The sequence below is a fragment of the Geotrypetes seraphini genome, chromosome 2 (genome assembly GCF_902459505.1).
Source record: "Geotrypetes seraphini chromosome 2, aGeoSer1.1, whole genome shotgun sequence".
NCBI classification, from domain to species: domain Eukaryota; kingdom Metazoa; phylum Chordata; class Amphibia; order Gymnophiona; family Dermophiidae; genus Geotrypetes; species Geotrypetes seraphini.
The window spans coordinates 433,954,786-434,814,572 of NC_047085.1; the positions used below are offsets into that span (position 1 = coordinate 433,954,786).

Below are 859,787 nucleotides of genomic sequence, written 5' to 3' on the forward strand. Positions count from 1 at the left end.
CAAACTCCCGTTTCCACTTCCAGCTTGGAGAGCAGACAAATCCCCTCATATGCATCCTTTTTTTTTTTTTTTACCTCCTGTCTTCGCAGCTTTGCCGGCTCTGTCTGCTTCCGAACGAGGGAAGAAAAAAAAAAAAAAAGTCCTTCCCCTTCTCTGCACTTTAGATGGCAGCAGGAACCTAGTTCACGAAGCGGGGATGCAAAAAAACAAACGGTTTAGGATTCGCTTTTTGCATGAACCACCCCGGCCGTTCGTATCCCCGACCCTCTGCCCCCCCCCCCCATCGCAGGGAGGAAGGCGCCGGCTGTCGTAGGCATTGCTCTCCTCCCTCGTAGTCTGCTGTGTACTGTGAGGGGAGCAAACAGAGGGGACCCGCTGCAATCGGCACTCGCGTGCCGCAGGAGCTTCCTGGGAGCGAATCAGCAGCATCCGGGGTGGCCAAAGCGGCGGGGGAGGGGGGGGGAGAGATGAGATCCCCCCGGGCAAATGGAGCGTCCGGAGACACGCTTTGCACAGCGTGGTCGCGAGCGGGCCGGCTCTTCCCTGCCTCCCATCAGAGCATCTGAAGATCATTTTAAAAAAAGAGGTGGAGGGATAGGGGCTCCCTCGCGTCTCCGTCCCTAATCCCCGTCTATATAAACCAGAGAAAGTGCTCCCAGAGAGCAGGAAGAAAAGGAGGCTGCGGGGGGTCTATCGCTTGGATCTGCCCAAACTCCGGGCTGGCATCACCGTGCACAGGAGCAGCCAGGAAGGAGAGGGCGGGTTGCCTTCGCCCGAGCAAGAAACTATTTCACGGGCAAGCTGATTCGGACAGGGGGAGGGGGGGGGGGGTTCAACCTGATTTTGGGCGACGGGAGCAGAGGCTGTTCCTAAGCCCAGCCTTTCTGGGCTCGCTCGCTCTCTTGTTTGTCTGCTCTTTCTCCCTCTGGCTGCAAGAGAAGGCGCTCGTCTTGTGGGGTGGGGAGACAGGAAAGGAAAACAAACTTCCCCCCCTCCCCCCCTTTTCTGGTCCGCAGCGATGTCTGACCAAGTTCAGCCAAAGGCCACTTTGCTGGATCTGTGTCCTCCTTGCCGGGTCTAGGGACCGCAGCTTAACTTTCAGCGCCGGATACCAGATTTTGGAGTTTTACTGGCGCTAAACCGGATTACCAGGAAAGTGCATCCGCTGGGGATTCACGTCCAGTTGGAGATCACCACCTGCGCTGCCGTTGATTTGGGAATTTTTTTTTTTTTTTTTTAAGTAAGATCTTGGCTGCATAAATTGGAGGAAAGAAAGCATCAGGGTGCGTTGTCAAAGAGACTCGCCCCGTGCATGAAATCAGAGCTCAATAGAAACCTGCTTTTTAATCCACACCCTGGGATTCTTCGCCTTGTAAAGCGAAGGGAGAGAAGGCGGAGGGTATCCGCGGCATGGCGAGGTTCAAGAAAACCGATTTAGCTCTCGGAGTGGTGATGCTGTTCCAGTGTCTGTCGAATCGCTTTCGCGTTGTGGGAGGACAGATCGCCGAAAGGGCTAATGGTAAGGCCAGCGCTAGATTGCGATAAATTACTTGGACGCGCTAAGCAAACTTTAAGCGACTCCATTCTAAGTGGTTTTCAGGAGCAACCGTTTCTATACTGAATTATGGGTACAATTTCAACAGGTGGCTCCGGCTGACCAAACAAAAGAATAAGGGCATATTTTGAAAATGCTGCTAGTCGTCATAAAAAATAAAAAAATACCGAATAGATTAGTTGCAGCTTTTTTTTTTTTTTTCTTCAATGCAAGTGCCAAATTGAAGAAAAGTTGAAATCTACTTATTGAAACCCCGTTTTGCAAAATTTCTTGTCACATGAAGAGCGTTGTTCTTTTCCTTTGGTAAATTGGATGGTTTTTTTAATTATTATTATTTCACTTTCTAAGGTGGAAGCCATAACTAGACCGTCACCCTTATTTGTTCATTCATGCCTAGGTACAGATGACTGGCCTATTCCTCCCGAAACCATCCAAGACAGAATCGTTTTTCCAAAGTTTACTTTAGCAGGGCAGCTCCATTTGACCTGACGTTTGTCATCACTTGCTGAGAATTCCTTATCCCTTCTTTCAATTCCCTCATTAACGGCCAGGAGCAAATTTTTCTGTGGCAAAGAACTTCCTTGAACTAAGTTAACTTACACTTTTTTTTTTGCACGTCAGTATCATAGGAGAAAAGTTGCTTGTATCTGCTTGACTTTATAAGTAAACTTCAGTGACAGTATTTTATCTTATGACAATTTCAGTCCTTTATATTTAAGAATGTCTTGCAAATGTTTCCTTTAAATTAATGAATGTTTTGAATCGTTGGGAAGCTGTGTCGGGGTAACGTGCCCTTGTGTTGTGTGGTTTCGGTGTCTTCTTGTTTTCGGCGGGACCCTGTCCTCCTGAAACCTTCTTGCTGTACTTAGGGCTCCTTTTACTAAGCCGTGGTAGTGGCTTCAGCGCATGCGACTTTTAATCACGTGCTACCCCCCGCGCTAGCCAAAAAACTACCGCCTGCTCAAGAGGAGGCGGTAGCGGCTAGCACGGCCAGCGGTTTAATGCGCGCTATTTACACGCATTAAACCACTTCCGCGCCTTGGTAAAAGGAGCACTTAGAGTGAACTGGAAAACTTCCTTTCAACCCCTCCGTATGAGCAGCTGTCCTAACTCAACCTACACTCCGTTTATTTTCTTTCATCTCAGCAATTCATACGGGAAAGAACAGGCATATACTGTATAATTGCAGAAAAGGTGGATGAATCCTCTGTAGTTGTTATAATGGAGACCAAAAGGTGGGCTGGTTGTGTCAGCTTAAGTTCCAGAAGGCATATGTGTGATTGCATGTGTTTAACGATTGCGAAACTGCAGGGCAGATAGGGATGTGCATTGTTTTGCCTTCATTTGGTTCATTTTGGTGGGTAACAAATTTACTGCACACGGTTTGCGCACATAAAAAAGTTCCAGTGCACATGCAAAACCCACACAAATCAAATATGAAGCAGGTAAAAAGATTCAGAAATGAGGAAAAATAATAAAAAAAATGAACCAAGTTTCTTTTTGGTCATGTCCACCACTGGCTTTTTAAAGCAGAATGGAAGCCAGTGGTGGACATGACCAAAAATAAATTTGGTTCATTTTTTAAAATTTTTCCTCATTTCTGGCTTTTTAAAGCAGAATGGAAATTGATTATGGGATGGATAGGAGGGAAATGGAATGGAAAGGGGGGGGGAATAAAAAGATTTGGAAGGAGGGGGTGGGGGAGGGAGGAAGGGTGGGGGAAACTGGAGGGAAGGGGTAGGGAAGGGGAGAGGGGGGTTATAGGGGGATTATGGTTTATTATATAAAATGTTTAGAGGAATGATAGAATTTTATAGAATATATGGATTAGAATTTTTGTGAAATCATTTGTAAAGAATATCTTTCTGTATAATATAAATGTATTTTTTACTTTATTCTTTCAATAAAAATGTTTGAACATAAAGCAGAATGGAAAAGTCCAGATAAAGTTGTGAAAACAGCACTCTGGTTATGGAGCAGATGACTCTCCGTGGCACTGCCACCTAGAGATGACATTTCAGAGGTACTCATTAAGGCTTTTAAATTTGGTTAATGGATGTATAGGAAGTAATGACTTGGCTGGCGAGTCAAATAAAATCCTGCTCCTGCAGTCAAATGACTTTTCAGCCTGCTGCTGTTAATTCAGCTGGAACATGTGCTTGTCTGGGAACTGCAAATTGACACTAATATAAAGGTGATAATGCTTCATCTTGGAAGATCAGGAAGAATGCTTAAAAAGAGGGATTGGTTTGTCCAAGAACTTGATGAGTGGAACCACTATTTGTTTTTAAGAACCTTTAATCGTTATTTCTGTGTTTTGGTTCTTCTTCTTTTGCTGTTCTCCCAATCACCCGGGTGTTGATTCTTAATTATTATGTAATCAGTAAACTTTTATAACTCTCTGAACCTTGTAGCACTTGGGACACCACCAGTGTGATTTGAAATGTGGGTGGGCATGGCAGAAGCTTGCGATGAGATGGGTTTTGTTTGCCGCCTTTGTATCGTGAGTCGTGGGCTTTCACATCATGTATTGTTTATGGCTTGATGTATTATTTTAACCCAGGGGTGTCCAACCTGCGGCCCGAGGGCCGCATGAGTCTCCGTGAAGTATTTTGTGCGGCCCCGGTCGAAGGCGATGCAGTGTTTTCCTCTGCTGCCCCCGCATGTTTACCGTCTTTCCGGCTCCCTCCTGTGTCTTGCTGCAGTGTTTGCACATTTGTGCTGCCCCAGAAACATTTTTTGGGGCCTATGCGGCCCAGAGAAGCCAAAAGGTTGGACACCCCTGTTTTAACCATTGGTACAGCTATGCTCATATTCCATTCCGCTCAGCCCTCCTCTGGATCAGGAATGTGGTATAGAAAATCTGATATATATATTTTAAAAAAATGCAGAAAGGAATGGAAGTTGTTGATGTGGATTCTAGAATGTAGCCTAAAGGAAGGGTGAATTTTGGAGCTGCCACTGACTCCGAAGTCCCAGCAAGTACAGAACAGTCCCAGGAAATAAACACAAATATCAAAAGGACGAAGAAAAGGAATGTGTGCAGAGTGAGTGTTTTTCTTGCCCGTGCTTGTGGCCCATTATTTAAACCTGAACAAAATAGTTCACGGATAAAGTTGCAGATCCCAGGCATTCTGAGTCATCCACTGATGTCAATTTGAAAAAGGGCATTTCTAGGTTTGTTGACAAAAGCAAGGCTTAGAGCACTGTTCCCAACCCTGTCCTGGGGGACCATCAGCCAGTCAGGTTTTCAAGATATCCCTAATGAATATGCATGAGAGAGATTTGCATACCTGACACTTCCATTATATGCAGATCTCTCTCATGCATATTCATTAGGGATATCTTGAAAACCCGAATGACAGGTGGTCCCCCAGGACAGGGTTGGGAACCACTGTCTTAGAGAAAGAGTGGAATCTTCTCCAGTTCTTTGCTGTTTTGTTTATGCTTAGGCCACTCCTCCTCTAATAATATAGAGCAGGGATCTCAAAGTCCCTCTTTGAGGGCCGTAATCCAGTCGGGTTTTCCCCAATGAATATGCATTGAAAGCAGTGCATGCACATAGATCTCATGCATATTCATTGGGGAAATCCTGAAAACCCGACTGGATTGCGGCCCTCAAGGAGGGACTTTGAGACCCCTAATGTAGAGGAAGGCATCAGTCTATAGCAGTATGTTTACTAAAGACATAGCTACTCTTGTGTGAAACTAGAGATACAAGTTTCGGAGTTATTTCGTAAAGCTTTGTTTATGCGGAAAAAGTCTTTTTGTAAAATTGTGTGGCTGTATACATAAAAAGTACATGAGCCTAAAGATTGTGCATATTTTAATGTGGACTGTGTATAGGCGATCCTTGGGGCTTAGTTTGTTTGGGTGGCATGAAGGCCGAGTTGTGATGCACTAATCTATTTAGCGTGCACTAAAGATTAGCGCAGGCTAAATGCTAAGGCGCCCATTGATTATAATCGGTTAGCTTGCGCTAAATCAGTTAGCGCACTTTAGTAAAAGGATCCCAAAGTGTATGTCTACGTTTACACAATCTGGAGCGTGTGTGTATTTTTCTGCTTTTGAATTTGTGCATTACTGGGACTGTTTCTTGGTGCCTATTCATAAAGTCTGTGTTGTCTTCATAAAACCGGGATTTAAAATAAGACACCTCTTTGGACTTTCAACATAGGCGTCATTTTATAAAAATTATCTCCAGATTGACTCTCTGCAGTAGGGAATGCAGTAGAATAGGCCTGATGTTATAGGTTACTTGAATTCAGAAAACCCTGGCTATTATAAACCTTGTAATATTTTCATGTTATTGGTGGAAATGCTGATTGCCTACACATGTGCTTTGGTCAACGGGCCTTTTCGGAAACGCAGCTGTTATGGGGGGCTTTAGAATTCTTCAAAATCATGCTTGGGGGATGTCCATGGAGCTAACACAAATTTAGAAAAAATTATAAAGCAGAAAATGCATAATTATTGATCAATACACTTCTCCCAGATTAAAAAAAAAGTCATTCTGCACCTGAAGTGGAAATTCAATATTTTGTCATTCCCAACAACCTAATTGATAATGAGGGTTCCTAAGCCTGTCCTGGCAGCCAATTCCACAATGAATATGCTTGAAATAAAATTGTGTTCAAAGGAGACTGTGCATTCAACCCTATCTCATACATAATTCATTCTGGGTATCCTGAAAACCCAACTGGATTGCAGTGTCTCAAGATGAGTTTTGGAGCCACTGATACAGACAAAGATATGAATGAACATATACACACACACTCGGACACATACATAGACACATATATGTAACTTAGAATATGATTATATACTGAATATTATTGATGTTAATTGGTTCTCAATATTTGTCATGTATCTGGCTGCATGCTATTCTATAAGACATTGTACCTACTGTAACTCCCATAGTGGGTATCTTAAAAGGGGCAACGCAGAGTGTAGGGGATTTAGTAAGGAATTCAATAAAATTTGGAGCCCATTGACTAAATTTGTAAAAACATAATGTATTTTTATCATCATATCTTTCTTTTGTTTTTTTCATCTTTACACATCCAGGGTGGGTGGGGGGTTGAAGGGTGGGGAATAAATATTCTTAGAGATATTTGGGTAACTTTAGTCTTCTTTTGTAGTATATCTTAGGTAATATTCTGATAATATTAGATGCAAGAATCTGAAATTATTGAATGATATTTATGTTACCTGAACAGAAATTAGTGTAATGTGTGTATTGCCTACTGTTCTTTTAATATAATATAATAAAGGGGGAAAAAAGGGGGCATGGCCATGGGAGGAGCATGGACGTCTCAGGGGTTCCAAAACTTTGCTTGCATGGAGGGGCATTTAAAAAAAAAAAAATACACGTCGAGTCAAACTTGGACGTTTCCAGCTGAACGTTCAAAGTTGGAGGAACAAAAAATGACCATGTTTGTATGGCAAACTGCTGAATGTCCAAATATATATACAGTGGTACCTCGGTTTACGAGTGCACCGGTTTGCGAGTGTTTTGCAAGACGAGCAAAACATTTGCAAAATCGGTGCCTTGGAAACTGAGCATGGCTCGATTTACGAGCGCCCCCCTGCAATCCGCCCCCCTCCCCCCCCCGACATAATTGGGCGCCCCCACGCCATGATCCGGCATCCCCCCGACGCTTCTTACCCTCATCTGGGCACCGGCATGTCCTGTGCTTGGTGCCGGTGCCCGAAGATCGGCCTCCTCTTCTGCTAGGCCTTGAGCATCTGAGCATGCTCAAGGCCTGCGAGTTCCAAGATACCACTGTATATATATATATATATATATATATATATATATATATATACTAGTGTTTAAGCCCGTTACATTAACGGGTGCTAGAATATATGCCTGTCTGTCTTTCTTTATTTGTCTTTCTCCCTGCTCCTGTCTCTTTCTTCCTTTCTTTCTGTCTCTCTCCCTCCTGCTATTTTTCTCTCTCTCTCCCTGGCACCCTTTGTCTGTATTTCTTTCTGTCTCTCTCCCCCCCCCCCCACTTTCCTTTGCAGAAGCAGCAGCGGTATTTCCCTTCCCCTCCAGATCCCTGTGAAGTAGTAGCAGCATTTCCCCCCCCATTCCCTTTGCAGAAGCAGCAGCGGTATTTCCCTTCCCCTCCAGGTTCCTGCTGAAGCAGTAGCAACATTTTCCCCCACCCCCCATTCCCTTCTCTTATCGTGAGCTGTCCTGCTCCGTTCTTCCCCTCCCCCTTCCCTTCCCGCGGGCTGGCCTGCAAGTTTCAAAGTACCGGGCTCACGATCCCGTGGTGGCTGATCCTCCTGTAAAAAGCAGCCTGCGATGGTGTCCGGCTTTAGCGAACCTCGCAGGCCGTTCTCCAACTCGGTAGCACGTTCCCTCTGACGCGATCCCGTACGTCAGAGGGAACGTGCTACCGAGGGTGGAGAGTGGCCTGCGAGGTTCGCTAAAGCCGGACACCATCGCAGGCTGCTCTTTACAGGAGGATCAGCAGCAGTAGTGGTGGCGGCGGCAGCGGCGAGTTAGGGCGGGAGGTGTGTTCCCTGCTGAGGACGCGGCAGGGAGAGAGCTTGCCTGGCTTCCATGGCGAGTGAGGGCAGGAGGAGGGGAATGGCCAAAATGTTCCCTGCCGCCGGATTGGCTGCCACGGATCAGAAATCACAGCGGCAGGGATCACAAAATTTTAAGAGCGCATGTATGCTCTAAGGTTTTATTATATAGGATATATATATATATATATATATTTTTTTTTTTTTTTTAAACTGTCTACTGAGACAAATTGGCCACCAGGACATCTAACTTTATACCCTAATTTTGATCAGAAAACATCCATGTTGAAAACATCCTAATCCTGACCATTTGGACCTGGGTGGGGCCAGCATAGTAATGGACTGGCCACATAGACATCCCAAGAGAGTAATGGGACACCTTAGAGCAGGGGTGTCAAAATCCCTCCTTGAGGGTCACAATCCAGTCAGATTTTCAGGATTTCCCCAATGAATATGCATGAGATCTATTTGCATGCACTGCTTTCATTGTATGCTAATAGATCTCATGCATATACATTGGGGAATTCCTGAAAACCCGACTGGATTGCAGCCCTTGAGGAGGGACTTTGACACTTCACCTTATGTGAACTTCACATAAAGGGTGCCAGCTGTATATCTCACCATAACTCCCTTATAATTTAGGGTGAGCCACCAAACCCCCCTAAACCTACTATACCCTCCTGCACTTATGGCTGCAGCTGACACCTATATGGATGTATAGTAGGTTTTGGGTGGGCTAACATGTTCTACCATAAATGTAGTGGCTAGAGTGGCTTATGGGCCTGGGTCCTCCTCTCTATAGTTCATTAGCCCACCCACCAGGCTACTTAAGACACCTGTGTGCAGCTCTACTAGGCTTCCCTGTACCAGATGCTGCTGTTTTAGAGACAGGTATGTACCTTTTTGTTCTCATTTGTGTGTGCTGAAAGGGGTTCAGTGAGCACTGGGGGAGTGTGGGGATGTCTTAACTTGATGCATGCAGTGGTCATTTGGTCAGTTTGGGCACCTTTGTGGCACTTAGATGTTTCTAAAACAGAGTTACCGACAGGTCTAAACTGTCGTTTTTTTCCGACAGCTAAAACCTTGTTTTATTTTTTATTTTTGCTTAGCCAAACGTTTTGTGAATCGGGTCGACAATAGCGATCGTTGCCAAAGTTGTGAAAACAGGTTTAGTGACGATCGCTGACTTTAGTGTGTCTAGCCCTTAGTGCTGATGTTTTCCCAATGCCTAATTCTGAACATTTATAGAATCTGGCTCATAGCGTTGCTGAATATCCTTAGAGACCACATCGGCACTACCCAAATAGCACCAGGATGATGTGTATTTGTGTATGAAGGGGTGCTGAAAAGTTCTCAGCCCACCCAACGTGGATATGGTTCAATAAATGATCTGAAACAATGTCAAAATATAGAATTTTGTTTCTGCAAATTGGCACTTAACAAAATAAAATAACAATCTTTACAGCTACAGTGGCAAAATAATGCTCAGAATTTAAGAAGTTGGTTAGTTGGGCTGAGAACTTTTCTGCATCCTCTCATATGTAATAAAAGTGAGCCAAGTGTAGGACAATCAAGCCATTGTGACATCACTGATGAGGTTGGCTCTTATTGGTGGAATGAGTCATTATGACATCATAATCTCAGCTCTGGTTACCAGAGACTGAAACTCTTCACACTACCAGAGGGTGCTGAAAAGTTTTCAGCCCAACCAAGAAGAGAATGACGTGGATATGGTTCAATCAATGATCTGAAACAATGTCAAAACATAGATGTTTGTTTCTGCAAATTGGCACTTAATGAAATAACACTCTTTTTTGCTACAGTAGCAAAATAATGCTCAGAATTTAGGAAGTTGGTTGGTTGGGCTGAAAACTTTTCAGCACCCCCTCGTATGTGTGTGTTTGGGGGGGGGGATGTAAGACGGGTGGTTCTAGAGCTAATAGTTATCAAGAATGCAGCAATATTCAGATTATTATTTAGATAAATATCCAGATGAAGTTAGGTTTAGAAAATTCATTTGGATATTCAATGCCTCTTATCTGGATAGCAGTATCGAATACCTGAAAATAGTTTACACACCGTGACTAGCATTTGAAATAACTGCTGATCATAAAGTTCCAATATTGATTCGAGTGTAAATAATTGACTTGTGGAGGACACTTTAGAGATCTCAGATTACAATATGCATTTCAGGTACAGGCAGGTATGGCTAGTCTCAGTTAGGGCACTGGCCTTTGACCTAAGGGCCGCCGTGTGAGTGGACCGCTGGGCAAGATGGACCACTGGTCTGACCCTGCAGCGGCAATTCTTAGGCTTGTTTGCTTTTTTTTTTTTTTTTTATATAGGTGTTCAGTCTGTATTTTAACCATGTTTTCATCCATCTTTGAGGGCTGATTTTCTACTGGTCCTGAATGATTGGCCCGTGACATGTTTCTGTTTCTAAACGATAGCTACGTTACATAGAGAAGAGTCCACTTGGAGATTATTGTACAGCAGTGATGAACGCAGCTCCACCAGGGGGCAGAGATGTCGCCTTTAAAGCTTCACTATTCTGGCAGTGTGGTCTTTTCAAATCATGTAAGACTAATTGTCATACTGAAATGAACAAAACCGTCTGTAGAAGCTGGGCAATTCTGGTGCATCATTTTAAAATTTTATTTATGGAAAAACAAAACAATGAAAGGCAAAATAACTTCAAATAAATGCACTTTAAATGAATCAAATCAGCTTTTCTGTTAAACCAGCAGTGATAGTCCTGGACAGTCTACAAAAAAATACATTGGGGTAGATAATCAGCATGGTTTACGCAGGCAATAGGGGCTGCTACCTACTTAAATTATGTTTAGCTGCCTAGCCACTGATTTCAGCGTGACAGCGCTGTGTACATCTGGTACTGCTATAGAAATAATTAATAGTATTAGTAACCGGGCAATGCTGCTGAATATCGCTTCTGACCACCACAGTACTATCTGGGCAGTGCCCAGGGTAGGCCAGGTGAAGGACAATTCAATTAAAAAATACATTTTAAAAGGAACGTTGAAAAAGCAGCATTTACAGAGAACGCAATAGCAAGCGTAAGAGGTTATTTCAATTGTCATGAGATCAGAAAGGTAGACAAAATCCAGTTAACAGGGTGAGAAGACCCTGGGAGCCATGGATGTTGAGTCCCTGAAAAGTTTGAGTCAGCAGAGTCTGCAAAGTGTAGGCTCTGGAGCCATAAATCATTGGAACCTCAGAAATTGTGTGCCGTTAAACTTCTGCATAACTGTCTGATATCTAATGGTAGGGAGTTCCTTACCTCAAGTCCCTTGTCTAGGATAGTTCAATTAAAAGTTTTCTTTAGACGACACTCCTTGTGGCTTGGTAGTACCAATCTGATGTCTGTCAGCAATCTAAGAGCCCTTTTTGGTTTATAGATTTGTACAAAGTTTAGATTAGCCCATAGAGACATTTATAAATCCAGTGCTTGTGTCTGCCTATTATTAGTTTAGGGTTGCCAGATTTTGTCTTTAAAAAAAAAAAAAAAAAAAAAGAGGACATAGAAACATGACGGCAGATAAAGGCCAAATGGCCCATCCAGTCTGCCCATCCGTAGTAACTATTGGGCTCCTTTTATCAAGCCGTGCTAGCAGGGTTAGCGCACGCGACTTGTAATCACGCGCTAACCCCTGCGCTGGTCAAAAAACTACCGCCTGCTTAAGGCAGGCGTTAACGGCTAGCGCAGCTGGCGGTTTAATGCGTGCTATTGCATGCGTTAAACTGCTAGCGCGGCTTGATAAAAGGAGCCCATTATCTCTTCGTCTCTCTAAGAGATCCTATGTGCCTATCCCATGCGTTCTTGAATTCAGACACAGTCTCTGTTTCAACTACCTCTTCTAGGAGACTGTTCCACGCATCTACCACCCTTTCTGTAAAAAACTATTTCCTTAGACTATTCCGGAGCCTATCACCTCTTAACTTCATCCTATGCCCTCTCATTGCAGAGTTTCCTTTCAAATGACTCATGCACATTTATATTACGTAGGTATTTTAAATGTCTATCATATCTCCCCTCTCCCGCCTTTCCTCCAAAGTATACAGATTGAGATCTTTAAGTCTGAACCCATATGCCTTATCACGAAGACCACACGCCATTTTAGTAGCCTTCCTCTGGACCGACTCCATCCTTTTTATATCTTTTTGAAGGTGCGGCCTCCAGAATTGTACACAATATTCTAAATGAGGTCTCACCAGAGTCTTATACAGAGGCATCAATACCTCCTTTTTCCTACTGGCCATACATCTCTCTATGCAACCTAGCATCCTTCTAGCTTTCGCCGTCACCTTTTCAACCTGATTGGCCTCCTTAAGATCATCACATACAATCACACCCAAGCCCTGCTCTTCTGTCGTGCATATAAGTTCTTCACCCCGTAAACTGTACTGTTCCTTTTGGTTTTTGCAGCCCAAATGCATGACCTTGCATTTCTTAGCATTACATTTTAGCTGCCAAATTTCAGATCATTCTTCAAGCTTCGCCTGGACTTTCTTCATGCTATTCACACCATCCAGTGTGTCTACTCTATTGCAGATCATCCACAAAGAGGCAAATCTTACCTGACAACCCTTCAGCAATATCATTTATAAAAATGTTAAAAAGAACAGGCTCAAGAACAGTACCTTGAGGCACACCACTGGTAACATCCTTTTCCTCAGAGCGATCTCCATCAATCACTACCAGTGTTCCCTCTAAGCGGGCGGGTGTTGTGAGCAAACTTTTTTCACTGTGAGCTAAAAATATCGGGCGCCAGCAAGTTATGAGCCAAATAAATATGTTGCTTTCTACCACAGAACTTCCTTACGTTTGTATGGAATCTATCCCCTTTCAACTTTAGAGAGTGCCCTCTCGTTCTCCCTGCCTTAGCTACTAAGTCTATTCCCTTCAGTACCTTGAATGTTTCTATCATGTCCCCTCTCAATCTCCTCTGCTCAAGGGAGAAGAGGCCCAGTTTCTCTAATCTTTCGCTGTACGGCAACTCCTCCAGCCCCTTAACCATTTTAGTTGCTCTTCTCTGGATCCTTTCGAGTAGTACCGTGTCCTTCTTAAAGTACCAGTGCTGGACGCAGTACTCCAGGTGAGGGCGTACCATGGCCCGGTACAGCAGCATGATAATCTTCTCTGTCTCTTCAGTCCAGCATCTGCCCCTTCCATTCACTGTCTGTCTTTCCCTGCCATCTCTCCTCCTGCCCCCCCCCCCCCCCCCCAATTTGGTCTAGCATCCATCATCTTCCTTCTGTTCCCCTCATGGTCTGGCATCTCTATCCTTCCCTCCCCCCTGTGGTTTTTAGCATATCTCTCTTCTCATTTCCTCCACTCAGATCTGATATAATTTTCTGCTCTCTCTTCCCTTTTCTTCTCTGGTCTTCCTTCTCTATTTTCTGCCTCCATCTAAATTAAATTCTTTCTTACTATTTAGTCCCGTTTCCCTCTTTTCACTGTGTCTACACACAGCTTGTCACCCCTTTCCCTCACCCCTCCATTATCTTACTATTTTCTTCCCCCTTTATTTATCTCCTCCTTCCATCCAGTATGTGTTCTTTCCCCACTTCCATTCAGCATCTGCTCTCCCTTCTCAACTGACATCCATCTGCCTTCTGCTCTCTCTCCCTTCTTCTCACTTCCATCATCTGTCCCCTTCTCTCTCTCTCTCATCTCCTCCATTCCATCATCTGCCCCTTCTCTCTCTCTCTCTCTCCCCCCCCCCAACTTCCATCATCTGCCCCCCTTCCCCTCACCTTTGTGGGTCACTTTCTTTCCCCTGAGGGTGGCTCATGTCACAGGGGAAGCTTTGGCCGAGCAGAACCGCTTGATTGACAGTGGAACTTACTTGATTGATGTCGATGCTGGGGCCCGTTGCCGTTTGAAGGAAAAAAAAAAAGGTGGAAAAAAGGAACCTGTAAAGGCGAGAGGAAGGGAAACCTCCAGGACAGCTGCTTTTTGCCCTCCTTCAGCGGCCCAAGAGTTCAGACCAGCAGCGGCAGCTGTGTATGCTTTTAACTTCGGCACAGAGCTGCCCCTAATCAATAGTTTAGCGCGGTTTCATGAGGCAGCCTCGGGGCCTTTGATAGCCGGCCCGCTTCGATGATGCGATGTGGGCCGGCCTAGCAAAGGCCCCGAGGCTGCCTTATGAAACCGCGCTAAACTATTGATTAGGGGCAGCTCTGTGCCGAAGTTAAAAGCATACACAGCTGCCGCTGCTGGTCTGGAGGTGCGGAGACAAGGCAGGAGGCAAACGCGGTGGAAGGCAGGAGTCCCGGCGAAGGCAGGAGTCCCGGCACAGCGACTGCAACAGGAAGTTGCAAGTCAGCTGACGCCGGCCTTTCGTTGCGGCGGGGACCGAATCCTTCGCGGACCGGCAAGATTTTGTTTGCGGACCGGCGGTTGAAGAACTGTGCTCTACACTGTGTGCGCTGTGACGAGAAACTTGTGCGCTGCGAGGTAATATTTTGTGCGCAAGCGCACCCCAGCGCAGCTTAGCGGGAACACTGATCACTACCCTCTGTCGCCTTCCACTCAACCAGTTCCTGACATAGCCCGTCACTTTGGGACCCAACTCAAGGGCACTCAGTTTATTTATTAGATGTTTGTGTGGAACACTGTTAAAGGTTTTGCTAAAATCTAAATACACCACATCTAGCGCACATCTATCCAATTCTCTGGTCACCCAGTCAAAGAAATTGATCAGATTTGTCTGACAAGACCTACCTCTAGTAAATCCATGTTGCCTCCAGTCCTGCAGTCCACAGGATTCCAGAAACTTCACTATTCTCTGTTTTAAAAGCATTTCCATTAATTTGCTTACCACAGAAGTCAGACTTACCAGCCTGTAATTCTCTGCTTCTTCCTTACTTCCACTTTTGTGGAAAGGGACCACATCCGCCCTTCTCCAGAACTCCGGTACCACTCCTGACTCTAGAGACTTGTTGAAAAGGTCAGTCAGTTGAGCTCCCAGAACTTCCCTAAGTTCCTTCAGCACCCTTGGATGTACACCGCCCTGCCCCATTCTACCCATAGCCATGAGCCATTATGCCCCCCAACCCTGGCCCCACACAAACCCCGTCTTTTCGGGGCTGTGTCTGCAGAGCATTTGCGCATGAGCAGATGCCCTCCAGATGGTCCCAAGATCAATGGTTTTCCAAACCTAGAGAAAGTGCCGGGTTTTGAAAATCCATTTAGATGCTTGGACAGTCCTCTAAAAAGAGGACATGTCCGGGTAAATCCATATATCTTCTGACCCTATATTAGTTTAGCTGCAGCATTCTCTAAAATCCATAGTTTCCTCAATTGCTTGTCCAGAAGCCCATATACATAATATTACAGTAGTCCAGAACAGAGATCACCAAGGCTTGCACAATGACCTGAAAGCTTGTAGAGCTCAGAATGTGTTTAACATGGTAAAGCAGTTTTAATTTGAAAAAGCATTTGCGGACAACATTATTTATTTGAGTTGATATTGTTAAATACACTTCTCCCTCCAATTCGCGGGGGATAGGGGCAGAGCCGGAGCATGAGCAATCTTCCTACGCTCCGTGCAGATCGCCAATAGGAAATAGCTGCCTTGAGTTCCTGTAGTCTCTTGAGACTACGACGGGAACTCCCCACAGCCATTTCCTATTGGCGATCTACACGGGGCAGGAGCGTAGGAAGATTGCTCCTGCCTTGAAAGCCCGCTAGACCACCAGGTAAGGCCGGGATGCCGGGGGAAGGCTAAACTGTGGTTTTTTTTTTATTTTTTCCCCCTTCCCAAAAAATCGCGAATATGTGAAATCGCGATTGCCGAAACCGCGAATGGGGAAGGGGAAGTGTATGAGTATTCATACCCTTAAGATCTTATTTATTTATTTATTTAATTCATTTTCTATCCCATTCTCCCCAAAGTGCTCAGAATGGGTTACAGGTTGACATACATAATATACAGTTAACAGGTTACAATTTGCCATAGTTAACTGTACAAAATTTTTTGATATAAGTTTTTATCCTAATTCGAAAACATATTAGGGATCTAATACCAATATACATAGAGGGGCATAATCAAAAGAAACGTCTTAAGTCTGATTTGGACATAGGGCGTTAGTTGCTCAAAGTCGGCAGCGACAAAATGTCCATTTAAAAAATACATCTAAAATGTTTTTTTTAAAAATCTGGATGTATATGCATTTGATCGTCCAGAACGCCACTAGGTCTATCTTTATACAACATTCTCGACCAAAAATTCATACAAGTCTGAAACATCCAGACAAGGCCATTTAGAGGTAGGAGGGGGCCAGCATTGTGATGGACTGGCCACTCAGACATGGCAACAGAGTAGTGGGGTACCTTACAGGGCACTGGTGTGAACTTCACAAAAAGGGTGCCACATAAACATCTCATCAGAACTCCCTTATAGGTTATGGAGAGTCCCCCCAAAACCCACTATACCCACCTGTCTACAATCCCAATAGCCCTTATGGCTATAGGTAGCACCTATATGGCAATAGAGTAGGGTTTTTGGGGGGTTTGGTGGGCTCACATTTTTCACCGTGAATGTAGCGCTTAGAGTAGCTTATGGGCCTGTGTCCTCCTCTCCTCACCAGCCCGCTCTCCAGACTACTTAAGTCACTTCTGTGCAGCTCTACTAGGCTTTCCTATGCCAGGTGTTAATGTTCAGGAGACAGGTATGTATGTTTTTTTTCTGAACTTTGTGGGGGTGCGAAGGGGTCCGTGAACACGGGAGAGGGTCTTTGTGTTTACTTTGTCCCTGCAGTGGTCACTTTGGAAACCTTTTTGGCACTTATCCCTGTCTTTACATCATCAAATTTAAAACGTATAAGTTCTGTCTAGGCAGTCTCTTCCAACATTTGATTATCCCTGCAGAACGACTAAGTCTAGGTCGGTTCACATCCCACTCCTCCAAAAATGTCTCTTTCATCTCTGGACACACAGCGGGATTCAGAGGTCTAAAAAGTCCTTGGATACATCTAAAAAGCCATTTCGATTATTAGTACTTGGATGACCTGTCTTTTAGATCGTCCAAGTGCCGACTTCAGCAGATTTTTAGACACATTTAAGTTTCGATTATGAGCCCCATAGCTTAACCTCTTTCTTGAAGTTCAGGTAGCTCACTAAGAGTATTTGGTGAGTTCACACTCACATTGGTGGAACCTCGTTTGTCTCACATACAGAACTGAAGCGTATTTGGCTAAGTCCTCCAATAGGTTTCCTCGTTTCCAGCTCAGATGGAATCTACTGAAACTCTACCTGCACTCTTCTCTCCCTTGAGTGGACCCTTCTCTAGTCTTTCTTATCCCTTCCTCCTTTTTCTTTTACTCATCTACTTATTCGTCTATCTACTTACTCACTCACTCATTTGTTTATTTATTTATTTATTTACTCACTTATTTATGTATTTATTTTTTTTTCTCTTTCTTTCTTTCTTTCTCACACTTATTTCTCTCTTTACCTTTATTTTACCTGGAACGTGCTTGTTTAGGTAGTTAGGATACAGTTTGTTGTATTAGATATGCTATGAAGAAAATTTCTTGAGGAATGTACGAATCCATGTTCATGTTCTGCATTTCATTTTCTGTATTTGTTGATTCCATTCATTGGCATATCTTTTGTTTTCCACTATTATGGATTGTTTTATTCCATACTTTGTAATTTTGTAAAAATTCAATAAATAAACATTGACTAAAAAAAAAAAAAAATGAGTATTTGGTGAGTCCTTCCCAACCAAAGATTGTTGGTCTTATCTGGGTTGATTTTCAGGTTCAAGGCACAGAACCAGTTGTATAAAATATTTCATGAGGGAGTATGCAGAGGACAATTCATACATGGAAATAGAAGGTTAATATTGTCTGCATAAGAACACAAGAATTGCCATACTAGGACAAACCGAAGGTCCATCAAACCCAGTATCCTGTTTCCAACAGTGGCTAATCCAAGTCACAAGTATCTGGCAATATCCCAAGGAGTAAAACAAATTCTACGCTGCTTATCCCAGGAACAAGCAGTGGATTTCCCCAAGCCATCTCAATAATGGCTTATGGACTTTTGTTTTAGGAAATTAGCCAAATCTTTTAAAAATCCTGCCAAGCTAACTGATTTCATCACATTCTCTAGTAATGAATTCCAGAGGTTAATTACATGTTGAGTGAAGAAATATATTCTCCAGTTTGTTTTAAATCTACTACTTAGTAGCTTCATTGCATGCCCCTAGTCATAGTATTTTTGGAAAGAGTAAACATCTACCCTTTCCATGCCACTCAGGATTTTATATACCTCTATAATCTCTCCCCTGAGCCATCTGATCTCCAAGCTGAAGATTTCCTAGCTACTTTAGCCTTTTCTCATAGGGAAGTCGTCCCATTCTTTTTATCATTTTTGTCATCCTTCTCTACCTTTTCTAATTCCGCTATGCTATATCTTTTTTGAGATACAGCACAGTGACCAGAACTGAAGGTGCAGCCATACCATAGAGCATTATAACATTTTCATCTTTGTTTTCTATTCCTTTCCTGATTAATTCCTTTCTATTCACTTTCATAGCCACCACTGCACGCTGAGTTGAGGGTTTCAACGTATTTTCAACAATGACACCTACATCCTTTTCCTGGGCGTTGACACCTAATATGGAATCCTGCATCATGCAGCTATATTTGCAGTTGTTCATATTAAGGGCTCTTTTTACGAAGCCGCGTTAGCGGCTTTATAGCACGCAACTTTTTAGCGCACACCAACCCCTGCGCTAGCCAAAAAACTACCGCCTGCTCAAGAGGAGGCGTAGTGGCTAGCGCAGCCGGCAAATTAGTGCGCGCTATTACATGCGTTAAACTGGCTTCGTAAAAAGAGCCCTAAATGTCATCTGCCATTTTGATGCCCAGTCTCACAAGGTTCTCTTGCAATTTTTCACAATTCTCTTTCAATTTAACAACTTTTAACAACTTTGTGTCGTCAGCAAATTTACCCCCTCATTTATCAAGTTGTGCTAGAGGTTTATAGCATGGGCTGGCGAGGTAAGTGCTCAGATGCTCATAGGAATTCTATGAGCGTCAAAGCATGTATCGCTCCAGTCCACACTAAAAACCTCTAGCACAGCTTGATAAAAGCCGGCCTTAATTATCTCACTAGTTATTCCCATATCTAGATCATTGGGGAGAGAGTGTGGCACAGTGGTTAAAGCTACAGCCTCAGCATCCTGAGGCTGTGGACTCAAACCCACACTGCTCCTTGTGACCTTGGGCAAGTCACCCAATCCCCCCCATTGCCCCAGGTACAGATAGATTGCAAGCCCACCAGAACATACAGAGAAAAATGCTTGAGTACCTGAATTAATTCATGTAAACCGTTCTGGGCTCCCCTGGGAGAACAGTATAGAAAATTAAATAAGTACATAAAAAGCAGTGGTCCCAACACAGACTCCTGGGGTGCCCCACTATGTACCCTTCTCCATTGAGAATATTGACCATTTAAACCGATTCTCTGTTTTCTCTCTTTCAGCCATAAAATAAATATTTGATTCTATGAGGTTTCAAGACTTTTCCCAGTTTCTGAAGTAAAAATTGAAGAGGATGGAGGATAGTAGTGAGCCTTTTAGTAGCCTGCAGTCCATGTTCCAAGGATGTGACAGTGTCTGCTGTCATTTCACCTGAACTGACCTGTTCTGCAGGAATCCTGTGAACCATCTTAAGACCTCTCTTGTAACGCCCACTTCAGAGAGCATTCTTAACAAGGTTTCATGGCTCACCAGATAAAGGCGGCTGATAGGTCCAGTTGCATCACAAAGATTTGATAATCCTTTTCACATTACCCCTCTCTTCATTGGCTCCCCGTCTACTTCTGAGTACAGTTCAAACTCTTCTTATATAACATAACATAACTTTATTCTTCTATACCGCCATAACCAAGCAATTTCTAGGCAGTTTACACAGAAGAAGGCTGGACAATCAGTAAAATACAAATAGTTAAAATACAACAACTTACTCAAATATACTCAGTTTTGTTAACAATAATATCCACATTTAGGAAATAAATTTGTCAAACAGCGCTGACTTAATTTTTTTAATGAAATGCACCATAAGATAGCATGGCGCCACTAATGCAATTACCCAACCAGGACTGCTGTTTACTTGCTTAAAATGCAAGAGTCCTATCCAAAAAAGTCTTGTATCTGCAGCTAGTAATTTTTGGATAAACAAATAAATTAAAACTCTTAGTTTTCCTCATTGGGCTGTATAGTACGAAATGAGATAAAAGGTAAGTTGGGGCCAATCCCAAAATCAACTTAAAACAGATGCAAGTGCATTCACTCCGAAGGCCCCCAATATCTCTCTTCACTTATCTTCCTCTATGCTCCTCCCCGTGAACTCCGTTCATCGGTCAAGCCCCTCTTATCTGTACCCTTCTCCTCCACTGCCAACTCTTGCTGCACCGTATGCCTGGAACAGGCTGCCTGAATCAATACGTTGTGCTCCATACCTAGCAGTATTCAAATCCAAGCTAAAAGCCCACTTTTTTGAAACTGCTTTCAACTCTTCACTCCCACTAATTGCAGTCAGATACCTATACCCACTGTATCATTTCCTCTACCATAATCTCCCCAACCCTGAAATGTCCTGTCTGTCTAATTAGATTGTTAGCTCTTCTGAGCAAGGACTTTCTATTGTATATTAAATGTACAGCGCTGCGTACGCTTTGCAGCGCTATAGAAATGATAATAGTAGTAGTAGAAGTGCCAGACGGAGGCCTAGATTCACTAAACCTTCCAAAACTGGTTTTGCGATCGTTCCACGACCTGAGTCACTAAACTGCTATACTATCAATCTCCCATCCGATCCAATCCTCCCATGTAAATGAGCAAAATCCCATGCAAAATAGCCAAGCGATTGATTCACTAACAATTGCTTGGCTATTTTGCATCGGTTTTTACTATTATCAATACTGCCAAATCACCCCCTCCCCCCAAGTTGATACGGCAGGAGGGATGCCAACTCCCTCCTGCCACCAGATGCCCCACCCGCCCACTGCCGCCATCAAGCTAATTTTGCTGTTATAATAGTAACCTATCTATGGTGTGATCAAGATTTTTTCAGGTTACTCAGAGGCATGAAACTCTACAAGGAAGGGGTATACCCTCCCAAGAATGGAACAGAGTTCACTTTTTAGGAGACCCAATCATAAATTTGATAAAAGTCCTTTAAAACTCTGAATAATATTAGAATAACATAAAATCGGGTGTGAGATAAAATGCCACAACCCACACCACGATAACACTCATAGTGACTTGTAAGGCTAAGACTACGGGAGGAACTTTACAATGTACATACCACTGCTGGAAATTGCTCTCTCTTCACAAAGTTATTCTCAAACTGCCAGAAAGAACACAGCGTCACCCTCCCGATTTAAATACAGATCCAAGAGGCTGAGTGTAAACATGTGACTAATGTGACATCATCAGATGGCTGATGCAATAATAAATCAAATTGCATTTGCACTGTCTTGCTATGAAAATGTAAATATCACTGAAACTCTGTTCCATCCTTGGGAGGGTATACCCCTTCCTTGTAGAGTTTCATGCCTCTGAGTAACCTGAAAAAATCTTGATCACACCATAGATAGGTTACTATTGTAACAGCAAAGTCAGTTCACATTTTTGACCAAAGCATTTTCTGACTTTCCCTAGTTTTTACTAGTATTACCCCCGTGATATTAGAAGGCCATCAAGCTAATGGCAGGAGGGATGCCAACTCCCTCCTGCTGTCGGTACCCCCCCGAACTGACCTGGCCCAACCCCCCTCACCCCGTACCTTTAAAAAGTTGGGAGCAGGAGGGATGCTCAGTCCCTGCTCCAGGCCTCCTCCAACAGCAAATGCAGGCTTTGGCCCTCACCCCGGTGCATCATGTGATGCACGGGGAGAGACCTAAGGCCCTAATTGTCTCAGGCGCCTCGGGTTCCTCCTTTGGGAGGGACCTGAGGCGCCTGAGCCAATTAGGGACTTCCTTTGAGAAGAGCATAAGGAAGTCCCTAATTGGCCGATCAGGGACTTCCTTAGACTCCTCCCTAAGGAAGTCCCTGATTAGCTGAGGCACCTAAGGTCCCTCCCAAGGGAGGTCAGTTTGGGGGGAGGGTTGGCAGGGGGGTTTCCAACGGCAGAAGAGAGATAGCATCCCTCTTGCCATTAATTTGATGGCGGCGGTTGGCGGGCGGGTGGACAGGGAATCTGGTGGCAGGATGGAGTTGTTATCCCTCCTGCCATTTCTAAGTTGGGGGGGGGGGAATCGGCAGGGGATGCCAATTGCAGGAGGGAGTGGGCATCCCTCCTGCTGTTTATTTTTTTTTTGGGGGGGTGGAAGGAGCGCCAATGGCAGGAGGGAGTGGGCATTCATCCTGCTATTTTTTAAATACTACTGTCAGGGCTCTGCCCCGAATCAATCGCTCATTGAGCAAATGAGTCGGGAGTTTGCATGCAAATGATTTGCACCTCTGTGCAAATCATTTACATGCAAACTTAATAGTGAATCAATCACTGTTGGAAAATTGGCCAGAGAATTGGCCAACAGCGATTGATGCGCTATCGTTAGTGAATCTAGGCCGAAGTTTGGAGATAAGTCCTGCTATTATTTTTTCTGTGCTGAAGAGATATCGCAATCCTGAATGCATAGGATTTAGCAACTGATGCTGATTCATGTAATTCTAAAGTTGATTAGCAACTAGTGCCTCCATGGTTTTTTGCTAAAGTGTGGATATTTGTTACCAGTCAATAGTTATTGTGTATTTATGAAGAGATTCCCCTTTCAGCAGTGGAGTCGGCATTATTCCTCCTATCTCCTTAGGGAAACTACCTACTTTCAGCATGGACGTTACCATCCTTGTAATGTGTTCAATTATTTTTGCAGGTGCTGATTTGAGTAGGGTTTTTTTTTTTTTTTTCAAGGATCAAATATACATGAACTCTTTGAAAGTTTGGAAACTATGGCTTGTAGCTCTTTGGGATATAGTTCTGTAAAAGAGGACCAGATTCAATGCACTGGGCAGTGATCATCCTCGTGTATGTTTGTCATTTCCTCTATTGGTGGTATTTGGGGTGTAGGATTTTGCAATTTATCCAGATAAACCTGGAGGTGAACTGATCCACTGCCAGATGCAAGCAGCTCTACTTTGGAGCACTTCCAGATGCTTCTGCTGCCTCAAACAATCAGCATTACCTACTGGTGGTAGCTGAGCTGTCATTCCTCATATCTCTCAATGCCACCCGATGACTGGCATTTCATCTAACCCCCCTCCCTGCCCTCCTGCAGTAAACATTATTTCTCACCTTCACCATTACTCCCCCCCATCAATGACTGCCATTTCTTTCTCAACCCCTCACCGCCACTGCCACATCCACCTCCACCAACATTTTTCTAACTCCTCCTTCCACCCCTAATGATCAGCTTGTCATGTACTTGCTTCTCTGGCAGACGCTGACAAAATGATTCCCCAACTGGATCAGAGCGGGAGCTTTGAGCATGCACAGATGGCCACGGTTGTGTTGATGGAGGAAAATTCTAGAGGACCATGTCAGGGGTATACAGTATATAGGAACTGAATAGATATCACACCATTTACAGAAAAAAAATGTTTATGTACAACTTGAAAAACTGAAAGTAGCCAGCTTCACTTCAGTGGTTGAAAAACTAATAGAAACTCTGCTGAAGGTAAGGATAGTGAACTTCCTAGAATCTAACAGGCTGCAAGATCCTAGGCAGAATGGTTTTACCAAGGAAAAATCCTGCCAAATGAATCTTATTGATTTCTTTGTCCAGGTGACCAGAGAGCTGGATAAAGGACATGTGCTAGATGTAATCTGCTTGGATTTCAGCAAAGCCTTTGTGAACAACCTTGTCAAAGGGTTAGGAGAAAATGTTTGCCTTTTTGCGGATGACATGAAGATTATAAACAGAGTGGATACCCTGGAGGGAGTAGAAAATGAGAGAAGAAATCTACAAAAAGGTCCTCAAGAGCCACAGGCAGGTCAAGTTTTCAGGATATCCACAATAAATATGAATGAGATAGATTTGCATCTCAAGGAGGCAGTTTATGCAAATCTATCTCATACATATTCATTGTGGATATCCTGAAAACTTGACCTGCCTGTGGCTCTCGAGGACTGGAATTGCCTACCCCGGTCTAAGGGACTGACAGTTGAAATTTAATGCAAAAAAAGTGCAAAGAGAGGCACTTGGGATGCAGAATTCCAAAGGAGATGTTCCAAATTGGAGGAGAGAAACTGATAAGCAGAACCCAGGAGAGAAACATTGGGGTGACAGTGTCTGATCTCAAAGCAGTGAAACGATGTGACAAAGCAGTGGTCCTAACCAGAAAAATACTAGACTGCAAGAAAAGAAGCATTGATGTCCCTATCAAGTCATTTGTGGGTTTTGGAGGTCATTTCTCACTAAGGATGTAAAAAGGTTTCAAACAGTTCAAAGAAGAAGAACAACAACAATGATATGGGGTTTGGAACAAAAGATAAATTTGATATAGCTTCCCAAATCATCTCCATATTAAAGATCTTAGGCCTTTGCAAGGGGGCAGTCTCCATTATGGAACCCGCTGAAATTACACTACTTGGAGCTGCTACAGACATAGAAACTCAAGTAGAATCCTCCTTGTGGATTCGTTTCAATTCCTCCATCAAATATGGTGATAAATCCTCCTGTCCCCGCTCAGAATCGGATCTCTCGCTCTGTTGGGACAACACGATAACGTCTCGGGCCAGTCCAGCTCCTAACATAGGTTCCATAGCCACAGGACAGATTGGTGGACTCCACTCCTCCGGAGACAATGTGGCGCCTTCAAAGGAGTACTCAAATGCCTCAGCCTGTGTGCCTCCTCCAGCCGAAGATCCCTCCAGTTGCTATGTTCGGGATCTACAGTCCATCAGTCCAGTCAACAAAGTTGATTCCTCCGGGAATACCCGGATCTTAGATTTCCTCTTTACCATGAGTAAAGTTGGAAAGGAAATTTCAGCGGCGTCTTCGTGAGAGCTTAAAGCCGCCATCTTAGGTAAGCTCCTTGAAAAGTATTAATATGCAAATAAATCTTTTCCAGAGAAGGGGAAGCAGTAGAACTAGAGGACATGCATTGAGGTTGCAGGGGTAATGTCAGGAAGTATTTTTTCTTCAGGAGGGTGCTAGATGCCTGGAATGTTCTCTTTGGGGAGGTGGTGGAGACGAAAACAGTAACAGAATTCAAACTTGTGAGGATTTCTATATGGAAAGAGAATGAAATCCAAACAAAACTTAGTGGTGCTTATACGGTAACTCTAGTAATTGGGAAATAAAGCCAATGATAAACAGACTTCTGCTCTGTGCCCTGTGGCTATACATATCTGGATAGGCTAGAGTGAGCTTTGATAGCAATTCTAGTAGTTCCCATCTGTTAAAGAATGCAAGTTTAAAAAATATTATCACCGTCTCTTGTCCTATCAGGCAGAATATTTAATTGTAACTTCTAGCACCTATCAATATTTCAGGAGAAACCTAAAAATGTATTTGTTTATTAGATTCCTGGATTCCTGTAACTGAAACTTTCATTAACTGTAATTCAATTCTCTTTTGAAAACTGCATAGGATAGATCCAAGATGGCCGCGGTCGTGGTCTGCTGAACGCCGTCGGCAAACCTTAGTTCTTAAAAACTTACTTCTACGGCGTTGGTGCTGCAGAGTTTTTGTCATGCCGAAGAGAAGGGGAAAGGGAGCTTCTTCGGCCTCACGGCGTCCCGGAATAGCCTCCTCCGGTAATATTGAGGAGTTGCTGCAGCGGATGCAGGGCGTCATCAGAGCGTCGGTATCGCCCCCGGCTGAGACGCTTCCTGATGACAGACTGGAGGTGTCTCTTCGGGCTCACGAGATCACATTGAGCCCCGACGCACGAATCCCTCCTCCTAACCCTCGAGCCGCTAGCTCCCCGGGAGTGGGGAGGCAGCCGGAAGTCGGCTTGGGCCCCCTCCCAGAGGCTGTGGGGAACGGCGAGAAGAACATCGACTCAGGCTCACAGGGATCGCAGTTGAGCCTGAGTGTACACGAGGAGATTTCCATCTCAGAATCAACCCCGACACAGGAGATACGGAGAGGAGAAGGTCCTTCAGCTGGTGAGCCTAACTTATCACTATTAAACTTGCAGACATTCAATATAGTGAAACCCCAAGAAGTTACATTGGAGGCTTTGTGGGATCTGATTGCTAATTTAACTAAGACAGTAAATACTAATCATCTTCAAATAGAGGGAAAAATAAAAATTCAAGAGAAAGAAGTTTTTCAGATAAAACAAGACTTGGGAGAATCCAAATTAGATATTCAAAGTATTAAAGATCAACTTAAATCTTCCAAATTGCTTCAGAACACTTTAATTAAGGATAATATAAATTTAAGAAGAAAGATAGAGACATTTGAAAATTTCTCTAGGAATAATAATTTAAGACTGATTAATTTTCCACGGATCTCGACAGTGACTCCAAGAGAAATGTTAAAAAGGTATATGTTGGAGATATTGGAAGTATCGGAAGATTTATTGCCTCCTTTCACCCAGGTCTATTATTTACCTAATAAAACTCAAGATCTTCAAGAAGAAAAAATGAAGGGACCAATTGATGTATCAGCTTTGCTTGAATTATCTGATAAAGAAGTCGCAACACCTGCTACATTGATTGTGACCTTGGCTATTACGATGGATAAGAATTGGCTTCTGAGACTATTCTTTAAAAATAAAGAGAAAAAGTTTCTTGATTTAAAAATACAGATGTTCCCAGACTTGGCAAGAGATACACAAAGACGAAGAAAGGAGTTTCTATTATTAAAACCTGGTGTTTTGGCTCTAGGGGGAACTTTTTATCTTCGTCATCCCTGCAAGTGTATAGTTCATTACAATTCTCAGAAATATGTTTTCTTTGAGCCAAACCAGCTAACGGCCTTCCTCTCCTTGTCCCGCCTGGAGAAGGGGTAAGATTGAGGGCTTTAATAAATTAGATGCCTGAATATCAGTATACCATGTACAGCTTATCTTTAATGAATAGGTTTCTTTTAGTTCTGTTTAATATACATCATGGATCATAATTGTGGACTTGAGAGATTATACAAAAAATTTTTTTTTTTCTTCTATGTAAATTTATGAGGTCTATTTCTTTGTTCATTTGATGTAATCACTTTCTGTACAAGATTTATCTTGAATTGTAAATTTGAAATTTATAAATAAAAAATAAAAAAAAGAAAAAAAGAAAACTGCATAGAACTTAACAATATTGCGGTATAGAGCAAGTTTTTATGTTATGTTTTAAAATAAATTTCTTTTTCCTGTCAAGTGCAGTATTAGTAAAAAGTTAACATGGTAGCCCTTACTACTTCCTACTTAGAAGGCGGTAAATGCTCCCATGCTATATAACAGTGGTCTCAAACACGCGGCCCTCCAGGTACTATTTTGATGCCCTCGGTATGTTTATCATAATCACAAAAGTAAAATAAAAGTTTCTTGATTATATGTCTCTTTAGCTATAAATGACAATATTATTATTAAGTCTTAGCCAAAAGGAAAGATTTATAAACTATGAAGAGTTTTACCTCATGCAAAATTGTCATTTCTTTAATAAGACATTAACTATTTTTTTCTGCGTCCCTTCAAGTACCTACAAATCCAAAATGTGGCCCTGCAAAGGATTTGAGTTAGAGACCTCTGCTATATAAGAACATAAGAATAGCCATAGACATAATGGTCCATCAAGCCCAGTATCCTGTTTCCACAGTGACCAATCCAGGTCACAAGTATCTGGCAAACCCAATACTAGCAACACTCCATGCTACCAAATACAGGGCAGCAGTGGCTTCCCCTATGTCTGTCTCAATAGCAGACTATGGACTTTTCATCCAGGAACTTGTCCAAACCTTTTTTTAAGCCTATCTACATTAACTGCTGTTACCACATCTTCTGATAAATATGTTCCAGAGCTTAACTATACTCTGAGTGAAAAATTATTTCCTCCTATTGGTTTTAAAAGTATTTCCCTGTAACTTTGAATGGCCCCCAGTCTTTGTAATTTTTGCTGGAGCAAAAACTCAATTCACTTGTACCCATTCTATACCACTCAGGATTTTGTAGATTTCAGTCATATCTCTTCTCAGTTGTCTCTTTTCCAAGCTGAAGAGCCCTGACCTTTTTAGTCTTTCCCCATACAAGAGGTGTTCAATCCTCTTTATCATCTTGGTCCCTCTTTGAAACTTCTGCTAAACCTTTTTTTAGATATGACAAACAGAATTAAACTAGTAGTCAAGGTGAGGTCGCACCATGGCGCAATACAGAGGCATTATAATATTCTTAGTCTTATTTACCATCCCATTTCTCATAATTCCTAGCATCTTGTTTGCTTTTTTGGCCGCCGATGCACATTAAGCGGAAAATTTTAGAGCTGCTTTTACTAAGGTGTGCTAGCGTTTTTAGCGCATGCAGGATATTACTGCGCGCTACGCGGCTAGAACTAATGCCAGCTCAATGCTGCCGTTAAAGTCCAGCTCGTGCAACAATTCAGTGTGCACAATTCCGGGCGTTAATGCCCTAACGCACCTTAGTAAAAGGAGCCCTTAGTGTACTGTCTATGATGACACCTAGATCTTTTTCTTGGGTTCTGACCCTACATCTGGTAATTATGATTTGGATTATTTTTCCCAAAGTGCATCACTTTGCATTTGTCCACATTAAATTTCATCTGCTATTTGGATACCCAGTCTTCCATTTTCCTAAGGTCTTCCTGCAATTTTTCACAGTCTGCATGCGTTTTTAACAGCTTTGAAAAGTTTGTCATCTGCAAATTTAATCACCTTGTTCCAGTTTCCTGATCATCTATAAATATGTTAAATAGCACCGATCCCTTGGAACACCACTATTTACCTTCCTCCATTGAGAAAAATGGTCATTCAAACCTACCCTCTGTTTTCTGTCCAATAACCAATTCCTAATCCACAAAACATTGCCTCCTATCCCATGACTCTTTAATTTTATCAAGAGCCTCTCATGAGGAACTTTGTGAAAAGCTTTCTGAAAATTTAGATACACTGCATCAACTGGTTCTCTTTTATCTACATGTTTATTCACAACTTAAAAGAAATACAGAAAATTGGTGAGAGAAGACCTCCCTTGGCTGAACTCATGCTGACTCTGTCCTGTTAAACCATGCTAGTTTATATGTTTATAATGTTATTTTTTATATTGGTTTCATCTATTTCTCCTGGCACTGAAATCAAGCTTACCATTCTGTAATTTCCCTGATCACTCCTGGAACCCTTTTTAAAAATCGGCATAACATTAGCCACCCTCCAGGTACTACAGACAGTGAACTGTAACCTATCATTAAAACTAACAGTAGATCAGCAATTTCATGTTTGAGTGCTTTCAGTACCTTAGGATGTGTACCATCCAGTCCAGGTGATTTATCACTCTTTTTGTCAATTTGGCTCATTATGTCTTCCAGATTCATTGAGATTTCTTTCAGTTCCTCCACATTGTCACCCTTGAAAAACAATTCCAGTTCAGGTAGACATCTTACATCTGTAAAGATTGGAAAAAAAATAATTTCTTTATTAAGTTTCATATTTTTAATGATAACAACAATCATCTTGAAATCAACAGTTTCCATGGTAATATGGATAAAAAAGGAAATAAAACAAGAAAAAGGAAATCTAAACATATTTTAACTGTTTGTCAGTCCACAGTAATTGGAGGTTTTAAAAGGCCTATATTTCTGGTGCTTACCTTTGATAAGAATAATGTCTTTGGAGGCACCTTAGAATGTCTACTTCAACTTTAGGCATTCTAAGGCACCTCTGTAGCTGTGATGAAGGCATCTATATTTTTTAAAAATAGATTAAAAAAACCCTTAGGGTTTTTTAAAATTAACCTCCCCTCCCCCTCCTTTTACTAAGCTGCAGTAGAGGTTTCTACTGTGGTCCGGAGCACTAAATACTGACATTTATAGTGTCAGAGCAGTATTGGAGCATTTTGTGCCCCAGGCTTTGTAAAAGGAGCCCCAAGTTAGGTGCCTTAGGGGTCCTTTTACTAAGGTGTGCAAACTGATTTAGTGTGCGCTAAATGCTAAGTCGCCCATTATATTCTTTGAGTTCCTTAGCATTTAGCGCATGCTAAATCAGTTTGCGTGCCTTTGTAAAAGGACACCTTTGTGCCCTATGTGCCCATTTGCTCCTTGATGATCCAGTGGTCCCACAGACTCCCTCACAGGTTTTCTGCTTTTGATATATCTGAAAAAGTTGTTACTATTTTTGCCTCTATGGCAAGTTTCTTTTCATATTCATTTTTAGCCTTCTATGTCAATGCTTTGCATCTAACTTGCCAGTGCCTATATTGTTTTTTATTTTCTTTATTTGGATCCTTTTTCTCTTCTTTGAAGGATGTTCTTTTGGCTCTATTAGCCACTTTCACTTCAACTTTTAACCATGCTTTTTAACCATCCTTTGTTAATATATGGAATACATCTGGTCTGGGCTTCCACAATTTTTAAATACCATCCATGCCTGATTTAAAGTTTTAACCTTTGCCACTAATCTTTTTAGCTTCCTTTTAACCAATTTCCTAATTTTATTATAGCTGTCCTTTCGAAAATTAAATGTCACCACAGTAGATTTCTTTTGCGATATCCCCCAGATAGCATCTCAAATTTGATCATGTTATAATCACTGCTTTCAGAGGACCTAACACCATTACCTCTTGTACTATGTTTTGCATTTGACTAAGGACTCCATGTTAGACAGTACATGGTAATGCAAACATGCTAGCTGTTTAATACTTCTATGCCATTTCTCACCTATAATACACTCTCCCCCCTGAAAAAACAAACAAACAAAAAAAAAAACGTGTGGTAAGTCTTTTTTTCTTGCATTAAGCATGCATTAGAGCTTAACACAGTTTAGCAAAAGGGCCACATCTATATATATAAAATCGGAGGTATGTATGTGTGTATGTATGTGCCGCGATCACGCAAAAACGGCTTGACCGATTTGAACGAAACTTGGTATGCAGATCCCTCACTACCTGGGATGATATGTTCTGGGGGTATCGCGGCCCACCTGCACACGTGGGCGGAGCTACAAACATAAATCAGATTTCACCCATTCATGTCAATGGAAAAAATGTAAAAAGCTGCCATTCTCACAGTAATTCAAAAACGGCTTGACCGATTTGAACGAAACTTGGTATGCAGATCCCTCACTACCTGGGGTGATATGTTCTGGGGGTCTCGCAGCCCACCTGCACACGTGGGCGGAGCTACAAACAGAAAATCACATTTCACCCATTCATGTCAATGGAAAAAATGTAAAAAGCTGCCATTCTCACTGTAATTCAAAAACGGCTTGACCGATTTGAACGAAACTTGGTATGCAGGTCCCTCACTACCTGGGGTGATATGTTCTGGGGGTCTCGTGGCCCACCTGCACACGTGGGCGGAGCTACAAACAGAAAATCAGATTTCACCCATTCATGTCAATGGAAAATATATAAAAAGCTGCTATTCTCACAGTAATTCAAAAACGGCTTGACCGATTTGAATGAAACTTGGTATGCAGATCCCTCACTACCTGGGGTGATATATTCTGGGGTCTCGCGGCCCAAATGCACACGTGGGCGGAGCTACAAACAGAAAATCAGTTTTCACCCATTCATGTCAATGGAAAAAATGTAAATAGCTGCCATTCTCACTGTAATTCAAAAACGGCTTGACCGATTTGAACGAAACTTTGTATGCAGGTCCCTCACTACCTGGGATGATATGTTCTGGGGGTCTCGCGGCCCACCTGCACACGTGGGCGGAGCTACAAACAGATAAGCAGATATCACCCATTCATGTCAATGGAAAAAATGTAAAAAGCTGCCATTCTCACAGTAATTCAAAAACGGCTTGACCGATTTGAACGAAACTTGGTATGCAGATCCCTCACTACCTGGGGTGATATGTTCTGGGGGTCTCTCGGCCCACAACTCTATGTTGCTTGCTCAAGGGTGGGTTCACCCAACAATTTATATGTTCTTGCTCCTGGAGGTGAAACTAAAAATGTTGTTTATAATCACGTTTTGTGTTAGTTGTATTGTATTCATTTTGTCAAATATTTCACATTATAATTTGAATATTGTACTTTTTATTAAGCTGTAAAATAATAATTTCATTCACCACTATAAAGTATCTTTATTTGAATCCATTTACAGTGTTATTGCTATAATTAAATACCCGTGCAACGCTGGGGCATCAGCTAGTTTTTTTATATACTACCTCTTAGCCTTGAAGCTACTCTAGTGATGTGCATTATATCGTCCAAATAAGGACCCATGTCAAATAACAGTTTGGGGAGTTTATGAAAAAGGGCTAAAACACCAGAGATGTAAGCACAATGTGTCCCTAAATCACTCTGCAAGCCCCAGTTACAAATGAATAGTTAGCTGACTCACTTACCTCTCAGAGCAAATATAAATGTTTGGATCCATATTCTTTTCTATGGCCCACCCAAAACACCCCCCCTGTACCCTTCTCTTTCCAAACTGCATGCCATGACTTTTACTTTTGTAAATGTTGCTATTTACAAATGTGAAATCCATGCAAGCCTTCAAATTGACTTCTTTAATCCATAGAAATAATTTTCTGTGCAGTTATGGGTGATGAATGGCAATTGAATGAGTAATTAATTTTATGGTCAGTGTACTGTCACAGACTGGAATTAATACGCACCTGCCAGTCTCTAATTTCCACCAAAAAGTTAGTGTTTGATAGACATTAAAGAGTGACTAATATTGTACAATAATGTAATGGGAAAGAAGAAAGGCCATGAAAATAGATGACAGCAAAAGTTCTTACTGAACTCCTATGAATACATAGGGGCACTTTGTCCTTCTCTATTTTAGAGAAAGCCCAACTTGGTGGCAAAAGATCAGCTTCACAATTTAGGTGTAGTACTGGATGTGGGGTTAATTTTCACCTATCATAGTTTCTACTTACTTTTATTACTTGAACTAATTGCAAAAGATTCATATTTATTTTACAGAATCTGATTTTCCATAGTTGTTTTATGCTTATGTGATATCAGATATGGATCATTGTAATGCTTTGTTCATAGGGTTTAATGAGTGTAAAATGCAGCTGTTCGACTCTTGAAAAACTTAGGCATTCGTGATCATGTTTTACCTCTTTTAGCTTCTGTGCGTTGGCTTCCAGTAAGGAAATGCTGTATTTCAAGGAGTGGTTCCAAAATATATTTTAGAGAATTTGCCAATTTATGTTCCTACATGTTCTCTGTGTTCACAAAATGAAAGGTGTTTTTGAGTGTCCTCAGTCAGATCATTTCATTTAGAGACTGCTCGTAACTGAGCTTACTCGTATTATGTGACAAATTGTGAAATCAGGTTCCTTCAGTTGTGAGGTTATTAAATGCTTTGCTGGGATTCTGCAAAGAAGTAATAACTTATTTATTTTTGTTTGAAGAATTGGAAATTTTAGGCTGTTTCAGTGTTATAATTTTCAACAGCATTTGTTGAAGTTACAGTATTATGAATGTTTTGGGTTTTTTTTTTTTTTTAAAACCTCTTCTGGGTGTCTTTTGGGAGAACAAGCTAAAAAATTTGAATAAATAAATTTAAGGTTTGGTATATAAAATGTGTTTTATGTGCTTTGCAAAGCAGGCCCTGTATATCATGGTAGAATTTAATTTCAGAAAACTTTTCCTACCAAGGCACTGCTCATTTTTGACAGATTCTGAAAGTCAGTATTACAGAGGCTTAACCCACAGCTCACTTCTATTTTGGTATCTTTTTATATTTCTTATTTCCTCAGACAGGTTATTCCCATTACAGCAAACAAGAGATCAGAGAGACTGAAATGAAAACGTTATGTTTTGTTATTTTATTTACTGTGAAGGTTACCTTTTTTTTCCCTATTAACCCAGAGTTCAGCTTTTTCCCTTTGTGACCAAAACTCAGAAAACTGTTACATGAAGGTTCTTGGTTTGGAAAGCATAATTTAATAAAATGACCCTCTTGGACAGATGCACAAGGCCTGCTGCTAGAATAGCCAGTTTCATATGTTTCAATGTGTCCCTTGTCTGGTGATATTTCAGTAGTAATAAAAGAAGAAATCTTTAACTTCCAGAATGTCTAGTTTCTCTCTGTGATCTGTAACCATAATAAATCAAGAATCATATTCAGCACTGAAATTATAAATTCCTAGAGATACTGATGTATGCTGCTGCCATTAATTCTCCTAATACCTATAGGCTATTGCCAACTTGAAAAATCTTAACTTCATATATATATATAGACTAGTGGTCTCAAACTCAAACCCTTTGCAGGGCCACATTTTGTATTGGTGGGTACTTGGAGGGCCGCAGAAAAAAATAGTTAATGTTTTATTAAAGAAATTACAAATTTGCATGAGGTAAAACTCTATAGTTTATAAATCTTTCCTTTTAGCTAAGTATTAATAATAATATTGTAATTTATAGTTAAAGAGACATATGATCAAGAAACTGTTTTATTTTACTTTTGTGATTATGATAAACATACTGAGGGCCTCAAAATAGTACCTGGAGGGCCGCATGTGGCCCCCGGGCCACGAGTTTGAAACCACTGATATAGACCATGGAGCTCAAGTGTCTGCTGGTGTCACCCTTAGAACTAGTCTCGGTGGACACCCATTCTGCAGACTATCATTGATCCAATTGTCTATTTTTATGAAAATCTAAAATTTTTTTCATTTTAAATTCTCTTTTTAGAAAATTTTTTCCATTTATAAATACGTGAAAACCAATAGATGTCTTACATTTGTAGATGGTAAATTATCTACAGCATTTTACTTAGCTTTTAATGTAGCTTCTTAACCAGCCATTCTAAGCTGTTGTTACTTGTTACGACGGAGGAACTCTGTTTCGCTCTGGTTGAACTATCCGGTAGAGCTTCTTCAGGAACTTAAAGATTAGCTGTAATAATCACTTTTATTTCTCCTCGGCATTTTTTACCTTAGTATTGTAGTTAACGCCGCTGAAGTTACAAAGAGTTACAAAGAGTGCTGCCATTAACCCATGTTGCTTTATGCAGTGCAGTATAGGGACCTTTTTACTAAAGGGTGTTAAGCCTTTAATGCAATGGAAAAACAGGTGGTATTTGGCCAATTTTCTTATACTAATCCCCTCTTTTACAAAGGTGCGTTAATCTTTTAAGCGTGCGCTAAAGATTGGCGCACACTAAATACGCGCTAAACGCTAACACGTGCATGTTATCCTATGGACACGTTAGCAGTTAGCGCATGCGTTGACTTAGCATGCGTTAAATCCACGCTAAAATGCTTAGCGCGCCTATGTAAAAGAGGGTCCAAGCGCGCGTTCACTATTCTTGAAAAAAAAAAAAATGAAGAGGGAGCACATCATGGGCAGAGAGTTGGCATTCCTGTGCTATCTGGATAACATATTCTGATTAGCTTCTCCTGCCTCGTTAAATCACTTTGAATCTCAAGCGGAAAGAACATTAATGGTGTGAGTGCAAAATATACATGAGTAACGAGCTGCAAGTCATATATTTCAGCTATACCCCATTGGTCATTGATCTATGCTGTAAAGTTCTTAAAATACAACTTGGAATTATTTTAATTATTCTGCAAAGTAACATAGCAAGCGATGCCAGATAAAAGATCAGTATAGCCCATCTAGTCTGCCCATTAGGTGGTTAGGATTGCAGCTGAGAGGATAACTTAAATGTTTTCATGAAGTTAAAAAGAAATAGCCCAGGAAACCTGAATAGTGGTGAATAAATAGGCTTTTAATGCATCTATAATGAAGGGACTGGAGCAGAGCCACTGCAAGGCCATTAAATACCCAAATTGAGTGTTCAGCTTGCCCCCTCCCCTCCCAGGCTTGTTCACACGGGTTAACAGATATGTCTTCTGATATTCAATGAGAAAGGAAAATGTATTATTGTCTACAGCTGCGTACCCAGATCTAAGGCACTGGCTAGAAAGAACATTTTTGAAGAGTACGGTAATCCACTTAGTGAGAGCCCTGCATGCTCTCCCCCTCCCCCCTTCCATGGTTTTTTAAAATTTGTTTTTTGTTTGTGTGTGTTTGGGTCCAGAGCTCTCACAAGTTCCTATACATAAGGGAACAGAACATTCTGTTGTTATTGATTCTCGGATGTGCAAACATGGCATTTCCATCTTTTGATTCACCGTCATTTCTCTGCTTCACCCGTGGAGAATCGGCACAGGAGACATAATCGTTCATGAATGTCAGTGTCAATTTGATGTTTGGCTCAAGCACATCTAGAATGGAGATGCATCCGCGTAACTGTACACCTAGAAGCAAAATGAATTGTCCAACTCCTTTCTGTGAAACTGACTTTAACAAGCACAAATGTTGCAGAATTCTTCCATGCAATACCTCAAGGCCTGTTGTTCTAAGAAAAACTTACAACATGCTCCCCTGGATTCTATATACGGTGCTGCACAAAATTGGATGCCAATATTTGCCAACAATTTGAAAATGTTACCAATTTGTGGCAGCCCGTAGCATCTTGTGGGTTGTTGTCCCAACAACATGGATTCAGCTCCACTGGCATTTCTGGGGTTATAGCAGGGCACCGTGACACTTAAGCGAGGCCAACTGTGGCTTACCAGCTGCTTGTAACAGCTGGCACTGTCTAGCAATGAGGAATGAAATGTGACACATCTCTCTTAAACATTTATGTAATTTGAAAACCTAGGAAAGAAAGGTAAAAAAAATGGAGCTATATAATGAAATAGATATGCTCAGAGCTTCCCTTCTGCAGTTCAAGGTGGTTTTATGAAGGGAAACTGAGCTGGACATGTTTAGAACTGAAACTCTTTGCTTGCCACACACAGAAATAGCATTGACTTTTGAACAGAGAGTTAAATGTCTTTACATTCCCATTTGGTTTTGTCTTTGCAGAATGTTTAATTGAGGTTGAGGTTGCCTGCTTGATGTCGAGTGTTATTTGCAAATTGAAACGGGTCACCCCCCTTTTATTCAGAGACCTCCGTGATCTGCTGTGTCAGGTGCCATCCCGCCAGCCACATGTAAACTACGAGCAGCAATGGAAAATACTGCCAAGTACTCTGCAGGCTGAACTGAAAACACAGCAGACAAAAAAAAAAAAACAACAACCCACTCTGGGTGCCCAAGTGTTTCACTCTCAAAACTCTTGATTTTTTTTTTTTTTTTTTTCTGGAGAACCTGGGTTCATTTGGTCCATTGTTCTCCCCATGATGCACTTTTGTTCTCTATCATACTAACATTTTTGCTTGGTTTTCTTTTTTAAATAGTTCTCATTTCCTGTTATTATTTTTTGCCATTGCATCATAGTGTGCTTGAAGGCCCAATTACCAGAGGGTTTTGAAATGTTAGCAGATATAACAGTGCAATTTCTATGATGTAGTATCTATTTTCCTGTATGGAATACTTGATTGTAAAGTACTTTGTTATGCTATACAGGAAAGATGGTATATCAGAGTTGTGTATAAAGATGGTATATTAGAGTTGTATAGCATAACAAAGTGGTATATTAGAGTTGTTAATAAACCATGAAATACAGAGATATAGAAATATGATTGCAGGTAAAGGTCAAATGGCCCATCCACAGCTTCCATTATCTCCTCCTCTCCCTAAGAGATCCCATGTGCCTGCCCCATGATTTCTTGAATTCAGACACAGTCTTTGTCTTGTGACTGGGCACGGCAGGGCTGGACACAGCTAGGTGACCAGGCCTGAGTCACATAAATCTCGGCCGAGCATAGGCGAGGTATGTTTGGTAGTTTGGGTAAGCAGCAATGGAAAAGTTCATGACAAAATGTGCAGTCCAACCTGTATTTTTTTTCAACTTCTCATTAAGCCCTAAGCCCAAACACAAAATCATAGGGCTTAGCCCCATGCACAATCACAGGCAAGCAAACAAAATGGCTTCTAGTTATATTGTAGTTCACAGGTTCCAAACCTCCAGAGCCAAACATGAAAAAAGGGGGAAAATAGCACTGTCACACAGAACACTGCCACTGAGGCAATTCCTTGGGGTTTAATCTCTAGAGTAAATACCCAAAGGAATGGGGCTTCCGTGGTTTTGTGAAGGGGGTAAATAAGGATTGGCTTATATGTACTCTTCAATTAATACTGTAGAAAAAAGCCCCCTGATTTACTAAGGTGCGCTAACCGATTAGCGCGCGCTAAACGCTAACACGTCCATAGACTAACATGCATGCGTTAGCGTTTAGCGCTCTAAATCAATTTAGCGCACCTTAGTTAAACAGGGCCAAGGAGTAACAAGTCATTGATGCAGTATTCTGAAGCAACTGTAAATAAGGTGAAAATAATTATATAATGCAGTGGTTCTTAAACCTATCCTGGGAGATCCCCCAGCCAGTCAGGTTTTCAAGATATCCCTAATGAATATGCATTATTCCAACAGAAGCTATTATTAAATATGAAACTAAATTTTTATTATTTTTCATAATTTTTACTATTACTCATTTGTCAATAAATACCCCAACATCAAACAATTATTTACATACAGAATCATGAAAAATCACATCAAGAGCCTATTACAGTTCATAAAATGAACGTTCAAATTGATTCGCATGTGCAAAATCCACACTTAATTTCTTCTTGCACGTATTTCAACCATAACTTATGCAGTCCGTGCTCGTTGAAAATGTCAAATATGTATACTGCACTGTGTTCTATAGATAACACCCTTTTTGTCTTTTTTTCCACCACAATCAACAGCAAATAGTCCAATGAATATGCATGAGAGATATTTGCATGCCCACTATCTACTTTATAGGCAACTCTCGCTCATGCGTATTCATTAGGGATATCTTGAAAACCTGACGGGCTGGGGGGTCCCTCAGGACAGGCTTAAGAACCACCGATATAAGAAATTACAGTAATCTATTCTAGATGATTCAAGATCAGCACAAAACTCAGGTTGTTTATATCGTGGGGATAAAAGAAGGGCCAGACTGAATGAATTTGCCTAAGGACATAGAAGCTCGATTTAAGGTGAATATAAAATCCAACAGGATGTTTTGGTGCAGGTGAGTGGAATAATCAATAGGGAAAGGGAGGTGATATCGCCTTTGTATATATATATTTTTGGTAAGAATGAGTAAGCCAGGTTCAAATAAAACCCTGTGCTATTGAATGTATGATTTTCTGGCTTTAAGGCAGATTTCTTGGTGGGTATTTGCTGCGCAGATAGTTAATCTGAAATTCATGAGAAAGTAATTTAAAAGAGCACATTTTGCAGAGTGCAGCTGGAACACAGCAGTGTAGATAATAGATTTAATGGTTTATTTGCAGTGGAGGCATTTCTGGATTGAGGTTTATTGGCCATGTTACAACATCCTGATCTCAGTATGAGCACAATGTATTACTATTTCTTACTCGGCGAATACATACCCAGCAAAGGGTATGTATGCATTATATCCAGTGTTACCTTTTGGTGTTAATGTTGGTATAACTAGTGGAATGCTATTTCTATTACTGTAATTGAAGCCATGTTAATGTTGATGCACCCTGGGCCAATAGATTTCACCTTACTAGCTGGTTCACAATGAAAGGATCAGATTGTGCAAGGAAAATCTGTTTGACCCCCGATGCCTCCCCCACAATAAAAAGAGAGTTAGATTTATGGGCCTGTAACAACCTCACCCTCCTGATTCTTCCCCAGATGAAAGTAAGTCCCCTGAGTATTTAAACTCCTCCTTCCAAGGGCCTAGGGTGGGGGCTATTGCGGGGCTGTGGCATAAGGGGGTAGGGATGGGGGGTGGGTCTAGGGGGGTCTGGATTTTCCGTTTGGAAAATCTGGTAACCCTGCTTATGCAGAAGTGTTAGGCATACCCTTGACATGCCATGATCCTCTCAGGTCCACATCCCCTTACAGTTGCCCAATATGGATTTTGTATGCGCAATTTGAAGGATCCCGACTAAGGGCAGTTCCAGATGTAGCTGCTAATTAGTGCAAATTAGCATCAATTAACATAGCCAATTATTGGATCTTAATGCAGCTAATTATTATATTCTTAGGTGTGTAATTTACAGTGATAACTTGTGCATGCAACTTTGTGCACAAAGGCCCCAATTCTATAAACGGAACCTAAAACATAGGTGTTGAGGAACTTGGAGCATAGCGCCTGTCAATCATAAGTTAAGCACCGTTTCTAGATTCACGCCTAGTGGCACTCAAGTCGGACTTGGGTGCCAGTAGGCATCAAAACCTTAGGAACCTCTTTATGCCAAGGTTTTCTTGGCCTAAATACTGGTGCCCAAGTTCAATATAGGTGCCTAAATGCAAAACACATCCACATTCTAACCACACCCACTTTCTGGTAGGCGCCTTAGACTAGGCGCTTAGCTTAAAGTGGTAGGCACCTAGAAAGCAATTAAATTTAATTTAAGCCAATTATTGAGCCAGTTAAGCTTGTTATCAGCACTGATTAATCTTTTTTAAATAAGTTAGGTGCCTAGATTGGCACGCCTATCCGATCTAGCCGCTTAATTTTAGACATCTTTTATAGAATATAAGCTAAAGTGTGATCAAGTTTATTGAATTTGTTGATAAATACTTAATGACTTTAGTAAAAGGGGTCTCTATGAGAATAGTGCCACATTTATTTATTCATTCAATTTTTTATGCTGTTCTCCCAGGGGAGCTCAGAATGGTTTACATGAATTTATTAAGGTATTCAAGCATTTTTCCCTGCCTGTCCTGGAGGGCTCACAATCTATCTAATGTACCTGGGGAAATAGGGAGATTAAGTGACTTGCCCAGAATCACAAGGAGCAGCATGGGTTTGAACCCACAACCTCAGGGTGCTGAGGCTTTAACCACTGCGCCACACACTCCACACTTAATCAAAGGGTAGTGTATGGCAATGTACTTTTTGTTTTAATTGCATTTCAAAAGTATGAGTAACACACATAGGAGCCTTTTTGTTAAAATGCATTAAGGTTTGGCTTAACACCTTAGAATACAGATTTTTAGCAGATGGCAAACCCAGAACCAACAATGTATCAAGAAGGGGCGTTCCCTCAGGGCTCTAGAAGGTGAGCACTGGGCCTCTGCCCATTGGGATGGTACAGAAGGGGGAAACTTTCTGCACAAAACTTCCCATGTTGAGTTTCCACTCAGTGAAATCACCAACCAGCAGCAGGCATTGTCTCCTATCCCCCCTTTTACGAAGTTGCATTAGGCTTTTTTATCATCAGCTGCGATGGTATTATACATAATACCATAATACATATAGGAATTCTGTGAGCGTCAGAGCTAATACTGCTGTAGCCGGTAGTAAAAAAAGTCTAATGCGGCTTGTAAAAGGAGGAGGAGGGCATAATTTGACCCATATCCCCTTTATCTAGTTCAGTGTTTCTCAACTTGGTCCTGGAATACCCCCTAGCCAGTCAGGTTTTCAGGATATCCACAATGAACGCACAAACTTGATTTTGTGACAAATCTAGCTCTCCTGCTAGCTTTGTCTCAGGTTTAACTAGGAAGAATAGTAAACCCCTATGCAGGAGAGCTGACTAGGATGGCACTGCCGAGTATGAAATAGAGAGTTGCGCGGGGACAGAAATCCCACCCGTCCCTGTGAGGAATCCCACCCGTCCCCGCGAGGAATTCCTCTGTCCCCACCTGTCCCCGCGAGGAATCCCCTCCGTCCCCACCCTTCCCTATAAACTTCAGAAATAGTTATTTTATTTAATTATGCTACTGAATTAAAGGCTCTGGTAGAGACCCATTTACAAATAAGCAAAGAAACTTTATTAATTTGGAAATATTAATTGGGAAGAATACATACTTTGTAAATGGGTTTCTACCAGAACCTCTAATGTAAATATAAAATATAAATACTCAGCTGATGAGAACCCACAAGCTGTCAGCCATGCCGCCGGACCAATCAGCAAGCAAGGCTTTCAGCTGTGTACGTGCTGAGCTCACTGCTCAGCATGGCTGTTTCTGCGGCGACGCCAGACTTGTAAACTGCATGCCTGCATCACCAGAATTTAGGTAGGCCTGTTTTCATCCCCGTGGGAGTCCCGTGGGCCAGGGGGGCATCCCTGTGGGAGTCCCGTGGGCCAGGGGGGAACCTGCAGGATCCCCGCAGGACCCGCGGGATTCCCGCGATCCCCGTTCCCGTGCAGACCTCTAGTATGAAAGCGCTGATCTCCCTTGCTCCGACATTGATGAGCCAGACAGTGACTGTCAGAGAGAGTCCAGTCCAACTGCAGGTTATTCTAGCAAACCTGCTATTAGCTCACAAAAGAACTCAGGAGCCAGGAAACTACAGCTCCCAGAAAGCCAGAGTAATAGCAGGAAGCTGTCGTGTAAGCAGCCACAGCTGCAGAGGGAGCTTTCTCCCTTCCCCCTCTTCAGAGCAGGGAGGAGCAAATTGGAGCCTGTTAAAACAAGGCAGCTGAGACCCAGAGAGGGGGAGGAGCAGAGAAGCTGGGAACGTGATCCTGAGAGGCAGCATGATTTCTCTCCCCGGCTGAATGCTAATGAGCTGGGGGAAGAGTGGGAGATGGTGGACCTTTCAGAAGAGTCTGAACCCACCATTGAGAAGCAATTTGAAAGTTGTGAACCTATGGATATTGGTTTGGCCAGTGAGCCTAGTGAGAGGCTTGAAGTCATGGACACAAGCTGAAAAGGTGGGAAGTGTTTGATACCTTTTTCTTATCTGTGTTTTGATGAAATCTTGAGACTGGGTTATTTTGGTGTAGAGCAGAATTGTCTTACTTTCCAGTGCTAGGCTCTGAAGAATTCTGTTACTGTGTTTTGCTTTAAACTGCTTGAACAATTCACTAGTGAGCTTTTTGCTTACGCTCCTATCCACACAGCTGGAGACTAATTTCTACTGATAAGCTACTGCAGGAAACATCAGCCACAGAGGAGCTCCGTTTGAATAAGTTCCTTGACTGCAGTCAGCCAGTGTCAGAGCCCTCCAGCTTTAACAATTTACTTTTGGCTTGTGAAAGTTTATTGTCATGCAACAAGAATGTGGTGTATGTTTCCTTATTGCTGAACTTACCTTTACCTATTTAGGCTGGTGAAGAAGACTGAGCTGTAGAAATTGAAGTCCAGCCATAGTTTTGGGTTTTGGTGTTTCTTTTTCCCTTTTTGATTTTGGAAACAAGGGTCATTCTTACGGTTGTGAAACCAGTATGGCCAGGTTGGCCTAGCATTGTATGTTTTGGCTTTTTACACCTGATTCAGGCTTTTTATTCCTGACTCAGGGTCAGGAATAAAAGTCTAACTTTATTTTTGACTTTTCTGTGTATGGGATTTCCTTGCCTGCTTTCACTGTGGTTATTTACCTTCTGTTTCAACCCTAGGCTGATGCCTAGGTGGCCTGAAGGATTCCCTAGTTAGAGGGAACATGCTGGGAGCAGTAACAGTTGCGGTGAACCCAGCTCGCTGTGGGAATCAGGAGCCTAGGTTGCGACAATTTGCATACAGTACCATCATTATATGCAAATTTATTTCAGGCATATTCATTGTGGATATCCTGAAAACTCGACTGGCAAGGGGTTACTCCAGGACTGAGTTGAGAAACACTGATCTAGTTCACCCCCTGCAAATTCATCTGGTAGGAGACAGTCAGGGCCTGTATTTGTTTCCACATTATCTCTGACAGCCAGGCCCATCTTAGTTGCTTTCCCCACAGATATTTCAAAACAAAATACATTTATCAAGAAGAAAATAATGCAGCTGGCATTTCACGATTTTTTTGTGAGTTTCCATTGTTTTATTATGCCTTTCACTGACGTGAGAAAGGAGCTATCAGAATGAAACTTTTTTCTATTCTTGTTGCAAATATATTACTCCCATCTCTTGTGAACTTTCTTGAGAGAATGGCTTTACTACAGAAAATCAAAGAATAAGCATGCAGGCTGTATTAAAACAGGTAAAAAATATAAATTAAAAATGACTGGTTATTGCATCTATAGAAAATGAAGCAACTTAAGAATGTCTCTGGCTGTCTTTAATTGTATCCAGTGAACCCACCAACCTAAACAGAGAAATATTCTTTAAGAAGAAGTTCAATAGTTTTGCCATGTAAATGCCAGTAATATGGACGCAAAGTTTGTTCTGTTCAGGGCATTTTCACCACTCGCTTTGGGTCCACAGTTCAAAACAGGATGAATCCCTTGTTGTATAACAGAACAATTGTTCCTGCTATCATTAGAATTGTGGATGAAAACCAATATTATTTTCACCTTAAAAGTTTTGATAGATTACGTTCAGATTCATATGTATTGTTACTACTTGAAAATCAATAAAGATTTATAAAAAAAAAAAAAAAAAGTTTTGATAGATGAGTGAAGAAAAGGGTAAGAGCTAGCAATTGCTCTTAGTTTAACTGGACGTGCAGCTTCCTTTGAGAATTCCAGTGGATATGGATTTTTTTCTCCTATTATAACAGGCAATGGATGGAAACCTATTTTTATGCTTTGGCAATAGTAGATGGTGCTGCTGCTGGGCTGCATTGATGTTCGTATTTGAAAATGCTTTTCAACTGGTATATAGTTCAGTCTTGAAAACAAGATGCCCTGGGAAATAATTGCCCAGTAATTCAGTTATGTTTTATTTTGAGCATTTGCAGTCATTAGGGCTGGGCACACCTGCATTTGCCCCCTCTTTACTAACGCGTAGCGTGGGTTTTAATGCCGTCAGCGACGGTAACTGCTCCAATGCTCATAGGAATTCTGTGAGCGAAGGAGCAATTACTGGCGCTGCCGGTGCTATAACCCGCACTACTCGTTAGTAAAGGAGGGGGTTGGTTTGTTAATGTGCCTTTTAAAAAAATGTAGTGCATGTTAAACCAATTTAACAGCTATTAACAAATAAGCAAGTTAAAAAGTTTTAACACCCATTAAAATATTGTTGTTGTTTTTTTAAATTCTTTATTGATTTTTAAATAACAGTACACTACAATGAATTATCAAGAGCAAATCAGAAAAAGCACTTTACACATACAAACATTTTAAAACAAATCATTTTCTCCTCCCTTCCCTTAACTAGCAATAATTAGAAATATATACTTAACTATAATTTCCATAAACTATATACCATACATAATATTACTATCCTCCCTCCCACCCTGGATGTGCAAGGAAGTAATCTAATAAGAAAAAGTGCATGTCAGCTAATGTGACCCTATATATGTAGTCAATGGACTTCACACCTTATTGAATGCATTACTATGTCCTAAACATTCAGCGTTCATTCTCTCATACTTATAAGTTGAACATATGTTTGTCCACCAAAATGTGTAATTAAGTCTATCGTAATTCATCCAGTTACGGGTAACCATCTGAATAGCTATTCCTGTCATTATTAAGAAAAGCCGGCTTTTATACCGATCCAAAAACAATTTAAAATGTAATATAGTACCACAAATTATGGCTTCATAATTTAACGGAATTGATGCCTCAAGTACAAGATTAATTTGTCCCCAAATTGACTTTCAAAAATTAAGTATCAATGGAAAATTGAACAACTTTCTCTTCCCCTGTCCCCCCCAAGCCACCACGACGATTTCTCCCTGCTTCTCCGAGCCAGGCCTGGTGCGTACAAGCGCCGGGCCCACAAGCCTCCTCCTCCCCCCCTCCAATGACATCAATTCTGACGTTGGAGAGGAAGTTCTAGGCCAGCCAGGCAGCTATTGGCTGGCCCGGAACTTCCTCTTCAACGTCAGAATTAACGTTGGGGGGGTAGGGGGGGGGGTGGAAGGCTTATGGGCCTGGCTCAGGGAAGCAGGGAGAAATCGGCATGGTGGCTTGGGGGGGGAGATATGGGGGAGAGAAAGAATCGGAGAAGTGGAGAAATCGGCATGATGGCTTGGGGGGGGCAGGGGGAGAGAGAAAGAAAGACAGGCAGGCAGGGGGAGAGAGAAAGACAGAAATAAAGAGGGGGGCAGGGGGAGAGAGAAAGGCTCGGGGAAGCAGGAAGAACAAGATTACAAAGGCAACGCGATTGACTCGCATTGCCTTTGTGATCTACTGGTCGATCGCGATCAACCATTTGGGCACCCCTGGCCTAGAGCCTGGAAGGATGCTTGCTACCTCCTATGACTAAGATATGTGGAAGAGTGGGAGTTCTACTAGACCCAGGGCCAGTGTGTGGGAGGTGTGGTCTAAACCTCACTAGACCACCAGGGTAGTGATAGAGGGTTGGGCATGGCCTTGCTGGGGGGGGGGGTGTTCAGGTTGGTTCAGACTGAGAGGGTTTAGCAGTCCAATATACCACCAGGGTAAATAGTAGTTATGGGGATGAGCCCTGCCCGGCCTGGGGGAGGTCAGTTTGAGTTAGGTTGGGTCAGATGGGGGGGAGTTTGGCACCAGAGCCAGTGGTAGTTAGGGTGTTGGGCCTGGCCTGGATGGGTCTGCTCAGGCTTAGGGAAGGGACTGGCATGCTGTGGCATGATTTTTGTTTTGGTATGTTTATTTTACTTGACTTTCTTGTCAGTGCTTGAGTCAATCGGTGCTCAGGCACTGGCAGGAACATTAGATCAGAATAATGAGCAGCAAACTACTGCCAAAATTTTAATGCGGCATGACTTTGTATGCTTAGGGTTACCATTTGGCTCCATAAAAAAGAGGACGGATTGAGACATCTGGGTTTTACTTCCATTGCTTTCAATGGAAGTAAAACCTGGATGACTCAATCTGTCCTCCTTTTTTTGGACAAAGTCATAAAATGTTGAGTGATAAAAGAATCATCACAAAATAATAGGAAAATGTGAACTAAATACCAAAGTACACCTATGCAGTATATGAATCTACATATATTAACAATATCTTTTATGCCAAATAAATGTTATATATACTCAGAGACCTGGATACCTCATGCCGCACTGATTTTTCAGCACTGGATTCACAGTAGAGTTTTCTCTACCACTAATCTTTTGAACATGGGCCTACAGATTCTGTACCATCAGCAAAGCCAGACAATGCTTGCAAATCCAACTCATGCAAATTCATTGTGGATATCCTGAAAACATGACAGGCTGGGGCTACCCCAGGACAGGTTTGAGAACTTCCACTCTAAACCAGCAACATAGTAACATAGAGGGGCAAAATAAAAAAAAAAGTCTAAGTCCCCTTTTGGCTTAAGCCCCTAAATGCTGAAAGTAGAAGCAGGGAAAATGTCCATTTTCAAAAAAAACGTCCAAAATTAGGTTTTTTTTGAGAATGGCCTACCTTTACGTTTAGCAGTTCAATCACCCAGACCACCACAACGTATAAATTAAAACACATTCCCAACCAAAAATTCACCCAATCCCAAACACCCAAAACAAGACCTTTTAGGCGAAGGAGGAGCTAGTCCTTCACCTAAAAGCTGGATTCTGTAACTGGCATCTGTCAAAAACAACAACGGTTATAGTATCCCCCCCCCCGCAACAATCACGGCAGGAGAGATACCTAATCTTCCACGATCGCGAACCTCCCCCACCGAACCGCCACTTAAAGGCAAGAGGAATCCCAAGCCCTCCTGCCGACACCCCCCCACCCCGAACGGCCATGATCTCGGCAGGAAGTGCTGCGCCATCTTTGGCAGGAGGACTTTGGCTCCCTCCTGCCGGTGCTGTCAGGGGTTCGGGAGTGTCGGCAGGAGGGCTTGGGATCTCTCCTGCCGGTAGTTGTGGGGGGTGCGCCTTCGCAGGAGAGATTGGGCATCTCTCCTGCTGTTTCGCGGCAATTCGGGGTGGGGGGATCGTGATTGCGGCAGGAGAGATTAGGCATCTCTCCTGCCGTGATCGTTGCGGTGGGGGGTGGGCAGGTTGCCAGGGCTGCTGAGCTGATCACGGCAGCCGCGATCAGCTCAGCGGCCCCTATTCGGAACTTATATCTGTTTCAACTTTGTCTAAGTCAAAACGTATAAGTTACTACTGGGCAATCTCGTTAAAGTTTTGGTTATACTTGCAGTACGACTAAGTCTAGGTTGGCCCACCTCCCGCCCTTTCCCCTTCTCTAAAAACGCCTTTTTGCTCTAGGCGTTCAGAGGCAGAGTAAAGGCCTAAGCTGGTTTTAGATACTTCTAAAACCAGCTTTGATTATCGTTACTTGGGACTTGATTGGTACTTGGATGATTTGTCTTTTTAAAATTATTATTATGAGCCCCATAGTAAATGACAGCAGATAAAAGACCTAAATGGTACATGCATTATAAATTCATGATTAAATTAAATTGTATTCTTTCTTTGATATTTCTGGGTCATAGACTGTAGAAGTCTGCCTGGTTCTGCCCTTAGGTTTCAACTTTTTGAGTTGTCGTCAAAGCTCACTCCAACCTATCTAAACCATCCCAAATTATTGCAGTTCCCATCAAAGCCCTTCCCAGCCCACCCAAAACTAAATAGAACTGGCAACCAAAAAAATTGCTGGTCAAAAAAAAACAAACCCCTCCCATGCTCCTCAGACAACCTCCAAATAACCCCCTCCCTCTTTCCCTCCAGCCACCAAAGCAGCAGGCAGTCACAAATCTCCCTCCTTTCCTTCTCCAACCCACGAAGCTGCAGCGGCAGCTGTCCTGACAACCCCCCTCCCTCTCTCTGGGCCCAAGGCAGCAGCGGCAGCCAATTCTGACAACCCCCCTCCCTTCTTCAGCCCTGAAGCATCAGTTGATCCTGGCAACCCCCCTCCCTCGACCCCGAAGCAGCAGCAGCAGCCGATCTTTAAAATCCCCCTCCCTCCCTTACTGACTCAGTAGCAGCAGCTGGTGAATAGAAGAAGCGCCGTAAACAGGCTGCTTCTGGCCAGCTCCAGCAGGGGGGTTTGTCAGGATTGGCCACCAGCTGGTGCCTCAGGCATGGAGGGAAGAAAGGGGTGTGTTTCTCAGTACCTGCTCTGCTGCTTCAGGGGCCGAAGAGAGGGAAGGAGGGGTGTTGGCTGGAACGGCTGCTTTCTGCTACAGTATTTCTTTGCTATAATTCTCAAGCAACCAGAAAAACTTATCCAGCATCCACTAATCCCCATGTGTGCTGGATAGTTGAGAGTCTACTGTAATGGGACATAGACTGCAAGTTTGCTCAGTACTGGTCTTAGTTCAGAAAATAATGTGTATAAATTGAATAACTAAGAACGGTACTGGGCAAACTTTCAAGGTCTGTGTCCCATAAATGGCTCTTTAAATTACCTGCTTTCTCAATCTAAGCATTTGTGAAAAAGGCAAACCTTTTTTTTTTCAAAATGATGAGGATGGCATCTCAAGAAAGATTAAAAAAAAAAAAAAAAAAAAGTGTTTTTGTGTGTTGGTTTTTCAAATATGCTGGTAACAACATCCCCTTAATTGTGATCTGAATATTAATAAAATGGATTGCTGAAGACGAATGTGTTAGGGTAAAATTATATACAATCATCACAGCTATTGGCCCCTCCCATGGCCACACCTCCTTTAGAGTTGTATGCTATAAAATTTAGGCTTGCATGTTACAGAATAGGGCTAGGGCAGATATGCATGTAACTCCTAATTACAACAATTAAGTGCTTGTTAACTCCAATAATTGATTACCAGCACTTAATTGACTAATTAGTTTATATGCAGATCTGGGATCTGCGCCCAAATTTAGGTGACCTATACAGAATCTGCTTAATGTGGTTTAATAAAAGGACCCCTTATTGCTCTCTGAAATGAGTCTAAAATGCATGCTATTTGTCTTTCTAATCCTGCAATCCTTATAAATTAATTTGCAGGAAGGAGACAGGAGAATTCTACCTTCTGTTGCAGTGCAATATTGAGGGTAGCCTGAGATGCTGGATGTGCCATCCACAAACTCAGAATGTAGCAATGCTGTACAGATATGGAGGGCTCTAATGCAATTGAAAAGCTGACTTGTTTATCGAAAATTCAAGACATCTGTATTTCATTACTAGCATAGTAAAAACTGCATAATCTCTTTTGCATAGATTTGGCAGAATGCTACGAGCGTCCATGATGTTATTGACATAGTTCTAAAGAGCTATCAGTTTGATTAGCCAGTGAATGCTTTCATATTTAATAAGGTACATGTTTATTTGCATGTCCTGTATATACGAGGGCCATTTCATAAATAATGCACACTATTTTTTTTAAATTTACATGTTTTATTTTTTTCAAGTATTTCTTTACAATCCTTCAATATAGTCTCCCAACAACCGGGAAGCTTCATTATTCCATCCAAGACACCGTTTTAATTCAGTTGCTGAATGGCTCGGATACCAGCGGAAGAAAGCTCTTCCAGAGATGCAAAACGATGTCCACGCATAGGTTGTTTCAACTTTGGAAAAAGGTTGAAGTCTGGTGGACTCATGTCTGGACTGTAGGGAGCATGAGGTAACACCTCCCAGCTGTATTCGCGTTGTTTTTCAATGACGAGTGGAGCTCCATCTCCTCCACGACCAAAAAAATTTCAATGAGCTTAATCAAAAGTCAAACAAATGATAAATTTTGCTTATGATCATGAAGGCATCATCATCACAGACAAAGTTCCATGTAGAAGAAGTGTCACAGCAGTGTATTATCATGATTTTTTGCAAAAAATGTGCAGAAAAATGCCCAAACCCCCACCTCAGTTGCACTTGGCTGGGCCACTCATTCTTCACGACAACTCTCACCCGCACATAGGGAATGTCATTGAAAAACTACACAAAATACGTCTGGGAGGTGTTACCTCATGCTCCCTACAATCCAGCCATGAGACCACCAGACTTCGACCTTTTTCCAAAGTTGAAACAACCTATGCGTGGACATCGTTTTGCATCTCTGGAAGAGCTTTCTTCCACTGGTACCCGAGCCATTCAGCAACTGAACTAAAACGGTGTCTTGAATGGAATAATGAAGCTTCCCGGATGTTGGGACTCGGTCATTGCAAAGCAGGGAGACTATATTGAAGGATTGTAAAGAAATACTTGAAAAAAGAAATAAAACATGCTAATTTTTTCATGAAATGACCCTCGTACATGGAGCTGTTAAAGTATTACTTTGGTAATAGAACAGCCAATGTAGCTTTGCTTTTTCTGACCAGGAACATGACATACTGTGCTGACGAGTTGAGGGGTGGTTTGCTATTTATTTTTTTATATATATATTTTTTAAAAAGTGGTACAATTTACTCTTATCTGGCACTTCCTTTGCTTGTGAATATCAGAGGGAAGTCAATGTTTTTAATATATACATTTATTATTAGGTAATTCTCTTTGCTAATGGACCCATTAGTGTCATAAAAAGTAATCTTGTTTGCATAACTGCTCACTTTGCTTCTAACCTTCAAACCTTCTAACCTTCAAATATAACCTGTCAAAATAAAAGTATGTTTTAGCTCAGGGATAAATGAAAAGGAACTTCCAGTCTCCTGGTTTGATGGATTAATTTTTTCTTGGTGGGCATGGGGAGGGCAAATTTGAAAAGTTATTCAGTTTTCTTGTAGATTTGAGCTGTTAATGAATTGCCAAGCCTATACGTGTGAAGGTCTAATGCATGTATACATTTACTTTAAAAAGAGGGCAACATTCCTGGGATTGAGGTTTGGGACAGGGTTTGAAAATATGTATTCTTCCTTTCTCCAAGGCATGAATATATTTTTTTCCTTCAGAAAGTATATGCATGACTTAGTAGGTGGAAATGTGTACAGCTACTTTTTACTTATGCATGTGCATAGTTTAATATTGAAAATTAGTGCAAAATCAGTGAGTCAGAAGAACCCACCAAAGTCACAGCTGTCTGCTCATTCTTGAAATTGTTCTCAGCACGACAACATGTTCCCCCCCAGGAGCGTATGATATGTAACGGATTCTTACAAGGTAGAGTGACTGTTTCATCTTTTAATTGGTGGAAAATAAGGGTTGCTCCTTATTTTTTATAAGTCTAATATGTCAGGAAAGATTGAATGGGTTTTTGTTTGGAATATTGCACACTTGGCTAGAATAGATCAATACCGTGCTTCCCTGAAAATAAGACAGTGTCTCATATTAATTTTAGGCCCAATGTAGATGATCATCTCTTCTTTCCTCTCCTTCACCCCAATTCTTCCTCTTTCCTTTCTCTCCCCCACATGTGTAGCATCTTTCCTCCCCTCCCTCCCATCCCTTGTGCAGCAGAACCCTGGAGCGAGCAGTAACGCGGCAGAGTGAATTCACAGGCGGAAGGCCAAAACAGCCTTTTTAGAGTGCTGCCAGCCTGACGCTGCTTAGGGAGGTATGTAGGGCTTGCGGCGGGGTTCCGCTGAGAGGGAGGGAAGGATGGAGGTTCGGCTATGCAGCGGATGTGGGTGGTTGGGGGGAGGGGAGTGCTCGCTCAAGGATTCTGCTGCACAAGGGATGGGAGGGAAGAGAAACTGCTGGCGAATCCCGGGACTAGGGCTTATTTTGGGTGTAGGTCTTATTTTCGGGGAAACACGGTATCCACTTTTTCATTAGTTTGCACTAACACCATTAACCCACATTATTAGGAAATTGGGGGATCAGCAATAAATGTGGTAGCACACATTGGGGTTCTTTCACTAAGGTCCTCTTTTACTAAGGTGCGCTTACTGATTAGCACACGCTAAACGCTAACGTGTGCATGTTAGTCTATGGACGCGTTAGCGTTTAGCGCGCGATAATCGGTTAGTGCACCTTAGTAAAAGAAGGAGTAAGTATGGTAAAATTATCAAATACAGCAGTTTAATGCAGGACAGTACCTTGTGGTAGCTGAAAATGTAATATGGAGGGGTGTGCCCACTTACCTAAACAATCGCCTAAATTGGAACCATATAACTAGACAAAGGAGAACTCGGACCCCATTTACCTACCCTCCATTCAAAGGTACTCAGCGCAAGAAGATGTATGACAACCTACTAGCGATGCAAGCAGCGAAACTTGACCACCCCATCTCCAACTTGCTGACAACAACGAGCGACTTCAAATCATTTCGAAAAGAAATCAAAACCCTGCTATTCAAAATAGTTATCTAGATATCAAAATTCATCCCCTCTCTTGTAAATTTCCCCTCAAAGTCTCTACCGCTCTTGTAATTTTCTCTTCAAAGTCTCAATCATGTAAACAGCTCCCTAAATTGTAATTTTCCTGAAAATGTCCAGTTATCTTCTTTTGTAATCTGCCTAGAACTGCAAGGTACTGGCGGAATAGAAGTCACTAATGTAATGTAATGTAATTTTCTATTGCAGGTTATGCATTTACATTCACATTAAGGCACAGTACCTGCTCCAAGTTAATGCAGAATCACTTAACACTTCCTATTTAGCAGGTGGCAAATGATTCCATTTAACTCTGTGTTAGCACCCAGTAAGTACAGAGCATCACCCACCAAATACCTTCCATGCCCACTCTGCTCATTCTATGCCCCTGACGCTAAAATAATTTAATGCAGTTTTCTGCAAGGTAACGGCTAAATTAACACAAAGCCCCTTAACGCAACGATGCGCTAGTAGTTACCATGCAGTAAACTGCATTTTAAATGGGTGACTCTCTGTAGGCAGCCAAGATTTTGCACACTAAATGTGAATTCTTTATTGGCAATTACATATGCAATTTCTGTTTATAGAATACTAGAATAAGCCAGTATTTACATGCCAACATTTAAGCATGACCACTTACATCGTGTCAGTGACTGGCATACATGTCCGCAACTAAATGTCTGAGTTGTGAGTACAACTGTCAGTATTTTATAATCTTAGCATATATTTACTGTATATACCACTTATAACCTAAGTGGTTTACATTCAGATACTTAAGCATCTTCCCTGTCTGTCCTGGTGGGCTCACACTCTATCTAATGTACCTGGGGGCAATGGGGGATTAAGAGACTTGTGTATCTTATACCTTTCTCACTTTGAAACTCAAAGTTTCATTTCACCACAATTGCATTAAAAGTTTTAGTTGCATCAAAACTCAATGAATTTAGTAAATTTACTAAATAAGGGGGAGGGCCTCAGATCCCCGTGCGGAGCTGTAAGTAACTGCTGCACTGGAAAGGGAAAAAGTTCTTCACTGGCTCTTGATCCCCCCCTCCTACCCACAGGATATAACTTCTAGTTCTTTCAAAGAAATATATCCAAACTTAGCTGTAGGTGGAGTGATTAACCCTTTCAGGACCAAGGGACATATTTGTCCCATAACTTTAAAATCCTATAAATTTTGATTGGGATAGTCTACAGTTCTAAATTTGATATGTACGGATTCCATATGATACTGCCTTTATGTAAACAAACTGGTTCCGACATTCATTCATTAGCGTCGTTGCCAGATTGACGAGAAGATTCACTTGCCACACTGTCCATAAGCCAGAAGTGTGATTTTTAAAAAAAAAAAAATAATGATATTTCACAAAAAAAAAAATCAATTTTTTGGCATCTGCAAGCCCTTTTTACCATAAAAATGTCGTCAAAACCACAAAAATTGGCCTACGATCCTTATGGTCCTGAAAGGGTTAAAGTTGTGTTTAAATGTCATTGTCTCTGCCAGTCTTCGCCGACGGACGTCAAGCTAGCCGCCGTTTCGCCACAAGCTGCGTCGGGGCTCAAGACCGGTATCTATAAAAGAGAGAAGAAATAACAAAGTGGCAGAGGTCCTGTCTCAATGCTGAAACACCTTTCAATGTTGTGGTAGCTCACAGCAGCGTTCTAGTTTACACGCTTACTAAGGCAGAGACCGCCTGAGGTGAAGCTGCTAAACTTTTAAAGCTCTTCTGATGTCAATGCGTTAAGCACGTTCACAGCTGGTATTTGTTACCGGGCCTCACTCTCAAATGTTTAGAAAGAGTGAGCCCATGAAATGAACTACAAGGTGAAAGCCAATTTAGATTATCCTGGACCTGATTTTAAAAAAATATATGCCACTCAATCTTTTGGTTTAATCCATCTGGATCCTCTGTATGTAAACGAAAAATCCATTCTTGTTCCCTTTTCTGTAATGCTAATCTTCTGTCTCCCCCCTCGTGATATCGGTGGCACATGATCGAGCATGAAACATTTAAAGTCCCTGGAGTTGTGGCCCTGTGTGACAAAATGTTCAACCAATTGTGGTGAAATGAAACTTTGAGTTGCAAAGTGAGAAAGGCATAGGATACAGAATTTGATTTTCTTTCTCATCTCTGTATATGGGTTTATTTTGGATTAAGTGACTAGCCCAGGGTCATTAGGAACAGTGTGGGGTTTGAACCCACAACTTCAGGCTCCTGAGGCTGTAGCTCTAACCACTGCTCCACACACTCCCCATGTATGTCTTAATGCCTCCACCCACCCTTGAACTTCCCATATCTACATACTACAGAATTTACATTCTAAGAGGGAAATTCTATAAAAGGTGCCTAAAAATAGGCACACAAAAGGCACCTAAATAAATAGATGCATAAGTTAGGAACCTAATTTAATTATTGGCTTAAATTATGAGCTTTAATAAGCACATAATTGAAAAAAAAAATAATTGGGTGATAGACACCTATCTTATGACACCTAATGGCGCCTAACTCCAAAGTAGACGTGTTTATGGGTGGCGAAGGAGTTAGGCGCCATTAGGCACCTATAATGTAGGCTTTTAAAACCCTGGCCTACATTTAGGTGCCTAAGTTTTACTTCAGCATGATTCTGTGATGGGCACCTAAGTGTGATTGCCATGAAATAGGTGCCAAATTTTAGGCGCCCATCTTATTAGGAACCCAATTACAGAATCTGTCCCTAAGAGCCCACTTCTGTACAGGTTGCTTAAAAAATTGGTGTCAACTAGCGTGGCGCTAAGTATGATTCTAGTAAAGTTAGGTGTATTGATTCAGCTGGAAGGAGCAACTGAGTCTTTGGAGCCTGATGTTACTCTTTCTCCCCCGGAACCGCTACAGCAGCCTTGCCCAGCGCTGGAGATGTGATCATCGCGGGAGCAACAGGTGAATGCTGAAATGATGTCACCGAGAACTCTGAGTGAGGGCGACTTCCTGCGGAAAGACGCCAAGATTGAGTTCAAAGTGCTGGAATTTCTGGCGCTTCTAGGGCAATTACACTCAAATCTATATGGAAAGCTATCATGGATTTGACATCAGTGATGGAGAAATTTTCTACTGAGATAACAACATTGGTTTCTAAAATGGATTCAATGTTTAAAACAGTAGAGGAACCTAAACAAGATTCTACTAGTAAATATCAGCAATTTCAAACTGATATATTATCTCGTTAAGATTTCCAAAATACTGTGATTAAAGATCAAGTGTAGTTGTGAAAGAAGTTAGAACAATTGGAAAATTTTAGTAGAAGATTGAATTTATGTGTCTTAAATTTTTCAGTGAACCCAGGGAGTCTACCTATTGATATGTTTAAGAAGTATCTTATGAAAGTCTTACATTTTTCTTCAGATATGATTCCTCATTTAAATAAAGTATTCTATTTGAAGGTATAAAAAAAAGGCTTCTCCTGATGAAAATATTGTATTACAATCTTCAGAACAACATAAATTGGATTTAAAGAATTTGTCAGCTATATTAGAACAATGTATAACGGAATCTACCCAAAGAGCTACACTGGTTTTTATTTATTCAATTTTCTATTCTGTTCTCCCAGGAAAGCTCAGAATGATTTTCATGAATTTATTCAGGTACTTGAGCATTTTTCCCTATCTGTCCCGGTAGACTCACAATCTGTCTAATGTACCTGGGGAAATGGGGGGATTAAGTGACTTGCCCAGGGTCACAAGAAGTAGCACGAGTTTGAACTCACAACCTCAGGGTGCTGAGGCTGTAGCTTTAACTACTTCACCACACTCTCTTTTATTTTTGAACAAGATTTAAATAATGTTATGAAAACATTTTGGATTTTTCCAGACATTACTAAAATAACACAATATTGAAGAAAGGCTTTTCTTACCTACAGATAAGAGACTTTGAATTTGGGGGCCTCATTTAGGTTGCTTTACCCTTGTAAATGTTTGGCTTCTTTGAATGGGTTTGGATATATTTCTTTATTCTTGAACAACTGAAAGCTTTTATAGATCTTAAGAAAATAGCTTAAAGTTTGAACGTATCATATTGGTCATTTACCCTCCCCCCCCCTTTTTTACAAAACCGGAATAGAGGTTTTTAGTGCTGGCCAGCATGCTGAATGTTCTGCGCTACTCCTGACACTCATAGAGTTCCTATGAGCGTTGGGAACAGCGCAGAGCATTCAGCAAGCTGGCCTGCACTAAAAAATGCTATCGTGGTTTTGTAAAAAAAATAAATAAATAAATAAAAAGGGGTGGGGGTTAGTTTGCTGTTGGAGATAGTGCTAAAACCTTGTTTGTTTGTGATAAATTTTCATTTTTGGATCTCCTTATCCTAAATGGTCACTCCCCCCTACTTTTGGTGGTCTAATAATGGGTATATATATTTTTTTCCTTATGTTAGGCACTAAGTGCAATTTTATAAAAGGCACCTAATTTTGAGTGCAATTTTATAGAATAGCGTTAAGTGCTATTTTTTCAGCACCAATTGTTTTTTAGGTGCCACTTATATAATCTAGCCCTAAGTGTAAAGTTATGCATTCAGATTATAGAGGGGATAGGTCTTACCACAGTTTAGTAAAATAGTCTTTTTATTTAATCTAGTCTGTGTTTTATTTAGAGCACTCATTTCCTTTTCTGTCGCTGTGTTTGTGAGGTGTCAACTATTTAGTAGCTGCTCTCTGGTCCAACTACTTATATTTTTTAGGATTGCACACAGGACTCTAAATGAGGTCTCACCAGAAACATTCAGATGCTTTGAGTTTGACCTCCTTTTTGCTGCTGATAATTTCTCTTTTTACTTCATCTCCCTTTTTAGCCGCCTTAAGAGCATCATAAATGATCGCCCTCAAACCACTCCCTCATCTACAGAGGAAATTCACTTCCTATAAACTTGTACTGTCATAGGTTTCTGCAGCTCAAATACAGGACTACATTTGTAGCATTAAATCAAACTTGCCAAGTATGTGCTTGCCGCACAAATGCTTCTGTTTGAAAATGTTTAATTTTTTCCATATAATTTGATATATGATTAGATTTTTGGCAGTATAACTTGAGGAGGGGTCAAGGATGTTCTGGGAGAGGTGCCAAGAGTTATGTGGATAACAGGGGTATCCTAATATCTTATCCATTTAAATGGAGTAGTTATTAATTTGCAGTAAAATATCATATTTTACCACAGCTTAAATTACTATGGAAGTTGAAAGCCTGTGGTAAGCAGGAACTTCAGGCTACTATGTCCTGTGTTAAATGAATTGCATAACTTACTTTCACCCTGATCCTATCAACTTCAATTCCTTGTCCAGGTGGATCTTCCCTGGGACAAGACCCTCATATAAATGACTGCCCCCAATCAATTCTGACCTCTAGGCTGCTGACATCAATGCACCAGCTGACCCCTCGAGGTGTCTTGCATTATTGCCACTAGAACTCAAGCATATAAAATAACACCAAATTAGAGAATGATGCGGTGACAGAATTAATCACCGTCACCGTTCCCGTCCCCGACGATAACCGCGGGAAACCATTTCCATATCATTCTTTAAGGAGAGAGAGAAGAATCAGAGTATGAATGGTATCACAGGGAACCCCCTGTGAAGGCAAAGGAATCCTTGCAGTGCCCCAGAACTGATGAGCAAAGTAGGGAATTGTCCCAGGAGAAAACAGTAGATAAACCTGAAATTCCTCCTAGGGCACTGCCAAGAAAGAAAATGCCTTTGCATAGCAGTGCATAGAAGGAGCTATGTCTGTTTACCTCATGTCTGTTTACCTTTTTCTAAGCAGCAACTGAAAAGCAAGGTAACAGGACTACAAATCCCATCAGGCCAAGGTCAGAGAATTCCTAAAGCCAGGACTGGAATAGCTCCAGTGCCTAGCAAATCCAGAACTGGTTTGAACCAGCTCAACAAGCACCTGAGCTCAGAATTAGCCAGAACTAAGGGCACACCTGCACTCCAGCACAGGCAGTTAGCCACTGAGAGAGAAAAGGGCAGTGTTCCTAGTTGTAGGCAGCCATACAGGAGAAACCCAGCAGGGAGAGAGAAGGGAACCAGACCTTCTCTGCCTGGAAACTGAAGTGTACCAGAGCCTTATACTCCAGAAGGGCAGGTAGGACCTCAAGATTGGGAGGATCTTGTTGAGGACTCCTATACAAATGAAAATGATATAGAAATGAATGAAGCTCACAGTATGGAAGAAATGAGTGAGGATTTTTCATTTGCTACTGACCTTAATTTAATGGAGTGGGGCTGAGGAACAGTAGAAAAGTTTGGAGTTTATCAAGAGGAAATTGTTGGTGAATGATTTCAGACCAGCCAGGCTGTATTATTTAAAGCCTCAGGCTGAAAGAGTTTGTTTTCCTTTGTTGCATGGAACTTGCAGGAAAAAAACTGCACAGCCTAAATCCAAGCAGAACTGAATTGTTTCTTTTCTGTGATGCTGTTTGGGGCAGTGCATGAAAATTGGTTACCTAAGGCACTACTGGCCACAGGACACTGGGGAACTGTTTATTCAAAATCTAATGGGATCTTGGTTGGGATTTTTGTACACCAAAATCTATAGGGCGGGTACAGATCCCAAGACCTCGGGAGCTTTGGTTAATAAAACCCCAAGGTAAACTTTTCCCCAGTGAAAAGACTTATAAGAAATCATAGCAGAATCTGGTTGAACAAGCCAGGTGGCAAACAGTGGCTGGGCCGAGAAGGGCCTAGCCCCAGTGTGGCAGGTGTAAGCCTGAGAACCTCTGAAAGGGTCATTAAAAGGCTGAAATTGAAACCAGTGGATGACAACAGGCCAGATAAAGGAAACAAATGGATTGATTTGTTTGTATTTTTGTGCAAGGACTATTGTTTGCATGTATATTTGGAACTCATTTTGAATTGCTACTAACTTGAGTTAAAATGCACCAAATCTGGGGTGAAATAAAGATTTATTTTGTGGCACCCAGGTGTTTGGCACTATTTTTGAACTTTATTGCAGTCCTTCCCAGCTACCCATACCTCGCTTTTGCTCGGCCGAGGTCTGTGTGGCTTAGGGTATTGGCCCTTGGACAAGTCCAATCGGCCAAGCCCGGCCACAATGGGCATAGCCACTGACCCTCAAGCCTTGCATTGAAGAATGGTGGTATAGAAAGACTGAGGTTGAAGTATACACTAAAGAATGACACGGGATTGTTTCCCGTTGTTATCCGCGGGAATGGGAACGGTGATGAATTTTGTCACCAGGTCATTCTCTACACCAAATCAAAGCTGAAAATATTCCAGGAATAATGCGGCTTACAAAGCTAAACACAAGGGGTCTAAAACATGCCTAAAACATCAGAGCTGACTAGTGTGGCACTAAACACAGTTCTTTAAAAGTTATGCACTACTTGTAGAATCACACTCAGTGCTGGTTATGCGTCATAACTTTTAGGCACACCCATTTAGGCCAAGGAAAACCTGGCCTAAATGCCTGCGCCTATAAGTTAAAAGCTTAGTTTCTCATCACAAAGTTATAAGAACACAAGAATAACCACACTGGATCAGATAAATGGTCTATCTAGTCAGTGGTCCATCTAGTCTATTATCCAGTTTCTACAGTGGCCAATCCTACCGATTCCAGGTCAAGCCTTCTATGCACTAGATCAGGGGTGCTCAAAAGGTCGATCGTGATTGACCAGTAGATCGCAAAGGCAATGCGAGTTGATCACAGAGCCGCGATAGACTGGCGTTGCCTTTGCGTTCTGTTCTTCCTGCTTCCCCAATGCCAGGCCAGGTGCGTACAAGCGTCGGGCCCACAAGCCTTCCCCCCGCCCCAACGTCAAGTCAAGTGTGGGATGAACATAGAGGATCTAGAATTGAAGAACTAAGGCCAGTACTAGGCAGACTTGCACGATCTGTGTCTGTATATGGCCGTTTGGAGGAGGATGGGCTGGGGAGGGCTTCAGTGGTTGGGAGGGTGTAGATGGACTGGAGTGAGCTTTGATGGAGACTTCAGTAGTTGGAACCTAAGAACAGTACCGGACAGAGCTTTGGATTCTTGCCCAGAAATAGCTAAGAAGAAGAAGAAAAAAAAAGAAAAAACAAACAAATTTTTAGATTGAATCAGGTTGGGCAGACTGGATGGACCATTTGGGTCATTATCTGCCGTCATCTACTATGTTACTATGTATCTTTAAGGTTCTAAATAGCACACATGCATCAGGATGTTCATTGTTAATAAACTGTCTTATTGTACCCCACATTTTCTGGACTGTGCAGTTTTGCATCAAACTCTTCACAGTATTCCATGGTGGTCCCAATATGTGGGTTGCTTGATTACCTGTGAATGAACTACTTATCACTTATATAGCACTGAAAGACATATGCAGAGCTTACAATCTAACTTGGACAGACAGACATGACATATAGGGTTGGGAATGCAGAACCCAAGGTGAAAGGAGTTAGGAGTTGAAAGCACTCTCAAAGAGATGGGCTTTTAACCGGGCCTTGAACATTGCTAGAGACGGAGCCCTCTGTAGGGATTCGGGCAGCTTGGTCCAAGAAAGCAGTGCAGCAAGGCAGAAGGAATAGAGTCTTGAGTTGACAGTTGAAGAGAAGGGCACAGATAGGAGGGACTTACCAGCTGAGTGGTGCTCATGGGAGGGGGGGGTGTTCATAGGGGGAGATAAGTGAAAACAGATAGTGAGGGGCAGCTGAGGTCAGTAGGTCAGTAAGAGGTCTTTGAATTATAGTCTGAAACAGATGGTAAGCCAATGAAGAATTTCCATAGCAGTGTATAGGGTTAGCTGAATCAGACTTTTAAAGGAAAATATTAAAGAATAGGAGAACTATTAGTTTTGTATATTGCAACTTTATGGGTTTTTTTTGTTGTTGTTGTTGAAAGTAGGTGCCAGAAATATAGGCCAGGGTTTTACAGGTCTACATTCCCAACGCCTACTTTTGACAAGAATCATGTCCATAAAGGCACCTACCAGTGCCTATGTCCACTTCTGGCGTAAACCTTGCCTACTTTCAGTGTAGGCACTGGTATGCGCCTCTATGGACAGGAGATGGCCACCGTTCTTTGTAGGCACCTCTGAGTTTTTTCTTCCCGCCCCAAAGCGATACTGCAAAGAATACTGAATACTGTGACAGCTTTGAAAACCATAGATTTATATGTTTCTAAATGGAGACATATACGTTTGTTGCCATGCTGACGTCCATTGATATTTTATATGTTGATGCTTGTTAAATAGATAACTGGCACATATACGTCCATTTCTGGATGTGTTTTAGAACAGGTTCTATGTCAGTGGATTCGGTACTGTAATACTAGTGGAAACTGACACTTCTTGAGACCTGAACATCTCCATTCTGATTTGGACATTCTATCTAAAATGTGCCTCTCAAGGCATATTAGCCTATAAATTAACATATGTAAAATCAATTTCCATTAAAAAATGATCCAAAATTAAATAAAATGCTTCCTATATATGTTTCTAACCAATTTCAAATTTATCACTTATGAAACTACAATGGAAAGGAACATAGGGCTCCTTTTACGAAGCCACGTTAGCGGCTTTAGCGCACGTACATTTTTAGCGCGCGCTAACCCCCTGCACTAGCCGAAAAACTACCACCTGCTCAAGAGGAGGCGGTAGCGGCTAGCGCGGCTGGCAAACCGCGTTAAACCGCTAATGCGTCGTCGTAAAAGGAGCCCATAGTCAACATGTTTACAAACCACCTCTATATAAGACCTCCTATATATGAATGAATGCTTCGTATTGATTTTGATTGCCTGAATAGTTTTTACTGCTTTATAATCTATGAATTTATAGCATATTGAATGGATTTATCGCTCTTAGTAGTGGCTTTCTTGATGAATAAGACTTTTTTTTCATGTCAGCACAAGCTGATTAGAGATAACCAATTCATGTAACCATCCAAGCAATGACTATAATAGGGCAACAGATGTCAGAAAACCATTACATTAATAAGGGCAGGAATATATTCACGACCAAACTGCACCATGTCTCTTGCTGTGTAAAGAAACTTACATAAAATCCTAATAACCTAAATGACTGTCTTGAGAATCACAATTCAGTCAAATGTCTACATTTTCTTCTTACCCTTTATGTGCTGGTATGCCATTGATGGACTTCTTTTCAGGCACTGTAGACACAGAGTTTTCATGTTCAACCTCAAGATTAACAGGTTCAGTTTCCATCTGCTGTATTATACAGAATAAAGTCTTCATTTCTTACAGTGCCTTTTTGTTTCACAATGCCTCAAGGAAAGACATGTTTTGAATGAAAGATAACAAAAATCCCTTTCATTTTACTTTCCATTCTGGGTGTCTACTTTCGGCACATTTGATTCCCTGACCTTTTCTTGATTTTGATGCTCTGAATCTTGAGCTTTGAATTCGTCAAAGATGGAAATCCATACAGTATTTTCAAAGCAGCATTAGAAATGATGGGTTGTGATTTAAAGGCAGTAGTGTTCCCAAGTACCCAAAAGAAGGTCCTCTCTTGACAAAATATGAAAGTTCTGTTGTTTTCCTATATGGAAGCATTTCAGTTGAAATGCCTCATTACCTAAACTGTAATTCTATCCTCCTGTCAGAAGAGGGAGATCATTATATGTATAAGGGACTGAGAAAAGAAAGTTAATGTAAGTCTATCTTTTTGAACAAATCATTTAGAAGTGGAAATCTTAAGCAGGGGTAATATTTCAGAAAAATGCATGAAATGACTAGAAACATGCAAAGATAAAGTGAGTGAGCATGGAGATTGTGTAAGTATGGTTTTTGACTGTAATGGAAAGACAGATACACATGCTCTTTCACAATCTTCTGGTTTGTTGCTTCATGCTGGTCAGCTGCTCACTCATTGAGTGTCTCTCTCTAACCCCCTAGGGTTACCAGATGGCTCCAGAAAAAGAAGGCCAGATTGAGACATCCGGGTTTTACTTCCATTGCTTTCAATAGAAATGAAACCTAGATGTCTCAATCTGTCCTCCTTACTTCTTCCATCACTTTGAATTGAAGTAAAACTCGGATGTCTCAATCTGTCATCCTTTTTCTGGACAAAAAAACAAAAAATAACACAAGCGGAATACCAAACAAATGCAGTGTACCACCAAAAAGTATTCAGTATAACTATCCAATTATCTGAGACTACTTAGAGCAGATTTCAAATATGGAGAAAAGACCTCAGGGTTCCCTGAGAATAAACTCGGGAAACTATTATGACAAATACTAAATTGTCATAGGAAGCACATCCTTGGTCATAGAAAAACTCAGTGAAAGCGCAGTGCATATATAAATATATTATTAAATTCTTATGATCAAAAAAACTTATAACCAAAAAGAAGGAATCTGCACTTATCTCAGAATTGTCCTCAAATACGGAAAAGATCACCGCTGCTTGATAATATGCAATATCCCAGTGCAGGGATTCAATTCAGCTTCTTGCAGATCTTATGACTCCCATCTCATAACTCCCGACAGGCCCTGTTTCGCAAAAACTGCTGCATCAGGGGAATTACTAAAGAATAACAAAAGACAGTCAGTTAGTAATTATCCTTTTTCTGGAGCCATATGGTAACCATAACCCCCCCCCCCCACCAGCTCTGTTTATCTTCAAGTAAAACACTTGTAGTTGCTGACAACTCTTCTCCTGCAGCAACTCCTTTGTGCTGTTCCCATCTTTTCCCATTCCTACCACTTCTTAGTACCCTTGCCCAAGATACTCACTGGCTGTGCTTATTGTCTTACCTTATATAGAAGCCTTGCTTAAATAGGAATTTCCCCCTGCTCATCTCTTCCTTTGCTCTGGTTAGAGCTGCCTTTCACTTCCCCCTGCATCAGGGGGCCTTGCTGTTGGTTGGAACCTACTCTGTCTCTACGAATCATGTTCCGGGTTCTTCCTGCATGGGATTGGTTAGTGATATTTGTGCTACTGGAAGCCAGTGGGGGATGTTCACTCTCAGAGGATTAGAGCGGTGTTGCTAGAGGTCTAAACTATGGACATTTTTAGACACTTTAGCCATCCTTCTGGCTTTCGAACAATAATGAAACACTCTGTATGGTCCCGAACAAAAGTCCACAGTTGGCAACCCTAGTGTGCTGTGCACATCTGACAGAGTCCTATAAACATCTGGACTCTTCTCATGCGCCTAGTTTGCCTGTGCCTTAATACAGCCTTGGATATAGTTTAGAACCTTGGCCTTCCAGCTCTCAAAGACCACCAGTTTGTCAGGTTTTCAGGATATCCCAAATGAATATGCATGAGAGAGATTGTCTGTTCCTACAGATCTTAAAGGCATTGGTGGTTGATACATTTTTAGAACCAAAGACACAACAGCACTTATTTTAAATCTCACCTGAAAATTTATAGGTAACCAATGTAGATTAACCCCTTCCTTTTTAAAGCCACACTAGCGTTTTTAGCGCCGGCCGACATCTGAGCTGTTACTGCCACGGCTGGTGCTAAAAACGCTAGCACGGCTTTGTAAAGTAGGGGGGGGTGTAAATATGATTAGGTATTCTCTCTAAAAGCATGCCATTTTAAATCTCTTTACTATAATTTGACATTTTAGACTCAGATTGTATGCGTTTCGATATTGCAATGATCCTCTCGTGATCAGGATGTCCATTGCTGTTATAGAATTTTATTACTTTCACTTGCCAACAGCCATAAGAGAATTGTGTGACTTATAGTTGACATTTAAGAACACTATAAAAATTCACATACAGAAATAAAAAATGGAATTTGTTGGACTGAATAGTGAACTCTGCAATTGGCTGTTGTCCATGTGAATTTAAAAATAGAATGGAAGCCTTCTGTAATCTATTATGAAATTGGTATTGCAAACCAAGATTTTTTTGAGAAACACTGCTCTCTCAAATGAGGTACAGTAATTCCCTGGTAATAAATTATATGCATTAGAAATTAATCTTGCAAGACAGTCCAATCTTTTACTTAGTGACACTACTGTAGGTCTTTTTTTTTCCTGCATGACCAATGATGGAATAGTGTTTTTTGTCTTGAACTGGAAGATAATCTGCAATTCTGACATAGTGCAGTGATTTCAGCAGAAGTTTTCTTTGCAGTAAAATTGCTTGGTTTCTTACATTTTGACTTATCTGTTTTGAAAATGTGATGCTTTTCTTTTAGCTGTTCTTGATGAACAGTGTGTTTCAACACTGTCCCCCTCTTCTACGAAACTGCGCTAGTAGTTTCTAGAGCGGGGAGCCACGCTGCTCCCTATGCTCATAGAGTTCCCATGAGCGTCGGGAGCAGCACAGGCCATTCAGCGTGGCTCTCTATGCTAAAAACTGCTAGCGCAGTTTAATAGAAGAAGGGGGTGTTAGTCTAATAAAATGGTGTCTAGGGTGCATATTTTACATCATTTATTTATTCAATTTTCTATACCATTCTCCCAAGGGATCTCAGAATGGTTTACATTAATTTATTCAGGTACTCAAGCATTTTTCCCTGTCTGTCCCGGCGGGCTCACAATGTACCTGGAGCAATGGGGGGATGAAGTGACTTGCCCAGGGTCATAAGGAGCAGCATGGATTTGAACCCACAACCCCAGGGTGCTGAGGCTGTAGCTTTAACCATTGCGCCACACACTCCATATGACTTTTTGTTAGGTTTTTGTTGTGTGGAAGTAGATTTTAGAAGGATGGGTGAATTTTCCTCTCTACATTCTAAGTCAGAACATGTGAAAATTTCCCAACATACCCCTTTTACGAAACTGCAATAGCAGTTTTTAGCGCGGGGAGCCATGCTGAATGGCCCGCGCTGCTCCCGATGCTCATTGAGTTCCTATGGGTGTCGGGAGCAGCGCGAGCCATTCAGCACGGCTCCCTGTGCTAGAAACTGCTATCGCAGTTTCGTAAAAGGAGGCCATAGTCTCTTATAAAGTAGGAACAGGGCAGGGAGGGACGACTAGATCCCTCCATGCCTAGAAGGAGCAATGATTTGAGAAAGTTGCTGATAGGCAACTCCCTTAGAAGTTTTCAAAATGGTGGTTGCCTCTGCAAAAGGTCCCAGTCAGTGGCAGCCCTTGCAGCACTGCTCCCCCATCCCACTAACCCCATCTACTTCAGCCTTCTCTCACCCCCAACAAATCCCCTGAAGGGAACCCCCCCAATAACAACCACCTCCCCAATGATGTCCATATATAACGACCTCCATACTGTTATCCATATGTAATACCCCCAAAACTTCCCCTGATTGTGGGACCCCTTACGATGATGCTCCATTGCAAATGCAAGCAGTGTCTCACTTCCGGTTCACCACACAATTGTTTCCCACGTACTCACCTTTATAGGACCCCCAGGGACCTCTGAAGAAGACTTTTTGTCGAAACGCGGCCCGTGTTGGGTCCTGTATCCCTAGCGGACTAGGTCCTTTAAGGTTCTACTTTTATGTGGATTTAAGGATTTACTTTTATGTGGATGGAATTATTTTATGTGGATGATTTTAGTGTACTTTTGGAACTTTCAAATCTGGATTTTATGTGGATGATTTTAGTGTACTTTGATACTTTCAAATAAAGTCCTTTTGGGAACATCGTCACTCCACAGAGTTTTTTTGGTTTTCTCACAAATTTTAAAGACACATAATGAAATTAAAATGAACAAAATCAATAATAAAACACTTCCCTATCTGTGCACATTCAAAAATGATAGAATTTCATAATTTATGCATATACCTTTGTGCTCCGCCCAAACTCCACCCATGGGCATGCTCACTGGCAAAGTTCATACCATCAAAGCATGACATGTACTTTTCTGCCTGCATGTCTGTGAATACTGTAATAAATAGAAGAAAAAAAAAGGAAAAGAAAGTGATACCTTTTACTTGTTGGACTAACTTTTAATATAGTTTTTGATAAACATGAAAGCACAGTCATCTTCTTTGGGTTGGTTATGAGCAAAAGTTAACAAAATCAAAATATATATAGTGAAACATGAAATCATTCCAATGACAGTCTCAAGTGGAAGGTAGGGGTGTTGGAGGGAAAGATTAGCAAGTTCCTGAAGAAGAGGGTTTTGACTTCGAAAGCCTGTCAAAAAATGTATTAAGTTGGTCGAATTAAAAAAAGTATCACTTTATTTTCCATTCTTTTATTTTATTTCTAATTTTTGTACCTTAAAAGTGGACTAATATGATAACCATGTTATTTTTTTGCTGCAGTAATTTATTTAAGATTGTTATTGTTAGTATTGTTTCTAACCACATTATTTTATCCAATGTATGGATATTATATAATGCAAGAGCTGGAACCATCACAATTGAGTTGCAGTACAAAATGTCTCAATTTGTAAGAGATGATTCATATTTTAAGTGGTACGTTTATACCTCCTCAACATTTTTCTCCTACAGCGGACTCCTTATGCTTGAATGGCTTTGGACCTTCAGGGGAGCACTTATCTATGGGGTGGTCTTGCCCATAAGTACAGGGATTTTGTTTTAAGATTCAGCATGATGCATCCTTTCTTTTTAATCTGGTGATTGCTTGGTTGGGTCTTTGGAAGAACTTCAGACTTTTTCTAAATGCTAAATTGTTGGTGGTTCACTTGATTCATGCAGAGCAGGGAACAATTCCTAAATTCTGGCGGTTTTTACTACGTTTTGGTAAAATAAGATTGCTACACAGAATATTGTTTTTCCCTGTTTATTTTGATGTGACTCATGTACCATCTATCACAATTGTTCCTCCTTGAATTCTTCTGAGTTTTTTTTTGTACAAACACTAAAAACATAGGGGTCCTTTTACTAATATTTAGCGCGTGCTAAAACGGCTAGCATGCCTTAGAGCTCCTTTTACAAAGGCGTGCTAAAATTCTGCACACGCTAGCTGCTATCGCCTCCTTTTAAGCAAGCGGTAATTTTTCGGCTAGTGTGCGCTAATCTTGTGCGTGCACTAAAAATGCTAGCGCACCTTAGTAAAAGGAGTCCTTAGTAAAAAGATCCCCATATTTTGAATAAAAATATTTCACATGAATATGCCATCTCAAACTAGAACATTCTAAGAAGGAAAAGTATACAAAACTGAGTGAAAAGCAGCAATAATTGCTATATTTTATTTCATGTGTTATTTAGACATTGCTGGAGAGTATTCCATGCAAGCACCATTTTAGAAAAATAATGTAAGTATGAATATAGATTTTTTTTTTGTCAAAAACATTCTTGCCCTGGTGCTTTTGTAGTTGATGCCTTTGTAGTAAGGATCTTTGACCCGAGTGTAGAGTGCATAGGGGTGTATGGTTTTGTAGTCTGGTCACTAAATATTGTGGTTCTGAGAGGTGAACAGTTTGGTTTGTCATTAATAAGATTTTGAATTTCACCCTGCTCTCAATCAGGAGCCAGTGTAACTTTTTTAGTAGTGGGTTGGCACTCGTCTATCTCAATTTACCTAGCAAAAATCTAGCTGCGACATTTTGTACTGTTTGGATCTGTCTGATCATGTATTTCGGTAAACTAAGCAGGGTTGCATTGCATTAGTCAAAGAATGTAAGTACCAGAGATATTACTACTTTGGACATTGCTTGGTGGGAGAGGTAGGGTTTCAGTTCTCTAATTCAGTAGAGTTTGCCATGAGCGTTTTTGATTATGCCTTGGATCTGTGTTGTCATGTCTAGGCTCGAGTCCAGCCATACACCTAGGTTTCTCAACCCATTCTTGGATGGTTCTACGGTGTGGCCATTTATTGCTATTTGGAAGCTGGGGCTGTTTCTTCCGCATTTGTTTATGAGAAATAGTTCTGTCTTTTCTTTGTTGGCTTCTAGACCATTTGCTTGAAACCATCCAAAGATTTTCTCTCGGCCTGTCTTGATCATGTGTTTAGTTATTGTGTCCTATCTCCTCAGCAGTATGATCAATTGGACGTCATCTGCGTAAATGTAGCATTTCCATCCCAGTTTTCTGATTACCGTATTTTCACGCAAATAACACGCACCCGTATAAAACGCGCACACGTGTATAGCGCGCAGAAATCACGATGATAAGCACAAAAACTTTGGTATAACGCGCTCACGATTATACCGCGCATGCTGCCCGACTCTCCGTTCACCCCCCCTGACTTCCGTGCACTGCCCTGACTTTCCGTGCGCTGTCCCGACTCTCCGTTCACCCCCCCCTGACTTCCGTGCACTGCCCTGACTTTCCGTGCGCTGTCCCGACTCTCCGTTCACCCCCCCTGACTTCCGTGCACTGTCCCCCCTTGAAGGTCTGTCCCCATCCTGAAAGCCTGATGCCCCCCCCGACGTCCGATACATCCCTCCCCCCGAAGGACCGCCGACTCCCCAACAATATCGGGCCAGGAGGGAGCCCAAATCCTCCTGGCCACGGCGACCCCCTAACCCCACCCCGCACTACATTACGGGCAGGAGGGATCCCAGGCCCTCCTGCCCTCGACGCAAACCCCCCTCCCCCCAACGACCGCCCCCCCCCAAGAACCTCCGACCGCCCCCCAGCCGACCCGCGATCCCCCTGACGACCCCCACGACCCCCCCACCCCCCTTCCCCGTACCTTTGGTAGTTGGGCCAGAAGGGAGCCCAAACCCTCCTGGCCACGGCGACCCCCTAACCCCACCCCGCACTACATTACGGGCAGGAGGGATCCCAGGCCCTCCTGCCCTCGACGCAAACCCCCCTCCCCCCCAACGACCGCCCCCCCCAAGAACCTCCGACCGCCCACCCAGCCGACCCGCGATCCCCCTGGCGACCCCCACGACCCCCTCACCCCCCTTCCCCGTACCTTTGGTAGTTGGCCGGACAGACGGGAGCCAAACCCGCCTGTCCGGCAGGCAGCCAACGAAGGAATGAGGCCGGATTGGCCCATCCATCCTAAAGCTCCGCCTACTGGTGGGACCTAAGGCGCGTGGGCCAATCAGAATAGGCCCTGGAGCCTTAGGTCCCACCTGGGGGCGCGGCCTGAGGCACATGGGCCCAACCCGACCATGTGCCTCAGGCCGCGCCCCCAGGTGGGACCTAAGGCTCCAGGGCCTATTCTGATTGGCCCACGCGCCTTAGGTCCCACCAGTAGGCGGAGCTTTAGGATGGATGGGCCAATCCGGCCTCATTCCTTCGTTGGCTGCCTGCCGGACAGGCGGGTTTGGCTCCCGTCTGTCCGGCCAACTACCAAAGGTACGGGGAAGGGGGGTGGGGGGGTCGTGGGGGTCGCCAGGGGGATCGCGGGTCGGCTGGGGGGCGGTCGGAGGTTCTTGGGGGGGGCGGTCGTTGGGGGGGAGGGGGGTTTGCGTCGAGGGCAGGAGGGCCTGGGATCCCTCCTGCCCGTAATGTAGTGCGGGGTGGGGTTAGGGGGTCGCCGTGGCCAGGAGGGTTTGGGCTCCCTTCTGGCCCAACTACCAAAGGTACGGGGAAGGGGGGTGGGGGGTCGTGGGGGTCGCCAGGGGGGTCGCGGGTCGGCTGGGGGGCGGTCGGAGGTTCTTGGGGGGGAGGGGGGTTTGCGTCGAGGGCAGGAGGGCCTGGGATCCCTCCTGCCCGTAATGTAGTGCGGGGTGGGGTTAGGGGGTCGCCGTGGCCAGGAGGGTTTGGGCTCCCTTCTGGCCCGATATTGTCGGGAAGTCGGCGGTCCTTCGGGGTGGGGGTGCGAGTGGTCCTGCCGGGGGGGGGGGGGGATGTATCGGACGTCGGGGAGTCGGCCGGGCAAGAGGGCTTGGGCTCCCTCTTGCTCCGATCGTGGATGCGGGTGCGGGTGGGAGCGCGTGCGAGCGGTCGTTCGGGATGGGGGTGCGAGCGGTCCTGCTGGGGGGGTGAATCGGGCGTCGGGCGGGGGGTGGGAACTTTGCATCAGTCTGGGCCCTTGGGATAGAGACATAATGATTCATTACTTTTCATCACAAATTGACTCCTAAATATTCATGGAGTTTAAGGGGAAAATGACAGGGCTGGTTACATGGGCATTTGAAAATGATAAAAAAAAAATATACACCACTTTTCTATAAAAGTTATTTCTTTGCCACATTTTAAGTTATCCTTTGGATTTGTTTTAACCCGTTGGCTGTATTTTAGACCTTTTATTAGAAGTTTGACAGTTTTATGGCTGAGAAGAGCCACACTACCAGGTCTGGCCTTTGCTTTACAGCTCTGATGCAGGAGCAAAGCTATGTAACTGGAAGGCATAGCAAGCAGCAAGATAGCAGGGACTGGTTGAGTAGGATTAGACTGTTCTGCTGCCTGTTTCTCGGCTACACCACAAAGACAAGCTAGCAACAACTTTCAAATCCATGTCTTATCTTTCATTCAATTACCCTTTTAAAGAGATATGTTCCAGAGGGAAAATTCAATGCATGTAATATCTCTGAATTACTTTTTTTCCTTATGTAAACCACTTTGATTGTAACCAAAGAAAGGCAGCATATCAAAAATTCATCCCTTTTCCCTTTCCAAAATGATGGGCACAAAGTGTAGTCAAATAAATGAGATAAGCAAGTTTGTCTATTAGTCCAAAGTATTCTGTCTCATTAAACTGAAATACGTATACGAAGGTAATTTGAAAACTTTGGTAAAAAAAAAAAAAAAAGGAAGTTAAACAACATGGCCGTTTGGTGGAGGATGGGCAGGGGAGGGCTTCAATGGCTGGGAGGGTGTAGATGGGCTGGAGTAAGTCTTAACAGAGATTTTGGCAGTTGGAACCCAAGCACAGTACCGGGTAAAGCTTTGGATTCTTGCCCAGAAATAGCTAAGAAGAAAAAATTTAAAAATTTAAATTGAGTCAGGTTGGACAGACTGGATGGACCATTCGGGTCTTTATCTGCCGTCATCTACTATGTTACTATGTTACTATAAGGACAAATTCTACAAGAAGCACCAAAAGTTAGGCGCCTAATTAGGCACTGTTCAGCGTGATTCAAGTAAATTTGGGTGCTATTTAATGAATCACGCTGAGCGTAACCTATTTTGGAGGTGCCCAAGAAATAGGCCAGCTCTAGGCACAACTACAAGTTAGCGCCTAGCTGAGTGTATAAGCACGCCTAAGAGCAGTGATTCTGCAACAAGGCGCCTAACATGTAGCCACACCCATGCCTAACATGCATAGCGCCTATTTTTTTGAAGGCCGCCTAAATTTTTAGAGGCGCCTTGTTACAGAATTGCGCTTTCTTGATAGGCGCCTATGTTTCAATCAGTGCTGATTAAAAAGCTTAATTGAGCTTGTTAATCAATTTAGATGGGCGCCTCCAAAATAGGTGCCTAACTTTAGGCGCTGGTTACAGAATTTGGGCCAAAGTCTCCATCGAGGGCTGCCAACGTGAATCACAAAACAAGCAAAAAGCTTATAGAGTTCTGGGTTTGTCTGTGAGTGTCTCAAACAAACCCAGCCTGTTTGACACTCACAAACAAACCCAGTACTCTATAAGCTTCTCGCTGGACATCTTCTTGTTCAAAATTAGTACACTGGATGCCAGCTTTAGTTACTTTTGGTAGCAAAAGCAGTTATTAACTTCAGTTAGTTATATGCTCCTGAAGAAACTACACAGACGAAACGCACTGGGCACTGCTACTGGGAGCATTTTCAATACATGTATTCATCCTCATTTGGTTTACCTGTTGTTTTGTGCTCCACGTTGGATTCCCTAGTGGACCATCTACCATGCTGTTAGTCTAGTGATTTTCCATTGTTTTCATATCATAGGAAAAACAGCTTACAAAATATCTGGAAACTCGCTAGACTAAGTGTATAGCCCTCAATGGTGACTATACTGTTTTAACTTGCTTTTTTCCCAAACTTTTTAAACCACCCTCATATGAGAACTAGGATATACTCCAATCACTAATAAATGTAAATATAAATAAGTGGAAAGGAGAACTCCTGAAATATAAATCTCACTGTATGCTACGGCATTACTTTAACAAATCTACTAAGAAGATGAACGGCTTTACTTAAAAAGAAAAAAAAAAAGCCCCAGAGACTACGATCCACTCCAGGTCCCCCACATCTAAGAAGGCCCCCGTGGGCCTCCCTATCTATCTGGTGGTCCAATAGGGAGTTGGGGCAGGAGATTGGCCCATTTGCTCCTTTCCCTTTGCCAGTGCCTGAGAGAAAGGCTGCTGCAACCTCTCGCTGTAGTTCACGGTACTTCGTGTAGTAACGTGAACTGCCATGAGAAGTCATGGAAACCATTTTCTCTGACACCTTGGAAGGGGGTCCTGCTCCTGCCCCCAGTGTCCCCTACTGCACCACCAGGTATTTAGGTAAGCCTGGGGAGCCTAGCTAGATCTGGGGGTGGGGGTGGGGGAGGGAGGTTTGGCCGTGAGCTTGTGGGAGGGGCATTGTTGGGGGGGGGGGGTTGGAAGAGGGATCGGAGGTTTTGGGACGCTTTTTTATTTTGACAAAGAGTTATATGGCAGTGTTTCTCAACTCGGTCCTGGAGTGCCCCCTTGCTGGTCAGGTTTTCAAGCTATCCACAATGAATATGCATGAGATTGATTTGCATACACTGCCTCCTATATGTAGATTTCTTTCATGCATATTCATTGTGGATAGCTTGAAAACCTGACCAGCAAAGGAGTACTTAAGGACCGAGTTGAGAAACACTGTTATATGGTGCCAGACCGTTATTCAGACGCGGCTGCATAATTCTTATGTGGGTCCCAGCTGAATTTCGACTGGGTCTGCATAAGCTCCAGGCGGCCAGGCTGACTAACATTATGCCTTGATATTCAGTGCCGGTGCCCAGACATGGCCTGACACTGATAGGGCAAAATTAAGCCATCGGCGATCAACGTTTTAAAAAAAATGCTAACTACCATCGGCTGAATATCATGTGGTAAGTTGTTAACGGGACGTTAAAGGTTAGGGAAAAATATATATAGAATATGGTTAAAAATCTGTGGTAAAGAACACTGCTTACTTTACTTGCCTTACTTGAAGATACAACGTGCCAAGAAGTTGCAGATAGCATTATGCTTACAGCTTAATAAAAGGATGGGGAAGAGGGTGGGAATGGAAACAGCTCCAAGGCACTTGGTAGTATGGCTAACAAAATCTTTCTTGGTTCTTTTTGTGTTAGCACTACTAATGCAAATGAGGTTAAATAAGGCTGCAAAGCCTGATATTGGACATTCCAGAGCAGGAATGCACACAAGAATGCGTGTTGTTGCCATAAACTGTGGCTCTGTTCAGCTTGTCCTTGAATATGGGGAGGTTCAAATAACTTGGAAGAGAATAAATATGATCTTGGTACACAAAATTGGGAAAAGGAAGAGGTGAACAGCTGGTGGAGAATGCCTGGAATGCCCTCTTGAGGGAAGTAGTGGAGAGGAATATGGTGACAGAATTTAAAAAAAAGTATGGGATGAACACAGAGAATATGAATGGTATACCGTATTTTCTTGCATATAACGCGTGCGTTATACATGGTTTTTACATACCGCGCATATCCTTGCGCGTTATACGCGTGTGCGCGTTGTACAATTTTTTTTTACATAGTTCCCCCCCGACATCCGATTCACCCCCCCCCCCCGCAGGACCGCTCGCACCCCCACCCCAAAGGACCGCTCACACGCACCCGCATCCCCACCCCGAAGGACCGCTCGCACGCACTCCCACCCGCACCCCCACCCTGAAGCACCGCTCGCACCCCCACAGCCTCCGGACTCCCCCCCCATCATGTAGAAGTTCCTACCGATGTCCTGCTGCTTCCTCTTGGCGGTCCCGACTCCCCGACACGATCGGGGCAAGAGGGAGGTCAAGGCCTCTTGCCCCAGCTAACCGCGGCACCCCCGACACGATCGGGGCAAGAGGGAGCTCAAGCCCTCTTGCCCCGACTCCCCGACACGATCGGGGCAAAAGGGAGCCCAAGCCCTCTTGCCCCGCCGACTCCCCAACTCCCCGACAATATCGGGCCAGGAGGGAGCCCAAGTCCTCCTGGCCCTGGCGACCCCCCCCCCCCCACTAGTTGTTCGGGCCAGGAGGAAGCCCAAGTCCTCCTGGCCACGGCGACCCCCTACCCCCACCCCGCACTACATTACGGGCAGGAGGGATCCCAGGCCCTCCTGCCCTCGACGCAAACCCCCCTCCCCCCAACGACTGTCCCCCCCCAAGAACCTCCGACCGCCCCCCCAGCCGACCCGCGACCCCCCTGGCCGACCCCCACGACACCCCCACCCCCCCTTCCCCATATCTTTGTGTAGTTGGCCGGACAGACGGGAGCCAAACCTGCCTGTCCGGCAGGCAGCCAACAACGGAATGAGGCCGGATTGGCCCATCCGTCCCAAAGCTCCGCCTACTGGTGGAGCCTAAGGCGCCTGGGCCAATCAGAATAGGCCCGGGAGCCTTAGGTCCCACCTGGGGGCGGGGCCTGAGGCACATGGGCCCAACCCATTAGACAGTGTTATTTCAGTTGCTCATTATGATACTAGAAAACTCCATAGTGTGAAGGTGAAAATGATCACCTACCAAACAGGCTTTTTGGCTTCTCATTGGCTTTTTTTAAATATGCCATAGTGTTAATAGAAGAATTTATTTACAGTTATAAAATGACACATCCAAATGATATTATTGTGCAGTAAAATTTACACTTTTTAGAGGATATAGTTATCAATGTGTACTACTGTTAAGGCATGCTACTTTTCCACTAACTTGAGCTATTTTAGTTCATAAAAGAGGGGGCTAGTTAGTAATAACAGATTAACAGTAAAATAACATGTCTTAAACTGTAGTTGACATTGATAACTCCCTCCACCCACACTTTAAAGGGGACTCGATATACTGTGGTTATGTAATTAAAGTGGTTTACACATTTTTAGACAGGTATTATTTTGTACCTGGAGCAATGTTGTGTTAGGTGATTTGCCCAAAGTCACAAGGAGTGGCTGGGGATTGAACCTGTAATCTCAGGATGCTGAGGCAGCAGATCTAACCTCTGTGCTCCACCTCCACTCCTTAGTGGTTTACATCGTGAATAGATTTATTTATAGGCCTATTTATGTAGAACATTTATATCCCAAACATACTTTAAACTTCATTAATTGACATGAAACATATTTGAATGTTAACTGACCCTCCCACCAAAATACAACATCATCCGTTCAAAACATGTTTTGAAATAACATGGACTACTTTGCCTTTTTTTTCTTTGAAGATGCAGCTGCTAGAGGTAGAGATACTGACTGCCATAATTTTTATACCATTTAAGTCACAACAATATCTCAGCATCTCAAGGGGTAAGGACTCACTTGCTAGTGTTTGTTAATGGCCATTTTCTAAAGGCCTCCTTAGACGCAATGGTCGGGTCGAATGGTGTAAGTGGATAGGGAATGGTAGCCTTGAGAAAGCCCCTTGAATTATACGGGCGAAACATGTTGGTAACTCTACCCCCGTTGAAAAGCGTCTTTTGCACAGCTAAGTACTTTTAGTACATATTTATTAAAGTAAATTATAACTATTCTAAGTATTTAAAGCAACTATTAAGCTGGATCCGATGACGAGTGGGAGCATAAAGCCCAGCACTATGAGAGTAGTTTGAGTGCCTGGTGGCCCGCTGAGGACCAGTAAGACAAGCTGTAATGTTGGATAAATGAAGTACGGCATGAATGTGAGATAAATTCTTGCATTTGATTAAATGACATATTCTAAAGGCAGCATTAGCGCAAGGCCATTCATTTAGGGGAGAGTGTGGCGCAGTGGTTAAACACACAACCTCAGGGTGCTGTGCCACTTTAAAAAACCAGAGCACCATTTTTTTTTTAAAATAGGATTTCTAGCTATGATGATGTTTGGTAATCTGTGTTCTTGCAAACGATCGCAGCACCTCCTAACCACTGAAATGAGCGGCACAGAATACTGTTGTTATTTTGCATGATGGAGCTAAAACTGTGAGAAGTGGCTGACTGTGTCCTGTGATGGACGCTCATAAATCTTCTTTCTGCTTCAAGTCTTGGTTTTTAAATACAATCTTCTGTGTTTAATTATAGGCAAGTAGGTTTTAATTACATGCGTATGAAATAGTCTGGAAGAAGTGTCTTGGACTACTTTTTGTTGAAGGATTTTGGTTAAAAAAACAGCATATGTTTTTATTTTACTTATAAACCAATCATTTTATAAGCACAATATGATCCTCCTTGTCTGTATTCAAAATATGTATTAAAGTACTTTGTGATTGGTATAATCCATGAACCTTGTCCGTGAACCTTGGGCGTTACATTTTTGCACACCATGACAGTCATGAAGCTCACTCTTAAGCCAGGGTGCACTGGGTAAGATCAATCTTTCACACTTACTGCCAAAGCTATCTTAATACTTGCATTGTGCCAAAGAAATCCTCCTTCTGGAGTTCATCAAAAGCCCTTTTTTACACAGAAAGTATTGGAATTGAGACATTGAATTTTTTAGAATCTACCCACAGCTGTAGCAAGCTATTTGCAGGCAGCGCAATCATACAGGACGTGTGCTCTGGGCTCTTTCGGCCACTCCCACTTGGGCGCGGCCTGGCCTGGTGTTCAGGCAAATGAATATGATGATATACAGTGGTATCTAAATTGAGCATGGTGAAAGTTTTGGTATGTTGGTATTTGCTGTTTGTAGATGTTGTAGTAGGGCATTTACGGCTGCGGCCATTAATAAATCCACATATTGTCGAAGAACAGCGTGTCTGTGTAATACTTGCAAGGCATTGAAAAGAGGTGGGAGGCAATAAGTGCCGAGTGCCAATTTTGTCACCATAGGCTGTTCTAGCTCTATTCAGTACTCAGATGATTCAGGGGTGTGCCCCACGGTAAGCATTTTTTTTTATTTTTTTTTTTACTGAGGTAAGCACATGCTGGTGTTTACTGCAGCTTAGGAAAAGGGTCCCTTAGAGATCAAGGAGGGAATACATCAAAGAGAGTTAAGTGCATTAGCGTGCATAATTGTGTTACCATGTACTAATCGCTAACGATGCCCATAGAAATATAATGGGCCACTTTAGTGGTTACAGCGTGCAATTGCAATTCCACACACTATCGCGCTTAGCCCCCTTTGATGAATTCCCCCCTAAATTACCTAATTTTGGTTCACTCTGAGAGTCCTTTGCAAACTATCCTTAACCTGTAGAAGCTGGGGTTTTAATTTTGCTTCAGTATATTATAGATATTCACAGCAGGTAGCCTGTCACACGCATCACGGTAATATGAAATCTTGTGGGAACTGCTGGTCTCTCAGGACTCCCAGCCGTCATTGAGACATTTGCGAGGCACAAGCAAGCGATGCTAATCTCTTCAGTGGGCAAAGCAAGTAGTTTTTAAATTAGATCAAGACTCAGAAAACCTTTGCACCTTTTTTTTATTCCCTCAACTACAGTAACTCAAAATCCTTTTAGCTACAGTTCTGAGTGTCAATGCTTAACCATGTAAAGCCTCATGACGGCTTTTCTGGGTAGTTTAACAACAAAAATATAGAATGAAATTTGCTATAAACTAATTTTGTGGAGCAGTTCTGTAAACATGCTGGTTTTTACAAAGCTGTGATAGAGGTTTATTCCGCAGGCCGGCGAGGTAAATGCTCTGATGCTCATAGAATTCCTTTGAGTGTTAGACCATTTACCTTGTTGGTCCATGGTGAAAAGAGCCTATATTTTTGTGAAAATGTGTCTTTACTTTTTGCCAATTTCTTATTATAAAGTATTTTGAGGCAATTCTTCCTAGTTCTTTTTTTTTTTTTTTTTTTTAATTCTTTATTCATTTTTAAACATACAATAAGGGGTTCATAATAAAAAAATAAAAAGTCTAAAAAGTGGCCTAAATGGCTACTTGGACGATCAAAAAGCCTGATTGTCCAAGTACCCATAATCAAAGCTGGATTTAGACATATCTAAAACCAGCTTAGGCCTTTCCCCTGCCTCTAAATGCACAGAGAGAAAAGAGGCGTTTTTAGAGGAGGGGAAAGGGCGGGAGGTGGGCTGACCTAGACCTAGGCGTGCAGCAGGTATAATCAAAACATTAGGCAGGTTGCCTAGTCGGCACTTACACATTTTGACTTAGACGACGTCAAAACAGGTCTAAGTGCCGAAAAAAGGGGCCGCTGAGCTGATCGTGGCTGCTGCGATCAGCTCAGCGGCCCCAGCAACTTGCCTACCCCCAACAGCAATGATCGCGGCAGGAGAGATGCCTCATCTCCCCTGCTGCGATGCCATCACTCCTCTACCCGAACTCCCGCGACCTGCGGAAGGAGAGATGCCCTATCTCTCCTGCCGCGGGTTGTGGCAGTTTGGGTAGAGGAGTGATGGCATCATGGTAGGGGAGATGAGGCATCTCTCCTGCTGCGATACATCACCCCCCCCCTGACAACATCGGGACAAGATGGAGCCCAACCCCTCCTGCCCAGGCGGACCCCCTACCCTCCACCCCCCCCACTACAATACGGGCAGAAGGGATCCCAGGCCCTCCTGCCCTCGACACAACCGCCCCCAATGACCGCCCCCCCCCGAACCCCCGATAGGTCCCCACGCCAACCCCACAACCCCCCACCCCCAATACCACCCCCCATACCTGTTAAATGTTGGCCGGACGGACGGGTGCCAAGCCCGCCCATCCGGCAGGCCAGCCGGCTCCGGAATGGGGCCGGATTGGCCCAGGCGGCTGAAACCCCGCCCACAGGTGGGGCCTAAGGCGCCTGGGCCCCCCTCCCCCCTCATAATTTAACCTGTAAATTTAAGGGAAAAGATGTCATCTAATCAGTACAATATTTTGTTAATGGCTCCCACACATCTTGAAATTTCCTAAATCTCGACGAGAGGGAGAATTAGAAGGCCTTGAGCATGCGCAGATTCATGCTCAAGGTCCGGCAGAGGCAGGAAGATCTTCTAGCAGCACCAGCATGTCCTGTGGGCTGCATGCCGGTGCCAGACAGGGGGCAAGTTCAAGTTGTTCGGGCAGGGGGTGCCGGTGCGGGGGGGGGGCCCTTTGCGAGCGGGGGGGGGAAGCAGCGCCGCTGACCTCGGGGGGTGGGGGGGGTGGGAACGTATCAAAGCGAGTTTCCATTATTTCCTATGGGGAAACTCGCTTTGATATACGAGTATTTTGGTTTACGAGCATGCTTCTGGAACGAATTATGCTCGTAAGCCAAGGTTCCACTGTACTCATAAAATACCATTATTTGGAAAAAAAAAAAAGAAAAGTGGGGGTGGGGGGTTCCATTTTACTTTTATTTATGTTACAGTAATGTAGAGTCTTACCTAGGGAACAATGGCGGAGGCCTATCACAAGTTCCGCCCAAAGCCGCAAACAATTGCTGAACTCAAGAAAGTGCTGCAGATGATTTGGGACAACCTGCCATAGGGACTGATTGACAAGGCTGTTGAGAATGTCCCAAAGAAAAATGGGATAGAAGGTAGCCAAGTTACAAGCAAAAGATTGATTTATAACAAATACATGCAAACTTAAACAAAACTCTGGCCTCAATCGGCAATCAATGAAGTTTCTGATAATATGGGGTAATATGCTCCCATTTTTTCAAACCAAAAATCAATCGAACTGCAGTGTTTTGAACCACTCTCAATTTTCTAAAAAATTTTTTATAGACACCCAGATAGATAATATTACAATAGTCAAGAATACTAAAACAGATGACTTTACTAACAGACGGAATGAAGCTTCATCAAAGTATTTCTTAATTGTGCGAAGTTTCCAAAGCACCGAAAAGTATTTCTTCAGTAATAGATTAGTAAGCTGTTCCAAAGTAAGATGTTATGCGTGTTAATTGGCTGTTATGGGTGCTGATTGGTTTGTTAACCAATTAAGTTGCATGTGCAGATCTGCAATGTACACAGATTTGCATGTACAACTTTGGATGTGGTATATTGAATTGGGGGGTTGAGTATTCACAGTGACTTACAAAATTCGGACTCATTGTTAATTGTATCCCCTAGTGCTGTTTCCCTTCCTCTCCCCTGAAAGTGAAACAGGAAAGGAATACCAGGCTATATGATAGCATCCGGTATTATGGACATTCTGAACAAAGCAGAAAACAGGTATGAACAGTAGCATAGCGAGGGTGGGAAGCGCGCTCTCTTCGCCCCCCCCCCCCCCCCCCCAACGCCCTCCTCTCTTCTTTTTGACTGAAACAGGTCTAAATAAGAACATCTTTTTAGACTTGGATGCTTCTTCCCGTTTGATTATTGCTGTTGGAGTTCTAATTTTGGGCCGTCTCTAGTCCTGCCCAAAACATACCTACAATATGCCCCCTTGCCATTTGGACAAATTGCAAATTCTACCATTTGAAAATTGCAGTGTGGACATTTTTGGCAGATTGACCTTTTTTTTTGGCCTTTTTAAGAAGTGCATTGCGTGGCGCTTTAAAAATGAACCCTTATGTCTTTTTTTTTTTACCCCTCTCATATAGAGAGATTTCTTATAGGTAAATCATTTTGATTGCATCATTTATGGAAAATGTGTGGTATATCAAGTGCTATGGCGAAATAAATGCTAGGATTGTAAACATAAACACAGCACATGTGTAAATGTGAGTGCTTAGAATGTCGGACGACACCCCAAGAAGCGGCACCAATCTCCCACGTCAGGTGGGTATAGCAAGATGCGTTCCAAGCCAAATGTTTATCGTGGGCAATGGCTAAGACCCAAGTAGAAACTAGGACTCAATGCTGCATGCGTTTCGGTACAATAAACAGTACCTTCTTCAGGGGTCTGTTCATGTGTTGAAAAATAGGAACATCAAAAGATCCAGCAGTACGTTTTGAAAAAAACGTTAAATTTAATAGGTAAAATTCAAAATCAACAAAGATCAAAACAAACACGGTTCAGAGCATTGCTTTTCACACAGGCAACTTTGGAATGCTACCTGCTGCTTGAAGAGGAACTTTAGACTGCATGGTTGGGGTGCGGTTTGCAATTACACACAAACTGTTGAAAATTTAAGCTTCTGCGTATGATTTGAGGCAGAAAATTTGTGCACTCCATAAGCACTGCTCCAGGTACACCCGACCATGTGCCTCAGGCCGCGCCCCCAGGTGGGACCTAAGGCTCCAGGGCCTATTCTGATTGGCCCACGCGCCTTAGGTCCCACCAGTAGGCGGAGCTTTAGGATGGATGGGCCAATCCGGCCTCATTCCTTCGTTGGCTGCCTGCCGGACAGGCGGGTTTGGCTCCCGTCTGTCCGGCCAACTACTAAAGGTACGGGGAAGGGGGGTGGGGGGGCCGTGGGGGTCGCCAGGGGGATCGCGGGTCGGCTGGGGGGCGGTCGGAGGTTCTTGGGGGGGAGGGGGGTTTGCGTCGAGGGCAGGAGGGCCTGGGATCCCTCCTGCCCGTAATGTAGTGCGGGGTGGGGTTAGGGGGTCGCCGTGGCCAGGAGGGTTTGGGCTCCCTTCTGGCCCAACTACCAAAGGTACGGGGAAGGGGGGTGGGGGGGTCGTGGGGGTCGCCAGGGGGATCGCGGGTCGGCTGGGGGGCGGTCGGAGGTTCTTGGGGGGGAGGGGGGTTTGCGTCGAGGGCAGGAGGGCCTGGGATCCCTCCTGCCCGTAATGTAGTGCGGGGTGGGGTTAGGGGGTCGCCGTGGCCAGGAGGATTTGGGCTCCCTCCTGGCCCGATATTGTTGGGGAGTCGGCGGTCCTTCGGGGGGGGGGGGAGGGATGTATCGGACGTCGGGGGGGGGGGCATCAGGCTTTCAGGATGGGGACAGACCTTCAAGGGGGGACAGTGCACGGAAGTCAGGGGGGGTGAACGGAGAGTCGGGACAGCGCACGGAAAGTCAGGGCGGGCGAAAGGAGCGTCGGGCAGCATGCGCGGTATACCCGTGAGCGCGGTATATCAAAGTTTTTGTGCAAATCATCGTGATTTCTGCGCGCTATATCCGTGTGCGCGTTTTATACGGGTGCGTGTTATTTGCGTGAAAATACGGTAAGTCTTTTCTCACCTTCCAACAATTGCAAATTAAATTTGATCTTCCCTCTATGAAATTCTATAGATGGTTTCAACTACAGCACTGTTTAAAGAATTTAAAATGGCCTTTATATCCTAATGTCCCTTTAATATCAAAATTTTTGGAACTTTGTCATGTAGAAATTACTCAAGGTCATACGACTTCACTGTATTATAAATTTTTTATATCACCATCTATAACTGCTAGTACGTATACTAAACACATTTGAACATCTGAATCTACTTGATTAGGATCTGATGACCATTGGATACATTTTTTTAAGTATACACAACGTCCTACACTATCCACCAGTTTAATGCAGTCAATATCTATCTATCTATCTATCTATCTATATATATATATATTTTTTTTTTTTTTAATAAAGCATATTGGGCTCCTAGCAAGCTACATAGGGCCCATTTTAATGAATTCAAATAAAGCTGGCATTGTAGTGGAAATTTAGGTGACCTTAAGCATATGATTTATGACTGCCCAAATATTCAACCATTTTGGAGATCAATATGGAAAACCATATGCACTATACTTCCTATTTCTTCTCAATTATCTTTTGATATTGTTCTCTTTCATTCTTTTGCTTTGCCTGATATACTGGACAAATGGCATTCTAAGTTACTCAATATTCTTATGGCTCTTACTCTGCAAATGATTCTCTCACACTGGAAGTCAGCTCAATTATTAAACACCTCTTTTTGGTGGGCTACGGTCATGATGATTCATAAATATGAATGCAAAGCAAATTCCCTTACTAATAGGAGCTTTAAAACTAACATTTTGGGCAACTTTTTGGCACTTATTTGTTTTCAAAACAGGTCTAGCCCCAAATGCCCATTTGCGCCCTGGATATTTTGTAAAATGTTTGATTATCGCTGCAAAACATTCAGGTCCTAAGCCCGCCATACTCCTGCCCAAACCACACCTCTTAGAATTTAGGCAAAAAGGACATGAATAGCATAGAAAGCCATCTAGAAAATAGGTTTCAAAAATTGTAATTTGAACATTTTGGCAATATAACCATCTATGGCTTGGCCACCGTGAGATCAGGCTACTGGGCTTGATGGACCATTGGCCTGACCCAGTAAGGCTATTCTTATGTTCTTGTGTTCTAAATATGGTTTCCAATAACAAATGTCTCTTCTCATTTTTGAGGTAATTGTTACATTTCAGCTGGTAACTTTGAGTATAATTTCTTATCCTAATGTTTTACTTATTGCTTGTGATGCTTAATTTACTAAAATGAGTTCTAATCAAATCTTATCTACCGTATTTTCACGTAGATAACGCGCACCCGTGTAAAACACGCACACGGGTATAGCGCGCGAAAAACACAACTCTATGTACAGAAATTTTTATATACCGCGCACACCCGTATACCGCGCATGCTGCCCGACTCTCCGGTTGCCGCCCGACTCTCCTTTCCCCCGCCCCGACTCTCCTCTGGCCACCCCGACTCTCCTCTCCCCCTTGAAGTCCTGTCCCCACCCTGAAAGCCTAATGCCCCCCCCCGACGTCCGATTCACCCCCCCCGCGCAGGACCGTTCGCACGCACTCCCACCCGCACCCCCACCCTGAAGGACCGCTCGCACCCCCACAAGCTCTCGACCCCCCCCCATCATGTAGAAGCTCCTACCGGTGTCCTGCTGCTTCCTCTTGGCGGTCCTGACTCCCCGACACGATCGGGGCAAAAGGGAGCTCAAGCCCTCTTGCCCCAGCCAACCGCAGCACCCCCGACACGATCGGGGTAAGAGGGAGCTCAAGCCCTCTTGCCCCAGCCAACCGCGGCACCCCCGACACGATCGGGACAAGAGGGAGCTCAAGCCCTCTTGCCCCCCCCGACTCCCCGACACGATCGGGGCAAAAGGGAGCCCAAGCCCTCTTGCCCCGCCGACTCCCCAACTCACCGACAATATCGGGCCAGGAGGGAGCCCAAGTCCTCCTGGCCCTGGTAACCCCCACCCCCCCACTAGTTGTTCAGGCCAGGAGGGAGCCCAAACCCTCCTGGCCACGCGACCCCCCTACCCCACCCCGCACTACATTACGGGCAGGAGGGATCCCAGGCCCTCCTGCCCTTGACGCAAACCCCCCTCCCAATGACCGCCCCCCCAGCCAACCCGCGACCTCCTTGGTCGACCCCCAGGACACCCCCACCCCCCTCCCCCGTACCTTTGTGTAGTTGGCCGGACAGACGGGAGCCAAACCCGCCTGTCAGGCAGACAGCCAACGACGGAATGAGGCCGGATTGGCCCATCCGTCCCAAAGCTCCGCCTACTGGTGGGGCCTAAGGCGCCTGGGCCAATCAGAATAGGTCCAGGAGCCTTAGGTCCCTCCTGGGGGCGGGGCCTTGGGCACATGGTCGGGTTGGGCCCTTGTGCCTCAGGCCCCGCCCCCAGGTGGGACCTAAGACTCCCGGGTCTATTCTGATTGGCCCAGGTGCCTTAGGCCCCACCAGTAGGCGGAGCTTTGGGACGGATGGGCCAATCCGGCCTCATTCTGTCGTTGGCTGCCTGCCGGACAGGCGAGTTTGACTCCCGTCTGTCCGGCCAACTACAGAAAGGTATGGGGAAGGGGGTGGGGGTTTCGTGGGGGTCGCGGGTCGGCTGGGGGGGCGGTCGGAGGTTCTTGGGGGGGCGGTCGTTGGGGGGAGGGGGGTTTGCGTCGAGGGCAGGAGGGCCTGGGATCCCTCCTGCCCGTAATGTAGTGCGGGTTGGGGGTAGGGGGTCGCCGTGGCCAGGAGGACTTGGGCTCCTTCCTGGCCCGATATTGTCGGTGAGTTGGGGAGTCGGCGGGGCAAGAGGGCTTGGGCTCCCTTTTGCCCCGATCGTGTCGGGGAGTCGGGGGGGGCAAGAGGCCTTGAGCTCCCTCTTGCCCCGATCGTGTCGGGGGTGCCGCGGTTGGCTGGGGCAAGAGGGCTTGAGCTCCCTCTTGCCCCGATCGTGTCGGGGGTGCCGCGGTTGGCTGGGGCAAGAGGGCTTGAGTTCCCTCTTGCCCCGATCGTATCGGGTGTCGGGACCGCCAAGAGGAAGCAGCAGGACACCGGTAGGAGCTTCTACATGATGGGGGGGGGGTCGGGAGGCTGTAGGGGTGCGGGTGGGTGTGCGTGCGAGCGGTCCTTCGGGGTGGGGGTGTGAGCGGTCCTGCGGGGGGTGAATCGGACGTCGGGGGGGGGAACTATGTAAAAAAAATTTTGTACAACGCGCTCACGCGTATAACGTGCGAGGGTATGTGCGGTACGTAAAAACCACGTATAACGCGCGCGTTATATGCGAGAAAATACGGTAATCTTTGGTCTTTATCTAATCGTATGGTTACATATGTATACAGTCAAACCTCGGTTTGTAAGTAACTCTGTTTGCGAGTGTTTTGCAAGATGAGCAAAACTCTAGAGCAAATCATGCCTTGCAAACCGAGCATTGATTCGATTTGTGAGCCCCCACCCCCAACAACCGGCATCGCCCACCCGCCCAAACCCAAACCCTTAATGTGATCTGGCACCGGCACGCAGCACCAACCCACAGGACATGCCGGTGTCAGAAGATTCTGCCTCTTGCCACTGATCTCTGTTGGGCTGGGCCTTGAGCATCTGTGGGAGCCAGAAGGCCTTGAGCATGCACAGATGCTCAAGGCCCAGCCCAGCAGAGATCAGCGGCAAGAGGCATGATCTTCCGGCACCGGCACATCCTGTGGGTTGGTGCTGCGTGCCGGTGCCAGATCGCGGTAACGTTTCCCTTACTTTCTATGGGGAAACTCACTTTATATACAAGCACGTTGGTTTACGAGCATGCTTTTGGAATGAATTATGCTCACAAACCAAGATTCCACTGTATTTAAAATTGTCTACATAGATGCTTTTAGTCTTCTCTGCATCTGTGTTTTACATTTATAAATCATTTGTTCTCTAAAATCTCATTGTATTTTATTTAATCACTTGTTGTATGCTAAAACTTCAATAAAAAAATTGAAAAAATGAAAACTAAACATGTGGTTTTTGCAATATGGTCCACCTTTATGACAAAGGAACAAGGGCCCAACATGGTCCATGTTTCAATCAACACATCTTCCTCAGGGGTCCAAATAGTTCCTTTGAGGGACACAACAACGGGTAAAAATACCTCTGCAAGGTATGGATGTTTATGTGTAAACAGTGGCTTTCTGAAATCATTATTTTTGCATGTGCATAAGAGTTACCATACCTGCCATACCAAGTTCACTATCCTGTTTCCAACAGTGGCCGACCCAGGTTGCAAGTACCTGGCAAGATCCAAAAGAACAAACAGATTTTATGCTGATTATCCTAGGAATAAGCAGTAGGAAATTATCCAACCTTATTTTAAACCCTGTCATTGTATAATTACAAGTTGAATGAAGAAGTATTTTCTCCAGATTTTACCGCATTTTAGTGAAAAGCCCTTTTCATTTCTTGGGTTTTAAATAGCATTCTTAAAGGAGCCTAGATAAAATTTTCAGGGTCCTTTGACTAAGCAGCGCTAAAAAGTGGCCAGCACTAACCACTGTAGGGGTCTTTCTCACAAACTGAGGCCACTTTTAGCATAGCGGTAAAATATTCCAGGTTTCAATTTTTTCTATTAATGGCCAAGCACTAATTTACCATGAGTACGTGGGCATTAGCACACGAGCCCTTCCCACCATCTGTTTTGGTAAGTGGTAAGAGCTCATGTGCTAACCTCACTTATTAGCTCATGTGCTCATGAGCTAATAAGTGAGGTCCAGATTCTAATAATTAGTGGTAGTAGTAGGAATCATGTCTATGGAGGTGTTTTACGAACATCACTGTAGATAATTTAGCAAAATGGTGTTTAGTGAAGAAGGCAAAGTTGCAATTAAATTTTTGAGACAAAATAAGGCATACGATTCAAAGCATTTGCTAAGGGAGTTTCCTAATAAAAGTTAGACCTAGTGTATTTTCAAATGTTGTTATGTTTTATTATGTTAAATGGTGTTTCTATTTCACAAACTCCCTGACAATAAAGGCCCAAAATGGATAACCACCAATTTGTGAATATAACAAATAATAAAAAAGAAAATCAAAACAGATACTTCCTGAATAAATATGTTTTCAAATTATGCCAAAAAAGAGAATATGGGGCTCATAATCAAAATATAAAGACATCCCAAAACTGTCATAAGTCAGCACTTGTAGATGTCTTAATCATCGGAACATCCAAGTACCAATTTTCAAAGCCAACTTTCTGGATGTCTAACAAGGCATTTTGCCTGCTGTGTGTCCAGAGGTCTAGGGGGCATTTTGGGAGGCACGTTATGGTTGGGTTAGACTTTGACATCTTGCGACGATATGTATAAAGCAGGATATAAATGAAATAAACTATAAATGATCACTGCTAGGAAATGAGAAGCTATAACAGCAGATAGACAACTTTAGACACACCACCATCATGCCTAGAAAGCTGGGCTAGCTGGACCTTTGGTAATTCTGTGTACTTATTGACAGATTACTGTACAGTATATCAAGAGTACTTATAATATGTGACCAACTCTTGGAAAAGGTGACTAAAGTAACCAGAAACAATTTTTTTTTTTAAGAATTTTGTTAGAGCAAACAATTTGTAATACAATAGCCCAAACCTCATCCTTTTATGTGAAATTTTTTTAAAAAAAGTTACAGACATTCAAGCATATAACTTTTCCAGACTGCTTCTGGACCCGCGCCATGAAAAATCAGTCATTGTCAACATTTTGGATCTGCTATTTTAATTACCTTTTCCCAGAGATTGTCACAGATACACCTGTGCAATGATGACTGGAATTTTTATCATATTCAAAATTGTATCGGTAATTACTGAGATGCCCTGTTTAAATAACCCTTCTATTTCTCTTTGTGATTAAGTTGAATGTTACAGCTGCTTCATTGTGTAGGGCTTTAGTGTATCACTTTTGAAAGCTCATAGTATAGTCTTGTCCTGGGAGAGTCCTGTCAAATGAAGAAAGCTTATTACTGGCAGAAAGGGAGACACAGAAAGCTAACAAAGAAAAGAGAAACTGAAAGGGGCTAGTTCTTTAAAGAAACGAGGACAGAAGCATTCCTTGAATACCTCTTTTCTTTTCGATACATTCTGAATACAAATTGAAGATATTTAATCTTCTGTTAGATCATTTAAAGTTGCCTTGATTTTTGAGCTTCAAATGAAATTCAGGGAAGAAAGGATTTATTGCATGGCACAAGCAGAGGAAATAAGTAATCCTATTGTTTGCAACTGCTGGTTCTAAGGGCAACTCTCTGAAGCATTTTCCATATATAAAGTATACAACAAATTAGCTCCATGACCAAAAACTGTTTTTATAAACTCCGCCTATCAGTTCCATAACCTCAATCTTAAAACCCCCCTCTATTCAAATCCTAATCCGTTCTCTGATCATTTCACGTATAGATTATAGATTACTGTAACTCACTCTATCATGGAATAACCCAAAAAGAAACCCGTCGAATACAATTAATTCAAAATATAGCGATCAAACTCATTCATAAAACTAAAAAATACGACCACGTTAATCCTCTCCTCTGAAAATCTCACTGGTTACCAGTCTCTCATAGAACAACTTATAAAATTATTCTCTTAGCTTTTAAGATCAAGACTTCTCATCAGCCTGCCTTCCTTGATAAATACCTCCTTCCACACACCCCTTCTAGGGCCCTCAGGTCCACTAACCAGAACTTACTAATAGTCCCTCCAATCAAAGACCGGAAACACAATCTTCTCTGTTGTGCCATCCCTTTGGAATGCCATGCTATCGAATCTCCGTTCTGAAAATTATTTAAACAAGTTCAAAACACTCCTTAAGACATTTCTCTTTAAAAACGCTTATCAAAATTTCAACTGAATTCCCAAATAAAACGGAACCACAAAAATGCTTCCAGGAAACGACACCCCATCTTTCCCTTTCATTTTATCCTCCCTCCCCTCTTCATTTTATTTTATATAATATAATTTTAAACCTTTCTCTTCCCCTCTCTCCCCTTTTGTTACATACCCTTCGTAATCAAGTCTTTGTATCGACCTTACCCCCCCCTACATTTTTTATTTTGCTTTTTATATATATATCTCTTATCTTTTGTTACTGTAAACCGAACAGATACTTGGGATGGTCAGTATATCAAAATATTAATAAACTTGAAACATGTGGGAAAGGGGTTTTATAAAATTGAACAGCTGCCTATGTGCATATTAGCACATGAACTGCCAAGATGGCACCTGCTTACAAATAAACCATGGTCGGTGCTTTGGACAAGGCAGTTACGTGCCCAACATTCAATTAACGTCAGATATGAGGTGCCAATCGGTGACGTTTTGGCCTATTAATCATGTTATGCTCCTACATCTGCAAGGTGTGCCAATGTAAGCGCCCAACTTTAGGCGGACTTTATAGAATTTGGAGGTAAGTACATAAATATGGAAAGGTCCACTATACTATACTATACAAGGAAACTCTTATATCTTGGCATCCCAAGTCCTCTAAATTTTCTTCACACTTCTACCTCTTACCCTCTGTTGTAGTTCCTTCCTATTTCTCCTACTGTAAACCGCGTCGAGCTCTACGAACGTGGAGATGATGCGGTATACAAACCTAAGGATTAGATTAGATTAGATACTACTACTACTACTACTATTTCTCACTTCTAGGTATGTATTTTGTCATTTAATAGATGGTCCCTGTTCGGAAGCGCTTACAATCTAACTTGGACAGACAGACATGACATATAGGATTGGGGATGCAGAACCCAAGCTGAGAGGAGTTAGGAATTGAAAGCAGGCCCTCTTTCTGCAGAAATGATTGTAAAAATCATTCTCAGAATGTCAGTATTGTATTCTTTTTGGTATGTACTATGCAGATCATGATAATAATATATTTGTATTCATTTCCACTGTCAGGGAAAGACTGCTGCTGGTTAGTGCTCCTTTTCAAAGGGAGATGAATAATCACAAGTACCCGCAGGGTTGATATAAATATTTAATTAGCTATAATCGGGGTCATTTTCAGCCACAACAACTTCATGCCTGTTGGGCAGGTTTGAGTTAGTCCAAAAATATTTCCTCAAAAAGCTCATTGTTCTAAATGAACATGAGATAATTTTTTTTTTTTTTAATGCAAAACATTGTCAGGTTCTGTCCGTTAAGCCTGTCATTTGCACATCTTGAATAAATTTGCTAGTTATACTGTACCAGTGACTGAAAATTCTTTTGAAAAAAGCAAGTATATTAGGATCAAAATAAAAGTTATTATTTTTTCTTAAAAATAAATATTTATTCTAGGAATATTGTGAGCAGTATCCTCACACACTTATTTGTATTATTTTTGAGATTTCTGGGAACCTAACAATTTTATGAGAGTATTGCTAAAACTTGGGATTTAGTGATAATGGTTAATATTTTGACATTAGAAGAAGAAGAATTATAGAGCTAATGAATAGTGGAGGAAATAATGGGGCAGAGGTATCACCAGAATTCTATTTTGAGGGGGCCAAATAGTCTCGTGCCTCTTCTGCCGCCACACATTAAAGCATAGCTTTCCTGTCAGAGATGCAAAGCCCTGCCGACCGAAGAGGTCCCTGTGCGAGTCCCATCTATGCTGCCAGACCAGCTCTCAAGCCATTGGCATACTTCATCTGCTGACCTTGGCACTGAGCATGTGGAAGAGAGCCGGCCTCGGTAGTGGAAGTGCACCTGCTGACTTAAATGCTGCTCAAGATACAACTAGAAGGCAGTAAAAAGTCAAAAAGTTCTGAGAGTGGTATTTAGGCAATGAAATGTGTGACCACAAAGCAACAGCCCCTCAGTTATAAATATACTAAAATTTTGTATATAAACGGGATATCCTCAGCCTGAAGGATCAGCGAGGGGAGGAACACCTCCAGCGCTTAACACAACAAGGCAAAGGCAACAAGCCCCTACCTGCACACCATCATTGGATATCTCACGTGTGCCTCAATGAAAACTCATGAAAAAAAATAGTGAAGTGAATAACTGCAAAAATCACACAAAATATTAAATTAAAGTCAAATTACCACTCTGAGAACCCCCCCTAGCCAACTCCAAAAGAAAATAAACTCATACTTAGCTTGGATTGAGAGAGAACAGTTTCCTCCGATAGCAAAAAAAAAGTCCAGGGAATAGCTGATTCAAAATTCCCTTTGTGTTAAATGCTGCTCAGACAGCACAGTGGGAGTTGCAGAGGAGACCTCTTTGGCTGACGGGGCTTGGCATCCCACCAGCCAGTAAAGCAGAGGGGGCCTGAGCCAAAGATGAAGGAACCCATGCTCCCAAAGACCCCCCATCCCCTGTGGCAATGCCAAGTTTCCATTTCTATTTAAATTTGATACCCCATCCATCATTACAATTTCTGAGTGGTTTACAATATCTCAATAATAGTAAAGAATAAAGCGGGGAGGAAACTTGAGGAAACGGAGAGAGAGGCCTTGGGGTGATGGTGTTTGAGGATCTAAAAGCATCTAAACAGTGTGATAAGGCAGTAGCTGTAGCCAGAAGGATGCTAGGCTTTATAGAAAGAGGAATAACCAACAGAAGAGAGGTGTTGATGCCTCTATATATAAAGTCATTGAAAAAGTGCCCCCTCCTTAATTTCTGCCCTGGGCCCCGGCATGTCTAAAAGCGGCCCTGGGCTAGGGAGGGCATCGATGGGAACTTCACTAACTTGGAACATGAGGATGTTACTGGACTGACTGTATGGTAGATATCCTGCAAACAGGATAGTTGGATTGGCTGGAGTGAGCTTGGATGGCAACTTCAGCATTTGGAACCAAATGGACTTTATAATCTATGACAGTCTATGACCCAGAAATATCAAAGAAGAGACAAGTTAATTTAATCATGTATTTTTAATGGGTATAACTAATGAGCAGACTGGATGGACTGTTCAGGTCTTTATCTGCCATCGTTTACTATGTTGCTGTAAAAGTATAGGGAAAAGAAAGAACTACAATATATTATAGGAATGTAGGATAATAATTTATTCTTGTATACCACCAAAGCCATAATAATTTGAGGCGGTTTACAATGAGAAGTACTGGACAATCAGTGAAAAAAATACAATACAAATCATTAGAAATACAAACAAGATAAAAGGATAAAAGATTAAAAACAGCGAATCAGGTTACAAATTGATCAAACAACTGTGTTTTTACTAATTTTCTAAAAGTAAAATAAGATGTAGCACACATAATATTACCCAACCAGTCATTCAATTTGCCTGCCCGAAATGCAAGAGTTCTATCCAGAAATCTTTTAAAGCGACAAGCATTTATTGTTGGGTAAGCAAACATATGGATTCTGCGTATAGGCCTGTTAAAATGGTCTAGAAAAAAAATGAGAGACCAGATACTCAGGAGCCATATCAAATATTGATTTAAAACAGATACAGGAAAAGGGAAGGCGGAGATGCTGTCATATAATCATCAAAATCTCCAAGAACCCCTAGAAAGAAACTGAGATGAGAGGGAGAGACCGCTGGTAGAGAGGATCCACTCAAAAGGAAAATTAATTCAATTAAATATTACTGAAATATATAAGAGAGCCCTCAGTCACACAGCCTTCCTCCAGTCTCCCGGAGATAACGGCTGTCACTGGTTTGCACCCAGAAAGGTGTCAACTGTGAAACATCCCCGGGCTCTCTTGTGAATTTTAGTGATAAATAACACAAAGGTGCAATAGAGTGCATACAAAATCAAAAAACACCCTCTCTACTAGTGGTCTCTGCCTCTGATCCAGGGGGGCCAAACGAGGAAAGTTCAAGTGTCCAAATTCAATAATAAAGCCAATGGAAGATACTTAGCTTCTCAAGAAAAAACAGCCAGCGGGTAACCAAGTGTCCTACGGGACTCCGTTTCGGGGGTAGACCCCCTTCTTCAGGAACGGCTGGCTCAAGGCAAGAGCCCCAAAGTCATCGGGCTGTAGCAAATTGGCGGTGAAAGAAAATGGCGCTTGAGCCGGGATGGACGCCTCCGATTTGAACTGCAGAACAGGTGACGTCACTGCATCATGTGGCTGAACAGCTGAGGGCAAGGAAAAAATGGAAACGGCTGTTGTATCCATCTGTTTGACATTTTTATATTAAAACATGGCTCAGATTTATTGATACAAAAATAATAGCGAAATACCACTATATCAAACAATAGACATCAGTATTGTCAAGCCTTCATCTATCAAGGCATCCTATACGGCCTCAGAAATGGAGCCTACGCACAGCAATGTAGTCACAAACTGAGACAATCCGCGTAGTAGAAATACTCCTGCTCCAATCATTGGCCTTTAAAACTATTTTTTAAGTGCTATTTTTTAATCACTATTTTGTAATATAAATCCTACACCCCTCAATATTTAAGATGTGGGCCTGGTTTAATTACTCAAAAGTCCCGAGTGCAAGGAGGAACTTTAAAAGTGATTTCACATGTTTTAATCTGTGAGGATGTGTGTGGTAATGTCCAGGTGGCCCTGATGCAGCGGATGTATGCAATTCCCGCGAAACGCTGGCCGCGTTGGCGAATGGACATGAATTGAGATTTTACTATTAAGACTCCGACAGTGAAGACTACTAAACAAATAAGATAAGTTTTTGTGGTCGAGTTTTTCAAATTTTGATATTACACACAGTATTTGATGCAGATTTTTTGAATAAGCATTACGTATTTAAAACCACATCTTAAATATTGAGGGGTGTAGGGTTTATATTACAAAATAGTGATTAAAAAATAGCACTTAAAAAATAGTTTTAAAGGCCAATGATTGGAGCAGGAGTATTTCTACTACGCGGATTGTCTCAGTTTGTGACTACATTGCTGTGCGTAGGCTCCATTTCTGAGGCCGTATAGGATGCCTTGATAGATGAAGGCTTGACAATACTGATGTGTATTGTTTGATATAGTGGTATTTCGCTATTATTTTTGTATTTGTGTTATATACCACTGGGTTATATTACATCAGATTTATTGATGACATCTTCTGTGTTTGGACGGGTCCCGTTGAATTGTTGTCCCACTTTGGCTCAATACTCTTAGATTGGCTCAATACTCTTGGCCCAACTTGAGATTTACTATGTCATATGACTTTAACAAAATCTCTTTTTTGGATGTGTGGGTTCAAAAAACTGATAACATCTTGACCACCACTTTGTATAGAAAACCAGTCGAAGTTAACAACTACTTGAATTATACCAGCTGTCATCCCACTAAACTTAAACAGTCTTTGCCCATCAGCCAGTTCTTACGCATCCGTAGACTTTGCATGGACCTTGGAGAATTTCGGAGGCAAGCACGCATCCTGTACACCCGCTTTAGCGAGCGGGGGTACCCTCATAGAGTCCTTACTCAAGCTTACAAAAGAGCTCTTTATGCAAATAGGTCCTTACTTCTTTCAAAAGCCCCTTCCTGTGAGGATACCAAGACTATTTGCGTTCTCTCATTTTCGGACCATGCCTCCGAAGTGGCCCGGAGCATCAGGTCTCACTGGCACATTCTCCAGCTCCACCCCAGCTTTCAAGATTTACCTTGTATCGCATACGCTCGTCCTAAGAACATCGCTATGTGATCCATTCAAGATACATTTCCAATCGAACTCAGATCCAGCGCGTAGGTCAGCACACAAAATGTAGCGACAGCTGTGATATATGTGCCAGTTCAATTGAGGGCCCTACATGGCAACATCCTGGGACCCTGAAAGTGTATTTCCACAAAACTGATACCTTGTGTACCTCTAAGTGGGTTATATACATAATTGAATGTCCGTGCTACATGTTACACGTGGGGCGCACTCAAAGAACCATTAGAACACGTCTTATAGAACATCGGAGCCGGATTAACACCAAATCTATGAGCTCCCCCATAGTGCCCCATTGTGTACAATTCAATCACACTTTTCAAGACTTACGCTGGACTATTATTGAGCAGATTTATGAAGATTACCAGGGTAATAAACTAACTTTGTTGCAACGAAGGGAGCAGTATTGGATTTTTGAGCTCCAAACTCTAGTTCCCACCGGACATAACGAATATATCGAGTGGCATCACACTTTTTAATTACTCAGAGTGTTTTTCAGCTTTGATCGTGATTTTTTTCTCTTTTTTCTGTTCATTTTGGACTTTATTTAGTACTACTTTTAGATCTTCCACCTAACGCGAAGGTCAGCAATTTTTTCCTTGCCCTCAGCTGTTCAGTCACATGATGCAGTGACGCCACCTGTTCTGCAGTTCAAATCGGAGGCGTCCATCCCGGCTCAAGTGCCATTTTCTTTCACCGCCAATTTGCTACAGCCCGATGACTTTGGGGCTCTTGCCTTGAGCCAGCCGTTCCTGAAGAAGGGGGTCTACCCCCGAAACGGAGTCCCGTAGGACACTTGGTTACCCGCTGGCTGTTTTTTCTTGAGAAGCTAAGTATCTTCCATTGGCTTTATTATTGAATTTGGACACTTGAACTTTCCTCGTTTGGCCCCCCTGGATCAGGGGCAGAGACCACTAGTAGAGAGGGTGTTTTTTGATTTTGTATGCACTCTATTGCACCTTTGTGTTATTTATCACTAAAATTCACAAGAGAGCCAGGGGATGTTTCACAGTTGACACCTTTCTGGGTGCAAACCAGTGACAGCCGTTATCTCCGGGAGACTGGAGGAAGGCTGTGTGACTGAGGGCTCTCTTATATATTTCAGTAATATTTAATTGAATTAATTTTCCTTTTGAGTGGATCCTCTCTACCAGCGGTCTCTCCCTCTCATCTCAGTTTCTTTCTAGGGATTCTGGGAGATTTTGTTGTTTCAGCTATATTTTTCTCTCCCATTTTTCGGGTTCATTCAGGACTCAGTCATATAATCATGGCAGGCCCTTTGCTAACTGAACTTTGAAGCAAAAGAAGCCAGAAAGAAAGATTACCTGAGGAATGTTTTAAGTTGGGTTTTAAATTTGTGTATTGAAGTTTCATACCTGAGATAAGAAAAGGAGATTATTCCGTAACAGAGAACTAAGTACTGAAAAAAGTAACTATGACACTGTAGGGGTAAAAAGTGTCACAGATAAAATAATTAGTGATGAAGGAAGAAAGCAAAAATGTAGTGGATGATGTAGTAGCAACTCATGAGGAACTGGGAGAAAGAGTTGCTAACGAGTTGGGATTTACAAAGAATGGAATGATTGAACGAGGAAAGTAGCGTCAATGGACATTTTCTTGGTGAAAGTGAGTTCTTTTAGCTAGTAAATGGTCACCTTGCTAATTTCTTCTGCCTGAACACGAGAAGTCCTGAGCTCTGTGACATTAAATTTTCTATTAATGAGTCTTATACGTTTGCTGCTGTTACACACACCACAGAACTGAGTGGAAAGAAAATCTAGGAAACAACTGCAACAAATAAATAATCAAGTTTAATTTGAAGGGGCTAGACTTACCCATATTCAAGATGTAGAAACATTTTCATCATAAAGGGATGGGTAATAATATAAATCATATGCATCTCAAAGGTCCTGTATATGTCAAGAAAACCAAATGAATCAGTCCCACTCAGAATTGCCTAATTTATCAACTTCATCTTGTATGCATGAGCTGTATTATCTCTTTTCAAATAATCAGAATATCACCAACACTTACATCCGGATTCAAAAGATTGCTCAAAGTTGGTTGCCCAAATTTGGCATGATCTCAAGATGCAGAAGGAACTTAACTAATTAACAAGCCAATCACAGTAAATCATTGGACGCTAACAATCAATTATTGATGTACCTAATTTAGATTTGCATGCACAAACTATTGTCCTATGCACCTAAATACCATAGCATGCAACCCAAAAGGGGGCATGGCCAAGGGAAAGGCATAGGTGCGTCAAGGGCATTCTGAAAATTTCCATTTAGTGTTATAGAATAGCATCATTTTATACGCTTATATGGCATGAGCTGGGTGCAGGCATTTATATCAGGTTTCAGCTAGAGTAAAATCTACTACACAAATATGGGAGTGGTCGGCGGGGCTTGGACAGGAGGGAGAGATGGGAGGGTCAGCAGGGGTTCAGCTGTGCGGCAGGGGCTGCTCAAGGGTTCTACTGCATGGAAGGGAGGGATAGAAGCTGTGCAAGGGTCCTGCTGCTGAGGGATAGAGGGAGGGATAGAAAGATGCTGCACATGTGGGGGTGAGAAAGGAAAGAGGAAGAATTGGGGTGAAGGAGAGGAAGGGAGAGATAATCATGTACATGAAAAAATAAGGCCTACTCTAAAAATAAGCCCTAGTGCATTTTTTGGAACCACACTTGGAATACTGTGTCCAACATTGGTCTCCCAACCTCAAGAAGGATATAAAACTGCTGGAGAGGGTGCAGAGATGAGCAATGAAGCTAATAAAAGGTATGAAGAACTTGGAATACGAGGAACGACTTAAGAGACTTAAGAGACTGTTCTCCCTTGAGAAAAGGAGACTGCGAGGGGATATGATTGAGACTTTCAAAATACTGAAAGGAATCGACAAAATAGAGCAGGAAAAAAATTATTTACAATGTCCAATGTGACATGGACAAGAGGACATGGATTGAAGCTAAGGGGGGGACAAGTCCAGGACAAATATCAGGAAGTTTTGCTTCACGCAACGAGTGGTGGACACCTGGAATGCTTTCCCAGAGGAGGTTATTGCGGAATCCACTGTTCTAGGATTTAAAAGCAAACTAGATGCACATCTCCTTACGAGAGGCATAGAGGGATATGGGTGACTAAAATTACGCCAGGTGTACACCTGGCTGGGCCTCCGCTGTGGTACATCTTAAAAGACTTTTAACATTTGTTAAAAATAAGTCTTAAAAAGAATGTGTCATCAACTAAGAGCTGGCACTTTGTTGTCAAAATAAGTCTAGCCCCAAACGTCCAAATTGTGCCCTGAGCGTATTCTGAAATGTTCACTTATTTCAGAACTCATAAGCCTACCCTAGCTCCGCCCAAACCACACCTCCAACACCTTTGAGATTAGATGAACTGTGGATGAACAGCTTAGATATCCATCTGGAAAATAGATTTAAAAAATAGTAAATTGGAAGCTTAACAAGAAAAACATCCATCTGCCCCTTTATGACACTTTTTGGAAATTTTTCTCTTTTTTTTTAAATGAGCTCCATAGCAAAATTAGAAAAGGTACAGAGAAGGGTGATAAAAATGATTAAAAGGATGGGGCAACTTCCCTTAGAGAAAAGGGTAAAGAGGCTAGGGCTTTTCAGCATAAAGAGATGTAATTTATGGGTTGAGATGGGTTATGGTTTTTGCTGATATAGAGGATTTTTGTGTTGTGCAAGTCCTGAAATATGTATGTAATATTGTGAGCCGCCTTGGATAAAGGCAGATTAAAAACATTTTAAATAAATAAAGGAGCAAATGGATGTTTTTCTTGCCAAATCCTTCCAATTCACTATTTTTGGTTCTAGACGGATATCCATGCTAACCTTCAACAGTTCATCTAAGTCTCAAGGAGGCGTGTTAGAGGTGTGGTTTAGGATATAGGAGAGACCAGCATTTTTAGTAGACTGCCCACAGAGACATTCCAGCAGAGCAGTTGGGCATTTTTTTAATTTATTTATTAGATTTTCAATTAAATTACCAAGCATAACTAGTTGGGTATTTTAAGCGGCACTGCAGTGAACTGCATATAAAAGGTCCCAGATACACACCTCATCATATTCCCTTTATATTGTATGACAAGCCCTTCAAAACCCACCAAATACATACTGGACCCAACTGTACACTACAACAATAGTCCTTATGCCTACAGGTGGCACCTATATATATGGCACCGACGTGGTGGAATGCCTTACCGAAGGAATTAAAGTTAGAAAAGAACACTGGAAAATTCAAGAAAGGAATAAAGACTATCCTTTTCTCAAACTACTTCGACTGATAGTAGTTTGCAGCAGATAGATAAACTGAAAAGCGACAAATCGCCGGGCCCGGATGGAATCCACCCAAGGGTTCTAAAAGAGCTAAGAAACGAAATAGCGGAAACACTCCGACAAATTTTTGACCTATCCTTGAAAACGGGGCAGATCCCAGAGGACTGGAAAATAGCTAACGTCACACCTATTTTTAAAAAGGGATCAAGGGGTGACCCCGGAAACTACAGGCCGGTGAGCTTGACTTCAGTTCCAGGCAAGATGATGGAAGCACTGATAAAGGACAGCATCTGTGAGCACATGGAAACAAACGGACAACTGAAAGAGAGCCAACATGGCTTTTGCAGGGGAAGGTCGTGCCAAACAAACTTACTGCACTTCTTTGAAGGTATAAACAGAGAGTTGGACAAAGGGGAACCCATAGACATCATTTACCTCGACTTCCAGAAAGCCTTTGACAAGGTGCCCCATGAGCGACTACTTAGGAAACTGCAAAACCACGGGGTGGAAGGGGATATATACAGATGGATTAAACACTGGTTGGCAGGCAGAAAACAAAGGGTTGGGGTGAAGGGACAATACTCAGGCTGGCGGAGTGTCACGAGCGGTGTTCCACAGGGGTCTGTGCTCGGACCGCTGCTGTTCAATGTGTTTATAAACGACCTGGAAACGGGGACGAAGTGTGAGGTCATAAAATTTGCAGATGACACCAAACTCTGCAGCAGGGTTAGGACCGCGGAGGAATGCGAAGACCTACAAAGGGACCTAAACAAACTGGAAGAGTGGGCAAACAAATGGCAAATGAGATTTAATACAGAGAAATGCAAGGTCATGCATATAGGAAAAAAGAACCCGATGTTCAGTTACAAAATGGGGGGATCAGTGCTAGGGGAAAGCAACCTTGAGAAGGACTTGGGTGTGCTAGTGGATACAACAATGAAATCAACGGCACAATGTGCAGCGGCCTCAAAGAAAGCAAATAGAATGTTGGGTATTATTAAGAAGGGTATCACAACCAGGACAAAGGAAGTCATCATGCCACTGTATCGAGCGATGGTGCGCCCGCACCTGGAGTACTGTGTCCAGTATTGGTCGCCGTACCTCAAGAAGGACATGGCGATGCTTGAGAGGGTCCAGAGAAGAGCGACGAAAATGATAAAAGGCATGGAAAACCTTTCATATGCAGACAGGTTAGAAAGGCTGGGGCTCTTCTCCCTGGAAAAACGGAGACTCAGAGGAGACATGATAGTGACTTTCAAGATCATGAGAGGTATCGAGAAGGTAGACAGAAATAGATTCTTCAGCCTAATGGGGCCCACAAGTACAAGGGGGCACTCGGAGAAGCTAAAAGGGGACAGGTTTAGAACCAATGCTAGGAAGTTCTTTTTCACTCAGAGGGTGGTGGACACATGGAACACACTGCCAGAGGCTGTGATAGGACAGAGTACACTCCAGGGTTTTAAAGAAGGATTAGATAAATTCCTGAAAGATAGGGGTATTGAGGGATACAGATAGAGGTAGAGATGGGATATAGAGAGAGTTTAGATAGAGACCAAGGGGATTTAAGGGTTCAGATGATCACCGTACAGGTCATGGGCCTGATGGGCCGCCGCGGGTGCGGACTGCTGGGCGCGATGGACCTCTGGTCTGACCCAGCAGAGGCAACTTCTTATGTTCTTATGTTCTTATGACTGAAACTATCAAGTTGACAGAGAGGAAACCAGATCTTTCAAGGATGCGTGTAAATAGAGTATATTTAGATGAAATGGCCAACCTGATTAAGAATGTATAGTGTATTTAACGTAAACCTAGTATTACATGTGTACATACATAGGACAACTGATTTGGTATAAACATGTGTATATAGAATGATAAATTATTGGCAGTATTAATAACTTGCCAGTAACATGCCAGTATTAATAACTCTGTAACACCATCACAGAGCTCTGTGTATTTCAATATAGAGCCCATGCACATCACATATCCTTATAATATCTTTACAGAAGCTAATGTATCACCCACAGAAGCTCTTGTAGAGTAGCGCCTTTGTAGAGGCTCATATAGACCGCTCTGAATTGAGTAGCGGTATAGAAGCTCTCAATAATCATTATCATATGTGGCACGGTAGATTTCTGATGGGTTTTGGAGGGATATGGGCCTTGGTCCCCTTTTACGCAGTCCACTGCACTGACTACAAGGCTACTCCAGACACCTGATTGCTGCGCTAGTAGGATTGCACATAACATCTGCAGCTGACATACAAGCAGGTATGCACTGTTTCTTTTACCTCTGGTCCAAACATTGGGGAAAGAACATAAGAACATAAGCAATGCCTCCACTGGGTCAGACCTGAGGTCCATCATGCCCAGCAGTCTGCTCATGCGGCGGCCCAACAGGTCCAGGACCTGTGCATTAATCCTCTATCTATACCCCTTTATCCCCTTTTTCAGCAGGAAACTGTCCAATCCTTTCTTGAACCCCAGTACCGTACTCTGCCCTATTACGTCCTCTGGAAGCGCATTCCAGGTGTCAACCACACGTTGGGTAAAGAAGAACTTCCTAGCATTAATTTTGAATCTGTCCCCTTTCAACTTTTCCGAATGCCCTCTTGTTCTTTTATTTTTCAAAAATTTGAAGAATCTGTCCCTCTCTACTCTCTCTATGCCCTTCATGATCTTGTAAGTCTCTATAATATCCCCTCTAAGTCTCCTCTTCTCCGTGTTACTAAAAACAAAAGGAAATATTTTGACTTGTGCACATTCTTATTTTGCAAAAGCCCATTTTGGTATGTAAAACTGATTTATATACAGAAAAGGTTTTGGAAACTGCCTTCATAGTGCCATTCCAAAACAATAGCTATAATCTCCTTATGCTGAAGAACTTAATCCGCAAGCATGTATGATTCACTGATTTTTCCATGAAGGCCAGAAACTGCTTTTACAGTAAGGCCAGAAATCTTTGTGGCTTATTAGGTAGAGGAGGAGATAGTGGTTGCTGCAGATAGGCAGACTGGATGGGCTATTTCACCTTTATCTGCCATCATGATTCTATTTTTCTATTGGGACACCTGCAGCTCGTGCATTAAAATATCACAGAAGACCTGGGAAAGAAATCAGTTTTAAGTCAGTGTCATTGCTGGTCCTAAATCTAGACAGCTGTCCTGATCCTTTTGCCCTATCTGATAAACATTTCTCCTCCAAACAGTCAGAGTAATAGCTTTAGATAGTTATGACCAAGCATTTTGATTTATCTTAGTTTCTTTCTTTCTTTTTTTGTTGTTGAAGAACTCCTGCTGCAAAACTAAGACTGTAGTGTCTAAAACTGCATCTACAAGTACCGTATTTTCTCGCATATAACGCGCGCGTTATACGTGGTTTTTACGTACCGCGCACACCCTTGCGCGTTATACGCGTGAGCGCGTTATACAAAATTTTTTTTACATAGTTCCCCCCCCCACGTCTGATTCACACCCCACCCCGCAGGACCGCTCGCACCCCCACCCCGAAGGACCGCTCGCACGCACCCGTACCCCCACCCCAAAGGACCGCTCGCACGCACTCCCATCCGCACCCACACCCCCACCCTGAAGGAACGCTCGCACCCCCACAGCCTCCCGACCCCCCCCCCATCATGTAGAAGCTCCTACCGGTGTCCTGCTGCTTCTTCTTGGCGGTCCCGACACGATCGGGGCAAGAGGGAGCTCAAGCCCTCTTGCCCCAGCCAACCGCGGCACCCCCGACATGATCGGGGCAAGAGGGAGCTCAAGCCCTCTTCCCCCCTGACTCCCCGACACGATCGGGGCAAAAGGGAGCCCAAGCCCTCTTTCCCCGCCGACTCCCCAACTCCCCGACAATATCGGGCCAGGAGGGAGCCCAAGTCCTCCTGGCCCTGGCGACCCCCCCCCCGTTAGTTGTTCGGGCCAGGAGGGAGCCCAAACCCTCCTGGCCACGGTGACACCCCTACCCCCACCCCGCACTACATTACGGGCAGGAGGGATCCCAGGCCCTCTTGCCCTCGACGCAAACCCCCCTCCCCCCAACGACCGCCCCCCCCAAGAACCTCCGACCGCCCCCCCCAGCCGACCCGTGACCCCCCTGGCCGACCCCCATGACACCCCCACCCCCCTTCCCCGTACCTTTGTATAGTTGGCCGGACAGACGGGAGCCAAACCCGCCTGTCCGGCAGGCAGCCAACGACGGAATGAGGGCGGATTGGCCCATCCGTCCCAAAGCTCCACCTACTGGTGGGGCCTAAGGCGCCTGGGCCAATCAGAATAGGCCCGGGAGCCTTAGGTCCCACCTGGGGGCGGGGCCTGAGGCACATGGGCTCAACCCGACCATGTGCCCAAGGCCCCGCCCCCAGGAGGGACTTAAGGCTCCCGGGCCTATTCTGATTGGCCCAGGTGCCTTAGGCCCCACCAGTAGGCGGAGCTTTGGGACGGATGGGCCAATCCGGCCTCATTCCGTCGTTGGCTGCCTGCCGGACAGGCGGGTTTGGCTCCCGTCTGTCCGGCCAACTATACAAAGGTACGGGGAAGGGGGGTGGGGGTGTCGTGGGGGTCGCGGGTCGGCTGGGGGGGCGGTCGGAGGTTCTTGGGGGGGGCGGTCGTTGGGGGGAGGGGGGTTTGCGTCGAGGGCAGGAGGGCCTGGGATCCCTCCTGCCCGTAATGTAGTGCGGGGTGGGGGTAGGGGGTTGCCGTGGCCAGGAGGGTTTGGGCTCCCTCCTGGCCCGAACAACTAGCGGGGGGGGGGGGGGGTTCGCAAGAGCCAGGAGGACTTGGGCTCCCTCCTGGCCCGATATTGTCGGGGAGTTGGGGAGTCGGCGGGGCAAGAGGGCTTGGGCTCCCTTTTGCCCCGATCGTGTCGGGGAGTCAGGGGGACAAGAGGACTTGAGCTCCCTCTTGCCCCGATCGTGTCGGGGGTGCCGCGGTTGGCTGGGGCAAGAGGGCTTGAGCTCCCTCTTGCCCCGATCGTGTCGGGGAGTCGGGACCGCTAAGAGGAAGCAGCAGGACACCGGTAGGAGCTTCTACATGATGGGGGGGTCGGGAGGCTGTGGGGGTGCGAGCGGTCCTTCAGGGTGGGGGTGCGGGTGCGGGTGGGAGTGCGTGCGAGCGGTCCTTCGGGGTGGGGGTGCGGGTGCCTGCGAGCGGTCCTTCGGGGTGGGGGTGCGAGCGGTCCTGGGGGGGGGTGAATCGGACGTCGGGGGGGGCATCAGGCTTTCAGGGTGGGGACAGGACTTCAAGGGGGAGAGGAGAGTCGGGCGGGCGAAAGGAGAGTCGGGGTGGCCAGAGGAGAGTCGGGGCAGGCGAAAGGAGAGTCAGGCGGCGACGGGAGAGTCGGGCAGCATGCGCGGTATACGGTTGTGCGCGGTATATAAAAATTTCTGTACATAAATGTGTGTTTTTTGCGCGCTATACCCGTGTGCGCGTTTTACACGGGTGCGCGTTATCTATGTGAAAATACGGTAATTCTACTGCCATTAAAGGCGCTCTGAGCTCAATATGAAATGTCTCATTTCCTGCTGTTCCTCCTCCTTCTTCAGCATTCACAAGAATGGCTTTTTTTCATATAGACTGAAGTCTCGTGAAGATGTGGCTTATGTATTTAGTAGCACATTTAGGGACATAATTATATTTCTCTCGGAGAGAGAAAGAGATAATGGTTACTGCAGTTGGGCAGACTGCCCATCTGCCATCATGTTTCTATGTTTCTAGTGTGGGCTAATATTAAGATGTGTTAATTTACCACCAATTTGTGTTACCATTTTCTGCAAACAGACATAGTCACAGATAACTATGGTTAACAGTAAAATAACTAACTGTCTTAACAATAGCCTACTGTGGTAACGTGAGCTAGGGTAACTGTGGAGTTATGGTTACCATATTTTAAGCAGTAAAACCCCGGACACATGTCCCCCGCCCCATTCTGCCTCTGGCCCCACCCCATTCTGCCACAGCCCCATCACATTCTACCTCCAGTCCTGCCCTGTTCTGCTCCCAGCCCGACCCCCACAAAGCTTCGTCTTCCCCAATGACATCCGGCCATGTCTGGAGCATGCACAGATAAGTGTAATATCATCCGCGTCTGCGCATGCTCAGAGACCCTCCAGATGCAGCCAGAACTCATCTGGGCTTTACAAAACCTTCAGTCAATCCTTGGTCTTTAAAATTTCTCAACTTTGGAATGATCTCCCCCTTAGTCTGAGGAGCTCTAGTTCGTTTCAGTCTTTCCTCAAATCTTTAAAAACTACTCTATTCGCTAAACATTTTGAAAGTTAATTCCCTTGAAATCTTATATTTTTCTTCAATTTCTATTTATCATTGTAAATTTTTTTGTTTGTTTTTTAACTGTTGTAAACCGAGTCGAGCTTTCTTTGAATGATGACTCGGTATATAAAGCTAAGTTTTAGTTTAGTTTAGTACAGACTGCTGGGTTTTGGAAAGTCCATCGGGGCACCTGGACAGTTCTCTAAAAAGAAGACATATCCGTGTTTTCCCGGAAGTCTGGTAACTCTATGCAGAACTAGTAAGACAAGTCATACACACTTAGTAAATTATGGTGGAAGCAAATAATATTTATTAAAAGATTCCAATAAGGGCTCCTATTCACTTCACAAGAGAGAGGAAACAATACTCAAAGCTAGTTCTGTAAGCATAACAGTGTCCTCAAGTGCCCTACTTCTGTAGGGCCACAACATACATAAATATCTCTCAGCTCAGCAGCAACTCTTACTAGGCTCTGGCCTGAAACCTGGATCCAAAATTACCAGCACAGCTGAACTTGGACTACCTGTAAGTGGTGGTTGCAATTTCTCAGCTTCGAGGTAGAACCGTCTGTAGTGTGCATCATTGCTTTCCTCTAGGCCTCCTTAAACTAGCTCTGTCCCAGCCTTTGATAATTCCTGAACCATGTCCTCCTGTCTTTACCCTTCTCTTATCACTGCCCCCTTGGGCAGGACTAGGGGTTTTAAGGTGGCCTGACACTGTGAGGGAGGGTTCTTAAGAGGAATTAGGAACATCTTATAAACTCCCTCACATAGGGTTACCAAATGGCTGGGAAAACCCGGACATGTCCTCCTTTTTAGAGGACTGTCCGGGCTTCCAGATATACTTTCCAAAACCCAGCATTTGTCCAGGTTTTGGAAAGTCCAAACAAGCTCCGGCTACATCTGGAGAGCCTCTGAGCATGTCACATCTGCCCATGCTCCAGGCCCTCCAGATGTGACTGAAGCTCATGCGGAAGAAGAGAGGAGGCTTTGTGGGGGCAGGGCCGGAGGCAGAATGGAGCGGAACTAGGTGGGGCTGGGGCTGGGGCTAGAGGCAGAACAGGGCAGGGTAATGTGTCAGAGGGAAGTTGCTTGCGAAGGTTTAAAGAGGTATGGGGAAAGGGAGGATGCAAGTGTGTCATGGGGGTGGGGAAGGAGTGTGTGTGGAGGGCTGATAGGAAGGTACGGGGTGCACCACTGCCCTGGGCGCCTCCTACCCTTACTATGCCACTGCTGAGCACTGTTTTTTCCCAGTACCATTTATTGAATCTGGATCATAGTGTGTCCTCTTTCAAAAAGAGTGTGCCCTCTTTGCACACATTTCAACCCCTTTCAAAAATGTGTGCACTCAATGACTGCACCCATGACAAAAAAAATGTTCAAATGAAAATGAATAAAACAAACAAGTCTTGAAATGAAATGAAAATTTTCTGGCTACTTATCCCTAGTATGTCTACTCTATATTCTGTGACCTCCCACTGTAGCATTTATTATAATGATAATTTGTAAGACATTCAAATCAAATACTGTTTTTATTCTAAGATGGTATTGACAAAACTATTTGTCCAGATCCCAGTTCAAACACAATTCAGTTTGGGAATTGTCAGACAGGAGCTGACAGCTTATTTTAGATTACCTACAATGAGCAATGGCAGGAGTGACATTCTGTAAGTTAAGTTTTTCTCCAGATTTTGACAGCTGTTGTTGAAAAGTGTATTTAACATCCGGAAAAAAAGAGAAAAATTGAGCCAGACGTACAAGCCAGTGTACATCACTCTTTCTAAATGGACCTCTAAGGCTCATATATTCAAAAAGACGACTAGTGAATGCTGTCACATTGAACACCAGTGAGGGGAGTTGTCAGTCGTTTTGAAAGGAGATTCTTTTACCAAGACTTCAGTGCTGCCTGCTGTCCCTTCCACCCTCTGACCCCTAAGGCAGTCATGCACATCTTTCCACTCTCCATCAAGTAGATGGTCTAATACACCTGAAAAATAAATTAGTTCACGAGTACATCTAGGCTTAAAATGCTAGAAGCTTCTCCAGAGATTCTAGCAAGTTCCAATTTTAAAGAATGTGGCAGGATGTATTTCTTTATAAACATCCGTCTGCTGTTTAAGAAATAAATTCTGATTTGATTTCTTTTTTGTTATTAAAAATTACTGTTTCCCCCCCCCCAAAAAAAGAAAGGGTGGGAGGGAGGGTGGGGGTAGGGAGTAATAATAATAATAACAGTTTATATACCGCAATACCGTTAAGTTCTATGCGGTTTACAGATTAGTGGAGAACAAGTTGAGTTGACGTACAAGTTGAGTTAACTTAAGGGATGTGGGAACAATGGGGAGAAAGGGCAAGAGAGGGGAAGGAGGGAAGTGGGTCAGCTGTCTAGGTATTTCAGGAATAGGTGAGTTTTGAGGCGTTTCCTGAATACCTCATAAGTGGTGGGCAATAGGAGTTGTTCTAGGTCTTTACCCCATAGAGCAGCCTGATGTGAGAGAAGATGCTCATGGTGTTTTTTTTAGTTTGCATCCTCTAACCGGGGGAGAAACGAAGTGAGATTGGGAGCTTCTCTTGTGTTTGTTGGCTGAGAAGGAGAATAGGTCAGTGATGTATTTAGGGGTTAGACCGTAGAAAACTTTAAAACAGAGGCAGGCGAACTTAAACTTTACATGAGCTTCCATCGGCAGCCAGTGTAGCTGTTTGAAGTATGGCGTCACGTGATCGAACTTCTTTAGACCGAAGATTAGTCTGACCGCAGTGTTTTGCATTAGTTGTAATCGTCGCATATTCTTTTGGGGGATTGCTAAGTAGGAATAAAGTACTTTGTTTTAATATTTGTTTGAAGATAAGTGCTGTTATTTCTATCTGATTGTACATTTTGTTTTGCGCTTGTATAAATTCTGAAAATGAATAAAGATTTAAAAAAATAAAAATTACTGTTTTTAAATTGCTTAATTGTGGTTTCCTATGTCTGATAATAGAGTACTTTTTAAAGCTCAGTTTAGAAATTTATCCCCCCCCTCCCCTTTTACAAAACTGTAGCACGATTCTTAGTGCCAGCCATGGCAGTAACAGCTCCGATGCTCATATGAGCATCGGAGCTGTTCCACCATGGTACGGTTTTGCAAAAAGGTGGAGGGGGGGGGGAGGGGAGGTTAGTTGGAGACCTATGCTGTGCAAAGGCTATTGAATGTTATATGGATTATTAACAGTATGCTGAGTGTGTAGTAGGATCTAACAATAATCTAGCTCATGTTTTCTGGTAGCTATAGTTTTAATCGAAGGCGATATGTGTTACAGTACAAGATCTACTGTACCATTGAAGTGCTGTAAGGAAAAAATAGTTTTGAAAAAAACAAAACATTCAGCTAGTCGAATTACTATGCTGGAGGTGATTAGCCTCAAAAGATAAAAATAATGGTGAAATGTGTAAATATTTTCTGCAAATTTAGCCTGGGGACCAGGGTTCAATTCCCACTGTAGCTCCCTGTGACAGTTTGACTCATGCTGCTTGCTGAGTGAGAGAAGAGAAAGCAAAGCAACAAACCTGCCTCGGTAAACCACACAGCAAATACAACAAAAGAGGCAAGCGAGATGTCTTAAACCAGCCAAACACAAAGTTCATTAGTCCATAAAACAGTTCAATGGAGAGAGAAGCCTATCTTCTATATGTGGTCCCAACTAGGATCCCGGTTTTGGCGAAAAGCCTTTCTCAGGGGATTAGTAAGGTACTGATGAGCATTACAATTGATGAAAAAACAACCATTACTCTGAATGCTGTTAGGGATCAGTATTATCGATAAGGGATGTGATGAGCAGACCAAAAGAGTTGTTTTATGTTTTGCTTACTTTAATTTTGAGTACTTTACTAAGAGAATCTGTGATATTGTTTGGGGTGGAAAATTTTGTTTTTTTAAGAAAGTTAATAATTTGGTCAATGCATTTGATTCTTTTTTTTTAATCTTTATTGATTTTCAAACTTAGACAGTGCAATACAATTAATTAAACATAAACAGTACAGTGGAATCTTGGTTTACGAGCATAATTCGTTCCAGAAGCATGCTCGTAAACCAAATTGCTCGTATATCAAAGCAAGTTTCCCCATAGGAAGTAAGGGAAACAACCATTTCGGAGAGAGCGAGACCAGAAGGCTTTCAGCATGCGCAAATGCTCAAAGCCAGTCCAGCCCAGCCCAGACCAGAAGAAGGAGGATCTCCAACGGTGCGCCCAGCCGCGCCAGAAGAGGGAGGATCTTCGGGCACCGGCACTGATGCCAAGTCGGGTAAAGGGTGTCATTGACTGCTCGGGGGAGGGGGGCAACGCGAGCGGGGGGGGGGGGGAATGCCGGATCGCAGGGGGGGGGGCACTCGTACTGCGAGGCAAACTCGGTTTACGAGGCACCAAGTTTGCCAATGTTTTGTTCGTCTTGGAAAACACTCGCAAACTGGTGCACTCGTAAACCGAGGTACCACTGTACATAAAACACACTATTAAATACACAATTAATACATTAAACAATCATTTCCTCCCCCCTCCTCCCAATTATTAAGACAAGAAGACATATTATGCGATTACAATATTATAATTAATATTATAATTTAATAATCAAAATACATTTCCATCCCCCCACCCCTCCTGGATGTGCAAGGAAATCTAATAAAAAGAGAGATACATGACATTTATTACAATGCAACAAATGTATTACTAAACCCTAAGGGGCTCATGATCGAAAGAGAAAAATGTCCAGAAACCGGCCTAAGTCAGCACTTGGACGAACATTTCCCAAATACGTCCAAGTGCCGATAATAAAAACGGGTTTTGGACGTATTTCTAAACGACCTAGGCCTTCATAGTGCCGCTGAACGACCAAAGCTAAACGGGGCATTTCGGGAGGAGTGTCGAGGGTGGGAGTTGGGTGGGACGTTGGCTGGCTTAGACTTAGTCGTACAGCATGGATAATCGAAAGTTATACAATCCAGTATCGACGGAACTTGGACGTTGTGACTTAGACCATGTAAAACATGGTCTAAGTCACAAAAAAACACCTAAAGTCACCAGATAAGCACTGTAAACACATAATACAGACCCCCACACACTACCCCAGTGATCAATGACCCTCCCCCACCCCCATAAAAATATTAATCACAACTTGAAAATTGTGCCTCCAGAACATCATGCCGCCTGACATAGGAAAGCCTAGTCGTCCAGCACAAAGGCGGCTTAAGCCATCTTGGGGGTGAGTTAGGGACTCATGGAGAGGAGGACCCATGCCCATAAGCCCCTGTAATCACTGCATTGATACTTAAACATGTGCACTCCCCTATACAACCCCAAAACACTTTTTTTACTGGCATATAAGTGGCTCCTGCAGCCATAAGGGCTATTATGGTGGTAGATAAGTGGGTCTAGGGGATTCTGAAGGTGGTTTGGGGGGTTCACCATGACCTATAAGGGAGCTGTAGTGAGGAGAAGACATGGCACCCTTTTTGTGAAGTTCACAGCAGTGCCCTATAAGCTACCCCACTATTTAGGTGGCATGTTTGAGTGTGCAGTCCATCACTTTGCAGACCCCTCCCACGTCCAACAGGGCTTGTTCTAGGCGTTTTGGACTTGGACGATAAGTTGGATGAAAATATGGTATAAAGATGGACGATTTAGAGGCTTGGACGATCAGATCAGCAGGACGTATAATTAGACGATTTTCGAAACAAAAAAAAATTGGACGTATTTTTCGAAAATGTGTCTTAAGCTGTTTTTTACTTTGGATGACTTGCGAGTTGGACATAAACGGATTTAGACGTCCCTTTCGATTATGCCCCTCTAAACATTCTGCATTCATTCTCTCATACTTATAAGTGGTACAAACATTTGCCCACCAAAAAGTGTAATTCAGTCTATCATAGCTCTTTCAATTATGTGTAACCATTTGAATAGCTATTCCTATCATGATCAGAAAAAGATGGCTTTTATATTTATCCAAAGAAGGCTTAACATGTAAAAGCGTACCACAAATTATGACTTCATAGGTTAAGGGAATTGCTGATTCAAGAATAAGATTGATTTGTCCCCAAATTGTCTTCCAGAAATTAAGTATCAAAGGACAATAATATAACAAATGATTCAAAGTCCCCATATCACTATGACAATGCCAGCATCTATTAGACTAAATTTTGTCAACAATCTGAGGTTCAAAAAATCCTATGTAATAAAAATAACCAAGTTTGTCTCATAGATGCTGACTTTGTACATTTCAATCTCCAAGTCCAAATTTGTGACCAACGAGATTCAGAAATATACTGTTTTATCTCGATGCTCCAAATATCTCTAAGACTATTTTTTGGCTTTTTATTCAAAAATTCAGAAATTAATTTGTACCACTGGGTAGCCTGATGTCCCACTAAATCTGTCTGGTAGCAAAGGATCTGCAAGCTATAATACGTTTTTAAGTTTTCCCTTCATTTGATTCTGATCTATTGCTAGATAATATTGAGGTACTGGGGAAGGAATAATGGCAATAATTTTGTGCTGTTACTGAGAGTGATGTGAGAATGGCTTTGAGATCTTTATGGCTGACTATAGGTGTAGAGGATTTATGTTCACTCAGAAATATATGTGCGGCAGGATGACCTGCTTTGGTAGCTTTCACAGTTACTGTTAGTGTCTTTTTTTATGTGGAGGGCCATTTTCAATATGACATCTAAGTCCAAGTTTGGACGTTTTGTGAAGTACGTCCAAAGTAGAGAAAATGTCCATTTTCAAAACCACAAAACGTTCATTTTTTTCCTGAAAATTACCTTTCTACACATGTTCACTCTTAGTGAATCTATCTTTTTTTGAACATTTTTGAAAAATGAAACGTTCAGATGAAAAACATACAAAGCAAGCCTTTTGCATGAAAGAAGGGCCAGCCTTTTTAGGAGACTAACCATACAGATATGCCAGCATGGCAGTAGGGCACCCAAGGGAGTACTACCCAAGTTACTATAACCCCCTTACATTGCATGGAGAGCTCTCAAAAACTCACCCCAAACCAACTGTGCCCAACTGTCTTCCACCTCAGTAGTCCTTAGGCCTGCAGGTATCACCTATATGTCAGTACAGTAGGTTTTGGTGGGCTCACACTTTCTACCACGTGTATTAGTTGGGGTAGCATATGAGTTTGGTTCCATTTTTCTGGAGTCCACTGTGTTGACCACCAGGCTACTCCAGACACTTTATTTGCTGCTCTAATAGGACTGGCCATTGCATCTGCTGCTGTTAAACAGACAACTATGTACTACAGTAAACCCTCATGAATTTGCGGTGCTCAAATCACGGACTCAGTAATTTGCAGTATTTTCCGACCGCCTCTTCCTGGTACTAAAATAATAATTACACCAATCAGGAGCTGTTTTACACGCTATCTGGCATGTCAAAGCAGCTCCTGATTGGTGTAACCATGACTTTAGTACTAGGATGAGGCGGTCGGAAAATGTGCCCGGCTTCGTAGGTGCCCCAGCTGCCCTCTTATGCCTTCAGTCAGCTGAAAACTGTATTTGTGGTTTTTCGAAATCCGCAGGTATTCCTGGAATGGAACCCCTGTGAATTTCAGGGGAGTATTGTATTTCATTTAGACCTTTGGGAGGTGGGAGGGGGTCAGTGACTACTGGGGGAGTGTGGGGACAGGCATGTGGGATCTCTTAGGGAGAAGAAGAGATTATCGCTGCAAACTGTTCAAATCCTAATCCTGCCCAAAACATGCCCCCAAAACGCCCCCTTGAGAATTAGACACATTGAAAAATAGCTTAGAAAAACATCTAGGAAGTAGGTTTCAAAAATGGTGATTTGAACTTTTTGGCAATTAACACACTGGAATGTGTCACTTTTTGGATGTTTTTGTGTTTTGAAAATGAACCCCATAGGGTGTTTTGCCATCATTCCTTAAAGCTTTTACAGGGTAGCCTTTGTTAAAGAATGTTGTTTTGGATATGGCAGTGCCAGAAAATTATGGATCAATCTCCTCTTTGCCTATGATAGCAAAGTTAATTGAGAAGAGTGTTTTGTGGCAATTGACTACGTTTTTGGAGAGAAGGAATGTATTGGGCCTTTTTTGATATGGGTTTAGGTTACATCACAAAACTGAATTGGTTTTCTTGTCAGTGATGGATGTGATGAGGGAGGGATTAGATCATCACTGTAATTACTTTTTATTTCTGCTGGATCTGTTGACAGCATTTGACACAGTAGATCATTATATTTTACTGAGTAGATTACATGTATGTGGAGTGTTGGGTACTTTCCTGATTTGGTTTAATTCATTTTTATGGGCACAACAGAAGGGACTTTGTGTTGGTGATCACACTTTGAGTCCTAAGGCATTGATGATGGGGGTAACACAGGGCTCATCTTTATCAGCTGTGCTATTTAACATCTACTTGAGACCGTTATGTTGGAAACTAGACTGCTTGAATGTGCATTACCATATTTTTGCAGATGATGTTCAGTTTTTATTTTTTTTTCCGTGAATAGTAAATGAGGGCAGATAGAGATCTGAACGGTCTATCCAGTCTGCCCATTAGTTATTCTCATTAAAAATACATGATTACATTAATTTGTCTCTGATATTTCTGGGCGATAGACTAAAGTCCACCTGGCATTGTCCTAGGGTCCAACTGCTGAAGTTGCCATCTAAGTTCACTCCAGCCTATCCAACCATCCCGTTGTTTGCAGGATATCTGCTATAAAATCTGGCCAGTTACGTCCTCATGCTCCAAGTTAGTGGAGTTCCCATTGATGCCCACCCCAGCCCATTCTACACCGAGTCACCATATATGGGACACAAACCGTACAAGTCTGTCCAATTAGTTCTTTAATTTATACCATTTATTTTCTAATTAGAGATCCTCTGGCCTAGATTCTGTAAAAGGTGTCTAACTTTAGGCGTCCACAATTTGGACGTCCATCGGCTTAGGCGTCCAAATAAATTGGATAATAAGCCCAATTAATGACTTTAACAAGCATTAATTGGAACTTAAGTATCCAAACGTTGGACGCAATTCTGCAAATAGACGTCCACAATTTCATGGACGCCCATCAGAAAAAGCTGCACGTAAAAAATAGGCATGGCGTGAGAGTTGCTTTGATGTGGATGTCCATTTACACAATTGCATGCCACTGAGCGTGCTAACGTGTCTACCTAACACCTAAAATGTAGGCATTACAAAATCAGGTCTACGTTTGAGCGTGAACTGGGCACTAGGTAGACGCGAGTCAGGTAAACGCGACTCAGGCGTTCATTTATAGATGATTGGGACTATTATTTTTGAGTTTTAGAGGACCTCAGGTTGATATTAAGCTCAAAATACCTATGTTTAATAATGCATTGTCTGGTTGGTCGCTGGACAATAAATTGACATTGAATGTATAGAAAACAAGTAATGGTTGGAGATCTTGCTGATGAATTAGTACCATTTACTGTACAATATAGCTGAAGGACCTTGTACTCAGTTTGATGCCTTAAGTTCGCAATTTAGGTGTTCCCTTAGAATTAGATTCTCAGATCTGTTAACTCAACAGATTTGACAGGTGGTTAGGAGGTTGTTGGTTTTTTTTTAACTTAGACTGTTGAGTAAGTTAAGCCCACTGTATCTGTTCCGGATTTTCGTACCATGATTCAGAAACTTGTTTTGAGTGGTCTGGACAATTATAATCCGCTCTATTTAGGATTGCTTGCTGTAAAAAAGTGAGCATTGCAAGTGGTTCAACATGCTGCAGCCTGTCTTCCTAGGAGCAACTGTCTTTTTCAGTGTGTTGCACTGATTTTGCAAGCTTTGGCTCCCAGTAGAGGACAGTATTGCATTTAAAGTTTTTGTCTTTATATGTAAGGCATTAAAAAGTAAAATGGCACATTATGTCTCCTCTGTGTTGCACCTTTATGTGCCAAACTAATCTCTCGGGTCAAAGGACTCTTTTCAGCTGTTTGTGCCAGCATAGCAAACTTTTCTTCTTGAAAAAACTCATAAGAATATTTTTTCCATTTCAGTTTCTATGATGTGGAAATTATTGCCAATGATTTTCACAAAGTGACAGTGCATTTAAAAAAACATGTTGAAGCATCATTCTTTTGCTAGGGTTTATCATTGAATGCACATCTTAAAGCAGCAAACAGAGGTTGAGTTTGATCTATGTCAGTTAAGGGAAGCAAGGTCTCGTGCATTTAGATTGAATAACGTATTCTGCTGTTAATATATTTTAATGTTTTTGTGTATTGCTTGCCAATTGATTTTTTATTATGTATGTTTCTTTTTGCTTCACTTACCCCCCCCCCCCTCCCTTTTACAAAACCGTAGTGCGGTTTTTAGCACCGGCCATGGTGGTAACAGCTCCAGCGCTCATAGGAATTTGTAAAACGGGGGGTTAGTTATTGGTGGAATAAAGGTAAATTAAACTAAACTAAATTAACTAGATGTTTCCAATTATTCCTATATTTAGCAGCAGTATACAATTAGCTAGCATTGACATAGGAACATAGGAATAGCCTTACTGGGTCAGACCAATGGTCCATCAACCCAGTAACCTGTTCTCACAGTGGCCAATCCAGGTCACTAGTACCTGGCCGAAACCCATGCTACCAATCCATGGCAAGCAGTGGCTTCCCACCTGTCTTTGTCAATAACAGACTATGGACTTTTCCTCCAGGTACTTGTCTAAACCTTTCTTAAAACTAGCTATGCTATCTACTCTTATCACAACCTCTGGCAATGCGTTCCATAGCTTAACTATTCTCTGAGTGAAAAAATATAATTCCTCCTTTTGGTTTTAAAAGTATTTCCCTGTAACTTCATTGCTTGTCCCCTAGTCTTTGTAATTTTTGACAAGAGTGAAAAATCGATCCTACTCCACTCAGGATTTTGTAGACTTCAATCATATCTACCCTCAGCTGCCTCTTTTTTCCAAGCTGAACAGCCCTGACTGTTTTAGTCTTTCCTCATACAAGAGGAGTTCCATCCCCTTTACCATCTTGGTTGCTCTTCTTTGAACCTTTTCTAGTGCCACTATATCTTTCTTGAGATAAGGAGACCAGAACTGAATGCAATACTCCAGATAAGGTTGCATCACGGAGCGATATAGGGCCATTATGACATTGTTAACCATCTGTTTTATAATAATTGCCAGCATCCTGTTTGCTTTTTTGGTCGCCGCCACACATTGGGTGAAAGGTTTGATCATATTGTCTACAATGATACCCTGATCCTTTTCTTGGATGCTAACCCCCAAGGTGGACCCTAGCATCCGGTAACTGTGATTCAGATTGTTCTTCCCAATGTGTATCAAGTTGCATTTGTCCACATTAAATTTTATTTGCAATTATAAATTATTGGGTTAATATTCAGCCCACAGCAGTAAGCAGCTAATAAGTCACTTACAACCATGGATTGACCTAAACCCAGACATTCAGTGCTGGGGCATGCACAACTACCAGCATTGAATATCCTGGTATACCCACTGACCCAGAACTACTTCGACTTTTACTATCCATTCAGCCCAGCTAACTTGCCACATAATGTTAGCATAAAGACAGTTTCTTTTGCTGCCCTAATGTTATATGGCTACTTATCCAGTTAGCGGAGATATTTAGTGATGCAGGAACACAGGAATCCTTGTAAGCAATTAGAATCTGACTTTCCAGAGGATGATAGTAGAACAGTACCCTTGCCTCATTCAATTGCATACCTTTTTCTAAGTGCCTCGGCATGATATGCAGATCTAGAAGGACTATACCTTAGATGCAGGAGTCCTGAGATCTATTGTGGCTTCTCCTATTCTGTCTTGGGAAAAGATGGGTATATCCAATTCATCTGGACTCAACTGGCTTGGCAGGAAGGAAAGTGAAATTTAAATTTACCTGGTTATTTCCTTTCCTTGAATTCTGAAAAACATTTTCTGAAAAGGCATATTTCTGAGCAGCAGGCTCTCTCATGTAGAGATCTGGGGTTACTGTTCACACAGTGCCCTCCTTCTTGCCCAAGGTGGTGATTGTCTTTCATTTAAATAAGTCATTATTCCTTCTGTCTTTTTGTGAGGACAATTATTTGGAGACTTTGGGCCAGCTGTGTCTTTTGGATGTGTGCAGGGTCCTGCATGTTATGAATGAGTTTTGTCAGTGAGATCATTTGTTTGTGCTTTTCGGGGGCTGTCTCATGGCAGGGCTGCCTCGAATGCCTCTATTGCTCAATGGATTTGAGAGGCAATTTTATCAGCCTACATTTTAGTGGGTAATTCGGCCCCACAGGTGTTGCAAGTACATTCAACAATGGTACTGGTGGTTTCATGGGCAGAGTCACAGATGTTTTCTTTGGAGGAAATCTGTTTAAAGGTCACCTGGTCATCAGTGCACACATTTTCCAAACATTACAGGGTGGATGTTGTGTCATGGAGCAATACTTCTTTTGGGGCCTCTGTTCTCTCACGGGTGGTGTCTTCTTGCCCTAGTTGAGGATTGCTTTGCTACAACCCATCCATCTGGATTCATATGCTGATGAAGACATGGAAGTCAAAATTAGGTCTTACCTGATAATTTTCTTTTCCTTAGTCACAGCAGACAAATCCAGGGCCTGCCCTATTTCTATGCAGCTGCTTATTTGTTTTTTTCTCAAGTTATGTTCTCCGTCTCAGGTTTCACACTGGTTAGTTCCAGTTATATTGATGTTACCAGTTTTTTTTGGGAGACGATGGATTGCAGAGAGGAAGAAATTTGGTTTGGTATCAAGAGTTCACAGAGTATGGTTTCTTCTGCTTTGTTACCAGTGCCATTAAGTATATCATGCAGTTCAGTGTTCTCTATCTCCACCTGCTGGTAAATAAACATAACCCATTCGTTTGTATTCATCTGCGGTGACTAAGGAAAATAAAATTATCAGGTAAGACCTAATTTTACATTTGTAGGCTTGTAATCAAATTGTCAGGCCTGCCCTTTGTTTCTTTCAGAATCTGATCTTTGCTTTTGCATCTTTTTTCGAAGTGATTGTGAAAGCTTTGTAGCCAGTGTCACTAGAAATTGCTTTCAATTAGGGTTTTGTGGCCATCTCTTATCCATTCATACATTGAAGTTGGTATAGATGTTATCTCTACAATCCCTGACTTTGAATTATAGCAGCATTCATCATGCATTATGTCATCCAGACATTCCTTTCAGAAAGACATTTCATGCATACTTATTTTTTATTCAGTTAACTGGTTTGCATTATAAAAAAAATCATTCATGGAAATAACACAGTGAAACCTTTTTTTTTTTTAATGTAATGAACTAATGTAATGTATGACATTTTAACAGGAAAATGACATTGAGGCTTCAAGTTATTGCCCATTAAAATAAAGTTGAACACTTCACCACATGAATGACTAGGCAGATGGACAGATTCATCATCTCAGTACTGTAGTTTGTTAATTTTGTGGTGTGATGATGAAAGATTTGATCAATGTGTTTTCGATTTTGGCTGCTCTAGGGTTTAATTTTCCCCTTCATAAGCAGCATATATAGTAAATAGCTTTCTAGAATGCATATTAGCAGTTTCTCCTTGTTACTCCTTTTTTTTCAGAATAGAAGCAGAAATTTCTACAATTCTTGCCCCAGACAATGACTTTCCTGCAATTAACTTTATAAAACCAACAGAGCACTGAATGTGCTGGATAACATTAACAAACAGAATCAAAGTAACTTAGCAGTTCCATAATATGCTGTAATAATCTTCATTTATTTCCTGTGTTCCAGATTGTGTTTTACCATTTCCTACGATTAAGATGTTGCGTATTTCCCACAAGCAGATGTTTGAGGGCAGCTTTTATATGTCTTATTCACGTGCCTGTTTTCAGTATATGTTTAGTTTTTTTTAAATGGTCTTTTCAGATTTACCGTATTTTTATGCATATAACACGCCCATATGTATAATACGCATATATGCCTATAATGCACGGAAATTGCATATCTGTGTAAAAATAAACTGGCAAAATGGACATGATTCTATAAACGGCGCTGCTAGGTGCGGTTGTCAATTATATGCTAGGTGCCATTTATAGAATCACACTTACCCCCTTTTCTACGAAACTGCGCTGAATGGCCCATGATGCTCCTGACGCTGGGGGTTGGGGTGTGGGGTGTGGATTCTGTAACTGGTGTTCTTTTTGGCTCCTCCTTCACCTAAAAGCTCTTGTGTTGGGCGTTTGGGACCTAGGCTTTTTTTTCATTGATTATATGTGGTAAGTGTAGATGTTGTGGTGGTCTGGGTGTTTAAACAGCTGAATGTAGAGGCAGGCCATTATTTTTTTTAAAAAACCCTCCTTTTGGATGTTTTTTTTGAGAATGGACATTCTACTTTCAGCGTTTAGGGCCTAGGCCAAAAGGGGTTTTAGACGTTTTTTTTTTAATTATGCCCCTCCACGTGTAGGTGCCTTCCACGTCTAATGACGACTAAGCTAAAAAGTAGGCATGGTTATGGACGGAGAATAGGCATGGTGGAGTTAGGTGTTGTTAAGTGTCTGACATAGGTGCCACCAAACTAGGCAAGTGAAAAGCTGGCCTAATTTAGTGGTGCCTATGTCTAGGATGCCCAGCATCCACTTAGGTGATGCTAGTTGTGAGTCTATAAATGGCACTGTTTTCTTGATTGACAATAGGAAGGGGTATGGCCAGTAGGAAAAAGGAGGTATTGATGCCCTTGGATTAGACTCAGGTGGGACTTCATTTACCCCCCCCCCCCTTTATAAAACTGCGGAAGCCATTTTTAGTGCAGGCTGGCGCGCTGAATGCTCTGCGCTGTTCCTGACACTCATAGGAACTCTATGAGTGTCGGGAGCAGTGCAGAGCATTCAGTGCACTGGCCTGCACTAAAAACCACTTTTGCGGTTTTGTAAAAGGTGGGGTTAGAATATTATGCATAATTCTGGAGGCCGCACCTTCAAAAAGATATAAAAAGGATGGAGTCGGTGCGTGGTCTTTGTCAAAGGCGTATGGGGACAGACTTAAAGATCTCAATCTGAATAGTTTGGAGGAAAGGTGGGAGAGTGGTGATACGATAGAGACATTTAAATACCTAAGTGATATACCTGAAAATCAACAAGAAATAGCACAGCAAATTGATTTCACTAACCTAACAGATTTATTGGAGAATTCCCAGGAGGAGATCAAATATCGAGGTACTTTGGTAATATCATTAGTCTTTGAATAGGACTTAAACTCAATTATGAAAGCTTTTTTCGTTTTCCTCAAAGTTTATTCATGGGTCAAAAAATATGGATTTTCCCCGATGTTACAAAGGTAACCCAAGACCGCAGAAAAGCATTCTTAGCTAAGCGGGAAGAAGCAGTAAAAATGGGTGCTAATTTTTTTTTTTTTTTAAGTTCAAAATGTTTATTAGTTTTATAAAATACACAATAAAAAGTGAATACAAAGCAGAGTCAACACAGTAATCAAGAACAGTAATAGTCTGCAGCTAGCTAGAACAGTCAAGATCAAAATCAATATAGCAAGTACAAGCAGGAAAAAATATACGAGAACAGTAGAAAAACAAAGTACATAAGGGCAGTGAGCTAGAGAGAATCACAGTATTCCGTTAAAGGTGCCCATAGTTGTTCATGTTTGTGCATGTGTCCACATTTCTCCGCAAAGCACCTCTCATATCTCATTACTAAACATACATCATGCCACCACAGATTATAAGATAAATTAGAAGCATTTTTCCAATTAGACACTATAAGTTTGAGAGCAATGGTCAATAAGCATCGCAATAATCTAGCTGGCATGTCATCAATTGGAGAACGTAAACCCAAACTGCCATATATCAGAATTGCCAAGGACAAAGGTTCTGTAATATCAAACAGTTTGGAAACAGTACCCCATACAGAATCCCAAAAAGGTTTGACCACTGTACAATGAAAAATCATATGGACAAGAGTACCTATATCAGAATGACAAGACCAGCATTTGTTATCCTCATGGTTAGGAAGCTTGGACAGTTTGTATGGGGTCCAATAGGCACGATGCAGCAGGTAGTACATGGTTTGAGCAGTGGAAGCAGAGTGAAGTGTCGTAAGTGATTCTTTCCATATAATTTTCCACATATCAGGGTCAAGAGATGTACCTGTATCATTTGCCCACACCTCTATAATCCCCAAAGGAGGGTTATCTTTGTAAAGTAATATGGATTGATACCAAATAGCTGACTGACCTTTTTTCTTTTTCTGCGTAAACTCACTCAGAGTCAAAATGGAAGGGGTATCAGATGTGAGAGAACAGAGATCGTAGCCTGCTTTTATGGCATGAGAAAGCTGCATCCAGCAAAAATAGTGAGAGCGAGGTAAAGCATATCGATGGCAAAGGGTATCAAAGGAGATCCATACGTCATGTTCATAAAGGTGGCTAAGCAGGTTAATACCTGCAGTCTTCCATATATTCCAGCAAACAGTCTTCTTTTGGATGAGTATTTTGGAGTTGTTCCAAATGTACACAGATAAAGTAGCGTTCCAACCTGTGGGTAACAGGGAATCTAGTTCTTGCAGGGCCTGTTTGGTTGATAGCTAGTGACGAAAATCAGAGGCAGTAGCAGTGGCATCAGCAAAAGAGTAAGACTGTAGGTCCGCAGTCTGTATCAGTTGTTCTTCAATCCGCACCCATAGAGGTACAGAGTCCGGAGGTCGGTTAGCAAGCCAGAAAGAACCTTGTCGCAGCATGAACGAGGTATGGTAGTCAAAAAAACTAGGAAATCGTACGCCACCCTCAGATCTGTCTCTCTTCAGTTTCTGTAAGCTGATACGAGGTGTAGAGTTATTCCATAAATAACGCGTAAGGAGAGCTTCAAATTTCTTATAGGAAGATCTGTGTAGGTATAGTGGCAGCATGCTAAGAACGTAGTTGACGGAAGGCATTATCATCATCTTGATGGTGGCCAGTCTACCCCACCAGGAAAGTCGGAGTGGAGACCATTTGGCAGTCAAGGAACTAATAGTGTTCAGGATGAATTCCGTATTATATTCAATAATGTCTTCTAGGTCAGGGCCAAAATAAACACCAAGATATTTCAGTTTTCTGCTCATCCACAGTAGACCATGTCGTTTGATGGAGTCACATAGGTCCGGAGAATTCAAGGACATAATTTCGGTTTTGGATTTGTTAAGCTTGTACCCAGATACCTTGGAGTAATCAGAAATGGTTTGCAGGATAGGTGTAATAGACTCGGCAGTAACATAAAGTAACACATCATCTGCGTAAGCAGAGACCTTAATCTCCAATGTGCCATATTGAACACCTTTAATATTGACATTTTGAGCAAAGGCAAGTAGCAGAGGCTCTAAGGCCAAATTAAAGAGTAGCGGAGATAGCGGGCAGCCTTGCCTAGTTCCGCGGGTCGGGTGAAAGTGGTCAGATGAAGTCCCATTAATATATATCTTGGTAGTAGGTGATGTATACAAGACTTTGATCATGTCTATGAAAGATCTGTGAATGCCAAACCATTCAAGGACAGTAAACAGAAAAGACCATTCAATTCTGTCGAATGCCTTCTCTGCGTCGAGGCCCATAGCAACTAGAGGAACATCCAGAGTGGCGGCCTTGGCTATAACATTTGTAAATATACGAGTGTTGTCACTGGATTTGCTACCGGGCATAAAGCCTGTTTGTGCAGGCATTATGATCTGTGGGAGCACAGATTGTAAGCGAGTAGCCAGTAATTTTGCAAATAATTTGGCGTCAGTGTTAATGAGAGATAAGGGTCTGTAATTTTGTATGAGAAGAGGATCCTTACCTGGCTTAGGAATAACAATGATGTTCGCTTCAGTAAAGGTTCCAGACACATCTCCCGAGGAGATCAGGTATTCAAAAAGAATATGAGGGCACAGTTGTTCCCGAAAACATTGGTAAAATTCTATAGATAGGCCGTCAGATTCCCTGTTACCCACAGGTTGGAACGCTACTTTATCTGTGTACATTTGGAACAACTCCAAAATACTCATCCAAAAGAAGACTGTTTGCTGGAATATATGGAAGACTGCAGGTATTAACCTGCTTAGCCACCTTTATGAACATGACGTATGGATCTCCTTTGATACCCTTTGCCATAGGAATCTCTACAGGGGTTTGTCCCCATATTGAGTTCTTACGATCCATCTTGGAGTCTGAGCACTACTCAAGGTTAAAAGGCATTTAAAGTAGCTTTATTGTTCCTATACCAGCGTTAGTGCGTTTATAATATGTGTCATGAACAGATACATGAGAGTATATGTAGAATAAAAAACAAATATGAGAGGAATTTTTGGATTCAAATGAAAACTGGAGTGGACACCTGGATATCTGAGGAGAAAAATGAATGTTATAGATATCAACAGCAGTACTTGCATAATAATAATAAGTAGGTATGCATAGAGATAAGACTGTCAGTAAGCAGACATAATGAAGTAGTAACAAATAACTATTATACAAAAACAGAAGTGGACCAAGGGTCAGTGAGCCCACAAAGAGGGAGAGTCAGAGACTCACAGCGCAAGGTAGAATATGCGTTATCAGCAAATATATAGTGATGGAGGCATCTCAGTAAAACAGCACTATAGCATATCAAGAGACAGCAATATAAAGCACAATGTCCCCACCAAATACTTATCAGATATTGTCAATTTTGCTGGGTGAGAGAGTTTCAATGTAGTCGGCAAGTTCATTGGGAGACGTGAAATCTTTGGTACAATTAGTAGGTAACTCTGAGCTTTGCCGGGTAGAGCATACCAAATCTTGCACCCAGTTGCTTGAGCTTAGGCCGATATTCCAATAGTTGTTTGCGAGCTTTGGCTGTTTGCTTGCAGAGGTCAGGCACAAACAGCAGCGTGTGACCCTCCAGCTTTATTGGAGCCTTCAGACGTTCACGCTGCATAATGTCCAGCACCTGAGGGTACCGGAGCAATCTCACAATAACCGGTCTCGGGTATCTATTGGTGTCAGGGTTTTGATGAGAAGGAATCCTGTGTGCACGTTCAATCTCAAATGCATGGCTAAATTCAAGGTCCAGAAGTTTCGGCACAGTGGATTCCAGGAATTTAATCAGGTCGCGGACTTCCCGCGATTCAGGTAGACCAAGGATCCTGAAATTGTTACGATGAGCACGGTTGTTGCTGTCTGCCAGCTCAGATTCAAGCAGCGTGATACGTTTATTTTGTCGTTGTAAGGTCTTGATATTTTCAGAGTGAACTTGGGAGGTATTTTCCATTATATCCATGCGTCTATTTAAATCCGTGAGCTCAGCTTTAAAGGTACGAAATTCGGATTTAATCTCGTCGAGATCGTTTTTCATGTCACCCATGAGCGTGCGCAAGCGCAAAATTCCGTGAGCAGGGAAGTCGCCGTTTCCTCATCCAGCTTTGCAGTAGATTTAGAGGGGGAGGCCGGCTCCATACTGCGTTTTTTCCCTGATTTTACAGTTGCCATGATATTAAGTAAGGTGCCCAACTCTTTTAAAAGCAAATATACCGAAGCGAGTGTGCTGATATCGATACTTTAGTTGGATTAGCGCCGGAGCAGAGACTCTAAGCAGCCATCTTCGTCGGTGCTCACTAGCGCCCCCCATGGGTGCTAATTTTTTATTAAATTACACTTGTAAGTGTCTAATAAAATATGCTGGGACTAAATATGTGTTTTTTGTACCAGAGCAGCTCCGAAATTTTTTGGACATAAAAAAAGTAATGAATGTATGAAATTAGGGCTGTAAAGAAAAATAGGCTGGGGATGATGCTCTGATTTGCTGTAACAAGTAGATTCTTGTAAATTATTTTGAAATGCAAATAAGTAAATAAATGTTTAAAAAAAAAACCCTAAGTGGTGTAAATGTGCATAAGTTGAGTCTTTTTCATTTGAAAAGAAGCTCTGGAATGAGAGGGCATAGCATGAAGTTAAGAGCTGATAGGCTCAGGAGTAATCTAAGGAAATACTTTTTTACAGAAAGGGTGGTAGATGCGTGAAACAGTCTCCCGGAAGAGGTGGTAGAGACAGAGACTGTGTCTGTTTTCAAGAGGGCCTGGGATAGGCACGTGGGATCTCTCAGAAAGAGAAAGAGATAATGGTTACTGCAGATGGGCAGAATAGATGGACCATTTGGCCTTTATCTGCCATCATGTTTCTATGCAAGCACACCAAGTGGCACCATGTATAGAGTCTGGCCTTAAGTGCATGAAACCTGCAAAACAATCTAAAAAGAAAAAAGCTTATAAATAAACATGCTAATTTTGCAATTAGCACAATCACACATATAGGGGTAGATTTTTATACATGGCGTCTAAAAAATCAGCGTTCTCCCCCTCAAATAATGTGCTGAGCGCTTTTATATAAATTGCAGCTAAAATTAGGCATATTATACAGAATAGCACTTACACCTGGGACCTGGGCCTAACTATAGGTGTGTCCATGCAGATGCCCCTTATTCTCTAAGTATGCATACAAATTTGAGGAATACCCCAAACCCATGATGCTTTCATTTCTGTGCCCCCTTTTTGGCACTGGGCATTAAATTTTAGAAACAAATTCTGTATCTAAAGTTTATACTCATAAATTTAAATTAAATCCAATTGATTAATAATTGCTTTGTTAAGAAATCAATTATCATTGCTAATTGGCTTGTTATTCAATTAAGTTGCACACACAAATTAGGCACATGCCCAAATTTGTGTGTGAAATTCAAAATGCTGTATATAGTATTCAGAGGATTCAGCGCACAAGGGGTGTATGCAATTTGTAAAAACATCTATAAGCACGCATTATATGTGTGAAAATACAATAATTTTAGGCAGGTTTTCGACATGTAAAGCCTCTTTTACACATAGACCTTTTCTGAATTTGTGTGGCAATGTACAGGTATGTACAATAATATACATTCTTATATGTGTGCTGTGCATATTTTTGTTTGGGGGGTGGAACAGTGATGTAAAATATATGCTTATACTCAGAGCAGATGCAACTTTGTATAGGGTTACCATATTTTCAGCGGTAAAACAACAGACACATGGCCCCGCTCTGTTTCGCCTCCACCCCGCCCAGTTATGCCCAAGCCCTGCCCCCACAAAGCCTCCTGTCATCTTCCCCGATGAGCTCCGGCCGCTTCTGGAGGACCTGGAGCATGCCTGGATATGTGTGACATCATCCGCACGTGCTCAGAGGCCCTCCAGATGTGGCCAAAGTTCATTGAGGTTTTCCAAAACCCGGACAAACTGCCAGGTTTTGGAAAGTCCGTCTGGGAACCCAGACAGTCCTCTAAAAAGACCTGGTAACCCTAACTTTGTGCATTTGAATTTGCACTACTGGGGCTGATTCTGGGTTCCTCCTTATAAAGGCACATGTTGTCCTGATAAAATAAGCACAATAGATGCACTAATCTCATATATTTAGGTGTTCTCTTATAAAATTACACTTCATGGTTCTCTGTACTAAGCATTTTACCTATATTCTGTATATACAAAGTCTTAATTTACACCGGGGTGGGGGTAGGGTTCATCCCTGCCATGATCTTTTTTTTAGGGGGTGAGAGAGGAGACCAGGAATGGGAAAGGAGTGTTAAAGTTATAAAGGGGTGAAAGGAGGGGCCAGAAATCCTTATGCAGTTAGTTTTCAACCAGGACCCACGTAAGTGTCTTTTGTGAGTCCTGGGCCAGCATAATTATAATTAACCCAGATGTTCAATGCTGATGCCTGGACATGACCCAGCAATGAATATTTTAATGTTGAGGCAGTCAGCATTAAAAAAAATAAAAAATCACTGACCCGCTGTGGGCTCAGTATCGATTGATTAATTCATTTTCTGATGTTAAAAACTTTTTATAGGTCAAGATGGCAAGATCACATACTTATTCCTTCTGATTTTTAAGCTGCATTTGTAATTACTGTGTACTTGTGCTTTCCTGGTTTGTCATTCTTCTTAATTATGTATTAGCATGAGGCAGGTATATGATATTATGGAAATGAAACAGAGGGTTGCTGTTAATGCGACAAGGAGACCAGCTATTCCAACATTCTGGCCTTTCACCTTGATGAACTGATTATGAAACTATAAATTCCTTGGTGAAGCTGAAACCAATTTTTAAACTGCTGAGCAGTCTATTGTTTTGCTTCAAATCAGCTGGAATGTGATGATTATGTATTTCAATGGAAACTTGGCCAAGATATTGAAGTAATAGTTATCTAAAATCAGAAGAAAAGCATTGTTGTGTGAACTCGAGTTTGGGAACTTCATTGTAGCCCTCTACGATTTCAGGGTAACCTAAATGTTGCAGAGATCCCACATATACCAAGATATTTATTGAATGTTTTATTTTATTTTTAGTATTTATCTCAAACCTTTCCAGTAGTAGTTCAAGGTCAGTTACATTCAAGATTCATTAGGTCGTTTTCTATCCCCAGAGGTTTCATGGTCTAAGTGTATACCTGGGGCAATAGAAGGTTAAAGGACAAATTCTGTAAAGGACGTCTAAAAGTTAGGCGTCATTTAGACATCCAACAACACAATGCTGAGCGCGATTCTATTAAGCATAGACGCACAATAGAGAATCATGCTCAACGGCGCTCAGCTAATTTAAGCATGTCTTTTTTTTTTTTTTTTTTAAATATCATGTTTATTGAGGTCAACCAGAGTAACACAGGACATACAAAAAATACAGAGATGTGCTTTATAGAATCGCCTTTAGGCGTTGCATAGACATCTTTACAATGTCTATAACATTATCACGTTTTAGCATTATGATGTCATTAGAATGGTGATTTTATGCTGTTTTCTACATTAAAATTGTATGCAGTAAAATGGTATGCAGAAGGCAGCCCAATTTTACAGAACCCCCACTATTATATTTTATTTATTTATCTTTTGATTATTTAAATTTGGCTACTTTATCATATTTCCCTTCTGTCCTGGTGGACTCAAGGGGATTGTGACTTGCCCAGGATCACAAGGAGCAGTGATGGGTTTGAACCCATAACATTAGGGTACTGAGGCTGTAGCTCTAACCACTGCACCACACACACTCAAGATATTAAACCACATGCCAATTCAGAAGCTAAGCTTATATCTTCTTGATTCATAAGCAGTCATTTCTCTAGGATAAATATCAAACATGTTCCTTCAACACTTGTCCAGTTCCTCTTTTGGTCTCCGTGCTCCTCAATCAAAGCACATGGAAAAAATAGGTTTAGAATGCTATATATATATATATATGTATGTGTGTGTATGTATATATATATATATATATATATATATATGTGTGTGTGTGTATGTATATATATATATATATATATATATATATACCGTATTTGCCGGCGTATAAGACGACTTTTCAGTACCTTAAAATCCTCCCCAAAGTCGGGGGTCGTTTTATACGCCGGGTACTGTTTACATGCCCTTACTTTACATGCCCTAACATCTCCTTCCTTACCTCCTTACGGTGCTTACGGTACTAGTAAACCTGCCGGGACATCAGCGGGGCCATGGCGGGACATCAGTGTGACAAGGGTGCCATCTCCTTCATCCTGCGCAGCGGGAAGCAGCGGCGCTCTGGCCCCACCCCTTTTCTCTTTACTACGTCTCTCGCACATGCGGCCGTGTGTGGAGTCTAGCCCTTAAGGAAGTTGTGGGGGCGAACAGGAGGCTTTTGAAGGCTTTTAAAGGGAAACTGTCATGCCAGCAAACTTGCTAGGGACTTGCCCGGCACTTGCTCTCTCCCTCTATGTGTTATCTTCCTTCTATCATTGACAGTTTCAGTTTGGTTAACAGTTTAGAAAACAAATAGCATGGCAGCTCCCATGGGTTTATTGTTCTATTCAGCTTTAGTGAATTAATTAAAATTGTTGAAATAAATTCTGATGTTCTTTTAAGTTTTATTTGTTGTGCAGAAGGTGTGCGGAAGAAGGGGTAGTCTTATATGGCGAGTATATAACAAACTCTATATTTTAACTGTAAAAGTTGGGGGGTCGTCTTATACGCCGGCAAATACGGTATATATATATATATATATTTTTTTAATTAATTTATTTTTTTTGGGGGGGGGGGAGGGTGAAAAGGACTCCTCTTTGAAAATAATGTAAAATGAACCTGAGGCAGTGAAGGATTAAGTGACAGGGTCACAGGGAGCAGCATGGGATTTGAGGGTGTTGAGACTGTAGCTCTATCCACTTCACCACACTCTCCTCAAACTTTGTAGAATTCCTCAAACGTTTTCTATATAAAGTCAAACTTTATGATCATGCTTCCCCATCAGTGATTCAACTGCACTAGTTACCTGTACAATGCAGGTGTTTTTAAAATGTTATGTCTGACATCACATGGACACTTCCAAGTTTATTTTGCAGCATTTATAGTGAGTTGGTGCCAATGTTTTGTAACAACTTGTTACTGTTGATGAAACATGGCTGCACCACTATGATCCTGAGACAAAACAACAGTCCATGCAATGGCAGCACTCAGGTTCTCCAAGGCCAAGGAAATTCAAAAGTCAGCAGGAAAAGTCATGGCCACAGTGTTTTTGGGATCAGGAAGCTGTTGCAGTGACTGACTATCTTCCAAGGGACCAAACAGTTAATTCAGAATACTACTGTAATTTGCTGTGCCAATTAAAGGAGACATTGAAAGAAAAAGGAGAGGGAAGGAGTTCTCTTTTTGCAAGACGATGCATCTGCTCAGAAGGCTGGCAAAATGATGGATATCTTGATGCAGCTTGTATTTCAGTACATGGACCATCCATCCTACTCACCAGATCATGCTCCATCTGACTATTTTATTTTCCCAAACCTTAAAAAGAGTTTGAAAGGGTGAGAGTTTTTAAGTGACTCGGAGGTGATTGCAGCAGAGTATTTTTGGGAAGGGTTACAGAAACTTGGTACAACGTGCCAAGTGTGTTGAACTCGGGGGTGAATATGTGGAATAAGTTGTAAGTTTCATGGCGCCACATCATCCCCTCCCTGGTTAGGTTGAGAACTTTTCAGCACCCCCTCATATGTGTCTTTGTGGGTATTTATATGTGCCACAGCCTCTATGTATGTGTCTGCATAGGTGTGCACGGGAGTATATAGGAACCTGTGTTGGCTATGTGTGTGTCTATGAACATGAGAGGATGGGAGAGGAAGGTCGAAAGAAGCAACTCTTAACTACTATTTCACTCTATGGATGCAGGCTTAAAGGCAGTGAAGGCTAGAAATTCTTTTAAATACATTACATTACATTACATTAGAGATTTCTATTCCGCCTGTGCCTTGCGGTTCTAGGCGGATTACAATATAGAAGATATCTGGGCATTTCCAGTGGACTTACATTTCAGGAGAAGAGTAAATTACAGGTAAATAGTAAAGAATTACAATACATTCAAGAATCACAGAAGATGTTACATAACAACTGTATCAAGTTACATCGGGTAGAGAGTAACATTAAATAACTATAAGCGAAGGTGGTTATTTAATGTTGATGATTACATGACGTTGGTTTCTTAATGTTGATGATATAGACTGTAAAGGTGTTTAGTTTGAGGGTTGGACAAAGTGTTACTATATGGGTGGTGTTTCCAAAGGTGTTGACTGGGAACTCATTAGATGGTGGTTAGAGTGATGGGAGATATTTTTTGAATAGTAGTGTTTTTATTTCTTTTCGGAATTCTTTTATGTCTGTTGTTTTGATCAGTAATTTTGAGATGGTAGGGTCAATTTTAGCTGCCTGTGTCCCTAGAAGGTTGTCGTAAAGTTTCTTACGTCGAGTACCATTGAGGGGTGGGTAGGTGAAGAGGTTCTGTGTTCTCCTTCTTCTGGGTGAGAGGTAGTAGTAAAAACGGTTGTTTAGGTAGCTGGGTGCAGTAAAAATACATCTATTCTGTATCTACTGGAACTGCCTCTCCTTAGAAATATATTGAGTATTTGAGGGTGGGTGGGTATTTTATTTCCCTGGACCACCCGATCCAGTCTGGATGTTTTTGAATTCAATGTATCTTTTCACTGGCTCTCATACCCAACTATTCCAAATTTGGTTCCATTCTGTTAAGTTTTCAAAGAATTATTTTGCTCCCAGACAGCTGGACAAGCATTTTTTTTGACACCTTATATATAATTAACTTCCAACATTCCATTGGGCTGGAAGGAATAAAAACAGTATTCAGGAAGTGTTGAAAGGCTGTACGTGATGCTGTCACAGAGTTCTTCATTAATGTCTGCTAAAATGTCACAGTTTGCAAAAATCAAATAGATACTGTATGTTGTTTTTTGGTGTGTTCCTCCTGAGTAACCTGATTTTAGTCACCGAGTACTAAATAAAATCTAAACAGGCATACAATAATTGTGTAAGGACTCAGATTTTTTTTTTAAACTCAAAGTACATAAATATTTTTTTCCTTTTTAATTTTGACATGTGTGGGGAGGGGGGAGAGGGGTGTCATCCCTACCAAAGCACATAAATACTTTAAGCATTTAAAGTCAAACAATATTAATAATAAGTAACCTTCTAGCAAAAAATGCAAATGTAGAAAATTCACAAATCCCTGCAATGTTTATGACATGCAGCTTATATCACAATACCTCACATCCGTATGGGAAAGACATTCAGCACAACTTCACACATCAAAAAGAATTGCATGCAAACGCCCGTGTGGGAGGGACATACCACATCAACAATGACCAAATGATAGGACAATAAAAGTGAAATTCAGAACTATCCAGAAAAAAAGGTATTTGAAGTTAAAATGATGAAAAAATCAGTTTTGACATTATGGGCTCAATTCTGTAAATGATGCTTAAAAAAAAATAAATAAAAAAAATGTGCCCAAGAAACCGTACTGAGTGACATTCTATCAGTGGAGTTCAAAGTTAGATGGTACTTATAGAATAGCGCTTAAACTGGGAACCAAGCCTAGCTGGAGCTGTGGCCATTTACACCAACCATGTACACACACAGAGCCAACACAGGTACATACAGTACATACTCCTGTGCACACATATGCAGACACACACATAGAGGTTGTGGCATATACTGACACATATGAGGGTGTGCTGAAAAGTTCTCAGCCTAACCAAGGAGGGAATGACGTGGAGCCATGAAACTTACAACTTATTCCACATATTCACCCCTAAGCTCAACACACTTGGCACATTGTATCTGAAGTTTCTGTAACCCTTCTAAAAATACTCTTATTCTATAGTCTAACTATATCCTCTTTTTTTAAAAAAATATTCTTTATTCATTTTGAAAACTTACAGCAAGCGTACAGGAATATATCATTAGTAACAACAATAACACTTGTAATTCTCATATAATTCTACAAACATAAAAATTATATCCCGTCCCACCCACCTTCTTTCAAATATTATAATCAATTATATCATAAATATAATATAAACACATAATATAGTGAAATTTCCAGAAAAACTCCCTCCCACCCCCCAATGTGTACATATATTCATCCAAGGAAAATGATGTTTACTCCTTACAATATCGTTCCAATGGCCCCCAGATCTTTATAAAATTATTATAGTTCCCTTTCTGTATTGCAATTGCTCTTTCCATCTTAAAAATATGGCATACCAAATTCCACCAAAATGTATAATTAAGACTATACCCCCTTTTACTAAGCCACAGTAGAGGTTTCCATTGTGATCTGGAGTGCTAAATGCGCAGATGCCTGCTCTGGTGCTCATAGGAATTGTATAAGCCTCAGAGCAGTATCAGAACATTTACCCCCCTCTTCTACAAAAGTGTGATAGCAGTTTCTAGCGCGGGGAGCCGCGCTGAATGTCCCACGCTGCTCCCGACGCTCATAGGAACTCAATGAGCGTCGGGAGCAGCGTGGGCCATTCAGCACGGCACTCTGTGCTGGAAACTGGTATCGCAGTTTCATAGAAGAGGGGGGTTAGTGTTCTGGACTGCAGTAGAAACCTTTACCGCGGCTTAGTAAAAGGTGTGTGTGTGTGTGTGGGGGGGGGTGCTATGAGAGTAAATTCAACAAAACACCCCAATAAACATTCACCCATGATCCTCCCATTTCCATGCCCCCTTTTTGGAACCATGTATAAAATTTCAGCATAGATCTGGTGCCTAAATTTGCGTGCGTAAAGTTTAATTAAAACCTATTAGCTACAATAATTTGTTTTGTTAAGATCCCAATTATCAGTGCTAATTTGCTCATGATTTATTTAATTGGGTGCACACTCAAATTTGTGTGCACAATTTTCAGCGCTTTTTTATAGAATTTGGTGTTATAGGACTTTCATGGTTTTTTAACCAGAGGTAATCCCACTGGATTTCTGTGCTTTTCTCTCACTCCTTACTACTATTTCTCCTTTTTATAGTGTTATTAGACATATACATCTCTGCACACCTATACATAACAGATGGCCCCAGCTCTTTGGAGATTGCAATGTATTCTAGACTGCCAAATAAGATAGATAAGATAATTACTTCAGCCCTTCCTTTTTTTAAATTCCCCTTTAAACCTCATTGTAATTCACTTGTACTATACAGGTGGTTATATCAAATCCATGACACCTATGTTGGAGCATGATCATCTTTTTCTTTTGATCTGATTGTTTTGTATTGATGAGAGAGCTAGTCAAGGCATGTGTTAAGTTAACCTAGCTAAAAGGTTGGCTATCTATCAATCTATATCTACAGTGTTTATCTTATTGTTATTGAACTTTTTCTACAGAAAACAGTGTAGACCGCATTTCAGCAATTTAAGATGGATCCCTAAAGCAAGTTTAAATCATTATCTCACAGAGACATTTTTGCAATATACGTTTACTAAGAGAACAGACTGTTCTGGTTTGAAGCAAATCAGGGGAATTTTTAGAACCAAACCCTTTTGTAGGCATATTTTTGTTAGTACAATCACTTAGAGAAGAGAAATTGAAATCCAAGACTAAATATCTCAACCAAATCCATTTCAGCTAGATCTGGGATTTTTATAGCTTTAATGCCTAGTCTGGCCTAGTCTCTTTTAATGTGATGTGCTTTGAATTAAACTTGTTGAGTAATTGCAGGATGCGAGCATTGACATTGTATTGCATTGTCTTGTATTGCAGTTATACAGTAACTCTTGTCTCTAAGTATTCTGGAATATTCAGTACTATATTTTGAATTAAGAAACCAGAATGGCAAATTCTACCTTCAAAGGAACCAAACTTGAAAACAAAACGAGATTGGCTGAAAAAGAACTATTCTTCAAAGTAAGGGCTACCGCAGGGGTGTCCAATGTCGGTCCTCGAGGGCCGCAGTCCAGTCGGATTTTCAGGATTTCCCCAATGAATATACATGAGGTCTATTTGCATGCACTGCTTTCATTGTATGCTAATAGATCTCATGCATATTCATTGGGGAAATCCTGAAAACCCGACTGGATTGCGGCCCTCGAGGACCGACATTGGACACCCCTGGGCTAATGCTTAGAATACTACAGTCCAATATTCAGCCAGTGGTGAATAATGTTTTGCTGTCTGCCATTGGCATTAGACACAGATATTCAATGCCAGGTCATATCTGGCCACCAACATTGAATAACTGAGATTTCTTGGATGCTAAAAAGTTAACCAGTTAATCCAGTATTGAGTGTAATGTAATGTAATTTATTTCTTATATACCGCTACATCCGTTAGGTTCTAAGCGGTTTTCAGAAAATATACATTAAAATTATAAGTAAGAGAGGTACTTAGAAGTTCCCTAACTGTCCCGAAGGCTCACAATCTAACTGAAGTACCTAGAGAGTAGTAATGAAGTGCAAAGTAAGGAAAGAGAAAAAATGAGAAAATAAACAATCTAACAGAACTGTGTGCTTTGAAAGATAGAAGAGAAGAGATATAGAGGAGGAACTGTTGAAAAAAGAATTCTGGAGAAATTTAAAAGATAGAAATAGAACAAAATGGTAAAGCAATGAATAAGATTACAAATAATTAATAAAACTGGAAAAAAATTAAAAGTAAAAAATATTGACCAATCCACAATTTCAGCTTCCAGATAAAGGACTTCTACAGGTAAGAGATTTGGTTGATAGTTCTATGCTGTCCATGTCTTCTCCTCTGCGATGGTCTTCTCAATGCAATCCTTTCCTCTGTGAAAAAGCCATTCGGTGCCGATTCTGGTACGTGTTGGTGCCGTTGGAGCTGGAACTGACCAGTGAACCTCTGATTTGCTGCTGCTACCTTCCCCACTATGCATGGACTCCCAACAACGTCGAGTAACTTCTGAGAAAAACCAGGCTGATGGATGCTGGGACTTCGAGGGAGAAGTTTTCAGAATATGAGCCGGGCAAGCTGATCACTTAAGGTGTTAGCAAGTCAGTTAATCCCTCCATTGCCCCAGGTACATTAGATAGATTGTGAGCCCACTGGGGCAGACAGGGAAAATTGCTTGAGTACCTAAATAAATTCATATGAACTGTTCTGAGCTCCTTTTGGAGAACGGTATAAAAAATTGAATGAATGAATACTATTTATGCTGTCAGACTTCAGCGTTAAACTAGAGAATTACACGGGGACTGTTTACCGCGGTAAACCGTGGTCACCGCAGTAAATCCGCAGGAATGAAGACATTTGCAACTGGTTCACCACAGGAATGGAGACAAGACCTTTCACTGCCCTGCGGGAATGGGGACAAGACCTTTTACCACCCCGTGGGAGCAGTGAAAAGTCTTGCTCCTGTGGTAAAAAAATTGCACCCATGTCAGACTCGGCATCACCTTCCCAGTTCTTGCGTCTATTTTACCTTCAGAAGCCAGCCATGCCACGATGAAGAAAGAAGGAACCCAAAACCAAAACCTGAGACAAGTTTCAAGTTTATTCATGGCTTGATATACCGACCATCACATGTATCTGGGCGGTTTACAACATTAAAAATTAGAAAGGTCTAATATAATTTTTTATTTAGGTGGGGTAAAATAAAAAGAGGGTAAACCTAAAACTGACAAATTAGGACTGATTGGAAACAAGAGGTTTTGGGGGATAGGGAAGTTTTAATTACAATGTTAAATAAAAATAAAAGGAAGGGTAGGGGGAAGGGGAGTAACGAGAGGGAATCAGGGATGTCGCTTCTTAAAAGCTTTTCCCCCAACACACACTTTTTGGTAGGCATCTTTAAAGAGAAATGTTTTGAGATTTGTTTTAAATTTACTTAAGAAATTTTCATTGTGAAGATAAAATGGCATTGCAAGGGAGCAACTACTGAGAAAATGGAATTTCTAGTATAGTATATGTCCTTGATTGAAGGTACTGTCAATAGGTTTTGATTCGTACATCTAAGGACCCTAGGAGGGGTATGTGGAATGAGATATTTATCTAAAAAGACAGGGAGGTGAGAGGTCTTGATTTTAAAAGTTAGAAGGAAAATTTTATATGTAGTTGGGTGAGAGACTGGTAACCAGTGTAACTCTCGAAAAAGTGGGGTAACATGATCATATTTTTTGGCCTTAAAAATGAGTTTGATTGCGGTATTTTGGATCAGTTGTAATCTACGGATTTCTTTTTGAGTTATACCATGGTAAAGAGAGTTGCAGTGGTCTACATGTGAAATGATTAGAGAGTGAATTAGAATTTGGATTGAAGAGGGTTCAAGAACGGAGGTTATGGAACAAATTAAATGAAGTTTGTAGAAGCAATTTTTGGTCACGGAACTGATTTGATCGTGATAAGTAAGATCTTTATCGAAGATAACTCCTAGTAATTAGAATTTGGGTTCTATTTGGATGGGAATTGTATCAATAGATATTTGTCCGGTTAAAGAGTCTTTATTTTTATAAGGGAAGAGACCAATGTGATTTGAAGAATAAAATAAGGGAAGAGACCAATGTGATTTGAAGAATATAATTACCAGACAACAAAAGGTAGAACAAAATAAATTTATTTTATATTTTGTGATTAGAATATTTCAGATTTTAAATATGTATTCTGCTAGAGCTGGTATTAGACATAACTGGGGACCACAAAGCCCAGGCTGTGCTTCTTTAGTTTCCAGCTGGCTTAGGGCTCGCTCTCTGACCAGGGGGCAGTTGCCCTCCCCAACACTATTCCTGCCATGTGTGACTGAACTATTCTATTAGCTTGATTTTTCTATGTAGCATTCTGTAGTAATTTGGTTTGTTCAGTTTTCACAATAGTGGAGGGGATATTTGTGAAAGGGAAGATAGACAGGGGTTTTGTTGATCCTTGCTCTCTATATAATGTTTATAAAATTACAGTTGTACAGAATATTGTCTCTTTTTATACTTTAATAAAATAAGTTCAGTATAAAATCATAACTATTCAAGGCTTGTGTGGATGGGATCTGACAGTTTGCGGGGTAAGAACGGAGACTGAGCTTGTGGGGCGGGGACGGGGACTGAGCTTGTGGTGATGGGGTAGGGACGAGGACTGAGCTCACGGGAATGGAGCAGGGATGGGGACTGAGCTCGCAAGGACAGGGCAGGGACAGGGACTGAGCTCACGGGAATGGGGCAGGTACACCATAGGCGCCCTATAAAAGAGGTTCCCCAGCCCCAATCACTCTTTGTCTTCCCTACCAGGCTCCCAAATCTCTGACCAACTTACAGAAACCAGGTGTAGGGCTATAGTCCTCTGTGTGTCACCGCCGGTTCTATTGGACCTTCCTCTGAAAGAGGAAATTACATTATAGGGGTGGGCCAAGTAGAGCCAGCTACGATACATTGAGGATCAGAGAGGCAGTGGGCCTGGGATGACAGCTTCTTGGAGGTACCAGGGAAAGAGGGAAGGAAGGAGAAAGAGAAAGATGGGTGATACCAGTATTGGGTGGAGAGAGAAAGAGATGCGGGATGGTCATGGGTAAGGAACAGCAAGAGAAATGGGACAATGCTGGATGGTAAGGATGGAACAGAGAGAGAGATGGACAATGTTGGATAGTAAGGGATGGAAGGAAAGAAAAAAAAAAATAAAATAGTGATAGGAAAGGAGAGAGACAGGTGATGCTGAGTGGTGGAGGGAGGACAGAGATGCTGAGTGGTAGAGGGAAGACAGAGATGGGGCAATGTTGGATGAGGAGAAAGAAAAAATCAATATTGGATGATGTGTTTGGGAGAAAGAAGAGAGACATGGAGGCAAAACTTGATGAGGAAGACAAAGGGACAGTACCGGGTAAAGCTTTGGATTCTCGCCCAGAAATAGCTAAGAAGAAAAAATAAAAATAAAAATAAAAAAAATAAAAAAATAAAAAAAAAATTTTTTAAATTGAATCAGGTTGGGCAGACTGGATGGACCATTCGGGTCTTTATCTGCCGTCATCTACTATGTTACTATGTTACTCCCTAGGGTGGGGTTGGGTTGAAAATGAGAGAATGAGAAACAGAACAAATTCTGCATGGCAGGGAAGAGGGTGAAAGAAGAGATCCTGGATTGCTGTATGTGGACACACATACACACACACACACACATATATACATATATACACACCCTGAAGGTAGAATGAGACAGAAAGAAGAGATCCTGGAGATAGGGGAGTAAAGAGAAAAATGGCAAATGGACAGGAGACCATGGACAGAATAAGATAGGAAAGCAGTAGCTGGAGACTGTGATTGCGACCTACATGATTAAAAAAATTAAGGGCTCGTTTTACAAAGTCGCGGATGGCGATAAAAAAGCCTAACAGCTTCGTAAAAGGGGAAGTGGTAAATGAGAAGTCAAAGAGAGAAAAAAAAAATCTTATTTTTAATTTAGAGTGAAGTACTGTAGAGTGGTAGCTTTGTTAGTCTACTCTATTTATAGGTTAATGAATAAAATGAAAACAAATGAAAAAATAAGGTGATAAGTTTTTATTGGACTAAATTAATTTTTTTGACTAGCTTTTAGAGGCCAAAACCACCTTCCTTAGGTCAGTAAACTTTCCTGATCTGAAGGCCTCTAAAACTAGTCATTTATTAAATTAGTCCAATAAAAAAAGGTATCAGGGTATTTTCTAATTTTGTTTTATTTTTATTTATTAATTTAGGGCTCCTTTTACTAAAATGCAGTATTTATTTTAAAATTTTCTTCCCCGCTTAATGCCTAAGTGGGTTGCCATAAAAACATATATCAAAATATACTCAGACATATTAAAAGATCCTGACCTGTTCTTCCAAAATCTCAAAAACACATTCAATAAAATCTAACAAAATTCTAATAAAAAGTAGAGCATTTTATCCCAGGACAAGCAGGCAGCATATTCTTAACGCATGGGTGACGTCACCGACGGAGCCCCGGTACGGACACTTTTAACTAGAAAGTTCTAGATGGCCGCACCGCGCATGCGCGAGTGCCTTCCCGCCCGACGGAGGAGAGCGTGGTCCCCAGTTTCTTTGTTTCCGCGGAGCGAAGAAGACGCATGTGCTTTCAACGGCTGTTGAAATCTCTGTTTTTGCCTTCCCGCTCGCGCTATTTTCTTCCTTTTTTTGTTCTTTTTCCTTCGGATTTCGTTTTTCGTTCTAACTTGCAAAAACAAACAAAAAAAAACTTTGTTTTTTCTTTATTTTTCGGGCCGGCCCCGGCGGGGCCTGTTGCCACCATACAGGCCTCCGGTTTTGATTTTGCGGAGGCCGTGTTCCCCTTCATGCCCCCTCAGCCGGGCTTTAAGAAGTGCCAGTGGTGTGCACGCCCGATATCTCTCACTGACCCGCACAATTGGTGCCTACAGTGCCTGGGTCCAGAGCATCGGGCTGACACCTGCACCTGCTGTGCTACTCTTAAAAAACGTACTTTGAAAAATAGACAGATCCAACAGAATATCCTTTTCGGTACCGGATCTGCCATGGAATCGGCTGCGCCGTCAACGGCGCCGCAAAAGTCGGCACCGACTAATTCGACGACGCCTGATCCTTCCTCGGGGTCGCTGGCACCAGGTAAGCCGGCTAAGAAGCCTTCCACTTCCCTTGAGCGCCCTCCTGCCACACCGGCGACGCCGGTCCTCCCGGCATCACGCCGACCCCGCAAACGCTCCGCCCCGATTTCGGTGAGTGCCTCGTCATCGGCATCCTCATTGCTGGGGCATGGAGCGGCACCTATGGTACCGACAAAGAAAAAAGCGGTACCGGTGCCCCCTTTGGACGACCGCATTGCGGCCATACTCCAAAGCCAATTGCAAGAGCAACTGCAACAACAACTCCAGCACTTGTTGCCTGCAATTTTGGCCCCACTCCTTCCGGTACCAGACCGGCCCGAGCATCGCATCATACCGCTGGTGTCGACACCATCGGCACCGTTGAACACCTCCATGCCGGTACTCGCGGCTGAACCACTTAATCCTCCAGTACAAACACGCTCTGATGCCGACCCTCCCCGACATCGAGACCGACACCAGTCCCCCCGAGACCAGGATCGGCATCGATCTTCCTCCCCCGGTACCGTCTCGATGCGCTCTGGCAAATCTCTCTCTAAGACTCGCCACACTGAGCCGTCCGCACCACCGTCCCGTCCTGCGCACACCGACGTCAGGGACCCGGACTTATGGGAAGAATCCCCACCCGGTACCGATGATGAGGCTTCCTCAACGGACGAGGAACCATCGATGGTCGATACCAGTTCCAAACCTGAACAGTCCTCATTCACAAAATTTCTCAGGGAAATGTCGGCGGCTCTGTCGATCCCTTTGGAATCCGACTCTAAGAAGTCCCAGGCTTTCCTGGACGCCCTGGACTTCGAACAACCTCTCAAAGAATTTTTAAAGTTACCCGTCCATGACATCTTACGGGAAACTTTTTACAAAAACTGGGAAAATCCTCTCACGGTACCAGGTGCCCCTCGAAAACTGGATAGTTTATACAGGGTCATTCCTATCCCGGGGTTCGACAAACCTCAACTACCCCATGAATCCCTTCTAGTGGAGTCCACCTTGAAGAAAACCCAGGGCTCCAGTGTTTATGCCTCCACCCCTCCTGGCAGAGAGGGCAGAACAATGGATAAATTTGGCAAGCGCCTTTATCAGAATTCCATGCTTGCCAACAGGGCTAATAATTACACCTTCCACTTCTCCTTCTATATGAAGCATTTGGTGCAAAAACTCTCCTCCTTACAAAAGTACCTCCCTGAGCGTAAGATCCCGGTTTTTCAACAACAACTCTCCAGTTTGCTCCAACTCCGGAAATTTATGGTGCGATCCATTTATGACTCTTTTGAGCTGACCTCTCGAGCATCTGCCATGACTGTTGCCATGAGGCGCTTGGCCTGGCTGAGAGTTTCTGACCTCGACATTAATCACCAAGACCGCCTGGCTAACGCACCTTGTCTTGGTGATGAACTATTCGGGGAGTCCCTGGACTCAACTACCCAGAAACTTTCAGCACATGAGACCAGGTGGGATACCCTAATCAAACCTAAAAAGAAGACTCCACCTGCTCGCCCCTACAAACAGCAGTCTTCCTACCAACGCAGGTTCTCGGCCAGACCTCTCAACCTGCCTCAGCAACAACAGCCTCGCCAGCCTCGTCAGCAGCACCAAACTCAGGCACGTTTACAGTCTCACCAACCTGCCAAGCCTCTCCCACAGTCAAAACCATCTCAGCCCTTTTGACTCTTTTCTCCAGGGCATAGCCAGTCTCCCGCCATCATTGCCTCTTCCTCAGCCGATAGGAGGCCGCCTTCAACTCTTCCTCAACCTTTGGGAGGTCATTACATCAGACCTGTGGGTCCTCAACATCATTCGCCACGGCTACTCTCTCAACTTCCAGACTCTTCCACCAGACAATCCTCCCATAGAGTCTGTTTCTCACTCCTCTCAACCCCCCCTCCTCCTGAGGGAGGTCCAATCCCTTCTTCTTCTCAATGCCATCGAAGAGGTACCCCAGACCAAAGGGGTCAGGGATTCTACTCCCGCTACTTCCTGGTTCCCAAGAAGACAGGAGACCTCCGTCCCATCCTCGATCTTCGGAACCTCAGCAAGTGTCTGGTCAAGGAAAAATTTAGGATGCTCTCCCTTGCCACGCTTTACCCTCTTCTCTCTCATCACGACTGGCTATGTTCCCTAGACCTCAAAGAGGCCTACACTCACATTCTGATCCATCTGACTTCACGTCGCTACCTCCGATTTCAGGTACAGCACCACCACTATCAGTACAAAGTGCTACCCTTTGGCCTCGCATCATCGCCCAGGGTGTTCACCAAGTGCCTTATTGTGGTGGCGGCCTTCCTCAGGTCTCACAACCTCCAGGTGTTCCCATACTTGGACGATTGGTTGGTGAAAGCTCCTACGTCTCCGCTTATGCTACAAGCCACTCAACACACCATCTCTTTCCTCCATCTCCTGGGGTTCGAGATCAACTACCCCAAGTCACATCGCCTTCCCACACAGCGACTTCAGTTCATTGGTGCCGTCCTCGACACCACTCTGATGAGTGCGTTTCTCCCCTCAGACCGCCAACGAACCCTGCTCCATCTCTGCCGTCAGGTGCTCCTTTGTCGCTCTATTCCTGCTCGGCAAATGATGGTCCTCCTGGGCCACATGGCCTCGACAGTCCATGTGCTTCTTCTGGCACGACTCCACCTCAGGACACCTCAATGGACTCTAGCCAACCAATGGTCACAGACCACGGATCCTCTTTCTCATCCCATCTCTGTGACATCGTCTCTTCAGCAATCTCTTCAATGGTGGTTGAACTCCTAAAATCTTTCCAGGGGTCTACTCTTTCATCTACCCCCTCATTCCATGATCATAACCACAGATGCCTCCCCCTATGCATGGGGAGCTCACATGGGAGATCTTCGCACCCAGGGACTCTGGACCCCTCAGGAGCGTCAACATCACATCAACTTCCTGGAACTCAGGGCCATGTTCTATGCTCTGAAGGCCTTCCAGCACCTTCTCTATCCTCAGGTTCTTCTGTGCACAGACAACCAAGTCGCCATGTACTACATAAACAAGCAAGGCGGCACCGGATCTCCCCTCCTCTGTCAGGAGGCCATCCGCATCTGGACCTGGGCCACGGCCCACAGTCTTTTCCTCAAGGCCGTCTATATCCAGGGCAAACAGAACTCCCTGGCCGACAACCTCAGCCGCATCTTTCAACCTCACGAGTGGACCTTGGATCCTCCCACACTCCACTCCATCTTTGCTCTCTGGGCCACTCCTCAGGTGGACCTCTTTGCAGCTCCTCACAACCATCAGCTGCCCCAGTTCTGCTCCAGACTCTACTCTCCTCATCGTCTGACCCCGGATGCATTCCTGCTCGACTGGACGGATCGGTTCCTCTATGCCTTTCCTCCACTGCCTCTAATGTTGCGGACGCTATTCAAACTCCGCAGGGACAGAGCCACCATGATTCTCATCGCTCCTCAGTGGCCTCGCCAACACTGGTTCTCCCTCCTGCTCCAGCTCAGCTCCAGGGAGCCCATTCCTCTTCCTGTGTTTCCTACTCTACTTACGCAGCAGCATCAGTCTCTACTACATCCCAACCTGTCATCGCTCCACCTGACAGCTTGGTTCCTCTCGGGCTGACCTCTACAGAGAATCTGTCTCAGCCTGTCCGTCGCATTTTGGATGCCTCCAGGAAACCGGCCACCCTCCAATGTTACCATCAGAAGTGGACCAGGTTCTCCTCTTGGTGTCTCCTGCATCACCACGACCCCACCTCGATGGCGGTGGAAACTATACTGGACTATTTGCTCTCTCTGTCCGACGCTGGCCTCAAGTCTACCTCAATCAGAGTCCACCTAAGTGCCATCACTGCGTTTCATGAGCCTATCCTCGGAAAACCTCTCACGGCTCATCCACTGGTTTCCCGGTTCATGAGAGGCCTCTTCAATGTCAAACCACCTCTGAAGCCTCCTCCAGTCGTCTGGGACCTGAATGTGGTTTTATCAGCCCTCATGAAACCTCCATTTGAGCCTCTTGCCACTACTTCACTCAAATTTCTGACGTGGAAGGTGCTTTTCCTCATTCCCATCACCTCTGCCAGGAGGGTTAGTGAGCTGCAAGCACTGGTGCCGACCCACCTTTTACTATTTTTCACCATGACAAGATGGTTCTGCGTACCCACCCTAAATTCCTTCCCAAGGTAGTCTCGGACTTCCACCTCAACCAGTCCATTGTATTGCCTGTCTTTTTCCCTAAACCCCATGCTCATCCTGGGGAACAGGCGTTACACACGCTAGACTGTAAGCGGGCCCTGGCATACTACCTGGACCGTACCAGGGCTCACCGCTCTTCACCTCAACTCTTTTTGTCCTTTGACCCCAACCGTCTGGGGCACCCTGTTTCTAAATGGATGCTTTCTAACTGGCTTGCTGCCTGCATTGCGTTCTGTTATGCTCGGGCCGGTCTCTCACTGGAAGGTGCTGTCACGGCCCACAAGGTCAGAGCTATGGCTGCTTCTGTGGCTTTCCTCCGTTCCACGCCCATTGAGGAATCTGCAAGGCTGCCACTTGGTCCTCAGTTCACACGTTCACTACTCACTATTGTCTGGATGCCTTCTCCAGACGGGATGGACACTTCGGCCAATCTGTGTTACAAAATTTATTTTCCTAATGGCCAACCATCCCTCCTCCCTCTCTGTTAGCTTGGAGGTCACCCATGCGTTAAGAATATGCTGCCTGCTTGTCCTGGGATAAAGCACAGTTACTTACCGTAACAGGTGTTATCCAGGGACAGCAGGCAGATATTCTTACGACCCACCCACCTTCCCGGGTTGGCTTCTTAGCTGGCTTATCTTAACTGGGGACCACGCTCTCCTCCGTCGGGCGGGAAGGCACTCGCGCATGCGTGGTGCGGCCATCTAGAACTTTCTAGTTAAAAGTGTCCGTACCGGGGCTCCGTCGGTGACGTCACCCATGCATTAAGAATATCTGCCTGCTGTCCCTGGATAACACCTGTTACGGTAAGTAACTGTGCTTTATTGCGGGCCTGTGAGGTAAATGCTCTGATGTTCATTCAAGTCCTATGAGTGTTGGAGCGTTTACCTCTCCAGTCCATAGTAAGAAGCTCTACCATGGTTTAGTAAAAGCCAGGGTTAGTGAATGGAATGTGCCAGTTTTTGAAATTTACATTTGTTATCTTATATTTTATACAGTACAGAGGGACATGTATGTTTTTCTCTAGTGTTGTAAGGTATGTAAAGTTCAGCTTTTATGGTTGTCAAAACCATACGATTTCTATTACAAAACTGCTGATCATCAATGTTCATGTGGTCAAGAGGAAAATGCTAGACTGGGGAGCTAGGGTTGACTGGGAGCCAAGTATTAAAAGTACCTGCATATATTTCTAGAAAAGTCAGTTGATCACAAATTTGAATTATGGTGGGAAAAATCAATTGGTCTCTTTTTTCCTGCTTTTCATCTCAAGCCCCACCCAACCAAGTTTGAGGACCCACTATATATACAAACTGCAGACTTCACAGTACAAGTTCTGAAAAGTTCTCAGCCAAGCCAACTTCCTAAATTCTGAGCATTATTTTGCCACTATAGCTGAAAAGAGTGCTATTTTATTTTGCAAAGTGCCAATATGCAGAATTGTAATGCTATGTTTTGACATTGTTTCAGAACATTGATTGAACCATGTCAATGAAAAGTGTGGAATTTTCAAGAGTGAAACTCCAAGTCGTCATGAAGTTTCTATTCCTGCAGAAGAAAACTCCAAAGGAAATCTATGATGCAACCATTGAGTGACAAATGCTACTTTGTGGAAATTCAACAAGATCTGGGAGGGCTCAAACAGTGTCAAATCCTGAAATTGTTGGCCATGTCACTCCAAAGGAAATCTATGAATCTATGATGCAACCTTTGAGTGACAAATGCTACTCTGTGGAGATTCGACAAGGTCTGGGAGGGCTCAAACAGTATAAATCCTGAAATTGTTGACCATGTCAATGACCTGATTTTGGTAGATCAGTAAATATTGGCTAAAATAATTGCTGAGACACTACAATATCCAGGGAATGTGTTGGGTGTACAACCCATGATCAGCTGGGTTTGAAGAAACTGTCAGCCAAGTTGATGCCCAAATGCTTGAATGCTGATGAGAAACAGTGTTGAGTGTTATGTTATATTATGTTATGTTATGTTAATCAGGTTTTCTGTTTTGCCTTTACCTATTCAGTTCAAGATTGGATTACAATACAAGAGGTTGGGTCAGTTATCCAGGAAGTTACCATGGACAGTTTGACATGGACTTTCATTAGAGTTGCTAGTACAGGTAGATCAGTACAGTTATTAATTCTGTTAGATCATAGTTGCAAATAAATAGTTACACGCTCAAGTAGGTCATCATTGGTTCATCGTTATGTCCCAGAAGTTGCATTAGACAGTTTACAAATGGGCTTTTTACAATTACTATCCAACCCGTAAGTTCCCCTAGGATTCTATCCAGCTATCTCTCCTCTGTTAAAAAAAAAAAAAAATTGTATCTTCACTGGAAAATGTCCAGTCAAATCTTTTGTAATCCGCCTTGAACTGCAAGGTATAGGCGGAATAGAAATCCGTAATGTAATGTAACCATTTCAGTCACTTCAGGGTTGGCTCCCTGTCGTGGTATAGAAATGCTTTTAAAAGTTTTCTGAACCTGAGATAGTGGTCACAAGATTGTAGTGTAAGTGGTGGTTCCAGCATTTTGCTAATTGACATTGGATGGATAAGGTAATTTGCCTGGTAGACTTTATATTGTTGCTGCCTGGGAATTTTAAGTGGAAAAGATTTCTGGTGGAATATCTTTTGGAGGCACCCTGAAGTAGAATGGTCAACTCTGTTAGGTAGTCGGGAGTATTGCCTGTCAGGATCTTAAAGGCAGTGATGCCTAATTTAAACTTAATCCTTGCAGTTATGGACAGCCAATGTAGTTTCATTTAGTAGGGCTGTAGGTATTTTGATTTTCATAGTCCGCATATGAGTCTTACTGCTGCATTTTGAATTAGTTGCAAACACAATAGCAATGTTTTAGAGCAAAGAACTAGTGTTTCATTACAGTAGTCTAGTCATGATGGGATTAGGGATTGCATTAAAATTTATAAAGCCTCTGTTTCAAAGTATTTTCTGATGGACCTTAGCTTTCTCATCACAAGGAAAAATTTTATTATTGATTGTACATGGTTGTTTATGGATAGGTGGATATCAATTTCTACTCCTAAGATTCAGGATTGTAGTTCTATTGGAAAGTCCTTGCCATCTACTGTAATCCTTGGAGTGTAGCTTGGGTCAGTTGAAGGTCCAAACCAAAGGAATTTGGTTTTGCTCTTATTTAGTTTGAGGCGGTGGGTTGAAGTCCATTTTTTTTTAATTAACAAGTTTTAGTTTATTAAAATGAAACCACAACAATACAGCTGTTCACACCCAACAGTACATCATCACAGTACAATAATATGACATAACAGCACAACAGGAATTAACAACTCATCCCCCCATCCCAAAACCACCTTCATAGGCTCCCCAATGCATACAAAAAAGCTAATATAAAGAAGGAATACCTCAGTTCTCCAGACGGACCCCTAATACATACCCCCTATTTCACCCGCCTCATAAACTTTCTCCAGATATGAGCATAGCCATGACACTTGATTGAGGTCCAGTTTTCTATGATGTGAACACATTTTTTGACAGTGGTGAGGGTGTTGTCTAATGCATCCATTACAGTTAGCATGATCATTATGTCATCTGCATAGGTGAAATGTTTTATTTGTTCGAGATCTAGCTTGGCTTCCAAGGATTACATTAGAAGGTTGAACACTAATGGTGTAAGTGGGGATCCTTGCGGGATTCTGCTGAAAGGGTACCAGCTGTCAGAAAGTTCACCATCCTAATGTACAGCATAGTGCCAAGTGGTTATGAAGCCTCGGAACCAGGAGACGACTGGGCTGCAAAATCTGAAATCACTGAAGATCTAGGACATTGGATCGAAGTCTACTAGGTCAAATGCGCTGCTTAGATCAAATTGGATTATAATTGTGCTGTGACCCTTTCTTAGTCCATGAACCAAGGTATTGAGGTCTGCTTTTCTCCACACTATCCTTTATTATTTACCAAATCTTAGTTATGTGTGTGTGAATGGTGTCCCCGCCGCGGCGCACTGTTCCCTCTAAGCTGAGCAGGAGTCCTCCACCCACAGTCTCACCAATAGAGGGTGCTGTTTTACTGTCACATTTTTCAATTGTGAGGGACAGGCAAGTTCTGCAGGACTCCAGGGAACATACCTGTCCTTAGCGACTGAAAATATTCCACCCCCTAGTGGTAGCAATGCAGCTGGAGGACACCTGCTCAGCTTAGAGGGAACACCCAACTATACTTAATCACAGCACATTTTTTATTTGGTATTTTGGGATCAGGAAGGTGTTTTAATGACTGACTATCTTCTAAGGATGCAAACTGTTAATGCAGAATACTACTGTAAGTTGCTGTGCCAGTTAAAGGAGGCATTGAAAGAAAAAAGAAGAGGGAAAATTTGGAAAGGAGTTCTCTTTTTGCAAGACAATGCACCTGCTCACAAAGCTAGTAAAGCGATGGATGTTTTGACGCAGTTTCAGTGCATAGACTATCCACCCTACTCACCAGATCTTGCTCCATCTGACGAGTTTCTATTTCCAAACCTTAAAAAGAGTTTGAAAAGGCAACAATTTTTTAGTGACTCAGAAGTGATTGCAGCAGTGGAGCAGTATTTCAGTGACCAGACATCAGGGTATTTTTTGAAAGGGTTACAGAAACTTCAGACATGATATGACAAGTGTGTTGAACTTAGGGGTGAATATGTGGAATAAGATTCATGATGCCACGTCATGATGGCTGAAATGTGATGCTATCTGACCAGATGCAGTGAGACCTGGAAAAATGCAACAAACATGATGCCAGCCATGGAAATCTGAGAGAGCACTGCAAATATTGTTCAGTATAATATAGTGTATTATTTTGGTTCATTATTTTGATTTTTGGGGGGCAGATAATTTCCTTGACTGTTTTCAGTGTACATATTACCATTAATATTAGCAGTTCTAGGGGGAGCCACACATTGAAAGGATCATTCTTTGCTATGTTCAAAAGCACCCTCACTGTCCCTTTGCTGCTGACACAAGTGTCACCATCGCAGATATTTAAACTTGCTCCACCCTGGCCCCAACTATCCACCCAAGATCCACCCTGGTTCCACCAACATTAGCCTGCCATACATCTGAGTCACCGATTGCTTATGGTGAGAGCAATTATTCTCCAGCTTCCCTAATTTAGCTAATGCCAAAATGTGCTTTCCAGAGAAGAGAAGTGCCCATGAAATCTAAATAAGAGGTGGTTTATTTTAGAAATGTAGCCCAATAGAATTGAAGTCTTAACTTTTGCAGAGAAGTATATGACTTTGAATTCAGGGCAGAGCCTTGTCTTCCTACTCTAGAGGCAAGGCCACTGCAAGGGTTCACCCTAGGTGAACCATCAAACTTATGCCTGTCCTAGGGTTACCATGTAGCTCCAGAAAAAAAGTGGACAGATTGAGACATCCAGGTTTTACTTCCACTGAAAGCAATGGAAGTAAGGAGGGCTGATTGAGACATTTGGGTTTTACTTCCAGATGTCTCAATCCAGCTTTCTTTTTCTTGAGCCACATGTTAACCCTACTATTTGCCTCATTGTTTTCATATCCCTTCTTATGCATATATCTTTGTATTTTAGGAGGGCCCGATAAATGGGAATTTTATTATATAGTACTCCCCCAAAATTCATGGGAGTTCCGTTCCAGGAACACCCGCAAATTTCAAAAAACCACAAATGCGGTTTAAGGGGCTGATCGAAGGCAGGAGAGGGCAGCCAGATAACGTGTCAAAGCAGCTCCTGACTAGTGTAACCATTAGTGCTGCCCGATTCAGGAAAAAAATATTTCGTTTTGATTAGATTCAGCCTATTGAATTGATTTTTCGATTCGATTCGATTTTCCTGCACAATTGGTTGTTTTTTCCATACATCCTGGTGAGTTTATTTTATAACCTCTTCACCCTCTTTGCCCTCTCCTACCCACACTGGTGCTGTGGTATAAACAAACAAAAAAGACTTTTCTTCTCTCTGTTAAATCCTAGCTCAGCTCTGGCAGGATACAAATTTCAAATCTGACACATTATAATCACAAAACAGAAAATAAAATTATTATTTTTTTTACCTTTCCTTGTCTGGTCATTTTTCAAATCATGTTAGTCCCAGGCTCTGCAACAATCTTCTTCTGATAACTTGCTTGCCAGGGTCTCTTGCCCAGATCCACCATCTCTCCTTTTCTCAACTACCCTGTCATCCAGCATCTCTCCTTCCTTCCCCACCAGCTCTCCCTTTCTCTTTCTAACTACCCTCCTATCCAGTATCTCTATCCCCCCACCATCTCTTGTGTCTAACTTCTCTTCCTTTCTGTTCCTTCCCTCCCTATATCCAATTGTCCACCATCTCTCTCCCTCTCCTGTTTTTAGATCCTTATTTCTTCTATCCTTCCCCCATCTCTCCCTCCACCATCCATCTTCCCCCCTCCACCAAGTTCATTTCTCCCATCTATCTTCTCCCCATCTCTCCTTCAGTCTACCAACTCCCCCATCTCCCCTCTCCCTCCATCTACCTTTTTTATGGTGAGAATTCTCTCTTCAGCATGACTTAACCTCCAAGGATTATCTTCCAAAGTAAAGCAACCATTCATAGATGTTGGAAGGTGTGATATCTGCATCGAGTTAGCTAATGATGTCAGAACAATGGTCATCTTAATCAGAGAGCTCCAAGAAATGAGCAACCAACTGAGAAATCCTCAATGAACAATTGAGCTTCCATGAATAGGGGAATATTCATTCATTTTCATCTTCATTATCACTCTTTCCACTGCCATATAGTTTAGTATATAGTTTCCCGATTTCTCCATCATTTGTCTCTCTAGCAGTCAGTCTTTCAAACAACTTCTGCAGTTTCCCCTTCAAACTTGTTGCCAATTCTCCTTTTCAATCAACTATTCCATCCACACACAGTGCGCGACGGCCTCAAGGAAAGCAAACAAAATGTTGGGTATCATTAAGAAGGGAGGACGAAGGAAGTCATCATGCCACTGTATCGTGTAATGGTGCGGCCACATCTGGAGTACTGTGTCCAGTACTGGTCGCCGTACCTCAAGAAGGACATGGCAGTACTTGAGGGAGTCCAGAGAAGAGCGACTAAACTGATAAAGGGTATGGAAAACTTCTCATATGCTGACAGGTTGAAAACGCTGGGGCTATTCTCCCTGGAAAAGCGGAGACTTAGGGGAGACATGATAGAAACCTTCAAAATCCTGAGAGGCATAGAAAAGGTAGACAGGGACAGATTATTCACACTGTGGGGAACCACAAGTACAAGGGGAGAAATTAAAAGGGGGCAGGTTTAGAAGAAACACTAGGACGTTCTTTTTTACCCAGAGGGTGGTGGACACATGGAACGCGCTTCCGGAGGCGGTGATAGGCCAAAGCACATTACAAGGCTTCAAAGAAGGTTTGGATAGGTTCCTAGAGGATAAGGGAATTGAGGGATACAGATAGGAGTAGAGGTAGGTTATAGGAATAGTCAGGGACCACTGCACAGGTGATAGGCCTGATGGGCCGCTGTAGGAGCGGACCGCTGGGCGGGATGGACTTCTGGTCTGACCCAGCGGAGGCAACTTCTTATGTTCTTATCCACCACTGCCTTCATCAGAATGTTCAGCACCTGAATATCTTTCTATATGTCTTGTAAATCCATAAATTGGTGATAAGCTTTAATAGCTTCTGAAAACTCTCCTATATCAGTACTGGTAAGAATGTAGTTTCCCCAAATCTACCAGTGCTCATAGTTGCATTTGATGGCTTCTTGCAAAGTTCGGAAAGCTTTATAACTACCTTTATTTTGATGTTATTGTACAATGTGCTGCTGGTGTTATTGTACAATGTGCTGCCTCTACTGCTTGCGTCTTCTCTCCACTGCGGCCCGCCCTCAGTGAAAACTTCCTGTTTCCACTTGGGCGGCCGAATGGATAGAAGATGGCAGGAGTAGCGACAGGGTCATGAATTGCATTTGCTACCGCCGCTTTTACCTAGCCAGGGTGGAGAAAAGAAATACTTGCGGCCAGGAGGGAGAGAGTCTTGCTGCCACCGATCTGCACCAGAGACCCATTTGGGCTTTCCCTCTGCCACCGGAGTCCTTGGTTCGATGTAACTTCCGGTTTTGCAAAACCGGAAGTTACACCAGAAGCAAGGACTCTGGTGGCAGACGGAAAGCCTGAACGGGTCTCTAACAAGGGGGCCGACGAATCGGTAAGTCTGATTTTCTTAAAAAACAAACCGATTTGAATCGATTTACCCAAAGTGAATCGGAGAATCGATTCGAATCGCAAATCGGGCAGCACTAGTAACCATAACTTTAGTACCTGGAAGTGGCGGTCGGAAAATACCGCAAATTACTGAGTCCACAATTCGCGAACTGCGAATTTACAGGGGTTTACTATAAATAAGAGCAGCCTTCCAATTACATTTCTGCTTTTGATTTTACTTTACCTATCTAAATTTAACTAATATTATTTAAGCTGCCTTCAGAGGATCCTTTGATAGTCTCTGTGCATTAGGAAGGAAACCTTTTGGGATATCTGAGTCATTTTAGCTATAGACCCTGCTTAAATTGTTTGTTCACTGGCCTCTGGCTTATCCTTTAGCCACATTATCTGAAAAGTTCACTACACTAGAAAAGAGCCTTAGCTTTCACTGTGGATCTGTATTTTCCAGCAGTGATTACACAAATACTTAATGTGATAAGTGACACCTTCATTCACAGCTTGCTTCCTGCTGTGGTCATTCCCAGCAGAAATCTTGCTGCTAATTACCATGCTGGATAAAATGGAAATTCTGAAGGCATATTAAAGTAAAGTTGGGCTCTAGTGCGCTTGCTGTCAGCATAAAATGGTGATCTCATACCCACATAGTTACAAACCTCTCTTTCTTGGCTACAGCCAGGGCCTGGGACCTATTGTTTGCTCTGTAGTTAGTGTCCTGAATACTAAGCTTTGCTCTGGCTCATCTTATTCTTAGCCAAGGGCCACATGCACTAAAAGGATTTCCCTATTTGATATCTATGGAGGTGTGGGAAAAGGCTAGTTAGTACATTTAGCCCTATGGCTGTACAAGCAGGGCCAGATTAAAGGATTGGCCCAGTAGGCATGAGCCTAGGGCCTGAAATGGTCAGGGAGGCTTCTGGTGCGGTGCTTTAGGGCCATTTGGGTCCTCCCTCACACTTGCTGGATTCACCGGCAGCAGCGTCATCACCCCGGCCTCCCCCCCCCCCCCCCCGGCAGCATCATCACCCCAGGTCAAACCCCCCCCCACCCCGCCAACCCTCCTATCTCTCCCTCCCATACAAACCCCACAGACCCTCAAACCGCAAGATGACTGACAAACAAACCTCCCTCCAGCAGCGTCAGCAACAGCACTCTAAACACTTTATCAGAATGTGTCTTGCGCTGTTTTTTAGTTTCACTTTTGTTGTGCTTTGGATTTTATTGCCTGTCTGCTCACGGTAAGGCTTTACTGATGGTTTTCATCTTTTTTATCTCTTTGGCTTGACTTTCTTACTTTTATCTATACGATATGCTCTAGAGAGGGGAAATCTGGACACAGGAAGGTAACAGAAACAGAGGGGAAATTATGTGCATGGGAGCATAGGGATAGAGACATAAAGGGGAGATACATGGAGATGGTATGTGGACACGGGAGGGGGGGGCAATTCCGGACACGGGAGGGAGTATACAGATACAGAGGGGAGAAATTAGAAATGGGGAAAATAGGAACACAGAAGGGAGATGGTTTATGTGGATGGGATCAGATAGTTTGTGGGGACGGAACAGGGATGGGGACTAAGCTCCCGGGGACAGGACGGGGATCGGCTCATGGAGATGGGGACAGATTTTCCCCCGTGTCATTCTCTACTCAGAACATCTAAGTTCTGTCCAGGACATCTTGGAAAAGGTTTGATTATCGCCACAAGATATCCAAGTTAAGCATGCCCAAAGAACGCCTATAACACGTCTTCCAACATGCCCCCTGGAACTCTGGATGCACAGTGGGCAAAATGTCTCACTAGACGTCCAGAAAAATGGCTTAAAAAATTGGCACTTGAACATCCCAGCAGTTAGGATGCTGGGATGATGATTTTTGGACTTTATTATTTTTTTTTTTTTACTATGAGCCCCCAAGTATTTTGATGAAATCAGCTATTGAAATTGCATAGCCAGCTAATAGTAGTATATAAATTGATGTTTCATCAGATTGATAAAAAGAAGACCTCTAGGGGTTGATATTCAGCCAGAAGCACTCAGTATTTTTGCTGACCACTGCTAGCATTATGCCCAAAAATTCAATGCAAGGTCATGTCTGGGTTTTGACATTGAATTTCTGGGTTTCTGGAGCTGTCTTCACCATAGCCAGTTAAGTTTGGTATTTAGCATTTAATGGGCTAAGGGGCACCGAATAAAGATAACATCGACTTTTATGCAGTCCTATTTATGTGGTTACCGTGGCTGAGACTTTTTCTTGGACTTTAGGTAGAATTGCAAGTGCAGAAATGTAGATCTGGGAGTCATCAGCATATAGGTGATACTGAAACCCATGGGAGGAGATCAGGTCACTGAGGGAAGAGGTATAGAGAGAGTGAAAAAAGAGGTCCTAAGACAAAATCTCAGGGTACGCCAACCGCCAGCAGGATAGCAGTAGAGGAGGACCCACCAACGCATACAGTAAAGGTGCGATGGGGAGAGGTAGGAGACAAACCAGGAGAGGACAGATTCACAGAATCCAGTTAAAGGAAAACACTCAGTGGCAGGCACTTGATCATCTGCTCATGCCATCCCGAGACACTTTCTTTTCTTTTTTTTGTAAATCTTTATTAAATTTCCAAACTATCATAGTGCAAACAATTTCAGTATACATAAGTTTACACGAAATGCACATTAAACTTATAGACGTTAATGTACAATTATTCCCTCCCCCACCCACCCCCACAAAATAATCAGAATAAGTACATACCTACAGGAAACCCTCCATATGTTCACTTAAATGAGAAACTGTAAGTAAAAGATCACTCTTTTCTAGTGAAAAGGTAATGTGGAACTAGCATCTTTAAATACATGTGACTGTTTACTATAGTCTGTTTGGTGTGTTACAATATGACAGCATAATTGTCCTTTTACAGTTAAATAAAAATTGATCTGAGGCTAACAACATGAAAAATTTAATTGAGTGGAAAGAGTTACACTTTACTCATGTACCTTGCAGCTGCTTCTTTTTGCAGATGACTGGCAGGCCGATGTTCAGAACCTAACGCCAGTGCTAGAGGCAATTAGCACTGGATTAGTACCCACGTTAGTGTCTTCAAGATGTTCACAGGGCACGAGCGCAGGGAGCAGTATGGGAACTGAAGATCAGCGCAAATAGCACGCGGCTGTTATATGAACGAGGGCTTAGATATTTCCTTCTAATGCTCAGAAATGGCAGACAACCCAGACTTTGCCCTTACCGGAGCTGGCATTAGGATAGGATGTGTTTTACCAGCCGCAGCTGCAGCTTATGCATATGTGTTTTAACAGCCAAAGCTTTATTTATTTAAAACATTTCTAATCTGCCTTTATCCAAGGTGGCTCACAATATCACATACACAATTCAAATTTAAACATCTTAAAACAAAACACATACATCAATAAAAATACCATCTTTAACATATAGATTACATCTCAGCCTTATTACAGTCCCTCATCAAATACACGAGAGGATGAAATGTTAGTGGAAATGAACCGAACCTTGCTGGGAGATGAATCATGAGATGTGAGTTGAAGTGCATTATGGGACTATCCTCTTCCTGGTTCCCTGCTCCCCGCTCCTCATTTTGACTGGACATTTGCACAGGAGCTTTGCTTATGCTCTGCTCTTGTATACCTGAGCCAGGCAGGCTTCTTCTTACTGAAAAATAACTTCCCAATGCTCTTCACTAATAGTGCATTAGCATGCTATTAGTACTGAACATTGATTGGGAAGTTATTTTTTGGTGCTCTTCCCTGTGGTATTCTCCTGTGTTGTACAGAACTGCCGGTCCGTGGACCGCTGCCGGTCCACAGAAATTTCCTGCCGGTCCACAGGGCCAAGTCAAAACAAAAATGGGAAAGTTCAAGTTCAAGTTTATTCGTTCTTAATGAATCACATATTTAGATTGCTAAGCGATGTACAACATAATATAAATGTGCAGATAAAATATTGGTGCTGACGTACAAAATGACTTTTATATTGTGGGTTAAAACTTACAAGAATTGTGTGGGAAAATGGGGAGAAAGTTACAATCTTGGTAAAAATATCACTGGGAATGAAAGAAGGAAGGTAGTATGAAAATTAAAAAATCACTCTCCTATACAACAGGGCCGGCATGTGCATTGGGTCTGAGACAGTGTTATTCAGCCGCAGGTCCACAGTGCGATCGATGCGGTGTTGTCTTCGGGCAGGCTCCTTCTTCCTCAGTGCTCCAGTGCACAAAGACACGGGCAGCAACGTCAGAGGGAAGGCTTCTGAATGAGTTGCGGAATGCGCAAGGAGCCGCTGCCCGTGTCTTTGTGCACTGTAGCACTGAGGAAGAGGGAGCCGGCATAAAGACAACACCGGGGGCGGCATAAATGGCCAGGCGGGAGCAGGCCAGAAGTTAAGGCACAGCATGGAGGGAGGGAGACAACAAAGGTAGGGGGGAATGATTTTAGTTTTGAATTTAGTGATTGATTTAAATCTGCTGTCTGTTCAGGAAGAAATGCATTTGTTTCTTTTCCTCTGGGGTTGTACTGCATGCAGAGTCTTGCATCTTAGGGATTTTTTAAAATATATTAGTACTTTTAGTTTTTGGTCCCTTATTTGCATATGGTTATCTGTGTTCTGGTAGGAATGAATTGAGAAGCATACAGTGTGCTTTGTGTAGTTTAATTTTGTGATTAACTAAAATGTGTTGTTAATATGATTATATTGTGTGTGTGTGTGTGTATATATGAAAAATGAATGAAAAAATGGTGTTACAATTAGTACTATTATGGGGGCGGGGTCTGGGGTGGAGATTGGGTGGAGATGGGCGGGATCTGGCCCACAACTTAGCCTAGTGATCTTTAACTGCCGGTCCGCAAACTGTTGCCAGTCCACAAAATAATTATTTTATTTCCGCCAGTCCATAGGTGTCAAAAGGTTGAAGAACACTGGTATAGAGAACAGAGCAGGATTTCTGAGCATTGGCCTGTGCAAGAGGGAAGATAGCACATGCACTTATGCTATTTTCTAGCCTAGATTCCCAAAAAGAATGCTCCCCTCTCCTTCTCTTCACGCTTTTAATTGCATGTGAACAGAGCACATATTTAATGCTTTTAATGCTGCTGAAAGTATAAGCAGCGTGACTCCCCCTCCCCCCGGCCCCTTCACATTTTAACTGCTTGAGGAGAACACATTTTCAAGCTACTGTAGGTGGATTTAACCAGGTCAATCACTATTACCTGGGTGATTGACTTTGAAAATTGTTTTCCCTATGTTTAGCCAATTCTCCAGGGCAATTAGGGAAGTGCTAATCTTCCTTTTATGGTAGATCATAAAGTTAGTGAAATGAACTTTTTTCGGCAAAACGTAGATACGCTTTGGGGTGAATATTGCAGTAGCACAATCTTTCAAGGAGCCAAGCCGGAGTTTATATTTCTGCTTCAGAAAGAAACAGTGACAGAGGGAAAAATGCTTAAGTACCTGAATAAATTCATGTAAATTATTCTGAGCTCCTCTGGGAGAACGGTATAGAAAATTGAATAAATAAATAAATCACAGTTTTCAAGTTCAGGATATTAAGGAAAGAAAGAAAGAAATCATGTTCCTACATAGAAATGGTTTTTCAGCACATATTGAAATGTCCACTTCTATAACTGCCCCCTCTCCTCAACACACATAGGAGTAATCAAAAAGCTTAATTAAGTCATCCAACACAGGCCTAGATGCAGAGGGTACCAAGGGAGAGGTGGGGGGGGAGGTCCACCCCAGCTGCACGGTTTGGGGGGGTGCACAGATGGCCAGGTCCGGATCCTCCTGCCCTTCCTTTCCCCGGTCCATGCCGCTGCAGTCTTACCTCCCCGCTGCTGCTCCTAATCGCCGACAAGAAGTCTTCTTTCCAACGTCAATTCTGACGTCGGAGAGGCTGGCTTTGGGGGTGGACAAAATCTGGAAGGCAGTGAGGGGACATAAGAAGGAGGCACTGAGGGCACTAAGGACACGGGAATGAGGCACTAGGGGCACTATGGACACGGGAAGGAGGCATTGGGGGCACCATGGACATAGGACGGAGGCACTGGGGGCACTAAGGACACAGGAAGGAGGCACTGGGGGCACAATGGACACAGAACGGAGGCACAGGGGGCACTAGGACACAGGACAGGGCACTGGGGGCAATATGGACCCGGGAAGAGGCACTGGGGCACTATGGACACAGGACGGGGGCACTATGGACACAGGACGGAGGTACTGGGGGCACTAAGGACACAGGACGGGAGCACTATGAAAACAGAATGGAGGCACAGGGGGCACTAAGGACACAGGACGGGGCACTGGGGCACTAAGGACATAAGAAGGAGGCACTGGGGGCACTAAGGACACAGGATGGAGTCACTGGGGGCAATAAGGACACATGACGGGGGCACTGGGGGCACTATGAAAAGAGAACGGAGGCACTGGGGGCACTGGGGGCACTAAGGACACAGGATGGAGGCACTGGGGGCACTAAGGATACGGGAAGGAGGCACTGAGGGCACTATGGATATGGGAAGGAAGGAGGGAGGGAATAGAAAGGGACAATTGTGTGCAGAAAATGGGCCTGAGTGCAGAAAGAAAGAAATGAAAGAAAGGATACACAGTCAATTAATAGATGTCCCCTTTTGATGAAAAAAATAAATGGTCACGTTACCTCTGTCTTACTTTCTCTGCAGTAGAGTCGGCAGCCACGCTGAGGTGCAGGAAGGTCCCGCGATGACTCGTTTGCCGGCTCTGCTCCTGAAGAAGTAAGTTGCGTCGGAGGGGGTGGACTTTGCCACAACTCCCTGCGTCAGCCGGGTCCACCCCCTCCGACATAATTTACTTCTTCTGGAGCAGAGCCAGCAAACGAGTCATCACGGGACTTTCCAGCATGCGGCTGCTGAGTCCGTTCCAGAGCAAGTACGTCATAGTGGGGTGGTCTGGCAGCCGGCAGCTACAGTCATCATGGGACCTTGCTACATGAAGGGAGAGAAGGGAGCAGGATTGCTGGAATGGAAAAGTGGTGGAGGGAAAGAAAGGGAGCAGGGTGGTATGGAAGGGTGGTGCTGATGGAATTGATGTACAGAGAAAGGGGAGAGACATAAGGGGGAAGGATATTGGAGGGAAAGAAAGGGGGCAGATGATGATTGAAGAGAGGTGGATGGCAAGAGAAAGGGCAGACATAGGATGGTAGTGGGGAGCCTATGCTGGATGGAAGTGCAGATGGGAGAGATAAGGGAACAAATGCAGAAAGGAAATGGGAGGAAAGAAAGAGGGGAGCAGACGCTGGATGGAAGTGGACAGAGAGGAGAAGGTACTAGATGGAAGGGTTGGAGAAAGAGGGTACATGATGGAAGGAGGGGATAAATAAAAGGAGGGCACATGATGGGGAGAAAAGGATTGAGTTAGGGAAACACTAGAGGGGTGAGAGAAAGAGGTGGCAAGCTTTAGGTAGACAGTAAAAAAGGACATTGATGAGAGGGTAGTAAGAATGTAATCTAGATACAGAAAATAAATTGAAAAGTAAAATGAGGGAAAAAAGGGAAAGGGATTGCAGAGGAAAGGAGTGGGAGAGGGAAGAAGAGGAGAGAGATGCCAGACCAATGGGGGTGAAAGGAGATATGGAAGGGGTAGGCATACAGTTTCTGGAAGGGGCATAGAAGGAGAGAAGATGCCATATAGGGGAAGAGAAACGGCAGACAGTGGATGGAATGAAGAGAGTAACAAGAAGATGAGGAAAGCAGAAACCAGAGAAGACAAAAGTAGGAAAAATATTTTCTATTTATTTATTGCTTTAGGAGACATGTGTCACTGTTTCTGTGGTGCACTGTATGCAGAGTCCAGCTTCTTACTGGTTCAATTTAACCTTTGTCTATGTATTTCTATTTTATCCCCCCTTTTACAAAACTGTGGAGCGTTTTTTAGCACCAGCCGTGGTGGTAGCAGCTCTGATGCTCAGAATTCTATGAGCGTCAGAGCTGTTACCACCGTGGCTAAAATCCACACTACAGTTTTTTAAAAGAGGAGGGGTTAGTTTGTGATTACATATTCCATACTAGGCAAAAGTTTTTTCTGTGTTCTGTGTTTTCGAAAGACATGGTTTTTTTGTTAGGATTGACTGCAGGATTGATCTGTACTACCATATTTTCACGCATATAATGCTCGCGTTGTACACGATTTTTACAAACCGTGCATAACCTTGCGCGTTATACGCGTGAGCGCGTTTTACAACTTTTTTTTTTTACATAGTTCCCCCCCGACGTCCGATTCACCCCCCTGCAGGACCACTCGCACCCCCACCCCGAAAGACCGCTCGCACGCACCCGCACCCCCACCCCGAAGGACCGCTCGCACCCCCACAGCCTCCCGACCCCTCCCATCATGTAGAAGCTCCTACCATTGTCCTGCTGCTTCCTCTTGGCGGTCCCGGCCCTTCTGTGAGCCCTGCGTCTGCGCTGCTTCCTCTTCTGGCGGTCTCACCCTTTCTCTGACATCAGAGTGCGAGTGCGTGCGAGCGGTCCTTTGGGGTGGGATTGCGAGCGGTCCTGCGGGGGGGGTGAATCGGACGTCGAGGGGGGCATCAGGTTTTCAGGGTGGGGACAGGACTTCAAGAGGGAGAGGAGAGTTGGGGCGGGCGAAAGGAGAGTCGGGGTGGCCAGAGGAGAGTCGGGGTGGGCGAAAGGAGAGTCGGGCAGCGACGGGAGAGTCGGGGCGGCATGCGCGGTATATGGGTGTGTGCGGTATATAAAAATTTATTTACATAAATTACAGTTTCCCGCGCGCTATACCCGTGTGCGCGTTTTACACAGGTGAGCGGCAGTGTTCCCTCTAAGCGGGCGGGTGTTGTGAGCAAACTTTTTTCACTGTGAGCTAAAAATATCGGGCGCCAGCAAGTTATGAGCCAAATAAATATGTTGCTTTCTACCACAGAACTTCCTTACGTTTGTATGGAATCTAACCCCTTTCAACTTTAGAGAGTGCCCTCTCGTTCTCCCTGCCTTAGCTACTAAGTCTATTCCCTTCAGTACCTTGAATGTTTCTATCATGTCCCCTCTCAATCTCCTCTGCTCAAGGGAGAAGAGGCCCAGTTTCTCTAATCTTTCGCTGTACGGCAACTCCTCCAGCCCCTTAACCATTTTAGTTGCTCTTCTCTGGATCCTTTCGAGTAGTACCGTGTCCTTAAAGTACCAGTGCTGGACGCAGTACTCCAGGTGAGGGCGTACCATGGCCCGGTACAGCAGCATGATAACCTTCTCTGTCTCTTCAGTCCAGCATCTGCCCCTTCCATTCACTGTCTGTCTTTCCCTGCCATCTCTCCTCCTGCCCCCCCCCCCACCCCCCAATTTGGTCTAGCATCCATCATCTTCCTTCTGTTCCCCTCATGGTCTGGCATCTCTATCCTTCCCTCCCCCCTGTGGTTTTTAGCATATCTCTCTTCTCATTTCCTCCACTCAGATCTGATCATTCTCTGCTCTCTCTTCCCTTTTCTTCTCTGGTCTTCCTTCTCTATTTTCTGCCTCCATCTAAATTAAATTCTTTCTTACTATTTAGTCCCGTTTCCCTCTTTTCACTGTGTCTACACACAGCTTGTCACCCCTTTCCCTCACCCCTCCATTATCTTACTATTTTCTTCCCCCTTTATTTATCTCCTCCTTCCATCCAGTATGTGTTCTTTCCCCACTTCCATTCAGCATCTGCTCTCCCTTCTCAACTGACATCCATCTGCCTTCTGCTCTCTCTCCCTTCTTCTCACTTCCATCATCTGTCCCCTTCTCTCTCTCTCTCATCTCCTCCATTCCATCATCTGCCCCTTCTCTCTCTCTCTCTCTCTCCCCCCCCCAACTTCCATCATCTGCCCCCCTTCCCCTCACCTTTGTGGGTCACTTTCTTTCCCCTGAGGGTGGCTCATGTCACAGGGGAAGCTTTGGCCGAGCAGAACCGCTTGATTGACAGTGGAACTTACTTGATTGATGTCGATGCTGGGGCCCGTTGCCGTTTGAAGGAAAAAAAAAAAGGTGGAAAAAAGGAACCTGTAAAGGCGAGAGGAAGGGAAACCTCCAGGACAGCTGCTTTTTGCCCTCCTTCAGCGGCCCAAGAGTTCAGACCAGCAGCGGCAGCTGTGTATGCTTTTAACTTCGGCACAGAGCTGCCCCTAATCAATAGTTTAGCGCGGTTTCATGAGGCAGCCTCGGGGCCTTTGATAGCCGGCCCGCTTCGATGATGCGATGTGGGCCGGCCTAGCAAAGGCCCCGAGGCTGCCTTATGAAACCGCGCTAAACTATTGATTAGGGGCAGCTCTGTGCCGAAGTTAAAAGCATACACAGCTGCCGCTGCTGGTCTGGAGGTGCGGAGACAAGGCAGGAGGCAAACGCGGTGGAAGGCAGGAGTCCCGGCGAAGGCAGGAGTCCCGGCACAGCGACTGCAACAGGAAGTTGCAAGTCAGCTGACGCCGGCCTTTCGTTGCGGCGGGGACCGAATCCTTCGCGGACCGGCAAGATTTTGTTTGCGGACCGGCGGTTGAAGAACTGTGCTCTACACTGTGTGCGCTGTGACGAGAAACTTGTGCGCTGCGAGGTAATATTTTGTGCGCCAGAGCACCCCAGCGCAGCTTAGCGGGAACGAGCGGTATATGAGTGAAAATACGGTAGTCTGGCTTGTTTAGTTTTACAATGGGTGTATTGTACTGCTCACTGCAGTATGTAAGATGCTGCCTTTTCCTAGGTACTTATGTGTGACGTGTGGCTTGTTACTAAAAATCATGTTTTTCGTACAGATGGGGGGGGTCAAAAAATGATGGGGCCCTGGTGTCACATATGCTAGGTACGCCACTGCCTAGATGCCCTAAAGTCAGAGATCGTCGCTAAACCAGACCTCATGCACAAAATGGCTCATCATTTCCCCATTTTTTGATCAGACCATGCAAATTAGCTATTTAATATTAAAATCCCATGCAAACTACCCGAGCAATTGATATACTAACATCGCTTGGCGATGCACAAAAAAAAGCTATCAAAAAGGCAAAAAGAGCAAACAGAATGCTGGGAATGATTAAGAATGGGATCACAAACAGGTCAGAGAGGGTTATCATGCCGCTGTACCAGGCCATGGTATGACCTCACCTAGAGTACTGCGTTCAGCACTGGTCACCGTACATGAAGAAGAACACGCTAGTACTCGAAAGGGTCCAGAGAAGAGCGACCAAAATAGTTAAGGGACTGGAGGAGTTGCCGTACAATGAGAGGTTAGAGAAACTGGGCCTCTTCTCCCTTGAAAAGAGGAGACTGAGAGGGGCATGATCGAAACGTTCAAGATAATGAAGGGAATAGACTTAGTAGATAAAAACAGATTGTTCACCCTCTCCAAGGTGGAGAAAATGAGAGGGCACTCAAAAGTTAAAATGGGATAGATTCTGTACAAACATAAGGAAGTTCTTCTTCACCCAGAGAGTGGTAGAAAACTATAATGCTCTTCCGGAGGCTGTTATAGGGGAAAACACCCTCCAGGGATTCAAGACAAAGTTAGATAAGTTCCTGCTGAACCAGAACGTACGCAGGTAAGGCTAGACTCAGGGCACTGGTCTTTGACCTACGGGCCGCCGTGAGAGCGGACTGCTGGGCACGATGGACCACTGATCTGACCTGGCAATTCTTATGTTCTTAAAAAAAAGTGTTCTGTCTTACCAGCACTTTTTTTTTAATGGGCACAGATGCTGTGCATGTGTTACACATGCACATTATTTACCCCATTAAAAAAAAAGCACACACACACACACACACACTCGCCGATGACAGCCCTCTCCGATGTCTCCCCATGACCAATAACCCCCCCCATGCCAGCAAAAATCAGCAAGAGGGATGTCCACCCCTTCTGCCACGGTGACTCCTCCCCTCCCACGCGAGAGAGAAAATTGGCAAGAGGGAATGTCCCTCCTGGCAAAGGAAGCCCCCCAAACCATCCCCTACCCTCCCCCCAAAAATGGCAGGAGGGATGCCCACTCCCTCTTGCCATCGAATGCTCCCCCAACCCCCCATGCCCCCCGGCACCTTTTTCAGAAGTTGGCAGCAGGAGGGAAGCACTGTCCCTTCAGCTCCAAGGCCCACTGATCCAAAATGGTTGGCCTTCTCTGCTCGGTGCATCATGTGAGCCCAGATTGGCTCAGATGCAAAGCGAGGGGTCTTAGGTGTCTGAGACAGTCAGGGTCTTGGGATCTTCCCTCTTTGTCCCATGCAATGCATGGGGAGGGGCCTAATGCCATAATTGGCTGATGTCTAAGGTCCCTCCCAAGATATCCCCTCCCTCTGTATTGCCTCCTTCTGTATCCCGGATACAGAGGGAGGACCCTAAGGCCCTGTTTGGCTTATATGCTTCTGAGCCAATCAAGGCCTTAGGTCCCTCCCCATGCATCACATGGGATACAGAGGAAGGAGCCCAAGGCCCTGATTGGCTCATACACCTTGGGAGAGGCCTTAGGCATCTGAGCCAGTGAGGGCTTTTGGCCCCTCCCTATGCATCACATAATGCACCAAGGAGGGAAGGCCCACCATTTTGGATCGGTGGGCCTTGGAGTTGGAAGGTCCATGCTTCCGTCCTGCTTCCAACTTCTGAAAAAGGTACCGGGTTGGGGGAGCATCCAGTGCCAGGGGTGAGTGGGCATCTCTCCTGCCTTTTTTTTGGGAGGGGGGAAGAGGGAAGGTAGGGGATGATTTAGGGAGGCCTCCATTGGCAGGAGGGAAGTGGGCATCCCTCCTGCCGATTTTCACTGGTACAGATGGGGGTTGGTTTCCGGTGCTGGTCTGTTGGCAGGACATCGAGGAGGGTCATCATCAGCAGGGGGAGGATTTTTTTGTTTTTTAATGGGGCAGATATTGTGCATCTGTGCCCATTAAAAAAAAAGAAAAAAGTTTACTGCCCCGAACAGCTTAGTGGCAGGAGGCTGCTTTGGGGCTTCTTCCCCTGTCTCTCAGATGTTTGGGCTTCACCTTCTGGCTCTGTGAATGTGTGAGTCGCTCTCACAGCGATCAATCAGACAGGAGAGACGGTGATTACGATGAACCTCTGCTTGAATCATTTGCAGGCAAAATTTTTAGTGCATCAATCACTCTTTTAGAATCGGCCAAAAACCGGATCAGAGTAGATCTTAATGATCCTGTTTAGTGCATCTAGCTCATAGAGGCAAGTAGTAACAATCTCTGGTAAGCAGGAATAAGTCTCGTTCCTCATCAAGGTGACAATAATCACCCTAGACATCACTAAGAAGAACAGTTTACAAGCGGACGTGTTTGCACCTTAATTAAACCAGGCCTTTTTGCTAGCAGTCATAGGGATTTATTCATCTGGCTAAACCAGAACTCTTACCTTTGAACAGATTTCATACAAAGGATTCTGTTAGGGACAGTGAGATTTTAAGGTTGTCTGTTCATGTAAAATCTTTATAGTGTAAGGAAGCAGATCGAGATTAAGAGCTTAAAACAGTTTCGGCCTCACTGCTCATTGGTAAAAATACAATAGCAAGCAAAATAGTTGGAAACTTCCATTCAGAAAATACAGAAGGGGTAGATTAGTGGTACTGATGAATGTGAGCTAACATAATGTAGGAAACTGTGGGTTCTCGTGAATGCAGGCAAGGAGGATGATTGTTTTGTCTGAAGACAAATATCAAACGTGTCAAGGATTTCAACTGTAAAATGAAATTCTGAAACCACAGTAATGTATACTTTCTCAAATTTCACTTCAGCATGCTGCTGAGTACCCCTTGGCTTTATTCAGATGTCTTCACCAGTGGCTGTGGAGATTTCTTCCCCCTCCTCAGTATTCTAGCATTAAATCTACATAGACTGTTTTCCATTTCTTTCCAACTCTTTTGCAAATAGAGGACAGTTGATTCACAGGATCTCACTTTCCTGATGACATATGCTGAGCTAGCTAGCTGCTTCCCAAATATTAGGCTTGCTTTCTTCCTTTTTTTTCTGTATCGGCAATATCTTATTGCAGGGAGTCTGCAGTTCCCACAGTTTTAGGGCAGAACATCTTAAATGTATCTAATCAGAACTGCCAGGTCTGATTTTGTGACCGATTCATCATCATCTGAGTTCTTTCTTGCAATTCCTTTACAGAGAGTGTGCCTGCCATTGCTCTTTTAGCTAGTCCAGTGGCTGAAGATTTCTACTGCAAATAACTAAGAGAGCTGATTTTTTTAATAAATCACAATTCCATTTACTATTTATCATTTATATAGCGCTGCCAGATGCACACAGCGCTGTACATTACATTAACCATGAAAGAGGCTATCCCTGCTTGACAGAGCTTACAATCTAATCAGATAGACCAGGGATAGGCAATTCCGGTCCTCGAGAGCCGGAGCCAGGTCAGGTTTTCAGGATATCCACAATGAATATGTATGAGATGGATTTGCATTAACTGCCTCCTTAAGATGCAAATCTATCTCATGCATATTTATTGTGGATATCCTGAAAACTTGACCTGGCTCTGGCTCTCGAGGACCGGAATTGCCTACCCCTGAGATGGACAAACAGGACAATTGAGGTAGGGAATTACAGGGGAAGTGACAAAAGAGACATGGTTACTTTACAAATGGGTTGAAGTTAGGAGTTAAAAACAACCTAAAAAAGAGATTTTAGCCTGGATTTCAACAATGCCAGAGATGGAACTTGATATTTTGATTCAAACAGTTTGCTTCGGGCATAAGGTGCAGCAAGACAGCATGGAGTCTGGAGCAGCCAGAAGAGAAGAAGGGTACAATTAAGAGAGACATATCAAGTGAAGGGAGTTCCCAAGGAGGAGTATAGGAAGAGATAAGAGAGGAAAGATACTGAGAAGCTGCAGAGTAAATGCATTTGTAAGTCAATAGGGAGTTTGAATTGTATGTGGAAGCAGATATTGAGCCAATAAAATGACTTGAGGAGGGAGGGGGTAATGTGAGCATAGTGACATAAGCCATTCGGGCAGAATTTTGAACAGATTGAAGGCGAGAGAGATGGTTTAGCGGATGACCTGTGAGAAGCAGGTTGCAGTAACCTAGGCGAGAGGTGATTGGAGTGTGGATAAGGGTTTTGATAATGTGATCAGACAGGAAAGGTCAGATTTTGGCAATATTATAGAGAAAGGAATGACAGGCTTTGACGGTCTGTTGGATTTGTGCAGAGAAGAGAGATGAGTCAAAGATTACTCTGAGGTTGTGAGTTGATGAGACAGGGAAGATAAGGGTGTTATCCACAGGAACAAAGAATGGGGGAAGATGAGACAGGGAAGATAAAGGTGTTATCCACAGGAACAAAGAATGGGGGAAGAGGAGAGGTGTGTTTAGGAGGAAAGATAAGAAGCTCAGTCTTGTTCATGTGTAGTTTTAAATGTCAGCAGGACATCCAGGCCACGATGTTGGACAGGCAGCCTGAGACTCAGGCCTCGATTCCTTTAGAAATTTCAGGTGTAGAGAAGTAAATCTGTGAGTCATCAGTTTAGAGGTGATACTGAAAACCATGGGATGAGATAAGAGCAACAAGGGAATAAGTGTAGATGGGAAAAAGAAGAGGTCCTAAAACAGAGCCATGGGGTACACCAACTGATAGGGGGATAGCAGCAGAGGAGGAATCACCAGAGCATGCACTAAAAGTGTGATGGAAAAGAGAAGAAGAAAACCAAAAAAATAAGAGAGCCCTGAAACCCAAATGAGGACAGTGTATTGATGAGTAGATTAACAGTGATTATGATGAGTAGATTAACAGAGATTGGTGATTAACAGTGTCAAAAGCAGCAGAAGGATGAGGATATAATAGACGCCTTTGGATCTGGCCAGGAGCAGGTCATTGGAGACTTTAGCAAGGGCCGTTTCTATACAGGTAGAGTGAAGAGGGTGAAAGCCTGATTGAAGTGGGTCAAGAATAGCTTGAGATGAAAGAAAGTCAAGACAATGGAGGTGGATAGCACATTTAAGCAGCTTGGATAAGAAGGTGAGGAGGGAGATGGGGCAATGATTGGAAGGGCAGGCAGGGTCTAGTGAAGGGTTTTTAAGGAGCGGGTCACTATGTCATGTTTGAAGGCATCAGGAACAGATGCAGTGGGAAATAAAGGATAGGTGGGATGACAGTGGGAGAGATAGCGTTAAGTAGATGTGTGGAAATAGAGTCAGAAGAGCAAGGAGTGGGTTTGGAGGTAGAAAGAAAATGTGAAGTTTCATAGTAACATAGTAGCATAGTAAATGACAGCAGATAAAGACCTGAATGGTCCATCCAGTCTGTCCAACCATACATACTCCATAAATTAATCATTAAATGATTATTTTTCTTATAAATTTCTTAGATATTTTTTCAATGATTTCAGAGAGAGAAGAAAAGATGGCAGGGGTTGAAGGGAGGTTGACATAATTTACCGGAGGAGGGAGAGGTAGAGGTGAGCTGGTTGAAAATTCAAGGGCTATAGTCTGGGGAGAGAATGAAGGGGGGGAGGTGGTTGGAGGTGAGGGCACTTTGAATAGGAAGTCTAGTGTGGCAAAGAGATGTTGGGGCTTGGATCCAAGAGAATTAGTCAAACAGGTGTAGTACTCTTTTTTTTGCAAGTGAAAGAACAGACTGGAAAAAGATCATGAGGAATTTGAAATGCATGAAATCAGGCATGAGTACTTAATTTTAACCAAAGACGTTCAGTAGTTTGGGCACAGGAGTGTAAGTAGCGGATTTTAGAGTTTAGCTAGGGATGAGGTTTTGTACACCTCACAGAATGTGAGATAGGAGGAGTGAGGGTATCTAGAACAGAGGAAAGAATAGTATTATAGAAAGACAGCCTCATCAACAGACTTGCATAAGAGTGTTTCGGAAGGGAGATAATGAGATTGTAATGGAGAGAGTGCAAGGTCAATAGCCTGAAGATTCCTAAATGTATTGGTGGAGATTGGCTGGGTCTGGGGGGAAGGGTAATTAATTGTGAAGGTTATCAGATGATGGTCAGAGAGGGGATGAGCTAAGGTGGAGAAACTGGAGACTTAGCAGTGGGAGAAGACGAGATCAAGGGAGTAGCCACTGGTGTGTGGAAGTGTTGCCTGATTCGCCAATTCGAACTGATTCACTGATTCACTTTGGTGAATCAATTCAGCAACCAAACCCCCTACCTCTACCCCCGTTGAGACCTGACATACTTCCAGGCCTCCAAAAGCAGCGGCGGGTGGCCAGTCAGCAGAGGCAGCACTCTGAATAGGCTGCTCTCTGCCTACCCCACTGAGGCCTTCCCTCTACTGTGTCACTGATGACACGGTAGAAGAAATCCCTGGTGGGGTAGGCCGCAATGAGCCTGTTCACAGTGCTGCCTTTTCAAGGCTGGTCACTACCACTGCTGTTGCTTTAGGAGACTCCTTACCCCCACCCGCGTAGCACAAGATAAGTACTGATATATTTAAAACTATAAATTATTAATGAAAAATGAAAAAATTGAATTATAAGGGACCAATGACGATTAGGGGTGCCAATGTTCTGCATGTTCTAAAAGTTTAGTGGCATGCAGACGGTACCACTGAGGTCCGTGAGAAAATAAGAGACAACAATAGAATTCATTTTGAAAACTTTTTGGGACTTTCCAGCTGATGTTTTGAGTAAATCATAAGGCATTAACATTGATAGACATAGGGTGGAGGGCAAGGAACGATGGTGCATGGGGAGAGAGAAAGAAATGTTTCACATGATAATGGAGGGGAGAAAGTGAAAAATGCTGCATGGAGGGGAATAGAGAGGTTTGACCCAGGGCACAAGGCAGGGAGGGAGAGAGAGATGGTAGACAGTGGGAAAGAAACAAATGTTGAAGATAGCAGTGGAAGGTAGAAAAAATAATTTTATTTTCTATTTTATGACTACAATATGTCAGATTTAAAATGTATCCTGCCAGAGCTGGTGTTAGACAGTGAGGAAAAGTCTTTTTTGTTTCTTTATTTTGTTTTACACTACAGCGGTCGGAGTGGTCAAAGAGGGGAGGTGTGGAATGGGTGGAAAGGCTACAAAATAAACCCTCCAGGACAATTGAAAAGAAATGCCTGATCGGGGAAAAGTGAATCAAATCAAATTGAAAAATTTTTCCCTGAATCGGGCACTAGTGTATAGGGATAGTGGAGCACAGCTGAAGGCTGAATGAGGATATTAAGATCAACAATATTTCCCTACAAGTCACAAGCATAAAAATCCTCAGGGTTATTTTAGATCATAAACTAACATACCAAGATCACTTAAGCCAAACTGTAAAAAGCAAATTGCGCATGATCAGGGCATTAGCAAAAGTATTGGAACCGTCGGCACTCAATATATTTATTCACTCCCTTGTTATTTCAAAACCCAATTACTGTAATTCTCTGCTAAAAGGTATCACCCAAAAGATAAACAAGGAGACTTCAACGTATCCAAAATACTGCACTAGAAATCATAATAAATTCAAAAAAGTATGACCATGTAACACCTCTTTAAAAAAAAAACGCTAATTGACTACCAATATCCCACTGCATCACCTATAAAATAGCATTACTCTCATTTAATAATAATAATAATAACTTTATTTTTATATACCGCAATACCACAAACAGTTCACAGCGGTTTACAGAGGAAGAGACTGTATACAGACAGCAAAATTACAAAAAACTTTCAAAATTACATTAGCATGGTAAGATTAATCAAATTTTTCCTGGAACTGTTTTAGAAGTACATTAAGGCAGAAATGGATTCAGAAGAATTTATCAAAGAGATAAAGTGAGGATAAGTGTAAAGTGATGCATGTCGGTAACAAAAATCTCATGCCAAGCTAATCTTCCTACTTTCTTAGGTTACACTCCATCAAGAACTCTGCGGTCCACTGTACCATCTCTAAAAGTTATTCGCACGAGACGAGCAGAAATATTTTCAGAAGCAGCGCCTCAATTATGGAATTCACTGCCCGGATGTATCAGAGGAGCAGTTGCTCTAGACAAGTTTAAAAGTTTCTTGAAATCATTTCTTTTCAAAGATGCTTTTGAAAATTAAAATTCACTAATCGAATGCATCTCTGCAGACTTCCTGTTTTTAGCATTCTGTTGCTGCTTTTTAGCCCCTTCCCATTATGTGATCCTTCAACGTTGCCTTTTTCTAAAAATTATGTAATTCCATCCCCTATCCCATCGTTGTCTGTAAGTCTGTTTGTCTTTGTAAAGGTATGTGCAAAATTGTTTTTGCTACCCCTTTTTTTACATTTGTAATTTGCTTTGAAACTGTTATATGCGTATGCATCAAATTTTAATAAACATGAAATGAGGAACCTAGAAGTACAAGAGTCAGAGAGGATATTAACATAAACGTTGAAATCACTAAAAATGAGTGGCTCGGGGAGGTAAATAATTTCATATTTCAAATGATAGATCACAGCAAGGCCCATTGTCTATAAAAGACACCATAAGTTAGATGCCTAACTTAAGTAGAAAAACTATTTAAAAATCCTTTAAAAACAAAAATGTAGGCACCTGGAGACACCTACAAAACTAGTGCTTTGATCGCTTTTATTGGGGCACCTTAGAATGCCTAAGGTCGAAGTAGACATGACTAACATCAGAAATGACCTTAGACATCCTTAGGCGCCTTTGTAGACGCGATTCATGTCAAACATAAGTTTGAAATGGAGGCCTCGAAAACCCTGGCCTACATTTCCGGCACCTATGTTTGACGTAGTCACCATTGCGTGATTGACATGTGATTGGCAGCCATTTTTGTGGGAGCCATTGATGCCGGCTCTATTTGCCTAATGCCTGGGTTTCTATTTTTTTCTTGCAGTTCTTTTGTTAAGCTTTCTGCCCTTCCCAGTCCTTGCTCTGAACATTTTCAGATTTTCTTGCTGTAGTTAAATAGCATAGGATGTGCAGTGTCAGGGTCTGTAGCAGCACTTTTGGAGTAGTCAGCCATGAAGCCTAGTTTAAATGTGCAGAATGAATTCAGAGATTCCAATAAGAGATTCTTACTCTTAGTGACTCTGTACAGCGCTGCATGCGTCTAGTAGTGCTATAGAAATAATTAATAGTAGAACCCGAAAGTTACCTTATATCTCAAGCCTTAAGAACAGCCTTACTGGGTCAGACCAATGGTCCATCATGCCCAGTAGCTCATTCTTACGGTAGCCAATCCAGGTCACTAGTACCTGGCTAAAACCCAGAGTAGCAATATTCCATGCTACCGATCCAAGGCAAGCAGTGGCTTCCCCCATGTCTTTCTCAATAACAGACTATGGACTTTTCCTCCAGGAACTTGTCCAAACTTTTCTTAAAACCAGCTACGCTATCCGCTCTTACCACAACCTCTGGCAATGCGTTCCAGAGCTTAACTATTCTCTGAGTAAAAAAGTATTTCCTCCTATTGGTTTTAAAAGTATTTCCCTGTAACTTCATCGAGTGTCCCCTAGTCTTTGTAATTTTTGACGGAGTGAAAAATCGATCCACTTGTACCCGTTCTACTCCACTGAGGATTTTGTAGACTTCAATAATATCTTCCCTCAGCCATCTCTTTTCCAAGCTGAAGAGCCCCAACCGTTTTAGTTTTTCCTCATATGAGAGGAGTTCCATCCCCTTTATCATCTTACTCAGTTATAGCCTTAGTACATTCTATTTGCCTTTTCCATCTTTTTTATTTAAATTAGTTTCATTTGTTTCCACTTAATTAGGTCATATTGCAGTGTAGCTGCTTTCAGGTCTCCAGGCCACTGTACCCTAGCATGATTTCCTGCCTCGCTATAGCATTCAAATGCAGTGATAAAATGTATGAAAAGGAGAAGAGTTGGAAAACTAATAAAAGAGTTGAGCTGGAGTATCAACCATGATATTCTTCAGACTTGATTGTTTTTCACTGATAAAGTCTGGACAACAGGAGCTTATTTCAGTGCTGCTGAGTTGTCCATTCATAACATGCAGCAGTCTCCATTGATCTTCTTCACTGTTGCCCTCATTAGTAAGCAGTACCTTACATTTCTGATGAGGGTTAGAATTGCAGGTTTGTAGCTACAGCACAGATGTGATAGTTATAAAGGGAGCAATAACACAAGTTTTTACATGTCTTTTGCATATCGCTATAGCTGCAAATAATCTGCTATGCTCAGCTACACAATGACCCTGCAGGACTGATGATGCAATGATTTTAAACGTTCTATTTGTTTTTAATATGTGCATAAATTGGCACTTAAATATTCATCTTGCTTAAACATCTAACCCCTTCTTTTACTAAGGTGCGCTAACCAATTAGCGCACGCTAAACGCTAATGCGTCCATAGACTAACATGCACCCATTAGCGTTTAGCGCGTGCTAAATTGATTAGTGCGTGCTAATTGGTTAGCGTATCTTAGTAAAAGAGGGCCTAAGTCTCCATTTTACAAAGCCTGGATATGCACATATCAACCCCAAGTAATGTGGTAACTTGGAGGAACATTTTCCAAAAAAAGTCTAAGTCTAACTTGGACATATCCAGATGAACGTCCAAAGTTGGAGGTACAAAAAAATGGCCATTTTCAAATGGCAAACTACTGGACATCCAAATATATATATTTTTAAATCATCTAGTTAGACTTCTTGGCCACCGGGACATCTAGGCTGCTAGAATATCTACCTTTATACCCCGTTTTCGATCAGAAGAACATCCAGGTTGAAAATGTCCTAATCCTGACCATTTGGATGCAGCTGGGGCCAGCATAGTACTGGACTGGCCACATAGACATTCTGACAAAGGCCTTCTGTGAAATTCACATAAAGGGTGCCAGTACCATAAACCCCTTATAATTTAGGGGATAGATTTCATACAAACGTAAGGAAATTCTTCTTCACCCAGAGAATGGTGGAAAACTGGAACGCTCTTCTGGAGTCTGTTATAGGAGAAAACACCCTCCAGGGTTTCAAGAGAAAGTTGGACAAGTTCATGCTAAACTGGTGAGACTGGACTCATTTGGAGCACTGGTCTTGACCTTGGGGCCGCCCCGTGAGCGGACTGCTGGGCAGGATGGACCGTTGGTCTGATCCAGCAGCGGCAATTCTTATGTTCTTATCTGTCCTGAATATATAAATGTCATTTCAATAATCTTTTAAATTGAATTAAATTGTACTCTCCGATGCAATCCCACAGGGCCCGCAAATGAGTAACTTTTCTTTCAACAGCTTTTAAATTGTGTAGGTAATACCGGTGACAGGTCAAAAGTGCGCGAGGACAAAGGCGCGCCGACAACTCAGCGAAGACAACTGAGCGCAGGGCTTGATCGCACCGAAGAAAAAATGTATTTTAAAGGGCTGTGACGGGGTGTGTGTGGGGGAACCCCCCCCCACTCTACTTAATAGGGATCGCGCTGCCTCACGCTGCCATGTTGGGGGGATGTGGGGGGCGTAACTTTTTTCCTGTTAAGTTTCCAGTATAATGAGGGGGGTTACAACCCCCCAAACCCCCCACCAACGCCAGCGTGATCTCTATTAAGTTAAGTGGGGGGGGGGTTCCCCCACCAACACCCCCCGTCGGAGCCCTTTAAAATATGGTTTTTCTTTGGCGCGATCAAGCCCTGCGATCAGTTGTCTGCGCTGGGTTGTCGGCGTGCCTTTGCCCTCGCGCGCTTTAGACTATGAACCGGTAATACCAGTTCATATGAAGTTTCAGACCAAAGAGATCTTCTTGGTACATACCAATGTAAATGATCACACATATATTGGCAGGACTGATGATGCAATGATTTATATATCAACATCAATAACTTAAACTGAATCCTATCTTTGACAGTCAACCACTGCAACTTCCTATTAAAAGGAGTAATGTGTTCATGTTTTTGAACTCCTGAAATCAAGCAAATGCACAGTAGAATTCTGTACAACCTGTAAAGATCGTATCATACCATTTGCACATGGCCATGAACAAAAATTGGTGTACTGTGTAAGTCCTTACTGTTATCTATTTTGTAGGCAGTAAGGACTCGTATCTTAATTTTGCACTAATCAGCATGCAGTAGTGTAACTACATTGACTGATTAGTGCAGAACTGCTTGTTCTCTGTACCCAAAGATGCCCCCATGGCTAAAAAAATATGTTTTAGTGTGTGGATAGCATGCATATATTTGCAACTTACCGTGCCCCATGGCATGCTATTTTAAGCTGTGGTAATCTCACGTTAATACTTATTGCAGATGGTAAAAGGGCCTGGTGGTGACAAAATGACAAACCAAAACCAATAAAACAAACATTCCCAGAAACAAATTGAAGCAAACATGTTCTGGCTATTAAACTTCACTTTACTGGATCTTTTTAATTATGCAGGGGGTAGAATGGCTCCCTTTATTTGTCTATTTATTTACTTTTTACCTTTTTATATAGATTTCTAGGGTTTACTGTTGTTTGTGTGTGGTTGTATGTCCCTTTATTCTTATCACATATACTCGATATCCCTACATTGTGACTTTATGTAATCAAAGACTTCATTGTTATTTTTTTTTCGCTGACTGTCCAGCTCTTCTTGTTGTAAACCGCCTTGAACTACTATGGCTTTGCAGGATGTAAAAAATAAAATTATTATTATTATTATATTCAATAAAGGTTTAGAATTTAAAAAAATTAGAAAATCCTGACCAGTCAAATATGCATATTTATTTATTTGATATTTTTTAGCCCATCCTCCAAAAGGAACTCAGAATGGGTTACAAATCATGCACTCGAGCATTTTTCCTATCTGTGGGTTCATGTACCTGGGGCAGTGGGGGATTAGGTGACTTGCTCAGGGTCATAAGGAGCAGCGCAGGGTTTAAACTCACCACCTCACAGAGGTGAGGCGGTAGCTCTAACCACTACACCACACTTTCCTCCTATTGATTGGACTGTGTTGGCAGATTACAAGTACTTCTAAATAAATTAAATAACTTACTTTGGATATGCTGAAATTAGGACTAGAGTAGTTTATTTGCATAATACCAACAGTGGAAGCATGGACTGTTAAATTGCACATTGTACTGGTAAGCAATAACACAGCAATGGCATGCGTTTTTCACTCAGTCTCTGAATTTGAAGCAACACATTGGAAGCAGTCATTTTGGGGAAATTTCTAGCCAATAATAGTGCTGAGATTATGGAAGAAAGAATTTTAGCTATGGTGGGCCTGATGGATACTGGGCCAACCATGCCCAGATTCCTGGGCTTCAAGGGACTGATATATTTGAATAAACTACACATACTGTATACCCATGGATTTATCTGGGAAATAAATGCAGTAAAATGTGTGCAGTTAAGCTGAAAAAAATCTAATTAATCATGCATTTAAAGTGACTAGCAGTGGAAATGTTTGAAAGCTTGGGGGTTGCATAAAGCCTATCATAGTCCTACCTTCCCCTCATTCATATGAAAACAAAGTCTGAGAGTCACTGAACTGCTTGAATACCTTAAGGGAGAGTGCGTAAAAGGACCACTATAAATGAAGAACTGTTTGTCCTAAAAAAAAGGACAATTAGCAGCTCTAATTAATTAATCTATGGAGGTGATGCATTTGCAAATAATGAATGTAATAAAGGTCTAAGCCTGTAGCTACCTCTTGTTATTGGTAAACCTTCAGAAGTGACATTATTAATAGTGACAAGATGTAATTAACCACCAGGGCCACTCATACATTTAATACGTGGCTGCTGAATTCTGCTATCTTAATGTACTAGAAACAAATTGTGATTAGCATGGAGGATACGTCTAAATGAAATGTATGTCCACATAAAGCAAGAAGACAAAAAAAAAAAAATCTTACGCTGCACAGAAGAGCAAAGTTCTACGAAGTAGGGATGGACCAAGGACTTCCCACAGAGTAGACAGGACTCCCAAGTTCAAATCAAAGTCCTTATTTAGAAATGTTTGTCACATCTAGAGTAGGACATTAAAAAGAACCTGTAGCAAACTTGGATGAAACTCTAATTTGTTACATATCAAGATCGCTCGGTATGAATTTTTTCAGTCTGGTGTGGCTATCAAGAGAGTAGTCAGACTGCATTATATGTTCTTTATTATTATCTATGAACAGCTTGAGGCTTTTTGCTTGGGTAAAGCATGCAGGGATAGAGAGTGGAAAAGAAATAAGGAATTTGGTAGGGTGGGGGGGGGCTGGAAAAGAGGGAAGGCAAGGGGACAAGGAGAGAAGATTGGCATTAAAAGAGGAGAAGGGGGGGTGATCATAATGGGGGTGGAGAGACGTGGGGAAGGTGGTTTTAGGATGATGCAGAGGGAAGAAGGAGGTTCTGGCATTTTGGAGAGACAAAGGTGTCATTTCAATGGTTTCTGCCCCCTCTCCTTCACAACCTCAGGCCCTTTCTTCCTCACCCTTGGTCTCTAGTAAGGATGAGCAGGCAGAACCAGACAGGAATCGCAAAGGTCACGCTCCTGCGTTGTGTGCCGCTCTGCAATGAGAAAGGCAGTCATCCAGGAGGAGACTGCGTTAGACCAATGCCAGTTTAAAAAGGTACTGGGGGGGGGGGGAGCTGCAGGCTGCTGTGGTCTGCTTTGGGCTGCTTTGGGCTGTGGGCTTCGGGCTTCCCCGCACCAGACCACCAGACACACCTACATGTAGATGAGGAAAAAACAAGAAAAAAAATTCTGAACCAATTTTTTTTCCTTGGTTTCTCTTCCTCTACAGGGGGGTGCGTCTTATGGCTGGGTGCGTCTTCTAGAACGAAAAATATGGTAAACAACTACAGAATCATAAAATGATGATAATAATAAACATTTATGTTCCTTTACTTCAGAAATTTCCTGTGCACAAATGGAGGAATCCCCAGCCAACAAAACTCCCTTCAAATTGTATTCTACACACTGGAAGTGGGAATATATTTGAAAAAATTTTATAATAGTCACGGAAGGACAACAGGCAATAATCAAGTCATATTTTCCTCTTCTACTACTTAAGGCTTAACTCAGACTTTGAACCACTCAGGACATACTGCACAGCTATGCATTTAATAAAGCAGTCAGACCTGGGTGGCAAACATACTGTCACTTTCCTCTGCCTGCTGCAAAATCATTGGGAGTGGGAGAGTTGGTGGGAAGAGGCAGGAAAACTGCCACTCCCTGATCTATCTCACCCACATTCTCCCACAGAAGTTCTGCAGGAAGGGGTGAATTTGTGACCCTTTCTATGGATATGTAGGCATGAAGCGCTGGGGTCAGCAGGGCTGCTCTGTAAATCACTGCCAGCGTTAACAAATCTAAAGGTAGATGTGGGTGAGGGGGGAGAAAATAATACTGATCAGGGAGAGACGGTGAAAGGATTAGATGCTAGGGAGGGGAGTGGCAGAAAAAGCTGACCAGTAGCAAGATACAGCTCCCTCAAGACTGCTGCTTGAGGCTGCCGCCTCAGTTGGCATCATCATAGGGCCACCCCTGGTTTGAACCCATAACCTCAGGGTGCTGAGGCTGTAGCTTTAACCACTGTTCTGGGCATCATATAATAGGTTCTCATTGCACTACACTGTGGTGCCTAAAAGTACCAACTTATAGACTTGCCCTGCTACTGCCTGACTAGACAAAGGTACTACAGCTGGTGACGGCAGGAAGAAAATAATAATGTAACAAGTGAATCGATTTTTCACTCCATCAAAAATTACAAAGACTAGATGAAGTTACAGGGAAATAATTTTAAAACCAATAGGAGGAAATTTTTTTTCACTCAAGAGAATAGTTAAGCTCTGGAATGCTTTGCCAGAGGATGTGGTAAGAGTGGCTAGAGTAGCTGGTTTTAAGAAAGGTTTGGATAAGTTCCTGGAGGAAAAGTCCATAGTCTATTATTGAGAAAGACATGGGGGAAGCCACTGCTTGCCCTGGATCGGTAGCATGGAATATTGCTACTCCTTAGGTTTTGGCCAGGTACTAGTGACCTGGATTGGCCACTGTGAGAACGGGCTACTGGGCTTGATGAACCATTAGGCTGGCCCAGTAAGGCTGTTTTTAGGTTCTCCAGTTTCCAAGCCACTGTGCTATATTACCAATTCATTTTCTGTCTGCATTGTTAGTTTATCTCACAATCATTTCTGCTGAATGAACTTTATATAAAGAAAGAATCCCAAGGTTTTATCACAGCATTGTTCATTTGCCGTTGCTAGGATTTCATGGCAGGGAATGTTATCATTGCATCTTTAGAACTTATGCTAATCCTTTTAGAAGTTTGTGTTCACTTATCTATATCCGCATTATATAGCATTATGTGTATCATCTGTACTGTGTGGAATTGGGAAAAAAAGTATTACAATACAGTGCTAATAACATCGAGATTTTGATATCATCAAGAAACAATTTCATAAGGCATTTGAAAGAGAGATTTTGTAGGATCCTCTTTAAATAAAAATTGGATTTTCCATGCAGTCCTAAAAAAATAAGTCAATAGTTCTCAGAAGGATACATTGGAGCTGACTTTCTGTAACATGCTTTGGAGAGTGATGCTACAAGGGGCGTTTAATAATCTGTCTACCTCAGTAGGAAAGAAAATAATTTTCAAACAATTTTTGTTTTATTGTTCATTAAAGTCCCCTGATAACTCCATATACTTCATCCATTTTTCCTGCAATAGCTTTAACCACTTTGAAAAAAAAAAATTCTGTTTGACCTTCAAATCAGTATGTCACAGCTTCCTTGACATCTTCATCACTTCAAAACCACTATCCACAGAGAGATTTCTTCAAAACTCAAAATGGGAAATAATCTGAGGATAGTTCAACTGCTGAAACTCACATTTTTGGATGGCAGCCTGTGAATGTTGTGACATTCTTGTGAAGAAGCAGCATGTCTGCTGTGAGTTTTCCTCATCTTTTCTCCCTGATTGACTCCTGCAAAGCAATCATTGTGTTGGTGTAACTCTCCCTGGTTATGGTTGTCTTGTGTTGCATGAACTCCAGAAGCAAAAGTCCGTCATCATTCCAGAAGACAGTTGCCTGCAAATTTTTCTGTCTTGAACTTTTTTTTGGGTGGGGGATGACTTGTACTTCCACTGCATTGACTCCATTTTGGACTCAGTATCTCTGTGATAGACCCAAGTCTCATCTCCATTCACCAAACGATGAAAAAAATTACTTGGTCTTCATGGAGCATCTCCAAGTTCTCCTGACAGCACAGGAGCCTTGTGGCCTTCTGACATGGCATCAGCATTCTTGGAACCCATCTTCCACTAATCTTGGACATGCCCAACCTTTCATGAATTATTTTCCAAATTGACAAGATGCCAATTTCTTCAGCTATTCAAGAAACTTTAATTTGTCTCTCTGACAAAATTAAATCCTCACCTTTCTTGCACTTTTCTGTGGAAGTTGCTTCCACTGGCCATCCAGGGTCATGAGGGTCATCTTCAATGGACTCTCTACCCTACTTAAACTGTTTGCCCCAAATTTTTACTTTGTAAGATGATGGGTCAGACTGCAGTCATGCATTCATGGATATCCTTTGGCTTTCTCCCTTCTTTTGTAAGAAATGTTTTCACTGAATGGTGCTCTAAATCTAAGCTGAAACTGTGCATGATTAACCTGGGACATGTCACAACATGCACAGACATGTCACAACATACACAGACTTGTTTCAAAAACTTGCTACTTTTTTTCACACTCAGGTAGATAAATTTTTTAAAGCCCCTCATACTACTGAATATAATATATCTTTCAGAAAATAATACACTACTCCAGTAAACTCATTATCTTATACTATAGCATTGAAATCCATCTAGAAATTGGTTTCAAAAATCACAATTTGGAAGGATTGGTGCCAAAAATGTCCATCTGCCCCTTTGTGCCACTTTTTGGACTTTTTTTTTTTTTTTAAATGAACCCCAGTATGTCTTTCTATAAGGATCGAGTGCTAACTTACCTTAAGTGAGACATGCTCAGAATTAATGTAAGATCTTTACAAAAGTACACAGAATGAAGCTATGATTAGAGCAGTCAGGACTAGGAATATTTTCCAATGGACTAGATCTTTGTTCACTGCAATATACGCTCGTAGTTTAGAGCAAAATGCAGTGTTGCCTTTGCAGGGAAGGATGACTGCTTCAGACTCTGCAATCTCAGGGACCCCATGCCACAGTGATAACCCCATCCTCAAAAGCACTGCCAGGCCAAGATCTACATTGGAAGAGAGCCCAAATAGGTTCTCCTTTTTCAATTTAATTTGCTCTTCACTTTAAATCTCAAAGGTAGGGGGGAGGTATTTCTTATTCTTCAGTTGAATTCTTCATGTGGATATAAAACTGCCTGCAGTTTTTTTTCCCCCAGGGACATGTCAATTTTAGATCGGACCTGCACATGTATACCCTCCTTTCTAAATTAAGCCCAAAACTACACCTATTATTCCTTCATTTTGAATTGTTGAATGCTGAAGCGCTGAGAATCCGGGCTTTCAAAAAAGGCAGAACACATGAGCGCTTAGAAACTCTTAAAATATCATGAGAGCATCAGAAATCATTAGCTACCTCTTTTGGGTGATATTGTAGCTATGCTGCCTCTTATGAGGCTGCAGACTTATAAGCCCCATTATGTAGATTATAATATCATTTGCTATTAGATAATTGGAATGAATGTATTAAATATACAGTATCTATAATGTATCGCTTTTAGTATGTTCTTCACAAATTTGTCAAAATAACAAAAGCTGTTAATAACCTCTAAAATCTTCTTTAAATGAAACATGTCAGGGATGAAATTTAATGCTTGTAATGGAAACAGATTTTTTGTTAAATTATTATGGCCATAATACCACAATTATATAGTAGTAAATATTTCAGTTATTATGCCTCTTCTGTTATTATCCTCTACTTTTCTGTAATCTGAGGAGGTCTAGGAAGCTCATGAACAAAAGCCGCGCGGCAAAAGCCCTGAAGCCCTTAAGCCCTTTAAATGTCTTTGGGCTTCGGGGTAGTTACCACAGCGGCATCCGCTAGTGCAACTTTGTAAAAGAGTGGGGTGGGGGGCATGTTTTTTTCATCATTTATAAGTTGATCCAATAAAAGAAAGTGCAATCTGAAAAACAATGCCAATAAGTACACCGACCTCTGCAATTTTTGGTATTTGTAACTATAACATGTTATTGTTCTACTTTCCAGACAATATACGGGGGTTATCAAAGAACCTGACTACAACTGTTTTTGGCAACTGGCCTTATCCGGGGAAAGGGATCAATGTTTCATTAATGCTTTGACTAAAGTGAGCGTTACATGTAAAATGTTTCTGATTTTGGTGACTATTGCCAGAGTATTGTGACAGTGTCAGCTTGTTCAGCCTATGATGGAAGGTGAGCTGCCCTGTTTTATGTACTCCGTTGGGGTACAACAGGGGCTCTTTATACCTGAGGCTTTTTCTCCACCATTGTTGGATGTGTTGGTTGTGACTGGTTCTGGAATGACTGGATTTGATTTGCATTAGGGCTATCATAGGAGCCCTATTTACAATTTCCACAAGTTTATTTTGAAAATGTACACAAACTGATCCAAAAAGCTGCCATTTGTATGTGGGAAATGGAATTTGCACTCTGTGGGTATTTCAAGGGGGTGTGGCCTGAGCAGAGCTTGGACAGGAAAAAAATTTACACATGCATTTCCCATTTCACAAAAGATATACAGAGCGAGGCAAAATAATAACCCCCTATAGTTTTCTCAGCAACTGCTTTGAAATTCAGTGAGAAATTTTATGTACTCATGTAGTCATCGTACTTCCTTATTACTATTAAACAGCGTTAAGGTCCCCTTTTTCCAAGCAGTGCTAAAATGTGGCCTGCGCTATGTTTAACACACGGGTTACCCTCACTCTGAGGCCACTTTTTAGCACAGTTCTAAAATGGCACAATTTCCAGTTTCCTATTAATGGCCACAAGCTAATTTTGAATTTAGCGTGTGAGCCTTTGCCGTCACCTGTTTGGTAGGTAGGTATTCCTGTGCTAATTGGTCAGTGCACGCCAATACTCATGCACTGATTATTGCAGGGCTTACCTACCCTCAGCCCTTGAACACATCTCCCAGCTAAAAATAAATATGTATGTTTTAGTGTGGGGGTGACGTATGCTGAAGCTGCAGTTAGTAATTGGTTCATGAGTGCAACCCATTAGCGTTATTTTAAAACAGTGGTAAACGTGTGTTAGTGCTTGCCGCTGTTTAATCAAAGGGCTCCTTAATTATCATAAGCAATGTTGATGTTACTTACATTGTAGTATTACTACCTAGCCATTTTTGACCGTTAAAAATGTTTGAGATAAAACTCAGTAAAATAACATCATTCAAGTACTACAGTTAAAAATGTGTCAACATTTTGCAGTCACTTTGAATGTTCTATTTGGATCCCTAGCTTTAACACAGGCCTGCAGTCACTCTGGGAAGTTTTTAACAGTCTTGTGGATCAGTCCCTGTGACAGGTTGTCCCAGATAATCTGCAGCGCTTCCTTGAGTTTGATGATTGTTTGAGGCTTTGGACGGAGCTTGTGGTAAGCCTCCAGTATTACTCCCCAGGACAAAGTCTACATCACTGTGATGTGATTAAATGTAAGTTGGTAATCTGTTTTTTGTTGTTTTTTTAAAAAAAATAATGCTAGTTTTACAATCAAATACAAAAAAAACACCACTTTGCAAGGCTAACCCCCTCTTTTACTAAGGTGCGCTAACCGATTAGCGTGCGCTAAACACACGCTAATCAGTTAGCGCACCTTAGTAAAAGAGGGCCTAAGAGTCTCTATCTGATGAAAGAAAAAGCCTCAAGTCTCTCGGTTGAGCTGTTTACTTGTGCTCTACCACCTCTGCCCCACATCATCAGCAAAAAAACTTTCGTCAGTAGTGACTTATTGTCACAAAAGTTGTATTAATAGGACTTAGATTCTTAACAACTTCAACTGAAACTGTGTCAGAAAAAAACTACTGTCTCGACAAGAGTTCAAGCCGTGTTATCATTGTTGCAAGTCCATAAGCTTTATACCGTGAAACGTTGGCCATCTTAAAAAAACAGCCGATCATGCAACAGCGTCGTTTATAGAACTGCGACTGTGGGAAAAGTAGGCGCTGGAAATGTAGGGCAGGGTTTTCAAGGCCTACAGAGGTGCTTTATAGTGCCCTAATGCCACTTCTGTCATTAGTCACGTCTACAAAGGTATGATGCAGGTGACATTTTTTTTAGGCGCCTTGAAATTTTTTTAAACAACTTTTAAATGGCATTTTGCACTTAACTTAGGCGACGGTAGGGTGCCTATTGGTGCCTAAATTAAGGCACCGTTTATAGAATATGGACCTAAATGGATAATGGAAAACAATAAGAAATACATGTTAAAAGACAATAGATTAGAGGTAAAGAAAGAACAGTATCAAAAGGAAAAATTATGGCAGACCCAGATTTTAAGAGGTTAACCATTACTTGAATACAGCAATTCATTGGAAGTATGTTTCCATTATTAATGTTTAAAAGCTGTTCAAACGAAGGGCCAGGTTTGCAAACTGGGAATTGTAAGAAAACAGGCAAAAGACTACAGATGGCTGATTGATTTGCATTACAGTGTTCTCCTGCGAATTTGAGATTCACGGACTCAGTTATTCACGGTATTTTCTGACTGCCTCTACCGGTCAGAAAATCCAGGGAATGAATCCGCGAATCAGCCTTCCGCAAAGCCGATTCTGCCTCTTCTTCCCCCCTGGTCAGCCAATCAGCCTTCTGTACAGACAATTCCTCCTCCTCTTCCCCCCGGAGCATACTGGGTATGATTTACTGCACCCTCCGGTGCCCCAGCTGCCCTCTCCTGCCTTTTTACAGACTTAAAAAACGTATTTGTGGTTTTTCAAAATACGCGGGGGTTCCTGGAATGGAACCCCCAAGGAATTACGGGGGAGTACTGTATACCATTTTTGGATTTATCTGGTAAATTAGTGGTGTCTATATGGTGACATTGGCACAGACTTTTGCTATGTGATGTTTTTGTGCAAAGACGGACCCCTGCTATTTTGTTTGCTAATAAAAACTGACAACAGATCGACCCATGCCATTTTTCATACTTTCATATATAATCTAACTACAGAAGCAGAGACATAATAAGGGGTGGGGGTCCACAATGGGTGCCATGTTGGTGGGGGCGCCGCCACCCTTCCTCCTCTCCATCTCTTCCCACTCCTTCCCTCGCCACGCATGCACCCCCTTCCCCCCGTATCTCTAGTTGTTCACCGCCGTGAGCAACAAATTCGACATGCGCCTCGTGGCTGTGTCAGCTCTCTTGCTGATGCTGCTTCTGGGTGTCACGCATAGGAAGTGACATCCGAGGGAGAGCCGCCGTGGTTGCGAAGTTGTTATTCACGGCAGTGAACAACTAGAGGTAGGGGGTAGGGAAGGGGGGCCAAATGCACAGCAGGGGGTGGGCGGGAGGATGGGGATGAGGGTGGGGGCGGGGCACCTCTCACCCTCGCTACACCACTGTCCAGAAGCATTGACTTGGAAGTGTTCTGTCCATAAGCAGACATTCTGGGGAATCTTTGCACTACTTTCACTTCAGAATGCTGATATTGGAACCCAAAATTGGAAGAATTACGATAGTCTAAATTTCCCTTTCTGGTGGGCAAATCTGTGCTCCAGCTATAGATATGAAAGAATGAATGCCGATAGTTTGGGGCACAGTAGTTTATTTAAATTGGTTTGGGGGCCGTTGACATCTTATATTTCTTCACTATAGTAGGTCTTTGATTATGAGTCAGTTTTTGTTTATTTTCGTACACATCCAGGGAAGGGTGGGGGGAGGGTTATTTTTGTCCTTTGAGTATTTGGGGTGGGTGGGAGGATGAGAGGATATTATTAATTTGACTAGGGTAAGGTTTTTGGGATAATCTATGTTTTTGTGTTTTATTGAATAATCATTGGGTGGGAGAAAATGGTTGGTTATATATATTTGTAAGTTGAATGTGTTTTTATTGACTTGTTATATGTTATATATTTGAATATTGCACTATTGAAGTTTGGAAAATCAATAAAGAATTAAAAAAAAAATGCTGATATGTCTATATCGTTATATTTAGGTGGGCCATAGGAGATATCTATCTCCTACAAAAACAGTGATTGCCTCCTTGTTGAGCATTGTTTGACACATCACTGATCAAGCGAATCATTGAGGAAGGGATTGTTATAAATTATTAAATGACAGAGAACAATTTTGGATCTTTAAATATCGGGGTGACTTCCATTTCTGCACCTGCAGTTACAGCAGCCATAGATCTGGCATAACTGGGGCTTATAAGTGTAAGTGGGAAATGCCCCCATCTTTTTCCCATGCTTCACCCAGTAAATTCCCCCTTTGCATTTACATTCTGTAAGTTACCCACACCCTTACAGAATAGTAGGGTTACCAAATTTTCCTTGGTAAAATTCCAGATGCCTGGCCCTGCTGGTTCTACCCTGTCTCCACCTCATTCCACCTTCAGCCCCATCCTGTTCCAACTTCAGTCCCGCCCTGTTCTGCCTAAGCCCCGCCCAGTTGTGCCTTAAGCCCCGCCCACAGAAAGCCTCGTAAATTCCATTGTGACCTTTGGGCTGTGTCCAGGGGCCTCCAAGCACGCGTGGCGCATGTGACATCATCCATGCATGCTCAGAAGCCCTTCAGGCACGACCACAGCTTTCTAAAACCCAGACAACTGCTGGGTTTTGGAAAGTCCATCCGGGCACCCGGACAGTCCTCTAAAAAGAGGACATACCCCGGACGTCTGTTAACCCTACAGAATAGCATTTAAGCATCTCACTAGCACTTTTGCAGGTAAATATGCATTTACACACATAAGTGCTAGTATTCTAGACATGTATATGCCCAAGGTACACTTAAATAGAGGCACCTAGTTGTACATAGACTAGCCCTTTCTACGTGAAGCTGATTAATTTATAAAACACTCATGTACACTGCAGCTCTGCCTCTGTCAGAATGTGTCCCAGTAAATTTCTATGGCAGATTGTTTCCATGAGCTTGCTTTCTGTTAGGGGTGTGCAGGGAAAAAGTTTTCATTTTGTTTAGTTTCCTTTATCTTTTTTAACTATTTTCATTTGGTTTTGTTTTTACAAATATTTGTTTTGAAGCAGCTTTTTTAAAAATGCAGAGGTTGCTGCAACTGCTGCCCCTTCACAAACAAAGAAACAAACAAACAAAAAAAATAGCTTGTAAGAAACCACCCCATCTATGATCACAACTTGAACCCCTGATGACATCCCACATCACAGACCCTCCCCCTCAGCACTAATATTAGATAATGTATCACCCCGCCCCCCCAAAAAAAAAAAACAAAACAGGCAGTTATGGTAATTCCCCTGGCATTTACCTAGGACAGGGGTAGGCAATTCCGGTCCTCGAGAGCCGAAGCCAGGTCAGGTTTTTAGGATATCCACAATAAATATGCATGAGAGAGATTTGCATCTCAAGGAGGAAGTGCATGCAAATCCATCTCATACATATTCATTGTGGATATCTTGAAAACTTGACCTGGCTCCAGCTCTCGAGGACCGGAATTGCCTACCCCTGACCTAGGATAATAAGTGGTGTAGTGTAGAGAATAAGCAAAACAAGAGGCAAGAGAGGTGTCTATATCGGCCAATAGCCACATTTATTTCAAAACAGCATAGATAAATAAATAAATGAATAAATCTATAACAAAGTCCAGGGTCTTTAAAAAGACCATTTGGAATCCCAAGAAGTGGAATCCTAGGGAAGTTCCAACCAGGATTCAGGTTTCGGCAAACGAGTTTGCCGTCTTCAGGGGACAACATTGTAAGGATTTCTGTATGCTTATGTATTGGCGTCTCAAAACTGAGTCATATCTTTTTAAAGACCTTGGACTTTGTTATAGATTTATTCATTTATCTGTACTGTTTTGAAATAAATGTGACTGTTGGCCAGTGTAGACATCTCTCTTGCCTCTTGTTTTGCTTGTTGACATTATCGAGGCCAGCCCCCTTCTTTCTCCTTTGTTGTAGTGTAGAGAATGACATAGGGACAAATTTTTCCCCATTCCCACGAGAATTCATTTTCCCGTCCCATTCCAGAGAGTTCTTTTCTTTTCCCTTCCCATTCCTGCAATCTCTGCCCTCATCTGCATAAACCTCAAACACTTTAAAATCCTAAGTGTTTGAGACTTGTGCAGTTAAAGCAGAGTTTACAGGAATGGGTAGAGACAAGGACAGCGAGAAAACTCACGTGGATAAGATGGATAAAAATTTGTCCCCTTGTCATTCTCTAGTGTAGTGTCGGGGCAGGAGGAGTCCCTAATTGCACTGAAACAAAGGTAGCTGTAAGCCCACAAATACCAGGACCTGGAACATTGGAAGCAGAAAACACTAAAGCAAAACTAGGTGTAAGCTGGGCTGATATTCTAAGAGTTGGAGTCTTGGAAACAGGTGGTTTAGAAATAGTGCTCAAAGCACATATTCAGGAATCTTTGGAGCAAGTGAACACACCCCTAAACCAGAGCTTCTAAGTTGCCCAATTCCAGAAGGTAGATTTTAGGCCAGTCCTGGATTTCTACCAACCATTATAGAACCTGTAGCACTGACATAAATGGATGGAATCAGAGACTACAAATGCCACATAGCATTGGGATATAATTTAAAACCAAGACTAGCCAAAATGTTTCCCTCTTGGAACTGGTAACTTGGCAGCTCTGTTGAGAGTATAACAGCAATGGTGAATTTCACACAAGGATTCGGGATTGAAAGTCCAAGTATTCATCATGGAAACAATTTTAACAAGAGTTTCTGAATACATTCCCCAGAACTTATAGCACTAGGAACCTGGGACAAGAAAGGTATTTGAAGTATGAGGGTGTTTTGAAAAGTTTGGTTAAAAAAAAAAAAAAAAGCAAGTTAAACAACATCGTCTCCATTGAGGGCTATATACTTAGGCCAGCGATTTTCCAGTTTTTTCATACCATAGGAAAATTAACTTATAAAAAAACTGGAAACTCACTGGACTAAGTATATTGCTTTTGATGGAGACGATGATGTTTATCTTGCTTTTTATTACCAAACTTTTTAAACCACACTCATAAGTCTAGAATAGTTCCAGGATGGAGACTATAGGCCAGTCATGAATTTTTGACAACTTCATTCTGGTGCATTATGGGACCTGCAGCACTAATTTCAATGAGTAGAATCAGAACTACCAAAACTGGCTAAAGAAGTCTCCCTTCTGGAACTGAGTAACTTGGCAGCTCTGCCTAAGCTGTACTGGGGTACTCAGGTTTAGCTGAGTCCTTCTATCAGCTTTATTAGTTAGGTGACTGAGCCAAAAAATTGCATGGCTGGACAAGAAAAGAAGCTGATGCAGTAAGGAGTGATTCCAGAGACAGGACAGAAATAGGAGCTACTGAAATTACTAGAGTGGAGGGGCAGCCTAGTGGTTACAGTTGCTGTCTCAGCATGCTGAGGTTGTGGGTCTAACGCAACTTCTTATGGCTCTGCGCAAATCATTTAACCCAGTGGTTCCCAACCCTGTCTTGGAAGATCACTAGACCAATCGGGTTTTCAGGATAGCCCTAATGATTTGCATGCCTCTCACTTCCATTATATGCAAATCTCTCTCATGCATATTCATTAGGACTAGCCTGAAAATCCAATTGGCCTGGTGGTCCTCCAGGATAGGGTTGGGAACCACTGATCTAACCCTTCATTGCCCTAGGTACCATAGCTAGATTATGAGCCCACTAGGATAGCTAGAGAAAATAGTACCTGATTACTATTCAATGTAAACCGCTTTATGATATAAGCTGTCTATAAAAAATATATAGGACAAAATTAGGAATGGGCTGTTTACAGCCAGAATCTCAAGAGACAGAACAGCTCTTCCTAGAAGCAGAGCTTCCAAGTTACCCAGTTCCAGGAGGGAGAAATTAGGACAGTCCTGGATTTTGGCTAACTTCATCCTGATGCATTATGGGACATGCAGCACTGATATCAATGGGGGTAGATGCTGGGGCTACAAATTCCATGTTGCTTTGGGATACAAGTTTAAAACCAAGACTGGTCAAAAAGTCTCCTTCCTGGGACTGGGTAACTTGGCAGCTCTGTGGAAAACTGGTGCTTTCTTATCCACGATCACTAGTCCAAGTTGGTTTATGCCTGGCAGCCATTAGCAATAGCGGAGAAAGAAAAGCTGAATTTTAAAGCAGAGTTGGCATGGTAAATAAATGCACTTTTTTTTCTCAGAAAGGGTGGTAGATGCATAGAACAGTCTTCCAGTAGAGGTGGTGGAGACAGAGACTGTGCCTGAATTCAAAAGGGCCTGGGATAGGCATGTGGGATCTCTCGAAGAGAGAAAGAGATAATGGTTACTGCGGATGGACAGACTAGAAGGGCCATTTGGCCTTTATCTGCCGTCATGTTTTTATGTTTCTATAAAGTATGCAAAACCCTTTCAAGCATTTAAAATAGGATTTACACATGCATAAAAGGTGTAGCTTTGTTCTCTAAGCACCTACTTCAAGCACTTGTACCTTTGAACAGTTTTATAGGTGCCTACTTGAATATGTACAATACTGTTCAATATGCTCAAACCACACCTAAAATTAACTCAGAACATGAAGTGCTTCCTATCCGGAGAACTCCTGCTTACTGTACTGAATCCAGATAGTGTCACATAATAATGATGCTGAATATCTGGGCAGACCACCATGGCACTATCAGGGTAGTCAAGCAGGTCAGAGGAATTACAGAAACACAAGCTAAGAGAACGAACAAAAAAAGTGTAATGGGCCCCAGATGGAGCAAGAGAGACAATGATGAGGAAGAGATTATATAGAAGGAAACAGTACTTATTCAAAGACCCAATATGGCCTATGTCTTGACTGATGCCTGCATCAGGGGTATTGGTCTTAGGTGTTCAATATTTTAGGTATGAATGCTGTCAAAGTGGCACCTGTGAATGAACTTATTTTTGATGTTTCCTTGTTCTGTGTCTCTGACATAGGAAGCATCCACCAAAGTCTGATATCCCTGCTGCAGGCATCCTGCCAAAACAGACTGTCAGGTCCTTGGATAAATGCTGATTCGTTCAATAACTTCTGACTCATCATTGTCTCCCTTGTTCCACCTGGGGCCCGTTACACTTTTAGTGTGTGCACCATCTAGTCAGTTCCAGGATGGTCAAAGTGCAATCGGAAGTTACCCAGGTACTGGCGATAATCAGTAGTGTGGTCTGCAAAAAGTAACACATTTCATTTGTCCACAAAGCTAATTTTATTCCTTATATAAAAATGAAAAGCACCATATTTTACTTAAAGCAAACAAGGTTTAGGGGTCGCCCCACATAGCTGTTTTTTTTTTTTTTTTTTATAACTACCGCTAAACTTAACAGTATATTGTAATTAGAAACATGATGGCAGATAAAGGCCAAATGGTCCATCCAGTCTACCCATTCGCAGTAACCATTATCTCTTCCTCTCTCTAAGTCTTAGAGAAATTCAAGAAAGTGTGAGATAGGCACATGAATCTGATTTTTGTATTTCTTTTATCTCAAAGAAAATTAAAGCCTTTCTTATTATATATTTTCAATTGGCCATCTTTTTGTAAACTGTCATGAAACAGTTTGTAATAAACCAAAGGGACTTCGTCCCAGTAGGCACTTGCACCAGTATTGCAATAACAATTGTGCACTTTGTCTACAGCAAATCTAGCAGGCTTGTCAGACACTCGGTCATTAGAACTGATGGAGTGGTGCATAACTTGTCAAAATGTTGGCACAGTCCATAATTGATTCCCACTGCCCGTCATTCAATCTATGCCAGCTCAAAGGTGCTTCCCTATTTAAGTGGCGTTCACAATGGTGATCGAATTGTGTAGGAAGGAGTTGTTGGATTTTGAAGAGTGCAATGGAAAGAGGTGGGAAAGAATCTATAACTTAAAAAGCATTGTGCAAAAGGCACATTTCTAGGGAGCCCATTAATACTATGTTTAAATTTGTCATTACAAAAATTGGTTAGGGAGTATATGCACACACACCACAGATTGGAAGACAAACAGTGCATAACCAGTTTGTGAAGAAGTCTATTAAATGCTAGTATTATACTGGGAATATCTCCCCTGTTTTTCATTCTTGGTCTGAACTTTTAAATCTGAATATAGGACAGTAATAGAGATGCTGTTCAGGGTTTTATAACAAATTTAGATGGAACCTGGAAACTGTTAGATTTAAAATGTTAGACAATTCCCTCCTGAGGCAAATACAGTAGTATATTCTCTAGCCCTAGTTTTAAACTGGGATACCATAATATTTCATTTTAGACTCTGATAGCCAAGATCATGAAAACTGCTTGAATTTTTCATGAAATTCAAAGGCTTGGCCTACTTTGAATATTGCTTGCCGATCGATGCAGGAGGGACCCATCGCCGTTTGGAAAAAACACTGTTGATGCCCTCCTTCATCGGGCCCCCCTGACCATTTTGGGCCCTAGGCACGTGCCTACTTGGCTTATTGGTTAATCCTGCCCTGGGACAAGGAGGTGCATCAATACATTGTACTCAGGCGGAGGAATTACAGAGGGAATGATAAGACAGATATTGGTGCTTAGAAGGTGGGTTGGAGTTTGTAATTGAAAGCAGCTTTAAAGAAATGGGCTTTGAATCTGGATTTGAATACTGCCAGAGACGAAGCTTGACAAATCAAGTCAGATCAGTGGCGTAGGGGGTGATGGTCTGCCCTGGGGGTGCTAGCTCGCACTTGGAAAATGAAAGAGGTACGGGGTATGGGAAGGAGATGCACGTGCAGCAGGGGGTCGGAAAGGAGCAGGAGGTGGGGTGGAGAAGAGGGCGGAGGAGGGGGTGCCACTGTCCCAGGTGCCACTCACCCTCGTTACAGCACTGAGTCAGGCAGTTTGCTCCAGGCATACAGTGCAGCAAATTAGAAGGGATGGAATCTGCAGTTGGCCATTGGAGCAGCTTCGGATCATACCACGGCTTAGTAAAAGGGAGGTTAATGACATCCATAAAAATATTTCATAGACTACAAAAAAATAAAACACATGAAGGTCAACATTCTGCTGCATTTTGGTTTATTTATTTATTTTAATTATGCCAGTATCTGCAGGTAACAAAAAAATAAAATAAATAATAGTGGTTATTTTAGAACCATCCACACGTCTAAATGGCAGCCTGTAAATGTCTGGAGAGGCCCAGACATTTAAATGCCACTTCAAAACAGGGGGCCAGTCAGACATGTGGATGCTTACTATGTCTAAATAGCAAGGGGATGTGGAGAGGACAGTGAGAAGGAATGATCTGAGTGGGATAACAATACAGACATGCATCTCCTATATCACATAGGGAATGCACGTTTGCATGGAGGAAGCTGGATACTGGGTTTTAGACCTTTTCTGAGGCACGACTACTTGCCACTGTGGGGACAGTACTAAATTCCAACATCACCAGTTCGGCGACACAAGCCACCCTTCTCCCCCATCACAGCTGTACCTTAATATTAGATGGTTCATAGTCAAATGCGCGCAAGACAATTGCATGAAGACAAGTGAGCGCAAAGACATCTGAGCACGAAGACATCTGAGCACGAAGACATCTGAGTGCAAGACAACTGAGCGCAAGACATCTGAGTGCAAGACATTGCTCTCAATTGTCGTAACGCTCAGTTGTTTTGCGCTCACTTGTCTTGTGCGCATTTTACTTGCCACCATGTCAGACCCACCCCCCAAATCCTTCAAAACAGCCTTGAACAATTCCCCAACTCCCAAAAACCTGCAACAACTCATCTCCTACCATCACTCACCTCTCGATAGCTTATAACACACCTCCACCACCAACAACAACAACTGACCTCTGACTGCCTTCATCTACTGTAAGTACTGTGAGCCAAAAATGTGGTAGCTTCCCCTGGGGGACACAAGACCCTCAAAAATTGATCTTTGACCAGAAGGCCCCCTCCCCCTCCAACCTAGTCCCTAAGCTTATCAGGGATTTCTAGTATCTAATGGGAGAGGAATGATGCCCACTCGCTCATACATTGCAGCTGCCGGGTTCCAAAATGGCTGCCAAAACCTCTAACAGTAATACTGTATTATAGAGGTCAGGCTCCTTAAATGGGCCTCACCCAGATGTGTCCCCCTCACCAGGTTATACTCAGACTTTCAGAGGCACTTACCTGGGTAGTTGCACTAAAAGTCCAGGCAATGCCAGGGTGGTCTGAGGAGGGAGTCTAGAAGAAGCCAAGAACTACCTAGTTAACAACAATATTCAGTCTAGTAAGTGAATTACTTGGATAAAGTTAGGACAGAAAAAAAAGCGGTGCTAATTTTATTTAGTTAACTATCCATATGCCAGTTGCAATATTGCAGGTACCTTGTTAAGTGTCAGTGGCCACATTATACCTGGATATGGCCTGGTGCTGTATATGCAGGTAGAAAAAGGCCGGCATGACAGATGTTAAAAATAAAACCCCCAAACCACCAACTACTCCAAAGTAATAGGGAGGATTTTTATCTGCATTTTTAATGTATTTTTTTGCAGCCTATTCAGAAAGGATTGAATTTTACTTCTAGAAGTCTTTTCTGTGTTGCTCTGAGGGCTTGAAGTAATGAAGGGTATCCCTCATTTTATATGCGTAAAATATATGCAGCACACATCAAATCCTCTCTGACTGTACACCGCTGGTTTTCTTAGACAAAAGCCTGGGGTTGATAGTGCTTCTGTGTACCTGAATTATCTTGCTATTATGATACTCTGCTGTAAAGAAACAGACTTTTTCAAACCAAATTAAACACCAGTATTCCATTTTTAATTAATAGGGCTGTAAGTCTCCTAAGATAAATTCTCTTAACATTTTATTTTCTGAAAATGCAATTTTAATTGCTGTGGTGCCTCATGTTTCCCTGCTCAGATAAAGACTGCTCTCAGTAGGGAAAAAAAAAAGTTTTCATAGGGCAAAATTTCTCCTGAAATAGAAATGTACTTTGCAAACAGACTTCAGGTAAATGGCAAAACATTCTTGTCTGCAATAACATAATGGCAGTTAGAGAGGAAGTTAGTAAAATGTGGTAAAAACTGGCATTTACAATAACAGTTTACCACAGGAGTCGCTATCCAGTAGTGACTCTGTATTACAAATTAGAGACCCCTGGGATAAATAAATAATTCACCTTGAGATCAACCTCACGAGCTGAATTATGCTGCTCCCTGGAAACATTGGGCTGCTAATGCATGGCACAGAATACCCAGGGAACCTTTTAAAGGGGCAGATCTTCCTCTCCATCACCCCCCTCTATAGGCATCCCCATAGAAGTCCCTGAAGACCCTCTGTATGCCTCCCCCTAGGCCTACCTGTGGGTCTACTGGAGTGAGATAAGAGTGATCCCCAGTTACTCTTATCCCTTGCAGCTCTGAATTCAAAATGACAATTGTGATCCCTACCAGCAGTCTCATGTTACTATCACCGAGTCAGGTTGCCACATAGGAGCCAGCTCTGTAGGAACTACCTCCAATATTTAACAAATTCCATGACTGTGTCCAGGGAGAGGTAATTTCCACAGGGTTTAGCATCCCTGATAATTGTGAAAGGTTGGCCTCTATGGGTTGTACCTATCTTACTTATAATTTTACCTATATACTTATAATTTTAATGCACCAATATATTCATTGTAACCCGTTCTGGGCTCTTTTGGGAGGACGGGCTAAAAAAGCGAATAAATAAATAAATAAAAAGGATTAGTTCATATAGAGTTAGGGGGAAGCTGTAGGAGGTGAGGGACATATGGGGTTTGGAATGATTGGGGGTCGGGGGGCAGTTAGGGTAGAGGATTCTGTTAATGGAGAATTAGGAAAAGGTCACTTTTAGAGTTCTGGCCCCTTTAAGAAGATACCCAGGAGCATCAGGCCATGTGTCAGTGGCCTGATGCTTCCAGAGAGCAGAATAATGCAGCTTGTGTTGTTAACATAGTCATGTAGTAGATGAAGACAGATAAAGACCTGAATAGTCCATCCAGTCTTCAGCATTCACGCTCATTATCAATTCATGGTTAAACCAACAATGAATATGGTATATTGTTCACAAATTGTATTATTCATTTACTGTGGGATCTTTGAGATATTTTTACAGGACTAAGCTGGTTGCTTTATTTGATTTACCTAATAATGAGGTGTTCAACATGCATTTGTATTGTTTATATTTCATTATCTTAAATGGACATGCATTAGAGAAGCCATGCCAACCCCCGTCCTCAGGGAGCACTTAGTCCCATTGGGTTTTCAGGATATCCGCAATGAATATTCATAAATTAGAGGTGCATATGCAAATCTATCTCTGCATATTCATTGTGAATATTCTGAAAACCTGATGGGAACTATAGGTGTGTTCTGAAGACTGGGGTGGAAATGGTTGCATTAGCACGATATAAATACGGTATTATTCCCTTAATACACTTTAGTAATTACCCTCCGTAATCACCTTAAGTGTTGGGCAGAGAGGATTCTCACTAAATGCAATTCGATTCCATTGTATTACACTCATCATGCCTGGGAAATGTAATGCACCAGTTACAACCAGGAACAGATTGAATTTTTCACTTTAGGTTCTAAACTGGGGAAAATAAGATGGATTTATATGAGTCAGTAATCAAATGTTGTGGTCAGGGTGTTTTTCAGTGTCAGGTGTGCTACTATCCAGATAGTGAATGGCACCGCACAGACACAGCTAGGTTTACAGATGGATGGAAGAAATTTCCCTTTAAAATGGTGAATACAGTATTGCATGCAGTACAATTGCTTTTTTATAGCATTTGGATTACACATAAGAACATAAGAAGCGCCATCACTGGATCAGACCTTCGGTCTATCAAGTCCGGCGATCCGCACACGCGGAGGCCCAGCCAGGTGTACACCTGGCGTAATTTTTAGTCGCCCATATCCCTCTATGCCTCTCGTAAGGAGATGTACATCTAGTTTGCTTTTAAATCCTAGGACGGTCGATTCCGCTATAACCTCCTCTGGGAGATCATTCCAGGTGTCAACCACTCTTTGTGTGAAGCAGAACTTCCTGATATTTGTCCTGGACTTGTTCCCCTTTAGCTTCATTCCGTGTCCTCTTGTTCGTGTCAAATTGGACATTGTAAATAATTTTTTTTCCTGCTCTATTTTGTCGAATCCTTTCATTATTTTGAAGGTCTCGATCATATCCCCTCGCAGTCTCCTTTTCTCAAGGGAGAACAATCCCAGTCTCTTAAGTCGTTCCTCATATTCCAGTTTCTCCATACCTTTTACTAGCTTCGTTGCTCATCTCTGCACTCTCTCCAGCAGTTTTATATCCTTCTTTAGGTTGGGAGACCAATGTTGGACACAGTATTCCAAATGTGGTCTGACCATTGCTCTATAAAGCGGCATTATAACCCTCTCCGATCTACTTGTGATTCCCTTCTTTATCATGCCTAACATTCTATTTGCTTTCTTTGCCGCCGCCGCGCTTTGTGCCGACGGTTTCAGGGTCCTGTCTATCAGTACGCCCAGGTCCTTTTCTTGTTTGCTCTTACCCAGAGTTGCTCCTGACATTCTATACTCGTGTTCCTTGTTCTTTCTGCCTAAATGCATTACTTTGCACTTTTCCACATTAAACTTCATCTGCCATTTCTCTGCCCATTTCTTTAACTGACACAAGTCGCTCTGGAGTTCCTCGCTATCCTTTTGCGATCTGATTGCCCGGCATAGCTTTGTGTCATCTACAAACTTGATGATCTCACTGGATGTTCCTTCCTCTAGGTCATTGATGAAAATATTAAATAGGATTGGCCCAAGTACACAATTATGATATAGAATGGAGAATCAGATGCTGTGCTGTACCCCAACTGGAATACCTTTTTTCTCCTCCTGAAGTTAAGGTACCCCAGAAACATGATGGATTTCCTGTTTGCTACTGTACTTTGTTTCCAATTCTTGATCTCTGTATCTCTCTTCTGACTAAGCGTTGGAGCCCTGCTTTCTCCGCTCTAGCAATAATGATGTATTAGCTGGGCTATATGATGGTTTTCGTCACCTTTTCAGATTATTCCCTACTTCTGTGCCAACTGCATATTCTCTGCCTAAGGGAACAATTCAGTAGAGAGAAGACAAACCTATAAATGTATTTTCTCAGCCAGGGAGTAGAGGAGAAAAAAACCCAGCAGGCTGAGATCCAGGGAAGCCACTTCTGCTTCTTGTGATCCTGAACAAGTCACTTGATGGGCAACTCTATAACTGGGAACTTCTATTAAGGATGCAGTAGCGTAGCGAGGATGAGTGGCGCCTGGGTCAGTGGCGCCCCTCCACACCCTCCGCTCCTCCCTCCCACCCAATTACACGCCCCTTCCCTTCCCCCTTCCCTTTTTAATTTTCCAGGCACGAGCACAAGCACGAACTTGCTGCCCACGTCGTGTCGGCTATCCCTTTGACATCATTTCCTAGGCATGAGGCCCGGCAGTGACGTCGGAGAGAGGTGACACCGATGTGGGCAGCAAGTTCGTAATGCTGCTCGTACAGGGAAAATTAAAAAGGTATGAGGGAAGGGGCACATGCACAAGGCAGGGGAGTCGGGAAGGAGCGGAGGGGTGAAGAGGAGGACAGGTGTCTGAGCCCCTTACAAAAAAAGACTGTGCCTCCCCTCCTCCCCCCGGCACACCTCTTACTATGCCACTATTAGGATGCACATGAAAAGAGTCTATTCTATAATGGAACCTGGACACCAAGGTTGCATTCTAGACTACTAGCATAATCCAAAATCGACATGGCTAACACTGAGCTAGTGTAACCGCAAGACCCTAAATCCGGCAGGTAAGTGAGAGCACCACCCATGTATATACCCCCTTTGTAAATATGTGCTATGAAAGGTAGGGGCATATTTACTGAATAACTCTTAGGTAGATCACTGGCATATACTCATGCAACCTTGCATAGGGCACCAAGGGAAAAAGGGGGAGGGGGGACACCACAGAGTTTTTTTTTCCTCTAGCTATCATGCCTTTAACTCTTTCACTGCCACACACATTATCTAATATGAATGTTGGTGTTTTTATAATCATTATACAGGCAGTATTTCAGTGACCACACTTGGAATACTGTGTCCAACACTGGTCTCCCTACCTAAAGAAGGATATAACCCTGCTGGAGAGGGTGCAGAGACGAGCCACGAAGCTAATAAAAGGTGTGGAGAATTTGAGCTACAAAGAACGCCTCGAAAAACTGTGATTGTTCACCCTCAAGAAGAGAAGGCTGTGAGGGGATATGATAGAGACTTTTAAAATATTAAAAGGTTTCGACAAAATAGAGCAAGAAACTTTGTTATTCACATTGTCAAAAGTGACTCGAACAAGAGGTCATGGACTGAAACTGAGGGGTGGCAGACTCAGGACTAATGTCAGGAAGTTCTGCTTCACAAAGCGAGTGGTGGACGCTTGGAATGCTCTCCCGGTGGAGGTTGTGACAGAGACCATCATTCTGGGATTTAAGGGCGAGTTGGATGCACACCTTCATCCAAATCACATTGAGGGATATGGGTGAACAAGGTGTCCATCAGGGAACACCTAGCTTAGCCTCCGCGTGTGCGGGTCGCCGGACAAGATGGACCTAAGGTCTGATCCGGTGAAGGCATTTCTTATGTTCTTATGACCAAACATCAGAGTGCTTTTTGGGGGAAGGGTTACAGAAACTTCAGACACGATGTGCCAAGTGTGTTGAACTTGGGGGGTGAACATGTGGAATAACTTGTGAAAGTTTCATAGCTCCACGTCATTCCCTTCTTGGTTGGGCTGTAACGTTTCAGCACTCCCTCGTAAATATACTGTATATGAAGTTTTTGCTTTGTACAATATGATATTTTTCAGCACTTATCAAGTCTCAATGTCTTGTCAGTTAAGCGGTGGAAAGGCTGAGGGACACCATTAGGGCATCGGTTGGACTGAATTTAGCCTTGTACCCATGTATGTATATGTATACACAAATATAATGTTAACACCTAGTTTCTAGAAGTGTCCTTTTTATACTCGGGTGCACAGTTTGATTGTGAGGCCTCTAGAGGCAGGGAAATGTCTACTTCATTAGAATGTAACTCGCTACTACTGAAGAGCCATGATCAAAATCCAAAGCACTGAGAGGTATAATGGAGAAAGAACAGCTGAAGAAAAAAGAAGTGACATGGAAAGGAAATCATGTAAAGGAGTCAGGAGAAGCAGGCTTATTTTTGGTGGGAATGATATTCTAGAAGTAGTTGCTAATATCAGCGCTGACCACCCTGGAACAATCCAGATAGTGCCGTGGGATGGTCCTGAGGTAGATCCAGAAGTAAATATCCCTTAAATTGTCCTTCAGAGTGGTTTACATGATACAAATAATACAGCATGAAAAGAAGTGCATCACATCATAGGAAAGGGAGTAGCGGTGCCTGAAGCTAACCAGCTGGTAAGCATGAAGGCGGCTGCAGCATGTGTAAATGGCATCTGTAAATAAAAAGGTTGTAAAGCCAGATTTAAATTTTTTCAAAAGATTCCTCTATGAGTAACATATCAGGAAGAGCATTCCAGATGGTGGGACTGGACATACTGAAAATTCTAGTATGCTTGAAGGCAAAGCAAATCGTTTGAAATTATGGGACAACTAGATAGCTTGCTCTGTGATAAGTGAAGTGTTCTAGATGAGGAGTAGGGGGATAAGGAAATGCGAGAGATAACGTGAGATACATGAGTGGTGTACCTTATGTACTATGGATAGCAATTTAAAGGAAACTCTATGTGAGACCATAAGCCAGTGTTCCTCTCAAATACTAACTTTGTCTATTTAGCTCTGTAGATACAGCATTGAATATTGATTGTACCTGCATAACTTCTGAGCACCCAAATACGGCATGGTACCAAATATCCAGGTCTAATCTAGCCTGTGGTGGTCAGTTTTTGTTAAACACTAGCCACCACTGAATGAATATTGATCTGATAAAACTTGAGTCTTAGTATTAAACATAAGAATGACCATACTGGGTCAGACCAATGGCCAATCTGGCCCAGTAGCCTGTCTTCACGGTGGCCAATCCAGATTACTAGTACCTAGCAAACTCGCCCCCCCCCAAAAAAAAAAAAAAAAAAAAAAGTAGCAGCATTCCACAAAGTGCCGGCAATCTGGTATAAAACAGCTGAGAATGACATGGGCACAAATTTTTCCTCATCTCCACAGGAACTCAATTTTCCCGTCCCGTCTTCACGAGTTTTGTCACTGCTCTTGTCCCGGCCACATTCCTGTACTCTGCTTTAACTGCATAAGTCTCAAACACTTGTGATTTTAAAGTGGTTGAGGCTTGTGCAGATGAGGATGGAGCCTGCAGGAAGGAGGCAGGGACAGGAAAAGAACTCGCAGGGACAGGACGGGAAAATGAGTTCCCGCGGGGATGGGAAAAATGTGGCCTCGTGTTATTCTTTACTTCCAATCAGGTGTTTTCTACTAGATTGATGACGCTTTGTAGAATGTTGCTACTTTTTGGGAGCTATTCCACTTGCTGGGCTATGCTCAGCACTTATAGTACGCAAATCATATGCACACTATTGGTGCTGAGTATGCCAGTAAAAGATGAAAAACTGTGCTTCACACTTGTGCACAAGAGCCGAGCGGTAGGCACTGCTCTTATGTGCAGGCCCAGTGCAGTTTATGATCACTGGCGCTCTCGAGCAAGTTTATTTTTGTTGGGTTTATTTTTTTGTTGTTGTTTCACATGCTATATGTACACAGCTATTGTGCATGTTTTATGTGAATATGTGTCCTGCACCTGTGTTCTGACCATAGGTACGGTACACACACTCATACAAAGCATATACAAAGCTGCCAGCAGCTCCAGACCTGCCAGAAAATTTTGCACAGTAAGAGCTAGGCATTCCCTGCTGTGCATTACAAGGAATGCTCATTTTAGTACTAGTGAGCTCCTTGTAATGCATTTGAATAGGATTATAGGTGGCTGATACCCTGATTGGTAAAAGCACCCCCATCCTGTCCCGGAAAACCCTATTGTGTATCTGAGGCTGATCTGCTTTGCAAATAAGACTGGCTACAACCAGTCTTACTTCTACAAGAAACTTTTGAGCATCGGGGCCTGAGAGTTATACTCATAATTGGCCTCTTTGATCTACTAGGACTGAGGCCTAGATTCTATAAAGGACATCTAATTTTAGGCGTCCAAAATGCAGACATCTACCGACATAGGCGTCCAAATAAAGTGGATAATAAGGTCAATTGATGACTTTAACAAGCATTAATTGGAACTTAGATGTCTAAATGCTGGATGTGATGCTACAGATAGATGAGGTCAGTCAGTTTATTTATTAGACGACTGTGTGGAACACTGTCAAAGGCTTTGCTAAAATCTAAATACACCAAATCAAGTGCACTCCCTCTATCCAATTCTCTGGTTATCCAGTCAAAGAAATTGATCAGATTTGTTTGACAAGACCTACCTGTATTGATTCCATGTTGTCTCCGGTCTTATAATCCACAGGATTACAGAATCTTCACCATTCTCTATTTTAAAATTGTTTCTATTAATTTGCTTACCACAGAAGTCAGACGTACCAGCCTGTAATTCCCTACTTCTTCCTTACTTCCACTTTTGTGGAAAGGGACCACATTCACCCTTCTCCAGTCCTCCAGTACCACTCCCAACTCTAGAGACTCTTTGAAAAGGCCAGTCATTTAGATTTCCAGTACTTGGCATCTAATTGTGGCACCACTGTAGCTCAATTTTTGCTATCTTATGCTGGATTTAGAATAAGAACATTAAGAATTGCCATACAGGGACAGACTGAACGTCCATCAAGCCCAGTATCCTGTTTCCAACAATAACCAACCTAGGTCCCAAGTACCTAGCAAGATCCTGTATTTCTAGGTGCATATTGAATAGATTAGGCTCCTAAATCAATGTACCCAATACCTTTTAATTACTCAGCTCTGAGTTTAATTGGTTGATGTGCAGATATGCAGTTGACTTTGTAAGAATGATCCAGTGCCACAAAAACTTTCTCATGAGTCCAACTTATTTAAATATTATCTTCATTCAATTTGCAGGATGTACTTTGTGATAGCCTTGCAAAATGATAGACATTTTCACAAAAAAGGCTTTAATTACATGTTCTTGCATACAGTTTTGCCTCTGCTGTATTTTAATGAGGTGATTTCCTTGATTTTTCAGCTCATTAATAATTTTTGCAGGTTCATAGTTACACAATTACACATTAAATTGTCAAATCACACATGTACCAAGTATGGTAATTAGATTTCGATAAATCTTTCCAATTGTAAAGAACATTTTGAATGGCTAATGCCATGAGTATTGTGAACAATTTAGCAGAATGTGAATCTAATGGATTATGAAGACCCTGGGCCATACATATTATTATGGAAAGAGAAAGTGGTTCATCTATATCCAGTATTTCTGATACCCTGGACCAAACTTTGGACCAGTAGTCTGTAAGTATTGTACAGAAGAAGATAAGGTGTGACAAAGTACCAGTTTGTGTTTGACACGACCAGCAGTTAGGTGATGTAGAGGAGTCAATTTTGTGTGATAAAAGAGGAGTCCATGTAGCTCTGTGTAGTAGGAAAAATATCGATTGAAGTAAGGATGCAGATCTAATCGATTTGAAAAATTGGAGCCATACATTGTACCAGTCAATTGCATCTGAAGGAAGATTTAGGTCATGGGTCCACTTGATCACAGAGGGGCTAGGGATGTCAGTTGAAGACAAGGTTTGAAGCAGTTTGTACCATAATGAAGCTGTGCCACCCATCGCAGATATTGAGATGTTGTGTAAGATGAGGCTAGGAACCATCTGCACAGAAAGGATGGAAGGAAAGGAGCTCAAAATACAGTGTCGTAATTGTAGCCAGGAAAAGTATTGGCTAGAGGGCAATTGGAATTTGTCAGACAAATCCGAGAACGATATCCAGTCGTCTTTGTTCAGGATGTCTTGTATGAACTGTATTCCACATCTTTGCCATATAGGCCAGGAAATAGGTTTGTCTTGGATTCTTAGCTGCGTGTTATTCCATAGAGGTATCAAACTGGTGGCAGACCATGGAATGGGAAGGGATTTGTCAATTGAAGATATAACCTCTTTCAATGAAGTCAGAATCGGGTTCCTCCGTTCGGCCTTGGATAAAGAGAGGCATGCGATACATTGAATTTTGATTCTACCATAAACGGCTTCCTCCAGCTTGATCCAGGCGGGTATGATGGCTTGAGGTGGGGCAGAAGAGGAACAAGACCATTGTTGGATTAAGAAAGCCTGATGATATTGTAGAAATTGGGGAAAGTTTACGCCACCTCTAGCCCTTACTGTCTTCAACTTGGATAAGGCAATCCGGGGGTGTTTCTTGTTCCATAAGTATTGGGAGAGTAAGGAATCCACTTGTTTATATATTTGTTTGGAGAGAAGGAAAGGTAGCATACTTAGGATGTAGATTATTTTAGGTGCTACAACCATACGTATTGCTTCAAGTCTGCCCCACCAGGAGAGAGAAAGAGGAGACCATTTTTGAGTCAGATGTTTAACAGTGGCTATCAGGAAATCAGCATTGAGTTGACTAGTTTCCTCTAGAGTTGGTCCAAAAAGGATCCCCAAATATTTCATTTGAGAGTCTGACCATTCGAAACCGAGTTGACTCACGTCATATTTAACATCTGGGCAGTTGAGGGGCATGATTATGGATTTATTTTTATTAAGTTTATACCCAGACTCTATGGAATATTTCCCAATCGTATTCAGTAAGGAGGGAAGAGATGAAGGTGAGATATATAACAATATGTCATCGGCATATGCCGAGATCTTTATTTCTTGATTTAGATGGCGGAAACCTTGTATATCTGGGTTGTGTCGTATGGCAATAAGGAGAGGTTCGAGAGCCAGGTCAAACAAGAGTGGGGACAAAGGGCAGCCCTGTCTAGTTCCTCTGCTAGGATTAAATGAGGAGGATAATTTACCATTTATGTATGTCTTGGTCGAGGGAGACGTATATAACAATCTAACTCTTTGAATGAAGGTGGGTGGAAATCCGAACCATTGCAATACTTTAAAGAGGAAGGGCCACTCAACCCTGTCAAATGCTTTTTCAGCGTCTAGACCTATAGCTAATAATGGATGGTCGGAAAGAGAGGTTGTATCATGTAGTAAAGAAATGATGGTTGAGAAGGTATGAGTATTGTCTGAGGATCGGCGTCCAGTGATAAAACCACATTGATCAGGGTCAATAAGTTTGGTACTAATCTGTTGAATTCTGCAAGCCAAAAGTTTGGCGTAGATCTTGGCGTCAACATTTATTAAGGAGAGTGGTCGATAATTGATGATCTTTTGTGCGTCTTTGCCAGATTTTGGTAAAACAATTATGGTAGCTTCAGTGAACGAGCCATATGGGTTGCCTGATTCGAGTAGATGTTCAAGATACCTGAGATTTACCGAGAGCCATCGTATAAAGTGTTCTGGAAAGTTCTTCAAGGGTGATGGGTGAGTCCAGTGTGTCAGCCTCCCCTGACTCTAGCCTGGGCCTGGGCAGGTCATCTAAAAAAGAGAAAGCAGAGCAATTTTCTTCCAGTTCTGAGGTATATAGAGTGCGATAGTAATTCATAAAGGCCTGAGATATATCCATTGAGTCGGTGAGAATAGTCGAGTCATCCAGAGTTATAATAGCTATATCCGATTTTCCTTGTTTGTTTTTCAGAGAAGCAGCTAGAAGATGGCCACATTTATTACTTTCAGCAAAGTATGATGTCGATTTCTAGAAAACAGTGTGTGCTGCGGATTTGCTCAGTGTAGTGTTATACTGATATTTCAATTTGCCAAGTTGTTGCAGAAGAGACAAGTCAGAGGGGTTTGCTGATGTAGAGTTTCCAGACGTTTGATTTCCAAATCCATTTGATTCATTTCAGTTCTCTGTTTTTTGTGTTTATGAGCTACATATGATATGATATGGCCTCTGATACATGCCTTAAAGGCATCCCACCAGGTATTCCACGAAGTGTGCTCCGGTAAATTGAGGAGAAAGTAGTCCTTAATGGCTGTTCTGACGTGTTCAGTAAATCCAGGATCTTGTAAGAGGGTCGAGTTAAACCTCCATTCTTTTGTGTTATTGCAGGTAACGAAATGTTGAAAGTCATAGTGATTGCAGCGTGGTCTGAGATAGTAATAGGTGGATTCCGTCACCTCAGTTATTAAAGTATTACTAATCAGGAAGTACCGGTAGTCTATTCGTGAGTAGGAGAGGTGGGGGTGGGAGAAAAAGGTGTATGCAGAGTGATTAGGGTGCTGAAGTTGCCAGACATCAGACACGTTCAATGCAGTATAAAGTTGTTGCAAGGCAAGCCAAGCTCTTGATTTTTTATATCTCACCTGAGATTTGCGGTCTTTTCCGGGATCAGGAACTAAGTTAAAGTCACCACCAAGAATGATTTGTGCATTGGAGTGTGAAAGGGCAGAGGCTGTGATTTCGTGAAAAAATTCAGGGTTGTCAGTGTTGGAGGCATAAATATTGTATATGGCATAGGTGCTTGTACCACAGGTAATGGTAACTCTAACCCATCTGCCATGCAAATCTGAGGACGAGGAATGCACGATTAGCCCCTGACGCTTCTTTATAAAAATTAAAACACCCCCTTTCTTTCTGCTTGATAGGAAAATATGAAAGGGTACTAGCCGAAAAGAACAACAGTTTGCAGGTATATGAACGTGTCTGGTCACCTCTTATCCAATACTGTGAAGCCTCCAAGTAACCCAAACCTTTAGCTTTCATATCTCAATGCCATTGCTTTTTCTATTCTAAGATATTTTTGTATACTAAACTGTTAATCCTTTATACCCATGTACTTGTGTCATTTTACATCTGCTTGTATGTATTTACACAGTGAGATCTTCCTTGTTATCATTGTTCCATATATTGGTATGCTTTTCTTAAAACCAATAAACTTTTTTGAACAAAAAAAAAAAAAAATCACACATGTAAAGTTTCTGTAATGTGATTATGCACACTATTTGCTGTCTTATCATGTGTAAATGTGTTTGTCAAAGTGCTTGTGGCTTAGTACCTCTGCATCAGAGTGTTAATCATTTATAATTAGTAACATAGGAGTAATAACTAATTTTGAATGATAGGTTAAACAATGAAAAAAGAAAGATACACAAGGGCTTCAAACAATCAGTAAACGAGAGGAGAAAAAACCCTCAGTATTACAAATGATTTCGGCAAAGGATTATACCAATCCCAAACTCTTTAGCAACGGCCCATCTAGTCTGCCCATCCGCAGTAACCATTATCTCTTTCTCTCTCTGAAAGATCCCACGTGCCTACCCAGGCCCTCTTGAATTCAGACACAGTCTCTGTTTCCACCACCTCTTCCGGGAGATTGTTCCACGCATCTACCACCCTTATAGAAATAAGACGGCAGATAAAGGCCAAATGGCCCAAAACTCTGACTAGTAACTTGCTAGTTTATTTACCCATTTTAACAGTTTTCTACAATTTTTTTTATATTGTACACCGTTTAGACATTTGTTTTTGCATGTATTTGCATGTATATAAGACCCTCTGATCAGGACTTAGAAAGGTCTTTGCCATGCCCTGCTATTTCTTCTGTGCTGTTTGCGCCAAACCAGGCCTTTACAATGGACCAAGTTTAACTTTATCTGCCATCATTTATTATGTTACTATATTATTTCAGGATAACTGCAACCTTGCCTCTGTTTAAATAGATCAATTTTAAACTCTATTTTGCACTGAACATAGAGATCCGAATCATGATATCTAGGTCAGGATGTGCTCAAGCCTGGTATGTGCAGTGGGATTGGCCATTTTACAAAAACAAGAGGTACTGGAAAGTTCTCTGCCTAACCAACCAACTTCCTAAATTCTGAGCTTTATTTTGCCACTATAGCTGGAAAGAGTGTTATCTTATTTTGTTAAGTGTCAATGTGCAAGAATGAAATTCTGTGTCTTGACATTGTTTCAGATCATTGATTGAACCATATCCATGTCATTCTCTTCTTGACTGGACTGAGAACTTTACAGCACCCCAGAGGCGTACCTAGGGTATGTGATACCCAGGGCCCATTGTTTTTTGACACCCCTGCCATCATTTTTGACACCCCTCCCAATGTAAAAAATATATTTTTAGTAACGTTCCCTCCAGGTGCCAGCCATGAGGGGGTGTTCCCGGCCTAGGAATCATGGTCCGGGAACTTCCCTTCTTACGGCCCGGTGCCAAGGCTCTGGATTACATTACATTACTGACTTCTATTCCGCCTGTACCTTGCAGTTCTAAGCGGATTACATCAGAAGATAACTAGACATTTCCAGGAACAAAAGTTACAATTAAGAGAACTGGACATTTTCAGGAAAAAGTTACAATTAAGGAGCTGGTTACATTATACAATTAAGGAGCTGGTTCATAATAAAGTTTTGAGAAGATTGTACCAGATAGGTAGAGAGAATAGGAAAAGCGTCAGATGAAGCTGGAAGATTACGAGGATGTTAAAGAGTAGAAACTGGATAGTCCCCGTGGCCCAGAATGGTCCCAGCCTTTTCTTCCCTTACCTTCCATGAAGCTGAAAAAACTGCCGGCCTTGGCAGTGATTCAGCTACGTCGCATGCGGCTCCCCTTCCTGTTTTCCATGTCTGTCTCTGCAATCCACCCGGGCGGAAGCAGGAAGTTGTGTCATTGGCAGATGCGGAAAGCAGGAAGGGGAGCCATGGGTGATATAGCTGAATCACTGCCGAGTCTGGCAGGTTTTTCAGTTTCACGGAAGGTAAAGGGAGAGAAGGCTGGGATCATGCTGGGCCACGGGGACTATCTAGAGCCTTGGCACCGGGCCATGAGAAGGGAAGTTCTCGGACCAAGACTCCCAGGCCGGGAACACCCCCCTCATGGCTGGCACCCGGGGTAGACCGCCCCCCCCGTTGGTACACCACTGCAGCATCCTCTCATATGCATGTTGGAAAAATAAAATGCAAGAACCCAGCAGCTTCCATGTCGCAGTTTCACAATTTCCACGTGTATCTGCCTCATATATGCCTGTCTTTGAGGTTTACCTGCACGTGTCTTGCCCCTCTAAGTCTAATACACGTAGAGCGGCATAATTAAAAAATATATCCAAGATCTGTTTTGGGGCCTAGGGTGCTAGTTGCCCAAAGTCGGCAGCGTCCAAAGTCCATTATTGAAAAATACGTCCCTCAAATTATTTTTCCGAAAATCGTCTACTTCTACGTCCAGCTACTTGAACGTCCAGACCATCAAGTCGTCTATTTTTATACCGCATTCTCATCACAAAAATTGTCCAAGTCCCAAACGCCTAGAACAAGACCTTTTGGACATGGGAGGAGCCAGCAAAGTGAAAGACTGGCCACCCAGACATGGCAACAGAGTAGTGGGGCACCTTACAGGGCACTGCTGTGAACTTCACAAAAAGGTGCCACATAAACATCTCATCACAGCTTTCTTGCAAGTCATGGTAAGCCCCCCCCAAAACCTACTATACCTACCTGTCTACCACCCCAATAGCCCTTATGGCTGCAGGTGCCACCTATATGGCAGTACAGTAGGGTTTGGGTTTATTTGGTGGACTCACTTTTTTCACCATGAATACAGTGGTTAGAGTGGCTTATGAGCCTGGTACCTCCTCTCTATGTTTCACTAGCCCCCCCCCCAAACTACTTAAGCCACCTCTGTGCATCTCTACTAGGCTTTCCTATGCCAGGTGCTGATTTTCTGGAGGCAGGTATGTATGCTTTTATTCCGATTTTTATGGTTGTGTGTGGGGGGTGTCAGTGATCACTGGGGGAGTGTGTGGGGGTCTGTACTTTGTGTCTAGAGTGGTTATCTGGTCACTTTGGATACTTTCTGGGCATTTAGACCTGTTTTTAGATCGCCTAAGCCACAACGTATAAGTTCCGTCTAGGCAGCCTCGTAAAACTTTCGGTCATACTTGCAGTACAACTAAGTCTAGGTAGGATCACATCCCACCCAAATCCCGCCCTCACCACTCCTAAAATGCCCCTTTTTGCTCTGGACGCACAGTGGCAGTCAGGGGCCTAAAATGCCTCTAGATACGTCTTAAACCTGTTTCGATTATTGGCACTTGGACGACCCGTCTTTTAGGTCATCCAAGTGCTGATTTGGGTGAGTTTTTAGACCTATTTATATTTTGATTATGAACCTCATTGGCTCAAATTCTTAATAGTGTGCAGCAAAATATGCGGCAGTAGGCGCCCTACTGCCGCCTAACTTAATTGATTTTAATTGGCTTAATTGGCATACTAATTGGTTGTGCTGATTAAAAAACGATTAAACCGTGATTTAAAATAAAAATGTGGATGCCTAAGGGTGCTTCCTAAAAGGCCACTAATATCCTGTCCACCTAGAGCTTTACGATGCCTAATGCCATTGTAGGCATGGTTAACGCCGGAAGTGGTATTAGGCGTTGTAAAGTGCCTATGTGGATGTGATTCTCATGGAATATGGGTACCAGAAATGTAGGCCTTTAAAACCCTGGCCTACATTTCCAGCGCTTGTCTTCCACGTAGCTACAATTCTGTAAATGGCGCCGTTGCGTGATTGACATTCGATCAGCTGCCATTTTTAAGGCAGCTGCCAATAACAACACCATTTACAGAATCCGGCCCTAATGTGCTAGTGCTTCCACATAGGATTACCAGATTTTCCATTTGGAAATCCGGAACCCCCCCTAGACCCACCCCCTGGCCCGCCCAGTTCCACCCATCCCCACCCATCACGCTCCTGCCCTGTCCCCAATCCCACCCTAGCCCTGCCCCCCACTGCCTGCTCTCGTTGGGCAAGAGGGCATCTGCGCACACACGTGACATCATCGCTTAGCATGTCTAGGGAAATCTTACTTCCACACCCATTCTCCGCCCATGCCACGTCCCCTCGGAGAGTAATTTAGAAAAATGCAATAATGCATGTTTTACGATGCAGTAACAGGCAAATACCACTGCTCAACCCCTTACCATGTTTGAGCCTGTTACTATGTGCCAACCTTTCAAGTGTTTAATTTATTTTACTAAAAAGACCATTGAATAAATAGATTTGGCAAACTCTTCTTACCACCACCCCCACCTCCTGTGACAGAAGCATTGGAACAGTCATAATATAAAAGCCCAATTTCTAATTGCAGTTTCTCTAGTTATGTATAAGTACATTTTTAATGTCCTAGTCCTGGGCACGAGAAGGTTTATGCTTATAACATTTCCTCTCTGCTGTGCATCAGATGTTGTCTGACTTAATTGGATCCACCAGACTACTATGGGAATGATGTGGAAACACATACCTACAAGAGAAAACAAATTAAGCTTCTTTGTTGAGTAGTTTTTATTCAAACTCACAGCACTTCAGTTTGTAAAGCGGGGCTAAATAAGCTCATTTATAAATATTATACTGTTTTCTGTGTTTCACGTATATTATTTATTCTGTTTATTTATTGGGATTTATTAACCAGGTTTATTAAAAGATTCACCTCAAGGCGGTGAACAGCAAGAACAGTTTAACATAATAGGAGATCTCTCCCCCCCCCTGCATTTAGTAGGGAATTTTTAACCTTGGTTGAGCCGCATCAGGAGAAAAAGGGATGAATGTGTGTGTATGGAGGGATGGGTGAATGTGAGAATGGTAGAGAGTGTTACTAATGTTTCTGCTGCAGGGTGGTGATAAATTGCTGTTTGGGGGAGTTGGGGAGGATGTAATGAGTGGGAAATTTTGACGATCATAAGGGTTATTATTGGTTTGGTAGGGATGGTATGGGGAAATGGTGAGGAGCTCGGAGACAGGAAATTGAATCATAGAAATAGGAGAAACATGATTTAATATCAGAAATACAGTATACACAAACAGTGCAGTAGAACAATCATATAATGAAAATAAATATGATGCGACTACTACTACTAATCATTTCTATAGTCCTACTAGGCATACGCAGTGCTGTACATCAAAACACAGAAGAGACAGTCCCTGCTCAGAAGAGCTTACAATCTAGTCAAGACAGACAAGAAGTGCATCAGTACACAGTTCTTAGGAGGGGGAATTAAAGCCTAGCTTCAAGTAGATGGATGCCTCAGAATGGCCAGAAAAATTCCCTTTGGTGAAAATGTCCAAGTCGTGATTTTCAAAAAGGCAGAGTTGGGACATTTTTTTGACTGAGTTCTTCCAAATAGCGTGACAAGGGCGAGACTGAGGCAGGACCAGGGCAGACCGAAAAGTTGCATATCTTTCAGCATAATGGAAAAAGAAGAAACATCCAAGACAGAAAAGAAGGATGTTTGTGCCTAGACATATTCCAATCGCATCCAAGTTGTAAAAAGGTATTCAGACTGATCAATGACTACTAGAGGGATTAAGGTTTGACCCTTGTTTAATTCCCCAGTGGTTATTGACCCACCTCCCACCCCCCTAAGGAGTCTGACAGCTGCATGTATTATGGCAAGACCCAGAGCAGCATGTAGGAGCCTGGATTTGCCTATTGGTCAGTGCAGAAGAATGTAGTCCCACATCCGACTCTACCTATAGGTAATTTGTGGTGGAAACTGTGAGCTCTGTAGCCATCCAACTTCTGTATCTAAACATCTTCAGGCTGCAAAGTGACTGTAGTGGTGTAAAGTTAGGTACAGTAAGGGTTTTGTTTTTTTAATGATCCTGGAGGGCTCATATTGCATCATAATGGAGTTATCGTGGGCAGTATGCCTGGGTGCCATTGTTTTAAGTCTACTGTACTGACCACTAGGCTGCCCTCTGCTCTGTAGGGACATCTGTATGACCATTTCTCTTAAAACGATGCCACATAGAAGTTTTTGTGCCTACTATTTTGCCATCGAAAATTTGGACATTTCACTTTCAAAAATGGTACTTCTTTTTAGATGTTTTCATATCCCATTATCAAACAGGAAAACTGGGTGTTTTTCCTGTTCAAAAATCATTGTCAGATGGACTTTTTTATTTATTCCAGTATCGGCAAAACATTCCAGTTTGGATTTAGATGACTTTTTTAAAATGTCCCTATAGAAACATGATGGCAGATAAAGACCAAATGGCCCATCCAGTCTGCCCATTAGCAGCATCCACTATCTCATCCTCTCTCTAAGAGATCTCACATGCCTCTTCCACACTTTATTGAATTCACACAGCCACCTCCACCACCTCTACTGGGAGACTACTCCATGCATCTACCACCCTTTCTGTAAAAAAAAAAAAAAAAGTATTTTCTAAGTTTACTCTTGAACCTATCACCTTTCATTCTAGAACTTCCTTTCAAATGAGAGAGACTCGCCTCAAGCGTATTTATGCAATGTAGGTATTTAAATGTCTTTATCATATCTCCCTTCTCCCGCCATTCCTCCAAAGTATACATATTGAGGTCTTTAAATCTGTCCCCATATGCCTTATGAAGTAGACCACTGACCATTTTAGTAGCCTTCCTCTGGACTGACACCACTCTGTTTATATCTTTTTGAAAGTGCAGACTTAAGAATTCTATATAATATTTTAAATGTGGTCTCACCAGAGTCTTATACAGGGGAATCAATATCTCCTTTTTCCTATTGGCTATACCTCTCCCTAAACATTCAAGCTTTTGCCATCACCTTTTCAACCTGTTTGGTCACCTTAAGATCATCACATACTATCACACCCAACTCCCATTCCTCTTTCTTGTACAAAAGTTCTTTACTCCTAAACTGTACCATTCCCTCAAGTTTTTGCAGCCCAAATGCATGACCTTGCATTTCTTAGCACTAAATCTTAGCTGCCAAATGTTTCCTCAAGCTTCACTAAGTCCTTCCTCGTGTTATTCACACTCTACTGTAGATTTCAGTATTGTCTACAAAGAAGCAGATCATACCTGACCGCTCTTCAACAATATTGCTTACAAAAATGTTAAAAAGAACAGGCCCAAGAACTCTCAATGACACCATCCATGCAGCTACACATTCATCTCCAGGATGTGTGCTTCTCTGCCCTGGCATTTACCCTCGACAGGGAGGATCGACAAGAACGCCACCTGTACACCTAACTGCTTCACCTTCTCTCCCAGAGCCACAAACCCACTTTTGATACGTTTGGAGGGGTATTTAGCACTATCATTTGTGCCAACATGGATTAGCCGCATCAGCTAATAGTCATTAGGCTTGATGAGTCTCAGCAAGCTCTCTGTAACATCTTGGATTTTAGCACCAGAGAGAGAGCATACCTCCTGGAACATCATGTCTGGTCTGAAGGAGGATGCCTCTGTTCCTCTCAGAAGGGAAGGACCAACCACCACTACCTTATACCTCCTAGCTGTCTTGGATCCAGCAACTTTGGGGATTTTGAACTTTGGTCCTTCCTCTCCCTGGGATGCTCTCATCTCCTCCACTTCCAGGGCTGCTTACTGGTTCTTCAGTTGAAGGGCAGGTGGAGTCACAGAATCAAACTTGCAGGGTTCCATAATCTGAGTCCATCTTTCCTCCCTCAGCAGGACCTTTCCCACTGCTGGAAATCTTTGATGCCTCATGAAGCATTTCATCAATGTACCTCTCATTCTCACTGATGCTTCCCAGTCTTGCGACCTTCTCTCTCAGTTCCATTACTTCCTTCATAAGGGATTCAAACTGAAGATAGCTTGCACATGGAATCACTCCCTCTACTTGAGTAACATTTTCTGTCTGCACAGAGACAGAAGCTGTAACCCGAGCAACAGCTTTGATGACACAATTTTTCCTAGCCATACTCACACCTGATGAAAAAAAAAAAATAGACTGACTTTGCTGTAAAAGCAGAATACTGAACTAAAAAAGTAAAAGATAAGGACAATGAAATAACCTACTGAAGCCAAATTTACCTTTTCCCAAGTTTGAATGCCAGCAGTTAAGATATTCCAACAGAATTTTTCTTCCCCTTAGCACATCCTCACTCAGTACTCTTCAGTTTCTCTTGCTGAATTGAGGAGGCAACTTTCAAATTCTCTTTGAAACATTGTTCAGGAAAACTACAGATGCAGATCTGCCCATGAATGTACTTTTGGAAATCTAAAATCTACAACACACATTAAACAAAGTTCTAGTGCACATCAGGTTAATTAATCTGAACTTCTAATTGATTTTTTCATGTTCTTTCTTTTTTTTTTTTCATCTTGTATACAGGACACTTTCTTATTAAAATTTCCTTCTGCGAAAGGTATAAAATATACGAGGCAATTTCATTCTTATGTAACCCTAGTCCCACTCGCACACAGTCTCGAGGCACCAGGTACTTGCAACCAGGCCTTACAAAAATAATTTATTTAGAACAGTCTTTATGTCTCTGAGCCAGGCATAGGCCAAGGCTACGATTGCCAGTTTTTATCCTCAAAAAAAAGGACATGTCGCCCCGCCCCACCCCTGGCCCTGCCCCATTCTGCCCACCGCTCCTCCCAATTCCACCCATAGCCCTTCCCCGTTCCACTCCCCCCACCCCAACCTCGGCTCCACACAAACCCCATCTCTTTGGGGGCCATGCTTGGAAGGCATCTGCGCATATGTGGATGTGATGTGATGATGTCACATGCACGCATGCATGAACATGATGTCATCACATCTGTGCATGCACAAATGCCTTCCAAAGGCAGCCATGAGCTCAATGGTTTTCAAAACCCGGATAAAGTGCCGGGCTTTGAAAACCCATCCGGACATCTGGACAGTCCTCTAAAAAGAGGGACATGTCCGGGTAAATCTGGACGTCTGGTACCCTAACCAGTAGGCTGAAGGATCATTTTTACCAAGTTCAATCACCACACTCTGCCACTCCTTTATCATTTATCAAGGAAGTCAGCAGAGACCAAGGTGCAATTGATAACTGGAACTTTACCTGAACTTGATTGTAGATATAAATCACAAACTATTAAAAGTTCAGTTTCTGGAATACTGATACTGGTTTTCAAAGCTGTTTATGTTAAAGCCAATTTGAGAACTCTTCAGTTATGCTCCCCAATCTCTTCATTCCTTTGTACACGTGGTGAGCCACTCCAGGATCCCACCCTCTTTCCTCAATCCGGGACCACTTTATCTTTCCCGCCAAGCTGAAATGTTGCACACGGTGACGTGTCAAAACCGCGGAAGACAACGCACCATTCCACACAGGCTCTGCAATAAGCAGGATCGCTTCACTCACAATTACCATTCAAGATGAGTCTCCACACACTAGGGTGACCAGGTTACCCACTCCAGGATTTCTGCCAACCTCATCATGGTGCATTTATGGGACCTGCAGAACTGATTTCAATGGATAGAGTAATAGACTACAAATGCTGCACTGCTTTGGGGTGTAATTTTAGAACAAGGACTGGCCAAAAGTCTTCCTTCTAGAATGGTAAACTGGTCACACTACCACACAGTCCTTGTTCTGTTCTCTCCTATTGACCCCTTGAAAATGTAAAATATTATATCACTGTCTCCTTGATGACAATTGTTTTATTCTCTTCTTGTACTTTATTGGTTTCTCTTGTTAACTCCTCAATAAACATAATTAAAAAAAAAAAAAGAAATTCTCCAGGTTACACTTTCTTTCCTCAACTCTGTTGTCTGCTCTTCTGGTAAACCCTCAGGGACGTTCCCTCCAGAAGCTGTCAGTACGTTCAGGAGTCTCCCTCGGTACTAGGGCTCTGGCGGGAGAATCAAGATAACCAAAAGCCCTGATCTTACTCCTCTCCTCCGTTTTATACTAGAACCCATCCCCAGACCAGTCACCTCCAATTCTTCCCACAATGTTCTTCTATCCACACTCGCACAAACTCAGTGACTCCCCAAATCCAGCACTTCCTGCTCTATAGCAGAGGCATTCTTTGGGAGGGGGGTGGGGTAGAGGAAGGTCACACTTATTTTGCAACTTCTGCTTGGAATAGCTCACCTCCTATCATTAGGTTGGATTCAGGTAATCTGTGTTTTTTATTTGATCAGTTTTGTTTATTTTGTTATATAATTTGCCAATTTGTTGGGTCTCTTTATAACTGTAATTCACCTTGAACCAAATAAGGGATAGGGACATGCATACCACCTTTTTGTGGTTACACAACCACATTCAAAGTGGTTTACATACAGGTATTCAAGCATTTTCCCTATCTGTTCCGGTGGGCTCACAACCTATCTAGTGCACCTGGGGCAGTAGAGGATTAAGTGACTTTCCCAAGGTCACAAGGAGCAGTGCAGGGTTTGAACCCACAACCTCAGGGTTCTGAGGCTGTAGCTCTAACCACTGCACCTCACATTATGTTTGATTAGGGGGGTCATTTACTAAGGCGCACTAGCTGATTTAGCGCGTGCTAAGTGCTAATGCGTCCATAGAATTTAATGGACACGTTAGCATTTAGAGCGTGCTAATATTTAGAATGCGCTAAATTGGCTAGCACACCTTAGTAAAAGACCCCCTAGATTAGAAACATTGAAATATTAGACGCAGTCTTTCGGATGTTAATGTTGTGCTGTACCTTCTATATCGATTGTTTTCTTGTAATGCCATTATCTCTTCTAGTGCTTCTATTATATGACTTAATTCTCCAGTGTGTTTTTGGAAAGGATTATACACTGCATTGATCTTACAAAGATAATGTGATTTATCGAATATTCAAATAAATAAAGCGAAGACATATTTAATTTTTTTTTTTTTAATGGGATCTGAAAATGGTCAGAAAATAAACTATTTTTTCATGCTCATTCATAATGCAAATACATATGTGTTTGACAATTTTTGAAAGTCCTATAAATGTGCACAGAAATGCTATTAAAAGCTGACCTCCGAAAATTTAGTTCTGATCCTTGTGTGACCTGCAATAGCTGCCTGAGGAATTTCTGAGTATGAAGAGTAGCAGCATGCTTTTTTCCAAATGCTTTAAATCTTTAAAAATGTTCCCTGCAAATGAATTATTCTCCTGGCTTGTGTACTTGGAAGAAAATAGCTCAATAAAGGTGATTTGTGTCTCTGGAGGAAGTAGCTTTTGCCATATAGACAGAATACTATTTGCCATATTTAGCAGAATGTAGACTGAAATTTTGCAGTACGGCAGAGCACTAAAAGAGGTTTGGACCAGCTTGCTTCAGATTATTGATACTTTCAGATAATTGTATTCCTCGTTTTGTTCAAAAAGAAACGGAGCAAAAATGGTTCAGCTTGCACATAATCCGCAAGGCAGTGCCAGCTGCCTGTTAGGCATTCGGGTGTCGTTCATCTGGTTGGGTCCTTTTTGGTTTTTAAGTGTATACTGTATGTTGGTTTTTAATAAACACAGTTGTGTGACAACATCACTTGCACTAACTTGATTCTTCTGGGCATCGCTGCTTTTCTCCTTTTTGTTTTGGCCGTTTACCAGGGGTGTCAAAGTCCCTCCTCGAGGGCCGGAATCCAGTCGGGTTTTCTGGATTTCCCCAATGAATATGCATTGAAAGCAGTGCAGGCAAATAGATCTCATGCAGATTCATTGGGGAAATCCTGAAAACCCGACTGGATTCTGGCCCTCGAGGGGTGTCAAAGTCCCTCCTCGAGGGCCGGAATCCAGTCGGGTTTTCTGGATTTCCCCAATGAATATGCATTGAAAGCAGTGCAGGCAAATAGATCTCATGCAGATTCATTGGGGAAATCCTGAAAACCCGACTGGATTCTGGCCCTCGAGGACCGACTTTGACACCTGTGGTTATACGGAGACTTTTTTTTTCTCCCTCTTTTGTTTGTTCATATGGTTGAAGCATCATCAAGGATGGAAGATTCTGTTGTATCAGGGAATCTGACATCCTCAAAGTTGGTGTTATGCGTGTCATTGACATATGTGCTAGGCATTACAGTAGATTGCTGTGCACATTCATTTGAAACCTTCTTGAATAATTCCATCAGTGTCATCTGTTTCATCCAGTTAGGCTTCTCCTTTACACAAGAAGATTCTCTGTAGCTTGTACATCTTCATGAGTTCCTGCTAGGCATTGAATAGGGCTTCTATTCTCAGGTGTTTTTAAATTATATTTTTAGGTGATATTTTTCAGCTAATTAGTGATTTGAGGCTACAAACAAAAACAACAAAAAGAGATCATTATTTCAGTGATTTCATGCCAAAGGACACCTCTTCCAGGGAAATGAAATATGAATACTTGTTTGCCACTTAGGAGTTACCAATACAGAAAAAGCACAAAAACTGAGTGGAGGGATGCAAGGCAAGCCAGAGAGAGGTGAGAAAGTACTAGTGGAAGCAGTGGAGATGATTGCATATATTATATATGTAGAAAACAGTTACAGAAAGCTGCTCTTTACATAACATATTCACCGAATAGAAATTTCAAGGAGGCATTTTTTTTTCTGGGGCTTGGGCATTCGCCTTTTTTCAAATGGAATACACATCAGTTCAAAGACATGGTCAGAACTTTACTCAAGGGATAAAGGGAGTCGTTCTCCTTAATGCCATACAGTTTATTTCCCCCTCCAAAATGAACCTAAAATGTGACCTCACATACACACGTAACTTTGGAAAGGCTACTGCTTAGGCCCTTCACTGTAGTCCCGGCTACAAGAATGACCCAGTTGAGACGTGCACTTTATTTCCAAATCAGACAATACAGTCACACCTTGGTTTGCGAGTAACACGGTTTATGAGTGTTTTGCAGGAACAAAACACTCAAGCAATTAGTGCCTCACAAACCGAGCATTTGTGAGCCCCCCCGAAAACCAGCATCGCTCCCCCCGAGAACCAGCAATGCCCTCCGCCCATGGACACCCCCTCCGAGAACCGGCATCACCCGCCCGCCCACACCTAAACGCTTACCCTGATTTGGCTCCAGCACGCAGCACCAACCCACAGGACATGCCGGTGCCGGTGCCTGCAGATCCTGCCTCTTGTCGCTGGGCTGGGCCTTGAGCATCTGCACACCTTCAAGGCCTTCTGGCTCTCGCTATCTCCAAGATTCCTAGGGAAACTCACTTTGATATATGAGCACTTTGGTTTACGAGCATGTTTTTGGAACAAATTATGCTCGCAAACCAAGGTTCCACTGTACTTTTATTTGTAATTAGAGTATATAAAATGTAATAGCAGAAGCACACCAGTAACAAGCTGTACTATCAGATTGGAAATGCAATGGAGAGAGAGTATACAAACAGAAGCTGGCAGAGTCTGAATGTATGGGGGTCTCTAAAGAAAAAAGCAGGAAAGGAAGCCCATTATATAGGCTTTATTTTGGTCTACACCCTTACATCCTGTGCCACCCCTGGATTATTTCAATTGGTGCAAAAATGCTTCTGTACTGCCCTTTCCTCATTCAAGTTTATTAGGTTTTTATATGCCGCTTATCAAGGTTATCTAAGCAGTTTAACAATCAGGTACTCAAGCATTGTCTCCTTGTTCCTATGCCGATATCTGGAGAGTTGCTTACTGTTCTCTGTGGTTTTCCTGCAGGCAGGTCCTTTATCCAGATGTGCAGTGGCAGTTGGTTTTGAGTCACAAGATGTGTTGACAGTTGACTGTTGTCACCTGGTTTCTCTGCAAGGCTTGGCCCTCTCCTTGAGAAATGCTCAATAGAAATGTCTTTTAATTTGCACTTGTAGGTAGTGGCAGCATTTCATAGGGCCCACTGGCCAAACACCCCTCTTCATGGGGTTCACTGCCCAGGTACCCCTCTTCACTTTGTAAAATGGGGCAGCTACACATGGAAGTGCATAATTTATCTACCTCAGTAGGAAAGAAGAGTTTTAAAAAAAAAAATTTGTTTATTTTTCAATATAGTCCCCTGATAACTCCATACAATTGACTTTAACCCAGGGGTGTCAAAGTCCCTCCTCGAGGGCCGCAATCCAGTCGGGTTTTCAGGATTTCCCCAATGAATATGCATGAAATCTATTTGCATGTACTGCTTTCATTGTATGCTAATAGATCTCATGCATATTCATTGGGGAAATCCTGAAAACTCGACTGGATTGCGGCCCTCGAGGAGGGACTTTGACACCTCTGCTTTAATCCCTTTGAAATTAATTCTTCTGGTTGACCTTCAAACCAGGATGTCACAGCTTCCTTGATGTCTTTATCACATGAAAACAGAGAGATTTCTTCAAAACTCAGAACAGGAAATAATCCGAAGGAGCCAGGTAAGGACTGTAGGGTGGATGGGTCAGCTGCTGAAACCCACATTCTTGGATGGCAGTCTGTGATTGTTGTGACATGTGCACCGGCGCATTGTCATGAAGAAGCAGCATGCTGGCTGTGAGTTTTCCTTGTCTTGTCTCCTTGATTGACTCCCGCAAAGTGATATTTGTATTGGCTAAACTCTCCCTGATTATGGTTGTCTGGTGTGGCATGAACTCCAGAAGCAAAAGCCCTTCATCACTTTGACTGAAGATTGTTCTGTCTTGAACTTTTTGGGGGTAAGAGATGACATGCTTCCACTGCATTGACTCCATTTTGAACTCAGGATCTCTGTGATAGATTCAAGTCTCATCTCCAGTCACCAAATGATGAAACAAAATCACTTGATCTTCATGGAATATGTCCAAGTTCTCCTGACAGCACTGGAGCCTCGTGGCTTCTGACATGGTGTCAGCATTCTTTGAACTCATCTTGCACTAACCTTGGACATGCCCAACTTTTCATGAATTATTTTCCAAATTGTACCTGCCAAGATGCCCATTTCTTCATCTATACGGGAAACCTTAATTTGTTTGTCTGATAAAATTAAATTATTGACTTTCTTGCACATTTCTGTGAAAGTTGCTTCTACAGGCCATCCAGTCTTCAATGGATTATCTACCTCACTTAAACTGCTTGCTCGAAAATTTTACTTTGTAGGATGATGGGGCAGACTTGCTATAAAATGCAGTCATGTGTTTATGAATCTCTTTTGCCTTTTTCCCTTCTTTTGTGAAAAATTTTATCACTGAATGTTGTTCTAAATTTAGCAGTTTCTTACTTGAATCACACAAGGACTCTCCTGACATCCTGTCTCTTGGAATGTTAGACTCACTGCATGCACAACTGTGCATGAGAAACCTTGAAACATGTAACAACATGCACAGATTTGTTTCAACAGGCTTGCTACTTCTTTTTTTTTTCATACTTAGGTAGATAAATTATTGAACACCCCTCATACATGTTGTTGGGGTTGGGAACCAGTGCTTTAGAGAACTTCCAGGTAGTTTGTTTTCCTCTGGCTGGACAGCATGCTCAGTATTACAACAGCAACATTCTTTGGTAATTGACAAGCTTGGCTATTAATTGAATTCCTTTAATATTTATTTATTTTGTACTAGTTATGAACTCATCAAGCAAAACAGTGAGATCCAAAAGAAGTGGACATCCAAGGAGATTTACTTAGCAGTCAGTGTTTATTACAAATCCAATCATTTATATAGGTTCGTCATAGACTAGAGCAGGGTTGCCCAAGTCCGGTCCTCAAAATCTACTGGCAGACCAGGTTTCCAGGATATCCACAATGAACATGCATGAGAGAGATTTGCATTCCAAGAAGGCAGTGCAGGCAAATCTCTCTCATGCATATTCATTGTGGATATCCTGAAAACCTGGCTTGCCAGTAGATCTCGAGGACTGGACTTGGGCACCTTGGACTACTAGAGCATGCAAGGCTTGACACGAAACGTGTTTTGGCAAATATGCCTGCATCAGGAGTTGTGAGTGCTATAATCATATTTGAAAGATCATAACAATACTAACCAGATCAAATGATAGAAAACTTGTCCTTCGGTCAGCTGACTGCCTGCGCATGCAAATCTGAGTCTTGTATGCTCTATGAGGAACCTCTATCAATTATTGTATCTGTAATAAACACAGACTGCTAAGTACTGTTCATCTTCTTGGAAGTCCACCTCTTTTGGACCTCACTGTTTTGCTTGTTGTCTTGTACTGGTAAGGATGTTTTCCTCCTTTGTTTGTACTAGTTGTGAACTCACCACTTCCATTGTATAAGTGCTGACACCTCCATGAGGAAGCTGCCAGGTCTATGCCAACTATGAGATCCATTTCTAAAATAGTATTAGGCCTGAGCGCATTCCAACCTGTATGTCTCAGTTCCGATCTCTATGTTCTATTTAAAATTGGGCTCCATGTTAAAAATCAATCAATGTATCTGAATTGCACCCAGTTTGTGGAAGCTGAGAACCATGATAGCTGTCTGGCTACAATATATTCTTGCAGTTTTAAGCTTCCTGTCATCAGGTACAAAATGGTTACCAAACCAGTCACTAATATTTTCTTGCATGGTTCATCATAGGTAATATCCAAGAGTCTATTACATTCTCACAATTAACCACGTCACCCAATGCCTCTTCCACAATTATAGGAATAGGTAACATAACAGTGACATTATCCACATATATAAATGTACAAAAACTTGCTTTTTCCAATGTAAAACCTAATAAATGTATAAATACATTAAAGAATGTTAGAGATAGTGGGAAACCCTGAGGGATCCCACATGATAAACTCCAACTATCTGAGATTATAGAATGTATTTTAACTTTATGGGCTCCTTTTACTAAGGTGCGCTAGGGCTTTAACGCGCGGAACAGCACATGCTACATTGCCCCATGTGCTAGACCTTAACGCCAGCATTGAGCTGGCGTTAGTTCTAGAAGCGTAGCATGCGGTAATTTCCTGCATGCGCTAAAAACGCTAGCGCACCTTAGTAAAAGGAGCCCTATATATTCTTGCCAAAATCCTCTGAACCAAAATGACACCTCACCCGTAACAACAATATGGTCTAACAAGTGGATTAATATTTCATGATCAACAAGATCGAAAGCACTTACAAGATCAAACTTCATAATCAACATTCTATTACCTCAGTAATTCTGGATTTTATTCCATCCATCAATGCCCCCAACACCGTTTCAGTACTGTATCCTACTCTAAATTCCGATTGAGAGGAATGTAAAATATCAAATTTATTCAAATATGTTATCAGCTGTTTGTTTACCAGATCCTCTATAAATTTTAACAAGAAAGGAATGGATGCAACCAGTCTATAATTTGAAACCTAATCCCACATACCCTGAGAATTCTCTACTTTTTTTTATGTTAAGATGTAATTTATATTGGCTGCCAGTTGAAGCTCAAATTTATTTAAACAGTTTATACTGGCCTTTCATTCTCTGAATGGCGAAGAGGGGGATTTAATGTGTCATCAGCTGAGCAAGGAACTTAGATCTAAAGTAGTTTTTGTTTTTTAATGTATCTGAATTGCACCCAGTTTGTGGAAGCTGAGAACAAGGGTGTTGTTTCTAGCATTCTTGACATTAAAGAACATTTTCCTTTGCCAAGAACAGGCATGATTTTTTTTTTTTTTGAGGAAAATAAAAGGTAAAAACTGCTGCCTTTACTACTGATCTCTAGAGCAGTGGTTCCCAACCCTGTCCTGGGGAACCACCAGCCATTCGGGTTTTCAAGATATCCCTAATGAATATGCATGAGAGAGATTTTCATATAATGGAATTGACAGGTATGCAAATCTTTCTCATGCATATTCATTAGGGATATCTTGAAAACTCGACTGGCTGGTGGTCCACCAGGACAGAGTTGGGAACCACTGCTCTAGAGAACTTCCAGGTAGTTTGTCTTCCTGGAAGCATGCTCAGTATTACAACAGCAACATTCTTTGGTAATTGACAAGCTTGGCTATTAATTGAATTCCTTTAATATTTATTTATTTTGTTTTCTATCCCATCCCCCCCAAAGAGCTCAGAATGGGTTACAGGTCAACATACATACATAGTAACATAGTAACATAGTAGATGAAGGCAGATAAAGACCCGAATGGTCCATCCAGTCTGCTCAACCTGATTCAATTTAAATTTTTTTATTTTTTCTTCTTAGCTATTTCTGGGCAAGAATCCAAAGCTTTACCCGGTACTGTGCTTGGGTTTCAACTGCCGAAATCTCTGTTAAGACTTACTCCAGCCCATCTACACCCTCCCAGCCATTGAAGCCCTCTCTAGCCCATCCTCCACCAAACGGCCATTACAGACACAGACCGTGCAAGTCTGCCCAGTACTGGCCTAGTTCAATATTTAATATTATACAGTTAACAGGTGGTCAAGGCCAGTAGCGTGCCTGACTTCAAGAGTCGATGGGACAAACAGGTGGGGTTGCGGCATAGTTATACTTAAAAAAAAAAAAATGGAAGTCAAGAGTCGACTTCAGGAATCGATAGGTGGGGTTACTGCATAGTTATATTTAAAAAATGGATTCTCAAGGGTGGAGGGATCTTGAGTGGGCAGAGTTGTTGGTTCGTCAGCCCTTTTCTGCCATCATACTCTATGTTTCTATAGGTACAGTACAAGTTTTTATCCTAACTCGACACATATTAGAGATCTAATACCAATATTCATAATATATAGTTTACAGGTTGCAACGTCCCCATTTTCTGGCCTCACTAGAATGTCTTGTTATGATGTTTATTTTATTTCAGTGACTGGTTATATTGATTTACAGCTTGGGAAATAATTAGACCAGGAAGGTAGTCTAGAGGCATAAGAAACAAACAACAAATGCATCAATAAATAGGTGTGTACAACATAAAGTGTGGGGGTCCCGGATCATCATTCCACCAATATTTTCCCTTCTGTTAATAATTGCTCCATTATTTGTAGTTTTGTTTCCGAGTGTGTTTCCCATTATCACTGGAGCAATGATTACATTCTCCAAGTGGTTAATTGTAATAATAATTGGGTTAAACAGAGTGTCAATGTTCATGTTGCTATGCAGAGGAAGGGGTGGTAGAACAGAGAGCCCATTATAATCAATCCCTTTCTGCTTTTATGAGAAAATTAATGCTGCTCAGATTTATGGCTACTTAATTACATCTGATGCTTCCTCAAACTTGACTAAGATCTCAAAGTCATTTATGTAAACTGGGTAGAAAGATTTAAAAAAACTGAGCATCGATGGAGGATCTCACAAGAGGGTGGCTGACAAATCTGAAAAACATTAAGCTAAAAGAGACAATTTTCAACATTAAAGAATTAAGGATTTTTGTCTGGATGTCTGAGTCTAGGAGGTCTGTGCTAGGTGTCATTTACTTTTCACATTAGACCAGTGTATCTACAAAAACTACAAGAACGAGAGGGCATTTGGAAAAATTAAGAGGGGACAGATTCAGAACCAATGCTAGGAAGTTCTTCTTCACCCAAAGGGTGGTGGACACCTGGAATGCGCTTCCAGAGGGTGTAATAGGACAGAGTACGCTATTGGGTTTCAAGAGGGATTAGATGATTTCCTAAAGGAAAAGAGTATAGAAGGGCATAGATAGAGGGTTACCATACAGGTCCTGGATCTGATGGGCCGCCGCGTGAGTGGACTGCTGGGCATGATGGACTCTGGTCTGACCCAGCAGAGGCACTGCTTATGTTCTTATGTATCCATTAACCATTGTTTCTGTGTGGCGTTCAATAAAGACCCAGTTGCTCCCTGACTTATTGAGCTGGGTCACATTAAGAACCCATAAAACACTGGAAAAATCAGTCTTCAGACCAAATCAGGATTCCCACCAATAATTGCCCAACCCCACCATCAACATTGCTCCCTTTCACCCTCCACTCCTCCCCTCCCCCCCCTAGCAATAACTGGATCTCTCTTATTATTGAAAGGTTCGAACACATTATCATGTATATGTTATTGTTGGTTCCTGCAGTCAATGGTCCTAGTGGAACTGTCTTGAGGATTAAAGAATAGATAGATATTGTTGGAAAATAGAGTATGATCCATGGCCTGAAGTTGAATAATAATAATAATAATAATAATTTATTTTTATATACCGTTATACCAAAAGTTCTAGGCGGTTCACAATAGTCAAGCCTAATACATACAATACAGATGAATACATCAAATTAAAATACATGTAAAAAATTCAGTGAGATTAAATGCATACAATATAGGTAAAAATCAAGAAGGTTATGATTGAATAGCTCTTTTATACTCTGTAGCAGAAGTTGGAACTTTACCATCAGGGATAACATTGCAAGTAAAAAAAAGTAATTAAGGTATTAGGAATTCTATTAGACTCACTATTTACATTAGATACTCAAATCAACCACACTGTTTAAAATAGTGTTGTTTTTTTTAGATACCATTGTTATGAGTAATACGATTGTTATTTCCTGAGGAACATTTTTAGTACTTTTAGTAGTTTCTCATTTGAATTATTCAGGTCTTTCAAAGCAATCAAGATCTAAACTCCAGATGTTGCAAATATAGCGGCTCACATAAATATGACAGTTATTCCTTTACTGGCCTGTTTGCACTGTTTATGTTTAAATGTTTTATTTATAAAATGATTTAGGGTTCTGCCCTGAGCATTCTATTAATTTGTTTTCATTTCCAGTGCCTTTTAGATCATCTTGATTTAAGAAACATTTCACCTTATATGTTTCCCTCTATAAAAATAGTACATTTTAAGAAGTTACTGGAAAGTTCTGTTAGCTGTCAGGCACTAATAGAATGAAACAATTTACTTATAGATTTAAGGTCTCGGAGCTCATATTTGCTTTCATTGTTGCTTGAATACTTTTTATTTAACACTTTTTTTGTTTGATTCTTTTTTTTCTCATAAGATATATTTGTTTTTATGGTATTTCCCAGACAGTGTTCCAGTCTCTTTATTTGTAGTCCATGTTGGACCTTGTGGGGAGATGGCAGAGTATAAACACATTTGATTAGATTAGATTGGAAGAAGCAGATTTGTGTTGAAGGCCAGACACGCCTGGGAATTGGAAGTAATTTCTCAATGACTAATCAAAGTTGATGTGAAAAAGCAAGGGTGAATAGAACTTAGAAAGGGCTGCAGGCTGGTCCATTTGCATAGCTTTAAAGGCTCTCTCTAAAATAAGAACTTAAGAACATAATAATAGCCTTACTGGGTCAGACTAATGGTCCATCAAGCCCATTAGCCCGTTCTCAAGGTGGCCAATCCAGGTCACTAGTACCTGGCCTAAACCCAAGGTGTAGCAATATTCCAATACAGGGCAAGCAGTGGCTTCCCCATGTCTTTCTCAATAACAGACTATGGACTTTTCCTCCAGGAGCTTGTTCAAACCTTTCTTAAAACCAGCTACGCTATCTGCTCTTACCACATCCTCTAGCAACACGTTCCAGAGCTTAACTATTCTCTGAGTGAAATTTTTTTTCCTCCAATTGGTTTTAAAAGTATTTCACTGTAACTTCATCGAGTGTCTCCTAGTCTGTAATTTTTGAAAGAGTGAAAAATCCACTTGTACCCATTCTACGCCACTCAGGATTTTGTAGACTTCAATCACATCTCCCCTCAGCTATCTCTTTTCCAAGCTGAAGAGCCCTAACTGTTTTAGTCTTTCCTCATACGAGAGGAGTTCCATCCCCCTTTACCATCTTGGTCGCTGTTACACTTGGTTCTAAAACTTAGAGATCCAATAATATTCCAAAAGGATTAACATGATCATTATATTGCGCATGATAGAGAAGATGAATGGCAGTGTTTTGAACTCCTTACAGACATTAAAGGGCTCAGTGACAGTTACCATTCAATAATGAATTATGAGGCTGCTAGTGACCAATTCATGTGAAATAATGTGTATGGTGTTTTTAGTTATTTGAGTGTGAATGGTTCAGATGTGATGAAAACAAAGAAGCAGGTTTAATGACTTAAATAATATGGAGCTCAAATGATAATCTAGATCAGGGATGGGCAACTCTGTTCCTCGAGGGCCGGAATCCAGTTGGGTTTTCAGGATTTCCCCAGTGAATATGCATGAGATCTATTTGCATGAACTGCTTTCAATGCATATTCATTGGGGAAATCCTGAAAACCCAACTGGATTCCGGCCCTCGAGGAACGGAGCTGCCCACCCCTGATCTAGATTATTATCATTTGAGCTCCATATTATTTAAGTCATTAAAACCTGATCTAGATAATAACTCCTGAATTCTTAAGTTGGCAGGAAGGGGAAAGCTACTTGAAAGAGTAGAAGGGTGTGGCACTTGGGATTGAGGACAAAGTGATGATTGGTAAGCCAAGTGGCTATTGTGGCAAGACAATCATTTAAGGGGTGCAAGATCCAATGATTTAGGATTCACATAGTAAAACAAATGTATACTGTATAGTCAAACCTTGGTTTGCAAAAATAATTCATTCCAAAAGCACGCTTGTAATCCAAAGCACTCATATATCAAAGCAAATTTCCCCATAGGAAATAATGGAAACTCAGATTCATTCCACAACCCAAAAACTTTAATACAACATACTACTTTTCAAAAAATTTATCCAGATATCTTAACCCAACCCTTCCCCCTCCTCCTAGATAAATTCTCCCCCAAAACCTCCACTTAAATAATCTCTTCCTCCCCAAAACGCAACCAAGTATTCAGATCCCTGAAATATAACATAATCTTATTTGTACTCTAACTGTAATCTATTTGTTATATCACACAGTAACGTACAGTCAATTTAATACCCAATTTGCAAGTTCTTCCGGAATTAATCCAGGTACCTCTCCTCCCTTGTAACCAAAAAAAACCAAACAACCCAAAACTGTTATAACTTCACTGGAAATGTCCAGTTAGCTCTTTTGTAATCCGCCTTGAACTGCAAGGTATAGGCGGAATAGAAGTCCCTAATGTAATGTAATGTATATGTACTTGTATTGCAAGACCATGCTCATTTAGAACAGTTATCACACTCCTGCAGCGTCAGAGAGATAAGAACCATCGGCTCAGTTGTGATGATGTGACGCGTATATAATGTATATACTGGTTTTACAAGACTTTGCTTGTTTAGAACAGTCACTACACTCTTGCAGTGTCAAAGAGAGAAGAACCATTGGCTCAGTTGTCATGTGTATATACTGTATGTACTTGTATTGCAAGACATTGCTGGTATATCAAGTAAAAATTTAATCAAATGTTTTGCTTGTGTCGCAAAACACTTGCAAACCAAGTTATTTGCAATCCAAGGTTTTATTGTATATTGTAATTGGCAAAAAGGAATGGGCTTTAACCAAGATATTGAATGAGAGTTGCTAGAGGGCTAGGGAATACGTTAAATAAGACTGGTGCCAGGATACAGCCCTGTGGAACTCCTGTCAACACAGGATGAGAAATAGAGGGAACATACTGTTGGTTGTAACCCTAAAATGAATGGAAACATGATAATAAAACATCACCTCTCCCAAGAGTAGAGAGTCTGGATAGACGTAGTTAGAATCCTTAAGCATAGCATTGTACTACAAATTATGTGAAGTATATCTCCACTGGTGGAAAAACATTTAATTAAAATTATAATGCTTGTACTATTTGGACATACTGATTGTGGCATCGGGGACTTGTAATGGAAACCATATTGTACTACCTCAGATCACATTATAAAAAAAATGTAAAAGCTATCAAAACAATCATAGAAGTGAGACTACTATTAGAGGCAGCAGCCACCACTGGGAACCTGGAGCAACATGGCCAGCAGCAAAAGGGGATTTCTCTGCGTTCCCATCCTAGACCATCAGAGTATCTTTCAAGTAGGCTAAAGGTTTACAGGGGGGGGGGGTGAGGATGGGGGTGGGGAGTTCTTTGGTAAAGAGTTGGATGCAATAGAGAGGGTTTCAGGAGAGGAGGTCTTCTTGGAAGGGTATTGGGGAGGTTGATGAAATGCTCTGGGGGAGGCTTTAGGGAAACAGGCACACTGTGGTGAATGAGTCACATAGGGCACCGCTATAGCTTGGGCTAGCCCTCCTGGAAACTTCCATATGGAAGCAGTGATTCTGCAAAGCCCATATGTAAGTAGTGCAACTTCCATGTGCAGCTGCCCCATTTTGCAGAACTATGCATGTAAATGCTGGCAACCAAGTAGTGAGGTTGCAATTATAACTTAATTTCATTTTAGAGGCAGGAATAAACAATGGCTGGCTGATATTCAGCTGGCAGTGGTCAATGATATTATTTATTTATTTTTTTAATGTTGATCATCGCAGGCTAGATTAGCCCTGGATATTCAGTGCTGGACCATGTTCGGGCAGTGGCACTGAACGTTTGCTAAATCTTGGCCGCGGAAGCTTATGCAAGTCCCAACTGATATTTAGCCAGGGCCTGCATAACTAGTTTGTAATCTTTGAGCTGTCCTAAATTCACTTGCTTAACTATGTGGTTCCCGGCACAGAATATTGCCAGTACTCACATAGGCTCTGGCTTTTTCCCAGTGCCACCCCTTATATTGCCCCTACCCACTTATAACATTGGCATCAGAGACGATACTCCACAACACAGCCTAGTTTACTGTCGCTAAATATTGGTGGTTGAGTGGCTCACTGCAATATAAGTGGGCCGGAGCCTCTTTGGCCCTCATAAATCGCTCTGAATATCGAGCCATGGGGGATTAAGAGGAATTACTCCATTAGTCCCTTGTGTAAATCCCTGGCTGAAACAAGAACTTTTTAAAAACCTGATCATGCCTCTGATCTGATGTAAAACCCGATGGGGAAATATTTTCCATACATGTACATTTCTTTTCTAAAATGGGGAAAACAAGTACAATATATTGTGTTCCAGTGAAGCTCTGACGAGTTTGCTCACCATGCTCCAAGAAATACTTGCAGGGTATGGATCTCCATGTGAAAATAGCAGCTTTCTGAAATCAAAATGTACACTTCTACAATCTATACCTGTAAATTTTGCCATGTACCTGTGGAAATCCTGACTAGTTGGGGAATATCAGATGCTGTAGGTTGCAGGGCCCTTTGTTGGGCTTCTGCCGGCTTTTTTTTTTTTAATTGGGCAGATATTTTGCATGTATTACACATGCAAAATAACTACTTGATCAAAAAAAGATACCAGTGGTGGGGTCAAAACAAATGGCCAATCAGGAACTTCCTTAGGTTCTTTCATATGGAAGTCCCTGATTGGCTCAGATGCCTCAGGCCCCTCCCAAGGGAGGAGCATAGGTGTCTGCGCCAATCAGGGCCTTAGGCCCCTCCCTGTGCATCACATGATGTACCAGGGCGGGGCCTAAGGCCCAGTGGCGTCAGGAGCGGGCATCAGAGCAGGAGGTTTTGCGGTTCCTCCTGCTCCCAACTAATAAGGTATGAGCCAGGGAAGGGCAGGGGACATTGCTGTGGTTTGGTGTGCAGGGGGGGGGGGTTCAGCACGGAGGTTGTTTGACCGGCAGTCAGGGCCAATGGCTGGAGAGAGTCAGCATCCCTCCTGCCATTTTGACTTGCTTGGGGGTGTTTGGCATGGAGGCGCTTTGTCGGATGGGGGGAGGAGGCTTTTTTGTTTTCTTCTTTTTTTTAATTGGCCAGATATTTTGCGTGTGTAATACACGCAAAGTATCTGGCCGATTTAAAAAAAAAAAATTTGAATTTAGGGAAGGTGTTTGAGTACCTGAATATACACTTAGGTTATAAGTGATATATAAATGCTATAAACAATCTGACTCCTGCATTTTATATTGGAAAGCAGATGTGATAAACTTAGTGAGAGTCAGATCCAGTGCATTCAACAAGAGACACTTCTGTTCCAGCTCTGTTTATAGAAGTTAAATATCTGTTGATACACTTTTGTAAAGGACAGCTGCCTTTTTTTAAAGGGTTAGGGAGAATAACTAGTATCAATCAATTTCCTGTCTGCAGATGTCAACTTCCCTCGGCACGTTGTGGTTGTCTACATGTCTTATTAAATTCATTATTCCTGTAAAAAGAAGCACAGGCTGAAGGCGGCAAATGATCTCTATCAGACATCTCACTTTCCCCAGTATTGTAGATAATTGTGGTAGATAAATTTTCTGCCATGATAGACATATAGTAGGGCAGAGCTCCTGCATGAAATGACGAGGGATGGAGAGCCCCAGGATGGAGTTCAATTAGGTAGTCGTAGTAGAAGTAGAACACATTAGGCTACTTCTTCCCCAATTCCTACTTTTCTTGTGCTTTGTTGCAGTGTACAGTACTGTTGTTATGAGCTGTCAAAATCAAAGTGGTAGAAAGCTGGTTTCTCAGTTTGTGGCACAGTGATTAAAGCTACAGCCTCAGCCCTCTGAGGTTATGGGTTAAAACCCATGCTGCTCCTTGTGACCCTGGGCAAGTTACTTAATCCCCCCCCCCCCCCATTGTCCCATTAGATAGATTGTGAGCCCGCTGTGACAGACAGGGAAAAATGCTTGAGTACATTAATAAATTCATGTAGACCATTCTGAGCTCCCCTGGGAGAACAGTATAGAAAATTGAATAAAGAAAGGAAAGAAGGAAGATGTCATTTTCCATCAGAACAGTCAACGTTTTACCTGTATGAGCTGCATTTACGGAATTAAAAGAAAGGTAGAATGGGTGGTTAGAAAATCTTAATTTGTAGTGTGATCCATTAGCTTTCCATTACATATTTTTCCTTCTGATGGGAGATAAGTGGACTTGTAAGAATGTTTTGTGGTGTTTTATGTTCTCCGCCTCCCCCCATATGTGTTCCTCAGCAAGGACAAGTAAGTGTTTGAGAGTATATCAATAGTTGAGGAGCTATTGAAGCATATAGGCAGGTGATTTTCCTTCTTACTCCTACTTGACTCTATCACACAATTTGCACACCCAGTCCACATTACTGCTTTATTCCAGATGTTAGCCATGCCAAGAGAGTGGGCCAAAGGATAATGAGATAATGTGTTTTGTACAGGTGTTGGAACAAGGGGAGCATATGATGAAGGTTCTAAGCAGTAAATACAAAACAAGCCAGAGAAAATATTTCTTCATGCAAATTGTAATTAAACTCTGGAATTTGTTGCCTGAAAATGTAGTGAAAGCAGTTAGCTTAGCAAGGTTTCAAAAAGGTTTGGATAATTTTCTAAAAGTCCATAAGCCATTATTAAGATGGACTTGGAGAAATCCACTGCTTATTCCTAGAATAAGCAGCATAGAATCTGTTTTGCTCCTTAGGATCTTGCCAGGTACTTGTGGCCTGGATTGACCACTATTGGAAACAGGATACTGGGCTTAATGGACATTCAGTCCATCTCAGCATGGCAATTCTTTATGTTCTTACGAGATATAGGTGCCATAGGACCACAAAATATGAGCATGCAGTTCTACATTGCTCGCTGCCCTCTAGAACCAACACCTCCCTCCTTCCCTCTGTGCCACAGCACAGTTAAAGACTTCTGGTCTTTAAAAGCACCTCTCACTCCTTCCCCCCCACCTTCCACAATCTGTCCTGGCATCTCTCACCCCTCACATCCCTATCAGGGGCATAGCCAGAATTAAATTGGGGGGGGGGGAAGAGAACCCAGAGGTGGGCTATGGAGTCCAGCCCCTCTCTCTCCACTGACACCATTGACATGCTCTCCTTGGCTAATACTTTTGCTGGTGGGGATGCTCAAGCCCCACCAGCTGAAATGTCACCATAGCAGCCCTACAGTGCTGTCTGAGAAGCAGAGAAGAAGGTGGGCTGCTCCAGCCTCTATCACCAGTACTTCTGTGCATGCTTATTTCAAATACAGTACAAATAAACTGAGCATGTGCTGAAGTGCCAGCATTGGCAGCTAGAGCAATCTGACGGCTTCCTGCTGCTCAGGCTGCATGGGCAGGGCTCCAGCAACAAAACTCTTCAGCTGGTGGGTCTTGAGCACTCCTGCAAGCTTTGTATTTCTTGCCACGATTGTGCAGGAGGCCTGAGCCCAAAGTGTAGGGAGGGGGCAGATGCCCAAGACTCCCACTGGCTATTCCGCTGGTCTCTACAGCTTACCAACTTTGCTATTTAAGCAGCAATGCTAATATAGGTTGTCTCCAGTCAGCTCAAGGCCTTCCTTCTGCTACATTCCCTGTCAGAAACAGGTAGTTGAATCTCTAGCCCTCTTAAATTGCGCTGAATATTGGGCCCTGTATCTCTCCTCTTTATCTCTCCCTATACTTTCCTCTGGGAGCTCTATTCATTGGGTAAATCTCTTCTATCAGTACCCTTCTTCACTATTGCCAACTCCAGACTCCATTCCTTCTCTCTTGCAGTGCCTTACTTTGGAACAGACTCCCTGAATCACTATGTCAAACTCCGTCCCTTACTGTATTCAAATCCAGGCTCAAGACCTACTTCTTCAAGGTTGCTTTCAACTCCTAATCCACACTCGCTGATATGTATTCATGCCTAATGAACTGTCCAACCGCCTACTGTCATGTTTGTCAGTTAAGTAGATTGTAACCTCTTCTGAGATGGGAGCATGTCTTGAATGTTATAATGTCTAGCATCACTATAGAAATACATAAAACTACTACTACTTAAGTGGTGTGTGTCTGCAAGAGCAAAAACAAAATTAACAATTAGGTAAGTGAAGCCACGAACCTAGTCGAGAAGGTAAAACTAAAAAAAAAAGATAAAACCAACTTTTTACTGCTAAGTCCACTTAGAATCACTTACAACGATACTGAAAAATACCCCACTGAAATTGGAATCAGAACTGAGATTATATTTGACAGGAACTTATCTTGGGAGGCACAAGTTCAAACCTTAACTAAGAGAGTATTTTTGACACTTAAAAGATTAACCCCCTTCTTCTACAAAACTGCACTAGCAGTTTCTAGCGCGGGGAGCCGCGCTGAATGGCCTGCGCTGTTCTTGACGCTCATAGCATGGCTCTCTGTGCTCTCTCTGCGCTAAAAACCGCTAGGGCGGATTCGTAGAAGAGGGAGTAAGATCTGTCAATGCTTTGAAAGAGAAACCTTTTAGCTCTTAACCCAATCAGTGGTACTATCTCTCTATCAGACTATTGCAGCATCCTTTACATAGGATGCAGAGTAGCTATATGCAAAAAATTGCAAATCCTCCAGAACGTTGCAGCTAGGATAATATTTTCAGCAACAAGATATGAGAAGGTGTCACCTCTATACCTCAAACTACACTGGCTTCCCATTGAAGCAAGGTTTCTCTTTAAACTATGCACATTGATCTTCCTGATCTTTCATAGTGAAACTCCAGACTACTTGATAAACTTAGTAGAATTGCCACCAAATAAGAATTACAACCTGACAAACTGACAAACAACCACCTGTGACTGAGATTCTCCAACCCTAGAGGCATCAAATACAACACAATAAATTCCATATCTAGCAACAAAATAGAGGAACTCTCTCCCAACAAAACTAAGAACTTCTCCCTCCTACAAAAACTTTCGTAAAGACCTGAAAAATTATCTATTTGCAAAATCTTTTAAAATAAATAAATAAAAGACCTCACACAAGCTAAGTGATACTTTTAGCAGAGGCTAAGGCTAGATTCCCAATAAAGGTCCCAACCCAATGTACATATAATCAGAGTATCTGGGTTCCCCTAAAGTAAGACTGTAAATTTACTACTGCTACTATTACTTATCATTTCTATAATGCTACCAGACACATGCAGTGCTGTACATTAGCATGCAGGAGACAGTCCCTGCTTGAGAGAGCTTATTATCTTATTGTAACAGACAAACAGGATAAAAAGGGTGAATCTATACATGCTGCTCATTTAGGGAATTACAGAGGGAATGACAAGGCAGATAGGGTAGGAAACTATAGAGAGAATGACAAATAGTTATGGGTGCTTTATAAGTGGGTTGGAGTTAGGACTTAAAAGCAGCTTCTAAAAAGTGGGCTTTTAGCATAGATTTGAATATTGACAGGGACAGATCCTGACGTACCAAGTTAGGCAGTTTGTTCCAGGCATATGGTACAGCAAAGCAAAAGGGACGGAGTTGGCAGTTGGCAGTAGAGGAGAAGTGTACAAACAGGAGAGACTTTCCAATGAACTGAGGTCCCAGAGGTCTTTTTCTGCAGAGATAGGTCACATTGTTCTGTCCCCATTATTGAAGAAAGCTGACTTAGATCTTTCTTCACCATCTAGCTATTGACCTAAAGCGAATATTCCCCTACTGACTAAAATGTTAGAGTCTATTATATCTGTTCAACTTTCATCATTTTTGGAGAGATTTTCCATTCTTTTATCTTGCCAATATGGATTCAGATGTAATCTCAGTACCAAATCTCTACTGATCTCATTAATCTCAAAGGTTCAGCAATTGCAATCACGTAATAAGTTTGCAATTCTGCTACAATTTGATCTATCAGCAGCCTTCGACGTCGTTCACCACAATATTTTGATTTACCAACTTTCCGAGATAGGTATTGATTCCACAGCCTTAGACTGGTTTTCAAAATTCTTACGATCTTGTTCTTATACTGCCAATACTGTCATCCTCTTGGAAGCCATCATGCGGAGTCCCACATGGATCACCTCTATCACCTATTCTTTTCAACATCTACATGACTACTTTGAAGCTTTTCCGTTTATCCCCCTGCGAAACACTATACAGTATACGTATGCAGATGACATCTTTGTTCTCCTTGAGATAGATTCAAATCTCACTAACCTCGTTGGGAATACAATAGAATGTATAATGAAACCAGTCCTGGGCCCTTACTGTAAAAATGAAGCTGAGTCCAAAACAAAATTACAAAATTAGAGTAGCTACCTTCATCCATTCTGTTGCCCTCAGGATCCTCATTGCAAATTGAATTCTCAAGTAAAGTTTTGGGTGTCATTATAGAGTCAACGCTTTCATTCAATGACCATCTTAATTCTTCGATTAAAAAAATGCTTTTTTAGTCTCCATATGTTGAGGAAAGTGAGATCCTGTTCCACCAGCAACATTTTGCTGTCCTTGTTCAATCATTCTTTCGAGGCACGGCTGATCTTTGCAAAAAGTAAATTTGATCATGTCTCTCTGCTTCTGCAAAAACTTCATTGGCTTCCAATAATTTCCAGGGTTTATTTTAAATGTGTCTGCTTAACATTCAAGATCTTGCATGGCATCCTTCCCCCTTTAATTCCCCTGTCTTGGAATTCTGTAAGATCTGATATCACCAGATCTACTCAAAAATTTAAATTGTCCTTTCCAATATCGAAAGGCATTATCTACATTGGCAAATTAGGAAAATCTCAACTTTCAAAATTACTGAGTTGTGGAATAATTTTCCTATTCAACTGTGCGATCTGGACTCTTTCCAACTATTTCAAAAACATCTGAAAACTTGGCTATTTTCAAAGTTGTACATTCTGCTCCTCTCCGTACTATTCCAAATTCATATTGTACTTGTTCTCTTTTCTAATGTTTTGTAAACCATGCCAAGTTCTATTGTTTAGAGAAGATGCGTATATAAGCCTAAGGTTTAGTTTAGTTTAGAGACAAGAGAGGAGAGATACTGAGGAATTGCAGAGTGAATACATTTGTAGGTCAATTAGAAGAGTTTGAACTGTGATCCTATTTGCCTTGTGCCTGCTAAGAGGCTGCGGTGAAGTGCAGTGGTGGGTGATGATAGAAGAGGGATCGTTGCTCCCTGTGGGCAGCTGGTCAGGAAGAGGACGGCGCATCAGAGTGAGCTCGGAGGCAGCACTTCTAAAGAAAGGACAGCCCTTGAAGATACTCATCATGTGTAGCCAAAGAAGGAGCAGTTGTCCTGCCTCGGAACTAGCCCACTCATATAAAAGTCCCTATGGTGATCTGCGAGATCTGTATGAGCAGCTATCATGTATCAATTGTCTGTCTGAGTTTCCAAGACCCTGCCTGCCTGCCATACTTTTCCTTCATCGAGTTTGGAAGAGCACGGTCGGCCTGCATCGGAGTTTCATCGTACCGGCTCCATCGCTTTGACTGACCTGATTTTTTAGCTATTATTTTCTCACTTTTATTTTTTGTTTGTTTTATGTTCTGTTGGATCTATCTGGAGCTGGCATAGAGATGTCCTGTCACCTCATGTCTCCGGCAGTTATTTGGCTCCCATATCTTGATAAGGTTGATTGTGGCTGGCTTCAAAGACACTAAAAACTAAACTGTTCGAAATAGGATTAATTTAATTCTGATAGGATCTTATTATTATTTAACTTTAGCTACTCTTTTGTTTTATTTTGACTTAATTTTTGTTATTTTGGTTTTCCTTTGGTCTTCTTGTTTGTATTCTTAATATCTAAGCTATTGTTCATACAGGTGCTTTAGTCAGATTGTGAGCCATTGGACATTTAGGGATATTTTCAAATCACCTAATATTTGATAGTTTATTGTTTGTGAATTGCTGTGAATTTCGAAGAGGTATTGGTGGTATACAAATAAAAATTGTATTGTATTGTATTGTTTACAGAAATGGACAGGGAGCCAATGAAGTAATATACTCCGAATGTAAGATTGTAATTCCTAGATATGACCACTCTCTTCTTACCCTGTAAATCACATTGAACTCCTCATGGGGAATATTAGTGATCCAGAAATATTAATGTAATGTAATTACTGCTGGTACCCAGTTAGAGAATTGGGATAGGGAATATCTCTTATTAAAGCAGCATTAACACTGTGCAAATCCTCCACAACTGTTTCATTTGCTCTCAATTTTTCTCCTTTAAGCACATTACACTTCCCCCTCCCAATTCACAGTTTTAGGACTCGTGATTTCAATTATTCACAAATTTCCTAAAATCGAAATCACTCCTACCTCCCTCCCGCCTTCCGGACCTCCCCGGACCTTACCTGGTGGTGTAGTGGTCTTTCGGGGCAGGAGCGATCTTCCTATGCTCCTGCCCTGTGCTGATCACTCATCCAAAATGTCTGCCGTGAATTCCCGTCATAGTCTCGGGAACTCATGGCAGCCATTTTGGATGAGTGATCTGCACTGGGCAGGAGCGTAGGAAGATTGCTCCTGCCCTGAGAGACCACTACACCACCAGGTAAGGTCTGGGGAGGTCCGGAAGGAGGGAGGGAGGTAGGACTGATTCCGATTTTAGGAAATTTGTGAATAATTGAAATCACAAGTCCTAAAACTGTGAATTGGGAAGGGGAAGTGTAGCATAGTGAGTGCCTTACGACCTAGGGGACCATCTTCCAGCACTGCATGTCAGTTCTTTATGTCTCATCATCATCAAGTTTTCTTGGCAGAACAGAGAAGTAGATTGCTGGGCCTTTCTTCTGCCTAGTATAAATTTGATGTTGTCACCGTTGTCGCATCAAGCGCAATCCTCCACCTCCAACACTGCACATCTGCTGCTGCTTCTCAGATGGGTGGTACATCGTTAGTCTGACATCTCTACTTTCTAGAATAAGCATTTAAATATAAACACACTATTATAGAAGTACCGTATTTTCACGCAAATAACACGCACCCGTATAAAACGCGCACACGGATATAGCGCGCAGAAATCACGATGATTTGCACAAAAACTTTGATATACCGCGCTCACGGGTATACCGCGCATGCTGCCCGACGCTCCTTTCGCCCGCCCTGACTTTCCGTGCGCTGTCCCGACTCTCCGTTCACCCCCCCTGACTTCCGTGCACTGTCCCCCCTTGAAGGTCTGTCCCCATCCTGAAAGCCTGATGCCCCCCCCCCCGACGCCCGATACATCCCTCCCCCCCCCCCGAAGGACCGCCGACTCCCCAACAATATCGGGCCAGGAGGGAGCCCAAATCCTCCTGGCCACGGCGACCCCCTAACCCCACCCCGCACTACATTACGGGCAGGAGGGATCCCAGGCCCTCCTGCCCTCGACGCAAACCCCCCTCCCCCCCAAGAACCTCCGACCGCCCCCCAGCCGACCCGCGATCCCCCTGGCGACCCCCACGACCCCCCCACCCCCCTTCCCCGTACCTTTGGTAGTTGGGCCAGAAGGGAGCCCAAACCCTCCTGGCCACGGCGACCCCCTAACCCCACCCCGCACTACATTACGGGCAGGAGGGATCCCAGGCCCTCCTGCCCTCGACGCAAACCCCCCTCCCCCCCAAGAACCTCCGACCGCCCCCCAGCCGACCCGCGATCCCCCTGGCGACCCCCACGACCCCCCCACCCCCCTTCCCCGTACCTTTAGTAGTTGGCCGGACAGACGGGAGCCAAACCCGCCTGTCCGGCAGGCAGCCAACGAAGGAATGAGGCCGGATTGGCCCATCCATCCTAAAGCTCCGCCTACTGGTGGGGCCTAAGGCGCGTGGGCCAATCAGAATAGGCCCTGGAGCCTTAGGTCCCACCTGGGGGCGCGGCCTCAGGCACATGGTCGGGTTGGGCCCATGTGCCTCAGGCCGCGCCCCCAGGTGGGACCTAAGGCTCCAGGGCCTATTCTGATTGGCCCACGCGCCTTAGGCCCCACCAGTAGGCGGAGCTTTAGGATGGATGGGCCAATCCGGCCTCATTCCTTCGTTGGCTGCCTGCCGGACAGGCGGGTTTGGCTCCCGTCTGTCCGGCCAACTACTAAAGGTACGGGGAAGGGGGGGTGGGGGGGTCGGGGGGGTCGCCAGGGGGATCGCGGGTCGGCTGGGGGGCGGTCGGGGGTTCTTGGGGGGGAGGGGGGTTTGCGTCGAGGGCAGGAGGGCCTGGGATCCCTCCTGCCCGTAATGTAGTGCGGGGTGGGGTTAGGGGGTCGCCGTGGCCAGGAGGGTTTGGGCTCCCTTCTGGCCCGATATTGTCGGGAAGTCGGCGGTCGTTCGGGGTGGGGGGGCGAGTGGTCCTGCCGGGGGGGGGGGATGTATCGGACGTCGGGGAGTCGGCCGGGCAAGAGGGCTTGGGCTCCCTCTTGCTCCGATCGTGGATGCGGGTGTGGGTGGGAGCGCGTGCGAGCGGTCGTTCGGGGTGGGGGTGCGAGTGGTCCTGCCGGGGGGGGGGGGATGTATCGGACGTCGGGGAGTCGGCCGGGCAAGAGGGCTTGGGCTCCCTCTTGCTCCGATCGTGGATGCGGGTGCGGATGGGAGCGCGTGCGAGCGGTCGTTCGGGGTGGGGGTGCGAGCGGTCCTGCTGGGGGGGTGAATCGGGCGTCGGGCGGGGTGGGAACTATGTTTTAAAACTTTGGTATACCGCGCTCACGCATATAACGCGCGAGGGGTATGCGCGGTAGGTAAAAACGCGTATAACGCGCGCGTTATATGCGTGAAAATACGGTACTCTTTAATGTAGCAGCTGGTGAGCTTTGTTAATGAATGCCTATGCTGAAAGTGAATGCAGTGGCTTGACACTTAGCAAGCATTAAAAGTATTTCTACTTTAACTGGCAAAAATGGAACATGTGGTGACTGGTAGAGCAGTGGTCTCCAAAGCACAGCCCCAGGGCTGCCCCAAAATCCTCCATTGCAGCCCTCAAACAATTGGCTGAAATGCTCTTCAAACCCTGTAAATGTGTTAATTTCAATCCTGCCCACTTGATGTAGTAATTGCAAACAATTTTTAAGCATGTTACTCAGGGGTCTCATTTATAGAATTTGCTACAGGTGGCAATCCAAAATAAAGTGAGTTAAAAAAAAATGAAGTGTTGTATAATCATATTAGTATTAATTTTTAATGTTCAAACAGGTCAAGATGGTTTAAAAATTAGTCGTATGTGTAAGCTTCAAATCTTTTGGTGGCCCTCAGAGCTTTCTCCTGGTATTCACACTGCAGCTGGAGGCCACTGGGATAGAGACAGCAATTATAGAATAAAATGGACATAATCAAAAGAAGCGTCTAAGTTGGGCATAGGGAGTTAGTTGCCCAAAGTCGGCAGCAGCAAAATGTCCATTCTTGAAAAGTGCACCCAAAATATATTTTTTAGAAAATTGTCTATCTATATGTCCATGCGTTTGATCATCCAGACTGCCACTACGTGCCACATTCTTGACCAAAAATTTGTACAAGTCTGAAACATCCCGAATAAGACTTTTTGGACGTGGGAGGGGCCATCATTGTGATGGACTGACCACCCAGACATGGCAACAGAGAAGTGGGGCACTTTACAGGGCACTGTTGTGAACTTCATAAAAAGGGTGCCACATAAACATCTCACCAGAACTCCCTTATAGGTCATAATGAGCCTCCCTAACTCCCCCCCCAAAAAAAAAACACCCCTTAGTGCCCACATGTCTGCAACGCCAATAACCCTTATGGCTACAGGTGCCATCTATATGGCAGTAGAGTAGGGTTTTGGTGGGCTCATATTTTCCACCATTGATATAGTGGTTAGAGTGGCTTACGAGCCTGGGTCTTCCTTTCTATGGATCACTAACCCACCCCCCAGACTACTTAAGGTACCTCTGTGCATCTCTACTAGGCTTTCCTGTGCCAGGTGCTGATGTTCTGGAGGCATAGAAACATAATGGCAGATAAAGGCCAAATGGCCCATCTAGTCTGCCCATCCACTGTAACCATTATCTCTTTCTCTCTCTTAGAGATCCCACGTGCCTAACCCAGGCTTTCTTGAAATCAGACACAGTCTCTGTCTCCACCACCTCTTCCGGAAGACTGTTCCACTCATCTACCACATTTTCTGTAAAAAAAGTAATTCCTTAGATTACTCCTGAGACTATTACCTCTTGACTTCATTTTATGCCCTCTCATTGCAGAGTTTCCTTTCAAATGAAAGAGACTCGACTTGTGTACATTTACATTGTAAGCATTTAGATGTCTCTATCATACCTTCCCTCTCCCGCCTTTCCTCCAAAGTATACAGATTGAGATCTTTAAGTATGTCCCCAAACGCCTTATGACAAAGACCACACACCATTTTAGTAGCCTTCCTTTGGACAATCTTTTTTATATCAGTTTGAAGGTGCGGCCTCCACAATTGTCCAGTGGTTGCGTCCAGAACTGCATTTAGTTCTCCTCCTCTAGCACCGGACACAACCGCCATCTTATATCAAGCAGTCACCGCCAAGAGAGGTGCCGAATTTTACGAGAGTTCACAAGATTACGTACACACACACAGGCTGCACTGCCTCCAATACTTACCTTACATTCTGGAATGTTGCCCGCCTCACTGCTGTAACCTCACGCAAGTGCTTTCCTGCGTCTGTACGCAGTTGTCTTCTCCACTCCACCTCACAATCGCGTACAGATGCAGGAAAGTGCTTGCATGAGGTTACAGCAGTGAGGCGGGCAACATTCCAGAACAATGGTAACATACCAAGAGGCTCAAAATAGTACCTGGCAGGTTGCATGTGGCCTGTGGGCCACAAGTTTGAGACCACTGCCATATATAGAATATGACCCTAAGCGTTTTCCACACTAAAATCATAGAACATCACTAAGGCCTGGATTCTGGAAGCAGCACTTACATTAGCCGGTGCCGCATGAATGTGCCGCATGAATGTGTAGTTGCGGTTACCATAATCATGGCTTACATCAAACTTAGGCGCCATTAATGTAGGCCTGTGTTTAAAGGCCTACATTACCGACACCTATTTGACTGAGAATCATGCCTAAAGGTGCCTAAGATCATTTCCGGCCATAACCATGCCTACTTTAAACTTAGACACCATTAGGTGCCTTGACATAGCTGCAATTCTGAAGCCAATCAAGGTAGGCATTTGCCAGTGCCTACTTTTTAAAAATGGAGTTTTAATTGTTTTTAAACAGCACAGTCAATTACTGCACCGATTAAACCAATTAAAGCAATTAATGCCACCTAACTTACCGCTCCAGTTTTAGAATCGGGCCTAACTGTGCAACTGCTATTTACTTATGCAAGTGGATGACCGTATTCTATAAATTTAAGCACACAAATGGTACAATAATCTATTAGAAGAATGAGGGGATCCAATTTTTTTTTTTTTTTTTAAATAATCAAGCCCTAGATATATACGATTAACTGCATAAATCCTTTTGAATCTCAAACCCGTAAAATAAGTGATCTTATTAAAAGTTTGATCAAATTTTTTTTTAAAGTTTCACATATCATCAATCTTCTTCGCTTTCCTTTTAGAAGTGAAGTACCTCAAAGTAAAAAGCTTTTTTTACTTTAAAATGAGCAGCAGACAGGAAGAGAAAGATGAATTGACTTGGCGCCTTTCACTTTCTCCTCACTTTTCTAGACCAAATATTGATGGGATTGAGGCTATTTTTTTGCACAACAGGAGCCATACGAAATCTTGAAAATATAATTCCTTTGAAAGTAACACTAATAGTTTGTTAAAGATCCATGAAAATGAAAAAAAAAAAATAAATCACACAGAAATTTGGTATTGAGGTCTAGTTGAAAATTAATTATAATCTTTCCATTCAAGCATTCAGATTTAAAAGAGCCCATCAGTATCAAGTACTCGCAAAATAGTTTCTGTGATGGCAACTGAAATACCCTTGAGTGTGGCTCTGAAAATGTAAACTCTGCTCTATCAGCACTCCTGCACATTACAAAATACACTCTATTTTCAATATGAGATTCATTATGTAGATATAGGCAAAAATTATTTATACCTTTTCATACAGCCAATTTTCCATCTTATTCGTATTTTGATGGTACTATTCATTGCTAGACTTCACTAGATCAATTATATTTATGCTATACATTTACTATTTTATCAAGTATGCATATACAGTATATTTAAAAGTTTAGGTGCCCATGGTCAAATTGAATGTCTTACTGAGTCCCTAAATGGATCCTGAGACAATCTCTACATGGTACTGCATTAATCATGACATCTTGCTGCAAATTTGAATGTAACTAAAGTTTAAAACATTTTTAAAAAAGTATTAAAAAAAAGAATATGACAGGTGCAAACATGTTGATATCCTTCCAATTAATTGATTGCTACAAGATGTTGTTGTTGTTAGGTGCCATCGACTTGTGCTTAAGTCCTAGCGACTGGATGAATTACAGATCTAAGAAGAAATTGTTTTTGTGCTAGTCTTCAAAGGTCCTCCAGCATCATCCCCATGGTTTTTTATAACAAGTCCAGCCATCTGATTACAGGTCACCCTCTTCGCCTGGTTCCTTCGATCTTCCCAAACAAGATGTCCTTCTCCAGTGATTTTTCTCTTCTTCTGATGGAGTGATCAAAATAAGACAGTCGTAATTTCATCATTTGGGCTTCGAGTGACATATCTGGTTTGATCTCTTTCAGAATCGATTTGTTCTTCTGGCAGTCCACGGCATGCCTAAAATCCTTCTCCATAAAAAGCAGAACAAATGGCAATACTGTTGAATATCTCAATCAGGAGCTGTATCAAAAATATTCGTCACTGACTTGAGGAGTAGTGGCTCGTGGCCAGTAGGGGGTGATGTTTATGGGACGGTAATGGAATGGATATCAGAACATGATAGTGCAGTATTTTTGTGGAGTTTTTCTACAAAAGTGCCTGTTTTTCGTATGATTCTGGGTAATTCAAGTTAGATACAAGCATATGTGTTAGTTAAGGCCACACCCAATAGAAGCGTACGACAAACTGGTGAATAAAAATCTGAATATAAATGCAGTCAAAGCCAGAAAAACACACTACAGATTAATATAAGGGAAAGTATAATAATATTATTTTTATGTACTTTGCTATAAGGCCAGATCATGATGGAAACCAGGTATACATGGACTCCATTTTGGATTCTTTGTCTTTTCTATATCTTCTCTGTCTTTGGAATCCATTTTGTGTCAGTGACTTTCTGTCAAGTCTTTGTTCAGAGTATTTCCCGCTACTAGCATCTTGGTGTTAATTGATACCAGCTGTGCCTTAGGCTGGGAAGACGTATCCTAAACTGAGATATAACATTTATTAAATATGAATGAATCAAGTTATGAATGTACGGAATGCTTGGCCAAGCAAATATGAATGTGTGGCTGTGTATTGAACAAAAGAATGGGTTTTGAAAAAACATATTATATATCTTTGCAACCTAAAGAAATCCTAAAACATCTGGAAATGAGTAGCAGTCTCTAGTGTAGAGAGGGGGAGACCTGCCACTCCTCCTCCTTTTCTAGGAAGGCTTCTGTGGGCTAAAGCCATGAAATTTGAACCTGTCAGTTTAGGGAGAGTTTTTTTCCTCTAAGGCTGAGAACTTTTCAGCACCTTTGAAACTTTTTATTTGTCTAACTTTTAAACACCTCCTTTGTTAATTTTTATTGGTTGAGAAACTGTTAATGTCACACTGAGCCAAAAGTATATAATAGAGTGACTTGAGATATTAAGCTGAGCTCGTTATCAGAAGGCCAGCATTTGGCAACTATAACGATCTCCCGCTAATATAACGGCTAATTAATGCAATTATGCTTTATCTTTTGGTGTCATGATTGGAGATAACCACAATAAAATTACTGGTAACTTTACATTAGTGAAATTTTGCATATTTTATTATTTTTCACACCTTTGAGCTTATGCGTCAAATTCCTATGCTCAGACTCCAAGCTCCAAATGTAATTATCACCACTAGTATCCAATATCTCACTATGAGGAGACCTCAGCTCTTCACCATACAATTTGTTGGAGAGATCAATCTGCCTGCTTTTAAATATCAGCAGCATTGGGAAAACAACTGCTTTTACACCTAAGCAGCAGCGGGTCCATCCGCAACCACCAAGAACTCACAGACCCGAACCTGCCAGGAATGTGAGATCCGCCCCCCCTACAATTCGATAAGAAGATCAACTGTTTTTACACCTAAGCAGCAATAGGACCAGCCGCCACTACCGGGAACCCTTTGCCACGATCCAGCCAGACATATAAGATCTTCCCCCAGCATTCCATTGGATAGATCAATCTACCTGCTTTTAAATATCAGCAGCAGTGGGAGAACAACTGCTTTTACACCTAAGCAGCATTGGGACCAACCGCAACTACCAAGAGCCCATAGACCAGATCATGACAGGAGTGTGAGCTCCACACCTCCTGCAGTCCGCTAGGAAGATCAACTGCTTTAACACCTAAGTAGCAGCAAGACCAGCTTAAGAGATCAATCTACCTGCTTTAAATATCAGCAGCAGTAGAAAAACAACTGCTTTTACATACAAGCAACAGCGAGACCTACCGCAACCACCAAGAGCCCACAGACCCGATCCTGCCAGGAGTGTGAACTCCTCCCCCTGCAGTCCATTGGAGATATCAATCTGCCTGCTTTTAAATATCAGCAGCAGTGGAGATCAACTGCTTTTACACCTAAGCAGCAACGAGACCAGCCACAACCACCGAGAGCACACAGACCCGATCCTACCAAGAGTGTGAACTCTTCCCCCCATACAATCCGCTAAGAAGATCGACTGTCAGCTCCGGGCGGCTTTCCCGCAGAGGAGAGAATCCTGCATTCACCGTGGGCCTCATCTGGGGCAGCCTTCTTGGAGCGGCTGGGGCACGGGCAGTGTGTCTGGGAGGGAATGCATGGATGGGAGAACATCGCAGGGGAGGAGACATAGGCATCCTGGGACTGTCTGCCAAGTCTCTTCCCTGAAGAAGCCCTTTCTGGAAACGTCAATTGCTCCTCCTAAACTTACTTGCTCCACTTCATCACTGACGCTGAAACCGTGGATTGAAGACAAAGTTTTATTTTATTTTTCTTTCCAGCTTATGATTTATCTTTAATCTTATCTATGTTTTGCCTTTTGTCTTTGTTTTGTTCTATTTCTATCATTTAAATTTCTCTAGAATTCTACTGTTCTACGGCTCCCCCTTCTGCTTCTATTCCTTTCTCTCTTCTCTTCTACCTTTCAAAGTATTTAGATCAATGCTGTCTTGTTAAAATGTTTATTTTATTTTTATTTTTCCTCTAACTCTACTTTTCACTTCTCTATTACCCTCCAGGTACTTTAGTTAGATTGTGAGCCTTCGGGACAGTAAGGGAATTTTTCAAGTAACTTTCTTATTTCTAATCTTAATGTATATTTTCTGTAAACCGCTTAGAACCTAACGGATGTAGCGGTATATAAGAAATAAATTACATTACATTTACATTACATCACTCCACCGCTGTAAACCATTCAAAAGCGGGAAGAATCACGTGGTGCCTTTCATCATTGGTCTCAACATGTATATATAGTTTTGTTTGTTAAATCATTTAAATAGTATAAATAGTATGAGAAAATATACTTATATATATAAATATTAATATAAAGCACTTAGCACAACCTTAGAATGGGAGTTGTGCCCCAATATGTTTCGCACATATTGCACTTTGTCAAGGGGCTCCCTATAAAGATAGAAACAGGACAAGTGTAAAGCCTTTATACAACATTCCCCTCTTTCGCACTCAAATGCGCTTAATTCTAACTCACCCACACCAAAAAACTTAATTCTCTTACCAGGGCTGTATCTGTCATCCGACTCCCAATGTTATGTGAAAGGAAGCTGATGGCGGCGTTCAGACCCGTGTTTAAATAACAGGAAGTTAAGTGTAAAAGTACCACCCTCCGTGCCCAATTGGACTGGAGATCAATCAATCAAACAAGGACGCCCATTAAGTTCCACAGTGTCAAACCTAAAAATATATCTCTGCTCCTTCTCATTCAACCTTCTAAAATCAATTAGCATATGCTAAATGCCTATTTTATAGCTATGGGACCCTTGGTACTTAGTGTATACCAGTGTCCGTTAGCATCTGCTCAACTTTAGTAAAAGGGTCACTAGTTACTCACTATTCCTTAATTTCGTAATTCCTCAATTTGATAAAGATAATTCCACAGTTCAACAAATAATCTGACATTTCTAACTTCTCACCTTGTGATTGCTGTTCAATCTATATTCAACAACTTTGTCTTCCTCTAAGCATAAGAATTTAAGAAATGTCATATTGGGTAAAAACAAAGATCCATCCAGCAATCATTCCTAACAGTGACCAGTATAGGTCAAAAGTACCCATCCCAAAGTATCAAAGTATTCCTTGCTTTCCTGTTTTTTTCTTGAATATTTCCTTTTTTAAAAAAACAAATTATGTAAATCGCTTCAACCCATGTGTTGGATTAGCTGGTATATGAAAAAATAATAATAAACATGTACATAGTACATATTTGAGGTACTACTAGACAACAAAAGTTCAACCTCAACTATATCCATATAGAAGTCTTGCTTTCTTAATTTCCATCTGTTTTATTACAAATACATCATGGAACTTGATCAATACAGGTGTGTTGAGTTTTTCTGTATGTACTTTAGTTGAATATAGATGACTAATGTCATAGACAGTAAATAAATAGCAGAAAGACAATGCTGTTTACAGGGGCAGATACTGAGAGGAAGGTAGCAGGGTGGCTTGCTTTCTTTCCAAAATGGAGGTCTCTGCCTCAGATTGAGTTTAACTGATTCTAACAGGCATATAAAAGAACTGAAGTTGGAACTGCCCCTCCGTAGGTGCTTTATTTTTAGGCATGGCTAATAAAGGAAGTTGAGCCATAATATCCACTTAACCTATTTAATTCAGTATAAGAAACAGTTTGTAATATCACATTTCGTCCCGCTATCATACAGAATCAAAAAAGGGGCTTTCACTCTTATGGGATCTTCAGACCACCACCGAGTAGTGTAACTTCAAGTGGTTTCAATCCTCATTAGTCCCAATAGGTTGTTAGTAAGCCACACTTTCTCTTGTTTTAAACTTTTTTTTTCTTTTTTCCTTATATTTCACTTTATCATTTTGGGCTCCTTTTACAAAGGTGCGTTAGGGCCTTAACGTGTGCTAAATTGCCGCGCGAGCTAGACCTTAACGCTAGCATTGAGTTGGCATTAGTTCTAGAAGTGTAGCGCAGACTTTAGCGCACGCTAAAATGCGTGCGCTAAAAACGCTAGCGCACCTTAGTAAAAGGAGCCCTTCGTGTATAAATAGTTATAAATAAATTTGTATATCTTCATAGTTGCATTATTTAACTTCCAAATAGTATTTAGCTTTTTAGTGTTCATCCCCTTAACGCCTTCGCAAGCCTTTCTCAAGGCAGGGGAGTGCATAACAGGTTATACTGAACATACACTGTTGCTGATCCAAAGCCAAAATGATGGGGGTGCAATTCACATCAAAGGAAGATGCCTGAAAAATAGGAGGCACTATTCTCTAAACAACGCTGATGTGTGATTAGTGGCTGCATTTAAGGGGCCGCCGACAACGGCGCTGGTTAGAGAATCTGGGCCTAAGTGCTGAATATCAAACTTAACCAGCTGGCTTAACTTAGCTGGCTCTGGAAACCTGGACCTTCAATACTGGTGCCCAGACATGGCCCGGCATTGAACTTCAAGGTTTAACGCCAACAGTGGTCAGCAAAACGCTGATTGCCACCAGCTGAATATTGTGCCCTTTATTTTCCATCTTACAATGAGAATATTTTCAATAACAATAAATGAGTTAAGAACCCATACAAAAAGCACCTTAACTGTCCCTATAGTTCATCAGTCTAAGGTCCATAAAAATTTTGCTTCTTTTCTTAATGCAGCATTAGCTTTGTGTAGAGAAGCCCAAGAAACTAAGCTCAAATGGAAAAGTCTTAACCAATTTGTGGCATTTTAAATATGATGTATATAATTGAAATGGTAATGGCAAAGTATTCCAGAAATGTGGCCCACGGAACCACTAAAGAAATTCTATCTGATGATCTTAAAGAATTCCCTTGTTTACATTGAGTCAACGATTTGATTATATAAGCTGGTTTCCAAGAAGAAAACCCTTAAAATGCAGTATAAAAACCTTAAGTAGTATTTGTGATTTCACAGAAAACCAAGGCAATTAAAATAAAATGGGTATAATAAAATTCAATTATTTTTGCTGCTACAGTCAACCGTTCAGCCTTGTTCTAGACTAAGGCCCTCTTTTACTAAGGTGCGCTAAGCATTTTAGCGTACGCTAACCACTAACGCATCCATAGGATAACATGCACGTGTTAGAGTTTAGCGTGTGATTAGCGCATACTAATATTTATCACACGCTAAAAAGCATAGCGCATCTTAGTAAAAGAGGGGTTAAGAGGTTGCTTTACTAAAATTTTGCACCTAACACTAGTTTAATGCAAAGCTTAACATGTAGTAAGTGGAAAAGCCGAGAGGTTGCTTTGTATATACACCACCCTTTCTACTACTACCACTTTTCATTTTGATAGCGCTACTAGACGTACGCAGTGCAGTACACAACCACTTAAGGGACGGTTCCTACTCAGCAAAGCTTACTATCTATTCAAAACAGACAAACAAGGGATTGAGAAATTATTTAGTGTGGGAACGATTAAAAAAACACGGACAGGGGAACAAGGGTTAGGAGTTAAAATCTGCTTCTAAAAAGCCTGGGGTTGATTGAGGCCAATGATGGAAAATAATATACTGACTCAGGAAAAAATGCTGGTACGTAGCTCACTCATGGAGGGAACAATTTGGTCTTTTCAGCATGTCAAACTCTACACACGCTGCTTCGGGGCCTTCTAGACGTCGGGAAGGGATGGGAGGGTCAGACCGTGAAAAAAACTTACGGAGTGAGTGGGGAACCGGCACAGGAGTCTTTTTGGTAGCGCTTCTCTTCCCGGGCCGCTATTTGGGTTCTGCTGCCGTGAGCGTGGGGTCGTTTTAAGTGCGCATACTCACTCTTGCCAGCCACGGACATACGGATCAGGGAACACACAGTAAGAGTTTGCATGCGCGCTTAGCGTTTTATTATATTAGATGGGCCCAAGTACCGAGCCCTGGGGCACACTGCTAGTCACTTTCTCCCAGTCTGAGAACTTCCTATTTATGCCCACTCTCTGCCTTCTGTTCTCCAGCCAATTTTCTATCCATCTTTGTATATCCCCCTCTATTCCGTGGTTTTTATATTTTCCTGAGAAGTCTCTCATGTGGAACCTTGTCGAACGCGTTCTGGAAGTCCAAGTATATTATGTCCACCGGTTCGCCACTATCGATTTGTTTGTTCACGGTCTCAAAAAATAGAAGTAAATTTGTCAAACATGATTTCCCTTTTCTGAAGCCATGTTGACTGGCTCTCATCAGGTCGTGTGTATCCAAGTGCCGGACTATGCTATCCTTAATTAACCAGACAACCAGAGCCTGGGACCAACAAAAGGTAGGAAAAATAATTTTATTTTCTGTTTTGCGATTACAATATTTATTTTGTTTACACCACAGAGCTGATGTGGGGTTGGAGATATTGTAACCCTATATGTCTGCTAAGACTAAGCCTTAGTCACTTAGGGGTCCTTTTATTAAGGTGCACATTTAGCATGCGCAAAATCAGTTAGCGTACCTTAATAAAAGGACCCCTAAGTATCTTAATTAAAAATTTGGCCCATGACTTATCCTTTTTTTCAGATTTCGTCCCCTTATGTGATTGAGTTTGACACCCCTGATGTAGAATGAGGCATTTAAGCGATGTAAACTTGGTTATTAATATACTTATATTTCGGATAGTATTACTGATTTACAATATATTTGAACGCTTTTATATACATATTGAAAGGGTTCAGAGTTAATGTCCTGGGTAAGTAGATGGGAAGGGAAGGAAGGGGGATTTGTTCAGAGATGTATGGGGGTTGCATAGAAGAAAAACTGTGTACTGGTATGCTAATCTTTGTTTGTTTTGAATTAAAAAAAAAAGAAATATAAGTGAAAATAAAGAAGTAAATAAGAAAACAGATAAATGGGGGCGGGGTGTGGGCAGGGCATGAGTGGGGTGTGGGCGGGGCAGGCCCAGGGGGGGCCCAGTGTACATGTGTGCCTAGGGGCCCTCGAAGAATTAATCCTGCCCTGGCTGGAACGCGTGAATTATGGGATCATACCACTAGCCCTTCCAACTCTTTAGTGGCCTAAAGTTTTTCTAGCAACTGTTTTGGGTCAAAGGAAGATAATTCTACCACTTAAAAAAAACCCAAAAAACATTTAGCAGAAATGTCAATTTAAAAACACAATAATTCTTGGCTTAAAAGACAAGAACTCTTTTCTGTGTTTATGTTATAGAAAACTCACTGCATATAATGCTATGATACGGTAAGCCGTGAGCAAAACAGCTGGTGAATAATTAATCACAATATTACAATACTTACACTATTATAAATTTGTTGTAATATGGTTAATTATTCACGAGCTGTTTTGCTCACGTGTCATAGCATTATATGCAGTGAGGATCTGTATTTGACAATTGTTTCACATTCCTCTACTGAGGTTTTTTTGTATTGATATGCTATAGGAAACAGCATCAGGAAATATGTATATATAGATCCAAAAATGGATAGGTCATGGGTAGATCAGGGGTGTTACTTTCAGTTATGTACATAATTATAGAATATGGGCATCTCTGCCTAAATTTAGGGCATATGTGTCATGTTTTCCTTGGTGCAAATGGTCACACCTAAATTTAGTCATCGTTCCCGGGCATAAATGCTATTCTATAAACCGCACCTAACTTTAAGCACGGCATGCAGAATAGCAAATTTTTTTAAGTGTAAAATTTTTGGGCGCCATATATAAAATGTAGACTCCCTTTTATCAAGCCACGTTAGGGTATTTTACTGCTGGCTGCTACAGTAAAAGCTCCGACGCTCAAATGAATTCTATGAGCTTTGGAGCTTTTACCGCAGCAGCCGGCGAAACAAAAAAAACCTTAATGCGTGTTGATAAAAGGGGGTTTTAGCCATATAAGTATCTAGTTTGCCAATTGACTTCTTTCTTTTGTCAATGATGCTGCCACTGATTCATTGCTCTGAAGCTGCTTATACTGTATATGGAATCAGTATCATGTTCTCTAATTTGTAGCTTCAGCTCAACTCTGAGATCCTCAATGTCCCATTGATCATTTGCAATTGCTTCCTTTGGCTTGTGTCTGGAAGGCTGTAGTGATCCATGTAGTGTCTTTATTATCACTGCTTGCTTTGGAGGTGTCTCTGCACTTGCAGAGATTGTGCCCATGGGTGCTTTTCTTTTCAGTGTACATTTTGAATGGCTTATCTGTTAACATAACTATTGTAAATCCAATACACAAGAAAAAAATAAGGTTAAGTTTTAATCAGAAGGGTGAAATTTAAAGATGCACCCATTATACCGGAGGAGTTGGAGGCTAAGTAGCAATTAGTAAGAGAATGAGGGAGAGGCCAAACTGGGAAAAAGGTTGGTTTCATTGGTAATAGACCTACAATAATCAGCATGTATATTAATCAAGTGATGATGACTGTCTCCCTAGGTAGGGCTACTGGCATTCATGACCCTTTACCTTTTTGCTCTTTATCAGTTCACATGCAAGAAATTGTTTTATATATTTAAAAATCAGGTGGTACGAGCACAGATGCCATGTAAGCACACTGTATCTTCAAAATGACCACTCAGCCAGACGTTAGGCTTCCTAATTATGGATACCCATCAAGATCTGTAAAATATCCCAAGAAAGCCATGTCTCCTTAGATCCTCCCAATAGGTGCCTGTCCCAATCTGCAAAGTTTCCCTGTTTACATAAATAAATAGAATTGTTTTAATCACTTATGGGGCCCTGAACAAACTTTTGAGTATGGACCTGCTCTTAGAAAAATAAGTGACTAGAGCAAAAGATTCATAGAGAATGACACAGTGACAGAATTTGTCACTGTCCCTGAGGATAACTATCCCATGTTATTCTTTAGTGTCTGTCTCAACCTCAGTCCTCCTTCACCAGCATTCTTCAATGCAAAGCTCGAGGGTTAGTGGCTGTGCCCATTTATACTCTGATTCTTATTTGAGCCAAGTAATTAAGCCATTGTGACATCACTGATGAGTTTAGCGCTTAGGCATTGGTGGAATGAGGCATTATGACATCACAGCATATGCTCTGGATACCGGAGACTGTCATTCTTTAGTTCTATTTCAACCTCAGTCCTTCTACATCAGCATTCTTCAGTGAAAAGGCTCGAGAGTCAGTGGTTGTGCCCATTCACACTCTGATTCTTCCCTCTCTCCTTAAAGAATAATATGGGGTTGATTTCCAATGGTTATCCACGGGTCGAGAATGGTGACAAGCTTTAATCCTTGGAACAGAGAACTAGAATGTCCATTACATCCTGCCTGCTCCATGAGCTTTACTGTCCCCACACACGCCTGCGGCCTGCTCAATTCATTTCTGATTCTCTGATGTCAACATGGAAGTGGAGCACTTGAGGGGCAGAGAGCAGTAGGTGTTCATTGATATTAGCTTTTTCTTTCCTGGGTGGCAGGGGTCATGTGGTAGTGGCCGGCACTGCCAGCATGAGAAGAGCAGCCGACCACCCACAGTCATGTTTGTTGATGGCAATGTGGCGCAGACGCAGTGCAGTCCTGTGGAGAAAAAATGCACCAGAAGTCAGCAGCAAATGGGATCTGGGCTAAATTTACCTACAGGAAACTGGGCCCCTTTTATGCAGGGTCCCAGTGCAGCCACCCCTTTTGCCCATAGGTAAAAATGGTCCTATAAATAAATACAACCCAGAGTGCCTTCTGCAGACCTCATAAGCCCTGTAGTTCTGTTCAATATTATTTTTCATATATTACAGAACTCCCTTTCTTCCTACCCTGTCCCTGCAGAATACTACTACTATTAATTATTTCTCTAGTGCTACCAGACATACGCAGCATTGCACAGAGCCATGAAGAGTAAGAAAAGAGTCCCTGCTCGAAAAAGCTTACAATCTAAACAGGCAAGACAGACAGACAGGATGTCATGGATACAGTGGGCTGGGTTGGAGGGCAGAGGAGTGTGTTAAGAATTAAGGATCAAAAGTTTTCTGTCTGCTTTTAAACAAGGGAAGGGAAGGGGCTTGACGGACAAACACGGGTAATTTATTCCAGGCATAGGGGGCAGCTAGATGAAAGGAACAAAGTCTGGAATTGGCAGTGGCGGAGAAGGGTAATGTTAAGAGTGACTTATCTGAGGAACGGAGTTCTCTAGGAGGTGTATAAGGAGAGAGAAGCGAGGAGAGATATTGAGGGGCAGCAGAATGAACACGCTTGTAGGTCAGCAATAAGATCTTGAACTTTATGCGATGGCAGATAGGGAGCCAGTGAAGTGATTTAAGGAGAGGGGTGACATGAGCGTAGCGAGGTTAGCAGAAGATGAGTTGCGCAGTAGAGTTTTGCACAGATTGCAAGGGGGAGAGGCAACATTGAGGGATACCAGTTAGGAGTAGATTGCAGTAATCTAAGCGTGAGGTTACGAGAGCTTGGACAAGGGTCCAGGTAGTGCACTCAGAGAGGAAGGAGTGAATTTTGGTGAAATTGAAGAGCTAGAAGCAACAGGTCTTAGCAGTTTGTTAGATATGCATAGAAAATGAGAGGTCAGAATCGAAGACCACTCCAAGGGTGCAAGCAGAGGAGACTGGAATAATGACAGTATAATTTACAGAGATGGAGAAAGGAGGAGGAGGAGCAGAGGGCTTAGGAGGAAAGAGGAGCAGCTCAGTCTTGGACATATTTAGTTTCAGGTGACGGCAGGACATCCAGGCAGCAATGTCAGCCAAACAAGCAGACTTTTTCTTGGACTTTAGGTGAAATTTCAGGTGTAGTGAAGTAGATCTTAGAGTCATCCGCATATAGGTGATACTGGAAGCCATGGGAGGAGATCAGGGCACCAAGGGAGAGTTGTAGAGAGAGAAGATAAGAGGTCCTAAGACAGTACCCTGGGGTACACCAACCACTAGAAGAGTATCCACCAACACATACACTAAAGGTGCATTGGGGAAGGTAGGAGGCAAACCAGGAGAGGACAGATTCACGGAATCCAAACGAGGACAGCATATCAAGCTTTGATTTAAAGTATCAAAGGCAGCAGACATGTCAAGAAGAATAAGGATAGAGTAAAGGCTCTTAGATCTGGCCATGAACAAGTCACTGTAGACCTTACTGAGGGCAGTCTCCTTGGAGTGCTGGGGGTGAAAACCAGATTGTAAAGAATCGAGAATCTGTTGAATTGAAAGGAATTCCAGGCAGCGATGGAGAATAGCACGCTCGAGTATCTTGGATAGGAATGGAAGAAGGGAGATAGGGTGATAGTTGGACAGGCAGGAGAGGTCCAGCGAGGTTTTTTCGAGCAGCGGCTTAACCACCACATGTTTGAAGGCAGCAGGGACAGTCACAGTGGAAAGAAATAGATTGAGAATATGGCATATGGGCAAGAGGCACATCCTGTAGGCAATCGGCCAGTGCCTCTCCTTCTCTCCACGCAACTTCCCTGCCGGCACCCCCCACTGGCGGCTCAGGGCCTGTCTGGATGGCCTCTGCGCATGTGTGGGCATTGACGTGATGTCATGCATGCACATGATGTTATTGCGTCAACATCACACACTTCCGGGATGCCTTGAGCCGCGGCCACTACGTTTAGTATGCTGCAGCTCGACAAAGTTTGCGGGACACTGCTCTACACAAACCATTGCCTGATTATTGAAATGAGAGCAGAGCTAACCTGTGCTCAGCAAGCAAGCTCCATTGGCGTGACAGTGCCAAATCTGCAACTGAAAACAGGTGGCAAGTATTTCATTTGGAGGCTTGGCATCTGTAAATAATCAGTTACTGTTAAGTGTTTTGGTCTGACACCAATTAGATTCATTGCTGATTGCATATTTAATTTCTAAAGGGGCCTACAGCTGTGCTCGATTAAAATTACAGCACAAGTGTTTGAAGTAACTAGTCACCTATGACACAGTGCTATCCTCGGCTGTCCTGTTTGCATTAAAGCTAATATTCCATATCCAGCATTCAAGCATGTTTAACAACACATGGTAAAGGATGATAAATTGTAAGAACTTGGCAAATAATGTGTCATGCTCAAGAAGTTCTCTCTACTTCCTCCCAACATACACCCACTATAAAATTAAGTACACATGCACTGAGTTTGTCTTAATGAAAAGGAAAAGCCACAAAACTAAACATAGAAAATGTTAAAAGTATTTGAATGGTGGAATTGCTGTCCTGTTGACCTTTTTTCTTGGGGGACCTGGAAAGATGAAGGAAAGGGGGCAGGGTCAGCTTAACTATTAGATAAATCAGGCTATTGTCTAAGGCAGCACCTTCTGGGAGTGAGGTGGCAATGAGCTATTGTAACCAAAGCAAAATAGACCCTCGACAGTTAAAAATAGTCTGTGAGATTTCTGTATAATGTCATGAGGGAATATTGGTGAAGAAAATTTGATAAACTGTTTTGGAAGTTTTTTAATATCTTCTGTAAAATTTATTGAGAATTTGGGTTTTATTTGTGTTTTGAGATATAGGAAATTTGAGTGATTTTAGAAATAGGAAATTCTGGGGAGGGAAAAAGTATAGGGAACATCAATTATCTATTTTTTTCCTAGCTTAGAAAGTATATTTAGGCAATTTGGGGGTTATTAGATTAGGATAGGGTTTTCCCTTATTGGTTTGTTAAGTCAGAGTAGTAGGTTGGTTCCAGCAAGAGAGAGTCTGTTAGCAACAGCGCGCCTACGTGGTACCCCTACATAGTAAGAACATAAAGCCTCAAATACCCAAATCTGAGGAAAAAGAAGTACTTTACAGAGGGGAAGTAGAATCTCTTTGTTTAGATTTGATTTACAGCATTTGTTTATTAAATTTTATTTCTATATTCAATTTTGAATCCTTAGTGCTTCTTTATATTTATTTTATTATATGTTTAATAACTATTTTTATTCCAAGATTATACCATATTATTATATATTATTATTTTGTTTATGTAATTGACCCCTTCTCCTGGGGAAAGGTATCAATTTAACCCTCGGTGTGCATGACTACTAAACAAATCTTATTTCAAGAGGAATACCTTTTACCTCAGTCTGAGAATTAGTAGTAGTGAAGACTGAAAATGACTTCTAAAACAACATTGTATTGCAAGTCCTAGTAGTTTCTGGAGCAGATGGATGCCATCATTGTTAGTTATGAGGCACTTTGGGCTAGATAGACAGATACAAACACACATATATTCACTCACACAGTGATCTTATTGGGTTTCTTTCTGTTTGGAAAGGAGGTTAAAGCTAGAAAATCAGTGAGAAGTGGGAGAGATTTGGTTATGCTCTTTGGAAGAAGCTGCTCCGTGGCCGACTTCTCCTTTGCATTTGAAATACATTTTGGTTTTTCTGGTCACAGCTCAGTCATCATTATGCTACATTATGTCTAAAGAATCCAGAAAGAGCAAATTGTGCAGTAATGGACGCACACATGGCACCAGGCCTGTCTCAGTTGAGGAAGGCAGTAAAGCAGTGTTTGCAGCTTGTGAACATCCAGAAAATATTGATTAGATCATAGACTTGATGGAATCCTTTTTGTCCAAGATATCTCTGAAACTGGATACCCAACTTGAAGTCACTTTTGACAAAGTGGCTGAGCAGGTCAAATCCATCCATTGCAACACTATTTGTATAGATGAAATAGAGATGTACTGTCTATGTTGGAGAGTTAGAGGACTCTGCTCAACAAACAATTGGAAAACAGAAGCACAGCTCTAAATTTGCTTTTGAAAAGTTACTGTAGATGATCTAGAGAACAAATCACATCAAAATAACATTAGGATTATCAGCTTAGTGAAGAGGCAAGACGTTAATGACCCAGTCAGGTTCTTTTTAGAATAGTTTCCTGAAGTGCTATAGATTTCTGTCAAGAAGGAGCACATTAAGACTGATTGTGGTCACAGGGCACTAATCTTTGCAGCATCAAAACAAACTCAAAGCAATCATTTTTAGGCTGCATAACTTTGGAGACCAAACAGTCCCCAGACATGTAGGCAGTTCCTCTCCAAGAATGCTAAGATTTTGATATACCAGGACTTTTTAGCTGAGATCCCAAACAAATGGCAGAGGTTCAGTTTGGTTTAAAAAAAAAAAAAGTTTCAGCAGTAAGGTCTTAAGTGCAGTATTTAATACCCTGACAGACTGCATGTGGTGCTGGGAAGCTAATAGTTTTTGAAAGCCCTTAGTAGTAATATGATAAGACTACCACTAGAGGTCAAAGTTGCTATTTTGAATCTAGAGCTGATGGAGCAGAAGTGACTAAGAATTGCTCCTGCTTACTGCTAGACGACTAGGGAGACCACCAGTAGGTTGCAAGCTGGAATTGTGGGTGGAAAGTATTGCCTGGAAAGGGTGTTCAGTAGTGTTGTTGAATCAGTTTGGAGAGATTTGCTGAACTGTTTTGATAGAGAAATTTGAGGAACTGTTTGATATGTTGGGGGGGGGGGGAGGGGGTTTCAGCAGAATGTGGACTTTTTGGTGGGATCTAGGTAGCGTGGGGTAGAATAGCAATGTTGGGGAAATGTTGGAGGTGATGTTTCATCAATATTTGCACCTTTCTTTTCAAGCAGGCAGTTGTGTATCCTCAGAATAAGTCTAAAAGACTGCATAGAAACTTGTTGCTTTCCACCTGCATTTCCCTTGAATGGGGAATTCTTGTATACCTATTACACAAGTAGGTGATACATGTAAAAGTCACTATTTACATGTGATAAATATAGAGAATAAAAATAAAAGAATGGCTATATATGAGGTAGTGCTGATAAATCCTTGGCTTTGTAATGAAAACAATTATTTACTCTACGTGTTCATCATTGTGCTCTCTACACTTATGATTTTGTTGTTCTAAATTCTTTAATGCATCCAAAAAAAAATCTTTTGCTTTTCTGCAAACTAGAGCTGACCGATTCCGGAAAAAAAAAAAAAATTCAATTTGATTCGATTTTGCCAATTGAATTGATTTTTTGATTCAATATGATTCAATTCATGTTCAACGACATAGCTTTGAAATCAACTAGAACAAAATGGATTACTTGAATTACATCTTCCAGTTATTATTTAGAAATATTAGTTTGTCAGCTTTGGCTAGTTTCATACAGCTCCACCAAGCAGCAATTATTTGACCTGCTGCAGAGAATATTTTTTTTTTCCAAAGGAACAGAAGTTGCTTGTGAACATTCAGGCTCTTCCTGAGTGTGGCATCTTTCCTACTCCCACCTTCTCTTTCTCAGTTCAGGCTGATCTTTCTTTCTCTTTCCTATTCTTCTTTCCCCTCCCCCCCACACACACTTTGTGAGTCCAGCATCCCTCCCTGCCTACCTCCGGCTCACCTGATGCTCTTACAAACAATTGTCTTCCTGAGATATGCAGCATAAAATTGATTTTACTGTTTTGGGATCTTGCTAGGTACTTGTGAACTGAGTTGGCCTCTGTTGTAAACAGGATACTGGGTTTGATGGACCTTCAGTCTGTCCCAGTATGGCAATGCATACTCTATTTATGTCCTTGAAAAAATCATAACTATATTGAATTTGTTCTCTTAGGCTTTGGACTGAGGATAAATGCCTTCTCCCTCCATATAAATGTTTATACCACTCTCCTATTTTTGTGTGTTAGAATTCAAAAAATATGACTATAGACTTCCCCAGCAGAATTTAAAATTTGGTACAACAGACATTCCTGCCAAAATTCAAATTTCCCTCCAGAATTCAAATCTGTGACCAACAAACCTACCTGCCACATTTCAAATTTGTGACCAATGAAATTTCCAGCCAAAATTCAAATTAATGACCAACAGACCTCCCTGTTATTAATCAGGTCATTGAACGTACTATATACAGTACTCCCCCCAAATTCATGGGGGTTCCATTCCAGAACCCCCGTGAATTTCAAAAAACTGCAAATCTTGTTTTTCACCTGTCAAAAGGCAGGGGAGGCAGGAGAGGGCAGCTGGAGAGGCAGGAGAGGACAGCTGGAGCGCCGGCGGGTGAAGAAAATCACTCGCAGTCTGCTTTTACTGCCTCTTCCTGTAGTAAAGTCGGGCTACACCAATCAGGAGCTGCTTTGACACGCAGCTCCTGAATGGTGTAGCCCGTCTTTACTACAGGAAGAGGCAGTCGGAGCAGACTGCGAATGAGTAAGTCTGTAATTCGCAAACTGCAAATTTGCGGGGGAACAGTATATAAAGACAAACTGCAGACTTCACAACATACCCTAATAAACACCACAGCATGTTGGTTGAAACATCAGTTCTACCAACCCAGACACAATGAGACCTGAAACACAGCGAGACCTGGAACACAGCAACAATTACATAGAATTCCTTCTATTTTTACATATCTTAAGTAGAATAGTATATAAATATTTTTAGAAATATATATATATATAAGTACTTTAACATACTTCAACAATAGAATAATGCTAATTAATGAATGAAAAATTCTCCTGGAACCAGACATCTCAAGCCACAGACATGCAGTGGAAGAGAGCTACTATCTTCAGCGATGGTAATGAAAAAAAGAATCCCACAAGGCATTATTAATCTATTTGGAAAAATCTGTGCGGTATCACTCAGGGCTCCCTACTTTCGCCAACATTATTCAATGTTTATCTTTCTTCATTAGGCTCATTAGCTGAACAGTTCTATACCCAGATTACTCAGGCAAGAGCCTAATGAAGAAAGATAAACATTGAATAATGTGGGCGAAAGTGGGGAGCACTGAGGGACACCACACGGATTTTTCCAAATAGAAGAGAGCTGATCGTTAAACCTAACCTGATAGAGTCTAGATTCCAGAAAACCTTTAAACCACAAAAAAACATTACCTTGTAAACCTAAAGCATCCAAGCAATATTTACAGATCTGGGGCTTATGCAGTCATGGAGAGGTAAGGATATATAAGGGGATAGTGTCTTATAAAATTATTTTGCAGACCCAAGGAGACCTGTTTCTTAATGGTCTCCTTGCAAAGTATCATTTCTGAATACAAACAACTGTTCCAAATCTGAGCTGTTGGTCAGAGGTTGGCATTACCCGTTTGTCCAGGTTAGGTTAACGTATCTGGGGTGAGGGTGGTAATTCTATTAGAAAACCTTTTTAATGCTAACCTCCCTCCAACCATTCGAAAAATAAAGAGAGATTTGCATGATTGGATGGATCTCCTTGTGACCTGGACTAGAATGATCAGTTTACTCAAAATTCCACAAATAAGCAAAATAATTGTTCTACCCCAGTTTTCATACCTGCTTCAGCATAGTCCATGTACTATTCTGTCAGAAATCTTTTCAGGCCTTCATGGGATTATCTCTAGCTTTAGAACTAAGAGGCCAGAAAATGAGTTCAGTATTGCTGCCCAAATACCAAGGGCGTCTGAATATATGTCTGAATATATGTCTGTACTAGTGGACAGTTCAGCTGGTGCTCCTAAGGGACTAGTTTGATTCCACCAAGAGCTAGAACTGCATTCAGCTTTAAAGAACCCAAAACAGATTGCTGTAACTTTGTTGTTTTACTGCTTCTCCCATCCACCTCATCACATGCATGCAAGGGTAGTGACTCACAATAACCATTCGATTGCTCATTTGTTGGAAATCTGGCACCAGATACTTGGGTATTTACTCAAGAGGCCATTCCTACTTCCCCCTTTTCTATGAATCCTTGTATTTCCTGATGTACGTATGAGCCAGGGCTGTTCTCATTTATGTGGAACAGTTAAATTTGCATGCAGTTATGTGAATCCCTGCAATAATAAATCAGCACTGAGAGTCCATTACAGAAAATGATTGATGTGGAAAGATTTCTTGCTGCAGAAAAATAGGTTTGAAAAGGAATTTTGATCATAGTAGTATGCTTGTCACTAAGGGGCCCTTTTACTAAGGCGTGCTAACAGATTTAGCACCCTAACAAATTAGTGTGTGTTAAGTGTCATGCAGCACATAGGTATACAATGGGCTGCACAGGTTTCATATGCTAATTGTTAATGCACCATAATAAAAGAACCCCTAAAAATGAGAACCTCCCCAGCAAGTTATTTTTTCTTTTTCTTTCTTTCTTTGTGCTTTCTTTTATTCATTTCTTAATTCAGGCTTCCAATAGTCTTAAATAATAATTCAATAAGCAAATAAAAAAACACAGATGCCGGAATGATGATTTAGGTAAGGTACTGGAGGTCCAAAACTGGAACTATATCTGGCAGGCATCCTGTAGCATTTATATTTAGGCTAGAAAGGGAGAAATGATGGTTTATTTACTACATAGAACTTATTAGGTGGCCAGTGTTATAAAATTTTCACAGACACAAACTTTTAGTTGATCTGCTCTATAATGTTATTTTATTATAAATGGCCGAAGAGGCTTACTAATTAATGATGTACAAAAACTAAATACAGTAAAGCCTTGGATTCCAAGTAACTTGGCTTGCAAGTGTTTTGCAAGACAAGCAAAACATTTTATTAAATTTTAACTTGATATACAAGCAAGGTCTTGCAATACAAGTAGATACAGTATACACACATCACAACTGAGCCGATGGTTCTTCTCTCTTTGACACTGCAGGAGTGTAGTGACTGTTCTAAACAAACAAGGTCTTGCAATAAGAGTACATACAGTATTTTGTATTAAAGTTTTTGGGTTGTGGAGTTTCCATTATTTCTTATGGGGAAATTCACTTTGATATACGAGTGCTTTGGATTACAAGCATACTTCTGGAACGAATTATGCTCATAAACCAAGGTTTTACCGTATATCTGAATCTTGGGTGCGACCATTTGCATATGTGGTGGGATTGCCTGGTTGTTATACAGCTCTGAGAATCATAAGCAATGGCTGACAAAATTGAGTACTCATTTCATTTTAGCGCTTCATTAGGTTTACTGGAATAGGAGGGGGATCTCTCTATTTTAGTACACTTGAGAATACATTTGTATCACAACTATTACTGGCTACTCACTCTGTTATATTGACTTTGTGGAAAACTAACTTAGTGATAGAAGTATGGTGGCAGCAAGATCTAGACATTGCTGACATTAAACAATTACAGATCTTAAAAAAAAAAAAGAAAGAAAAAAGTTTAATATCATAGGCCCTCTCTTACCATGGGTGGTCCACAGTGATCGCACTAAAGCCCTTTGGAAGTTAATGGCTTTGGTACTGTTACTGTGCAGCTTTATAAAAGGAGGAGATAGTGTGTGATTATGTTTTATAGACTGGACCTAAAAGCTAGAGTTTAAATCAGGGTAGAGCAAGACTCCAATGGGGGGGCCACCATTTAGATAGCTGAAGCTGATGGGACAGAAATGGAAAGGGTACCATTCTAGACCTATCCAACTAGAAATTAGGAATTTTCTTTTGGGTAAATCCTGTGAGTTGAGCGGCATTATACAGAAGTCCAAAGTGGGCAGGGAGGTGGGGCTTTCTGTATTGCCAGGAATCTGAAGTCTCTGATCTGAAGGGGAGTCAGAGATCAGAGGGAATAACTAGGAAAGGAATTGGAACATTAGAACCTTGGCAGGATGTGGGACCTAAGTGGGGGTTTCAGAAAGCAGGAGTCAATTGGATGGGAAGGGAGGAAATATTGAGGTAACCAGAAGGGACATTCATCAGTGAAGTGGGCTTGAGGGGTCTGAAAAGAGAGTGAAAGACATTGTATCGGCATTCTGGAAGTTAAGCGGATGCTGGCTGATATTCATAGCTGGCACTTACATAGCTAAGTGGGCAAGGCACTGCTAGAGCTAGAGCTTGGGGCAGCCATTTTAGCATATGGAGACACCAGGGGCAGGAATGAGTGGAAAATGCTCCTGCTGGGATACCCACACTGGATCACCATAAGAAAGTCCTTAGGAGGAGAACTTGTCTTGAGGGTGGGATCTTGTCTCAGAGGGGAGTTGTTTTGAGAGGCATGGTCTCAAGGAAAGAGAGCAGGAGAGTCTGCATCTGTAGGGGGATCAAACCATATGGGGGAACAGGAGGAAAGGAAACACATCCAACAACATTGGTCTGTACCCAGAAGTACTCTGGGTGCCAGGTAATATTCAGTACAAGAACCTGCATAACTAAGTGACCAAAGTTAGGACTACTATTTATGCAATCCTATTGTCGCTTACTATGTGGGTATATTCCTAACTCATCTTTAGAATGGTCTAATACTGCCAATAACAAAAATGGCTGGTCAGAGCTATTATTCAGCAGTACTGCCCAATTAAATGCAGTACCAAAAAAGCATAAGAACATAAGAATAGCCTTACTGGGTCAGTCCAGTAGTCCATTGTCATGGTAGCCAATCCAGGTCACAAGTACCTGGCCAAAACCCAAAGAGTAGCAACATTCCGTGCTACCGATTCAGGGCAAGCAGTGGCTTTCCCATGTCTTTCTCATAACAGAATCATGACCCTGAGAGACTAGTGGAACCACTGCTTATGCCTGAGTTTAAGTAGCATGGAATATTACTACTTTTTGGAACTCTGTCAGGTATTTGTGACATGTATATAACACATATGCTGAGACTAGAGCAGCTGCTTTTTCTGTTGCAGGTTTTAAAATGTAGAATGCATTGATGGGGCAATTATGCCTATATGCTGACAGATTGAAATTTAAAAAACAATTGAAAACACAGATATTTGATTTCCATATGTATAGGTATTCAATGGATGTGGGCATGAAGAGCCTGATTCTGGTAAGCACCTGCAAAATACCGCATGTCAGTCACCGGTAGGCACTGTGTCCAGAATTGTGTCTATTTTTTTGTACATGCACCTTAAATGTTGGCCAGCATTTTACAGGCTTATATTTAAGGCATCTGGCTCACGCCTACAGAAACACCTAAGCATGCCTTCAGATGCCTAAGGCCATTTCTGGCATAAGTCACGCCTATGTCGGCCTTAGGCATCCGTAGGCATGCCTAGTCACTTCCTTAGTCACAAGTCAGAAGACTAGATTGTAGGCATCATTCGCTGCATCACTTTTTTTTTTTAAACATGGATCCCGATTAGACCATTAGACAGTGGTAGGATGTCTACCACTGCCTACAATTGAGATGCTGTTTTGAGAATCAGGCCCAAAATGTCATGAAGACTGAGCTTTCTGTAATGTTGACTTTATGTCATGTATGTTTTATATGGAAACAGTCTAGATATAGAAAGTATATAAATTTTAAAAAATAAATAAATATGTAAATCAGTTGTATTGACAGAATCCATTACTTTTTACCCCTTTACCCTTTCACTTTTGGAAACAGAAGTCTGGCCTAGATGGACCCTTGGCACCTTGTTATCTTAGTTTTAGGAAACTGCTAAAAAATACTTTTGTTTAAAAATTGTTTATTTATGTATTTGAATTTTTTTGTGATATTTGTAATTTATTTCTTAAGGGATATTGTTTTATTCCTCTTGATATCTTTTGTAATCTTCTCTAAACTGGTGGTTCTTAAACCTGTCCTGGGGGACCCCTCAGCCAATCAGGTTTTCAAGATATCCCTAATGAGTATGCACAAGGCAGATTTGCATATAATAGAGGTGACAAGCATGCAAATCTGCCTCATGCATATTCATTAAGGATATCTTGAAAACCCTTCTAGCTGGGGGTCCCCTAGAACAGGTTTAAGAACCACTGTTCTAAACTACAGTATTGTTAAATGTGGACTATAAGTATCTCATATTATATTGTATTTTCTGATCCAATTAAGTTGTGCCTAATTAGTACATTCCCGTTTAAACAAAAGTAGATGGAAGAAAAACAAGAACTGCATTTTAGAGGTGGCATTGCCAAGTGACTCAGCTATACAATGAATGATAAAACAGAAGCTCCTGAATAATAGGAAAATTAGATGAGAAATATACTGTATGCCTAGTTTTTCAGATATCATCCTAGGTTTACCATTTCATATATTAGTTTCAGTTTTCAAAAGTATTGTACCTTTAACACAGGATAGAAAAAATGTTTTGGAAAATAGTTTTTAAAAAATACAATAGAAAACAGAGAGGCAAACAGCAAGCATTTATTTTCCAAATAAATGCTTTCTGATTTTCTATGTTGACTGTAATACTCTATTGAAAGTTGAGATACTCATGGAGAATTAACATGTTTTCAGTATGGATCCAAAAAGACAGAGTATCCACCCATTTCTATTGCTGCTGTGTTAAAGATGTGTAACAGTGGAAAATTTTGTCTTATTCGTCATGAAGTTAGGACATAGGCAATTTTTTTCATTAGAAGAATGTTAATCTTACATACTGTAATAATTTGGTAAAAGGAAAGAACTGCCACGTTTCATTCTCTGAAGGATATTTGATTAAAGTAAACCTCTTGAAGGATTTGCTGAAGACTATTATGTCAAGAACAGAATTAGTCTCAAGTCTCATAAGATGATTTTTTAAAGATGCTTCTTCTTCGCCCTTTTTGGTTCAGTGCAATCTTCAAGGTTTGGGTGGATCTCCTATTGGTACTGATAGCATCACCTCATGTGTCATTGAGGGAACAGCCTGGTTCCATTTTTGTCAATACTAATATTTCTGTGGCTTGTGGTTTAGTAGCAGATTAACTGCATAAATCTTTCTGCAGTGATAAATATCATTTCTGCAAGATACTCCCTTCTCTATTTTGGGGACTGGATGTCTGACTTCATATTGCAGTAATTGTGCCCTGAATCACTTTATTTACATTTTCCCATTAACTAAAGATAAAAGAATCATTATTAAACCTATATAGGGGAATTCAATGTAAACCCATTTGAGTATAAACTGAGATAACATTTATACACCCCTTTTAGGGGAAAATTATAACTTGTTTATTTATTTAATATATTTATAATCTGCCTTTGTCCAAGGCGGCTCACAAAGTACTGTATTTCCCTCATATATAAGCTGCGGCCTATGCATGGTGTCACAACTTGGGATCTCTGATGAGCGCAGCAGACCACCTGGGCTGTGACAAAATACTGGCCCGGTGTGTCCCCTTTAGCTTGGGGTACACTTCAGGCCTGGCAAAGGCTATGCTGTGATTAAACCCCAGTATTTTGGGTAAGGATTTCACTTTCCAGCAAAAAGAAGGAAACTTCCACCAAAGGTTCAAGTTCTTAGAAAGATTTATTATTCTTGGCCACTGACCAGACTTTGTGTTTAGCTTCAAAGCACCTGGAATACTGCATCCAGCACTGGTCGCCGTACATGAAGAAGAACACAGTACTACTTGAAAGGGTCCAGAGAAGAGCGACTAAAATGGTTAAGGGTCTGAAGGAGATTAGAGAAACTGGGCCTCTTCTCCCTTGAAAAGAGGAGACTGAGAGGGGACATGATTGAAATATTCAAGATAATGAAGGGAATAGACTTAGTAGATAAAGACAACTTCCTGCATCTCCCAGTATTCTAGCCTTTCACCATCTGGCTGGGCACCTCTCTCTGACTCTCTCACCAGCTTCCATTTAGGGAGCTCAAAACCACACCCCCTCTGCCTGGCTGGGTGGAGGTGAATCAATTCTCTAGCAAACTGCTTCTGTCTGCCAGAGGTCAGATTTCCCTGCTCCTTTCTTAAAGGAACAGCAAGCATTTCAGGTGAAAATCTCCTGCCAGGATTTAAAGGCTCTATACAAGAGTGCAAGCTTTCCTGCAAGACTTTCCCTGTCTCATGCTGGCTATTCCAGGGATAATCATCACCTACATGGTCCAGGGCACTGACATGGTCATCTCTTCTGCACTGTGGCTGTCTAACCTTCACACTCTTCATAGGAACAAAACCCCTTCTGGCAGTGGGTTTGTTACACTCCCCCACACTTAAACAATGACTATCCTTTGTTTTCATGGAAACCCCCCCCCCCCCCCCAATGTTCTCTGGTATTCTGGATAGTATATCCACATTGGTGTTAAGCTTCCTAGGGCGGTGGACTACCCTAAATTTGAATGCCTGAAGGACTAAATATCACTGCATCAACCTTGCATTATTGTTCCACATGATAATCAGCCACTTTAGGGCAGCGTGGTCAGTAACCAGGGTGAACTCTCTATCTTGTAAATAATGGTCCATTGTTTGGACCACCCATTTCACTGCCAAACACTCCTGCTCCACTGTAGCATATCTTTGTTCGTTCGGATGGAGCTTACAACTGAGATATAGTACAGGATATTCCATACCTTGGGGTTCCTGACTTAGGACTGCCCCTAGCCCTGTTCATGATGCATCCATTTGAAGTATCAAAGGACAAGTGAAGTCAGTGGCATTCAGTACCGGCTGTGTACACAACCTTTCCTTAAGGGTTTCAAAGGCCTTTATACTATGGCCTTCCCAAAACATGCCCATAAGATAACCTGTCTGAGAAGAAAAATTAGGAATAAACTTCCTATAGTATCCAATCAAGCGTAAGAAGGCCGCCAGCTGTTTTCTTATTCCTGGGACAAGGGTATGTCTTAATACATTGAGCCTTATCCACCACAGGTCGTATCTGTCCCTTGTCAACAATGTATCCTAAGTATTTCACCTCCCGTTGTCCCACAAAACATTTCTTGGGTTTTACCGTAAGCCCAGCTTCCCTCAAAGATTCTAATAATGCAGATATATGATATAGGTGTTGTTCCCATGTTCCTGAATGTATTACGATGTCATCAATATATGCATCTGCATAGTCATGGAGGTCTCTGAGTACTTTGCACACTAGGTGCTGACATGTAGCTGCCGCGCCATGGAGTCCAAAAGGCATGCACTAAACTGGAACAGCCCCGTGGGGTGCTAAATGCTGTCTTAGGGCAAGCTTCCTCAGTAAGGGGAATTTGCCAATATCCCTTCATCAAGTCAAGAATTGGACCTGTCCTAGTCTGTCTAGTAGTTTGTCGATTCTAGGTATAGGGAAGGCGTCAAACTGAAGGCGTCAAACCTCATTAAGCTGCCGGAAGTCAATACAGAACTGCGTAGTTCTATCGGCTTTAGGGACAATGGGGCTGCATCACGGGCTCTGTGAGGGCTCTATCACCCCAAGGGATAGCATCTCCTGTACCAAATCCTCAACCAATTTTTTCTTATCTTCTGATAACTTGTATGGACGCACCTATACCACTTTGCATGAGTTAGTCACAATGTCGTGGGCCACAATTCCTGTCTTTCCTGGTAGGGTAGAAAATACATTACAAAATTGGCTTATCAATGCTTGAACTTTCTTTATTTGCTCCCAGGAGAGGGTCGTCCCTACATTGACCTCCTCTGGTATGTTAAACTCTTACCTGTGGACCCAGCTCATCCTCCTGCCGTCATTGTGCTACTAAGGTTAAAGCCTCCTGATCTTTCCAGATTGACATTATAAGTCTGGATGCGCCCTCTATCATAAATAACATAAACATAAAAACTTACTTGTGTACCACAAATACCATTAAGTTCTATATGGAGATTAGCAATACAAATGAATAAACTTCCAAAAGATTCTATAAAAAGATGCATCTTTAAAGCACGTCAGAATTGTTGATATGAATTTGAGAGTGTAAATATGTGAGTCAGATCCCTAATCCATGAGGCTGCCTGGAAGGACAGCAATAGTTCCTGGAATTTCTTATATTTGCATCCCTTTGCAGAAGGAAACAAGAATAGTGAATGAGATTTTCTAGAATGTTTAGAATTTGTAATGATGAAAGATTCCATAAGATACTCTGGGATTAGACCTGTTAATGCCTTAAAACAAATACACCAGCATAAATATCAATAAGAAGATCTCATAAAGATTTATCTTAAGACTTTATGAACTCACAGACCTCAGTGATACCGTCTGTATGCCGCTAAACTTTTAGATCATACAGAACAAATTGGTATCCCTAATTGTCATCAGTCTCATTATTTTGCCTCCAACTCATCCCCCCCTCCCAAAAACACACACTGATACCATCAGAAAATATGCCCCATTAGTAGGGATCCCCTTTTTGCCAATCTTGCAGGCTACTGTATAATCACTCATTTTTTTACAGGATTCCTGCCATTGCTCCCCCCTTGTAAACCTTGTATGAGCGTAGCGGTAAAAGGCTTTCTTGTGCTGATAGTATATGTTCTGGGTGCACTACTTGGGGTGGGACCAGTATCTCTGGGAGTGTAAGTCTGTGGTCTATCTATAGGTTTTATGGGTTTGGGTGAGTCTTGGGCATCTAGATATGCCTCTGCTACTGTCAAACATTGTTTAAGGTCCTGAATTCTGCCTATGAATCCACCTTTTTAGCTTTTAGGATAATGCTTCCAAAAACTGTTCTCGAAAATCTCTGAAAATATAGCTTGGGGGTCAGTGAGAAAGGGTTGCAACCACTTCTCAGCCAGTTTAGTGAAGCACTGCATGAGAGCTTTGGGCCTTTCCTTACCCTGTAACTGGGTCCCTTGCCTATAATATTCTCTTGTATAACCCAAGAAATCCAAAATGTGGGCCTTAATGGCAGGGTGATAGTTTGCCTGGTCAGAAGCAATGGTCTGAAATGCCACCAATGATTCCCCAGCAAGACAAGGCAAAAGGCAGATGGCCCATTATTCATGTGGCCATCCAGCTGCTGTGGCGATCCTCTCAAAGTAATTAAGAAAATCGTCTGGGGCATCCTCCGGTGTAATTTTACACAGATTTAATATATTTAATGTGTTCTATCCTACCGTGGGTGTTATCGGTACCATACCCAGTACTGGTGCTGCAACAGGACCTTCAGTCCTCGACTGTAGCAATTGTGCCATAACCTGAGTCTGCACCTCCACAGCTTTAATGAACTCAACTTGAGTCCACTGTGAGGTATCTTGGCTAGTCTGCCACAGTCTTTGGCTAGTCTCTAGGACTTTCTTCAGCTCTTAGTTTTGGTGCTGATGCTCCCCAGCCACGACTGCCAAAACCAATGGTTTCATCTTTTTTTTGTTGTTTATTGAAAGTTTTCAATAATATACAATGCCTCAGAGGTACAGCAGAGACAAAACCAAACCATCGCATTAGACCACTCCCTCTCTCCCTCCTCCTCCACCCCCAATATCCCAACACAGCAAGATGTACAGTAACTCTTCAGTACATTGCACAGGAAAACACTATGGAGAAATCCTCCCCCCTTCCCTCCCCCATCCCAGGGTCATTGATGCAAAATGACACAGTAAAAGAGGCGTTCAACAGAAGTTAAGAAAACTAACCAGAAATCATGAGGGACTCCCACGCCATCTAATATAGGGGTCCCATACTTTAAGAAAGGGAGTAAGACGACTATGTAGTAAAGCTGTCAATTGAGACATATGAAAAAGAAAGTCCACTTTACACAGTAATTGACTACGACCTGGGGGGATGAGCTTGTTTCCAATCAGCTGCTAACAAGAGTTTAACAGCTGTAAAGACAAATCAAGCAAGCTTATGGGCTTTAGTGGGCAGCAGAGCTAAGGGAAGATGTAAGAGAGTACTGCCCATAGTTCTAGGAATTGTAACATGCAAGATGTCAGACAAGAATTCAAAATCATATCCCAATAAGGAATAACCCTTGGCAATCCCACCAAATATGACAAAAAGTACCCTGCTGTCCACAATGTCTCCAGCACATGGCAGACACCTGAGGATACATTTTATGAAGTCGCATTGGAGTGAGGTACCACCGGTACAACATCTTATATCCATTTTCCACCAAAGAACTAGCTATAGAACTACGAAGCAATCGGAGAAAGACCCGCTCCCAATTTATAGCCGGCACAGCCGGACGCAATATGCCCTCCCAAAGGGATATAAATTTAATAGGAGGGGGCCTGTTGTTGAATAAGAGCTTTATAAAATCTTGATATGCATCCACGACCACTACTGCCCATAAGTGCCCACTCCAGGGGGGTCTCCAATAAGCGGAATTCCCCTATAGCCTTACGACCAATAAAGTCCGCCACTTGACGGTAGTGAAAATGATCAGACCCGTCCAAATCATAAGCCTCCACAAAATCCCCCAAGTCCATAAGACCATGTTGAGCCCAGGTATGAAAGCGTATATCCAACTTTCCAGGCTGAAAGCCCGCCACCACCCATAAGGGAGTACCTCTGAAATAAAGTCTAGATTGAAGGAGATGGGTCCGTATCCTGGCCCATATGGCAAACGTGTGACACAAAAACGGATTAGCCCCATTAAACAACTGTTGGGCCTCCCCCACAGGTAACCAAGGCATCGCCTTACACAACTCCTCAGAACCCGAAATCTTTTCCAATCTAACCCAGCTCTTGAATTGTTTCTAACACCAAGCCAGAAACGATTTTAACTGTGCCGCCATATAATAACGTCGCAAGCAAGGTACCGCCATATCCCTCTCCCCCAACACCCTCGAAATAGATGTAAAACACTCCTCTGTACTCGCGGAGGTTGACTGTTACAAATATATTGAAAAACTTTTCTAGCCACTCTATAGAAAAAAGTCACCAACTGTGGGATATGCAAAGCTTGAGAGACGTAAAGCAATTTAGGTAGAACCATCATTTTCACACTCTGAATGCGACCATAACAAGATAGTGGAGTATTCTCCCATTTATCCAAATCAGATCAAAGAGATTTCAATAACGGCTGATAATTAAAAGTAAAAAAGAGATTGGGGCTGCGCCGTACTATTAACTCCCAGATAGTGAATGAACTTAGACTTCAACATAGCGCAAGCCCTCGGGTTCACCGATAAATTGAGAATCTCTGACTTTTCCATATTAGTGCGGAAACCAGAGACCTCACCATACTGAGCTAACTCATCAATAATCCTCGACAAGGAAGTCTGCGGGTGCGTTAAAGTCAGGATAGTATCATCAGCAAACAAAAGCAATTTATTCTGAAGCCCACCGCACACAATACCCCGAATAGTCTGCTGGACATGAACATGATTAGTGAAAGGCTCCATAACCAGGGCAAAAAGTAAAGGCGAAAGAGCACAGCCCTGTCTGGTCCCTCTCGCCAGTTGAAAATTATCAGTATAACTCCCATTAAGTTGAAGAGCAGCTAGAGCAGGGGTAGGCAATTCCGGTCCTCGAGAGCTGGAGCCAGGTCAGCTTTTCAGGATATCCACAATGAATATGTATGAGATGGCTTGGCATGCACTGCCTCCTTGAGATGCAAATCTATCTCATGCATATTTATTATGGATATCCTGAAAATCTGATCTGGCTCCGGCTCTCAAGGACCGGAATTACCTACCCCTGAGTTAGAGGTTTTGCATATAAGATCTGAAGCCACGTAAAACCCATGGCCGACAGAGTACTCAGCAGAAAAGGCCAGGACACTCTGTCAAAAGCCTTTTCAGCATCGACACTCAACAGCAAAGCTGGTTGATTCTCACGCTGTACAAACCATATCATATGGAGCAGTCTACGGATGTTATAAAATGTCTGTCTCCCCTCAATGAAACTCGCCTGATCATCCCGAACTAAGTGGGACATGTAATGTTGCAATCCAATGGGTCCATCATGACCTGTAATGGGGATAAAAAAAGAAACAAGATCCAAATACGGTACCTTTTTTTAACCAAGGTAACCCTTTTACCACTCTCACAAGCCCCTGTGCCTAGTATGCTTACCAGGACACTGGTGACTCTTTGCAGACGTGCTCTTTCCAGGGTGCACTACCCTTCTTCTGGAATGCCCTCGTTCCTTTTCCTTGGTTCCTCGATCCCGCCAAGACCCGGATTCTCCTCGTTGGAAACTCCCTCTAGTTGCCCCACTGCGGTGTCATCTGTGCTGGTTCACACTGGTCCTCCAGATGACTCCGGTGTTGCATCCAGGAAAGCGTTACTTGCAAAATCCAAGATGATGATCCAAGAAAAATCCCAAAAATTCAAAACCACACACAAAAAATGTTGTGCTGCTGTCAATTCTCCGAGGGGCCTGAAGGGGTTGTGCCTCTTTGAGGTGGGGGAAGATGGCGGGAGATGTGTATTGGCAGCGGAAAAATGGGTATGCTGATAGCAAGGGGGGGAATGATGGTAGGGAAATTGTTAGTTCCATGTGGAGAAGAAGCGACACTTCTGGGAGGGAGGTTGGTAGACTCGAATATATATTAAGACCACCATTTTTGGGCCATTTTTTGGTCCAAAAATCTTGGTTTATATTTGTTTATATGGTAAATGATGCAGCGACTGACACTGTAGCCACAAAAGTTGTGGCCAGATGTGTTTTCGATGTTGTGTCCTCTCAATTTGCACCATATGAATGCACAATCAGCATAAGATTACAACTCTTGATGCAGGATGGATCAGCAAAGCTTTGAACATCCGGGAGAGCTTGTTGTGACTTGGGGGAGGTCGAGGGCGTTTTGCAAGGTAAGAATTTGGGACAGAGCTCACTTGTGGTATGAGGGTTGAGTAAGTATTGAGGGGCCTTCTCTGTTGAGGGAGGGGAGGGGAAATTGGAATCAGTATGTGGGAGGGATGAGGATGAAGAATCTCATCATGTGGGTCCCGGCCAGCTGAATTTTGATAGGTTAAAGTATATTTATTTAATGCCTTTTTGCTTTCCTGATTTTATTCGATTAGTCATCTGAATACTGTGTTTCCCCCAAAATAAGACACTGTCTTATATTAATTTTGGGCCCAAAAAATGCACTAGGTCTTATTTTCAGGGTAGGTCTTCTTTTTTCATGTACAATTATCATCTCTCCCTTCCTCTTCGCCACCCCAATTTTTCCTCTTTCATCTCTCCCACCTCATGTGCAGCATTTTTCCTTCCCTCCCTCCCTCCCATCCCATCCCTTGTGCAGCAGAACCCTTGCACAGCTTCAATTCCTCCCTTCCTCCCTCCATGCAGCATCTTTCTATCCCCTCCTTGCACAGCTGAACCCCGCTGACACTTCCATCTCTCCCTCCCATTAGAACACCGCCGACCATGAGACCGATATACCTTGCAAACGGCAGCGTCAGCAAAAATCTAATCAGGCTGCTTCGCAGCCTTCTCTTCTCCCTCCTGGATGTTCCTCTGCCGCATCACTGATGATGTCATCAACAACGTGGCACAGCGGGGTTCGGCTGCGTGGCAGGAAGCACTGCTGCCAGTGACTAGGTCTTATTTGGGGGGTAGGACTTATATTAAGACCTACACTGAATATCATGCTTGGGCTTATTTTCGGGGAAACACGGTATCTCTGCTAATAGGATAACCTCCGGCTCTGCCTGAGTTCTGCCCATGGGTGATCCTGGCAATGTCCAAATAATGCTGAGATGGTCAGAGGAATACTTCAGCAGCACTGTCTGGTTAGTTCTGCTGAATATTCCTTTCGTTTGCTATTATCCAGTAAGCAGCACTTGCTAATTGGATAAGCCCTTTGATTATCTGCTTGTACAGGTACAAGATCTTTTATACGAAATCCTTTGGACCTGGCATATTTTGGTTTCTGAAGCTTTTCGGTTTTGGAATGGTAATTTTAAGTTAGAAAAAGACAGACCTTTTCTATTCTCACTGCCACCCTGAGTGGAATCTGTAGCTCTCTTTGCCATTTTTCCAAATTGTGGGTTTTGGATTATTTTGGTTTTCAGAATTTCAGATAAAGTATCTTGTACCTGTACCTAGAATTGAAAGGAAAAGTGTGCATGTACATTTTGCTTTGTAAATATCCGCCAATACAAATTACTCCATGGGTAATTTGCACTGATTGAAGTTTACTAACATACTTAAATGAATTAATGAAATTTGAATTTGAATTAAACTTACAGGAGACAATTCTACAACTTGACATCTCCGTTTTGGCATATCGATGCCATCTGCAGAGCACCAGTTTTTATAAATGTATCTGGTCCCCAACATGTCATTACAGAATACAAATGTAAATCCAAATTGGCATCCCTAGATTTGGGTATGACAATTTATGTTGGGTCAATGGAAGGAATATATGGAGACATTTAAATGCCTGCTTGGCATAAATGTGCATGAGGCAAGTCTCTTCTAATTGAGAGGAAGCTCTGGAATGAGAGGGCATAGGATAAAGGTGAAAAGGGATAGATTCAGATGTAACCTCAGAAAATACTTTTTCATGGAAAAGGTGGTGAATGTTTAGAACGGCCTCATAGTGGAGGTGAAGCGTGTAGCTGAATTCAAAACAGCTTGGGACAAGTGCATTGGATCTCTTAAGGTGAGCAGAGGATAGTGGATGGCATGGTTAGGCAGACTAAATAAGCCATATGGTTTTTATGTGCTTTCATTTTTCTCTGTTTTTATGTTTCTATATTAAAGTGGCTTAGTAAATGAGTTTGTATGTTGGTTATTTTCATATCTCGCTCAAAATATCTCCTAATCATGGAGAAGTATGCATACATTGTAAAATAGCAAAGGCGTGCTAGAGTTTTTAGCGCACGCACAAGATTAGTGCATGCTATAGTGCACGCTAGCCGAAAAATTACCGCCTCCTTAAAAGGAGGCAGTAGCGGCTAGCGCGCATGGCTTTTTAGCGCACGCTAAGCGCGCGCTAAAACCGCTAGCGCACCTTTGTAAAAGGAGCCCTTATTTTTAGTGGCCTAAGATGTGGATGCAGTTTTCAGAAAGTCAGTTTACCTGGGTAATTTGCTACAGGCAACAGATGGTAGAAATATGATTGTTTTAACAGTAAGTGTTGTGGGAGATGTGCAGTATAGGAAAGGGAGAGAGAGACAGAGACAGAGAGTGAGGAGGAGGAGGAGGTGAGAGAGGAAAGAAATCCACATGCACTTGAGTATTTCAAAAATAATTCTGCAACTGTTTACTCAGTGCAAGCAATTTCCCAAAGAAAATGTTCATAAAGAACTGTGCTTGTTTAAACATTGCTGTATATCTCCACCTGTAAAAACAATGCTGCCATGAGCAGAAATAAAGGACAATCCCTTTTCTGCACTGTCATAGCGATGGCAGTGCACAAATGATTCACTATCTGTACAGTGTTCGTGGTTCACGAATCACAGGCTCAGTCTTTTGCGGCATTTTCCGACCGCTTCTTTCTGGTATTGAAGTGAAGTAAGGATAACAATTAGGGAGGTAGGAGGGTGCCATAATGTTAGGAAGTCTGGGCTGGTGGAGTCTGCTTGCTCTCACATTTAAAGCCCGCAGGCTTTTTCACTGAGCACTATTATTTAGTTATAACACATTTTTTTATTTATTTTGATTTGATAAATTGATTCTCTATTTTTAGAAAGTCAAAATTTGGAACCATTTGCCAGAATATTTGAGACTAAAAATAATAAATACGCGCCGGCAGTATATCTTTTCAGTCACAGCTCCCCAAACCTGGAATTCTCTCCCCAGTTATCTACGAGAAGAAATCAATTTAGAAAAATTCAAAAGTAAACTGAAAACTTTCCTTTTTAATGATGCCTTCGCAATTTAACACTATTGATTTCTTTTAATAATATTTTATAAGTCTTGGAACTAACCTTTTCTTTTCTCCACAACCTTTATTCAATCATCTTTATTTTTATCCCTTCCATATGTGTTTTCCAATTTTGTCTCCCACTCTGCTATAATATATTGTAATTTCTTCCCCTACCTATCCCTTCGTTTCCAGTTCGTGTCGTAATTGTCTGTGTCCCGTTAGTCTTTATCTATTTTAAAATTTATTTTATATTGTAATTTTAATTACATGTAAATCGCTTTGAATAATGACAAAGCGATTAATCAAATACATATTAAACTTGAAACTTTGCTCAAACATTCCATCATTTAGAAAAGGTTTGAAAACATATTGCTTTATGAAAGCATTTTTGTAGAGTTAGGTATTGTGCAAGATCTACTGATATGAGGAAATCATGTGTGAGCTGTTTTCAATTTATATGTGTTTGTGTTCTTGTCTATGAAATATTATGTATTTTTTTTGTGACCTGCTTTGGTTTATAAGGAATTTAAATGGCTAAATAAATAAATAAATAATTTTAAATGGCCTAAATCTACAATGGTTTGGCGGTATATCAAGTTTTAATAAACTATAAACTTAGCTCTAACCTGTGATTACCCTGTATGGGCTACTTACTACACCTGTCTTGAGATTGTGGGAAGTAGATGAGGTTGTGCAGCACAGACAATACAGTACTCCCCCGAAATTCGTTCCAGGAACACCCACAAATTTTGAAAAACCGCAAATATGATTTAGTAGTGGATCGAAGGCAGGAGAGGGCAGCTGTGGCGCCAGTGGGTGCTAAAAATCAGGTGCGGGATCAAGCTTAGTATTTTCCGACCGCCTCTTCCTGACTTTACCCGATTAGTCATCTGAATACTGTATTTCCCCGAAAATAAGACACTGTCTTATATTAATTTTGGGCCCCAAAACTGCACTAGGTCTTATTTTCTGGGTAGGTCTTCTTTTTTTATGTACAGTAATAATCTCTCCCTTCCTCTCCTCCATCCCAATTCTTCCTTTTTCCTCCCCTCTTGCTTTCCCTCCCTCCCATCCCATCCCTTCTGGTTCGGGGCAATCGGGGGTTCGGTGAGGGCAGTCGCGGGGGGGGGGGGTGCACCGTGGGCAGGAGGTCCTGGAATCCCTCCTGCCTGTATTTGAGGGGGGTGGGGGGGTCACCTCGGCAGGATGGGTTGGGCTCCTGCCGGTATTGTCGTAGTTCGGGGGTGGGGGGCATCTCTCCTGCTACGTTTTGCGGCAGTTCAGGGGGATCGCGATTAGAGCAGGAGAGATTAGGCATGTCTCCTGCCACGATCATTGCCGAGTAGGGAGGGGGGGCGGGCGTTTTGTAACCGGTCTTATTTTTTATAGACGCAGGTTACAGAATCCAGCTTTTAAGCGAAGGACTGGCCCCTCCTTCGCCTAAAATGTCTTGTTTTGGGTGTTTGGGACTTGAGCAATTTATTGGGTGATAATGTGTTCTAAGGTTAGAAGTAGTGGTGGTCTGGGCGATTAAACTGCTGAACGTAGAGGTAGGCCATTCTAAAAAAAAACCTCATTTTGGATGTTTTTGGGTTTTTTTTAGAATGGACATTTTCCCTGCTGTTATTTTCAGCGTTTAGGGCCTTAGGCCAAAAGGGACTTAGACGGGTTTTTTTTATTATGCCCCTCCCTATTTGTTGAAATTAGTAGTGAAATAAGGATAACAGATAGGTATGAGGGTGCTATGATGTTATAAAGTCTGGGCTGGTAGAGTCTGCTCCTCTCACATTTAAAGCCCATTTAACACATTTTTTTATTTGTTTTGATTTGATAAATTAATCCTCTATTTTTAGAAATTCATATGATAGTGCCGAGAATTGAAGTTTTTGAGGATTAAACTCCCAATTTTTGGATTGAGTGTGTGGGTCCAAATTTTAACACCAGCTAAGGAGAACACATGGGAATGAGTCTCAACATAATAAGCTGAAACAGGAGGAACTTTCAGCTGCATAGCGGATTCCAATCATAAAGCACGTCTTGGCGGGTAAAAGTTTAAGATGTTAGAAAAATATGCTGGAACTTTTGCATAAATCCTCTGGTGAACAGGATCAAAACTTTAAACATGACCCTAAACTCCAAGGTAGCCAGTGAGACCCTTTTAAAACTGTCATTTGAGTAGTTTTAGAAACCCCAGCAATCAAGCAAGCTGCCAGATTTTGGACAATCTAGGGCAGGGGTGTCCAACCCGCATGGGGCCCTGTGAAGTATTTTGTGCAGCCCCGGTTGAGGGCGATGCAGTGTTTTCCTCCGCTGCCCCTGGGTGTTTGCCGTCTTGCCGGCTCCCTCCACTGTCTTGCTGCAGCGTTTGCATGTTTGTGTGGCCCCAGAAATATTTTTTTGGGACAGTACGGCCCAGGGAAGCCAAAAGGTTGGACACCCCTGATCTAGGGTTACCAGATTTTACAATCCTAAAATCCGATCAATGGCCCTTCCCCCCTGGCCAGCCCAGTTCTACCCAGTTCCGCCCCGTTTGACCCCAGCCCTGCCCCTAACCTCTTCTCGTGCTCAGAGCTGTGTTGGGAGGGCATTTGCGCATGAGCCGATGTGACACGATGATGTCACACACATGTGCTCATCCATGTGACATCACTGTATTGCATCCACGCATGCGCAGATACCCTCCCGACATGGTCTTCAGCTGGAAGCTTTTCAAAACCAGAACAAAGTGTGGGGTTTCGAAAAGCTGTCTGGATGCCTGGACAGTCCTCTAAAAGGAGAACATGTTCACATAAATCTGGATGTCTGGTAAACCTAGGACAATCTGTAATGCCTGAAATTTGCTGAAAGACATAACCGAGTACAAAGAATTACAATAATCAAGCCTATTAAGCATAAGACTTTATACAACCATTCAAAATTTCAATAGAGATATTGTATCTTTAAATTTCGTTAAAACTTGGAGTTGAAAAAACTATTTGCTCTATTTGATAAATCCCTCGCTGAAACGTTAAGGATGAGAAACTAGGAGGGATGTTGTGGAGGTAGCGTCTTCCCAGAAAAGCTTGTTAGTCCTTTGTCAGTCTTCCCTACTCACTGATTGAGTTGGTGAAAATGGTCAGAGTCACTTTGGTGGATCGATCATCCCTTGCCCTCTTCTGGAATTTGTTAGCTGTTATATGGTGATGGCCTATGGCCTGGTCGCCCTGCATAGTCCCACTCTTACGATCAGAAGCTAAGCAGTGTCAGGCCTGGCTAGCTCCTGGATGGGAAACCACCTGGGAATACCAGCTGTTATAAGCCAAGGGGGTCTCATTTTAGGCAGCAACAACACAGTGGAGCTACACATTGTGCAGGAAAAGGCAACGGCAAACCACTCCTGTACTCTGACATGAAACACCACAGGGTGGATTCCTCACTGTGCATAAGAACATAAGAATAGCCTTACTGGGTCAGACTAATGGTCCATCAAGCCCAGTACGTTCTCACAGTGGCCAATCCAGGTCAGTAGTACCTGACCAAAACCCAAGGAATAGCAATATTCCATGCTACTGATTCAGGGCAAGCAGTGGCTTCCTCCATGTTTTTCTCAATAACAGACTATGGACTTTTCTTCCAGAAACTTGTCCAAACCTTTCTTAAAACCAGCTACACTATCCGCTGTTACCACAATCTCTGGCAATGCATTCCAGAGCTTAACTATTCTCTGAGTGAAAAAAAAAATTCCTCCTGTTGGTTTAAAAAGTATTTGCCTGTAACTTCATCGAGTGTCCCCTAGTCTTTGTAATTTTTTGACGGAATGAAAAATCGTTTCACTTGTATCCATTCTACTCCACTCAGGATTTTGTAGACTTCAATCATATCACACATCAGCCATCTCTTTTCCAAGCTGAAGAGCCCTAACCGTTTTAGTCTTTCCTCATACGAGGAGTTCTATGAGTCAGTGGCCAACTTGGTAGCATGATCCATCCATAGAGTAATGGCTATTCCTGCTATCCTATGGTAAGTTTGTCCAGTAAAAACAGAAGAATTTTCAAATTTCTGCATGAACAGCTGTTTAAGCATAGGTGACTTCTGTTTCCACAACATTTCTTGAAATTTGATAGGTTTGGATGAGCAACCCCTTTTGTATAGAATTGATGCCATAATGGAATGTATTACCATAGTTATACCATTGGTACTCTAATTCTGTAGGACAGATAGAGAAGATATATATTCAGTTTCTGTTGTGAATCAACCCTGGTAGTGTGTGTGTTCTGTAGTGGTCTTTGGGTTAATGTACAGGAGCTAAGTATTACTCTGTATAGTTTTCATCACACAAGTATTTGAGTTATGAAAAGTACTTTTTTCATTATTCTTAATATCACTATTTTCAGATGTTCCCTACCAACTTTTTCCAGATATTTAATGAAACTACCGTGTTTAGAAGAATCTGTTATATATAACTACTATTAATCAGTGACAAAAGAACTTGTTCCATTCTCTGTATTACTTCAGTACCTCTATTCCCATCTTCTACAAGGCAGAGTGTATCACATGCCAACAAATCATATGATAAATTATAAAGATGGCTATTTGGCAGATGGCAGATGGAAAGGAGATACAGTAGATCCGTCAGTAAGCTGTGGTTTCTTCCCAGTGAAATTATGTGATGGCAGTGCAAATGTCTCACTTCCCACAGGAAACAATTCAGTGTCATTATTGCTGTACTATGAGGGGGGTTTTTTGGTTAAAATTTTTGCTCCTCAGAAAAGATCATTGTTTTATTTCCTTCTCACTTATAATACAATTCATGCTACAACAATAAACACTGTGGAACTTTCTGTCACTGTTTATTGGTAGTGAAGAAAACAACTCAATTTGTATGGATTGAGATCATACCAACTGAGACATTTCTATAGCTGGAATACAGAGTTCAGCATCACATTCACAATACTTGTTCTGCTCCCACTTTATGTTGGCATTTGCTCAGTTTCTTGCACAAGAACTAGTATAAATGTATGTTAAGATGTATAAGTAAGTTGTGCTCTGTGGCCTTGCTTCTCCCAGAGAGCTAGGCTACATTCACAGAGCTGAAGCCCTGCCCTTCTTCTCCAGTGTGAGAGAGAACAGTTGCCATTTTTAAAGACCGCATGGCTGCATAAGAACCTGAGCTAGCATTATTCTCCCACATGGTTTTTCAGACTTTATTCTAACAATCTAACACAGTTTAGATTATCTAAGTCTGGAGAACAGTGTTATTTCCACAAGGTGTGGACACACTCCTAGCTTGAATAGGAAAGCTGGTAGAGCGAGAAGATTCCGTGAAAGTTGAACTGCCTTGATGTCATCAATTGTGAGGGTTTATTCTTTATTTCATGTTATTAAAAAAAGTTGCTCAACAAATACAGAGTCTGGCTGGTAACACTAAGATTACAGAAGTAAGGGTTAGCTGAATAAGAGCCTCTATTGACCGTCTATTGTATGTTAAAATGTACAGCGCTGCGTATGCCTTTCAGTGCTATAGAAATAATAAATAGCAGTAGTAGTAGTAGCCTCTTACAGTTACCAATAACTCATAGTGAATTCAATAGTACTCGGCAACCTCAGAGGAGTCCTTGCTTTCAGTACAAAAACCTGAGAAAATCCATGGTCAAGACTGTACAATGAGCTGTAGCTTTATAGCGAGATTCAGTCAGCACAGTACTATTTACCAAGTTGTTAAATGCCCTCTTGAGCTTATAACAAACTGAACTCAAACCTTCAGTAAGGAATGCAAAGGAAGCTCTGTTCTGAAAATCTCTGTTTTGTGGAGAAGCAATATGAAAGCAGAGTTTCAAACTAACATTGGTAGAGGAACATGTAGTTATGCATCTGCACCTTTTACTAAAGTGTGTTAAAATTATGCAATTGCCATGCGTTGATGTGCAAAGTTAAAGCATGGTAACTCCAAAACGTTTCTAGCTGACCATCCTTATTACACCAGTGGCATAGCCATGGATTGGGGGGAGGGGGGGAGAGAGTTTGGAGGCCTGGGCTTCCGCTCCCAGCTTGGGTTCAGGCTTCTCCAAAATTGAAGCACTGTTCCCAAGTCCTATCAGCAGAAGCCCTATTCTCTGCAAAGTTAGGAGGCCTGGCAGATAGTTGCACTTTTCCTGGGCTGCTGATGCACTGGCCACTCCCTTTTTACATGCTCGTTTTTTGTGAAATTGAGCATGTACAAATGAGGCCTACCCCTGGGCATGCGTAACAACTGAGCATGCATGGGGGATGGGCCTCCCTCTCACATGTTCAGTACATCAGCAACCCAGGAAAAGTGTTGTTAACCTCCTTCAACTGTATGCTAAACTTTGGCACACAGGCCTCATAATTTTGGACACAGTTGTCAGCAACTGTTTTGGACAATCAAAGCAGTCGGGATAATAGCATAGAGCTTATTACTTATGAATGATCCCAGTTAAGACCCAGTACTGCTAGGAAGGCTTGCAAATTATGAGAATGTTATTTCCACATGGTTCCCAAAGCTGGCAGGAAGTGGTTGGTCTGTGGTTGCCCAATAGAGGTAATGCAATAAGAATGACAGTGGTTGTACACTTTTCTGTCTGGTTTAGCAACTGTTAGTGGTGAGGCTCTGCTCCATGGAAGTGGGCAGGGAAATTGCAGACTTGTTCCAGAATTGATTTTTAAAAGTAGATTAGGTACAAATGAAAAGATGAAAACATATGAAGACAGAAAGTAAAAGTGACAGTTTGCAAAATGGCAGCCCCTCCTTTACCCATGAGAGCTGAACTATATTCAGGACTGAATATAATTCTTTCAGCGCATCGCCTCTAGGAAATGACTGGGTCTGCCATGTTCTTATATCATTAATCGTCAGCTATCTCGGTTGCTCTTACTGAGAACTTCTTAGTTCTGTGACATTTTGAACCTAAAGCTATAAAACATTTGTGCTTCCAAACCACATTGTGGTTTATGTGGCTCCGGGTAGGCTGTCTGCCAGTCTATAGACTGAAATTTTGGCTGCAATTCGTAGAGAAATATGATTCTCTTTAGAAAGCTGTGTGTCATGTTTTTGCATTGGTATTGATGTTTTTATAGTAGTCAAATTAGATAAGAAAAAAGATGCAAGGGCCCATGATAATCTTATTAGCTATAGGCAAGAAATAATTGTATAAGTGGATGACAAGCTTTAAACTCTATCATACTTGATGCTAGGAGCAGCGAAATGTCTGGGACCGAGGGCAAATGAACCCCTTCAAGCTCCCTTGCTGCTGATTTGTAAAGAAAAAAGTTGGTCACTCCATAGCTCCCAGAGCCCACTCTTGAAGTAGGCTTCTGGTAATAAATAATCAGGCAGAAAAACGGAGATCCTTTCAAACTGCATAATGTAGAAATGTTTTCTGGTTTATGTTTCTATATGAAATCACAAGAGATGAGATCAAAACCACCATGCAAAAAAAATGGAGGAAAAAATCTCAGAAGTCCATCAGTGTGCAAACGCAATCAGAATTCAATTGCTCACATGAAAAACGGACTAATTCTATATCTGTATTCTTAATTACTGCTCAGCAAAAATACATTAAGACTTTCTTTCAGGAGCTCACATTATTTAGACGGTAACTTTGTCTTGTTTGTTAGCAATTCCTGAAAGCACTTTCTTGAATTTTGCATTCCATTGCAGGTACTGAATGATCAAACCCTTAAATAATACAAACATTCACAAGAATGTACCTTTACAGTAGGAGCAGAATGATATCCAGTGAATTTCAGCCTCCAACCTTTGTTTTGATTGTGAGTCCACTAAAGACAGAGAATGAACCTGTATATAATATGTAAACCACATTCGTAGTACCACAAGTAGATGGTATATCAAATGTATCACTACCTTAAGTAAAGCTTAGATATCCAATTTATTACATTACATTACATTGATGTCTTCTATCCCGCCAATACCTTTCAGTTCTAGGCGGTTTACAACAAGAAATTAGCCTGAGCATTTCCAGGGAGATTACAAGATTGATAGCTATAGTATGCGTTGGGATCTGGGAAGGGTCGATACGGGTTGCTTAGATCATTTGACAAATTTCTTGAATAGTATGGTTTATATTAATGTGCCCCTTATTTTTATTTATTTATTTAAAAAGCTTCTAGCTCATTTAAATCCTAAGTGGGTGACAAAATCACATACATAAAATACAAATGACATATAACATACCTAATAAGCATCATTAAAACAAAGATAAAAACAATAACACATTACTCATATCTTTCTCCAATATTAAACAAAAATAAACATACTTCTCCCCTCAAGAACCTCTCCCCCCCCCCACACACACACTAATCATATGGCTTAAAAACAGCATAGGGTAGATATTGCATATATTAAACCAACTTCTGTTTAGGAAAAAGCTTCAATAAATAAAGAAGTTCTCAAAAACTTTTTCAATTGTTGTACGTTAGGATTATCAGCATTCAATAAATCTTCTCACTTTGTTAAAGGGGATAAGTGATTACTTGACTGTCCAATAGCAGTATTTCTCTCTCTGTCACATCAGGAGAGGGCATCTGCACATACACGGATGCCTTTCTGCCCGACAAACAGGCAGCAGGGGTGGGGCTGGGGGCGGAGCTGAGAATGGAGCTGGGACTTAACGGGATAGGAATGGGTAGGCCTGGGGGGCGGGTCTAGGGGGTCCGGATTTTACTGACGTAAAGTAGGTAACCCTACTTTAGATAACTTTTTGGCACTTATACCTATTTTTACATCATCTAAGTCAGTGATTTTCAATCTTTTTACACCTATGGACCGGCGGAAATAAAAGAATTAGTCTATGGATCAACACTGGTCCATGGACCGGTGGTTGAAGAACCTTTGGTCATCCCTATAGGACAACTAAGTCTAGGTCGGCCCACATCCCACCCACATCCTGTCCTAACCACTCCTCCAAATATGCCCTTTTTAGCTCTGGGTGCACAGCAGCATTCAGAGGCCTAAAAAGTCCCTGGATATGTCCAAGAAATAGTTTTGATTATCGGCACTTGAAAAATCTGTCTTTTAGGTCATCCAAGTACCGATTTGGGCGGGTTTTTAGATGTGTTTAACTTTCGAATATGAGCATTAAGGTTATAGGTGGTATATAAATACATAAAATACAAAATAAAAATAAATAAAATATTCTTCTCCCCCAACACTGCTCCCTTTTCTTTCTATCAGTCTACTATATTAATGCATCTCATCTGGTTTATGTAGCTTTCTCAAGTGACTATGTGGCCTATCACTGTGTATAGTGACTACAAGGCAACATCCTTTTCTTGAGAGTGCAGGTGTAGTAATCTGTGGTTCTATTTTGTATATCAAAGATACCACAGATAAATATAAAAGAAGTCTCTTTTTAATTATGACAAGTACAGCTATACAATTGATTACACGTAACTGGAAAAACTGGGATCGTCTCAATTTTGCTTTCTGGTGGGCAAGTTTATGTCAAATATATAAATATGAAAAAATGAGAGCTGATCAGTTAGGGAATTTTAAAAACTTTAATTTAATATGGGGGTCCATTGACGTCTTTTGTAGATTTATTATAATTATACATTTTTGTTGTTAGAAGAATTACACATCCAGGGAGGGAGAGGGTAGGGTGGGAGGAATAAAAGGGTTATAATCAACTATTATTATGGATGAGGAAAGGGTGGTTTATAAGTTTAAAATATGTCTAAGTGGATAAATGTGTAATTTTATGTTTAAAATATGTAGTGAATTACGTAATTATGATAAATTTATAGATACTTGAATGATAAAGAATAGTTTGGGTGGGGGGTTATTGATCTGTAAGAATCTTGTAATATTTTAAGTGATGTCTATAGTATAAATGTTTTATTTATTGTTCTTCACTTATTGAATTTATTTTAAAATGAATAAAGATTATTTAAAAGAGAGGGCAGGTGTCCTTTCCCAAGAGGAATTGTGTGTGAGGAGGAGAGGCTTTCTTGGATACCCACTGACCCTGCACCCAGCAACAGACTGTCATCAAATTATACTGGTTATATGTGCTATACATTTAAATGTCTAATTTACACATTTAGCTGCTGAATCGCCACTTAAACATATGTTAGAGCAGTGGTTCCTAACGGGGGCACTACCGCCCACCGGTGGGCGCTGAGAAGTCTAAAGGGGGCATTTTGTGTCCAACTCATATTGAGGGGGCGTTGCAGACCAGCCGCCACCCCTTCAGTAATTGGCTATTCCAATGACCACTGATGGCAGCACTGTTGTCTTTGTTTTGATTCTTCAATTTTTGACGCTTCAACTTTTTGCCACCACGGAAACAGGAAGTACATTAGAGGAGAAGCTTTAGGGCAGTCATGCGGGACTTGCTGAGAATGTTGCCGCTTCCGGACACCTCAGAAAAGGAAAACTATGAAGAGCACCCGTGAAGATGAGGGGATGGGGGGAAGGTGGCCTGATGAGGGGAAGAAGTTGAGTGGTGCTGAAGGAAAGTGGAGGAAGAGGGGGGAGGGGTAACAGATGCTGAAGGGAAGTGAGGAGGGGAGAGAGAGGGAAGCAGATGCTGGATGGAAGTTTATCACATCAAGCTCAGCTCTCACACTAATAATATTATAAAGTGCTCCCCTGAGATTCGCGGGGGTTCCGTTCCAGGAACCCCTGCGAATCTCTAAAAACTGCGAATACGGTTTTTCATGGGGGAGCCTGAAGAGGGCAGCGGGAGAGGGCAGCATTAGTGTAACATGAGTAAGATAGCTCATGTTAAATAATATCAATTTATTTACATATCACAAATATTTTGCAGTTCAACACGGTTCACAAAAACAAGAAAAGCCGGACAACCCCAACAAAATTACATCATATGCAAACAAAACAGTAAAAATACATACAGTATATCATAGAATAAGAAATTTACTGAACAAGTAAGACTTCAACTGAAATCTAAAATGCATATAGGAAGAACCGCCACAATCTCCTGCTCTGGCCGTCCTGCTCTCTGCCCCGATTCTCCTGCTCTGGCCACCCTGCTCTCTGCCCTGATTCTTCTGCCTGCCGCCCTGCTCTCTGCCCCAATTCTCCTGCATGCCTCTCTGCTCTCAGCCCCGATCTCCTGCCTGCCCCGATCTCCTGTTCTCAGCCCTGATCTGCTGTCTGCCACAATCTCCTGCTCTCAGCCCTGAATCTCTCTGCCACGACTCTCCTGCCCTTCCCCGCAGTGCAAGCCCATGGTTTTAAATATGTCAAATCAAACTGTTTGCTGGACGATTGTCCCCCCAACGTAATGAAAAATGCTTCATCTACTTTTAAAGCTGATTTATTTAAATGGGCTACTTTTTCTTTGATTAAAGGACTGTTTCCTGATGAATTGGGTCAAATTTTGGTTATCCCTATTCTTAAAGACCAGAGTTTCAAGTTTATTAGGATTTTATATACCACCTATCAAGGTTATCTAAGCGGTTTTTACAATCAGGTACTCAAGCATTTTTCCTATCTGTCCCGGTGGGCTCACAATCTATCTAACATACCTGGGGCTATGGAGGACTGAGTGACTTGCCCAGGATCACAAGGAGAAGCGCAGGGTTTGAACCCATAACCCCAGGGTGCTGAGGCTGTAGATCCAACCACTGCGCCACACACTCCTCAATTGCCACAAAATCCAATTATAGACCCATAGCAAGCATTCCTTTGTTTACCAAATTACTGTAAGGTTTAGTTAATTTAGAATTAGTAAATTGTTTGGATAAATTTAATATCCTTAATGACCATCAGTCGGGATTTAGAAGAGGATATAGTACGGAGACCGTCTTAACTTCAATGCTTGATTATCTTCATGGTCTATTTAGCAAAGGCAATAGAGCCTTAATTCTTCAGCTAGATTTAGTAGTGCCTTTGATCTAGTAGATCATGAAATATTGTTGAGTTGTTTAGATGCAATAGGTCTTTCAGGAAGGGTCTGGAACTGGTTTCAAGGTTTTTTGAAGAAAAGATCTTATCAAGTGATTTGTGACGGTAACTATTCTCATTCATAGAGCAACCCATCTGGTGTGCCCCAAGGTTCTCCGCTATCGCCTACCTTATTGGACATCTACATTTCCCCTTTAGGACATTTTTTTACAGAGTTTAAATGTAAAATTATATATATACACAGATGACATTTCTATTTTAATCCCTCTAAATAATTTTACCACTGAAATTTTAAACCAGATATCTTCTGTTATGACTCAGATAGAACAGTGGATAATTAATTTCAAACTGAAACTCAATACGGAAAAGACCAAACTTTTCTTGGCTAGTCCCAACGACAAAATAACAAACTCATTGCTTCATCTTAATGGTCATGACTACCCGATTATTAAATCTAGCAAAATTCTGGGAGTCACACTAGTTAGACATTTACCGTATTTTCGCGGATATAACGCGCACCATTGTAAAACGCGCACAGGGGTATAGCGCGCAGAAATCACGATGATATGTACAAAAACTTTTCTATACCGCGCTCAGGCATATAACGCGCATGCTGCCCGACTCTCCTCTGGCCACCCCGACTCTCCTTTCGCTCTCCCCGACTCTCCTCTGGCCACCCCGACTCTCCTTTCGCCCTCCCCGACTCTCATCTGGTTGCCCCGACTCACCCTGACTTTCGGTGCACTGCCCCGACTCTCCTCTGGTTGCCCCGACTCACCCTGACTTTCGGTGCACTGCCCCGACTCTCCTCTGGTTGCCCCGACTCACCGTTCACCCGCCCTGACTTTCGGTGCACTGCCCCGCCTCTCCGTGCCTGTCCCCCTTGAAGTCCTGTCCCCCCTTGAAGGTCTGCCTGTCCCCCCTTGAAGTCCTGTCCCCCTTGAAGGTCTGCCTGTCCCCCTTGAAGATCTGCCTGTCCCCCCTTGAAGTCCTGTCCCCATTCTGAAAGCCTGATGCCCCCCCTCGACGTCCGATTCTTCTCCCCCCTCGGCAGGACCACTCGCACCCCCACCCCGAAGGACCGCCGACTCCCCGACAATATTGGGCCAGGAGGGAGCCCAAATCCTCCTGGCCACGGCGACCCCCTAACCCCACCCCGCACTACATTACGGGCAGGAGGGATCCCAGGCCCTCCTGCCCTCGACGCAAACCCCCTCCCCCCAACGACCGCCCCCCCCCAAGAACCTCCGCCCGTCCCCCAGCCGACCCGCGACCCCCCTGGCCGACCCCCACGACACCCCCACCCGCCTTCCCCGTACTTTGTGTAGTTGGGCCAGAAGGGAGCCCAAATCCTCCTGGCCACGGCGACCCCCTAACCCCACCCCGCACTACATTACGGGCAGGAGGGATCCCAGGCCCTCCTGCCCTCGACGCAAACCCCCCTCCCCCCAACGCCCGCCCCCCCCCAAGAACCTCCGACCGACCCGCGACCCCCCTGGCCGACCCCCCTACCCCCCTTCCCCGTACCTTTGGAAGTTGGCCGGACAGACGGGAGCCAAACCCGCCTGTCCGGCAGGCAGCCAACGAAGGAATGAGGCCGGATTGGCCCATCCGTCCTAAAGCTCCGCCTACTGGTGGGGCCTAAGGCGCGTGGGCCAATCAGAATAGGCCCTGGAGCCTTAGGTCCCACCTGGGGGCGCGGCCTGAGACACATGGTCGGGTTTGGCCCATGTGCCTCAGGCCGCGCCCCCAGGTGGGACCTAAGGCTCCAGGGCCTATTCTGATTGGCCCACGCGCCTTAGGCCCCACCAGTAGGCGGAGCTTTAGGACGGATGGGCCAATCCGGCCTCATTCCTTCGTTGGCTGCCTGCCGGACAGGCGGGTTTGGCTCCCGTCTGTCCGGCCAACTTCCAAAGGTACGGGGAAGGGGGGTGGGGGGGTCGGCCAGGGGGGTCGCGGGTCGGTCGGAGGTTCTTGGGGGGGGCGGTCGTTGGAGGGAGGGGGGTTTGCGTCGAGGGCAGGAGGGCCTGGGATCCCTCCTGCCCGTAATGTAGTGCGGGGTGGGGTTAGGGGGTCGCCGTGGCCAGGAGGGTTTGGGCTCCCTTCTGGCCCAACTACACAAAGTACGGGGAAGGCGGGTGGGGGTGTCGTGGGGGTCGGCCAGGGGGGTCGCGGGTCGGCTGGGGGACGGGCGGAGGTTCTTGGGGGGGGCGGTCGTTGGGGGGAGGGGGTTTGCGTCGAGGGCAGGAGGGCCTGGGATCCCTCCTGCCCGTAATGTAGTGCGGGGTGGGGTTAGGGGGTCGCCGTGGCCAGGAGGGTTTGGGCTCCCTCCTGGCCCGATATTTTTGGGGAGTCGGCGGTCCTTCGGGGTGAGGGTGCGAGTGGTCCTGCCGGGGGGGGGGATGTATCGGACGTCGGGGAGTCGGCCGGGCAAGAGGGCTTGGGCTCCCTCTTGCTCCGATCGTGGATGCGGGTGCGGGTGGGAGCGCGTGCGAGCGGTCGTTCGGGGTGGGGGTGCGAGCGGTCCTGCTGGGGGGGTGAATCGGGCGTCGGGCGGGGTGGGAACTATGTTTAAAAACTTTTGTATACCGCGCTCAGGCATATAACGCGCGAGGGGTATGCGCGGTACGTAAAATCACGTATAACGCGCGCGTTATATCCGCGAAAATACGGTAATACTAGCAGAACACACAAACTTAGTGGTACAAAAATGCTTTTTTACATTGTGGAAATTAAGAGCCATAAAAAATATTTTGATCCTCTATCGTTCAGACTATTGGTGCAGTTATTAGTTTTATCTATTTTAGATTATTGTAGCATCATTTATTTAGGAGCACCCAAAAAAATTTTAAGGAAATTAAGGATAATTCAGAATACAGCTGTTTGATTGATTTTTGGTTTAAAGAAGAATGACCATATTAGTCCATATTATCATTTACTTCATTGGCTGCCTTTGGAGGCAAGAGTATTATTCAAATTTTCCTGTATCTGCTTTAAGCTGATATCGGGATTATCTCCAGCTTACCTTTTTCCTCATTTTGTGTTCCATAGACCATCAAGAGAAACTAGAAACTTCTACTTATTTGCTTATTCAAAAATTAATGGGTGTAGATATAAGACCTTCTTAGATAAGACCCTAGCATTTCAAGCTGGTAGGCAACAATCTTGGTTAGGTAAATGTATTCAGTAAGCTATGTTATCCTATTGCTGTTTTCGGAAATTAATTACTTTGTTCGATAAGTTTATTATTTAATGAGAATTTTATTATTGAAATTCAATTTTACAAATATTTGTATTTTTTACTGTAATATTGTATTTCACTGATTGTCCATCTCTTTTTAGTGTAAACCGCCTAGAACTTTTGGTTAAGGAGGTATAAAAGAATAAAGTTATTATTATTATTATTAAAGCGGGTTAAAACCACAGGCTTTCAAAAAAAAAAAAAGCAAGACAAGACAATGAAGCCGTCGGCACAGTGTGCGGTGGCCGCTAAGAAAGCGAATAGAATGCTAGGTATAATCAAGAAGGGTATTACAACCAGAACAAAATAAGTTATCCTGCCGTTGTATCGGGCGATGGTGTGCCCGCATCTGGAGTACTGCGTCCAATATTGGTCGCCATACCTTAAGAAGGATATGGCGATACTCGAGAGGGTTCAGAGGAGAGCGACACGTTTGATAAAAGGTATGGAAAACCTTTCATACACGGAGAGACTGGAGAAACTGGGGCTCTTTTCCCTGGAGAAGAGGAGGATTAGAGGGGATATGATAGAGACTTACAAGATCATGAAGGGCATAGAGAAAGTGGAGAGGGACAGATTCTTCAAACTTTCAAAAACTACAAGAACGAGAGGGCATTCGGAAAAGCTGAAAGGGGACAGATTCAAAACCAATGCTAGGAAGTTTTTCTTCACCCAGCGGGTGGTGGACATCTGGAATGAGCTTCCAGGACAGAGTATGGTAAGAGAGTTCAAGAAGGAATTGGACAATTTTCTGAAGGAAAAGGGGATAGAGGGGTATAGAAAGAGGACTACTTCACAGCTCCTGGACCTGTTGGGCCGCCGCATGAGCGGACTGCTGGGCATGATGGACTTCTGGTCTGACCCAGCAGAGGCACTTCTTATGTTCTTATGTTTCCTACTGAGAGCATGGCAAGGAAGATGGTCTGCGCATGCTCAAGGATCGCTCTCTAGCGATCCATGCAGTGGGTGGGAGGCATGCCAATGATTGTCCCCATTTGCATGCAGGCCTTTGTTGGCCTGCATGCAATCGGGCATGGATCGGACACAGAAAGGAGGTTAGTGAATCTAGCCCTAAGTGGGTCAATAAATAGCCAGGAGCTTGACCATGCAATGTCTTATACAAGAGACAGCCAAATTTGAAAAGCATATGGGCCTCCACAAGCAACCAGTGAAGCTTCTGATAAGAAGGGAGTAACATGATTATGCTTGCACAAAGAAAGATCAAATGAACAGCTGCAGTTTGAGCAACACAAAGGCATTTAAAATATTTCCAAGGGCTACACAAGTAGATAATATTACAGTAATCCAGAATACCCATGCTAACTACATAGCACTCTTTAGAAAACATCTAAATGTTCAACCATAGCAGCTATCTGTTCACACATCATCCAAGCATTTATAATTCAATTAACTTAAAAAATCCTAATAAAATGACTTTAATTCACTCAGATGATACCCTAATTGATATGAAAAGCTTGACATGCTATATCTAAACTCCTCAAGGAACAAATGCTTCTGAAAGAAGTCCAAATGGACAGTGACCAGTTTAAAACTTCTGCTAGTAACACTACTACTCACAAGTTTTAAACTTGTGCTAATTTAACCCTTATGTATAGCATCATGCAAGCAAAACGATTAGCCCATTTTGCCTTAATTTTCCATTGATTCTTAAATCTGTCCCACTGTTTTTTGTTAGCCATCATGGACGGTGACATTGAGTTTTAGAATTATGGAGCTTAGAATCACAGCTCGATAAGGCAAAGCAAACCAATTAAATCCTCTGTGCTGTAGGACTGAACATGGCAAGCATATTGATAACTGGCATGATCAAATATTAGCTAAGGCGGTAGGAGAAGAACTGACATTTGCATTCTCTGTGTGCTTCAGAAACTAGTGTTCAAACACTGTAACCCGTTCAGCTATCGTGTAAGCAGTCTGCTTCTATCTCTTTCAGCCTCTAGCTTTCCCTCAGGCTAAGACTTAATGATAGCGCAGTGCTACTGAGTGTGTGGTGCAGGTCCACAGCACCTACAGACATGATCAAACAACTCACCAAATATATTCTGTTTCCATCTGTTCATATTCCCTTCTCCTTTTCTTCCTAGGCACTGACAAATGGTGATTTTAGATGTACATTAGTTCAGCATCATAAGAGCCTCCCCTGTACCTGTTTTTGAGCATCCATTCCGAACAATATACAATATGGTTCCTTTATAGTTCAGTACATACATCACTGGTGCCTGGGATTTTTTTTTTCTTAGTTTATATAGAATGGTTACTTGAAAATGTTTTTGGGGTTTTGTCTGCTATTTTGATGAGGTACAGATTTCTTTCTGTTCTAAACCTAAATTGCTTTGAAAAAGGTAAACATGTAGGGGAAAATTCTAGAAACAGCACCTATATTTAGGCAACGGTAGGCACCCTACCGGCGCCTAAGTTAAATAACAAACACCATTTAAAATAGCAAAAAAAAACCCAAAACCCTGGCACCGTTTAAGTGCCTACTGGTGTCTAAATAATAGGATGAAAACCACTACGGGCGTGGTCAAAACCAGAAGTGTTGTTAGGCAACCTAAAATGCGCACGTAGGTACAACTCACAGCATAGAGAGGCACCAGAAATGTAGGCCTGGAATGTCCTGGCCTACATTTGTGGTGCCTATATTTCACAGAGGCGCAATTCTCTATAGGACACGGCCGCATGAAGGACACACTTCTTAGGCGGCCGCTGATATCGGTGACCTACAGAGAATCTGGGCCTTAATTTAATTTGAGTGCACACATTTTGCCTTTTTGACACAAGGACGCGTAAGGTGGATTACAACAAAAATGAAAATAACGAATACAGTAAAACAAAAATAAATACCACTATGGAAGAAGACTAGTGAAGACCTACTGCTAAACTTACTTCTAAATTAAAAATACAAATCAGACTTGAATACAGCTAAAACTCACTGACCAGAAACCAGCTGCATCTTCAAGGGCTGCTTGAAAGCCAAATGATATGTACAGTGGCAAAGTATCCAGCAATAGGACAGAGTACGGTATTGGGGTTTAAGAAGGTACTGGATGATTTCCTGAAGAAAAAGGGTATAGAAGGGTATAGATAGAGGATTACTAAACAGATCCTGGACCTGATGGGCCACCGCATGAGCGGACTGCTGGGCATGATGGACCTCTGGTCTGACCCAGCAGAGGCACTGCTTATGTTCTTAATAGTTTCTTCATTTGCACATGCTTTGAGGGAGTATAAAGGTGTATCAAAGGCGGAGCATTGGCATTCCTTTCCTAACCACTTACCACATCTTATATCAATAAAGGCTAACTAATTAGCATAAGGATAACATGGGAGCTATTGCTGCCTTTAAAATAGGTAGTGGTAAGTGCTCCCGCTGTAACTTTTTAAAATGGCTACTAGCTATTAATGAAATAAATACTAAATTGGGGATTTTATGGCTATGGTAAAACAGCCGTAGCATGTGGGAATGTAAGATCATGCTAAGGCTATTTGTTACCGCAGCCTAATAAAAGGACCCCTGAAGTAATCCTGAAACATGACTGGCTAGGTGTAGCTCGGGTTTCCAGATGTCCGGATTTCCCCGGACATGTCCTCCTTTTCGAGAACAAATCCGGGGGTCTGAATGGCTTTTCAAAACCCAGCACTTTTTCCGGGTTTTGAAAAGCTTCCAGATAGCAGCGATGTCTGGACGGCATCCGCACATGCGCGGATGCAATGCTGTGACATCACGCACATATGCTCATGCATGTGACATCATCGTGTCACACCAGTGCATGCGCAGATGCCTTCCCGACAAGCGAACAGGTCGAGGGGGTGGGGCTGGGGCAGAATGGGGCGTGACTCGGGTGGAAAGGGGCTGGCCTGAGGGCAGGGCCATGGGTCTGGATTTTCATTCTGGAAAATCTAGTAACCCTAGGAGGAGCACTGGAAGAAAGATACAACTCCCTAAAGGTTCTCAGCCATATCATCAGCATGAACCTCTAGGTCAAAGGCAGAATTTGCTGTAACATTCTGTGCATCATAGGATGGCAGATCCATAACATCTCAGTTTTATTTGGTTAATTTTAAGCTTTCTCAATGGCATCCACTGCATAATAGCAAAATAAGAATTTGAAGCCATGCAGTGTTAGACTGAACATTTCCTAAATGTCATAACATTGGAGGGACCAAACAAGCCAACCTCTAGCCCTGTTCCCAAGTTCTCCAATTTCTGATGCTCTCTATCCAGAAAAAATGGTTGGCCTATGGAGCTGAAGAGTAGTAGAACAGACAGAGCATCAGAATGAAACAAAGGAATGCTAGTGTTCAAATCCCACTGAAACTCTGTGTGATGTTGAGCATGTCATGTAACCTCCTATTGCCTGAGGTGCAAATTCAGTAAATGCCACCCAAAGTTATAGGCCAGGATGATGCTCACAAACCATAGATTCTATCATGGCAGCTCCACATGGAACTGCCTTTATACAGTAGAATACTAGCTTAACGCCTCATTCTCGCACCTAATTTTAGGGGCAAGCTTACATCAGAGTTAGTGTAGAGGCTTGGCCAAAGTCCAGAATAATCTCTGACCCTTCACCTAATATCCAGGCATGCTCCTGATCTGTCCATTCTCTTCCCATGCAAACACCCATTGTGGTGTTAAGTACAATGGAAATAAGACATAAGGATTATAGAATAGATTGTAAGACATTCCTGTGCATAAGTACTAACTGGCTCCAATTGAGGTTAATTAAGGTCAATTCTACGAGCGTCAGACTAATTATTTCACCTTCCCATGGTAGAAACCTCTACTGCTGCTTTGTAAAAGCCAGCATAATTTATGTGTGGAAATGGAAACCACATGCAGAATTTAATGCCTAATCTTGGATGTCATATATAGAATTTAGGGTTAAAGGGTAAGACTTTCAGGGACAAGAAAATATCCCCTGTACCTATTACTCACCTTAAGCAACCACTAAAAAAGGTGTGAGTGAAATGGAAACACATAAAATGGAATTCTCAGGTTTTGTGGAAAATCCTATATTGGCAATGAAAATTATTAAATGAAATTGGAGATAACAGATGCCATTTAGAGATTCTGCTGCCAGTTTTGAGGGTTCCATGATTTTCTCTCTTTTTTTTTTTATCTGACAACACCTGTCAGCTAGAAATAATTGAAGCCACTTTTTAGGGCAACCATGTCTATTTTATCATTTCTTCTGTGAGAAATTCCCTAACCCCTATTTGTCCGTTTTAATTAGATTATAACATCTATTGAGCAGGGGTTGTCTTATACGTTTAATGTACAGCACTGTATATGTCTAGCAGCACTATAGAAATTATAAGTAGTAGTGGGGGACTGTGACACAGAGGTTAAAGCCACAGCCTCAGCACCCTGAGGTTGTGGGTTCAAACCCGTTCTGCTCTTTGTGACCCTGGGCAAGTCACCCAATCCCCCCATTGCCCCATGTACATTAGATATATTGTGAGCCTGCCGGGACAGGGAAAATGCTTGAGTACCAGAATAAATTCATGTAAACCATTCTGATCTGCCCTGGGAAAACAGTATAGAAAATTGAATAAATAAATAGTAGTAGTAGGGTATTGCGTAATATCCAAACTCTCTGCATTATGATCTACTGAAACAAAAGGAGAAGAATGATGCAACAGAACCAAACATGCAGAAGAAACTTTATCTAGTAGTCTCAGGGACCAGGATAAAGAATTATGGATTTGATATACAGTGTTCCCCCAGTCGTTCAAGGTCGGCGGTTCGTGGTCCCAATCATTTGCGGTATTTTTCCGACTGTGAACCGTCGACAAGGAGGGGGCAGCGGGAGAGGCATGAGAGAGCAGCCGGAGTGCCGGCGAGTGCAGGAAATCACTTGCTGTATGCTCCGACCGCCTCTTCCTGCACTAAGTCGGGCCTTATCCAATCAGGAGCTACTTTGACACGCAGTTTTTCAAGATTCGCGGGGGTTCCTGGAATGGAACCCCCGTGAATATCGGGGGAGTACTGTACTGCCAAAGTGGTTTACATGTATTATATGCAGGTACTTTCCCTGAATCAAGCGGGCTTACAATCAACAGGTTAAATGACTTTGCCCAGGGCTAGAGACTGACATGGGGACAAATTTTTCCCCATCCCCGCGGGAATTCATTTTCCCGTCCCATCCCTGCAAGTTCTTTTCCTGTCCCTGCCCCATTCCTGCAAGCTTCATCCTCATCTGTATAAGCCATAAACACTTTAAAATCATAAGGGTTGTGCAGTTAAGGCAGAGCTTACAGGAATGGGGCAGGGACAAATTTGTCCTCGTGTCATTCTCTACCCAGGGCCACAAGGAGCTGTAGTGACATTCAAATCCAATTTCTCAACCCACTGCCCTAACCATCTGGCTATTCTTTCCCTCAGCACTTCATCGCATAGAAACATCAGTGCAGTTTCAGTGCTGAAGCCCGATTTACAGTGGGTAGAAGGCAACAAAAATCTTCTAGGTATTACTTCCACTGAGAAATTACCCCTAAGGGATATGATTCTTCTGTGTTCTCTACTTATTTTATGGTCATTTTTCAAGGTTTACCACCTTTCTGAGATTTTCAGTGGTACCTGCACGTAGTAAATGCATTTATCAAAGTGCTGACTAGAAAATAAGCCTTTTTAAAATGCAGTGTTTTTAAATAGGGTAAAGATTGTATTAGCTTTCTTTAAATTATGATTACTTTAGAATTCATAGGGGAAAGTCAGAATTTACATATAAATAGTGTCTTAGAAAATTTTAATTTTTTTCTCTTAATGTGTGAATTTTTATTTATCTGATTAAAGGGTTTTCTTTTTTTTTTCTTTGTCTCATAGCTCTGGAGCATGTGCACAGAATATCTTTCTGGGTTCTCATTTTTTATTTTTAATTGAATTGCCATAAAGTTTTATTAATGACTAAAAAGAGTAAAATGCTTTTTTCTTCCACTGCTTGTAATGGTGTAATGGCCTACTGTTTCCTCTAAGCTAGACGAGAGTCCTCCAACTGCATTGCTGCCAGTGGAGTTTGTGCTTCAATATTGTCTTTTCAATCACTTGGAACAGGCAGATTCTCTGGAGTCCTGCAGATCTTTACTGTCCCTATTGTTGAAATTGTGATAGTGAAACAGCATCCACCCCCCCCCCCACACACACACACACACTGGTAGGACTGTAGGTGGAGGACACCCACATAGCTTAAGGGTAACAGTGGCATAAGGTAGTGTTCTCTTCTATTGTCTCTCTTTAAAGTGGTCTGAAGAGTCATGAAAAAAGCTATGTCTTCAGCAAGGGTGGCTCAAGGCAATCTGCTGCCTCAGGTGAGGGATCTAAAATGGGGGTGGTGCAAGGACTGCCCCAACTGCTCCCTTGTTTGATAGATCTCAAAAACTACCACCTAAAACACCAAACGGACTCTCACCAAAACCTGCATGCACCGCATGCATAGCTTCATCTACTACCAAACTTACAAATCACTCCAAACCAAATCAAATTATACTATATTCTAAAAACCAAACTCATTCCCAGTAAAACTTATCTGTGACGCCCACCGGATCAAAAATTCACCATACTTCACACATCTGCAAAGCAAAAGCTATTTAACCCCTATGTTAGGCTATGTCTATATGGAAAATGCTGCAATTTAAACCACCCTATGTCCACTAAGTCTATATTTTCAAGTCTGTATGTTATGACTATATTGTAAAAGCTAAAATTAACCCCCCTATGTCCAAGTCTGTATTTTCCACCAAAGTTTGTCCTGCTTATACTGTGAATGTACTCTTGTGACCCGTTCTGGGCTCCTTTGGGAGGATGGGCTAAATAAATGAATAAATAAAAACTATTAGGCAAGACTGGCCAGCTGCCTATAGCTTCAGTAACACAATAAATGGCAGCAGAGCCTCACGCACCAATCCTTATAGGCCCAGATCACCCATGTTTAAAGCAAAACAATAGATCCTACCAGACAAACTCAACCATGTTTCTCGCCAAACATAATTTGACCTGCTTTTCAGCAAAAACATGAAGGAGATAAATGATGCTCAAACAATAAGGAGCAAAATGGGAAAGAAAGCAAAATAAAAGCTCTGTTTAACACACCATAATAAAATTAGTTATATGGGAGCTGATATTCTACCTCCCCTCAATGTGCAAATCAAAACTAGAACATTTCTCCATGGAAGACACCATACAAAAAAAAAAAAAAAAAATCCTGATTTTCATGTTTTCTGAGCAATAACAACACAAAGGTCTCCACTACCAGGCACATTGTGAAATGTAAAACTGAATGCAGTACAAAGATATTTGAAATTAATATTTCCAAAAGCTAACATATTTCAATTAATAAATTTCAAGTAAAACACTTTATTCTACCCTAATATTGTGCAACATATAAAGATATCAGATGTCAATTTGAAGAAAAAAAAAAAAAGAGAAATAGCAATCATCACTTTACAAATTAACAAACAGAAATAAACAAATAATGGGAAATAAGAAAATACTATGTTATTGGACTAATCCATTTTTCAATTAGCTTTCAGAGGCCAAATCCTTCTTCCGGCTTTTACAGTATCCTGTCGTGACCTGAGGAAGAGGGTTTAATCCAATAAAAAGACTGTCTTATTTCCATTTCCTGTTTATAAACTTTTATTAATACTGTTAAAGATCTTTGTTCTAGAACTCTTGTTTTCAGCTCTCTTTTCCACTCAGAGTGAGTAGAAAGCTCCCAGGTATCTTTGCAACATTTGTATGCAAATGAGCTCCTTTTGCTGCTGAGACTTCCCTCTGCTGGCCAGTGTCAGAATATACACAAGACCTTAAAGCCACTTTCTGATTCAGTGTTTCAGAGGTGAGTGGTCTATGCTAAGGACTTTCCAAATGGCAGACAGGAAGGCAAAAAAATTGAAATAGTAAACATTTAAACACAGAAGTTCTCCATATGATGGAAGGGGGAAGGAATGTGATATACTACCTTTCTGTGGTTACCTTATGTAATATACTTTATACAGGCACTTATTTTATACCTGGGACAATGGAGGGCATGGTGACTTGCCCAGAGTCACAAGGAACTGCAGTAGGAATTGAACTCCGCTTCACTGGTTCTGAGCCCACTCCATTAACCATTAGGCTACTCCTTCACTCATCTACTCCTATGGATGCAAATGAAATTTGTCTGAATCAATAGGAGCCAACTCTGTGGGTGGTGTGGGTGCTTGAGCATCCCCAGTATATAAGAACATAAGAATAGCCTTACTGGGTTAGACCAGTGGTCCATCAAGCCCAATAGCCCGTTCTCACGGTGGTCAATCCAGATCACTAGTACCTGGCCAAAACCCAAGGTATAACAATATTCCATGCTACCAATACAGGGCAAACAGTGGCTTCCTCCGTGTCTTTCTCAATAACAGACTATGGACTTTTCCTCCAGGAAGTTGTCCAAACCTTTCTTAAAACCAGTTACGCTATCTGCTCTTACCACATCCTCTGGCAACGCGTTCCAGAGCTTAACTATTCCCTGAGTGAAAAACCCCCCCAAAAATTCCTTAATTGTGTGCAGGCAGGTATAATTTCTATTGGATTTAGCACCCCCAATCATTTTGAAAAGTTGGCTCTTATGTTTGCATCACTGAAGAGATCTTTCCTTTCCCTGTATATTTATTTGGAATTTTTTGTTATTCTAATTTTTGAGACTTAACAGCATGCTGGTGGGCACACTGCAACAGTATCTACAACTAAATAGTTTAATTTAGCTTGTTAATGTAAATTAAAATGATTTTTTTTTTCCTTTTTTGAGAGGCACACAAGAGGCAAGTCAGAGAGCTACCTTTATATTTCTTTTTTTAATTTGGCCAATTAACTTAAAAAGTTTTGCTTTAACTATTTACAGCTGTGAAATGACAGTACTGCTAAGTCTGTTAACAGCCTTGTCATTCCAGAAAAGGTTTTTGAAAGGTTTGTTAGATTTTACAGCTCAATTGAAAGAAACTAAAACATTGTATTTCATTAAAATAAGTTCTAAAAGATAACTATGTATTTGTATTTGCTTTGGAAATATTAGATAATATCTACTGCTCTTTTTGTTAATAATTCTGAGTCTTTGTCAAATGTCATACTTTTTATCTGTTTTCATAGAGTAGCCATGATGTACTATACAGAGTATAGATGTATGTTCTCAGCTTTAATGGGTATGTAATCAAACTGAAGGAGTCTGGGACTGGTTTTCCTAAGTGTTGAGCTAAGTTTTCTCTTTAATAAAATGCTGAATTATGTTTCATTGCAGACCTAACTTATCTCATGTTCTATCCTGCCTGCACTGGGTGTTTTAGCTTGGGTATTCTAGCTTCTTATGGCTATCTCAGCATACACGATATTGTATTCCGCCCTCCTGGACATGTAACAGAAAGACTGCAGGGCTTAGATAAGTGACCTGCTAGTGACCTGCTAGTGTGAGCTTAGGACCAATGATTGTTAAGAAAAGTAACACGTGAAAAGTTTTTTCTAGAATTCAGTTGTATAGCCAGAAGAATGTATAAATATCTCTGTAACTTCCTGGTTTTGGGACTTCTGAAGCCAGCTTGGGGCTCAGGGGTCCGCATATGCTGAATAAAACATCTGTGCTTTCTTCAAGTCTCTAGGTTTTGTGGCTGCCCAAAGTGACCTTTCATTTGGCACTTCTGAACAGGGACTTGAAGGTCTTTTGACCACTGGCTACTCGATTGGTCACTTGTGTCTGGTCTGAGAACTGATTGTCTGCTAAGCCAGCTGGATTCCTCTTGGAATCTGTAGACCTCGTAGCTCTGACCGGTTCAATTGATTAATCGAGTCCTCATGAAGTACTCCCATTAAAACTCCAGAAAGACCTCAGATTCTCTCATAGCCCCTTCCCAGTCCAATCTAAATAAATCACTGGTGTCTAGTGGTTACAAAAAAAGAAACATTCCCTTATTGTTCCTGCCCCTTCTGGGTTCAAAATGGCATCAGTGATCCTTAGTAGAATTCTCATGGTATTAACGGTAGAGGTCAAACTGTCATATAAGGGACTTTTGCCTTTATACAGCACCATGACCTCTGGCAGAGAGGAGATTGTTCTTCCCCATAATGCCCAGATACCTGGGACATCATCAGGTAGGACTGGAGGGGGGCTATGGGAGGATAGGGGTCAGCACAGCAGGGGGAGATCTTAGGGAGGGGGTTGGGGGAGATATGGTAGGTGATCAGGAGGGGAGATGTGTTTGCAGGAGGGAAGAAGGTAAAGAGATGATGGCTTATTGCCCAAACCCTTTAAGATGTTCCTGGGCAGTATGAATAGCACAGCTTGTGAGGTTATTCATGTTCCACAAGAGTTACTAATCTGCAGTATAGAAATATTGTGTGTTAGTCATTCCCTTGGCAAACTAAGGTGCTGTAAAAAACTTAATAACCACCCCCAGATCGGACTGGTTTGGAAATTGCTCACATTCCATTTGTTTTAATGCTTCAGGCACGAAGATAACTGCATATTTATAAGTAGTGAAAAGAAAGACTAGTAGCTCTAAGCAAAAACAACCAAAACATCAAAAGTCTTGTCTGCCACATGAGACTGTAAAAAATTAAACTTCATTATTATGCATTGACTTCAGAAAAGATCAAGTTAATTAGCAAATATTTTCTTACAGAACATGAACATTACAAAAGTATCACAAACATCAAAAATGTTTTCACTAGTTATTGTCGTCTCTTGATTCATTCTTGCAAGAGCAAGCATGACAGCTTGCTGTAAAAACTTTCACTCTGGTACCTCCCTCCAGTCCACACAAGTTTGGATTTAGCTCATCCCTTTTTCAGTTGGCAAATTACATGCAAGTACAATGGGGATTTCTCTGTCTCCAAAGAGCATACAACCTAACCCCCTCTTTTACGAAGCCCGATAGCCTGGGCCGACTTGGTAAATGCTCCAACGTCCATAGGGACTGAATGTGTGTCAGAACATTTACCGCACGGCTTTGCAAAAGAGGCCCTATGGTTATATGTGAAACAATGGAGGGTTAAGTGACTTTCCCAAGATCACAATGACCAGCAGTGAGAACTGAACCCTAACTTAGCTGGTTCTTAACCTGCTGCAAACCATTTGCTTCTTCTCTACCTCCCTTCAACCTGTGCGGTCTTATGTAATACAGTGAGGATGGCTTTGAAGGAGTGAGATGTTCATTATCCTAGTGTTGGTTAAAGACACACAAACCCAACTTCCTTTGCTAAACATTAGATAGATAGATAGATTCTTGTATCTTCAAACCTTCTCATAAATAGCAGTTTGCCTCATATCTCACTTATCTTTCTAACAGGGGCATTTTACACAGTGGCTCCAACTTCTTCTTGGATGGAAGAGAATATTTTGATGGACCTGAGCTTATATGGTCACAGGTGGAAACGGCAATTGGAATCCTTCAAATCAGTTGACACAAACCGAGCCAGCTTTGGAGAAGACACATCAGAACCCGGAGGTTTCACAGACTTGTTACTTGAAGAAGGACAAGACAATAACACTCAAATTGAGGTAAGCTGGTACCACATTTATGTATCATTACCCAGCTACAGGAGATCATTTTAGAAGGGTTAGGCATAGTTTACTTGTAAATGACAATATATTTGTAAGTATTGATTTTAATAAAAGCTCACCAATTATATGCCCTATGTATGGCACCTATTTTAAGCCTATTCTCTAAAGAAAAATCAAAGTTTGCTTTTCTTAGTAAAATACTAGTGCAAGTAACTAAAAACATGCTTTAATTTAAGGCATGAGAACTTACACCAGCCCTATAGTTTGCATGTGTACTTTGCTTTCCATCCCTCTTTCGCCCAAATTTCTCTCATGTGTATGTCCACCAGCAAAGAATGCACCATCAAATCATAGTGCATATTTTTTCCCTAGTCTGTATTTTATAAGAGGTTATTTATATGCAAAAATGATTACAATACCACCATGAGGATAGATCCAGTGACACTTGAAGAATGGTCCAGAATCTAGTATCTAAATGTAATGCTAAAAAAAATGCAGGGTCATGCATTTGAGCAACAAATGGTACAGTTTAGATGTTGAATTACTTCTATGCACCAAAGAGGTGTGAGACCTGTGTGTGATCATATGTGATGATCTTAAGGTGGCCAAACAGGTAGAAATGGTAACGTTGAAAACTAGGATGTCTTTATGCATGGAGAGAAGAATGGCCAGCAGAAAAAAAGGTAATAATGCTTCTGTATGTTTCTAGTAAAATCTGCCCCATTATCCTACAACATTTTAAAGCAAGCAGTTTAAGTGGAGAAAAGAGTCCATTGAAATGACCCTTACACTGGACGGCCTGTGAAAGCAACTTCCACAGAAATGTGCAAGAACGTTGATGATTTAATTTTGTCACACAGATGAATTAAGGTTTCCTGAATAGCTGAAGAAATGGGCATCTTGGTAGATACACTTTAGAAAATAATTCATGAAAAGTTGGGCATGTCCAGGGTTAGTGCAAGATGGGTTCTAAGAATGCTGACGCCATGTCAGAAGATCACAAGGCTTTGGTGTTCTCAGGAGAACTTGAAGATGTTCTGTGAAGACCAAGTTAATTTTTTCATCATTTGGGTGACTGGAGATGAGATTTGGGTCTATCACAGAGATTCTGAGTCCAAAATGGAGTTAATGTAGTGGAATCACAAGTCATTCCTCACCCCAGAAAAGTTCAAGACAGAAAAATCTGCAGGTAAAGTCATGGCAACTGTCTTCTGGGATGATGAAAAACTTTTGCTTCTGGAGTTCATTTATTTAAAAAAAATTATATCCCGCTGCATCCATAGTTCTAAGATACAGTAGTTGCATGCTACACAAGACAACTATAACTGAGAGAGTTAAGCCAACACAAGGATTGCTTTGCAGGAGTCAATCAAGGAGAAAAGACAAGGAAAACGCACAGTATGCATACTGCTTCTTCACAACAATACACTGGTGCACATGTTACAACAATCACAGGCTGCCATCTGAGAATGTGGGTTTCAGCAGCTGAACTATCCACCCTGTTTGCCTCAGAGTATTTCCTGTTCCAAATTTTGAAGAAATCTCTCAGTGGACATCGGTTTTCAAGTGATGATGTTAAGGAAGCAGTGATATATCTTGGTCTGAAGGTCAAATAGAATAATTCTTTTCAAAGGGGTTAAAATCATTGCAGGAAGATTATATGAAGTGTATGGAGCTATCAGGGGGACTATATTGAAAAATAAAACAAAAATTTATTGAAAGCTCTTTTCTTTCCTCCTAAGGTAGATAAATTATTAAACACCCCTTATAGAATCTCAAATTGCTACCAGCTGGTTGTCCAGTGAGGGAGAGAAGAAGCAAATGATTTGAAGATTGATTTCACCTCTACTGGCGTTCTAGAGTCTATGGCACTTGGATAACAACACATTCAATGGTTGAGTCTTCTTTGACCTGCCATCTTTAGTATTTAAGCCTACAACTGGCTCAGCAGACGTTGACACAGCCGTCTGGCCCACTCTAATGAAACCATCTCTGGATGCCATTTCTGTCACTGCCTCTGCCAGAACAGCAGATCATAGTGCCAGAGGTAGCTGAGCAAAAGCACGTCTCCCAAGTTGTTTCACTCTCCTTCAGTCATGAAAACAGCAGGAAAAAAACTTAACCTCTTCTTTCAATTCTCTGCCAGGCTACATGAAAATTAAGGGCTCTTTTTACTAAGGTGCGCTAGTGGTTTTAGCATGCGCTTAGCGCGCTCTACAATGCCGCGCACGCTAGACGCTAACGCCTCCACAGAGCTTGCGTTAGTATTTTTCATTTAGCACGGGGGTTTGTGTGCGCTAATCTTTAGTGCGCGCTAGAAACGCTAGCGCACCTTAGTAAAAGGAGCCCTATGTGCTGACCTGGCAAAACACTGGAACGGGAGGGAGCAGGAGCCAAAATCCTTCCCATTTCAGAGACATAGATAATGCAAAACAAGAAACTATTCTTAACTTTGCTTATCTTTCCTTGTACAAATGGCATTCCTTACTTTGATTCCAATTTATCATAATAAAAACTGCTCTGCTGCATTGCATAAAACGGCAGTAGATTAAGCCTAATAAACCATAAACTATTCAGATCACTCGCACCAGCAGCATCTCTCATTGCCATCTTGTCGTCCACTATCTTTCAAAGTCTATTAATTTTTTTTTTCCATAGGACCAAATGTAATCTGTGAATCACCTGGGAAAGATTTTACTTTTTCTATATGGAGATAACTGACATTTTGGATAGTGTAGCAGATTGGGTTAAATTCTCACTGCAGGTCCTTGTGACTGGGCAAGTCACCTAACCCTCCAATATCCCAGATACAAAGCCATAGATTTGTTAACCCACTAGAGCAGGGGTAGGGAACTCCGGACCTCGAGAGCTGTATTCCAGTCGGGTTTTCAGGATTTCCCCAATGAATATGCATGAGATCTATTTGCATATACTGCTTTCATTGGGGAAATCCTGAAAACCCGACTGGAATACGGCTCTCGAGGACCGGAGTTCCCTACCCCTGCACTAGAGACAGAGCAAGTACCTGCATATAATGTGTACGGTGCTGCGTCTGACTAGAGCACTATAGAAATGATTAGTAGTAGTAGATTGTGTATGGCCACTGCAGCTACTACTGAAGAGGGCTTCACCTGTTTATACTGTCTGTTTCTCTACTGGGTAAAATATTTCATTTAAAATTCAGATTATTTATTCACCTTATGTTTCATAGCAGTGAAGCACTTTAATTACTGTAATCTCACCAGTTTTATTTTAATCTATAATATTACTTTTATGATCCTTAATTACTGCGTATTGCAAACTTCACAATGAACTGGTATTTATGATCTCCAGTTTGAGACATCAAGCGAAAAAGATAGCATGGAATCCTTTCATGCAAATGGCATTCTGAAGAGTTCAAAACATCATGACCTCCTACTCTGCTTTAAAACAGCCGGGCAAGCAAATCACAATAATTTTGCATTTCACAACCTTGTCATGGCATTTTTTAGCATTCGCTTGACAAGGAGAGGGACATTATGTTTAATGTCGATGCCATTAATGGCATATATTATTTTTTCATTTTGGTAGAAGGTTTGCTCTTTGTAAGTGGAAAGATAGGGACAAATGCCTGAGTACCTGATTATAAAACCAGTAAGTGGTACATAAATACTTAAATAAATAAAATAAAAATAAATTTATTGCCAGCTTGCATTGTAGCTTATATACGTAGAAGTGATGCACCTGGTGTAGCTTCAACGTGAGCACTAGAACGATTCTCTTCATGTTAACTGGATTGCAAATTAAAGTTGAATACACATATTCAAACAATGATTGTTTTAATTTGAACTATAGATAAGTTACTGTTGTCATCCATATTACACGGAGACCATTTCCTGAGTGAAAATCCATTTATTATTAATGAAGTTGCCTGGGTTCAGCTAAATGCAGAGAATAAATTCCTCGCTCTTTGCGTTATGATTAAGAATCTTAGGAGGTCTTTTACTAAGGCGCTCTAGCCAATTTAGCGTGTGCTAAATGCTAACGCATCCGTAGAATAGAATGGGCACGTTAGCACGCGCTAAATCAGCTAGCGCGCCTTTGTAAAAGAGGGGGTTGGTGTTCGAGAAACATATTGTAACTCACAAGAGTGGCCTCATTTTTCCAAAGTAAATACTGTTACAAATCTTATCTGCTTGACTTTTTTTGAAGATGTGAATAAGCCTGTGGATAAAGGTGAGCCGGTTGGTGTAGCATATCTAGATTTTCAGAATGCTTTTGAGAAAGTTCCTCGTGAGAGGCACCTGAGAAAATTAAAGAGTCATGAGATAGGAGGCAATGTTCATTTGTAGATTAGGAATTGGTTATTTGATAGGGTTAAAGGGCCATTTTTACTCAATGGAAGAGAGTAGTGACGTGCAGCAGGGATCCGTACTGAGACTGGTGCTAGTTAACATATTTATAAATGACCTGGAAATTGGAATGACGAGTGAGGTGGTTAAATTGATCAAGAACATACACTAAATGTAATTGACTTACTTTAATTTCCATATTTTTATCCCACATAAATACAAAGTTCCAAGTAGGTTGCAATAAAAAAAAATAATACAATATCAAAGAAATTTACAAACTGTTAAATACATTTTAAAATATAGTCATAATATACACCCTACTTAATCAAAGATAGTTCAGAAAAAAACATGTTTTATTGCTTTCCTAAAAAGCCTGATATTAGACACGTTTCTTATTTCACTGGGCAGAGAATTCCAAAACTCTGCAGCCCTTTCCAAGAGTGCTTTCTTAGAGGAGAGAAACTACAGTCTTTACAAGATGGTATTACCAATAACAATTCTCTGATATTTTGATTTCTTTTTGTTATATTACTGAAATTTCATTATCATGGATATATTGAAGTGATTGTAAATTTGAAATATTAGAAAAAGAAAAGTAAAAAACAAACAAAAAATAATTCTCTGGAAGAGCGCAAATACCTAGCAAGAGTGATTATGCTGTTATCAAATCCATCAAATAACCTGGACATAACCCATATAAATTTTTAAAAATAAAAAGCAACCTTTTTAAATGTAATTCTTGCCTCAATTGGCAACAAATGCGTTCTCATACTGGTGGGGTAACATGATCAAATCTATTTCACCCAATATATGTTAGATTAGCAGAAACATTTTATAAAATTTGCAATTGTTTCATCTGTTTGCCAGGAAGACCTAGCAGACATATATCACAATAATCTAATGAAGTAAGTATTAAGGACTGAACTATATAATCTGAAGAAAACTTCTTGTGAAATGCTGAACCTGAAAGAAAAGTTGGAAGGATGCCCTGTGAAATGCTGGAAATGATATACTAGGACCTATATCCCTGGAATTTTTCCCCCACCAAAAAAAAAAAAGTATTGTTTTTTCTTAGATAGCCCACACCACCCAAGGGATGCACTTAAGGTCAATGTGAACTTGACCGATGAGTAAGACCACTTCTGTTCAATATATTTATTAATGACCTGGAGGCGGGAACAAAATGTGAGGTTATTAAATTTGCGGATGACACTAAACTATACAGCAGGGTCAAAACCATGGAGGACTGCGAAGACCTCCAAAAAGATCTGACAACGCTGGAAGAGTGGGCCAAAAGTGGCAAATGAGCTTCAACATAGGGAAATGCAAGGTCATGCATGTTGGGAAGAAGAACCCGATGTTCACTTACAAGATGGGGGGATCACCGCTAGGGGTGAGCAACCTTGAAAGAGACCTGGGAGTGATGGTGGACACAACATTGAAGGCGTCGGCGCAGTGCGCCACAGCCTCAAGGAAAGCAAACAGAATGTTGGGTATCATTAAGAAAGGTATCACGACCAGGACAAAGGAAGTCATCCTGCCACTGTATCGTGCAATGGTGCACCCACACCTGGAGTACTGTGTCCAGTACTGGTCGCCGTATCTCAAGAAGGATATGGCGGTACTTGAGAGAGTCCAGAGAAGAACAACTAAGCTAATAAAGGGTATGGGGGACCTCTCATTTACTGACAGACTGAAAAAGCTGGTGCTTTTCTCGCTGGAAAAGCGACGACTTAGAGGAGACATGATAGAAACCTTCAAGATCATGAAGGGCATAGAAAAAGTGGACAGGGACAGATTTTTCAAACTATGGGGAACCACAAGTACAAGGGGGCACTCGGAAAAATTGAGATGGGAAAGGTTTAGAACAAATGCCAGGAAGTTCTTTTTCACCCAGAGGGTGATGGATACATCGAACGCGCTACCGGAGGATGTGATAAGCAGAAGCACGCTACAGGGCTTCAAAGAAGGTCTGGACAGGTACCTGGAGGACAAAGGGATTGAGGGGTACAGATAAGAGTAGAGGGAAGGTTATAGGATAGGATTAGAGGTAATTTGTAAAATTAGTCAGAGACCACTGTTCAGGCAGTGGGCCTGATGGGCCGCCGCGAGAGCAGACCGCTGGGCGAGATGGACCTCTGGTCTGACTCAGCGGAGGCAACTTCTTATGTTCTTATGATATGCCTGGAAAAGATGGGGGAGAAACTTGATGAAAAGATCAACATTGTAGAAGTGATGAACAGACGTTTCAACACTGGCCTTCGGCAATGTGGGTTTGTATGTCATACAGTGATTAGCATTAATTTAGATAATATACAGTGTGTACCCCTGAGACAGGCTTTGGAACCAAAACATAGACCATGTAGGATCCATTTTCGTCGATAATGTACATCTTTTATATCAAGACATATTAAGACTCAATTTTGCATATTAATCCCAGTTGATGTGTACTATTCCATCCCCACTTTTTCTGGTTTTAATCCTTTAGTATGCAACTGTAAAGGGGGTGTGACCATGGAAGGGACATGAACAGGTCAGGGGCATTCACTTAAGATGTCTGCACTACTAAAGAATTTGGAGGATCTATGCTAATTTAGATGTGAGGGTTTATATCAGGGTTCAATTGGTGTAAATCCTCTTGCCTAAAAGTTGGGCATGGATCTCGGCACGCTGCACTGTTCTATAAATGATGTCCAAATCAGAGTATCATATGTAGAATAGCATTCAGTGTGCATTTTTTTTCAGCACCCAAATTTGGATGCCATTCACTGAATTTACATTACATTCTGACTTATATTCTGCCAAAGCCCTTATGAGTTCATGATGGATAACAACTCGTATTTCTATTACTGGGAACAAACCCAGTTAAACAAAACGCAATGACAAATATTTAAATAGTTCCACCACAAAAAATATATTCTGAAAAACCCACTGTGCCAGAGGTTATCAAGTTAAATTCCTATCAACAACGGAGAAAAGAACTGAGGTCTTTCTCTGTTGTTGATAGGAATTTATCTTGATAACCTCTGGCACAGTGTGTTTTTCTGAATATATTTTTTGTGATGGAATGGTTTTTGGATATTCAGCTTGTATTTATTTATTTTTGTCAACTATTTAAATAGAACATTAGAAGTAGAAGATGATAAATTTCAAGATAAAAATATTTTAAACAAGAATGTCTTTAAAAGTTTTCTAAAAACATCACATTGACCTATTAAACTTATTAAAATAGGGAGATCATTCCAAATTAAAGGAGCCTGATAGACGAAGGATGCCTTCCATTGAACAAATGATCTAGTTATGTTTGATTAAGGAAATTGAAGGTGAGTAAGCCCATGTGCTTGCAGCCCACTAAGGCTCAGTTGATCCTACCTTTTAACAATGGCTGGTATGCCTCAGAGAGAACAAGACCAACAGGACCTTCTTGGGCTATGAGCACATGGGCTGACTCTGATATTGGTGCTTTGATAAAAGAAGGGAGGTAAGGAGATTTGAAGGGTAATGCTGTATTGGTAAGTTGGAGGGAAGGAAGAGAGCGGAGGAAAATATTGGACTGGGAGGAGGGGAGACAGGCTGGGTAGAGGACGAATCAGGTTGCTCATTAACAACCTGATGCTCCCAGGGAAGAAAGATAATGCCACCTCAAAGCTGGCATTATCTTTCCATGAATAATACAACTTGTGAGATTACATGTAAGCTACATCATTCATTTATTACATTTTATATTCTACCTTTCATAGCAATAGCCACTTCAAAATGGATTACGATATTCCTATAATAATAATGAGGTGCTCTAAATGAATTTTATGTTCTTTGTACTTCATTATTTAAAAGGTATTGCACTACAAAAATGTGTGTTAGAGGCAAATAACCCACAGATTTGTTACTTAACATGTTTTATGAAGGGAGGGGACCTGTGTTATTCATATCATGTTAATAATTACTCATAATAAGCAGCAAAGATGATACAAAAGGCTATCTCAGGTATTAAAAAGTGCTGCTTTAGCCTGACTATCACTGTATACCAGCTCCAAAGCTTTTTGGAACATGAAAAAAAAATCTTAAAGCCCTCTGCTAAAGCCTGAGGACATTGTGAGACTGAGTTACCATGCAAATGACCAACCATTTTCATTAGCACTAATTTTGTTTTTGCCCTTAAATTGTTAAATATCTATGATCATGTACACATTTTCAAAACCTGTTTTGAGAATGGGGGTCAGAAAATGTCTCCACTTCTCTGTCCTACAGCCTGTCTTATAAACGATTTGTATGCTATCTTTGTTAGCAACATACAATTCAAATGGATCTTCTGTGTCCAGCAAATAAAATCTTGTGGGTGCTGTAAATCAGGTAGACATTGTAGCTACAATTACTGGTTGTCCATTAAAAAAATAATGTGTGGAAAATTTTTAATCTGCTTTATAATAATAATAATAATAACTTTATTTTTGTATACCGCCATACCCGGAAGAGTTCTAGGCGGTTCACATCAATTAAACAAGGTTACAAGTGGTTTACATTAGTTGAGTGGGGTTACAAGCGGTTCAATAACAAATTGATCAAAGTTGCCAGGGGGGGTGAGGGAAGGATGTAGAGGGGAGAGGGGTTGTTAGATAGAAGGGGCGTTGGGATCCTGGTCTTGGAAGAGGCGGGTTTTGAGTAGTTTTCTAAAGCCGAGGTAGTTGGGGGCCTTGAGGGCCATTTGGGATAACCATGGGTTTAGCTTAATGGCTTGGAAGGCGAGGGTTTTGTCGAGGAATTTTTTAGAGTGGCAAAGTTTAAGGGAAAAAAGGCTTATGACATCACTTTAATTGTATTCTCTGTCCTATCCAAATCAAATTTCAGGCTATGTCGGTGGGAAAAAAGTAAAAATTGAAGCATACACATGTTTCATTTACTCAACCTCATAAAGATCAGGTCATGCACTTTCTGAAACAAATCACCAAAGACAGTCATAGAGTTCTTTATCTTTAACAAATGTTCTTTTAGGACCTGAGGATACCAGTCCTCACACACAATTTTATCATCATATGGAACACATGTTATAGTACTAAGCTTTAGGAACTTTTTGCCATGCTTTGTTGAGTACATAAGAACATAAAAATTGCCGCTGCTGGGTCAGACCAGTGGTCCATCGTGCCCAGCAGTCCGCTCACGTGGTGGCCCCCAGGTCAAAGACCAGTGCTCTAAATGAGTCCAGCCTCACCTGCGTACGTTCCAGTTTAGCAGAAACTTGTCCAACTTTGTCTTGAATCCCTGGAAGGTGTTTTCCCCTATAACAGACTCCGAAAGAGTGTTCCAGTTTTCTACCACTTTCTGGGTGAAGAAGAATTTCCTTACGTTTGTACAGAATCTATCCCTTTTCAACTTTAGAGAGTGCCCTCTTGTTCTCCCTACTTTGGAGAGGGTGAACAATCTGTCTTTACCTACTAAGTCTGTTCCCTTCAGTATTTTGAATGTTTCGATAATGATCCCTCTCAGTCTCCTCTTTTCAAAGGGGAAGAGGCCCAGTTTCTCCAATCTCTCACCGTACGGCAACTCCTCCAGCCCCTTAACCATTTTAGTCATTCTTCTCTGGACTCTTTCGAGTAGTACCGTGTCCTTCTTCATGTATGGTGACCAGTGCTGGACGCAGTACTCCATGTGAGGTCGCACCATGGCCTGGTAGTGCAGCATGATAACCTTCGCCGTTCTGTTCGTGATCCCCTTCTTTATCATTCCTAGCTTTCTGTTCGCCCTTTTCACCTCCGCGCATTGCGCAGACAGCTTCATCGACTTGTCAATCAGAACTCCCAAGTCTCTTTCCTGGGAGGTCTCTCCAAGTACCGCCCCGGACATGAGATTTTTGTGCATGAGATTTTTGTTATCAACATGCATCACTTTACACTTATCCACATTGAACCTTATTTGTCATGTCGATGCCCATTTCTCAAGTTTGATTATGTCACGTTGCAGATCTTCGCAATCCCCCTGTGTCTTCACTACTCTGAATAACTTCGTATCATCTGCAAACTTAATCAACTCACTCGTTGTACCAATGTCCAGATCGTTTATAAAGATGTTGAAGAGCACGGGTCATAAGAACATAAGAACATAAGCAGTGCCTCTGCCGGGTCAGACCACAGGTCCATCCCGCCCAGCAGTCCGCTCCCGCGGCGGCCCAAACAGGTCACGACCTGTCCGTATCACCAGAAGGGGCTCCCTTGCCACCTTGGTTTCTCATTTAAGTCCTGTCTTCCTATCGAGGTCCTAACCCTCCGGTCTTGCACATGCACGACCTGGTTTGGTTTCTATACTCATTACCTGGTTAGCTTTCTATACTTGTGTTACATCCCAGCTCCTCCCTCAGTATCCCACGATCCCTTTATCTTTCAGGAATCCGTCCAATCCCTGTTTGAATCCCTGTACCGTACTCTGCCTGATCACTTCCTCCGGTAGCGCATTCCAAGTGTCCACGACCCTTTGGGTGAAAAAAAACTTCCTTGCGTTTGTTCTGAACCTATCTCCCTTCAGTTTCTCCGAATGCCCCCTCGTACCTGTTGTCCCCTTCAGTCTGAAGAATCTGTCCCTATCCACCCTCTCTATGCCCCTCATGATCTTGAAGGTCTCTATCATATCTCCCCTGAGCCTCCAAGCATAGAGCACCCCACTGGTGACGCTCTTCCAGTCCAAGTATTGTCCATTTACCCCCACTCTCTGCTTCCTATGCTCCAGCCAGTTATTAATTCACGTATTTCACCCTTGATTCCATGGCTCGCAATTTTCCGAAGTAGTCGTTCATGGGGAATCTTGTCAAATGCCTACTGAAAATCCAGATATACAGATATATGCCTACTGAAAATCCAGATATACTGTTTACTCCCTCGAAGAAGTACAGAAAATCACAAATCATAGTGGTCACAGGGACACAAAGCTACAGTTTAGTGGTGAAACTGGGACTCTGGAGCCCTGGGAGGGAGGACTGAGATGGGCACCCACTGTTGCCTATATGGTCTGGTGCCACCCCATGATCATGCACTTTTCCACTCACACTCAGCTACTTGCCCACTACCAGTTCCGCCCACAGAAAGTTGCATCAGTGCAGCAGGATGCAGCAGAGGACTGGTCCCACTGTCCAGAGAGGCAGCCTCTAGCAGTGTCTCTCACACTGTAGCTTTGGAGGATGCGACGGGTGATCTCTGCCTGCCAAGGTAAGTTTAGCAAATGCGGGGGAGGGGAAGAAATGCATTGATCCTCTAGTCTACCCCTGGGTGCCCCCAAAGTTGGAGGGCTAGCTACTCCTCTGTTTCAGCTTACAACTCAGGCTATCAAGGAGCTTGATTGATTTTTGCCAATAAGTTTTCATGACACGTTATGTCTTTCTTGTTGGGGTAATTATTTTCTTTTGTAAAGCACATAGATCTTAACAGTATTGCGGTATAGAAGTCAATTTTTATGATATGTTATGTTATATAAAGACCCAGTATCCTGGTAAGATTGGATAAAAAAAGGTATTTTTACTACCAAGGATCTTTTGGATCCATCTGGGCTTCTTATATTTCCCATGCTATAGGATAAATATAGTCTGCCTACTATGTAGTTCTTTAAGTATAAACAATTACAACATTGTATTTCCAATTCTGTACATATTACCAAATTACAAAATAAAGTGCCAGATGTTATTTGTTTACTGAATATGTGACCCCGCATGTATCATCACTTTTTTATGTTTTTAGCAAAGAATACAATACCAAGAGTCTGAAGGTGACAGGGATATGGGAGGTCAAAACTTGGACTTCACTTACAACTGAGCAATGGGTATATCTTTGGGAAATAATTAATAGACCTCTTCTCTCGGCCACATATAGACAAGCGCTCTGTGGATCCCTTCTAAAACAAACATCATATTTGAATTGAATATCAGTCCATATTTTTCTAAAGTATCATGGAGTTTAGCTGATAGCAGGTAACAAAACTCTAGTTTCTTATACAAAGAGCCCAATTATATAGTTTGTATAGTTTAGAAAAAGGACATAATTTGCAGCATATTTTACAAAAGGTTCATTGAAAATGGGGCCTTTCTATAATAATCATAAAGTCATGAGAAAAATATGTTGGGGGACATGATTAATGAGAACTGTTGCTTATCAGAAAAAGATATCCAAAATTTAAGCAATATTGCTTGAAGAGTGTGTTTGTGTGTTGAGATGTGAGTGTGTGTGTGTAACCACAGACGTGTAAGTATTGATTTTGTGAAACTGCATATCCAAGGGGAGAAAATTATAGAGCTGAGCTCCATAATGCAACATTTTGCTGTTTGAAGTGATTTTGACCACCAAACCAGGGTGCACAATTCCTCCTTAAAATGTTTCTCCAGTCCCAAAGTAATTAACTTGCAGTTAAATGAGGCTTAAAGCCTCAGGGGAATAATCTTGAACCACATGTGTACTTTTGTTGCAAATTAGGGCATGCTCAGATACCTCAATGGCTCACCCAATCGCAGTGTTGGAAAAGTAATTTATTACTAAATATCTTATAGTTTATAGTTTCTTACAACTGAATGTACCATCCTTCTTGAGGAGATAATAAAGCAATGAAAAATAGACAAAAGGCCCTGATTCTGCAAAGCGCGTCTAAAGTTTGGCAAAGTTAGGCACAGTTTGGATATCCACGATAGGCGTCCTTTGTAGAATCACACTCAGCGATGCTCAGCACTGTTTAGACGTCCAAATTTTGAAATGTCCTTTAGAGAATTGGGTTTTAGGCGAGAGTTAGATGTTCAAACAATATCCTTAATGTTATAATATTTTATTATATGGTGTTATTAGAATGATGATTTTATGGTGTTTTTCATTATAATTATGATATTGGGAGTTGGATCTGTTTAATGCTTTTATTTATTTCTCTTCCATCAGAGGGTTTGACTGGGATTTAAACCAGCAACTTTAGGGTAGAAGGCTGTAGGTTTAACCAGTGTGCTATACAATGAGCTAACAAGTTGCATAGCAATTATAAAACTAGGTCCTATAAGCATTGTAAAGGAGGTCTATTTTTGAAGTAAAAGCCATGCTAAGGTCTGTATCTGGGTTTTGTTTTTGTTTTTAAGCTTTTGCAAATTAAGTTATGTGTGCAATCTATATAATTTTTTCATGTGCTTTCTTTGCTTTCAAGAATGAGTTGATTGGAGCACTGTTTAGTCAGAAAAAAAGGGTAAATTTTTTAACAAGAAACCTAAAGCAGTGTTTTTTCATACGCTCTGCTTCAGTTAATGGATGTTTTTCTCTAATTAGCAAATAACATTGCTGTTTGTCTACAAAAATAGAAGGTTTTGCATGCAATATATCTGTTTTGATGTGCCTTGTTTATGTGGTGCCTTATTAAATGTATTTTGAGCTTAGTAAAGCAAAAATAACAGATCACATTAAGGACATCCAAACTGTGGCTGAGTTCCGTCCACAAAACTCAGGTCTATCTGAAGTCCAAACTATGCTCAAGCGTAGACCTGTTTTTCATTTGTCTACAATGTAGGCATGATATGGACGCCCTAGGTTGCTCAGCGTTAAGCAAATGAATCGAAGGACGCCCATATTGAAGCCTCACCCAGACCATGCCCATTCCACGTCCACGCCTATTCTGTTAGGCATGAGTTTTCCCAATGGGCGTCCATGAAATTGTGGATGTCCGTGTGCCAATTATCGCTCGTTAAGACCCTTAAATGTCTCATTAACCATTTAATTTGGACACCTAAGTCCCACTCAGCGTTAGGCAGGATTTATGCACCCTTTATAGAATTGGGCCTAAATCTAAATCTGAGAGGAAATAATGCCAATTGTCAAAGGAAAAGAAAGACATTGAAGGAAAGAGTAAGAAAAGTAATAGTACCAGTGATATATTATCAGTAATATATTGCTAGCAACATACTACTGGTAATATATTACTTTAAAAGTGATGAGTAACCAGTGTTGGGTAAGTTACTTTTAAAAATAATATAAAACAATCACAAGTTTCATTAGAAAACAAAAATATATTACAGTTACTAGTCTTAGGTTACTGTGAAAAATACTGTATTACTTGAAAAAATAATATATCATGTCCAGCACTGCCCAGTCCACATCCAGAATAAGCTCCCTTCAAACCTGTATGCTATTTGCACATATATGACCATTTACATATGTGAATCAGTATTTTACACATATAAATTCACCTAACCCTTTTAAATAAACTCTAAAATGTACACAAAATTTAACATAATCTCTACCTCATATAATATCCATGTCTGTTGTAAATTTATAAGACCTTCAATGCAAGGCTAGAACACTATCTGCCTGTTTTACAAAGCTGCACAGCAATAGCCCCGAAGCCCTTTAAATCTCTATGGGCTTCGGGGCTGTTACCGCACAGCAGCCGCTAGCACGGCTTTGTAAAACAGGTCCTATATACAGTACTCCCCCGATATTTGCAAGGGTTCCGTTCCAGGAATCCCCGCGAATCTTGAAAAACCGCGAATACGTTTTTCAGCGGGGAAGACAGGAGAGGGCAGCTGGAGAGGCAGGAGAGAGCAGCCAGAGCGCTGGCGAGTGAACGAAATCACTCGCGGTATGCTCCGACCGCCTCTTCCTGCAGTAAAGTCAGGCCTCACTAATCAGGAGCTGTGTGTCAAAGCAGGTCCTGATTGGTGAGGCCCGACTTTAGTGCAGGAAGAGGCGGTCGGAGCATACCGCGAGTGATTTCCTTCACTGGCCGATGCTCCGGCTGCTCTCTCCTGCCTTTCCTGTCCGGTCATTCGCAGTCATAAAATACCGCGAATGACTGGGACCGCGAATCACCGATTGCGAATGACGGGAGGAGCACTGTATAGGTATGCCCGCAGTCCAGTTGTCTGTTTACATGATTGTTGCGGATGTCTGGGTCTTGTCACGTCGAAGTAAGTGAAACTGATGTTTCAGTCATCATATTGTGGGTTTCTTCACACCCTGAAGAAAACCACAGCATGATGGCTGAAATGTCAGTTCCACTTGGATACAGCAAGACCCGGACAGTCACAACAATCATAACGCCAGCCGCAGAAGCCTTAGAAAACAGGTCTAATAATATTATTATAAGTCAGTCAAAAACTGCAGATAGCTATGTTAAAATGTCAGTGTAACTTTAATAGCAAAACAACTTTTAGATTAATTAAATCGGGGGGGGGGAGGGGTTCTTGGTTTTACAACACTTTTGTTTTTATAAATTAGTTTGTTTTACAATGGAGCTCTTCGGATTATTACTAAAGATTATTAAAGTGTTGGTGGGATTCATTAAAACTGAAAAATAAATTTATTCAGCATGTGGTCAAAAGATATGTGGATAGCTATTGGGCATAACTGGAAATCTATTTTCATTCCTGGTCACTAGGGAACTCTTGGTAAAACAGAAAGCATTTTAAGATCCTACTATAGTAAATGGAGACTGTCAGATTTAATATTCTTGGCGGCAATGCTGGAGTGGACCTGAAATGTTAGCTTCAAATGCATTATAAAATGGAATTTTGAATAGAAAAATAACTAGTTGATGATGAGTACTCATATTTATATTACTGTGGTACAGTAATTGCATGGGTGTAGCATCATAAATCTCACTTCATATGTTGGATCTGGGATAATACTGATCTGGAAAAAACAGCACTATAAAATGTTATCCAAACAGAGCTGTTAATACTTTCCAATAGAAAGACAGTCCTATTGCTCAGGTTTACTTGGATGTCTCTTTCATACCTTACAACTGATTTTAGGGAATTCTTCTGGTAAGATCTCAATCACCAAGGATTGTTTTCCATTTTAACTCTGTTTTGGTACATATAGGGCCTGATTATGTAAACGGCACCTAACTGCATCTAACTTGTAGGTGCTGGTCAGCGTGATCAGCCATCAACCGCTAGGCGCCGCTTATAAAATCCAGGCCTGAGTCTAAGCCTGCCTAGCTGATATTTCTACCTGGATGTCTTGTCACCATCTAAAGTTAAACACGGCCAAGACTGAACTCGTTAGCCTTCCTCCTAAACCCAACTCTCCTCTTCCTCTGTTCTCTATTTCAGTGGATAACGCTCTCATCCTCCCCCATCTTGTCAGCTCACAACCGCAGGGTCATCTCTTTCTTTCTCCTCGCATATCCAACAGGCTGCTAAAACCTGTCATTTCTTTCTCTACAACATCGTTAAAATCTGGCCTTTCCTTTCTGAGCACACTGCCAAGACCCTCATCGCCTCTTGCCTGGACTACTGCAACTTGCTTCACACAGGTCTCCTGTTAAGCCATCTCTCTCCCCTTGAATCCGTTCAGAATTCTGCTGCAGGTCTCATATTCCACCAGTGCCACAATGCCCACATTAGCCTTTTCCTCAGGTCACTTCATTGGCTTGATGCTCAATCCAGCTCCCCAATCAAAAGTCCTGAACCTCCAATGCCAAACCCAATCCCCTCGAATCAAAAGCTATGACCCTCACTATGCCAAACCCAACCTCCTAATCTGATAACTCTATGAGAATTACCGCCATCCCAACAGAAAGCCCAACCCTCTGATCTTTCCTGGAAACTTACCCAGGGGTCTACATTGGTAGGGTACTATTACAGGGCAACAGTAATCCACTGTCACCCGGGTGAGCTCCTGAAAGCAAAGTAGTGCTGATGGCCCCAGCAGTCGTTTTGCAGCACTACTTCTTTCATCTAAGAAATGCTCCCATGCAGCAGAATAATGCAGCAAAGAGGTTTATCAAAAGTTACATTATTCCTTTACTGACAGAGTCACTAATATGTGGTAGTGTGCTACTGCAGGATAGTGACTCACACATTAAAGTGTGATAAGAAGCCAACTTTTAGTGTAGGAGTAGCCTAGTGGTAAGAGCAGCTACCTCAGCGTTGTGAGTTTCATTCCCACTGCAGCTCTTTTTGACTCTGGGTAAGTCACTTAATACTTCATTGTCCCAGGTACAAATAAGTACTATGTAAACTGATTTGATTGTGTAAAAAACATAGAAAAAGTGGTACACAAGTTCCATTCTCCTTTATTACATCTTAAAAAAATACCTCCCTAAATTTGAGCCGTCATTTAGATCCCCCTTCTCCTTGTCTAACAAGATTCCTTTCGCAAATCCTCACAATCCCCTGCTGTTTTAAGAACACTGAATAAATTTGGGTCATCTGCAAATTTGATCCCCTTACTCATCACTCATTTCTCCAAATTATTTGTGAATATGTGAAAGAGTGCAGTTGCCTGAGCAAACCCTCGGGGGCAGTGGTGTAGTGAGGGAGGTTAAGCAGGGGAGGGCAACTCCGGTCCTCGAGGGCCAGAATCCAGTCAGGAGTTCAGGATTTCCCCAGTGAATATGCATTGAAAGCACTGCATGCAAATAGATCTCATGCATATTCATTGGGGAAATCCTGAACACTCGACTGGATTTGGCCACCCTGGGTTAGTGCCTGGGGCAGTGGCGCCCGGAAACACCATGCAGTGTGCCCCTGATCTTCCCCGCCATGCTGTGCGCTCCCCCTCCCCCTGCATACCTCTTGGAATGTTTTCTGGCACCAGCAGCATCTTCCCACCTGTTGCTCGCTCCAGCCTTGGCTCCCTTCTAATTCACTTCCGGGTCACAGGACCAGGATCGTGGCATCAGAAGGGAACTGAGGTTGGTGTGAGCAGCAGGTGGAAAGATGCTGCTCGTGCTGGCGAATATTTCAAGAGGTATGCAAAGGGCAGAGAGGAGGAAAGACACTGGTGTCCCCGTGAAACGGCGCCCGAGGCAATCTGCCCTGCCCCCCCCTTACTATGCCACTGCTTGGGGCAATTCACTATTGACTCTTTTACATTTGGAAATCTGACCATTTAGTCCTACTTTGTTTCCAATTTTATTTTGGCTAGTTTCCATAGTAACATAGTAGATGACTGCAGATAAAGACCCGAATGGCCCATCCAGTCTGCCCAACCTGATTCAATTTAATTTATTTTTTTTTTTCTTAGCTATTTCTGGGCAAGAATCCATAGCTCTGCCTGGTACTGTGCTTAGGTTCCAACTACTGAAGTCTCCATCAAAGCTCACTCCAACCCATTTACACCATCCCAAACACCGATGCCCTCCCCAGCCCATCCTCAACCAAATGGCCATATACAGAACAGACCGTACAAGTTCTTCATTATTTGCTATTGTTTTCTGATTCTAGATCCTCTATGTTCATCCCACGCTTTTTTGAACTCTGCCTTCTATTTAGTTGGTTTTTTTTTTTCCCTCTAAATTTCCTGAGGAATGTCTCATACAGAATTTTGTCAAAAGTTTTCTTAAAATTCAAATACATACACTATGGGGCTCATTTTCAAAACAGAAAAACATTTTTAAAAAAGTGGCATAAAGTGTAAAATTGGCTTTTTTTTTTTTTGCCAAAACATCCAAATCACTATTTTCAAAACCCAGTTTGCAGACAGTTTTCTATGCTGTTTGTCTTCAGTGAGTTTAAATCTCCAGAGGCCGTAATGGAGGCATGATTTGAGCGGGTCTAGAGTGGGCTTAGGATTTGGATGTTTTTCTGCAATAATGGAACATTGTAGAAAACATCCAGGGCAACATTTGGGCATTTGAGTCTAGTTCTGTTTCAGTAACGAATAACTGCCAAAAAGGTACCCAAACTGACCAGATGATCCCAAAGATGTGAATGAAACAGTACATACCAGCCTATATGACCGATGTTAAAATATTATGGCCAGTCCTATTAGAGCAACAAGCAGGTTCCTGGAGTAGTCTTGTGGTCAGTACAGTGGACTACAGAGATGGGAACGTAGGCCCATATCCCACCCTAATTGCTACACTTGTGGTGGAACATTTGAGCCTTCTGAAACCTACCCCCAAACCTAATGTACCTACATATGATTTAAAGCTTACTTGTATTTCTGAATTGATTGAATTCGCTTTATCCTTGTTTATAACAGTGACGATTAATGATGTTGTTTAGACATGTCTATGTTATATGTGATAATCGTAGGGAAACGAGATTTTATGTATATGATATGGAAACCGCATAGTTGTATGCGGTATATAAATTTTTAAATAAATATGGGGGAGAGTAGGGGAGAGTGTGGTGCAGTGGTTAAAGCTATTGCCTCAGCACCCTGAGGTTGTGGTTCAAACCCACACTGCTCCTTGTGACCCTGGGCAAGTCACTTAATTCCTAACAGGATAAGGAAGATGATAAAGTAGGATTAACTGGAACCCTCCACAGATACAAATCACCCCACTTTAGAGTTTCAAATATAGGAAAGGAGGGTAAAGGATCTCAGAAACCCGCTTGATTAAACACATAAATGAGTGATATCAAGACTAAATGGGTTAGAGTCAATCATTGACCCTTATCTCCTCCTCCTCCCTAGTGTTTTACTTAAATCTTACTGTTACTAATTTATTCTATAGTCAACTTTTTATAAGACATTATAATAGTAAGGGCTCCTTTTACAAAGGTGCGTTAGGGCCTTAATGCACGGAATAGCGTGCGCTAAAATGCCGCGTGTGCTAGCCGCTACTGCTTCCTATTGAGCAGGCGGTAGTTTTTCAGGTAGCGCGCGCTATAGCGCGCACTAATCCGGTGTGTGCGCTAAAAATGCTAGCACACCTTTGTAAAAGGAGCCCTAAGTATTTTCACTTATCTTTAGTGCGCAGAGTCACTAGCCTGCCCTGACGGGATACGTTTCACCATACAGTGGCTTTGTCAAGGGTTCTAAGGGTGCTATTCTGAAGCATCCTTCCTCATTTAGGGGCTAGGTTTTATCCCCTAGGGAAATGGTATAGAAAATTGGATAAATAAATACAGTATAAATAGATGACATCTACAGGCATAAGGGTGTGGTGTACTGTTGAATACACAGTGGGTTTTGAAGGGCTCACCATACAGCAAAGGGGGTTATGGTAAGATATGCACCTGGGACTTTTTCTGTGAAGTGTTCTGCTGGGATTTCTGTGTGGTCAGTCTACTAAGAATGCTAGTTCCTTTTACATCCCAATGGCTTGTTTGTGTGTGTTTTTCTTTTGGATTTTTTTTTTTTTTTTTTCAGAAATGGTTCAAATCGATCAAAGCACTATGCACAAACACATCTAAGAAATGGCCATTTTTTTTAAATAAAAAGATAGTCGTTTTCCTGTTTTGAAAATGGCCATGTTCACTACTGGGATTTGTGGACATTTTTCATAAAACATCCAAATTCAGATTTAGATGTGTTATAGAAAATGCCCCCCTATATCAACTGACTAACCTTTATCCACTTGTTTGTTTATGCCATTGAAAAGTTCTAATACGTTGGTAAGGCAGGACTTGCCTTTGCTCAGCCCATACTAACTCATTAAGTAGTTATGATTTTTCTAGTATAGATTCTACCATTTTGCCCAGTAAAAACATCTGGCTCACTGGTCTATAGTTTCTTAGATTACCCCTGGAATCTTTTTTTAAAAATCTACTTTCTGTGGCTCTTTTAAATTATAGGTTAGAGATTACAAGCAACAGGTTAGCAATTTCATATTTGAGCTCTTTCAAAACTGGCCAGTACAAACTTAGATAATGAGCCCTCCAGAGACAGGAAAATACCTATTTTATCTGAGCTACAGCTGAAAAGATTGTGAGCTAAATCCAAAATAACTTTCCTTTCCAGGTGATTTTACCCATTAGAACAGGAGTAGGGAACTCTGGTCCTCGAGAGCCGTATTCCAGTTGGGTTTTCAAGATTTCCTCAATGAATATGCATTGAAAGCAGTGCATGCAAATAGATATCATGCATATTCATTGTGGAAATCCTGAAAACCCGACTGGAATACGGCTCTCGAGGACCGGAGTTCCCTACCCCTGCCTTAGAACATAAGAATTGCCGCTGCTGGGTTAGACCAGTGGTCCATCATGCCCAGTAGTCTGCTCACGCGGCGGCCCTCTGGTCAAAGACCAGCGCCCGTTCTTGTTCAGCAGGAACTTGTCTAACTTTGTCTTGAATCCCTGGAGGATGTTTTCCCCTATAACAGCCTCTGGAAGAGCGTTCCAGTTTGTCAATTTGCTATGTTACATGTTCTATATTAAGAAGCAATTATATAACAGGGCATCAACATTTAGGCACTATGGGGCTCATAATTGAAAGAGAAAAATGTCCAAAAATCAGCCTAAGTTGGCACTTGGACGATCATCAGTCAAAAACGTCCAAGTGCCGATAATAAAAACGGGTTTTGGATGTATTTATAAATGACCTAGGCCTTCATAGTGCCGCTGAATGACCATAGTTAAATGGGGCATGTCAGGAGGAGTGTCGAGGGTGGGATTTGGGCAGGACGTGGGGAGGCTTAGACTTAGTCGTACTGCATGTATAACTGAAAGTTATAAAGCACAGGATCAACAGAACTTGGACGTTGTGACTTAGACTATTTAAAATATGATTTAAGTCACAATAACCCACCTAAAGTGACCAGATAAGCACTGCAAACACATAATACAAACCTCCACACACTACCCCAGTGATCACTGCCCCCCCCCACCCCATAAAAATATTAATCACAACTTGAAAATTGTGTCTCCAGAACATCATCACCTGGCAACCTGGCATAGGAAAGCCTAGTCGTGCTGCACAGAGACGTCTTAAGCTGTCTTGAGGGTGGGTTAGGGACCCATAGAGATGAGGACCCATGCCAATAAGCCTCTGTAATCACTGCATTGATATTGAAACATGTGCACTCCCCTATACACCCTCAAAACCCTTTTTTATTAACATATAAGTGGCTCCTGCAGCCATAAGGGCTATTGGGGTGGTAGATAAGTGGGTCTAGGGGATTCTGGAGGTGGTTTGGGGGGCTCACCATGACCTATAAGGGAGCTATAGTGAGGAGAAGACATGGCACCCTTTTTGTGAAGTTCACAGCAGTGCCCTGTAAAGTACCCCACTATTTAGGTGCCATGTCTGGGTGTTCAATCCATCACTTTGCAGACCCCTCCCACATCCAACAGGATTTGTTCTAGGCATTTTTTTACTTGGCCGACAAATTGGATGAAAATGTGGTATAAAGATGGACGCTATAGCGACTTGGACAATCATATCGACAGGAAGTATACTTGGACGATTTTCAAAACAAAAAAAATATTTAGACATATTTTTTGATAATGTGTCCTAAGCTGTTTTTTTTTACTTTGGACGACTTGCGACTTGGTCGAAAATGGACTTAGACATTCCTTTCAATTATGCCCCTCCACGTTTATACTCTTTGGGACAGGTGCCTGGACCAGATGCTTGCAAAAAAGAATTAAAATATCTGAGCTGGACAGAGGCTGAAGCCAGAATTATTCCAATAGGCTGTGAGATGTAAGACAAACCTGATCTTACTTTAGTCCGTCTCTTTTGACTGTTCTGTTAGGAAAAACAAGCACATTCTGACTCCAGAAGTAAAATTCAAATTGGAACTCTTTGCTATTGAACTTAGCAGCAAACTCAAATGGCAAACAGTGTCCGAACAAGAACAAAAAAAGCACAAGTCTATTTATTTTTGGTTGGGGATAGGGATACAATTGATTTTCTATATCCTGATCAGTTGTTAAAAATCAGATGTGTATTTACAGCAGTTCAGTTTTGTTCTCTGTGGAGGAGAGTGTAGTGTGGTGGTTAGAGCTATAGCCTCAGCACCATGAGGTTGTGGGTCCAAACTCCACTGCTGCTCCTTATGACCCTGGGTAAGTCACCTACGGTAATCCTGCAAATGAAATCCCCTTTCCCTCTAAAAAGAAACGAAGCTGAACTGGATCATAAAATATATATCTAACATTTACGGCCTAGGGGAAAATGGTGTAAGGATCAAGTCAGTTAGAATGTTGAAAGATTTGCTCAATTTCACTAGTTTATAGTATTTCTTTGCTTTAGGGCTCCTTTTACTAAAGTGCGCTAGCCGAAAAATTACTACCTGCTTAAAAGGAGGCGGTGGCGGCTAGCGTGCGCTAAAACCGCTAGAGCGCCTTTGTAAAAGGAGCCCTTAGTTTCCTTTCCCTGGAGGATTAGTATCTTTGCCTCCCAGTCAGTTTGAGGACTATATTGTGTATTATATTTTCCTTTTTCTATTATATAATCTCAATACCCTATGGGTAACTTGGGAGTATTCTATTCTGTTTTTTCTTTCAAAGTTTATGCTTTGTATTTAATTTGAAAATTATTTGAAAAAAAGAAAAAAAGGTCACATAATCCTCCATTGCTCCAGGTACATTAGATAAATTATGAGCCCGCCAATGCTTTTGAGTGTGGTTGTAAAACTACAAAAAGGTGGTATACAAGCCCCAATCCCTTTTCTCTTTCTCTCCCTCCTTTCCCCATTCCAGTCAATATCTGCACTCTGCACTCTGGATCTCCTCCAGGCAGGAATCCAAAAATTGGAACCCCCCCCCAAGAAATCCAGAATCACACAATGGTCCTGCCTAGGGTTACCAGATGTTCGATTTCCCCAAACATTTCTTCTTATTGAAGGACTGTCCAGGTATCTGGACTGCTTTTCAAAGCCTGGCAATTTGTCCAGGTTTTGTAAAGTTTTGAGCTCGGGTCCATGTCTAGAGGGCATCTGTGCATGCATGGATGCAAAGTGGTAATGTCACACGTATGCACGCATGTGTGTAACATCATCACATCATACCTGTGCATGCTTGGAGGCCCTCCAAACGCAGCTCTGAGCTCGAGAAGAGGTTTGGGGGGGGGGGGAGGAGGCTTGGTGTGACTTGGGTGTAACAAGGTAGGGCTGGGTGGAACTGAGCGGGCCTGGGGGTGGGGCCACATGCCCAGATTTTACAATCATAAAATCTGGTAACCCTAGTCCTGCCAGGCACTTCACCAGCTGCTGGATCCAATACCAAGTTTGTCATAAGATTTTTGTTTCAATTGTATTTGAAAAATATTTTATTTTTTGGTATCCTCAGTAACTCCTCCCCCCCCCCTTTTACAAAACTGCGATAGGTACTCTATGAGTGTTGGGAGCAGCACAGAGCATTCAGCGTACCGGTCTGTGTTAAAAACCGGTATCACGGTTTTGTAAAGGGGGGGAGGGGGTACATTTTCTTTTAAGGTCTCTCTTGGCCTGCTTATTATTTCTTTCCATTTTACTTGCAATGATTGCACTCTTCTCTATTTTCCTGATTAGATATTGCTTTCCATTTTCTAAGGATGACTTTTGGGTTTTCATTTGCTATATTATATTGGCCAATTCATGTGCAAACTTTTCACTTAGGCAATTAGGGGCTGTTTCTGCAAACGGCATCATAATCAGTGGCGGCCTACAAAAATAGGGTCAATCGCGTTTCATTCACGCTACGGTGACGTTTGTAGAATCACGGCTCCCGTTAAAGGTAGGCGCCGGCAATTTAGGCCAGGGTTTTAAAGGCCTACATTACCGGCACCTGGCCTTTGATGGAGAATGATGCCTAACAGCGCTAAGGGCATTTCTGGTCCAAACCATGTCTATTTTGTCCTCAGGCACTGCTAGGTACCTTCATAGATGCAATTCCGGTGCCGTTTTTGTATGCGCCTATGGGTGCCTACTTTTTAAACAAGATTTTAATTGTTTTTTAATTGGCACAGTCAATTAATGCCAATTAAAACAATTAAGTTAGGCAGCGGTAGGGTGCCTACTGCCTCTAACTTAACGGTGCCTCTATATGTCAAGTTAAATATTGGCACTGACTAGTGTGATTCTATAAAAGTTATGTACATTGTAAAGAAACACGCTTAGTACTCCCTAAGCAACACTATGTGTCGCTAGATGTCACAACATGTAGGTGTACCCTATTTATGCCAGGTTTTCTTGGCTTCAATGCCTGTATCTAATTTGTGTGCACAACAGTGCCTAAGTCAGAAACATGCACCTGTCTCAAAAACATGCCCACAATCTGCCCCCAAACTATGCCCACTTTTAACTATGTGCTTTGCACAAGGCGCATACCACTTTGGGCTAGATTCACAAAGCAAACCATAGAAACATAGAAGATGACGGCAGAAAAGGGCTACAGCCCATCAAGTCTGCCCACTCTGCTTACCCACCCCCTGTCTATGCCCTAATGACCCAATTTCCTTATCTTGACCCTCGTAGGGATCCCACATGGGTATCCCATTTATTCTTAAAGTCTGGCACGCTGTCTGCCTCGATCACCTGCACTGGAAGCTTGTTCCAATGATCAACCACTCTCTCTGTGAAGAAATACTTTCTGGTGTCGCCATGAAATTTTCCACCCCTGAGTTTGAGCGGGTGCCCTCTTGTGGCCGAGGGTCCCTTGAGAAAGAAAATATCATCTTCCACTTCGACACGTCCCGTGAGGTACTTAAATGTTTCGATCATGTCTCCCCTCTCCCTACGTTCCTCGAGAGTGTAGAGCTGCAATTTGTTCAGTCTCTCTTCGTACGAGAGACCCTTGAGCCCCGAGATCGTGTACCGATCGGTTTGTGACCCGATTTCCCTCAGACCCGATTCACTAACCTCTGTCCCAATCATCCTCCAATCCGTGCATGAAAATGAGGGGGAACGGCATTGAAATGATGGCAGGCAGCGATTCACATACAAAAACCCTGCAACACCGAATGGGCTGGCCGATCACAAACAAGCGACTGCTGGGGACCAGTCATTCACAGTTTTCCGACTGCCATCTGCTCTGCTTGCTGTCTTTCCAGCTCTCTGCTCTCTCTGCCTCGATTCTCTGCCGTGTTTTTTTCCTGCCAATCTGCTCTGCCCCGAATCTGCTCTCCTGCTCCTTGGCCTGGCTTTTGCCCGCACTGCGAGCCCGTGATTTTAACCCACGGGTTTAAAGCGGGTTAAAACCACGGGCTCGATGGGCTAGTAAAAAAGTTTTTTAAAAATAAAGTCACGGCTCTTAGACGCATGTGCAAACCATCTACAGAGCGATCCCAGCGGTCGGTTGGGGGCGTGATTCCGATCACTTATTTGCATGAGGGCGATTCGTGAATCAGTCCTCCAGACACGGATCGGATCAGATCCCTCATGGATCGGATCGGATCCGTGCCCTTAGTGAATCTAGCCCTTTGTGCTTTGTGCCTACCAAGTCATGCACCTAAATTTCAGGTGTTAAATGCCAATTTTCAGTGTCGATTAACCCTATTATTAAATTATGTTACCGTATATGCATATATCAGCTAAACACACTGACGTATGCACATAAATTTAGGCACCATATATAGAATTTAAGGGTTATTCTTTTTAGGGTTTTATTTTTTTTAATTTCTTAATTTTATCATCTTTTCCTTTTTTTTAAATGACATGTTATTTCACTAGTTACTTTCTTAGCGTGCTTCTTCCACTGATGACAAATGTAATTGTTTGTGATTACTATTGCCTGGCAAAACCAGCACCACTGTCTCTTAAACCAGGTCCTTTGCCCCAATAAGGACTAAATTTAGCTTCCTGTCTACTTGATTATAGGACCAGCAACTCCATGCAGTCATTTAATTCATCTAGAAACTATATTTCCCTAACACGTCCTTCTGAGACATTTCCCCAATCAATATTGAGTAACTGAAATTTCCCATTATTATTGTATTACCAACTTATCTACAGTTCATAACTAGACATTAGTGTGGAAGGTCTCCCCTGAGTCTGAAGATGTGGGGAAGAGGGGAGGGCGTTCGGAGCTAAGGCCCTGGGGAGTTGAGATAAAATGCACATAGTCATCCTGCTGCCATCTTATTGGGCCCATAAATAGCTCCCAGTCATTCCTTAGTTCTCAATATACATACTGCATGTGGGATTATACATATCCTTTCACATAGCCTATATAATTAAGGGGGGGCGGGTCATTATTTTTCAGGTGTCCCTGCTGCATGAAGATCGTGTAGGAGAAATACATTCCCAAAGAATGTTAATGAACTCTTGCATTTCTCCATCAAAATCTACATGCGGCTAGGATGCCAAAAGAATAATGGATTTTCTCCTTTGATTACTCTTGAGCCCACATTTCAACATTATATGCAAATATCAGGACTTGACATTAGCAAAGTCACATTTTTGAAAACAGATAGCTTAGGTTTGCCTGGTATTATAATTTTCTCTCACATAACAGTCTGCTTCAGAAAACTGTAATGTGGCAGCAGAAAGGAGGACATGCCGCAGTGGCTGATATCGTACATTTTCTAGTCTGTGTTTTTATTATTTTGTCTTCTGTGTGGGGGGAAAATGTCTCAGATATTTTATATAAAATCTAAATATTAATTTTAACAGAAATAAAGAAAACAATTCTGCCATTATTCAAACTCTTTGTAAAGAAATGGAACATTCAAACATAACAAAATCACAAAGACTAGGGGACACGCAATGAAGTTCTAGGGAAATACTTGTAAAATCAATAGGAGGAAATATTTTTTCACTCAGAGAATAGTTAAGTTCTGGAACTCATTGCCAGAGGTTGTGGTAAGAGCAGATAGTGTTCTTGGTTTTAAGAAAGGTTTGACAAGTTTCTGGAGGAAAAGTCCATAGTCTGAGTTTTTTTTAAATTTCTTTATTCATTTTAAAGCCATGAGTAAGTGCAAAATAAAATACAATCATATAATTCTATAAATGCACTTAAATACAATTACAATTATAATCTATGACAAAAAGAATATCATCCCCCACCCCATAATTATATATAAGAACTACACTCAAATTGAGAATTGAAAAATACATTCCAACCCTCCCTCCCACCCACCCACCCTGGACGTGTATGACCAAAGGGTATAATCAGAAATCATTCTTTGCAAAATTTTGTCAATGGCTCCCAAATCTTCAGAAACTTCTTATAATATCCCTGATGTATGGCCATATTACGTTCCATCTTAAAAACATGACAGAGACTCCCACCAAAAGGAATAGTTCAGTCTATCCCAGTTTTTCCAATTCCTTAGAATAAGCTGTATGGCAACACTGTCATAATAAATAGAAGTTTATTATTATGGGATGATATTTGGCTTTTAGCTCTCATCATAGTGCCAAATAGCACAGTGTCGTAAGTTAGTGCCTACTTTCCATTACTTTGTTTACCTGATCCCAAATGGATCTCCAAAATTGAAGTATCATAAGAACATAAGAACAGAAGCAGTGCCTCCGCCGGGTCAGACCATAGGTCCATCCTGCCCAGCAGTCCACTCCCGCGGCGGCCCAAACAGGTCACGACCTGTCTGAATCACCAGAAGGGGCCCCCTTGCCACCTTGGTTTCCCATTGAAGTCCTATCTTCCCATCGAAGTCCTAACCCTCTGGTCTTGCACATGCACGACCTGGTTGGGTTTCTATACTTATTACCTGGTTAACTTTCTATACTTGTGCTACATCCCAGCACCTCTCTCAGTATCCCACGATCCCTTTATCCCTCAGGAATCCGTCCAATCCCTGTTTGAATCCCTGTACCGTACTCTGCCTGGTCACTTCCTCCGGTAGCGCATTCCAAGTGTCCACGACCCTTTGGGTGAAAAAAAACTTCCTTGCATTTGTTTTGAACCTATCTCCCTTCAGTTTCTCCGAATGCCCCCTCGTACCTGTTGTCCCCTTCAGTCTGAAGAATCTGTCCCTATCCACCCTCTCTATGCCCCTCATGATCTTGAAGGTCTCTATCATATCTCCCCTGAGCCTCCTTTTTTCTAGAGAGAAGAGCCCCAGCCTATCCAACCTCTCGGCGTATGGGCAGTGTTCCAGCCCTCTTACCAGTTTCGTTTCTCTCCTTTGGACTCTCTCAAGTACCGCCATGTCCTTCCTGAGGTACGGCGACCAATATTGAACGCAGTATTCCAGATGCGGACGCACCATCGCTCGATACAATGGCATGATGACTTCCCACGTCCTGGTTGTTATGCCCCTCTTTATGATGCCCAGCATCCTGTTGGCTTTTTTCGAGGCTGCTGCGCACTGTGCAGATGGCTTCAGTGATGCATCCACCAGCACACCCAAGTCTCTTTCAAGTCTGCTGTCTCCCAACAATGCCCCCCTTCCCAATTTGTAGTTGAACAACGGGTTCTTTTTCCCTATATGCATGACCTTGCATTTTTCCACGTTAAAGCGCATTTGCCATTTGTTTGCCCAGTCTTCCAGCTTGTCCAGGTCCCTTTGCAGGTCCTCACACTCCTCCCTGGACCTAACTCTGCCGCACAGTTTGGTATCGTCTGCAAATTTTATAACCTCGCACTTTGCCTCCTTTTCCAGGTCATTGATAAATATGTTGAAGAGTAACAGCCCCAGCATCGATCCCTGTGGCACACCGCTCGTGACTCCCCGCCAGTCAGGATATTGGCCCTTTACTCCGACCCTCTGCAGTCTTCCCGACAACCAGTGCTTGATCCATCTGTGCACATCCCCTCCCACCCCGTGGTTCCACAGCTTCCTATCAAGGGACAATAAAATAATAAATGATCTAATGTTCCAGGTTCGAGATGATAGTGCCAACACCTATTAGACTTGGAACTATCTAATTTCTGCAACAGAACTGGGATCCAAACTGCTCTATGTAACAAAAAAAAACATGTTTGTTTCATAGATGCAGACACCGTAAATCTCATCCTCCAAGTCCAAATTCGTGGCCATTGAGACACAGTAATCTGATGCTTTATCTCAATGCTCCAAATGTCACGAAGACCAGTTTTTGGTTTCTTATTCAAAAATCCAGATATTATTTTATACCACTGAGCGGCCTGTTGACCCAGGAAATCCGCCTGGAAGCACAGGAACGGCAAACTATGCTGATTTTTAAGATTTTTCCAGTCAGGGAACCCTTCCTGAATGGCCTGCTTCAACTGCAACCACCCATAACTTTGAGTTTTAGCAATACCAAATTTTTGTTGCAGTCATGAAAACTCAACTAGCTTTCCATCTGATACTACATCGTCTAAAGTACGTATGCCCGCCTTCATCCAGTACTTCTAGATGACCTTAAACCTGCCAATTTGAATCTTGGAGTTCAACCAAAGGGACTGACAAGTGGATTTATGAATTGAAATATCTGTTAAATTAGTAATAAATATTAATGTCTTCCAAGTGTCCATTAAAATTATATTGTCCTTATACAGTCTAGGCATCTTGATACTCAAAACTTGATACAATCTCAGTGGAGACAGGAGTTGCCATTCCAACCATAACCAGTCTGGAAAATTTTCCATGAGCTCGGGGAGGACCCAATACATACCCTGACGCATTATATAGGCTTGATGGTACCTGTAAAAATTTGGAAAATTTACCCCACCCTCCACAATTGGCTTTTGTAAGGATACTAAAGCAATTCTTGCTGCTTTCCCCAGCCAAATAAATTTTGTAAGAATACTATTTAATTTTTTGTAAAAAGACGCCTGAAAAAACACTGGTAACATACCCATTTGGTAACAAACCTCAGGCAAAATCATCATTTTCACCGTCTGAACTTTCCCCCCACCAAGACAGATGTAATGGGTTCCATTGCTCACACATCTCCGTGACCTTTTGCAATAAAGATTTTTCATTTACTGTCATCGTTTCTTTCAGTGTTTTGTAAATCCAAATTCCTAGATACTTTATACCCTCTTCCTTCCAAAGAAATGGGAATAAATCAAACAATCCTTTTTGACAATGTACATTAAGCGGAAGAAGCTCTGATTTACTCCAATTTATTTTATATCCTGAAAATTTTCCAAATCTTTCAATCAAACCTAGTAAATGTGGAATGGTTGTTTCAGGATTCCTCAAATAAATCAATATGTCATCTGCATAAGCAGAGACCTTGTATTCCCTACCTGCATAAGGAATACACGCTGCTTCGGGGCCTTCTACTTCCCTGATTTGCTCTGCCGCGTCTCTGATGATGTCCGCGGGAAAGGAAAAGGGGGTAGGGGAAACGCTGCTGCTGCACAGGGAAGTGGTGTGGGGGAGGGAAATGGAGGGGGAGGGAATGCTGCTGCTGTGGCTTCTGAACAGGGAAGTGGGGAGATCAAAATGTTGCAGCACAGGGAAGTAGGGTGGGGGAAATGCTGCTGCACAGGGAAATGGAGGGGGAGGGAATGCTGCTGTGGCTGCTGCACAGGGAAGTGGGGGGAGAGAAATGCTTCTGCATAGGAGGCAAGGAGAGAGACAGATAGATGGAAAGAAAGACAGACAGCGGGAGGAAGGGAGACAGAAAGAAAAGAAGAAAGACACGGGGTAGGGAGAGACACAGAAAGACAGACAGACAAAGGGGGCCAGGGAGAGAGACAGACAAAAAGAAAGACAGCGGGAGGGAGAAAGAAACAGAAATAAAGACAGACAGACATATATTCTAACACCCGTTAATGTAACGAGCTAAAATACTAGTTTATATATAATCTTGCATAAGGGGAACTATACAAACTTTGAATCATTTGAATAAATCCAGAACCAATACCAAACCAATCCATTGTTTGATACATAAAGGTCCATTCCACGCAATCAAAGTCTTCTCCGCATCCAAGGATACAGAGAAGGCTGGATCATCCATGGCTTTTGCTAAATTTAACATGTGAAAAGCCAGTCTGGTGTTATTTGAAGAATGTCTTTGAGAAATGAATCCCGTTTGGTGCACACCTATAATATAAGGGAGAGCCTTGGCCAAGCACAAAACCAATAACTTAGCCAAAAGTTTACCATCTACATTTATCATAGAAATAGGCTTGTAATTTGAAACCAATACAGGAGAAAGACAAGGGGCAAGCTACTGCTTGCCATGGATCGGTAGCATGAAATGTTGCTACTCCTTGAGTTTTGGTCAGGTACTAGGGACCATGATTGACCACCGTGAGAACGAGCTACTGGGCTTGATGGACCAGTAAGGCTATTCTTATGTTGTTATTTTAAAGGAGAAGCAATTTTAAAGCTTTCAAAAATGAATGTGAGATGGGAAAGTCTCAACTAAGTAAAGAGACCTGGAAAGGTTACAGCGAATAACCCTCAACAGTTCCTACAATAGGGGTGCCCATTTGGGAGCACACATTTAGTTTGTATGCCTAAAAATTTAAATATGCAGAGAGATCACTTGTATGTATGTGCACATACAGTACCTTTGAATTATCATGCATATAATTTCAAGTTTCAAGTTTATTAGGTTTTTATATACTACCTATCAAGGTTATCTAAGCGGTTTTACAATAAGGTACTCAAGCATTTTTCCTATCTGTCCTGGTGGGCTCACAATCTATCTAATGTACCTGGGGCTATGGAGGACTGAGTGACTTGCCCAGGGTCACAAGGAGCAGTGTGGGGTTTGAACCCACAACCCCAGGGTGCTGAGGCTGCAGCTCCAACCACTGCACCACACCATATATGCCCAAGCATTACTAACTAGGCAGCTGTCCAGCTGATCTCAATGTCAGCTATACCACCTTTCGTTCCTGGCCTGTTTTGGATCTATGTACCTATTACCACAATTGGTTAACTAGGATACCTTTGGGACCCTTTTACTAAAGCACAGTAAGGTTTTATTTATTTATTTGGTTTTATATCGTGTCCTAGGAGAGCTCAGGTTACAAGTTTACATACATAAAGCATGGTAAAACCATAACATGATGCTATGTTTTAACATGAAACAACACACAGTATGTGGAAAAGCAGTATGGTAAATGCAAGGGGCAAACTCAGCATCTGCCCTGCATTTGCTACATAGAGCAGAACCATACCACATAGCACTAAAGGCTATCCAGTGCTGTGGATGTACTCGGTGAATACCCAAATGTAACTGTGACATTCTGTATACAGACATTATCCCCATCTGGTAAGCTCTGCCAGTCCTCCTGTATTCAAATCCCCATCCTGACACTGTCCTGATCCAAGTCTTCAACTCCCTCAAATCTCACATGGAATATCTGTGGGTAGCTGGGATGGATGATAATCAAGAGTTTTGTTTGGTTTCGTTAGATGTGGTTTCGTTGATTCTAAAGATTTGGTATTGCTGTTGCAGAACATGAGAGTTTTAGTTGTGAAAGGAAAGGCATTTCAATGGTTTGCATCCTATTTAAAACTATATTTTTTGAGGGTGTTAAGTGGAGGTGAGGTATCAAAAGTTGCAGATGTTGTAAATGGAGTGCCTCAGGGATCAGATCTTTTGGCTCTTCTTTTTAATATATACATAACTCCTATTGGAAAGATGTTTGAACAGTTGAATGTCTACTATCGACCTTATGTTGATGTGCAATTTTGTTTTCCTGTTTTAAATTGGGGACAATTTGTTGGGCTGTTGAACAGGTGTATGAGTGCAATTGAACACTGGATGAATGAAAATAAATTCTTATTGAATATTGCAAAAACAGAAATGATGATGATAGGAAAAAAAACCCCAATGATGCAAATTGGTCAACTGGGAGTTTTATTGGATTGTAATCTTTCCATGGGAACTCAAGTGTCACATGTAGTTCAGTCTGAGTCTTTTTTTTTTTTTTTTAATTAAATTTGTTGAAGAGATTGAAGCCCTTATTACCTAAATTCATCTGTCACGCCCCTTCCCTTCCCTTGTTTAAAAGTACTCAAAGACTGAAAACCTTTTTTGATATAGCCTTCAATTCATAACCCTACTCCCCACTGCCCACTGCTCTCCACCTAGCCAGCAGATTAACCATCCCCCCCTAATTGTATCCCCCACCCTGGCAGACTATCTTGTCTGTTTAGATTGTAAGCTTTTTCGAGCCAGGACTGTCTCCTTTGTGACTCTGTACATCACTGCATATCTGGTAGCGCTCTAGAAATAACTAGCAGTAGTAGATACCACAGTGTGATTTCCGGAATGTTCTGCAGAGTCTTGTACTCTGCAAAATTGATAATTATAATGCATTATATTTAGGAATTGCAAGAAGTAAGTTACACGCATTTCAAATAATTCAAAATGTAGTAGCGATGGTTGTGATGGGAGTTAAATGGTATAATTCTATGAATTCAATGGTACCATGGTATCTTTAGCAGGTATTGTCTGAGATAACCATGGATACCATACATTATGCTGTAACACGTCATCCTGCATTTTCGGTGGCTGCTGTAGGTCTATGGAATAAGTTGCCAGGTAAGATACAATTGTGTAAAAACATTGAACAGTTTTGCAGATTTCTTAAAACTCATTTATTTGTACAGACTTTTTTAAATGGTAAATTAAACTGATCAAAGCAGAAATATAAAAACATTACAGAATAAGTTGCCAAGCAGTGAATGTTTGTATAATAAGATGGAGCAGCATAACTATTAGGGAAGGTTTTCATCATTTATATTATTGTGATTTAAGATGAAGGAAGAATTTGGATTTGAATGTTGTCATTTTTAGATTATGTCTACGTATTAATAATTTATGTACAGTATGTGTTATTCTGTAACCCGCCTAGATATAGGTGGGATATACATAGGGGAAAACACCCTCCAGGGATTCAAGACAAGGTTAGACAAGTTTCTGATGAACCGGAATGTACACAGGTGAGACTAGTCTCGGCGCAGGTTAGAGCACTGGTCTTTGACCTGGGGGCTGCCGCGTGAGCAAACTGTTGGGCGCAAAGGACCACTGGTTTGACCCAGCATCTGCAATTCTTATGTTCTTACCTCAGTAGGAAAGAAAAGAGTTTTCAAAACATTTGTTTAATTTTATAGCTCCATACACTTTATCCATTTTTCCTGCAATTACTTTAACCCCTTTGAAAAGAATTCTTCTGTTTGACCTTCAAACCAGGACATCACAGCTTCCTTGACATCTTCAGGAAAAGGCCAGGTCTCCTACCATGTTATTGGCAGTTTCACCATATTCACGATGGTTTTTAATAGAAAACAGTGAATAACATATGAAAAAGTTATTTGCAGTTTTTCTGTATTTGCGGTTCTGTTAATCCCCTATCACAGCGAATACGGAGGGAGAAGTGCACCTGCAGAGAATCCTTTTGAAAAATTGTCCCTTGTAAGCTTCAATATAATCTGTATTCTGGAGAGGTAGATTGTTTTAGATGCCATGCTGGCTATTCTTCAGAACTATGATTTAGCTTAGTTTAGAATCATTAGCTACTGTGTGTGGCATTAAATATATCTGTAGAAATTCTTAAGAAGCACTTAGATTATCTGAAGACTTTTGTTTAGACTGATTTATATGTTAAAACACAGTTACTCCCTGTCAGGCTATTTAAAGTTTCTGTTTGGACTTTTCAAATTTTTTATGCTACAAAATTATCTTTTCATTTAAGCAAAAGGGTCATGCACTCTTTGGATAAACAGAGTATTTTTGTGCAGAGAAAGACTTTCTAAGAGTGAAGGGTCTTGTCACACATATTTCAAAGGTTAGCAAATCATCCAAGATTTGCTCTAACGAAAGGGTTCCCCTCCCCCCATTGTAATCACTAGCGAATGTAAATTACAGTAAATTACTACTCTTTACAGGATCCATTGATTTTCTTTTTATATACTCTCTTCAAAGATGTGACAGACAGCGAACTGGTCAAGGAGGAGTGAATTTCAGCTGAGAAACAACCACAGATTAAACCCCATAGAGAGTCAGCATTAAATTAGTGTCTGAGAAAAACATTCATTTTCTCACTTTTGTTCTAGCTATAGTTAAGCCAAGTTCTCCATTTATGATGTCATATAAACTGCCTAGCCAGTACCAATCTGTCACTGTCTCGGTTTTGTGAGGATTGCAGTTGCTAAATGGTATTGGAGAAAAAGGCACAGAATACAGATACAGTAGAAACCCAATTGTAATAGAAAAAAACTTCTACGATGGTCAGATATCAGTTGTCTACAGATGGAATAAAGACAGGTGCAGGTTCAATGTAAATGTCAACGAAGGAAAAAGCCTCAGACAAGGGCCCTCCCACCTTCACAATAGTGGAATAGCGGTGGTGAGGCGTTCCCCTCATTGGCTAAAAAACCTCCTGAAATTACAAAAACTCTGCACTATTAAAAAGTTCTTGAATAGAAGTACTGAATGATAAATAGAAAATATCTTATCGCTACTTAGCTTTAAATGATCGGTACACCGACGGTGGCCAGCATTTCACTTTACAGCTACCTCAGGGTGTAACGTCTCCGATCACAATTTAACGGACACAAATCCTAAGTCTTCTAGACTATTGTAACATTCTCTATCTCCCCTGCCCAACAACAATGACAAAACAACTACAAACTATCCAAAACACAGCACTGAGACTTATCTATTCATTGAGGAAACACGACCATATCACAGAGGCATACCTCAACTCACACTGGCTTCCAATTCCGGCAAGAATACTATTCAAATTCTATTGTCTACTATTTAAAACTATAAACGGTGACAGCCCAACCTACATGAACAACCGCCTCATCCAAACTACCTCAACTAGACATAGGAAAACTCACACTCCATTCACACACCCTCCAATCAAAGAAGTTAAACAGAAAAAAAACTGTATAATGGCCTCCTAGCCACAAAAGCAGCAAAACTAGACAACCAAATCTCCAATCTACTGATAGCGACCCCAGACTACAAAACATTCAGAAAAGAAATAAAGACTCTACTTTTCAAAAAAAAAAATTCCTGAAATCGACTTAATACCGCAAACACCTTCCCATTTCCCCAAAACAACCTGATCTACTCTTTATCTCCCCTGGAAATTGCCAGATATTGTCTTTTGTAATCCGCCTTCAACCACAAGGTAATGGCGGAATAGAAATCACTAATGTAATGTAATTTAATAAATCTGCTATTTGCATGGCTTGATTTGGCTGCTAAACTTGACCAGTCAGTTCTTAAGTCAGTGGCTATTGTGAGATATAGCCAGCTACTATTTAGCCACAAAACATTAATATTCAGTGGAGATAGCTGGCTGTCTCTTGCTGAAAATTAGAGGTTAGCTGGCCAAATGCCTTTTAACCAGCCAGGAGCTTTTCCTGGCCAGTTAAATAGTGTTGGATATTGGGCAAATAAAGTAAAACACATAAATATAGTGTGAAGTACAAAATATTACTTCAGGAATCATATGTTGATCAAAACCAGACAGATGAATGGTTAAGCAGAGGGCAACTGAAATGAAGGGATCAGAGATTGATAGCTGCAGTGCCAGAGTCTGGATTATGGACAAGGTAAAATAGGGTGTAGAAGTGTAATGTTGGGGGCTAGAAGGCTGTGGGAGGAAGGGAATGGAGGAGTAAGGGGAGTTTGATCAGAGGTAGGCCTTTGCTTTTGGGTAGGGAGGAGGGTTGGATTCAGTGGAGTCAAGCATGGGGAAACACTATGTGGGTCATGGCTGAATACCAGCAGGACCCACACCTAGCCTAACATTAAATATTTGGGTCTGCCTTAGCTGGTGATGATGTGTTTTATGTTTTTTAAATCACTGACCACTGCTGGCTGTATATTAATTGGTTGGTTTGTGTTTTTTTAATGTTATCTTGAATTTTTTTTTGTTGTGGTTTCATGATGTTGTTGTTTGCTTTATGATTTTCTAAACAGTTTATATGACATGCTACCCTTATGAATCTTTTTTTTTGGGGGGGGAGGGGGTAAGCTGGTTTATTATGCATAATTCTTCTTCACTATGCTGCCATTCATTTTGATGTGGCACTCCAATACATACAGGCACAATTATATTCAACATAGTGATATTTCCCACCATGGTTTAAACAGGATGGAGTCGATCCGGAGGAAGGCTACTAAAATGATTGGTGGTCTTCATCATAAGATACATGGGGACAGATTTAAAGATCTCAATATGTATTCTTTGGAGGAAAGATGGGAGAGGGGAGATATGACAGAGACATTTAAATATCTATGTGGCATAAATGCACATGATGCAAATCTCATTTTAAAGGAAGCTCCAGAATGAAAGGGCTTAGAATGAAGTTAAGAGGTGATAGGTTCAGGAGCAATCTAAGGAAATACTTTTTTTTTTTTACAGAAAGGATGGTAGATGTGTGGAATAGTCTCCCATTAGAGGAGGTGGAGACAAAGACTGTGTCTGAGTTCAAGAAGGCAATGTACCACGTTAGGAGTCACTGTCCAGGAAAAGAATCTAGGTGTCATTGAGGCTACGTTGAAACCCTCAGCTCAATGTGCAGTGTCGGCTAAGAAAGCAAATAGAATGTTAAGAATTATCAGGAAAAGAATGGAAAACAAAGATGGAAATGTCATAATGCCCCTGCTTCTGCTTCTACTTTTTACTTTAAACTGCAAGCATCAGATGTACATAAGAATTGCCGCTGCTGGGTCATACCAGTGGTCCATCATGCCCAGCAGTCCACTCCCACGGTGGCCCTTATGTCAAAGACCAGTGCCCTAACTGAGTCTAGCCTTACCTGCGTACGTTCTGGTTCAGCAGGAACTTGTCTAACTTTGTCTTGAATCCCTATAACAGCCTCCGGAAGAGCATTCCAGATTTCTACCGCTCTCTGGGTGAAGAAGAACTTCCTTATGTTTGTACGGAATCTATCCCCTTTTAACTTTAGACAGTGCCCTCTCGTTCTCTCTACCTGTTGGAGAGGGTGAACAACCTGTCTTTATCTACTAAGTCTATTCCTTTTATTATCTTGAATGTTTCGATCATGTCCCCTCTCAGTAGCAAAAATTAGTGAAATTATTAGTTCAGTTAAAGTAACAAATGTTGTTAGGCATATCTTTACAAGTAAAAGTAACAAAACTTATACTTATGTACAGTAACTAGTTACATTTACTTATGGCTCCTTTATCAAGCAGCGGTAGAGTCTTTTACTGCTGGCTAGCGAGGTAAATGCTCCAACACTCATAGGAATTGAATGAGCATTGGAACATTTATCTCGCTGGCCTACGATAGAAGACTACCACTGCTTGATAAAAGGAGCTCTTAGTTACCATATTAGGGGGGAGGACATTGAAAAGTTCTCAGCTCATCCAAGAAGAGAATAATGTGGAACCACAAAACCTACACATTATTCCACACTTTTTCTTGACACTTTTCATTTCAATGAAATAAAATGAAAAGTGTAAAAAAAAAGTGTGAAATAACTTGTAGGTTTCATGGCTCCAAATCATTCTCTTTTTGGTTGAGCTGAGAACCTTTCAGTGCCCCCTCGTGCAACACTGGTTGTATATAGGAAAATGGCAGTCCAGCTAATAGGAGACTGGAAGATAGAGTAGATCTGCTCTGTACAAGACTGTCCTAGTTTTTTAGGAAATTATCCTATGGAGGGTTTAATCCAGAACTGGATGTACAATTGGCTCTTTTTGCTTTGCTCTCACCTTTATGTTTGTTTATCATATATGGTTCAATATAATCAAATTATCTTGACACTGAAATCAAAAGGTTAGCAAAAACATTACCTACCTATAATAATTAAAAAAGGGAGGGGGGGGAAGCTAATCCACCTCATTGAGTCCACATATGGAAAGAAATCCAATATACCGACCTCCACAGGAGAAAAACGTTAAGCAATCAAAAATAAATAGGAACTCTCACAGAAGACAAAGCACTGCAAGATTTACAATTAGGCATTCCTCTCAGCTGCCTGAGCTGCGACAGTAGGACTATAAGGTTGGTGGTTGCAACTTTATTACAAAGAAAAAGGGAGAGCTGTGAGGGCTCATGAAAAAACAAAGCTGGCTGCTTGATAATTTATGATACTCTTAGAAGGGTATTTCAAATAGAAAATAGCCTCCAACTGCAGTACCTTTGTTCTAAACTGGAGAAGCAATTGCTTTCTTTTCTAAGTTGCCTTTACAGCATCATGGAAGGCCTTGAATCTAGAATTATACAAGGCATCATCTCTGCCCTGAAAGTAAAGTTTAAAATCATATTGCATTTCTGATTCAATTGCACCATCTACTACTGGCTCAGTGGCAGACTTCAAAGGGTAGTGGTAAACGGTACTCCCTCCGAAACGTCGGAGGTGTTTAGTGGAGTACCGCAGGGATCAGTCCTGGGTCCAATCCTATTTAATATCTTCGTACGGGATCTGCCTCAGGGACTTCAGGGTAAAATTGCATTATTTGCCGATGATGCTAAATTACGCAATGTAGTGGGCGGAGGTACCGTGCCCGACACTATGACACAGGACCTACTTTTACTGGAGCAATGGTCTACTATTTGGCAACTGAGTTTTAATGCCGAGAAGTGTAAAGTTATGCACCTTGGTAGCAGAAACCCATGCAGAACTGTAGTAAGATTTATGGTTGTACTAATCAGTTATATAAACAAGTTACGTGCCTGTCTTAGTTTTCTAGGGAAGACCATAATATCTCATCCAGGTTCAGCAAGCTTTGCCTACTTACATGACACAGAGACCCAGGCTATGAGAAATACTTTATTATGAAAATAGAAAAATATAATTCATAAGCCAGCAGCAATAACTAATTATTGTTCACATAATATCTGAATACATATATGAGAAACAGTACATAATTATCACACCACACTTGTTAGATAAATGAGTAAAACTAATTCTTACACTCTAAATAATTCCTTATAATAATAATTCCTGATTAGCAGCAACTAGAAATATAGCTTATCACCACAGGTGCTTAAGTAACCTTGTCCCAAAGACAATCAAATTCTCTCTCTAACCCAGCTGAAAAGACATATAATTCTTTATTCTCACCATCCAATTAGGCCATAGCACAGAATCAGGTGAAATGGAAGATGTCTTTCCTCCGCTTAGCAGATATAGAAATTCTTCTGTTTAGGAACAGGAGAAGCTGTAAATTAGGTTGACAGCAAAGGTTTCCTTTATGTGATGGAATCCAAATGTATAAAAAGTCCAGTTTCTCTCTCTCAGGCAGAGAGTCACAAGAGGTAACTTTTCAGGTCTTAATTATTATAGAAGAAGTGCAGAGAACATCTATGATAAGATGCAAGTTCCCTCACATCCTAACACAGACTAAATTAATTATTAGCACATTTCACTTGGATCTCATCAGATGACTTCTCCGGACCAATCCAGAAATAGGACTTAGATGAATACCCTTTCTGTATAGAGTCTCGCTCAGGCCGTGAAACAGAGGCACCTTCGTTAGATAAGAAAAGCACATGAGCCATGCCTCCCCCAAGATTCACACAGGCTGAGCATGTAGGCATAGATGGATGTCCTTGACTAGAATACAGTTCTGGTACATACCCAGAATGCATCAGGCATCATAACAGCAAATATGTTTTCTTCTTTCTCTTCTTGCATGGTTCATGCTGGAATGATTTCTTGCAGACAATGGTTCAGGCTTTATGATGTCAGAGAGGCCTAACCTTCAGGTGCAAATAAGGAAACAGTCCTACAGAATCTACACTCTGAACGGTGAGACCTTAACTAGAACTGTTACAGAACGGGATCTGGGAGTAATCATTAGTGAAGATATGAAGATGGCCAATCAAGTGGAGAAAGCTTCATCCAAGGCTAGACAAATGCTGGGTTGCATCCGGAGAAGTTTCATCAGCCGAAAGCCCGAAGTGGTAATGCCACTGTACAGGTCCATGGTGAGACCACATCTGGAATATTGTGTTCAATTTTGAAGGCCACACTATCAAAAGGATGTGCTGAGAATGGAATCAGTTCAGTGAATGGCCATTAGGATGGTCTCAGGACTCAAGGATCTCCCATATGAAGAACGCCTAGGTAAGTTGCAGCTATACACTCTCAAGGAACGCAGAGAGAGGGGAGACATGATAGAGACGTTCAAATATGTTACTGGCCGTATTGAGGTGGAAGAAGACATCTTTTTCCTCACAGGACCTATGGCAACAAGAAGGCATCAGCTAGGGGTGGGAAATTTCATGGTGACACTAGGAAGTATTTCTTCACCGAAAGGGTGGTTGATTGATGGAATGATCTTCCACTTCAGGTAGTAGAGGCCAACAATGTGCTTGATTTTAAGAGTAAATGGGATAAACATGTGGGTTCACTTCGAGGAAGTGCTTAGGGGGGTGGATTATTCGAGTGGGCAGACTTGTTGGGCCGACGGCCCTTTTCTGCCCTCATACTCTATGTTTATATGTTTCTATAAGTATAGCATAAGAGAATACCTGCCCCTCAAACTTCATCAAGAGCGCCTGAGATATTGAAGCCGTCAAACAATCGCTAAGGCGTGTGTGAAGCCTCTGGATATGCAGAAACATAACATAAAACTCACTTTTATACCGCAAATACCGCTGAGTTCCATGCGGTTCACAAAAGGTTATGAGTACAAAAAGATGAGATGAAAGGCAGAGCATGCCTAATTTTCAAAGTATTCGGTAAAAAGATATGTTTTTAAGACATGTTGAAATTGTAGATAGGAGTCAGTCGACATAATTAAGAAAGTCAAATCCTTATCCCATAGTGCCGCCTTAAAAGACAGCAGACGTTGTTGAAATCTTTTAAATTTACAACCCTTGGCAGTTGGAAAAGAGAATACTGCATTGTGAATTCCTGGAATGTTTGGAGTTATTGAATGTAAATGATGCCAAGAGATATTCTGGAATTAAGCCTGCCAATACTTTGAAACGGAAACAGCCAAACTTGAACTTAATCCGTGCTTTAATCGGTGGCCAATGCAGTTAATGATAGTAAGGTGTAATATGATCATACTTCTTCAGAGTATAAATCAAGCGAACTGCTGCATTCTGAACAATGTGCATTCTCTGCAGATTTTTTGCAGCTCCAGCAAGATGCACGATATTACAATAGTCAAGTAGACTCAAAACCAGAGCTTGTACTAGCAATCGAAATGAGTTTATATTCAAATAAGCTCTTACGGTTCTAAATTCCCCCAGTGTGGAAGCCTTACGTGCCTGTTATAAGTGGGTGAATAGTAAATTCTGTATAGAAGAACCAGCCAATGAAGAAGTATATGCAGGAATTCAGTCATATTTCAATGGGAAACAATATATTGGGCTAAATGGATCCTTGGTCTGACCCAATAGGACAACTCTTATGAAATTGTTACTGCAGATAAGGCAGGCATTTTCAGAAAATAGCCTCTCAGAATCACGTTTTCTGGATTTTCTATTTTTTTTTTTTTTTTTTAAATTCAGAGTCATATTGTCCTTCATAGTAGTACCCGCATGGTCTTCTTCCACCTTAGAAACCTTTCGATCATTACCCTCAATTCAGCTTCCATAATCTTTCATCTCCATCTCAAAGCTTAATCCACTCTGATTAATCCTTTTACTAAACTGCGGTGAAGCTTTTTACCGCAGGCCAGTGAGGTTAATGCTCTGACACTAATTCAATTCCTAGGCCTGCGGTAAGAAGTTTTACCGTGGTTTGGTAAAAGCCAGGGCAAGGTTTTTTTTTTTTTTTTAATCTTTTGTAAGTTGTACATACCAAAGCTAAATGAAAAGTAATGCCTCCACCTCTATAATTCATCAGCAGATGGCAGTACTAATGCACTTCATAGGTTCACTTGTTCTTTGAAATCTCTTTCTTTACCTCCGTTGGTGAGACGTGTCTGTGTGGAGGAGGCTGCTTTGTTATTGCTTGTGACGCAAAACTATACAGTGAGCATTCAAAGCAATTTAAGCAACGTGCTCTTCGTGGTCGAATAAGTAGCGTGGCGTCAGGTAAAGGAAGGTACAGCCTTGAGAAAACCATTTGGTGAAACATGGCTAAGCTACCCCTGAATGAACGACCACACCTACGCTAAGTCACTTATCACTTTTATAGAACTTTAAGCTGAACTATTTATTTATTTATATTCATAAAATATATGTGGAGAGAGCTATGCTTTTCTAACTGCCCCGATGAGGAGACAACGCTTAAAGCCTAAGACAATGAATGGTATGAGTCTCAGGTGGTGTTTCTGAGGGTCAGTAGAAGCAATGCTGATGAAATATAAAGCATCCAAATGAGATCAGCAAGTGGAACAAGAAAACGTTGGTCCACCTTTAATGATAGTTGATGATAGAATTTCTGGCAGTTGAAAGAGTCCCTCCAGTTGAATTCACTGCTGCACGCGGATTGTGCTGATGTGAGTACTGTGCATCACTAGACAAAAAAAATATAAAGATCATGGACTGGAAAAGGCTGATTTGTGTGAAACAGGAAAGGCAGTTGCAACATGACAACGCTAGGCATGAGCCATGAAACACTACTAACTGACACTAATTTGTGGTTACACTTATGAGTTATGACTTTTCTAAAAAGTGTGTGTACCAGAGTAAGAGCAGTTAATGTAGCTGGTTTTAAACAAGTTTTGAACAAAATCCTGGAGGAACAGTCCATAGTCTGCTGTTGAGATAGACCTGGGATGGTAGTATAGAATGCTGCTACTATTTCGGTTTTTGCCAGGTACTTGTGATTTGGATTGGCCTCCGCCAAGTCAGGATACTGGACTAGATGGACCATTGGTCTGACCCAATTCTTATGTTCTTACAACTCCATTCGGTGTATGGTAATCTGTACCTCTAATGTTCTCTTCATCTCCCTTAACAGCCTCTCTTCTCTATATTTCTCTCCCTTTTATTATACTGTTCACTTAACTACCTTGTTCGTCAATACATAATATATTCTTCTTGATCTGTACTTCGCCTTAAACCTAATCAGGGATAGAGTGACTCATAATTAGATTAGATTTTCACAACTGAAACAAGAATTCACTTGAATCAAGTGAGTTCTTGTTTTAGTTGTGAAGACGCCATACAAGTTTTGTTTTATACCCTATCACATGTTGGCCATTTGTTAAGTGGATTCTTTCAGGAGCTCCTGATACAGGCTTGTTAGCCGAAACATGGTTCATGTTGTGTCCGTTTTTAGTGTAAACCGCCTAGAACTCTTGGTTATGGCGGTATAAAAGAATAAAGTTGTTATTATTACTACTATATGGTTGTCATTAAAGTACTTTTTTTCAGCTTGAAGGTCTGGTCTTCTCTGCTCTATTTTGTGTTTCTTTTGATTTGGTGCAAAGTTTGTTGCTTTCTTCTTTCTGTGGACTTTCCATATAGGGAAGAACACCAAGATTTTGTTTCTTTAATTAATGTGCTGTGCTTCAAACTCTAACGTGTTGTGGATCTTTGGGTTACTTCATTCTTAGTACAGTGGTGCCTCACACAACGAACTTAATTCGTTCCAGGAGCAAGTTTGTTATGCGAAAAGTTCGTTATGTGAAACGCGTTTTCCCATAACAATACATGTTAAAAAAAATAATTCGTTCTGCAGCATAAAATATGCTAAGATGACATAAAAAAAGATAAATTTGTCAAAATGGTGAAAATGGTGGTCTTGCTGAGGCCAAACTCTTTGACGAGGTCACACTGTTTTACCCCACATTCACTCCTTCTAATTATTTCCCGTTTCATTTCAACAGAAATCACCTTCCTGCTTTTTTTAGAAGCCATGATATATAAAAAATATTGAGTTTATCTTAAAAGGACGACTGTATACAGTGAGAGAGGGCAGTTAAGCGCAATGACTAACGACTGCCTGCGCGGAAGGATGCAATACATCGGCAGCTCGGGCGACTTTGTTGTGTGAAACGAAGTTCGTTGTGTGAAACGAAGTTCGTTGTGTGAAACGAAGTTCGTTGTGTGAAGTTCGTTGTGTGAAACGAAGTTCGTTGTGTGAATCAAGACATGAAGTTCGTTGTGTGCAGCGTTCGTTGTGCGAGGCGTTCGTTATGCGAGGCACCACTGTATATAGAAATACGTAAAACATAAAGGAAAAATTCCTTGACAAACTTCTTAAACATTCCTAACAGTGTGTGTTTGTAATCCCTTGCAGCTCTGATGTAGTCTAGTTGCCATAGTGACCTCAGGGACACTGAACATTGTCATTCTGTTGTCTTGCTGACTCGTGGTTTTTCAGGTCCTGACATAGATTGATTGCTGTAAGACTCACAGGGATAATCAGCATGGTCTTCCATTGTCCCAATGATTTAGGGGTAGTATAGTCCTGATGCAGCTTGATCACCATGGCAATTGCAAGATTACAGACATAAAGTTGCCAAATCTATACAGGTTGTGACTTTTGGATTTTCATGTAGCAAATGTTTGGTTTATTTTTTTCATATAAAATAAAAATTTTAACATCAAACTTTTAGTGGTCAGATGGTGATTTGATGAGGTGTTTATTTTTTTTTTATTTTGATATTGATTGGTACAGATGTGTCTTATTTCCATTTTGGTTTAGGTAATCAACCTACCCACAGTCTTTTGTTGGATATTACACTATGGACCAATACTCAAAAAAGCCAGTGCTCCTAAATTATCTGCCTGTTAGGCTCTGGAATTTGGGACCTATTTCCAGCCAAATTGAGGAGTCTTAAGTTTTCAGCTGAAAATGCATCTTAATTTAGGAGATTGAAAGCAATACAAATACATTTAGGCTTTCAATTCATTTGCCTAGATTTATGAGCCTAGTGCAGAACTCTGAAGTCTGTTTCTCTGCCTTAAATCTGCACCCATTATTAATGCTCCTAAATTTAGGAGTTCAGTGAAATTTTGAATATAAAGTTATGCACTGAGCCCTAGTAAATTTCAAAGACGCCAATTTATGAGCATAACTCAAAGTCAGAAGCATAATTCATTTGATTACTGTGTCCTATGAGCTTAAGTTTCTCTTGATAGTGTAATCTTGCAGCAGGCTACTAAAGTGCTGTCATTATAGTTGCAGAGAAACATTCTAGGCTCCTGCGGCAATGGTGCGAATCAAAGTATAAACACAGAAACAGAGACAACAGCCCCACGGTGAAGACCAAAAGAAGAAAGAAAGTGGGGGCGGGAACTGTACACATCATGAGGTGAAGGAAGAGATTTCAAAGAGCAAGTGAACATGCATAGCTTGTCAGTGCTGCCGTCTGTTCATGCATTGTGGAAACGGAGGAATTATTTTTCGTTTAACTTCCCTCCAAAGGCTACTGGATCAAACTCTCTAAACAGACCTCCTACTGTTATACTTTGATTTGCAAAAGAAGAAAGAAAGGGAGGGAACTGTACACATCAACCTGTGACAGTGTTGAGTTGCAAATCATTTATTAAATCCAACATGTATATAAATAAATATTAGGCCCTATGACATATCCTCTTGGTGGATCCTTCCAGACTCTTTTATACCCAACACGAAACAAGGACCGAAAGATCCACCAAGAGGATATGTCATATGGCGCCAGAGAACTCAGTCAGGAGGCAGCTGCCGGTTCTCTGGCGCCAGAGCTAAGTAGATTTTGCTTTTGCTTCTGCTTTTTTCAGCATGTTACACTTTAAAGCTTTGTAGCTGGTAGCTTGAAAACTTTTGTAAAACTATTTATAAAAATGATAAAAATGTTTAAAACAATAGTAAAAAGTATTATCATGTTTTGAAAAAAATTTTTGATTACTGTGCACAGATCTTTAAACATTGTTACATGGTGTGAGTTTTTTGCCGTTGACAATAACAACGCCAGCTGAAAATCATCAAAGATTTCTGCGTGATACATGGTTTTGAGGCTTTTTCTCCACCTGTTTTATATCTTAATGTTAGATCTTATTGTGGTAACCCACTGCTGGTGAGTGACATTTTTTGAAATTTTGGATTTTTTGTCACTACAATAGTGTTCTTGAGAGATGTTTAAATACCTATTTAATGTAAATGCGCATGAGTCGAGCCTCTTTCACTTAAAAGGAAACTCTGCAATGAGAGGGCATAGGATGAGGTTAAGAGGAGTAATCTAAGGAGATACTTTTTTACAGAAAGGGTAGTAGATGCATGAGGTGGTGGAGATAGAGACTTTGTCTGAATTCAAAAGGGCCTGGCTTTTAAGATCATTCACGGCATCCTTCCTCACCTAATCTCATTATCCTTTAACTCCTCGAGTCCTGACTCCTCCAGACCCGCCCAAAGATACAAACTATCCTTCCCCTCTCTACACAGTATTCTCTATGCAGGTAAACTGGGAAAATCACTTCTCTTCAAAATCACAGTTCTTTGGAACGACCTTAGTATTCCGCTGCGGAACCTGGGCTCCCTCCAATTATTCCACAAGCGACTGAAAACTTGACTCTTCTCTAACATGTAATTCTAATTTCCCCCTTACTTTTCCTTTCTATATATAAGCTCATGTAAACCTTTTCCTTTCTCTTCTTATATTTTAAGTTCTTGTAAACCGTGCCGAGCTCCACTTCCGTGGAGATGATGCGGTATATAAACTTAAGGTTTAGTTTAGTTTAGTTTAGGCACGTGGGATCTCTCTGAGTGAGAAAGAGATAATGGTTACTGCGGATGGGCAGACTAGATGGCCATTTGGCCTTTATCTGCCATCATGTTTCTATGTTTCTATCTTTAAATTTTTCAGGGTGGCCATGGCGGATATAGCGGCAGGGGCAGAAAAGAGTTGTGTTCTTTCCTCCCCCCCCCCCAAACAAGGCCACTAGACCACCAGGGAAGTTAGAAGATAGGATTGGGGTGTGTTGCACTGTGTCCCAATTGCTTCAGTATTACTGTGACAGAAGAACGGTCTGCTGTCACCACAATAATACTGGGAACATTGGTCCAGGGTTTCCCGTTATCACAATAATTACCACGGTAACCATTATCATTTCACTCTCTAGCATAAATCTTTTTTGAACATTGATTGGTATTTTACCTTAGCCAAAGTGGTAAGTGCAGTTGGGATACAGGGACAGGATATAAAGAGTATTACAAAGGAGGAGGTCATGTGATGCCGAGCACTTGAACGGACGTGCCTCTCCACAGCTCCAGGCCATGCCGCTCTAATCTGCTCTGAAACACCTCAACCCTCTTTTGCACTCCATCCACTGTTTAGTGCTAGCACCTCCTTCTTCTGCTACACTTGGGGAGTGCTTCGTGGGAGTGTTTTGCTTGTGACATGACTGCTAAATCGCAGCTGGGCACCCGAGAAAAGCTGAAGCAGCTGGAGTCTAAGATGGCGGACAGCCACGAAGTCCCTATGTTCACACTTCAAGAGGCCGCGATACAGGCACTTACCCGCTCCCTTACCGTGGTCATGGAGGATAAACTCGCCAAAATCAATACTTTTATGGAAGACATAAAGGAGAGTCTCGATACTCATGCAGGATGTTTACAAAGAGCCGAAGATCGCGTCGCTCAGCAGGAAGATCAGGTTGCAAATTTTGAGGAGTGCATACGGGTTCTGCAAACCACGAACAAAACCCTGCTTGATTACATAGACAACCATGAAAATCAAGGTCTCAGAAATAACCTCAGATTCATTGGGCTCCCTAACTCTAATTGTTTGGAGGGCTGGCTCCCTAAACTCCTGGGCCCCTTGGATCCAGGGGTGCACATCCAGATTGAATGGGCGCACCGTGTAGGCCAACGGAAGGACAACTAACAATGGCTGCGCCCGGTGCTTGCCTGATTCCTTAATTTTGCGGTTAAGAAGAGGATCCTTGCTCAGTATCAGAAGAGGACAGATTTCACTTATAATGGACACAAAATCTTAATCTTTCAAGAATTTTCCTCCCAGGTGTCCTCCCAACGGAGGCTCTTCTGTTGGGGGTCCTCGGGTGTACATCACTGGTCGGATACTCTGGGTGTTGATATTGTTCCCGGGAAACTTAAATACTTGGGTATTATGTTACATTGTGATCCCAAGCGTTTATATGTGACAAACATCACTACTGCTCTTGGTAAAATCAAAACTCTCTGCAACCGGTGGCGTTCTTTATAGTTGTCCCTTTTGTGACAGGTAGCACTGGTTAAAATGGTGCTTTTACCCAAATTGTTGTACCCCCTATAGACTATACCCATCTGGATATCTAAATCTGATGAGCAAACTTATCTCTCCACAGTACGGTCTTTTATCTGGGACAATAAGGCGGCTCAAATTAGTTTTTCAAAGCTAACCAGGGCCAAGTCCCAGGGTGGCCTGAATGTCCCTATCTGCATGCTTATAATGTCACAGCCTTGTTACTCTGGATCCACGAACAGTTGGTGTCTACTCGTTACTCTCTTGTGACTCTTCTAGCAGATTGTTGTTTTACCCTTTCCTTTTCGTCCTTTCTCCATGGCCGCTCTGAGGGGGGCCCCTTGTCCTATTTCACCTACTTTTTCTTTTCTTCTTCCTTTCCAGAAGGCCTGGATGTGGTGGCGGACCAAACAGAGCTGATTGCCCATATCTCCCCCTTTCGTTCTCTTTTTTGTAATTTTGATTTTCCTCCTGGTGTGCACCGTATATGGGGCCTGTCGGGAAGAGGGGAGCGGGACACTACTTTAGAACCTGCGGGAGTGGACAGATCCTATCCTTTCTACAAATGCAAACTCAATGGTACCTCTCCCTGTACCACTTTCACGCCTATTTACAGATTACTCCTCTGCTTGCTAAACATGGGGTCGCTGGGAATGTGGGACACTGGACAATGCTTTTCTAGACACCACTACAACAATGAATAATATATCCCGATGGTACACTGAGAGCCAGGACTATCAGGGTGAATTGTGCTTGGTACCCCTTGTCCATGAGTGGTCCACTGACCTGGGTAGGCCTGTCACGACACATGACCTGCATCTGTTTTTTTCAGAATATTTACTCCTTTGTCAAGGGAGTTTCTCTTCAGGAAACATAGTTCAAACTTCTGCACTGAGCTTACATCACAAGGACACGTAGTTCGCGCATGAAATTGTGGCCTGACAGATACTTTTTTCACTGTAAACATCATCCTCGGACCTTTCTACACAGTTTTTAAGAACATAAGAATTGCCGCTGCTAGGTCAGACCAGTGGTCCATCTCGCCCAACAGTCCGCTCATGCAGCAGCCCCCAGGTCAAAGACCAGTGCCCTAACCGAGATCAGCCTCACCTGCATACATTCTGGTTCAGCAAAAACTTGTCTAGCCTTGTCTTGAATACCTGGAGGGTATTTTCCCCTATAACAGACTCCGGAAGAGCGTTCCAGTTCTCTACCACTCTCTGGGTGAAGAACTTCCTTACGTTTGTACGGAATCTATCCCCTTTTAACTTTAGAGAGTGCCCTCTTTATCTACTGCTAAGTCTACTAAGTCTATTCCCTTCATTATCTTGAATGTTTTGATCATGTCCCCTCTCAGTCTCCTCTTTTCAAGGGAGAAGAGGCCCAGTTTCTCTAATCTCTCATTGTACGGCAACTCCTCCAGCCCTTTAACCATTTTAGTCGCTCTTCTCTGGACCCTTTCGAGTAGTACCGTGTCGTTCTTCATGTATGGCGACCAGTTCTGGACGCAGTATTCTAGTTGAGGCATAACATGACCCGCGGCATGATAACCTTCTCCGATCTGTTCATGATCTCCTTTTTAATAATTCCTAACATTCTGTTTGCCCTTTTCACCGCCGCCGCACATTGCACAAATGGCTTAATTGTTTTGTCGACTAGCCGTCTGCGCAATTTGCGGCGGCGGTAAAAATGGTGAACAGAATGCTAGGAATGATTAAGAAGGGGAACACAAACAGATCGGAGAAGGTTATCATGCCACTGTACCGGGCCATGGTATGCCCTCACCGCTTTGTCTCTATGGACTCCTGTACAGCGTTGCCTTGAGGTGGTGCTCCATTGCTCTTTAGACTGGAATTGTGCTCCTCTTCTGCTGGGGAAAATACAAGACCTAGTTCAACAGGGTTTGGACTTCTCAGCTCAAAAGTTTGTTCTTCATGCCATTCTGTTAGGCAAAAAGCTTATCTTGCAATACTGGTTGGCTGAGGAGGCCCCTACCTTCAGTCTCTGGATTGTCAGGATGAAACATCAAGCTCGATTTGAACTGGACTCCTATTCTACCAGACCTCAGGTTATTTGGAAGACTTTCTGTACTCTTTGGGAGTGATTTCTGGCTACTCCTCAAGCTCCTACTCCTACCCACACCTGACTTTCAGTTCACATGCTCTTGGTTGCCGTGGTTCCAGCTCCTGATTTTAGGGGCGGTTTGTGGGAGCGCTTTCCATACCCTGTTGGGCTGTTCTCCTTGGGGCCCTTCAGGGAGTTGGGGGTGTCTCCCTACTGTTTTTACTGACTGCCGCTGTTTTGGATACTGGTGAGCCAGGGATGGTGTGATATCCGACTGTTTTGTTTGAGTGTTTGTGGACATGTTTTAGATGTTTGTTTGGGTTAAATTTAAGCTCGGCTGTATTTGTTTTAAGGCACTAACAGGCTTAATTCCTGAGTAGCTTATAGAATCTTTTATCATTACAAACTCTAAACATTCTAGAAAATCTCACTCATTATTTTCATTCCCTTCTGTAAAGGGATGTAAATATAAAAAATTTCAGGAACGATTGCTGTCTTTTCAGGCAGCCTTATGGACTAGGGATTTAACTCATATATTCATATTCCCAAATTTGTATCAACAATTTTGACGTGCCTTAAAAACATATCTTTTTAGGGAATCTTTACTAGTCTTTGTGAACTGCATAGAACTTAATGGTATTTGCGGTATACAAGTGAGTTTTATGTTATGTTATGTTATGTTATGTTATGTTATGTTGTGTGTGAGTGTGCTTGAATGATTGAATTGTTTGGGGATTCTTCTCTTTCTTGTTATATATAAAAATGGGCAGCTGTGGATCATCTTTTCTATTCTCTTAGGATACTACCTGTTTTTCTCTGGATGTCATGTACAGAGCGTACTGCATATGTGTTCTGTTTTGCATCCTGTATATGGTTATGCTTGCCTTAATAAAAATGATGATATAAAAAAAAAAACAAAGGAGGAAGGAGTGGCCTAGTGGTTCAGCACCCTGAAGTTGTGGGTTCAAATCCCACACTGCTTCTTGTGACCTTGGGCAATTCGCTCAATCCTCCATTGTCCCAGGTACATTAGAAAGATTGTGAGCCCACCAGGACAGATAGGGAAAATACTTGAGTACCTGATTGTAAACCGCTTAGGTAACCTTGATAGACAGTATATAAATACCTAAAATAAAATAAACAAAGTCATTGGGACAAATTGTTGTGTGGCTAAACTTGAAGTCAAATTATATCTACAGTTGACTAAGATATGAGGATGTGGTCTAAGTTTCAGGGTGTGCAGCAAGCTAGTCTAGGTGTGAAGTGAGATGATGTATTCCCTTAGCCCCGATGGTCTATGTATTCCTCATTTATGCTTCACTCCATTTAGTACACAAGATCCCTATTGAAGTATGTCCTTCCAGAACTCAACATTCCTATTCCTATCTGCAAAGTTCGATCAACTAAACAATCAGCAATATGCATGTGATTGTCAATGAAATATCCAACCTTCTATTTCATCTGTGATTATTAAAAAAATAAAATAAAATGTACACACTGGCCGATTACATTTTTAAAAATTATTATTTGCATTTCAAATGTAGACATCAAGGATGACTCAATATGAAAAATAGAAAATGTGATTTAAAAAAATAACATTAAATAGGCCATCCATTATTATTCCAACATTACTTAATTGCAAGTATACAGGGACTTTTAGATGAAAAGAAAAATGAATTCAGAGATGGCAAACTCACTCTAAGTGGCAAACCTGACTTAATCACAGTCTAATTATGCCTGATTTTGAGTTGGTAAGATCACTGCATTAATTTAAGTGCCATCACTAGTGCTTAAATGAATATGTTTATTCAGCTCCGCTATCTGTATAAATAACAGTCTTGAAAATACTTATTTCACTCTGAAAAGTTAAGTGGTATACTAAAGTGTAATAAACTATAAACCATAAGATGCATTTTCAGATGTAAACACCTGGAGTGGAGGAATAGCCTAATGATTAATTCAGTGGTCTGAAAACTAGAGGAACTGGATTCAGTCACCACTGTAGTTTCTTGTGAATCCAGACAAGTCACTTAGGGCCTGTTTTAAAAAGCTGCGCTAGCTGCTGCCATGCGCCAACAGCCCTGAAGCCCTTTAAATCTCTATGGGCTTCGGGGCCGTTACCACAGAGGCCCGCTCTAAACGGCTTCGTAAAAGAGATCCTTAACCTTCCAATTCCCCTGACATAAAATAAGTACCTGCATATAATATATAAACAACTTTGACTGTAACCACAGAAAGATGGTATACCAAATCATATCCTATCCTTGGCAAAATCTTGTCTATGGAAATAAAGAGTAAATCATACTCTAAATTTGGGCTTAATTATTTCAACAAATGGACTATTTTGAATAAAGCAATGCAGTTTTAATGATTTCATACTATGAAGCTTAGAAACATGACGGCAGATAAAAGCCAAATGGCCCATCCATCTAATCTGCCCATCTGCAGCATCCACTATACCCTCCTCTCCCTAAGAGATCCCATGTGCCTGTCTCACGCTTTCTTAAATTCAGACACAGTTTTTGTCTCCACCATCTCTACTGAGAGACTATTCCACACTATTCAAATTATACTGTCTATTATTCAAAGCAATAAATGGCACTGCCCCCACTTACCTAAACAACTGCCTAAATCAAAACCTCACTACAGACAAAGGAGAACCCAGACCCCATTTACCTTCCCCCCATTCAAAGGCACTCAGCGCAAGAAGATGTTTGACAACCTACTAGCGACGCAAGCAGTGAAACTTGACCACACCATCTCCAACTTGCTATTAACAACGAGCGACTTCAAATCATTTTGAAAAGAAATTAAAACCCTGCTATTCAAAAAATGTCTTAACTCTACCCCTTGTTCTCCTCCTTCCTTACAAATTCCCCCTCAAAGTCTCTCCCTCTCCGTAAATCTTTCTCCTCAAAGTCTCAACCATTTAAACAGCTCCACAAACTGTAAATTTCCTGGAACTGTCCAGTCATCTTTTTGTAATCCAAAACCCTAAATTGTAATTTTCCTGGAAATGTCCAGCTAGTTTCTTTTGTAATCCGCCCAAAACTGCAAGGTACGGGCGGAATAGAAGTCATTAATGTAATGTAATGTAATCTACCACACTTTTGGTAAAAATGTATTTTCTTGGATTACTCCTGACACTATCACCTCTTAACTTCATCCTATGCCTTCTCACTCTGAAGTTTCTTTTCATTTGACAGAGACTCATCTCATGTGTATTTTTGCCACAAAGGTATTTCAAAATCACTATCATATCGCCCCTCTACTGCCTTTCCTCCAAAGAATACATATTGAGATTTTTAAGTCTATCCCCATACACCTTATGATGTAGACCATCAACCATTTTAGTTGCCTTCCTCTGGACCAATTCCATCCTCCAGAATTGTACACAATATTCTAAATGAGGTCTCATCAGAGCCTTTTAATACTACTGTTTAAGGCTCTGATGAGACCTCATTTAGAATACTTCCTTTTTCCTACTGGCCATTCCTCTCCCTAGACATCCAAGCATCTTTCTAGCTTTCACCACTGCCTTTTCAACCTGTTTGGCCACCTTAAGATCATCACATACTATCAAACCTAAGTCCCACTCCTCTTTCATGCACAAAAGTTCTTCATCCCCTAACCTACATAGGGCTAGATTCACTAAGCCCACCGATTGTGTCCTGACCAGTTTGTGACCACTTTGCGACCCCGACCCGATTCATTAACCTTCCTCCTGATCTACATCCGATTCGATCCGCACATGCAAATGAGGGGAAATGGCATGCAAAAGTAGGACGACAGCGATTCACTAAACAAATTCAGAAACACTGACTGGGCTGGCCGATCAAAAAAGAAACGACCGCTGAGGACCAGTTGCTCACATCTTTGCCTGCCTTTCTGCCGCCCTGCCTGCCTTTCTGCTCTCTGCCGCCCTGCGAGCCCGTGTTTTTAACCCACAGGTTAAAAGTGGGGCTGCACTATTGCATTGTTCCAGAGTTTTCCTGCAAACTCTGAAAAGGGGGTAATGTAGGGTGTCACACTTTGGCATTTGAAGAGATCAACAAAACACTGATTAGCCCAGGGTCAGCAAACACATGGGCAGGCTGAATGTTTAACAGGCTTGCACAACACAATCCCTCTATGCAAGTGCAAATCAAAAAATCCATAGCTTTACCCGAGGTTGTACAAGTCCCCTCTTGCAGTGTGTTCTGTTTAAGCCCCTCCCCCTTCCATCTTTGCGTGGAGAGAATGTGCAGACCATCTATAGGCAAAGAAGATGGTCTGCGCATGCATCAGAATCGCTCTGCAGCAATCCGTGTGGGGCATGCCTCCAATCACTGCAATTTGCATGATGACGCGTTGTGGATCAGTCGCTGGGAAGACTCAGCCATGGATCACACACGGATCGCCCAAAAAAAGGAGGTTAGTGAATCTAGGCCATAGTTTTCTCAGATTTCTGCATTCCAAATGCACAGCCTTTCTCTTCTTAGCATTAAATCTTAGCTGCCAAATTTCAAACCATTCCTCAAGCTTCGCCAAGTCCTTCCTCATGTTTTCCACACCATCATGGATGTCTACTCTATTGAAGATTTTGGTATCATCCACAAAGAGGCAAATCTTACTAGTCAGCAATATTGCTTTCAAATATGTTAAAAAGAACATGCCCAAGAACTGAACGTTGAGGCACACCACCGCTAACAGAGCAATCTTACATTGACCACTACCTTCTGTCTCCTTGTACTCAAACAGTTCCTGATCCAGTCTGACACTTTGGGGGGCCTTATGGAGCGCACTCAGTTTATTTATTAGAAGCCTGTTTGGAACACAATCAAAGGCTTTACTAAAATCTAAATACACAACATCTAGCACACTCCCTCTATTTATTTCTTTTATTTCTTCCATTCTCTAGTTACCCAGTCAAAGGAATTGATTAGATTAGGGTGACAAGACCTGCCTCTAGGAAGTCTTGTTGCCTCTTGTCCTGTATTCCACATGATTCCAGAAACATCACTGTTCTGTCTTTTTAAAGAGTTTCCATTAATTTGGTACTTACCACAGAAGTCAGATTTACTGGCCTGTAGTTCCCTACTTTTTCCTAGGATGCTTAATTTCCTACAGCTTTAATTTCATTTGAGAGCTGCTTTTAGAACAGAATCAGAATACATTTATTTACAATTTTGAACTAGTTCTACACCCTCCCACAGATTCTATATATGGCGCTTTGAATTTCTTATGCAAATTTGGGTGCACACCCAATTTGTGCAAGCAATGAGCCAATCAGCACCAATAGTTGGGCAATAACAATCAATTTTACATGTATTTTAAATTCATTGCCTCCAATTTATGAGTTAAAAACTTATACCTTTTTCTAAAGGCACTTTTCAGAATACACTTTTATGTTTGTATTGACCCTCACCTTTGTATATTTTTCATGCACCTTGTGATTGCTCATAGTACACTTCATATACACATATGATTTATACCTCGTTACATCAGGCACTTATATCCTGAACAAGCCTTATGTGTTCAGCATAGTTAACAAAAGAAAACATATATAAGCATTCAGGATGATCACAATATATCACCAAAACATATTCATCAAATCATGACAAATGTTTAAAATAAGAATTTTTTTTAACAATCTTAACTAGATTGATTGATTGATATTCATCTCAACCGCCTGTATATTTTTGTTTGATGCTTACTTAATTTTGTTTTGTTGTCCATATAATCTTTTTGAAATGCGTTCTAGTCAGTTATAATAATATGGTACATGAATTTTTTTAACAAGCAAATACAGCGAAGCTGGTCAAAGAAAAGAAGAGCTGCTGTTATTGTGATAATTTGGGTAGCTTTTCTTTTCTTTTCTTTCCTTTGATTTGATGATTTGGGCAACTCTTCTTTCCTTTGACCACCTTTGCTGTTTTTGTTCGTTCACATTCTGCAGAGTCTTCTTCCTTCTTTTCTTCCATGAATTATTTTACCCGTGAATGTTTTCATTTAATTATTTTTATGGGAATATATATATATTTTTTTTAATGTATGCATGTTTCTTCACATTTTAAGCTTGTGTGACTACTGATGCGGGTGCTTCAACCAAAATAGAGCACCATGTTGAGTTCTTATCTTTATCTGTTGAAAATACAGCAAGAATTTTGGTTTCAATATATGGCATTTAATAAGGTTCATAGACAAAATCGTGCGAGACAACGGCGTGCCGACAACTGAGTGCAAGGTTGACGGCGCACCGAAGAAAAGCACTATTTTAAAGGGTTCCGACGGGGGGGTGTTGGTGGGGAACCCCCCTATTTTACTTAACAGACATCGCGCTGGCGTTGTGGGGGGTTGTAACCCCCCTCATTATACTTGAAACCGAACTTTTTGCCTGTTTTTTAGGGAAAAAGTTCAGTTTTAAGTATAATGTGGGGGGTTACAACCCCCCACACCCCCCATCAGAGCCCTTTAAAATAGTGCTTTTCTTTGCGCGCCGTCAACCTTGCGCTCAGTTGTCAGCGCTCAGTTGTCTCGCGCGATTTAGTCCCGTCACCTTTAATAAACCTTTGAAATCCTTGCTCTGTGAAGAAGGCCTGTGATTCTCTTAGAAGAACTCTTTTTACACCAGCTTCCCTCTCCTATGTGTGTTGTTTTGGTGTTCTTCCTACTTTTTGCTTATTTTTATATAGCTCTTGTTGAGTTGCACCTGAAAGGCGAGAGCATTGGGCGCCTGTTTTGCTTTTAGGCCTCATTTCCACTTGGTATAAAATGTCCCTGTGCTGTTTGGTTTTTTTTTAACATATAGGTCAGTCATCAAGTATGACTAGCATCTCAACTTGCAGCCAAGTAGCTTTCAGGTTGGAGGATTGAACAGATGTTATGATCAGTAACAAAATTCTGAACATAAATCCTGTTAGCCTCTGATCCCAGAAAAAAAAGATTCTTGCACATTGCTCTGTCACCAGCTGCATAGAAAAGTAATCACAAACCATATTGTTATCTCTTACATCAGACAAGTTCTGTGACAGTTTGTCAAGTGATTACTATAGCGTATACAGACATTTGAATTGATTTTTAATAGCCCAAATGTCCTCTTCATGACAGAGGGCATGGATGTGTGTGAAGATGAAAGAAAAAGCCTCGGGTCTCGGGTGAGCATTTTTAGTCAGCTCTACCAATCACAGCATCTTCAGCATAAAAATATTTTGTCAAATAATGGAAAAGAGTTGAAAATACACAGAAAAGTCTATAGTTCAACACTAGTCCTTTCCATGTGCAGTCAACGTTTCGTGGAAAAGACCACTTCTTCAGGATATCTGAGTTTGTGTGGTGCAGTGGTTACAGCATCAGGATTTTGTAGCCTTTAATCATATCTCCCCTCTGCTGTCTCTTTTCCAAGCTGAAGAGCCCTAACCTCTTTAGTCTTTCCTCATATGAGAGGAGTTCCATCTCCTTTATCATCTTGGTCATTCTTCTTTGAACCTTTTCTAGTACTGCTATATCTTTTTTTTAGATAAGGAGACCAGAACTGAACACAATACTCAAGGTGAGGTTTCAGCATTGAGCAATACAGAGGCACTATTAGTCTTGTTACCTTTTCTAATAATTCCTAGCATCTTGTTTGCTTTCTTGGCCGCTGCCGCACATTTGGCGGAAAGTTTCAGCGTATTATTCACAGTGACACCTAGATCTTTTTCTTGAGCGCTAACCCCCAAGATGGACCCTAGCATCTGGTAACTATGATTTGGATAATTATTCCCATTGTGCATCACTTTGCATTTGTCCACATTAAATTTCATCTATTTGCACACCCAGTCTTCCAATTTCCTAAGGTTTTCCTGCAGTTTTTCACAGTCCAGTATCCTGTTTCCAACAATGACCAATCCAGATCACAAATACCTGACAGAAATCCAAATAATTAGAAACATTCCATGCTACTGATCCTAGAGCAAACAGTGGCTTCCCCTATGCCCATCTCAATAGCAGACTATAGACTTTTCCTCCAGGAACATGTCCAAACCTTTTTTTAAAACCCAATTACAATAACCGCTGTTACCACATCCTCTGGCATTGAGTTCCAAGCTTAACTATTCATTGAATGAAGGAGGAGAGAAGTGAAGCTACTGTAACAGCCAATATCAAGCATTGAACCCAGGCAGATAGAAAAAGGAATCATTTATAGAGAAGAGGAAATTTAGCTCCCTTCTCCCCTTGAAAGCCCTAAAAATCCAAGAGATTCAGAGAGAAGTTCCAAAGAACTGCCAAGGGGAAAAACAAATTTAAATAAAGAATTATTTGCTATGCATTAAAGAAGACGGAACAAAGAAAGGCTCTAAGAACTAAATTATATATGTGACACCTAAAAATTTGACACTGGGGGGGAGGAACCCCCCCCTGCTCAGTGCTATTCTATAAATGGGGCTAAAAGTTAGGTGTGATTTACAAAATAATGCTTAGGCCTGGAATTCACATCTAATTTTAGGCACAGCCATTTGTACCATATGAAATGTGCAAATTCTCATGCCTAAACTATTTGCCCATTCCTATTTTTCTATAACTATGCACATAAATCCAAGGAATGTCTCAATGCACCCAAGTCCCTCCCATTTACGCACCCCATTTTTTCACACACATGTAAAATTTAGGTGTAGATCCTATGCCTAAATTTACACTTGTAAATTTTAATAAAAACTAATTAGCAACAACAATTGTTCTTTAAGATCCCAATTATTGGCGCTAATTGTCTCATTTCTCCATCAAATTGTATACACAAATTGGGCGTGCACCCAAAATTTGTGCATGCAAATTTTATAGAATTCAGGGTCAAATATAAAATTACAGTTGTTGAAGAAAATCCTCAACATGGCATAATGAGCTAGAATGCCAAAACCATGTAAGAAATTTTATTTTTAAAATGTATAATATACCGTGCCTATTACTAGATGGCTTATAATACAATAACAAAAAGAGAAAAACCTGCAGAAATGATGTACAAATTAATAAAATATAGTAATCTCAATAGTGTTTCTCATATGTGAAGTGCAGGACCCGACAGGGGCCGTGTTTCGGAGAAACACTTCTTCCTCAGGGGTCCTAGAAGGAAAATGTAATGTAATGAGTTGTGAAAAGTGATAAAGTGCATGCCAGTTGAAAATATGACCAATGAAGTGTAATGAGAACCACTATTGAGATTACTATATTTTATTAATTTTTAATAAAGTAGCCTGACCCTTTGTACATCGTTTCTGCAGTTTTTTCTTCTTTTTTTTCTTTTTCTCCTCATTTTTTGCTTGACTGTTCACTGCAGACTGGTTGGATTGTTTGGGTTTTTTTTTTGTTTTTTACAGTACAATAACATACATAAATATAAAAACATACCTAAAATTGATACAAATAATATTGGAAACTAAGGCCCTGTTTTACTAAGGTGTGCTAACCGATTAGCACACGCTAATTGATTTAGCGCACGCTAAACGCTAACGCATGCATATTAGTCTATGGACACGTTAGTTTTTAGCGCGTTCTAATCGGTTAGCACACCTTAGTAAGACAGGGAGCAAGAGTAACTAAGATGCCCAGAAGCTCAGCTTCCACACCTTTTAGTGAACCTCTTTGCTATTGGAAAGGGGGTGGGGTGGGGGTTGCAGTTAAATCAGGATCAGCACTATGATAGACCACACACTGCTTCAATTTCCACCACTGCTTTGTCTTGCAGCAGCCTGACACGCAATTAAAGGGATGGAAGAAATACAAATGACTGAAGCATTTCCTCAAACTGTTGAACCAAAGAGGAGACAATACATCCTAGGAACACTTCATCAACTGAGGAAGATTTGCCCAGTCTGCAGATCGATATTGTTTTCTTCATCTGAGCTTTATTTTATTTCCGTGAGACTAATGCCTTCAGGTCTCTCATTGTCCTTCTTTTAAGTCTGTGTTCTTTATGTCAAACTGCGGTTACATTTTCTGCTACACTTATCTAAAATGCCATCATCTAATTTAGATAGGTAATTAGACTGGAGGTGTTCACTCCCCTTAGCTGTATTGCTTTTAAAAATTTAATTTTATGAAAAAAACATGTCGCAGTGGAACTATTTACTTGAAGAGCTAAATCACCATGCTAATGTCCAACCCCCATTTCCTTGATTGCCTTCTGTTTCCTTCACTCTCGTGCCATGTTCTGTGTTGTGGCAAGGTGCTATCTCAAAATGTCTGACAGAAAGGGAGGTTATCTCATCAAAACCAGCTGAACCATGTCCTTCATTTCCTTTCCAGCTCTAATTTTGATTAGTTTCTTGGACTGTGTATAAATCTGGAGCCCACAAAATTAGAAGAAAACTATTAGACCATAAATGCAAATGCACCACTGCATCTCTTTCTATGACAGAGAAACAGCAGAGAAATAACATTATTAGATTGTTCTTTTTTGTTCCAGTAAAAGTTACTTTGTCTGGAATTAGAGCTCTTTCAATATGTTAAGTACACTTAAAATGCTAAAATTGGCACAAAACCCATGGTAAAAACAATTATATTATTAAAAACTATAATATTAGTATCACATGTCTTTGCACTACTGATCTTGTGGGAAATAGAAGAAAAGCTGAATGCCAAAATCAATGATCTTAAGTCATGCATGAAAGCAGCTGATTAATATTCAAATGATTTAGCAAGGATTTCAAACACTGTAGTCTGTGTTAAGCTACATTCGTGATTTATGCCTCAAAAGGTATAGTTAACTAGCCCTAACAGCATCTGTCGATCCTATGCCCGCCCCTCTACCTTAAGAACATAAGAATAGCCTCACTGGGTCAGACCAATGGTCCATCAAGCCCAGTAGCCTGTTCCCACGGTGGTCTATCCATGTCACCAGTACCTGGCCAAAACCCATGGTGTGGCAATATTCCATGCTACCGATACAGGGCAAGCAGTGGCTTCCCCCGTGTCTTTCTCAATAACAGACTTTGGACTTTTCCTCCAGGAACTTGTCCAAACCTTTCTTAAAATCAGCTACACTATCTGCTCTTACCACATCCTCTGGCAACGCGTTCCAGAGCATAACTATTCTCTAAGTGAAAAAAAAAATGTCCTCCAATTGGTTTTAAAAGTATTTCCCTGTAACTTCATCGAGTGTCCCCTAGTCTTTGTAATTTTTGACGGAGTGAAAAATCAATCCACTTGTACCTGTTCTACTCCACTCAGGATTTGGTAGACTTCAATCATATCACTCCTCAGCCGTCTCTTTTCCAAGCTGAAGAGCCCTAACCGTTTTAGTCTTTCCTCATATGAGAGAAGTTCCATCTCCTTTACCATCTTGGTTGCTCTTCTTTGAACCTTTTCTAGTGCCACTATATCTTTCTTGAGCTAAGGAGACCAGAATAGAACACAATACTCCAGATGAGGTCACACCATGGAGCAATACAGGGGCATTATAACATTCTTAGTGTTAACTATCCCTTTTTAAATAATTCCTAGCATCCTGTTTGCTTTTTTGGCTGCTGCCACACATTGGGCGGAAGGTTTCATCGTATTGTCTACAATAACATCTAGATCCTTTTCTTGGGCACTAACCCCCAAGATGAACCCTAGTATCCGGTAACTATGATTCAGGTTATTCTTCCCAATGTGCATCACTTTGCAATTGTCCACATTAAATTTTATCTGCCACTTGGACACCGAGCCTTCCAATTTCCTAAGGTCTGCCTGCAATTTTTTACAATTCGCATGAGTTTTAACAACTTTGAACAGTTTAGTGTCATCTGAAAATTTAATCACCTTACTCATCATTCCAATTTCCAGATCATTTATAAGTAAATTAAATAGCACTGGTCACAGTACAGATCCCTGTGGTACACCACTGTTTACTCTCCTCCATTGAGAAAAATGACCATTTAAGCTTATTCTCTGTTTTCTATCCAATGACCAATTCCTATTCCACAACTGAACTTTACCACCTATCCCGGGGGTCGGCAACCTGCGGCTCCAGAGCCGCATGCGGCTCTTTTCCACCTTTGCTGCGGCTCCGGTAGTGTGTCACGCAGGCATGCAGCTTAAGTCCGGCGTCGCGGCGGGAAATAGCCATGCTGAGCAGTGAGCTCAGCACATACACAGATGAAAGCCTTGCTTGCTGATTGGTCCGGCGGCCCCGCCCCGCCGGACCAATCAGCAAGCAAGGCTTTCATCTGTGTAGTGCTGAGCTCACTGCTCAGCATGGCTATTTCCCCCGCGACGCTGGACTTGTAAGGTGCCTGAAAAAGAAATCATCCTGGCCGGGGTCGGTTCATGCTCCGGAGATCTACAGCCTTCCTATCTCCCTCTCCCTTCTACCTGCTTCCGGCCACATCCCCTGCTCCGCGGCTCTCTTCGGCAACTAAGCAGCAGCTTCTGACGTCGGGGCCTACCCTCTGCGAGTCCCGCTTGTTTCAACTTCCTTTTTCCACAAAGGCGGGACTCGTAGAGGGAAGGCCTCGATGTCGGCAGCTTGTCTTGATCACTGCTGCTGACGAGTTGCTGAAGAGAGCCGCGGAGCAGGGGGGTGTTGCCAGATGCAGGACTCGTGGGTGAGGGAGGAGAAGAGAGAGAGAAAGAGAGAGGGGAGGGAAACAAAAGGAAATCTTTCATACTGGGCTGGGCCGGAGTGGAGGGAGGGTGGAAAGATTCTAGCTACAGGGTGCAGTAACAAAGGAAAAGGGGGGAAAGCTGAAAATGGAGATAGTGACACAAAGAAGAGAAAGGGTAAGCAGGACCTACTGAATAAGGATAGAGATACAGAGGGGACATGAAGAGGAGGTGAAATAGAGACATAGAAGTAATACTGAAAAAGTGTGTGTGTGGGGGGGAGATAAAGACATTGAAAGGGCAAATGGTGAACATGGGGTAAAGACAAGGACAGAGACAAATGAAGATTCTGAAAAAGTGGTGAGATAGGGATATAGGTGAGATGGACACAAAGAAGGGGGATGCTGGAAAATAGGTGGAATGGTAATTCTGACAGACACAGAAGGGAAATGCTGGATCAAGGAGAGATGGGGCTCAGGCTGGATGGAATGAGGAGAAATGCCTTGTTGGCCCGGAACTTCCTCTCCTACGTCAGAATTGACGTCAGGGAGCGGAATGCTGGTCAGCGCAACACTTCTGCAGGGAAAGCTTGGGACGGCGGTGGCTTGGGGGCTGTTCCCCGATTGCGGTGGCAGCAAACCGAGTGGCTTGGGGGACGGCACGGAGACAGAAAGAAGGGGGAACAGGGAGACAGAAAGAAAAAGTTGGGGGGAGAGAATGAGGTCTGGAGGAGAGGAAACATACAGGAGGCTGAAAGAAAGGAAGAAAGATTGGATGCACAGTCAGAAGAAGAAAGTGCAACCAGAGACTCATGAAATCACCAAATAGCAAAGGTAGGAAAAATGATTTTATTTTCAATTTAGTGATCCTGTATATAGCATTAAGATAAGAAACAATATATGCAGTGTTAGATTTGTTTTATAATGGTTTTGCGGCTCCAAGTTTTTTTTTCTTTTCGAAAACGGGTCCAAGTGGCTCTTTATGTCTTAAAGGTTGCAGACCCCTGACCTATCCCATGACTCTTTAATTTTCATAGGAACCTCTCATGAGTAACTTTATCAAAAGCTTTCTGAAAATCTAGATACACTACATCAATCGGTTCACCTTTATACACATGTTTATTCACATTGGAGAATGACACGGGGAAAAAATTTGTCCCTGTCCCCACCCCATCCCCGAAACCACCATCCCTGTCATCGACCCGTTCCCGTCCCCGCAACTACTAACCCCGCAGCATCCATACAAACCTCAGTACTGCAATATTTAGCTTATTCCTTCTGTATAAATCAAAGTTCTGGCTGCTGAACTAGAGAAAGAGATGTTCAGCTGGCAGGGCTTTGTTTATAAATTTTTATCAACACAACTAATATACTACTTTATCCTAAAGCAACAAAAAAAAAAAAAAAGAAAATGAATATTTTTTTTTCTACCTTTGTTGTCTGGTTTCTGCTTTCCTCATCTTCTCATTCAATTCCTTCCATCCACTGTCTGTCTTCTCTCTGCATCTTCCATTTGCTCTGTTACTGTGACTCTCCCTTCACCCCCTCCCCCAATTGTCTGGCACCCATCTTCTTCCCTCCACTCCCCCCATAGTCTGGCATCTCTGTCTTCTTTCCTTCCAGTGTCTTCTCCCCACTTTTTGTTCTCTATTTCACTACAGCGTCTTCTCCCCACTTTCTCTTCCTCATTTCCCTTCAGCGACTTCTTCCCCATTTCTCTTCAGTGTCTTCTCCCCACTCTCTGTTCCCCATTTCCTTTCAGCGTCTGTTTCTCTCCACCCCCCTTCAGCATCTGTTCTTTTCCTTTCCTCCACCACCACCACCCTTCCCTCTCACCACACTTCAGCACCTCTGGTTGCGTCAGAGGAGAAGCTTCCGCCCACAGACACACGCGACTATAGGCAGACTCTGGTGGCTTGAGCAAGTTGCTCTCTAAACTTAAAACGCGCTGCGAAGGTAAGGGGGAGGGAGGAAGATACAGAAGATAGATTCGTCCGGTAAGGAGGGAGGAGGCCGCACGGGATCGGTGGGACAAGACCATTCACCACTTCACAGGCGGTGGATGGCCTTGTCCCCATATCCACAGTGAGCACTTTTTTGCCCCTCACCATTTTGGCAGGTTACCCGCAGCTAGCCGCGGATAACAGCCACCGTGTCATTCTCTAATTCACACCTTCAAAGAAGTCAAGCAAATTGTTGAGGCAAGATCTCCCTCAGTTGAACCCATGCTGACTCCTTCTCATTAAATCATGTTTGTCTACGTGTTCCACAATTTTATAATTGTTTCCACCATTTTGCTCGACACTGAAGTCAGGCTTACTGGTCTGTAATTTCCCGGATTTCCCCTGGAACTCTTTATGTTTCAACTTTTTTATTAATTTCTTTAAGAACATCATATAATAATGCATGAAAGAAAATAACATTAACAATAATTCCATACAAGCACTTATAATCTTTACATGAAACCCCCTTCCCATACCCTCCCACCCTATTTCCAAACTGACTGTATATGGCTCCCCTAGAACTGACTGTATATGGCCACCCTCCAATTTTCAGGTACTACAGATGATTTAAGCAACAGGTTACAGATCACTAACAGTAGGTCAGCAATTTCATGTTTGAGTTCCTTTAGTACCCTGAGATGTATACTATCCGGTCAAGGCATTTTATCACTTTTTAACTTGTTGATTTGGCTTCACAGAGATAAAGATTCACAGAGATTTCTTTCAGATCCTCCACATCATCACTCTTGAAAACCATTTCCAGTTCAGGTAGATCTCTAACATCTTCTTCTGTAAAGATCGAAGAAAAGAATTCATTCAGTCTCTCTTCTATGGCCTTATCCTCCCTGAGTGCCCCTTTTGATCCTTGATCCTCCAACGGTCCCACAGATTCCCTCACATGTTTTCTGCTTCTGATGTACCTCAAAAATTGTTATGAGTTTTTGCTTCTTTTGCAAGTTTCTCTTCATATTCTTTCTTAGCTTTCTTTATCAATGCTTTGCATCTAACTTGCCAGTGCATGTGTCTCTTATTTTCTTCATTTGGATCCTTTTGCCATTCTTTAAAGGATTTTTTTTTTTTTTGCTCTAACAGCCACTTCACCTTTTAACCATGCCAGCTCTCATTTCCTCTTCTTTCCTTCTTTGCTGACATGCGGAATTTATATGGATAAATGTTAGCCATTCTACAGGCCATTTTTTTAAAGCACATGAACTTGACAACTTCTGCTGACCACATAGGTGCGTCTGAATATCACACTTTTAAAATCCATAAAATGAATCTATCCCCAATTTTAATGCCAAACTTAGGGGTCCTTTTATCAAGCCGCGCTAGCGGGGTTTAAGCATCGGACATTTCATCATGCGGCCGGCTAAAAAACTAATGCTGCTCAGTGCAGGCGTTAACGGCTAGTGCGGAAGGCGGTTTTACACGTGGTATTATGTGCGTTAAATCCCTACCACAGCTTGATAAAAGGACCCCTTAATTTTTTCTGTGAACTTTCTTAAGAATTTTTCTATTATGTTCATGTGTTTGTTTTTATTTAAATGTGTTGTCATTACCTATTTCCTTTAACTTAATGCTTATGCAATTTTTTTAAGAGATGAATTCGCAAGGGTGGTACACATTCATTTCTTTGTACTGTGGTAGTGTGGATAGTGGCAGAGCATGGAGCATTCACAGACAAAGTCAGCAGGCAGGCTAAACGAAAGCACAATTCTGTATTAATAAAACCTTCTCTTTTATCAAGCAACGCTGAGTGGCACAAGCTAAATGCCGAGCTGCCCATTCTGTTCCTAGGGATAGGGATTGACATTTAGCTCATGCTGTTCGGAAACGTGACTTGATAAAGGGGGGGATGCAGCAATGGTCTGTTCTGGTGATCAAACATCGGAACAATCAAATGGAATCTCAATTCCACACAATAACAACAACAAAAAACCATCTGCCAGGTTCTCTAAAGCCTGGCTTTAGTTAAACTCTTTTGTACACACAAACAGTGGCCAGCATCTAGCAGGATCAACTTCCAGCTTGCATAATGTATAATCTTCATATCTTGTCTTGTCTTCAGACTCTGCAGTCATAGGCATGGAAACTCTCTTGGATGACCCTGTCTTCTTGCTCTGTGCCCCCTTTTCCTGTTTCTTGTCTGGGTTTTTAATTTCTTCTAACTAACTCTAGCCCCACTCTCCTGGCAAAGCAATCTAGTTCTAACTTTCTTAAAGTAACCTTATGAGGGAGTGATTTATGCAGAATCAGGTTTATTCCACAGGTACCCTCCTGCCAGCGATCTTCGGGGGGTGGGGTTCTGTCGGCAGGAGGGATTGGGCACCCTCCTGCCATGATCGTCGGGTGGGGGTGGGGTGGGGCCTACTGGCAGGAAGGGTTGAGCACCTTCCTGCCGGTGATCACGGGTTTTGTCAGCAGGAGAGGTTGGGGAGGAGAAACTGGCAGCCATAGCTGCGGCCGCATTACTATTCGCAGCAGAGAGATCCCTTGCCTCGATTAAGTATAGCGGCCACATCTACTTACCATGTAGGCCAGCATTTTGCTAGCCTACATTGTAAGCATCTCCCGCTCTGCTAGGGAGACGCGTAGGGCCGCTTAGGTTCACCTAATACTACCGCCTAGCCTTAGGCGAGCTTAGGTGGGCTTGCAGGCCTCCCTAGGCTCCCGGAGGTGCCTTCAATATAGGTGTCCTGCCAGGGGAGCATTTTTTTAGAAAATGTGCCTCTCGATTGGCTGATTAGACAGCTGTAGGACGCCTACAGCTGCCTACAATCGGGACACACTTTGCAGAATCAGGGCCAAAGTCCTTACAATAGTCCACCAGGTTTTATATAGGTTGGCGCTAGCCTGTTTTGGTACATTACAGGCGCTATATACACCAGGACAGACATTTAGATCGGAAGGAGGGATGAAACTAATAGCAGTAAAGGAAAAGGGAGTGTGTTATATGACCTCTAAAATGATAATGCTCTGTATCACTGGTGTGCACCTGTGGAACAGTCTACCTGGTCATCTGAGATTGTGCACAGAATGTGTCAACTTTAAGAAATTATTAAAGACCCAACTATTTGTCAATGCCTATATGTAGGTAGTAAAAACAATTCTCGTGCCCTGCTGGATATGTGGCTGTCGATCCGATCCGCACATGCAAATGAGGGGAAATGGCATGGAAAGTAGGCAGGCAGCGATTCACTAAACAAAATCTGGAACACCGACTGGCCTGGCCGATCAACAAAGAAGCGACTGCTGGGGACCAGTCACTCACGTCCTTTCCGACTGCCCTCTCCTGCTCTCTGCCGCCCTGATAACTCCTGCTCTCTGCCCCAATTCTCCATTCTCTGCCGCCCTGATAACTCCTGCTCTCTGCCCCAATTCTCCATTCTCTGCTGCCCTGATAACTCCTGCTCTCTGACCTGACTGCCCTTCCACGCAGTGCGAGCCCGTTGTTTTAACCCGTGGGTTTAAAGCAGGTTAAAACCACAGGCTCTCGAAAAAGTTTTTTTTTTTTTTAAGTTTTCTTTTCAGTTATACCAGGCACGGAGGGCCAGCGCAAGCACAGACAGATGGTCTGCGCATGCATCGGGATCACTGGAGAGCGATCATTGTGGTCGGTTGGGGGCGTGATTCCAATCGCCCTCATTTGCATGAGGGTGTTTCGTGAATCAGCCCTCCGGACACGGATCGGATCGGATCGCTCCCGATCTGTGCCCTTAGTGAATCTAGCCCTAAGTTACATGCCCAGGGTACTGAAGCTGTAGTTTTAACCACTGCACCACACTCTCCCTAACAGTAGCATTGAGAACAATAGCAATACCGATAGTAATGATGATAGCACAGAGGATTAATCCCACATTCCTTTCTGTTCTTTTTGAAAATCATTTTATATTCTAATTGTATGACTGAAACTATGGAGCTTCTAAGTATAAATGTTTAATAATCCAGCTCATTTACCGCCTCCCTTTAGTAACATGTAGCGTGGGTTTTAGCGCCGGCAGCGGCGGTAACTGCTTCGATGCTCATAGGAATTCTATGAGCATTGGAGCAGTTACCACTGCTGCCGGGGCTAAAACCCGCACTACACGTTAGTTTTTCCAGTAAGTATATCAATGTTCTAGCTCTCACTGCAATATTTTAGAGCGCTGACCTTTCTGGGTTAGCTCCTTGAGTGAGTATTAAAACTTGGTGCTATTGTGGTATAATAGATTTGCTCTGTGGTTCCTAAGTGACTTCATAGGATTTTGCATGTCTCCACAGTATTCCTGGTACTGTTGCTGAGATGACACCAGACTCAAACTTTAATTTGTTTTTATTTTGAGTTCTGAGGCAAAACATCCCAGTTATGCTCTGTACCCATTGGGGGAGGGATTTCTGTGAATGCAGAATATAAATCCGGAACCTTGGTGTTAATTAGACTGTCACACAAATATATAATCACATGGACAGGTATTTCAGAGAGAAACCAGGGGTCTCAAGTGCTCCCAGCTAGAAGCCCGATGTGTATTACAAAGCTAGTGGCTTATTCGGTGAGCTATCATCGGTCCCGTTTATACTCTCTATACCAGTCATTTATAGTTGTTTTTATCTTTTTATGTTTTTATATATATTATTTTTTTATGCTTTTTTGTGCTCTTTTCCATATTTAGCACAGCTGAATTACTAATATATTGCTCTTCCGTTTTAATAGAAATTACTTAGCTTTCATGTTCTTTGGCTGAAAGTATCATATATCAATTTTCTTCTGAACAACAACGGAAGATCTCCGTTTCGCTCCTATTCATAAACAGGAGCTTCATCAGGAATCTTGGCCATAACTTTAAAGAATGTCCATGATCCACCCTGATCTGGCTACGTCCCCTTTTCAAATCTGCGCACTGCAACTGGTGCTTACTTTTTATAGAATCATGCTTTCCAAGTTATGCATATAGCTTTTTTTAAAAAATTCTTTATTGATTTTCAAATTACTAATGCGGCATAAATAAGTCATATATATATACATTGTATAATAAGCGCAGCAAACTTACAAATATTACTGTAACAAAGAAATTTCCCCCTCCCTTCCAACTAATATACAAACAATAAATCAAACCTTTATGAAACCATTCATAACATTCCATTTCCCTCCCTTACTCACCCCCCAGGATGTGTACATTTACTTGTTTATGAAATAAAATAAATTAAACTAATCCTCTTTACAGTATTTAATCAATGCATGTAACTTTTAACTAGTACCAACTAGCATCAATTATGAAGTGTTAATTGCCAATTATCGGCAATGATTAGGCCAATTAATCAATTAAGTTGTGCACACTCATCAGCAATACATGCTGATGTGTGCACACAACCTTAGGCGCCATATGCAGAGTTTGGGGATGATGGGGGTGGCGTGGGGATTATATATTATTGAGGTAAAAGTAAAATTTCAGATTAGTGACGAAAATATGAACAACTGTTAATACTCTCAGGTTTTTACATTTTAACAAGGGGTTAAACTCATTTGTGTCAAACAATTCAAAAACCCAATTGGAGTTAACTATTTAGCCCCTTACAAAGACATGAAATTGTCTTGTCCAAAGACATTTTGGGATTAGAGTAAAATATGAGTCACAGACTCCACTGTAGCACAGCTGAAAAAGGTTGAACTGCCAATGCCTTGTCCAAATAAAACACTTGGAAGAAGAATAAACGATAGATACCAACTGCAACCCTTCAAATAAGGTAATTGATGCACAGTTGTACTGAAAGGTTAACCTCCATAGAAATCATTGTAAAAGCCCTGAAGCCTCTTTCTCACTAACAGCAATCAGTCACAGTGTAGTACCTGAATAAAAACAAATGATGTGGATTGGGGACATATTCATTTATTACCCTTTGATTGAAGTCATAAGAACATAAGAATAGCCTTACTGGGTCAGACCCATGGTACATCAAGCCCAGTAGCCCGTTTTCACGGTGGCCAATCCAGGTCCCTAGTACCTGGCCAAAACCCAAGGTGTAGCAATATTCCATGCTACCGATACAGGGTAAGCAGTGGCTTCCCCCATGTCTCTCTCAATAACAGACTATGGACTTTTCCTCCAGGCCTTTCTTAAAACCAGCTGCGCTATCCGCGCTTACCACATCCTCTGGAAATGTGTTCCAGAGCTTAACTATTCTCTGAGTGAAAAAAAATTTCCTCCAGTTATGCAGAGGGGTGGTAATTCTATAAAGAGGACACCAACGTTTAAGCACCTTAGAACAGTGTTCTTCAACCACCGGTCCATGGACCAGTACCGGTCCACAGAAATTTCCTGCCGGTCCACAGGGCCAGCACATGCATCAGGCCCAAAATAGTGTTCTTCAACCGCCGGTCCATGGTGCGATCGATGCGGCGTTATCTTCGAGCCGTGCACAAAGCCTCGGGCAGTGGCTCCTACGGGCATCCTGCACTTGAGCCAGAAGCCTTCTCTCTGACATTGCAACGTCAGAGGGAAGGCTTCCAGATGAGGCATGGAACGTGTAAGGTGCAATTAGTACTATTATGGGGGCGGGTTCTGGGGTGGAGATTGGGTAGAGATGGGTGGGGACTGTCCCACGACTTAGCCCAGTGTTCTTCAACTGGATGCTGATACACAGAATAATTATTTTATTTCTGCCGGTCCATAGGTGTAAAAAGGTTGAAAAACACTGCCTTAGAACACACATATATGACCAGCATGTGGGCATTTACATACTCATGTGTGCACATACATAGGTACACGCCAATATTCTGTCATGCACTATTCCATAAGATGGTGCCCAAATACCCATCTTTGAACCTAAGAAACAATGATACTTTTCGGTATCCAGTCATTACAAACATTAGATACAATAGAACTTTCAACTAGAGAATGACACGGGGAAAAAAAATCTGTCCCCGTCACTGCACCGTCCCCGGCCCACCATCCTCTGCACCGCCCCGTCACCACCGTTCCCTTCACCGCCCCGTCACCGTCACCACCATCCCTTTCACTGCCTGTTTGCCACGAATTGCTAATATTACTGTTTTTCTATTGTGTTATACTGTCTTACCTGGACTTATTTTGTTGCTTTATTATTTTCTTTTAGTTTAATTTTCTTCCACCGCCGCCGCACAGCGGCGGCGCGCCGGACCCTCCCTCTTCAGGTCAGCTGATGTCATTTATATTCGGGCTCCCTGCGGCGCACGCCTCAGCACTTTTTCACCAGCACTTGCCTGTTTGCCACGAATTGCTAATATTACTGTTTTTCTATTGTGTTATACTGTCTTACCTGGACTTATTTTGTTGCTTTATTATTTTCTTTTAGTTTAATTTTCTTCCACCACAGCGGCGGCGCGCCGGACCCTCCCTCTTCAGGTCAGCTGATGTCATTTATATTCGGGCTCCCTGCGGCGCGCGCCGAAGGAGCGCACATAAGGAGCAGGTTCTGCTCCTTGGTGCGCTCCTTCGTGCGCAAACTGAGGGCGCATCTTGTTTCATGAATACAAACGTATTCCATGTTCTTAAGCGTAACATTTTGTTTCAGCATATCATATTTTTAACTTTTTTTAGTCTTTGGTTTTCCTTTGGTCTAACATTCCCTTTTTCTAGTATCGACTCATCTCCTAAAATGTCTGGAACTCTATTTCAATATAATATTCCTACCATTTGGGGCCATCGTCCTCCTAAATTCAGATCTTCAACTCAACTCCAGCCTTGTCTTTCAGAAATTCCTATTGTATCTACCCTGAATGATTCTCAAAACAATTGTAATTTAAAAATAGGCCTTATCAACGCTCGTTCCATCAAGAATAAATATCATTTAATAAAAGATTCTATCACTATTCAACAATTACATATGCTTTTTATTACTGAAACCTGGCTTTCTGATGGGGAGGAAGCTTATCTATCATACTGCTGCCCCCCAAATTATAACTATTTCTATAATCACCGATCAAACCGTAAAGGAGGCGGCCTTGCCGCAATTTTTCAATCCAATCTAATTAATCTCAAAGATCAATCTAACGGAAATTCTGCTATTGAATATCTTGAGCTAGAACTTAATTCTAACATAAACTTCAACTTTCTGCTGCTATATGTTCCTCCACCTGTATGTCAAAATAAAATCACTTTACTTCAAGAGATCATCTTTGATTTTTGTTCATCTTCAGTATTCCCACTAGTCCTAGGTGATTTTAACATTCATTTCGACAATCTCTCGGACAACAATAATCAAGATATATTAAATTTGTTTAGTTCATTAAATTTAGTCCCAAAAATTGAAGGCCCAACGCATACAGCAAATCATACATTGGATATGATTCTTGCTCCCAACTCTCATTATATTAATTGTTCCACTCCCTTAATTAACCCAGTACCTTGGTCCGACCATTACTTCATTTCTATAAATATAGCTTTTCCAATTCTACAATCTCATAAAAAGCAAACTGAACCTAAAATTATTTCATTTCGCAATCTCACTAAGTTAGATGATATTGACATAGCACCTTTTTTCGATCCCTCAACCATAGAAGATATGCCAACTACAATTGATGATCACCTTTCCTTTTGGAATTCTTCCCTTACCTCATTTCTTGATACAAAGGCACCAAAAATCTCTAAACTGATCTCAGCACGAAAATTATCCAATCAATGGTTTACACCTGAATTACACCTAATAAAAAAACAACTCAGAGCTTTGGAACGAAAATGGCGTCATTCTAAGACCCAAAAGAATCTTTTAATCTTTAAAGAACAAGCTGCTTTATACAAACTCAAAATTAACCAGTCTAAGAAAAAATTTTATACAGACAAAATTAATAAAGCTAAAAATTCTTCAGCTCTATTTAACATTCTAAAATCTATCTCATCTCAAAATACAAAACATTCTTTAAAACAGACACCGCTCTTAAAAGCACAAGGTTTAGCAGATGCTTTTAATCAAAAAATTTACAACATCCGAAATACGTTTAATTCCAATATAAGCAATAATAATTCTATAGATTATTCTGAAGATCATCTTTTTTCAGCTAAATGCTCAAATTTCAAACTCCCTTCACTTAATGATATTAAATCTCTCATGTCACAAATAAACTTAAAGAGCTCTGGATCGGAAATTCTACATCCATTTTACCTAAAAAAATTTTTTCATCTTTTAGGCCCATTCATTCACTCCATCATTCTAAAAAGCTTACAATCTGCTACAGTACCTAGGATTTGGAAAACCGCTACCATTATTCCTCTACTTAAAGATCACAAAATTAGTATTAATGATCCATTAAACTATCGCCCAATCGCTAATATCGCTTTTTTAGCAAAATTGACAGAAAAATTTATATTCAATCAGATTTCAGATTTCATAGAATCCACTAATGTATTACACCCCAATCAGACAGGTTTCCGCAAACACCATAACACAGAACATTCCCTTATCGGCTTAACAAATAACATTCATTATTTTCTGGATCATCACAGATCTGTAGTTTTATTTTCTCTGGACATCTCTGCAGCATTTGATACTATAGATCATGATTTACTCCTCAGGAGATTAGAATCAATAGGTTTTCGTGATCAAGTCCTTAACTAGTTTTCTTCTTATCTTACCAATCGAACCTCTCATGTCAAATTCAACAACGAAGAATCAGAAGAATATACAACAACCTTTGGCATCCCTCAAGGTTCAATCTTATCTCCCCTGTTATTCAACATTTATCTTGCACCACTACTGAATCTATGCCAGTCTATAGGATTCACTGCCTTTTCATACGCAGATGATATACAGTTAATTCACCCATTTAATCCTGAAAATTACGAAGACATCAAATCGTTAAATGAAAAACTCAAACAAGTTCATAATTGGCTTAACAATAATAAATTATCATTAAATATAAATAAAACAAAAGCAATGATTTTTAACTGGAAAAGAGATATAGGACTAAATTCTTCTTTCCTACTTAACAATAAACCCATTGAAATCGTCCCCAAAACAAAAATATTAGGCGTAATAATTGACGATAGTCTGGAATTTAAAGATCACATTAATAATCTAGTTAAAACCTGCTTCTACAAATTACGCTTAATTCGATCTCTTTCTAAATTTCTCGAACTCAAATCTCGCAATATCTTAATTCATTCTTTGGTTATATCAAAACTGGATTATTGCAACTCTTTGTTGCTCAATGTTACCCAAAAGCAAAAACGTCAAATGCAAATAGTTCAAAACTCGGCCATAAAATTAATTTATGATGCCAAGAAATTCGATCACGTCACTCCACTATTTAAAGATGCACATTGGCTTCCTATTTGCCAACGCATACAGTTTAAAGTTTTACTACTTATCTATAAAAACATGATCTTCAAAGAACCACAATGCATTTCTAAGATGCTAATCCCCTATTGTTCTGCACGCTCTCTCAGATCAGCTTCCCAAAACCTATTAGTAATTCCATCTTTGAAAATTATAGGCACCCGTAGATTGGAAATGTTTTCGGTCGTTGGCCCCCAATGGTGGAACTCTTTGCCCCAATATATAAAAAACGAAAAAGATGTTCCTTCTTTTAAGAAATCTCTTAAAACTTATCTTTTTAAAAAAATTTTTAATACATAAATAATAAAAAAACTGAAGTTTCGTTTCAAGTATTTTAATACCTCCCTGATGTTCATTCCTTAAATGTATTTCTTTTTTTTACGATATGTAACTTTAACCTCCCTTTCCTCCCAATTGTTGTTGGTCCTGTCTAAAATCTATCGTTTTTTTATTGTATGTTATTATTATTTTAAAGAATTGTATGTTTTTATTATCTTATCTGATTGTATTTTAATGTACATCGCTTTGTATAACGATATAGCGATCCATCAAATATTTAATAAACCTTGAAACCTTGAAACCTTGAAACCCGTCACCGCCACTGCCATCCCATTCACCGCCCCGTCACCGTCCCCGCAGCATCCATATAAGCCTTAGTACTGCAATATTTAGCTTATTCCTTTCTTATAAATCAAAGTTCCTGCTGTTGAACTAGAGAAAGAGATGTTCAGCTGGCAGGGCTTTGTTTATAAATTTTTATCAACACAACTAATATACTACTTTATCCTAAAGCAAAAAATAAATAAATAAATAGAATTTTTTTTCTACCTTTGTTGTCTGGTTTCTGCTTTCCACATCTTCTCATTCAATTCCTTCCATCCACTGTGTGTCTTCTCTCTACGTCTTTCATTTGCTGTTACTGTGCCTCTCCCTTCACCCCCTCCCACAATTGGTCTAGCACCCATCTTCTTCCCTCCGCTCCCCCATAGTCTGGCATCTGTCTTCTTCTTCCCTTCCAGCCTCTTCTCCCCACTCTGCCTTCCACATTTCCAAGGAAGAGAAACTTTTCCCTTTCACCTCCTCCTTCCTTGTGTGAGCCGGAACACGCGGTCCCCGTAGCCCCCACCCACACGCCGGCTCGATCGTTTAACCAGCTTCCTCTCTCTAGCTCTCCTTAGTTTGCCGGCTTTCTTTTTCGGCGACCGGCACGCTTTCAAAGAGCCGCGCACGCGCGGCTGCTCAAAGTTCAATCTTCTGCTCTGCTGCAACTTCCTGTTTCCGGTTGGGTCAGAGCAGAAGATTGAATACTGAGCAGCCGCGCATGCGCGGCTCTTTTGAAAGCGTTCCGGTCACTGAAAAAGAAAGCCGGCAAACTAAGGTGAGGTGGAGAGAGGAAGCTGGTTAAACGATCGAGCCGGCGTGCGGGTGGGTGGGTGGGGGCTTCGGGGACCGCACAATCCTTTATGCCTCACTGCGGTGACAAGACCATTCACCGCTCCACGGGGCGGTGATGGCCTTGTCCCCGTCCCCGCAGAGGCTGCTAATTTTCATTCCCCGTTTTTGGCGGGTTACCCGCGGCTAAAAGTGGTAGCCGCGGGTAAACCGCCACCGTGTCATTCTCTACTTTCAACTGTACACGGGCATATCAAGCAGTAAAACTGTAGAAAGCATTAACCTGCATTCTAACTTTAAGGACTCCTTTTATGAAGGTGTTATAGCATTTTTAGCACTCGCTAGCTGAAAAACTACCACCTGTTCAAGAAGCAGTAGTGGCTAGCGTGCGTGGCATTTTAGCGCGTGCTATTCTGCGCTTTAAGGCCCTAATGCGCCTTTGTAAAAGGAGCCCTAAATGTGTCGAGTGAAAACCTAAAGACCTATCTTTTTCAAGAATTTGTTACGAATGATTCCTAAACATTGTAATGCTTGTTTTTAATTTGTATCACCATAATTACTCACGTAAACCGCTGTGAACTTCATGGAGGTATTGTCGGTAAACAAATAAAGACTGTTTTGTTTTGTTTTTCAAAAACTTTATTCATTTCAAATCTTAAATCAAGTACAATATAGATATATAACAAATTATTTTTCAAATACACCTGAGATCTTATAACTGACCCTTATAAAAAATAAAATAATACCACCCACCCTTATTTCTTTTTATAAAAATGATTTGTGTCAATTATAATCAAACATACCCACCCACCCCTCCCCCTCTTAATATCTTAAACTTTTTATATAGGGAAGAACATTTTTAATCTTTACAATAATCTATCAATGGCCTCCACACATCTTGAAATTTGTTATAATTTCCTTTTTGGACCGCTAATGCCCTTTCCATTTTATATATATGACAAACAGAATTCCACCAGAAACAATAATTAAGTCCCTTCCAATTTTTCCAATTATAAGTGATCTGTTGAATGGCAATCCCAGTTAAAATTAACAATAATTTATTATTATTAGATGATATTTGTTTCTTTGCTCTCATTTCCATACCAAATAAAACTGTGTCATATGATAATGCCACATGATTTTCTAACAAGGAATTAATTTGATTCCAGATTGATTTCCAAAATTCTAATATATAAGGACAATAGAATAACAAATAAAGATTGTATTGTGCTGTTTAGTTTAGTATTACTGTATTTCCAAAGCGAATTACAAAAATATACATACATAATAAAACAATTAAAATATATGCAAACTACACTAACAAATAACAAAGTCTGCTGTCCTGTCAGACCTAACATATAACAGCGGTACCTGGAGTGACCCGCTTCCGTTAACAGGATAACCCCCTCCTCCCGTCCAACCTCTTCCCAATTCCAAGAAGACCAATACATCTTAAGTGGTAAAACCTGGCCGCAGCCCTGTTTATTGAATAATAACATATTCTTAATACAATTAACACAATTAAATGTACATAATTTAACAGCCACAATTAGAACATTAACAAAAACCCCTAACAATGGTATCACCATTGTTACCAGATCCCGAGCTACCACCAGAAGTAATTGGCCCCCGACCCCGCCATCCAAGCTAAGGTCTGAGGGGTGGCATGTCCCACACATGCCCCATTATCCAGGGTCAACCGACCCACCAGGCACGGCGCCCAGCCGGCCCACCGCTCATCCCTTGATGAGCCCCAGTAGCCAGTAGCTCGGGATACCGTGACCCTTACCGATACTACCCCCATAAACCAATGGGCGGGCGGGTGGGAAAGCAGTCTCGGAGGACCAAACTGTTTAGGTCCTCCGAGCACGCCTCCCTTTATCCCCTCCCACCCACAATCCCCCACGGCTGCGACAACCTGATCAAGGGGGGAAGCCGCGATCCCAAGGCAACGGACCGCCCCCCCCACCCCCCCCTCCTAGCCCCGGCTAGCAAGCCCCGACGAGCGACTCAGCGGGCCACCCAGTCCCGCGTTAGGGTCGCCCGTCGAGACCAGCTCTCGGGCTTGCTTATAACAGCGGTACCTGGAGTGACCCGCTTCCGTTAACAGGATAACCCCCTCCTCCCGTCCAACCTCTTCCCAATTCCAAGAAGACCAATACATCTTAAGTGGTAAAACCTGGCCGCAGCCCTGTTTATTGAATAATAACATATTCTTAATACAATTAACACAATTAAATGTACATAATTTAACAGCCACAATTAGAACATTAACAAAAACCCCTAACAATGGTATCACCATTGTTACCAGATCCCGAGCTACCACCAGAAGTAATTGGCCCCCGACCCCGCCATCCAAGCTAAGGTCTGAGGGGTGGCATGTCCCACACATGCCCCATTATCCAGGGTCAACCGACCCACCAGGCACGGCGCCCAGCCGGCCCACCGCTCATCCCTTGATGAGCCCCAGTAGCCAGTAGCTCGGGATACCGCCACAGGCCTGTAACTAGTTACAGGCCCAACCCCACAAGGAACAGAGCTGCGGCTAGGAGACCAACACTCGCTCACAACAGGTGGCGAAGTCATCCAATAACAAATCCCAACCTATATCGGACAAATGAACCCGATCCCTATAAAACAACCCTGCCCAAGACACATCTACCCCAGTCATGTCTCACCTGAATACCTCCCCGGGACTCCACCCATCGACCTATCTGTCTATTAACCTTTATGAGCCCCCTGGTCCACCGCCGTGACTCCAGTCGGCTGGGTCGAGAAATGATATCGGACCAGACCCAACGAGCCTCGGGAACAAACCCTGTACCACTCCCAAATCCCAATCACCATGTCAATAAGATGTTTTCCACTCAGCGCATCAACATCATTGCCCCCGAGAGAAGAATCAACAGATCCGGGCGGCGAGGACGCCGACGAAGATCATTCAGCAGAGGAAGCAACTGATGCCATCGCATGCCTCTCTGTCCCCACCAGGAGACAATTACGCCGCGATGCCCCGAAGCCTAAATGACGACCACCAGGTCGGACTACTGCACGCTCCCCAGCCCAGTGGACGAAGGAATGCCCGAAAATCCAGACAGACAGGACCCGCTGCACAGCACCTGCAAGGCAAACCCCGGAATTCAGACACAGCCCTCCAACAACCAACAGTTAGTAAAATGGGAGCCATGCCGGGGCCCCCCCCCCCCAACATACTCCACTAACCACCACACACCACCCCCGAACACGAGACCCCCCCCCTTGCAACCTACTATTCCCATCCCCCCAACCTCGGATCCATACGATTCGCACTCGACGGGCGGATGTAAGCCCGACAACCACCTACCCAGCCGGCGTATGGCTGCTTCCGGAACTCCCGCCGCGAACGCACTGGTAGCCGCCCCAATGCGAAATGAGTGAGTGCCGTAGCTAGCTGGGTTCTCACCGCACTCACCTAAAGCCAGACGTAGTACGGCCAAGAACTGATATCGCGAAAGAAGAGCACCATCCTCATGCACCATCAACGCCAAGGCAGAGAAGGACGGATCGCCATATAGGCAGCCATCGATCGGACGGGGCATGACGCACAACCCTCAACCTGATGTAGGACCAACGTACGCCCCCTGCCCAGCAGATCCGCCTTCAAACGAGCAATGAAAACTCGCAACGTGGGACCCGAGATACACACCTGAGTGCGCCGCAGGCCTCGTAGTCCCTGAACATCCCAAGCATGTCTCAAAACTCGAGCTCGTCACCCTAGGTAACACCTCAACAAGGTTAACCAGCAACGCATGGGTAATAGGCAAACGAGAGTCAGGCACTCGCAGAGCCATCCTACCCCCACGCCGCTAACATCCGACGGGGCAAAAACCCTGACGAAGGGCACGTCCACCCTAATGCTCTGCTAAAGAACGTGAAGCCCGCCAGATGCCCAACCGCCGCGCTCAGAGAACCTCCCCGAAGATGCGCCGAGGCCAAAATTCTGCCAGCAGCAACCTGACACCGGACCAGGGGACCATCCCCGCGACTGAAGAAAACCCGATACTGTCAGAATAACATTACGGGTAAGGCCCGCCCGCCGCCAAGCCTCTGACCACGCCGCCGCGCACCAAGCGCCCTGGAAGTAAAGACCGAAACCGACGCCCCCAGCCGCATCAGCTTGCAGCTCAAGATCCACCTTAGTGACCTCCGGCAGCTGAATGGGAAGCGAACCATTGAAACACTCGAGAAACATAGGCCATGTCAATCTCGATCCCCAGGAACGTGAGACATGTATAAGGGCCCTCTGACTTGTCAGCCGACAACGTTACCCCGAATTCCGCAGCCATCGACTCAAAAACTGTCTTCAATCGCCAGCGATCCTCGGAAGCTGCTCCCCCTACAAAAGAAAATCGTCCAAGTAGTGCCCTACCGAGGCCCTCCCCGTATGCCGAGTCGCGACCACCGCTCCCCCCAAGCCGAGCAGGAGCCCCCCACCCACAGCCCCACCAACAGAGGATGCCGCCTTACTGTCACATTTTTCAATTGTGAGGGACATGCAAGCTCTGCAGGACTCCAGGGAACATACCTGTCCTTAGCGACCGAAAACATTCCACCCCCTAGTGGTAGCAATGCAGCTGGAGGACACCCGCCCAGCCCAGAGGGAACACCGGCCGCGACCCAGCGCAGAAAGGAACTAAATAATTCAAAAGCGCATGAAACGGAGCAGGCAACGATCAAAATAAAAGGCACCCTCAATTTTAAAACCCAGCAACGGATACGAGGACGGATGCACTGGCAATAACCCAAAAGACGATTCAATGTCCACCTTGGCCAACAAAGCCGATGGCCAACACGACGAATGAGTCCGAGGGCACCGTCAAAGGACGCGTAGCGTACTGAACATAACTCACGCAGAATGCCGACATTCACCGAAAGGCCAGCAGGCCTGGACAAATTGTGAATCAAGCGATATTTACCCGGCTCCGTTTTCGGTATGATCGCCAGAGGAGATATCACCATCACCGGAAACGGACGAGCGCGAAAAGGCCCTGCTATCCGCTCCCACTCTATTTCTTCAGACAACTTTTGGCGAACCTCTTCCTGAAGATGAGACACAGAGGAAGCATTGGCAGCCTGCACATTCGAGAAAGGCAGCACACATGGTATCACAAATCCCTCACTAAACTCCCCCAATAAAACGTCCGCCGCCCTCGCATCCGGATACTAAGCCAGCCACGGACGCATGGCACCCAACATAACCGGGGTGGGCAACCCGTGTGACCCTGACTCACTTACCCGGGGGAGGTGGGACACCAACTCCCTTCTTGGGACATTTAAGGGCCGAGTGACCTTGACCGCACAGGGAGCAGGCGTGTCGGAAACGGCAATCGGTAAAGGAGCAGGTAGATTTATTAAACTGCCAGCAGAGGCCTGGACCTCCCCCGGCACCGGCGCTCCCGGGCGGATGAGAGGAGCTCCCCGCCCCAGCTGACTGCTGAAACTGCTTCCCCGGAGGTCCCTGACCCAAAACTCCCGGCTTTGCCATATGGGTGAGCCAGAGATTAATGTCCTGCGTGCCCCAGGACATATGCCGATTTTCCTCCATCTTGTCTCGGAACGCTTCATCGTAATTCAGCCACGCCCAACCCCCGAAGCGCTGATACGCATCTAAAACGGAGTCCGCGTAAGCCATTAGAAGGCCATAGTCCTGAGGTCTCTCTCTCCCCCATACGCTGGCCAAACGTAAAAACGCGCGCGTCCAGTTAACAATATTACGCGACACCACACCCACCTTGGGTTTCCCACCCTCCTTCTTACTCTTCTTCTTTCTACTGCGGACCCGACCTTCCATAAGCGCGAATACATCAACACAGGCCCGCCTCCTAATTCTACGCCGTAGGGACCGCGGGACCTTTTCCCACAGTTCTGACAACGCAACCAAAGCCGGCGCCCCCCGATCGTCACCTTCCTGCACCCGACCCCCACTCGATACCGGCCGCTTGGACCCAGAAGATGAAGACGACGAAGAAGAGGAAGAGGATGTTACAGAGGAGGAAGAGGACGAAGAAGAACCCCTACCCCTACGGCGCTTTTTACCCTTACCTTTCTTTTTTCCCTTCTTACCCCGACCAGTAACCCCAGCCTCTAAGGCCATGTTACCCGTAATCCTGTCCGCTCCTTGTCCACGTCCGCCATCGACTCCGTCAGAAGCGGCGCCCTCCGCAGCTGCCGCCATAGCAGGACGTTGAGCGCTCCGGGCTGGAACCTCGACGCTCGTCCCCACCGCTCCAATGTGGCCTTCACGAACTGGTCCCGCAGAAGATGTACCGGCCATGGCAACTCGTCCAGCGGCGACCGCCTGTGGGGAGAAATCCGGACAGGGGCCAGCAACCTGAACAGCAGGAGGGTAAGTTAACCCCGCAGAACCCATAGCCTCACCACGGATCTCGCCCCTCCCAAAGCCCCCAACAAAACCCGGTCCCCACGGAGACGAGGGACCCACCGCCGGAAAAGAGGGTGGTACCGAAGCCCACGGACCCATAGCCCAAGGAGAACCCCACATACCCCAAGGGGACCAACTTCCCGCCGATCCTCCCAGCGAGCCACTAGCCTCACCCAAAGTAGCAGGGAGAACAGGACCACCTGGGAACCCGCTCGCTCTGCTCTCTCGCCCCACTAAAGGAGACGTACCCCCAACATGCCGATCCTCCACCCACACCGCAGGACCCTCTCCCGCCTCCCGGGACACCACCCTGGGCACCGACGCCACCGCGGGCAAAGCAACCGCCTCCTCCCCCCCAGCCGCGGCCTTGCCACGTGGTCGCGACCAAGGAAGTCGGCCCCTACCCCTGCGGGTCGAACCCGCACATCCCCGAGCTACATTAAACTCCCTCCCTACCTCCAGCGCTATCGCCGCTCGGGCAGCCGAACGGGAGCGCCTGGGAGGCAATTCTCGACCCGCCCCAGCGTCCACACTTACCGGGGCTGTGTCACCCTCATCAAAGGAGTCACCCGCCAAACTCGCTAGCTCCGCCGATTCCACAGCCGCGTCAGTGGGAGTGCGCGCCATCGAAACCATGCACCGACAGTGCAGGAAGAAGCAGCGCCGCTAACCCCGGTCGACCCGCACCAGTAGGCCGCGCACCCAGCCAAGGACCGCACGTGGTGACCCCAGCAGTCTCGGAGGACCAAACTGTTTAGGTCCTCCGAGCACGCCTCCCTTTATCCCCTCCCACCCACAATCCCCCACGGCTGCGACAACCTGATCAAGGGGGGAAGCCGCGATCCCAAGGCAACGGACCGCCCCCCCCCCCCCCCCCCCTCCTAGCCCCGGCTAGCAAGCCCCGACGAGCGACTCAGCGGGCCACCCAGTCCCGCGTTAGGGTCGCCCGTCGAGACCAGCTCTCGGGCTTGCTTATTACCAAATGGCATATTTCATATTTCAGAACAAATGTCTTTCTATCAATTACTTAAATTATGACATATCACCGAGTACCACATTTCATACTACAGAACAAATGCTTCTTCAACATTTGCTTAAATTCTTGCAAATTTTCCAGCATAGTGTGAAGGTGCGCATATAAGTGGGTCGTGTACGGGCAAAGAGTGATACACTAACACACATATTAGCGTACTATAATCCATGTGCATAATTTGACAGCCTAGGTACAAGCATTTACATCAGCTCTGTGTCTGGTTTAAGTGGTAGCACCTAAAACATTAATATCCTATAAAAGTAGATTTTCACTTTTCTTTATAGAATAGGCTTCAAATGGGCACTCCTTAATAAAATTGTCCTCCTAGGGGCCAGTTCTATAAAGGGCAGCAAATGATAGATGCCAAGATGCAGCATAATAAGCGCAAATTCTATCAAATCTTGGTGCCCAGATTCTGTGATAGAACACTGGAATAAGTCAGCATTTATATATCAACATTTAGGTGTCCTCACTTATGCCTTGCCAATAAGTGCAAATACTTAATATACTCGGTGCTCAAAAAAATAGATTTATAAACATCACAGCTACACCTTCTCATCTGTAATAATCTTCAGAAACCTCAGAGGTGACTAATTTCACACCATCCACTCTGTCTGTGATTCACCGGAATCGTCATGGGCTTCACATGCGAATTCAATTGTTTTCCATCAAAAAAACATTTTTGAAAAATCATTCTTGTTATTTCAATGTACAAAAGTGCTTACCTTAAAAACTATGTCCCTCTTTATTCAAGGCATGGGCCAGAAAGCCAATAAGTGCAGTGCTTTAGTTAAGGTATTTGGTAAGTTAACTGCATAAATGTTGTCCCCGCCCATGCAAATGTCTTCTTCTGTTTACGCGCCAAGTGAGTTACATGCTAAAATTATAAAATATTCTTAGTGCACAGCTACTACTTATGGGGGGAATTCTTTAGTGTCAAAAGTTAGGCACCCAAAAATTGAGTACATGCTAGTATTCTATATTGACAGATTAGGGCACCAAATCTTTTAGAGCATGGGGTGTCCAACTTTGGTCCTTGCCAGATCAGGTTTTCAGCATTTCCTAAATGAATATGCATGAGCTCTATTTGCATATAATGGAAGCAATGCTTGCAAACAGATCTCATGCAAATTCATTGGGGAAAGCCTGAAAACCCAACTGGATTGTGGCCCTCGAGGGCTGATGTTGGACAAGCCTGTGTTAGAGAATATCAGCATAAGTCTGCAGTTACATGTCAAGCTTTAGGCATGACCGCTTAACCATGTCTATGGCAGGCATAAATGCTGGTGCATAAAAAGCAACCATTGTATAAAATGCATGCAGGAATAGTTGGAACCTGGGCCCATGCCCTCCCATGTTAACCTCCTCTTTGCAGCTGTGCATTACAGACTTAGGTGGTCAATGTACAGAATAGGGGCATAAGTCAGTTACGCACACAATGCTAATTAGTGCAAATTTGTGTTTGTTAATGTCAGCTGCTGGTACTTACTGTATCTTCAAGTAACTACCAATTTAGCACCTTCCTCTCTTCACTTTCAACTAGCCGGCTTCAATGGGTCGGCAGCAACTGCTACAGGCTGCCTGCCGGTAACTCGGAAGTCTCTCCTCCGCCACTATTTGTAACTTGTGGCAGAGGAGAGGCCTCCAGGTTAGCAGCAGTCAGCCTGTAGTGATTGTTGCTGCTGACTGTGACCTGTTGAAGCCAGATGATAATGAAGGGAATGGACTTACCGTATTTTCACGCAAATAACGCGCACCCGTATAAAACGCGCACACGGGTATAGCGCGCAGAAATCACGATGATATGTACAAAAACTTTGGTATACCGCGCTCACGGGTATACCGCGCATGCTGCCCGACGCTCCTTTCGCCCGCCCTGACTTTCTGTGCGCTGTCCCGACTCTCCGTTTACCCCCCCCTGACTTCCGTGCACTGTCCCCCCTTGAAGGTCTGTCCCCATCCTGAAAGCCTGATGCCCCCCCCCCGACGTCCGATACATCCCTCCCCCCGAAGGACCGCCGACTCCCCAACAATATCGGGCCAGGAGGGAGCCCAAATCCTCCTGGCCACGGCGACCCCCTAACCCCACCCCGCACTACATTACGGGCAGGAGGGATCCCAGGCCCTCCTGCCCTCGTCGCAAAACCCCCCTCCCCCCCAACGACCGCCCCCCCCAAGAACCTCCGACCGCCCCCCCTGGCGACCCCCACCGCCCCCCCACCCCCCTTCCCCGTACCTTTGGTAGTTGGCCAGACAGACGGGAGCCAAACCCGCCTGTCCGGCAGGCAGCCAACGAAGGAATGAGGCCGGATTGGCCCATCCATCCTAAAGCTCCGCCTACTGGTGGGGCCTAAGGCGCGTGGGCCAATCAGAATAGGCCCTGGAGCCTTAGGTCCCACCTGGGGGCGCGGCCTGAGGCACATGGTCGGGTTGGGCCCATGTGCCTCAGGCCGCGCCCCCAGGTGGGACCTAAGGCTCCAGGGCCTATTCTGATTGGCCCACGCGCCTTAGGCCCCACCAGTAGGCGGAGCTTTAGGATGGATGGGCCAATCCGGCCTCATTCCTTCGTTGGCTGCCTGCCGGACAGGCGGGTTTGACTCCCGTCTGTCCGGCCAACTACCAAAGGTACGGGGAAGGGGGGTGGGGGGGTCGTGGGGGTCGCCAGGGGGATCGCGGGGCGGCTGGGGGGCGGTCGGAGGTTCTTGGGGGGGGCGGGCGTTGGGGGGGGGGGGGGTTTGCGTCGAGGGCAGGAGGGCCTGGGATCCCTCCTGCCCGTAATGTAGTGCGGGGTGGGGTTAGGGGGTCGCCGTGGCCAGGAGGGTTTGGGCTCCCTTCTGGCCCGATATTGTCGGGAAGTCGGCGGTCCTTCGGGGTGGGGGTGCGAGTGGTCCTGCCGGGGGGGGGGGGGATGTATCGGACGTCGGGGAGTCGGCCGGGCAAGAGGGCTTGGGCTCCCTCTTGCTCCGATCGTGGATGCGGGTGCGGGTGGGAGCGCGTGCGAGCGGTCGTTCGGGGTGGGGGTAACATAGTAACATAGTAGATGACGGCAGATAAAGACCCGAATGGTCCATCCAGTCTGCCCAACCTGATTCAATTTAAATTTTTTTTTTTTTTTTCTTCTTAGCTATTTCTGGGCGAGAATCCAAAGCTTTACCCGGTACTGTGCTTGGGTTCCAACTGCCGAAATCTCTGTTAAGACTTACTCCAGCCCATCTACACCCTCCCAGCCATTGAAGCCCTCCCCTGCCCATCCTCCACCAAACAGCCATACACAGACACAGACCATACAAGTCTGCCCAGTAACTGGCCTAGTTCAATCTTTAATATTATTTTCTGAGTGCGAGCGGTCCTGCTGGGGGGGGTGAATCGGGCGTCGGGCGGGGTGGGAACTATGTTTTAAAACTTTTGTATACCGCGCTCACGCATATAACGCGCGAGGGGTATGCGCGGTAGGTAAAAATAACGCGCGCGTTATATACGTGAAAATACGGTAGTAGATAAAGACAGGTTGTTCACCCTCTCCAAGGTAGAGAGAACGAGAGGGCACTCTCTAAAGTTAAAAGGGGATAGATTCCTTACAAACGTAAGGAAGTTCTTCTTCACCCAGAGAATGGTAGAAAGCTGGAACACTCTTCCGGAGGCTGTTATAGGGGAAAACACAAAGTTAGACAAGTTCCTGCTGAACCAGAACGAACGCAGGTAAGGCTAGTCTCAGTTAGGGCACTGGTCTTTGACCTAAGGGCCATTGCATGAGCGGACTGCTGGGCATGATGGACCTGGTCTGACCCAGCAGCGGCAATTCTTATGTTCTTATGAGAGTGAAAAGAGGGAGGTGCTGGAGCAACAAGAGAAAAAGTTAGCTGTGTGTGGTGGGGGAGGGATAGGAAGGAATAATGATGCACCAGGTTGAAAGGACAAGAGGATTGTTGGACATGGGGAGGAAGGAAGAAGTACTGCTAAGGGGTGGAAAGGGAGAAGAAAGGGAAAATGTTACATATGTGGTAGAGGGGAGGGAGACAGACTGCAAGGAGAGAGGAAGAAAAGTTGGGAAATAGGTATGTATGGGGAGAGAGAGAGAAATGGTGCTGTTTAAAGAATTGCACTTCTGGCAAAGGTAAGTACTAGAAATATAGTTCTCAAAACTCAGGTTTTGGACCTGGGAGCCAATTTCCATGCAAATGTATCATAAAAATTTCAGATAAAACTTATGTTTTCCTAGACCCAGAACATTTGAAAAAGTTTCTCTTATCAGTACAACCTTCTGTTCCTTTAGCTATATCTACTCCTGATGTGTTAATATGATTTATAAGATTGTGGCAATATGGTTATAGGCTCTACTAGTCTGCTGTGAGATTTCTCTTTAGTAAACCTTTGGGTATTATATTTCCTTAATGGATAAACCCTAATATTTCTGTTTTTCTTCCCTCTCTCCCTTGAATTCTACTTTTCTTTCAAGTTGGGGTTTAATGGTAATAGATTCTACTTGTATATCTAAGTTGTTTGCCTTGAATTTTTCTCCAAGTAAGATCTATTTTTCTATTCAAGTTTTTATTCTTGTAATTTCATAAAAGCTCAATAAATAAATAATAATAAAGGTTTGGATAATTTCCTAAAAGAAAAGTCTATAAGCCATTATTAAGATGGACGAGAATATCCACTGCTTATTCCTGGAATATGTAACATAAAATCTTTTGAGATCTTTCCAGGTACTTGTGACCTGGATTAGCCACTGTTGGAAACAGGATAGTAGGCTTGTTGGACCTATAGTCTGTCCCAGTATGGCAGCTCTTTGTGTTCTCATAAGCAGTACATCTAAGGGCTCCTTTTATTAAGGTGTGCTAGCAATTTTAGTGCACGCACTAAACGCTAACGCCTCCATAGAGCTTGCATTAGTATTTTTCATTTAGCGTGTGGTTAGCGCACGCTAAAAACACTAGGGCACCTTAGTAAAAGGAGCCCTAAATGTTGGTTTATATACATTCAAATTACAAATAGGACTTTTAAAATAAATACCTAAATAGATATTACCCTTATGTATTTGACATTTTAAGTGTTTTACTTTGTTCATTTTAGCAGAAAATAATTAGCAGTGTTCTGAATTATACTGATATTTAAACTTGCATGTTGCTTGTCAAGGTCATATTTTAGAAATGAATGATAAATGTTTCACTCTTAATGTTGACAAATTTGATTATGTTTTTCATTTCAGGAGGATATGGATCACAATTACTATACTTCTAGATCATATGGCCCAACGGATTCTGCCAGCAAGGATTTGTGGGTGAACATAGACCAAATGGAAAAGGATAAAGTAAAAATCCATGGAATTCTCTCCAATACTCATCGGCAAGCTGCTGTAAGCAATGCATTTCACATTTATACTAGGTGTTATTTTCATATTGCTTCTTGTTAGACCTATGTCTCACTGCCCTGAGCCATTACAAATACATTTAAATGGCAAAATTTGTTTTGGATATTGTATGTAGATAATAATTTATCATTAGGGGTTCTGCTACAACCTAACCAGTTATAGCGATGCAGGTGATATCCAGATTGTCCACTTCACCAGTTGGTCAAACAGGAGATGAAATTCAACCCAGCAAAGTTTAGGGAAGGTTTCTAAAGGCCTTCCCTTGTCAAATGCCCAGTCTCAGATTCACAAAGGGTTATTCCTTTATTTAGCGCTCTAAAAATTCTGGGTTGCAATTTTTTATATTGATAATTTTTTATGTCACTCAAAGCCCAAATGATGAAGTTATGACTGTCTTATTTTGGTCACACCATCAGAAGAGTGAGATCATTGGAGAAGGACATCATGTTTGGGAAGATCAAAGGAACCAGGTGAAGAGGGCAACCTGCAATCAGATGGCTGGACATGGGGATGACCCTGGAGAACCATACTGAATTAGCACAAAACCAATTTCTTTTTAGATCCGCAATTCATTAAGTCGCTAGGACTCGAACACGAATCAATGGCACCTAACAAAAACAATTTTTTTTTTTTTTTTTTTTACTTTTTATTCTCAGATTTCATTGTTCCTTAAATCATCTTAAATGGCTCTTTATCAACGAGTCAATCAAGCCTTACTTTTCAAGTTCTGACATTTGCTTTTAGTTTATGCTGTTTGTACTATTGCGGTTCCCAATATTATGGTCTCAACCATTCCAGTGTTCAAAAGTTGCAATAAGTCCAAAACGCTACTGCTCACTTAGGGCCAGTAAATTGACGCCTACATTAATGAACTAAATGAGCTTTAACAAACTCATAAATGGGAAAAAAAATTATTGGCCGATAGGGGCCTACCCGATTCTATAAACAGTAGCTGCCAATTGCGTGGCGCCTAATATCTAAATGGACATGTTTAGGGGGGAGACAGAGATAGATGCTGTTAGGCACAATTCTGAAAAAAACTTAGGTGTTTCCAATTTAGACCAGTAAAACTCTGGCCTACATTACTGGCACCTAAATATTGCTTTTTTTTCAAGGCACCTGCTGATTTAGGCACTGTTTATAGAATCTGGCCCTTACTGACTAACATTAACAATTAGGATCACATTACCCTTACTTTGAAGATGTTCCATTGGCTTTAAGGATGTACCATTGGCTTCCATTTTGAATCTGCTACAAGATTTTGCTCTAAAGGGATTCTTGCCTATCTAACAGATTTATTTATTTATTATCATATTCATTTTCCAACCCAAATACTTCCCCCTGCAATGTATCACCTTACTACTCTAAGAAATACCGATGTCTCTTGTTTTGGGCCTGAAGAATGGAATGACCTCTCTTATCCACAAATTAGGCATGCTTAAAGTGGCCTTGAAAACTCACTTATTTTCCCAAACCTTTGGGGAAAAAAGTGATGCAAATTAGAAGGGCACTGGTCTCTCAAACTCTAACGTACTCTTTTTGTCTGTGTCTATTAATTCTTCTTTTAAACAGTCACTTTTTCTTTTGCTTGCTTCCTCATAGAAACATAGAAAAATGACGGCAGAAAAGGGCCATAGCCCATCTAGTCTGCCCACACTAAAGATCCCCTTCCCTAAATTTATTCTCCCAGATATCCTATATGTCATTGAGTCTGCCTATTCCGATGACTCTCCCCCCACTATTACCCTCTTAGAGATCCCACATGCGCATCCCATTTATTCTTAAAATCTGGCACGCTGCTGGCCTTGACAACCTGCACAGGAAGTCTAGGGTTATGACTGTACGCTGCTTTGTTTGCCCCTCAGTGAGGGATATGTTTAGTACTTATCCAGTAAACTAAAATAAACTAAACTTGGGAGGTTTTTTTTTAAAATGATTATCACCTATTATCTGCAGTAGAGCTCATAGTAATAACATGGGTCCTGTGGCAGATAACATGTGCTAATCTTTAATAATAATAATTAAAAAAACACAACCCTAAACTTAATCAGTTACAGTAAAAAGAGGTGTCCCATTGCAAGGTGTACATGTGGCAAGGACGGTGTGGGTGGGGTGGACTGCCCTGGTGCTGGCGCCAGCGCCTCTCCTCCTCTTTGCCCCTCACATGCCTCTTTAACCCCCTCCTCTACTAAACCGCGCTAGCGGTTTTAGCATGGGGAGCCACGCTGAATGCCTTGCGCTGCTCCCGATGCTCTTAGAGTTCTTATGAGCGTTGGGAGCAGCGCGGGTCATTCAGCGCGGCTTCCGACGTTAAAACCGCTAGCGCAGTTTAGTAGAAGAAGCCCTAACTGCTCACCAGCATGAGCAGCATCTTCCACCATCTGCTTGTGCCAGCCTCGGCTCCCTTCTGACGTCACTTCCTTGTGGAAGATGCTGCTTGCGCCAGTGAACATTTCAATTAGTACAAACAGGGCTTTAAATCACTTAAAATGGCTTCAGCTAACTCAGCAATAAATACCTACTAACTTTAAGAAGCCTACTAATTGCACTTATTTTTATTACCACATCATAAATATATTTATATCACACTGATTTAAATAACATATTACCAAACCACACTCTCTGTGAACAAATCACACTACACAACTGTTTTCTTTATAAAATAGCTCAACGGGAATACCCCATTGGGCCCGAAAACCTGGACTGAAATAAAGCCTTTTATCCCAGGACAAGCAGGCAGCATATTCTTTACGCATGGGTGACGTCACCGACGGAGCCCTCGGTACGGACCTTTTTACTAGAAAGTTCTAGTTGGCCGCACCGCGCGTGCGCGAGTGCCTTCCCGCCCGACGGAGGAGTGCGTGGTCCCCAGTTTCTTCGTTTCCGCGGAGCGAAGAAGACGTGTGTTTTTTCAACAGAGTTGAAATCCTCCTTTTGCCTTCCCGCTCGCGTTATTTTTTTCGGTTTTTCACCTTCGGGTACTTTTTTCTTCCCAATTCCAAAAAAAAAAAAAAAAAATCTTTCTTTTGTTTTATTTTTTCGTTCCTACCCCGGCGGGGCCTATTGCCACGATCCAGGCCTCGGGGTTTGATTTTGCGGAGGCCGTGTTTCCATTCATGCCCCCGCAGCCAGGTTTTAAGAAGTGCCAGCGGTGTGCACGCCCGATCTCCCTCACTGACCCACACAATTGGTGCTTGCAGTGTCTGGGACCAGAGCATCGGGCGGACTCCTGCACCCGCTGTGCCACTCTCAAAAAGCGCACGTTGAAGAATCGTCAAATCCAACAAAATTTACTTTTCGGCACCAGCCCGTCTATGGATTCGACATCTTCATCTGCGGCACCGTCGAAATCGACACCGACCACTTCGACGCCGCCTGAGACGACGTCGGCGCCTCCGGCGCCAGGTAAGCCGGCTAAGAAGCCTTCCACCCTTGAGCGCCCTCCCACCTCGGGGACGGCACCAGTCCTCTCGGCTCCACGCCGGGCCAAGAAACGCTCCACTCCGATATCGGTGAGTGCCTCGTCATCGGCACCCTCATCGCCGGAGTGTAGAGCGGCACCCAAGGAACCAAAAAAGAAAAAAGTGGTTCCGGTGCCTCCCCTGGATGACCGCATTGCGGCCATCCTCCAGGACAAGTTGCAAGAGCAACTCCACCAGCAACTTCAGCAGCTCTTACCATCTATCTTGGCACCGCTGCTCTCGGTACCAGACCGGCCCGAGCCCCGCACCGTCCAACCGGTATCCACTCCATTGGTACCTATGGACTCTTCCATGCCCATTCTCTCGGCACCGCATCTCCATTCCCATACCGAGCCAGTCGCCTTAACGACGACGGATCCTCCTCGGGACCGAGCAGGACACCGGTCTTCCCATGACCCGGACCGGCACCGGACTTCCCAAGACCCGGACCGGCACCGTTCTTCCCGGGATCGGGACAGACACAGGTCTACATCGCCAGGAAATGTCTCGGTACGCTCAGGCAAGTCTTTGTCTAAGACTCACCATGCCGACCCGTCCACTCCGGTCTCTCGACACGCAACCACCGATGTCAGAGACCCGGACCTATGGGAAGAATCCCCCCCCCGGTACCGAGGAGGATGCATCGTCGTCGGACGAAGAGCCTTCCGCACCCGAGACCACTTCCAAACCTGAACAATCTTCCTTCTCTAAATTTCTCAGGGAGTTGTCAGGGGCTTTGTCTTTGCCATTGGAATCTGACTCCAAAAAGTCACAAGCTTTCCTGGAGGCTCTGGATTTCGATCAACCTCCCAAGGAGTTCCTAAAGTTACCTGTTCACGATATCCTACGGGAAACTTTTTATAAAAATTGGGAGAACCCGCTAACTGTCCCTGGGGCCCCCCGTAAATTGGACAGTCTCTATAGGGTCATACCAATCCCAGGTTTTGATAAACCCCAACTGCCCCACGAGTCTCTCCTGGTAGAATCCACCTTGAAAAAGACTCAGGGCACCAGTGTGTATGCCTCCACCCCTCCTGGCAGAGAAGGAAAAACTATGGACAAATTTGGCAAACGGCTCTACCAAAATGCCATGCTTGCCAATAGGGCAAACAACTACTCCTTCCATTTTTCCTTCTACCTGAAACATCTGGTAATGCAACTCTCCTCCATGCAAAAATACATGCCGGAGCACAAGGTCCCTCTTTTCCAGCAGCACATCTCCAGCCTGCTTCAACTGAGGAAGTTCATGGTGCGCTCTGTCTATGACTCCTTTGAGCTCTCCTCCCGTGCATCTGCCATCGCTGTGGCTATGCGCCGCCTGGCCTGGCTCAGGGTCTCTGATCTAGACGTCAACCATCAGGACCGTCTAGCCAACGCCCCATGTCTGGGAGATGAACTATTCGGAGAGTCCCTGGATACCACCACTCAGAAGCTCTCCGCCCATGAGACCAGATGGGATACTCTCATTAAACCAAAGAAAAAGACTCCTCCTGCTCGTCCTTATAGACCGCAGACATCATATCAACGCAGGTTCTCTGCCAGACCGCTCAACCCACCTGCACAGCAACCTAGGCGGGCCCGCCAGCACCAACACACCCAGGCTCGTGCCCAGCCTAATCAACCTGCCAAGCCTCTTCCTCCTGCCAAACCTTCTCAGCCCTTTTGACTCCTCTCTCCAGGGCTTAGCCAGTCTTCCACCCTCATTGCCTCTTCCTCAGCCAATCGGAGGCAGGCTCCACATTTTCTTCAGCCGTTGGGAGGTCATCACATCGGACCAGTGGGTCCTCAACATCATCCGCCACGGCTACTCCCTCAACTTCCAGACTCTTCCGCCAGACAATCCTCCCGTCGAGTCTGCTTCTCTCTCAACTCAAACCCCCCTCCTCCTGAGGGAGGTTCAATCCCTCCTCCTTCTCAATGCCATCGAAGAAGTACCTCCAGATCAAAGGGGTCAGGGATTCTACTCCCGCTACTTCCTGGTACCCAAAAAGACAGGAGACCTTCGTCCCATTCTCGATCTCAGGGACCTCAACAAGTGTCTAGTCAAGGAGAAGTTCAGAATGCTCTCCCTTGCCACGCTTTACCCTCATCTCTCTCACAACGACTGGCTATGTTCCCTGGACCTCAAAGAGGCCTACACTCACATACCAATCAATCCAACTTCACGTCGCTACCTGCGATTCCAGGTGCACCATCGCCATTATCAGTACAAGGTGCTACCTTTTGGCCTCGCTTCATCACCCAGGGTGTTCACCAAATGCCTCATTGTGGCGGCGGCCTTCCTCAGGTCTCACAACCTCCAAGTGTTTCCCTACTTGGACGATTGGTTAGTGAAAGCTCCTACATCTCCTCTTGTGCTACAAGCCACTCAACATACCATCTCTCTTCTCCATCTACTGGGGTTCGAGATCAACTACCCCAAGTCGCATCTGCTTCCCACACAGCGCCTTCAGTTCATCGGAGCAGTTCTCGATACCACACTAATGAGGGCATTCCTCCCCTCCGATCGTCGACGGACTCTGCTCCACCTCTGTCATCAGGTGCTCCTTCATCACACCATCCCAGCTCGACAGATGATGGTCCTCCTGGGACACATGGCATCAACGGTGCATGTGCTTCCCTTAGCACGACTCCACCTCAGGACACCTCAATGGACTCTGGCCGACCAGTGGTCACAGACCTCGAATCTTCTTTCTCATCCCATCTCTGTGACATCATCTCTTCAGCGATCTCTACAATGGTGGTTGAACTCCTCAAATCTTTCCAGGGGCCTTCTGTTGCATCTGCCCCCACATTCCATGATCATCACCACGGATGCCTCCCCTTATGCATGGGGAGCTCACCTGGGAGACCTACGCACCCAGGGTCTTTGGACCCCACAGGAGCGTCGACATCACATCAATTTTCTAGAACTACGAGCCATGTTCTATGCTCTCAAGGCCTTCCAGCACCTTCTTTGTCCTCAGGTTCTGCTCCTGTGCACGGACAACCAAGTCGCCATGTACTACATAAACAAACAGGGCGGCACAGGATCTCGCCTCCTTTGTCAGGAGGCTCTTCGTATTTGGACCTGGGCCACGGCCCGCAGTCTCTTCCTCAAGGCGGTCTATATCCAGGGCGAACAGAACTCCCTGGCCGACAATCTCAGCCGCATCCTTCAACCTCACGAGTGGACTTTAGATCCTCCCACGCTCCACTCCATCTTTGCTCGCTGGGGCACTCCGCAAGTGGACTTATTCGCAGCTCCTCACAACCATCAGCTGCCCCAGTTCTGCTCCAGACTCTTCTCTCCTCGCCGTCTGGCCCCGGATGCATTCCTACTCGACTGGACGGATCGGTTCCTCTATGCCTTTCCTCCACTACCTCTGATGTTGCGGACTTTATTCAAACTCCGCAGGGACAGAGCCACCATGATCCTCATAGCCCCCCGGTGGCCTCGTCAACACTGGTTCTCCCTCCTGCTTCAACTCAGCTCCAGGGAGCCCATTCCTCTACCTGTGTTTCCTACTCTACTTACACAGCAGCATCAGTCTCTACTACATCCCAATCTGTCTTCACTCCACCTGACAGCTTGGTTTCTCTCGGGCTGACCTCTCCAGGAAATCTGTCTCAGCCTGTTCGTCTCGTTTTAGACGCCTCCAGGAAACCAGCCACCCTTCAATGCTACCATCAGAAGTGGACCAGGTTCTCCTCTTGGTGTCTCCGGCATCATCACAATCCCACCTCCTTAGCGGTGGAACCTGTTCTGGACTACTTGCTCTCCCTGTCCAACGCAGGCCTCAAGTCTACCTCAATCAGAGTCCATCTCAGTGCCATCACGGCTTTTCATGAACCTGTCCTAGGAAAACCCCTCACGGCTCACCCTCTGGTTTCCCGATTCATGAGGGGTCTCTTCAACATCAAACCACCTCTACAACCTCCTCCGGTCGTCTGGGACCTGAATGTGGTTTTGTCTGCCCTCATGAAACCTCCTTTTGAGCCTCTTGCCACAACTTCGCTCAAATTTCTAACCTGGAAGGTGCTTTTCCTCATTGCCATCACCTCTGCCAGGAGGGTCAGTGAGCTTCATGCACTGGTAGCTGATCCACCGTTCACTATCTTTCATCATGACAAGGTGGTTCTGCGTACCCATCCAAAGTTCCTCCCCAAGGTGGTCTCGGCCTTTCACCTTAACCAATCCATAGTGTTGCCTGTTTTCTTCCCGAAACCCCATTCCCACCCCGGGGAACAGGCACTGCACACTCTTGACTGCAAGCGTGCCCTGGCTTACTATCTTGATCGTACAAGGGCTCACCGCTTGTCCCCTCAGCTCTTCCTGACCTTTGACCCGAATCGTTTGGGTCGACCGGTCTCTAAACGAACGCTATCCAACTGGCTTGCAGCTTGCATCGCGTTCTGTTATGCTCGGGCCGGTCTGTCACTGGACGGTGCTGTCACGGCCCACAGAGTGAGAGCTATGGCCGCTTCTGTTGCTTTCCTCCGTTCCACACCCATTGAGGAGATCTGCAAAGCGGCCACCTGGTCCTCAGTTCACACATTCACTACTCACTACTGTCTGGATGTTTTCTCCAGACGGGATGGGCTCTTCGGCCAATCTGTACTTCAGAATTTATTTTCCTAATGGCCAACCATCCCTCCTCCCTCTTTGTTAGCTTGGAGGTCACCCATGCGTAAAGAATATGCTGCCTGCTTGTCCTGGGATAAAGCACAGTTACTTACCGTAACAGGTGTTATCCAGGGACAGCAGGCAGATATTCTTACGTCCCACCCTCCTCCCCGGGTTGGCTTCTTAGCTGGCTTATACTAACTGGGGACCACGCACTCCTCCGTCGGGCGGGAAGGCACTCGCGCACGCGCGGTGCGGCCAACTAGAACTTTCTAGTAAAAAGGTCCGTACCGAGGGCTCCGTCGGTGACGTCACCCATGCGTAAAGAATATCTGCCTGCTGTCCCTGGATAACACCTGTTACGGTAAGTAACTGTGCTTTCTGTTTCAGTTCCTTTCAAAACCCCATTGTCCCATTTTTAAAATTATCACACGTTCTCTTGCTGCATTGCAAATTGTTACCACAGTCTCATGTTGCTCAATCACAATGATTATAGTTTATGCTTTCTAATATCACCACTGGACTCTGCAATCATGTTGCTCAGTCGACCCAATACAGGGCTGCGTTTCGCTGGATCAGCATCTTCAGGAGCCGTGACTGCTTCAGGTTTTCACTGAATTATTTCACCTCTTATCATAGTTCATTTAATGCTGCTGCTGTTATTATATTATAAAATTTTGAATCTGCTATAAGATTTTGCTCTAAAGAGATTCTTGCATATCTAATAGGTGATACATTGCAGGGGGAGGAATAGATACATGATTAAAGTATTTGCTTGGGTTGGAAAATGAATATGATAAGAAATAAATAAATCTGTTAGATAGGCAACAAGAGACTGTGGTAACAATTTGCAGTATAGCAAGAGAACGTGTGATAATTTTAAAAACGGGACAATGTGGTTTTGAAAGGAACTGAAACAGAAAAGGCTTTATTCCAGTCCAGGTTTTCTGGCCCAATGTGGTATTGCCGTTGAGCTATTTTATAAAGAAAACAGTTGTGTAGTGTGATTTGTTCACAGATAATGTGGTTTGGTAATGTTATTTAAATCAGTGTGATATAAATATATTTATTATGTGGTTAAAAAAAAAAAAAAGATAAGTGCAATAGAAGGCTTCTTAAAGTTAGTGAACATTTCAAGAGATATGTGGGGAGCACACGGTATGGCAGGGGAGGGGCGCATTGTGTGGCGACCCCAGGTGCCACCTCTCTGGGTGCCAACCACCCTCGCTACGCCATTGCATGTGTACATACTAATCACACGCTAAATTTTTAGCTGAGCGGCATGTCTGGGGTGGATAGTGGCCATGTCTTTACTACTCAGTTACGCTATCTGATTAGCCCTTACCACCTATAAATTAAGTGGAGGTAAGGGCTCATGTGCTAATTTTAGCAGGGTTGGCATTAGGGGGAGGGGGTGACATACAGGGCAAATGCCCTGAGCCCAAGGTTCTAGGGGGCCCCCCTGTGGGCCAGTGTGTTTTCTCCTTTCTAACCTTGCCAGTCCAATGTCATCTTCACTTTCTTTCTTTCTAACAAATCCAATTTTGTTGAGGGGGACTGCCAGCCATGGCGGCAATTCTGAAGTGCTGCCTGCGCCCCCCCCCCACCCCACCCCCGTGTGCTTTCCTTTTGCCTTGGTTCACCCAGGCAGAAACAGGAAGTTACTTCATTGGGTATGGACCATGGCAAAAGGAAAGCATGGGGAGGGGAGGTCACAGGCAGTGCTTCTGAATCACTGCCATAGCCAGCAGTTCTCTGTAATAAAACTGGATTGTTAACAAGAAAGAAGGTGAAGATGATGTTGAGAGCAACAAAAAGGGAGGAGAGGTCCAACCTTGTCTGCAGAAAAAACCAACCAGGAACAAACAAAAAAAGAACTGCAGATGTGTACAAGATGCAGGCGAAATTTATTGTGACAAATATAAATATATAAAAACCTTTTTACCAAACAATGGACCCGACAAAAAATTGTAGAATAAAAATGTCATAAACCAAAAGGTCCAATGCGCCGAGAATCGCCAACTACAATTTTTTTGTGGCATATTTTTCCAAACCTTTTTTCATCTTGGACCCCCGACGAAGGTTTGTCCGAAACACGGACCGTGTCGGGTCCATTGTTTGGTAAAAAGGTTTTTATATATTTATATTTGTCACAATAAATTTCACCTGCATCTTGTACACATCTGAAGATGATGTTGAACCAGCATGATTAGAAGAGGGAGGAAATGCTGGGCCAAATAATTTTTATGCTATTTATTTAAAAAATGTATTTTCTTCCAGTTACAAAGGTAGAAAATCTGAATCATTACCAGGAACTATCTCTATCAAATCCATCCCACTACATATGGAAACTAAAATTAAACTACTTGGCGTCATTATTGATAGAGATCTCTCCTTTCATGAACATATTAGTTCTGTAGTAAAGGTCTGCTTCTATAAACTTCGCATTATCAGATCATTAATTTCCATTCTAAATACTGATTCTATTACTATATTGACCCACTCTTTAGTAATTTCTCACTTAGACTACTGCAACTCGCTCCTTAATGGCCTCCCACAAAAAGAACTACGACGCCTTCAACTGATACAAAATACCGCAATAAAACTTATCTATAAAAAAAACAAATACGATCATGTCACTCCTCTCTTAAAGGAAGTCCACTGGCTTCCAATTTCCTATCGTATCACTTATAAAATTATTCTACTCACTTTCAAAATCAAACTCTTACATCAACCTACATTCCTCGATAAACTCCTTATACCTCAAAGTTCCGCTCGCACATTAAGATCATCTGACCAAAAACTTCTCTATATTCCATCCCTTAAAGATTTTTATTATACTCGCAAAACAAACTTCGCTATAACAGCCCCTACTTTATGGAACTCACTTCCACAACACCTCCGCGACGAACAACAACTAGTCAAATTCAAGATCAATCTAAAGACTTTTTTATTTCGAGATGCTTTTAATCAAACCTAAAAGCATCTTCTCTCTCTTCTTTCGGCCAGCAAGCTTCCATTATTTTAATGCTCCCCTCCCTTTTGTTCAATCCTCCCCTCCACTCTCTCTTTCTCACCTATACAATGTAACTTTTTTCCCTCTCCACACTTATTGCCCTCACACTCTAGTACGTCAAGTCTTTGTCATTTATGTTTAACTTTAGACATCTTTTTGCACATACTACTACATTTAATTCTTTTTTTTTAAATTTTATTGTTAACCGGCCAGACAATTGTTTGATGGTCGGGATATTAAAAACCAATAAACTTGGAAACTTGGTAGAAAAAAGTGTTTTATTTTGAATTTATTAACTGGAATATGTTAGCTTTGGGATATGTGCTTCATAAATATAATTGTATTGTATTCACTGACAGCCACACAGCTGATTTGGATGGAGGGGCTGTGGCTCAAAAGGGGTAGATGAGCACTAAATTTTCTCCCCGCCTGTAAGTAAAATATAAATACTGGAGCTGGTGGGAATCCCCAAGCTGCAGAACTTGGAAAGTTCTGGTTGCTGAACCTGAGGAGGTGGTCATCAGCTGGTAAGGCTTGGCGATCCCCACCAGCTACAGCAAGGGAGATGTTAATTTTGAAGGGGCCTAAGCTCAAAGTAGGAGGTCCAACCCCCCTCTCATGGTTATACCATGTACTGTGTTTAGTACAAAATGAAGTAGTTGCTGAATTTAATGTTTTGGGGTTTCCAGTTCAGTTTTGGCATTCATATTTCTATTTCTAATTACTATTTCTAATTGTTCTGTATTTGGTGAAGATCTGTCTATGTTTTGTGTGTGGAAAAAGTCATTTAAAGTTGTTTTACATGTGGTAGTAATGGTGGGTGGAGAAATTAGGAGAGGAGTAGGTAGAAGAGGGCCCCCTCCTTAATTACTTCCCTGGGCCCCAGCATGTCTAAAACCAGCCCTGAATTTTAGATAATGACCATGCGATAATGGCAACATTAGCATGTGGCTATTCAAGTTTATTAGGATTTTATATACCACCTATCAAGGTTATCTAAGTGGTTTTACAATCAGGTACTCAAGCATTTTCCCTGTCTGTCCCGGTGGGCTCACAATCTATCTAACGTACCTGGGGCTATGGAGAATTAAGTGGCTTGCCTAGGGTCACAAGGAGCAGCGTGGGGTTTGAACCCACAACCCCAGGGTGCTGAGGCTGTAGCTTCAACCACTGCGCCATTTTCTGGCTGTGGTAGAAATGGCCCTAGCACTACTGTTACTTCTACTACTAATCATTTCTATAGTGCAACTAGACATATGCAGCGCTGTATATCAAAACACAGAAGAGACAGTCCATGCTCAAAAGAACTTACAGTCTAGTCAACACATTGGACAAGAAGGTGCATTAATACTCTCTAGCACCCAGAAAAGGTTTGTGTAAGGGTGCGCTAAAGTCACCTTTTGCTATAGCTTTGTAAAAGGGCCTCTTAGACATGTTCGTTTACTATTTTGGGAATTTACACATCTAAAATCTCCAATTAGTATAGATCCCTTTTGATTTTGGGTGGAAAATACACCAGAAGATTAAGGGGGTTTAAAATATATTTTTCAAATGGATGCACTGGAATCTTACAAATAATTTTTATGCTATTTATTTAAAAAATGTATTTTCTTCCAGTTACAAAGATTTTTTGGGTTGTTTGTTTTTTTTTTTAATTCTTTATTCATTTTTAAAACTGCAGTTGTGCACAATAATTAATACATTTACATAGAATATAAAATTAATGGTGATTTTCCAGTAAACACAGACAACAAAATAACAAATAATATAAATCTATGTAACCTTTACACAAACCCAATTATAATCATTTTTATGACTCAATTATTCTATCCGCCGCAGATAATACTACAAATAACTCTTTACACAAGGCTTTCATTTTCTTTCAAATATTCATTATGTTGCACTCTAATGTCAGTTGAAAAAGGTAATAATTTCCACAGTAAATCTGACAATTGCCTACAACAGTATGAAACAATCAGGACTAATGCCACTGAAATTCCGGTTCTGGCCCCATTGAGCAGCATTTATCTGGGTATGAGCCATTCCTATCTGGATAAGTATTGCTGTATGTCAGGACCAAAACTTTAACATTATTCATTCCATCTCATTTGTAAACTGCTGTTGTCTTCAATGAGCTAAGCTCCAAAGCTGACCTAGAAAAGGGCAGGACGACAAATGGGGAATTTAGGATTACGACAAGACAGGAAGAAGGCAGCAAGTTTAAAGGGATTAGATTCATATCCTGTATATTTGCCACTCTGAGAAAAGCTAACTCATTGTGAATGAAAACTCAAACAAGACAGCGTGGAGTAGCTAACCCTTTCCTTCAAAGAATGGATGCTTAAACTAGAGCCACCAAACAATCTTAATGTCTGAAAACCTTAATGTGCCAAAGAATGAGAATATAAATTGATGTGGAATAACTGGTTTGAATTATATTCTCTAGCTAGAAAAGATGTTACTACTTATAACAATCTTCACCTTCTGGAAAAATAAGATATTTTTTTTGTTATTGTTGGTGTGGTAGGTACAACAGCTTGTTACTGCGAATAGATTTTGAAACAAAGAGAATTTTAATTGTATGTGATAATAGAAATCAGACACTAAAGTCCATATTCTATAAATGGTGCTTTAACGTAAACACCTGATCCATTGGCCCTACCGGCGCCTAAGCTAAGTGTAAAAAGCCATTTAAAAGCAGTCTTAAAACAAATTTCAAAGTGCCTATCGTCACATCAGTTTATAGCAGTATAGTAATTAAATAAATGAAATGATATCTAGGTGGCTATTGGAGGGGTATACAGTTGGGTGCTTTAGGTTTTGGAGGGCTCACCATAAAATGTAAGGGGATTATGGTGAGATGTTTACCTGAGACCTTTTATGTGAATTTCACTGCAGTGCCTCCTTGGGTGTCCCACTGCTCTTCTGGAATATCTATGTGGCCAGTTTACTAATAACGTTGGCCCCTCCTACGTCCCAATGGCCGGTTTTTGTGCACTTTTCTTCTGGACTTTTTTTTTCTCAAAAATGGTTCCAAAAAAATAGACATACTGTGCACAAACACATCTAGGAAATGGTAGTTTTTTTAAAAAAATATTAGACATTTTTTTTCTGATTTGAAAATGGCTAGTTTCACTACTGGATATTTGGATGTTTTCCCCAAAATATCTAAACTCATCTTTAGATGTCATATTGAAAATGCCCTCTCCCCACTGTAAGGCAGAAGTAATTATGGACAGAATGCATTGTTTAACAATTTAATCTCAGGAATTTAACAGCGCTAAAACCAAATTTCTACGGATACCAGTGTGTTACACTAATATCAGCTCTGTAGAAAAGAAAATCAATCTAAACTAAACTAAACCTTAAGTTTATATACCGCATCCTCTCCACTGAAGTTGAGCTCGGCACGGTTTACAAGAACTTAAAATATAATCTAATTAGAAAGTTCTTTGTGGACAAACAACATGGACTTCTTCTACTGACTGAAACCTCATTGAAGGAGACAAATTAAGTTGTGGTGAATTTGTTGTGCCCATTTAACTATGCTATCCATCATGTAGTGAGGAAGAACAAAAAAAGTGGTAGAACTGTGGTAATCTACAATAAACTCTTGAGTGTAGAATTTGTTGAAATGGTAATGAAAGCTGAATTGGAGGCTATTCTGCTTAAAGTTCTGTCATGGGACTTTTAGTGATTTATAGACTATCTGGGAGTTGGGGAAAATGCACTGAAGCGTTGTATTCATTATTAATGTAATCTGCTTCTAGGAGCTCCTTTTACTAAGCTGCGCTAGCGGTTTTAGCACGTGCTAGACACTAATTGAGCTGGCATTAGTTTTTACGCGTAGCGCGGGAGCAGCACGCGCTAATCTGCAGCGCACAGTAAAAACGCTAGTGCACTTTAGTGAAAGGAGCCCTAAGTTTCAGTTAGTTGTAATTGCTGGGAATTTTAACATACATCTGGAAGACTTTGAAGACAGTCAGGTACTATCTTTCCTAGAATCCCTACAGAAACTTTCTCTTATTAACTCTGACAGCACTCATGATGCAGTACATAAAATAGATGATTTTATCACTTCAATTGATAATGTACTAAAGGCTTTGATAAATCACTGATCCATTTCCAAGTTTTTGTGGTCTGATCATTTTCTACATCCTCTATAATAAAACCCTAAGCGCGCATGTGCACTTAGGAGGGCGTGATCCCTGACAGCATGGTGTCTCTTTCCGTGAACGTATTCTATTTGCGGCACGTGATGGCTTGCGGCGTGTGCAGCGATTTCAGTGGCAGTGGCAGTTTGATTCCTGCTCTGCCACTGCTGGGATGCCTCTTCTCACCCCCGGACCAGCAAACAAAGCAGCCGTGGAGCATTTGCTAGGCCAACCCACTTCGATAATGCGAGGTGGGCCAGCCTAGCAAAAGCTCTGATCCTGCCCGAGCTAGCGGATGCTGGACAGGGGGAGCAGATAATGGGTGCTGCTGGACAGAGGGAGAGGTAAAAGGAAGGGAGAAGGCCTACTGCTGGACAGGGGGAGCAGGCAAGGGATGGTGGTGGACAGCCGAGGAAAGAGAGAGACAGAAAGAAAGAAAGACAGACAGACAGAAAGAGGCCAAGGAGAAAGGTGCTGCTCGACAGGGGGAGCAGATAAGGGGTGCTGCTGGACAGGGGGGAGGTAAAAGGAAGGGAGAAGGCCTACTGCTGGACATGGGGAGCAGGGAAGAGGTGCTGCTGGACAGGGGGAGCAGGCAAGGGGTGGTGGTGGACAGCCAAGGAAAGAGAGAAAAAGAAAGAAAGAAAGATAGTGGCTAAGGAGAGAGAGAGACAGAAAGAAAGAAAGACAGACAGACAGAAAGAGGCCAAGGAGAAAGAGAAAAAGAAATACAGACAGACACATCTATTCTAGCACCTGTTAATGTAACGGGCTTAAAGACTAATGTATTTATATTATATTTACAGACAGATAATCTTTGTTATAGGGATAGGAAAATGGTTTCTTCTACAGGTAAGATTCACCTTTCTTGACTATGATCAGCAGATTAGAAATCTTGTACATCACATTGTATCCTTGTCGAAACTTGCAGTATAGAAGAAAATGTATGGTATGTGGATGAGCTGTCTCAAGTGGTGACAGCCTTTTCAGACACTATCGGCCTCTTTTACAAAGCCGCGCTAGCAGCTGTGCTGCGCTAAAGGCCCCGAAGCCCATAGAGATTTAAAGGGCTTCGGGGCTGTTTGTTGGTTGTTTGGAATGACTCCTTTCAAACAACAATAGAGTGCTCCCACCTTAGAAAGTTTCAACAATCAAGATCAATTATAAATTCATAAAGATAGCCTGGACTCTCTCACTAACTGACAGACAATTGTGGAGAAAGATTTATGAGTAGAAAACAGCTATTCAGTCTATAAAAAAAAGATATTTTTACTCTAGAAAATAAATGAAAGTTGTAATTCGTCAAAAGAACTTTTTAATATAACCAATAATTTATCTACAACATCAACTAGACAAGTTTCAAATCTAGGAATCAATCAGAATTATATTGCATTAATAGAGATTTTTAATGATTTCTGAAACTAAAGCGGCGAACACTGTCTTTGAATAATCTGCAAGAACTCCTGCAGATCATTTTTGGAACCCTTTTACAGCTGTAGAGGAAGAATTCATAATAATACACTTGAATAAATTTGTAGAAGGTTCCTGCCAATTTGATTCATGTCCAACTAAAATCATAACCTTCCAAAAACAGCTTCTACCTCAGCATTTGAGGGTAGAAAATATGCTAAATAAATTAAGTTACATTATGCTAACACCATTATTGAAGAGAGTAGATCCTACTCTCTGCTCTAACCACAGACCAATGGCCAATATTCCTTTTTTGGCCAAGATGATCAAAGCAATGTAGAAATAAAATTACAAAGTATCTTAACTAACATCAAATACTAGATCCCATGCAATCAAGGTTTCACTCTAATTACAGCAAAGAGACAGTCTAATTAGCATTAATAACTAATTTGAGGAACAGCTTAGACAAGGGTGTACCTACTTTGATTATGCAATTAGATTTACCAGCCGCTTTTGATTTGGTCAACCATGAGATACTTACAAGGGGCTGCTGAAAAGTTCTCAGCTCAACCAAGAGGAGATTGATGTGGAGCTATGAAACTTACAAGTTATTCCACACTTTTCTTGACAATTTTCATTTCAATGATATAAAATGAAACAAAAGGTGTCAAGTAAAGTGTGGAATAACTTGTAAGTATCATGGTTCCATTTCATTCTCTTCTTGGTTAGCCTGAGAACATTTCAGCGGCCCCTCAAACAGATTAAACCAACTGGGAATCTCAGGCAAAATACTTAGATAGTTTATTAATTTCTCAAAACATTGAACCTTCAGATCACATGGAATAAATCTCTGTTTTAATTCTTGGCGTATATTGCAGGGTTGATGCAGAGTTCTCTGCTCTCCCCTATCCTTTTTAATGTGTATTTGAGCAGAATGGAACAAGTGGTAAACTCATTTAAGATTACACATTTTTTTATATACTGATGATATCTCTCTACTGTTCCCTGTGGAAAAATCAGTACAAGAAACCTTTCTTTTGATGACAAAGGTGTTTGATAAAATCTGCCAGTGGATGTTATTAAACAATGTGAAGATATATCTGGATAAAACTAATCTTGTGGGTAGGAGGTAAAGATATGGAAGTAATGCAGTTTAAATTCAAGTTATCTGTGGCTGAAATTCTCCTCCAGTTATATTAGATTTTGTACTCAAAATGGATAAACATGTAAATGAAACAGTTAAGAAAGTGTTTACTAAACTCAAACTGTTATGTCAAATTAAACCATTTTAAGATTCCTCTCAATTACAAACAGTCTGCTTGGTAGTCAACTAGATTAAGCAGTCAGGCAGACAGAAGAGCACCTCACCTTGGGATATAGACAGTCTAATAAAAAGCGAGGAAGGCATCTTTTCAACCAATGATCAAGTCTTTATTAAACCAGTGGTCCCAACAAGGATCCAAGTTTCGGCGTATGGTGAACGCCTTCCTCAGGGGTCACTGGCTGCCGTTGACAGGAATTGTGGGTTCACCATACGCCAAAATTTGGATCTTTGGGACCACTGGTTTAATAAAGGCTTGATTATTGGTTGAAAAGACACCTCTCTTGCCTTTTGTTAGACAGTGTCAACTAGATTACTGCAATATTGTTTTGTTAGGTTTGGTGGATTCACTAATACAAACATTACAGAGAATGCAGAATGCAGCAACCAAACTGGTCCTGGAGAGAGAATCTACTGATAATCCATTCCCAGTTAAGATGCACTGGCTTCTGGTAAAAACTGGAATACATTTTAAGTTATGAATGTTTGTTTTTATAATTCTGTATGTCCCTAGCTCTATCTTACCTTTGTGATACAAGTTCTTTATATTCTGCCATAAGACCACTGTGCTCCGCACAAGTAATTAGATTAATAATTCCTTTGAATTTGGTCTGCTTGAAATCTATAACTAAGGAAAAACCTATTGTAGGTGCAAGGGGCCACTGAAAAGTTCTCAGCCCAACCAAGAAGATAATTTATTTGTTTATTTTAGTATTTATATACCACTTATAGCCTAAGTATTTTACATTCAGGTAAGCAAGCATTTCTCCCTATCTATCCTGGGCTCACACTCTATCTAACATACCTGAGGCAATGGGGGATTAAGTGACTTGCCCAGTGTCACAATGAACAGTGTGGGATCTGAACCCAAAACCTCAGGGTGCTGAGGCTGTAGCTCCAACCACTGTGCAACATACTCCCCACCGAAATGAAAAGTGTCAAGAAAAGTGTGGAACAACTTGTAAGTTTCATGGCTCCACATTATTCTCTTCTTGGTTGGGCTGAGAACTTTTCAGTTACTCTGATCTGCGAAATAAATTTCCGCATTATCTAAGAGGAATTTAAAGTTATTGTACATTTAGGAAGTTAGTCAAAGTTTACCTATGAGGATCTTTACTACTATAACAGATAAATTAATGTTAAATCTTTTTATTATTATTACTTATATACCACTTATATCCTAAGTAGTTTACATTCAGGTACTTTATAATATTTCCCTATCTGTCCTGCTGGGCTCAATCTCTATCTAGTGTGCCTGGGACAATGAGGGGATTAAGTGACTTGCCCAGTGTCACAAGGAGCAGTGAAGGATTTGAACCCACAGCCTCAGGGTTCTGAGGCTGTAGCTCTAACCCCTGCACCACACACTCCCATTTTTTTAATTAATTGCTGCATATGATTATGTTATAATTTGGTAGGCTGGCCCAATTTCTCTTCTTACTTTTTTATAATCTACCTTGATCCATACTTGAATTAAGTGGAATAAAAGTGATCATGTTAGATTAGATTAGTATTTTACTTATGTAGATGATATTTTACTTATGTAGATAATATTCGGTTGTAGCTCTCCTTGGCAGATCTTTAAGAACATAAAAATAGCCACACTGGGTCAGACCAATGATCCATCAAGTCCAGTATCCTGTTTCCAACAGTGGCCAATCCAAGTCACAAGTTTGGTTTAGTTTATTTATTTCCCGCCCTTACCCAGGGTGGGTTACAAACTTACATACAAAAAAATACAAAATTACGTACAAAAATACTTGCAAGATCGACAATAAATACACCCACAAAACAGAGCAAAAGATATAAACAATAAAATATATAGGTGACCAACACCTTACTGTCATCATCTCCTCCTCATTAACAACACAGCCTCATACCCTGTATTTCATTTGGCAATAAAGATGCCGTTTCAGCAATCTTTTAAAGTTCTGTATATTCTGTTGCCGACGAATGTACTTGGGGAGATTGTTCCATTCCCTAGGCTCTATACAATGGAATATACTATCCATAGACGTTGCTAGCCTCAGCTCTTTTACAGATGGCATTTGCAGCTCTAATTGTTCTGCAGATCAAAGTGGACGAGACAGTGGATGAGTGGATGAGAGTGGATGAAACAGTGGACAAGTACTTGACAGAAACTCAAATAGTAGCAGGATCTTTGTCACTGTACAGTTGCGTGTTACACATTTTGTGCAGGATGAAGGCAAATGGAATACGTATTAACACTCAGAAAACTAACCCCCTCTTTTATGAATGCATAGCGCTGGTTTTAACGCCGGCAGCAGCGGTAACTGCTCCGACGCTCATAGGAATTCTATGAGCGTCGGAGCAGTTACCACCGCTGCTGGTGCTAAAATCCGGGCTATGCGTTGGTAAAAGAGGGGGGTAAATGCCATTCCTATGTTTTGATAGTAAAGATTGATTCAGATTAGTTTATATCCAATGATTGATAAATCGGTTGTTGTTGTGTAGGGTCATGAAATGGTTAACTGTTGTTTAAAATATTGCTCTGGCCTACATAGCTGAAAACAGTGTACAATCTACTGACCTCATCTGCCTAAAATGTATGTCCCTACCTTACCACATTGTAAGCTAAATATATAAGAGTTTGAGCCATGATGAACCCTACCCTCCTGTACATGTAACATTTAGAAATGTAAGATTTAGATAAGCAGAGAAATGAGCTAGTTTCCTGTAGGACTATAAGTTGTAGCCCTGAACCTATCATAAGTGCTGGCTTAGGACCAATAATAATTGTAGAAAAGTTATAGAAGTAACAAATGAGAAGTTGTAGTTTTTGCATGTATTAGTTTGCATATGTTTAGTGAAAAGGGCATAAAAGTCTGTGCATTTCCTGATTCTAACACTCTAGTAAACTGGCTGTTCACTGTACTAGAGTCCGGCATGCTGTAATAAACCTCTTGTACTTTCTTCACGCCTCTGACTTTGTGTGTCCAAGTGACTTTTCAGTTGTACTAAGGCATTCTGTTAAATCTTTAGGACAGGAAAGATTAGGGCAGTAGCATTTGTCCCAGGTGCCTAAGACTGCTTTGATAAATAACTAAGCAGCTAGGTTGGCGTACTATGCTTATAAGTATCTTCTCAGAAATACCTCAGCCCCACCACTCCACCGCTATGTTGAATTTCAAAAACGCGGGAGATTTACGTGGTAGCTCATCATAGGTAAATCTCCCGCGTTTTTGAAATTCAACATAGCGGTGGAGTGGTGGGGCTGAGGTATTTCTGAGAAGATACTTATAAGCATAGTACGCCAACCTAGCTGCTTATTTATTTATCTTGAGAGAGAGGGTTGGTGATAGACCTATAACTATACTGCTATTATATTAAGACTGCTTTGAGACAGTTGTACTGTACATTTTTAAGAGACAAACATTATTCAGTGTCTCGCAAACTTTGCAAGGTGGTGCACACTGAATTGGGGGCTGCAGTTCAAGGGCATCCGGAATTGCGTGGATGTTGACATGATGATGTCACGCACATGCTCAGCGTCATCATGTCGACATCCGTGCATGCGCAGAGGCCCTCCAGATGGGGCTCTGAGACGACAATGAGGGAAGTGCTGAAAAAGAAAAGCCACGGAGAGGAGGAGAGACACCAGGGAGAAGGAGAGGCACTGTCAGCCGGCTCGGGCGCCTCTCCTCCTCCCCAGCATCTGAAGGCACACCTGGAATCTCACACGGCACACAGTTTGCGATACACTGATTTAGATCATCAGGCATTATGTAGAGTCTGCAGATGTTTTAAATTATTGCAACATGTGTTATACATGGGTTTACCAAGCAAATGGTTGCATTTTTTTTTCAGTTGGTTCAAAATGCTACTGCATGAATTGCTACAGGTGCTGGGAGAAGAGAGTGCACATCTGTCTTTGGCAGAATTGCATTAGTTACCTGTACAGAAAAAAATAAAGTTTAAGGGCCTCTTCTATTAAACTGCGCTGAATGGCCCACCCTGCTCCCGATGCTCATAGAGTTCCTATGAGTGTTGGGAGCAGCGCGGGCCATTCAGCGTGGCTCTCTGCGCTAAAAACTGCTAGCGCAGTTTAATAGAAGAGGGAATAAATGCCTGGTTTTTGATATGGCTCCTTGCTCTTCAGCTGTGAACACAGAACAGATATATTTGTTAAGCAATGCAGCCTTATCTTTATCAGCTTCTACATATTGCTCCCCTTCACCTCTGAGTCTCACAGTGCCACTTTTGCACTTTCAAGGAACAAACGGCCTCTTACAAAGCTGTGCAAGCGGCTGCGCTGCGCTAACGGCCCCGAAGCCCATAGAGATTTAAAGGGCTTCGGGGCTGTTGCAGCACAGCAGCCGCTAGTGTGGCTTTGTAAAAGAGGCTGAAAGACATTGCACTTTCAATGAACAAAGCTGTGATCAGTCCACTTACAGAGGTGTGTTCCTGACAAGCAGTTGTACTCAATCCAAGGCTGTTAGCTGGATATCCTTCCTACACATGGGATCTGGTTGGTGAAATGCAGAAATAGAGCTTTTATCTGCGATGTCTCCAGAGTATTGGAACAAACTACTGAGTCATCTCTATAATAAAACCCTAAGCTGCGCATGCGCACTTCCACTTGCGTGTTCCATATGTCCTTGGCCTGAAGAAGTGCGCATGCTTGACTACAACTGCCCCACACTTGCGGCCCTGTTTGCATTCCAGTGGCAGCAACTGAGTGGTGGAGAGCAGCCCCGCTCCACCCGTTGACCCTCCACAAACCTCCCGGCTCCAGCGGCGTAGGCAGCACCAGTGGAAGCAACTGAGTGGTGGAGAGCAGCCCCGCTCCGCCCGTTGACCCTCCACAAACCTCCCGTCTCCTGCGGCATAGGCAGCACTATAAACACACTGCTTCGCGCCCTTCTACTGCCGATTTCCTCTGCCACGTCTCTGATGACATCATTGGAGACAGATGCGGGAGAGGAAATCGGCAGTAGAAGGCCGTGAAGCAGCGTGTTTAAAGTGCTGCCTACGTGGCTGGAGCCCAGAGGTTTGTTGGCGGTGGGAGGGTCAGGAGCAGGCCAGATCGAGCAGAACAATGGCAGTAAAAGAAAGGGGAGGGGCCGAACAGAGCAGGCCAGATCGCGGTAAGAGAAGGGAAAGGGGGGGGGTGGGGGAAAATGCTGCTACTGCTATACAGGGACTTGGAGTGGAAGGGAAATACCACTGCTGCTTCTGCACAGGAAAGGGGGGGGATAGGAGGGAAATGCTGTTGCTGCTGCATAGAGAAGTGGGATGGAAATGCTGCTGCACAGGGAAATGGGGAAAAATGACAGACAGACAGCGGGAGGGAGGGAGACAGAAAGAAAGAAAGACACAGAAGCAGGGAGAGGGACAGAAAGACAGACAGAGAAAGGGGGCCAGGGAGAGAGAGAGAATCAGCGGGAGGGAGACAGACAGACATATATTCTAGCACCCGTTAATGTAACGGGCTTAATGACTAGATAATAAAACCCTAAGCGGCGCATGCGCACTCCTATCTGCGTGTTCCGTATATCCGTGGCTGGAAGGAGTGCGCATGTGCGCCTACAACTGCCCCACACTCGCAAAGGGAGAAGATACAGAAGCAAAGAAAGACTGACAGACAGCCAGGGAGAGAGACAGTAAGACAGGGGGCCAGGGAAGAGACAGAGACACACAGGGGGACAGAGACAGAAAGAAAGGGGGGCAGGGAGAGAGATAAAAAACATAAAGTAAGAAAGAAAGAAACGCCTCAGCGACCCGTTGTGCTAAAAGTCTACACATCTATTCTAGCACCCGTTAATGTAACGGGCTTAAATACTAGTATAGTATATTTGGAGACAAATCCTTTGGCATTCCAGAAGCAACTTAAAGCAATGTTTATCCCATAAGGAAGTGAGTAGGTTAGGGATCAAGAAGGATCTTTTAATATATATTACAGTCAGCTTCATCTGAGCATATATTAGAGGGGAATGAGACTATTAAGAAGTCTATGGATGAGTATTTTCCTTACATTTTTATGTATTGTAAATAACTAACTACTTTTTACCAAATTGGTGTTATATAAATGTTTATTAAAATGAAAATGAATTACATGGGGGGGAGGGGGTGAACAAAGCCTGCCTGGAATGTGACACTCATTACTTGTTTAATGCTTCCTTCCCAATTAATTTGTCTCTACTAGCAGCAGCTTAGGGACCAAGACTTTTAACCAAAAGGTACAGGATTTTAAATTTACATGACAACTTTCAGATAAATCAGTATCCAGTCTTGCATGAACAAACAAAAATTGATTAGATGGTAAATGCAGACTGTGGTCTTATTGTACAACAATAATGCAGAATGCAGCAACCAAATTGGTTTGAACTGTATTTTATCAATGCAATCTTAATAAATTCAGCATAAAATAAAACCAACCAACCAACCAATGAGATGATTTAGTGGGTTGTTATTAAGGTGCTTTAAGACAATGACACGTTATTAGCATCTTAACGTTCAATACTACCATAACACACTTCATATTATATAAATCAAATAATATAGCTTGCTGTGAACACATTATTAAAAATTAATTGTAGTTTTTTTCTAATATTACACCTAATCAGTAAATCGCTTGGATCCATTTGACCAGACAAGGCAGTATAGAAAGTTTTAACTGGACTATAAACTATAAACTTATTCCAGGAAAAATAATGCCAGCTTTAAGCTGCAACTAATTCTCTTGCATTCTCTAGTGGTCCAGAGAGTTCTGGGGTAGAAGTGATCGCTAGTTAATCCTGCCCCTGCTGGTACTGGTTTCAAAATTGTACCACAATCCTTAGTGGTAGTCTCTTGCCCCCGATATTCAGTCGGCAGTGGTCAGCTTCTTTTTTCTTTTTTTAATGCTGATCGTTGTCAGCTACATTATCCCCTGATATTAAGTGCTGGGCCACTTCCAGTCACTTGCTTTGAATATCAGGTGAGTTTCTGAGCTGGCTGGCCTCCCAGAACTTATGCAGGTCTGGCTGATATTCAGCCAGGACTGCATAAGGGTTTTGAGCCCCAGCTGAATATCTGGCTGGGCTCGCATAGCTTTGTTTTTAAATAATATTTTTAAAAACACTGCTCACAACCCCCACCAATCCCCCTTTTCCTCCCCACAGTCTGCGACAACACCCTCCCCAATGTCTATGTAGCCCCCCTTTCCCCTGACTGCTTTTGTATCTGCTGGTACTTCCTGTAGTACGCAAACTTCCATGAGATGTCACAGCAGCCATTTTGAGGAGCTGCTGCAAGAGGCAAGAGTGAGGGGCCCAACCCCTGTTGGACCACCAGGGTGAACGGTAGGCCCATGGTGGCTTACCTAGACATTGGGGGGATGGGAAGTTTGGGGGGTTCTTGGAGGAGTGTCTCAGGCTGGGGGGAAGGCAAGGGAAGGTCAAGAGGGGGTTGGGAGCAGTTATTTTTTTCTTTTTTAATGCTATGAGGGTGCTGGCCTGATATTCAGTGCCAACACCCACACAGCAGAATGGCCTGATTTAGGACAGCTTTAGAGCTATCCTAAATTAGGCTGCTAAGCTATGCAGGTGCCAGCACTAAATAATGGCAACACTCTGAAAACCAGGAGCTCCTCTCCAGTGCCACACCCCAGTGCTATTTCTGACCTGCCCACCTTTTACTTGAGCGGTCTGAGGGGATATTCAGCAGCACTCTCTGGTTAATTATTGCTGAATATCCCTACTTAGGCAGTGGGAAGCAATTTAAGCAGGCAGGAGAGGCTCCCAGGCTGCAATTTATCCATCCCAGGCTGCAATTTGTCCTCTTCCATTGTCGTGACTCCCTATGTGGATCTTCTCCCATAATATACAGGAATATCTTGCCAGCAATAGGCCTCTGGTACCATTGCTCCAACCTATATCTTTCTAGTGCCACAATGCCCCTCTTAGACTGGTGTCCCTAGTTACACAGCTGTATTTGTCTGGCCATGAGCTCCATCTCCTGCAGCTGCAATCTGTCACCTATCCTTCCACAGTATCCCTATGTGCCTTTTCCTGGAGCATTGCAGCAAGAGAGTCATTGACAGACAGATGGACAGACAGACAAATCAACAGGGCTACAAATCCAAAGATATGTCATTGAAATGAATGAATGTCATCTGCTAGTAATAGTACATTCTCTTCTTAAATAGTGCACCCTATTTGCACATACCCCTTAATTCTATAAACTTACATGCTCAAATTTCTGACTAGCATGCAAATTTGCACTCAGAGGTTTTGAAATAACGTTGTAGAATAACATGGAAACATGATAGCAGGTAACGACCAAATGACTATTCTATTCTGCCCATCCGCAGCATCCACTATCTCCTCCTCTCCCTAAGAGACCCCACATGCCTGTCCAAAGCTTTTATGAATTGAGACACAATCTTTGTCTCCACCACTTCTACCAGGAGACTATTCCATGCATCTACCACCCTTTCTGTAAAAAAGTGTTTCCTTAGATTACTCTTGAGCCTATCACCTCTTAACCTCATTTTATACTCTCTCAATCTGGAGTCTCCTTTCAATTGAGAGAGACTTGCCTCGTGTATTTATGTCACATAAGTATTTAAATGTCTTTATCATATCTTCCTCCTCCAAAGTAACATAACATAATACTCGATTTCTATACCGCATAACCGGCAAGTTCTATGCAGTTTACAAAATTAATTTTAAAAAAACAATGTTAGAAATGTTCATAACCATTAATTAGTATACTTATTGAGATCTTTAACTCTATTTCCATATGCCTTCCTCTGGACCAACTCTATCCTGTTTATATTTTTTGAAAGTGCGTTCTCCAGAATTGTACCTAATATTCTAAATGAGGTCTCACCAGAGTGTTATAAAGGGGCAATAATATCTCCTTTTTTCTACTGGCCATTCCTTTTCCTATGCACCCAAGCATCATTTTAGCTTTCACCATCACCTTTTCAACCTGTTTGGCCACCTTAAGATCATCACATTCTAGAACACCCAAGTCCTGCTCCTCTTTCATGCACTAAAGATCTTCACCCCCTAAATTGTACCATTCCCTCAGGCTTTTGCAGCCCAAATGCATAACCTTGTATTTTTTTAGTATTAAATCTTAGCTGCCAAATTTCTGACCATTCCTCAAGGTTCACAAGGTCCTTCCTCATGTTTTCCACATCATCAGGGGTGTCTAGATTTTGGTATCATCTACAAATAATCAAATTTTACTGGTCAGCCCTTCAGCAATATCGCTTGCAAAAATATTAAAAAAGAACAGGCCCATGAACCAAACCTTAAGGCACACCACTGGTAACATCCTTTTCCTCAGAGTGATCTCTATTGACCACTACCCTCTGTCTACTTCTGCTCAACCCAGTCAATCACATTGGTGTCCATACCAAGGACATGCAGTTTGTTTATTAGATGCCTGTGTGGAACAATGTAAATGCTTTGTTAAAATCTAAATACACCTTATCACCAGCCCATAGTTCCCCACTTTTTCCTTATTTCCACTTTTGTGGAGATGGACCACATCTGCCCTTCTCCAATCCTCCAGTACCACTCATGACTCTAGAGAAGCATTGAAAAGATCAGCCAGTGGAGCTGCCAGAATTCCCTAAGTTCCTTCGGATGTACTGCATTTGCCCTAAGCACTGGCAAGTTAGATGCAAAGCATTGATAAAGAAGGGTAAGAAAGAATATGAAGAGAAACTTGCCAAAGCGGCAAAAACACATAATTTTTTTAGGTACATCAGAAGCAGAAAACCTGTGAGGGAATCCATGGGACCGTTGGATGATCAAGGAGCAAAAAGGGTGCTTAGAGAGGATAAGGCCATAGTGAAGAGACTGAATGAATTATTTGCTTCGATCTTTACGGAAGAAGATGTAAAAGATCTAGCTGAACCAGAAATAGATTTCAAGGGTGATGATGTGGAGAAATTCAAAGAAATCTAAGTGAATCTGGAAGAAGTACTAAGCCAAATCGACAAGTTAAAAAGTGATAAATCACCTGGACTGGATGGTATACATCCCAGGGTACTAAAAGAACTCAATTGCTGACCTACTGTTAGTTATCTGTAACCTGTTGCTAAAATCATCTGTAGTACCTGAAGATTGGATGGTGACCAATATTACCCCAATTTTTTAAAAGGGTTCCAGGGAGATCCGGGAAATTACAGACTGGTGAGCCTAACTTCAATGCCAGGCAAAATGGTGGAAACAATTATAAAAAATAAAATCATGGGATACTTAGACAAACATGTTTAATGAGACATGGGTTCAGCCGAGAGAGATCTTGCCTCACCAATTTTCTTGATTTTTTTGAATGTATGAATAAACATGTGGATAAAGTTGAGCTGGTTGATGTAGTGTATCTAGATTTTCAGAAAGCTTTTAACAAAATTTCTCATTAGAGGCTCCTGAGAAAAGAATCATGGGATAGGTGGCAAAGTTCAGTTGTGCATTAGGAATTGGTTATCAGATAGAAAACAAAGGTCATGGTTAAATGGTCAATTTTCTCAATGGAGGAGAGTAAACAGTATAGTGCCACAGGGATCTGTACTGGGACCGGTGCTATTTAATTTATTTGTAAATGATCTGGAAATTAGAACAACGAATGAGGAGATTAAATTTGCAGATAACACTAAACTGTTCAAAGTTGTTAAAATGCATGCAGATTATGAAAAATTACAGACAGACCTTAGGAAATTGGAAGACTGGGCGTCCAAGTGGCAGATGAAATTTAATGTGGACAAATGCAAGGTGATGCACATTGGGAAGAATAACCCAAATCACTGTTACCAGATGCTAGGATCCACCTTGGGGGTTAACGCCCTAGAAAAGGATCTGGGTGTCATTGTAGTCAATACGATGAAACCTTCCGCCCAATATGCAGTGACGGCCAAAAAAGCAAACAAGATGCTAGGAATTAATAAAAAGGGATAGTTAATAAGACTAAGAATGTTATAATGACTCTGTATTGCTCCATGGTGTGACCTCACCTGGAATATTGCGTTCAGTTCTGGTCTCTTTATCTCAAGAAAGATATAACAGCACTAGAAAAGGTTTAAAGAAGAGCGATCAAGATGATAAAGAGGATGGAACTCCTCTCGTATGAGTTAAGACTAAAAAGGTTAGGGCTCTTCAGCTTGGCAAAGAGACAATTGAGGGGCGATATGATTGAAGTACACATAGTGCTGAGTGGAGTAGAACGGGTACAAGTGGATCGATTTTTCATTCCATCAAAAATTACAGACTAGGGGACACTCGATGAAGTTACAAGGAAATACTTTTAAAAATCAATAGGAGAAAATATTTCTTCACTCTGGAATGCATTGCCAGAGCTTGTAGTAAGAGTGGGTAGCATAGCTAGTTTTAAGAAAGGTTTGGACAATTTCCTGGAGGAAATGTCCATACTATGTTATTGAGAAAGACACGGAGAAGCCACTGTTTGCCCTGGGTCAGTAGCATGGAATGTAGCTACTCTTTGTGTTTTTGCCAGGTACTAGTGAGCTGGATTGGCTACCGTAAGAACGGGTTACTGGGCTTGATGGACCATTGGTCTGACCCAGGAAGACTATTCTTACGTTCTTAATTTCTTTATCCATCTTTAGTTTAGCAAGCTTCTCATGAACATAATCCTCTGAAAATTGATCAGGGTGTACCACACCTCCAGTTCTATTTGCTTTTGTTTTCTGCAATCTCACTCATGGTGATTCAGCTGTGAACACAGAACAGAAATATTTGTTAAGCAATTCAGTCTTATCTTTATCAGCTTCTACATATGCCTTCCCTTCAACTTTTGAATCTATCAATGTCACTTTTGCACTTCCTCTTATCACTAATATACAGTATCTAGAGAAGAGTCTTGTCCCCCCCCCCATTTTACCGTGTCTGCTATTTTTTTTCTTCCATTTGCATCTTTGTTTTCCTGACTACTCGACCACCCTCTGTTAACTTTTCCAGATATATTTGCCAGTCTTCTTTCTGCAATCTTTTGTAGTTTATGAAAGCTAATCTCTTTTTCTTTACCTTCTCAGCTACTACTTTTTAGAACCAAATCAGCCTTCTTTTCCTCTTACTTTTATTTACTCAGTTGTACTCATAATTTAATAATCGGCTACTGCACCAGGCAAGAGTGAGTGAACATCAAGAAAGGCCTGGGAGGCTTGGGCCTGCCTGTTGGGCTAAAACAGACTGCAAAACCAAAGAAGTGCAAATGACTTGAAGAATAAGGACCAAATATTGCACATTTCTCATCTCTTTTTCTTGTGATTTTGGGCTAAAACAGACTCATACTACCTCCTAGAGGATAGTGTAGACAGGAACATACACTAATTATAATTAGCCTTCTAGAATTTAGGGGAGATCGGAAGAGGTGCTGCAGTTCCAGGCTGTTGTAGAGGCGATCTGAAGGGTGGGGAAGCCTGAACTCCTCTGCTTCTACCTGGAGGTTAACCAGGCACTGGCTGATAGTCTCATCAGTGCCTGGTTATCTAGCCACATAAAGTTAGGACAGCTCTTTTGCTGTCCCGATTTTATGTAGGTGCTTAGCTGGTTAGCGGACTGAAAATCACCACCAACTGGCTAAGTTTCCATTCCTTCCTAACTCTGGTCCAGACCGCCCACAACCTAGTCAGTTTTGGCATGGGTGGTTAGAGGAAAGCCCCACACAGGCCACTTAAATGGACTGGAATCTCTCCTGGCTGTTTAACTCACTCTGAACATCAACCCTTCTATATTTAGAATTAAGAGAGCCAAAAGTTATTTAATCTGACTTGAAATATATAAATCACATTTTTAAAAAACCAAGACTTGTTTGCTGATTTTTCCTGTATTGATTTTTTTTTTTCTTCTGATGTTTCTTGCAGAGAGTAAGCTTATCCTTCGATTTTCCATTTTATGGACATTTTCTACGAGAAATTACTGTGGCAACCGGGGGTAAGTGGCTTTCTACAGGCTCACTTGTACTGTTTTGAGAAGATTTTCATGTAGAAGCTAAATACTATAAGATGAGAGGGTAAGAAAATATGTTTGTGGAGTATTTTGAACTGAGAGCTTTTCTTTCTTTATTTCTTACATGAGCAAGATATTTTAATATGGTTTTCAGTGTAGCTGACGATAAACCTGTAATCAGATTAGAAGTACTTGCATAAAAGTTGCCATACTGGGACAAAACGAAGGGCCATCAAGCCCAGTATTCTGTTTCCAGGTCGCAATTACCTGGCAAGTTCACAAGGAGCAAAATTGATTTTATGTTGCTTATCCTAGGAATAAGCAGTGGATTTCCACAAGCCATCTTAATAATGGCTTATGGACATCTCTTTTAGGAAATTATCCAAATCTTTTGTAAACCCTGCTAAGCGAACTGCTTTCATTCCATTCTCCAGCAACAAATTCCAGAGTTTAATTACCCGAGTGAAGAAATATTTTCTCCAGTTTGTTTTAAATCTAGTCCTAACATAGAAACATAGAAACATAGAAGATGACAGCAGAAAAGGGCTACAGCCCATCAAGTCTGCCCACTCTGCTTATCCACCCCCTGTCTATGCCCTAATGACCCAATTTCCTTATCTTGACCCTCGTAGGGATCCCACATGGGTATCCCATTTATTCTTAAAGTCTGGCACGCTGTCTGCCTCGATTACCTGCACTGGAAGCTTGTTCCAATGATCAACCACTCTCTCTGTGAAGAAATACTTTCTGGTGTCGCCATGAAATTTTCCGCCCCTGAGTTTGAGCGAGTGCCCTCTTGTGGCCGAGGGTCCCTTGAGAAAGAAAATATCATCTTCCACTTCGACACGTCCCGTGAGGTACTTAAATGTTTTGATCATGTCTCCCCTCTCCCTACGTTCCTCGAGAGTGTAGAGCTGCAATTTGTTCAGTCTCTCTTCGTACGAGAGACCCTTGACCCTAGTACATATTTTTGGAAAGCGTAAACAAGTGATTCATATCTACCCGTTCCACTCAACTCAGTATTTTATAGGCCTCTATCATATCTCCCCTGAGCTGTCTCTTCTCCAGGCTGATGATCCTTAATCACTGTAGCTTTTCTAATAGGAAGGTTTTATCATTTTCATCTCCTTTCTCTGTATCATTTCTGATTCCGCTATATCTTTTTTGAGATGCGGTGACCAGAACTGCTAGAATTTTGGCTAACTGCTTAATGGAACCCCTATAAAAAATTGATTTCACCAGACCAGACTGTATTTATTAGTGTCAGGTACTCCTCTAACAATACTAGAATATGTCTTCATCTCATTAACCATACTAAACAATTAACTTATTTAGCCTTCCTGGTATCCAAAGAGAAAGCCTTTGATAGAATGGAATGGCCATATCTATTTAAGGTGTTAACACTGATGTGTGTTCAGCTCTAATTATATACATATGGTCCAATTTCTTTACTTGAATCCAGTTACCATCAGTATTACACTGAGCAACAATCTTTACAGGAGCATTCACATCATTACAGGAGTTCTCCATATGGTTCTTGGTATGTGAAACAACGGATATCTTGGACCCCTGAGGAAGGAGTATTTTTCGAAACATAGACCATGTTGTGTCCCAATTTCCACCCAATGAGAACCACTGTTTGGAAAGCAACATTCCATTGTCTTCAGTAAAGTTCCTGAATCTGGTACATCGTCTCTGCAGTTTTCCTTTTCATTTTGCTGTTTGACTCTCACTGCAGACTTGTTGGATTTTGTTTTTGTTTTATCTTCCGTTGACAATATTATCCCCCATGTATCACTTAGATAGGGGTGCCCACTTTTACCCTTGTTTTTTGATGTGGTGCTGGAACCCCTGTTTTGTACTATTTGAACATCACCTGACATCCAGGGTATTTCTCCGAGAGGGATAGATTGCAAACTCTATGCAAACACAGATGTCATACTGCTCTATCTCTCCAGTCCTGAATCTACAATTCAAATACCACTGTGGTTATCTTAGGAGAAACAAATTTTAATGCCCATGTAATTTCAATTATCTTATTTGGGGCTTCCATTCCTAAAATATTGATCAATAACCTTCTTCTGAGGTTTATAACTCAAACATTGCATGTTCTCAGCAATGCATGCCCACCTACTGTCCACAGTTCTCACAAATTCCCATTGTGGTGGAACCTCAGCTTCAAGAACTGCAATCAAATCTTGTGCTGGAAACAGTAGATGCTGGCAGGCATGTGAAAACTTGCTCATGTTATATTTGGAACCCATATCTCTACCTCTGAAGAGCTATGAAAACTTTTCAGTCTGGACTTTGTGCAGTATTATAAATGGATTCAATTACATCATATTCTTATTTCACAGTGCAAAAATTCATCTTACTTTCTGTTGAACCTGAGCTAAAATGGGATCTGTGCATCTTTTCTTTATAGACATACTCAACATGGCTCTCATCATTCCACTTCTGTAGCTCTCACGCATATCTGGAAAGTGGAAATTCACTCTGTAATATCAGAGGCCTATTGGGACTCCCTGTGGCTCCAGATGGTACGCTGTACTATTTCTTCTTCACTGACCCAGTCACTATATTTTATTGCTCACAGAATACTATGAACAGCAGTGAGATTATACAAATTAAAGATCTTTACATCCAATCTCTGTTGTTCGTGCTCTTTGGAAGTAGACACTTTGGGCCATATATTATTCTTCTGCTCAACTCTACAACTTTTCTTGCATCAAGTGAGGCAAAAAATATGCCTGATTCTTTGCAAACAAGCCATCCTGTCATATTTTCTTTTTTTTTTCCTCTACCTCTGCCCAATTAATTGCACTGGAGAAGGACAGGGCATGATTGCAACAATGCTCCAGGATAGCTTAAGAAACTGAGAGCACTTAGACAATTTCAAAGAAAATTTTTGGTGGAAATCTCTGTTTGGTTTATAAATATGAAGCTATTTCAGTGGAATGCACTGACCGTTTTAAGAAATTCTGTGCTAAAGGCTCCTCTTTGCAAGCATATCTGCTTATCTAGGATACACAGTCATTTAAGATACTAGGGGAGGGTGGGTTCCTCACTATTCTGCGTGCAATACAGTATACGTATTACATGTTATTTCTCTTTGATTAACTGTATAATAAAAGTAGTGAATTTAAAAAAAATCTGTTGTGGTTTGTTGTTCCCTTAGGAAGTCAGATTAAATAAAATACATATATACCCCATTCAGTACTTTGGCAGGTTGAAATGGCTGTTTGAGAAAGACAACCCTAACTGAAAATTATGTTATTCAAGTCACAAGGATATGTGGATAAGTACGGATTAAGTACAAACACTGAGCCAGATAAGGGCAGACTATGGAAAAATCTAAATAAATGAGTTTACCTGCTAAAGGAAAAAAAAAGCTTAGTTCTGATCCTTTCAAACTAGGTTGGAGGAAAACATCTATAGATTTACACTTTTATGTGACATGCTCAAGGATTCACACCTTCTGTGATAACTGAATGTTTAAACTCTGTGAATTAGTCAAAATTACTCTCAGAAAATCTGGATTTTCTTCAAAAATTATTGCAGCTGTTTCCCTTTCCTGCTGGTAAAACCCCTCCCTATATGTTCTAGCATTTATGTGGTCATTGTTGCTGCCTTGCTCACTTTTTTTTTGTAGTCGAGCTCAATAGACCAGTTTTAGAAGTTTTTCTTGTTTGCTATGCATCAGTATTCAGCCCACCACCATCATATATTACTGTCTTGAACATCTGCACCTGAAAAACTTGTTGCAATTTATTTGCATTATATGCAAGTTACAAACTCTTGACATAATCTTCAAGCTTTGTTACTTTATTTCTGCTATACTTGGTTCTATCAAATGCAAATACTATCATATAAAAAAATCCTACTGCATTCCTTTATATTTACAATATGAAAATGTTGAACAGGACTGGTTTTAAGACTAGAATCTGAAATATTCCACTCTTTCCTTTTGATTATCCAGACCAATAGTTCTCAACCTACTGTAAAAATGTGTTCCCACAATGTAATCTTTTGGTGTTTAAAAGTATGTATGTTTTTGCCTAATCTACTGTGTGTGTGTGAGAGGCCCTGGGTACAATGCCCTCAGAGGACCAGCGGGAAATGAAATTAATAATGATAGCTAAGTAGTTGCATAAAAGGTATAATTTATATATACAGTATATATATTGTAAAAGGGACACCTATAAACAAACTATAAACATGACCTTTAACACCACTCATGCAGTGTCTCCCTGATCCACTGCAGTGAAATCTCCTGAGGCTTTTGAGATTAACTAGGCCACAGCCTAAATACCACTATCTTCAGTAAACCAGACAGCACACCATATTCTTGTGGAAAAAAAAATGTTTTATTTCATTAAGGCTTCTTTGTGCACTCATTAATTGTCAGGTAGCCTTGTACACTTGCCTTCAAAACAATCAATTAAGAACACCAAGAAAAAACTCCCCAAACAAAAAAAGAGTCCACTTTTTAGTCCACCAGGATTAAACACAGTCCTAGTTCATCTGGATTATCCTCCTCCAAATCAAAAGCAAAAACAAAACAAAACCCCATCTCCTTTCAAGGCTCTCGAGGCTCTTCAATTAGCTGGACTGGTATTGAGCCCAAATTACCAGAGAGCCTGGAGGGTAGTGATGGTCCCATAGTTGTTATCATACCCACAAAACAGCATTGTATTTGCTGTTCAAAAAACAATACCACTACTAACCCAGAGTCCAGGTATTTTAGCATTTCTTTGCCTAAGCATTTCACAGACCAGGAGCATTAATAAAGAAGAAAAAGAAAAGCCATAATATATGGGCTTGGTAATAGGTGGAAGGCAGCTAGCATTTGGCATCTCTGAGTTCACAGGGGCTTTTACAAGTACAGAGTATACAGTTGAATCTAGAGTTGTTTCTATGCTTTTGTGAATGAGAAAAGACAGTATTTCCCAAATAGGTGCTGTGCTATGTGGGAAAAGAGGGGGTAGAGAGGAAAATAAGCAAGAATACAGAGAGAGGGTTCAGAGAGTCCATAGAGAAAGAGGAGAGTGGTCAAGAGAGAAGGCTTTTAATAAATTAGAATCTTGTTCTAAAAATAGCATCTATTATTGCTGATAAGTATGTATTTCCAGAATCTTTCTGTTCATAATTTGGAAACTGTTTGAAATAATGATAAGCTTAAATGATAAGGAAAGTGTGACACTTATAGGAATGCTAGATGGAATTAGTCTGTATGGCTTCTTTTTCCATCCAAGTAACATATCTTCTTAATAAAATAGTCCAATCTGGCTGGATATTTAAGGTATGTGGATTCTGTGCAGGAGCTTTTTGTGTCTATCTGTACTGACATGCTCAGGATCATATCTGTTTAATATAATATCCCATAGGCCTTTGCTGATAGAAAATGCTGACAGCTGACAATGTAAGGTTGACATCTCCCATACTCTTTTTTTCAAATGAAATCAAGCTTGTGGTACCATTCTATATGGCATGTACTTCTGCAGCGGTTATATAAATAGCCAGTTTGCCCTTCTATGATGTCTCTCTCTTACCTCCAATATTAGTTATATCCCCAGGTCCTCTTATCCTGCACAGTCTCTATGGCTATGGAGATAAACTTCCCATTATGAGTCGAAACTTCTGTCTTAGGTTGTATGGTCATCTGGGCGGAGAAACCCAATATGCGACATCTTACCCATTTTGGGATGCAGGAAATTTTCTCAGGAGGTTTAGGCCTAAAAGTACCAAGTTGGAATATGAGAGTGTAGGAAGAGACCATATACTATGTCTGACCCTGGTATGCAATGCAATAGAATTTGCCAGATTAGCCAAATTAGTGAAATTAGTAAGTGTCAGAGAGAGATACTGGAAAATCATGTGTAATTATCTTAAAAGATAGGGAGAACCTTGTGAGACATGCATTGTAAAGAGATGTGCATGTGTTTCATTTTGCAACATAGGAAAATTATTTCAATACATAGCACAATTTATAAATAATTACAATAATGACAGGGAATAAAAACATTAAAGACAAGATAGGCAAATAACCAAAGAGGTTCCCAGAGACATAAGCATCTCATAGCAAATTTTCAACAGTTTGTGTGATCTGTCCATTTTCAAAATCAATGGTATGATTCACTTTTTTGGAGGTTGTCTTGTCATAGTCCTTCACTCCATTCCCATAGACCCCTGGGACTGCCTTACCATTCCTAATTGGTCTGGAATATCATAGGGTAAAAGTGATGCTAAGTAGCTTCTGTTCCTGCTGGCTCTAGGCCTTGAAAATCCTAACTTGCATTTCTAGTGCCTACCTTTCCCAAAGGCATGATTCTCTAAACGGTGTTGTCACAAAATTGACATGCAATCGGCAGCCGCTTATAAGGTGGCTGCCGCTAACAGCACTTCTTAGAGAATCCAGCCCTTACTCTATATTCTCGAATATAAACCTAGATGTTTGGGCCAAAAATGGAGGTCTCAATTTATATTCAAGTCCTCCCCCTCTCAGACCCATCTCAGGCCTTTCCCCAGGTGAACTAGGGCAAGAGTGATCCTTCTATGCGCCACTAGGCCACCCCTCCACTCCACTGTAGCCTTGAGAGACTGCTATGAGTTTGGTTTATATTCAAATCAACTTTTTTTCTCCCTTTTATGAGGGGGAAACAAGGTTGCCTCGATTTATATTTGGATGGGTTTGTATTCGAGCCAAGCCCTTCCCAATTTTAGGCTGGAGGCTTTTTGTGTTTTGTGCTATGAACGTTTGAATGATAAAGTATATTTTCCAGGAACTGAATTTTGTTCTCTGAACTGTACTTACCTGAGCTCTGCTAGGAGCAGACTTGGGAATACAGTCTTTGATGGAGAGCATCTCTGTGAAGAAATAAAACACAGGGAGAACTGTTTGCATCAGGAGGGAAAATCCAGAATGCTGCAAGAGTTTTCTTCATGCCATTTCTTTTTGTTGTATGCATTTTCTAGTATGTTGGAAAATTGAGCCATTCTGAACTTTAATTTGACTAGTAAATTTTCTTTTGTTACCATCCTGGAACTTTGTTGGTGGTTTGTGTCTAGTTCCTATAAGCCCTGCAGGGTGACTTCATTCAGTCACACGCCGGTGTACTTTTGGTCTGTGGCCACTGGAGGCACTGCAGAGTCCCGTCCTAAGGTTCTGGTGCTGGCTACAATGTATACACTCCAGGTTTGAGCCACATATATACTGCTGAATACAAATTATCTCCTTACCACCATATCACTACTTGCACCTCCCAGTTTTTAAATTACGTCCGTCACTAAATATTTTGGACCAAATAGTTCCGGTCTTTTGACGTTTCAACACCCACCTTGACATTTTTCAGCCGCAGATGCATTTTATTTTCAACCTTTTTTAAATTTTATACCCATCATATATTCATTTTAATTTATTTTAATAAAGACCGTTTTATATATATTTTGTATATATTTACTTTAAAAAGTTTGTGTTTATGTTCCTTAAGGGCTTTTACCTTACCACCCACATATGTTGTGATATAATTATACCTATTAGGTATGTATTTCAGATTTATTTATACCTCTAAGACTTTGTTTTCATTCTTTCTGGTTTCTTCTGATTTAATCTCCTTCACATTGTTCTAGTACTTTCACACATCACCTCAGCACCAGTTAGGTTACTCTTTTTGAGTCAACTCTTACCACATCACTTTATCACCTTTTCAATCAGTCACATGATTTTTCAATATATTTTAATTAGTCATAATCACATTCATATCCTTAGGACCCCTGAGGAAGATGTGTTAGTCGAAACATGGACCATATTGGGTCCCCTTCACTGTACACATGTGGATTGACTCGTCTGTTTTTACAGACTCAATAAAAGCCTGCATCAGGAACATTTGTTTCCACTATTTCCTTTGTTTGACTTGTTAGTTCATTGTGGAAATTTTGGATTCTTTCTTGGTTGACTGTATACAAACACACAGCAATTTAAAGATGGACTCAAAGTACATAATATGAGGTTTTGATCCAAAATCTTACCTAATACCTTGATTCTTTCCCATACTTTTTATGATATAAATCATAGACCACAAAAAAATACAAGTTGCTTAAATTGTTTAAATTCCCCAAACCAGTCCTTAAGTTTCAAGTTTATTTTTGACTTATTGAATCGCTTAATTTAATTTGCTAAGTGATTTACAGATAAAAAAATAGATACATCAGATTAATTATAAGAGGATACATAAGTTTGACACATTATCATACAAAATAATAAATAAGGTCATACAAACTAACAGATACACGGGGAAAGAAAGGGTAGAACTACAATCGTATATATAAAAGAAAACATAAATGGTAAAAACAACAGGTAGGGGAGATAACGGGGAGATAAAAAGATAAAAAAGGAAAAATTTGATATTAATCCTTAATTAAGCTTATAAATTAAACGCATCTTTAAAAAGGAAACTCTTTAAACTGCTTTTAAACTGTTTCAGATCATTTTCTTCTCTAAGATACTGGGGCAAGCTGTTCCATAATTGTGGGGCTATTACAGAAAAAATATCAGAGCGACGAGTTCCAATGACTTTTAGTGATGGAACTGTTAGGAGCTTTTGATTGGTGGATCTTAAAGAGCGTGACGTACTATGTGGAATAAGTAATCTATTAATAAATTGGGGTTCATTTGTAGTCAATGTTTTAAAAACCAAAAGTAAGATTTTAAAAGTAATACGATGGGCAATAGGAAGCCAAGTGATATACATGAAGTGAATTGTGATTTAATAAAATCTTTCATCACTTTATAAAAATGCACCTTTTCAGGCTTGCTAGCTCAGACAAAGGGAAGAAAGAATCAAAGGTGAAAAAAAAAACCCAGAACGAAATGGACATTTTAAACTAAAAGACTATAGGTGTCTAATTTAGGGATTACAGGTGTCTAAATTGAATGGCTTTGTTGCATTTGCAGCACGGGAATCACTACCATGGCATTGTGAAAGGACCCCTTAAAGTTGCTAACAAAATAAAAATTCATTATAGAGGTGAAATAAAAAGCAGGAGGAGGCATAGTACTTTAAGAAAAGAGATGGTAGGAAGATGGAGTAAAAAAGAGAAATGTAATTCCACTAAATAGTGTAGGAAAATAGTTTTTTGTGGGTTTTTTAAGGGGAGGGATGTGATTATTGCTAACACATAAGGATAGAAGGTCATATCATTTCAAAGTTAATAGATCGCAAGCCAGGCATAGCAGACAAGGTAGTTTTACACCTGGGAACATGGTGTTTGGTTGAATATGTTTTTCTCTGAACACGTCAAGGTTATGGTGGAAGATTATATATTTGCTTGCCTTTTTATCTGAAGGTTGCAATTCATTTTTCTTAAAGTATTGATCAGGTGCACTATTACCTCCGTCTCCATCATTTGTTCTCCAGCTTGTCAACAGAAGTGAGGAGAAAAGTGACACTGCTCTAGTGAAAACCTGCCTGATGTGTGCTTTTCCCCACCCATAAGCTGACAGCACTTACCTTTTGAGGAGAAATGTATAGATGAATGCACATAGTCAGCACGGTTCTCAACTGTATCTCTTCTTAGAGTTAGTTGCAGTGATTTATAGCTGTGTTTTGCTAAGTTCTTGTCCCCGGCCATTCTGGCAACTAGCCTGGATATTAAAGGTTAGCAGTCCTCACCAAAGGCACTTCCATACGCATTATTGCATGTTGAAAAGTGGTAACAGTTCATATTTAATTAAATGGATGTGACAGTCTTTTTAATTATTATTTTATTTTATGTGGTTAGTCTATAAGGTAGCAAAATAATACTCTGGATGTTTCAATTTTCATATGATCATTTACCAACAGCAGTGCATCATGTTTTTTGTCAAGCTTTCTCTTCTTTGTACTGTGGCCTAGTACACTCCTGTGATAACTCAAAAAGAAAGATGCTTCAATGGGGTAGAATATTGGAAGTCACTTTCCTCAGTGAAATCCTTATATATATATATAGAGTTTAATCTGCTGCAATAAGATCATAGATGTCATATAAGTACATGCAGATATAGAATCATAGTGAGAGGAAGTTAAAATGCAGCTGCAAAATTGCAACTTTTACTATAGTTTAGTTTACCAGAGGAATCGCTAACCTGCTGTAACTTCATACACAGGCTAGTAACTCCCATGGAAAAGGAATAATGCAGCTTGCAATCAGCCTCACCACCTGAGTGATTCTGCTGCCCAGGAACATTGGGCTGTTAATGTGTGTGGAGCCAACTTAAAGGGGCATTAACTGAGCCACGCAATCTATCATGTAAACAGATAATACACGGTAACTAGCTAAGACTGTGGCCCCATTTCATACACTCCATTTGTCTCTTAGCAGCCCTTTTACTAAACCCTTAGGGCCTCTTTTACAAAGTCACGGTAGTAAAGCTGTTGCAGTAAATGCACTGAAGCCTTTTAAATCCCTATGAGCTTCGGTGTATTTACCATGTCAGCCCACACTATCGGACTTGATAAAAGAAGCCCTTAGTAAGTAATGAACATGCAAAAGCAGATTGCCACACAAACATGTTAAAATGTTTTGTGATATTTTGCTTGTTTACATATGCTAAAATGTGGTAATATTAAATCCGACCCTTCCTCTATGAGCATACTACCAAAATACTTATCCACGCCCTCATCACCTCGCCCTTAGACTACTTCAACTTGCTACTCTCAGGCCTTCTGCTTTGCGATCTCGTTCTCCACCAATCCATCCAGAATTCGGATGCACAACATATTGTGGGAGAGCCGCTATACTCACGTTACCCCTCACCTAAAGTCACTTCATTGGCTTCCCATCCATTTCCGAAAATTCAAACTCCTCTTACTGACCTACAAATGCACTCACTCACCTATAAATGCACTCACTGACCTACAAATGCACTTACTGACCTACAAATGCCCCTCACTATCTCTTCACTTATCTCCCCCTGTGTCCCCATTCCCCCCCTCCCCCCGTGAGCTCTGCTCAGCTGATAAGTCCCTTCTATCTTTGCCCTTCTGTTCAAATGCCAACTCCAGACTTCGTCCCTTCTGCCTTGCTGTGCCATATGCTTGGAACAAGCTGCCCAGATCCCTAAGGCAGGCAGTGTTCAAGGCCCAGTTAAAAGTGCTTTCAACTCCTAATTCCTTTCACCTTAGGTTCTGCATCCCCAACCCTGTATGTCATGTCTGTCTGTCCAAGTTAGATTGTAAGTTCTTCCAAGCAGGGACTGTCAATAAATTTCAAAATGTATAGTGCTGCATATGCCTTTCAGTGCTATAGAAGTGATAAATAGTAGTAATAATCTTTAAAAATATTTGTGAGGTATGGCTGGAGAATAGACATGTGTTTGTGTCAATCAGCTAGCACATTATAATTATGCACACTAACTGGCTAATGCAGAGTTAATGTGGGAGGTGGTAAATGTTCCCAATTAAGTTTTTGCAGGTCTTATACACTACTGGCAGTACTAGCACACAACCTGCCAAAAACAAAAATTGTCTAACGAAAAGGAACTGCTAAATTTTCAGTTAATGCTGAAACATTTCATGTTAGGTTGCATTAGCTGCAAATTTTAGCACATTTTAGAAAAACATTAGAACATAAGATCAATCAAGCCCAGTATCCTGTTTCCAACAGTGGCCAAACCATGTCACAAGTATCTGGCAAGATCCCAAAAGAGTAAAATAGATTTTATGCAGTTTATCCTGGAAATAAGCAGTGGATTTTCCCAAGTTCATTTAAACATTAGCTTATGGACATTTCTTTTAGGAAATGGTCCCAACCTAATTTAAACCCTGCTAAGCTAACTGCTTTTTACTACATTCTCTGAAAATAGAATCCAGAGTTTAATTATACATTGAGGGCTGGATTCTGTAACCAGCGCCGATATTGGCAGCTGCCGATGGTATATCAATCATTTCAGAATCACACCTATGGGAAAGACAGGTGCCAGAAATGTAGGCCAGGGTTTTCCAGGCCTACATTTCCGGTACCTGTCTTTACATGAATTCCACCTATGTAGGAACGTTAGGCCACCTAATACCACTTCTGGTATTGGCCTCGCCTACTTTGGCATTTGGTATTCTAAAGTGCCTACAAAGGCATGATTCTGGCACCATTTATTTAGGCGCTTCAACTTCGACATTTTTTGCTATTTCCAATGGCATTCTTCAATTAACTTAGGCACCAGTTTTAGAATTTCCCCCTCAGTGAAAAAATATTTGATTTGTTTTAAATGTACTCCTTAGTTGCTTCATTGTATGCTCCTTAGTACTTGCATTTTTTTTTGAAAAGAATACACAAGCAATTCAGGCCTACCTGTTCCACTCCACTTAATAATTTATAGACCTCTATCATATCTCCCCTCAGCCTTCTCTTTTCCAAGTTGAAGAGCCCTGGTGCTTTAGCTTTTCCTCAAAGAGAAGTCATGCCATCCCCTTTATCATTTGTGTCACCCTTCTGTGTACCTTTTCTAATTCTACTACATTCTTTTTTGAGATATAGTAACCAGAATTGCACATAATAATTCCTAACATTCTATAGTAGTTGCTTTCTTTGCTGTTGCTGCTGCACACTGAGTGGAGGGTTTCAACGTATCATCAGCAATGACACCTAGATCCTTTTCCTGGTTGATGACTCCTAATTTGGAACTTTGAACCATAGGCGTAGGAACGGTGTGGTGGTGCACAGGGGCTATGGCCTTCCCCCAAATTGGTGGTGGCTCTGCTCCCCCACCTACCTCCTCTTCTGGCCGCTGTAACTTTAAATCGTTGGCGTGTAGCACATGTTCTTCTTTCATTCCTTCCCCCCTCCCCTAGTAGGATCCTGCTGCACGACCTTTCTCTTCGGCTCCTGACTCCCCCATACCTCCTCCCTGGTGTTTGTTATTTTAAATCTTCAGGCAGCATCAATGAGATCAGCGTGCTGCCATTGGCCTGCCCCAGAAGTCTTCATTCAGCATCTATTTCCTGTTTCCACCTAGGCGGGCTGCTGCTGAATAAAGGGTTCCAGGGTAGGCCGACTGCAGCATACTGATCTCATTGATGCTGCCCGGTGCTTGCCGAAAGATTTAAAATAACGACCAGGGAGGAAGGAGGTGTGGGGGATTTGGCAGCAGAAGAGAAAGGTCGTGCCACAAGGTCCCGCTGGGGGTGGGGAAGAAAGAAGAACAAATGCTACACACCACAATCTGGGGGTAGGGAAGTCAGGGGGGACAGATGCTCAGGGACTTGGGGGTGGGGAGTTGAGAAAGACAGATGCTGCACGTACTGGGAGAGGGTTGGGGTGAGAAGGCAGGGAAGGACAGATGTTACACGGGCTGAGAAGGGTTTGGGAAGGACAGATGCTGCACATAATGGGATACGGTTGGGAAGGATAGATATATGGACTGGGGGGTTAGGAAAGGAGGAAAATAGAGATGCTGTACAGGTGGTGTAGTGGGAAGGGAGAAATAAATGCTGCCGGTGGGGGAGGGAAAAGGAATGGAGAATTGTTGGACATAGGTGTGTGGAATGTGAGGGAAATAGAGATGATGTACATGGGGAAAGGAAGAAAGAGGGAGAATTGTTGGGCATGATAGTGGTGGAGAGGAAGGAGGAAGAAATATTGGATATTGAGATGGAAAGGGATGTAAGAGAGAGCAATGTTGAACATGGTGGTGGAGGGAAGGGAGGAAGAGATGCAGCTTTGTGTTGGAGAGGGTTGATGGAAGGAGACATTTTGGGCATGGGGATGGTGGAGAGGGACAGAAGATGCTGTTTCTATTCTTATGCTCTTTGCAGGGCTTTGTATTACTTCTTGATGTATCTTGATGTACTTATTTGGCACTGAAGGGGAGTTTTCTGAAGCAGTTAGTGAGTTGACATTGCGTCAAATGCAAAAAAAATATACGATGGCCTACTAGCCACACAGGCAGTTCTCCAATCTAACGATCACGACACCAGACTACAAAACTTTCAGAAAAGAAATAAAAACCCTGCTATTCAAGAAATCCAGCAAGACAAACTAACTCAGCAGGAAGCATTTCAATCCCCCAAAGTAACCCGTTCAACTCTGTAACTCTTCTGGAAATGTCCAGATAACCTCTTATGTAATCCACCTTGAACTGTAAGGTAATGGCGGAATAAAAGTCACTAATGTAATTTAAAATTTCTCTGCATACACTGTGCTTTATGTAGTTTAATTTTGTGGTTACCATTATGTATTGTTAATAAGATTATATTGTGTGAGTTTGAAGAATAAATGGAAAAAATGGCAGTATAATTAGTACTATTATGGGGTGGGGTCTTGGGCAGAGCTTGGGCAGGGTTGTAGGTGGAGCTTGGGTGGAGTCTTGGGTGGAGCTTTTGGGACTCCCCAAACAAAAAAGTGTTCTTCTGCCTATGATTTGGGCTCCTCTTTTCTACATGTATACCATGTACATGCTCATTAAGTATCATCTGCCATTTAGCTGCTCAGTCTCTCAGTTTTGTATGGTCCTCTTGGAATTTTTAACAATACACTTGTGATTTAACAACTTTGAATAACTTTTAGGGGCATAATCAAAAAACTAAACATTAAATAAACTGCCTAAGTTGTAACTTGGACATCCTAATCACCAGTGCCAATAATCAAAACCATTTTCCTGGTTGTTTCAGCCGCTGTGCATCCAGAGTTCAAAGGGGCATGTAAAGGGGAGTGTTATGGGTGGGCTAGACTTGGATGTCTTGCAGGGATAATCAAAACGTTTGCAAAATGTCCTGAATGGAATGTAGATATTCGGAGTTATACCTGTTTTAGAAGCATCTAAGTGCCACAAACGAACCCAAACTGACTTTATGACCATTGGATATATAAAGGTATGAACCCCCCCACCATACTCCTCCAATGCTCACTGACCCCTTCCCACCCACAAAAAAATTTGAATGAAAGAATTGAGATGGATAACCTGGATATACTGGACTAACTGTGTATGCTGGACATTACAGACCCTTTAATGCATATTTTCCCACAGCCTAAAAACAGCCTTCCTCTACAAGCTAACCAGATAAAACATCCTGTACCTTGCTATCTGTGAACACATGTATTCTTTGAAATGCTAACCCTGCTGACCTTTGCTACAAAGTTCTTGTCTCCATTCTCTGCTGGGAGGATACTTCTCCAAGGTTCTGTGGCCATTGTTCATTTGTGTTGAGCCGTTATCAGTGTTGTATGACATATGCAAGAGTACTTAACATATGCAAGGCACCTTGAAAAGCCATAAAACACCCATAACAAGGACGAAGGGGGAGTAGAGACATGGGGGCCTAGTTCCAAAACAGAACTTTTAAACCACAGGCTGGACATTTGCTGCCTGTCTCTGAAGCAAGCCATGGGAACCGGGCACGGCTGGGGTGCTGGAATGTCACCCTTGCAACTTTGTTTCAACTTTCTGCATAAGACTGTCTTCAATGATGCCATCCTGAAGATGTACAGTGTTGTAAAACCACAAATCAGCATCTGCAAGGTATTTAGATCAATGCTGTCTTGTTAAAAAGTTTATTTTATTTTTATTTTTCCTCTAACTCTACTTTTCACTTCTCTATTACCCTCCAGGTACTTTAGTTAGATTGTGAGCCTTCGGGACAGTAAGGGAATTTTTCAAGTACCTTTCTTATTTCTAATCTTAATGTATATTTTCTGTAAACCGCTTAGAACCTAACGGATGTAGCGGTATATAAGAAATAAATTACATTACATTACATAAGGATTCCAGACATGGAGGAAGAAAGTTCAAGAAGTGCCCTCTGTTCCTGCTCGGGCCCCCCTCCTGAGGGGAGGGGGGTGAGAGAGGTGTGGACTGGGGGGAATAGTTAGGTATACATTTTTGTACCATGACCAGAGTTCGGGGGATGTGCTTTTTTTGGAACAAAGAAAGAATTTCTCTATATAAAAATCCATGCATCACAGATAAAACCAGAGAGATTCACTTGCGTATGCCAGCGGGGATGTGCTAGCCCCCCTGTTCTGCACATCAGTGTAAGTTCTACTCTCCATTGCATATTCTGAACTGACAATATAATATTTCTTCTGCTAATGTCTTTGCTGCTGTAATTTAGTAAGTCTTTATACTAACAATAAAAATATTGTCTGTTTTGGAAAATACAATGCCATCTCGTAGTCATTCCAATGAGGTAAAATAAGTGGCATTACTTCAGAATGCATACCTGTCTCTAGAACAGCAGCACTTGGTATGGGAAAGCCTAGTAGAGCATCACACAAGTGTCTTAAGGAACCTGGTGGATAGGCTAGTGAACCATAGAGAGGAGGACCCAGGCCTAAAAGCCACTCTAACCATTACATTTATGGTGTTAAATAGAAGCCCACCAATACCTACCAAAACCCTACTATATTGCCATATAGGTGCCACCTGCAGCCATAATGGCTATTGAGGTGGTAGACAAGTGAGTATAGTAGGTTTTGGGAAAATTTTGAAGGACTCAGCATAAATGGAGTGGGGTCTATGTTGAGGACACCTAGTTTTTGCCTGTATCCACTTAGGTGCCACTTACAGTGGGTGATTCTATAAATGGCGCCCTTTATAGAATCTTATTGCTTTTTTAGAATATGCATTAAAAGGCCTCAGTAAGAATTAACTGGCCAATTTTATTTTAGGGATCTAGTGGGACTATAACAACATTAAGGGTATAAAAAAAATAAACTCTGTATGCAAGTATGTAAACAATGCAGCAATCTAGTATTATTAATTTACTTTAGAAAAATAACATGAATTAGAAATATTCCTCATTATACAATCATTTATCTTAATAGCAAACTGTTGGGATATCTTCTTAATTCAATGGCTCAATTTTAATGAAATGGCAGATCACTAAAAATTACAAATAAAAAGTTAAGTGCAGAAGCCCTAAAGTTGCCTTATCAGCGAAACTTTGGCAAAAGCCATCATGATAGACTATTGACTGTTATTTAAAATGTGCTTGAAGAAAAGCTTTTTGAGCACTGATAGAACAGAATGTTTTCCCCGATGAAGTCATGTGAAGCATGGTCCATATTGGGACCAGCAGTATCTCTGACAAAAAGCGAGCAAATGGCTTTATCTTAACAGTTTTTCAAGCATTTCCTCAAGAGATGTAGCTAATTATATTGCATGTTATTGTCAATGCAAATAGCATAAATGAATTTTTCCCTGCGTTAAAGGGGGCATTCATTAATGGGTGCTAAGTGATTTAATGCACACTAACTGTATTAGTACACATGCTAAATGCTTAGATGCCCATTACATTCCTATGCATCAGTTCGTACCTCGGATGGTCACACAATTCAATAGTATATTCAAAAATGAATAACTATTGTATGGAATATTTAAAAAGACTTTGGAGTGAAATATCAGTATATTTAGCTTATGAAATCCTAATCTTACCAAAGGCCTCGGTTACACCTCCTCTGCTTATATTCCTATGGGCATCTCAGCATTTAGACTTGGACGTTCTGCAACTATAAACAAACCTTTCCCAGGACATCCTAGACAGAACTTAGAAGTTTTCAACTAGACTTGTTTAGATGACCACTATAGGGATTAACTAATGAGCCCCACACATACCCCCATTGGTCACTGACCCCTTCCCACCCCAAAAAATTTCAGTGAGGCAGTATATACCTGGCTCTAGAACAGCAGCACTTGCTATGGGAATACCTAGTAAAGCATCACACAAGTGTCTTAAGTAGTTAGGTGGGTGGGCTAGTGAACCACAGAGAGGAGCCAGGCCTATAATCTACACTAATCACTACATTTTTGGTGGACAGTGTGAGCCCACCAAAACCCTATTATACTGCCATTTAGGTGCCACATGCAGCCATAAGGGCTATTGGGGAGGTGGACAAGTGGGTATAGTAGGTTTCGGGGGGAGCTTTGGAGGGCTAATCATACATTATAAGGGAGTTCTGGTGAGATGTTTCTGGCACTGTTTATGTGAAGTTCATTCACAGCAGTACCTTCTAATGTGCCCCTATGTTCTGTTGGCATGTCTGTGTGGCCTTTCCTTTAGAAAGCTGGCCCCTCCCAAATCTAGATGGGCTTCATTTGGACATTTTCAACTTGGACGGTATTGTGGTTAAAAATGGGGAATAAAGTTAGACGTCCCGAGGTTAAACATATAATTGGATGTCCTGGTGGCCAAGGAGTCCAACTAGATGATTTTCAAAAAAACAAAAAATTTGGACATCCAGAATTTTTAAAAAATGGACCCTTCTGAAGTCAAATTGTGGACTTTTTGTGGGAAACATCTAAAGTCGGACTTAGACGTCCTATCAAAATGCCCCTCCATATGTCTACTGTCGCTGAAAATTTGGAAATAGGCTAGAGCAGAATGGTTCTAAAGTCACAGAGTAAATAAGTAAAAGATTAATGCTGGTTCTACAATGGGCTGGTGAGGTAAATGCTCAGACACTCAGAATTCCTATGAGCGTTGAAGCATTTACCTCACCGGCCCGCGGTAGAAGCTGTTACCGTGAGTTTGTAAAAAGAGCCCTAAGTCTCTTATGTGAACACACAGAAAAATTTGAGACATTCAGTAGAATAATCTTGCTACAGCTAATGGATATCCATTGTAATCTTTTTAGATTTATATAACCCTAAAGAGCTATTGAGGAAAGTACTAAATGGAACTGTGCATTATTATCAGTTAACAGGGTGATTAACCCTAAGAGAACTTAGATATACATACCTACAGTAACTGGAAACATCAGTAGCACAGAGTAAATGTAAGAATCTGTAATTTATTACATGTTTGTTTGTTTTTTCATGATGGTTTCCATAGCAATGTAAGAGGAAATCGATAAAAGATACTATGATGTGATAAAAACAGTGGCCCTCTAGGTAACGTTTGGAGGCAAAATGAAAATGGTGCACTTATCAGCAAACTGCAGACAGCATCTATAAGTCATTGAGGACACTTAATTTAATTCACTGATGATAATAACTTAGACCTGCAGGACAACCCCTATCCTGCCAGTCTCCACAGCCCTGAGTGTACAACTTAAGAGTGAAATTGCATTGGCTTGTGGGGATAATTGATTGTTGTCTCTCTGGTTATAAAAACTGAAGAGCCAAGCTTGAGTTAGTTAAATAGGATTAAAACAGTAACACAGTAGCTGATGAAAGAAAAGGACCAATTGGACCATCCACTGTGCCCAGTTATATTCTGGTGTTTTGATGTTTTTAACCTTTGAGTTTGATGTCCTATTAAATGTTTAATCATATTAGAATTCATAACAAAGAAAGTTCAGTCTTGATATATAATCTTGCTGTTAACAATGATAGATATTTCTGTGCTGCTTTTGTTCTAAAAAATCAAAGAAAAGCTGATATGGAACTTAACATGAAATCAAAGAGAAGAAAAAATAAAAATTATTTATGTTGTTTCATTGGCAACTCAACATCATGTATCCATAATAGAATTGTTTTCATAGAAAGAAACCTAGAAAATGATGGTAGATAAGGACCATATAACCTCCCCAATCTATCCACCTATATCAACAGTCACTTCCTCTCCCTCAGAGATCTGAGCTTGGCCAGTGCTTTCTTGAATTCAATAAACATCCTCATATCTATGACTTCCACCGAGAGGCTGTTCCATGCATCCAGCACCCTTTAAATGAAGAAACATTTCCTTACATTACTCCTGAGTTGACACCCTTTGACCCTCATCCTGTGACCTGTGAGAGCTGGTGAGCAGATACTCATGCTCAAGAATTTTTCCATTGGTAGCAAACAAAAGAGGCAAAAGGATTCACACTACAGAAGTGATACATATGAAGCAGAACCAACAATGTTAGTGTATTTTGGTTATAATGCTATTGTATTTTTTATAGAATAGACTCATCTTATTCTAAAATATTGTATTCTCTGTTTATGAGGTATAACACATAAAGGAATTTATATTCTCATTTGATTTTTATATGTCTACTGGACACTAGGGATATTGGGGAGACTTGGGAGGTTGCAGGAGATGGGGTGTCCACTAGAAGTCAAAGATAGTTTTTGAGTGAATAGTAAGAGTGATAGGGGTTAGGAGTTCCAGGAGACACCAGGGGTATTTTTGGGATTCAAAAGTAAAAGTTCAGGGAATTTATTTTTGTTTTCTTTTTTTTGGGGGGGGAGAGGAGGTGGAAGCAATCTCCTTGAGAGGCAGAACATTTTTTGGCTCTTCTTCAAGAAACAGCTGCAAACTATTGCCATGGTATATGTTGCTTTTGTCTGCAAGTGTATACCTTCTAACAGGTGACGGGACTAAATCGCGCGAGACAAGTTGTCTGCGCGCCGTTGTCTTGCGCGATTTTGTCTATGAACCACAGGTGATGGGACTAAATCACACGAGACAACGGCGCGCCGACAACTGAGCGCAGACAACTGAGCGCAAGGTTGACGGCGCACCGAAGAAAAGCACTATTTTAAAGGGCTCTGACAGGGGGTGTGGGGGGGGAACCCTCCCACTTTACTTAACAGACATTGCGCTGGCGTTGTGGGGGGTTTGAGGTGTTGTAACCCCCACATTATACTTAAAACTGAACTTTTTCCCTAAAAAACAGGCAAAAAGTTCGGTTTCAAGTATAATGAGGGGGGTTACAAACCCCCCACAACGCAAGCGTGATGTCTGTTAAGTAAAATAGGGGGGTTCCCCACCAACACCCCCCGTCGGAACCCTTTAAAATAGTGCTTTTCTTCAGCGCGCCGTCAACCTTGCGCTCAGTTGTCGGCGTGCCGTTGTCTCGCATGATTTTGTCTATGAACCCTTCTAACATGGTGGTAATTTGCTTTTGGTTCACATTAGAAGCTGTGTGCTCACAATCATTGTGGGCTAAAGGGTGACATTTTTTATTTCCTTGAAATGATTGATTTCTTCTTATTGTTATGTTAATCAGGTTTTCTATTCCATCTTTACCTATTCAGTTCAAGGTTGAATTACATTACAAGAGTTTGGGTCAGTTACCCAGGAAGTTACAATGGATAGTTTGGCACAGACATTCAGTACAGTTGGATAGTACAGTTAGATCAGTACAATGCAGTTAGGTCATAGTTACAAGTTTAAGTAGGTCATCTTTGGTTTATCATTACATCCCAGGAGTTGTATTGGACAGTTTAGAAATGGGCTTTTACAATTACCATTTCAGCTACTTCTGTTCCTGTTCCATGTCTTGGTACAGGAATGCTATTAAAAGTTCCCTGCAATTGAGATAGTGGTCATAAGATTGTATTTCATTTTCTATTTTATCACAGTTGCTTTATGGTATGTGATTTTAGAAATTTTATTTAAATAATTTAAAAGTCGAAGCTATATACTCAGCCATTAGCATACAGCATATGGCTTTCTATTCCGCCAACTCCCCCCCGAAAAAATGCACAAAACAAGCTATTGGAATGTAGGAGGGGCCAGCATTTTTAGTAGACTGGCCTCACAGACATCCCAGCAGAGCAGTGGGGCACCGTAGGGGTGAAGTATAGGCCGCTGCTTAGCCTCTTCACAGTAAATAGAATGACCTCACACGACAATCCAATTGCTGTATATATATATATAGGTTTATTAGTAATAGAAACAAGTCAACTTTCATATAACAAAGATACAGCAGATTGAGCTAACGGATTACTCACAGAGTAGCCGGCATCTGATGTGGATCCGTCCTGGGCGTAAGCCAGTCAGGCTACCACTTTTATACTCTAATACCATAGCCTAAAATCACAAGTACATCCTAGTTGCAGATTACATACTTATTTTCCATTGGTTCATTACATTTGTCATTACTGTTGATTGGGTGGTATACATATTGGTCATCGAGTCATACTGAAGCATGATATCACCTGGTACCAAATATAGCTTTATTTTCCCTGACAATGCATTCTTAATACTAAGGTCAATAATTCCTGAGAGTGTGCCCCCTCCCTCCAGGGCTTGATTATAGATCTGTCAGCATCTGTTTGCACTTCCGTCAGCGTTTTTCATCTGTGGCTGATATGTCACCTTGACCTGGAGTCATGTGTCTTGGTTTCTGTCTTGTGACCCAAGCATTTCTTAGAAAGTCCAGAATATCCAATACAGTCAGCAAATAACCAATGCTGTCATAATCAGCAGATGCTTGCCTGTCTCTGGGTTAACGATAAACTTCTCACAAAAGCATATTTTTGTGCTGACAGGGAGAGATATGATTTTTTGCATTGTTCATCAAGTTTGTGTAGATTCAATTCAGCAGCACAGTGTCTCCCTTAAATTTTCCTTCTGGGGTCTCATGAGAGTCTGGTCTTCACCTTCAAGCTCATGAAGGTCTTAATACTCCTCATTCCTCTCTTTGAAGCCTGCAAAGGCATCAACAAGCAAGGTCAAGATGTAGATGAGGGTCATGGTTGTGAAGTTGTGGAGGAGAGGAGGAAGGGGCCTTTAATCAGGAATCAAGCTTAGTACTATTAAGAAGACAATTGTCAATACCATCCCTAATCTAATGCTGTACTAGCTTCATTAGGGCTCATGAAATCAGAATAAATCATATGAAATAAATTTTAAAAAAATAACATTAATCAAAGAAATAATTGACCAGAAAATCATCCGAAAAATTATTGCATTGTGTGCACATGTGAATATACTTTATGACTGCATCCCATGAGTCTACCACAACTAGAGGGATAAATTAACTAAACTCTTTAATTCAATCTAGATTATTTCCATGTCTTTCCAAAAGAGCTGAGATCTCAATTGAGTCCAAATATTATCAGGTCATGCTCACAGGTCAAGGTGGAAGTCCAGGTAAACACATTAAATCCTCTTGTGCTATCATGTTCTGTATTGCACTTCTTAATTCAACAACCTCCACCCCCTGGTTCAGAAGAAGTGGCTGGGTTAAAGTCATGAGGCTGTATTACAGCAGCAGTAGTATCAGTACTCCTCCTTCACTGCACTTCATCTCAGCCTAGCAGCAAGAAAGGGATAGAAAGAATCTGTTGAAGTGGGAAATAATTTGGCTGCATTTACGGGAGTCAAAACAGGATGAAATTGCATAACAATTTTTACCTAAAAGATGCAATCAGGCAAAGCACATGAATCTTGCAATAGGCCTGTTGCTATCATATTATTGCAAACACATGGTAATATACATAAATTAATGCTGCATAAGTCCATAAAGATATTAAAGTGCAAAACAACAAGTCCATAGTTGTGAGAAAGCAAAATAAGCGGTAGAAGTTCAAGGTCATAAAGGTCTTGCCGTCGTCATAAGCTTGTTATCTTGGTAGCAACAGTCAATAAGTCTTTACTGCTAAGTTTAGGGTTCCCAAGCACTTATCAAGTTCCTTTTCTGGTAGCATGGTCTTTCCTATGTGGGGGACCTCAGCAATCATCTGAATGGAACCTTCAGTAACTAGTCTCAGTCCATAATTATACAAATAAATTATTAATAATGGAATAGTCTGTAATTATAACACCACAAAAAGCTTGCATCCAAAAGGTACAAGTGTAGATTTACATGTAGCAGATAACTTCATTTGATGTTGCAAATGTTGTTATGGAATGATTCGTAATCAATAAGGAAGAGATATTTGTAACATAACATTTACAGTGAGCACACTGAGTAACATTAGTAACAAAATAGGTACAGTATTAAAATTTGAACACAAAAGAAGAAAACAAAAGTCAAAATTTATATGCTGCCAAATTCCAATATATTGGCTGAATTATATTTGACAACCTAAGGAAATTGTTGCTACAGTGGCATATGATGTAAAAAGAACAGAAATAATGTGTGAACCTCACAGAAAAGGTCCCAGGTACATGTCTCCCCTTAACCCCCTTATATTGTATGGCGAGCTCTCCAAAACCCACTGAACCCAACTGTACACCATGCCAATAACCCTTATGCCTTTAGGTGACACCTCTATGTAGGTTCAATGGAATTAGGATGGGGTTTAAAAGTCTCACAAATTCCACCATAAGTGTAATGGTTAGAGTGGAGTATGGGCCTTAGTCCCATTCTCTGTGGTCAATTGCTCCACCTACCAGGCTGCTCCAGGAACCTGCTTACTGCTCTACTAGGACTGGCCATAATATCTAAAGCTGTCACACAGGCAGGTATGCACTGTTTAATTCACATTTTGGGGAGATGGGAGGGGATCAGTGACTACAGGGAGAGTCAGGGACGGATTAAAGGATAGGCCAAGTAGACACGGGCCTAGAGCCCGAAATAGTCAGGGGGGCCCACCGGTGCTGTGCTTTGGGGCCTCACCCTTGCTGGATTCGCTGGTGGCAGAAGCATCGTTTCATCCTGGGCGTCCCTCCCAACCTGACCCGACCCTCCTATGTCTCCCTCCCTTCCATCGTGAGACTCTAAACAGCACCGCATCAGTCTAAGCAGGCTGCTTCGTGGCTTTCTCCTGCCGGTGATTCCCTCTGGTGTGTCACTGATGATGTCATCAAGTTTCTTGAGATCGTTTCTTGAGATGAAAAATTATTTTGGCGGCTGCATTTTGATGCATCTGAAGTTTAAAAAAGAATTGGGAAGAGAGAGAACAATATAATGTTACAATAATTTAAGTATGAAATGACCAGTGATTGACCCAAAACAGCAAAATGTTTCTCAGAGAACAAGGAATGCATATTATGATGCTGCTTGAGTTTTTTGTTTTATTTTTAAAAAGACAGTTCTTACTGACATTGAACTGAGAGTCCAATAAAAAAGTTATATCCACAAAAACTCCTAGCACCTTTGAAATGCACTCCACATTTATAGAAAAGCTATCTGACAAAGACAGAACTTCTGGACCAGAGTAACTTGGTCTTATCTTTATTATGCTTAAAACCAGGAATAATACTATAATCCTCAATCTAAGTAAAACAATTTATAATCATTGATATAGTAGAGGACAAACTGTCTACAACAGGAATCAGTAACAACATATCTGCATATCATTAGGGTGCCACAAGGAAAATGCTGAGGTCAAATGTTTGGGTGGGGGGAGTCACATATATAAACATTGCCTTTGGGTAGTGGAGACCTATCTTACGCTGCTGATATTGCCTGAACTCAAGAGTTTATCTGTCTTTCTACTTTACACAGGCATGCCTTTTACTTTTGATCTGAATGCACATGAACCTGACATAAGCATACAGGAGGAAAGACAAGCACACTATCAAAATGCATGCATGGTTGATGATCTGAAATGTATTTAATAAATAAGAACATCAAGGCTTTTTACAATAATACCCCCCTCATGTTTCTATCAAAAAGTAATTTGTGTAAATATGTTGGTGGTTGCAATTTTACAAAGACCAGAACCATGCACCAGGGTATTCATTCTGTCGCAAAAGCTCCCTCAGTAACTCTAATTACTAGTGTGTTTTGCTTCATCAGACAATATTACTTTAATCTGAATAATAATTTTCCACTGTTACTTTTAAATTTTAATGTTGCGTGCTACATAATAGTATATAGACACAATTAGAATTGCCTGAGTTGACCTGAATGAATTTCAATGTGACAAATTCAAATTATTCCACTCCTATTGGCGGAAAAATCATGCAATAGCATAGAAAACAGATGAAAAAATGAAGTAACTTTTGACTGAAGAGGGCATGGTATAAGATGTGCTGCTTCAGATTTGTGCTAAGTCCTGCAAAGTAAAACAATATGAATCACCAAGTACCAGAAAGCAAACAGGAAGTGAAAGAAAGCATAAGGAAGCCTGGGATGCAAAAAGACATATTAAACAATTACAGATTTTCACACTAAATATAATTTAATGAAATGCAAGAAGAAGAATCTATGTTAGCTTCTGCTTCCCCACCATAGAGGAGGGCAACCCAGAAACATCTGTGGAAGATAGATAAATAATTAAATCTGATGTTGGAAGTAGAAGTGAGAATAAGGACACTCAAGGATGTCAACCATATCATTCAGAAGGGAGTAAATCTTTTAAAGAAGGAGATAAATTGTTTAAAGAAGAGAGCCAATAGCAGAGAAAATGAAGATAAGTCTAACCTCAGTATCTTTGCATTTCCTGAAGATGCTAAACTCTGAAATCTCTGAATATATAATATAGTACAAAGTCTTGCAGAAAGTTTTACTAAGGCCTCTAAAAAAAAAATCAGAAAGAAGTTAAGACCAAACTGGAGTGACTAAGAAAAATAGTGATAACTAACTTAATGTATGGGTGTTGATGAACACATGGGAAAACCAACAAATGGAATACAAGAGGTATGAAATAATTATTTTTCCTGATCTTAGCACATTGAAGTCTAACTAATGGGCAGATTTTAAAGCCACTAATATAGTACCCCTTGAGAAAAGAGTTCATGTAACATTCAAGGATGTAAAGGATTAGGATAACAAGGCTAAAAATGCTCCAGCTGATATTCAGCCTTTGGCAGTTGGGGGTTATGGTTTATGGCTTATTCAGGGATTTGTTAAACCACTTCATTTTCTAGGTCATGTTGATGAAACTCCATTTGATCATAGGATAGGATAGACCACAACACTTATTAAAAGAAGGGTAACAGAACAAAACATACAGCAATTAAAAATAACAGCAAATTATTAGCATAAATTTAAAATATCACAGTTTAGAAGAGCTGCCAAACTCTTTTCCTAAGAGTTATAAGCGATATTAAATAGGTGAGTTTTTAAACCTTATTTGAGCATCTTCCTGGTTGACTTTCATTTTTTTTTTGAGAAGGACCTGGAAGTGCAAGTTGATGATCATTGAAGTAGAGTAGAATTTGAGGATGGGTGTAAGAATGACCAGAGAAGATAAATAATCAGGGATACCTAAGTGAAGTATCTTAAAAGGTAAGAAGAGTTTAAAATTGCATTCTGAAACATACTGGAAGCTGGTGAAGTCGCTTAAAAGGGGTGAGACATAATCGTATCATTTTGCACAACAGATAAAATTATTATTTTGAAGGGTTTGTAACTGTCTTAATTCTGGCTGGGTGATACCTGCATATATCACATTTCAGTATCTAGTTTGAGGAAATAAAACAATGGTAAAACATATGTTCAGGGTTAAATTCCAAGACATTCCTAATAGATCTAGGTTTACAAAAAGAAGTACTGTATACCCGATTTCAGTACTGCAGAAATTTGTTTAGAAAAGAATAGTTTGGGGCAAGAAGTTATGTTGGGTAAGATTAGTAGGAACTAAGGCCAAAACCAGCAGAATTCTATGGCCTGTGTCGTGCAAATTGCAAAAGACCGAAGAAGATTTGCAAAATCCAACATGAGGAAACCAAGGCAGACTTCTATGGTCTGTGTCCTGCAAATGACAAAAGATGGGTGCTTTGACAACTCCAGTGTTGTAGATTACTTTATTGCCACATGTTGCCATTGAGGGTGCTGTGCAATTCAGGAGGGAGGGGGAGACATCTTGCCTAGTAAGTTGAATACTGTCAGCAATACTTGGGGATGATATAGAAGAACACCAGATTCATTTGGTGTGCTATAACATTAGCAGAGCTGATGTAAATGGTAAGGGGAGGGGGACAGAGGGTGAGGGGAATATATGAGGTGTTATCAAGGGTCTGTAGAATAAGGATTGACAATTTTATAAGAGGAGGTAAGAAAGGGTTAATAGACAGAGCCTGTAAGAAAGAAAAATGATTAGTGAGGTTTCTAAGGTGATGGGGTGGAGCAGTCATGTGATTGGTTGGATGTTGTGGCAGGCTGGAGTGAACTCTGTGAGGAAAGGGGAACAGTAGAGTAGTCTCTTCAGGAAAAGATTATCCTTCCCTCCCTCCCTCCCATTTGTGCTGGTATTATGTTTTGTGTCAGTGTTGTGGGGTGTGGGGGGGTACATGTTATATGTCGACTTGGGTGGGTTTGGTGGAGCTTATGGGGTTGGGGGGTGGTGGTTGCAGTTTTGGGTGGGGCGGAAAATGGGGTTTGGCCCATCTGGGAGATAATAGGAGAATCAAAGAGCAATGGTATTAATGATTATGGGGTGGAAGAACCTGTAATTCAACAAGCTAGTATCTTTTCTCGGTTCGGTACAAGATGGTGTTTGGTGAGCCAAATAGCAATTTGTTTAAGGCAAGATTGTAACAGGGTGAGATCAATATTGTTATTGCTAGTGTAGTGTATTAAAAGGATAGCATCAGCATGAAAATAAAAGCTGATGCCACAAGACTGAATCATAGTGTTCTCTGCATCGACTGCAGAAAAGATCCCTACTCTCGGTTCCTGAGATGCATCTCCAAAATGAAAGATCGACGCCTGACCCTGTAGGGCAGGGGTAGGGAACTCCGGTCCTCGAGAGCCGTATTCCAGTCGGGTTCTCAGGATTTCCCCAATGAATATGCATTGAAAGCAGTGCATGCAAATAGATCTCATGCATATTCATTGGGGAAATCCTGAAAACCCGACTGGAATACGGCTCTCGAGGACCGGAGTTCCCTACCCCTGCTGTAGGAGAACACATGGTAAGGCATATCTCGCTTCCCCCTCTATTTGGCCATTTTCAGAGCACAATAAAAGTAAATTATGGGAGACTCCACAGAGCAGTCAGCTGTTCATTAGCAGTATTGGCCATCTTGGATCTGAAGCTCAAGTTGTTAATTTGATGGAGCTGTTGAAGATCTCTGTGCAGGAGAACACAAAGGGCTCCTTTTACTAAGGTGTGCTAGTGTTTTTAGCGCTCGCACAAGATTAGCGTGCGCTATAGCGCGCACTAGCTGAAAAATTACTGCCTGCTTAAAAGGAGGCGGTAGTGGCTAGCACAGGCTATTCTGCACATTAAGGCCCATTAATGCACCTTTGTAAAAGAAGTCCATAGAGCTCTTATGGAAGTAATATCTTTCTCGGGGATTTCTGACTGAGATGTGATATTGTTTGACATTTCAGAAAAGATAAACTCTTTTTCCTGGTTATATTAGTTATCTTTATTCATATGCACCTCCTAGAACACAGGAGTGTAGGAGAAAATTTCTAAATTTGAAAACAAGAGCAACTACACTTGGGTCTTTCTTTTTAAAATTTTCTCATATGCACAATTAAATATCTAGAGAAAGACTATGTTTTCATAGACCTCCAGTATTTGAAAGAGTTTATTGCAGCGCATGAACAGAGGATGTGATAGCTTTATTCTCTGTATAACCTGATGTTAGAAGCAAAATGAATTATAATCGGGCATGTTGAAAATTGTTTTTCTTTTTCTGGCATTATTTTCATTCAGAATATATCTCTCTCCTTATGTTTACTTGGAGCATGCATTTTTTTTTGTATATTGTGCTGTTCATGCTTGACTAAAGACAGCTGGTGTTGCTTTGTTTTCTTTGTTTATGATTAAAAATACTATAAAAGTGTAAGTTAAAAATTCAATGTCACAGCTACCAGAGGGAATTACAATATTCTCACAGGCTTTAAATATGGCAGAAGTTAGGTTATTGCACGCAGGAAGAACAAACAGTGTCATAAATTAAAGACGCAAAAAGACGCAAAGCAACAGCCATTTCTGTGGCGGGTCCTCTGAAATGGAATGCTTTATCAGGATATTTGAGGCTATGTAAAGACAAGATGCCTTTTAAGAAGCAACTAAAAACATATTTGTTTGTGAAAGCCTTTTACTAGGGAGTGATGTTTCAGATTTTGACAATCTGTTTTATTGAAGTCTCCACAGCCTCCCCACCCCACCCCACCCCCATCATGTAGAAGCTGCCTACCGTCATCCTGCTGCTTCCTCTGCTGGTGGTCCTGCCCCTTCTCTTAGCCCTGCATCTACGCTGCTTCCTCTTCCGGCGGTCCTGTCCTTTATTTGACGTCAGAGAAAGGGTGGGACCGCTGGAAGAGGAAGCAGCGTAGACGCAGGGCTAAGAGAAGGGGCAGGACCGCCGGCAGAGGAAGCAGCAGGACGACAGTAGGCAGCTTCTACATGATGGGGGCGGTGGGGAGGTTGTGGGGGTGCGAGCGGTCCTTCGGGGTGGGGGTGCGGGTGCGTGTTCGTGTTCGAGCGCGAGCGGTCCTTCGGAGTGGGGGTGCGAGCGGTCCTGCGGGGGGGGGGGTGAATCGGACGTCGGGGGGGGGGCATCAGGCTTTCAGGGTGGGGACAGGACTTCAAGGGGGGACCAGACTTCAAGGGGGAGAGGAGAGGTGGGGCGGGCTAAAGGAGAGTCGGGGCTGGCCAGAGGAGAGTCGGGGCTGGCCAGAGGAGAGTCGGGCTGGCCAGAGGAGAGTCGGGGCGGGCTAAAGGAGAGTCGGGCTGGCCAGAGGAGAGTCGGAGCGGGCGAAAGGAGAGTCGGGCAGCGACGGGAGTCGGGGCGGCATGCGCGGTATACGGGTGTGTGCGGTATATAAAAATTTATTTACATAAATTACAGTTTCCCGTGCGCTATACCCGTGTGCATGTTTTACACGGGTGCACGGTATATGAGTGAAAATACGGTAGTATGTTTACTCTGTAAACTGCTTAGGTCTTAGGCGGTGTAGAAATTTTTAAAATAAAATAAATAAAATATCTCAGTATTTGTTTACAAGATATTGAATGCATGTTAGTATGTGTACCTGTGAAGGGATCAGATTTGTAGGAATTGAAGGACTCTTTCACGTGAGCTAAGATAGCACCTGAATTAGTCCACACTGTTAGGGGCTAATTCTGGAAAGGGTGCCATAAATTAGGCAGTGGTAGGTACCCTAATTTGTTTTAATTGGCTTTAATCAGCACAGGAATTGACCGCATCGTTTAAAACCAATTAAGAACTCAATTCAAAAAGGGTGCTGGAATCGCATCTACAGAGAAACGACCTTAAGCGCCACTAGGCATGATTCTCCATCAAACATAGACGCCGGTAATTAGGTCTTCAAAACCCCGGCCTACATTACTGAGGCCTATGTTTGACAGTAGCCACGATTCTGTTAACGGTGCCTATGGATGATTGACACGTGTCTGGCGCCATTTCCAGAATCCGACCATTAGTGACCAAGTATGTGCATGCTAATTCACAGGCTAACTTCTTATACTATTATAGAGTGTGGAAAAGGTGCATTATGGATGGGGATGGGCATAACTGACTAAAACAAAAATTCAAAAAATTCCACAACCAACAAATGCAAAAATCAAAACAAAATGGAACTTTTAATATAAAACTTAATAAATCATCATTTTATCAGAATCAGAATTAGTTTTTAGGATGATTTGTCTGATGCCACTAAGATAAGTGGTTTTTCATATTTTGTAGTATATGTATAATATAAGCATGATTTTGCGCATTACATAGGGCTCCTTTTACGAAGGTGCACCAGATTAGCGAAGGTGCACCAGATTACGAAGGTGCACCAGATTAGCGTGCGCACACTAGCCAAAAAACTACCACCTGCTCAAGAGGAGGTGATAGCGGCTAGCACGTCCGCTATTTCACGTGTTAAGGCCCTAGCTTGCCTTCGTAGAAGGAGCCCGTAGTGTGATTTTTCACAGTAGGTGGTAGGAGGAAGGCCAGTGATTCAAACTTTTGTCCGCATTGGCTGAATGGCCATGAGGCTAGTATGTGACATGGATATATAGTCTGAGGCCTTTCCTCCCTGCCACAGATTATCTAACCTTGTATGGATTAGTATGCTGGATAAAATGATGATTTATTAAGTTTTACCTGTATATTAAAAGTTCCATTTTGTTTTGATTTTTTCATAACTGATTAAAAACATATTTTTAATTGACAATCAATGTTGGGCATAGATATCCGTGTGGTGCCTAGTGATGCCTAAACCGAGACACTCTCTACCGCCTAATGACACCTACTTCAAAAGTAGGCATGGTTAGGGGTGGAGAACAGGTGTGGTAAACCTAGGCATTGCTAAGCCTGCGGTTAGTCACTGGTAAATTAGGCTAGGTAAAATATGGCCTAATATACCTGCACCAACCTCAATGATGCCTAGCAATGCCTATGGTGGGCTCTATAAAGGACTCCTAGCGGTTGATTGGAAAACCACACAGACTGGCACCTATAAGTTAGGCGTGATTAGGTGCCATTTATAGAATCAGGCCTGAAGTGCTATTCTACAAATACCTGCTTTAAATTGCATAGCATGTATTTCAAAGGGGGGGGGGGGGTGCATACAAAATGATGTGGGAAAGGCATTGAATATCTGGTGCTAATTCACCAACAGCGATCAGCTGAATATCGCTCCCTCAAATTTTTAAATCGATCCCTGTTTATACTTTTATAGTTAAGGCAATCTTCAGCTCATGGTAAAATCCTTAGACACTGTTCTGCTTTGCATAATAAAATGCAGCATTGATTTCCTTTGACCTAGAATAAACAACGCAATTGAAGAAGCTAGTTTTGTGGACCGTCTATGCTCCAAATCCCAGTTCGAAACAGAAGCCCTTTCGAGGCAGGGCACTTCTTGTGAAAACATGCAGGAAATTAGCTGAATGGTCTTAAGATCTCACATAAATCAGGTCAAGAATTGTGCTAGGAAAGGTTTCCGGCATGGATACGTTGTTTTATGTTTACTTCGCATTGTAATTATTTGGGAGTTTTTGCAATTAAACACATTTACTTTGGATGACTGCTTTGCTATTTGTAACATCTGCCCCTCTGCAATGTCTCAAAAGTCAGCCAGTAGCAACAGCCCTAACTAGGACTTTATGGCTTCATTAGCGTGAAGTGTTAGTCTCACATGAGCTCTTCAGTCTTTTAAAAGCATTAAGGCTTTGACTGCTCTCTACGGAAAAGTGTTGCATCTATGTTGCTGAGTGAGACCGCAAATTCATTTTTAATACAAAAACTGCACATGAAACAGTTTAATAGTAAAGGAGGGGAGTTCTAGGTCCTTTTGTGGATGAAATTGGAAAATATAGGCTGTACAACTATATGAAATTGGAAATAATAGGCTGTACAACTGTAAATAACTATGGACCCCATGATAAGTTTGGATGGGAAACTGTGTGCCAACAGACTATACATATGCAATTATTATAGGCAAAAAATCTGCTGCAAAAATAAACATAACATTGGCACTCACACCACACCGCTTTCCTCAAACATTCAACATCTTATTAACCATGCAACAATCTTAAATTGTGGATAAACTATGTGGCCACAGCTTTATTAAACAATAATTTGATAACCTTACAACCATTTGTATAACAAAGTTATTATGCACCTTCTTCCAGAGCAGTCTCTTGACCCATACACTGACAGCTAGTTGGTAATGAACTAGCTGTCTACCCCAACATCCATACTGTGCTGTACACTCCAAATTAACCAGTCATTGTCCCTCCCCCTCCCAAGAATGAGACCTCTGGTATCACCCTCCTTCACCAGTACCTGTGGCGGTATCGCACATAAGTATCTCCCATCCACAAATTAATATAGCAACATCAGAAACATATTATTGACTGGAAGAATCCCAATCTTCGTTCTGAACTGTGACCCCCACCCCCAAGGAACTCCACATCCAATCAACCCAAATACAGATGAATAAGTAATACCTTTTAATCCCACCATACCCCATCTGAAACCACCATCCTAAACCACAGGGTGAGACGGGGTGGCCAAAATTTTCTCCCCTTTCCTACCCAATCCTTTACTTTCACCTCAGACAGAACTCCTGCTACCTAACCACCCACTCCACCTCAACTATCCAAAATGAACACTCTCCACCCAGCCCCCTTATATGCCACCTCCCCCTGCAAACACCACAACATCCCATACCCTCCCCTTCCCCCCCCCCCCCAGCTCAGCCAATGTTATTGGCCCATCTCTTATTTTGTGGGCCTCTTAAAACTAAAAATCAAACAATAAACAATCCCCACCTGTACACTGATAGTACCCTGTTTTGGGTTTTTCCTTGTGATAGAACTGAAAATCTGAAAGTTAATATTCAAAGGAATTTACAGTATATGTTTAGTGGCTGCCACTAAACACGTAGGTCCTTTATAAGTGGATTGGAAGCAGCACTATTTGCATATTGCAACCCAAAATCTCTCTAACTTTCATATAAATATACTGGAGCAGAGTTAGGGTGAACAAAGGTAGAAAGCCCAGCTTTACAAAGAGTGGAGATATTGCTATCCATTAGTCAGGCAGTTTATGTTAAGCTATACAAAGAGTGACCCTTTTGGGGAAAAGCATTTAATAGTCTGCCTAGATTTCAAGGGCAAGAAGGTGCCTATTTTGGCCCAGTTTTATAAAGACAAACGGAGGGGCATTTTATAAAGAACAAGCTCATAATGTAAATATATATATATATATATATATATATATATATATATATATCCATTTTGCAGTCATTTTCAAAGAGGAAAATGTTGGGCTTTCCTGATCAAAGATACATGAGAATGTCCAAAATGAACAGTCATCTTAGAAACTGAAATGTCCAAATTATGAATATAAAAAAAACAATAGGGACAAGGACATTTGTCTGGCAGCATTTTTTACAGAAATGGCCACACAGATGTCCTTTAAGAGCAGAGGGGCAGCCTAGTGGTCAATGCAGTGGACTTTACTACTAATACCATCTAACTATCATTGTAAGGAAACCAGATAATCCTCTATGTAATGTAACCAGAAATAATTTCCTTTGTAACGTAATCTTCTATCTATATATATAAAATCGGAGGTATATATGTGTGTATGTATGTGTGTGTGTATGTGCCGCGATCACGCAAAAACGGCTTGACCGATTTGAACAAAACTTGGTATGCTGATCCCTTACTACCTGGGATGATGGATGATATGTTCTGGGGGTCTCGCGGCCCACCAGCACACGTGGGCGGAGCTACAAACAGAAAATCAGATTTCACCCATTCATGTCAATGGAAAAAATGTAAAAAGCTGCCATTCTCACAGTAATTCAAAAACGGCTTGACCGATTTGAACCAAACTTGGTATGCAGATCCCTCACTACCTGGGGTGATATGTTCTCGGGGTCTCGTGGCCCACCTGCACATGTGGGTGGAGCTACAAACAGAAATTCACATTTCACCCATTCATGTCAATGGAAAAAATGTAAAAAGCTGCCATTCTCACAGTAATTCAAAAACGGCTTGACCGATTTGAACCAAACTTGGTATGCAGATCCCTCACTACCTGGGGTGATATGTTCTGGGGGTCTCGCAGCCCACCTGCACACATGGGCGGAGCTACAAACATAAAATTGGATTTCACCCATTCATGTCAATGGAAAAAATGTAAAAAGCTGCCATTCTCACAGTAATTCAAAACCGGCTTGACCGATTTGAACAAAACTTGGTATGCAGATCCCTCACTACCTGGGGTGATATGTTCTGGGGGTCTCGCGGCCCACCTGCACATGTGGGCGGAGCTACAAACAAAATCTGATTTCACCCATTCATGTCAATGGAAAAAATGTAAAAAGCTGCCATTCTCACAGTAATTCCAACTATAAAACACTTTCTATGACACTATAACCACTAGGGACATCGTTTCTATTCTACCACGGACACCATACATATAGAGTTTGTATGTTCTAACTGTGTTTGTAACTGTTTCCTTCATGCACCCCAGTTCATAATGTTATTACATTACATGAGTGCTCACATATCCTGAACTAGGAACACAGGTTCCATTCTGAACCGGGAACAAACTGCATTGAGTTTCTTTTCAACCTGAGTTTCCACATATTGAGTTGTTTAAATCAATACTGAAACTTTTGGATGCCACTTATTCCAACAGATCTTCCTTCTCTATCACAATCAACAAATCACAGGGACAGACTATTACATACTGTGGAGTGGATTTAAGATCCCCCTGTTTTTCCCATGGACAACTCTATGTTGCTTGATCAAGGGTGGGTTCACCCAAGAATTTATATGTTCTTGCTCCTGGAGGTGAAACTAAAATTGTTGTTTATAATCAAGTTTTGTGTTAGTTGTATTGTATTCATTTTGTCAAATATTTCACATTATAATTTGATTATTGTACTTTTTATAAAGCTGTAAAAAAATAATTTCATTCACCACTATAAAGTTTCTTTATTTCAATCCATTTACTGTGTTATTGCTATAATTAAATACCCGTGCAACGCCGGGGCATCAGCTAGTTTCCTATATAATGTAACCAGAAATAATTTCCTATGTAATGTAATGTAATTAATTTTCCTATGTATTGTATTCTGAACCTCAATTCTGTAACCTGTATCAGCAATTGTTTGGTAGCTGGGCTTCATATTTCAGGACTCAAGGAGCATACCAGCTTTCACTCCTTGGCATGTCGTCTTTATGAACTTCTAACATCAGATCCTATTGTCTGACTGGAATTTACTTTAATTTTGTACATTTTATTTGTTTTTTAATCCTAATTTAATTTATTCACTGAATACTTGTTGGGATGTTCATATCTTGTCTCTATCTCTATTTTTTATCTTTTCTATCTTCACCATTTTTAATAATTGTTTTCTCAGATACTTTAGTTAGATTGTGAGCCTTCGGGACAGTTAGAGAACTTCCAAGTACCTATCTTTATTTATTTTTATTTTATTGTATCTTTATTTATTTTATTGTATCTTTATTGTAAACCGCTTTGAACTTCACGGAAAGGGACTTGGGAGTTCTGATCGACAAGTCGATGAAGCCGTCCACACTATGTGCAGTGGCAGCAAAAAGGGCAAACAGAATGCTAGGAATGATAAAGAAGGGGATCACGAACAGATCAGAGAAGGTTATCATGCCGCTGTACCGGGCCATGGTACGCCCTCACCTGGATACTGCGTCTAGCACTGGTTGCCGTACATGAAGAAGGACACGGTACTACTTGAAAGGGTCCAGAGAAGAGCGACTAAGATGGTTAAGGGGCTAGAGGAGCTGCCGTACAGCGAAAGATTAGAGAAACTGGGCCTCTTCTCCCTCGAACAGAGGAGATTGAGAAGGGACATGATCGAAACATTCAAGGTACTGAAGGGGATAGACTTAGTAGATAAGGACAGGTTGTTCACCCTCTCCAAGGTAGGGAGAACAAGAAGGCACTCTCTAAAGTTGAAAGGGGATAGATTCCGTACAAACATAAGGAAGTTCTTCTTCACCCAGAGAGTGGTAGAAAGCTGGAACGCTCTTCCAGAGGCTGTTATAGGGGGAAACACCCTCCAAGGATTCAAGACAAAGTTAGACAAGTTTCTGCTGAACAAGAACATGCGCTGGTAGGGCTAGTCTCAGTTAGGGTGCTGGTCTTAGACCAGAGGGCCGCCACGTGAGCGGACTGCTGAGCATGATGGACCATTGTTCTGATTCAGCAGTGGCAATTCTTATGTTCTTATTGAGGCTATTGCCTAAAAAGCAATGAAACATAGTGGTTGTTAAGGTTTTGCGAAAGACCTGAAGAGATAAACACAAGCTAATTTGAGGAAATAGTCCATTCCATATCGCAGTTAGTAAGTATGGAAAGAAGTGTGAAATTTTACTAATGGATTTGATTCTCTCAATGATAGAAAAGAGAGCTTATTCATATGAGTTGTTCTCATACCCAAAGATCTCATGGTGTTTAGAGATAAAGACATCAAAGGAACAAATAGTCCATGTAAAAATTTAAAGACTATACAGGCACATTTAAATTGAACTCTAAATTGAAACGGAAGCCAGTGTAGTATTTCTAGGTAGCAGATGCAAATTCTTATAGCATCCTTTTGGACATTGACTTTTATTTCCCTTTTGAAATAGGGAATACATGTTCATTTATTAGACCCAACCTAATCTTACCCAAAACCTGCCCAGATCATGCCCTCCACCAGATGTACATTTTTTTAGTTTTAGATATGTATACCTCAGGTATGTAAAATTGAGATTTAGACATTATGCAATATAAACTACTGTCATTTGCAACAAGATGGAAAATGTCATCAACATAACCCACGTCGTATGTTGTTTAAAGAGAACAAGCAGAAAAGACACATTTGCAGCATTGTCCATTTTGTTTTGTTTTGATTAGTCTTCATTTTCATTCTGGGGCAATGTTGTTCATAGTGTACCTCTTTGCACATAGTTCCCCCCAGTTCTGTATATGGCACTTATAGTTGAGCACATCAGTGCACATAACCAATGTAGGCGCACAACGTAATTGATTAATCGGCCTAATCAGCATTGATAATGAGCAATTAACACCTCATAATTGACACTAGATCTATCCGCGGCGTTTGATCTGGTTGACCATAACATTCTTCTACAAATTCTGGATGCAATTGGTATCAGAGATAAAGTGCACACATGGTTCCAAGGATTCTTAAAGACCAGATCCTACAGGTACGTTAGATAGATTGTGAGCCCACCGGGACAGAGAGGGAAAATGCTTGAGTACCTGATTGTAAAAAAAACGCTTAGCTAACCTTGATAGGCGGTATATAAAATCCTAATAATAATAAACTTGAGAGTAAAATCAAGCAACGAAAAGTCAGAACCCTGGTCCAACCCTTGTGGTGTACCTCAGGGATCCCCTTTATCCCCCACACTCTTCAACCTCTACATCGCATCCCTCGGCACCTGTCTAGATAAATCAAACATAATCTCCTACAGCTACGCAGACGACATCACCATTCTTCTCCCTTTTGATCAACTAAAACCTTCTATGACAGACACCATACATAAAACATTAGAAACAATAACATCTTGGATGAAAGACCACAAACTGAAACTAAACTCAGAAAACACAAAATTCATTCTCCCAGAAAATGATAGGACACCATCCATTGCAAACCTAGTAATCAACTCAACCACATTCCCTATGCAAACCACTCTAAAACTACTGGGAGTGACAATCGACAGGTGCTGTACCATGCAACCACAAATCAACAAAATAATACAGAAATCCTTTGCAATCATGAGAAACCTAAGACAAGTGTGAAAATTCTTCGACAAAACTCAATCCCAGATCCTAGTTCAAGCCCTAATGCTGGGTCTACTAGACTATTGTAACATTCTCTATCTACCCTGCCCCGCGGCCATGATTAAACAACTGCAAACAATCCAGAACACAGCCCTGAGACTCATCTACTCTCTGAGAAAACATGACCACATCACCGAGGTGTACCTCCACTCACACTGGCTACCAATTCAAGCCAGAATACAATTCAAGTCTTCTATTGAAAACCATGAATGGAAACAGCCCAATATACCTAAACAACCGTCTAATCCGAACCACCTCAACCAGACAAAGGAGAACCCACGCTCCATTCACATACCCCCCAATCAGAGAAGTCAAACGGAAAAAACGGTATAATGGCCTCCTGGCCACACAAGCAGCGAGATTAGACCGCCAACTCTCTACTTTGCTGATAACGACCACTGACTACAGAACATTTAGAAAAGAAATAAAACCACACTTTTTTAAAAAATCCCTGATACCCAACAATCAAAACCAACCTAACGCCTCCCCACTCTCTAAAACAACCTAACGCCACAAGAACCACCTCATCTCTATGGCCAAGTTGACTACTCCCTAACTATTCTATAATTCCTCTGGAAATGGCCAGATAGATCCTTTTTGTAATCCACCTTGAACCGCAAGGTAACGGCGGAATAGAAATCACTAATGTAATGTAATTAGAAGTTATGTGCATAACAGCATATTTCTATTAAAAAAGTATGCACCAGTTGAAAAGGGGGCATGGAAAGGGGCGGATTGGGGGCATTCCTAAAAGTTATGTGCATTGTTATAGAATATGCCCAATCCAGGCACAATTTAGGCTCAGGCATAATCAGTGGAAGGATGTAAACAAAAACCCCTCCCCATACTCCCTCAGTGGTCACTGACCCCCCCTCCTATCCTCCATAGATGTTAATGAAATAGTGCATACCTGCTTCAGCTGTTATGGCCAGTCCTAGTGGAGCAGCAAGCAGGAGTAGCCTGGCAGGTGGTGTAGTCAATCATAGAGATGGAGACTCAGGCCTATAAAATAAATATCTAAATCCCAAAATGCACTCTATAATAAGACAATTTTACATTTTAGTTATTGTTTAAAAAAATGTGATCACCCCACTATTGAGTATTGACCATCATATATTTTGGACTTTACAATGGAACTAAAGTATTTCCTGTCTACATCCAGATATGAACAATAATGATCATAAATCAGGATCTAGTCAGTTTGCTTTAATAACTGTTTCTTTGTGGAACGGCTATATAACTGCTTTTAATTCTGCATTTGTTTTCTGACACTTTAACATCAAATTGGACCCCTGAGGAAGGCATGTCTGCTGAAACATAGACCATGTTGGGTCCTGTCCCATTCAAACATATGTGGACTATCATTTGTTAATACATTTTTAATATATGTATTTTTTATTGTGGGAATCAACTAATAAATCTTCATTAAGAACATCTCCCTCCACAGTTTCCTTTTGTCTCTAGTCATACAGAGGCATATTTACTAGGGAAGTCAGATTCCATCATGGCCTTCTTATATTGCCAACCTTTTCATGAAATAATTTATTATGTAACTTGTATGAAATCTACAAAAAAAATCACTGTGTAGTGCTGTCCAAGGAATCATGCATCAACCTCTTGTGCTGTACCCTTCTCATAATTTCAGTCATTATTTGTCTGATGTTTGATAATAATTGCTTAAGATGCACTGAGAAGATTGCTAGTAGAAAGTAACAGGACTGGATTCACTATACATTACCAAGGAGGTATTCTGGAGGCATTTCCTTCCCAGCTTATAAGCACATGTATTTGTACAGTTCTCCTTGGTCCTTGGTGTGTGTTTGAAGTAAATGGAAGGAGACAGAAGGTGCAATAATTGCTAGTCAATGTATCATATCTATCCATATCTTGTGATAGTCTACAAATAAAGATAGCATTATATTTATATCACAGTACATAGATTTTCCAGACAAGCTCTGGAAAGTAGTAAATACAGTTTGCCTTGGGGAGAGGAACTGTCAGCAAAACATAGTTGTAATACAGTGGTCTCAAGCTCAAACCCTTTGCAGGGCCACATTTTGAGTTTGTAGGTACTTGAAGGGCCTCAGAAAAAAATAGTTAATGTCTTATTAAAGAAATTACAACTTTGCATGAAGTAAAACTCTATAGTTTATAAATATTTCCTTTTGGCTAAGTCTTAGGGCCTGTTTTACAAAGCTGTGCGGTAATAGCCCCGAAGCCCATAGAGATTTAAAGGGCTTCGGGGCTGTTTGCGCTTACCAGCTGCAAGCACGGCTTTGTAAAATAGGCCCCTAATAATAATATTGTAATTTATAGCTAAAGAGACATATGATCAAGAAACTGTTTTATTTTACTTTTATGATTATGAGAAACATATCGAGGGCCTCAAAATACTACCTGGCGGGCCGCATGTGGAGTTTGAGACCACTGTCATAATACCATCTAGTGCATGTCCTGTGACTTTCAGTCATAACATAGCAGTTTATCTGAGGCCCGAATGTAAACATTTAGAGAGTACATACTAAGTAAATCTACACATGAATCTATCCTCTGCAACAATGAGGTGGATAGGTAAACAATCTGTTTTTGCAGCTCTGGGGACAGAGGCAGAACAGACACACTTAGGAAAACACTGGAAAGAGAAGGCCCTGATTCTATAAATAGCATCTGTTCAGCATGGTTGACAATCAACCACTAGACGCAATTTATAGAATTGTGCCTAAGCATTTTTAGACAACAGTAGGTGTAGGCGCACTGCTATTTAGGATTCAGTGAGCCTGCATTAGGGGGTCATGTCAACAGTGACAGTTCTTTAAGGATGATCTCCACTCAAGGATGACACCAACAGCAGACTTGCTCTAAGCACAGTTGCACTCCTTTCGGTTCCAGTACCAGGGGGGGGGCGAGAACTGTCACTGTTGACACGACTCCTGATGAAGGCTCATTAGAGCCGAAACACGGCCCGTGTCGGGTCATTGGGCTATTGAGATTACTAACAACTATTTTAAAGCACTCTTCTATCCCATGGTTGGACTATATTTGGAACTTCATTTTCTATTTGGTTTTGGTTATTTCTGTGGAAATCCAGTTCATTTTTGCCTTGGCACTGCTATTTAGGCCAGGGTTTTCTTAGTCTACATGAGTGTGCCTAAGTCAGTTCACTTCCAAACTAATCTCTGACTCCCTTAACCATACCTGCTTGCTGATAGGAGCCTCAGTGTAGATGCCTTCCTCTAAGTGGTGCCTATCGGCAAATTATTTAATCATTTTTTAAATTGCTTTCAATGTGTTGATTAAGCCATTTTTAAAAATTAAAATAGATGCCTAGATTAGCTAGGAATGCCAATCTAGTTGCCTAACTGTAGGCATCCTATATAGAATCCAGCATCGTTCCTGCTCCTCTCCAAGTGGCTTTTTCATGATTCCTATTAATTCAATAACCCTCTCTTTTACAAGCCTGATAGCATGGGCCACTGTGGCAACTGCCCTGAAGCCCTTGGGGATTTAAAGGGCGTCAGGGCTTTTACTGTGCTAGTATGGCTTTGTAAAATGGGGATAACTTTTTTGTTACTTTAACATCTTCGACAAAGAGAAAGACACTATTATTTGAAACAAAATTCCAGTGATATGGAGTATACTAAATATAATAACTATTATTTGAAGCCATAAAGACTTAGAAGCCAATTCTCTAAAGTCACCCAATTATTAAAACAGCTCACTGTGGTCTTTTCTGTGCTTTCTAGCAGCCTCCAATTGTGCTGTTCAAATGTAGTACAATGAGGTCATTAATATTAAAACCGTAGACTAACGATGTCATTAAAATGACCTCTCCTGGTGATTCTTAAAAAGGAACACCCCTTCATATAAGAAGAATTGAGACCAATATTTACTGGCAGGGTGACATCAGCCCCAATTTCCTTATAAATGTTGCCTCAAAAAATCCTGGTAGTCTAATGCTCCTGCTGATGCCCCCACCCTATGCAGAAGATTGGCAGGAGGGACAGTGGCGTACCAAGGGGGGGGGGCGGAGGAGCGGTGCGCCCCGGGTGCCAGCCCTGAGGGGGTGCTCCCGGCCTTGCCGTTTAGTCCCCCCCACCCCCAAAAGACCGCTCACCCCACTGACCTTCCAGCACCACCTATGAAGCAGCCCGCAGCAGGATCGCGACGTCAGCGATCCCTGCGCTGCTTAGGCGCTGCTTCCTGCGCCGCGGTCCCGCCCCTCCTCTGGTTTAGAAGTACACAGAGGGAAGGGGGTGTTCAAAGAGACGTGCATATGCTAAACTTTGGGGGGGGGAAGAAATAATGGGTCTGAAAATAGAGGAGAGGGAGAGAGATGATGGACCATGGGATTTAGGGAGGGAAGGAACAGAAAGGGAGAGAAATTGGACCTAAGGGATGGTATGGAGGAGGGATAGAGATACTGGATAGGAGGGTAATTGGGAAAAGAAAGGGAGAGATGGTGGACTCTGGGGTGGTGGGGAAGGAGGGAGAGATGCCGGATGAAAGGGTAGTTAAGAAAAGGTGGATCTGTGGAGGGAGATGAAAAAAAGGAAAGATACCAGACTTCCTGGGGTGGGAAGGGAAATGGAAAGGGAGGACAGAATTGGCAGATGGATGGTTAGCATGCAGAAAGAAGAAAGAAGGAGACCCTGGCAAGCAAGTTATCGGAAGAAAACCAGAGCCTTGGACCAACAAGATTTGAAATATAACCAGACAACAAAAGGTAGAAAAATTAATTTTATTTTCTGTTTTGTGATTATAATATGTCAGATTTGAAATGTGTATCCTGCCAGAGCTGGTGTTGGAGTGCAAACGTGAGCTAGGATTTAACAGAGAGAGGAAAAGTCCTTTTTGTTTCTTTATTTTATTTACACCACAGCGCCAGTGTGGTTAGGAGAAGCCAAAGGGGGTGAAAAAGCTATAAAACCCACCAGGAGTTTTGAAAAAATCACCCAACTGGGCAGGAAAATCGAATTGAAAAACCAATTCAATAGGCTAAATCGAATCAAAACTTTTTTTCCTGAATCTGGCAGCATTAGTAGTACTTGCGCTACTGTCTTAGACTTTAGGACCTGGGATTGGGGAGAAATGGCATCCTCAGTACTTTATAATGCAAGTGAAACGAGGATTTGGTCAGACTTTTGAAGGGTCTGCAGAAAAAAAATATTGTATAGGCCGGGGACATGAGACAGCAGGAAATGGGAACTTTTCTTCCTTCTATTTTTGTGAATGGAAAGGCTGAGGATGTCAGAGAGTTCAGTTAAAATATGTGCTTTATAAGAAAATATAATAATGTGTTTTATAAAGTTTATAGCATAGCTGGCCTACCCAGTGAGGTGTTCCTAGTGGTGGTGGTGACAGCGTGTCAATGTGTTGAGAGGAAGAGATGGTCTGGGAAATTCTGCTGAGCAAACTCCGGACCCATTTCCACCCCCCAGTTAGTCCACTCCACTCAACTGGTTCACACACTGAGTGGGTCTTTGGGTGTTGTTTTGGGATCTCGTCCAGTGGTTTATCAGTATCTCCTTTTGGTCCAAGGAAGGAAACTTTGTTATCCTTAGCATTGACCTACAGAATATGTTTGTAACAGCGCTGCTTGTGTGGCATTAGGCTATGTAGTGATCAAACAAAAAAAACAGACCTTTGCACATTTTTGCACTATATGGTGGGTGTATGAGGAGATTCACATTTCCTGCACAGCTAAGTCCATGTGAAGTTACCTTGTGCTGTATTTGACATCTAGCAAGGTCTCTGTTTGAAAGGAAAGATCTAAACTTAAAAATGAAGTGGCCAGAAGTTATGGTAAAAGCAGATAGTGTAGCTGGTTTTAAGAAAGATTTGGACAAATTCCTGGAGGAAAAGTCCATAATCTGTTATTAAGACATGGGGGAAGTGTCTGCTTGCCCTGGATCGGTAGCATGGAATGTTGCTACTCTTTGGGTTTTGACCAGGTATTAGTGTCCTGGATTGGCTACCATGAGAATGGGCTACTGGGCATAATGGACTATTGGTCTGACCCAGTTAAGCTATTCTTATGTTATGTTCTCATCTGTAGGGGCCTTTGTTTTCACTTTTTATTTTAATGTATTTTTTTCTGGGAACTTATCAATGTTTTTTTTATAATGGAAGAGAATTAATGTGTGTGGGATGAGGGGGGTAACTAATTTCTTCAGCTAAATAATTAAATCCACCTCAAACAGACATAGGAGAACTCACGCACCATTCACACACCCTCCAACCAAAAACGTCAAAAGAAAAAAACTGTTCGACAACCTCCTAGCCATTCCAGCTGCAAAACTCGACCCCCAACTCTACAACCTATTGACCTCGACCACAAACTACAAAACCTTCAAAAAAGAAATAAAAACCCTTCTATTCAAAAAAACACATAAAACCGAACTAACACAATCAGAACTGTCCCAAGCATCACCTGTAACTACTCCATATGTTCTTCTGATGTCATGACAATTCAGACATAATTTATGTTATGTTATGTTTAGAATATAAGAAAATTTTCACTGCCTGTTTCTATTCTGACCATTTATTCCGTTTCATGGTCATTACAAAAATTTTTTTTTTACATGGGGGGGTGTCAAAAAATGATGGGCCTCGGGTGCCACATACCCTAGGTACGCCACTGAGGAGGGATGCCCACTTCCTCCTGCCACAGGTTTTTTAAAAATGGGCACAGCTGTTGTGTGTGCACAGCACACACACAAGAGCTGCATTTATAACTCCCCCCCCCGATAGCCCCCACCACACAAGCTGCATTTATAATCCCCCCTTCCTAACCCTCCTCGTACCTTTTTAGAAGACCGGCATTAGGCCCCTCCCTGATGTATCCCAGGATGCACTAGGAATGGGAAGGCCCATCATTTTGAAGAGACGGGGCTGCCAGAAGGAAAGATTGAGTTCCCCTCCTGCCAGTCTTCTAAAAAGGTACGAGGGGGTTTGGGGGTTCAGAGGGGGGCAATGACACACCAGGCTACCAAGCTTGTGTGGTGGGGGGCTATGGGAGATTGTCGGGAGGGTAATATTGCTGCTGGGGGGTTGGAGGAGGGATGGCACGCTAGACCACCAGACTTGTTTGGTGGAGGCTGTGGGAGAGTAACGGGGGGAATCTTTCTGCTGGAGGGGTCAGGGGACAGCACACTAGGCCACTAGGTTTGTGTGGTGGGAGGCTGTGGGAGACTATTGGGGGGAATCTTGTTGCTTGGTGGGTCGGAGGGGGAATGGCACACTAGACCGCCAGGCTTATGTGGGCCTGGGGGAGACTGTCAAGGGAGAGGGGAATATAGCTGCCAGCGGGATCAGAGGGAGAGATGGCACACTAGACCACCAGACTTGTATGGTAGGGAGGCTGTGGGAGACTATTGGGGGGAATCTTGCTGCGGGGGGAGATGGTACACTAGACCATCAAGCTTGTGTGGTGGTGGGTTTGTGGGAGACTGTTGGGGAAGAATCTTGCTGCTGGGGGGTGTCGGAGGGGTGATGGCCCACTAGGTCACCTGGCTTGTGTGATAGGGTGCTATGGGAGACTGTTGGGGAAAAATCTTGCTGCTGAGGGGGAGGGGGTCTGGGATGGCCACTAGACCACCAGCTTGTGTGGTGAAGGGATTTTTTTGGGGGGGAAGGTTGCTGTCGGGGGGTGGGGGGAATTTTATAGGTGTAGCTTTTGTGTGTGTGCTGTGCACACACAGTAGCTATGTCCATTTAAAAAAAAAGGTGCCCCTGCTCTCTCCCTGCCTACCAGTTCAGGCAGGGAGAGCAGGGGCTTGCTTTTTTTTTTTTTTTTTGACAGGCAGCAGGAGGAGGAACTATGCTAGCAATTTTTCTTCTGGGGCACAGCTCCCCACCTCTCTTTACTAGCGATTTTTCATACACATAGCATGCATATAATTTGCTTGCTATTGTGCTGAGAATCGCCAGTAAAACAAATTTCTTTCCCACCACTGTATTTTTTACATGGTGTCAGAGCTTAAAGAATTTGGCCCTTAGAAGGGAAGTTATCAGTCTGGACTACTGTTAAGACAGGTTCTTTGATCATAAGTTGTGCTATCTTAGCACAATGTCTCATTGCATAAAATCACCATACTGGGACAGACTGAAGGCCAATCAAGCCTCTTGTTTCTAACAGTGGCAAATCCAGGTGAATTTGTATTTTTCTATATAAACAAGAATTTAGTGATTAATTAATTGGTTAATTACAAACTTTTATTTTATTTGAAGTCACACAGCTGACTTTTTGCATGCTAATTTTGTAACATATTTTGTATACTTTACTAGTAAATGTACTATATGGATTTTAATTTCTTGAATACTTATTTTAAGATTGTGCTATATATAATGTGTTTTAAATCCCTGTTTAAATGGCACTGAGCACCTAAAACAAGGGCCTTGAACCCCAGACTCTTGAAAGGAAATGACTTGAGTTTAGACACTTTTGCCCCAATTAGGGGTAAAATTAGAGTAAAATTAGGGGTAAAATTAGGGGTAAAATTAGAGTAAAATTAGGGGTAAAATTAGAGTCTTAGCCTACCAAAGCATGAAATCTCAAGAGGAGTGCCAGGGTACTTTTGATTCCCACCAACTGCCCCTTTCATTTTAAGCTAATAACTCATGAAAAGGGCTTTTTTATTGGGCTCACACACAAATATGTATTCAAAGCTCTATTGAAAATGATTACATTTCCCCCAAAATGAGCCCTAAAAGCCTTTCTTTTGTGCCTTCTTGCACTTGTTTTCCCTACACTATCATTAATGAGCTGCCTTGCATAATATCCTCCAGCGACAACTTGTGATAGCAGGAGGATATTAGCGTCCATGAAAGGAGTATAGCTCAAACAAATGGTGCTAGAGCCTACTAGGGCCCAGGCCATCCTGGACCTGGTACTTACGAACAGGGAAAGCGTCTCGGAGGTCTCGGTGGGAGAAACGCTAGCCACCAGTGACCATAACATGGTATGGTTTAACCTTAGGAAAGGCTTCCCTAGATCTCAAACAAGAACAAGGGTACTCAATTTCCGGGGCACTGACTTCGCACGCATAGGAGATTTCGTTCATCAGACACTACAGGTTCAAGAAGTAACTGATAATGTGGAAGCTATGTGATCAACCTTGAAATCGACCCTTCATGAGGCAACTATCCGCTACATTAAATCGGTAAATAAACAACAAAGAAACAAGAGACCCAAATAGTTCACTGATGAGGTCTCGTACCGCGTCAAGGAGAAGAAAAGAGCATTTCTCTTATACAAACGCACCGGGGAGAAGGAAGTAAACATTGAATACAAGACAAAGTCTGCAGCGGTCAAAACAGCAGTCAGGGAGGCCAAACTTCGAATGGAAGAAACTCTAGCGAAGAACATTAAGAAAGGGGACAAATCCTTCTTCAGGTACATTAGTGACAGGAAGAAGAACACAAATGGGATAGTACGCCTTAGAATGCCAGATGGGAATTATGTGGAAACAGATTCCGATAAAGCCAAACTGCTGAATGATTACTTCTGCTCGGTCTTTACCTGCGAGGCACCAGGGCACGGGCCAAGGCTGGAAACAAAGCAAAGCATGGAAGATCCATTTCAGAATTTTGAGTTCACAACTGCTGATGTGTACAGAGAACTGTCAAGACTCAAGGTGAACAAAGCCATGGGACCGGACAATTTGCACCCACGAGTGCTCAGAGAGCTATGCGATGTTCTAGCGAAACCGTTGGCCATGCTCTTCAATCTCTCCCTAAGTACGGGGAGAGTCCCCCTGGACTGGAAAACAGCTAACGTCGTTCCTCTGCACAAAAAGGGATGCAGAGTAGAGACTGCGAATTACCGACCAGTGAGTCTCACATCAATAGTGTGTAAACTCATGGAAACTCTACTTAAAGGTAAATTAGACACGATAATGGATGAAGGGAATCTAAGGGATCCCTGTCAACATGGATTCACCAGAGGCAGGTCATGCCAATCCAATCTTATAAGCTTCTTTGATTGGGTGACAGGAAAGCTGGACTCGGGAGAGTCTCTGGACATAGTATACTTGGATTTCAGCAAAGCGTTTGACAGTGTCCCACACCGTAGACTACTAAACAAGATGAAATCGATGGGTTTAGGCAAGAAGCTAACTGCATGGGTCAGTGATTGGCTGAGTGGTAGACTTCAGAGGGTGGTGGTCAACGGCACCTTCTCTGAGACATCGGAGGTGACTAGCGGAGTACCGCAGGGCTCAGTCCTGGGACCATCCCTTTTCAACATATTCATAAGGGACTTGACCCGAGGGCTTCAGGGTAAAGTAACACTGTTCGCCGACGACGCCAAACTGTGTAATATAGTAAGTGAAAGCAATCTCAAGGATAGTATGACGCAGGATCTGATCACGTTGGAAAACTGGTCCTCGACGTGGCAGCTGGGCTTCAACGCTAAGAAATGTAAGGTCATGCATCTCAGCTGCGGAAATCCATGCAAAACTTACACCTTAAACAGGGAAACACTAGCTAGGACTTCAGAAGAACGGGACTTGGGAGTAATCGTCAGTGCAGATATGAAGGCTGCCAAACAAGTGGAGCATGCCTCATCCAAGGCAAGGCAAATGTTGGGATGTATCAATAGAGGCTTCATCAGCCGCAAACCTGAAGTCATAATGCCGCTTTACAGAACCATGGTGAGACCTCACCTGGAATACTGTGTGCAATTTTGGAGACCACACTACCAAAAAGATGTGCTTCGAGCTGAATCTGTCCAGCGAATGGCCACTAGAATGGTCTCCGGACTCAAGAGTCTCTCATACGAAGAAAGACTGGGCAAACTACAGCTATACACTCTTGAGGAGCGTAGAGAAAGGGGAGACATGATTGAGACATTTTAGTACATCACAGGTCGTGTCGAGGCGGAAAGCGATATATTCTTCCCCAGGGGACCCTCGGTCACAAGGGGGCACCCGCTCAAACTCAGAGGAGGGAAATTTAATGGTGACACCAGGAAGTATTTCTTCACAGAAAGGGTTGTAGATCACTGGAACAAACTTCCGGTGCAGGTGGTCAAGGCCACCAGCGTGCTCGACTTTAAGAATAAATGGGACATCCACGTGGGATCCCTATGGGGGTCGAGCTAAGGATCTGGGTCATTAGCACTCAGACTTGATGGGGTGGGTCAGAAGAGTGGGCAGACTTGATGGGCTGTAGCCCTTTTCTGCCTTCATCTTTCTATGTTTCTATGTTTCTAAATGAACCTTTAAGCATATAGCCCATTTTGCAGACTTTACGCAAATGAGCTTTCCCACGTTAATGCACAAAAACACCATGTTTGGCCTTTTTTGAGCATCTGCCAGTGTATTAGCACCATTTAATATGCAAACCCCTATTATGAGAAAAAAAAAATTATACATTAGTACACGAGTTCATAAGTCCCATTTAATTTTCTTATGATAACATAATGGTGCTAAGGTAAGGAACAAAAGTACAAGCCGACAGACCAATAGGATTTATTCCTGGTGCAAAACGCCATAAACATATTGCAACATGCCAAATGGTAGTGAAATATATCCCCTGGATCCTCATTATATGAATGTATAAGCAATATATCTTCAAATGCTTTATTCCTCTCATACCTTACCATTTATAAATCAAATTTAAAAGTCCCTGGTGGACTTTTTGTAGCTTGCATCTTCTATTTAAGCTTAAACTATGGAAATGGACAGTCAGAAAATGTAACAGCATATCAAAACTGATATATTAATTCTGAAACTAAAAGAAAAGGAACCATACAATTCATGTTGCAAAAGCCAGTTGTACCAATGATAAGCCCTGAATTTAAGAAAAGGTGTTTAAAAAAGAAAAATATCCCACTGGGTTCTTCAGCCAAATTTCTTCCAAAAGTCTATACAGTATAGTGTGATCTGAAAGTCTAACACTGAATTAAACTGGGGATTAAGTAATAATAGTAATTTGAATATCTAATCCTTAGGCTTCATTGACATAGTTTTTCCAAACTTCTCTTTAAAATTATACTTGTCTATTTTGTGGTGTGTGAATATCTCTGCGGTATATATGTAAAACATAAGATCCAGATTAGTTTCAATCAGGCAAGTTAAATATCTCTAGCTGCAAATTACAACACTGTCGTGAATAAAATACATTTAAATTTGCAATGATCATAATGGTGAGTGCCAGGGGCTATTATATGGAATTGGATATGTAATACTTTAGCATGTAGGATGCACTTGAAAATTAGATAAGTCTAGGAGTATTCATTGTTGGCAGGAAACTATTTTTCCAGTCAGGTAACCACACTTGTTATATTAATAGTCCTCAAAACCTATGCTTGATCAGTAGTTATATTCTAAAGACCAAACTTGTCTTTTCTAATCCTGTCTGTATAAAACTGTTTATGCTTAATGCATAATATACTCCATATTCATTTATCATCTAATATAATAGGGGCATCTTGTCAGTTTTTTCACTGATGTCAGATTTTTATATGCCAATTACATGTGAATGAGAATTGGGAAGCAGGTAAGCACTGAATGAAGTAGTATATTGCCTAAGAAAAGAGAACATCAGTTTTCAATATATGAGGGACATTCAATAATTTATCTACCTCAGTAGGAAAGAAGAGTTTTCAAAAATATTTTGTTTCAATTTTCAGTATATTCTCCTGATAGCGCCATACACTTTATCCACTTTTCCTGCAATGACTTTAACCCATTTGAAAATAATTCTGTTTGACCTTCAAACCAGGACGTCACAGCTTCTTTGATGTTTTCACCACTTGAAAACTGCTGTCCACGGAGAGATTTCTTCAAAACTTGGAAAAGGAAATAATCCGAGGGAGCCAGGTCAGGGCTGTAGGGTAGATAGTTCAGCTGCTGAAATCCACATTCTTGTATGCAGCCTCTGATTGTCTTGACATGTGCAACAGTGCATTGTCATGAAGAAGAAGCACACCTGCTATGAGTTTTACTCATATTTCCTCCTTGATTGACTCCCACAAAGTGAACATTGTGTTGGCATAACTCTCCCTGGTTATGGTTGTCTTGTGTGGCATGAACTCCAGAAGCAAAAGTCCTTCATCATCCCAGAAGACAATTGTCATTACTTTGCCTGCAGAGTTTTCTGTCTTGAACCTTTTTGGGGTAGAGGATGACTTGTGCTTTTATTGCATTGACCCTATTTTGGATTCAGGATTTCTGTGATAGACCAAAGTCTCATCTCCAGTCACCAAACAATGAAAAAAATTAACTTGGTCTTCACGGAGCATCTCCAAGTTCTCCAGAAGAGCACTGGAGCTTCATGGCCTTCTGACATGGCATTAGCATTCTTGGAACCCATCTTGCACTAACCTTGGACATACCCAACTTTTCATGAATTATTTTCTAATTGTACCTACTGAGATGTCCATTTCTTCAGCTATTTGAGAAACTTTAATTCATCTGTCTGACAAAATTAAATCCTCAACTTTCTTGCACATTTCTGTGGAAGTTGCTTCCACAGGCCATCCTGTATCTACGTCATTTAAACTGCTTGCTTCAAAATTTTACTTTGTAGGATGATGGGGCAGACTCACCATAAACTGCAGTTATGCATTCATGGATCTCCTTTGGCTTTTTCCCTTCTTTTGTGAGAAATTTTTTCACTGAATGGTGATCTAACAGTTTCTTACTTTATTTGCACGAGGATTCATCTGACATCTTGTCTCTTGGAATGTTAGACTTGCATTGAGCCGTAACCTTGCGACATGTCACAACATGCTTGCTACTTTCTTTCATAGTCAGGTACATTATTGAACATCCTTCGTATTGTTGGAGCCAGACAGCAAGACAGCAGAAAAGGCCTGCAGTGGTGAGCAGTTTCTAAGCTGTTTACTTACATGGGCTGAATTAACCCTGGGCATTTAGGGCCACATTCTATAAATGGCGTCCCATTTGTAGGCGGCCAGCTGCTGCTTAACCAGCCAATTGGGACGCATGTTTTCTTAAAAAATCCTCCTCAGGTAAGCCTCCTACATTGGAGGCGCCTCCGGGAGCCTAGGGAGGCACGAAAGCCCACCTAAGCTTGCCTAAGGCTAGGCGTGGCTTGCCCCGGAAGTAGCCTTAGGCACACCTAGGTGGCCGTATGCATCTCTGTAGGCCCGCGGTAGACACATACTATGTACATTGTAAGCAGAAGCAGCCACTGAGCTTATCACGGCATGAGATCTCCCTGCCACAATAACTTTAGCAGCCAAGACTGCAAAGACACTTCCCCGTGGAACATTGCGCAGCAGGATGGATGTCCAGTACCCACGAACCCTCCCCCAAACATCACACGGCAGGAGGTATGCCGAGTCCTTCCTGCTCGGCATCCACAAACCCTACTCTGAACATCGCGCAGCAGGAGGGGATGCCCAGTCCCTCCTGCCCAGCACCCATGAACCCTCCTCTGAACATCGCCGGCAGGAGGAATGCCCAATCCCTCCTGCCAGAACCTTCTAACTCCTACCAAAAATAGCTGGCATTCCCCCGCCGGACCCCCCAGCCCACCCACGGATCCCCCTCTACCCCCCACAGACTGCCCTAGCACTCCCCTCAGGATCCCCCCTACCTTATATCATTGGCCAGCCAGAGGCATCCTTCCTGCCTCCAGCTGGCTGGCCTTCCTTCTCAAGACTAGCAGGCCTTCCCCTTCCTGGTGCATCATGGGATGCACCGGGGAGGGGCCTTAAGTCCTTATTGGCCTAGGTACTTAAGGCCCCTCCCGTTGGAGGGCCTTAGACACCTGGGCCAACCAAAATCATAGGCCCAATTCACAGTGCATTCTGGGATGCACTGGGAATGGCCTAAGATTCCAATTGGCTAGATCTATTAGGCCACCCTTCATAGGAAGTGTACTTCTTATTTGATTTTCTTTTATTATTGTTCTGAGTTAGAGTAAAACTGAAGTATGTCCATATGACAAGAGGGCATATAGTCGTATATATTTTTTAAAAACGCATACTGTATATTTAGTTTAGCAGAAGGACTTCATTCTTATCACATCAAAAGACACAACGGACAAAAAATGATAAATAACAAATGGCTGCCATTTTGAGAGAGCCAGCTCTACTAATTTGTTACATGGGAGCTTTTGAAGAAAACATCATTTATACGATTACAGAATTTTTTTTCCCCTGAAGTAGCCTTTTGCGGCGAAATAGAAGTGCTTTCTCTCGGGAAGCGGTGATTTGGATGAAGAAATAATTGCTGCTGCAATTTTGAGATAAGTCCTTCTGCTAAACTAAATATACAGTATGCGTTTTTTTTATATTTTTGTTGATATAAACATTGACACCCCCTCCCCCTGATATTCAGCAGGACTTAACCAGCTATCTCCCACTGAATATCGGGCTCGCTGGCCAGCCCAGTGATTGGCTATGTCGCGCAACATAGCCAGTCACCAACTATTTTTGGCTGGCTGGCTAAAACATACGGCCAGATAGACCCATCAAAAAGCCGGGTCTATCTTTGGCCATTAGCCGGCCAGCTAATGAAAATCAGTGGTGACTAGCTTTGTTGCATGATGTAATTGCTAATATTTCCAAATTTAAGCTGAAGGTGATTTAAAATCTGGGTCAGTAGTTAGCTCCTTTCTCTGGAGGATTTAGAATTTAACCCACTCGTTCTATAACATGGCACCCACATTTATGTGCCGAGTGTGTGCTTAGGTTATAGAATGCCGGCACTTACACGTGAAACTGTGACAGTCATGTGAATAAGTGTTAGTTAGAGGTTAGGACAGTCATATTGAAGTGTCCTCCGATATGGATAGGAGCAAATAGGCATGGATCCTGGTCATTTACTACTAGACCACAAGGGATTTGTTGATGAAGGCCATGGAGAAATGGGAGGACACGGGGGGGGGGAGGGGGGGCAGGCCTGCCTTGCTTTATCTTCAAGAGGTGAGAGGGAGGATCAGGATCTGGGCAATCATTTTTTATGCAGTCCCAGATAAAATTCAGCTGGGAACCACATAACTGTCTTATGCAGGTCCCAGCTGAATGTCAGCCAGAATCTAAATAACTCCAGCATCCAGGGTCATTTGAAGTAGTCTCAGATAGTCAGCACTGACATAACCCAGCACTTAATTCCTGGGGCAGACATTGACCACTGTTGGATGAATGTCAACCAGGTAAACATTGTATTCATGTATTTTCCTATATTTCCCAAAATAATTTTGTGCATATTTTCACTTTGAAAAATACCCCAGGGAATTGATGTGTTGTTGGGTATGTGCAAATTTTCATGGATTAATGTACGTGCATATGTTACAACATAAACCTCTCTCTAACCCTATCCTGAGAGCTCTACTACTTAGTATGGATAAACTTGTATATGTAAAAAATGTGTTTTCATGTTGGAAGGGCAACTTTTTAAAAGCCTATTTTTGCCTGTGAATGGTTTTACCCACAGAAATGTCTCATAAAATGGTCCTCTTAGTAACTGATGATATTTGGTATGTTTTGAGAACTCACTAACCCCATGTAAATGTTTATCACCATTACAGGTTTTATTTATACTGGGGAAGTTGTACATCGGATGCTAACAGCCACACAATATATAGCACCCCTGATGGCAAACTTTGACCCTAGTGTATCCAGAAATTCAACGGTCCGATATTTTGATAACGGTATGTAAAATTCCTTTGAATCAGATCTAGAAATATAATGGAAAATCAAGCCCAATCATGTTATTAAAAGTGAGGGAGAGGGTTTAGCATCTCTCAATAGTTTGCAGAGCTTGATTCCTTTGACCACCTGATTCTTTTGCAAAACTCAGAGCCTGTCTACTATGGGGAAAATTCACAAGAAAAAACAGATCTTCTCATCACTCTGATATGGTTAATTAGACTACAGTGTTTCCCCAAAAATAAGACACTGTCATATTAATTTTGGGTCCAAAAAAGGCACTAGGTCTTATTTTCGGGGATGTCATTTTTTTTGTGTACAATGATCATCTCTCCCTTCCTCTCATCCACCCTAATTCTTCCTTTTTCCTTTCTGTCCCCCACATGTGCAGCATCTTTCCTCCCCTCTCACCCATCCCCTTGTGCAGTATCTTTCTATCCCTCCCTCCCATCCCTTGTGCAGAAGAACCCTTGCAGCTTGTATCCCTCCCTCCCATCCCCCTGTGTAGCATTTTTCTATCCTCTCTGGAAGGGGCAGAGAGAGTGTGGGCAGTAGATGGAAGGGGTAGAGAGAGAGAGGGCAGAAGCTGGGTGGAAGGGGCAAAGAGAGGGCAGATGTTGCATGGAAGGGAGAGAGGACAAATGCTGTATAAAAAGAAGAGAGCAAAGAGAAGATGATTAAAGCAGAAACGACAAATGTAGAAAGATTTTTTTGTTGCTTTACTTAGAATCAAGTAGTATAAAGAACATAAGAATTGTCGCTGTTGGGTCAGACCAGTGGTCCATCATGCCCCGCAGTCCGCTCACACAGCAGCCCTTGGTCAAAGACCAGCGCCCTAACTGAGACTAGCCATACCTGCGTACGTTCTGGTTCAGCAGGAACTTGTCTAACTTTGTCTAGAATCCCTGGAGGGTGTTTTCCCCTACAACAGACTCCGGAAGAGCGTTCCAGTTTTCTACCACTCTCTGAGTGAAGAAGAACTTGCTTACATTTGTACGGAATCTATCCCCTTTCAATTTTAGAGAGTGCCCTCTCATTCTCCCTACCTTGGAGAGTGTGAACAACCTGTCCTTATCTACTAAGTCTATTCCCTTCAGGACCTTGAATGTTTCGATCATGTCCCTCTCAATCTTCTCTGTTCCAGGGAGAAAAGGCCCAGTTTTTCTAATCTTTCACTGTACGGCAACTCCTCCAGCCCCTTAACCATCATAGTCGCTCTTCTCTGGACCCTTTCGAGTAGTACCGTGTCCTTCTTCATGTATGGTGACCAGTGCTGGACGCAGTACTCCAAGTGAGGGCGCATCATGGCCCGGTACAGCAGCATGATAACCTTCTCTGATCTGTTCGTGATCCCCTTCTTTAACATTCCTAGCATTCTGTTCGCCCTTTTTGCCGCCGGCACACATTGAGCGACTTATCGATCATAACTCCCAAGTCTCTCCAAGTACCGCCCCAGACATCCTGTATTCGTGCATGAGATTTTTGTTACCTACATGCATCACTGTACACTTATCCACATTGAACCTCATCTGCCATGTTGATGCCCACTCCTCGAGCCTGATTATGTCACGTTGCAGATCTTTGCAATCGTATTGATAAAAGTTTATAAATAAAATAAGGCAATTTTTTGGATTAAACCCCTTTCCTCAGGTCAGGATACAATAACAGCAGTATACTGTACTGTTCTGAAAAAAGATTTGGCCTCTGAAAGCTAATTGAAAAATGGATTAGTCCAATAAAATGGTATTTTCTTATTTCTCATTATTTGTTTTATTTTTATTTGTTAATTTATAAAGTGGTGATTGCATGTTGGAAACAGAAACCCGAGGTACAACTATACGATGGGAGGGATATTATTGAATGAGAGCAACCAAGAAAGGGACTTGGGGGTAATGGTGGACATGACAATGAAGCCGACGGCACAGTGCGCAACAGCCGCTAAGAAAGCAAATAGAATGCTAGGCATAATCAAGAAGGGTATTACAACAAGGACAAAAGAAGTTATCCTGCCATTGTATCGGGCGATGGTGCGCCCGCATCTGGAATACTGCGTCCAATATTGGTCTCCGTACCTTAGGAAGGATATGGCGTTACTCGAGAGGGTTCAGAGGAGAGCGACACGCTTGATAAAAGGGATGGAAAACCTCTCATACGCTGAGAGATTGGAGAAACTGGGTCTCTTTTCCCTGGAGAAGAGGAGACTTAGAGGGGATATGATAGAGACTTATAAGATCATGAAGGGCATAGAGAGAGTAGAGAAGGACAGATTCTTCAAACTTTCGAAAAATAAAAGAACAAGAGGACACTTGGAAAAGTTGAAAGGGGACAGATTTAAAACGAATGCTAGGAAGTTCTTCTTTACCCAACGAGTGGTGGACACCTGGAATGCGCTTCCAGAGGGCGTAATAGGGCAGAGTACAGTACAGGGGTTTAAGAAAGGATTGGACATTTTCCTGCTGGAAAAGGGGATAGAAGGGTATAGATAGAGGATTACTGCACAGGTCCTGGACCTGTTGGGCCACCGCGTGTGCGGACTGCTGGGCACGATGGACCTCTGGTCTGACCCAGCAGAGGCATTGCTTATGTTCTTATGTTCTTATGTATCAGTTTTTTCAAATTTACTTCTACTGTCTTTATATTTTGCACAGTATTAGGGGACATGTGTCACTGTTTTTGTGGTGTTGTGGTGTTACATTGTATGCAGAGTCTGGTTTCTTGGCGGTTCTGTTTAACTTTTGTCTACATATTTCTATTTTAAGTTTATGATTATTCCATATTGGGCAAGGGTGTATCTCTCTTCTGTGTGTATGAAAAGGACATAGTTTTTAGTTGGCAATGACTGTACAGGATCAATTGACTGTGCGGGATCTGGCTTGTTTAGTTTTACAATGTATGTGTTTGTGTTCTAGTGCTCACTGCAGTGTTTAAGATGCTGCCTTTTCCTAGGTACATTCTTGTTGTGCGATATGTTACTAATAATCATATTTTTCATATAGATGAGGGGGGTGTCAAAAAATGATGGACCCCGGGTGTCACATATGCTAGGTATGCAACTGTATGGTGAAGCTATTAAGTATTAGATTTAAAATAAACCAGAGAACATATTTCTTCACTCAAATTTTATTAAACTCTGGAATTCTTTGCTGGAGAATTTGGTGAAAGCAGTTAGCAGGGTTTTAAAAAAGGGTTGGGTAATTTCCTAAAACAGAACTCAATAAGCCATTATTAAGATGGGGAAATCCACGGCTTGTTTCTAGGATAAGCAAGCATAAAATTTGTTTTACTCTTTTTGGGACTTTGCCAGGTACTTGTGATCTGGGTTGGAAACATGAGAATGGACCAGTAGTCTGTCCCAGTATGGCAACTCTTATGTTCTTATGTAAATATGGAAACTGGTTAACTCAGGGATGTCCATTCTCTCTGCCCCTTTCAAAAAATACCCCAAACCAACACATGCACATTCTCAGATTATTTTGTATTAGCACCTAATGCAACTTAGTAAAAAGGTCCTATAGCCCTTTCCATCTTTAATTCAATCTGCTTTTTCCCAGGTCTCTATTGATTATTTCTCAAAAGTTTGCTGCCTTAAGATGAACTTAACTGGAATAGTTATTTTCTCACTTTATCTTAATCGCTCTACCACACTGAACAGCCTTTAATTGTACACACCTTTTGTTTTACATAAACTGTTACCCCCCAGATGTATAAGAAATAACATCAAAATAAGAAAAATGCAGTGTAGCCAGCAAAGTCAGAACCTTCTGTTGCCACAGCATCCCACGCTGTGCCTACCATTGAATGGAAACACCTGTACCCCTGTACAAAGTTTTAATCACTATCATAACCGGAGATTGTATCCAGAATCTTACAAGAGCTTATAATTCAAGAATATTTTACAATAATGAAATTGTGCTAAAGAACAGAAAGAAGATTCATAAGTTAATTAACATTTTATGAAAATGTAACTCATTAAAATTTGATTATCCGTCAACCTTGATTAATCACCAACTTAAAATTCATTTGTTATACATTTATGATTGTAATCAAAATTTCGGTTTACTTTTCTGCAGGCAAAGTCCACATCCAAAATGAGTCAAGACCCAAAATAGTTTACAGATATAGATGAAACTCACACTGCTTAACCTAAATGCTTAAACAAATAATTCTACTACTACTTTATTTGGAAGGAATTATTTGGCTGCAGTTCCTTTATTAATTAATCTAACATCCAATATAGCTTTATTTATACTGTACATAATATCATAACCCCAAATCTTACCAGACAACCTTACTACCCTTGAACCTTTATTTTAAAGGTTAGTCGGTGACAACCTAGCCCAAACTCCAACATGAATTTTTTAACAGAGCACATCAAAATACTTAACTTCAATTCAAGTAAGTTTTGTGATATCGCCAAGGCCACAACTTGGCTCGGAGCAGTATCACACCCAAGTGTATTCTCTTTGCATTCTACTTCACTGAATTACCGGTAACTTTCAATGTCTCCACCTAATTGACTGCCTGGTTTCAGCCCACCTATCCACACCAATGTGGAGATAGCTTTGCTTATCATTGCTCCCCTCCAAAAGCTATGGCCATATACCCCTTCCATATCATTGCTCCCCCAAAAAGCTATGGCCATGTAACCCTTCCACTGTAGACTGCAGCAAATCTTGCAAAGTGCTTAAGACTATATCAAGCCCAATGTCAGACAAATGAACACCATCCAGACAATACAGCGCAGGGCAATCAGTTGTCAATAACTCGTGCATAAGAACCAATCCACCTATATTCCCCCCCCCCCGTACCGCCTAAATTGTGACACATCTACATTCACTCGCTTCCTCAATCACCCAATAGCTTTCATCTTCTCTGCATCACGTCCCACAATAACCTGGGAATTATTTGTGACCAAACAACTTTCATAAATGCTTCTAATCAAATACATACCTTTTGTTTTACATAAACTGTTACCCCCCCCCCCCAGGTGTATAAGAAATAACATCAAGATAAGAAAAATGCTGTGCAGCCAGCAAAGTCAGCATCTGCTGTTGCCACAGCATCCCACGCTGTGCCTACCATTGAATGGAAACACCTGTACCCCTGTACAAAGTTTTAATCACTATCATAACCGGAGATTGTATCCAGAATCTTACAAGAGCTTATAATTCAAGAATATTTTACAATAATGAAATTGTGCTAAAGAACAGAAAGAAGATTCATAAGTTAATTAACATTTTATGAAAATGTAACTCATTAAAATTTGATTATCCGTCAACCTTGATTAATCACCAACTTAAAATTCATTTGTTATACATTTATGATTGTAATCAAAATTTCGGTTTACTTTTCTGCAGGCAAAGTCCACATCCAAAATGAGTCAAGACCCAAAATAGTTTACAGATATAGATGAAACTCACACTGCTTAACCTAAATGCTTAAACAAATAATTCTACTACTACTTTATTTGGAAGGAATTATTTGGCTGCAGTTCCTTTATTAATTAATCTAACATCCAATATAGCTTTATTTATACTGTACATAATATCATAACCCCAAATCTTACCAGACAACCTTACTACCCTTGAACCTTTATTTTAAAGGTTAGTCGGTGACAACCTAGCCCAAACTCCAACATGAATTTTTTAACAGAGCACATCAAAATACTTAACTTCAATTCAAGTAAGTTTTGTGATATCGCCAAGGCCACAACTTGGCTCGGAGCAGTATCACACCCAAGTGTATTCTCTTTGCATTCTACTTCACTGAATTACCGGTAACTTTCAATGTCTCCACCTAATTGACTGCCTGGTTTCAGCCCACCTATCCACACCAATGTGGAGATAGCTTTGCTTATCATTGCTCCCCTCCAAAAGCTATGGCCATATACCCCTTCCATATCATTGCTCCCCCAAAAAGCTATGGCCATGTAACCCTTCCACTGTAGACTGCAGCAAATCTTGCAAAGTGCTTAAGACTATATCAAGCCCAATGTCAGACAAATGAACACCATCCAGACAATACAGCGCAGGGCAATCAGTTGTCAATAACTCGTGCATAAGAACCAATCCACCTATATTCCCCCCCCCCCCGCACCGCCTAAATTGTGACACATCTACATTCACTCGCTTCCTCAATCACCCAATAGCTTTCATCTTCTCTGCATCACGTCCCACAATAACCTGGGAATTATTTGTGACCAAACAACTTTCATAAATGCTTCTAATCAAATACATACCTTTTGTTTTACATAAACTGTTACCCCCCCCCCCAGGTGTATAAGAAATAACATCAAGATAAGAAAAATGCTGTGCAGCCAGCAAAGTCAGCATCTGCTGTTGCCACAGCATCCCACGCTGTGCCTACCATTGAATGGAAACACCACGCTGAGTGAGTCCAAGGAGTGTCTCCCAGCAAGACTCAGAGGCAACGCTTCCCCACCCAGAAGATGAAGAAGCATCCATACAACCATATGCAGAGTTCAAACACAGGACATATGCTACAAAGGAATCAGAACAGAACAAGAAACCTCTATATCAATGGGATGCCCATTTTTCTACTTTCTTGATTGACTCAACAGAAGCATCAGCCACCACCAGCACATAGGCAACAAACCATAGGCAACAAATCACCATAGGCAACAAACACAGGACATATGCTACAAAGGAATCAGAACAGAACAGAAACCTCTATATCAATGGGATGCCCACCTTTCTACTTTCTTGATTGACTCAACAGAAGCACCAGCCACCACCAGCACATAGGCAACAAACCATAGCCAACAAACCATAGGCAACAAATCACCATAGGCAACAAACACAGGACATATGCTACAAAAGAAATCAGATCAGAACAGAAACCTCTATATCAATGAGATGCCCACCTTTCCACTTTCTTGATTAACTCAACAGAAGCACCAGCCACCACCAGCACAAAAGCAGCACTAATCCGAAAGGAATGTGTGCCATAATGGTTGGTTTTACAACCAAATGCCACCAAAGCCACTCATAATGCTGTATAAAACTGAAAGCATGTTAAAGTGCTACCCATCCACATGAAGCAACCAGCATAGAAACAGAACCACTGAAACCGAGTGTCATCAGTCTCCAATCTGCTACATGCTTAGCTCTTAAATGCAAGTTATGTTGCAAACAAAATAGTATCACCAACTGCAACATCTCGACCAGTTAAGGACAGTAAGCAGATTGTGTATTTGCTACCTTCACCACTGCCCAATTGTCTGAATAAAGCACTACCCTCCTGTCCTTTAAACTGAACCCCCACAACAATAGCGCCACTCAAACTGGAAAAAAAACTCTAGAAATGCCACCAATCTGGCCTAGCTGCTGCTACACACCACTTTCTTTGGAAATAAATACCAAACCCATGTCAGCCTCTGCTGCCTAGTTTAACCCCTTTGAATATGGGGCCCTATGTTTTTTTCTTTTTTTTTTTTTCATTTTAAAAATATTTTTATTGAAATTTTAACATAATAAATGTACATGAATAAATCAAAATCAAGAAGATTTTACAATTAAAATGTTACTTACATACAAATCATAGATGCAATGAGGACTAAAAGCATCTATGTTATCTACTAATATACATAAGAAGTCATTTATTCAAAGACAGCTATAAATACTCCTAACATACTTCTAACATGTCAGACATACAGTACATGTGTATGTTTTGAATTATTAACATACAGTACATATGTGTTCAACATGTTGATATTGTAGACTGCTGGGCATGATGAACCCACTGGCCTGGCCCAGCAGCGGCATTTCTTATGTAGATATTGACAATTACAAATTGGGCACTGCCATACATAGCCAGCACATACATATTTATTACCACATTCCAACCAAGGACTTCCTTTCTAAAATCTGCCTTCACATGTGCCGATAAAGTCGTGTGGTTTTAGAATGTTTCTAAAATGGACTCCGAGGTTGTGATAAGAGAGGATAGCGTAGCTGGTTTTAAGAAAGGTCTGGACAATTTCCTGGAGGAAAAGTCCATAGTCTGTTATTGAGAAAGACATGGGGGAAGCCACTGCTTGCCCTGGATTGGTAGCATGGAATGTTGCTACTCTTTGGGTTTTGGCCAAGTACTAGTGATCTGGATTGGCTACTGTGAGAATGGGCTACTTATTCCCACTTATATTTATTTATTTATATTCCGCATATCCTACAATTCTATTCTACTGGGCTAGATGGACCGTTGGTCTGATCTTGTAAGGCAATTCTTATGTTCTTATGTAGTGTTTAAAATATTTAAACGAAAGGAAGATATTTTTATCATGTTAATTATTGCTTGTTTCTGGCATTCCTAAATGTTGTCCTTGCTGTAAGGTTGATTTGGATGATGCTTTTAGTATCTGCTGTATTTTTTGTAATTGAGTTAAAAATGTTTTATGATCATAATTTGATAAAGAGTACATTCATGTCCATGTCTTAACTGGCGTGCATGAGGGTTTTGTTTTTTTCTTTTTCAATCAGCAATGTCAGTTGTTCATACTAGAACGATCTAAATTTGATCATTCCTCAAATGGGTTAAATCTAAATTTGATCATAATCATATAAGTAAATGCTTATAATAGCACAAACCAAAAGAATAAAGAACTTCACTTTGCATCAATTTCAAATACTTTGCACTCTTCTCCAGTACTTAAACGCAAATCATTTTTACCACTTTTAAAGTTGTTCATATCATGACCTCAGCGGCTACACTCGAATTGTATAATTCATGTATAGTTTGAGTTAGTTGTAGCAAAACTCCTCATCGGTCAGCCCTTAGCTTTTAGAATTGCTCAGAGTTAGTAGTGAATTGTTTTGAATGGGGATACTCCTTCAAACAGCTCATTCGCAAAACGTGAATTCAAGTCAGAGTCCCATAAAATCTGCTGACTAAGATAAGTTATAGAATGCATTACATCACTTTAAGTGTGAGTAAAGCTAAGGGCTGACCGATGAGGAGGCTTGCTAAAACTAACTCGAACTATACATGAATTATACAGTTTGAGTGTAGCCGCTGAGGTCATGATATGAACCACTTTAAAAGTGGTAAAAATGATTTGCATTTAAGTATTGGAGCAGAGCCTAAAGTATTTAGAAGTTGATGCAAAGTGAAGTACTTTATTTTGGATTGTGAGCATTTGCTTCACTTCAAGTTTATTACATAGAATATCAGCCAGTCATATACGCTGATTATAATAGCACAAATGCAGGTGTCACAGCTTTCACATCTTCTTTGGGATTTTCAGGCACCGCACTAGTTGTCCAGTGGGATCATGTACATCTTCAGGATAATTACAACCTGGGAAGTTTTACTTTTCAAGCTACACTGCTCAATGATGGCCGAATAGTCTTTGGCTACAAAGATGTAAGTAGATCAAGAAACATTATTATTTATTTTTAGCATTCATATACCACTAATAGCCTAAGTGGTTTACATGCAGGTACTCAAGCATTTTTCCCTATCAGACTGTGAGCCCACTGGGACAATCTAATGTATCTGGGGCAATGGTGAGCACAAAGTGCGTCAATGTGATGTTTAGTCCCGCCTTTCCCTGATGCAGCCATAAGGCGAAACGCTGGCCATTGTTGGTTAGACAGGCAATGAGTGCACACTAAAAGATAAGTGACTTGTTAAGATTATATATCTAAATAGATGTTATTGAACTGTTTATGCACAATTGTTTTTTTTTAACTATTACTGGAGATTTTTATACCTATGAAGTGATTTACTCTCTCTATTTGATGGAGGGTTTCTCCTTAATGGGGTTCTGAGGCTTTCCCTCTGTGTATCAACATAGCCCTCTCCTTGCATTTTTTGCGCAATTGGTGTTTAATTCTATAAAGTCTGCCTAAAGTTAGGCGCCTGTGTGCCTAGTCAATGTAGGCACCTAATTTAATTGATAAATAGGCTTAACCAGTGCCAATAATTGACAGTTAACAACTCTTAATTGATGGTAATTGGACTTAATAGAAAGTTAGGCACCCATCTTGGTAGGCGCAGATCACAAAGTGTGTGTCTAGTCCAAAGCACCTACCTAAAAGTGGGTGTGGTTAAAGGACAGATCATGGGCGTGTTTTCAGGTTATGCACCTGTTTTAGATTTAAGCGTTGTTGTTGTGTGCACATGCACATGCATTTAAACCCAAAAATCCTTGACATAGTTTTTTCATTGTGACTTCAGTATTTTGATCATTTCTACTGAACTACTAGACTTTCTGAACCCTGATGCAGGCAGAGACACCGAAACACTTCCCTTGCCAAGTCCATCATTAAAGCAGGACTACCCAGTACCTGAAGGTCATTTGTGCTTTTCATGTGTTCCTTTCAATGTTCCCACTATAACAAGAATCCAGGTGGATTTATCCTTGAATAGCATTGTACTGTTGACTGGTTGGTTGGTTCTTTTTGGCAGGGTATGATGCCTAACCCCCCTAAATTTGTTTACTTTGCAGATTCCTGTCTCAGTGTCGCAGATAAGCTCCATCAATCATCCGGTGAAAGTAGGACTATCTGATGCATTTGTTGTGGTTCACAGGATTCAGCAAATTCCCAGTATGTAAACATGAGTAATGGAACGCGTCATGGTGCTCATACCAATCCTCAGGCCCTTCCTCTCCCCTCCCCCTATATGATTGTCTTGTCAGATTATCCCTAATGAATGTACAAAAAGCACAGTTATTAACCTGTAACAGGTGTTATCCAAGAACAGCAGGCAGATATTCTCACATGTGGGTGATGTTATCCACAGAACTCAGCACAAACTGACCAAAGTGAATTGTCACTTTACTAATAGAAAGACTATCTGTACCATGCATGCGCAGGTACCTTACCAACCACTGCCAGCTCGCAGTAACAAAGCTAAAAGGCCAAGAAGGGGAGGTAGGTGGGTTGTGAGAATATCTGCCTGTTGTCCTTGGTAATTTCTTTATAATGTCACTGGGGTACTAATAGTTAAATATTAGTGGAAGTCAGAAAAATATTAGAGTTCAAATAAAAGAACTGTCTTCTCATTCAAATTGGTAACCAAACTTCAGGATTGCAACTGTCACGTTTGAAAGTCACTCAGAGGTATAGAGTTCTTCAAGAAGAGAGTTGCGCCCTCTAGTGATGAACCAAAGTATATTTTTCTGTCGTTGCAACTTTATTAGTTCTGGTTACGTTCCAAGTTTGATTACAAAAGTAAATAAATAAATAAATAAATGTCTTTACAGTCTTTCATACTCAAACTCAAAAAAATAGTGCACCAAGGTTCAAAGACTAATAAATAAAGATTAATAAAGTTTAAATTAGCCACAACTTTTTGAAAACGCGTCGGTGGGGATTGAGCTAGACCCAGAGCTAGATAAAAGCTAAGTGACTGTTATTATCATCACTTTTGCTATAAATGCTATTATACTAGGCACAAGTATCTCACAAGCAAATATAATATAAAATAAAGGAAATGAAAAGTATAAAAATAATGAAAACTATACACGCTATAAAGTTCCTATGAGGACAGCTACCATACGTCATCATAGTGTGGCAAACTGAGGAACTAGTGGTTAGTTTTCTATATATTTTCAAAAAGTTGTGGCTAATTTAAACTTTATTAATCTTTATTTACAGTCTTTCAAACACTTGTATGAAAATACTTTGTTTTTTCTTATCTTTACAAATCTTTTCAAATGAACATCGCTCTGTGAGAAAATTGAGAGCAGTTTGATAATTCAGTTTATAACAGGTTCGGGGTCTCTACGTGGCCCCGTTTCGATTCCTTCTTCAGGAGACCCTATTGTATGTAAATTGAAAAACCTTTTCAATGCTGATAGAATGCTTCAAGTTTGCGATGTGGTAACATCGTCAAAAGAACGCTGTCGGTGCTGTGAATTTAAACTGTCAGAGAAAACATAGCATCATCTGCCCCTGTACTCTTTTAAACCAGACAGCTGATGCTATGTTTTCTCTGACAGTTTAAATTCACAGCACCGACAGCGTTCTTTTGACGATGTTACCACATCGCAAACTTGAAGCATTCTATCAGCATTGAAAAGGTTTTTCAATTTACATACAATAGGGTCTCCTGAAGAAGGAATCGAAACGGGGCCACGTAGAGACCCCGAACCTGTTATAAACTGAATTATCAAACTGCTCTCAATTTTCTCACAGAGCGATGTTCATTTGAAAAGATTTGTAAAGATAAGAAAAAACAAAATATTTTCATACAAGTGTTTGAAAGACTGTAAAGACATTTATTTATTTATTTACTTTTGTAATCAAACTTGGAACGTAACCAGAACTAATAAAGTTGCAACGACAGAAAAATATACTTTGGTTCATCACTAGAGGGCGCAACTCTCTTCTTGAAGAACTCTATACCTCTGAGTGACTTTCAAACGTGACGGTTGCAATCCTGAAGTTTGGTTACCAATTTGAATGAGAAGACAGTTCTTTTATTTGAACTGTTGTCCTTGGTAAGCAACTCTGTTTTATCCCAGGACAAACAAACAGCATATTCTCACATGTGGGTACTCCCAAGCTAACAAATAGGGCTGGTGGGAAATTGGCTTCTAATTAGAGATTAAATTTTGGAGAACTTTGTAGCCAAACTGGTTATCTTGTCTGGTAAGATTTTCCAAGCAATAATGGGTCATGAATGTGTGATGAGTGGAGCGTATATGGGCTACTGAAATCACCACGGCTCGCACCTTATGTGCAGTAACACAACCCTCTAGCGTCAGTCCAAGCATAGCAGAATGAGATACAGTGAAGTCCACAATCCATGTGGCAATAGTTCTCTTGGTTACAGGAGTTCCAAGCTTGTTTGGGTCAAATGTCAGAAACAGCTCAGTAGAAGTTCTGTGAGGCTTGGTTCTATCCAAGTAGCAAGCTAGAGTACATTTGCAGTCCAATGTGTGAAGTGCTGCCACATCAGGATGAGAATGCGGCTCTGGATAAAATACTGGAAGGTTGATAGACTGGTTGAGATGAAAGTCCGAAACAACTTGTAGGAAGAATTTTGGATGAGGAATAAAATACAAAGGAAATAAATTTAATGTTAAATACATATGCAGTAAATACACAATACATATGCAGTAAATACATGCAAAAAATAAATGTGTATAATAAGCATATGTCAATATGATACACGCTGAACGTTGTGAAGAGAAAAGCAAAAGATGGCTTCTCCGTTTCATGGAAATCAAAGAACTAATGATCCCATAAGCTGGCAGTGGACGGGAAGACACACACGCATGCATAATATGGACAGTCTTTATTTTTAAAATGACAGTTCACTTTGGGTGGTCCATGCCGGGTTCCATGGATGACATCACCCACATGCAGGGCCGGATTAACGGATAGGCCCACTAGGCACGTTCTTAGGGCCCGAAACTGTCAGGGGGGCCTGCTGAAGGAGGGAACACTGACTCAGCTTTCTAATTTGGGGGGGCAACAGGCCCTCCCCCCCCGGCATTGACAGCAACACAGGGCCCCCCCTGACATTGGCGCAACTGGCAGGTTGCTAAGTACCCAATCCCCACCCCTACAATTTCCTCTCTTTACAGAGGTGTCCAACCCACGGCCCAGGAGCCGCATGTGGCCCCACTTGCGATGCAGCGTTTTCCTCTGCCGCCCAGGTGTTTAGCTTCTTGCCAGCTCCCTCCTCCATCTTGCTGTACTATTCACTCAAAGCCGCGGGCTCCTATGTACCTCCTGCGGCTGACGTTGCAACATCAGAGAGAAGGCTTCCAGATCAGCTGCAGGAGGCATATACAAGCCGCTGTCCACAGCTTTGAGCGAACACTGCAACAAGACGGAGGAGGGAGCCGGTAATAAGCTAAAAACCTGGGCAGCACAGAAGGGAGGGAGGGAGCACAAACAGGGACTTGAGAGGGAGGGAGCACAAACAGGCCAAATGATGGAAGGAAGGAGGGGCATGAACTTAGGACACAGAATGAAGGGAAAGAGGGAGGGGAGCATGAGCCATAAGATGGAAAAATGGAGGGAGTGAAGGAAAGAGATGCTGAGGTGAGGGAGAAAATAGAAAGGGAGAATTGGGTGTCTGAGAGAGGGAAAGAGATGGTGCACATTGGGGAGATGAAGAAAGGTGAACTGTTGGGGAGAGAGAGAGAATTATTGGACATGGTGGTGAGAGAGGAGTGAGGTAGAGATACATGGGCGCAGAGAGAAGGAGGAGAACATACTGGGCCGAGGAAGCCTCATGGACTTTTTTTTAAAAAAATTTAAATACAGAGGGGAAGGGTATTAAAAGAAGTGCTAGATTGGGCTTGGGGGGAGGGGGAGAGCTTATGGGGCCAGAAACAAAGGACAGAGAGAGTGGGCAATGGTCTGAAGGGAAAGAAGTTGTACCTGGGGTGGTGTGGACAAAGAGGGAAAGAGATACTTGAAGGGAGAACTGTTGGGAAGAGAAAGGGAGAAATGGTGGACCTGGGGAAGGGAGGCAGGCTGGCAGGGGGAGAGATGGGATAGGGTTCATTTGGGAAGAGAAAGGGAGAGAAGTTGGATCTGGGGATGGAAGGGAGGGAGGGAAAAATGTTAGGCCTGTGGATGGAAAGCAGAAAGATGGGAAGCAGAAAAGAGAGGGAGCAAAATGTTGGACCATGGGGATAGAGGAAGAGAGATGGACCCATGGAAGAGCAAGAGGGAAGAAAGCTAGGATAAGAAGATGCTAGGAGATTGAAAAGAAAGGACAGGGAGTTATAGCCTGACCAGAGGAGACAGGGATGAGGATTCTGAAAGTGGTGAGCCATGTTGATGAGATAAAAAGGGCGATGACAAGATGAGTGAGAGAGCAGTGAGTATAGTGGTAGAAATGTGGTAATGGAGAGTAGATAACAGAAAATAGGAGGCTGGGAAAGGAGTGAGATGGGAAATAGGAGAGCTAGAGATTGAGAGAAGATGGAGAATTGAGAAGTAGCTGAACATTTAAAAAGAAGAAGGGTGAGAAAGAAGGCAAGATTTGAGTGAACAGAGGCAAAAAAGAAAAGAAAAATTTAAGAAAGCTGAATGTGAAAGATCCATTCCCACCTTTTGTCTGTCTGTTTGGCATTGAAGAAGAAAGGAGGTGAGAAAAGAAATAGCAGATGGAAAGGAGGCCTGGAAAGAGTTAAAGAGCACAGACAGAGGAAAGCAGAACAAGATGATTAGTATATTAATATCACCAGACAGCAAAGGTAGGAAAATTTATTTTATTTTCAGTTTAGTGATTGAATTATGTCAGTGTTGAAAATTTATGTCTGTTGGCTTTGTTTGCACTGTTTTTTGTTTCTATTTTTCTGATGTTGCGTGACATGCAGAGTCTGGTATCTGCTTTCATTTTTTGTCTGTTTCAGTTCGCTCTAACACTGCGTGCACTGGCTTCCCTTCTCCTCCCTCCCCCTCATGATGTAACTTCCTGTTTTGGAGGAGAAGGAAGCCGGCACACACAGTGATAGAGCCCTGTTGCCTGGGTTCAGTTTACTTATGGACGTTGGGCAAGAGTGCAGTGAGGGAGTGGAAGGGAGGGAAGCTGATCTCACCTCACCAGGCAGCTGGGGAGGCGGAGAATCCTGCTTCATCCAACTGGGGGGAGAGAGGGAAGAAGGGAGAAGGAAGACCAGGGAAGGGAGAGGAGAAGAAAGAGAGATGCCAAGACCAGGGAAAGAAAGGAGATACCAGACCATGGAGGGGAGGGAAGGGAAGGAGACAGATGCCAGACCAGGGGCAAGGAAGAGGGAAGGAAGTGGAGAGGAGAAAGAAAAAAGGGCACATGCTGGATTGGGTAATAAAATGGGTAAATATATGGGGGCGGAGCATGTAGCGGGGTATTGTGGGGCAGGGCAGAGCATGATAGGGTAGGGCGGGTGGTTTAGGGCAGGAGGCCCAGTGGGCTTGTGTGCCTAGGGGCCCTCAATTAATTAATCCTGCCCTGCCCACATGTGAGAATATGCTGCCTGTTTGTCTTGAGATAAGATATATTTCCATGCATCACTGCTTCTACACACAAACGTGTCTCATGCATATTCATCAGGGACAATCTGAATACCCAACTAGTTTCAAGGAGTGGGGGTTGGGTAAGGACAGATTTGATCACTACAACAATATAGCATGGAGTGTGAGAGAGGGAGAAAGTCTGGGGGTGTCACTGAGAATTATCTTCGTACTGTTCCGGTATTTCATCCTTTTACACTTCTCCCTCCGTATTTGCTGTGATAGGGGATTAACAGAACCGCAAATACTGAAAAACCGCAAATAACTTTTTCATATGTTATTCGCTGTTTTCTATTAAAAACCATCGTGAATATGGTGAAACCGCGAATAACATGGTGGGAGACCTGGCCTGTTCCTGAAGGAGAGGCAAAACACAGTAAAGAAAGTGCTGGGAATCAGCGATTTTCTCTGTAAACATTTGGAATCAGCGATTTCTCTATGCAAGCTGATGTAATTGGGGGGGGGGGGGGAGGAGCCATCAAGCTAAAAACCGTGAATAATCAAAACCGCGAATGCTGAAACCGTGATTACGGAGGGTGAAGTGTAATGCATACTGTACATATCTTAGCATAGGAAGTCTTAACCTTTTTACCATCAGCAATCTCCTATACAAGAATCTTCCTCCATACCAGTTTCCTCATTTCAGGCACTACCACAGCATCTAAACAAGAGCAGTATGAAACTTTAATTTTCTGATATAATTGCCTAGCTCTATTTATTAAAGCAGTTCTTCCAGTACATAGCATGTTAAATAGTTATAACACAAAATATTAAAACCTGCAGTTGGCTTGAGACCTGAGTTCAGGCATTACTATACTGTGCTTCTACCTTGATGAGTGGTTGATTTCTTAATGCTATTCATTATAGTTATTATAGTGTTGATATAGAGGGCCTAATCTCACTTAGGGGTCTTTTTACCAAAGTGCATAAAAAGTTGCCGTTAGTATGCCCTTATATGGATTTTTCCTGCATGCTAAGGCTATTTTTCTCACAAATGGAAAATGACCGATTTTCAAATTTTATGACCTTGTGCTAATGTTGCCATTAGTACATAGCCATTAACAAAAATTAGTGTATGAGCACTTACCGCCATCCATTTGTAGGAGGTTAAGGCCAGGGGTGTAGCTAGCATCGAGCAAGCAAAATGCCCAGGGCTGCCCACCGGTAGGTGCTGTCTGCAGATAAATCCTTGCTTCCATGTATCGAGGTTCAGCACCTCCTGGCCCCCCATACTCAGTTACTTACCTGTGCACCGGGTCCTCCACAGCTACAGCATCAGAGACAAAGCTAAATATCACCTCTCTGGCCGGCGGGACCTATCCTCTGTCATGTCCCACCATGCTGATGCAACTTCCTGTTGGTGGGATGCAGCAGAGGAGAGGTTCCGGCGACCAGAGAGGTGACCTTTAGCACTGTCTCTGACACTGTAGCTGTGGAAGACCTGGAGGGCGCTAAAGGGGAGGGAGATGCCAGATCTTGGGAGGTACCAGACCGGGGGTCATGTGCACGCTCACATGCAGGGGGGATGCCATCTCGGTCCTCCCTCCCTAGACCTACTGAGTCTCAGCTATGCCACTGGTAAGGGCTCATGCGCTAATCAGTTAAGTAGACACGCTAACAAATTAGCATAGAAACACCCATTCTCCACCTTCTGACATGCCTCCTCCACAGAAATTTTTTTTAAAAAATTATTTTACATGTGGTTTGCATGCATAAATGCCAGTAGTACTGCAAGATGCCTGAGTGTATCCTGCGGTAAGATCTTCTAAGCTGCATTAGGTATGCATTAATACCTAACACATCTTAGTAAAAGGGCTCCTTTGCTGTCTGTCATGTAAGGCCCAGTCTTTTTTTAAGTTGCTCAGGACCTACTTAACTTCTTACAACTGAGAGCCCAGTTGAGAACTGTGAGTTTTCTGTGGTAAACTGAAGCTGACTGAGATGTATGTAACATATAGAAACATAATGATAGATAAAGGTCAAATGGCCCATCTAGTCTGGCCCATCTAGTTTGAAAAACAAGAGTGAGCTATGTATGGTAGGCAGCTAACACGGTCTCCTACTAAAGATTAACATATGTTATTTGTCACAAGACCTATTTTATCCCTATGTGCCCTGCTACAGATAAAATGTGTTAATCTTTAATTTTAAAAACTACAAACTTCAATGATGAACAGAAAGCAAACAAGAAAATGAAATGTCTACAGTAGACATTAGATTTTTCCCATAGGTTCAGAATGTAAACCAGGCTTAATAATCTGTAGGTAACTAGTTTTTTGGTTTTTATTTACGAGAAGTATGGAAAAAGAATCATTTTCAGCAAATTTGGCTCATCATCATGGAAAAAGACCCCTCACATTATAAATGAAGAAGCAATTTTAAAAAAAAACAACCCAAATTACTCTCTGGTGATTTATGTCTGCATCTGTTACTAATTCAAGAATGGCATTCTTTTTGCTTAGAGTAAACCAACTTTTTAAAAACCTTTAATGTGCTTAACTATCTTAGCCCCCTTTTATCACCAGTCGCGGCAGTAAAAACTCTGACGCTTATAAAATTCCTATACGTGTCAGAGCTAATAATGCCTTGGCCGACGATAAAAAGCATAGCGTGGCTTCATAAAAGGGTGGTTTAAGTAGTGCAGGTCTAACAATAAAATCAACTTAAATCTTATCTGACCTTCCACTAATGACAGATAGGGTTTTTTTCTCTGTTTTGTTTTGTTTATATTTGGGGGGGGGGGTGCTGGAGGGAGAGGGATATTCCTCTGATCAACCCTCCCTCCTCCTCCCTCCCCTCCTGATCTCTCCCCCCCAGACCCTTACCTCCTCATGCAACACCGCTATCGGTAACGCTGCTGTATCTAACTATAGCAATTGTAACCGCTCTGAACATATAACCTAGCTGCCAAAATAACTTCACCGTATATTTACTGTCAAAAATGTAAAGGTAACTTGACCGAATATGTATCGTCCAAAATGTAAATCTAACATTAACGAAATTGTAACATCGCTGTAAATGTACAGTCTCTTCTTCTGTTAACTGCATAGAACTTCCATGGTAATGCGGTATACAAGAATAAAGTTATTATTATTATTATTATTATCATGCTTTAGTCAAGCTGTAAGGTGCAGCTTATATGATGACCTTCGGTCAACAATAATCTATTTGATCTAACTGATTTTCGCTTTCCTTTTTTAAAGGTCAAAGCTTTTCTTACCATTCTTTAATGCAAGTTTAAAATCTACTGGGAAGGCACTTTTCATTCAAGGGAACAACCAAATCCAAGCAAATTTCTTGAAGCAAAATTGCACTTCCAACAAAACAAAATCTGTCGGTATAAAATGGCAATCTAAGAATATCCTGACAGAACTGTTAAATGATGTTGGCCCGTAGAGAGACAATGTCAACGATCCTCTGAGTATGAATGTTCTTGCATTCTTATCTTTCAAAGGTGTTAAATCAACCATGGTGCTAGTCAATTACTGTAAAAGTGAAATGAAAGACTAGTTGTTTTAGTTTATTTGTTGGTTCTTTGGGACACATAAAGAATTTCAATTGTTTCCTGCTTTATCTTCAGAAAAGATCCTGCAGCCATGTAGTTTATGCTTCTCTGGTAAAACTGACTGCAAGTTTGCCAAACACTAACCTTGAGACTAAATGAAAGTCAAAAATGAAATGAACAGCTTGCTTTAGGATGTTTTGTAAATAGGAATGTGCTTAGTTTTGATTTTTTTTTTTTTTTAATGGGGAAGAGGAGAGAGAGCAGAGAATGAGATAGAGAAGGGGGAGAGGAAAAATTAAAGTAGTGAGGAGAATTAGGCAATGGATGATAAGGATGAGAAAAATAATGGACTGAAAGGGAAAGAAGAGAACAGACTAAAGGGAATGTGATAAGAGAGTGAACTGGAGGACATGAAAGAAAAAAGGAGTGGAGTGATAGAGAAGAAAGCATGTAATAAGAAAGCAGAAAGAAGAGAGTGTAGTGACAGGGAAGAAAGGAAAGGGTGAACTAGGAGAGAAGAAAGAGGGGACTGGTAGGGGAAGAAAAGAGGAAACTAAACTGTAGAGAAAGGAGAGAATTAGCAGAGGAAAGGAAGAGAGTCAAGTAAAATATAAAAATGGATAAAGAGCGTTAAAAGGATATAGCTGGGAAAAGAGCACCTAGTATGGTGCATCTCTCATCCCCCAGACTCATATACTTTAAGGGCTCCTTTTACTAAGCCGCGTTAGCATTTTTAGCACACACAGCATTTTAGCTTGCGCTAAACCCCGCGCTACGCTGGCATTAAGGTCTAGCGCAGGCGGCAATTTAGCACACGCTGTTCCTCGCTTTAAAGCCCTAACGCGGCTTAGTAAAAGGAGCCCTAAGTTATCCCTCTCCTCTCTCATCTATCTCCAAAGCCCACTCAGCTCCCTTGTCCAAGGACCTGGAGAAACAGTGCACACACAGACATGGAGTTTTAAAAATGTGCTTGTAAGTTGCCATGCTGTTATATTCTATGGTTAGGCGTTTCTTTCTCTAGTTCATATGTCTCCCCATTCCCTCATCATTTGCTTTCATCTCTTTTTCAATATGGAGCTCGTTTTCAAAGCACAATCACTAATGCGTCCACAGAGTATAATGGGCGTGTTAGCATTTACCGCGCGCTAAATCAGCTAGCGTGCCTTAGGAAAAGATCCCCAAAATGCCATATAAATCTATGGTACTTTGTGTGTCTATGGGGGGAATCCATGAAAGAGTGTCAAGCGTATTAGTGAACGCTAACGCACTCAGCACCCTTTCATGAATTCCCACCTAAGTGTTTTGAAAATGAGTCTTGATATGTCATATATGACATCGTCTGCCTTTGTCCAGTTTATTCCATTAAATATGATTCACTAGACAAGTAATTTCATAAGGAACAGCTTATATAGATTCTTAAATAACTGTCTTTTATTCACACTATCAGCCAGTAGCACATAGCTTTGTTTGATATACGTGTAGGTATTCCTGGAGGAGGAGAATAGGCAGAGCTGGGCTGGCATATACAGTGTGGAGGGGCATAATCAAAAGAAACGTCTAAGTCCGTTTTGGGCCTAGGGCCCTAATTGCCCTAAATCGGCAGCGTCCAAAGTCCATTCTCGAAAAATATATCCAAGATATATACCGTATTTTCTCGCATATAACGCGTGCGTTATACGTGGTTTTTACGTACCGCGCATACCCTTGCGCGTTATACGCGTGAGCGCGTTGTACAAAAATTTTTTTACATAGTTTCCCCCCCCCCCCCCCGACGCCCGATTCATCACCCGGAAGGAGCGCTCGCACTCCCACCCCGAAGGACCGCTCGCACCCCACCTGAAGGACCGCTTGCACCCCCACAGCCTCCCCCCCTCCCCCATGGAGAAGCAGTCTACCTTGTTTCCGGATGCCAGCCCAGCTGCTTCCTCTGCCGGCGGTCCTGCCCCTTCTCAGAGCCCTGTGCTGCGCTGCTTCCTCTTCAGGCGGTCCCACCCTTTCTCTGACATCAGAGAAAGGGCGGGACCGCCGGATGAGGAAGCAGCGCAGCAGGGCTCAGAGAAGGGGCGGGACCGCCGGCAGAGGAAACAGCTGGGCTCGCTGGCATCCGGAAACAAGGTAGCTTCTCCATGGGGGAGGGGGGGAGGCTGTGGGGGTGCAAGCGGTCCTTCAGGTGGGGTGCGAGCGGTCCTTCGGGGTGGGAGTGCGAGCGCTCCTTCCGGGTGATGAATCGGGCGTCAGGGGGGGGCATCAGGCTTTCAGGATGGGGACAGACCTTCAAGGGGGGACAGGACTTCAAGGGGGGACAGGACTTCAAGGGGGACAGGCAGACCTTCAAGGGGGGACAGGACTTCAAGGGGGGGACAGGACTTCAAGGGGGACAGGCAGACCTTCAAGGGGGAACAGGACTTCAAGGGGGACAGGCACACCTTCAAGGGGGGACAGGACTTCAAGGGGGACAGGCACACCTTCAAGGGGGGACAGGCACACCTTCAAGGGGGCACAGGACTTCAAGGGGGGACAGGACTTCAAGGGGGGACAGGACTTCAAGGGGGACAGGCAGACCTTCAAGGGGGGACAGGACTTCAAGGGGGACAGGCACACCTTCAAGGGGGGACAGGACTTCAAGGGGGACAGGCACACCTTCAAGGGGGGACAGGACTTCAAGGGGGGACAGGACTTCAAGGGGGACAGGCAGACCTTCAAGGGGGGACAGGACTTCAAGGGGGACAGGCAGACCTTCAAGGGGGGACAGGACTTCAAGGGGGACAGGCAGACCGAAGGGAGTGAAAAAGCTATAAAATAAACCCACTAGCGTGTCAATGTGTTGAGAGGAAGAGGTGGTCTGGGAAATTCTGCTGAGAAAACTCCGGGTCCATTTCCACCCCCCAGTTACCCTAGTCCACTCCACTCAACTGGTTCACACACTGAGTGGGTCTTTGGGTGTTGTTCCTGGGATCTCTTTCAGTGGTTTGTCAGTATCTCCTTGTGGTCCAAGGAAGGAAACTTTGTTAACCTTAGCATTGACCTTCAGAATATATTTGTAACAGCGTTGCTTGTGTGGCATTACCGTAAGCTATGTAGTGATGGAAAGAAAAAACAGACCTTTGCACATTTTTGCACTAGGTATATGGTATAGGTATATAGGTATAGGTATTCCTGCACAGCTAAGTCCTTGTGAAGTTACAGTACCTTGTTCTTTCTGTATTTGACATCTAGCAAGGTCTCTGTTTGGAAGGAATGATTTAAGTTATGGTAAAAGCAGATAGCGTTGCTGGTTTTAAAAAGGTTTGGACAAATTCCTGGAGGAAAAGTCCATAGTCTGTTATTAAGACATGGGGGAAGCGTCTGCTTGCCCTGGATCGGTAGCATGGAATGTTGTTATTCTTTGGGTTTTGACCAGGTATTTAGTGACCTGGATTGGCTACCATGAGAATGGGCTACAGGGCATGATGGACCATTGGACTGACCCAGTTAGGCTATTCTTATGTTCTCATCTGTAGGGGCCTTTGTTTTCACTTCTTATTTTAATGTATCTTTTTCTGGGAACTTATCAGTGTTTTTTCTAATGGGAACAAAAATGGACATAGGAGAACTCACGCACCATTCACACACCCTCCAACCAAAAACGTCAAAAGAAAAAAACTGTTCATTCTTATAAACAAACGTATAACTTTTAATCTAGAATTAGTGAGTATGAATTCAGCAACAAGAACAGAAATCACATGTTCATTCTTATAAACTATAACATTAACCGGTAGATCAAATGAAGTATCGAGGACAAAATAATCTAAATACAGTTACCGTAGTTACGGTAAAGTTGTACGGTAAATAAACAAAGTTTACAGGTTTATTCAGTCATCATCACAGTCATCTGAATCCTTGAATCCATCAAAATCTGAATTGTCATCATCATCATTAAATAAAGTGAGCACGGCCTGCAGACGATCCTCGTTTATTTCTGAAGTGATATCGTCATCGTCGTCGTCATCATCGCTGATATCCGTGTTGTTGCCTCCTTCCACTGCACTGGTAGTAGCCGTAGTGTCATTGGTTTTATAAACAATGCCCGCTTTTTTAAATCCGTTTACAATAGTATTTGGTGTTATTTTGTCCCATGCTAAAGCCACCCACTTGCAGACTTCTGTGAAAGTTGCCCGCTTCAGCCGCCCCGCGGGTGTGTACTCGTGCGTGCCGCTCTGCATCCACTGCTCCCACTCCTTCCTAACAAAAGTCTTGAATGGATGATTCACTGCGATGTCAAGTGGCTGCAGCTTACACGTCAGGCCTCCAGGTATCACAGCGATGTGGGCACGAGTAGAATTAATGTAGGCCTGAACATTTTTTTCTTTGTGGGCAGCCATGGCATCAAAAATTAACAAGGATTTTTTTGCAAAGAATCCACCCTGTCTTGCCCTAAAGCATTTATCTATCCACAATCTCATTACGTCGCAGTCCATCCATCCCTTCTTGTTGCAGTGCACAACCACACTGGTGGGCAGCTTTTCACGGGGCATAGTGACCCTTTTGAAAATGAGCATGGGCTTTAACTTAACCCCGCTAGCTGAGCAACCAAGAACTACTGTAAAACACGTTCTTTCATGCCCAGTTGTGGTGATGGCAACAGATTTAGTATCTGTGGGGGCTACGGTTCTTGTCGGTGGAATGTTGAATGCCATTGGAATTTCATCCATGTTGATGACGTCCTTTGCAGTGATGCCAAGTTCAGATATTTCTTTGGCGACAAAGTCACGGAAATCAATCAATTTTTGCTGCCAGTCATCCGGAAGTCGCTGGCCAACAGTTGTTCTCATTTTAACTGATAGTCCGTTCCTTTTCATAAATTTTGAGATCCATGTGAAGCCAGCTTTGAAGTCGGGTATTCCTCTTCCATTGGCAAGTAGTTTTGCCTTCATCTGAATCGCAACAGTAGAGACTGATTCATTTTGCTCCCTTCTCTCCAGAATCCACTGCTTCAAGTCATCCTCCAGCTGAGGCCATTTTGATTTGGCCCCACGACGTGCCCGTTTGCGCGGATTGCATTTCTCCAGTTCCTTCTTATCTTTTCTCCATTCACGCACCGATGTTTCTCCAACATTGAACTCTCTTGCTGCGGCCCGGTTGCCTATTTCCTCAGCTTTCGCAACGACTTTAAGCTTAAAGTCCGCTGTATATGACTTTCGTCTCATTCCTTCCATTATGGCAGTAAATTTAAATTTAATTGATAAACTCTACTACCTGGTAGATAAATGCAGAATACCAATCTGAAGAGATCAAATTACTGAAATGTGGGCTCTACATGCTGCATTAATCTTTTATAGGCTTACCCAAAGGCTGAGATGCTATTGTAAAGGAAAAATGGTATTTACTGGGCAAATTACAAGGCCAGATAGAGGGGGGACAAAGCCACATGGTCAAAAGCACACCGTGACAAAGGCCCGCCTTGGTGACAGATCAAAAGCGCGCCCCGACAACCCGGCGCAGAAAACTGAGCGGCAAGCATGCTCAGACCATCTTCTTTGTCTGTAGATGGTCTGCGCATGCTTACAGAGCGGCAAGCAGGACAGGGCGGCGAAATGAGCAGTCGGGACCAGAGGAGACTCGGGTCAGGGCTGGAAACGAGCAGGCGGAACCAGAGGAGACTCGGGGCAGGGCTGGAAATGAGCAGGCGGGAACAGAGGAGACTCGGGGCAGGGCTGGAAACGAGCAGGCGGGACCAGAGGAGACTCGGGGCAGGGCTGGAAACGAGCAGGCGGGACCAGAGGAGACTCGGGGCAGGGCTGGAAAGAGCAGGCGGGAACAGAGGAGACTCTGGGCAGGGCTGGAAACGAGCAGGCGGGACCAGAGGAGACTCGGGGCAGGGCTGGAAACGAGCAGGCGGGACCAGAGGAGACTCGGGGCAGGGCTGGAAACGAGCAGTCGGGACCAGAGGAGACTCGGGGCAGGGCTGGAAACGAGCAGTCGGGACCAGAGGAGACTCGGGGCAGGGCTGGAAACGAGCAGGCGGGACCAGAGGAGACTCGGGGCAGGGCTGGAAACGAGCAGTCGGGACCAGAGGAGACTCGGGGCAGGGCTGGAAACGAGCAGGCGGGACCAGAGGAGACTCGGGGCAGGGCTGGAAACGAGCAGGCGGGACCAGAGGAGACTCGGGGCAGGGCTGGAAACGAGCAGTCGGGACCAGAGGAGAGTCGGGGTGGGCGAAAGGAGAGTCGGGGTGGCCAGAGGAGAGTCGGGGCGGGTGAAAGGAGAGTTGGACGGCGACGGGGGAGTCGGGGCGGCATGTGCGGTATACGTGTGTGCGCGGTATATAAAAATTTCTGTACATAAAGTAGTGTTTTTTGCGCGCTATACCCGTGTGCGCGTTTTACACGGGTGCGCGTTATCTATGTGAAAATACGGTATATATTTTTTGAGAATTGTCTATCTGGACGTCCAGGGATTTATACCACATTCTCAACCAAAAATGTGTCCGAGTCTCAAATGCCCAGTTATAGGCTATGGTGAGCTATCCAAAACCCACTATACCCACAAAACCCTAATAGCCCTTATGGCTGCAGGTGGCACCTATATGGCAGTACAGTAGGTTTTTTTTTGGGGGGGGGGTTGGTGGGCTCCCATTTTTCACCGTGAATGTCGTGGTTAGAGTGGCTTATGGGCCTGAGTCCTCCTCTCTATGGTTCACTAGCCCACCCCCCAGACTACTTAAGCCACCTCTGTGCAGCTCTACTAGGCTTTCCCTATGCCAGGTGCTGATGTTCGGAGGCAGTCATGTATGCTTTTATTCTGAACTTTGTGGGGGTGCAACGGGGTCAGTGAACACAGGGGGAGTGCCGCGTGTTGCTTGTGAGCTGCAGGTTGTCGATCCCTGCATTAGACAAATATAAGAATTATGCAAACATAATGTTGTGCAGTAAAAAATACTCCTCCGTCAGTATCAGTATGGTTACTTGACCTCTGTAGTAAAAACTTGGAAAATACCATGATTTGTTTTATGGCTTGGCAACTAAGCCAATTAAAAAGAAAAGGAAGTCAGCTTTATGTGGAAAAGCCCACTTAGTAACTGCATGTAGAAAAATCAAAGCATTATATCCAAGGAACTCAGGAGCAGCATAACTACTGGAGCATCTGTCCTATCCAAAACTCACATGTCTAAACATTTGTCTTCTTAATTCACGCTGTAACGTGAGTTCCTCATTTCACTCCCCCACAATACTAAATTTCTAATTTGGTCTCAGTTCCATTTAAATTGGCCTGTACAATGTGCCTGAACTTGTTTTCTGCTTCCTGTAATTTATCTCAAATATTTTTGAAACTCAAAAGGAAATTAATTTCATACTCAATCTGAGGGAAAGTTAAATGAGGTTTAGAAGGATCGCAAAGTGTACATGAATCTTGTTTTAGTGAACATCTAATGAGGGCTTGCTGTGTAGTAAGAGCTTTTGCAAGCGATGTTTTCTTTGCCGCAGAGGACAGGATGAAGAGAGTTTGAGAAGGAAAGCAAAGAATGCACAGAGCAATGAGATACCAGAAAAAGAGATCATTAGTGTATCTCTTCTGTAAGTCGATATAAGCAATTAATCAAATACATAATAAACTTGGAAACTTGGAAACTTTTACCACAGCGACCTGCGATAAAAAACTTATCTCACGCTAACAATTAGGGCTCCTTTTACAAAGGCACACTAGCGGTTTAACGTGCGTAATAGCGCACGCTAAACCGCCGGACACGCTAGCTGCTACCACTTCCTCTTGAGCAGGCGGTAGTTTTTGGCCAGCGCGGGGGTTAGCGCGTGATGAAAAGTTAACCCCGCTAGCACGCCTTTGTAAAAGGAGCCCTTAGTGTGTGATAAATGCTGACAGCCATTATATTCCTGTGAGCATCTTAGAATTTAGCTCATGCTAATTAATGCATGCTAAATTGGGTAGTGCACCTTAGTAAGAGGACCCCATAATTATTATAGTCACCCTAGCACCTTTTTATATATGTACCGTATTTTCGCGGATATAACGCGCGCGTTATACGCGATTTTACCTACCGCGCATACCCCTCGCGCGTTATATGCCTGAGCGCGGTATAGAAAAGTTTTTAAACATAGTTCCCACCCCGCCCGACGCCCGATTCACCCCCCCAGCAGGACCGCTCGCACCCCCACCCCGAACAACCGCTCGCACGCGCTCCCACCCGCACCCGCATCCACGATCGGAGCAAGAGGGAGCCCAAGCCCTCTTGCCCGGCCGACTCCCCGACGTCCGATACATCCCCCCCCCCCCGAAGGACCGCCGACTTCCCGACAATATCGGGCCAGGAGGGAGCCCAAACCCTCCTGGCCACGGCGACCCCCTACCCCCACCCCGCACTACATTACGGGCAGGAGGGATCCCAGGCCCTCCTGCCCTCGACGCAAACCCCCCTCCCTCCAACGACCGCCCCCCCCAAGAACCTCCGACCGCCCCCCCAGCCGACCCGCGACCCCCCCGGCCGCCCCCCACGACCCCCCCACCCCCCTTCCCCGTACCTTTGGAAGTTGGCCGAACAGACGGGAGCCAAACCCGCCTGTCCGGCAGGCAGCCAACGAAGGAATGAGGCCGGATTGGCCCATCCGTCCTAAAGCTCCGCCTACTGGTGGGGCCTAAGGCGCGTGGGCCAATCAGAATAGGCCCTGGAGCCTTAGGTCCCACCTGGGGGCGCGGCCTGAGACACATGGTCGGGTTTGGCCCATGTGCCTCAGGCCGTGCCCCCAGGTGGGACCTAAGGCTCCAGGGCCTATTCTGATTGGCCCACGCGCCTTAGGCCCCACCAGTAGGCGGAGCTTTAGGACGGATGGGCCAATCCGGCCTCATTCCTTCGTTGGCTGCCTGCCGGACAGGCGGGTTTGGCTCCCGTCTGTCCGGCCAACTTCCAAAGGTACGGGGAAGGGGGGTGGGGGGGGTCGTGGGGGTCGGCCAGGGGGGTCGCGGGTCGGCTGGGGGACGGGCGGAGGTTCTTGGGGGGGGCGGTCGTTGGGGGGGAGGGGGGTTTGCGTCGAGGGCAGGAGGGCCTGGGATCCCTCCTGCCCGTAATGTAGTGCGGGGTGGGGTTAGGGGGTCGCCGTGGCCAGGAGGGTTTGGGCTCCCTCCTGGCCCGATATTGTTGGGGAGTCGGCGGTCCTTCGGGGTGAGGGTGCGAGTGGTCCTGCCGGGGGGGGGGGGGATGTATCGGACGTCGGGGGGGGGCATCAGGCTTTCAGGATGGGGACAGACCTTCAAGGGGGGACAGGACTTCAAGGGGGGACAGTGCACGGAAGTCAGGGGGGGTGAACGGAGAGTCGGGACAGCGCACGGAAAGTCAGGGCGGGCGAAAGGAGCGTCGGGCATCATGCGCGTTATATGCCTGAGCGCGGTATAGAAAAGTTTTGGTACATATCATCGTGATTTCTGCGCGCTATACCCCTGTGCGCGTTTTACACAGGTGCGCGTTATATCCGCGAAAATACGGTATTCATGTATGTATGTATGTATGTATTTATTCATTTTGCAAAAATACATGCATTCCCCACAGTAGGGGATTTTCAAATTTATAATCTTCAAGTGAATTAAAAATTTTTAAATCAGCTTAAATAAATTCTTCCGAGCGACACCACTCCACTGCTCAATAAACTTTCAGAGCAGTGCAGATTTTTCTATAGAGATCACTGGTTAAAATTTAATAGTTATTACATCGCATTGAGATCATTGTGGGATGCTGTGGTAAGTATGGAATCTTTCGCTGGCTTTTACAAAGCTGCAGTAAAGATTTCTTCTGGACCGTTGAGGTAAATGCTTGATAATTTTAGGGCTGCTTCTGCTTCTGTTTCTACCTCAACCCAGCCCATATTGATAAGAATAACAATTGATAAGGATAGCAAGTTAAAAGGCCAAGTGCGATCTATATAAGTTTTGAAAATATACAGTTAGGGGAGTTGTTCTTTGCCCCACAACCCACCACTAAAACATAACTCCTTTTGAAAACTGGCCTGACTGTTGCCTTTTTTACTGAAAAGCATAAGAAACAACTGTCCTAACTTTTAAAATATTTGAACAAGTCTTAGGGTTTGTTTTCTTGAACAGGAGACTTCGGAGTTCTGGGAAATTTTTTTTTTTAAAAGCCTCTCGTCATGGCAAAGTACATTTCTGGAGCATTCTCTGATGGTTTGGCGGGTACAGCGATCATATGTAACCAGACTAAGTACCCTAGGATATGAATCTGCTGCTTCTGGCAAGCATTAATCTCTAAAGCAGCCCAGATTAGCTCAGTTTTGGCATTTCTTCATCTCAGGTGTCACGATGGAAACAAAACATTTTTGCACAAATTGGCCGTAAGCAGGTGTAGGAGCTTCCTGTGAGGACTTCTTGCCTGATCCAAATGTATTCAATATTTTTCAAAGAAGTGGATATTTTGAAAGCATGAATTGCAAAACAAAAAATGTGAGCTTTTATGGGTTTCTTTTTGTGATGAAGCACAAGCCTGAACAATATAGGATATGTGTAAAATTGGATTAAAATCATTCTGTAATAATTACCACCACACTATAGCAGATATTCTGAACTGACTTAATCTGTCTGTCTTTTAGAATCAGGTTTAATATTGAAGGACATAATAAAGGATAATATATTAGAAAACAAGCTACACTGTTTTTCTTTTTTCTGTAGAATTTATTAACCACTGAGCCTACAGCCCATCTTGATGTTAGGTGGGGGAAGGGCTTTGAGAAATATATAATACTTCTACAGTCATTTGTCTCTGAACAGTTGCAGAAGCTGATTGCAGGTTTTTTCACAGTCTTAAAAAAAAAATGATATCACCATGTAACAAGCTTTATTTATTTATTGTTCCTGGGTAATAAGTGTTCTTTCTTAATTGCCTATGCCACAAAACTATAGAAAATGACTATCATTCCCCTCAGGCTTTGCTTTTGAAATTTACCTTTTTGGGCATCTCTTCATTGACAGTTCATCCAGAAGCATCAAAGCCGTGCTGCTCCATAACGGGAACAAGTACCCGTCTCTTCCACTGGCTCACTCAGTGCACCTCAAAGAGGATTACAATAGTAACAGGACCTTACTAGGTGCCTTGAAATATGAAGGCAAATAGAATGTTGGGCATGATAAAGAAAGGAATCTCGAGTAGATCGGAGAAAGTTATAATGCCGCTTTATAGGGCAATGGTCAGACCACACTTGGAATACTGCGTCCAACATTGGTCTCCCTACCTAAAGAAGGATATAAAACTGCTGGAGAGGGTGCAGAGACGAGCAACAAAACTGGTGAAGGGTATGGAAAAACTGGAATACGAGGACAGACTTATAACACTAGGATTATTCTCCCTTGAGAAAAGGAGACTGCGTGGGGATATGATCGAGATCTTCAAAATACTGAAAGGAATCGACAAAATAGAGCAGAGAAGATTATTTACGTTGTCCAATTTGACACGGACTAGAGGACATGTAATGAAGCTAAGGGGGGACAGGTTCAGGACTAATGTCAGGAAGTTCTGCTTCACTCAGAGAGTGGTTGACACCTGGAATGCCCTCCCAGATGAGATTATTGCGGAATCGACCGTCCTAGGCTTCAAGAGCAAACTAGATGCATATCTCCTTAAGAGAGGCATGTAAGGATATGGTGGACTATAAATTACGACAGGTGTACACCTGGCAGGGCCTCCGCGTGTGCGGATCGCCGGACTTGATGGACCGAAGGTCTGATCCGGAGATGGCATTTCTTATGTTCTTATGTTCTTAATTGTGATTCATATGTTGCTTTTTATGACTTTATAAGAATGAAAAGATGAAAATTTGGCATTTTCACATTTTAAATAGGTAAATTGCAAAATTTTATTCTCCTGGTCACAAAAGCAAAGTTTAATGGAAATAAATTAAACTAAACTAAAGCTTAACTTTTTATACCGAGTCATCATTCTGAGAATGCTCGACTCAGTTTACACACAGCAATTAAATAAATAGGGAATGATTTACAAATGATAAATAGAAGATAGTAGTAAAATTTCAAAAGAATTAATTTTCAAAATGTTTGGCAAATAGAGTAATTTTTAAAGATTTACAGAAAAATTGAAACGAACTGGAACTCCTTAAAAAAAAGGGGAGATCATTCCAAAGTTGAGAGAATTTAAAAACCAAAGATTGACTGAAGATCTTGACTCCTTTAATCCCTTTTTTAGAAGGAAGGGAGAGTTTAAATTGTTGGCTACCTCTTTCAAAGGAGAATCAGTAAACATTCCAAAATAAAGGAATAAGAGGATTAAAGATACCATGTAGAATTTTAAAAGAAATACAAGCGCATTTAAATTGAATTCTAAAATAAACCGGGAGCCAATGAAGACTCTGAAGCAAAGGGGTCACATGGTCAAATTTACGTTTTCCAAAGATCAGCTTCGCAGCAGTATTCTGACTTAATTGTAATCTATAAAGACAAATTTTTGTAATGTCGAGGTAGATAGCGTTACAGTAATCAAGACGAGATAATATAATTGATGGAACTAAGATAGAAAAATGACGGTGATGAAAAAGATGTCTAAACTTCCTCAGTATTCACAAACTAAAGCATGAGCAATTAAGAAATTACACTAACTGCCCAGGAACAAAAATTATGTTATATTAACTAGTTTGATAAGCTCTATTAAGGGCTCCTTTTATCAAGGTGCGATAGGCGGTTAACGCGCGGAATACCGCACTTTCAACCGCCTGCCGCGCTAGTCGCTAACGCCTCCATTGATGAGGCATTAGTTTTTAGGCTTGCCGCGGGGGTTAGCTTGTGATGAAATGTCCGACGCGCTAACCCCCGTAGCGCGCCTTGATAAAAGGAGCCCTAAGTTTTCTATATCTTGTGAAAAGAAACTGGGATGTGAAGCTTCAAATTAAGGAGTACAGCCACAAACTTTGTTGTATACTGACTTCAGGGGCTTATGAGAGGATTACTTGGTTCTTTCTTGTTTCCTCATAGATGTTCGTAGAAGAACAATTTATGAGTACCACCGGGTGGAGCTGCAAATGTCAAAGATTACCAATCTCTCCGCTGTGGAAATGCTGCCTCTTCCCAGTAAGTAGAGTTAACATTTAGAGGCAGGACTAGGGTTACTATATTTTTCTCCGGGAAACCCGGACACATGACCCCGCCCTGTTCTGCTTCCAGCCCCACCCCATTCTGCCCCAAACCTGCCCAATTCTGCCTCCAGTTCTGCCCTGCCCCCACAAAGCCTCCTCTCTTCTTCCGGATGAGTTCAAGCCACGTCTGCAGGGCCTGGAGCATGCATGGATGTATGTGATGTCTTCCACGCATGCTCAGAGGCCCTCCAGATGCAGCCGGAGCTCATCGGGGTTTTCCAAAACCCAGACAAATGCCAGGTTATGGAAAGTCAATCTGGGAGTTCTGACAGTTCTCTAAAAGATGACATGTCCGGGTTTTCCTGGACATCTGGTAACCCTAGGCAGGACCTGGTTTCAAATTCTGAGTTGTAGAATATTACTTCTAAATGAGTTCCCAGCTGGAGGGCACATAATCTCCCATGTCTCAAATGAGGCTGTAGGTTGAGGGCTTTCTTCATTTTTTTTGATAACTTACATTTAGACATTAATGCATGATTTTCTAATGGAAGTGTCAATATGTTTTCTGTTTTACAAGTAGCAGGAATGTCTTCTAGGTTTCTCAACTTAAATGAACCTTTTTTATTCACTCAAAAATCCATGCATTTTGCATAGCATAGCATAGTAGATGACAGCAGATAAAGACCCGAATGGTCCATCCAGTCTGCCCAACCTGATTCAATTTAAATGTTTGTTTTTTTTTCGTTGTCTTAGCTATTTCTGGGCAAGAATCCAAAGAGAACTAATTAATTTTTCTTTGCTTAGTATAGATTATTTAGAAATCACCACATTTCACTGCAGTGGAATGATGTGAAGCCTCAAAAAAGTTCTTTATCTGAATTACCTATGTAAATTGAGGTCACTAGTGCTATTTGTACATTAACACATTGTAAATTGATAGCCAACCCATTCTGAGCTCCTGGGGGACGTAGGGATAGAAATCACATAAAAAAAAATAAATAAAATATAAAACTCAGATACTACAACAATCTTCCATAACAACATCGTAGATGATGGCAAATAAAGGTCACATTAATCCATCCAACCTTCCTGGTTGAGATTCTTCCACCTTAGGAAAATCAATGCATTAATCCCTATATACACCCCATACCAGTTCCTCAACACAGTTCCTACCATATGTATCCCATATATGCACACAATCTGCTAAAGTACTGTCCTCTACTTCCTCTCCTATTAAACCATTTCAGCCTTGTTACTCTCATCCTTGATTCCTAAAACAAAAATCCATAAGCCATTATTGAGATGGCTTGGAGAAATCCACTGCTTATTCCTAGGATAAGTAGCATAAAATCTGTTTTACTCCTTGGGATTCTGCCAGGTACCTGTGACCTGGGTTGGCCACTGTTGGAAACAGGATACTGGGCTTGGTGGACTTTTGATCTGTCCCAGTATAGCAACTCTTATGTTCTAAGGATAATACTCAGGCCAGCACCCAGCATCTTTCATCTTTAACCATGGTCCCTCCTTGCAGGTTACTGCAGTAAGACTGGAAGCTCAATGCTGTTGTATAGCTGCTGTTTAAGGCTGTGACTTCTGTGGTATGCAGGTTATACCAGTCCCTCTAAACCAGTGGTCTCAAACTCAAACCCTTTGCAGGGCCACATTTTGGATTTGTAGGTACTTGGAGGGCTTCAGAAAAAAATAACGTCTTATTAAAGAAATGACAATTTTGCATGAGGTAAAACTATTTATAGTTTATAAATCTTTCCTTTTGGCTAAGTCTTAATAATAATATTGTCATTTATAGCTAAAGAGACTTATGATCAAGAAACTGTTTTATTTTACTTTTGTGATTATGAGGGCTGTGAGTTTGAAACCATTGCTCTAAACCTTCTTTTTCTCACTAAGGATCCTCTCTGTGCTTGTTTAACAAATGAATATAGTTACTTCTTTTCTTTTAACTCTCTTAACATTTTTATCTCCAGCACCACCTCCAAGAGTTCATGAAGAAATATTTTATGGTGCAACCCCCTTGAAAGTATACATATCTAGTTCTCTAAGGAGATCATTGTAAAAAGGTTATGCAGCTCAGGTGTCTCGTGGTAATTTTGGGGTCCTTTTATTAAGGTGCGCTAACTGATTTAGCATGCTCTAAAGATTAGTATATACTAAATACTAAGACATCCATTATATTCTATGGGCATCTTAGCATTTAACGCGCGTTAAATCAGTTAGCGCATCTTATTAAAAGGACCTCTTTGTGTTCAGCGCACACTTCCCATGTGCTAAAAATAGGGGCGGGTTTGGGGCTGGAGAGTAGGCATGCCCATCATTAATTGGTTAGTGCAGCTACATCATTGTGTGCTAATCAATTAGCTTATTGTTGATGTTGGAGTCCTTAGCACCTAGAAAATAGGTGTCAGTAAGGGCTCACACGCTAATGCCCAACGCTTATGGGAAAATTAATGTATGGCCATTAATAAGGAAAATGGAAAATGTAGCCATTGCTAAATGTGCTAGTGATAGTGCTGGCCATTTTTTAGCTTTGAAATAACATGAATCCTAACAAAAAGTATAGCAAAAATTGTTCAAAAGAAAATACTTCTTACAATATATATTAACATACTAGGAGTGATTCTATGACCCAAAATTTTTAGCCATTTTTTAGCGGCATTTTGTCAGTAGTGGTGCAGGAGGGTGGAATACCCCAGGCGCTGTCTTGTTGGGGGTGCCAGCACTTCTCCTCCTCTCCACTCACCTATCTCTTCAAATCTTCACTGGTAGTGAGCAGCATCTCCTATCTGTTGCTCATGCTGAACTCAACTCTCCTTTTAACATCACTTCCTGTTCATGGGACCGGGAAGTGACATCAGAGGGAGTGCTAAGGCTGGCGTAAGCAGCAGATAGAATATGCTGCTCACTTCCTATGAAGATTTGAAGAGATGGGTGAGGGAAAAGGAGGAGAAGTGTCGGTGTCTCCTCCAAGAGGCTCGTGGTGTTGGGGGGAGCGCATTGTGATCCTGCTTCATTCCTGCTCAAAATCCATACATAACTTTCTTTGAGACTCAAAACTTTGGAGAAAAAAAGGCCTCACATTGGCTTCTTAGGCCAAAAAATTCCCAATATGTTCTCAGTTGTAATCTTGTGATTATAAAAAACAAATCAAGATACAATGTACTAAAATCTCAAAGAATGCAGGTACACAGAGCAACGCAATGCAGGCAGGTCATCCTTCAAGCCATGAACAGCAAAAATATGAAGCAAAAACTCTGTGGAATGATGATGTTCCTAAATGGACTTTATTTGAAAATGTCAAAGTTCCAAAGGTACACTAATATCATCCACATAAAATAAAATCATCCACATAAAAGTAAAATAATCCACATAAAAATCTTAAAGAACCTAGTCCGCTAGAGATGCAGGACCCAACACGGTCCGCGTTTTGACAAAAAGTCTTCTTCAGGGGTCCCTGGGGGTCCTATAATGATGAATACGAGGGAAAGCTAATATGTGGTGAGCCGGAAGTGAGACACTGCTGCGGGAAGCAGCTGGGTGTGGGAAGCCCAATCCAAGCCTAATTAACTTTAAAGGGGGAATCTGGAGGACGCTGTGTGGGAAGCCAAGAAGACAGCTGGTGCTCACAGACGCAAGGGAGAGCCGTATTTGGCGCGGGCCTTTAGAAAGGTACGATGGGGTGGGTTGTTTTTTTGTTTTTTTTTAAGTGTCTTCGCTGCATAAGACGCACCGATATTTCCACCCACTTTTGGGTGAAAAAAGTGTGTCTTATGTAGCGAAAAATACGGTACTCATTTGTGGAACATTTTATACATATTCTTTTAAACTTGTAACACATTGTTTATAAGCTTAATGCATTTCCTATTTCTTGCATTGTACAGCCTGTCTCCAATTGAACAGTTGTGGTTCTTGTGTCAGTACCCAGATTGGGTTCAATTGCAGTTGGTGTAATAAACTCGAAAGGTAAGGAGTCTAATAATCAGCTTTTCAAATTTAAATTAAAAGGAATTCAAAATGTTTCATCTGTATTACGCCTAGATTTTCTTTTCTGTGTCACTTATTTGGGTATTAAAAGAATTAATCTCCATGCAGACAGTGTGTCCAGTACAGTCAGAACTTTATTAAGCATTTCTTCCATTAAACATTGTGAAGCTCCAATTTAAGAAACAGTTCAAAACTCAGTTGCTTGTTACCACATTTTTGTGACCTATTAGTCAATACTTGAACAGATTATATAACTATGAGTATTTTAAGATTTTAGGGGTCCTTTTTTAAGTTATGCTAACTGATTTAGCGTGCACTAAATGCTAAGGCACCCACAGAATATAATGGATGCCTTATCATTTAGCGCACGCTAATCTTTAGAGCGCACTAAACCGGTTAGTGTGTGCTAAATCTTAATAAAAGGTGCCTTAATAAAAGGACCCCTTAGTTTGTCATTTATATTATGTTTGTTAATTGATGTGAACCATGTAGCTGGGGTTTCTTTTTATGCTATAGAAAAATTTTAAATAAATAAATAACTCCCCCTTTTAGAAAACTGCACTAGCAGTTTTTTCGCTAAATTCTCTGCACTGCTCCCAACGCTCATAGGAACTCTATGGGGTCCTTTTATCAAGGTGCAGTAGGGGGTTTAACGTGCGGAATACAGCACGTTAAACGCCTGCTGCGCTAGCTGCTAACGCCTCCATTGATGAGGCGTTAGTATTTTGGCTTGCCGCGGGGGTTAGCGGGTGTTGAAATGTCCGACGTGCTAAGCCCCGTAGCGCACCTTGATAAAAGGAGCCCTATGAGTGTCGGGAGCAGCACAGAGTACTCAGTGTGCCAGCCTGTGCTAAAAACCGCTATTGTGGTTTTATAAAAGGGAGGGATAAATAAATTTAGTTTTGCAAAATATATTAATTTTTTTATTTAATTAGTTTTTTTTTCATTTAAAAACTTTGTTTTATTGAAGTTTAACATATAACAAGTGATTAAATAAAATACAAAGAGATTTTATAGAACAAATAATTTATAAATGTAAAACATTGCTGCAGAGAAGACTAAAAACATCTATGTAGACAATCTTAAATATACATATGTATCCATAGGTTTAGGTAAAGACCATAGATTAGATACAATTCAATTAGAACTCATTTTAGTAAATTAAGCATCAAAAGCAATAAGTAAAACATTAGGATAAGAAATTATACTCAAAGTTACAAGCTGAAATGTAATAATTACCTCAAAAATAATGTTATTGGAAACCATATTTTGTTAGTTTTAAAGCTCCTATTAGTAAGGGAATTTGCTTTGCATTCATATTTATGAATCATCATGACCGTAGCCCACCAAAAAGAGGTGTTTAATAATTGAGCTGACTTCCAGTGTGAGAGAATCATTTGCACAGTAAGAGCCATAAGAATATTGAGTAACTTAGAATGCCATTTGTCCAGCACATCAGGCAAAGCAAAAGAACGAAAGAGAACAATATCAAAAGATAACTGAGAAGAAATAGGAAGTATAGTGCATATGGTTTTCCATACTGGTCTCCAAAATGGTTGAATATTTGGGCAGTCATAAATCATATGCTTAAGGTCACCTAAATTTCCATTACAATGCGAGCATTTATTTGAATTCATTAAAATGGACCCTATGTAGCTTGCTAGGAGTCCAATATGATTTGTTTAAAAAAATATATATATATATATAGTGACTGCATTAAACTGGTGGATAGTGTAGGACGTTGTGTATACTTAAAAAAATGTATCCATTGGTCATCAGAACCTGACCAAGTAGATTCAGTTGATATAAAAAATTTATAATAAAGTGAAGTCATAAGGCCTTGAGTAATTCCTACATGACAGAGTTCCAAAAATTTTGATATTAAAGGGACATTAGGATATAGAGGCCATTTTAAATTCTTTAAGCAGAAGCAGTGCTGTAGTTGAAACCATCTATAGAATTCCATAGAGGGGAGATCAAATTTAGTTTGCAATTGTTGGAAGGTGAGTAAAGATGTGTCTAACAGTTGATTAATATACCAAATATCCTTCCCCTTACATATGGACCAACATATTGGCTTACCACCAAATTTATTTTTTTTTTTTAGTTCAAAAATGTTATTGATTTTAATATACAAGAAGTACAAAAAGAGAAATGTTAACGAGGCAAGATACAGACAAGTTGTACAAAGGAAAAAGAATCATACAATAATATCCATGTAATATAACAAGCTTTTCCAAACCTATCTAGAAGAAGAATATCAACACAATTTGCAGCCCTAAGCATCAAGAATATCCAAAGTACAGAGAGACAACAGGACTATAATCTAGTAACAGATCGAGACATGAGACATGATGTGGGATGTACAATTTTAATATTAGGATTATACCAAAGAGGAGCGGAGAGAGAAGATTTATTCCGTGAAAGTGTAGGAGAAACCTTTTCAAGCGCTTGTAAGGCATAGTGAGTGAATTTGATGGTATCATATGATGATAAATGTTTAATATTTTCCTAGATGGAAATACATTTCAGTGGATTTGGGGAAGTTAGATGTGTCTCAATAGAATACCAAGTAGGTGGAGCGGAGATCTGAGGAGAATCGACAGACCATAGAATATAGCAAGATGGTATTTATAAAAATCCAGAAAACCCAGTCCCCCATGTACTTTAGGTAGCTTTAATGTAGAGAGAGCAATGCACGGAGGTTTGTTGCGCCAAATAAATTTAATTAGTTTTCTATCCCATTGTCCCCAAAGAGCTCAGAACAGGTTACCGGTTAAACATACATAATATACAGTTAACAGTTTATGATTTGCTCTGGATTTGCCATAACATTAGCATTCACATTTCGTCATCTTCAGTCAACCCTTAAGACATTTACTCTAATAAATCACAGACACTCTTTTACTGGAAAATCTTTGGCCGCAGCTTTTATTTAGAACCCCCAACTTTAACATTTCACCAATTAATTCTTATATTGGTAACATTTCACGACAGTAAACTCGGCTGTACCAGAAACCTCTCTTTCCCCCCTCTCCCCTTGAGCCATTCGGTGATGAAATTAGCTCATCCTTTCAGGCAACTCCTTGCCACTTTACCCCATAGCATGACCCATGATTTCGTCAGGTCACACACACCCCAACTCATGGCGGTGACGCCCATGAGTAATTCCTTTATTTCCCCCATCACATGTATTCAATTCCCCTTTCAGCCACATCAAACAATATCACCCATGTTTTATGCATATTTCCCTTTTTCCAGCTGCGACCGCCCCACCCCCCACCACATCACTCCCTCCCCACCCTTTACCCTATCCAAAATCAGCAGCTAACCCAGACCATCACAGGGAGGGAGGGAGGGAAACACTCCTTCCACCCCTCCTCCCTCACATCCAGCCTCTCCTATCAAAACCCGAAAATGAATTAACCGCCAAAAACCTTTTTCCTCAAGATTCCAATCTCTACCCCTGTTAACCAATCCCTATGCTTCATTCCACTATCTCCTTTTCCTAACAACTATTTCCACCAATCCCACACCTCGCCTATCTTTCCTATTAGTTCACCCTCCCCCCTCCTCCCCCCTAACTATACCCTTTCCTTCTCTTCCTCAGTACAGCTAATGTTATGACCCTGCCAGCTAAATCCGGCAGGGTACTCTAACATTAGCATTCACATTTCGTCATCTTCAGTCAACCCTTAAGACATTTACTCTAATAAATCACAGACACTCTTTTACTGGAAAATGTTTGGCCGCAGCTTTTATTTAGAATCCCCGACTTTAACATTTCAACAATTAATTCTTATATTGGTAACATTTCACGACAGTAAACTCGGCTGTATCAGAAACCCCTCTTTTTCCCCCTCCCCCCATGAGCCATTCGGTGACGAAACTAGCTCATCCCCTCAGGCTTTCTTTTTAAAAAAATGTATTTATCAATTTTTCAATATCTTATCAAGTATCTACTTGTACAGAAAGGTAAAGGACAGATAGGGAAAATGCTTGAGTACCTGATTGTAAAAACCGCTTAGATAACCTTGATAGGCGGTATATAAAAATCCTAATAATAATAATAATAAAGTTAAGCTGAAAATAAAATGCAATGCAAACTATACAGATATAATCCACAATAATAAGAAAATGTTAGCTTAACTTCAACTTAAGTCCTCAAAATAAGATCCTAAAGTTGAGGAATCCTTCAAGGGATCTGATCTGTGGGGGCAGTCTATTCCAGTGTCTTGGTATGAAGTGGGAGCAGGAACGTCATTTGGCAGTTTGCAGTTGCAGGGCATGACCAGGGAGTGTTTTGCAATGTATTTCGTCCTGGGAGTGAAGGGCCAGTTCAACACGTATGGAAGAAGCTTAGCCATCATGTCACCCTCATTTTATACTAGGTCTCCCAAACTTAAGCACCTATTCCATGCTTAAATTTATAAAGTACAGGCATTTATGTGCAGGGTCAGCATGTAGGTGTGTAGTTTACAGATTACTGTAAAATATGCATGTAATTGTGACATTTCAGTGCTAACATTTACACCAGACATAGACCTGGCATAAATGTTAGTGCCTAAATATAGGCACATTGATGTCGATTTTTGCTAGTATTTTATAGCAGCAATTATATATCTAAATGCCATGTTAGAACAGGTGCATGTCCTGCTTCATTTGGGTACCTAAATGGTGATGGCCAGGTATAGAATTGCATCTGATATGTATAACAAAAGGTTAACGAGTGAATTCAATTTGTAAAGTGTGCATCTTTATAAAATGAGCTCTAAACCTCATGTGATGTTGAGGTTATGTGAATTATCTTCTATTTTCTATCAAATTATTATGTAGCTAAAAAAGCACAAAGGGCCTCAATGAACAAGGACTTCTCTTTATTGACCTAACACAAGCCATTCTTTGACGTACAATGCATGCATCAGCCAAAGAGCAAAATGCTATTAACTCAGGAATTAGAATCAGTCCTTAAACCAGAGCACAGAAAGCAGTCTCAACAGCAAGAACACACAATATAATCTTATTAATACATAATGGTAACCACAAAATTTTTTTTAAAAAAACAAACCACAAAGCACACTGTACGCAGAGAAAATGTTAATTATCATTTATATTTGGGGGGTTTTCAAAGAGGTCAAGGCAGATGACTTTAAAATATGTAATCAGTAACAACTAAGAAAAAATAGACAAATATAGAGCAAAATATAGACAGCAGATATAAATTCTCAAACTGATACATTTTGATCACTAAATTGAAAATAAAATTATTTTTCCTACCTTTGTTGTCTGGGGATTTCATGAGTCTCTGGTTGCATTTCCTTTTGACTGTGCATCCAATATTTCTTTCTTTCTTTCTTTCTGCCTCCTGCAAGCTTCCTCTCCTCCAGACCTCATTCCAATTTCCTTGCTTGCTAAAGTGACAAAAGTTTTTTATGCCTTTGATGGTCGTTAAAGTAGGGTCAAGCTACATTATTGACTCACTATGAGCTGAGGTTTTTCTTTTGTCTCCTTTCAATGTGGTGGCGTTCTTTGCAGTATACATTGTATTTTGATATTGTCCTGCACTCCTCCTGTTGTGAGTGTATACCGTACTTCTTGTTTTGCATACACTTCTGCTTCAAGGGCAATATACCCCACTCTTGGGAGATGATAAAGAAATGCATCCTCTCTCTCGCACAACCCAATCCCTTCTTCCTCCCACCAGGCATGTCTTTAATGGTCAGCTGAGGTCCCCCACCTAAAATCCACCCCTACCCCCAAAGGCACCCCAGACCTACTTTATTTATTTATTTATTTTATACCATTCTCCCAGGGGAGCTCAGAACAGTTTACATGAATTTATTCAGGTACTCAAGCATTTTTCCCTGTCTGTCCAGGTGGGCTCACAATCTATCTAATGTAGCTGGGGCAATATGGGGGTTGAGTGACTTGCCCAGGGTCACAATGAGTAGTGTGGGTTTGAACCCACAACCTCAGGGTGCTGAGGCTGTAGCTTTAACCACTGTGCCACACTTGTACATAACTGTGGTCCAGTGGAGTTAGAAACATAGAAACATGATGGCAGAAAAAGGCCAAATGGCCCATCCAGTCTGCCCATCCACAGTAACCATGTATGAATAGAAGTGATGCCCACTCGCTCTTGTCTGTCTTGGAAGCCAGTTTAATATGGTTGTTGCAAACATTCCCAGCTCTCCTAGTGTCGGTTGCAACATCACCATCACGTTCCACCATTCATGGAGCGTAATTATAACACTTAATTGGAGGCATAAGCCAATGAGGTTCTTCTGTATTTTTTCATTTTTGTCCACTCTGACCATGACCTCATATGTGGATTTTGCAACCCCATTTGAAATTGTGACCCACAATTTGTGAAACACTAAAGGGATTTCCATTGATATGGATGATTACCTTATTATTTATTTATTTATGTTTAGTATTTATATACCACTTATAGCATAACCCCCTCTTTTACAAAATTGTGATAGCAGTTTCTAGCGTGGGGAGCCGTGCTGAATGGCCTACGCTGCTCCTGATGCTCACTGGAACTCAATGAGTGTCAAGAGCAGCGCGGGCCATTCAACTGCTCTCGCAGTTTCGTAAAAAGAAGCCTAAGTATTTTACATTCAGATGATCACACATTTTCCCCTATCTGTTCCGGTGGGCTCATATTCTATCTAATGTTCCCAAGATATCTTCAAAATATGTGCATGCTACTGATCTCACACATTCTTTTTTTTTGGGGGGGGAAAGAGGCATTGCTGGAGGCAGGGGAGGCTAGAGCAGGGCAGACAGGAAAAGGGAAGTGCAGGGTTGAAATACTTATCTGCTAAAATCTGCTTATTTTGCACCTGCAAACTAAAACAAAGGTTGACAGTGGCCCCTGAAAATCACCTGACACAGGCCCTAAATCATAACAATAGAAATTGTATGAACAAGCTGGCTGATGATATTTTGCAGAGCAGAAATTGTTCTATATTTTGGATCTCAAAATGCTCTTTGAGCAAAGTTTTAATATGGCAGACAAATCTGGGTATATGAACTATATGAAATTCCTACAGTCCTGAATTTGCATTCAGTAAGTGAGTGTTTTGTATGCATTGCAAGCCTGAGGTAGAAAAGGAAGAAAACAGACAGTGGAATAATATTTAATGAGCAAAATCATACCTCAAAGGAAGCAGGTATACCCAGAAACATATCAACTGAAATGTGATGAAGAGGATTTGGCAGAACCTCGGGGACAGATCTGGCTAAATAAGTTGACAGACGTGGGAGACAATAGAACTTGGAGGGAAATGAAAAAATATTAATATACAGTAATAGCATCAGCTATACATGCCATCAACAAAAATGATTCATCTAACCATTTTTGTTGGAAGGCTATCTGAGCTGGTCTATGAATGTGATTTCTACTTCTTAAACACCAAAGGGAAGCTGTTTGCACTAGCATGAATGATTATGGCTAAAATTTCAGCAGTTACGTGAGGAACTTTAAAGTCTTTATAACCCAAGATTAAGGTTACCATCTGTCCAAGTTTCCCCAGACATTTCCTCTTTTTAGTTCTCGATATGGGGGTCCAAGTGGCTTTTTCTTTTGCCCTCCTGTCATCCGGGCTTGGCCATTTGGGGGGGCCATGGCGGGCAGCGACCTACTGAAAACTTAAAATCAGCTCCAGGGTCCGTACCCTGCTGCAACAGTCGGTGAAACGCAGTTTCACAGCACACACCAGGTCAGCGTCACGCTGATCTACTGGCGCGTGCTGTGTGTCAAGATGGAAAAGGAACCTCCCACCTCTCTCCTTCCTCCAACTTCGTACACAGACATAGGGGTCCTTTTCCTAAGGTACGCTAGCCTTATAGCATATGCTAAATGCTAACGCCTCCATAAACTATAATGGACGCATTAGCTTTTAGCGTGTGCTAAAACGGCTAGCGTGTCTTAGTATAAGGACCCCATAGTGCACTGCATGCAGACTAGACAGCCGCCAAGGCCCAAGGAGATTGTAGAGAGACGGGACTCACCAGGAGGGAGAAGAGAGGTTGAGGAGTCGGACGACAGGAAGGAAGGACAGGAGAAGTCACTGTCACGACTGAATGATCTGATCACATCTAGGCTCCTGAGTGTTTTTTGTTTGATTGTTAGTCTGTTGCTTTTGTGGTTTGTTTTTGTAGCTTGTAGTTTGCTTTTGTAGTTTGTAGCTTGCTTTGTAGTTTGTGGTTTGCTTTAGTAGTTTGTAGTTTGGCTGTTGCTTTTGTAGAGGTTGCTGTGCTCAGTCGCTGTGTAAAGGAATGCGCCTTTGGCTTGCGCCTTAGGCAATGTGCCGAGCAGCTGTACGCCTCCTTCCCTTGCAGCGGTAGGCAGGAGCAAAATCCCCGGGGCAGTTCCCGTTGGTAATGGAACTTCTCTGAAGAAGTGCAGGTTCAAATCTGGAGCGGCGCTTCTCAGTGCAGTCCTTGAGATGGCTTATGGAGGCATTGTATGAAAATCTCTCTCATGTGTATTCATTGTGGATACCCCAAATATTTATTTATAGATCACTTATAGCCTATGTGGTTTACATTCAGGTACTCAAGTATTTCTCCCTATTGTCCTAGCGGGCTCACAATCTGACTAATGTACCTGGGCAATGGAGTGTTAGTGACTTGGCCAGGGTCACAGGGAGCAACGTAAGGCTTGAACCTACAACCTCGGGGTGTTGAGGCTGTAGCCCTAACCACTAGGCCATTCCTCCACTCCATTTGACTGACAGGGTGTGCCCATGCTCAGCACCACTCTACCAGAAGTGGAGATCCCACTTGTCCTGAGCATTTTTATTTTTCAAACAGGCCAGACACTGAAAAAAGGCACTCAGAACCTATATAGGAAACTTACCCATAATGGCCCTAACCCACCTATGAAGACAGGCCCTAGAGACTAGGAAGTTGGAACCAGATAGACCGTTACAGATTCCTACACAGATACCACATTTCCAGTAAAATCCTTCATCTCAGATGCAGATTTAGGGTTGCCAGATTTTACATTCGTAAAATCCGGACACCCCCCTAGACCCGCCCCCAGGCCCACCCATCCCCACCCCATTACACCCCAGTCCTGCTTCTAATCCCCACTGCTTGCTCCGGTTGGGCACAATTTCAGGGGAAGCTTTTCAAAATCCAAAATGCAGGGTTTTGAAAAGCTGTCCGGACCCCCGGCCATGTCCTCAAAAGGAGAAATCCAGGGAAATCCGGACGTCTGGGGAAATCCGGACATCTGTAACCCTATGCAGATGCAGAACATGACTCTCACCTGATACAAAACAGGGAACTGCAAAAAAATATACAGACAAAAAAATGAAAGCAGATACCAGACTTTGCATGCTGTGTAACAACAGAGAAATAAAAAGAAATGCATGTCCTCCTGTACAGTGTAAATTCCCAACACCGACATAATTCATTCAGCAAACTGAAAATAAAATCATTTTTCCTACCTTTGTTGTGGGGTGATTTTATTATTCTAATCATCTTGTTCTGCTTTCCTAAGTTTATGCTCTTAACTCTGTTTCCAGGCCTCCTTTCCATCTGCTATTTATTTTCTCACTGTAAGTACCTGAGCTGGCGAAGATCCCCAAGCTCTGCAGGCTGAAGATCTCTCCAAAGGGGCACAAAAACTCCTAGGCACAGCTTGACAGCTGTCAGCTGCTTCCTGAGCCTCTGCTTGCTGGCATTCTGTGCATGTATGAAAACTGAGCATGCATAGAATACTTCTGTTGGTGACTCAGAAAGCAACTGCTGAGCTGGGTGCCCTCGGCAAGATCGTTAGCCGATGAGGCTTGGAGATCCCCTCCAGTAACCACAACAGTGTGTTGGTGTTGGGTGGGCTTAGGCCCACCCATTGCTACACCACTGCCACAACGGTCGGTCATCTCTTAAAAAAAAAACCCCTAAAAAACAAACCTCTGGTTGCTGTGAGCTGAATGTTGACCAATATCTGTCCTAATTTGTCCAGATAAATTATCTGGGTAGCAGATCGAATACTGGTAGTGCCTCTGAATATCATGGTCAGCAGCAATTGTTTGGAGAGCAGGTGCTGTTATCTAGATGAGTGCTTTTGAATATTAACCCATAAAGTGTTACCCATTTCCATGCTTAATTTGTTTAAGAGTTTTATTGCATAGGTTCCTGAATCTTTGAATATTTACCCCAAAGGTTTATCACTGGATATTATTCTGAGCCATTTTTATTTTTCTGTGCTCAGTTAAAATGAAAACAAACCAGAATATTCCAGAACAGCTTTTTTGTTGGTTTTTTTTTACCACAGTTACCTTACTGGCTGTATGCAGAGATGTTATTTGAGGTACAGTTAACTGTTGTTTTTATATGCAATGATAAGGAAATGGTAATTTGGCATCTCTGTCACATCTATTTGGAGTTGCTAGTCAACTGAAAGCAGTATTGAAAAAATTCCAGAATAGCCAAATGCCGATCATGGAAAGCATGCCTGCGAGCTGTGGAACACAATTTTGAATTTCATCTGTCAGAATCCAGTTTAATCCCTCTAACATTCAAAACCAAGGCAATGGGCTCCAGGATAAACCCATATATTCTATTAAATTGATAGCTAAAATGCACTAACTAGTGGAAATTATGTGTATGTCTGCATTATATTCACTGAATGATTCTTTAGTTGCAAATCCTTAATTCTCACATCGAAGTTCCTCAGTATGCCACACTCCAACTACAGAATAGAAAGCATGTGTGGTAACCATCCTCATTGGAACTTTTAAAACCGGTGTTATATCTATTCATAGATATTTTTATACTTTTTGTATTTTATAGTATTTTAGGGCTCCTTTTACGAAGGTGCGCTAAGCGTTTTAGCGTGCGCTAGCCAAAAATCTACCGCCTGCTCAAAAGGAGGCGGTAGCGGCTAGCGTGGGGCAATTTACCATGCACTATTCCGCGCGTTAAGGCCCTAACACGCCTTTGTAAAAGGAGCCCTTAGTTTTTCATTGTTAAAGTGCTAGTGCTTTTACTTAAAATTTAATACTTTGATACATGAGCATTATATTCAGACAGCACTGTTGGTATGTTCATCCTTATATTAATCTATCGTCTGATAGCAGATGTCTTGTTTAACTTCTTGCTGACATGACTGTACACTATACAGGAACAAGCTTGTTGTCAGTCTGTTTCTACAAGCCACAAACAAATCCACTTCAGGCATTATTGAAGTAATGGAGAAAGAATGCAGTAAAAATTATTTCTACTGAACCCCCCCCCCCCCCCAACATCTCTTCTAGTTATATCAAAGTAACAATACAAACAAGAAGATAAGCAACACTGAATGAAACAGGATCCAATAAATATTCAGACCGCAGTGTGCACTGACCATTGTTGGCTAAATATTCAATACTGGGCACTGTCTGGTAACTGGAATTGAATATTCTGGTCTTTTCATGGCTTTGGCGGTAAATAAAAATAAAATTATTATTATTATTATTATTATTCTGGACTGCAACTGACCAGAACCCACATAAGGAGAAGTGGCAGTTCAGTGCATCCAATTTGTCAACACCCCCCTCCTACCACTACCACAATCTTTCAGGGTACCCTCCGATGCCTATAGTATGCCCCCCAGTTTCTAGTAACCCTCCCTTTCTGAACCCCTATGGCTCCACTATATCAAGTGTCATGTCTGATCCCCAATCTATGTCCTCCGTCAGATCCCAATCCACCCCTGATCTCACCCCACAATGGAAGCTGAGCCTACAATCTAAACACCTTCCCCCCCCCCCCCCCCCCCGTGAACCTCCCTTCACCCCCAGGACTTATCAGGGTGAAATCTCTGGTGTCTAGTGAAACAGGCCTGGATAAGTCTCTTTTCAGCTCCTGCCCCTTGGCTCCATGTGGTAAAATGGTGGCACTGATTCCTAATACTAGTACCATAAGGTGACAAATGAAGTAGATGGCTCAGGATGTCACCCCAGGTAAAAGTATGACAAAATAATAAGAGTCGATAGTCAAAGCAATTTAACTGGACAGAAATGGCTCCTGGCTGCTTAAATTGCTTGTTCAGGACTAACCAGTCATATTCAGTGGCTCTTAACTGGTTAGTGACGCTGAAAATGTTTAGATAGCACTCAACTAAAAATTGGCAATTTGGGGGGTGTTCCAGGATAAGTGCCAATATTCAGCATTTAACTGGCCAAGGTAACTGCATAAAAGTCATAAAAGCCCTCCAAAACCTACTGTACCTACATAAAGATGACATCTGCAGGCATAAGGGCTATTGATGTATTGTACAGGTGGGTACAGTGAGTTTTGAGGGCTCACCATACAATATAAGCAGGTTATAGTGACTCATGTACCTGGGACTTTTTAATGTGATGTTCACTTTTGCAATTTCAGTTTCTTTCTCTTCTCTGTCTACTTGTCTGAGCCTATTTTCTCCCTCCTTGCACACCATGGAGATTATTTTAGGAGTTCTGCTCATGATTTTGCTTTCGTAGCATTCAGAACAGTATAGCCTGCTTGCAAACGGGTTTTCCCGTTGTCAAACCTTTTCTTGACTCTGCGTTGTTTTCAGCAAAGTGTCCCCTGAAGAAGGCGTCTTCTAAACGCCGAAACTGGGATTCTTGTTGGAACCTTTTTTGCTTCGAATAAAGACTTTATTTTGGGTTGAAAAGACATCCCCCTTGCCTTTCCTTGTTGTTCTGTTTGTATCTCAAGGCGAGGGGCTCTTCTGCCTGTCTGCCACATGTAAGTACCAGTATTTACCTACGCATCTAGAATAAACATAGAAAACCAAATTTTAGAAAGCTGGGATTTACATATGCAAACACAAATAAGTGCAAATGGCAAGGGGACATGGCAAGGGTGTGACTAGGGCAGAGCAAAGGTGGGGGTCAAAGCATGCATTTATACTCCCCCATTTCAGAAGGGGAATGCATGTCTATGATCTCCAACATCATTGTCAGGATTTACACTTACTCCCAGAGATGTCTAATTTTTATTTTATTTTTTTTATTTTAAAAATGTGATAAATCGCCTAGGCAAAGTTTCAAGGCTGTGTACGATTTAAATAACCAATAGGTTAAGTGTTTGGATTTTTTTCAAAGACCTACACATAGAGACTCACAAATGAGACTAGAGACTTAGGGCTCCTTTTACTAAGGTGTGCTAGCGGTTTTAGCGCACGCACAAAATTACCGCACAGTACGCTTCTAGAATAACGCCAGCTCAATGCTGGCATTAAGGTCTAGCACGCGTGGCAATTTAGCGCGCGCTATTCCGCGCGTTAAGGCCCTAACGCACCTTAGTAAAAGGAGCCCTTACAGATACGGTAGTATAAAAAAAGGGAAGAACTACAATGTAAAAATAAGAAAGTAACATAAACGGGAAAAACAGAAGGAAGGAGAGCGTTAGAATCCTTAGTTAATTAAAACGTTTTAAAAGTGGCTAGTCACAAGCTGTCCTGAAAAGGACGCTCAAACATTAAATGCATCTTTGAATAAAAATGCTTTTAATTTAGACTTATTAAGATGCTCATTTTATAATAGTGCTATACAGGAGAGATTAAGGGAGGCCTGTACAGGAGGAATTATGGGAGATCACTGGTATATTGCCATGTTGCTTCCATTGATGTTATAATGACATTCCATTGCAAATGCAAGCACTTCCGGCTCACCACACAATTGTTTCCCACGTACTCACCTTTATAGGACCCCCAGGGACCCCTGAAGAAGACTTTTTGTCGAAATGTGAACCATGTTGGGTCCTGTATCCCTAGCGGACTAGGTCCTTTAAGGTTCTTATGTGGATGATTTATTTTTATGTGAATGGAATTATTTTATGTGGATGATTTCAGTGTACCTTTGGAACTCACACTTTCAAATAAAGTCTATTTAGGAACATCGTCACTCCACAGAATTTTTTTGGTTTTCTCTGGATTTTCTTCTTTGTGGATATTTCGGGGTCAATTCCTTTTGTTTTTTGATAATGACATTTCAAAACGTGTGCTCCTGCAACACATGACTGATACATCCGTGTTCATTCCTGCAGTATTTTAGAAAAGCTTCTATGTCAACAGTCCCTATTCTAATGCCACCATAATCTGAAATGTCCCAATCTGCCACATACCTATTTTGGCTAAACACCTTCAGCAGCTGCTGTTGAAATCTCAAGGTGAACACTCTGGTTGTATCCAAATTCATGATGTGCTTTACATTTGTTCTTGTACCTAAACTTGTAAGGTATAGCAAACTTTTAACAACTTGATTACTAGGGGGAAATCATGAAAATGAGTCTGTACCATTCAAATTTGAACCAGAGCGACAAACGCACCGATAAGGCAATAAAGTATAGAAAACATCTTGAGCATAGTTCACAAAATTTCCTGTTCTATACCTGACATTCTAATGAAAAAGAAAGAATACAAGGTGTAACGTAAATCTAATCACATGGGATGTGAGGAGTGGCCTAGTGGTAGAGCTGGAGCCTCAGCACCCTGCGGTTGTAGAATGAATCCTAGCACTACTCTTTGTGACCCTGGGCAAGTTACTTAAACCTCCATTGTTCCAGGTACAAAAGTACCTGTATACGTAACATGACCATTTATTTTTTTCAGCAAAATGGGACATCTATTAATTGTCAGTCCCGCCTCCAATCCTGCCCGAGCCCCACCCCAATTTATTCCATTCATTTTTCATGTACACATAATTAATTCATAATGGTAACCATAAAATTTTAAAAAACAAACACACTATACGCAGAGAAAATGTTAATTATCATTTATATTTGGGGAGTTTTCAACGATATCAAGGTAGATGACTTTAAACTATGCAATGTCACCTCAGCAACTATAGAAAAATAGACAAATGTAGTGCAAAATATAGATAGCAGAAATAAATTCTCAAAACTGACACATTTTGATCACTAAATTGAAAATAAAATCATTTTTCCTACCATTGCTGTCTGGTGATTTCATGAGTCTCTGGTTGTGTTTCCTTCTGACTGTGCATCCTTTCTTTCATTTCTTTCTTTCTGCACTCAGGCTCAACAATTGTCCTTTCTAATCCCTCCCTCCTTTCTTCCTATGTCCTTAGTGCCCCCAGTGCCTCCTTCCTATGTCCTTAGTGCCCCTTCCCATGTCCTTAGTGCCTTCAATGCCTCCTTCCTTTGTCCTTAATGCCCCTCCCTTGCCAAAGCCAGCCTGTCTGCCTGCTTCCCCCTCTCTGCCTTCCAGCTTTTGTCGCACTCCCTCCCCCGAAGCCAGCCAGCCTCCCTTCCTCCCGAAAAGCGATCAAAACCGCCCTCTTCGCCAAATTCATTGACTAAAACTGTCCTCTCCCCCACTAGGACTTCCCCACTGTAAACGCCTTTTCTTTCTCTCAAGAAGCTCCTTTCATGTATTCAGGTATTCTCTACCCATAGAACCCCACTTAATATGTTAGTACCAAAGCATTCAGGTACTCACTATCCATAGAACTCCAATTAATACGAAAGTTTCCCTTTTAGATTATTGTTTAATATTTAGACTCACTGTATGGTATTGTTCTTAGACTTACTGTATTGTATTGTATTTAGACTCACAGTAATGTATTGTATTGTATTGTATTGTATTGTATTGAGACTCATTGTTCGGTATTGTAAGTAGACTTATTGTATTGTATTAAGACTTTTTGTTATTCGCTGAATGTCCAGCCTGCTTACAATGTAAACCGCCTAGAAGTCGCCTGACTAAGGCGGTATAGAAAAATAAAGTTATTATTATTATTATTATTATACCACGCCAAATATGAAAAAGCTGAACTGCAATTCTGACGTCGGAGAGGCAGTTCTGGGCCAGCCAGGCAGTGATTGGCTGGCTCGGAACTTCCTCTCCGATGCCAGAATTGACGTCGGGGAGAAGTCTTCTGGGCTGGCACCTGGACTTGCTTTTCCAGCTGTTGTTGCGGCAGCGGGCAGATAAGCAGGGAGATTACCATTCTTCCGCGATCACCTGTCCCGTTGTCCCCACACACAGCTTTGGGATGCCGTCGCTGAAAATGGGACATTTAGGCGTCCCGAAGCTGTGAATGGGGACAATGGGACAGGGGAACAGAAAAAGGGACAGTCCCGTTCAAAACGGGACATATGGTCACCTTATGTATACGGTATATGCAAACCACTTTGAATGTATAACCACAAAAAGGCAGTACTGTATATAGTACAAGTCCCAGCCTCCCAATTCCATTTTTATTCAAAACTGGTTTTACATATAAAATTGAAATAACATAATCATATCCAAAATAAAGTAATTCAGAGCTGAATACATGTTCTTGAACAAGCAATAGAATTGTCAGGAAAACAGGAAAGACATACAACAGATATTAGTTTTAAAAAATAACATCTTAATAACAATGGATAAAATAAGCAAAAAACAGCAAAAGCCTTTCTTGCCAAACTGGTCCTAAGACACATTTTGCATCTATTTCTTGAGTGACATTTCAGGGTTTCAGGACATTTGTATAGACTTGTGCATACAAATTGAGAATCCTTCACTACCCTATTTCACCACTAACTATAAATAGCATTTTAAATGTTTCCAATGCCTTTAAATATGTCTGTGTTCTTTAAATTACTTGGATGATCCCTAACTTCACGTTCAAATGAGGAAGAAAATTACTTGATTCTGAGAATATTAATTTTCATCTAATGACACATCACATTTTCTCCTGCAATTTAGTTGTTATCACTCTATTGGCAGAATACTACATTCATGCCTCATTTCATCTACAGTATACTTTTTGTAAAGATTCCTGCTCTTCAGGTTTTACTCAGGAATGATTATTTCCAAAAGCATGAAATAGAAAAATAATTTTTTAAAAGTCTTATAATATAAATAATAAAGAGGCGGGGTGGGGAGATATGTGGTCCTGAGGTGAGGGGATAAGTGGAGATGAGTGTGGAAAGAGATAGGGAAGGTGCTAAATGTGGTTAAGAGATTAGGACCTAGAAAAGAGATGCTGGCCTGGGAGGGATCATAAGGACAGGGATGCAGATGGTCAATAGTGAACAGGGAGAAGGTAGGGACAGTGGAATGCAAAGAGGCTGTACTAGACAAGGGTGAGATAGGAAAACAGGGAGACAATCTTGGAAAAGGGGGAACATGGAGACACAACGGGGCAATGCTAGAAAAGGGGTGGGGAGATGTGAACACTGGAGTGGAGGATAATGCTAGAAAAATGGGGAGGGACATGGGGGGAAATGCCAGGAAAGAACAAAGAAGGGGGCACAGGAGGCAATGTTCAAAAAAGGGGGAGATGGACAGATGCCAGAAAAGGGAGGAGATGGGGATATAGAGAGGGCAGGTGCTGAACCTGGGGATAGGATAGGGACAGGGAACAGAAGGGCAATGCTGCACAGGACAAATAGTGGTGCAGAGGGGAAGAAGGTTGGTGAACCTAGAGAGTGAAGAAGTGTCAAATGGACAGGAGACCCTGCAAAGATAGAAGAAACAGGGAAAAACAGAAAAAAGACATTGGAATCATATTTCTGACATCTTGCAATTCTATTTCTAAATCTCTTGTTTGCTATATGAACCAGGTTGTTCAAGAAATATGTCAGTACAAATTTCTGATACAACCAATATCCTCACTCCATCACCAGACTCCAAATGTTACAACCAATAGCTTCCCTGTAATCTTCTGGAATAAAAGAAACTAATGTAATGTAATATACAGTATATGCAGAGTCTGGTTTCCTGAGGTTCCAGTTCAGTTTTCTGCCATCATATCTCTGTTATTAAAGTGTGATCCCTAGTTTCATATTTGTTGAGAGTCTGCTTATGACAAGGTACATTATTCTGCTAGCATGTAATTTCTGTGTAGAGATTTGTTCTTTTTTCTTTTCACTAAGTAATCTATTTGGAGTTTTAGGGCTCAGCGTAATATTTACTGTGCTGCCTTTTCATGGATAAGCTTGCTCCTCTTTGGGTCCTGGGAGCTAATGCTGTTATAGTATGGTAAGGCTCTGAGTGTGTTTGTGCATACTGTTTTACCGTGGTGAGACTTTGTGTTGGCCTTACTGAGATTACATAGAATTTTAATTTGTTATAATATCAGACAGGGTTTTAGAACATTTTGCATGGCTGATGTGTGTCAAAGTGGTTGTCTTATAGCAAACTTTTGTCTGATCAGGTTTAAGACACTGCCTTTTGATGAGTCTTTAATATAGTTGGATTGTTTCCATCGATGTGAATGTGATTTGGTGTTGGTAAGTGCTTAAAATAATTGAGTTTACAATATGTAACATGAAACCCATTTTTAAGTTCACATGAAAGCACTACTTGTCAATAAAAGTAGCCAGCAGCCCTTTCTCAGGCCTTGGTCTCTACACCACTGTACCAAATTTATACTCAAATGAACAAAAAGAAAAAACCTCTGACATTGGTATTCAGTCTCACTCTTTGGAATAGGCCATTCTTGGCATCTCTTCACTCTGGTCCAGCATCTTCTCTGCCTTCCTTCTCTTGGTCCAGCAGCTGCCTCCATCATAGGGGTCATAGATTGTAAATTGACTACATAGAACAGAGAACATAAGCAAATTACTTCTCATAAATTTCTGTTGTTGTCTTAATTGGAACATTGCTTGTGACCTGGATTGGTCACTGTTTGGAGCAGGAAACTGATCTAGATGGACCATTGATCTGCCCCAGTATGGCTATTTTTATGTTCTTATTTATTGATTTGATTTATTGATTTGATTTTTATTAAAGTATATATAAAGATATAAAATTATATCCTCTTCTTGGGCAAACCTAGTTAAGATGATTTGCAGTGGTTAACAAATCATATGCCTCCCCCACCCCCACCTTTTACAAAAGTGTAGCGCTGGCCACAGCAGTAACAGCTCCTATGCTCATAGGAATTCTGTGAGTGTGGGAGGTGTTACCACCATGGCCGGCGCTAAAAACCAATCTAGGCTTTTGTGAGAGGGGGGATGGTAAGGGAAGAGATAAATAGGGCTTAGTAGTGAGAGGATTTAGATAGAGCATATAGTAGTAATGTGTGGGGGGGGAGGGGGAGGATGTGACTTGTAGGATATCTCGCTTGTATGTTTTGTGTTATTTGTTATTTCTTTAGGAGTTTGGTAAATGGTCCCAGATATAGGCTGTTTCAGTAGTTCCTAGAGTTAATAAATATGAAAGAATGACTGCTCTAAATAATCTAATCTAATCTTCAATTTGTAAGTTGCTCTATGTCAAAAGAGATTCAAGGCGACATACAATTTGATTAAAGCAGAAGAAACAGAGAGAAGAGGCAGGAGGAGGAGAAGGAGGGAAGAAGTATTCTATAGTCTGAGTGGTACACAGAGCCCTAATTCCTTTTTATGTTCAGTTTGAGGTAAACTTGGAATATCAAATGATCAATTTGCTTCTTCTCAATTCTTCTTCTTCTAGAATTCTGTGTGCTACTTTGAGGGATGTGGCTTGTGGGGGCATCTTGTCACTTACTGTCACATGTATGAGTGTATTGTACCAGTCAGCATCACCCATGTAGAGAACTTCTAATTTAGATATACTCTTATTCCATATTAGTTACTAGCTGTGAGCCAGATATATACCTTCCCCATACATATACCGGTAAATAGATTCATTTTTTGACGGGATCATTCACCATAAGAACATAAGAATAGCCTTACTAGGTAAAACACTGGTCCATCAAACCCAGTAGCCCGTTCTCATGGTGGCCAATCCAGGTCACTAGTACCTGGCCAAAACCCAAGGAGTAGCAATATTCCTTGCTACCGATACAGGGCAAGCAGTGGCTTCTCCCATGTCTTTCTCAATAACAGACTTGTTCAAACCTTTCTTAAAAACAGCTACATTATCCGCTCTTACCACAACCTCTGGCAATGAGTTCCAGAGCTTAGTGAAAAAAAATTTCCTCCTATTGGTTTTAAAAGTATTTCCCTGTAACTTCATCGAGTGTCCCCTACTCTTAGTAATTTTTGACAGAGTGAAAAATCGATTCACTTGTACCCATTCTACAGCACTCAGTACGGTATGAATAATTGGATGCTGTTATTTTCAGAGAGGGCATCTATAAGCACTTGTATATCTGTATACAGTCCTTACACCTCCTGCCTCATTTCCAGCAGAACCATTTTCTGCTGTCCTCCTCAACACCCCCCACCCCCAACACTCACACACACACACACACACACACACACTGAGCAGGGTAAACACAAGCGCACACTTTAAGCAGCAGTTGCTAATTAAGCTGCTAGCTTTCGCTCTAGGTGTGCAAAAAGTACATGGAAAATGACACATGACGCAAATTTTATTAAAATAGTTAGTTTGTTTATTAATTGTCATAATGGACCTCAAAAGGTTAGTTTTGCATCATCTGGGAGGTCTTTACAGATGCCAAAATGCTGGCCTTTCTGGCAAAGATCTCAATCTGAGAATTCGTTGCTCCCCAATATGTACCTTTTGTCCTGCATGACATCATTACTTGTTAACCAATCCATTAACAGAGGCTGTCCTTAAATTTGGACAAAGAACTTCCTTTTAACATGGAATAAAAGTTTCAAAAATCATATTTTTTGTTTACATTCATTTCTGAATATACATAAACATTTCATAACATAGCCAAAAACTTTAAATCTAAACCTCTGTTTCAGGAGAGCCTGCATTTCAAAAGCGCTGAAAAGTTCTTGTCTCTATCAGCACAGAACAAAAAGGAGGAGGCATATTCCCCCTCCTGCTCTGTTCTTTGCAAAAACTGACAGTTTCAAATTTCACACAAACTCAGAAACCCCGTAGACCCCTCCCTATGCTGGTGGGCCTCTAGAGGGTTTCCATGGTAACAGTATTCCTAGCTTTAACCTAACAATTTCCAGATGTTACCCAAAGATTTCTCCTTAGTATTTCTAGCATTGTGTGTCTATATATATATATATATGTGTGTGTGTATATATATATATATATATATATATATATAACATTTAAATATAAGTACAAATCATTTTCTCACATATCTTTCATACATCATTCATTCGGGGCCCCATTCACACACAACACAATATATTACATTCATACTTAATACATGTTTTATTTCAATTTGGAATATGGAGTCTAATATGCTCTTCCTAACTGGCCTAAGCACATCTGTTATCAATTAGAACCACTAGGCTAAAGGCGGGAAGCTGAACAAAGAACCAGAGAGGACAAAGAACAGCAGGGAACCAAGATGGAATTCTTATCTCTATGCATGTATGTTACGCATTACCTAATTTCCTCTATGATCTGGCTTAATAGCAAAGCACATAAAGAGAATATTATTATGCTTTTCCTTAATATTAATCTATAGTGTGTTTTTCTGGCCTTGGCTACATCCATATTCAGATTTTTATTCACCAACTTTTCGTACGTTTCTATTGGGTGTGGCCTTAACTAACACATATGCTTGTATCTAACTAGAGTTACCCAGAACCATACGAAAAGCAGGCGCTTTTGTAGAAAAAACTCCACAAAATACTGCACTATCATGTCCTGCACTGTCCATTCCATTAACGTACCATAGCTATCGCCCCCTACAGTCCACGAGCCACTATTCAACACACATTGCATATCAACAGACCATTGCAACAGCTACAATTTCCGGGTCTTCTGCTCCATTGGAACTTGGTTTTATTGTAGGGGCCTGTCTGCGCAATGCACTGACTGTTGTCTTCACTGCTCTGCATGCTGCTTCTCAACATGCTTACCACCTGTGACCCCCCTTCTGCATCAGGTTTATCAGCAAAGGGTGAGGAAAGTAGAGCATGCTCCACCACCAGATTAAAGTAGAACAGGCTCCACCACCAGATTTTGTTTTACTTTGGCGGCCAGAGCATTCCTGCTGACATTGCCCTGATCCTCCTGCTATGTCTGTCATGACTTCTGCATATAGGTTTGCATCACTGGATATCTATCCTTCTAGCTTTCTGCTTGGCTATGCTACTGGACTGCTGATAGTGTGCTGTACTTAACTAGGGTTACCAAACATCCGGATTTACCCGGACATGTCCTCTTAGGCACTTTGTCCAAGTTTTGTAAAGCTTCTTCTTTGGGACCGCGTTGGGAGGGCATTCATGCATGCACAGATGCAATGCGGTGACATCACGCGCATGCGTGCATGAAGTCATTGTGTTGCAATAGCACATGTGCAGATGCCTTACCGACCAATGAGAACAGGTTGAAGGAGCGGGACTGGGGCATGAATGGGCATGCCTGAGCGGGGCGGGGCAGACCTGGAGGTGGGGCGATGGGTCCGGATTTTATTTAACTAAAATTTGGTAACCCTATACTTAACACCATCTCTTCAGGTGGCATTAAGTACAGCTATGCTTTCTGCGCTCATGTCCTGGCACAAACCTGCATGCTAGCTGTCATTGAGAGCCATGCCCTGTCATCACCTTCTCTACCAATAACTGGCCGCTACCCACACTAAGCAGTTAGCATGGAACTTTTACCATTAGTTGATCTGAGCGTGTATTAGTTGTTAGCTTGAGTCTGTGCTAACAGCTTCTTCATGGTAAAACCTGCACGAGCTGCATAATACAATTTAGTAAAAATAATTCTTAGGCTTTTTATCTTTCCTTAGTTAGATCCCATCTTTAAGAAGGGATCAAGGGGTGACCCGGGAAACTACAGGCCTGTGAGCTTGACCTCGGTTCCAGGGAAGATGATGGAAGCAATGGTAAAGGACACAATCTGCGAACACATAGAAAACAATGGACAACTGAAGGCGAGCCAGCATGGCTTCTGCAAGGTAAGGTCATGCCTCACGAACTTGCTGTACTTCTTTGAGGGAATAAACAGCCAGATGGATAAGGGGGAATCCATAGACATCATTTACCTTGACTTCCAAAAAGCCTTCGACAAGGTACCTCACGAGCGGCTACTTAAAAAGCTGTGGAACCACGGGGTGCAAGGGGATATCTACCGATGGATCAAACACTGGTTGGCAGGCAGGAAACAGAGGGTTGGAATAAAAGGCCAATACTCAGACTGGCAATGGGTCACGAGCGGAGTTCCACAGGGGTCGGTGCTGGGACCTCTACTGTTCAAAATATTTATTAACGATCTGGAGGCAGGGACAAAATGTGAGGTTATCAAATTTGCTGATGACACCAAACTGCAGCAGGGTTAGAAACACGGAAGACTGTGAAGACCTGCAAAGGGACCTAACGAGACTGGAAGACTGGGCAAAAAAGTGGCAAATGAGTTTTAACGTAGAGAAATGCAAGGTCATGCATGTAGGGAAAAAGAACCCGATGTTCAGCTACAAAATGGGGGGGAACACTGCTAGGGGTGAGTAACCTTGAAAGGGACCTGGGGGTGATGGTCGACACATCACTGAAACCATCGGCGCAATGCGCGACAGCCTCAAAGAAAGCAAACAGAATGCTGAGCATCATCAAAAAGGGTATTACAACCAGGACGAAGGAGGTCATCATGCCGCTGTATCGCGCAATGGTGCGCCCGCACCTGGAGTACTGTGTTCAATACTGGTCGCCGTACCTCAAGAAGGACATGGCGATACTCGAGGGAGTGCAGAGGAGGGCGACTAAACTGATAAAAGGTATGGAACATTTTTCATACACTGACAGGTTAAAAATGCTGGGGCTGTTCTCCCTTGAGAAGAGGAGACTTAGAGGGGACATGATAGAAACCTTCAAAATCCTTAAGGGCATAGAGAAAGTGAATAAGGACAGATTCTTCAAACTGTGGGGAGCCACAAGCACTAGGGGTCACTCGGCAAAATTGAAAGGGGACAGGTTTGGAACAAATGCTAGGAAGTTCTTTTTTACCCAGAGGGTGGTGGACACATGGAACGCGCTTCCGGAGAATGTGATAGACCAGAACTCTGTACAGGGGTTCAAGGAGGGTTTGGATAGGTTCCTAGAGGATAAGGGGATAGAGGGGTACAGATATAACTTGAGGTAGGTTACAGAAGTGGTCAGAAACCACTTCACAGGTCACAGACCTGATGGGCCGCCGTGGGAGCGGACCGCTGGGCGAGATGGACCTCGGTCTGACCCAGTGTAGGCAACTTCTTATGTTCTTATGTTATTTTCAAGCCATTTGTTTGGACTTTTATGTCTTGTTCTATCCTACTAGGCGTCAGCTCTTTTTTTTTCAACAACTGCTTTCATGATGAACCTTATGTTTTTGGGAATTAGTAAACATAAATTCATATAGCTAACGATAAACTATAACAAGATACAGTAACTTTTTTATTTAAAATTGCTACTGACAAATATATAATTTGACAGACAAAAAAAATCAGGATTGATTCATGAGCAATTTGTTTTTCCTGGGGACAATAACATTAAAATGGTGGAAAATATCCTCACACCATTAAACTGGCATGCATCCTGAATTAACTTGTTGGCAGTGGAAGCACTACTTGGCATTCCAGAAGTACCAATATCTCAAAATTATTTGTTTTCAATTTAAAACTTTTTCCATCAGAGAAAAGATATATTTAGTTTAGATCTAAAAAGAAGAGATTTAGACAGAAAGTCATTCAGGCCATTTATCACCATTTTTATTAATAGGTTGGCTTTATAGCAATTATATATGGAGTAGAAACCTTGGACGGTAATTTGATAAAGCTTTTTATGTATGTATGTAAAGACTAGTTTATCATATGTGTATTTAAAGGGCCTGATTCTCGAAATGTACCTCTCAATTGCAGGCAGCAGTAGGTGTCCTAATGCCATCTGGCAGCTAGTTGGGACGCACTTTAAAAAAAAATGTCCGAGGCAGTACGCCTACATTATAGGCCTCTATAGCCTACACAGGAACGTGCACCCATGCTTAAGCATGCCCAAGGTGGGGTTTCATCCAGAAGTGGCTTTGGGTGGGCTTAAGCGTCAGTACGCATCTCCATAGATGCAAGACAGACGCCTTAAATGTAGCCCTGCAAAACCTACATTTAAGGCATCTGTCCTGGAGTATAGACACAATTCTGAATAGGATGCAGATGCATGATTGACAGGCGATCGGCGTCTACTTCATAGGCAGCTGCCGATATCGGCATCCTAAACAGAATCAGGTTATCCTGTTATCTGCAAGGTCCACTTTAAATGTGCCTGCCTAACCTTCAAGATCCTTCACGGCATCCTTCCTCCTCTTATTCCTCTATCCTGGAATTCCTCAAATCCAATTTCCACCAGATCCACGCAAAAACTAAAATTATCCTTCCCCTCCTTAAAAGGCATCTCCCATGTTGGTAAACTAGGGTCTTCCCTCCCCTTCAGAATCACTCAGCTCTGGAATAATCTTACTTCCCCTCTTCGTAACTTGAGCTCCCTTCAACTATTCCGTAAGCATCTGAAAACTTGGCTCTTCTCCAAAATGTAACCTCTCCCCCTCTCTGGTATTCTAAGCCCTAACCTCTCTTTATACTTATTTCTATAATTCCATTGGAGTTCCGTTCTATCCCAACCCCTGTAAACCGTGCCAAGCTCCACATTGTGGAGATGATGCGGTATATAAACCCAAGATTTAGTTTAGTTTAGTTTAGTTTAATCAGGTCCAAAAAATGCATGCACAGAAAACTTTGCCTAGTTTTACACAATCTACTGTAGGCAATCCTAGGGTTGTATTTTAGATGGAATAGAGACAAGGATTGCAACATACATGAAAAGTTTATAAAATATATAAATTAATGCACAGAATATACGCATACACAAATTTACACCAACTTCAGAACTGGTGTAAATATATATATCTTGGCATTTGTTTGCTATTGAGACTGATCCTGTGATCCTGTTCTATAAAGGTACAAAACTGCCAGACCCTGATAGGCAAGGTACTGAACCTTAAAGAAGATAAAATCATTGGCAGTGCTTTTCTAGCTTCTTTTTTCCTTTGTTTCTGCTTGCCTTCAAGGGAAGCAGCATGCACCTTTACCCACCTTTAGCTGCATCAATTGTCTGAACAGCTACATGAACTCTGATGCAGGCCGCGGGCCAAAACACTGACAGTGTCGGGTCTTGATCAAATAAAGATTTTCTAGTCCCAGTTCTGTAGGCTTGTGCACTCTGTGCTATAAAGGCTCAAAGACATATGTTGTGTTTATGAAATAGGTGACCTTTTGGATTTCACGTATACTGTATTACATTACAATCATTCTTATATCCGGCAATACTTTACAGTGCCTTGTTAATGAAATAAAGCTCATGCAACATATAAAAGGATAATTGGTATGCACCCTATTGCCAAAATTGAAGTACAGTTAAATCTCTCTCTCTGGAAGGTATGTGGATTATTCTTATTTATTTATTTTACTTTATAGCCCGTCCTCCCCAGGAGCTCAGAACGGGTAACAGCAATACATTCACAAAAGTTTTGAAGGCTTAGGATGGAGGGTACATTCATATTATACTGAAAGGTGGAGATAGGAAAAGAGGATGTTTTCACAATAAATTGGAGGCAGAGCATCAGGGCATATTCACAATACACTGGGGAAGTGGAGTGAGGGTTACAGAGGTGCATTCACACTAGGCTGGGGGCTTTAGATTTAGATCGGCACAAGTTATAGAAGTATCTTTGGAGGCATATAGGGATGTATTTGAATAGATTACATTCATCTTAAACTCAAGTCAGGGCATATAAACATGCATTCACAAGGTATTGGAGGCACTAGTTGGATTACTTTTGCCATATTCTTGAGTCAAGGATGAATTACATTACATTAGTTTCTTTTATTCCACCAATACCTTGCGGTTCAAGGCGAATTACAAAAGGATGAGATTCTGGTCATATCCAGAAGATTACAATGATAAATTCACAGCTAGACTGGAGACATGGGGCTGGTGGGACTTTGGGATGTTGGAAAGATATCCGTGGTGAACAAAACCCTATCAGCAATAAGTGTTAGGTGGTTAGTTTCAGTTGCATACCGTTAGAGCCTGGCCTTTAAGGTTGCAAGGGGGGTATGCACTGATTCATGAACAATATGGTTTTTACCGCTTTCCGGAAGGGTAGTAGGTCATCTATAGCTTGAATATCTGGGGAGAAGCTGGTTCCACTGTTTAGTCACACTATGAGAGAAGGATCATTTTTGGGTGGTTTTGAGTTGGAGCTGGTGGGATGCATAGTCAGTGTTCCAGTTGTGATCTGAGTGGTCTGGTAGAGTGGTAAATGGGGAGATTTTCAGCTATATAGTGGGGAGCTATGTCATGGAAGTGCTTAAAGACGATAGTTGTTTAAATATGGCCCGTTTTCCTATGGGTAGGAAGCTGGGGTAATGGGATTGAATGGACTGAAGTTTTTCAATAGTCTGACTGCAGCGTTCTGGACTCTGTGGTTCACGTGAGAAAGCACAAATGCGTATAGCAGTTGGGTGAAGTCTGTTTCGGAAAGTATCGCCGGAGATGTTTTAGTTGGCATAGGTGGTAGAAGAATGAGGATACCACCTTAGAGATCTGTGCCAAAAAACGTGAGGTTGGCATCTAGGATGATGCCTAGACTGCATACTTGGGCTTTGGGTATGAGAATGATGTTATCCTAGGAGAGGGAGGGTTGGGAGGCTGTACAGGGTTCTCTAAATCCATAGCTTAGTTTTGGATGAGTTTATTTGGAGTTTGTTTGATGTCATCCATAATTGATCTCATCTAGGCAGATTCTCAGCTTTTCAAGTTGGAAATTCTGTCTTAATCCCAACGGGATGTAGAGCTGGATATTGTCGGCGAATGAATGAATGTGGATTCCATGCCTTGAGGCAATATCAGTAACTGGTTTAATGTAGAGGTTGAAGAGCTATGGAGATAATAGTGCTCCCTGGGGGTACTCCATATTTTGATGATGTTGGTGTTGAGAGGTAGGTGTTGGTGAGGACGCTTTATTGTCTGTCAGAAATGACTTGCTTTAGAAAAAATGGACTTCTTTAGAAAAAAAAAAAAAGGACTTCTCTTTAGAAAAGGCCTGCATGACTCAGGAAGTCTTTCAGTCACAAACCCTATATTTAAAGCTTTTCACTCTGTTTGGGAGACATATTTTCTCCTTGAAGAGATGCTTGCCAGCACCCACCAAATACACATGAACTGTAAAGAGTAAATTGTGGTGCAAAACCTAATTTGTAACACTTGGGGTAGTCTGGGCACTTTGGAGAAGGCAGCCATGCCATTAAGGTGTGCAATGATTATTTCACATTAACAGCATTTTTATTTAATGCTTCTATGACTGTGTATGTGTTATATGTACCCTGCTTAGATATAAGCAGGTTAAAAATAAATAGATAAATCTACTTTATAATAATTAACATTATTTTGCAAAGTGCTTTTAATATTTAATGTTTAGTTTTCATTCTATCTCAAGTGACAAGTGTTATAACCAGCTTTAACGAAGGAGAGTTTTCATGTATTGTGGATTGAAGAGCTAAATATCCTTTGTTGACAAGTGATTTTAACAGACAGTTGATTTATGTTGTGTCTGAAGATATGATTGGTTTATGACTGTAGGATCTGATGTTTACTCTGAAAATAATAAATCAGTGCTGCTAATGAAATCAGTTTGAGTGAATGGAAACCAAAGCAGAAATATGAACTACATATATTGTCATTAGTTATACAACTGTTTACTGTTTCTACATTTGCATAATGTTTTTAGCCAAATAATATTGTAGTTTTAATAAGAAGTGCATATATTAAGCAAAATGACAAGAGTTTTTTGGAGCCTAATTAGTTTCTTCCTTTCTATTGAAGGAATTTTTTACATGCGGACTGCAAAAGCAGTGCTGATTATGACACTAGGCATAGCCCCCACCTCTGGCAAAATATATTGGGGTAGAGTGTCTTAATATGACTGAGCTTTGAGGAAGGAGGAAGGGGATAATTAAGTTGTCTTAGTAAGAGAGAGTTTGGGTAGGCTAGGGTTGGATTTGAGTTGATTGGCATACTCACAGAAAAAAAACACCAGTCAGCTTACAGGAACAAAGGGAGCTTATAGGAGAGTTTTGACAGGTGTAGGAGGTGCGTGTAGCCTCAGTCAGGCAGGTAGAAGCATTGCATTTACCAGGAGGATGGATGCCCACTCCTTCCTGCTGGCAAGCCCCCCCCCCCCACTGCAAAATGGTGGGCCTTCCCCTTCTTGGTGCACCAGGGAGGGGCCTAAGACCCTGATTGGCTCAGATGCCTAAGACCCCATCCATAGGAAGGGCCTTAAGCACCTGGGCCAATTGGAGTCTTAGGCCACTCCCAGTGCATCAAAGGATGCACTGAAAAGGAGGCCTAAGACTCTAGTTGGGGGATCTTGGGGGTGTTGGGGGGCATTCGGAGTGGCAGTGGGATCTTGGGGGTGTTGGGGAATGTCAGGGGTGGAGTCGGGGAGTGCCAGGGTGGAGTCGGGGAGTGTTTGGGGGCTTCGGGGGATGAAAGAGCCAGTGGCAGGAGGGAGTGGGCATCCCTCCTGCCATGTATATCTGAAAAAGGGGAGTGGCCAAAGGGTTATCAGAGGCATTCAAAAAAGTCACACACAGATTTTCTAAATTCGTCCGAAGCCCACCTAAGTCAGGCACCTGTTTTTAGATGGCATAAGTGCAGTGTCCAAAAGTTAGACACCAGATCTTCCATGAACGCTATTCTATAAAGGGAACACTGTCTTTATAGAATAGCACTTAGGGCCAGAACTTATAAGTGGTGCCTAACTCAGTAAGCACCTAGCAAAGCGACACCTATCCGATGTCAATCAAACGCTGGACTAAATTTATAGGCCACAATGGAGACTTTGTTGGTTGGGCTGAGAACTTTACATCGGCTCCTCATAAATCTCTTTGTCCAATCTCTAATATTTTTATCCAGCAAGTACTTGTTCAAATGATCAGGAGCAAACAATATCTACTTATTGCAAGAGAAATTCATTATAGATTTGCTTGATTTCAGCTTTAGTGCTGTTATATATATTTTGCAGGGGCATTTCTCCTAAAAGAGCTCCATTTATACCCATTACAATTATTTCCTGACCTGTAGCTGACTTCATGTGAATTGCTTTATACTAGTCTATTATTTGCATCTACTTACTGTCCAACATAGAAAAGGATTTATTTTTTTTTTTGTATTTACTCGTACTTTTTAAGAAACAGTGTCAGAATGTTTTCACCAATCAAGGTATCACATAGACTGGCATACTTGGTCTGTGCTAAATATATGTTAGTGTTCTGGGTAGACAAGGATTCTTGTGATTACTTTTCTGAATGAATACAGCTGCACCTTTCTTACATTTTCATGCTTTCACATCATCCTCTTCTAGGGGGCGTCACTTCAAAATGAAGTTGTTTTGAAATGGTATTTTTGGTAGATGCCGCATAGGTGTTGAAATGGGGGAGGCCAAAGGGGCCATGGCCTCCCCAAAGATTGGTGATCTCTCGATTGGTGCCCACCCTCCCATCCGCTTCCTAATTTTAAGTCTTCCACCAGCTGCCACGCAGCGTCAGTGAGTAAGCCTGCCCCGGAGCCAGGGCCGGATTTAGATGAAAAGAGGCCCTAGGCTATTCCACTTATGAGGCTCTTTCACCTCCCATTTTTAAGTTTGTAAATTACATGAGAGATAATAAAATACATCATTACTGTGATATATATCAATATGTTAAATGAAACATTTTGTTATTGATACTAACCTTTATAAAAAATGTGACACGGATAATAAATAAAAAAAAGTCGAGAACACTTATTTGGACATTTATTCTCAGCACCATATATAGTACTTGTAACAGTAACTAATCAAATATAACACACAACATTGCCCCTTCCTATGTCATAGTTCCCCCAGTGTGTCCTTCCTCACCTCACCCCTCCTCCGATGCCCGCCTGCCTCCCATCCCCCTTCCATTGAATACCCCCATGCCATCCTGCCTGCCTGCCTTCCATTAAACCCCCCACCCCCCTTCTGATGCCAGCCTGCCTGCCTCCCATCCCCCTTCCACTGAAACCCCCTACCCCACCCCCCTCTCCCGATGCCAGTCTGGGCCGCCCTGTCCTGACGGATCCACATTTTGCCTCTCTCCCCGCGGGGCTGGGCTTTGCCCAGCTGTTTCCGGACTGACGTCTTTCCCTCCCCGATCCTCCTCCCAGAGCGAGAAAAAGAAAGGGAGAAGCCGAGTCGGCACCTCGTTGTGGCTGGAGCCGGTTCCGATTCCGAAGCATAGAATTTCTCCTTATTTTCGGTTCAGTGTTTTAGTGTTCACTGTTTTTAGAATAGTGTAATTTTAATTTTGCTAACAATTTGAATGTAGGCCCCTCTTGATCTTGAGGCCCTAGGCTGAAGCCTAGTTAGCCTATAGGAAAATCCGGCCCTGCCCGGAGCACTTCATTCTACTTCCGGGGGCAGGCCTGCTCACTGACGCTGCGCAGGGACTGCCTGAATATTTGAAAATACAGCGTCAGGAAGAGGTGGTTGTGGAGTTGGGAGCTGGGGAGAGGCCGTATCGTAGGATTCTACGGGGTTAGGGCAGAGCTCCTGGGCTCCCCCCCCCCCAAACCCATCAGCGTTCCACTGCCTATGGTAGATGGTACGATTACAATTAGCATAACATATTCTGAGCCATGAAAATGTTTTTTCTGTGTAAGTGGCAAAACATGCCTATTCCTCTCATTGAAATCCAGATCAGTATCCTGTGTAGCGAAGATGATTAAGGTGGTGGTTAACTTCTGAAGTTGTAAACCTGTGATCCCACCGCAGTGATGACATCTTTTAAGGTTTGTATTGCAGGGACACACATCTCAGAATTGTTATTTGAAAACTGAGTCCAAATAGCCTTCAATCTACTAAAAAAAAAAAGTCTTCCATTGATCAGTATGTGCTGTACATATTTTAGTACAGTGACCGTAGAAGTCTTTGCTATAGCTGCTTTCACTAAATATCTAAATCTTATAGAGCTAAGCAGAATTCTCAGTTTAAAAAAAAGCAGCAGAGTCTGCTATGATATTATAGTTAAGCAATTTGTCAGGAGGAAATTGCAGAACTGCAAACGATTTATCAGTGTGAGATACATTTTCATTTGTCCAACTCACTGAATTGCAAGTTTACCACCAGCTAGATGCTTGAAAATCCGCCCCAAAGGTTAATATACGATAACATATTTTTCTATTGTTTGGATGAGACGTGAAGAAAACCATTTTCTGTGAGGTACAGACCGCTGCCTACCATGATAGAACTTTTTTTGTAAACTCTTCTTTAAAAACATAGAAATACTGCAAACATAAAATTGATAGTTTATTTCCACAGTCAAGAGTTTTCAGTCAGGCACATTAAGACCATTTCATCTCCTTCTGAAACATTTATCTACTCATGCATATACATTCAGATGGAGAATAAAAATCATCATGTTAAGAGCAATGTTGAAATAGTATTCCAGTTGTTTTATTTTTTCAAAAACATCTCATTCTTATTGCATTATTCAGTTTATTTTTTTTAGTGAGCTTATATTAGTGTTCCTAAGGAGCCTATCCCCTAATCTGGTATATTGCCTCACTTACCCCCTCTTTTACAAAGCCATGTGACATAAGAACATAAGAATTGCCACTGCTGGGTCCATTGTACCCAGCAGTCCGCTCACACGGCGGCCTCCAGATCAAAGACCAGTGCTCTAAATGAGTCCAGCCTTATCTACATACGTTCCAATTTAGCAGGAACTTGTCCAACTTTGTCTTGAATCCCTGGAGGGTGTTTTCCGCTATAACAGACTCCAGAAGAGCGTTCCAGTTTTCTACCACTCTCTGGTTAAAGAAGAACTTCCTTATGTTAATAAGGAATCTATCCTCTTTCAATTTAAAATAGTGCCCTCTCGTTCTCCCTACCTTGGAGAGGGTGAACAACCTGTCCTTATCTACTAAGTCTATTCCCTTCAGTACCTTGAATGTTTTGATCATGTCCCCTTTCAATCTCCTCCTTTCGAGGGAGAAAAGGCCCAGTTTCTCTAATCTTTCACTATATGGCAACTCCTCCAGCCCCTTAACAATCTTAATCGCTCTTCTCTGGACCCTTTCGAGTAGTGCCGTGTCCTTCTTCATGTACGGCAACCAGTGCTGGACATAGTACTCCAGGTGAGGGTGCACAATGGTCCGGTACAGCGGCATGATAAACTTCTCCGATCTGTTCTTGATTCCCTTCTTTATCATTCCTAGCATTCTGTTCACCCTTTTTGCCGCCGCCACACATTGCATGGACGGCTTCATCGACTTCTCGATCATAACTCCCAAGTCTCTTTCCTGGGAGGTCTCTCCAAGTACCACCCTGGACATCCTGTATTCATGCATGAGATTTTTGTTACCTACATGCATCACTTTACACTTATCCACATTGAACCTCATCTGCCATGTTGATGCCACATTGCAGATCTTCGCAATCCCTCTGTGTCTTCACTACTCTGAAAAACTTTGTATCGTTCACAAATTTAATCACCTCACTCGTCGTACCAATGTCCAGATCATTTATAAAGATGTTGAAGAGCACGGGTCCAAGCACCGAGCCCTGCAGCACCCCACTGGTGACGGTCTTCCAGTCCGAGTATTGTCCATTTACCCCCACTCTCTGTTTCCTATGCTCTAGCCAGTTTTTAATCCAAGTGAGTATTTCACCCTCGATTTAATGGCTCGCAATTTTCCAAAGTAGTCGTTCATGTGGAACTTTGTCAAACGCCTTCTGAAAATCCAGATATACAATGTCGACCGGGTCGACCGGGTCGCCCTTGTCTATCTGTCTGTTTACTCCCTCAAAGAAGTGCAGCAAGTTCGTGAAACTGATCTTTCTTATTCTACTTTTGGGAAACTTGTTAAGATATTTCTATTTCAGCATTATGAATAATAATTAGAAGTTTATTGGTCAGTCTGTTTTGAAAGCTTTTCCAGTTGATATTTTTATTGTTATTTTATTTACATTACATACCAAGCATATAACTTGTACAGAAAGCAATTAAGCCATAAGAAAATTTTTCCATCAATTAATCAATAACAACAAAAAGAATGTAATAATATTGACTTAAATCAGCTCAAGTCCTCTAAACTGGGATCCAAGATATTAGAAATGACAGGTACCAAAGAAACAAATACAAAAGCAGCTAAAAAGCTAATAGGTCTGAGATAGGGTAACATATTTGTAAACTAAAAACTCATGATCTTTCTTTCTCCAGATGTGTTAATGACAGAAAAGTTGTTAATTGGAAGGGTTCAAAGAAAACATATTTTAACGAGTGGAAATACACAATGCACTTGCAAGGATGTCTTAGATAAAAAGTTGCTCCCAAAGCTATAACACCAGACTTCAAAAGAAGAAATTCACATCTGCGCTTTTGCGTTTCCATGTGATAAATTGGGAAACAGCTGTATTTTAAGTCCTAAAAAATCTTTTTGTCTATTTTTAAAGAAAAGTCTCAAAATCCAATCTTTGTCAGGTGAAAGAGCCACTGTTAATATTCAAGTAGCTGAAGTTGCTATTTCTCTAGCTGATAATTCCAATAAAGTTGAAATATTCAGTTGATCATGTGGAATAATCTTTTGCTGATCTTGGCCTTTTTCTGGTAGATAGTAGACTTTTGAAAATGAAGGAGTAGATTCTTCAGGGACCTCGAGGATTTCTAGTAAGTATCTTTTTAACATCTCCCTGGGAGTCACAGGTGTGATCCTTGGGAAATTAATCAATCTCAAATTGTTACTTTGAGAATTATTTTCTAGTGCTTCAATTTTCCTTCTAAGATTCGTATTATCATTCATTAAGGTCTCCAGAATTTGCGTAGAAGAACTTAAATCCTGTTCTAATTTCCCAGTACGTGATTTAGAGACTTTTATATCCGATTTTAAATTACTTATTTCTTGTGAATGCTCAAGTTTTTATTGTTATTGATCTATGACTTGCTTGGAAATAGTTATAAATTATGTTGTTTATTGTACACTGCCTAACACTATTGTAAAGACAATATAGCAAATTTAGACCGCCTTTTATCAAGCTGCATTGGTTTTTTTTTTAATTGCAGGCCACTGCAGTAAAAGCTCCGACACTCATAGAATTCCTATGAGCATCAGTGCTTTTACTGCAGTACTTGTGTTAAAAAAATCCTAACGCAGCTTGATAAAAGGGGGCCTTAATAAATCCAATCCAGTAAGTGCCAACTCCACTTCCAGACCACCCACAACATAACTGGTTTTGGCTTAGGTGGTTAGAAGGGATATTCAGCAACACTGAATATTCCCAAACAGCCCATGCAAGTGATTTAACTGGGTAGGAGCCTCTCCTATCCAATTATTTTGCTTTCCATATTGACCCATCTTTATACAGTAGGTTCCTTAGACAACTATGTTTAGCTGTTTCAGTTCTCAGCTTGCGCAGAAACCTCCTAGCTAGGCTCAACACAGCTTTCCTGCACTCACTAAGCACCATTCCTGCATGTACATCTCTCTCACAACCCCTGGACAGGCCCAAACCAACCTGGACCCTACCAGCAGCTTTTCCCTCTTAGAAATGCTCTCCTTTATAAGAACATAAGACTAGCCTCACTGGGTCAGACCAATGGTCCATCAAGCCCAGTTGCCCGTTCTTACGGTGGCCAATCCAGGTCACTAGCTTGAAGGACATAAATTTCATGGGCATTCAGTAGAGGTTACTGGCATGAAGACCACCCTCAAAATTATGCCTGAACACAAAGTATGCACCAGCCATTAACCGGATGGAAGTTTAGGAAGAAATATAGTTTAAAGAGGATAAAGAAGTCAAACACCAGTTCCCATATATATTAATAATATATGTTCACCAGGATGCAGGCTGACTGGAAAATGGATATAAACAGTTAACAGTGATAGATTAGATTAGATTTTGGTTACCAGGGAGAGATCTGTAAGTGACTGTTTTTTCCACATGGTACCAACGTTGATGATTTTCATAAAAACAGCACAATGCAATTTCAGAATTTACTTATTTTCTTTAAAGCACACAGCAGAACAATACAATTCATATTTACTTTTAAAGCACCAAAATAATACTTTAACTCTTAGAAAAGAAATTTTGTTTTGTGTCCTATTAATCTTGCCCACATATTCTGCACCATTAAAATATATTATAAAATTATTATTAAATGGAAGGAACTCCACCAATAATATATATCACTCTCTGGCTTAGAGAAATATATATTATAAAGAACTATTAATTTGGGGAAAGTTAACTTGCTTGATTAAAACTTAGCTCTGTAATAACAAATATATATATGTGAATATTTATTCAAGAAATAACAGCCTGTTTTACAAAGCCACGTTAGTGGCTGCCGCACGGCAACAGCCCTGAAGCCCTTTAAATCTCTATGGGCTTCAGGGACGTTACCGCACAGCAGCTACTAGCACTGCTTTGTAAAACAGGGCCTAAGACTCAGAACATTTATAAGCAAACTGAAAATTTATTTAAAAGCATTAAAATCAAGCAGGTAAAGCCGTTACAGATAGGGTCTTTAAGCAAAGATAAAAGAATTACACAAGGCATATGTTGTTAAAGCAGAAGGATCAATTTACTCACAATGTAAATAGGCCTTAAAATGGAAAAGAGGCTGCATGGTAGGCCCGAGAGTGATGTTGCAGCATGGTAATCCAGGGAAAAGAAGAGTTGTTGCAGCTTGATCCAGGCTGGTTGCAGAGGGAGAGAGTGAAAGTGTCTATTAGAAAGGATTCCACTTCATATTTATAGGGTTGAGACCTGTTCTAAAAATAGAATCCTAGGTGGACGACATGATTAAATTCTCTGGACCATGATGCATAGCAGTCCAGCCTTTTTCTCTGTTCCTAGGTGGTATCATGATTGAATTACAATGTGCGGCAGAGTTAGGACCAGGGAGGAGTGTGAGGACCTACAAAGGGACCTGGACAAGCTGGAAGACTGGGCAAACAAATGGCAAATGCGCTTCAACGTAGACAAATGCAAGGTCATGCATATAGGGAAAAAGAACCCGTTGTTCAACTACACTTTACTGCACCTTCAGCCGCCGAGTAGCGGCGGCGCGCCGGACTCCTCCCCCATCAGCCTTACAGCTCTTTACTGCACCTTCAGCCGTCGAGTAGCGGCGGCGCGCCGGACTCCTCCCCCATCAGCCTTACAGCTCTTTACTGCACCTTCAGCCGCCAAGTAGCGGCGGCGCGCCGGACTCCTCCCCCATCAGGTCAGCTGATGCACAATATAATCCAGCCTACTGCGGCGCACGCTGAACCACTGCACTCTGCACCCTGCACTCGATGCTAGGCACTTTAACTGCTGTAATTTTATGTGTTTTATCTGTTTTACTATTTTTAAGTACCTGACGTTTATTTTTTGTGACTTTTAACCCTTCTTCCAGCCTTACAGCTCTTTACTGCACCTTCAGCCGCCGAGTAGCGGCGGCGCGCCGGACTCCTCCCCCATCAGGTCAGCTGATGCACAATATAATCCAGCCTACTGCGGCGCACGCCGAAGGAGCGCGCATAAGGAGCAGAATCTGCTCCTTAGTGCGCTCCTTCGTGCGCAGCCTGAGGGCGAATTAATATTTCAAACCCTAACAATCGTTTTTTTAATTAATAGTCTATTACCTCTTATTCTTACCAACCCATTAATGCTTAACATTTCCTTCACTATGAATCTAACTTCTGATTTAAATAATCAACCATGTAACAAGTTGTTAATAAACCCAACTGGTAATAATATCCCACCTTTTTGGGGACACAGACCTATAATGAAAAACTTTAGAATACACAAAACTACTCCTTCTTCTCTTCTACAAATTCCTACCTCCACGCCTTTTCGTAATATCTTAGGAATATGCAATATTAATAACCTAAAATTGGGGTTAATTAATTCTAGATCTATTAAAAACAAACATCATTTAATAAAAGACGAAATTGAAAATAAGAAACTACATGCTTTATTCATTACAGAAACTTGGCTAGCAGAGGGGGAAGAAGCATATTTATCATACTGTTGCCCTACCAACTACAATTTTCTCTATAATCATCGTCATAACCGTAAAGGCGGTGGACTCGCGGTTATCTATAAACATAATTTCTTAAATTTAATCGATCAATCTCCAAAAGCCTCTATCATTGAATTTCTACATTTAAAATGTAATTTAAATAACAAGATCCACTTTCTACTATTATATGTACCTCCTCCAGTAGATTCAACAAAATTGACACAGCTTCAGGACATTATTTTTGATTTTTCTACTACAATCGATATTCCGTGTATATTAGGAGATTTTAATGTACATTTTGACGATTTTGACAATTCCAACACAAAGGATTTACTTAACATTTTATTGCCACTTCAGATGCATCCACAAATATCAACTCCCACGCATATAGCTAATCACACACTCGATATGATATTGTTACCACAAGTTCAACAAACAAATTTTACTGATCTTTCAGTTGTACCTGTTCCCTGGTCGGATCATCATTTTATAACATTTATGTTCAATTTTACTAATAGTTCTAACCTTTCCATACCCTCTAAAACTAAAACTATATCTTATAGAGATTACGATAACCTAGAAAATATAGATATAACTTCATTTCTTGACCCGGAAATATTAACAATACATTCAAATACCATTGAAACTCAGATGTCGGCATGGAACACATCTCTGATAAACCTCCTTGATAAATTTTCTCCTTTAACAATTAAACCACTCTCCTGTAATCATAACAACAATCCATGGTACAATCCAGAACTAAAATTAATTAAACAACAAGTGCGTTCCCTGGAAAGAAAATGGAGAAAGAATAAAACAACTGAGAATCTTCAAACATATAGAGACAAGGTTTCATATTATAAAACAAAGATTAATTCAGCAAAAAAACTTTTTTATTCTAAAAAAATCGAAAAAGCTAAAAACTCGTCGATGCTATATAAAATATTAAAATCAATGGACCCAAAAAACAATAAAACTAATTCCATACAAAATTCTACTTTAACAGCTCAAGAATTAGCAGACTCATTTACTCAAAAAATAAATAAAATCCGAAACGTATTCACTCATTCTACACCGCCTGTTTTAAATAACTTAGACTCTCCTTCCACATTAATTCCAACATCAAAATGTTCTAACTTCAAAGTTCCTTCTCTTCAAGAAATTCTATCCTTATTTCGGCAAATGAATTTAAAAAGTTCTCAATTCGATCTGATACCTCCATTCTATCTAAAAAAATATTTTTCACATTTCGGACCATTCATACTATCTCTTATTCAGAACAGTCTGCTTACATCTTCTGTCCCGTCACATTGGAAAATGGCTTCTATTACTCCTATCATTAAAGATCATAAAATTAGTATAAATGAAGTATCAAATTTTCGGCCGATCACTAATATACCATTTATAGCAAAATTAACAGAAAAGTTAATATTTAATCAACTGTCCGATTTCATAGAGAAAACAAATGCATTACATCCGAATCAAACTGGTTTTAGAAAATTTCATAACACAGAATACTCTTTAATAGGATTGACCACCAACATTCAATACTATTTAGATCACCACAGATCAGTTATTCTTTTCTCCCTTGACATTTTGGCTGCTTTTGATACCATTGATCACGATTTACTCTTAATTAGACTCGAGGAAAAAGGAATAAATGAACAAGTGCTACAATGGTTCAAATCTTACCTCTCAAATCGAACTTCTACAGTCAGATTTAACAATGAAAATTCGAATTCATTTACCACTTCTTTTGGTATACCTCAAGGTTCAATACTATCCCCCTTATTATTCAACATCTTTTTATCTCCGTTATTAGAAATTAGTCAGGCCTTAGGTTTTATACCATTCTCTTACGCTGATGACATACAACTTATTCACCCCTTGGATCCCGGAAATTATTCAGAAATCTTAGCTATAAATCAAAAATTGGAAAAAAATTCAAAATTGGTTGGATTCAAATAAACTTGCGTTAAATATTAATAAAACAAAATCCATTTTGTTTACTTGGAAAAAAGAAATAACACTTAGTAATCCTTTTTATCTTAAAAATATTCAAATTGAATTGGTTCCCTCAGTTAAAATCCTTGGAATAGTAATTGATGCGAATCTTTCATACCACGATCATATTTCTCTGATAGTTAAAACCTGTTTCTTCAAACTTCGTCAAATTAGATCAATCTCTAAATTCCTTACTACTTCATCCCTGAAAATATTAATCCATTCTTTTATAATATCAAAAATCGACTACTGTAACGCTTTATTTTTAAATATCACAAATAAGGAGAAAAGGAGATTACAGATTATTCAGAACATTGCCGTAAAATTAGTTTATAATGCAAAAAAGTATGACCATGTCTCACCTCTTTTGAAGGATGCACACTGGTTACCCATTGGGCATAGGATCATGTTTAAAATAATGTTTCTTATTTTTAAAACATTAGCTTTTAATGAACCGCAGTTCATATCTAAGTTATTAATTCCATACAAGCCAAAACGCTCGTTAAGATCATCGGAACAGAGTCTCCTTTCAGTACCATCTTTAAAGGTTATTGGAACCAGAAGACTAGATATTTTTACAGTTATGGGCCCTCAATGGTGGAATATGTTACCACAGTATATTAGATCTGAACCTGATTCTGTTAAATTCAAATCACTTTTAAAGACTTATTTATTTAAAGATGCCTATGATTTTTAACACAGCTTTTTTAATTCTTTTTTACATTGTGCTCTGGTTTTATAAATACCCTTCCTATTGTTCTTTCCTTTTTTTTTTAACATTACCCTATTATTGTAACTTTTTCCCCTCTCTCCCTAAACTCATGTATGTATCATTTGTATCTTGTATTTTTGAATTATCTTGTAAGTTTCTTATATTAAAATTGTAACATGTACATCGCCTAGAATTAATAATAGGCGATTCATCAAAAACTAAATAAACTTGAAACTTGAAACTTGAAACAAATTGGGGGGGGTATTGTTGGGAGACAGCAGACTCGAGAGAGACTTGGGTGTGCTGGTGGATGCATCACTGAAGCCATCTGCACAGTGCGCAGCAGCCTCGAAAAAAGCCAACAGGATGCTGGGCATCATAAAGAAGGGCATAACAACCAGAACACGGGAAGTCATCATGCCATTGTATCGAGCGATGGTACGTCCGCATCTGGAATACTGCGTCCAGTATTGGTCACCGCACCTCAAGAAGGACATGGCGGTACTTGAAAGAGTCCAAAGGAGAGCAACAAAAATGGTAAAAGGGCTGGAACACTGCTCATACGCCGAGAGGCTGGATAGGCTGGGGCTCTTCTCTCTGGAGAAAAGGAGACTAAGGGGAGATATGATAGAGACCTTCAAGATCATGAGGGGCATAGAGAGGGTGGATAGGGACAGATTCTTCAGACTGAAGGGGACAGCAAATACGAGGGGGCATTCTGAGAAACTGAAGGGAGACAGGTTCAAAACAAATGCAAGGAAGTTCTTTTTCACCCAAAGGGTAGTGGACACTTGGAATGCGCTTCCGGAGGAAGTGATCAGGCAGAGTACGGTACAGGGATTCAAGCAGGGATTGGATGGATTCCTGAGGGATAGAGGGATCGTGGGGTACTGAGTAAACCAACCTGGTCGTGCATGTGCAAGACCGGAGGGCTAGGACTTCGATAGGAGGGCAGAACTTAAATGGGAAACCAAGGTGACAGGGGAGCCCTTCTGATGATTTCCATAAGGCCTTGACCTGTTTTTGGCCACCGCGGGAGCGGACTGCTGGGCAGGATGGACCTGCGGTCTGACCCGGCAGAGGCACTGCTTATGTTCTTATGTTCTTATGCTTAAAATGGTATCCCAATACAGAGTATTGTTACTGTCCTTGCTGGATGTGGTGTGAATCTATGTCTGAGTGGTTTAAAATGGAGGATAGGCAGATGAATTCATCTGATTGAATCTTCTTTGAGTGGCTTAAAATGGTGTGATGAGCTTCTATTGTTCTTGCCGATTGGAGTAGTCCAGAGATGAATTTGGTGTGCTGACCTACATCCTGTTCCACTGATAGTAGAGTTCTGTTTAGCTCTGGTATCCACCCTGGCTGCCCATTTTCTTATCTGAATAGGTTTACTTAACACTTTCTAAAGATTGGTCTTCCTTTTTTTACTCCATTGAAGGGATGCATTTAACACTTTTCTGAAGGCAGTTGGCTCATTCCTTTCTTTTGTAATAGGTGCATCAACACAACACCTGGATAAGATGGCTGGAGGCAGGGCTGGCTCAGAAACTAAATCAGAAATTCACTTTTAAATCCATCAAATTAATATACTTTAACTTAAATTCAAATAGAAGTTCACTTTACTATAAATCCATAATTTAAATCTCATCCTTTCTTGGGTCAGGCAATAATTCCAGCAAACTTATATAATTTACCTCCAACAAAACCAAATATATCCTGCTACATATTTTAACTCCAAGCAGAATTATAAAATCATTTCATGCTACAAAGCAATTTTAAAGGATTTTGATGAATGAAATTGAGAAAGGTTTGAGTTAGTTATGTTTAAGAGCCTGCAAATGTTTATTGTTTCTAGGAAAAATGTGATTGTCCATTGTAATGCTGTAGTGTATGTGACGTCAGAAGAATGTATGAGGTGGTTTAAAAAGTTTGGTTAAAAAAAAGTAAGTTAAACAACGTAGTATCCATCAAGGGCTATAAACTTGTTCCAGCAAGTTGCCAGTTTTTTCATAGTTATTTTTCCTACGATATTGTAAAGTCATTGGTGGAGACTAGGTTGTTTAACATGCTTTTTCACCAGACTTTTCAAACCACCCTCGTATATTTAAGAAGGAAAATATATTGATAGCTTAGTGAACTGTGGGAATTGAATTATCCCTTATCTGATTCTGACAGATTTCATCAGAACTTTTCAGAACATGACTGAAGGTAATTTTATCTGTCCCAGCTGGTAGAAATTGGTTAATGAATATACAGTAAAACCAATGTTAGTCACTGTAATAGATTGTGAAAATTGACTGCGTTTTGACACCCCGTAAACATGCATGATTTTGCCAGCTGATGATTGATGTTTCTGACTATCCAAGAACTAAAAGAAATGAAAATATTTAACCTGAAAAAAATAAGAGAATCTTCTGAGAAACATTTCTGGGAAGGAGTCCTGTTGAGCTGATCAGATTCGCTCCAACAGAAATTTCTTAAAAAGAAAACCTTTTGTAGGACCAACTGACTATTTTGAAAAGACGCTTTACACAGCTACTAAATATGTTTTAATGTTAAGTATAGGTGCTTTTAATTTAAATACGAGAGGCTGCTGAAAAGTTCTCAGCCCATCCAAGATGAGAATGATGTGGAGCCATGGAACTTATACCCCACCCCCCCTCACCCACACACTTTTACAAAACCATGATAGCGTTTTTTAGCGCAGGCCGGCACGCTGAATGCACTGGGCTGATCCCTTCACTCATAGAGTTCCTATGAGCGTCAGGAGCAGCACAGAGCATTCAGCATGCCAGCCTGTGTTAAAAAACGCTACTGCAGTTTTGTAAAAGCGAGGGATAGTCATTCCATACTTTTCTTGTCACTTTTTGTTTTATTTCATAAAATTTAAAAGTGTCAAGAAAACTGTGGAATAACTTGTAATTTTTGTGTCTCCACATCATTCTCTTCTTGGTTGGGCTGAGAACTTTTCAGCGTCCCCTCATATTACAAAGTAAAATGAAAACAGATAGTTATATGAATGCACTGAGAAGTTCCTCTTGAGTGAGTCTAAGAAAAATTATGCAAGATTATCCTATAAAAGTTTTTTTTGTTGTTGTTGAGTTTTAAGGGCGGGGAGTAGGTTCCAGCAGTCAAAGGAGATGACCCAAAAAGATTCTGGGCCCCAACATTAAAGAAAGATAAAGAGATTCTAAAACAGTGTCCCACAAACTTTGTCAAGCCACAGCACACTAAACATAGTGGCTGCGGCTTGAGGCATTCCAAAAATGCACGGCATTGATGCGATGATGTCATGTCACAGATGCGCGAACGCCCTCCAGATGGGCCCTGAGCTGCCACTGGTGGGTGCCTGCAGGGAAGACGCGCAGAGAGAAAGAGAGGCACTAGCGCTGGCTCAATGAGAGGCACATCCTGTGGGCAGTCAGCCAGCGGCGGAGCCTTTCCTCCCCAGCATCTCATGGCACACCTTAAATTTCAGGAGGCACATTAGTGTGCCGCAGCACACAGTTTGTGATACTGCTCTAAAAATACACATGAAAAGAAAGAAAGGAACTAAAAAGGAATATTTTTTAAAAAAAATTTTATTACGTATTTATATAGTCCCTATTAAGGTTGTCTAAGCAGTTAGCAGTCTAAGCAGCTTACAAACAGGTACTCAAGCATTTTCCCTATCTGTCTCGGTGGGCTCACATTCTATCTAATGTACCTGGGGCAATGGAGGATTGAGTGATTTGCCCAGGGTCACAAGGAGCAATGCGGGATTTAAACCCCCCACAACCTCAGGGTGCTGAGGCTGTAGCTCTAACCACAGATGGAAATAAAGAAATAAATACCTGAATTCTGGGTTCCTGGATGACCACTGCACCTCAATAATAACAGTGCACAAAAAGAATTATTTTCTTAAAAGTTAGCTATAGCAATTTCATAGTAGAGTTGTTAGATATTAAAAAGGCGATTTTAGAATAGGATGTCTAAGTCCAACTTGGACATTTTCAAATTTGGAAGCATAGAAATGTCCATTTTTGAATATATATTTTTGAAAATCGCCTGTTTGGATGTATTGGCTGCCAAAACAACTAAATTGCCTGGACATCTAACTTTATTCGTCATTTTAGATGGAGGGGCATTATCAAAAGATACGTCTAAGTCCGTTTTGAGCCTAAGTCGCAAGTCACCCAAAGTTGGACACGGAAAAAGTCCATTTTTGAAAAATACATCCAAAATATATATATATACAGTGGTGCCTCGCACAGCGAACGCCTCGCACAGCGAACGCTGCGCACAACGAACTTTATGTCGTGATCCGTATAACGTACTTCATTTCACACAACGAAGTCGCCCGAGCTGCATACTTCCGGGGTTCCTGCGGGGTTGGATCGCAGCGGGGTTGGTCGAGCCGCGAGGGTAGTCTCCTTCTCCTTACCTGCCCTGTCGCAGCCGCACACAGCCGAACGGAAATCTTCCCGATGTCAGCGCTGACGTCGGAGGGAGGGCTTAAGCAAAGCCCTCCCTTCCTCCGACGTCAGCGCTGACATCAGGAAGACTTCCGGTCAACTGTGTGCGGCTGCGGCAGGGCAGGTAGGAAGAAGGCAATGGCGAACGAAAGAGGGGGGAGGGGGCGGTCCGCCCCGAAGAATGTGCACAGATGGTCAGGTCCCCCGATCGACCGACAACAGGCCCGGCCGACAAACCTCCCTGCCCTGTAGCCGCGAATCTAAATTACCTCTTACAGCAGCTTCAATAATCCAGCTGCTGTAAGAAGGTAATTTAGATTCGCGGCTACAGGACAGGGAGATTTGTCCGACCGGGCCTGTTCTGTTGTCGGTCGGGTGCAAAAGCGCCACAAAGGTGGAGGCAGGGAGGGAGGAAAGGTGGAGTGGAGAAAGCACATGTTGGAGCAGGGGATGAGAGGGAGGGAGAGAAGGGGAAATATTGGACAAGGGCAGAAGGGATGCTAAATCATAGGGTGACAGGCAGAGAGAACAACAGGAAAAAGAGTGGAAGCAATCTTGAACCCTGAGGGTGAGGGCAGAGAGAGGTGGTGAGATGATTGATCATGGGGAGAGGGACAAAAGGGAATAGAGATGGGATAGGAAGATAGTGGAAGTAAAAGGACAGGGAGATGTATGTTTTTAGATGTATCTAAATAAAAATAATAACAAAAAATTTATCTTTTTTATGTCATCTTAGCATATTTTATGCTGCAGAACGAATTATTTTTTTTTACATGTATTCCTATGGGAAAACGCGTTTCACATAACGAACGTTTCACATAACAAACTTGCTCCTGGAACCAATTAAGTTCGTTGTGTGAGGCACCACTGTATATATTTTGAAAATCGTCTAACTGTACGCCCAACCGTCTGATAATCCAGACTGCTAAGTCGTCTATTTTTATACCCCATTTTCGACCAAAAATTCATCCAAGTCAAAAATGCCTAGAAAAAGAGCTTATGGATGTGGGCAGGGTCAGCAAAGTGATGGACTGGACACCCAAATATTGCATCAGAGTAGTGGGGTACCTTACAGGGCACTGCTATGAACTTCACTAAAAGAATGCCACATACACATCTGACCACAACAACCTTATAGGTCATGGTGAGCCCCACCCAAAACACCTACTAGACCCACCTATCTACCACCCCAATAGCTCTTAGGGCTGCAGATGTCACTTTTATATATGGCAGTACATAAGGGTTTTTTTGGGGGGGGTTTGTGGGTGCACATGTTTCACCATGCATGCAGTGGTTAGAGTGGCTTATAGGCCTGGGTCCTCCTCTCCATGGTTCACTAGCCCACCCCCCCATACCATTTAAGCCACCTCGAGTTTATGTAATCAACAGATACCATATGAAACTTTATGAGTTGATGAAATTGTAGCCTCAAAGGTGAAAGAATATTCCAATAAATTTTGGTTTTGTAACCATTTAAAATCAAGGAGTGTTTTTATGGGCACCATGTACATAGGGAGGTAATTCTATATGTGGGTGCCTGAAAGGAATGCCTTGGTTTAAAGGTGTACCATTTTCAAACTGTTTCATGAAAATGATTTAGAAACTCTGTCTGATGTCCAATGTTTAAATAGTCCTTAAAATGGTCCTTAATTCTGTCTCCTTTACTCTATTCTGTCCAATATAATCGTTTCCATGATGGCTTTTTTTTGTCTGTGTGTTTTTTAAAAAAAGATGTTCCAGTGGATTTGATCGTCACCGGCAAGACTGGATAGACAGTGGATGCCCCGAAGAGGTATGAAAGTGCTTTACACAAATGGATACATAAAAATAGATTGTGATGCTGATTAAATTCTTAGGAATATCAAAGAAGGATCTCAAGGTCAAATATATTAGCAAAATGTTCTTGGGAACTGAAAAAAAAGCTGTGCAATGTTATCATTGTATGAATGCTGATGTGTTTTTGAAGTTAGAACTGTTAACATAAACTTAAAGGGAAACAGGGCATCAAAATGGCAGATGATGTGAGCAAGTGCAAAGTGATGCATGTGGGAAAGAGGAACCAGAACTATAGGTACATGATGCTGGGTTCTATGTTAGGAGTCACTGCCCAGGAAAAGGATCTAGGTGTCACTGTTGAGGATACATTGAAACCCTGTCCCTCAGCTCAATGTGTGGTGGCGGCTAAGAAAGCAAATAGAATGTTAGGAATTATCAGGAAAGGAATGGAAAACAAAGATGAAAATGTTGTAATGTCCTTGTATTGCTCTATAGTACAGCTGCATCTAGAATATTGTGTGGAACTCTGGTCGCTGTATCTCAAAAAAGATATGGTGAAATTCAAAAAGGTACAGAGAAGGGCGATGAAAATGATAAAAGGGATCGGTTGACTTCCCTCTGAAGAAAGGCTAAAGCAGCTAGTAGAAGATATTGCTCAGGGGTGGTTTGATAGAATTCTATAAAATACTGAGTGGAGTGGAAAGGATATATGTAACTCGCTTGTTTACTCTTTCCAAAAATACTAGGATTATGGAGCATGTGATGCAGCTTAGCACGGTTTTAAAAAGATTTGCACAATTTATTTATTTAAAATTTTTTAATCTCGCTTATATACGTGGAGGGGCATAATTAAAAAAAAAAGTTTAAGTCCCCTTTTGGCCTTTTGGGGGATTTGATAATAGTGTACAATATTTGCAAGGAGTACGCATGATTACTGTATTTTCGCGGATATAACGCGCACCCGTGTAAAACGCGCACACGGGTATAGCGCGCAGAAATCACGATGGTATGTACAAAAACTTTTGTATACCGCGCTCACGGGTATACCGCGCATGATGCCCGACGCTCCTTTCGCCCGCCCTGACTTTCCGTGCGCTGTCCCGACTCTCCGTTCACCCCCCCTGACTTCCGTGCACTGCCCTGACTTTCCGTGCGCTGTCCCGACTCTCCGTTCACCCCCCCTGACTTCCGTGCACTGCCCTGACTTTCCGTGCGCTGTCCCGACTCTCCATTCACCCCCCCTGACTTTCCGTGCACTGTCCCCCCTTGAAGTCCTGTCCCCCCTTGAAGGTCTGTCCCCATCCTGAAAGCCTGATGCCCCCCCCCCGACGTCCGATACATCCCCCCCCCCCGGCAGGACCACTCGCACCCCCACCCCGAAGGACCGCCGACTCCCCAACAATATCGGGCCAGGAGGGAGCCCAAACCCTCCTGGCCACGGCGACCCCCTAACCCCACCCCGCACTACATTACGGGCAGGAGGGATCCCAGGCCCTCCTGCCCTCGACGCAAACCCCCTCCCCCCAACGACCGCCCCCCCCCCAAGAACCTCCGCCCGTCCCCCAGCCGACCCGCGACCCCCCTGGCCGACCCCCACGACACCCCCACCCGCCTTCCCCGTACCTTTGTGTAGTTGGGCCAGAAGGGAGCCCAAACCCTCCTGGCCACGGCGACCCCCTAACCCCACCCCGCACTACATTACGGGCAGGAGGGATCCCAGGCCCTCCTGCCCTCGACGCAAACCCCCCTCCCCCCCCAACGACCGCCCCCCCAAGAACCTCCGACCGCCCCCCCAGCCGACCCGCGACCCCCCTGGCCGACCCCCATGACCCCCCCACCCCCCTTCCCCGTACCTTTGGTAGTTGGCCGGACAGACGGGAGCCAAACCCGCCTGTCCGGCAGGCAGCCAACGAAGGAATGAGGCCGGATTGGCCCATCCGTCCTAAAGCTCCGCCTACTGGTGGGGCCTAAGGCGCGTGGGCCAATCAGAATAGGCCCTGGAGCCTTAGGTCCCACCTGGGGGCGCGGCCTGAGGCACATGGGCCCAACCCGACCATGTGCCTCAGGCCGCGCCCCCAGGTGGGACCTAAGGCTCCAGGGCCTATTCTGATTGGCCCACGCGCCTTAGGCCCCACCAGTAGGCGGAGCTTTAGGACGGATGGGCCAATCCGACCTCATTCCTTCATTGGCTGCCTGCCGGACAGGCGGGTTTGGCTCCCGTCTGTCCGGCCAACTACCAAAGGTACGGGGAAGGGGTTGGGGGGGGTCGTGGGGGTCGGCCAGGGGGGTCGCGGGTCGGCTGGGGGGGGCGGTCGGAGGTTCTTGGGGGGGGCGGTCGTTGGGGGGGGAAGGGGGGTTTGCGTCGAGGGCAGGAGGGCCTGGGATCCCTCCTGCCCGTAATGTAGTGCGGGGTGGGGTTAGGGGGTCGCCGTGGCCAGGAGGGTTTGGGCTCCCTTCTGGCCCGATATTGTCGGGAAGTCGGCGGTCCTTCGGGGTGGGGGTGCGAGTGGTCCTGCCGGGGGGGGATGTATCGGACGTCGGGGAGTCGGCCGGGCAAGAGGGCTTGGGCTCCCTCTTGCTCCGATCGTGGATGCGGGTGCGGGTGGGAGCGCGTGCGAGCGGTCGTTCGGGGTGGGGGTGCGAGCGGTCCTGCTGGGGGGGTGAATCGGGCGTCGGGCGGGGTGGGAACTATGTTTAAAAACTTTTGTATACCGTGCTCAGGCATATAACGCGCGAGGGGTATGCGCGGTAGGTAAAAACGCGTATAACGCGCGCGTTATATCCGCGAAAATACGGTACTAGCAAATGATGAAACGCAAATTATGTTTTTTTTCTGTTCATTTTATTTATCAACACTATGCAATGACATGGGATATGTCATTGACATGTCCTATGTCATTAGAAATAAAGTTCATCTCTGTGAAAATCAGGACAGAAAGTGAGGCCCTGTGCAAAAAGCTTAATTGTTGAGTGATAAGACAGGCCATGACAGAAATATATTTATTCTAGTATTAAATTTTTTAAAAACCACATCTTGGAAAAAAACATAGGAGGCAGTAAGGCAGTAACAATCTGAAACTGATATGTAACTAATTCTCATTTTCTTATACAATGGGATTTGTACTTATTTGGTTAGCTTCTTAGTGGATAAAGAAGATAATTTAACCTCCCTCATTGATGTTTTGTTTATTTGTTTTTACCTAGACCATAGCATCAGAAACAGGTCAAAAAAATCAGTAAGTGGGAAATAAAACAAATCTAGTCTCAATCCAGGGGATTTGCAGTTCATTGTTTTCCATTTAGAGAGGGGTTTTTTTTAGACAGAGCTGTATTCAATTTCCTCTGTATTCACATCTCAAGGATCAGACTGGGCAGCCTAGTTATCAATTATTTTGAAAGGAGAATGGCGACGTGTGCATCAGTTTAAAGCAGGTTTGCTACATGGTTTAATAAAACTGCAATAAGGTTCTGCAGATTTCCAGGATCAGTTGCACAAAGCCAAGCAACTTCCCCTAGGCAAGAATCTACTGAGACCCCCATGTGCAGCAAATGTTCCATTCTAATTATGAAGATCTGAAGTTATTAAACTAAAGGCCTCTTCTATCAAACTGCGCTAGCTATGAGTGTCGGGAGCAGCATGGGCTCACCACGTTACAAGCTGAGAGCACAGTTTGATAGAAGAGGCCCCAAGGGTGGAATATAGTATTCTGTCAAGGTTTTTCAATACATGATCTTTAATGCATTTGTTGGCAAATCCATTAATTCCTATCTTACAATTCTTGATTTAAAGAGAATAGAACAGGTAACATACAATAATAGTCTAAAATGTTCTGGGCATGTAATAATAACCATTCTCTGACAATACAAAGCTTTATAGTTGAGCTATTTTTTGTTTTACTTTTTAAACAGCTCCCTTTTTCATCAATAATAACACAAGGTGAGTTATATTAAATTAAGAGAGGTTATTTTCCTGTTCATGGAGAGCTTACAACCTAAGGGCACCTTTTATTAAACCACAGTAGAGCTTGTTACAGTGGGCCGGCGAGGTAAATGCTCTGATTCTCATTCTATTCCTATGAGCTTTGGAGCACTTACTTTGCCGACCCGTGGTAAAAAGCTCTACTGCGGTGTGACAAAAGGGGGGCTAAGTTTGCATCTGAGCTAACGAAGGTTAAGTGGCCTTCCCAAGATCACGGGTATTGGCAATAATATTTAGGGAGGAATTCTTCAAAGGGCACTAACAGATTTAACGTGAGCTAACGATTAGCATGCACTTAATGCTAAGATGCCCACAGGAATATAATGGGCATCCTAGCATTTAGCACGTGCTAATCGTTAGCATGCACTAAATCAGTTTGTGGCCCTTGATGAATGCCCCCTTAATATCCTGGTTTTTCTCTTAGCTCACTCCTCTAACCATTAGGCTGCTCTGCTTCTCTAGAGAACAGTTGTAAATAATCTTATATGAACATCTAACCTTTTCAGGATGTTTTTGTCATACAAGTATGAACCAATAAGATTCAGTGTCTCTCAAGTAGCTTTATCACTTGCCAATAAGTTTGTCAGAAATAACATTCTGTAAAAAAAAAAAGAAATTGCTGCAAGGTGAGCATTATTCTGTATATATTGTATAGTATACAGCAGACACAAGTTTCTTATTTTATAGTTTTACTTGCATTTAATTTGTCCAGTTTCATGTGTGCTCTCTGCATTTTTATTAGCTCTATGCAAACTGTGGTTACTGAAAACCAATCTGGGGGATATTTCCCTACAGGCAAAAGAGCTGGCTTGTGAGAAGTCCACCGAGACCACCGAGACATTACCGCATACTACAGCACCCATACAGCCAACTACCACAAGATTCAGAGTTTTAACCACCACCCATGGAGTTAGAACATCACAGCTTCCAACCAGCCTACCAACAGAAGGTAGGTTGTTAGCAACACAGCTTTTTCTCTCATCCACCTCCCTCGAGAAACTGATGGAATTCAAAAAAGTGTGGGATGAAACAGAGGTTCGCCAATTAAAAGATATATGAGCAAACTTTTACAGTCCAAATCCAGCAAAGGAGATGGTTTGGCTAGGCTGGAGTGAACTTCAACAGCAACTCCACTACTTGGAACCTAAGGACAGTACCGGGTAGAATTCCAAGGTCTATGGCCCAGAAATAACAAAGGAAAAAAAAAAGACATTTTAATTTAATCATGGAATGTGTGGCACAGTGGTTAGAGCTACAGCCTCAGCACCCTGAGGTTGTGGGTTCAAATCCCACACTGCTTCTTGTGACCCTGGGCAAGTCACTTAACCCCCCATTGCCCCAGGTAATGGAAGGAAGAGATAATTTGAATTGTTGATCACCTCTTGCAAAAGAAAATCTATAAACATTCCAGGATAGAGGAAGGCGAGGAGTAAAAATACTATGTAAAATTTTAAAAACAACACAGGCACACTTAAATTGAACTCTAAAACAAACTGGGAGCCAATGAAGACTCTGAAGCAACGGCATCACGTGATCAAATTTACGTTTCCCCAAAATCAATTTTGCAGCAGTATTTTGAATTAATTGCAATCTGTAGAGGCAAGTTTTTGTAACACTAAGGTAAATAACATTGCAATAGTCGAGACGAGATAAAATAATTGACTGAACTAAGGCGGAAAAGTGACAATGATGAAAGAGATGTCTAACCTTCCTCAGCATATGTAGATTAAAAAAAACATTTCTTGACCACGGAGATAATTTGATCTTTTAAAGAGAGAAAGAAGTCAAGAAAAACTCCCATTCCCTTGGCAGAGAACTCAATCTGTAGAGATTATCCAGAAACTAAAACTACAGAAAGAGGAAGACAGTCCAATTTTGGGCCTAACCATAATAATTTGGTTTTTGGTGTATTAAGCCTCATCCGGATAAAAATATTTTAGTGGAAAAAAAACTTAAGAAGGGTTACTGGTAAATATCTCCACAGGCAATTCCAATAGGAGCCCATTTCACTCTTGTCTTCTTCAGGTAATCCAATATGCCTGCATCCAAAAAATGGATCCCACAAAGATTCAACGTACATAACATTAAAAGGGTGTTTTATTATAATGCAGTTAAGATAAACCAGAACTTACAGTTTTATTTTTGACCACTAAAACTTAACCGGTTAAGGCAATATTCAGCGCTTGACTGCTTAAGTTAAACTGATCAAAGATAGGATGCTGTTTATATGGCCCGATTTAACAGATTATCTGTTGTGGCCAGCCACTGAATATTGTTGCCTAACCATATAAATCCCCCAAGTTAGCTAGTTTCACGGTAGACACTAACTATGAATATTCAGCAGAGATACCCAGTTCAGTCTCATTGAGACTAGCCAAAAACAACCTCTGTAACTGGTCAGTGGACATTTCTGGCAGATGAAATAGCTTTGAAAATTTATAAATTCTAATCATGATATGTGAGTATCAGCCGACACAAAATGTGTACAATCAGGAGCACTAAGTCTAGAGAAGTAACGCACCCAATCACTAAACCCAAAGCCCATTTCCTTTTATCCACTTATTTATTGATATGAAATATGGACCTTCAGAAGTACATAAAAGGAAATGATTTATTTAGCAGAGCAATACAGATAAATAGCAAACAGCAGTAGAGAGAGTTTCTATGAAATCCAGTACTAATTCCTGTGTTTCCTAATAGAAGTATGGAGACCTAATAAGCAAGCATTGCACCCTTGATTCAATACATGCCTAACCTTGGGTAACAACCAACTAACTAATCCAGCTGCAAATGTAGTTACAGAAACCTGTTAACCTGTAGGTGTCAGCACAGTCTTGTCCTCTACAGTGGTAGCTAGAGGCAAGGTAAAAGAGATGGAACAGACTGGCTAAGTTCTTGCATGGTCTTATATATCTTTCAAGTTATGATCACTACTACTACTATTAATTATTTCTATAAGAGGGTAAGAGGGCTGGAACACTGCTCATACGCCGAGAGGCTGGATAGGCTGGGGCTCTTCTCTCTGGAGAAAAGGAGGCTCAGGGGAGATATGATAGAGACTTTCAAGATCATGAGGGGCATAGAGAAGGTGGATAGGGACAGATTCTTTAGACTGAAGGGGACAGCAAATACGAGGGGACATTCTGAGAAACTGAAGGGAGATAGGTTCAAAACAAATGCAAGGAAGTTTTTTTTCACCCAAAGGGTCGTGGACACTTGGAATGCGCTACCGGAGGAAGTGATCAGGCAGAATACGGTACAAGGATTCAAACAGGGATTGGATGGATTCCTGAGGGATAAAGGGATCGTGGGATACTGAGGGAGGAGCTGGGAGGTAACACAAGTATAGGAAGTAAATCAGGTAATGAGTATAAACTAACCTGGTCGTGCATGTGCAAGACCGGAGGGCTAGGACTTCGATAGGAAGGCAGGACTTAAATGGGAAACCAAGGTGGCAAGGGAGCCCCTTCTGATGATTCAGACAGGTCTTGACCTGTTTTGGGCCGCCGCGGGAGCGGACTGCTGGGCGGGATGGACCTGTGGTCTGACCCGGCGGAGGCACTGCTTATGTTCTTATGTTCTTATATAGCGCTACCAGACACACGCAACACTGTACAGAGTCATAAAGAGTAAGAAAACAGTCCCTGCTCGAAAGAGCTTACAATCTAAACAGGCAAGACAGACAAACAAGATGTCATGGATACATGATTGCTTCATGGCTTAGGATTGGCAGGTGCAATTGTTGGCAGTTTAGCCAGTTATGTAGATAAGCCAAAATAGAGTAGAATTTCCCTTTCTCAAGGTTGTTTTCAGGCTGCATAATAACTGACTCACTGAACATTCTATTCCTGGCTTAGGGTCCCCCTGCCTTTGGCTGATAAAAATGCAATGAACTGTAAGTCTTTGACATAGAGAAGCCATGTAAGGGCATTCCTTTGATTCAAGCTTGGTCAAATTAAGCTTTGTGGCACACATACCAAATTGTGACAGGGGCTATACTCCTCACAATACCAGTATGGGAATTAGGGAATCATATGATGAAATAAGTGTTGTATAATATGGTTTCATTTTAGACCAGTCAAATCTTGGGTTCAGTTTTGGCGCTGAAACTGGCCAGACATCGGTATTTGGCTTTAACCATTAATGTTGGTGCTTTGTTAGCTGAAACTAAAATTTACCCCTTCTTCTACGAAACAGCAATTAGCAGTTTCTAGTGCAGAGAGCCGCGCTGAATGGCCCGTGCTACTCCTGACGCTCATTGAGGTCCTAAGAGCGTCGGGAGCAGCACGGGACATTCAGTGCAGCTCCCGGCGCTAGAAACTGCTATCACAGTTTTGTAGAAGAGGGGGTTAGTTTTATGTCCCCATAGCACCCCCTTCCCAAAAACATAAATAGGCTGTGCTGTCAAAATGACTTGTACGACCTCATTTCCCCCCCAGTTAGAGGATGTAAACTGAAAAAACACCATGATCACCTTCTCTCACATCAGGCAGCATTATGGGGTAAAGATCTAGAACAATTGCTTTCTCCCACTACTTATGAGGAATTCAGGAAGCACCTAAAAACACATCTGTTCCTGAAGTATCTAGACTGCTGACCCGTACATCTCTTTCTCCTCAGTAACGGTTCTCTTGACCTATTAACCACTATCTTTCACCTCTTTTAAGTTCAATTAATTTGTATCCTTCTTTGAATTTTTTGTAAATCGCATAGAACTTCATGGTACGGCGGTATATAAACTGTTATTAGTAGTAGTAGTAGTAGTAGTAGTAGTAGTCTGACAAGCTGCTTCTGGAAGTTGTGGCAACCATGTTGACAATAGAAACAACATAAACAGGAGTGAGTGGAGATTGCCCAGGGGGGCTTACAGGTAGGTAGAGGAGAGGTCCTTGAGGATAGCTTTTCTTGTTTGGGAGTGGAGTAACCAGGCAGGGCTGGGCTGTAGCACTAGTTTGAGTAGCAGCTAGTTTGAGTTTTGGCTGAAACCAAGTGGCAAATTTTGACCGTAGATTTGGTTTTGGCCAGGCTGGTGACATTTAATATTAGATCTGGCAAATACTACTGCAGCCCAGCAAAAATATTTACAAGAAGGTACGGTTCTGCGTCAATCCCAGGCTCAGTCATAGCGCTGTGTAGTCATAGTGCTATGTCTTCTGTCTAGTGAGGTGCATGTACCAGACAGGTAATGCATTTAAATTCAGGCTGGGGTAAAAGATAGCTTTAACCTCTAAGAGACTGAACCAAAAGATATATCCTGAACCCACAAATTTAACATGGAGAGAATCTGATGAATCTGACTTCAATAATGCACAATGGTAAGAAATGACCAAGAGCTGTTTGTCCAGGATTTAGGGCTCCAGTTCTGATTTCTCTGACACTAGATAGGAAATCCGAATGACACTAATCTGCAATATCTCATGAGCCTAAAATTCATACTGTTGTTCCTGCTTATAGATTGGTGAGCAGCACATTATATTGCTAATCATTTTTAAAAAGTATGGATAAAAAAGTTGATCGTACCTGATCACATCTTCTCAATTACAATTCTGCTCAGTAATTATCCTGCATAATGCAGCATATTAAATATCTAAATACTAAAGGAACTCGTATGTATTTACTTACATAATAGATTCTGTGTCAAATACTGTGTTTTTTAATTTAAAAAATGAGGCCAATAGCTAATGGTGGAGTCACCGGATGCTTCAGTGACATAGGCCTATTCAGTTCTGTTTTCCATTGTTACATCTGTCATCTGGTGCTATCTGGTAACCCAAAAAACAATAAATAGTGGCTGAAGTGAATTATTCTGATTTTCTAACATTGTTTTTCTTTTCCAGATGACACAAAGATAGCTCTGCACCTTAAGGATAATGGAGGTAGGACGATATTTTTTTTTTCCTGCATAGAGATAATTAATGAGAGAGATGAACGCCATCAGTTTAAAACAGGATACTTACTGCTAGGCACCTTATGGGACTTTAGTTTTCACCCTCTTGGATGCCCTTTTACAAAGTTCCAGCAAAAGGTGGCCATAGCAGGCCCTTTCATGTTGGGTCTTTTCCGCATTCTAACGCTACTTTTTGCTGTGGTCAGAACAGTCCAGATTCTCTAAATGGCACCTAAATCAGCCAGTGCCTAGAAAAATGGCACCAGCCGCGTGTCAATCATGTTTAGGCACCGTTTACAGATTCATACTTAGCGGGACCTATGTAAAAATTTAGGCACTAGAAATGTAGGCGAGGGTTTTAAAGGCCTATATTACAGGTCCCTACGTTTTTGGAGAATCACGCTCAGAAGCACCTAAATCATGTTCTGCCCATAAAAACCCACTTAGGTGTTAGAATCAGGTAGATGCCTATCACCCAATTAATTTTTTTTTTTTCAATTATTTTCATTTCAATCATAAAGAGCATCCACAACATAATCAACCCCCTCCAAGAGGAACTAGGGGTAAGCATTGCTGTCCAGATCTGGTTTAGCCAAGAGTAGAATGCCCAGGCAATATAAGATGCTGCCGCTACTGCTTTCGGCCCTAGCCCAGCAGCCTCAAATTGTCTTTTGATTACAAAGTCTATCCTGCGGTTCTGTGTGTCCTTGAGGACTACTCCCCCTTCACTAGTCATTCTAGTGAAGTTCGCTTCATAATCTGCGCCGGCCGGCCCTAGTCACTCTAGTGAAGTTCGCTTCATAACCTGCACCATCAGTGAATCCACTGTAGATATGGCAAACCGCTGCTGGAACTCAGCATCCATCAGGTAGAACTTACCCATGGACTTAGCTACTTCTACTGGCCTCTCAGAAACATTCCACTGATCTGTTAACATCTTGGTGATCTCAGAATGCGAGGGAAAACAGGCATTCTTTTCCTTGGTGCTGCTCATGAGTGAGCACTGTGTTGTGGGAGCTTGAGGTAGACTGTTAAGGGGATTTTGCCAATTAAGTCCCCCTTTTCTCAAGCCGCATTAGGGTTTGTTTGTTCTTATCACCAGCCGCTGCAGTAAAAGCTCCAATGCTCATAAAAACGCTAACGCGGCTTGAGAAAAGGAGGCATAAGTGTGTTGCGGCACACCTGAAATTTCAGGAACCACACTGATGTGCCATGGCACACAGTTTGCGGTACACTGCATTAAGGGTTTACATGCTAATCCTGCACTAATCAGTTAGTGCATTGTAATGTAGCTGCGCAGATTATTGCAAAAACATCCACTCTCTGCACCTTAGACCCCCCCCCCCCCTGATTTGTTCTTTAAAATGCATGTCCCCCACCTTCACCCCAATTACACCTCTTCTGGCCAGCTCCAACATAACAGCATTGGGCTTAAAGCCAGATTTAGCCAACTTTCCTTTAGCTAATTTTATTAGGTGTCATCGACTCATGTTCGAGTTCTAGCGGCTTGATGAACATTATAAAGTTTTTGTGGCAGAATACAGAAGTAGATTGTCAGACCTTTCTTCTGAGCAGTATAAATTTGATGTTGCTTTTGTCGCATCAAATGTGATCCTCCACCTCCAACACTGCCCATCTGCTGCTGCCCGATGGATGGTATATTGTTAGTCTGACATTTCCCTGAAACCTGGCCACCTTGCGGGAGGCCCTGCTGGTAGTGAAACTTCCAACGGCATAGCTTTCAGCTTCTCAGATGCACGCAAGCCCCAGTGGCATGACAAATCCATGTACCATGAATGGAGTTAGCTAACGTAGGGTCTCTTTTATCAAACCGCAGTAGAGCTTTGTACCAAGGGCCAGTAAGATTGATTTATTTATAAAAAAAATGTATATACCGCATAAAACTATGCAGTCAGTTTCCATCTCACAATAACCAAAAAATAACCTCCAGTGTAAACGCTGTAGCAAATGCTCAAACTTTAACTATTTTATATCTTATGCACTCAGTTCATTTCAGTGAGTATACACTTGCTGGGGAAGTTGCCTGAGAAGCTGCAGAGCAATCACTACTCTGGAGCTATGAAGGGAAGCTTAAATAACTCATTAGCTTCTCTCCAACAATCTATCATAGGCAACTCCGTTGAAGTGGTTTAAACGGTAGTGTAATTAATAAATAATTCAAAAAAGTGCAAGCACCACTTACCTTTGCATAGTAGCATACAGGTTTGACTGTGTGATGCAGGCACCATAAAAACTTCCTCTCAGAACTGCCGATGAAGGCCAACGTTTCATGATTTAAAAATCATTTCTTCAGGGCTCTAAGGAAATACAAAATCAAAATATGAGAACATGAAAACCATGAATGATGTCGAACTATCCCAATCAAAATTATGAAGCTTTCAATGCCTGCAGTGTACTGACGCTGAGAGTCTTACAGTGAAGGAAAAAAAATGGCGCTTCAGCGTTTTTTGAAGTTGTAAAGCTAAGCTGGCCACGTCATATCTGTCATGTGACCAGCTCACTCGGAACAGATTTAAAGGGACAGTTATAAGAAACTGAAGATTTCTTAACTATATTAAGCAATGCAAAGATGTAAAAAACATTACTGAGAATCAACTAATAAAAGTATATCCAGTCAATGAAGGCGTTTAAGCCTAGAGGTTGTACTGATTTAAGTTAGAAAATCCAACGTTGTTCCCGCTGCAGGAGCCTAAGCTTCCTGTTCCCACCACGTTGATTAGCTGTTATATGATCTATGACAAAGCATTTCAGATCTTCAAAACCATGATTGTATTGGATACAGCGTTGCACCATTGGGGCATTTAATACGCCCCTGGCAGTAGCGCTACGATGATCATTGACTCTTAAACAGAATTGTCTTGATGTTTGTCCTATATACAACTTTCCACGCACAAAAATGAAACAATAAACTATAAAATCCATAGTGCAAGTGGTTTTATGTTTTAGGACATACTTTTTCTTATCAACAGGATTCACAAACTCATGTTCTACAATGACCACAGGCAGAATGGCCAGCTGTAATTTTTTCTAGTGTTGAAGAACTAAGCACTGGCGGACATAAAACTTCTTTCAGATTTCGATTTCGCTTATGCGCTATCTGCAATCGTGTGTCTTGAAATGCTGGAAGCTAAGTTACCATATGCCAATATTTTTTCAGGGTTCTGGAAACTTTGTCTGTGCTGCCCCTATAGTGTAAGGTACATGTGATAATGGAATCTTGTGCTTTGATGCTGTTCATTTGACTAGAAGATAGTAGTAGATCCCTGTTAGCATACAGTGCCCTTTTTTAAGCTCTGCAGACATGATTTTTGGGACACCCATGTGTTTCCAATATTGTAAACAAATATTTAGATTTGAATTTATATTCTTTAATTGAAGAACATATTCTCCGATATCTTAAAAACTGCGATACTGGTAAACATTTTTTAAGATGTTCTGGATGAGAACTTGAAAAATGGAGAAAGATATTAAGATCTGTGGCTTTCTTAAACATTGTTGTTTAGATCGTATTCTGCTTTCTTGTTATAAGAACATCTAAAAAAGAAATTTCCTGGGCACTGCAGGTCATTTCCACTTCAATCTTGTCATGCTATAGGTAGAACTACTGAACAAAATCATTCAAAGATTCCTTAGAGCCCGTCCAAAAGAAAAAAAATATCATAAATGTATCTTGTCCATTGATGAATCTAGGACTTAAATGGTGAACTGGGCATGATTTGTTCTTCAAACTGTGTGAGGAACAGGTTGGCAGTTGAGGGCGCCATGGTTGCCCCCATGGCCATCCCCAATGTCTGTTGATAGTAGGCATCTTCAAACATGAAGAAATTATTTGTGAGGGCAAGATCGGCTATCTCTAAAAGAAAAGATGTAGGGATCCGAATATCGGTCCCTAAATTAAAAAAATAAGAAATTACTTCAAGTGCTTTCCTTTGCAGTATGATGGTATAAAGTGATTTGACATCCATAGTAACCATCCAGACTTCATCCGTACTAGTGAAAATTATAGAAGCCACTCTGTTTAAAAAAATCTGTTGAATCTTGAACAAATGAAGGAGCTAGTTTAGAAACATAGAAACATAGAAGATGACGGCAGATAAGGGCCATAGCCCATCAGGTCTGCCCACTCTACTGACTCACCCCAAGTCTACTATTCTAGGGATCCCACTCCTGGTGACAGGTTCCCTTGGCTTAACCCTCTAAGGGATCCCACTTGGGCATCCCATTTGGTTTCACTATTGGTTTTAGAAAACAATCCAAAAAATTGGACAAAGGCTCCAATAATGATCCATGTCCCGAGACTATCGGTCTCCTGGGAGGATTATATAATGTTTTATGGATTTTTGGCAGAGTGTACAGCACAGGACAGAGCGGGGTACATATATTTAAGTAATTTAATTCCTGTGTGGTCAAAAAACCGACATCTAAGCCCGACTTGGTGATAAGCATAATTTCATGTTGCAATACTTCTGTAGGATCTTCATGTAATCAAATATAATCATCAGGTATCATAACTTGTCTGTCCACTTCTTTAATATATTCCATTTAAGATTGCATGACCACAGCACCCCCCTTATCTGCACGTTGTATCACTAGATCCATATTTTGTTTCAAGTTTGTTAAAGCCAAGTTTTCTGCTTTTGTGAGGCTGAAACGAATCCGTCTGGATTCTATGCTCATTTTAGTAATTTCAGATGTAACTCTTGTTTAAAAAAGAAGTCTTTTAAATGTAGTATCTGCCAAAATCTCTCTAAATCCACTCGGATTTGAAAATGATCAACAGGTTTGGTCTGCACAAAAGAGAGACCCTTTGATAAAACATCTTTCTCCAATTGAGATAACTGATATGTGGATAGATTTATAACAGGAATCAACTCTGTTTCATTTATATTTTTAGATGTCATGCTTTTCTTCCTTGATGAGATAGATCTGGTTTCTACATTGCGCGGTGCGGGTCTTTGCCAGCGTCTTTGGCCCCGCCCTCTTGGTAAAAAAGTCTTCCTTGGTTCTTCCTCAGTAGATGTTGTTTTTATAGATTAATCTGTACTGTGATCAAATTCAACTCTAGTCTTGGATATAGGTCCGGACGATTTATCCTTTTTCTTCCATGAATAAACCCTATTATTGGCATAATCATCCTCAAGGAAGAAAAGCATGACATCTAAAAATATAAATGAAACAGAGTTGATTCCTGTTATAAATCTAAACCTCAGATCTAAACAAGTAGCTGGCACTTGGGCAGGTACAAATGCCAACAGAGATATTCTCTCAGATAAAAAGACATCCCACTTCTATTGTAAAATCAGAAGTGTATTGTCTATTTTTGACAACACTCAAATCTGTGTAGTGTCTTTCTGAAATTCATATGTGTGTGTGATATGTACATATTGAGGTTGCTATTTACACATGGAAATGTATCTAAAACAGAGGTGAACACTCTTGGTCCTTGATGTGACCAACACAATTGTATGCATATAGATCATGGAAGTGAGCCTTGAAGATGTTCGCAGGCAGATAGAAAAACTAAAAACTGACAAATCCCCAGGTCCAGACGGAATCCATCCAAGGGTTCTGAAGGAATTAAAGGAGGAGATAGCGGAACTACTGCAGCAAGTTTACAACCTATCCCTGAAAACAGGTGTGATACCAGAGAATTGGAAGATAGCCAACGTCACGCCCATCTTCAAAAAGGGACCAAGAGGTGACCCGGGAAACTACAGACCGGTGAGTCTGACCTCGGTTCCGGGGAAAATGGCAGAAGCGCTGATAAAAGAAAACATCGATGAACATTTGGAAAGAAACGAACTTCTGATACCAAGCCAACATGGTTTCTGCAGGGGGAGATCGTGCTTAACTAACTTATTGCACTTCTTCGAAGGAATCAACAAACGGATGGGCAAAGGAGACCCCATAGACATCGTATACCTAGATTTCCAAAAAGCCTTTGACAAGGTGCCTCACGAGCGTCTACTCCGGAAACTGAAGAACCATGGGGTGGACGGAGATGTGCATAGATGGATCAGAAACTGGTTGGCGGGTAGGAAACAGAGGGTAGGGGTGAAGGGCCATTACTCGGACTGGAAGAGGGTCACAAGTGGTGTTCCGCAAGGCTCGGTGCTTGGGCCACTACTATTTAATATATTCATAAATGATCTAGAAATAGGGACGACGTGTGAGATAATAAAATTTGCGGACGACACCAAACTATTCAGTGGAGCTCGGACTAAAGAGGACTGCAAAGAATTACAAAGGGACCTGAACAAACTAGGGGAATGGGCGACGAGATGGCAGATGAAGTTCAACGTTGAGAAATGTAAAGTACTGCATGTGGGAAGCAGAAACCTGAGGTACAACTATATGATGGGAGGGATGTTATTGAATGAGAATACCCAGGAAAGGGACTTAGGGGTAATGGTGGACATGACAATGAAGCCGACGGCACAGTGCGCAGCGGCCGCTAAGAAAGCAAATAGAATGCTAGGTATAATCAAGAAGGGTATCACAACCAGGACAAAAGAAGTTATCCTGCCATTGTATCGGGCGATGGTGCGCCCGCATCTGGAATACTGCGTCCAATATTGGTCGCCGTACCTTAAGAAGGATATTTGCGATACTCGAGAGGGTTCAGAGGAGAGCGACACGTCTGATAAAAGGGATGGAAAACCTTCCATACGCTGAGAGATTGGAGAAACTGGGTCTCTTTTCCCTGGAGAAGAGGAGACTTAGAGGGGATATAATAGAGACTTATAAGATCATGAAGGGCATAGAGAGAGTAGAGAAGGAAAGGTTCTTCAAACTGTCAAATAATAAAAGAACAAGAGGGCATCTGGAAAAGTTGAAAGGGGACAGATTCAAAACAAATGCTAGGAAGTTCTTCTTTACCCAACGTGTGGTGGACACCTGGAATGCGCTTCCAGAGAATGTTCCGTATTTTCACGCATATAACGCGCGCGTTATACACGATTTTACAAACCGTGCATAACCTTGCACGTTATACGCGTGAGCGCGCTATATAAAAATTTTTTTACATAGTTCCTCCCCCCCCGAAGTCCGATTCACCCCCCCCCCACAGGACCGCTCGCATGCACCCGCACCCCGAAGGACCGCTCGCATGCACTCCCACCCACACCCGCACCCCCAGCCTGAAGGACCGCTCTCACCCCCACAGCCTCCGGACCCCCCCCCCATCATGTAGAAGCTCCTACCGGTGTCCTGCTGCTTCCTCTTGGCAGTCCCGGCCCTTCTGTGAGCCCTGCGCCTGCACTGCTTCCTCTTCTGGCAGTCCCGCCCTTTCTCTGACGTCAAGCCCTCTTGCCCCGCCAACTCCCCGACTCTCCGACACGATTGGGGCAAGAGGGAGCTCAAGCCCTCTTGCCCTAGCCAACCGCGGCACCCCCGACACGATCGGGGCAAGAGGGAGCTCAAGCCCTCTTGCCCCCCCCCGACTCCCCGACACGATTGGGGCAAAAGGGAGCCCAAGCCCTCTTGCCCCGCCGACTCCCCAACTCCCTGACAATATCGGGCCAGGAGGGAGCCCAAGCCCTCCTGGCTCTGGCGACCCACACCCCGCTAGTTGTTCGGGCCAGGAAGGAGCCCAAGTCCTCCTGGCCCTGGCGACCCACACCCCGCTAGTTGTTCGGGCCAGGAGGGAGCCCAAACCCTCCTGTCCACGGCGACCCCCTACCCCCACCCCACACTACATTACGGGCAGGAGGGATCCCAGGCCCTCCTGCCTTTGACGCAAACCCCCCTCCCCCCAATGACCGCCCCCCCTTTCCCATACCTTTGTGTAGTTGGCCGGACAGACGGGAGCCAAACCCGCCTGTCCGGCAGGCAGCCAACAACGGAATGAGGCCGGATTGGCCCATCTGTCCCAAAGCTCCGCCTACTGGTGGGGCCTAAGGCGCCTGGGCCAATCAGAATAGGCCCGGGAGCCTTAGGTCCCTCTTGGGGGCGGGGCCTTGGGCACATGGTCGGGTTGGGCCCATGTGCCTCAGGCCCCGCCCCCAGGAGGGACCTAAGGCTCCCGGGCCTATTGTGATAGGCGGAGCTTTGGGACGGATGGGCCAATCTGGCCTCATTCCGTCGTTGGCTGCCTGCCGGACAGGCGGGTTTGGCTCCCGTCTGTCCGGCCAACTACACAAAGGTACGGGGAAAGGGGGGTGGGGGTGTCATGGGGGTCGGCCAGGGGGGGTCTCGGGTCGGCTGGGGGGACGGTCGGAGGTTCTTGGGGGGGCGGTCGTTGTGGGGAGGGGGGTTTGCGTCGAGGGCAGGAGGGCCTGGGATCCCTCCTGCCCGTAATGTAGTGAGGGGTGAGGGTGGGGGTCGCCGTGGCCAGGAGGGTTTGGGCTCCCTCCTGGCCCGAACAACTAGCGGGGGGGTGTCGCCAGGGCCAGGAGGACTTAGGCTCCCTCCTGGCCTGAACAACTAGCGGGGGGGGTGTCGCCAGAGCCAGGAGGGCTTGGGCTCCCTCCTGGCTCCACTACTGATCAAATCCCACTGGTTGCCTATTAATCACCGAATCACTTTTAAAATAGCATTCTTAGTTTTTAAAGCTCTGTTATTTAATGAACCACAGTTCATATCTAGAATGATTATTCCATATCATTCTCCCCGATCTCTCCGGTCGTTATCTCAAGACCTATTATCAGTCTCTTCTTTAAAAATAGTGGGTACAAGGAGAAATGAAATGTTTTCTGTTTTAGCTCCTCAAACTTGGAACGCTCTGCCACTCTATATTAGAAAAGAAAAAGACCTCATCTCGTTCAAAAAACTTTTAAAAACATTTTTATTCAATGGTGCTTTTATTAACTGATAATTTAATTTTTTTTTTTTCTTTCTATCTTCTTCCTGTTCCATTCTTTTCTTTTGCTCCTTCCTTATGTGTTTTTACCCTTTTTGTTTCTTCTTTCCTAGACCGAGATAATTGTAACTTTTCCCCCTTCTTCCTAGTGTATCCAGTTAGTCATGAAACCTTTTAGGTCTTAATACTGTTTGTTATCTATATTACTGTTTTTAAAATTTGTTAAAATTTGTTTTAGGACTGTTTGTTCCCCCATAAGTTGTTTTAAACTGTACATCGCTTAGAAAATTTTTATAGGCGATTTATCAAATAAAATTGAACTTGAACTTGAAACTTGAACTTGAGTCAGCGGGGCAAGAGTGCTTGGGCTCCCTTTTGCCCCGATCGTGTCGGGGAGTCGGGGGGGCAAGAGGGCTTGAGCTCCCTCTTGCCCCGATCATGTCGGGGGTGCCACGGTTGGCTGGGGCAAGAGGGCTTGAGCTCCCTCTTGCCCCGATCGTGTCGGGGAGTCGGCGGGGCAAGAGGGCTTAACGTCAGAGAAAGGGCGGGACCGCCAAGAGGAAGCAGCAGGACACCGGTAGGAGCTTCTACATGATGGGGGGAGTCAGGAGGCTGTGGGTATGCGAGCGGTCCTTCAGGGTGGGGGTGCGGGTGTGTGCGAGCAGTCCTTCGGGGTGGGGGTGCGAGCGGTCCTGTGGGGGGGGTGAATCGGACGTCGGGGGGGGGCATCAGGCTTTCAGGGTGGGGACAAGTCTTCAAGGGGGAGAGGAGAGTCGTGATGGGCGAAAGGAGAGTCGGGGTGGCCATAGGAGAGTCGGGGCGGGCGAAAGGAGAGTCGGGCGGCGACGGGAGAGTCGGGCAGCATGCGCGGTATACGGGTGTGCGCGGTATATAAAAATTTCTGTACATAAATTTGTGTTTCCCGCGCGCTATACCCGGGTACGCGTTTTACACGGGTGCGCGTTATCTACGTGAAAATACGGTAATAGGGCAGAGTACGGTACTGGGATTTAAGAAAGGATTGGACAGTTTCCTGCTGGAAAAGAGGATAGAAGGGTATAAATAGAGGATTTCTGCACAGGTCCTGGACCTGTTGGGCCACCGCGTGAGCGGACTGCTGGGCATGATGGACCTCAGGTCTGACCCAGCAGAGGCATTGCTTATGTTCTTATGTTCTTATGCATATTCCTTAGGGAAATCCTGAAAACCTGACTGGGTTGAAGCCTTCAAGGGCACAGGTTTCCCACCCCTGATCTAAAATGACCATAAATTTCTCAGTTGTATCTATTACCTCAAATTCATTTTCCCGTAATGTTCAGTAAAAGGTCTAAATTTTTCATTGATTACATTCTTATTTACAATGGATTTATTGAATTATTTCTGTTTGGATTTCTGCCAGGCACTTGTGACCTGGACACTATAACAACCAGGATACTGGACTAGATGGACCAATGGTCTAACCGAGTATGCTTTTTCTTGTTCTTATCTTTTATTTCCATTAATCTTTCTACATTGGCTTGTCTAAATTTATCCTTAAACTGAGAGCTTTCTAGTAACTGTTGAGCTTAAGTACAATTATAGAATAGTAGATTACATGCCAATAAATGGGGAAATGCATCCCATCTTTAGATCACAGAATATACATTTGGGTTTCTTCTCATATAGGACTGTAAATACGTTTTGTTTTGTTTTTTGTTGTTTTTAAATTCTTTATTGATTTTTAATAAAAAAAACAGTGTCATACATGAAAGAACAATAGGTATTACATACATTACACTAATAACTGTACAGGTAACATAGATATAATTCAATAATTTCACTTTCTTGCATATAATAATAGCACAATATAACCTAATATATAATACAAATGAAGAATAAAGTTGCCCAAATGTCGCTATCAATAAATACTGTAAATACGTTTGAAAACTGGTCACTTTTTTATATTTATGGGAGCTCAGATTCTATTGTCACCTCTCCACAGTAAGGAGATTGTTCTTTTCATTTGTTCGTCTTCCCCTCTTTACCACATTTGGCCTTTTGCAATATTTTGGGATATCTTGCTTTCAGACTGTAGGGAGAAGTACAGTTTTGCTACCTGTTCCAAGTCTGCAGTGTTCTTTAGCTGCACAGATGTAAAGTACAACTTCGACTTGTCTAAATGTCATCTAATGATGTACATCTTCCAATAAGACGCAAACGATTTTCCTTCTTGTCTGGCAAGTTTATTTTCTTTATAGAAGCAATGTTCTTGTTTCCATGTGTCTAAAGGTTAACATTTATCATTGAATCCTACATTTGTGTTCCCAACACTGGAGCCTCTGAATGATGGATGCACACAATCATAAAATATGAAAAACATCAGATCACAGATTGGCCTGCTTTTCAGTGCCTCTTGTTTTGTATTCAGAATTTCCGTCACAGTTATATTGTCTGTTTTGTAAGTGCTTTATAATAATTTACAAGTTAAGGTTACTAGTATGAAGGGGCCACAGATACAACCTTAATGTCAAAGATCATCTGTGGGCTACAGAATATGGTAGAAAGGGCAATGGAGTAAGGATTGAGGTGATGGTCTTGCTCTAAATAAGAGAAATTCATACACCCATCTGAACAAAGTGGTGGAAAACTAACGAAGAAGAATAACTGACCAGACTTGAATGGGCCAATTGATTTTTTTCCCGTCATCCTTTTCTATGTCACAGGGTCTTAACTAACTGATTAAAATAGCCATTGAATATTTGGATAAATTTAACAATATGCTCGCTCTCTCTCTCTCTCTCTCACTTCCATCTTTCTGTCTGACTGCATCATCTTTGCTTCTGTGTCTTTGAATCCACAGGATCTTTCTGTCTCCCCACGATGGTCTTTCTGCACCTTTCTGTTGTTATCTCAATCTGCAGATGGAAAACACAAAGAGATAACAGAGTGGTTAAGATATGTACATAGATGACACATCTGTGCTAGTCATTAAGCAGAAGACCAGGATTTCAGGAAAGCAGCATCCTGCTAAGAGTGCACTAGGTAGATCTGTATACACCTGACAAAAACCAGGGAGAAAACTGCAAATTTTATGTACAAGGGCACAAGATCTTTATTGGAAAAAAAAATACAATGTAGCAACCCAAATAGTGGTTCTCATATGTGAAGAGACAGGACCTGACACAGTCTGTGTTTCAGAAAACATTCCTTCCTCAGGGGTCCGGGATTTTACACACATAGAGAACCCTATCAAAAAACAAAAAAAAAACCCACGAATAATCCGAAAACGACAGGCGACAAAGCTCCTGTCCTGCTGCAATTCATTTTACTAACTGATATTAGGAGCTCTATGTCATCTGTCGTTTTCAGATTACTTATGGTTTTTTTTTGTTTTTCGATAAGGTTCTCTACGTTTGTGTGTACCATAACATCCCAGAGGAAGGAGTGTTTTCCGAAACACAGACTGTGTCAGGTCCTGTCTCTTCACATATGAGGGCGCTGATGGCAGGAGGCATCCCTCGTGCCTTAAGTTTGGCGGGCGGGCGACAGAAGCCCCGACGGCAGTGACAGGAGGCTGCTTCTCCTATCAGCATTGTCAGGGCTCTGCCCCGACTTAATTGCTCACTGAGCGATTGAGTCGGGGAGTTTGCGTGCAAATCGTTTGCATGCAAAAAAGAAAGTGAATCAATCGCTGTTTCAAAATCAGCCACTGAATCGCTATCTTTAGTGAATCTGGGCCTTAGTGTACATAGCTCAAAAGTGTCTCATTAAAAGAAGCAAGCACCTCAAAAAAGCAACTAGTAAAATCAACTGATATTAAAAACGTATCATATGCATGTAGTGATATATTTTTGCTGGATAAGGTAGAATTGAAATTAGAGAACGACATGGAGACAAATTTTCCCCCATCCCCGTCCCATTCCCATAAATTTTATCGCTGTCTCTGCCCCTGCCCTTTTTCTGTAAGCTCAGCCTTAACCGCACAAATCTTGAACACTTATGATTTTAAAGTGTTTAAGGCTTGTGCAGATGAGCACAGAGCATGCAGGAATGGAGCAGAGACAGGAAAAGAACTTGCCGGGATTGGACGAGAAAATGAGTTCCCACGGGGAAAAATTCATCCCTGTGTCATTCTCTAATTTAAATGATTAAACGTATGTGCTTCAAATCAGTTTTAACCACACATCTCTTCTGAAATTTGACCTCTAAACTGCTATAGTTTACTTGTATGTTTGATTGTATTGTGTGATTCTCTCATCCAACTAATATAACATGATGTTTCTTAGAAGAAACTTCAGTTGCAATATATTCTGATTTATAAATAAATTGATCCCAAGAAATATATTCAGAGTACCTCTAACTAAACTGGCAATCTTAATTTTAACTCAAGGGTTCTGTGTGTTAGCTGCATTAGGTAGCCCCTCATAAGGATATGTGACATTGATCGATTTGAGTTTCTGAAGCAAAATGAAAAAAGATTGACTCCAAAATGCATTCGGTTAATAGTTCATTTGAAGCGTAAATGTGTTGGTTTATCATCGAATCAAAGTCAAACTCATTATGGAAATGATTAAGAACTTTGGAGTGCCTCAATCACTTGAAAGTATGATGGTCGGTTTGCTTACAACTAAGATGGCAATAAAAAAGCGGTGACTTTTTTAAAATATTCTTTATTCATTTTTAAAACTTTTAATTTATGCAAATGCACAAAAGATGATGCATTTACATAAATTAATATCATTACAGCACAATACACTCAATAGAATAAAGATAAGACTTATTTTCTCCCACCCACTTTTCAATTTACAAACACCTCATAGAATACTTGTAATCAACCCTTCTATATGTATTAACAAATGTCAAACATTTCCCCTTCCCTATGTTATATCTTTAAAACGGAAAAGTTTATGGCCATTCAGAAGGGTTATTATCAAAAATGTATAGAAGTTTGGGAACCATTAACTAAATATTGTAAAGATTGATTTATTTGTATAAATCGGGGAAAACATGCACATCCGGGGAGAGGGGAGGGGGATATGTTTGGCATTTGTTAAGATTTAAAATCCAGTGATGATAGTAGTTAGTGAAAATTAAATCAGTATAGGCAACGTACACTTTGACAAGAGAGTAGAACCAGTGGCATTGTAAGAGTGAGCAGTGCCCGGGGAGGTGGCGCACCTGCCCCACCCTCTTCACTGCCCCTCCTGCCGCGTGCGTGCCCCCTTCCCTTTCCCCGTACCTTCTTCTCTGGCATTCGCAGCATGCCCGCGTCGGTGTCTGCTCGGCTTTGGATGTCACTTCCTAGGTGTGGGTCCTGGAAGTGACATCAGAGAGACCGCCGATGCCGACACGGGCAGCAACCTCGTGCCGGGGAAGTAAAAAAGGTACAGGGGAAGGCAAGGTGTGCGTGAAGAGGAGAAGGGGAGGGGTGCCACACTCTTAGTAAGACCGCGTCCTGGACGGACTGCCCCCCTCCCCGGTACTCCCCTTACTATGCCACTGAGTAAAACTGTTCCAAATGTATTTAAAGAGTGGAAAAGTGTGAAAATTAATGATTATGCCATCTTTTTGTAGCTCCTACAGATAACCGAGCAGCAGAGAAGAAAGCTGGAGCTCTTCATGCTGGACTGATTGTTGGGATTTTAATTCTAGTCCTTATTGTAGCAGCAGCCATCCTGGTGACAGTCTACATGTACCATCACCCAACCTCAGCAGCTAGTATCTTCTTTATTGAAGTAAGGATTCAACTCCAGGTATACCTCTAAACATATAAAGGGATAATTTTATGAAGGACCCGTTTAGCCATAAATACTGTTTGATAGATGTAAAAGACTGAGGATGTGGTATGAGCAGTTAATGTAGCTGGTTTAAAAAAAAGGTTTGGACAAGTTCCTGGAGGAAAAGTCCATAGTCTGCTGTTCAGACAGACATGGGAGAAGCCACTGCTTGCCCTGGATCGGTGGCATGGAATGCTGCTACTATTTGGGTTTCTGCCAGGTACTTGTGACTTGGATTGACCTCCGCAGAGATGGGATACTGGGCTAGATGGACCATTGGTCTGACCCAGTAAGACTATTCTTATGTTCTTATGACCTCCTATAACATTGCTCCATGTAGTACATGCATAAAATAATGCACAATGACAAGAAAGCATGTACATGTATTAAGGTGGCCAAACAGGATGGGCAGACTGGAGGGGCCATTTGACCTTTATCTGCCGTCATGTTTCTATGTTTCTACTTGCATTTAAATGCATAAACCACTTTGATTGTACCCACAGAAAGGCAGTATGTCAAATCCATGACCCTTTACCCTTTGCAACCCACATGTAAGCATCGTTGGTGGCACACTTTGAGTTAAGTGCAGGTATAGTACCAAAATATGCATGAAATTTTTAAAATATGCAACTATGCTGTGTACATTTATACCTGCTCCTGAACCATATAAATATACATGGTCACGTTTTAGCCACAATTCTGGCAGATTTTGTGTTGCTAGAATATAAAGACATAGAATCCTATGGGTTCTTAGAAAACAGCCCCAACTTGTCCTCCCATCCTAGGTGACCCGTTATAAAATTACTCTTCTATAGTAAAATCATAATCCCACAGAACTACCAAGGCATGTGAAAATGTGTGTGTATCTCAGTGCATATGCATACATATGAGTCTCTCCATATTCAGTCTGGGGTGGTCATTTTTATTTTCACCATACATATATGTAGGAGAAACACCAAATACAAAAAAAATATAGACAAACGATTAAAACAACTAAAACGTAGAAATGGTGGAAGTCAAAACACACTCATCCATACAAATTGGAGGGAAAAACCTCAAGTCCCAGTCAGTGCTCCCTCTAAGCGGGCGGGTGTTGTGAGCAAACTTTTTTCGCTGTGCGCTAAAAGCCAGCAAGTTATGAGCCAACTCGCCCGATTCTCCTCTAGCCGCCCTGCCATCTGCCGTACGCCGTGCGCTGTGACGAGAAACTTGTGCGCAGCGATGTCATATTTTGTGCGCCAGCGCACGCCAGCGCAGCTTAGCGGGAACACTGGCAGTGTGCACTGCATAATAACTGAATTGTAAACACTAAACAGGGCTAGTTTCTATCATGGGCAAAAAATAATCCCTCCAAATCAAACAGAACAGTCTTTCAAACAGTCTCCAAACAAATTATCTGTGAAGCAATTTAGAAAAGCGTTTATATTGTAACTCCAGATAGGGACCCGTTTCACCTATGGCTTCATCAGGGGACTGTAAAATGCTGTATCTGTAAATTAAAATATACAGTGATACCTTGGTTTACGAGCATAATTCGTTCCAGAAGCATGCTCGTAAACCAAACACTTGTATATCAAAGCAACTTTTCCCATAAGAGTTAGTGTAAACTAGAACAATTTGTTCCACATCCCCAAAAACTTAATTACCATTAGCGACGCCTCCACCGCTGCCTCTGTCACAGACCTATTCACGCGGCTTCTCCAGTTCTCCTCCTCTGCTGCTGTTCGCTGCCTCTCACTGCGGGTGGTGCTGGCTGTAACAAACCGCCGCCGCCACAGAGCCTGACTGGACACTGTTGGCTCTGCCGCTCCCGGACGCTGCCCCCCCCCCCCCCGGATGCCACTACCCCCTCTGCTGGGACTCTCAGGTGCTGGCTCACTCCTGCCGGACGCATCCTGACTCCCATGCTCCACCCGAGGCCACCGGTGCTGCTATCGTCTTTTCCGCCACCCCCCCCCCCAAATGGCCCTGTCCTTACCTCTGCACCGCCGATGATAGAAAGTACCTCGAGTCTCATGAGAATCTCGGTGAGGATGAGATCCAGAAGGCCTTGAGCATGCGCAGATGCTCAAGGCTCAGCAGCAGACTGGCGGCAGGCCCTTTTTAACTCCGGTGGCACACGGGTAAGGACAGGGCCGGTCAATAGATGGGGAGGAGATGATCGTGAAGGGAGGGAGCAGCGCCGGTAGCCTTGGGGGGAGCAATACTGATGGTTCCCGCGATCGGGTGGGGTCGGGTGGGGACTCGCAAATCGAGTCAAAGCTCAGTTTGCGAATTACAGTTCTCGAGTGTTTTGCTCGTCTTGCAAAACACTCGTAAACCGAGATTTGACTGTATTTTTAAAAAACATCAGCCTTGCGAAGAAATAGTGATTCAAAAATGTCTAAATTCACAGGAAGACAAATTCACTTCACCCATAAATAGGGTTACCAGATTTCCTCTTTTAAAAAAGAGAGGATATGTGGCCCTGCCCAGTTCTGCCCCCAGCCTTGCCCCATTCCACTCCCAGCCCATAGGGATCATCCAACCATGAGATCACAACTAGTGGTCAAGTGCCATTTTGAGGAAGGCACTGAACTGGGTGGCAGTGTAGAGGGACAGCTGCTTCCAAAAGCTACATTACAAGATCAGTAAACCTTTGGATAGGGCCTGGTAGGGATGGGGGGTGATTGGAGGTCAGGCTGAGAACTTTTCAGTGGCACCTTGTAATTAGCTTCCGAAAAACTGGATAAGAGAGATCAATATGAAAGCTATACAACAATAAGTTGCAAAGAGCAGGTTCAGCATAGGAAAAGACTCTGCTTCTTATATCTGTGCAATGCTGCATACATCTAGCAGTTCTCTCAGAAGCGATAAACTGTAGCAATGTAGGTATATTTTTCTGCAGCAAGAATTAAAACAAAAGTCTCAGGATCGCTTTGGTTTGATAATTATTGGTTCAAACTCCATAAGAACATAAGAAGAGTCTTACTGGGTCAGACCAATGATCCATCTAGCCCAATATTCCGTCTTCGTGGAGGCCAATCCAAGTCACAAGTTCCTGGCAAAAACCCAAATAGTAGCAGCATTCCATTGGGATGCACTGGGAGGAGCTGAAGGTACTGATTGCTTCAAAATGGCAATTTGTAGTCAATCAGGGCCTTTGGCCCCTCACACCTCCGAAGATGCATTGGGAGGGTGAGCCCTATCATTGCAGCATGCGACCCGGTAGGCAAGAGGGTGTGAGCTTCCCTCCTGCCTTTTGCTCTTTTCAAAGGTAGGGGGTTCCGGAGGATGTGGGGGATGTCGGGATGTGAGGGGGGAGGTACAGAGTGTAGGACTCCATGGCTTGCTGATCTTGGCAGAGGGAATCCTCATCAGTTGAACCAGCAGGAATACCCCGAAACTGGCTCAGCTGATGGGAATTTCTTCTGCCACGATCAGACAAGGTAGTTGATGGGTATGTCTACAAAACTTGCTTTTGGACGTTTTTCGTATTCACATTTTTATTTTTTAAAATGGGCAAAAAAAAGTAGATGTCCTAAGAACCAAAATTTATACCCTGCTCGTTTTCAAAAATAAAAGATAGACGTTTGGCAGCTTTGAAAATGGACATTTTTCCTGCTGAGTTTGTGGACGTTTTTCATAAAATGTCCAATCTCAGACTTAGGCACATTTATACAGTACTGTGTATGTCCTTAGGGTTGTACCTTTCCACAAAGGATCCCTGATGAAGGTATCTTCATATGCTGAAACATAGACTTTGTAGGGTCTTACATACACTTCAGCCTAACAGCATTGCTGCACAGTACTTTTGTTTCTGGGTTTCTGCACTTCTGGACCATTTTGGCCAAACACGTCATATTGTCTCATAGACTAGCACCATTTTAGGACTAGCTGGTGCAATTGTCCATATTACACCCCATAAATCAGCTTTGGAAATTTGCCATATGGATATTACCCACAGAGACTATCAGCGTTGGCAATTTGCTATAGAGACAATTTGATATTGTTCTTTACTGTGGGTTTTTTTTATTGGTTTTTACTGTATTTGTTTGCATTGTTTTATATTTTAGGTTTTATATTTTTTATAAACCTGATCATATCCAGCACATTAATTCCACTTTTTCTTGCAATTTTATGTTTAAGATTTTGGTATTTATGGGACCATAAAGCCTGTCTGGCTGTCCTCATGTTGCAAATGACTGCAGTTTCTGTCAAAGTCTTCTCCAGCCCATCCTAAATTAAATTGCTATACAGTGCTCCCCTGCAAATTCGTGGTTCACAGTTCGCGGTCCCGGTCATTAGTGGTATTTTCTGACCGCAAAGGGGAGGCAGGAGAGGGCAGCCGGAGCGCCGGCGAGTGAAGGAAATCACTCACGGTATGCTCCGACCGCCTCTTCTTGTACTAAAGTCGGGCCTCACAAATCAGGAGCTGCGTGTCAAAGCAGCTCCTGATTAGTGAGGCCTGACTTTAGTACAGGAAGAGGCGGTCGGAGCATACCATGAGTGATTTCCTTCACTCGCCGGCGCTCTGGCTGCCCTCTCCTGCCTCTCCAGCTGCCCTCTCCTGTCTCCCCTGCCTACAAAACGTATTTGCAGTTTTTCAACATTCGCGGGGGTTCCTGGAATGGAACCCCTGTGAATATCGGGGGAGTACTGTATACAGGACATAGACCGTACAAGTCTGCACAGCCAGAGTTGCCTTCTAAGCACTATCCAACACATCAAGCACACTTGAAAACATTTAAGTTTTGTTTTTTATACCATTCATTTTCTAATTAAAGATTCTTTGTGTTCATCCCACTCTTTTTCAAATTCCTTTACCGGTTTCATCTCCACCACATCCCTCGAGAGAGCATTCCAAGTATCAAACACTCTCTCCATGAAAAAGAATTTCCTGAAATTACTCCACGGTCTACCACCCTGCCACCTCAATTCATGTCCTCCGTGTTATTTGTTAACATTTGCTCATTTCTGATCTGAAGAAGAAGGGTTACTTCGAAAACTAATCAAAAAATGTATTAAGTCAGTCCAGTGAAAAAGGTATAATCTTATTTCCTTTATGTTTAGTCATAGATGAGCAATTTTCAACTAGAAGGCAATTTCAGTAAAAAAAAAATTAACTTTTTAATAATTGGTTTTAAAACTCATGTTGTTTTTTAAATCTTTATTAATTTTCCATACAAAAACAGTGCATTGAATTATACTTCAAGACAGCACTTACAAACATTCAGAGAAGTACTATAAAACATTTCACCTCCCCCACACACACCCTATTCAAGAACCCAAACTCTTTCAAAATATAATACCCACCCTCCCTGGATGTGCAAATTGACTAGGAAATAAAGGGATAATTCAGCTAATCAGTGTTAACAAAATTTGTCAATGGACCCCACGTTAATTTAAATATCTTATCATTACACAAACTTTCTGCATTTATTTTTTCATATTTATAGCACAAGACTCATGTTGATTTTAAAAAAACAAACTTTCCTTTCTGTTGTAGCGGCGTCCAAGCAGATGGCCTGCCATGAAATTTAGAAGAGGATCTGGACATCCTGCTTATGCTGAAGTCGAACCAGTTGGAGAAAAAGAAGGCTTTATTGTATCAGAGCAGTGTTAAAAATTTAGGACAAAGCACCAGTACAGGCCTACGGGTGTGAGACTCTTACTTTGCCTATAATCTTCCAACACAAGGAGCCCTAAGCTACTGATGCCCAACATACAGAGGGGTTTCTGGATCAGCCTTCACCAAGAAGAAAAATGATCAGACACTGGATTGCTACTGTACGGTAGTCTTCCCTAGTGCAATGTGGTAGTTCACTCAGAGCATACTAACGTGGACAGCTGGTCTACTTGGATAGTTGCCAATTGAGTGGCTTGAATATAGGGTTGGTGCATAGGAATGGAGAAAAAAATGCTAATTTCCTTCAAAACTTATTATCTACACTCTCAGCATAAGATTAGATACAGCTCTGTAACTCGTAATGATGAAAATTTTAAAAACAACAACCCTAACAAAGGTCAAAGTTGACAGGCTTGCCAAGAAAACAGATTCACACAGGTAAACAAAAATCCAGGTTTTTAAAAAATACTTTTCCAAGTAACAGTGGCAGTAATTAAGTTTGAAATCCAAACTTACATAATCAAGTAACCGATACCCGTACAGATATGTATCTCCAGATGTGAGTGACAGAATATTTTCACTAGGTAAATATCCTGATTATACAGAATGTGTTCCTTACTATTAATAAGAATAAAGAGGGTTTTGACATTTCTTGCCATTAGATTTATAGGTTCATCCATCATTCTTAAGACATAGGCTTGTCTGTAATGACTTTAAAAGGGACTCACATAAAGGAGCTCATGTCATATTGAGAAATATAATTCTAAGGGGCGAATCATCTAGCAGTGTTAGGGTCTTCATTTGGACATTAGGGCCATTATGCACATTAAGGGAATTAATGCATGCTAAATGCTAAGAAGCCCATTTTATACATATAGAGGCTCATTTTCGAAGCGCTTAGACACACAAAGTATCTTAGAAACCTATGGTACATTGAGGCCCTGATTCTACAAAGTGTGTCCCGATTTTAGGCAGCTGTAGGCGTCCTACAGCTGTCTAATCAGCCAATCGGGATGCACGTTTTTAAAAAAAATGCTCCCCAGGCAGGCCGCCTATATTGAAGGCGCCTCCGGGAGCCTAGGGAGGCCCGCAAGACGCCTAAGCTCTTGCGCCTGGGCCAATCAGGCCTTAGACTTAGTGGGGATGGGCGGACCCGCTATGCCTTAGGCCTGATTGGCCCAGGCTTCTAGAGCCTGGGCCAATCAGGCCTTAGGCTTTGGCGGGATGGGCTGGGAAGGGGCAAGCCCGCCTCATTTCGATGAGGCGGGCCTGCCGGCTGGACGGGCAAGACCCGTCTGGCCAAAAGAAAAGGTTAGTTTGGTGGGCTGTTAGCGCGGGGGGGAGGGTGCGGAGGGGGTGCATCTTCAGGCAGGAGGGATTGGGCACCCTCCTGCCAGCGATCGGTAGTGTCGGGGGGGCATCTTCTGGCAGGAGGGTTTGGGTACCCTCCTGCCAGCGATCGGTAGTGTCGGGGGGGGGCATCTTGTGGCAGGAGGGTTTGGGCACCCTCCTGCCAGCGAGCGGTAGTGTCGGGGGGGGCGGTCGGTAGCGTCGGGGGGGCGGTCGGTAGTGTCGGGGGGGGGCGGTCAGTAGTGTCGGGGGGGGGCATCTCCTGGCAGGAGGGTTTGGGCACTTTCCTGCCGGCAATCGGACAGGCGGCCGCGGCCTGCTATACTTATAGCGGCAGAGAGATCCCTTGCTGCAATAAGTGTAGCGGGCAATGTCTAATCTAACCCGATTCTCTAACTAGCGTCTGTAACATGGACGCCGGTTACAGAATTGGGGTTTAGTGTAGGCCCGATTCTGAATAGTACACCTCTCCCGGGCGTCCTATACAGAATCAGGGCCTGAGTGTCTAAGTGCTTTGAAAATGAGCCCCATTGGCTTCTTAGCATTCAGCACATGTTAATTTCCTTAACACGCTGTTTAATGAATTCCCCCCCCAAAATGCTAAGAGTGTTTAGGGATCATTAGTTGAAAGGGAGGAATAGTCCTAAGACTGCCCCGTATATTGCTGGAGTTCCAAAATTTGCTCATCTCTGTAACTCTTATGAATGTATTAAAACCACAGTTTGATAGCTAGAGGGACTGACTTTACTAGTCGAGAACTAAGCACATTGATAAGGATACCCCTCCCCCCCTTTTATAAAGACATGGAAGAGGTTTTTAGCGCCGGCTGGCATGCTGAATGCTCTGCGATGCTCCAATGGTCATAGAGTTCATATGAGTTCAATTTCAAGTTCTGTTTATTTAATATACCGCAAATATAAAACCAAACGGCAAATCTAAGTGTCAGAGTAGCGCAGAGCGTTCAGTGCCAAAAAACCCTTGCTCAATTTTGTCAAAAAAAAAAAAAAAGGAGGGGGATTTGAGTGCCTCATTGAAAGATACATTAAGCAACTAGCAAATTAATTAATTAATAAATAAAACATATGCCCTTTTTTAGTCAACTGGGTGCTTTTGGTTACCCAGTAAGGAACTTTTCTTTTGCTAATATAACAGAGCTGAGTTAGATTTTCCTGCAGGGTCTTCACTCAGTGATAGCTGTACATCTTCTGGAGTCCATTGTTCCGGACCTGTCACCCAAGAACTATTTTGTCCTTGTAGATGATGAAATGCAGCTTCTGCACATCCAAAACCTTTTAATATACAAGGGTCCTAAATAGTACATCTGAGTAGATTTTCTCCTAGTGCTCACAAAAAGAAAATTTTGGTAGGGTGCGATAGCTTTTACAGTGTATGAGCTTTTAAGTGACATATGTGAGGGCAAATGTGGTCTTGAAATCTTACAGAATGAATGTCCTATTTGATTGTCTTAAAGGAGGTCATTTTCTAATGCCAGCATTGGAGCACAGTCTGTGGGCCCTCTTCACCCTTGGACATTGCCCCAGCTTTCAAAGGGAACGTGGGTGTATATTTGCTTTGAAAATTACCTTAGGAAAACTCCTTGCCTATATTTAGACCCTCTTAAGTTACAAGGGTAGATTTTGTGAGGAAAATGATGTGCAAATTGGAAAAGTCAAGCCCCTCCCTTTCTCCACTCCATGAAAATCATCTCACACCAGGTAAAGTTACACGAGCACCACATGTGAAAGTTCATCTAGATCCTTTTCTAAGCATGATTCTACAAATAGAACTGCTTTATTCATGAAAACTGCTTAGAGAAATGATCCTCTTAGAAGATATCACGGCCTACCGATACTACAGTTGTCTCCAGGATCAATATAGATACTAGATCTGCACTACAGAAATACTACTGATCTGACTTAGCAAATTGTGCATCCATACCTTCCTAACAGTGTAAATGAAAGCTATAGGCGGAAGCTAATACAAGCTCATTTGGACTGTTTCTCGGGCGGTTTTGAAGAAAAAAGATGAAAATACTATTTTGTATGTTTAAAACCATTTCTTTATTATTTTGTACCTTGATTGATTTCTTTATGACTTGTGCCTGAGAAAACATATATTGTTTCAACGTGTATCCTTCACAGAGAAAGAAAATTCAAAGAACTGCGTAACACTCCCCATTCATGTTTTGTTAAACGCACATAGCAGTTGCACAGATATATATGTATATATAAATATATTTTTTTCTACAGCAAGCACAAGGCAGGCTCTTGTGACTGCTTGACTACATTTTGCCATCCTGTGAAATATTGGAATGGATTGCATTATGGCATATTTTCATTAAGTTGTAAATTAATTATTGATATTAGTATATGTTTTTCGTTGCCAAGGAATGGTGGATCAGAAGTTCACGCTATTCCTTTTTCTGCCTCCTCCTCCTGGTCATTTTAATGTGTACCAACTATTACCTTCAGAAACAAGGCAACAATAATACAGACATCTAAATAATCATAATAAGCAGAACAAATATTAAAAATAAATCTAGTTACTTGTGGGAGGAAAGGTAGTAATGCTTACAAGGGGCTGCTCAAAAGTTCTCAGCCCAACCAAGAAGAGAATGATAGATATTGTTCAATCAATGATCTGAAACAATGTCAAAACATACAATTTCGATTCTGCAAATTGGCCCTTAACGAAATATGCTAGCACTCTTTTCAGCTAGTATGGTAAAATAACGCTCAGAATTTAGGAAGTTGGTTGGTTCAGCACCCTCTCATATGTAATAAAAGTAAGCCAAGTATAGGACAATCAAGCCATTGTGACATCACTGATGAGGTTGGCTCTTATCGGTGGAATGAGGCATTATGACATCACAGTTTCAGCTCTGGTTACCAGAGACTGAAACTCTTCACACTACCAGGGGGTGCTGAAAAGTTCTCAGCCCAACCAAGATGAGAATGATGTGGATAAGGTTCTAAAAACTGGCACTTGATAAAATAAGATAACACTCTTCAGCTACAGTGGCAAAATAACACTCAGAATTTAGGAAGTTGGTTGGTTGGTCTGACAACTTTTCCGCACCCCCTCGTATATAGCATTCTCTGTGTAGTCTAAAACACTTCATATGCTGGTTTCATATGTTCATTTTAATGAAGCATTTGATCTAAAATCTTAATTCCATTTTAAAGAGAGACACTCAAATCTGAAAGTCTTTACCAATTGCAGTGTAAATCAATCTGTAACTAGACTAGATTTTTTTAGTGACCTGGCTTGGCCACTGTTGGAAACAGGAGACTGGAGTAGATGAACTATTGGTCTGACCCAGTATGGAGTAGATGAACTATTGGTTCTGAAAATTTCTCAGCCCAACCAACCAGTTCCCTAAATTCTGAGCATTATTTTACCAACCAAGAAGGAAATGATGTGGAGCCATGAAGCTTACAATTTATTCCACATATTCATCCTTTAGTTCAACACATTTGGCACATCATGGCTGAAATTTCTGTAACCCTTCCAAAAAATACGCTGATATCTGGTCACTGAAATACTGCTCCGCTGCTGTAATCACTTCCGAATCACTCAAAACGTTTTAAAGTTTGAAAACAGAAAATAGAAGGAGCTGGGATGTAACACAAGTATAGAAAGCTAACCCGGTAATAAGTATAGAAACCAAATCAGGTCGTGCATGTGCAAGACCGGAGGGTTAGGACTTCGATGGGAAGATAGGACTTCAATGAGAAACCAAGGTGGCATGGGAGGCCATTCTGGTGATTCAGACAGGTCGTGACCTGTTTGGGCCGCCGCGGGAGCGGACTGCTGGGCAGGATGGACCTATGGTCTGACCCGGCGGAGGCACTGCTTATGTTCTTAAGATATGGTGAGGAGGTTGCATCAAAACATCCATCGTTTTGACAGCCTTGTGAGCAGGTGCATTGTCTTGCAAAAAGGGAACTCCTTTCCACAGCTGCTCTCTCCTTTTTTCTTTCAATTCCTCCTTTAATCAGCACAGCAAATTACAGTAGTATTCTGCATTAACTGTTTGGCCTCTTGGAAGATAGTCATTACAATACCATCCTGATCCCAAAACACTGTGGCCATGATCTTTCCTGCTTACTTTTAGGTTTTGAATTTCCTTGGCCTTGGAGAACCTGAGTGCTGCCATTGCATGGACTGTTGTTTTGTCTCAGGATCATAGTGGTGTAACCATGTTTCATCAACAGTAACACGTTGTTCCCCAAAATTGGCACTAACTCACTGAAAATGCTGCAAAATCAACTTGGAAATGTCCACTCAACGTCGTTTCTTGTCATTCAAACATTTGGGCACCCACTAGGCTGACAGCTTCTGCATACCCAGCTGCACATGGATTATACACCCAACACGTTCCATGGTTATTCATAGTATCTCAGCAATCATTTTAGCTGATATTCACCAGTCTACCAAAATCAGGTCATGACATGGTTAAGTTTCAGGAGTTCACACCATTTGATGCTTCCCAGTCCCTGCTGCATCTTCGGTCTCAAAATCTTTACACTGAAAGTTAGAAACATAAACATAGAAACATAGAATATGATGGCAGAAAAGGGCCGACGACCCAACAAGTCTGCCCACTCAAGAACCCTCCCTCCCAACTAGCCTGCCTACTCAAGAACCCTTCTTCCCTGGAGTATCTATCATTTGAACATAACTCTGTAGTACTCCCACCTGTTTGTCCCATCGACTCTTGAAGTCGAGCACGCTACTGGCCTCGACCACCTGGTGGGGAAGATTATTCCATCGATCAATCACCCGTTCGGTGAAGAAATATTTCCTGGTGTCACCATGAAATCTTCCTCCCTTAAGTTTTAGTGGATGCCCTCTTGTTGCCGTGGGACCCTTTAGAAAAAAGATTTCCTCCTCCACTTTGATGTGACCCATGATATATTTAAATGTTTCTATCATGTCCCCCCTTTCTCTGCGCTCCTCGAGAGAATATAAGTGCAGTCTGATCAAGCGTTCATAATGGGATGTCTTTAAATCCTGAGACCATCCTAGTGGCCATTCTCTGTATCGACTCCATCTCTTCATATCCTTTTGATAATGTGGCCTCCAAAATTGGACACAGTACTCCAGGTGAGGATCTCTATAACAGTAGTATGACTTCCGGCTTTCAGCTGATAAAGCTCCTTTCTCAGTGTGGAGTATGATGGGTATTTGTCACTCAGTGTTTGCATCATACACTCATGGATTTCCTTTGGCATTTTCTTCTGCAGGAATAGGAACTTCATGATGGCTCAGAGGTCCACACTTGAAAATAATACACTTTTCATTGACATGATTCAATCAATGATCTGAAACAATGTCAACACATAGCATTACAATTCTGCAACCTGAAAAATAAAATAACAATTTTTTTCTGCTATGGTGGCACAATGACACTCAGAATTTAGAAAGTTGATTGGAGTAAGAACTTTTCAGCACCCCCTCAAATGTATAAATCTATTGTAAATTCAGGCAAATCAACATGCTTTGATTGGTTCAGGAAGAAAATAGTTGAAGGTTTGGGGTTTGGGTTTTTTTTTTTTTGTATTTTCTGATATAGCTATCCATACCAGAGGTGCGCATTGTCTCCACAAAGGAACCTATGTAATTTTGAAAGCTTCTATGTGCCACCATTTTTAGATGATGTCATATTGGGCCAATTACGTATATCATAATCTGCACATTTACTTGTCTAATAACTAGCTTTCCCAACTTATTTCCCCAAAATGACTGTGCTTTCTCACTCTGAGGTTAAATGAATCACTAACACTGCTACATTTCCATCAACTGAATAGTGGACTTAAAAGGATGGAAATTTATAAAGCACTGTCAAAAATGGGCACTGGAAAATATTGATATCGTTCTGTAAAGGGCATGCACAGTGGCATAGCGAGGGTGAGAGGCGGTGGTGCCCCTCCCCGCCCTTTTCTCCATCCCCACCTCCACATGCTTTTTCCCCGCCCCTTCCTGCTGCACACACGCTGCTTCCCTTTCCCTGTACCTCTGTAACGTTCCTGGTGCAAGCAGCAACCAACAAGCTGCTGTCGCGCCAGAGGAAGAGCCAATGGTGGCGTGACAGAAGGTTGAGGGTTGCTGCTTGTTCCAAGAACAATATAGAAGTAAAGTGGAAGGGAAGTGGTGCACATGCACAGCAGTGGGGGGCAGGGAAGGAGCGGAGAGGAGGACGGATACCTGTGCCCTCACCAAGACAGCACCCGGGTCAAACTGCCCCCTCCCCCTTATTATGCCACTCGGCATGCATCCTATATAATAGAGTTCATAGCATCGGTTCCTGCACAATTGTGAGTGCTAAACTTACACCTACTAAAATCTGGTGTAAATCCTAGCACCTAAACTGGGCATGTTGACCCATTATTTTATATTACTACGCACAAGTTACTGATGGTTAACAGCTCTTTGGCCAATTAAGTCACGCATGCATCTCGGGAGTGCCCTCAAATTTGGGCACCTAAAGCTGGACCCCATACATAGATTTGCCTGAAGCTGCTAAAAATATGCTTCAAAACATTTAACAAATACCTATTATAGTAGGACTATACATTATCAGATATTAGTTCAGCATAGAGCATGGCAATATTACTTTGAGAGGAATCTGTCCCATTTTTCTGTTTCTCCGTTTCATAAATTTTCACAGTAAGGAACATTCAGATGTTTAGTAATGAGCTGAGACTGGCTCAGATATCCCTTAGAACTCCTATTCTCTTGCTATTACAGTAATGGAAGTGAACAGAGAGGTTAAACGAGTAACTTTCACTGCAGTGAAGGGTCCTATTTTCAGGAGACCAGAAGATAACCTTTGAAATAAGGTCAAGAATATAGATCAAAGAGAAGCGTGTGGCACAGTTGTTAGAGCTACAGCCTCAGCACCCTGAGGTTGTGGGTTCAAACTCCATGCTTCTCTCTGTGACCCTGGGCAAGTCACTTAATCCTCTGCTGCCCCATGTGAGCCCACTGGGACAGACAAGGAAAATGCTTGAAGTACCTGATGTAAACTGCTTTGATTGTGGTTGTATAACTACAAAAAGGCAGTATCCCTAACCCTATGAATTAATACATAAAAAGCTAAATTAAAATGTGCATAAAGGCCCAGATTTTCTATACGGTGTCAATATCGGCAGCTGTCTAAAAAGCACCTGCCAATTGTGTGTCAATCACGTGATGGCACCGTATAGAGAATTGTGCTTCCAGGAAAAATGAGCACTGGAAATGTAGGCCAGGGTTTTTCCAGGCCTACATTTCTGGAGTCTATTTTTGTCATGAATCATGCCTATGTAGGTGCTTTAGGCTGCCTAATGCCACTTCTGATGTTACCACAAAGGCAAAAAACAAAAAAAACCTAAGATTGCCAAAAATACTTTAACAAAATATCCGCAACAATTTGGCAATTAATATGGAGAGAGTAAAAATCTCTCATCATATACAGCCCGTTACAAAGAGATTATACTGTGCAATGTGGAAATCCAACTCAAGCTTAAAAATTGAAAGATTTTTAGGGAACAGACCCCAGTACTGGGGAACTAAAGATTCTATAAGATCCCCCGGGCTGACGACTCATATGGGAACAAGCCCTGTAATCTAGAATGAGTCCGCCCCAGACATCATAATGTCTGAGCCTTTTTAATGATAATTCTAAGTGAAAAATCACCATCCCAAAACTAATAAAACCACATATGCACGGTATCCCCTCCTTGAGCAGGAAAATAAGTCTGATGTTAGCCATGTCCACACTGGCATTAGGCAGCCTAAAGTGCCTATGGTGGCATGATTCAAGCGCTGATACTTTAGGCAGCAGTAGGCGCCTTGAAACTCAGTTACAGACGTTTCGGTGTCAGGTCAAAAGCGCGCCGGGACAAAGGCGTGCGCAGACAACTGAGCGCAACGCGGAGGCGCGCGCCGAAGAAAATGACTGTTTTAAAGGGCTCCGATGGGGGCAGATCGCGCCGCGTTGTGGGGGGTTTGGGAGGTTGTAACCCCCCACATTTTACTGAAAACTTCACTTTTTCCCTAAAAAAAAAGGGAAACAGTTACGTTTACAGTATAATGAGGGCAGTTACAACCCCCCACAATGCCGCCACGATCTGTATTAAGTAAAGTGGGGGGGGGTTCCCCAACAAAACCCCCTGTCGGAGCCCCTAAAAACACTCTTTTTCTTCGTTGTGCGCTTCCATCTTGCGCTCAGTTGTCTGCGCGCGCCTTTGTCTTCGCCGGTTTTGTCTATGAACCGACGTTTCAACAGCATTTTTTTTTTACTGAGTTTGGGCACCTACCAGCGCCTAGAAAATTGGTGCCAGTTAGAGATGCCAGGCCAAAGAGCTTAAAGGTGATTGTTGGATTTGCATGTTCTTAAAACATCATATTTGAAATGCTGACTTCCAGAGTTTGGGATGCATCTGTATCCCTAAAGTTCACATGCTAAAAAAATCCTCAGTAATTCCAAATAAAGAGAATGGTTTCAGGACGTGCCATTGTTAAAAGTTCACAGACTGAAAAACTAAAAACAAAGGCAGTCTTTAGACCTTGATTTTATTTCAAAGCTTGAATTTCATGGCCTGTTACTCATTAAGGCCTCCTTTTACAAAGCTGCGTTAGAAGTTTCTACTGAGGGCTGGCGAGGTTAAATCCTCCAGCACTCATAGGAATTCTATGATGTTGAAGCATTTACCTCACCAGTCCACGGTGAGGTAAATATCTACCGCAGATTTTTAAAAGCCAGGGTAAATTGTGTTCAGACTATAGAGTTCTGCAAATATTGGTATATAAAAGTCAGTATTTGCGTGGTCACTGGCTTTGTTAAATTGTCTGCATACATTAAACCCTCTGTTAGAAAGAGACTTACTCAGTGTATTTTGGTTTGCAACACACTGAAAGCTTCCTGACACATAGAAATGTAGAAATTGCCATATCTGAATTTGCACTAATGTTTGTTAAAGGAAAATTAACAGGGTACTTGGGTTGCAATGATACCTTTGTTAAGTTAACAAATGTTTATAGATGCATGTGTTTGGAGTTGTCATAGTCCCTTAGGCCAGTGTTTCTCAACTCGGTCCTGGAGTACCCCCTTGTCATCAGGTTTTCAGGGTATCCACAATGAATATGCATGAAAGAAATTTGCATATAATGGAGACAGTGTATGCAAATCAAGTTCATGCATATTCATTGTGGATATCTTGAAAACCTGACTGGCAAGGGGGTACTCCAGGGCCTAATTGAGGAACACTGCCTTAGGCCACAAGAAGGATCTCCATAGTCCTTAACTACAGCATTCTCAGCATTGTTAATCTAATAAAACCATTGCCTCTGCCCAGCTACTTAAGTTGGTTTTCTTTGGAATAATTTTACATTTGATGAGGTAACACTGTACTCTTTGTTCACAAATATTTGAAAACATGGCCTACTCTAGAACTTCAGTCTTATCACTATAATGTGGAGCAACCTATTCCTGAAAGTTTTCTATCTATGACCTAAATAGCTGTTAGTTTTTATTGTAGGACAAAAGTATTTCATATGTTAAATACAGAACATTTACTTTGCATCTGCTTTTACTAGGGTTTGCTAGATTGCTGCAATAATCACTTTTCAAATAGTTTTTAAAATTGTCATTGATATTCTTTTAAACACAGTTCTGCTCATGCAGGGGAATTCTTGCTCAATAAAAGGCCAATATATTGATTGCTAAGATGATACAGTTCTTATTAGAAGTCTAGAATAAGGTGTTGATCAATATTCCTTGTATTGTATTACTTCTGTTGTTTGCCATTTTCAGCTCATATTTTTATTTCAAACAAATTTGAATACGAGGGGAGAAAGCAACTTATGTAATACAACCGTCGTTTGATTACATATGGAATAAACTTTTTGTTTTAATTTCTTAACCATTTTCCATGTGCTAGAAGTTTGGCCTTTTTTTTTTCCACATTCATTGTCCTTAACTTTGATAGTTTTCCTAAGAAAGTATGAAAGTGCTTGAAGTTGTTTTGGTGAGAATGATAGGTATTGCTGTTTCTGCACCTGATTTACTGGTGCAATAAAATTCTCAGCTACTGTGCGTTAATTGAAACAATGTGAAAGCTCATGGCCATATCCTATATTAGCTGTTAACACAGTAGATCAAGGGATCCTTTTATTAAGGTGCGCTAACCGAATTAGCGTGCGCTAAATGCTAAGGCGCTCATAGAATATAATGGAAGCCTTAGTATTTAGCGTGCGCTAATCTTTAGTGCACGCTAAATCAATTAGTGCGCCTTAATAAAAGGACCCCTAAGTGCTAAGGTGCCATATTAACTGTAGGCACCTGTTAATTTCTCTGTTAGCAGCAAACACAGCTTAGTAAATAGGGATCTTTTTACTTTTAAACATTTTATTTTGAATTTTGATACAGCAAAAAAACTCTGCCTACTTCAGAGACTTCCAAAAATACCTACCCTGCCTATTACTTTACAGAGAACTCTGATATAACCTGTTTCAGTGCTTGAACATGACTAAACTACCAAGAAATTTGCAGGTGTTGTAATAAAGCATTTTTTTGTGCACACACACCATTATACATGCATGCTTGTAAAATTATCCCCTGCATTTATATGGCCCTAAGGGCTATTACATCAGTGGTAAGCTCCAGATTCTGTATCATACCCTGATCTCCTTTCTCTCTTGCTAGCTGCATACCACATAACACCATCCAGCCTCGCAACTCCTGTGCACTCTCTGAACATCTTCAATCCACATCACTCCACCCCAACCCAGAGACTGTTCCAGGTGGTGTGAGTCATAAACGCCTGGGTTGTTTGGTTTGAGGTTTGTTTGTTGTTGTTTTTTTTGGGGGGGGAATCGCAAGGATTTGATCTCACAACCTCTGGGTGCAGAGGCAGCAACTCAACTAGTGAGCCACAGGGGCAGACTGATCATACAGGCAACCAGGCAGTACCCAAGGGCCCTGAGAAGTTGGGGTGCCCTATGCTTCCTAACATCTGTGGCCTGTTCTCTACTTGTCTCGCCTCCTTTCAATGTAATTGTATACATCAGCTAGGTGGGACGCAATAGCCAGCAGGCCACAAGCTCGGCGGCAGACAGCTGGTAGAAAGCGCTGATGCTGCCATTTTATTCCAGAAACAGGTAGAGGGCCCCCTCTGGAGAGGACTGAGGGTGCCTGCCCAGGGTGGGGTGGGAAGACCAGGAGCCTTATTGTCCAGGGCTCCATATCCCTGTCAGTTCACCCATGCCACAGACGGAGATGCCAACATGGAGCACTATGCCCCAACCAGTGCTCCAGGTAAAAAAAACTACATACCAAAGTGATTTCAAGCTTTCTTTGTTCCAGGTGTAAAAAAAGTAGTGGTGCCAGGCAGTATTCCCTCTAAGCGGGCGGGTGTTGTGAGCAAACTTTTTTCACTGTGAGCTAAAAATATCGGGCGCCAGCAAGTTATGAGCCAAATAAATATGTTGTCAAAGTTTTAGGCCTACACGCTAAATTAAATAAGTATAAATACATTAAAACACCCCCACCCCGACGTCCGATTCCTCCCCCAGCCTCCCCTTACCTTTGCGACGCGTTACATGGACTGCCAGCTCGCCTGCCTGCAAGCACGTGTGTGCGCTGTGACGAGAAACTTGTGCGCTGCGATGTAATATTTTGTGCGCCAGCGCACGCCAGCGCAGCTTAGCGGGAACACTGGTGCCAGGTAAAAAAAAGGCATCTCTGCCACTTAGTTGCTATTCGTCGCAGGAATATGCAGTATTTAGTTGTGTTCTCTTAGTGCCATCAGCACCTGACATGTACAAAATGTGTCTTAAGTATGGTGTTTCTGGTCCCACCTAGTATATGTTCATTCCATGCCCCAAATACATACCCATTAAGTGCCTGTATATGTACTCATCATGCTGAGCGTTTTCCTGGTTTTTGGGCTGCCATAACATGATTTTGAACATGCCAATTGGCATTTAACTTTTCTAGAATTGCCATCTTAGTGTTTGATGCACTGAAATATGAGTTAGGGGAAGTCCTGGAATGACACCCTGTAACTCTCTTATCACTGACCATCCTTTGGCTTCAGGAAACTCATTTCAGATCCATGTGCCTCAGTTTAACCAAAGGTAGTGAAGCAGTGATGACAACAAGAACAAGAAGAATAATGTTCAAGCACTAGAAAAACTGCCGGGAAGTAGCCACACAGTTTGAAAGAAGACACAGTGCAATGCACAATTGTGATCGCATTTTTATTATTGATATAAATCCACTAATGCACTGTTGTTTTAACTTGTCAAATGACACAGAAAATGGAAGTCTACACAGAACCAAGACAGCAGGTAGGTATAACGTAACCAGTTTCATCGTGGTAAGCAATATGATTATCTTAGTAATATAATTCTTCTTTAAATTTTCTAAACATTTTAGGTACAAAAATGAAAGAATTTTAGACTTTTGCCATGCAATACAAGGTGCATACAATATCTTCAGATTTTTTTGTTTTCTTTAGGCAAATATTAACTGTAAATTAATAACTTTGTTCTGTTTTGTTCCTTCAACTTAATTAAAATTTTCTGTCCCCGTTTATGTAGATTCAGATGGATTTTGGCTCCCTTCTGGCATTACAGATTGTTCTGTGTCAACATAATCAATTATGCTGTTTAATGAAACAAGTCTACTGTAGTTTTTAATTACACTGAGCTAACAGTGAAAACAATGAAATAAAACAAATAATTTGCAATATAAATTTTAGCAGCAAGACAATAGCTATTTTACAGGTATTTCCAAACCCAGAACTTTAATGCAGCATTTCCTTTAAATAATCCATTTATTTCCTACTAATTATCCACTGATAAACTGATTACAAATGGGCTGGGCAAGTTTCAGATCTGAAAAATGCAGAGCAATCTTCTCTCCCACTACATGAGTAACCAACTTTCTGCACTTGATTAGGATACAGAACAGCATCAGAAAGCTGTGAGGTTATCACACATTCTAAGGTATATCTGACATTGGGAAGGACTTGCTTCATGGTCCTTATGTTTATGTTTGTTAAAATGGTGCCCTTCAATAAACCGAAGGGGTGTGTGCTCTTTAGAGGCCCAAGAATAAACACACATTCACTCTTGTTCCAAAATTAGAATATTTTACTGGTTATTTATAAATGATGTGGAAACTGGAACTACGAGTGAAGTGATTAAATTTGCAGATGACAGTTATTAAAACTCATGTGGATTGTGAAAAACTGCAGGAAGACTTTAGGAAATAGGAAGACTGGGTGTCCAAATGGCAGATGAAATTTAATGTGGACAAATGCAAAGTGATGCACATTGGGAAGAATAATCCAAATCATAGTTACCAGATGCTAGGGTCCAAGAAAAGGATCTGGGTGTCATCATAGACAATACACTGGAAGAGGCTCCTGGAAGAAGTGGTGGAGACAGAGACTGTGTCTGAATTCATGGGATAGGCACATGGGATCTCTTAAAGAGAGGAAGCGATAATGGTTACTGCAGATGGGCAGCCTAGATGGGCCATTTGGCCTTTATCTGTCATCATGTTTCTATATGTGTCGGTGACTAAGAAGGCAAACAGGATACTAGGAGTTATTAGAAAAGGGATGGTAAACAAGGCTAAGAATGTTATAATGTCTCTGTATCGCTCAATGGTGCAACCTCACCTTGAGTATTGCATTCAGCTCTGCTCTCCTTATCTCAAAAAATATATAGCAGCATTAGAAAAGATTCAAAGAGCGACCAAGTTCCTGCTGAACAAGGACATACGCTGGTAGGGCTAATCTGAGTTAGGGCGCTGGTATTTGACCAAAGGGTCACCGCGTGAACGGACTTCTGGACATGATGGACCACTGGTCTGACCCAGCAGCGGCAGTTCTATGACTAAAGAGGTTAGGGAAAAGGGACTTATATATTGCCCTTTTGTGGCATTCAAAATGGTGGGCACTGGAGAATTAAGTGACTTGCCCAGGGTCACAAGGAGCAACACCGGGAATTGATCTCATAACCTCTGGTTGCAGAGACAACAGCTCTACCAGTGAGTCACACCTGGAAAAGAGATGGCCAAGGGGAGATATGATTGAAGTATACAAAATCTGGAGTTGTGTAGAACAGTTACAAGTGGATCATTTTTTTTAATGCATCAAGATTTTAAAAGACTAGGGGATACTCAATTAAGTTACAGAGTGATACTTTTAAAGCGCCCTTGATTCCCTTCTCTCTCTCTTTCCTTTCCCACTCCCTATGCAGAAAGGAGGGAATGAGAGAGACAGATGGTGAACAAAGAGAGAGAGAGAAAGTGAGAGAAATATGTTGCACATGGGGATGGAGAAGAGAGAAGAAGAAATGCAAAAGACTGGAAAGCAGAAAAAAAGAGAAACTGGAACCAACTCGATGGAAAAATAAATCTCTAGACAACAAAGGTAAAAAAAGGAATTTATTGACTGAAATATGTTAGCTTTGGGAAATGTACATAGCAGATGTCTTTGTATTCTGTTCAACAGAAAAATAAATGCATTTCTGGTTTTATTTCTCTGGTGTTGACATACTTGCTGACCTTGCTGTAGCTGGTGGAGATCCCCCAAGCACCACCAGCTGAGGACCTCCTCCAAAGGTGTCCAGAGCTCCCTTCTACCAAGCGTAGCAGTCATTGGCAGCATTATTGAGCCACTGAGGGACCAGTACTGTGGCTTAGTGACACTGTTGCTGCTTGGCAAAAAGGATTTTTGACCACCTTCAGAGGAAGTCTTCAGCTGACGTAGCTTGAGGTTCCTCATCAGATGGAGTGTTTATATTTTATATTTACATTACAGACTCTGGCAGAGACCCATTTACAAAGTATGTATTCTTCCCAATTAATATTTCCAAATGAATAAAGTGTCTTTGATTATCTGTAAATGGGTTTCTACCAGAGCTTCTAATACAGTAGCTTAATTAAATGAAATAACTTCTGCTGAAGTTTAGGGGAACAGAAAAGATTGCTTGCGGAGACATATTCTATTCCAGCACAAATGGTTTTGATTCCACCAGGGACGGGTTTGATTTCTGTCCACATTGTAATTCTTTAGTAGAGAAGAGACACCAGTGTTGGTGCCAGACTGCCGCTGGTGATGTCCATTGGGCCGCAAATAAAAGTACCATATATACTCGAATATAAGACAATCCAAATATAAGTTGAGGTATCCTTTTTCTCCCAAAAAAGGAGGAAGAAAGGTTGACTCAAATATAAGCCAGGGGGTTAATATTCATGTGCCCTGCCCTGCAAGGATCTGCACCCAGCCCCCCTCACTCCATGCCAGGCTCTGCACTCTGTCCCACCTCCCTGCCCTGTGCCCTGTCCCCCTTCTCTCCCAATGTCCTGCAGGCCTCCACTGAGACTGCTATATGACCTGGTGGTAGAGTGGTAGGCCAGGACTATCCCGTCTCCTGTCCTGGCTGAATCTGACAATTTTTTTTAGCTCCCTTCCACCTCCCCCTGTGTATCTTTTTCAGTCCCTGGTGGTCCAGCAGTATACTGGACAGGAGCAAGCTTTCTGCACTCCTGCCCCGCGGTTCAAGGCGGATTACAAAAAGGATCTATCTGGCCATTTCCAGAGGAATTATAGAATAGTTAGGGAGTAGTCAACTTGGTTCATAGAGACGAGGTGGTTCTTGTGGCATTAGGTTGTTTTAAAGAGTTGGGAGGCATTAGGTTGGTTTCGATTGTTGGGTATCAGGGATTTTTTTAATAGTATGATTTTTATTTATTTTCTAAATGTTCTGTAGTCAGGGGTCGATATCAGCAAAGTAGAGAGTTGGCGGTCTAATCTCACAGCTTGTGTGGCCAGGAGGCCATTATACAGTTTTTTCCATTTGACTTCTCTGATTGAGGTGGTTCGGATTAGACGGTTGTTTAGATATATTGGGCTGTTTCCGTTCATGGTTTTAAATAGAAGACAGTAGAACTTGAATTGTATTCTGGCTTGAATTGGTAGCCAGTGTGAGTGGAGATACGCCTCGGTGATGTGGTCATATTTTCTCAGAGAGTAGATGAGCCTCAGGGCTGTGTTCTGGATTGTTTACAGTTGTTTAATCATGGTCGCGGGGCAGGGTAGATAGAGAATGTTACAATAGTCTAGTAGACCCAGCATTAGGGCTTGAACTAGGATCCGGAATTGAGTTTTGTCGAAGAATTTTCGCACTTGTCTTAGGTTTCTCATGATTGCAAAGGATTTCTGTATTATTTTGTTGATTTGTGGTTGCATGGTACAGCACCTGTCAATTTAAAGCAACCTTGATGTGTGGTTGCTTTAAATGTGCTATTTAGTAACTTCATGGCATGTCCCTTGTCTTTGAACTATGTGACAGAGTAAACAGCCAAATAATGTTCACCTATTCCACTGCATTTATGATTTTATAGACCTCAGTCGTCTCTTCTCCAAGGTGAACAGCACAAACCTCTTTAGCTTTTCCTCATAGGGAGTCATTAGTTAGTAGATATCTGCTTTTAATATTTTTTGAATAGTATGCAACTGATTGCATAAATTAAGATTTTGCAACAGATTTACTTAATGGGGTATTAGGCTTGTATCGTAATTTTTGTATGTTACCATATAAGAATATATTTGTTGGATTTTCTTTATGTTGCTGTTCTTTCAATTTAATACGAGGAGCTGCTGAAAAGTTCTCAGCCCAACCAACAAAGTTGGGACAGTCTCCATCGAGGGCTATATGCACTTAGTCCAGTGATTTTCCACTTTTTTCATTCTGTCGGTACATCCTGGGATACGCTGGGTAGGGGCCTAAGGCTCTGATTGGCCCATGCGCCTAAGGTCCCTCCCATAGGGACTCTTCCAAGTGGACTTTGCTGCATTTTCAGTGAGCTGGTACCAACTTTTTAGAACGATTTGTTACTGTTGATGAAACATGGTCACATCACTATGATCCTGAGACAAAACAACAGGTCATGCAATGGCATCACTCAGGTTCTTCAAGGGCAAGGAAATTCAAGACCCAAAACTCAGCTGAAAAGGTCATGGTCAAAGTGTTTTGAGATCAGGAAGGTTTTTTTAATGTCTGATGACCTTTTTTCCAAGGGACCAAACAGATAATGCAGAATACTACTGTAACTTGCTGTGCTGATTAGAAGAAATATTGAAAGAAAAAAGGAGAGGGAAGGTGTGAAAAGGAGCTCTCTTTTTGCAAGACAATGCACCTGCATACAAAGCAGACAAAACAATGGATGTTTTTGACGCATTTAGGTTTTCGGTGCTTAAACCATCCACCTTAATCACCAGATCTTGCTTCATTTGACTATTTTATGTTTCCAAACCGCATAAAGAGTTTGAAAAGGACAAGCGCTCCTCCGTATAGGGAGGGGGGTGCGGTGACAAAAGGGCAGATGCAGTTGACCAGGGAGGGGCTGGGAGGGGTCGAGGGGAAGAGGAATAGGCAGGGAGCCAATCAGGGGCAGGGTTATAGGCACCAGGGCAGGGAAAAGGGGGCAAGGTGAGCAGAACTGAGGCGGAGGCTTCAGTTTGAACTTTGCCAGGGGAGCATCTCAGCATTTTTCCCTCCTGCCCCTGTCCCATGTGCTCACCTGAGGTGTGGTCACTTTTTCGGCCCAAGGTGGCTGTTCCTGGGTGGTTCTCCCTCCTGGGAGGAAGGTGAGACCGGTGAGCGTGGGGAAGTTCCGGGCAGGCAACGAGGAAGGAAAGGGAGGCGATGGGATGTGTGCGTGGAGCTTCGCTCAAGGAACGCAGAGAGAGGGGAGACATGATCGAGACGTTCAAGTATCTCACGGGCCGCATCGAGGCGGAAGAAGATATCTTCTTTTTTAAGGGTCCCACGGCAACAAGAGGGCATCCGTGAAAAATCAGGGGCGAGAAACTGCACGGTGACACCAGGAAATTCTTTTTCACTGAAAGTGTGGTTGATCGCTGGAATACTCTTCCACTTCAGGTGAATGAGGCCAGCAGCGTGCCTGATTTTAAGGCCAAATGGGATTGGCATGTGGGATCTATTCACAGAGTAAAGGTAGGGGAGGGTCATTAGGGTGGGCAGACTAGACGGGCCGTGGCCCTTATTTGCCGTCTATTTCTATGTTTCTATGTTTTTATGTTTCCATGCGCTCTTCTATCTGCGGCCTGGTTGCTCCGCCTGCCCATGTGTTTGGCCCTTGCCCGGGGAGCACATTCCTGGTCATGCTGCGGGCGTAAGGGGAACTGAGACGTGACATCCTCTGCCTGATGGGACATCAGCATTGGGGCAGGGCAGCAAAGCTGAAAGCGGCGTGAGAAGTCCACGATCCATTGAGGCATGCTCTGGCTTGTGGGGCGGGTGACTCCTTCGCAGAGCGTGTCGGAACTGGCACCGCTGGTAAGGCAAGGGCAGAGGCCTGCAGTAAGTGTGCCAGAGGAGCAGGGGTGTTGTGCGGCTGAACCAGAGGATTGTGTGTGCCTTGTTCGGGCCTCCGGGTCGGATGGTCTCCCCCCAGGGTGGACAAAGACATCCATGCGGCATGAAGCATGAGGCATTTTGGTAGGCATTAGAGGTGTTCTTTTCAGAGGCCAATTGCGTTGGACGGGGCGGGGTGCATTACTTTCTCCCTCCCAGCAGTGCATTGTGTTCGGCAGTGAGGGCTGCTCGGTGCACGGAGCGTATGGGTCACTGCAGGCCGTGTTGGGCAGGAGCTGCGGCGGCCAAGTTGGGCAGTAGTTTTTTTGCCTCCCCGCATCAGTACCGGCCTGTTTCCGCTGGACGTTTAGAGGAGCTTCTGTGCGGAGGGTGCAGTGGGGAAGTACGAGCTGCCGGTGGCTGTAGGGAAAGCGGGATCGCAGGGGGTTGTCACTCCTCGATGTATGCACAGACTGGAGGGAATTTGGGCGGCCGGCTCACACACGGTGGCAAAGAACAGTAGTGACCACATGTAGCACCTGCAGTGCAGAGTAGGCCAGATTCGCGGCTCGAAAGGGGAGAACACACAGTAAGTAGAGGGCAGCGCCAGATAGGTAGCGGAAGGGGGGATTCACTCCGATGGGGATGGGGTAGGCCGTGGTGGGTTGATAGCATCAGTGCTGCATCTGCTGCTTGCCATTCTGGCATGGCTGGATATGGTGCGTGCTATTGCTATTCCCTCCCATGAGGGAAAAGAGAGTCCTGCGGCATTTCAGTGAGAAGCTCCAGCCAGGTAGGCAATGTCATTTGGGGGTGGCTGATCGCATGGTTCCCGGGCGATGCCTTAGCCACAATTGAAGGGGGATTGTCTTTCCCTGGGCAGGTAGCGATCGAAGCAGTAAACGAGCAATCGCTGGGGCAGGGACACTTTGGTGCCTCAATGTGGGTGGGGCTTGACACGTGCAGGCAGAGATTGCAGCCATGCTTGGTGCTGGGGAATGCCGAGGGTGCCATTTCCGACGGTTCCCAGCGGCAGAAGTTTATTATGCAGTTGGGGGGGGGGGGGGCCCTGGCTCTATCACCGAGGTAAGCTGGGGAATTGCTTTCTTTCGCCGTCACTGTGCAGGACTCAGAAGGGTGGTTCCCGCTGCTGTCCAAAATGGTGTGTGAAGGAGGGATGGCAGAGCCGTCGCTCATTCGGGAGAGTTGTGCCGGGAAGATTAGACCAGCTCCAGTGCCAGGGAGTTTATTTCTCCCAGCGGCTTGGAATAAAAAGCTATTATGACGGTAATTCAGGATTTTTCTTTGAGATGCCACGCACTGTCCTGCCCTCTCACACTTTGGAAATCTTATACTTAACTGCATATAACTGCAAAATGTATTTTTCAATGAAAAGTTCCTTTGTTATTACAAGGTAGATTTTAATGCTTTATGCCTGGAGGGAGCTTTTAGGTGGACCTTTCAGTCAGCATGGTTAAAAAATGCTTCAGAACAGAGAACAAGAGATATGTTTTCTTTTGCTTTCTGAAGAAGTATGACGCTAAGGGGGAGCACACAGGTAGAGTGCCGGCTGGGGGGGGGGGGGGGTCACATTGCATCCTGCGTCTGTGCAACTAGCGCGGGCCCAGTCGCAGTTGGCCAGGCGAGGCTGTGGAGCGTACTGGCATTCATTTCCAGAATTCTAAGTCCTGTTTCTATTTTTCTTATAGTATTATTGCTATTTCTAGGATGCTAAGGATTCTCAGTATTGTTTCCATTTCTTTTAGTATTGTTTCCAGGGGTTCTCCGCGAAGCAGCCAGCCGGAGAGGGGGGCAGGCAGCAGTGAGTGCAGGTGCGCCTCGATGGTGCGTTGGGTGTGCACGCTGCCGTCCAATATGGGACGGCACCACGGTTCAGGCAAGGAGCGCAGTCGTCCGCTATGCTAAATTGCCTCTGAAGTTTCGGAAGAAGTGTAAGTCGACTTAATGGTATATATATCATGCAAATAGGATGGTTGGATAGGACACGGTGAGCTCGGATGTCAATAGAATATTTAATATGAGGAGAATTTGGGACAGCATTGGTAATGCAATGGAAATCATTAATAATAGTGGCAGACTTAGTGCTATAGAAATAATTAATTGTAGTAGTCTTCATGCAAATTGGATGGTTGGATAGGCCACGGTGAGCTGGGATGGCAACTTTAGCATAGAGTGGCATGACTGTGCAGCGCTGCATGCATTTGGTAGCGCTACAGATATAAGTAACATTAGTAGTATGCTTTGCATTGGGAACTTGCAATATCAGAGTTTACAGTTCTACTATAAGATGGAGACAAGTTAAGTTAACCACAGTTAATTTAAGCACGTTAATTTCAGACCGCTTTGATTATATGCCATCCTTTACTATTATACTTGGCTGGCAACTTTGAATCTGGTGGTTCATGGCACACTCAAGAACCTTTGGGCTTCATCATGGTAGATGGCCTCCATCATTGACGGAGGAGCACAGGGGATAGAGATGCTTGTGACTCCTGGTCACATCCAGGCTCAGGGCCAATTCTAAGCCACTTGGGCTTTGACTTTTTCAGCAGACTCAAGCTATTAACTGTGAATATGACCACCTGGCAATTATATGGTTTTATATGGGTCACCACTTAAGGGAGTGCAAATTATTTCCTTTAGGTGCTATGGAGGACATAGACACCTTTGAACTGGTAGGTTGCTCTGCGGGAATTTCAGTCCGCGATGGCTGGTGATCAATATTGCTATTATGATGGGGCAAGTTGTAGCCATCTGGTGGAGCCTGAGCTAGCCTTCTGGTACTCTAGCTAATCATTGACTGTTGGCAGGAGAGTTTAGACCATCACCTACATAGAGGCTTTCAACAGATAGAGAGGCTTTCAACAGATCGCTGGTAGCGGTGCCATAATTTACTTCCTTTTCCCATTTTGGGGATGCCTCATAGTGAGTAAGGGGTTATCGCCCCTGCATCACACATTCTATTGACTGAGGTCACGAGAACACAGGAGTCTCTACATAAGCTATCTCGGGGCCAGTCAGCTTCTGCGGCAGTGGTATTTTCTGCCCACAAGAAATCGTAGGCTTTGGATCTTGAGCACGGATGTCAAGCGCAGTTCTGTGCTGGCCTGGCCTTGGGAAGGGTTCACAGGAAGCTGTGCATGTACCAATCTTCTTCCTTACCTGGTAAGGAGGGAGCTGGTTCTGTCCTTCTGGTAGGGATATTATTTTAGGTATTTATTCACTTGCCTCTGCAGTGAAATCAGCCAAGATACAGCCGGCTTCCTACATTCCGGTTATCGCATGATCTCTGTAGCCTCACCGGAAAGAGACGGTTCATAGTTTTCATCCCAAGCCAGGGCAGGCTATGCACAGTGCATCAGCTGGTTTCACCTCTGTCTCAAGCTCAGCGGCTGGCGATGGGGGTGCGGCTATTGGTGGCGCAACCGTGAGTGTAGAGTATGCATTCGGTCACATCCAATCTGCCATCTTGCTCTGTTAGGGGCAGCAGTTCTGCAAAGGCACCTCACTCTCTGTCTGGATACCATCCACCGTACAAGATGTGAGGTGGTAGGGGCAGCAGGGCCCTGGAGAGGACAAGGATTCTGAATTTTTGTACTCGTGGGGAATAATGATATACGAGTGTGGCAAATTAATAGACTCAGCAGTATGGCAGTAACCTGGATGCTCTGCTGTACATTGAGATAACCTCCCTTCCATTGCACACCTATAGCAGACCATTGTCCTTGAGGTAATACGGCAGCTGGGCTATAACCCTATGTCACAAGGAGAATCTATTTGATGTGAAGTCTCCTTATCTTTTGTAGACTGTTTGAAACAATGGTAGGTTTCATTGGTACGGAAGGTGAGTAAGGTGCGAGAATGGAGAAAAATAGAGGGAGGACCTGTCAAATGTAATTTCCAGTATGTCTATGACAATAGCTTCTGATTGATCTTAGTTATCGGTGCACCTGAACGGACCCATTGCACATTCTAAGCTGTCCATCCTAAGCAACAGTCATTAACACATCTTAACACCTCTTAGTTGAGGGTCAGATATGAATGCTTTGCAAGTTAAGGCAGGGCTGACACTAAGCTAGGGATAGCATCGAATGAGAGAGGCACACTAAGAGCCTAACGTTGGCCATCAGCTTGGCGAGGGATTGTCGGAACTTAATTATTTCTCGCTTTCTTTTCATTGCATAAATAGTGCACCAGTCTTCCCTGAGGTAATAGAAGGCATTTGCTGCTTCAAGCCTGGATTGTTCAAGTCATGACCTAAAGCAAGGCATAATCTTTTATTCATCTGGCCAACCTAAGACAAGTCATAATCTTTTATTCATGGGGCCCATCTTCTATGTTTATTGCCAAGTTGCACCACCTTTCACCAATGCTGTTCACCATATGCAGCGCCATATGCAGCGCTAGATCTGAAGATCTAGGGTTTGCGTGTGTGTGTACCGTGTCTCTTTCCTGACCATAAAGAATGCAGACCAGGGATGAGGGGGGGGGGGGCGTTGAAACATCATGCATGTGCTTGCTCACATAGAGGGTCTTGAGCATGGATTGACCCATTTAGAGGGCTTTATCTGATCTTGGTGTAGAATGTTGGTAAGTACTTGTCAGCAGGGCCACGTTAGGTGAGTGGCACCACCTTTCACCAAGGCTTCTCACCATGAATATCTGGGGTTGCGTGTGGGGTCACTTGGGAGTAGTATATCTCTTTCCCGATCAGGGGGAATGCAGACCAGGGATGAGGGGCGTTGATGCTCAAGTAGAGGGTCTCGAGCATGGACTGACCCATTTAGATGGCTTTATCTGATCTTGGTGCAGAATCTTGTTAAGTATGTTAGGTGGCATGGGGGCTGCAGCTATATGCCTAGTGGAGAACCCGAGATAAGTGAGGTTTTGCTATCCCGGGTAGTGGCGGGAAATCATAGTGGGGTCATACGCACAGCATATGGCCAAGAAAGCACTCAGCGTTATATTTTGGTGATAGCAAAGAAGTGGCAATGTATAGACCTGCAGAAGCAAGTGAGGTAAACACTCTGAGGCATGTCTCCCTGCTTGGACGGCGGGGAGGCCATGTGGCATTGACTTCGACAACTGACAGGTGAAGGGCCCCTTCCTTGAACGGGATGGGGAGAAGGCGGGAACAGCTTGAACGGCTCTCCCAGGCTGGATAATCCATGGATGTGTTGCATATTGTAAGAATCGATATAAAACAATATTATATTGTACAATGGTATCAATGTTCATTGCTGTCGAATATGATGTTATATATTGGTATCAAAATATGCATCGTTAATGATTGGTGTATGTTGATGTTTACTGTTTGAAGATGTTTGTAGTTGGGCATTTATGGCTGCGGCCACTAATAAATCCACATTTGTTGTGTGGTGCTTGGGGAGAGAGCAACCAAGACCGAGTTGGCAACAATGTTTGTTTTGGGGGGAGAAGGATCAGGGAATGTTCTGGGTTGTTACTTTGATGGGCTTTAAGAAAACAAAACATAAAACAACTTTCTGCCCCTGACATTCAAAATGTTAGCCTGGCTTTTAAATTATTTTAAATGCACATTATTGTCCAGAGGCCAGTGAAATGTTTACTAGTGAAAACAGTGTTATTCAAAGACAAGCCTTTGTAGGTCTATAATTATGTTACTGTACATATGTTTGCACTGTATAATAACATCCACTGAAATTGGGATGTATTGAGTTTTCATATTAACATGTTTTATGTATATTGAAAACCTATACTTCAATAGCCTAATTTACTCTGGAAAACAGTACATAGCAAATTACCCATGTGCACTTCCACATAAATAATATAAATCAATCATACATCTATTCAGTTCTTGGTGACTATGTGCAGATGCATATTTTAAAGATAGTTGGTTCTTCTATATTGATATCTTGTCACCAGGGCTATTTTCATTAAAAGATTTATATTTTGAAACCAGGGGAAAAGAAATAAACTTAATCTATTAACAGAAAATAGCAGATAATCCCAGATAGACCTAACTGCCTTATCTGTCTTTCAGTGCATAGTTTTGGAGTTATGAGCTGTTAAGGGACTGCATAGTCTTCTACTTCAGATGACACTTTTGGGAAGGAACTGCATTGCGGATTTCTGCATTTTTCAAAGATCCCAAACTTTTTTTTCACCACAGAATATATAATAAAGTTTTTGCTGGTCATTCTTTTCCTTAAAGGAAAGCCAAGCTGGCAACCAAGTGGATTGATTTTTCACTCCGTCAAAAATTACAAACACTAGGGGGCACTCTATGAAGTTACAGGGAGATACTTTAAAACCAATAGGAGGAAATATTTTTTTCACTCAGAGAATAGTTAAGCTCTGGAATGCATTGCCAGAGGTTATGGTAAGAGCGGATAGCGTAGCTGGTTTTAAGAAAGGTTTGGGCAATTTCCTGAAGGAAAAGTCCATAGAAAGACATGGGGGAAGTCACTGCTTGCCCTGGATCGGTAGAATGGAATGTTGCTACTCCTTGGGTTTTGGACAGGTACTAGGGACCTGGATTGTCTACCATGAGAACGGGCTATTGGGCTAGATTGACCATTGATCTGACCCATTAAGGCTATTTTGATGTTCTTAATCTTGATTGGATGTTGCTTCTTTTCCGGCCAAAAAAACTGCGCTGTTAATTTGTTCTTGCAGAGACACGCAATCATCCAGTCATAACAGAACACATCACAAAATCATAAAACTCCACACATAGATAAGCTGCAGATTTCTCATACATTCATAGATTTATAATTGCAAAATCTGTGCTCCCAAAAATCAGATGAATAAATGTGTTCATTGCAAGAAACTTTTAACAAGCTAATTTAAAGTCCACTGTTTTACCAAACACACAAGCAGCGTGAAAATAGCACTTACTGTATCTGAATCCGTGGAAGCCATTTCTGATCTGCCTGGTTCCACTCTTCAGTAGCGTAGATATTTTGCTTAAACATGGTTTATACCTTTCCCCTGATGTAGTAGCGTGGGCATTGTGAAACAGGAGTAGCGTCTGAAGAAGAAAGTTTTTTCTGCCATGGATTCAGATAAGTGCTATTTTCATGCCGCTTGTGTGTTTGGTAAAATAGTGGACTTTAAATTAGTCTGTTACCTTCTCAACTGTCACTAGGACTCGAACACGAGTCATGGCACCTAACAACAACAACATAGTAGATGATGGCAAATAAAGACATGTGTGGTTCATTCAATTTGCCCAACAGACTCTTTCATTTTTGAGGCAATGTTAAACCAACAACCCAATAATTATTCATTTTACTTTCTAAGTTCCATTTTACTTGCTAACTTCCACTATAAAATGTTTTTACCCTCTCTCCCGAGATAGGCAAGACCTGTACTCAGATTATATGAATATGGTAAATAAAAGAAAAGTACTTTCTTGCTCCTGATCTATATTGTCACGCACGAGACAAAACTGTAGAAGTCCACCCAGAATTGGCCATAATGCCCCACTGCTGGAGTCACTGTCCAAGCTATCTTCAGCCTATCCCAATCCATCTTGCTACATACTGGACCCAGACCGTAGAAGTCTGTCCACCATAGGTTTTTTATTTATTTATTTATTTATTTATTTATTTATTTAGATTTATATCCCGTTCTCCCAGTAGCTCAGAACGGTCTACAAGTAAACATACACAGTAGAAGTAATTAGGCAAATAAGATGTACAATAGGTTTAGGTGCTTGGACATACAAAATTGTGCAATATTTATCAGGGTACAAACAATTTTTCAGAGTACAGACAATTTATCAGAGTACAGACTAAGAGAGGACTATACTGAAATTTAGGAGAAGTTAAAGGGGCTGCCATTTAAGCATACATAGTAACATAATAAATGACGGGAGATAAAGACCTGAATGGTCCATCCAGTCTGCCCAACCTGATTCAATTTAATTTTTTTATTCTTCTTCTTAGCTATTTCTGGGCAAGAATCCAAAGCTCTACCCGGTACTGTTCTTAGGTTCCAACTACTGAAGTCTCTGTCAAAGCTCACTCCAGCCCATCTACACCCTTCCAGCCACTGAAGCCCTCCCCAGCCCATCCTCAACCAAAAGGCCATATACAGACACAGACCGTGCAAAGTCTGCCCAGTACTGGCCTTAGTCCTTCAGCATTTACTATTATTTTCTGATTCTAGATCACGGATGTCAAAGTCCCTCCTCGAGGGCTACAATCCAGTCAGGTTTTCAGGATTTACCCAATGAATATGCATGAGATCTACCAGCATACAATGAAAGCAGTGCATGCAAATAGATCTCATGCATATTTATTGGGAAAATCCTGAAAACCCGACTGGATTGCAGCCCTCAAGGAGGGACTTTGACACCCCTGTTCTAGATCCTCTGTGTTCATCCCATGACTTTTTGAACTCCGTCACCGTTTTCCTCTCCACCACCTTTCTCGTGAGCACATTCCAGGCATCCACCACCCTCTCCGTAAAGTAGAATTTCCTTACATTGCTCTTGAGTCTACCACCCCTCAACCTCAAATTATGTCCTCTGATTTTACCATTTTCCTTTCTCTGGAAAAGATTTTGTTCTACGTTAATACCTTTCAAGTATTTGAATGTTTGAATCATATCTTCCCTGTCCCTCCTTTCTTCTAGGGTATACATATTCAGGGCTTCCAGTCTCTCCTCATACGACTTTTGGCGCAAACCTCCTATCATTTTCATCGCCCTCCTCTGGACTGCTTCAAGTCTTCTTATGTCCTTCGCCAGATACAAGTACCACTCCTGCTCATAATGAAGTTATAGCTCTAGTTCTGTAGAGTTTTGTGTCATTACTAGCCTTTTTTAAAAATTATGGGATCCTTTGCATCTATCACATACATTTTTGGATTCCATCACTGTTTTTATCTCTGCTACTTCTCCATGGAAGGTATTCCAGGCATCCACCACCCTTTCCATTAAAAAGTACCGTATTTATCGCTCCATAAGACACACTGTTTTTCCCCAAAAAAAGTGGGTGAAAATGTTGGTGCATCTTATGGAGCAAATGTAACCGCCCCCCCACCACCGGTACCTTCCAAAATGAGTCTACCAAAACAGTGATGTTTTCGATGGGCCATGCATGCAGTAGCAGCATGCTGGCCTCCCTCGTAGATAGAGGCTCCATTGTGGTTAAAGGGTGCGCAGAGACAGGTAGGCTCCATTGCGATTAAAGGGTGCATGGAGACAGGCAACTACGAACCGGCTGGGAGAAGCGCGCAGCTGGGGAGTGATATCAGTGCGCCATGAGCCTGGGTCTTGCTGTGGCCCGAGAATGATGACTGCTGCCTTCCTACAGCAACCAGTCAAGGATGCTTTGGGCTCTAAGGAGCGTTGGGGGCAGGAAGCCTTCGCTTTCCACTCGCATTCTTCTGTCGGGCCCTGCATCTTTTTGGGTGCTGGGAACTGGGAATCTCTGGGCAGTGGCAATGGGGCTCTATCGAGTTCATCCCGGGACTAAAAGAGCGGAGTCTGCCTGAGCGCCTGAGGAGGAGCGATAAGCCTGTGAACTGGATCTACAGCGATCGCCACTTCTCAGAGCTGGTATGAAGGAGGCGTGGCAACCAATGCTCCAGAAGCTCCTGACTTTGCTGAGTAGCTGGTTATATCACTTATAGCCGGGTTTTAATTGGTAGCCAGGTCTAAAATAATCAAGAAGTATTGTCAGAAAGCAGGGCTGCTTTAAGGTTCTTTTCCAGACATGGGATTGCGTCCCTCCACTAAAGAAAGTTTCACCAAACTTGGGAAGAGGTACAGTAACTACTTTATATTACAAAAATGTGTGGGCACCCCTGCATTAGGGCTTGATTAGCTGCATCTCCTGCATCTCCAGCATAGCCTGGTAGGGCAGGGAGGGAAGGGGGCTGGCAGCAGAGCCTGGCAGGGAATGAGGGGAGCTGGGTGCAGAGCCTGGTATATATTAGTACACAATTTGGTTTAGAATGTTTTGTTGTTGTTGTTGTTTTTTTCCTCCTCTAAATCTAGGGTGCGTCTTATGTAGCAAAAATAACGGTATTTTCTGATATTCCTTCTGAGTCTACCACCCTGCAATCTCATTTTATGTTTTCTAGTGTTACCATTTCTCCATCTTTTGAAGAGACTTGTTTGTATACGATAGCCTTTAAGTATTTAAATGCCTGTATCATATTTCCTTTAGCCCTACTTTCTTCTAGGGCAGGGGTAGGCAATTCCGATCCTCGAGAGCCAGAGCCAGGTCAGGTTTTCAGGATATTCACAATAAATATGTATGAGATGGATTTGCATGCACTGCCTCCTTGAGATGCAAATCTCTCTTATGCATATTTATTGTGGGTATCCTGAAAACCTGACCTGGCTCCAGCTCTCAAGGACCGGAATTGCCTACCCCTGTTCTAGGGTATGCATATTAGGTATCAAGCCTCTTTTCATATGTCTTTTGGCGCAATCCACATATCAGCTTGAAGTCTTCTTACATCCTTAGCAACATATGGCCTCCAGAACTGAACACAATATTCCAGCTGGGGCCTCTCCAATGTCTTCTACAGTGGCATTAACACCTCTCTTTTTCTGCTGGCAATTCCTCTCCCTATGCAGTCCAGCATCCTTCTGGCTAAGGCCACCACTTTGTCACATTGTTTTGTAACCTTGAGATCCACAGATACTATTATGCCAAGGTCCCTCTCCTGGTCCATGTATATCAGCTTCTCACCTCCTAACATATACATCTTTGGATTTTTACTCCCCAAATGCATCACTCTGCACTTCATCACCATTTGTCTAACATTCGCAGATCTCTTATCATGTTTTCCACTCCCTCTACTCTGTTACTAATCTTGGTGTCAACTGTAAAAAGACACTTTTCCTTTTAAACCTTCATAAATATCACTCACAAATATATTAAACAAAATAGGCCCCAGTACCAATCCCTGGGGCACTCCACTACTCAACTCTCTTTCCTCTGAGCAAATTCCATTCACCACCACTCTCTGATGTCTGTCAGTCAACCAACTTCTAATCCAGGTCACCACTTTGTGTCCTAACTTCAGCCCACTAAATTTATTGATGAGCCTCCTATGAGAAACTGAATCAAAAGCTTTGCTGAAGTTACCCAGTCAAAGAAGTTACCCAGTCAAAGAAATCAATCAGATTTGTTTGGCGTGATTTCCCATGGTGAAGCCATATTGTCTTGGATCTTGTAGCTCATTTGATTCCAGGTAGTTCACTATTCTTTCCTTCAGCAGGTCTTCCATTATCTTTCCAACCACCAAAGTGAGGCTCACTGGCTTGTGGTTTCTGACTTCTCTGTTACTGCTTTTATGAAGTGGGACCACTTTCGCACTTCTCCAATCACAAGGAAGCTCTCCCATCTCCAAAGATTTATTGAACAAATCCACAAGAGATCCCACAAGAATGTCTCAAGTTTCCTCAATACCCTAGGGTGGATTTTGTTCAGCCCCTTGCTTTGTCCACTTTTAGTTTTTCTAGATATGCATAAACACTTCATTCTGTGAATGGTGTGTTATCTACTCCACTCCTATATATACCTTGTTTTTCTCCAGACTTTTCTTCTGTGAACACAGAAAATCCACTTTTTCCTCATCATTTTCCACATAGCAGTTCTCCACATCTTTTAGTCTCACAGTTCCATTTCTAGTCTTTCTCTTTTCTCCAATATATCTGAAAAAAATGATAAGCCCTATATACATTTGATATACGCATAAAACAACACTTAAATATTTATCTTGCATAAATGTCTAAGTCCCCATGTTACAAAGCTAAGACATGCATGTTTCTTTTTTTTTTTTTTATAAATCTTTATTGATTTTCATACCTTCAACAAAGCAATACAACAAATACAATGTACAATGATACAAAAGCACATTTTAACATGCTCATAATCAACCTTATTTCCCTACCCACCCTTCCATCCACCCACCCAATAATCATTCAATAGAACATAAATACATATATTACCATAAAAACTTTACCCTATTTTAGATAATGATATCTTCCCACCCACCTCAAATATAAAAACTCAAAAATCAGATTATGACATAAATATCCCTCCCACACCCTACCCTGGATATGTACCAAAATAAACAAAAGCCTGAATCACATTAACGTTTAAAGAAAAAAACTTAACAATCATTAATTTTAATGCATTGATATTCTAAAACATAATCCCAATAATTCTCCTTTTTAGCCAATAAATAGATAACATACCTTCTCCCTACCCAAATGACCCCCCCTTTCCCTCCTCCAACCCCCTCCCCCCATGCAAATCTTGACCGCTTGGAAGTGTTCATGTAAAACTAAACCCCAAAGCTCCCCCCTAAATCTTATCTAAAAGAATTTCCCATATTATAAAATCATATTATTCAAATTCATATTCTACATTGATTACGATTAAATATTATAAGTATATCAATATAACACTTATTTGAACATATTTAAAAATAATATATCCCTTAACAAACAGGTTAATTAATCCCCCTAACTCCTATTTCCAAATACTAGCTTGTTTAAAAACATTTACGAGTTAATTATTTCTCTTCCACCCAAAAACTAGTCTTAGAGACATTTAGAGCATTGAAATTAAGCATCAAATAACTGCATCTCATTGGCCACGAATTTGATCTTGGAGGATGAGATGTACATTGTCTGCATCTATGAGACAAATTTGGTTTTTTCTGTTGCATAGAGCATTTTGGACCCTGGTGCGTTTACAAAAATTAGATTGCTCTAAGTCTAATAGATGTTGGCACTGTCATCTTGAAGCTGGGACATTGGATCATTTATTGATTAATTGTCCTCTGATACATAGCTTTTAGAAATCTATTTGGGGTCCAGTTAATAATTTGCTTGCGAATCCAGTAGGGCTTTCATACGATATGATATTATTTGGTACATCAATGAAGGCAAATAGCCAAATATCCTCTAAAACAATAAACTTTTACTCATAATGACAGGAGTTGCCATTCAACATATTACGAGAAATTGGAAAAATTATGATAGATTAAGTTATAGTTTTGGGTGGAATGCATTGTGCCATATTTTCAAAATGGAAAGAGTATTGGCCATTCAGCAAGGACGTTTTAAAAAGTTTAATGATGTTTGGGAGCCATTAACAAAATATTGTATGGATTGATTATAACTAATATTTATTTTTTCCCCTTTTGTTTATTAAAGTACAGGGTGGGGGGAGGGTGTATTTATTCTAATGATATCTTGAGCTAAAGTGTTATTGATATTGATAATGGAGGGAGGGAGGGTATTTGTTATGAATTAGTCTTTGCTGGATTAGTAAGTGATATTAAAGTGTATATGACTGTATTTTGATACACTTGTTGAAAGTTTAAAAATGAATAAAGAATTTTTTTTAAAAAGGCCTGAATCACAGTAATCACTTACTTATTATCAACTATAATGCGCATGGATATGCATGTTTCAAATTCAAGTGCATGCAAATGGCACAGCAAAATACTGGGCCTAGTTACATTTACTACCAAGCCTATTTAGAATTTGGTAAACAGCTGCTATTGACCAGCACTCTGCTGGAGGAATTAGGAGCTTATCCCCTTAATCCCCCAATGGTTATTGTTCTCTACCAAATGCCAAACTGGCAAGGGAAACTGGTCTCCCTGACAGCATCAGGATAATAACCTGTTATGCTTCTATGGTCACAAAGACAACTGGTTATGATGTCATCATTGTCATTGTCACCTTATACTGTAGCGTTAACTTTATTTCACTCTCTCACTCACTCATATATCTCCTGCTATCCTACTGTGCGTGTGTGCTTGTGCACTTTGGCTGTGTGTGTGTTGCGACCAAATAAGTAGAGGGCAGAGGCAATTTGAAAAAAGTCATTCCATAACCACTGTGTTTCACAGTATCAAAGTTTCCATGCTGCAGAAGCAAGAATCGCTTCTCCCATAAAAAATACAGTGGGCCACTTTAGAGGGGGAACCTTCAGTCCTAGTTGGACCATGTGGAACTTGGTGGGTCTTTGAACTGATTTTCCCCATGCCAAATTTGATCCCATTACATTACATTTGTGGAGCATTAATTTGCCCCTAGAGTAGACGGACAGACATACAGATATTCTCAACCCGTTTTATATAATTTCTTTCCAATATCCATTGGGCTGTAATGAATAAAAATGCAGAGGACAGTGCTTTGATACGGTTATTAATATGCTGGAGGTAAGGAATGAAGTGCAAGCTAAAGGTCCATGAAATCGAGTCTCATACATTCTTCCTTGCTTGACATACTCCTCAGTTTCATTATCATTTTTTTGTAATTGTTTACACTTGTTTCCCTACCTATCCTTATCAGGACTCTTCAGTAAATGTATGTAGAGTTATGCTCAATGAAATCAGTAAACTGATTAGTTTTAGAAGCACATCTTGTGGCCTAGTAAGGGGGGATGGGGGGCAGACCACCTTGGTTGCCATCTTGGCGGGGGCACCACCACCTCTCCATCCCCCACGCCATGCTCGCACCCTCCATTCCTGCCCTCCCCCCCCCCCAGTACCTCTTCACCAGCATGAGCAACTACTCTGGACTGCTGTTCATGCTGGCCTGGCTTCCTCTGAAATCACTTCCGGGTCACGGTGCCAGGAAGTGACATCAGAGTGAAAGCCAATGCCGGCGCAAACAGCAGGCCAGAGAAGCTGCTTGCGCTGGTGAAGATTTAAAGATGTATGTAGGGTGGGAAGGAAGCATATGAGTGTGGTGTTGGGGTATGGAAGGAGTGTGGGGATGGAGAAGAGGGCTAGGGAGCGCCATCGCTCCGGGCGCCTCCTACCCTCGCTACACCACTGAGCACATCTCCTAGATGAATAGCAAATCTCAGAAATCTGAACTATTCATCTGATATGCATTATCTGAGACCATTTCTGTCCAGTAAATAAATCCTTCTTCCTCTTCTAAATCTTACCTAAAGTTTCAGGTTGCAATAACCACAGCACACTACTTGGATGTTTTTGAGATGATAGCTCTGGAAGATCACTCAGATGTAAAAACTAACGGATGTTGTTGCAAACTGCAGATGTTTCTTGCGTATTTCATGCAACATCTGTTTCTGAAGTTATTCTTCCACACTGACTCCTAAGATAACAGTAATAGAAGCCATTGCTGTGTACCTCAAGCAACTACCATCCAGTAATTGAGGACTATATTTTAAATTCTGATCACAAACAAAAGATCTGGCAACTTGAAGAGCTAGTACTACCTCAGAAATACATTAAACAAAAGTGGTTGGATTCAATACAAGATTGTGTATACAAGAAAATGTCTACTGGTATTTTAAATTTTTGATAATGCATTGATTGCTTTGCATGGCAGATTTGGGGTGTAGGTGGGGATGGAATAGTTTAAGACAGTGGAGAATTCATGAGGAAATGAGTTACAGTTCTATGAAGCAATATTATACAAGCCTGAATCGCTCAGCAACATGAACTATATACAGGACATGACTTTTTTCAAGTCTGATCCCACATTTTCCGTTATGTTTCAACAGAATCCTTCACCTTATTCAACTAATTCTAACAATCTTACTTACATTCCATGCCAGTGAGCAGTCTTTGCACTAGACACTTCTTCAGTCAGTGAAGGGTCAAGTACAACTGAATAGCATTGCCAAGCTCCATTCACAGCAAGTCAGATTTAGTGAACTTTGAAGTGGTTATAAATGAATTCATCAACCGAACTGCTGTGCCAAAGAACAAGTTCTCCCTAAGAATATAAAAGTTAGACTTTTTTCAGGAGTGGGGAGGAAGGTTTAATTTGTGATGTGCTCATTACACCAAAATAATTTGAAAAGTTGTTTCTTATGAACTATAATAAACAAATATCCTATGATTTATGATTAAGGAAGTAAAAAATAAACTGGTAAGAGTAGTAAGTTACAGTTAAACTACTAAACCATAAATGAAAGTTTTATTATATTCCTTGTTCTGGGAAAATTTAACCATCTACTTTCCTTTATAGACTATGCATTGTTATAGAATTAATCCGGGTGATTTTCAGCTATTGCTGGGCATCATGCTGTCAACCCAACATTGGCACTCAACCTATATATTCAATGCCAGGCCAGTTCCAGTGACCGGCATTGAATATCCAGGGTTTTATTTTGGCCTGCTCTAACTTAACCAGGTAAGCAAATGTTCAGCACTTGTAGGTTAATAGTGGCCAAAGATAGAACAGCTATTTATGCAGTCTGAATATTAGTGGCTAGCTGGCAAAGTCCTGTGGTATAGTTGGTTAGGGCCTGATTCTAAAAACAGCGCTGTAAGTTAGGCGGCGGCAGGTGCCCTACAGTCACTTAACTAACCCCCCTTTTACAAAACCATAGCACGATTTTTAGCACTGGCCGCAGCGGTAACAGCTCCGACTCTCATAGAATTCCTGTGAGCGTAGGAGCTGTTACCGCTGTAGCTGATGCTAAAAACCACACTACGGTTTTGTAAAAGGAGGAGGGTGTAAATTAAAAAGTAATTATTTTTTTAAAATGTAGTAGCCTGCTGACACCTCCAAAAACAGCACCGTGATCGCATCTATGGAGGTACCTAAGAGTGCCTAAGGTCAAAGCAGGCATGGTTAATACCGGAAACAGCCTTAAGCCCTTAGGCTCCTCCATAGACACGATCCGTATCAAACATAGACACTGGAATTGTAGGCCTTCAAAATCCCTGCCTACATTTCCGGTGCCTATGTTTGATGATGGCTGTGATTCTACAGACAGCGCCATTGCGTGACTGACATGTGACTGGTGCTGTTTTTGGAGGCAGTGGCCAATAACGGAGCCATTTGTAGAATCCGGCCCTTAGTGACTAGCCGCTAACCACAAATATTCAACAGAGATAACTGCTTATCTCTTGTTGAATATTTGTGGCTAGACAGCTAAGTCGAGCAACATAGTCAGTTATTGGCAGATTCTATAAAAGACGCCTAAAATTAGGTGCCTAGATAAGCATGCCTAGCTGATCTGGGCCTAGAGAATGACATGGGGACCATTTATCGCAGTAAACCATGGTCACCACAGTAAATACGCAGTTATGGGGACATTTGAAACTGATTTATTGCAGGAATGGGGACAAGGCTTTTCATCGCCCCACGGGAATGGGACAAGACCTTTCACTGCCCCACGGGAATGGGGACAAGACTTTTCACCGCCCCGTGGAAGCGGCGAAAGTCTTGCTCCTGTGGTAAAAATAATTGCACCCGTGTCAGACTTGGCATCTCCTCCCCAGCTCCTCTTGCTCCTATTTTACCTTCAAGAGCCAGCCATGACACAATGAAGACAGAAGAAACCCAAAACCAAAGCCTGAGACCAATATGATTTGAATAAAATTACCAGACAAAAGGTAGGAAAAAACTAATTTATTTTATATTTTGTGATTAGAACATTTCAGATTTGAAATATGTATCCTGCTAGAGCTGGTATTAGACATAACTGGGGATTGCAAAGCCCAGGCTATGTTTCTTAGCTTCCAGCTGGCTTAGGGCTCTCTTTTTGACCAGGAGGCAGTTGCCCTAGTTGCACTCCCCTAACACTAATCCTGTCATGTGTGATTGAAGTATTCTGTTAGCTTGATTTTTCTACGTAGCATTCTGTAGTAATTTGGTTTGTTCAGTTTTCACAATAGTGGAGGGGATATTTGTGAAAGGGAGGGGAGACAGGGGTTTTGTTGATCCTTGCTCTGTATTATTTGTGTTTATAAAATGACAATTGTACAGAATAGTCTCTTTTTATACTTTAATAAAATAAGTTCAGTATAAAATCATAACTATTCGAGGTTGTGCGGATGGGATCTGACAGTTTGCAGGGCGGGACGTGGGCCGAGTTTGCGGGACGGGGAAGGGGACTGAGCTCGCGGGGATGGGGCAGGGACAGGGCCAAGCTCATGGGGAAGGGGCAGGAAAGGTGATAAATTTTTTCCCTGTGTTATTCTCTACTGGGCACCTAACTTCATTATTTAAAAAACTTAATCAGCATCAATAACAAGCAATTAGCACCTTATAATTGACTTAAGTGAAAATTAATTAGATGGTAGGTGCCTAACTCAGTAGGCCTACCTCTGCCTGTTAGACGCAATTCTATAAATGGTACCTACCTTAGATTGACATGCTCTATGCACCACATTCCTTGGTGCCTATGTTACAGGCATCATTTAAAGAATAGTGGCCTTGGTGGCTAGCTGCTAACTTCCAATATACAGCAGAGATAACCAGATATATCCAACTGAATACTAGTGGTTTGCTGGCTAAATCCTTATCTTTAACCTTGAGTCATGAATGTAAAATCATCTTGCTGTGAGCCGCAATAATTCCCTTTTGAAAATTGCAGGGTACAAGAAGTTGTATTGTATTGTTAACTGGCCAGGAACCATTTCATGGTTTGAGGAGCTGCCATGTTGTAACGCGGAGTTCCAGAGAAGGAATAATCACCTTCACATCCTGAGGCAGCTAATGATTGGCAAAACGCTGGCCATCGTCGGTGTGTGGTGTGCTTCTAACCTGTAACTTCAGATGAGTACACCTCTATCGTAGTTATAAGAGCACTGGTTTGTAAAAATATTATTTTCATGGTGGTTTTATTCAAATACCCTAGAGGTTTGCATTGCACAAGGCTTTTTTCTAGTAAATATCAATCGAGGAGGTTTTTATGCCAATGACTGAACTCTACTTTTTCACGACTTTTGTTGTTTGGTTGGTGGAGGAGGGGCTCTGAGGCTTTTTCCTACCTTGAGGTGATTTTTTCAAAGGAAAGCCGTAAATGTGCTAAACCTGGGTTGCTTGAATAACCACCAAAGTACTCAAATGATGTCCTATTGGAAACACAACAGGGGAACCCACTGCACTCATAGACAGACCCACTCACTCAAAAAACAACCATTTTGGTAATTATCTTGACCACAAAGTTTTGATTCTCATGAAGTAATCAAAGTATCACAATTTCCTTGTATCAAAGCACTGTTTTTGAAGTATAACTTGGGTTTGCCTTCAAGTATTGCTGTTGAAATGCTTTTCAGCATGGGCAGACCAATTATGACTCCATGAAGATGCAGGCTGACAGACAAACATTTTGATATGAAAATGCTCCTTCGTTGTAATAGGAAACTGTTTAGTTACATAGAAACATGATGACTGATAAAGGACAAATGGCCCATCCAGTCTGCCCATCCTCAGCATCAACTATCTCCTCCTCTCCCTAAGAGATCCCACGTGCCTGTTCCATGCTAATTTGAAGTCAGATAAAGTCTTTGTCTCCATCACCTCTACCGGGAGACTATTCCATGTATCTACCACTCTTTCTATAAAGAAATATTTCCTTGGATTATTCCTGAGCTTATCACCTCTTAATTTCATCCTATGCCCTCTCCTTCCAGAGTTTTACTTCATTTGTAAAAGACTCACCTCCTATATATTAAGACTACAGAGATATTTACCAAATGTCTCTATCATATCCCCTATCTCCCATCTTTCATACAGAGTATACATATTAAGGCCTCTAAGTCTGTCCCTATATGCTTTATGACAAAGACCACTAACCAGTTTAGTAGAGTCCTCTGAATAGACTCTAACAGGTGAAGATGTGCCTTATGAATGATTATATTACCGTATTTTCGCGGATATAACGCGCACCATTGTAAAACGCGCACAGGGGTATAGCACGCAGAAATCACGATGATATGTACAAAAACTTTTCTATACCGCGCTCAGGCATATAACGCGCATGCTGCCCGACTCTCCTCTGGCCACCCCGACTCTCCTTTCGCCCTCCCCGACTCTCATCTGGTTGCCCCGACTCACCCTGACTTTCGGTGCACTGCCCCGACTCTCCTCTGGTTGCCCCGACTCACCGTTCACCCGCCCTGACTTTCGGTGCACTGCCCCGCCTCTCCGTGCCTGTCCCCCTTGAAGTCCTGTCCCCCCTTGAAGGTCTGCCTGTCCCCCTTGAAGATCTGCCTGTCCCCCCTTGAAGTCCTGTCCCCATCCTGAAAGCCTGATGCCCCCCCTCGACGTCCGATTCTTCTCCCCCCTCGGCAGGACCACTCGCACCCCCACCCCGAAGGACCGCCGACTCCCCGACAATATTGGGCCAGGAGGGAGCCCAAATCCTCCTGGCCACGGCGACCCCCTAACCCCACCCCGCACTACATTACGGGCAGGAGGGATCCCAGGCCCTCCTGCCCTCGACGCAAACCCCCTCCCCCCAACGACCGCCCCCCCCAAGAACCTCCGCCCGTCCCCCAGCCGACCCGCGACCCCCCTGGCCGACCCCCACGACACCCCCACCCGCCTTCCCCGTACTTTGTGTAGTTGGGCCAGAAGGGAGCCCAAACCCTCCTGGCCACGGCGACCCCCTAACCCCACCCCGCACTACATTACGGGCAGGAGGGATCCCAGGCCCTCCTGCCCTCGACGCAAACCCCCTCCCCCCAACGACCGCCCCCCCCAAGAACCTCCGCCCGTCCCCCAGCCGACCCGCGACCCCCCTGGCCGACCCCCACGACACCCCCACCCGCCTTCCCCGTACTTTGTGTAGTTGGGCCAGAAGGGAGCCCAAACCCTCCTGGCCACGGCGACCCCCTAACCCCACCCCGCACTACATTACGGGCAGGAGGGATCCCAGGCCCTCCTGCCCTCGACGCAAACCCCCCTCCCTCCAACGACCGTCCCCCCCCCAAGAACCTCCGACCGACCCGCGACCCCCCTGGCCGACCCCCCCACCCCCCTTCCCCGTACCTTTGGAAGTTGGCCGGACAGACGGGAGCCAAACCCGCCTGTCCGGCAGGCAGCCAACGAAGGAATGAGGCCGGATTGGCCCATCCATCCTAAAGCTCCGCCTACTGGTGGGGCCTAAGGCGCGTGGGCCAATCAGAATAGGCCCTGGAGCCTTAGGTCCCACCTGGGGGCGCGGCCTGAGACACATGGTCGGGTTGGGCCCATGTGCCTCAGGCCGCGCCCCCAGGTGGGACCTAAGGCTCCAGGGCCTATTCTGATTGGCCCACGCGCCTTAGGCCCCACCAGTAGGCGGAGCTTTAGGATGGATGGGCCAATCCGGCCTCATTCCTTCGTTGGCTGCCTGCCGGACAGGCGGGTTTGGCTCCCGTCTGTCCGGCCAACTTCCAAAGGTACGGGGAAGGGGGGTGGGGGGGTCGGCCAGGGGGGTCGCGGGTCGGTCGGAGGTTCTTGGGGGGGGACGGTCGTTGGAGGGAGGGGGGTTTGCGTCGAGGGCAGGAGGGCCTGGGATCCCTCCTGCCCGTAATGTAGTGCGGGGTGGGGTTAGGGGGTCGCCGTGGCCAGGAGGGTTTGGGCTCCCTTCTGGCCCAACTACACAAAGTACGGGGAAGGCGGGTGGGGGTGTCGTGGGGGTCGGCCAGGGGGGTCGCGGGTCGGCTGAGGGACGGGCGGAGGTTCTTGGGGGGGGGCGGTCGTTGGGGGGGGGGGGGTTGCGTCGAGGGCAGGAGGGCCTGGGATCCCTCCTGCCCGTAATGTAGTGCGGGGTGGGGTTAGGGGGTCGCCGTGGCCAGGAGGGTTTGGGCTCCCTCCTGGCCCGATATTGTTGGGGAGTCGGCGGTCCTTCGGGGTGAGGGTGCGAGTGGTCCTGCCGGGGGGGGGGGGGGATGTATCGGACGTCGGGGAGTCGGCCGGGCAAGAGGGCTTGGGCTCCCTCTTGCTCCGATCGTGGATGCGGGTGCGGGTGGGAGCGCGTGCGAGCGGTCGTTCGGGGTGGGGGTGCGAGCGGTCCTGCTGGGGGGGTGAATCGGGCGTCGGGCGGGGTGGGAACTATGTTTAAAAACTTTTGTATACCGCGCTCAGGCATATAACGCGCGAGGGGTATGCGCGGTACGTAAAATCACGTATAACGCGCGCGTTATATCCGCGAAAATACGGTACTACAGCTGAATTCAGTAAAAATAATTACCTGTTTTTGAAGTTAACAAGGTGTGAAATTTCTTTCAACATAATTGCTAGAATTAATTTTATGTAATACTGAAACAACAGTTTATATCCAACAATTGAAGGGCTTAGTTCCAAAACATCTACGTCCATATTAGTTGCATTGGAGCGTTTTGGAACTAAACCCTTCAATTATAGTAACTAAAAGTCATATATTCAGTAACAAATTATTACTTTTATTAAACAACTAGTAACATACATATACAGACAGTCCCGTTTTATGAACATACGACTTACGCTGGACTCGTATTTATGAACAGGGATCCCGTTCTACCTTTAGTGTCCCAACGTGCCCCTCTCCCCCTCTCCTTCCCAAGTCCCAATGCACCCCTATCCCTCCCTCCTGAGTTTCAATGTGCTCTTCTCTCTCCCTCCTTCCCTCCATTCTGTGCCCCAAGTATGTGCCTCCCTCTGGCGGGTGTTTACCTTCTGGCCGGCTCCCTCCTCCTTCCAGCTGCAGTAGTTTTTCTGCACAAAGCAGCAGGCAGCAGCTCCTATGCACATCTCACCGCTGAGCTGGAAGCCTTCTTTCTGACGTGGGAGGAGCTTCCTCAAATTCCGTGGCTTTGTGCAGAGAAACTATTGTGGCTGGAAGGAGGAGGGAGCTAGCCAGAAGAAGGTAAGCATATGCCAGAGGGAGGCACGTACTTGGGGCACAGAATGTTGAGAGGGAGGGACACAGGAGGGAGAGAGAGGGGCACATTGGGACTCGGCAGGGAAGGAGCACAAACTTCGGACAAAGGATGAAAGGAAGGAGGGAGGGAGCATGAACTTAAGACACAGAATGGTGGGAGGGAGGGGAGCATGAGCCTTAGGATGGAATAATGGAGGGAGTGAGGGAAAGAGATGCTGAGGTGGGGAGGGAATAGCAAAGGAGAACTGGATGTCTGAGTAAGAGGGAAAGAGAGATGGTGCACATGGGCGATAAAGAAAGAGGAGAATTGTTGGGCAAAGGGAGGGAGAATTATTGGACATGGTGGTGGGAGAAGAGTGAGGTAGAGATGCATGGGGAAGAGAGAGATGAGTGGGAGTAATGTTGGATGTGGTGGTGGAGAGTGAAGAGTGGAGAAGGTAGGAAGAATACTAGGATCTGAGGTGCATACAAATTCAACTTAAGAACGAGGTACATACCAATTCAACTTAAGAACGATTTTAAAAAATGGAACCCATTTCAAATTTTCTACGTCCAATTAGTTGAATTGGAGGGGGTCTGGAAATAAGCCCTTATTATTGTAACTAAAAATCATATATTCACGGAAAGGGTTTTCTGACACTATATCAGTGTACTGTTGTCATTGCCTAATTTTCATTGGATACTGAATGTAGTTGTACTGAAAGATGTAAGATATGGACTTATTTTACAGCCTTGTAATTTTGGACTGTTAAAGTAAAGCAGCAAATTAGCTGAAAGCTGATAATGTTGGAATTTTCTACCATGTGTCTTTTAGAAAGGTATACTAATATAGTATACTGTGCAGTAATGGTCAAAAAAGCAACAGAATGTTAGCAATTATTAGGATAGAAATACAATGAGACAAATACCTTTCACCCTACTACTACTATTAATACTTATCACTTATATAGCGCTGAAAGGCGCATGCTGCGCTGTACATTTTGACATTTATAGACGGTCCCTGCTCAGAAGAACTTACAATCTAACTTGGACAGACAGACATGACATATAGGGTTGGAGATGCAAAACCTAAGGTGAGAGGAGTTAGGAGTTAAAAGCACTCTCAAAGAGGTGGGCTTTTAACTGGGCCTTGAACACTGCCAGAGACCAGTGGCGTACCTAGAGTATGTGGCACCCGGGGCCCATCATTTTTTGACACCCCCCCAAGTAAAAAAATATTTTTTGTAATGACCATGAAAGGGAATAAATGGTCAGAATAGAAACAGGCAGTGAAAATTTTCTTATACAGTATTCCAAACATAACATAACATAAATTATGTCTGAATTGTCATGACATCAGAAGTACATATGGAGTAGTTGCAGGTGATGCTTGGGACAGTTCTGATTGTGTTAGTTCGGTTTTATGTGTTTTTTGAATAGAAGGGTTTTTATTTCTTTTTGAAGGTTTTGTAGTCTGTGGTCGAGGTCAATAGGTTGTAGAGTTGGGGGTCGAGCGTTGCAGCTCGAATGGCTAGGAGGTTGTCGAACTGTTTATTTCTTTTGACATTTATGGTTGGAGGGTGTGTGAATGGTGCGTGAGTTCTCCTATGTCTGTTTGAGGTGGATTGAATTATTTAGCTGAAGAAATTAGTTACCCCCTCATCCCACACACATTAATTCTCTTCCATTTTTGTTCCCATTATAAAAAACACTGATAAGTTCCCAGAAAAAAATACATTAAAATAAGAAGTGAAAACAAAGGCCCCTACAGATGAGAACATAACATAAGAATAGCCTAACTGGGTCAGACCAATGGTCCATCATGCCCAGTAGCCCATTCTCATGGTAGCCAATCCAGGACACTAATACCTTGTCAAAACCCAAAGAGTAGCAACATTCCATGCTACCGATCCAGGGCAAGCAGACACTTCCCCCATGTCTTAATAACAGATTATGGACTTTTCCTCCAGGAATTTGTCCAAATCTTTCTTAAAACCAGCTACACTATCTGCTTTTACCATAACTTCTGGCCACTTCATTTTTAAGTTTAAATCTTTCCTTTCAAACAGAGACCTTGCTAGATGTCAAATACAGCACAAGGTAACTTCACATGGACTTAGCTGTGCAGGAAATGTGAATCTCCTCATACACCCACCATATAGTGCAAAAATGTGCAAAGGTCTGTTTTTTTCTTTCGATCACTACATAGCCTAATGCCACACAAGCAGCGCTGTTACAAACATATTCTGTAGGTCAATGCTAAGGATAATAAAGTTTCCTTCCTTGGACCAGAAGGAGATACTGATAAACCACTGGAAGAGATCCCAAAACAACACCCAAAGACCCATTCAGTGTGTGAACCAGTTGAGTGGAGTGGACTAACTGGGGGGTAGAAATGGGCCCGGAATTTGCTCAGCAGAATTTCCCAGACCACCTCTTCCTCTCAACACTTTGACACGCTGCCACCACCACCACTAGGAACACCTCACTGGGTAGGCAAGCTATGCTATAAACTTTATAAAACACATTATTATATTTTCTTATAAAGCACATATTTTAACTGAACTCTCAGACATCCTCAGCCTTTCCATTCACAAAAATAGAAGGAAGAAAAGTTCCCATTTCCTGCTGTCTCATGTCCCCGGCCTATACAATATTTTTTTTCTGCAGACCCTTCAAAAGTCTGACCAAATCCTCATTTCACTTGCATTATAAAGTACTGAGGATGCCATCTCTTCCCAATCCCAGGTCCTAAAGTCTAAGACAGTAGTGGAAACTAATGCTGCCAGATTCAGTAAAAAAAAAAATTTCGATTCGATTCAGCCTATTGAATTGGTTTTTCAATTCGATTTTCCTGCCCAGTTGGGTGATTTTTTTCAAAAATCCTGGTGGGTTTTATAGCTTTTTCACCCCCTTTGGCTTCTCCTAACCACACTGGCGCTGTGGTGTAAATAAAATAAAGAAACAAAAAGGACTTTTCCTCTCTCTGTTAAATCCTAGCTCACGTTTGCAGTCCAACACCAGCTCTGGCAGGATACACATTTCAAATCTGACATATTGTAATCACAAAACAGAAAATAAAATTAATTTTTCTACCTTTTGTTGTTTGGTTATATTTCAAATCTTGTTGGTCCAAGGCTCTGGTTTTCTTCTGATAACTTGCTTGCCAGGGTCTCCTTCTTTCTTCTTGCTAACCATCCATCTGCCAACTCTGTCCTCCCTTTCCATTTCCCTTCCCTCCCCAGGAAGTCTGGTATCTTTCCTTTTTTTCATCTCCCTCCACAGATCCACCTTTTCTTAACTACCCTTTCATCCGGCATCTCTCCCTCCTTCCTCACCACCCCAGAGTCCACCACCTCTCCCTTTCTTTTCCCAATTACCCTCCTATCCAGTATCTCTATCCCTCCTCCACACCATCCCTTGTGTCCAATTTCTCTCCCTTTCTGTTCCTTCCCTCCCTAAATCCCATGGTCCATCATCTCTCTCCCTCTCCTCTATTTTCAGACCCATTATTTCTTCCCTCCCCCAAAGTTTGGCATATGCACGTCTCTTTGAACACCCCCTTCCCTCTGTGTACTTCTAAACCAGGGTCCCCCCCAAAGGCCTGTCCCCCCTTAAAGGTCTGCCTGTCCCCCCCTTGAAGGCCTGCACCCCCTTGAAGGCCTGTCCCACCCCCTTGTAGGCCTGTCCCCCCTTAAAGGCCTGTCCCACCCTTGAAGGCCTGCCTGCCTGTCCCCCCTTGAAGGCCTGCACCCCCCTTGAAGGTCTGCACCCCCCTGAAGGCCTGCACCCCCCCAAAGGACTGTCCCCCCCTTGAAGCCTGTCCCACCCCCTTGTAGGCCTGTCCCACCCCCTTGTAGGCCTGCCTGCCTGTCCCCCCCTTGAAGGCCTGTCCCCCCTTGAAGGCCTGCACCCCCCCTTGAAGGTCTGCACCCCCCCCGAAGGCCTGCACCCCCCAAAGGCCTGTCCCCCCCTTGAAGGCCTGCTTGCCCCCCCCTTGAAGGCCTGCACCCCCTTGAAGGTCTGCACCCCCCCCCGAAGGCCTGTCCCCCCCCTTGAAGGCCTGCCTGTCCACCCCCTTGAAGGCCTGTCCCCCCCCTTGAAGGCCTGCCTGCCTGTCACCCCCCTCCCCCTTGAAAGCCTGCCTGCCCGCTCGCCCCACCCTGAAGGCCTGATTCCCCGACCCACCCCGAAGGACTGCTCACCCCACTGACCTTCCTGCACCACCTATGAAGCAGCCGCAGCAGGATCGCAATGTCAGCGATCCCTGCACTGCTTCGGCGCTGCTTCCTGTGCCGTGGTCCCGCCCCTCCTCTGACATCAGAGGAGGGGCGGGACCGCGGCGCAGGAAGCAGCGCCCAAGCAGCTCAGGGATCGCTGACATCGCGATCCTGCTGCAGGCTGCTTCATAGGTGGTGCAGGAAGGTTAGTGGGGCGAGCGGTCCTTCGGGGGTGGGGGGGACTTAACGGCAAGGCCGGGAGTACCCCCTCAGGGCTGGCACCCGGGGCGGACCTCCCCTCCCGCCCTCCCTTGGTAAGCTACTGTCAGAGACAGAGCCCGCCGTAGGGTTTCAGGTAGCTTGTTCCAAGCATATGGTACAGCAAGGCAGAAGGGATGGAGTCTGGAGTTGGAAGTCGAAGAGAAGGTCACGGAAAGGAAGGACTTACCAGCTGAGCAGAGCTCACAGGGGGAATGATAAGGGGAGATAAGTGAAGAGAGATAGTTAGGGGCAGCTGAGTAAGTGCATTTGTAGGTCAGTAAGAGGAGTTTGAATTGTATTCGGAAATGGATGGGAAGCAAAGAAGTGACTTTAGGAGAGGGGAAATGTGAGTTAAGTGGCTCTCCCGGAATATGAGTTGTGCTGCCGAATTCTGGACAAATTAGAGGGGAGCGAGAGTATTATGTGCAATTCTGGTCGCCACATCTCAAAAAAGATAAAGCAGAATTAGAAAAGGTAGAAAAAAAGGTGACCAAAAATGATTAAGTGGATGCAACAACACTCATATGAAGAAAGATTTAAAAGTTTAGTCTGTTCAGCTTTAGGGGGACATCCTAGAGGTCTACAAAATCCTTAGTAGATTGGAATGGATAAATTTGTTTAATCTTTCAAAAAAGTACAAAGACTAGGGTACATACCAGGAAGTTATACAGTAAAACTTAAAAAGGAGAAAATATTTTGACACTCAATGCACATGTGCTTTGGAACTCATAAAGGGAAGATGTTGTAAAAGCAGTGAATATAGCTGAGTTTAAAAAAGGTTTAGATAAAGGTAAAGGGGCTCATAATCGAAACAGAAAAACGTCTAAAAACCGGCCTAAATCAGCACTTGGATGATCTAAAAGACAAGTCGTCCAAGTGACGATAATCGAACCGGGTTTTAGATGTATTTTAAAATGACCTAGGCCTTCACAGTGCTACTGAATGACCAGAACTATAAGGGGCATGTCAGGAGGAGTGTGGAGGGTGGGATTTGGGCGGGACGTGGGCCGTCCTAGACTTAGTTGTACTGCATGTATAACTGAAAGTTTTACAACACTGCCAAGACGGAACTTGGACGTTGTGACTTAGGCCAGTGGTTCCCAACCCTGTCCTGGAGGGCCACCAGGCCAATCAGGTTTTCAGGTTAGCCCTAATGAATATGCATGGAGCAGATTTGCATGCCTATCACTTCCATTATATGCAAATCTCTCTCATGCATATTCATTAGGGCTAGCCTGAAAATCCGATTGGCCTGGTGGTCCTCAAGGACAGGGTTGGGAACCACTGACTTAGGCCATCTAAAGCCAAGTCTAAGTCCACAAAGGTTATCCAAAGTGACCAGATAAGCACTGCAGACACAAAGTACAGACTCTCACACACTGCCCCAGTCATCACTGACACCCCCCCCCCCATAAAAATCCTATTGCAGGCTGCCTCCAGAACATCAGCACCTGGCAGCCTGGCATAGGAAAGCCTAGTAGAGCTGCACAGAGGTGGCTTAAGTGGGCTTGGGGGTGGGTTAGTGAGCCATGGAGAGGAGGACCCAGACCCAGACCCATAAGCCACTTTAATCACTGAATTCATGGTAAAACATGTGAACCCCTCTCAAAAAAAACCAAAACCCTTTTGAACTGCCATATAAGTGGCTCCTGCAGCCATAAGGGCTATTGGGGTGGTATATAGGTGGGTCTGGGGGTGTTATGGGGGGCTCAACAAGACCTATAAGGGCGCTGTAGTGAGATGTTTATGTGTGACCCTTTTTGTGAAGTTCACAGCAGTGCCCTGTAAGGCACCCCACTACTCTGGTGCCATGTCTGGGTGTCCAGTCCATCACTTTTCTGGCCTCTCCCGCGCCCAAAAGGTCTTTTTCTAGGCGTTTGTGACTTGGATGAATTTTTGGACGAAAATGAGCTATAAAGATGGATGACTTAGCGGTCTGGGCGATCATACGGCTGAGCATACAGTTGGATGATTAAAAAAAAAAAAAAAAAAAAATATGCTGGATGTATTTTTCAAAAATAGATCTTTTCCTGTGTCTGACTTTGGGCAACTTGCTACTTAGGCCAAAACGGACTTAGATGTCTCTTTTGATTATGCCCCTCCACGTCTATAAACTTCAGAAAGTCACTGGCTTATCCCTGGGGATAGATAGCATGGACACGTAACTACATTTTGAGATTGTACCAGGTAATTGTAATGGGATTTGACCATTTTTGAAAGCAGGATAATGGGCTACATGGACCTCTGTAACACCTTAAAACCCGGCCTATATCCACCGTTTATTTTCTTCTGAAGGACCACCACATTATTATTACTTATCATTTCTTTAACACTGCCAAACATATACAGCGCTGTACATTAAACATGTAAGAGATAATTCCTGCTCCATAGAGCTTACAATTTAATCAAAACAGATAAATAGGGGTTAGGGAATTTCTCACAGAGGGAAAGATAAAACAGACATGGATACTTCACAAGTAAGGTTAGGAGTTGAAAATCTGTAGCAAGTGGCAGGCATGGGTATCATGGTACAATTTTGCATTGATACAGCAGTTTTCAAATGGCCTTTTTATGCATGTAAACACACATTTATCTGTGCAAAGGTTTTGAGTATTGCCCCCAAAATGAACACATAAACCAAAAAGGAACAAATGACAAGAATTATTGGTTATTTCCATTAGGTGATAAATGCAGAAAAAGCATAGAAGGGCTTCCATTCCAAACAATGTGGAGGAGGCAGTCATCCCTGTGACACATTTCATCCACCACCAGACAAGAGGAAACTGGCACTGGCCTTGGTTTTCTCGCTTGAGTGTTAATGGTGGGTTTATGGAGGTAGTGGAACTTTTTCAAAGGACCAACAAAGTACATGCCACTGCTTTTGGTGCCCTGCCTCTCTCAGGATGTGTAGGTTATTCATTCCACTGTTTGTGCCATTTCACTCCTATGTCGGTGTCATTGGTTACAACACTAGGAAGGTTCTTAAATAAAGTATCCACCACAGTAAACACCTTTTATAAACTTAACGATCCTCAGCAACACGACTCTGTATATAAAAATTTATATATATATATATATATATATATATTTATGTGTTGTGTCACCGGATCTAATAATTATTACATTTTATTCTAGCCAATATCTAAAGCTTATATACTTTTAAATAAGCCCATATAAATTATTATCTATAGTTTTCAATAGTACTTAGCTTTCTAAGATTAACCCCCTCTTCTATTAACCTGTGCTAGCAGTTTGTAGCACAGAGAGCCGCGCTGAATGGCCCTTGCTACTCTCGACCCTCATAGGAACTCTATGAGCGTCAGGAGCAGCGCCGGCCATTCCGCGCGGCTCACCGCACTATAAACTGCTAGCGCCGTTTCGTAGGAGAGGGGGGTAAGTGGTCAGAGTGGATGGCGACATATCAGTAGGGACTTCACCTTGACAAAGCATACCAATGCGAAATATGTTGGTGATACCCGTCCCTGAATATGACAAACGTTTGAAATCTAAGTACTATTGAAAACTATAAATAATAATTTATATGGGCTTATTTAAAAGTATATAAGATTTAGATATTGGCTAGAATAAAATGTAATAATTATTAGCTCTGGTGACGAACACAACACATAAATCTGAATATTAAAATATATGGTTATGCATGTGCTTCTTTGCCCTCTCTCAATGTCCTGAAGTCCTCATGCCACTGTTGCTGTTAATTTGAATAAAATAGTGAATTAACTTGGAAAATGAAATGAATGGAACATAAAGGGCAAATGAAATAACAAAACCAAAAATGTTTCCATGCATATCTCTAATCTGTGTGATCATGTGTAGTCTGGTCTTGCTAAGCAAGATTCCTCAGTGATTTGAAAGCTTTATTTATTTATTTTTTAGCACCAGGCATGCAACCTGAACTTCATTTTCCTTGGCTTTTTTTTTTTTTTTAAATCATTGCAAATACATCTTGTGTACTTGCTAGTTTGCTCATAGCTTCCCAGTGGCAGTCAGACATTTCACGCTTCCGGAATCTTTCTAATGGATGACATGACCCATCTAATCCATCATTGAAAATGAACAGTCACCTTTTGTAGCAAACTGTATTCAACTCCTTGCGTCTTGGCAAAGTTTTGCAAATGCCTTTTCCTTTGCCTTGTTATATTTGAGTCAATTGAAATTTGAAATCTACCTTATTTGAAACAAGCATCCCTTTTTTAAAAAAATTTTCACCCCAACTTCTGCTGGTGTTCTTGCATCATTCAGCTTACCAGCGCAATTTTTTATTGTACCATTATCAACTTCGAGTACTGAGATTGCATTGCATTTTTCTCATTTTCTGCTCTTGAATATCCCCCTCTTCTACAAAGCTGCACAGTAACGGGCCCATAGAGATTTAAAGGGCTTCGGGGCTGTAGCCGTGCGGCAGCCACTAGTGCGGCTTTGTAGAAGAGGGAGAAAATTGTAAGACTGACCCTTTATAAAACTATATTTAACATAATCAACATTCCAATTGTCCACATTTATGTTCCTAATGGGCATGCACCTAGGATAGGCCAGGCTAATTTTGGGTTTTGATGGTATGACACATATAACACCAATTTTGAAGAAATTACACTGGTTACCGGTTCTATTTCGAGTACAACACAAGGTTATTTCTGTAATCCATCAAACTGTTTATCATCAAACACCGTTGTTTTTTCAACAACTCCTTGCGAACTATAAATCAAGCAAATCTTTACGATCGGAAAATAAAAACCTCAAGGAAGCAAGGATATTATGCAGATACCAGAACAATGACATTCTGCAGAGCTGGTGTCAAGATGTAGAATGTTTTGGTGGGTCAGTTGTGACAATGTATCGATCGGTTTCAATTCAAGAAACAGCTGAAAACCCAATTGTTTTGTCACCGCATTCTTATGACTTCGCAGTTCTTTTGGAAGAGAAGAGATAGTTCTCCCTGTTGATTTTAAGATTTTAGTTTGTCATAATTATTATGTTTAACAGATGTGAATCGTTTAGTTCTTAAGCGGTATAGAAAATTTTTAAATAAATAAAGTTGATTTTATTTTTTTTTCAGAAGCACAGTCAACTTGCACTTGTAATGCATACTGTACTACAATAAGTATTTCTGTGCTTGAAGGAGACAAAAATGCAAGGTTATAAGTCTCCAACTTCGTACCATGACTAACACAAGGCCAGAGTACAGAGACATTTTATGGTATAGGAAATGAAAGACTTCTTCCTTTGAACCAGGAAGCATTTAATTTTGAATTGCACACAGCACAGCGGGTTCTCTGAAGAAGCCTCCTTGGCGAAACGCGTCAGAACCCTGCCGGACCATCGCTGTATGGACTTTGAAGTTTAGTTTGTTTGCACTTTTTGAAAATATATTTTTTTGAATCATTGAATACTCACCTATGTTATGGACATGCTAAACAGAATGAAGCCCTTTTTTTTTTTTTTTTTTTAATTATTTATTTATCAAATTTTTACATGTTATAAATCAAGTATCCACTTGTACAGAAAGTTGAAGAAAAGCAGGAAAATAATACTCAAAAGTAAAATACATGGTAATCAAGTAAAATAAAATAAAATTTTTAGCTTAAATTCAGCTCAAGTCCTCAAAATTAGATCCAAGAAGGATAAGGCGGACTTAGTAACAAATACTAACAACTATCAATTCAAATATTAGGAAAACAAGATCCCTTGGCTGAGGAAGGATATCATTATTCAAATGCACTTCACTTTGATTTTGATTTTCCTTCATCCAGCCGAGTTCCTACCAAAAAGGCTGTCAGCTGGAATGGTTCAAAGAATACATATTTCTTCATATGGTATTGTATTACACATTTACAAGGGTGTCGAAGAAAAAAAGTCCCACCAAGAGATATAACTCCTGGTTTCAACAAAAGAAACTCTCGTCTTCTTCTCTGGGTTTCCCGTGCCAAGTCTGGAAACATTAATATTTTTTGTCCAAGAAATTCTTTCATTTTGTTTCTAAAGAACAATCTAAGCAACCAGTTTTTATCTGGGGCAAGAGCCACAGTAAGAAGCAATGTTGCCGGAGATGCAAGTTCTCTATCGAATGAAGCCCTTTTAATTACCTTTCTAACACACGAGTTGGTGCAATGATAGATTCTATGAAAAAATCTCTTTAGGGTTCCTGAGTTTTTTCTATTCCATCCGTGGATTCTGAGCACCATCTGAGTTAAATAAGGTATTAAATACTTCTTCAGGCTTGTTCCCTTTTGTTTTTTGTGGTTGTCACCGTTTGGAACAATCCGTTCGATATTACTTTTCCCAGTTGTTTGCTTTGTTTATAATATTTAAAGTGGCAGTCCACAAATTTTTAAAGCACTGAGGCCCAAATTCTGTAACCAGCAGCTAAAGTTAGGCACCTATTTCGTAGGTGCCTATCTAAATTAAATAACAAGCTCAATTAAGTTTTTTAATCAGCACTGATTGAAACACAGGCGCCTATCAGGAAAGTGTGATTCTGTTGCAAGGCGCCTCTAAAAATGTAGGCGGTCTTCAAAAAAATAGGCGCTATGCATGTTAGGCGTGGGCATGGCCACGTGTTAGGCGCCTTCCTACAGAATCACTGCTCTTAGGCGTGCTTAAGCGCTCAAATAGGCACCTAACTTTTAGTTGGTGCCTAAAGCTGGCCTATTTATTAGGCGCCTCCAAAATAGGTGCTGCTCAGCATGATTCACTAAACAGCACCCAATTTTACTTGAATCGTGCTGAACAGTGCCTATATCGGCGCCTAACTTTTGGGCGCTTCTTATAGAATTTGCCCTTGAGTGTCAGGTTCTGTAGATGGTGCCTAAATCGGCAGCAATAAAACAGGGGAACCAATTCCACAAAAATCGAACAAGCATATTGGGTGATTATCATTGAACAGTTTATGGTGATTGGTTTTACTGTATTTCTTCTTGTCACATGTGCATTTATGTATTATTTATGCAGAGCTCATTTGTTCTTTGGGATAATTTTAATTTTCGTTTTGATAAAAAGCTTTTTTATGGTTGTTTACTATTTAGTGCTGACATAGCAGGTTTTTCTTTTAAACATTGCTGTATTTTAGATATGGTATTTGTTTTATTCTTTGCTGGTTTTTAACATTATATTTTTATATATTTTCATATTTGTTGTTTATGTTTTTATGTATAATTATGTCTATTCACTTATTATGTCTATTCACTTATTATTGTTTATATATATAATTTGTAGACTCCTGATGCAGGCCAGATGGCCGAAACATGATCATGTCGAGTCATTGAGTTGCTTTGGATGTTTGAATTGGTTTGGATGAATAAAGATCATTGGATTTATCAGATGAGTTGAAAGACACTTTTTTGTGCACCATTCTGATTGGACATTTCCACTTTGCTCTTGCTTGCCTAAATCGGCAGCAGCATACAAAAACAGCACTGGCCTCATGTCAATCACGATTAGGCGCCGTTTAAAGAATGGTGGCTAACCTACCCCAAAACAGGCCATTATGTATAACCCTGGCCTACATTGCAGATGCCAAAGTCCTTTTGCGAATCGAGTGTAACGGCGCCTTAGGTCATCTCAGCCCTCTAACCACACCGATTTTAACTTTATTTATTTTAAAATTCTTATTTTATTTATTTATTTAAAAATATTTATAGCCCGCCTATCTACAAATCTAGGTGGGGGAACAATACAAACATACAAAATCAGCAAATAACAAATATTAGGCGCCTTTGTGTAGATGCGATTAAGACGCTTACTTTGTTTAATGCATTTTAAATTGGTTTTTAATGGTGCAGTTAATTGCCATGCTGATTAAAGCCCATTAAAGTAATTGTTAGGCTGCAGTACGTCACCTACCGTAGCCTAAATTATGGCGCCATTTACAGAAACAGGTCCTGAATGTATTTGCTGTAATTGCTTTGTGTGAGTATAATCTTAGGGGTCCTTTTACGAAGGCACGCTAGCCAATTTAGTGTGCGTTAAATATTAGCATGCGCTAAATGCTAACGTGGCCATAGAATATAATAGGCACGTTAGCATTTAGTGCGCGCTAAATCAGCTAGTGTGCCTTAGTATAAGAACCCCTTAATTATTATGCATGTTCAACTGTAGCCCACTCAGATTATGTGGAGGGACATTTTCAATAGGGCGTACAAATCCGAGTTTGAATATTTTGCGGAAGAAGCACAAAAATCCATCAGTATACATGGCTATTTTCGAAATGGCAAAGTGTCTATCTTTATGTTTCGAAAATGGTCATTTAAATTGGTTTGGGGCCCATTGACATCATATATTACTTCATTATAGTAGGTCTTTGACTATGAATCAGTTTTGTTTATTTTAGTACATATCCAGGGAAGGATTGGGGGGGGGATAATTCTTCCTAATTTTCACCTTTGACTATTTTCATTTGGGGTGGGGGGAGAGGATGGGAGGGCATTATTAATTAGAATAGGGTAAAGTTATTGGAAAAATCTATGGGCTCCTTTTACAAAGGCACGCTAGCGGTTTTAGCGCACGCTTAAATTCCACGCGCTAGCCGCTACCGCATCCTCTTGAGCAGGCGGTAGTTTTTTGGGTAGCGCGTGCTATAGCGTGCGCTAATTCGGTGCATGCACTAAAAACACTAGTGCACCTTTGTAAAATGAGCCCTATGTTTCTGTGTTGTATTGAATAATTACTGGGTAGGTGGGTGGGAGAAAATGGTTTAGATATGTATATTGTAAGTTGAATGTGCTTTTGTTGACTAATTGTATGTTATTTATCTGAATATTGCACTATTGCAGTTTAGAAACTCAATAAAGTATTAAAAAAAAAAAGAATAAAATGGTCTATCTTTTTGAACCATAAAAAAAACCTCATCCAAAAGAAAAACATACAAATCCAGCCACTGGGATGTTGGACGGGCCTGTACTTCCAACATGGCCCCTTGAGATTTAGATGAACTTTAGAAGAACAGCATGGAAATCTGTCTAGAAAATAGGTTTCAAAAAGAGCGAATTGGAAGAGTTTGGTGAGAAAAACGTCCATCTGCCTGTAATCTGTTCCTCTGTTGGAAGAGACTCTCACTCCAAATTTAGTTTTGTAGTCGTCTCACCGAGGGTTTTCCTCCACAGCATGAAAACAGGTGCACAAATAAAAATTTTACTTCACCCAAACAAAAATACCACGTGAAACAGAAAGGTGACAAGTTTAAGTTTTAAAATTTCAACCATGTTATTTAAAGTCAACCCCTTTGCTTTGTTTTGACTATATAACAGCTATAGATATGAAAGGATGAATGCCGATAGTTTGGGGCACGGTAATGTATTTAAATTGGTTTGGGGCCCGTTGACATCTTATATTACCTCACTATAGTCGGTCTTTGATTGTGAGTCAGTTTTTGTTTATTTTCGTACACATCCAGGGAAGGGGGGGGGGCTATTTCTCTCCTAATTTGATCTTTGAATATTTACATTTGGGGTGGGTGGGAGGATATTATGAATTTGAATAGGGTAAGGTTATTGGGAAAATCTATGCTTCTGTGTTTTATTGAATAATCATTGGATGGGTGCGTGGGTGGGAGAAAATGGTTGGTTATGTATATTTGTAAGTTGAATGTGCTGTATTGACTTATTATATGTGATATATTTGTGTATTGCACTATTGAAGTTTGGAAAATCAATAAAGAATTAAAAAAAACACACCCAACATTCAATCTACAGATCTCAAGACAATTTTCAGAACTTTCTTCTCACCAACAGTTTATAATCAGCAAATCAGATATGTAAAAATGCTATCTAAACCTTTACTACAACCAGTTAAGAATTAGTGTCTTAGAATTTGATGCTTTGTGGCTTATTTTTCTTACAGATATCCCTGGGAATGCTGAACTGGACACAGTAGAAGCAGGTAAGTATGCAGAAATTCTTCACATCAGGCGCCAGCAATTTGCAGTTTCTCTCTCTCCTTTATCTGTAACGTTGGGAGCCTTTGGGTATCAGTTTTCTTTCTTCTTGATCATATTTATTCAATTTTCTATACCGTTCTCTCAGAGGAGCTCAAGCTTTTTTCCCTGATTGTCCCGGCAGGCTCACAAACTATCTAATGTACCTGGGGCAATGGGGACTTGAGTGACTTGTCCAGGGTCACAAGAATCTAAGTCAATCAGGCCTTAGGCACTTCCCTTAGGCACTTGACCGACTCAGATGCCTAAGCCCCCCCCCTCCCCTGAACCAATCAGAGGCTTTGACCCTCCCCATGCATCACATGATGCACCAGGGAGGGGAAGGTCTGTCATTTAGGACTGGTGGCCTGAAACAGAAGCCTCAGAATGGACTTCCTGCTTCCAAAGTTTTAAAAAGGTACAGGGAGATTTGAGGGGGTGGGGGCATCTGGTGGCAGGAGGAAGTGGGCATCCCTCCTGTCATTTATTTGTGATTCGTGGGCAGTGGCTCAGGGATGCCTGGCGCAGAGAGGGCCATGGTGTGGGAGTGTTCTGTATGGCAGGAGGGGTTGGGCATCCCTCCTGACATGCGGGGGGGGGGGGGGGTTCAAGGGGATAGTGGCTCGGGGGAGGGGGGGAGTTTCATGTTTTAATGGGACAGATTGTGCATGTGCAACACACACACATCTGTGCCACTAAAAAGAAAGAAGCCCTAACAGCAGTGACAGGAGGCTACTTCCCCTGTCACTGCTGTTAGGGATCTGCCAATGTGTCAGTCACTCACTTGATCATCCAAGTACCAATAATCAAAACAGGTTTTTAGACATATCCATTTTAGGCCTCTGAATCCCGCTGTGTGTCCAGAGCAGAAAGGGGCATTTTTGAAGGAGTGGTGAGGGCGAGAGATGGGCAGGATGTGGGCTGACCTACACTTAGTCAAACTGCAGGGATAATCGAAAGTTTCATGAGGTTGCCTGGATGGAACTTATATGCTGTGACTTAGACAATGTAAAACCAGCTCTAAGGGCTGGATTCTGTATAGGATACCTAGTCTCAGAAGCCGCCTAGGCGGCTTTTGAGATTTTCACACGGGCGTCCTATATAGAATCACCTAACAGCATTCTGGGCGTGTTCCAGGGGTATGACCGCTTAAGTCTCAAAATTGAAACTTAAGCTTATTGAGCATATAAGATCGCATAAAAAAGCAGGTCTATCTTTGCCCGTTAAGCCATAGCCAGTTAAGTCTGAATATCACCTGAATTGGCGATGAACGACCAGCATTTGAAAAACCTGGATATTCAGTGCCGGTCACTGGAAGTGGCCCAGCGTTGAATATCTCAGTTGTACACTGGTGGGGTGGGCAGTCAACGTGCTGACTGTAACCAGCTAAAAAGTGGGTGGAGTAGGCTTATATTGAGGAGCATATTCTATAAAGGAAGGTGGGCAGTTAAAGAGCTAAACAGCTGAAACTGACACATAAATTATAGTATTATAGTATTCTATAATTTACGTGTGTAACTGTGTGCCCTGCACATGCTCTGGTCAATTTACACCCATGGTTACATCTGTCTTCAAACTCTGCGCCATCAGTATTTAGGTGCCACTTCACAGAATAGATTGAGCTGGATATTGACATTTACGTGTACACGTAAATGTGTCCACGACTATGTACACATATTGTAGATGCGTATATGACAGTATTCGCCAGTGTCCACAAAAGGCTGCGCAGATATGCAATGAAACAGATGCAAGGAGCAGATCCGAGTCTAATGTCCTCTATTTAACAATATCTGACGTGGACCACGTTTCACCCACACAAAGGCTGCATCAGGGATTATAGAGCACCAAAAACTCTGTTGGTGCAGGAACACTGATTGCTTGGCTGAGGTTTCAGTTTAAGTGTGCAGTACACCAGTCATTCACTTGGGAGCTCTAGATCTAATGTAATAGGGCAGAGTACGGTACTGGGGTTTAAGAAAGGATTGGACAATTTCCTGTTGGAAAAGGGGATAGAGGGGTATAGATAGAGGATTATTACGCAGGTTCTGGACCTGTTGGGCCGCCGCGTGAGCGGACTGCTGGGCACGATGGACCTCAGGTCTGACCCGGCAGAGGCATTGCTTATGTGCTTATGTGCTTAATGCTCCCCTTCTGGTGCTCTGAAACCCCCTGATGCAGCCCGTGCGCGGGCAAAACCTGGTCCACTTCGGATATTATTAAATGAAGGGGAGGGACTGGCCTAGTGGTTAGAAGGGCTGTCTCAGCATCTTTTATATGCCTGCACAATTTTTTACATTCCATGAATGACCATAGATTGATCCAACCAAATCCATCTGAGGCACACTAGGCATCCAACAGACATAACACCTTTTATTTCCTAGCTCCTTTCCTTTGGAACGGTTCATAGACAACGGCGCGAAAGACAAAAGCGCACACCGACAATTGAGCGCAGTGCGCACCGCCGCGCCGCTCTAAATTACAGTTTTTAGGGGCTCCGACGGAGGGTTTTGTTGGGGAACCCCCCCAGTTTACTTAATAGACATCGCGCCGGCGTTATGGGGGGTTTGGGGGGTTGTAACCCTCCACATTTTACTGTAAACTGAACTTTTTCCCTAAAAACAGGGAAAAAGTGAAGTTTTCAGTAAAATGTGGGGGGTTACAACCCCCCATACCCCCCACAATGCCCCCACAACGCGGCGCGATGTCTATTAAGTAAAGTGGGGGGATTCCCCCCCACACACCCCCACGCTCCCCCCTTCAGAGCGCTAAAAACAGTAATTTAGAGCGGCGCAACGGTGCGCGCTGCACTCAATTGTCTGGGCGCGCCTTTGTCCCGGCGCGCTTTTGACCTGACACCTTTGGAACAACCTGCCTCTTCATATCCATTCAGAAACATCGTTTACAAACTTTAAAACTAGTTTAAAAACTTGTTTGCTAAGCTTTTAATTGATGCTTCTGAGCTTTCTAGCCTGGATCCCAGGTAGGAACAATCAAGGAGTGCATGTGGAGGGGGGATTGGCTCAACCAGTGACTTAAGTTTGGAAGGCTATATGATGCCTGTTTATATATTGCGGCCCCATATACACTGTAAAGAGATTATTGGTCTAGTACTAACATATATTTCATAATATATGTATATATATATATATATTAATTCTTTATTTTTTCATTTGTATGGACCTTCGGATATCAACTGGACCGTGAATAATGCCCAGCAATCTCTTGTCTTCATCAGTCCACTTTATTGTTTATTTACTCAAAACTGTAAAATTCATTTAGTTTCATACTTATTCTTAATTTCATAATTCCATAACTATTTCTTCATTGTATTTCATTTTAGTTTCCTTCATTTCCTTCCTTAATGTCTTTTTCTTCTAATTTAATCTTATTACGTAGCTACTTAGCTTCGAGGTTCGCTCTCAAATGTTCATCAATGCCATCTCTCCCGACATGCATGTTTCAAACAATGTTTTTTTTCAGGATCGAGGGGAACAATCAAGTGTGTGCAGTCTTTCTTCAATGACAGTGAATGCTTAATATCCTATGCAGATGACATCTTTCTCCCAATTCCTCTCATTTCTGATGTTAAGGATGCCGCAGCAAAAGTTTCCAATTGCACTGGAAAAATTTACTCTTCGGCACTCTCTAATAAAATCAAACTAAACACCACCTACACAAAACTGCTCTGGTTCCACCATACCATGCAGACTGTCCCCGCTTCCCTTTCGCTGCCCTCAGGCACAACACTAAACGTGGAAATGGCTTCCAAGGTGCTAGGTATATTTTAGTGCATAAGCAGTGTGCGCACATGGCAAAATTACCACAGGACACCTCGGTGCCCCGCCCCCACACAGTACACCATTTTTACTGCAGTAAACATGCGTTAATGCTTAATGCAGCTTTGTAAATGGGCTCCATAGTCTGAAAGTCCTTTATGTTGTCACTTTGAGATCTTTGATAGTAGAATATCGGGGTCTTTTACAAAGCCTCAGTAGCAATGCTGCCTCAGTAAATGTAACGAAGCCCATTCAATTCCTATGGGCTTTGGTGCATTTGCCGCAGCAGCCTCGCTACTGAGGCTTCGTAAAAGAGGACCTATGTGAGAGACTGCATGCACAGATGGATTCTTTCCGAAAATAGCTATTTATCAAAGTGCCACTGCAAAGGGAATCTGCATATATTTACATACATAGTAATTAGAAGTAATTAGAACTGTAACTCATTGTACGTTCATTTTTAACACAATCAGAGACCTGGAGAAAATAATTTATATTTTAAGAAATGAGTCACCCTGAGTGACCTTGTTATGCAACATCAGTCTCAGTTAATATAATTTGATAGTGAAGAAAAGCTGGTACTATATTTTCAAATCGTTAGTCACAAAATAAGGACCTGTTTTATTTTAATGTGGCTCTTAGACCAATCAGGCCCTAGGATCCTGTGGGTTAGGCAGTGGAGGGGCGGGGCCGCCTCATTTGGATGGAGGCGGGCCTGCTGGCTGGACAGTGCGAGTTGCCGTCCGGCCAAATTGGAGGTAAGACCAAGGAGGGGTTCCAGGGTGGGGGCTTTCATTGGGGGGGGGGTCTGGCAGGAGGGGTTGGGTATCCTCCTGCCAGTGATCTTAGGGGGGGCGGGTTCTGTTGGCAGGAAGGGTTGAGCACCCTCCTGCCGCGATCATCGGGGGGGGGGGGTTTGGGGAGGGGAGATTGGCGGCAGTAACTTAGGTATAGAAGCCGCGTCTACTTACCATGTAGGCCAGCATTTTGCTAGCCTACATTGTAAGCATCTCCCGCTCTGCTAGGGAGATACTTAGGGTCATCTAGGTTCGCTTAAGGCTACCGCCTAGCCTTAGGCAAGCTTAGGCAGGCTTGCTGGCCTCTCTAGGCTCCCTGGAGGTGCCTTCAATATAGGCGACCTGTCTGGGGAGCATTTTTTTTTTTTTAAAGTGCCTCCCGATTGGCTGATTAGACAGCTGTAGGACGTCTACAGCTGCCTACAATCGGGAGCACTTTGCAGAATCAGGGCCTAAATGTTCATAATCGAGACGGCAGAGTAGGTATTACCGCTCAGGTACCTTTGTGGATCACCAGTGTTTAGCCATAGCCAGACAAGCCACAGTGCAGATAAACAAAGCTAAGCAATTCTCCGGAAGGGAGATGGGATTGTACAACATTTCTGACTGCAGTTTTAGTAAATAAATAACACTCAGTAGTGCCAGAAGTTATCCACATTAGCCAAGTGTGGCGCAGTGGTTAAAGCTGCAGCCTCAGCACCCTGAGGTTGTGGGTTCAAACCCACGTTGCTCCTTGTGACCCTGGGCAAGTTACTTAAATCCCCCCATTGCCCCAGGTACGTTAGATAGATTGTGAGCCTGCCGGGACAGAGAGGGAAAACTGCTGGAGCACCTGAATAAATGCATGTAAACCGTTCTGAGCTCCCCTGGGAGAACGGTATAGAAAATTTAATAAATAAAAAAAGCTGGTTTTCTTAAGGGAAGGTCCACAGCAGAAAATTGCTTAAAAGCTATAGAGGTTCAGTGTTAACCAATTAGGGTGACATTTGTTCATGAGTTCTGTTGATGGACTGTGCCCTATCTAGATGTCTGTTCTTTGGGGTGTAATTGTAGTGTTTAAATAAAGAATTACAAAAAAAAAAAAAAAAAAAGAAGCTATAGATGTTCTTCAAAAAAGCCAGAAATTACCCATGCAGACTGCTTTGTTAAATCTTGATGCTGAAAAAGCTTTTGAGAAAGTTATATGGGACTACAGTGTTCTCCCAGGAATTTGCGATTCGCAGACTCAGTTATTCGCGGTATTTTCTGACTGCCTCTATTAGGGTCAGAAAATACAGGGATTGAGTCCACGAATCAGCCATCTACACAGCCGATTCTTCCTCCTCTTCCTCTCCCCCCACCCACCCCCCCCCGGTCAGCCAATCAGCCTTCTGCCATGGTGTGGAAGTGTTGTGTCCCTCCTGCCATTTGGGAGGGGGGTGGGGGTTCGAGGGAACAGTGGCTCTGGGGGGGGGGGGCTGGTGCAGGGGGAATTTCTTGTTTTCAAGGGACAGATTGTGCGTGTGCAACACACTGCACAGCCGATTCCTCCTCCTCTCCCCCCCCCGGTCAGCCAATCAGCATTCTGCACAGCCGATTCCTCTTCCTCTCCCCCGCCCCCTTCCCCCCCCCCCAAGCATACCGGGTATGATTTACTGCAACCGCCGGTGCCCCAGCTGCCTTCTCCTGCCTTTTTACAGATTCAAAACCGAATTCGTGGTTTTTTGAAATTCACGGGTGTTCCTGGAACGGAACCCCCGCAAATTTTGGGGGAGTACTGTATTTTGCATTTTTGATAGTCATTTTAAAAGGTGATCTCTTTGCTTTTAATGGACAGCTGACTGATTCATTTTCTTTATTAAAAGGAACAAGAAGAGCCTGTCTGCTATCATCTCTCTTGCTTATAATTTTACTAGAACCATAATCAAAACCATCAAAATTAGGTATTCCCAGGCAATACAAAGAATAATGATTAAAATAATTGAAAATAAATTTGGCCCCTCTCACAAAGCCGTGCAGCTGAGTGCTGCACAGCAAATGCTCCAATGCCCATTTAATTCCTAAGGGCGTCGAAGCATTTACCGCACTGGATCGCGCTGCCGGCTGTAATAAAAGATGGGGTTTATTTGCAGATTATAAATGGGAAAGGCGAAGGAAGCAATTTATAATGATTTGGTTCTTTGACTTGTTTTTTTGGATTGCAAACTGATTTTAATACAACAAAAGGGCTCCCTTAGAGGTTAGGAAGGTGAAATTTGTTTTAAGTGGGCCTCATGGATATTGAAATCTTTGGGAATTATGGGCTCCTTTTACTAATGTGCGTTTTTAGCGCACGCAGGAAATTACCGCGCGCTACACTTCTAGAACTAACGCCAGCGCAATACTGGCGTTAAGGTCTAGCGCGTGCGGCAATGTAGCACGTGCTATTTTGCACGTTAAAGCCCTAACGCGACTTAGTAAAAGGAGACCTATATGTAGTTTGGAATCTCCTCCATAGTTTACTAATTAAATATTATCTTGGTGTTCAAAATACTGAGCAATGACAGGAAGATGTGTGATTATTACTGCAAACTCATGCTGTTTTTAAAAAAATGGCACCAATTACATTTATCTTATGGATAAAGCAAAAAAAAAAAAATGACAGTTACTGAATGAATAGGTGGATGGAGTGGACTTCAAAGGAAAAAATGTGTGAAACAGAGTTAGAAGGAAGGGTTAAAACCTACAAGGAGAGATTATCAGCCCGACACCACCGCCAAGGCCATCCAGGCAAGATATATGGGATTAAAGGGAACCTCCATGACAGAGGACAGCAACTGCATCATAGGCTTCAAAGAAAAGCCAAGCCTCAATTAGAGGAAGATGAAGCAGAGTATGAGAGATAAAGTAGTCATGAGTGTAGGCAAACGTACTGGAGACAGAACAGACACATGAGAAAGGGAGATAATAGGGAGAAAGGAGAGGAATAGGAGTGAGATTGGAGAGGTTGTGGCTGGTAACCCCCCCCCTACACACACAAAAAAAACAGGTCAATAAGCTATGCTATCCAGGATATCTATATCTTAGATATAGTGGAGGATAAATTTAGATGTCACCCAGGTCTGACAATGAAGGTGTAGGGTGTCAGGTCAAAAGCGCGCCGGGACAAAGGCGCTCCCAGACTATTGAGCGCAGCGCCGGCGTTATGGGGGGTTTGGGGGGTTGTAACCCTCCACATTTTAATGAAAACTTCACTTTTTCCCTGTTTTTAGGGAAAAAGTTAAGTTTACAGTAAAATGTGGATGGTTACAACCCCCTAAACCCCCCATAACGCCGGCGCAATGTCTATTAAGTAAAGTGGGGGGGTTCCCCAACAAAACCCCCCGTCGGAGCCCCTAAAAACTGTAATTTTTTTCGGCGCACGCCTTTGTCTTTCGTGCCGTTGTCTATGAACCAAGGTGTAGATCTATGTGTTCAAAATGCCTATAATAGAAGTATGTATACTATAGCCTCACTAGGGGCTTTGAATATGTAAGTAGCAAAATATGAATGCATAATAGCAGATTTTACAGATCTGCAAATTCATGGGGAACTGGTTAAAGAGCAATCCTTCAAAACTTAACAACATAAGAATAGCCTTACTGGGTCAGACCAATTATCCATCAAGCCCAGTAGCCCTTTCTCACGGTGGCCAATCCAGGTCACTAGTACCTGGCCAAAACTCAAGAAGTAGCAACATTCCACGCTGCCGATCCAGGGCAAGCAGTGGCTTTCCCCATATCTTTCTCAATAGCAGACTATGGACTTTTCATCCAGGAAATTGTCCAAACCTTTCTTAAAACCAGCTACGCTATCTGCTTTTACCATAACCTCTAGCAATGTGTTCCAGAGCTTAATTATTTTTTTATTTTTGCAAATTGAACACTAAAGAAGTAAGCACTATTCACTCCTAAAACTCTCCTTCAAAACCCAGCTCCAGATAGTTTGCAGAGAGTTGTGTGTGACTTGAGACTGATGTAAATGCTGACAGGGACATTTTCTGAAGTTTAAAATATGGATTACAGGTATACTTTGGTGATCAAACACACCCAAACAGGAGATACTACCACCTTAAGGTAGAGCAAAGAAAAACAAAGGAGGAGACCTATGGTGCTCAATCTTTTTATTCACTCAAGACCAGACACTTATGTGATTCAGCCGTGAGGCCTGCCTCAGGGGTCTTTTCTTTAATGTAAAATATTGTTTGTAATTGCCCTCTTATAATATACAAAAAATATCTGATTTAATGACAAGTGGTTCAATAAGATGGCTTCAAAAACCAAGCCACTGTGTGCAGGGACAGTTATTTCGAATGAATGGATATTTTTCAGTTTGAAATACAGAATTAAGAATTGAAAACTCAGCAGTCACTATAACATTGTCTCGTTCACAGAACCAGACACCTGAGGCAGGCCCATCTGGGACCAAAACACAATCATGTTGATTCTTTCTAATCAATAAACGAGATTGAACACCAATCAGTCACCTTCATTATTTTTCTTCTGTTATAATTTTTCTTCTGTTACCATTTTGCCCGGTACTGAAGTCAGGCTTACTAGTCTGTAATTTCCCAGATCTCCCCTGGAACCATTTTAAAAAATCAGCGTAACAATGGCCACCCTCCTAGCTTCAGGTACTACAGACAATTTTAGCGACAGGTTACAGATCACTAATAGCAAGTCAGCAATTTCATGCTTGAGTTCTTTTAGTACCCTGGGATGTATACCATCTGGTCCAGGTGAGTTATCACTTTTTAACTTGTCGATTTGGCTTAGTACATCTTCCAGATTCACCAAAATTTATTTTGGCTCCTCCGCATCATCACCTTTGAAAGCCATTTCCAGTTCAAGTAGATCTCTTGCATCTTCTTCTGTAAAGACCAAAGCAAAGGATTCATTCAGTCTTTCCACTATGGCCTTATCCTTCCTGAGCACCCCTTTTGCTTCTTGACCATCCAAAGGTCCCACAGAATCCCTCATTGGTTTTCTGCTTTTGATGTATCTAAAAAAAATTGTTGTGAATTTTTTTTTGTTCAAAAATTTTTATTAAAGTTTTAGATAAGTACAATAACAAGAAAGTACTACAATAATTATGCATTACACAGAGTACGGTGTGTGCAACAAAATATGATACAATACATAATAGCATGTACATGGGCATATATTGTGCATTGGGTGATTCAGAACATATTATAAAGCATAAGTGGGTAAGTATTGATGATACAATAGAATGCTGTGAGGCGGGCTTACTAATATTCACAATATTTGAATAGGGGTGACAAGGTAAGTGAATGCATGATGTCACCGGTGGGCTCAAGGCAATGGGTCCAGGGCCGCTGGGACAAGGAGATACTCTTGTGTGCCACTGCGGGCGACACAAGGAAAAAGAAAATATAGAGTTTAGTGAAAGGATTGCCAACAAACCAGGAAAGTATTTGTCAAAATCAGGACTGGATTTATTGCTACCATCCAAGCAAACAGGCTGCTTCACTTGAGTGTTCATACCAGTCTTAACTCAATACAAAGAAATAACTTTGTCAGGATACTTCATCAAATATCACAGTCTCAAAATCTTGAGCTTCAAATTCAGTAACCATACAGTTTATTCTCAAGCCGCAATGGGCTCTATATTTAGCAAGAGAGTCCAAGCTTGGAAAACTTTCTTCAAAGGAAAAAAAAAAAACCCAGTCTTTTCCTTCAGGTAGCAAACCTGGACTACTGCCAGTGCACAGCACTGGTCTTCCCCAGCAATGAAAAGTGCTGGCCAGGCGATGTGCTCCACGTGGTGATAATTGCCAAAAATTAGGCCCTCTATCCCACCTCAATAACGTGGGGCAAACCGCCACCACCTTGGCAGAGAAAAGTCCACCTTCCCAACAAGGAAGAAAAATCAAATCAAACAATTCAGTGAAAGCTCTTTACAGTTCTTAGTCCATGTACTTCCCCTGCTTCCAATTCAACAGGTAAGTAAATGCCTTCCACTGGATCAGGAGTTAGCTCAGCACCGGCTTCTGTAAACTCCATGCATTCAGGCAATTGGTGGCCCTGCAGAGCTCTCAGCCCTGAGCTTGGCTGCCAGTTCTTCAACTGCAGCTGCTCTCCTCCTCTCAACTTCTCCCTCTCCCTTTCTAATAGTTCAGTCCTAAGGTTTAGGAACTTGCAACCCACACCCCAAACTCCCAGGTGCAGAGGATATCCGGTTACAAACCCTGGGATAGCATGGGGGAGGGGAAACTGCAACTCAGCCCCTGAGCTCCCTCTACTGGACACAGCAGGAAAGTCAGTCATTTTACCAGAATGGGTTTTAACCTGGTCAGGCTGAGGAATGACAGCATTGGAAATATACTAGGGCCAGACCTAGCAGGCACATCCTGCATATCACAATGGGGAGAGTGTTATTTTGTTCTGCAAGAACTTTTTCATATTTGCCAGTTAGACAGGCTTTTCCACCATGCATGAAATTCTACCCTGGATAGATTTTTCCAGTTATATAATACATTTTGAATTGCTAATGATATTAATAAATTGAATAATGTAATCTGATATGCATCCATGGGGGATTGTCTGTTTGGCAAGTTTCTCTTCGTATTCTTTCTTTATCAATGCTTTGCATCTAACTTGCCAGTAATTGTATCGCTTCTTATTTTATTCATTCGGATGATCTTTCTTCCATTCTTTAAGGGATGTTTTTTGGCTTTAATAACCTTTTTCACTTCATCTTTTAACCATGCCAGTTCTTGTTTCCTCTTCTTTCTACCTCTTCTGCCCACTCCCTCCTGCCAAAACCCCCGAAGCCCACCCCCTGAATGTCCGCAGCAGGAGGAGTTCCCAATTCTTCCTGCCGCAAAGGTGAACCCTCCTGACACAGTCTGCGGCAGGAGGGATACCCACTCCCTCCTGTTGGAGGATGCAGGTGGGATTCCAACTCCCTCCTGCCGCTGGCCCCATTATACCCTGAACCCCACCAAATACTCTCTGAATCCACTCCAACACTCCCCAACTCCACCCCTGATACTACTGGACACCCTAACATCCCCCTGACACTCCCCGACTCCATCCCAATACCCTCAAAATCCCATGATACTCCCCGACTTCACCCGGGCAACTCCCTGACACCCTCAAGATCCCCCTGCCACCCCATTACCTTTATCTGATGGCTATCTAGAGGGATGCCCATTCCCTCCTGCAGGCAGACCTGCCATTGCAAAATGGTAGGTCTTCCCCTTATCAGTGCATTTTGGAATGTACCGGGGAGGGGCCTAGGCCCTTATTGGCTCAAATGTCTAAGGCCCCTCCCATAGGGAAGTTTCAAGGTGGAGTTGGGGAGTGTTTGGTGGGGTGATGGGGACAGCAGTAAGAGGGAGTGGGCATCCCTCCTGCCAGGGGATGCCTCAGGGAATAGCAGGAGGGAGTGGGCATCCCTCTTGCCACGGACTGTGGGAGGCTTCGCCATTGCAGCAGGAGGAATTGGATACTCCTCCCACCGCAGACATTTGGGGGATGGGGGGTGTCTTTGTGGTTTCCAGCAGGACGAAGTTGGCATCCCTCCTGCCGGCCGACTGTGGGGGGGACAGGTTCCCTATTGTGGCCGCTAAACTGATCTCAGCAGGGAGATTCCCTTGCTGCAATCAGCTCAGCAGCCACATCTTTTTGAAATGCAAACCAACATTTTGCTGGCCTATATTTCAGGTGCCTATTGTGGCTCTAGGGAGATGCCTAGGGCTGCCTAAGCTCACTTAAGGCTATTTTGGGGCGAAACCATGCCCATGCCTAGCATTGGGTGAGCTTAAGTGGCTGCATATTTCTAGGCTTGCAAAAACACCTACAGTGTAGGCAGCCTGCCTTGGGGTGTTTTTTTTTAAACATGCATCCCAATTGGCTGGTTAGATAGCGGTAGGATGTCTACCGCCACCTACAATCGGGATACCGTTTATAGAATTTGGACCAATAAGTCTACAAGGAGGGTTTTGTGTATTTTCGGGAGCAAATAAATAACAGGAATTCTAGGATTGGTCACATTCAAAAACTGAAATTCTTTCTTGGTTAAAAAACTTCGTTCAAATCCTTCCAAAGTTATTACAAGCAACAATTAAAGAAATTACTCTGTTAGATCTGTTGGTAGCTTCACATAATCTGTTTGAATAGAAAGTTGATGCATCATTTCCTTCTGTTTAGAATAACTATGGCACCCCCTTTGTTGGCTCTCCTGATCACTATTTCTGAATTGCATTGCAAAGAGTGTAGTGCCTGATGTTCATCTTTAGAGCAATTAAAATGTTGATACTGTTTAAACTGCCAGCCGTAAATACTCTTAATGTCCTTTAACACCATCGGCTTGAACATGGACAGAAGCGGTCCCATTTGAACTGGAGGAGTCCACTTGGATTTTTTTTTTATGACTGACATGCCCATCTCACCACTAAGATGATGCTGAAAAAATTCCTAAAGATGAAGAGATCTAAAAAAAAAAAAATGTTCAAGATCCAAACGAGTCTGAAAATCATGTGGGCCGACTTTCAACTAATCTAATCCGCAAGACACAGCCAGACAAGTTTTCAGGATACCCACAAACCGATGAGGTATATTTGCATAGAATGGAGGTAGTGTGTGCAAATTATCTCATGCATATTCAACTGTCTCCAAAAAAATCGTTTTTAAGACTGTTTTTTTCAGGGGTATTTTCTATTAGTATAATGGTGGAATTCACTGCCTAGAGAGATGTGAAACAAGTTAAAATAGATTTTGTAAACTACTAAACACTTTTTTAGTTTAAAAATATGTTACTTTCTAGTAAGTTGCAATAATTTTGTCAATGTTTAATTTTCCTGGGAATACCCAGTTTCTTAGTTTGTAAGCCACACTGAGCTCATGAGGCTAGTGTGGAATACAAGTGTCAAATGCAATGTAATAATGTCAAAATAAGAATGAAAGTTAACTCATATCAATTTTAGCAACTAAGGCCCAGATTCTATAAATGGCGCCTAAAAATGAGGCACCAAGTAGTGCGGTGCTTAAATGCAGGTGCACTTTATGGAATCACGTTTAAGTGGGTTTAGGCGTTGATAGTTATCCTAACCTCAGGCGCACCCTATTTATGTTAGGGTTTTCTTGGACTAAATGAGTGTGCCTAAGTCTTAAACTGGTGCCTACATGAAAAACACGCCTACAATCTGCCCCCTAACCATGCCTACTTTCTAGTAGGCACTTAGAAGCAGGTGCCTACTTCAAGGTGGTAGACTCCCACTAAGATAGTTGCCTACCATCTAATTAAGAGCAATTTATATCAATAACAAGGTGCTAATTGTTAATTCTCAGTGCCAAATATGCCTTTTAATTAATTAACCCTTCCTTTTATGAAGCCGCACTAGAGTTTTTTATTGCCAACTGCGGCAGTAAAAACTCTGGCACTCATAGGAATTCAAAGCTTTTACTGCTACAACCGGCAAAAAAAAACCAACAACCCTAGTGCGGCTTCATAAAAGGGGGGGGGGGGGTAAGTTAGGTGCCTAGATCAGCTAGGCGCACCGATCTAGTCGCCTAACTTTAGGCATCATTTATAGAATCAGGGCCTACTGTAAATGGGCAACAGAATTAGATAAAAGGATTTCTAAAGATGTGGAATGTCTATCAATCTGGGCTAATAATCGATACAAATTTGAGGGAGGTGCAATATGTGTTCTTGCATAAGTGCACAAGAGCAGAAAGAGGCAAAACAGTGAAGTTATGGGAACCAGTTTATAGAATCAGGCCCAAAGTACACATGAATGCCTTTAAAAGTTGTATAAATGTGAGCGCCTAGACCGAGAATTGCTCATCACATATTCATGATCATAGACCTACAGTGATATTATCATTTTATGTGATACATTAAGCAGACTATGCATAAACCAGAATAAAAAAGTCTGGCAAACCCCAAGAGCGAAACATTTTTAAGATAAGTGTTGTTTCTTTTCCTGCTCAAAGGTTTGAATAAAGTAAAAGATATTCACATGCTTTGCACTTTAAGTAGAGGTTTTTGACCTATGATCAAAAATGCTCTGTGATATGGACAACAGATAAACCCCTGGGTAAGACCTGGGCACATCATGTGTGTTGTTTCACCGACTTCTGAGGTCTTTCCTCTTACAAAAGAAGTATTGCTACCGTTTATTGATGAGTCTGGTAAATCCATCATGTTGTACTGTGGTCATACATACAAAAAAAAAAGTTTGGGTGGATTTATTATTTCTTGTTTTTGTGTTTTGGGAGTAAAATGATGTAAACATAGTTATTATAAAATTTATTTTATTTATTTAGGCCCCCTTTTATTAAGCTGCATTAGAGTATTTTATCATAGGCCACTGCAGTAAAAGCTCCGACGCTCAGAGAATTCCTATGAGCGTTGGAGCTTTTAACACACTGACTCACAATAAAAAAAACCCTAACACAGCTTGATAAAAGGGAGTCTTATTTATTTAAATATTTATATTCCACTTATACCTAAGTGGATTACAAAAATAAACAAAACAAAACCATGATAATAAGGTAAAAACAGCACAAAACACAATAAAACAATATATAGAGAATATTTCCATTAATCACTTCATTTCTTCAGTTATTGATTCTTAACCACTTAAAAAGCTTCTATAAAAAAAAGATGTTATTAATAATTTTTTTAAACTCTGAAATTTATTATTCATCCTCAATTATCCAACCAGGTTATTCCTGGGCTTCATCCCTGCTACTGAAACAGCACTACAGAGAAGAAACATTGCTTTACTATCCCATGAGAAGATATTACAAGAATTACTGGAAACTGGCATATACTATTCAACCATCTACCAGCATAAAGTCAAATTGTAACTAAAATTGTAAGGTCAATTTGGAGGCTGTGTTTGTCCAGGTGCAAGTTCCCTGGTTTGATTCCTGAGTTGGGTCTTCTGCTCTCCAGGTTGACTGGAGCTTGAAGTGCTGTGGAGGGTAGAGGCAGCTTTCACAGCTCCCAGAGGTAGAGACAGTCAAAGCCCTTCCTTAAGAGACACACCTAGTGGATGCATTCGGAACTTGTATTTGCAGATTTCCAGAATGAACCCAGATGCATGGTCTATGGTAGGGGTGGGCAACTCTGGTCCTCCAGGGCCGGAATCCAATCAGGCTTTCAGGATTTCCCCAATGAATATGCATTGAAAGCAGTGCATGCAAATAAATCTCATGCATATTCATTGGGGAAATCCTGAAAACCTGACTGGATTTCAACCCTCGAGGACCAGAGTTGCCCATATCTGGTCTATGGCCAATGAATGGCACTGCAAGGACCAGAACAGGTATGCTGGAGCAGGGGGGATATAAAACACAGGAGACATGCCTCCATAGTTGTGAATGAAGACTCCTGGTATGATATTCCAGCCCTAGCTTCCACTCGGCTGGAAATGCAAAAATAGCAAGAAAAAAATGCTCAGTAAAAAAAAAAAAAAGAATTGGATACTCTCTTTTGAAAAATTACCATAATGAAGGGATAGATTCCAATCATGGCACAAGAGTAGCATTGTATTTACTGCTCTTTTTCATTATTTTTTTTTATTATAGATTCCAATTTGACTGTAGCTCCACTAGCAGCATGAGAATTACTTATAAATAAAACACTCTAGTATTTAACACATGCAATGAACTGTAGCATAATTATACTTAAAAAAGGAATTCAGTCCTTTCTAATTGATCTACTGCCACTAAAAATCTGCTGATTTGGTAGAACCATTGAAATCTGAAGTATTTTCATAGCTGCATCTAGATTCCACTTACTCCTCCCCCCCCGCCCCCACCAGTGGTGAAACTCTATAAAAAGGAATGCTTCAGAGCACTGCACTTCACACCTTTTAGTTTTGCTATTGCATACATTTTCAAATCAATTTGGACTGGTTTGTTTGGGCTTTCACTGTTCACACAAAGAACAGAGCAGATAAGATAGAAATGAAATGCAATCGCAAACTTCACTAATCTTCCAAAAGGAGGGGAATGCACTTTCATTTACATGAGGCTTCCAGCATCTAAGCCAAACAGAATATTTTGCAGCTAATGTCAAAACTGTTGTTCTTTAATCTACATGAATATACAGTACCCTCAGCTGGGTGTGAAGAAGTGAAAGGAAAGGCAGAGTTCACCTCTGTAAAAGACATTGCAAAAAGGAGCCATCATGGGCAGCCTGAGAAATCTACTGTATATACTTACTAGCGTTAAATGAGCAGGTTCACATATAATTTTCAGACCGTTGCCACAACATGTGCTGAAATATGATTTGTAGAATGCTGCTGTGTTAACAGGGCAGACCCAAAGTACATAGGGCCATATAAAAATGGATTTGCTACGTACATTATTAGTTTGGCTCCTCCGAAGGGGACAATGTCCTCATGAGAGGAACTCTTCTGCCTGACAAAATGCTTGGAAGCGCAAATCTCCAGATGCAGATCCCCCAACATTTACCCTCCTCCTCAATTCAGTCTCCAACCCATCATATTTCAAAAATCCTCTCTACCCATGGTCAGTGAGACAGCAGGTTAAGAGCAGGCCATCTGCACATGCAGTTCAATGTGCGATACACCAAAACTATCATTTAGAAATAGACTGTATACGTGCAGTGCTGTTCAGTTCTTAGTCTCCTAAATATGTCTTATAGTCCCTACCAAATATTGAGCTAATTTTAACCAGCTATAATCAGTAAAAAAGTATTTCCTTAGATTACTCTTGAGCCTATCACCTGTTAACTTTATCCTATACCCTCTCACTCTGGAGTTTCCTTTCAAATGAAAGAAACTTGCCTCAGGTGCATTTATGCCACATAGTTATTTAACCATTTCTATCATATTTCTCCTATCCTGCCTTTCCTCCAAAGTATACTTACTGAGATCTTTGAGTCTGTCCCCATACACCTTATGGCATAGACCACCAACCATTTTAGTAGCCTTCCTCTGGTCCAATTTTATCCTGTTTACCTATACTAACAACCATATTGAATATCCATGTCAAACTGTCCATTGTAACTTCCTGGGTAACTGACTCAAACTCTTGTAATGTAATCTGACTTTGAATTTAATAGGTAAAGGCAGAATAGAAAACCTGATTAACATAACATAACATATCTTTCTGAAAGTGCAGTCTCCAGAATTGTACACAATATTCTAAATGAGGTATTATCAGTCTTTTGTGAATATCTTAGACCCTTCATCACTTAACATTCTTATTCATTCTCTTATTATTTCAAAACTTGACTACTGTAATGCACTGTACAAGGGTATTTGTCAAAAAGATATCCGTCGTCTACAATCGATACAAAACACCACCATAAAAATTATTGCAAATAAGAAAAAATTTGATTATGTTACCCCTCTTCTCAAATCTGCTCATTAGTTACCAATTTCATACCACATTACCTATAAAATAGCACTTCTCTCCTTTAAATCTCTAGTTACTAAAGAACCGGCATTTATTCATAAATTTCTAATCATGCATGATCCGACACGAATCCTAAGATCTTCTTCATAAAATCTTCTCTATATAACTTCATTGAAAATTATTGGCTTACGTCGGGCCACTTCTTTCGCAGTTACAGCTCCCACAATATGGAACTCATTACCCTTGTATATCAGGATGGAAAAAAACTTAAGGGAAATTTAAGGGATTATTAAAGACGTTACTTTTTCCAAGAGGCATATAATTTTTTTTTTACACATAGAGACGCTCAATATTTATGATTGTTTCCCTTCCTATTGTAGCCTTCCCTTTTTGTACACTTTACTTTTAATTTGTAGTTCTCCCAACTTTCCTAACTGTGTCTGTCAGTCATGTCTTGGTAAGTGATTATTTGTTAAGTTTGTCGCCCTTTATTATTATAAATTGTAAAACGCTTAGAAATTCTGATATGCGTTCAATCAAATTTTTTTTTTAATATTCTTTATTCATTTTTAAGATTACATTAAGTGTTACATATTCAATCACATTAACAATAAATATATCACTTACAAACTATCATTTGCACATTACTTAAAATCTTATCACTCCCTAGCATATAATCCAGTATAATATAAATGTATATTAATAAAATATCCCACCCTACCCAATTAATACTAATAAAATTAAGGGAAACAAACTCAACTACTCCGTACAATATTTTGTTAATGGTTTCCATACATCCTGAAATTTCTTGAAATAACCCTTTGTAATGCAATAAATCTTTCCATTTTATAGATATGGCATAGAGAGTTCCACCAAAAGTTGTAATTTAATCTTCTCCAATCCTTCCAATTATATGTGATTTGCTGAATGGCAACACCAGTCATTATAAGTAATAATTTATTATTATTCACAGAAATCTGACTTTTTGCTCTCATTTCCATGCCAAATATCACAGTATCATAAGGATAGTGCCACCGGATTATCTAACAAATTATTAATTTGGTCCCAAATTGATTTCCAAAAATTCATAATAAATGGGTAATGAAACAATAAATGATCTAAAGTTCCTGCTTCCAAATGACAAATGCCAACATCTATTAGACAAAGAACTATCTAATTTTTGTAACCTAACAGGGGTCCACAACGCTCTATGCAACAGAAAAAACCAAGTTTGTCTCATAGATGCTGACACCGTACATTTCATCCTCCGAGACTAAATTCGTGGCCATTGAGATGCAGTAATTTCATGCTTAATCTCAATGCTCCAAATATCTCTTAAACCATTTTTTAATGTCTTTTTATTAAATCCATTTAACACTTTGTACCACTGGGCGGCCTGGTGACCCAAGAAGTCTGTCTGAAAACACAGAAACTCCATACTATAATGATTATTAAGGTTTTTCCAATCAGGGAACCTCACCTGAATGGCATGCATCAGTTGCAACCATCTAAAATTTTCTGAGTTTTTAAGACCAAATTTATGTTGCAACTGTGAAAATTCAAGCATAGTACCATTAGAAATAACATCATCCAATATTCGTATTCCTGCTACCATCCAGTGCTTCCAGACTAGTCTTTCTCCGCCAATTTGAATCTTGGAGTTTACCCATATAGACTGTTTTGTAGATTTATAAATTGGAATAGTTGTTAAGTTACTTACATATCGCAATGTTTTCCATGTATCTACTAGTATGCTATTATTATCTTTATTGTAACTAGGCATTTTGATACTGAGTACATGGCACAGACGCAATGGAGACATGAGTTGCCATTCTAACCACAACCAGTCAGGGAGTTTTTCCATGAGTTCTGGAGGACCCAATACATACCTTGGCGCAAAATATAGACTTGATGATACCTATAAAAATTTGGAAAATTTACCCCCCCTCTGAAATTGATCTTTGTAAGGATACCAAAGCCACTCTGGGAGTTTTACCCAGCCAAATAAATTTTAAAAGAATACTATTTAATTTTTTATAAAAGGACCCTTGAAAATATATCGGCAACATACCCATCTGATAACAAATTTTTAATAAACTTGAAACTTGAGGCATCAGTACCTTCTTTTTCCTACTGGCCATTCCTTTCCCTAGGCACCCAAGCATTCTTCTAGTTTTCGTCTTCATCCCAGGTCCGCTCCTCTTTCAAGCACAAAAGTTCTTCATCCCCTAAACTGAATGGTTCCCTTCGGTTTTTGCAGTAAAAGTGCATGACCTTACATTTCTTAGCATTAAATCTTAGCTGCCATATTTAAGACCATTACACAAACTTCATTATTTCCTTCCTCATGTTATCCACACCACCAGGAATGTCTACTCTACTGCAGATTTTGGTATCATCTACAAAGAGGCAAATCTTACTAGAAAGCTCTTCAGTAATATCACTTTAAAAAATGTTAAAAAGAACATGCCCAAGAACCGAACATTGAAGGACACCACTGGTAACATCCCTTTCCTTAGAACAATTGACCACTACTCCTTGTTGCTTTCCACTCAACCAGTTCCTGATCTAGTCCGTCACTTTGGGGTCCATACCAAGGGCCCTCAGTTTATTTATTAGACGCCTGTGTGGAACACTGTCAAAGGCTTTGCTAAAATCTAAATAGACTACATCTTGCGTAATTTCTCTATCCAATTCTCTGATCATCCACTCAAAGAAATTGGTCAGGTTTGTCTGACAAGATCTGGCTCTAGTGAATCCATGTTACCTCGGGTCCTGTAATCCACTGGATTCAAAAAAACTTCACTATTCTCTGTTTTAAAAGTGTTTCCATTATTTTACTTACCACAGAAGATAGACTGGACTATAGTTCCTTACTTCTTTGTTACTTCCACTTTTGTGGAGAGGGACCACATTTGCCCTTTTCCAGCCCTTTGGTACCACTCCCTACTCTAGAGAAGTATTGTAAAGGTTAGCCAGCAAAGCCACCAGAACTTCCTTATGTTCTTTCAGTACCCTCAGATGTACACCATCTCGCCTCATCATTTTGTCCATCTTAGCTAGCTCCTCATGAATACAATCCTCTGAAAATCAATCAGGGTCTACCTTACCTCCAGCCCTATTTGCTACAGTCACATTCCCAGTCTCAAATAGATAACCATCAAGAAGCAATGACTCAACTATCCAATGGAGAATTTTATAGAGAAATTCAACATGACCCCCACAACTAGTTTACAACATGAGGTCGAAGAAATATTGGCAAAAGCAAAATATGAAGGCCTCATCACCCATGCAGAGTATAAACACTTGAATCAGCAACATCCGGTGATGTATAAATCTTTGGTAAAGCCTCCAAGCCGCCCCACAGCTGCAGGGAGAAATTCTCCTTGATTGGTGCTCCTAGCCTATCTAGGTGCTTAACTTATCCCCTCCCCCCCCCCCCCACACACACACACTCTTTATGTGCTGCTGAGCAGCATAAGCTAAATGCCGAGCATTCCATTCTATTCCTATGGGTGGCTCGGCATTTTGTTTGTGCTGATTGGCAGTGCAGCTTGATAAAAAGGGGGTTAATTATTTAAAAGACTCAACTGACACTTATAATTAAAAATTAGCACCTCTTAATAAATGTAAATTTTTACTTAATTGAATGGAAGTTGCCTAATTCGGTAGGCACCTACCACTTAGAGTTAGGTACCTAGTTCAAGGTGCCTACCAGAAAGTAGGCGTGATTAGGGTCAGATTGTGGATGTGTTTGTCATGTAGGTTCTTTTTGGGGATTTAAACACCAGTAGGTGCCAAGAAAAAACTCTGGCATAAATGTGGTGCACCTAAGGCTAGGGCACCTATCGATGCTTAAGTTCACTTTAGGCACAGCTAGGCATTATTCGATAAAGTGTGTCTAACTTGTATAGAATCACTCCTAAGCATCACACTACTCAGCGCCTAAATTTTAGGTACCATTTATAGAATCGGGCCATAAAGTTTGCCACATTCAGTCCGTGTTATCCAGCTAACACACACTAATCTGAATGCACTTCAACAAGCCTCCCATTTTTGGGGGATGCACAGAGGCTGGGATGCCTCACAAGCTATCCAGTTTCGAAAATCAGCCCTTAGACATCCCAGCAATTAGGACGTCGAAGTGCTGGTTTATGTCGTCTTGGGGGATGGATGCATTTTTTGAAAATAAGCTCCTTAGGCTCCAATTAGCATTAAAGAAGAACACCTGATTCATCGGGTGTGATATAACATTAGCTGAGCTGATGTCACCGGCTGGTAATATTTATTGAATGATGGTGTGGGTAAAATGGGAGGGGGGCAGAGGGTGAGGGGAATATATGAGGTGTTGTCAAGGGTCTGTAGAATAAGGATTGACAAATTTATAAGAGGAGGTAAGAAAGGGTTAATAGAGCTTGTAAGAAAGAAAAAATGATTAGGGAGGTTTATAAGGTGATGGGGTGGAGCAGTCACGTGATTGGTTGGATGTTGTGGCAGTCTGGAGTGAATTCTGTGAGGAAAGGGGAACAGTAGAGTAGTCTCTTCAGGAAAAGATTATCCCTCCCTCCCATTTGTGCTGGTGTTATGTTTTGTGTCAGTGTTATGGGGCGGGGGGGGGGGGGTGTACCTGTTATATGTCGACTTGGGAGGGTTTGGTAGAGCTTATGGGGTTGGGGGGAGGTGGTCGCAGCTTTGGGTGGGGCGGAAAATGGGGTTTGGCCCAGTTGGATCTGGGAGATGAGCAGTTAATAAATAAATAAATATAACACTCGTATGCGATACCGCTGCGATGGGAAGCATGGCCTTGCGTCACCGTGGGTCATGTTTGGGGGGGAGGGGAGGGGAAGCATGGCCTTGCGTCACCATGGGTCATGTTTGGGGGAATGTTATAAATTTAAAGACTTAACGGGAGCTAGTTTCGACACCGAATAGCTCCCTGGGGGTGTGTGAAATATGCATTGGGGGTTTGTTGGTTTTTGGACACGGATTGTATTGTAAGTGGAAATAATATTCAGATACATAATAAAGCTGTGGCCAAATATTTATTCCAATAAAATTGAGTTGTGTGATTATTGATTGATGGTGATTAGCTTTCAGTTGCAGGTGACGGGAATGCGAATGCTAATGTTATGTATTCTGGTCATTTACATACAATTTTGACTTACCAGATTGTGTCTACTTTTATGTGACTTGTGCATACATAAGTACTCCTGGGGGCATAGTTTGGCTAGAACTGAAGCAAATTTACTTCATATACTTCTATTTTATAAAATACTCTTGTACAGGTATAGCATACAGTACACACACATATTTACATCTTTTTCAGAGCATTTGTACACTACTGGCAGTCAGGTCTTTGCAAAATAGCCATCTTCATGACTTTCCACACAGGTCCTTGTTATAAAATTAGCCTCATATAATTTGCATCTATAGTTTTAAGTGTGAAGTTAAGTCTTCAAACTTCAGTAGTTATTATTCATGGCAAACTAAGCATTGATGTCTTTTCATCTTGCACACAGGGAATAAACCTCATTAAAAATGAATCTGAAATCTACTACATGAAGGCTGTTGTTTCATTTCTAGATAGTCATAGGCTAAACACAAAAAAATAATCTCTGACTTTGCATGCTGTGCTATGCATTATATCATTTTAATAAGTATTGAACTTCAAATCCTTACATTTCTGATCTTTCAAATTTAGATGTCAGCTTCAATGCAGACAAAAGGGAACTAAGAAATGAAGAATGATTTTGCAGAAGAAATGCAACACAATTACCAGGACAGCTCTTTATTCTAGCACAAAAATCCCCTTGCCAATTATTGGTCTATGAGTTTCCTTGCCTGCTAAGTAGTGCAATAAAGTTGAAAATTTGGATACTACTATTTTTCCACTAAACTTGAGTAAACATGAAAAGATGGAAAATGCAGGATGGGCTTTTTTTTTACTTACAGGCTTGTCACTCAAATTCAAGACATGCAAAAATATGCATTGATTTTCATGAATGACAATAATCACATCCTACTTTCAGCTTTAAAAATGTCTTATAAGCACAGTGTATTTCAGAGAGGTTACATAGACTGACATAACTTGCTAGGCTTTTTCAATGAATGCATATCTATACCATCATCTCCCATTCAGTACTTAACAGCATAATTAATTTTTAAGAGATATTTGGGGCTCCTTTTACTAAGAACATAAGAACATAAGAAGCGCCATCTCCGGATCAGACCTTCGGTCCATCAAGTCCGGCGATCCGCACACGCGGAGGCCCTGCTAGCGTTTTTAGCGCATGCAGGATATTACCGTGTGCTACGTGGCTAGAACTAATGCCAGCTCGATGCTGCCATTAAGATCTAGCATGTGCGGCAATTCAGCGCATGCCATTCCGTGCGTTAATGCCCTAATGCACCTTAGTAATTAGAATTTAAACTATCGTTGCTGTACTACTTAGCCCATAACCTAAAAAATGGGAAGTTCCTCACTAATAACTGTCACATAATAATATCCCCAATTCCAAAAAAATAGTAAAGAATCATCAGCACTAGTAACCAACTACAGACCAATAGCATCCATTCCATTTATTGTAAAAATCATGGAGGGATTGGTACACACCCAATTGATGGAATATCTTAATCGGTTCTCTCTCTTACAAGAAACAATCCGGTTTTAGACCTTTGTTCAGTACTGAGACAGTAATTGGGACTACCTTAGATAATCTGCGTCTATTGTTTAGCAAGGGCCTCAATGCCCTGATTATGCAATTTGATATGAGCTCTGCCTTTGATCTAGTAGACCATGGGAAAATGCTACAACTCCTAGACATTATTGGTATCAGGGAAGAGGTGTTGAACTGGTTTCATGGCTTCCTTATGTCCCGTACCTATCAAGTACGTTTCAATTATGATCTCTTCAATATCTGGAGCAATCCATCTGGCGTACCGCAAGGGTCACCGCTATCCCCATTGCTTTTCAATGTCTACATGTCCTCACTAGGCGCGCAATTAACCCAGCTGGGGATAAAATTATTCAGTTACGCAGATGACTTTACAATCATTATCCCATTTGCTAACTCTCTCTCGGAAATTACTCCCAAGGCATCAGAAGCAATAAATTTGATGGAGCAATGGATGACTGACTTCAAGCTTAAACTTAATTCAGAAAAAACAATATTTTTTGTCGCTTCATCACATCCGCTTGACACCAAAACACCACTATGCATCAATAAACTTAGTTACCCTATTCAGACTACCATGAAGATACTGGGTGTAATTCTGAATCAATGCCTAACCATGAAAGACCAAGTAGACTCCTTAATCAGAAAGGGTTTTTTCACTCTCTGGAAACTTCGATCCATTAAAGCATATTTTGATGTGTCAGCATTCAGAATTCTGGTACAATCCCTTGATTACTGTAACATCGCCTATTTAGCAATTTCCCAAAAGAATATACGACGTTTACAATTAATGCAAAATGCAGCGATCAGACTAATTTTTAGGCTGAAGAAGTTTGATCACGTGACACCTTACTACTGACAGCTGCACTGGTTACCGAAGGAAGCAGGCGTAAAGTTTAAGTTCGCCTGCCTCTGCTTTAAAGTACTATACGGACTAGCCCCTAAATACATAACTGACCTTTTCTCCTTCTCAGCCAACAGGCACAAGAGAAGCTCACATTCGAACTTCGTTTCCCCCCCAGTTAGAGGATGTAAACTCAAAAAACACCATCAACACCTTCTCTCACATTGTGGTCACCCCTGTAGCCCAGCGCAGGGCTCAGTAGAGATATTGGTGACTACAAAACACAGTACATTAACGTGTGACCCGGCATGGAGTCACCCTGCAGGACTGGACTGGAGTTAACCAGAAAATCAAAACTCACAAATCATGTTCATGAAAATATAATTCAACTTTACTGGTCTCAAACATAAAGGTAAACAGTTCATCAGGAAAGATGCAAATGTCAGTAGGCCAACACCAGCAAAGCAAAATGAAAAAGGCAAAAACCAAAATAAAGTAAAAAATGGCAGCTGAGGGTTCAGCTCTCCTCAACCAGCACAAGCTTACTCCTAAGTAGTTTGTGCAATATACAAAAAATACAGTTCAGTGCACTGGTTCCAACAATTCCACAGTGCTTATAACTAAATCCAAGTAGCTGGTGCAATATACAAAAATACAGTTCAGTGCACTGTTTCTGGCAACTCCACAGTGCTTAAAACAAAATAAAGCCTCTGGCAGGTTTATGGTAATGCCAGGAATAGGAGATACCATTAGGTTTTGCAAATTAAAGCCAACAGATAGCTTCTCAAAATTCCCTCCCAAGGTGGAAGCAAAACCTCTCCCCAATCTCACTAAGCTTTCTCACAACAAACCAAAAACCAGCAATTTAGAGAAAAGGAAAAGAAAAACAGCACACAAACAGTTCAACAGCAACCACCCTCACTGTTTGTGGCAACAAGCCAAGTCCACCTGCATACTCTCAGGATAATTGGATTCCAAGCCAGCACAGGCTTCCTCAAAATCCATAGGTTCCTCGCTGAGACCTGACAAGTCCTTAGCTGGTTCAGTCTCAGTCAAATCCATGGGAACAGGACGGTTGTCCCTGTTTGGCTTAGGTGGATCCTTAGGGAGGCAAGACCCAAACTTCCTCCCTAACCGGCTTCCTTGTTTGAATGCCACTGCTGGCTTATCTACCCTAGGGGCATGGTCTGATCTGGCAGTGTCAGCAGTAGACCAGGGGCCTCTAGAGCTCCCCTGGTGGTGGCTTATATTATCTTCCTCAAACTCATCCTGTAAGATCCTGGAATTTTCATGCCGGGTTTCTACTTTTACCCTTGTTTTTTTTAGTTTATCTAGAATTCTGGCAGGGCTTGCATCTGACTGGTCACAACATCAGGCAGCATTATGGGGTAAAGATCTAGAACAATTGCTTTAGTCCACTACTTATGAGGAATTCAGGAAGCGCCTAAAAACATATCTGTTCCTGAAGTATCTAGATTGCTGACCCGTACATCTCTTTCTCCTCAATAACGGTTCTCTTGACCTATTAACCACTATCTTTCACCTCTGTTAAGTTCAATCAATTAACCACTTTCTTTCACCTCTGTTAAGTTCAATCAATTTGTACCATCTTTTAATCTTTTGTAAACTGCATAGAACTTCATGGTCCTGCGGTATATAAACTGTTATTAGTAGTAGTAGTAGTAGTAGTAGTAATAGTAAAAGGAGCCCTTGGAGTCAACTTCATAGCTGCAATATTTTTAGTTTGGCACACAATAAAAATTGAGCTTTTTTTTTAGGTATTTATTTTTTTCAGTTCCAAAATTTTATTGAAATTTTATATAATAAACATACATTCAAACAGAAGAGAATATAAATTCTGAAAGTCTGTACACAAACTATATCATCACAAAACACAGGATAATTATGAAATCTCTAGGGCAAACTATCGCCAAACTCACCCACCCTTCCCCATATGCAGAGAGTGAAAAACCATATCAACATCTGATGATGTCTGATGTAAGGACATGACCCTAGGTCCTTTCTCTTGCCCCCCACAAAACTGCTTCTGCATCTGTCAAAACCAGGTTTCAAGACCAACTTAATTTGTTTTCACACATTCCGGCTCATCCGTTCTTTAACCACAATCCTCAAAACTGATGCTATCACAACCCTTATTCACTCACTGGTCATTTCCCATTTAGACTATGGCAACTCCCTCTATAATGGAATCACCCAAAAAGAATTACGTTGTCTGCAGCTCATTCAAAATACATGTATAGCAATTAAACTCATCTTTAAAGTAGGAAAATATGATCACATTACCCCCCTCTTCTGCGAGAAGCATATTGACTACCCATAACATATCGTACCACTTACAAAACTTTACTCCTGGTCTTTAAAATCAAACTTTCGCACCTCACACCCTTTCTTGATAGACTCATCATTTCCTATTGCTCTCCCCGGACCCTTAGATTGGCTGATCAAAATGTATTAATCATACCTTCTATCAAGGAATTCTACTACACCAGAAATACTAATTGTTCCGTTATAGCTCCAAATTTACATAATGCCATGCCACCTCAACTCCGCTACAAAAATTCACTCGACAAATTTAAGACTAAACTAAAAACGTTCTTATTCCAAGACGCATACCATAGCGTCTAAATATCTTCTTTTCCAACAGTACAGCAGTATACTAAACAAACCGTTTTAAGAAGCAATCCCTTTTCCTGGTGTTTTATTCCACCCCACCCCCTTCCCCCTAATTAATTTATTTTAATGATGTAATTATGAACTTTCCTCCCTCTTTATCCTCAGCTCATGTTCGTATTTGTAATTCGTCTATTTAATGTTCCCATTTTTTTTTTCCTCTTACCCCCTTTTTAAAATTTATTGTAACATTATTTTTAGCTTTGTAAACCGGCCAGGTGTATGTTGATGGTCGGTATATCAAAATTTAATTAAACTTGAAACTTGAAGTGTATCATCATCAGGTCAAAGGCTAACCTTTCTCTGTACAGCCAAGCTTCTCTATACCAAGTGAAAATGGAGACAGAATCAGAGTAGGACCAAGACTTTTTCTGTATAATACATAAACAGGCATGAGCAAAAAACATGAATATGGCAACAGATACAATGGGAAAGTCATTTTACAAAAAAAATGTGTTCATAAAAAAGCTGCATCACACAAGGCTCTGTGTATAAGTAATGGCCTGTAAATGGCAAACCTGTAAGTGGCAAATTAGATGCCTACATGCGTAGGAGTGGGATTTTACAAAAGCCGCAAGTCCAAGGACAGCCAATTAGGGAGCTGAGCCATATCCTTTTCTGCTGTTTTCATTGTTATTTGAACAGGTTTCGAGCAGCACATATTTCAGTAAAATTCCCCCTCAATCACTCCTCTAAATTCCATGTCCAAATAAGCAGTTAACTGGTAATTATATGTTTCTTGATTCATGTCAAAATATCAACAGATAAATTTCTGAAGCATACATTAGGGGTATGCACTGCCAAAATACATGCAGCTCATGCTCATTTATAGTGATTTTCTTCCCCTTTTGAGCATTTCTTTCATGTTCAAATGAACTATTTATTCTTTTAGTTATGCATTATATAAGTGTAAGAACTTAGAACTGCACCCGTGCTAATTCATAAATGCTTGAACTAGTGATTTGCATGCACTTTAAATTTTTAGGTACCTAAATAAACAGGATGAACATGCACAAATGCATACCCCTAGTATACATGTACTGTATTTCCATTGCACAATAGGAAATAAATACATTCCAGATGATATTCAATACAATTTAATTGGGCAAGAGAGGCTCCTGCCCACTTAAATCATGCTCTGTGAGCCAGCTACTGATATTCAGTGGCATTTTTCTGGGCAGTGCTCTAAATATTGGCTCTGACCAGCCATTTTTGAAGTTGTCAGGGAAGGGGCAATCAGAGGGTGGAATCTGGAAGCTGACAGCTAATCGGGTAAGAACATAAGAATAGCCTTACTGGGTTAGGTCAATGGTCCATCAAGCCCAGTAGCCCATTCCCATGGTGGCCAATCCAGGTCACCAGTATCTGGCCAAAACCTAAAGAGTAGCAATATATCCTGCTACCGATCCAGGGCAAGCAATAGCTTGTCCCATGTCTTTCTCAGTAATAGACTATGGACTTTTCCTCCAGGAAATTGTCCAAACCAGCTACGCTATCTGCTCTTATCACAACCTCTGGCAATGTGTTCCAAAGCTTAACTATTCTCCGAGTGAAAAAATATTTCCTCCTATTGGTTTTAAAAGTATTTCCCTGTAACTTCATCGAGTGTTCCCTAGTTTTTGTAAGTTTTGATGGAGTGAAAAATCAAACCACTTATACCCGTTCTACTCCACTCAGGATTTTGTAGACTTCAACCATATCTCCCCTCAGCCATCTCTTTTCCAAGCTGAAGAGCCCCAACCTTTCCAGTCTTTCCTCATACAAGAGGAGCTCTATCCCCGTTATCATATGCACTCCAGCACCCCCTAAAATTTGAAGTTTTTACTCCAGTCTCTATTTTCTATCCACCAAATATTCAGAGCTATTTAACCATCCATAAACAACTTCTAACTGGTTAAATGGCATGTTTTCAGCTAACTCTGCTGAATATTCGCAGTTAACACCTATCACAAAATCAGCTAACTAGGGGGACTTATGCAGTTAGGCGCCAATATTCAGCACCTGATTGCATATTGGGCAGTATTTCATCAATTTTATATAATAAGTCCTTGAACAGAGCCACCAAGTTATCATCTGTAAATTGTGTCTCTAATAAGGCCTCTTCATGTTCAGCCATGTGGCATTCCAGCTCCTCCACTAGTGTGCCCAGTTCTCTCGGATCTTTTTGCAAAGAGTCAGTTTTCACCGCAATTTCCTCCCACATCTCTTTAAATTATTTAGGTATCTGTCTAATGAAGGTTTTAAATTTAGAGGAGAAGCATTGCACACGTCTCCTTTCCTCATTCTTCTCAGAACCATCATGGGAGCCAGGCTCTTGCTTATTTATAGAGGAAGAAGGTCACAAGTGGATCTCTTCACCCATCCGACAAAACTGACTGAGGGTTTCCATGCAGTACTTGTCTTACTTTTGTGTGCCTTCTATAAGGCCTTGGGTCTATTGTGCCCACTCTTTCTCGGTAGAAGTTGCTCAGTGTGAAGGGATTACCGCTGCTTTATATGGTGAGAATCATGAGCTTAGGCTCTAAGTGATCATCAAGCAGTCTGAAATTATTTCCTCCCTGTCAAGAGAATTTATATCTCAATAAATTATTTTGGTGGACTTCTATGATGGGTATCCGTCTCCAGGTTATCATCGATCATATAGTTCATCTTCCTAAGAATATCCTTGCTGTTCTGAAACACAGTGAAGGTAGTAGGGTCATCTTCCAGTCCTATAATAGTTTTTAATTTAACTCATTTCTAGAAATCTAAGCATACAGCTCAGATTCTGAAATTGCACTTTACAGCACGTTAAAAAATCCTTGAAGTAATTGAAAATAGATTAGGCATGATGAGCTGTTAGACAGCAGGCAGAGGATAGAGAATTGCAAACATAATTTTCCTGTATTAAGTGTATTTTGTAGTACAGCCTATGATAATTTATCATAATCCATGTCATCCAGAACCATCTAAAATTATCCATGTAATACATAATAATAAAAGTCATTCCATTCTTGTAACATTCATTCAAAGAAAGCTAAAATAAAAAAAGGAAAAAAAAGATTGGTCATTTTCAGTTCAGGCTATAATCTTTCTTAAATGTCTTTACTTTCAAGACTTTATATTTTGTGCCCATGTAAAAATTATTTTGCTAAAAAAATAAAAAAAACTCTACATATCTACAGTATATCCATATCTCTTTCTCTCTATTTATTTATTTATTTCCACTGATCATTTTAATGTATTAAAGTATAGAATAAGAATTTGTGTGCATGCATATGCGTATGTGTGTATGTAAATTTAAATTTTTAACTTTTCAACAGACCACATAGAGTTGTTCGAAATCACTGGGGGATTGGAGGAAGAAGTATGGTATGTAATGCACTTCTCATACCAGCTTTTGCTGTTCTACTTTAACCCCCATTCCAGCTCGTTATACGGTCCCCACAATGACCAAATTCTTCCTACAGTTCCTCCACCTTCAATCCTTGGTACTCTGACCTCCTTGAAGAATTCTATGAAGGCGCTGGGCATTATTCTAGATAGCCTTTTGAACTTTTCCCTTCAGATCTCTGAAATGAATAGCATTAGCATTCGCACTCTGTCACCTGCTTCCAACCGTATGACTCACCCACCACTAAATAATCACACAACTCATATTTGTGGAAAAACCATTTGGCTGCAGCTTTATTATAATCCTTATTAAATTTTTCAACTACAATTGTGCATACAAATAATTCATGTACAAATATTACAAGACAAGCACAATAAACTTACATATAGTAATCCTATATAATAAAACCCTCGCCGCGCATGCGCACTCTTACCTGCGTGTTCCGTTTTCCCTGATCCGTGAGGTGTATGTCTGTGGCGGCAGGAGTGCGCATGCGCGAGTCCCCAGCCTTCCATCACCTAACTACACTCGCGGCAGGACTGGCCTCCAGCGCTGGACTCCCTGCTCTCTCGCGGCAAAAAAAAACAGTAAGTGTTTTTGCGATCTCCCATCCCTTCCCGACGTCTGACCGGCCCCCCTTCCTTTCCCGTGGTCCAGACTCCAAACCTGTCTGCAGCACTCTACACACGCTGCTTCGGGGCCTTCCACTGCCCTGATTTGCTCTGCCACGTCTCTGATGATGTCATCAAGGACGTGCCAGAGTAAATCAGGACAGTAGAAGGCCACGAAGCAGCGTGTGTAGAGTGCTGCAGATGTTGCTAGAGTCGGCAGGTATGTCGGGATCGCGGGAAGGGAAGGAGAGGGGAGGGGGCAAGGGACTAAGGGAGCCAGCAAGACTTCTAGCACCGTTAATGTAACGGGCTAAAATACTAGTATAGTAATAAGCAATTATTTTCCCCAACCGTCCCACCTATTAATCAAGAAAATAAATATCCACAAGAAACTATCTAAAAATTCCCCAAAACTTTATTTTCTGCACTTTATTAATGATCTTAAATATCATCAGAAAATCACAATAAAATCCATATCAACCACCACAAACCCTAAAGTGGTTTCAAACCCCCAGGAAGCTATTCGGTAACGAAACTAGCTTCCTTTAAGTTTTTAACTGTAAAATATCATGTCAATCACAATCCAATCCACTATTATGTCCATCACTGAAGTCAGGCTTACTGGTCTATAATTTTCCAGATCGCCCCTGGAATCATTTTTAAAAATCAGCGCAATATTGGGCACCCTCCAATCTACAGATGATTTTAGTCCTAGTAAACCAGCAAGCAGGTTTCTGGAGTAGCCTGGTGGTCAGTGCAGTGGGCTGTAGAGAAGGGGACCCAGGCCCATATCCCACAATAAGTACTACACTTGTGGTGGAAGGTGTGAGCTTACCAAAACCCACCCAAAACCATCATACAGGTGACACCTGCAAGCATAAGGGTTATTGTTGTGGTGGGGTGTTGGGTACAGCAGGTATTTGGGTTTTAGAGGGCTCACCACACAATATAAGGAGGCATGGAGGTGCATAATAAAAAAAAATCTAAGTCCCCTTTTGGCCTAGGCCCTAAATGCTGAAAGTAGAAGCAGGGAAAATGTCCATTCTCATAAAAATATCCAAAAGGAGTTTTTTTTTTATAATGGCCTGCCTCTACGTTCAGCTGTTTAAATGCCCAGACCACCACTACGTCTACACTAACATATAATCAACCAAAAAAAAGCCTAGGTCCCAAACGCCCAACACAAGAGCTTTTAAGCGAAGGAGGGGCCAATCCTTCACCTAAAAGCTGGATTCTGTAACCGGTGTCTGTCAAAAAGAACACCGGTTACAGAATACCCCTCCCCCCCAGCAACGATCGCGGCAGGAGAGATAGCCAATCTCTCCTGCCTTAATCCACCCCCCCCCAATTGGATCGGACAGGAGGGAGCCCAACCCCTCCTGCCCTGCCGAAACCCACACCCATACCTCATATTCTTTAACATTCCTTATTATTTTAGGTAGGAGTAAAAAAAAAAAAAAAAAGCCTGAGTTGGAGCTATCCACCCATAAGAGCCATCAATGTGATAAATCACATTGCTCCTATTAAAGTCTGGAAAAAATACAAAACAAAAAAACTTTATTATCACCTAATATTTTTCTGCTCTTTTCTCTTTTCTCTTATATCCTTTTTCTTTTTTTTATATTTTACTACAATGTGATTTATTATTAACATGCCATTAGTAAACCCATGCAGCTGAATCGATGTTAAACGGTTATGCAGTTAAATAGTTCCTGCACTATACTAATTATTACTTATCTAAAATAGTAAGGAATGTTAAAGAATATGCCCCAAGATAATATAGGTCACTGAGTAGTGGGTTTATTTTCTTATATATTATTAAAAAAAAAAATTAATAAATAAAAAATAGAAGACACACATCTGAAAAATGTCCATTTTCCAAGAAACAGGATCAACGTTTTGCAGTCATGGACATGTTTGGTACTGGATTTTTGTGCATCTTCCGCAAAACATCCAAAATCGGATTTGGACATTATATTGAAAATGGCTCACCACATGACTTCAGAAATAGGCTCCCAGATCTAGCCCCGATAGTGTACAAATGTCCACATACATATTTATAGCTGCTTTGTGGATACCTAATATTTTATAAAATATTCTTGTATATCCACTCAAACTACACCCTTAGGTATGCTTATATAATGATTGTATAAAAATATGAACACAATTGTATAAAATGCCTTTTCTTCATGTAACACAGGCAGAACACATGGAAAATACTTTTCAAAATTACCTCTAAATGTTCAGTTTAAATGAGAAAACATTTTCCTCTAACAGACAAATATAGTGAAGTAATTAGTGAAGCTCAGTAACGCTGTATGGAATGGATTTCCTCGAATTTAATGAAAATGTTACTAATGATGCATTTCAAATAAATGTAATTAATACATTCATTTCAATAACACTCCTGCCAAATAAGGTTTAACGCTCATATCGAACCAGAAAATGAGATTTATAAGCTCCTTACACAGCAGACTGACAGCTTCTCTATCTCGGGCAGCTAAGGCTTCACCAAAGGAAAAAAAGCCCTGCCAATCTGTACTGTACATACCAATCTTCATTTTATCAAGATTTCTCTGGGGCAATTACAGTGCAAATATAATTGGTATATAGTGTATATCCTACAAAAGCTAAAAACTGTCCAACCAATGAGATCTTTGTGTAAGATGAAGTTAAAAGATTTTATTTATGTAAGAGAAATTTAATATACAGTATACATGTATGGGGTTCATAATAATAAAAAAACCCAACGTCTAAAAAGTGCCCTAAATGGCTACTTGGACGATCAAAAAGCCTGATTGTCCAAGTACCCATAACCAAAGCTGGTTTTTAGACGTATCTAAAAACAGCTTAGGCCTTTCCCCTGCCTCTAGACCACAGGTGTCAAAGTCGGTCCTCGAGGGCCAGAATCCAGTCGGGTTTTCAGGATTTCCCCAATGAATCTGCATGAGATCTATTTGCATGCACTGCTTTCAATGCATATTCATTGGGGAAATCCAGAAAACCCGACTGGATTCCGGCCCTCGAGGAGGGACTTTGACACCCCTGCTCTAGACGCACAGAGAGAAAAGAGGCATGTTTAGAGGAGGGGAAAGGGAGGACAGAGGGCGGGAGGTGGGCCGACCTACACCTAGGCGTACAACAGGTATAACCAAAACATTTCACAGGTTGCCTAGTCGGCACTTAGACCTTTTTGACTTAGACAAAATCAAACCAGGTCTAAGTGCCGAAAAAGGGGCCGCTGAGCTTATGGCCGCTGGCGCGATCAGTTCAGCGACCCGGCAACCTACCCACCGCAACCATCGCGGCAGGAGAAATGCCTCATCTCCCCTACCATGATGCGATCACCCCTCTACCCGAACTGCCGTGACCCGCGGCAGGAGAGATGCCCAATCTCTCCTGCCACGGGTTGTGGCAGTTCGGGTACAGGAGTCATCGCATCGCAGCAGGGGAGATGGCCAATCTCTCCTGCCGCGATACATCACTCCCCCTCCCGACAATATTGGGGCAAGAGGGGGCCCAAGCCCTCTTGCCCCATTGAACCGCGACCCCCCCCCGACAACATCGGGGAAAGAGAGAGCCCAAGCTCTCTTGCCCCGCGGCAGCCATGGCACCCCGACGATATTGGAGCAAGAGGGAGCCCAAGCCCTCTTGCCCCGGCGATCATGCCCCCCGACTCGATATGGCCAGGCGAGAGCCCAAGCTCTCCTGGCCCCGGCGACCCCCCCCCCACTCTGATACAACGGGCCAGGAGAGAGCCCAAGCTCTCCTGGCCCCGGCGACCCCCCCTCCGATACAACGGGCTAGGAGAGAGCCCAAGCTCTCCTGGCCCCGGCGACCCCCCCCCAACTGGATTGGGCCAGGAGGGAGCCCAAGCCCCCCTGGCCCCGGCAATCCCCTACCCCCCATCCCCCACTACAATACGGGCAGGAGGGATCCCAGGCCCTCCTGCCCTCGACACAACCCCCCTCCCCCAATGACCGCCCCCAGAACTCTCGATCGGACACCCCCCGCTGACCCGTGACCCCCCAACCAACCCCATGACTCCCCCACCCCCACCCCTTCCCCATACCTGTAAGTTGACTAGACGGACGGGTGCCAAGCCTGCCCATCCGGCAGGCCAGCTGGGTCCAGAATGGGGCTAGATTGGCCCAGGCAGCAGAAACCCCGCCCACAGGTGGGGCCTGAGGTGCCTGGGCCAATCAGAATAGGCTCGGGAGCCTTAGGCCCCTCCTGTGGGGGGTCGCAGTTCTTGGTAAAGTCCAGGCATTACAAGCAATTAAATCATAGCGTGATATTAATAGACTTTGTGCTATATGATTGCTTTTCTGCAAAAAGGAATATAGGAACTTTTAGAAAATTTCTAGCATCTGCTCAGGAATACTATTATCACATACTGAAACTTATAAACTGTTTACAATCACCTATTTGCACCTACCTTGCAAGTTGTAGAAACAAGATTCAAGACAGAAGCTATAAGTGACACCTTTTTCTTAGACCAACATAATATTTATAAAAACTTGAGCAATAGTTGAAGGTGGGTCTTCAATAACACAGGTTGTAAAAGGCTAAAGTAAGCTCTTTATTAAATCAAAAACCTGAGGCCTTCTACTTCACAGGGTCAGAGGAAAAGGCTTGAGGTAGGCCTTTGACTGACAGGGCCATCTGTAGTTTGTGACTGGCACACCCCAAACACAATCTGTACAGTCTTTGTCAATCTCTCTGTCTAGAAAATGTTGACTTACCTCAGCCAAGCAGAGTAGATGGATGCAGGTAGTCAAGGCATACTATACTTCCTAAGTCAAAACTAACAGGAGGAAAATAAAGACAAACAGCGTGAAAAAATTCAAGAAAATATACAAAAAACACGCTAGTGTAATTGCTGTAGCTTCTTAAAAATCCTCTTAGAACTCCATATTCCTCATTCTTTAATCAGTGGGTGGATTGTGCTCAGAGACATGGAGGAAAAAAGGGACAAAAAGTTAAATTCTCCTTGAGCGTCTTCCTGCTGTTGTCAGCAGATATCGGAAGTTAACTGAAAGCTGAAGTACAAGCCAGACCAGAGACTGACACCCATTTTAGAAGACTTAAGAGTATTGTACTGTTACCATTTGGCTTCCTGAAGAAATTTTGAAGCATGGCACGTCGAGGCCAAAGAACTATACACATAAGATAAGTGCTTCTTCGATAATATAATCTTTCAAGTCATGCACATATAAAAGTGTGTTAAGGTGTTTTGCAATGATTGGGTGGTGAGGTCCCCTTTTTCCCCCTTTTCTGTCCCCTTTTTCCTCCATGTCTCTGAGCACAATCTACCCACTGATTAAAGAATAAGGAATATGGAGTTCTAAGAGGATTTTTAAGAAGCTACAGCAATTACACTAGCGTGTTTTTTATTTTCTTATATTTATTATATACTATACTTCCTGGCAGTTTCTTTCCTGGCTCTACCTTTCCTGTGTCACTTCCTCCTTGGGAGGAGCTATGAAACTTAAGATGGCTCTGAAACTGTGAGGGAGTATCCAGCAGGGGCAATGGTAGCATCCTACAGACTCCCTCACAGTTCCATTTTAGTATTCGCTGACTCTCTTTCTTCACTAAAGTCAACTCTGTTACATCTCCCTTATCTGTTTTTCCTGTCCCCCTAGTCTTTCTCCACATTGAATCAATCTCTCTTCATGTACTTCAACCTCAGTCACTAAAGTTCCCTAATCAATTAGATAAAGGTATCATAAGAGAAGTATCCAGAGTCTTAATTGCTTCCATGTCTCCCATGACTGGTTTCCTCAGCTCCCTAACAGATAGTTATTCCAGAAGCTTCTATTTATATACCAGTGGATCAAGTTTTCCTGTATATAGATGGGATCTTGCCTTGTCTCTCCCCCAGGATCAGGAATCATACCTTTCTCTTGGGACTGCACTGCTATACTCTCCTTCAGTAATGCTTTGCTTCTAAGTCGTCGGTATGCTGGACTCTGTTCCAGGCTTAGCAAAGCCTGATCAGCAGTAAGTTTTGCCACATCATCCAGTTTCCCTCCTGAAGTAGAGGTTATAGTTATACCCAGCACTTTGAAGTGTTATCTGAATCAAGTATTAACAGGAGGATGATGTCAGAACAGGCGCCCCCCCCCCCCCAACTCAAAAGTAACTGTTCATTTCATGACTGCTCTTGACACCATCTTAGACCACCATCCAGTATCCAGTATTCCATTCTGAGCCTCCATTTTCTTTTTCTGCATCAGCCTTTTTACTGGTGCCTTTCTCCTGGTGCTCGTGCCTACATATATCTTTTTTTTTATTTTCTAAGAAAGGCCTCAATCATTTTAAGGTGTTATCTCTTACAAACTTGTTTCTTTGCTCTTTCAAATTAGCCCGGTTGATATTCAAAATGATTTAAGCAGGCAGGAGAGATTCCTGCTTGCTTAAATTGTGCTGTGTGGGCTGGTGGCAAAATTCAGTGGCACTTAACTGGGCAGTGCCATTGAATATCACCTCTGACACGCCATTTTGTAATTGAGCTGGAGAGGGGCATTCTGGAAGCAAAGGTGGAGCTGGCAAAGAGCTGGCGGATATGCAGATACTGGCAATATTCTGTGCCAGTGGCCCTTGTAGCTAAAGAACCAAAGAGGACAGGACTACATAAAAAGCAGTCTAAACTGTAGTTGGTGCGTTATGCAGAGCTGAATATTGGCTGGTACCTACATAACTTCTGGGTTCTGGCCTAAAGTGTACTGATCCTGCTCCTGCCTCCTGATACCTCCCAATCCCTTTTCTAACCCTCTCTCCCTCACTTCCACCATCTTAGAAGAACTTCCCCTCCCCCTCCCTTCTCCCCCCCACACAGAGAATATCAAGATTGTAATCATAGAAATTAGGGAGGGACTTGGTTAGAAATCCTTAGCAAGTCCTGCCATTATCCATCTGGAACCTCCATACATTTCTTATGCATGTCCTGGCTGAATATCTGTTGAAACCTGCATAAACTCCAGTGACTTAGCACATCACAAATTAGTTCTAGATATTCAATGCTTGTGCCCAGACATGGCCCAACATTGAATATCTGGGGCTAATTCTAACTGCCATGGATTGAATATCAACCAGAGTAATCTTAAATTTGCCTTTGTGTCTAACTAGGAGATGGTAAGTGCAATTTCACATATTTTATGAGCTGGCCTTGTAACTTATTCTTCTAGAGATGACCTGTCTGGGACCTGCAATGGGGAGACAATGAAACCCCTCTTGAATGAGTGTGCGCTGATTATATGCTATCCTATCTTTAAACAAAAATAATAGATTTCTTTTCTGACTGATTTTAGATTGTACACTGCTTTGACCATAGGAATTGCGATATAATGAGCACCAATTAAATAACCCCCCCCCCCCCTCTATTACAAAACCGCAGAAGCGTTTTTTAGCACAGACTGGTGCGCTGCTCCTGACACTCATAGAGTTCCTATGAGCATCGGGTACAGCGCAGAGCTTTCAGTGCGCCTGCCTGCGCTAAAAACTGCTTCCATGGATTTGTAAAAAGGGGGAGGGGAGGGGTAAATGAATAAAATTAAATACAAATTCCTCTAAACTAAGACATGAGCTAAACCTGCCTGATCTAATCAGGAAGATGAATCAAAGCCCTGTGGGCTCATCTTTCCCATATAGTTTTTATTTCACCATTAAACATCACAGACTCTAGAATCTAGATTTTAATAAAACAGTCCAATATACTTGTATTTATTTCAATTGGTTCTGTAGAATTCTATTATCAATCCAGTTTTTTTTTCCGTAAAAGCCCTTTCGATCCACAGGCTTACACTGGAAAGCAACAAGCTGTATTTATGTTTTATAGTAACCTTGTTCCCAACAAATTATGAGTTCAAATGAGTCATGTGATGGATGGACTGAATATACTGTAATATAGCCAAGGGCAGCAACTGGGTCTGCAGAGTCACAATAATTTCAAAACTTTCATAAGCAGCCTTTCTAAAAAATGAAATACATCTAGAACTAATGCTTTGAAATGTTGATTTAAAAGCATTGCCTTATGCAAAGCAATGTTAGGAGGCCAGGCTGATCTGTTTGTACTTTTATAATGAAAATATGTTAGTCATAAATCATGTGGCCTCATTTTCCAATTAAAATACTCTTAATACCAGAGAAATTCATTACTTAATCTCCTGGGTCTAGGGGAAAACAAATGGCACCAAAATGCTTCAATACTATAAACTGTCACATCTGAAGTTCTAAATTCAGGTCAGCCTGGTAACGGGGAGGACAATACTGCAATTAACCCCCCACAGGTAGCTTTAGTTCATTCAGCGTTATTTCTCAGGTCTTTAGCATTGTTACATATGTTTTTTAAAATTATTTATTTATGTTCACTATTATTTCTGTGTTGTGGCAAAACTGTGGCCTTTATGGTGCCACCCGTCTCTTTCATTTTGCTATTCCTGCTATGAATTTACTCCAGTTTGCTCAAAACTGTATGAAAAGCATAGAAACATAGAAATAGATGGCAGATAAGGGCCACGGCCCATCCAGTCTGCCCACCCTAATGACCCTCCCCTACCTTTACCTTGTGAATAGATCCCACGTGTCGATCCCATTTGGCCTTAAAATCAGGCACGCAGCTGGCCTCAATCACCTGAAGTAGAAGACTATTCCAGCGATCAACTACCCTTTCAGTGAAAAAGAACTTCCTGGTGTCACCCCGCAGTTTCCCGCCTCTGATTTTCCACGGATGCCCTCTTGTTGCCGAGGGACCCTTGAAAAAGAAGACATCTTCCTCTGTCTCGACGCGGCCCGTGAGATATTTGAACGTCTCGATCATGTCTTGTTAAAATGTTTATTTTATTTTTATTTTTCCTCTAACCCTACTTTTCACTTCTCTATTACCCTCCAGGTACTTTAGTTAGATTGTGAGCCTTCGGGACAGTAAGGGAATTTTTCAAGTACCTTTCTTATTTCTAATCTTAATGTATATTTTCTGTAAACCGCTTAGAACCTAACGGATGTAGCGGTATATAAGAAATAAATTACATTACATGTCTCCCCTCTCTCTGAGGTTTTCACTGATATATCCATTCCACCTTTGAGTTCTCCATAACGCCAAAGCTGAATTGTTCAAAACATCAACAGAGATTCAACAGTTCCTAGAGAACCTACATACAGTACCTCATAAAGACAATAGTGCCATAAAGCTAGAAGCAATGTTGGGTCTATCTCTTCTTGCTGAAGAATCACAGCACATATTTGTTTAGAGTAATGAAAGGTACTCATACGTTATTTTGGATGATTTCAGGGGGATATTTCACTCAAGAATGTGCCCCTGAGATGACAGGGGGGAGGGAGTATTTGGTGTCTTTCAGCAGAGGGTGGATATGATGGGGGGGGACCAGCTAGAGTTATTGATCTGTTTGGGCATAAGATGTGTAGGAGTTTGTGAATGTGTTGATGTAAGTATAAGAAGGGTTTGTATGAGGGGGTACTGAAAAGTACTCAGCCCAACCAGCTTCCTAAATTCTGAGCGTTATTTTTCCAGAATGTTATCTTATTTCGTTAAGTCCCAATTTGCAGAAACAAACTTCTACGTTTTTGACATTGTTTCAGATCATTGATTAAACATATCCACATCATTCTCGTCTTGGTTGAGCTGAGAACTTTTCAGCACCCATTAATATAAAGCGGTCAACCAAGAGAGGAAGGGGAGTGCATCTGGTGGAAGAATGAGTGTACTATATATATATGAGAAGACACTACTGTATTCCTATAGTGCAGAGTTTCAAGTTTCAAGTTTTATTGATTTTGATATACCAACCATCAAATTAATATCTGGCCGGTTAACAATCAAATTAAAAAGATAGGGAAAACTAAGAAAATTAAAATTGGTAGATTAATAATAATGTGTGAACATAAAAAAACATTTACCAGACGTACTGGAAAGTGAGGGTGGAATAAAGGGATGGGTAAAGTTACATATTTGAGAAGAAAAAAGGAGATAGTAGGGTTTGGGTAATACATAAAGGGAGGGGTTGCTTTGTCAAAGAGATTGTTGTGAATAGGAAGAAGAAGAATAATGGTTCTAAAGATTATTAAATGCATCACAGAATAGGAAAGTTTTTAGACCAGTCTTAAATTTGTCAAGTCGTAGTTCATCACGGAGATGCTGTGGTAGTTCTGAGCACCAGTCCACTAGGGCGATGTATACGGCTTTCTGATGAATTCCAATTAAGCAGTTTCACACTGGAGTGCCTTTTTGAAGTTTCTTTGTAGAAGTATGGCACATTTAAGGTCAGTTAGCGAGTGTGTGTAAGGTTTCAATGATCACCAACTGGTTTTTGAATATTGCCCTTTCTAAAGCAGATTTGTGCCCATTTATTCTTTTTCTGTTTGTCCTATGCAGACAGCAGAGAAACATTGCTGGACGATGATAGAATATATCGTACCTTGGAGAAAGAGCAAGCTAATGGGCCCCGGATGCTTGTGCTCCATGCCAACCTATGAAGTCATTCAGCCTCTCCCTCCCCACTTTAACATGCTCTTAGCATAGCAATAAACTCCTCTGCTAGAAATGCAGACACAACAGTGAAGGTTTCTGGGCACGCTCCTACAGTTCTCCAGTCAGTGTCTGAAGAGACAGTCAAAACACGAATAAATATCTCTCCAAATGTTTTCCACTTCTCATCCTCGTCATTTAGTATCTCAGTTACATATTAGCTCTCACAACAAGGTCTCAATTTAGGCTTTTCACAGCTTTCAACTGGGTAAAATACCAGTAGAGGACCTAAGTAGGTGAGGAATGTTTAACTCCAATGCCATTTCCCCACTGACAATGTACACAAAATTCCACTGAATTTCCTTCCGAACAAAATATTCTTAGTGGAGTACAGCTTGTGCTAAATGGTTCACAAGCAGGTAATATTAAATAATATTCACATAAATTGTCTTTACACCACAAAATCTAGGGTTTTTTTTGTTTATTTTTAGGTGAATTTAAAAATTGACCTTACTAATTAAAAAACATATATATTACTAGACAGGACTGCAACATGCCCCAGATCAACATGGGCTACTGTTAAGACAGTTATTTTAGCATGTCATACATACTATTTTATGCAATGAGACTCTGTACTAAACTAGCATGACTTTGTAGTAAAATAACCTGTCTTAACAGTATACGCCAGGCGGAATTCTGTGAAACAGCGCAGCACAGAATTTGCGCAAAATTTTATACAGGCCTTCCATCTCCCCCAGCCCGGGTCATCTCCTGTACTCCTGCCAAGCGGAGGTCTTCTGCTCTCCTTTTTGCTCCTGCTCCAATGACTTCCCTCCTCTGCACATATCTGGCCTGTCTCCAACAACCCCCGCCCCCCCATGGATCCTACACCTCCCCTATTCGCAGGTCCTTCAAGGCAGCAGCGACAGCTGGCCGGCAGGTTGCTGTGAACAGGTTGCTTGCAGCTGGCCCCACCAGAGCCTTTCCTACATTGTCTCTGATGTCACTTCCTGTAGATGGATAACACAGCAGAGGAAAGACCTTAGAAGGGCAGCCTGTTCACAGCACTGTCTCTGCTGGCCAGACACTGCTACTACTGTGTGACATGACCCCACCTCTGAGAGTCACCTGCTGTATCCCTTAGTTTTTGTAGTCATATAGTCAAGGGCTTGTCAACAGGAAACATTCCCAGGAAGTAGTAACTGATCACCAACAATAAAAGACCTCACCCAGATAATTACCAAGAACGGGTGAAATATATAGCTTTTAATGGAGATTGAAAAGGTAAGAGATTGGATATGCTTCCAGTCCAAATAATCAGACACCTTTTAAAGTGTGAGAAGTTTATTGCATTAAAATATTTGTAAAAAAAATTGAGTAAAAAAAAATACTTTTCAATAAATAGTTTAACAACATTTCTAAAGCATTGTCCTTACTGGCCAGTTTATTATCATCTAAAGTGCTTTACAATAATGGAGTTTTTTCCTTGACACCTTCAGCTACAAGTGCCAATGAAATTCCTTAAATACTACTATTAATTATTTCTATAGCGCTACCAGACACACGCAGCACTGTACAGAGTCATAAAGAGTAAGAAAACAGTCCCTGCTCGACAAACAAGATGTCATGGATACAATTAAGGGGAACGGTTAATCAGCTGGCTGGGTTGGAGGGCAGAGGTGTAGGGTTAAGGATTGAAAGCTATATCAAAAAGGTGGGTTTTCATTCTGCTTTTATACAATGGAAGGGAAGGGGCTTGATGGACAAACTCGGGTAATTTATTCCATGCATAGGGGGCAGCTAGATGAAATAGAAGCACTTTGTAAAGCTTGAATTTAGTTTTTTTGTGTATGTTTGTAGACAGATATCTAGCACGCTAATATACTCAGACTAACCCCAAATTTGCTTGAGGAGTCTTAGAGAACAAATCCGACAAACCTTGAATCCTGAAGTCTTCCTGTTTTCTTGAATTTTCTTTGGTCTTTCTCCCTTCTTGACTGCTTTCTCTTGATCTTCACTCTAAACCTAGCTTAAATCAAATAACAGGAGAAAAATCTACCTCCCTCTGTATGTGTGAAATAGGCTGGGAGCCTGCCTGTCAGGATACCTGAACTATGGAACTCTAATTTTATAAAATAAACGCTGGCTTTTACAAAGCCATGGTAGAGATCTGTACTAGAGAATGACACGGTGACAAAATTCATCACCGTTCCCGTCCCCGCGGATAACTGCGGGAAACCATCTTCATGTCATTCTTTAAGGAAAGAGGGAAGAATCGGAGCATGAATGGCCACAGCCACTGACCCGCAAGCTTTGCTTTGAAGAATGCTGGTGTAGAAGGACTGAGGTTGAAATAGACACTAGAAAATGACATGGGATTATTTCCCGCGGGGACGGGAACGGTGATGAATTTTGTCACCGTGTCATTCTCTAATTTGTACCTTGGGCTGGCAAAGTAAATTCTCTGACACTCATAGAATTCCTATGAGTGTTGGAGCATTTACCTTGCAGGGCTGCAGTAGAAACCTCTATTGCGGCTTTGTGAAAGGTGCCCTTCTCTACAGGAGAAGTTGGAATTCTGCTGTGCTGATAGCTTCTGCTACTCTGGAACCCACAAAGCTATACTCATACTCTCACACAGAGGGCTTTTTTACAAAGCTGTGCTAGCGGTTTTAGCGCGTGCTTAGCGTGTGCTAGATGCTAACGCCACCATTGAGCTGGCGTTAGTTTTTGGTGCGTAGCGCAGGGTTAGCGCTCACTAAAAACGCTAGAGCAGCTTTGTAAAAGGAGCTCATACTGTAGACTTCTCAGAATTGGAAGAAACCCCTTTATTTCTTCTCTCTTTAATATCACAGGGCAGGACTACCTCCCTTGAGTTCCTGAAAGAACCTTTATTTCCCTTTTTACCAACAGTAGAGTTTTAAATCCTCAGAAACATTTAAGCCAAATTTTCTCTTCAGCTCTAAAATTAAACTGAGATTATACAATTGCTCAGTTTTAAATTTAACCTCAGAGGAATTCAATTATCAGCTCTTATACTTTTAGATAAGAGTTGCAGTTGTAATTCCCTCCTTCAATTTAGGAAAAACTGGTAAATAAGCTGAAATCAATCAGCAATTCTTTATATAAATTTTCCTTGGTTTAAGTTACTTTTAAAATATCTTACAAGGGACCGCACAACCTCTTTTTCTCAGACTTCCTACCTGAAGTGAAATTTTGGAAATTCACTTCAAAAATTTTCTCTCTCATTGCAAGCACACTAGCTTTATTTTTCTAATCACTCTGGTAAAACATCTCAAATTCTTGCTTTTCATTCAAAATTTCTCCTCACACAGAGCAGCTCTTCGTGATCCCTCTTCTCTGCTCCTCTGTATCCATTGGTCTCCAACAGTTGACTTTGGAACTCACACACTTACAGCCTTAACCAGTCAATCAAGTGAGAGCTTACATCCAAATTCAAACACTTGGAGATTCCAATCTCTATTTTTAATTAATAATATTTAAAACCTCCATCTTTTGGCTCCAACATGTGCTAATCTGAATTCAGATGAAAACCCAAATTTTAGAGACCCCTGAAATTACAAAAAAACAGGACCAATTTAAACCTATAGCCTACTCAAACAACCTCTCAGGACCTCACATTTTTTAGACCTAATGGGCAAGTTTATTAATAAATTAACATTTTATGTGTGCTGTGGACTGCCAGAAGAACTAACAAATCAATTCTGGATGAGGTCAAACCGGCTATGTCAGTCGAAGCCCATATGAAGTCATGACTGTCTTATTTTGGTTATAATGTCACAAGAGAAAGATCATTGGAGATGGACAGCATGTTTGGGAAGATCAAAGGAGCCGGGTGAAGCAGGGGTCTGGACGGCTTTTCAAAACCCGGCACTTTGTCCAGGTTTTGAAAAGCTTGGAAGAAATCACTGTCGAGCAGGAGGGCATCGCACATACGCAGATGCTGCGTAATGACATCACATACGCGTGTGTGTGACATCATCACATCGCATCTGCGCATGTGTGGATGCCCTCCTGCCCGACGAAAACAGGCAGCAGGGGAGGGGCTAGGGCAGGCCTGAGGGCAGATCTAGGGGTCCAGATTTTCCAAATGGAAAATCTGGTAACCCTAACCACTGAAACTAATGTAATATCCCTTGTAACAGACTAATCAAATAGGGATTTATATCAAAGCATGATTAAGAAAGTGTGCATCCTTTGACAACTTTCTTGCAAGACCTTCACCCCAAAATGCATTTGCCCCCTTAAGAGAGGGAGCTTGGCCAGTCTCTCCTTTTTCCATAACCCAAGTCTACTTCTATTTATCTCTGTTTAGTAACAGTTTGGAAATCCCTAATGCATCCTTGTTGTGTTTTATATTATAAGCAACCCAATGAATTTCATCTCTATATACCCTGACATAGCTAATGATGTAAGAGCACTATCTACAATTGTTTTTTCTCAGGTGACTTAATCTTGACAAAATACATTCCTGGAATGGCAGAATGGAGACATTGCTATGCTTTTGTACATACATTCATTTACTATAGCATCTGTTCAAGAGACAGAATGATAGAGAAAGCAGATGTTCATATTTATCTGTTAACTATTCTATGCATCCGTGCACAAACTGTGGATCCTTTATTAAAATCGAAAATATCTCAAATACTTTAAGCCACCAGAAAATCAATTCACAGAATTAGTGCTTTATATCATTTGAACTTTCTTCTGATATCAGGGAACAGGAGAATGTTAAGTTGCAACCATTATTTTAGTTTTAAGGACCCTAATTGGAGGACACCTAGCCAACACTGGAGGGATTAAAGCATGATCCTCCTTACTTTTCCAGTGGTCATGGATCCCCTCCCATCACCCAAAAAATGAGGGAAAATACAGTATACTGAGGGCTTGCGGGATAATCCTCATCAGCTGAGCCAGTTTCGGGGATTCGTGCTAGCTCAACTGATGGGGTTTTCCCCTGCCAGGATCAGCTGAACTGGCAGGGAGATTCCTCTCTCTCTATCCCTGCCTCTCTCCCTCCCTCCCTCCCAGGCACTGGTCCCCTCCAGTACACCTCCAAACTAAACAAATAAAAAACAGCTGCTGAGCCCTACACCCCCTCCTCCCAACATTCCTCTCTCTCTCACTCACTCCCAGGCACCGATCTCCTCCAGTACACCTCCAAACTAACCCCCCCCCCAAAAAAAAAAACAGCCGCTGAGCCCTACACCACCTCCTCCCAACATCCCCTGATATCCCCCAACATTCCTGAATATCCCCCCTGACAACCCTAGTAACCGCAAAATCTCCCCACATCCACCAACATCCCCGGACGGACACACACACACACACACACATCCTGACATCACCCAGTACCTTCAGATGACAAATTGGCAGGAGGGAAGTGCACTCCCTCCTGCCTATAGGGATGTGTTCTCAGAATTATGGGCCTTCCCCCTCCCAATGCATCTTGGGATGCAGTGGGAGGGGCCTAAGTCCCTGATTGGTAAAAGAATCCTGACTCACAGACAACAGTGGGGTTGTCATAAGCAAAGTGTACCCACTAGACTACCACATCATGCTCCAAAATAAAATAGGTAAGAGAGGAGGGGGATAGCAGTAATATATAAATCCAACCTGGAATTCCAACAGATGAAAACTACCCAGTCAACAAAAGCAGAATGTCTACTTCTTAGAGTAGGAAACACAAACACAATATGCCTAATGGTGTTATATGTCATCCCCGACCTAGATACAGAAGAATGGCAAAACACTGTAAATCTCATCACAGAAGTCAACCAAAAATTCTCCTTATTCTGGGTATGCGGTGACTTTAATATACATATAGACAACCCTGCATACCAAAAATTTCAACCAAATAGACCAACAACTGGAAGGTCTAAGACTACACCAAACAGTAAAGAAGAAAACACACACTAAAGAACACACATTAGATGTACTGTTCAGCAGAGAGGAAGATATAGGGGACTACAATCCCACCTCTATTAAAGTGTTATGGACAGACTACCACTTAGTATGCTTCGGGATAAGACAACCAGAAAGTAGTAAACAATCAAAAACCTCCAGAACGAGACCAAAAATAGGAAGAGGATTCATAGAGAGCATCATATTCAAAAACAGACTGGAAAAATACCTCAGAGAAGTAAAACTCAAGATCAGAGACCTTATTGAATGGGTGAGACTATGGTATGAGACACTAGATCATAGTCTAGAGGAGGTAGCCCCATTAAAATTACAAAAAACAAACAAATAGACTAGTAGTTAACAAGGATAAAACAGAACTACTTCTAATTAACAAATGGGGAGGAAACAGCCTGAGATACCAACTAACTCTGAATGACAATACCATAAATCATTCACAGAAGGGGTGAGGAATCTAGGAGTATGACTGAATCCATCTTCTTCACAGACTACTTTAACTAATAAAGCAACAGTGAGAAGATAGCTGGCTAGTCCCCATTAGCAATGCAACATAGAACACGACACAGGCATTATGTGTGCAAATAAGCAGGATTTAGTATTACGGGCTGGGTCAAGAACTGGTTGAGTGGAAGGTAACAGAGGGTAGTGATCAATGGAAATCGCTCTGAGAAAAGGGATGTTACCAGTGGTGTGCCTCAAGGTTCTGTTCTTGGGCCCAGGGCTGCCATCAGGGCAGTACTACCAGTCCTGCATTCAGGGGCCCGGAGCTGACAGGGGGCCCGGGCTCCTCAGTGTTCTCCCCAGCGCTTTTCAGCTGGGCGCAATGCCCAGCAAATTTAGATGCCCGCCCGGCTGTCATCTGCCGAATCCTGCTGCTGCCACTGCTTAATGCGCAGCCTGAAGAGCCGCCGAAAAACCCGCCGGACTTTAAACAAAAAAAAACCCCAGCAAGCGACTCGAACCCAGCTTCCCTCCAAAACCGGAAGTTACGTCGGGGGGGGGGGGGGGGAGTAGAGAAGAGAAGCCGTCACGGACCATTAGAGCCCCGGAGCATGCGGGAGATAGGCCAGCCACGGAGGGAAGCTTACTTGCTCTTGCTTACTTCGGGCCTTTCTCGATGCCGGGTCCTGCCTACTTTCTGTTTCCGTGAAGGCAGGACCCGGCAACAAGAAAGGCCCGAAATAAGCAAGAGCAGCAAGTTGTAAACTTCCCTCTGTCGCTGCCCTTTGGGAGATAGGTCAGCAACCAAGGGAAACTTGCAACTTGCCTTTGTCTGTAACGAATCTGCCGGTTGTGTGAGACGGGGGGGGGGGAATGGGAGGAGTAATGCTGCTGCACCCAATTAGGGGGGAGGGGGAAGAGAAATGCTGCTTCTGCTGTACCCAATTGGGGGGGAGAAGAGAAATGCTGATGATACTGCTGTACCCAGTGGGGGGAGGGGGAAGAGAAATACTGCTGCACCCAATTGGGGAGAGAGAGGGAAGGAGGGAGAAGGAAGATCAGGAAAAGGAGGAAAGAGATGCAAAGACCATGGGAAGGAGGGAAAGGAGATTCCATACCATGGAGTGGAAGAGAGAGATGTCAGGGCATATGGGGGGGGAAGCAGGGCCAGATTAAAGGATAGGCACAGGCCTAGGTCCCGAAATAGTCAGGGGGGGCCTGCCAGTTCTGTGCTTTGGGGCCTCACCCTTGCTGGATTCGCTGGCAGCAGCAGCCTCATCATCATCCCGGGCGAACCCCCAACCCGATCTGACCCTCCTATCTCTCCCTCCTTCCCTCATCAGTGACGTGCCAGAGGGAATCAAGGCAGGAGAAAGCCCTGAAACAGCCTGCTTAGAGTAGAGCAGTGCTGTTTAGAGTCTTGTGATGGGAGGGAGGGAGAAATAGGAGGGTCGTGGGGAGGGAGAGAGTAGCAGTCTGCCCCGGGTGTTCGACCTGGCGTCATGAACTTCTTCAGCTAACATCACCATTTACAATTCACTGCTGTTGTCAGCTTCAGGCCTTCCTCTCTGCCGGGTCCTGCCTACTTCTGTTTCCATGAAGGCAGGACCCAGCAGAGAAGAAGGCCCGAAGCTGGCAACAGCAGCGAATTGTGAATGCTGCTGCCTGAAGAAGTTCATGACGCCAGGTCATGGGTGACAGAAGGAGGAAAGGGAGCAGAAGGGGAAAGACTTGCTGCACCCAACTGGAGGGAGAAAGAAGATGAGGGAGGGAATGAAATGAGATGCCAGCGATTGGAGGGAAGGGAGGGAGGAAGAGATGCCAGGGCATGGAGGGAAGGAGGAAAGTATGCCAGACTAAGGGAAAAGGAAGGGGGAAAGAAAGGAGGAGATGTCAGAGCATGGAGGGGGAGGGAGAGATGGAAGAAAAGGAAAGGAATGAGATGCTAGAGAATCAGGGAAGGGAAGATACCAGACTGTGGGGTGCGAAGGAAAGAAAGGAGAAGAGAGAGAGATGCCAGAGCATAGGGGACGGGGTGATGACAGAGAGAGAAAAATGGAGAGGTGGTAGAGCTGAAATCAATCATGTACAAAGGAGAAGAGAAGGGGCACAGGATAGACAGTTTATTGAAGGAGCATAAAAAGAGGGAAGATGCCAAATGGAACGGGGAGAGGGCGGACAGTGGATGGAAGGGGCTGATGCTGTATGAAAGACAGAGCGGACAGATGCTGGCTAGAAAGAAGAGTGAAGACAAGATGATTAAAGCAAAAATGACAAAAGGTAGAAAAAATTGTTTTGTTGCTTTACATAGAATCAAGTAGTATTGTATCTATTGATTAAAGTTTATAAATAGGAAATGGAAATAAGGCAGTTTTGGGGGGACTAAACCCCTTTCCTCAGGTCAGGACAGGATACCATAACAGCAGGGGTGTCCAAATGGTCGAGCGCGATCGACCAGTAGATCGCAAAGGCAATGTGAGTTGATCGCGTTGCCTTGGCAATCTTTTTCTTCCTGCCTCCCTGAGCCAGGCCAGGCGCGTAGAAGCGCCGGACTCACAAGACTTCACTTCCGACGTCAATTCTGACGTCAGAGAGGAAGTTCTGGGCCAGCCAATCACTGCCTGGCTGGCCTGGAACTTCCTCTCCGTCGTTACAATTGACATCAGAGGTGAAGTCTTGTGAGTCCGGCGCTTGTACATTCCTGGTCTGGTGGAAGAGGGAGAAATCGGCATGGTGGCTTAGGGGGTAGGGAAAGAATCAGGGAAGTGGAGAAATTGGCACGATGGCTTGGGGGGGCAGGGGGAGAGAGAAAGAAAGAGAGACAAAGAAAAGGGGAAGGGCAGAAAGAAAAAAATATTGGATTTATAGTCAGAAGAAGGAAGTGCAAACAGAGACTCATGAAATCACCAGACAAAAAGGTAGGAAAAATGGTTTTATTTTCAGTTTAGTGATCAAAATGTGTCTGTTTAGAGAATTTATATCTGCAATAGCGGTTTTTAGCGCAGGAAGCCTATGAGCATCAAGAGCAGCACAGGGCATTCAGTGCATCTCCCTGCTCTAAAAACCGCTATTGCGATTTAGTAAAAAGGGAGGGGGTATATTTGTCTATTTTTGTATAGTTGTTCCTGAGGTGACATTGCATAGAATCGTCTGACTTGACCTCTTTGAAAACCCGCGGAATATAAATGATAATTAACATTTTCTCTGCATACAGTGTGCTTTGTGGGTTTTTTTTTTTAATTTTATTGTTGGTAAATCATTTCGACTTGGTCATTTTAAAAGTAGCTCACAAGCCCAAAAAGTGTGGGCACCCCTGCTGTAGAGCCATTTCTTATATGACTGGATGAGCTATATTTATCTTTTTTTTTAGTTGTTTAAATTCATGCAGAAATAAATGGCTAGATTGAACCTAATGACTTCATTAACGCCTGTCCCTTTTTTAAACTTCTATACCATTTGAAAGAGGGCAAATACTTCTTAAATTTAGTAAAAATATTCTGGCACAAGTGTCAAACCTTAAAAAAGGAAGTCATATTGAGCATTGGAAAATAATAATAATAATTAACTAATAAAAATAGGGCTCCTTTTACTAAGTTACGATAGTGGCTTTGGCGTACGCCACGCGTGCTAGATGCTAACGCCAGCATTGAGCTGGTGTTATTTTTCCCACGTAGAGCAGGGGTTTGGGCATGCTAGACATATGTTAGTTTAGAATAGATAGGTATAGATTAGTTTAGTTTAGGTTAGGTTAGGGCCCTGCTGAAAGAGTCTACCTTGACGTGATTGCAGGCTTACAAATCTTTTGGTCAAAGAGTGCGGTGACAGAGAAAAGTATGTGTGTATTTGGCCCATGGAAGAAGGGGGGTTCGGGGGGGAAGGGGTGCGTGGGGGGCCCAATAGGATTGCTCAGTAAGGGGCCCAGAAATTTCTGATGGTGGTCCTGCTTGGGTCTGTTCTTTTTTCTAACATTTTTTATATACAATATTGCTGAAGGGTTGTCAGGTAAGATTTGCCTCGTTGCGGATGATACCAAAATCTGCAATAGAGTTGACATGCCGGATGGTGTAAATAACATGAAGAAAGAACTGGCAAAGCTCAAATAATGGACTGAAATCTGGAAGCTAAAACTTAATGCTAAGAAATGCAAGGTCATGCATTCGGGCTGCAAAAACCAGAGGGAACGGTACAGTTTAAAGAGTGAAGAACTTATGTGCACAACAGAAGAGCGAGACTTGGGTGTGATTGTATGTGATGATCTTAAGGTGGCCAAACAGGTTGAAAAGGTGACGGCGAAAGGTAGAAGGATGCTAGATTACATTGGGAGAGGTATGGCCAGTAGGAAAAAGGAGGTATTTATGCCCCTGTATAAGACTTTGGTGAGACCTCATTTAGAATATTATGCACAATTCTGGAGGCCACACCTTCAAAAAGATATAAAAAGGATGGAGTTGGTCCAGAGGAAGGCTACTAAAATGGAATGTGGTCTTCATCATAAGGTATATGGGACAGGCTTAAAGATCTCAATCTATATACTTTGGAGGAAAGGTGAGAGAGGGGAGATATAATAGGGACATGAAATACCTACGTAATGTAAATGTGCATGAGTCGAGTCTCTTTCATTTGAAAGGAAACTCTGCAATGAGAGGGTAAAGGATGAATTTAAGAATGATAAGCTCTGGAGTAATCTAAGGAAATACTTTTTTACAGAAAGGGTGGATGATGCATGGAACAATCTCCCGGAAGAGGTAGTAGAGACAGAGGCTGTGTCTGAATTCAAGAGGGCCTGGGATAGGCACTTGGGATTTCTCGGAGAGAGAAAGAGATAATGGTTACTGCAGATGGGCTATTTGGCCTTTATCTGCCATCATGTTTCCATATTTAATACATGATACTAGCATTATATGTGTATATATGTAGGATGATTGATTATGGTATAAATGTCTCTGTATTGAAAACCATCTCAGAAAACATTAACTGTATTGTAACACCTTTACAGAAGCTCATGTAAACCACTCTAAATTGACTCCTCAGTCATTAGTAGCGGTATAGAAGCTTTCAATAAACAATAAATGCTCCTGAAATGATGATAAAGCATATTCTAGCATATAGTTAATAGTAGAAGTGTTGCTCGATGCTGTAGATATCAAGACGTTAATGAACTACCGGTAGTTTATTTCTTGTGCACAATACAGGTATTTTTCACTATCTTGACATAGCTTTCAATAAGATGAAGGTCATTTGTAGCTGTTTTCTTCTATTTTCTGCTTTTGTGAGCAGAGCATGTGGTAAAAAGATGTATGCTTTTCAACCATTTTCTCATAACTGTATTCTTTTCCTTCCATTTCATTCTCTACACATTTTAATTATGTAACAGCATGTCCTAAATAATTATCTGCATGGTTAAATCCATCTAGCCTGGTGGAAAGGAAGTACTGTGACTTCTTGTAATTAAAAATTCATTGTGATGTTCTTACAGAAAGCAGAAATTATTAAGCTACTTCAATCAAAAATTAGGGTATGGTCTAATTTAATTAAGATTATTGAATAAACTTTTCAAACAATTAAATAGTGAACTTGATCTTTATTTATTTGTTGAAATTCATAGTCTACTAGTCCTGGGAGAAACTCCTCTTGGTGGATTGCATTGTTGATAATATCAAAACAACAGGAATAAAATATAGATATTAAAAATACAAATACACCATTCACGTGCCATAATCCAGTAACAAAATCCAAACTAGCAAAACAGTATTATAACTCTACAGCAATTCTGATAACATATATCTCCGTGCTCCCAGTTATCTCAACTGATTGCCAAGCACTCCTCCGTAGATCTTGAACACTTAGATCCAGATCCTCAGAAAACACCACCAAAGGCTCAAAATCACCAGAGGCTGTGATTATCAGAAAAATAGAGAGCTAGGGGGTGGGGCCTTTTCACGCTGGGGTGACGCCATCATGTAGTTCCCAGCTGTTTGGACGCTGCTTTAAATATTATAAGTTTGAGCGTGTTCGCCATCTTGAATGAGAGGGACAAACAAAAATGAGCTAGGTAAGGTGTATGATATTTATTAACATGTTGAGAAATGAAATGAATAACGTTGAGGCTTATTTGAATATAGTGAGGTTAATACAGAGTATGATGATATTTCTTTTAACTTTTTGTAGGGTTACACCTTGATAAAGCTATCTAGTGAAACATGTCAGTGAGACAGCCTAGTTGCAGGAACATATCGCTAAGAGCTAAGTAATAGCCTTGATTCACTTTATAGTGCCATAAAGCACTTATTTAAGTATTTAAAATATCACATTTAAGTATTTTGGAAAATAATCGATTCGGTGATGAGACAACACCCGAGGCAATGAAGTTTTGAGCCTTTAGTGGTGTTTTATGAAGATCTGGATCTAAGTGTTCAAGATCTATGGAGGAGTGCTTGCCAGTCAGTTGAGATAACTGGGAGCATGGAGATATATATAATCCAGTAACAAACATAAAGCACATATGTACACACTTACCATATATACTCAAATATAAACCAACCCAAATATAAACCAAGGTAACCTTTTTTTTACCCCTAAAAAAAGGAGAAAAAAGGTTGACTCAAATATAAACCGGGGGTTAATATTCAAGTGCAGTGCCCTGCCCTACCAGGCTCTGCACCCTGTTCACCCTTCCTCGCTGCTCTGCATCCAGCCCCCTCACTCACTCACTCCCCTGCCAGTCTCTGTACCCAGCCCCACTCCTTCCCTGCCAGGTTCTATACCTTGTCCCCGCTCCCTCCCTAATGACTTGCAGGCCTCCATTGGGCCTGCCATGAGACCTGGTGTTCCAGCAGTAGCCAAGACAGGAGAGATCCTTCCCAGCCGATTCTAAGAATTTGTACCTCTCTCCCGCCTCCTCTGCATATCTTTAGTATCCCTGGTGGTTCAGCAGTGAATCGTGGCAGGAGCAGTCTTCCTTCAGGACTGCCCGTGCAGAGCCGCTAGTTGATTCACTAGCAGGTCTCACCACAGGCCCGGCAGAGGCGTTCAACAGATTCTGGAGGGGGTGGGCCAGCGCTGACCCGAATATAAACTGAGACCCCCATTTTTGGGCTATTGTTTATATTCAAGTATACTCTATATGGTATTTTAGAAACAGGCCTTCATCTCAGCAGGAGGAGTGGTCCTACCGATGTGTGGGGGTTGCTGTTGGGATATTTTCATGGGGGAGAGGGGGGTTGTGGCCATTCGAGTCATCTTACAGCTAACTGTGCTCAGATTGACACTGGTACGACTGCTTTGTTTTGCATCTGCCCCAGGCAGTAAGCCAGCTCGTGCTTCAGCAGGGCCAACTCGTCCTCGAAAGCTTGATTGATCTACTTCATAGCTGCCTTGCCGCCCACGTTACGCAGGGTGAAAAGGGCGCAGAAATGAGCCTTGAGCGGCTGCCCAACATCTATCAACATCTGACCTTTGGCCTCCACTTGTTTCTCTGTTACCATGGTGAGTCTAGGCCACCGGCAACTCGAAGCATGACTTCCGTCACCTTCTCAAAGGGCAGGTACCCCGCCTCTTTCTTAAAGAATGGCCGAGAATAGACAGAGAAATGTGCAGTACAGAAGGAGGAGAGTTTAGGGACTCACAAGAACACAAGAACACAAGCAGTGCCTCCGCCGGGTCAGACCACAGGTCCATCATGCCCAGCAGTCCGCTCCTGCGGCGGCCCAAACAGGTCACCTGTCTGAATCACCAGAAGGGGCCCCCTTGCCACCCTGGTTTCCCATTGAAGTCCTATCTTCCCATCAAAGTCCTAACCCTCCGGTTTTGCACATGCACGACCTGGTCGGGTTTCTATACTTATTTCCTGGATACTTCTCTCAGTATCCCACGATCCCTTTATCCCTCAGGAATCCGTCCAATCCCTGTTTGAATCCCTGTACCGTACTCTGCCCGACCACTTCCTCCGGCTCCTAGTACTAAAGGGTGCCTGACACAGATCCTACTGTTATACAGAAAAGAAAAATAGGGACAGCTGCGGAAAGTTTGATGTACTGAATACAGTGAATGCATATCCTCAGTATGTCAGGGAAATAAGCTTTAATATCATCTATGATCGGGTTCAGTCATGGAAGCTGCAGCTGTAGGGTTAGATGCAAATATAGATGAGATGTTAGAAGGATGTGAGGTTAATTCCTTATTGCTTTATTTCTATAATTGTGAATCTTTTAGCATCTCTGGATATAAAGAATTGCATTAATTTTCAGATATGGCAAAGTTTACGTTCCTTATACAGCTAATGGGAAAATAAGGTTTTAATGTTATAATATTAGTATTTAATGATATTAAACGTGGTAACTTAAATATTAAGAAATAAAAGATAGTTAATATTTTAATAGATATTAATTAAAAGGGAAACTGATAAGGGATAGGATATGTTAGTTAAATGAATTAATTACATAGTTCCTCTTGGGTATACATGTGGTATTGATATAGAATTTGTGGAGGGGCATAATAAAAAAAATGTCTAAGTCCCCTTTTGGCCTAAGGTCTTAAATGTTGAAAGTAGAAGCAGGGAAAATGTCCATTATCAAAAAAAACGTCCAAAAGGAGGTTTTTTTGATAATGGCCTGCCTCTACGTTCAGCTGTTTAAACACCCAGACCACCACTACGTCTACATTAACACCATATAATCAACCTAAAAAAAGCCTAACTCCCAAATGCCCAAAACAAGAGCTTTTAGGCAAAGGAGGAGTCAGTCCTTCGCCTAAAAGCTGGATTCTGTAATCGTTGTCTGTCAAAAACAACACCGGTTACAGAATTCCCCCCCCCTACAACGATCCAGGCAGGAGGGAGCCCAAGCTCTCCTGGCCTGCAGCACCCCGACTCCCTGACTACGTTCATGGCAAGAGGGAGCCCAAGCCCTCCTGCCCCGCGGCACCCCCGAAGTCCCCAACAGGATCGGGAAGGAGGGAGCCCAAGCCCTCCTGCCTTCGACACAAGGGCCCCCTCAAACTCCCGATCACCCCCCGCCGACCCGCGACCCCCTCCGCTGACCCCACGACCCCCTCCCCATACCTTCAAAAACGTTGGTCAGACGGACGGGTGCCAAGCTCATCCGTACGACAGGCCAGCCATCCATTGAATGGCTGGCCTTAGGACCTGATTGGCCCAGGCGGCTCAAATCCCGCCCACAGGTGGGGCCTGAGATGCCTGGGCCAACCGGAATAGACCCAGTAGGCTTAGGCCCCTCCTGTAGGTGGGGCTTAGGCACATGGATAGCTTGCTGGGCCTATGCTTCCAGACAGATTTGCTAGGGCATCAGACCGCTAAGTGGTATAAATTAATATTGGAATATTTGAATAAAACCCAAAAATTAGCTTTAAGGATATTTGGAGCATTGAGATAAAGCAGCAGATTTCTGCTACTCAATGGCCACGGATTTGGACTTGGAGTTTGAGATGTATAGCGTCAGCATCTATGAGACAAACTTGGGTTTTTCTGTTACATAGAGTTTTTTGGACCCTATTTCATTATATTTTGATGTTATCATTGATTAATAAGTTCAATATGATTTTCAATATTTGTCTGAAATAATGCATTTTGTTTTTGTTCTTCTATTGGGGTGGGAGGGAGGGGGAAATGTTTTTAAAGTATTTCTTGTTGTAAACTGCCTAGAACTGAAAGGTATAGGTGGGATAGAAGACATCAATGTAATATAATGCAATTTCTATGATTGGTGTAAATGCAATTTTAAAGTTAATGAAATGTATATGTATATTTAAATGCATTGTTTTTGAATGAAAAATTAATAAAGATTTAAAAAAGAAAAAAAGAAACAGGCCTGATTCTATAAATGACATCTTAGGTTAGGCCTCTAGAGTGGCACGTCTAGCAAATCTAGGCACCTAACTTAATTTTTTATAACTGGCTTTATCAGCGCTGTTAATTGAAAGCATCATTAAAAGACAATTCAAAATTCATTAACAAAATTAATAAGCTGATAGGCTCCTAACTCTGTAGATGCTTACCTTCGAGGTAGGGTTTACACGTAGGCATGGATAGGGGTGGATTTGGGGTGGATTTTGGGAATGGTTTGACTTAGGCACAATCGTTAAATTTGCTGATGACACAAAGTTCAAAGTTGTTAAATTGCCAGAGGATTGTGAAAAATTGCAAAAGGACCTTGTGAGACCGGGCATCAAAATGGCAGATGAGTAAGTGCAAAGTGATGTATGTGAGAAAGAGGAACCCGAACTATAGCTACATGATGCTTGGTTCCATGTTAGGAATCACTGCCCAGGAAAAGGATCTAGTTGTCATTGTTGAGGATATGTTGAAACCCTCAGCTCAATGTTATAGGAATAGCCAGGGACCATTGATCAGGCAATGGGCCTGATGGGCCGCCGCGGGAGCAGACCGCTGGGCGAGATGGACCTCTGGTCTGCCTCAGCGGAGGCAACTTCTTATGTTCTTAATGTGCAGCGGTGACTAAGAAAGCAAATAGAATGTTAGGAATTATCAGGAAAGGAATGGAAGACAAAGATGAAAATGTTATAATGCCCTTGTATCACTCTATAGTATAGCCGCACCTCGAATACTATGAGCAGTTCTGGTTGCTGTATCTCAAAAAAGATACAGTGGAATTAGAAAAGGTACACTGAAGGGCAACGAAAATGATAAAAGGGATGGGACGACTTCTCTATGAGGAAAGGCTAAAGCAACTAGATCTCTTCAGCTTGGATATGAGACGGCTCAGGGGTGATATGCTAGAGGTCTATGAAATAATGAATGGAAAGGAACAGGTAGAATTGAATCACTTGTTCACTCTCTCCAAAAATACTAGGACTAGGGGGCAATCAATGAAGCTACTAACTAGTAGATTTAAAACAAACCGGCAAAAATATTTCTTCACACAATGTGTAATTAAACTCTGGAAATTGTTGCCGGAGAATGTGGTGAAATCAGTTAGCTTAGCAAGGATTTAAAAAGGTTTGGATAATTTCCTAAAAGAGAAGTCCATAGGCCATTTTTGAGATGGCTTGGGGAAATCCACTGCTTATTCCTAGGATAAGCAGCATAAAATCTGTTTTACTACTTCAGATCTAGTTAGGTACTTGGAATCTGAGTTATCTACTTTTTGGAAACAGTATACTGGGCTTGATGAACCTTTGGTTTGTCGCAGTTTGGCAATTTTTATGTTCTTATTTAGGCCAAGAAAACCCTGGCCTAAATGGCAGCGTGCCTTAGGATTCAATGCTTATCAGTGCCTAAGATTGCTTAGCTGCTGCTAGGCACGATTCTATGTGAGCATGGGCTGAGCGGTCATCTCCCATCACATTACCGGGTTTTCTAATAACCCCTTGTGTATTCACACACATGCATACACTCTGGACACTCTTGGAAGGCATAATGAAACAATTATTTGTTCATATGCCTGAGCCTGTTCCTTCAAAAGCTCAGGGAAAACAAAACTCTACACTTTTAACTTTTATCTCTCAGTCCAGTGCAACGGTCTGTTCTCTAGGCAGTATCATTTCACATTCAATTTAGCAGTCCTCAGTTTTTAATCAATTAATCAGCTTCCAGCCTTTTGAAAGGACATGAATGTCTTACCACAGCCAAATCATACATTAGCTGCCTCTTTCTCAGTAGTATAAGTCTCTTCAGTACACAGCTTCAACCAAACAATTTGATTTGATTTGATTTGATTTCTTATATACCGCTATACCGTGAGGTTCAAAGCGGTTTACAATGAAGATAGATTAAAGATACATTAAAATAAAATAAATAAAAATGGTACTTTGGATTTCCCTAGCTGTCCCGAAGGCTCACAATCTAGCTAAAGTACCTGAGAAAACAATAAATAAAAATAAAATAAATGAAATAAAGTAAATTCCAGTCAGACAATAGGACAATGGAGCATGAACAAATTTGTCCCCGTCCCCCGCAAGAACTCAATTTCCCCATCCCAGTGAGTTTTGTCGCTGTCACTGTTCCTGCCCCATTCCTGTAAACTCTGCCTTAACCACACAAGCTTCAAGCACTTATGATTTTAAAGTGTTTGAGGCTTGTGCAGATGAGGAAGGAGCATGCAGAAATGGGACAGAGACAAGAAAAGAACTTGCAGGGATGGGACATGAAAATGAGTTCCTGCGGGGACGGGGAAAAATTTGTCCTCGTGTCATTCTCTGGTCTCTAAGAGTTGGATTCACTTGAATAAAAAGGGCGGGATGGGCTCATGAACAGTACATTACTATCATGAATCCAGGAAACCAACAAGGTTTGGTGCTACCACAGATCTTGCCTTGGAGAAAGAGAGGATCATCAAGGTTAGAGCTGTTGTGATGTGGTTAGTTTGTTACCGTCTAACAGACAATGCCATATCTTTGTTATGATGAAAATATATGAAAGTGAGATGAAACTGTTCAAGTTTGGGAAATGGTTTGATTTGGAAGTACAAAATATAAATAAAGTTGAGGCCGGTTATTGCTATATGACAGTGATTTATGTTTGTTTAATACATTGTGCAGAGGATTGGGAGTGCAAATGCCAAAGTTATGTATGTAGAATGTTTTTTATGTGTGAAAAATTCTTTATGCACTTACCACCATAGGACCTGATATTAAAAATGCTGACTTCCTAAATTTAGGCTTCTAAGTTTTCAGTTGGAAAGTTATCATAATTAGCAGCTTAAAAATTAAGGGGCTCATAATAATAAAAAAAAAAAAACAACGTCTACAAAGTGGGATAAATGGGTACTTGGATGATCAAAAAGCCTGATCGTCCAAGAACCCACAACCAAAGTTGGTTTTAGACATATCTAAAACCAGCTTAGGCCTTTCCCCTGCCTCTAAACGCATAGAGCAAAAGAGGCGTTTTTAGAGGAGGGGGAAGGGCGGGAGGTGGGCAGGAGGTAGGCCGACCTAGACATAGTCGTTCAGTAGAAATAACCTAAGGTGTAGGCAGGTTGCCTAGTCGGCACTTATACGTTTGACTTAGACCAAGTCAAAACAGGTATAAGTGCCGAAAAAGGGGCTGCTGAGCTGATCGCGACTGCCGCGATCAGCTCAGTGGCCCCAGCAACCTGCCTATCTCCTATCGCAACAATCAGTCTCATCTCTCCTGCCACGATAGCAATTGACCACCCTCCGAACCACGGCACTTCGAGGTGAGGTTTGCGGCAGGGCATTTCCCCTGCAGCAATCCTCACCCCGAAGTGCCGCGGTTCGGGGGGTTGGGCGATCGCTATCATGGCAGGAGAGATAAGCCATCTCTCCTGCCACAATACCCCCCCAATCAGATTGGGTAGGAGGGAGCCCAACCCCTTCTGCCCCGATGCAGCCTGCACCGCCCGACACGACATGGGCAGGAGGGAGCCCAACCCCTCCTGCCCCGCCGACTACCCTACCCCCCTGATCGGAAATGGGCAGGAGGGAACACAACCTCTTCTGCCCTGGTGACCCCCCTACCCTCCACCCCCACTAAGATACGTGCAGGAGGGATCCCAAGCCCCCTTGCCCTGACGCAGGCCCCCCATGACCACCCCCGAACCCCTGATTGGCCTGCCAAACCCCCCCACCCACCGACCCCATGACACCCCCGCCAACCCTGCAACTCCTCTCCCCACCCCGACACCCCCCTTTACCTTAAAAAAAGTTGGATGGACAGACGGGTCCCAAGCCCATTTGTCCAGAAGGCTCGCCATCCTCAGAATGGCGGGCCTTAGGGCCTGATTGGCCCAGGTGCCTCCAGCCCCGCCCACAGGTGGGGCCTTAGGCACCTGGGCTAACCGGAATTGGCCTAGTTATCTTAGGCCCCTCCTGTGGGTGGGGCCTTAGGCGCATGGGCTGGGTTGGCCATTATTTAAAAAACCCTCCTTATGGACTTTTTTGAGAATGGACATTTTCCCTTCTTCTTCTTTCAGCGTTTAGGGCCTAGGCCAAAAAGGGACTTAGACATTTTTTTTATTATTATGTCCCTCCACACATAAATTTATGCCTATTAATATAAATTACAATACCCACATCCAATCAGACATGAAAAATGTTTTTTTGTTGGAACTTCAGTGTCATGTAGCTACTCAAAACTTAAATTCAGTGTTATGGGCTATGAGGAAATGCGTCAGTTCAATTCAATTTTCAGCATATTATTCTACATATAACAAGAATAAAAACAGATTTTAGCTGTTCTTCTTTATATCCCAAATACTTAAACATAACAGTGGCTGTCTTACTTAGGATGGCTTCTCTGTGAGGAAAGGCTAAAGTGGCTAGGGATCTTTAGCTTGGAGAAGAGACAGCTCAGAGATAGAGGTCTATAAAAAACTGAGTGGAGTAGAATGGGTAGATATGAATTGCTTGTTTACTCTTTCCAAAAATACTAGCTATTAAGCTACTAAGTAGTAGATTTTAAAAAGCCAGAAAAAACTATGTAATTAAACTCTGGAATTCATTGCCAGAGAATGTGGTGAAGCTGTTAGCTTAGCAGGGTTTTAAAAAGTTTTTGGATAATTTCCTAAAAGAAAAGTCAATAAGCCATTATTAAGATGAACTTGGGAAATCCACTGCTTATTTCTAGGATAAGTAGTATAAAATCTGTTTTACTCTTTTGGGATCTTGTCAGATACTTGTGACCAGGGTTGGCCACTGTTGGAACCAGGATACTAGGCTTGATGAACCTTTGGTCTGCCCTAGTGTTCTTATTATATTTCTCCCTCTCTTCTTTTCAAATGCCAAAGATGATGGTAGCTTTATTTCATAGTTAAATTGCATATCAGGTGACTCTACTAACCAATCAGAATTTCAGAGCAATATCATCTATTCAATCTCCATATTTAAACTAAATGGTGTGACAGTGTTTAAATGTTATAATCATTATTGCTCCTTATAATTAAATTATTGTTCTAAATTGAACCAAAGCATATAGCCGGGATGGCAAAAACATGAATTCATGTCAAGTTTCTGTTTTCTGCTAAAGCTTTTTCTTTATGTAACTCAAAAGTATTTTATCATTGTCACGGCCTTCTATTGCTTCGCACTCACTCAATGCTTTGCGATCTTATACGCAAAAGTTCTCATGCAGTTCTTTGTCTTAGTTTGTAAGGATGTCTCCTTCTCGAGACAACGACACATTTTGGTTTTCATGATGTTTCTTGGGCTTCATTGGGCCCCCTTGAGCTTCATAGGCCCTGAAGCGATGTACTAGCTGCACCCTCTCTCCTCAGGCCTGCTAGTGACAAATGAAATGTTTTCATGTATTAGTGCCCTGCTGCTTTACATTGCCCTGTACAATAATTATCTCCAACCTTACTCCCCTATCCAGTCTTTTTATTTCTCTTGTTCCCAGCACCATACCCTACCCCCTTGGTCCAACTCCAGTGGTATGTTCCCCTGTCTTTTTTTCAGAAACCCAAACCCACCCCCACCCATATCTTAATGTGCATCAGCATTTCAGTATAGAAAGCGAAAGGCAGCAGCAGTGATTTTCATATCCCATCACCCACTGATGTATTTCACCTCCCTTTGATGTCACTTCCTGCTTCCACAAGGGCAGGATGAAGGAAAATATAATTTTGTCTGATAGCAGACTTATGTGTGGCTTTCTTTTTCACTTTCAGGTAACTAGCTCTATTTCAACCAATATAAGATGTAAAAAAAAAAGATTGTTGAGCAACTAATATAATACTTGCAGTTGAGCTGAGAATCTGATTAAATATGATTTTATTATGGAAACTAAGGGCCAGATTCTGTAAAGGACGTCTAACTATTTAGATGTATCTAGACTTGCTAAGCGCGATTCTCTACAGTAAGTCTGGGCATTATAAAATCACGCTCAACATTTTCCCACTGGACATCTAAACGATGCCTAACTTTCAGACGTCATTTATAGAATCTGGCCCTAAAGGCCAGATTCTATAAAGGGTGCTTAAAGTTAGGTGCCTAACTTAATTGGCAAAATCCCCTTAATAGGTTAAATAATTTAAAAAAAAATTTTGAGGGATAGGTGCCTACCCAAATCTATAAAAGAGAGGCACCTATTGCATGGTGCTTAATGACGCCTAAGTGGGCATTTCTATGGGTGGAGCGTGACTTAGGCACAGCTAAGTGTGATTCTCCAAACACTTACTCCCTCATTTACTAAGGTGTGCTAACTGATTAGCGTGTGCTAATCGAATTAGCATGCGCTAATCAGTTAGTGCACCTTAGTAAAAGAGGGCCTTAGTTGCCTGAAATGTAGGTCTTTAAAACCCTCATCTACCTTTCCGGCGCCTAAGTTTTTACATAGGTACTGCTAGATATCATTCTATAAACAGCACTTAAGCATGATTTACATGCAGTTGGCGCCATTTTTTTAGATGCCATCTGATTTAGGTACCATTTACAGAATCCGGGCCTAAGGTCTTGCTGTAGAATTAGGAGATTAAAAATATTGACATTCAAAGGACTTAATTTCTCTTTCAATCATAGCAAGATTTTATTTTCTCATTTTATTTTTATATGCATTATACTTAATAATTTCACCTCATATAAACTTTGTAAGAGTCCCATATAACAAAATAGTCCAAATCCAGTGTATCATTTGCTGCAAAATATTCTTCAAACCATTTAATAAGATTCTGGAAAAAAAAATCTTCATCCTGTAATAAGGAGGAATTCAATCGCCAGTGTCTAGGAGGAACATCAGGATGACAAATGTCTAAGAATAATGTGATGCAAATATGGTCCGAATTATTGATAGGTTCAATGGATGCATTCACAATATTTGAAGTAAGCAACTTAGATCTAAATAAACAGTCAAGTCTAGAGAATGAATCATGAGAAGATGAAAAGTGGAATCCAATTGGTAGGGTGAGTAATTCTCCGTGAATCAATTAAATTTCAAGAGTCAATTAGCTGTTTTAAAAGCTACATTGACTTTGAGTGGCTTGGATTTTCTGTCCATGAATAAATCCTGGGGTAAATTCATATCCCCTCTAAAAATCACATTATCTGCACCTGACCTTCAATTTGAGATGACAAGTTATTGAAAAACATTGGATCATCAATGTTATGTGCATGGGAATTCAGTAATGTATAGGTTTGCTGTGTTATTTGAATTTTAATTAAAATCTAGCAACCTTCAGTGTCAAATACATGAGAGAGTACTGTACATTATGTTGCAAAGACTTAGCAAGTAGCATAATAACCCCCATTTCTTTTACATTACATTACATTACATTAGGGATTTCTATTCCGCCTGTGCCTTGCGGTTCTAGGCGGATTACATTATAGAAGATATCTGGACATTTCCAGTAGAATTACATTTCAGGATAGGAGTATATTACAGTAACAGTAAAGAGTTATGATACTTCAAGTTCACAGAAGATAATACTTGTCACATAAGTTATTACATATAACAGAAGATAGTGTATTTTGCAGAGGTAATACATGGCAACTCGATCGTTTAAATCGGGTGTAAAGTAGAAGAGTTACATTACATTTTAGGTCACAGACAAAGAGATAGTATAGATGGGTGTTTCCGAAGTCGTTGGTTGGGAACTCATTGGGCGGTGGTTAGAGTGATGGGAGATATTTTTTGAACAGTAGTGTTTTTATTTCTTTGCGGAACTCTTTTATGTCTGTTGTTTTGGTCAGTAATTTTGAGATGTCAGAGTCTTACCCTGAGCTGAGGAGAAAAAAACTGTCCTGCATCTAATCTTGCTTTAATTTCTTGGCTTCCAATGCTGATAGGTGCGTCTCTTGCAAGAATACTTTGTCAGGGTTGATTTTTTTTTAAATATAAAAGACCTTTTTCTTGTAATTGGATGTGAGTGAGACGCCCTTAACATTCAAAGAAAGGATATTCAATACCTGAATATCTGAATAACAGTTCAAGTAACAACTGCATAATACGAATAAATGAGTGTAGATATAAACAATTCTGTTAGCATAGGGGTAGGGAACTCCGGTCCTCGAGAGCCATATTCCAGTCGGGTTTTCAGGATTTCCTCAATGAATATGCATGAGATCTATTTGCATGCACTGCTTTCAATGCATATTCATTGGGGAAATCCTGAAAACCCGACTAGAATACGGCTCTCGAGGACCGGAATTCCCTACCCCTGTGTTAGCATAAAGAAATCACCTATTGAGGCATTGATGTAAATATCACAAGATGCTAAGACCCCCTTTTACTATGGCAATTAACAGTTGGCCAGTGCGGTAACCATACTGAAGTCCTTTAAATCCTTATGGGTTTTGGTGCGGTTGCTGCGCAACACACTCACTAATGCCACTTAGTTAAAGGGAGCCTAAGTTATGATGACAGCTAAAAATAGTCGAACTAACCAACATTAACCCCCTCTTTTACTAAGGTGCGCTAACCGATTAGCGCGTGCTAATCGAATTATCGCGCGCTAAATGCTAACACGTCCGTAGACTAACATGCATGCGTTAGCGTTTAGAGTGCGCTAAATCGATTAGAGCGCGCTAATTGGTTAGCGCACCTTAGTAAAAGGAACCCTAGGTTTATAGAGTGGTGCTAAAATGGTTTGCAGAATTCTTGAAGAACAGAACATATGATGTAAGAAAAGATTCTAAGAGGTCTCAAAAATGGAACGCCTTCTGTGGTGCTCCACAAGGCTTCCCACTATCCTCTTCCCTGTTCAGCGTTTACTTAAGAGCCCTGGGCATGAGTTTTAACTTGCCTCAAGATCATACATTTTCCTGCGCAGATGATATCTTCCATCTTTGTTTAGCCAAAGAATCCTTTAAGAATACACTATAATATCTAGCAAGGATTTTTGATGATCTGAGTGCATGGACACAGAGGAGCTTCCTTAAACTCAATAAATTAAAGACCAAGGTGCTTTGGTTTGGGGATTGCAATTCACTTCCACATATGGACCTGATGTTAACCTCGGAAGAGAAACTTAAAACTGAGAAATCATCAAAAGTTCTAAGCGTTATTCTGCATTCATATCTAATATTTTGAGACCAAATTGATTCCGTGATCAGAAAGTTCTTCTTCAGGTTAAGACAATTTCAAGTTTTAAGTCAAAATAGTTTCAGGATAGTTGCTCAGGTTCTACTCCCCTACCTGGATTATTGCAAGTCTCTGTATTCTGGTATCACTGAGAAGGAATTCAAAAGACTACAACTGCTCTAGAACACAGCAGCTAGACTAATCTTTCTATAAACTGATTCGAGAAGGCTAGTCCTCTATTGTGAGAATTACACTGACTGCGAATGAGAAAAAGATCCCTGTTTAACACTGCTTGTATGGTCTACTCTACAAGGCCATATATGGAGACAACTCTTAGAAACTAGAGCTACTTGATCTTTCTTTATATATTTATCTTTATTGAACTTTCAAACTACAATTGTGCAACAAGTAATTCACATACATATAATACTACATGAAAATCACAATAAACTTTTCATATATTAATGTACAATTATATTTACCCCCACCATCCCTCCTAATGTTCAAATAAAATAAAAACCTTCAAGAAACTATCCATAAATTCCCTTAATCAAATTCCAGTACAACTCCCTTCCCTCTCCCTCCCACCCACCCTGGATGTGTATGTTTACAGGTCAATGAAATAAAATCAGTTATCATTCCTTACAAAATTTAGCCAATGGCTCCCAAACATCCATAAAATTCCTGTAATGTCCCTGCTGTATGGCCATGAAATGCTGCATTTTAAATATATAACAAAGGGATTCCCACCAGAATGTATAATTTAACCTATCCCAGTTCTTCCAATTCTTCAATATAAGTTGCATGAAGAAGTTTATTATTCTGAGCAGATATTTGACTTTTAGCTCTTATGAACGTACCAAATATGATGGTATCATATGTCAATGTCACTGGATTTTCCAATAAATTGTTTACTTGATCCCAGATGGATCTCTAAAATTTAAGTATCAAGGGACAATAATACAGTAAATGATCCAACGTCCCAGCTTCGAGATGACAAATGCCAGCATCTATTTGACTTGGAACTATCTAATTTCTGTAAACGAACTGGAGTCAAAAATGCTCTATGTAATAAGAAAAACCATGTTTGTCTCATAGATACCGACACCGTACATCTCATCCTCCAAGTCCAGATTCGTGGCCATTGAGACGCAGTAATCTGATGCATTATCTCAATGCTCCAAATGTCATGAAGATCAGTCTTTGGTTTCTTATCCAAAAATCCAGATTTTAATTTATATCACTGAGCGGCCTGGTGCCCCAGGAAATCCACCTGAAAACATAAGACCGGCAAAATATACTGATTTTTAAGATTTTTCCAATCAGACAACCCCCCTGAATGGCCTGCTTCAACTGCATCCATCTATGATTTTGAGATTTAGCAAGACCAAATGTATGTTGCAGTTGTGAAAAGTCAAGCAGTTTACCATCTGACATTACATCATCCAAAGTACGTATGCCTGCCTTCATCCAATGCTTCCAAATGACCTTAAACTCACCGATTTGAATCTTGGAGTTCAGCCAAAGGGACTGACAAGTGGATTTATGTATCGCAATGGGTGTTAAATTATTGACACACTTTAATGTCTGCTATGTGTCCATCAAAATTCTATTGGCCTTATATAACCTTGGAAACTTGATACTCAAAATGTGACATAATCTAAGTGGAGACAGGAGCTGCCATTCCAACCATAACCACTACTTGGTCTTTCTACAATTCAAGAACAACACTGACTTAAACTGATCTTTCCATCTCTACTACAAATTCACTGAAATAAACTATTTGATTCCATCTTTGAATTTCAAGGTCCCAAGGTTTGGAATAACCTGCTGCTTTGTCTGCATCAGATCCCCTCATACTACCAGTTTAGGAAAATGCTAAAAACATATCTCTTTTCTCTCTAACATCCAGAACTTTCTCATAACTTACTCCAAATACATAACTGTAATGTAAACTTCTGATATCTTATTGCAAACCGCATATAATTTTATTTTTATTTATTTATTTAAAAATTTATATACTGCATACAACTATGCAGTTTCCATATGACATACATAGAATCTTGTTTCCCTCCGAATATCACATATAACATAGACATGTCAACACAACATCATTAATCATCTCTGTTATAATAGGGATAGAGCACAAATTCGATCAGTTCAGAAGTACAAACAAGCTTTAAATCGTACATCGATGTCAGAAAAATTCCAGAAGGCGATTATCAACTAAAATACATCTTAGCATAAGAAGGCATTGACAAGCAATTGAGTTTTCAGCATTTTCTTAAAATTCATCCTCCCCATACAAAACCGCAGGATACCAGGCAAGGCATTCCATAATTGTACACCAGCCACAGATATCATCCTAGTTGAAATTTTGCGGGGTATAAGGAATTGTATGGTATGGTATATTTGCAATTGATTTTTTTTTTTAACATTGTTATATTGCACAAGATCATCTTCTAAGGAACAGATTCTTGACTCCACGTCCGCCACTGCCCAACCAGACATGGCAACATATCAGTGGGGCACCTTAGAGGGCACTGCTATGAACTTCACATAAAGGGTGCCAGATAAACATCTAACCAGAATTCCCTTATAGGTTATGGTGAGCCCCCAGATCATCCCCCAATAGCCCTTATGGCTACAGCTGTCACCTATATGGCACTAGACTAGAGTTTTGGTGGGCTCACATTTTCCACCATAAATGTAGTTGTAGAGTGGCTTATGAGACTTGCTACTCCTCTCTATTGTTCACTAGCCCTCCCACCAGACTACTTAAGACACTGTCATTTTTGATAGTCCATATATTTACAAATTTCCTCTAGGTTTAATAAGGACAGCATAATATTCTCGTACTTTATTAGTTGCTCAAATTGAACGTTTTTTTCAAAACCAACATCAGCTCCTTCGATACCTTTTGTCAGCTTTTTGCAATTCATTTTGACCATAGAGTTAAACAAAAATTTTCTCTTGGTATACCATATATTTTTTTACAGATGTTAAGTCATTTTTTTCAGCAGTTTTTAGCTTCCAGCTATGTTTACCTTAATGCCTTTCATAAGCGTTTCACATTGCTTTATACTCTTCCACTATTAGTTATTTAAAATTTCACACTTCAACTCTCCTTATAGACCATATGGTTTTAATTGCTTGAAAGCTGTCGACATCAAGCAACATGCTGTTTGTGTATATGAATTCATGATGTTGTTCATATTCAATGGAGAAACCTTGCTCAAAACATTATACATTAGCATATTTATATTTTATATGTATATTATCATGCCATCCATATAATGAGTCATATTCATATATTTATATATTTTATATTGTTTTCTAAAATCCTTCCTTTTTTCTTTCATTTTCTTCCTTTTTTCTCATCTTTTTCTTTTGTCTTTTTCCATTTTTATCTTTTCATATCCCTCTTTCTTTTTTCCTTTGTTTTCTTTTCCCCTTCTTTTCTCTCTCCCTCTCTTTTATCCCTTCCCTTCCCCTTCCTCCCCTTTTCCATTTTCTATTCCCCTTTTTTGTTCTTTTTTACTTTTTTTTCTCCTTTTCTCACTTTCCTATCTCTCCTTCTCTTTACTCCTATTACTCTCCTTTTTCATTGTCATTTATTCTTTTTCTTCTTATTCCTATTACTCTTTTTTCTATTTTCTTTTTTTCCTTTCTTTTTTTCTCTCTTTCTTTTCTTTTTTCTTTTGTTCTTGTTTTCTATTTTTCTGTTCTTTTTTAGTCTCTTCTTATTTTTCTCTCTTTTCTTTTTCCCTTTCTCTCTTCTCCCTTCTTTTTCTTGCCTTTTTCTCCCTACATTTTTTCTCCTTGCATTTGTTTTTCTTTTTTCTTTCTTCTTCCTGTTTATTTCTTTTTCCTATGTTCTTCCCTTTTCTTTCATGTTCTGCTTTCTTTAATTCGCCCTTCCTCTTTCTTTCTGCTTCTTTTTTTCTCCTTCTTTCTGATTTTTCTTTTTTCTTTCTGGTTTTTCTACTTTTTTTCTTCTTTTTTCTGCCTTTTTCTCTTTTTTTTCTTCCTTTCCTTCATTTTTCTTTCTTTCTTCCTTTTTGTTCTCATTCTTCCTTCTTCCTTCTTTTCTTCATTCTTTCTTCTTCCTTCTTCCTCCCCCTCTCCTCTTTTACAAAACTGCAAAAGCGTTTTTGAGTGCAGATAGCATGCTGAATGTTCTGCGCTGCTCCTGACACTCAGAGTTCCTATGAGCATCGGAAGCAGCACAGAGCATTCGGAGTGCCAGCCTGTGCTAAAAACCACTTCCATGGTTTTGTAAAAGGAGGGGTTAGCAAAGCATCAGCTGGTATTGGAAAACCAAAATGACTTGCAAAATTTTGGAACAATTACAATCTTAAAATTTTGGAACAATTACAATCTTTTGGTAACCTGCTCTTCCTTTTACATATGTATGCTATATATATGCTTTTATCAGGGGTTTTTTTGCAAATTAGCATTTTATGTATTTTTATTTTTTTGTGTTAATTTGTTTTTGTTTTTTAATGATATATATACTTTATTGATTCATTTATCATTATTTGTTAGGTCCTTTTAATATTTCATTTTAATATTTATTTGTTTGTAGACTCCTGATGCAGGCCTTGTGCTGAAACACAACTCATGTCAAGTCTAATTGTGTTACTGAGTAAAGAGTTCCTATCTGATTCCATTGGTTGTCGTCTCCTGTGCTGTGCTTTTGTGTGTCACTAGCCCACCCATCAGGTTACTTAAGACATCTATGTGCAGCTCTATTAGGCTTTCATATACCAGGTGTTGATGTTCTGGAGAGGTAAATATATTTGTATTCTGATCTTTGTGGATATGAGGGGGTCAGTGAGCACTGGGGTAATGTACTTTGATGCAAGCAGTGGTCATCTGGTCAGTTTGGGCACCTTTGAGGCACTTAGACCCTTCAAACAAAGGTCTAGTTCCAAATGTATAAGTTCTATCCAGGATGTCTTGAAAAATATTTGATTATTTCTGCAAGATATCCATGTCTAACCCACCCTTGAGACTGCCCATAGCCCACCTATAACACACCTCCACCATGCCCATTTCATGCTCTGAATGTTCAGAAACTGGAACACCTCGATAGAGGTACAGAAAGATGGTTTTGATTATCGACACTTGGACGTCTTGGCGATTAGGACATCCAAATGCTGATTTAGGATGCTTTTTGGATGTCTGTTTTTTTTTTTTTATTATGAGTCTCTTAGGCTTTTCACTTGGCTTTTTGAGCACATGTCCTGCATACAGCTTCTACAAAACAGTCTATTTCCATCTGGCATTTTTATTCACGTATCTTTACCATAGGACTTCATAGGGACCCCTGAAGAAGACATTCTGTCGAAACACGGACCGTGTTGGGTCCTAGAGGTTTTTATGTGGTTTGCCAAGTTTTAATATTATTTTAATATTAATAAGGTCCGTCTCAGGAACATCATTTCTCCACATTGTTTTTTTGTTTCTCCTTAGGCTTTAGGCATGACAAAGTTTGTTAAATAAATAAATCACACTCAAATCCCGCTCCTCTTTCTTACACAAAAGTTCTTCACCCCCTACACTTTCCCTCAGGTTTTTGCATCCCAAATTCAGGACCTTGCATTTCTTAGCATTAAATCTTAGCGGCCAATTTTCAGACCATTCCTCAAGCTTCACTAGGTCCTTCCTCATGTTTTTCATGTTATCAAGGGTGTCTATTGCAGATGTTGGCATCGTCCACAAAGAGGCAAATCTTACCTGACAGCCCTTCAGCAATATCACTTACAAAAATGTTAAAAAGAACAGGCCCAAGAACTGAACCATGATGCACACCATTGGAAACATCCCTTTCCTCAAAGCAATCCCCATTGACCACTACCCTCTGTCACCTTCTTTCTATTAAACCAGTTCTTGACCCAGTTCGTCACTTTGGAGCCCATACCAATGACACTTAGTTTATTTATTAGATGCCTATGTGGAACACTTTCAAAGGTTTTGCTAAACTCTAAATACACCACATCTATCTATCTCTGGTCACCCAGTCAAAGAAATCGATCATATTTGCCTGACAAGACCTGCCTCTAGTGAACCCATGTTGCCTGAGGTCCTGTAATCCACTAGATTCCAGAAACTTCACTATTCTCTATTTTAAAAGTGTTTTCATTAATTTACTTACTACAGAAGTCAGACTTACGGTACTAGCCTATAGTTCCCTACTTCTTCCTTACTTCCACTTTTGTGTAGAGGGACCACATCCACCCTTCTCCAGTCCTCCAGTACCACTCCTGACTCTAGAAAAGTATTGAAAAGGTCAGTGCCCTCAGATGTGCACCATTTGGCCTCATCACTTTGTCCACCTTTTGTTTAGCGCAGGGGTGTCCAATGTCGGTCCTCGAGGGCCGCAGTCCAGTCGGGTTTTCAGAATTTCCTCAATGAATATGCATGAGATCTATTTGCATGCACTGCTTTCAATGCATATTCATTGGGGAAATCCTGAAAACCCGAGTGGACTGCGGCCCTCGAGGACCGACATTGGACACCCCTGGTTTAGCTAGTTCCTCATTAGCACAGTTCTCTGAAAACTGAAGTTAAATGTTTCTGATTGTTACATTGTAAGAGGGGAGAGCCATTGGAGGAGGGAACGAGGACTTTTCACATATCCTTTTTATTCCATTTTAATTTTTTAGTTTTTAATTAGAATTAAATGTAAACCACAGGTGTTTTGCCAATGCGGTATATCACATGCTAAATAAACATGGGAACTTCTCAAAAATAAAGAGGAAGTAGAAAGCTATGAAGTAGTAAGAAGGATAGATGTGTACAGTTGTACTGAACTATGTACTAAATCAGTGTGTCGCAAACTAACTAAACTAAAACTTAATTTTATAGACCGGGTCTTCAGCCAAAAAGGTGCTCAACTCAGTTTACAATAATGTAAGTATAGTACATAAATAGAGAAGAAGAATGTAGTCTAAAATGACTTAGGGCTCCTTTTACGAAGGTGCGCTAGCGTTTTTAATGCATGCACCGGATTTGTGCGCGCTAGCCGAAAAACTACCACCTGCTCAAGAGGAGGCGGTAGCAGCTAGCGCACATGGCATTTTAGCGCACGCTATTCCGCACGTTAAGGCCCTAACACGCCTTTATAAAAGGAACCCTTAGTTTCCAAAGTGTTTAATAAACAAGAAAGTTTTCAGAGCTTTCTGAAATAAAACAAAGGGGCCAACACTTCTAAGTGAAAGCGGCAACTCATTCCAGAGCTCAGTTAGTTTGAAAATGAAAGAGTGGCTGAATCTCTTGAAAGTTCTATTTTTACCCCTAAGGGTAGGAAATGAAAGTTTTAATTTATTTGAACTCCTAGAGAGATGAGATCTGTGTACATTTCAATTTAAAGGAACCAAAGTAATAAAAATGCCAAAGAGAATTTGAAATGCAATACAAATGCACTTAAATTGAATTCCCCATGAGATTTAAGGTGTGCCGAGAGACGCCATGGAAGAGAAGAGGCACCAGCGCCAGCTGACTGCCTATTGGACATGCTTCTTACGGCGAGAGGCTCATCCTGTAGGTGGTCAGCCGCCGCCAGCACCTGTCACCCTCCCTGGCATCTCTCCTCCTCTCTACGCCTCTTCTTTTCCTGCCCCCCCCCCCCACACACACACACGGGTGGCTCAGGGCCACAACTGGAAGGCTTCTGCACATGCACAGACTGAAGGGATGACATCATGCATTCACATGACATCATCACTCCTGGGTGCCCTCGAGCTGTGGCCGCCAGTTCAGTGTGCCGCAGCTCTCAAAGTTTGTAAGACATTGTACTAAATGATAGCAGATGAAGTCCTACCGGCCCATCTATTCTGCCCAGAAGAAATTTTTCCTCTGGTTTTCTACCAAATTTCTATATGCAAGCCAGCTGCCCCACTCACCCTGTTTTTCATCTGACCTCTCAACTTCCTTCCTATCATTGCCTGCCTTATTTGCCCTCCCATGTTTGTTCAAAATCTGAAGCTGGGCTTGCTTCTACCATCTCCATGGGCTGGCTATTCCAGGCCTTCCTCTTTTCCTCTTTGGATTCTTATGCAAGCTCCTTCCATAATTAAGTTCTGGAATAATTCCCACTCCCACCAAAATTAATGAGGCTGCCGTCCAAAACATCCAGCCTCTTCATGCTCAGTTGCATTTGGGTTTTAATTTTAGTCACTTGGTACAGGGTGATCACACTATTTTTTAAGTACCTTCTTACTTCTCATTTATAATCTTAATGTATATTTTCTTCAAACCGCTTAGAACCTAAAGGATATAGCGGTATATAAGAAATAAATTACATTACATTACTATTGCTCTGCAGCTAGAGAGATGTAAGGACAAAATATTTACTGTTTTTGTTTATCCCTTTTCTGGGGTGAAATTAGAAATTGGATTTAAACCTCACTAGTCTTACAGGATTTTAATTTATACATTATCCCCAAAGAAAATCGCTCATAGCTCAGACGGTGACACTTCACATAAATCCTGAACAGCCAGAGCAATTTATTTCTCCACCTGCTGAAAATAGTCAGACTTTGCTCTTAAAAATAAAACACAATAAAACATGATAAAAGCACGGCTTTAGTACTGCCTCCTCTTTGACTGTCCCTTGAAATTAACTAAGAATTTTCAATAAAAGTTATGTGGTTCAAGGAACATCTCATGGTATGGGCTGCATTAGTGAATGAAAGGAACGTGCAGTGTGTGAGTGAGTGCCTTTCCACTCCTAGAGAGTTCTCAAGTCCCAGCCTCTCCCCCCAAATAAATAAATAGTGATCCTGTTCCTTAATCCTGACTAGGTAACTACCTAGGTGAATACTGAAAAACCCAGCTGTTACAAAAACCATCATCATAAGAACATAAGAATTGCCGCAGCTGGGTCCATCGTGCCCGGCAGTCCGCTCGCGCGGCGGCCCTCTGCTCAAAGACCAGCGCCCTAACTGAGACTAGCCCTACCTGCGTACGTTCTGGTTCAGCAGGAACTTGTCTAACTTTGTCTTGAATCCCTGGAGGGTGTTTTCCCCTATGACAGACTCCGGAAGAGCGTTCCAGTTTTCTACCACTCTCTGGGTGAAGAAGAACTTCCTTATGTTCGTACGGAATCTATCATTTGCCTTTCCATAGCTGGAATTCTAAATGTAAAATTTCCTGGGCCATCATTCTTTTTCTGTATAAGCAATTATTTCCCCACAAAACACAGCTTCCAAATGGATAGTTAAATTCATAGCCCAAGTCATTGTACACATATGTTTGAAAACAGCAGCCTGCATCCCTCTCCATCTCTGTCCCAAATCAAGGTTGACCCAAATTAACGCATGATCCAAGATTTCAATGGGTCCAACCTCTGCTTCCAAAAACTACAGGAAAAGAGAGCAATCTAAAAGAAAATAACCAATGCAGAGGCCATGTGCACATGGCTGCCGATGGAAGCTCGTGTAAAGTTTAAGTTCGCCTGCCTCTGTTTTAAAGTTTTCTACGGTCTAACCCCTAAATACATCACTGAACTATTCTCCTTCTCAGCCAACAAACACAAGAGAAGCTCCCACTCGCACTTCGTTTCTCCCCCGGTTAGAGGATGCAAACTAAAAAAACACCATGAGCATCTTCTCTCACATCAGGCTGCTCTATGGGGTAAAGACCTAGAACAACTCCTATTGCCCACCACTTATGAGGTATTCAGGTAACGCCTCAAAACTCACCTATTCCTGAAATACCTAGACAGCTGACCCACTTCCCTCCTTCCCCTCTCTTGCCCTTTCTCCCCATTGTTCCCACATCCCTTAAGTTAACTCAACTTGTACGTCAACTCAACTTGTACCCCACTAATCTTCTGTAAACCGCATAGAACTTAACGGTATTGCGGTATATAAACTGTTATTATTATTATTAGTCACACTCTAATGGATGTGTCACCCACCAAAGGACAGTCAAATTCAAAGCTTTACAAAGGTATAGCAATCCATTCTTAGTACTTGACATCATTTTTCCAGCTGATGCTAACTTATCCAAATCTGGGCACAGGGCTTGATTAAAATCCCCTAGCAATAATAGAGGCATCTCAATATATTGAGAGCCAATCTAAAGACGGAATATTTATAAACATCAGGTGTGTAAACATCACCTAACATCAATTCTCTACCCCTAATCTGTATATGCATGGTTAGAGCTATAGCCTCAGCACCCTGAGGTTGTAGGTTCAAATCTCACTCTGCTCCTTGTGAGCCTGGGCAAGTCACTTAATTCCTATTGACCCAGGTACATTAGATAGAGTGTGAGCCTACCGCGACAGATGGGAAAAAATGCTTGAGTACCTGAATGTAAACTATTTAGGCTATAAATGGTATATAAATACTAAAAACAAATAAATAAATACAATGTATGTGCTCATAATCTTACACTGTAGGAATTTATGAAAAAGGATGGCTATCCCTCCCTTTCTTTTTTCCATAGAAATGGCAATCACTTCCCCAAACTTACCCCCCATTGTACAAAGTCACACTAGTGGCTGCCGCTGCAGCAACTGCCCCAAAGCCCATAGAGATTTAAAGGGCATCGGGGCTTTTGCAGTGCCACAGCTGCTAGCGTGGCTTTGTAAAAGTGGAAGTTGTGGAGGTTAGTTCCTTTGAAGCTTTGTGTGCTCTTCCAGAGAAAGCAAACAATATCTGCTTCATAATGTTTCAGACAATACAAAGGAAAAAACACAGCCCCACGTGCAGGATATGACACCGAAAAAAGAGCGGGGAAGGGACACAGAATCAAACCACTATGAGGACAATCAATTTATTAAAACATCATATATTCACATCATATATATGTCATGTACATAAAATAAGGCAGGCACAAAATTATAGCAGGCATAAAAATATAAATATATATAAATGTATAAATTGGACCCCAGCAAGGTCTGTGTTTCGGCTAGGGTAGCCTTCCTCAGGGGTGTATAAAATAGAAGCCCAGCAGATGGCGCCTGATTACTACTAATCAAAAAAGATTGCTCTCAAAATCTGCTATCTGACACGGTGCCGAAGCTGGCCCCTCCTACCTTCCACTGGCTTTTTTGTGTGAATTTTTATTTTGGATATGTTTTTTTCAAAAATGGATAATTGCACTAAGATCAAAATCATCTAGCAAATGGTCATTTTTAAAACAAAAAGTTGTTTTTCTAGTTTGAAAATCATTTTCTCTATTGAATTTTTGGATGTTTTTCCCAAAACATCCAAAATCGGATTTAGACATCATGTCCCTCTTTAACATTTTTGTTGCCCTGTCCCTATAACTTTTCTAATTCTGCTATATCTTTTTTGAGATGAGGCGACCAGAATTTCACATAGTATTTGAGGTGCGGCCGCACTATGTCGTGAAACAAAGTCATTATAACGTTCTCAGCTTTATTTTCCATTTCTTTCCTCATAATTCCTAACATTTTATTTGCTTTTTAGCTACCACTGCGCACTGAGCTCAGAGTTTCAACATAAAATCAACAATGACAGCTAGATCCTTTTTCTGGGCTGTGTGTGACTCCTAAGGTGGAACCCTAAATCACGTAGGAACAGTTAGGGTTCTTCTTTTCTACATGCATCACTTTTGATGCTCAGTTTCCCAGTCTCATAAGGTCCCCTTGCGATTTAACAACTTTGAACAATTTTGTGTCATCAGCAAATTTAATTATCTCACTAGGGTTTTTTTTTTTCCCATCTCTAGATCATTGATAAATCAATTATATTCTACTGAAATTTTCTACTTTGTGAAATCATACATAACTGTCTCATTGTATATTCCTAGGTTTTATAAACAAGTTTTCATTTGAAATCTGCCTTGAACCCTGTGTGGGTATATATGTAGGGTTACCAGATGTCTGGATTTTTCCGGATGGCATTTTGTCCGAGTTTTGAAAAGCTGGTGAGATTGGGGCCAGGGCTGGAGCGTAGATGCACTCCAGCTCTGGCCCGAAGAGACGAGGTTTGTGTGGGGCTGGGTTTGGGGGGGCTTAACGGAGCAGACCCAGGGGAGTAATAGGGTGGACCCGAAGTTGTAACCGTGCGGGCCCGGGGGCATGCTAGGGCGGGCCTGGGGTCAGAAAGGGGCAGGGCCAGGCATCCTCTTTTACCAGATGGAAAACCTGGTAACCCTATATATGCGGAATATAAGAGACTAATGTAATGTAATGTCAAGAATGGACACATAGGTGTCCTGTCATAAAATCAATCCCCTTTTGGGCATTTGTTATTATTAATATGTTGTTTGATGTAATATTTCATGGGTAACTTATCCAGGATTAGGGTAAAAAGTCTTTAATGCCATAGCAATGTTTCCTAAAGCCAAATGACAATGTCAGCAAAAGGAAATCGCACAGTCTGCACTCAGTGGAACGACTGCAGATGCATGCAAAAGCTGAATTATTCTACACTGACTGTGAAAATGCTTAAACACAGTTCAGAAATGGGTCCTCTCCTCTTAGAAAAAGTATGTCGCTCAGCACTTTATAGAGTGGAAATGGGCTCTGATTCAACAAAAGTGCCACACATTTCTAGAGCTTTTGGCATTCAGGCTATGATTTTAATTAGAGTTCAGGCTTCTATAGGTAAAACAGTTGATTCAACCAATTTTTAATAACATTTACCTTTACTGAAGAAAAATTAAAGTAGATTGATTTTTATCAGATTGCTCTTTGTTGCTGCAAAGATATCATCATTGCTTTTGTCAAATATTCTTTATCGATGTGGATTTCTTCCTCACGCCAACAGTCTTCTCCGTATCTTGTGATTCCTGAGGCAAACAGCACTATTTTCTAGGAAGAAATCTGGGTGGTTTACTTACCTGTCTCAAAATATGCTGCAATTCAAGATACATTAAAATGATCTCAAATATCATAAGCTCAGTTCATTCAAGATAATCTTTGCCTCTTAAATTGCAGGTTTGGAACATAACATCAGCTATTACAAGACCTAGAGAAGAAGCCACTATATATACTCCCCTTGCTTCTTCAACTCAGTCTATGGAATTGCTCTTAAGGATGGATCTACCCCATCCCCATGCATGTGTACATTTTAGTCCCCTCCAGGAATATTTGAACCTAAATATAATTACTCATATATCCTTCTGGAACACCTCATGCAATCATTTTAGTTGATTTTCAATAACACTTGTTCACTAATATTATGATGTTTTCTCTGGGGGTCATAAGAACATAAGAATAGCCTTACTGGATCAGACCAATAGTTCATCAAGCCCAGTAGCCCGTTCTCATGGTGGCCAATCCAGGTCACTAGTACCTGGCCAAAACCCAAAGTGTAGCAATATTCTATGCTACAGATACAGGGCAAGCAGTGGCTTCCCCCATGTCTCTCTCAATAACAGACTATGGACTTTTCCTCCAGGAACTTATCCAAACCTTTCTTAAAACCAGCTATGCTATCTGCTCTTACCACATCCTCTGGCAACGTGTTTCAGAGCTTAACTATTCTCTGAGTGAAAAAAAAATTCCCTGTAACTTCATCGAGTGTCCCCTAGTCTTTGTAATTTTTGACAGACTGAAAAGTCGATCCACTTGTACACGTTCTACTCCATTTTGTAGACTTCAATCATATCTGCCCTCAGCCATCTCTTTTCTAAGCTGAAGAGCCCTAACCATTTTAGTCTTTCCTCATACGAGAGGAGTTCCATCCAGTTTACCATCTTGGTCGCTCTTCTTTGAACCTTTTCTAGCGCCACTTCTTTCCTTCCTCTTTTCAATTCATCTTTTTATACAAGTGATGTTTTTCTTCTAAGCACTTTAGTTTAGATTGTGAGCCCATCTGTGACAGAAAGGGTAGTTCAATGTGCCTACAAGCGGTATATCAAATGCAATATAATGCAATACAATACTAGGGTTTTTCAGTGTCACTAGCACATCTATTCTCGAAGTTTCTCAGTGGAACTCTGCGTTCTTTGATAATGTCCATATTTTGGTCTTTGTGCTCTTTTGCTTTCATTGTGCCATGTACCTTTCAGATATCAGATCATTTGACCCTTTTTACATCAAATCATATTATCCAGTCACCAGTGAACAGGCCCAAACTCTCATTCATAGGCGTTGGAACGGGGGAGGCCACAGAGGCCATGAACTCCCCCAAACTTGCCAATTTTATGTGACACTTTTATCTAAGGTGGTCCAGAGGTGCAGCGGGCAGGAGTGAGCTTTCCGCACTCCTGCCCACTGCTAATCCGGTTTCGTCTGCCGCTGAGCGGCAATGAGCAGGAGCGTGCTTTGCTCCTGCTCGGCGCTTCTTTGATTGGCTCCTGCGAATTCTCAAGAGGAGACAAAGAAAAGACTGTGTGAGAGTACAACCAAAGATTTTTTTTCCCATTCCCACTCCAACCCCATAGTGAAGTGCACTTTGTAACCCCATCCCCACAGGGGCTTTTTTTTTTTCCTCCGTATTTCCCCACATTCCACTGAGTAAGAAAGCAACTGTGCAATTTGGGGATACAAATGAGTGTGGACCTCTGCAGGTTTTATGAATCAAGTATTTTTACTTTTTTAACCTGAAAGGACACAGGATTATCTTTAAAGAAAGAAGGCTGCTGGAGAAACTTCTCCTCACTAATGATACTCCTTATGTGACATTCAGCATCTTCCAGTTGGCCTATCAATGTTTATAGTAGATTGCCAAACAGCCACCAAGTTTTAGATCTGCCATGTTTTAGTTAATCGTTGAGTTACCAAACATGTTTGGATTGCATATTATCTGTATTAGTCTTATTTAATGGTTAGAGCAGTGAACTGAGAATGAGAGAAACCAGGGTTCAAATATAACTACTGCTCCTTGAGATCGTGGACAGATCACTTAACTTCCATTGTCTTAGGTACAAACTTCAGTTGTAAGCCCTCCAGGAAAGGAATAGGGAGAGAGACGCAGGCCAATATTTTTGTTTCAGCTGAAACCATCAATTGTGGCTGAAACTGAAACCACATATGGATTTTGAGCCAGTTTTGGTGCTGAAACTGAAATTCAGTTATTAGCAGGCCTGTGACCTCATTTCAGATGTAATTTTTGCTAAATTTGTGTTGGCATGTTTTAAAGACAAATAGGTGGCTGTGTGAATATACACAACAGGCTACAAATAAGGGTCTTATTGTCCTCTCAGCTCTGGTGATCTATCATAAATTATCCTTTGGTGCGTTCAAAATAGGGCTCAACAGAATGGAAAATATACTTTCCACAACATTAAGCTTAGTTTCCTATCTACAAACTTTGGAAGTATGCAAAATCTTAAATACAGAAGTATGTTAATCTCTGAAGGACAGAGATGAACATTCTTTGATTGGCCAGAATATCCTTACTTTGAAGGAAGAGAAAAATAAAGCATAGTCAGTTGAAACAGAGATATGAAGAGTTGTTGAGCGTTGTGACATGCAGAAGCAAGACCTAGGCCATAGGAACATAAGAATAGCTTTACTGGGTCAGACCAATAGTCCATTTAGCCCAGTAGCCCTTCCAGGTCACTAGTACCTGGTCAAAACCCAAGGAATAGCAACATTCCAATGCTAGCGATCTAGGGCAAGCAGTGGCTTCCCCCATGTCTTTCTCAATAACAGACTATGGACTTTTTTTCTAGGAAATTGCTCAAACCTTTCTTAAAACCAGCAGTGCTATCTGCTCTTACCACAACTTCTGGCAATGCGTTCAAGAGCTTAACTATTCTCTGAGTGAAAAAATATTTCATCCGATTGGTTTTAAAAGTATTTCCCTGTAACTTCATCAAGTGTCCGCTAGCCTTTGCAATTTTTGATGGAATGAAAAATTGATCCACTTGTACCCGTTCTACTCCACTCAGGATTTTGTAGACTAAAATCACCTCATTAAGAATAGCTGTGTTAGATGATTCAAAACTCCTATGAACCTGAACAGGGATCCTTAAGCACCAATAAATACAAGCATTTCATAATTCAGTCAAGTTACTGTAAATGGTATAAAGAAAAATAAATTAAAAATTTGCCTCCTTAGAAGGTGGTTCAGGGCTCCCTGGGGGCTTTGGTGAGGCTTTCGAGTTTCTGGGACTTCTCTGAAGCTTCCAGACAGCTCAAGATGCTCCCGGGATTTTGCTCGGGCAGGTAGGGCATGTTGGGACCCATTTCTAGATCCAATCTGATTCTGGGGATCCAGGGGGTCAGATTTCTGGCACGCAAAACCTTCCATGATGGCAGCATGCCAAGAAATGAGGGCTGGCTGGGCAAAAGCTGGAGGAAAGGCCGAAGATGTAGCCTAGTCAGTCCTGGAGCATATGAGCATGTGCAAACTTTTTACACATGCTCAGTTCAGCTCCGGAGCCTAAAGTAGGCAGTAAATGCAGCTGGGGCCTTGATTTTTTAGGCATCCCAGCCTGCCTTCCGCTGCAATCGTGACCAGACATCGGCAGCATCAGGAGTCACACTGGACCCATTTAGTAGAAGGAGTCATCAGATGAGCATGTTGGGGATAAGAGGTCCTTTTGCTTTGAATTTTAAGTATTTTACTTTGAATTTTGCATTTTGCTTTGAACTTTGCTTTGAACTTTTGTATTTTGCTTTGTATTTTGTATTTTGAATTTTGAACTGTGTATTTTGCTTTGAATTTTAAGTATTTTACAAAATTGTAGAACAATTTTTACCACCAGCCGTGGCAGTAACAGCTCCGACGCTCATAGAATTCCTATGAGCATCGGAGCTATTACCAGTGTGGCTGGTGCTAAAAACCACCCTACGGTTTGGTAAATAGGGGGGGGGGGTTATTTTTATGGGGCTATTCAAAGTTTAATTTTGCTTGGGGGGGATGGGGTCTCTGGATGTTCCCTTAAAGTGGGCCATGGAGATCTCATTGTTTAAAAAATATATTTAATGGTTAAAAACTCACCAATAGCAATGCAAGTTCTATTTTATGATAGTTTTTAATTTAAACACTCGACTCTATTCTACTTCATTTATGTACACTCTAGCCTTCTGACTATTTGTAAAATATTTGTAAACCAAGTCAAGCTCCGATGAGAGATTACCCGGTATATAAATCGAAGACCAGATTAGATTAGCAGATTGTTTATTTTAAATCCGGTGGCACGTTTCAAGTTGCACTCGCTTGTGCAAGGGACATTAACTGTTTTCAGATACATTTAGTCCAAGTTTGTAAAGAAATAATAATAATAATAATTTTATTTTTTATATACCACCTAACCAAAAAATGGTTCTTGGCGGTTTACAACAAATAATAACGTGCTGCATTCTTTAAATTAGTGTAGCCCCTGCCAAATAGTATGCACTGAAGTGAGGAGTTAAGGGGGTGCATCTATTTTCCAGGACTGTAATAGCAGTGCTGTAAGTGTGCTGACTAAATCTCATTATACAGCTACAGCTTTACTGTACAGTCTTTACCATGGATTTCCTCAGGTTTTGTACAGAAAACAGGACTCCTCTGAATGGCCAAACACTATTGAACTCATTCTGAGTTATATTGGCAATTATATTCAGCTCTTATTCAGTTAACCCTTACTTCTGTAATCTTAGTATTATCAGCCAAACTCTGTAGTTCTTGAACAACTTTCTTTAATAACATGAAGTTAAGAATAAATACAATAAACGTTTTCAAGGCATTTAAACTTTGTCACAGAATCTTCTTACTCTGCCAGCCCCTTCTATTCAAAAGGGGAGCTGGGAGTGTGTCCACACCTTGTGGAAATAACACTGTTCTCCAGACTTAGATATAAAACTAAGTTGTGTTAGATTGTTTCAAAGGCAGAAAATCTTTATTTCAAAGGCAGAAAACCTGATGGGAGAACAATGCTAAACTCAGGTTTTCATACAGCCATGTGGTCTACAAATATGGCAACTGTTCTCTCTCATATTGAAGAAGAAGAAGAAGAAGAAGAAGAAGAAGAAGGGCAGTCTTAAGCTCTGTGGTTTCAGCCTAGCTCTCTGGGATCAGCAAAGCCCTCTGCGGCTTTAAGTCTACAAAGCACACCTTACTTATACATCTTAATATAAACACATAAACTTATTCTTATACAAGACCTCTTCTTTTTTCCAGCTATATTTCATCCCTTGGTGCTCTAATCTCTTCCCATGATTTCCAATATCACCTTTATGCTGACAACTCACAAATCTACCTCTTTACATCTGAAATTTCTACAGGAATCAAAGCCTGCCTGTCTGACATTGCTATCTAAATGTCTTGCCGCCATCTAAAACTATCCACCAATGAAAACAAAAACTGTGGATACAGATGTTCTGAAGATAATTTATTAAACACTGACATATAAAAACATGAAAATTCAATTTAAAAAGTACAATGATAAAAAATACTGTGATAAAAATCCAACCGGACCTTACACGGTCCGTGTTTCGGCGAACACACCTTCCTCAGGGGTCCAATGGTTTGCAAACTTACATATAAAGAATTGGACTGAAAACAGTCTATTGTCTTTAAACATGTGAGCAAAGAACACCGCAGACAAGCTGCCATCTAAAACTAAACATGGCCAAGACTGAGCTCCTTATCTTTCCTCCTAAACCTGCCTCTCCTTTTCCTCCATTCTCTGTTTCAGTGGGTAATGCTCTCATCCTCCTTGTCTCGCCAGCTCACAACCTCATGGTCCTCTTTAACTCATCTCTTTCCTTATCTTTGCATATTCAACAGACTGCCCAAACCTGTTGTTTCTTTCTTTACAATGTCACTAAAATCCAGACTTTCCTTTCTGAGCACACTGCCAAGACCCTCATCTACACTCTCATCACCTCTCACCTGGACTACTGCAACTTGCTTCTCACAGGTCTTCTGCTAAGCCATCTCTCTCCCCTTCAATCTGTTCAGAATTCTGCTGCACTCCTCATATTCTGCCATTGTCGTTATGCTCATATTATCCCTCTCCTCACTTCACTGGATCCCTGTCCTTTTCCGCATACAGTTAAATTCTTCTTATTGACCCAAAAGTGTATTCATTCTGCAATCTGCAGCTCCTCAATATCTCTCCTCTCTTATCTCTCCCTATACTCTGTCTCGGGAACTCCGTTCATCAGATAAGTCTCTTTTGTCTGTACCCTTCTCCTCTACCGCCAACTCCCGACTCCTTCCCTTCTATTTTACTGCACCATATGCCTGACACAAACTGTCTAACTAGGTACGTCAGACTCCGTCTCTGGCAGTATTCAAATCCATGTTGAAATCCCACTTTTTTGAAGCTGTGTTTAAGTCTTAACCCAAACCACGTGTAAAGCATCCATTTTTGTTTGTCATGCCCTCTATAGTCCCCTACTCTATCTACCTCATCATTCCCTTTGTAGTTCCCTAGCTGAGCAGTGTATCTAGATTCACCTATTTTGTCCTGTTTGTCTGTCATACATATAGATTGTAAGCTCTTTTGAGCGGGGACTGACTCTTGCATGTTTAATGTACAGTGCTGCATGTGTCTGGTAGTGTTATAGAAATAATAAATAGTAGTAGTAGTAGTAGTATTTTGTAGCTCTGTCTTACAGAACTAAATCTCAGTAAGGAAGTTCAGCCAGGTGAGGGGAATAGGTGGGAGACTCTGAGAAACAATGATTAGGCTAGGGAGAGGGGGTAGGAGAGAGGGAGGCTAGGGAGAGGGGGTAGGAGAAAGAAAAAGACTGAGACAGGGGGGATGAGAAAGAGAGAGACGGAGGAAATATGAGAGAGAAACTGGGTGAAGAGTAGGGGAAGGGGGTATGAGAGAGAGGTGGGGGACTCACGCCATTGTGATATGTGAAACAAAGAGGCAATTAACTCTGTTTCACCTATCATGCTTCTGAAAGGGAGACTGCTAGTTTATGCAGTGATGCAGTAACTTAAGGACTGATTTACTAAATTTTCATTGCCTGCAGACACTTCACTGTGGATACAATTTTGGGTGTCAGAAGGAGCACAAACAAAAGGTTTCAGCCTCTGGCTCCTAAGTTTGGGGGGCAGTCTTTTAGATTCAGTGAAAATTAGTCAAGGCATGGCCTATTTCCATTATTTACTAGCCTTGAATGGAATTTCACATTGTCATTTGAAGTACAGTATAACTTTTATACACGAAAGCACATTTAGGGCCAGTTATTTTATTCCATATTGTTTCACAGTGTTTTCATCTGTCCTTAAATGTTCCAATGAAACTCAATAGAGCGTTTGGTTATATGTAATGTATACGGTAATCTTCCATTGCAAACTTTTTGTTTATGTTGTATTTATTAGGCAAATGGAATAGAAAAATTACAAGTTAAAACAAAAAAATACTAACTATCATTTTGTGGCATTTTCTTTGTGGTGCACAGCAAATACTGTACATCATGCAGATTAAAAACATCACAATCTGAAACACAGTGATGTTAAATCTCTACCTTTTGGATGAGTCACCCTTGGCGTCTCTGTGTGTGTATGTGCACAAGGATTTTCATAAATTTGCAGTCTTATCATAACTAGGTAAAATTGCAGCATCCATGTGGTGTATGATTATTAGCTTTTAAGTGTAGCTTTATACTGTTTAGCAAAGACTTTTACCTATAGACCTAAATGCAAAATCTTTGGCTCCAAAGAACAATGGGGAATCTAGAAAATAAGAAGGCATGATTGACTTGATGCCAATGTGTTCTGATAGATTTGAAACACTATAAAACTTTGTTTTGTGGATAATTTGCACCTTCCCTGCATCCTTACTCTGTAATGGTGCCTTCTTTTGCCTTGATAGCTGCTGTTATATATTGAATAAAGCAAGTGCAACCCTCCTGGTGCTAAAAGTAAGCAAACTGCACAGTACCTGCCCTGCTCTTCCCAGTTGCCAAGGAAACTGATTGCCCATCCCACAGCGCTGCTTCTGCACGGTTTGCTGGTGCAGTCCAAAGACGGAAGCATGTTTTAGAGCTGCAAGCAGCTGTCATGGCTGACGCTGGACAAATTGGATAGTTCTCATGTGAGCAGAATCCAATTGTTCTGCTTTTATTTCTGGTATTGCAGTGACCTAAATTAAAATGATGGACACTAACAAACCTCCTTACCACTCCTTTATTGCTATATATTTTTATTAAATGTATAAGTTAAAATAAATTTAAAAGTTATTTCTTTAGGTAAAACAGTGCTATGTCGAACCTTTACAAAATTGCCTACCTTGTGGGGCTCTGCTCATATGTGAGGAGCTTCTATGAAGAAGTGCTGAAAAGAGCCTGCTGTTAATCAAAGTACACACTTTAATCACACTTGTATTTCTCACAATTAATATTTAAAGTATATATTCGTAATACTTTCATCAGTAGAATACCTTAAAGTTATCAATATTCGCAATATCTCTCAGACCTCAGCGAAGCTGCTGTGTGTATTTAAACTTCACACACAGACTCGAAGCGATATAATCATCATTGGTCATAATTTTTTATCTTCATTTGTTATAACCTTTCACTTTATTTAGTATATTAATTATAAATCTTAGATATACTCATTTTATATTAAGGTATGGCTAGGAGGTTCTTGTTCCAACACAGACCTATGTTTTGCCAGAGCTTTTAAAGTGTGAGATGGGAATAATAATATCAGCAAACTAAGGGGATTTTCCTTGAAAAAGCTCCGGCGAAACATAGGTCTGTGTTGGAACAAGAACCCCCCTAGCTGTACATTTAAGGCAGAAGTCATCAAGGTGCAGTAAAAGATTGCTCCGCAGAATTCAGCAACCTGTGTGATCCCAGTACCACAGGTGCTGAATTCTGGGTGAAGAGAATAACCCTGCTTGTGAGCCCTCACCCTAGCACAAGCCCCCATCCCAACCTCCTAATGACAACCTTTTCTCATTGGTGGTCTGGAAGGTCCTTGGGGTCCAGGGGATCATTGTGAGGTCTGGGAGAGTGTCCAATCAATGGTGCCAAGTCACTCCTGGCCAAAACTGCACCACATTCAAAATAGTGCTACCTTGCAGTAGTCTTGTGCTGCTACCACTATGGGTCCTATTCCCAAATTTCCTTATATGCGTTCATTTATATGTTATGTGAAATGTGCATACTGTTACAGAATAGTACATAGGCACACTGCTAGCATTTTCACAGGTAAGTGTACACTTATACACGTGGAGGGGCATAATAAAAAAAAACATCTAAGTCCCCTTTTGGCCTAAGTCATTAAACGTTCAACGCAGAAGCAGGGAAAGTGTCCATAACCAAAACAAACGTCCTTGTTTTGATTATGGCCTTCCTTTGCCTAAACGCCCAATCACCACTATGTCTAAAAGTACACCCACACGACGTCTACACTTTTTAGCCATAATGAAACAAAAAAACGCTTAAGCCCCAAACGTGCAACAGAAGGGCTTTTAGGTGAAGGAGGAGCCAGTCCTTCGCCTAAAAGCTGGTTTCTGTAACCGGTGTCTGTCAAAAACAACACCGGTTACAGAATCCCCCCCCCTACAACGATCCAAGCAGGAGGGTGCCCAAGCCCTCCTGGCATGTCGAACCGCCAATCTCCCCCAACAACATCAGGGCAAGAGGGAGCCCAAACCCTCCTGGCCCCGGCGACCACCCCCCCCCCCCGACTCGGATCGGGCCAGGAGGGAGCCCAAGCCCTCCTGGCCCCAGCGACCACCCCCTCGACTCGATTGGGTCAGGAGGGAGCCCAAACCCTCCTGGCCCCGGCGACCCCCTACCCCCAACCCCCCACTACAATATGAGCAGGAGGGATCCTAGGCCCTCCTGCCCTTGACGCAAACCCTCTCCCTCCAACGATCGCCCCCCCAGAACCCCCCACCCCCCCCCCCCCCCCCCCCCCGCCGACCCATGACTCCCCTGGAGAGACTACTGGAACTCCCAGCAGCCATTTCCTCATGGCGATCTGCACGGGGCAGGAGCGTAGGAAGATCGCTCCTGCCCTGAAAGCCCTCTAGACCACCAGGTAAGGCCGGGAAGGTGGCAGGGAGGAAAAAAGATGGATTTTTTTTACATTAAGACTGTTTTTTTAATTTTCCTCCTCCCCAGAAAAAAATCGCAATTATATGAAACCACGAGTGCAGGAACCGTGAATGGGGAGGGGGAAGTGTACTCCAATTAAGTACACACCCTGTTTAAGTGCACATGGCAGTCCGATCCGGAGGCCTTTAACTTAAGCTGAGTCAACTGCATACTGTTATCTACATATGGAGGTGTTGGAAATCAGAACTTCTGTGTATAAACTTAGATATCTACTGTATATGTGAAAAATGCTTAGTGGTGCCTCTCGTTTTTGTGCACATGTATTATTATAATTCCCTTGCTCTAACTGTACATGCTAGCAATTGCATGTGTATTTGCCAACATTCTTATTCATATTTTATAAAAGGTTTCACATTTGGCAGAGCCTTTTGTAAAATACCAGAATAATTTTGCATGCCCTAACATGGCCATTCAGATTCCTAGCTTGATATTGTAGGCAAAATTGATCTTTATATAGATCAAGTAAAGCAGCACCAGCTGAATATTGGCCCATGTGGGAATTTAGCAAGTCATTTAGGGGTCCTTTTACTAAGGTGTGCTAACCAATTTAGTGCGTGCTAAAAGATTTAGCGTGCGCTAACGATTAGAATATAATGGGCACCTGAGCATTTAGCGCACGCTAATCATTAGCGTGCGGTAAATCGATTAGCATGCGTTAAATCGGTTAGCGCGGTGGGTAAAACAATATTTTTTATAATTAACTGTACGAATTGGTGTATTCTATGAAAATGGTTCTGCATTGATTGTTCTGTAACAAATGTAATACACTGTTGTAGTTTATATAATAATAAAATTTTTACAAAAAAAAAAAAAAAAAGAACCCCATACTTTAGTTTTTCAGTGCTGCAAAACTGTCTTCCTTTCTCTCTGCATATTTTTTATCAGGAAAGAAGTACTAAAAAAAAACTGCTTATTGCAACCTTTTCTTAATTGTTTCCTGATGAATTTTCAATGGAGATCTATTGTTCTGCAAGTGAAAATAAATTACTTTCATCATTTCTCATCCTTATTTCTTGCCAACACATCGATTGCGGTAAGGACAACCCCCTTTTTTATATTATATAATTCTTTAAATTAAATGAATAGAAGTGGTAGACATTCTTTCCCTGTGATATGAATATATCATAATCATCACAGGATATTTTTTCAAGTTGTCAGCTTTATTATTAAAAGGCAAAAATCTTTCATTTAGAGGAATCATTAATACTAGAATGATTTTTTTGTATATGATTATTGTTCTTTTACAAAGCTGTACTGCTTAGCAGCCTACACTAAATGCCAAACCGCCCATTCTATTCCTAGGGGCAGCTTGGCATTTAGGGCTATATTCTATAAATGGCATCCCGATTGTAGGCGGTGGTAGCGAGTGGGCATCCCTCCTGCCGGGGATGTTAGGGGGTGCCGGCAGGAGGGAGTGGGTATCCCTCCTGCTGGGATTTGTTTAGGAGTTTGCAGCAAGAGGGATTTGGCATCTCCCCTACCATGGACGGGGGGGGGGAGGGTGTTCGGAGGTTCCCTGCTGCTGCCGCTCAGCTGATCACGGCAGGAAGATTCCCTTGAGCGATCAGCTCAGCAGCAATACTATTCTCTAAACGGCGGCATCTGTGACATGGACGTCTGGTTAGAGAATCAGGATGGCTAGGCGGGGTTAAGCGTCTGTTAGGACAGATGCGATTTTAGAATGGACAGTCGCGATTCTATATAGGACACCCATGTGTGATTCTCAAAAGCCACTTTGACAGCTGCTGAGGCCAGGCGTCCTATACAGAATCAGGCCCTTAGTGTGTACTGCTCAGAAGCACAGCTTTTTAAAAGCCTGCCTATATTTATTTATTTAATTTGTTTTCAATCCCGTTGGCTCCAAAGAACTCAGAATGGGTTACAGGTTAAGCAGACATAATATACAGTTAACAGGTTATGATTTGCACTGAATTTGCCATGATTTCAGTACAAGTTTACGATACAAGTTTTTATCCTAACTTGATACATACTAGGAATCTAATACTAATATACATAATATACAGTTTACTACACCCAACCCCTTAAACCCCACCTCTACCCTTCTTACTCCATTCTAATCTTCTGCCTAACTTCTGTATAGTCCACTCTCAGCCTATACTCAAATAACTCGTATCTAAACTAAACTACTTATATTTAAACTACTCTTCTTAATTTGCTGTATAGTCCCTATATTTAAACTGCTGCTCAGTCTTGTATGTCCAAGTATTTAAATCTACTGTATAATCTTGTATGTCCAATTCACTCCATTGTGAATGTTTACTTGTAAACCGTTCTGAGCTACTGGGAGGACGGGATAAAAATCGAAATAAATAAATAAAAATAAAAATAAATACTAGTTGCAATTTGCCATAGTTATCCTTCCAGTGCAAGTTTTCCAGTACAAATTTTAGCCTAACTTGACACAGATAAACAGTTTACAGGTTCAATTTGCCATAGTACAGTGCAAGATTTTATAATACAAGTTTTCTTTACATAACACATACTACTTAGGGCTCCTTTTACTAAGCTGTGCTAGCGTTTATAGCGCACGCTGAAGATTAGCGCATGCTAACCCCCGTTCTACGCGGAAAATACTAATGCCAGCTTTATGGAGATGTTAGCGTATAGCGCGCCGGCAATGTAGCGCTCGCTAAGCATGTGCTAAAACCACTAGCGCAGCTTGGTAAAAGGAGCCCTTAGTATTACTAAGACCAGGATGCTTGTGGTGCAAGTTGTACAAAATGCTGCAGCACAAATGATCTTGGGTGCCTCAAGATATGTGGAGGCTAAGAAAGGCATACCGTATTTTCACTCATATACCGCGCACCCGTGTAAAACGAACACACGGGTATAGCGCGCGGGAAACTGTAATTTATGTAAAGAAATTGTTATATACCGCGCATACCCGTATACCGCGCATGCCGCCCCGACTCTTCCGTCGCCGCTCGACTCTCCTTTCGCCCGCCTCGACTCTCCTCTGGCCACCCCGACTCTCCTTTCGCCCGCCCCGACTCTCCTCTGGCCGCCCCGACTCTCCTTTCACTCGCCCCGACTCTCCTCTGGCTGCCCCGACTCTCCTCTGGCCGCCCCAACTCTCCTTTCGCCCACCCCGACTCTCCTCTCCCCCTTGAAGTCCTGTCCCCACCCTGAAAGCCTAATGCCCCCCCGACGTCCAATTCACCCCCCGCAGGACCGCTCGCACCCCCACCCCGAAGGATCGCTCGCACCCCCACAACCTCCCCACCCTCCACCCCCATCATGGAGAAGCTCCTACCATTGTCCTGCTGCTTCCTCTGCCGGCGGTCTCGCCCCTTCTGTGAACCCTGCGTCTGCACTGCTTCCTCTTAAGGTGGTTCCGCCCTTTCTCTGACATCAGACATCTGACATCAGAGAAAGGGCGGGACCGCCGGAAGAGGAAGCAGCGCAGACGTAGGGCTCACAGAAGGGCCGGGACCGCCGGCAGAGGAAGCAGCAGGACAACGGTAGGAGCTTCTCCATGATGGGGGGTGGGGGGTGGGGAGGCTGTGGGGGTGCGAGCGGTCCTTCAGGGTGGGGGTGCGGGTGCGGGTGCGAGTGCGAGCGGTCCTTCGGGGTGGGGGTGCGAGTGGTCCTGCGGGGTGAATCGGATGTCGGGGGGGGAACTATGTTAAAAAAAAGTTGTAAAATGCGCTCACGCATATAACGCGCATGGTTATGCACGGTTTGTAAAATTGTGTATAACGCGCGCGTTATATGCGTGAAAATACGGTAATCAAAACTTTAAAACCTGCCTAAATCGGCACTTGGACACCTTAATAGCAGGGACGTCCAAGTGCTGATCAAAATAAACTTTCTAGATGTTCAGCAGCACTTCTAAGCTACTGTGCATCCAGATCGCAAAGGGGCATGTTGGGAGGTGTGTTATGGGCGGGAATAGAGCGGGCTTACACTTGGACGTCCTGAAGCAATAATCAAAGCTTTTCCAGGACATCCTAGGCAGAACTTACATGCCAGGACTTAGACCAAAGTAAAACAGGACTAAGTGCCCAAAAGGTAACCAAACTGCCAAGATGACCACTGGAGGGTTTAAGGCATGACTCCCCCAATGCTCATGACCCTCTCCCACCCAGAGATGGAGGAAAAAATAGCACATCGAGGGCCTGCCATCAGCTGATTGTGGTAGAGGAATCCCACATCAGCTGAGCTGGTTTTGGGGATTCCCCCTGCCAGGATCAACTGAGCCATAGAGTCCTACACCCCTCCCCCTGACATATCTGGACCCCCCCCCTTGTATCCCCCCACATCCACCAACATTTCTGAACTCCTGACATCCCCGGAACCCCCCCCCCACACACACACACACACACATAGACATCCCAGGACCCTCCCTGACATCCCTTCCATATCCCCCCACATTTCTGCCCCGCCTCAATTCCCAGACTCCCGTACTTTCCAAAGACAAATCGGCAAGAGGGAAGCCCACTCCCTTCTGCCTAAAGGGCCGTGTGCTGAGAATGACAGGCTTCCCCCTCCCAATGCATCTTGGGATGTAATAGGAGGGGCCTAATGCCCTGATTGGCTTAAAATGGTGATTATGAGCCAATCGGGGCCTTAGGCCCCTCTTGCGTAGTTTTGTAAAAGAGGGGTGGTATGAATATTTGAAGTTGGATTATGTTTTTTCAATGCTTAGGGGCCCTTTTATCAAGTGTGTCCTTACACATCATTCCTATATGCTAAGACCATTTCTACTGCTAGGCTAGAATAGTCAATTTTTCTATTTTCCCCATTAATGCATCGCCTTACTGCCACCCATTATGTAGGTGGTAAGGGTTCACTTACTAACATCATGTCAAGGTTGTGCGTCAAAAATGCCCACTTCCTGTGAACAACAGCCAACGTTCTCTATATCACTATCAACAGTAGCTGTGATTCATTTTGGTTTGTGATTCATATATTGGTTTTTATTGTACCCTAATGAAAGCAATTGTCATTGTCAAAACTTGGATCCTAGTTGGGTTTACTCTGGAATAAAGACCACTCTGAAGACAAAATTGGACATCTCACTTGCCCCTTTTTTCTGTCAAATTGTTAATAGATTACAGAAACCAGCAGTCCCTTTGTTGCCTTCTGTCAATTGTTAAGGGGGTGGGTTTGGGGAGTGGTTGGGAGGGGGGGCGAGGGGGTGGAATGTTGGTCATTTTGTGTGTACAGTTGTAAGAACCAACACCTAGACTCCTGCTGTTCTACTTATATTGTCGTATTTGGGACTTAGTTCATTGTTTATGTACAAATTTGTGTATCATTGTATATGAGCTTACCTTGTTCATTTGAATAAATCAGTTACACAAACAAAACAAAAAAAGTTTCCTTTAAGAACCTACAATAAGTCATTGTCTATAGTTGTTAGCAAATGTGAAAATTCAAAAGTCTTAAGTTCAAATGCTTGGTATAATTAGCAAAGTTCTCAGATCAGTGAGAGAGTACCATCTTATCCTGCATATGAAAAGATGGAAATTGTTTCACCTGCTGAACTTCATTGTCAAAACGTTTTTCCAGCCTGAGAGGTATAATTATCCTCTAACTTTTGAGCCAAGATGTGTCCTGGACAATATTCTAAAAATTTAATTATGGCATAAAAATGTCCAAGTCATAAGTCTGCCCTAGTCCTGCCTACATCATGCCTCTAACATACCCCCTTGAGATGAACTTCAGATGAACAGCATAGAAATTCATCTAGAAAATAGGTTTTGAAAATAGCGAATTGAAAGAGTTTGGCAAGAGAAATGTTCATCTGCCCTTTTATGCCACTTTTTGGACATTTTTTCTTTTTTTGCAAATGAGCCCTATAGGCACCAATGCAACTTCATAAAATAGGTCCAGAATAGGGCACCAGATGCAGCATAGCTAATTTTCATTAAGAAGATTCTCTAGGAAGTGAATCTAGGCTCTTCAGGCTAATTTTTTTTTTTTTTTTTTGCCCTGAATAATCTATAACCCCTCTCTAGTGGCCAGGAGGACCAGATTCAGAACATACAGTATGCAAGAGCCATCCTAATAACTACATGCATGGAGTTTACTTATAACTTCTCATGTGCGCTTCCTGACAAAAGGGTTTATACTAGAGAGTTGCACGGGGACAGAAATCCCACCCATCCTCGCCCGTCCCCATCAGGATCCTCTCCGTCCCCACCCGTTCCCGCAAGGATCCTCTCCGTCCCCACCCGTCCCCGCAAGGATCCTCTCCGTCCCCACCCGTCCATGTCAGGATCCTCTCCGTCCCTATCCATCCCTGCAAGGAATTACCTCTATCCCCACCCGTCCCCATAAAAAGCAGCAATTACTTCTGACAGGATCATCAATTCCACAGTTTCTTTTGTGTTTGCGCTGCTGTTTTCCTTGTGGAATCTCTTTGGTGGAACCCTTTTTTTGTTTTCTGTTCAGGTAATTAACTTATAACCCCCTCTTTTATTAAGGCTGATGTGTCCATTATATTATATGGACAAACCCTGCTTCCAAAGCCTTCCATCCTTGTGGGAGGCCCGTTGGCTAGAGGGGCGTCCCCGCGGGATTCCTGCGATCCCCATTCCCGTGCAGACCTCTAGTTTATACCCCAAACTCTGCTAATACTCAGGAATCAGTGATCACACTATGCAAGAAATTTTGAAAGCAAAATTTTGCAGGAAATTTCCTTCATGAAAATTAGCATGCAGGCCTACTACTATCCCATCAGGGTAGGGGGAGGAGTTTTGACATTGAGTTTACAGGCATGCTCTCTCCATAGGGGAACTGAAAATTGCCCTCTTAAATTACTAAATTAGATTGGCCCACCTCTAATACAGACATGACTAGACTTTCAATCTAAACATAAAGAATAAATTCTTAAGTGACATTTATACCAAATAAATGTTCCAAACTGATGAGCATTGAAGTAAAGGGGGAAGAATCCTCTTGTTACCAAGAAAAAGTGAAATATAAGAGTCAGCATATTCTATTTCTCTATCTGATAATGCTGGAACTTCAGCATGTTGTTTGGGTCTTGCATATTTCATTGGTTCTCATGGAAAGAGGAGTTCCAGCTATGGTTTCCATCCCAGCTGGATGGCAATAAGCAACACAAATTCCCTTGAAAACTTTCAGAGGTAATTGACCACATCACACTTGTCTGTCCGTTCAGTTATTGTGCAATATATGGGAAAAACTCTGAAGAGAATTACACAGGAAATTAAATACTTCATATTGACAGTTGGAGCTGGATTTCTAAAGCTATCAATTTTTATCCCCAGGATTCTGAACAATGGAACATAGAAATATGGAATGTGGCTTAATAATTCTATATAAAATGTTATTGGGTGATTCCTGGCTTTGATTACCTTATTTAGTCTGAAAATGGGTGGTTTTTATATTAATAAGTTTATTGTAGCTTACTGACTCTAGAACAAATGCTTGCTTATCCACAATTGTTTATACTTGTGTACAACAAACTACAAGTCCCAGACCTGTATCTGCAGGGAGCTGAGTTATAATGTGGTAGCCCAATAACAGCCCTACCTCCTGGAATGTAAGTGAATGCCAAAATAGTTAATTCAGTGTTACCTCTGCCACTGCATGATATACATTTATGCTTATTATGTTTATTACATTCTTGACATATGACCTTTCTGTCATACAATCAAAGCACTTTACATATTACATACTTGTTTGTGACATTGTCCTTTCTGGGCATCTCCCCTATTCCCCCACCCCCCAATTATCTGTAGCAATAGAGAATCTTCCATATAATTAAGCAGTTTACACTCTACAAGAAATATAAAATACAAAAATACCATATACCTTGTATCTGCACAGGGTTACTCAAAATGACTCCCTAAATGAATGCTAACTACCCTATCTACAGAAATTACCCAATAAAACTTGTGGCCTTAACCTGTGGTTCGTAGCAGTGATGTAGTGAGAGGGAGGCACCTCTCCTCCTCTCTGCCCACCCACCAAATTGATTGGCTGCTGCTTACACCAGTCTCAGCTCTCCTTCTGACATCACTTCCTGGTCATGGGACCCAGAAGTGATGTCAGAGGGAGAGCTGAAGCTGGTACAAGTAGAAGCTAGGAGAAGCTGCTTGTTGCTGCCGACAATTTTGAAGAGCTATGTGGGGGATCCCTCATGACAGGGAAGAGGTATGCAGGGGGGCACACTGCGCGGTGATGCCAGGTGCCTCCTTCCCTTGCTACACCACTGGTTCTTAGTTTCTGCTTTAGGGTTTCCCCAGCTTTTCCCTCTCTCAGGTTTTTTTGATTCCTTCATGATTTGGACATACTTCCTCTCTCTGTTAGGTAAGATTCTGTATTTAGAAACTAGGTAATTGATATTCAAAATGATTTAACTGGCCAGAAATGACTGCTCACCAGTTAAATCACTTGTTTGGGACTATTCACTAATTTTTAGCGCCACTTAAGTGTTTATCTCCACTGAAAATTAGCGGTTAGTTCCTAATTTAAAGCCAGCTATTTTGAGGATGTTCTTGGGATAGAGTCGGCACTTCGCAGCTTAAGTGCCAACATTCAGCACTTAAGCGGCCGGGGTAACCATAGAAATGGGACTGCATAAAATATCTTTATACGGCAACCTATGGCCAATTATGTTCTGAATATCAACTTAACAGTCATCTGTTAGTCAGTGCTATATAAACCGAATATTCCATGCTAAAGCCTGGGCATGGCTCAACATTGAATATCAGAGAATAACGCCAGCAGCGGTCAGCGAACCATTCACTGCTGCCAGCCGAATATTGAATCTAAGATTCTTAAAATAAAACCCCCCCAAAGGAAAGTAAATTCCAACCTATCAAACTTACAAAAATGTGTGAATTATTCTTAATTGATTTTAAGAGTACATCTTCTTTTGCTTTCAAAAATAAATAAATAAAATCACTAGTACAGATGGGTTCAATTATAAGGTAATTTACAAAACATGTGGATGAAAGCAGTTCAGAACACATTTGAGATCAAATATATACATTAGTCATAATGGGCCACTTGGCAGCAAGACAAGAGGTGTCTGATAAGCTTTGTAGAGAAAATGTGCCCTTTTTCTTTAAAACAGAGAATCAAGTTTATATGAAAAAAAATATTGCAATGGAGAATTCAATATTAATAGAAAAGGCTCTTTATCAATTTAATTTCAGCGACTGCTGACTCACAAAGTTGTTTGGCAGGCCTCTAAATCTTAGCAGTTTCTCAATACCAATATCTTATTGCAAGAAATGAAATTTTATCTGCTATTCATTTTTCACTGCAATTTCAAACTGCATGACGTTTACATACAAGGCATGTGGGGGGTAACCTGAACAGAGAGATAGTTACAATTCTACACACTGGGTGTGTTTTTATCTGCTAATGTTAATTATGTTTCTTTTGTTTCTTTACTGTTTGCTGAAAAGCATTACAACTGTCCTTTTTCACAGTTGTATCTTACATCTTTTGGTATTATTTGTGCAATTTTGAGAAAGAAGAAAAAAGAGAGAGTGTGTGTGTGGAGGCAGTGCCGTACCAAGGGGGGGGTCCGCCCCAGGTGCAGCCTTAGGGGGGGTGCACAGCCCGCGCTCCCTCCCTCCTTACTTAAGGTGACCAGCGAGTGAATCCTTCCGACCCTCCCAGCGAGAGCAGCAAACCTCCCTCCAGTAGCGTCAGCAGCCGCAGCGCTAAACAGGTTGCTTCGCAGCTTTCTCCAGCCGACGCTACTGGAGGGAGGTTTTCTGCTCTTGCTGGGAGGGTCGGAAGGGTTCACTTGAGGGGGAGAGATAGGAGGGTCAGTGGGGGTTCGGCTGGGAGGGGGGGAGAAGCGGTCTGCCTCGGTGCTCCAAGGCCTGTCGCCATTACCTTCTTCGGGTAGCAGCAGCTTTTACAATTCGCTCCTTTTGTTGGCTTCAGGCCTTCCTTTCTGCCAGGTCCTGCCTACTTCCTGTTTTCATGAAGACAGGACCCGACAGAGAGGAAGTCCTGAAGCCGGCAACAGCAATGAATTGTGAATGCTGCTGCTGCCTGATGAAGTTCAGGACACCAGGCCTTGGGTGACAGAAGGAGGAAAGGGAGCAGAGGGGGAGAGAATTGGAGAGAGTGTTGCTGTACCCAACTGGAGGGAATGAAAGGAGATGCCAGGGCTTGGAGGGAAGAAGAGACGCCAGGGCATGGAGGGAAAGAGGAAGGTATGCCAGATCAAGGGAAAAGGAAGGGAGAAAGGAAGGAGGAGATGTCAGAGCACGGAGGGGGAGGGAGAGATGGAAGAAAAAGAAAGGAGAGAGATGCCAGGAATCAGGGAAGGGATGATGCCAGACCTTGAGGTGGAAGGAAAGAAAGAAAGGAGAAGAGAGATGCCAGAGCATGGGGAGAGAGTGGTGACAGAGAGAGAAAAATGGAGAGGTGACAGAGTTGAAATCAATCATGTACAAAGGAGAGGCATGGGATAGATAATTTATGGAAGGAGCATAGAAAGAGGGAAGATGCCATATGGAAGAGAGAGAGAGGGTGGACACTGGATGGAAAGAGCACAGAGGGCAGTGAATGGAAGGGGCGAGATAGAGAGTGAACAGTAGATGGAAGGGGTAGACAGAGGGAAACAGACACTGAATGGAAGTGTGGGGGAGAGGAGGGACAGCTGCTGAATGGAAGTGTGAGGGAAAGGGGGAGCAGATGCTGGAAGGAAGTGGGGAGGAGAAAGAAAAAAAGGGCACATGCAGGATTGAGGGAAGAGGATAGAGTTAGTTACTGGAAGGGGTGAAGGAAAGAGGTGGCAAGCTATAGGTAGACACAGTGAAAGAGGGAAATTGAGGACTGAATAGTAAAAAAGAATTTAGACAGAGGCAGAAAATAAATTGAGAAGGAAGACCAGGGAAGAACAGGAGGAAGAGAGCGGAGAGAGAGATGCCACAGCAGGGGGGAAGGAGAGGAGACAGATGCCATACCAATGGGGGTGAAAGGAGAGATGGAAGGGGAAGGCATACAGTTTCTGGAAGGGGCATAGAAGGAGAGAAGATGCCATATAGGGGCAGAGAGATGGCAGACAGTAAAGAGAGTAACAAGAGGATGAGGAAAACAGAAACCAGAGAAGACAAAGGTAGAACAAAAATTTTCTATTTATTTATTGCTTTAGGAGACCTGTGTCACTGTTTCTGTGGTGTTGCATTGTCCAGCTTCTTGCTGGTTCAATTTAACCTTTGCCTATATATTTCTATTTTATCCCCCCCTTTGCAAAACTGTGGAGCGTTTTTTTAACGCCAGCCATTGTGGTAGCAGCTCTGATGCTCAGAATTCTATGAGCGTCAGAGCTGTTACCACCGTGGCTAAAATCCACACTACAGTTTTGTAAAAGGGGGAGGGGTTAGTTTGTGATGATATTCCATACTAGGTGAAGGTGTTTTCTGTATTCTGTGTTCTGTATTTCTGTATTCTGTTTTCTGTATTCTGTGTTCGAAAGACATGGTTTTCTGTTAGGATTGACTGCAGGATTGATCTTTACTAGTCTGGCTTGTTTAGTTTTACAATGGGGGTATTGCTGTTGTACTTCTCACTGCAGTATGTAAGATGCTGCCTTTTCCTAGGTACTCATGTGTGACGTGTGGCTTGTTTCTAAAAATCATGTTTTTCGTACAGATGGAGGGTTGCCAAAAATTGATGGGCCCTGGGTGTCACACATGCTAGGTACGCCACTGTGCGGAGGACTAGCCTAGTGATTACCACAAAAAAACTGAGAACCAGGAAAGTCAGAATACAAATCTGCCTTCTCCTTAGGTAAACAACTTAGAGGAAAATTCTCAAAACTTCACGATAAAATCTGATGAGCTGCTACCGAGGTCGCTATTGTAACGATTTCAAAAAGGCAAATCATTCTCAAAAGACCCCACATACAAATGAAGTTTGCAGATGTTCACGTAGGCTCGCTAAATTGACTTGAGATGAGTTGCTGGTGGTAACGATCAGCATATGCGCAAAATATACCCTCATGGTTTTTTTGTTTTTTTAAACCCACCAACCCAAATTAAAGTTCGGCACTCTCTTTCGCTGCACTCACACAACCTCCGGACACCCACCCCTGGCAGTGGGAGGGATGCCCACTCTCTCCCACCATCACCCAACACCCCCGAAATCTCCCCTGTGCCCTCAATCCCCTGCCCCTCCCTACCTTATTCACGAAGTCCTTCCAGAAGGATGCCTACCCGCTCAGACTGTCAGGCCTGCCTCTTATAAAATTACAGGCCTTCCACTTTCCAGTACATCCTGGGATGCGCCAGGGAGGGGCTTAAGGCTCTTATTGGCCCGAGTGCTTAAGGCCCTGCCTAGTAGGGGCCTTAAGTGCCAGGGCCAGTCAGAGCCTTAGATCCCTCCCTGGTGCATCCCAGGATGCACTGGGAAGGGGGAAGAAGAGGGCCTGCCAGTCGGAACAGGTAGGCGTCCTTCCGGCCAGACTTTGTGAATAAGGTAGGGAGGGGTGTTGGTCATCAGGGGCACAGGGGGAGTTGTCAGAGGTTTGGGCAACAGTAGGAGGGAGTAGGCATCTCTCCCACTGAGAAGTGGAGGGGTGGGTAGTAGTGTTGAGGGGATTGTGCGACAGGAGGAAGAGAGTGGGCATCTCTCCTGCTGATTTTTGATTTGGGTATGTTTAGTTTTTGTAATTTGAGTGGGGAAATCTGAGCTGTCAAACCTTACTTTTCTGTCAGTGCCTGAACTAATCATCGCTCAGGCACTGATCAAAAAGTAAGGCTATGACAGCTCAGACCTGTCATCAAATTTTGGCTGCAAATGTGGCACAATAAATTAGGGAATCACTTGGTGATGATAAAGAATCGTTCAGAGTTCTCGTACTACATTTGCATGGCAATATCGCATGGCAATATCGGAGACTGCTAGGAAACTTGGAAAAGACCACGGTAATTTGTATTTGATAATCTACTGCTAAAATACATGAACATTAAACCGGCTGGACCTGGTTTAGCAAACACGTTAATGGCACATTTTAGTTTTGAGAATCTTCCCTTAATCCTTCATTGAGTCAGGAAGAAACAAAAGGGTTGGATTTGGGTATCATCATAGACAATACGATGAAATCTTCCATCCAATGTGCAGAGGCGGCCGAAAAAGCAAATAGGATGCTAAGAATTATTAAAAAAGGGATGGTTAACATGACTAAGAATGTTATAATGCCCCTGTATCGCTCCATGGTGCGACCTCATCTGGAGTATTGCGTTCAATTCTGGTCTCCTTATCTCAAGAAAGATATAGTGGCGCAGGACGTACTTCTTGAACAGAGAAACTTTAACTAGGACTTCAGCAGAACGAGATTTAGGAGTAATCATCAGTGCAGACATGAAAACTACCAATCAAGTGGAGAAGGCTTCATCTAAGGCAAGAAAGATATTGGGTTGTATCAATAGAAGTTTTGTCAGCCGAAAGCCTGAAGTCATAATGCCGTTGTACAGGGCCATGGTGAGACCTCATCTGGAGTACTGTGTACAATTCTGGAGGCCACATTACAGTAAAGATGTGCGCAGAATTGAATCGGTTCAGCAGACGGCCACCAGGATGATCTCGGGGCTCAAGGGTCTCTCGTATGAAGAGAGACTGAACAAATTGCAGCTCTACACTCTCGAGGAACGTAGGAAGAGGGGAGACATGATCGAAACATTTAAGTACCTCACGGGACGTGTCGAAGATGATATTTTCTTCCTCAAGGGACCCTCGGCCACAAGAGGGCACCCGCTCAAACTCAGGGGCGGAAAATTTCATGGCGACACCAGAAAGTATTTCTTCACAAAGAGAGTGGTTGATCATTGGAACAAGCTTCCAGTGCAGGTGATCGAGGCAGACAGCGTGCCAGACTTTAAGAATAAATTGGATACCCATGTGGGATCCCTACAAGGGTCAAGATAAGAAAATTGGGTCATTAGGGCATAGACAGGGGGTGGGTAAGCAGAGTGGGCAGACTTGATGGGCTGTAGCCCTTTTCTGCCGTCATCTTCTATGTTTCTATGTTTAGAAAAGGTTCCAAGAAGAGCAACCAAGATGGTAAAGGGGATGTAGCTATACACTATTCAGCAAATGGGCCCAACTCAGAACACTCGTTATAGACTAGAGCTGAGTGCATTTTATTCAACACCCAAATTTGGGTGCCATTTACTGAATCTAGTCCTATATGTTCTTTTCAGATACACGTGCTAAAAGTAAATAGCACATGCTTTTTAATGCGCATATCTTGCATATACAGCATTTGCTAAGTGAAAATAGCAGATGTCTTAAACAGGTTCTTAGTATTTTGGTGGATTTGAATTTCATACAGCTTTCAATTCTTTTTTCAAGATAAAAAAAATGCATTTCCTGCTACTAGTGGGTTAATAAATAAAAAGGTCACGTGTCTCTGTTTGTGTGTGCATATATACACGGAGTATACTGTATATAAATGACAGTTAATTATGTGTACCCTTGCACTATTCAAAGATATAGCAAATTAATTCAAAAAAGCTAAGCACTTTGAATCCATTCTGAGGAAAGTAATTTTCAGATATGCCAGTTTAACATGGTAAATGGCTTTGAAATACTTCAAAATGTAGCAGCAAAACACTAGTATTTTGTAACTCTTTGCTATCACCTTTGAGTCTTGGAATAATATATATATTTAACATGTTTTTATTTATACATTCTATAATTCATTCCAAGGAACAAAGTGTTATAACAGAAGCAAGCAAAGGTACTAGGCATTGAAACAAAAGCAAATCAATTAATAGAGAGATAATCTGCCTTCCACCTGATACCCAGTCCAAAATATGAAGGAGCAAGGTTACAAATCCAGGAATTCTACACTAAGCTCATAATATTCCATTGGGCGCATTTAGAAATGAAAACTAGAAGTTATTTACAATAAATGAAATCATCATGGAGTAGAACCCCACTCATTTGTGGCAGGGTTAGGCTTACTGACTTGTCTAAATCTAAGACTTGTGCTTATTTGCTGACCAAAGTGAGAGACAGGGCAGAATGAGATCTGAGTACTGGGAATTTGTATGAGCATCTACCCTAAGTGGATATATTGTTAACCAGACAGGATTGATCAATTTGGCCTTACCTGCCATCATTTATTATATTTTGGGATTCTGCCAGTGGATTGGTCATGGTTGGAAACAGGATTCTGGACTAGATGGACCTTTAGTCTGACTCAGAATAGCTACTCTTATGTTCTTATGAAACTTCTCCTCTCTTCCACTGGTTCTCAGTACACAGTTAACCTGGCAAGTTTCAGAGATAGGTGGAAACTAATTACATTACACTTTATTCCTTCTGTCAAAGTCATCAGTCAGTGGTAATTAATATTTGAGGTATCCTGAATGAAAAATAAATTTGTGAAATATTGAATTTGTAAATCAGGCTAACACAACTGTTAGATTGCCTGCAGTAAATTTGGGACAGTTAGATCATGGCAACATGAGGCCTTTTGAGAACAGGTTAAGATATACCCTGAGTAGGATAAATTATATTAATTTTGTGTACAATGACTGTTGTGTCTGTTTTTATTATTATGTATGTTTTATTGGGAGCCGCATATGGTTTTTAAGCGGGTTATAAATAAATAAATAAAAATTTTGCCCAATCTATTCAAAACATTTTTTTTTCTGTCAGCATTATCTCTGAGACCTGCTATCTTCAGTTCCGTGTATTTTCTATGAGTTATGCAAGCAAATAAGACTAAGGGCTCCTTTTACTAAGGTGCGTTAGGGCCTTAACGCGCAGAATAGCACGCACTAAATTGCTGCGTGCTAGACTTTAACGCCAGCATTGAACTAGTGTTATTCTAGAAGCGTACCATGCAGTTTAGCGTGCAGTAATTTTGTGCGTGCGCTAAAAATGCTAGCGCACCTTAGTAAAAGGGGCCCTAAATAACCCTCCCCTCCTTTTACAAAACAATGGAAGTGATTTTTAGCACAGGCCAACATGCTGAATGCTCTGCGCTGCTCTCGATGCTCATAGGAACTCTATGAGTGTCGAGAGCAGTGCCGAGCATTCAGTGCCCCAGCCTGTGCTAAAACCACTTCCACGATTTTGTAAAAGAGGGGAGGGGTAAATATTTTCTTATTCCCTGAATGCTCCATGAAAATTTTCCATAACCCCCTTGCAGCTTTATCTACCTGCTCGAAGCCATTCAACATGTCCATGCCAATCAATCACGTTATCAAGAAAGGAAAGCAGCAGAACTGACAAAAACACTTCCTACATCATGCAGTGAATAGTTACAGCGAACAAAACCTTAATATATTCAAGTTCAGATTTTTATTTCATTTGTCAGTCACACTTGCCATTTGGAATCTAAAGAAATCTAGAAGCCATGGACCCAATTATCATCATTTGTGTGTGTATCACCTTAACGCAGCTAGAATATAAATACAGCATGCATGACTGAAGAGAGTCTTCAAGGCAACCATTTTTGAAAGCAAGGCAAACTTCCACAACAAACTGAATATTGTTTTAACTTAAGATAAAACTTACATCTTGTTAAATAAGATTGGTGCAGAATCTGCAGATGTACTTCCCTCAAACTCACATTAGGGGAGGCAGAGGCACATTCCTGAAAACACCGAACTAATTCATCAGCAGTGACCTGCTCTCCCAATGCTGAAGTCCAATCCGTTGCCATAGCATCAAGAAACCTATCAGACCGTCTTTCCCTCCCCACTTTATAGATGGGGCTATGGCCTGATGACTGCTGCCCCAGATGTCCGGCTCGTCGGGACACCTTGGTACATCACTTTTTGGAATGCTCACATGTAGGGCCCCTGTGGATTTCTGTGCTTCGGGAGCTGGAAAACGTTATAGGACTATCTATAGATTGGTCTTACAAGACGTTGCTGTTGGGTGTCACAGGTCCCCTGGTGGAAGCGGGTGTTAGCGACCCTGGACGGCGCTTTCTTTTAGTGGCCTTAGGAATCACAAAGAAACTAATTCTTCGCCACTGGATTGGTACAACGCGGCCAACAGTGCAACAGTGGCGGGCTCATATGTCTCTGATGGCTGGGTGGGAACGGCAGCATCGCCGGGGGGCAGCGAGCTGGAAATCTAGAACCTATTTGGATTATTGGAGCTCCTTTTAGGGCTGGTTAGAGATCCCGGGTGCACAGGGTGGGGGGGAGGGGTTGGAAGGGAGGGTTTCATTTCAAAATTGGATCTGCATGGGAGTTGATATGTTGTGGATTTATTCATGATTGTTCATTCTTTGCCTGCACCTTTGATTATTGTACAAGATGTCCCTATTGTATGGTCATACTCTGTATATTCTCGTATGCATTGATCCTTTAATAAACATATTTTCAAAAAAAAAAGATAAAACTGCAAAAAAAAAAAAATACGTTAGAGAAAAATAGAAGTGAAGCCTTCAAAAAAGAAGCATTAAAGCCAGGAAGCAGGCAAATTGATGATTCACGAATCAGCACTAGTTACGACTTTATGCAAAGTGTGAACCTAGGGCTCCTTTTACTAAGGTGCGCTAGCGTTTTTAGCGCACGCAGCAGATTAGCACGCGCAAACCCCGCACTACATGGCTAGAACTAACGGCAGCTCAATGCTGGCATTAGCATCTAGCGCACGGGCCATTGTAGCGCGTGCTATTCCGCGCGTTAATGCCCTAACACAGCTTAGTAAAAGGAGCCCTTAGTTTTGGGCTGGACTGCGTGAAAGATTTTTTAACCACATGCATATTTTCAAGTCAGATCCGTTAGTTACAAGAATATAAGAAGATTTATGGTTGATCAGATCAGTGCCCCCACTGAGCCCAGCAGAATGTCTCCAACAGCAAGGCTGTGCATTCCTCGGTGCACATTTGGTTAATTTGGGCACCTACAACATTTTTGTGTGCATGGATTGCTTATGCACAAAAACCTTTGAATTCACACACATACAATTCATTTGCATAGAATACATGCATACATTGTGTGCAAAAAAAAAAAAACCAACCCTACCTGTGAAAAACATGGCTAAGCAGTACAAATTCTCAAATGTACTTTAAATCTTCTATAAGTTGGTTTAATTGTGTTTGTATAATTTGGAAGGGTAAATAACAACTGTTTCTTATTAATTTTTTTCCGTATCACTCTTGAGTTAATAAACCTGTATCAAATTGATTCTCTGTGGTTTCCTACCTTGAAAAGCCCTTTGTTGCAGTGGTTTTGGGTTCATACCCACACTGCTCCATGTGACCCTGGGCAAGTCACTTAATCCCTCCATTGCCCCAGGTACATTAGATAGATTGTGAGCCCACAAGGACAGGGAAAAATGCTTGAGTACCTGAATAAATTCATTCTGAACTCCCTTGGGAGAACAGAATAGAAAATTGAATAAATAAATAAACTATTTACCTTTACCTTCATAAGGGAGTCATGGGGGGGGAGCGGAATTCTCAAGGAGCGCTAACCAATTTAGCACACAGCAACAATTAGCAAGCAGTAAATGCTAAGACACCCATGGGAGTATAATAGGCCTCTTAGCATTTGGTGTGCAGTAAATCAGTTAGTGCCCCTTGATGAGTTCTTCTTAAAGGGGAGAGTGTAGGGCCCATAATCAAAAAATATAAACGTCCCAAAAGCATCCTAAATCAGCACTTGGACGTCCACATGCCAATAATCAAAATCATTTTTCTGTGCATTTAGCAAGTTGTTCCAGCTCTGTACTTTCAACACATGAAATGGACACGGTGGAGGCGTGTTATGGGTGGGCTTTGGATGGTCTCAAGGGTGGTTTAGATATGGATGTCTTGCAGCAATAATCAAACATTTTGCAAGACATTCTGGATGGAAACTTATATGTTTGGAACTAGACGTTTTAGAAGGGTCTAAGTGCCACAAAGGTGCTCAAACTCACCAGATGACCACTGTACGCTTCAAGGTAAAACACCCCACACACCTCTCCAGTGCTCACTGATCCCCCCTTCCACCACACAAAAATGAGAACAAAAAGGTACTTACCTGTCTCTAAAATAGCCACATCTGGTATGGGGAAGCCTAGTAGAGCTGCACACAAGTGTCTTAAGTACCCTGGTGGGTGGGCTAGTGAACCATAGAGAGTAGGACCCAGGCCCATAAGCCACTCTAACCACTACATTTATGGTGGAAAATGTGAGCCCCCCCCCAAACCCTACTCTACTGCAATATGAGTGCCACCTGCAGACATAAGGGTTATTGGGGTTGTATACAGGTGAATATAGTTGGTTTTGGGGGTGTTGGGATGGGGCTCACCATAACCTATAAGGGAGTTCTGGTGAGATGGCATTATGGCACCTTTTTTGCAAAGTTCACAGCAGTGCCCTCTAAGGTGTCCCACTGCTCTTTTGCCTTGTCTGGGTGGCCAGTCCATTACAGGACTGGCCCCTCCCACATCCAAATGGTCTTGTTCTGGGCGTATGGGGCTTGGTCAAAATTGGCATATGACAGCTCAAACTTGGCAAATTTTGGCTGCAAATGTGGCATAATGAGGTTAGGGAATCACTCGATGATGATAGAGAATCATTTAGAGTGCTCATTTTAATTTTAATTACCTTTGCATTACAGTTTCGGAGACTGCTAGGAAACTTGGAAAAGACCACGGTAAACTGTTTTGATAATTTGCTGCTAAAATAGATGCACGCTAAAATGACTGGAACCAGATTACCAAGCACGTTATAGGCTCATTTGAGAATCTTCCCCTCAGTCTCTCCACTATAGCAATATCCTTCCTGAGCGTCCCTTTTGCATCTTGATCATCCAACAGTCCCATGGATTCTCTCATAGGTTTTCTGTTTCAGATGTACCTAAAAAAAAATCTTTGTTACAATGAGTTTTTGCTTCTTTGGCAATTTTCTCTTCATATACTTTGCATCTAACTTGCCAGCACTTAAGTCTTCTTCTTTTCCTCATTTGGATCCTTTTTCCATTCTTTAAAGGATGGTTTGTTTGTTTTTTTGCCTCTAATAGCCTCTTTCACTTTTCTTTTTAATCATGCTGGCTCTCGTTTTCTCTTCCTTCCACCCTTGTTAATATGTGGAATACATCTGGTCTTGGCTTCCATGATAGTATTTTTAAACAACATCCACACCTGATTTACAATTCTAACCTTTGCCACCAATTATTTTATCTTCGCAGACGGTGGAGCAAGCCTGGTCTTTATTTAAGGACTTGGTGAGCGAAGCTCAAAATCTGTATATCTCCAGATTTAGAAAAGGTTGCAAAAAGAACCAAACAAAAGACCCTGCGTGGATGACTAAAGAAGTGAAGAAAGCGATAGGAGATAAGAAAAAATCATTCCGGATGTGGAAAAAGGACAAAACTGGGGAAAACTGGAAAGAGCACAGGAATCTTCAAAAAGAATGTCACTGAGTGGTTAGAAGAGCAAAAAGAGAATACGAAGAGAGGCTAGCCAGGGAAGCATGAAATTTCAAACCGTTCTTCAGATATGTTAAAGGGAAGCAGCCGGCAAGGGAGAAGGTGGAAGTGCTGGATGAAGGAGATAGGAAGGGAGTGGTGAAGGAGGAAAAAGAAGTGGCGGATAGACTACACAGGTTCTTTTCGTCAGTATTTACAAAACAGGACACATCCAACGTGCCGGAATCTGAAAAAAAATCTTCAAAGGAGATCAAGCAGAAAAATTAACATCCTTGGAGGTAAGCCTTGAAGACGTACTCAAGCAGATAGACAGATTAAAAACTGAAAAATCTCCAGGCCTGGATGGAATCCATCCTAGGGTATTGAAAGAACTAAAGGAAGAAGTAGTGGAATTACTACAGCAGGTTTGTAATCTATCCCAAAAACAGGGGTGATCCCGGAGGATTAGAAGATAGCAAATATTACACCCATCTTTAAAAAAGGATCAAGAGGTGACCCAGGGAACTACAGACCGGTAAGTCTGACCTCGGTCCTTGGTAAGATGGCAGAAGCGCTGATAAAAGACAGCATCAATGAGCATCTAGAAAGGAACAAACTGATGAAAACAAGCCAATATGGCTTCTGCAAGAGAAGATCGTGCCTAACGAACTTATTGCACTTCTTTGAAGGAATTAACAAACAAATGGACGAAGGAGCCCCCATAGACATCGTATACTTGGATTTCCAAAAAGCCTTCGACAAGGTACCCCATGAACGCCTACTATGGAAACTGAAGAACCATGGGGTGGAAGGAGACGTACATAGATGGATCAAAAATTGGTTGGCGGGCAGGAAACAAAGGGTAGGAGCGAAGGGCCGCTACTCGGACTGGCGAAGGGTCACGAGTGGTGTTCCGCAGGGGTCGGTACTCGGACCGCTGCTGTTCAATATATTTATTAATGACCTAGACACAGGGACGAAGTGCGAAGTTATAAAATTCGCAGATGACACAAAACCTTTTAGTGGGATTAGGACTAAGGAGGATTGTGAAGATCTACAAAAGGACCTGAACAAGCTGGGAGAGTGGGCGAATAAATGGCAGATGAAGTTTAATGTAGAGAAATGTAAAGTCTTACATGTAGGAAACAGAAACCCAATGTACAGCTATACGATGGGAGGGCTGGTAATGGGTGAAAGTAGCCAAGAGAAGGACTTAGGGGTACTGGTGGACAAAACAATGAAGCCGTCGGCACAGTGTGCAGCGGCCTCTAAGAAGGTGAACAGAATGCTAGGTATTATCAACCAGAATGAAGGACGTTATCCTGCCATTGTATCGGGCGATGGTGCACATGCATCTGGAGTACTGCGTCCAATATTGGTTGCTGTATTGTAAGAAGGATATGGCGATGCTCGAGAGGGTTCAGAAAAGAGCAACGCGCTTGATAAAAGGTATGGAAAACCTTTCATACGCTGAAAGATTAGAGAAACTGGGGCTCTTTTCCCTGGAAAAGAGGAGGCTTAGAAGGGACATGATAGAGATTTACAAGATCATGAAGGGCCTAGAGAAAGTGGAGAGGGACAGATTCTTCAAACTTTCAAAAACTACAAGAACGAGAGGGCTTTTGGAAAAATTGAGAGGAGACAGATTCAGAACCAATGCTAGGAAGTTCTTCTTCTCCCAAAGGTTGGTGGACACCTGGAATGCGCTTCCAGAGGGTGTGATAGGACAGAGTACGCTATTGGGTTTCAAGAAGGGATTAGATGATTTCCTGAAGGAAAAGGGGATAGAAGGGTATAGATAGAGGATTATTATACAGGTCCTGGACCTGATGGGCCACCGCGTGAGTGGATGGCTGGGCGTGATGAACCTCCGGTCTGACCCAGCAGAGGCACTGCTTATGTTCTTATGTTATAAGAACATAAGCAATGCCTCTCCTGGGTCAGACCTGAGGTCCATCATGCCCAGAAGTCCGCTCACGCGGCGGCACAACAGGTCCAGGACCTGTGCAGTAATCCTCTATTTATACCCTTCTATCCCCTTTTCCAGCAGGAAATTGTCCAATCCTTTCTTAAACCCCAGTACTGTACTCTGCCCTATTACGTCCTCTGGAAGCGCATTCCAGTAGTCCACCACTCGTTGGGTAAAGAAGAACTTCCTAGCATTCGTTTTGAATCTGTCCCCTTTCAACTTTCCTCATTTTATAATAGTCACACTTTCAAAAATAAAATGTTGCTACAATAGATTTATTTAGCAATGTCACTATTTCAAAACTCTTCAGTAGAAGGTGTGCAAAAAAGCAAAATGTTTTCTTTGGTTTAAGTTTATTTAGGATTTTTGGTGCTTTATGGGTTTGTTTCACACATTCATTTTAATCATTCTTTACCATGTGTTAGAATGAACATGTACTGATCCATTGGTTCCCAACATGTGGTACACATACCCAACAGGGATTCTGAGACTTCAGGGAGAATATGGTGCCCACTGACCAACCACTACCCTCCCCTCCTTGCTCCACAAATGTTCACACACCCTCTCATCTGCTGCAAAGAAACTGAAACCAGTCATGGCATCATAGATCTGTCAACTCTTTCTGATTCTCTTCCTCCAAAACAGGAAATTATATCATGTAGAGCAGTGTGAATAAGGCCATGCCTTGCACTTGGTTTTGGCAGTCACAAAATCAGAAAAACAGTGAGTGAATGTAAGGATAAATTCTAAAATTCCAGGGAAGGAGGAAGTGACTGGGGTAGGGGAGGAAAGTGAGAGAGATGGAGCAATGCTGGATGGAGGTAGTGGAGAGAGAATGAGAGAAACGGAGATGGAGAAAGTCAATGATGGTGGTTGATGGTGGATTAGACAGAAAGAGAGAGGTGGGATGATGCTAGATGATGGTGTTAGGGGAAGAGAGATGAGGCAATGTTGGATAGTAGGGGATGAGAGGAAAGAGAAACAAGACAGTGGTAGGAGGGGAAAAGGAAGCATACTATTGAGGTAACATTCGAGCCCCTCGAGGTGCCTCCATTTCTGCAGGATTACTGTGGGATCCCTGCAGATTCCATGGGCTTCCCATCATCCCCGTTCCCATGCAGCTCTTTAATGGAGATGCTGGGCACAGGAAAATACAGGGACACAGAGGATAAATGCTGAACATGGGGAAATATAAGGATACAGAGATGGGAGATATATGATAGACACGGATAAAGGAGAAATGTCAAATGGATGAGAGATTCTGGCATGATTTTAAAGTGTTTGAGGCTTGTGCAGATGAGGACAGAGCTTGTCGGAATGGGGCAGGGACAGAAAAATAACTCACAGGGACGGGACAGGAAAATGAGTTCCTGCGGGGATGGGGAAAAATTTGTCCCAATGTCATTCTCTAATCAGGAGTACTCAGTTGAAATTTCTTCAACTTTGGGGGTTCTTGGTTTGAAAAAGTTGAGAAACAATGCACTAAGGGTCCGATTCTTTAAACTGCACCTAAAAATTAGGCACTGAGTAGAATGGCACTTAAGCGCAATTCTTTAAAGGATAGGCACACTTTATAGAATTTCACCTAGTGGTGCCTAAAGTGGGCTTAGGCTTCAATAGGCACCCTAACTTTAGGTACACCATATTTATGCCAGAGTTTTCTCAGCCTAAATGAGGGCGCCTAAGTACAAAACAGATGCCTACATGAAAAACGCATCCATGATCTGCTCCCTAACCACACCTACTTTCTGGCAGGCACCTTGGACTAGGCACCTAACAAGTTAGCTACCTACCATCCAATTACGTGCAATTAACATCAGTTATGAGGTACTAATTTTTAATTATCGGTGCTGATTAAGCCTTTTAAATAATTAACCTCCTCTTTTATCAAGCTGTGCTACTGATCAGCGCAAGCTAAATGTTGAGCAGTCCTTAGGACTAGAATGGGTGGCTCACCATTTAGCTTGTGCTGTTTGGCAGCGCAGCTTGATAAAAAAACAAAAAGGGGGATAATTTAGGTGCTTAGTTTGGCTAGGCATGTCTAGCTTTAGGTGTCATTTATAGAATCAGGGCCTAACTGACATACTCCTGTCTTTTTATTAAATATTTCCTTTCTTGGCCCCATAAGTGATTTCCCTTCAGGCCTACTTTACTAAACTTTTTTTACATATAAACATATAATGGGAAAAATTGGAACCTTAGTAATTCAGGCTCCTTAATGAGCCTTCTGATTAAAGCAGAGAGACATGGTAGTTAGATCTCTTTTTAATAAATAAAATCTCTTTAATATCACTGCATTTTGATCAAAAGGATGGAAGCACAGAAGGTAGCCTGCCTATTCTATTCGTCAACCTGTACACATTTGAGGACTGGGTGTTTCTATTTATTTATTAGTACAGTACTCCTCCGATATTCACGGGGGTTCCGTTCCAGGAACCCCCCGCAAATGTTGAAAACCCGCGAATACAGTTTTTAGCGGGGGAGACAGTTGAGGGCAGCAAGAGAAGCAGGAGAGGGCAGCCGGAGCGCTGGCGAGTGAAAGAAATCACTCGCAGTATGTTCCGACCGCCTCTTCCTGTACTAAAGTCAGGCCTCACCAATCAGGTGCTGCGCGTCAAAGTAGCTACTGATTGGTGAGGCCCGACTTTAGTACAGGAAGAGGTGGTCAGAGCATACCACAAGTAATTTCCTTCACTCGCCGGCGCTCCAGCTGCCCTCTCCTGCCTCTCCGGCTGCTCTCTCCTGCCCGGTCATTCGCGGTCAGAAAATACTGCGAATGACTACGAATCGCTGATCGTGAATGGCCGGGGGAGCATTGTATTACAAATTGGACATAGTCAGGGGATCTATGTCAATATCTTTCTAAAGGGGGCAGAGGAGAGAAATAGAGACAGAAAGATTGATTCTGCCAATAACTACATAGAGATACAGATGAGAGAAAGAGAACATCCTTCTACACCCAGTTCTTCCATGTACTAAATGAATGCCTCAGAAATAGTGGTGCAGTGGACTGGCTTTGAAACACATTTCTATCTTATTACAGTCTGAACATTCTGTTTTAATCATTCTTTAAGAAGAGTTGACTCATGTTGACATATGTATACTGTCATCCTCTCCACAGCGGAGGAAATAACTGGATGTTCTAGAATCCACAGGAATATTAAACATTTTTTTTCCTCTAGAAACATTTTGTCAATTCCATTCCTCTTACAATCAATTAAAGGGGGAAACTTGCAGTATTCCTTTGATTACATTGATTTTTCATGAAAAAAATACTGCAATAGGGCAGCGGCTGCAATTGATTTATTATTTATATCGTGCCATTTTTAGTTCCTTCAGCTGCACTCTCACAAATATCCTAGACCTGTTTGTGCTCTGTAATCTGCTTTTAAATCCTCGCATTGGGCCCATTTCTAGATGAGTCAGCACTGATCCAATTTAGATGATAGATGATAGACCAAAAATCCGATTTAAACCTTATGTGCTTAGAAAAAAAAAAATGATCACGCTCTTTGTGTAAATGATTATTAAGGATATGAAGGGGGAAAGAAAAATGGCTGCATGCAAAATCTCTCTGAGCTGAGCACTCCCAGCCACTGAGCAGACCTTTTGTAAGTTTTGTTTGCATTTGAAACTTTTCCAGACATATATATATATATGGCGCTAAAAAATTGACACTGGCTAGAACAGTGCTCAGCATGATTCTACAAAGTATATGTGCCTTTTATAGAATTGCACTTATTGCCCATATGTGACATATAACTTAGGGCTAGATTCACTTACCTGCTTTGCGTGCCCGATCTGTGGCCGATCCGTGCAGGCCCGACTAATCCACAAACAAAAAAATTCTAATGAGGGCGATCGGAGAAACGCTCCCCTCCGACTGCATGGATCACTAGTGTGCGATCCCGACGCATGCGCAGACCATCTGTAGATGGTCTGCGCATGCGTCTAAGAGCCACAACTTTTTTTTTTTAACTTTTACTAGCCCAGCGAGCCAGTGGTTTTAACCCGCGGGTTAAATCCACAGGCATGCAGTACGTGGAAAGCAGGAGAGTCGAGTCAGCAGGAGAGATTCGGGGCAGGCAGGAGATCAGGGCTGAGATGGGGCAGAGAAGCAGGGCGGCAGAAGGCAGGGCAGTCGGAAAGGACCTCAGCGACTGTTCCTCAGCACTCACTTATTATGGATCGGCCAGCCCAGTCAGTGTTGCTTTTTTTATTTTAGTGAATTGCTTCCTGTCTGCATTTGAATGCCGTTGCCCCTCATTTGCATGCGCAGATCGGAGAATGACCGGGACATGGGTTAGTGAATCGGATCGGAGGGAAATCGGGTCGCAAAGGGCTCACAAACCGATCAGTACATGATCGGTTTGTGTAGTGAATCTAGCCCTTAGTCGCACCCATTTAGGCCAGCTACAACCGGGCCTAAATGCCTGCGCCTTCGTTGCATGTGCAATGGGCATATTCTATAACAATGCACGTGGAGGGACATTTTCAATAAGACGTCTAAGTCTGAGTTTAGACGTTTTGGGATAGACGTCCAGAAATCCAGCAGAGAAAATATTCATTTTCATAACTGCAATTCGTCTATAATTTAAAGTTGCCAGATGTCCTCTTTTCCCCAGATACGTCCTCCTTTTGAGGACATATCCTGGGGCCTGGACGGCTTTTCAAACAAGGCACTTTGTCCAGGTTTTGAAAAGCTTCTGACGTCGGGAATGCATCCGCGGATGCGCAGATGCAACGCGGTGATGTCACGTGCACATGTGCAACATCATCACGTCACATCTGCGCATGTGCGGATGCCATCCTGACGCACGAACAGGTTAAAGGGGGGTGATGGAGGCGGGGATGGGGGCGGGATGGGGCAGAACTGGGCGGGCCTGGGGGCATGGCCATGTGTCCAGATTTTCCTTTGAGAAAATCTGTTAACCCTACCTATAATTGGTATGCTGTCTAGTGCACTAAAACAAGAAAAAACCTCCCAAACCCCAAGAGTAAAAAATGGATGAAGGGGAGAGAGACAAAGACAAGGTCTCAGCTAGCTTTAATCAAATTTTGTGAGAACGGGAGAGCCCTCAGTCACACAGCCACCTACTGGGAATTCCCAGAGGAAAGGCTGTCACTGGCTTACACCCAGAAGAGTGTTAACTGTGAAACATCCCCGGGCTCTCTCCGTATAGGTGAATAAATAAAGTGCACCCCAAACCTACCTTGCTTTCCAAGCTGTGTCGGAGGAATTGAGAGACTCAGCGCAGTCCAGTTGTTCCTGAGGAAGGGGGTGTGCACCCCCGAAACGGAGTCCCGTTGGACGAAGTTATTATCTGCTGGCTGTTGTCGCACGGAGAAGCTAAGTACTTCTAGATTGTGTTTGGCTCGGTTAGATTTGGACACTTGTTTTTCCTTTTGGCCCCCTGGATAGGGGATAGAGACAAATTCAAACTAAGCTACCAGAGTGTGTTTTTTTGATTCATTTATATATTTTTTCACACTCAGCACGTTTCGGGTGCACTTTATTTATTCACCTATACGGAGAGAGTTTCAAGTTTCAAGTTTATTAGGTTTTTATATACCGCCTATCAAGGTTATCTAAGCGGTTTTTACAATCAGGTACCCAAGCATTTTCCCTATCTGTCCCGGTGGGCTCACAATCTATCTAACGTACCTGGGGCTATGGAGGATTAAGTGACTTGCCCAGGGTCACAGGGAGCAGCGCGGGGTTTGAACCTACAACCCCAGGGTGCTGAGGATGTATCTCCAACCACTGCGCCACACACTCCTTACTCCAGGGAGAGCCCGGGGATGTTTCACAGTTAACACTCTTCTGGGTGTAAGCCAGTGACCGCTTTTCCTCTGGGAATTCCCAGTAGGTGGCTGTGTGACTGAGGGCTCTCCCGTTCTCACAAAATTTGATTAAAGCTAGCTGAGACCTTCGTTTGCCTTTGTCTCTCTCCCCTTCATCCATTTTTTACTCTTGGGGTTTGGGAGGTTTTTTCTTGTTTTGTGATTTTTTTCACCTCCCTTGTTTTAGGGTTTCATTTTTGTTCTTCAGTCTAGTGCACTAAAGCAGTATTGTATTTTCTCTGCCCTTTAGCTGCATCTGCTTATCAATCTTATGAGAGAAGAACCAAGCCTCAAGAGTGAGCCATGTATTAAAGAGTATTTTATGTATATTTCAGTAGTCTGCAAAAGTTAATAACAATTTTCTTATCTACTATCAAGGAGAAATTGTTTCATGCAGGCATGTATGGACCTTGAGCCATTATTTACTGAAGAGTATCTCTCTCATCTTTCTTCTTGTTCCCTCTTTATCTCAGAATATGTAGGAACAGTAAGAATGAAAATACTGTCACCGCATTTGTTCCCTAATGATATCCTAACTCTCAAAAGCCATTGCAACCATAAACTGAAAGTCTTCTTGCAATTTATAATCTTTAAAATATTATTTCTGGCTGCAAGTCTTTTTAGTCATGCTACTAAAAATGCTTGTTTTTACAGCTGTCTAAAAGTGTAATGAAAATCCTTGATTAAAAGGTCATCTGCCCTTTCCACTTTTTCATTGAGCAAGCTGTAGATTGACACTAATATTTTAAATAATTTCTTGTAGTAATAAAAAAGACAAAAATTAATTATAGATTTTGGGCCTGATTCTGTATAGGATGCCCGATCGCAGTGGCCACCTAAGCGGCTTTTGAGAATCACACATGGGCATCCTATATCCCCACCTAACCACCCCAATTCTCTAATCAGCATCCATGTCACAGACTCCGTTTATAGAATCATGTTGCCGTTGAGCTGATTGTGGCAAGGGAATCTCCCTGCCACGATCAGCTGAGCAGCAGTAGCAGAGAACCCCCGAACCCCACCGAAAGTTATTTGGCAGGAGGGATGCCCACTCCCTCCTGCCACCACCCTCGAACCCCTACACACTGTCCATGGCAGGAGAGATGCCCAATCCTTCTTGTCGCAAACCCCCAAACAATCCCCGATAGTAGGGATTCTCACTCCTTCCTGCTGGCACCCTCCCCAACATCCCCAGCTGGAGGATGCTCACTCCATCCTGCTGGCACCCCACCCCCCAAAGCCCACATGGACCCCCCTCATACCTTTAACAGTTAGGCCACTCAGAGGGATGTCTACTCCCTCCGGCAGACAGGCCCGCCTTTTCAGAATGGTGGCCTTCTCCTTCCTTGTGCATCATGGGATGGACCTGGGAGGGGCCTAAGGCCCTGATTGACTCAGGTGCCTAAGGCCCCTCCCAAAGGAGGGGTTTCAGGCACCTGGGCCAACCAGAGTCTTGGACTCCTTCCCAGTGAATTTGGGGGGTGCCAGCAGGAGGGAGTGGGCATCCCTCCTGCTGGGGATTGTTTCATGGTTTGCGTCAGGAGGGATTAGGCATCCCTCCTGCCGGGGATTGTTTCACAGTTTGTGTCAGGAGGGAATGGGCATCCCTCCTGCCACAGACAGTGTGTGTGTGGGGGGGGGGAAGGGGGTTCAGGAGTGGCAGCAGGAGGGTGTGGGCATCCCTCCTGAAAACTGACTTTTTGTGGGGTTCGGGAGTTCCCTGCCCTGGCCACTCAGCTGATCGTGGCAGTTTAGTGGCCATGTCTAAATGAAATGTAGGTCAGCATTTCATTGGCCTATATTTCAGGTGCCTATTGCGGCCCTAAAGAGATGGCTAGAGCCGCTTAAGCTCACCTAAGGCCACTTCTGGGCAAAATCACGTCCAGCCTTTTGTGAGCTTAAGCATCCCTGCACATCTCCCTCAACCACAACAGACGCCTATAGTGTACATGTCCTGCCTCGGGTTGTTGGCTAGACAGCAGTAGGACACCCACCTCTGCCTACAATCGGGATGCCGTTTATAGAATATGGCCTTTGCTTTTCACTTTTTTCTAACATTAAAATACTTGATTTACCCCTCCCCCCTTTTACAAAGCCGCATTAGGCTTTTTTATTGTCGGTCACGGTGGTATTAGCTCTGATGCTCATAGGAATTCTATGTGCATTGAAGCTAATACCGCCGCAGCCGGCAATAAAAAAAAGCCTAACACAGCTTCATAAAAGGGGGGGGGGGGAAGTTAATTTCTTACATTCAATGAGCTGTTGCTAAATCATACTATAGAGCTTCCAGTTCTGATTTAAGAAAGTAAAGCCCTACCAGACAAGATAATGGAATGAACAATATGCAATCTCCAATCATTCAAACAATTGATCACACAGGTTAGCAATGAATAATCTGTTTAAAGGACTTTTCCAACTGATCTGCTTCTTTTTTTTTTTTTTGTACCACATTGGACCAACTGCCCTGTTGCTTTTTTGGACAAGTCACTTAACCCTCCCTTGCCCGAGGTACAAAATAAGTATCTGTATGTAATAGGTCAGTGTCACCCAAACTTTCTCGAGCCACAGCACACTAAAGGTAGTGGCCGGTGTTAAAGGTACCTGGAAGTGCGCGGACATCGCCGTGATGACATCACATGCATGCATGACATCATCATGTCGATGTCCAAGCTTGCGTGAAGGCCCTCCAGATGGGCCCTGAGATGCCAGTGGGGGTGGCAGCAGGGAAGAGGGCCAGAGAGGGGAGGCGCTGATGCCTGCTAATTGTTTACAGGATGTCTCTCTCGCCATAAGAGGCATGTCCTGTAGGCAGTCAGCTGATGCCTCTCCTCCTCCCCAGTAAGCCGTGGTACACCTGAAATCTTAGGAGGCACACAGCTTGCGATACACTGTAATAAGTAAACTGCTTTCATTGTAACCACAGTTAGGTGATATATCAAATTCCTTCCTCTTGCCCGAAATAAGAACAGAGTCATATCCAACTTATTGAGCTTCTTATATTGGCTGTAGTGGGAGTGTGTGGCACAGTGGTTAGAGCTACAGCCTCAGCACCCTGAGGTTGTGGATTCAAATCCCATGCTGCTCCTTGTGACCTTGGGCAAGTCACTTAATCCCCCATTGCACCAGAGTGTGAGCCCTCCAGGACAGAGAGGGAAAAATACTTGAGTACCTGAATGTAAACCACTTAGGCTATAAGTGTTATATAGTGTCACAGGGAGAGCCCTGTGTGGATTGAGGAAACCCTGCAGTGCCCTGAGTCTAAAGCTAAAACAAGGAATTGTGAGCAAAGGTCACCAGTTCTTACTCCTAAACCTGTTTCTAGAACCAGGCAGGGAAAGGAAATATCCTTGCCTAGTAAACCCCACTGCAGGGACCCGGTTATCTTTGCCTAGCAATATCCCAGGAACAGCCAGGGAAAAGAAACCACAAGTCCCAGCAGGCACTAGGTAGGTAAAGGGCTGGATTTGTTCCTGCAGTTAGTCCAGCTGTAATTAGGGCTAATCAGCATGGATCTACCAGAGCTTAGGAGCAAGGAGCACTAGGATCTCAGCTGGATCTGGAGGTAATCAGCCCAGAGTAAGTTAAAAGGGTGTGTCTTCCAGGCAATGGAGGTAGCAACAAATCAGAGTAACTGAAACCTTTGAAAAGAGCAGACCTTAGCAACTAAAGATTAAAAGACATGAAGCAGGTACTTCACAGGAAAATCAGGTAGGAGACCTCTGGAGTGAGGCTTCTAATAGTTATCCTGCCGTTGCATCGGGTGATGGTGTGTTACTCGAGAGAGTTCAGAGGAGAGCGACACGTCTGATAAAAGGGATGGAAAACCTTTCATACGCTGAGAGATTGGAGAAACTGGGTCTCTTTTCCCTGGAGAAGAGGAGACTTACAGAATCATGAAGGGCATAGAGAGAGTAGAGAGGGACAGATTCTTCAAACTTTCGAATAATAAAAGAACAAGAGGGCATTCGGAAAAACTGAAAGGGAACAGATTCAAAACAAATGCTAGGAAGTTCTTCTTTACCCAACGTGTGGTGGACACCTGGAATGCGCTTCCAGAGGACGTAATAGGGCAGAGTATGGTACTGGGGTTCAAGAAAGGATTGGACAATTTCCTGCTGGAAAAGGGGATAGAAGAATATAGATAGAGGATTACTGCACAGGTCCTGGACCTGTTGGGCCGCCACGTGAGCGGACTGCTGGGCATGATGAACCTCAGGTCTTACCCAGCGGAGGCAATGCTTATGTTCTTATGTTCTGAAGCTAGTTCTAATGAAGTAGAAATGCCAGAGAAACTGTTTATTGAAGATATGGAAATGGAACCTGATGAATTAAGTGTTGTTGATGACCCCCACACACACATACTTTACTGTATAGTGTTTGCGCTGCTGTTGTGGGGTGTGGGGGTGCACCCCCACATTCTAGAGAAACAGAACTTTTCCCGAAAAAAATCAGAAAATGTTCCGTTTTCTCTATAATGGAGGGTTCCAACCCCCAACCCCCTCCCCCCCAACAGCAGTGTGAAAACTATACAGTAAAGGAGGGGGTCCCCAGGGGGTTCCCCGTGGGGGGGTTCCCCACTCACACTCTGCTTCAGAGCTCTTTAAAACTAAGTTTTCCCGCGGCACGCTTTTTTTTTGCGCCGAATTGTCAGCGCTCGATTATTGGGGCACTGGTATCTCACGTGCAACTGACTATGAACTGCCCTGGGGTGTGAGTTATAGTTTCATCCCAGGGAGCTACATTAGAGGCAAGCTACTGTTGACTGCAATGTTGTTTTGAGCTATAATAATAATGAGCACTGTGATCCAACAAGCTGTGTGGAATTACAAGGTGTTTTGATTTTTGGCATTCTTGCAAATACTGAGTGGTTTTGGTTACCACCTCAAGAAAAGTGAACTGTGATACAAAGTAGTAAAATAAAATTAACACTGGACAGTTTTGGTATTGGCATTTATTTTTTGTATTTGCGTACCTCGCTATCCTCCATACCTCGCCTTACCGCTCGGCTGAGGTTTATTTTGTGTGATCCAGGTCAGCGCTCCGGTCTGATCCAGTCCCGGCCTTACCTGGTCACAATGGATACTAAAATAAATAAATAAATTCTACCATCTCTGTATATCAGCTATGTTAAATTTTATAAATCATTTCTGTTATAGTTTTGGTCATGTATGGATGCTTCATGAAGGCCCTGTCATATGAGTTTTCTAATTGCCTTACTGAAACAAGAGATACAGCACCGAGCTCCTCCTCATCACTCTAATCACTAAAATCAAACAATTGCTAAGCTCGGGTCATCAGGCAATATTACTCCAATTTGATATATTCGCAGCCTTCAATTCAGTGGACCACCAATTACTCCTAGCCAAACTCTCAGAAATCGAAATAACAGGGACTGTAATGAAATGGTTCGCCGATTTCCTACAAAATCGCGAATACATGGTTAAAAAGCAAGAAGTATACTCCAACACTTGGAAGATATTCTGTTGCATTCTACAAAGCTCCCCATCAGTGGCGTACCAAGGGGGGGCGGGAGGGGCGGTCCGCCCCGGGTGCCAGCCCTGAGGGGGTGCTCCCGGCCTTGCCGTTCAGTCCCCCCCCCACCCCCGAAGGACCGCTCGCCCTACTGACCTTCCTACACCACCTGTGAAGCAGCTCGCAGCAGGATCGCGACGTCAGCGATCCCTGAGCTGCTTGGGCGCTGCTTCCTGCACTGCGGTCCCGCCCCTCCTCTGACGTCAGAGGAGGGGCGGGACCGCGGCACAGGAAGCAGCGCCTAAGCAGCGCAGGGATCGCTGACGTCGCGATCCTGCTGCAGCTGCTTCATAGGTGGTGCAGGAAGGTCAGTGGGGCGAGCGGTCCTTCGGGGGTGGTGGGGGGGGACTGAACGGCATGGCTGGGAGCATAGGTAGTGCTGCTTCATAGGTGGTGCGGGGAGGCCAGGGGGGCGAGCGGTCCTTCGGGGTGGGGCGGGCGGGCAGGCAGGCAGGCTTTCAAGAGGGAGGGGGGTGACAGGCAGGCAGGCCTTCAAGGGGGGACAGGCCTTCAAGGAGGGGGGGAACAGGCAGGCCTTCAAAGGGGGAGGAAGGCCTTCAAGGGAGGGACAGGCCTTCGGGGGTGTGTGCAGACCTTCAAGGGGGAGGGACAGGCCTTCAAGGGGGGGGCAGTCAGGCCTTCAAGGGGGGGCAGGCAGGCCTTCAAGGGGGGGACAGGCCTACAAGGGGGTGGGACAGGCCTACAAGGGGGTGGGACAGGCCTTCAAGGGGGGGACAGGCCTTCGGGGGGGGGGTGCAGGTCTTCGGGGGGGTGCAGGTCTTCGGGGGGGTGCAGGACTTCAGGTGGGTGCAGACCTTCAAGGAGGTGCAGGCCTTCAAGGGGGGGACAGGCCTTCAAGGGGGGGACAGGCCTACAAGGGGGTGGGACAGGCCTTCAAGGGGGGTGCAGGCCTTCAAGGGGGGACAGGCAGATCTTTAAGGGGGGACAGGCCTTTGGGGGGACCCTGGTTTAGAAGTACACAGAGGGAAGGGGGTGTTCAAAGAGACGTGCATATGCCAAACTTGGGGGGGGAGGAAGAAATAATGGGTCTGAAAATAGAGGAAAGGGAGAGAGATGATGGACCATGGGATTTAGGGAGGGAAGGAACAGAAAGGGAGAGAAATTGGACACAAGGGATGGTGTGGAGGTGGGATAGAGATACTGGATAGGAGGGTAATTGGGAAAAGAAAGGGAGAGATGGTGGACTCTGTGGTGGGGGGAAGGAGGGAGAGATGCCGGATGAAAGAGTAGTTAAGAAAAGGTGGATCTGTGGAGGGAGATGAAAAAAAGGAAAAATACCAGACTTCCTGGGGAGGGAAGGGAAATGGAAATGGAGGACAGAGTTGACAGATGGATGGTTAGCATGCAGAAAGAAGAAAGGAGACCCTGGCAAGCAAGTTATCAGAAGAAAACCAGAGCCTTGGACCAACAAGATTTGAAATATAACCAAACAACAAAAGGTAGAAAAATTAATTTTATTTTCTGTTTTGTGATTATAATATGTCAGATTTGAAATGTGTATCCTGCCAGAGCTGGTGTTGGACTGCAAACGTGAGCTAGGATTTAACAGAGAGAGGAAAAGTCCTTTTTGTTTCTTTATTTTATTTACACCACAGCGCCAGTGTGGTTAGGAGAAGCCAAAGGGGGTGAAAAAGCTATAAAACCCACCAGGAGTTTTGAAAAAAATCACCCAACTGGGCAGGAAAATCGAATTGAAAAACCAATTCAATAGGCTGAATCAAATCAAATTTTTTTTTCCTGAATCTGGCAGCATTAGTTTGCGCTACTGTCTTAGACTTTAGGACCTGGGATTGGGGAGAGATGGCATCCTCAGTACTTTATAATGCAAGTGAAACGAGGATTTGGTCAGACTTTTGAAGGGTCTGCAGAAAAAAAATATTGTATAGGTCGGGGACATGAGACAGCAGGAAATGGGAACTTTTCTTCCTTCTATTTTTGTGAATGGAAAGGCTGAGGATGTCAGAGAGTTCAGTTAAAATATGTGCTTTATAAGAAAATATAATAATGTGTTTTATAAAGTTTATAGCATAGCTGGCCTACCCAGTGAGGTGTTCCTAGTGGTGGTGGTGGCAGCGTGTCAATGAGTTGAGAGGAAGAGGTGGTCTGGGAAATTCTGCTGAGCAAACTCCGGGCCCATTTCCACCCCCCAGTTAGTCCACTCCACTCAACTGGTTCACACACTGAGTGGGTCTTTGGGTGTTGTTTTGGGATCTCTTCCAGGGGTTTATCAGTATCTCCTTCTGGTCCAAGGAAGGAAACTTTGTTATCCTTAGCATTGACCTACAGAATATGTTTGTAACAAACGAAAGAAAAAAACAGACCTTTGCACATTTTTGCACTATATGGTGGGTGTATGAGGAGATTCACATTTTCTGCACAGCTAAGTCCATGTGAAGTTACCTTGTGCTGTATTTGACATCTAGCAAGGTCTCTGTTTGAAAGGAAAGATCTAAACTTAAAAATGAAGTGGCCAGAAGTTATGGTAAAAGCAGATAGTGTAGCTGGTTTTAAGAAAGATTTGGACAAATTCCTGGAGGAAAAGTCCATAATCTGTTATTAAGACATGGGGGAAGTGTCTGCTTGCCCTGGATCGGTAGCATGGAATGTTGCTACTCTTTGGGTTTTGACCAGGTATTAGTGTCCTGGATTGGCTACCATGAGAATGGGCTACTGGGCATGATGGACCATTGGTCTGACCCAGTTAGGCTATTCTTATGTTATGTTCTCATCTGTAGGGCCTTTGTTTTTACTTCTTATTTTAATGTATTTTTTTTCTGGGAACTTATCAGTGTTTTTTATAATGGGAACAAAAATGGAAGAGAATTAATGTGTGTGGGATGAGGGGGTAACTAATTTCTTCAGTAAATAATTCAATCCACTTCAAACAGACATAGGAGAACTCACGCACCATTCACACACCCTCCAACCAAAAACGTCAAAATAAAAAATCTGTTCGACAACCTCCTAGCCATTCGAGCTGCAACACTCGACCCCCAACTCTACAACCAATTGATATCGACCACAGACTGCAAAACCTTCAAAAAGAAATAAAAACCCTTCTAATCAAAAAACACATAAAACCAAACTAACACAATCAGAACTGTCCCAAGAATCACCTGCAACTACTCCATATGTACTTCTGATGTCATGACAATTCAGACATAATTTATGTTATGTTATGTTTGGAATATAAGAAAATTTTCATTGCCTGTTTCTATTCTGACCATTTATTCCGTTTCATGGTCATTACAAAAAATATTTTTTTACATGGGGGGGTGTCAAAAAATGATGGGCCCCGGGTGCCACATACCCTAGGTATGCCACTGCTCCCCATTAACCCCAATCCTATTCAATTTATTCATGATCTCGCTGGGACACATCAAAATGGAAGACGAAACTGTGCTATCCTATGCCAACGATATCCTCCTCCTCATCCCCATAACTAATAACCATCCTAATATTGCCGAAAAAAATTTCAAACAATATAGATAAAATCCAAACATGGGCAACGAACAACTGAATGCCACCAAGGCCAAATCCATTGGTTTCCGTATCGCACAACAGAACGTCATATCTAACCTCACTCTTTCATCAGGCATCACTCTCACAATGGAAAAATTCACCAAGGTACTCAGCTGCATCTTAGACGACACTCTCACAATGGAACCACAAATCTCTAACCTTCGGAAAAAGACCATCTACACTATGCGTCAACTGCGACTCACAAGACCATACTTCCTCCCACATCACTTTGCTCTGATCGTTCAGATGATGGTCTTACCTCAACTGGACTATTGCAACTCTGCCTACCTTGGCATCAACACCACTCTTATCCACAAACTTGCAGCTCATCCAGAACACTGTCGTTAGACTAATCTACAAATTAAAGAAATATGATTCAATCACAACCTTCATCAGGCAACTACCCTGGCTCACAATATCATCCCAAATAATTTTCAAAACTTCATGTATCCTACACCAGATTTTGTACGGAAACTCAGCAGCCCCTCTCATCCAACTATTCTCTACTGTTTGGTCGACATCAAGAAGAATCCTTAACAGAATTCAACTAAACCTGTCATCCACAAAATACCTCTACTACAAGCAAATTTTCCACTCTATGCTAACTTAAAAAAAAGAACCAAGAACTAACCAAAGTAGCTTGGAGAAACCTAATAAAACAATACAAAGCCAAACTTAAAGAAAAACGAAGAGCTTACTACTCCAAACTAATAGGCACAGAATCCATAGACACAAAGAAACTCTTCCAACTCGTGAAAAGCCTCACAGACACTCAGCCATTCCTAGCCACTCAAGGAATCCAACCTCCAACGGCCACCCAACTAGCAGACCACTTCAAGAACAAGATCGCTACCATCAGAGCCTCCTTCTCCAATTCACCGACCCTCCTAGAAGAGATCATAATAAACCCAATAACTGATGAAGCCACTGCAGCCGACAGACACTGGTCCAACTTTAAAAAGGTGCAATGGTGGGACTTTAACCAACTCTACAATAAATATAGTCGAGCCTCATGCGACCTGAATAATTGCCCCTCATATTTACTAACAAATGCCTCCCCCAAATTTAGAGCTTGCCTATTGCAATGGATCCAAACAACGCTCACGGAAGGCCAATTCCCACAAGACCTAGGAGAAATCATAGTCACTCCAATACTGAAAGACCACAAAGGACCAATAGACACCCCTTCCAACTACCGACCCATAGCCTCTATTCCATTTTATGTTAAACTAATAGAAGGTCTGGTTGCCCAATACCTCACCAACTACCTTGAAGACCACAAACCTACTCCACCCAACTCAATCAGGGTTCAGATCCAACCACAGCACTGAGACACTGCTAGCCTCCCTTCTAGATACAGCCCGACAACACCTTAGCAAAGGAAGTAGGATGCTGATAATTCAACTAGACCTCTCAGCCGCATTTGACCTGGTTGACCACAGTATACTTCTTCAGATATTAGAAGCAATAGGGATCTCAGGCGGAGTATACAATTGGTTCCAAGGATTCCTCAAAACAAGAACATACAGAGTAAAAACAAAAGATCTAATATCGGAAACCTGGACCAATCCCTGCGGAGTACCTCAAGGTTCACCACTCTCACCCATGCTCTTCAATGTCTTCATCGCCTCCCTTGGTACCCTATTAGACAAACTCGAAGTAACCTCATTCAGCTATGCAGACGATATAACCATACTCCTTCCCTTTGACTCACAAGACCCCACTACAACAGATAACCTGGTAAAAACCCTAGAAATAGTGGAAAACTGGATGACAGAACACAAACTGAAGCTCAATCCAGACAAAACTAAATTTCTACTGCTTGAAAAAGACAAAACCCCTTCGATAACAGAACTAGAAATAAAAACCACCAAATATCCTATACAGACCACTCTCAAACTCCTTGGAGTAACAGTAGATAGATGTTGCACTCTTCAGGTGCAAATCAACAAAATCACACAAAAAGCATTCTTTACCATGCGCAACCTTCGCAAAATTAGAAAATTCTTCGGCAAAGAACAATACAGACTCATAGTTCAATCCCTAGTCCTAAGTCTACTGGACTATTGCAATATCCTCTACCTTCCTTGTCCCACCTACCTAATAAAACAACTACAGACTGTCCAGAACACTGCCCTCAGACTGATCTATTCCCTTCGAAAATTTGACCACATCACCAACGCCTTCCTAGAATCACACTGGCTTCCAATACAAGCCCGCATCCAATTTAAGCTATATTGCATAATATTCAAAACATTAAACGGAACGGCACCCTCCCACTTAAACAACCGCCTAAATAGGAACCTCTATTCCAGACAAAGGAGAACCCAGTCCCCTTTCTCCTACCCCCCTTATAAAGGAACGAAGCGCAAAAAGATGTACGACAACCTACTAGCAACACATGCAGCTAAATTGGACCCCTCCATCACCAACCTACTGACAGCTTCAACTGACCTCAAAGCTTTTCGAAAAGAAATCAAAACCATACTATTCAAGAAACACATTCTAATTTCCTAACCCCACTCCTCTCCCCTCTCTCCCCTTCTTAGGATCCTCCCTTCAACATGTGATTTAGACCTAACGCCTTTAACTGTATTCCTCTTCCTGAAAACGTCCAGCTATCGTTTAGATGTATTAGGCCCTACGTCGTTAATTTGTATTCCTATTCCTGGAAATGTCCAGTTATCTTTTTGTTGTAATCCGCTTAGAACTGCAAGGTACAGGCGGAATAGAAGTCATTAATGTAATGTAATGTAATGTAATGTAATATCTGGGTGTAAAAACCTGGAATGACCTCCCAGAAGCAATCAGGAAAGAGACAAACTACACCGCATTCAGGAAAAACCTGAAGACCCACCTCTTTGACAATTAACTGTTTCAGCTTCGGCATAGCACCTCCTACTTCTAGACCCCTCCCCTTCTTCTCTATGCCCACCTCCTACTATTTTCCCACTTTCTCTTTGATCTGTCGCCTTGAGCTTGTATAGGTTTGTGCGACTCACAAATGGAAGATTAGATTAGATTAGATAAAAGCGGAACATTTCTCTTTTGAACATCTAGGATATATTGAATCCCTTCTTTTGGTATGTAATTGGTCATCTCTTAATGAAAGTAAATATTAGAGCTGTATAAGGTATCTTGTTGACAAGGAGAGAGATGATAAACAGGGGCTATATAATCCTCTTTCTCTTCCAAAGCTCTCTAAAGAATGGCAATATAAACACCTACATTTATAGCTCTCAAACCACAGATGAGGTAATTGATCCATCTATACAGAAATCCAATGCTGTGCATTGTAATCTTTTGAGCAGGGGTTGTCTTTTACATCAGTATTTCTCAATTGGGAAAGGTTATTGAAAGATTCTATGGCTTTGTGTTTTCTTGTTAATTATTGGGTGGGTGGGAGGGTTAAAATGGTTGCTCATGTATGTCTGTAAGATGAATGTGCTTTTCTTGGTATTATTATATGTATATATATTTATGTTTTGCACTGTTGTTGTTTGGAAAATCAATAAAGATTAAAAAAAAAAAAAAAAAAAAGAAATTAAAAAGTATTTCTCAACATGCAGTGTGCATACCCTTAGGGGTGCACGGGCCGCCTGTTGGGGGTATGTGGCCTTGCTGCCACCAGGGTTCCCTCCCTGCCTCCTGCCAGGGATCCCTGCCTGCCCCCCGCTGAAGCTGCTGCAGGGAATCCCTCCCTGCCTCCCTATCTGCATACCAGCTGCACCCCCACCCCCGAAGCCGATCCTGCCACCTTGCTGAGCCAACACATTCTATCCCCACCCCCAGCAGCAACTCCACACAGGGATGGGCTGCACACTGCCGGCCCTTAAGCCTCCCCCCCCAATGTCAATTCAGATATCAGAGAGAAGGTTTTGGGCCAGCCAATCACTGCCTGACTGGCCTGGCTCCTTTCTCCGACGTCAGAATTGATGTTGGGGGAAGAATTGTGAGCTGGCTGCATGCAGCATGTGAGTCGCTGCATGCGCCATGGCTCATTCCTTGCGCAGAGTTGCTGCTGGGGGGATGAAGGTGTCGGCTTGACGATGTGGCAGGGTCGGCTTTGGGGGTGGGGGTAGTGTAGCGGGCGTATAGACAGGGAGTCGGGAAGGGATCCCCAGTGGTGGTTTCACAGGGGGGTAGGCAGGGATCCCTGGCGGCACTTGCAGCTTCTGTGGATGGGTTGGCTTGGGTGGATATGAACTTGACACAGAAGGAAGAGGCATGAACATGGAGGCACTAACTTGGGTATAGGAGGGAGGGAATAGAAAGGGAGAATTGATGTGCATAAGAGTGTGAGTGAGAGATGGTGCACATAGAAACATAATGGCAGATAAAGGAAGGAAGAAAGGAAAATTGGGCGTAGAGATGCATGGGAAATAGAAGGATGAGAAGGAGAAATGTTGAATTTGGTAGTGGAGAGGACAGACTGAAGGGGATGCAAGGGTGAGGAATGTTGGACATAGTGATGGAGGGAGAAATGTGGCATTGGGCTGGAGAAGGGTGATAGGAGGAGAAATGGGCATGTGCTGGTTGTTCAGAGGTGAAAAATGCTGTACATGATATGGGAGATGAGAGAGGGAGAAATGTTGGATGTGGCAGTAGAGGGGGTGGGAGAGATGCCTGGATCTCTCAAGACAGATGGACAGTGAGAGAGAGAGAGTGGGGGGGGGGAGCCATATTACCAATAGGGGTAGAGGAGAGAGGAAGAAAAGTTGTATTCATGAAGGGGAAGGAAAGAGAGAGAAATGTTGGATGGGGAAGGGAATGGGGGCTGGAGGAGAGGAAGTATACAAGAGGCAGAAAGAAAGAAATATTGGAAATGCAACCAGAGATTCATGAAATAACCAGAAATTCATGAAATCACCAGACAACAATGGTAGGAAAAATAATTTTATTTTCAATTTACTAATCAAAATGTGTCAGTTTTGTGAATTTATATCTGCTGTCTATATTTTGCTCTATATTTGTCTATTTTTCTATAGTTGTTACTGATTGCATATTTTAAGGTTATCCGCCTTGACCTCTTTGAAAATAAACCCGAATATAAATGATATTAACATTTTCTGTGCGTACAGTGTGCATTGTGTTGTTTTTAAAAAAAAAATTTGTGCTTATCATTATATATGTATATTGTGTATATATGAAAAATGGATGGCAGAAATTGCGTTACAATTAGTACTATTATTATGGGGTGGGGTCTGGGCAGAGCTTGGGTGAGTCTGGGGTAGAGTTTGAGCGGGGTACTCGGTTGATATTTGTTAGGCTTATGGGGCACTTTGCTTGAAGAAGTTGAGAAACACTGTCTTACATGTTTAATGTACAGTGCTGCGTACATCTAGCAACACTATAGAAATGATTAGTAGTATTATGTAACTATTTAAAGTAGATTGTGAAATATGTATTTTAATTATGTTGTTGTGTTCCTCACCATAGATAAAGATGGGTTATAAATACATTTTTAATGCAATACAAAAGAACTTAATCTAAGTAAATGTAGTAATATTGTAACATAGTAGGTGACAGCAGATAAACTGTACATTCCATCTAGTCTGCTCAACAAGATGGTACTATCTGAAGTACACATGTGTAACTCGAAGGAAAAAGCCTATTACATTGTATTTTTCAATTACCTTTAATAATAGACCAACATAACCTGCTTACTTAAGGTAAACATAGAGGACCTTTTCAAAAAGAATGTCTAAGTCTGAATTAGACGTTTCCTACTAATAGATCCTTTTACTAAGGTGCGCTAACCGATTTAGCGCACGCTAAACACTAACACGTCCATTATATTCTATGGACGCGTTAGCGATTAGCGCACCTTAGTTAATGCACCTTAGTAAAAGGACCTATAAATGTCTAAAAGTCAGAAGCACAAATGCCGACCCGCTAAACATAGAAAAATTGTTTTTTCTTTTTTTTTATTGTCTGCTTGGACGTCTAGGCTGACAGGATGTCCAACCCTTAGGACACTGAACTTTATACCCCATTTTCGACCAAAGAAACTTCCAAGTTGAAAACATCCAACTCATTGTGATGGACTGGCCACATAGACATGCCAACAGAGCAGTGGGACACCTTAGAGAGTGCTGCTGTGAACTTCACATAAAAGATGCCAGAAGGACATCTCACCATATACCCCCTTACAGTTTATGATGAGCCCTCCAAAACTCCCCTAAAACCTACTAGACCCACCAGTCTGCCACCCCGATATCACTCATGGTTATAGGTGACACCTACTACTTTATATATAGCAGTAGAGTAGAGTTTTGGTGGGCTCACACATACCATCATAAATGTAATGGTTAGAGTGACTTATGGACCTGGGTCCCCCTCTCTATGGTTCAGTAGTCCATCCACCAGGTTACTTAAGACAGTGTTCTCGCTCTCGCTCAGCTTGTTGATTTTGCTGTCCCATGAGATAACAACATGCTCTTCTTGTATCTTAAAACATATCAGTTACTTTGATGTTATAACAAACTATTTTAAAAAGTTTTGATATCACCTCAGTAAGACCAGTACCTAATCCTGCTGCTGCAAAATACTATGCACAAACTTGTGTAATAAAAGGAGTTGGAACCTTACCATGTCATAACAGCTCCCAAGACTCAAAGAGTAGGGTTACCAGACATCCGTATTTCCCCGGACAAGTCCTTTTGACATGTCCACCCTTCCCCACTCCCACCTCCACCTACCCAGGTCCAGCAATACCTTTCCCTTCTCCCTACTCAAACATAGCAGCATCTCTCTCTCTCACCTACTCCCCTACCCAGGTCCAGCAGCAACTCTCCCTTCCACCTCCCACCCTGGTCTAGCAGGTATACGAACCTTGTGTTGGGAACCTCTGACTTAAGACAGATGCTCTGCTAGGCTTTCCCGTACCAAGTGCTGCTGTTCTAGAGACAGGTATGTACTCTTTCATTCAGATTTTGGGGAGATGGAAGGGAAGTTAGTGAGCGGTGGGAGGGGTCATATCTTAATGGTCATCTGGTCAATATGTGTATCTTTGTGGCACTTAGATGCTTTTAAAACAGGTCTAGCTCCAAACATCTAAGTTCTATCCAGGACATTTTGGGAAAGGTTCAATTATTGTTGCAAGACATCCAATTAAGCATGCCCAAAGGCTGCCATAACACACCTCCCTTTAGTGCAATACCAGTGTGTTAGTTGTTAGTTCTAACACCAACCCTTCTTAAATGATAGCAAAGATAAACAAGGTTGGAATATTCAAAAATAAATGGTTTTTCTAAAATACCTCAGCCCCACCACTCCACCGCTATGTTAGCTTCAAAACAGCGGGAGATTTACGTGGCAACTCATCATAGGTATTAAATTTATCTAAATGCTGTGATAGTTTTACAAAATTATTATCATTTTTATAAACTGATATATTTTTATTGGTGTGTATACTTAGCTTTTAACCACACAGCTGGACCTGGGAGTCAGACCCGACATGTTTCGCACAAACAGTGCTGTTTCAAGGGTCTCCCTAGTGTGAAAGTAAAGAGAACAAGCCTTAGGGAAATGGCAGAGAAATCTAGGCCTACATGCCACCCCCCCATAGATTAAGTGATTTTTAAACTGGTTTATATGGGGGGGTGGCATGTAGGGCTAGATTTCTCTGCCATTTCCCTAAGGCTTGTTCTCTTTACTTTCACACTAGGGAGACCCTTGAAACAGCACTGTTTGTGCGAAACATGTCGGGTCTGACTCCCAAGTCCAGCTGTGTGGTTAAAAGCTAAGTATACACACCAATAAAAATATATCAGTTTATAAAAATGATAATAATTTTGTAAAACTATCACAGCATTTAGATAAATTTAATACCTATGATGAGTTGCCACGTAAATCTCCCGCTGTTTTGAAGCTAACATAGCGGTGGAGTGGTGGGGCTGAGGTATTTTAGAAAAACCATTTATTTTTGAATATTCCAACCTTGTTTATCTTTGATAACACACCTCCCAACATGCCCCCTGGAACTCAAGATTCACAGTGGATGAAAAGATTTGCTAGACATCCAGGAAAATGGTTTTGATTACCAGCAATTAAGACATCAAAATATCAACTTAGACGGTTTATTGGAGATTTTAGTTTTTTTATTTTGAGCCCCATACCCTATAATTTACTTTTCCAAAAATAAGATATCTACTATAAATACTAGTCAGGTTCAAACTCTCTTTTGCTTCTCTTATCAAAGGTCCCCTCTTTGTCAATATAGTTAGCAAAGGCTGTGGTAAAAGAAGACTATTCTATTTGTACATACTGGCCTTCTTTTCACAATATAAAGTGGAATCTGCTAAACTGGCATATGTCAGTAATTCACTCAAAACTAGGCTGCATGTTTATCGCAATTATCACTGTCCAGATTTCTGAGGCAACCCTTATTCTGCTCCAAATCTGGCCTAACTGTATATTATACTAATAGTATTGGGTCATTCAGTGAGATTCTTAACTTGTAACTATCTGTATAATTGTTAGAAATACAGAGATATGAAGTTATACATTTACTGGTGGCTAGTAATAATAACTTTATTTGAATATTGGAGCCAAAGAACAAAATTACAGAGCATATACATAAACTTGGATTACTGAGACAAAGCCAACATGGATTTAGTCAAGGGAAATCTTGCTTATCTACTACATTTCTTGAAAGGGGTGAATAAACGTAGATAAAGGTGAGCCAGTCAATATTGTTTATCTGGATTTTCAAAAGGCATTTGACAAAGTACCTCATGAAAGACTTGAAGAAATTAGTCATGGGATGGGAAGTAATGTCTTATTATGGATTAAGAAATGGTTAAACAATAGAAACAGTGCGTAGGGTTAAATGGTCAATATTTTCAATGGAGAAGAGTAGTTAGTGAGTTTCCCCAGGGGTCTATGCTGGAACAACTGCTTTTTAACAATGATCTAGAGATGGGAATAACTAGTGAGATAATTAAATTTGTGGATGACATAAAGTTGTTCAAAGTAGTTAAATTGCAACAGGATTGTGAAAAATTACAAGAGGACCTTGCAAGACTGGGAGACTGAGCATCAACATGGCAGATGACGTTTAATGTGAGCAAGTGCAAAGTAAGAACATAAGAACATAAGAATTGCCACTGCTGGGTCATGCCAGTAGTCCATCGTGCCCAGCAGTCCGCTCATGCGGCAGCCCCCAGGTCAAAGACCAATGCCCTAACCGAAACCAGACCTACCTGCGTTCGTTATGGTTCAGCAAGAACTTGTCTAACTTTGTCTTGAATCCTTGGAGGGTGTTTTCCCCTATAACAACCTCCGGAAGAGCGTTCCAGTTTTCTACCATCTCTGGGTGAAGAAGAACTTCCTTACGTTTGTACGGAATCTATCCCCTTTTAACTTTAGAGAGTGCCCTCTCGTTCTCTCTACCTTGGAGAGGGTGAACAACCTGTCTTTATCTACTGTCTATTCCCTTCATTATCTTGAATGCTTCGATCATGTCCCTCTCAGTCTCCTCTTTTCAAGTGAGAAAAGGCCCAGCTTCTCTAATCGCTCACTGTACAGCAACTCCTCCAACCCCTTAATTATTTTAGTCGCTCTTCTCTGGACCCTTTTGAGTAGTACCGTGTCCTTCTTCATGTACAGCGACCAGTGCCGGCCGCAGTATTCCAGGTGAGGGCGTACCATGGCCCGGTACAGCAGCATGATAACCTTCTCCGACCTGTTCATGATCCCCTTCTTAATCATTCCTAGCATTCTATTCACCTGTTCGTGATCCCCTTCTTAATCATTCCTAGCATGTGTGAAAGAGGAACATGAACTGTATGTACGTAATGCAGGGTTCCAGATTAGGAGTTACCGCCCAGAGAAAGGATCTAGGTATCATCATTGAGGATATGTTGAAATCCTGTGCTCGGTGTGAAACAGCAGCTAAAAACGGATCTCTAAGGGAGAGGAGGGGATAGTTGATGGCATAGTTGGGCAAACTAGATTGGCCATAAGGTCATAAGGCCATCTTCCTTCATTTTTCTATGCTCCTATGTTTCTTTGAACTGAATCAAAATCCCATGCCATGCATATCAAAACCAGCTTATATGTCTTCTTCAGCCTGAGACATTGGTGATGTCAGGAAAGCAACGTCACATGCTAGAAAGGGATAATCAGTCAAATATGTATTGTAGCAGAGTTGATAATGTATTATATGCTGGAGAGCAAGGACCAATGTTATAACCTGGCTGAAAGTGATATATTTGCCTTATTGGAAATGAATGTGACCTTTCAGTTGATGTTTTAGAATGTGTAAAATAAAATTAGATTTATTCAATTTGTTGAATAATTTTCTGCTAGAAATATTTCTAAGTCTCGAAGTTGGGTGATTTTAGCCTTAGGTTGGATTATTCCTGAACATCTATCTATCTCTTCCTTAGTGTGGAAAATTCAAGATTCAAATGTACATTTCAAATTATGTCCTTTTCAGCAAGATACAACCCACTGATCAAAGAGTAATTTCATCAGTTATATCAAAAGCATAAGAGTCGGTTGCTGACTAATGGTCATGTCAGCTTTGAAACAGATGAAGTTACAGCAGTATTTGCGCATATCGCACACTGTGACTGGAGGCAAGTAAAGGCAAAATGAGAAAATTAGGCAATTTTTTTGTATCCATCATTGGCTGCAGAAAATACACTGATAGGCTTTGACTATATATCATTTATAGCTGAACCGAAGCACCTAAAAAAAACCAAATAGTTGAACATGGTGCCCTAGGACTGCCATTAGTACAAATACTCACTTTTTATAATTTTTTTAAAAATATCTTTTAAAACTGAAACTTTTTAAATAATTTTTATTGAGGGTGGCAATGACCCAGAAAAAAGCAATACAAACCACCTCCCCCATGGGAGGAGAAACAAAGTGAGAGTACCCAAGAAAGGGACTTGGGGGTAATAGTGGACAAGACAATGAAGCCGTCGGCACAGCGGCCGCTAAGAAAGCGAATAGAATGCTAGGTATAATCAAGAAGGGTATTACAACCAGAACGAAAGAAGTTATCCTGCCTTTGTATCAGGCGATGGTGCATCCGCATCTGGAGTACTTCGTCCAATATTGGTCACCATACCTTAAGAAGGATATGGTGATACTCGAGAGGGTTCAGAGGAAAGCGACATGTTTGACAAAAGGTATGGAAAACCTTTCATACACTGAGAGATTGGAGAAACTGGGGCTCTTTTCCCTGGAGAATTAGAGGGGATATGATAGAGAGTTACAAGATCATGAAGGGCATAGAGAAAGTGGAGAGGGAAAGATTCTTCAAACTTTTGAAAACTGCAAGAATGAGAGGGCATTCGGAAAAGCTGAAAGGGGACAGATTCCAAACCAATTCTAGGAAGTTTTTCTTCACCCAACGGGTGGTGGACACCTGGAATGAGCTTCCAGAGGGCGTGATAGGACAGAGCATGGAATTAGGGTTCAAGAAGGGTTTGGACAATTTTCTGAACGAAAAGGGGATAGAGGGGTATAGATAGAGGACTACTACACAGGTCCTGGACCTGTTGGGCCGCCGCTTGAGCAGACTGCTGGGCGCGATATACCTCTGGTCTGACCCAGCAGAGGCACTTCTTATGTTCTTAAAGTCGCACAAATAGGCAAGATAAACAGGAACAGACATCTCATGTGTAATAAATCCCCTCCACACACCAAGTATTTAACATATACGTGCAATCAAACATGCTAGCCCTATACAAAACAAGCCACACACTTTCCAAGAAAAATCAAAACTGAAACTAATGGAAGTCTCCTAAAGTCAAGATGCTGAAAATGAAAACAGAAAAATGGTAATGATGGAAGGTCAAAGAACCTAGGGATCCTTTTATGAAGATGCGCTAACCAATTTAGCATGTGCTAAACTAAGATTAGTGTGTGCTAAATGCTAAGGTGACAAAACCAGAGGAAACAAGGGGTCCAACCTTGTCTGCAGTGAAAAACCAACCAGAAGCAAACAATCCAAAACTGCAGGCATGTACACGATGCAGGCAAATTTTAGGTTGAAGGTTGTCCGAAACACAGACCGTGTTGGGTCCCTTGCTTGGTAAAAAGGTTTTTAGATATAATTTATTTGTCACAATAAAATTTGCCTGCATCGTATACACGCCTGCAGTTTTGGATTGTTTGCTTCTAAAAGCTAAGGTGCCCATAGAATATAATGGATGCCTTAGCATTTAGCGCATGCTAAATCAGCTAGTGTACCTTAATAAAAGGACCCCCTAGTCCAGTGGTAGGCAATTCCGGTCCTCGAGAGCCAGAGCCAGGTCAGGTTTTCAGGATACCCAAAATGAATATGTATGAGATGGATTTGCATGCACTGCCTCCTTGAGATGCAAATCCATCTCATGCATATTTATTGTGGATAGCCTGAAAACCTGACCTGGCTCTGGCTCTCGAGGACTGGAATTTCTTACTCCTGCCCTAGTCTGTATGCTACTTACAAATATTGCCATTTGTTTTGAAATAGTAGACAAATATTTAGTAAGGTTATAACAATGATCCAGTGAGTTTATCAATGATGCAGTTCATCGAGTCCGAGAAAATAGTAAAAACAAGAAATGAGAAAAAAAAAATTGCAAAGCAATTCATATGAGAGATTTTATTTTCTTTAACCTCTTTCTGCCCCACTAATGTGACTGTGTTAATTCAACCTTATGAAAGGGAAAACTATATGGCAAGACTTGGGGGAACTCTGCACTGCCTAAGATTACCAGCCGGTTCCTTTTTCTGGGACAGGTGAGTCAATCAGTGCAGATATTCTAATTCTCCCCTCTCCAAAAGGGATCAAATACAAGCACATATTCAGTTCACTGTTCACCTGTTTCGGTGCAAAGACCTAGAATGGACTCCTACAGTTATCAGTACCGAGACCACCTACCATAGATTTTGGATGACGGGTGCAATCAACTTGTAGTTGAGTACCAATGACATGATGAACATCAAGTTTTCATGGCAGAATACAGAAGTAGATTGCCGGGCCTTCTCTGCTCGGCATAAATTCGATGCTGTCACCGTTGTCACATCAAACGCCATCCTCTGCCTCCAACACTGCCCATCTGCTGCTGCCCAGATGGGTTTCACATCGTTAGTCTGATATCTCAGCTGAAACCTGTCCACCTTGGGAGGCCCTGCTGATAGTGAAACTACCGACGGCACAGTTTCAGCTTCTCGGATCCATGCAAGCTCCAGTGACACGACAAGCCCATGTTACCAATAAGGATGCTAAAAACTCATCTCTTTGAAGAAATGTATTCTATTGATAATTAACTTCAAAACATGGCAATAAGCAGACCTATTTGTCCACACGGGATTGGAAATGCTAGCCCCCCTCTGTGTTCCCGGTCTTCTCTTTGTTTACCTTATAACACCGACTCCCCAGCTCTACATGTTCTCCACTCTGTATGATGTTTGCTGTACAATTACTATGGGCTCCTTTTACTAAGCTGCGTTAGCGTTTTTAGCGCCTGCAGCATTTTAGCACGCGCTAAACCCATGCTATGTGGCTACAACTAATGTCAGCTCAATGCTGGTATTAAGGTCTAGAGCGCTTGGCAATTTAGCACATGCTATTCCACGTGTTAAAGCCCTAACGCGGCTTAGTAAAAGGAGCCCTATGTATTCCTAATCATATTGTTAATCCCCATTGTTATTCCTGAGAATTGTAAATCGCCTTGATCCTCATTAGGCATAGAATGACCCAGAAATTGCAGATTACGGTAGATTAGATTAGAAATGAAGGTGTAAGAAAACACTGTCAAAGTTTCTGCTACACTGTCTTTCTACCCAGTTGGTGCTGTGACCATGTTACTGGAGAGGGCTGACAGTAGCAAGCAAGTAAAGGGGAAATGAGCACCATCAAGCAGAGAAGCAGTGAGTGCTTAAACTGGGGCAAGGAAGATTTATTAGTTTGTTTGTTTTTTAATATCTTCCTTTGAAGATAACCTGTAATGGCTCAGTGATAAAGGAGACTCCTGCATCACACTGTCGAAGGTCTCTGTTGGAGTTGGATGTTTCTACATCACCTGGAGTATACATAAACTGAGGAGAAATACCCTACCACTCTTTCTTGCAATCCTACCCCTCAACAGTGTCACTTAACAAATGGGCGATCTTACCTTGCGAAGGCATTTCCTGGAGGCAAAGAGTTGGGTTTAGGAAGGAAAAATTAAAAGAAAAGAAAAAGGTTAGACACTTCCAGGTAGCAATGCTTTGCTGTGTTTTATTATACACTCTTTGTGAATTCTTGGTGACACTGGGGATCCAGCTATGAATTATTATTTTTTTAATGGTTCAGTATCTCTGAGACAAAAGGGTAACTAAAAAAAAATCAATCACACATGCACATACCCAGAGCTTTCTCTTAAGCATGGTTTTAGTCCTAGAGGTCTGAATAAATCTTGGACCAAGTACAAAGTCTTGCTTGAATGGCTTCTCACTAGCCCTAGACTCTGTCTTTGGAGTGGTTGATCATGGCTGACCTTTTCTTCACTGGTGTAGCAGCTCTTCTCATGTCACTTTTGCTACACCCATTCTTCACTTTCTGATGTTGTCTGCAGCTGCTGTTGGTATACTCTGTACTATGGACCTGTCTCCATCTTTAGCCCAATGCAGGGCTTATCTCTGGGAGGGATGAGTTAAATATTTTTGGCCCTAGTCCACACAAAGAATCCACAGCAAACTAGACTAGAATCCTCCCAAGCCCTATCTAGTATCATTAAATTCTGCCCCTGAAAATGCCAAATAGGTGACCAGGATCTAAAAGCAGGCAGCAAAATGGCAAGAAAAAGACAAAGTTTGGAGCACAGGAATCCAAGCAGAGGTCAGAACCACCAAAGGCAATATAGCAAAGTCCCAGACTAGGTGCTTCACTCCAGCCTACCAATATTCAGCCGGCAATATTGAACAGTTTTCTAAATGCTGACGGCCACCAGATACAATAGACCTGGATATTCAAAGCTGAGCCATGTTATGGGCACCAGCATTGAAAATCAGCCATACCCACATAGCTTCTGGGATCATTCCAACTCTTCAATGCTTGGACTACCACAGCATTGACTGTACAGTGCCACAGAGGTCAGAGACAGATCAACAAGTATAACTTCATTTATGATGCACAGGAATGGTGCTTAAAAAGAAGCCCCAGCAGTGAGGAAGCGAAGCCAATGCTGGACAGACTTCTACGGTCTGCGTTTCATATATGGCAATATGGATCGGAATGGGCTGGAGTCAGCTTTTACAGTGACTCCAGCAGTGGAGGAGTATAGCTAATGCTGGACAGACTTCTATAGTTTATGTCCATATGTGGCAAGATGAATCAAGAGCAAGTATGTGTATTGTGCTCGATGCCCCCGCCTACCTTGACTCCAGAAAACAACTCAAAACACACTTATTCCTCAGACTGAACTCTTAATACACTTTACTTCTTTCACCATCATCCACTAATGACCAGGAATCTCTTCCTACTCCTTTATTGTACATTCCTAACCTGTTAACTTCAATGACTTCATTGTTTGTACCTCTGATTAACTGATGTGAACCGCCTAGAACTCGCTAGGTATGGCGGTATACAAAATAAATTATTATTATTATTCATATCATCTGAATACAGGTCTTGTCTATCTCGGGGGGAGAGGAAGGCATCTTATAGTGGAATTTAATTTTTTTATGGGACAGAAATATCAGGGAAGGCTTATGGGACAGATATTTTGCATATGTAACACACGCAAAATATCTGTGTCATTGAAAAGTTTTTTTTAAACCCAGTTACTGACAGGTCTAGACCAATCGTTTTTTTTCCAATAGCTAAAACCCCTGTTTTGTTTTGTTTGGACTTTTTTTTTTTTGCATAGCCAAGTGATGTTAGTACATCAATCGCTTGGCTGCTTTGCAAGGGGATTTTAGCTCATTTGCATGGCCAGATCCGAAAATGGGCAATTGAGGGGAAAAACACACAATGGGCCGTTTTGTGCATGGAGTTTTTATTAGGATTTTATATACCGCCTATCAAGGTTATCTAAGCGGTTTTTTTTACAATCAGGTACTCAAGCATTTTCCCTCTCTGTCCCGGTGGGCTCACAATCTATCTAACGTACCTGGGGCTATGGAGGATTAAGTGACTTGCCCAGGGTCACAAGGAGCAGTGCGGGGTTTGAACCCACAACCCCAGGGTGCTGAGGCTGTAGATCCAACCACTGCACCACACACTCCTCCTCAGTAAAAGCGATCATTGCTAAAGCTGTGAAAACAGGTATAGCAATCATTGACTTTAGTGCATCTAGACTAATGTCAAAACACAGCATTACGATTCTGCAAATTGGCACTTTGCAAAATAAAATAACATTCTTTTCAGCTACAGTGACAAAGTAATGCTCAGAATTTAGGAAGTTGGTTGGACTAAGAACTTTTCAGCACCCCTTATAATATAACATAACGTAACGTAACATAACATAACATTTTATTTCTATCTCACAAAACCCTGCAGATTGATGCAGGTAACAAAAGAAAACTGTATAAACACAGCAAATACAATAAATAATAGTTCATTAAAAATGATCTTAACAGCCTAATACAGAGATCTCAAAGTCCCTCCTTGAGGGCCGCAATCCAGTCAGGTTTTCAGGATTTCCCCAATGAATATGCATTGAAAGCAGTGCATGCACATAGATCTCATGCATATTCATTGGGGAAATCCTGAAAACCTGACTGGATTGTGGCCCTTAAGGAGGGACTTTGAGATCCCTGGCCTAATATAATCAAACCCACCAAACTTCCTAAATAGATGTTTTTAGCAATTTTTTAAAATGTAAATAAGAGAGAGAAGTCAAAGAATGAAGCTCAGATTCCCAATTAGCAGTCTGATAAGCTGATATTTCTTATTAATTCAGTCTTTAACTCAGGGGTAGGGAACTCCGGTCCTCAAGAGCCATATTCCAGTCGGGTTTTCAGGATTTCCCCAATGAATATGCATGGATCTATTTGCATGCACTGCTTTCAATGCATATTCATTGGAGAAATCCTGAAAACCCGACTGGAATACGACTCTCGAAGACCAGAGTTCCCTACCCCTGCTTTAACTGATGGGAATGCAAAAATAGCTGAGTTTTGTAAAGATCTAACAGGAGTAAAAAAGATAAAATGATGCACTAAATAACTTTGTAACAGACCGAGGAGTGCTTTATAACAAAATCAACCACATTTAAAAATAATACGAGCCTCCATATTGCGCCAATGTAACTTACAGAGGTAAGGTGTTACGTGATCTGCTTTACCCAGATTAAAAATCAGGTGTACTGCAGTGTTTTGAATCAAGGTAAACCACTGAAAATGCTTTTTACAGCATGTAAAATAAACTGTTACAGTAGCACGCCAACACCTAAATGAATTCCAAGCGCACATTCACAAAATGTCATAAATACAAACACGTAGGACAAAACTGAATTAATAATAATCCATTTTACATTTGTTTATCATGCCCACTACTGCTTCTTATCCACCCACACTAAAAACTTCCATAAAGAGTTGGTTTTAAAAGCTTCTTAGAAATCTTTATCTCCATTGTTAATCTCAATTAACCAATCAGATCTTTTCTGATATTTCATATATTTGTGTAGTACAAATCAAAATGCATGTGTCTTTTTTTTTTTTTTTTAGTTTTCCATGGCTCCAGTCTGTTTTTATTGAGTTTTTAATTTCATTTTTTGTCAGTATGTTTTTCTAATTTGTACGAGGTCTATTCAAAACGTTCCAGGACAGTTTGAAATGCGCACCAACGGGAAGTTCTTTTGAGACATGCTTGATGGCTTTGAGTAGCTTGAAACCTCACAAATAACCTCCTTTTTTCTGTTTCAAGCTACGATAGTTTTTGCGAAAGTGTGTTTTCATGATCAGCTATTTTTCATCATGTGCGACCTCAATGAGCAGCACTACAGCATGAAGTTTTGTTTTAAATTGGGTAAGACAGCTACAGAAACTTATGAAATGTTGAAAGTGGCTTATGGGAAACGTGTCATGAGTTGTGGTAGGTGTTTTGAATGTGTCAAAATTCATGAATTTTGCACAAAAGAAAAACATGATGACAGTTCTTCCCCAGCCACTCTAGTCTCCTAACTTGGCCCCTGCTAACTTTTCCTTGTTTCCTAACCTTAAATCCATGCTGAAAGGAAAGTGATTTGACACCATTGAAAACATAAAGCAAAATTTGACACAGCAACTTTTGGCTAGTGTTGCTTGAGGTCTTGTCCTTGGTGCTGATATGATATGGTTTGACCCTTTCCTTTATCCTCTGATTTATATGATGCATCCTTTTACCATTTTCCCTCTTGTCCAGTTTGTCCTTTAGTATTTTAGTCAGTACGCCCCTCCCTTTTATACTTTTTTTAAAATCTTTGTACAAAGGTTTTTCTTTTTATGTAAACCGCTTAAGGTTAATTTAGATGGTGTATCAAATGTTATAAACTTGAACGTGTAAGCTTCTGAGAGTCTGAATGCAAGGTGTCTTGTTTCTTCACAAGTGTCTGGCAGTGGGGGAGTTTATATGGGTGTGCCTGATTTGACATTCAGCTTGATATTCTGCCCAGATGATCTGAATGAAGTTTTTTCCCTATTGTTTTTTTTTTCCTTATTCGTTCTCTTTTCTATAAACCATTGTAGTTCTCCCCCCTTTCCTTTTGTTAAACTTATCCGTCATTGTGTGTCATGTTTTTTGGGTTTTAAATGTTATTTTGTTTTTAAATTTGTGTCTCCCCTTAATTTTACATGTGTAAAACTCTTAGGCCGTATTCTGCATAGGAACGCCAAGTCGATCGCATACCATATGGCCATAGCAAGGGACAAGATAAATAAAGAAGTACAGCTAGGGAGGGTAGCCGGTCCATTTACTTCCCCGCCGCTATGCAATATGGTTTTCTCTCTGTTAGGCATCGTCCCCAAGAAGGAGCCGGGAAAGTTTCGCCTTATACACAACCTATCGTTTCCGGACGGGGCATCAGTGAACGACCATATTGACCCGGAACAGTGCACGGTTTGCTACTCGACCATAGATAAAACAGTGGAGATGATTCTCAAGGCTAGCCCGGAGGCTCACCTGGCAAAGGCTGATATAGAATCGGCTTTCAGGTTGCTTCCAGTTCACCCTAATTCATTTCAGTTACTAGGCTTTACATTCGAAGGGAAAATGTATTACGACAAATGCCTGCTCATGGGGTGTTCTATTTCCTGTAGATATTTCGAGACGTTTAGAACATTCGTGCACTGGGTAGTGGAACAAATACTCGGTTATACGGCGGTTGTACACTACTTGGATGATTTCCTAGTCATTGGGAAATCGCGTCAACTATGTAACGAGGCCTTGGGGGTTTTTTCGCGGTAGCAGAACAATTTGGAATACCGCTGGCCCCAGAAAAATCGGTGGGCCCCTCGCAATGCTTGTCATTCCTAGGAATAGAATTAGATGTTGTCATCCGTGTTTCTCGTCTTCTGCAGGACAAACTAGATACGCTGAGAATGGAGATTATAACGGTTGTGGGAATGAAAAAAGCTACGCTAAAGCAATTCCAATCTCTGTTGGGACGCTTAGCCTTTGCATCACGTATTATTCCCCATGGGTAGAATATTTTCACGGAGAATGGCCTTAGCCATTAGGTGGGGGTGCGCTGGAGTCACCATTATATAGAGTCACCGCGTCGATAAGATCGGACCTCCAGGCCTGGTATAATTTCCTGCAATCTTTCAATGGGTTAGCGTTCTGGCAGAGACATCCGGCGACAAACGACGAATTGCAGTTTTTCACCAATGCCTCTGGCAGTACAGGTTTCGGGGTCTATTTTAAAGGGGCCTGGTGCACAGAACGTTGGCCCGTTATGTGGCATGAAACCGGAATTACCCGAGATATTACAGTCTTAGAACTATTCCCGATACTGATAGCTATCGCATTTTGGGCCCCCCAGCTAGCCAATCACCACATAGTTTTCAGATCAGACAACGCAGCGGTCGTGGAGGTAGTGAACCACTTACATGCCAGATCACAAGGGGTTGTATCCAATATGAGGCAATTGGTTTTAAAGTGCATGTGTTTTAATATTATTTCAGGGCTCTGCATATCCCCGGTATACAAAATAACATAGTGGATGCTCTTTCTCATTTTAAGATGGAAGAGTTTTGTCACCACGCACCAGCTGCAGACAAACACAGGACCCCGTTGCCCTCAGGGCTCTGGAATTTTGGCCCACCCACATATGGCGAATGATCTTCGCATCCCTATCAGGGGCAACGCAGAGAAAATACAACGCGGGAATTTCCTCCTTCATACAATTTTGTACAGAAGACCGGCATGAGATATCCTTTTCATCCCCCGAGCTGTTGCTTTGAAATTTACTCCATTGGAGAGAGCGCGGAGCATCGGTATCCAGCATGCGATCCTGCTTAGCGGGTATCGGGTTTGTGGCCAAGGCAATAGGAGTCAGGAATCCCACCAATCACTTCGCAATACGTCAGATATTGAAAAGTTGGGCAATACATCGACCCAGGTCCCCGGATGTCAGAAGACCCATTACATTTGCCATTCTGGAAACGCTACTGCGAGCCCTTCCAGACATATGTTACTCACAGTTGGAGACATCCCTATTTAAGGCTGCATTCACCTTGGCCTTTTTTGGGGCCCTTCGGCTGGGTGAGCTGGTCCCTCCCAATACGCGACAGAATACAGGGCTAATGCTGGGCGATCTCGAATGGCAGCACGATACCTTGCATATATATATACGTAGGGCCAAGACAGACCATATGGCAAGAGGGTGCAGAATTACTCTTCGGGCAATTCCGGGCAATGACATGTGCCCTGTTAGAACTCTGGGAGACTACCTGGCTGTCCGCCCAAAAGGCGCAGTCCATCTACTGTGCCATTACAATACACTCCCGTTGACACGATACCAGTTCACAAGAGTACTCACTAGGGTCATAGAGCACATAGGTCTGAGCAGTAACCAGTATAGCTCACACTCCTTTAGAATCGGGGCAGCCACCTCAGCCAGGCTAGGTGGCTTACCAGGCACCACGATTCAAGAGATCAGGAGATGGAGGTCTAACCGATACCATCTGGCATAATACAAACGTCTCAATTTTGTCTTGTCTTTTAGGAAGAAAAGTAGTCTGGATCTGCGGCCATTCCTACGTGCACTGGGTGAGCAGTAGAGCTCAATCCTGCAGGGCGGACGTATGAATGGGCCTTTTTACGTACGATGTCACGCTGGAATGGTTCGGGATGAAAGGCATGAGGTGGGACCAGTTACGACCATCCATCTCTGAATTGTTAATGACCCAACCTCAGCCATGGGCACTCATAGTGCATCTTGGAGGTAATGATATCACCTCTACACACAGTGTTGAGCTAATAAAAAAGATGCAACGTGACAGGCTGGAGATAGCTCACATGTGCAGGGATACGAGGCTAGTGTGGTCCCACATCATCCCTTGTAGGGTGTGGAGAAATGAGAGATCACATAAAGCCATCAAAAAGACAAGACAAAAACTGAACAAATGGATGGGCAAATTTATGCACCCCTTAAGGGCATCACTATAAGGCACAAATTGATTATGGAGGATTGCCCGGGCTTATATCGGCCTGACGGGGTGCACCTTCCTAATATAGGTTTGGACCTTTTCATCAGTGACATGCATGATGGGATTGACACCTTGTTAATTCGAGGGGCCGCAGCATGAAGCATTTGGTGGGTAACTCACGGCAAGTGAGTTGTCACTGCCATGAGTTGTGGCAAGGATAGTGATTAAGAAAAGGGGGCGGGGAGGGGGAATAGTTGGGAGGGGGATAGGATTGGCCTCTCTAAAGTGAGGGCTCCTACCTCCTCATGAATGAGAGACCCCTCTTGGACAGAGGGGCAAACAGAAGATGGACCATTGCTACCCCCAATCGCTTGGACGGCAATCAGGGTGGACAGCCAACGGGGCCCGGGACGCTTGGATGGCGGCTCGGGCCAAGTGGAAGTAGAGCATTCACTTGAACGGCGGTGCCTACTTAAACGCAGTGCTGATGGACCCCCAGTTTGGGCCCCGCTCGGTAGGGTGGTAGAGCCCTCCCCCGAGGGTGAGAATAGTAGAAGTTAGGATGATTTGAAGTTTGGTATGTTTACTAGCTATTGTTATTCCAATGTTATCAAATTAATCATGTTTATGGACAAAAAATGTGATTATGGTTAATGTTATTGTGTTATAACCATGCTGCGGCCCAAATTAAAAAATAAACTCCTTAGCGGAAAATTAACTCTGGTGTCTGCCTCTGTTCTTTGGGAGGGGGAAGGGGTCGATTGGAGGCCCCGGTGAGGCCTCCCCAACCCTTAAGGCACTGAATATATGGATTTTAAAAAACAGCATTGCTGTTGATAGGGTTAAATTTTCAGCCAACACAATCTGTGCTGCTCATACTGCAAAATTAGGAGGACCAAAGTAAAAGTTGGCCCAGGGCACCACAACTTCTTGAGCCAACCCTGATGATACCTCAATTCATACAATAGTGAAATAACAAGAATGATGTCTGTTTTCTCATGAAGATTAGCACAGTACAATTCAACTAAATTTGCTCCACCTACTCTTAGAATCAAAAAAATCAAAGCCACCACCCACTCATCCCTAAATAACTAAACTGGGAGAATGGAACTGTTAGTCGTATGGCTATACTGTCTACTATAGACAGGATGGTCCATAAGGAGCTACTCCAAATTCCATTCAATCCCAATCATTAGCACTGTGTGGCGCCCTCAACCCTATCGACCAACACCCCCTTACAACAATCTGACAGACTGTTCCATGGTATGCAACCAGGCAATCCCTAGCAATTGGAGCCATCGCCACCAAAATGCAAAACTCAGCCAACGCCACCCAAAAACAGAAACACTGACTATAGGATCACATTTGATTCATGTACCCACTTTAACATCTCCCCAACCAAATTCCATCCAGCTGTCTTGCATCAACCTAAACATAAGCTCTATAAGAAACAAAGTAAGCTTACTACATGACTGGCTAGATGAGTCTCAACCAGACTGTGTATTCCTAATGGAAATGTGGCTTAAATTTTCTGTGGATCCAGTAATAAAAAATCTATGCTCTCCAAGCCACGAATTAACTACGCTATGCAGGAGGCTTAAGCCATCATTACAAAAGACTATTTCAAAGTGGAAAAACTAGAATCCCACTACTCCCCAGCACTAAAACTACTTATCAGCCAACTAAATGGCACATCACTCAAAGACAACCTAAATTGCATTCTCTTCTATGTTCCCCCCAACAAATGGACTCAGGCGAAAGACAATCTATATGACATGATATTCAGGAACTCTGTTTCCACTCCCTACAACCTGATACTGGGAGACACCAACTTACATTTAGAGATTTTATCACACCCTCAAGTTGAAGACCTGTCAACAAATCTAACAATCCTAAACTACTCCTGGCTACAACCCATGTGATCCATAACAAAGGGCACCATCTAGATCAGGGGTCTCAAAGTCCCTCCTTGAGGGCCGCAATCCAGTCAGGGTTTCAGGATTTCCCCAATGAATATGCATGAGATCTATGTGCATGCACTGCTTTCAATGCATATTCATTGGGGAAATCCTGAAAACCTAACTGGATTGCGGCCCTCAAGGAGGAACTTTGAGATCCCTGATCTAGATATAGTGTCCTTTTCAAATTCCACTAACTCACAACAACTAATAATCATGACAGAAGGTAGTTGGATTTCATCTCTATGGACAGACCATCTTCTCTATTCCTTTTCCTTAAATTCAGCAAATTCCAAGCAAAAACAAACAAAAATCAAATGACAATCCTCTTTAGAGGTGAAATAGACCCAATAAAATTCTGGGAAGAATTTGAAACCAACATATGTGATAAAAACATCCCTTTATTCTCTAACTGGCTATCAACCAGCATAAAGATTCTGGACAAAATAGTACCTTATAGGAAGCGAACTAAGATTACCAGGCAATCTAACATTTGTACAGCTGACTATGCAACACATTAAAAGAAGGAATTTCCCAATTGAACTAAGCTGCATAATCATAAAACCTCTCATTAAAAAAATCCCGCAGGAATCCAACACATTGGTATTGAACCATAGACCAATAGCCTCAATTCCATTCTTTCTGAAAATAATGGAAGGAATAATAAATGAACAATTAATGCAATTCTTAGATAAATTTTAAATCCTACAATCTTTGCAATTAGGCTTCTGCCCCATGTTCAGCACAAAAACTGTATTAGGAACGATCATGGATTACATTCATTCACTGTTTAGTAAAGGTAAACATGCCCTGTTTCTACAATTCGACCTCTCAAACACTTTTTACCTTGTGGATCATGAGATTATGTTAGGGTTGATAGACAACCTAGGACTGTCGGGAAATGCCCTGGGATGGTTTCAAAAATTTCTACAATCACGGTTCTACCATTCAGGCATTAGCTAAAATCACATTTATTCAAAACATGGATTATTCAAAGAAGAGGTTAACTCAACAACCTGTAATCTAATGATTTTATGTCATCTGATTACAACTTTCCAACTTTCTGTTTAATTGTATCTCTCTATCTTTCCAATGTCACATCTCAGTGTAATATCCCAGTTAATGTACTGGTTCTCTTATTGTAAACCGCTTAGAACTTCATAGCTGTAGTGATCTATAAATAAAGTATTATTATTATTATTATTACTGTAGTTTGGGCAGTAAAATAATAATAATTATTATTACTGTAGTCTGGGCAGTAAAATAAAGCATAACTTATTCATGTTATCCTTTAGGGCAGTAGTTCCAAATCTTATACTGGGGGACCACCAGCCAGTCTAGTTTTCAAGATATTCCTAATGAATATGCATGAGAGAGATTTGCATATAATTGAAGTGACAGGTATGCAAATCTCTCTCATGCATAATCATTAGGGATATCCTGAAAACCCAACTGGCTGCTGGTCCCCCAAGACAGGGTTGGGAACCATTGCTTTAGGGAATGAGGTTGAATACTGGTGAAAGGTAGTTGATTTTTTTAAATAGATGTGTATCAAGCGATGAGGGCACCTGTTTACCTCCTGTCCTTTTGATGCAATGATGGTCTATAGTACCAATGTTTCAAATGAACCATGCCACAAAGTGATTGGAGTCCTCAATATTCCCAATCATTCTGTCAAATTATATTCTACAGCAAAAGCTCTTATTCCACTCTTGCATGTTATTTAGTGTCAGCTGATGATGAGAATATTTCAGTGTAATAGTGCCTTGTAGCATATCAATCTAAGACTGGTGAGAGAATGAAAAACTCAATGGCTACAACACAGGACTTCATAGTGCTGTCTGGAAGCATTAGTGCTTCTAAATTATTGTTGCCGATATTAAGACTGTTAATGATCTAAAAATGAACAATATCAAATAATAATCTTGTTCACCAACTGAAGAAGCAATTTTTGCCAATGCTAAAAATATGACTCAAGACTTGTGTTAGATAGAAATGCCATTATCAAAGAAGTTATTAAAGTCAGAGCTGTCAATATCTCTAACAAGCATAGCACCAAAGATGATTACTTCATATAGCATATCTTCAAAGATGATTTAATATGCTGTAGCAATAGCTCCTCTACCAGGGTAGCTAGCACTAAATACTGGTCCAATATATTAATATACAAAAGACTACAGAGGGAGGGGCCAAAAAGAAGCAAAATCAATGGACTGCACTGGCCAGAATGAATGAAGTTGTAGAGAAAAATGAAGTCAGTTACATTCTAGTTTACTTAAGAAATTAATTAATAGTATAAAAGATAATTGGGGGGGACAAATTTCAAATAGCAAACTACAAAGTGGCACATGCCCCCCCCCCCTCAAAAAAAAAAGTTTGCCATCCTAGCCAGGGCATATTTTGAGATGCAGGAAGAGCTCACCAGTTCTCGGGAGGGCCTTTGGGCCAGAGATCCTTTCAAAGCTCCAGACAAAGATTTGAGGATGGGGGCGGGCAGGCACCCCTAATCTTTAGGATCCTGTTCTGCTACAACTCCCAAGAAGCAGTTATGATGCCAAACTGTCAGCTGAGCTTCCACATATCAGAGGGAGGTTATTGGCCTGTTGGGAAGTGATCACAACAGATCAATGAGTGCTGGACCTTACATGGGAGGGGTTCGAGTTCTTTCATCCCCTTCTGAACCTTTTTCTAGATTCTAAGACTGGGAGGCCGGAAAAAGCAGCAAAAGTCAGAGCAGCAGTGCAAAGGTTGCTGGATCTGGAAGTCATAGAGTCCATACCAGAGGAATACTCAGGTTCTGGCAGATACTTCATAGTTTCCAAGAGAGGCTCAGAAGACTGGAGGGCAATTCTGGACCTTAAGGCAGTGAATGCAGCCCTCAAGATACCACGTTTCTGAATGGAGACAGTGAAGTTGGAAATTGCATCAGTGGGGCCAGGGGAAATTCTCACCTCTCTGGATTTGAAGAAGGCCAGGCCTATCTTCACATTCCCATTTTTCCAGAGCACAGGAAATTTTTGTGATTCCATGTTCTGGAGCAACACTTCCAGTTTGTGGCCTTGCACTTTTAGCTGGCCACTGTGCCATGCACGTTCACCAAGGTAATGGTGGTTGTTGCAGCACATAAGAACACAAGAATAGCCTTACTGGGTCAGACCAATGGTCCATCAAGCCCAGTAGCCTGTTCTCATGGTGGCCAATCCAGGTCCTGGCAAAACACAAGGAGTAGCAACATTCCATTCTACCGATCCATGGCTTCTCTAATGTCTTTCTCAATAACAGATTATAGGCTGTAAATTTCATGTTCTTGGTTTTTTTCATGTACTCTCAATAGTGAGCACTCTTCTGAAAAAGCGCACACTGATTCAAAAGAATGTCACTGGTTGTGTACTGTTCACAAACAGTGAGCATTATTTGTACACCACACATGAACTCTTCATGAACAACATACACTTTTTCAAAACTGTGCATGCTCTTTCCGAAAAAGCACACACTCATTAAGCCATTGCTCCAGAGATAAGAAAATGGGGAAAAAAAGACCACCCTACGTTCCCAGAAATTACATGAGAAATGGCATGAAATAAACATTTTCTTGACTGCACATCCCAACTAATGGGAGCGAGTGAATTGCATTATATGAAAACATGGACATCTGCTATTTCAGCTGCAGGTTCTCAGATTTGTAGTTTACTGCCTGAAGTTTTACGATTGTGTGGTAATAAGATGAATTTTAAAAAGATGTTACAGACGCACCTTTTTGTTCAGGCCTTCTACTAACCGGATTATACTTTCAGAAATCTAATGAAATCCCACAGAAAAGGATAGTGATAATTTAGGCCCTCTTTTACAAAAGCGTGCTAAGCGTTTTAGCATGCGCTAAATCAACACGCGCTAACCACTAACGTATCCATAGGATAACATGCACTTGTTAGCGTTTAGCGCGTGATTAGCACGTGTTAATATTTACTGTGTGCTAAAAAGTACATTGCACCTTTGTAAAAGAGGAGGTTAGAGTCTGTTTACTTGATTCCTGGGTGCTTTTTATGTATGTGTGTTTTGTATGTTATATTTGAATATGTATGTTTTATTGTAATCTGCCTTGATTTAAAGTGGACAAGAAATTTAAAAAAATAAATAATTTATCCACATGGGAGGTAGTTTTTCACTGAGGGCTCCTTTTACCAAGCCGCGTTAGGACCTTAACGCGCGGAATAGCGCACGCTAAATTGCCGTGCATGCTAGACCTTAACGCCAGCATCGAGCTGGCATTATTCCAGAAGCGTAGCACACGGTTTAGCATGTGGTAATTTTGTGCGTGCGCTAAAAACACTAGCGTGCTTTAGTAAAAGGAGCCCTGAATGAGAAATATAGCATTAGTTCAATATATTTGTATTATTCCATTCTGCTGCATTGACATTTCACCAAATAAACTTCATGTAATTCCAGTGAATGTCAATGACCTCTATTCATTTGTCTTTATTGTGCGCACAGGCAGCACACTGCTCATCTTGCATTTTTTTAAAGTGCTGTTCATTACTCTGGATATTTCTCTTCTTGAATTATATTTGCCCAGTTGAGTGGGCAACAGCCAAAAAAGCAATTGTTGGTAACAAACTGGACAAGAAGGTGCATCAATACATTGTACTCAGGTGGGGGGGATTACAGGGGGAATGATAAGTTTGGAATTGAAAGCATCTTCAAAGAAGTGGGCTTTGAGTTTGGATTTGAATACTGCCAGAGCTTGACGTATTGATTCAGGCAGTTAGTTCCAGGCATACGGTGTAGCAAGTTAGAAGGGATAGAGTCTGCAGTTGGCTGTAGAGGAGAAGGGTACAGAATGATAAGAGAGGCTTATGTGATAAGCAAAGTGCTGGGGGGTGGGGGAAGAGGAGAGATACTGAATGAGCTGCTGAGCGAATACACTTGTAGGTCAGTAAGAGGAGTTTGAACTGTATGTGGAAATGAAGAGGGAGCCAATGAAGTGGCTTGAGGAGAGGGGTACCAGCATTGCTCCATCTCTCTCTGGTTCCCCCCAATCAACCACCACCACACTCCTCACGTCCTGTGATCTGAGCTGGATCTAAATTTATATCTATCCCTCCTCTTGGACAACAAATGAAAGAGCCTACAGCAACCTGCATCAACAAAACAATGATCGGAACCAGGAACTGCAAAGTGAATAACTACAATCTGTGAGTTGAAATTTAGACTACATAACTACTTTTACAATTTTGATTTGATTTAATAACTGTATATACTGCTTAATACGAAAAAAAAGTTTTAAAGCAGTTTACAATAAAAAGTAACAATCGTACAATTTGCACACAATCAAAATACAAAGAAGCTAAATAATAATAAAATAAAAATCTATGACAGAAACAAAGTTCAATATCTATGCATCCAAAAAGCAGAAGAAAGAAACCATATCTTCAGAGTCTTTTGAAAGCCACGATAGCCAAGTGTTGGAGGGTAGCGTATTCTACAAAGATGGGCCAGTGTAGAAAAAAGCTCTGTTTTTGGTGGAAGTTAATTTTACAGTTTGCAAAGAAGGAAGTTGCAATAAGCAGCACTGGGATGAATACAAAACACGACAAAGAGCCTGTGTGAATAATTTATCACAAATATATGGCGGAGCCTAAAAAGGTCTGTTCTCTCAGACCCATCATCTTGCAGCCTTTAATCCTGCAATGCTAACTGGTAAACCTTGCTTTACTGTACCCAAAGGTTGCTGATCTACATAGGGCCTCTTTTATGAAGCCGTGCTAGCGAGTGCTGTGCAGCAAATGCACTGAAGTCCTTTAAATTCCTAACATAAGAACATAAGAATTGCCGCTGCTGGGTCAGACCAGTGGTCCATCGTGCCCAGCAGTCCGCTCACGCAGCGGCCTTCTGGTCAAAGACCAGTGCCCTAATTGATGGTAGTGCCCCACTACTGTACCTTAGCTAGAATTAGGATTACCAGACGTCCGGGAAACCCCAGACATGTCTTCTTTTTAGAGACCCACTCGTCGGGAAAGAGAGGAGGCTGTGTGGGGGTGGGGCTGGAGGCTGAACTGGACGGATTGGGGCGGGGCGGGGCTGGAGGCAGAACGGGGCAGGGTCTTTTGTCCGGGGTTTTGCTGAAGAAAATATGGTAACCCTAGCTAGAATGCACTAGCTAGATAACATGTCCAAGCTCATTCTCCTCCTCTTCTGATATGCCCCCTCCATAAAATAAGCAAATAAATAATACTCACTTAGCATGCATAAACAGGTTATTTACTGCAAAACGCTTTAACACACTTTGTGGTAAATATTTTCATACAGGCTAAGCACACATTAGGACTTAACGCCCTTTAGTAGACATGCCCCTAGGTTTTGCTATTCCCTAATTGGGACTCACTTCCCTAGGGCTGGGAATGGTGCCTTCACAAAATCCCCAACCCTAGCTGGCTTGAAGAATGGAATATCTGACCTATGATCCAAACAATGCCTTCTGCATAGTAGTACTATTGACTCATAATCGAAAGAGAAAAGTGTCCAAAAATCGGCCTAAGTCGGCACTTGGACGAATGTTGTCAAAATACATCCAAGTGCCGATAATAAAAACGGGTTTTGAACGTATTTCTAAACGACCTAGGCCTTCATAGTGCCGCTGAATGACCATAGTTAAAAAGGGCGTTTCAGGAGGAGTATTGAGGGCGGGATTTGGGTGGGATGTGGACAGGTTTAGACTTAGTCGTACTGCATGTATAACCGAAAGTTATACAGCACAGGATCGACGGAACTTGGACGTTGTGACTTAAACCATTTAAAACATGGTCTAAGTCACAAAAACCCACCTAAAGTGACCAGATAAGCACTGCAAACACATAATACACACCACCCCAGTGATCACCAACCCCCCCCCCACCCCCATAAAAATATTAATCACAACTTGAAAATTGTGCCTCCAGAACATCATCACCTGGCAGCCTGGCATAGGAAAGCATAGTTGTGCTGCACAGAGGCGTCTTAAGCCGTCTTGAGGGTGGGTTAGGGACCCATTGAGAGGAGGACCCATGCCCATAAGCCCCTGTAATCATTGCATTGATATTGAAACATGTGCACTCCCCTATACACCCCCAAACCCTTTTTTACTGACATATAAGTGGCTCCTGCAGCCATAAGGGCTATTGTGGTGGTAGATAAGTGGGTCTAGGGGATTCTGGAGGTGGTTTGGGGGCTCACCATGACCTATAAGGGAGCTATAGTGAGGAGAAGACATGGCACCCTTTTTGTGAAGTTTACAGCAGTGCCCTGTAAGGTACCCCACTATTTAAGTGCCATGTCTGGGTGTTCAATCCATCACTTTGCAGACCCCTCCCACATCCAACAGGGCTTGTTCTAGGTATTTTTGTCTTGGACAAAAAGTTGGATGAAAATGTGGTATAAAAATGGACAATTTAGCGACTTGGACAATCAGATCGACAGGACGTATACTTAGACGATTTTCGAAAAGAAAAAAATGTGGACGTATTTTTCTAAAATGTGTCTTAAGCTGTTTGTTTTTTTTACTTTGGACAACTTGCAACTTAGATGAAAATGAACTTAGACGTTCCTTTCGATTATGCCCCTCCATGCTTTTGTATTTTTCCCTTACATGTCTATTTTCCTATAACCAATGTAGTTCTCTCCTTTTTTTTTTTTCCTTTTGTATCAAGTTAGTCTATGTCTAAGTTGGTTTTAAGCTGTAATATAATGACTGTGCTTTTTAATATGTACATCGCCTAGAAGCTTTATAGGCGATACTATCAAATTTTAAATAAACCTGAAACCTAAACTGAGAATTACTGAGGCAGCTTATCAAGCATTATTTATACCAGATATTGATTTTCTTAATCCTGAATCTTTCTTTTACCAGAGGTTAATACCTCTGATTCATAATGAGTTTTAGTTCAGTTTCTAAGACCAGAATTAGAAGGATTTTTGTCATGAACCAGGTCTGATGCAGATGCTGTATAATGTTTAAGGAGAGCTTTAATGACTTTCTGTGTTTACTTTCAATAATCATGTTAAGTCCTGGCTCCATTTCCAGCTTTTTGCTGAAGAAAACGTGTTTTCTTTCATAAAAATAATTCAGAACTTTTTTGCATCGCATTGTCAGTTGTTAAGTTTACTGAAGCAACATAGTAAAGCTCTCTCATTAATCTAGATCAGCAGTAGATAAGCAGAAAAAAAAAAAACCCCACCAATAGTGCAGAAAGTATAAGAAAGAGAATCTTAGTTACCCCTCTGGTTTCTATTTTTTTCATAGATCTAGCATAATTAAATCTTCTGTGCCTTCAGAAGGGAGTTAAAAAAAAAAAAGTTTCAACAGAGGCAATGCAGTAATTTGATGAAAGTTGTACACCAAATACCAATATAGACATGTTATACACTTGCATATACAGAGGGGTTTGCATTCAATGTTATTTTAAAAGGCAGTAATATGTGCATATATTGAAATGATGCAGAGAACTATATGGTCCTTTAACTAAAGCTGCTGTAGAACATGGCCCTTTCATGGTTTTTCCCATAGCAGTAAAATGGCTGATTTTCCAGATTTTGCATCAATGACTATGAGTTAATGTCACCATTAAAATTCAATCTGAAATGGAGTGACTGATATACAATTTCAACTTAGAGCTTCTAATCTAAACACTCATTCAAGTAGCTCTAAGATAAATGTCCTTAGTTCAACTCTTCTTTACTTCATATTCATTAACATGTATCTTTGCTGAAGACCTCAGAAACACCACTCCACCGTCCCACATGTACAGTCTTTCACGGGGAGAATTATGTGTTGAATCCTCACTGGTCACAGCTCAAAGATTTGCATTTTGTTTATTCTCAAAATCTATGTTTAAATGATTATAAATAATTTTATAGATTAAGTTAATGTTTTTACTTAGCAGTAGTCAACCTTAATTACGTGTTGGCGGACTTAGCGGTTGGACAACATGTTTCGCACTAGCTTCGTCAAGGATCCACCCAATGCCGATGTCAACCGAAAGTTATACAGCACAGGATTGATGGAACTTGGACATTGTGACTTAGACCATTTAAAACATGGTCTAAGTGACAAAAACCCACCTAAAGTGACCAGATAAGCACTGCAAACACATAATACAGACCCACACACACTACCCCAGTGATTACCGCCCCGCCCCACCCCCATAAAAATATAAATATTTTCCAACTGGTTTTATTATGAATAATATATTATATAAACAGTAGGTTTTTATAATCAAAATTTGATCTGATAGCTGGTCTTTATGGAGCTTTATAACTGTCTGTGAATAAATGATTTTATACAAACTTTGAATTGATAACATAGATGCCTTAGTCCCTGTTGCATCTATGATTTGATTGTAAGGACCATTTTAATTGTATAATATCCTTGTTTCTGATTTATTTGTGATTGATTGTAAGTGATATTGTTAACTGTAAAATATCCTTGATTTATTTTATTTATACATTTATTGTGTTAAAATCCAATAAAAATATTTTTTAAATTAAATTAATTAAAACTAGTATATCAGGGACTATATGGTAAATTGCCTGATTATTTTAAGAAAATTTTGAATTTATATTAGCCAAGAAGGATACTAAGATCTGAAAATTGTATGCTGTTGGAGGTGAAGAGTAGAAAAGAGATTCATTATGCTGATACAGAAAAATCCTCCTTTGCAATTGCTAGTCCAGTGATGTGGAACGAGATGTCTGGGAATCTACAGCTTTGTAAAAATGTATTGCAGTTTAGGAAACTGTTGAAAACTTATTTTTTCTCCAAAGCATTTAATTGAGAATAAGAAAGGAGAATCTTTGTTAATAACCCATTTCAGCTTTTGTCTAGATGGGAGAAACATGCTCATATTTTGCCTGATTTGTTAATGTAGGGAAGTATAGTAATTAATATGTATTTATGAAAAAGATCTATGAACATGATATGGTTTATATTAGAACCTGGGAGATGACAGGTGATTTGAGGTTTTGAGAATGTTTTTATATGTGTTTGTTTAAATGATTATGAATATCCATTTTTGTAAACCACCTAGGTGAGTAATAAATAGTTTTAATTAATTAATTAAATAAATTAGATTGCAAGCTATATTGAGCAGGACCGAATATTACATGTTGAATGTACAACACTGAGTATGTCTTTCAGTGCTTTAGAAATTATAGTAATAGTAAAGACAGAAAGGGCCAAATTCTATAAAGGACACCTACATTAGGTACTGCTAAGCACCCTAATCGCGGACACCTAGCTATGCCTAACTACAATCCACATGCAACCTAAATTGTATTAATTAGCTTAAATTGCATGGTAATTGACTCTGTCATTGAAGTTAATTGATAATTTTTAAAATATTTAATTAATTTAGTTCCGCACTAAACTCAGAGCAGCACCTAATGATGCCTGAAAAGTAGGCATGGTTAGGGGCAGAGACTAGGCATGGTTAAATTAGGTGTCACTAAGCATCTGAGTTAGGCAGCGGTAAATTAGGCCAAGTAAAACCAGGCCTAATATACTGGTGCCTACCTCTAGGGCGCGTAAGTGCTGATAGATGGGATTGTATAAAGGACGCCTAGTGGTTGATTGACAACCACATAGAGCAGTGCCTCTAATGTAGGCATGCGTAGGCGTCCTTTATAGAATCTGGTCCAGAGTCTGTGAGGTTTTTGCAGTGGACAGCAGTCCACTAAGTTCATGTTTCTCCAGAAGTCACAAAGATTACTGCTTCAATGATAGTTCTGCTGAAGAAGTTCATTGTCTTCTGTGGGCATCTGGTGTCGAAGTTCCAATATGATTCCAAGTTGTAGCTGATGAGCCACAATTTTACATCTCTGATAGAACATTGAAGACATATATGATATGATAGAGACGTTTAGATACCTACAGAAAGAGTGATAGATGCATGGAACAGTCTCCCAGAAGAGGTGGTGGAGACAGAGACTGTCTGAATTCAAAAGGGCCTGGGATAGGCTTGTGAAATCTCTCGGAGAGAGAAAGAGATAATGGTTACTGTGGATGGGCAGACTGGATGGGCCATTTGGCCTTTATCATCTGTCATGTTTCTGTTTCTATGTAGGTGTCTGGTCTTCCATCAACTGCTTGATGAAATAAGAGCACAATATGAATGAGGTGCACTACTTATGTTGAGAAGCAGCTGAAGTGATGACCTCCCAAGTTACTCAGAAATAATGCTAGCAGCAAGAGCAGTCATTTCAAAATGAATGAGTGGTTACAATGTAAGATCATAAAGAACATGAAGGTGAGTGTGGCATAGTGTTTAGAGCTACAGCCTCAGCATCCTGAGGTTGTGGGTTCAAACCCTGCGCTGCTCCTTATGACCTTGGGCAAGTCACTTAATCCTCCACTCCCTCAGGTACATTAGACAGACTGTCAGCCTGCCAGGACAGATAGGGAAAATGCTTGAGTACCTGATTTGTAACCCATTCTGAGCTCCTTGGGAAGGTGGGCTAAAAATTTGAATAAATAAACATGGTAGTACATCAGCCTTTACTAATGTTTCAAATTTACATGTGGTGGTAACTGACAAAATACAGGTGCAACAGTCTAAGGGGTACTTGTTGCAGGTTCTGGGTCTCGCTACATCTTGTCAGGTAGAAATCAATGTTTCAGCCACCATGCTATGGCTTTCTTCAGGGTATGCTCTGAAGTCTGCAGTTTGACTTTATAAATAGTGAGTTCACTGACCTGATTGGGGACAGGGCAGTCCACCAATTTGAATTTTGGCGGGAAAGTCAGTTGGTCAGAAATTAGAATTTTGTTGTGAAAGTCCATAGATTGGAAAAGTTACTGGTAGGTTTAAAGATGCTCTCCCCGTGGAGCTGGGTTACATATTCTCTCAGGGTTTCCGCAGCTGGCATTGTGCTTGTTGCAGGTTTCCGGGTCTCGCTGCATCTTGTCAAGTAGAAACCAACGTTTCAGCTACCATGCTGTGGCTTTCTTCAGATTGGTGGACTGCCCTGTCCCCAATCAGGTCAGTGAACCCATTATTTATAAAGTCAAATTGCACATTTCAGAGCATACCCTGAAGAAAGCCACAGCATGGTGACTGAAATGTCTACCTGACAAGATGCAGCGAGACACGGAACCCTGCAAAAAGCACAATGCCAGCAGCGGAAACCCTGAGAGAACATCTTACCCAGCTCCACAGTAAGAGCATCTTTAAACTTGACAGAGACTTTTCCACTCTATGGACTTTCACAACAAAATTCAAATTTCTGGCCAACTGACTTTCCCGCCGAAATTCAAATAGGTGGACTGCTCTGTTCCAAATCAGGTCAGTGAACCCACTATTTACAAAATCATACTGCAGACTTCAGAGCATACCCTGAAGAAAGCCACAGCATGGTGGCTGAAAAGTCTACCTGACAAGATCCAGCGAGACCCGGAAACCTGCAACAAGCACAATGCCAGCTGCGGAAACCCTGAGAGAACAAGTCTAAGGGTTCTTTGTAGCCATAGCATTTTGCAAAAAGAGAGCACAATTTGGGGAGAAAAGTCCACATGTAGAAAGTGCTCAAGGACTATGCACTAAGGAAGTTGTCAGATTGTCAAGTTATTATTATTATTATTATTAAGTTCTTATATACCGCAATACCCAAAGAGTTCTAGGCAGTTCACATCAATTAAATTAGGATCCGGTCTGAACACGGATTTACAACATTTTGTCAGAATTACAAGCAATGAGGAAGGAAGTATTGGGGTTTTAGCAGAAGTTTATCATAGTTGGATTGGAAGAGATGAGGGAGGGAGAAGGGAACCAAGGGAGGGGAGGGGGAGAGAAAGGAGGGGGTGGGGCGGGGGTTGGATTGTTGCGGGGAATAAGGGTTAAGGGTCCTGTTCTGCCTTTCTAACATGAAAATGCTCTGTTGGCCATTTTCATTCTTGTAAAATGTGTTATTGTCGTGTACTGTCCTCTCTGGCATCTCTCTCTGTCTTTTCTCTTTACTGGATATTGGTCCTTCTTAAGATAGCACTATTTTGCAGGTATCCTATGCCCCCATAGCCAGTGCTTAGCTCATCCCTCCCGGAACCATTCTAAGACAGTATCCACCTCTTAGTCAACATTTCTAGTATGAAGGGTCATTCAGTTTGGCTATATCCTACAATTGCCAGTCCACCTTAAATCTCAGTTCTTCAAACAGCATTTAAATCAGTTTTTGTTCAAAATCTCTTTGTAATCTTTCAGGCAGGATTTAAAATTACAGTTTCTATCCAAAACCACTTTATAGTCCCTCATGCAGGGTTTAAATTACAGTTTCTGTTCAACTGCACAGCAGCTCCCTGGCACTACTCCTATGGCTTCCTGATTCAGCTTTCTTGTTTAATTGAACCTCTCCAAATCAGAACCAACACCACCCATGTCAGGTTTGTGAAAACAAAACCGTTAAGAAAAACCCTCATTTTCCTTTTGCTGGGGATTTTTCTGTTAGTCAGCCTACCCACCAGTATGCCTTTAAATCTCCTGGGTCAATTTTGGAGACTGCTATCCATTTCTGCTTCCAGCTTTTATATGGTGACAAGATCCTCTCCTCCTCTTCCCTTCAGGTTGCTCAGGAAACCAAGCTTCCCCAGCTTTCACTTACTGGCTTCCCAGAAATCGTGGCCTGGAATATTCCCCTTGTCTCTTCCTCCACCAAGGGATGGTATATACCAGGGGTCTCAAAGTCCCTCCTTGAGGGCCGCAATCCAGTCAGGTTTTCAGGATTTCCGCAATGAATATGCATGAGATCTATGTGCCTGCACTGCTTTCAATGCATATTCATTGGGGAAATCCTGAAAACCCTATTGGATTGCGGCCCTCAAGGAGGGACTTTGAGATCTCTGGTATATACCTACCATCACAGTTACACAATGGCAAATACATTTTAAGGTCTGATATTTTAAAAGGCTTTTGTGATCGGTAGCAATGCTGACTGCATAGCTCTTCTTTTTCTTAAAAGTGCCCTGAAATCTGGACTTCAATGCATTGAAATGCAGGATTTTACCACACGCTAAGCCTCAATTTAGCACAGCAACTTTTGGGAGTGTATCGATTACTTGCAGGATAGTAACACAGAACCCGTTGTCTCCTTATTGAAGAGGTGCTAATTGCTCCCTTATTAACTCTGATTTAGCCAGTTAACACACAGTGGCTAATGCTACACCCCCTCAGAAAAATTCAGAAACATTTAAAGCTAGATTCACTAACCTCTTTTCCGTGTCCGATCTGTGCCCGATTTCATGTAGGGTGACGAATTCACTAAAGGCCTGCATGCAAATGAGGACGATCGTTGGCACGCCCCTCACCCAATGCACAGATCTCTAGAGAGCGATCCTTGAGCATACGCAGACCATCTTCCTTGCTGTAGATGGACTGCCTATAGGAAACCTTTTTCTACTCTTCACCTCCAACAGCGTATGCTCTCAGTAAGAAACTTTTTTTTTTTTGCAAGCCTGTGGTTTTTACCCGCTTTAAAACCTTTTACCCGGGTTAAAACCTCAGGCTTCCTCTGCCGGGAAGGGCAGGAGAGCCAAAGCGGCAGAAGAGATTAGGGGCTGAGAGCAGGAGATTGTGGCAGGCAGGAGATCGGGGCTGAGAGCAGAGAAGCAGGGCGGCCAGAGCAGGAGAATCGGGGGGTTTTAGCACAAGCGAATGGTCCTCACCAGTCGTTAGTTTTTTTGATCGGCCAGCCAGTCGATAAGTTTAGTGAATCGCATCTTTCCTGCTTTGCATGCCAATTCCCCTCATTTGCATGCACGGATCGGGATCGGATCGGAGGAGAGGTTAGTGAATCGGGTCGGAGGAAAATCAGGTTGCAAAGGACTCACAAACCGATCAGTGCACGATCAGTTTGCTTATTGAATCTAGCCCTTAGTAACAAACTGTTTTAATAAAGAATAACAGGCAAATTACAACAAAAATCCTTGATGTGTTTGTAAGGTAGCCTATTACTGCTTGCTAACCACACATTATCACTCTAATTCTATATATGGCGCTCAAAATTGCACATGCAAATTTGAGCATGCACCCAATATGCTTGCACAATTTAATTGATAAACAAGCCTATTTGCATTAATTATAATTTCCATCACATTTTTTAGGTACTATTATATACATGTGGATTTTGTAAAGAAGGCACAGCCATGGGAAGAGCATGGATAGATCACGGGCATTCCTGGAACTTGTGTGCAGTTTTATAGAATAAGGGATATCCATGCCTAATTAACACTGGGTTTTACTAAACCGTGGAAGAGCTGCTTACCGTGGGCCAGTGAGGCCAATGCTCCGACACTCATAGGAATTGAATGAGCGTCGGAGCATTTACCTCGTTGGCCCATGGTAAGAAGCTCTTCCGCAGTTTAGTATAAAGAGCTCTAAGGCATGAGAATTTACATCACCCTGAGGTTACATCACCAAAACTGGGTGCAGATTCTGCACCAAACACTATTCTATAAGCAGCACACAACTCAGCACTGTTTATAGGATAGTGCTTAGGGCTAATTTATATTGATGCTCAAATTTGAGCACCATTTATAAAATTGAGTCCTAAGTGCTTAATGCTCCTTAGTAAAATGACTTCTTCTATGCAGGAGGTGGAATATGGGGGCAGGCCAGTGAGAGGCTATAAAGTTATATGTTGTGTGGTGAAATTCATCCGCTCTGTATATAACTTTTTTTATATATCTTATACTTTTCTATACATTAGTTAGGCAGCAAAAGTAGGTCTAATAAATGCATATGAGTAGGGATACAGTCACCACTTATATTAGCTGTACCTTTTAAACAGCAGACACCACTGAGAATAAAACGATATAATAAAACACTACTTTGAGGCCTTTTATAATGCTGCAGCAAAACAGAGCCTTAGTGCACCCTTTTGCAGGTCTTTCCCATGCGCTAAGGCCACGTTTTGCTGTGGCCAGAAATTGACTGATTTTTTATCTTCTGTAGTTATAGCCACTTGCTAATATTGCCATTAGTGCATAGTGATTAGTGTATGGGACCTCTAGCCATCAGGCCCGCCTCTTCAGAATGGTGGGCCCCTCCCCTTCCTGGTGTATCCTAAAATGCACCGGGGAGGGGCCTAAGGCCGTGATTGGCCCAGGCGCCTAAGAACCCTCTCCCATAAGAGGCTTTAGGCACCTGGGCCAACCGGAGTCTTAGACCTCCTTCCCATTGCATTCTGGGATGCACTGGGAGTGGCCTAAAACTCTGATTTGCCAGATTCCTAAGGCCACTCCCATGGGCCACTCCAAACTTGGGCGCCGGTTACAGAATCGTGGCTTTGGGGATTCCCTGCCGCTCAGCTGATGGGGTGGAATCCCCCTGCCATTCCGCTGCTGCAATCTAGCGGTCAAGATAAGTGACTTAAATGCAGGCCTGGGTTTTCTGGGCCTACATTTTAGCCGCCTATCTTGGTGCAATTCTGTAACCAGCGCCCTGGAATGATTGAAAGGCGATCTGCGGCTGCTTTTGAAGTGGCCACTGACTTGGGCGCCGGTTACAGAATCCGGCCATTAGTGCTTAAAATAAAACAATTTACAGAATGACCAGCAGTTTAACCTATTTCACACTGCTTCATTCTGTACAGGGACACTTTCTTCTCCCACACTCTAATGTTGCCATCAGTGCAATGATATTATCATCATATTAGCAATGCTGCAAAAGCTGCCTCTACCAAGAGGAGGATATCTAAACAGCTATCAGAAAATTGCTGTGACCTAACAGCCTTCCCGATCAATGCTTTATTAAAAAGCACATCTACTGATAAGATGATAAATGCCGTATGCCAAATAAATCAATAACAAAAGTATAGCAAACTGCAGTAGTCTTGACAAAATGTCTCCAAACAAATCAGAAAAGCCAGACATCCAACTGCAAACATTTCATTGTATGCAGTGGATAATAAACCGCTATGTTGCCCTTCTATTTTGTTTTTGCTTTTGTTTTTAATAATTCTTTATTTATTTTTACAACTTACAACAAGTGTAGACATAAATAACATTTAAACTTATAAACTTACAAACATCACTTGAATTTCTATTACAATCATCTTAAATTAATGAAATCCCCCCCCACCCTTATCCTATCATATGTAATTATGTATATCTTATAATATATTCTTTTCTACTAATCCAAGCACTTAATGTAAGATCAAAAAAACCCCACCCCCACCCTCTCAATGACAATTATGTAAATAAGGGAAAAGTGTTATTTACTCATTACAATAATCTGTTAATGGTCCCCAAACATCTTTAAATTTATTAACATGTCCTGTTTTTATTAAAATATCTAGGGATGGGTAGCCAAAGAATTTTTATCTTCCATCACTTCTTGTGTCATGTAAGAATATTTACATTTTGTTTGGTGTTTTCTGGCCATTTTGTCAGTTTTCTAACCATTTTTTTTGTCAGTTTTCGATAATACTATAGTGCACACCCTTTAGAAATAGTGTGAACCATGTGGCAAAGAGTAAACTCTTTTCCTGTGTTTGTCCATGGACATTAGTTCGTATATGTACAATGGTATGGCAGCTCCACTATTGGAAAAGAGAGTGCACTCTTTTTTTCCCACAGGGAGTACTATTACCAAAGTACCATAATGATTTTATTGTTTCTGGGCTTTCCCCTTTTGTTCTAATTTTCATTTCATACCACTTTTAAGGATCTAAGCCAACTTGTACTTATTGCTGTCAGAACTCTACATGGGTATCATATCTATAGTACAAATGGAAAAAGAGCGAAAGCAATTTGAGAATGATGGAGAAGGAGGGAGGTTAATAATGAGGGTGGGAAAGAGAAAAGGGAAATGCCCATAATACTCCATGGCAGCACCAGCTTACTGTCCATACTTTAACCGAGATCAGTTGAACACACCATACCAGTGGTGTACCTAGCATATGTGACCCCTGGGGGCCTATCATTTTTTTGACACCCCCCCCCCCCCCATCTGTATGAAAAACATGATTTTCAGTAATAATCCACACATCACACAAGAGTGTACCTAGGAATTTTTTTTTTGCTCATTTTTATTTGGTAACAGCATGCAACAACATAGGATATGTTGTTGACCTGTGCTATGTCAAAACAAATAGCAGTCCAACCCTACTAGAAGCCCCCCTCAGGTAGTTGCAGAAGGTTAATGGCAGAAGTACTACAAATATCACCTCCACCTCGTTAACGAAGTTCACAAACCAGTAAAAGGAGATTCTAGTCTAGGAGTCAGTCAGTGTCAAAGTTCCCCAATCCAAGCTTTAACTTTCCTGTAGAGTGCGGTGTAGAAGCATTGATTCTGGTCAGAACTCGGTGTAAATGAAAAATAGTAAGTGGCACACTCTGTAGCACGGAATAAAACAGGAGAAACAAAAACACAAACTCAAATATGCAAAAAACAGAGTGGAATTGTCCTAATCAGAATGATGTACACAGAAAAACAAATGTCCTTCAACTCATCTGATGGTTCAAATGACTTTATTCATCCAATAACTCAATGATTCGACAAGTACATGTTTCGGCCAAACAGGCCTGCCTCAGGAGTCTTGAGAGTCTTCAAAGTTATATCAAATAACGTTATGCAGGAGCAGGAGATGCTCATATGTTTGCTACGGAATGAGAACTTCTGCAACAGTGCTCGGAGCCCAGAGACATACCAGGCGTTCTGGAACTAGTACATGTCAAGTCAATAAAATCATTTGAACCATCAGATGAGTTGAAGGACATTTGTTTTTCTGTGTACATTATTCTGATTAGGACAATTCCACTCTGTTTTTTTGCACTTTGTAACACATCATTTGATAAGTCACAGAAAGAAAAGCAGATTCGTGCATGTGAACATGTTCTAGCAAAATCAAATGTATTGACTGTTAGTCAAGATGCTGATATGTGAGACCTATGAGAAAGAGTTCTGATTTACTGACATTTATTTTTGACTGCAAACTCAGCTTTTACTGTGATCAAAGATGTGGAACAAAAAGGTCAACACAAGTCGTTACCTCTCATGAGGAAGCTTTCTGGAAATCTTGATACACTACATCCACATGTTTATTTACACCTTTAAAGAAGTCAAGCAAATTGGTGAGGCAAGACCTCCCTCGGCTGAACCTATGCTGACTCTCTCATTAAATCATGTTTGTCTACATGTTCCACAATTTTATGTTGTATATGTTATCTGCAGCGGTTGTAAACTTTCAATTGACTACAATTAGTGCCACTTGAGAGGTATTAACTGCCGATTATTGGCGTTGATTTAGCCTATTTTTAAGTTAGGCAACTACATTGGCTAGGTGCGCTGATGTGGGCACCTAACTTTAGGCACGCTTTATAGAATTTGGGGCCATGATGGCTTGACTCAACAAATCTGAAAGTACTGTCTTCTGTGTTGTTAATCCTATGGTAAACACCCTGGGTTGGATAAATGAAAGGTCTTCATCAGATCCAGTGGCTGTAGAAGAAAATAAATATTTACATGCAAATCCCCCCCCCCCCCCCCCACACACACACACACTTTTTAGGGCTCAAAGTCTCTATCAGATGAAAGAAAAAGCCTCAGGTCTTGTGGTAGAGTTCTTACATATACTCTGTCACCTCTGCTCACATCATCGGCACAAAAAACTTTTATCTGTAGTGACTTATCACCATGCTAATTGTTTCATGGGGCCCAGATTCTCACCAACTATAACTGCATCAAATAATTTTACTACTGTTTTAATTTGAGTCCTTTTTAAAGCCAATGTTTCATGGCTATAAAGCCACTTCTTCAGGCAAATGGACTTCCAACATTGAACACAAGATTGAACCATTGTCTTCTGATCTCTATGTCATCCTAGAAAAAAAATAATCATTTCACAAGCTCTCCTTGAATCACACAGACTGATTTTGTACAAAGTCTAACTGCTTTTCTTTAGAACACAGCCTTTCGTTTACTTAAGTTAATTAGCTCATTGTCTGTTATCTGAAATAATTAACCTAACCATTTTATTGAACATATCATTAACAGAATATCCAAAGCATATTTTATGCTGTAAATATACAAATTCCATCTTAAACCTTAATAGCAGATGAAAATCAGTGTAAAATCACCTACAATGCTCCAGATTTCAAAAGCATGACATGGCTACCCTCTTGTGTTGTTTCTGTGGAATTGAAAGAACTACAGCTGTTTAGCTGCTATAGCTAAAGTACCATAATGATTTTATTGCTTCCGGGCTTTCCCCTTTTGTTCCAATTTTTATTTCATACCACTTTTAAGGATCTAAGCCAATTTGTACTGATTGCTGTCAGAACTATCAGAACTCTACACAGGTATCATATCTATAGTACAAACAGAAAAAGAGCTAAAGCAATTTGAGAACAATGGTGATGGAGGGAGGTTAATAATGAGGGTGGGAAAGAGAAAAGGGAGATGCCCATAATACTTCACTGCAGCACCAGCTTACTGTCCATACTTTAACCGAGATCAGTTGAACACACCATACCTAACTGTGCAATTTTTCCTTGAAGTTAGTAACTAATTTTTCTCAATCCCAGTTTCTTTACACTCTATCTTGTTGGCTATATGTCACATTTTTGCATGCCCATTTCACGCTTTGTTAAGACATTTTTATATAGATAGTGGGATTGCCATTGTGTTCCCAATCACAATATATGGCTGTGAGACATGGACACTCATGAAAGCAGATAGAATTGATGCCTTCAAGCTGTGGTGCTGGAGAAGACTTCTACGATCCATGGACAGCTAGGATCACCAACAAAGATGTTCTTGATCATATAAACCCAGAGTTGTCCCTGGAAGGCAAGATTACCAGACAGAATCTGACCTATTTTGGACATGTGATGAGGGTGAATTCACTAGAAAAGGAGGTGCTACTTGGAATGGTCAGTGGTAAAAGAAAGCAGGGGCGACCAAAGATCCATTATCTGGATGCCATCAAGAATGACAAGAGACTGAACATCAAGCTGGAAAAGAAGCTGTGGAAAACAGGGAAGCATGGTGAGGAGTGATCTACAGAATATCTAAAGGTCGAAAATGACTGAATGGATAGTAGTAGTAGTAGTGGGACATTATGAGTAGCATGACTAGAAAGAGTTGGTGTTTTGTTTGAAAAAGGATTACTTTGAAAAAAACAAATTGCTTTAGCATCCTCAGGATCTAAGGAATTATTTTCAATTGTGAACTCTGGTGTCCCCAAAGGATCAATAAGAGTAGGTTTGCTACCTGTGACCAATTTTCAGATTACTTTCTATCAAAGTCCCCATTGTTAGGGAGCACTCTGCTATCATAGTGGAAAGTATTAATGATGGTGGTATGGGAGCATGGGTTGAATTTACTCTGATTAATGTGTCGGACATGGTTCAAACAATTGAATCGGTGAATCCATCTAATTGTTTGTTAAACCCATGCTCAACAAACGTACTAAAGGCTATGAAAGTGGAGATTGCACCATCTCTCCAAGTTATTGTCTCACAATCATTGATAACTGGCCAGGTCCCAGATATGCTGAAGTGGGCAGTTGTTTGCCCTCTTCTTAAAAATTCTTCTTTGGATGTCTCAAAAGTTGAACATTTTCAACCTATTTCAAACTTGATGTTTATCTCAAAAGTGCTAGAAAAAGTGGCTTTTCAACACTTAGAAGATTTTGTGACTACTCATGTTTGCTTAGATGATTTCCAATTTGGATTTTGTAAAGGCCATAATATAATATTGAGCTACTTCTCATCACTTTGTGAACAGATTAGGAAAGGCTTTGATAAAGCTGTGGAAGCTAAGGACTATTAAAAATACTTTGACACATCCTTTAGATTACTGGTGCAGTCGCTGATCCTATCTACATATCCTTTAGATTACTGCAATATCGCCTACCTGGGTATCCCCCCCAAAAAAAACAGTACAAAAATTAAGATTAGTACAAAACACTGCAGTTCACTTGATCTTCGGACTGAGAAAAATAGACCACATTAGCCCCTACTACAAAAAATTGCACTGGCTACCAGTGGAGGCGTGAATACTGTTCAAATTTGCATGTATATGTTTCAAACAAGTCTGGGGCCTAGCACCTTCCTACCTGCAAACACACTTCACTCTACACAACCCCACACGAACAACCAGAAACACAAACATCTTTGCATACCCAAAGATCACAGGCTGCAAATACAAATCCTTCCTAGACAGAACCTTCATGTTCCAAGCAAACAGACAGTAATCCTGACTGGGAAACCACATAAATAAAGCCAGACAGACTTACATCGCATTCCGAAAATCAATTAAAACCACTCTATTTGACAAATTCCTTGCCTAATCAGATGACCTCTCTTATGTATTCTTTCCCCATGTAACCCCAATATATTATGTATTATTATTAAAGAGAAAAGTTATTTATTGGTGTCATTTGATGTTGATGCTGCATTTGATACGGTTAATCATATGGTACTTTTGGATCATTTGCACACGTTTGGACTAGCTGGAACAGTGCTGAAATGGTTTCATTCTTTTCTGAGTAAGAGAAGTTTTTGTGTTGCTGATGGATATATGCAAACAGGCTTCTACGATTTGACTGGTGGGGTACCGCAGGGTTCCTCACTATCATCCATGTTGTTTAATTAGTTTATGACTCCAATTGGAAAGTTTATCTATGAGTTTGGAAATTCAGTACCGCTTATATGCAGATGATTTAAAATTCCTTTTAGAGGTCCCTGTTGATTACTCTAGGGACTTTCAAATATTGTCTTCTCATTTGCTATTGTGGATTGGATGAGCCAGAACAAATTGCAACTGAATATCTCTAAAACTAGCTGGAATTCAAGGTACCCCTACTGTCTTTGTGTACAATGGAGTTTCAATCCTAATACAACAAGAGATTAAAAGCTTGGGGATATTGTTAGACTCATCCTTGTTGGGGGCATATTACCTCGGTGGTAAGAACAATCTTTTTTTAAGATTCGTTTAGTACTGAGGTTGCGTAGGCTGTTTTCCCCAAATAATTTTTGACAGGTCATGCAATGTTTTATGTTGCCCCCATTTGGACTATTGTAATGCTTTATTTTGTGGGCTGCCAAAAAAGGCATTGAAAGCACTGCAGGTTGCGCAAAATGCAACGGCGAGAGGGTATCTCTCGCAGATAACAAGTTACACTGGCTTCCAGTTTTATGGCAGATTTAGATCAAGATCCTGGTGCTGAAGGATGTTCAGCAGTCACTGCCAAAGACAATTTCTGATTTAATAGGACCATGTAAACCTTCTCATACATTGCGCTCTGATTCGCAATGTCAGTTGGGAGTTCCCTCTTTGAAGAATATTACTAAATCTACAATTCGTTCAAGGGTTTAGTGTAGTAGACCCACAAACATGGATTACACTACCTGCCAGCATTCGCCAAATTCCAGTTTTTATCTTTTCATAAGTCATTGAAGGCTTATTTTTTTAGAGAGGCCTTTGGTAATGTATAATAAGATAATTTTGTGGTAGATGTTATATACCCCCTCCTTTACTAGCTCATAGCGTGGGTTTTAGAAGCGCTGTGTGCGTTTGGTAGCGCTATAGAAATAATTAATAGTAGTAGTGGTAATCGCATCTTGCGATATGACTCGGCACTTTTGTTATTTATGAAAACATATAAAGCAGCCAGATTTAAGTCCTTCAGCATAATGAAAATGTATCAAATACAGCTGAAAGAATATTGTAGGTACTACTGAAAAAGTGCCGCTGCCGGCCATACATAGCATGCAACCAAGAATGATGATTAGATTATCGCCATATCCTGAGTCGAATAATACGATATCAGCAAATATCGCTGGCATATCGAAATTTTGGTCTTTAGGACTTTCAGGCAAATAAAGTCTACCATGTGCAACAATCACCAACTTCTTTCAATGTTTAAGAAGGCTTTTATTAATGGCTGATTGTTTCAGAAGTGCCATTAAAACTGTTAAACCTTTCCCAGTCCATTATCTTATTCTCTGTTACTTATAAGTTTAACATCATCACATTCAGCACTGCCTCAAGAGAATGTACCACTGGTCCAACTACTATTATTGGTGGCTTTGCGGATAATTTTTGCAAACTGGAAAGATTTTACTAATTTATCTCATAGTGAATGGTAGATATGAGAGAGTTGCAGCTGAACGTAATGGTTCACTTACCAAATTTGAACAAATGTGGCCTCCACTATTAGCCTATACTAACAGGGCATGTACACCTGCAGCTACTGGTGAGTCAGTCTGATTTAATATGTTACATTATAATCTGATATACAAAAGTATGCAATCTTAAGCTTATGTCATCCTCTCCAATATATATTTTCATCGACAGTCTGCATTGAACACTAATCTCATTTTATTAGCTATTATATCTTACACGTCTGTCCAGTTATTTAGTTAGGTTTGTTGTAGGACATTTCCTACTTTTGTAACAACATGCTGTAGCGATTGACGATATGTACTACTGTCTGTCATATATTTGATAGTTTACTGGTCAATTGCTAGATGTTTGTTATAAAATGCAAATGTTAATAAAGATGATTGAACATAAAAAATAAAAAAAACCTGTTAACCCTGAGTGTTTGTCCTACCGCAGCTCTTGCTGAACGTGGTGTTGCACCAGTTTCTGTCATCTTATCTTCCATTTCTGCCACAGCAGTCTTTGCTTGAGACGTTGCTATTTTTCCCTCGTGTCTGGGTTGTGAATTCATAATTCTGTCTTCCATCGTAGTCACCCGTGCTTTGCAATGATATTTTACCCATTTAGGGGAGCTCCAAGATATAGTACCATTAACTTTTTCTCAGTGCTGCCAAAACTCGTGGCCATCTAGCAGTAACACTCGTGACCTTTCATGCTTTTCCCAAACACCGCAGCCATTATAACACAACTGATATTTGTAACAGAAGCAACAAATGAATGCTCTATGTAAAATGCGACACTCAGCGCATTGGCTGTGGTGGAAAAGACTAAACTAATCCTCCTAGTGTCCCTTTTTATACCTGTTCCCTGCCAACTTCAGGGCCATGTTGACTGACTAGTGCCAACAGCCTAGTCCCAGACACTTCTGACACACCGTCATGTGACATTCTAATACTCTCCTTAAATTAATGAAGACTTTCTTGATTAAGTGATGAAGGTTGAAGTGTCTGTGGTTAACACACGTGATTAATTGTCAATATCGGGATTAACTATTTTAATTATGCGAGATGCACTGTTCAAGGATTAAGGGCTAGATTCACTAACTTGCCTAAATCGGAACAATCCGTTTTCAATTCGGGCAGGTCCGACTGATTCACAAATCAGTCGTATTCAAATGGGGGTGATCAGAGGAACGCCCCCATTTGCGAGCAGGGATCGCAAATGTATGATCCCCGCTCATGCGCAGACCCTGACAGTAGTGACAGGAGAAGCAGCCTCCTGTCACTGCTGTCAGGGCTCTACCCTGATCTCTCCTGCATGCCCCGATCTCTCTTGCCTGCTCGCCGGACTCTCTTGCTCTCTGCCGTTGTTCCCCGCAGTGCTAGCCCGTGGTTTTAAAGCGGGCCTGCACTGCAGTGAACAGCGGCAGAAAGCAGGAGAGTCCGGCGAGCAGGCAGGACAGATCAGGGCAGAGCAGGGCAGGCAGGAGAGCCTATACTAGCCCCACCCATTGGCCCAACACACCGGCCCTGCCCGACACCCCGCCCCCAATCAAGCACAGTCGGCCCACCAGCCCCACCGGCTCACCAAGGACTGGCCCACCCCAGGCAGTCTGTCCCGGCCCACCCAACCCACGTACCTGTTAAATGGTTGGGAGCAGGAGGGGTGCCCAGTCCTCCTGCTCCCTAGGGCAAGGCTCCCTCCATCTTCGGGAGCAGGAGGGGTCCCAGACCCTCCTGCTCCTAGGCCAATCTTCGGGAGTAGGAGAAAAGTCCTTTTACTCCTGTTCCCCCGGCCACCGCTGTGTAATAGTGACCTTAGGCCCCGCCCCAGTGCATCATCTGATGCACAGGGAGGGGCCTAAGGCACTGATTGGTTGAGGCACCTCGGGCTCCTCCCAGGTTCCTAGGGCTAAGGTCGCTACTGCGCTGCGGCGACCGGGGGAGCAGGAGTAAGAGGACTTTCCTCCTGCTCCTGAAGATTGGCCTAGGAGCAGGAGGATCCGGGAACCCCTCCTACTCCCAACTATTTTAAAGGTATGGGGAGGGAGGTGGGTGCAGGCAGCCAGGCAGGCCCAACCAGGGGTGGGCTGGTTGGGGTGGGCCGGGGGTGGTAGGCCTATGGAGGAGGAACTGAGCACCCCTCTTGCTCCCAACTTTTTGGTGCCGGGGTTGGTGGTCCATGCCTGGAGGGGGGGGGCGAAAGCCGTACCGTGCCAGTTGTGGGGAAGGAGGGCAAATGCCATGCTGCATCGGCATTATAATGTGGGTTTTTTGTTGTTTTTTAAGCGCTTATGGCAGGAGGGAGTTGGCATCCCTCCTGCTTGGGGGGGGCGCGTTTTCTTCGGGAAGCGGTGCGTTTGTGCATTTGAGAGTACATTTTTTTGACAAGCCTGCCTGTCTGTTATTCATTTTTTTTATGGGGCAGATATTTTTCCTGTCAAAAAACCTGCAGACCTGTCGGTAACTCAGTTACTGACAGGTCTGCAGCAGTCGGGTTTGCCAATCAATCGCTTGGCTATTTTGCATGAGGTTTTGCTAATTTACATGGGAGGGTTGGGATCGTATTGCTACAGGCATTAGTGAATGGGATTGGAGGGAAATTTGGTCGCAAAGGGCTCGCTAACCAATCGGTACACGATCGGTTTGCTTAGTGAATCTAGCCCTAAGTGACAAGGGTTGAAGGGCTAGATTCACAAAGCAAACCGATTGTGTACCGATCGGTTTGCGACTCCTATGTGACTTAATTTCCCTCCGGCCCGATTCACTTACCTCTCTGGTGACCATCCTCCGATCTGCGCCTGCATATGAGGGCAACGGCATGCAAAGCAGGTAGGGACGCGATTCACTAACCAAAACCCTGCAACACCGACTGGGCTGGCCTATCACAAAAAATGACTGCTGAGGACCAGTCGCTCAAGCCCTTTCTGACTGCCCTGCCTTCTGCCGCCCTGCTCTCTGCTCTGTCAACCCCGATCTCCTGCTGCCCCAAATGCCTCCTGTAGCCCCAACTCTCCCGCTGCCCCAGATCTCCTGCCTGCCCCAATTGCCTGCCTACCCCGACTCTCCTACCCTTCCCCGCAGTGCAAGATCGTGATTTTAAGCAGGTTAAAACCACGGGCTCCAAAAGAAGAAAAAAAAATCTCTGCCGGGCTCAGATCAGAGGTCCAGCACATGCGCAGACCATCTACAGATGGTCTGTGCATGTGCTGGGATCGCTATAAAGCGATCTAGGCAGGCAGTTGGAGTCGTGATTCCGATCGCCCTCATTTGCATGAGGGTGATTTGTGTCCTTAGTGAATCTAGCCCGAAGTGTCTGTGATTAACTGTTGCAGGACTAAGTGTCACAAGATTAACTGTCTGAATACTGGTAAATGATTTGTACATGTATATGTATGCTAGACATCTCAGAAACTATCCAATTCTGTATGTCATAGGTGCCGGAACAGGGGGACCACTGGGGCCATGGCCTCCCCAAAATTGGCAATCAGAAGTATTGCTGTCCCGATTCCCCCAACACCCTCCAAACTCCAATATCCCACTCTGGCACCCCCTAAGCCCACCTTGACCCCCCCATACCTTTTGTAGTCAGGCCAGCCAGCAGGCCTACCTCTTCAAAATAGCAGGCCTCTCCTTCCCAGTGCATCCTGGGATGCACCAGGGAGGGGCTTAAAACCTTGATTGGCTCAGGCACCTAAGGCCCCAATCTTAGGAGTGACCTTAGGCACCCAGGACAATTGAGCCCCTTTCACTTTCATCCTATAACCCTTGCTCCAGAGGCTCTTTTCCATTTAAAGAGGTTCACCTTCTCTGCATTTATACCTTGGTGACATTTAAGTGTCTCATTTGGAATGAACAAATATTTTAATGGTTTGAGCAGGAGGCTGGAAATGAGGGAAGCCATGATTTAAATCCAACCAATGCTCTTTCTGATCTTGGACAAGTCATTTAACTCTCCATTGCCTTAGGTACAGAAACCTAGATTGCAACCCTCAATAGACAATGAAATATCATCCTCCCTTTTATACCAGGGTTGTTTTATCTCTGGGAAGAAACAAAAAATCCCTGTTCAAATATTTGGCTCGTTTATAAGCTTTTTTAAGAACATGCCCCGGGTATCCCCTGGTTTTTAACTTGGTGTACAGGTGTTTACTCTGCAATTTATAATCAGACAGCTCTGAACATAGACGGCGATACCTAAAAAACTGGGATGTAGGAAGGCTGCGTTTCAGTTGCAGTGGATGGTTGCTCGATAAGTCAAGAAAAGTATTCCTATCGGTGGCTTTACTAAATACAGTGGTGTAAATTTTGTCATTGTTTTTAATGACCGTGACATCTAAAAAAGAAATCTGATGTGAATGGCATGTCATGCTAAATTCGATTTTAGAATGTCTAGAGTTGAGCCATAGATGGAAAAGATCAAGTTCTTCTCTTGTCCCCATCCAGATGACAAAAATGTCATCTATGAACCGCAGCCACATCGTCGTCTTGTTGGAAAATGGATTATGAACTATCCAAAGATTTTCAAAATTCTGCATGAACAGATTAGCTACAGAGGGAGCCATGGTTGCACCCATGGCTACTCCAGAGACTTGTTGAAAAAATTTATCTTGAAATCTGAAATAGTTCTTTTCCATTGCAAAGGACATCAATTTTATCACAAATTCAACAGGGATCCGAGGTGTTTTAGTGCTGTTCAGAAAATCTCTGATGATATCTACAGCTTCTGCCTGAGGAATGATTGTATATAAGGACTTCACATCAAAAGTCACGAAAAAAGTTATCTCTTTGAAATTCTTTACTTCTGACAACTTCGAGAGAAAATGGGAGGAGTCTCATAGATAGGAAAAGCCTTTAGACACAAGAGGACGTAGAAAAATATCAACAAAGGTGGACAGAGGTTCTAATAAAGAACCACGGCTGGACACAATGGGGCGTCCAGGAGGATTCCTAAGGTCTTTATGGATTTTCGGCAAGACATAAAAAACTGGGACTCTAGGTTCAGAGGTGTTCAAATAGTCAAATTCTTTTTTGTTTAGAATCCCCTTATCCAGGGCTACCAGAGTGAAATCCCTAATTTCAGTTGCCAGATGGAAAGTGGGATCTTCATGTAATTCTAAGTAGTCCATTTGTTCTTGTAATTGTCTTAATGCCACCGTTTTATATTGATCCATATCGAGCACTACTACCGCACCTCCTTTGTCTGCTTTGCAAATCCTAATGTTCTTATTAGATTGCAGATCTTTTAAAGCAATGAACTCGTCCTTTGATAGGTTGTAAGGTTGGTATCTGGAAGTCTTTTTGTCAATATACCTCCTAACATCTCTCGTGACTAATTCCTTATAAAGGGTTAAATGAGGACTAGGCGGAGTGGGAGGAACCCATGTCGATTTCTTGCGGGCGATGGAGTCGTCGGAATCCTGGAGAGGGCTGTCATTTTCCTCTCTCCACCATGTCATCTTCTTCCTGGTTTTTGGTCACTATAAAATTGTTGAAAAAGATAAAAAGTAACAAAATAACAAAAACATAGGTTTTTTGATAAAATTAAATAAAAAATGCATGTATGGTTTTCTTTTGTCTTTTTTCTTTTTATTTTGGGTATTCCATGCAACAATATACCGGCCTTTTTTATACTCTATCATTTTACCAGTGAGAAACACACACACATATTTTTTGCCGGCTGATCTTGTCAGATTCATTGTCTCAGCTTTCACGTCATTTTCTGACATATTTCCGGTGATGATGTTTCCCACCGGGAAGATTTAAAATCCGAAACCCCGGAGCCACCCCATGGGAGCCATTTTCTGGACTTTTTTGAAGCGTTGCTTTTCGCTCTCTATAAGGTACGTTTTTGAACTGTTATAGAAAGAAGTTTAAACTCAATGTGAAACTGCTAAGTTTCTTTGTTTTGTAGACTGATCGGTCGCGTCACACCCTGATGTAGCCTGTCGGTGAAACGCTGGCCTCCGTCGGTGTGCCGATCAGCCTCAAAATAAGTGGAATTTTTTCCTCTATTAGTAACTTTGTATATGTGAAGCACAGTTTTTGCTCAAATGTTTACAATGCTCACTTTTAAATGAAGGTTTTGCCTGTGAGGTTACCGCTCAACCACCTTTATACTCACCTTTGTGGTGGTGGGAGGGCCCTTTCTGAGGCTTTTTCCTTCTTTTTGAGAAAATTCAGAGCTGTTACTGGCTTCTCATTGCCTCTGCAAAATTTTACTACTATAACATCTTATGACCACACTAGTCTCCAATTGAAAGAGTCGCTTTCACATACATTGGTTTTCAATATATCTGAGTTGTTCACAACACATATGCTAGGTATGCCACTGGTAATAAGCCATATGCAGTAAGTGTACTGATAAGTGGAGGCTTAGGTATAGGTGTCTGAGGTTTTTCCAAACATTTTAGAAAGTTAAGCGAAGGAATAAGAGAAAAAAAGTTATGATGTGATCATATGTTCTTCACAGATTGATATTTGGTTTAGAACAATTGTTTGTGGGGTTTCCCTTGTTTGGAGATTAAGAATGTAAAATACTATACCATACCATGTACTATTATTTGATTATTTTTACTGCTGTATTGTCTATGTATGACTCTTTTTTTTGTTGTTGTTGTTGTAAACTGCCTTGAGTGAATAAATCCTAGGAAATAAATACTCATACATACCCTGGAGCAGAGGAGGATATGTATAGTGGCAATGAAGTGACAATGACAGAAGAGATATGATGAAGACATTTAAAATCTTGAAAGACATAAATGAGCAAACCAGCCTTTTTCAAAGCAGTAGGCTACAAAATTAGAAGACATGAAATGAAACTGCAAGAAGGGAAACTTAAAAGCATCTCTAACAAATACTATTTCATATAAATATTGATTGATAAATACTGTTTCACACAAATTTACTGATGCCCAGAATACTCTTTTATGGAGGGGGGGGAGAGGGAATACAAAAACAGTAATTGAATTCAAAAAAGGCTTTGGATATGTAAAGAGGATCCCTGTGTAATAAGAGGGTGAAAGAAAAGCTTAGAGCAGTTCCACTCAAAAGTAGAATTTAAATGACTTTCACATTTTAAAAAAGGTTTAAGGGGGTAACTTGCATGAAGTGACAATGACAACTTGAGTTGGTGAATAGTGGCCCAGTCTGCCCCAGTTGTTGGGGTGAGTCATAAATGTGGCATATCCAGCTTGGGGGTGGGGCAGAAGTCTTACTGCAACCATAGTCCATGGTGGCGTGCTTTATAGTGAGGATCCGATGTTAGTGCCTGAACATTGAATGAAAAACTTTAATCAAGTTTTTGATACTTGTCCTCTTACACACCCAAATGTTATCTTTTATTTAGACTGCAACCAAATTTTTCAGGCAACTATCTCATGAAAACAGCTCATTTTACAACCATAACTATTAATACATGCATGTTTCCTGTTGTTCAGCCTCCAGAGACCACGCTATATATAAAATCAAGTATCAATTAGGGGTTAAGCTTCAGCCACAGCTCAGTGCTCAGCCTAGGTGGCCCATTTTTTGGCTGCTTAGGAGAATTTTCAGCAGGATCTATACAGATTTCAACTGAAAACTCCCCAAATCTTAAATGGCTAAATTTGGGCTGCCTTGACTTTGGCCTAATACTATACAGGGCAATTCCATAAATTGGTGCCTCAGGCTAGGTGTACCAATGCCATGCACTTAGCACCAATTCTGTGACAGCATCTTGGCACTAAGATTATTTTATAAAATACTAGTGTAAGGTCAGCATTGGTGCTCCCATGTATACATATTCCCTCTTATCAAATATTAAACCACTCCAGTAGACTTTTGTTGCTGGGTATAATTGCCTTTAAATATCTACCTACTTCTGCTAGGCTAATCTCCAGAATATGACCTGCATAAAGACAGAGTAAAAGAAGTAGAGACCTAAAGCAAGCGGCAAACGATCTATGGAAGATAAGATAATAAATTTATAGCTTGCTTTCATATATATATATGCTATTGAATGTGCCAGTGCTGTAAGATTTAAAAGAAAAGATATCTGAGAGTAAACTCAGAAAGAGAGAATATTACAAGTAAATAGATAAACAAAGAAAAAAAGTAGAGAGGGGTAGTATAGCCTATGATAGAAGTTTGAGGGGGGGGCTATTGAGGCTCCTTGGATCCCCATCCATATCTCCGGTGCAACGTTTGGCCCATGGCTTCTGAGGCCTTTCCCCTACTCTAGAGATTAGCCTGGCAGAAGTGGGTAGATAATTAGAGGCAGTTATACCCAGCAACAAAAGTTTACTGGAGTGGTTTAATATTTGTTAAGTTATTTTTGCTCCAGTTCCTCCAGTTTGAGGTTTTTTTAAATATTTCCTCTTATGCCATGACAATAGCAAGCATACGAGTACATTGGCACACAAGCCCTTAGTATTCTATATAAACCATGCGCATACTTGGAAAACATACCAGTGATCATTCATGTCACGGTTAAAAAGACTGCTAGCCCAGTCAAAAGTACTGCCCTTAAACCTGCAATCCCTAAAATAAAACCTGTACACCCTGCTAAAAGCACTAGTTCAGTATAGCCAGAGAGATGGGAGAAAAGGCAGGTGATGTCACAGCCAGGAATTCAGGCAGGGAGGGCACAGAAAACAGAGCCTATCCCCTATTACTCCTTTCCCAGAGCTAGGGAGAAACGTGAAACCAATCCAGAAAGGGGCGGAGTCAGCCACCGTGGTCTGCAGTCTCGAAAGCCTCAAATAGCAAGACTGCAGGGAGATCAGGGGGACCCAGCTGATCTCAATTGGGGGAGCAGAGCACCACACAAGGAGGGCAGTTTCCAAACTTCTCCTATCCACCAGGAAAGAGGGTTTTCAGGAGGCCAGCCAGCAAGGAAAGAAAGCCTGACTCCAGGGAGGTACAGTAACTTACCAATTAAGCCTTGGGGTGAAGGGCTGGAAGTTTATTATAATGATGAAAACTGTACAGAAAAGCTCCCAAGCACTCAGAGAGAGGGATGGGAGGTAAAGCAGGAAGTGGAGGACTTCATGGAAACCTCCAGTCCCAGGGAGACAGAATAGGATATGTACAGTGAAGTTGACCCAGAAGAAAGTGTGTTGGAGGAGGACATGGACATATGATTGAGCGGTGTGTGGCTGTTTTCTTCCTCCCAGTAATGAAACAAGTCTCTGCCAAAGAAACCTGAGCTAGAATAAGGCAGCAGGTAGTGGTAAGGCAGCGGTGCCTAATTAAGACAGTGGTTCTTTAAACCTCATTTCACCAAGTCCCCAAAGGTCTAAAGCTAAAGGACGATAGGGGGCATATCGGGTGGGTCTGAAGACCTTGGTAAAGGGAGGCATGCTCCACACAGCCTGCAAGGCAGGGCTGTGAGCTAGAGGTCTGCACGGGAATGGGGATCGCTGGGATCCCGCGGGTCCCCCCCGGCCCACGGGACTCCCATGGGGACACCCCCTGACCCACGGGACTCCCACGGGGATGCCCCCCTGACCCACGGGACTCCCACGGGGACGCCCCCTGGCCCACGGGACTCCCACGGGGATGAAAACAGCCTACCTAAATTCTGGCGATGCAGGCGTGCAGCTTACAAGTCCGGCGTCGCGGCCGCCCCGCCGTGCCGCCGGACCAATCAGCAAGCAAGGCTTTCATCTGTGTACGTGCTGAGCTCACTGCTCAGCATGGCTATTTCCCGCTGCGACGCCGGACTTGTAAGCTGCACGCCTGAAAAAGAAATCATCCTGGCCGGGGTCGGTGTCATGCTCCGGAGCTTCTACAGCCTTCCTATCTCCCTCTCCCTTCTACCTGCTTCCGGCCACACCCCCTGCTCCGTGGCTCTCTTCGGCAACTCAGCAGCAGCGATCGACACAAGCTTCTGACGTCGGGGCCTACCCTCTGCGAGTCCCGTTTGTTTCAACTTCCTTTTTCCACAAAGGCGGGACTTGTAGAGGGAAGGCCTCGATGTCGGCAGCTTGTCTTGATCACCGCTGCTGACGAGTTGCTGAAGAGAGCCGCGGAGCAGGGGGGTGTTGCCAGGTGCAGGTAGAAGGGAGAGGGCCAGATGCAGGACTCGTGGGTGAGGGAGGAGAAGAGAGAGAGAGAGGGGAAGGAAACAAAAGGAAATATTTCATACTGGGCTGGGCCGGAGTGGAGGGAGGGTGGAAAGATTCTGGCTACCGGGTGCAGTAACAAAGGAAAAGGGGGGAAAGCTGAAAATGGAGATAGTGACACAAAGAAGAGAAAGAGTAAGCAGGACCTACTGAATAAGGATAGAGATACAGAGGAGAGGGGACATGAAGAGGAGGTGAAATAGAGACATAGAAGTAATGCTGAAAAAGTGTGGGGGGGGGAGATAAAGACATTGAAAGGGCAAATGGTGAACATGGGGTAAAGACAAGGACAGAAACAAATGAAGATTCTGAAAAAGTGGTGAGATAGGGATATAGGTGAGATGGACACAAAGAAGGGTGATGCTGGAAAATAGGTGGAATGGTAATTCTGACAGACACAGAAAGGAAATGCTGGATCAAGGAGAGATGGGGCTCAGGCTGGATGGAATGAGGAGAAATGCCTTGTTGGCTCGGAACTTCCTCTCCTACGTCAGAATTGACGTCAGGGAGCAGAATGCTGGTCAGTGCAACGCTTCTGCAGGGAAAGCTTGGGACAGCAGTGGCTTGGGGGCTGTTCCCCGATGGCGGTGGCAGCAAACCGAGTGGCTTGGGGGAGGGCACGGAGAAAGAAAGAAAGGGGGCAGACAGGGAGACAGAAAGAAGGGGGAACAGGGAGACAGAAAGAAAAAGTTGGGGGAGAGAATGAGGTCTGGAGGAGAGGAAACATACAGGAGGCTGAAAGAAAGGAAGAAAGATTGGAAGCACAGTCAGAAGAAGAAAGTGCAACCAGAGACTCATGAAATCACCAAACAGCAAAGGTAGGAAAAATGATTTTATTTTCAATTTAGTGATCAAAATGTGTTGGTTTTGAGAATTTATATCTGCTGTCTATATTTTGCACTATGGCTCCCTTTTACTAAACCGCAATATCGTTTTTTAGCGCAGGGAGCCTATGAGCATTGAGAGCAGCGCGAGGCATTCAGCGTAACTCCCTGTGCTAAAACCTACTATTGTGGTTTAGTAAAAAGGGAGGGGGTGTATTTGTCTATTTTTGTATTTTGTTACCGAGATGACATTGCATAGAGTCATCTGCCGTGACCTCTTTGAAAAAACCCGGAATATGAATAATTAACATTTTCTCTGCCTTTCATTGTGCTTTGTGTTTTTTTAAAATTTTATTGTTGGTAGATCATTTTGACTTAGTCATTATAAAGTAGCTCGCAAGCCCATAAAGTGTGGGCACCCCTGCTCTTACTCTGGGGCACCAGACCTCCCTCACGGCACACACACGGCAAATGGAAGAAAGAGGAGAATTTTTGGTCGTAGGGAGGAAGGTACAGAATGTGATAGGGAAGAAAAAGATGAGAGTGAGAAATGTGGCAAGGGAACAATGGGACAGATTGAAAGGGATGCAAGAGGGAGGAATATTGGACAGTGGTGAAGGGAATGGAGGGAGAGATGTGGCATAGTGTTGGAGAGGGGTGATAGAAGGAGAAATGTTGGGAATGGGGCTGGTGGGCAGGCACGAAAGATGAGAAAGAGATAAATGCTGGACCATGGTAGGGGGAACCAATGGACAGCAACAGAAGAATTTACAGAAGATGGGAAAGCGGAAAAAAGAAACTGGGACCAACTTTATGGAAAAATAAGTCTCCAGACAACGAAGGTAAAAAACGGAATTTATTGACTAAAATATGTTAGCTTTGGGAAATGTATATGGCAGATGTCTTTGTTTTGTGTTCAAAAGAAAAGGAAATGCATTTCTGGTTTTATTTCTACAGTGTTGAAGTACTTGTTGACCCTTGCTGTGACTGGTGGGGATCCCCAAGCACCGCCAGCAGAGGACCTCCTCTAGAGATGGCCAGAACTCCCCTCCACCAAGCGCAGCAGTCGCTGGCAGCATCCATGAGCCACTGAGGTGCCAGCATCTGTGACTCAGGGACGCTACTGCTGCCTGCCAAACTTGGCAAAAGGGACCCCCGACCAACTGCAAAGGAAGTCCTCAGCTGACAGTTTGTGGGTTCTCATCAGCTGAGTATTTATATTTTATATTTACATTAGAGGTTCTGGTAGAAACCCATTTACAAAGTATGTATTCTTCCCAATTAATATTTCCAAATTAATAAAGTCTCTTTGCTTATTTGTAAATGGGTCTCTACCAGAGCCTTTAATTCAGTAGCATAATTAAATAACTATTTCTGAAGTTTATAGGGAAGGATGGTGACGGAGGGGATTCCTCGCGGGGACAGGTGGGAACGGAGGGGATTCCTCGCGGGGACGGAGGGGATTCCTCGCGGGGATGGGTGGGGATGGAGGGATTCCTCACGGGGACGGGTGGGATTTTGGCGGGGACGGGTGGGATTTCTGTCCCCGCGCAACTCTCTACTGTGAGCATCATTAAAAGGAGACAAAGTGTTGGAGAGGGAAACAGAGGCAGAGAAAGTTTTTTTTCTATGACTGGAAAGACATTTGAAAGGAGGGCTGGCACCTGCAGTGCTCAGCCATGCTGTCAAGAACTGTGGCTAATAGAAGCCAGCTACCCTGAGAAGGGAGAATATTGGACATTGAAGGGACTGAAAAGCATATTTGATTTTGATTTATCCTTTTTGTGGACAAGGACTGTCCAGTCCCTGGACTGAGGCACAGAGAAAGTGCACTGGACTTAAGTGAGAAGGAACTGCATAATCAATGCCTAGGAGAAGCAATTGTTTATTTTGGGACTTTTTTCTTTTGCCTTAATAAACCCGGTTAAGTTTTGGTTAAGAAATCCAGTGTCTGGGTTTTCCTTCCACCCACCATATAAAAGGTGCACAAATAAATCTTACCTGCGATCTGAGCCGGGTTTGCCCACTCAACTGGGGCCTGGCCAGGCCACAGTACACTCCCTTCCCCCACCCTTTTGCAGTTAGCTGCAATGGTACTTAAGTGCTACCTTATAGAATGGCGCCTTGTACACACAGTTGCCTGACTCTTTATGGTGCCTCTGGCCCTTGTTTGCAGTATCTACCTCTAAGAACTACTTCATAGACTTGTCCCCATAGTTCCTATAATTATGTGCCTAATTTCCTGCCTGTCTTCAAACCCTACCTTGGGGCAACTCTCTTATTTGTTTGAAAATCTAAATTCTCCCATGAGGCATCTTCTAGCTTTTTAAATCCTTGGCAAGTGACTAGATAGTGCTGAAAATTATTGATTTCTACTCTGTCTCTCCTTCCAGACTGTCTAGTAGCTATAAATAGAGTATATTGTGATTTGAAGTGAGGATTTCATACACATGCCATTTGAGAAACACACAAACATATAAGTTAGCCTTCCCTTCCTTTAAGGGAATTAAATTTGCTGGGAAGCTCAGTTGATCTTTTGTTTTCAAGTTTGTAGAGATCTGGAATGAACTTCCTGACTCCATTAGGCTTTTAGGCCAGCTGCAATTATTTCATAAATTCCTGAAAACTTTGTTGTTCTCGCAATTTTTAAATGGTTTAACTACAGCCTCAACGAAATGATAATATAATAGTTATTTTTCTTATGCTTTTCTTATGTACTTTAGTTTTTAATTAGTTCTTCCTTCTCCTATGTTTTCTGCTATGTACTCTAGTCTTAATTATATGTGAACCGAGTCGAGCTCCACTGGGAGATGACCCGCTATATAAACCAAAGATTAGATTAAACATTACCAAGGGAGATGGTTACCAGTACTGAAAATTTTTCAAAAACAATACAAGTGAATAAAATTAGGCAAACATTGTATGATTTTGTTTTATTTATTGTGAATTATGAATCCAATAATCTGATTTTTTAGCTATACACTGTAATGTAACATGCATTACCAACCACCAGTTCAAGGCACAGCAAATCAATGCGACAGTCATAGTTGTAGATATAACCAAAGGAAGAGGAGGAAGAGAGAGTTTCAAAAATCTGACATCAGTGTTTGATGTTGTTTGGATAAATTGACTGTGAAAAGCAAAAACGGGAAGACCCAATGTTCCACAGAAAAAGGAGCAATCCAGCAACAAAACAAACTGTGGACAGAGCACAATGTTCTTGACCTTCCTTTATTTCTTCAATCAATGTTAAGAAAAAATATCTACATCAACTGTATTTTTTTTAACTTTATTTAGTTTTTAATGCCAACAAAAATGCAATACAATTTACATACAAATGATGATAATCAACCAAGCAGTTATAATCAATCAGTATCTATACAAAAGATAAAAATTCCCTCACCCATCTATCATTACCATCAGGAATAATATCAAAACAAAAGATATACCCCCTCCCGCTCCCTCCCCCCCGGTTGTGTGGGTGAAAAACAATGGAAAATAAAGATAAAGGTAAAGGACAACTATAGCAAATCTACAAAAGACGTCAATGAACCCCAAACTAATTTGAATCTCTTATTATGCCCCAGCATGCCAGCATTCATTTTCTCATATTTATAAGTTAAACATAAGCTCGCCCACCAAAAAGGAAAACTAAGGTGATCCCAATTCTTCCAATTGCGAGTAATCATTTGCATGGCTATCCCGATCATAATAAGGAAAAGCCGACATTTATAGCGGTCCATGGGGGGCTTAATATGCAATAACATTCTCCATTAACCGTATTAAAAACCAACACACCCAAAACGGGCCGTGTTTCGGCTAACAAAGCCTTTCTCAAGGGTCCGTGTGTAGCACAAAGCCGGGCTGGCTGCTAGTACTTCTGTGTACTAACAGCCAGCCTGGCTTCATGCTACACACGGACCCTTGAGAAAGGCTTTGTTAGCCGAAACATAGCCCGTGTCGGGTCCATTAGTTTTTAATACGGTTGATATGGATATTTTTCTTAAGATTGATTGAAGAAATAAAGGAAGGTCAAGAACATTGTGTTCCATCCACAGTTTGTTTTGTTGTTGGTTTGGATATGTTGCACTCTATAAACTATAACATGTGTATAAACCCCTGATACGTGAGCATTGCTATCAACAGAAACTCTTTCTGTTAAAGGAAAACACTTTTATAGAGCATAACATAAGTACACCTATAGCATAGTAGGCTAATTCAAAGAGTAAGCTTCTATGATGCTTAGAAACTCTTCAGTTGCTACTGGATTGGTTTTCAAACCTTTGATTTGTATAGTAGCTTTAATGTGTACAGCTAATAAAGGCAATGTGTAGATAATAATGCTGAATTTAACGAGTTAACATCAGTAGATCATTTGTTATGAAAAAAATACTCTAGTGTGATACAATTTCTATGGCTAAATATACTTTCATCTAGGTTGCATAGGTTAACATTATAGACATCTTGTCATCACCCTAGTTCAGTCGTTCTTAAATCTGTCCTGGGGGAACCCCCAGGCAGTTGGAATTTCAAGATATCCCTAATGAATATGCATGAAGCAGATGTGTATGCCTGTCTCACTTCTATTGTATACATATCTGCCTCAGGCATATTCATTAGGGATATCTTGAAAACCTGACTGGCTGGGGGGGTCCCCCAGGACAGGTTTAAGAATCACTGCCCTTGTTCACTAAGGGGCCTACACACTTAAAAAGTTTTCTCCCATTTTTTTTATCTATGGGAAAAATGCTTACCATTTTAGAAAGGACAATATGAAATAAAGCACTTCTGGTAAAGCACATTACATTTGCAAATGCTAGTAACTTATTATAGGAGAGAATCCAATGTATATTAAGACATTTACAGCCACTTTTATTGACCTGAAGCACACCAGAATGTAGAGACCTAACAATATACCTGTCTATTCCTTTCCAATAAGCAAGAGTGCTCACCACTGAATGGAAATGTATCTGGTAACAAATGAAAAATATTACCAAGATGTCCTGCTCATGGGAAATATTGTTATCAGACACAGCTTTCCAAACTTGTCCTTGAGACTTCAAAGTCAGCTGAGATTTTAGGACATCCCTAATGAATACATATGAGAGAAATTTGCAAACGCCAAAATCCAGCACATACAATCTTGTGTGTTTTCATTGTCATTGAGACTGGAAAGGGTTTTGTGCTGGTATGATTTTTTTGGTGTGTGTATGGATTTATGTTTGAATTTTTTTAATGTATGTTTTATCTTATACTGCTGAAATAAGGTATTTCCTTGATGGTATGGAATATTAATGCAGCTAAATAAGGGGTCCTTTAAAGTTTAGTGTATGCTAAATGCTTCACATCTTATTTTAAACCTATGGGTCATGTGACAAGTAGCAGATGCTGATGGATTTTAGCAGGCGCTAAGTTTTAGTAACAGAGCCTCTAAATTGTGGAATCTTGTTCAAATTGTGGCTCTTTCACCAGGTCATTTTGGAAACAGCCATTTAAGGAATGATGACACATTTACATGGCAACTTATGCAGTGTTACTTATGGTAAATTAACCCCCTCTTTTACAAAGGTGTGCTATGCTTTTTAGCTCGCGCTAAATATTATCACGCACTAAATACACGCTAAACACTAACGTGTGCATGTTATCCTATGGATGCGTTAGTGGTTAGCGCATGTGTTAATTCAGCGCATGCTAAATCCACACTAAAACGCTTAGCGCGCCTTTGTAAGAGGGCCTAAGTGTTATTTGCTTGACTTTAAGACTGTGCATATACCTGTCTCTTACTTACTGAGATGTTTATACCAATTGTTTTGAAGGGCAAGTTTGATAAAGATTTGTATTATTTATTTAACCCTTCATTGCCCCAAGTATAAAACTTAGATAATGAGCCCAGTAGGGACAGAAAAAGAACCTGCATATATTATATGTAAACCACTTTGGTTGTACCACAGAAAGGCGGTATATCAAATGAATCTTTACCATCAATATTATTTCATAACTTGCCACTTGTTTGATATAAGTATTTGCAATTTAGGGTTGGTTGGATTTAACAGTTCATTGCTATGCCTTGTTAAGACGATTTTGTTTGGTTTTTTTTTGATAGCTGAGGCTTTCTACCTTGGCAGACTTTGCCTCGCTTCAAGCATATTTCAATTGAGTATAAAAACATGTTTCAAATAAACTGTGGATATTCTGAAATCACAACTGTAGGATCCTAAGGACTGGTTTAGGAAGTGCTGGTGTAAAGTCTGCAATCTGATGTGCTTTGGCTCTCCAAATGGCAAATGGTTTGTCTTGCTTCACTGTACAAATATGCCAGATGCCAGCTAGTACACAGGCATCATGATGGTAATATGTTTCTCTATTATTGCCATTCATTTATAAACCAACATGCTTCTTTCATCAATGCATACTAATAAAGAAAATATTCTACATCCTTCCAAGAATTAGGAAATCAAATTGAACAGCTTTTATATCTTTAGTGCACAAAAAGAACTGATTTTCTGCACCATGCCACAGAGAGTGTATCTAACATTAAAGATAAATAAAGCTTTTGCATAAACCTGTGCAGTAATGAATATTTTGTGTATTTGGCATGCTACTCACTATAGGGCATAAAAACTTCAGTGAGTAGCATATTAACAGCTGCAGCTACTAATACCTGTTATTAGCAACTAGGTCTTAATGCATAAAAGAGAACCTATGGTAAAATAATGCATGTTAAAGGTGTTAGCAACTAGCTCCAAGGGCCTGATAGACACTTTTCCCTGGATTCTATACACAATGCACAGATTTGCACGCTCAAATCTAGGCACGCTCCTGAGATATGACTAAGAAGCTCAGAATCATCACTAATTGGATTCTAATAATCAGTTAATGAAGTTAATTGGCACGCATTAGAGTTTGCATGTGTATCTGGCTGCACACTATTCTATAAGGCAGTGTGTTTTCATAGTCCGCATCTCAAAAGGGGCGTGGCCATGGGCGTGTTTGGGCATTCAAAAGTGTTGCACACGTACTTATAGAATACTGGGTCAGCGTGCCCAATTTAGGCGTCGGCATTTACACCAGGCTTTAGCAGGCCTAAGTCTGGCGGTTAAAGTTTGGGAATGGGAATCAGTACTTAGTGTGATTCTATGAAGGTGAGCGCATGCCCTTTATAGTGCCGATCTTTTGTGGCATCCATTTTGGAGCGCAATTTATAGAATCTAGCCCATAAAGCCTTAGTAAATTGAACTCTACATGTGCTTCAATAGCACATGTAAAAATTGTGCATTAACACACATGTTAAGCAAACTATAGTAAACAGACCCATTATGAACCCTGTCAGTCAATTCCTATCTACTTATTTTTTGGCACCTACTAACATATAATAAAGTGCAATAAACATGACTAATGAATATTATATTCTATATTTTATCCCTTGCAATTGTTTTCTTCAAAAGCAACTAAATTATAGCCCAATGAACTTAAGAGTTGCCATATTGGGACAGACCCAGGATCCTGTTTCCAATGGTGGCCAGTCCAGGTCACAAGTACCTAGCTAGATTCCAAAGAGTACGACAGATTTGATGCTATGTATCCTAGAAATAAGCAATAGCTTTCCCCGATTCCATCTTAATGGCTTATGGACTTTTTCTTATAGGAACTTATCCTAACCTTTTTTTAAACCCTGCTAACTGCTTTTTACAACATTCTCTGGCAATAAATTTCAGAGTTTAATTACATGTTGAGTGAAGACATACTTTCTCTGGTTTGTTTTAAATCTACCACTTAGTAGCTTCATTGCATATGACTTTTAGCATTTTAACATAAACACATAATAGGAAACCCCTCCCCTCTTCTTTTAAACATCTGGCTCCATTATGCCAAGTCAGAGTAAAACACACAAATACTGTGCAAAATTTCTCTGAATGCATTACACGGTGTTAAAGATATCAGCATATGTGATGTTTTTCTTAAAGGTGTCAAGAGGAAAAGGAGGTTGGTTATAATGTCACAGATTTCTCAATACAGTATCATCAAATGGTGTCTTTGTTCACTAGTGGTTGAATATACCTGCACCCACTATGAAAATGTACTGTATTAGCTTTCTAAAGTTTAGTTGAAGTTACTTGATCTATTTGACCTGTTTTAACACAGAAGAAAGTTACAGGAAAATTATACCTGGTTTTGTAATCTAATCTTAACTAAATTGTACAGCTTATTGATCCTCCTAGGCAAACGATTCAGTTACAATGTTACTTCATGACATCAATATGATCGGTTTCAGTGCATTTTAAATTATTCTGCTTCATTTCTGAGATCTTAATTACATAATTGCAAAGTCATCCTTTAAAGTCTCTGCTAACAGCAACAACAAAAAAAAATATGGTGACATTAACCAGAAACCTTTTCAAAAGTTGCTGTTTCCATATTATTGAACATAAAGAAAACATTAAAATAATTACCAGATGTATACAGTCATCTCCAAATTCTGTTTATGGCACCTTAATTTGCGTGCACAAATTGATAAGTACAACTTAATTAATTGGCCTAATCATCAATAATTGACAATTAACATCTCATAATTGATGCTAATTGGTACTAATTAAAAGTTATGTGCAGGTCATTGGTGAGGCCCCACCTGGAGTATTGTATTCAGTTTTGGAGGCCATATCTGGCTTAGGATGTACAAAGAGTTGAAACAATCTAGAGAAAAGCGACACGAATGGTACGGGGCTTCGCCCAAAGGCGTGCATGAAGGTTGGAAGAGCTGAATATGTGTACTCTAGAGGAGGGACAGGGGAGATATGATATAGGGCTGCTTTTATCAAGGTGTGGTAGGTGGTTAACGCGTGGAACACCATGCATTCAACCTGCTGCACAAGTCGCTAACGCCTCCATTGACGAGGCGTTAGGTTTTTGGCTTGCCGCAGGGGTTAGCGCGTGATGAAATGTCCGACGCACTAACCCCTGTAACGCACCTTGATAAAAGAAGCCGATAGACATTTAAATATTTGAAAGGTATTAATATAGGAACAAATCTTTTCCAGAGAAAGGAGAACGGTAAAAACAAAGGGCATAATTTGAGATTCAGGGGTGGTAGACTCAAGAGTAGTGTTAGGGAATTCTTCTTTACGGAGAGGATGGTTGATACATGGAATGTGTTCCCGAGGGATGTGGTGGAGATGAAAATGGTGACAGGGCTCAGACAAGCATGGGATGAACACAGAGGACCTCTAATCAGAAAATAATGAGTATATATTGAAGGAACTAAGGCTAGTACTGGGCAAACTTGCATGGTCTGTGCCCTGTACATTCAGTTGAGGACGGGCTGGGATGGTTTAGATGGGCTGGAGTGAGCTTTGATGGAGACTCCAGTAGATAGAACCTAAGCACACTACCAGGCAGGGTTTTGGGTTTCTGGCCCAGAAATATCTAAGAAAAAGGACCATTTAAATTAAATGATTAATTTATGGAGCATGTATGGTTGGGCAGACTGGATGGACCATGTGGGTCTTTGAGGTTGTGGGTTTGGCGAAAAACAGCTACAAGATAGCGACTTCTCAGAGATTTTCACTTTACCCATAGGATGGAACCAAATGGAAACATAGACATATTGAACAAACCAAACCATGATGTTTAGCAATATTATTTATAATTTTCAGTATTTTGGTTCTTAATCCCCCTTTATAAATTGATGTAATTTTTTGTAAACTGCTTTGAATCCAGGAGATATAGCAGTATATAAGACACCATTAGCATTAGCACTGCCAGTAGCAAAACGGTATAAGAATTTTAGAAATAATAATTAATAAAACAAACCTTTCAATTATTTATCTCTTACTTAAATAAAGTTTTTTAAAAAACAAACAAATAATTTGTATTTGGCTATACCCCTTGATCATACAGATTGATTATTCCATGTGAAGACTGACATAACTTATTAAGAGAAACTTTATTTTCCACAGTAAATCAAACTGTTGCTAGAAGCTCGGTGAATGAGGATATCGAGATGTTGGATAGGAATCTACTGCAGAAATATTTAGACCTATCTGTTCTAGGAAAATAAAATTGACTAGTCTGATTTTGCTGAGATTTCAGCAGAAGTCATCAAACATATGCTTGCCAAAGTTTGGAAAGGGTAGATGTAAGTTCAATGCCTGCTCTCTAAGGGCTCCTTTTACGAAGCTGCGTTAGGGCATTAACGCGCTACATTGCCGTGCACGCTAGACGCTAATGCCAGCATTGAGCTGGCATTAGTTCTAGCTGTGTAGCATGAGGTGTAGCGCACAGTAATATCCTGCGTGCGCTAAAAGCGCTAGTGCACCTTAGTAAAATGAACCCTAAGTCTCTTATTGGAGACTAGAGAATGACACGGTGACAAAATTCATCACCGTTCCCGTCCCCGCGGATAACCGCGGGAAATAATCCCAGGTCATTTTCTAGTGTCTATTTCAACTTCAGTCCTTCTACACCAGCATTCTTCAAAGCAAAGCTTGTGGGTCAGTGGTTGTGGCCATTCATACTCTGATTCTTATGTGAGCCAAGGATAATGAAGCCATTGTGACATCACTGATGTGATTGGCTCTTAGGCACTGGTGGAATGAGGCATTATGACATCACAATATCTGCTCTGGATACCAGAGACTGTCATTTTCTAGTGTCTATTTCAACCTCAGTCCTTCTACACCAGCATTCTTCAAAGCAAAGCTTGAGGGTCAGTGGTTGTGCCCAATTATACTGATTCTTCCCTCTCTCCTTAAAGAATGACATGAAGATGGTTTCCCGCGGTTATCCGTGGGGACGGGAACGGTGATGAATTTTGTCACCGTGTCATTCTCTGTTGGAGACTTCGGAGCCCTTGCTGAATTAGTTGATAACTTTTATCCACCAAGTGCTTCTGCAAAGCTGCTACCCTGAGTCATTAAAAATGATTAATTTAGCCCTACTCTGAACAAGATGCTAAGTTTTTGTTTTTTTTAAAGTAATGAGCATTTTTCCTCTTTGAATGCGCTTTTAGCTGAATTTACTCTGTGTCACCAAGATCACTGTGCTGCTTTATTCAAGTTAAGTACTATATTCAATTTTTTATGAAGCTATTTAGTGCGAGCTGCTGCAGTAACTACCCCCAAAACCCAAAGGGATTTAAAGGGCTTAGGGTCACATAAGCATTGCCTCTGCCGGGTCAGACCAGGGGTCCATTGCGCCCAGCAGTCCACTCCCGCGGCGGCCTCCCAGGTCCGTGACATTACCTAAATTATTCATCCCCAATTCATTTAGTACCTGTACCTATACCCTTCAATCCCCTTCTCCTTCAGGAACTATCCCTTTTTGAAGCCCAATATTGTACTCTGCCCTATCACCTCCTCTGGGCATTAACTGTTGCTTCTCTTATGGAGAATATATGTAGTTTTGTTGACCAATGATGGTGATTGTTCTTTAACAGCTTTCTTCTCTGTCTTTTCATTAACTACTTGAGACTTTAAAAAAAAAAAAAAATTTCATACTTATTTGGTTCAAGATCTATAATTTAACTCGCCACTTATTTCACTAATTTACTATTATTTATCCCAGTGATTATCTGGTCTCTTTTGTGTAACACACTTTGGACATTTTTGGGGAGAAGGCAAACTAGAAATACATAAATAAGGTAAGATAAGATGGCAAGGGGTGAGGGTGGAACCAGATCTTAATGGTTATAAAGTCATTCATAGAGTGTTGGGGTATACAGTCATTTGAAGAGTGCTACATTAGGATCGGATATGCTCCCACTCCAATATTGGTTGTTGGCATTTGTTTGTATTAATAAAGCTGTGGCTGAGAAGTTGCAAAATATTTGTCCTGCTGACTATTATTTGGGGTCAAAAGGGGGGGGGGGGGAGGGGGTGGAAGGTGGCCGAGATCTGAAATAAACTCCCAAAGTTAATGCCTTTGCTTATATTTAGTTGCTTGTATTTCATTGATTTCCATCATACATACCACCTATAGAACTGCTCGATTGATTACCTTTTTGTTTATATTTGATGCACTATTATTGAACTTACTCTGCCTTGAACTGGACGTCCTGGAAAATGCAGACAATAAAAGTGAAATTAAAATGAATTGTTAACTGAAAGTAGGTTTTTATATAAGGACATTTAGGCCCTCTTTTACAAAGGCGCACTAAGCATTTTAGCGCGGATTTAGTGGGCGCTAAATCAACGCGTATGTAATGTAATGTAATTTATTTCTTATATACTGCTACATCCGTTAGGTTCTAAGCGGTTTACAGAAAATATACATTAAGATTAAAAATAAGAAAGGTACTTAAAAAATTCCCTTACTGTCCCGAAGGCTCACAATCTAACTAAAATACCTGGAGGGTAATAAAGAAGTGAAAAGTAGAGATAGAAGAAAAAATAAAATAAACATTTTAACAAGACAGCATTGATCTAAATACTTTGGAAGGTAGAAGAGAGGAGAGAAAGGAATAGATGCAGAAGGGAGGAACCGTTGAACAATAGAATTCTGGAGAAATTTAAATGATAGAACTAGAACAAAACAAGGACAAAAGGCAAAACAATAGATAAGATTAAAGATAATTCATAAGCTGGAAAGAAAAATAAAAATAAAACTTTGTCTTCAATCCACGGTTTCAACGTCATTGATGAAGTGGAGCAAGTAAGTTTAGGAGGAGCTAATCGCTAATGCATCCATAGGGTAACGCACACGTTAGCATTTAGGGCTCCTTTTACTAAGCTGCGTTAGGGCTTTAACGCGCAGAATAGCACGTGCTACAATGCCCCGTGCTAGACGCTAAAGCCAGTATTGAGCTGGCGTTAGTTCTAGCTGTGTAGTGCGGGGTTAGCGTACGCTAATCTATGGGTGCGCTAAAAATGCTAGCACGTCATAGCATAAGGAGCCCTTAGTGTATGTTTGGCGCGCACTAAAAATCTTAGCGCACCTTTGTAAAAGAGGGGGTCAGCCTCTGCATAGTGAAATATAAACATAGCAGATCAAGCTTGTTGCAGATTTCTGGATCTCATTGCATCTGGGTTGCAGTTCGTGAGCAACAAGCATGACATCAGATATAGAAGCCTAAGAGAGCACATAGTTGATTAACTTTTATCTAGAATGGTTTTATCGCAGACTGCTGAGGTAATAGCTCCAACGCTCATAGAATTCTTATGAGCATTGGCGCTTTGACCGCAGTGACCCACGATTAAAAAAAAAACCTTAAATGGCTTGATATAAGGGGGCTAAGTTAGGCATGAGGACTTACACCATGTTTCTACTGATGTAAATAGCCATGTTTCCTAGTGCTAAATGCTCTTTTTTCAGTGCCAGTTTTTAGGCAACATTTCTAGAATTCATCCATAGGACAAATATATAGAATCACATTTATTACAAATGCCCTGAAAGTTCAACTGTCTGTGGAGTTACCTGAATTAGTTTAGGAATTCCTGCTTTACTGTATTCAAAACCATCTGAGTGGACCTGTGTGTATTCATGGCTACTATGATGTGATTGCTGTGGTATTCTCTTTGTTGTGCTGTTATTTTTCAATAAAATATGTTAAAAAAACAAAAATCAAAATCAAAAACCCAAACACTGTAACCTTTTCCTTCATTAAACAATTAGGATCAAATAATACATGGATTCCTATTTCATTTTTCTGCAAATAAGTTTGAAATATATTTCACTGGAATCTCAAAAGCTTTACAATAAATGGGCTTTATTTAGAAAAAAACAAAACAAAACCCTGGCATTGTGTTCTATGGACTCTGGATAACCCATGTCGCTGTTATATAGTGGGAAGGTTTGTGAAACCACTCTGCCTTTGCAGAGACTGTGTCTGCGTAAAATGGAAGTCCAAAGTAGAAGGAACAAGCTGTCAAGTATAAACAAACCCATGTGGAAACCATGGACTATGCAGCTCTTATAACTGGAGTTGTTAGTCCCTGCCAACAGGTGGAGAAAGAAAAGGCCTAAAGCCCTGGGTTCCCCCTGACCTACGACCTTTGTTAGCTACAATGCTTCTGCCATTTTCTGTTTTCAGCAATGGCAACATCTCCTGAAGTGAGCAGTGGATACATACTGTGACAGGGAAGCTCCTGTCACAGTGAAAACTACTGCTAAAACTCCCCAACATGCAGCACAGGGTCCTGTAAAACCCGGCATGGAGCCAGGACAGCTGGCTCAGCCAAAAGAATGCAAGAAAAGGCAGGTCCCAGCACAGCTCAAGAGCCAGATGGGGAGGGCTCTGAAAACCACTAATTTCCCCTATCACTCCTTTCCCCAAGTCAGACACCAATTTGCAAAGGGGTGGAGTCAGACCCCGGAGTTTGCAAGCACAGAAGCCTCAAAGGCAAAGTCAGTTAGAGTGGAAAGGGGAGGACACAGGCTGGCTCTGATTACGGAAGCCAAACCACTCACAGAGATTCCAGCTTTCACACCTTGCCTAAGCCCCAGCAGGGACGTTTTGCAGGAAGCCAGTCCCCAAGGAGAGGCAGTACAACACCCGGGAGGTACAGTGACCTGCAGATTAAACCCCAGAGGGAAGGGCTGGAAGTTTACCCCCATGGAAATGCTGCAGGAGATTTGGCAGATATGCAGGGAGGGGGATGGGATGTAAAGCGGGGAATGGATATAGAAATGGAAAGCCAGGGTTCCCAAGAGGGTGAATGGGAAATGTATAGTGACCCTGGGGAGAGCATGTGTGAGGAGGACATGGACCTGGGAGGGTACATTATGTGAGAGTCCCAGCTGGTTTCATAAAGTGTGTGTTTTCTTTTTAAACTTAAACAGTGCATGATTGCAAGCAGAGCTGAAGCAGCCCTGCCTAATTAAGGGAGAAAACTTGTGTGAATAAACCCATATTCAGACTCCCTAGGAGCAGGAGATAACCAAGATAAGGGTCACTTCGGGTGGGCCTGGAGACCTCAAACTAAATGGGAGGCGTGGCCCGCACAGCCTGACAGGCAAGACTGTGAAGGTTCCTTGGGGAACAGGGTGGGTTAGAGCAAGAAACCAAGTTCATCTTGTTGGAATGTGGGACTATGAAAAGAGATATGTGAAAATGCTGGCATGAGCCGTGCTCAGCTATAAAACAATAAGTTGCTATAGTCTTGAGAGACTGATAAATCCCAGAGGGGATACGAGGCCGTGAGGGCACTGGACTAATGCAAAGTTTTGAATATTAATTATATTCCTTTTGATTAAGATGGGCTATCCCATTCTTCAGTTAAAGCCCATATGACTCATCTGGACTGAGCTATAACAGAGCCTAAGAAACCCATGGTGAATATTTTTCTTCCTATTTTTATTTGGGACACTAATAAACTTGATACTGTTTTCTAAGAAATCCGGTATCCAGGTTTTCCTTCCTACAACCATATAAAAGGCGTTTCAAAATTCTTGCTTGTGATCCGAGCCGGGTTTTTCCTCATACTTGGAAACTGGCCCGGCAACAAGACCTTTAGTCCATTTTAATGACCTTTCATTATCGATATACTTTTTCTTTCTGGCAGATAAAAACACTAGGGGCTCCTTTTACACTAAAATGCCACATGCACTAGCCACTACCGCCTCCTCTGAGCAGGCGGTAGTTTTTCGGGTAGCACGCGTGCGCTAAAAACGCTAGCGCAGCTTTGTAAAAGGAGCCCTAGGCATACAATTTTTGTCTTGTTTCATATGTTTTTCTGTGTATCTTACTTTCCTTCCCTCCTAAAGTTATCTTAGGGTACATCTTGCTTAAATATTATTACAAGTTGTAATTTACGCCTCCTGTTGTAAACTGCCCCTCCCATTGTCTAGTCTTACTGATTTTATTAATAATTATTGTATACTGCTTAGATAACATTTATTTATAATGTGGTATATCAAATAAACTAGACCACACAAACTGATTGTAAAACGTATCTGCTGTGAAGAGCTTCCACAAATATATCTTTATAAACTGTTTTTGCTCCACAATATGTTTCTGAACAAAACATTCACTGAATGGGAAAATATTTTGTAGAC

General features: G+C 42.1%; 1 protein-coding gene across 5 annotated transcripts; it reads left to right on the top strand.

Annotated features, from left to right (window-relative positions):
• The first annotated feature begins 361 nt into the window (after window positions 1–361).
• PLXDC2 (plexin domain containing 2) lies at window positions 362–601,337 on the top strand. Of its 5 annotated transcripts, none has more exons than XM_033931311.1 (15): window positions 362–1,519; window positions 3,481–3,578; window positions 309,346–309,557; window positions 400,344–400,490; window positions 431,315–431,384; window positions 486,746–486,868; window positions 496,129–496,247; window positions 497,335–497,434; window positions 519,327–519,422; window positions 523,324–523,405; window positions 570,259–570,319; window positions 575,078–575,231; window positions 580,120–580,158; window positions 594,544–594,722; window positions 600,235–601,337. In XM_033931311.1, the coding sequence occupies exons 3-15, from the start codon at window positions 309,381–309,383 to the stop codon at window positions 600,349–600,351; spliced, it is 1,464 nt and encodes a 487-aa protein (XP_033787202.1). In that variant the 5' UTR covers window positions 362–1,519; window positions 3,481–3,578; window positions 309,346–309,380; the 3' UTR covers window positions 600,352–601,337. The 5 variants fall into 5 exon arrangements, with proteins under 5 accessions (XP_033787202.1, XP_033787203.1, XP_033787199.1 ...); XM_033931312.1 differs by having other exon boundaries at window positions 3,484–3,578; XM_033931308.1 differs by lacking the exon at window positions 3,481–3,578.
• The last annotated feature ends 258,450 nt before the right edge of the window (window positions 601,338–859,787 follow it).

What these genes read in the sequence shown, in the direction of transcription:
- PLXDC2 (XM_033931308.1), top strand. Translation starts at nt 1,411, where the DNA reads ATGGCGAGGTTCAAGAAAACCGATTTAGCTCTCGGAGTGGTGATGCTG. An exon ending in GGAAATGCTGCCTCTTCCCA is followed by an intron (nt 519,423 to 523,323) that starts GTAAGTAGAGTT and finishes TGCATTGTACAG; the next exon opens with CCTGTCTCCAATTGAACAGT. An exon ending in AACCAGCCTACCAACAGAAG is followed by an intron (nt 575,232 to 580,119) that starts GTAGGTTGTTAG and finishes TTTCTTTTCCAG; the next exon opens with ATGACACAAAGATAGCTCTG.